Source organism: Carettochelys insculpta, chromosome 2, assembly GCF_033958435.1.
Source record: "Carettochelys insculpta isolate YL-2023 chromosome 2, ASM3395843v1, whole genome shotgun sequence".
Lineage (NCBI taxonomy): Eukaryota > Metazoa > Chordata > Testudines > Carettochelyidae > Carettochelys > Carettochelys insculpta.
Genome location: NC_134138.1, coordinates 12958947 through 14112379, shown reverse-complemented (window position 1 = coordinate 14112379; position 1153433 = coordinate 12958947). Strand labels below are relative to the sequence as shown.

The 1153433-nt window shown below is 43.0% G+C and overlaps 3 protein-coding genes across 4 annotated transcripts; 1 reads left to right on the top strand and 2 right to left on the bottom strand.

The window, feature by feature from the left end:
• Nucleotides 1-175540: 175540 nt before the first annotated feature.
• Nucleotides 175541-303363, bottom strand: KCNK9 (potassium two pore domain channel subfamily K member 9). Its single transcript, XM_074985604.1, has 2 exons — nucleotides 302497-303363; nucleotides 175541-176382 (listed from the first exon to the last, which is right to left on the bottom strand). Exons 1-2 carry the CDS (start codon nucleotides 303065-303067, stop codon nucleotides 175541-175543), a joined length of 1413 nt encoding a protein of 470 aa, XP_074841705.1. The 5' UTR covers nucleotides 303068-303363.
• Nucleotides 303364-383328: 79965 nt separating this feature from the next.
• On the bottom strand, nucleotides 383329-1103106 carry TRAPPC9 (trafficking protein particle complex subunit 9). 2 transcript variants are annotated; one of them, XM_074986617.1, is made up of 24 exons: nucleotides 1103006-1103106; nucleotides 1093443-1094043; nucleotides 1085106-1085126; nucleotides 1078752-1078897; nucleotides 1076435-1076563; nucleotides 1074265-1074291; nucleotides 1064737-1064858; nucleotides 1062443-1062568; nucleotides 1058896-1059112; nucleotides 1046873-1047016; nucleotides 1038937-1039063; nucleotides 1028447-1028592; nucleotides 1017687-1017772; nucleotides 987879-988005; nucleotides 977831-977963; nucleotides 975281-975444; nucleotides 962224-962376; nucleotides 942295-942419; nucleotides 862653-862795; nucleotides 848014-848124; nucleotides 755173-755326; nucleotides 737891-737981; nucleotides 391175-391398; nucleotides 383329-384677 (listed from the first exon to the last, which is right to left on the bottom strand). In XM_074986617.1, exons 2-24 carry the CDS (start codon nucleotides 1094024-1094026, stop codon nucleotides 384498-384500), a joined length of 3480 nt encoding a protein of 1159 aa, XP_074842718.1. In that variant the 5' UTR covers nucleotides 1094027-1094043; nucleotides 1103006-1103106; the 3' UTR covers nucleotides 383329-384497. The 2 variants fall into 2 exon arrangements, with proteins under 2 accessions (XP_074842718.1, XP_074842719.1); XM_074986618.1 differs by lacking the exon at nucleotides 1085106-1085126.
• Nucleotides 1103107-1113758: 10652 nt separating this feature from the next.
• CHRAC1 (chromatin accessibility complex subunit 1) lies at nucleotides 1113759-1118449 on the top strand. Its single transcript, XM_074985603.1, has 3 exons — nucleotides 1113759-1113935; nucleotides 1115810-1115936; nucleotides 1117047-1118449. The coding sequence occupies exons 1-3, from the start codon at nucleotides 1113795-1113797 to the stop codon at nucleotides 1117172-1117174; spliced, it is 396 nt and encodes a 131-aa protein (XP_074841704.1). The 5' UTR covers nucleotides 1113759-1113794; the 3' UTR covers nucleotides 1117175-1118449.
• The last annotated feature ends 34984 nt before the right edge of the window (nucleotides 1118450-1153433 follow it).

Here is a 1153433-nt window from a genome sequence, read left to right as displayed (position 1 = left end):
CCATCTATTTTTTTTTCTTGTGAAGTTCTTAGAAAGCTCAGAAATCAGGCTCCAAAGCTCAAGGCAAGAAGAGCTTTGATATAAACCTGAATTGAACCTTGATTTACTAACTTGACTTGAACCATTGGAGCACAGCTCATGTACAAGTCTCATCAGTAGATGGCCATCAACAGGGCACTCAATGGACACATTTCAAACAGCTAGAGGATGCTGATTTTGCTGGTGATATCACCTTTTTACACCAACATGAAAACATGGAAGAAAAGGTTGCAACGCTGGACACAACTGCCTCAGTGACTGGGCTGAGCATAAACAAGGAAAAGACCAGGGCAACGAGAATCAACCAGTCCAACAACATCCACGCACTGGGAGGGGATGACATGGAAGATGTGGAACCAGTTCACCTATCTGGGGAGTATTATGGGCAGAGATGGAGGAACAGACAAGGATATCTGTGCTGGGATAGGGAAAGCAACAGCTGCGTTCAAGATTCTCCATCCCAGATGGAGTTCACAAATATTAACTGCAAAGACGAAACTGCGGATCTTCAACTCAAATGAATTCAACCTTGGGAGTTATTAAAAGCACAGTAGCTCTTATGTTTGACTTTGTGACTCAGGAAATTGCTCTGGGCTTTCATGAAGGTTATCAAATTATCCCGGTCCTTTACAAAAAATCCATCCACAATATTTGTGTCCATGATTTAAAGTGGACAATCCCACAGATTCAATCCCCATTTCATAAAATAGTGTTTATGAGCTTGGATGTACTTTGAAGGAGTGTTCCTATTTTCTTTAATAGCTGGACATACTACAAAGGAAAGCCTGACCTTGTTTCACTGAAATCATTATGACTAAGACTGACCTGTGAATGGTGTTGTTTAAAAAACTTCTGTGTCTCTCCTGAATATCCTGACTAAAAAGTTTATTAAGCCACGCCTTATCTTCCGAGCAAGTTACCCATCACAAGAGAGAATCAAATCGGGGAATTTTTTTCAAAAAATGTCTGTACTGACAGCTTCTGACTCAACCACAGCATCATAACAGAATCATTTTGAGGGAAATCCTTCATCTTTACACTCCAGACACTTGTCCATCACATGGGAAGTCATCCTGCTCGCCTGTTTATTCTGTTAAGCACAAAGCTGTCTACTTAGTGTACCTATAACTCTTCAGCAAAAGTCTTGCTGTAATAAAGAATCCTGCGTTTTGCACCGATTAAATGAAACATTGGGGCATTTCACCTACCCCAAAAGAAATTCACAGCATATATAGAAAACCAGGGGTCTAGCAGTTGTGACAGGGTATGGCCAGTGGAGCAACTCACAAGGGGAAAAGCAGCTTCAAAAAGCAGAATCCACCCAAGCAATTGGGCAGAGTAGGAGCAGCCTAGGAAGAAGCTGCCCTAAATCAGTTAGGGCCAGGTGGTTTCACTTAAGGCTGCCTTTTAACCCCCCTGCCCCCGAGTAGGGTGGTGTGGAAAGAGTACAAAAGGAGGTTGGAGAGGAGTCTGGAGAATCAAATAATCAAGGAGGGAGTTAGAGAGTGGTGCAGACAACTAACAGTGACAGCTAAGGTGGTACTCGGCTCCTACAGGTAACCCGAGGGGTACAAAGCCTGCTCAAACCAGGGGACGCTTACCCACTGTTCTTTGAGCCTCAAGACCAAAGCCCAGATGCTGGCAAGGGCAGCTGGGCCCCATGCTGCACGACTATGGCCTGGGCAGAGGACTGGGGCCCAGGAGATACATGGATGCTGTCACAGAGTAAAACCATGACATATGCAGCTTGAAAAACAAGGTGATTGAACAAGTCTTAACAATAGCTATCATGCTGTGCATACGGTCATCTTCTCTGCCAGATAAGTCAAGGTCAAGTTTTCTGTGTTGACAAGAGCTGTGCTCATCTGGAAATTGCTCTCTGCACATCTTCTTTATGGCCAATAAAGAACACATCAAGTCCCTTCCCTTTGTTTTATGCACATCAGAGAAGGTAGACTCCAAAACCTGGCACCTAGAGTTACTTTATTGGGAGGAAGAAAAGAAAGTGCCAGATATCATTTTGGTGAAATGGTTTCTCAGAAAGAAATTTAAAAAGCAGCATGATCATTATAGCCCTGTACTATTTTTTTAAAAAAGGACACAAAAACTCACACAGACAATTTTGCCAGAGCAAGCATTGGTAGGTTCACATTAGCAAAATTCCGTAAAAGCTACCTGCAAATGGATTTACTAGTTGATATTGGAAAAAATGATTCAATTCTTGTTAATTTACTTGCTTTACCAACTAATCAGTCTCTTGGATTCTTTTACTATCAAATGAAGAAATGTGATTTCGCCATTGCCACGTTTCCTCCCTCCTACCAAGCACATAGAAATAACCTGGGGCATCACTGCTAGTTCCTCTATTTGCAATCATGCATGCCCATCAGGGTTTGTCTAATGAACCAGAGCTGTGGTCTACCTAGTCTACTATCATGGTTGGCCAGTATTTGCTGCATCAAAGAAGATGAAATACCTTCAGAATTCAACCAAACAACTTGTACAATATAATACATTGACCAGAGTGGGACAGACTGCTGATTTTATACCCTGAAATATGACATATGGTTACTCCACTGTCTCCTAAATGGAAAAGGCCAGCTGCTGCTAACATAGAAGCATCCATCCACTACCACAATATGTACCAGTGAAGAATACAAAAACTAAACCGTTTAGAAGTCTGATTTGTTGCCTAGAAGTGGGAATCCACTTATTATGAATATCAAGTCAAACAATATAGAGTTACGCCTTTGTCTTTCCTCCACAATTGAAATTATTCTCCTATGAACCGACGCACGACGGGCAAAGTTACCCCTCACTTGAGACATGCTTTTGACTCTTAAACATTCGGTACTTTCCCAGCGTTCCACTTTTTACAGAAATCACACAGTGCTGAACTGGGTTTTTAACACGTAATAAATTTGGGGTCAGATCTAGATTTCAACCACTGTCTGACGTGTCTTGATGGTGTCGATTCAATATTTTTAGATGTTTAATAATCAGTTTATCTGTTCTAAAATGGATACAGCCCCTCTCGTTCGTGCAGTGATACTTAGGATAAGTGTATGGAAATGGTGAAAGCAGAAGACTGGGAGTTAGAACACCTTGGTTTTGCTTGTGCATCTGCCGCAAACTTCAGTTTTCCAGTTGGGCAAAGGTATTGGCGATTAGACCTTCATCACTGTGCATGTATTTGTGTCCCTAATTAGGGTATGTACAGGCTCAGTGACAGCCCTTGTTTTGTTGTATGTTTGGACAGTGTTGAGCACAGTGGATGCATGTCCGTGAGTGGGGCACCTAGATACAACAGTAATCAGAGCTGTCCTATCCATTGGATGGTTTGCAGCAATCACCCCAGGTCCCGTGCTCTGTGGAGGTCACAGGCCTGGGCAATATGGTGGCAGTGCCTCTGGCCCTGATCTGCTACAGCCCACCTTGCCAGCTCCTGGTGCCACACAGGAGAGGAAGGGTTGGGGTTTTCAGGAAGGGAGGAAATGGGGCCAGGGCAGAGACAGGAATGGGAAAAGACTGGGTGGGATTTGGGGTAAGAGGTGGAGTGGGGGCAGTGCAGGAGCAGAGTGTGAGCAGGTAGAAGCAGTGCAGGGGCAAGTCCTGAGGTGGAGGGTCCCTTGTATTGGGCTCCATAACCACTCAAGGAGGGTCTTGATGGTAGTAGTAGGCATCCTTCAGTCTGCATAGACTATGGATTGCGTCCTTTAAAGTTTCAAGTGAGGACTTCATTTACAGCATCTATTGTGACTATGAAGACCCACACGAGAGTGACAGTCCTTGCTGGATCTCTTGCAGATGTAGTGGGTGTCTGGCAAGTCCTTATTGTGCTTTCTGTGCGCTCGCTTCTCCTCTGCTAGCTGTCTGATCTTCAACTCGCCCTTCTGAAGGCCCTTGTGTAACCCCTGCCTCCATCTGCTGAGGTTGTCTGCTATTTCTTCCCAACTGTCCAGCTCGATGTCTACCTCTCTGAGGTCTCTCTTGCAGACATCTTTGTAACGCAACTGGGGGCGTCCGGGAGGACTTTTGCCAGAGGCTAGCTCACCATACAGGATGTCTTTTGGAATCCTTCCATCATTCATCCTGTGGATGTGGCCAAGCCAGCGGAGTCGACGATGCCTGAGGAGGGTGTGCATGGTTGGGATTCCAACTTACTCGAGGACGGCGGTGTTGGTCACTCTGTCCTTCCATGATATTCCAAGGATGCGCCTGAGGCAGCGCAAGTGGAAGACATTCAGCCTCTTTTCCTGGTGGGCATACAGGGTCCAAGTCTCGCTGCCATAAAGGAGGCTGCTGAGGATGCAGGCTCTGTAGACTTGCATTTTGGGGTGAGTGTACAGGTTGTTGTTATTCCACACTCTCTTGCTGAGTCTGGACAGAGCTGTGGCTGCTTTTCCAATCCTCCTATTTAGCTCAGTGTCCAACAACAGGGTGTCAGTGATGGTGGACCCGAGGTAAACGAACTCGTGGATGACCTCTAACGTATAGTTGTCAATGCTGATTGATGGGGATTCAGCAACATCCTGACCGAGTACGTTTGTCTTCTTTAGGCTGATGGTAAGCCCAAAGTCCTTGCATGCTTTGGAGAACTGAACCAGTAGTTTTTGAAGCTGGTCTTCTGTGTGAGACACTACAGCAGCATCGTCTGCGAACAGCATGTCTCTGATGAGGACTTCTCGCACCTTAGACTTAGCTTTCAGCCTTGCAAGGTTAAACAGTTTCCTATCAGATCTTGGCTACGTCTACACGTGCACCCAACTTCGAAATAGCTTATTTCGATGTTGCGACATCGAAATAGGCTATTTCGATGAATAACGTCTACACGTCCTCCAGGGCTGGCAACGTCGATGTTCAACTTCGACGTTGCTCAGCCCAACATCGAAATAGGCACAGCGAGGGAACGTCTACACGCCAAAGTAGCACACATCGAAATAAGGGAGCCAGGCACAGCTGCAGACAGGGTCACGGGGCGGACTCAACAGCAAGTCGCTCCCTTAAAGGGCCCCTCCCAGACACACTTTCATTAAACAGTGCAAGATACACAGAGCCAACAACTAGTTGCAGACCCTGTATATGCAGCACGGACCCCCAGCTGCAGCAGCAGCAGCCAGAAGCCCTGGGCTAAGGGCTGCTGCCCACGGTGACCACAGAGCCCCGCAAGGGCTGGAGAGAGAGTATCTCTCAACCCCCCAGCTGATGGCCGCCATGGAGGACCCCGCTATTTCGATGTTGCGGGACGCGGATCGTCTACACGTCCCTACTTCGATGTTGAACGTCGAAGTAGGGCGCTATTCCCATCCGCTCATGGGGTTAGCGACTTCGACGTCTCGCCGCCTAACGTCGATTTCAACTTCGAAATAGCGCCCAACACGTGTAGACGTGACGGGCGCTATTTCGAAGTTACTGCCGCTACTTCGAAGTAGCGTGCACGTGTAGACGCAGCCCTTGTGTGCAGCAAGATGCCCTCTGTTGAAGATCCAAAGGCATGCTTCAGGAGGAGTGCGAAGAAGATCCCAAACAATGTCGGAGCAAGCACGCATCCTTGTTTGACGCCGCTCCTGATTCTGAAAGCATCCGATAATGCGCCTTCATATTGGATGGTTCCTCTCATGTCTTCATGGAATGACTGGATCATCCTGAGTAACCGTGGAGGACAGCCTATCTTGTGGAGCAGTTTGAACAGACCGTCCCTGCTGACCAAGTCAAAGGCCTTGGTCAGGTCAATGAAGGCTATGTAGAGTGGCTTTCTCTGCTCCCTGCACTTCTCCTGCAGCTGCCTTAGAGAGAAGACCATGTCAATGGTAGACCTCTCTGCGCGGAATCCGCACTGCGATTCAGGGTACACCCTCTCAGCAATCTTCTGGATTCTGCCAAGGATGACGCGAGCGAACAATTTACCAGTGACGCTTAGGAGGGAGATTCCACGGTAGTTGTTGCAGTCGCTTCTGTCTCCTTTGTTCTTATACAACGTTACAATGTTAGCGTCACGCATATCCTGCGGAACCTCACCCTCTTTCCAGCACAGGCACAAGAGCTCATGTAGGGATTCCAGGAGTGTGTCCGCAGCACATTTGATTACCTCTGGTGGTATACCATCCTGACCAGGGGCCTTTCCTGCTGCAATGCTGTCGATGGCTCTCTTCAGTTCATCCACAGTCGGTTCTTGATCCAGTTCATCCATTACTGGTAGGAGCCCAATGGCATCGAGGGCTGCGTCAACCACAACGTTCTTGCGTGAGTACAGCTCGGAGTAGTGCTCATCCCAGCGCTCCATCTGTTTGGCTTTGTCAGCAACGACTTCACCAGATTTGGATTTCAGAGGTGCCATCTTGTTCCGGGTGGGTCCTAATGCCTTCCTCATACCCTCGTACATTCCTCTGAGATTACCAAAGTCGGCACAGGTCTGGATGCTGCTGCATAGCTGGAGCCAGTGGTTGTTGGCACAGCACCTAGCTGTCTGCTGTACTGTTCTTCTGGCCTCTCTAAGTGCTTGCTGGGTACTCTGGCTTGGTGAGCGTTTGTACTCCAGGAGTGCAGCACGCTTCTTTTCAATGACTGGAATCATCTCATCGGAGTTAGCTTCAAACCAGTCGTTTGTGTTTCTAGCTCTTCTTCCAAACACCGACAAGGCCGTGTTGTAAACTGTATCCCTCAGATATTGCCATTTGGATGTTGCATCAGCACCCCCAGGGCTGCTGCGCAGATTTTCCTGGAGGGTCTCTGTGAACTTTTCAGCTTTCTCCGAGTTTGCCGTCTTTCTGGCCTCAATGCGGGGCCTTCCAGCAGGTTTAGAGCGGTCCAGCTTCTTGGGTCTCAGCTTGAGCTTGGAGCAAACTAGCGAGTGATCTGTATCACAGTCAGCACTATGATAGCTGCGTGTCAGAAGGATGTTTTTGAGGTTATTACGCCTAGTGATGACCACATCCAGTTGATGCCAGTACTTCGAGCGTGGGTGTCTCCACGACACTCTGTGCTGTGGCTTCGTTCAGAAGAATGTGTTTGTGATGCACAGATTGTGGTACGAGCACAGTTCAAGGAGACGCTGTCCATTGTCATTCATTTTTCCCACGCCGAAGTGTCCTAAGCAGAAAGGCCATGAGGCCCAATCAGCTCCAACTCTTGCATTGAAGTCACCCAAGATGTACAGTTGTTCACGAGCAGGTATTTGCGCTACAGCAGCACTAAGCACGTCATAGAACTTGTCTTTTACTTCTGGTGTGGCATACAGGGTTGGAGCATAAGCGCTGATCAGGTGGACAGGACCGGCGCAAGTTTGAAGCACTTCATCAATGAGGAACTGAAGAGGCTCAGAGTTGATATCGCTGCACTGCAAGAGACGCGACTCGCAGATTCAGGATCTCTAAAGGAAAAGGACTACACCTTTTCCTGGCAGGGTAAAGCCCAAGAAGAACCCAGAGAGCATGGTGTTGGCTTTGCTGTCAGAAACACCCTTCTACAAATGGTTGATTTAGTCATGGGCGGATCAGAAAGACTTCTTCGGATCTTGATGGTAACGCAAATAATAAACAACAATACTTGTGCCAATGATCATTTATGTCTCACAGCTCTTTTGCACTTGCTGCCCAGGTCACACAAATACCTCTATTTGGAAATCAGGTACACATGAGGTGCATTCAGCATTAGGGAATTCTATCTCCCGTTCACTTTGTTTCCAATGGATCTCTAACATGGAACATATTGTACAAACAATATCTGCCTGTCTCACAAAAGGTGGAGGCAACACTGATGGTAAAGTGTTTTGACTCCCTTTGATGAAAGCTATTGTATTTATTTATTGTATTTATTTATTTATTAATACACTGTGGGCTTGAGTTTCCTCTTCTGTTATTATCTATGCAAAGTCTGCAACTGATTTCACAGACAAAGAGTCGAGACCCTTGCCTGGAGGAGCTCATAGTCTCACATGACAACAACCAGACAAGAGATGGGAAATGAGGTGCAAAGAAAAGGAAATAATTGAACATCCCTGCTTATTCACCACCCCCTTTGTTAACTGCATGGCATGACTTTATTTGTAATTAACGTGCAGTTTGTACTATGATGTTATTATTAAACCATCCTCCACATTAAAAAAAATCTAAACAACACTCAAAACTTTTCAGATCATCTTCTCTAAATCCCTGCAGCAGCTTTCTAACCACAGCAATTGGAATGGACAGTATTACGAGGCTGATAAAGTCAGCATTTCACAATGAAAGCCATCCCACCCTGCATTTGTGCATTTATGCAAGAAGCAGAGATCAAAGCCTGGAACATGGCCTGAAAGCCAGCAAACCAGAAAGCAGCAGAAAGGACAACACAAGTAGAACATTGGCCTTCTTAAATGCTGTTAACGTTCAAGATGTTGGATTATATAACCAGTGACACTGGCAAACAGGGTGCCTCTAGGCTCAGGCCCTGTGATGATTTACTCAGGCAATCCAAATTATTCCTTGGATCTGCTCTGGAAATTCAGCAGCTGCTTGTAAGTTTCATCTTTTTTTATCACTGCTTCTGGAGCGGAGAGAGTGAAAATCCAGCAAACCAGGCACTGAAACCCTTCTGCACCACCATTCTGCTATGCAATTATATAAATAGCCATGTGCCCTTTTATCAGAGTTGGCCATGAAAGAGAGACTTGAATTACATCCTTGATGAATAATGCTTGCTCACATGAGACACTGGCTATTTTCTTAATGAAAAAGCCGTATCTCTTTTGTACCAGTGTTCTGAAGATGACAGTGGAAACATTGTGTGGCTTGCCTTTGTTCAAGTTTATTAAAGTGAAATGGCTAAGATATTTTTAAGTTTTTCAGGGAATGAATGTATGAGTAAAAAGTTCCAGGTTATGATCTCTGGAGTCTATTGATCCACAGGACTCAATGAAGCTGGATAAACATCTCCCCCATGCCTCAAAGAGAGGGCTGTCTGCTATCACAGACAGTAGTTCAACCTCCTGGTCTTTTCAGTCTTTGGCCTCTGTTGAAGCCACTTCATGGTGGGATCCGTTCTTTTATCTCCATTGCAACGGGACAGACCACTATGTTCATTTTGCAAGGTTTACTGGACAGCCATCCAATGGCAGTATCTCCTATATCCCTACCTCGAAGCTATTTGGTCTCCTCCTTGCTCAGATCCCTGTTATTCCTCCAGAATGTATTGTACTTCACAGATCATACTATTTCTTGATATTTCAGCCTCAAAATAAAGTGTGGCATTTGATGCATAAACACTTGTGGATCGATTCTCTGGGCCACCAAGTTCATGTACTCCCTTAATAGGGGAAATCTTAGAGTTGCCATCCACCCACTGTGAGGAGAGCAAGGAGTGGGGAAGGAAGGGATCAAGAAGGCTAATAGCATATTAGGTTGCATCAAGAGGAGCATTGCCAGGAGATCCAGAGAAGTGATTATTCCTCTTTATTCGGCTTTGGTGAGGCCGCATCTGGAGCACTGTGTCCAGTTCGGGGCTTCCAATTATAGGAAGGATGTGGATTCCCTGGAGGGGGTCCAGTGGAGGGCGACCAAAATAATTAGGGGGCTGGAGCATACGACCTATGAAGAAAGGTTGAGCGAATTGGGACCGTTTAGTCTGCAGCAGGTAAGACTGAGGGGGGACTTGATAATAGCCTTCAACTTACTGAAGGGAGGTTGCAAAGAGGCTGGAGAGAGGCTGTTCACAGTGGTCACGGATGGCAGAACACGGAACAATGGTCTCAAGCTGTGGTTGGAAAGGTCTAGGTAGAACATAAGAAAAACTTTTCCCCTAGGAGGGTGGTGAAGCATTGGAATGGTCTACCCAGGGAAATATTGGAGTCTCCTTCCCTGGAGGTGTTTAAGTGTCGCCTCAACAAAGCCCTGGTGGGGCTGATCTGATGGGTTTGGTCCTGCTTAGAGACAGACACACACCTTTCCTCCCTCTCCTATAAATTATAGAACACTTAACATTTTTTGCAGTGGAAATTCTACAGACACTTGGTAATTCTAAGTCAACATGTCTAAAAATATTTTGTTTTATGTCAGTCTTCCAAAAAAGGATTGTGCATCAAACTTCCAGTTCCAGCACGGCATCTCTAACTGAACATAATATCAGATGAGTTCAGGCAATTTATTGAAAAAATAGTTAAGTTGTGATCTGTCTAGCCAGGGGTCACACACCTTTCTGAGGCAGAGTGCTGAAATTTCACCTTTTGACCTCTATGTACGGCCGGAGTACCGGAAATATTTTTTAAAGTCACTAATAGTTCTACTTACAACAGCTTCATTAATAAATAAATTAAAATGCAGAGCTTTGCCACTTAGGTGGTGGTGGTAGCATTAGCTGGTAATTTGTTAATCTGCAGGCAGCCTGGCTTTGAACAAGCTCCCAGCAGAAAGGAGGAGGAGGTATGGGGCTGAGCTCCCACCTCGTGTGCTGATGAAAATCTGCTCATGTTCCACTGCTGGTGGGGTTTCTAATCTCTGTTTCTAGTCTTCCAAAACTTAAAAGGTAAGGACATTCTCACATGGATATCCAACCTATTCCAATAACTTTGAAAAAAATCACATTAGAACATTCTACAATCATTCAAAACATGAACAATTGAAAATCACAAAATATGGTTAAATTTAACTATCTATTTCAGTATTTTGGCTTACAGTTTCAGGGAAAGGCTGCATGAAAAAGTAGAGCCCAATCCAGCCAATAATTGCTTAAGTGTCCAAATTTATTTGCATGAATAAACACAATTTAAGGCCTCAAACATTCAAACACTTGTATTTATATCTTGTAAGCATTATAAATTCCTGTGGTTTTCATTATTAAAATAACCTGAAAGCGGTAGGATTCTATCATGTTCATTATGTGGATGTGGAAAGGAATTCCATTGTTTGAATAAGTGTTTGGAATTAATCATATTTCTAATTTTGAGCTTATATGAATTTTTAAATATTTGACTATAGCTATTTGAATAGCGAAACAACAGATTCATGAATATATTTCTAAGTAATTGAGTCTAGAATCAATTCACTGCTATTATGTCACACTCTTCATAACTTATGAATAGAAGAACCATTTTTTATTCAGAAAATATTTCTGCATAGCAAGCATTTCATAAACTTGCACTGGAAAGGTGCCATTCATTATATTCCTACGCAAAAGTCCATCTTCCAACCAGGAAGCATAAATAATGCCATGTGGCCTATCACACATGATAAATGTGAATAGTTGAAATGAACAGGTCTCAAACACGCCAGACTGAAAATAATTCATTTAAACTATTTAGCAAAGGCTAACAAATGACAAATATATTCACAGAAATTAGGACTGCTTTTCTAATAATTTGTGAACCAAAACCAGGCTTAAACACGTTTTTGGTTTTGCAAATATTACTTCATTAGTTGTACGTTTCAGAAAACTAAACTGAATGGTGTATTAGATTGACATATTTCTCGGGATGGTGGTGGGGACTGTGTAGACGGGACTTTCTCCTATTGAGGATGGTGGTCAGAGCACCCAATATATTTCTGATTCAAAAACAGGTCAGAAAACAGGTCAGTGACTTCATATGCAGGTTGAACCTCTCTCACCTGGCACCCTCGGGACCTGACCAGTGCTGGATGAGAGAATTTGCCAAGCCATGGGAGGTCAATATTGTCTAGCACAGGGATCTGTGACGAAAATAGTGAGAAGAGCCATTTTTTTCAAATTCAGTTACAAAGTCAATACTTTCAAGAGCCGGAATGCACGTGACTACAAGACGGTCATAGAATCATAGAACACTAGGACTGGAAGGGACCTCATGAGGTCATCAAGTCCAGCCCTCTGCCTTCATGGCAGGACCAAGTACTGTCTAAACCATCCCTGATAGACATCTAGCTAACCTGTTCTTCAATATCTCCAGCAATGGAGATTCCACAACGTCCCTTGGCAATTTATTCCATTGTTTGAGCACCCTGACAGTTAGGAACTTTTTCCTAATGTCCAACCTAAACCTCCCTTGCTGCAGTTTAAGCCCATTGCCTCTTGTTCTATCTTCAGAGGCCAATAAGAACAAGTTTTCTCCCTCCTCCTTATGACACCCTTTTAGATACCTGAATCCTCAATAAATAACATCAAGCAGTCCTTTTTGTAACCCCTATCTTAAGAACAGAGCACTCACAATGATTTGTACCAGTTAAAAAGTTAAGTTACCCCCATCTAAAGGCTTTAGCCACCTTAGCCCCCAAATCAGCCCCATCCCCAATCATACCCCCATCCCCAGCCTTAACCCCATCAGTGCCAAATCGCACCTCCCCATTCCCAAGTTTAACCTGCTTCAGCCACTCTGCCTCAATCTGCCTACTGACCACAGATTGTACTTGCCCACCACCTGCTCTCCCCGCACACCTGATGGGGGTTCCCCCGAAACTTCTCAGGCCAGAAAGTGCCTGCAATTTTCCCAGCCACTCCCCACCCAGTGGAACTGGAGCTGGACTCACTGGGTCCCAGGGGTGGGCAGGGAGTTGGGCTGGGTCCTGGGGCTGCTGACTTTGCACCACTGGATGCAGCTCCAGGCTCAAGTGGCTGCTGCGGAATGAGTAGGAGCTGGAGGCCTTTGCATTGCTCGGGAGGAGGAATTGGCCTCTTGGGGAGAGACGCAATGCTTGCAGGAAGCCCCCCCTTCCCCTGCACCTCTTACTCCTTAGCACAGCTGGGCAGCTCTGGCTGCACCACTCCAGCAGGGCCAGACTCAGATGCCACTCCCCCTTGCTCGCTTCCCCCATGTGCAGCACAGGCAGCTCCTTGCCCTGCCCCTGTTGAAATAATTTAATCAAACTGAATTGGTTCAATGCCAGCCATTAAACCAATTCAGTTTAGTTCCATTATTTCAGTGGGGGCCAGGCAGGGAGCCACAAGAGGAATTAGCAGTGGCAGTCCCCAGAGCTGCAAGTGGCTTCTTAAAGAGCCTCATGCAGCTCTGGAGCCACAGGTTGCTGACCCCTGGCCTAGCACATTACGAACACTTCCAGCTTATCGGGATCTTAGAGAATATTGAGGGGTAAATTAGAGCTAAATAACAGCACAGTGCACTGAGAGCCAGGACTGGTGGATGAAAACAAATTTTATGGGACCATGGGAAACTTGGCCACACACATAAGTGGTCACGTGGCTAACTAAAGTCATATTGGATTACGGATGTTGCCAGATCAGAGAGTTCTGGATTAGAGAAGTTCAACCTGTAGTTTTGAGCATAATAGGAAATGCAAACAGCCACTGGGATATTTAATTGTCTCAAGAAGAAGACCGTTCCCTGCTATGCTTGCAGGATGAGCAATGGGACAGTGATGCAATCACTAACACTTGAGTTGCGTAAGGTGAGTGAGATACATGTAAACATGTAGACAGCAAGGCTGGCTCTTCCCAGTGTAATTTCCAGCTGCATCTCATTTAAAAGGGGGCCAGTAATCAAGATTCCAATTCTCATCCACCTCCAGTGAACATTTTAGGCAGGAAGAGGAAGGAACTGCATCATCTCCTCACAAAATGAGGACGAGAGCCGAAGTCGGGAACTTGTGTGCATAGACTGGAAAGAGATTGTCAACCCTGAAAAGGACAAAAATTCAGCAAAATCAAGGCTGTATCTGTGCTATTCTGCCTTCCTAAATATTCCTTCTGCTTTCAGCCAGATACGGTGTTGCTTTCTAGGTGCCATTGCTATGCTAGGCAGAAGTACTGTACCCATGATACACCTATATCTAAACTCCAGCTGATAGTTTGTGGGCTCCAGACAAGACTAGATCTGCTTTATCTTCACCTTCTTCACAGCCACAATCTTCTCTAAAATAGCAAAGTTTGAAGCTACTTGACATACCTAAGTCCAGAGAAATCGTTGGTGCTTGACGTGGGCTTTGAACACCAGAGCACTTTCATTCTCAGGCTTCTGCATAGATTGCTAGAAACAATTTAAAACATCAATTTCAAATGCACAAAAATATCTGGGCTTTGAACTGAATTGTTTCTAATCAGCATCGGCTGAAAGCAGTGCAAAAGGGTTGCTGTGAAATTGTCTTAATATGGTCTTTGGACCCAGTTGTTCTCTTCACTCACTCTATGCAAATGTGTTTGTTTTCCTTCCTATTTCTTTGACCTAATGTTCTCAAGGCCTCTAATCATTATTTATGAGATATTCTTCAGTTTTAAATGAAAATTTGCAGAACAAATCATACACTTAGATGAATTCCTTCTGCTTCTAGAAAAGCCTTTAAAATATATATGAATTCCCAGGAGCCAGAAATTAACCTGGCTGCTGATAAACTGGCTAATTTAAAAATGCATAAAACATCCCAGGTACTCATGGGGAGGGATAATGGATGCAAAAGTATATGCTTAATCTTATTCTCCATCAATATTTATTTGCTTTTCCCTGTCTACCCTGTAAATATCCTCTTGTTATATTGAAGATGGGTGTAAACCAAAATTCCTAATCCAAATTTTGGATGCAAATCCAAGTCTCCATATACTCTAGGCTTGTCTCTATAGTACAAAGATCTATTGAGTGCCACTGTTTGCCACCATGGCCCTCTATTGGATGGAATTCAACTGTATTCCATAGAGCAGGAGTCAGCAACCTTTCTGAGGCAGAGCACCGCAAGTTGACCTTTCGACTTCTGTGTGCAGTCCAAGTGCTGGTGATATTTTTTAAAGTCACTAGTGGTCCTACTTGCAACAGCATCATTACAAAATAAAGATGCCGAGCTTTACTGTTTAGCTGTGGCTGGTAGCAGGACGGTAACCCCAGTGTGCAGAAGCGGGCCTGGCATGTGTTGGGGGCAGGTGATCTGAGCAGAGAGGAACTTGGCAGCGCTGGGGAGGCAGAACCTCCAGACTTTTTGCTGGAATTCACCTCCTGCCCAAAGGATGGTAACAGTGATTGGTAAGGTATCAAGACAGGGCGGTAGTAGAAAGCAAGAAGGCTCGGCCCCCATCCCAGACAGTGGGCAGAGGTGGGGCCAGATGAACTAAAAAATCCCTGCCCCGGAGCAGATGGCAAGGGGACCAGAAGGGCTCAATCCCTATCATGTGGGGCAGGAGGGATGGAAAGCATGAGGAGGCAGAGGGGCTCAGTCCCCATCCCTGGGGCAGATGGCAGAGCTGGGAGAGCAGAGGGGTTGGTCCCCATCCCCAGAGGAGAGGAGGGCATATGGTGGGAGGAGGGGTGGCACATGCACAGGGGGAGCAGCTCTGTCCCCATCCCACCTTTGGCCTGAATGACCCAGCCCTGTTCCTCCAGCACTCCATTGCCACCCTGCACCTGCAGCCCAGCCCACCTGCCCCACTGTCAGCCAGCTCCTGGGTGTGACTTACACATCCCCTCTTTCCCGTGGGGGGCTCTGGTTGCCACAGTGTGTGCCTGTGGGAACAGAGTGGTGCCTGTGGATTTCTGTGCCCCACTGCATGTTGGGGGGAAAGGCTGGACTGAGCTCTCGCCTCACATGCCAATGAAAATCAGCTTGTGTGCTACTCTTCGCATACGTGCTGGGGTTGCTGCCCTCTGCCACAGACCTTCTACTAGGAGTGATTCTATTTTAACATGCTCAGAGAGGCCATAATGTGCAAAATTATGACAAGTCAATTCTTCATTTAGGTTTCTCAGGATCTGTTATGAGGTCTTCCTTTAATCTAGTCACTGCAGCAGTGCCTTGACTTTTCCGATTGAGGAACTGCATGGAAATACCTTCTGAGAAGCTAGAGATCACACTTAATTTGTATCTATTTGGAAGCTTACAATCACCTTCATTTCACATGGAGCGGAAGCTCACATAGGCTTCAGATGCAGTGATCCATCTTGATTTGTTTCAACTCCATCCTCAGCTGGCTGGAGTATCACATTGTAGGATGTGTCATTTCTGATGCAGTTCAGTGATGAATAAGGCAGGATCGGAAGAACTAAGGATTGACTCAGCTGTAATCCACGTGTTACTGATGCTGCCATCATCTGACCTGGCTGTGTCGGCCATCTCTATCTCTCCTATTGTACAATTGTACGTGTATGTGTGACAGAGAGTCCACTTTGTACAATACTACATAAAGGCTGACCGCATGTGGGTAACTTCCAGCTCCCCATTGAACCTGAAGCCTTAATTGCACTGTCTTGCCAGGCTACATTCAGGATGGCAGCTGTTGGTCACCTTACCAAACTCTCTGAGTGGCCTCCAGCCTGTGAGGCTCTGTCTACACAGCAGCGTTGTTTCAAAATGAGCTATTCTGGATTGCTCTTTCGAAAGAGTGGTCCTCCATGGCGCCAGCCACATTTAAAGATGCAGAGACCCCAGAAACCCCAGGGCAGGAAGGGGAGAGTATGCTGGCAGCCGACAGAGCACAAGATCCCACCAGCACGCTTCCACAGCAGCCAATGGGACCTCGAGTTCCTGCAGAGGATTAATAGCCAGCAGCCAGGACCCCCACAGCTCCCCCAGAGCCCTCCTATCCCCCATCAGAGGGGTCCCAGCAGAGCAGCCAGGGGCCAAAAAAGAGGGCCCCCTCCTGGAGCAAGGCTGAGATTAAAGATCTCTTGGCATTCTTGGGGGATGAAGGGCTCAATACAGCAGCCTTCAACTGGCTATCCACTGGGCTGATCTCCTGAGGCCACCCTGCCCACACCAGAGAACAGGTGCAGAGCAAGGTTAAGGAGATGCAGCAGGCCTATTGCTGGGCTCATGTTGTGGCCAGCTGCTTGGGGGCAGAGGCCACCACGTGCCCCCACTACCAGGAGCACCATCACCTCCAGCCCAAGGATGTGGCCCCACCCACCTGCCAGCTGGACACTGCTAGTCTGGAGCTGGAGCCTGAGAGCGAGCGCCAGGAGGTGCCAGGAACTGCTGCAGGCAGCAGAACCACCTGTCGTCGACTGGCATAGAAAATGAGGCCCAGAGTGACGATGGGTTCTCAGGTAATGGGGCTCTCATCATCGTTCTCCTTTCCAAGCCATCCAGCCACGCTCCCTCCACCAGGGCCTTCCCCAAGCTCCGGGAGGGACATGCAGGTAGGTTCTGTGTGTTTTGGGTGCCCCAGTATGTGGGGACGAGGTGCCTGCCTTTGCCACAACTGGCAGCAGGCCATTCACGTGGACAGCAACTCCAGCTGGAACGCTCCCCAGACAGCTGCAATCCAGGGGCCCCAGTGGGGGCCGCACGCAGCACTCAGCACCCACACCTGTGGATAGCACCATAGATCATGCATCTGGGGAGTGGCAGGGGGACTGCCGCCTGCATCTGCCCCACCCCTGCAGGGATCCCTAGCAATCCAGACCCCACAGGGGCCCCCTGGCAATGGACAGGTGGGCTGCTGGCCATTAACAGACCCAGGCATTATTGTCCTGTGATGCTCCGATGGTGTCAGTTCCCCAGTGGCCAGTAGGGAAACCTGGGCCCAGCATCTACTCTAACTTCCAGTCTAGAGACCCTCAGTTTGGTGGTTCTGGGCTCTACCCTTTCGGCCCTGACTGTTCCTCTCCCTCTAAATGACCCATGTCCTAATCTTTCCCCTACAGCTCATTTTTGCGGTGAGAGAGCAATAGTCAGCCAATATGTTTTTACACTTGTTTCAGTTAGTTTGTACTGTGCTACCCCCGTTCTGCTGAAGAACCTCTAAATCCAGTATTCTGATATCCCAGAGCTAAACTTCTTAGCAATGACCTCTTACTTAGATTATGATAGCAACCAAAATGCACTAGATGAGTGCCATGTTACCACAGGCTGTCACCATAATGTATCTTTACATTCCTCTCAATTCTTCAAAGCAACGTCTCACAGCTTTAAATACCCTATTGTCCTGAAAGGGATTTCTGCCCTGCAAGAGTTTTACAGGAGTGTGAGCACGCTTCAGAAATGCTTTGGGATGAAAGATTCTGTTTGAGGTGTTATTATGTAAGGTTTGTCACTATTATCACAGGATCAATGAACTGGCGTTTCCTGTCTAGTAGTTATGGCTGTTCTGTAATTAATGTGTCAGTTCATGCACTACAGACAGTAATGAAAGACAATTCTGAATCTTTATTCCTGAATAAAGGAGGACAGCTTGGCAGAGCTCCACTCAAAGTAGCTTCAAGTTTAGGAAAAAAGGGATCACCGAGAGGTCATAAAAACAACAATTCAACATTCAGCTCTATGAAGCTGTTATTGAGATATAATTAAATTGTATGACAGGCAAAATTATATCATTTCCATTATATGGGTGGGGCAAGAAATGAATAAATTTCACCCTAAAAAAACCTCCAGTATTTGCCCTTATTTTCTATCACAGTCCATATGTGCAAAGTTTATTCAGTCTTGTTGCAATGGGCTAGTGTACTCATGGGTATGAGGATCACTAAAAACCTCTTTTTGCTGTTAAAACTATAAGGTATAACTTGTGATTGGTGAAAAGGGCATCTGACTAACTTTTCCCTTAGTAGATACCCTTCAAAATGAAAATGCACAAGAAAAAACAAATAGAGGAAATTGACAATGCTTGGAATACAAAAGTCAACAAGCTTAACAAGGAGGATAATGAATACCCAGGACTGTAGAGGATTCTCCATCACTGACAATTTTTAACTCAAGATGGGATGCTGTCCTAAAAGATAAGCTAGGTTCAAACCAGGAATTAATTCAGGGAGTTCCTGTGTCCTGTGTTACACAGGAGATTGGACTAGGTAATCACAATAGCCACTTCTGGCCAGACAGTCTGTTACATGAAGTCTTCTTGGAAAACTCCCTTTTGTATCTTTCACGTTCAAGTGAGTTCTACAGAAGAAAGCCCTTGCTCAAACTGTCATTTTCTGGTACCAGGATTCTTTCCTATGGGAAGAGAAAAATCGATCCACTCTTGGCTTTTAGGCCAACAGTTAAAATTATTCCTACATGTTCTCTTGAGGAACGCACAAGGGAAGAAGAATAGAAATGCAACACAAACTTCAGTATCACCAATACTCGTTCCATTCCCTGGATGCCGGGTAGAAACTGGACACAGACTAGTTCAATAGCCTCAGGTGCTCAGCTCTTCTCCACTTGAGGATGACATCACACTGGCATGTTCTGCCTTCCCCTGGTTCGTGTTCCCTTGGAAGCAAGGCTGCTTCTGCTGTCGGAGCCCATCCAGCAAGCTATGCCAGTAGTTTCACAAAGTTCAATTAATTCCAAAGGTGGCTGAGCTTGATGTCGATTGGAAGGCCAAACAGGATACCTCTTTCAGATAGCGACACACACCTCACACACGCCCAGAAGACAGTGGTCTCGTTACTTGACTTTCCACCATCATCTATAAATTCAGCTGACGTATTTGATTCTGCTTTTCACTTCCCTCTCCCTGGGCCTCCTTTGTATATTGTGCCACTATCCTGTGACTCTCCACTTCTAATGACCCTCTTGTCTGCCTGCTGTGCTTCACGCTGCTCTTGTCCTCCCACCAGGGCTCACTGTGGCTATGTTCCCCCTCAGCCTGCATTTAAAGGCCCAAGCAATACAAACTCCAGTACAATACTTAAAACATTTAAAAGAAATAATTCTTAGATCATTATAGCACCTTCCATCCAGTCTTGGGGTCTTTCTAACACACAGAGAAATAGTTCAGCTTTGTTAAGCTCCACAGGGCTTTTACAGAAAAACAAAGCACCCATGCAAAGAGGGAACAGGAGCTGCTGCCACACACTCCTTTGTAGCCTCAAGAGAATTCGGAAATTAGTCAGTAGCCTCCCTATCTATCTATGGTACTTACATGGCCACAATTATTGTCAAATCTGAGAACCTCACAATCTTTAATGTATTTATTTTCAACACCCCTGTGAGGGAGGGAATTGCTATAAGCCCCTGTGACAGGATATACCCACCCCACACTGGCCAGGGGCGTCAGAGCTAGGCTTACTGGGTTGGGAAGGCCCTGCCCCCAAGTTCCTGCTAGGCATGCTCCAGCTGCAGCCCTACTATAAAGGCCAGAGAAGCCAGTCAGTTGGTGCTGCCCAGCAGGGGGGAAGGAGCTCCTGCCCTGACTCAGGAGCATCAGCCTGAGGAGCAGCAGCAGCCTGAGAAACAGGATTGCAAGAGATTTGGCTGCTGAGGCCTGGCCTTGAGTGACCAAGCCACTGGGCCTGAGTGACTTGGCCACGGGAGGGCTGCCACAGGCCATGACCCATTAAAGAGGTATGGGGCAGCAGGCCCCACCACACCATCATTTTATAAATAGGAAACAGAGGGACAGAAATGCTAAGTGACTTGACCAAGGTCACACAGTATGCCCACAGTAGAACAGAGAATTAAACTTGGGGCTCTTGATTCCTATAATAGCACCCTAAGAATGGAACCAGTCTTCCTCTTTGTTCCCTTTAGGCCTTGTAAGTCCATAATCTCTGTCACCTACATCATGGGCCACAATTTATTTTTCATAATCTGGCCTATAACAACCCGGTCTGGTCAAATACCTAAGCAAGGAACCTCAGTGTTTTCTGATGGTGTCTCTTTTAAGTCAAGGCTGGGGGGGAAGGAGGAACAAATAGGGGGGAGAAAAAGAGACAAGACAATATTCTTCTTCCAAATATCAAAAATTAATGAGCCTCCCTCCAGTGGTGGGAGAGATGGCTTTTTATTCAGCTCTCTGAACTGGCGCTAAATATGATATACTGGAGTCCACAACTCCCTCCACTGTGTTCTAAAATTCCTTTCCAATCTTGTAAAATGAACTATTTATTCTCCTAGACTTCAGATTTTATTTGATTTTATTAATTATCAAATTGTCATCATAACCAAATATGACAGGTTCACTTTCAAACTCTTTTAAAATGTCCTTGCATTCCATCATTCCCAATTGTCTGCCTTTATCACTTTCTCCCTCACGCCTTAGTTTTGACACCTCTGAGCCCCCAAGGTTTTATTTATATTAATTAACAATGAAGTTTCCTTCAAGCTGAACAATCAGATTATCTGGCTCTTGATTTAACAGTGGAGTCAGCTTCATTGACTGTGACATAGTATTAAAAATATGAATACAAATAAAATATATAACTCAAATGTGCACCATTATACCTTAAATATCAGCCACTTCTTTTCTGACTAATGACCTTGCAGTTTAAAGCTGCTGCTGAATGCACCATGTCCAGAGACACAGATCTCTCCATCTCATCCATTTACCTCTCCGTTCATTTTGCAAGTCACCTATGCAAAAAATCTTCCCTCCCACACCTAGCCCAAAGATTTCTGTCTCCCTGACATTACTCGTTATTTAACTCTGGGCAGCATCTTACGATGCAATTTGTATGGAAGATGCTATACAAAACAATGCTGTCTTGTGGGCTATTGCAACAAAGGCAGAAGAAGAATAAGCTTGAGAAAGATGCTTACTGCAGAATTTTCAAAAGAATGCTCAGGAAAACGTCCTTTTTTTCATGGCATTACGAGATAAAGCCTTCAATCTGAATCCAAGTCCTCTGAGTGGTCCCAGTGGCAGCTCAAAAGCATGGTGAAGGGCATAGCTGCTTATTTGGGGTCTTAAGGAGATCTACAACACAATAAAGTCAGCAGAAACAAATTAAGGCACTTATTGTCTTCATCCCATCCACCCCATCTGGAAACACTACTCCTACATGAATTAAATCCCCTTCAATACACACAGCAGGTTACAGACAATTGCTGTCTATTCCAGAGTTTCTGGTGCCTGACACAACTCCTTCATATTAAACAGCTCTTCAGTGCCAGCTGTCGTGTGGTCAGACTCATTCCTGGGCCCCAGGCCCTCTGTTTAGTCCACTGGCCCCACCATATGCACCAGGTTACCCTTGTTGGGGCAGGCAGCCATCGGGGGGGGGGGGGGGCGGGTGGAACCTGGTCCCCACCCACTTGCTGCAGGTTCCAGCCCAGGGACCCTGCACAGCTGCTAGCTGGGGGGGCTGACTTACTTCACCCTGGCCCCTGCAGCTTCTTCTCCCTGGGTCACTTCCCCCAGATGCTTCTCCCTGGTATCCCCTTCCTTGAGTGGTAGTCATGGCAGCCAGTCTCCTCCTTAGTTTGGCTCCCTCAGCTGACCAGTTCCTCCAAGTCTCTGGTAGGGCTCCAGGCCCTCCCTGGGTTGGGGCAACACAGCTCCCCTGGGTTGCTGAGGCTCCTCTTCTCTTTCCTAGCCCCAGCTGTTTCTCTCAGTCTCCTTCCTTCTCCTCACTCGTCTCCCAAACTCTCCTTCACCACCTTCCCCTTGCCCTGCATGGAGAAGAGCTTATAAAGGTAGTCCCTGAGTAGGATCAGCTGGACCTGATTGATTTAGGGCAGCCGACTCCTCAGCTGTTCCTACTTTGGTTGCCAGCTCTGTCTCAGCTCTCTTTTTACTCCTACCTCCTATCTCCTGCACCTATCCTGCCACACAGCATTATTCAAGAATTGGGCCCTGAAGATTAGTTGCACTATGTGGGAGGAACTACAGGCTGAACCTGTCTAATCTGGAAAAAACAAGAAGTCCTGTGGAAATTTATAGGCTAAGATTTTTAGGAGCATAAGCATTTGTGGACAAAGACTCATTTCATGAGGGGCATGTCATTACCCATCCTGGCTAATAGCCATTAATGGACCTAACCTCCATGAATTTATCTAGCTTTCTAAACCCTGTTATAGTCCTAGCCTTCACAGCTTCCTCTGGCTAGGAGTTCCACACTTTGCATTGTGTGAAGTAGAACTTCATTTGTTTTAAACCTGATGTCCGTTAATTTCATTTTATCCCCTAGTTCTGATATTATGGGAACAAACAAATCATAGAATCATAGAACAATAGAGCTGGAAGAGACCTAAAAAAGCCATTGAGTCCAGCCCCCTGCTCTAAGCAGGACAAAACCCATCAGATCAGCCCTGCCAGGGCTTTGTCAAGGCGAGACTTAAACACCTCCAGGGATGAAGACTCCACTACTTCCCTTGGTAGACCATTCCAATACTTCACCACCCTCCTAGTGAAAAAGTTTTTACTAATGTGGTTTTACTACTAAACTGCAACTTGAGACCATTGTTCCGTGTTCTGCCATCCGTGACCACTGTGAACAGCCTCTCTCCAGCCTCTTTGCAGCCTCCCTTCAGTAAGTTGAAGTCTGTTATCAAGTCCCCCCTCAGTCTTCTCTTCTGCAGACTAAACAGTCCCAATTCCCTCAACCTTTCTTCATAAGTCATATGCTCCAGCCCCCTAATTATTTTGGTCACCCTCTCCTGGACCCTCTCCAGTGTAGCCACATCCTTCCTATAACCGGGGGCCCAGAACTGGACACAACAACCAACAACTACATACCACAGAGGAGAAAAACACCACAGCCACAGCCAGAAAGCCCCAAACACAACACACACCCAGACAGCCTCTTAGTTAAGAATTTTGGTTTTGCTTCTCCTTTACCTGCCTGGAGAACTTCCTCTCAACTCCCTGTTCACAAGCTCACCTGCCTGGACACTGCTTTAGAAAGCCCTGAACTGCCTCCAAGTCCCTCCCCTTACTGAGGCTCAGCCAATCAGCAGAGACTTTTAGATAACAAGTTTATTTAGAAGCCAACAGATTCCAACTGTCAGTCCCAGTCTACCCTCCATGGGGGGGACGGGGCAGGGAAAAAAAAAACCAACAGCTACACACCACAGAGCAGAAAAACACCACAGCCAGTCAGAAAGCCCCAAATAATTTTTCCTTGTTCATTTTCTCCCCTACCACTTATAATTTTATATATCTCTCCTATATCCCCATTTAGTCTCCTCATGACATGCCTCTGATGAAGTGGGTCTTTGCTCACGAAAGCTTATGCTTCAAAAAATCTGCTGGTCTATAAGGTGCCACAGGACTTCTAATTGTTCTTGCAGATACAGACTAACACGGCTACCCCTCTGATTCTAATCCTCTGATTCTATTCTAACTCTCTCATCCAGCAGCATCCACAATCCAGGATGATTTTAGTAAGCCAGACAACTGCTTATCATGGGTGTGGCCAAATTTCCTGAGATCTCATAAAGTTTGTTTACAGCCACTAGTCCCGGCTCTCAGTGTTCTGTGCTGTTATTTAGCTGTAATTTACCTCTCAGTGCCCATGTCTACACTAGCCCAAAACTTCGAAATGGCCATGCAAATGGCCATTTTGAAGTTTACTAATGAAGTGCTGAAATACATATTCAGCACCTCATTAGCATGGGGGCGGCCGCAGTACTTTGAAATTGACGCGGCTCGCCGCCGCACGGCTCATCTAGACAGGGCTCCTTTTAGAAAGGACCCCACCTACCTCGAAGTCCCCTTATTCCCATCTGCTCATAGGAATAAGGGCACTTCAAAGTAGGCAGGGTCCTTTCGAAAAGGAGCCCCGTCTGGACGAGCCACATCAATTTCGAAGTGCCGCGGCCTCCTGCATGCTAATGAGGTGCTGAATATGTATTTCAGCGCTTCATTAGTAAACTTCAAAATGGCCATTTGCATGGCCATTTCAAAGTTTTGGGCTAGTGTAGACATAGCCAATGTCTTCTAAGAGCCCTGTAAGCTGGGAAACATTGGTAATGTGCTACACAATACTGACCTCCCTTGGTCCGGCAAATTGTCTCATTTGGCTCCAGTCAGGTCTCCAGCGTGCCAGACATGAGAGGTTCAACCTGTAGTTTTCTGACTTGCACATCATAAACACCCTTGACTACTTCTTCAAACCCTGATCCCAAGCAGTAACCCTATCTGAATCCTGACTGATACAGCAACTATTTGTCTGTAGAAGCAACTTTATTTCAGTGGTAAATCAGCATCAGAGATTAAACACTTAGAATATTAGGCAGCACTTTCTTCTCACACAAATGGAAAAAAGGAAGCTTATGGCTCATAGGGAGGGCTAATGAGTGTATGCATCAGAATGAATGGAGAAGTTTTCCAAGTCATTTCCCACCACATTGCAAATCAACAGCTCTCCTGATGAACAAAACAAAAATGATTAAAGATCTAGAAAACATGACCCATGAGGGAAGACTGAAAGAATTGGGTTTGCTTAGGTTGGAAAATAGAAGTCTGAGAGGGGACATGACAGCAGCTTTCAAGTACCTAAAAGGGTGTTATGGGGAGGAGGGAGAAAAATTGTTCTCCTTGGCCTCTGAGGATAGGACAGGAAGCAATGGGTTTAAATTGCAGCAAGAGAAGCTTAGGATAGACATTAGGAAAAACTTCCTGTCAGGGTGGTTAAGCACTGGGGAATAAACTTCTGAGGAAGGTTGTGGAATGTCCATCGCTGGAGATAGTTCAGAGCAGATTACATAAACATCGGTCAGGGTTGGTCTAGATGGTTCCTGGTCCTGCTGTGAGGGTAGGGGACTGGACTTGATGACTTCTCAAGGTCCTTTCCAGTTCTAATATTCTGTGATTTTATAAAACTCAACATCATGTGTGAACACCAAGAAGAATCCTTCAGATAATGGTGCACTGTAGCTGCAGAGCAAACAGAGCATCTTCTGTGTTTTATAACCTTCCAGTCTCCAGCGTCAGGTGACCGCCTGGTAACTTTCATCCAGTGACCACAGGGTCCTGCCGTATGATTTCATTGCTCCCCTAGCAAATCAATTCTCCCAGGGCAGAAGCTAGCCTTCTATCTAGGATACTTCCATTTTAAACAGAGGACCATCATGACATAACAACCTTCTTTTATTAGGCCTTTGGCATTACTCCTGCTGGAATTTCAGTTCAATACAGAGGTAAAAGGACAAGAGAGAAGACAAAGGAGCTGCCTGTTGAAAATGGATTTTGTAGCTTGGTAGAAATAAATAATGATCTCACAGAGAGTGTGAATTGTGGAGATGTATTCCCCATATCATCACAAAGGGAAACATTTATTTTATTTGAAAGCACGGAGCATACCGAGGGGAAATAGAAGCACACATATCCAAGAAGTGTAGTGGGGAATTTATAGCTTCACAGCGATGCTGGTCCACCACTTTTCCAACATAATATCTATCCATAATATCCACTGTGGCTATTGGTAGATCATTGTTATAGACCATTTGTGCTTTTGTGGGTATCTCATAGAAAGGTCACTGCCACTGGCTGGAAAAAGGACGTTAGTGATTTTCAACACTTTACCAAACTTCTCTTAGAAGTGCTGCATAAGCCAAACAATGATCTCTTTTACTGTGCTACAAACCTGAATAAAGCAAGCCTCAACAGTGCCCGGAATCACAGTATACCATTTTAATGATTTATGAATTATAGCTAGCAAACTTGCTACTCAGATAGATCTGCAACAGAACAAACCAAGGCTGACCTCAGACAATGAAATCCATGTCAACACAGATAGGCATTATACAGGATTTACTAGAGATTCATTGTGTTATTTCATTGACACGTTATCATCCAGTTAATTTTCAAGACAAGTTTGTTTAATGAATTCAAATACTTCCTCTCCAGGTGGCAATGCAGTTTGTTTTTTAGTTCAAAATTTGGCAAAAATTGGCTGCCAGATATTAGGCATTGCTAACCATTTCTGATTCAATGAACAGCAGGTGAAATTGCAAAGGAAAGGGCTGTTAAGTTGTTCACAATAAATAAATAAATAAACAGGGTACTACTTGCAATTGTCTGTGACCTTTTCACTTTCGAGCCCACAGTAATAATTTTTACCTCACAACCTAGAGAGCCAGCAGCATCCTGTGGGATGCTGTCATCTGTGGACCGTAACTTGGCCCTTTTAGGGAGTGACACATACCAGCATGAATGTGGGAGAGGAGTTGAGTGAGAAAATACACCGTCTTTCCTTTTTAGGAAAACAGCAGGAAACAAAAGCAATTTCCTGGGAAAATCAAAACCGGGAGAAGCTATTCAAAAAGGCATTGTCCGTTTAATAAGATTATGCACACATGTGAAATGGCTGGTCAAGACATTCATTGTGATTAAGACAACTGACAACCCTAATCCTTTTTTCAGTGCACGAAGCATTGTTCAATCAAATTTGTTTATTATAAGAGGTTGATTGTTTGCCTAAGTCATATGTTGGTGACTGCTCCCTAAGGGGATTACTGAAACTTTCAAATGAATGACACAACAAGTGATGGCTAGCAGGTATCCAGTATGAAATTTCAGACTAATTATCATTTGGTGCTAAAATCAAGATGCTCATTTGGAGTTAGGAATATTTGCATGAATACTGGCAGTTGTCCAAATAATAAATAATATCACCCATGAATCACTGTGAACCAAACATAGCTTTTATTCGCAAATCAGTGTGTATTAGTAGAGCAGATCTATTTGTAAATACAATAAAATCAAGGTAGAATGGTCAAAAATTCAAGTGCAATACAAAATACAAGTTTGATACAAAACACCAGAATGTTAAGCAGTCATGTACCATCTTTAAAACTAACAAATGTATTAGGTAGTGAGCTTTTGTGGGCAAAAGTAATAATCTGAGGAAGTGGGTCTTACCCACAAAAGCTCATTGCCTAATAGATTTGTTAGTCTTTAGGTGCTACATGATTACTTGCTGTTGGTAAAGCTACAGTCTAACATGGCTACCCTATCAGATTATTTACCAAAATGTTGTTAGACCATTAAAGTGCTCCCTGCAGTACTTGACAGTTTCCAGCTCACTCTCCCTGAAGAACTGAAGTCCATGGGACTACTCCGAGTAGTAAGCATTAGCTTCAGCAGTGTTTTCAGCAACAGGATCTATATTACTAACACCAAGGTCTATAGGCTTTGGAGTCTAGAAAATTGAATTTAACTCCTTGGTTTTGAACATCTAACTCATGTCAACAATGAAAGAAAATCTATTCTTACTATTGATTCTCCAGGACAGCTTTGCCCATCACCCAAGGGTTATTACAAAGAATGATCTCCCCACTGTTTTCTCTTAGCACAGGAGGCACAGTGCTATGGAGCAATGCTCAAGTGCCACAGTTCTAGTCTGGGCATCCACACTATATATTCTTTATGTTGCAATTGTATCAATTAATTGCAACATAGGAGCGTGTTACCCTGAAAGAAGCCAGTGTAAATCTGGGCTAATGATGTACTAGTTGGCAGATCCAGATGCTGATTTCTAGCTCTGAACAGGCAAAATATTTCTCTGCCATTTCAGCCTTTCTGGTTACATTATACTAAGTCCTTTATGATTCTAAGAAAGTGCAGCTGCTTTTCAACAGGTCTTTCCACCTGCGCTGGAAAAGTCACAACGAGGTCATGTAACTTGTTCAGTCCATGAGACAACAGTGACCCGAACCCATGATACTTCAGGCCAGGAAGCAGCATTTTGGCTGTCTCCTGGCATGAAAGGTCTTCTGCAGGGTCAGCATTTCCCCTCTCTGGGGGAAGTTGACCACTCCCATGCCAGCTGGGACTCAGGCAGCCTTGCTGCTTGAGCCTCGCTGATACAGGATTGTCAATTTCCCTCTAGTTCCCACAGTGGCCCAGCAAAAAGCCACAGTGAGGGGAACTTGAAATTTCACAGCTCACTTGGACAGTTCTCATGGTACAGCAGTGTGTCGTGGCACACTGGCTGGAAAGCACTGTCCTAGAGATGGGCCCAAATGAAAGCTTCAGAACTGAACAACCAGAAGCATTGGACAGATCAGATCAGACTCAAAAGCAGCATCTTAGGCCTATTTTGATTCTCCAGTGCTCTGCATGTCCTGTACTCAGATTCACTAGGGCAGAAGAGTATAAAATTTTTACGTACATTTTGCACTGGGATGGCACAAGGTGTAGAACAAAGCTCAATCAGTCCACATATATTTTTTCATATCACTTTGTTAAAGGCACATTTGGAGCATTCTGGCTCAAAGACACAATGTGAAGTATATGTAAAATACTACCACTCTTGGCTCAAATACTTCTGCACCCAGAGAAGGTGCCTTTGTAGCATAAATGCTGCTTTTCATTTGAGGTGAAGGGCCTGGAAGGGGACAAACAGTGCACACTCAATAACAGAGACCTCTGCAAATACTCCCCCCATCTGCAGCTCCCAGAAGCTTGTAAGTGGAGATGGTAAGGGATGTAAGTTGCGGTTCTGAAACATTCCTGCTCAGACTTCTTGGGTTTTCAAGAAGATCGCTGTTGGAGACAATGGGTACCTGGGAGCTAGGTTGCTACTAAGGTAAAGACAAAACACGTTCTGAGTGTCAAGAAATAAAAAAAGGCTTTTAGTGGCAGCCACCCCCTTCAAGCAGAGCACTTCTGCAGCCACCTGACCCTACCACCACAGGCAAGTTGTTGGTAGTACTAAAAAATAAACCCGTACTCACATATCAGGCCTACCTTCCCACAGGGGGGCCACGACAAACAGCTTTCAGGCAATTACTAGGTGCTGGCTTAGGTTTCGTAGGCCACCTCCTCCATTCCACATCCTGTTCTAGGCCTCACTGGATCTACAGCTCAGCTATCCCTCACAAATGAGCTGTGCTCTGTCTGTCTAACCGTGCCTGACTCCTGTAGCAGGGCAGGACTGACTGAGCCTTACCGTAACCAAACAAAGCAGCAGAAACGTAGCACTTTAAAGACTAACAAAATGTTTTGCTCGGTGATGAGCTTTCGCAGGACAGACCCACAACTTCAGATCAATTTCGTTTTCAATACAGACTGACCAAAAAAATAAAAATTGCAGTAAAAACTGACAAATCAAGTAGGACTGAAGGAAGATGCTGAGGGGTATGGATGTTAATTGTCCTGTCTGAGATAATTACAAGATCAAAAGAAGGGAAGCAGTCCTTGTAATTCATGAAGTAGTTGATGTCTCTGTTTATACCACTTGTTAATGTGTCGAATCTGAATATGTACTCTAACTCACAAGTCTCTCACTCTAATCTGTTGTTAAATTCTCTATGTTCCAGGGCACAAATTCTGACTGGTTTATGTGTATCGAGTTTCTTGGTGTCTGCTCTGTGTCCACTTATTCTTTGGTGAAGGTTTTGTCCAGTCTGTCCAATATACCCAGTGTCAGGACACTGTTGGAACATAGTAGCATATATAACGGCTAAATGTAGTGCCTTGCCTGTAGCATATATAGTGTTGCTGGAAGTGCAGGAGAATGTGCCTTTGATCTTGTAACTAACATGTTTAGGTCCAGTGATGGTATCCCCAGAATAAATATGTGGACAAAGTTGACAGTGGGGTTTGTTGCAAGGAAAAGTTCCAGGATTCGTATTACTGTGGTGTAGCCTGTGATTGCTGGTGAGAATCTTTCTCAGGTTAGGAGGTTGTCTATAGTAAAGGACCTAGAGCTTTCTGAAGTGTAACATCCTGATCCAAAATAGGTTGTAGAGCCTTACACTGTTCACTAGCCTGTTCCTGGTCAATGTGAGATTAGTATACCCCATGTTGCTTGCAGGAAACTGAATGTGATAATAATGAAAGCCAAACAGTTCCCCTTCAGGATTTCATTAACACCTTTTAATATTGAGCTATGTAGATTTGCAATGACTGTTAACTCCTTCAATGATCTCCTCCTTGCCTGAGAAGCAAGTGCCTAGAGACTCCAGTGGTGGGTGGGTTGCAAATAAGACAGACAGACAGACAGCAAAACCCATATGGCTGCAAAGTGCTTTTGCTTCCTATTTGTCTCTGCCTGCAGTATTTCTAATGACTTTCTGGTGTCTGAAAAATCAACCTTTTCAAAAGGGCCCCTGAGTTCTTATAACTTATAACTTATAACTGATTTCTTATGAAAGGCCCTCTACTTCATTCAAGATGTTCTTGGCTTACCCAGTTTCCTGATCATCGCCCTGACCACAGCCAGTGTTTTATCACATTTCTACTAACAAGACTCCCAAAATGTTGTGGAACTCTGGAGAGTAGCCAATTGCTGGAGGAGAGTTTAGTCTGCCTGGAAAAATAAAATTAGCAGAGTGTCCCACCTGGTTTTCCTGCTGGTGCTTTCATGAGTAGGATGCTATCAAATTCACAGCCATGAAAAAAGGAACCAAAGACAGTGAAATCTGGCCTGTTGTGTGCTTTTACCCTCTGCCATACCAATTTCATAGTGGAGACCAGCATTCCTCACAATGGGGGTCCTGACCCAGGAGGAGTTGCGGTATTGCCACAATTACGTCTGTGCTGTCTTCAGAGCTGGGTGGCTGGAGAGCTGTGGCTGCTGGCCAGGTACTCAGATCTGAAGGCAGTGTCCTGCCAGCAGTAGCACCGAAGTAAGGGTAGCAGTACCACAAACTGTCCCTACAATAACTACTCCTGAAGGAATTCTGCAATGGTTGCCTTTGGAGCCAGTATAGAATTCTCCCAGGATTGAAAAGCATTGTAACCCCCACTCAATACCTTTTGGGGGTCAGAACACCTACAATTACATTGCCGTGATATTTCATCTTCAAATATCTGAAATCAGGAAATGTATTATTTTTATAATCCTATAACCATGCAATGGACCAAACTGCATTATGAATTGAACCGGGCCCTAACTGTGAGGCAGCAAACGTCCTGCTGTAAAAAAATCACTTCATTTTTAAGTTGTGGGCTGCCTGATATTTTTAAATTTTGAGTACTGTTCTTTTTCCCCCCAGGAGCCTGTGCTGATATTTCACTCCAGAGGTACTTCCAGAAGTTGAAAAAAAAATCATGAAAAATGTCTCTGTCGAGATAGGTTTGTAGATTTTAGTTTAGGAATGCACTCTCATAAGGGACAGTAGCATGAACATAGGCATTTGCAGACGTGACCCACAGGCAGGGGTTGGGAACACCACAGAACTGCCTGTAGCCGCTCACTGCAGAAGCTCTCCAATTTATTTTACTAAAGTTATATCCCTTTCTCGTCCATGTCCATGTCCTTTGTTATTTCATGAACCCCAAGATTGTTACAGACACCTGAAGCAATCCTGGGCTCTGTGGCTGCCAGGGTAAGCTTCAGTAGATCTCCTCCACCCCAAATCTTACGTGAGGCTTTTTTAAGCAGGAGGAGGGGGAAGGAAGAAGCAGCCCTGAAACAGGAAGGGCAAGAAACCACTGCCTGGGTTTATAAAACCGGGAAAACAGTGCGCAGAGTTTTTCTGTTCAATGGGGAGGGGGACCTGGCTACTTACTGCAGCAGGAGGGCAACATGGAGGGATTACACTGGCACTCTGAATTTCATACCCTGCAGATGGGAACTGATTATACTGCTTTTTCCAAGAAGACCAATTTCAAGATCAACCTTTTGTTATGATGTGGAAATGTGTACAGAAGTGTGGCGGGGGACCTTCACTTTCTAGTACTCTGCATAGCTGCAACCTCCCAGTCTTGGGCTTCCTTGTGTAAGACTCGGAGGGGTAGCCGTGTTAGTCTGGATCCGTAATGGCAACGAAGGGTCCTGTGGCACCTTATAGACTAACAGAAAAGTTTTGAGCATGAGCTTTCATGAGCACAGATTGTTACAGATTGGATGAAGTGAGTCTGTGCTCACGAAAGCTCATGCTCAAAACTTTTCTGTTAGTCTACAAGGTGCCACAGGACCCTTCGTTGCTTGTGTAAGACTGACACATACAAGTTGTCAGGAGGGAAGGAACCTGCAACCTTAGGGGCAAAAGCCTTGTGCTCTAACACATGAGCTAACAGGCAGCTGGATCTCAGTTGAAGCAGCAGAGCAGAGCCTTCACTTTTCCTTGTCAGTGGTCTCCATGCCTCCAGGGTTACACTTGTTTTTGTCCCTGGAAGGCAGTGTCCCAGGAAGCAAAGACTGCATGAGAAGTGTAGGTGAAGTGTGACATCATTGCACTTCCTGGAAGAGTGTACTTTGTCGCACACAGATGGGTCTTTTCTATGGGGGCTGTAATGCCTCCAGTAATTGTGCTGAGGGTGTTTGAGCCTTTTGATTCTGCCAGTCTTAGTAAAGGAACTCTGTCCATTATTGCAAGTCCGGAAGCCCACCAATGGTTGCAATCTACTGCTAAGAGCACTCATATTCGCTCCCAAACACCTGGGAATCAGTATACTATATACAGCCACTGAAGACATCCCCTGCAGTGGGAGGGGGTCACTATTCTATCCCCACGCTGCCCATTGACAGGGATTTTTGCTGTCCCTTCTCAGAACCTCACCACTGCTGATATAAGAAGTTTTCTTCTTGATAGCTCCAGCCCCGTGGAAGAGCCTTCTTATGTATTCCTAATTTATCATCTTTTCACATCCCGTCCTATTTTGACTAGACCTCTCAATTTCCTCTTTCACTTTGCTTTTACTGAACTCTGTTTTTAAATGTGAACAGCCATACCATGCATGTAACTATCCACATTAAGTGCTAAATGCCAGGCTGAGCATCTAAATGTGGGATCTGGATGTCCTCCAATTTGAACGTTAGTCCTTATCTGAATACAGCACAAGTGAGTTGTGTTACTCCTTTAGCCATATCAGAACTCTCCATTACAACATATTGCTTTGTTCACCAGCACTGCAGTATGAACAATGTCCATTGAAGAGCCTTCTTGGTAGTTGTATTGAGTATTCTTGGCTCTGCAACTCGCTTGCTGGAAGACACTAGCCAAGGCATTTCACCTTTTTGTTCCTCTGTTTTCCCAGCTGGGAAATGGGCATTATTATACTTAGTTCCTCTATTAAATAGAAGAGGGATGATAAGTGCTATAAAAGAGCAAAGTATTGTTACTTTTGTTTTGTATATGCTTTGTAGGAAAGACAATTTATCACTTCTAAGTTATAATCCCTGCACTGTGTTACATCTACAGTTGGATGATTTCATAAGGCTGGATTTATAGGTTCATGCAAGTTAGCTCAGAGATGAGCCTCTTCCTCTATTAACTCAAAGACCCATTCTGAGCCTGCCATTATTTACAATTACTCCTCCCTGTTCTTTTGGTGACCTTTTACAAATCTGAAAATCCATATACATGCAGAAGATACATTGCTGAGTGACGCAACTCCAGCAATACACACTGCAACCAGCTCCTTACCATGAGAGGTAGTATTGCAGACACATTTGGAAATAGGGATTGTTCTTTTCTGTTGCTGCATTTTGCTTCTTTACTACCAAGCTCCCTTTAAATGGAAACAAAACCTTCAACTTGCTTGTTGGCACAAGATCAAAGCTTAGCACTTCCCAGCCTGCGCCTTGGGAAATTTTCATTCTTTCAGCTGATACTAAAGTTGACTCTCTTAAATGTTAATAAACACTGGCAAAATATATCCTGAAATGAAAAGTGCAACTGAACGCATTACATGGAACCCTGTGGTTTTTTTTCTGTCTTGTTACAGGACAGGACAGTGGCTCGGTCAGCGCTGACTCTATATAGAGACAAAATGAAGCCTGGAGATTAAAGCACAGCCATGGGAACCAGGGCCTCAGGCCTAACACATATGTCTCACCCCATTCCTAGTAGGAAGGGATGGAAGTCAGCTGTTTTCATGCTACTTTCCTCAGCTGCCTTTGACCCCAAGGAGAATCAGCAAATGGGAAGGGAGTAAGCTGGAGAGTGCAGGCCCTGAGGGGCGATACTCGTCAGATGAATGTCCACATGAATTTTTGAATCCCCCACACTGAGAAATCCACCAGCAGGGAAACTCTGCCTCAGACAGAGCCAGGCTGCCAGAAAGCAGAAAGGGAGTGAGCCAGTGTGAAGGCAAGGGGAGGTTCTGAGGATCATGTGCAAGACACACCACGTGGCTGCACTCCTGGGGACAGACTTTTACAAATTTGGGCACAAACCCCAACTTGATTGTGAGTCTTACTCTTAGATTTTGCCTATCAAGCGTGAACCCCTCTAGCTCTTTAGGACCCTTAACATGGAATTAGAAACAACCCCAGGCCGGGGGCATAGTCTGGCCTACCTTGCCACCCCATCCACCTTTGTGATGGGTGGTCCCTAACACCAAAAAGCACAACAATATTCCATCACTTTCCATCCCAAAGGACCAGTCACTTTACCCCAGCTCAATTGTCCCTCAGATCTCACACCAGATAATTCTTGTAGTCTATCCTGTAATAAACTCTTGTAACAGGGTCAGGCCAGCAGGCCCTGCTAGGAAGGAGGGAAAAGAATGACAGAGGAGGTGATGGTGTTTGGAAAGCAGATGAGATGGAGATAAGGTGAAAACAAGACAGATAAGCTGTCCGGGAAGTTCTTGCAAAGATAGGGTCACCACATTGCCTTTAGGCAAATGCAGGACACTGGCCTCCAGGGATCGGGGGGCTGCTGTTCCATGTCAGGGCTCTGAGTGACAGGGGCAGTGGCATCACAGTGAGGCACCAGGGAAGGGGAGTCCACAACCTCCTGATGAAAGGGCGTGGAGGATGGGGGCTCCCCAACCTCCGAGAACGAGGGCAGCAGTGAATGAAGAGGCTGCTCCACGGCAGAGCTCACTGGCACTGGGGGGGCTGTCTCTGCGGGGTGCCAGGGAATGTGGCAGCCGCCCAGCAGAGTCAGTCCCTGGAAGCAGGGGCTGCTGCCTCAAGACCCTGGATGCCAGGGAACAGGAACCCCACAAAATACAGGACAACTGGCCCATTTTCTTAAAAAAGTCAGGAAACCTGGGAGACAGCTTAAAGAAGGGACTGTCCTGGGGAAAAAAGGGACAGATTGTTACCCTATGCAAAGACCACTGGGGAGGGAGGGGAAAGAAAGAAAGCCTGGGCTCCCCTCTCCCAGAAAGGCTGACAGCCCTGGCTATGGCTAGGGGAGGGAAAGAGACTGCCCAAGCAGGCAGAGCACCAGAGGTGCTTGCGGCCTAAGCCCCCCAGCCAGAGGGAGAGGTGTGGGACCCAAGCAGGGTGAGAGGGCACCTTGCCACACTATCTAAAGATTTATTAACTAAGGAAAGAACAAGTAGGTGAAGCAGTAGGCTAAAGTAGATGAGCGCACGCGGACACATACACACACGCACAAAGTTCTGATCTTAGATTTCCAAAAGTAAGAGAAGTTGCTGTAATGTTCCAATTCTGCATTTTCTTTAGAGCTAACCAGGCTGAAGAGCTCCACACGGAAATGCCGAATGTGAGGATCCCACTGCAAATTAGGCACCAAGCAGTGCAGTGGTATCAGCGCCTAGGTAGCTTCGCACATGCCACCAGCAGAAATTTGCGGGACTTTACCAGTGGCAATTTAGGTGTCAGAGGGATAGGCAAGAACAGAGCCACAGTTCTGAGGATCTGGAAGTTGGACTTAGGCACTGAAAGTACCAATGAAGTGGTGGATTTAGCCCTCGCACTCTATTCCTGTTTGCGACTCAATCTGAAGCAAGGATGCAAAAGTACCAGTAAATTCTCTTGGAGATTTCAATCTGGAGTAATACTCCAGCCAGTTCCCATTCCTCCCAGTGAAAACATCTGGCCCCAGGTTTCAGCAGCAGACTTGGTAAATCTTTTACTCCTTAGAGATAATAGTGACCAGAATTATTTTCCTTACAGAAACTGCTGTGACAATGACCTAGATTCCCCTTCCACTAAGTGTCAAATATTAAATGAATGTGTTGCCGCTTGAAAGAAAACTGTGACATTATTTTAAATGCTGGCAATTTTTAGTGATTTGTTATAGTGCTGCTCATGGTGTTACTTCTACCAGAACCATCAGCAAGTGAGAGGATTTTATCATAGCTTACTTCCCAACTTCCATTTTTCTTCCAGGTTTTTAAACCACAAGCTATGGAAGAGAAATCTGGAGGACACAGGCTGGACACAGCAGCTTTGATGCGCCATTGATAGATGAAGCCCTTTGGGTTTTATTCTTTAAGAAGCATTTCTAGACACTCTTTACCAAGCTTGCTCCCTTCTAGACCAGTGATGGTGAGTTGGACTTCCAGTTCTATGGTAACCCCCTCCCACACCCAAATTCTTGAGCTCCTTACATTATACAACTTAAGTTGTATAATCCATTTCCAAGGTGGGTTCTACAAGTAAGTTAAAATCCTTTCAGTTATTTGCCCACAAAAGCTTATGTTCCAAAATATCTGTTAGTCTATAAGGTGGCACAAAACTCCGTCTTGTTTTTTTAGTTGTAGAGGTGCCATAAATTGCATCAGATGCATCAAACAACTGGATAGATCTGAAAGAATCAGCATAACACCTCATGGTCATCCATTGCCAAGAGATCACCTAACAAAACTCCGAATCTGAACAAGTGGGTCTTATCCACAAATCCTCATTACCTAATAAATAAATGTGTTAGACTTTAAGGTGCTACACAACTGGTTGTTATTTGTGAAGCTACAGACTAACGTGGCTAGCCCTCTTAGTCTAATAACTAACACAGTTACACACACATATCCAGGTCTGATACTAGATTGACTTGGTATCTAAGTCATCATGAGTCTTCTTCTATTCCCTGCAACCCACAGAGACTAGTAACAGAGAGGTAGCCATGTTAGTCTGTATCTTGACACAACAACAAAAGCAGTCATGTAGTGCTTTAAAGGTGATGAGCTTTCATGGGGTAGATCCACTTCTTGAGATCTGGAGATAGTGCTTTACTATACTGGAGTTTCCACAGTAGAAGGTTCTGATATCTGTCCCTGTTTATGACCACAAAATTCACATTGCTACCTTACATAGTGTACTTGATAATCCTGAAGGTCCTCTACAGTCACTGAATCCAGAGAAGCTCAGACTCCAACTCTCTCTAGCTGCCAGTGTTTCATTTATATTCAGTACAAAGTGCTTTTACTAGAAAACTCTTTTCATTTTTCCTGTTGATAATGAACAAAACTTAACAAATGAAAAAGAACCTTTTGGGGGTTTGGGTCTTTTTTTTATTTTGTTTTTTTTTTGTTTTTTGGCTTTTCCACAAAAATTGACAGTTCTAAATTGTGCAGATTCAGAATACTGTGATGACTCTGTACTGCCTAGTAATGAGTGTTTCTTCTAACTGTCCACTTTCACCATTGTTTCTACTACTTCTCTTAAAGCTGGTTGGATCTTGGATTGTAGCAGGATGTGTGTTGCTGTAGTTCTTTCTTATGTACTTATGGGCTACGTCTACACGTGAAGCCAACATCGAAATAGCTTATTTCGATGTAGCAACATCGAAATAGGCTATTTCGATGAATAACGTCTACACGTCCTCCAGGGCTGGCAACGTCGATGTTCAACTTCGACGTTGCGTGGCACCACATCGAAATAGGCGCTGCGAGGGTACATCTACACGCCAAAGTAGCACACATCGAAATAAGGGTGCCAGGCACAGCTGCAGACAGGGTCACAGGGCGGACTCAACAGCAAGCTGCTCCCTTAAAGGGCCCCTCCCAGACACAGTTGCACTAAACAACACAAGATACACAGAGCTGACAACTGGTTGCAGACCCTGTGCATGCAGCATAGATCCCCAGCTGCTGCAGCAGCAGCCAGAAACCCTGGGCTAAGGGCTGCTGCCCACGGTGACCATAGAGCCCCGCAGGGGCTGGAGAGAGAGCATCTCTCAACCCCCCAGCTGATGGCCACCATGGAGGACCTGGCAATTTCGACGTTGCGGGACGCGGATCGTCTACACGGTCCCTACTTCGACGTTGAACATCGAAGTAGGGCGCTATTCCGATCCCCTCATGAGGTTAGCGACTTCGACGTCTCACCGCCTAACGTCGAAGTTAACTTCGAAATAGCGCCCGACGCGTGTAGCCGCGACGGGCGCTATGTCGAAGTTAGTGCCGCTACTTCGAAGTAGCGTGCACGTGTAGACACAGCTATGGAGTGAGATCTTTTCTAACTGTATAGGAAAATTTCAAATGACAGTTTCTGTGGATTCAAGGGTGGAACCATGTCTCTTACTAAATAATATTTATGCTTCCTTTTCTTTCTAATAGCTAGAACTGTTAACAAGGCACTTTGTAGAATAAGAAGAGCAGAACTACAACATATTGGTTTTTGGATCTGGATGTTCAAGTCATTAATCTAATTTGTTACAGGGTATGTCTACACTTATGGGAAGATTGATGTGCTGGCAGTTGATTTTCTGGGATTCGATTTAGTGAGCCTAGGGGGGCCATGCTAAATCAAACTCTCATGGTGCCACCATTGATCCCAGTACTCCTGGCAGTCAGAAGGAATAAGCAGTTTCTCCCATCAACCTCCCACTGTGGGGACAGTGGCAAAAATCAATTTTGGATATTTCGACTCCCACTATGCAATTCCTGTAGCTGGATTTGCATATCTAAAATCAATTTTAGCCCTTCGTGTAAACCTGGCCACAGCAGTGTATATTTAGAGCTTTTCAAGGAAGATAATGTCCAGCAACTAAGATAGATTTGCAGGGAGTTGATATTGATTCACTTTTTCATCATCAGCGAAACACCAGTATGTTCCAAAAATAAAGAATATTTTTTGGAGGTATACAAGAGCATGAAATCTTTTGGGATTTATGTTATGCAATTTTACTGCCAGCTAAGTATTTTGTGGGGTGCTGATTTTTGGAAGCTGCAAACTGAAAATGACTAAATATTAAAGGCAGAAACATGATGGCTGCGTCTACACTTACGAAAAACTTCGAAATGGCCATGCTAATGGCCAAATTGAAGAATACTAATGAGGCACTGAAATAACTATTCAGAGCCTCATTAGCATGCTGCTGGCCACCGTATTTCACAAGCGCTGTGTTTCGCTTGCCCGCAGCTCATCTACAGGGAAGTCCTTTTCAAAAGGACCCTGCAAGCATCAAAATAACCTTACTCCTATCCTTTCCAAAAAGGACCCTGTGGAGAAGAGCCACGGCCGAGCGAAATGTGGTACTTCCAAAGTACCGCGGCTGGCAGCATGCTAATGAGGTGCTGAAATGAATGAGGTGCTGAATATTTATTTCAGCACCTCATTAGTATTCTTCAATTTGGCCATTAGCATGGCCATTTTGAAGGTTTTCATATGTGTAGACATGGCCTCTATGTGAAAATATTTCATTTTTAACTGGTAGCAGCAGTTGAAGAAAGCAAAACTCTGCTCTCCTCCTCCAATGGCAATATTGTAACCAGGAAACAGGACTCAAATAGTTCAATAAAGAGGACACTCAGACCTAAATCAACAAATATCAAAGTTTTGACTTGCCTTAGTTGGTGCCCCTCACAAATGTGGTTAACTCATTTGCATGAGGTGAAGCAATTCTGCCCTAATGTAAAATTAAGGGTGAGTTTGGTCACGTGTGTCTGTCTGTCTTTCCTGGAGGAACTGCTGCATTGATGTTAGGTAGCCTTGGAACAATCAGACATCAGTATAGAAATACCCCAGTATACCTCAGTCGTACTATGGAGTAGACCTACTTGCAGTAGTTAAGACTAGAATGGAGTATGACTGTACTAATATAGATTCAGCACTTTTTCGTGTGCTGGTACTTGCTGCTACTGAGTACTGGCTCCTCAGCAGCCCCAGCTGTGGGATTGGCTGTGAGGAGGGGAGCTGGCTGAGTACTGGCTCTTCGCTTCTTACAAAAAAGGCACTGTATAGACTTAAACTGAATTCACTGTCTGAACTAAGGGCCTGAACTGAAGTCAGCAAGGGTCTTTCCATTAATTTGAATTCATTTTGGATCATGCCCTGGCTCTTACAAGAAAAGCATCTAATCACAAATTATAAAAACTGTTTAGAATCTGTGACAGGCATCTTCTTGTTTGGGCATTCAGAATTTTCCACTTGTCAGTGAATTAAAATTTCTCGTTTATTTTCCTCTTGGTTGGCATGGAGAGAGATAATAAACAACAATTAGCCCTACAGCATGATTCCATGGTGCACTGCACATGGGGACTCCTACACTGAGTCTCTGCTCCAAGGATCATGACAAAAGGGAGAACATCAAAGATCATGTTGATGAGTTTCCCCGCTGCCACTCTCCCCCAGTGGATTTCCCTGTGTCAGACATTAGATACAAAGACTGGCAATTTGGCACCCCTTTGTGTTGCTCTGGATTAACAGACCGGGCTTCACATTCTCACTAAAGATATGTCTACATAGCTTTTATTTCAAAATAACTTTTCTAGCATCTACACAACACAACCACTGTTTTGAAATAATTTTGAAATACCAGTTGGCTTATTTCAAAATAGGCCTTTAAAAGTAGCCTAGAGGCTTCCTTTCTGTGTGAAGGAACAATTACCAACTTTGCTGATGAATCAACTGAATAGAAAGACTGTAGACAGAGTCATTCTCAATCATCTAGATTTATTTCTGCAGAGTTTGGCCTCCTTGGACATCAATCCCATGTTCCCTGGACTTTTCAGTCCCCTTCAGTTCTACCATTAACTCTCTCTGGAAAGCCATCACACCTTTCCATAGCTTTACCCCTAAATGCCTCTGTCTCAACTTCATCTCCATGGAAATTCTTATCCCTACCTCGGGCTCCTTCCACCAGAAAGACGGCCTCTCCCTCTTTGGCTACGTCTACACGTGCAGCCAACATCGAAATAGCTTATCGAAATAGTCTATTTCGATGAATAACGTCTACACGTCCTCCAGGGCTGGCAACATCGATGTTCAACTTCGACGTTGCTCAGCCCAACATCGAAATAGGCACAGCGAGGGAACGTCTACACGTCAAAGTAGCACACATCGAAATAGGGATGCCAGGCACAGCTGCAGACAGGGTCACAGGGCGGACTCAACAGCAAGCCGCTCCCTTAAAGGGCCCCTCCCAGACACAGTTGCACTAAACAACACAAGATACACAGAGCTGACAACTGGTTGCAGACCCTGTGCCTGCAGCATAGATCCCCAGCTGCCGCAGAAGCAGCCAGAAGCCCTGGGCTAAGGGCTGCTGCCCACGGTGACCATAGAGCCCCGCAGGGGCTGGAGAGAGAGCATCTCTCAACCCCCCAGCTGATGGCCGCCATGGAGGACCCAGCAATTTCGACGTTGCGGGACGCGGATCGTCTACACGGTCCCTACTTCGACGTTGAACGTCGAAGTAGGGCGCTATTCCTATCTCCTCATGAGGTTAGCGACTTCGACGTCTCGCCGCCTAACATCGAAGTTAACTTCGAAATAGCGCCCGACGCGTGTAGACGCGACGGGCGCTATTTCGAAGTTGGTGCCGCTACTTCGAAGTAGCGTGCACGTGTAGACGCAGCTTTTGTGTTTACCACCAGCCCAGTTCCCTACCTCCTCACCTATGTGGGATGCCACTGCCTATAGAAAAAGAAGTTGACACTATGTCACCCTCACTCTCCCACATCATATCCCTCTCTGTTTTGGACACCATTAGAAACTGCTCCCCTCTTGCTTTTAAAACAGCGCAGGAACTATCCCCATAGACAACTCTCATGGACTCTCCTCATTTCCCCACACCTCATTGCTGCCTAGCACTGTCCAATGCAACTCCTCCCACCTGGAACCCCGATCACCTCACACCTCAGCTGAAAATATCTTTGCTCCCTCACCTGTCAAACTCCTTTGCTCTGTTTGGCTATTTCTTCTTTACTTCCATTTGTTTTAAATAATCCCACAAAGCATGTTGGAATCCAGCCGGTTTCAATGATTCCTATAGTGTCACAGCAGTGCCCAACATCTTCCTAAAATTCAGGTAGGCAACAGCTACACCAGAGAGTAGCAGCAAGGGTCTACACTGGTGCCACCACAAGGAGGAGGCGGCTGCCGCCCACACAGCCACCTCGTGGGAGCAAAACGCCATCCTGCAGGAGTGGCTGGCAATGGAGCGGGAGACCTGGGGTGGTGTGGCAGGACCCTTCACTCTCTCACCCAGGCCATGACTGCCTGCCTGTCCGTCCCAGCCTCCTGCTCCATCACCAGGGACTCCTGCAAACCCCTCTGGAGTCTCCTTGCAGGACCCACCCCAACCACCCGTTGCCCCTGACCTTGCTGTCCTGCTCCCACCCGACCTTCCCCCAGCCACTCAACTGGATCTTGGCCACTGGCTCATAGCCAGTGTGGCCCCCACAGAGAGAGCCCCCTCTTTGCCCCCACCTCCCTGCAAGGTTGAGGTTGCTGCACCGCTTCCATGCCCCTACATTCCTGTAGTCCTGGCCCCATCCCAGTCCGTGTGGGAACCCCAGACCTGGAGCAGTAGGAGCTCCCACATGGCACAGCTCATGCCCTCCCATCCCCACAGAAGAGTAAGATCCCTCCACCCCCAACCCAGGAAACCCCTCCAAGTTCAAGTCCCCCTACTCATGACCCAGCATCCCACAATGTATATAGTCCCCCCAATCCCCCCCCATATAGTTCCCTGTATATTTTTCCAGTGTAAGACATGTTCAATATTTAGTTCAATGGTTTATTGTTCACTACCCCCATGTCACATATGATTGGTTGGGGCAGGGGTGGGTGTCCAGGGGGGAGTCATGGCGGAGGATGCTTAGGGGAGGGTCATTGGGGCTGCTTAGTGAAGGCCTCTCAGAGATCCTTCCTGACCCGCATCACGTCCTGGTGCACCTGGCAGCATGGGGTGTGGGTCGGTTGCTCATAGCTGTGGCCAGCCTCAGCAGCCTACCCCTGCAGAAATACCTCATGCTTGCTCTCTACAATATTGTGGGGAGTGAAGCATGTTCCCGCCATGGTGGTATGTTGTGGAGGCTGTCCTCCAGCTATGTAAGGAGGCACTGAAAGCACCTCTTCAGGTGCCTAAGTGCTTGCTCAATGGCGTTGTGGGCCTGGTTGAGGCAGGCATTGAAAAAGTTCTGGTTAGGGTCCATATGGCCTGTGTAGGGCCATGTGAGCCACGAGTGCAGGAGTAGGCGGCATTAGTCATGATGCCGGGGGGCATGGTCATGTCCCTGAGTGGGAGCGCCCACAGGGGCATGTAGGTCCCTTCTGCATCCTGTATCTGAGACAGAAGTTCTTGAATACTCAAACATCATGGGCTCAGCCCAAGCAGCTCACATAGATGTCCATTTATTGCCCTTTGGCATCTACAAGGGCCTGTAGCACCACAGAGTGGTACCCTCCCAGTTGATAAAACCACCTGAATTGTGGTCTGAGGCCCAGATCACAATGTGGGTCCCATTCTGTATGCCAAAGCAGCCAGGGAACCCCAGCTTGGAGAATCCCACAATGACAACATCGAGGTCCCCAACAAGCAACCTGCCACAGGGGAATGATATTTAATGCTGTGGTGACTTGCATGTGATGGAGGATGAATGTGCCTGTGAGTGCGTTACACAGTGCTCCAAGCCCTCCCGATCCGTGGTCCTGCCGTCCTTCCCCTACCCCGTCCCCTGCACAGCCCCCCATCCCTTGAGGCCCCCTCACCCCTCCCTCCTTGCCCCCTCCTCTGTCCCCTCCAGGATCCCCTCCCCTGTCCATTCCAGGGCCCCCTCCTTGGTCCCCAAGGGTACCCCATGCCTGGGAGCCCCTTCCTCCCTCCCTGTGGTGGCTGGGTGACCTAAGCATGACGGCTCTGGCAGTCTCCTTGCACATCCCGAACTAGTGCCCACTGCATGTGCTTGTCCTGGTGCTGGAGGGGAGAGGCGAGCCAGCAACATAGCTCCAGAAATGTCTACTTTGTCATGTAGAAGTTCTGGAGTCAGCAGTCGTCGTCCCACTCCCCCATGCGGAGCTGGTCCCACCACTCAGCGCTGGTGGGATACTTCACAGGAGCTGTGTGACCCAGGGGAAGGGATGCAGATGTTGCCCCATGGAGGCAGCCTGCAGAAAGGCAGCTAGGTGGCTAGCCTGCCAAAGGTGCTGGAAGACAGTGATGAACCCTGTGGCCAGCAGGCTGACCACGGCCTTGAGGAGCTCCCCATTGGAGAGCTGCTGGGGATACATGGGGGTCTCCACAGTGGCTCCACTCAGTGCTTGGGGTCTGCTGTGCTGTGGACAGCCTGGCAGCCCTCAACATGTGCAGGGTCAGGGTGTCAGGGAGAGGCTGGCCACAACCCTGGGAAGGACTTGGCAGACATGCAACCCTGTCCATGGCGTTCCTGGGCCCGTTCTTTCAAAAGAGCCCTGGGAGCTGTGCAGATGCTCTCTTTCGAAAGAGTGGACCAGGGTTTTTTTGTGCACAGACATGCTCTTTCAGAAGGCTGTCTTCGGGAAGCGCATCTTTTGAAAGAGCGCGGAAGCAGGGGGGTGGACTAGATGGCCGCCTGAGGTCCCTTCCAGCCCTATGATTCTATGATTCTATCAGTGCAGATGTAGCCAGAGTGAAGAAGGCAGGGAAGGACTGGCACGTGTGCAAATCTAGTATTATAACACCATCTGAAATTGCACAAACAAACAGCTGAGGGGGCTGTCTTTCCAACCCCCCAAAAAAGGCCAGCTCAGCTTTGTCTTGTTCCAAATTGCAGTTTGCTCTGTGGCTTGAGAAGAGCCATCTTTGGGATGATATATCACCTTAACACCTCCTTTTGATGGTACATTTCCCTGATGCCATCAGCCCCATGTCAGCTCTTCTGTGCCACAGTATGTTAGTAAAATACAACATCAAAGGACTAAATAGGTAACAGCTAATGCCACTCAAAAAAACACTGCAGCTTAATTATGGGGCCTGAGCAGCATCTGTGTTTGCATACGAATGACTTTGAAACATGTAAAAATGAATTATTCTCCATACTGAAGGAAAGTCATAGTGCTGATTTTTTCCCATTTATGCTGGGATTCTGACAGTGAATTAAGTTATGAGGGGGGTGGAGGGATAGCTCCCATTTCAGCCCATGCTAATTGAGAGCTAATTTAAAGCCTCCGCATGTTTATCAGCTAAACCAATGTCTGGCAGCTTTGAACAAAGGACAGATAGGCAAGGAAGGAAGGTTTTGCAAATACCACTGGCTTCCTTGTGCAACAGACTGTTAAATCCTATTAGCAGAGTTTCCCCAGGAGTAGCTGCAATGAGCAAAGGAGGTGGCTCGTTTGTTTAAATTGCTCCCCATTTGATTTCAGGTCAGGGTTTTATACTTCAGATAAAAGAAGAGCGGGAAGACAAGTTATGCAGCTCCTGGGTGCTGACCCTGCCAGCTCCCTCCTAAGCCTGCAGGTGTGTTTGGATGATATTGTGGTCTGACCAGGAGGGAAGGAAGGAGGGACCTAATTATGAATTACATATCACAAAAAAATTATGAAGTCATCATATTTATGTGAAATGAATGCATTTATTCTACTCATTTCTTCAAACAATTCTGTTTTCCTACCTTTAGTTATTGCAAAGTCATGAGTTATGTCATCATAATTCAAAGCACTAACAATTACTTCCTCAACCAAGCCAAGCCCTGAGGTGTACTTGAGTCATGGTGGATCAGGGGACATTTCTGATCCTTGTTAGAAGAGACAATAAATGCTACATTTAGGCAATGTTTATATTGTGGAGCTATTTCAGGACACAGAGGTATTAAGAAATAGTGACTCCTTGTTTAGGAAACATGCCTGGTATTTTGAAATATTTTTTGAAATACCAGGCATGCTCTTTCAGCATCCCTCTACCCACATTTGTGGGAGGAGTAAGGGATGCCTGGAAATAGCCCAGTATTTTGAAATTTGGCACATAACGCAAATTGAGTATCTTATTTGAATGCAAGGGCACAGTGTAAACATAGCCTTAGTGATCATTAGTGACAAAAAAAAATTGAGAAACATTTGGTCATACTGCATTCAACGGTAACTCAGCACATTCAAATAGATAAGCTTTCATCATCTTTTCTCTCTGAATGATGAGAATGCAACAAACTGAAAAAATTTTTAATTCAAATCTACTGAGTGATCATCTGGGTATTTTGGTACAGATGTTTGATACCTTTACTGAGTTTGGAATTTGACATTAGATGAAAAATTTGTCAGTACACTTAAGGTTTTGTCCAATTTTCATAAGCCTTGATCTGATATTCGCATTAACGTCTCAGTTTATCAGTGATTGTGATGAAAATATTAACTCTGGAGGCCTCTTTGTCACAGAATGGGTAGGCATTTGCATCATTACAGGTCTTCTGTCTTTTATGGTGTTTGGCTGACTTATACTCATGGTTAGCAGTCCTTGCAGTCCTCTGAATTTCATATTCATCAAAACTATCCTGCCTTTGTTGAGGAACAGTTCCCAGCCTCCTCATTCTGAGAGATTCGCTACCACAGGGATGCCCAGTGCCCAAATCACTGTGCACAAGTCACTGATAAACTAAACAGTTCATTAGAATATTAGATCAAAGCTTATGAAAACTTGACAAAACCTTAAGTGTACCAACAAAGTTTTCACCTAATGTCAAATTCCAAACTCAGTAAAGGTATCGATCATCTGTACCAAATGCCCAGATGATCACTCAGTAGATTTGAATAAAGATTTTTTTCATTTTGTTGCATTCCCATCATTCAGAAAGAAAAAATGATGAAAGCTTATCCGTTTGAATATGCTGAGTTACCGTTGAATCCAGTACGACAGAATGGTTACATCAGTGGAAGGGTCAATTTGAGCACTTTGCAAACTTAGACAGCACCTGCTAAGTGGCTGAAGTATATTATTCCAGACCTCACACAAAATATCATTCCCAAAGTGGACATTGTATCACTCACGAGCTTAGCATTTCTTCTTTTGCTGATTTTTGAGGTTCATCATTCTTGCTTCAAGGAAGTTGGGGTGTCCCAGAATAAGTGCATTCACAGCTTGAGTGTTGGCATTCTGTGTCCCTGCAAGTGATTTGGGCACTGGGCATCCCTGTGGTAGTGAATCTCTAAGAACTATCCAATGACTGATTAAGGCAGAGAAAAAATATATACAACTCTTGGACAAAAAAAAAAAAAAAAGAAACTGCTTCAACACTACAGTACACTGCACACTACCCAATAAGGTCGAGTGAGTGTGCTGCTCATGATATGTAATCAAGCAATGCATTGCACTCTTTTAGCTTTGCTGGCAGCCCTGATATATGCCACTCAGATTACTTGCATTGTCATAATTTTGGCCACAACAAAGTCTGATGTCAATCCCATTTTCAGTGAGCAAACTGAGCATGGATGAGGCAACTTTCTCATCTGCATGGCTGGTGATGTAGATGAAGGTCATGAAGCACTCAGCTGGTCGGCAGGATGGCAAAGAACCAAGATGACAGTCACCTTAGCTACATGTGACACATTCAGTATTGAGTCCACTGATACTGACAAATATTCCACATTTTTGATCTGACCTACAATCGCTGATACCATGTTCTTTGTCAGTAGTGCAATGCATTCATTACAAATAGTCTTTGATAGATATGGTGCATGGCCTTTTCCATGATTTGTGTGTTAACTGATATGCTCAGCTAAGAAAGGGTCAAACTTCCCAGTTAGCTCTAGAACACTAAGTAAATTGACCCTGCGTTCTCAGTCCAACAGTCTAATCTGAGCCACAAAATGGCAGACAATGCTTGGCAAGAAAAAACTATGATTTCATCTGTGCATGTGAGAATGTTCTTCCCATAACCATGAGCTTCCAAACACTGCTTTTCAGTCTGGGTATCTATTCTGCCACTCACTTTCTTTTGGGCACTGTAGCTGCTAACTCACAATGTATGCTGCTCACTCATTGCATGACTGGTAACGTTTGCTGTATTCTTACAACCACTGAATCTTTTGTAGAACTTGTTATCGGAAAATGGGTGGCAATAAAAAAGTACACTTTCTTTTTTTGAATAGATGAGCCACTCCCTCTTGCCAATCTGTTTGGTAGACTTCACACATTCAAACACTCATTTGGTCAGATGATAATTCTGATGGGCCTACTCTCGTTTGGCCAGTGAAAAGTCAGCATCTAGAGTCTGGCATTTCTGTGGGCACGTCTCAGTCCCATATGCAAAGAGCTCTTGAGAAGCAATGACCCACTTGCCTGGACTGTTGAAGAAGCATACTTTTATATTTCCATCACTGGGAAAGTTTTCAGAGGAGTGAGGTAAGGGGGAAACCTCAGGGAGCCCCCTGCGGCGGAGGAGGACAGCTGAGTAGCAGTAAGAAGAGATGGCAGGTGCCCTGACCTTCTCCGCTGCATTGCTCCATTGCTCCCTCAAGCTGCAGATCACTCAGGGCTTCTGCCTCCCAGAACCCTGTTGCTCTTTCCCTAACCTGGCCCTGTCTGACCAGAAGGGCCTAAACAACAGAAGGGCGTGAGGCAGGGGTCTGCAATGGAAATAGCCACAAGAGCCATTTTGTCAAATTTAGTTACAAAAGCCAATACTTCAAGAGCTGCAATGCACATGAACACGAGCCTGTCCTTAATAAATATATCAAAAAGAAATGAAGTCAAACGGTACTTTTTGTAGCCCCTATTTTAAGAACTGTCACACACAATGATTTGTACCAGTTAGAAAGTTACCCCCACCTCTCAGCTTTACCCCTATCTGCAGGTTTAACCCCTTTGAGCCCCAAGCCCACCTCCCTACCCCAGCTTTAACCCCTTCAGGCCCAAACCTGCCCTCACCACCCCAGGATTTATCTGGCTCAGCCGAGGAGCTCTGAGCACTGCCACTACTCCCCACTGCTGCCTCCTTCTCTGCGTGGCTCCAGAGTTCTGGTAGAGCAGGCTCAGCCACCCTCCCCCAGCTCTCCTGCAGGCTGATCTTGCCCAGGGGCTCCCAGCCCTGCCAGCTTCCCCTCCACTGCAGCTAACTGCTTAGCAGCTCTGGATGCTGCTAATGCTTACACAAAACACCTAAGCAGGGGCAGCCTCCGTAGCCACACATGGAGTCAGAAGCAGCAATGCTCAGCACCTCAAGTGGCTCCTTAAAGAGCTGCCTGCGGCTCTGGAGCCACAGATTGCTGACCCCTGGCTGAAGGCTACAGCCTTATTAGTCTAATGGTTAATCCAGGCCTGCATCTGACAGCCTGGTCCAACTGACCACCAGTGTCAACAGAAAGACACCCATTGACTTCACAGGGTTTTAGGAAAGGGCCTGGATGCTGAAGCTGCCTCCTTCTCAACCTAAGGAAGAGCAAGTTCTCACTGCTGGTTATAGACCACCAGTGCGAGGAGATTCATTTCCTTTGTATCCTCATCAGCTCCATGTAGTACACAATGAAACTGTACCTCAACTGCACCTCATCTGGGCCAGGCTTAGAGCTGGGCAATAAATGATTTTTGGTTTACTTCAGCTACAGTCTGAAATGCCTGGTGAGTCACAGACCCCTGTTTTGGATGTGTTTCAGAAGTGGGGAGATTTGAAGTTGGGTCTTCTCCACCCCAGGTGACTGCCACAGCCACACAGCTAAGGGCTTTATGGGGACAGCACCACCACTACAAGCTCCTCGTGCTCTTTTGTAAATGGCTGGAATGACACACATCAAATTTATTAATAGGCTCAGGTCTACTAAGACTGTAGTGTTCACTGAAAAAAACATTAACCTGAATAAACTTGCCCAGCTCCACGTGATCACGGCGGTACGTGCACAAGAAGAACAACCTTGACTTTCCATTCTCTGGCTGGCTTGGCAGGACCCACAAGTCCTTATAGTTATACATTCATTTCACTTCAGAGGGCACCCCTGAAAGGTTGGTAATATGGGATGGCCTGCACGAAGAGTTACTTGTCAATATAAAACTCCTACTGCACCATTACAGGAAACAAGCCAGCTGACATACATTAGTGATGACCAAGCAGTAAACCAAATTTTGCAGCAATTAAAGCAGCACCTAATGTTTCACTGAGCTAATAAAAGCTAGCTGCCTTCCCACAGGATTATGTTCAGTTGTGCCAAATACAGACGAATCAAACCAATAGAAAGTTGAAACTAAGGCCGTGATTTCCCACTGGTTTCTTATCCAAAAGCCAACATACCTAACAGCACAATGTCAAGCTGGAGCATCAGTGGTGTATTCACCTACTCAGACCTGGCTTTAATCCCAAGGGCTGACAGAAATCACAGCCTGGTGGTGACAGGATTGCAAGTGAAAGTAGCTTTTGCTGTGCTTACCTCCCATCCTCTGATTTCCTGTGCCCTGTTGAGCTTTCCCCACAAGGGAGGCTCAGGGAGTAAGTGTTTTCTAGAAACACCGACAGAAAGGAGAAACATAATCATGTGTTCCCCTACACTTACTTGTACAATGTCACTGTTGTCCAGTACCTTTTATCTAGTTTCTCCCCTCGTGCCATCTTTGATTTTTCTACAATTGATTTTTTTAAATGTTCTGTCAACTGACACTAATTAGCCTTGTATTACCCCTGACATCTGTGCTGGCTTAAGATTTCTTCCTCAGCAACTGAATCTTTCTGTTGGGTTCTTTAATTCTATGGACTAAGAAATAGGTTTTGATTTTGCTGACTACATGAGTTATTCCCTCCCCTGCCTCACTAACCTTACAGGGGCCTCTATTAGTTGGAAAATGAACAAACAGTTCCTTCAGGTTATCAAGTCACAGTAAACTCAACAGGGGCAAAAATTAGAACACCCTGTTTTCATCAAGACAAATTGGAAAAAGCATCCAAATTCTAAGCCTAGCGTCACTAACAATTACTTGTGTTTGGGCTTGTCTACACTAGCCCCCTCCTTCGAAGGGGGCATGCTAAGCAGCCTGATCTGAGAATAGCAATGAGTTGATGCGATGCATATGCAGCACCTCATTAGCATAATTCCCACCACGCAAACTTCGAAGTTGCTAACTTCGAAGTGGCTGCAAACAGTGTTTGGGGAGTAAGGGAACTTTGAAGATGTGTGGGTACTTCAAAGTGCCTGTGGCTACACTGCTTGCCGCCACTTCAAAGTTAGCAACTTTGAAGTTTGCACGGCAGGAATTATGCTAATGAGATGCTGCATATGCAGTGCAGTACCTCATTGCTATTCTCCGCTCGGGCTGCTTAGCATGCCACTAGTGTAAATAAATCCTTTCAGTTTTCCCATTTGTGAAAAAGGTATGAGTTTGGTGTTGTGAAGCTGAACTATCTAGTGTATGTTATGCAGTTTGGTGATGTTAAGTATTTAACCTTGTTTTTCAGAGGGATTATAGTACTGGGAGAAAGCTATAGTTAGTAGCCCAAGACTTCTATGTTTGTCTCCTAATCTGCTGTATTCTGCCTTACTCTAATCATCAGGATCACCTGAAGTGTTGTGGCAAATCACACTGACACTGTGTGTGAGGACACAGAGAGGCTACAATGAGAGAGGATCTGTGTGACAGCTCATCTTATAGTTCTGCGATGGTAAATGGCACCCAGGGACATAATTAAAGACAATGTAAGCACTTGCAATTTGTCTGGTTTGAAACCAGTTCTCAAGAGTTTAAAGGTTAGATCCTTTTAATTTTAAAAATACTGCAGCCTTCATCCCAGTCCTTCAATAATGCAAAAAAAAAATGAAAATCATGCAAATCAGTCCCTAATGGACTGGAAACATGTATCTGTTTAAGTAGTGGAGCTGAAAGAACAGATGGGAAAATATGCCCTTCTTAATCTAAAATACCAGCATTATAGCTCAAGTTCATAAGGTTTTAATGGCTCTAAAATATTATTTTACAATGTAATGATGATGGTTAAAATCATAGACACATTGTAACCTACATCAACAACATACAATAATAGTTTCTTTTTTAACCCTGTTTACAGTTTTGGCCTTCACAGCATCCTCTTGAAAGCAGTTCTAAAGGTTGACTGAATTATGTGAAGTAGCACTTCCTGGTATTTGTTTTAAACCTGCTACCTATTAATTTCATTTGCTGACCCCTAGTTCTTTTGGGGAGGAGTAAATAGCTCTTCTTTACTCACTCTTTCCTCACCAATCATGATTTTCTAGACCTCTATCATATCCTCTCTTAGTTGTCTCTTTTCCAAGCTGAAAAGTCCCAATCTTTTTATTCTTTCCTCATTTTGTTGCCCTTTTCATCCCAACCATGACTTTGTCAAGCCAGGACTTAAAGACCTCTCGGAATGAAGATTCTACTGCCTCCCTAGGCAACGCATTCCAGTGCTTCACCAACCTCCTGGTGAAATAGTTTTTCCTAATATCCAACCTACACCTCTCCTTCTGTAACTTCAGATCATTGCTCCTTGTTTTGCCATCCATCACTACTGAGATCAGCCTCTCTCCATCCTCTTTAGAGCCCTGCTTCAGGAAGTTGAAAGTTGCTATCAAATCTCCCCAAACTCTTCTCTTCTGCAAACTAAATAAACCCAAATCCCTCAGCCTCTCCTCATAGGTCATGTGCTCCAGCCCCCTAAGCATTTTAATCGTCTTCAGCTGGACCCTCTCCAGTGCATCCATATCCTTTCTATACTGGGGGGCCCAAAACTGTATGCAATACTCCAGATGTGGCCTCACCAGTGCTGAATAGAGGGGAATAATAACTTTTCAGGATCTGCTTGAAATGCTCCTCTGAATAAACCCCAATATGCCATTAGCCTTCTTGGCTACAAGGACACCCTGTTGACTTACATCCAGCCTCTCATCCACTGTAATCCCCAGGTCCTTTTCCGCTCCACTGCTACTCAGCCAATCAGTCCCCAGTCTATAACAATGCTTGGGATTCTTCTGTCCTAAGTGCAGGACTCTGCACTTTTCTTTGCTGAACCTCATCAGATGTATTTTGTCCCAATCCTCCAATTCATCTAGATCACTCTGGAACCTATACCTACCATCCAACATGTCTATTACTCCCCGTGTGTGTGTGTGTGTGTGTGTGTGTGTTCTGTAATTCCAGTATATGAGGCAACCACATCTTCAGATAGTATTAAAGAATTAAAGATGTTGGGATACCATGGATTTACATAAAGGCAATAAAATATTTTCTGTCTTATTCTCTATCCCTTTCTTAATTATTACCTACATTCTGTTTGCTTTTTCGATTGCTACTGCAGGCTGAGCAGATGTTTTCAGAGAACTATTCACAATGACTCCAAGATCTCTCTACTGAATGATAACGGCTAATTTAGTCCCCATCATTTTACACATTTGGGGATTATGTTTTCCAGTACACATTACTTTGAATTTATCAATATTGAATTTCATCTTCCATTTTCTTGTTCAGTCACCTAGTTTTGTGAGATCCTTTTGAAGCTCTCCACAGACTGCTTTAGACTTAACTATCTTGAGCAGTTTTGTATCATCAGCAAATTTTGCCACTTCAGTGTTTACCCCATTCTCCAGATAATTTCTGAATAGGTTGAATAGGGTTGGTCCTAGTACAGATCCCTGGGGGACATCACTAGTTACCTCTCTCCATTCTGAGAACTGACCATTTATTCCTACCCTTTGTTTCCGATCTTTTAACAGGGAACCAATCCATCAATCCCTTTTGTCCCATGACAACTTACCTTGCTTTAGAGCTTGCCAAGGCTTTCTGGAAATCTAAGTACACTGTATTCACTGGATCACCCTTGTCTACATGCTTGTGGACCCATTCAAAGAATTCTAGTAGATTATCAGACATGATTTCCCTTTACAAAAACCCATGTTGATTCTTCCCCAACAAATTTTGTTTATCTATGTATCTGGCATTTCTGTTCTTTACTATAGTTTCAAACAGTTTGCCCGACACTGAAGTTAGGTACCTTCAGGAGCCTCACATTAGCTATCTTCAAGTCATTTGGTACAGAAGCTGATTTAAAGGATAGGGTACATACCACAGTTAGTGGATTTGCACTTTCACATTTGAGTTCTTTCAGAACTCTTGGGTGAATGCCATCTGGTCTAGGTAACATTACTATTTAGTTTATCAATTTGTTCAAACACCTCCTTTAATGATACCTCAATCTGAGCCAGTTCCTCAGATTTATCGCCTACAAAGAATGGCCTAGGTTTGGGAAACTCCCTCACATCCTGAGCTGTAAAGTCCAATACAAAAAAATTGAGTTTCTTCTTCCTTATCTTCCTTGAGTGTTCCTTTACACTCTCAATTATCCAGTGCCCTGCCCCCACCCCCACCCCCACCCCAATTGTTTATCAGCTTCGTACTTCTGATGCACTTTTTTTTCCGATTACATCTTGAGTCTTTATCTAGCTGTGCTTCATGTTCTATTTTGGCCTTCCTGATAATGATTTTATACTTCATTTACCAGAGCTTATGTTGCTTTCTATTTTTCTCACTAGGATCATAGAATCATAGAACAATAGAGCTGGAAGAGACCTAAAAAGCCATCAGGTCCAGCCCCCTGCCCAAGGCAGGACCAAACCCATCAGAACAGCCCAGCCAGGGCTTTGTCAAGCTGAGACTTAAACACCTCCAGGGATGGAGACTCCACTAATTCCCTGGGTAGACCATTCCAGTGCTTCATCACCCTCCTAGTGAAAAAGTTTTTCCTTATGTTCAACCTGGACACTCCCAACTGCAACTTGAGACCATTGTTCCATGTTCTGCCATCTGTGACCACTGTGAACAGCCTCTCTCCAGCCTCTTTGCAACCTCCTCTCAGTAAGTTGAAGGCTTTTATCAAGTCCCCCCTCAGTCTTCTCTTCTGCAGACTAAACAGACTAAATTCCCTCAACCTTTCTTCATAGGTTATATGCTCCAGCCCCCTAATTATTTTGATCGCCCTCTGCTGGACCCTCTCAAGTGTGTCCACATCCTTCCTATAACTGGGAACCCAAAACTGGACACACTACTCCAGATGCAGCCTCACCAAAGCTGAATAAAGAGGAATAATCACTTCTCTGGATCTATTGGCAATGCTCCTCTTGATGCAACCTAATATGCTATTAGCCTTCTTGGCTACAATGGCACACTGTTGACTCATGTCCAGCTTCTTGTCCACTACAACTCCCAGGTCCTTTTCTGCAGAACTACTACTAAGCCAGTCAGACCCCAGCCTGTAACAATGCTTGGGATTCTTCTGGCCCAAGTTCAGGACCCTGAACTTGTCCTTATTGAACCTTATCAGATTTCTTGTGGCCCAGTCTTCCAATATGTCTAAGTCACTCTGGACCCGATCCCCACCCTCCAGCGTATCTACCTCTCCCTCTAGCTTAGTGTCATCTGCACTTAATGCCCATTTTTCAAACAAAGCCTTTTTTGCCTCTCCCTGCCTCTTTTACTTGCTTGTTGAGTCATGGTTACACTTTTTTAATTCTCTTCCTATACCCGTTTTTTCCCCCCACCCAATTTGGGGTATACATTTAAGTTGAACTTATATTATGGTATATTTTAAATGTTTCCGTGAAGTTTGTAGGGATTTCACTTTGGACACTGTACCCTTTAATTTCTTGTTAACTAACCACCTCATTTTTGTGTTGGTCCCATTTCTAAAATTAAATACCATAGTCTTGAGTTTCTGTGGTGTTTTGCCCACCACAGGGCTGTTAAATTTAATTATATCATAATTATAATTTAATTATCTTATGAACACCAAGTACTTCAGCTATGTTCACCTCCCAAACCAGATCCTGTGCTCTACTTAGGACTAAATCAAGAATTGTCTCTTCTCTCATGCATTCCAGAACAAACTGTTCACAGAAGCAATCATTTAAGGTATCAAGAAACTTTATCTCTATTTCCCATCCTGAGGAGGCATGTACCCAGTCCACGTGAGGATAATTGAAATCAAAATACATTCTTCTTAATTTTTGGCTCAGATGTTCTTACTTTTGTTCCAAAAGACATGTGAGAAGAGGATCAGCCCCGATACCAACAAAGTCCTGAAAATGAGTAACTTCACGCAAATTAAATTTGCACCTATTTAAGGATTCCTTCATACCACCAGAATGCTGTAAAGAAGACACTGTATAAATAAGAATCAGGCCCATGGGCTTCACTAGCCCTGCTGCTCACATGAGTCTGTGCTATTCTTTGCCTGGATTGCAGAATCAGGTCCAAACAAATTAGACAAAAAATGTCTGCAAGTCACTAGAAATCATTAGTTTCTGTCCAGAGTATAAACAGTCTCCATCCTCAGTGCCTGTGATTCTGTGAAATTCCTACTCCGCTAATTACTTTCTGTGTGTCGGAATCCCCTCTTCAGGTTCAATAGGAAAAGGGGTTTTTCTTCACTGCCTATGCTAAGCAACTGAGCCACGGTGATGTGCACTGTTAAACAACTGCTGCACTCCATCCCAGAGGAGGTTGCACTTCAGTATTGGACAAAGCCATACTAAGTATATTAATGTCTGTAAAGGGTTTGTGAGAGGGAGACCTTTGGTACAGGAAGTGCTAAAGGTACTGTTATTATTTTCTTTTCGGTGGTCCTTATGAATAGTGGGAGCGGAGAGAGCACTGTCTGGCATATCTAATGTAGGAGAAAAATCTAAACAGTTACGGTATTTTAATATTTGTACAGTTCTTAGAAATGAAGCCTTCACTATGCTTCACCCTCTCAGTCAGGAGAGATTATAATAGTACATGAATAATAGATGATGTGCTATTTTGATGATGCAAATTAGTTTTAATGCAGAAGATTATTTTCATCAATGTTCATAAATGGAATTTGCAGTGCTGCAAGAAAACCTAATTAAATGTGATTCTTTTAACTGCTTGGCACTACCCATGTTTTGGTGGGGGATGGGGTGTTTTCATGCAGTTGTCTCCATATCTTATTTAAGCCCTGCATTGTTATTTTTAGTCCCTAGAAGCAAGAAGAACAACTTAATAATGAGACTGGAGGAGCAGTCCTTTAATAATGCAAAGCTTACTGCACCAGAAATAAGGCGTGCCTGCATCTAGGGAAAGTCATACAGGGGACATAACAGGGCTTCAATTCAACTTAGTTGTAAAAGACGCTTTTTATTCGTTTGGTTTCTTTTCCTGTTACTAAACTCTGGAAGTTCAGCAGATCTCAAGGATAACACCACTATTCTTGCAAAAAGTGCCTGGGGATTTAGCGGGCATGACCTCAGTTTTACATAAGCATACTTTATTCTAATTTGAGGCACTCAGTCCTCATTAAATCAGGCTAGAATACTGGATTAGGTCCACCTGTACAAAATCAGACTTCCTCCTGAGGTGGGGTGCAGATGCTGGAGGTGCTTACAAGCTGGGTGCAGCTCAGACCCGCCAGGTGCACAGAGATGGGGTGCACATCTGTGAGGTCCTGTAGGCAAGCTTCATCTGTGGCCCCCAATGACCCTCGCTGGGGCACCTCCCACGGGGGCCACAGGTCTGCTGTCCTATGCTGTCCCCACCACCACCCCTCACTTCTCCCTTTCAACCCCCCTGACTCATCCCCAGTGAAGAGTGACACGAGCATGGTGAAAAAAGAACATTTACTGAAATGGAGATAAACGCAAGTCAAATAAACTTGTTTCATAAAAAGCTATTTACAGATAGCTGTATAGACGGGGAGCTTGGGCAGAGGGTGGGGATGCATTAGTCAGGGAGGGGGTGGAGGGTCACAAGCCCACAGGGGAGCAGGACCCCAAACGGCATTGGCCATGGGACCCCTTTCCGCCTCAGGTTTGAGGTCCGCATCAGGGCTGGCTTGGGGCTGGGAGCACAGGGAGTAACAGTGCCCAGGGGGGCTGAGGTGGGATCTGGGTCAGCAAGGGGAGCAGAGGGGGCCTAGAGGGCAGAGAAAGAACAGGTTGGGGGGGCTGGAAAGCAGGGTGGGCAGGCAGGGAAGGTGGGGCCTGGAGAGCAGGGGCACTGGCCATGGTCATTGCCCACTGCAGGGCCTGCAGGGCCACCTGGGGCAGGGGCAGGGAGAGGAGGGGTAAAGGTAGCGGGGAGCAATGGTGGTGGGGGAAAGGAAGACAGCAGGGGCCAAGGGTGCAGAGGCCTGGAGGTCTGGGGCAGGAGAAGCTGGGGGGGCTGGATCAGGAGCACTTGAGGGGGCAGGGGCAGGAGGCTGTGGGGGCAGCTCTGCGAGGGCCCTGCACACTGCACAGAGCATCCCTACAAACTCCCCCCATGTGTGCCGCTGCCAGTGAAGTTTGGCCTCATCCAGGGCCAGCCGCCTCTCAGCCAGTGTATTCTGGTGCCAGAAGGTGGCTGTATAGGCTGCTGCCTCCTCACCACAGCCATGACATTGGGCCCTCCGGACACATGGCCACTGGGCTGCAAGTGCTGGGGCCGATCTGGGCTCGCTGCTGTAAAACAGGAGGAGGGGAGGGAGGTCAGAACCCCATCCTGGCCCTGGATGCCTTGCTCCCCATCCCCCATGGGCACCTACCCCTGTCCCAGACTGAAGGGATGGCCATGTCCCAGGGATGCCCTCGGAGCAGAGTCCCATGTTCCCAGCACACTGGCCCATGCGGCATGTCACCTTGGGGATGGTGATGCCTGTGGTTGGGCCTGCCCTAGGAACAGGCTAAGAGGTAGGGGAGAGTGTTCTGACACAGGGGAGTCCCTGCCCAGGTAGCAGGTGGGCTGGGTACAGCCATGCACCCTGAGGTCCCCTCCAGTGATGCATGCAGCTCACGGGGATCTCCAGAGGGGGTGCCAGGTGTCACCTGCAGGCATGGCCCCAGCCCCAGGACACATTCCAGGGTGGGACATATGGGGTTGGGCCATCTCATGGGGGTGCAGGTGTTACCCCCCCCAGGGGACGCGCCATGGTGCATGCTTACCTGAGGCAGCCTTGAAAAGGTGGAGGTGGCCTGGGTACTGGAGGCGGAGGGCAGCTCAATTACAAGGGAGTCCTCCAAGGACTTGTACCCAGATGAGACCTCGACGTGCTGGGCGCTGGGCTCTCTGGCAGTTCCAGGCTGGTCTTATGAACTTCCCTCCCCCTCAGGTACAGCAGGGGGCTCTGGCAGTGCCATCTCAATGGTGGTGTGGGATGGGAAAGTGTTGTCGCCAGCCAGTAGGTCCTGCAGCTCCCTGAAGTAGGGACAGCTGTCTGGGACACTGCCAGACCAGTGGGCCCTGTCCCAGGCCTGCATGTAGCCCAGCTGGAGTTCTTTAACCTTACACCAGACCTGCTCCGGGGTGTGGGAAGGATGGCCTTGGGCAGCCAGGCCATTTGCGAGGTGCACGAAGGTGGGAGTGCTCCTCTAGTGCCCCATGGTGTCCCACAGCACTTCTTCATCCCTTCAGAGCCACAGGAGATCCTGGAGCTCTGGCTCTGTCCATGACAGGGTCTTCCTTTTTGTGGCTCGGTCAGGGTCCTTGCTTCCTTTGGCCAGCTCCCTGGGGGTGCCCTGGGTCAGTGCAAGGTTTCTGCCTCCTAGCCATCAGTCAGGGTCGGGGCTCAGCAGTCACTGCAGGGGGCTCTGAGCAGTGTGTCTAGCAGTGCTGCACGAGCTGACTATCTCTACACTCTCAGATTCCTGCCACTGGGTCTCTGGGTCCTTGCAGCTTTAAAAGTAGCTGGAGCCAGAGAACACAGAGCCCTGCTGGGGCTGCTGGGAGCGTCACCGCGCTTTTAGCTGGCAGAGTGCTCTTCCAGAAGAATGCGTTGGGAAACATCTACACATGCTTTCTTCTGGAAGAATCTTCCACAAGAAGGCGCGCTTCCTGCTTTGGGTGCGGAGTACGGAATCCGGAAGATGTGTTGCATTCTTCGTGATCCCTTCTGGAAGAGCGCATTTAATGTGTAAAAGCTTCCGGAAAAAGCTGACATTCTTCCAGAAGATCATGCATGTGTCGATGCAGCCCAAGTGTGCTCATTTGTTAGCTCCCACCATAGAAGGAAAGTATTATTTTATAGCATTAAGCAGCACAAAGAAATGATAAGGATCAAATAAATCATGGCAAATCTCCTTTGTGCTGTGGATGCGAGAGATCGAGGAGGATGCCTGAGCTAGATTTTGGTCTCATTAAACTGCACTTCACTGAGGCCAGGGGTGTAGTATTCGGGTGCACCTGTAAATTAAAACAAGCAAGTCTTAAAAATAGGCAATTGCGGCAGGCAATATCACAGTGTATCATTTTATTAAGTAGCAAATAAACTTTTAGGTTCTGTATTAGACTTCATTTGTAATGGCCTGGGAGCAGTTATTCAAACAATTACTCTGTCTTACAGGTACAAGACTACACTTCGCCATCCCAGATATTAGCCTCCTACAAAATGCCAATAAAATGCACCAGAAGATCTAGTTAGCTTCTTCAGGTACCTTGCTGGGAACTCAAAGAGGCCAGCTCGCTGCTGTCTCCTGCCTAAGAAAAGCAAGCAAGATAACAAGCCTGACCAACCATCTATCCCCTTGCGGTTGACAGACAATGAAGGAACTGGACAAACAGAATGATTATGGTTGCTACTGCTGTTTGGGTTGGACTGTGACTTCACAGTGGGGCAAGTTGAAGTCAATGAAATTCATTCAGTGTAAAACCAGGATTCAAGGAACATATAAAAATTCTAAGGGGCAAAACAACACATGGTGCTTATCTCCAGTGGCCTGAGTACCCAAACATTAAGGGTGCAGTTTGCCTTCACTATGTGGAAGATCAACCCAGGATTTGATTTTGTGCAGCTACTGGGGACAGGCAAAATCGAACTATCAGGGCTAGACAGTCGCCCCCATATTTCTCATTATTGTAAGGCATAAGGGAGCTCAATGGGAGAGTTCTCCAGTTGACCTCCCTCAGTGAGAACAGCCCCCAGGCAACTTGATTGTAAGTAAGTTGATTCCAGCCACACAATTGCTGCAGCTGGAATTGTGTATCTACAATCAACTTTAAGGTTTAATGTAGACTTGGCCTAACTGACATAGGCTGAATGGGGTCCTTCTCCTTGTGCTTATTGTCCTCTTCCTCTGGATTCAGAATGCTCAGGAACATATGGCAGCTGTGGATGCAGCTCTGCCTATTAGAGATGATTTAAACACCCAGTTTGGTAATGAACATGGACCAGGAGATGCTACAGCCAGCTGTGAGAAAACAAAGGGCCTGATTCTCAGTTACATTATGCATCATTTATGCTGCCGTGCAAGCATAGAGCAGCTTTACAGGAACCTTCCCTATGTGTCTTAGTCACTTGACTTTTGCATAGCGGAGGTGAGGGGTGTCCACTAGCCCTTCTCTCTGTCCTGATGGGAAGCAAGAGCACATCAGGATGTGGTCAAAGTGCATTGCTCTACATTTAGCCTCTGCTTCCCAGGGACCACGGAGAAGAACTAGTTCTGTCCCAAGTCTAACATCAGAGGCTGGGCAGCCTCTGAACAGCCTCAGAATATGAGGAATGCAAAGGTGGCTGAGAGCACACTCATTGCACAGAACCTGACATACAGGCAGGCCCACCCTGTGCTGCGCATTGAAGTGAGGTATTTGTGACTGTGCTGGCTGCAAAGTAATAAACGATGACAAAACACTGGTGGCACTTACATGTAAAGACATGTAAAACTTACATGTAAAGAATGGCTGGCTAAATGCAAAAGCAGCTTCCCCTCCATTGGTGTTCACACCTCCAGATCAACTGCTGGTAGTAAGCCTCACCCTTGCTGACTGAGCTAACCTTGTTATCCCCACCCTTGCTCTGGCTTATTTATACCTGGCCCTGAAGATTTCCAAGACCAGCATCTGATGAAGTGAGTCTGTGCTCACAAAAGCTCATGCTCAAAACTTTTCTGTTAGTCTATAAGGTGCCACAGGACCCTTCATTGCTGTTACAGATTCAGACTAACACGGCTACCCCTCTGATACTTTACATGTAAAGAGTCACAGTTAATGTGCTTTTTAATGGAAGCAGATCCTAACTCACTGCACCATTGCTAATTGCTATAAACTATATTAGCATTTCCAACAGCTATTTGATGGCGGATGACAACTAAAGATGTGTGGTTGGAAAGGAGGGTGTTTGTGTAATTAAACAGGTTCATTCCAGGTATTTAGGTGATTGGTTCTATGATGCAATTTATTTCTTGTGGGAAGTATCATTGTTTGGTGAACTCTGCTTTGAATGTGCTAATGTGTGTATCCCAGACTTTATCTGAGGCCTCGTAGTACCTGTTGGTATATAAGAGATTTCTGGGTCTCTTTGGGTTTGTTACTGGATCTATGAAGGCAGGTTTGTTTCTTGTATGTATTTGTCTCTAGGTTTCCATTGGTGGAGACAATCATCGTGTCCAGGAAGTTGATGCAAATGGGAACATGTTCCAGAATTTAACTGCATAACTCAGGGTTTTACTGCAACTGGATGGGGAATTGTGTGGGATTTTCATAGATATAAAAGGACTTTAAAATTTACAGAAAGTTAAAAAGTCCAACAGTTTTTGTAACCCAGGCATCTCTGCATTTTCTCACATGCTTTGGAAAACTTCCATTGCAAGTTGTGCAGCCAGAGCCTCATTCTCCTCCCTATTGTTCTTCAGCTCTCACCTCTGCTGGGTGCCTTCAAAAGTCTGCCCTACTATTGATAAGGACTGACCAGCTGGTGAACCCATCATGCAAAACAACTTCACTCCTCTGTTTCTTTGTCCAGCCTGCCTCACACTTTGTTTGTGGCTTGAGAATCATCATATAGCTAAACTGTGAGCTTTTTGGAACAGAGTCTGTATTTTTATTACAGATGCTTAAAGCCCACCCCTGTGGGGCCCTGGTGTCTTATTAGATTCATAGATACTGATGCAATATGAACAGCAATAGAGGATAAGCAAAGAAAACCTGGACAAACAGCCAGACCTGTTTTTTTGATGTTCTATATGGGAGGTACTAAAATTATGACTCACAGAATCATAGGACTGGAAGGGACCTCAGGAGGTCATCCAGTCCAGCCCCCTGCTTCAAGCAGAATCAACCCCTACTAAGTCATCCCAGCCAGGACCTTGTCCAGCCGGGACTTAATAACCTCAAGGGATGGAGAATCCACCACCTCTCTAGGCAACGCATTCCAATGCTTCACCACCTGCCTGGTGAAGTAGTTTTTCCTAATATCTAACCTACACCTTTCCCTCTTTAACTTCTGACCATTACTCCTTGTTCTGCCATCTGACACCACTGAGAACAGTTTCTCACCCTCCTTTTTAGAGCTCCCCTTCAGGAAGTTGAAGGCTGCTATTAAATCACCTCTAAGTCTTCTCTTCTGCAAACTAAACAAGCCCAAATCCCTCAGCCTCTCCTTATAGGTCTTGTGCTCCAGACCCTTAATCATTTTTGTTGCCCATCGCTGAACCTGCTCCAGCAAATCCACATCCTTTTTATACTAGGGGGCCCAAAACTGGACACAATATTCCAGATGTGGCCTCACCAGTGCCGAATAAAGAGGAATAACAACTTCTCTAGATCTGCTCGAAGGGCGCGATCCACAGTCTATGCAGACTGAAGGATGCCTACTACTACTAGATCTGCTTGAAATGCTCCTCCTAATGCATCCCAGTATGCCGTTAGCTTTCTTGGCTAGAAAGGCACACTGTTTACTCATATCCAGCCTTTCATCCACCATAACCCCTAGGTCCCTTGCCATCGTACTGCTCCTGAGCCAGTCAGTCCCCAGCCTGTAACAATGTTTGGGATTCTTCCATCCCAGGTGCAGGACTCTACACTTCTCCTTATTGAACCGCATCAGATTTATTTTGGCCCAGTCCTCCAATTTATCCAGGTCCCTCTGGATTCTCTCTCTACCCTCCAACGTATCTACCTCTCCCCCTAGTTTTGTGTCATCCACTAACTTGCTGAGGGTGCAACCCAGTCCCTCATCCAGGTCATTAATAAAGATGTTGAATAACACCGGCCCCAGAACCGAGCCTTGCAGCACTCCGCTTGAAACAGACCGCCATCCAGATATTGAGCCATTGACCACTACCCGTTGGGCCCGACTATCAAGCCAGCTTTCTATACATCTTATAGTCCAAGGATCCAATCCATATTTCCTTAACTTATGGACAAGAATGTTGTGGGAGACTGTATCAAAAGCCTCGCTGAAGTCAAGGCATATCATATCCACTGACTTCCCCATGTCCACAGAGCTTGTTACCTCGTCACAGAAGCTAATCAGATTGGTCAGGCAGGACTTGCCCCTGGTGAATCCATGTTGGCTACTTTTGATCACTTTCCCCTCTTCCAAGTGCTTCAAAATGGATTCCTTGAGGATTCCCTCCATTATTTTCCCAGGGATTGAGGTAAGGATGACGGGTCTATAGTTCCCTGGGTTGTCCTTCTTTCGTTTTTTTTAAAGATGGGCAATCTGTTTGCCTTCTTACAGTCATCCGGTATGTCCCCTGATCTCCAAGAGTCTTCAAGGATAATGGCCAAAGGTTCAGCAACGACCTCTGCCAATTCCATCAGTACCCTGGGGTGCATTAAATCCAGACCCATGGACTTGTGCACATCTAGTATTTCTAGATAGCTCAGAACTTCTTCCTTCCCCACAGATGGCTGCCCTCCACCTTCCCATACTGCATCATCTAGGACCGTCCTGGGGAAGTTGACTTTGTCCGTGAAGACTGAGGCAAAAAAAGCATTGAGTACTTCAGCTTTTCCTGCATCATCTGTCACTAAGTTACCTCCCTCATCCAGTAATGGCCCCACACCTTCTCTGATAACCTGTTTATTGTTCACATGCCTGTAGAAACCCTTCTGGTTTCTCTTCACATCCCCTTGCCAGCTGCAGTTCCAATTGTGCTTTCGCTTTTCTGATTACTGCCCAGCATTCTCCAGCCGTATGTTAATACTTCTCCTTCATCAACTGTCCACATTTCCGTTTCTTGTATGCATCCTTTTTGAATTTAAGCTGACTAAGGATTTCCCTGTTAAGCCAAGTTGGTTGCTTACAATGTTTGCATTTCTTACTATGCAGTGGGATTGTTTGTTCCTGTGCCTTCAGTAAGACTTCTTTAAAATACTTCCAGTTCTCGTCAACTCTTTTTCCCTTCATCTTCATTTCCCAAGGGATCCTGCTCATCCGGTCTCTTAGGGAATCAAAGTCTGCTTTTATGAAATCAAGGGTCTGTATATTACTGCTCACCCTTCTTCCTTTTGTCCGGATCCTGAAATCTATGATCTCATGGTCGCTGCAGCCCAGGTTCATGAATGTCTCTTTCTATTCCCATCTAATATAACCTCTTTACAAGAGTATATATGTGTTAATAAATTGGACTCAAGTGCATTATCCTGTGTCCGAAGCAATTCACATCCTGCATAGTCTGATAGATATGGCACTGGATGGGCAGTCAAGACCAGTGTTCCCTGTAAGCTGAGTGCTTGGGTGGCTGCCCCAGAAAGATTCAGGTGCCACCCAGATGATTAGCAGAGCACCGACAGCCACCTCAGCCAGCAGTATATGTTTCTATTGATGGTGCACATCCACACAAGCCTCAGTGTGCATAACAAAATTTATTCTGGCCATGCATGGAAAAAAAAAATTGAGGGAACACTGACCAAGAGACCTGGGTGTTAACCTTAACTCTTTAACTGATGTGCTGTGTGACCTTTGACGAGCCACTTCCCCAATCTGTGCCTCTGTTTCTCCTCCCAGTTTGGTTGCCTTGTCTGTTCAAACTGTAAATTCTTTGGGACAGAGACTGTTTCTCACAATGTGTTCAGATAGCACCTCACTCAGTGTGGTATCAGTCTCTTTTAGGACTGTTAGGCATTATCCTAACACAAATAACTCTTGGGTTTGCTATCTGCCGGATCGCTCAGAAGTCCTAACAATGACAGTTTTCCTAGGACATGCTTCCACCACTGAAGTGTTTTCAGTTTCCCTTTGTCTTTTCTTGCTGCCAAATTAATCGCGCAGAATTTCAAAAAACGTCAGTACTTTTGCCAGCTGCAGCCCTGAAGGAAAGCCGTCACATCACCATAAGTAGCCTTAATTAATGCTTGAAGCAGACATTTTTTTTTATCACAGAGAAGTTCCTTCCCTTCCAATGCTCATTTGTATACATGCTGAATCAGAACCTAAGAGAGTGAGGACCCCTTCACCTGCTCAGCTCCATGACTAGTAATTGCTGATGACAGTGTTGCCAGCAGCAGGCTTCGGAATTTGGTTTTCATGTTCAATTTGCATAGCAATCTTTGGGCTTTAGGGTTTAAAAGCCATGGACCAAAAGTCACGTCCTGTTAGTGGTTATGTGTTTGCTCCATTACTTACAGCAAGGCTGGGCAGAATTCATTTTTATTATTATAGAATTTTGACAGATAATCTCAATTCTTATTTGTATGTAGTTTTCTATTTTTATTGATTTTAAGTTTTATTTAATAACAGAAGCTGAGATTCAAAAAGTTGAAGTTTTAGAACCAGTAAACCACAAAGTGCCAGCACCACCTGTCAAACTATGCAAAGTAAATATTCTTAAGCTCTAAGTCCCAAGTGACTTTTTTTTATTTTACAGATACACAAATTTCTATGAAATTTTCTCCACCAATTTGTGTGTGTACGGTGAAATCAACTTTTGCCAACATTTGCTGATAAAAATCTAATTTTTCCTGTGTCATTGTATCAATGGACAATAGGATTTGACGATAAGGATTAGATGGGAAATAATATACATTTATGAAAGTAGGAAAGCTGTAGTAGGAAAAAATGTAGTATTTCAAAGTTACACTTAGCGCCAATTATAATGGGACAGGCCTTCTTTAGAATTAAAAATACCTGACAAGACTTATCTTGTTATTGCAACATAAATGCATTGCTAAAAACCTTCCAAAGCATACACCAAGTTGATTTTAGGTGTCCAATCTGAGGGCTGTGGGGACTTCTTTTCAAAGGTGTTACGTATGCACAGCTACAGCTGAAGTGAGAGCTGCAGGTGCCAAGCACCTTTGAAAGTCAGGCGCGAGCCATCTCAAGTTGGACATCCAACATTAATTGACATCACTCTGTGTGAGCAAGAATGGATCCCATCCCCACGGGCATTTTTGTGAGTCTTAATTATTATGCATCTAGAGACGTGCATCAATATCTTTAGCCCAAGTAAGCCAACATATTCCAAGGTCAGTGTTGGATGCTCGTCTCTTAAATCAATCTTCAGGCATGCAAATCAAAGTGATATGAATTTCAAAGGTTCTGGGCCAGTACAGCTCCCCTTGACCTCAATAAGAACACAGCTGTTTGGAAAATCTGCGGCTTTTAGTTAAATTTGATCTACACTACAAAGTTTTACCAGTCTCAGAGGAGTAGCCATTTTAGTCCATCGCTTTACAAATAACAAGCAGTCCTGTGTCAACTTAGAGATGAAGAAAACATACTAGTTTTACTAGTATGATATGCCTTCTGTCAGCACAGCCTTGCGTGCTGTCACATTCAGTTTTGAGTCCTGTTGATAAATCCCCGAGTTTATGTGAGCCAGTTAAATCATCCTCACAAAGGGCATTAAATCCTGTACCCATACTGTTCCACCAGCACAATGCCTATGTGGATACTGCATGACCTGTACTTGTGCAAATAGTCCTCCAGGAACAATGATTTTTTTCATTTTTTCTTCGGTCTTCATAGCAGAGGATGTATGGGAGAGAGGCATACAAGAGTCATTCTTTTTGGTGACAAATCTGAGGAATTGTCCCAGAATGAGGGATCCCTAGAGGAGGTTGTGGAGTGAATTGATTAGCAGTAATAAGTAATCAGGACCAGAGGGTCCTGAAAGAGCTCAGGTATGAATTTGAAGATTTAAACCTGTGGTATGTAACCTATCCTTTCAATCAGGTTCTCTACCAGATGACTGGAGAATAGCAGTACATGACACCATTTTTTTTAAAAGGCCACTCAGTGATCCTGGAAATTAAAAACTAAGGATAGGAGTAGTTGGTTTTCAGAATGGAGTGTGGAAAATAATTGTGTCCCCCAAGGATCTGTACTGGGACCAGTTCTACTCAACAGTCATATATCATATGGAAAAATTGATAAACAGTGAAATGGAAAAAAATTGCCTTTGATATTAAATTACCCAAGATAGTTATGTCCAAAGCCGACTGCAAAGAGTTGCAAAACGATCTCGCTAAACAGGATGACTGGGCAGCAAAACAGCAGAGGAAATTCAACGTTGAGAAATGTAACTAATGTCCATTGTAAAACATCATACCAGGTATACATGCAAAATCATTGGGTCTAGCTTACGTGTTACCACTCAAGAAAGAGATCGTGGTGTCACCATGCATAAGTCTCAGGAAACATCTGCTTAATGCACTGTGGCAGGCAAAATAGCAAACAGCATGTGAGGAACCGTTAAGAAAGAGATAGATAAGAAGACAGAAAATATCCAAATCCCACTATATAAATCCATGGGGTGCCCACACCCTCAATAGCAGGGCCATCACTAGAGGGTGCAGGGCCCAGGGGCCCCACTTCCTCCCTTCTGCTTACTTACCTATGCTGTACCTCAGATGCTGCATCTCCTTGACAATGTGGGACAGTGGAAAAGGACTGGCAGCAAGCATACCAGAAGCCAAAGGAACCCAAAAGAAAACCTGGGGCTTCCCACCATTCCTGCTCCTGCACACCACAAGGAACTGGGTGCCATAAGGGAGTGGGATCCCACCACCATCCACTGAGAGACAGAGGACACCTTATGATGCTTGACAGGATCCCAGAAATGCACACCATTGATGAGGGGTTATACAGAAGATACAGAGAGCCAGGAGCTCTTTGAGAGCCAGATGAACTCAAGCAGAAGGAGCCCAGAGACAGAACACTCTGAGGAAGGGGAAGGGAGCTCAGATAGGGCCTTGCTGCATGCTACCTCCCTCCACCCCCCACCCCACACACACAAATCCCTCCGTTTTACTTTCTTCATAGGCCCCAAACTTCCTCCCATCTCTGTGCTCCCTTTCAAGATTGAACCTGAGCACAGATGGGCAGGGAACAAGGAAATTGAATTGCAAAGTAGCCAGTTTATTTTAACAGCATGCACTGGCAGTCACAGGCAAAAAGAAAGAAAGAGAATGTTACAAGCAACCTGAAAACACTCTCAAATGCATGCTCTTGGCCCAGCAGGCAGCTGGAGACACTAGCAACATAAATCACTTCATCATAACCAGAGAAATGTATACTGACACTGGCACCTGATCATTCCAATCAAACACAAATAGAACATTTAAAATAACTGCATGTGGGAAGCAAGGCAGAAAGACTGGGAGGTACCCAGGGACGTGTACTATAGTGTATCATGCAGATCCCGAGACAGCAAATGAATACACTGTAAACATTAAGGGGGGAACACATGATGGCTTACATCCCAGCAGCTACTGAACTGCATGGATACTTCTGTGTTTCTGGGGTCTGGTCTCCATGCATTTATATGCATAGCCTGCGCAGCATGCCTCAGTATCTGTTCTACTCAACCCCAGGGAAAATAATAATGCTTCACTCCTTTATAGCCCCTTCCATGAGTAGATCTCAAAGTACTTTACAAAGGAGAACAGTGTCAGTATCCCCAAATTACAGATAGGGAAACTGAGGCACTGAGAGGTGAAATGACTTCCCCAAGAAGGCAAAAGCAGTGCCAAGGTCTCCTGGGCTATGCCTGCACTACAACGATGTTTCAAAAGAAGTTCTTCCAGAAGACCTCTTCCAAAAAACTCATTTCAAAAGAGCGCATCCACACACAAAAAAGCAGATCAAAAATCCATCTGGTCTTTTGATACCGAGCATTCCCACAGCCCCCGCTCTTCCGAAAGAACAGGCTGGGGATTGAAAAATACAGGGCCATGAGGACTGCTCTTTCAAAAAAAGGGCCCCCAGGACATCTACATGTGTTTTGTTTTGTTTTGTTTTTTTCTGAAAGAATGAAAAAATTCTCTTAAGGCCTTCCTCAGCTGTACAGCACCACGGTGTGCTTTTGTAATTACCCTTTCGTCCGACTGGTCAAAAGAAACATCTTTCCATCCCTTTTCCACCCTGCCAGTAACATGTCCCTCCTTGCTTTAAAAATATTATGCAAAATGCAGCATGTAGATGTCACAATGGGAATGTGGTTCATGGAGATCCGGCCTGATCATGAGGCACTTTCAGAGTCCTTTCAAGCTAGCTAATGCATGTTCCAGCCAGCCTGCACTTGCCCAGAGAAGAGCAGAACTTTTCCTGCTGCTGACTTGGCATGCGGTCTATAGCTTCCTGACTGAGGGGTGTAGCGTGTCAGCTGGTTCCTGAGAATCCCAGTGGCTTTTGCAATGCTGCCAGTATGAAAATACCAGTTGTTTGCAACTTTTTCCACAAAAGGCTGTGTTCGTACGGGGTGGGCATCATGCACCTTCCCTCACCAGCCAACTTTAACGTCAGTGAAATGTCTGCACTTCTATAACCACAGAAATGTACTCGGCAAAGTGGAAGAATGAACCGAATGGGTGAGCCCATTGCATCAAGTCCCTCTAATATTCCTGCACATGGACCAGAACAACAATCTTGTAGGGCAGGATGCGTTCAGTAGCCTTGCATTCTTCAGTGACCACTGACTCTACCGTTGATTTGCCAGCACCAAACTGATTGCCCACTAACTGATAGCAATCCAGGATTTCAAGCTTTCATAGGACAACCAACATGTATTTCTCCATTGTCAAAGCAGCTCTCATGCTGGTGTCACAGCACTAAAGGGCTGAAATGAACTTGGTGCACCAAAACTGGAATGTGCCTGTGTATACAAACCTGTAGAATTAGACCTCTGGAATCTCCACTACATTGCATTTGATGAAGCGGGTCTTTGCCCACAAAAGCTTATGCTCCAAAATATCTGTTAGTCTATAAGGTGCCACAGGACTGCTCATTGTTTCAACACTGAAACATGACTTTCCACATCCAGAATTACTACAGACCACTGCTGATCACCACAGATGTGAATCACAAACCAATGTCATCACAGTGTTCATTCATAGAAGCTCAGAATCACTGCTGTTGTGTAAAGCCAGTGAATGAACATCTTTGATATCAAGCAACTTTAATTCACCATCCATTGCACACATGCCCCTTCAGTGTTCCCATTTTCACTGCTGTGAAGCTCTTTGCTTTGGATGTGAAGAGCATCAATAACTAGCAGAGCAACCAGGTATGAACTCAGGCATGAACCCATTCAGCATCCAAGCTTCCTGAAAGGAGGCGCTAAAGAGGATGGAGAGAAACTGTTCACAGTGGTGACTAATGACAGAACAAGGAGGAGTGGTCTGAAGTTATGGAGGGAGAAGTGTAGGTTAGATTTAGGAAAAAACTATTTCACCAGGAGGGTACTGAAGCACTGGAATGCATTACCAAGAGAACGGGTGGAATCTCCATCCCTACAGGTTTTTAAATCCAGGCTTAACATGGTCCGGGCTGGGGTGATTTAGTTGGGCAGGGGGCTGGACTAGATGACCTCCTGAGGTCCCTTCCAGCCCTAGAATTCCATGATTCTATGAACCTAGGAGAAATGCTACTGTGACTCTTTCTAGTATGTATGAGGCTAAAGTATCTGACAATGGATTTAGCAACCTAATGTCAGGCATGACGTTAGCAGTTTTTGCTGTGATTTATACTTATCAAAAAAGGAAAAATTCAGCCCCAACTTTAACTATGGATCTGCTCTTAGTGCCACCATATTACCAGCCACAGATTCCTCCAGGGTCATTGTTAGCATTGCAGTGGTATAAATATTATAAGGATCTGCAATTTCAGCTTCACTGAATCAAAGCTTTGGAGGTGCCCACTCATTCCTGGTGATCTGCAAACATTGCAACATTGTCCTTGGGTTTTTTTGGTCAATTTCTGTTGAACATAGATGTATAAATACATATATGCATTTAAATAACATGCCCTGACAAAAATTGGCAGGACTTCTTGCTAGTTGTCCCTTAGTGTGTGCACAGAAGGCTATGTTTGCAAGTCTCTTTAATGCAAGTCCTATTGTATGAAGCACCTATATACACATCTATTCAGAGCTGTACAATATAGATGCATGTTGTAGAAGCTGTGGGAAATACTTTGGACCAGAACTCCACTGCAGTGTGGTTATTTCCCTATTATCACTGGGGATGTCTTTACTTTTTCCCTGAAGCAGCCTCTGTACCGAAACGATTTTCAATAGATCTTTAAGAATTCTAAACTCTTGAGTCTCTGATTTCTTCAGCACCACTTACCTTACCTTATTGGTTTCTTATCAGATCCACACTTTGCATTCAAGGCTATATATATTTACCATCCACTGAAGCTTCTGAAATATGGAAATATAATCTTGCTTACAACAGGGAACAGGGAAGCAGGAATCCCAAGATCTCTGAAGCATAGGTTGAACCCCCTCTAATCCAGAACTCTCTCATCTGGCAACATCCATATTCCAGCATGATTTTTGTTAACCAGACAACCACTTATCATGGGTTTGGTCAAGTTTCCCATGGTCCTGTAAAGTTTGTTTACAGCCACCAGTCCTAGCTGTCAGTGTTTTGTGCTGTTATTTAGCTGCAATTTACACCTAAATGTCTTCTAAGGGCCCAGTAAACTGTAGAACACTTGATCATCCTTCTAGACAATGTTGACCTGCAATCTGGCAAATTCTATCGCCAAGCACCGGTCAGTTGTAATTTTCTTTCAGTAGCCAACTTATTGCCCCAACCCTGATCATTAGTTATCATTGAGGAAGATGAGGAGAAGCAAGCAAAAATGGTGCAGGTGCTAAACTAGAAAAGGAAGCAGTATGGACTGATTATGAACATTGGTAAAACAAAAGCAATGGTATTTGGAGATAAGGAAATAGGAAAGAAGATCAGTGTAGATGGGATTGAACTACAGAACATACAGCAGTTCACATATCTAGGGAGCAACATGACATATGATCTAGACTGTAAGAAGGAAATAATGACTAGAATAGTGAAAGCAAGAGCAAGTTTGAAGGCAATGTATAAGATCTGGAAAAGCAAAGCCATTAGCTTAGGAGTGAATCTGAGTGTCTTGAAAAAGTGTGTATTCAGTAGCATGTTGTACAGATGTGAGACATGGGTGATAACAAAAGATCCGAAGAGAAGGATATTGGTATTCGAGAGGAGTTGTTAGAGGAAGATCCTGAGAATGGGATGGATGCAGAAGGTCACCAACAAGGAATTATATGGGAAGATACAGCCAAAAAAGAACCTACTGCAGAAGGCTATACATTGGAAGTTACAGATATTCTGGCATATTTGCAGAATGAATGATGACGGAAAACTCAAGACCCTGGTATTTGGCATAATGGACAGTTCAAATAGGAGAAGCATACCCCACAGAGAATGGGTAGATGATACAGTAGATTCGTGTGGAGCTAGTCTTCAGGAACTAAACCACTCCACACTGGACAGGGAAAGATGGAAGGAAATAGTGAGAGAGGCATCAGACACCACTGGGCACTGAGCCCATGGGTGTTAATGGTGATGATGGGCACTGGTCAGGTCCCAAGGGTGCCAGACTAGAGACGTTCAACCTATATTATACATTGGCTGTACAGCCTTAGACAACCTTTTTAGTCCCCAGTTCAGGAAAGCAATTATTCATACGTTAAAATGAAGATTGTGAATAGATGGTCTGCTGAACATGTGGGACCACAATGCCCAATTTTCAAATGTTCTGAATGCTTATGTCAATGAGAGCTGAAGGTCTTACCACATCTTTACAAAAGGAAAAAAGAAGTCAAACCACTGATCATTCCTGATTTGAATTCAAGTGCCATTCTCATTCTGAAGACCCTAAACATTCAGGTAAACATCTATGGGTATTTGCCTATACCATGTCTCCACACCTGCTGAGGAGTGCCCTACTCCCCTCACAAGACTATTTGTGAAACATTGGGCAAGTCATTTCATTTCTCGGTGCCCTGGTTTTTGCCACTGTAAAACAGAGATAAAGATACATCACTACCTTGCAGGAGGTTGAGAAAATGAGTTCATATTTGGGAGATGCTCTGAGATCTTCATGTGTCAAGCTCCTACATGTTATGATTAAAACTGGTTCTAGCCAACTGAACCAGAGCACAGAAATTATCAACTGATACACAGCAAGCAGTATATACACACTGTGTTAGGATGGCTAAAGCCCAGCATATCCACAGATATAGGTTGAACCTCTCTAATCCAGAACTGTCTCATCTGGCAACATCCATCATCCAGTTAGCTTGATGACCACTTATCATGGATGTGATCAAGTTTCCCATGGTCCCATAAAGTTTGTTTACAGCCACCAGTCCTGGCACTAAGTGTTCTGTGCTGTTATTTAGTTGTAATTTACCCTTAAACGTCTTCTAAGAGCCCAGTAAGCAGTGGAAGTATTGGCAATGTGCTAGACAATATAGAGCACTTATGGTCTGGTAAATTCTTTTGTCCAGCACCAGTCAGATCCCAAGGGTTGCAGATTAAAAAGGTTCGATCTGTATCCGCTTTATGTCCAGAGGTTTCTGCATCCATCATATGGATGCAAATATACACAATTCATTTTTGCAGATACAGACATGGATGCAAATTTTGTATCTGTGAAGGGCTCTAAGCATGGCCACTGATGCATTCCCAGAATACTGTACATTCCAGTTCTTCTTGGAGTGGTGTGGGACCACCACCAGCACAACCCTGCCTCTGCCAATGTGACTTCATATGCACCATCCATGCAAGGTCACACAACACAGAGGATGCCACTTTGAAGAACATACAGCCTTGTTCCTTCCACCTGGCTTTTGACACACATTGCCCCTTCTGAGATGCTGGACAAAATTATGTCTGGTTTTGTCTCAGTACCAGGTGGGACAATACTATAGAACTGGGGACTAACCAGCATAGAATCAGATGACCTTCCTAAACTTTGCAAAGTCATAGAGTATGATCTGTTTTCTGTTGCCCCCAATATACAGTGTGTCAATCACACTCTTAGCTATGTCAATATCATGCTTGCATCGTAGCCTCCAGTTAAGTGGCAAAATAGCCAGTGCCAAGAGTGCAAATTCTATGAGGGTCAGAGAGAATTTCATGGCAAAATTCTATGTCAGCCAAGATACTGAATCACAAAATGAAGAACACAATGTTTCAATTCCCGAAGCCTTCTAAATGCTAGTGAGTATTTATTATTAAACCCTTTTACTCCAAGTGGAGCATAGGTCATCCACAAGTCTCCTTCACTTCATTCTGTCTCGGGATAAAACTTCTAGTGATACTTACCTTCTACATTCTCATGCAGGTCTTGCTTTCCTACTCAGGCAATGGAAAAGAATGGTCTCCTGCTACACAGTAATAGAACTGGGAAACCAGTTAAACTCTAGCACGGCACCATCTGGGACCAAGCACCCTGTATGCTCTTGGGATTTTAGGGAGATGAGTGTTGAGATGAATATTTTTGAGAGCCTTCCCATAAGAGAATGAAAAGGACTGCAACATTCTGGAGATGCCAATGTACAAAAAATACTCCTCCAGACTAAGCCAGGACCTATCCCTGAAGCAAACCCTATTGTCAGCTCTATCCACATATTTGCATGAGAGACACCATTCCTGGACCTAACCACATCACTTGCACCATCAGGGCTCACACACCCACACATCCACTAATGCGATATATCCATTGTGTGCCAGCAACGCCCCTCTGCCATGTACATTGGACAAACTGGACAGTCTCTGCACCAAAGGATGAATGGCCATAAACCAGACATCAGGAGTTGGAATACACATAAACCTATGGGGGACACTTCAACCTCCCTGGAGATTCACTAAAGGAGGTGAAAGTTGACATTCTCCTCCAAAAGAGTTTTACCACAAGATTACAGAGGGAGACTCAATTCATTTGCAAGTTTGACACATTTAACCTGCGGCCTAAGAGAGATCTCAATTACCTTACATACCAGAAGGACAGTGTCCCCACTTTGATACTCACAGGAATGGCATCCATCCCACTTAATTTACTTCTTCTAAAAGTCCTATTAACAACAGGTGACTTCCCACCCTACCTTCTTCCCTTCTTGCCCCCTCCCCCTGCTATATAAACCATAGATTCTTATTATTTGTTCCAAAGCTGAAGAAGTAGGTCTTACCCACAAAAACCTCATTACCTAATAAATAAATTGTTAGTCCTCAGGATGCTACAGAACTGCTTGTGTCTGAAAGCTCTAAACATTGTTAAACAGTCTTTGTTTTTAGCTTGCAAAAATATGAGAGCAGCATTATCTTAATAAATAAATGATAAGACCTACCGTTTCATCTTTTCTTGAGTCACATGCCTTTTTTCCTCTTTGCATGTTTCGCAGCTACCCCAAAAATGACAGTTTATTACTTTAAAATAATTCCTGCCTGGGAGAGCAGCCAAAATGCTGAAGCGATACGATGAACATGAGAGCACACATTAGTTGAAGCAGTAACACTGAAACAAGGAAAGTTAAGCATTGGCATGGCCTGCTTTGATTGTCACTTGCTAATCTGAAGGCTGCTGCTTAATAAACCATGAATGTTTATTTTATTTTGCAGCTTAATAATAAACTGTGGCTAAGCTCAATGCCAACCATGTCTAATTAAGCAATCTGCCACCTCCTCTAGTTGGCAGACGAATGTGCTGGAAAACACAAAGTAAGTCTGCAAAGCCTGAAGTTTGCAGAATCATGAGACACGTAAAAGGGATGGGTCATACCCTGCACCATGGTGGCACAGGGCTATACTACCACAGGATGCAGGGAGTACATTACTGAATCCAGTCATGGAAAGGTCACCTCAATTCAAAGAGGATCTTCCAGAGCTCCTCCTTACTGGGTTTGCTCCTCCTTACTGATGAGAGCTGAGGGAAAGAGGGCATTACTCAGATACCACTATTACATTCCAACACCTAGCTGCAACTCTGGGGCCCCATCTCAACCTTGCTAAAGTTAGTGGTAAGTTTCCCACAGAATTCAATGGGGTTTAGATCAGGCCCAGGTTGTCTTTGCCTACCTTCCAGGCCTATACAGTCCCTGGATCTAGCCCACAGATCAGATCATCAATCCATTTGACCTATTCCTGGGTCTTTTGCAATGGGCTGGTTCTGTGGCCCTTGTGCACCTAGCCAGCAGTGCTGTTCTCTGCCTGGCACATGCAGGGCCCATCGGAAGAGGAGGGACTGGCAGGCATTATGGCCTTCCCCTCAAATTCAAAGGAGGCCTCAGAGCTAGATTCTCCCTCAACAGTTGGTGCATTTGCACAGAAAAAGGCTAGAGAAGCGTTTGTTAAGCAATCAAACATTCCAGTTCTATCTCACTCTTTTGGGGGCCTTAGTTTGTTTTCCTGTGTTGTCATTTTTTATTTTTTATTATGGAGAGGGAGCCTCAAAAGCTGGAAGTGGCCCAGGCCTCTGTGGACCTCTGAGGGGGCCTGGGCACACGTGGGGCAGCTCCACTGATGGCAGGGACAAAGAGGACAATTGGCCTGGCACCTGGTGACACAAAAGGGACCAGTGTTCCTGGCCACCATCGCTACTGTGGCAGTGTCCATAGCCCTGTACTCCTTTAAACTGCTTCCAGAACGCCATGTGGTGTGCTCCTGGTGGCTCCGAGGGGAGTGCGGGAGAGGCATGCCGTAGGCTAGGCAGTGCTGAGGGCTGGCTGCCTCCAGCCCACCTCCTCTGCCCGAGGACCCACCCCTTCCAGGGGCACACAGCAGGGTCCTCCCCCACCTTCCCAGGGCCATAGCAAGGCTGCCAGTCCTGTTTCATGTGGGGATTCCTTCACAGCTTCTGCTCACATTTTTAAGCATCAGATTTTATTACCCCCTGTTAACTCCAAGGCCCTTCCTCTCTGGGGTCCCATGAGTCTGCAGGTTTCTGGTTTCCTCAGACCTTGCTGACCATTCCCAGTATCTTTCAACAGCTGCCCACCTCTGCCTGCTGCCCTCTTTGCCTGTGACACTCAGCAGTACGTCCTCAGTTCCTTCCTTTTCTTCTTCTGACCTTGTTTCCTACAGGGATTCACCTATTACCATAATTTCACTTACCACTGTTGCGCTGACAACTCACAGACGTGCCTGACACCTTGCACCCCCCTTGGCGGTCTGGGAGTGGAGGGTGTGCTGCCTGCTTTGTAAGGGTGACGCCCATGCCACTTCGCCATATGGCCTGCCCCTGCAGTGCCACAGCATCCCCAGGGAGTGAGTCCATCTCCTGTGCGCCTGCAGCTTTAGAGTCAGCAGGCTAACAGCTGTCCTGAGGGATTTCCTTACTCTGGAGGGTCTCAGTGCACATGAAGGATGAACACAGCAAGTACAAACAGTTACAAGAATTTGGTCTTTACTATAAGTGTTGTTGAGCACACAGCTGGGGTTGCAATCCAAACTCTCTAGAGAGTCCGTGCGATAACCAGCACACTCAGATTCCCAAAGCTATCTGAGTCGGGGGATCACTCAACAGGTTGTCATCAGTGGAAGGAGAGTGGGAAAGACGAGACTATTCCAGTGCCATAGCTCCAGTGGTTCAGTGCCCTGTCCTGCTGGCTCCTTCTCGGGCTTCCTTGAAGGAACTGAACACCTTCCTCCCTCAACTCCTTTTATACCAGGATTTCTCAGCTCTGATTGGCTGTTTTTTCGATCCACTTTGCTTTTGGCTGTCTTCTGGTCTGCCTTCACATTGGTTGTTTGTGGTGCAGCCTCCCTGCAGCTGCCTTTAACCCTTCCAGGGGGCCTGTGTGGAGCAAGTATCCATTACAGTGAGCCTCATACTTCTACGACCCTGTCCTGCTTAAACCTACCCAACACAAACTAATTAATGATAAGTAACCACAACAATAAATTGTCATTTAAATGATTAAATGACATAATTGGCAACAACCTCTGTAAAGCGGCAGAAGCTTCCAGAGCCATGCTGGTCCTGTGAGTTGAAGAAGTGAGCAGGCAGGGAGAGCAATGGCAATGATTCAAATGATGAGCTTTTTGTGCAGGCAGAAGGGTGCTTATGAATTACAGTCAATGCCATGTTTCCTATAAAAATAGCTCCCACCTCCCTCTTTTTTGTAGCCGGGCAAAATCCCTCCAAGGCCTCTGTGTGGCACTCAGACCTGCACAAGCAGCCTGGATTCAGCAAGGTCAACTTTAAACGAGGTGTCTGCTTCAGAAGGCATTTATTACAGCTGCATCTGAAAGCTCACCTGACAGGGCATAGCTTCTAGAAACCAGGCCGTTCATCTGTAGAGACTGGCATGAACAGCAAGCAGGATCAAGAGCATTAACTTTTCTGGTGGCGTCAAAATGACACAAGCTAGTGAGTTCCCTCTCCTCCCTGCTTTTTGGCACCTCTGTGCAGTACTCAACATCATCCAATATTTCATGCAGGTGTTTGGGCTGACGTGCATGCTGCAACATCGGCACTACCTGTCAAAATGTAACCGGTGGGGCCTGTGGAAGCAGACTGGACATCCGCACACTCAGTTCACTGGCTGGTACTCATTTAAACCTCTCTGTTTTCATTAGAGGAGAGGACCTGTCAGCCCTAGTACTTCTGTGTACTGACAATTTAACTGCCGATGTCAGATTTCGTTGAAAAATGAGTTAATTTATGAGCACATGAAATGTATGTCAAAAAGACAAAACACTTGGATCTGTTGGCAGTATATAAACCTATAAATACTCGAGGACTTGATGACAGGAGCCAGCATTTATTAAAATTATGATCTGTAATGTTTTCAATAACTTGTTTTATGTGTATATTATAACACCGCAGCTGGAGCTTTTCACATAGCCACAAGCCAGGTCAGCAGAGCAACCCTTGACTATGCATAGACGACAAAATTTAACACCAGAGAATCAGCACCATGCCATGTATTCATGAGCATGCATGCCCTCCATCCCATGCAGGTCAACAGGGCCATCAACACCATCCTCCTGTGGAGGGTTGTCCGTGTGGGGGACCTTGCTGCTGCCCTCATGGGATTTGCTGTTCTGGGGTTCCCCAACTGCTTTGACATGTTGGATGAGACACACATTGCCATCTGAGCCCCATACCACAGCATAGGCCACTACATCAATAGAAAGGGGTACCACTCCACGGTTCTCCAAGCACTCGTAGACAGTAAAGGAGTGTCATGAATGAGTAGGGAAGGGGTTAATCTCTTCCTGAGGTAACTTGAAGCCAGGTGAGCCAATGGAAATGAAATGACTTTTTTGAACTGAAAACAATTGTTGCTCAAGGGGTCTTTTGTCTGCTGGTGAAGGAGAGAGACGACGGAAGGGGAAGGATGCTTCCAAGGCAATTGAAATAAATTCCATAAGTATCCTGACTGTCTCAAAATCAGCCATAGAGATGTAAGTAGAGGGGAAATTTATAGTTAGACACGACCAGGTTATGGTTAAGAACATAAGAAAGGCTGTACTGGGTCAGATCAAAGGTCCATCCAACCCAGTATCCCGTCTGCTGACAGTGGCCAATACCAGGTGCCCCAGAGGTAGTGAACCGAACAGGTAATGATCTTTCTCTCTCCTGCCAACCATCTCTAGCTTCTGACAAACAGGGGCTAGGGACACCATTCCTTACCCATTCTGGCTAATAGCCATTAATGGCCCTAAAGGACTTCTTGTTGTTTATGAATTTATCTAGCTCTTTTTTAAACCCTGTTAAAGTCCTCGTCTTCACAGCCTCCGCTGGCAAGGAGTTCCACATTTTGACTGTGCACAGTGTGAAGAAGAATTTCCTGGTATTTGTTTTAAACCTGCTACCATTAATTTAATTTGACGTCTCCTAGTTTTTATATTACGGGAATAAGTAAATAATTTTTCCTTGTTCACTTTCTCCACACCACTCATCTTTTTATATACTTCTATCATATTCCCTCTTAGTCTCTTCTTTTCTAAGATGAAAAGGCTTTTTAATCTCTCTTCGTATGGGACCCCTTCCAAACCCCTAATCATTTTAGTTGCCCTTTTCTGAACCTTTTCTAATGCCAATATATCTTTTTTGAGATGAGGTGACCACAACTGTTCACAGTATTAAATATGTGGGTGTTTTATATAAGGGCAATAAGATATTTTCTGTGTTATTCTCTATCTTTTTTTTAAAAAAAATGTGGTTGGACTGGCTGCCTCTGTTTTCTTGTTGCCTTTTATTGTTGTTTTGCTGTGCTGTTTTCCTTTTGATGCTTGATTTGATGCCCCCCTCCCCCTGTAACTGTTAAGCTTAATCCCAGAGAAATATGTTTTCTCTGTGTGCAACCCCATGATTTATTTTCTTTTCTTTTGTAATAAATTACTGTTTTTAAACAATTGATCCAATACCTGTGGCCTGACAAGCGGTCTGTGTATGTGTATGCCTTGAGCTAGAAGGCCAGCTACTGAATTCGAGCTCTTTGATTTAAGTTCTTTCTGGAGGGAGGGTTAAGAGCTTTGGGACGCCCCCATGGGAAGATATCCCTAGGTGTGTCTTCCTGAGTGAAGGGGGTTTTGTTTTACCTAGGTGGTGGCAGCAGACCCTCCAGGGTCCAGTAAAGCCTGAGTATAGACAAGGTGTTTTTAATTTCTTTTTTTGCAGGCCCCCACTTTCTGCATTCAGAGTGTGAGAGTGGGGACAGAACCCTGACAAGGATGATTTATAGACATCTGTGTGGGCTGGTCGGGCCGAGCCCATGATGCCTGGGTATTCAAGAACTCCTGGTTAGGGTGCAAGAGGAAGGAAGGGAACTACATCCCCCAACAGGAGCTTTTGCTGAGGTGGGTGACACCCTACACACATCCCGGGCCGTCCGAAGTACCCAGTACCTACTGAAGGGTTTCTCGAGGAATGCAGGGGAGGCCCAGATGGAGACAGCCTGGCTCAAGGACCTGTAAGGGATAACGATAACCCAGGATACCACCTCTTCTGACATGGGCTCTAGCTCCTGCCCCAGCCTGGTGGTCCTGCCCGAGCATCCCAGCTGGTCGTCTGTTTCTCACTGGGGTTCTGGCTCGGGCTCCATAATGTCAAGAACTGTCATTGGGGGGCTGCTTCCTTCATCCCAAAGAGATGATGGAAGACCCTATAGCAGGGACAGCTGGTGTGCACTGCCCCCAAGTAGATGGCCACATCTCTGGCCCTGCTGTAGATGTGCCACAGATCTTTAACTTTCAACTGTATTTGATCCTGCACCTGGGGGGCAGGGTACCCCGGGTGGTCAGGCCAGTTGAGAGGTGGCCAAAAGCCATGGCATTGTGACCCCCGCTGGTGGTCTGCAGGAGGACCCCCTCCTCCCTCCATAGGCTGACGAGATCCTGCAGCTCTCCTCTGTCCACAACAGGGCCATCTTTTTTGGGCCCTGACTGAGCTCCCAGGAGCCCTCAGCCAGCTCGGGGGAGGGCACCTGGGGGTGGCTTAGGGCTCCTGGCTGTTAGCCATAGGAACAACCAGAGGTATCAGGTGGCTCGTGAGTGGGCTGGAGGAAATGCTGCCACAGATTTTTGCCTTTGCTGATTCTTGCACACTCTCAACTTCCTGCCACAGGGTTTCTGGGTCCCTGTGACTTTAAATGCAGCTGGCCGCAGAGACCATAGAACCCTGATGGTGCTGGCAGGGGCATCTATGCGTTCCAACTGGCCAGCACCATGGAGGACTGCTCTTTTCAAAGAGAGGCCTATGGAGCATCTACACACATTTTCTTTCAAAAGAGTCTTTTGAAAGAAGGTGCTTTTCCTGAAAGAGCAGTGGAAGAGCGCTTTCAAAAGGAGGGCTGCGTTCTTTCAAAATTATTTTCAAAAGAACCCTTTTTGTGTGTAGATGTACCATGAGCTCTTTCAAAAGAGCCCCTTCTTTCAAAAAATATTATGAAAGGACTTGCTAGTGTAGACGCAGCCTAAGTCTGGGAGTCATTTGTTTCTTGGTGGGTTGAACCCCTCATGTTCCAGCCATCAGAGTAAAGTGCAGGTGGGTTTAATGCTTAGCTTCTTGACTGAAGTGTTTTATACCAAGAAAAACTGGTAGAACCGTCCCCACTTGTCACAAATCTCAATTTCATGTCTTGGTGGAAAAGGAATCCCTTGTATAGTTGGGAGCAGAAGTTCTCAACCACCTGGCCTATTCCATATCGCTAAATGGGAAGGGGATCCCAAAGGCATGTAAGAAACCAATGGAGAAAAGGTGGAAAATAAGACCACTGCTGTGGACTTCCAACTACTCATCAGTGTACTTAGAATCATAGAATCATAGAATCCTAGGGCTGGAAGGGACCTTAGGAGGTCATCTTGTCCAGCCCCCTGCCCAAAGCAGGATCAACCCTAACTAAATCATCCCAGCCAGGACTTTATCAACCTGGGACTTAAAAACCTCTAGGGATGGAGATTCCACCACCTCTCTAGGTAACACATTCCAGTGCTTCACCATCCTCCTGGTGAAATAGTTTTTCCTAATATCCAGCCTGTACCTCACCCTCTATAACTTCAGGCTATTGTTCTTTGTTCTCCCCCGTCACTTCCGAGAACAGCCCGTCTCCATCTCTTTTAGAGCCCCCTTCGGGAAGTTGAAGGTTGCTATCAAATCACCCCAAACTATTCTGCAAACTAAATAAGCCCAAATCTCTCAGCGTCTCCTTATAGGTCATGTGCTCCAACCCCTTAATCATTTTTGTTGCCCTCCACTGAACCCACTCCAATGCATGTACATGCTTTCTATACTGGCTGGCCCAGAACTGGACACAACACTCCAGATGAGGCCTCACCAGTGCTGAATAGAGGGGAATAATAACTTTTTGAGATCTTCTGGAAATGCTTCTCCTAATATACCCTAATATGCCATTAGCCTTCTTGGCTACAAGGGCACACTGTTGACTCATATCCAGCCTCTCAGCCACAGTAATCCCCATATACTTTTCCGCTGCACTGCTACTCAGACAGTTGGTATCCAGTCTTTAACAATGCTGGGGATACTTCTGTCCCAAGTGCAGAGTTCTGCACTTGTCCTTTTTGAAGCTCATCAGATTTCTTTTGTCCCAATCCTCCAATTTATCTAGGTCACTCTAGCCGTGTCTACACGTGCATGCTACTTCGAAGTAGCGGCGCCAACTTCGAAATAGCGCCCGGCACAGCTACACGTGTTGGGCGCTATTTCAATGTTAACATCGACGTTAGGTGGCGAGACGTCGAAGCTGCTAACCCCATGAAGGGATGGGAATAGCGCTCTACTTCGAAGTTGAATGTCGAAGTAGGGCACGTGTAGACAATCCGCGTCCCGCAACATCAAAATAGCGGGGTCCGCCATGGCAGCCATCAGCTGAGGGGTTGAGAGACGCTGTCTCTCCAGCCCCTGAGGGGCTCTATGGTCACCGTGTGCAGCAGCCCTAAGCCCAGGGCTTCTGGCTGCTGCTGCGGCAGCTGGGGATCCATGCTGCATGGACAGGGTCTGCAACCAGTTGTCGGCTCTGTGGATCTTGTGTTGTTTAGTGCAACTGTGTCTGGGAGGGGCCCTTTAAGGGAGCGGCTTGCTGTTGAGTCCGCCCTGTGACCCTGTCTGCAGCTGTTCCTGGCACCCTTATTTCGATGTGTGCTACTTTGGCGTGTAGAAGTTCCCTCGCAGCGCCTATTTCGATGTGGTGCAGCGCAACGTCGATGTTGAACATCGATGTTGCCAGCCCTGGAGGACGTGTAGACGTTATTCATCGAAATAGCCTATTTCGATGTTGCTACATCGAAATAAGCTACTTCGATGTAGCGTTCACGTGTAGACGTAGCTTCTGGACCCTATCCCCACCATCTAACTTATCTACCTCTCCCCCTCACTTAGTCTCATCTGCAAATTTGCTGAGGGTACAATCCATCCCCTCATCCATGTCACGAATAAGGATGTTGAACAATACCAGCCCTAAAACCTATCCTTGGGGCACTGCATTTGAAACCAACTTCCTACCAGACATTGAGCCACTGATCACCACCCTTTGGGCCCGACCATCTAGCCAGCTTTCTATCCATCATTCAGTCCGTGTATCCAATCCATACTGCCTTAACTTACGGGCAAGAATGTTGTGGGAGACTGTATCAAAAGCTTTGCTGAAGTCAAAGTATATCACATCCACTGACGTCCCAATGTCAACAGAGCCAATTACCTCATCATAGAAGCTAATCAGATTCATCAGGCATGACTTGCTCTAGGTGAATGTCTGTTGACTACTCTTGATCACTTCCTCCTATTCTAAGTGCTTCAAAATGGATTCCTTGAGGATTCCCGCCATGATTTTCCCACAGACTGAGGTAAGGTCTATAGCTGACTGGTCTATAGTTCCCTGGATTGTCCTTCTTTCTTTTTTTTAAAGATGGGCACTACATTTGCCTTTTTCCAATCATCTGGGTCCACTTCCAATCTCCATAAGTTTTCAAAGATAATAGCCAAAGTCTCTGCAATGACATCTGCCAATCCCCTCAGTACCTTTGGGTGCATTAAATCCAGACCTATGGATTTCTGTGTATGTAACCTTTCCAAATAGCACTTAACCTGTTCCTTCCCCACTGAGGACTGCTCATCTCCTCCCCATACTGCATTGCTTAGAGCAGTAGTCTGGGAGCTGACCTTGTGCATGAATACAGAGGCAAAAAAAGCATTGAGTACTTCAGGCTTTCCCACCTCATCTGTCACCAGGTTACCTCCCTCATCCAGTAACAGCCCCACACCCTCCCTGGTAACCCTCTTATTGTTATGCCTGTAGAAAGCCATCTCGTTGCCTTTCACATTCCTTGCTAGCTGCGGTTCCAGTTTTGCTTTTGCTTTCCTGGTGACTTTGTGGCATTCTCCAGACATATATTTATACTCCTCTTTAGTCATCTGTCCAAGTTTCCACTTCTTATATGAATCACTTTTGAGCTTAAGCTCACGAAGGATTTCCCTGGTAAGCCAAGTTGTTTGCCTACCACATTTGCTTTTCTTCCTGCGCATTGGGATGGTTTGTTCCTGTGCCTTCAATAAGACCTCTCTAAATTAGAGGCAGTTCTCCTGAACTACTTTCCCTTTCATATTATCTTCCCAGGGGATCTGACCCATCAGCTCTCTCTGGCTACGTCTACACGTGCACACTACATCAAAATAGCTTATTTCGATGTAGCGACATCGAAATAGTCTCTTTCGATAAATAATGTCTACACGTCCTCCAGGGCTGGCAACATCGACGTTCAACTTCGACGTTGGGCAGCACCACATCGAAATAGGCGCTGCGAGGGAACGTCTACACGCCAAAGTAGCACACATCGAAATAAGGGTGCCAGGAACAGCTGCAGACAGGGTCACAGGGCGGACTCAACAGCAAGCCACTCCCTTAAAGGGGCCCTCCCAGACACAGTTGCACTAAACAACACAAGATCCACAGAGCCGACAACTGGTTGCAGACCCTGTCCATGCAGCATGGATCCCCAGCTGCCGCAGCAGCAGCCAGAAGCCTTGGGCTAAGGGCTGCTGCACACAGCGACCATAGAGCCCCGCAGGGGCTGGAGAGACAGCGTCTCTCAACCCCTCAGCTGATGGCTGCCATGGCGGACCCCGCTATTTTGATGTTGCGGGATGCGGATCGTCTACACGTGCCCTACTTCGACATTCAACTTCGAAGTAGGGCACTATGCCCGTCCCCTCACGGGGTTAGCAACTTCGACGTCTCGCCGCCTAACGTCGATTTCAACTTCAAAATAGCGCCCAACACGTGGAGCCGTGACGGGCGCTATTTCGAAGTTGGCGCCGCTACTTCAAAGTAGCGTGCATGTGTAGACGCGGCCTCTGAGAGTCAAAGTCTGCTCTTCTGAAATCAAGGATGTGTATTTTACTGTTCACTTTCCTTCCTTTTGTCAGAATCCTGAAATCTATCACCTCATGATCCCTTCAGGCCAGGTTGCCACCCACTTCTATTTCTCTTACTAGTTCTTCCTTCTTTCTGAGCAGCAGGTCAACCTGTGCATGGCCCCCAGTCAGTTCCTTCAGCATTTGTACCAAAAAGTTATCCTCAACATTCTCCAAAAACTTCCTGGATTGTCTGTGTGCTGCTATATTGCTCTCCCAACAAATGTCTGGGTGATTAAAGTCTCCCATGACAACCAGGGCTTGTGATTTGGAAGCTTCTCTTAGTTGTCTGAAGAATCCTCATCTACCTCATCTACCTGATCTGGCAGTCTATAGCAGACACCAACCACATCAGCACCTCTGTTGCTTCCACTTCTAAGCTTAACCCAAAGACTTGCAATTGGCTTTTCTCCCTCCATACAGTGGAGCTCTGAGCAATCATATTGCTCTCTCACATATGTCTCAACTTCTCCTCCTTTTCTCCCCTGCCTGAATGGTTTATACTCTTCCATGACCATGCTCCAGTAATGCGAGTCATCCCACCAAGTCTAAGGCTCAGTGACAGAAACTTACGAAAAGTCACACCTCCCTGTTTGGCACCTAGAGAAGAGCTGCCAGATCCCATAACGCTTCAATCTGAAAATGTGGCTGCTTTATCTTGAAAGTGCGACACTCAGGCAAGCAGGGACTGTGATCCCAGAATACAAAGAACTCATCAAGGCAACTCACCTATTTCTTTCCTCTTTCCCCTTTAATTAAGATAATTCTGCTCCCTCTCCAGGGTTATTATTATGAAGAGGTATTTTGAAAACTAAATATAAGGTTCACAAGCTCCACAGCAACAGTGAACAAAAGGGACCCCGCTCATGTAATCCTGAAGAGCTTAGCTTTTGCCTTCTACAAAAGCCCAGAGATTAAGTGTCTTAAAGTCTGAAAGTTCAGCCTGGTACACATACCAGCCATTCAAACTTGAGGGAGGGCTGGAGGGTGCAACGCTGCCAGACTGGGTGCCAGCTCTTACCAAGGATGCAGGTGTAGCTCCTAACTGACAAACTCATAGCTGGGGATCAGACCCATTCTCTTATGTGCTAGTTTTGTTCAAAATAAGCCGCGTGTACGCTAGCCAGCTATTTCGAAGTAGCCGGGCCAACTTCGAAATAGCGTCTGCCGCGTCTATCGTGCCAAGAGCTGTTTCAAAGCTGAAATCGACGTAAGGCGGCGAGATGTCGAAGTCGCTATCCTCATCAGGAGATGGGAATAGGGCCCTACTTCGACGTTCAACGTCGAAGTAGGGCACGTGTAGACGATCTGCTTCCCACAACATCGAAATAGTGGGGCCCTCCATGGCAGCCATCAGCTGAGGGGTTCAGAGACACTCTGTCCAGCCCCTGAGCTCTATGGTCGCCGTGTGCAGCAGCCCCTTAAAGCTCCCCGCCCCCTTATTTCCTGTGCAGGAAGCTGAGAGCATGCAGGCAGCAGCACACACGTGCCCAGGCTGCACATCCTCCACAAGCCCCAACCTACCACCCAGCACCCATGGCAGCCAGCCAGCCCCCCAAGCACCCACAGGGCACCCCCCCAAAAGGGACCCAGGGCTCCCAGCCAGCCAACCAGCAGGGGAAGAGGCAGCCAGGCGCTTCTGGTCGGAAGCCCAGATCCGGGACCTGCTGGGGCTCTGGGGTGAGGAGCAGGTGCTACATGTAATGGGGAGCAAGCGGCAGAACGCAGATGCATTCGCTCGGCTGGCCGAGGGCCTGGCTGCCTGGGGTCACCCTGTCCGCACTCGTGACCATGTCAAGAGTAAGGTGAAGGAGCTGCGGCAGGGTTATGCCCAGGCCTGGGATACGGCCACCTGATCCGGGGCCAACCCCACCACTTGCTCCTTTTACAGGGAGGTCAGAGAAATCCTGGGCCCCCAGCACACCACCTCCCCCTGGCCACACTTGACACCTCAGTCGACAAGCCCCAGCAGGCCCCGGAGATGGAGTCCAGCCCGGAGGCCAGCCCTGCACCCCAGGGGCCCCCGCAGGAGCCCACCCCTGGGACAGCGGAGGAGGAGAAGGAGGCCTCCAGCAACAGGGGGCTGTTCATAGACCTCCCCTCCCACAGCTCCAGCAGGGCGTCCACCCGATGGGTGTCCCCCAACCGTGGGAGTGGACCGTCAGGTATGTACCCCGGTGAACACCCCTGGGATTAAGGGGCGGGGACAGGGGACATGACCAGGGCCCTCCACAAACCTAGATGACCATGGCCCCGAGGACAGCAGTGGCATGTCCCCCAGAAGAGTCCATCAGCCCCTGCCCCCCAGCAGGACAGCTCCATGCCCCATCCCTGGGGATGGGGGGAGCGGAACCTAGAGGTCCCCCCTGGGGGCGGATAGCACACCCATGATCAGCAGCAGCATCTCTGGGGGCCAGGGATGGGGAACCAGCAGCAGCGGGGTGGGGGAACATGGGCCATGGGTCAGGGCCCAGACTAACAGCTGTCTCCGCTCCTCCCCCCGCCCACTGTTCCACAGCTGCACCATCTGAGGGCCCTGAGAGCACAGGCGCTGTGTCCATTGTGCCAGACAGCCCACCGGCGCCATCACAGCAGGCCAGCCCAGCAGCAGAGTAGGGACCGGCCCGGACGTGGGTCACGCCTCCCCACACCAGGCGCTGGAAAATAGGGGTGAAGGACCAAGGACGTAGCGCCCCCCCCAGGCTCCCCCTCCTTTGTACATATTCCCCCCCATAACTGTAAATAGTTTATTTGTCCCACCCCCCCTTTAGTAGCTGCCCCCCATGTACATAGCTCCCCCCTTCTTAATGTAATGAGTTCATTTTTTTGTTTAAAAAAAAAGGTTTTGGTTTATTTACAAAAGAAGTGTGTGGGTGGTGTGTGCTCTCTGGTGCTCAGTGGTGTGGGCGTGGGGGCAGGTAGTGTTGTGGGGAATGTGGGGGCGGGCGGTGGGTGGCTCACCAGCAGCTGGCCCTGCCAGTGTTCACCCCGCAGCCTGCTCAAAATGGGCCAGCAGGGCCTCCCGGACCCGGATCCCCTCAGGGTCGACCTGGCGACTGGGGGCAGCTGGTGGCTGGGCGTCGGCCCCACCAGCCTCCACAGCCCAGCCCTGGAACAATGCCTCTCCCTTGCTCTCCACCAGGTTGTGGAGTGCACAGCACGCGCCCACAACCTGAGGGATGTTGGCGAGCCCTGCATCCAGGTGGGTGAGGAGACACCTCCAGCAGCCTTTGAGGCAGCCGAAAGTCCGCTCGACCACGTGGCGCTCATGGGTCAAGTGGGTGTTGAACTGCTCCTGGCTGGCTGTGACATGGCCCATGTGGGGGTGCATGAGCCAGGGCCAGAGGGAGTAAGCTTCGTGTGCAACGAGGCAGAGGGGCATGGTGGTGTCCCCCAGTGGGATCTCCCGCTGGGGGATGTAGGTCCCCGCCTCCAACCGGTGGCACAGGCCCAAATTTCTGAACACGCGGGCGTCGTGGGTGCTGTCAGGCCAGCCAACATAAATGTCCAAGAAGCGGCCCCGGCTGTCCACCAAGGCCTGGAGGACCACGGAATGGTATCCCTTCCTATTCAGGAAGCGTCCTCCGCTGTGCTCCGGGGCATGGATGAGGATATGGGTCCCATCTAGAGCCCCAAAGCAATTAGGAAAGCCCAGGCTGGCAAACCCCACGATGGCAGCATCCGGGTCCCCAAGGCGCACAAGCCTGTGTAGGAGCAGGGCATTGATTGTGTGGACCACCTGCAGGGGAAGGACATGAGAGAGCGCCCGTGAGGGGTGTACAGGGTGTGTCTGGCCCTCTCCCTGGGCTCCCCCTTCCCCCAGGGCTCCCCCGCTACCCTCCCCCTATTCCCCGAGCTCCCCCTCCTCCCCGAGCTTCCCTTCGCCCCCCGGGCTTCCCCCTCCCCCTGGGTCCTCTTACCTCCATGATGACAGCCCTGACAGTGGCCTTGCCCACGCCGAACTGCTGCCCTAAGGATCAGTAGCTGTCTGGAGTGGCCAGCTTCCAGACAGCAATGCTGACCCATTTCTCAATGGCGAGGGCACGTCGCATGGGGGTGTCCTGGTGCCGTAAGGCAGGGGTGAGTCACTGGCAGAGCTCAAGGAATGTCTGCTGGCTCATCCAGAAATTCCGGAGCCAGCGGTCGTTGTCCCACTCGCCAAGCACCAGCCGCTCCCACCAATCTGTGCTAGTGGGGTACCTCCATAGCCGGCGGCGTGTCCGGTGGGGGTGGGCTGGGAGGGCAGCAAGGTCTGGGGCTGCTTCTTCATCCCCCGAGGATAGCTCATCTTCCTCAAATAAAAGATGCTGAGCTGCCCCCTCCATGACACTGAGCAGGGCGGCCGCTGCTCCAGGGGCGTCTGTGTGGGCCTCTGGCTGCTGCTGCTGCTGCTGCTGCTGCTGCTGCTGCTGCTGCTGCTGGGTGTCCATGCTGCTTACACGGGGTGTGCATGCCTGTGGCTCTGCAGACCGCGTGCTGTGCAGGCTGAGTGTGCCAGGGAGGGGCCCTTGAAGGGAGCACCTTGCTGTTGCCCCGGAAGTGCTAGTCCACCCTGGCCACGTCTACACGTGCACGCTACTTCGAAGTAGCGACGCCAACTTCGAAATAGTGCCCGTCACAGCTACACGTGTTGGGCGCTATTTCGAAGTTGAAATCAACGTTAGGTGGCGAGACTTCGAAGTCGCTAACCCCATGAGGGGATGGGAATAGCGCTCTACTTCGAAGTTGAACGTCGAAGTAGGGCATGTGTAGACGATCTGCGTCCCGCAACATCTAAATAGCAGGGTCCGCCATGGCGGCCATCAGCTGAGGGGTTGAGAGACGCTGTCTCTCCAGCCCCGCGGGGCTCTATGGTCATTGTGTGCAGCAGCCCTTAGCCCAGGGCTTCTGGCTGCTGCTGCGGCAGCTGGGGATCCATGCTGCATGGACAGGGTCTGCAACTCGTTGTCGGCTCTGTGGATCTTGTGTTGTTTAGTGCAACTGTGTCTGGGAGGGGCCCTTTAAGGGAGCGGCTTGCTGTTGAGTCCGCCCTGTGATCCTGTCTGCAGCTGTTCCTGGCACCCTTATTTCGATGTGTGCTACTTTGGCGTGTAGACGTTCCCTCGCAGCGCCTATTTCGATGTGGTGCTGCCCAACGTCGAAGTTGAACGTCGACGTTGCCAGCCCTGGAGGACGTGTAGACGTTATTCATCAAAATAGCTTATTTTGATGTCGCTCCATCCAAATAAGCTATTTTGATGTAGCGTGCACGTGTAGACGTAGCCCCTCTGACCCTGTCCACAGCTTTTCCTGGCACCCTTATTTCGATTTGGGCTGCTTTTGTGTGTAGACGCTCCCCTGCAGCACCTATTTCGATGTACTGCTCTCCTACGTCGACGTTGAACGTTGACGGCACCAGCCCTGGAGGATGTGTAGACACTACTCGTCGAAATAGCTTATTTCGATTTCGCTACATCCAAATAAGCTATTTCGATGTGGCGTCCCAGTGTAGACGTAGCTATAGGCTTATAAGAATATACAGCATGTTTAGACTCTCTGAAATGCTTGTAAATTGCAGCATGTGTGAATCTCAGAGACAATGTCTGTAGTCCATGCTATAAGGGAGTTCTGCTTTGTAACTTTGAAAATGTTTGCTCTGAGTTTGTGAATTCAGGCACAGGAATATTTCTCCCCACCCCTTCTCCAAGCCCCAACCACCCATCCAGGAAGACGACCAAAAATTAAGTGGGACATTATAAGACAAAAAGGTTTGTCAGTTGTTCCATCCACTCCTGGAGAAGTCACTCTGAATGCTCCAAGAGGGAAATAAAAACAGTCCACACGAAGATTTTCATTAATTTGCTGTTTGAACTCTGAGAGAGCTAGAGACCCTAAACTGAAGCCAGATAGCCCCAGGGGAACAGGTGTGGTCAGGGGTAGGGGTGCACACCACCCCTGAGCAGCCCACATCCTGCAAGTGTTGCAGCACTTCTGATGAGTATTGGGGGTAGTCCCACCCCTCTCCTGAAGTGGTGCAGTCCAAAAGCGCTACTCTTAGGCTGTGCCACCCCAAAACGGGGTGGGGGGCTACCTTGCACCCACCAAAAGTGGCACAGCCCTTTCGAGGTGGACAGGTGCAGAGCAGGGGCAGGAGGGGAGGGGCCAGGGCAGGGAAGGGGCATGGGTGGGGAAGGGATGGGGCCAGGGCATGGAGGAACAGTGAAGGAGGCAGGCAAGGGCACTTAGCTGGTGCCCTCCCTAGAATCCCAGCACTGGTCACCTCTGCCCAGGGGTCCCCCCAGGTTTCCACCTTGAGACACTTTGAAGTTTCAGATAACTACAACCTAGTCTCTCTGTGGATTTAGATTGCACTCATTTGTGTGTCTGTGCTTGCTTTAACCCGTAAATAACTCTTATTCCTTTTTCCTGGTTAACCAACCCTTAAATTCGTTTATTACCAGATTGGCTACCAACACAGTTCATGAGAGCTCAGATACACATTTATCTGGCAGAGATGACCAGCCTCTTCAGGCTGGAAGCAATCTGGCTAGTTTGTAATTTTTGTTGTGAGGGACCACTAATCACAAGCCCCTCTTCCCTGGGAGGTAAGGTTAGGGTGGCCACATGGCCCTGTGGCAAATGCAGGACACTGGCCTTCAGGGATGGGGGCTGCTATTCCATGTCAGGGCTCCTCACTGACAGAGGCAGCTGCCCCACAGTGAGGCACCAGGGATTGAGCTCCAGAGCCTCCTGATAAAAAGGAGTGGAGGATGGGGGCTCCACAACCTCCCATCAGGGGGGCACCGGAAAATTTAGAGGCTGCCCCATGGCAGAGCTCACTGGCAGTGGGAGCTGCCTCTGTGGGGTGCCAGGGAATGGGGCAGCCACCCAGCGGAGGAGCTCCCTGGCAGCAAGGGCTGCCACCTCAAGATCCCAGGTGCCAGGGAACAGGAGTCCCACAAAATACAGGACAATTAGCCCATTTTCTTAAAAAAGTGGGGACATCTCTGAGACAGCTTAAATAAGGGATTGTCCTGATTAAAACGGGACAGATTGCCACCCTATGTAAGGTGGACCGGAGGCTCTAAAAGGACTGTATGTGACGTCATGGTAAGATTATTACACTGATCAAGGAGTTCACGTTTTTTAATTGTTGTTGAAAACTATTTATAGAACACCTGTTTGGGGCATCTGGCCCGTACTCTAGAAGTTCAAGGTCAGCACTCAGTCTTGTGAGCCACTCAAGAAAGCATAACAGTGGGTCATCTAACTGTGCAATGCTGAGCTCTCTATTACATAGTATAGCAGTCCACTGAATAATAATCTGGCTAAAGGCCCATCACTGATGATACCTGTGTCCTACACATTTTTACATCAGAGGTGAATACATGGACATCTGATTAATGACTGTATCACGGACCAAACTGTGGATTTAGATCACTAATCATGGTTGAAGGAAATGCTGAGAGGTTCCAGATGGACTTCATGTGAAAAGCATCTTCGGATTTGGGCCAGAGTACCCACTGCCCTCCCTGTCCCCCCATGCTAGCCCCACTCTTCTGGTTACATTCTTCTCGTGCCTCATCCATTCTGTCTTTCCCAAGGCTTATCACAGTCTATTTTTGGGAGTTCATACTGAACTGGATAATGCTAAAACATTACCAAATGTATCGACAATAAAGAAGGTTACTCTCAATAGGAAAAGACAGACTGTAGTATATGAAATTATAACCAGAGGACCAGAGACTCAGATCAACAGACAGGTTAATTGAGATGCTAAATTTGACCCAAATATAGAAATATGTACATACATAAACTCCATGGCATGACTGTTGGAAAAACTCATGAACATTTTAGCAAGGATGCTAATGAACCGTACAATCCAGAAAGCACTAAATGGCTGGTTATCTGACAATACTTTCTATTAAGAAAAAGAGATGAAGCATAAAGAGGGACTGGACATGAATGCACTATTTTTTTTTATGCAGTCAAAAAAGAGTGTGTCGTCAAGGTGTGGAATTCTACTAACTAACAATGGAAGTATTTAAAACAAGGGCTGCGTGATCCCTCATTCTCATGACGTAGGGTGTTATTGCGTCATAAGTCCCTTGTTAATTGTGTCATGAGACAAGTGCTATGAATTCTCCTGGAGGAAAATAATACAAAAAAAAAAAAAGCCCTCCACTATTAAAACAAAAAAGCAGTCAAGTAGCACTTTAAAGACTAACAAAATAATGTATTTGGTGAGCTTTCATGGGACAGACCCACTTCTTCAGACCATAGCCATACCAGAACAGACTCAATATTTAAGGCACAGACAGCCAAAAACAATAATCAAGGTGGACAAATGAGAAATAAAATTATCAAGGTGAGCAAATCAGAGAGTAGAGGGGCAGAGGTTGGGGGGAAGTCAAGAATTAGATTGAGCCAAGTATGCAAATGATCCCCTATGAGTGACCCAGAAAATTCCCATCCCGGTTCAAACCACATGTTAATGTGTCAAATTTGAATATAAAAGAGAGTTCAGCAGCCTCTTTCCAAACTGTTGTGAAAATTCGTCTTCAGTGAGACACAAACTCTTAAGTCATTAACAGAATGGCCCACTCCATTAAAATGCCGGCTAACAGGTTTGTGGATCAGGAGTGTTTTTATGTCTGTTTGTGCCCATTAACTCTTTGTCTAAGAGAGTTTGAAGTCTGTCCAATATACAAAGCATCTGGGGATTTTTGGCACATGATGGCACATATGATGTTAGCTGAGGAACATGAGAACGTGCCCGTGATTCTGTGAATAACCTGGTTAGGTCCAGTGATGGTACCTCCAGAAAAGTTCCAGGACTGGTGTTCCTGCAGTATAGACTGTGGCTGTTGGTAAGAATCCTCATAGGGTTGGGAGGTTGTCTGTAGTTGAGAACAGAACTGTCACCTAGGGCCTTCTGGAGTGTGGCATCCTGATTAAGGATAGGTTGTAGGTCTTTAATAATTTGTTGCAGTGGTTTGAGTTGGGGGCTGTAGGTGATGACCAGTGGTGTTCTGTTCTTGGCTTTTTTGAGCCTGTCTTGGAGTAGCTGGTCTCTGGGTATTTGTCTGGCCCTGTCAATTTGTTTTTTTATTTCTCCTGGTCGGTAATTCAGGTTTATCAATATTTGGTAAAGATCTTGTAGTTTTTGGTCTCTGTCAGTAGGATCAGAGCAAATGCGATTGTACCTAAGGGCTTGACTGTAAACAATGGATCTAGTTATGTGTGCAGGATGGAAGCTAGAAGCGTGTAGGTAAGTATAGCGATCAGTGGGTTTCCGGTACAGTATGGTACCAATCAGGCCATCCTTGAGTTGTACTGTAGTGTTCAGGAAATGTATCTCTTGCATGGAGTAATCGAGGCATAAGTTGATGGTGGGGTGCAGATTGTTAAAGTCTCTGTGGAATTCTTCTAGAGTCTCTATACCATGGGTCCAAATCATAAAGATGTCATCAATATATCTTAAGTAGAGGAGGGATAATAGGGGTGAGAGAGGAGGCATCGTTGCTCCAGGTCAGCTACAAATATATTAGCATATTGTGGGGCCATGCGAGTGCCCATAGCAGTTCCACTAATCTAGAGATATAAATTGTCCCCAAATCAGAAACAATTGTGAGTGAGAACAAACTTACAGAGATCAGACATCAGATTGGCCGTGGTGGTATCAGGGATGGAATTCCTGATTATTTGTAATCCATCTTCATGTGGAATATTAATGTACAGAGCCTCCACTATTATTTATACTTAGCTCCCATGGGCCCCAACTATGGCAGGACCCTTGATGTGAGGAGTTTAAACAAACACAGCAGTACTCTCTATTCCCTGTACGGCAGGGGTTTTCAAACTGAAAATATAGATTCATATTGACGTTCTTGTTTAGAGCAAAATTGCTCCTGGCAAATTGCAGAGAGGCATGGGGTAAGAATGCAAGGAATCATCTTTCTCTTCAGGTCTTTGCAGGAGGTACTGTTTAATACCTTTGTTAAGCCAATAACATTAGTGCATCCCATTACATACTCTCCCAGACAGGCAACATGCATAAACAGAGAAATGCTGAGTAGAAATAGGAAAAGAAGTATATTGCATTCTGCATAAGGCATCCGTGAGACCATTTACTGGAATACAATATTCAGCTTTGGTGTTCTTACTTTGAAGAAATTAGGAATGATTCAGTGGAGAGCAACAAAGGTTTATGGTCTGGAAAATATACCTTACAGTGAAATATTACAGGAGCTTGATCTAGCTTATTGAAGAGAAGGTTAAGAGGCCACTTGATTATAGTCAATAATACCAGTACAGAAAGAAGGTTTCTGATACAGGGTTCTTTTAACCTAGCAGATACCAGCATAAGAAGAGCCAACAACTGGTAACAAAAGTTGGGAATGCAACTTGGAAATAAAGTGTTCAGTTTTCAATAATGAGGGTAATTAATGACTAAAATATATCACCAGGGAAAGTAGTGAGACCACCAACAACTGGAATCTCTATTTAGACACAGATGTTTTCACAAAGGGAATGCTGTAACTCAAATACAAGAAGAAAGCAAACATGATTCTGGGATGAATTAACAGGTGTCTTGTCAACAAGACATGAGAAGTCATTCTCTGCTGGTTAGGCCTCAGTTGGAGTACTGTGTCCAGTTCTGGGCACCGCATTTCAAGAAAGATGTGGAGAAACTGGAAAGGGTCCAGAAAAGAGCAACAAGAATGATCAAAGGTCTAGAGAACATGACCTATGAAATAAGGCTGAAAGAATTGGGCTTGTTTAGTTTGGAAAAAAGAAGATTGAGGGGGGACATGATAGCAGTTTTCAGGTATCTAAACATGTGTCATAAGGAGGAGGGAGAAAATTTGTTCTTCTTGGCCTGTGAGGACAGAACAAGAAGCAATGGGCTTAAACTGCAGCAATGGAGGTTTGGGCTGGACATTAGTAAAAAGTTCCTAACTGTCAGGGTGGCCAAAACAGTGGAATAAATTGCTTAGGGAGGTTATAGAATCTCCATCTCTGCAGATATTTAAGAACAGGTTTGATAAAAGTCTATTAGGGATGGTCTAAACAGTACTCGGTCCTGCCATGAGGGCAGGGGGCTGGACTCATGACTTCTGAAGGTCCCTTCCAGTCCTAGTATTCTATGATTCTATTGAGCTCCATGCAGGAATAACTGAACAATAGTGGGTAACATGCATAATGAAGATCTTAATGGGTGCCTTCTGCTCTATAACTCTATGCAAATGAGTTCATGGGAAGGATGTGGCTCATGGTCAAATGAGTAGTCAATGCCACAGTCTTTGAGAGAGAGCATGTGAAATAATCCTGTATGAACTGATGACTGCTACCCACACAAGAAGAACTTAAATATGACCTTTGAAGACACACTTTTTATACAAACTATATAAACTAAACACTTTCCTATCTGGCATTCTATCATCCAGAACTCTCAAATAACCAGCGTTTTAACCATAAATACATTTTAGTTATGTTTTCTGTAAGTACAGTACAGTGAAAGTAAATACAAATAAATACAACAAATACAGTATAAGTTCACAGTGAACAATACTACCGTTAATAAATAAAGAACTCTGCATACATTTTGTTTGCTTTTTAAATATCTAATCTTGTTTTTCTTTAGCGTTACACAGTGCTAGGTATACCTCTCTATTATCCAGACTATTTGACTATCTGGCAACCTCCCAGTCCCGGAGCTGGGGATATGAAAGAGTTTACTGAACAATCCTATCTACCACCAAGATACTTAATATCTTCATTACAATATTCAAGTTTACTCTTTCTTCTGTTCTCTGGCCCTGATGGTAAAATAGTAGGTGAAACCACATTATAAATCTTTACAGTTCAGAGCTGCTGACTCAACTTTTTATTTAAGAAGCGCTCAATTAAGTGCTGTCTTGGACTGCTTCCTGCTGTTTAATGGGTGGAAGGGCTGCTTTTATTACATTGATGGAGGATGTCACCAGTTACGACAGAGACAGAATTAGAAGATATTTTCTTTTAATACAGAATTGGGTGAGACACAAAACTGATACTCAAGCTCATTGTGTGTAAGGGACCTGGAGAGTCACATACAGAAGAATCTTTATCGTGCATGCTCGCGTTTGCCTGATGTATCATGGATTTATGTAAATATATGGAATTCACATCACTCACTCACACCACAGTTCCTAATATTTTCTGAACTGTTTGGTAATTCCACACCTAAATCTGAGACAAGGCAGCATAAAAGCGTTGCCCCAAAATATTTCTGACTTCTTTTCTGGATACTTACTTTCATTTATGAAATAATTTTTTTTAAAAACAAAACTTTCTGACCCCTTGTTGAGGGGTGTAAGAGGAGGGGTCACAAACTAAATCACCCCAGCCAGAGCTCTTTCAGGTGCTTAGGTAATTTTTACAGGGAAAATTTAAATACCAAGCACCATTCAGTCAAGCAGGGTTTTGCGGGTCACAGTGGTGCCTAAAACTCGGGTTTAGGTGACCAAGTCCCTTTGTAGATCTGGCTTGTGGTGAATACATGGCTAAGAGCTCATGTAAACAAAGACACGAGCTCTACCAAAGTGCTAGAGAGCCAAGAGATGCAACACAGAAGCCAGGTGAGTTTTGCAGACGTGCCCCACCAGGCTCTCAGTGGGAATTAGGTGTTGAATCTTTGCCCATGAAAACCCCACTAGATGCCTACTTGCATCTTTAGGCTCCTATACCACAAACCATCATAAACTTCCGCAAGGTCTGATTCTATCCCTGTGACTGTGGTTAAAAGCTTTTACTTCAATTTCCACACATAAAAGTGATTCACAAGCAGCAGAACTTGTCAGTCAATCTTCATCCCTTCCCCCCTACTCTCAATCATCTTCAATGACCTGCAAGCTGCGATTGGAGCAATTAGGCAAAGAAGAAAAATGTGCATGAAAAAAGTGAATGTGTTGTGAACATATTTTGCCTGAGTGTCTCTCCATGTCCCTTGTGGGCCTATCTCAGTAATCTCTCTCCGTCCTATGTTCCCAACCTTCCATTAAGATTGGTAATAACTCATTTATTGTGTCTCAATTATCAGGAGACAATGGGAGCTAAACTTATTTTTTCATTACGAATGATCAGTCTGGACTGCCTTTTACAACATATTTTCCACTGTTTCCTATTCTTAATTGCAGATCAGTGTATAACAGGTAGAACTGAGAGAACCACTATTGTTAAAGATTGTCTGGCACCTTCCCCTAGAAGACCCTGTTTTTAGTTGCTTATAAAACCCAAATGTTAAGTGCTTGGGTCACAAACTCCATGGCTGAATTGACCCTGTCAACTCTGGTGCTCCTCTTGGCTGGGACTCCCTCCTTTTCACGAGCCTAAAAATTTAGACTCTCCTCTGCACCCTCACTCATGCATCCGATGAAGCAGGTCTTTGCCCATGGAAGCTTACAGTCCAAAATATCTGTTAGTCTATAAGGTGCCACAGGACTTCTTGTTGTCTTTGTGCTGAGCTGAACATTTCCATACCAAGCATCTGTCTTAAGCTAAATCTTTTTGCGGAACATTTCACAAAAATGGTTTAGCTGTTTCCAAGAATGAGCTTTTGCCCACACTAAAGCATTTGAACAAGACTTTTAAATGCAAAACTCTAGCAAGTCTAAGCTCTGAAGCAAAAACTTGGCATTTTGCAGGGAGTGGGCTGCATGACAGAGATGTGTCTTTTGCCCTCCTTGTACAAATCCATGCACATTTGGACGAATTATAAGCACTGAAAAATTTGCCATTCACATGCACTCAGTAAGAGCATGTTACACTTGGCATCTAAATTCTGCTAAGCCTCTGAATGCACTGTGCAAGCCTCTCCAACTTGTACCCAAAGAGGCGGTGCAGAACATTCCCTGAAATTGTATGGAAGTTCACCAGCCCCTGGATGGGAAAACACAAGCTGCCCACCCCTATCTCTGCCCCAGACCAGGGATGAGTCTAGCTCTCTCTCCCTATCCCCAAGAGGAGGGTGTACTGCACAAGCAGATGGATTCAGAGGTCTGATGAGTTACAAGTGGAGTTCCTGAGTTGGAATTTGAGGTATCTCCGTCATTGACAAATATGAAAATCTTGTGCTGGGAAAGGGTGGTGACAAAACGCCTTCATCCTGCTGAGCAGAGGCAGGGATTGTTGCAAGCAATATTCAGCCAGAAACGAAAATAACTACAGAAACACGTGGTTTTGTCAAGATATACGTCACCTTAAAGGATTAATTTAATACTCACCAGTTCTGATCTCCTCACCCAATTGGGTTGGCAATGTTGCCATAATTATCATTACAGTAAATTCAAATTGGTGCAACAAGGACTATTTGAAAGGAGGCTAAGCAATTTCAAGATGTGCTGGTTATAACAATATTAGTTGTGCAGATGGTAATTCTTTGCCTGGGCTATTTTTAAAGTCTAGCAGAGTTATTCATCTATGTTTAATGCAGCTAGAGAAAAAATAAGTATCTAATGTGCCTCAGGCAGCAAGAGAACCAGGGATCTGCAATATTTGGATTGTCTATGGTTTAGTCTGAGACCTGAAGGCAGACACTCAAAAGATGGGATACACCTGGTCAGAACTGGGAAAGATCTCCCAGGACAGGGGATGCTGGCCTATGCACCAAGGTGTAGGAGTGGAAGAGGCTTACTAGTACTATTACTACTACTACTACTTCTACTACTACTATTAATACTACTACTACAGCTTGGTATTCTGCATTTGGATTAGGGTTCCAGCCCTATAGTTTCATATCTAGCTCCCATTGAGACAAATCAGAAACACTGTAAATGCATACTATTAATAATAGTGTTTATACACGAAGTTGGCAGAATTCAATCTGTGGTTTTTAATAATTTCATTGTTTAATTTCAACATTTATTTTAAGTATTGTTTTCAGTTGCTATGGACTTAAATTTTCATGATGATGCAAAATTAGGGGATTTAAGCTTTTTTTTAATTAATTTAAATGTTCACAGTTACTGGAACTTATGGGAATCAGACAATTATTTAATGACCATCGACACTGAGATTCAAAGAGTTAATACTTTGAAACTGTTAAAACCGCAAGTTGTCAACATCATATGTCAAAATAAATATCCTGAAATCTAAGTCTAACAAGTTCTCAAGCAGCATGCTTTTAATTTGTCTCTGCTACTAGGAAACAGTTTTTTTGTTGGTTTGTGTGTGTGTATTGTGAAATCAACCTTTACCACCATTTACAACTAAAATCTGAATCCTTCCAACCCTACTTATACAGTAGCTTTTTTAGGATTTATTAAATCACTTTACAGAAAACTGAAGTCTCTACAACTGTGTAACATCCATTACATAGATAGGTAAATCACCAGAACGTGACCTATGTACAAATTTCATGGGAAACAAGATATTGGCCTGTAATAACACAACATGCTCATCCAGATGGCAAAGGTCTGTCAATAAAAAATGCTAATGACAGCTCTGCCTTACAAAACATAGGAGAAGCAATCAGAATATATTTTTTCAGAGAGATATTAGTAAGGGCACCAGTGAAAGCTATTCCACTGCATAGGAAAGATAAGAAATACCACAAGAGATCATCTGTGGCTTAACCAGGAGATCTTTGATGATCTGAAACTCAAAAAAGAGTCCTACAAAAGTGAAAACTATGTCAAATTACAAAGGTTGAATATAAAGAAATAACACAACTATGTACAGCCAAAATTAGAAAGGCCAACCAAGGCACAAAATAAGATTAAACTGCCTAGAGACAGAAAAGATAACAAATCATCCAATAAATATATTAGAAGCAAGAGGAAGACTAAGGACAGGGTAGGCCTGTTACTTAATGAAAGTGGGGGAGGAACACTAACAGAATATGATGGATAGGGAACTGAGATCCCCTTGAGATTGTTGTTAGCACAGGGAAATTAAAATCAGGGGTCATAATATTAGCAAAGTCGAGTCTGACCAAATGTCCCATGCCAAAGATGCAGGCCCATTCCTCCAACCAGAGTCTTTCACCAGTGGTTAAGCTCAGCTTTAGGTAACCTCCTCCACAAATGAGGAGAACTTTTGTAAGATAAACCAAGGAAGAGTGTATTAGGAATTTAGTATGAAGTTAGGAGAAAAACTAGGGGAAGAAAGCAATAACACAACAATGAATAATGGTAAAGACACTGTGACACAAGTAAACCCCGATACAAAGACCTGATCTTGATGACTAACTGTGGCTGGTTCTGACAGGGTTGGGTGCTCAGGACCTTCAACCTGTAGGCTCTTTCAAGCTCTTTGTGTGGAAAACTGAGGAATCGCTTGATATTGGCTTCAATGGAGAAAAATCACAGATGACAGGTGATCTGAAGATGAGTGGCTGATTATCAGCTGGATGGGAATGACTCTGGCAGGCACTGATGTATGATCCTCTGTGATGGCTGAAAGAAAACCTGCACTCCTGCTTCCACTATGGCAGACAGCCCACAGCCAATGTCACTTGCAGCCTTTTAAAGATTCTTTGGTTGGAATTGGAGGTAAATGGAACTCTTACCAAACCGGGAAAATCTGAATGGATCCAGTTCCCTAACAGTGACTGAATGTTCTGGGCCTAGGAGGGCAGGGAAACAAAGCCCAAGATGGAGACCTGGAGTCAACAATTGTTGACTCCATATTGTTCACACCTAAGCTACTGCTTTTTAACAGTAGAACCACTTTTGATAATACTAGTTAAGTTTTAGATTTAAAACAATCTCTATCACTGTCACCTGATGGGCAGATCAGACAACTGAGCCACCTGCCTGCCCTGTGGGTGTCCTCATCATCCTGTCTTGCTGAGCCAGTAAATTCATCTTACTCTGCATAAAAGTTTTTCCCAGAGCAAGTGCATACGTTGGTCATTTCCTTCATCAAAGAAGCAGAGATATGCCCAGCTGTTCTCTCCCTCAGCATGGTAACACTTACTAATAAACAAAAGTGAATTCTATTAAGTATAAAAAAGTAAGATTTAAGTGCTTGTAGTGAAAGCAGACACACCAAAGTAAATTACTAATCAGCTAAACATTGTGAGTGTAATGAGATGAAGATTTTTGGATGGTGTGGGGATCATCTTTGCTAGTGACAAGCAGACAAAAGTAGATCCCTTGTGGAGATGGTGGATGATCTGTGACCTGAACAGCCAGCATCTTCGGACGGATGAGCTGCTGGGACCTATCCTTCAGGACATGGCCTCCCAGTCATCTTGGATCCCTTGCCATTGGTTTCCAGATATGCATTGGTCAAGCATCATGGGTGCTGACGTGCAACGTTGTCTCCACACGCACGTCAATCATGTACAGGCTCTTCCTTGGATAATCACCTCCACATCTTAAAATTCAAAATTATCTGGACAAACTGAAGAAACAGTCTGAAGTAAATAGAATGAAAATCGATAGGACAAATGCAAAGACTTAGGAAAGAAAAATCAGTTGCACACATTCAGAATGTGAAATGACTGTCTAAAAAGGATAACTGCAGGAAGAGACTTAGTGGGGAATGGTGGGTAGACCAGCTAAATCTGAATCAGTAGTGTAATACTTGAAAAAAGCAATCATTCTGGGGTGTAATAACAGGGGCATTGTAGACAAGAAATGAGAATTAACTTTTCAGCTCTATTCCACTTTGATTAGGCCTCAAGTCAAGTGCTGTGTCCAGGTCTGAGTGCTACATTTCAGGAAAGATGTGGAAAAATTGGAGTAAGTCCAGGAAACAGTTAAAGTGTTTAAAGGTCTAGGAAACATAAGCTATGAGGAAAGATGAAAAAACTGGGTTTGTTTAGTCTGGAGAAGAGAAAACCAAAAGGGACAGATAGCAGTTTTCAAGTATATAAAAATTATTACAAGGAAAGGGAGAGAAATTATTCTCCTCAGACTCTGATGATAGTACAAGAAGCAATGGGCTTAAATTGCAGCAAGAAACATTTGGGTTGGACATTAGGAAAAAATTCCTAACTATCAGCACATTGTAGAATCTCTGTCGTTGGGGATTTTTAGGAGCAGGTTAGGTAAACACCAGCCAGGAATGGTTTAGACATACTCAGCCCTGCCATGAATGCAGGGGACTAGACTAGATAACTCTCAAGATCTCTTCCAATCCTATGATTCTATGATTCTGATATCTTTGTAATTTTCCAGCACACGCATGAAAAGCCTGAAGCCAATATTTGTTGTGAATGTTCATTCACCAGTTCTAAATACATGAGAATATCCATAGAAACCTTTTGTCTGCTGTCTAATTCAAAGAATTGAAGAGGTCACATCATGACAGCCACACTGATTTGCTTCTGCTTCATTTAGACAGACTTGTGACGAGATCAGAATAAAAACTTATTACTAATAACAGCAAGCATCACTGCGGGAGTCACAGATGTTACTTGCACACATCTGAGGTCAGCTCTGCTAGAGGCAAAAATTTCAATATAAATCAATATATAATAACGAAAACCAGGTTGTTATATATGGCAATTAAGTAAATGCAGGAACTAATACATGGACTAAACATGTAATGACTGTTTAGAAATCACAAGCCAACTACTTGAGGAAAAGTTGATCTATCAATAGATAAACACTTCTGCTGCAGCGACTGAAGGATTTCAGACAGGAACATTTCCCAAAATAAAATTATTCAAGGCCTGACTAATATGACTGGGGTATGTAGCTAGAAAATGGTGATGCCTTTTATTTTCTTTGTGCTGCATCATCTGCGCATCCTCCCTCCCATCCCAACACCCCATTCCCTGTGGGCACATTAAGCAGCCATTTTGTTCTTAGTATTCAACACAGATTGTTAGGGGATCAGGGTGTGAGCTGTCTCAGAGACACTGCCTTTCCTCTGTATTATTCAGTTGTAAGTCTAAAAACAGCACTCCGTTGTCAGAATTCATTGTCAGAAGAGATTTCCCAACAAAACTTCTGCTGATAATGTGTAGCCATGGTTGCTCTCTCCACGAAACAGGCACCTGGAAGCACAGCAAACAGGGCTGCCCATTGTTGTGGTTGGCCTGTCTGTTGAGAGAAGGCCCCCCAGAGCATCCACACGCGTTTTTGTCCACAGAATCTGTTGACAGTAGCATTTTGCCTCAAAGCTTTGAGGCAGAACCCTGCCGGAAAATGTGCTGTGTTTTGTCCAGATACTGTCAACCAATACCATTTTGTGTGTGCACGCGCTGTGAGTTTTGTTGACAAAACTGGGATTTTGTTGGCAAAATGTGCTAGTTTAACCATAGCCTATCACTTTTTTTGTTCATGGAAAAATAAAACCTTCAGAGAAGTTCAGGATACATTACCTTCAACACTCTTTCAATGAACATAGATTTTAGGATAGTATTGTTCACCCAAGGACAAATCATTACTTCAGTACCTGGAACTTTTGGCTGTTTTTAATGGCCTTTTATAATCTGACATCTATTACTCTGTGAAGGAGATGGAAATCAGAGTACGGAGAGATACATACACTCATCCCTCGCTATACACGCACAATTGGTTCCCAACTTTCTGCATGTAGGCAAAAACTCGTAAGAGGGACACTAAATTACCATTAAGTACACATTAAAGTCTTTGATTGGTTCCTAGCATTCCTAATTGGGGCAAGGAGTGGCAGCATGCAGCTACTCTTGAAAGATAAGTGAACCTGGGGCGAGAGTGTTGGAAAAGGTTAAAGGCTGGGGCAGTTTGGGGCCATGAGCAGAAGGGAGGGTTAAAACCTGGTGACAGCTCTGGTGGAGGAGGTGGCGGATGGTTCCTGGGGCTGCAGCAGTGGTATCTGTGGGCAGTGCAGTGGGCTGGGAGGTTTGGGACCAGGGCCTTGGTGCATGTTGGGAGCCAGCGGGGCTGGAGGGTGCGCAGGAAGTTGCAGGCCAGGGGTGTTGGGAGCAGGCCAAGTGGGGCTGCGGGTCTCCCTGCGCCCCAGCCAGAAACTCCATGGCTGGAGCAGAGCCAGCTGTGGGGCTGCAGGTTTCCCCGCACCCCAGCCAGCTCGTGTAAGTGGGGGACGTTTACTCTTTCAGTGAACAAAGGTATGTATGTCCCTCATTTTAGCGAGTATTCATAAGTCAAGTGCTCATTAAACGAGGAATGAGTGTATTGTGGTGCTATTGATAAGCAATGGGATAGGTTTACATTCAAGCCACTATCAATATTGTCATAACAACAACCAACTGATCCAACATCCTGACTTCCACAAGTAGGCAGTGCTCCTAGCTGCTTTAACGGGAGTGAAGAGAACAGGGCAATTATCAAGTGATCCATCTCTTGTTTTCCACTCCCAGTGATAGAGGTATAGGGACACTGAGACCATGGGGTTGCATCCCTGACCATCTTGGCTAATAGTCTAGTCTTTAAAGTGTTACAGCACTGCTTGCCTTGTTCAGCTACTAGGTTCATCAATGGCTGTCCTCCATTAACTTAGCTCATTCTTTTTTGAGCCCAGCTGTATTTTTGACCTTCACATTTCCTGGCAATGAATTCCCCACATTGACTGTGTATCTTGAGAACAAGTACTTTGTTTTGTTTATATTAAACCTACTGCCTCTTAATTTCACTAGGTGACCCCTGGTTCAGTCTTTATGAGAAGAGGGACTAAATGCTTCCCTACTCACTGTCTCCACACCATTCATGATTTTATAGACTTCTATTCTATCTCCCCTGCGGTGTCTGTTTTCTAAGATGAATAGACCCAATCTTTTTAATCTCTCCTCATACAGAAGCTGTTCCAATCCACCCCAATCATTTTTGTTGTCCTCCTCTGTACCTTGTGTAATTCTAATATATCTTTTTTGCCATGGGATGACCAGAACTGCACAGAATACTCAGGTGTGGAGGTACCATGGATGTATACAGTGGCACGATGATACTTTCTGTCATATTATCCTTCCATTTTCTAGTGGTTCTTAACATTGTTTGCTTTTTAGACTGCCCCAGAATATTGAGCAGATGTTTTCAGAGAACTAACCATGATAGTGCCATGAATAATAACAACTAACTTAAACCCCATCATTTGGTATGTATATTTGATTGTGTTTTCCAGTGTGCATTACATGGCACCAACATTGATTTCAATTTTAATTTTGTTGCCCAATCGCCCAGTTTAATGAGATCCCTTTATAACTTTTCACAATCAGCTTTGATGTAAGTATCTAATATAATCGCATATTCTCTGAAAATTTTCAGGAAGAAGGGGCTTCTGGATGGAGGATTTCCTTCCAGGAGATGCCCCAGGGGCCACGCCTCTACACGCTGTTTTGGAGTCCAGAAGAGCTTCTTGTGGACTCCAAATCACGTGACCGCATGCTAGTAAGATGCCAAGAATTTACATCAATGCCTCATTAGCATTCTTCTGGCCATTTATTAGCATGCCACTTTCGGAAAAAGTGGCATGTGTAGAAACAGCCAAAAATGTTCTCTTACCCCTTCCTCAAAATGTAGTATGTGGGTCAAAGCAGGGACATGGTGTTCTATGGGAGCAAGATCTAGAACTGATGATACTTAGCCTTAGACTAATTTTAAAGTCCAGTATTTCCTGAAATTTAAGGCCACAAATACACGAGGTATCCTGTTGAGAGCAGTGATTCCTAGGCCCTGATCTCACAGTCTACAGTCCAATCTATTTATTGTACCACAGGTTGAACCTCTTTCATTTGGCACTCTTGGGACTGACCCATGCCAGACAAGAGAATGTACCACACCATGGGAACATCAATATTGTCTACCACCACTTTCACTTTTTACTGGGCTATTAGAAGACATTAAGGGGTACAGTACAGCTAAATAACCGCACAGAGCACTGAGTGTGAGGACTGGTGGCTCTAAACAAACTTTATGGGACTATGGGAAACTTGGCCACACCCACGATAAGTGGTCACCCAGCTAAATAAAATCATTGTGGATTACGGATGTTGCCAGACAAGAGAGTTCTGGAGACTAGAAATCTCGCAACATTATAACTCAGGGAATCTTTAGAGGTTTTGTTTTGTTTTTGTTTTTTAAACTATATGTTACTCCTAATTGCTCCCTCCCACCACCTGTAGACCTGGACAGATGGTAACTAAGGTATGCAGGATTCACAGAAGTATACATGAAATATCTTCCACATTTCTCGTTCAATTTTCGAATAGGTCTTCTGAAAGACGGGAGGCACATATGACATATAAGGGATGTTTCTGAGTAATGAGAATGTTTCTGAGTAATGAGGTCTTCCAAAATGTCAATGAAATTTTAAAAGTCTGAAAAAAATCTCCAGTACAGCCACCACCTCCAGACACACACGTATGTGATCTACTTATTCCACATGCATGGGGGTGATAGCCTTCAGGTTTTTGTACTTCAGAAGTCACCGATGTAGAATCTTGACAGGTCTTCTGGTCCATCAGTGATGATAATCTTTTGGCTGGGTGCTTACGCTCCCAGTATATTTCACATTAGCCCTCCACAGTTGGCTCCTGTGGTAGGCTTCAAAAGATCTTCCCAAAAACCACAAAATTAAACTAGGATTGAAGGCACCAGTTCAGGTTTATTGAAAACAAAGGAGCCTTAGCTTCCCCAGATCAGAGGTCTACTGTTAAGCTAACACATGTATGCTCATTACAATGGACCAGCCAGTCTGTGCCAGGATTGCAATGCTGCCCACTAGGAAGGACAAACAGTTAAGTCGAGGTACCCCAATATTTATAGATTGCCTCAGTCTATGACACACACCTTACATATCATCTTCCATGTTAATGACATTAGTTACCTTCCCTTGTACTTTCCTGCTGACTTGTCAGACAAGGTATTCCTCTTCACCACCTGTTGTTACGCTTTCACTCCTGATCTTTCAGACAAACTTACCACTTTTGTCAAACTATTTTATCGTGTGATAGATCGGGGAGTCCTCGTACTGTCCTGGTGGAATGGATTTACATGTTCCGCGTGTTCTAGCAATGCTAGTAATTCATGTCCTAGACACCAACTTGCAAATAAACATCTGCTTTTGACAGGGCCAGCCTGTTACTCATAGTATATTTCTTGCTTACTGTGGTTCAGGCCTCAGGCCTTACTCCAGGCTTATGCTTCAGATCTTTCTTTCTCCTACACTAAGTCACCTCACCTGCATTCTGACCACTAACTAATTTCCACCATGATCATTTCCAAAATTCCAAATTTGTTGCTTCAAACAAAAGTGCCCTCTTCCCCACCACTCTCGCCCTTGCCAAAAAAAAGACGCAATAAAAAGTTTCCTTCACGAGTGTGGAATTACCCACTCAAATTTTCATTGGCCCTAGGATGAGCAGGATTCATCAGGCACCAACTATTTTGAAGTCCAGTACCTCACAACCCTGTTGTGGTAGGGAATGGAGCTTTTTACCACTGGTAATGAAGACATCTGGCATGTCGGGGTGCATGTTAGGGAATAAAAGGAGATCATTTGACAACAGGAAGGTGGGTTAAGTTAGTTTCAGGAATTCAGGCAGATGTCCCATCCTGCTCCATTCCTTCTCATGTGAGAAACTTCAGCCTTCTATAATCAATCCTTTCATGTGAGTCTTCTATGCCACACTTAGATAGGAATATAAAACAGAGGCTGAGCTGGATGTCCATGTCTATGGGCCTGGGCTTTATCTGTTTACAGCCTGAAATATTTATCATGTTCTTTACCTGAAATAAAGTAAGAGATAGCAAGTGGTTATCTGGAAGCAACCATGAGATTCCCTTTTGAGTAGAGCTGGTTGGGAGTTTTCTGTCAGAATGATTTTTCTCAGAGAATATCAAGTTTCTCAGAACTAAAGTTTGCCCATGGGATTTTTTTTTATTTTGCCAGAAGTATTTGATTTGCTATCAGGGAAGCTAAAAACCCCAAATAAGTAATTCATTTCAGGTAGATTCAACCCAAATCCAAGTCTCTGGCTTTGTTGAACCTACCTGAATATGTTTTGTTTTAAATTAGTTTGGTAAACCATTAGATTTTGTGGCTTATGAAAGCTGTCTTTCACCCCTCCCATTCTCTCCTAGAGAAGCGACTCTCTAAAGGAGTGCACATGACTCTGGATACGTTATGGGAGAAGGGACAAAAGCAAGTGTTGAAATTTTTGCTTTTAGAACAGAACTTTAGAATTTTACTCATCTCTATTTGTGAGTTTGTTCCAGCTCCAACTACAGCTTCCCACAGCAGCAAGCAGGTCCCGCAAGGACCAAGCAGGGCTTCCACTGCAGAGATTCCAAGCCACCAGAGACAGCTACAGCTCAGGATTAAACATCTCTGCCTCTGTCCTCCAGTCACACAAAAGAAAAGGCCCCCAGCAGATGACTGCTTCAAATCAAAAGATCCCTCTCTCTTCCCACTGACTCATCTGCCTGCTTGCCACGTTCTCTGGGTTTAACCCTTCACAGGCATTCATTCATGAGACATGGTGTGATTAAAGTTCCTGCATGATAAGAAGCCATTGATGGTCCTGCTACCATGTTTAGCCTTCCTAAAGATGACTAGATTCTTCAGGCTCTGAAGCTTGTTGAGAGCTGAAATGTCTAACTACAGCCTGTTTCAGATCAGCTTTTCACTAGAAGAGTGGTCCTATATCTTAGCGAAGGAACCTAGGCACTCTCTGCAGTATCCACGCAGGTGTTAGGGAATCACAACCCACCCCTGCCCCACCCCCATCCCTTTGTCTTAGGAATGGCTATGCACAGACCCTTCACTAGGACACAGGAATCAAATCATTGCCTTTAAACAAAGGAGGTGATTTATTAACCTAACAAAATATGCAAATAAAGTAGCAAAGCATATTTGTTTGCTAGGTATTACAGAGCAATTTAAAATGTGTGTGGGGAGAGGGGGTAGATTAAAGCACAGAGAATTTCTTCCTTGGCGTTCAGTTTACAAGTTCCAGTGTACACTATGCTACAATACAGTAAATCAGCCAGCCTAAGAAGTCCTTCACCAAACCCAAAATAAATAATAACAATCACATCTGAGTAAACATTTCCTTTCTACTTACATACCTGTAGGTTCAGATCTCCTTGTGGCCTGGATATGTACTGGATTCCTTAAACCTGCTCAGGCTTGAACATCTGTCTCTCTCCTCTGGCCACACAAAAGAAAGACTCCTCAGCAGGTAAGTGCTTCATTTCAAATTATCCCCCTCTTCCCATTGGCTCACCTGGCTGCTTGCCAACAGAGAACCCACTCTCTCTGGTTTAACCTTTTACAGGCATTCATTCATGACATTGGTATAATGCCTTGAAATAGAGGGGGATCAGCTAAATGGTGCCAATTCCTGCATTAGACATAAGAATTTGATCCCTAGCACCAAACAGGAGCGCTTGACAGATTATAACATTAAATTCTGGACTGAGAGATGTTTTTTGTGGGTGTCTGATGCCTAGACTATTTCTGTTGAAGCCATGGGATTATAAAATCTAAGTAACATACGCTACTTTTGAGAAATAGCACTTTCAAGCTGGATTATAATTTGCAAAATCACACGGCATTCAAGGTAAGACCATGTCAGGCACCAAGATGAAGACTCAAAGTGATTCCAAGGGGCAGTAGCCATGGGAGGAGCCAGGTCACTGGGAGGCCGCGTGGAAGAAGTCTGATTGTAAAGGAGGGTACTGACAAAGGGAGTTCTGCTTTTCGATTCAGGGACAGACATAGAAATTTATCAGCCAGCTCAAGGTGCATGACACAGACAGACAGATGGGGATGTTTGTGCAACATACCGCTGTTGCTGCTTGCTTGTGGTTTGCTGGCTCAGATCCAGCCACCTGTCTTTCTCATTCAGACCCTGAAAATCTCTGCTCCTGCCTTGCAATGGGTCTGTGTCTACACATGTCCGCTCCTTTCAGAGGGGGACATGTTAATGACGCAGTTCGGAAGATGCTAATGAGGCTGTGACATGAACATGCAGCACCTCATTAGCATAATGGTGGCCACATGCAATTCGAAAGGGCCAAATAGGAAGAAGGGGCTTTCAAAGTCAGGGTGTCCTTTCAAAAGGCCCCCGTCTACACGCGCAATGTGCATTCTGAAAGCGGCACTTTAGAGTCGCTTGCGGTCAGCATTCTGCTAATGGGGCACTGCATATTCATGTCAGCACCTCATTAGCATCTTCTGAACTGCCTCATTAACATGCTCCTTCCAAAAGGAGGGGGCAAGTGTAGACACAGCCTGGGTGAAAGGCTACTACATGTACCTCTGTGACAAAAATCATCCTTTGGACTTTTTATTGCCTTTGTTGTACAGTATGTCTCCAAACAAAACTGGAAGGCAGCTAGGACTCTGCAGGTATGCTGGTTGTTACAAACAATTCTGTGTAGCGAGTGGGCCCAAAGGTTGCCCTGAACATGGCTCTTTCCACTGCTCGAGTGTCTCACAGGTTTCACAGGGAAGCAGGAATTTAAGTTAGGGAAACACAGATCTGGCTCATCACAGAGATGTCAACAGCGTGAGTCAGTCACAAACTGCTGCTGCATCATCTTTGCAGTCATCGGGTTAGTGGCACAAGGAGAAGCGAAGACACCAAGAAACCCCTAATTAGCTTGTCACCAGGGCAGGGGGGAGAACGTGTCATTTTCCTCTGAGTTGAAGCAAGGCTGTGTTACTCCAGAAGCAAGTGAAAGCCCATGCAGCACGGTTCTTTCCTCAAGCATCATCCGACTGCTCATCCCTCCTTTGTGCAATCTCTGCCCTTTTCCTGAATAGCAATATGCAGACTGTTCAAGGGGACATCGGCTACAAAGCTTTTGCATTTCAAGCAAAATCAGCACATGCACAAGGACATTTTCATGACAGGCTCACATCTTCAGGCTGGCTGATGACCTGCAGCATATGATATATCACTTGCTGTCATCTTAGGATGTCATAAGAAAACAAGACAGCAAAGGCTTTCCTGGGTTAGGGAGGACTGTCCCCCTCCTCTTACAGGCAGCAGATCAAAAGTGCTGGGTTCAAGTTCTGGCTCTGCAGCAGACTGGGTGAGACATTGAGCAAATAACAACCTCTCTGTGCCTCAGTTGCCTATCTGTACAGTGGGTATACTAATAATTCCTTTTTTCTACTTATGTCTGTCCAGTTTAAGACTGTAAGCTCTTCAGGGCTGTTTCTATATAGCTACGTTATCTCAGAATAACAGCAGTTATTAGCCACGTCTACGCTAGCCGGCTATTTCCAAGTAGCTGGGCCAACTTTGAAATAGCGCCCGCCGCATCTATACATGCCAAGCGCTATTTCGAAGTTGAAATCGACGTAAGGCGGCGAGATGTTGAAGTCGCTACCCTTATCAGGAGATGGGAATAGCGCCCTACTTCGACGTTCAACGTCGAAGCAGGGCACGTGTTGACGATCCGCGTCCCACAACATCAAAATAGCGGGGTCCTCCATGGCGGCCATCAGTTGAGGGGTTGAGAGACGCTCTTTCCAGCCCCTGAGCTCTATGGTCGCCGTGTGCAGCAGCCCCTTAAAGCTCCCCACCCCCTTATTTCCGGTGCAGGAAGCTGAGAGTGCATGCAGGCAGCAGCACACACACTTGCCCAGCCTGCACATTCTCAGGAGCCTCAACCCACCACCCAGCACCCATGGCATCCAGCCAGCCCCCCCAAGCGCCCACAGGGCACTCCCCCAAGGGGACCCAGGTCTCCCAGCCAGGCAGCCTGCAGGGGAAGAGGCAACGGGGCCCCTTCTGGTCGGAAGCCGAGATCCGGGACCTGCTGGGGCTCTGGGGCGAGGAGGAGGTGCTCCAGGTAATTGGGAGCAAGCGGCGGAATGCAGATGTGTTCGCTCGGCTGGCTGAGAGCCTGGCTGCCCAGGGTCACCCTGTCCGCACTTCTGACCATGTCAGGAGTAAGGTGAAGGAGCTGCGGCAGGGTTATGCCCGAGCCTGGGACATGGCCAGCCGATCTGGAGCCGCCCCCGCCGCTTGCCCCTTTTACAGGGAGCTCAGGGAAATCCTGGGCCCCCAGCACACCACCTCCCCCCGGCCACACTTGACACCTCAGCCGATGAGCCCCAGCAGGCCCCGGAGACAGAGTCTGGCCCGGAGGCCAGCCCTGCACCCCAGGAGCCCCCACAGGAGCCCACCCCTGAGGCAGCACAGCAGGAGGAAGAGGAGGAGGCCTTCAGCGACGGGCAGCTGCTCATAGACCTCCCCTCCCGCAGCTCCAGCAGGGCGTCCACCCGATGGGTGTCCCCCGACTGTGGGAGCAGACCGTCAGGTATGTACCCCAGTGCATCCCTCCGGGGTTAAGGGGTGCAGACAAGGGACATGACCAAGGCCCTGCACACACCCAGATGACCATGGCCCCGAGGACAGCAGTGGCATGTCCCTCAGAAGAGTCCATCAGCCCCTGCCCCCCAGCAGGACAGCACCATGCCCCATCCCTGGGGATGGGGGGAACAGAACCTAGAGGTCCCCCCTGGGGGGGATAGCACACCCATCAGCAGCAGCAGCATCTCTGGAGGAAGGGGATGGGGAACCAGCAGCAGAGGAGTGGGGGGACATGGGCCATGGGTCAGGGCCCAGACTAACAGCTGTCTCCGGTCTTCCCCCCTCTGTTCTGCAGCTGTACCATCTGAGGGCCCTGAGAGCACAGGCACTGTGTCCATTGTGGTGGACAGCCCACCGAGGCCATCACACCAGGCCAGCCCAGCAGCGGAGCCCAGACTGGCCCCAGGACGAGCCCGACAGCGCCGGAGCCATCCCCGGGCATCCGCTGACCCCCAGCTCCTCGCCACCCTCCGGCGTCAGCTGGAGGTGTCTGAGCACTGCCTGCAGGTGGAGGAGCGGTGGCTCCACCTGCAGGAGCGAGCGCTGGCCTGGCACCAGGAGGCTTGGGGTGCTTTCATGCGGACCTTTGAGCGGCTCGCAGAGCACTTGCCCCCCCCCCCCCGTCACTCCGCCTGCCATCCCTCCAAGCAGCCCTCCACAAGCAGCTGTCCTGGAGCCTGCCGCCGAGGGGGACCGCGGGCCTCAGCACCCAGCCCGGCCGTATCTGCCGGTTCTCCCAGCCCCCACCCAGCCACGATGGAGCCTCCAGCCCAGACGTGGGTCGCGCCCCCCAAGCCAGGCGCTGGACAGTAGGGGTGAAGGGCCAAGGACGTTGCCTCCCCTACTTTGAACATATTCTCCCCATCTTTGTAAATAGTTTATTTGTTCCACCCCGCCTTAGTAGCTGCCCCCCCCATGTACATAGTTCTCCCCTTCTTTAATGTTGAGTTCATTGTTTTGTTCAAAAAAAAAAGGTGTTGGTTTATTTACAAAAGAAGCGTGTGAGGGGGGTGCTCTCTGGTGCTCAGTGGTGTGGGCGTGGGGGCAGGTAGTGTTGTGGGGGATGTGGGGGGGCGGTGGGTGGCTCACCAGCAGCTGGCCCTGCCAGCATTCACCCCACAGCCTGCTCAAAATGGGCCCGCAGGGCCTCCCAGACCCGGATCCCCTCAGGGTCAACCTGGTGACTGGAGGCAGCGGGTGGCTGGGTGTTGGCCCTGCCAGCCTCCACAGCCCAGCCCTGGAAGAAAGCCTCTCCCTTGCTCTCCACCAGGTTGTGGTGTGTGCTACATGTGCCCACAACCTGGGGGATGTTGGCAAGCCCTGCAACCAGGCGGGTGAGGAGACACCTCCAGCGGCCTTTGAGGCGGCCGAAAGTCCACTCTACCACCTGGCGCACATGGTTCAAGCGGGTGTTGAATTGCTCCTGGGTGGCACTGATATGGCCCATGTAGGGGCGCATGAGCCAAGGCCAGAGGGCGTACGCCGCATCTGCGACGAGGCAGAGGGGCATGGTGGTGTCCCCCAACGGGATCTCCCGCTGGTGGATGTAGGTCCCTGCCTCCAGCCCGCGGCACAGGCCCAAATTTCTGAACACCCAGGCATCGTGGGTGCTGCCAGGCCAGCCAATGTAAATGTCCAAGAAGTGGCCCCAGCTGTCCACCAAGGCCTGGAGGACCACGGAATGGTATCCCTTCCTACTCAGGAAGCATCCTCCGCTGTGCTCTGGGGCACAGATGGGGATATGGGTCCCATCTAGAGCCCCAAAGCAATTAGGAAAGCCCAGGCTGGCAAACCCCGCGATGGCAGCATCCGGGTCCCCAAGGCGCAAGAGCCTGTGGAGGAGCAGGGCATTGATTGTGCAGACCACCTGCAGGGGAAGGACATGACAGAGAGCCCGTGAGGGGTGTACAGGGTGTGTCTGGCCCTCTCCCCAGGCTCCCCCTTCCCCCAGGGCTCCACATCTTCCCCGAGCTCCCTCTCCTCCCCAGGCACCCACTCGCCCCCGGGTTCCCCCTCCCCCTGGGTCCTCTTACCTCCATGATGACAGGCCTGATGGTGGCCTTGCCCACGCCGAACTGCTGCCCTACGGATCGGTAGCTGTCTGGAGTGGCCAGCTTCCAGACAGCAATGCCGACCTGTTTCTCAACGGTGAGGGCACGTCGCATGCGGTTGTCCTGGTGCCGTAAGGCAGGGGTGAGCCACTGGCAGAGCTCAAGGAATGTCTGCCGGCTCATCCGGAAATTCTAGAGCCAGCGGTCGTTGTCCCACTTGCCAAGCACCAGCCGCTCCCACCAGTCTGTGCTAGTGGGGAACCTCCATAGCCGGCGGCGTGTCCGGCGGCAGGAGGCTGGGAGGGCAGCAAGGTCTGGGGCTGCTTCTTCATCCCCCAAGGACAGCTCATCTTCCTCAAATAAAAGATGCTGAGCTGCCTCCTCCATGGCACTGAGCAGGGTGGCCACTGCTCTAGGGGCGGGTGTGTGGGCCTCTGGCTGCTGCTGCTGCCGCTGTGGGTCCATGCTGCTTACACGGGGTGTGCTTTCCTGTGGCTCTGCAGACCGCGTGCTATGCAGGCTGAGTGCGCCTGGGAGGGGCCCTTGAAGGGAGCACCTTGCTGTTGCCCCGGAAGTGCTAGTCCACCCTGTGACTCTGTCCGCAGCTTTTCCTGGCACCCTTATTTCGATCTGGGCTGCTTTTGTGTGTAGACACTCCCCTGCAGTGCCTATTTCAATGTACTGCTCTCCTACGTCAACATTCAACGTCGACGGCACCAGCCCTGGAGGATGTGTAGACGCTACTCGTCGAAATAGCTTATTTTGATTTCACTACATCGAGATAAGCTATTTCGATGTACCATCCCAGTGTAGACGTAGCAATTTTGAGATAACTTTGGTAGTGTCCAAACGACACACACGCTATTTCAAAATAAATAAATACACTTGAAATAGCAGTTGCATTATTTAGATTTGAATAAACTTCATTCCGTGAGGAAAAAACACTATTTTGAACTCGCTATTTTGAAATTGGCACTCTTAAGACATGGAATAACGCTCTTTTGAAACACGACATAATGAGATCCAGTGGCACTATTTCAAAATAGCACTATGGACCCAGAAAAGCTATTTCAAAATAGCTGGGTGCTGCGTGCTATTGCAAAATGCATTTTATGTGTGGATGTGTTATTTTGAAATAAGACATTTCAAAATACCTTATTTCAGAATAGCGCTGCAGTGTAGACGTAGCCAGGACAGCTGTGTGCATGGTTCTTACCATGATGAGATCCTGATCCTGGCACAGCCCTCCTGCATGAGTATAGTAATAACCTTTCTCTTTCCAACATGTATAGGATTTTTTTATATTTGTTGGTTTGCCCATTTATGGCCATATGAGTGTGCGGGTACGATTTGGGGCAGAGGTGTGAGCTCCTCATGTTAATGAAGGAAATTATGGTTTAACACTAGAACTATGCATTTAGCTCTGCATGCAAGTAGACCAATCATCACTTCCTCTGTGAGAGACAGTGGCCAATCCAGCTCCAGCTCTGCAAAGAGGAGTTTTCACTTTTCCCTTCTGGAGAGAGCAACTGACAAGAATGGGAGGCGGGGAGGGGGTGTCTTCCACTGATTAGGTTAAATGCATCCAAAACATGGCCATGAGTGTTTGCCCAAGTCCGAAGGTTACATATGAGAAACCTAACTTTAAATTTCGGACTATTACATTACCCCAGTGGGTGCAGACATTTTCTAAGACAGGAAGACTTGCAAACTCCATCCCTATATCTGAGAGCATCTTGATCAGCTCTTCTACGAAGGGTTAAGGCTATTCTAAACTAGCAGGACACACCACTCAGGCATTTCTGGACCCACAGGCTAAGAGGATGTACTCTGAGGATTTTGGTGTGTGTGAGCTCTCCCTGCATTTGAACGTGGAAGAGATGTGTCCTCCTTGATCCTGGCTGTGCCACCAAGTTTCCCTCTGTATTCCTAAACAATTGACTCAGCCTCTCTGGATCCTGGAGCAAGAGTCTTGCCATGTGGAGTAGGGCCCCTGCTTGTGCTCCTTCCCTCTCTGTGTGGCAGACCCTTCCAAAGCCTGGGGGAAAGCTCAGGAAGCCACTGCCATCTGAGAAGACCACAGTTGCTCTCCACACTGATCCTACAGTGGAGTTAATCTTGTTCCTGCCCTCATAAAGCCCCGCTGCACTTGGAGAGGGTGAGTTCGCCTCAGGCACAGCTCCCTGCCGCAGCTACAAGGGAAAGGATGGGCACCACCACAGACAGGCAGAGCTTCTGCTGAGTCACTGTTTCTTTTCTCTGCACTGGGCCCCACCAATGGGGGGCACAAAGGGGACAAGGGACCTGGGGCCCAGCAATTCAAATGGGCATGGGGCTCCCAGCTTTAAAACACTGATGGAGCCCCGCACAGCGTGCTCTGGAGAGCTCTGAGGCCTGGCTGTGGGGCATGGTACTTCACAGCCCAGGTAAAGCAAAGGGCTGGCTAGCCCACCCCTTCTGCCCAGGACTCTACCTCTTCTGGGAGCGCAGAAACATTAATCCTTACTGCTGTGGAGCTTACTTAGCTAACATTTATAGAGTGGATTAAAGTCTGGCTGCCCCTGAAGGGGACAAAAGATTTTGGCTCTCTGGAAAGCACAGCAAAGTGTTCTAGGAATACTCCCACAGCCTTTTTGACTGATGTGTGGCATGACAGGGCACCTGGGAGACTGGAACCATGTTTTTCCCGTGAAGTTTCTGTACAGAAACAAAGTCACATAACTAAATTAAAACTACGAGCTGGCTACAGCACTACCGACCAGCATGATGCTTTGCAGTGAAAAGTACAAAGCATCGTGTTTTGCTAAAGCACAATGCGCATAGGTATAGGATTTAACTACAAAGATAACACAGCTGGCAATCAAACCCTATGTATCTTTTCCTATGTTGTGTGTGCGCATATGTAGGGGCAACGGGGAGAGGGTTACATATAGGGTGGGTGCAAGAGGAGATATATTGCCTTTTGATTGTTATTGCAGCTGGACTAAAGTAGCAGTCGTAGGGCCAGCTCACATCAAAACTCCATTGTACCAAGTGAATGGAGAGAGCAATGCTCCCTGCCAAAAAGGAAATACAATAGTTAAAGAAACTAGAACCACAGCTGCTGTGCCAGGCAAGCATCAGGCCAGTCTAAGTTTCTCTTCTGAGACTGCAAGCACCTGGTGGCATGGATCACACACTCTCTCCCTCCTCTAATTATAGCATTTATATAACACAACTTACTTCCATAAATCTTTTCTGTAGTCTACCAAGCATCCTGAGACACTAAGAACTAAGATAACACTGAAGCCAGGAGACCAACCCATCACCTGGTGAGAGGTAGTGAGGCATTATAATCTTACCTGCTCTCCTAGCAGGCCCTTTATTTTACACCCCCAGACAGCTCTTGCATGGGCAGGCAACAAAGTCTCATGAATACAGAGAACTTTAAATGAGATATTCACCAACCAAACCATCATTCTCGTCTGGCGTCCCAGGGGTTCACATGCACTCTTCTCTGCAGTCTGGAGATGAAATTCAAGTAATCCAGCCTCACTCACATTCCAGAAGCTTCCTCTATCAAGCATCTCTTCTGCTATGAGGGCAGAGGCAGATTATAAAATGGCCTCTTTCCCAGAATGTGCTGATTGTCTAAAAGCCTGCCCCACCCAGTCCTACAAGGCTGGTGCTCCTCAGCCCTAATGGGCACAAAGGAGAAAGTTCCAGGAACCTACTCTATCATTTCTTTTCTCCCTCTCAATAGCTGTGTCTGTCATTCCTTGGGTCTCCTGCAGACCTGGAATGGAGAAGCCTGGACCCAGAGTCATCCCCGTGTGGCCTTAGAGTGCCAATGTACCTCATTACAGGGCTCTGCCTGCACCATTGGAATCAGAGGGTGTTTTTCCATTGACTTCAATGGGAGAAGTAAAGACATAGCTCAGAAGCATCTCAAAGGCTACGTCTACACGTGCACGCTACATCGAAATAGTCCATTTCGCTGAATAACGTCTACACGTCCTCCAGGGCTGGCAACGTCAATGTTCAACTTCGTCGTTGGGCAGTACCACATCGAAATAGGCGCTGCGAGGGAACGTCTACACGCCAAAGTAGCACACATCGAAATAAGGGTGCCAGGAACAGCTGCAGACAGGGTCACAGGGCGGACTCAACAGCAAGCTGCTCCCTTAAAGGGCCCCTCCCAGACACAGTTGCACTATACAACACAAGATCCACAGAGCCGACAACTGGTTGCAGACCCTGTCCATGCAGCATGGATCCCCAGCTGCAGCAGCAGCAGCCAGAAGCCCTGGGCTAAGGGCTGCTGCACACGGTGACCATAGAGCCCCTCAGGGGCTGGAGAGACAGCGTCTCTCAACCCCTCAGCTGATGGCCGCCATGGCGGACCCCTCTATTTCGATGTTGCGGGACACGGATCGTCTACACGTGCCCTACTTCAACATTCAACTTCGAAGTAGGGCGCTATTCCCAGCCCCTCATGGGGTTAGCGACTTCGACGTCTCGCCGCCTAACGTCGATTTCAACTTCGAAATAGCGTCCAACACGTGTAGCCGTGACGGGCGCTATTTCGAAGTCGGCGCCGCTACTTCGAAGTAGTGTGCACGTGTAGACGCGGCCAAAGTGATTTACTGTGCCATTGGAGGGATTCTTCACACACACCCCACCACTCACTGAAAAGTAACCATCTCTGCTGGGTGCTGCAGAGCTACCTTAGAGTTTCAAATAGGACTTTAAGGATATTTGGAAGGAGTTACTAATTTAGGTTAGACTTGCAGTCTGACTTAAATATTGAGGGTCTGTACCTACACCCTGATCGCTTTAAACACCATGGAGCTAGAAATGCTCCAGGACTACAGATAGTCCTTGGGATTTCCAATGATTACACAAGTAAATTTAACAAGCCTTTTCTTTATTTCTCTTCTCTGTTGATTTTAAGCAAATAGTTAAATTAACATAAAAGTACAAATTGAGTGATATTGAATAATAGAGAGTGAGCCAATATAGACCTAAAGACTATATACTTTTTCACTATTTTAACACAGCATACTGATCATATGATTTGCATTACAGTTTACATCTTGGTAAAGTACAATACTCACTCACTCCCAAGGATCCTAGGAGTTGAGACCTGCTCTGCTCCATGGACGGCAAGGGAAGGTCATATGACAGCAGACCAAGGAGGCTGAGATGAGAAAAAGAGAGCCAGTACCAGAGAAAAGAAATTAAATTGAGGCAAGAATTGTAGAAACCCTTTGGCCACGTCTATTCTTAGTATAAACTTCAAAATGGCCATGCTAATGGCCAAAATGAAAATAATAATGAGGCACTGAAATGCATATTCAGCACCTCATTAGCATGCCGGCGGCCTCGGCACTTCAAAAATGTCATAGTTCACTCCCACACGGCTCTTCTACACCAGGGACCTTTCCGAAAGGACCCTGACAACATTGAAATCCCCTTATTCTTATGAGCTCATAGGAATAAGGGGATTTCGATGTTGGCGGGGTCCTTTCGAGAAGGACCCGGTGTAGATGAGCCATGCGGGAGTGAACTGTGGCACTTTTGAAGTGCTGCGGCCACTGGAATGCTAATGAGGCACTGAATATGCATTTTAGCACCTCATTAGTATTCTTTGATTTGAACATAAGAACATAAGAATGGCTATACTGGGTCAGACCAAAGGTCCATCCAGCCCAGCATCCCATCTGCCGACGGTGGCCAATGCCAGGTGCCCCAGAGAAGGAGAACAGAAGACAATGATCAAGTGATTTATCTCCTGCCATCCATCTCCTGCCCTTGTTCTGAAGGCTAGGGCACCATACTTTATCCCTGGCTAATAGCCATTTATGGACCTAACCTGCAAAAATTTATCAAGCTCTTTTTTAAACCCTAATAGAGTCCTGGCCTTCACAGCCTCCTCGGGCAAGGAGTTCCACAGGTTGACTGTGCGCTGTGTGAAGAAAAATTTCCTTTTATTAGTTTTGAACCTACTACCCATCAATTTCATTTGGTGTCCCCTAGTTCTTGTATTATGGGAAAAGGTAAATAATTTTTCTATATTCACTTTCTCCACACCATTCATGATTTTATATACCTCTATCATATCGCCCCTCAATCGCCTTTTTTCCAAACTGAAAAGTCCCAGTCTCTCTAGCCTCTCCCCATATGGGACCCTTTCCAAGCCCCTAATCATCTTAGTCGCCCTTTTCTGAACCTTTTCTAATGCCAATATATCTTTTTTGAGGTGAGGAGACCACATCTGCACGCAGTACTCGAGATGTGGGCGTACCATAGTTTTATATAGGGGAAGTATGATATCTTTTGTCTTATTATCGATCCCTTTTTTAATAATTCCTAACATCCTATTTGCCTTACTAACTGCCGCTGCACACTGCATGGATGTCTTCAGAGAACTATCCACTATAACTCCAAGATCCCTTTCCTGATCTGTCGTAGCTAAATTTGACCCCATCATGTAGTACGTGTAATTTGGGTTATTTTTTCCAACATGCATTACCTTACACTTACCCACATTAAATTTCATTTGCCATTTTGCTGCCCAATCACTCAGTTTGCTGAGATCTTTTTGTAGTTCTTCACAATCCCTTTTGCTTTTGACTGTCCTGAACAACTTGGTGTCATCTGCAAACTTTGCCACCTCACTGCTTACCTCATTTTCTAGATCATTGATGAACAAGTTGAACAGGATCGGTCCCAGGACTGAACCCTGGGGAACACCACTAGTTACCCTCCTCCATTGTGAAAATTTACCATTTATTCCCACCCTTTGTTTTCTGTCTTTTAACCAATTCCCGATCCATGAAAGGACCTTTCCTCCTATCCCATGACCACCTAATTTACATAAAAGCCTTTGGTGTGGGACCGTGTCAAAGGCTTTCTGGAAATCTAGGTATATTATGTCCACTGGGTGCCCCTTGTCCGCATGTTTATTAACCCCTTCAAAGAATTCTAATAGATTAGTTAGACACGACTTCCCTCTGCAGAAACCATGCTGACTTTTGCCCAACAATTCGTGCTCTTCTATGTGCCTTGCAATTTTACTCTTTACTAGTGTTTCTACTAATTTGCCTGGTACTGATGTTAAACTTATCGGTCTATAATTGCCAGGATCTCCTCTAGAGCCTTTTTTAAATATTGGTGTTATATTGGCCGTCTTCCAGTCATTTGGTACCAAAGTGGATTTAAAGGATAGGTTACAAACCACTGTTAATAACTCCGCAATTTCACATTTGAGTTCTTTCAGAACCCTTGGATGAATGCCGTCTGGTCCTGGAGACTTGTTACTATTCAGCTTATCAATTAACTCCAAAACCTCCTCTAATGTCACTTCAATCTGAGTGAGTTCCTCAGATTTGTCACCTAAAAAGGCTGGCTCAGATTTAGGAACCTCTGTAACATCTTCAGCCGTGAAGACTGAAGCAAAGAAATCATTTAATCGCTCCGCAATGGCACTGTCTTCCTTGATCGCTCCTTTTATATCTTTATCATCCAAGGGCCCCACTGCTTTTTTAGCAGGCTTCCTGCTTCTAATGTATTTAAAAAACATTTTACTATCGTTTTTTGAATTTTTGGCTAGCTGTTCCTCAAACTCTTTTTTGGCTTTTCTTACTACATTATGACACTTAATTTGGGAGTGTTTATGTTCCTTTCTATTTTCCTCACTAGGATTTGACTTCCACTTTTTAAAAGCTGCCCTTTTCTCTCTCACTGCCTTTTTAACATGGCTGTTTAGCCATGGTGGTTCTTTGTTAGGTCTCTTACTGTGTTTTTTTATTTGGGGTATACATTTAAGTTGGGCCTCTAGTATGGTGTCTTTAAACAGTTTCCATGCAGCTTCCAGGGATTTTAGTTTAATTACTCTACCTTTTAGTTTCTGTTTAACTAGCTTCCTCATTTTAGTGTAATTCCCCTTTTTGAAATTAAATGCCAGAGTGTTTGACCGCTGCGGTGTTCTTCCCAACACAGGAATATTAAAAGTTATTATATTGTGGTCACTATTTCCAAGCGGTCCAGTAACAGTTACCTCTTGGACCAGATCCTGCGTTCCAGTCAAGACTAGATCGAGAATCGACTCTCCCCTTGTGGGTTCCTGTACTAGCTGCTCCAAGAAGCAGTCATTTAAGGCATCAAGAAATTTAATCTCAGAATCCCCATTTTAAAGTTTTCACTAAGTGTAGACATGGCCTTTGAGGACCCTCTTATGAGCCTACTTTTCCCACTTCCCGTGAGTATTATAGTTCCTTTCTCATCACCTTAACCCCTCTTTTCCAATACCAAATTAGGCATTGGCACACTAGGAATTTATGGGGTACACAGATGCGATTGGCAAAATTCATTTGAGGCGTCATCCTGAATATTCATGAAGTGTGATCTCATGGTCTCATGCGTAAGTTCCAAGAAAAGAACAAGAGTACCCAGAAATAACACCTGGGCAACCCTTCTCTAACTTCTCCCTGTAACAGGATAGGTGCAACCCATGAACTTGATGTTATTGAGCTCTGACACATGCCATCCATGACAGCCATCCCTTTTTGAGTTGGTATGTGGTTAAAAGAGCACCACTTGATAGTTAGATCTAGGGCCTAGTTTAGACAGGCACTGATACAAATCGCTTTATGCCTTGTATCTAGGAGTAAAAATATAAAAGAAAAACAGAAAAGAAAAACATGCAACAATATTTTGGAGCATGAGCTTTCATGGGCAAAGACTCACTTTGTCAGATGCATCTGATGAAGTGGGTTTTTGCCCACAAAAGCTTATGCTCCAAAATATGTTAGTCTATCAAGTGTCACAGGACTTCTTGTTGTTTTTGAAGATACAGACTAACTCGTTTACCCCTCTGATACTTGCAACAAGCTATTCCTTGCAGAGCAGAATATTCTGCAGGCCTATTGTGGTTACCACATTTTCTAGGTCAAGCCAACTGTGCATTGAATTAATTGCACTGGATTAATACATATCGGCTGCGTCTACACTACAATATAACTTCAAAGTTGCTTACTTTGAAGTATAACTTCAAAGTAGAGCACCTACACACAAAAAGCACCCTCCCTTACTTCAAACCAGACTCCCCCTATTTTGAAATAAAATGTCTACACACAATTAGCCCCTCCTTCGAAGTAAGGGGCCAGGAAAGCCGCATCTACACGTGCTGGCTACTTCGAAGTAGCCACGCCAACTTTGAAATAGCGCCCGTCACAGCTACACGTGGCGGGCGCTATTTCAAAGTTGACATCGACGTAAGGCGGCGAGATGTCGAAGTCGCTATCCCCATCAGGAGGTGGGAATAGCGCCCTACTTCAACATTCAACGTTGAAGTAGGGAATGTGGAGCCGTTGCGCGTCCCGCAACATCGAAATAGCGGGGTCCGCCATGGCGGCCATCAGCTGAGGGGTTGAGAGATGCTCTCTCCAGCCCCTGAGCTCGATGGTCGCCGCATGCAGTGGCCCCTTAAAGGTCCCCACCCCCTGCCTTCCTGTGCAGGAAGCTGAGAGAGCATGCAGGTGGCAGCCCAGCCACACGGGCAGCCTGCACGTCTCTGAGCAGCCACACCAACCCCCCACCGCTGCGATGGCCGCCCCCCAGCCCCCTAAGCGCCCACAGGGCACCCCCCCCAGGGGAGCCAGGGCTCCCAGACCGGCAGCCAGGCTGGGAAGCAGCAGCAGGGCTCCTCCTGGACGGAGGCCAAGCTTCAGGACCTGCTGGGGCTCTGGAGTGAGGAGGAGGTGCTCCAGGTAATGGGCAGCAAGAGGCGGAACACAGATGGGTTCGCTTGGCTGGCCAAGGGCCTGGCCGCCCGGGGTCACCCTGCCTGAACAGGAGTAAGGTGAAGGAGCTGTGGCAGGGTTACGCCCGGGCCCGGGATGCGGCTGACCAATCTGGGGCCGCCCCCGTCACTTGCCCCTTTTACAGGGAGCTCAGGGCCATCCTGGGCCCCCAGCACACCTCCTCCCCTCTGGCCACTCTTGATACCTCAGCCGACGAGCCCCAGAAGGCCCTGGAGGCGGAGTCCGCCCTGGAGGTAAGCCCCGCACCCCAGGTGCCCCCCCAGGAGCCCACCCCTGGGGCACCAGAGGAGGAGGAGGAAGGGGAGTCCTCCTCCAGCGACACGGGGCTACGGATCCACATCCCATCTGGAGCTCCAGCAGGGCGTCCGCCCACCGGGTGTCCCCCGTCCGTGGGAGTGGACCATCAGGTATGTACTTCCCCTGGTGCTCACCCCCGGGGTTGAGGGGCGGGGGTAACAGATATGACCAGGGCCCTCCACGTGCCCAGATGACCATGGCCCCAATGACAGCAGTGGCATGTCCCTCAGAAGAGTGCATCAGCCCCTGCCCCCCACAGCACGACAGTGCCATGCCCCATCCCTGGGGATGGGGGGAGCGGAACCTAGGGTACCCCAGGGGGAGGAGGTGGGACACCCATCAGCAGCAGCAGCAGCATCTCCTGGGGACGGGGATGGGGAACCAGCAGCAGAGGGGTGGGGGGACAAGGGCCATGGCTCGGGGCCCGCACTAACAGATGTCTCCATTCTTCTTCCCCTCCGTGTTCCGCAGCTGCACCATCAGAAGGAGCAGAGAGCGCCAGCGAGGTGTCAGTGGTCCCAGAGAGCCCACCAGGGCCATCACTCCAGGCCAGCCCCTCGGCAGAGCACCGACCAGCCCCAGGGTGGGGACGATGGCTGAGCCAGCACCATCTGAAGATGGCGACGGACCCCCAGCTGCTGGCCATCCTTCGTCGGCAGCAGGACGTCTCCGAGCAGCGCCTGCAGGTGGAGGAGCGGCGCCTCGAAGTCCAGGAGCGGGCGCTGGCCTGGCTCCAGGAAGCATGGGGGGCCTTCATGCGCACATTTGAGCGCATCGCAGACTACCTGGCCCCCCCATGCCACGCCGGCTGCCACTCTGCCCGCCCTGCCTGCTCCACCCACCACTCCACCCGCTGCTCCACCCGCCATTGCACTGCCATCCGCCACCGAGGGCCCTTCCGCCGAGGGGGACCTGGGGCCAGCTGACACCCACCGGCCTTATCTCCCGGTCCTCCCGGCCCCCAGCCAGCCCTGGTGTGGGCTGCGGCCGAGGCGCTGCTCGCAGCCGCCCACCCCCAGCTCTGGACATTAGGGGGTGTGGGGCCCAGGACGTGCCCCCCCCCGTGTATATATCCCCTTCACCTATCTTTTGTAAATAGTTTGTATTAGACCCCTGTTCTGTTCTGTTCTGATGATACCTGCCCCCCCATGTAAATAGTTCTCCCCTTCCTTGTCTTCCCCTTTTTTTTCCTTTCATCTTATAATACGTATATATATATATAATATTTATTTTGGCTGTACATAGTTATGATATAATAATAAGAGTTCAACATATATATTCTGGTTTCACAAAAAACATGTCTGTTTTTATTTACAAGAAAAGTGGGGGGGTGCTCTTGGGTGCTCTGTGGTGTGGGCGGAGGGGCAGGGAGTGTTGTGGAGGATTGGGGAGGGTGCAGTGGGGGGCCTGCCAGTGTTCACCCCGCGGCCTCGTCGAACTGGGCCCGCAGGGCCTGCCAGACCCGGGTCCCTTCGGGGTCCACCTGGCGACTGGGGGCAGCGGGTGACTGCACATCGGCCCTGCCAGCCTCCACAGCCCAGCCCTGAAAGAAGGCCTCCCCCTTGCTCTTGACGAGGTTGTGCAGGGCGCTGCATGCGCCCACAATCTGGGGGATGTTGGTGGGGCCCGCATCAAGGCGGATGAGGAGACACCTCCAGTGCCCCTTGAGGCAGCCAAATGTGCGCTCCACCACCTGGCGCACGTGGTTCAGGTGCATGTTGAAGCACTCCTGGCTGGCTGACAGGTGGCCCGTGTAAGGGTGCATGAGCCAGGGCCGGAGGGGGTATGCCGCGTCTGCGATGACGCAGAGGGGCACGGTGGTGTTCCCCACACAGATCTCCCGCTGGGGGATGTAGGTCCCCACCTCCAGCCGGCAGCACAGGCCCAAATTCCGGAATACCTGGGCGTCGTGGGTGCTGCCAGGCCAGCCCACATATATGTCCAGGAAGCAGCCCCGGCTGTCCACCAAGGCCTGGAGGACAACTGAGTGGTAGCCCTTCCTGTTTAGGTAGCGTCCTCCACTGTGCTCCGGGACACGGATGGGGATGTGGGTCCCATCCAGAGCCCCGAAGCAACTGGGGAAGCCCAAGGTGGCAAAGCCTACGATGGCGGCATCTGGGTCCCCAAGGCGCACGAGCCTGTGGAGGAGCGGGCCATTCATTGTGCGGACCACCTGCAGGGGAAGCACATGGGAGAGCACCAGTGAGGGGTGTGCAGGGTGTGTGTGGCCCTCCCCTGCCAGGGCTCCCCTCCCCTCCCCTCCCCTGCCAGGGCTCCCCTCCCCTCCCTTCCCCTCCCATCCCCTGCCAGGGCTGCCTCCTCCTCCCCCCGTGGGTCCTCTTACCTCCATGAGGACAGCCCCAACGGTGGCCTTGCCAACGCCAAACTGCTGGCCCAAGGATCGGTAGCTGTCTGGAGTGGCCAGCTTCCAGACAGCGATGCCAACCCATTTCTCCACTGGGAGGGCACGCCGCATGAAGGTGTCCTGGTGCCTCAGTGCGGGGGTTAGCCACTGGCATAGCTCCAGAAATATCTGCCAGCTCATGCGAAAGTTCTGGAGCCAGCAGCCATCGTCCCACTCTCCCAGCACCAGCCGCTCCCACCAGTCGGTGCTCGTGGGGTAGCTCCACAGCCGGCGGCGTGTGAGGTGGCGGGAGGCCGGGGTGCTGCAGGGTTGGGGGTTGCTTCCTCCTCTCCTGCAGGCAGCTCCTCCTCTGTGGCTAGGATGTGATCAGCTGCAACCTGCATGGCATTGAGCAGGGCAAGCACTGCTCCTACAGGGGCGGTTGGGTGGACCTCTGGCTGCTGCTGCTGCTGCTGCTGGGGGTCCATGACTGCGTTGCTCGAGGTGTGAGTGCCCATGGATCTGCAGACCGCGTGCTGTGCAGGCTGCATGTGTCTGGGAGGGGCCTTTTAAGGGATCGGCTAGCTGTTGCCCCGGAAGTGCTAGTCCGCCCTGTGACCCTGTCTGCAGCTGTTCCTGGTACCCTTATTTCGATGTGTGCTACTTCGGCATGTAGACATTCCCTCGCAGTGCCTACTTCGATGTGGTGCTGCCCAACTTCGACGTTGAACGTCGGCGGCACCAGCCCTGGAGGACGTGTAAACCTTATTCATCGAAATAAGCTATTTCGATGTAGCGTTCACGTGTAGACATTGCCGAAATGATGTAGGCATGGGGTCATATGGCCGACAAGCCCTTCTGAGCTCTCAGCCAGCTAACCCTTTAAAAGGCCCCTCCCAGCACCCCCACCCTGCATGTGCTCAAGGCTGCCAGGATGCAGACAGAAGGGTGGAGCATGTGCTGGGGACAAGAGCTGGAGACCATGCCCGATCACACCCTCCTCAAGGACAATGTCCTCTCTACCCTGGCCAGCCTCCTGGCCAACCTGATCACCCTGCCTTTTCAGCAGCATGGCTAGGTCGCCCACATGGGACCCAGCATGAAGGCCCTGGCCATGGCCCTGCTGCCCTTCCCCCAGGTTCTCCTGATTTGGTGCTAGTGGGCCTTCGCCACCAGCACTGAGTGGTGAGACCAGCTGGTGCTGAAGGACTGGGATGATGAGCGGTTGCTGAGAAACTTCAGGATGACCCACCAGACATTCGAAGACCTCTGCAACTTGCTCACCCCAGTCCTCCAGCACCAGGACACCCAGATGTGGCCAACACTCCTGATGCAGAAAAGGGTGGCCATCATACTATAGAGGCTGGCCACCCCTGACAGCCACCAGTCCATCGACCACCAATTCGGTGTTGACAAGGCCACCATCAGAGTGGTGCTGATCGAAGTAAGTCCAGCCCCCAGCAAAGACCTTTCCTGGGGAGGGAGCTACTGGGCAGGCGATAGGGAGCCCCTGGCATGCAGGGAACAGGGGGGAAGGAGGCAGGGCACAGGGGGCCTCTGGCAGGCAGTGGGCAGGGAGGCCTCCTGGTCAAGCCTTCATGGACATGTCTTCCCCACCCCCTCCCCCCTGCAGGTCATCCGAGCCATCAACATGGTGCTCCTGCAACACATCGTGACCCTGGGGGACCTGGACACCACCCTCACTGGGTTTGCAGACCTGGGCTTCCCCAGTTGTTTCGGAGCCCTGGGTGGGACTCACGTGGCAATGCTGGCTCCAAACCATGGTGGGAGTGTCTCTGTTAACAGGAAGAGGAACCAGTCAGTGGTATTCTAGGCTCTGGTGAACACAAGGGGCCTTTTCCTGGATGTGTGCATGGATGGCTGGGCCCACAATGCCCAGGTGTTCTAGAATTCGTGGCTGGGACACCGGATGCAGGAGGGCACATATGTCTCCCCGCAGGAGCTTCTGCTCGGGGACATCACAATGCCTCCCTGCATTGTGGTCAATGCCACGTACCCGCTGCACCCATGGCTCATGCAGCCCTATACTGGATGCACCACGCTAGCCGAGGACACCTTTAACTGTCACCTCAACCACAGCAGGGGCACAGTAGAATGGGTGTTTGGGAGGCTGAAGGGGAGATTTCACAGCCTCCTCACCAGGCTGGATGTCAGCCTCCCAAATGTCCCCTTGGTCATCACTGCCTGCTGTGCCCTCCACAAGCTTCTGGATGGATGGCGGGAGCCTTTTATCCAGGGCTGGGCCGTGGAACTGGGGGCCAGGTATGAACAGCCTCCTTCTGCCCTGTGCCACAAGGCCCAGAGGGATGGGGTCAGGATTTGGGAGGCCTTTTGCCAGGACTTCACTAAGGGCCTGCCCTCACCCTCCCAGCCACACTCTGCACCACAGCCCCACCCATTCCCTCACCCCTCAAGCTCCACTACCAAAGTCACCCCCTCGTGCTCCCCCCCTCTCCACTCTCCCACCAAGCACCAGGGATACGGGGTTAAGGTAGGAACAATAAACTTTACTTTGGTGCATAAATCTAATGGGAAAACAAAACAGAACAACGTGTGAAACTATTTATATTGCATGCGGGGAATGGTCCACAGCAGGGAGGTGGGGGGACTGAACTGGGAGAGGGGCTGGGTGGGGGAACTGAACTGGGAGAGGGGCTGGGATAGGAGAAGGGTCAGTCACCCAGGGGCGTGGGGGAGTCAGGAGCTCTGTTGGCTGCAGCTGCCCCTCCCACCCCGGGTCTGGAGCCCCAGGTGGGGCTGCGATGGGGCTGGGACCACAGGGAGGTGGGAAGTAAGGAAAATGTGTGTAGACGCTCTGCAGGCTACTTCGAAGTAGCCCCTTTGAAGTTATCTTCGAAGTTTGTAGTTTGTATTGTAGATGCAGCCATAGAGAAGCTTTAATTGAACTAATAAGGTTTAATTAAGCTAATAAGCTTTATGAGCTGGCAGGCTACAGAGTTTGGCAAAGAAAGTAAAGAAATACTGTGTCCAAATGTAGTAGCAGAGGAATTCTACAGAGGTAAAATGTTAATAGTCTGGTTGACTATCCAAAGTCACATCAGGGCTAGCGTTCCTAACCTTGCAAGTACCATGGGATCTGTAAAGGTCATTCGTGGTCAGGGTGGTTCTGGTGTTACCTCTCATTGAAAGGGTGTTCTCTTTTCTCATACAGTCCTTTTCCCCTGCTGAGCCCACCAGCAGAATTGCCAGTTAGAACAGAGTTTGTGAGGTTGAGATTCCTGCCTGCGTAAAGCAAGACTGAGAGTGCAAACTCATTTCACATAGGTTATAAAGATATCATCAGACTTTGTACCACCTGGTCATGGACAACCCAGGTAGCTGCATTTAATCTAATGACCTGAATGATGAAAGTAACTCTATTCTACAAGCAACCCCTTAGGGCACCCAACATCTTCCTGCACAACTTCAGAGGGAACCAGGAACCCCTCTGTAACCAGTCCTGCCAGTATGGATAGGCCTAAGAGAAACAGTCCTGGCTAGACAAATACCCCAAGCAATATCCCAACAGACACAGAAAAACCAAGTAAAACTGAGTGAAGAAGGTTAGCAAGAACCTCATTTCATGTGTACAGGCTGAACTTAGATTTACTGTCACCAGTTAAACAGGTTCTGTACAGAAGCCACTTCTATGTAACTGATAGGTAGTAAAAAGAATTATTTGATGATTATCCCATTGCCTTTCCATTACTGGCCTGACCTGATAAGAAGCAGCTCCCCTATCCATCAAAGCGGTGACCGCTGTTACTGAACTCATTTTTCAGACCACTGTCAGCCAACCTTGGCTATTTTTAGTCCCAGATTTATAGGACAAATTCAGCCCCTAAATTCAAAGCTTGTCATGAGTCTGTCCCTGCACCCTTTGCTTTCTCTGAATTATGTGCTATTTTTCCTGTCCCAGACATAAGTCCTGGACAGTTATCTGCAGAGAGACCATATCATCTCCTACTGTTTGTTTTAAGCTGTTGAACCTTCTCAGCAATAATTATTGTCATCTAAAGCTTGTTTGAATGTTTAGGAAGTTTCAGAACAAGGAGAATGCTGTGCTTTGGGGGTGTGGTTATTTTTTTCTTGTCACTAGACCTTGGAGCCAACTCTGATCTCACTCTAGTGTGCATCTTAATTTCACTGAGGCTATGGGTAAAAGATAGTGCTCAGCCATGTTCTCAATGGTTATTTCAGATATACAGCAGTGAGTAGAGACCTAAAGCTGAGCTCCAATGTGCAAATAATGATCTATACGTAGAAGAGTAACATGCCCCCTTGTGGCTGAGCATGGCATAGCAGATTTGCCCCCCGGCACCTACAGATGTCTGCTACTCCAGACCTATAACAGACAAAGTCATTTAAAGTCCCCTGTCTGCCGCCTTCTGGGAAACAGAGAGTCCCAGCAACAAATAGCTCACTGGCCTTCCATCAGATCTTCATCCCTGAATTTAGCTCAATGGCCTTTACACGTTTTTTCTCAAAGCTTGATGATCATTCTATTCTCCCAGGTCTCAGACTCTCTCAAGGTACACTCGTCTTTCAAAAAGACAGCCTCTTTTGTATAGTCAGAATTGCCAGTTGGAGCAGAGTTTGTGACATTGACATTTCTTCTGTCTTAAAGTGAGACTGACAGTGCAAACTCATTTCACATAGGTTATGAAGATTATCAGACTCTGAGACACCTGGTCATGGACAACTAAGGTAGCTGCATTTAATCTGATGACCTGAAGGTGAAAGTAAATGCATTCCACAAGCAAGTAAATTTAAACCACTTCTGTCCTCCTCAGGCTTGAAATTCCATCCCTTAGTTTTCCCTGCGCTCCAGTCCCCATGTGACCTCCCTTTGTGAAGACGGACAGGTAATGAAGACATCCCAGCAAGTCGATTGCAGATAAGTCAATTCTAGCTAAGTGCTTGTCATAGTTATAATTTCATATCTACAGTCGACTTACCTGCCTAGTGTAGAGCTTCCCTCAAGCAGCTCAAGTCCCTCCAAGAAATCTGTGAAAAGTGAACATTACTCCTGGGCACCTCTCAGAGATAATCCTTCCCATCCTGCCAGCACTCTGTTTGCATATAGCAAAAGAAAACATTTATGAAAAGGGGAAAGGTACTCAACATTAACACTGGATAGCACTGCAACAGTGGTTTAAAAATATGCAAACCCTAAGGAACACCCTCTGAGTCCCAGCCAGTTTTTTGGGCAGGATCTTTTGTCTTCTGCTCAAGATACTGCCTCAATAAGGGCATGTTCCGTATCCTTCTGCTGCCCTTTAATCATACCACAAAAGATAATGACTTTGTGTTGGTCCCTCATGCAAAACTCAGTCGACTTTTAATCCAAAACAGCCAAAGTGGATCATTTTAGCAAGGCTCCTCCGTCTGCTGGTCATCTAAACAAAACAGGCAGGTCTGCGAAAATGCATTCTGCTCCAGAGATCTTTTCCACCCACTCATCAATAGACGGCAAAGGAGAGCTCATTCAGAGCCTGGCGTACATTCACAATCACACACTGTTGCCATCCCTGGATAACTTTTACAGGGAACACACCCACATCAGCACTGACACCGCCACAGTGTCCCAATCTTCTTCAAGCCCAGTTCAATGACACAGGAGTGCAAATGCTAGTGGGTGAGCTGTAACAGCATCTCCATGCTTGCTGCCTCTGGTGGAGCTGCATGGCGGTGGCAGTGTAATAAAGGGGGATTGGAAGCAAACACTTTGCTGTCCAAACAGTGTGTGTGGAGCAGGGCAAACCTGGCAGCTACAGGAGCACAGCTGAGGATGGTGTTTGGAGTGACAGGAGATAGCTTTGAATAAGCACATGGGAGGTACAGTTACTACCCATCAGCATCTGCACAGTTCTTACTATTCCCAGAACACCATAGCCTTATGCAGACTGCCTCCCAGGCTTTGATCTGAAAACCCTCTAGTTTCAGTCCCTGTCAGACCCAATAATGGAGCTTCTGACAACGCCTGCATTCCCCTTGGTTGCCATGCTAGGGCTCTGCTGGGTTTTGAGAAGCTCTGAAAATTACAGGCAAAATGAATGAGAAAGCAGGTAAACAGAAGGAAATAGGGAGGTATTAAAAAACAGACCAGCAAGGGAAGATCTGCACAGGCTATAAACAGAGGCTGCCTTTTACATAGGACTGCACAAAGGAGTTACAGCCTTTTATAAGAGAAGGGAAGGAGTATGGAGTTTGCAGCTAACAATCTACTTCAGGACTTACTTTTCACTCACCTGATTTCCTGTTAAATGTTAGCCAATGGGCAGTTTCTTTTATTAAGCAGCATTATGTTTAAAGATGCGGGGTATTCAAGGCACTATGGGAGATAGCTACTCTTGGGTGGGTACATAACCCAAGTGGAGGTGGTTTGTGTGGTTATTCATCTGCCAGAGACCTCTGCAGCCCAAGCCACAGAGTAGGGCTTCTAATGTCCAGAACAATGAGCATGAAGGAGAAACTGGAGAAATGGGCTGAGGCAAACAGGATGAAGTTTAATAAGGACAAATGCAAAGTGCTCCACTTAGGAAGAAACAATCAGCGTCACACATACAGAATGGGAAAGGACTGCCTAGGAATGAGTACAGCAGAAAGGGATCTAGGGGTTATAGTGGACCACAAGCTAAATATGAGTTAACAGTGTGATGCTGTTGCAAAAAAAGCAAACATGATTCTAGGATGCATTAACAGGTGTGTTGTGAACAAGACACGAGAAGTCATTCTCCCGCTCTACTCTGTGCTGGTTAGGCCTCAGCTGGAGTATTGTGCCCAGTTCTGGGCACCGCAGTTCAGGAAGGATGTGGAGAAATTGGAGAGGGTCCAGAGGAGAGCAACGAGAATGATCAAAGGTCTAGAGAACATGACCTATGAAGAAAGGCTGAAAGAATTGGGCTTGTTTAGTTTGGAAAAGAGAGGATTGAGGGGGGACATGGTAGCAGTTTTCAGGTATCTAAAAGGGTGTCATAAGGCAGAGGGAGGGAACTTGTTCTTCCTTGCCTCTGAGGATAGAACAAGAGGCAATGGACTTAAATTGCAGCGGGGGAGGTTCAGGTTGGACATTAGGAAAAAGTTCCCAACTGTCAGGGTGATCAAACACTGGAACGAATTGCCAAGGGAGGTGGTAGAATCTCCATCACTGGAGATATTTAAGAAGAGGTTAGATAGATTGCTTTCAGGGATGGTCTAGAAAGTTCTTGGTCCTGCCATGAGGGCAGGGGGCTGGACTCAATGGCCTCTTAAGGTCCCTTCCAGTCCTACTCTTCTATGATTCTATGATTCTAAGGATTGCCCCAGCCATTCCTCTCCTATTGCAAAAAAATGCCCTCTTTCCTCCCCTACCTGTCTGAGAACTAGCTTACAGGCCTCAGGGGAGTTTATAAGTTCTTTATAACCCCTTTGTGTCCCCTAAGCTCATGTGAAAGGGCCACTGGTCTATGTTAAATTAAACCTCATTCTTCATTGCCCTGAACGTAGTGCATTCACATACACGTGTGCAAAGGGCACATAAAGCATGTGGAGAAATTGGAGAAGGTCCAGAGAAGAGCAACAAGATGATTAAATGTGTAGAGAACATGAGTTATGATGGAAGACTGAAAGAACTGGGCTTGTTTAGTTTAGAAAAGAGGGGACTTAGAGGGGACATGATAGAGGTTTTCAAGTACCTAAAAGATTATTACAAGGAGGAGGAGAAAAATATTGTTCTCCTTGGCCTCTCAGGATAGGACAAGAAGCAATGGGCTTAAACTGTAGCAAGGGAGGGTTTGGTTGGACAACAGGAAAAACTTCCTAATTGTGCAGGTGGTTAAACACTGGAATAAATTGCCTAGAGAGGTTGTGGAATGTCCATCACTGGAAACTTTAAGAGCAAGTTAGATAGACATCTATCAGGGATGGTCTAGATGGTACTTGGTGCTGCTGTGAGGGCAAGGGACTGGACTCAGTGACCTCTCAAGGACCCTTTCAGTTCTAGTGTTTTATGATTCTATGAAAGCTCTAGCAGCTGAGAAGGGAAATGCCTGCATGCCCACTTTGCCCTGGTGTCAATGAGGCTACGTCGACACTTACCAAAAACTTCTAAATGGCCATGCTAATGGCCAGATCGAAGAATACTAATGAGGCACTGAAATGCATATTCGGTGCCTCATTAGCATGCCACCAGCCACGGCACTTTGAAATTGCTGCATTTTGCTCCCGCACGGCTTTTCTACATCAGGGTCCTTTTCAAAAGGACCCTGCCAACATCGAAATCCCCTTATTCCTATGAGCTCATAGGAATAAGGGGATTTCGACGCTGGCAGGGTCCTTTCAAAAAGGACCCCGGTGTAGACGAGCCACATGGGAGCAAAACGCAGCAATTTCAAAATGCCACAGCCAGGGGCATGCTAATGAGGTGCTGAATATGCATTTCAGCACCTCATTAGTATTCTTTGATCTGGGCATTAGCATGGCCATTTCAAAGTTTTTGGTAAGTGCAGACACAGCCTGACTGGCCCAGGTGTAAGGCAGGGGAGAATTAGGCCCCTATTTCGGCAAAAGAAGTTCAGCTTTGAAGAGATAAGGAGGATATGAATCAATTCTCCACACGATTCCCCCTTACACTCTGCCAACACAAGGGTAGTGTGGTTAAAAAAATACAAGCTCTCTGATGCGTGCACACTGTGCCTGGAAGGTTGAGATTTATTTCTTTGGCTCCAAAGTTTCAAAAGGGTTTGTGCCTGGAATTTTACTGCGTAGCGGCAGTTTGTATCCTGATTACAAATATCAGGAATCGAATCTGGGATGTTTTTAAGTGAGCAAAGCTCTATAAAAAAAATTACCCCTAATAATTGGCTATTGTAAGCACATCTCTGGCACTTTCCAAGTAGCTCAGAATTACAGTTTAAATAATGTATGTGGTAGCAGTAAGCGGTAATCATCAAGCAGAAGCAAGCAGTTTCAGTCACACATTATTCCCAGAGATCACGTGCTGCTATGATCACATCCTGAGCTCAGAGAACTGGCAGGGCTGCAGGAGCCTGTCTCTGTGTGGGGCTTACTTTCAAAGCTGCTTGAAGGTTTTATGGAGGGTTCCTCCTGGATATGTGACAGTCTGGCAGGGGCAAAAAGCCATTTTGATGAGTGAACCTCAAAAGCAGCTGGGCTTGAATCCTCGGGGGAACACTTGCTGAAGTTCTCCAAGAACATTAACTAACTGCCTGTGAAAAACGTTCTCCAGGGAAAAGACTTTTTCCAAACTGCATCACGTGTTCCCTGCGCCACACACAAAGCATCCCAGAAGTTAGTCTGGTGCTGCTAGCTCTGGCTGGCCTGCTGTGTACTTCCCAAATATCTTCCTCCAGCTCCTTTCCACTGCTCCTCTGGGCCTCTCCAGTGCCACTCTTCAGCCTATGTGTTAAGCCCACTAGTGCCCTAGCACTCTCTGGTATTTCTGCCCCACTCCCCATTATTGACTATTATGTCTTGTACTGTTAAGCAAAAAGACAGTCCCTGTGCTCTCTCCCCCTGCCAGTCCCCACGTCATCCTCACCCAGCACTCACTGATTCCCCCCCTTACACACACACACACACACACACACACACACACTTCCCAGCATTGTGGTGGAAGGCTTTATCCAGTCTAGTTTCTGACATCTCAAGCGCTTAGCTCCCTGGGGAGGCTGCTCCTGAAGAGAATAATTCTGGCCGCTAGAAAGTTGTCCTCTCACAATCAGCTTATCACTGAGGAATGAGGTGCTGTGCAGCCCCCAAAGAGCCTGGGGAGATTGTTCTGCTATTCTGCAGCACTGTGCAGCTCTACAGGGGCTCAGTCTCATTCTCTGCATTCCAGGGAGGGAGCCTGATCCATGCCCTCTCTTCCCTAGGGACATGTTGCCACTGGCTAAGGATGTAGATACAGTAAACTCTCGATTTAACGGAGCCTGATATAACAGACTTTGGAAACAACAGGCACTGTCTGCCAGCCCCCGTCCCCTACTCCTACCCCTCAATAAATGCCAGAGACTCGCCAGAGCTGCTTCCGGGGCAGGAAGAGCTGCCAGAATAGCTGGAGCCGCTGGGGCTGGAAGGGCCACTGCAGCGGCTGGGGCCACTCGGGCCAGAGGAGCTGAGGCTGTCCTCCCCCAGCCCCATGTGCATGGAGCATGTCAGCACCCTGCTGCCACTGCCTGCAATGGCTCTGAGCAGCAGCCATGGTGTTGGAGGCTGCTCCCTGCTGGCAGGCAGGGGCAGCCATGCTCTGCCTTTGTTTGGGAGGCTCAGAGCCCGGGGGCTGAAGGAGCTGGAGCACTGAGAGCTGCAGGAGGTAGAAGGAGCCAGACCGGCATTCAGCTCCTCACCTGGTAATTGGGAGAAGGAGATGGAGGTGCGAGAGGAAGAATAGGGCAGGAGCGGGAAGGCAAGTGGGGACAGAGGACAGTGAGTGATGGGCTGAGAAGCTCAGTGCATTGTCATACAGTATAACCATTCAGATATAACAGACTTTTGGTGTTAACAGATACTCCTTCCCCACTGCTAGTCCATTAAATCGAGGGTTTACTGTACTTCTGATACCATCAACATACAAGAACCTACAGACTCTGAACCAGAAAATTCACCAAAAGGCTTGGGGAGCGTACAAAAGCACAAAGCCGCATTACCAAGCCTGGCTAGTTTTCTTTTGTTCATGGTAGTGTTTGAGTTGTATTGTGGTAGCTGGCATTCAGTGCAGATCGGGCCCCATTTGTGGTAGGGGCTGTGCATGTGGAATCCCTTGGTGGCACCCACACAGGTTGACATAAATAAACTTCAGCCACTCAACAAGAAATGTATTTATTAAAGTCCTAAGCCCAGTCGCGGTGCTGAGCCCAAACAGCCAGGCTCTGCACTGGAGTTTCCCTCTAACAGGAAAGGGGCAGGATCATCCCTGTCAATCCACAGGGCATGAGTGGAGTCACTCTGTGGCTGCTATTCCAACATTATAGCTGGAATAGTGTAGGCAGCATTTCTACAAACTCCATGCAGAAGTCAACAATGTACATCGATCCCAGGGTGACCTACAAGACCACAGTCCAGACTAGTCGGGGGAAGCATCACTCTAGCCTTGCAACGCTGGGTACCTTATAATGCTTCCTATAGTAGCTCCCACCTGGGATTTTCACAAACAGCTTTCTGCACACCCTCAGCATCTGCATGTAACTGTATATTTCCAACCACATCCTGACTTACACCAGTCTTGATTATACCACAAGGGGATCCTAACACTCCCTCAGTCCCAGATCTTTCCCCCAGCAATATGTGTCCTGTACTGCCCAGCCTTCTGTTACACAGTACACATATATTAAATCGATTACTCCTTTGAGGGAATGATGTGCCCATTTATTACCTCAAATAGTTACCCAGACACTTCAATTGAAACAAACTATATTTGATAACATAGTACAAGTTATTCAATTACAAGGAGACATTTTAAATGAGTACACGTAATGAGGCATCATAGTCAGAAATGGTTGCAGGAAAAATAAAGATAAAAAGTGCTTTAAGTAGATAATAGTACAATCCGAGTTGCAAAGAAAATTCTTACCACATGCCCCTGCAGTTTACTGAGCGAGCTTTTAGACCAGAAATGCTTCCCCAGAATTCCACAACTGCTTCCTTTCCTTTTCCCAGGGATGAATGAGGTGGGCAGGAAGAGACAGTGGGGTCTTTTGGGGTATTTGTACTGCCTTTTATAGTTTAGGCACCTTTTGAAAAATATTTCCAGCTGCAACCAAGTAAACAGAGTGTCTGCGTGGAAGGATGTTCCCAGCTAAGGTTTTTCACCTGTCTGAGCTTCCTTTGTTTTCATTCCTTGCTTGATGACTCTGTTTACTACTTTAATCCAAATTAAGGAAAGCACACAAGTTTTCCTCTGTATTTAGACTGACCTAACTTCTGTCTGGACAGTCTGTATGGTCTGGAACATGTTGATATCATATATGGAAATATTATAGCTTCACTTACAACTCTACCTTACATATTTCATCTGGATAATACTGGCCATCAAATTTTGAGTTTTCAAAGGATACCTTACATGACATGCCTTGTACAAGGACCATTACAAGAAATCATAGAGTGTGAGTATAGAAGCGTGTTCTGTCATGCCTGCCCCACATCTAAGCTGTTACTGTGGGTGTTACCCAGGGTTTTCAGAACCCCAGACAGTGATAACTTAACTGCTTCGTTCCAGGAAGAGTCAGCAATAAATCAATGGGAACACAGCAGTTTACATCAGATAAAGCACACTCATCTAAAACTACAAATTGTTACATTTAAGCACACAGACTTAAACAATAAGTTTGTGGTATCCCAGCTACAGTTACCACAGTCGGAAAGGGTGCTGAGTAATCACCAGCTGGCCTTCCAGAGGCCCTCTTTCCATTCATCTAATGGGGAGTTACATGTCAGCTCCTTGCCCAAAGGAAAAGCTCCCTTGAGATACATCTACACGGCAGCATTATTTTGGAATAAGCTATTCCAGAAAAGATTTTCCAGAATAGTTGATTTCAAAATAGTACATCTACACACAAAATGCTTATTGAAATGGCACTCAGCTCAGGGGTCTGCAACTAAAAGAGTGAGAAGAGACATTTTTTCAAATTCAGTTACAAAATCAATACTTCAAGATCCTCAATGCATGTTTGTATGAGACAGTCCTTAATAAATGATGTCAAACCGTACTTTCTGTAAGCCTTGTTTTAAGAACAGTGCACACACAATGGCCGTGTCTACACAAGCACAAAACTTAGAAGTGACCATGCAAATAGCCATTTCGAAGATTACTAATGAGGTGCTGAAATGCATATTCAGTGCCTCATTAGCATGCTGCTGGTTGCGGCTCTTCAAAATTGCCATGTTTAGCTGCAGTGTGGTTCGTCCAGATGGAGGTCCTTTTCAAAAGGACCCCGGGAACTTCGAAATCCCCTTATTCCTATTGGCAGATAGGAATAAGAGGATTTTGAAGTTGGCGTGGTCCTTTCAAAAAGGACCACTGTCTGGACAAGCCAATTTTGAAGAGCCATGGCCAGCGGTATGCTAACGAGGCACTGAATATGCATTTCAGTGCTTCATTAGTAATCCTCAAAATGGCTATTTAAATGGCCATTTCAAAGTTTTGTTTCAGTATAGACGTTGCACCAGGTAGAAAGTTTAAGTTACTTTCACCAATGGATTGGGGAGCAAATGAGGACTAGGAAAATCCTGTGCTTGCATCTTTAACAGGAAGGAGCAATGTTCACATCAACTATCCATGCCCACTCCCATCCCCAAGCTTTAGCCCCCATCCAACAAACACAGGCCCCGCATCCCCAGACTTAACCCACTCTGCCAACCACCTCCTCCAGCTGCTCCTGCTCCTCTGTGGCCACTGCTTCCTTCTCAGTGGGGCTGCACAGCTACAGTGGTTCAGACTCAGCCACCCCTCACCCTAGCTGTCCTGCAGGCTTAGTACTTCCCCCATCTGCAGTGCAGGCTGCTCCCTGCCCTGCCACCACTGAAATAATGGGATTCAATGGAACTGGTTTAACAGCCAGATCCCTCCCACCACCCTGCTGGCCATTAAACCAATTCTATTTAGTTCCATTCTTCCAGTGGGGGCTGGGCAGGGAGCCACAAGAGGAGTCAGCGGCAGCAGTGTCCAGAGCCATAGTTGACTCCTTAAAGAGCCACATGCTGCTCTGGAGCCAGAGGTTGCCGACCCCTGACTCAGTTATTTCAAAACAGAGCATCCACACAGAATGGCCATGCAGATGGCCAGTTCGAAGATTACTAATGAGGCGCTGAAATGCATATTCAGCACCTCATTAGCATGCCACCGGTCAGGGCTCTTCGAAATTGACGTGTTTCACTGCTGCATGGCTCGTTCAGATGGGGGTCCTTTTCAAAAGGACCCCACCAACTTCCAAATCTCCTTATTCCTATCAGTTCATAGGAATAAGGGGATTTTGAAGTTGGCGGGGCCCTGTCAAAAAGGACCCCTGTCTGGAAGAGCTATGCGGGAGTGAAATGTGACAATTTTGAAGAGCTGCGGCTGGCAGCATGCTGTTGAGGTGCTGAATATGCATTTCAGTGCCTCATTAGTAAGCTTTGAAATGGTCCTTTGCATGGCCATTTCAAAGTTTTTTGTCGGTGTAGACATAGCCAGTAGAGCACTACAGCTTATTTCAAAATAGCCTCTGTTTCTGTCTATACAACCCCTACTCCCAAATATCTGTTTCGGAATAGGCCCTATTCTTCATAGAATGAGGTTTACAGAATTTGAAATAAGCCAGCTGCTATTTTCAAAATGATTTCAAAATAGCGGTTTTGCTGTGTAGACGCTCACAAAGTTATTTCGGAGTAGCACCTGTTAGACACACCTGGGGACTGCTCTGAGGTACTACTTTAACTTAATCTCTTTTATAACTTACTCTACAAAAAACACATAACCTATAGTGATTCCTGGTAGGTAAACATAGTAACCTTTACTGGGTCACTAATTCTTCTAATTTCAACAAACTACTCATTATCTTAAAACTCTTCTAATATTTCTAGCCATTAAACAATATGTCAGGAGCACCTAAAGCCAAGAGTGCTATTCACTGAGTTTCCCCCATATCTTTCTATTCCATCCGCCCATTCTAATTAACAAACTGCAAATAAGAGCTGTCTAACCTAGTCACATGAAAGCCTAATATTATTCCTAGCCATGTGATGTTTGGTTTTTCAATTGGCAGTGGCAACACATACAAAATGGTGACTGCAGTACTGTCAAGTTCTGGGGCACATGCAGCAATGTCAAATTTCATGGTAACACAGGAAGCTGCTAGAGAATTGGTCTTTTATGACACTTTATAAAGGATACGCTCATCCCGTACTAGAGCTCTACCAGTTCAAAGGGAAGATAACCCTTTGCAAGCATTGAGAAGGGGGCAAGATTCTTCCCTTAAATTAGAGTGTTTTCAAAATTGCGATGGTATCTGATTGTCTGAACCAGACTGTGGAGCTGTCCTCCAAACCAATCAGGATGCCACAGATCATTAATGCACTAGTTACAATCCAATCCAAAGTTTCAGCTTCTTGGTAATTAAAACATTTCTGAAATAGAATAAAAGAAATAGAACTTTGACAGCTGCTTATTGTCATCTCCTACAATTAACAAATAATTCAGAGAAAACCAATGCTGGCAGGCCAGCTGCAAACTCTTGCCAACAACTCAGGTATTAACTAAGAACTGACAAACTCATAACCAGAATTCAGACCAATTCATATATATTCGTGTTACTCAAAATAAATATTAGTCATATAAGGAGGTATGGAATGGTTAGACTCTATAGAATGTCAGGATGTTGTTGTATGCATTAATCATTTAGTAATATCTGCATTCCCTTTCATAAGAAATTAAGTACGATTTGCTTTTAACTTTGTCATAGAATCATAAAAGTATAAGACTAGAAGGGACCTAAATACATTATCTAGTTCAGTCTCTTGCAGTCAAAGTAGGACTACATAAAAACTAAACCATTCCTGACAAATGTTTGTCTAACCTGGTCTTAAAATTCTAAATTATGGGGATTCCACAAATTCCCTAATCAACTTGTTCCAGGGCTTCGCTACCCTGAGAGTTAGGAAATGTTTCCTAATGTCAAACCTAAACCACCCTTGCTGCAATTTAAACCCATTGTTTCTTTTCCTATCCTCATGTGAAAGAACATTTGTTTTCATCCTTCTCCAAACAACCTTTTATGTATTTACAAACAGTTATTTCTCCTATCAGTCTTCTCTTATCCAGACTAATGTAGGTTTCTTTTTCCCCCAGTCTTCTCTCATGTCCTGTTTTCTAGGCCTTTAATAATTTTTGTTGCTCTCCTCTGGATTTTTTTCCAATTTATACACATCTTTCCTGAAACTTAGCATCCAGAACAGGATGCAATATTCCAGCAGAAGCCTTATCAGTACATAATGCAAAAATTATTTTTCATGTCTTGCTTACAACGCTCCTGCTAATACTTCCCAGAATGACATTCACTTTTTATTTTGCAACAAAGGTGCATCATTGATGCATTTAGCTCGTGCTCCAATACTACTCTACAGATCCCTTTCTGCTGTACTCCTTCCAAGGCAGCCATTTCCCATCTTTATATAGCCAAAGATCTTATTAGCTCTTTTGGCTACAGTGCCAGCTGATGTTGACCTGATGATGCACCACAACCAGCGTTCCCTGTAAGTTGAGTGCTTGGGCAGCTGCCCAGGAGAGGTTCATGTGCTGCACAACTGATTTGCAGAGCACCCACAGCCATCTACAGCTGGCAACATGTGTTTCTATTCATGGTGCACATCTGCACATGCCTGGGTGTGTGTAATAAAATTTATTCCACCCAGGAATGGAAAAAAAATTACAGGGAGCACTGATCACAGCCCCATCCCCCCAGATCTTTTTCAGAATCACTGCTTCCCAGGGTAGCATTAGCATACATAGCCTATGTTCTTTGTTCCTTGATGTCTAATTTACATTTAGCCATATTAAAACATATTATTTGCTTGTGCCCTATTTATCAAATAGTCCAGATCCCTTTGAATAAGTGTCCTGGCCTCTTCGTTATTTACCCTTCCCCCAATTTATGGTTCATCTGCAAACTTTAATCAGCAATGATGTTATGTTTCTTACAGCTCATTCATAAAAATGTTAAATAGCACAGGGTCAAGACCTGATCCCTGCAGGACACCAATGGAAACATATTCAATGACAAAAAAGCAGTCCAGTAGCACTTTAAGAAAATAATTTATTAGATGATGAGCTTTCGTGGGACAGACCCACTTCTTACATTCAGTGACAAGTTCTCATTTACAATTACTTTTGGAGCCCTATCATTTAGCCAGTTTTTAAACCATTAGATGTGTGTCATGTTAATTCTATCAAAACAACCCTGCAGTCATGTAGCACTTTAAAGACTAACAAAATAATTTATTCGGTGATGAGCTTTCATGGGACAGACCCACTTCTTCAGGCCTATAGCCTTACCAGAACAGACTCTCTCTGTTACTATGTTAATTTTATGTCACTCTAGTTTTTAATCAAATATTGCGTGGTACCAAGTCAATCCACCATATACAAGTTTAAGAATTTTACACTATTACTCTTCCCAGTCACACTTGTAATCTTGTTGAAAAAATGTTTCAGGTTAATTTGACAGCTCCTTATAGGTACCCAACTGATACCCCAAAGATCAAAGTCCTCTGGATAGCTAGAGTAGTAGCACAGGCATCAGCAACACCATCTTGGTGAGGCACCTTACTCCCTTCCTCTGTCAGGCTGCTTCTAATAGGTGAGGAAAAAGTTCAGTGCTAAATACCCGTTTGCTCCTTAACTCGTCTGTTGGGCTTGCTAGCAGAGAAGCTAACTGCTATGAGGACACAGGGAACCAGACTAACACATTCAAATTGTTTCATACAGGCCACTAAGCAGCAATAAGCGTATAACAACTTTTGGCAAATAGGCACATGACTCTGAACCAGTAACCCAGAGGTCAAAGGCTCTGGACCCTATTAGCAACCTCCTGAGCACTTCAGTACTTTCAGGGACATGATTTGCAGATTCATATCAGCTCAATAAACATCTCCATGAGTGTGCTCCTGTCCTTTCTCCCAGGGTCTGGACAGACTTTCTTACTTGCAGAAGCCACACAGCACAGGCAGGAATTGTCCTTTTAATTACATTTTATTTGCTGAGGTTAATAATATGTCAGCCCTTAGGTGATATGCAGAGAGGCTCTAAAAAACATCTCCTCATAACAATGCTTCACTGTCTGTACAGTTCCATATCAGGAGCTGGCTCTTCCCCAGCCCACGGATGCACTCAGAGGCTCTTGCCCATGCAGTTTTATTTCTCAGACATAAAAAAAGCTGCACAATTCCTCAACCTACCCTGGGCTATAGCTCCCAGGGGATTTTCCCCTTGGCCTCTCTCAGTCCCTCCTGCTTCAAGGCCCATGGCTGGGCTCCCCTATGCCCTGTGTCCCAGCTCACTCTCCGGAGAGCCTTTCCCCACTGCTTCGCCTCTCAGCAGGCAACTCTGGCAACCTCTTCTAGGGAATTTCTTGCTGTTCCTTTTACAGACCACTGAGAGTCCTAGGAGCTACCCCCACTGTAAATTGGCCCAAGCAGGAACACCTTTTCAAGCACAGAGAAGCTAAACTGCTGCTCTGCATCGGGCAAGCCACCCCGTGACTGTCCTTTACCCTGTATGCCAGTGATACATGTGACATTAAACTACCCCAGCCCTGTTTTTCAGGGCTTTATGCTCAGCCTCCACAGCTATTATCAGTAGATAGTTTTCAGTAATTGCTCTCTAAAAATGTACAGTCATGAAAGAGGAGGGGTCTGTGCTTCTCTCCCTCATGCTCTGGCTCCACACAGTAGTCTTACATCACTGCTTTCTACAAGCTCCTTCCCAATTCCCCAGATGCCACCAATATTTACTGACAATTAACCTTGAAAAACAAGCCACCTTTCACCTCCCATCTGTTTTTAGAACAATTCACTCAGCCTTGCCTCTATCTCATTGGACTGACTTTAATTTCTGCAGGGACACTGCAAGAGGTCTGACCTTTCCCTCACAGCTGAGACACAGGGAGATAATGATTTTATGAACCAGGCCCAGTTTTATTTCTTCTCGCCCTTTGCAGCTGTAATGGGGTAAACTCAACACCATGGCACCTCCTGCTGGTTGATGAAAGAAGTAGCTCATTTGATTTCCAGCTCAGCACCTCCTACTGGTGGGTGTGTTGTCTGCTGCTTGCTCTCTCCACACAATCACCTCTCTGGACATATCAATTGAAACGTGGAGATATACATATCTCACAGAGCTGGAAGAAACCTTGAGCGGGCATTGACTGCCATCCTGTGCACTCAGAGCACAGCCTATCACCATGCCTAGCAGATTTTTTTTTAAACCTAACTTACCCAGAGCTTTGAATGGTCCCCTCAAGGGCTAAGCACACAACCATGAGCTAACAAGCCCAATGTTCTACCACTGAGCTGTCCCTCCCCAGGCAATGCTTGGGTGATTGCAGCATCCTCGTCAGGCCACTGCCCTCTGGCAGTGCCTGTTCTACTGGTTCCTTGCCCCTTTCCAGGTGAGTCAGCAGTCCTGGTTCAATGCAGAACACACACCTCTGTGGCCTACTGCAGCCTTGGTCTAGGCCCTCACCTCAGGGTCAGACCACTATCCATTAGGCCACTCTGGCGGGGTGAGGTGTGGTACAAGGGGGAAAGGGAGGGACTGAGGCCTGTACACTACTCTGAGTCACAGCCCAGGGACCCTCTGGCAGCAGCCGTGTCCTGCCAGGCTCTTCTCTCCTCTTCACTGCCTTGCTCCCCAGGCCACTTCACCTGTGGCCCCTTTGTACTTTCTGGGCCTCTATCACAGGGCCAGCAGTCTGGCAGGCATCAGGCTAGAGCTTCTCCCTAGCCCACTTACCCTGCCCAGCACTGTTCTGTGGAGGTCTTTAGTCTGTTCCCTAGCTAGGACCTAACTGATCTAGCTCTGCCGAAGCAGCTCCTTATATGCAGGGCTGCCACAGTATGCTGTCTTCTAATTGGCTTCCCCCCCTCCCAGGAGTCCTTTACTCTTTGGCTGGGGATGCTGTGCATGCTCCCTTCAGCCTGTAATTAACCCTTTCTTGCCATAGTGAAGCACGTGGCCCACCACAGCAGCACACTGTTAATTTCCAAAGACTTCCGTGGAAATGACTGGCATTAGGAGGTGTGAACTGGGGGCAGGGGAATGGGGGAGAGAGAGTTGGAAGTCAGGACACTTCAGGATGCCACCATACATGATGTTAATGGCAACACAGTGGATAACGTTCTTCTTCTGAAGTCATTATTAAACGAGCGCCTCAGCCAGAATTTAGCAGCAGTGTGCTGGTAAGGTGTCAGTTTTCAGACGAAGTTACTTTGGTTCTGACTAACTGTGGGCCGCAACGATCCATGTCATTCTTTCCTAGATCACAGCTGAGCCCCAGTCTCCTGGCCAGATTCCCAGTGGAGTCAGAAGCGACCCTGTACTTTCAATGAAATATGCCATTTTTCTTCATTCTTTCCTCTAGTTCAGTTTGTCATGTGCAGGGAAAAATCTATATGGCCATATGCTTTCTGCCATCTTGCTCCCTCACAGGTAGCATTTCTTGTTTCCTTTTGATTTCCCTGCGAAGACTGTATATCCTATGTTGTTTATAAGTTGGGTTAGGCCATTAGAGCTATTGGTTCACTTACCTGCTCAGCTGTATAATCGATTCTTGTAGCTTTAAGATGTTTTACCCTGCTTCAGATTTATTCCCTTGTAGTTCAGTTAGCCGTTTTGGTGTCACTGTCTTCCTTGGGTCTCCCCTCTCAGACAAAGTCATGGGGCAGCAAACCCTTCTTATGTTAACATGCAGCAGGGCTGACAGCCACCATGGGCCTTGGGGCAAGGTGGAATGGGGCAGGGCCAAATGTGGAAAGGGGCATAGGGCAGTCAACCCTTAGCAATGCTGAGAACACAGCACTCCCATGACAGTTCAAAGGGGCCTGGGGCAACTAACTGTCCCCTTTGCTCGCTCCCTGTCTGCGGTCCTGTTAACGCATTGTGAAAGGTCCTTTGTACCATTATGATGGAGACTGGGTGAAAGTTCAGGGCATATCTATAGTTAAAATGTTGTATTGGCACATCTGCATCTCTGTGGCACTTCAAGGAAGACCCTCTCAGCTGACAGGAGAGAGCTCTCTGATCAGCTTAGTTAATACATTTCCCTGAGAGGCTCTAGGTACATTGGTAGGTGATGCTCTCCCGCCAATACAGCACTATCTTTGGGACAGGAGGGTAGGTGAATACACAGCTACATCACCTCCTCGGGTGAGGGGCAGATTTTTCCACACTGCTGTGTGATGTAGTTCTACAGTTACAGGTTTGTGGTGTAGCCCAGCCCTCGGTGAAGCTGGCAGCTGTGACAGCCATCCTTTATTCACGACAAATGTGAAAAATTGTTACGCTTTGGCAAGTAAAGTGGCTGAAACAATAGGAGATGACAGTCTAAATACAGGCACCCTGGAAGGCCAGTCAGAAACTGAGGTAGCTGGGCAGATGGATGCTGCTAGGTAGTATGTGATGGAGGTGGGGATCTGTGGGCAGAAGCAGTGAGAAACCCAACAGGGCAGCAGGAGGAGCACTTGCAGCCTGACACTTAGCAAAAGCCGGGCGAAAGCTTTTGAGTAAGAGTGCTGTTTGTCCAGCTTCCATGTATTCAAGCCCTAGCCCCACATTGCCTTTAAGATTTCTGGCTCTGGTTTGCTTTGTATTGCATCATACTGTCACAGGCTGTCCCTGGCTAGAGTACACATTTCATCTGAAGGGTATGTGCTGCTGTTTGGTTGCTCGTATACCAGAGGGTGTCAACCATCGAAGTATCTGGCATCCTCATAGATTAGCTCATTAAAGGATACTAGAGCTGATCCAAGTTGAGGAATACTACTACCTACATTCACCAAAACAAAGGAATGGGGGGGATTATTGAGACTATCAGAATATTTCTTAAGAGTAAGACCTAAAGAGATGTTGGCTGATCTGCTGTAGAGGCGCTATCAGGTAAAGCAGTTTAGAAGCAGACTAGGCAGTGCTTTTGTGACTATCCAACTCTGCAAGAACAATCACCAAAGGTCACAGATTACATGGATTTTAGGCTGCCTAATGGCAAAGAAGTGGACGATTGGTTTCAACTCCAATGCCACTCAGTTTGAAATCAGTGGAGCAACCGTGGCCTAAACACAATGCAGAATCAGACCCACAGGACTTTCCAGCCACTACTTTACACATTCTAAAGACATACATTTTTCTCATCAACAGGACATTCCTGAGGGCACCAGTTCCTAAGACTATATGATTTCTTTACATTTGACCTAGAGATCTCAGCACTGTGTTTATTTATCCAAAGCAACTAAACTAGTTATTTCTTTTACAGGTACCTATTCTTGGTACCGCACTAGGATATTGCCATGGAAACAGCGATAGTTTGAAATAAAAGCAAATATTTTTACTTTTCTGATTTTTCAGTGGGGACCACAACATTTACACACATATAAAACAAGCCTCACACCATCTGCCTGTAAACAGGAGTGTTTTGTTGATAAACTGCATAGTGAATCACTTGACCACATTTTTTGGTTTGTTATGAAATATCCTCAAGAAATCAAATAACGGATGGCAGTCTGGTTTATTAACACACTACAGGAAAAATGTTCTATATTCTAGAAGACTCCAAGCAGTTGTCTTGTGAAGCAATATTGTGGTCACCTAACACAGAATGTGTACACCCAAAAGTACCAGCTAATGATTTTACAGGTTGCACATCATTAAAACGCCAACTCATCCATTTCTCTCAGTTCTTTCCTTTGTTCTTCTGTTCCTTCCTAATAGATCTTGCATGTTTCCTATCTGCTTGTGTTAAATGCTTACTTCAGTAAATGCACAGAGGTATGGGATAATTTAACTTACGTGAACAGGATTATGGTATAGGCATGTTCAGGCGCTATCATTGTAATAATATTTGTGTCCAATGTCATTGGTAGGGAATGCAAATTAATATGCAGTGAGCAGATGAAGGGCTATCCATCAGCTAAACACAGCAGTGGGTGGTACAGGCTAAAGAAAAAAACTGAGCCGAAAGGTCAGTAGCTATAAACAGGCAATGAGCACTGGAATTAGGTGCCAGAAGGCTTATCTGGGAATGTATGAATCACAGGACACATTACCTGTACAGATACTCTATATCAAAAGCATTGTGCAAAGGAAATAGTTATATTGAGGGGCACGGTTCCTTCACATGGCCATGTGGGCGTTCTTCTCCCATGTGCTCACTTTCTCTGTCACTTGAATGTACCATTGTTGAGAGGTGCCAGTTGACAACCCTGGAGACAAAGATTCCTGTTCGTGGACTTTGCAGCAGAAGCTGGGGAAGCCACCGGAGTGCCCTTCTGTGTACCAGAGAGGTTCTTCTAAACGCAGCCCTCCCTGTGGGTTGACACAGCCCTCGCAGGGAAACTTTTTGTCTCAGTTCAGACAGTGCTGTTATGACATAGATCCTGGTCTGCTAGCGCTCTGTCTGTCTGACAGTGCTTGTCTACCATTCATCACCACAGCCATCATTCTCCTCAGCTGCTCTGTGGGGCTTGAGGCAGTGATACTGTGGAAAGCAGCAGCTCCTCTGGGCCCACTGCTTTCACCCAGGAGCCTGACCTACCTAGAGGGGCTGTCTTGGAGTCAGGGGAAGCAGGTGATGATGCTACAGAGAGCATCTGCCTCTGGGCTCTCTCTGTACCTTCAACACACATTGATCCTCAAACATTCGGAACAGGGTATAGGAAGTGAGGGTGGTGGAGCTGTAGCTAACTCCCTCCCCCTGGGTCAGGCTGCCTGCCTCTTGTGGCAGCAGAGGAGACAAACCAGAGCTAAATATTTTTCTCAGTGGCTCAAACTATATTGTCATTTGCCTTTGACAGCCTGACCCTGAGGGCCTGTGAGCGCTGCAGGGCACAATGTCTGTCACAGCTCTGAGGCTTTGCTTGTGTTGTAAGGGAGGGAAGGGGCAGCTTTTGCCAACAGATTGTATTTGATATCGCCTTTTCTCTAGTAATGAGACAGCTACACTAATAATCATGTTCTTCCAGCCCCAGCGAGCGTTTCCGCTGTGAAATTAAAGCGTGTGGTGGCCCATATGCTCCGCCACCCGTCACGTCACAGTCCTGAGTGATTAATGTCTGCCTGCATTTACAAGCAGAAGCACCATTTGGGGGCGGGCCGAGAGGGGGAGGGGCTATGGTCCCTCCCCAACAAAGACTGAACCTCTGATATTCATGCTTGAGATCTGCTTTAGCGATGTGTCTGGGGCTAGGGCACACGCTGAAACTGACCCAGAGCTTGTGCAGCTCCCAGCTTTACCTTCAAGGGCAGGGAATTTGTTAGAGGGAAGCAGGGTGATTCAGATAACAAAGGACTTGTCATCCAAGTAATGGCAGGATCCTTACACGAGCCTGAAATCGCTGCCTGGTACGTCACTGAAAAAGATAGGATGCAAAGGGTAGAAATAAATAGTGTGCTCCAGTGGTCTGCATTTGCACCACCGCTTTTCAACTTATTCATAAACTAGAGGATTTCCCCAGCATTGCTCAGGTCCTTGTGCAGGCTTAGGGCAGAGTATGGGGGGGTAGGTGTCAGGGCTACGAGCTCTTAGGGAGCTTACTGGGGCCTCCTGCAGTGGCAAGGATGGTGCTGCTGTAGCAAGGGCTCCTGGAGCCATGCTGCCCAGCCAGCACTTCCGCCCAGGGGTTGGGACTGCCCTGCACTAGTGGCTTCTCCTGGGGCTTGGGGCCCTTCTGTGGGAGGGTGGGACTATGCCTCCTGGCCTGCAGCTCCTGGGGGTGGGGTGAGACTCTATAGCTGGGCCCTGCCTGCATCTCTCCTGGGGGAGGGGTGCTGGGCTGTGCTGCCCAGTCCCAGCAGTGATCCTGGGGATCCGCGTCAGTGGGGCTGCTGGCCAGTGGGATGCTCCCTCCCCGTTTGACATTGCAGCTGAGGGTCAGGAAGTGGGGAAAGGGTTGAGGCGGCAGGAGGGAGGATCTTACCTGTAGCTGGAAATATGGAGAGTCATGACCCCAGCTGGCCATTCTCTTTGTGATGCAGCCACCTCACAGTGGTCTCTCTTCAGTATAACTTACCCTGCCCCCCACTTGCTGCCCCCCCCCCCGCCCAGTGCAGAATATAACTGTCCCTGCTCTCAGATCTCCTTTCTTTCTGTGTGATGAAAACAATCCCATTCCAGGCACTTCTCATTTTCCTGGCACAACCACACCCTGACCGTGCTTTAATTAGGTTAAGAGGAAGCTTCATCATATATTTGGTGGCCCAAGTTCTTATCGTTTTGGAGGTGTTCTTGAACAAACGGACTCAGTGATAGACAGAGGGACTCACGGACAGACAGATGGACACAACATTTTATATATGTATATAAAAAAAAATCTTGAAAAGGGGGCAAACAATGAGGTGCAAATTTGGCAATGATACTCAAAATCGTTAAGTCCAAAGCTGACTGCTAAAGTTACGAAGGGATCTTACAAAATTGGTTGATTGGGCAACATAATGGTAGATGGAATTCAATGTTAATAAATGCAAAGTAATGTGCATGGAAAAATATAATCCCAGCTATACATACAAAAATGATGGGTGAGGGGCCACATTATCTGTCCCTACTCAAGATCGAGCTTTTGGTATCATTTTGGCCAGATCCCTGAAAACATCTGCTCAGTATGAAGTGGCAATCAAAAAATAAATAAATGAAAATTAACAGAATATTGGGAATCATTAGGAAAGGAATAGATAATAAGACTGAAAATATCATCTTGCCTCTATATAAATTCATGGTATGCCCCCATCTTGTGTATTGTATTCAGTTCTGGTAACCCCATCTAAAAAAATATGTTGGACATGGAAAAGATGCAGAAAGGGCAAGAGAAATGGTTAGCGGGTAAGGAACAGCTTCCATATGACAAGAGAGTAAAAGGACTGGGACTTTTCAGCTTGGAAAAGAAAAGATGAAGAAGTGGGAGAATATATTAGTTTAGAAAAATCATGAATAATGTGGAAAAATAGAGTAAAAAGCCAATCCAATGAAATGTATAGGCAGCGAACAAGATTAATTTTTCATGGTGACCCTGTGCAACTCTTTGCCAGAGCATGGTGGTAAGACCCAAACTATAACAGGATTTCAGCAAGAACAAAATCAGTTCAAGGAGGATAGGCCGACCAACAGCTGTAAGCCAGAATGGGCAGGGATGGTGTCTCTAGATCCTGCTTGCCAGAAGCCCAGAATGGGAGAAAGGGTATGGATTATTTTGCTTGCCTTGTCTTCTCACACTTTCTGAAACACCTGGCATTGGCTAGTATTGGAAGACAGGATGGTGTGCTCCATGACTTTAGACCACGAGAGAAACACTAGGCTGCTGCTGAGTCACAGACATCAGTGGCAATTTAATATTAATAGGTGGCTCTTATATGCAGTGCTGTTGTAGCCCTGTCAGTCCCAGGATATTATACAGCCAAATTCCTATTTCTGATCAAAAGTTTGTCTCTCTAGCTAACAGATGTTGATCCAAGAAAAGATATTACTTCATCCACCAGAATTTGAGAGGGGACCAGGCCAGATAGCTACTCAAGGACAATGCTGGAGAAGAAAGGCATCTGTGCTGCTACATGCTACCAAGGACCAGCACTACACTATATGGGCTCAGGGAAAGGAGTGCTACCACCATAGGCTGGGCCAGACTACTGGGGCTCATGAGCACTGCCAGCCTGCTGTACCCAGAGGCCAAAGCTCTCTAGATCAGGCTGAGCAGAGGCAAGCACAGTGCAGCTTCTTGCTGGTGTGACACAGCCCTGACCAGAGACCAATTTTCCCACTAATCTTCTCCATTCAAGTTCAGTTGTTTTTTTTTTCCATCTGCAAGCGGAATATTTTATGTGCACTGAATCATGTGCACCACCAGCAGAAACACAAAACCCTATGGCTGCTCTGCTCATCAGTGGGGTGGCATTGGAAGCACTCCTGAGTGGCTGCACATGCACCCAGCTTACAAGGAACACTGTCCAAGAAACACTGCTCAGGGAGAGAGGATAATTTTCTCCCTACAGCCCATTCAGGCCTGGGTGTCTTTTGTGAGTCTGTCAACAATGTGCGAAGGTATATTTTTAGGCTAGCACTTGTCCACTAATTTCATTCATGTAGGTGATTGAACAGCCATGAAATGGTAACAGCCTTGTCACAGCTACCTGGCTCGGCTGGATTGAAACAACCAAGTTAGGGTCAAAATTTACTGTCACTAAGGCTCAGGCTATGCTAGGAAGGTAAGTCGATTGCAGATACACATTTCTAGCTATGGCAGTTGCATAACTAGAATTGACTTATCTGAGATCGACTTAGCTGTCTGTCCTCATTGAGAAAGGTCAATGGGAGAATTTCTCCTGTTAACCTCCCCTGCTCTTTGCAACAGCGAGGAGTACAGGAGTCAACTGCTGACCCGAGACATCAATTTCTGTGTCTCTACCAGGCGTGCAGGTCGATCTTCCTGGTAATGTAGAGATAGCCTTACGCATGTGCAAGCTCCATGGACTTCTGTGAGAGTTTACACATACACATGTATCAGAGGGGTAGCCGTGTTAGTCTGGATCTGCAAAAGCAACGAGGGGTCCTGTGACACTTTATAGACTAACAGAAATGTATGAGCATAAGCTTTCGTGGGCAAAGACCCACTTCATCAGAAGTAGGTCACCTGCATCTGATGAAGTGGGTCTTAGCCCACAAAACCTTATGCTCATCCATTTCTGTTAGCCTATAAGGTGCCACAGGACCCCTCGTTGCTTTTACACGTATACATCTGAGCCTAAGATTTGCTCACTATCAATCTGCCCACCAGCCAATCCTCCAAATCCAGCCATTTACTGAAATGCCCATCTCCCTCCCTGTCATAGCCTGGGTCTGCTCTGCGAATCTTGCATACAAGAATTAACCAGCAGAATCCTGGGAAGTTGTGTGGCCTGATAGGTTCTATCAGCCCTACAAAAGGCCATAGAAAGAGCCCAAAGAAGCCGGACAATTTGCAGGACTCTAAATGCAGTGTGATTTGTGCTCTCCTCAGGAAAGTGTGCTAATCATTGGCTGTAGCAGCTGTATGTGATTAATTTAAGTGATTTAGCACCCTGGGATTCACTCTGACATGGAGATCGATGATTTGGATGTTTCCTACGTTATCACTATCATTACAATTGCCTCCCACAGACACTAGCTCTGATGTTAACAAACCAAAGGCCATTAGCTTCCCTGACCACCGCATGTATACTGTGGAATGGTGAAAGGGTTTCTCTTCCGTGACCAGATCTCATTTGCATTTGTACATGGGGAGGTGAGTTTAGAGTACATGAGACAGAACCTATTTCATGCGCATGCGGGAAAGACAAAATGATGAGTCTTATTAACCTTGCAGGTAGACAAGACCACGGGCCTGCTTCTGATCACTCACTGTTGTCAGTCAGGCTGATTCCAGTGAGATCAGTGGAGCTTAATAGATAAAAAATCAGTGCAAGTGAGAGGAGAACCTGCCCAGGTTATAAAAAGAATGGTGCAGTTACACAGCAGGTACAAGCAACTTCTAAGCTAGGGGGATAAATGAGGGTAAATAGCAAGAGAGTGTAACGTACACTGGTTCAGCAGGTAACAGGCATGGAAAATTCCATCATAAAATCATTGTGCGTTGTCCCAGGGCTGGATTGGCCCCCTCAGTTTCTGTCCTAGCAGAACACCAGCAGATCACTTGCATTCAGGCAAGAGTGGGAAGACATGGTTTTTAGATGTAGAAGAAAAGGTAATGTATCCAAATCTCTGTCAGCCAAGAGGCTACAATAATAGGAAATGCTAATACTGCATACCTGTATCACAGTCAGTGGCTCCTTCTGCAGGAAGACTGCATTTCTTTCCCTTCATCAACCAAAACTGCCTTGCAGTAAAATGCTGGAGCCAAATCCGGCTGGGAGAGAGTGAACAACTGCCAGTTTTACCCTTAGACACAATTACACCACCTTACAACTTGGTTGAATCTGATTCTACCGTCTCTCTTCTGAATGTCCCATCTGAAATATGCCTTCCAGAGCCTTATGATCAACTTACAAAGTTGCACCATATTGAAGGCATGTGACTGTAACCCTATGTATCTGAAAATTGCCTGTTAAACATTTATATCAATAGGTCTTCTGCACACCTTGAGCAGCTCCCAGCTTGTATCCCAAGGGAGCAAGAAAAACCTGAAAATTCTATTCCCGGCAAGACGTATGCCTTTCATTTTATAAATGTGTTCGCATTCTGGGGTCTATTTTTTTCATACCTGATATGGTTTGTTTCCGCCATCGCACCATGAGTGGATGTCTTCACTGTAGTGCAGAATAATTGCATCCCTCCACGGAGTCACACGCAGACATGGCCAGCAGACTTGGTCACGTAGATACCAGGCCTGGTCAAGTTTTAATGGCTCTGGGCTAGATTTTTTAAAGATATTGGGTGCCTATAGAGCCGGCTAATCATCTCCTGCCCTTGCTGTCTCTCTCCCATTGATTTCAATGGGAATTAGGTTTCTAAGCACTTTTGAAAACCCCTCTAAGGTTAGGTCCTCACAGGTATTTGGAGTCTTTCAAAAACCCCAGTAAGCACCTACCTGCTTCTTCCGACACCTGAAAAACCTTTAAACACCTGCCCTTCTAGCCACACACCTTGCCCTTAATTGAAGAATTACCCTGACCAGCATTTGCCTGCACGTAGTAAGATTAAACAACCATGTCCTCTGCTGCTTGTGACCTCTCTGCTCAGCCTGGATAAACAGAAGTGCTAACGTAAGCCACCAACCCACCAGTGTCACTAACCCCAAAACAAAAAGTTCTTGGCCCTATTTGAGAACACCACCACTGTGTGATATGGCACAAAAATTACCTCAGAATAAGATTACGTGAGCTATATTTATGACCATTGTTAAAGAAGCACTTCACCTTTCTGCACGATGAGGATGCCAACCTAACTTTCCAAAAGATGAGGCCTGCTCCTTTGGCACCATTGTTTAGCCCTGGGCCAAGGACAGACATCAGCATTGACAGCTGCCACTGGCTGGGGACAAGGTGGCCTGGGCTGGGCTTTGGCTCCCAGACCCAAGAAGTGGCAGGGCCAAAGGTAGAAAGGGTAGGACACAGGGCCACCTCTCTACCCCATCATGCACAGACTGGCAGCACAGCACTTCACAGCATTTCAAAGGGGCCTGGCACTCCAGTTGCTAATGCCAGATCTCCAGGCCTCTTTGAAATGCCAAGCCCAGGGGCAGCTGCCTCCATAGGCTCCCCCATCAGTGGGCTTTAGGACAGATATACATTGAAAGGAGTATGCCAAGGCCACCTGTTTGTGAGTTTAATCAGTTCATTACCTTAAAGTCCAAAAGGGACTATTATGAGCATCTTGTCTGACCCTCTACAGAACATCTCACAGTAATTTCAGCATCAAACCCCCAGCTTCAGTTCAAGCTCATAAATATCTCTTACCAAAATGGCTAGTCCTGATTCAAAGGAAGCATGTGATGGCAAATCTATCATAGCCACAGGAAAGTTGTTCTACTGATAATCACCTTCACTATAGGGCTGTTTCCTTATCTGACCCAGGAGAGACCTGTATTACTGGTGCCAAAGGTCACATCTTTGTTCCTGGTTGCTGTATTGCTGTGGCTGGCTGATGGTTATGGTGTGTATGAGAAAGAAGATAGTGTTAATTTCCCTGATTTTTTCCCCTACAGCTAGTGTAACAGCCCCAGAAAGAAACTCCACCAGTAGTCATGGAATTGCTGTAGCCCAGGCAGTGGTAGTGCTTGGATTCCACCACCATGATGGATGTAGTAGAAGAGGAGTGCAGGGGAGACTGACGTGCCTGAAGCCATAGCTGGAAGGGGCTGTCCAGGAGAGCTGACAGCCTGGCCCAGCCCCTGGGCAAGGTGGGCAGCGGGCCTGACTCCATGCTCCTGAAAAGGGCAGAGTCTTGGGTGAAAAGAGCAACAGGGGCAGACCACCCAAATGACAGAGTTCCTTCTGCCCAGCCCTCAGCATTGCTTGGAGTGCACAGCACTTTGGCAGCGATTTAAAGTACCTGGGGCTCTTGGTGCCCCCCACTGCTGTGGCCAGGAGCCCCGGCCACTATTGAACGCCCAAACTCCAAGGCAATTGCCACCTTCCCCCACCACCACACTGTTGGTGCACCTGGGATTGCCACTAAAGGGTGGGTCATTTGAAATGCCCATTCAGTCCTCTCCTCATTGCTGAGGCTGCCAACAAGGGTGCTAGGTGTGGACACTGCCCACCAGGAACGGGACTGAGATCCCATTTCAGGCAGCCCACTGCACTGGCCCCAGATGGCAATGATTTGGGGGTGAAACCTTGGCTCCTGTGATTTCAGTGGAACTGTTGCCACTGACTTTCATGGGGCCATGATTTCACTGTTCGATATGCTGGTGGGCTAGAGGTGAAAGGCTCAGTTACTCATAACTAATTCCAGGTGCTCAGGCTCTGAGAAATCTTTTGCTCTTTTCTCATTAACTTTCCTTTTCATCTGGCTACATCTGATTCACCTGGTCACAACATGAGCAAATATTTGATAGTGGTCTGTATTTCACTCTGCACATACTTTTGTCAAAAATAAAAAAATAAGCTTTTATTGCAAAGCAAGTATCTTCTATACAGGATGCTGCTTTTGATTTTCCCCTTTAATTTACTGAATAAATCTTATTTTGTATATTGGGATTTGTGTGTGCATGTATATATGCAAGCAGACAAGCATATTTATTATAATTGGAGATATAGGCATGTCTCCTAGAACTGGAGGGGACCTGGTCCAGTCCCCTGCTGTCCCAGCAGGACCAAGTGCTATTCCTGATGTCTATTTGCCCCTATCCCTAAATGGCACCCTCAAGGATTGAGCTTGCAACCCTTGGTTTTGCAGGGTACTGCTCAAGCCACCTGAGCTACCCCTCCCCCCGGTGAGTGACTAGGCTATAGCTCTATTTATACATTCATTTTCTAAACCTAACTATATATAAATATATATTTTAAAGTAGTGCTAGATCTGTATGTGTGCATGTGCATATATAGCAATATATACAGGCAGAGAGAGATCTACATACACAAGATCTTCTGGTTGCTGATGGACTGTAACAAAATAGATCTCAGCAGATTTAACATCAGCAGTGCAATCATACAGAAAGTTAATATTTCCACATTCAGTATAAAACAAACAATGTACATTTGAAAACGTGCCATAGGATTTTTAATGAAAAAATTAGAAAAGTGCATTTATTTTACAATACTACAGTAAATGAGTCTTTTTTTCTGTAAAGACATTGTAAAATATATACAGGGTTTCTTAGTGCATTCATTACAAAAGAAAGATGCAATCCCTTGCATAAATTACATAATGTACATGGGTTCGCTGTCTACTTGGACTTGTAAACATTTGTGTGATACAGTTTTCATTCTTTATGTAAGTTGCAATCAAACTCATTTTCATTTCACTGTTGTTTCACGCTGCTAACTCCAACACGGCATTCTAAGGCCATGAGTGAAGGCATCCTCTCTGGTGAGGGAGGAGGACAGAAAAACAAAAACAAAAAAACAGAAAGGATTAGAATGCTTTAATTTGATTCCCTGCAATCAGGCTATCACTGGTTTAACACATTGCATCTTGGTGCATCTGACGTGCTCTTCTTCCACTGCCAGGATCTGCTCAACAACCATCATGAAATTAAAAGTCTGAGATTAGGCCTAATCATTGCCTCAGACAAGACAGCTTCCTGCAGGTAAATGTTCAGTACAATACACAGCCATTTAAGAAGAGTGGTCCTGTTTTTCAGTTGCTGTACTTCGTTCTTGATTCTCTGTGCACTGCACATGAAGTTTACCAACCAGGGGAGAAATTTAGCTTAGATACTATCTCTACTTGTGGAAGGCCTGTAGAATGCCGACAAAATACCATCACTAAGTCCTTCTGCGTGCATTCCAAAAAGTACAAAAATATACTCAAAAAGTGTCTAGAGATCCAAAAGAGACACAGCGGCAACACACACACAAGCACACAAGTGCTTCTGTTTGAACACAAAAGCTCAATTTCCCAAGTAGAGTCCAGAACTTATTTTCTACCTGTTTGGAAGAAATCCAAAATCCAAAAATGTCTCCTTGGGTCACAAACTGAACACTTGCATCCCTGTTTCTCACAAATAAACAATTTGTTGAAGTAAGAAATTGCACCTTAAAGAGAAAGCATCCACATTGTTTTGGCCTGCTGGAAACAATAGGACAATCTGATTTCTCCTATAGGAACCATTTCAGCTCTAAATAATTTGTTTCTTTTCACTCATAAAACTGAGATCAAACATTTTCATCAAATATGTCATGATAATATTTACCAGACAAAAGACTCTTAAAAGCAACTGGATGAGCTAAGAAGAAAGGGATTGCACAAGAATAAACTTGTATTGTTCATTTCCAAAGTTAACCTTTGCTCTCGCAAAGAGAAACAGCTGGATTTTTGGTTAAATAGCAAAACTATGAAAATTCTATGAAGCAAAACTCAATTGTTCTCCAAAGAACAAACAGATCTTTAATCATTTTCCCAAAAGATCAGTCCCATAGCACTTTAAAAGACTAACAGTACAATTTATTAGGTGATGAGCTTTTGTGGGACAGACTTACTTCCTCCGATCTGGAAAAGAATTTGAATTCTGAATTTTCACATCTGAAGAAGTCAGTTTCTGTCCCATTATATTGTTAGTTTTTAAAATGGTACAAGACTTCTTTTTTGTTTTCTGAAGATCCACACTAACATGGCTACCTCTCTGTGTTTAATCATTTTGGTTTGTCGGTAGTTGGTAAAGAGGAGTGTCGTGCTAGATAAACTATGTTCCTCATAATTGTTACCCCAGGGGCACTGAGATTACTAACAAGGGAGATTGAAGCCTCTGCTGTAGAAACTTAGCTAGCAGCCACTTGGCTTTTAGCACATGCGGTAGAACATATGGCTTTAGGCCCCCTCAGGTCCCAGGTTCACTCCCTCAGGCTGCAACCTGGGTCCATTGGCCTTACATAATATTTTTCTCCTCTACCCTTCAGTCCAGCAGCCCCCATGCTCCTAAAAACTGCAGTAACTTCAATGGGACTAACCAAGCTTTAGGTCTATAGGGTGATGCCTATGCATTGGCTGGGGATTTCCAGTAAAGCCATATACTGGAGCAGACATTCTCCAACTGTTTCATAGCACTGACTGCCTCTGAACAACAGATTGTCTCTTGGCTCACCTCTCTCATTCATTGTTCTGTGTGCCATCTCCACTTCCCTGGACAATTAACTAATGTCAGTGGCCACTCCACCAATTTTTATATGGAACAGTAACGTTCAACAAGAAATGCATTTGTAATAGGGTTTACCAGCGGCAAAGGAGGTGAGTCAAGTGATCAGCCAGCTCTGCTTGGAGCATCACCAAGTTCTCAGTGGATGAGGAGTGACCGAAAGGCCACAGCTTGGGAGCCACTTCAGTAGAATATTCGTCCTTAATATGAATTGGAGAAGCGTGTGCATTAAAAAATACTGGGAGGTTTAAAAGTCTTGAAAAAACGATCTTGCAGGGACAGTATTCATTAATTGCTGTGGCTAGTCGGCCAATTGCAAGACAACAAAAACAGGCTCCCAAGAGCTAAAGAGCTAGTTTGGGCCAGATTCTCATCCCTTTATTTGGCATGAGAAGCCCTATAGTGTGGGATCCCATGTTAGTGCAGCTGACACTCTAAGAATACAAGCATCTACAGGTTGAAACTCTCTAATTCAGAATTCTCTCATCCGGCAACATCCATAACCCAACATGATTTTAGGCAACCAGATGACCACTTATCATGGGTGTGGCCAAATTTCCGTGGTCCCATAAAGTTTGTTTACAACCACCATCCTGGCTCTCAGTGTTCTGTGCTGTTGTTTAGCTGTAATTTACTCCTAAATGTCTTTTAAGAACCCCCATAAGCAGTGGAAGTGTCGGTAATGGGGCTAGACAATATTGACCTCCCATGGTCTGACAAATTCTCTTGTCCAGCACCAGTCAGGCCCCCAGGGTGCTGGACGAGAGAGGTTCAACCTGTAGAATTGATCCAGACACGTTTTGATGTTTGGTTTATGGGAAACTGCTGTGCCAGAAAACTGGTTCCATTCTGTTTCCATTCTTATGTGGCCCTCATCAATTTACTATCTGAGCGCTTCACTTAGGAAATCTATAGGACAATTCAAAAGAAATGTACACACTGGCAAAATCAGGGAACTGGAATGAAGTCCTGTCCTTGACCAGTACATATACTGGCCTGAGGTCTACTTTTTAGAACTCTGTTTGGTTAGTTTTGTTTATTTTCCAGTCCTCTAATATAACACAGTGCTTGAAGACTTCACATTAGATTCCAATGATTTTCTTGATCTGGACATTGAACTCACATTTAAAATTAGAAGAATCATGTGAAAAAAATCTTGGATGCCAGTTTGATCCATCTTCTCTTTTCCTGAGAAGATTTTGTTCTATGGTCATTTGCAAACCATACCTCAAGTCAGTGTGAGAGAGAATGGTCTTCAAAGCACTGTACATACATTAGCTGATGTGTCCTCTCAATACTGCTGTGAACTGGTGATGCACAAATCTTACAAAGCATGATACATATGCACACCCTGATCCCCAAAAAACTGACTCTGATGGGGCTGACATCCCCCCGGTTGTTAGCTGCACAATGTGAATGGAGCCCACCAAGGTCCGTGTAAAAACCAAGCAGAATGCCTCTCCTGATGCTCTGGGCTCTTCATCCCAGGCAAAAAGGGACTGGTCACAGGAACTAGAAGAACAAAGAGGAGTGGGCTGCATTCTGTAATGCAAAGCAGTCCTTCCTCCTGCATGACCATAGTCTGGGAAATGCCTTACACAGGGCTGTACTATCTAGGTGTGATCTATCCCAAAACTGAAATCACACAGTAGATCAGTGGCAGAGCCATAATTAGTGCTCACACATTGCCCTTGTTCTGCACCCGAGACCATGCTAGCTTTTCAGTACTACACTGCCACTTTCCCTGTCCTGTGCATAATAGGGGATAGGGACCAAATCCCACTCATTTTACTCACATGAGCAGCTCAAACAAAGTCAATGGGATGATTCCCACAACACCCGATGGCCATGCAAGAAATGTGTCACGATGAGACAATCTCCTCCTGGCTCGTTCCCAGGATGGGTAGTTTTCAGCTAACCTACATGGCAGATGCCAACACTCCCCATGCTAACTCAGGTGCACAGTCTGGCATTTTGGAGGTGAGCCAAGATCCCATCCATTCGCTATGCCTCTGTTTGCTGCTTTCGCTCTCTTCCCTCCACAAACTAAAATATCTTGTCTTCTGGGCTTGCAAATCACATCTAATCACAGTATAAGTAGGTGGCACCTGGACAGGTTTGTGCAAATGGCATTTCCAGTTTGATTCTCTTGTTGGTGTTTGTAATCAATCTATATATTTCTTTTGTCAGTAACAATTAGATTGGAACATTTTCTTCCCCAGAGTGCTTTTCTGTAATATAATACTCTTCATTAATACATAATGGGGAAAAGTAGAGCATGCAATGAGCCTGGTGGTTAAAACACTTCTGTTAAATGGAAAGCTCATGAATTAGTGTGGAGGTAGGCAGGGATACTGTGCACAGAGAATGCAAACAAGGGGCACTATCCATAAAATGTCCCTCCCTGCCCCAACCCCAAACACATTATTGTGGGAGGAACAATAACTGCAAGCTTTGCCACATGCTGGATAAACAAATCTGTCAAAGCCAGACCAGCAGAATCAGAACTGATGCATGAAAAAGATGCATTGGAGAGCAGTTGTTTCAATTATTATGCTTGCTTAGAGCCACTTGTGAATTAGCAAAGCTATGATAAAATCTATTGCACTGCTATTTCTTCTGCTTTGCTCAAAGTGAGGCCAGACACCACAGCTTGGAACTGTAAATATTAATTACCCACACAATTGTACCATTAGCTTTTTTTAAGCTGTTGTGGGTGTTGATGTGTGGCGGTACTCCATACATGGTCAGGATGCAAGGTGGAAGAAGGCTGACAAGAAAATTAAGTAAAAATGAAACACACTGGGATTTTTGTTAATTACAATATTCATCTGTCACATTCACAGAAGGCAAGATGCCTGGAGACTGCAGGCTTCAGAGATAATGTTGCCATCCTAAAATTAGGGAACCAATTTCTTGCCAGGATTACAATGCAAAAACACTGCAGCCCAAGTTATACAACTGAGATGTTTAGTTTTCTTTAGGCCTTTCTACAGTGCTGTTGCCATCATAATGGTAAAGAAGGATGGTTAATGTGAGATGTTAATTGTGTATAGAGATTTGGCCACATTCTGATCTTACTCCAGTGTAAAACAACTGTGAGATCAAAATTAGGCCTATTGGTTTAGATTCCATTTTTTTACATAAGTATAATTCCTATTATTTATGTGAAATTTACTTCTGCTTTCCCAATTTTCTATTTAGCAGCATCTGCACCAAATACACCATGTCAAGAGCCAAACCTTATTCATTTGAAGGCCTGATTCTGGTCTCTCTCACTTCTTTGTCATTTAGGAGTAATTTAGCAGAAAGAAGTGGAGTTACCTGCATTAAGACTCAAGTATTCAATTTTCTGAATTGATATTCCATGCTGCAACTTCTCCAAAGAAGTGCAGACTTGTACCTGCAAATCACTCCTGCGTCTATCTCATTATACAGTTTTCATTTGATTTTGCCACAATTTTAAAGGAACAAATTTGCATTTATACCTTTGGAAAGGAACAGCGGAGCAATGTTTCTGGAGAAATTATATATTTAGGGCTTGGGGAATAAACCAGGCTGAGGAAGAACTCCCATTGACCTCAGTGGAAAGTTACATTGCTTCAGCAAAACACAAACTCCACTGAATTCATGTACTTAGGTTCTTTACAGAGCTACAGCTTCAGTAAGGAATATAGGATCAGCATAACAATATACAGTAGTATAACACATTGCAAAGAACAATGCTGCACTGGTAAAGGGATGGGACAGATGATTGAGAATCTCTTTTCAATCCCTGCTTTCTATAAATAAGATTTCCCTACGTGCAGGAGTAAAAAAAAACAGGGGACAGGAAGCTCAGCAAATTTTACCCCTCTCCCCTGAAATTTCTCTTTGTAGGGTAGGGTCTGCACCACACAACATAAGCAAAGCATTTGGCCATCCAAAGTCACGCATCTCTCTGTAGGTCTGAAATGGTCAAGGCCATTCATGCAAAGATCCTGATCTTCCCTGATACTCCTTGTCTACCATCTTGGGCCCTCGGAAGCAGCGTGGCTCCTAAAGGAGGCCCTGAGCCTCCATGCTCACATCTGCCCCAGAACTCAATTTGGGATGGGGAGGTTGTCCCTATGGAGAGGAAGATCATGTGAACCAGTTTGCAGATGTTCTAACAGAAACAGGCCAACTCCGGGCTGTATTCCTTCCTGTCAGAGTTAGAAAGATTAGACCTGAGACAGGGTTAGTTCTGGAAGGTGCTGCATAAAGGACGCCTCATAAAACTGGGCCTTATGAGAAGCAAAACACACAACTCCTGTCCTCCAACCCCCTCCATTCGAATTTGACTTGGAAATTATATTTCTGCCCCCCTGGTGCTTATTTAGATGTAAATTCCTCCACTATTCTGGTTATATTCCAGCAAGGAATAAGCTCAGTTTTTGGTGGGGGTCTAATTCCATCTTAGTGTTCTGATTAAATAGCAAAGGATCCCACAGTACACTCTATGTGTATTCAGTCTGTCTGACTTCAGTGTTATGGTTTCTGTTTTCCCCTCCATGTAGCCTGATGATAGCTAATCCTTTCCATGCAGTTTATATAGCTGAGTTTTCTAAAATGAAGTCAGATCTTAAAGTTGGCTGGCAGGCAGGTAATAATGGGCAAACTTTCTTTTGTGATTCTGGGAACATTACACCCCCTTGGTTGAAAATTAGTAACATTATGGTTCTCATTGTAATTTGGGTAATAGTCCAGTTAATAATAGCCTCATTAAAATATGCATTAAAAAAAGACATAACAGCATAATGGACACATTCCACCACATCGCTCTGTTCTGGCTTCCCCAGTAAAGGTGCTACATGCATGTCTTAATTAGGCTCCAATATTAACAGGAATTAGACCCAAAATAATATCAGGCCATAAACCTCTGCTGTGGGCTATTTCCATCATAATCCCTGCCTCCACATACCAAATCATTTCCATTCTTCAGCTCTAGTTCTGTTGATTGCACTTTCTAGCTTTTAGCATCTAATGATGCCCTTTTTATATTGCCAGGAACAAAAGCTTTCAAATCTTTCAGAGAAAAGATAAATTACCTTGCTGAGACTTAATTCTGAGGATTGCTGGTTATTATTCCAGTGTTCTTTCACTCAAACTATTAGGATAAACTAACAAGATGATACACCATACAGTAGATTAAGTTAAGTCACTTTCCTTTTGTTTTAACTTACTCCATTCTAAATGAGCTGTTGCCGAGGAATCCATGCAGAAAATAGTCTTTTGCTTATCTTTCATATTCATCTTTTCCACCCTAGAGGCTATTTCAGTTTTGATGTAACATCCAAAGATGCCTTCCATAGCAGTCTCCTTAAAATCACCCTACTGCAGACATCTCAGATAACGTCACAAACAATATTCTACCAAAGCAGTCATGGTTACATCAGCCATTGCATTTCTTACACAGTAATAAAAACTAAGTGTAGGGTTACACCTGCACTGTGCTATTAAGATTCCTCTCTTATTTCCATATCACAGTATGCTTAGTCAAAGCTATTTCAGGCCTGCACTGATCAAACTGATTATATAACAACCCTATTATCCTATCATATTACATATTATCATCAAAGAGAAAAAAATCAAAGTCAACTGTGGGGAGCTAAAATTGTGTTGTTTTGATAAAGAGCACATTGGTGTGACAAATAGATTAATCTGATTTATTACTATTTCTAATGCTTCATAATGTGGAGGAGTGGGAAAAAGAGGCACCTGAAAAGGAGAATGCATTGTACAATGATCGTGCAACTCTTTATGTACTGTAAGGATGCTGTGTTCTTATTTTAAGTTTTATGAAGTTTTGGTACAGATTGAATTTCTCTAATCCAGCACTCTCTCATCTGGCATCATCCATGGTTGCCATGGTTTTAGTTAGCCAGATGTCCACTTATCATGGGTTTCAAAGTTTCCCATGGTTCCATAAAGTTGGTTTACTTCCACTAAACCTGTCTCTCACTGTTCTGTGCTGTTATTGAGCTGTAATTTACCCTGAAACGTCTTCTAAGAGCCCAGAAAGCAGTGGGAATGTTAGTAATGCTGCTAGACAATATTGACCTCCCATGGTCAGGCAAATTCTTTCATTTGGCATCAGTCAGGTCCCGAAGGTGCAAGACTAGAGACGGTCAACCTGTATAATTAGCTCCATGACTGCACACCTGTACCCAATGAGACTTTTCCATGTATCAGTTTCAAGGGTGAGAGGATAAAGTTAGTTAGGTTACCTTTCTATTGAAATAAAAAAACAACCACCAAAAAACCTAAGGAGAAAAAAAATGTAGAAAAAAAAAAGAAATTCTATTCAAATCATAGGTTCTGTACAATGAAAAACAATGACACAGAAACAATCAAGAGATGGAAAAGACATCAGAAATGCCCCTCCTACTGTACAGGCTGAATGTTATAATTAATCCCCCACTGATGTCAATTGAAAATCTCACGGGAGTCAGGAAAGCAGGCTTTGGTTTCATTTTCTACAGACTGCTTCCCCTAATTCATTCCAGGACTAAATTTCCCAAGAGAATATGGCTTCCACACACACGGCTGGCCAAATATTGCAAAGAAAGCATTCCAAAAGGTCTTTGAATTAGATTTTATTCTTACGGTTTCATTCTTTGCCTGCAGATGATTGAACAAGCGAGCTGTCTTATGTGCGAATGGTCACAAAGCAAATGGCCCAGGAATGCTCATGTAAAGATTTATGTTGGAAGTGTTAGGGCAGCCACCAGGAAATCACTTTGACTTTTTACAGAATTTTCAGTCATCCAAGCAGGGAAAACCATCAACACCATGTGATTTGGGCAATCCACTAAATATCAACACAATCAAGCCCAGACACCTGTGCTGAGGCAAGACCAAGAAAACCTCGACCACTCCTGAGAGCTGTTTGTCCCATTGTTCATACAAACCTCCAATAATAGGGGTCCTACAGTCTTCGTGGGAAGTCTATTCTAGCAATTCTATAGTTAGAAAGATCTTCCTATTATCTCACCTAAAGCTCCCTTGCTGCAGATGAAGCCCATTGCAAAGCATTGAAAACTACTCTTTGAGCATGGTCTTTCAATCACTTGCAGACCACATTTTCCTAGTTTGCTCATGTGAATGGCATGTGGACTGTACCAAAAGCCCTACTAAAATCAAGATACATCACCACTTCTATTGCTTCCCCCAACCCACGAGGCCAGCAACCTTGCCACGAAAGAAAATGAGGTTAGTTTGTCCTGATTTGTTCTTGACAAATCCAGGTTGGCCATTCCTTATAACCTGATTATCCTCCGTGCTTACAAACTGAAGATTGAATAATTTCTTCCAGTACCATTCCAGATAAAGTCAGGCTGATTTGTCTATATTTCCTCATATCTTCCTTATTCTCTTTTAAAAATAGGCATATATTTGCCCTTTTCTGGTCCTCTGGGACCTGACTGTCCTGTATGAGTTCTCAAAAATAATTGGTAATGGTTCCGAGATTGCTTCAGCTAGTACCCTAAGTCCCCTGAAATGATTTCTATTTGGACCTGCTGGATTGAAGATATACAAGTTATCTAAATTACACCTAAATGCCCTTTAAGAGCTCAGTAAGCATTGTAAGTGTTGGTAATGCTGCTGGACAGTATTGACAACCTGTGGGGGAGGGAACAGCTCAGTGGTTAGAGCACTGACATGCAAAAATGGTATGTGGTCATAACCCATGGAGTGAAAGATGTTCAAAAAAGACCCAGATTTTGAGCTGCAATTGAAGATGATTCACTACAGTTCAAAGATTGGATAGTGCCAAGAAGGCTTTAAACCCCCTTCATATTTCCCTTTATTCTACATCAGTGTACACTGGCCAGGTCCCTAGGCAGATTTAAAGTAGCGTATGGACTGCTCTAGATCGTGCCACCTACCAGCAACAGCCAGAAAAACACCTGGACCTATTTATGCCCCAGCTATATCAACGTTTTGCCCCATAGGAAGAGGCATAGGCTCAGGTAGGTTATCCAAGGCTTCAGATTTACTGCTTTATTCTGGGCCTGTCTCCTCGTTTCCTGCTTCCTCTACCCAAAGCATTTGTTGTCATCCAGCATCAGCGAGTGTATTGCAAAATACAAGCCTACATTTTCCTCTCACTCAAGAGGGGGATGAACTCATAGATAAGAGGATACAGGTGACGATACTACAAATGCTCACACAAAAGGGGTCTTAAGAAGATTCTGTTTCCGGGACTGGTTTCAAAATGTTAACAAAGAGACATGCAGATTGCATTGAAGATAAGAATACCAGAAAGATTTTGGACAGAATTAAAGATCTTTCAGGGCAAAAAATATATCCTAAGGCACATAGATGCCGTCTGTCTAAATGGTGTTCCACAACATACCTCACAATCTCATTATATTCAGAGATTTAAGGTTAAAAAGGAGTTATAATTATCTACACTATCCTCTTTCATAACACAGGCTGCAGGAATTTGACACTGTAGTTCCTGAACCAAAACCATTACTTCTGGTTGACCTATAGCATATCTTGTAAAAAGACAGTCTTAATATAAAACACACTCCAAATGATGAAGAACCCACCACTTCCTTATGTAAGCTGTTCTAGCAGTTAGTTCCCCTCACTATTAAAAATGTGCTCTTTATTTCTAATATGAATTTCAGACAGAAGAATCTGTAACTTTTCATTTGGAACACATTACTACTTTGAACTTCTAGAATTCAAAACCTTGTAGAACTTTTGAAAATTTGGTTCCATTTGGCAAGAAAAGAGATTTTCTTCCTCCACCACCACAATAAAAAAATTCCAATAAAATTGCTTTTAAAGAACAACATCTATAAAAATTTATAAAGAGCTTGAAAAAAAAAGTTATTCTGTCCAAATTCTCCCCTCAAAGGCAGACAGAGTTTGAATTGTGAAACCAAACCTTTTGTTGCTTGTCTTGCATTCCTTATATACATATATATATATATATATACACACACACACACACACACACCATGTATGCACGTGGTATACATACAGATTATTCATTCATAGCAAAATACGACAATCATTTGCACTTTTGGCAGGCTCTTAGAAGAGCAACACAAACAAAAAACAAAAGACCAATATGTTTCACATGTTGAAACAGAGGTCTAGTAGGTTATCATAAAGGTAGATCACAAATGCTAATACTGCTTTCCAATTGTCAACTGGTTTTGAAGTTTCCACCATCACTATAAGTCTTGGAGTTTATTGGGTACTTAGAGCATCTCACTAGTAGGCTTGTTAATTAAGTACACACCATACTCATTCACTCTAAATAAAGACACTGCTTCCATTATTTAGTCTAAAATCACAATCGCAATCACTGAAAACTCTAGTTTAGCATCTCACTCACGTTATGGGAGGTTTTAGTGTGCAATGTCAGCATGATTTAGCAGAAATTCCCAGAAGTAGTAGTCATAAAAAGCTCTCAAATCTGTGGAAACTTGTGTTGTAACACACTGAAGTTACAGATTTGACTTAATGGAATGATGAAAGTCAGGGAGAAGACAATTGAAAGGAGAGGTCATTGCTATCCTCTACACATTAATGCCCTTGACAAATAAACCTTAGGAATGCTGTCAACATTCCACTGAGGCACACAGCTGTTGATGTCAGATCTAAAATGGAGGTTTGCATAAATTTGAAAAAAAACACATTACCCCAGACACAAGCAGGGCTTGTATACACTTCACCAGAGAGCAGCGATCTTGGGGGTCAATTTAGTAGATCAAATAGGGATGCACTATATCAACCACTCATCAACCCTGGTACTCCACAGGGTCATAAGGGAAGTTAAAGGGAGAGTTTCTCCCACAAACTTCTCACTATGCAGATGCCACAGAAATTTGGCTTAAGGTATATTGACTCCAGCTACGCTATTCACGTAGTTGGAGACGCATCTCTTTAGCCAACTTTCTCCCTAAGCGTAGGCCTGCCCCTAGAACTACATAGGGGTGGGAATTATTGCTTTTTTACAGAAAGAATATACTGGTGTAATAAGCAAGGGAAATGATTTAAGTCAGACAGATAATTCAATGGAACAAAAGCATTAACACTGAAGTCATTTTAAAAAGGTAGGATTAGCAACTCAGAAACTGTACCCTGATATGGATCCCAATCCTGCCTCTACTAAACACAAAGACAGAACTCGCCAGGGGTCACATACTGCTTACATTAATCACTACAAACTTCTACTCACATCAGTGGGAGTTGGGCCAGGACCTAAAATTTAATTCTATAAAGTCATTTTGGTTCAGATCATTAGTTGGGCACGGTTGATCATAAATGAACAATCTCAGTGATATCATCTGCCTTCACTCTACCTGGCTCGTACAGTCCACTCCCTTCAAAACAGTGGAGTGCAACTCTTCTTGCCACGGATAGGTGTATACTTCTGCCTTTCAGACTAGTTAACTAGCAAGATCATATCTAGTGCTGCAAGTTCCCAGCAGGCCAAAAACCAAGAAGATACTGTTCCTTGAATTCTTCCTGAGACCAACAAAGGCTTTCTACTATTTACAAATCAAAAGCATTTTGAGACAATCATCATCATTTTTATTTATTTAAAACAAGGAATGCCCTGCCACTATTATAGAAGAAAAAAATATACATCCTCCTATTTATACCCATCCTTATCCAAGCATTCCAAAAAATAAAATTCCTATTCATGCAGGAAGTTGCTGCACAAAAAATAAAATAAAATAGACGTAATAATAATCAATTTTATAAATAAAAGCAAAGTAACAAAAAGGAATTATATCGTTCCAACAATTTTCCTAGTTTCTCTTAAAAAACTCTTCTTGCACAACAAATTGTTGGAACAGTGGCAAATTATGAAAGTAAACGTAGTTAAATCAATCACATTATTTGCTTTGCTTTTGATTATTAATTCCATTGCTAGTTTTTCTTGTGTTTTCATAATGCATACCAGTTTTACAAAGTGCATGCTTTATTTTTATTTTATTTTAAATTTTGAACTGGCAAGCTAAAATGATCCATCTTTTCCTGCCTCTTTTTTTTTTTTAAATGTTAATACAATCTAAAATCTAGCATTCAAAAATTTATCATGATACACCTGGTATATTGACTGCTTATGACACATGCTTGACTTGGCAAAAACATAAAAACCAAATTGTCTCCCCCCTCCCTTATTCTTTTGGAAGCAGTCTAAACGTTAAAAGCAGGCTGGAACACAATTGCTTTAAGGGGAAAAAAATTAATACCTGATGCATTTGTCACATGGCACTAGTTGTGGAATTGCACACTTTCACTCAACACACACCCACGCACGCACACAGCAACCTGCTTGAGAGGAAAATAGTTTATTAGGTCAGGAGTGCCATTGGCACGTGAAGGCTTCCAGCTTTGTGTGCAACTTTGGATTTGGTACCCTCTTCACGTCACCTCAAATTCTCTGAAATTCACCACGGGGGTAATGTAAGGCATACTTTGCTGGAACAGTAATAATCCATGCTTCATGCTCAAGAGCTGAGTCTCAGAGGAGGACTGGCTTTTTCTATTCCCTTTGGCCTCGCTCCGTCTCACTCAAGAAACAGAAAAAAAGGTAATTGGGGGAAACAAGTAAAGCAAAAGAAGACAAATCTCTTTAAATGGACTTTCGCCTTTTCATCAGCCTGTGGTTATCTGTAAAGCTGTGCAACCCAGGTGAGATGGAGCTAACAGGAGATGGGAAAAGGCTGTTTTTTAATGTGCTTGGTGAGATCTCCTCTATCTTGTAAGAAATGGAGTGAAAGTACTGAGGGTTCAGCTTGGAGCTGAATGAATTTTGGTGAGACACCACCCGGCTGGTGTACTCATGGGACCTGTAACACATGCAGGAACAAACTGACTGAAGGTCTGTTACTTCGGCCTTGTACCGTGGCCGAACATGCTGGGCATCCTCTTGGATGTGGATAATCATGCTGTTGCGGTTCCCTGCCAGAGATGCCCGCTCCTCAGCATCCCGTCTCTCGTCCTCATTGTTCATGGTTAAGAACCTGAGAACAACCAGATTTAGAAACGCCCCTATGACTGTCAACCCCACTAGAATGTACATAAAGCTAAAAGCCACATAGAGCGGCTTCTTTTGGAGGGCCCCTTTGGTCTGCAGGGCCACATAGTCGCCAAACCCAATCGTAGTCAATGTTATAAAGCAGTAATAGTAAGCATGGAAGAAGCTCCACTCCTCATATCGGGAAAAGGCTGCGGCTCCAATGCAGAGGGTTCCCATGCAGGAGAAGAAACCTACAGTGACCATATTTTCCATGGAGACATCAGTGCTCCTCATCCCGCAGCACTTTTTGATCCGTTTCAGTAGGTACTTGACAAAGGTGTTCATGCGCTCGCCCAAGCTCTGGAACATGACTAGGGTCAGTGGGATCCCCAGAACAGCATAGAACATACAAAAGGCTTTCCCAGCATCCGTTCCTGGGGCAGCATGTCCATAACCTGGAGAGAGAAAGGAAAAGATGGGAAAGTCAGCAAGGAGGGGTAATTCCTAATGCTTCCTCACCATTCAGGAAGTGCCAAACTTCAACAAGAATAACTTAAGCACCCTGTTAACCCCCAACATCTTCCCAATGCCGACTACTCTCCTTGCTGGAGAAGACAAAGACGCCTCTTTCAACACCTCTGAAGGACACAAGTAGTTCCTACATTACTGCAGATTTCATTGCTGTAGTAGCAATGGAAGTGTTCAGCTTGGGAGTTTGTGAGAATGTTTCAGGGATGAATTGTCCCTAGTGTAACAGAAGACTCACATAGCCCCCAAAAACCCTATGGGGTTGAGGGAATGGAGAAGCTATGCAGTTGTGTTCCAACTTAGATGCAAGTCTTCTTCTTGAAGGCAAGAAGCGTGGAAACAATTCATGGCAAAGAAAATTATACAGAGTTCATTTGTTGGAGAAGTTTCACTTCCTTCCTGATGGATTTACTTCAGTTGATAGCTTAATATTCAAACTACATAGCCAGAAATGGACATATTCACTGTGTCACATTTTTTGGGTTTTTTTTAATAGCATTAGTACAACATTCAAACTTTACAAATGGAAATGGATGTCTTCACTGTGACATTTTTAAAAATATATAATACTGGATACCTGGCACTGGATTTGGTCCATGGGAAAGGCAGGGGATTTTGATGACCTCAGAGATAATTGTTCTCTGGCAGGAGTGATGCAACAGTATCCAGAGAACCATCTGAGTTCCCCAGTTTGGTGGTAGAACTTTAAAAGAATACAAGCTTCTCCAAGGAACTGGTGGAAGATGTTCATTGTTGCAAGACTGTAGGGTGTTTTGGACTCCTTTTTTTGAGGCGGGGGGCATGCTTGCATTGTTTTTAATTACAAGGGAAAGCACAATTTACCCAGCTTCTTCTATGATTACTAGAAATGTTTGGAACCATTAATTAACCAGGAGACTAAGTTAGTCCAGAACCAGATATGTGGTATGTTTCATGTTATATTACAGGCTGAACCTCTCAAGTCTGGAACTTTCTAGGACAACAACATCCATGGTCCAGCATGATGTTAGTCATTATTGGAGTAGCCAAGTTTCCAGTGGTCCCATAAAGATTGCTTGCAGCCACCAGTCCTAGCTCCCAGCGTCCTCTGCTGTTATTTAGCTGTCATTTACTCCTAAATGCCCAATAAGCAGTGCAAGTGTAGGTAATGCTGCTAGACAATATTGAACCTCCCCTGCCGTAGTGCAGCAAATTCTCAGGTTCAGCAGCAGTCAGATCCCAACGGTGCTAAATTAGAGAGGGTCAACCTGTAGTAGTGATTTGAGAAGTGGTTTACATGGCATGAGAAGCTATGCAAAAAAACGTGAACTATTTTTGAAGTTTGAAAAAGAAGCATTAACTTTTTCATCCCACATAGTGCAGATTTGTGCAACATTCTTCTGGGAGAGGGGATATGGAAATACCTAGAGCCCTGCACAGACATACAATTTGTATCCTCATCCACTCTGCAGATATGGTCCACTGATATTCATGATACCCACAGATTTGCAGGGCCCTAAAAATACCTCGAGAGAGAAAGATCTTGCAGGTTGTGCAGTCCTAAGTGGTTTTACAGAACATAAGTGTCCTATTCTCAACTCCGTCATGCTGGAGAACATGACTTTCTGGAATCAATGGAGATACACAGATGTAAAACCGGAGTGCAAAATCAGCTCTATGAATGTTCATGGATGTTGCCAGCTCAGAACAAACAGGAGGGATGAATGAAAAGTTTCAACTTTTTTATATTTATCCACATAATTTAATTTCTTAGGCTGTGAGTACATGGCAAAGATATATCCAAATAACAGGAGTTATATCAAAATAACTTTGACACTGTCCAAACAATGCACACTCTATTTTGAAATAAAATTGAAAGAGTGGGTACATTATTCACATTCCAGCAAACCTCATTCCATAAGGAATAATGTCTATTTTGAAATCATTATTTTGAAATAGATGCTATTAAGACACGGAATGGTGCTACTTAGAAATAAGCCATGATGGGCTCTAATGGCATTATTTTGAAAAAGTGCTACGGACCCACAAATGCTATTTTAAAATAGCTGGGTGCTATTTCAAAATGCATTTTGTGTGTGGACACGTCAATTCAAAGTACAATTGTCAAAATAGCAATTTCAAAATATCTTATTTCCAAAGAGTGCTGCTCTGTAGACGTAGCCTTAGTGTGAAATTCACTGTCATGAAGAGAGATTGAGCAAGGTTTACTTACTGCCTATGTCCCACTTGAGCCCTCCAAATAGAATTTAAAGTGGAACTTCGATGGTCTGTTAGTCTCCACATGAGAGTGAATTTCTTTTGACATTTTCCCAGTCAGTACTGCAGCCCTCCTTTCATATTTTCAGTCAGCCTCTTCACCCCAAAACTACCCAACTGCAATGTACACAGCATGAAAGGCAACTAGCAAACTAACTGCTGCAGGTAATGGTGGTAAATTGTCCTTCACTTGGTTACTGATGCTACAACTCAATAGTGAATCCTGTGCAACCTGAAAAGTATAAATAAAGAAATACTGGTGTAGGAAAATAAAGGTGGAAAAAAACCTACATCTTCAAAGAGCCAGTAACAATCTTTCTTAATTCAACTGCTAGTTCCTGGCAGCTGGATGGTGACATAAATACAAGTCTGGAAAAGAAACCCAATAACAACCCAGAAACAAGTTATTTTTAACATTTAAAAAAAATTGATTCACCTGTTGTACCAGGCCTAGTTTTCAGCTCTTTACAAAGAGCATCTTCCATATTTCCTGGGGGAATAAATGCCCCCCTTAGACTGATGTTGGATTCGTTCCACCTGACTATCTCTCAATAAAGGCTATAATTGCCTCTCATTACGAGGATCAGCTTTTGAACTACAGGGGTGTTAATTAAAGCACGGACATCTTCCTATTTTATAGCTTTATTTACAGCTGATAAAGAGAAGGAAAGCTTCAGAAAATGTGATTTTCCAGATGGTGACAGAGACGGCAGTTGGTAGAAACAGCTTTCACTTTGGGCTCTAAAATAAAACAATTAGGGAGAAAAAAGACCTCCTTTGAAATCCTCTAATCCCACTTCGTAAAGAACCTGAGAGATAATTCAAGATTATAATAAATTAATATTATACACTTACAGAGCATCATCCATCTGCGTTTCTCAAAGTACTTCACAGACCCTGTAATTAATTCAGTCATACAATAATCTTGTGAGATAGATACACAAGTAGCCCCATTTTACAGGTACAAAAAGAGAAGCACTGCTACAGGGCAACTTCTCACAAGGTCATACATCTGGAAAGAGAATGCTTACTCTATAACTTTAGCTATTAGCCTATAATCACTAAATCAGTGCAGGCTTATATAATCTGATATATCACAGTTTGAACACGAACATGTAGGACAAGTGGCTTTTTTTTATTGAAATGAAATCAGACCCTTAAAACACATACATGAGTGTTACGTGATCTGCAAAGGACGTTTCCTTAGCACAGACAAGGCCTTGCAGTTCACATAGCTCTGTGGCCCTGACCTCAGAGATTAACACTGATATGTTCTGAACCTTACAAAGCAAAGGTAAAACTTTCCTTTGCTTCAGTGTTGCCAAAGGAAGCTAAACAACACTGTAAATCAGAAAAAAAAGCAACTAAGTTATTTAACTTTTAACAATGTGGATCTGAAATTTAAAATGGGATGCTGTCCCTTTTAAATTCAAACTGCCTCAGAGGCCCTGAGTCAGAAGTGGGGGGGGATGTCAAAGTCTGTCAGAAGAAAGTAGAAATAAAGGGGGTTTTTCTTACCCGTAAATAACATTTCTCCAGTGGATAAGGTCAATCTCCAACGAGATAGTTTTTACTTACATCAAACCTCAACAGACACAAGTGTGACCAAGTCAGCAGCAGAAGCTGACTGCCTCAACAGGCTGTCCAAAGACTTCCCCAGCACAAATGCCACTGATATGAAGTACTCAGATATGAAGTTCAGGTTGAGCCTCTCTAATCTGGAACTCTCTCATCCAGCGATATCCGTAACTCGGCAGGATTTTAGTTGGCCAGGTGACCGTTTACCACAGGAGTGGCCAAGTTTCCCATGGTCCCATCAAGTTTGTTTACAGTCACACCACAGAACAATGAGTGCTAGGACTGAATATTTAGATCTAATTTACCCCTAAATGTCTTCTAAGGCTGCATCTACACTCCGAGATAAAAATCAAATTTAATGTCGAGTTAACTCCTTTAAAACATCGTCTTCACTGTAAACATCATTAGCTCGATTTAGTCCGCCCTAAGATCTATAACAAAATGTTGATATTAAATGACAGGTATAGTGTCAGTCTTGAGTTTAAAATGTCAAATAAAGGCTAGTGTGGAAGCGCCATGTCTTTCATTCAAATTTATTAGCCTCCACAAGTGTCCCCTGTGTATCCCACAAAGCTATGCACTGCACCTGGCTCCCAGCTCCCTGCTACTAGCGGAAGCCAGGAAACTGACCATGGTGGCTCCACTCCTGCTGCACAGGGCCAGGCAGTGCCTGCCACATGGGGCCAAGCATCCCATGGCCAGGTGGCTCCAGCCACACATGGCCAGGCACCCCACGGCCAGCTGGTGCCTGCCGCAGGGTCCCAGATGCCCATGAGCGGGTGCTCACTTTGCAGGCACCCTGGGCCACCTGCAAACAGGCATCTGCAGCCAGCAGGCTCCAGCAGTTCTTTCATGGAAGCTGGTGAGTGGCAGCAGTTTGGTTTTTTGAAGAGGGGTAGTTTTGTGGACATTGTTTTGGGGGAGGAATTTGGGACGGGACTGGGGCTGGAGGAGCCTGTGGGGAGGGGAAGTAAACCCTCTCATTTAATGAACTATTGGGAAGAACAGACAGCCCTTCCCCCTATTAGTCATTAAATGGAGGGTTCACTGTATTAGCAGAAGCTGAAAAACTGACCAGCGCTGCCACACTGTCAGCTTTCCAGGTCCCCCAAGCTGGCAGCACTGTTGCACCTGGCTCAGAAGGTGGGGCTGAGGGAACTGTGGGATAGGCTCCCACAATGCAACAGTCGATGTTTGGTGATTTCAGTGTGGAAGCAATATCTCGAATTTGTCGGGAGCCTGTGGGAAGGGAGGATACTCAAAACTGAATAAAAAAAAACTGGCATTATAAAATCGAGTTTAATACCTTTGAATTTTTATTGTAGTGTAGATGTAGCCTGAGTCCAGTAAGCAATGGAAGTGTTGGTAATGCTGCTAGATAACAGTGACCTCCTGTGGTCTGGCCAATTCTCTTGTCCAGCACAGGTCAGGTCCTGAGGGTGCTGGATTAGAGAGGTTCAACCTGTACTTACAAGCAGAGAGATGGGAGACTGCGCTAGAATGAACCTGGTTATAGAAATAAAGGCATCTGAATACACAGAATCAGGTTTTCAGCTTAGATTGTTTACACTCTCCTGAGAAGGGGTGAAGGTCCTGCAGAATCATGATATTGAGAAGATATCCACTTGAGAAACTAAGGGACTGCAGGAAACCTGGGAACTTTGGTATCCACAAGAAAAGAGATGTCCATAAAGGTGATATCCAGGAGCCCTGCAGAGAGTTTCTGGCAGTTTAGAGCTTCTGCTTAGCTACTCTGTATTTGAGAAGTAACAGAGAGGAAGCTGTGCTAGTCTATACACTACCAAAACAAAAAGCAGTCAAGTAGCACTTTAAAGACTAGTAAAATAGTTTATTAGGTGAGCTGTTGTGGGACAGACCCACTTCTTCATTATTTGAGAGAGTTTTTCTGTCTGTCTGTCTGTTCAAGAACTCCTCCTAAATGGTAAGAGCTAGGATCACTAAATTTGGCATGCAGTTCCTTCCCATGATTAACATTGGGTAACTGTGAGAAGACAGACACTCCCAGGGCAGCTGGGAGCATGAAAGCATCAGCGCTAATCAGACAAAGAAGGGTAACTGTGATATGCATCTTGTTGCCTGGAATAAGCAAATAGTGTATAAACAGTGCAATAAATTTAAGCAGAAAAATCCTAAACACTCTCAGTGCACTGTGTCCACACCTTGGCTGCCCCATTTAGACTATTAGCAAAAAAGGACAGAGTCCGTGTCTATCCTCTGTGTCCTGTACTTTCAGCTCTTTGGGAAGGTGTGTCTGTGCCTTGGGCCCTCTTGCCAGACTATGCACATGGTCAGGGCTTAATAAATCATCATATTAAAAATGAAACTTGGAAACAAGCTGTTGGGTGTTTGTAATCAGTGTCAAAGCCACAGGGAATCTGCAGAGCTCCTATGTTTATTCACATTTGCATTCAATTTACAGCACTTTCTAGACCCTCTCAAGTCCTGAAGCAACATGACTCTCAGTGTTAGTCAGAGGGGTAGAATATATTTTTCCTTTGGGGAGCAGGATTTTCTTCCGTTTTCTTTCTCATATCATTCACTGGGATAATGAGCACTTGGCTTCTCTCACTGGGCTATCTCTTCTTTGACAATAGTATGTGCAAAAAACTGAACTGTGCCAACCCCGTGACTCAACCCCTTCTTATTCATTCCGGCTGCAGCTCGGCACGGCATGTAATGAAAAAGGGAATAAGGGCATCTGCAACTCAGACAGGGAGGCATAATTCAGATTAAAAAGAAAAAACAATAGGCTGATGTCACAGGTTCACTTCAGAAGCTTATCTACGTCAAAGAAAGTGCCGTGGAGAATTACTGGCACTTATCTGACTTTGGCACCTCCACGTCAGATGGGAAGGAGAGAATGCTGAATCCTTTTGATTGCAAAGATGAAACTGTTCTACAGCAGGTTTTGGCAAGGGGCTACTGAGCTCACTGTCACCAAAAGCCATTTCCATTCACTCAGTGGCAGGCATGAAGGGAACTGGTGGACATGGCTCACTTCCTGATGAATAGCAGAAAGAAGTGAACTATCGCCACCAGAAGTCTTGGCGCAGAGGCCACAGACTGAATGGACCATGGTGACTGAGCTCTCTTCCCTGCCCTAGAGATGACTCCTTCCAGCTGTGGGGATGCTGCACAGAAGTGTGGGCTGCTGCCATTCAGGGAACACCTTTGCTCTGGATAGGGCTGACTGATTAAAAAATGATAATTAACTGGCCCTAACCAAACCTATCACTGCAAACAATTGCAGCCCACAGAGCTAAACGGTGCCACGGGAGATGTGAGCCACAGATCCACAACGACACATTACCACAAACAGATCCTAATTATTAGACCATGTTAATCACCTGTCAATGAATCAGAGGGGCGCATGGTTCTTTTTCCCAGGTAGCCTTTCACAGGAAACATCCATTTATTCTGCAATATTTTCATCCACTGCCATAACTCCTCAGGCTGGGCTCTTATCATAAAGATGGGGGCGTGACTATTGTGGGATGACAGAAATCCATGGAACACCCATTTACTGGAGGAAGAGGTGTCACATGAGGGCAAATTTCCCTAGATGCTGCTAATGCCAGTGACACAGCATGACTGCCCACATGCAGACTTGAACTTCTGACCTCAGTGCAGGCAACACTAGAGTTTGAACTCAAAGCCAGCTGCCTTTCAACTCAGACACAGATAAAGAATGAGTGTCCTTTACCTGTGAAGTTGTCTGCGTGCTACTATATGAAATAATAACTACACATACATGTGTGGGTTACACCAACCTGGTGCTGGGTAATGCTGGGCACCAGCAAAGCCAATCGTCTGAATAAGGCACTAATCACCTGTGATTATAAAACACCCTTGGCAATTTTCTGCATGGTGTGCTAATCCCAATTCTTGGCTACCTCCCTGCTTGGATGATTATATTTATTCTTAGTTAAATTTCCCCTCCCAGTTTCTTATGGGGTTGTTATTCTTTCTGTCTCTGGTGTAGCATCGCTGGCAATGCTAAACAGGTGCTGTGTTCCACCCCAGATGTGGCTGCATGTCAGAATAGATCAGAGTGATACCCAAGCCAGCTAAGTTATGCAGCCACCCAGAGAAAGGAAGGAAAGCAAAATAAGATTCCTGGTAGAAAAGCAGCATCGCTTCATCTGATCTGTGCTCTGAGTGTGGTTCATCTGGATGAAAGATGCTTTATTAATATAGCCATCCTCTCTGGCATTCGAGCACAGAGGCTGCATCTACACTAGCAAGTTCTTTTGAAAGATGTTTCAAAAGAAGGAGGTTCTTTCAAAAGATCCCATGGAGTGTCTACACCCAAAAAGTGTTCTTTTGAAAGTAAATTGAAAGAATGCCACTCTCCTTTTGAAATCACTCTTCCTTTCCCGCTTAAGGAAGAGAGCCCCCTTTTGAAAGCTTCTTTTGAAAGAAAACATGTAAATGCTCCACCGGCCCTTTTTTTCCTCCCGCAAAAGAGCACTCCTCCTGGGACCTGATTTTTCAATCCCCGCCTGTTCTTTTGAAAAAGAGTAGGGGCTGTGTGGACACTCTCTTCCAAAAGAACAGATCACCCTTTTGATCCACTTTTCTGTGTGTGTACGCACTCTTTCAAAAGAAGTTCTTTCAGAAGAGATCTTTCAGAATTGTTTCTTTCGAAAGATCTCCGTAGTATAGATGTAGCCAGAGTCTGGAAGCTAATTGTGATTCCTCCTCCATCCCATATATCCAAGCCATCTTTATATTCCATATCTGTGCAGCTCCCTGCACACTGGAGTCCTGGACCATAAGTAAGGCTTCTAGACCCTGCAGGAATACAAATAAATACATAACAGCAATACCCACATCCTGCTGCTTTTTTTTCCTGAATATCTCCAGAATCCACCCTTTTTATTCCCTTCCTTCAGCCAGATTCAAGCCCTTGTTATACTTTGCCTCCACTACTGTTACATCCTCCCATCTGGTCTCCCAACACACAGGCATTGTCCACCTTTAGTCCATATAAAATTTACGATGGCTCTCTCTCTGCACAGGGTGAAATCATAATAGGCAGAGATATCACACACGGCTGTGAAGATGCCATTGTCATGCATAGGAACCCTGGCCAAGTTTGGGAAAGATCCACTCCAACCTTTATCTCAGGGGGCATCGAAATCTTAGAGGTATCCCTGTGAAGACACCTAGTATGCAGATGGTTCAATTTACAATCACTGCTCATCTTTCCTCTGCTAGCATACAGCCCTTCTTTCCCAATAATCCTGCTTCCCTCCTGGAAGCTTGCTACAATTCACTTTAATTCATAATATATTTCCATACACTCTCTTTGAGATTTATACCAAACAGTTCATGTTGTGTCAGGGTTCAAAGGATGGATCAAGTGACTTTTGGGGCTTTAGTCTCCCAGGGAATTTTCTTGCTGAATTTTTTTTTTACAAGTTGCTCACAAGAAACAAGCTTAAATGAGCCTCAGCAGAAAAGTTGTCTGGAGCTGCAGATCTCTCCAAGAGACAGCCAGGACATAACAGGCAGGAGGAATGGGCTGCTTCTCCTCTGACCAGCTCAGTTATATGTCCAGTGCCAGCCTGAGCCATTATTCTTGAAGGCAGAAAGCCAAGACAGATCTCCGTACACTGTGAGTCATGCGACAGATAACTGCCTCAGCCTATAAAATTACCCCAGGAGCAAGGAGGTCTGTAAGCAAATCAGAGAGACTGAATCAAATGCCTGTCAGCAAACTGAACAGATGACAGCAATGCAGCAAAGATGAAATGTTCCCTCAAAAGATAATGGCTGCTATGTCAGCACTTCCCAGTCCTCTTCAAGTTACAGGCTGGTTTCTTCAGAATCTCGTTTTCTCAAGAACTTTTAGATTAGAGTACATGGTATACAAATAATTTAGGTACTGAGATCTTCCCTGGTTATGAAACTTGAACCTTCTGTTTTAGCAAGACCTGTCTGCTCATTGAAAGTGTTTCCTTTGACATACCTCAATTTAAAGACCAACCTTTCCAATCCACATAAAGTACGCATGCCACACACAATAAGTGGTGGCATAAATACCACCACCACCACCACCACAACTGTCACCCGTAGATATCAGTAGACTTCTTGTTAGGTGAGAGAAAACAGCAGCAAGGGTCACACACATTTAAATGGAGGCTTGAGAAAATGAATGCCTCTGCTGCTCAGTAAACATGGCTAACCACAGATTTCACCAGGCCATAAGCAAGGTGGGAGGGCTTAGCTCCGAGCCCCCAAAAGGGGCAAGATTTCAGGTAGAGGTGGTGGGGTTGGGGTTTAGCCTCCTTCACCCAGCCCTCAGCACTGCTTGGACTGCACCATGCAGGACTCTTGCAATGATTTAAAGGGCCTGGGGATCTGGCGGCTGCTCCTGTCCCCTTCTGGGCCCAAGGCAGATGCTACACACACACACACACACCTTTCAGTAAAGCTAGCAAACACAAGCTCTAAGGTCCTCTGGACTGCTGAGGGGAATGATAGTGGCAGGAAGAGGCTGAGGGGTAGGAAGAGCTGGACAAGTAGGACGACGACGATGAGGAGTTGTTTGGGTGAGGGGGCTGTGCTTTGTGGGGGCTAGAGGCTGGAAGGGCTGGAGGAGGGTCTCTGGAGTGGAGGGCCTAGCTGGAGGGACTGTGGGTCCTTGGTGTTTGGAAAGGCGGGGGGGGGGGGTCTTTGGAACAGGGGGTAGGGGCTGGCTGGTGGCTGTCTCTGTAGGGGACAGCCTTGCTGGGGACCCTGGGTGTTTGGGGAATCAAAAGAACCTCCTGCATGGTGACAGGAAGAACTCTATGAATCAGTGCCAAAGGCACCCTCTGATCTCAACTGCCGTGTCTGCCCTTCGTTGGGAGGGCATGTTGCTTTGGGCACTCCCTCACCAGGGACCCAGCTCGGGGCTAGAGTCAGGGGCTGGCAATCCAGGTCTGTGGAGCACCAGGCTCAAGGTACAGTTTTTGTTCTCATCATGAATAAATACAGACTTACAGATCCTAATATGTAAATGGATTTGCTAATACGCCAGGGCTAAATCATGCAGGCAAACCATGCTCCAAAGTCATGAAATAGGCTGCAAATGCAATAAAAATAAGGTATTCAAAAGGTATGAAGCAGAGAGGGGCATCATTTGGAAAGACAGAGCCAGTGAGATGAACGGGTTAAAATAAAGCATTAGAAATGGGTAGAAAACAGTGAGCAACTTCCCTAAAGGGTTTACAAATAAAAATACCTTGTTTTTCAATTAAAAACCATGTTTGAAAAATCAGCACATGTGTATGGGGGCATCTGCCCTGTACTGGCCTAGCAAGGGTTGAACCCAGTCCAGGAAAAGGGCTAAGAGTGTGCGGTCAGCTGCTATGACATGTATCAGCCAACTAAGGCCCAGCTGAGGGCTGTTTAAAGAGGGCTGCTGGAAGGGAGGGAAAAGACTACTGGGCCAGCTTTGGAGCAGAAGGGTCTAGCTGCTAAGGAAGTTACAGGGGCTTCCTAAAATACAGCGGGGTGGGGAAAAGGAAGGCAGAGCTGGGGGAGCTCAGGCCAGGCAAATTCCCAGCCTGCAGGGCCTGAGGGTTCTAGGGCTGCAGGGAGACAGTCAAGGAAGTTGAAGACATAAGGTCCAATAACCCCCTTCCCAATCACAAGTGGCCATTTCCAACTGCAGTTTGCCCCTGCTAGGTGACTGGCAGTGGGCCACTGAGGCAAGGGGGGTATCGGGTTTGGGATTCCCTGGGATGGGAGGACCACAGAGTGTGGGGCATTGTGGCTGGGCAGTAGCCTGGAGGAAGGGCACTGTGGTCTGGGAGGGATGTGGGTGCAAACATAAGTGGATGGAAAACAGAAAAGCAGGTTACAGTGGGTGAGACACCAACCAGAGGAAGGCACTCTGGAGGCGGGAAGAGCTAATTCACATGTGACCAGCAGTGAGTCACACCCCACTATGGGGGTTCATCATATAACTGGAACATTTTGAAAGAAATTAAATTTTTCTATGAAAATTTTGTTTTCAGAAAGACTGCTTAACATTTTTTCAAATGACCTGTTTCAACTGGTGGAGCAAATAATTGATACCTATTCTCTAACAGTAAATACACTAGGGATTGTGTGCTGTAACTCATATATTGCCTTAATTATGCTGTCTCTCTAACTTACTTTTTTTTTTTTTACCGACAAAGTAAAAAATACCTGGTACTGCCAAAAGTTCTCTTTACCCTTTAATTAAAAAGCCTAATAAATAAAACGTCCAACATATCTGTTCTTTCACACAATGTTCTTAGAGTCCTAGAAATCAGAGACGTGTTAGGTAATCTAACCTAGCTCCCAGCCAAAGCTGAATGATACCTCTATGTTCATCCACTACTGCTTTGTCCAATGTCTTGTCTAATCTGAAAGGTTTTCCGTGACAAAGTCAGTTCAGAGGAACCCTGGGGAACCACAGGCACAGAATGGCACGCAATCTCTCTTGCTCTCCTTCCCCCCGCCCCTTTGCTATTTTACTTCCTTTCCTCTCATTGTGCATGCTGTCTCTTCTAACTCCTGTCACATATGAAAGCAGACATAACTAGTAGCAGCTTCTTCTTTGCTTTAGCTCACAGTAGACATGGTAGTTGCATCCCCCCCGAAATGGCACAATGCTGTGTACAGAACTCTAAGTGTTGAGAGCTCAGTGTCACAGCTGGGATGGGCTTGGATGTTTCAGGATTAACCAGAATATTTTGGATGCTGAATGGCTATTTCAAAGCCAATTCTCTTTCATTCTTCATTTTCCCTCTCTAGGGCTACCACTCAACCTGGGCGGGAACCCCACAAAGCTGTCGTCTCCAAGGGGTGCTGGTGCAACTCTGCAAGCAATGCTTAGGGTCTATTAATACTGCTTTCCTAGGGATGAGTATATGAAACTTGCAGGAGTAGGCACTTGGCTATCTCTGCTCCGCACACGTGCCACAGACTGACACACTTCTCGGCTGATAGAGGCAGTGTATTCTGTCAAGTCACAATAATAATTAAGACATCACTTCAAAGCATGGAATGCACGTTAACTCATCCTCATTGCCTCCCTTTTTTATTTTTTGCTGCTGCACCTGGGCTTGATTCTCCTCTGCCTTGTGCAGTCACCTTTGCAAAGCAGGCAGAAAACACTAGCATATCAGAACGGGACTACAGCAAACTCTTTCTTATCTGGCATTCTATCATTCGGAACTCTCAAGTAACTGGCATTTTAACCATAAGTATATTTCTGTTACATTTTCCATAAGTACAGTATTGTGAAAATACATACAAATAAATACAGCATAAGTTCACAGTGTACAATACTACCCTTGGTACATAAAGTACTTTGCATACATTTTTTGTTTCTTAACGTCTAGTCTAGTTTTTCTTTAGTGTTATGTATTGCTAGGTGTCTCTCTCTATTAGCAGGAATATTTGTATATCTGACAACCTTCTGGCCCCAGGGCTACTGGACGTGAAAGATTTGACTGTATTTTACATTTCCCATAGTCTCACAACTGAGCAGAGGGGCCTACTGATGAGACAGAGCTTTTCCCGTTTAGGTTGCCACTTGGCATGCCAGGTCAAGGTCACAGAATCATAGAACAATAGAGCTGGAAGAGACCTAAAAAAGCCATCGAGTCCAGCCCCCTGCTCTAAGCAGGACCAAACCCATCAGATCAGCCCTGCCAGGGCTTTGTCGAGGCAAGATTTAAACACCTCCAGGGATGGAGACTCCACTACTTCCCTGGGTAGACCATTCCAATGTTTCACCGCCCTCCTAGTGAAAAAGTTTTTCCTAATGGACCTTTCCAACCACAACTTGAGACCATTGTTCCATGTGCTGCCATTTCTGTGAACAGCCTCTCTCCAGCCTCTTTGCAGCCTCCCGGCAGTAAGTTGAAAGCTGTTATCAAGTCTCCCCTTGGTCTTCTCTTCTGCAGACTAAACAGTCCCAATTCCCTCAACCTTTCTTCATAAGTCATATGCTCCAGCCCCCTAATTATTTTGGTCACCCTCCGCTGGACCCTCTCCAGTGTATCCACATCCTTCCTATAAATAGGGGCCCAGAACTGAACACAGTACTCCAGATGTGGCCTCACCAAAGCCGTATAAAAAGGAATAATCACTTCTCTGGATCTACTGGCAACGCTCCTCTTGATGCAACCTAATATGCCATTAGCTTTCTTGGCTACAATGGCACACTGTTGACTCACATCCAGCTTCTCGGCCACTACAACTCCCAGATCCTTTTCTGCAAGACTACTACCAAGCCAGTCAGACCCCAGCCTGTAACAATGTTTGGGATTCTTCCAGCCCAAGTGCAGGACTCTGCACTTGCCCTTATTGAACCTAATCAGATTTCTTGCAGCCCAGTATTCCAATTTGTCTAAGTCAGTCTGGACCCTGTCCCTACCCTCCAGCGTATCTACCTCTCCCCTTAGCTTAGTGTCATCTGCAACCTTGCTGAGGGTGCAATCCAATCCCTCATCCAGGTCATTGATAAATATGTTGAACAGAACAGGACCCAGAACCAAACCTTGGGGCACTCCACTAGAAACTGACCGCCATTGCGACATCGAGCCATTGATCGCTACCCTCTGGCCCGACCTAGCCAGCTTTCTATCCATCTTACCGTCCATTTGTCCAATCCACATTCCCCTACCACCACCACCACCCGTCTTTTTCTTCTGGGGGTAGTGGTCATTGAACCCCCACCCCTAGGACTACACATCCTCTGTCCTGCAGTAGAAGCAGTTCTCTTGCGATTTTCTTCCTGTGAGGCACCTTCCAAAGCATTCACCACTGCAGAACCAGTGGAGAGTGCCTGAAAGCAATTACTTATCTCTACGTCAATGGGGGACTCGTGTACTGGCCTTCTTTTTCTTCTAGAAGTTACATGCTGCCAGTTCTCCGCTTCATCCCTTACCACCCTCCCTGGATCTTCCGCCTGCCGTGCTTGCAAAATCAAACACTCCCTTCTGTCAAGGAAATCTTCATCCTCCCTCACTGAGCGTAGGGTCAACACTTGAGCCTCCAGTCCTCCAAGTTTTTCTTCTAAAATGGAGACCAGCTTGCACTTAGTGCAGACGAAATCCCTTCTTTCCTCAGGGAAGAAGATAAACATGGCACATCCCGAGCAGGTAACAGCAGCAGACCTGTCACTATCCATGCCTGCCATCCTAGAACAGTGATTTAAAAGAAAGGCAAGGGTCCCTGGCCCCTTCCACTCCCTTCCAAACTCTCACTCTGAACTCCCTGTTTGCAGTCCCCTGTTCGTAAGCTCACCTGTTCACTAGGACACTGCTTTATAAAGCCCTGAACTGCCTCAAAGTCCCTCCCCTTACTGAGGCGCAGCCAATCAGCAGAGGCTTCTAGATAACAAGCTTATTTAGAAGTCAACAGATTCCAACTGCCAGTCCCTGTCCACCCTCCGTGGGAGTGGGGGGAGCAGAAAAAAACCAAAACCAACTAACAACCACACACCATAGAGCAGAAAAACACCACAGCCACAGCCACAGCCAGAAGCCCCAAACACAACACTCACCCAGACAGCCTCTTACTTAAGAATTCCTGTTTTGCCTTCTCCTTTACCTGCCTGGAGAACTTCCTCTCTACCTCCCTATTCCTACCACTGCCAGCTGTTTGGTTGCTAGAGGACAAGAGGACAACTGAGATCTTGCTGACCATCACTGCAGACATGCCCTGAATTAAACTAGTGTGGCAACTGAGCTAGTCTCCCCAGGACATAACTGAGGCACAAGAATGAGGCAGCATGAAGGGAAGCTGCCTGTGTTGACCCTGCTCTTGGGAGAGAGGATACTGACCTCTACAACTATCAGCCTGGAAACTTTCCTGACTTCAATTTACTGACTTCAGTAAACTGACTTCAGTTTACTCCAGCAGAAGACATGACCACTCTACAGCAACAATCCCTCCATGCATGCTCACGTTTCCACCTAGAGATGCTGCAGCACTGCATTATGGTGCCTGCAGATTCCCCACACAAAATGGTCTTGGAGGGAGTCCTTTATCCAGCTGTACCAGGGATGGGGGAGAGATTTGGGTCAATCTCACATTTCTAACCCAACCATCCTTCCTGACTCTTTGCTAAACCAATCATGATTTCTCTCTGGACTGGCACTGTGCCTGGGCAACTTACCAGAAAAACAAATCAGCAGCCAGGTGCCCTCCCTGGAGAAACTCATTTTGGACTTAATATAAACCAGGGGGAGTTTGAAAATGCAGCCCAGCTGGCATGCAGGATTCTTATGAAAGACAAACAATTCTCCACTTGCCAGAATGGGGCCAGTCACTGCATTCAATGGCAAAGACAAGAAAGCTGCCAAAAATTAACCTTTTGGTTCAGAAGACAGCATGGGCTATTTAATCATGTATAATGGCAGGGCCAGATTCTCCACTGCCTTGTACCTTCGGCCATCATTTACCAAAGTGGGTGCAAAATGCTAGCATACAGATCTGGCAGCATTTGACATGCCCTTTGGACTGATGTCGAAGACTAACCAAAGGGCAGGATAATCGAAAACCAGGCCTGGAGCATTTCTGAATCCAGTTTTCCCCCCTGCTCAGCTCACACTACTGCCACCTGACCCTGTTGCTAATTAGCTCAAAGCACTTTCAGGAAGCTGAATTCCTACTTAGCCCCTATATCTTCTCCACTTGTTGTGTTCCTTCTTTCTCTGAAGACATCCTGGGCCTGCCTCATAGGTCACACGACAGATGCTCCCAAGACAAATACAGCAGGGTCTCAACATTCATGAACCTAAGGTTTGCAAATTCCATTATTCACAACCAGCCACTTCCCTCAGGGCCCCAGGGAGGGAGTGCCAGTGGCCACCACTTCCCCCAGGGCTCCAGGCAGAAGCGGCTGGCACACAGTATTCACAAAATTCAACATTCACAAGAGTTCTCAAAATGAAACCCTCGTGAATGTTGAGAGCCTAATATAATGCCTGGGACAAGATATCAGTTGGAGGCAAATCAGAGACAGAAAGATCCATTACAATCATGTCCATTCCCAGGAGCAAATGCAGGTTATTCTGTACAGTATATTCTCCAGGGCTCCATCCAGACGTGTTTAAAAAATGTGAAATTACAAGGCTTCTTCTATTTGCTTTAGGAGATTAATCCACTGTCCAATAAATCTTACAAGTAGAAAGTTCTTTTACCGTGCAGCCTACGTCGTCTTCTTCTTATTTCCCCGTAACTACACATTGATGCTCTCTAATCCAGAACTCTCTTTCACCTGACAAACTCTGTAATCCAGCATGATTTTAGTTAGACGGATGACCACTTATCATGGGTGTGCCCAAGTTTCCTGTGGTCTCATAAAGTTGTTTACAGCCACCAGTCTTGGCTCTCAGTGTTTTGTGCTGTTATTTAGCTGTAATATACCCGAGCCCAGTCAGCAGTGGAAGCACTGATAACATGCTAGAAAATACTGACGTCCCATCATACGGCAAATTCTCTCATCCAGCACTGGTCAGGTGCCCAGGATGCCGGAAGAGAGAAGTTCAAGCTGTATTATTTCTATATGCCATGTTCCAGACACAACTTATACAAGAAAGAAGGAACAATCAGTTTCACACATACAGAATGCGAAGCGACTGTCTAGGAAGGAGTATGGCAGAAAGGGATCTAGGGGTTATAGTGGACCACAAGCTAAATATGAGTCAACAGTGAGATGCTGTTGCAAAAAAAGCAAACATGATTCTGGGATGCATTAACAGATGTGTTGTGAACAAGACATAAGAAGTCATTCTTCCACTCTCCTCTGGTTAGGCCTCAGTTGGAGTATTGTGTCCAGTTCTGGACACTACATTTCAAGAAAGATGTGGACAAATTGGAAAGGGTCCAGAAAAGAGCAACAAGAATGACTAAAGGTCTGGAGAACATGACCTATGAAGAAAGGCTGAAAGAACTGGGCTTGTTTAGTTTGGGAAAAAGAAGATTGAGGGGGGACATGATAGTGGTTTTCAGAAATCTAAAATGGTGTCATAAGGAAGAGGGAGAAAACTTCTTGTTCTTTGCTTCTGAAGGTAGAACAAGAAGCAATGGGCTTAAACTGCAGCAAGGGAGGTTTAGGTTGGACAATGGGAAAAAAGTTACCATCAGGATGGTCAAACACTGGAATAAGTTGCCTAGAGAGGTTGTGGAATCTCCATCTCTGGAGATATTTAAGAACAGGTTAGATAAATGTCTATCAGGGATGGTCTAGACAGGACTTCGTCCTGCCATGAGGGCAGGGAGCTGGACTTGATGACCTCTCAAGGTCCCTTCCAGTCCTAGCATTCTATGATTCTATGAAGAACATAACAGCCACACAGACTGCAAATCATGTGCTCTGAAGGTGCTGTGAGGGAGAGAGGGGAACGGGCACATGTAGAGCTCCAGTGTCAGGGTGTGTGAGAGACACATGGGGAAAGGGGCAACTGACGGTCTGTGGACCATAGGTGGAGCCCCCGTTGGCCTCATGCAGCCTGTGGGCCACAGGTTGCCAAGCCCTGGCCTGGAATCTAAATTTACTCAGCTAGATTCTCTCCTGGCTTATACAGCAATGCTCTCTCAAAGTCCTACCTACATTTTATATCCAGGCTTGGCTCGCCTCTTCCATTCCTGAGGCAAGTCACCCTGTCAGCTTGCCTCCTCACAAGCCCCATCCCCTCCTGCTCTTTATTTCTGTCTGTAAATTTCCTCCTTTAGTGCTTTCACAATCACTTGGTGAGCATTTGGCTCAGTGTGCAAACAGACATCTGCAGGGCTGGATTTACACCTTACGCATCCCTAAGCACAGCATCTTCAGCGCCCCCAGGCCTGACCTCGTGTTGCAGGCAGGTTTAAGGAGGTAAGGCAACATTAGAATGCCTAGTTGGAAATCTGGCACTGAGCATTCACTGTGAGCCATGCAATGCCCAGCACCCACGTGATCAGACAGAGAAAAGCGTATTACCTCCCATTTGAAATGAACTTGTCGGACATGTCACCTCCTGCATCAACAACAGAACTTTCAGCATAGATGTGTAAATCCTTAAATATTATCTCTACACACATTTCACAACCACCACAATGCCCAATAAGCTACTGGCTCAGAGGAGAGATCTCACATGCCTCCTTTTAGAATGATTATAAATATATTCAACCTAGGGGATCCCCATAAACCTCTGCACAGCCCCTATCCCTTCTGACAATTCAGCTTGCTCTCAATTTGGTTGTGATGTACTAGGAACTCTTCACAAAGGCAGGAGATGGAGGGTCGCATGTCATGCACAAGTTCTTACCCATTACTCAGGCCCATTTTGTTGGTATGCCTCAGTAAGAGGCTAAGAATTCTCAAGAAGGAATACAGGGGCTTGTGGGCTAATGAGCCCTGCAAACTACCAAAAAAATAGGCTTCGTCCTATCCTTACCTGATCTGAGGAATGTGGATGGAAGCTATCTGGAAAGCTTTTGCTGAAAGGATCTCAGGTGTTGAACCTTAAAACTCTTGTTAAATATGGGTTGAAAAAAGCAATCAACAATGTTTAGAACGTTAAATAAAAATCACTCACTCTCTCCTTTAAATGCATCACTGACACCTGCAATAACATTATCATCCTGGTTCTCCTACAGTGCATAGAGTCCTACAAAATGAAGACTGAGGAGAGATAGGATTGCTGTACATAGATACACACACATACACATAGATACAACCTTTTCGAGATGACAACCCATTTTGATAAGTTGGTAAGACTGTGTGACCCAAAGCAATTCAAAACAGGTGGGAGGTGGGGGAAGGGAGGTTCTCCCTGGGAATCTTTTTTTTTTTTTCAATTAAAACTTTATTTCTCCCTCAGCTTCAGGCTTAAACCCCTCACAGCCCCAAAATGCCTGCTCCCACTTACCTCATACGAATGCTGCTGCTGCCCCCGCACTGCTCCTGTGCCGGCCACCAACACCACCTCCTCTGTGCAACTCCCCTCAGCCCTCCTACTCCCTTCCCCTACCTGCAGTGAGGGCAGTTCCCCTCTACTTCCACACTGAAATGGGACTCAATTTAATTGGTTTAACAGCCAGATCCCTCCTGCTGGCTGTTAAACCAACTGAACTGAGTTCCATTTCAGTGCAGCAGGGCAGGGACTGGGAGCTGGAAGAGTGAGCAGTGGCAGGAGCAGGAGCAGGAGCTGCAAATGGTTCCTGAAAGAGCCTCATGCAGCTTGCAGCTGTCCAGCAGGCAACCCTTAGAAAATCTAATGGTGACCCATGTTTGGGTCCCAGCCAATAGGTTGGGAATCCCTGGTCACTAGATGATCATGATGGCCCCTTCTGACCATAAAGTCTATGAGTCTTCACAGTCTTCCATGGGAAGCAGTGTGGCATCAATATCTGATGTTTGTGTAATACTAAGTACATTCAGCTAACCCCCATTGACAGAAGGTAATAATCTACTGTAACAAGAGAGGCTATCACAGGCAGGGTTTGCCTTTGATCTCCATAAGGTACTGATATTATCTCTCTATTAGGTTCTGTCTTTTCTAGGAAACTAAGACTTATAAAAGCACCAAAAATGCCTTCTCAGATACTTCTCAGTGCATTTACTACGGGGATGAGGAACCTCTGGTGCACAGCTGGATCCAGCCCACTTCTGAATTTCATTTAGTCTGGGACATATTGATGTGGGCTGGAAGTCCTGGCATGTATCCGTGGTACTTGGCTCATGTGAGATCAGGGCAACTCTGTGTACTGCACACCAGCCCCAGTGCCTGCTCCACAGCTTTCACTGGATGAGAACTATGGCCAATGGAAGCTGCAAGGTTGGCACCTGTGGTCATGGGTGGCATGCAGTGTGCAGAGATGCTTAGCCCTCTGATTAGGGGCCAGACCTCGCAGCCACTTTCAGGAGGGTCACAAGTCAGGGAGCCTGCCTTAGCCCCACTGCATCGCTGACTGGGTAAGACATCAAGTAACCACCCCCCGTGCTACCTTTCACCCCCAGGTCAGAACCTCCCCCAGCACCTCAGCTCCCTCCAAGTCCCCAGTCTCCAGCCCCCTGCTCCAGGTTGGATCCCCCTCCTAGCCTCTAACTCCCTCCCAAACCCCACATCTGCTCCCCACCCTGAGCCTACTCCCTCACTCCAGAAGCCTTAGCCATCCCCTGAAGCCCCCTCCTACACAGCAACTCCTTCACCCAGCCTAGATCCACTCCATCACCCCAAACCCCCCATTTTGGCACCACCCTGAGCCTCCATGCCCCCCTGTGGGGCTGGTGTCATGAGCTCCAGCTCACCCCGCTATGGGGCGGAAGCCTCCCCTACCCTACAGGGGCTGTGTTTAGTCCATGACCGATTTTTTCCCCATGTGTGATTGGCCCCAATAGAAAAAAAATATTTCACCACTCTGATTTATAGGCCAATGTGTTTTACTTACTGCTATATCCCCCAGTTTAAACAATCACAGTAAATTCCACCCCAGTTAAAAAATTATTTTTGCAAACTCTGCAAAGAGGTCTGTATGTACATGGATTTTGACTGTGGCGTCTCCTCAGCTTTCAGAGACACTATGGCTTTCTGCATTCAAGATGAAGGCTAAAAGAAAGGCTATGGGCCTTCCCTTCACCGGGCTAACCTCCAGTAGAAAATCATTAGGTCCATAGGGAGGGGGTGATATTTATAAGTCTTGTATGAATGGTGTTGTAAGCTGGTATAAGAGTGCCTTGTACTGGTCTATCTGATATCACGTCCCAATAAACAATAACAATATGAATATTTTTACACCAAGATAGTTATACCCACATGGTGGCGGGGGGGCAGGATATGCTAGAGGTATATAAAATCATGAGTGGCATGGAGAAAGTGAACAAAGAAAACTTATTTACTTGTTCCCACAGTAGAAGAACTAGGGGACACAAAATGAAATTCATGGGCAGCAGGTTTAAAACAGATACAAGGAAATTTTTGTTCACACTGCGCACAGTCCAAATGTGGAACTCCTTGCCAGAGGAGGCTGTGAAGGCTAGAACTATAACAAGGTTTGAAAAAGAGCTAGATAAATTCATGGAGGTTAGGTCCATTAATGGCCATTAGCCAGGATGGGTAAGGCATGGTGTCCCAAGCCTCTGTTTGTCAGAAGCTGAAGATGGATGGCAGGAGAGAGATCATTATCTGTTCAGTTCACTCACTCTGGGCACCCGGTATTGACTACTGTCAGCCAACAGGATACTGACCTAGAGGGACCTTTGGTCTGACCCAGTGCAGCCTTTTTGATAGTCTTATGGGTTTTGCCGCTTTTACTATGCCAATACAGTTAAAGCAGCAACACTTCTTAATGTAGACAAGTACTAACCTAAAGGAACAGGATGGTGGGTTGTCTTCTAAGCATGCTTAGTGAGGAACCATAAAGCAAACAAAGAGCTAAAAATATCTCAGTAAAATAGGGATAAAAGACCCTTAAGATTCATCTGCTACTGGAATTGGAAAAGGTTCAGAAAAGGGCAAAAAGATGACTAGGTCTAGTAACCTTTCAACTTGGAGAAGTGATGACTAAGGAGAGATAGAATAGACATCTATAAAATCATAACTGGTGTGAAGAAAGTAAATAAGGTAGTGTTGTTTACTCCTTCACAAAACATAAGAACTAGGGTTCACCAAGTGAAATTAACAGCAGGCTTAAAAACAAACAAAAGGAAGTATTTCTTCATGCAATTAACAGTCAACCTGTGAAATGCCTCACAAGAAGAAATGGTGAAGACCAAGACTATAACAGGGTTCTAAAAAGAACAAGATAAAGTCATAGACAATAGGTCCATCAATGGCTATTAGCCGGGGTGAGTAGTGATGATGGTGTCCCTAGCCTCTCTTTTCCAGAATCTGGGACTGGGTGATGATTACTCTGTTCATCCCTCTGGGCCACCTGGCAGTGGTTACTGTTGGAAGAGAGCATATTGGGTCAGTCAGACCTTTGATCTGACCCAGTAGGGACATACATAGGGTCTCAACCAGTTCCAATGTTTGTAAGCAGTTGAATTTCCCAGTTTCGTGGAAGCTGCTTTTTAAATTTTTTGCCTCTTTTTTGTTTTTTGGGGGCTTTTTTTGTTGCAACCCTGGTCACTCTGCCCAGATAATGATCAAGAACTAGCCCATGGGCAAATAGCTCTAGGCTTTGAGAGGCTTCCTGCAACACCCTCCCTTATGTCGACAGTCAGAGAATTTATTTTACCCATCTCTGAAAGAAAATCTCCCAAAGTAGTCTCACTCTTGCTGGCATATCTAGATTGTGCTGCTGGGCAACTGAGCACTTGCCAAGTGAGACTGGTCATTGCTTCCCCAGATGTCATACATGGACTCAGGTAGCAACAGTGACCTGACAGGCAGAGCCCAGCTGATGGTCACCCTGCGTAAATATCCAATGACGATTCAATCAGATTTACGTATGGAGCTGGGTCGGAAACAGCTCAGCACACTTCATGAACAATCATGAATGAAATAACAGGCATTTTTGTGTGTTCAAAATCTTTTTTATTTTTTCTTTAAAGAAAACTTAATTTTAAGCTATTTAAAAAGAATACAAAAATGTGGTTCTTAATATAAGGTTTTTATTGGTTCCTATTTCCCACCCAAAAGCCAGAAAAATAAAATAAAATAAAGAATAGGAAAAATCACAGTAAAATTACTCAATTTTTTAAAAGATTTTTAATTTAATATAAAAAACACACATTTTATTTCAAAAATTTTCATTTAAACATATTTTGACCACAATGAACATTTTTCACAAAAATGTTAGCTTTCATCAAAAAGGCATTTTTGTTTTGAAAAAAGGTGTTGGAAAAAGGCTGACCTGTTCTAGGTGTCTATAAATGGAGCCAAAGAGGCAATGTTAAGTTTTGGATTAGGTTTATGGGCCTGGATTTCTCACATATTAATCAGGGCTTGCCTATGTGGCAACATTTAGCGACACCACTCTACTGATGTACTAATATTGCTATAGCTATACTGGCCCAACATGGAAAGTTTTCTTCAGAATAATTGTAGCCTTTCTAACATTTGCTTATAACAGAAAAAAGGCTGCTTGTGTCCCATTGGATTGTACTAGCATAGCAGTGCTGGTAAATTTCCCCAGATAGAGGAGCCCTGAGCTCTTCCAAAAAGAGTTGCCATGAGATTTCTGGACTCAGCTGTAGTACTCAGAGGCACTGAGACCTTATCTGGGGTGAGTGAAGTCTCTGCTCTACAGCCTCAGCTGAGAGCCAGCTGGCCTTTAACTCGTGGTAGAGTGCAGGGCTTTAGCCCCTATAGCTGCAGGTTCTATCCCTGGGGATAGCAACCTGGGTCTGTTGGTGTTACACAATCAACAGAAATCATTTCAGATAGTCAGTTGTATGAGATCTTTCATGCTCTTCAGCTGGAAACAGCAGGTTCTAGCTACATCCAAATAAGAATCAGAAAAATCAGATTCCTTCCAATTTGGGAACCAGTCCAGATTCAAACCTGAAGTAAAAGTTGATATACAGATTTGAATCCAGATCCCGCCTCTTCTTCATTGTAATCAGAATGGGGTTAGTCCACTGTGACCCATCTGTAAATGTTCATAGAGCCTTATTCTGATCTCACGTAACGTAGGGTGAATCAGGAGAAATTGCACTGACGGGGGGGCACTGGACAAGGTGGCAGCAGCTGGTGGGAGGGGGTGGAGAGGTGGCTACATGCTCCCAGAAGGGGCTGGACCTCAGGTAGTTAGGGGCAGGGCTGGGCAGCCAGCCCTCAGAGCTGCCTGGAGCAGTGCCATGGAGGCACTCCAGTGGCAATTTAAAGGGCGCAGGGCTCCAGCCAATGCCCTGGGCCCTTTTGAATCAGACGCCTGCAGCAACTGGCCTCTTTGCCCCCTACCCCTCAGTGGCAGGCCTGGTGCTGATATTAAATGATTTATAGCATTGTAAAAGTAGTCAAAATTTGATCAAACTCCAGTCCACTCATGCCAACGGCTCACGGGAGACAAAAAGCATCAGCGGCTCCAATACTTCAAAGGTGGAGGCTAAAAACCGAACCTTGCAAATTGTTCTCCAGCAAATGACCCCAGAGACGGAGGCTAGAGTACATGCACTATTGAATTTCATAACTGACAGACATCTGCCAATTAGCCATTCTAAATGCTGGAAGGGTTCTACCTTGCCACCATGCTTCCAGTTACCAGCAAATCCTTTCACAATACACAAACTCATGGATGTTTTTCTTTTGGGTTTACAAAATGTCAACTCTGTTGCATGCCAGCCTGCAACACACACAACCTACTGTAAGCTCCTGGGAGGCAACAAAGTGAGACACACCATTTAATGTACCCGACTAGGCATAAGCAGAATAATCCATCATTTTTGTTTTCCAGTTCCAGCTAACAGGAACAGACCAACTGGCTGGGATAAAAAAGAGGAAGCCTCCTCTTAAAGTTTAGTTCAAAACTCTAACCTATTCCTTTCACTTTACATGTTAAAACCACTCATTTTTTTAACCTCCTATTTTTTCATTTCCTCTCACTTCAGGGTTCCTGGGTTCTGAGTACAACAACAACAACAAAAACCACATGGAGAAAAATATACCTGTCACTCATATCTGAGCAGCTCAAAAGCCCTGACTATCACAATTATTTGTATTTCATGGGTTCCTGGCAGCTCCGATCATTGCCTTTGGGGCAGTACAAATACAAAAACCATTGTGGCCCTGATTCTTCAGAAGATGCCTGTGAAGCTGGGTTCTCCCATCCTCCCTTTATAGCGAGGGGAATGCCAAGGAGGGACAGAAGGATGTGCCAGGGAATGATGGGATGAAACAATGAGAGTAGACATTTAGACTGACTCTCAAGACAGACAGTCTGGCAGGGAAATATTCCCACCAATAATTTCAAGGAAAATCAAGGAAGCCAATCACTCAGGACATTGAAACTTAGCTTGGGTGAATCATAGAAAATTAGGGCTGTCAGAGATATCAGGAGGTCATCTAGTCCAGCCCCTGCTCAAAACAGGACCAACCACAACTCACTCACCCCAGCCAGGGCGCTGTCAAGTCTGGCTTTTAAAACCCTAAAGATGGAGATTCCACCAACTGCCTAGGCATCCCATTCCAGTGCTTCACCACCCTCCTGGTGAAGTTAATTTCCTTAACACCCAACCTAAAAGTGCCCCACTGCAAGTTGAAACCATTGTTCCTCTGTTTTATCATCTGTCATGACTGATGAGCCTGTCTCCATCCTATTTTAGGCTGCTATCAAATCCCTCCTCAGTCCACTCTTCTGTAGACTAAACAAGCCCAAATCCCTCAGCTTCTCTCATAAGTCATGAGCTCCAGCCCCCTAATCATCTCCAGGGTTTTCTGTAATGGGGACGGGCTGAACTGTACACTATACTCCAGATGTGGCCTCACCAATGCCCCAAAAAGGGGAATAATTGTTTCCCTAGATCCACTGGCAGTATGCTTATTAATGCAGCCCAATAGGCTGTTAGCCTTCTTCGCAACAAGGACATACTGGTGCCTCACATCCAGGTTCTCATTTACTGCAATCTGCAGGTCCTTTCCTGCAGGATTGCCACTCAGCCAGTTGGACCCCAGTGTATGGGATTCTTCTGTCCTAAGTGCGGGATTCTGCACTCATCCTTGTTGAGCCTCGCCAGATTTCTTGTGGCCCAGTCTTCCAATTTGTCTATGTCTCTCCAGAGCCTATCCCTACCCTCCATCCTATCTACCTTTCCTCCCAGCTTAGTGTCATCCACAAACTTGTTGAAGATGCAACCCATCCACCTCATCCAGATCCTTAATGAAGATGCTGAACAAAACCAGCCCCAGGACCAACCCCTGCAGCACTACACTTGATACTGATTGACCAAAACCCATTGAGCCCAACCATCTAGCCAGCCTTCTATCCACATTTCATCCAAGCCTACTTCTTTAACTTGCTGGCAAGAATACTGTGTAAGACCATGTCAATATCTTAGCAAAAGTCAAGGTATATCATACACTAGATGCTCTACCTGATGCCTGTAGAGACCACATCTGATTTTTCAGGAAGCTTGGGTGAGATAATGCAATAGACCGTTTCCATCTTTGATTTCTCAGATACAAATTTCTCCTCTAAATTTCATCCTTTGTATGCCCAGAATGATCTTAATAAGTTCAGTGAAGTTACTTAGGATTTGCAACTGCGTAACTGACAGCAGAAATTTGGCTGGGTGATTGACATTCCAAATCCATGATTTAGTCCTCTGAGTTCTTCTCTGGGGCTGTGACAGCACAGTGACAGTGATAGCATAGCTGGCAGGAGAGGGACTTTAAAATATGAATATTTGGCTTCTACTTGACACTAGCTGAGCCTGAATCTAACCAGCTTGGACTACGTGAGGCTTCCTTTTGGCTCGACTGGCAAAACACCTATCATGAGGGATGCAGATTAAGTCTGAGCTGTGGGAATGTTCAGAGAACCCTGTGAAATTGATGTTGATATGGAAGAGGCAACTGTTCTGTGTGTTCGCGATGGAGTCCACCCATCTGATGCAACAGTGTGTATTTTTTCTTTCTAATGCTACAAATTCCTGCTCATCCCCTGCTTTCCAAACACTGTCCTCTTCCCCACCCCAGATAAACCACACACTCCTTAAGCCAAAGGTTTTCCAACTTTCCACACTACCGGGATCCTTTCAGGAGTCCGAAACCTGAGCCCTGCCATCCAAGGTTAAGGCCCAAGCCCTGCTGCCTGAGGCTGAAAGATTTAAATTAGCTTTGGAGTCCTCTGTTGCATATGACCCAAGGCAACTGCCCTGCTTCCCACCCCGAATGCCAGCCCTGAACTTTTGACCCTCCCCAACCCATTCCATGGCCCCTTAAAGCACTGACACAGATAAGTAGATGTCCCCCCAGAAGACTTTGGCATACCCCGGTGGTACAGAGACCCCTCACTGAGGACTGCTGCCTCAAGCCAAACCCTGACTGAAACAGGGGTCGCAGGTGTTCGGCAACTCTCAAAGTCTGACCTTGAGTGAGAAAGAAAGGCCTCTTAATGGGGTCTAAAGGAGAAAAAAGCTCCTTGGTGCAACACTCTCTAAAAGGGTCAGTAGCTGGGAGGAGAAGGGGAGGGAGTTTCACGGTTTTGAAGTAAAAGCCCCCTATCCTGGCTTGATGCAATCTGCATGGCACCCCATTCATTGTGGCTCTCCACATCCTCAGAGGAGTCCAGGCCTGTTGAATGGAGCTGCCATCATTGCACTGGCAAACTCGTGCAAAAATGGCAGCTATTACTGAGTGCCCGAAAGTGGTTTTCTGACTCAGCAGCAGCAGCCAAGCAATACAGTGGGAGATATTTCCTCCCCCCTTGGAAGGTGATGGCATTTGATGTGAAAGCATCTGCCTCGGAGGCAGAGCCCTGAGGAACAGCAGACTGTCTAGTAGTAATGGGTAATCAAGTTGGTGGGTTACAGGTAGCCCAGGAGAGAGAGAAAAGCTGCAAATATTCCTCATGGAGAGGCAAAAGCCTCTTTCGAGGCACTGCCTCTCACAGATCCTGCTCTCCTGCATCCCTCCCCTCTCTTCAATTTCATTCTCCTTCCCTTGTCCCATTCCCATCCCATTTACCTTCACAGTCCCCTACAGTCCTTTTCTAGTAAGAAGGAACCAGTACTCAGCCAGCACCCCTCCTTCCCTATTCCCCCAGTCAGGGATACTGCGCCCAGGGCTGCCAAAGTGCCAGTACTCAGTACCACCAAAAAAAAAGGCATTGGTCCCTTGTCTTTCATTCCCATCCCTTATTCTCTTCACACCATCTCTCCCCGACTCCTCTCTGCTCCCTGGTCTCATTCTCCTGTTCTCTTTATTCCATCCCCTCAAACTCAGGCCTCACTCTTTCATTCCCAGCTGTTGGCTATTGCCAGCATTTACCTCTCCCAGGGGTACACAGTACTTTAGAGACCTTCATAGCCTCTAACCACTTCATGCAACAGTTATGCTATGACCATAATAGTTGACTATAAAACATCTCCTTTATCTTCACAGGGGATTAATTCTGGCTTGATGGATAATAAAATTAGCCATCCCTGGCAGAGGGAGAGAGACCAGCAACATTTACAGACACACAATTAAATCACATTTGCACAAGCAAACTGCAGCAAAGATAAGAGGAGATGAACATCATGAAGCTGTTATAGTGGGATGAGAAACAACCGTGTCTTGGCTAATTCAGACACATGAGCACGTTATTTCAAAAGCAATGCAGACAACAGGAAGCAGCTTACAGGCTCTATCACCTGCCTCCTACCTAGCTAGCCATATGACACACACCCATGTAGGCTATGTCTACACTACACTAAGAAAGTCGACCACACGTGCGCCATTCTAGCTATGCCAGTTGCATAGCTAAAAAATAGACATATCTGTGCTTGGTTAACTTGGCTGTCTCTACAGGGGAAGGTTGAGGGGAGAGTTTTTCCCACCCACCTCTTACTCCTCACATCTCGCAAGGAGTACAGGGGTCGACTGCAACCCCGAGACGTCAATTTTGCATGTTTCTACCAGCCACGCGAGATCAAGCTCTGGAAGATCGACCTTGAGCAGCTTGACCTTCCAGGGTAGTGTAGACCTGTCCGTAGTCAGGCATGCTGATGGGGGGCAAAGTAACATTGGTGGCCAGAGCTCCAGGCCCCTTTGAAACACCACACCAGTGCTGCGTTGCCACTCTGTGCACAGCTCTGAGAGTGGGCGGGAGCAGCGATGACTGCCTTCAGTCCCGCCCCTACCACCTTTGGCCCCACTGCCTCCCTTCCTGCCTCTGGGCCCATGGTAGTTGGTGGTCCCGCTTGATGTAGTCATAGCATATGGAATATAGTGGGATGTCATTACCAGGTCTGTCATTTTAGTCAGGGAGTGAGCCGTCCTGTGAACAAAGGGGAAAGTAGGCTGGAGTACCCCAGTGCACCACACCAGTGAGAAAGGGCCGGCGCTAAGAGTGCTGTGCTTCAGGCTGAGATGCATGCTCCCCGGGCTCCAGCTAGGGCTTCCAGCTTGTTCTGCTGGCCCCTTACCATACTGGCTGGACACAGCCCAGGGACCATGCCTTCCTTGTGGCATGCAGCCACTGGGGGAAGGGAGCAGGATGGGGGGTTTGGGACTTGACACACCACTGCCATTGTCTGCATGCAGTGCCCTACAGCAAGGGCTCTCTTTAGCTGCGAACAAGAGCAGCGACGAGGTAACTGACCATGACCAGCAATGCCCCAGCCCTGAGCCCCCTCATGCTCTGCCCCCCACACACACACTCCAATTGCTTGCCCTGAGCTTCCTCTCTATACCCCCAGCCCACTGTCCAAATCCTGCATCCCCCACTAGGGTTGCCAAAGTTTTGGAAGACTTCTGCAAGACAGGGAGCCCCAGCCACAGGATTCCCAGCCAAGGCTGCTTGTCCCTCATCAGTTTTCCAAAACAGGGGAGGAGGGAGCGGGGGGCACTAAGCCCCAGTCAGCAGCCCCATTCGCAGGAATCTCACCTGAGGCTGGGGAATCTCTCTGAAAAATCTCACATCCCCTGTTTATGCAAAAATGTACAGGTGGACATTGCATAAATGCAGCATGTGGACGTGTTGGGGAAATTCCAGATGGTCCCGCACATTGCAGGACATCTGGCAACCTTACCCTTCACCCAACCCCCTGCCCTAAGGTCTCCTGCACACTCCCCCAAACACCCCCAAACCCTCTGCCCTGGACCACTTCCCCCTCAAGCCCCCCCTCAAGAACATAATATAAGAACAGCCATACTGGGTCAGACCAAAGGTCCATCTAGCCCAGTATCCTGTCTGCTGACAGTAGCCAATGCCAGGTGCCCCAGAGGAGGTGAACCGAAGACAATGATCAAGCGATTTGTCTCTTGACATCCATCTCCCGCCTTCGACAAAAGGCTAGGCACCATACCTTACCCCTTGCTAATAGCACTCTATGGACCTAACCTCCAAATATTTATCGAGCTCTTTTTTAAACTCTGTTAGAGTCCTGGCCTTCACAGCATCCTCTGGTAAGGAGTTCCACAGGTTGACTGTGCACTGTGTGAAGAAAAACTTTATTTTATTAGTTTTGAACCTGCTACCCATTAATTTCATTTGGCGTCCTCTAGTTCTTATATTATGGGAACAAATAAATAACTTTTCTGTATTCACTTTCTCCACACAATTCATGATTTTATATACCTCTATCATATCGCCCCTCAGTCTCCTCTTTTCTAGATGGAAAAGTCACAGTCTAGCCTCTCCTCATATGGGACCTGTTCCAAACCCTTAATCATTTTAGTTGCCCTTTTCTGAACCTTTTCTAAAGCCAGTATATCTTTTTTGAGGTGAGGAGACCACATCTGCACACAGTACTCAAGGAAAGTTGCAATACAACAATACCTGTAAGAAATTAGCCTCCTTTCACTCCTGCCTGTGAACTAAAAGGTTGACCCTGGCAGTGTTTCTGGAACATACACACAGATCGTAGGTTTTCTTAATTATAGTCAAGCACTCCAGCATCATAAAAAGAGCTATTTCTGCATCCATGAGCTGGCTCCTTGGCTGATCTAAGTCATCCATGCTCCACTGAAGTCAGAGTAGCTACTTTCACTTGCACTGGCTGGAGCTCTGGCCTTGCAGCCTGTATTTTGCAAAAGTCCATGAATGAGAGCTAGTGTGACTGCAAAGGTGTGTGTTTTTAAAGAGGCCTTTCACAGGCTGCTTTTCACCATGGAATTCAAACACACAGACAGTAACTATCAAACTCCACTTTTCAGTCCTCAACAGCCTTTGATTAGAGCTGTGCAAAACTCCATGAATATCTGCAGAAACAGTGTCTGCAGCCTCAGTCCAGGACAGTTCACTAAACTTCTGAGGTCTGTTTTAGGTGTACAGTTCAAACAAAGCGATGCTCACTCAGAATCCTACCTTTGACGTAACATCACATCACAAGCCATCTGAAACTATTCATTCTGAATGGTTTCAACACAACACTATGCGTCAAGCGCAGAGCAGTGGAAGTTGAGCCTTGGGTTATGTACAACTGGACCCTGGTTTGCAAATATAAAACACTGCCACAGCGTGTCAAGTCCCCCTCTAGTGACTAGTTCCTGGTAATACTGGGCACGCCAATGGTCTATGTAGCCCAGATTCCCGTCTCTGACAATAGCCGGTCCCAGATGCTTCAGAGGGAATGAACAGAACAGGGTGATCCATCCCATGTCAACCTCACCCAACTTCTGGCAGTTGGAGGTTGAGGAACACCCTAAGCATGAGGGAGTGTGTCTGACTATCTTGGCTAATAGCCATTGACTGAACGGTCCTCCACGGACTAATGGAATTCTTTTTCAGCCCAGTTGTATTTTTGGTCTTTGTGACATCCCATGACAAGCAGTTCCAATGTTGACTGCATTGGGTGGAAAAAGTACATCCTTACATGTGTTTCAGCCCTGCTGCATATTCATTTCAACAGGTGACCCTTCCTCCTGGGGTTGTGGAAAGATAAATAGCACTTCCGTATTCACTTCCCCCATACTGTTCGGGGTGTCATAGATCTCTATTATCTTCCCCTCCCCAATGTCTCTTTTCTAAGCTGAACAGTCAGTCTTTTTAATCACTCCTCCTTGAGAAGCCATTTCATATCCCCAATCATTTTCATTGCTCTTTCCAATTCTAATATATCGTTTATGAGCAGACCCAACCGGAACAGTATGAAGTACTGAAGGTATGTGCATAGCACAGGTTTTAAATAGCAGCACTATGATATTTTCTGTCTTATTATCCCTTTTCTAATGGTTCCTAATATTCTGTTAGCTTTTTTGTCTCCCACTGCACATTGGATGGATGTTTTCAGAGAACCATCCACAATGACTTCAAAATCTCTTTCTGGAGTGGTAACAACTGATTTAAAGCATCATTTTGTATGTATACTTCCGATTATTCTTTCCAATGTGCATTACTCTGACTTATCAGTGCTGAATTTCATCTTCCATTTTCGTTGCCCAGTCACTGACTTTTGTGAGATATCTTTGTAACTATTCACAGTCAGCTTAACAACTTAACTATTTTGAATAATTTTGTATTCCCTGCAAAATTTCACCAACCCAGTGTGCAGCCCTTTTCCCAGATAATTTGTCTCTCTCCATTGTGAAAACTGACCCTTTTATCCTCCCCTTTGTTTGCTACATTTAGTCAGTTACTCTTCAGGAAAAATCTAAATACGCCGTATCCACTGAAATTATCCTTGTCCACATACTTACTAACACCTTAAAGGAATTCTGATAGATTGGTAAAACATTATTTTCCTTTGCAAAAAGCCCTGTTGACTCTCCACAATATACTGAGCTAACCTACGTCTCTCATAATTCTGTTTTTTACTACGGCTTCTACCAGTTTGCCTACCACTGTAGTTAGGCTTACCAGCCTGTAATTGTCAGGATTGTTTCTGGAGCCTTTTAAAAAAAATGCATCACATTAGCTACCTTCCAGTCATCTGCTCCAGAATCTGATTTAAGCAATAGGTCACATTTAGAAGGTCAACAGCTAGCAGTTCTACAATTTCATATCCGAGTTCCTTCAGAACTCTTAGGAGAACACCTTCTGGTGATTTATTATTGTGCAATGTATAGATGTGTTCCATAAACTCCTCTATTGACCACTCAAACTGTGATGGTTCCTCAGATTTGTCACCTAAAAAAGAACGGCCCACCCCTGAGGATCTGCCACAAATCTTCAAGGGCGCACACTGGTGCAAAGAATTCACTTCACTTCTCCACAACAGCCTTGTCTTCCTCGAATGCCCCATTAGCACCATAACAAAAAAGAGGCTCCATTGACTATACAGCAGCCTTGCCCCCCTGATATTTAAAAAAAAACATACATTCCTGCTAGGTTTTGTATCCTCACTTAGCTGTTCTTCAAATTCTTCCTTGGCCTATCTCATCATGCCTTTACACTTGACTTGATAGTTTATGTGCCTCTCTATTTTCCATGGTAGAATTTTACTTCAAATTTTTGAAAGACACCTTTTTGCCTTTAACTGCCTCTGTTACCTTACTGTTTAACCACAGTAACCTTTTAAATTAGGGGTATACGTTTTGCCTGAGCCATAGTATAGTGTTTTTAAATAGTCTCCTTGCACTTTGCAGGCATTTCACCCTGGTGACTTTTCCTTTTAATTTCCATTTAACTAGCTTCCTCACTTGTGTAGTTTCCCTGTTTGAAGCTAACAGCTCCTGTGGTGGGTTTCTTTGGTGTTTTACCCCCTTATAAAAATCTTAGATTTAATTATAAAGTGGTCACTACTACAGAGTGTTTCAGCCTCTCTTTCCCCACAACCATAGGACTAATTCAACCATTGCTGCTCCAAGCAGCAATCATTCATTGTGTATAAAAATGTAGTCTTTGTACCCTTCGTGAGGCAATATAGATCCAGTCAATAAGAAATAGTTGGACTTCCGTTATTATTGCATTTTTGCCTTTGTAGCTTCACTAATTATCTCTGAGCATTTCAAAATCACTGCCCCTCTTTTGGTCAGGTTGTTGGCAGCATGTTCCTGCTGCTATACTCTTAGGCTATGGTTACACTACAGCACTCTGTCAACAGAAGTCACCGCCAGAAAAGATTTCCCCAAAAACTTGTTGACAGAGTGCGGCCACAAACATAAGCCAATCCGGAGAGCGCTCCACTCTGTCAACAGAGCAGCCAAACTGCCCAGCTGATCTCTCAACAAAACAGGCACCTGGAAGCACAGAAGACAGCTCTGCCCATTGTTGTGGATGCCCTGTCTGTCGAGAGAAGCCCCCGCCACAAGAGTGGACACAGCTTTTGTGTTAACAGACTGTCAACAGAAGCATTCTGCCTCAAGGCTTTCAGGCAGAACGCTGCTGGCAAATGTGCTGTTTTGTCCAGGTACTGTCAACAAGTCTCATTTTGTGCACGCACACTCCACGGCTACGCCTACACTAGCATTCCTCTTTCGAAAGAGGCATGCAAATAAGGGAAATTGAAAATGCAAATGAAGTGCAGATTTGCATAATCTTCTTTTGAAGGAAGAAAAGCAATGTAGATGGAGCTCTTCTGAAAGTAAACCCCATCTTTGAAAGACACCTTATTCCTAAAAAAAGAAAAAATAGGAAGACGGGTTCTTTCGAAGATGGGGTTTATTTTCAAAAGAGCCACATCTATACCACTTTTCTTCTTTCAAAAGAAGGATATGCAAATGAAGTGCCAGATATGTAAATCTGTGCCTCATTTGCATTTTCAATTTCCTTAATTTGCATGCCTCTTTCGAAAGAGGAATGCTAGTGCAGATATAGCCTTCAACTTTTGTCAACAAAGCCGGGGTTTTGCAAGCAAACTGCTAGTGTAACTGTAGCCACATTGCTCAAACATGGAATTTCTATTCAGAAAGATGATAGGGTTTTATCCATTTTAGATTTTTACTTTATGACTGATTTTTTTTCCACATATTGTGCCTTGCCCTCATCAGTATGACCTACTCCATCACTCCTATATATTTTGCGCCTTCCTGTTACCAGGTCCCTTTGACTACCGTCATTCCACCAAGTTTCCATAATGCCTATTATACAAATACTCTCATCTAATGCAAAGCACACTGGTTCACTCATCTTTGGATTTAGACTTTTACCATATGTATATAAGCCCCTATACATTTTGTCAATAGTCAATGGCTGACCTTCATGTTCGATATATAAATATACTTAAAAGGGACTCTTACACTTTCTGTTCCTCACTATCTCCAATGTGGATCATATCAACTTCTCTACAATCCTCTTTACTAGAACATAAACTTCCCCTTTGTTGAGTTTTTTCCTAAAGAAAGTCACCACCTAAACTCTGTGCTTCTCTGAACCTACCAGTTTTCCCCGGGTCCATAGTTTAAAAAAAGTCCTCTGCAAGCTTTTAATCTTACGTGCCAGCAGTCTGGTTGTGTTCTGACTTACATGGAACCTGGATTCTCTGTAGAGGATCTTTCTTTTCCAAAAGGCTTCCCCATTCCAGCTAAACTTAGAACCCTCCTCCCTACACCAGTAGCTCATCCACACATTGAGACAGTGTGGTCTGCCTGTTTTCCTGGCCCAGCTTGAGAACTGGAAGCATTTCAGAGAACGCTACCCTACTAGACAAGAGCCCACACACACTACCACTAGTTAATGACTTACCATTAACAACATTCCTTTAGCTCAAGTGTTATAGAACAGTGTTCCTTGAAAGCTGAGCACTTGAGCAGCCACCCAGGAGACATTCGGGTGCCACCCAGCTGATTAGCAGACAGCACCTACAGCAGGCAGCGTGTGTTACTATTGGTGGCACAATTCAGCACATGCCTTGAGGCACACAACAAAATTTATTATGCCCATGGACAGAAGAAAGCAGAGCAAACACTGGAAGGCTATGCTTTTAGGGTCTGGGCCAAAACCCACTGAAGTCTGTAGTTTCATGACAATGAGCTTTAGACCTGACCCATAGCGCTGTAGCTCCTAGGTTTACATTCTATTTTTGGGAACCTTGTCCAAGTGTCATGACTACAAGGAAATTAGAAACCAAGCAAGGTTCATGTGGGTGTCCTGATTCATACACCTCTGCTTTAACACCAGCCAAAGCATCAGCGTGGAGTAAAAGGAGCTGGTACTTTTAACTTACTGCTATTTACAAACAGATGTTGGCCCTCAATTAATTTCTACCAAGAGAAATAATAATTCAGCTACTTAAACGAACAGAGCTCCAAGATTCTGCCACAGGGAAGATGACATGGAGATATGACCATAAAGAAGACATTTCATTTGTCCTGTGAGTGCCTGACTCTGCTCAAAGGTGTTCCATTAGAAGGATTCTGGATCCTTGAATTATTGATAGGGCGAGCTGGACTAGTATCTGAAATGCTTTTAGCTTAATTGGTCACCCACAGCCATTGCTTCATTTTTATTTTTATTTTTTTAAGTTTGGCGAGTTGCCACTTTTGGGGCTTTTTATTTTGTTGTTGTTGCCAGATTGACTCTGTGTGCTCAGAAAAAGTGCTGAGGTAATGGCCAGACAGCATTCTATGCTGCTGCAAAGGGGCCACTAATGACAGAAAGAGGGCTGACTTATTCTGAAGACTAAACGTAATTTCGGGAGGAAAGGGTGAGCAGCTGCATCTCTCTTCAAAGGGAAATGTGGGGGCAGCCAGAAATACCATGCCATCCTCACTCCTGCCCTCCCAGCCTGTCACCTTTCACCTCCTGCTCTGCAGCCTACCACACCACTGACCTCCTCATACCTCCTGTTGCTTATCACCACCCACCCAGTCCCTTCCCATTCTTCCTCTCCCCTCATGGAGAAGAGTCACATCTCTAGGTGAGACAAGTGGGCCATCTAGGCCAGCATCCTACCTCCAGCTACATCCAACCCCTGCAGTTGCCAGTATAAATTGCTCCTTGCAGCACCATCTCTACTCAGCTTCTCTGATCCTGTCCTTCCCAGCCCCTCTAACCTGTCTCCTTGCCCCGTGACAGAAATGGTGCTGCTATAGTAATTTATGAAGACTGTATGTACTGATTATCAGGCTGCTCCTTGGGTGACTGTTTCAGAGTCATTTCATGGAGGGGGCTGTAAGGAAAACAAGCAGAAAGGGGAGCACAATGGCCTAGGATAGGCAAAGCCTTGAAAGTTGTTGAGAGACAATGCCTGAAATATTAACTTTGAAGTCTATACTGCCTGGCTCCAGCCCATGTAGAAAACTGCTTTGCACGCACAGGGCCAAGGGCCATGAATCTGGAGACAAAAAGGCCTAGAGCAACATCAAAAGAGACTGTTTTGAGAGGGGCATAAGCCATTCAGTAGAGCCAAACTGACAGACCCTCGTCCTCATTGAGTGCCTGATGGAACCAGGCCTGCCTGGCCACTATTGCATGGTAGCAGGGCCTCAGGTGAATTAGACATCTTCATAGACAGTTCAGTGTTTTTAAATTCTTTCCTTCTTCATTCCTTTAAATGAAAACAATGAGCAATTTAGGGTACAAGAAAGGCAGCTTGGCCAGGAGATTCCCCATGGGTCACAGACCCCTGAAGGGAAAAACCACCCACAAGTGCTGAACCCAGTCAAACCAGGCCCTGGGCTGCATCCTGGTGGTGCACCCGTGCAGACCCAGGCCTAAGAGGGGAGCACTGCACAGTTCCACCCCAGGAGAGGTACAGGCCTGGCACCTGAGGGAGTGAGCTCAGAACCTGGGAAGAGGACAGAGATGCAGCTAGCCCTACAACTGTCCTCATGGTGCCATCCCGACTCAGCTTCCCCTTTCCTCCCCAGCTCACACCCTTCTCCTTACCAGCTGGCTGACACAAACCCCACCCTCCTCTCCCCTCACAGTGTGCGACCGTCCCCCAGCAGCGCCCAGAGGTGCCACAGGCCTGGAGGCAAGGTGGGACAGACCCTAGCATTTTCCCCCGCCCTCAGAAGAGGTAAGGCCAAGGGCAGAAGGGGCAGGATTGGGGCATCCATCCTTGAGCCCCTCCATGCTTCCTCTGAGCCACCTGTGGGGTGGCACACAGTGCTCCAGGCCCCTTTAAGATGCTGGGTGGGCGTGGGAGCCACTGCCCCCTTGTCAGCCAGCCTGCCTGCCTGCTCCTCGCAGACCCTGGCTCTCCCCAGGCTACTCTCCCCATTTGTAATCCCTACTCCAGTATTTCCTCTCTTCCCTTCCCCACTCATTGCTACACTCCTCTCATCTCCTCTCCCAGGTGGGTAGCACTGTGCATACAGCTTGGAGTAAAAAAAAAAGACAGTGGCTTCAAGCAAACGGCCTGTTAAACCCAGGGAAGAGAGATAACAAATAATAGTATTTGCATGGGCTTAAAGTAATCCATTGTGCATACAAGGCCTGAGCTTCGCTGCCCTTGATTGTTTAACTCCAGCAGCCATCCTGGGACCTTAGCTAAGACAGCCGCACTGCCTGTAAGAGTGCATCTGAACTGGCTTCTACTCTGCATGTGACCTTAAAGGAGGGAAGAAGAGCACAATGGGGAGCAGAGCCGGATTCAAATGGGTTCACAGGAGTTCAGAAGAGACACAATAGGGAGAGACAAGAGGAGGGTGGATATAAAGGAGAAGAGAGAAATAGAGAAAAGGGTAATGAGATGAGAATGCACAGAAATAAGAGAAGAGAGAAGAAGGGACAAGGAGAGGGAAAGATGAGGCGAGAAAGAGACAAGAGGCTTGACAGGGAGAAAGAACAAGGAGCTGTTTCATTCAGAAGTGGAGTTGTAGCTAATGTCTGGGGAAATTACGATGAGGAGCAAGGTAGCTCTGTGTCTCTGATGTGCTTGTTGCAGCATTTTCTACTGGGGACTTTGGGAGCTCCAGCTGGTGCCCTGGCTGCTGCCTGCCCTGGTCTGATTCCAAATGAGCAGAACTGGGAACACAGACACCTGGGAGAACCAGCCCTTTCCCTAGCAGAGACAGAGCTGTGCTCTCACTCTCCCTGGAGGGAGCAACCTGTACTCCTTCCCTCTCACATACACACACTGTTTACAGATTGTTCACATAAACAAACTGTAGCAGCACGCTCATTCCGAGAATAATCTCCATTCTAAGGAAACCCAGGGCACAAACAGCGTAAGCTGCCTTGCAGCAGGTCTGTGCCAAAAGAGGAAAGCTTGCACGGGGATGAAAAGCCACTTTTCTTGCACCAGAAGAGATCTCAGAAAGGGATTTCATTCACAGAAAATCCCCTGTCATCACAGAGCAAAGGACTGAAATCAAGGAGACTGTCTATTCTTACAGCTAACTCCACTGGCTGCAATTAAACTATTCCAGACTGACAATGAGTGAGAGCAGAATCAGGTCCAGCATTCCTGGGTTCATTTCCAATACTGTGTGACCTCTGGCATGTCACTTAACTTCCTTGTCTCAGTTTTCCTCTTTGTAAAAGGGAGCTAATACCTCCCTGGTTCAGAGACAAACTGGGAATTTTTAAAAAGCACTTTGGCTAACAGATGCTATGTAAGAACTAAATACAGAATTGTGGGCACACACACACTTATGGTTTCATTCTTGCTCTAATTTATCTAGCGTTCTTATACTACAAGCTCATCTACAGACCTTTAATTTCCATAGAAATAAAGGAATAGATTCTCCTTTTCTCTAAAGCAGTGGAATTTCATCCACTTCCCCATAGTTGTTTCCTCCTTCACCTCAAGCCCCTGTCCTCTCGAGGTTCCTTTCCTTTCTGATGTTGTAATAAGGATATCGTTTTGAGCTCTCCACACACTCCTCTCCTCCGAGGAAGGCAGTTCCACTAAGCCAGCCTCTCAGATCCCTTGTTCTTTTTCCTCCCATGAGACTGAACCTATAGGTGGACAGCTGCAGTGCTCCAGTGAGTGAGACGCAGATGTTAAGGCAGATGACCGCCTCAGAAAAAAAAAACCACAGTAGCCTAGGAGTCAGGCAAATTTGTTTCAAGCTCCACCACTGACTCTGAGTGAGCTTGGGCAAGTGCCTTAGTCTGTCTTACCTCAGTATCCCACCTGTAAAATGGGAATAGCACTATCCTCTCTCATAGGGACATTGTGAGGATAACTACATGAAAGACTGAGGAGCTCAGATAGTAAGGTAATGAGGGGCAGATAGGAAGTCTGTGTAGAATTTCATATGCACTGGCAAAACCAAGCCATGTTATACAGTGGCAATATAGTACAACCCCCAACATGGTAGGTGCTGAATTAAATATGGTCAACTATTTGAAAATTCATGCAGAAGCAAAACAGCAAGAAAAGTACAGCATGTGCAAAGCTGTATGTAGGTAGTCCGTCATGTCCGACGATGACGTCTTGAGCTTGCACAGGCTCATCGGTTGTGGGCTCGCATGTGGCTGAGGAGTCCAAGCTTTGAATGGCATGGGTGTTCACAGTGGGGGCAAGGGAATTGACCTGGCTCTGTTGGTGCAGCTGCTGCTGTTGCTTTCTTCCTCTCACAAGCATCAATGAGGCGTAAGCATCACTGCTCTTTAAAGTCATCATATGCATGGTGTATGAGAGCACACCAGCCTGTTTGGTCTTTTGCATGATCTGGTTTTAAACCAGCATGAGCAATGTTGGTTTTCACGCAGTCTTTATATCTCTTGCAAGGCCTACCTGGATTCCTTTCACAGAGGAATTGCTTAGGGATTCTTGACTCCTCCATTCATATGATGTGCATTGTCCAGCAAAGCTGGGCTTTCAGAATCATGACTTTGATGCTCATGGTTCCTGCTCTGTCCAGGACTTCCAAGTTCGTAACTCTTTCCTGCCATCGAATGAGCAGTATTGACCTCAGGCTGCATGTGTGGAAGTGCTCCGGCAGTTTTGTATGTTTTCTGTACAGGGTCCAGGTTTCACAGCTATACAGGAGACTTGTCAGGACTACAGCCTTGTATGCTTTCAGTTTAGGGGGCGGCTGGATATTGTGCTGATTCAACACTCGTGCTCTCAGACGTCCTAGTGTCCATCTGGCCTGCCAGATTCTGGCATTGATTTCTTTGTCAAGGGAGCCATCATTGGCTAGCACACTGCCAAGGTACTTGAACTCCTCTACTGTTTTTAACTCTATTCCTTCAATAAAGATTGAAGTGGGGAGAACAGCAGATCCTGGAGCAGGCTGAAATACTACCTCGGTCTTTCCTAGGCTGATGGTCAAACCAAAGAGGCGAGTGGCATCAGCAAACTTATTGACAATGAGCTGGAGATTAGATTCCTTGTGTGACATAAGTGTACAGTCATCAGCAAAAAGGGCTTCAAGGATGAGCCCCTCAATTATGATCATGACCCAGGGCATTTCCTTTCCTAGCTAATAAAGAACAGCTAGAAGTACCACACACCTGGGGGACCATTAACCTATGAGTGTCATTAGCTGTTATCTCTAGTGCCACCACCGTAGATGGCCATACAGCATCCTCACTCGGAGTTCCCAGTTATACCAAAACCAGGAGATAATGATAAAAAGGTGGTACTCCAAATGCGAAGACAACTCTCATAGGAGTTGCTAGACCACTACAGTGCAGATCTGAACTGAGGAGCAGAGCAGAGGCAAAAGGAGGCAACATTCAGGTGAGTAAGAACTTCAGAAATGGTTCATCCTTTAAACTGTGCCCCTGTTTTCTTTAACCTGACCTGCCCCCTTTGAGGTCTTGGGTCATTTTCTGCTTTCCTTCAAGAGAAACACTTAGAAGTGTTTCTGTGAAGAAACTCACTTCCGCCAAGGCAGGGGAAGGTGCCACAGGACATTTTGCATGGGGGTATTATGGAGGGAGAAACCCAGGGCTCACCTCCTGTTAGAAGGGGTATGCGTATTTCCAAATACCCTGCTCAGTCTACCCTGTACTTGCCAATTCCCTCCCTCCCACCTGGAGTAACATTAGTGTTTGGAATTATATTGGTTAGCAGCCTGACCCTGGAATCAACTGAGTGGCAAGATCTAGCTATGTTCTGAGCAGCAGGAGTACAAGGCCAGAGACTAGTAGGCTGAGACAAGGGCTGGGCTTATCCCCAACGCCAACTGAATGCCCTTCTGCCTGAGACTGGATTCTTCTCTTGGCTAATCCATCTCCTTCCATGCTCTCAGACATCACACCCTGAAGACATCAGGAGCTCTGAGGCCTAGCACCTTCATGCTCTCAGAATAAAGACAAGCACAGGAAATGGGGAGGCCTCTGAGATACATTCAGTGCCACTCAGTAGTTCCCTGTTGTTTTACTGCCTGACAGAAAACTCATGATGTGATAACATCCTAAGTGCTGAGAGGAGGCCTCTCACCAACAGACTGCCTTGTACATTCACCCTCAAATTAGGAGAGTAGAGATTTTTTAACAGCATGTATTCATTACCTGCCTTACTCAATGAGGCTACGCTGATATCCTATGTCCCCTCAGAAAAGCACTTTAGCAGGAACAAGTGTTAAGATGCATTCATTTCCCTTTCCCATTGCCTTCTGTTCCACCATCAAGCTCACAGAAGCTTTTTAAACATACATTAGATTGTTTCAGCAAGTTAAGTACCTTCTTGCTGCTCCTTCCTCATAAAAAGGTGCCTCCCATTGACTCCATACCAGCTGCCTTTCACTGTACAAAAACACTTTGCCACAAAGGCAACTTTCATGACCACTCCTCAGCCATCTCCCACACCCCTGTGCCAAAGTACTCAACAAGCCAGATAAAAGCTGCATTCAGCCCCCTCTTTCAACACAGCCCTGGCATATTGGCCCTTAAGTAGCCTTTCCCAGTTCCACTTCTCAGTCAGCTTTGGGTAATGATTTCCTAGGGACCATAATACTTAGCAGCACAATAATTGAATGATATTATCAACAGCAGCAGCATCTGTGTTGTCTGTTTAATTAACTGGGGAGCAAATGAGGCCCTCAGAGTCATTAGTCAGATCCTTTATTGTTTTTTCTAATATCTCTGGCTTCTCTTATTTGATTATTGGCTAAGGATCCCACTTTACAAAAACAACAAAAAGCACTTTTCATAATAATGAAAAAAGAAGAAAATCTGTGCTCCTGAACTCTGTACTTACTTCGCTAGCATTGCAGATGACAGACTAATTGCAGACATCCACCCCCCATGCACACTCCAGACACTCTCACCAATTTATGAGCAACAAAAAAACTGGACCCCAGTAGCCTGCCCTTTTTGGGAAGTAAACAGCAAGCTCCAAACAACTGCTTTAGCAATGCACAGCTGATGACTGGTACGGGGTCCAAGACCTCTCTGGCATCAACTTGCAGTTCTGCTGGGGTTTGAAGGGGCAGAATCTGTTCCACAAGTCATAGGACAAGCCACATCCAGTTCAAGAGCCACTGTGCCCTTTCCATCACACACAGGCAGTGGGACCCTTCTACATACACATCCACTGATGTGTCTTCCAAATTCCAGTTTCACTTTTCACAGCTGCAGCTGTGCAGATATGCAGAACCTCTGCAGGGACTCATCACAACCTGCCTTTGTAACTCTCACAGGTACACTTGAACAGAGGCAGGAGCCTCTTCATCTTGAGATGAAGGCCAGAGGGCTCACAGCTCAGGCTGTAGAGGACACTTACGCTTTCTCTGTGAAGTGGTCTAGGTACCAGTACATGGGACAGTGAACCACACCTAGGCATGTGGGTTACACCTTCATGCTGCAAAACTGCACTGCTACCACTGATGGACTGGCCCAAAGCTCCCAGAGGGGAGGAATCTAATACATAGAAATGTTATTTTAAAGCATAGGTCCCCATGTTGCCACCGATACATGCCAGTTGATCAAAGCAGTCATGAAGCTGCATGTCTGCATGCACAAAAGGAGTGAAGCACCAACACACACACCTTATCACTGTGCACATGTAACTGGGGCTCCCCCTGATGAAAATGGCCCTTCTAAACAAATCAAGAAGCCACCACAAACTCAGTACAATTAGTGATGGGACTTGATAGCAGTCCTGGGAGCGATAAATTGACCACAGAGGTTCATTAGGTGAAACTAGTAGGACAGTCATTAACCTTGTTCATAGACCAGCCATTGAAGGGAGACACAGACCCAGGCACTCTTGGCGTGGTTTGTACATGCTCACCTCAATCATGCATTCCTTGACAAGGACACATGCAGAGTCCTGCACTTAAGAAAAGAACCCCATGTACTGCTGTAGGCTCAGGACCAACTGGCTAAGCAGCAGTTCTGTGGAAAAGGGATTAGAGTGGGCAAGAAGATGGATGAGAGTCAATGCTTGACCCTTGTTTCTAATGGCATATTGAAGTGCATGATTAGGATCATTGCCAGCAGACCAACAAGCATAATTATCCTCCTCTGTTTGATACTGGTGAGACTATATTTGGAGTATTGCATCCAGATGTGGGGCCCCCACTACAGAAAGGTTGTAAACAAACTGGAGAATCTCCAGTGGAGGGCAATGAAAATGAGCCTGCAGAAGAGAAGAGTGCAGAGGGATTCAATAGCAGCCTTCAAATACTTGAAGGGAGGTTCCAAAGAGGATGGCACCAGGCTATTCTCAGAGGTGACAGACAGCAGAACAAGCAGAAATGGTCTCAAGTCGCAGTGAGGCAGTTCTAGGTGGTGTATTAGGGAAACCTATTTCACTAGGAGAGTGGCAAAGAACTGGAATGGCTGGCCAAAGGAGATGGTGGAGGATCCTTAGATGTTTTTAAGGCCCAGTTTGGCAAAGCCCTGGCTGAGGTGATTTTGTTGGGGTTGGTCCTGGTTTGAGCAGAGATTTGTACTTGATGCCCTCCTGAGGTCTCTTCCAATCCTAATCTTCTATGATCATCTCTATAGTTTGGAGTAAACCAAACTCTCCTCTCAAACACTGGGTAGATCGGGGTGAATTTCTCTTCAGGCACTGTAATTAAGAGCAAGATTAAACTTTTACTTTTAAACAGTCTTATGAAATGACTATGGCTTCACTGAAGTAAAAACAGCTGAAAGTACAGAAAAGATTTCTTTTCTTTTCAGAAAAAAGAAAAGAAAAGCTCATTAATGCAGTTAGACATGCCTCTTCGGAAGAAGGGAATTACAAAACTGCTGCAAGATAAGTAGCCTTAAAATGGTTACAAATCAGTGGACATTTGCTCTGAGCTCCAGACCAGCTTTTTTCAACTGTGACAGATGTTACTCTCGTTACTTGGTTGCCAGGAGAATTCTGCTACATTTCTAGCCATATAAGGAATGTATTCATAATCCCCGCTTTGCTTTAATTTTCCTCTCTCCTTCCTTCTGCTGCTGTTGGCTGCCTCCTGTTCATCATTGGATGGACAGAAAATAAAAGAATAAATAAATAGTTGTCAGAACACAGCATCTCTCTGCACCAAACAATGGTGAGCATGGAGGAGAAATCAAGGAAGCTGGTTTCCTGGATTCAGGACAAAATTCCACAGTTGTGGCTCATAGTTTGGGTTAAAAGAGGTGTTCAGATGCTTTATAAAATGGCTGTGCTTTAAGTCTCGAAAGCTTCATTGGAACTCACATAGAAACAGTCATGCTCGTGGGATTCTCTGCATTTCCATTCCTAGTCACAGAGGGATAACCCAGAGATGCATCCCCAGCAGGGTATTGGTACTTCAGGTTCCTGATCTGGACAGAAACTGGAAACAGTTACCTGAATGTAGGCAGAACAGCGCAGGCCAGTGGAGAGGACATGGGACAGGGAGCAATGAGAATGCCCTTAGTTCTGCTGCCAATTCGCTATGTGACCATGGACAATAGCAACCATCTGTGACTCTCAAAGCATCCCAGTGCCAGAGGCTCCCTAGTATGGAGCAGCCAGTCTCAGCTGGCCTAACCAGCTCAGTACACCCCACACACTGTTGTCACACTACAGCTACGTCTACACTTAGGCAAAATTTCGAACGGGCCATGCTAATGGCTAACTCGGAGAATACCAACGAAGTGCTGAAATGACTATTCAGCGCCTCATTAGCATGCTACCAGCCACAGCGCTTGGCTGCACACAGCTTGTCTACGGGGGCCCTTTTCGAAAGGACCCTGCAAACATCAAAATTCCCTTATTTCTATCAAAAAGGGCCCTGTGCAGACAAGCCACGTGCAGTCAAAACAGGGCCCTTTTGAAGTGCCGCAGCTGGCAGCATGCTAATGAGGCTATGAATATTCATTTCAGCGCCTCATTGGTATTCTCCAATTTGGCCATTAGCATGGCCCTTTCAAATTTTGCCCAACTGTAGACGCAGCCTATGTATTTAAAGGGAGTCATATAATATATGACTGGAAAACTAGTAAGACACTGATCAGTCATGTTCTTGCATGATGTATGAATGGAAACAACAGTGGCGTTGTGCTGGAAAGATGAGTAAAATGCAGTTAAACCAGGCATATCAGGGAAAGCCGCAAAAAAGATTTTCTTGGACAAAAAGCTGTGATTTCTCTGTCTACCTTGTGAGCCAGGGTAATGGGCGTAGATCTGGAGTACACACAGCAGTCAGCTCATGTGCAGGGGTAGGGGGAAAGAAGACTTCATTTGCATTACAAAATTGCAGCAGGTGACATCACTTGGGAACTCAGTTGGAGGGGACACTTTAATCAAGTGCTGGTGCCCCCTGGTGGAGATAAGGACTGAATTCCCCAGCAGAATTTCCAGGCTCTTTGACACCAAAAGTGAAGTGGGTGGAGGTGGATTATAAGAAACTGGAAAAAGACTTTAGGGTATATGTCATCTTAGGGGACATAGAAACCACAGGGCTTTGGGCTCCTAGCTAGCAACTGGGCCCCTGGGCTGTAAGAATGACTCTGGTAACAAAACTAAGATTCTAGTTTGTTAATCCGGATTTCAGTCTCAGAATTGTATTTTTACTTTTGTTTGTAGCCATTTCTATCCCAGTTCCTTCCACTTGGTAGCACTTACACCTAGGCCCTACTGCTAATAAATTGGCTAATAAACTTACTAAATCATCTCAGTGCTGTATATTAATCTGTAGGGTAAACTTCTGTCCCTCCAATTGGACCCCAAAGAAGTTACTGTTTGCTCCCTTCAAAGAGACGGAACACACCAGCCTAGAGTGGAAGTGTTCTGTCTCTTTGGAGGCTGCAGGAAGACTGCTTTGGAGAGAAGGGGTTTTAAGTATGCACCTGAAAAGGAGTAACTAGACTGGTAAAAGCCAGGGTGAAGCCTGGCTGTGAGCTGGCTGTTAAAAGTTAAGGCTCTGAGCCAAAGCACCCCAGAAAAAGTCCTGCACTGGATCCTGGAGAAGAGACTCATGTTCTAAAAGGTCTTTTTGATCTCCAGCTCCTCTGAAGCGATGGCTCAGTGGCCCCCCAAGTATTTGCTCTATTTACTGATGCTGCTCGTGGTACTTGAATCACCCAGCTTACAACAGTCCATGCCCATTCTGAAGGGAACACGCAATACAGGGAACTGGAAATCTTGACTTCTGGGCTTCACCCCCTCATTCTGCTTTTGAGATGCAGTGTAACTTAGGGTGAGTCACTGATCCACTTTGTGCCTCAGTTTCCCTATCTGTGACATTAAACATGTATTCCAGGAGCGAGGAGGAGAGCTCTTCCTCTTAGCAGGTTCGAGAGTACTCTCATGGCTGTCTTCGTTGTATTTATTAGTATGAAAGATTGCTTCCTTCCCATTAAAAAAAAAAAAAAATCACACCATGAAATGTAAATTCCTAAAGTGCGATCTCTAGGATCCCAGGACAGTGCAAACAAAACACATCTCCCAGCAGCCTGGCAGTTGCATTTAAGGTAAACCATTTCCAGAGACCCTGCTCCTTGCCAAAGTAAGTATCAATTTTCCTACATATTGTAGTTTATTCAGCAATGCTTCTCCTGTGCACCAGGGTCATGTGCAGAGGAGGGGAACTTGGGCTGGGAACAATGGCCCCACTAACTTGGAAAGGGGCACTGGTCTGTGCTGCTATGGCCTGGCTGTAGTGCTGGGCTGAGCTCACACCTCCTCCTAGCAGCCTCCTCTTAGTGGGAGCATGGTCTCTGTGCCACCAGCTGTCAATTCCCTTTCTCCGAGCTCTGGCTAGCTGACAAATTAGGGACAGTTTTTCTCTCACTTGCTTTTGTTCAGACTTGAGAGTTTTCATGGCACTGCCACAGGTCTGTTTTGCTCCAGGCCACGCCATGCCCAGCAGCTGATGGGCACTCATCCCTTCTGCAACCGCCCATGCACTCTGATAGGCTCAGGGGGAGGGGGGAGGGTGAAATGACATTTACTTTCTCCTTGGAGAAGGCAGCTCCAGTCGTAAGAAGAATTAAGCCCTTTCTTTCTGTGCTGCTGCAGAGAGAGATGCCTCATCTCTGTGCCATGTGCTGGCACATGCAGCTGGACTGAGGAACACTCAGATGACATGATGTTGTTTTGACTGTTGCTCCCCCCCCCCCCGCCTTTTTGGCCTGCCGTGCTTTCAGTAATTGGGCTGGGGAGGGGATGTGATACCAGCTGGCAGTAGAAGAGGAGCTTTCCTGTAGCACAGCCTTGATTTCCATCTGCTTCATCATTGCTCTGTTCCCTTCCTCCTGCCGTCCTCTCTGACATCATCTCTCCCTCACACTCCCTGTCTCTCTAGCCCGTTGCACTTCTGTTGCATTCTCCACACCTCAACAGGATTAAGCAATGTAGCCTCTTGTCCCCCCTATGTGACAGCTGTTAGCATCCTCGGTTTCCACCCAAAAGGCAGAGAGTGCTTTGCCCATGGTAGCATCTGCCCTCCCTCCAGACTTTAAAAAGCTCTGCTTTCCCAACAGTTGTGTCTCCCTGTGTGGAGAATACAATCTTTGAGACAGTGGCCAGGAACCACTGGTAAATGGTGATGCTCTCAGGCAAGCTCTGTACCAAATGGCCTACTACAGAACTGGCATTTGGCATGCTGCACCCTGTGCCAGGGACATCACAAAGCAGACCCTGTTCTCTTAGGCCACCCAATCTGTGTGCCACACAATGGCTAAGAACAGGAGCTGCCTCTCGCACTTTCCATGTGTAAGGCCAACACACTGGGGTCAGCAGGAAGAGAGAAGGAACCTACTGCAGTAGAGGCAAAAGTCCTGTGCTCTATCACATGATTTAAAAGCTAGCTGCCTCTCACCCAAGGCTGCAGAGCAGAGACTTCAGTCTCCCTTGTCAGTGGTCTCAGTGCCTCTGGGGTTACACGTGGGTGGGCAGAGACCTCTGAGAGCGAGAGGGAGAGAACCACAGGATGGGCTGGGATAGCCGCCACGCTACAGTCCGTCCTGCCCTGCCCCAATTCTAGGAGCATTCTGTGGCTGAGACAGGCGGCATGGCAGCCAAGCGGCTGCCTTTTAGTTACTGAACCTGCCTTTGCCACGCAAAGACCCCAGGCTGCTGCAGCTCAGATATCCTATGGAGCCAGCAGGATGTCCCTGCTTCGTAGAGCTGCAGCCACTTGTCAAATGGGTAGAAATGCCAGAGAAGGAAGAACACCTAGGAGATGGGGGGTGGAAGGGAGGGCAGAAGCAACCGGGCATAGGAGGAAAGCAAGCTGATTTCTCTATCCCAAATGTTGGAGGGCCTCAGTCTAGCAGAGCCAGGAGCAGGACCCACTACGACTCCTACACCACTAGATTACCCATAAGGCCCTTCTCTCCCCCAGCTACGGCTACCTCATTGGCTCCAAAATTTGTCAGCCCTGTTTTTTTCAGTATCTTTATTCCACATGGGTGTCCTTTGCGTGCACAACGCAGCTTTGTCTGGTTTGCCTCCGGATATACTGCCCCGTTTTTAGGGCTGACCACTTGTTCACTTTACTCTAAACCTGCTCCGGATAAGGACTGTTGATCTTCAGATTTATCTGAAGGGGAGGAGGCAGTAGACTCGGCAGGCCCCTGGGAAGGGTGATGGGCAGCAGCTCCATGCACACAGAGGGGTGGGCCTTTGGGCGGAATGCAGCAAGGTGCGAGCATGCTGCCAACAGCAGGCTGTGCCACGTTCTCCCCACCCCCAGCCCAGGCAGCTCTCGGAGATGACTGAAGTGCACTGCTGGTGCCCCAGGGGTGATTTACAGGGCAAGGGGCTTGAGCCATCACTAGAAGAGGTGGCTGGGAGCCCCTGGCCCTTTTGAATTGCCAGGCACTGAGTAAATGCCCTTTCCCACCCCCCTCCAGCTGGTGGCAAGCCTGGATTTATCCGATCCCTTCATTATGCTCATTGCTCTTGGGTTAGGCATCTCAGGGTCTCTTCCCAGCAGGGACAGACTCAGGTACTTAATCTTTGCTTATGGAGAAAACGTGCATATAAGCTGTATGAATGAGCCTCCTTTTCTTATGCTAGCTGCAGTCCTCTTCAGGGGAAAACAAACAAAACAAAACAAAAACAAATGAAAACAGAGATCTAGCCACCAAAAAATGCAAACAAAACCAATCACAGGGTCTGAAGTGAAATCTAACTACTAGGGCTCAGCCGCTCACATGGCTGGTTTGGGTTTCTTCGATCCTACCACTGAAAAGCACAATCAAAATCTCTTGGACATGCCCTAATCACTCCCACACAGGTATGTAACACTAACCTCTGTAATTTGTAGGACAGCAAAAATGGCCAACATCTCAATGAAACTCAGTTCAGTCCACAGCAGTTGTCATCTTTAATAGGAAGCTGTTGCCAGCGGCGACTGAAAGCCCCAGAGTATGTGATGTTGTTGTCATTAATTTGTGCTACAGGCGTGCCTACAGGTTTAATCTGCTAGGCAGTCTATTTTTATTGCGGTAGCATCAGACGCTGGAATTTGTAGTTCTGTGTAATAAAAAGGAGGGAGCTGTCTGCTTTCTTTTGAGCAAATCAAGTGAGATCTTTTGAGCAACTGGCAAATTGCAAGGCAGCTGAGCAATGATTAGATAGCCTCATAGTATCCAAAGCTGTAAAGAACTATTGTGAAAGACCAAATCAATCACCAGAGTCATTTATTCTGTGTGGAAATCCCACAAAGCAATCAGGGCAATTGCTATTACAGGAAAAGACGTTGTGAAGCGGCCGAATGGGTGCACACTGAGCGAGGCTCTGAATGTGCCTTCCTGGCTCTTTACTGGCCTAAGTTCTTGGACTTCTAACTGACACTGTGGCTATGTCTGAACTGACTATGCAAGCAGAGACAACATTCAAATAATTACTGTGGAGCCAGACATTCAGCTAGTATAATCTGGCTTAAATGAGCAGCGCTTCACTTAGTTGCTCCAACCCATGATTTGGCCACAGAATGTAATACACTGCATCAGGCCTTCAGTCTACGGGAGTGGGAATTCTGATTCTGATCTGATCACACCCTGATTGGATGTTTCAGAGACAGGTGTGTCTCACACCAATACACCCTCCACAGCAATGCAAGCAGCCACAGGTACTGTACTATCCCCAGCCATTCCTTTCTGAGCCTTGCAGCACTCATTCTCTGCCCTGAACATGAGAAACAACACTGCTGCTCTACTTTTCAAAATGCGGCCTGGGCAACTCAGCAATGAGCTGCTATGCATAAACATGGAGGGATGTGCCTGGAGTCCACAGTATGCATTTCAGCATGCTCTGTGATAGGAGACTAGTGTTTGATTTCCCCACACCTGGCTAAACTGGATTACTTCTGTTGTCATAATCTGCAATAAATAACCCATAAATCCTTTAGTCGGCTGCCAAGCTGCATCCATGACTGTCCAGTTAAACATGCATTTTATTCTGCTTTGCTGTGCCCATTGCATCATTTGACATTAGCCCACATTAAGCGACATTGTTTATTTAAAGTTGCATGCAAACAGATCCACTGTATATCTATCTACATGCCAATCTGTTGGGCCTGCAACAGCCATCGCTCCAGCTTGGGCCGTATCAGCAAAGTGAAACAGCCTGGCCTGGATCATCTCATTCAAACTTCTTCCTGTACACCATGACCTCAATTTTTATGATTAATTATTATTAAATATTAATTATTAAGTATCAAGTATTTATTATTAGTATTATTATTATTATTATTATTAACAACCCTTTCACTGCTAATCTGCCAGTTTAACTGTTGTGCTGATTAAAATGTGTAGCCACTGAACGCAAACTAGAACCACATACCTTACAGAATCCTAGACAGGTAAGCCTGGAAGGGATTTCAGGAAATCCTCTTGTCCAGCCCCTGCGCCCCGCCACCCCCCCACACACAGGCCGTGTCTACACTAGCCCCAAACTTTGAAATGGCCATGCAAATGACCATTTTGAAGTTTACTAATGAAGCACTGAAATGCATATTCAGCACTTCATTAGCATGCGGGCGGCCGCGGCACTTCGAAATTGATGCGCCTCGCCACCGTGTGGCTCGTCCCGACGGGGCTCCTTTTCAAAAGGACCCCGCCTACATCAAAGTCCCCTTATTCCCATCAGCTGATCCCTTCAAAAAGGAGCCCCGCTGGGATGAGACGCGCAGCGGCGAGGCGCGTCAATTTCAAAGTGCAGCAGCCGCCTGCATGCTAATGAAGCGCTGAATATGCATTTCAGCACTTCATTAGTAAACTTCGAAATGGCCATTTGCGTGGCCATTTCGAAGTTTGGGGCTAGTGTAGACGTAGCCACAGAGGCATAATCAGCTACACCTAGACCATGTCTCACAACTGTTTGTCTAATCTGTTCTTAACAACCTCCTATGATGGTGTCACAATACAGGGTAACGGCAACTGTATTCCCCCTCAAAGGTCTAGTAAGGGCACCCACTCTTGGCTTCCAGCTCCCCAGTTGTGCCTCATTGGGCGGAGACAGGCATCTCTCCCGCTTCTGATCGGGATCTCCCGAGGCAGTGTAGTTGCACTGCTTTCACTGTGTTGTTTCCAGCAAGACACATTGCCCAAGCCAGAGCCATTCCACGCACTGGACAGCTGGTGGCAGATGCCCTGGGCTTCCTGTTTTGTGGGATACTGAGCAGCCTAGGGTGGCCTCCCACACACTCACAAGAAGCAGCAGGAATTGGAGCGACTTGGCCCAAATCTGCTCACTCTGCTGTCTCCCAGCTACATTACATTGCTTCACCGCAGTGGTGGGGAGAGGAGGGAATTGGCCCCATTCCACTCCACTCCACCATCTTCCAGCGGTGACAGGAACCAAAGAGACCTGGACCCAGCCCTCGCTGCTCATCCAAGTGATGTGACTGGACGCAGGAGGAAAGGAGTGGGCTGGGGCTGGGTCGCTCTGCTTCAAAGGTAGGCAGAGTCTGTAGGGGTAGAACAGGTGTGGGGATTTGGGAAGGGCTGGAATGGGGGTGTAGTGGTGGCAAAGCAGGGGTGGGAAGAGGCAAGACAGGAGTGGGGTCCGTGGCGAAGTGGAGGGGGCCCCAAGTCTCACACCTCTGTAGGGATGCCCCTGACCCTAGGACACCTGCTTGCTTTCACCTGACAGACAGTCAATGGCGTAATTGCTACAGATCTAAGCTAACACACAGCTCTTCCTAAAGAAGCCCTCCTTAGTCCTAAGCTAAAAGCCATGCCAGAGAGGATACATGAAAAGCTACAGCACAACCTACACACATGCTAATATGCTCAACCCAATGCTCCCATGGGCTCTGGCAAGCCCAGTCTTCTGAAACCTCATCCTCACGGTTACAAGCTCCCATCAGGGCTAAATCACAGCATACGCCCCCACTCATATAAGGCTAAGACTAGCCAATCCTCTCTCAAAGATTTGGGCCTTGAGTGGGAACAAACTGTTTAGCAGAAGGTTTAACATGAAATTCAAGAGCCTGTTTAAGGTGATGTGTCCAGTTAACACTTCTCCAGGTATGGCGGGCTGGGGGTGAGGAATTGAATGGGAATTGAGTTGGCAGTGACTGCCGTAATGATACATAAATCCAGTGTCTCTAGTTAGTCCAGGATCTTTATTATCTAGAATTTCAGCTCCCAGGCTCATCCCTTGTGGGTGCTGTGGAGGTTTCCTTTGAGGATGAGGAATGAGAGGTCAGGCACAGAATATTGTTTTGTGAAACGTCTTCCCCACAGGTGATGTGTTGTTTCTGGCTTTCATCATTTTTCTGTGCGAGTTCATTTGGGAGTGTAGTGATTGTCTTGTTTCAGGCCAGTACTGGGTTTGCAATGGCACCAGTGAGGCCAGAAAGTCAGGCCCATGCTCGGAAGGGGCCCCAGCCTGCTCTGCTCGCTCTGTGCCCTGAGACCTCACCAGCCCACTGGTTCCGCCCCCCACTGCCACCCTCCACTTATTCCTCCCAGCCTGCCCTCCTGGCCTCACTTGCCCACTTCTCTCTGCTTCCTGGCTGGACCCAAGCGCACCTCTGGCTCTGAGCAGTCTCTGTTTCCCACCACGTGTGAGTCCCCAGCTGTCTCCCTGGAGCTGAGCAATCTGGGACTGGTGCAGAAGCCAGTGGGGAGTGTTTGCCCATAGAGTGAGCCTGTAAACCAGAATCAGGTGACACAGACCCGTTGTGGGTGTTTAACTCCAGTGCAGACATACCCTATGAATGCATTTCCCAGACCTGACAAAGAGCTCTGTGGAAGATCAAAAGCTTGTTCTTCTCATCAACAGAAGCTAGTCCAACTAAAAAAAAAAACAACATTAACTCTTCCACACTTTTGCTTTGATACCTTGGGACCAACATGGCTACAACATTGCACATTACAAAATATGGTTGGTCTGTCACAGGTGGGATACCACACCTTTCAGGAGCCTCTATACTAGGGTTTAGCTAGTCAATGTTAGGATGTTTCTTCCTAAGATTTCATAGAATCATAGAATCATAGGGCTGGAAGGGACCTCAGGAGGTCATTTAGTCCAGCCCCCTGCTTCAAGCAGGATCAACCCCTACTAAGTCATCCCAGCCAGGACCTTGTCCAGCCGGGACTTAAAAACCTCAAGGGATGGAGAATCCACCACCTCTCTAAGCAACATATTCCAATGCTTCACCACCCACCTGGTGAAGAAGTTTTTCCTAATATCTAACCTACACCTTTCCCTCTTCAGCTTCTGACCATTACTCCTTGTTCTGCCATCTGACACCACTGAGAACAGTTTCTTACCTTCCTTTTTAGAGCTCCCCTTCAGGAAGTTGAAGGCTGCTATTAAATCACCTCTAAGTCTTCTCTTCTGTAAACTAAACAAGCCCATATCCCTCAGCCTGTCCTCATAGGTCTTGTGCTCCAGACCCTTAATCATTTTTGTTGCCCTTCGCTGCACCTGCTCCAGCAAATCCACATCCTTTTTATACTGGGGGGCCCAAAACTGGACACAATATTCCAGATGTGGCCTCACCAGTGCCGAATAAAGAGGAATAACTACTTCTCTAGATTTGCTCGAAATGCTCCTCCTAATGCACCCCAGCATACCGTTAGCTTTCTTGGCTACAAGGGCACATTGTTTACTCATATCCAGCCTTTCACCCACCATAACCCCTAGGTCCCTTGCCATAGTACTGCTCATGAGCCAGTCGGTCCCCAGCCTGTAACAATGTTTGGGATTCTTCCGCGCCAGGTGCAGGACTCTACACTTCTCCTTATTTAATCACTTCAGATTTCTTTTGGCCCAGTCCTCCAATTTATCCAGGTCCCTCTGGATGCTCTCTCTATCCTCCAATGTATCTACCTCTCCCCGTAGTTTTGTGTCATCTGCAAACTTGCTGAGGGTGCAGCCCAGTCTTTCATCCAGGTCATTAATAAAGATGTTGAATAACACCAGCCCCAGAACCAAGCCTTGCGGCACTCCACTTGAAACAGACCGCCATCCAGATATTGAGCCATTGACCACTACCCATTGGGCCTGACCATCAAGCCAGCTTTCTATCCATCTTATAGTCCAAGGATCCAATCCATATTTCCTTAACTTATGGATGAGAATGTTGTGGGAGACCGTATCAAAAGCCTTGCTGAAGTCAAGGTATATCACCTCCACTGACTTCCCCATGTCCACAGAGCTTATCTCATCATAGAAGCTAATCAAATTGGTCATTGATTTCACCTAAATGAGTCTTGCTGTACATTAAACTAATGGTGTTGTATATGCTCACGGGGATGTCAGTAATGTAACACCCTCTAGGAAACTCCATCAAGACCCTTACGCTCAACCTCTGTACTGAGGCTCAATGGAGAGCCACATGGAGCATTTCAACTGCTCAAAACAAACAGCTTGTTGCTGATCATGCCAAGGAACCATCATGTTTTGGCTTGTCTCAGAAACACTGGTACTGGCTGAACCACATCAGGACATCTCATGGGAGAGATGGACAAACCCTCTTTAAAGGTAAAGTGAGGCAAACACCTGAATGTGACTGTGGTCATCATGCACAAACAATGCAGTGCATCATATCGGAGTGTCCCCTTTCTTCCTGCGCTAGGGACCTGAAGGACATTCACTAGCTCACTTCTGCAGAAGTGTGCTGGATATCAAATCTAGGTATATGTTGATAATCATTGCTACACAGCCAAACCATATGAAATAAGAAGTGTACATGAGCAATTAATCACCATTCTCATAGTCTTCAGATATGTTAAAGATGTTTTTTTTAAAAAAAATCTATATATCTACTAATGAATTGAATAAAGAGAGGGGAGAGTATGCTTATAAAATTTGTGAAAGGCACCAAGGCTGCCAGCGCTTTGGACCTTTAAGTTGGAAAATTGGTCTGAAATCAGCACAATGCAATTCAACAAAGACAGGTACAAAGTACTACGCTTAGGAAATACTACCCAAAGGCTTTAACAGACTTTAACAAGAAACCATTGATAACTACTCTCACAGCACCATTTTCAATCAGTTGTGAACCCACTTATGATGCTGTGTGAGTGAAATATGACCATTTATATTGATTGCCACTGTTACACGATTGCAACAAATCCTGCACAAAGCATGTCATGTAAGGTATCAATAGGAAGTTTCAATCTATCAAATATGATTAGCCTATGTCCTCATACATATCCCCTGTCTATCTAAAGCAATGCATATTGACTGTGTATCCATATTTCAAATGGGTTTACTTCCAGTCTAACCAAAACATGGTGAATGGACTGTTCCATTTGTTGTCCCAAGAAAGAACACTTAGCACTCACAATGGAGATAGAAGAAGCTTGTACCCAAATAGTGAATCTTCCTGTGGACACTTTAGCCAAAATATGGGCAAAGACTACTCCTATGAGTCATTAAAACATGCAAAGGCATGTGATTAACTCATGTGATCCTGTACTCCATTTTGTCTGTGATTTTCCACACACTAAGGCTACGTCTACACGTGAAGCCTACATCGAAGTAGCTTATTTCGATGTAAGTCTACACGTCCTCCAGGGCTGGCAACGTCGATGTTCATCTTCGATATTGCGCGGCACCACATTGAAATAGGCGCTGCGAGGGAACGTCTACATGCCAAAGTAGCACACATCGAAATAAGGGTGCCAGGCACAGCTGCAGACAGGGTCACAGGGCGGACTCAACAGCAAGCCGCTCCCTTAAAGGGCCCCTCCCAGACACAGTTGCATTAAACAACACAAAATACACAGAGCTGAAAACTGGTTGCAGACCCTGTGCCTGCAGCATGGATCCCCAGCTGCCGCAGCAGCAGCCAGAAGCCCTGAGCTAAGGGCTGCTGCCCACGGTGACCATAGAGCCCCGCAGGGGCTGGAGAGAGAGCATCTCTCAACCCCTCAGCTGATGGTCGCCATGGCGGACCCCGCTATTTCGAAGTTGCGGGACGCGCAATGACTACACGGTCCCTACTTCGACGTTCAACGTCGAAGTAGGGCGCTATTCCTATCCCCTCATGGGGTTAGCGACTTCGACGTCTCGCCGCCTAACGTTGAAGTTAACTTCGAAATAGCGCCCGGCACGTGTAGCCCTGACGGGCGCTATTTCAAAGTTAGTGCCGCTACTTCGAAGTAGCGTGCACGTGTAGACACGGCTTAAGACTGTGAACTGTCCCTCCACATGGAAGAAGTTATTAAAAAAAACAAAACAAAAACCCTCTGGAAGCATCTTGATTTTGTTTCTTTCCTGGTTTGATCTCTGGACTGTGGATTTGCATTTAAAGGAGCATTCCAAACAATTGGCTAAGGAGCTTCCAATCTTATGGAAGTTAACTGAGACTGTACAAGCCAGAAGTCTGTAGCAATAGTGCTAAAAACATTATCCAAGACCTCTGTAAGGAATGTATGTAACTCTCCTCTTTCTTGTGTCTTATAAATAATAAGTATATAATAATTAATATAATTAATAATAATATAAATAATAAATAATAAATAAACCTTTAGATATTATACACTGAAGTCTCAGCAACAGCATGATTACTGGATAAGATCTGAGTTATGTATCAGCCTGAGTGTGTAGCTGATATTTTGGGATTAGAATGATCCCTTGTTCAATGAAATTGGTTTTAAATAATTGCTTATCAGAAAATCTAGAGTCTGGAGGGTGAAATGAGTCCTGGAATATCTAAGGAGACTGCAGTTTGGATCCCTTGTTAACCAGTCTGTGAGATGGAAGTTTACGTTTGTTACTAGGTTAGTTTATTTTACGAGAAAATAGCCAACAGTATGGGATGTATTTGTCCTATTTCCCATCAGTTTGTCCTGGACTCTACTTTATAGTAATTTCACCTAGCCCACATTTCCCTAGTTTGCTTAGGAGAACGTCATGCAGGATTATATCAAAAGCCTTATTAAAATCAAGAAATAATACATACGCAGGAGACCCTGGCAATTTGCAGAACCACTATTTCTGATTTTGCCTATTCGCGGATCTCCCCTCTTCATGTCCCACCTCTTCCTGCCACCACCCAGCCTTCTCCCCCCATTGCACCCCATCTCCCAGCCTTGGGAGAGAGGCCAGACAGTCACACAAATTACCGGAGGGGCCTGTTGTGCGGAGGCAGCTGGGAACTCACACCATTCACCCCCACCCCTGCACAGATTGCCATTCCCAGCCAATGAGGGCTGCAAGCGGCTGTACTTGCAGACATCCAGGTAAATAAAGTGCTGCTGGCCCCCCAGAGTTAAACCTGGCAAACTGCATCTGGGCTGCTGGCTGTCATTGCCCACCCTTGACCTAGAGCCTTGCAGAGGTGCAAAATTTATATCCATGGATATGGATTTCTGTGGACATAAATTAGCTATATGCAGAGCTGCACCAGGAATTGCAGAGGCAAAGGTAGCAGCATGTCAGGCAGCGGCTCTCAGGAGCCAGCACACCAAATGGTCGGCTTCTCAGGCATGGATGTACTGCTCACAGCCCACTGGGGTGGGCAGCTGTCCCTGGTTGAAGCCGTGTGTATAAGTTGCTGGCAGAACTCCCAGACAGGAGATGCAGATCACTGCACGGAAGGGTCTTTTACTTAGCAATTTATGTTAATTCCTAATTGTCTGATAGTTAGTTCCAGTATCTTTCAAGCAATTGTTTCAATACGTCTACAGGAACCAGGCAGACTAGTCTATAATTCCCAGGTTGTCTGTGCTCTCCTTTTTAAAGTTTAGTATAGGTTGAACCTCTCTAATCTGGAACTCTCTCAGCTGGCAAACTCCATAATCCGGCATGATATTTGTTGTCAGACAAATCACCACTTACCATGGGTGTGATGAAGTTTCCCATGGTTCCATAAAGTTTGTTTACTGCCACTAGTGCTGGCTCTTATGTTCTCTGTTGTTATTTAGCTGTAATTTACCTCTAAATGTCTTGTAAGAGCTCAGTAAGAGAGCAGGGGTTGGTATTGTGCTAGAAAATATTGACCTCCCATTGTTCAGCAAATTCTCTGATCCGGCACTGGTCAGGTCCTGAGGGTGCCACATGAGAGACATTCAACCTGTATTTCTCCATTCCCCTTGAACTTCCCCCAACCTCCACAAATTCTTGAAAATAATCCCTAATGATTCAGGGATTGCTTCAGTTAGTTTCTTAAGTACACTACAGTGAATTTCATCCAGCCCTGCCAACTTGAATACATCTAACTTACTTAAATATTTTCTAACCTGTTCATTCCCTATTTTGGTTTGCCTTTTTTTTTTCTTCCCCGCTTGCTGTTAATGTTAATCAGGTTAAGCATGCAGTCATAATTAACCTTTTTAGCAAAGGCTGAAGCAAAATTATCATTAAACACCTCAGCCTTCTTCGTGTCAGTTACTAATAGCCCTCCTTCCCCACTAAGTAGAAGACCTTCATCTTTTTCTCTTTTTAATATATTTATAGTATCTCTTTTTATTGTCTTTTGTATCTCTTGCTGGGCAGAACTCATTTTGTTGCTCAGCCTTTGCAATTTTCTCTCTACATCCTTGTGTCATATTTTCGTACTCATTTTTAGCAATTTGTCCATGTTTCCACTTTTTTTGTTTTGTTTTGTTTTCTCTTTGATTTTTCAGGTCATTACGCTCCTAATGCCACTATATTGGTTCTAGCTATTCTCTCTCTTTTTCATTCTCATCTTGATACTTTGCTATTGTATCCTTAATGCTGCTTCTTTGAGGAAGTGTCAGGACTGCTGAATTCCTTTTCCATTCAATTTTCTTCCCGTGGCACTTTACCACTGAGTTCTGAGTTTGTTTTATTTTGGTTTTGGTTTTTGGCTTGATTGTTGGATTGTTTGAAGTAGATTGTCCTTATTCTGCTGCTCTTACTTCTTCCTTGTCTTAGCATCATGAGTCCATCAACATGTCAGCTCCCACGTTTCAGAATATGATCCTCACCAGCAGGATAAAGTTCCTCCTTACGAGCACACTGTGTAATGACTAAGCTGCATTATGAGGTGGGGAAGGTTTGTATCCCTTTGAAGCAGGGATACCAAAGACAACACTGGCCATGCACCATTGAGTTTTCATATAAATGAAGCAAAACTAACTGCAAAACTACATTTCTTGAATCCATGATAAATGAACAGAAATGGGTCGTTGGCTGAGTTTACAATCAACTGGAACTACCATCTGATCTGCTTTCTCATGCTGCACTTGAGGGACAGCACAGCTGTAAACCAAATTTAAACCATCTGGACCAGAGTGAAGACTCAGGCTGAACCTTGGGCAATCCTGTTATGAAGCATCAGGTCCTGGCCACTGCCGGGGGCAGAGAACAGGGCTTGATGAAGCAACTCTGGAGGGAGACTCCGATATTCCTGCAACAATCTCTCTGTGGGTACTCTTGTTCCACCACATACATAAGGACCCTATGAGGCCTACAGAGAGTTCTTTACAGAAAGAGTAGCAAGGCAAATGCATGGGGAAAAGTGTGCTGTACCTCAGTCTTAGGCCAGGTCTACACTGGACATTAAAGTCAATTGTAGATATGCAATTCTAGCTCCAGCAATTGCATAGCTAGAATCAACTTATCTACAATTGACTTACTTGGCTGCCCTCACAGAGGGAGGTTGATCGGAGAATCTCTCCTGTCAAACTCCCTTGCTCCTCGTGATATTGAGGATAGTTCAATTTCACTCATCCCTACCAAGAACACAAAGTCGAACCCTGGATGATTGACCCTGACTGGGTTGATCTTCGGCATAGTATGACCCTTAGAATGGTCATACACCCTAGATAGCTCCATGGTGGAGGAGTACAGTAATGAAGCTTGGCTCATCATGTACAAAAAATGTTTCACTGAGACAAAAAACACAGCTTCTGAATGCTTGCCGAATTCTGTGGTGCCAGCGCCAGCAGCATCTGTTCACATTAATATGTTTTCCACTCTTACCTCAAGTAACCCCCCAGCCTCACTGACTCCTTCACGGGCTTTGGGTGGAGAGGAGGACACAAGAGCCAAGGTTAGTACATTAAGCTTTCAATAATTAATCAGAGCCTTTCAATTTGTCTAAAGTCTTATTTTCATGACAGAAACCCCCACAATGTTCTGCTCCTTTCAGTCTCAATACACAATCATCTTACTTAACCAAAAAAAAAAAAAAGTCATAGTAAGCAGGCACCAGACGGGAAATTTGAGATGGGAAAGGATATTACAGTATTACTCAAGAGAATGCCATAAATAAATCTTATACAGAGATGGGTAGGCAGATTAGTTCAGAGCTCTACACACATCATGCTGCTCTGCAAGACAATGACTCATCACATTCCCCATTTCTAGTCATCAGTCAAACTTCATATTTGTTACAACAAGGCAGGAAAGACAGAGAAAACAGTCTGAAGCAAGGTTGGCTAGATGTAGGTTTTGTGTGCTGGACAGAGCAGAGACATAGAAGCTGGGACTCACAGACTGCATTCTTAGTTCTGCCATTCACTTGCTGAGCAATTACAGGGCAAAGCATTTCTGCCAAAATTGTCAAGCACAGGTGCCAAACAGTAGGTTTTTAATTCCTCACTTAAACATCTAAATTTGATTCTCTACTGCAATGGGAGCTCTGAACCCTCTGCAACTCTGAAGATGAGGCCACTGAGTTAGACCACCTAGCCAATTGGCTAAGAACACTCTCCAGGCAATGTATGTATGTCTCCATGTCTACAGGGCTTCAGTGTCATTTCTTCAAAATTACACCAATAAAACATATCAGTCATGACCATGGAACTTCTGCAAGAGCCTATCTACAAATCCTACAGGACTTCACGGCACCAGCCATCTATCTGGGAGCCCAGGTGAGCCTCTCTGAGTCCTACTCTTTCCAGCCTAGCCTTTGGGATTCCACTCTGCAGGCTGTTGGTTGGAAATTCTCTCTCCTGGCCCAAGGAATCCCAATGGAGTCCATCTATTTCCCACAGCTCTCTAGCTCAGCTCAGCTACTTGCTGGTTTTTATGAGGTCAGGGTGATCTTGAAGATACCACCCAATTCTGGCTGAATAGCATCAGTTGGGAGGCATCTGATTAGTAGAGTTAGTAAATCTCCAGAAATTAAAGAGTACTCTTAAAATTATATCATGTAATCAACCCCTAAGGAAAACATCCAACCAAAACTGACAACCTAGTGATTAGTCATCATGGGGCACAAATCCCAGCACCCTTAAAGGGCCACCGTAACATATGATACAGCCTCAACCTGGTGCCTACCTTTAGCCTCCCAAGTATGAATATTTAATCCTTAATGTCTTGATGTCTCTGTTTATCCGCCTACAATTAAATAAATAATAATAATCACTGTTATTCAGAAGAATCCAGGCTTCACTTCTCAACCCAGACCAGCTCAAATTGAAACCCATCATAAATATTTTTCTCTACATTAAAGGTTTTCTATATTGCCCATCACCAGAGTAACTGAGCATTGCTCAGGCACAGCAGGTATGTACAACAATCTCCCTAAAGGATTTCACAGCAGCTTCTGTTCTTCTCCCTTTCCTAATTATAGGAAGCTCTGCAAGGCAAATGATAGAGACAGGAACAGAATAAACTATTGGGCTATCTTCATAGAGATGCAGACTTTTCAGGCCAGAAGGGGGTTGTCCGATCATCTGTCGATCATAAACCATCACCATTGCCAAGCACTTGCACACTAAATCTAGACACTGAAAATAGATCATGAGATCACCACCCACAGGAGGCTAAATTGTTAAGTGCCACACAGAGAGAATAGGCGGGACCAAGGTGCATGAATGGCCAAGGCTCTGAAATGACAGAGAATTAAGATATATGCAGATCATCTCAGTTAGTGCCCCCCATCCCATTCTGCAAGTGAAAACCCCCAAGATCACTACCAGGATGAGCTGAGGGAAAATTCCTTCCCAACCCCACTGATGGTGATCAGTTAGACCAGTGATGGGCCATACCAAAATTTTGGGAAGTGCCTAAGGGCCATAGCAGCAGTGAGGGTTCTGAGATGGAGGTTGGGTGCAGAAGGGAACTCAGGGTAGGGGACTGTGGTACAGGAGAGGGAGTTTGGGTGAAGGAGGGGGTTGTGACCTGGGGCAGGATATTGGGGTGCTGGATCTGGCAGGGGATATGGGTGCAGGAGAGGATTCTGGCCTGGGGGAGGGATGTAGGAACAGGTGCAGGTTCTGGCAGGGAGATGGGGTGCATGAGACGATGGGGTGCCAGAGGCAGGCTCTGGCTGGGAGGCATTTACCTAAGCAGCTCCCAGGCAGCAGCACTCTCAAGCAAGTTTCCACTTGCCAGCAGCCCGAGACAAATCAAAGCCCTTGGCTGTTCCACGTGGCTCGCTACACTTGGTGGGGGGTGGTGCTTTGCGGGCTGCCCATACCTCAGCAATTAGCTTAGGTCCTATTAGCTAGAAGCGGGCAATGGGAGCTGAAAATGGGGCTGCACTGCCCCTACCCCTGCAAAATGTCTCAGCTCCCATTGGCTGGCCTCCGTCCAAAAGAATGGAGAGATTTTGCTGGGGATGGGGGCAGCAAGTAGGACAGATCACAGATTGGATTAAAAGACTTGGTGGGCTGAATCCAGCCCAAGGGCCTTATCTTACCTGCCCCTGATTTAGACCCTAAGCATACAAGCATGAGCCACCCAGATAAGCATATGTGTGTGATAATGCTGGGTCTCACCTCAGCACCCTGCCCTTCCCATTCAGCAGTGTCCCATCTCCCACCGAGGCCATCGCTACACACCACAGGGAGGAGACCAACTACCATGGTGCAAAATAGAATACATTAGGGAGGCAATGCCCTATTGACCCCTGCAGGGAACCTTCTGGGCCCCTGAAGCTTTTAGAAACACAAGGCATAAACAGGATGGGTTCCTCCCATGTCAGTATTCCCTTCCCCCAACCTCATCACAACCCCATTGTACAATCGCACTCTGCCATCCCCTTTTTTGTCCACTAGCCAGAACAGAGATCTAGGGGTTAGGACTCATGGATTACATTCCCAGCTCTGTCATTAACTTGCTGAGTGACCCAGAGGCAAATCATTTCTGCCAAATTTTCAAGCTCACATGTCAAACAGTAGCGTCATTTCCTGGGGGTAAGGTTAGTCCCTACAATGTAGAACCCAATGGTTTGCTTAGCCCAGTTTGAACTAAATAAGACATGGGGCTTTTATCGCCTTATATTAGTCTACAGTCTCCTTTGACTACTATATTCTCCGCTTCAGCTCCCTGAAGAATCTTAACTAATTTCTCTCCATTCTTTTGAGTCAACTGTCTGTGAGTTCTTTGTGTGGAATTCCCCCTGAGTGTAACAGGGCTGTTGCAGGCAGTGTACTTACAGAATCAGATCTTCAAACTTTACACCCTTTGGATATTTGGACACAGTTATCCTGTCATTTCTCCTTTGCAAAATCATTTGAAGCAAGGCGGACAACTCGGTCCTTTCTCGTCAGGAGGCTTTTATAACAAAGCTTGTCTCTTCATAAAACAGGGGAAATGGGCATTTGGAGAGTAGAAAGCTTGTTTGTCTCTTCAGTGAAGTCAGTGGGAGTATTTCCATTGATGCCTGTGCATTGGCTCTGGCCCTCGTTTCACCACAAACTGCACACTTCCATCAGCCCCTGACCTGCAATGATTTACCTTCCCAAATTGGCAACAAAATTCCACCATCCTCTTCCATCTCTCTCTCAAGCTGGGAATGTTCTACAATGGAGCTCCCCTGCATAAAGGAAGGGGCAGTCAGGAATAGCATTCCCGTCTGTAGCATTCTTCCCTCAGAACTGGTTCTCACCCGATGGCTCAGCATGTTGTTCTTGGGGAATTGTGCAACCAAAGCTGGTGTTTTTCAGATTACAGGGGAAGCTAAAGCTCTTACCACCCATGGCTATTAAATATCCGACTACTTTTGTTAAAACAGGTTGGAGATTTAACCCTGGTGTCCTGGCAGAACTCCAATTTTGGTAAATTAGTTCTGTCAAATTACATTTCCCCTATATTTTCCAATGAATAGAGAATTCTCTGCATGCCATCCTGAACTCATGTGTAGGACGTGACAAAAAGGTGGTGTATTTTGTTGCAAACAATGGGCCAAAACCTCAGCTTTGTATAAATTAGTGTAGCTTTACTGAAATCCATGAAGCAATGACTCTTTGTACCAGTGGAAGATATGACATAGATCAGTGGTTCTCACACTTTTTGGTCCATGGTCCACCCTGCTCAACACAAACCTTTCTGTGATCCACCATCCAACCACTCGTGATGACAAAATGCTTATCTTGGGATATGGCATTTTCTGCACCTTATGCATGTAGGCTGAACTGTATCCATCCTAGCTTGGGTGCTCTCGCTTCTTGCCTGGGGAATTTTACCATAATAACTTTTAACAGCTAAATGTCAATTTACAGTTTCTAAGCTAGTTTCAAGTTTTTCAGATTGCTCTAGGTTCTGCTCTCACCAGCTCAAATTGCTTTGCTCTCTTTATAGTCGTGGATATGGCTATGTGCCTCTTTAGTTGTAGCTGCTATGAAAGGTCTTCATTTGCAAATGCAATAACCAGACTGCCTGTGATACCTTCATGTTTTTCATTCCAAAAATCAGAGCTGTTCTAAAACACAGCCAACATTTTCCAATGGTTCTTGAACTCTGTTTGAAACATGCTCTTTCATACACACATTTTCCTGAGGTAAAAAGTATGCAAAAAAGCATGGTAACTTTCCATAATCATATTTGGGGCTGACTTCAATAAAGTCAAAGGTTTTAAAGATATACTCCACCTGCTTATCTCTAAGCATGGATTTAAGAAGATACCTCTGTATCTCTAGTTTCTTTCAAGATCTTTCAAGAATATTCAAGATACCTTTCCTTCCAAAGCTTTGTCAAAGTTGAAGTTCTCTGGAGCATTGAATGGTGGCGTGTGGAGGGGATCCTGCAACATTTATTTTTCTCTTTTGATTTGCAATCTTTGTTGCTGTTCCTTCTGTTTGCAATGTTGTTATTGTTTTCCTTCAGTTCCTGTTTTTAATTTACTTCTGACACCATGTCATGCACTTCTTTACCCGATATGAACTCGTCACAGAGCTTTCTTTTGAGCAAGATACACACCAGATGTGTGTTCCATAAAATCTTTTAATACTCTGCCAAGTATGACTTATGTTGAAATAAGATATTTTGCATGCGGTGCCACTTAGTGTCTAAACAGTATAGTATAGTTTAACATTCAATTATAATGCACTGTGAGGTTATGTCTACACTAGACATAGAAGTCAACTACAGATATGCAATTTTAGCTACACCCAGGCTACCTCTACACTAGCCCAAATCTTCGAAATGGCCATGCAAATGGCCATTTTGAAGATTACTAATGAGGTGCTGAAATGCATATTCAGCACCTCATTAGCATGCCGCTGGCCACAGCTCTTCGAAATTGCTGCTTTTCGCTGCCGTGTGGCTCATCCAAACAGGGGTCCTTTTCGAAAGGACCCCGGGAACTTTGAAATCCCCTTATTCCTCTCTGCTGAGAGGAATAAAGGGATTTCAAAGTTCCCGGGGTCCTTTCGAAAAGGACCCCTGTCTGGACAAACCACATGGCAGTGACAATCGGCAATTTTGCAGAGCTGTGGCCAGTGGCATGCTAATGAGGTGCTGAATATGCATTTCAGCACCTCATTAGTAATCTCTGAAATGGCCATTTGCGTGGCCATTTCAAAGATTTGGGCTAGTGTAGACATGGCCCAATTGTGTAGCCAAAAATCAATGTATCTGCTGTCAACTTCCATGTCTGTCTACTGTGGGAAGGTTGATCAGAGTGTTTCTCCCTTTGACCTTCCTTACTCCTTACCTCTCACAAGGAGCATAGGGGTCAACTTTGACCCCCCAAGAGCATCATTTCATGCATGAATGAAATCAAACCCTGGAAGACCGACCCTGGGTTGATCTTTTGCTGTAGTGTAGATGTAGCCTGAGACTTCACATTGTAGACATGCTGATATTTACGGAGACAGTTGTAATGACATTCCAAGCTTCTTGCTCCAGCTCACCAATCTGAACTAATCTAGAATATATTTTAGCTGTTAGCAGTATGGGACCTATAATACATAGTCCATCAAATAGCTGGCAGTTGAACACATGCACATTATCTGGTCAATTACAATATACCCGTAAATATGAAAGCAGGATTCTCTTTCATATCTTTATGGGCAACTCTGATACTTTGTTCCTTTCTTGTATGTGTAGAACAGGGGTGTCCAATACATTTGCCATTCACCACATGTGGTGAATATGGCTCTCAAGCTGCATTTGGCTCTGGGAGCCTTTAAATATGGCTCCTCCTGCGAGCCGTCCACCTGCTTTGCACATGCACCCCATCCCTTAGTGGGAGATGTGTGTGGAGGTGGCCCCAGTGGTTCTTGTGAGTTGCTGGCATGAATTAGAACAGGGGGCACTGGGGGTACCTGGCTCTGGGGGAGGGGGAGGGCATTTATTTACAGTGGGGGGAGAGACGGGAAAAGTGGCATCTACGGAAAGATGACAAACACAAGTGTGGCAATCTTTGAATTTTTATTGGACGCTGCTGGTGTAGAGTATTCATTGATGTCATTGAAGGACCTATCCAAAGAGTCAGAGCTAAATATCTGAATCAAGGTCACCTGCTCATGCAGCAGGTCCATCTCAATCTTCAGAAGGAAAGACCAAAAAAAAATCACCAGCTAAATTTTACACCTGCTTTCTGACATCTATATGTCCATTTTGGTTTCTTAACAGAATTAGACCTCTGAACATTTTGAGGACTTCCCTTCACTAATTCCACCTCTATAGTCTCCTAATGTAGGTGACAAGTTGAGCTTTGCACAATATAAATTGTTCAAATAAAGGCAGACCTATATAGTATGAATAGAATAGAATACAGGTTGATCCTCTCTAATCTGCCACCCTAGGGACCTGATTAGTGCTGAATGAGAAAATTTGCTGTACCATGGGAAGGCAATATTATCTAGCACATTACCAACACTTCCACTGCTTACTGGACCCTTAGAAGACATTTATGGGTAAATTGCAGCTAAATAACAGCACAGAACACTGAAAGCCAGGACTGGTGGCTGGAAATAAACTTTATGGGACCACAGGAAACTTGGCCACTCCCACGATAAGTGGTCATTCAGCTATCTAAAATTATGCCAGATTACACATGTTGTCAGATAAGCGAGTTCTGAATTAGAGAGGTTCAACCTGGAGAATAGAACTAATTTCCTTCTATTCCATCCTGCTTCCTTCATATCAAAAAATCTCCTATGAAATATGACCTCATCAAATGAAAGGGCAGACTAGCTGAGTTGAGACATTATGCAAATGCAAGAGGAAAAGTTTTGTCCTTAAATAGTTGCTTTTCCCCCCAAAGGGTGAAATGATATCCAATTATTTTTACACCTCCCTGCACAAAGTATGCTAGAGAGAAGTAAAAGCAAGAGTGGATTGGTTCCGATGGACTAGAAAATAAATCTGTTCTTTGATGCAGATATTTACTTATGAAATTCAAAAAAAAGGAAAATATGACATTATGGAAACACTGAGTGAGGTTGCTAAGGGAGGTAATGTGATCTAGTGGACTGAGCAGGAGTGCAGAAGCGTAGCTCATTTGAGTTCTAATCCTGACTCATGCAAGGTGAGTCTCAGTTTGTCAGTCTGAAATATGGGAATATTAGTAAAGCATACTCAGCTGCCTCTGAGCTTCATTGTGAGGCTGGAGTTAATTTTTTTGTACAGTACTTTGATGATATTAAGCATTAAGTCAGCAAACAAAGGAGAAGAATATTCAGTCTCCCATCCTGCGAATGGAACATTTTTCATACCCATTAAAATAAACTAAAAAGTTACAAAGGAAATGAAGTGTTTCGTCTGCCGGACTGCTTCCTCTCCCAGCACAGCAAATCAGGAGCATCAGTGACACCAGTGAAGTTACACTAGTGTGAGTGGAGCATTGAAGCTGCTCTCCAGCTCAGCAGGTTATTGCTGGGCCCAGTCGCTGTGCAGTCACCGCTGCTAAGACACCATTGCAAAGCCCAGGACCAGCAGCATACATGAACAGTAAAGTGGCAGTGGTATTTAATGCTAACCAGCAAGACTGGATGAGCATCCTTGAATAATAAAGTCTTCTTTATTAACAGCACATGCCCAGGTAGCAGCAGTGCAAGTTTACTGCACAGCATACCCCTCATATGCCTTTACTCTGGCCTGGGAAAGCCACTGACAAGTGGGAGCAGAGTGTTTGTCCAACTTCTGAACACTCTGCAGAGATTTTTGGTATTATAATACAAGTGTCTGAAGTGCCAGTCCCCATAGTACCAACATGCCACTCATGAAAGGATTTATTATGTAGTGAAGCCTTGCCCAGCAGGAACAGCATTTCAATATCAAATCTTTTTCACAGAGCCCATTTGACTTGTGGCCATCACCATCAAGCTATTTTTCTGACCTACAGTTGATCCATACAGTCCCAAGGCAATTCTGGGTTCCCCTGGAGTCTTGATAAAATGGAGTCGAAACTTTACAGCCAGATTATCAAAAGGAACTGAATGGCTTGACGTATGCATTTTGGTCTTGTGTATGTAAGTAAAAAAATTGCATTGAAACATTTTGCTATTGCAAAAAAGGAAACACAATTCTGGGATGCATTAACGGGAGCGTGGTGAACAAGACATGAGAAGTCATTCTTCTGCTCTTCTCTGTGCTGATTAGGCCTCAATTGGAGTGTTGTGTCCAGTTCTGGGCACCACATTTCAAGAAGGATGTGGCAAAACTGGAGAAGGTCCAGGGAAGAGCAACAAGAATGATTAAAGGTCTAGAGAACATGAGCTATGAGGGAAGACTGATAGAACTGATAGGGCATGTTTAATTTAGAAAAGAGCAGACTGAGAGGGGACATGAGAGGGATTTTCAAATCTCTAAAAGAGCTGTACAAGGTGGACAGAAGAAAATTGGACAAGACAAGAAACAGTGGGCTTAAACTGCAGCAAGGGAGGTTTAGGTTAGACATTAGAAAAAAAAGCTAAATTGCTCAGGGAGGTGGTGGGCTCTTCATCACTGGAGATAGTGAAGAGCAGGTTAGATAGACATCTACCAGGGATGGTCTAGATACTCTAGATGGTAGTTGGTCCTGCCATGAGGTCACAGGACTATACTTGCTGCCCTCTCAAGGTCTCTTCCAGTTCTAGTGCTCTATGACTCTCTCTTCGCATGGGCAATTATACACTATACACTTATTCTGGACTGGCTATGGTCTGAAGAAGTGGGTCTGTCCCACGAAAGCTCACCTAATAAACTATTTTGCTAGTCTTTAAAGTGCTACTTGACTGCTTTTTGTTTTGATACACTATGCATGTGCAGCCAAGTGATTTTGCATGTGCATTTGCATATTTGCATCCAAATGCATCATTTGAATGAAAAGTTTGGGCAGCTCACAGCTTCCCTACCCACTCTAACTGTGTTAGTCCTTCTTCCTCTTCTCTGCCAATGAGGCCATCCTTGACTGCCAAGTCATCTCTGCCTCCCAGAAATCTTTCTGCTTTTTCCCCCTATTTTCCTCCGACCAAACCCTTCTTGAGTTCCACACCTGCCTTGATCCCAGCAAGAAAACAAACTGCATGTAATGTTAGAATGGGGGTGGCAAGAGTAGGCAGATGAAAGGCAATAAGGGAAGATCAATATTTATCTGACACATCAGATTACAAACAGCGCACAAAAGCAGCACACACAAAAATAGCTACTTGATCATTTCCTTCTCTCCAATCCTCTTGTCGTTGCTTTGCCTTCTTAGATTATAAACTGCTCAGGACAGGAACAGAAGGGTAAATTTGTGTTGTCTTCGTTCCATTGACTTGATAAACTGGTGCCAGCAATGTAGGCCATGTGTTTCCTTCAATGCTTAAACACAGTGCCCACCTAAGGAGGCCTCACTCCAATTAATAAGTTTATGGCAAACATAGTTTTGTGTTAATTGCCTTGTTATGGGCCAATTCTTCCCTGGCCCCCCTTGGAACATGGGCAGTCCACAGCCCACCTTCACTGGCATGGACACCCGGCAGCCTTCCTTGGTCCCCCCCCAAAGAGCTTGCAGCGTGTCCCGGTCCCCCAAGAGCACAGGTGACCTGTGGCTCCAGCTTTCCCCTACTCCCAGAGCATAGTGAAGTTGAGCAAGTGGCCCTTGGCCCTGGCTTCCCAACCCCAGAGCACATACAGCCACAGCCACCTCAGCTCCAGGAACATAGGGAGAATAGGCAACACCCAGCCCCAGTCTCCCCAACCCCCACTCCTTCCACTCTTGGATCCACCCCTTCCGGGGTGCAGAGCTTAACCCCCCCCCCCGCCCATCACACACACACACACACGGCCAAGGGGGTCTGCAGCAGCTGTCAATGCCACTGTACTTCCCCTCCTCACGGGGGTGTTGTTAAGGAAGTCCATGAACATACAGTTGTTGCTGAGGTGATAGAATGGAGCGGGGGCAGGTAAGTAGAGCGCACTGTCCTGCTGGCTCTGATGATGCCTGAAGTTGATTATTCCAGTACCATTCCCTTGAGAATAGCCTGTGGTCTCTCGGGGAGATATTGCTAGAGTAGAATGTGCTAATAATTGTGACAAGTGTCGGAGAGGTAGCCATGTTAATCTGTAGCTTTGAGAACACCAAGAAGTCCTGTGGCACCTTAGAGACTAACAGATATTTTGGAGCATAAGCTTTCATCAGATGAAGCGGGTCTTTGCTCACAAAAGCTTACGCTCCAAAATATCTGTTAGTCTCTAAGGTGCCACAGGACTTCTTGGTGTTCTCAAAGCTAATAATTGTGCTTCACCTTCTCAATGTGCTAGATGCACATGTAGACTCAAGACAGATCTACACTTGACCTGAAAGTCAGTCCTAGATACACAGTTCCAGCTATGACAATTGCATAGCTGGAATCAACTTATCTAGGATCCACTTACCTGGCTGCCCTCACTAAGGGAGGCCAATGACAGAAACTCTCCCACCGACCTCCTTTACTCCTTGTGATAATGAGGAGTTCAGGGGTCAACTGTCAAGTCCTGATAGTTCAATTTTGCCACTAGGTGTGCAAAATCGAACACCAGAAGATAGACCCTAACTGGGTTGATCTCCCGGTAAGTGGAGATGTACCCTCAGACAGTCGCTTCCTCTCTGCAGGGGTATAAGATTGGGAGGAGGCATCAGCAGCCTTCCTCCCCTCTCCCCATATGCTTTAGTGCTCCTCATAATTGGCCAGTCACAGTTGGTGTTAATGAGGGGCCAATGGTAACCCTGATTTCCTCAAAAATATGAGAAGTGGCAGGGAGAAGACATACTTTCCCGTTAGCATTAGTGAGTGAAGCCAAGTTAGCGTAGGGTGTGTGTACACTGCACCCAATCAAAGTTGGTGGTGCCCCCCCTCCAGCATGCATTGACTTACAGTTGCCTGCAGGAACCCGAGCTGAGCGCGATAGAATGCCTCCAAGGGTTCACACGACAGAGTAGTTCTTCCCCCAGCCCACAGCCCGCCTCCACTGTCACCACAAGCACCTGGGTTTCAGCTCATGGGTTTTGGTTTGTTTTTTTTTCTAATCTTCTCCTTCACTGTGGGTTAACCTGGTTTTGTGCCGCTTGGCCAACATTCATCCCTGCAGTTTGTGCTCCAACATTGATGGAATTATCCCCACGAGGAGAAGTATTTTAAGTTCAAAGGAGCTCAGAAATTCAGACTGAAACACAGTTACTGGGGCTCAGCTGGATTCATATAAAAACCACTTGAGGTGGAGACTTTTTGCACATGCAGCCATGAAGCTCACCCTGTCCTGCCCCATCCAGTCCATTCTAAACTAGCCCTTGCATCTTCCAAATTGAATCCAGGTTTGGAAACTTCAGTGAACTTTTGGGTGTTTCAAGCTGTCTGGAGTGGCTCCTTAACATGAATATGAACCTGTGACTTCGAAAAAGCAAGGCACAAACACCAAACTGGTTGTGATTTCTAAATTTAGATTTCACCAGCCAAGCGTAAATTGTTAACTCTTCAAGCACTATAAGAACCTTAACATGGAGACAGGGTGCTAATCTTGGGTACTCTGACCTATCCTGAGCCCCCAGGCATGCCTGCCTTTTTGATAGATGGTCCCTCCCACCAAAAATCACTTCCAGTCCCAAAGGACCAGTATTTACCCCACATCTATTGCACCTTAGATCCTACACAAACACAATGCTTGCAGCCACTCCTATAATAAATTAACTAAAGATTTATTAATTATAAAAAAATGAGAGTTGTTTACAGCATGAAAGCGGGTAAACCTACATGCACAAATAAGGTACAGTCTCAGGTGCCAAAAAGTGACAGAAGCTGCTATGATATGCAAGCTCTATGTTTCCTTTATTGCTAACCCAGGCTGAGCAGCTGGGGATCTCTTGCTTATGCTTAGAAATCTTTTCTCCTCAAAGTCCAAGCAGCATGAAAGAGGCACAGTTTTTTTCTTGTTTGGGATTTTCATTCCCTTCCCCCACATTTCAAGCTAAGGGGATGAGTGTTTGTGCATATCCCCTCTTCATGGACAGGGCAGGTGAAGTAATAAACATAGTCTTTTGTCTTCTGATGTTCTGCGATGCCTTGTCTGGAGTCTATGGGCATTCTTTTGGTGGAAAAGAGATGACACTTCTCATGGTAAACTAGTATTTCACATCTGTTAATGTCATTCACCTCCCTGTAGGGATTTGCAGTTTCAGAGTAAACATTTAAATACTACCTTATAACACAGGGTACAGATATTAGGTGAGATTAATCATGTCACATCCTCCAAGCATTTCATAATGTCTGAACAGTGAATACATTTTCATGAATGTAATACCTATTTTAATAATACTAATACACAGGTTAGTCAATCTGGTTTCCAGCTATGCATTCCTCAGTGTCCTGTTGAGGCGTAGGAATACTGAGAACATAAGACCACAGAAACGGTCAAACCAAAGGTCCATCCAGCCCAGTATCCAGTCAGTGGCCAATGCCAGGTGTCCCAGAGGGAGTGGACTGAACAGGTAATGATCAAGTGATCTCTCTCTTGCCATCCATCTCCAGCTTCTGACAAACAGAGGCTCGGGACACCATTCCTTACCCCTCCTGGCTAATAGCCATTCATGGACCTAACCTCCATGAATTTATCTAGCTCTTTTTTAAATCCTGTTATAGTGCTAGCCTTAAGAACCTCCTCTGGCAAGAAGTTCCACAGATTCACTGTGCACTGTGTGAAAAAGAACTTCCTTTTATTTGTTTTAAACCTTCTGCCTATTAATTTCATTTTGGGTGCATCTACACTCGGAACCAACTTCAAAGTTAGGCACTACATTGAAGTAGCCAGCAGAGAGTCCACACACATTTTCCCTTACTTCGAAGTTAACCTTGCCATAGGAGGGAGCCCAACTTCAAAGTCCTTAGTCCATTCCTGGGAATAGATTAGTGCCCTACTTAAAAGTTTAACTTTGAAGTAAGGTGTATGTAGATGCTCAATTTCGAAATTGTACTTCGAAGTAAGCAATTTCGAAGTTATTTATGTAGTGTAGACACAGCCTTTGTGTCCTCTAGTTCTGATATTATGGGAACAAGAAAATAATTTTTCCTTGTTCACTTTCTCCACAGCACTCATCATTTTCCATACCTCTATCATATCCCCCTTAGTCTCCTCTTTTCTAAGCTGAAAAGTTCTAGACTCTTTAACCGCTCTTTATATGGGAATCTGTTCCAAACCCCTAATCGTTTTAGTTGCCCTTTACTGAACCCTGTCTAATGCCATTATATCTTTTCTGAGATGAGAAGACCACTTTTGAGACACAGTATTCAAGATGTGGGCGTACTGGCATGAACTGACACCTGGTCTGCCGCATCACAAGGGGCAAACCTAAGCTAGATCTTGAGTTTGTCATGCATCTTGAAACCTGGGTTTACTCATGGATTTGGGCATTACCACCAACTTCTTGCTCAGCTCTTGTCACTACAGCACACAGGAGCTGCGTCTACACGTGCACGCTACTTCGAAGTAGCGGCACCAACTTCGAAATAGCGCCCGTCGTGTCTACACGCGTCGGGCGCTATTTCGAAGTTAACTTCGACGTTAGGCGGCGAGACGTCGAAGTCGCTAACCTCATGAGGAGATAGGAATAGCGCCCTACTTCGACGTTCAACGTCGAAGTAGGGACCGTGTAGACGATCCGCGTCCCGCAACGTCGAAATTGCCGGGTCCTCCATGGCGGCCATCAGCTGGGGGGTTGAGAGATGCTCTCTCTCCAGCCCCTGCGGGGCTCTATGGTCACCGTGGGCAGCAGCCCTTAGCCCAGGGATTCTGGCTGCTGCTGCTGCAGCTGGGGATCCATGCTGCAGGCACAGGGTCTGCAACCAGTTGTCAGCTCTGTGTATCTTGTGTTGTTTAGTGCAACTGTGTCTGGGAGGGGCCCTTTAAGGGAGCGGCTTGCTGTTGAGTCCGCCCTGTGACCCTGTCTGCAGCTGTGCCTGGCATCCCTATTTCGATGTGTGCTACTTTGGCGTGTAGACGTTCCCTCGCTGCGCCTATTTTGATGTTGGGCTGAGCAACGTCGAAGTTGAACATCGACGTTGCCGGCCCTGGAGGACGTGTAGACGTTATTCATTGAAATAGCCTATTTCGATGTTGGCTGCACGTGTAGACGTAGCCAGGGTGAGCACAACATATTCTTATCCTCATGCATGGGGTACTGGGCCCTGAATGTGCTTTAGTTGCATGGGCAGAACTATATCTCCTTGAAGAACTTTGTCTCTAAGTATACAATATATATGTGCTTCAGCCACCTTGGGTGCACATACTCATGTCTGGATCCTCAAAAAATGCTCATCAGGTCCAAGCATATGTCTGTGATGATGATTGACAGACAAGGGGTGGAGGAGAAAGCAGACAGAATCACAGAACTGGAAGAAACCTCAAGAGGTCATCAAGTCCAGTCCCCTGCACTCCTGGCAGGATCAAGCACCATCTAGCCCAGCCTTGACAGATGCTTCTCTAATTTTTTCTTAAACATTTCCAGTGATGGAGATTCCACAACTTCCCTAGGCAATTTATTCCAGTGTTTAACTGTCCTGACAATTAATCTCCCTTGCTTCAATTTAAACCTCTTGTTTCTTGTTCTACCATCAGAGGTTAAGGAGAATAATTTTTTTCTCCTAACTCCTTATAACCACTTTCGGATATTTGAAAGATGTTATGTCCCTTTTAGTCTTCTCTTTTCCAGACTTAAAAATTTTAAAAAAAAAATCCAGTTCTTCCCTCATAGGTCCTATTTTCTATCAATTTTCAATTATTCTCATTGCTCCTCTCCGGACTTTTTCAATATTATCCACATCTCTCCTAAACGAAGGTGCCCAGAACTGGACACAGGATTCCATTTGAGGCCTAACCAGTGCAGACTAGAGCAAAACAATCACTTTTTGTTTCTTATATACAACATTCCTGCTAACACGTCCAGAATGATGTTTGCATGTTGCAAAAATGTGGAAGGAAATACTACCCTCCTACCAGGGCATCAGCACAGGAGTTAGAATAGCCTAAGACATCATCTGAGACTCCTCCAAGTTGCTGACTCTGTCTCTTGAAGGGCTTGTGGAGTGGGCTAAAGAATCCTTACAGGCAGTGATCCATCACAGTTACATTGCTAGAGAATGAGGGAAAATAGCTCTGAGTCATAGACCCTCTGACAAAAGACAGGACCTGTGTGCAGATGGCCCAGTAGCTCCAGGGAGGAATCTTTCGGAGTTAAGGGCTGAACCCCCAGCTTCATCTGCAGAGGATGCAAACTCTAGCCCTCCTTGGAAGCAAATTCTGTTATTTTCTCCTCTTGTTGGGGTCCAGAAACACACCAGAACAATTAGAATATTGCTGCAGTTTCTCTCTAGCTACCCATTAATGTGGCACCTAGAGATGTTAACCCAATTAACATTTACATCTTATTTTAAAAGTCTTCTTAAACTACGTGCCAATAACACCCCCCCCCCATCACTAAGTTCCACGGAGTCACTACATGCAGCATGAAAAATGTTGCCTGTTACCCATTTTAAATATATTGCCTTTGACAGTCATTGAATTTCTCTTCATTCTGTTCTATGGTACTAGGTAAAAAAAAAATCAGAGTGGAAGATTAGCCTTCTCTTTCCCATTCATTAGATTAAATTCAGTTCTCCTATCACCACTTATTCTTCTCCTTTCCAAACCAATTAACCCAAGTCATTTTCATGTCTGTCTGCATTAGAGAACCCCATGCTGCTAAATCACTTTCTATGCCTTTATCTGGACCTTGCGCTACCATAGTTCCTTTGCAACAAAAGAGAGAGCAAAACTGAACACCTGATGTGTGTAAGAACACACCATCAATTCTAATATGTTCTGTAGCCTTCTCCAACCCTTTCTTAATTCAGCCTAATCTCTCATTCACTTCTCCAACACTCCCACTGTGTATTCAGACAATATGTTCGTTGAGCTGTTGACAACGATGCCTACAAGTCTTTATTTTCCCCTGGAGAAGTAAGAATTAATTCAACTCTGATCAGTGTAGTTCAAGGCATTTAAGCTATTCTTGTTCTTTTTAACATACCTTATATTTAGCTTTATTGAAACTCATTTGCCATCATCTCACCAATTTCTGAGGTTTTTTATGTCCTTTTGCAGTTCCTTGTGTTTCCTCACTAGTCTACTAACTTGACATCTGGGGGACATTCCTATTAATGTCCTTTCCATATTGCAGATTGAAGACCTAACCCCATTCCTTGGTTCCTACCTCTTATCCGTTTTTGATCAAGCTTTCCCTCACTCTATGGTTACCGTATTTCTCTAGTACTTTCATGTAATGAACTTAGTCAAAAGTCTAAATAACTTATATTGGCCAGTTTGCCTTCATCTGCTGAAAAGCATCTGTGATGGGGTGACCACCTCACACTCGCCTTGCAGGGTTTAATGGGGGCCAGATGAACTAATCAAGACGCAACTGAATAAGGAGGCTCAGCTGTGCACAAATAGATGGGGCCTACAAAGCTGAAAGCAGAAGAGGCTGGTGGGACAAAAGCAGATGCTCCCAGGGAAAAGAGGGAAGTGAGTAGGGAATCTATGCTGCAGTCATTCCTGTGGAAGAAGAATTATGCTTTGGGAATTGGTAGGCCCAGGAGAACAAGGGGAAGCAGTCCACAGACAGGGCACTGAGGTCAGAGAAAAGTCCCAGACTGCTGAACTGAGGGTCCCTGAGATGGAACCCTGAGGGCAGGTCTGGGTTCCCATACCAGCCACTGGGTAAGTGACACCAAGACAGGGAGTGAGAGGACTGCTTAGGACTATTGAGGAGTTAGTGCTCCCTTCTTCCAGGGGCGAGTTGACAGTGACACAGCCAGAGGGCCAAGCCACAAAGAGGGGTGGTAGCAACTTGCACAGGGGCAAGTGAGCACCAAGCTGCCAGGCAGCAGAGACTAGAGCCCATGGCTGCAGCAGTGATGTTGATAGCACCATCCCTCTGAACCAATACTGAGGCAATGCACCAGCACTGTGTTGATACCCTGTGCTCCCTCCCGCCCCGCCCGGCAACAATATATTTCATTAGGAGGCGATGCCTAAGGAAACAAGTGGTTAATGCATCCTGCAGTGAACACTATGGAGGATCTGCAAGTGTAAATGTCCCAGAAGAGAAGCTACATTTCCATGCATCTTTCAGATTTCATAGTTCTTCTCCTCTGGGGGCTCTTGGCTGGGATCACCCCCTCGCTCAAGCCACAGGTTATGGGTACTGCTTTGGTCTCACAGGCCTGTAGGATGGGTGCATTTTTCCCAGATAAAACATAACCAGCATGAAGCCAAGAAAGAGGAAGAAGTAACTGTGCATGGTATTCCAGGGTACCACAGTGAGGGGCGGGGGTGTCAACAGGGGTCTGGAGACACATTTCAACGTGCTAGGGCGTTATCTCTCCCCAGTTTTCTACTCAGACCAGGGTAGTTCCCCTGATACCCTTAGCGCCTGCTCCCCCCTGTTTGCACTGTGCCACTCTGGGGAGGGATGGGACTGCCCACACACCCCCCAGAAGCAGCACGGTGCTTCCAGAGAAGAGGTAGGGAGGAAGCAGAGCAAAGGTGCAGCAGCGTGGAGCAGGTCATGGGAAGGGTGGGGATGGAGCAAGGACAGGGATGGGAGGGGCTGGGGAAAAGAGGGGACATGTGGTCAGTTCCCAAGCCCCACCCCCCAGAGTTCTCCTAATTAGTCACCACTGACTGCAAAGCCAGCCCAGTGGGACCCAGATGGTGGAAGTGACCCCAGGTGATATCAATGAAGGGTCCTGTGGCACCTTATAGACTAACAGAAAAGTTTTGAGCATGAGCTTTCGTGAGCACAGACTCACTTCATCAGATGCCCACGAAAGCTCATGCTCAAAACTTTTCTGTTAGTCTATAAGGTGCCACAGGCCCCTTCGTTGCTGTTACAGATCCAGACTAACACGGCTACCCCTCCGATACTTGACACCACCCAGGTGACATGTGGCCAGTGGGGCTAGGCCAGTAGACAGTGGATGCTTTTTGCAATTGGAGTGCAAGGCCCTGAAGGAGCAGGGTCCAAGACCAGGAGCGTGCCCTAAGACCAAGCCTACCTGACTGCAAGTCCCCTATGCTGTAATGCCCCAGTTGCACCTGCAAGCACTCTTCAAGCTGCATCCACGTCCCTACAGGAGAGAAAAACCCAGCAGCAGGAGATGCTCACTGAGTCATTGGCCTTCAGACCATCTGTTTCCTACAGTTTCTAGGGAAGCCTGAGGGTGTGCAGGTCATAGGGAGTTTTCGGGGTAGGAGCAGATATTGACAAATTAAAATGTTGTTTGGAATATCAAATTTGCTGCAGGGTGATGGCTTGCACAGACACTTCTTTTCATAACCATTAAGGCACTTCATGCAATTGAGAATTTTGGTTTTATTCTCTGGCATGTAACTCAAAACTAGTCACTCAAGGGCTTTGCACCTCAGAGTGTGTGTGTATCACAGAATGGACACTTCACAAACAAAATTGAATAGAAATCATAGGACAATTACATTGTTTTTCATGGCATCTAGCCTGGCTAGGGCAAAATTACAGGTGCTCTTAATGGTGTCCATCAAGAATTGCCCTTTCTATTCATGGTGACCTTTCCTCTGCTGAAAGAAAGCAAGATATCATTCCCAGATGGAGCTGGACTATGCCGTTCCTGGAACTACATGTAAGGCTGGACATAAGGGACCTGATTCTGTCTTCACACATAGGTAACACCAGGTAAGCCATGAAGTCACAGTGGTGAAAAATGAGTGTGAGATCACAGTGAGCCAGTCCCTGCACTGTTGGCCCAGACCCAGCCTGGCCTGTCTGGGTTCAAACACAGACTCCTCACATTTGCTGGCTATTCTTGTTACCTCAGCTGCTTGGGGGTTGTGGGGTGGGGGTAGTTCTGGGGAAGGTTTTTTAGCTCAGGGAGTGCAGCACACAGCTGGTGTGATAAAAAATGCCAGCGGGGCCCTTTAAAAAAAATCTTTTCTAAAACAAGGAAGGGAAATGGCGTGAAACACACACAGCGGCAAATGAAATTCACAGCAATGGGCTGATTGCACAGTTGCAGATGCTTTCTAATTTCAAACATTAGGAGATTTACTCTACAGTGCAGTGTGTTTGATAGGTCTTTTGAGGATGCTGATAACACCAGAGAAATGAACCAGCCTTTCAAAGTTTATTCCCAACAACCTGGAGCTTTTCTTTAGGAATCACCCTCCAGCAGGCAACTGCCAATCTCCTCATTGCAGGAGAAAAGGTGCTCTTTGAGCTGAGAGCCAAACAGGGAGCAGTAGGAAAGAGGCCACAGAAATCTATTTAGCATAATAAAGAGAAGTGGAAGGGCTGACTTGATTAGTTTATTAGTACCTGCATGGGGAACAAATACTTAATAATGGGCCCTTCAGTCTAGCAAAGAAGGACAGAACATAACCCAATAGATGGAAGTTGAAGCTGGTGCTAAAGCTTAAAACTGAACATTTTAATGGTGAGAGTAACTAACCGTTAGAACAATTTATCAAGGCCATGGTGGATTCTCCACCACTGACCATTGTTAAATCAAGATGGATGTTCCCCCAAAAGTTCTGCTGCAGCAGTTATTGCAGCAAAGGTCTGTGTCTTGCATTATACAGTTCAAAGTCAATGGTCAGAATCAGGGGTCTCACAGTCTAGCCCACAGGCCATCCCCGCCCAGCTGGAGCAACTGTGCAACCCACCCTGGGAGTACTGGTGGGGCACACTGCCTGTGGTGGCTGGAGCCAAATCCCTTGTGATTTACATATAACAGTCCAGGAAAAGAGCCTGCCCTGATCCAGGTGAGAAGTAAATCCATTCCTGGAAGCTTTCTGCTTCCTTAGATAAAATTTAGCTTTGCTCTTTTGTGACTAGGACTAACCCTGAAGCTCTGAGAAAACTTCTGCTCCCATCTAAGAACATAAGAACGGACATATTGGGTCAGACCAAAGGGCCATCTATCCCAGTGTCCTGTCTTCCAGCAGTGGCCAATCCCAAGTGCCCCAGAGAGAATGAAAAGAACAGGGAATCTTCAAGTGATCCATCCCATCACCTATTCCCAGTGTCTGACACAGAGAAGCTAGGGAAACCATGGCTGGGTCTAGTCGGAGATGTCCTACCAGCAGCTTCATGCTAATAAGCAGTCTCACAATTGCAAATGGCTGCTCATTAGCACATTCCCACATCTCATTAGCACAACCACATGAGATCCCACTGCCGGCAGAGGGTGCTACCGGCAGTGAAGAGGTCATGTAGACATACCTCTGCTGGTAAAAATTCAGGCATAAGGGGCGGGCGACAGAGGGGGTCCTGGCTGTCCTCACTGAAGGAGGTTGATGGGAAAAACTCTCCCATTGACCTCCCTTACTCCTTGCGATATTGAGGAGTACAGGGGTTGACTGGGCCCCAAAAAAAAAAAAAATCAAACCCCGGTAGATCAACCCTGACCAGGTCGATATACCAGGTAGTGTAGATGTACCCTAAGTGACAAGGCAAGGTGGAAGGCAGTGACTACTCAGGACAGAGATGCTGTTGAGTTCAATAAACAGTCACCCATGATCCCAGAAGGGACAAGCACCTTCTCCCAAGCACCACATTCATTCATACCCTTTGAGTTATTAAATTCCAAAAAGCTATTCAAGTTTTGCTGACCTACTACCCCCTTATCTTGAATAAGAACACCAAATCTACCTACCCTCATTGTCTCCACAGACTAATCTCTACACTTCTTTTATGTACATTCCCTTCTAATTTATGCCTCATTCTGCAGTGCCCAGTAACCTCAGACCGATCAAGCCTGAATTCTGCAATAATCCTTAGCTTGTTTAAAAGACTTCCATGGAGGCAGCTCATTGCTGGTCACAGCTCAGTTACATCTGAATGAAAATATTTTCTGACATGTTGTAAAGGAATGGGAAACTCTAGGAAAAAAAAACAATTGAGGAAAAATGTGTTAGGACTGCAAGCAGGGTTCGAGTGCTTTAATGAACTGTTCTATCACCAGGAGATCGCTTCAAGTTCCTCTCACAAACGACGCAAAGAGATTTTGGGATTGTGCATAGAGCTTCTGCACAGCCATCTGGCTGCAGCCACTAATGTAAAAAGCAGCAAGAGGCAAATCTCCAAAGGTTCAAAGGTTTAGTTCACACACATACCCAGCACTTTTAATCCCTCTCTGAGCTCTCTCACACACGGGGCTTGAAAAACTGGGCCAGAAGCATTCTCCAGAGACTAATAATATTTTTTCCCTTATTAAAAACAAATATACTGTTCTACGCAATGGTCTAAAGTCAGGTGGAGTTGCCTCTCTACAAACCCACAGGGCCAATCTGAGTATACTGCAAACTCTGCATACATCTCCTCCAGGGCCAATGGGACGCAAAGGAGAACTAGGCAGTGAGGCCTCCATGATGATGCTCCTTGCACTTGGAGGATCTTCTAAGATCCAGGTACATCTCTTGCAATGCACGATTTTCGTAGCTAACCCCCTGTCTTCTTCCACAGGATCCCAGCTGGGGAAGCTACTCGGTTGCATCATAGGCCCCTACCAAATTCAAGGTCCACTTCGGTCAGTTTTGCTGTCATAAGACTTTAAAATGAGCCCATTTCAGCCACTCAGCTCTAAAATTTTATAGTGCTGTAACTGAGCAGTCCCAAAACAAAAGAGGGTTGAGGGGGGACGGGCCTGCAGGATTACCATCTGCACGTCTGCACTGTCTTCAGTGGAAGTGGAGTTCTGAAGGCAGCTGCCTCGGAACTTCCTGTAACCGACTGGGTTCCCAGAGGTGCAGCTGAGCCCTCCCCATCCCTACCAAGATTAGCAGCCAAAGTCTGGTGAACAGCTGAAGCCCCGGCTGGGTTGGAGTGTTCCCTCTAAGCTGAGTGCTTGGGCAGCCGCCCAGGAGAGATTAAGTTGCCACCCAGCTGATTAGCAGAGTGGAAGAAATTAGAAGGAAACCTGCTCCTTCTCTTCAATAGCCAGATTTCATGGGGAAGATCTGATTTCATAGCCCATGAGGTTTTTTCCCATGACCCTGGATTTGGTAGGGTCCTATGTGTACACTAAAGCTGATGTCACAATAGGGGTCTCCAAGACAGTAGCAGGGATTGACTGAATAGTGCAGCAAGGGCAGCTGTGGGATCTTGTTGTAAGGACCAGTTCTGAGAGGTGCTCGCTAGACAGCGCTCCCATCACTTTTAGTACTTAGCACCTCTTGCAATCAGCCCTCAGGGCTTGCCAAGCAGAGCCCCACAGTGATGGAGGAATTAGCAGGATGTAAAAGAACCAGGTCCTTGCTGCTTAGGAGGCTGAGGTGTAGGCACAAGAGGTCAAGGCACTCTAGACTTTCAGGATTTATTTATTTGGGTGCATGAGTCACAGTCCTGGATGACAAATCTCCCCACCCCTGTCCCAGTGTATTATACAAAAGCATCCTGACCCTTAATACCAATGTGTGTTATTAATACACAAGATCACCCTGTCTCACTAGGGGATAGAGAGAGCCTGTTTGCTCAGTCCTGTCTACCACTTGTCCCCAGCTGCTAACTGTCTTCTTGCATGTTTATGAAAAGCCAATTTCTGTAAGATTTTGACTCAGAACCAGCAGCTCACGGTCTCTAGTTAGTGAGTAATGTCAGACAAAGGTTGCAGTACATCCCTCGTTGCCCCAGTGGATTTTTTTCAAGATACTGAATCTCCCCGGTGGGATGTGACTCTGCAATGCAGCTGCTTTGGTCACTCACAGACCAGCAAATAGGTCAAAATCCCTGCTCCCCAATGGGGGACGTCCCAGATTGGGCCAGTGCTTGCTTTCAGAATTTGTGTCAGGGTGAGGGATATGTACACTGTATTCTCTCCCTCCCTAGACTACACACTGCACCAGCATGAACTCAGCACCCAGTCTTCCCATAGGGAGCCTCACTGAAACTTGGACCAAAGCACAGAAACTGCAGCTTTTGACCAGAGGAGCAGCTGTAATAATGGCTATGAAATCTCTGCTCTGCCAATTCTTGAGCTAAGGACAGATCCTGAGCAGAGGCATGTGGACCTGAGCCATGCTTGCACTGCTATTTAGAAGGCAGAAGTGGAGGAAGTGCCATAGCTTGGGTCAGCTAACACTGGTTAGAAAAAAAAAGCACTGGGGACTATATCGGCCAAAACAATCAAGCACAGACGTCAGAGACGGAGCAAATGACACGAGGGACCAACGTCTCTGCTGACTGATACCTCTTGCCTTGCATACAAGTGAGTATGGATTTTGATCTAATTTTTTCCTAACACGGATCACGCAGTTCTTACTCAGGCAAACCATGCACTATTTTGAACAGGCCTTTTGCCCGAGGGCAGAAGCAACGAGAGTGGGGATTTCAGAATGGGCACCAGCCATGTGTCCTGCTCCCCAGCCTCACCCCTCCCACTCATGTCTCTCCCCTTCTCAACTCTGGTCTGCCCATGCCCCACCCTCTCCCCACCCCGGCTCCACCCCCGACCTCTTCTTCCTGCAGAAACACTGCCCCACTTCCAATGGGTGCAGGAGCAGTCCTCCCACTCTCCTGGAGTGGTGCGGTCCAAGACCAGTGCAAGCTAGGAATCAGTGCTGCTCTTGGGCTGTGCCACTATGGAGGAGGAGAGGCAGGTCTGTCCCCGCCCACACCAGAAGTGGCGCAGCTCTGACTGCAAGTGTGGGGATGGGGTGGGTGATGCTGGGGGTTCATGTGACCACACACGTTGCTGGTGTCTGAAGGCTTCAGGGTCTGGCCTACTCCCTCTAACTGCCCTGAAGCTGTGAAAACATGGTTGCTTTCCATGTGATATGCATGTGATACGACCAGGGACAGTGTCACATTGTTTCCTTCCTTAGGCCACTCTGTGCAACATTTATGTTACTTTAGAGACTAGAACTAGTGCTTTTTTTGTGACGGTACTTGCTGCAACTGAGTACGGGCACAACGGCAGCCCCAGCCACAGGATTCATGCAGCTGTGCTCACTTCTACCTTAAAAATCTAAAGAGGGGAAAAAAGGCCTGTTCTCTTTTAGGCCCTCACAAACATACCAGCCAAACTCAGGACTTGCCTCTCCGATATTGGAAGTGAACCATTGCCACATGACACCGTCCTAATGCTCCGTCCTGAAATCAGCTGCAGCTAGAGAAAACAATCATGACAAAAACGGTAAAGCCACTTCTAGAGTAAGCCTTTTTAGCATATAATTGAAATAGTCAGCAGCTACTCAACAAGACAGGAGTTCTCTCATGGTAATTGGGCTCGGCCATAACTTACTGCATTACACTCGTGTCATTTTGCTAATAGAGGCTTTGCTGACGTATATTCGATAGCTTTATTGTGTAATAGGTAACAACATGCTTGGAAAATAATTCAGTAGCTGATAAAGCCAGCTAGGAGAGACCTTGGAATGAACTGCTTAGAACATTAGCTAATTTGCCACTAGCCTAATTCATCCAGCAAAAAATGAGTTATAATGGAGGGACTCGTTTTATCACTTGTGTTAATAATTAGCCCTTGCATAGGTCTTTTCACTCCTGTAGCATGTAATTAATACAGAGACACACACACCTCCTTGGGTGGGGTAGGTAAAGGGTATTTTTACAAACAGGGAAACTGAGTCAGTGAGTTGAAGCTGTGTGCCCAAGTTACGCAGCATATCAAAGCAGAGCTACGATAAACTTAAATGGCAGGGCCTCCACCCCGATCAATCCACTACATCATGCTGCTACTCTTGTTGAAGGCACTCAAGCTGAAAATGTAGCTTCCGATAGCACTTTGTATTCTGTCTTTACCACAACCTGCCTTTTTCTTGCCTTAGAGCAATGTTTTTTAAACTACATTCTGCAGAACATGGGTGTTCCGCGAACAACTCATAGGTGTGCCACATGCAGTTGGAAAAATAATTGAAAGTATACATTTTCTATTATTAAAACCAGGTAGAATGTTATTTCTTCATAACTATGTTACCTGATACCTGCTGTATATGTTACTGTTTGTTTGGGTTTGGGTTTTTTTTTGTTTTGCTTTGTTTAACAACAATTTTTTAAAGAAGAATTTCATAGGTGCTCGTCATCAAAAATATTTTTGAACGCATGGAGTGCCAAACAATAAGTTTAAGAAACACTGGTATAGAACACGTCTGTGCTTTCTCTGTCTCTCTCATGTAGTGACACATCTAGAGAGAAGGGAAACACAAGGGCAGCACCACAATGCCCATGCCCATGTCAGCTGAAGAGCTGGACAGCAAAGGAAAAGGAGGTATTTTTTCATCCAGTGACCACCACGGAATGCAAGCGCTTTCACCTGATACCTCTGTTTCCATCCTCAATCAATGACAGATTAAAATCACCTGTGGCCCTAGGCAAGAGCAAGTGGAGGGACCCAGCGCTTGAACCATTGTCAGGCCCCACCCCACCACCCATAGTCCCATCTCTGTTCCATTCCTTCCACCTGCAGCTCCACCCACAGCCCCTCATTCCATCCCTTCTCAGGGACCTGCCTCCATTTCATCCAAAGTCCCCTCCCATTCCACACCCATCCCCCATTCTCTCCTTTCTGCCCTGCTACCCACTCCAGCCCCAAGACCAGAGAATCTCTATCCTCCCACCAAAGCTGTGGGGCCATAGTGGAGACTCAGAGCTCCTCTGATCCTGAGGCCACAGCCTGAGTCCAGGCAATAGGGCCGCCTCTGCTGCTTCATACTTTTGTGAGAGACCATAGCTGTGGCTCTGGGGCTTTTCCTACCCACTCTGAGGCTTCTGTCAGGGCTCAGTGCTTCTACCACCCCACAGTAGATTCCTACTGGGTACCTGTTTTTTCCAGAGGCCCCAAATTGGTCAGGGCCTTGGGGCACAAGCCCCATGGCCCCATTCCATAATCTGTCCAAGCACCACTATCCCCAATGATATAGTGCTACGGGATCTGTGGCTTCCCAAGAGTTTATCACCAATTGAGCCAAATGATTAGTTCTAATCAAAATAAAATTTATACAAACAATGGATTTGATTCCCCCCCTACTTTGCACGTGGTGTTGTCTTTTACACGTATGCTTAATGAGGTTCTAGGGTACACCAGAAGTAGGCTCAGCTCAGCATCCTTGGAAGAACAGAATACAAACATGGCTTTAAGACACACACATGAGGGCTTATCTACAGTGCCACAGAAGGTTGACCTACTCAGGGTCAATCTTCTGGGGTTCAATTTCATGTGTGGGCAAAATTGAGCTCTCAAGGGTTGCAGTCAACCCCTGTACTCCTCCTGAGATGTGAAGAGTAAGGGAGGTAGAGGAGATAAACTCTCTCATTGACGTTCCTTTGTAAAGACAGACAAAGTAGCCAAGCGCAGATAGGTTACTTTTAGGTACCCAGCTGGCATAGTTAAAACTGCATATCTGCGGTTGACTTCTATGTCTAGTATAAACATAGCCTGATTCGCCAAACACCAGATCGCCTAATGCTGTTTCTATCCCCCAGTGCAACTTAAAGTTGCCTCAGGGCTGCTCTAAATTATGTCCAGCCACCCAGAGCCACAAGGGTTTGTCCCAGCTGCCAAAGGTGAGTGGAGTGCCAGCACACTCATCCTGTCTCCTTTGCTCAGCCTTGCTCTCTACGCTAGAAATCAAAAAGGAGGGATGGTGTTCAAGCAGCTGTTACAGAAACTCTACCAAGGCTATACCTCATGGCACCCTGTAGGACTTTTTCCATTGCAGTGCAAACTAGAGCAACACAGGCAGGCAGAGTTCAGGGCAGAATTCTTTAACAACAGAGAAATTGAGTTGCAAACCAAAGAGAGTACAAGTTAGTCAGAAAGGATAAGTCCTAGCTTCATGCAAAAGTTGAGGTTTTATGATTCCAATATGAAGAAAGTTTGGCTCTTTATGTCTATAAAGTCTATAGATAAAGCTCACAAAGCTCTTTACTATTTAATCCTGTAACTAGAGATAAATTTGATTCCCCCTCCTCCCAACAAAATTCCAGGTTCCACAGTTTCAACAGGCTCTAGCCTCTGATTCGAACATGTATTGTACACTTTGACTATTCTTATTCACTGTTCCTGTGACAGTAGCAACTAGAGGCCAACTGAAGGAGCGGGCCCTGATTGTGCAAGGTTCTGTGTAAATGTTACCAGACAAGCACTCCCTGCCTTAGAGAATTCCCAGTCTAAGTTGCTAACAAGATTCAACAGGTGGGTGACACGGACAAATGTAGAGTCTGCAGCAACGATAAAATAAGAATAATTTTGCTTAATAATTAGGACTCTTACCTTAGGTCAATGTTACCATAGCATCTGAGCACCTCATAATCTTTTCAATGTATTTATCCCTAATACACCTGCAAGGCACAGAAGGGCTACTATCACTACTTTACAGATGGGGAATCTGAGCACTGAAACACTAAGTGGCTTGGGCAGGGATACCAAGGCAGTCTCGGATGTAGCAGAAACTTGAAGCCAGCCCTCCAAAGTCCTTGGCCGTGCCCTAACGAATCATCTTTTCCCATCACGAGACCCGATTTCCTCCCATTCAGCATGTCAGAGGAGAAGGTTCTACAGCCACCACAGCAGAAGTGAGTCAGAAAGAATGACAATGAAAGAATGGATACCGACTGTATGGACTTTAACGGAGTGTTTTTCCTCACACATAATGGATAACAAAGAAAGCACAGAGGTGGCATGCAATAAGTGAATGAAGGGCAGTAAAGATGGGCATGATGGACAAAGAGGGTCTTCTTTAGACTATGACAGATTGATGGTTGTGGCTCGAAAAACGAAAAATAAATGTTATAGTGATAAATAAATCCATCTTTTCATCACACACATTTCTAGTCCTATCCAAAGTAGACAGAAAGTTAATTCTTATGCTCATATTGACTGGGATTTTCTATTTCCGTTCTTTTCACAGCCAAATATCATCTTGGCAAAGACATTAAAATACTCTCTTTGTGTTTATGACAAAGAGGTGGCATTTTTGAATAGTCAAATCAAGGGGAAAGAAGAGAGAAATGACTCTGCTGATGAAAATATGAATGATTTAAATAAGATGATCGGTTATTTGAGTTGATTCCATCAGACTTTGAATTATATTTTTTAAGCTTTCTTTTTTATTGAAGGCTAATGGTCTGGAAAGTAACATAATTCACTTACTTACCATAACATCAATAAGGGACTACTTCTGTGGCTTTTTTGTTGAATGGTTCAATCCAAATTGAACGTGTACCAAACTAATAAGAAAAGTTTGAACCAAACTTTCTATTGAATTTGTACATTATAACTTTTTAACCAAAAAATAATAATTTTAGAGTAGCCTTTTCTGATAATAATATGGCAAATATAATAGATTTTGGCTTAGCACCTTATTTTTAATAAAATTCTACTATCCAGAGGGTAATGTTTTTGTATTTATTTGTTGTATTAATGAGATTTAACCCTACAGATATTTCATATTTGATGAACAGGTCTAATTTAACTGGATATTGGTTAAACTGATATATAACACAACTTGGGCTTAGCTTTTTATTATGTCTCACCAACCCATAAAGTGAAATTAAATGAACTAGTACAATTAGCCTTTTCATCTAATAGGTCCTTATTTCCCAAGGCATTTTGAGGAGTTGGACACAACCTTCAATTTATTTTTTTGTACATCACTGCTTTAAAAAAATTCAGCAAACATGCTCATCATATTTTAAAAATCTAAAACATTGACTTTATGAGGAAAAAAAGTGTTCAGTAAAACATCCCAGACTTGCTAGAATTTAGGGTTAAATAGGCTCCACGTTATTAAAGCACTAAAACACATGCTTAATTTTAAGTGTGTGCTGAAGTCACCTTCATTTCAATGGGACTTAGGTATGTGCTTAACTGCAGCCTATGTGACCCTGGGACCTGAATCCATAGGGAACTCCGTTTGATGTGAAATACAGCTAATACTACACAATCTACCATTCAACCATGATCAGAAACAGAAGCCTCTTTCTAAATACACCCTGTTGTCCAACTCATCAAAATGCCTAGGGAAATAAGGACCTATTAGATAAAAATGCTAATTGTAGTAATTCATTTAATTTCACTTTATGAGTTAGTAACATGTAATAAAAAACCAGAAGACCCAGGCCAAAGAGCCCAACTAGTTCTAAGATTGAGCTTGATTAATCTATGAACAAGATTATGCAGTGGAGTTCCTTGACATTGCCAGTGACTAAACTCAGTAGTCCAGCAGGTTCCCTATGGGCCTGTGCCCTGTGTTCCTGCAAGTATCAAGGGCACAGCCAAAAGCACACCGTAATAAAAAGCTAAGCCCAAACTGTGTTATATAGCAGTTTAACCAATATCCATTTCTACATGTAGAAGTTTTAAAATATTGTGTTGTCCAGTTCAATAACACTTCCCTAACTTGGCTTCTTATCATTGTTTATTATTATTATTGCTTAGATTAGAGGGCTATTCAGTTAAGCACAATACAGTCTAAGTGCTTGCCTAAATTTGCTAAATCAACACTACTGTGATGGATGCATCTGTGTCAATTTAGTGGGGCTGGTGAAGACGAGCTAAGTCAGTGGCAGACAGCTGTCCTGTCAATATCTGTACTCCACTTTGCTGATAGCCTGAAGGCAAGTTGGTACGAAAGCATCTTCCCTCGACATACCGTAGTATAGCTACTGCTGTAAATTGACCTCAATTATGTTGATTTCAGTTACGTGACTTACATAACAGTTTTAGCTTAGACCAACCTGCAGAGTGAGAGACCACTGCTGCTCCAAGGAATCTACAATCTATATGGACAATGGTGTGGAAAGAGAAATATTATCATCCCCATTTTCCAAAAGAGGAGCAAATAGATTAAATGATTTGACCAAGCTTGCATGTGACATATGTGGCAGAGCCCCAAATTGCACCCAGATCTCCTGAGTCCCATGTTTAACTCAAGGGTATCCATCACCTTCAGTTTTTAAATCTGCATTATTGCAAGTAGGGAATCAGAGTATGCAGAGTAAATAGACTGATGAAAAATACTGGAGAATAATGTCTAGTAAGTGTATAAACAATTATAATAACCAAGTGCATGTGCCAAAAAGAAATCCAATGGAAAAATAAATCAGTCTGTGCAAATCCCAGCAGAGTTCACAAAAAAAATTCGAAGAGAAAAAAGAATGTATATACGCTTAATGTCACAGTAAACATATACAAGCTGAAAATATCAATCTAAAAGTCAGGCTCCCTAAACCAGAACTCACAATAAATAACAAGCCGCCCATAATTTCAGAAATGCACCTCACTTTCCAGTTCACTGCTTATCTGAAGCTCATCAAAACTTCTTGACAATACCAAAATTCATGCCTCTCCTTTTTCATCTCTGAAAGCAATCCAACGGGGAACTGAGACATCATTTTAACAATAATCTATTTACTTCACTGCACATCCACGTGGCACATACATGCAAACCCCCCCACAAGCTGTTATCTCTTCTTCCATCCCAATGTACTTGTCCCTACAAATAACCAACAATAAAGATACCAAATGAAACCATGTCCGTCAACAGCATGGCCAGAATAGCACCTATAACTACTCTGCAAGTATTAATGTGTGAGGCCTCCCAACAATACACTGAGGTTGATATGATCATCTCTATTTGGTAATTAATGCAGTATCAACATAGTATAAAGCATGACCTCAGCAAGTTTCCAAGTGTTTCCAACGACTCCTTAAATCAGTGTCCCTGACAAACACACAGGCAAGACTTGAGTAGCTGCTGCCAATCCAACCTCTACCCTGTGTTGGCGTGGGTTCGCTGAACCCAAAGACACTGACTTTGCTGCCATATTGCGAAGTAAATCATGACCTCCCAAGTACCCCAACCATATGGGGTAGGGAGAAACAAATGCATCCCCCCAGTATAGAAAGGATGTGGATGCATTGGAGAGGGTTCAGCAATGGGCAATCAAAATGAATAGGGGGCTGGTGCACATGACCCACAAGGAAAGGCTGAGGGATTTGGGATTATTTAGTTTGCAGAAGAGAAGAATGAGGGGGGATTTGATAGCAGCCTTCAACTTCCTGAAGGGCAGCTCTAAAGGGAATTGAGAGAGCCTGTTCTCTGCAGTGATGGATGGCAGAACAAGGAGCAATGGTCTCAAGTTACAGTGGGAGAGGTTTAAGTTGGATATTAGGAAAAATTACTTCACCAGGAGGGTGGTGAAGCACTGGAATGTGTTACCTAGAGAGGTGGTGGAATTGCCGTCCCTAGAGGTCTTTATGTCCTGGCTCAACAAAGTCCTGGTTACGACAATTTAATTAGGGTTGATCCTGCTTTGGGGCAGGGGGCTGGACTCAGTTACCTCCTCAGCCCTCTTCCAGCCCAAGGATTCTCTGATCTAGAACAAGTCTCAAAATGTTGAGGTGGGGAGTCAAGATGACTTAGCTGAAGACAGAGGCACATGAGAAGGGTCAAGCCAAATGGAAAACTAACCAAATGGAAAGTCCCTAAAATAAGCACACCCACAAGGGGCAACATACCCCTCCAGAAGGCACATGTCAAAGAGCCTAACTAGTTCTAAGATCGAGCTTGATAAGTCTATGAACAAGATTATGCAGTGGAGTTCCCTGACATTACCAGTGACTGGACTCAGTAATCCAGCAGGTTCCCTACAGGCCTGTGCCCTGTGTTCCTGCAAGTATCAAGGGCACGGCCAAAAGCACACTGTTGTATGAGAAGCTCCATGCCTTACAATGGCTATGAGCCTATGCCAGAACACTGCATACTTTAAGGGATAGGCTAGACATGATATGCTCGGGTGTTCTAAACAGTATGTAAAAGTTTTAACCCAAAATAGTCTCTAGCAAGCTAAAGCCAAAAATAAAGCTGTGAAAGGAACTGGGCTTTTTTTAAGCAGCGAGTTCAGAAATAGCGATTAATGATTTATCAACTTCTAATAATGCTCATGTTAGTCTAGCAGATGGCGGTGGGGAAATGCATAATTCTAGAACCAAAATGCATCTACCAGGAAGAAAAAAAAAAGGCATGTCTGTAGAAGAGCAAAGATGCTTTACCATCTAATGTTTCTTAGGCAAAAAAACACTTTGAAACACTGCTCTGGCTTGTTTGATTCCCTCCAGCAGCCTGTATCCAATGTTCCCCATTAAAAGCTAAAGTACACATTAGAACCATGATAAGAGCCTCTCTTTGTTTTTCCATTTTCTGAGCAGGTGTATGAGTAGGTCAGGTCAATTCCACCAGCTTTCCTCACAGCCTCGAGGGGGAGCTCTGGAATCATAGTTCTTCCCCCAAGTGGCCTTTATATTTTGCTCTCTATTTTAAAAGGAGACAACTGGATTAAAAAGAAATTTCTCCCCCTTTTGTTGTTATTTTTAAAACTAAGTGTCTCCTCCCTTGGAAAATTCAGAGGGAGCAATGTCAGCTTTAAAATAATATTTTATGGCCACTTGGGTGGATAGTTTAAGTGAACAAGCCCATAATGACAAGGGTACTAATAAAAAAAAATTGGAGTGCAAATTAAAAAGATGCTAAAATGTTACCATCAGTGGCAATGTTTCACTGGGATAGGGAACAATTTATATTTTTGTTGAGCACTTAGCAAAATGGGGCCATGATTAAGCCATCTAAGTCCTAACATCCTAAATAAATAAATAAATACTTTTCTGCCTATCCCCATGTATGTATTTTCCATATGCTCCTTTTTTATTCTGTAGGAACTTTAGCCTCATGAATTCTGAATGGCGCTATTAATATCAAGAGGATATGGTGTTCTGCTCTGCTCATCTAACTACTCTTCCAACCACAGTCATCTCTAGTATATTTATGCATAAAAATTACTGGATTTGCACACTTAGTGAAACAGTTGTTAGAGAAACTTTTGGGATGCAAATTAGGGCAGGCTGGGAGAGTACAGGAAAAATAGGAAGGGATCTAACTCTACCTTAAACAAATGTAGCATTAAAAAAATTAACATCAATAATGTTCAGCAAATCTGAAGACTCCCCAGTGGTTGTCCCACTCATTCATGAAGTGAGTGAATGGTGCACTACATTGACGACATGCCAACATTTCTAATTCAACATTATAATGCTAGAACTCCTCTGTGAGAAAGTACCAGGAGCTCTCCCATTACTCCTGAGGAGGATCCTTCACTGATTGTTGTGCAATGCGCTGGTCAGATATGTTATGCATCCCTGCTATCTACCCACAGGAGATGTCAGTCTCTGGTAGCCCCACTTCAGATAATCTCTGTTGTTACCTTAAGAACTAGAGGACTTGTGCTTTTAGCTCTATAGGAGCTTCTTTGAATTCTTGCTGTTAGCCAGGACGGATCACAGTCTCAGAACATGCTTTTAATTGTAACACCAACAGACCCAGGGCACTGGTACCAGGGACTGAACCTGTGATCATAGGGGCTAAAGCCCTGTGCTCTACGGCATGGGCTAAAGACCAGCTAGCCTTTAGCTCACATGGCTGAGCACAGGGCCTTAGCCCCTCTGATTGCAGGTTCAATCCCTCGTACCAATCACCTGGGTCTGTCAGTGTTACACAATGTACACAGGAAATACGTAACCTACTGATCAAACTATCCTACCTTCCTCTTTGCCCCTAAACCACAAAAAATGTGTCTGTCACAGAAACTGTTCTTTGAGCTCAAACTGCAGAGTTATGCTTTTGAGCTTTAGTGGTCCCAGATATCAGCCAAAATTGTGTGTGTCACATTTGCATGCCTTTTGTATTTATATTCTCATTAAAAGAGATAGAATTAAAAATAAAATCAATGGAGCTGTTCATTGACTAAACCAAAAAAAAAATGGGGAAGAAATTGTGGTAATGGGGGACTTCAACTATCCAGACATATGTTGGGAAAGTAACAAAGCAGGGCACAAATTATCCAACAAGTTATTAGAAAATATTGGACACATTTTTTAATTTCAAAAGGTGGAGAAAGCAACTACGGGAAGTTGTTCAAGATTTCATTTTAACCAGTAAGGATGAACTGTTTAAGAATTTGAAAGTGGAAGGCAGCTTGGGTGAAAGTGACCATGAAATTATAAAGTTAATGGTTCTAAGGAACGATAGGCTGGAGAATAGCAAAATGATGACAATGGATTTCAAGAAGGCAAACTTTAGCAAAGTTCAGGAGCTAGTAGGTAAGGTCCCATGGGAAGCAAGACAAAGAGCAAAAACAACTGAAGACAGCTGTTCAAAGAGACATTTGCAAACATCTGGAAGATAATAAAGTGATAAGTAACCATCAGCATGGTTTTGTTAGGAACACGTCGGCTGTGTCTACACTATCCAAAAACTTCGAAATGGCCATGCAAATTGCCATTTCGAAGTTTACTAATGAAGTGCTGAAATACATATTCAGTGCCTCATTAGCATGCGGGTGGCCATGGCACTTCGAAATTGACGCGGCTCGTCCAGACGGGGCTCCTTTTCTAAAAGATCCCGGCTACTTCGAAGTCCCCTTATTCCTACCTGCTCATAGGAATAAGGAGACTTCAAAGTAGCCGGGGTCCTTTCAAAAAGGAGCCCCGTCTGGACGAGCCGCGCCAATTTCGAAGTGCCGCGGCCACCCGCATGATAATGAGGTGCTGTATTTCAGCACTTCATTAGTAAACTTCAAAATGGCCATTTGCATGGCCATTTCAAAGTTTTTGGCTAGTGTAGACACAGCCATCATGTCAAACCAGCCTAAGAGCCTTCTTTGATAGGATAACAAGCCTTGTGGATAAGGGGGAAAGGGGTAGATGTGGTATATTGAGATTTTAGTAAAGCATTTGATACAATCTCACATGCCCTTCTTGTAAATAAACTAGGGAAACACAAATTAGACGAGGCTACTACAAAGTGGGTGCATAACTGGGTGCATAACTGGTTCCCAAAGAGTAATTATTAATGGTTCATAGACATGCTGGAAGGGCATAACAAGTGGGGTTCTGGAAGGATCAGTTTGGGGATCAGTTCTGCCAAATACCTTCGTCAACAATTTAGATAATGGCATAGAAAGTACACTTACTAACTGGGCAGATGACATCAAGCTGGGTGGGGGTTCAAGTGCTTTGGAGGATGGGATTACAATTCAAATGAGCTGGACAAACTGGAGAACTGGTTAGAGGTAAATGGGATGAAATTCAACAAGGACAAATACAAAGTACTCCACTTAGGAAGGAACAATGGTAAACGACTGCTTAGAAAGCAGTACTGCAGAAAGCGTTCTAAGGGTCAGAGTGGACCACAAGCTACATGTGAGTCAACAGTGACACCATTGCAAAAAACACAATCATCATTCTGGGATGTAATAACAGAAGTGTGGTGAGCAAGACACAAGAAGTCATTCTTCCACTCTGCTCTGTGCTGATTCGGCCTCAGCTGTGTCCAGTGCTGGTCACCATGTTTCAGGAAAGATGTGTACAAATTGGACAACTCCGAGAGAAGAGCACCAAAAACAACTGAAATTTGCAAGATGATTTGACATGAGAGATACTGAAGGAAATGGGCTTATCTAGTCAAGAAAAAAGAAAGGACTTGAGAGGGAACATGATAACAGCTTTCCTAAGTACCCAAAAGGTTGTTACAAGGAGGAGGGAGAAAAATTGTTTTCCTTAACCTCTGAGGATAGGACAAGAAGCAGTGGACTTAAACTGTTGCAAGGGAGACTTAGGCTGGACATTAGGAAAAACTTCCTGTCAGGGTGATATCAGGCATAAATTGCCCATGGAGGTATTAGAATCTCTATCACTGGAGATTTGTAAGAGCAGGTTAGAGGGTGCTTGCTCCCGCCAAGAGAGCAGGGGACTAGACTGCATGAACTTCCAAGGTTCCTTCCAATTCTAGTATTCTATGATCCTATGCAATTTTTCTGTGTCAACCCAAAAAGGTCAGTAAGGCGTATAAGTTTTGTTTTTTTGTTTTTTGTTCTTTTTTATGTAGAGGTTTTTACTGTTTTGTCAGAATGAAAAAATTTAAAAAATCATTTTGAATGGAACAAAATATTTTCCTTGAGCCACGCTGAAATATTTCATTGGTTTAAAAAGAAATAGAAGTAAATCTCAAAACAACACAGCACTTGGAATTGAAATATTGAAGCCTTTCATATGAAATATGTAACTGACTTTTTTGGAATTATTTTTCCAACAAAAATAATTTTGCAAATTTACCATGAATTCAGAAAATGTTTTGCCCAGCTCTAAACATAACTGATGAAATATATCATTTAAATGAATATTCTCTTGTGAGGATGAATGCTGCTGGTTTTTGATCGGTTTTTGGTGCTGAAATTCCTATCCCAGAGAGATATTGAAAAACTAGAGAAGATAAAGAAATATGAAGCCAGAGACAAGAATGATTATGTGATTGGATAGTACTCCCTAATGACGAGAATTTAAAACAGACCAATATAGTTTGGCTAAACAGAAATTACAGTGACGATTTGCTGACAGTCCTTAAGCATATGAGGAATGAAAACATTTATTTCAGGTGTTAAAAGAGAATAAAACTAAGGAGAATGGGGAAAACATGAAACACAAAATGTAGGTAGAATGTCAGAAGCTGGATCGATTAGGGTGTGGAATGGTCTGCCAGAGAAAGTGATCACTTATGAAAAAAAACCTACAGTTTTTAACTGGGAGAAAACCGATTAGCATTTCTTTAGATTTGTATAGTACTCTATAGAAATTATTCCAAAACATATAGAATTTAATAGGAAGTCTAGTTTAAATTCTGTATGGAATAATCATGCAGACTTTAAAATGGAACGATGCACTTTAGATAGAATTTTTGACCCATTTTTATAATTCCATAGTTCCTTATATTCTATAGAAAGGTTAAAAATCTTATGGGAAGTATGTCATTCCTTAGAAAAGTTTACACGGCTATTTGAGAAGGGGTGTCAGCCTTTAGGTCATTTATGGTTCACAGCTACTCCTATCTGAAGAAGAGTCCATAGACAACCTTTGGGACTGGCACTGGTCACGCCACATCTGGAGTGTTGTATCCAGTTCTGGTCCCCCAGTACAGCAAGGATGTGGATACATTGGTGCAGGTCCAGCAGAGGGCAACAAAAATGATTAAGGGGCTGGAGCACATGACCTAAAAGGAGAGGCTGAGGGATTTGGGATTGTTTAGTTTGCGGAAGAGAAGAGTAGGAGGGAGGAGACAATTTGATAGCAGCTTTCAGCTTCCTGAGGGGGAGTTCTAAAGCGGATGGAGAGAGGCTGTTCTCAGTAGTGATGGATGGTAGAACAAGGAGCAATGGTCTCAAGTTAAAGAGTGGGAGATGTAGGTTGGATATCAGGAAAAACTATTTCACCAGGAGGGTGGTGAAGCACTGTAATGCATTACCTAAAGAGGTGGTGGAATCTCCATCCCTCGAGGTTTTTAAATCCCAGCTTGACAAAGTCCTGGATGGGATGATTTAGTTAAGGTTGATCCTGCTCTAGGCAGGGGGCTGGACTCAATGACCTCCTGAGGTCCCTTTTGACCCTAGTATTCTATGATTCTATGAATATGTTCTCTTTTACCCCAGGAGCTGCAGTAAAGCCCAGAAAATCCCATCTTCCCACACATGCAAAAGGTGGCTTCAAACTTTGTCTCCCCTCCTCTGGGCTTCATCTTCTGTGCTACAGCCCCCGAAGGCACAGCACGGAACCTCATCCTGGATAGCCTATTGGCCTTTTAATGTGTAAACCCATGTACCCAGGTGTTCATTCTACTGGATCTTCATTGCTAGGAATAGTGAGAGGAGAACATTCACTCAAAGTAGCTCTCTTCAGTTCCTCACCCCACTGGTATTCCCTGTATTTGAGTGCTTGGGCAGCCACCCAGGAGAGAGTCAGATGCTGCCCCGCTGGTTAGCAGAGTACTCAGGGCCACCAACTATGGGCACCACGCGTCTCTTTGGTGCACATCTGCCCATGCCTTGGAGCACATAATATTTGTTCTACTCATGGATAGGAAAAACAATTAGAGGGAGCACTGATGTGAACCAGAAATAAAACATAAAATGGTGTGGTTAGAATCAGATATCCCTCTGGTGAAAAAAATGGCCCCTTCTTTCGCAGTATAGCAGCTCCCTGGATGTTTGTAAGTCAGATCCTCTATTTATTTCATTAGAGCAAGTTTTGTTCTTTTGTTATTGTTATTATTAACATGAGAGGGTTGCAACTGTGAAGAGTGATCTGGGTTTTACCCCATCTCACATACCACCAATAAAGCTGGTTCCTGCATGCTCTCTACAGAATATTACCAGTGACGAAGGCAGAGATGGGGAGAGGACACGGTTCGATCTTCAGGATGGGTTTATTGGGTTGGCAGTCAGTAAAAGACTGTCGATTTGTAAACTGATCAAATCTGGCATAAAAGTTATTAAGGGGGTGGCATAAACATGGAATCCCATGATGCCTTTTATATAGGCACTTCACTGAGTGTAAGCACACTTCAGAAATAGGTATAGTTAAGAGCCAGTCAGAAATAGCTACTTATGTGTCCGTCTATCAGTCAGATAAGGACTAAATAAGATGCCCTCATCTTTAACTCACCAGGGGCCTTTTTGAAGTCCTTATACTTGAAAGTTAACTATGAGGATATGACTCCATATCACAACTCAGTCCCCACTCATCAGAGAAAAAAATTGCCTGGCTCCATCAGTTGGCTGAGTCAGACGGTCATTGCTTAGTGTTTTATAATGAATGTCAGAGATAGAAAGAAAAAGCACCTTGGTGATATTATCCCTTCTCAACGGATGTTGGAAAATGGATCATACTTCTGAGCACTGGCCATGTCATAACACTGAGCCTTGAAGACATCTAGCACATATTTGAGAGCCTTTGTCTATAAGTCTATCTGGGTGTTCAAGAAACTCCTAAATGGTAAGGGCTGGGACCACCACATTTGGTATACAGCTTGCTCTGATCATAACTTAAAACAAGGTCAGGGATTGGTTGCATAAGGAAAATGGGATGGGCCTTGAATGGGATTGTCTCGCATAAAACTATGCAGAAAAGAGACAATCACCAAGCAGATGTAAGGTACTGGCTAGGGGTGCCCCCCACATCTGGGACAGCCCCAGCCCTGAGCCGCTGGCCCCCACCCCAGGCACTCTATAGGGAGGATTGAGGGGTGATGTTCCTCCTTCCCTGATTCATATGGTAACATTGCTGGCTGATCCCCTTTGTCAGGGAGCATGGAAAAAGAGCACAGGTTGCTGTATTCGTTACTCTGGCTACGGAGCACAGGAAGCAGACAAACCTGGACCAACTCCAGCTGGGGGACATACACCCCCTCCCCCAGCAGTGCCCAGTAGAGCCGCAGCAGCTATGGAGAAGGGCTTCTCACCTGGCCCCAACATGCTGTGGTAACAGGGCTGGGGTAATCTTCTCTCTCCCCAGGGCAGCCTGCACACTGAACCCCTCATCTCCAGCCCCACCCCAGAGCAATGATTATATGGAGAAACACAAAAACGAATAGAGTTAAGGACTTGAGCAACACCAGGTAAATCTTCTAGTACAAAATGAAGTTTCCAAATCCACAGCGAGCAACGTGTTCCAAACACACTTGCCTGCCCATCAGGTGCCACAGTGCAGCTGTCACCACAGGTTCCCAAAGTCCCTGTGGTGACAGTCAAAGCTCTTAAAGCATCATGTGTCCCTCAGAGGCTCCTCGCAGTGCTGCCTTGGCTGTGAGGATGGCCAAGGAACGTTACTTCCTACAGCAGCCATAGTGCTGTGAATAAGACAGAATGCCAACACCTTTGACAAATGTGACAACTACTCTGTGGGGAGGATACAGCACTTCTGCGGTGCTGGACACCGCTACTTTTCAGCCTACCACTCATAACTAAGCAGACTAGGGCAGCTAGAACCAGAATCAACCTCTCACAGCTTGACAGAACGCTGATTGTGTCCTCACATTCGATCTTCACCTTCACGCACCCCTCTCCCATCTCGCAGCAAGGGCAAAATACAAACTGGTCCTATGAGACTTTGGTTGTGTTTGGAGTTCAGAATGGAAGAGTCCTCAGGAAAGGTAGGAACATAACTGATTGTATTTTAAGACCTCACATAACTGGGTGTGCTGGAGAGAGAAGACTCCAGTTCTTATGTGTAAAAAAAATTGAGCTGCCAAACTCTACATCTGGATTCCTGGAAAGCATCCTCAAATCCCACCAAAACCAGGAGGTGATCACCATTTCAGTGGTGTTATAAACATCACAAACCGAGGTCCTGGTTTGCTAACCTCTGAATCACTCAGAAAAGCACCTGAATTCTTCAATCCCTACCCAGAACACTGAACCTTACCCATCACCACTTGCAACATAGCCAGTAGGGGATGTTCTTGCAAATAACACACTTTGCTTTATTTCACATGCGAACCCCTCAATACGCTACCCACCTCCCATTCTCACAACCCCCGCACAAGTCAAATTTCCCACGCGACTCAGGGGAGCCAGGAAACTGATGAGGGCAACAGCCCTGGTCAGTTTCCTGGCTCCAGTGAGTGGAGGGGAGCTGGGGATCAAGCAGCAGCCTGGTTCCCAGCTCCCCGCCACTGGCCAGAGCCAAGAAACTGACCAGCACATCACTGGTCAGTTTCCTGGCTCCCTGCCACTCTGGGAGCCAGGTGTGGCTTCTTTCTGGCTTCTCCCAGGTGAGAGAAGCCAGGGAGAAGCCACAGCAGCAAGGGAGTGTGTCCAGCAAGTTTCCCCCAGCTGGAGGCAGCTGGGGAAAAGCTGCAGTGGTGCAGCTGTCTGTCCACCAGTCTTCCCCCATGGGGGGTAGCCAGGTGGGCAGACAGCTGCAGAGTGGCTTCGAGTTGCACTTAACTTGCGTTTATGCAAGGTAAGGGCAACTCAAAATCACTCATTTCAGGGGTTTACTGTATCTGATGGTTAAATCCCAGAGGCACGAATTGAAGGTGGCTCTGCTCCTGCTTACAGGGAGCTGTGGAGCCAGTTCCACAGTTGGGAGGAGAAGTAACATACAAACACATCCTATATCCTACTCCTAATCCCCTGTGTGTTCATCCCTCCCCCATAGGGCCTCCCTCTTTCATGTCATTTACATTTTCAGTCTACCTTGCTACTTCCACCAAAAGAAAAGCCGAAAGGCCACATTAAACCAGCCAGCAGCCTGTCGCAAGACAATACAGAAGTTAATGCAGCCTGAGCTGCCGGTCATCCCCGCTAGCTCCAAACAAAAGCAACAAAAATGGTACTTCGTTACTGAGTGATTTTCTTTCAGCTTTTGAATTTGCCCTAACATCATTGGGTGTCATTGATTTTTCATGGACTTACATAGATTATTCTCACTCTTATCAGCACCAGACCACATGGCTCTGAGCTTGCCAGCCTGGTAGTGTTGCTTTTCAAAACTGTTGCTGGTAAAACAATTAACATTTCATTCGAGTTCTTAAGTCAAGCCAGGAGCAAGAAGACCTCAGCTTTTAGCAAGAAACATTGTTGGAAGCATGCTGCTGGACCATCACACAGCCAAATACACCAACACTCAGCAAAATCAAATTGGATGTAAGCCTATCACTTCCATGGTCACAGCTGAAAGTGAATGTAGGGTATGTATTTGGTACCAGATTGTTGGTGTTGGCAGCTGGCACTCTCAGAACTTGACCATGGACAGAGCTGATGCATCTGATGATCCAACCAGTGCTTTTTATGTGCTGGCACTTGCCGGTACTGAGTACTGGCACCTTGGCAGCCCCAACAGTGGGAATGGCTGGGGGAGGAGGGGCCAGCAGGCATCCGAACACCAGCTCCTCCTTTTTTTTTTTTTTTTTTAAAAACACAAAAAAGATTGGTTGCAACCACCAGAGAGCTTGTGATCACTCTGCATATAGTTAGATCGGGGTCGGCAACCTGCAGCTCTTTAAGGATCCACTTGCAGCTCTGAGATCTGCCCCCGCTGGCTAGTCTTGCAGCCCCGGGGGTGGCCGCCACTTACACGGAATGTATTTATTTAAAAATAAATTCTGTTTAAATGGTGGCAGCTCTAGAACTGCTGAGCAGTTAGGGGTGGCAGGGCAGGGGGCCCAGAAGTGACAGCCAGCCAGGCAGGGAGCCCCCCCCTGTGGGCAGAAGTCAACCAACAGGAGAACTGGCAGGAGAGGTGGCTGAGCCTGCCCCTGCCTGGGCTATTGCAGCCTCTCAGCCCACTGAGAAGGAGGAGGCAGCGGTGGCAAGCAGTGGGGGCGGGGGCGAGGCTGCAGCAGAACTATGTGCTGGGGTGAGTTAATCCTGGGGGCTGGGCTGCCGGGGGAGATGGGGATCAGAGGAGTTTAGCTTGGGGCCTGGAGGGGAGGTTGGGGCTCAGAAGGGCTAAGCCTGGGGGTTGGGGGGGTTGTGAGATGAGGGGTAAAGACTGGGGACAGATTTGGGGGCTTAGGCAGGTGAACCCTGGAGATGGGGGTAACTTAACTTTCTGACTGGTACAAATCATAGTGTGTGCACCTGAGCTGTCATTAAAATAGGAGTGATAAAACGCACGGATTGATGCTATTTATTAAGGACTGTCTCATATTCACGTGCACTGAGGCTCTTGAAGGATGGATTTTGTAACTGAAGTTGAAAAAAAGGCTCTTCTTCCAATAATGGCTGTAGACCCCTGAGTTAGATGAACTGAGGTTCACGAAATTATGAGGGGGACAGTGCCTCTTGGATGACACCCCTGGAGAGATTCAGGTGCCACCCAGCTGATTAGCAAAGCTCCCATATTCACCCGCAGTAGGCAGAGAGTGTTTCGATTTGTGGCGTGGATCCGCACATGCCTGGGCATAAGTAACAATTTTTTTCCCCTCCCATGTATGGAAGAAATTAGAGGAAATGCTGGTGGGGTGGGGGGCATGCCCTGGAACCATTCTTCAGTTGTGCAGAAAAGGGTGAGAACCCCTTCCCAGCCTACCCCACGCCAACCGATGTCTTTTTAACCCCAACTTTAACCACTGCGAAGGATGACAGAAAAAGCCATTTTCCATCCCATTCAAACCACAGCCTCTTTCCTGAACCGGCCAAGACAGGGGCACCATTTGAGGATCAGATGCAGAGATCTGGGCCAGCCACGACGGCAGGATTTATTTGGAAATACGATGGATTTTGATAAGGAGGTTCCAGGTGACTAAAACTGGAGTGACAGCCTGCAGCTTATTCCACAGAGATTCCCAAACAATCACACACACACACTTTCTGAGAAGCACAAATGCCTATATATACTTAATAGCTGCTTTAATCATGGTGTGTACTAGCTGAAGATGTTAGGGCGGGAAAAGGAACTACATATTCCAATGTATAATTTTCTCCTTTTGGCTTATTAGATTATACCCTTGTTTAAGAACTAACTGTTCTTTCACTGCATGTCCTTTTGGCAACCATCTCTACCTAGCGATACGTGGGCGTGTGTACTCCCCCAAATTCTCCTGCATTTGCACTGCAAAGTGCAGAAGAAACACATCTCGGAAATTGTACTCCTGCCGACCAGGAGCAGTGTGGTTAGAGCAATTAATCACTAAAATGAAGAAAGTCCAATGACTGGCAGTGAGAAGGAAGGAAAATTGTTAACTCTGAGCACTACAGAAACGTGCTCCACATACACAATTGCTGAAGTAACTTTAACTCAATTATGACAGTGACTGAATCCCATACTGTTTGGGGCTGGGCTGTATATTAACCTGGGAATTCTTATTCAGTCACAAGGAGGGACTTGGGCAACTCCTTTTAATGACAGGGACACAGTTCTGTTCTTTTTAACCTATCAGTAATAAAACCAGCCACTCTGTTCCTTTTCATTACTTCAGTATTGAGTGCTTTTTAATGTAGAAATCTCAAAATCCATTGCAAAGGATTTAAGTATCATTATACCCACTTTACCAACCAAGAACCTGAAGCACCAGTACATTTAGGCCATGTGTTTTTAAAGGGGCCTCTCCATTTAGGTGTTTCAATTTTTGGGTGCCTAACTTATAACACCCAAATTGCTGAGTGCCCGTGACTGTAGCACAGGTCAATGAGCAGCATTTGGCCTTATCTAGGAAAATTAGGACCCAGAGTTCACCCCCTGTGCAACTGCTCCAAAGGCTACAGGAGAGGAAGCTTAAGTTATATAACTCAGGTGTTTTTATTACTATGTCCTCTAGCCCTGTACTGAGACAGTGTTGTCTTTCTAAAATTTTCCACTGTTGGTATCACTAATACAGCTCCTGCTCTAGGAAGAATATTGTAGATCAGCCAGCAGAGATTCAACCACCAAGTCATCTAAAGCGGCAGTAATCTGTCATGAAGCATTTGGCCACCCCGGAGATGCATGGATGCCAGCAACTGTGGCAAGATAGTACAAAACAGTTGGACATAAATGTATGAGCCCTGTCCACAGAGCCACGTTACCAACAAATCACTAGAATTGCTAACTGGAAAATCTCACCAAGGTTTGAGTTTACGGGAATCAGTAACACTTTCAAAGGAAAAGCTAGGAAGCAAAGTTCTTTATCAGGTTCAAAATCCAGGCACTGTTGCTGAATATAACTAACAAAGGCAATACTGCATTGGCATGTTGCTACTTCACACTGTCCCTTGCTCAAAGCATTTTAGTTTTATTTTTCTGTGTAACAAGCCTTTTCTATATCCAACATATATAGGGCCAGATTTTCTGCTCCTGCCAAGAAACACCTACCACCAATCCAGGAAGGTGGCAAAGATATTTTTGAACAGTCTTTTTGTTCTCCAATCCTAATGCCTCTGGTTCTGCCTTGAATGAATTTTCCATTCGTTTAAGGGAACCAACAACTTACGGAAGTACTGAAGATAAGTTTCCTCTGTGATCTATAACAGAGAGATGTCTGTTGTCTGTATGTAATTAGATATGGATATAGTGTTAGCAGATGGCACTCAAGAACATGCAGCTTTGTTCATAGGTTTTGAAGGACCAATAAAACGTGTTGTGTAAGGCAAATGGCTTTGTGTGTGGAGCTCTTAATATCTTTAAGAAAAGAGCACACAGTGTCTCTCCCCTCTGGAACATGCTGCAACAGCTCTGCCTCTGATAACAGCCAGTGGCCTTGCACAGACAGCTGTCAGACATTAATAGTGCAGTACATAGAAAGCAAAATCATGTTACACACTTTATGTGCTGCATTGTTCTCTCAGAACCCTGCTGCTCTGTCTAGAGACTTATCAATGCCCCACTAGCATAGTACCTAAGTGCCTCACAATACGTCTCTAAGTATCATCTCATTTAACAAACAGTGAACTGAAACAGAGAAATTAAGTGATTTACCCACAGTCACATAGGAACCCTGTGACTGGGCCAAGTCTGCACTGAGGGTTCCTAGCCTATTCTTCCTGCTTACCTTAGCTTCCCTCTTACGCCACTGAGCTTTGCCACCAAAAAAAGTTAGTGAGAGTTCTCCTCAGTATTCTTTGGCCCTCAGCTTGTTGGGCTCCAGGCTGGCCAGCTGGCTGACTACTGACTAGCTTTTGAGTGTGCTTGACAGCTACAGGAGGCAATTCCATGGGGAGAGGGGAGGAAATCAGCTTGCAACTGGGGAGAGGCTCTGGAGGCAACCCACACTTGAGGTGCTGTTCAGACTAAGGTCTGCCTTTTAGTCAACAGATGGAATCAAAGCAGGTGATATGACAAATGGGCACGGCAAGCAGCAGAGACAGGACCAAAGAGCCTCAAGGACAACAAAGGTTCTTCTTCCCCGTGTTTCCACATGCAGGATCATGGAAGTTACCCACCAAGAGCTGCCTCTCTGACACCTGAGCCTTATACTGTTCTCCCACTGGCATAAGTCTGGAGTAACTCCCCTGATGTCAACTGATTTACACCGAAGCGAGTGAACTAGGAATCAAGCACCGTGAATGCAGTGCCTTCCTTTTCAGCCTCTTCTTCTCAGCACAGGCCCACAGAATGTTGCTAAAGAAATTTGAAGCCAGATTCTAGCTGCTCAAGTTTTGTTCACACTTCAGGCACTCAGAGCGGCAGAACTTTTACCAAGAATTGCATCAGCTGAGAGGTGAAGGGCAGGAGAGGAAACAAACACCCTCTCGCCTTGTGAAGATTAAAGTCTACAGGTGGGCCAAAGATCCAACCAAGACTTGTAAGAGAAATGGAGCAAGTCATATTAAAGGCTTATGTATAAAATACTAGAGATGTTGTTTTAATAACACTAAGGCTGTGTCCACACTAGCTCCCAACTTCAAAAGGAGCAAGGTAAGTAGGGTGTCGGGAGATTATTAATGAAGTAGTGTGGCGTATATGCAGCACTTCATGAAGCTTACTCTGCCCTGTGGCAACTTTGAAGTGTTAAACTTCGAAGTGCCGGCTTCCGTGTAGCTGTGGCTCACCCGTGGGTACTTCAAAGTGCCCGGGCTACTTCGAGATCCCTTTGCTCCTCAAAATTTAACACTTTGAAGTTGTCGTGGGGGAGAATTAGCTTAATGAAGTGCTGCATATGCACCGCAGCACTTCATTAACAAATCTCCCGACACCTTACTTACCATGCTCCCTTTGAAGTTGGGAGCTAGTGTAGACATGGCATAAGAAAAGCTCCTTTGGCCTCCCCTTAGTACATACTTATGTCTACATCAAAGTACAGAGACGGAAAACTAGAAGGCCTGTAAACCACCAAAGCCTCAGGTGACCAACTGAGTGAATGAGTCTAATTATTGCTCTACCTGATGCTATAGGAGGATTCATGCTCAGTCTTCCAGAAAAGAAAGACACTCACCTCTTCAAAGTCCCTGTCAATAAGTGACGCAGGAAAAAAAAATCCCTATTTAGCAATTAACATAAGGTTGTGCATTTAGGCAAGAATCACCATTTCAGGGAAACCAGAGATGGTCCCACAAGTTTGATCCATATTATTTACATGCCCTATATGGTTCTGCCCAAGTGGGCTGGTATGTTCTTTTAGCTGTGCCATAACTTCCATTGAGAAGTTTTGTAAGAGGCTCACCACATTAATCAGCACTGAAGGCACAACAGAAGATTTAGCTGGAGTTTCTTGTTCCCTGGACTGACATTAAGGCCCCATCGAAAGGGGACAGAAGGGAGTGCCCTGCTTCCACGCACACCAAATCCCTCTGGTTGACAGAGGTTTGGCTTGAAGAAATTTTTCAGGAAGCCTCCATGGCTAGAACTGCAGTGGCTGAGTGGGAACGCATGGAGAGGGAGAGAAAAGAGGAAGGCAATACAGAATCATAGAACACGACAACCAGAAGGGACCTGAAGAGGTCATCAGTTCCAGTTCCCTGCCCGCATGGCAGGACCAACCACCATCTAGACCATCCCTGAAAGATGTCTTTCTAACCTGCTCTTAAATATCTCCAATGATCATAGGATCATAGAACACTAGACCATACCTGATAAACATCTATCCAACGTGTTCTTACATATCTCCAGAGATGGAGATTCCACAACCTCCCTTGGCAATCTATTCCACTGTTTGACCGCCCTCAATCTTCCCTTTTCCAAACTCAACAAGCCCAATTCTTTCAACCTTTTTTCACAGGTCACATTCTCTAGACCATTAATCATTCCTGTCACTCTTTTCTGGACCCTCTCTAGTTTCTCCACATCTTTCTTGAACTGCGGTGCCCAGAACTGGACACAATACTCCAGCTGAGGCCTAACCAGCACAGAGTAGAGAGGAAGAATGACTTCTCGTGTCTTGTTCACAACACACCTGTTAATGCATCCCAGAATCATGTTTGCTTTTTTTGCAACAGCATCACACTGTTGACGCATATTTAGCTTGTGGTCCACTATAATCCCTAGATCCCTTTCTGCTGTAGTCATTCCTAGACAGTCTCTCCCCATTCTGTATGTGTGAAACTGATTGTTCCTTCCCAAGTGGAGCACTTTGCATTTCTCCTTATTAAACTTCATCCTGTTTACCTCAGACCATTTCTCCAATTTATCCAGATCATTTTGAATTATGATCCTATCCTCCAAAGCAGTTGCAACCCCTCCCAACTTGGTATCATCTGCAAACTTAATAAGCATACTTTCTATGCAAATATCTAAATCATTGATGAAGACATTGAACAGAACCGGTCCTAACACAGACCCCTGCGGAACCCCACTTGTTATACTTTTCCAGCAGGATTGAGAACCATTAAGAAGATGATGAAGATTCCGCAACCTCCCTGGGCAATTTAGCCAGTGTGTAAACACCTGACAGGAAGTTTTTACATGGGAAGGGAAAGGGAGTTGCCTCAGGGTTCCACAAGGAAAGCAGAGGATCTTTCCTAGCAAACCAGGAGCTCAGGAACACAAAACTTTCAGGAGATAAAGAACTAGAAATGTCTGTCCTGGCCATTCTGAACCAGATTTTGTACACACGTCACTATAAATCAGGAGTGACTCCGCCAATGTCAGTTGAGAGGACACAGGAAACACCAACTCTTGAAGACTAATTAAAGTCTATTTTTCCACAAATCTGTATTCCTTTTAGGTTTATAATTACACCAGCACCATCCCGGCCACATTCCTTTGTTTGGGGCAGCTCAGCGTGCATTGTTCACTGAATGCTCTTTGGGAGAAAACACTTTCTGACCTCCAGTCTCTCCCCAGTCCTCTGTCCAAGGCCCTACTTAGTACACATACTGGCTCCAAATTCTGTAGCAAAGCCCCGGAACTCTGCATTAACCACAGTGCTGAAAACTGTGCAGAGTACAATGTAGCAGAAGACAATTGTTTTTAATTAATTATATGGCATTGTATTGATTTTGTTGTTCATGGGATATTCAATTTTGGGAGGGGGTATCTTGATCCTCCAAATTTTACTCTACTGCGTGTCCAAGGTTCCATTCTCTTTTCTGATCTTTCACTTCCTACATGTTTCTGCAATAAAAATCCAGGTTCTGAGAATGAAATAATCCTTATTACTTTACACCAGTGTTTCTTACACTATGTTGCATGGAACATTGATGTTTCGAGCATAACTCACAGGTTTGCCATGAGCATTTGGAAAAATACACTGATGGCCTATATTTTCTGTTATTAAAACCAGACACAATGTTACTTCTTCATTGTTATGATACTTCATTAAATTACTTAGTTTTGTTTTTGCTGTGTATGCTGCTGTTTGTTTGGGGGGGAGGGTTGTTTGTTCCTCTTTCCCCGCCCCCCGACACACACTTTTTTGTCCGACCACACTTTTCTGAAGAAAATTTTCATAGGTGTGCAACATAAAAAATATTATTGTCTGATGTTCCACTGTGGTGTAAAATAGTGTTTTTTAAACTTTTTGAGGCCACAGAAGTTGGGGAAGGAGAGATAGAGGGAAACTGAGGAAATGGTGACCATTTGCTAGAGATAGAAACACAGCAGATACAGCAAGATTCACAGTATGAGAAGGCACAACTCAAGAACCAGCACATGTTACTTTGGGTCATTACTAACTCAGGTTTCCCAAGGCTCCTTGAGATGCAGTGCCCTACCCTGTGCTCTTCTTTGTATCTGGATGTTCAAAATTAGCTTCCGGCCTACCCGCCTCCATGCCCCACCCTGTGGAAAATGTGCCATAATATCTGTGAGGCAAAAAGAGAGAATACAACACGCAGCTATAACCAAGGGGATTCTGTTTTCACTGGGATCTAACCTAATAAGCAAACTACACCACTGATCCTTTAAATGGCCAAAGGCGCATTCAGCCATCCTTCCACACCTATTTAGCCTATTATGGAACAGCTCCTTGTTACCATCTAGGTGTCTAGTGTATGGCTTCATCAGCCACGGGAGCAAGGCGTAGGCTGGACCTTGCAGGATCACCTTCAGTATTTCAAGGTAACCAAAGATTATTTTGAATTCTGGAAAAAAGTCACTACTTTCAGCTTTCTGAACAGACCCGCTTGCTTACAAATGCAGTCACTATGCATCATCCCTGACCATCCCGACACTGACATCAGTAAAAAGCCACCAGTTATCTACCTGTGTTTAAAACACCACCGAAAAATATCCCTTTCTGTGTGTGTAATCTTTGGCAGGTTGGTCTGATGCCAAGATAGGGATGTTAGCACCACCTATTGCCCCACTGCAGTTAGGGTAGTCCATTGCAGCAATACCACCCAATACATCCTAAACATTGCCTAGAGCCTAAACTTTCTCAGCAGAAGGTGATGAATGGCCCTGCACACTTGGATCACAACAGCTCCCATGGTAGATTCATCAATGCCAAATTTATTCCTGACAGACCGGTAGAATTCTGGCATTGCAGGCTTCCACACATTCACTTGTCCTCTGTCAGAGCAAGTCTCATTTTAGCATCACTTAACTGCAGGGCTGGGGAGAGCTCCAAATGCAATTACTGGAAAATGGCTCTTTGCGTACAAAAGTTCTGCAATGAATGCTCATCGTCCCAGAACTGCACAGCAATGTGATCCCACCAGTCAGTGCTCGTTTCTCAGGACCAGGAGTGGTGCTCCACTGTGTTTCAGCTATTATGCAACTGCCAGTAGCAACGAAGAATTGTTTCATTCTACAGCTTCCAGCAGGACAGCTTGAAAAATATTGCAATGTTCTGCATGACCAGCCCTCTCCTAGCTCTGGAAATACCACAGAATAAGGCATGAGGTGCTTGTAATGCTCACTACAGTACAGCAGACCTGAGTGGGATCCATGTTTCTCAGGAGAGGAAGGGTTCCATCACCACCCCTTTCTTTTACTCATCTACAGTGGACAGCCAAACCCTAGCCTTCAGACACCAGTTGTGCCAACCAGTACCTGCCACGTCCCATTCAGCTGTGATTGCTCTGATATGTCAGGTTGACTGAACCATCCAGAACCCCATGCTCAGAGTCTGTTCATACCCCAACTCCACTGAAGGATAACAAATACATAACTGGAAGACAATGGTGTTCTAGAATGACCCACTATAGAAAGCCATTGTTAAGATATGGAAGATGAGCCTAAGAACTTGCCATTAATACATTTACTACAGTTTGAAGTTCCCTAATCCAGCACCCCCAGAACCTGACTGATGCTGAACCCCAGGAGGTCAATATTGTCTAGCAGCATAACTAACATTTCCATTGCTTACAAGGCTCTTAGAAGACCCTTAGGTGTAAATCAGAGCACATAGCACAGAACACAGAGCCAGGATTGGCAGCTCTAAATAAACATTATGGGACCATGGGAGACATGGCCACATGCATTATAAATGGACATCCAGCTAACTAAAATCATGCCAGACTATAGATATTGCCTGGCCAGAGATTGCCAGACTAGAGAGGTTCAAGATGCAGTGGTCAGGAATAAATACTTTATGAAAACTTTAGCTTCTTTCTAAATGCAACAGAAGGTGCCCAAAGCCAAACTGGAACATCATGAGCCTCTACTGAGAAAGAGTGAAATTGTTTCATGGATATAGGCAGGCTCCAGTATATTTGCAAGGAGGACGTTACAATAGTAGGATCAATTAACCCCTGGATGAGTAAGACCAGAAATTAATCAGGCTCACAGAACATTGGCTATTTAAGAGCAGGGGAGCTGTGTATCTTAAATGAAAAGCCACATTCAGGGGGGTGTTTTGAAGAAAACAAGAAAGCAGTCATTCAGAAATAACTCTAGCTAGTGTTTCTGATATGTTAAAATAACACCTGAGTTGTGCAAAGCCTTCAGGAGTTGGCTGGTAGCTAATTTGCCTCTGTTGGCCTACATAAGTAGGTATCAGCTGATGTTTTCTCTGACTGGCACAGTGTGGTCATTAAGCCAAATGCATTGGTAGTGAAGTCCTAATTGTTCTGGAAACTACCCTTTAAATAATAGCCCTTTTGTTACCAGTAGTGATCAATCATAAGAGCAATTCATGAACTTAAGACCTTTACTTTCCAAGCCATGTGTGCAGACCAGTGGCACTACAAAGAAAATCCATAAACTGATACTGGACAGATATTCTCTGATAAAGTTACCATCTCTCTCTTTTTTGTCATATCTCTTACCACATGAGGCAACATGGAAAGATAGGCTATGTGTATATACTTACATATGGATACAATTCAGATTCTCCAACACATCAGTTAACAGATCTTCAGAAGTCTGAGTCAAATTCTACCCTCACATGCCTATAAGGAGCTCCTGGTCATGATTTCCAAGCCAAAATATGTCTTTTCCACAAGGCAGAATGAAAAACTTATTGTCTTCAGCTATTTGTTGCCCAAGATTAGATTTATCTCATTATAACTATAATTGTTCAAAGGTACATAAGTTCCAAATCTCCTAGAGAAAGTCACTCGATACCGTCTGTAACAAGATGCGCAGTGGTTCATGTATTTTCAAGAAGGGTGTTAGATGTGAGTGATGGGTAACCACTTTCAGATACAATAAGAATCTCTCCCTTACAAAATCTTGGCTCTAACTCAAACTAAAGCCAAACTGAGCTTCTTTTGGGTTCTGACAAAGTCAATTAACATTTATGTCCCTTATTTTTAAAGCTCAAATATCACTGAAAAGAAATTCCAATACAAACAGAAGTAGGAATTACCAGACATCTCACAAGAAAGCATGTTTGGATAGTTCACAGCAACATCAGAGAAGGATTGAGACTTTAAGGTTCCTCCCTGCTGAAAATTTCGCAAGCTAAGAAAGTCAGCTATCATTACATCACAGATGGTTTTAAAATATGTTAGGTACAGTAGCTTCATATTCCTGGCCTGATATACTCCACAACATTGAAATTAACTTCTGTTAAAATGTCTCTAGTTTCTGCAACAAACTTCACTTGCATTCCAACCTGTAGTTTTCATGAATTGTTGCAGGTATTTATTATTCCTGCCTGCACTGCTGTCCTGCTGTGCATGAAATCAGGCCTGCTCCCCTGTATACCACAGACCCCACTACTGGTAACAGCTAATGGGGATTCTCCTTTAGCTCAGGAGGAAAGGTGTTGTGCTTCTGAAGCAGGAGGCGGCAATATCTATCCCTGCTGCCCCTGCACACTTCTGTCACAACAAACAGACAAGTGACAACTGCAAAGCTCTTCTGTGGCCAAGCAGAACTGGGTCACAACTTCCATGGCAACTGCCTGTGGTGACTTAAACTTTGCACTAAAACACTTCTGCTAGATGCAGCTAAAGGAGAAGGTAGGTTGTGGGAACAAAAAGTGCCACCACCATTACCAAAAATGTCTTCATCATAGGACAATGGGGACATACAGAAAACTGCTGGCAACATTCACTTCCTTCAGAACAGTAACAGAGAGGCACCCATGTTAGTCCATGTTCTAACACAACAAAACAGGAGTCATGAAGGACATTCACAACCAACACATTTTGTTAGTCTTTAGAGTGCTCCATGACCGCTGTTTTGTTTCCTTGAGAACGGAAATTTTTCTCCAGTTTTCTTTCAATGTGGACTATAAGCATTTCTATAGGAGGAGGAACCATCACCATTTCCCGTGTTCTGACCTCTTGTACTATACAATTATCTACTGTGGCTTTAATTCGTCACTCTGTGTATTATCATTCTCAAGAAAAAATACCCCTTGTGGAGGAAGCTGCCACATTTAGCAAAGAGCTATCATTTTCAGTGATGGCCAAGCCTAAGAGACCATCTGCCGCCTGTCAGATCCCTATAACCCCATAGCGTGCAAACTCTTCTGCAAGATGCTGTTTTTAGTTGCACGGCTTCATTGTGATCCTGGAACCTAGTGACAGGAGAATATATATTCTTCCCTTTTAACCACCCTAACAAGTAACAAATGCACGTGTGCCCCTTAATGAGGAGTTGTCATTCACGGGCATGCCCTCGTCATCTCAACAACACAAGCAGTGAAAAACGGAGAGTACGCCTATCGGCCCATAGCCATCTGAATGTTGCATAAGCCTCCTGTGGCAATGTGCCCAACGTTAAAAAAATGTTTATGTAATTCTGAAAAAAAAAAAAAAAGGCAAGAAGCTTGGAGGGATATTTTCTTTCCTGAAGCAGAAAGGAAGAAAGTGCATATTAAGCTTTAAAAACATCCACTATTTCAGCTGATCAGAAGAGGATGCTAACGATAAGGCAATGGGAATAGAACACATGTTTTTGAAACTACAGCCCAAATAAGCATCAAAGCTCTTCTTGCAGATCTCTGTTGAAATTTGGATATGTTGCTTAATCCCTCACTCCTTGAAAAAAGGCTTGCCCTAATCCTTTCTCCAAAAATAAGGTGACCGCATTGCCCTATGGCAAATACAGGACACCAGCCTCCAGGGATTCAGGGCTGCTGTCCCATGTGAGGGCTCCTTGGTGAGGGGGGCTACTGCCCAATGGCAAGGGACTGGAGATGGGAGCTCCACAACCTTCTGATGAGAGGGAGTGGAGGATGGGGGCTCTGCAAGCTCCTGGCAGGGAAGAGGCAAAAATAGGGGATCTGCAGCCTGCTGGCAGAGGCAGCCAGAGAATGTGGCAGCTGTCCTGCAGCCAGAATCCCTGGCAGCAGGGGCTGCCATGCTGGAGGACAGGGTAGCTTCCCCTGGAGGAGCTTCCGCGCAGCAGGAAGTGCCTCCCCAAGACATGGGATGCCAGGGAATAAGGCAGCCACCCTCAGAATGAGCTCGCTGGCAGAGGGGGCTACTGCCATGGTGTGCCAGGGAATGGGGCAGCTGTCCCACAGAGAAGCTCCCCTGCAGTAGGACCTGCCACCCCAAGGCACAGGCCGCCAGGGAACAAGGGAGCTGACTGCTGTGGAGGCTGCTACCTCGAGACACCAGATGTTACAGAACAAGAGCCCAGCAAAATATGGGACAATTTGCCCATTTTCTTAAATAAGTGAAGATGCCTGCGAGACCACTTAAATAAGGGACTGTCCCAGTGAAAACAGGACAGACGGTCACCCATCCAAAAAGAACATGTGCTCAACCTCAGCAAGCCACATATGTTTTTAAAAAGTGAATCTGAAAACTGAGCTTGTGCAGCCCACACTCACAATAATAGGGCATATTACCCTTTTTTTAATGTCTGCCATTTGCTTTATGATAAGTCTGGAATGATTTTAGTTAGCTGGCTGTCCACTTGTCATGGGTGTGGCCAAGTTTTCCACAGTCCCATAAAGCTTGTTTCCAGCCACCAGCCCTGGCTCTCAGTGATCTGTGCCGTTATTTAGCTCTAATTTCCCTTAAATGTCTTCTAAGAGCCCAGTAAGCAGTGGAAGTGTTGGTAATGTTGCTAGACAATGATAAGCTCCGGTGGTTCAGCAAATCCTCTGGTTCAGCACTCGGATGTGCCAGACTAGAGAGGTTCAACCCATACTACAAACCCAAAATGAATGAATGCAATAGGTATATCCATGTTTGGGGAAGGAATTTACTATTTAACCTACCTATAAATTAGGATAGTCTGTGTGGTGATACCATTAAAAGCAACCAAATTTCAAGGCCCTATAATTGAGACATGCCTCAGAATGCAAACCAGAAAAATTTCTATTGAAGGGTTATTGGCTTGTTTTTTTGTGGGGGAAGATTTGAGTGATTCACAACAAAAACTGGACTTTGACTGAAAGGGCCTTTGAAAAAAAACACATTTTAAAGTGACAAAAGTGTTAATATTAAAGACTAGTAATGTTTCCCCAAGCCTCCACTCCATCACAGATGAAGGGGCAGAATAGGATAACGCATCCAGAATATGCTATTGAAATAAGAAAATGAAGAATTGTTAACTGGTAAGATTAGGACCTTTGTTAGCTATGTTTTAATAAGTTGTAGTTATGTATAGTGAACGAGAAAAGATAAGGTAACACTTTTGCCGCAGCCTGCCTGACATGGGTGATTTGTTTAAAATGACATTATTGTTGGCGAGATAAGTAATATGCCATGATGGAAGATGTAACGAATAGCTACACAAGCATGTAACGACAAATGTAAAACAAGCGTTGTCTGGGAAGACTTGGGAACAGGGTGACATCGAGCAATGTGACCCAGAGACCGAAAAGCCAGAAGGAAAATGCACAAGTTGGATAAATGAAGTTTGCATATGCATAATATACAGGGTACCTACAGAAATCAAGAGGTAATGTGCCGACAGTCAGTTGGATGAAGATTAAGTAATCCGTAATGTAGAAATGTATGAAAGATCTATAGCTACATCTACACTAGAGAGTTTTGTAAACAATGATCACAGAGTGTCCACACTAAACATGCATTCTGTCAACATACTGTTGACAGAACTCGGCACTTTTGTCAACAGCCTTCTGCCTCTCCCCCATGAGGCAGAACACGTTTCTCGACAGAATCTCTCAACAAAACACCCATGTGGATGCTCCAGGAAGCCCTTTATCCACAGACAGGGCTTCCAGGTCACTGGGCATTCCTGTCGGCGGTGCTTCCAGTTGCCATTCTGTAGAGAGTGTGACTGGGCAGCCGGCCATCCTGTCAACAGAGAAGATCGAAAGAGTGATCTGCTTTCTGGTGTGGCCGCAATCTGTCGACAGAAGTTTTGGCGAAAGATATCTTCCAACGGTAACTACTGACAACAGATCACTGTTATGTAGACATAGCTTACGTGAATAAGGCCAAGACTGGAAAAACACTGACACAGAAAGTGAAGGAAGGGAACTGAAGGGACCAAGAAATCAGAGAAGGCACTGACCATCATGGAGCGTGGAAGAACTTCCCAGTGCCCAGAGAGCAGTAATGTGGGCTCATTTACCTATTCCAGATCGTCTGTTATTTGCTGGCATAAATAAACTTGACTCACAATAATTCTGTCTGAAATTGTATAAATAAAAGTGAAAATTGAATAAGCCTCAACCAGGTGGACTTATGACTCAGTTTCATTTTTTCTCCTACCAACAGTATTTTGAAGGAATCAGAACAGGTTTGGGAGCCAGCTGTTCTCCAGGGCCAATCCTGGCTCTACTACTGAAGCAGTATGTGACTTCCAGAAAGTCACTTAACCGTCTTGCCTCTTAAATGAGATGTTTAATCAACCCCCCACCCCCGCAGTGGTGCAGTACAGGTTAATTACTCAATGTTTGTATAGCATGTGGAACATTTCAGGTACTATATCATGTTTGGTGAATGTTAAAAGACAGTATTGATCACATGCACCATTGTTTACCAAACAATGGGCCCCAGCAGAAGGTTGCTGAGCTCTTCCCCTATGGACCCAGCACCCCTAACTCCTATTGTCTTTGGTGGGCGTTAAGGATGATTAGTTGCTTGCATGACCTGAATCAGAGACTCCAATAGTCAGGTGAAATAACAACAATGGGGTCATTTCAGGGCTGTCTTTCCACTGCATAACTTTCCTCGTCTCAGGTCCTGGGTGCACATGGGCTTGCTCCTGTTCCCACTGAAATCAATGAAGTTTTGCTTTTTAATTTCATTGGGCTCCAGAGCAGGTCCATTGTTCACTCCACCCATAAACCTTAGACTGTCTCATGAGCTTCTTTTCCTCCTCCAGTATCTCTCTTCCACGCTGCTTCTTTTATCTTCCCCATCAATGCCTCTGAGCCGTCTCTTGTTCCCCCTTTTTCCCTCCCTTTACATCAGCTTGATAGTTTGTTCATTTGCTTAATTAATTTTCATCACCAAAGGTGTATAATATGATTAATACTGTGATTCTGTTTTGGCTCTGCATACCTATCACACAAAGTGAAGTACAGGTATCATTTACAAGTCATTCCTTGGAAAGGGGCATAAGGAACTTGTACCCTTGATATGTATATAATAAAATAATCAACAAATATATTCAAAGACTACACAAGACATAAAAAATGTCACTTAAAAATGGGCTTTCTTTCTCAACAGAAAAAAAATATGACTGACAACGAAGAATCCCAGCCCTTTTGCCTGTCAGGGCAGAAAACATTTTCACCTCCCATCTCCAGTGACCGAGCCAAAACAAAACAACCCTAACCACAGCTGAGAGATGAGTGGACTAAAAGAAAAGCCCATGCACAGGAATTTCTGAGGGGAGGGTGCTTTTTGCGGGGGGGGGGGGGTTGTAAATGTGAACTGCAAGTTTTTAAATATAAAGGAGTTCAAAAGAGTCATGCAATGAGTGTGCATAAGAGAGATTAACGAAAAAATTGAGTGGAAACAGTGATTGATAAAACAATTTCATTATAACATTCTAAAAATTTATACAGTAATAAAGGTTTTATAGAAATTACCTTCTGGGATTTTGCTGTAATATCATAAGTGAAAAACAATATTCCCTCATCCCCCTCCCTTCCCTGTGGCCAAGTGTATGCTGAGAAATGTAGTCCCTTCCCTGTTCAGGGCCAGCTATCTAGGCAGGGGTCTGACCAAAGAACTACATTTCCCAGGGTGCCTTGGCTCCCCCCTGCACAGCACAGCAGGGAAGAAGGGAGAGAAACCAGACCTGGGGGGTACAGCTGCATCCTTTCACACACCCCAACACATACAGGACCAAAAGAGAGAAAAATATGCAGAGCCCTTTGGAAGATAGCACCCAGAGCAACTGCCTTGTTTGACTACCTTGATCGCCAGCAACATCAGAGTTTGCAAAACCAGAAAGGGGAAGAAAGAAGAGAAAAGAAAATGAAGAGGAACAGAATCATAAGGAGACCTGAGAGGAAGAGCACCAAATGCTAACTAATTATAATGCTACCAATCACCCATTTCTCAGACATGTATGGAGGAGTTCTGGGGACAGCAATCACCAAAAAGTGGTTAAAGGGACTTTGTGGTGTTTCAGAAACCCAACTGCAGTCTATTATTGTCTATACACCTTGGGTAAGTTATCCTGCACAAGCACAGTTTAAGAGCAATATAAATTACATTTCAGCCTTCTTCATAAACTGTTTTAAAATGGGTCATGCTCACATGACTGTGGACAAGGTATAACTATGACTATTTTCCTTTTAATAGACTAAAGAATAGTTTCTAAAAAATGTTAACAAAAGTTGTGAAGCAGCCACACTGGCAGCACAATGGTGTTAGCAGCAAACTAGGTCTAAATGGTTTCATGAATTTGGAAACATAGAATAGAAAGGCCTTTTAAGATTCAGCAAACCTATTCTGCAGTTGTATGGCTGCTCAGACTAGTGCAGCATGTTTGGGTCCAGTGTGAGCACATCCACCAAGTTCTGCAAGGTGGTTGGCCTCCTCTGTGTTGCAAAGGTGTGCTGCAAAGGTGCACTCAACAGAGACCATAAATCTAACATCTAATACTCTGGGACAGATATCTGTTGATGTGAATTAGCAGATTTTCATTGACTTCAGTGGAGCTGTGCCCATTTCTTCCACAACTGGATCTGGCCCTCAATTTTGATATGAGTGTATTAAAGAGGAGTGGCTGAAATCTGCACTGTTTTACATTTATGCAATATTAAATACAGTCTTCATGCTGCTGGTAAGTTACTGATACAGCCAATGACTGACCGCACATGTATTCTTTTGTACTAGTACTTCCAAGACCTTTCCATGCAAGGCTCTCAGTGCAAACAAATCTTACCCACCCATCTCAGGTAGATGATATTGTATCCATTTTACAGATTAGTAAATTGAGTCACAGAAAGGGTAAGTACATTAAATGCTGTCTTGAACAGAAATGCTGTGTTCAAGTACTTGTTTATAAAAAATCCCTTATCAGTGGAAGCATCGTCCACTATGTATTGCAGATACTGTACAGAATTCTCCAAAAAAAAAAAACACATCTCTGTTGTTCAGAGTGCTTCATTCTCCTCTCACAGTAGGTTATGAATTGAGTTCAAAAAAGCAGAAGGTCACCAAGCTAGAAAACCAGCTCTTTTGAGGCTTTCACTTCACATCAGATGGAACATGCCATGTCTGCATTCAGCTCTCATTACTTTATGTAATCACTTCTTTTTTCCAAAAAAGAACATCCTCAATCTGTTCATTGCTTTAGTTCATTTTAGGGCAACATAAACAGCTTTCATTTCTTTACAATCCACACAAGCTTTCAGAAATATTCAGTGTTTACTAGAGCTCTGTAGTGTTAAATCAAGTATGACTATCACCCTGAAAAGCCTAAATGATGGTGTAATATCTACAGCAATAACACATTTTCACAGTGTCACCACCTGCCTAATTAAAACAGTTTATTCACTACAGTAACCATAAAAGATGGAGTCACAAATTACCAGAATTTCTTTTGCAAAGTTGGCATTGTTAGTTGTAACATCGAAATGCTTGATTTACTACAGTGTACCATTTAAAAGATAAACATTCACTCTCTTATCCTCTTGGACTGATAGCTGGAAGTGGATGGAAGCTGATATTAACGAATACTGAAGTGAGACGAATTCTAAATAACATCAGGAAGTGTTGAGGCCCGTAAGAGTCTGATTAGTTCCTCTGACTATTTGAAAACTATCTTTGAATTCTAACACGACAAAAACTTCAATAAAAATCACATGTCCATTCCAGCACTGGACTATAAGCTTACGGTTACAGAAAATGTAATGTTTGCTCTTTCTAATGCCTCGCTACAGATCTTAGAAAACAGAAGGGAGATACTACTGTAATCCGAGACTGGGAAGAACTCCTTCATGGAGAATAAAATGTCTTTTTTCCATTTACTCAAGCCTCTCAGATTCCTTTGTTTAGGACCGGGATGGGGTTGACAAGCTCTGCAGTCCACCAACTAATTCCTACTACTACAAGCCAACGCAAATAAAATGTTCTAGAGAATATGATATGAAAAAGTTGGATAAACCTTAGGACTGCAACTTACTTGGAAGGATTTTAATTATTTGTACTTCAGTGAAAATAGATCTGTAATGATCTATATTTAAGATGAAATAATGAACTGTTTCCTTTTGCTGTGGTGTCAAAAATTGGCAAAACATGGCTACCGCAGGGCATTTGCTGCAGGGAGCTGTCCATTTCAGCACCATATTTGAACAGTAGAAGTTCAAAATGAAGTTCAAAATACTGGTCAATCTTTGCTTTCATTAGTAGCTTTTTCTAAATAAACAGTCCTTCCCAAGCCAAGGCAATAACTTTGATCATTTAATGAATTTGCTAATGCTGCATGCGCTTCTTAAATTCTGCCTGGAAGGTTTTGAAGGAAGAATGAAATGCACATGCAAGCAATGTGTGTAGGGCTAGAATAAAAACAGGAGCAGAAACAGAAGATGAGCCTTCTTATATACTGTGCAATATAAGAAACAATAGCATGGAGGGAAAATGCTTAAGTATTTCCTTCAACACCCAAGAACTTGTTAAATAGATACTATTTTAAAATGAGAAGCTTTTTATGGTATAATTAAATCTTTTTGGTGAACAAGTTGCCCACAATATTTCATCCACACTCATTTTTACAGGCAATTGTTATAAAATATAGTATTGTTGGGTTATGTATGTTTTGATATGATTATGTAAAAGAGGCAGTAGACGAAGAGTGTCTTTAGTGAGACAGATATGGAAAAGGTCTATTAGTAAACTTTTGGAACATCCCATTCTCCCAGAAAACACACTTATAAGTAGTTGTTAAAGTATCTCTGTCCTGCCACAGCATTGTTTCTTTCACCGCTTAACTACTTCAATAAATACCTTAGTGTTAATCTCCCCAAGTGCCTCAGCTCACTGACAAGCATGGTACTTAGTGCAAGAAACATACATGTCCAAGGCTACTCATTTTCTTACATGTATCTATACTCTTCCTTTTTGAAACCACCTAAGCATCCTGTAACTGAATCTGTAGACTTAGTAAACTTCAGTCTTCTCTTTAGCAAAAGAAGTTGGACCTTCTGTACTGGTAATTGTCCAGTTTTCCTCAACTTTGGAAACAAAAGCAAGTTTTGCTTTGTTTCCAAGCAAAGTATTGTTTTAGCTCAAAAACACATTTCTAAACCTTCATGTCCATCACCATTAAAGTTTTGTGACAGTGAAAATATTTTAACTCTTCTTTACATACAGGACATACAAAGTACAATATGTAAATGAGCATGTATAGATATAAGCCCTATAGTAATTCGTAGGGACAACATAGTTCAAAGATTTAATAAGACACACATAAAAACTAAAAAATGCAAAACTGGAGAGAAGAAATGTAGTTCCATGCACAATAATGTTATATTATGTGGCTACACATGAAATATTTATGTTTTCTATTCATAAAAAGAGACCTGACAATGTGGGGGAAATGGTCAATGAGATAAACAAAAGCAGAGGCTCTCTCTTTAAATCTCTTCCCTCTATAATGAGAGCTAGGCATCACACTGGCAGATACTCTTTCAAAGAAAACAATTCACTGCCCCAGGTAAGAAAGTCAAAATATAGATGAAAACAAACACTTCTTTTCCTGGCAGCTGAAAAGAGAGTGGATGGGATAGTCTGCTGAAAACTGACAGTATCTTCGGGTGGCAATGTGCACATCTGTTGAAACAAGCCCTAAACAGTAAAAAGATAGCGTCTGTCCATACGAACAACAGTAAACTGGCCCTTCATGGCCTGTTCAATATAATGCACTACCAACCATTCACTGAGCTGAAGTGACCTTCTGAGATCTCCACAGATGTTAAAGAGGAATTTGTCCTGTGAAAAGGACATAACAGCTGCCTCATAAAATGCAATCTATGCCGTATAAAACAAGTAACATAAATATTAAACAGAGTAAAACAATAGTTCTGGATATGGTTTGTCTGGATTACAGCCTCTAGTAGTCTACCTGCTTGTTCATATGTCAGGAAACAAAAGTTCGTTGAGAACCTGCTGTTTCACTGGAGTGAAATATGGAACTGCAAAATGACAGCCTGTGGCTTTGTCAACATATTATCACTTGCCAGTCCCTGGAAAGTTCACTCTGAAATTGAGTAAGGAATAAGGGCAAGTGCGTCTGACTTTGTTTATTGACTTGTTTACCCAAAATCTGTAGGCTTGGGGATAACACACTCCTGTGACCTGCTCAAGCACCAGCCACTGAAATTGCAAACCCAAACTTCTGGGAAGGGTAGTAAACGAGACAGTCACATAGAAACAAGGGCTGTATTCAGCGTCTCCTTGTACCGCGCCGCCACAACCAGTCCAGTTTGCACATGGAGAGACAACTTTTCCCTGAACTAAATAAGGGCTGGTCAATAGCTGACCCGAGCTCCACTGCCTTCCCCGTCAGGCAGCCCTTTGCAGGCACACCCAGGACAGATCTCCGAGCTTGCCGATGAAGGCGTGCCCAGGAGTTGCAGGACAGAAGGGGGTGCCAGGGCCCAGCCACTAGCCTGGAGGCTCTGGAGAAGTTCTACGGCTTGTGAACCTCCTGCTCCCCTTCCCCATGGCCACCCAAGGCAGGACACGAATCTGGCCTGGTAGGCAGTGCCAGCCCCCTTGCCACACCTGCCCCACTTCAGCCCAGGGCCAGGGCGCGCCTTGGGGTGGTGGGTGGGACACCTCCAAGCCAGGCAAGCGCAGGGGGGAGACAGACGCGACATGCTCTGGAGCCAGGGAGGGCTCCTGCTACCTGTTTAACCCCCTGCAGCCCGCGGAGCTCCGGGCACTCACCTATAGTTGTGATGACGGTGATGGCAAAGTAGAAGGACCCGGCGAATTTCCACTGGACCCCGGCCCGGTGGGGCTCGGACTGCATGATGACCAGCTCCAGCTGCCGGTAGTCCTCGCTGGTGATGTTGTACTTCCCTTTGAGCCGGATCTCCTCGGCCTTGAGCTTCTCCTCCTCGCGCATCTCGTGGTCGGACTCCAGCGCATCGAAGACTGCGGCCCCGACCAGCAGGTAGGTGAACGTGCAGATGATCAGGGACAGAGTCCGCACGTTCTGCCGCTTCATGGCCGCCAGCAAGGGGCGAGTGAGGGGACCATGTCCCCCCCTGGCCGTCCGGGGAGCCGACAGGGCGCAGCAGCCGCAGCTGGCCGGAGGGGGCGGCAAGCAGCAGGGGGGCCGAGGGGGGCTGCTGCTCCCCAGGCTCCGGCCCGGCTGCTCCCCGCCTCCCTCCTCGGGCTCCTGGGAGGAAGACAGGCACAGGAGGCTGCTGGAGCGCCTGGCCCAGGTGCCCCGCAGCCTGGAAACTCTGCGCAGGACCTGCCCAAACCAAGGCGGCCCCGCGCGCAGGGCCATCCACGGCACCCCGGGCGCCCGCCTGCCTCCCTCCCCGTTGCCTCCAGGAGTGGGGGAGGAGAGCCCCGCTGGCCTGGGGAGGGGGAGGGGGAGGGGGAGGGGGAGGGGCAGGAGCAGTCCCGGGGGGCGGGGAGGCTTCCCCCACAGACAGCCGGGGAAGGGCGGAGGGAACCCCCCGCAGCCGGGCGGACTCGGGGCACGGCGAGGTGAGGCTCCTCCTTCTTCTTCGCCAAGTTTCTTTACTCAGCGCTTCTCAGGCGGGCGAGTGGGAGGGGAGGGGGAGGCAGGGCACAGCCTCCCCATCAGAGCTGCCGCGGGCTGGGCGAGGCTGGGCTGGCCCGGCCCCGGGTGGCCGCCGGAGGATGGGGAAGAGTTTCTGGCGAGAGCGCAGGGTCCTCCGCAGGTGGGGCAGAGCCTGGCCGGGCTCGCTCAGCCCCTGCTGGGCGTGGGGGAGGCGTGGGAAGGGACGGGTGCGAGGTTCCCACGCTCCATGGCGGAGGGCGCTGGCCCGGACGGAGAGGGCTCCTGGCGTTCAGCGCCCAGCGTCGGCCCGGGCGGGAGACCGGTGCGGAGGAGGAGTTTATTGATGGGCATTAGCTAAGGGATTCCAGCCGGGCGCTTCACTTCTGCAGCCCCGAGCCGGGAAGCTGGTGGCTGGAGCCGGCCGCTGCTCCGGGAGACTAGCTGGCAGCCCAGCCAGGCGAGCAGGGAGACTGGCTCAGACGCCGGCCCGGGAGTTCTCGGCAGCATCCCCCGCCCGCGGCCCGTCCTCTGGGCGGTGCGGCTCTTCCTAGGCTTACCCCATCCAAGGCAGGCGGCCGGGGCGGGTCCGGCGGAGCAGGGCAGCGAGAGGAGAGGCGGTTCCCAGGGCGGGTGGAAGCAGCAGCGCACCTGGCGGGGCCGGCGGCGAGCAGCTCGGCTCAGACGCCGGAGCATAAACGTGTCTGACCCATGGAGGGGAAGCGGCCGAGCCCGGGACGCTCCTCGCAGCCCGGCAGAGCGCGGCTCTGCCCCGCGTCTGCCACTTTCTCCCGCGCCTGGCCGGGAGTTTGGGGCTCGCGGCTTCCTCGCAGCCAGGCCGGTCACCCAGAGCACTTCTCCGCCTGCCCAGCACTTGCCATCAGCCGGGCACCGCTCCCAGCCCGCCCGCCCGTCCTCCCGGCAGGCAGGGGGCCAGCTGCCAGGCACGCCGCCCGGTGGGGCGCCTGCTAACCACTTCCTCCCCGCCGCGCTTTGCACGCCCCCTGCCGCCCGCTGCGCCCACCCTGCCCTGCCAGCGGCTGGCCTGATCTGCCGGCTCCCCGCGCACGCGGCTAGCTCCCCGTCCTCGCTGCGGCCACTCCCCGCCTCCTCCTACTCGGCCGCTGGGTGAGGGGTGTGCGGGGAACATGCACCACGTGGGGCGGGGGGCAGGTCCTGGCTTCAGGAGCGGGAGGCTGCCAGGCGGGGCTGGGGCGGGTCACGGCTGGAGAAGCAGCTTGGCTCTGCGCGGGGTCCCGGAGTGACTCCGAATCCAGCGCCCTGGCGGTTTCCAGGGCGCGCCGCCAAGTTGCAGGTCTCCAGGCGCGGGGGCTGCTTGGGCCCGGGCGGCTCTTTCCCCCCCTCCCCGCAGCGCAGCCCTGCTCTTTGCTCTGCTGGCGTTGGCCGGCTCGTCCCCCTCCGCCCCCTCTCCCTTTCTCTCGGGTGTGAGCACACACCCCCCACCCCAGTGCAAGGCGCTGCTCATCGCGCCGGGGGCTGTACCCAGCAGCGGGGAGTGGCCGGAGCGGGCTCCCAGGCCGGCGTGTGCTTTGCAGGTGGCGGCACGCCCCCCACCAGCCTGGCGGGAGCCAGTGGGGAAGGCTGACACGGCGCCGCTGGGTAAATACAGTGACTCAGAGGGAGCAGCTGCTTATTGTTAAATAAAGCAACCCCCGTTATAGCTCCCAGCTCCAGGGCTCCCGCTGCTAGCGGAGCCGGGCTGAGTCAGGCCCCCCGACCACGGTGCCTTGCTGCCCCATGGTAGGCTCAGGGAAGGGGCCTTGCAGGATGGGGTGCAGGCCGGCAGGCACTAGGCCGCCAGCTGGGTAGCTGGCTGGAGTCAGCTGCTCTTTGCGGCTGGCACTTCTTTTTCTTTTCCCACGTGGCTCCCAGCAAGCTGGCAGGTGCCACTTCAGGGCTGCATGCTTGCCAGGGTGCAGAGCACACATAACTTCTACCTAAAGGGCAATTTTTTCTACCCTTTCTCTGCCTGCCATCTGCTGCCCAATCAGCCCCCAGCTGCAGCCTATGTGACACCCTCCAGGCCCTACAGGGCATGTTGACTGTGGCCCACAACAGTAAATAGGGACAGAATGGCTCAGGGTGCCAGCAGCCAGCCAGGCAGGAGAGCCTTGTGACAAAACCATGGGGCTGGTATTCAGCCTGGTCTTGGCTTTGCTGCAGACTCCCCCTATGCCCATGGGAAACCAGCATATTTCTGCCTCAGCACCACATACAATGCTTCATTAGGGTGGGATTTTTCAAGGAGCCCCAATGGAGTTAGTACCTCCGTGGGCAAGGGGCTGATAGACTCGCCAGTCCCCAGGCAGTGTGAGGGGACCCTTTCAAATCACTAGGCCCAGGCAGTTGCCCCCCATCAGTGCACCTGCCAGCAGGAGGTATGTGTGTAATTTATTGAGGAAAATCTGTGCTGTGCTGTGCTGTGCGCAGCGTGGCCACTCTGTCAGTGGAGGAGAGCTTTCCCAGTGACAGAAAAATCAAGCTGGCAATGAGGGGTGATAGGTTTCTCCTCCTGAGGTGCACTCCCAATATTCAATACTAGAATTTATCCCTCAAAGAGGTGTATTTCACATCCCCAAATGACTAAAGTTTTAGGGCTGAAAGTGGCAGTGTAGACATGTTAGAGGAGAAACTCTTCAGGACAGAGACACTCTTACACTGGATTTCCACAGCACTTGGTACATTGGGGCTTTGATCTGAATTGGGTTTTCCAGGTGCTACACCAATCCGGAGCAATACAAATAATAACCATATGTATTCAATGCTGACAAAGGTGCATCCACAAAGATCGTGCTCACGGGGGGATAAAGAGAGAGAGTTCTATGACTGCAGTGTGCTGCATGTTTTTAATATTGATTTCCATCTGCTTAAAGGCATGCTTAAACCGCAGCAAGGGAGGTTTAGGCTGGACATGAGGAAATGCTTCCTGACCGTCAGGGTGGTTAAGCACTGGACTAAATTGTTTAGGGAGGCTGTGGACTCTCCATCCCTGGGGATTTTTACGAGCAAGTTTGACAAACACCTGTCAGGGATGGTCTAGATGCTCGGTCCTGCCATGAGTGCAGGGTACTGGACTTGATGACCTCCCCAGGTTCCTTCAGGTTCTATGGTTGTGATGTTGCCCATCACAGACAGTCACAAATGAGGCTTCATGGTGCTTTGGATTTCAGGTTAGGGGCAATTCACCATGAACTTTCCAAATGCTTGGGACATTCTGGCACTGCTCAGGCCTCCTCCTGCTGTTTTTCCATGTCTGAGGCAGCTGCTGTAGGCCCATATCTCAGGGTGTTCACTCAGGTCAAACTCCCCTTGATATCAGTGGGCACTTTGGGATGAGCACCTTAAGGTATAAGGCTGGCATCTTCAAAAGAGCGTGAGGAAGTTAGGTGCCCACTTGCCATTGAACTCCAGTGGGAGGGGAGCACCAAAATCCTTCAGGCTCTTTTCAAAGTCCCAGCCTAATGTTCCCCATCTGCTCAGTGCTTACACAGCAGCTGGGACATTGTGTGGCTCCACAGAGGATGACCAAGATTTTCAAAAGTGGCTAGTGATCTTGGATGCCCAATTTGAGACATTGTATTGAGCATCTGTCCTCTGAAAAATGAGGCTCATTTAAAGGCAGTTTCAGGCTGAGCATCAAAAAATCACAGAGTCATGTTTGAAAACGGTGACCAGTTATTGTTGGAACTGAATGTGCTGTGGGCCGAGCAAACAGAGTCATATTTCATTCCGGTAAACTGTTTGTCACAGCAGCTAACTGGTTTAGCCTCGTCCAAATCCAGAGCAACACCATATATGCCAGGAAGGCCTCACGGATGACAGACATGAGCTACGGTGTCTAGCAACCGAGACTGAAGAAAGAGTTGCTCCCCCGTTCCCCTCCCCCCCAGCCTTTTTAAAACCGAGCAGTCTGATTAAGGTTGCCCATTTCTGACTCTCCAGGGGAAGGGAGCGGGTGAATCTATAAATAGCTCGCAACACAGAGAATCCTACAGCAAAGTTGCTGGAAAGATCAATAGCATGAATCAAGGAGGGCTCTAAATTACATCTCAGGGGAGGGAGGTGCTGAACTGAATTGAAAAATGAGTTGCAAATGCTGTATGTGTTGTGTGTATCTAATTAACAGAGGGTGACTAGGATCAATAGCAAGGAAGAAGCTGGGCTAAAAATAGAGCTCAGGCAGGGATTGCAACCTGCGGGCAACAGCTTGGCTGAAAATGTCCCCCAGAGTAATTAACCTTTAGCTGCAAAGTGATGTTTAGTGCTGGGCTGAAACGTGTCCTGTGAACAGCCTGGGATTGAGCAGCAGGGAAAGGGGCTCTGTGGTACAGTACAGTGTGTACAATTAGGCAGACTAATGCCTGCTTTTTACCTAGGAGACACCGAACGCGTGCCCAGTCACTAGCTCTCCTCCTGCCTCAGTTCAGCGTGCAGGCTCAAGCTCAGGCAGAGGTGTGCTGTTTTCTGGAAAAAAACATCTGAGCATTCAAAGCCGCTAATGTTGAAGCGGGGCTGTGGGAGCAGAAGCCCTTTTGGTATCTGTCTCCTTAGGTATTTCTTTGGCCAACATTTCCAGAATATTACAGTGCTGCAGATATTGCCAGTCCTCTTTAATTGCACCTGCTTGCACCCCAGAGTGGCAAAGTTGTGGCAGCAGAAACTTCAGCACAGGCTGGACAAAGGTGCCTGGAACCATGGGAACTGCTCACAGGCCTCACCACTGTTGAAGCTTCACAGTTCTGGGACCCAGCCTAGCAAAGATTAAAGCTAGCTGTGGTACATCAACTTGAGCTGCCTTGACATCCAGCCATGTCAGTCTGGGCATGTCCTCAGCCACACATTTCCTTCCCTGGGCTGTTCCCAAGGCAATGCAGCTACAGGCTGCCCCTCACCCAGAGCTAATGCCCAAAGAGACATAGTGAGTAAAGAGAAAAACAGGATAGAGACTGTCTGTTTCTCTGTGTTCATACACCAGCTAGCACAATAGGGCTCTGATAGTTATGGGGCCTTTATATACTATGTGACTTACATCCAATTTAAACAACAAGCTGGGACTGATTGTCATAGATCTTCTGTTTTCTACAGCCCCATAAGCATGTCCTGAAGAAGGAAGGATCCTGAGACAGACGGCAAAATAAGGGTTATAGAAAATGACTATAGGTACTCTTTTGCAGGCTGCCAGTTGCTTATTCTTGCAGAAGGCAATCAGACGGAAGGAGTGGTGATTGACACCCCGTTTACATGAGATGAGTTTTGGATCAAGGTTTAAACATTCTGAGTGATGCTCACACTTGAAAAGTGAGAATTACAATGCTTGAGAAAAGCCCCAAGATGACAGTGACAGAGGACTGCTCTTCAGAGTCCCCTCAGAAAAGTCTTTTCCTGTCATTTTCAAAATGGGTTCCAGGACTGACTGGACTGTGAATGAAGACTGTACATCACAGCACTCCAGCACTGACAACACCTTCGAAAAAAATTAGATTCAGCTTAAAAATATACCTCCTGATCCAAACCCAATTCAAAGGGCTTTGGCTAAAGGGCTTTATTGTGAAATTATTTATTTCCACATAAAACTACCAGGGCCCAATTCTACTATTTATTTGTATTACTGTAATGCCAAGGAGCCCTTGGTGCTATTCACTGTATGAGCATTGTCCTTTTTTTGGCCCATCCCTGCTCTAGCAAGCTTGCAGTTTAACTCTGGGACAAGAGACAACCCTTCTACCATTGAGATCACAAACTCTCTTGTCATCTATTCCCATCATGCATGTGCTTTTACAAACTCAGTGACAAGTGTATCAATTACATATGTGTTGTGTCACCTGTAAGGGGAACCCTACTCCTGTGTAACTTATGATCACTTCAGTGTTCATTCTGCAGTAGCTCACGGTCGTGATGGAGGAGAGGACCCCAACAACAGTAATGCCTAGCACATCTTGCCATTCTCAAGTACGTTACAAAGGAGATTAGTATAATCATCCCTATATTGCCCATAGGAAAACTGAGGTAGAGAGAGCTGAAATAACTTCTCTCTGATCACTCAGAACTTCAGTGGCAGAACAATAATAGGATCCAAGTCTTCTGAGGCCCAGGCCAATACTCTACTAGTCCACAATGACCTTGCCAAGGATTCTTTTTTCCCTTCTTTTGCCTTTTTGGATGCTCCTTTGGGGAGTGCCACTTCAGTTAGGTTTACAGGGGCAGATCACACATTCTTCAGTGTTTTTCCTTACAAAATCATGCCTGTGTAGCCAAAGGCAGAATTGAGACTCATGCTTTATCACTCACCCTTACTGCCTAGATACTAGCATGTCAGTCTCACTAAAAAAAGACTTTTAGGGGAAACCTCGCATAATTAGTTTCATTGACTTCCATGGGCTTGCTCATCTAGGAAGATTTATTCATAGGAGTAAGGGATGCAAGTTCAGCGTCCCCTTCAAATTTGTGCCACTCAGTTTACTTTTTGACTGGGACCATACTAATGTGAAATCAAATATGGTAGCAGGAATTCAAGCATCTGGTGCAGCCTAAATAGTCTCCTCTGTTCTATTTTTACATTCACATGGAATTTTTATTCTGCGGAGTGTCTATGTGGCAGGAAGGGTGAGTTCAACAGTCAAGGCAGAGCCACCATTGTGAGAGACTGAAAACAGTATTGGAGAGCATCTGATTTATGCATTTCCTTTTCTCCACTGCTCAGCAGTGCAGAAGGAGCCATCTGTTGTCCCCAAAGAATAAATATTTGGAGGCACCCTGAATTCTTACACCACCTTTTCTAATTAAAAGCATTGCATCACTTCCTAGGAGAATGATTCTCAGATTGTATCCAGTTCTCTTTCCCTGGATGAGGTACTTACATGGCCCCAATCACTGTAGCATGAGAACATCTCTTCATCTTTACAGTAATTGTTCTTACAACACCCTAGTACTATAAACTTCATTTGACAGTGAAGAAAAAGCATTTGCACAAGGCACATAAGAAGCCTGTGATGGAGCAGGGTATGAAATCTGTATACATGAGTTCTAAACCAGACCCCCAACCACTGATGTGCCATCCTTCCTCTCTTTCTTGGAGGATGCCTTCCACTCGGTCTGGATGGCTGTAACCAAGACTCCATTTTTGTCATTACTATTGTATTGTGGTAGTCTCTCGGACTACTTATTCTCTGGGTGATCACTCAATAATGAGGAGGACTTCACTGATGGCTGATCAGCCTGATTCTGGAGCAGCAGATCTTACCACAGAGGAAGCAATCGATGTAGCTGTTGGAGGAGCATGTGGCAGTTTTTGCTGCTCTTTTCTTCTTCTGTGCTTCTTCTTGTCTCCACTGCAGCAAGACCTCTCAAATTGTGCCACCCTCTCACAGATTACCACTCTCCACTGCGGATGGTCCTGAGCAAGGTTCTCCCAAGTGTTAACACCACTGCTGTACATTTTCGTGTCTTCAACCTGTCCCTACATCGCTTTCTCTGGCTCCCAATGCTCCTCTGTCCTTCCTTCAACTCGGAAAGCACAATCTGTTTTGGGAGGTGCTGATCACACCTCCAAACCATGGGACCAGTCCAACAAAGTTGTTGGTGAATGATAATGGAGACCCCATTATGCTAATTGCTTTATAAACTTATAGGAAAATAAGACTTCTACTCTAAAGAGCTTACAGTCTATGTATCTGGTGCTACAAACCCTGGTGCAGGAATATTAAATACATATGTATGTCACCATTTATAAAGCAGTATAGCAAAATCTGTAAAAGAATGAGGTGGACAAGACTTGAAAATGACCCTGAGATTGAACAAGGGTAGGATAGTAGAAGTGCCAGTGAGGAACCAGAGGTCTTAGAAGCAAAGACCAATGGAAGTTTAGGAGAAAATAAAATCGTATTTTTAGTATACATTCATTTTAAATCTTTTTAAAATTTATTTTAATTAATATGGTCACTTAATCAGGTTAACTAGGTTACTAAGGCTACATCTACACTTCTGGGAAGATTGTGCCAGTCAGGGTCAATCTTCTGGAGTTCAAGTTCATGTGCCTAGTACAGATGCACAAAATTGAACTGTCTGGGATCAGCAGTTGACCCCATCGTCCTCCCTCTCGTGAGAAATAAGGGAGGGAAATGGGAGAAATTCTCCCATTGACCACCCTCTGTGTGGATGGCCAGGTAAGTCAAGTGCAGATGGGTTGATTCTAGCTATGCAATTGCATATATGGAATGCTAGCTATGCCAATTGACTTAACAGCCTAGTGTAGACGAAGGCAAAGAGAGGTGATGGAATCTCCATCCCTAGAGCTGTTTAAGTCCAGGCTTGATAAAGCCTTGACTGGAATGATTTAGTTCAGACAGGTCCTCCTTTAGTTCAGACAGGGGGTTGGACTTGATGACCTCCTGAGGTCTCTTCCAACCCTACGATTCTCTGATTCTCCACTACACTACCAGATCTCTTGCTATCAACTGAATAGGATAACAGCCTACTAGCTCATCTTTATTCATATGCTATAAATATCAGCGCTCTCTCACCTCACAAGGGTGTCGGGAGGATTAATTAGTTAATGTTTGCAAAGCACTTAGAAAATGTAAAAAGCACTAAGTGCTAAGTATTATTGTTATTATTATTGTGTTATAATGGAAGAAAGAACATAGCAGAGCCTCACAACTAAACAAATTCAATTACATTTAGCTGTGCAGATGTCTCCTAGAGCTACGTTCCAAAATATATCTCAGCCTGGGTAGTCACAAAAGTCTATGTTGTTTCCCTGAAACAGGATTATTGTTTTACTCCAAGAGTATAAGGGGCATGTGCCCTACTAAAAAACTTTTGCTGAGAACCAAGAGGGACAAACCAAGGATAAAGTCAAGCACTGGATGGAACATACCACCTCACTTTGCTGACTCCAGACCGAATGGTAAATAAAGAAAAATAAAACAAATTTTTTCTACATGGCTTAATAACCAGACAATTCTAAGAATCCCTTTGGCTCAGAATAGTCAATCTGGAAGTGCTCGAAACAGCTTGTAAACACACAGGCAGTTAAAAAAGGCTTGGTGCTGAGTAAACATGAGGTGCATGTTCTCCCATTACTGGAGATAAAAATAATGCTTGTAAGTAGGTTACATTTGGAGGGAAGGGTAGGTGGCTGTAGTATTGAGAATTTCACTCCATGTTTTTCTTGTGCTGGCTGCCCAGCCGGAGAAAAAAAGGGGCCAAATTTCAGTTATGCACATGTAAATCAGGAGTAGCTCCATTTAAGTCAATGGAGTTACACTTGCACAAAAATGATGCAAAAAGAAATTGGGGCAAGGAGCTTCCAGGAAAACCTAAACAACATGATAAATTAGAATCAGTTTTATCTACTTGGTTTCTTTCATGCCTGGATCTGAAAGCTCTTTTAAAACGTTAATTAAACCTCACAATATCCCCCAAGAGGTATGGATTATTATGCCCATTTGCAGATGGGTATACTGTAGAACAGATCAGAGTTAGCTGACTTGCAAAAGGCTGAGTGAATCAGTGGCAAATTTATGAACTCAGTTCCCAGGGAGATCAGCAGTGCCTTTGCTTAGCTATTGTGTAGTGCAAGCCCATACAGCCAAATGTCTCAGACATTAGATAGCAGCTGAGATGTTCTGGTCTCTACCTCCCTATTCAGCTTCCAAAATAGCAGCTTAATGTGGTCATGATACTATGGTCTCTTTCGTGTCATAGTAGGACATGTGCCTGCACTACCAGTCACAGAGCTAGAGTGTGTCTACACTGCAATTAAAAACCCACAAATGCCCCTTTGCCAGCTGATTCACGCTTATGGGGCTTGGGATATGGGGCTATTTAGATTTCCAGGTAGACATTTGGGCTCAGTTAGGGTATTTCCAGAATAGCTTATTTCAAAATAACGCTGCTACACAGAAAAATGCATTTCAAAATAGCACTTAGCTATTTTGAAATATATTGTCTACACACACACAGCCTATTTGAAAATGGAACCATTGGATACAGTATGACATTTCAAAACAGGATCTGTTCCCTGTTTTAAGAGCACCAATTTCAAAATAGCTATTTCAAAATTGCTGTCATTCCTGCTAGAATTAGGTTTACCAATTTCAAAATAACCCAACCAGTATTTAAAAATAATTTTGAAATAGCAGTTGTGTTGTGTAGATGCTAGGATAGTTTTTTGAAATAACAGCTGTTATTTTGAAATAATTTTGCTGTATAGACTTGGCCTTAGAGACCAGATTCTAGGATGCCAAAGCTCAAGCCCACATGTATACACCATAATTTAACAGCCCCTTTGCCCAAGCCCAGCAAACCTGAGTCAGCTAACATGGGCCCGCTCTGGAGTTTTAACCACAGTGCAGACATAGCAACAGGACACTCCCGCAAAAGCAAGCTCCCGGAGCAGCCAGCAGGAGATTGGCTGTATTAAGAAAACAATAGGACCCTTAGACTGGGTCTACACTTGCCCCCAACTTCAAAGGGGACGTGGTAATCAGAGCCACAGGAGATTACTAATGAAGTGTGGGGTGAATATGCAAGAATTCATTAGGCTAATTCTGCCCCCATGGCAATTTCGAAGCATCAAACTTAGAAGTTCCAGCATTCATGTAGCCATGGGCACTTTGAAGTGCTCATGCTACTTTGAAGTCACCATGGGGAAGAATTAGCCTAATGGAGTGCTGTGTATTCACCGCAGCACTTCATTAGTAATCTCTCTTGGCCCTGATTATCATGCCCCCTTCAAAGTTGGGGGCAAGTGTAGACAAGCCCTTAGAGATGAATTCTGCTCTGGAGTCAGCAGTGGCCAAGTCAGTCAACTTAGCTCAGCCCTGAATAAGGGATGGTAATATGCTCCCAGGGTATGTCTCAGAATGCACTGTCTCCCCAAGACAATTCTGAGCCACAATTCCTCTTAAGGCTTTCATCTTGGACAGGGTTGGTAAAATACCTTTATAAAGTGAAGCAAAAATCCCCCTGAACCTGTATGTCAAAATGGGGGAGTGAGAGGAAATGGAGTCATGGCACCACCTACTCCCCAATTTTCCCACCTGCTGTATAGCTGGAGCTTCTCCAGTGCAGTTCCTGTGTGCTCAGAACCACGGTGGCATTCACATCAATACAAAGGGCGACCCTTAGTCCCTGTATTTTTTCCCATTACAGGGCCTTTAAAGCTAGGGGCTTGAGAGCAAAACCTGGCCCGTAGTAGTGATTTTGCAGGAAACCTCACAGAACGGCTGGCTCTGGCCGCAGTTCTGAAATCTGTATACTTTTGAGCACAGCTTTTGATGCACTAGCTCTGAAGCCACAAGGGTTATGGAGAAAACATCTGAGGGGAGATGGTATATTTAATTTATTTGCCTGCTGAGTCAGGTAGTGATGGTCCCACCCCTTGCTCCCCTCTTCCTCTGCAAAAAATCATGTCTGGGCAACCACAATCATTTTAGGACAGATAGAAAAGCTCTGTTAAAGAAAGTTGAACTCCAAGTAAGAAACTGTTTGATAGATTCAAAAGAAAAGTTATGTCATTCTTTTAACTACTTATGAAAAAGTACAGCATATGATTGAGTGGTTTCCATATAAATGTCATGAAAGTGTGGTGGTTTTTTTCTTTTTTGGTGGTGCTTCCAGAATAAATGTCAAGTTTACAAGATGAAACAGTGGCTGACTCCATCTGGAATCTCTACATCTCGTCTGTTCTAAACATATAATAAAAATGCCATTTCACTGACTGCTTTGTATATTGAAAGCTTGGATTCTTTGCACTTATTAGTGGCCTATTAATAAAGTAAAATAGAAGGATGAAATACTGACAATAGTTGAGGCTAAATACCTGCCTCTTATCACATCCTAACTGCCTGACTCCCTAACCTCACCACACCACCAGTTGTTCCTGCCTCCATGCTTCATTCTTTTTGCTGTCCTCTCCTGATCCCATGTCTTCTTTCGTGCCTCACCCTATTCATGGAATCATAGAATCACAGGGCTGGAAGGGACCTCAGGAGGCCATCTAGTGCAGCCCCCTGCTTCAAGCAGGATCAACCCCCACTAAGTCATCCCAGCCAGGACCTTGCCAAGTTGAGACTTAAAAACCTCTAGCAATGGAGAATTCACCACCTCTCTAGGCAATGCATTTCAGCGCTTGTCCACCCTCCTGGTGAAATAGTTTTTCTTAATATCCTAATACTTTTTCCTTATATCCAACCTACTCCTCTCCTTCTGTAACTTCAGACCATTGCTTCTTGTTCTGCTATCTAACACCACTGAGGGTCTGTCCCACAAAAGCTCACCTAATAAATTATTTTGCTAGTCTTTAAAGTGCTACTTGACTGCTTTTTGTTTTCACTGAGAACAGTTTCTCTCCACCTTTGTTAGAGCTCCCCTTCGGGAAGCTGAAAACTGCTGATAAATCACCCCTCAGTCTCCTCTTCTGTAAACTAAAAAAGCCCAAATCCTTCAGCCTCTCCTGTGCTCCATCCCCTTAATCATTTTTGTTGCCCTCCACTGAACCTGCTCCAGCAAATCCATATCCTTTTCATCCCGGAGGACCCAAAACTGGGTGCAGTATTCCAGATGTGGCCTCACCAGTGCTGAATAGAGGGGAACAACCACTTCTCTAGATCTGCTGGAAAATGCTCCTCCTAATGCACCTTAGTATGCTGTTAGCCTTCTTGGCTACAAGGGCACACTGTTTACTCATATCCAGCCTTTCATCCACCATAACCCCTAGGTCCCTTTCCGTCGTACTGCTGCTTTGCCAGTAGGTCCCCAACCTATAACAATGCTTGGGATTCTTCTGTCCCAAGTGCTGGACTCTACACTTCTCCTTGTTGAACCGCATCAGATTTATTTTGGCAATTCCTCGAACTGAGGGCTTCAGAACTGGAGACACTAGTCCAGCAGCAATTGATTTACTGCCAAATATAGAGGTAAAATAACTCTTTTACATATACTCAAGATTCCCTAGTTTATGCATCTCTGGGTAGCATTAGCTCTTTTGGTCATAGCACTTCACAGGGAGCTCATGTTCACTTTATTATCCAGTATGGAACCTGAATCTTTGAGTCACTGCTTCTCAGGATAGACCTTAGGCTAATGGTCTACGTTCTTGTTTCCTAAGACATATGCGTGTGAATTTGGCTGACACTATCTACTTGTGCCCAGTTTACTGAGTGATCCAGATAGTCCTGAATCAGTGAACTGGCCTCTTCATTACATACCACTCCCCCAACTGTTGTGCCATCTCCAAAAACTTTATCAGTGATGATTCTAGGCTTTCTTCTAGGTCCTGGATAAAAATGTTAAATAGCATGTGGCCAAGAACTGATTCCCGCAAAGCTCCAGTAGACACCCATTTAAAATTATCACTTTTTATGAAGGCCTTTGCAGCTCTGTGTGTGGTGAATGGGGAACCTACGTCTTTCCCAAATGTAAGGAAGACGATTATTTGGGATGTGATAAGGTTATGGACTTCATGATGTGCTGGCTCTACTGCCTGCCATAGAGGATCTGCATATATTTTAATTCCCAAGTCTCTCTGCACTTTAGTATCACGGAGTTCAGCAGCTATTCAGGCTTGATATGGAATGTGTGGACTTTTTTGCTATTGAAATGACAAATTATTTACAAAACTGGTTTGGAAAATTCTGATTTTTACACTGTGCAGATATAATTGCTATATCAACTGCTGGTAGTAGGCCTCACCCTCTCTGACCAAGTTAACCTCATTATCTCCAGCCTTGCTCTGGCCTGCCTATTTGTACCTGCCTCTGCAAATTTCCACTACCTGCATCTGATGAAGTGGGTCTTTGCCCTCGAAAGCTTATGCTCAGACGTTTCTGTTAGTCTATAAGGTGTCACAGGACCCCTCATTGCTTTTGCAGATCCAGACTAACATGGCTACCCCTCTGATACTTGTGCAGATATGCAGATTTTACACTCTGAGCAGACCTCACACATCAAGAAACTCAGCAAGTCTAACATTAGCATCATATCCGCACAAGTGGGTGATACAGCATGAATCAATTTCTAACATCTGAGGCAAGTGAATTTAGTTATATCCACTTTTCAGATGTCACTCAGACACAGGGCGAAATCCTCGTCCCACTGATGCCAGTGGAGCCAGGACTTCACTTTACATGGAGCCAGGACTTCACTCACAGAGTTTAGGTAACTCATTATAGTCCCTACAACAGCAGTGCAAATAACCATTGCAGATATCAGATTTTCTGGGTAAAATGGAAAAACTATAACATAAAGGAAGGAAGGAAGGAAGGAAGATGGACTAAACAGTGATATTGCTAGAGATATTTAAGAACAGGTTAGATAGATGTCAGTCAGGGATGGTTTAGACAGTACTTGATCCTGCCATTGGGGCAGGGGGCTGGAGTCAATGGCCTCTCAAGGTCCCTTCCAGTCCTAGAATTCTATGATTCTATGATATCACCTTGCCAAGCAAATGCAAAAAAAAAAAAAATCATCCCTAGAAGACTTATCATTTCTGTCTTTCTGACCATTATATACAACTCTGAGTACACTGAAGATCCCTGAAGAAGACTTCTGAAAACACCTCCTGAACTTCTCCAGAAGAGACCATGTCAAACTAGAAATTATCACAGGCTTCCACACACTGGAAGAAAAAAAATCAGAAAACTCACTTAAAGATCATGAAGTCAGGCCAAAACTACATTTAAAAACAGTGATTACAGCAATCCAAAACACAGAACAGGTACAACAAGTTCACAACCAACAGGGAACACCATCTCTGGAAAAAACCAAAACACCAGCACCCACCACCTGGACACTACATGACACCCCAGGCCAGTCATGGGATTTTTAATATAGACATACCTATGAAAAAGGGGTCCTCTGACTGCACACCTCCCAGCAGACAAAAGCACACACTGGATCATTACATTAATTGCTTCAGGGGGAAAAAAATCTGCTGAAATTTTCAACAAACATTACGTCCATCACAATCTCTCTATGAATGAGAGAAGAGTTAGAGACCCTGAAATCATACCACCAAATAACAATCAAGCCTGCTGACAAAGGGCATGTCTACACATCTGGGAAGATCGACCCAGTCAGGGTTGATCTTTTGGAATTCAATTTTGCGCATCTGATACAGAAGTGTGAAGTCGATCTGTCTGGAGTTGGCACTCCACCCCTGTACTCCTCAATATCGTGAGGAGTAAGGGAAGTCAATGGCAGAAACACTCCCATCAACCTATTGCAGTGAAGGCAGGTAAGTTGTTTTCCGATTAGTCAATGTTAGCTACGCAATTGCTGTAGCTAGAAATGCATATCTGAAAGTGACTGTACTGCCCAGCATAAACCTGGTGAATGAGGGTGTCATCATAGTCCTTACTAGATATGACTGTCAACAAAACAGACAGCTCTGACACTCACTACTATAAAGAATTCAAACAAAGCATCACACCATAATTCAAACAGCAATTTAAAGATAGCCTCAAATATTTCCCCAAAAACCATTTACAACCTCTTTCCCTATGTACCTACCTCAGGGACCTTCTGCTTGTTTCCAAAACACACAAGCAAGGGAACCCATCATCTCTGGCCACAACACTCTTACTGAAGGAATATCATGTCTCACAGAACCCATCCTTAAACCACACACCTCACACAGAGCCAGCTTCTTCTAAGAAACTATCATTTTTTCCCCAAAACTCCACAGAATTAACAACCTCCCCCAGAACACTATCATTGCCACCACAGATATCACTTCTCTGTGCACCAACACCTCTCACCATGGTGGCACCTCTGCCTTCCCCAGATACAAACCAGATAATGGACAGGGTTTAGAAATCCACCCAAAACTCATCATTAATCTGTACCATTTCTTCTTCACCACAGCACCTTCACATTTAACAACATACACTTTGATCAAACAATAGGAATGCTAGAATGCACAAATGAGCATCAGATAGATCAAGAATTAAGTGAAAAAACTGTTTGGCTCCTAACTTCAAATGGCAAATTTGAGAACAATCAAAACTGTTCACTAACAATTTGAACAGAAAAAGAGTTGTCATTCTGCAGATAAATTATTCATTACAAATTATTCACCTAGCTCTGACTGACTCCTGTAATTCCATCATTGTGAACTTACCTGATCTGTTTATGCTGCTTCGAGGAAAGACATCCAGGGTGTTCACCAGGCTTGCTAACCATCCAATGAACTTTATGAACAAACTAAGTGTAACCGTCAGAAACATGCACTGTGACTTAATTATCCTATAGTCACAGGGCTTATCTAAAAAACAGATCTGCAGCAATTAAATTTAAGGTGTGATTTTATACTAATTCATTGAAACTGGTGCAAAAGGCTATGTATACACTGCTATTTGGGTTTAAAGACCATATTTATTTCTGTTTATCTTAGGGCATGTCATCATTATGGGCTGCATCAATGGGCAGCAATCGATCCAGCGGGGGTTGACTTTTTTCATCTAGCACAGACACGATAAATCACCACAGAGTGTTCTTCAGGTAAAGCCGATACTCCATCAAAACAAGAAGAGTAGGCAGAGTCAATAGAGAGCTTCAACTGTCAACTTACCATAGTGAAGTTACCACAGTAGCAGACCTAAGTACGTCAGATAGCTGAAGATTCATAACTTGGGTTGACGGGCCTGATATAGTGTAGACAAGGCCTTAGAAAGAGGTTTAAATTAAGTGAACTAAGCCAGTCCTAAACCCAGATAAGAGGGTTTAATTAAGAGGGCTTAATTAAGCTTCTAACGAGCTGTGTGAAGGCCATGCCAACAAAGAGACCTTCGAGTCACGGAAACCACTGTCTGCACCCTCCTCAACAAACTGTTATATTCACCTTGTTTAAAAAATCTGAAATTGTACAAGATACCATTACTTTGATCTCAGCAAGATCCAAAGAGAAAATGTAGTTCCATAATAACTCCCCGGTAACCAACATTTAAAGTGATGCATTACCTTCAACTCGGGTTATTCAGGTGCTTCAAAATATGCACATGTTTAAGGGCACTGTTGAGCAGGGATGGGTTTATTCTTAGTTGCCTACCATCTGAGGGTGTTCCTAGACTGTTGGTGCTATTTCAGGATACAAATATATCCTGAAATAGCAACTCTGGGGCTTTTCACCCCCAGGTGCAATATTCATCATGACAGAGGGAGCAGAAACCTTGAACTAACACCTTATTTCAAACTTTGGTGTCATTTGTGTTGTGCAAATTGCATAAATGATTCCAAGTTAGGGCTACAGTCTAGATGTAGCCTGAAAAAGGAGACTGCTGAATTGTGTCTCAAGTCGGGCCCCAAAAACAGAGGTGTCATGAATCGCTTGGAAAATCTTGGATCGAGTTTTCACAATGCCACAGAGTTTTCTGACGTGTGGCCATGGGTTCAGGAAGGGTGGGGTTAGCCATGATCAGAATCAGAATACTGAATGCCTTTGAAAACATGCAGTGTTGTGGAACAGTGAACCATGCCTGCCTGGTCCAATTGAACCACATTCCTTTATGGTAGGGCATCATCCATTTCTTTTTGAATCTCTCCATTGGCTTCCTCTTCCTTCCACAATCAAATTTCTCTTTCTCAGTCAGAGAGCTGAACTCCACCTCTTTTCCCAGGCTTCTTTCTACAGCATTACTGTTACTGGTATGACAGTAGCAACTAAAAGCCCCAATCAATACCAGAGCCCTAGAAGAGTGATGAAGGACTGGAATCGGTTGCTTATAATGGTAGTAGAATCTCCTTCCCTGGAGGTCTTTAAGTCCCAGCTTGACAAAGCCCTGGGTGGGATGATTTAGTTGGGATTGGTCCTGCTTTCAGCAGAGGGTAGTACTGGATGACCTCCTAAGGTGTCTTTCAACCCCATTATTCCATATACAGAAAGATTAAATGACTTGTGCAAGGTCACAAAGGAAATCTGTTGCAGAGCTGGGAGCTGAACTCCAACATCTCAATCCAGAGCCATAACTACAAGAAATCTATATCCCCTTTTTCCCCACCTCTTTTGTTCTACCAAGCCCATTTAGAAGGGACCACTGGGAACACCACTCTGACATCTTGTACAGCACAGAACACCCCCAAACCAATTTCTAGACAAGATATTTTAAAAAAAACAGCCAAACTTGATTTAAAAATTGCCAGTCATGGAAAACCCTTGGTAAACTGTGTTTTACAAGTGTTCTGACACTCCCACATCAGCAAAGTTCCACTAAAATAGCTCACCCTCACTTTAAGGTATCTTCATGATCTGGAGGAAGAAATAAGCTGCACTTATTAAATCAGCAAATGCTGCTGTTAATATCATTGAGATAAAAGCACCAGAAGCCATTAGAGAAAACCTTATTTTACTTCCTACAGGGAACAAGCTAATTATGCTCACTGTTAAACTGATGGGGTTTTTTCCAGCCTGAACCTGTCTACTTTCAACATCCAGCCACTGGACTGTGCAAACGTGATTCTGGGTTGCATTAACAGGAGTGTTGTGAGCAAGACACAAGAAGTAATTCTTCTGCTTTACTCTTTGGCCTCAGTTGGAGAAATGTCCAGTTCTGGGCCCCACATTTTAGGAGAGATGTGGAGAAATTGGAGCGGGTCCAGAGAAGAGCAACAAAAATGAGAGAAGATCTAGAAGGTCTAGAAAACATAAGAGAAGATTGAGAGAATATTAAAAGAATTGTGTTAGTTGAGTATGGAAAATGAAGGCCAAGAGGAGACACAATAGCAGCTTTCAAGTACCTAAAAAGTTGTTACAAGGAGGAGGGAGAAAAAAATATTCTCCTTAGCCTCTGACAACAGGACAAGAATTGATGAGCTAAAATTGCAGCAAGGGAGGTTTAGGTTGGACATTAGGAAAAATTTGCCAATGGTCAGGGTGGTTAAGAACTGGCATAAATTACCTAGGGTGGTTATAGAATCCCCATCAGTAGAGATATTTAAGAACAGGTTGGATAAATACCTAATGGGATGATTTAGATGGTGCTTGGTCCTGCTGTGAGGGTAGGGAATTGGATTTGTTGACCTCTTGAAGTCCCTTGCAGTTCTAGTATTCTATGATTCTATGGGTTATACTGAAGAGCCCATTATCAAACCATTGTTCTCCATGTAGGTATTTTTGAATCCTCTCCCACCCTTATTTTTAGGAATTTTCCCTTGCTGCCCTTAACTCCTGCAAATCCCATCTCATTCTAATGCAAAAGGCCATTTCCTCAATTCCTTCTTGCCAATCCTGCAAAGGAAGACATGCTTGTCAGTAGCCAATGAGTGGGATCAGCACATCCCAAGATGCACTCAGCAGCTTTCAGCCTCAGGTCCAATGATTAAAAACAGGCAAGCTCTGGGTCAGCCACTAAATTTGGTACCTAAGTTCCCACATCCCTGCATCTTGGCAGGTTATATTAGGTGACCCTTGCTGTCTCTATTATTCTGACACATTGAGTGATTATTATTAATTATTAATTATTATTATTAGTATTATTAATAACAACAACAAATCATTAATACAGCATCAGAGGATATGTCAGATATCATATGTGTTGTTTCTGCCACAAACACTTCATCAGTGAAACATTTAAACAATTATCTGCCAATCCAAATGGCAGATGAGCGCACACACACTTTTTTGGATGCCACTTCTGGTTTCCATAGTAACTATCTTAAACCTCATCATCCCTCAATTAAAACCCCTTATCATTTCTCTATCTTTATGTGATCATTTCTAGTTCCCATGGTAATCACTGAAATCTCATCATGATCTCTCAGGTTGAGTCCCTTAGTCGGGGGTGGTTTCCAGCTAGTAGTGATGTCCTGCTGGAATAGTCAAAAGCCCAGTGCTGCTCCCATTGAAGTCAATGACAAAACTCCTATCCACTTCCTGGTGCAGGGCTACACAAGAGATGGCTCATGCACCTTAGTCTTCCTCAACTGTCCTCTGCTCCTGATTCCACCCATCTGAGACTCAGGCCTTGTATCCACTAATTGGTGAATTGACATGGTAGTGATCAATGCACAGGCTGTTGATTTATCCTGTCTATTGTAGATGCAATAAATCGATCGCTGAGCTCACTCCCTTTGTTGTTGCTACTCCACTAAAACAAGAAAAGTAGTTGTCATCAATGGGCAAGCAGCCCCCACCATCTTTGCTGCACACCAGACACCACAATAGGTGTCAACTTCATCTACACTATTTGCATAGCTGAAGGAGATTGATGGTGAAGGTAAGTACAGACAAGGCCTGATCCAACACTGCTAATCACCAAGAATGGTCAGGCATCCTTTTCATTTTGAAGCAAGGTGCTACAGAAATTAGTCCTCCCTCACCCTAACCATGGGGAAATTCCCCCTCACAATTATAGAATCATAGGGGTGGGAGAGGCCTTCGGAGGTCATCAAGTTCAACCTCCTATTCAAAACAGGACCAATCTCAACTAAATCATTCAAGCCAGGGCTTTATCAAGCCAGGACTTAAAATAATCTAAAGATAGAGATTCCACCACCTTTCTAGGTAACACATTCCAGTGCTTCACCATCCTCCTGGTGAAATAGTGTTTCCTAATATCCAACCTAGACCACCCCCAGTGCAGCTTGGGACCATTGCTCCTCATTCAATCATCTGTCACCACTGACAACAATTTCTCTTCCATCTTCGTCACCCCTTCACACACACTTTAGGTAGTTGGAGGCTGCTATCAAATCCCCCACTCACTCTTCTCTTCTGTTGACTAAATAAGCCCAAATCCCTCAGCTTCTCCTCATATATCAATATGCTCCAGCTCCCTAACAATTTAAGTCACCCTCCACTGAACTCTCTCTAATATATCCATATCCTTTTTGTCATGGGGGGGCCCACAATTGGATACAATATTCCAGATGTGGCCTCACCCGTGCCAAATAAAGTGGAATAATCGCTTCACTAGATCTGCTTGCAATGCTCCTATTAATGCTGCCCAATGGCTACATCTACACTAGCTCCCACCCTTTCAAAAGGGGGATGCTAATGAGACACTTTGGGATATGCTAATGAGGTGCTGCAATGAATATGCAGTGTCTCATTAGCATAATGGCGGCCACAGCATTTCAAAAGTGCCGCTTTTGATCGCGCAGAGCTCGTCTACACAGGGTCCTTTTCGAAAGGACCCTGCATACTTCAAAATCCCCTTATTCCTATTTGGTTATAGGAATAAGGGGATTTCAAAGTGTGAGGGGGGTCCTTTCAAAAAGAACCCCTTGTAGACCAGCTATGCGCAATCAAAATCAGCACTCTCAAAGCGCCACAGCTGCCATTATGCTAATAAGGCACTGTATCTTTATTGCAGTGCCTCATTAGCATATCCAAAACATCTCATTCACAACTCCCTTTCAAAAGAGGTGGGGGCTAGTGTAGATATAGCCAATATGCCTTTAACCTCCTGGGGTACAAGGGCACATTATTGACTCATATCCAGCTTCTCATCCACCGTAATGCCCAGGTCCTTTTCTGCAGGACTGTTGCTCAGCCATTTGGTCCCCAACCTGTAGCAGTGTTTGAGATGCTTATGTCCTAAGTGCAGGACTCTGCACTTGTCCTTGTTAAAACTCTTCAGGTATCTTTTGGCCCAAGCTTCCAGTTTGTCTAGGTCACTCTGGATCTTATTCCTACCCTCCAGCATATCTACTTCTCCTCCAGCTTAATGTCATCTGTGAACTTGCTGATGATGCAATCCATCCCCTCATTCAGGTCTTTAATGAAGATGTTGAACAAAACTGGCCCCAGGACCAACCCTTGGGACCAATTGCCAACCAGACAATGAGCCATTGACCACAACCTGCTGAGACCAACAATCTAACCAGCTTTCTATCCACATTACAATCCATTTACACAATCCATACTTCTTTAACTTGCCTACAAGAATACTGTGACAGACCATATCAAATCTTTGCTGAGGTCCAGGTATAACACATGCATTGCTTTCCCCTTATCCACAGACCCAGTTACTTCATCATAGAAGACAACCAGTTGGTCAGGCATGACTTGCCCTTGGTGAATCCATGTTGCCTATTTCTGATTACTTTCCTGTCTTCCAAGTATTTCAAAAATGGATTCCTTGAGGTTCCCTTCCATGATTTTTTCAGAACCTGCAGTGAGGCTGACAGGTTTGTTGTTCCCCGGATTCTTCTTCTTCTTCTTCCCTTTTTTGAAGATGGGCACTATGTTTGCTTTCTTTCCAATCATCTGGAACCTCCCCTAATCACCAGAAGTTTTCAAAGATAAAGACTAATAGCTTTGCAATCACATCAGACAATTCCCTCAGCACCCTCGGATGCATTAGATCCAGCCCCATGAATTTGTGTATGTCTAGCTTTTCTAAATAGCATTTAACCTGTTCTTTCCCTGCTGAGGGCTGCCCACATCCTCCTCGTACTGTGCTACCCAGAGCAGCACTTTGAGACCTGACCTTGTCTGTGAAGACAGAGGCAAAAAAAGCACTGATTACTTCAGCTTTTTCTACATCCCCTTCCCGATTCAGCAACAGCCCCATGCCATCCCTGATCACCTCCTGGCTGCAAACATACCCATAGAAACCTTTCTTTTTACCTTTCACATTCCTTGCTAGCTGCAACTCCAGTTGCACTTTGGCCTTCCTGATTACACCTCTGCATGGTCGAGCAATATATTTATACTCTTTTCTAGTCATCTGTACACATTTCCACTTCTTGTAAGCTTCCTTTTGTGTTTAAGCTCATCAAAGATTTCTCTATTAAGCCAAGCTGATTGAAATAAGGACAAATAATAATAATACTAAACAGGTGTTCATGCACCAAAGAGGTAAACTTGTGTGTCAGTGGAGTCCAGCAAACTCCACAAACTTATACACTTTACAAAACCTGTGCACCTCTTAAGGAGCACAAGCATTAGAATGTCTGCAAAGGCAGCAGTAAGACATATATCTCAGGAATCCATCTGAGATTTACCTGGCCAGTCCTGTTTTTGGTCTGGTCAAAAATGGAAACTGCCAGTGTTGGTCAGATGTATTGACCAGACACCAAAAGTCTCGTTATGGCAGGGCAGGGAGACAGAGTTGGAGTGGGAGGAAGGAAGTGAAGATGATCCAGCAAGTAATGGGTTGTGAGAAGGAGGATTGGAATAGGGCCTCAAGGGAAGAGGCAAAGCAGGGCAGGTGCCTAAGTGGACCACTTACCAGAAATTAGAAAGGTGGTGATCTTATATATCGCGCCCCATTACCCTAGTATCTGAATACCACACTATTTTACAATATTTATAATCACAACATTCTCGTGAAGTAAAGCTGTGCTATTATACCCATTTTACAAAATGAGTAACAAAGACACATGACTTTCCCCAGGTTAAAAAAAGACTGTGACCAAGCCCTACTCTCCAATTACTAGGCCCACCATTGCTCTCACCTTAGCCTACTTCCATAAAACCCTTCATCCCTCAGTCTCACCCATGCCTTGTTACTTTGCTCCTTGAAAAATACTTCTCAACCTGATGAAGAGAGTGGGGAAAGAAGGGGAAAAAAAGGCTTTTTCAAACAAAATTTCAAACTGCGGTTGAATGTTTGTTTCTTAAATTGCCTGTGCTTAACAGTGTTTGCATTTTAAATAGTCCCCAGCTAGGCTTTGACTGACTGAGGTGGACTAGGTAGTAGAATTACACCTCATTGAGATAAATGGGCTGTTGGGGAATAGAATTCACCCTTTTCCTGGATGCTGTTTAGCCAGAGGTAAACTGCAACAAGGCTGAGTTAATGGGACAATCATGCATTGACTTGATTACTATGGGTGTTTTGCTCTGAATCCACGTTTGGGAACTTCCTCCTCAACATGGGCTTGTCTCCACTTATGGTGGGGTCATTTGGGGGAAAAAAAACCACCTCATTTCTGTAGAAAAACCTGGAGTGTTCATACAGCTATTTATGAAAAGACAATAACCCCAGCTCTGTGAACAACTCATGTCTAAACACAATGCAGTCAGCAGGACTCACGCTGCACTGTAAGCCTTATTTACACTGGGATTTTAGCCACTGCAGCTGCACTGATGCAAATTCCCAGTATAGACACAATTTAAAGCAATGGATCAGTGCAGCTTACTCCAATTTGAACACTGAGCTGCGCTGCTGACAGCCACTGAGGGGCTAGGCGGGTGGGAGGTCTGGATCCACTTGCCCAGAAGGGGTAGGGCCAAGGGCAGTCAGCCCTTAGCACCACCCAGACCATGGCACTGCTCCCCACCCCCAAGCTCTGCAGCAAAGCGGCACTGCCACAGCACTTCAAAGGGGTATGGAGCACCAGCCACCACCACTGAACGTACCAGCGGGAGTGGCCAGAGCTCCAGGACCCATTAAAATACCAGGCCCTGAGGCAACTGTCCCCTTTCCCTTCCCCCGCCCCCAACAATCGGGGAGCCAAGGCACAAATCAGATTTGTGTGTGTCCCAATTTAGCTGCACCTGGGAGTAAAATACCAGTGTAGACAAGGCCTGAGATTTTTTTAATTCCAATTTGCAGGATTCTCTTTCTTTTCCAAAGTGGGAGTGAGGTTCTGCTCTTAGTTACACAGGTGACTTGACAGTGTCGGTGAGGGCAGACTCTAGTCCAACTTTTTCTGCTTTTTGTAACGCTTAGCAAAAATGTTCTCAGTTTGGCTAGAGCTGTCTTACAAATCACCTTGACAATTTTAATATTTAAACATTGTAGGGCTTTCTACAGAAAACTCATTTACAAATGATGCAAGGGGATGGATTTGATAACCTAAGAGGGCCCAATAGCTATGAAAAATTCAAATTCTTGACCCCTTTTTTATTCCTCAGCCATTCCATCCGTTCAAGAGCAGTTATATCTTGAGCATTTGGAAGCTCTCTCTCCAGTAATTCTTCAGATCTTTTTGATAGTCAGTATGCTGCAGCATCTTCCTAGTTAGCATTTACCTTCTTTATATTCTTTGCTTCAGACCTCATTATTCCACATTTATCTGCACTGAACTGATTTTGTCACCTTTTTTGCCCAATTACGTAAATGATCTAAAACCTTTTGTGTCTAACTGTCTTGTTCTTCATTATTTACCTTTCCTCTCAATGTATTGTCACCTAGAAATCTTGATTTCAATACCACCCAAGTCATGTCTATAAATAATAAAACACTAAGTAGACCAAGGCATTATACTTGTCTTGAAATGCCCTGCCACGTTAGACATGAAAAATGAACACCATTTCCATACATTTTACACTCCTTCATATGATGCCTTAACATCGCTTTCTGCTATTTTCATCTCTGACATCTAAATGGCAAATATTGAAGGTGCCAGGGCAAATGTGAATTTATGAGCTGACTGTCTTAGCTCCACAGATGAAAGGTTGAAAACCAACCATATTATAACACTGACGTGAGCTTAGTCCTCCGCCTCTGTGGCTGCTTTTAGTTCCACAATATATAGACCCCACACCCTGCTGATCAGCTCAATAACCTATTCCACAAGTCAGTTTGTACTTACAGAGAAAAACCTTCTGCCATGTTTTGCTGGCAGCAACAAGGCCTGAGTTCAAATATCTCCAAGTTCCTCTTAAAAGTAACAAAGACCATCAGTTTGAGATCCCACTTGGGACACACCTTACCTGGCAATACTTTGCTGCTCACAAGCACGGAACCTGTGTGTGACACGAGGAAAACTCTAATAGGAGATAAAGGAATGCAGTATTATCTTAGGATAAATGCAGTCATAATAAATCCACAGTATAGCTACAGGCCCACTGACATGGGGGGGAGAGCAAAGCGGGGAGTTGCCCCTGGGCCAGCTGCTTCAAAAGGGCCTGGAGCGCCAGCAGCCACCACTGATGCTTTGACAACAACCGCGGTCAGAGCTCTGGGCCCTTTTGAAGTGAGGGAGAAGGGGCTGGACAGCACTGAGGGCTGAATGCCCTCGGCCCCACCCCCTCCTGCCTTTGGCCCCACTTCTTCCAGGGCACAAAGCTGTGTCCCCCTTCCACCGTGCCCTGGGGCCTGCAGCAGCGGTCAGCCCCACCATACAGCTATCAGAATAGTGTATAAAGCTGCCGCCTGCACTGTAATTTCAGCAGCAGTTCTTTATTTTAGCCCCCCATGTACCCCAGGACGCCATCAGATATCACTTCCCCCGCTTCTATAGTCCTCCTCACGCCCCCCCCCCGCCTAGTCAGTACTGAGATTCCACCATCCACCTAAGGAATTTCAGCTTTATTGGGGCTGCATAGGGGAGCCCTCACCAGTGTTCACTCAGCTCCGCCGCTGTCCTCTGTGGCTTCAGCAAACAGCCAACTCCTTAAAAAGTTGTACATGTCCCTCATCTCTCATCACAGAGCAACCACCGCACTGTCTTTCAGCTTGGTGTCCCCTCTTTACAAAATCTACGGTGGAGGGGGGATCAGTAGCCTTTAGGACCCTTGAGCAGAGTAATAGCAATGAGTGAATCATTGACAACTGCAAAATAACACCCCCTCAAATTTCAGCCCCCTACTCCACCAACTGTGAGTTTCTCTACAGTTCTGATAACTCTCCAAAGGGTCATTTGGAGGAATTCTGGGTAGAAAGCTTATGCAAATGAGCTCTGTCATAGCCCTCTGCCCTGCTCATCAACACATGGTAGTAGAGAGCTCCCTACTCTCTAGAGCAGAGTTTCCTAACCTTTGTGGGTCACAACCCAAAAATGGATCACCAAAACTAGTCAAAGACTTGGGGGCTGGCTGGACTTGGCTGCAGTACCCCCTGGCTTGAAATGGATTCAGTTATGTGCAGGGTTCCTGGTTTGGTTCAACGTCTCCCAGCATCCCCACTATACAAATTGTTCCAGCCCCTCTGGTTATGGCCCATATTTAACTCTCTCATGATGACGACGATGGGCCAGCCAAGCCAAATTTGAGTCAGTGCCATTGCAATTCCCTGTGCCAGCTTGCAATGCCATTCTCCCATTTGGCAGGATCAGATTCCATCCACCCCCTCCCCCCCCGCAGTCTGGGGAGCCAGGCCAAACCTGAGCAGTGCTGAAACCCTGTGGCAGAGGCAGGGAGCCATGCCCAAACAGCCTGTGGGACAGAAGCTGGGAGAGAGCACTTGAGGCCTGTTGGCATCAGATGCAGCAAGTCTGTCTGGGACATGGTGGGAGGCAGGCAGGGTTTCGGGGGTCCTAAAGGTTCCCTTGAATTTTCCCCTTCTTCTCACAGGGGTGGGGAAAAGCAACCCCCTGTTTTGGTTTGCAGATAACATGTTCTCCAGTGAGTAGCAGCCACTCGATGTACTCCCCATCCTGTGGATGGACAACATCTCATCTTGTGTACCCGTGACCTGCTGTCCACTCTCCCCAGGAAAGCACCCCCCCCGTGTGTACACCTTCCCCATTGCCAGGCAACTCTCCCTGTGTCATATCACCCATGCTGGCACCCAGCCCCCTTAGATCTTCCCCCACTGCACACTCAGCACCTTTTTGTCCCATGACTCCTTCCCGCAGTCTCCCCTCCTTATCCCAGGACCCCAAATACCTGCCACCTCTTTGCTCTCAGCCCCTCATTGACTGTGAAGAGTACTCTCTCCTGTCAAAAGTTGCAGCAGCAAGCATGCTCTCCATGAATACCCAGGATTGTCATTTAGGTGCTGCCTTGATTTCAGCTTAGCCGACCCACAGTCCAGAAACTTCTGGCCAAGAAGTTCTCAGAAGCAGGCGCCAGGCTAAGCAAACTGAGCTGATGCCCTTGGAAAGCTGCTCTGATCTGCCATAGCCAGATGCTGCAGTTTTGTCTCATGCTAAGCTGTAATTGTGGGCACATGCAGACACACACTATGGTCAGAGGAGCACTACAAGCTGGGACCTTCAGCACTACACATGCAGAGAGGTGAGAATGGAGGACAGCACATTAGGGAGTGTACAAGGCATGTGCTAGGAGGTGTGGGCTGTTGCTACCTGCATCTCGCTCTCATGTATTAACACACCAAGGGATTCTCAGACTCTTGTACTGATCTGCAGGAAGCTTCCTGCTGGCCTGATTGGCTGCCCTCCTAACTCCTGGGAAGGGTGACCAATCAGAGCTACTCCATGTACTGAGGGAACAGGCAGAGCTCCCACCCCCTCCTCTGAGGTGATGGGCTAGGAGCGCATCTCTATGCCGCTGTCCCTATCGGGGCAGCTGCTCCTGCAGACCCTGCTCCGGCTCTCTGCTGGGAGGAGAGGATGTACGTGTGAGACGTTTGGCTGCAGGACAGAGGGGAGAATGAAACTGGTGCATTTAGGAGGGAAGCAGGTGGTAAGTTCCCCAGGCTGTTGGGTCCTGGACTCCCTGCCCCACCCATTCCTGCCAGCACACTAGGTCCCCCAGTCCAATGCATTCTCTGTTGAGGCTCCAGCACACACACAGTCCCAGAACTGCCTGTCGTCACAGCACTCTGCCTACAGTAACCCAGTCATCCCCTGTCTCAGTCACCCATTCCTCCCAAATGCCACAGACAGCATTGTCCCCTCCTGAGCAATAGGCACAGCAGAGGGCTCCTCATGCTGCCCTCAGACCACGGCCCCTGCTCAGGGTGTCTAACAGGAGATTGTGAGGGAGGGCTTGGAAGCGGGGGAAGGAAATGTGTTCTTAAAACCTAACATTGACAGGTAAACACACACACACCTGCAACACGCACACTCATGGCTGCTCCCCTAAGCTACAATTCCTGACTGGGAATGCCCCTGGGATAACCCACCAATCACCTTTGATGATGGGCTGTGTCCTGAGGACATAGTCTCACTCTTCAGCATCAAAACAAGTGACCTGGTTTTCATCGCTTAGTCCTATGGCTCTTTACTTGGAAACACTGGCCCTAAATTGTACGACACTGACCACCAATTTCATGCCAAAGGTTCAGCCTCAATTTGAAAAGCCACAGAATCGCTTTCCTCCATTAATTTTTCTTCCACCTCAAGTCACAGCTCTTGTATTTTTTTTCCTTAAACACAAAATCAATAAAGGCAAATATTGAGAATGTACATATTTTTCCTTTCCATTAGGTACAGAAATCAAAAGTGTGGTTCTTAATGAATAAGCTAGTTTGCTAACTGGCCACAGGTAAACAGGAAAGAGGCCAGCCCTGACAATCTGCAAGTATCAGCACCAGCATTCAGGCTGTTTCAAGCCTGGATTTTTGAGTTCTGAACTTTGCTTGTTTGTTCTCGCATGGCCAGTGCAACAAGCTAATGGGGCTAGATAACGAAAAGCTATTTTTCTATTCTGTGTTTTAATAATTTAAGGTCACCATTAAGGACCAAAACAAATATATTTATCATGGCACACAAAGCCTCTAGGCATGAACTGGAAAAAAGGAACATTAAGCGTCCATGCAGCTGGGACCCTGTCACTCTGCCATTTAATGGAATTCCTGCTTTCCTTTCAGTTAAAACCTGGGGGTCTAATGTTGCTGATTCATTTCAGGAAAATAGATATAAAATACACTGTGAGGCAAGGAATTAGCAGGTGAAATTCCATGGCCTGTTTTGTGCAGTAGCTCAGACGACGTGATCATGCTGGCTCTTTCTTACCTTAAAAAATCTATGCAATAACAAAATCCCTTTGTTCACCCAGAATCTATTTACAGATGGACTGAGCTGTTTCATCCACTTAAAAATAGATATGCGACACCGAGTGCTACTAAAGGCATATCTTCCTGTGTCATCAATGTAAGAAATTAAATGTAGCAGGAGGCAAGGCTGCAGATGACGGAACTGTCACTGTTCTGGCAGAAAGTAGTGCAGAGAAACATCACCATATAAGAATTCTCACAGGCTTTACTCCTTCAAACAAAGCCTTCTACAGTGGAATTTTGTTACAAGAATCGGTTTGGGGAGCTCTTCCTTTGGATCATTACATCCAAAGGAGCAGTCCATGGAGAGAAACCGAATGATGAAGCAAGCATTGGATATAATGAAATGGAATCACTAATAGAATTTTGTACAGAAGCACTTTACGTGGTAGCAGGAAACCTTCAGTGGTTTTCAAATTTAATAGGCTACATAGTGCTTTTTTCAAAAATTCAGCATACCATGTACCCCCACATTTGAGATAGGGTCATGCCATATCTATGATTAGATTGATGAGTCTTTCTAAATTTCATCCCTTGTCCGCCAATACAGGATTTTTCTTGCATACACCCTGATAAAAGCTCTCATACCATAGAAGAGTACGCACACCCGTTTGCAAACCTCTGCTAGGAGGTAGGTCAGTAAGCCTTAACCCCATTTTACAGCTAGGGAAACTGAAGCAGTGAGTTTAAGAGATTTTCCCATTGTCATATAGCAAAGCAGTTCCCAGGTGAGGATTAGAACACAGCAGTTCCTGAGTCACACACAGACTATTAACCCAACCCACTCTCTGTGTCAGGAAGCACAACTTCCATCTTGCAAGCACTAAATCAGTTTATCTATCTATTTTAATGCCTCACTAGTCTAATCAGGATATAATTGGCTTTAGCTGCACGCCACAAGCTCTGGTGCAATTTGCTATACCTGCAGACAAGTGGTACTCAGACAGGAGTGAAGGCTCTGGCTGCTTTTGAGTACATCAGAGCCATCTCATCCAGTTCCAGAGAGCTGGGAACCCCATCGAGAAGCATAAACAAGAGGGCAAACACACCAGCGTTGGTGGGACCTAGCTTTGCAAATTATGGGTTGGGCTGCAAAGCAAAATTATCACAACAAGCAGTGTTAGATAAGTTCTCCTCTGTGTCGAACATGCTTTCTTAGCAATCCCAGGATAATGTACCTCTGGATATGCGAAATGGCTAGAATAGAACCCTAGAAGTGGAAGAGACCTCAAAACCAGTTCCCTGCACTCACAGCACAATCTATATCACCCCAGACAGATATTTATCTAACTCATCCCTAGATACTTAAAAACTGATATCCTGAAATACAGCTGAGGCCCTAACAAGGATCAAACTCACACCACTTGGTTTATGAGACCAGGGAACTATCACCACTAGGGAGTTTGATGCTGCTGTTCTTTACTTCACTGGAGTAACTTAATTGCCATCATTCCTTCTTTACGTTGGGCTGAAAGCAGAATCAAGCCCCAGACGTTATTTTCATTTGTACACCGGACCTCTTCTTGACAGTGAGCTAGCATATAGGGCAGTTAGGTGGTACCAGGACTCTACATAACCACCTTTTCATGACTATATACCTACAGCAAATCCATCTTACAGCACAGTGGCAGCTTTGGTGTCTTTATGCTAATCTTGACAATGGCTGTGGAGCCGAGCGCAGCCCCACAACTGAGCATAATTATCAATCTCATCTCAACGCAAGAGCCAGGCTAGGAGTGCCAGAGATGCTGAAGGTCAGGAGGAGTAAGGTACTTTGGCAGCACATTACACATCCAGCTTGTGTTTTTCTGGGTTCTGGCCAAGGCGAACTGTCTCTCACCAAAAAGGCATTGCTATTATGGCATTGATTTTCTGCCACAGGAGGGGGAGGCTGGCTTCTAGTTAAATGCAACACGAGCAAGGGCCTTAGCTTGTTACTATAAAGAGTGTTGCATGTTGCGCTCTAATGCCTGAGAGATGTTCTAGTCACCTTAAGCATTTACTTAAACACTGTTGCGCACGGCTGAACTGCTGAACCGGGGCCTTATGCCTGTGGAAGTTACTGAAATGCCCGTGAAAGGTCAGCAGGCATGTAGTAATTAGAAGGAACCTGTCAGAATAACCAGCAGGAAAAGAGCAGATTTTATACAGTGTTAAAGATTAAATAACCACCACCGAGGCATCTGAAGGAATCAAAAAAGAAACTTTGGTTGTAATTGTAAAATGTAAATGCAGTTTTTTTATCCAGGAAATATCTCATCATAAACCAACCAGGCCATCTCATGCCAAGGACTTTAAGCAGCCCCCATGGCCCTATTACTTTTAGGAAAAAGATGGTTTGAAATGGCCCTAAGTTGCCACCCTGTCAGTGGAGATACAGTAAACCCTCGATTTATGTGGAGGTTGCATCCTGGGCAACCTCCATGTAAATCAAATTTTGTGTAAATTGGAGGCGGGGGTTGGGGAGATCCCCAGGATGCCCTGGCTGGGGGAAGAGGGTGGCTGGAGCCTCTGCTCCAGCTGGGGCTCTGGGTCCTCTTGCAGGCGGGCAGGGGTCAGAATGGGGCGGGGCACCTCCTGCTCCAGCCATCGGACATGCAAAGCAGCTATGGTGCTCCTGCCACACTCCCAGCCATGGCACAGCTGGCCCCAGCGCTGCTCAGGTGGTGGCAGCTCCAGCCGCAGTGTGGCTTGGCCCCAGGCAGCTCCAGCCACGCCTGCCCCTCTCCACCTCCAGCGCTGCAGTGCCAGGCAGCCGCAAGGCAGGAGCTGCCTCACAAGGAGCTCCTGAGCTGGCCAGCAGCACTGGGGTAAGTGGCGAGCCAGGGTTCGAGAAAGTACGGTCCCCCTGGACTCGATTCACATTAATATAAAAACACATAAGTCAAGCCTGCACTAAGTGAGGGTCTACTGTAACATGGACAGCTCAAAAGTAGTTGCCTTTTTGAAGCACTAACAAGTGGAGATAGGCAAATATCAAATGAGCAAAGCACTCAGCAGCTGCTTAGCCTAGCTGGATCACCTGGCCTTTGAGAAGATGATCTCTGCCAAGATTGCCAGTACTGCTCTTGCATCACTGGAAATATTCCAGCTCTGGATTTCTTTTTTATTTATTGCCATTTCCTTTCCTGGCTTTGGCCAGAAGAGAGAAGGGAAGAGATGGAGAGAAAGTGAAGGAGAATGAGTCATGCAGAAATTATCCAAACATTCCTGAACCTCAGGAAAGCATCTTTTGGGTGCTATTTGGACAAAGAGTTGAGGAGACCAGTTCTCTTCTCAGTTGCAAAGAATCACAGTAATCAGAGATGGACAGAGGTGACCATCACTGGCAGGTGAGCAAGCAAGCATAGGCAAGCCTCAAGCCCTGCCCCTCTTCTGCCTGAGACCGTGTCCCTGCTGCCCCTGGCCCTTAGGGAAGCCAAGCCTCCATGTAGCAGGGGCAGCCCCCACTCCCCAGCACAGGTGGCCTGTGGTCCCTCCTGAGACCAGGCAGCCTGTGACCCTGGTCTTCCCCATTCGTGAGCACAGGGAGGGCAGGCAGCACATGGCCTCAGCCCTCCTAGAGCACAGGGAGGGTGGGCAGGCAGGAGTCTTACCCCCAGCCCCCCAGACCCCGGATCACAGGGAGGGCTGAAGCCCAGGCAGCCCCAGGAAACTAGGGGCACCGTGCTGAATGGGAGGGGTTGAGGGTGGAGCGTGGGCGTGTCCAGCCAGGCAGTGTGGGATGGCATTGCCTTCTCCTGCCTCTCATACCTGCTGCCCATAGAGACGACATTCTCCATGTTGAAAATGTACCTGAGCTAGTTAGTTTCTGTCCCAGAGCAGATCCATCCTGTAAAAAAGAGACTATTTGTTTTAAAATTTGGAGGCTTTTTGGTGTGTGTGGAAGATGCTGGGCAGATAACCCCGGCGCCAAGTCACCGAACTGTAAGTAGTATAAACAGCAGCACGTGTTGTGCCAAACTCCCTCTGCCCTGTCTTACAGGGTCTCTCTCAGACCTGGAGGAAGGCAGCTCAGCCCCAGCCTTTGGGTTTTCTTCTGAGCCTGCCGTCTGCTGTCTGGAGAGCGCCCAAGAGCACTCTGTGATTTATTTCTGTATCACGGCCACTGTCCTACAGAGTCTGAAGCCATCATCCAGCTGAACAGTTTTCTGCTGATCATTATTTTCAGAGCTGCCTTTTCAGACTCGCCCCCAAACTGATCCTCACCCCCAACCTGAAATCTTGCTGCTAAATGCCTCGGCCATCCTGGCCTTCACCCAACCTGTAGCCATTGCGTTCTGGAGCAGTCAGCCAGCTGGCATTGATTGTGCACATTTCAACTGTTCACACGGAAAATACAAGTAGAACTCTGACTCCCTGCTACCACATCTCTTCTGGGTGGCTTTGTGCAGGAAGAGAAAAATTAAGGCTCCCTTAATTGTTTTTATGGTCTTTCATCTGATCTTCCCAGCAGCTCAGATTGTTTTCGCATGTTCCGAGTTGCTCATTTCTAACATGGATTGCAATTCAGGTTCCCATCATCTGCTTCCAGTTCCGTTTTCATACAGTGGTGCCTCTGATACTGCCCCTTCTAGACTGGGATGGAGGCTTCTGGACAAAGGACTGTAATGGAGCTCTACAGTTCACCCATCTTGCATGAAAAGGCACACTGGACACCATGCCCCCAAGCCTAATGCCACTCTGCAAGACCTGGTTGAGAAATGGAGGGCCTGTCTCATAGTAACACTTCAGACCTCTTCCAAGGAAATGGAGTGAGGTGGGAACCATGACCCTACTTCCCACACATGGGCAAAACACCAGTGGCTCTGCCACAGAGCACCCTTGCTCTTGCACCCTTTCAAGGGGGGGGGGCATGTCTGCCTTTTCAGACTCAGCCCTTTGCACCAACACCAAGAACACATATCATGCCTTACCCAAATTAATCTAGCCCTTAGGATGTGTCCTGGGGATTAAACTGTCCTGGAAATCAACTCCATGGAATACACCTTTGAACAGAGCAGCCTTGAACTTCTTGAAAGGGGGCACAGAAGAGGATGGAGAGGGGCTGTTCTCAGTGGTGACAGATGGCAAAACAATGAGCAATGGTCTCAAGTTGCAGTGGGGAGGTCTCAGTTGGAGATTAGGAAAAGCTATTTCACTAGGAGGGTGGGGAAGCACTGGAATGGGTTACTGAGAGAGGTGGTGGAATCGCCATCTCTAGAAGTTTTTAAGTCCAGTCTTGACGAGGTGCTGACTGGGATAATTTAATTAGGGTTGGTCTTGCTTTGGGAAGGGGGCTCAACTTGACCTCCTGAGGTCTCTTCCAGCCCTAGGATTCTATGACTCTATGAAATGGTCTAGCAGCTGCCATACTTCCCTGGGGTTCCAGAACAAACTGTGCCTACTCGGAGCACACAAGACCTCCCAGGGCTACCTGTGGAAGACTCCCCAATGAGGTGTTGTGCCTTAAAGTCACAATAGAGTCTGTCCTATGTTTGAAAGGCACTTTATGACCCTATGAAGATTACAGTTTGTGTGTAACTCACCTCTGTATATGTGATATGTTCCCCTTTGTGCCAAAACCACACAGGAAGATGTATCTATTCCAGTGCCTCAGACAATAGCCCCAGGTGGGTCCTCTGATATGTCAGCCAAGTTGGCTACCATCGCAGATGCATGCAAAATATTAGCTGGGTACACCATCGCAAGGTAGAATTTAGTATTTACCTCATGGAGGGAAATATAAGATCCTGGGATTTACAGAAAAACGTTAATTAGGTTTCCCAGTGGTAAATGTTGTACCCTAGTGTAGTGCAAATCTGTGAATCCAGTTCACTAACAACACACATGTATCAACAACAAAGCTCACAACCATTAGCACCGGTATTCAGTTACTATACTGGCCAGTGGAGGAGCGTGAACACATTACACAACACGGTGGGTGCCACAGAAAATTCACTGGTGGCCAGAATGCAGTGGTTGCAATAACTTGGCTTCTCCTCTTCCAAGTACAGCAACAAAGAGCAGTTAGCAGAGAAAGAGCCTGTTTAATCACCAATGCAGCTGCTATCACTTCCTTGCAGGAACCAAATTGCTAGGAAAGGTGTGGCAGTGACTTTCAAAAGATCCTGTGGGATAAGGTCCCAGATGAGCAGTTTGTCCACATGCAGCAGAGTTTTATATGCTGAACATGTATATTGCAATGGGACTTTACTACAGACCTAAAAAATGATCCTGTGCAAAACTCTTTACTGAATAGGGAAAGGCCTAAACATTTGCTTAAATGCTTTGTTGAGCTGGGAACTGCCTGAAATCATGCTACTGTGGAAATGAACCTGCACCCTGAATCACACACCCAAATGCACTGCCCTAGCCATCCCCAAATAATTCCTGTTAGCTCCTGTGTGACGCAGAGATTGGCAAAAGCCTTCGTGTAGGGTGAATAAAGACATCCCTGAGCAGCTAGTTACCGTTACAAAACTATGATAATGAACAGCTTTTCTAGACCTCTGATAATGAGCACTACAGTAATCTTATTAAAAAGGAGCTAAAGGACATGATCAGCTGACACAAAAGCCCTCAGAAAGGCTTCGTCATATTTTGATGCCAATAATTTTTCTGAAAACCCATATTTAAGTCACATGCAAATAGAGCTTTTCATCCAATCCTGAGTTAAATAGAAGCACATTTAAACCAGAAAGTCCCAGACAAACTATTTAAAGAGGCTGATAATGCCTCTCCTTCCATTTTTTGCAGGAGACACAGACTGATGTGGTTTCCTCCATGTTTAATATAAGAACATAAGAATGGCCATACTGGGTCAGACCAAAGGTCCATCCAGCCCCGTATCCCATCTGCCGACAGTGGCCAATGCCAGGTGCTCCAGAGAAGGAGAACAGAAGACAATGATCAAGTGATTTATCTCCTGACATCCATCTCCTGCCCTTGTACTGAAGGGCTAGGGCACCATACTTTACCCCTGGCTAATAGCCATTTATGGACCTAACCTGCAAAAATTTATCAAGCTCTTTTTTAAACCCTAATAGAGTCCTGGCCTTCACAGCCTTCTCCGGCAAGGAGTTCCACTATTGTCTTGTTCATTTCTGCTGCTTGGGTCAAGTTTTCAGTGGCTCTTACCCTGGCGTGCTAGTCAGGGAATTGTCCATGGATGGATTTTTTTTCCATCAGTTGCCCTGTGTATGCTGGGTTTGTGAGGAGAGAAAGAAAGGAAAGAAACCAGGAGAAAGGACCTGAGGTGAGAGGGAGAAATGGAAGAGAGGTAAGAAATGGGAGAGATTCCTGGTTCTGCTACTAACTATTGGCTAACCTCAAGAAAGCCATTTCCACCCTCAGTGCTTCTCTTTCTTCTCCCTCACTTTTAGTTAGATCAGTGGCCCCAGAAGTTTGAGCATCATGCCCCCACTATCCCTCTCTGCACCCTGCCCCCAGAGCCTGGAGCAGAGCCATGGCTTTGAAGGGGGCTGCAGACAGGGGTTAGGGAGCTAAGGCTGGGGTTAGATCCGAGGGCAGGAGGAGAGAGACAGCTTGGCTGTGGCAGGACCAGCAGCTAGGTCCTTAGCAATGTGAAGCTCTGCTTCTGGCTTCACCCTCAGCCTTGTCCCTATGCTGGGAATGGAGCCATATGCTGCATCTTCTCCAGGCAACATATGAGGGGGTATGCAGGGTCACAGTACCCTCTCCCCAGATTTCTGTCAGGGTTCACACCAGAACGTGGCAAGCAGCAGCCTTTTGGCACTAGGCAGGAGGGAAGGGATGGGAGATGCTTCCAGCCTAAGGGAGTGGGATTGCGGGGATAGGAATGAGCTGGCTGGTGATTTTGCCATAGGCTCTCCTTCCCTCCAGCCCCTGCTTCCCTGTGGCTAGAAGCAGCTTGTCCTTTCCCGCCCACACAGTGTAGAAAGGCAGCTAACATCTCCAAGCTGCTGCTGGCCACTGACACAACCCAGCTGCCTACTGTTCCTTGGCTACAGCATGGGCACAGACAGGAAGGGGACAAGCCCTGAAGACACACTGAGCACCAAAGACCAGAGAACCTGACTGCAGGGGCTTCAGTAAAGCCAGCCAGAGAGGTGGCTCAGCAGGAGTGCATGCCTGGGGTGTAGAGTGTCCCTGTGCTCCCTGCGGACAGGACAGAAAGTGAGGAGGCTGCTAAGTGCCCCTGCCTGGGGACCTGCAGGATCAGGCACAAACAGGCTGAAAATAGCTTTGCCCACACCACTCCAAATCTTAGCAGAGGGGTGGAGAAGCTTCCCCATGCCAGCACTGTGTGGGGCTTTGGCACACACAAAGTTTGGCTCCTGTTGGCCAGCACTCTGGGTTAGATAGAGGGTCGTCAGCTTTCCACAGCTGCCGGCCCAGCCAGAGGCAGGAAGAGAAGGAAGGAGCCTGCCAGCCAGGCAGGAATGATCCAAGCAGGGGCTGGTTCTCCATAGGGCACCAGGAGTGAGACATTCTGCTGAGAGGGATATGGAGTAGCAGTGGGGCTGGGGTGGGGGTTGGTGAACAAGGACAGCAGGGAGAGGACAGTGAAGGGGAGAGCAGGTAAAGAGCTAATAGCTGGGCAGCAGAGGTGACACATAACCGGCCACTGCCAGCCCAGACTCACCAGCCACTTCAGCAAGCAACCAGTGCTGGCTGGAAATGGGGTGGGGACAACCTGAGGGCCAAGAGCTGGAACAGCAAAGGGAGTGGTGCCCCACTAGCCTTGCACATTCACCCCCATCATCAGCCGCTGGACCTCCCACTTGCCACTGGTGAGCAAGGATCCAGCCAGCAGTAGGACGCACCACTACTGATGGGAGGAGAGAGAGAACATATGGGACAATTTGCCCATTTAAAAAAAATGTAGGGACACCTGCAGGAGGAGCTGTCCTTAAAAAACAGGACATCTGGTCAACCTACTCATGGCCAACCTAAACTCCCCACGCTTCAACTTCAGACCACTGCTGATGTCTTTCTAGCTACCACGATTGCAAATTTTAGCACAGACAAGACACAAACGTTTGTTGCTGGTCATATTTACCCCAAGCAGTCAGCCCCACCACACACAACTAGAAAGAGATATTATTTGTTTTGGAACAATTGTGTAGCATCTTCTCAATCATGCATGCTGATGTGTTAAAATACCACTGAGAACAATGTCAAGTAGCAAAGGCAAATAGGATGTTAGGAATTATTAAAAAAGGGATCGATAATAAGACAAAAGATATCATACTTCCCCTATATAAAACTATGGTACGCCCACATCTCGAGTACTGCGTGCAGATGTGGTCTCCTCACCTCAAAAAAGATATATTGGCATTAGAAAAGGTTCAGAAAAGGGCGACTAAGATGATTAGGGGCTTGGAAAGGGTCCCATATGGGGAGAGGCTAGAGAGACTGGGACTTTTCAGTTTGGAAAAGAGGCGATTGAGGGGCGATATGATAGAGGTATATAAAATCATGAATGGTGTGGAGAAAGTGAATATAGAAAAATTATTTACCTTTTCCCATAATACAAGAACTAGGGGACACCAAATGAAATTGATGGGTAGTAGGTTCAAAACTAATAAAAGGAAATTTTTCTTCACACAGCGCACAGTCAACCTGTGGAACTCCTTGCCCGAGGAGGCTGTGAAGGCCAGGACTCTATTAGGGTTTAAAAAAGAGCTTGATAAATTTTTGCAGGTCAGGTCCATAAATGGCTATTAGCCAGGGATAAAGTATGGTGCCCTAGCCTTCATAACAAGGGCAGGAGATGGATGGCAGGAGATAAATCACTTGTCTTCTGTTCTCCTTCTCTGGGGCACCTGGCATTGGCCACCGTCGGCAGATGGGATGCTGGGCTTGATGGACCTTTGGTCTGACCCAGTATGGCCATTCTTATGTTCTTATGTTCTTAAGTATGGATATACTCACCAAGAGGCTGTTCTCAGTGGTGACAGACGGCAGAATAAGGAGCAATGGTCTAAAGTTACAAGGTGTGTCTTCATTAGAATGCGACGTCGAAATAGCAAGCCCAAATTTGAAATAGCGTGCGCCACGTCTACATGCAGCACGTGCTACTTCGAAATGGAAATCGAAGTTAGACAGCCTGCTATCGAAATCTCTATTCCTATCAGAAGATGGGAATAGCACCCTACATCGACGTCCAACATCGACGTAGGACGCGTGTAGACGTTCCGACACAGGGGAAAGTGTAGGCTGGATATTAGGAAAAGCTATTTCATCAGGAGAGTGGTGAAGCACTGGAATGCTTTACCTACAGAGGTGGTGGAGTCTCCATCCCTACAGGTTTTTAAAGTCCTAGCTTGACAAAGTCCTGGCTGGGATGATTTAGTTGGGGTTGATCCTGCTTCAGGCAAGGGGCTGAACTAGCTGACCTCCTAAGGTCCCTTCCAGCCCTATGATTCTATGATTGTAAGAGACATGTGAGGAACCTGGAAAAGTGGCACGGAGAAGATAAGGTGAGTGACAGAGAGAAGGGCTTAGAGAGAAAATAAGGAGGGAGAGAAAAATTGAGAGAGGTTGATTACTAAGATCTTCCCAGAGAAAGTCCCTTCTCCTAGTGTCTTTCTTTCCTTTCTCTCCTCAACTACCCAGAACAGGGCAATTGATTAAAAAAAAATCCATCCAAGGGCAATTCCCTGACTAGCAAGCCAGGGTAAGGGCCACTGAAAATTTGACCAAAACAGTAGACGTGAGGAAGACAATAGTTACATTAAACATGGAGGAAACCACAGCAGTCTGCATCTCCTGCAAAAATGGAAGGAAGCTCTTGGAGATGGACACAGGAATAAATATATGGACAGCAACATGGCAAAAATATGAAGAAGGGAAATAGAAAATCAGAAAAGAAACCTAAAATGCAGGGAGAGAGAATGGAGAAAAAAGGAACTCAGTGGCAGCAGAGAATGTAAGACCTAATCCAAAACCTAATGAAGTTAATTGGAATCTTTCTAGCGATTCAACAGACTTTTAGTTAGTCTTATTGGGAGCAAATATGAGGAGAGTTTTGAACAATGAACACATTCTGGAGCTTCACTGCCTCTAAGCAGAAAGAAACTGACAAAATCCATTAACAATTTTGGATGTTATGGATGATTAACTTCCCTCAGCTTACAAGAATGACATGTAACAGGGCAGCACCTAATGATTTGGAGTGCTTGGAAGGGGGACAAGTCAAGGGGATCAGCTAATATTGTTTAAAGTTTGCTTCTAATCAAGCCAGTGTGTACAACTGTAGGTTCAGTTTAACTCTGAATAATATCTGCCTAACACCATCAAAGAATAGCTTTCAAATTATGACAGAAAGATAGCTGTGTTAGTCTGCATTCTATCAAAACAAACAGCAGTCATGTAGCACTTTAAAGACTAATGAAATAATTTATTAGGTCGTGAGCTTTTGTGGAACAGACCCACTTCTTCAGATCACAGCCTTACCAGAACAGACTCAATTTATACAGCACAGAGGTGCTTGATAGGGTTGATAACAATCTTTGGACCTTTGTGCTTTACATATTGAGTCTGTTCTTCTTTGGCTATGATCTGAAGAAGTGGTCTGTCCCACGAAAGCTCATCACCTAATAAATTATTTTGTTAGTCTTTAAAGTGCTACATGACTGCTTTCTTGTTTTGATAGCTTTCAAATTAGTATAGCCTCTGCTGCAGGCTACTGTTTATTGCTTGCAGCATGAAATCTAATGAGGTGACAAAAATCTCAGATGCCAGACTGGCAGCCCATGAGGTCAAAGTCCACTATCAATTCCCAGAGCTGGTATAACAAGGCAATATATAAACAGCTGCATTCAGCACTGTACACGTTCTTTAACCTCGCTCTAACAGGGACACCTATAGGCTAAGAGGGTAATTTAGTATGTAGGCCCAATCAAGTTTTTTCACCTCTTGAATCCATGAGGTAACAAAGAAGAGTAGAGATTGTGATGGCGGCTTTGTGGTCTGGACACAAAGGATTACCCTGAGAGCAGCAACTCATTTCACTGAGACCAATGAAAATCCAGACCATTGTGATGGATTTTTTTTCCGACTGACCTGGGTTGGCTTTGAACACCTGCCTGAGAAATAGAAGTCTTATTTTTTGAATTTCTGAAGCATTTAAGTTCTTTGTGTGGCAGAATCATGATGAGAATAAAAGGGAAGCTTAGAGCACTAGCCTTGTAAACCTGGGGTTGTAAGCTCAGTCCTTGAGAGGGCCTTTTGCAGGTTAGAGTTTAAAAAAAAAACTATCAGGGATGGTGATAAATCCTGCTGTGAGGGCAGGGGACTAGGCCCTCTGGAGGTCCCTTCCAGTTCTATGATATAACACATAAAGGATAAACTTCTGGGACATTGCCTTCAGGGCATTTTCTCTCCTGGGATTGATAAAGAGCTGTGGTGTCCAACATGCTAGCCACATGCGGCTATTTAGCCAGTTGAGTACGGCTAGTTGGCTTGAACAACAATATCTTTTCAGAATAATGTAGCTAGTTCACTACAGCAATAGTCACTATAGGGTCTACTGCTTTAGAACTGGTTGGGCACAACGGATCTAGAGCCTACTGAAAGCAATGGGAGTCTTTCTATTGATTATTGCAGGCTGTGGATCAGACCCCAAGTACTCACATGAGACCTCTGGGTGCCTAGGGACACCTCTGACAGTAGGGAACACACCCTTCACATTTCTCACACAGTCAAAAATCTGGCTGTCATTCAGAAGCGTTGGCACTTCTTTCTCGCAGCAAGGAGGTAGAACAGCATTCTCCCTGAAGGCATCAGACAGTAATATTCCACTGGAATAAATTAACAAAAGCCTTGATTTCTTAAACAAATTGGGTGTTTGGAGACAGGTTGGGCTACTAAAGTGAAGTCTCACAGAATACAAATATTAAGCTTTTTAACTGCACTAATTCAGCTTCCTAGAAAGGTTTGCTGACAATCTCCTGATGTCTGATCCCACCTGCCCTGTACAGTTGAACGATCATAGTTCTTTATGAGCATGGCACCAGACTATCACTGAGCAGTTTAAATGCATTCCCAATGGTTTCGCTCTTCTTGCATTTCCAGCAAACACATCTCATGGTCTCCAGGACTTTGATTCTACAACAGCATCGACATTTACAAGGGGAAGAAAAAAAAAAAGATTTCTTCCCTCCTTGCACAAGACCAGCCCTCTGAAGTTTGTGACCCAGATTCTGTGCTATGGCTTCTTTGTTCTGCACTTCTGGCACAAAAGAACACTAAAACTGGGGGGTAACAGGCCATGGGAAGATCCGCCTAGTGTAAGAAGATCACCTACTGGCATGTAGACCTCACAGTGTGGCCTATGCAACACCCCATCCCACTCTGTTGCTGGGATAGGAGGGTATGGAAGGAGAAAAAACACATGGCCAAGGCTCCAAAGCTTAACTCCACTTGGGGTGTCAGTCACTTGGGACCTTTGATAGCTAGAATAAGTTAGAGCTTACTCTAGGCTGTTGTAAACTATATTTAGGGACCAACCCTTCACAAAGCACTTCCAGAATGGAGGGAGTGGAGGGAAGACCTAGGACATTCTGGGTCTTTCATGTGATCTATGCACACACCTCAGATGTGATTAGGGATCTAGTTAGACATTGTTCTAGTCTGTGTGAAAGGTGGCTGTTTTTAACTTTGCATGTGTGTGAGAGAGAGAGAGAGAGATATATAAGGTAGGCTATAGTGCCGGTTACATGTAAAGGAGCCCTGACAGCTTTGCACAGGAAAATCTCTGATAAACCTTTTTATCACACAGAACAAGTGGAGTCAGACTATGGTCCTAACACCCCACTGTTGTCATCTCCCATGTCTGGTTACTTGAAGCTGTTGAGCATTACATAGGAGTAATGAGATAGGAGCTGCCCCTATCATCAACACCCACTCTATTATTCCATACAATATGGTATGTTCAACACTGAGCTGCCTGGCAGAGGCCTCTGTTGATAGTGATTCTTTATTTGAAAGGCTTTGTTGAGAATTACATCTGCCTTCTCTGCTCAGCTCCATTCTACAGCTGCATAAGATTGTGGAGGAAATCATTTTGAAAAGAGTTTTCTGACTTTGGAAAAAAGAAAACAAGAAATGTCAAAGGAAGGATCAAGACTGTCAGAGATGCTTCTCTCCCAGTAAAGAACTACTAAAAGGTACCTTCACACAATTAACGTAGTCTGCAATCTGCTGATCTTTAAACAGCTGTACCATCAGGTCATTATGTGATTCTCAATTAAGGCTCGGGATTTATTTCACTGATCCCAGCAGACAGCTAACACCCTGATGGCACCTGTTTAACACGTTTCTTCAACACTCTGCTGCATGGTGATCTGAAAGCACTGAATAGCTGGAAAACATCTGTCATATTTCCACTGTGTGAGAGTCAGTTCGGTCTCTGCCCTTTGTCTGCAGTGCATCCCAACCATCCCATGCTGAGGTATGTGATGATCTAAAAATCCTTTGATCAAGTATGAAACTCAGTAGTTGGTTGGACTCTCCTACTGCAACAGAGTAAATATTAGGTTCGTTATTGACGTGCTGTTGAATCATTGTTTAGCTCTTTTTCAATACAATGTTACTTTTAAAAAAGCTGTTGGCTACGGAATATTGAAATGTTTAATACAAGACAAAATTTAGCCCTGATTGAACTTCAGATAAAATAGTTAGGGGGTCCAGCTCTTCAGCTGGGGAGATTTCTAAAGTACTAGTGACTGTAGTGTTACTGTACCAATATATACCAGCTGAAGATATGGTCTTGGATATTTGACTGAAATGTCTCAAAATATTTCTGATGTGGACATGGAGCTGTTAATCTCCTGAAAAAAAGGCTCTCTCTTTACATTTCCAGTACTGCATGTTTCTGGCTAGTCCCAAAGTTGTCCTGAATATTGTTTTGTTATTTTTATTGACATGCAAATGTGTGCCAGGCCTCTCGATGAAAATACTAAGACATAATCTTTGCCCCAAGGACCCTGCAAACTACTTTCAGACAATTTGAAAGGACAGAAACTGCTGTGAGGAACAGAAGATGGCACATCAGTATGATTACCTGGTTCCTTGGTAGAGATAAACATCTTAAAGAACACAAACAAGTAGAATGTAACCTAATTTTTGTAGGCACCAGAACGAAGGTCTTCAGAAGGACCTCAATTACAGACAGGAGTGTGGTCTGGAGATAAGCTCAGAGAGGGACAGCACAAAGAAAGCAGAGGGATAACTGTAGACAAAAACAGTGCAGCTTCTGGAATTAATGGACTGGGGGTGGGGGTGGTGCAATATGGCCAGAAACAAGGACAAGAGTGAACAAAATGGGGAATGCCCTTGAACGTCAAGGTGGAAGGGAAACCAATGAAAAAATTCAGTGAGATGTTGATGTGATGCACAAGGAAGATGTCCTGCACTTTACTCTTTTTTTACATTTTTACTTAGGCCTGTGACATATGGACTTAAGTTTCAGGCCCTTTACTGACTACAGGCATACGGTGAGAGAGGGACAGAGCCAGTCCTATGAGGCACCCATGCAAAATGGGAGAGGAGAGTGCTCTACCAATGAAGATGCCAAAGAAACAGCCAGAGAAGACGGGAAAGAACCAGGAGAAGTCAGTGTTGTGAAAACTGAGGGGGTGACAAAGTGATCCTTGAGTGTAAGTAGGGTACAGAATGTGTGCAAAACACAAGCTGCCTGGTGAGAGAAAAAGGCTGCAGGGAGATCATTCAATGGGGACACCCAGTTTATGTCCCAGACAACGGGTGGAGAAGGACCTCCACAGGGAAGAGGAGGGGAATAGCCTAGTAAGGGAGTATAGCCAGAGGGCTGAAGAGAGCCAGCTGAGCAAGAAATGGTGAGATATTAGTCCAGTGATAAATTCCATGACAAGTCACCAGGGAGTGAAAGAGGAAATACCCCCAGGAGAGCATTTCTCATTCCATTTTGACATCTGTTCCTTCTCACAAGCCCAGAGCCAAGATTGTCCAGAAAATGCAAAATAATGATGTGTCAAAAGTTAACTGGAAAACAAACGTTTCTTAGACTTTTGGATGCCTGGTCATGGTGGAGGATTAATTTTCTTGCTTCCTTAATCTCCTGTATCAACCCAAGTTGGAGCACTAAGCACTGCAAGAACTGATAAACCAGCCACTGCCTCTCTCTGGCCACCAGGCTTAGTGCAGAGTATGTGAGTGGAACTCAGATGCCATAACCTTAGAACAGGCAAAGCCAATAGAGCAACACACTACCCTCATGGCAGTGAGGTACCTGAATGCCAGCAGCCTACTAGCTTCAATGCATCTTCGATGGTTCCCCTGATTTTAAAGAAATTCAGCTACAAGAAAGAACAACTTCTAGTTGCTTTGTCCAATCATTTTTTCATTTCCTTCTAGCGAGTTGTTACATCTGAGGGGGATTTTCACCTTATGGAGGAAGCCGCTTTTTGACTTTGACTTCCAGCCCTAGCTTCCTGGGTTCCAGTTTTTTTCCGACAGTTAAATTCATCCCCAGCAGAAATGCAATGGGCACCTATATCTTTTTTTGAACTTTCTGAGGTATTTAGGATGAGATGCCATTCTCATAAGAATTGTCTCACATTCACACACAAATTACCTCCACTTCAGTTTCATGCAATTGTCAGCTTACCTTCAGTTGATTTTCAGAACCACATCTTAAGTCATTTCAACAGTTGATCAAAACCATCTCCCTGATTTGTCCAAGACCCAATTCCTAGATACATATGTATACCACCTGCTAGAGATGACAACTATTTTGTTATCGTCTAATCTCAGACCTTCAAACAGAAAGCAGTTATTCCAAGGACAGCATTTTCTTGATTTATCTACTCTTCCTGCTCTATGCTTGCTAAAAGCCTAACTAGTTTTCCCTGATGACTTTCTCTGCTGTCAGTGACTGGGGGTGTGGCTGGTCATGCCTACAACAGTAGTTGGTAGTCAGGAATCAGAGCCCAGCTGCCAGAGTTAAGGGCCAGATCCCAAGTCAGAAGTCAGGAAGCAGATCCAACCGTCAGAACCTGAGTCAGGGGCCAGAGCTGAAGTCAGAAATCAGAGTGGAGCATAAGGGCTGTGTTACTTGGAGTGAGCATGGATTGGACTTCTCAGACATCTTACGTCTCACCAATGCCTTCTCCCTTAGCATACATCATTGTATTGTCGAGGTATAGTTGTTGATAGAAGACAGAGATAAGGCTGGGGCCTTGGCCAGAGCAAGCCAGGAACATGACTGGCGCAAAGCTGGGAATAAGTGGGCGCAGGAGCTTTCATAGCCCCCAGTTACAGGAAGGATGTGGATACACTGGAAAGGGTCCAGCGGAGGGAGACCAAAATAATTAGGGGGCTGGAGCATATGACTTATGAAGAAAGGTTGAGGGAATTGGGACTGTTTAGTCTGCAGAAGAGAAGACTGAGGGGGGACTTGATAACAGCCTTCAGCTTACTGAAGGGAGGTTGCAAAGAGGCTGGAGAGAGGCTTTTCACAGTGGTCACAGATGGCAGAACACGGAACAATGGTCTCAAGTTGCGGTTCGGAAGGTCCAGGTTGAACATAAGGAAAAACTTTTATTTCACTAGGAGGGTGGTAAAGCATTAGAATGGTCTACCCAGGGAAGTAGTGGAGCCTCCATCCCTGGAGGTGTTTAAGTCTCGCCTCGACAAAGTCCTGGCTGGGCTGATCTGATGGGTTTGACCCTGCTTAGGGCAGGGGACTGGACATGATGGCTTTTTTAGGTCTCTTCCAGCTCTATTGTTCTATGATTCTATGATAGCCTTGGGTGAATGCTTTGAGGAACACCTGAACTGCTGCTAGGCTTCCAACCAGGCAGGCAATGTAGCCAAACAGGCAGCCTACTACAGACTAGCTGTGCTTGTTGGGTTGCCCCAAGATCAACTCTGCTGCAGGCCCTAGGTCCAGATCCCTACAGGTCAACACAACTTGTTAGCACGGGAAAGCAGTGTATAAAGCACTGTGTGATGGGTGGGGACCCCCTTGGCATTGGCACCTGATGTGCTGAGACCCCACTGAGCCAGCTCCCCCAACAGCCCCACCTTGTAACCTGTGTTGTTGAGCCCAGCTCTCCAGCCTGCTTCAACCAAGACACAGGGCCAGAACCACACCTGCAAGGCTGCAGATACAATGTAAGCAGCCCCATACAAGACCTTTTCCCAGCACTCGAGTACACAGCCCCTTTGGGAGCTGAACCCTAGATAAATCTGGCTTGTGCTGTAAAGAGATCATGAAATTCATCCCCTTTCTCAAAGTAAAGAGAGATGCACTGACACCTTGCCCCACTCCCAGTAGCAATTATTTATATTGGGTTTATTCATAAACAATGAAGCAATTTTGTTAAGTGTAAAAAGTGGTCAGAGGAGATGATACACAGAACAAAGTAGGTTACTAAGCAAAACAAATCAGAACATACAAACTAAGCTAAAACACTAAAGGAACTAGTTACATTTAATCTCATTCTAAAATATGATGTTCTAGTCATCTTCACAGAGCAGACTTCCTTTCAGCCTTGTCCCAGCTCCTTCCCCTAAGTCAGTCTTAGTTGCTTCCAGCAGTCATCCTGGGTGGAGTCCCAGGGGAGAACTGACTACCTGGCATGGGCAAAAGAAGAAACTCCCACTTGGGAAGCAAGTAGTTCCCCAGCCTACGCCCCATCTCCTGCTCTGCACAGGCCCCACCCCTTCCTGCACTCTTGATTCTCTGTGTTCTTTCCCCTGCCTCTATGCACCTGTGTCCCTGCTCATTGCATGCTTTTCCCCTTCCGGCCAAATCCTGGAACCAAAGCAAATTATTTTTGAAAAACAAAACAAAACAAAACAAAAAACCTCTCCACTTTCCTGCAATTTCTTTCTCAACAAAACAGAGCATGTTTTGTACCAAGTGCTGCACATGCAGATGGTTCCTAATTAAAAGCACTCATCTTGGGAACAACAAATAAGAAATGTCTGTCAGAGGTTTTTTATATACCCTCCTAGCTGGCATGCAGGTAGTGTGAAAGCACCCTGAACTCCTCTCACTGATCCTGGGGGACACAGAATGGCAAGCACCAGTTAAAGATAATTGAGAAATCTCTGTCCTTTCTTCACACAATAAAACCAGGTATAAAGGCCTCACCTTCACCTCGCCTTTGCCCCAAGAGAGAAAGAAAATGGCTGGAATCTGACTGCAAATTTGCCGCCACATGTTCACTTCCTCACACAAGTAAGTTGAGGGCTTCCTAGGTTTGTTTTTTCAACAGCAGTCAGCACCTAGTAAAGTCGAAGTTGGCTGCTGCTTTAACAACAGAAATGCCCATTCGGCTCCCAGAACCAAGGAAGCAAAACATCTCTCAGAGGCAGTAAGGTGGTGCCAGCTTTATATACCAGACCTGCAGACCCTATATCCTGATGGGTGAAGGAGCCAAATCTCCAGATCGTTTCTCATCAGGCACATGTAATCTCCCACCCGCTGAAAAGAGTTGAGCTCTATCCTAAGGTTATCTCTTCTCCTCCCTGCCACCACATCCCTCCTCCTTCTGTGCCCCCTTTCACCATTGTCTCTTGCTAATGGTCCGTCACAGCCCTGAAGTGTAATCAGGAGGAGGGACCCAAAGCTGCAAATGTGCAGTTCCTGATACACAGTTCAAATTTTCTAACTTGAGCCACAAAATGGATACATGCATACAAATGAGATAATCATATTCAGTAGATCACAACCTTTCCAATGATATGTTACACAAGGCCTCTTGCATAAAACATGTCTCAGTTATGACATTCAGATCACAAGGATATTTTCATAATGCATATAGAATGGCCCATTACCCATTGGATCACAGGTCAGAAGTTCTGAGCTATGGTACAGGCTATGCTGTGGCATCTCAGCATGAACACAGATGTGTCACGTAACTTATCTGTGCTTCAGTTTCCCCGACTGGAGAATAAGGATAATCATGCTTAGGTATGTTTGCAGTGTGCTTTGTGACATACTGAGGAAAAAAGACTGGTAAGTGGTAGGTGTCACTATGATTATTTTGCTAAATAGCGTTACTGTTGCTGTCAGTGTAGTCTTGTTTTTCTAATGCTGTGGATTCAAAGTCCAGAAGTGCCTGGTGATTATTCAAAGATCATAACTGAGGTGGAAAAAAACGCCCATGTTTCCTTTTTAAATTTGAGGCATCACACCAAGTTAATAGCTCTTGTTCAAGTGATTGCACCTGTGCATTCCACTTTTGGAGTCAGTGCACAGCTATGGGAAAAGTACCCCCTGGATGGCTCAAACTTACCTGCTACCATCTCAGTACACATGAAGGAAGGGCAGGATCCCCCTGCCCCCAGCTGCCCCTCACTTCTTTCCACCCGTGGTGATCATTGCAACTCTGCTCCATACCAGCATAGTTCGCTCTTTCAACTCTTGTAAACACAGTGTCAGCTAGTCTAGTAGGTTTTAACTGGATGAAGCTAAACTTCAGTGAGGTGTGATTCCACTTTAGCGGACTCCTGGCACTGTTCTCCCTGACCCATGCCAAGGAAGAAATGCAAAGATTCCAGAGGGACCCCCAGCCACGGCATGGTCTCCAACATCTAAGTTGGAAAACAGGGGTGATGAGAGGAGTAGAGTGCACCTGAAACTTAGGCACAAATTTGGATGTTAAGGCTTAAATCAGCTGTGTTGACTCTGGTTTTGCAATTAGCACAGTTAAACCTAGTCCTGAAAACAGCATCAGCAACCTCTTTGGCTCCCCAACAAGAGACTTTATCAGTACCAACTACCACAGAGGTGTTTTATGCTCTGCCTCTTGATGCCCGTGTCTCCTTCATTACAGGAGTCCAATCTTTTGGCACTGCTGCCCTGCCTGCCAGCAATGCAACCTCCAGTACCACATTTGCCTGTTTACCCTAAAGGTGGGCCCCCGGTATCTTCTATGATGGTGTCATTCTGCTCATCGTGGACTCTTGGCACTGGCACTGCAGGATCAGCCCATCTACGGTCAAAGAAGGGTGAATTTTCTTCCCTAGACTCAAGAAGTAGGATCTTACATCTAAGAACATGGAAGCAGAGGCTACCAGGACCTCCAAGAACTTCTTCCCCAACCTACCACCATAACCCTTCAAGGAGACTTGCCCTGGGAACATGGCCAAGACAACAAGTCACTGGCCATGCTAGTGGGTGTTTTCCACAGCTTTCAAATCTTCCCTGCACCATATATATTTAGTACCCTCATCTAGAAGGGAAGAGTACAGGTTGAACCACTCTAATCCAGCATCCTCAGGACCTGACTGGTGCCAAAGCAGAATTTGCTGGACCACAGGAGGTTAATATTGTCTAGCAGCATTACCAACACTACCACAGCTTACTGCTAGAGCTAAATATGAGCACAGAACACTGAGAGCCAAGACTGGTGGCTTTAAACCAACTTTAAATGGGGATGGCAGGAAACTTGACCACATCCATGATAGGTGGACATCTGGCTAACTAAAATCATGCCTGACGATGGATGTTGCTGAATCAGAAAGGTCGACTAGTGAGATTCAATCTGTGTATGCATCAAGTAGCTCTACCCCCCAGAGTCCAGTATCAGACCCAGTACAGAGCATCACAACCACAAAAAGCTGGCAGAAGAAATTCTAACCCTTCCAGTCTTGGCTACTTCTTTCTTCACACCAGATAAGACCATTTCATCAGGGCACAATCACCCACTCCTGATGATTTTTTAAGTTTATCAGGAGTTGTTAGCGAGAGAGACTGCAGACACAGGTGTCTAGCTGGAAGAGCTCAAGTAGCCCTCACGTTGCCTGATGTACATGTTATCATCAGTGGGTCCCTGCAGCGTGCCTCTGCCAATTAGTGAGACAGTAATAGATGTAATAAATGTTTTATAACAGACTCCATCCTCTTTGCCTCCTTCGAAAATACAGAAAGAAAGCACTACGCAGGCTACCAAAGGTATGAACACCTTTCTTGTCATCTACTTCCAGCCTCATTAATCATCATGATGGCTAATGAGACAGTGTGACACGGCACCATGTTTCTACCTCCACATCAAAAAACCCTAAGGCTACGTCTACACTGCAGAGATCTGCTGACAGAAGTTACTGGTGGAAGAGACCTTCCGACAAAACTTCTGTCAACAGAGTGCATCCAAAAGCGGATTGAAAAAGTGATTCACTCTGTCAACAGAGTGGCCAAACAGACTAGCTCTCTCTCAACAGAACAGCTGAGAACATCAGCCTGCTAAACGCAGGATTGTGAGTTCAGCCCTTAAGGGGGCCATTTTGGGATCTGGGGCAAATAGATTAAAAAAAAAAAAAAAAAGATGGTACTTGGTCTTGCCAAGAGGGCAGAGGACTGGACTCGATGACTTCCCAAGGTCTCTTCCAGCTCTATAACATGTGTATCTCATTGACTTACATTTATAAGCACAGCAGACAGGGCTTCCCAGTGACTCTTGACAGACAGGGCTGCCCAGTGACTCTTGACAGAGGGTCCCCTGGAGCACCCACACGGCTTTTTAGTCAACAGATTCTGTCGAGAAAGGTGTTCTGCCGCATCGGAGAGAGGCACAAGGCTGTCAACAAAAGGGCTGAGTACTGTCAACAGTATGTCGACAGAACACATTTTTAGTGTGGACACTCCATGGGTTTTGTCAACAAAATGCCTGTTTTGTCAAAAAAAAAAAAAAAAAAAAAAACCACTCCAGTGTAGATATAGCCTAAGAGACTAGCCTTATTTGGCAGACAGATTTATTTGACAGAGGGTTTGTAGCTGCATGTCCTTAACCAACAGGTTCTTTGGGGTTTTAGTTTGTGGGGCCCTATGGAAAAGTTCGGATAACTGTTCTCTGGAATGTCAGGAAGAAGTTCTCTTCCATGGTCAATGAGAGGGGATTAGTCATGAGAACAGACTATCCATGAGAATGGGGCTGGACACTGCTGACTCAGCATTTAACTGATGTGACTCCTCAGTGGCCATGTGTAGATCATCCTGGTTACTGATTTCAGGTCTTCCCTGGGAAGTTCAGAGTACTATCCAGGAGTCGCCTTCTCTAGTCTTGGACCAAATGGATGGATAGCAAGCTCCATGGACGTAAACTGTGGATGTCAAGGTGGCTCTGGAGACCCTTATCTGCACCTGCCATGGCTAGGAAGCAATATCAGCCACAACAGAGACATTAATATTCCACATCTCCTCCTCAGGACCTGTCAAAATACATCAAGGGGCTAAAAACATAGGTTTCCCCATCCTGCTGCTTTGGCTTCAGCTCAGGCCCTTCAAGGTGCCTGAGAAATGCAAAGTAGTTATTTTGATGCCATGCCAGTCTTCATCTCTCCACACCTGATCCCCCTGACTAGCAAACCTTCCATTCCATTCCCACAGTGCTTGACTCTGAGTTACTTCAGACCAGTGGCTCTTGAGCACTGGGGAAGGGACCTATGCTCTCCAGATTTCCCTTGCCCCAAAGTGTCCCTTTCAAGGTCCACCCTCACAAGAAACTGAGGAAAAAACTGCTGAGACCCAGCAGCTGATCATGCCAATCCCCCCACTTAGGAGATTTCATACCTTCCTCCCACTTTGCACACCCCTGAGGACATAGCCCACCCACCCACCACAGTACATAGGAGTTCCAGCAAGAACTGAGCCTGAGGTTGCCTGTGCCCTTTCTACCTGGATACAGTGGCAGAAGGGACATTCAAGCCACCAAACAGGTGCAGTTGAGGGAAAAAGATTTTAGTTGTCGAGTGCTAGACACACTGACACAAAAAGTGGAAGGCACATGTGGAATGTCTTAGCAAAGAGCTACAGAACAGATTAGTAACTGCTGTGGGCTCGCTCCTCTTTCGATTTTCCTGTAAACCTCATGTGCAGTGTAATTTCTTATAGCTACACAAAGACTTGAACACTAAGCCCGTATTCTCTTGTATACCTTGGTCATCTTAACCCACTTCTTTTAAGATTGATGTGAATGCACAGCAGCCCTGAGCATTGCAAAAATGGCATTTTAATCAGGAGCTATTGTTTAGTAATACTGGGACACCAAGAACATCTTTACCTTGAGGCTACGTTTGCCTGTCAGCTTCTCTGTGGCAGGTCTTCTTTGAATTGCTTCTATTCAAGCCCTTGCAGGTTCACAATCAAATCACCAAAGATGTATTAAACAACGTAATCAGATCATGAACACGATTTAAGGGATAAATAGCTCACAATCAGTATTAGTCACCCAGAATGGCCCTGCTTGGGCACAGAGGCCCAAGGACTCTTTTTTTTCTAACCTAGAAGATGCTGTATTTTCTCCTGCACACAATAACCTTCAACAGGACCAAATGGGCCTTTTTTCCTAACATTTAATTTGTTAACTTGACAATAGAATTGGTAGAGCTACTAACAACAACATTCCGAAGTTACGACGCTTCCAAAAGGCCTAAAGGATTTTATAGTGCTAAGGCAATTCCTCAAACTCTAATGATAAAAATGCACTCTTCAAATCATGTTACAGGTATATCATTGCCATTACATTGCTTATTGGATTCCCTAGCTGCACAAATACATCAAAAAGGAGAGAGCTGGCTTTTCGATTTTTTTTTTGCCATCATATTTCCTGATAAACATCTCATTAAGCACGTGCCATTGTGAGCCAGTAAATCTAGTGGATTTAAAACCGTGTGGGAGGTGGACAGTGTTTTTCTGCAGCTATTTGCGGCTCAATATGCTTAGACATTGCCCAGTATTTAGTGCCATGTTGAGCTGCACGTTCTAGCCCTCATCTTGCGGATTTTCTTGTATTCCACTCACTGTCACGTACTATTCTCCAGCGCACTTTACAGAACTGTGCCTGGTGGATTGTGACTGCTATACACATGCTCTCAGACGACCCCAAACTACAATTTCTCTCAGCACACAGGGAAAAAATACTCTTTAAAAATAGCTCCTCGTTTCTTTTCTTAGATTGCAAAACTCCAAACTGCCATGTACTCCCCCGCTCGTCTGAAAGTGATTTGTTGGCAGGAATAGAACTTTGGTTTCCAAGGTGCTGGGAGAGACTGCAGAGGCAGCCGAAGGTATAAGCTAAACAGGCAGTTCTATCAAGGACCAATAGCATTAGGACTAGAATCAGGCACACACAACATGTAGCACTTTTATGTCATGCTTTATGCTTCCAAATGGCGGTACGAACATTCGTTACCCTAGCAAGGCAGGTATTTTCTGTATTATCCTTTGTTAACCAGTGGGGAAAATCAGGCATCACAAGGCTAAGAAATGATTTATTAAAACGATCAAACAAAATGATGCTCTAGTGAAATGCTCAACTGTACCTCTCAGCGTTACTCAGCACTGCTCCTCAGTTGCTGTCAAACACATTGACAGCAACTTCAAAGACTGCCCCAGCTCCCAATTTATTTCTGCAGGTTTGCCAGCTCTGCCAGTTTTCAGACCCTCCTACAGCTCTAGTAGAATCTGTCTTCCTGACTGACTGTACTCACCACCTTTTGGGTGAGGGCAGCCAATCAGAATAGCTGCATATGCTGAGACCTCCTATAGTAGCAGAACTCCTCCTTCCCTCACTGAAAACACAGGGCAAGAACAACCCTGAAGTACCCTGGCCATGGTTCTCACAGCAAGCTGGTGATCTGGGGTTCCCATAACTAAATGTGCCCTTAGGCCCAACAGAGGGATGGTGAAGTGGCTGGGGCTGAAATGCAGGGTTGAGAATATTTGAACTCAGGGTCTTGAACTGATGCTATACATAGGAACCAATAGAGTCCTTTACATTCCCATTTCACAGACAAAGAACCTGAGACCCAGAGAGATCAAATGATTCACCACACAAAGCTAGAATTTGAAGTCAAAAGTTAGTGGCTGCTGTTATTCCATGTTTATATTACAGTGGCAGCCACTGGCTTCTGGTAGGGTCATGGTCCCATTAGAATAGGCACTGGTCAAACACAAAAAGACACAAGGTCCACAGACCGTGCCCACCTGACCCCTTTGCTCTGGAGATGCCCTTGTCTCTGCCCAGGCATGTTTGTCTCAGACTGGCTCCATGGTCCTTTGCCCAATGCTGCTTCCTTTGCCATTCACACAGACGATCCTGGAACATGGCTGGGAATTAGCCTCCCTTAGTGGAAATTAGGCCAATTTTGCAGAGGACCAATGTAGGAGATGAGGAGAGTTATTAGTGAGGTAAGCCAGAAGGAGAGGTGGAAATGGAAGAAATATAGGTCCTGGGAAGGAGCCTAAACATGACCTACCTCCTGGATGTCATCTAAGGGCCATGCCCTACTGTACCCATTTGGGCGGGGTCATGTGCATTCTTTACAAAGGGCATGGGGTTGTTTGTTTTGTTTAATATCCTATGGCCCTAGAAGCCCCTCTGAGCTTGTGATCTCTCTTTTTCTGCTAGGCACTTTCTCCAGAGGCTGTCTTGAGTGTGGAGTAATAGCTTTTTTTACCAGGCTATTTACTACTGATGCTTTTACACTCATTGGACTATGCCCTGTAAATCATTTGCTGTAGAGACTAATCATTGGTTCATTTCTTTTCAATGCCTGATGTGTATTGCATTTCCAGGAACCATAGATCCCTGCTCTTCTTCATTAGGAGGAGTAGCTCACATCATAGATTCTTCCCTACCACAGAAACATGCTGAAACTTCCCTTTGACTGCCATCAGTTATTTACATCAGGATAGTAGACTTGTGTCAATGAAATTAGTGGAACATGTACAAGTCCCATAGGAGAGAAAGGTCAACCCATCTGGGACAGGATGCTCCACTCACCAGCCTCCTCCTGGTCATTCAGGAGACCAGTTGACAAGGTCAATGCCTCTTCCTGCAGTTGCACACCATGTTTGGTGTCTCTGGGTCTGCAGCCCCTCTCCTGCTCCACAAACGCCTGCCGCCTCTGTGACTTGGCACTTCGGCCAGGTCACCAAATGGTTTCCCTTTCTGGGGTCCTAGTCACTGCCTCACTGGTGCCACTTCCCCAGTGGTTGCTTGGGGAAACTCAGCCTGTCCTATACTCAGGGTTCCAGACAGCAGTTAGGGTTCGTTCTCTTCCAGACCTTGCTATGTTTCCATGAGCCCTTTCTTAACAACCTAGCTCTCCCTTCCTTCTTTGAGTCTGCCAGCTTCACAGCTCCCTCTTCCCAGGGACCACCTGCTGGCTGCATGTCTCTGTCGCCTTCAAACACACCACCTTCATCCCAGGAACCAGCCACAGCCTTTACCAGCAGTCCTGCTTTCTGCTCCCTATTTCTTGTCTTTACAGACCCAGCCTGGCTTGCTCCTTCCCAGTGGGGCTTCCTCCCTTCCTCAGTCCAATGATTATTTAACCCCTTGATTCTCTTAGCTGTTGCCTGTTGGCTTCATTAGATGTTATTAACCCTTTCCAGGCAACCATACGATAAACAGCCCACCACAACATTGAAAAACAATTCATAATACTCCCCACTGCTAGAGTTCGTCTTTGCTTTCTCTCAAGGCCCCATTTAATTGTCTTATTAATATAAGGAAAACTCAGCAGACCAGCGCTAAAAAACCTTCGCCCTTTCTAGCATGAAGCATCTAAAAAGCTGTGCAACATTTCACTGATTTTTGTCCCATTCATTTGCCCTTTACACCTGCTCTGATCATGTTCCTTCCCACTCAGACAAAAGGGACAAGTGCAGAGAAGACAGACAGGTATCTAAAGATGTTTTGACCCACTCATCTCCAAGTGTATCAAACCCCACTCTAAGCCTTTTTTAAACTGCCTTGTTTTGGACCAAAAGGGTAGCAAAACCCCTAAGTAACGCACAGGTGAAGTGACAGTATCTGCATGTGTTGCTTTTCCACACACCAAGAACAGGGCTCTTCAGTCCATGACGGCCTTTGGCTTCAGGGGCTAACAAAATAAGGACAAACATAAGTGAAATCTCCAGGAGAGACCACACATTGTGTTTCCCCAAAACAGTCTATGCTGTAAAATGACTGAGAGAGAAGAGTCCTTATGGATTTAAAGGTACTGTAAATATAAAATGAATGCATAAAGCGTGTTGCTAGATTTATCACAGTAACCCTTAGTTTTGACTCTGCCCACCCATGCCATTAGCTAGTGGTTGCATTTGGCCTTACATACTTTATAAGCTTTTTGGGGTAGGGAACATTGCCACATGTCTATAGAGCACACTAGGTATCAGTAGTAATTTTTGCCCTTTTCCTTTCCCTTCAAGTCCAGCTGTGGCTCCACAGCTCAGCACAGAAGCCTGGATTTGGGCCCTGATTCTAAGTATTGCCCAATCCTTCCAGGCCCGGCCTTAAGGCAAGGTGAGCAAGACAGTTGTCTTGGGCCCCAGACTTTCAAGGCCCCATATGCCAAGTGACTGGAGCATCCACCACTCACTAGTGGGTTCCTGCTGTCAGCAGACCACCTTGGGCCCCGCCCAGGCCTCACTGGGACAGTTCTGGATCTCGTGTTGCTTTCTCCAAGCCTCTCCATCACCGAGTGTCAGTTGCTTCGCTCGGCTTCACCAGGCAGGGGCACTCTGGAGTGCGAGTAGGTCCTTGGCAGCACTGGGTGGGTTAGATGAGGTACTAAGCAGGGTGTCATCAGACTATTAACACCACTGTAGCTGGTGTCTCAATGTACAAAGCAAAGAGCATGGGAGAGGAAAAGACCACTTTGGGATGGTTGCATAAATGTAGATGAAATGTAGGGGCTAACCTAACCCAGTCACTGACCACCATTAAATAATGTCTGGGGCTGGTTTTACAGAGACCTGCTTAGCCACGTGGTAAACACACTGTTCAAAATCTTGTTAAAGATACAGAACAGAAGGGGAAACAGAGCAATCATTTGCAAAGTCCAGTATTAAATAGTAGCCCTGGTTTGCTTTAGTGGCAGGCAGTTTTTTGGAAGGACTCTCCACCCTTGCATTTGACAGATTGGTCCCTCTCTCTGGCCTGATCTGGTCATGGCATTGCTCAGAATCAGGATGACATCGGTCTGGGGACCCAGGAAATAGTAGAGAAGGCAGCCATGCTGGTGTAGCTTCCTCTGGGAGCCTGTCTGGCCTTTCTACCTGGGCTTCTTTTTGTACATTCATTTCCACACCAAATCTCACTTTAAGATCCCAGAAAGAGAGCTGAGGTGTGGACTAGCCCATTGCCACATTATTGTGTCCACCCATTAGACTGAATAGCTGACATACCAATTCTCATTAATTTCTGGCTCCACAGCTCCTGTTTTTAACAAGCGTCATGTCAACAGAGCATCAGCTTGGCCTTTTTGTCTAGCCTAAGTTAGTTAGTCTGTCTCCCTTCAATACCTTTTCCCAGCAACATTTGTTCTTATGGGTTATGATGTTTTCATGACGATTTGAATAGAATTTGCAGGTGGACTCAAGATTTTGGTAAATTTATAGTGCCACCTGTCACAAGAGGACTCCACACAAAGGGCCCCTCAGCAACGTTGTGAGCTTGGTTTATGCTCCCCGCAATGCTCTGAATCTGTCCAGCTTGTTGTGTGCAGTTAGCTGTCCCTAGATCTGGCACACATACAAAAGCACAGTGTGGCTTACAAATTTATTGCAGGAGGGGCTGATAACATAGCAGGGTGGCTGGTAACACCATTCGTTCCTGAAGCTCCTGTTTTTCCTAATGAACGTACAGTTACTACAGAGTCCCTGCTGAACAGAGCGCAGCATTTCACAGAGAACTGTGCCTGGCTGAGGTGCCAACAGGGCATATATAAAGCATTCATTTGATGGATTATTTTCCTTTAATAAACCTTTCCTAAATGGAACGTTTTCCCCCTCGGTGCTTTAAATAAAGGCTATTTAGGGAATAATCCATCATTCCATTGTTTCATACACCTTGTTTGGTGTCTTTCGAAATGCCTGAGTATATATGAAGAATTGCAGAAAGCCATGTGGCTCACATAGCTCCAAAGTGCAGAGCATTGCTGACTGTTTAGAAAAGCAACAAACTCTTTGTTGTATGGCTACCTGCCCCTCTTCTTTACTAACTGGTGTGATTTACTTCCAGGGAAAACTGATCCCAGCCCCAGTTGATATTTTTTTCCTATTTCCTGCCCCCCAGTGGGTCATGAGCACACTGCTTGTAGCTGAAAGCTCTGATTTCCATGACATGTTTATTGATTTGCTCAGCTAATATATTGGCCTGGTTGAATAGTTTATTAATTGCAGGAGTGTTACATTGGCAGCTGAGATAATTTAGGTTTTGTCAACGCACTCTAGTGTTTGTGTATTCAGCCCTTTTTTTTAATGTGTGTTCATTGTTTATTGCTTTGTGTATGATTAATACTAGGAGACGCCTATAATATATTAGTCAGGTCTCAAAGAACACAGAGGCATGGTTCTAGCATATTGATTTTTGCATCTGCATTCTATTTCGGACTTTATTAAAGTTCAGAGGCGCCAACCCAGATTTATCCCACATTGTGCTAGGTACTAGGTACAAAGATGGTCAGGGAAAGGCCTGATTTTGGAGCTTCTAGTCTAAAGAGGCATGACAAAGGGTTTCAATGGCAGAACCAGATTTAGAATCCAGGTCTCATGATGTCCCAATCCAGTGCTCTAACTGCTCGAGAAAACTACCTTTCATTGTGTACCTTACACTGAGGTCTCATGTCCCATAGAGAAAGGCCATCTCAGCTCATCAAATAATGCTGTGAGGGAATATCAGTGAAGGAAGGAGTAATATACTCAGCGGCAACCTGTGGTGGATGGAATGGGGCCTTCAGGTGGCTGCTAGTAGTAGGCATCCTTCAGTCTGCATTGACTATGGATCGCGCCCTTTAAAGTTTCAATTGAGGACTTCATTTACAGCGTCTATTGTGACTAGAGATGGCACCTCTGAAATCCAAATCTGGTGAAGTCATTGCTGACAAAGCCAAACAGATGGAGCACTGGGTTGAGCACTACTCCGAGCTGTACTCACGCGAGAACGTTGTGGTTGACTCAGCCCTCGATGCCGTCGAGCTCCTACAAGTAATGGACGAACTGGATCAAGAACCGACTGTGGATGAACTGAAGAGAGCCATCGACAGCATTGCAGCAGGAAAGGCCGCTGGCCAGGATGGTATACCACCAGAGGTAATCAAGTGTGCCGCGCACACACTCCTGGAACCCCTACATGAGCTACTGTGCCTGTGCTGGAGAGAGGGAGAGGTTCCACAGGACATGCACGACGCTAACATTGTAAGATTGTATAAGAACAAAGGAGACAGAAGCGACTGCAACAACTACCGTGGAATCTCCCTCCTAAATGTCACTGGTAAACTGTTCGCTCACGTCATCCTTGGCAGACTCCAGAAGATTGCTGAGAGGGTGTACCCCAAATCGCAGGTGGCTGCTACTACAGAGATTATCTGCTGTGAGTCAGAAGGGAGTCAGTACACATGACACTCACATACCAAGTGGGCCACAGATTCCCATATGCTTGTGGAGAATGATTTGAATGCTCCCAACCAGGTTGCTAGTGTAACCCACACACCTCCTGGGTGTCAGTCACTGTCTCATGGAGTGGCACCAAGTCACTTACACAGAGAGCTCAAATGAGTCTCCTCTACAGCCTTAGCTGAGAGAGAGAGCTGGCTTTTATAGCTCAAACTATAGCAGCTCCTGCTCCAGAAATCCCAGGTTCAAGTCTGTGTGGGGACAGTTACACTAGCATTAGTCACAGAACCCTGCTAGCCTGTATTTGGACGCAGTTACCTCTCTCCCTTTCCCACATTCGCTCCTACAAAGACAAGAAGCTTGGCAAAAGTGGTGAGCTCTGTTTTCTGCAAATCTCATGGCGAGCAACTACACTGCACTTTTCCAGGCTCCTTTTCCAGCAGGATTGATGGGAACACAGAGGTTTTAAATTACCATATGCTAATAAAAATGGAGAGGTGATAACTATTGTAGCAGCCACTTACACACTGAACAGCTTCTTAAGCTGAACTCTTATTGTCTCCAAACCCATTGCAGTTATGTCTTCTGGCTGATATGTACACCTGAGCAGTATGGGCAGGTATGCATGTATGGCCCCTGGCATTTTGGAAAGGCTGATGGTGTGATTGTCTCACACCAGCATCTTTTTAGAGGAAGACAAGTGAGGACTTATAAGAACATTGCTCAGCATTTTCCTAGGACGAAGTGTTTTCATGTCTTCCTCACCCCTGGGTATTCTTCATGCAAACACGGGGCTTACCTACAATGAGAGAAGAGCTCTCTTTTGTTAAAAGAGCAACAATGCAGTTTTCAGCCATGAACGTGCTTCTTGGTACACATTCTGAATGACATCAAACAAAATAACAATGGAACAGTGCGTGGAGCAGCCAAGAATGCTGCAGCCACTTTAATCTCTAGCATAGATTATGGTGAGTTTACTTGCAATATTCAAAAACACAACCGATATATCATCGATCTCAGTTAGCCCATGAAATATGCATTTTCATGAAGCAATCACTTCAGTGTGATTGAATCAACCATTCATTCCTTAGCACTTCTGCTGAACTTCTTTAATATTTTTTTCTCTGTATCCTGTATATTAGTTCATTGTTCAATACCCAGGAAGCAACTTAAGTCGGGGGGGGTGGGGGAGCAGCTCCTTGGCATTAGGCCAAACTGCTTTGTGCTGCTGAGGCAAAATAACAGCAAATGAAACTCCTGACAGAGAGAAATTGGTGTTAGGCCTAGAGAAAGCTCAACTGACTTTATACCGTCTAATCCCACCACTTCTATCTTGAGGGCAGGGAGCATCATCCTTCCCCTGGCCGTTTCTACACATGCCACTTTCTCCAAAAGTGGCATGCTAATAAGAGTCCCAAAATATGCTAAGGAGACATGGATCTAAATTTCTGGCACCTCATTAGCATAAGGTCACATGATTTGGGAGTCCAGAAGAAGCTCCTCCCAACTCCAAAACAGAGTGTAGAAGGACGGCACCTGGGGAATCTTCCAAAGAGAAGTCATCCAAATCATGTGACCTTATGCTAATGAGGCACCAGGAATTTACATCCACATCTCATGAGCATATTTCTGCTGTTTATTAGCACGCCACTTTCAGAGAAATTGCCACAACCAGACTTATGGGACCACTGAACCCAACATAATTTATAGCAGCTCCAAGGCTGTTCTAAGTTTCACAGAGGGGTGGGAGGTGGGTAAAGGATTGTCTTTGCCCTGGGTTGGCTCAAGATCAGGGGATGAGAAAAGGGGTTTAGAGCCATGTTCCCTCCTCCTATAATCAGCTGTGCCAACCTTAGCTCGAATGAGAATTGGGTCTAGAATGTTAAAATGGCATTTGGTTATAGGGTGATGTGCCCCTGAGCACATGTAACCCACATACCTACTGGGTGTGGTTGATTGTCCCATGTAGTGGCACCTAGACCACTTATGCAGAGAAAGAATGAGTCAGCTGGCTTTTAGCTCAGACTGTAGAAGCTCACGCACAAAGCTCTAGAGATTTCAAGTTCCAGTCTGCCTGTTGGCTGTTACAAGTAGGGGCTCATCCAGGATTTCATCTGGGTCTCAGAAGCTTCCTCAGCTAGGGGAAGTACATAACCCACACACTTAGGGGTGTGGCTGACTGTCTCTGCTACTGCTTCATCTGTGGGTGGTTACACCAAGTGTGGAAGTGGGGGACCTAGGATTCAGAATATTTCTTAGTGCCTGAGCTGATTTCCATAATGAAGTCCCAGTTGCTGTGAAATCAGACTATCTGCAGCTCTAGTATTCCTTGGATATGAGAATGGTTCCTGGCACCCACATACATTCATAGAGTCTCACAACATAAAGGACCATCACTATCATCTAGTGGGACACCCATTCCTTTGTACTTCAGGTCACAGAATGGCCCCAAAATAATTCTCAAAGCAGATTTATATAAAAAAAAACCTCCCTTCCCGATTTAAAAATGGTGAGTGGTGGAAAATCTACTTCAGATCTTGGTAGATTGTTCCAATGGTTAATTACTCTCTTTGTTAAAAATGTAGGCCTTATTTCCAGCCTAACTTGGTCTAGCTGCAACTTCCAACCATTGGTTCACATTGTATCTCTCTCTGCTAGACTGAGGAGCCCATTATCAAACATTTGTTTTTTCTGCAGGTACTTACGGACTTTGATCAAGTTACCCCTCAACTTTCTCTTCATTAAGCTAACAAGACATAGCCTTTTGAGTCTATAACTACAGGTTGAACCTCTCTAGTTTGGCACCCTTCGGACATTACCAGTGATGCATCAGAGAATGTGCCAGACCACAGGAAGTCAATATTCTCCAGCAGCATTACCAACATCTCTAGTGCTTATTGGGCTCTTAGAAGTCATTGAGGGGCAAATTAGAGCTAAATAACACAAACCACTGAGAGCCAGGACTCGTGGCTGTAAACAGACTTTGTGGGACCATGAAAAACCTGGCCATGTCCACGATAAGTGGATGTCTGGCTAACTAAAATCATGTTGGACCACAGATGTTGCTGGACCAGAGAGCACCAGACTTAAGAGTTCAATTGGCATAAGGAAGGTTTCCTAACCCTTTAATCCGTTTCATAACTCAGTTCTGAAACATCTTCATAAAATCATTGAACTTGAAAGAACTCATGAGGTCATCAAATCCAGACTCCTGCACTCATAGAAGGACCAAACACAATCTAGACCAACCTTGGCAGGAGCTGGCTCAACCTGCTCTTAAAAATCTCCAGTTGTGGAGATTCCACAAGCTCCCTAGGCAATTCACTCCAGTGCTTAACCACCCTGACAGTTAGGAAGTTTTTTCCTATTGTCCAACCTAAACCTCCCTGGCTGCAGTTTAAATCCATTGCTCCTTGTCCTATCCTCAGAGGTTAAGAAGAATAAATTTCCCCCCTCCTCCTTGTAACAACCTTTTAGGTACTTGAAAGCTATTATGGCCCCTCAGTCTTCTTTCCAGACTACACAAACTCAGTTCTTTCATTCTCCCCTGATAGGTCACATTTCTAGAATTTCAATCATTTTTCAATTTAATCAACATCCTTCTGAAATTGTGGGTACAACACCCGGACACAGTATTCCAGCAATAGCTGTAGGAGTGCCAAATATAGCTGCGAAGTAACCTCGTTACTTGTACTGAAGAGTCCCTTACGCACTCCATGATCACATTAAGCTCTGTTGTGCACCATGGCCTGCTGGGACTGGGGAGTAAACAAGAACAGCTGGGATCCCCCTGTTCCCTCAGGAAAGGGAACTACAGCAATCCTCCATCCCAGGGAGAAAAGAGAAACACTGGTAATAGGATCACAGAAAACCATAAAACGATCATGATGCACTGACCTGATGTGAAGCGAGAGCAGTTTGCTCTGTGAGGCTACAACATGTGACAGTGTGGCTGGCATATTACAGGCAAACACCCCAACCAAATGTCAGTTTGCCATATTAATTTTGCGGCGCTCAAGTAACCATTCTGGGTAATGACTGAAAATCTCACCAGCTTTTCAGAGAGGAAAGACATTGCTGTGTAGTACTGAAAATGCAGTCCACGTGGAGCCCGGAGACACGACATCTCGCAACTCCCAACTTCTGCCTGAACAAAGCAGCCCTTTGCAGTTAATAATTTACACATAGTGCTGGAATGGCAAGGTTATGGGTTTTCCTGCTCATACGTACACCAAAGCCACCAAAAATCCAGCAAACAATCTCTTCTTTGTTGTTTGAAGCTGGTGGGGACTGCGGAACAAGGGTGCAGAAGCAGAGATCACCACTGCCTTTGTGAACTCATTTAAAATGGCTGCCCCAGCTCTATAGGTATTGGTGACCACAGGTAGCCTGTGTTCATCTCTGCTTAAGGCATGAAATGATGGAGGCAGGGCAGTGAGTCGACCCAAAGCAACTTTGAGTTAGCGTGCAAATGCACTAGAACATGATGATCGTGCACTGGGATTTAGTGCCCATCTCTAGTACTACCGCTGGCCCTTATGAACTCTGAAGCAGAGGGCTAGAGGGGATAGAACAAAATACCACAGACTAACTGCAAGAAAAAAACATTGCGCAGAAACTCACATTGAAAAAGAGATTAAAAATCTGAGGTAGGAAAATATTTTACTCAATTAAACTAAAATCAGAAGAAGGGAAAAGAGGCTCGTGCAATAAATTCTCCATGGACCATACAGATCTAACAAACAGCCGCTGCACAGGAGCAGGCTAATCTAGTTTCTCAGTTTGAACATGGACATCTGTTTGGTCTGTGATCCACACCCGACAGCTCTGCAAGCGGCAACACTTCTTGTTGCCATCAAAGCAGCCAGCTGATGTCAATAGTTCAATAAGCAGAGGCAAGTTAAAAAACAATAATGGTGATGGGTGACATATTTGCATTAATGTCCTAGCTGTGGCACACAGATATCTCACTAGATACCAGCTGTCAAAACAATGAAGTGTTAGCTACAGCACAGGGAAAGGCATTGGGAAAGAGCAAGCAAGAGGGAAAGAGAGAGGAAATAGGACAGTGGGCAATGCAATAACATATTTATTTTTTCCGGGCTGGGTCAGCTCACAGCTCACTTGCACAAAGCACAGATAGACCAAACACACCTCTTTTACCCAGCCTTTCCACCTCAGTGGTTTAGCTGCTACCGGGGGGGTTTCATTGTCCCATAATGTGGCTTCTGGGTTATCACTGCAGTAAGTCTTTGTGTTCCACCAAGGTCAGGCCACACCTGGCTACTTGCTTTAGGTGAGTTTGTAACAATGGCCACACAGCTGCAAAGGTAGGCCTCCCACATATTTTGGTAACAAAACATTTTACTTTCATGCAGAATCCTTTCAACAGTCTTTGAAAAACCTTTCACACCCAAGCTAGCTGGTGGCAGATCTACCCCTGTATCCACTTCACAACATTCCAAATGATGGCACCTAGTCCTGTATTGGAGGGATAGCCATGCTAGTTTGGATCTGTAATAGCAATGAAGGGTCCTGTGGCACCTTATAGACTAACAGAAAAGTTTTGAGCATGAGCTTTCGTGAGCAGAGACTCATTTCATCAGATGCATGAAGTGAGTCTGTGCTCATGAAAGCTCATGCTCAAAACTTTTCTGTTAGTCTATAAGGTGCCACAGGACCCTTCATTGCTAGTCCTGTATTGAATCTCGTTGCCAACTCTATCCGCACGTCTATACTAGTGACACCATCACAGGCCCTAACCACCTCAGCCACACCATAGGGGTCCATCCAGTGACACATCTAATGTGGTATTTGCCATCAACTGATAGCAATGCCCCTCTGCCATGTGTATTGAACAAACCAGACGATCACTGTGCCAAAGTATAAATGGACATAAATCCAACATCTGAAATCGTTACACACGGAACAAGTCAGAGATCATTTCAACCTCCATGGACATTCAATAACACGATAAAATCTGTCTTCATTGGCATTCTACCATCCAGAATTCTCAAAGAACCGGCATTTTAGCCATAAGTAAATTTTAGTTATGTTTTCCATATGTACAGTATAGTGAAAGTAAATACACATAAATACAGCAAATATGGTATAAGTTTACAGTGTATAATGCTGCTGTTGGTCAATAAAGTACTCTACATAGATTTTTCTTTGTTTCTTACTATCTAATCTCGTTTCTCTTTAGTGTTATGTACAGCTAGGTATATCTCTCTTTTACCCACAATATGTGAATAAACGAAACCTCCCAGCCCTCGGGCAGGCGGATATGAAAGAGTTTACTGTAGAGTTAAAAGTAGTCATTCTTCTACAAAAAAAATTTTACCCCAAGATTACAGAGACAGACATCCGGACTGGAATTCATTTATAAATGTAACACCTTTAACCTTAGCCTGAATTGAGATCTTAACTGGCTTATGCATTACAAGGGCAATTTCCTCACCTTTGATATTCATAGGACAGCGACACATCCAGCTTAATTTACTTCACTAACTGGTCCTATTAGTGGGAGCACCTTCCTCCCTCTCCAGCACCCCCTGCTCCTTGCTATACAAACCCTGGATTCTGTATTTCCATTCCAAATTCCATCTGAGGAAATGGGTTTTACTCACAAAAGCTCAAGGCTTCTCAAGTTAGTTGGGCTCTAAGGTGCCAGGGAACTGCACATATTACTATGTAGTTCCTGTGTAGTGTTTTTACACTTCTGTACTACAGCATGCATACATATCTGGACACATTCTTTTCCCTGGGCTCGTCACTCAGCAATGGTTTCTCTGTCTCTATAGGGTAGCTTGAAAATGTGGTGTCTGAGATTTTTTTCAGAGTTCCTGTCACAAAAGTTTCCAAACATTTATGAGCAAACGTAAAGTCTGGGACTCCCAGCAGCATTCTTGTCACTATACTGGTCTTCTCATTATGTGATAAAACAGGAAAGCTATAGTGTTTATCAAATGGGTACAGCTAATTAAAACCAACCTTGACTGGGTGCACAGTGCTTGGTTCTGTTGGTCAGCCACTGAGTAGCCAAGACTTTCTCTGACTTTTATTATAAGCTCTCCACTTTCCCCAAGATCTGATTGGCTCTGTTCTCAGGTAGTGAATGTGTGTCTTGTGAGCATGACTGTTTGCTCTTGACCAAGACTTTCAGCCTCAGAAAACGCTATGAAGCTCAGCGAGTAATCATCACAACCCTTATTTTCTGGATAAATCTGGACCTTTTCAGTTGAGTTGGACAGCTCTGCTCTGCACATTTGCAGAGACACAAATGCTTTCAACAAAAATCCTTGTCACCTCCCCATTCCCACACCTCTTCAACTTTGGAACTGAAAATCAAAAAGGTGTTTGTACTAGATGGATAAAACTGGTATCCCCTTGGAAAACAAATAATTTATAATAGGTTCCTCAAAGTTACTGTTAGAGCTACTCCCAGTTTAAACAATGATCTCTGCATAATCAAAGTAATTCAAATAAACAGAAAATACTTTCAACAGCAATTCCAATGGTTGGATTCTAGTGAGGTGTTTCCATTAGGATAAGCAATTGATGACTGAATCAGATGTTTCTGTGAAACAATCTTATTTGCAAAAGAATGTATCCAAATATCCTGTTTCCCAGAACACAGCAGGAATCAAACAGGAGAAGCTTCTTTGTACATAGTTCCAAGCCTCTTTCCAGACTGCAATTGGTGCAAAATCTTTGTCGACTTTTTTCAATGTCATCGAACGATGGGACTTGGCAGGACCTTGAGAGCTCATCTAGGCCAGTCCTCTGCACTTATGGCAGAACTAAATATTAGCTAGACCATCCCTGACAGGCAGCCCCCTGTACAGTAACCATACCGGGATAGAGGGGTACAATTCAGCTGCTATTTAATAAGGGATTTTTGTCTTTGCATAGTTTTTTTCAGGAGAAACAAAAAATTTAAAAAGTCCCATGTTTCACATGTCTAAAGTCACATTTTATATTTAGGGCCTGTTCCTAAAATATTAATAAGTGTGTAATAAATGATTAAATGATTCTTAAATCAACTGTTGTATATTGTTACTGACCTGTAGCTGGACACATTTTTTTCCCCTGGGCTCTTCATTCAGTAATGCTCTCTAGACTTGTTACTTATAATTGTCAATAACACCCTCTATTACTGTGTTTATAAGCATCTATAACGTTAGTTAAGTTTATAACATGCTGCTCGTAACAACAATAACTTATTAATGTTCTGCATTGTTTCCAGGTATACATTGTTTGTACTGTAAAATGTAATACATTTTAATACAATGTTATGATTTTGGTCTGTGTCCTTCACTTCAGATCTGAGGACCGGAGGGTTGCAGGGAATGAGGCATTGCAGAGTTGAGCAAAGGTGAGTACTGACTCGGCTGCTCTTGGACCTCATGTGGATGAAGGACTGCAAGAAAAGGCATCTCAGCAAGGCAAGGTAGGGGCAACCTCCTGCCTAGCATGAAGATGATGAACTTGTGGTCACAGACTTTTGGTATAAGTCAGCTTCCCAACCAAATTCATGAATGTTTTACACCCAAAAACTATGCCTATGATTAAGGTGTGAATGTGAAGGGGATACAAGACACCTTCATCTGAAGACTGACAAAATTAACCCCCTGTATGTAAAAAAATGGCAAGGCCATCACTTGAATAGGTCTCATGCTATTGGCACCCTCAGGATCAGGGCCAGGCACTAGCTCTGCTAGTCAGGCCTAGTGGTTAAAACATGGGCCACAGCTAGGCCTAGGGTAGGGATTGGGCCAACAGTGGTCCTGAAACTGAGATTCAGAGACAGACCAGGTTCACAACTGAGATCAGTGTTCATAGCCAAACCAGATTCAGAATGGTAACCTTAGTTCAGGTGTAGGCTGGAAATCAAAGCCAGTGGGTCAGAGTCCAAAGAAAAGCCTACTAAAGCCAGAGTCCAGATACAGGCTGAAGGATGACTTCAGATAACAAGAGCTACGAGCTGCAGGGGGAGGGTCAGGAGACAGAGGTTAAGCTGGTGCAGTCAGTGACAAGGCTAGAGTGAGGCTAGTGCAAGGCAAGGATGCTGCTGAGATTGGGCTTAGGCAAGGCTGGGGCAGGGGTGGCAGCCAGAGCAGAAGTAGGCTGAGAGTTGCTGGAGTCTCGTGGACTGTGGGGCAGAAGGAGATGTCCTGGCAGGGGTGCTCTATTGTTTAGACTGATGTGCAGCTCTGGTGGGGTTGTGGAAATAGTTGAGCCTGGGGTCATCTGACCCAGGTTCTGCTCAGGGATGTTGCTGCTGATGCATGCCTGAGGGATGACTCACTGCGGCACCTCTTGAAGCTCTAGTGGTGAGCAGGTGCAAGCCACTAAACCCAGGTGTCAAAAGACTGCCTGACTGCAGCAGCTGAGAGAGCAGCTGAGAGAGCAGCTGGTTTGGCTGTGAGCTTGCCTTTCATTTGGAGCCAATGGTATTAAGAACATAAGAACATAAGAATGGCCATACTGGGTCAGACCAAAGGTCCACCCAGCCCAGCATCCCATCTGCCAACAGTAGCCAATGCCAGGTGCCCCAGAGAAGGAGAACAGAAGACAATGATCAAGTGATTTATCTCCTGCCATCCATCTCTTGCCCTTGTTCTGAAGGCTAGGGGCACCATACTTTAGCCCTGGCTAATAGCCATTTATGGACCTAACCTGCAAACATTTATCGAGCTCTTTTTTAAACCCTAATAGAGTCCTGGCCTTCACAGCCTCCTCCGGCAAGGAGTTCCACAGGTTGACTGTGCGCTGTGTGAAGAAAAATTTCCTTTTATTAGTTTTGAACCTACTACCCATCAATTTCATTTGGTGTCCCCTAGTTCTTGTATTATGGGAAAAGGTAAATAATTTTTCTATATTCACTTTCTCCACACCATTCATGATTTTATATACCTCTATCATATCACCCCTCAATCGCCTCTTTTCCAGACTGAAAAGTCCCAGTCTCTCTAGCCTCTCCCCATATGGGACCCGTTCCAAACCCCTAATCATCTTAGTCGCCCTTTTCTGAACCTTTTGTAATGCCAATATATCTTTTTTGAGGTGAGGAGACCACATCCGCACGCAGTACTCAAGATGTGGGCGTACCATAGTTTTATATAGGGGAAGTATGATATCTTTTGTCTTATTATCTATCCCTTTTTTAATAATTCCTAACATCCTAGTTGCTTTACTAACTGCCGCTGCACACTGCGTGGATGTCTTCAGAGAACTATCCACTATAACTCCAAGATCCCTTTCCTGATCTGTCATAGCTAAATTTGACCCCATCATGTTGTACGTGTAATTTGGGTTATTTTTTCCAATGTGCATTACTTTACACTTACCCACATTAAATTTCATTTGCCATTTTGCTACCCAATCACTCAGTTTGCTGAGATCTTTTTGTAGTTCTTCACAATCCCTTTTGGTTTTAACTGTCCTGAACAACTTGGTGTCATCTGCAAACTTTGCCACCTCACTGCTTACCTCATTTTCTAGATCATTGATGAACAAGTTGAACAGGATCGGTGGAACTGGCTGGCCATGAGGTCAGTAATGGGACATTTGCTCTTTTATCCCCAAGATCACGGTTTCAAATGCAGACCACACATTCAGGCACTGCTTCAGCAACACACTTACCTTTAAATAATGGAGTGTTCCCGCTAAAGTCAAAGGGAGAATTTACATAGTCAAAATTAGGCATATACTTAAGCACCTCACTGAACCAAGGCCATAGTGACAAAAGTACTGACTTCTGGCAGCTGCTTACCAGCCCATGTGAAACGAGCTGATAGGTTCTGTAAATTGTCTAATAAAGGGATATCCACCCCCAGCACAGAAATCACCATTGGGCTGGCCTTACTATTTGGCAGCCATTTCAGCAATCTCTGAGGACAGAGTCTGAGGTAACTGCTCACCTCTAAAAGCAACCCCTCCAATTTAGAGTCGGGGTGCACTGGCAAGGCAGAATGAGGCAGCTTGCACTGCTGCTGTTCACGCAGTACTTGCTTTATGGAGAGACAAACAGGAACAGCACTGTGAATCTGGCACCTTTGATTAGCCCTAAATTTACCTCAGAAGACAAAGACTAAGTATATTAATTCCAGGCCCAGATACACTGTAGGAACATGGTAGTACCTGTGGCTCCATGTGATGCATTATTACTACCACTAAAGTCATACAGGGACACTATCAAGAATTACACGCAGCAGAGACAGGCAGATGTGTAAATAACAGAAGCTAGATATTTATTTGCACAGTTAAATTTACACATGACCTAATTTTTTCCAGTGTATTGGGCCAATTTCTGCTCTCAGAAGTTGAGGTTTAAATCATTAAGTGGGGTCATGCTAGATTTACAGCTGTATAACAAAGCACAGATTGGCTCACTACTTTTGAATTAATAGCTGGACGTTTCAAGGAGAAATAAAATCAGCTTGCATTTCCAGACAGATCACATAAGCATAATCCTTTACTCAAACCACTAAAAGTACCAATTCTGACGTCAGCTTGAGTGCAATTTTCTATTTATTTTGAACACAAAAAATGAGCACCAGCATTCTCGTTTGGAGTACGCTCCCACAAAATGACATAACCACTTAATGTCCATCACAGGCAAGCCCCAGTATTAAGAATCTGCACCACAGCATGACATTTCAGCTCCCTTACCCCAACAAGAAAAAGTTTTAAAAAGTTGGGAAAGATATTTGAAGTGCCACAGTTAATTGTAACAGGGTACGACTCACTGGTGTGTCATCACCTGCTGGTCACTTGGGAATAAGGTCTTCAGCTTCTCGTGCACTCTCTTCTGGATGGCGTCTTGCCCGTTGTTACCTGACTTCTGTTCTCCACCACCTTTTATAAGGACTAGTGTTCCTCCCAGACCACGGTGCCTTTCCATCAGGGTACTGCTCTCCCACAGTGCCCCCTGTCTCTGGGGTCCTCCCCTCCCAGGGAATCCCAAGCCCTGATATTCCCTCTTGCCTAGTGACCCACTGCATATATCTCTCTGGGGGTTAAGCCTGGGGGTGAGGAGTTGCTTTGGGGGCTGAGAGAGGTTAAGCCTTGGGGTGGGTGTGGAGCTATTTTGCATTCAGCCCCCTGCAACGTTCTTCAAAAAGACATGACAAAGATGCAGGAGGAGATACCAAAGGGAGATGTATTGATCATTGAAGGAGATTGAAATGCGAAGGTTGGAACAGATAAAGGTTGTGAGAGAGTTATGGGAAGGTTTGGATACGGAGAAAGAAATGAACGAGGCAAGAAACTACTACAGGTTTGCCACGGAGCACAAGATGGTGTTCTGCAACATGAGATTCCAACAAAAAGACTGTAGGAAGTGGACATGGTGATTGAATGATGGAAAGTCCAAGAACATGATAGATGTAGTCCCCATAAGAAAAAGATGAGTAACATCAGTACAGCAGCGCCAAGCTTTCCAAGGAGTGGATGTAGACTCAGACCACAGTCTAGTAATCATGAACATCAAGATGAAACTCGGGAGGAAGTATAAGACACAGTTCAAGAAAAGTATCAGAGCGGTAGCTGTGTTGGTCTGTATCTTCAAGAACAAGAAGTAGTCCTGTGGCACTTTATAGACTAACAGATATTTGGAGCATAAGCTTTTGTGGGCAAAGACCCTCTTTGTCAGATGCATGAGTTGGGATAGGGGAAGTTTCAGAGGAGTATTTAAAGAGGTGGGGTCCTAGTAAAAGGGAGGGCTGGAGCAGACCAGAGAAGCTGCTTTTGTAAGGGGCCAACCACTCCCAGTCTCTGTTTAATCTTTGGTTGATGGAGTCAAATTTGCAAATGAATTGCAGCTCAGATGTCTCTCTCCATTTTATTTTTGAGTTTTTGTTGTTGTAGGACTGCTTCTTTTAAATCTGTTACTGAGCGTTCAGGGAGATTGAAGTGTTCTCCTACAGGTTTTTGTACGTTACCATTCCTGATGTCTGATTTATGTCCATTTATTCTTTTAGGTAGAGACTGTACAGCTTGGCCAATGTAAATTGCAGTGGAGCATTGCTGGCACATGACGACATATATTATATTAGCAGATGTGCAGGTAAAGGAGCCCCTGATGGTACAGCTGATGTTAGGTCCTGTGATGATATCGCTGGTGTAGATATGTAAGCAGAGTTGGCAGTGACGTTTGTTGCAGGGATTGGTTCCAGGTTTAGAGTTACTGTGCTGTGGTCTATAGTTGCTGGAGAGAATTTGTTTAAGGTTGGCAGTCTGTCTGTAGGTGAGGATAGGCCTGCCTCCCAAGGTCTGTGAGAGTGAAGGATCATTGTCCAGGATGGGTTGCAGATCACTGGTGATGCATTGGAGAGGCTTTAGCTGGGAGCTGTATGTGATGGCCAGTGGTTCTCTTGTTTTTCTTGCAAGGCCTACCTTGTAGCATGCGGCTTCTTGGTACCCATCTGGCTCTGTCAATCTGTTTCTTCACTTCCTTAGGTGGGTATTGTAGTTTGAGGAAAGATTGGTAATGTAGACGTTTGTCTCTGTCTGACGGATCGGAGCAAATACGGTTGTACCTTAGTGCCTGGCTGTACGCAATGGATTGTGTAGTGTGCCCTGAATGGAAGCTGCAGGTGTGTAGATAAGTATAGCAGTCTGGGGGTTTTCGGTATAGGGTGTTATGTGACCATTGCTTATCTGCACAGTAGTGTCCAGAAAGTGGATCTCTTGTGTGGACTGGTCCAAGCTAAGGTTGATAGTGGGGTGGAAACTGTTGAAATCACAGTGGAACTCTTCAAGAGTGTCCTTCCCAGGGGTCCAGATGATGAAGATGTCATCAATGTAGCACAGGTAGAGGAGAGGTGCTAGGGGACGAAAACTGAGAAAGCATGTTCCAGGTCAGCCATAAAAATGTTGGCATACTGCAGGGTCATGTGGGTGCCCACAGCAGTGCCACTGATTTGAAAGTATAAATTGTCATCACATCTGAAATAGTTGTGGGTGAGGGCAAAGTCACAAAGCTCTGCCATCATTTGTGCCTCAGTCTCATCAAGGGTAATGTTCCTAACAGCTTGGAGTCCATCTTCATGTGGGATGTGGTGTAAAGGGGCCTCTGCATCTATGGTGGCCAGGATAGTGTTTTCTGAAGGTCACCAATGAATTGTAGTTTCCTGAGGAAGTCAGTGGTATCTCCAAGAAAGCTGGGAGTGCTGGTAGCATAGGGTCTAAGTAGAGAGTCCACATATCCACACAATCCCGTGGTGAGCGTGCCAATGCCTGAGATGATGGGGCATCCGGGACTCCCAGGTTTATGGATCTTGGGTAGAAGGTAGAATAAACCTGATTTGGTTTCAAGGGGTAAGTCTGTGTAGATTTCTTCCTGTGTTTTTACAGGGAGGATCTTGGGTAGATGCTGTAGTTTTTTTGTGTATTCCTCAGTGGGATCCTGGAATAGTGGCTTGTAGAATGTGGTATTGGAGAGTTGCCTGGCAGCCTCCTTTCAGTAGTCTGCCCTATTCATGATGACAACAGCACCTCCTTTGTTGGCTTCTTGGGTGACAATGTCAGAGTTGTTTCTGAGGCTGTTGATGGCATTGCATTCTGCATGGCTGAGGTTAAGAAAAGAAGAGACACGGCGAGGCGAAGTGAGGAAGAAATAGGGAATGCGTACCGAGTAGTGCTCGAAGAGAAGATTAGGAATAGGGGCAGAGAGAAAGACCTAGATAAGAGAGTCAAAGTGATAGCCCCAGTGATAGAAGAGGCAACTGAGCAGATTGTTCTGGAAGAAGAGAAGGTCAATAAGAAGTGGATTACACAGGAGATACTGAAGTTGCTCCAAGAGAAGAGAGCATTGAAGATCAGAAGGGACGTTTCCGAGAGGGCAGAAGAATGATATAGAGTGCAATGCAATGAGATAAGGTAAGCGGCCACAAAGGATAAGGTGAAATGGTTAGAGGAGCAATGTGAAGATATAGAGAAGTATTACAGAGAGCGTGAGACCAGAGAGGTGCATAAAATGATTAGGAATATTAATAGGAAGTGGCAGCTGAAGCAGATGGTGATCAAAGATGAGGAAGAAGTGCTCGTGAACAGGGAGAAGATTGTGTAGTGATGGATGAGATATTGCACTGATCCATATAAAGTACAGTTGGACTCGAGTGTCTCAGAGGGACTGATCGAAGAACTAAAAGAGATATCTCCACTGAGCATTGAGAGCAAGACTGGTATTTTGAAGGAGGAAGTAGAAAGAGCAGTGGAACTACTAAAGAACAACAAGAGCCCTGGAAATTATAAGATCACGGAATAGATGATTAAATTCGATGGAGAAAGTATGATTCAGAAAATACACCGACCATGTAATACAGCATGGAAAGAACAGAAGGCACCTAAGGAATGGACAAGATCTGTGCTAGTGACAATACACAAGAAAGGAAGTACATTGGAGTGCAAGAAATATAGAATGATTTCCCTAATAAGTCATTTAAGCAAGGTGCTGATGATGATACTGACAGAGGGACTGAGATCGCAGATAGAAAAACATCTAGCAGATGAGCAAGCGGGTTTCTGGAAAGACAGAAATACCATACAGCAGATATTGGCACTAAGATTGATAGCAGGGAAAGCTCAACGAAAGAAAAAGAACACCTACACTTGCTTCGTCAACTTTTAGAAGGCATTTGATAGTACAGATCAGAAAGTGGCTTGGTGGTATTGGAGTCGTACGGCGTGGATAGCAGACTGATATGGTTGCTGAAGGATAACAACAACAATGCAGAGGCAGCAGTAAGAACGTGCAGAGAGTCGGGAATTTGGTTTAGAACACTGGTTCCCATAGTTTTCAGCATCATGCCCCCCTTTTGATTTTTGAGGAACCCTCAAACCCCCTCTCTCTTCTTTACCATCATCCAACCCCTTTTAACAAAAAATCAATTAGTAATTTTAAAATAAACACAAACACTTGATATAAAAATGTTATTTAAAATTAAAAATGAGCAAATTGTTTTTCTTGGCCCTTTGAGGGTGCCTGGCGCAGCCCCAGCTGGACAGCTGCCTGAGCCCCATGCCAGCCAACGCAGCTGCCCGTGCCAGCTGCCCGCCTGCCTGTGATGTGCAGTGCCAGCCACACAAGGCCCGTGAGTCCTGCAAGCTGCTCACCTGAGACCCTCCCCTCCCACAACACCAGGTACCCCCAGTCCCCTGCTCTTACCCCATCCCAATCATGCAAGCCAGACACCCCTCCATCTAACCCCATCCTCATCCTCCTCCCCCTTCCCCCAACCCACGCTCACTCACCTTTGCAGGAGACAACTAGCTCCACCTGGCTGCCTGTCTTTTTATAGTGGCTGCACTGTGTCACCTACATACAATGGCAGGGGCTGACAGCTGGAAGCAAAGGTGGGGAATAATGGGAGGCTAAGTCACCTCGTTCCCCCCATCCCAGAATCTCTTCACGCCCCACAGTCTGGGAAACCATGGTTTAGAATGAGTAGAGGTATGAGACAAGGAGATCCAATACTACCAAGTTTATTCATCAGGCACCTAGAAGGAGTGATGGACAACATCAAGGAAGAGGAAGAAGGAATATCTGTGCACAGGATGAGAATCAGCAATTTGAGGTTTGAGGATGATTTAGTTATTCTCAAGGAAGATGAAGAGAGGCTAGAGAGAATGGTGAAGGTGCTAAATGAGTAAAGGAAGCGGTATGGATTGATTATGAATATCGATAAAACAAAAACAATGGCATTTGGAGCTAAGGAAATAGGAAGGAAGATCAGTGTAGATGGGATCAAACTAGAGAATGCTGAGAAGTTCATGTATCTGGGGAGCAATATAACATATGATCTGGACCCTAAGAAGAAAATATTGACTAGACTAACAAAAGCAAGAGTGAGTTTGAAGGCGATGGATAAGATCTGGAAAAGTAAAGCGATTAGCTTAGGAATGAAGCTGAGCGTCTTGAAAATGTCTGTATTCAGCAGCATGTTGTACAGATGAGAGGCATGAGTGATAACGAAAGATTCAGAGAGAAGGATATTGCAATTCAAGAGGAGTAGTTATAGAAAGATCCTGAGAATAGGATGGGTGCAGGTTACCAACAAGGAATTATACAGGAAGATGCAGCTGAAAGAGAAACTACCACTGATGGTTATACAATGCAAGTTACAGCTATATGGGCATATCTGCAGAATAAACAATAAACAAAAAAATCAAGACCTTGGTATTCAGCATAGTGGAGAGGCAAATAGGAGAGGCAGACCCCCACAGAGAACGGGTAAGTGATATAGTAGATTAGTGCAGGGCTAGTCTATAGAAACTAAGCCACCCTGCACTGGACAGAGAAAGACGGAAGAAATAGTGAGGGAGGCATCAGACACCAATGGATAGTGTGCCCATGTTGTTGATGATGATGATGGCCCCGATGAAAGAAGGTTGGCCACCCCGACATAGCCCCTTATCTCAAGGAAATGACTGAAATGGACATTCAACATTGGCAAGATGGTTTTGGACACACTGCCTTTTCCTACCCTTGCTGCCTCCCTGCAGCCTTAGTACCTTCAGGCCTTTCCTCAGGTCTTGCAGCGGGGCAAGCTTGCCTGGCCAGAGCTCTCCCAGCTCTGCCTTCCTTTCCCCAGCCCTGATCTGTGTTAGGAAATCTCTGTAGCTTCCCTGGAAGCTAGGTCCCTCCAGGTCCACAGCTGGAACAAGAGTGTCCTCAATTCTCTCCTCCAAGAGCCCTCAGTTATACATGCTCAGATGGGCCCTAATTAGCAGCTAATTGCTGCAGTTGTTGACGCCTCAGGTTTTAACCCCTTCTCTGCAGGAATGGAGTAGCCACTCCTCTACATTAAAAAGTGGCAGAACATTATCCCCTGTACATAGAGGTCAATCCCCAAATAAAAGCTTATGTCAGTGAGCACATACTGCAAAATTAAAATGCCATTATGGATGCCATGGTTGGGAAACCTGCAGCTTTCTGTTATTACAATGACAGCTGTTAGAGCTTGAGTCAAAGCCCATCAAATTTGACAGGAGTGTTTCCAATTATTTGAAAGGGCTTTGGATTAGCCTCTTAATGGTAAAATGGTGTTTTTTCCCTGGTCATTATAACAGAGGGTTGCACATCAGTACAGGTTTCACAGTACAACATCCTCTGCTGAAGGAGAGAAACAGAGAAAATCTAGCATTAGTAGTCTCAGAGCTAGGCTATCAATATTTTTGTTTCACACCCAGGTAAATGTGGTTCTTGTAAATCCTTAGCTTTATTCCTGGAAGCAACTGTAGCACAAAGAATATCCTTTAGGGATTACTGAATTAATCTCAATTTAGAGTGTAGTGGTACAGTAATAATATTGCATCACATTATATAGTCTAGATGCGTGCAGCAAAACCAAAACCTTCTTCGAGAAATTGAATTCCCACTCTCACTCCTTCCTTTAATGCCCAGATAGGTATGCGACGGTATACAGTAAATTTAGCCCCACTGCACGGCCTTGCTTGATGGAGCTCTGCCAATGCAAAGAAGATGCGAAGCTCAGTCAATCAGTGTCTCTTCCCTATCAGGCTTTCTTCCTTCCCAAGAAGGGCAGGACACAAAGCTGTGGAACTATTTCTGCTGTCATGAGATGCTGCACCCCCTTGCAGCTGACAGAAGAATATGTCGTTCCAGATAAGCCTTTTAGGCAGTCATTTGAATTTTAAAGATCTTTTCCTCTGAAATTCTAAAGCTCTTTCCTCCAACTCAAAAGTGAACATTGTCTCTGTTGTGACAAACAAAATTTTGGAGCAAAAGGCATTGCTGCAGCTTGAACATACTGGAATGTAGATACTATGGCCTGAAGCTAAAGTTCCCTCCTGCTTAGAAACTGCTGCTCGAGCGGGACTATTTTTGCATTATTGTCATTTACAAACTGCAGTATTCATCATTCAATTGAGCTTATGCAGGATTGTGTTCCTATTGAAGACTACAAGAATTTTGCCATTGACTTCAATTAGAGATGGCTGTCATAAGCTGAATAAAATTAGCACTGGGTTATTTGCATGTTTAGACACAAATATGACTCACACAGCAGGAAAGAAAAATTCACGTACTGATTAGACAAACACCTTTAGTGCTTCACATAGCGTAATCCTCGGTCTCTTTATTCAAAGCTTCTATGTAAAAGACAACACAATGAAGCAAATTTACACTACATTTGGCCAGCACAGCCACAGTGTAGCAGTTGTTCCATAACATTTCATTTAATTAATTTGAGAAAGAATCAAAGAAAATACCACAGTAGCTTTGCCTGTCAACATTTAAACCCTGATAAGTAGGTGTGTGGAAACAATTTGTTATGAAAAGTTGTAGCGGCTTATCAGGAGATTAATCTTTATGGCATATTAAGGGACTAGTAAATGTTTGAAATGGGCCTGTGGCACTCTGACATCACAGTCAGGCAAATATTTGGCTTCTCTCCTTTCTGACAGGGAGAGAAATGCTTTCATCTTGTGTTCCTTCTTTTCTTGTTTCCTGATGCACACAACAAAGGGAACTGCACTGTGACCAAGGAGGGTGGGAGGGGGAGACTCTTTCTGAGTTCATGTCTATTCTATCGGTAAGAACTGATGGCAGTACGGTTATTGCTATTTCCTGCAATAAGCAACACTTTACAAAGCATTACTGCTTCTGCATTCCTCTGAATCTGGTGGAAAAGGAAATAAAAGCTCTGCTATTGCGTGGCTTACATATATTCTGAGTTGGAAAGACACCAAAAAAACAGCAAACAAAGGGTTTAGGAACCACCATAGGAAGACTGACTGAGAAAATAAGCTCTAAATGGTGTCTTCCGTTTGATGGTGAAAACTTAATGGAAAAATACAACTCTTGTTCAAGTGCTGAAGATATAGCCTTAGGTATCATTCATTCTCCACGCTCAAGGCTAAATTCAGCATGCACATATTTCCCTGCAAATCCACTCATATCAATGAGGAGGCACGGATGTCAGGAGGAACAGAGTTTTTCTCATAGGGGCTTCCAAGGGCTTTATGGAAAAGTGGAGGGGGAGGGGCAAACGGCAGTAGACTCCAGTTCATTATATTCCATTGCGCCTTTCCAAATTAGCAAAGTCAGCTGCCCAAATGACTTCAGCCAATTCTGAAAGTGCTCAGGTGTGTCTTTCAAGAAAGGCTGTGGCCTGGGGTTGGAAAGAAACCAAGTGGGGTCAAGCAGAGGACCTGTCAAGTGTTTGCACGGTGGCTAATACGATATCATACAGTACATTTACAATTTTGTTTGGATCACAGGCTCCAGGACACGAATATGAACACTGGGCAGGCAGAACCAAGAGAGAGGAAGCTCTTTGCTGGAGGTGTCTTCATGAAACTTGATGTGCAGGTAAAAATCCCCTGTACAGAGAAAAAGTAGAGCTCCAAAGCACACAGAATTTTTGGTTGGCTTCACCTGAAAGAAAAGGGTTGAAGTTAGTTGAATGAACAAATTTGGTTAACAAAAACAGCAACAAAACTAATAGCAGGACTGTGAAATTCTATAATGTCTTCCATCTAAGGAGCCCAAGAAATAGTCATGAGCCAAACCTCACAAGGCCCCTTCACCTCTCAACAAGGAAGTAAGTGTTGTTCGCCCCTTTTTACTGATGGTGACACTGATGTATTGCAAACAGTTACAGGAGTTTGCCCCAAGCCTTGCAGCATGTCCGGGGCAGAGCTCTGACAGAGCACAGATGTCTCGAATCTACCAAAATGTAGCTGTCTTTGGCAGAAGCCATTAGAGGGTTCCTGATCACCCAGGAATATCTAACTCCTAATCCATTTTAGTAACCAAAACAAAAAAGCAGTCCAGTAGCACTTTAAAGACTAACAAAATAATTTATTAGGTGATACGCTTTCGTGGGACAGACCCACTTCTTCAGATCACTTCTTCTGTTGATCTGAAGAAGTGGGTCTGTCTCACGAAAGCGCATCACCTAATAAATTATTTCGTTAGTCTTTAAAGTGCTGCTGGACTGCTTTTTTTTTGGATAGTTTATAGATTAGCATGGCTATCGCTCTATTATTATTTAGTAATGTATGTAGTAAAAGACTGATTCTTAGAATTTCACACCTATTAAACAACTAGCTAAACACCATTTAATTACTTGGCAATAGCTGAATTCATCCCCATGGAGTAGCATTTATGACAACACTGTCCAAATAAGCAGCATGCTTCACCACCATTGGGTCCCATGAGTTTAATGGGAGAAAGCTCAATGAGAGAGCCATCCCAATTCAGCACATCCCAATTATGTATAGTACTGAAGTATTTTTCATATTTATATAGAACTCCTCATCACACAGCAATTCACAGTTTATATATTTCTAATAAATTATACGTAAACTACACTTCCAGTGGCATCTTAAAGACTATGGCATAAACTTTCATGAGTGACACCTCACTTCATCAGATGCATGAAATGAAAGAAAAAGAAAAAGATAGTATGGATACAGAGAGAGGTGTGCTACATCACAGCTAATTTAATCAGATGGATGTGCACAGGAAGGTGAAAATACCTAAAGTGGAAAATTAATTCCAGAATAGCTATTCCAAAATGGCTTATTTCAAAATAACACAACTAAACACAAGAATGCATTTTGAAATATCACCCAGCTATTTCAAAATAGCATGTCCAGACATGTAGCACCCACTTTGAAATAGTGCCATTGGAACGCCATTATGGGTTATTTCAGAATAGCGCTATTCCGTGTCTTAGCAGTGCTTATTTCAAAAAAGGTGTTATTCCTCTTGCAATGAGGTTTATGAAATTCAAAATAATACATCAGTATTTTGAATTTATTTCAAAATAGCATGTGCCTTGTGCAGATGTAGATGCTCACAAAGTTATTTCGAAACAACAGCTGTTATCTCAAAATAACTTTGCTGTGTGGCTACTATGTTGACAGCCTAAATGTGAGTAAAACCGCCATCTCCATCTTCCTCCCACCTGTTTCTTTCTTTCTTTTTCACTTGATGCAAATGATGAAGTGATTTGCAGCTCAAGAAAGCTGGTTAGTCCCTAAGCTGCCACTGGACTCCTTGTTATATTTTTGTTAAAACAGACTAACACAGCTACCTCTGAAAGAAGTTATACATACAAACTGTAATTCAACACAGCATTTAAATATGCATTTAACTTTAGTTATGCGAATAATCCTGAATCTGTTCAGCAAACAGTAAAGCACATATTTAAATTTAAGATTGTGTCTTTGTGACAGTGACTGCTATGGGGGCCTTTTACGTATCTAAATTTAACTACATGCTTTGCTGACCTGAGCAGGGATTAGTCACATGCTTCATTCAATTGAAACCATAAAGGCTGAACTGAAACTTCTCCACAAATGTTACCTCTGTTTCAAAAACTTGAAGGAAACTAAATGCTGGGGTCTGGAAGAAATGTTATGTGCCTATGAATGCTGTTCTGCAGCAACCTGATTCTGAGTGCCACCAAGACATGCTGAAGTCAGTTGGCAGTGGAAGTTAGCATCTTGCATTCTACAGGAGTCATGCGATAGGACATTAGAGTTATGGGGGGGAATCTGCAGAGGCTGTGTTAAAGAAAGTATGCAATACTACCCATAGACCATGTCTACACATGCTCCTCCCTTTCAGAAGGGGCATGTTAATGAGGCACTTTGGAACAGGTTAATGAGGTGCTGACATGAATATTCAGTGCCTCATTAGCATAATGGCAGCCAATCATGCTTTGAAAGTGGTGCTTTTGAAATGCAGACTGGCTGTATAGATGTGGGCACTTTGAAATAAACCCCAAACTTTGAAATTCCCTGATTCCAAAACAAATTGGGAATAAGGGAATTTTGAAGTTTGGGGTTTATTTTGAAGTTCTCACATCTATACAGCCAGTCTGTGTTTCAAAAGCAGGCCTTTCGAAGAGCAACTAGCTGTGGTTATGCAAATGAGGCACTGAATATGCATGTCAGCACCTCATTAACCTGTTCCAAAGTTCCTCATTAACATGCCCCTTCTGCAAGGTAGGGGCATGTTTACAAATGACCATAGTGATCCTTACTACTCCCAATAATTCCCAAGAAATAGAGGCCTGAATAAATGATCAAGTAAAAAAGGAAAATATTTTTCATAAATGTTTATAACTTTTCTTTGAAAGTGAATCGAGTGTTTGTGAAAGCTGCAACGTATCGTGAAATCACAGAATAGTAGAGCTGGAAGGGACCTCAAGAGGTCACCAAATCCAGTCCCCTGTCCTCACAGCAGGATGAGGCACCATCTAGATCATCCCTGACAGATGCCTATCCAACCTGCCTTTAAATATCTCCAATGATGTTGATTCAACAGCCTCCCTAGACAATTTATTTCAGTTTTTAGCCACCCTGACAGTTCGGAAGTTTTTCTTAATGTCCAACCTAAACCTCCCTTACTGCAATTTTAACCCACGGCTTCTTGTCTTATCATCAGAGCTTAAGAAGAATAATTTTTCTTCCTGCTCTTTACAATAGGTATGTGAAAGCTGACAGCAAGTCCCCACTCAGCCTTTTCTTTTCCAAACTAAACAAACTCAAGTCATTCAATATTCTCTTATAGGTCATGTTTTCTAGACCTTCAATCATTTTTGTTGCTCTTCTCTTGACCCTCACCAATTTCTACATCACTTGAGAACATAACCCTCTATTTAATCACATGTTTGAGATAATACATGCAAGTTAGAGGGGCAATTTGCCCTTGCCACCTGCTGTCATCTAGGAGTGAGTGTAAATACAGTCTCCAGTCTTATTCAGTTTTTAGTCTTTTGCTATTATTGGCAAAACTTGTGCTAGTGATTGTTGTAAAGACGCTATCTGACAGCTGTAAACTTATTAATAGTATTTCTTTGTACTGCTGTAGTATTTAGAGGCCCCAATCAGGAACTCAACTTCTGTTACGGTAGGCAGTGTGAAGATACGTAAAAGATGTACCCTGCCCTAAAGACTTTACAGTTTAAGTAAAATTACTCAGACGTTCCTCTCTTGTTTCACATGTGACAGAGGAGCTGCCAAAGTGTAACAGATATTGATTGTTATTCCTGGACTGATTCAAAGAGACTACCTGCTGTCATGAAATGTTATTTACACATTACCAATTCCCTTTGTTTTGTTGGAGTACAGACTAACATGGCTACCTCACTGTTACTGTTCACCATCTAATAAACACATGCACATGCACACTGAGAAAATAATATTGGTAATCGCAAAAAACACAGGAAACATGAATTGCTGATAGCTACAGAAATTTCCAGGGCACTTACTGTTTTTTTTTTCCTTTTAATTTTGCAAGTATCAGCTTGGTCTGAGCAACTAATTAATCAAGATAGCACATTAGTAAGAGTTGAAGGAATATTACTAATGTGGTTAGGTTTAAGTTGGCCAAGACAGAGTGAAAAGGAATTTCAATCAGTGCAAAAGTATTTTAATCAATTAGGCTCTACACTGTTATCTTACATCTCAACTTCCTACGTCTAGTAATATACGTCACAATCTGGTTAATTACTAATGAACTCATCTTTCTTTTGTGTTTCAAACGGACAGTGTCAAACAGTTTTAACTCAGACTAAAATTTGTGTCAAAAACAAACATTTTGCAGAACTTAAAATCCACAGAAGTATTTTTAATGATTGAAAAACAATAAAACAGTTTGGTTTTTGATACAGCTAGATCCTTGCAATATTTGTAACTGCAGAACCCAACAACAAGTTCACTGTGCTGGAGAATGAGAAAGTGAACATGGACTTTCAGCAGTAAGGGAGACAGTAGTCTCCATGGAGTGAAATGAAGAATCATGATTGTTAACTTTTAAAGTAAGAATTCAAAAACTTTTGTGTGTGTTGCATAACAAAGAGTGTGCTGAAATGTGTGTGTTTATCTAACACCCCGAAACCTCCCACATCAGAAAGGTCCAGAAAGAAATTTGAGCCTTGTCTGAAAATGAAAGATTTTCTGGAAGATTTTTTTAAGAGTCTCAGAGGGGTAGCTACTTTAGTCTGTCGATTCACAAAAACAAGCAGTCCTGTGGGACCTTAGAAACTTAACACATTATTAGGTCATAAGCATTCGTGGGTAAAACCTACTTTCTTTTTTCATTTGAGGAAGTGGGTTTTACCCACGAAAACTCATGACCTAATAAATTTGCTAGCATCTAAGGTGCCACAGGACTGCTTGTTATTTTAGGAGTCTGGCTTGGTAAAAAGTTAAGGAGAAGAACAAGAGTTTGGCCCCGAAATTCAACTCAGTATTGATGAGCACCACACTTCTATGTCAGTATAATGATGGGCCACACACTCTGCTAGTAAACACTGGTTAATTACATGTTACATATCTGGTCTGATCTATCTGTCACTTTATGAAAAGAGAACACAGGTTCACTGAACTCTTTCAATCTCCAACTTGGGTAGCACACATTTCCCCCTACAATATCAATACGCAAAATACCAAAACAAGGCACTGGTTTCTAAAATTTACTTTTTGCTCTGGATTAACGATGTGAGCAATACGGGAGGATGAGAGAGACTCTGATAACCTCAGATACACGGTTTGAAGAAATTTCCTTTTGTAATCAGTATTTGAAGCCCTGAGGAAGTGTGGTAATATATTATCTTTAGGACCTACTAGAAGAAAACCCTGATTCCAATACCACAGAATAGAATACTTTTTGACTTAGAAAGTACCTTTTCCCCTGCCTTGGGTCTTTTTGAGTTAGACTCTAGATACACTACCACACATACAAAAACCCTACCTCTTAATACAGGATTGTGTTTACAATAGAAATACTGTGTTTGACTCAACAGCATGGGGGGATGCTGAAATTGCAGCCCAGCTATTCACAGGAGAGACAACCTCTTAGCTTCTCTCCTCAAGAGAGACCCAATCAGAAGGCAGAATATATTTCACTGACTTCTATCTTTTCATTGCTAACCTCATGGGCAAGACTCTTCCACAATTGGGTCCTAAGCATAGGAATTCTGCTAAAAAAAAATCAACATTGGCAACAAGGTAACTTGAGGTCAAGAAATCCGTCTCTTGGTGATTTCTGTTGATCTATTTCAATGGAAATTATACAGCAAATGATACTGGTAGTATGCAGTTCAATTCAGGCTGCTGATAAATTTTGTACTTGCTAGATTTAAAACAATCTGCTCTGCATACGTTCTATAGTCAAAAAATATGCACAGATTCTCACAGTTAACCTTTAATTTCTCTCCATCTCAGATTCCCTTAAATATTCAGTTTTGACAGTCATTTTTTTACAGGATAACTTAAGACCTGACCCAAGTAAAGGCCTGGCCATATTCTCACTCTCTCTACATGTTTATTTAATACGCTACCAGAATCGGAGCTAATTCAGGTTTTGCAAGACTGATAATGACCAAAGGCTATTAACATCTGAGTTGCCTGTGTCAAAGGAATTAAGGGCCCTAAATCATTGTATGGAAAAGATTTTCGGTAGAACCCAACACCCTCTGTTGGCACTGGTTGGGACCCTTGGTCAACCTCTGTATTCAGAAAAATCATGCCTCTTTAAAGTGGGCATCCAAACATTGAAGTCCCTGAAATCACAAGTTCCTTTTGAAACTCACAGCCTGTGTTGGTGATATCACAGAACATCAAAGATTCAATAGACACAAAGCTGGGTTTCTGTTAGGGTCGACCCCTTTAGGTCATGGTTAGCAAGATTTGGGAGGTCTGTATGGGGAAGATTGTACTGATGCTGCCTAATAAATAAATTATTTATTTTAAAATGCTGTCTGAATAAATAAAAGAATTCTATCTCCAGACCTGTCAATCTATGACCTACAATAGAATTCCCTAGTAGGAAGCTGCACATGTTAGCATCCTGTTTTGGTGCATTCATTTTTAATGCACACCTCAGCAGATGAACAGACTATCAAAAAGACTCACTGAATCAATATAAAAGGTGTTGGACCCAACAAAGGTGATGGCGTCATGGAGCTCATAGTTGTGCACTCCATTTTGGTAATCTTGGTATGGGACCACTGTTAGAGCAAATGGGCCCACGCTGTGTTGGCTCCAGTTGGTCAGCTTCACCTCCAGTGCAACAGGATCCCCAACTTTGCAGTCCACCACAATATCACAGTCACAGACCTTTCCATCCACCAAGACATCTGCAACAGAAAAAATGAATTTCACATTAGTCAGGACTTTTAATGTGGGATGTGCACTAAAATTGGTCTCCATGAGAATCCTGAAAGATGCACAACAACAGTACACACCACTCTAGACTAGGGTGTAAAGCCATATACAGTAAACCCTCGATTTAACAGACCCCAACTTAACAGACTTCAGAAATAATAGATGCTGTCTCTGAGCCCCCCTGGTCCACGCCCAAATAAATGGCAGAGACTCGCTAGAGTCACCCCCGGGGCTGGAGGAGCTGTGAGAATGGCTGGGGCTGCTGGGGCTGGAGGGACCATTGCAGCAGCTGGGGCCACTGGAGGAGGGGTGGAGGAGCTCTCCTCCCTCAGCCCCATGTGCGTGGTGCATGTCAGTGCCTGGCCGCTGCTGCCTGCGATGGAGCTGAGCAGCAGCCATGGTGTCAGAGGCTGCTGCCTGCTGGCAGACTGGGGGCGGCCATGCTCTACCTTCACACAGACAGCTTAGATCTGGGGGCTGGAGGAGCGCAGTGCTGAAAGCTGCAAGAGGTGGAAGGAGCCTGACTGGCATTCAGCTCCTCTCCTGGTAATTGGGAGAGGGAGATGGAGGTTTGAGGGGAAGAATGGGGTGGGGGTGGGAAGAGGGATGACAGAGAACAGGAGTGAGTGATGGGCCAGGAAGGTCAGCGCATCATCATACAGTATAACCGCTAGGATATAACAGACTTTCAGCATTCATGGATACCTGTTCCCCCCATTAGCCTGTTCAATCTAGGGTTTACTGTATTGGGGAGCTACAACTGAACTGCAGAAGGCATTTTAGCAGGAATAATGTAATTTCATTGAAATGTAGCTAGAATACTGGGGTTTGCACCCTGTCTCTTGCAAAAATCGTCATGGAAGCTTTAATGACAACAAGAGGGGGCAACTAGTGACAAACCACAAATTACTTTCACAGACTAGCTGGAACACTGAGGCCCACTGGATGTCAGCAGCTAATTTTCCACTTTTATAAGATGCAAAAGCATTTGCTGCATATTTCCCTACAAAATAAACAGCAGATGCTTACCGTGTGAATCACTGACAGCCCCGCTCTATTGGCAGGTGCTAGAGTTACAACCCTGTCCTCATTCTGCTCCCGCTGGGGGCGTTAGCAGAGCCAGTGCTATTTGGAGTCATCCTTGAACTTTGAGAGACTGGCCCTGTGCAGAGGTGGAGGAGGAAGCAGTTCCTTACTCTCTCAGGCAGTGCAAGCCATGATCTAGCCCTATATAAGCTGCGTTCCACCTTCTCCTTATGTATTAATGTGGATCAAAAAGCACCAGGTAGTCAACTGGCTCGGTGGGAAGAGGAGCTATATGCAATTCTCAAATACAAACTGTAACTGGCTATGGATTCCTTTCTAGATGCCCACATGTCCATGGGTCATAGCCAGAAATAAATTTCCCTGTTAATAAGATCTTTACAAGCAGGACAGTCTCTGTTGGAGTTTGCAGTTGTCTGTCTGTTATACACTAATAAACAGCAATAGAAAAAATGGGGTTTCAAAGTGTTAAATTGGTAATAACAGCTCAGCCACTTATTTCACTTTAAAGGCCACAACTTTATTTTGATATAAGCTTTTGTGGGCTGGAGCCCACTTTGTCAGACGCCTAACTTAGGGTTTCTGATGCAGTTTAGGCTTTAAGATGCAATGGGACTCCTTGTCGTTTCTACTGAAACAGACTAACACAGCTACCCCTGCAAAACTGATTTCACTTTATTTCATTCTGAGATTCCTATTTTTACCTTTACAGTTTTCGCTTATTTCTTTTTTTCTCCCTGAGACAGCAGTAAATATAATGCCTCTTATCTGGTTTCTGCTGGGCCAACTACAGTCAAAGTGAGTGTGCCCAGTAACACTGTCAATTTGCTTGTACAGCAGTGAAATGATTCATTGCCTGTACAATATGAAATTGGTAGTATAATTCCCCACTTTGAAAGGGTTTCCAGTTGTGCTATATCAGTGTGCTTCAGAGACTAAAAAATTATCTCTGATATGTGGTAGAGACCAGAGCTTTTCTATTTCACAACAGGCTCTTGTTCAGAGACAGGAAAAAGCTTCACACACATGTAAGGAAGATGGTTCAGAGAGGACACATGCACTCAGCAGATCTCACATTCAGAGGGCTATTCCAGTCCATTGCTCCAACCTCCTCCCATATTACAGCCATGGTGGGCCTCATTGTGTTACTCCTCTTCAAAGAATGTTTGAGTTCTATTAACCACAGTGGGCCCTATTTCTTACAGGTATTCTTTAGGAATGTTCGAGCACGCTCGGCTCAGATAGAGAACATTTTTCACAAGAACAAGTTTTTAATTTTTGCACTACTGACTCAGAACCAGAAGATGATATGTGCTTCTGTGAAGACCACGGAGCCCGGCAAACAGACCAAACCTTGAAGCCCCAGTGAAGAAAACAGCTACCAAGAACAAAAAACCAGATTCAGAAATTAACATTTCTGAAAGCTCTATTCAGCAAATGACAGGCTGATGAGTCAAAGGAAGTGATCTCTGAACTTCCTTTTGACCACAGCTGTCATGTCACAGCAGCAAGCAGCAGGCACACCACACAAGAGGTACAACTCTTGGTGCAGATTTGACTTTGACGCAAGAAGCCCAGGCTGCTGGTATTATAAATGTTACTTTTTAGAAACTGTCTAGCAGTACATTAGAAAATGAGGCCCATTTAAGCAAAATATCTCCATCCTTCATTAAATGCACAGTTCACATGATTAGAAGAAACTCACATCACAGTCAAACTCAGTGTTTTGAGAAGGATTTGCAAAACTAGTTTTGTACCACCACACTCAAACATAATGGTCTTCTGCCCACTGTGATCACTTTGCTTTCCATATGAGTGGTTCTCAAACTTATTTGACCGTTCCCCGCCAGTTTGTGTCTTCAGTAGTTTACGTCACCAAAGGCAGTGCAGAAGGACAGGTGGTGTGATAGGCGATTTTCACACATTTCTCCACTGCTGCTTGAAGCTGTGCTGCCTTCAGAGCCAGGCATCTGGTCAGCAGCCACTGCACTTTGGTTAGCTGGCTATGAAGTTAGAACAGCTCTGATGCCCAGGATGCCCAGCTCTGAAGGGATCACCGCAGCTAGCAGCAGCACATAAATAAGGGTAGTAATATCATACCTTGCCACACTTCTGTTACACTGCTGCTGGTAGCAGTGCTGTCTTCGCAGCTGGGTGTCTTGCCTGCAGCTGCTGTTCTTCAGACAGCCAATTCTGCATGTGCACAGTACGTCTGTTTTTCCCTAAAGGATCTCACTCAAACCGAGAGTACATTCCATGCCCCTCTGCCCAGTTTCAGAACAATGATTGTAAAGACCTAGCTAAGGCCTTCAGGGTAGGCAAGCTAGATGATTGATGGGGATAAATCCCATCTTAACTGACTGACTTTTCTTTCATTTTTTTAAAGATAACTCCTTACCTCGGTTGCTTCAAATCATGGGATGTTGCAGCTGTGAGCTTCACTGGCCCCAAAGACTGCCTCTGGCTCACGCGACCTTTCGGAAATACTCAACGAACTAAGTGCATGAATCCTTATTTTAAAGCCATCATCTATCTGCCATTAGGTTTTCAACTCCATGTATTGTTGAAGGAATCATAACACTGTACAACACTAGAAACAGAAGGGACCTTGAGAGGTAATCAAGTCCAGTCCTCTGTTCTCACGGCAGAGCCAAGCACCATCTAAAGTCTCTAGACCATCCTGGATAGGTGTCTGTCTAACCTGGAATTATGGATGAAATTTTTGCTCACTGTCCACGACTACTTCACAACATCATTAAATGAAAATATTAAATCCACAAGACAGTGAGGAAATTATACCCACATCAAGCAAATCCGTTTTCTTTGGCATTCCTGAAAATCAGTTCACTAAACATTGATTTAGAAAGAGAGTGTGTGTGTGTGTTGCATCTGTCTGTCTGTTAGTAGATGGACTAATTACAGTAGGCGGTACATATGTAGGTAGAAAGCCAAGTCTCTCAATAACATGCCTAATGACAAAACACATGCATCTGTTCTGTAGAATACTATAGTCAGCAGCATTTAGAAAGAGTTATGTTTCATGAGAGGAAGCCTTTTGATTCAACATGCAGTTTCACCCCTTTCCTAATACATAAAGCCCTATTATACAACATGGATCTGCATACATATTTTCCTCCATGGACAGAGAAAGAACCATATACATAGAGTCTGTTTTCTGTGGATTTAGCTTACTAAAACAGATGGCATATGAAAACTGTGATTGCTCACACCACTGCTTTGTAAGTGAATCATTACTGGCTTCAGCGTGCACTTGTTCTGAGTCACATAATACAGCAGACAGTGGCAGGATCTAAATCAGTTAGAACTCAGATAAAAGATAATCAGTGTTTCAGAAAATTACAAGACAACAGGACAACGCAATCACTGATACAAAATACAGTAGGAGCAGTGCACAGTCAAGCTGTCAGAGAAGAAACATGAAGACTTGGATGTCTGCTACTGGAGGGCAGTTTAATGCTTCATTCCTAGATATTAAAATAAAACAATGGAATGAGTCCTTTTTTTTCCTCTCCTTTACTTTTCACGTACGCCTTCAATTTAATTTACTTGCACAAGCCTATTGCAGAAAATCTCTTCATGTGCTTTACCACAATACATTCAATGCTAGAAATAAAAGGGAAAGCCCTAGAGAGCATTTTGTTTGTCCTGGATCACCAAACTGATGCTGGATTGCTCTATAAAACTGCAATATAATTATTATTATTAGTGAAGACATATCAAAGATATATCAAGAGAGGAAGCACCATCTACTAATTAGCACTGAGTGGAAGGTACTGAATTAGCACAATATAAAAAATTAGGTAAGCAGATAGAATCAGGAGCAATATTCCCTCTAATTCTTTCCATTCACATGTAGAATAAATTTTGTTCTGTGCATGGAGGCATGTGTGAAAGTATACCACCAACAGAAACACGCTACCATCTGCAAGCACGTTGTTATCAGTTGAGCAATACCTGAGTCTCTCCTGGAAGGCTGCCCAAGTACTCCTAGGACACACTGATCAGGAGACCTGGCCCTTCTACTGATTGCTTGATTGAGACAAGGCAACCTCTGAGTTCACCCTTTTATTACCTAACCTTGAACTCTAGATCAATGCACACCACAGGGAACCTGAGATATTTAACTCTGAATAATATTACAAATACTTCAGAATATATAACATTGTGCTTCCATAGTTTTAATGTGCTTTACAAAGGCAAATTAATTTTCCAACATGCTTTAAGATTTTGAAATGAAAGACACTATATCAATGGAAAATGTTATTTAGCATCTGCTGGGGAAGGCTTTATCAGAATCATATGGTGAAAACTTGTACTTGTAAATAAATACCAACTACTATAAAACTTTTGTCTCAAAATCCATCTCTAAATATATTAATATAAAGCAAGTAGAATACTTTACATTCCCTTGTTATTTGCCCGATTCCAGCATCATTTCTGAATGAGTTTTGGCAATTTCAAATGTGTTCTGAAGGTTCTGCTCACATATATATATCATCATGGGTCACTGGACTTACACATAGAACTCCTTATGCACCAGTGTGAAAGTTGAGTTTGGAAAAAAGCATACCAATAGCAGCCTGAACTCTTTATCCTCAGTGAAAACACACATTCGGGCAATGTTTATACTCTTCTTCCAAAGTTTATTTTGGTTTTGAGATGCATATGTATCATGTGAGTGATTTGTACTATTCCTCATATTGGGAGGAAGAGAATTTTAATTTAGCTATTTCTCATTAAAGAACAGAGATCAAATCAGTCACTGGAGTAGCTGCAACGACCTCGGTTTTCTCTCCTTTTTTTTATGCTACCGACGATCCTATTGCTCGGCTAGGTGACGATGCATATGCTAAGTAAATAAATCTCCCTTTTAAAACAATTTATACCAGTTGAGACTCTGGTCTGGGACTTTTAATAAATCTTAGAGCTTAATTTCTTCAAATGAGAAGGTTAACAACATTTAAAGAAGCAGATGGCTAAGGGAGTAAATAAAAAACTCATTTGACAGATACAAACTGATCTTCAAGCCCACAAACACAGCCTCTAACCAGCTGCAGAACAAGAGTTGCCGGAGGTTCGTCAGATAGGCTTTTAAAAAATGTTGTTACAACTGTGCAAAGGAGGTTAGCTTTGATAATCTGAACATATGAAGGAGCAACACTAGGGCTTTGTCTACTCTAACATTTTTGTTGGCAAAATGTGTGTTAGAGGTACAGAAAAAACCTCTCTCCTGACCAAAGATTTATCGCCACAAGCGTTAGCATGGATGCTGTCCCACTGACATATCAACCTCCACTCATTGTGGGGTGGTTTAATTATGACAGTGGGAGAGCTCTCTTCTGCTGGCATAGAGTGGCTACACTCAGGCCTGCCTGGAGTACTCCAGGGTACTCCTGAAGTCAGCTAGAAGCTTTGTCTCAAGATAGAGTGAAGTGGAGGAGACTTGTAGATGACCTATGCTCCACTAGGAGTACATGGGATTTAAGTCAAGAAGTAAGTCAATGGGGCCAGAAACAATGGGTGGGTTTGGTTTTTTGAATAAGGTACTTAACAGAATTCTAAAAGGTTGGTATGTTGGAAGACATACCAAGCTTTTAGAGGAGGACAAAGGGACATAGGGGCCCAGCCTTTCAAAGGTGCCTGGAGGTCTGGCTGCTGCTCTGCTGCTTTGGTAACGGTGGTGGCCTTAGCTCTGGACTCCTTTGAACTGCTCTAACAATGCTGCTCCATGCAGCTGGGGTAGAGGTGGGGGAACTGCTGTGGTGCAGGCAGCGCTAATGGCTGACTGTTCTTGGCCTTGTCCCTTGGACCCTTGGCCATGCCCCTTCTGGCCAGCCCTCCCTCCCACCTTACCCTAGAGCTCACAGTGCCTGTTGGCCCCAGTAGCTGCACGGAAGATTATATAGAAGTACCTGTGTAAGATCCATAGTGCAGACATAAACAGATTGAAGAGGGACAGCAGTAACATAGAAATCTGTAGATAAGATGCATCAGGCTCTTGGCTGGAGAAAAGCTAAAGAAAGAGAGCCCAAGCAGGAATTACTGCAGTGAAACAGTATCACAAAATGATTCACTTATTTTGTGTACACAAAGTATAAACTGATGATTAAAAGCCATAGCGTGCCAGTTTGGCTTCCAATTTTGCTAGCAGAGCAATCTAAAGGCCAAAAACGCTGTTTTGAGCTTCTTCAACCTTCTCTTTTCCTGAGACATAACATTTGTTCAAGTTTTTGCAGGAAAAGCTAGGATGGAGAGAAATCACCCTACCACAAACAAACCCACTGCTTGATTCCACTAGCCCTGCTACCTGGCAATTTTTGATTAAGCAAGTGCCTTGTCCCTCCTCCTATGTGTCAAGTCAAAACAGTTCCTGGCAGCCTCTTACTTCATTTTGGATAAGCAGTTTTGATAGAAAAGGGTTCAGATTTTGTGTAATCATCTTCCAACATACCAAGCTTTTAAAATTCCGTTAAGTACCTTATTCAACAACCAAACCCCCACATTTTTTCTGGCCCCCTTGACTTCTTGAGTTAAATCCTTGTATAAGTCTCCCCCACTTCATTCTGCCTTGGGACAAAACTTCTGATCCCAGGAACACCCCAGCTGTTGTCTTCCATCCCAGTAGTCCTCTCCCTATTGTCCGAGGTCTTCCTCTTTTGCACTTTTTGTTCTGAGTTCCATTTGAGAGCTTGACAGACTATGCTGGATGATGGTTTTTCTGAGCGTGTATCCTAGCTAACCCCACTTTCTTCTCTTGATGTGAATAGCAGGTTGTCCTTGTCCTGCTCAGCACCAAAGCTCCTCATTTGTGACAAAGTCTTGCCATTTGATGTGAAGAATTTACCTCAGGCATCTGTTTATGTATGTCTGTAGCTTATGATTTGAAGACTTTCTAGTATGTCAGGTCTCACATCCATACAAGAGTGCACACTTCACATGTGTGTTGAAAATCTGCAGTTTTGTCTTCACAGATATTATTTGTGAACTCCATATGGGACAAAAAGTCTTGAATGAAATTGTTGCTTTTCTTGGTCCTCCCTCACTCTTTCTTGTGCAGAGCAGTTCCCCTTTATTTTCCAAACAGATGGTGCAGATTATTTACACACCAAAGAATAGGGTTGGTTATGTTTGTTTGTCCATCATGAGGCCTGCAGGATTTTCTTAGCTGGATAAATCCTCATATAAGATACTCGTAAAAACTTATTGCTTCTATGTTCCTGGTCATGCTCATCACGCTTGTGCTCAACAGTTATTTAATGACACAAAAGCAGCTCATGTATTTGTCTAAATTCTACTGTATGTGTGTGAGTTAAATTCTACTGTACATGTTCTACTGATCTCAAATGCATACAACCATTTATGCCATCTTTTTACCTTGGAGCAACATTCTCCTACTCCTTCACTATAATCGAGAAAAAATATTGAGCTAAATTCATCGATAACATTATTCTGTTGGAGGCAACAACTCTACCATTCCTAAACATGCACAGCTATTTACATAGTAATAATTTAAACTTGTCCTGGGATTTTATCTTGTGAACTACCTTAAGCCTTATATGCTGAAAGGCGCTGAATGTTCTAAGACCCCACTGAACTCAGAGTATCTACAAAGGTGCTCAGTACATCTTTAGATCACACCTTTTGAGATGGGATCATTCTAGAGCACAGACAAAACCAATTTAATTTTCTGTAAATACCAACAGTTGAGCCAGAGTCCTTCAAGTGACATAACAGTCACCCTTCCGCAAACATACAGTGCTGAGTGAGAATGGAATTTGGTGTAGTATATAGACAACAAAAAAACTAACAGCCAACCTATTTCAAAATGTTTCCTAGCTGCCTGATTTCTGGCAATCTTTCCCAGTCACAAAACCTTTTATAATTGAATTAGTCATTTGATTTTATCCAAAAGTAATTACAAAGAAACACGCCATTTAAAACTCTGTTGTGGCAAAGTACGCAGCGAGTAATCTGTGCAGCTTGTCAGTATTTTTCTATTTAATCAGTCACCCACAGCGGCTGGTCTGCTGAAGACAGATCTTGACTGTTCTGATTACATTTATCCCCAAAACATTCTCAGTTTTTATTTGTTCTTTGCTCTAGGCTGACAATGGATGAAGGAAGCCTTTGTGTCTATCCCGAGGGCTCTGTTTCAAGAGGATTGCTTCGTTTTTCAAACTTGTTCACTTGGCCTGAGTAAGCTTTCTGCCCCCTCATCACTATAATGCTAATGTTCAATTTAATTCCTCAGCGGACATGTGATCAGTGTTCAGTTTCACTGCTGTTCAATCTCTGACTATTATGCATATTTGGATGTCGTACAATCTTCTTCAATTAAAGATAAATGCCAGGTTATGCTAGCTGGAAAGAAAAGCACTTAGAAAAAATGGGCTTTGGGTGTTAGTAAGCTCCATCTTTTAACTGGAAATTTAGATCTCTCTCATGGCATAGGAACCACAGATTTATTTTAAGAAACTATTTTATTGTTTCTGTTTAACCTGTGGGTATTTGGTAGGAGGATTTGGTAGTGGTGGTGCGTCTGTGAATTCTGTAATGTGCCTTTCTCATCTAAGATGAAAGCCCTGGCAAGCCGATCACAGTCACTTCTCCTCTGGCAGCCAGGGTGACTTGTCATTTGATGGTTTGCCAGAACTTTCATCTAGATGAGAAAGGTATTTGCTATGAAAGTGAAAATCAGTTAAGAGTTTTACTGCTTGTGTCAAGTCCAAATCTAAATGCTTAGAAGCAGATCTCTAATTTTACACTAGTCGTGTATTTTTTTTTCCTGAGTCTAAACTTCTTTTGACTAGCTTCTGTGGCATGGTCCTAGTTTATGTAAATAATCCTGATACCTGAATGTAGACCAACCAACTTTTACTTTGCTCAACAAAAGCAGGTTTGCAGAAAGAGTATTTTGATCAACAGCTACACAGGTGAAGACAATAGATATCATGCCCATATTTTGGAAATTCCCTATCTCAGAATCCATATGTGCTTTAAGGCTTTTGAAAATTTTATTCCTATAGCTTTTTCAAGGATTTGGTAGAAATGGATGAGCAGAGAGAAGAGGGAGACAGTGGGGAAGGTGTGAGACAGTGGCAAGGGGGCAAGGCCTAGAAAGACCGGAGTTGGAGTATAGGCAGGACCACAGGCTGGGGAGCTTGCCTCCCTAAGTATCAGCTTCAGCAACCATTGCCCTTGTAATATGGCAAGTTATTTCTTTTCACTGATGCCTCAAACTGCTTTACAAAAAAACTGAGGTGCTAAGTAAACTCACGCTGTGATCTACTGGATTGCACTGTATAATACTTCTTATAGCACTCAAAGATTTCTTTTGTACAATAAATATTTGAGGAATAAGCCCCCTGTGCAGTAGAATATGGCTAAAATAGGACTTAACTAGTAGTTTATTCCAAAGAAGCAATAAGATTTCTCCCCACGGGCTGTGTAACCACACATAAGGCTTTTGTCCTCTGTGTATATCTTTAGAATGCCGGAGGTAAGTTGTGACACTGACTGGCTCTGGAGAGGAGACCTATAAAATTCTCCTGTGCCAAGTGTGGTGGCATGACTTTTATGGTTAAAGAGTTAAGGTAGAATAAAACACACTGCAGCCATACCTTGCTGTGCTGGAAGCTTGTCTGATCTCTAAGAAGAACTGGTCAGGATAGTACGTTGATTGGAGACCTCCAAGAAACCCTTAAGTGCTTCAGGAAACAGTGACACATTTCCCTCTATGTGGCTACTCAACACCAGCATCACAAGGGATATTTTGCAACTGGGGGGACAGTCTTACAGCTGAGGTCTTTGCATGTCACTTTTGTGCGTGCACAAAAGACGTCACTCCCACTCTGCAGGTCTAAATTCTATCTGGTCATTACATTCTGTCTACTTAAATTCTCCCTAGAAACAGTAGTTTCATGTGGATATAGTAATTTTCATTACCTGGTCTCAGTTGCAGTGAAATATTACTATGTGCTCTTTACACAGATGCTGCCCAGTATGCTATGAGTCACTATTTTTCCTTCACTTTATTTGTTGTCTGGGATCCTTTGGGATGAAAAGTCTGTATGTAAATCTAAACTGTCAGGGACTTTAAGAGAAAGGGGGAAAAAAGAGAGAGTTCTCTGCACAGACACACAGAAACACATTGTGAAAACGTTTTAAGAAAGCAATACGGTAGTAGTGAATGTTAACAAAGTGCCCAATAGATATTATGAAGATACGTTTTCTATGTGTGTTACAGGGGATCCAGAAAACATTAGATCCACTGTCTAAATGGTGAGAAAATTTTCTCAGTGCTCTGCTAAAGCTAATACATAACTCCCTATTAACAGGCAGGTAGATGATTTACTGCATCTCACTGACTGTGTAAATATGAGCACTGAAATGCCAAGCCTCGTGGGGCTAGTTCAGCCCAGCCATGATTGAAACTCAATGAACTGGAATTAATTGGAGCTACTGAAGGGTTTTATTCAGGGACAAATCATTCTGTCTCAGCACTTTAAAAAAGGTACGGTGGGGCACGTGGATACCAGATTACACATGGCTAAGGTCTATACCACGGAGACACTCAAGAAGAGGCCTCTTATGGCATTTACTGTGTGTATTTTAAACAAAATTCTAGGCATCTGTAATGATGTTTCCTTTCATTTCACAGACAGGCTAGCCATAACATGTTTCATGTACTTCATCTAAATTGTTTGAGGTCTTACATAGTAGGTTCATTTAAATTCTTTCACATTTTTGTTTTTTGTTACTGATGTTTCACCAAAACATCAGACAGCAAATGCAGGCATATATGCCTGGAAAATTATTGGACTGGGACAGCAACCTGGGCCCGGGTGCCAAGAGTGGCATGTGAGCAAATTTTTACTGGCATACGAGGTGGGTGCTCAACCCCAGCCATCCGCCCACATTTAGGCGGGAGCTTGCTCAAAGCTCTGGCACCTGTGGATTAACAAAAGACCAGCTAAAGCTATCAACCACCTCCTAAATTCTAAAGCTCTGCAGCTTAATTTATTTATTAATGAAGATGTTGTAAGTAAGACTATTAGTGACTTTGAAAAATATCACGGGCACTCGGACCATACATAGAGGTATAGACCATAATTTCTGTGGCAACAGCATTCCTTGGATCTCTGACTTCTAAAACCTGACGTTCCTCCAAAGTCAATTCAAATCCACCTACCAGCAGCACTATGATTTCTTGCAGGATTACACCATAAAGTAACCCTCATCTCTACCAGAATGGCTGGCACAAGTCTTTGGAAGAGTAAGCCAGCTAGTATACAGGTATTCAGTTGTGTCCGACAATGATGTCTTGAGCTTGCACAAGCTCATTGGTTGTGGACTCGCATGTGGCTGAGAAGTCTAAGCTTTCAACAGCATGGGCATTCACAGTGGGGGCAAGGGAATTGTCCTGGCTCTGTTGGTGCAGCTGCTGCTGTTGCTTTCCTCCTCTCACAAGCATCAATGAGGCATACGCATCGCCACTCTTCAAAGTTGTCATACGAGAGCACGCCAGCATGTTCGGTCTTTTGTATGCTGCTCTAGCTGATCCAGTTTTAAAGCAGCATGAACAATGTTGGCCTTCATGCAGTCTTTATACCTCTTGCGAGGCCCACCTTCATTCCTTTTGCTGTGGGAGAGTTCACCATAGAGGAGTTGCTTAGGGATTCTTGACTCCTCCATTCGTATGACGTGCCCTGTCCAGCAAAGCTGGGCTTTCAGAATCATGGCTTCGATGCTCGTGGTTCCTGCTCTGACCAGGACTTCCAGGTTCGTAACTCTGTCCAGCCAGCAAATGTGCAGTATTGACCTCAGGCTGCGTGTGTGGAAGTGCTCCAGCAGTTTTATATGTTTTCTGTACAAGGTCCAGGTTTCAGAGCCATACAGGAGACTGGTCAGGACTACAACCTTGTACACTTTCAGTTTAGTGGACTGTCGGATATTGTGCTGATTCAACCCTCGTGCTCTAAGACGTCCTAGTGCCCGGCTGGCCTGGCAGATTCTGGCATTGATTTCTTTGTTAAGGGAGCCATCATTGGCTATCAGACTGCCAAGGTACTTGAACTCCTCTACTATTTTTAACTCTGTTCCTTCAATAAAGATTGAAGCGGGGAGATTGGCAGATCCTGGAACAGGATGAAACAATACCTTGGTCTTTCCTAGGCTGACAGTCAAACCAAAGAGGCAAGTGGCATCAGCAAACTTGTTGACAATGAGCTGGAGATCAGATTCCTTGTGTGCCATAAGTGCACAGTAATCAGCAAAAAGGGCTTCAAGGATGAGCCTCTCAAACGTCTTTGTTTTAGCATTCAGATGACAAAGGTTGAAAAGTGACCCATCAAGTCTGTATTTTATGTAGACTCCATGGTCCAGGTCCCTAAATGCATGGATGAGGATGCACATGAAAAAGAGGTTGGACAACACTGGGGCCAGCATGCACCCTTGCTTCAAACCACTGGATCTCTCAAATGGATCTGAGAACTTGCCATTTGAAAGAACAAAGCCAGTCATGTCATTGTGGAACAGGCTTATGAGGTTAACGAATCTTCTTGGGCAGCCGAGTTTTGACAGGATAAGCCACAGGGTTTCTCTGTTGATGGTCTCAAATGCCTTGGTCAGGTCTATAAAGACAGTGTACAGATCCAAGTTCTGTTCTATGCACTTTACGGGACCTGATGAACAGCAAAGATCATGTCAGTGGTGCTGTGGCCTGGGTGAAAACCATACTGTGCCTCTGGTAGGTTCTCCTCTGAGATACTGGTGACCAGATGGTTGAGGATGACTCGAGCCAAGATCTTCCCAGCAGTACAGAGAAGGGAGATGCCCTGGTAATTTCCACAGTCAGCTTTGTTGCCCTTGTTCTTGAAGAGCAAGATGATTGTGGCATCCTTAAAGTCTTTGGTTATGTCTTCTACTTCCCAGATGCTGATTGAGACGTTGTGAAAGGCTTCAAGTGACACTGGTCCTGCTGCTTTGAAAATTTCAGGAGGGATACCGTCCATCCCAGGGGCTTTACCAGAGCTGGTCTGGCTGATTGCCTTTTTAACCTCATCCATTGTAGGGGGCAGGTCAAGACTGTCTATTGTGGGTTTCTGAGGGATCTGGTCTAGGACCACAGGGTCAACAATGGAGGGTCTGTTGAGAAGGTTGCTGAAGTGCTCTCTCCACCTATTGTTGATGCTGTTCTTCTCCCTCAGAAGGGTCATGCCATCTGGAGACAGAAGAGGTGTAGTACTTGGCTTTGAAGGTCCATATATAGCTTTGATAGCACTGAAGAACATCTTGGAGTTCTTGGTGTCAGCATAGTATTGGACTTCATTAGGTTTACTCTCCCACCACTCATCTTGCATTTTGCGAAGTCCTGTTTGCACCTGGCTCTAAAAGTGTTTGAAACGATCGCGTTTGGAGATTGAGGACTGATCGTTTTGCCATAGCAGAAATGTGTTCTGTTTTTCCTCTAAGCTCTTTATGATGGCTTTGTCATTTTCATCAAACCAGTCTTGGTGAACTCTCTTTTTCAGTCCTAGTGTTGACTTGGCTAACTCCGTCACCAGGGTTTTGAACTGGTCCCACTTTTGTGTTGGGTCTCCAGTCAGAGGTCCATGGGACGTCAGCACTTCATCAAGGCAGGCTGCAAAGTTCTCACAATAACCAGTATGTTCCAGCTTCCCGATGTTGAAGGAGGGTCTGACAACCAGCTAGCAAACCTTTACTAGCTAGTAAACCAGCTAGTAAACCTGTATTATTTAACCAAACATGATAGTGAAGCAGTGACTGCTGAGAACAGCTCTAAACTTGCACTGCAGAACCATTGAAAAGAGTAAGTTAAAACTTGTTGGAACAAAGCATGCTAAAATTAATCAACTAAAGCAAGAAACTGCCCAGCAACCTAAGATGGGTCTCATTAGACATAATAAAGCATTAGAATCCCAGAGGAAAGTTTGGGTCCCTCTTTGTGAAATGGATCTGTGTTCCTCCAGGCTGGTAAAAGCCAGATAAGAACAACTGACCCCACTAGTAGAAGAAAATCTCAGTGATAAATCCAGCTTGCTATTTCAGACCTTTCTCCTTTCACCTAAACTAAAATTTGGACCTGTCTTTCTAACATCATCTTGTTGACATCAAGCCACTGCAGAACTTGACATTCCCAAAACAGACCTACTGAGCCATTTCTGTTCCCTCCACTTTCTGTAAAACTGGAAGTTAGCATCATCATCATCATCCCTGTCTCTCAAAACTGCAATATTGGTTTCCTCTTTCCTCATCCCCCTTTTAAGACTCACATTTGCAGGCTGTATCTAAACCTGCCTTTTCTTCCTACACCACATCCCCAGGACCTCTAACCCCAATCATCTCACATTAACTATTAATACTGCTTCTTCTCTAGTTCTGACATCCACAAATGTCTACCTTTCCAGCCCATTTAAAATGTTGCTGCAGAGATTATCTTCTGGAGTATTAACTGTGATTACAGCTCTCTTCTTTTTAAGGTCCTTCTCTGGCTCCCCTGTTTCCCACCAGATATACAAATTCATTGTTCCAGTATTCAAGCCTCTCCACAATGTAATTCCACTCCATTATCTTACTATGGAGGTCAGACAGTCATTTCTCTTGTAACACACACAGAAATCTGCCATCTCATACCAAAAACTCCCACGGCCCATTGGGGTGACAGGGAAGGGGGAAGGAGGGCCATTTGTCCTTGGCCTCAAGTTCAAGGGGGGGGGGCACAAATTTGGACACATTAATTTTTTTGTCATTTGATAAGTTTTGCAACTTCAGTGTACTGAAGTAGGTAAAGAACTATCACCATTCAACTATGAGACAACAGCATTTGAATAGGCTCACCATGCTTCATATCAGCTGTGACATTGCACATAAGTTACATCTTCCCTCAATGACTTGTGCATTTGCATGAAAAAAGAACTAGAAGAGCATTTGTTAAATATTTATTTATTAAAATATTTTTACCCCACTTCTCTATTTAAAATATTCAAGGCAGCTTCCAAAATTTTTTAAAAATATAAACACATATAAAAAGGTTTAAAAATACAAAACTCCGAAAGGACATAAAAGCTACTAAAACAATTCGAAAGAAGGAGCACACACACAAACTCAAACACCATTAAAAGCATGTATAAAAAGGGTGTCTTAAACCTGGTGCTGAAACAATAATGTTGGTGCCATGCAAATATCCTCGGAGAAGAGAATTCCACAGCCTGGGAGCAAAGGCTTTGAAGGCCCTGCTTGAGGTTGATGTTAATCTTCTCTCCCTAAGTGGGGCAACATAATTTCAAATCATGTCTCGCTTTTTGTGGTGACTTCTTTGCGTGCAGGGGTTACCATTTTTAATGTTGATTATGGTTAGGGGCTTCAAAAGCTGAAAGTGGCCTGAGCCTCTCTGGACCTCTGAGAGAGCCTGATTGCACTGGTGGGGATATGTGATCACTGCTACTCACAAGCTATGAACCATGCACACAGCTAATCTGGATTAAAACAGACTGTCATTTTTGTTACCCTGTTTTCCATTCTCCCCCTCCCCATCCACTTCTTTATCTCAATCTACCTGTTATGAGTCTTCTTTTGGCTCTTTGGGGCAGGGTCTGTCGTTTCCTGGGCCTACCACAATAGAACCCTGACATCTTCTAGGTCTCCTGGAGCCTCTGCAATGTAGGTATAAATAATAATAATATCTGTTTCAAAGAACACTATGTTTGTAAACATTAATTAAGCAGGTATCAAGGCACTGCTGTGAGGCGGAAAGGCAGGCGTTATCTCAATTTTCCAGATGGGGAAACAAAGGCATTACAAGATTAAGTAACCAAGGTACACAGAAAGTCCACGGTAAAATGTGACTAGCAATCAGGAGTTTCTCAGTCTCAGACAACACATTAGCAGTACTTTATATAAAGACTCAGATGCTTAAAATATCCAGTTAAGAGTAAGATGTGAATCTGGCTTCTGAAGATCTATCCGTATTAGATTGTAGGGCAATGTGTTCCACCACCATGCTGGCAGCAAACTTCTCTCCCCCACCCCTCCATCACTGTTAATTGTGAGCTTTTGAATCTCTGTGTTGGTTCACAATGGGTCATTTCAATCTGCTTTTGTTACCAGCAGCTCCTTTCAGTATCAAGACCAATGCAGAACTAAAGGTAAAAGCTGGGGATTTATAAGACACACATGCTGAGCAGTAGGAAAGGTTAAAAAGAAGCTAAGTCTTAACAAAAAGTAAATTGGGATACAACCTATGCTATCAAAAGGAGAACTCTTTGATAAGGCAGATCAAGCCTTTCTTCCCACCACTCAAGGACTTAGATATGAGGCTGGTGAAACAGAGAAAGAATCAAAAATTTGGGTTTAAATAAGATGGACAAATTAAATGTATTGGGATAAAAAAGTGAGCCTAGCTATGGAGAGTAGAGAATTAAATCCTCTCTGAACTCAAAGGATTCTCTATCCATGCCTTCAGCTTCACCCACCAAGCATTGCATAGCATTCTCCTCTATTTTTAATTGGCCAGTTGGGTAATAAAATAATTCCTAGCTAAAATTTAAAATGGGGTTTCTTCCAGAGAAACCAGTAGGAAACAAATGAGGAAAGAACAAGTGTCGAAGTCTGTCCTTTTACCATGGGCTTTTAAATAGCAGATACAATTATGTTCAAATCAGTTTGGTGTGACAGGTCATTAGGTCTCTTTTCTAAGAATTATGTGTGCACTACTCAGTGGGTGGACAGGACATCAGCTTATCTGCAGAAATACAATATTGTGTCTGTTGTACCTGGTAGAGAGAGAGAGATGCATAATCAGAGAGCACAGAGACTATTAACCCTTCTGCATCAACAGCAGGTGAAAGAGAGGAAATGCAAAAAGATTAGTAACAAAGAGATTAGACAAGTTTTCATAGGTCTCTTATGAAAGGTAGTCTTTTACAAGTTAAGTGTTTAGTTCTGTCAAATATGTGTAAAGAAAGCTCTTAAGAAATAAAGAAGAGAGTTTTTAAAGTGCAGAAAGTTACAGAAAACTGAGGTTAAAATGCTTCAAAAACCAAACTAAAGATATTAAATGACGGAGTCTGACTTTTTTGGACTAGTGTGTCACTTTGTCAAATAACCCATACTTTGTTACCAATTATACAGGGCACACACTTATTTTTATTTCATCTAAAAACATGCATTTCCTCTACACCCAATTCTCCAAATTCTCAGCTGGTAAACTATGTAAAATCAAACGAACATCACTGATTTATACCATCAGAAGATTTGATATGAGGCACTTAACAGCATTTAAAACTGGCACTGGAGAATAGCCCAAGTGAAATGAGTTTTAAAAAGAAACAAATTCTTACTCGACTCGTGTCCGCTTGGGTTCTCGGCTTCAGGTATGCATGCACTGCTCGAGTTACTGATCAGATTTATATCTAGCAGTGTCTGTTTCATATGTGCCTGAGCACTCTCTCTTCTTGTTACCACCAAAGCTATCTAGGAGCATACGGGCAAATCACCCACAGTTACTTCTCTACCCTCCTGGCTTGAGACTGAACCCTAGTGAGTTTGTGCGCTCACCCTTTTGTTGTCACTGAAGTTAGGTAGTTTATAGTTGTCGGTTGGCATTTAGTGTTTTGTAGTTAGTTTCAGGTGAGAGGACTGTTTTCCTCTTTTCACACAGAGATGCTTGTCTTCTCCTGGTATGGCATGTCTGGCTCTCCAAGCTTCAAACACTCACTCACGTCCCACCAGAATTAGTACATTTGTGTGTTGTCTTCGTACAGAGGCCAAGGATTGAAGGCTATGGAGATCAAGGGCATGTCTACATTGCCCCACAATTTTGACTACAAGGCTGTGAACTGCAGCATGTACCACAGCAAAGAGGTGTAACTCCACTCTGCAAATGCAGGAGGCATGATGTTAAAGGTCCACTGTTTGCACCGAGGCAGTCCTCTGCAGATAGATCTACATTAGTGCGAACTGGAGACCTTTAAGGTCACGTCCATTGTGTCTGCACAGAGTAGTTTATACCCCCATAGTACAAATGGCAGAGAAGTACAGGCATGTCCTTAATTACCACCTCAGCCCCCAAAGTGGTTCTTCCAGAGCAGGCATATTGGTAGGCAATGCTGAAACATCTGCACTGCTGCCATTCATGTGGGACCTGCCCTCCAGATGAGGCAGATTTCTAGCTCCAGGACTGCAAATGTGGGATAACTTGTACAATAAAAACAGAGTTCAACATGCAGTTGCATATGCTATAAATTAATCTGTTGGCAGCATGGCCCTTCCCACACTGAAAAATGTTTTCAGCTTAATAGTGTTTTGTTCTGAAATCTAATGGCCTCTAATACAAGTTTGGGCTGCGTTCTTACATAACAATTATTTAAATCAGAAAGGGAAGGCAAGCCTGTGACCTGATTAGAAAGTATTTGAAGTGAACAGTAGCACATTGGAAAAAGTTTCACAACATTCTAGGTGCCCTGGCAGTTAACCATTACATTGTGTGGTTTGTCTTTTTCCAAGATTAATTTGTGGAAAAGCCTGCCCTTTGCTCACTAGTGGAACAAACAAAGGAATGAATTAAAAGAACTAAGCATGCAGTCAGTTGTAGGATTATAGAGACTCCATGCGAATGCTACTGGTAATATATATTCACATTGTACCATGCTGACCAACCCAGAATGAAATGAGGACAATGCCTTTTCTAAAGCTCTGTATTGCAAAATAAGTTTTCTCTAACCTATTTTCATCACTGGCTTTGTCACAGTTTGTGGCAAAGGGGAAAGTACATGAATTGCAAACAAGATTTTCAAGACCAGAGAACAGCATAATAATGTGGCAAACAACTCAGGAAAGGCAGGTTTTCACAAGTGAAATGTTTTTCAAGGCAACATAAAATTGTCAAACAGACATTGCTGTCTACACAGCAAAACAGGACCTCTCACTCAGTTCACAGAGTGCAGTACATGTAAACTGTATGGGTCTTTCATCATCAAAAAAAATGTCTAACTGGTTTTAAATGTCCAGCTGGGAGCCAGAAAAATCACAGGATCATAGAATACTAGGACTGGAAGGGACCTCGAGGGGCCACCGAGTCCAGCCCCCTGCCCTCATGGCAGGACCAAGTACTGTCTAAACAATCCCTGATAGACATCTATCTAACCTGTTGTTATATGTCTCCAGCGATGGAGATTCCACAACCTCCCTTGGCAATTTATTCCACTGTTTGACCACTCTCCCAGTTAGGAACTTTTTCCTAATGTCCCACCTAAACCTCCTTTGTTGCAGTTTAAGTCCATTGCCTCTTGTTCTATCCTCAGAGGCCAAGAAGAACAATTTTTCTCCCTCCTCCTTATGACACCCTTTTAGATACTTGAAAACCGCTATCATGTCTCCCCTCAATCTTCTGTTTTCCAAACTAAACAAGCGCAATTCTTTCAGCCTTTCTTCACAGGTCACGTTCTCCAGACCTTTATTCATTCTTGTTGCTCTTTTCTGGACCCTCTCTAATTTCTCCACATCTTTGTTGAACTGCGGTGCCCAGAACTGGACACAATACTCCAGATGAGGCTTAACCAGCACAGAGTAGAGAGGAGGAATGACTTCTCGTGTCTTGTTCACAACACGCCTGTTAATGCATCCCAGAATCATGTTTGCTTTTTTTGCAACAGCATCACACTGTTGACGCATATTTAGCTTGTGGTCCACTATAATCCCTAGATCCCTTTCTGCTGTAGTCATTCCTAGACAGTCTCTCCCCATTCTGTATGTGTGACACTGATTGTTCCTTCCCAACTGGAGCACTTTGCATTTGCCCTTATTAAACTTCATCCTGTTTACCTCAGTCCATTTCTCCAATTTATCCAGATCATTTTGAATTATGACCCTGTCTTCCAAAGCAGTTGCAATGCCTCCCAGCTTGGTAACATCTGCAACTTACTAAGCGTACTTTCTATGCCAATATCTAAATCATTGATGAAGATATTGAACAGAACCGGTCCTAAAACAGACCCCTGCGGAACCCCACTTGTTATACTTTTCCAGCAGGATTTAGAACCATTAAGAACTACTCTCTGAGTATGGTTATCCAGCCAGTTATGCACCCACCTTACAGTAGCCTCATCTAAGTTGAATCTGCCTAGTTTATTGATAAGAATATCATGCGAGGCTGTGTCAAATGCTTTACTAAAGTCTAGGTATACCACATCTACCGCTTCTCCCCTATCCACAAGGCTCGTTATCCTATCAAAGAAAGCTATCAGATTGGTTTGACATGATTTGTTCTTTACAAATCCATGCTGGCTGTTCCCTATCACCTTACCACCTTCCAAGTGCTTGCAGATGATTTCTTTCAGTACCTGCTCTATTATCTTTCCTGGCAAAGAAGTTAAGCTGATTGGCCTGTAGTTTCCTGGGTTATTCTTATTCCCCTTTTTATAAACGGGCACTATATTTGCCCTTTTCCAGTCTTCTGGAATTTCTCCTGTCTCCCATGATTTTCCAAAAATGATAGCTACAGGCTGAGATACCTCCTCTATCAGCTCCTTGAGTATTCTAGGATGCATTTCATCAGGCCCTGGAGACTTGCAGACATCTAATTTTTCTAAGTGATTTTTAACTTTTTTTTTTTTATTTCAACTTCTAACCCTACCCCTTTCCTGCTAGCATTCACTATGTTAGGCATTCCTTCATCAGACTTCTCAGTGAAGACAGAAACAAAGAAGTCATTAAGCGTCTCTGCCATTTCCAAGTTCCCTGTTACTGTTTCTCCGTCCTCACTGAGCAATGGCCCTACCCTATTCCTAGTCTTCCTCTTGTTTCTAATGTATTTATAAAAAGCCTTCTTGTTTCCCTTTATGCCTGTAGCTAGTTTGAGCTCATTTTGTGCCTTAGCCTTTCTAATCTTTCTCCTGCATTCTTGTGTTGTTTGCGTATATTCATCTTTCCTAATTTGTCCTTGTTTCCATTTTTTATATGATTCCTTTTTTATTTTGAGATCAGGCAAGCGGTGGCAGCAAACTTCCCAGCCTTGAGGGTACGACGCTTCACCTCTGCTGTACAGGGTGATTCTTTGTCTCCTGTGTCAAGTACAGCGTAACGGTTTCCTAGTACCACAGTGGGAGGGTTTTGAGCAGGGGTGGAACACTGCCCACTGCCAGAAGTAACAAGCTGCCAGTGTCCACCCTGATCTGGCTCCTCCTCCACCAGTGGTTTATCAGCCGTCCTGTGTACTGGGACAGTTACCTGTGTACTAGGACAGTTACCTCAGCTGCCTCCACATGAATACTATCCAGGAACTGCTCGTGGAGTCGGATACTCCCCAACCTAGCTACCTCTCCCACCTGCCACCTGAGAGATTCCACCAGCAGGCACCTTTCACACTGGATGGTCCCCCCAGCCTGGATATCAGTATGTGGGAAATAACCATTTCTAAGCCATATCATAGACAAGAACATCACTCTGTCAGATAGGGCCCTACTAAAGTCTCCTAAAACACTAAGACTTGAACAGGCTCTATACTGAGGTCCACATATTATAACCCAACGCTCTTCAAGAATGGTGCTAGCATCAAAACAACCTCTGTAGACGATTATACAGGAGACTGGCTGTTAATATGAATTTATGCAGAATCACCGGAGTCAGGCCTAAGGATTGCAGCAAACTTGAGAAGAATGGGCGTAATCTTCCTTGCGAAATAAAGATGTAAGACCTTTGTTGATACGTGTAGTATACATGCATATGTGTAGCACTAGTAAAGATACAACAGAATTGCAAATATAGGACTTATATTTAAGAAAGTGGGGAAAGTGACCTTTAAAAAAAGTCCTTGTGATTTTACCTCAGATATATGCAAGGTCTTCGAACACTTTTTGAAAGAGAGGTGTAAGGATATAAAAGTAAAGGATAATTGGAATAAAATACAACATGGTTTTATAAAGGTAGATCATCCCAGAGCTACCTGATCACTTTCTTCAGTAAGATAACCAATTGTCTAGACCAGCGGTTGACAACCTGCAGCTCTGGAGCCACATGCAGCTCTTTAAGGACCCACTTGCGGACCTCTGGATGCTGCCACCACTGACTCCTCTTAAGGCTCTAGGAGCTGCTCCCGGCTGAAGTAATTGAACTCAGTGGAATTCGTTTAATGGCCAGTAGGGTGGCAGCAAGAATCGGGCCATTAAACCAATTCCATTGAGTTCCATTACTTCAGCATGGCAGGGCAGGGAGCTGCCCATACTATATGTGGACAATGGGAGCGGGGGAGGGGCAGCCAAGTCTGCCCCTGCTGGAGCCACACAGCAGCACTAAGGAGGAGGAAGAGGCAGAGGGGGAGGCCTCCTAGGAGCCAAGCACAGCTTCCCCCCACCCCCACGGGGCCAGCACCTCCTCCCGGGCAGTGCAGCACCCCCAGCTCCTCCTTGCTCTGCAGCTATGGCTCCTCCCTGTTTCCACTGGAATCTGGAGCCATGTCCTGGTGCAACCTCAGCTCTCCCAGGACCTGGCCCTGCTCCTCCCCCAGCCATAGGACCCAGTGAGTCTGGCGCTGGCACTGCTGGGTGGGGAGTGGCTGGGAAAGGTGCAGGCACTTTCTGACCCAAGAAGTTGTGGAGGGAGGGTGGGGATACCCATAACGTGTGCAGTGGGAGAACAGCGGGTAGGCAAGTCAGATCCAGGTTCAGTGGGCAGGTTGGCTGAGGCAGGTTACGCGGGCGGGGGGAGGGTTGGAGCTGAAAAAGGTTAAACCTGGGAGTGGGGGGAGTCAGTTGGGCTGAGAGGGGTTAAACCTGGGGATGGTGGGGTGGTTGGGGCTGAGAGGCATTAAGCGTGGGGGTGGGTTTGCGGCAGGGGCTAAAGCTTGGGAATAGGGGGGCAGATTTGGGGGCTGAGGTGGGTAAAGACTGGAGCTGGGGGTAACAACTTTCTAACGTGTACAAATCATTGTGTGTGCACTGTCCTTAAAACAGGGATTACAGAAAGTGCAGTTTGATATTATTTACTAAGGACTGTCTCATATTCACATGCATTGTGGTTCTTGAAGCATTGATTTTGTAACTGAATTTGGAAAAAGTGGCTCTTCTCACTATTTTGGTTACAGACCGCTGGTCTAGATAAAGTCAATGCAGTAGGTTTAATCTACCTGGATTTCAGTAAAGGATGTGATACAGTTACACCTGGAAACCTATTAGTTACAATGGAGAAGATGCGGAACATGACAATCAAAATCCAAATTCAAACTTTTCGAAAACTGATAGAAATGAATATTTAAAGACGTACAAGCACTTCTCATTATTTTCTTCTCTTGCTTCTTCCCTTCTTGATCTTCCCCTTTATTGCATTTCTACTTCTTCACTCTCTCCTTTGCACACATAAACCTACAGTGTGCTAAGCACTGCACAAAGAGAAAAAACCCACAATTCTTGCCCCCACACTCTTCCATATAAATTCATAAATTACACTCTTCCCATCCCATACCAGAGAGTTTATACTCCATTTATGATTCACCACAAGGAGAGAGAAGCTTTAATTCCAATAAGTGCTCAATAGGGCCCTGTTGGCCATTGAGGTGATAGGCAGAATCAGGCACTCTCAGGTGGTACTAGTTGTCCCTTTCTGTTCCTGTCCAGCGAGATGCACTTACTTAGCAGTGTTAGTTATGTACAAGTCTGCAGAAGGGAAGTTGAAGCTCCCACTCTTGGCTGACCAAGTCCTCAGCACTTAATGTTCATCAAACGGAAAAGGTGAAACCTTGTGGTGAAGCAAATGCTATTTTCTTGTTTCCTGCCAGAGCCTACAAGACCAAAACAAAAACTGGAAAAAAAAAACCCCTATAATAAAAGCACTTGATTTTATCCTTTGACCAGAAGGGAGAGATCCAGGTAACAGCCTTGCCAACCTGTAGCCATCAGAAAACCCCAAACAGTAACAAAAATGCCTTTGCCAATTGTTATTTCTAGTTAGACTCGAATACTGCATGGCTGCTCGGTGGAAAGCTGCTTGGTAAGAGCAATGGTCCATTTCCTCCAACACTTATCTTTTATCATTGATGTGTACGAATACCATCATCTCTTCCTCGGCTGGCCTAGAGGCTTTTCTCCAAAATGTACAGTAAAGACCAATGTAACTGTTAATTACTTGAAGAGTCAGGCAAGTCTGACCTACTGCTATGTAATTTAAGGCTATGTCTAGGAAAAGAAGTCAGTAACTGTTACAATATATTGACTCAGACACCTATTACTGACAGGGATGTAGAAAGTGAACTTCCTGAAATGTTAGCGGCACAATAGAGTATTCTCCCATAACAAAGAGCTACGGCTCAGCAGGAGATGTGTCAGCACTTAAGATGACATTCTTCCCCCCCCCACCTCTGCAGAGTTCCAAAACTACTCTTTCTGTGGATTCCCAGACCTGCTCCCTTAACAGCCAAAACCATATCAATGAGTTTAAAAACCAAGTCCAACTGACAAGAAAATGGGATTAAATAATTCAGTTGTTCACATAAGTTATAACAAATCTTCATCCATTACATCTTCCCCCCACCTTGGACTATGCCAAAGGACTCATGTTAATTAACTGGAAGCTCTAGTTACCTGTCCCCAGAGTAAAACTGCAGGAAACCTGGCCAGGTATTCACAGAGGGAAATTTTGCTATGAGACCCTTATATCAGAATACAGTCTTGCTTACACTATGCCAAAGCATATGGATGGAACATCTTTATCATCGATATACAAGACTGATGCATGTAACATTGGGGAACTGTGTGAGTTTTGTATGTTCAAAGGCCACTTGAAAGGGTTTTATTTGGTATTAGCTCCCTGATATAACACATGAAAATTAACACTCCTGCCTGAAACCAGCCTGTGGCTGATTCTGTCCCAGGTCAGTAACAGCTTTTCTATGCACACAAACTGTATTGCTTAGTATATTTTGGACTCTTTCTAATTGCTGTAGAGCCATAAAACTTACTGATGTGAAAAAGCCTAAAGTAGTTTATCTAGCCCTTTCCATTGCCAGTGAAAGAATATTTCATACAGCAACTTTTCCGAAGCATTCAGCATCTATAAAATCCAACAATAAAATAAAATATTTGAATGCCAGTTTGGAAAACACATTAGAGATCACCAAACAAATCAGTTCCTGCTTCTGCACTAAAATATTGTAAACAACTCCTTACTCTGAGCAATCTGCATTTGTCTGCTGATGTCACTGCACTTGACAACATAACGCATTCCATAGCGCCCAAAGTTCTATCAACAGAATCCTAAATACTTACATTATTGACAAGTGTATGTTCTTTGGAGGGTGGGGCTGACATGGTAAGCTTCTCTGAGATGATTTATAAACAGAGTCCTTTATTACTGATCTCTGGGCCACACTTCAGAACGCACACAGCTCTCATACCTAACAAAACATCTCCTCCTCCTCCTCCACAAATACTAGGGAAAAAAGAAAGAACGTGATACAGACTTTATTTGCAGCTCTGGACAACCACCTGCCATTCCTGGATACTGCTGAACAGTTTCTGCTGTGCTATGACATAGATGGCCTTTCTAGTGAGATTTCCAAGGGAGAGCAACACTGCTGGTAATTAATAAAATAGCTAATGTTTGGCTGCAGGACACTTGCAATAATGAGCAGAGTTGGGAAGATAATGATGGTTGCTTTTCAAGTCACTAAGTCCCCTATGAGAAAGAGAATTGTTGCAAACAAGGTAATAGTAGATAGAAAATTGAGTCCTAAAAGCTCTATGAGAGAGCTCTCTCTCACAGATCACAAAATATAAAAACTCAGAACTCTTTTTCTTGCCAAAGGTTAATAATTTGTTTATTTTTCAGACTGTACTGTCTGACTTCATTATCTATGGAACAATGCTATCAGTTCCATTTAGTTGGCAATGCTGATATTAATGCTGCAGAAATAATTTTCTATTTAAAGCAGATACTACATACTCATCCTATGAAAACCGGTAGCCAGGGAATACATGGTGAGGAAAAGGCCCTGAGGATTTAGCCAAACACTCAAAAAGTTTGAACAGTAACAGAGAGGTAGCCATGTTAGTCTCTATTCTAACAAAACAAACAAATGGTTATGCAGCACTTTAAGGACTAACAAAGTAATTTATTAGGTGATGAGCTGTTGTGGGGCAGACCCACTTCTTCAGGTCTGGAGATGGTGCTGTACTGGTTATAAGAATAAGTTCTTTGAAGCACAGGCCATCTTTTTCTCTGTGTTTATAATGAGTCTAGACAAGGGGTGCCAGATTTTCAGAATGCTTATGTGGGACATCATGAAAGCTCCATGAGGTGCCTGGCAGAGAACAGTCATGCTACATGTCAGTAAATGTAGTTATGGCTTTGAGGGCAGGTTTGAGTTATGCAGCTAAGAGGGCAGGGCTGTAGGCCGGTGAGGGTAGAGAAGCTGGACTGCCACCTGGATGCAGCTGTAGTATTTCCCAGCCAAGTGCAGCAGCTGGCATACAGGGAGGAGGTGTCCAGCATGCTCCTCTCACCTCATGTGCCCTGCCCAGGGTGCAGGAAAGGAGCCTCTGGTGGCAGTGGCAACCATGTCTGAGAATGGCACCTCCGCCCACCCCATGCCAAGTGGTGGGTGTGCCATGTGGCCACCCAGTAACAAGGTTACCATGGTGCTGGAGGCCCAGTGGGCCAATAAGGGGAAGGGCAAGCTGGTGGATCTGCTGGTACAGGACATGGACATCATCTGCAGGTGCCATACAACAATTAAATAAATTTGTAGGATATTTTTGGATAAATGAGGAATGAGGGACTTCTGACTGAAATGTGAGACATCAGACAACCCTAGTCTAGAACTACTAGCTCTAACTTTTGATTGGGGTCTCTGGGTCCCACTATTATGTGCATCACTCATAATAAGTATACCAACAAAGGCTGCTACTGAATACTAAGTGCCATAATAAAAAGCCACACATCTCTCAAATTAAATATCAAAATTCCATTACATCACAGGCACCAACTCTGTGGGTGCTCCAGTCCTGGAGGACCATGGAAAAAATTAGTGGGTGCTCAGCATCCCCTGGCAGCCACCTCCCCCCAGCTCCTCCCATCTGCCTGCATCTGACAAAGTGGGTCTTTGCCCATGAAAGCTTATGCTCATACATTGCTGTTAGTCTATAAGGTGCCACAGGACCCCTCGTTGCTTTCCCATCTGCCTGTAGCCCTGCCAATCAACCCCTCCCCTTCCCTCTCAGCCTCTCCTGACTTCCAAGATCAACACTTTGGCCGCATGCACAAGGCATTGGAGGGGACAGGGGAGGAACTGGACAGGCATGGCAGCTTGGGAAAAGGGTATGGGTAGGGGCTGGGGCAGAGTGAGAGGTTGAGCACCCCCTGAGCCCAGAGGAAGCTGGTGCCTGTACATTGCATATTATATTTTAAATTATAATATATTAACAGGGGTTCTCAAACTTCATTGCTCCACTACCCCTTTCTGACAACAAAAATTACAACATGACCCCAGGATGTGGGACTGAAACCTGCACCTGCATGAGCCCCATGGCCCCAGATACATACAGGGGAGGGTGGTGGTGGTGGTGCATACTTAAGCTTTACTACTTTCAGGGGAGGGAAAGAGAGAGCCAAATCCCAAGAGCTTCAGCCCCAGGCAGGAAGCCTATAACCTGAGCCTCCATCATCTAGGGCTGAAATTCTTGGTCTTTGGCTTCAGCCCTGGGCCCCCAAAAGTTTTAACAGAAGCCCTGATGTCCCCACTGAAACAGCGCTGCAACCCCTTTCTGGGTTCTGACCCACAGTTTGAGAACTGCTGCATTATATAACAAAGCTAAGGGCAGAACTTAGAAAGAATGCAGTTTTGTTTTACCTCTTCCTTTTGTAAGATAGTATAAAATAGGAGTCATTTGAGTTTTCACCAGCCCATTGACTATCAGCTAGAGAGTGGCTATGGTCCTTCTTTCCAGCATGTGGAGACAGAAATTCAGAGCCTTGGTTCTTAAGTGTTAGATAATTCTAACTTTTACAATAATTTATTTTGTAATCTGTACATATTTTTCACTTCCACTGAAAGAGCTGGGTAGGGACAGGAGAAAAGATGAAAAACACCTAGATATATGATAGAGTTACAAGCCACAACTGCTACGAGGAGCTACAAAGGCAAGATGGCTTCATACACAGTAACAATTCTAATGTCTTATCTAGCCCTGTTTTAAATTTCTCAAAGGATGGTGGCTCTCACCACTTCCTTAAGGAAGTGATTTTACAGATTAATAGATCGTATTATCAAAGCTTTTTTTGATATTCATTTTAAATGTTCTTTTCTACATTTTGCCCCATTACTCTTAGTCATAGCCTGTAGTTCTATCCTCAGAATAATCCTTCTTCTTCCTTGCCATTAACATATTTTAAATATATGTAGCTTCACTTTGCTTTGGCATTAGAAAAATACACTCAGTTAAATTTGTCACCAAGGAAAAGGAAGATAATTCTGAGATAAATGGGATTATAGGAGCTACAAATGACAATAAAGACCTATTATATCACTGAGTCTGTTCCCCAAAACAGGATGTTTCCTGTAAACTGATGGTGTGCATGGTCTAAGCCATAAAGCCCAGAATAATCTTACATGCCTTCCTTAGTTCCCCTTCAAACAGTCCCTGAATTATGCTAACCTTACATTTAGTGTGAGGATGCTGAACAGGTTTCTCTCACGTTCTTGTCATGGTAGTTTCTGATTTCGGACAGAATCACTTAAAGTTTCATATTTTGACTGGAAAGTGTAATGTGGTTCTGTCTGTCAGCGGTAAGGTACAATAATACTGCTGCCAATGCAACCATACTTATGTGAGCTGCATTCTCCCTAAAAACACATGGGACATGGGTGCTGGAAGAATACGTAGTACTTTTGTTTACCAACAGTGTAACTGCCAGACACAAAATTTATGAATCTCGATTTCTAATATTAGCCATGCTTCTCACAAGAGTTATTTTTACAACAATATTCCAGGGGAGTAGGAGACAGATGGTTCAAATGCAACAGCAATAAGGATTTCAAAATGTTTGACTGGGAACTCTCAATTATTTTACAGGAGTTTTGAGTCTGAAACACATACTTCAAAATTCTAAAAGAACTGAAAAGAATGTTTCTCGTCTTAGCCTCGAGGGGTGCAACTAGGCACTCAAGGCTCCTACATGCAGAATGCTTTTAAGCATGGAATACCTGAATTATACAGCATGCACCATTAGAAGATGTGTGGGGTAGCAGTTAAAGCAGAGGACTGTGAGATCTGGGTTCTTCTCATGACCATATGCTTACCATGTTACTTGGACAAACTACCTACTCCCTGTGTGCCTCAGTTCTCTCTTAAATTGGGATTAATATCACCTCACTCACATGTGATGCTTAAATGAATTCATGTTTGTAAACACACTGAGAACTTTGGATGAAAAGTGCTATGGAAGTATTTACTTAGTTATGCATTTCTAAAACAGTGTTATCAAAGCTCTATGTGCACAAAGAAAAAAACACTTTTTTACCGAAAGCTTTGTACAGGTTGATCTTCTTTAACCTGAAATTCTCTCATCTGTCAAACTCTGTAATCCAGAATGATTTTAGATATCTTCCCAGGGTCCTATAAAGTTAGTTTCCCTTGGCCCCATAAAGTTTGTTTATAGCCACCAGTCCCGGCTCTCAGTGTTCTGTGATGTTATTTAGTGCTAACTTACCCCTAAATATCTTCTAAATAGTGGAAGCATTAGTAATGTGCTAGACTATATTCACTTCCCATGGTCCAGCAAATTCTCTCATCCAGCCCCAGTCAGGTCCTGAGGGTGCCAGATGAGAGAGGTTCAATCTGTACAGAATGTCAGAATCATCTCACTGGGGAGAACTCTGGGGGACTGGCAAAATATCTACGATGTATATGAAGCAGGAATAATCAAGCTGAAAGTCTCCTTTAAAATCAGGGCTGTTCTTCTCGCAGAATGCGCGAGAAGGGAGTTCTGGCACCTCTCTTCTGTTAGAACACGAGAAAATTTTTTACCACTGGTCCTACAGCAGCACGGGGACCAAAGCACAAAAACTGAACACCCTAACCTTTTTTTCCTAGGAAAAAAGCACTTTAAAATTATACATTTTGGGGTCCTGAAAATCTTTATCTGATCTTCTGCTGGATGATGGTGTTGAGCTATGTTTTGATTTGTTTAATATTCTTATAGTAATTATGCCCCAAGAGAAAAAAAAGTTCTCTGATATTATACCAAAAAACTAAATCCTATCTATCCTGAAGAATGACTTCTGTCTGTCATAAGTGTTATGTTACATGACATATAGACAAGCGATTAAACTTTTCAGACCAGCTGACTGAGTACTTCCTTAAAATATGGAATCATGTTCTACTAATCTAGAGCTTAGGCTTTAGACAATCACGTTTAGACCACAAAAGCAGGCTCTTGCACTGGGCAGCTAATCAGCTCCGGGGTTTAAAGACTACTACTACAAACTGGTTAGTTAAGTTGGACACCAGTAACAAGACCAGTTTTTCCTGTGTATTATCTCAGCAGAAAAAAATTTACCTGGTATTACTATTATTTAAAAATACATAGTACTGTACTACTCATTCTTGTTTCTTTTCCTGCCTGATTCCTGTTCCAATTTGTGGCTATCACTTACCAATGATCAGCTAAAAAGGCCAAACTATAATTCCATTGTAAAGTATAATTAATAGCTGTGATTTTTTTTCAGACCTTTCTTCTAGGAAAGAAAATATTTGTTAGTTCTGAAGCAATACCACTTTGGGCTAGAATCTCACCAGAAACTACAAACCAAACAGTGCTGGGCCTGGCCGGTATTTGAACAGGAGACCTCTCAGAAAAACCCAGATGCTGCAAGGACGAGCACTTTGAGTCTGTAGATGTCACTTTCCCCTTTAAGTACTTAACAAATGCCCATATGTGGTATTGGGATGGAAGGAGGAGTCAGAGACTGTTGGAGACGGCAATTTCAGGTAAGACATAAAACCTAGGTTCTGACCACTTGCAGTCACGAAAAGCCCATTGTTCTTTCCACAAGAGTGGGGCTTTCTAGCCATATTCCATTTGATGGGCTGCACGGGAACATCTACCTAAACTTTCAAAGGGATATGCTGTTCCAATACGCTGTGTAGCACAGTGTGTTCCATTATTAAATGTCTGCTGATTCCTCCAAGAGGCAGCTGTATTTCAATGATGCATAAAATGCACAGCTGCACACAGAGGGTAGGATGCATTACAGACCCACAGGATGGAGCTCCTGGCCCAGATTACTCATACAGTGGTTGATGTAAATTGACATAGAAGGGGGATCTCTAACCATACCAGTCAAACAAAACAAAACAGCAGCCATGTAACACTTTAAATACTAATAAAATGATTTATTAGGTGATGAAATGGGTCTGTCCCATGAAAGCTCATCACCTAATAAATCATTTAGTTAGTCTTTCAAGTGCTACATGACTGCTGTTTTGTTTTGTTAGAATACAGACTAACATGGCTACCACTCTGTTACAATACCAGTCAAAGAGGAATAATTTACCAGTGCCAGGCATGAACTAGAGGTGAATTCTGCCTCCTACTTAGAGCAGAAGATGGGGAGCAGCACTTCAGCACCATCCCCCCTTTTCTTATTCACCATACCTGTACCCCAAAGTGTGGTGACAAGCTGACTTTTATGTTTACTACCATATGCCTCTTTTCACTAACACAACCAGAGGATACCTATATGTTCTCTGATGGACCCACTTGCTGTGTCTGCCTCATGTACCAGTCCTTGTGCCTTTTGCATCTGAATTCAGAACCATGCGCTGGTGAGCAGTAGGATCTCACATCTGTATGTACAGCAGAAGTGCAACAGGATGGCCTGCTGCTTAAAAATGTAGTTCCCCAAACCAAAATCCTAACTTCTCCCCAGTTGCCCCTTATCTTCCATTCCCCCACCCACTTGCCCCGAACACATACTGGTCAAGCCCCCATTCAGAGATTTTTGAAAAGCATAAAACTGTTCTGGATTTGAGAAATAGTTCTATAATCCTTCAGTCATTTTCCCAACCATTTATTAAAGCCTCCAAACAGATTTATACCCCTAGCCCTTGCTGTTGCTTAGCCAAGCTATACTGAAGACTTTCAGCTCAGACAACTAGTAAGGCTGTGGCATAAGAACCTGACCAGAAGAGAACAGAAGTAAAAGCTTTCTTCACCCTCCTCAACTTTAAAACAAAAACTATTTTCATTGCCCAAGGGATTAGTCCATTTCTCATTAACCACCACAACTTCTATACTTGTCGCAACGTTTGAAGAATTGATGTGCAAAAATTTAGCAGCACAAGATATAAGCTGTACAACTCATAACTACTGAGATCTCAAGGAGACTAGCATCTGTGGACAGCATCCCTGAAACTTTGCTGTAAACACTGCTTGATCTAATTAGGAATCAGTCAACATCTCTATGGCAATTACTGCAGAAAGTAATTATGACGTGATTTAGATGGAAGAGCAAAAGAAAAATGACAGGAAACAGTACTCAGCCAGGAGCTAATAAAACAGCCTTTGACACAGGCAAGGGAAGTGTATCATTACAGAAGAAAAAGGTACAATTGTAGAAGACTGGAAGAAGAGGAAGTAGCAGCAAATTAAAATCAATTTAGCCATCCTACAATAAATGTGTCCTAGGCCCATCGTAACAAAGCGCATATTATGCTTGCAAAGAAATGTCTATTACAAAATAACCTTCTATAGGCAGAGACCCTCGGTGCAGTGCTATGCTTCCTGGCCGAGGTTACTATCACATATTTGGAATCAAGTGATATTGCATGATAATTCATTAACAATCCTACATTTATTACTGTCATCAATTATTTTTTCAACATAATTTAAAGCACTCGTGATATTTTCAAATTCCCAAAAGACCGCGGTGTTTTGGGGACAGTAGAGATAACAGGGAATCATGACTCACAGGTTCTATTTGCAGATTGACTTGTATGACATGAGTGAAAACATGTAACCTTTCTGCTTCAGTTTACTGAGCTGTATTATTAAACTTCAGTTGTGTATTGACCTAAATTCAGAAAGCAATCACTATGATCAGTATAGTATTTATATAAGAAGAATGGTGTGAGTCTTTAATAACTCTCTGTTAAATGTTTTAATATCCTTAAATAGATGGCACTTAGGGGAGTATAAAATATTTTGCAAAGACAAGGGAACATGCAATTTTAATTACTTTTCCCATGCAGATTTAGATGTAGCAAGTTGTTCAATATCTTCTTTGATACGTTGTATAAAATTGCATAGAGAGTATGGTTATAAAGTTTGCAGATAACAACAAACTAGGAGGGGTTGCTTTGGAGGATGGGAGTATAATTAAAAGTGATTTAGACAAGCTTGGAGAAATGGCCTGAGGTAAACAGGATGAAATTCAATAATGACAAGGGCAAAGTGCTCCACTCAGGAGGGAACAATCAATCAGTTTTACACATACAAAATGGTAAATGACTATCTAGGAAAGAGAACTGCTGAAAGGAAGCTAGATGTTATCATGGACCACAAGCTAAATATGAGTCAAGAGCGTGACACTTTCTCAAAAAAAGTAGACATCATTCTGAGCTGTATTAGTAGGAGTGTTGTAAGCAAGACACAAGAAGTAACTCTACTCTGTTCTGTACTGATTAGGCCTCAACTGGAGTACTGTGTTCAGTTCTCTACACCACATTTCAGGAAAGACATGGACAAACTGAAGACAGACCAGAGAAGGGCAACAAAACTGATTAAAGGTCTATAAAATTACCTATGAGGGAAGATTGATAGAATTGGGTTTGTTTAGAAAGGAAAAGAGAATACTGAGAGGTGGTATGATAACAGCTTTCTAGTACCTAAATGATTGCTAACACTGCAGCAGGGAGGTTTATGTTGGACGTGAGGAAAAATTTCCTGTCAGGGTAGCTAAGTAGTGGAATAAATTGCCTAGAAAGGTTGCGCAATCTCCATCATTGGAAATTTTTAAGAGCAGGTTAGACAAATACTTATCAAGGATGGTCTATATGGTGCTTGGTTCTGCCATAAGTGCAGGGGACTGGATTTGAGGACCTCTCAAGGTCCGTCCAGTTCTAGGATTCAATAAGATTTTGACAAAACATCTGTTCTTCCTGCAGTGAAAATTAATTATTTTAATTGTATACCAATACAAGAAATATGCTAATTTTTTTTTTCAAATCGATCGTATATTACATAGAAAAGTTAAGTATTCTGAAAGGCAGGTCAATTAAAATGTCGTGTGCAAAACTGTTTAAATAAGTAATGTATAGTGAATATTATAATATCATGTGACTTCTGTTTTCATTTTGCTCATGTATCATTTCAGCTATAATTTCTTCCACATTTTGATTATCTTGACATTTTCTACAAATGAATGTTATACCATTTAAAATGATATGACAGGCAGATAGGGTGGAGATTCAAGATCCCAAAGACAAGTTGAATTCTTTATTAAAATTAAATTACTTTTCTTTGAATGTAAAATGCCATTTGCAGTGCGGGTTTTTCTTTCAACTTTGCTACAGATTTTCATCGGAGGCTTTTCTCTGCTCAATGCTGACCAAATATGACAATTCTTTCACTGAATGTGACAGTTCTGTTTTTTTCTTGAATTAGTTAAGACTCAGTTATAGCTGCTTTCTCATGGGTATAGTGGAGGTAAACGGACACAAGAAACCTCAGATTTATTGTGAATACCTGCAAAGGATGTAGTCATAATACTGATCACTGTGCTGGGCAGCACAGAGCACGTGTATAGGCTACAAGATCTGACACTGTTTGGGGTGTTTGATGTGGTTTTGCTGGAATTTGTACAGGGGAGGAGCAATTTTTCCATCTTATTGTACATGTTTCCTCAGCATTAGTGGCATCATTATTGCTTTTGGAAGGTGTAATGCCTCCACAAATCAGCCCATCAGTCCTTCAGCTGTGTGCCTCCATAACGCATAGCACAAATATTAATCATCAGAGGCAGGAATAGAAATGTTGCTTGTAGGTAAGGTTACCTGATACTTCCCATTATAAAACTGTCTTTAATTGCTTATAGCTTTGTCAGATTTGACCTGTTTAGGTTAAAATGTCTCAAGCCGGTCATTTGCTTCAGGATTTTTTATTTATTTTCTTTTAAATTTCAGCTAAAATAATTCACTTGTTCCTGAGAATAAGGTCAGACCAAAGAAAAGTTATTTCACCCATGTTGAAAATATTCTGACCAGTGTTTCTTTGAGAAGACCGAACACCTTAATACTTTTAAGCTGAGTCTTGGCTTTCATGCTGTCCCAGTGCAAAACCACCCAAATTTGTTTAAATAAAAACCGTTTGAAAAATGGCAGTTTGCACATGCTCAGTAGATACTTGTTAAAGTTTGGAACCAAATTCTCCAAAGATTCTATCCGCAACGTGAAGATCAAGGCTGAAGGCTTGTATGCTCCTGTGACATTTAGCCTCTTGCATTCAGAGCAAGGAAACTCTCTTTTGTGTGCTCAATGCCCCTCCTTCTCCTGCTGGATTCCCGGCAACAGGGGTAAGGAAGCTTCGGAGTCAAATAAGGCACAAAAGCTGGACTATGGAGTGAGAGAAAGGCAGCAACAGAGGGAGTATACCAAGAAAAGGAGATGGTGGGAGTGGCGTGGTGGGAAACTGTGGAATAGGATGAAGAGCTGATGTGGGAAAATGGAGCCTATATGCTCCCGAAGACTGGGACATGGCGCTATGGGGCGATTGAGAGTGGTGGTTTGGGCGAAGAGTTCATTAGATGAGTTGTAGGAAGAATGACAAGTTTGGATTGGAGAAACAGTGGGAATAACACAGAGCTAAGACAGTGAGGCTGGGAGGAGTGGTTCTGTGGCTCTGAAAAGACAGTATTGGAGTCTGGTGGAAAAAACAAGAAAAAAAAGCAGTCCTGTAGTACCTTAAAGATTATCAGTATTATGTACAGTAAACCCTCAAGATACATGCAATCAAGTTGCGCAAGTCTTGGGTTAATGCGACTGCATATGGGAGCCAAATTAAGATTGCCTGGGCAATCTGATTTCTGGCATTCCTTTTTTTTTGTGTGCTTGTGTTTAACACTTTCATGATCTTTTACCATAGTTTTATTGTTTGCGATTTACTATCTATAGTACCGTCAATGTACAGTAAATATGGTGTTCATTATAACCCAAAATAAAATAGACTCTGAGAACTTATAATGAAATACTAACCAGTTTAGGAGCAGCAGAGAGTAGTGACATCTTTACATCACTTCACTTTAATTAACTGAACAATTACCCTGCGTGGTAGATATTTATCCCCATTACCTATATGGGAACATAGAAGGAGAGAGGCTTTAAGTGACTTTGCCAAAAGTTATAAAAGCAGTCAGCAACAGAGCAAGTACTAGAATCCAGGAGTTCTTCTGTCTCCAATTTATGACCTGGGCACTAATGCATGCCTCTGTTTTTTGACCTATTTTATCCTGAGGAAAAATCATGTGATTTAATAAGGAAAACTCAGGAGGAATCTACAGGGTCAACAATGATATTTCCAACGTATAACATTACAATGGTATCTAGTCATTACTTATAGGAGTATATTAGTGTCACATATGGGATATGCTGACAGATACATTTTTCAGACGAACACTAGTTCCAATTCTGGGATTTCAGCCTGACAGCACATTTTTAATTTTTGCTCACAGTTGTTTCAGAAAGTGACTAAATAATGCAATTTATGAGACCTCTAACAGTGAGTTTATGGGGTCCATCAAACCCAGTGGTGGCAGACAAAGAATGATAAAAATATATGACACTTGAATACTTGATGGTAGACACATGTATATCCCAACACTTTATAGCTATTGTATGTAATACCTCAAGGCATGAAAAAAAAACATATGAAAGAGAGAGAAAGATTCCTCTGACCAGCTTGTGCTCTGCATTGAGGCAGATTTATGACATAACTGACAACAGCGGATTACAGCATGACCAGACTACAATATCTTCTGGCCTTTTTTTTTCTTAAGATCACCATGCTGTTCTATATTCCACCACTGATAATGGTCTAACCGATGGTTTCAGTTATTATTACCAACTGCACATTAAAGCTGCTAGGTTCATTTCTGAAGGGATTAAGACACTTTGGAATTTGTCAAATCTCCTTTCTTTGCAGATGTGATTTGAAATAATTTCTTTTGTCCTGAAGATGATAAGTTTGCTTAATGTGGAAATACAGACACAGTAACAGAGCAGAGCTATGTCTACATTGGAAGCATCTGTTGACAGAACCTCTGTCAACGGATTGCAGCTACACACAACTTGTTCTGCTGAGAGAGAACTGCCAGACTGCACTGCCCTCTGGTGCCAGAAAGCAGAATGGCAGCTCTGCAAAGAGGGCTTCCTGGCAATGGGAAATCCTCTCTGTCGACAGAAGTGTCTGCACTGCACTTTTGTTGACAGTACTATCTCCAGAGATTGTTATGCCTCAAATTTTTGAGGGATAATATTGTCGGGGTAAATGCAAAGTTCTGTTGAGTCTTTGTCTACAGACTGCTTTAAGTGTGTAGCTGGTCCCTAAGTTACGTCAACAGAAGGGGTCTTCTGTCCACAAAACTCTCAAACTCTTGTCTGTGTCTACATGAGCCCCTTCCTTTCGAAAGGGACATGTTCGTGAGCGGGTTTGAAAGATGCTAATGAGGCGCTGCAATGAATATGCAGTGTCCATTAGCATAATGGAAGCCGCAGCAATTCGAAAGTGCAGCTTTTCGCATTGCACGCCACCCAGGGAGACTGGACCTTCCAAAAGGACCCACCCCCCCCAGTTTTCAAAAGCCCTTCTTCCTAACACCAGATAGGAAGAAGGGCTTTTGAAAACTGGGGGTGGGGGTCCTTTCAGAAGGTCCCGTCTCCACAGGCAGCATGCGATTCGAAAAGCCGCACTTTTGAATCACCGCGGCTTCCATTATGCTAATGAGGTGCTGCATATTCATTGCAGCATCTCATTAGCATCTTTCAAACCGGCTCATTAACATGCCCCTTTTGAAAGGAAGGGGCTCGTGTAGACACAGCCCTCTAGTGTAGACCCAGCCCAGAAGTATAATATAATTGCAATTCAGCCAAAGAACCAACTTCCACTGTGAAACTGCTATAATTTACCTATATCCTGGAATACCCTGCATACTATTCCTTTATTTTGATGGGCCGATATAGAAAAAAAATAATGCCAAAAAAGGGGCACATATTTCTCAAGGATAGAATGTTTCAGAAGCGCTAGTCTATGAATAACTTACTCTTTATATCCTGAGACACGATGCACTTTGTTAAAATGTAAACTGCTATCAGGTAAGACCTCTAACTGCATGGTCACAAATTTCAGTTTGATGCTCATTTAAACTCTTTGGCTATGTCTATACTCGAGGGTTTTATTGACAAAACTCATGGAGAGTCTACGCACAAAATGCCTTTTGCTGACAATTTGTCAACAAAACCTGGCACTTCCGCCAACAGTGTTCTGCCTCTCTGCGATGAAGGATAACACCTTTGTTGACACTTTGTCGACAATAAAGCCATGTATATGTTCTGGGGATGCCTCTATCGACAGACAGAGCTTCCAGTTCACGGGGCAGCCCTGTTTGCTGAGCTTCCAGTTGACTGTTCTGTCAGGAGCGTGGCTGGGTAGTCTGCTTTTTCAATCTATTTTTGTGTGTGGACGTGATCAGTCAACAGAAGTTTGGCCAGAAGGTATCACCTGACAGTAACTTCTGTTGACAGATTGCTGTTGTGTAGATGTAGCATTTATGATCTAGACTGCAACTGCATTCACTCTGTTGCCTGTCTGCTGTGATGGCTAACAAAGTAAAAAACAGCTGTGACATAGATACTTGTTCACTAAGGTCTGAAGAGAAATCATCAGCCAGTAGCCAGGTGATAATGCTTTTCAGTCACACAAGTCTGAGCTTGATACCAGCAGACAATGTAAGGGTTAAAGGCTCCACATGCTCCTATCAGTCCATTGAGTCATTGAGCTCACTCAAGCAAACATATCTGAAATCCTCTTTCATCACAATTCCTCTCAAGAGTTCCCAGCTTTTAGTTATGTACAAATCTCTGGTTTGTCAGTTTCTATTACTTGTATTAGATTGAGTCACAAAAGCTACCTGCCTACCCTGCAGGTAAATTTGCTGGGCAGCGCATTAGTTATACTAAAACCATGTATCTCCTCAAAAATCTGCCTATCAGTGGACAAATATCGAATCATCAGGTTATACTGAGAATTATTCTTTGATCTTGTGACTAATACTTCTTGAATACATTTACAAAAAAAGAGAGATTTTTGCACAGATACATATATAACATCTCTATGCACAGCTGTATCAGAATGGAAATAGTAACTCATCAAAGAAAATGGATTTTCATGCTCAACTAGTTATCTCTGCAGCAGGGCTACCCCGAATAAATTTCCTAAAAAGCTTAATCCACAGACTAGAGCTGTGATGGAAATCTCATTACAGTATTTTCAGAAGGACTAAGTGTGATAGCCAGGCCATTTATAGACACAAACAGCTCAAAACTAAATTGTCTCTGAAGTAATTAAATTACACCTGCTTTCACCGTAATAAAAATATACCTTGGAGAGAGAAAAAGCGGGGAAAGACTTTTTCCCATTTGTATTTATTTGTAAACATCATATTGTGCCACTACTAGTGCCTCTATCCTTGAAGCTAATTGGCAGGCTTCTTGTAATATACCAAAGCCTCACAAAACTGATGGCAATACCACAACAGTAACTGTCACCATATGCTCTTTGAAGTCCAAATAGGTGATCTGTAACAATTCTATCTTCCAAATAAACATTCTGGTTTTAAATTTAAAAATTGTACTTAGAGAAAGAAGAGTGGAAAGAAAAAGAACAAAAGATCTTCCTTGTCCATTTGCACAAATCTGCAAAGCAAAGCATTGTAATTTAGACTGGGCAAAGTGTACTAGAAAGGCAGACAGCAACATCATAAGACTATCTGAATGCAAATCAATGGTGAATGGCTGAATTTTCCCCTTGAATGCAGGTATCTGTCTCCTATAAACTATAACAACAGAGAGGAAGCCGTGCTCGTCTATACACTATCAAAACAAAAAGCAGTCAAGTAGCACTTTAAAGACTAGCAAAATAGTTTATTAGGTGAGCTTTCATGGGACAGACCCACTTCTTCAGACCATAGCCAGACCAGAACAGACTCAATATTTAAGGCACAGAGATGACTTATTCTCTGTGCCTTAAATATTGAGTCTGTTCTGGTCTGGCTATGTTCTGAAGAAGTGGGTCCCACGAAAGTTCACCTAATAAACTATTTTGCTAGTCTTTAAAGTGCTACTTGACTGCTTTTTGTTTCTATAAACTGTAAGTGTGAACCCTATCCGTGCAACTGAAGTATCAGAGAGGTAGCCGTGTTAGTCTGTAGCTTTGAGAACAACAAGAAGTCTTGTGGCACTTTACAGACTAACAGATATTTTGGAGCATAAGCTTTCGTGGGCAAAGACCCGCTTCATCAGATGCATGAGTCGAGGGGGTGGTTCAGAGGGGTATTTAAAGAGTGGGGTCCCAATAAGAGGGAGGGCCAGAGCTGACAAGGTCTATTCAGCAAGGTGGAAATGGCCCAGCATCAACAGTACTTATCAAAAGAGACAAAAACAAGTCAGAACAGACAGGGGGATATGAGCCTTTGGGAGAGTCTAACAGGGAGCTATTAGCATCCAGAGCAGAGAAACTGCCTTTGTAAGCTGCGAGCCACTCCCAGTCTCTGTTTAATCCATGGTTAATGGAATCAAATTTGCAAATAAATTGCAGCTCAGAGATTTCTCTCTCAATTTGATTTTTAAAATTTTTTTGTTTCAGAACTGTCACCCTTCAATCTTAAATCTCAGTGGCACATTCAAGGGTGACAGTTCTGAAACAAAAAAAAATTTAAAAATCAAATGGAAAAAGAAATCTCTGAGCTGCAATTTATTTGCAAAGTTGATTCCATTAACCATGGATTAAACAGAGACTGGGAGTGGCTCGCAGCTTACAAAGGTAGTTTCTCTGCTCTGGATGCTAATAGCTCCCCATTAGACTCTGACAAAGGCTCATATCCCCCTATCTGATCTGACTTGTTTTTTCCTCTTTTGATAAGTATTTCTGATACTGGGCTATTTCCACCTTGCTGAATAGACTTTGTCAGCTCTGGCCCTCCCTCTTACTGGGACCCCACTCTTTAAATACCCCTCTGAAACCACCCCCACCCCCCCATGCATCTGATGAAGTGGGTCTTTGCCCACGAAAGCTTATGCTTCAGAATACCTGTTAGTCTATAAGGTGCCACAAGACTTCTTGTTCTTGTGCAACTAAAGCTAATAATAATACCTTGATCTTATACAGCTTTTTCATTGTAGATCTCAATGTCCTGTATGCACGAAAGGACTTACGCATCAAAGTCTCTGGCTTAGACACTTAGGTTCCTATTTTAGGACCAGAGCAATGCAGAAGACTTCTGCTGAACCCTAGAGATTCCTAAATTCACTTGGTGTCTAAGTTTCTGAAGTAACAAGTTCCCTTGGTATTTATATTTCTGCTTCTGAGCACAAGCCCTGCAGCCTCTCTCTAAGGATCTGCCTAAGCACTACAATGATTCACAAACTATGGGAAACAGGTGTTCAACTACTTAAGTCATGTGAGGCACTCAGCCTTGCACATGCCTTCTGACTATGCCTGATGGACTGGCGCACTCAGACAAGTTCTCACAAACCATCAGGGGGAAGGAGGAGGAGGAAGAGGAAGAGAATCTCCCTCATAACTTTCAGTCCAGTGGTTAGTGTACTTGACTGTGATGTTGGAGAGACTGAGGAGGACAAAGGACGTGGTGAGAATGGAGAATTTAACATCTGGTAAGGAATAGGATCTAGTCGGCAGCTGTGGTTGGAGGGAGCAACCAAGCAACATTCCTCACAGTTAGAGACAGAGGTGAGGAGACTGTGCTGGATGAAGAGGGGAGGACAGAAATGAGATCTTGTCAATTTTTTTTTCCTTTCTTTCATTTTCTAAGCAAGAGATTGCCCAGAGAATGAGCAAAGGGTAAGAGTGGAGACGTTTTAGGAAAGAGTCAAAGGTTATGAATGAGCAGCTGGGACCATAGGAGTGGGTACTGACGTGGAAGAGAAAAAAGCCTCTTTGGTGGAGAATGCAGTAACTACATAGTAAATTGTCCAAGTTTTATTCACAGTAAACAAACTGCAAACATCACATTGACCTTGAAATTGATCCTGAGGCTTCAGCAAATACAGAACATGGCAGTCAGCTTGCTTCCTTGGCACAAGTACAAAGACTACATAATGACCATGCAGTGTGACTTACACCATTTGCTAAAAAACTAACCAAAAATCATTTTAAGATTTTGCTGGAAGTCTATAAAAACCTTTTTAATAATTCAGCACTGAGGCGTGCTAATGATCACCCTTCCTACTACCCCTCTCCTGGTCAATTGTTCAGCCAAGTTCTCCAACATCCTAAAAAAAACAACATCTGGATGGAGTCAGTCATAGGCTGGACTTTCTTGATCCAGAGACCTCATCTGTCAAACTTGTGCAGAGGCTTTTGTCTTGAGTTGGTACAGGTTATCTTTGACCATTTGGCTTATCCTTTATAACCATATCAGCTTTTCCAAAACATCTTCTTCTGCAAATTGTTTGAAAGCTGATGGTTCTAGGCACTGTGCCCAGCCCGCTTTAATTTTTGTTTACTCATATACAGCCCACCAATTACTGCAGTCAGCATTTAACAAATAAAAAAAAATTTAATCTAGACTGGTAATAAGACATGCATAAGTCATGCATTTTGTGTTCCTTTTCTGATTAAGTCAAGCAATGAGTTGCTCAGAATTCCACCTATCACTACTGTAATAAAAAGACCAATGATTCTCTGGCAATGGTGCTTTGAATTGCTTTCCTTCTGTCAGATTTAACTGATATCCAGAGAGCTACCATACAATTTCCATAGTTTTATTTCCTTTCCCCAACTGACGTTCCGTCTTCCACACTGCATGGACAAAACACTTCATCTCTACCAATCGTACTGATAGTCTAAAGCTTAATTCTCTTTTGGAAAGCATCCAATTCGTTAAGAAAACAGATTGTAATATACCACTAATTGCAGCTAAAAACAGACAATAACTTGAGTATCTGTTATTTATCCACCAGGCATTCTTAAGAATACACTTAGTATACCTACAGAGTTTCAACAAAGCTTCAGCAAAGCATTAACTTGCATATATTATTTGTTCCCTACAATTCGGGGGTGAAGGACTTGGTTTCTTTTATTGCCAGTAATTAACAAAATCAAGGTGGATGTTTTCTTTCCACAGTGTGCAAAAATTTAGGTTGCTTTAAATAAATACATTCAGCGGAAAATGAGATCCATACAACTCTTTCATACTAACGCCTCCATCTGTGCTCAACACATTGTTAGAAATCTAGTGCATCAGCCTTCAATTCTTCATGTTGGCTTGTTAAGGTGAGAGAAGAGAAAAGATAAAACCCAGCATTTCTGAACAGTGCGGTGCAAACAGGCAATGCAGTTCTGACATAAGCCAGACAGCAAACCAACCTGCATTCATGTGTGAAGGCATAAATTCGCCACTCACCTTCCTGTATAGACACATTTCTACATTATCGTCCATCATCCTGCTGCTTCTGAAATATTTGGTAGTGTTACGATTCCAGACTAGGTGGACCAATACTCTTAGCACATATTGCAACTCCTGTGTTTCAGATTTGGCTCTGATGCTTTGTTTATGCCCAAAACCCAAATGAAACTGAGATGAAGATATTGACCAACAGCACAGAAGATGGAAAATCATGCTATGAACTCCAAATGGTACTTTCCATCAGGCACGCTCACAAAATGAAAGAGGTCTGAGGCCAAGCTCCCACCACATCTAACTTCTCCTCCACAGGGTCATAGTAAAACTAAAAGAATATATGAAAACAAACACTTGAGACATTTATCTATTAGCAATGAAGTGATTATACCAATAGCATGTATATTAAAAATGTCACTTTAATTGTGACTTTCCTCTGCAAGCAAAACTCTTCACTTTAGGAATGCTTTTCTGGCTTCGTTTGTGCAAACTCATTCATAATTAAAGAAAAATCTAATTTATGTACAACATCAATGTTAATGTTAAACACCACAAGCCCATTTAAATGCTCTTGTCCATTGTAGAATGATGATAGCTCTTTACTGTGGGCCGGGGGACTATTGGGAGTGGGCTGGGCAGGGGCTGCAGATCTCCCCACCCTCTGCCCAGTGACCCTGTGGCTAGAGTGGAACCAGCTGCAGGGCTGCGGGTCTCCCCACCCCCCAGGCAGGAACCCCACGGCTGGAGCGGAGCCAGCCACAGGGCCAAGGGTCTTCCCGCTCCCCAGCAGCCACGGGGCTGTGGATCTCCCTGCCCCCCCTCAGCCAGGGACTCCAGGGCTGGACTGGAGCCAGTCGCAGAGATGCGGGTCTCCCTGCCCCCCAGCCAAGGATCCCACATCTGGCTCACATAAGTGGGGGAAAGCCACTCGTTTTGTAAACAAAGGTAGGTATGTATGTCCCTCATTTTAGCGAGTACTCATAAGTAAAGAGCTCGTAAAACAAGGGATAAGGGTATTATATAACAACTGTTTGTGAGTATTATTTACTATGGCCCTTATAGCCTTATTTCAAAGCCTTGAAATTTCATCTCTTAACAAGTTCCCATATTAAATTCCTCTAATAACTGGTGTGTTATTATGAATATGAACACGGGACAACTGCCAGATTAGATATAAAGTTCATTAAACAACTGGAACTAAAAGTTTGTTATCACAATAAAAGCCTTAAAAGGTGAATCTAAAACTGGACCAAGAAGTATCTTGTAGCTGAGCCTGCTATGGTTATTGTGTACGAAGTCACAAGAAAAAATAGGAATACAAAAATCACTTATGCAGACATAAGCATCTAATTTAAAGGTTGAACTCACCCTCAGACCAATCAAAATCACTTTATAGTAACAGAATTAATTACAACTTTCAAAAGACTATGCAAAGACTGTAAACAGCATTTCATAACATAGCATCCCTGATCACAGAAGCCACTCCAGCTGCTAGTCACGCAGATGTGACTGAAAAATTGGTGGAGGTCCAAGGTGCCTCAATGATTTAAATCAATTTTTGTTTGCAGGTAGGTATACCTTCTCTTGTTGTGTCGGTTATAACTACAAGGTATATAATAAATGGAAATGACATGATAGAAAAATGTCAAATTTTATGCCCCTTTGTCTCTTGAGGCCTGGGCCAAATGGCCCTCCTGACCCCTCCCTGATAGGGCCTGCTTCTCATGATGTATTAATGGAGATAAGCTGACTTAAATTGTAAAGTTCTCCTAGGCTGGGTTTAGACTACAGAGAACCATCAGAACTGCACATTGCAATTCGCATACCTTTTGCCAACAGTTCTGTCAGTTCTGTCGGGAGGGGCTTTTCTGACACTTGGCCCATCCACATAGGGCCAAATGTCAGGAAAAGCCCCTCTGCCAGGACATCTCTTCTGCCTCGTGGCACAAGACATACCGGGATGTCAGCAGAACGTGTCTGTGCTACCAACACATTGTTTGGACATGGCAGACCTCTTTTGAGAGACTGGAGGTCTCTCTGCACCTTAAATTCTGATAAAGTGTTCAGTGACTTCAGTCGGAAGGGTTCACCTACCACGTTGCGACGCTATTTAGGACTGGAGCCAAAAACCCGTTATTTACAAAATGAGGTGATAATTTAGATTGAGAACAGTTCTTTTCCATACATCAAAACAAAAGGAAAGTATACAACTGAAGACTATTTGAATTGATTTCTGTAACACCAGCTGTAAATATGTTCCTATTTCCTAGTTCTATACATATAGAAAGCTTGCTTTGAAGGGTTTAGCAATCCATCTTATATTGTCATTAACTGAAGGAGCAGAGATGCTGGAGTATCAGCTGCAAAATTACACCTGTCAAATATAAATCTTCTCCCCTTTATGTTCCATATTCTTTCACATCAATGAATATTTTGGGGCCTGATTTGGATCTGTCTTAGAATTCCACATTGCTGCTGATCACAAGAGTATCTGAGCACCCTCCACATAAAATGAATAGCAGCAATGAAGTCCACAGTGAAAATTAGAGTGTTCCTGACACTACTGCCTGTTTGAGGTAAAAACTCTACTTTGGAAAAGGTTTTTGGTTTATTTATTCCCCTCCCCCTTTTTTTTTTTTTTTTTGCATAGAAGGTCTGTCAGCATTATTTTCATTCTTATGGTGGAAAGACTTTTAAAAAAAAAATAAAAAAGGAGGATGGTTTGCAGTATTTCTCAAAACCAACAGACTTTCTCTTCACCTGATTTCCTTTGTTTGCTCCATTGCCAGATTGCCTCAAATATGAACACTTTATCTCCAGAATCCACACACCTTGTTCAGCAACCTGCATTTTCCTGGAAGAGCACAAAATCTCCACTCACTTTAGTGTGGGTAAATCTAGAGCAGTTCTTTCAAGTAAATGGAATGGCACTACTGTATAAAGAGAAGCTGGAAGGCTTTTTGTATGCAGCTGAAATATGGGTAGATCAGAGAGGAACTGGGCCCATGACAAATCCTCCATGCATTGACACACTAGGTGTAGATTAGATGTGGTGCTCTCTGTATCTCCTTGCTCCCATCCTGTAACCCAGTTCAGTGAATCACCCAAAACCTCTTCTCCAACAAAAGGGGATTCTATTTATCTGATAAAATTAATGCTTTAGAAGTAAGTTTCCAGGCAGAATGGTTAGGTGTGATCTGATAGCAGCTGCCAGTGTAGCACCAGTACCCTGTTGGTACACTCTTAGGGCATGTATATACATACAGGAAGATTGATGCTCCAGAGGTTGATCCCCCAGTGTTCAATTTAGTGCATCTAGTAGGGACATGCTAAATTCAACATTCAGGGCATCCTTGTCAACCCCGGTACTCCTCGCAGTCATGAGGAGTAAAGGAGCCAAAGGAGAGTTTTTTCTGTTGACCTCCCACTGTGGAGATAGTGGGGAAAGTCAACCTAAGGTACGTTGACTCCCACTAGGCTATTCTTGTTGACTTTCTCCCCTAGTGTACACCTGCCATTAGAGGCAGAAACCTACCTGGCCACAGATGTACCATAGGCTTTATCTAAAACCCACTGAAGACATTGGAAAGATTCCCATTTGCTTCAGTGGGCTTTGGACCAGGAATCAGTCCCAATCCTGTCCCAGTCAGAGACAATTGAGAAACAGGACTGTACAGAGTGGGCTCTGCCCATAGAATACAGCTATTTTATGGCACTCTTGACCTAATGCACCAGTTTTTCTTCATCTGTCTCACCTTTCTCCTTTCCAAGAGTTTTTATCTTAGTCTAATGAAAGGTATTAAGCATTATCACATACAATTCAATCACAACAGATCAGACCAAGCAAAAAAACTCCTACACCACAAAAGAAAAGAATGCCTTCATATGAGAACTACCGAAGTCTATTATTATTGTGCTGCTGGAATTTTACAAAGCAAAATAATTAATGCCAAAGTACATCTAGGAAAAAAGGAATAACACCACAATATAAATATGGTAATTGGCAACACTAAAAAGACAAAGAACAAAACTAAAAGTATTATTCCTATTAAATGTGTTTAATAGAATCCCCTTAGAAGTTTAATATAATTCTAGTTGGAATTGTATGGCATCTTTCGCTAGCGGCTGTTTGGTATGGTTATGATTACAGCACTCTGATTTCAGAGCTGCCCTATCCATCATATTTCTTCAGTTTCATAACTGCTGAATCATTAGGGTTTGCTATGATACGCAGTTTTTCTGATATATCCCAAATGTGTAGGTGCATTGGAGAATGCCCTTCTATTTTCACCTTATCTTGAAGATTAAAATCTCTTAAAAACAATCAGTTTGTGACTTTCAACATTTTTTGACTTTTATTTTAAATTAAAAACCAAAAGACACAACAACCCCACTGGCTCCCTATTCATTTCAGTAGACAGTTCTAAGTTGTCTTCTGTTTCTAAATCATACACAGTGTGCTCCCTTCCAGCCCCCGCTAAAGAATTTATCGCTCCCCACTGCTTCTGCTCCTTTTTTTCTGCTTGCCTAGTTCTGGCCAGTTCTCTGGGCCATCACAAATGCTCATCGCTGCAGGTGTAAATGCCTCTCCCACATCACCAGCCATCCAAGTGCCTGTCTGTAAGTGATCTCCCTGCTTTGAGCATCCAACTGACCCAGAAATGTGAATGGGAGAACTTTCCTATTATGAGGGTACTAAGATTCACACACTACTGTCCCCTGACACTCACATAAGGCTTAATTCTAGACTCTCTCTTTCCTTTTCCTTCCACTTAACTGTCTCCTCCATCAGGATGCCCTCAAAAAGAACAAAAAATAAAAGTGAAAAAGAGAAGAACTATGGAACTAAGGTGCTATTTGTCATGATCATATTGAACATGCCAATTCTTCCCCCATGTTGCTTATGACTTGTCCATTTAGATTGTGAGCTTTTTGGCACAGCACTCTTTTTGGCTCTGTACTTGTATAACACATAGCATAAGGGGGCCCTAGACCATGTATGGAGCTCCTAGGCACTTCGGAGATACAAATAATAAATACAAGAAGTGCTCAGAATGATGATTCATCTAGCTTATCAATATCCTGTCTTGTGACAATGGCCGATGCCAAGTGTTTTAGAGGGAATGAACGCAACAGGCAATCATCAAGTGATCCATGCCCTATCATTCATTCCTAACCTCTGGCAGTCTGATGCTAGGGACAACCAGAGCATGGGGTGGTGTCCCTGACCATCTTGGCCAGTAGCTATTGATGGACCTATCCTGCCTCCCCTAAACTTATCTAATTGTTCTTTGAACTCAGTTACATTTTGGCCTTCAAAATATTCCCTGGAGACAAGTTTCACAAGGTGACTAGGCACTGCATGAGGAAGTACTTCCTTACATTTGTTTTAAATCTACTACCTGTTATTTTCATCAGTGTGGATACCTGGTTCTTGTGTTATTTGAAGGGGTAAATAACATTTCTCTCTCTACTTTCTCAACACCATTCATAATTTAATAGACCACTATCATATCCCATCTTAGTTCCCTTGCCTCATATGAAATGGTTCCATCCATATCGCTTATTCTTGTTGCACTTCTCTGTACTTCCTTCAATTATAATTTGTTTTTTTGCCATGGGGTGATCAGAACTGTACACAATATTCAAGATGAGAATGTACTATTGATTTATAAGGAAACATTATGATACTTTCTATCTTATCATCCACCCCTTTCCTAATGGTTACCAATATTCTGTTAGCTTTTTTGCTTGCTGCTGCACATTGAGTGGATGTTCTCAGAGAACTATCACAATGACTCTAAGATCTCTTTCTTAAATGGTAACAGCTAATTTAAACCCCATCCTTTTGTATGGGCAGTGGATTATGTTTTCCAGTATTCTTTACTTTGCATGTATCACCACAGACCTTCATCTGCCATTTTGTTGTCCAGTCTTCCACTTTCATGAGATCCCTTTGTAGCTCTTCTTTTCAGTTAGCTTTGGACTTAAATAATTTGATATAATCAATAAACTTTGCCAGTTCACTGACTACCCTTTTTCCAAATTATTTGTGCATATGTTGAATGGCATTGGTTCCAATACATAGCTGTGCGGGACCCTGCTATTTAACTCTCCCCATTATGAAAGCTGGCCATTTATCCCCATCCTTTGAATCTGATTTGTTAAGCAGTAAATTATCCCTAACACAACTTCCATCCTTACTGCATAACTGCTTACTTTGCTTAAGAGCCTTTTGTGTGGAATTCTGTGAAAGGCTTTCTGGCATTCCAACCACACTATAGCAATTAGATCATCCTAGGATCCATACTGACCCTTGAAACATCTCTAACCTGCCTTTTAGATGAGCTTACTAGTAATTCAGTGGTCTATTTCCTGCTTACTAGTCTACATAATAGCAAAAGCAATAGTGGGACTTGGAATTGTACACCAAATTCACATAACAAGACCTGAAAGAACTTTAGGGCCTAACTCTGAAAATCTTTACTCACAGAAATAATCTTTGCTTATCCAAGTGGTCCATACAAATTAAAACTACTTATGATTCTTTCCAGGATGAGACCTTGTAAATGTAATGTTTTAGTTTTTCAAACACAGCTACACAAACAGGCATTTAGATTAAATATAGTTTCCATTCCATACTCAAGGGTACATAGCTCCAATCCTGTACCATCTAAATGAATGAGATTTTTTTCATAGATTTCAGTGAGGGCAGAATCATGACCATAATGATTCTGCTTAGGCACACTCTTTGACTTATGTGCAAACATTAAGGCATGAAGCCTTACAACAGGCTACCTTTAAAAAAACAGAGTAAATTTTAAGACAAAAGTGTTTGCACTGGGGAGCAGAAGAAAGAAATAAGAGAAGAAACACACGTAACACTCTAGTGATGTTACTTACTGACCTACTGGAAGGTGCTCAGACAGTACACTAATAAGAATCAGAAAAGAAGAGAACTGATTCTAAGAGTTTGGGGCCCACATGGCAATTCAATGACTGGTAAGTATGATCAATGACGATGATGATTAATTTGCATTACCATGTTACCTAGGACCCCTAGCCCTGGAGCAGGACCCCAAAGGAGCGAGGGACCCCATAAACACAGAACAAAAAGAGAGCATACCAAAGAGTTTATGATCTAGTTATAAGGTAAGAGACAACACTTGGATACATATGGAGAAATGAGGCAATACTGGTCAGCACTATAGGTAGTCATCACAGCACAACAGCAACCTAGCCAAAGATCTCAGACTGCTTTACAAATATTAATGAAGTCTCAGAACACCTCTGCAAGGCGGATAAATATTCATATTCATTTTTACAGATGGCTAAACTCTCACACAGAGTGACTCACAAAAGATCAGAAAATGAGTCAGCAGCACAGTGGGAAATAGAACCCAGGAATCCTGATTACTAGTCTGCTGTCATAATCATTAGACAATGTTTCCTAGCCTCTTCCTGGTCATTCAGCCCTTGGCAGCCAAGTCAGGTCCCTTGCCCAAAGCATAAGACCAGTTCCCTAGGAGATTTTTGCCCCCTCTCTATTTCCCCCTCACATTTAGCACTACAGTATACATAATGATACACTTAACTTTGTCAGGCACAAAACCTCTCCAGAAAATGCTGCAGTTTTTTGGGAGACCACATAAAACTGACTATGTAAAATACACTCTAGATATACAAAATGAGATTAAAATATGTTGCACAGGAAGGCTTCAGTAGGCTATGAAAGAAAGAAAAGAATATTGTTAACTTCATTCTGTTTTTTTTCCCCACAGCCAGAAAGAGGCCATACAGAGGAACTATTATCTTTAATCTTATATTCTCTTTCTAGCACATATTTTATTTACTTCCTTCTGCTAACAATATCCCTGCCTCTTATTAATTTCTGAATTCAAACACTTTACAGGAAGATATTCCAGAATAAGACTCTTCTATGTTAGAAGTGCAAAGGGTTAGGAACTGCCTGAGTATTCTGTGGGAGAGCTCACAGTTAGCAACAATTATTTTTTTCAGAGACGATTGCAGCAGTGAATGTGTCAGGATATAATCCTGTTTATTAGCAAGCATGGACTCACTGGCTCACCAGTACAACTACAAAATGGAAATATTTTTAAAAAAAGTTTTCATTAAAAGGGACATTATGAAGATAATAAATATTATGGAAACAGCTAGTGTGGATATATACCTACACCAAAACAGGACTTATGGCATCATTCAAGCAGGGTCTTACTGATAAATGCCTTCTCTCCTTTATTCATATCAGACCTAAGCTGTATGAGAAAAATCTGAAATATCTTATCTACTATCTTGCCTCTCCAAGTAGTTCTCAATAGGAGTCAAGGGGTTTGTCGAGAGGCATTGTCTACCATCACAAACATACACATTCATTCTGGCACACACTTATCTTCAAGCCTGCTATATAAGTGCAGTTGTCTCCCCAATTCACCCATCCTCAGGCAAATAACCCAAAGCAATATACACTGACCTTATGGGAGAGACATCACAGCTACACAATTTTACAAGTGGGATAGCTGAGTGTTCACAGTTTTAAAGGGCACCAAGACTGATGGGAAGATCAGGAAGATGGGGTCATTGCATATGGAGAATACCCCATCCCCACACACTTTTCTTATCAAAGCAATGAAATTCCTTACCACTATAACTGCTTCATGAAACAAATGCCATTAAAATCATTTACGCTTCAAATTCAGTCTAATAAATACAGTAAAACCCAAAGATACACGCACTTGAGTTGCACGTATCTCAGTTAATGCAACTGCTGCCCCTGAGAGGAGCAGTTTCCCGGTCCCTGGGAGCCAGGCTGCCACATGGTTCCTACCTCCCCTCCTCACTGTGGGAGCCAGGAAACTGACCAGCACTGCTGCCACTTGCAAGAGCTGGGAAACTGATCAGCACCAGCACCGTCTCCTGTGAGCACAGGAAGCTGGAGCCTGGCTTGCAGCTCTCCACCCTAGCAGGAGACAGTTTCCTGGAGACCACCTCCTGTGAGCAGTGGGAAGCTGGAGCCTGACTCTCAGCTACCCCTGAAACAGAGGAAGGTGGAGTGGTGGGGAGCTGGAGCTCATATGAGCGGTGGGGAGCTGGAGTCTGCGTCCCAGGTCCCTGCTGTGCTCCCCAGGTCCCTGCTGCTCAAGGGAGACAGGAAACTGACCAGAGTTGCTGTACTGGTCAGTTTCCCGGCTCTCTAAGTTACATGAAAATTCAGCTTACGTGAGGTTGCCAAGAACTAAACTTCTGCTAAGTCAGGGGTCTATTGTAGTCACTGTATGAGGAGACCCATATAAAAACATAGGCTAGACAGACAGTTATTCAGTAACTCCTACAAACACAGTAATGAATGAATTCATGGGGATGTCTTTTTATAACTATCTTGCTATTTTTATGAGTATTTTGAAAGAACATTTTAATGCCAAATCCAATTTCAGCTAATGCTGGTGTGAAAAATGGTTGAGAAATGTGTAGGTGTTTGCAAGTGTAAGCAGGGTTAAACCACTGGATTTCACACAGATAACAGAGATAAATATCAGCATATGGAAATACTATTGTGACTGGTTTCTTTGACATCTAATTTATGATTACTAGCACAAACAACACAAACAACATGGTGTTATTTTCCCTAAGTAATAAAGAATATCAAAAATGAATAAGGATGATCAGCTGTTATAAACCTCCTGTGAGGCAAAGGGGCTAGTGCAATCAGATGGCTTAATACCAACATGATGTTGTATTTACCCAAAAGAAAAAAATCTTGTTTTCCTAAACTCTGTCATTTGTGTTCTCAGTTATCACTCCATTACAAATTCATATTTACCTTTATTAACACCAGAAGGAGAAAGAAGAGAGAAATAAATCATGCAAACAAATTTAATCTTGAAGCCCTTAGAGGATTTTTTCCCCAGCTACCAGAAGTGGTGGTTTATGCATTTTGTCATGCTGCTTCTCACCCCGTGCTTTGACATGTTGGAAGGAAGGCTGGCCAAGGAAGCTGGCCACAACTATCGGTTCTTTGGTGGCTCTCTTGTCAATTTAAGTTAAAATAACTTTATTACAGAAATGAGCCTGAACAAAAACCTCTCTTCATTACATGTCCAAATCTGCAGAAAGTTGTTAAATGGTTCGGAGGACATGAAGCCTAGGGCTATCTCCACTTTATTGGTATGATGTTTTAAAGATATAGATTACAAAAGCTAATGACTCACCGCCACCTTCTACCACTCCCCAAAGCAGTCAGCATGTTCAGCAGTGACTCCTGGAAGTGAGGGGCATGTGGCTCTATGAGCTGCCTCCCCTTCTGCCATGTCCACCCCTACATCTTCCATTGGCTGTGGGTCCCTGTTCCTGGCCAATTTGAACTGTAGGGGCGGTGCTTGTAGGGTATGGAAGCATTGACAACACTCTGCCCTGCCTACCCTAGAGGCTGTAGGGATATTCCAGCCACATCCAGGAGTGGTGCAGGGCCAGAGGAGGGAGGAATCTGACTGCTCTATAGGACTGTGAGCAGCCAATCTCCCAGTATGGTTTCAGGAACTCCAGAAGATCAAACCTGATTCCAGGAGATTTCCAGACAGTGTTCTACACATGAATTGGAAAAAAAAAATTGAGGGAATTAATTTTGTTATGCACACCAATACTGAGGTAAGAGGCAGATGCGCAACACCAGTAGAATCCAAAAAATCTAGATACATAATAAATATTATTAAAAAATTACAGAGATAATTACTGCAGCCAAACCAGTTTAGGCAGTTCAGAACTCACTACTCAAGGAATTAAATTTAAGCACAAGAGAGCAATAAAATTATGAAATGCACAGAGCAGTGAAAAACTAAAGCAACACACTCTGAAAGAGGTAAAAGAAGTGACAACAAGAACACAAGCATGTGTTGGGTCAGGAGGTGTGTGAAAGACAGTGTGTTTGTGTGAGTGACAAACACACACACGTTGTGTCAGAGATTCACATTGTCTCTTGAAGTATGCTGAGCACATTCCAACATAGGAGCAGATGTCTGCAAGCTTCCTCCATCCTGAGCTCTCTCCTCCATCCCTCCTCTCTGTCATGATTTGGTTCAAGGGTGAAGGTAGGGGTCCACCCTGACATCAGCATCTGACACTTCTGCCTCCCCCACCCTGCACAATAAAAGCAGGAGGCTCCCAGTGGGAAGCTCCAAGGTAGAGGAGAGAGCAGCATGGCAATGGCGGCGGGAGGGGCAGCTGAAGAGCCAGCACTTGATACACTCCTGGCCAAACCAGTCAGGATCACCTGTCAGAAGCTCCGGTGTCTAGCAATAGATCCCAATCTACTGGTTGGTGACCAGTGGGTTAGGCTATAATGTCTCAGTTAAAGAGTGCAGCTGATGTCCAGAGCGAGTACTCTATAGGGAAGGTACCCAGGGAGTGAACAAACAGCTCAGAAAAGGCCTTAAAAGGGAGATTTTGGTTATAGGAGTGGAACAGGGAGGGGAGCTGGACTCCTATGAATGGCAGGGCAGGAAGTCAAACCCCGTTTTCTTATTGCCCACCTTAACTCTCCACAAGGGGGGCTGGATGGTAAGGTCACATCAATGGATTGGCTAAGGGACCCAGATGGAAAAAGGGCAGAAGCCTCTGCGTAATTACTGAATGGACGTGAGGCTAGCTGCACTGCACATTTTTTATCTGCCAGGTAGCCCCAGACAGCTAAGAAACAGTTACTGCCTGATTAAAACCAGCTGTCTCTTGTTTTCCCTTCAGTACAGCCAAACAGTGTGAATGTGTCATTGAGAGGGATTTGTGTATAAAAAATAAAATCTCCTTGAGGAACTTGCTGCTGCTTCTCAAATAAGGTTTTTGCTATATATAATACCACTGTTACTAATCTCTAGTGCCTGTTGCACAATTTTGTGTCTGTTTAACCTTGCCTGTAACATTAGAAGACATAGGAAACCTGCACATACAATTCAAATATACAGACCCAAATCCACGATATATATATTTAGAGAGAACAATTTAACAAAGATGCTATGAGGCTATCTGTTAGCCTCCAAGGTTCTCTGGATTGCATGTGTCATACAACTGCAGCTGAATTTCCTTTTGCACTGTTTAAAATTAACATGTTGCAAACTCCAATTCAGATTAGATGTCTAGGTTAACTCACACGCACGTTATTAAGAGGAAACAGGAATATTAATGCTTTCTCAGACTGAATCTTCATGAATAGAGTGAAAATATGAAGGACTATTATTCAAATTTTATTTACATTTAACCTAAATTAACCTGAGTAAAAAGCAGTCTTAGTAATTTTCCATAGGTATAAATTATATTTAATTCACATATGATTTCACAAAATCATTTCTGGATAAAATTTTAATTTGGTGCTTATGAATCACCAATAAACGAATCATTCAGAGGTTAAATTAATCAAATGAATCACAAAAATTAAATGAGCTGTATTTCAAATATGAAATATGGGAGGAAATCTACAAGGGCTAGCTAGTCAGGAGTCAAAAGTTAGAAAGTTTGGCTGCAGGCCCCACATTATAATGAAATAATAATATTCACCATTTAAATGTAATTTTTCCTGTAGGATGCACCTATCAGGCAAACATTATTACACATATTTTTACATATGGAGAGTGTAGGCAGAAATGAATTGTCAAGGGCCAAAGACAGGAGACATTGCCAAAGCTGGAAGTAGTACTTTGCATCTCTTGATTTTCTGCCTGTTACAGAGCGCTACCATTAATCACACAACTCTTTATATTTTGCAGATAAGCCTACCAACATGTGCAGGTTGCTTCCTTTCCACGTTGCCTCAATGTTACTTAAAATCATTCAGAAGTTATTTTCCCCCAAAAGGTGATCAAAGATCAGATAGTCAGTTGTGGTGGAAACAGGTTGCAAGGTAGATTGAGGCTCTTTATTAATATTCAACAGTACTTCCTGATTCCAGCTGGGACAGAAATACAAAGACAATGCCCTAGTCTATGGTATTTCATCATCTCCATTTCCATTTCTGGCCACAATATATAAAGAGGTGAATGCATAAAAATGATCATCATCAAGGAGAAAAAAATATCCAGAGTTTTTCAAATGTTGGCAAAGGTTTGAATGGAGATTTTGATGAAAGTTGGAGTTGTTCTTTCATGCAGACCAGTTCAACCACCCCTCATTTTAAATTCAGTCATTCTTAATTTAGCACTTGGAGATGCCTGTTTTATACTTCTCTTTACTTCAAGCCAAGCAAGACTTTGAAAATACGGAATTATGTTCCAGTTGTCTTTATGACTGCACTATATGCAGATGAATTTACTCCTCTTTAATAAGAGCAAAGTGGAGAAAGAAACAAAATAAAGGGGAAAAGGTTGTTTTACAAATATAAAATTTTATATACATATTAGTCCTATGCACAACAGTCTCTTCAACATCAACCCTTTACAGTGCTTTTTTTTTTTCTTCTATTTTTTGTGAAAAAAAGAGGAGCCCATACTCAGCTGGCTCCCTTCCACAGCCTCCCTTCCAACAAATCTGGTGGCTAAGGCTGCCCAGGTTCTGGTACTCAGTACCAGGAAATACCAGCGCGCACGCACGCACGCACACACACCCCCTCTTGAAACCAACATTGCATGACTTAGGGAATTATGTCCTACTATCAAGATCACTTATCAGCCAACAGCAATATTTTTGAGGATGGAGTGCTCCTAAATACATTTTTAATTTGCTTACTGTATTACCAAATATCATCCATAATAGCATTTTGGACAAACAAAAATTCTCCAATATCAATCGGAATTAGCTATCTTTGGCACGGAGAAGATTTTCTTCTCCACTGATGAAAATCAATTAACCTGCCTTAATAAAAACCTTGTTAATTTTTTAACTCACCTTGGGACTCAGGGTTGGTGCTGTTATTTCAAATGTAACAAGCATTCTAAGCAGAATGTTACTGGATACATTAATATGACTGAAACACTCAAAATGTATTATATATTTATTACCATCAGATTGTCACTTTCAGGTAGATGGCATTTAAAGTTAAGTTCCCTGGGAGATATAAATTTCCTTTGATCATCTGAATTTTTACTGAACTTCCATTATTAAACAAAATTTCATTCCAAAGGGGTTTGTCTTTAAAATTAATGAAAGGATTTTGTGATACTCCAGATGAAGCAAATATAGAATTTCAGGGACATGATAACAGAAGTCACGTTTCTTAAAATGACCTGAGGCCTATGTAGAATATGATTCACTTTAAGTTAAGTGAGTGGGTCACTCACAATCTCTCTCAATTGATGAAGATCAGCCAGGCATTACTTTAAAAGCAACCCACAAGGGAGAGCAAATAGACTGATTCATTACAGAACTTAGAAATCTGGCCTAATACACTAAGACTGTAGCCACACTTGCCCCTCCTTTCAGTGGGGATATGGTAATGTAGTACTTCGACATATACTAATGAGGCACTGCTATGAATATGCAGTGCCTCATTTGCACCATGGTGGCCGTGCGTGCTTCAAAACTGACTGTTTTGAAATGCAGCCACCCATGTAGCAGGGGGGCTTTTCGAAACGTAGCCCTGATTTCAAAAGCCCCTTATTCCCAAAACCAGATGAAAAATCAGGGCTCTGTTAGGAAAAGCCTCCCAGTTACACGAGCAGCTGAGTTTCGAAACTGGCAGTTTCGAAGAGCATGCAGCTGCCATAGTGCTAATGAGGCGCTGCATATTCACAGCAGTGCCTCATTAGCATATCTCTAAGTGCCACATTACTCTAGCCCCTCAAGTGTGGCCACAGCCTCAGTGATAGCTGCAACTACAAGGAATGTGAAAATATTTCTACACATTTAAGAACTTAAGCTAGAGATTTTCCCTTTTGACTTTTTATTTGAAAATACGCTGTTTGGAGTTAACATGTGGAGCCCAATTCTACCTCCTCATAGAAATGTATCTTCTAAAAAAGGGGAAACATCTTTTGAGATATTCACATGAATTAACTCTTGGTATCAACAGGAATATTTTGCATAAGGGAGTGTAACTGGGCCACAGCTGGGGACATAGAAAAAGGAATATGGACTATGCCCTAGACCTTTCCTCTGTATTGAAGAGGGCTCACAAAACAACTGCAGAAAGATTGTTCTTAAGTTTGAGAGATCCAGTATGGAGGCAGAAGACAGCCAATCCCATTACACATGGGTTTACTGGCAGGAGCCAATGGACAGAGCAATGTACTCAAATAAGTTACAAAGCAGTCCCAAAGATGAATTTAGTCTGTCCTGTTCTTCCTCCTTGTCATTAATAAAGTTAACTCAAACCTGTCTATGTTTCATGTATGTACCTTAAATTGCAGCTTCTCCTGTGTGTTTGAAAATACCACCACACTCCTCTGTAGCAATTTGCATGTTGGTACATGGTAGAATATTGGAGATAATTTATCAGCTAATCACAGAATGATATATATTTAATGATATCCCAACTCTCGCCCAAAGGGGAAGAAGTTTTGAACAAGAGTCAATCTTTATACTGCAAGAAATGCAGCAAACTATTCAACTGGTATATTTCTTGGTAAGATATGTACCAAGCCCAGTTGATAGCCTCCACCAAATTTGGAGTGTACAACTTCATTTTAAAAAATACAGGAAGATGCTATATGCTGTAATAGGCAGAGTTCGCTCCTGAAATTTACCTGAGGTGGAGTATGCTCAACTTATGACAAAAATAAGGTACACATTTCTAAAAATCTTCAGCATGATGTCAGATGATCCTTGCCACAAATGTTACTATAAACCAATACTGCCAAATTTTCTTGATATTAACACCACAGCACTCTTAGCTAGCCACAGAGAACTAAATTTGCCCCATAAAAGCCACTTTTTGTAAAACTGACATGTAATTCCCACTGTAGAGATATCACTGACAGGGAAATTATGTCTGCACATCTCTTAACAGACAAGTCCAGGAATGCATCATCACAAAGGACACAGAATATAAAACAATTCTTCTTCATACCTACAATATATGATGTTGAAATTTGTTAGCAATACAAATGTCAAAACCACTATGAAAAATAAACAGGAAAAAATTCTAAACATGACCAAATAGATACTAGTTTAAATGCTCACTGCTACAGTCTGATTTTTAACCAATGTGGTTTTCTTTTAAATTAAACATGGAGATATACATATCATATCTTGTAGGGACCTCAAAAGGTCATCATGTCCAGTCCCATGCCTCTCACCATCATCATCAATAACTGTGGGCTCAGCACCTGTTGGTGTCTGATGTTTCTCTCACTTTCCTTCCATCTTTCCCTGTCCAGTGCAGAGTGGCTTAGTTTCTGTAGACTAGCACTGCAGCAATCTACTAGATCATCTCTCCATTCTCTATGGGGTCTGCCTCTCCTATTGGAACCGTCCATTATGCCGAATACCATCCCTGACAGTGACAGGTTTTTTTTTTTTTTTCAATCTAACCTGCCTCAGGCCCTTTAAGGGCCCCCTCAAGGATCAAACTCACAACTTTGAGTTTAAAGGGCCAAAGCACTAGCGACTGAGATGTTGCCCCCCCATCTTGTTTAGTTTCAAGAAACTGAACCTCTCTAACCTGGAAGTCTCACATCAGGCACATCTGCAGTCTGGCATGTTAGCTGGATACCCTTATCACGGGTGTGCTCAAGTTTCCCATGGTTCCATAATGTTTATTTAGAGCCACCAGTCCTGACTCTCAGGGTTCTGTGCTCTTATTTAGCTGTAATTTACTCCTAAATGTCTTCTAAGAGCCCTGTAAGCAGTGGAAATGTTGGTAATGTGCTAGACAATATTGACCTCTTGTGGTCCAGCAAATTCTTTCATTCAGCACCAATCAGGCCCCAAAGATGCCAGATAAGAGAGGTTCAACCTATACTTTACTCTTTGGAAGAAAGGTGGTTTTGAAGTTTAGACACAGAGTTTGGAGTTTGACAAATCTTTTTGATGAGATTTGCCCATTTCTGCCATACAGGGTTTCTGTGGGCAAATTATTTCAGGTCAAACGGTCATACCCTTACTCACGTTAAGTAGCTCTGTTATCCACAACAGGACTAGTCCAGGATTAAGGAGCTGCTCAGCATTAATATAAGAATTTGCTGTTTTCTCTTTCTAAAAATCAGCTGCTTCCCCTGTAGAACAGGGATACTACTACCAGTCTTACTGTATTTTGCCATTTCATTCAGTAATAGGGCAGGGGGCTGGACTTGATAGCTTTTTTAGGCCTCTTACAGCTCTATTGTTCTATGATTCTACACTTTGAAATCCTTGATGGAAGATGAAACATGAATGAAAATTATTTTATTATTAGTTTGTTTTTCCTGTTTTAAAAATTTGCAGACAAAATAAACAATGGGCTGAGAATGGAGGCACAAATTGCAGAGGGACACTATTAAGGAGGACTGTGCTGAGTGCATTGGCTAGCTTTCAGATAGGAAGGCTATTTTTCATTTCTTTCAAGTGGGCAGAGAATTGATAGTGCCCATCTCATGTTGCAGTTACGCCCTCTGCTCTCCTGTCCATTACAGTAACAGTTCAAAATCCTTATTCCTATTTGCGCTGTGAGTGGCAATAATTGCAAAAATCCTCTGAGCAGAGAAGATTAGCTTTGACTGAGAAATACAGTTGTGCGCACAATACAAAAAATAGTAACCAAAGATAATGCTTCATGCACATTACTCCTTTTACACATAAACATATGTAAAAGGAGTCTACTAAATTCTTGGATAAAATATTTTGTTTTTATTATCTTATCCACCGCAGGTCTGGTTGTACGAACCATTAAGACAACCGTAATACAGTACTTCTGAGTTTTTTGGAATGACTGCCATAGATCTTTAAAAATCACATGAAATGAATGCCTTTTACTAACAGAGCCTTCTGATATCCACCAGAAACAGCACAGAATTGTTTGTGTTGCAGTACCACACATCACATCAGTATCTACATACAGACAAAATTAGATGAGGAAAGATTTCCTGCTTGAAAAAAAGTATTAGCATACTGACTATTTGTACAGTGCATCACCCAGCCAAAGACACACTATAGTAACAAAAACAATAAGAAGTCCTGTGGCACCTTATAGACTAACAGGTGCTTCATGAAGCAGGTCTTTGCCCACAAAAGCTAATGCTCCAAAATATCTGTTAGTCTGTAAGGTGCCACAGGACTTGTTGTTTTTGAAGATACAGAATAACATGGCTACCTCTCTGACACTATAGAACAAAACTTTGGTCCACTGTTAGATAAATCTGGTATCTTTGTAACACTGTTACAAAAACATCTGGAGGACCTTTGACAGAAAGAGACAAAATCTGTCATCACACACTGCAAATTCAGGGGCATTTTCTGGCTTGTGGGGAGGTCCGGACTGCCTCTTTAATGCTAGATGCACAGCAGGTCAGCCTGAGGAGGCTCACCCATATCCCGAGGGTAACTGGAACATAGGGGAGATTATAGAAGTAGAACCTAAGTTAGAGAAGCCATCTTTCATCTGGACCAAGCAGAGCCAAACCAATACCCACTCTCTCTCACCCCTGATAGTGATGAAATACTAGGTCAGTATCTGCTCTGGGCATTGCATAAACTGTTCCTTTCTCAGGGGGCTGGGAAGGAATTTCTGTCTCTCCAAGAAAGCTGGCCAAAGCAGAAGGGAGGGGCAGGGTTTCATATACCCCACACACAGCAGGTTCAGGGGTGGGCAGCCCTTTTTTGGGACATGCTCGGAAGGACCAGGGGATAGCTATGTTGTCAAACCTCCCTATGTAAGTACGGAATGGCTATTCTGTGCAGCTTCTCCAAAGGGAAGGGATACAGCCATCAGATACAGGGTTTGGTAAAGGATTTAAAGGAGATTTTTGTTAAAAAACTGGAAAAGAGGGGCCGGGGTTCAGGGCTCCAAACTCCTCCCTCCTGTTATAGACCACTTTAACCTTCATTTGGGAGGGTGACTGGGAACCAGGATGAAAAATGGGGGCAGGGGGGCAGAAAAAGGAGACTGACCGGCACCCACCTCCCCAGATGATACTGAAAGAATCATGGTATTATCTGAGCAGTACAATTCCATCTGCTGGATACTTCCAGACAGTTAACAACAAAGTTAAACCACATCCAGTGTCTCCTATCCTCCTCCTGGTAGAGCTGGACCATGGGCCCCTAAGGAGTTAGGCACTGATATAGCTCAACACATATACACATACTCAACTTCAATCGTGTCTTTATGACCTTAAAAATTAAACATGTGCTTAAGAGTTTTGCTAAATGGGGGCCTAAATTCAGCCCTCAGACGTATGAGAATGATGGCAGAATTTCGTTCTAAAACAGGTAGCAAACTTGTGGAAGTAATATTGTAACAGCAGGCAAACCAACCATTTTGCTAGCCAGTGACACCACACACAGCAACAGTAAAAATGCCTGTATACTGCTGACTGCAGTAGCGTAATAATATTCAATAGTTGCAGTAGCGTAATATTATTCAATAGTCAAAACACGTTCTTTGGATTACCCAGGTCACATTATTGAAACAGGGACTTTTTTGACTCTCTTTTACCCATTATATGCCTAGGCCTGGGATTTGACTGCTAACTAGTGCAACAGAGACCTAGCTTCTACACGTGGGGCAAAAGATGGTAAAATACTCTGTTCTGTTGTTACATCTCAGACAAACAAGTATGCCACAGAAACTTGCAATGCTGTTTGAATATTGATTCAACTGTAACAATCTTACAATTAATCAAAAAGCAATCCTGTAGCACTTTAAAGACTAACAAAATAATTTATTAGGTGATGAGCTTTTGTGGGATAGACTCACCTCTTCAGATCTGGATAACCTCCACTACATGCATCTGACAAACTGAGTCTTCGCCCACGAAAGCTTATGCTTCAAAAAATCTATTGGCCACTCTTAGAACATGAAAGAAAACAAGGAGCCTAGTCCTGCAAAGTTTACTGATGCATATATTGGCCCCATTGACTTGACCAGGTGTATTCATGAGCATGGATTACTTGCGAGAGTAGAGGTTTGCAGGTTCAGGGGCTGTGTGAGTAGACTGACCATTGGTTTGGTCTGGAAGCACACTTCTGTTTGCATGATCACCCAGATTTTACCAACACATTGTATATGGCAGGCACCAAAGACGCTTAAAAGGCCAAGTTTCATTAAGATTCTCTAACACCTGTAATAAAAGGAACAAGCACAAGAAGCGGAGCACAAAGCTATCCAAGGCATGCCATAGAAGTGAGAAGAAATTGAAGAAAAATGAGCTCCTGGTGTAATAGTGCAATGATTCCTTTAAGCAATAAATATATCATTTGTTAAATAATAGACTAGACAAACTCCAAGGAAATAAAAACTGTCAAAGTCCCCACTCTTCAAATTGTTTTACCATATTCCAATTTTGCTTTCATTATGAAGATGTAACAGTTGATCAGATCTAATTGTCATCTTGCCTGGACAACATCTTACTAGCATTTGAATACAGACAGAAAACCAGAAGAGCAACACATAAAAATGTTACTGCATTATGAAAACAGCCTGCACACACAATTCATAATGACACTTTAGTGTATTGCTTGGATACAGTGAGAAAGAATCACAGATGGAAAGACTGTTTACATCTAAGGCTTGACTCCAACAGTTTGCCCAAGATATTTCCTGGACCTGCCCCCATCTCCACTCCAGCCACTCCTCCCTGTACATGGAACAAAATGATCTTAGATCAGAAGCTGGCAAAATATGGCCTGTGAGCCATACTGGGCATGCAAAACTTTTAGATCCCGCCCACAGCAGTCCTACATGCTGCTCAAAGTAGCTGACTGCTAGGGTCAGTATCTGTGTCTCTGGGCGGTGCACCTGCTGAGGAGAGGAGGGTCTCTGTGTGCTGCCCCCTCTCCCACCACGATTCTTGCAAATCCAATTGCCTGGAAAGTGGCCAATATGAGCAGCAGGAGCAGTGCTTTGAGCAGCATGTGGAGCTGCGGCACCAAGGGAGCCAACTACAGTAAGTGCCTCCCAGACCGAAAATGCACCTGGTATTCAAACTCCCTGCCCCAGGTCACAAACCTTTCCTGCACCAAACCCCGCCTCTCCTCCAGCACCTTCTCCTGCATCCAACACCCCTCCCAGATCCTGCAGTCTCTCTTACACTCCTGTGCCAGGTCAGAATCTTCTCCTATACTCAATCCCAGTCCCACACCTGCTTCCTCTCAGATTTTGGGATGGTGGCAGATAATTGAAAAAGGGCTCTCATCATGAAGCTATGGTCAAAAGAGCAAATGTGGATCCTGTTTATGTATTAAAAAGGATTATCTCAGATGTGAGAGGTTATTTTACTTCTGTATTTGGCACTGTTGCGACCACTGCTGGAATATTGCATTCAGTTCTGGTGCCCACAATTCAAGAAAGATGTTGCTAAACTGGAGAAAGTTCAGAGGGAAGCAATGACCATGATGAAAGAATTTAAAAAATTGTCTTATTATGATAGACTAAAAGAGCTCAATCTATTTAATTTAACCAAAAAAACCCAAGCAGTAAGAGGTGACAAAAATTATTGAAGGTCTAGAAAATGTGACCTATGAGAAAAGATTGAAAAACAAAATGGGTTTGGGTAAATCTGGAGAAGAGAAGAGTAGGAGAGGACATGATAGCAGGTTTTAAGGAAAATAAAAGGTTGTTGCAGGAAGGAGGAAAAACTGTTCTTAATCTCTATAGATAGGACAAGAAGCAATAGGTTTAAATTACAGCAAGGGAGATTTAAGTTGAACATTAGGGAAAACTTCTGAATTGTCATGATGGTTGAACACTAGAATAGTCCTGCCTTGGCAGGAGAACTGGACTAGATGAGGTCTCAGGGTCCCTTTCAGTCCTAAATTCTACATACTGGAGAAAGAGTTGGGTGGTGGCTCATGCAGAGACTCTAAATGATTTCCATGTTTTTATTTCATTCTTTATACATAGGGATTTTGAACTGTTTTCCACGTTCTCTCTTTCATTCTCAAAATCTTGGTAGTCCATTGCATCCACTGATGATGTCTTGAGCTTGCACAAGCTTATCAGTTGTAGACTCACATGTGACTGAGGAGTCCAAGCCTTGAACAGCATGTGCGTTCACAGTAGGGACAAGGGAATTGTCCTGGCTCTGTCAGTGCAGCTGCTGCTGTTACTTTCCTCCTCTCATGAGCATCAATGAGGTATGAGTCGCTGCTCTTCAAAGTTGTCATACAAGTGTTATACGAGAAAATGCAAGCCTCTTCAGTCTTCTGCATGCTGCTCTAGCTGCTTTGGCTTTAATCCAGCAAGAGCAATGTTGGCCTTCACGCAGTCTTTATATCTCTTGCAAGGTCTACCTACCTTGATTCTTTCTGCCCTGGGATAGTTCACCAAAGAGGAGTTGCTTAAGGATTTTTGACTCCTCCATTCATATGATGTGCCCCCTCCAGCGAAGCTGGGCTTTCACAATAATGGCTTCAATGCTTGTGGCCCCTGCTCTGTCAAGGACTTCCAGGTTCATGACTCTGTCCTGCTATTGAATGTGCAGTATTGACCACAGGCTTTGTGTGCGGAAGTGCTCCAGCAGTTTCACATGTTTTCTGTACAAGGTCCAGGTTTCACATCCATTCAGGAGACTGGTCAGGACTACAGCCTTGTACACTTTCAGTTCAGTGGACTGTTGGATATTGTGCTGATTCAGTACTCGTGCTCTCAGACATCCAAGTGCCTGGTTGGCCTGGCAGATCCTGGCGCTGATTTATTTGTCAAAGGAGCCACCATTGGCTATCACGCTGCTGAGGCACTTGAACTTATCTACTGTTTTCAACTCTGTTCCTTCAATAGATATTGAAATGGGCAGAGCAGCAGATCCCGGAGCAGGCTGAAACAGTACCCCTGGTCTTTCCTAGCTGATGGTCAAACCCAAGAGGTGAGTGGCTCTCAATGTAGTATATGAGAAATCCACTGTAAGCATCAAACCCATGTAATCATCTAACTTGTGAATTCTAAATCTATCAACCAAGTTACTTTTTAAACTAATAGTTCATGCACTCTGGCCAAAATTTGCTTAAATAATAAAATAAACACCTTAGCCAAACCCAGGCAAAACCTCTTGTATGTAAAAAGTCTCATATCACTTGCTGAATTTCTGTAATTTTTTCCTCTCTAATTCTCCCACAGAACTGTAGGATAAAAGAATTATACTGCAAAGCACATCTTCAATTTTGTTAGTGAGGTCTGAGCTCTGGATTTATTTTTAAAGTTGGTTTCTAACAAGGAATTCTGACTTTTCTGCCACCTCTGTTCCAGAGAGAACAGAAAGAACTTTACTTGCATTGATAATCTACAACTCTATTGCTGGAAGCAGATTTCAGAGAGGGGTAGAGGACACATCACTTAGTGGAAATACGCTGCAGGATTACAGGCAAGGTTACAGTAAAGTCCTTTAAAATAGCACAGATAATGTATCCATTCACTAACTGCCAATATTCTCATTCTCTTCCCATGTTACCTCATTTTAATCAGGTCTTTTATAGTAAGCTATTCATGTGGAAATAAGGATAAAAACTCCCCTACCAAGGTTATAGACTACAAACAATACACAACTTTACTCTCCATAATTTCTTTCTTACAAATTGTATTTTAAAATAATGTGCAGGGTTCATTAATAAAGTTATAAAGTGTAAAGAAAAATAATGAAAGAAAGGGAGGCAGCATGGATAAGGGAAAAAAGGAACAAGAACTATGTCATTTGTATTGATGATTAACTCAGTTACGTTAAACAAGCTTTACACTGCTGTACTCATCTGATAGAAAACATTTCCTTTGGCAACATGATTTTGCATTTCATTCTGTATTGAAAATGAAGGGCCAATTTTTCTCCCGGATGCTGGTGACCAGCAACTGATGAGCTCAACGCCAACTGCAAATGCACATTTAGCCTTAAAAATCATTCATCTAGTTCAATTCAATGCCAGGGTCTAAACTGTGCAGCAAAGACACACTGATTTTTTTCTCTGTGTTGACTGTTTTCAGGAAGGTTTTCACCTTCCCTGGTTTTTTTCCCCCATGGAGAAAACCTTTAGACTCCCTTGAGCAATAAGCTTCAATCTGCAGTAAAATCCACCAGCCAACCTCAGATGCCTAGAGAGGTAGCCTTTAGCTAAAGAACAATCAGAAACAATAACATCCTTGGAAATATTTTAAAGATGATATGTGGTATGTCCAATGGTCTTCAGGAGGGGTTAACTGAGGACACTGAGAATGACTTTATAGGGTTTCAAATATTTTTTTCAGTGCGTCTCATGTCCAGTTTGCTCAGTTTACAAACCAAACAATATTTTTCTTATTGAGAACCCTAAATGTGTTACTCGTACCAGAAAATCACGCTGTGACCTTTTTACCAGTTGTCGTACAGCCTTACCAGCCAACACCCATAATAAAGAGCCCGGAATCAAAACTTAGATGGCAATTTGAGTGATACATGACACACAATAGGGACACGGCTTGATCTTCTTGCAGCTATATTGGTTCTGCAGGGTGGACAGTAATGAAAATTTGTATCTGTCAGTTCATTAAACTGATCTAACTGAATAATAACAGGGAGCTGCAATAACAGGCAGTTTCTAAAGAGTATAATTTCTGACCATAATCACATATTGAAACAGTCCTTTTTTTGTTACCTCAAAATAATAACCTCCTTGTGTACTTGCCAGTTGAATAGTAACAGAGAGGTAGCCACATTAGTCTGTATTCTAACAAAAATAATTTTGTTAGTCTTTAAAGTGCTACATTACTCCCTGTGTGCTGTGATTCACTTTATCCAAATCTCCAGTGATGCTGAGTACAGAATGTGCTCAGCACTTCTTTGGACAAAGCCATTTATTAGCAGTTATAAAGCTATAATTATCATATATATTCCAAGGGAACAAAATAACTGGGGTTCACTGTGATTTCCAGTATTACATTTTATCTACAACAGTTGCAACCCTATGTTTTTATTTTAGTAGCTTCTCTTTTAATTCTGAAATATATAAATGAAATACACGAAAAATGGCCAAATATATCACAGTTCAATTCACTATCAATTTAAATATCAAATATACAGAACAGATCATTTTGTGAACTGTATATGTAACATTTTTATAGCACATTTTCATAGAACATTAGAAAAAATGAAGTTTAGACAAAAAACTTTAAACAAGTTTGATAGCGGTTTTCCTAGTACTTGAACTTCCCCTTGTGAAGTTAAAATATTGGGTGCATAGGTTATTACTCTTTTAATATTTCATGATTAAAAAGAAATCATACCAGCATATCCAGTGCAGAATGCTACAGGGTTTATGCCTTTCACAAGTATCTCATGTATCCAGAGTTGCAGTTGTGTTCTTGGCTTTGGCTGTCATCGAATGAGGTAGGCCACTTGGTTAGGATTCAAACTGGAATGCAAGAGCACAAGTTGGCCTTGAAGCTAGATGTTAGCACCCTCAAGCTCTATGGAAGAGAAGGAAATACTATTGCTCACTGGAGACCAGATTCACCTGCCTGCTGTTGGCATCTGTTCTGTTTTTGAGCAACAGCCTCAGCTCAGGTGAAGGAAGAGGGCCAGAATCTGCTGGAAAAAAAATGAATATTAAGGAATTCTCCAGCAGAGGGAGAAGTCGCCATGACATAAAACCATCTTAGAAGTAAGAACAGCCCCTGATCACTCTAAATCTTGCTTTAACTGTTCACAGGATTAGTGAACAATAAAGGGCTCCCTGATAACCCATCTTGTGCTGAGCAGATCTCAGCTTCCAGGGTCTTTGGGAAGAGTAGGTTCTACTGATGGACAAAATCCCCACAGTAATAGTGTCTGAAATAGAATCTCATTGGCCACATTGAATGGTTTCATAGGACAGTGAGGAAGCCAACGTTCCGTCTTAGGAGTTTGAATGAGGCTGTGAATATCTGTGAATTTTTAATTGATACATCCTTTTATTAATAGGTGACTGCTATGGAATTCCTAACTGATTCTCTCAGATCATGAAAGGTATTAAGGAATCCAAAAATAGGCATCTGTACAGTTTCCAGAAAACCACTGAATGACAGGCTCTCGAGAGCTGGATTTTGCACTGAAGTGCCAGGCCTCTGCAGCTGCAGAAAAGAAGTGCCCTACTGAGGTTCAGTTGCTGTGGAGATGCTCTATTCAGCAAAATGGAACAATTGGTACACTGCATTACCCCATTAACAGATGCAGCATATTGTCCCAACCCAGTAACCAGGGAACTCCACTACCATGGATGAGAAGTATGGGGTAGAGCCATGACTGTGTACTCTCCCCACATATTAAAGGGAGAATGTTGGGTGGCAGAGGAGGGGGAACAACATACTTGCTGCTTCACTGGGCAAGGTGGGAAGGGGCTCTCCCTACGGATGTGATCTGAAGTGGAAGAGGCGGTGCTGGAGCCAGCCAGGTATCAGTGTTACCCAGAAGACGCTATGCTCCCTCAGCCCTCAAAGCCTCCGAGAGCACACATGGTGCTATGGCGGTGACTTAAAGGGCCCAGCCCCCAGGGGAAATGCCCCCTTTGCCTTCTGTCAAAAGGCCTGATATTGGGCAATAAGCCTCTTCAACTCCTCCTCTTTCACCCAAGAGTTTAGTAGGCCCTGCAGGGGCCTTCAAAGGGTGGGAATTGGGCCTCAGCCTCCTAAATGTTTGCATAAAACAGCAATAATCTACTTCATTATGACTTGGAAGCAGTAACACATTAAGGCTACGTCTGCACGTGAAGCCTACATCGAAGTAGCCTATTTTGATGTGGCGACATCGAAATAGGCTATTTCGATGAATAATGTCTACACGTCCTCCAGGGCTGGCAATGTCGATGTTCAACATCGACGTTGCGCAGCACCACATCGAAATAGGCGCTGCGAGGGAACGTCTATACACCAAAGTAGCACACGTCGAAATAAGGGTGCCAGGCACAGCTGCAGACAGGGTCACAGGGCGGACTCAACAGCAAGCCGCTCCCTTAAAGGGCCCCTCCCAGACACAGTTGCACTAAACAACACAAGATCCACAGAGCCGACAACTGGTTGCAGACCCTGTGCATGCAGCATGGATCCCCAGCTGCAGCAGCAGCAGCCAGAAGCCCTGGGCTAAGGGCTGCTGCACACGGTGACCATAGAGCCCCGCAGGGGCTTGAGAGAGAGCATCTCTCAACCCCTCAGCTGATGACCGCCATGGCGGACCCCGCTATTTCGAAGTTGCGGGATGCGCAACGACTACATGGTCCCTACTTCGATGTTGAACGTCGAAGTAGGGCGCTATTCCCATCCCCTCATGAGGTTAGCGGCTTCGACGTCTCGCCGCTTAACGTCGATGTTAACATCGAAATAGCGCCCAACACATGTAGCCGTGACGGGCGCTATTTCGAAGTTAGTGCCGCAACTTCGAAGTAGCGTGCACGTGTAGACACGGCTTAAGAAGAGTTTCACAGATTGGGGTCAAGCTTGTATGAGAGGGTGAAAAATCTTCTCTCTTTCTTTGCCATTAGCACGGCTGTGGGGTCTGTGGTTCTGTGTTTACCTCTGCTAGCTGCTTTTTCTTCCTGCTCTGCCTGGCACTAGCCTCCCTCTCACCCCACCTGTACCACATGGCAGCTAGGCAGTGGGTGGGGATCACGCTTGTATGACAGGATAAGAAACTTCTTTTCAGATGTTCACATTTTGTCCTGACGCCTACATTCCCTCCCTTCCCTCCCCGAGAGGCGCCACGCAGTCTGGAACTTTCCCGCGCCCAGACGCATCACGTGGCTTGACCACGACCCAATAAAGGGACATTGTGAATACGCCACCAGGCAGCTTGCATGTGGTGAGGCTCCTGGAACTGCCCAGGGAAAGTCTCCCTTTGTGACTAAGATATTGGGGGGCTGGCAGCTATTTGGGGGCCTTGCAGCCGCCTGAGGGAAGTCTCCAGCAGCTGAGATATTCAGGGGTCTTGCAGCTGCCTGGGGGAAGTCTCCCTCAGCGGCTAATATTTGGGGGCTGGCTTAAGAGCCTCAAATGCTCAGAAGCAGAGGCTGGGACCAGACTTGCCCTCCAATGGATCATCATTAAAGAATTTAAACTGTACTCAGTACAATGTGGCAGCTGTTCTTCAGGCTTCCCCTATGTAATTAACCCCAGCTCCCTATTACCTCGATGCACAGGAAGTGACATTGAAAGTTCATCAGATGGACATTCAGTGTAACCCCCATGTGTACTTAGATGCACATTTCTAGATCATGGATTGGGTACAAGGGTGCAAATTATTGCTCTGAGGATCTTCTTTGCTAGGAGGTCTAAATACAGAGCCAAGACTTTCCACTGGTCATAGGGGCAGGTGGTGGGCCCTGCCATAAGGTTTCATGGGCTTCCAGTGGCTTTAGGAAGGGCCAAAGGCAGGCACCACAGAGTACTGATTACTGTGAACAGGTATCCCAGGGACACCTGGAAGCCTTTCCAGCCAACAGAAGAAAAAAGATTGTCACTAGAGTGGATTGTCCCTTAACACCAAATTTTTGTAGGGGCCTGATCCAAAGGCCACTGAAGGCAATATAATAGCTCTACAATTACCACAGATTGTCAAGTAAGGCTTGCAGCGACCAACCGAGCCATAACTGATTTGATGATCCATTGCATTTTCAGCATTTTGCCCGTGTCTACGACTTACGCATACATTTCCAGAATTTGGAGTCGGTGCAAGCATGAAAATTCTTGTTCTGAGGATCTCCTTTGCCAGAAGGTCTAAACGCAGGTCTAAAACTGAGCCTGCTGCTAATAGGGGGACTTGGTGGGTCCTGCACCGGAGTGTTGGCAAACAACCAAAGCAGACATAACTGATTCAATGATTCACGGCATTTTCAGTGTAACTCCTTGTCTTCCTACACACCTGAAGGCCTTTTCGATCAAGTGAAGAAAACACTTTGCCACTTACGTGGCTGTGCTTTGAGACCAAAGGAGCCACAACTGATTTAATGATCCATTGAATTTTCAGTGTAGTGCCCATGTCTACTTACACATACATTTCAGGTGCAAATTCTTGTTCTGAGGGTCTTCTTTACCAGGAGGTCTAAATCCAGAAGCAGATGGTGGGTCCTGCCCCGGAGTGTCAGCCAGCATCTTTGGCATGAATGTAGCCCTGCTGGACCTCCTTCATCTTCACCTGGACTTCCTCCATGATGCAGCAGGGGGTGGCCTCGTTCCGCCAGAATGGGGGCCATCCAGCACAGGCTTGGGCATTATGGGGCTCCACCTTGGGGTCGTGGAGTAGATCCTCCTCACCCCACAGGTCCAGGAGGTTCTGCAACTTTGCTCCAGTCTTGGCTCCTGGAACCCTTCCAGATGATTCCTTCATGGCACAGGCAGTCTTGGGGTGCTTCCTGGTGTGTTATGTAGAACACTGGTTGGAAAGGAGTGGGTGCAAGGGTTTGCACAGCAGCTTGTAACTCTGCTGTTTGTGCATACTCAGAAATTTGTCACTAGAATGTTTGGCTTGTGCGACAAAACTATTGATCTGAGGATCTTCTTTGTCAGGACGTCTAAATCTAGCTCCAAGCCTCTGAAGATCCAGTGCTTTTCCACCTCGTTTTCAAAACCTGTCAGTTAGGAAACCCAAAATCTTTTCTCTAACCTTTCCTAAATGCTTTATCACCCTTCCCCTTCCCTCAGTTATAAAAAGCACATCTCTTACAAGGCAAGCCAGATTCCACTTGGAAAAAGGAATGTTTGGTTAACACAGCAGAGGAATGAGGGAAATGAAATGTGGGAAGATGTCATCAGATACCCACAGCCACTTGTGAGTCATTTTTTCCCATGCTGCACCAGTGAAAATACCCAGAATACTAACGGTCTCAGGGAACTGTTGGTAGGTTCCCACAATACACAGCTGTAACAGTCGATTTTGGCGACTTTTGTGTGGCAGCAAGAAATCAATTTTGTGGAAAGCATGTGGGAATGCTCAAAATTGAATTTATAAAACTCAGCATTAATAAATTGATTTTAATGAAGTCAATTTTAGCTCATTGTAGACACAGCCCTATCCCAGTATCATTCAAAATTCCTATACCTGGAGGAAAAGGTGAATGAATTGATTTAACATCTACTCTAAAACTGGAATTTCAAACTCCATAATGAAAAACCTTTGAATTTACACAGAAAATAGTTGTCTGAAAGGCATTCTCATATTGTGTGTCAGTGATCTGTTCTAGATTCTCTTTTTGGAAAACTGAAAAAAAAATATACAGGGGTGTATTTTTAAGGAAGTGCACAGAAAATTATAGGTTTATTGCTCTTCATAATAGTAATTATGGATCTGCTCTGCTAACTATCACTTTTATTATGCTGAAAACTAGCACCCCAGCTGCATATCATGTTACACAGTATAAGCTCATATCTTAATACCCCAATTACTATTAGAGAAATATTCCTAGTTTTCAAATACCTGCCCCCACTCAATCCAGTTTTTTTTTTCTTTTCTCCCCAGAAAAAGCTGACAGATTCTAAGAGTTATAAGTGCTAGAAGGTTGAACTAGGTTGCAATAGAGAGAAGAAAATAAACCACTCCTGATACCAAATGGTAGTTTTATTTATCATATTACAGATCACAATTTCAACAGAAGGCAGAATTGTGTAAGCAATGCCTCTGCTAGTATCTCAGAATTTAAAAAACCTCTCTCTTACTACACTGTATGTTTAACTTTCAGAAATCCTGTCTCAACAAGACTAATACTTCTGCTGAGTTGACAGTTCTTTGACTATCAAAGGGGAAATGGTCTTCTCTGACATCGGAATTAGAGGGCAAAGAGAAAAGACATACTGTGCAAGTATATACACACATCTAAGATCAGAGGAAAACATTAAATATTCTGCAAGTGTCTAAGATGTTTAATCTTGTGTCTCCGTAACTAAACAGACAAATGTCACAATGACCTCTGCGGGGTTTTAAAAAAATTAAGGTATATAAGTGAGAATGGCAAAGTCTTTCTTATATGAGAATAAATGATACATCATATAAATCCCTTTAAAATCTTTACTGGTTATATCAAAAAATATGGAAACGGTCATTCCTGAAAGTTGCTAGAAATTATGGTTCAAATTGCCAAAAATCTAGGCTGTTCAGGAAGAGGCAGTTGTTTCTATATTTCTGTTCATAGTTTTCCTAACATTTTGAATACTTTAGGAAGTTTCTTCAGGTGGGCGAAGTAACAAGAAATCTGGCCTTCTCACCATGTAGTTATTGATATACCATGAGAAGAACAGCCTCATTTTATCTTGTCCTCATAAATAGTTCTTTCAAGCTGTATTACATAAGAACATAACATAAGAACGGCCATACTGGGTCAGACCAAAGGTCTATCTAGCCCAGTATCCTGTCTGCCGACAGTAGCCAATGCCAGGTGCCCCAGAGGAGGTGAACCAAAGAAAATGATCTAGTGATTTGTCTCCTGCCATCCATCTCCTGCCTTCGACAAAAGGCTAGGGGCACCATACATTACACCTTGCTAATAGCCATCTATGGACCTAACCTCCAAATATTTATCAAGCTCTTTTTTAAACTCTGTTAGAGTCCTGGTCTTCACAGCGTCCTCTGGTAAGGAGTTCCACAGGTTCACTGTGCACTGTGTGAAGAAAAACTTTCTTTTATTAGTTTTGAACCTGCTACCCATTAATTTCATTTGGTGTCCTCTAGTTCTTATATTATGGGAACAAGTAAATAACTTTTCTGTATTCACTTTCTCCACACCATTCATGATTTTATATACCTCTATCATATTGCCCCTCAGTCTCCTCTTTTCTAGACTGAAAAGTCCCAGTCTCTCTAGCCTCTCCTCATATAGGACCCGTTCCAAATGCTTAATCATTTTAGTTGCCCTTTTCTGAACCTATTCTAACACCAATATATCTTTTTCAGGTGAGGGGACCACATCTGCACACAGTACTCAAGATGTGGGCGTATCATAGTTTTATATAGGGGAAGTAAGTTATTCTTCATCTTATTTTCTATCCCTTTTTTAATTATTCCTAACATCCTACTTGCTTTACTGACTGCCGCTGCACACTGCGTGGATGTTTTCGGAGAACTATCCGCTATAATTCCAAGATCCCTTTCCTGAGCTGTTGTATCTAAATTTGCCCCCATCATATTGTATGTATAATTGGGGTTATTTTTCCCAATGTGCATTACCTTACACTTACCCACATTAAATTTCATTTGCCATTTTGCTGCCCAATCACTCAGTTTGCTGAGATCTTTTTGAAGTTATTCACAGTCTGCTTTGGTTTCGACTATCCTGAACAGTTTGCTGTCATCTGCAAACTTTGCCACCTCACTGCTTACCCCTTTCTCTAGATCATTGATGAATAAGTTGAACAAGATTGGTCCCAGGACTGACCTTTGGGGAATGCCACTAGTTACTCCCTTCCATTGTGAAAATTTACCATTTATTCCTACCCTTTGTTTCCCATCTTTTAACCAGTTCCCAATCCATGAAAGGATCCTTCCTCCTATCCCATGACCATCTAATTTACATAAAAGCCTTTGGTGAGGGACTGTGTCAAAGGCTTTCTGGAAATCTAAGTATACTATGTCTACTGGATCCCCCTGTCCGCATGCTTGTTAACCCCTTCAAAGAACTCTAATAGATTAGTAAGACACGACTTCCCCTTACAGAAATCATGTTGACTTTTGCTCAACAGATCATGTTCCTCTACGTGTCTGATGATTTTATTCTTTACTATTGTTTCTACTAATTTGCCCGGTACTGATGTTAGACTTACCAGTCCACAATTGTTAGGGTCTCATTTAGAGCTCTTTTTAAATATTGGTGTTATATTAGCTGTCTTCCAATCATTGGGTACCAAAGCTGATTTAAAGGATAGGTTACAAACCACCATTAATAGTTCCGCAATTTCACATTTGAGCTCTTTCAGAACCCTTGGGTGAATACCATCCGGTCCCAGAGACTTGTGACTGTTTAGCTTATCAATTAGTTCCAAAACCTCCTCTAATGACACTTCAATCTGGGACAGTTCCTCAGATTTGTCACCCATAAAGGACGGCTCAGATTTGGGAATCTCTCTAACATCCTCAGCCGTGAAGACTGAAGCAAAGAAAGCATTTAGTTATTCCGCAATGGTATTATCTTCCTTGATTGCCCCTTTTATGTCTCTATTGTACAGGGGCCCCACTGCTTTTTTTAGCAGGCTTCCTGCTTCTAATGTACTTAAACATTTTACAATTGTTTCTTGAATTATGGCTAACTGTTCCTCAAAATCTTTTTTGGCTTTTCTTATTATGTTTTTACATGTAATTTGGCAGTGTTTATGTTCCTTTCTATTTTGATCACTAGGATTTGACTTCCACTTTTTAAAATATGCCTTTCTATCTCTCACTGCCTCTTTTACATGGTTGTTAAGCCATGGTAGCTCTTTTTTAGGTCTCTCACTGTGTTTTTTAATTTGGGGTATACATTTAAGTTGGGCTTCTAATATGGTATCTTAGAAAAGTTTCCAGGCAGGTTGCAGGGATTTTACTCTAGTTACTCTACCTTTTAATTTCTGCTTAACTAACCTCCTCATTTTTGTGTAATTCCCCTTTTTGAAATTAAATACCAGAGTGTTGGACTGTTGCGGTGTTCTTCCCAACACAGGAATATTAAATGTTATTATGTTATGTTCACTATTTCCAAGCAGTCCTGTAATAGTTACCTATTGGACCAGATCCTGTGTTCTACTCAGTACGAAATCAAGAATTGCCTCTCCCCTTGTGGGTTCCTGTAGCAGCTGCTCCAAGAAGCAGTCATTTAAGGCATCAAGAAATTTTCTCTCTGAATCCCTTCCTGAGGAGACATGTACCCAGTCAATATGGGGATAACTGAAATCCCCCATTATTAGTGAGTTTTTTATTTTGATAGCCTCTCTAATCTCCGTTAGCATTTCAGCTTCACTATCACTGTCCTGGTCAGGTTGTCGACAATATATCCCTAGCGCTATATTCCCATCAGAGGAAGGAACTGCTATCTATAGGGATTCTATTGAACATTTTGATTCATTTAGGATTTTTATTTCATTTGATTCTATATTATCTTTCACATACAGTACCACTCAGCCACCTGCTCGACCCATTCTGTCCTTCCGATATATTTTATATCCCAGTATGATAGTGTCCCACTGATTGTCCTTATTCCACCAGGTTTCCATGATGCCTATTATGTCAATCTCCTCCTTTGATATAAGGTACTCTAATTCACCCATCTTATTAGACAGACTTCTAGCATTTCTGTAAAAGCACTTGAAAAAACTACCACTATTCATATGGCTGCCCTTCCCTGACGTATTGGATTCTTTTACATATGACTTTTTCTCATCTGATCTGGCCCATACTCTATCATCTCCTTTCTTCTCTTTCTGACTGAATTCTAGAGAATCTCTATCAATGGAGTCTTGCCTAAGAGAAGTCTCCGTCTGATCCACGTGCTTCTCCACACCAATCGGCTTTCCCCCATCTCTTAGTTTAAACACTGCTCTACGACCTTTTTAATGTTTAATGCCAGCAGCCTGGATCCACCTTGGTTTAGGTGGAGCCCATCATTCCTGTATAGGCTCCCCCTACCCCAAAAGTGTCCCCAGTTCCTAATAAATCTAAACCCTTCTTCCCTACACCATTGTCTCATCCACGCATTGAGACTCTGAAGTTCTGCCTGCCTACCTGGCCCTGCGTGTGGAACTGGAAGCATTTCTGTGAATGCCACCATAGAGGTCTTGGATTTCAGTCTCCTTCCTAGCAACCTAAATTTGGCCTCCAGGACATCTCTCCTACCCTTCCCTATGTCATTGGTACCTACATGTACCATGACCACTGGCTCCTCCCCACTACTGCATATAAGTCTGTCTAGATGCCTTGAAAGATCCGCAGCCTTCTCACCAGGCAGGCAAGTCACCATACGGTTCTCCCGGTCATCATAAACCCAACTATCTATATTTCTAATGATCGAATCACCCACTATTAACACCTGCCTCTTCCTAACAACTGGCGTTCCCTCCCCCGGAGAGGTATCCTCGGCGCGAGAGGATACCATAGCACCCTCTGGAAGGAGGGTCCCAACTATGGGATGGTTTCCCTCTGCCCCCATTGACTGCTCTCCTTCCCTGAGCCTTTCATCCTCCTTAACAGCACTGGGGCTGTCAGATTGGAGGTGGGACAGCCTTACTACGTCCCGGAAAGCCTCATCAACATATCTCTCTGCCTGCCTTAGCTCCTCCAGTTCAGCCACCCTGGTCTCCAAAGCCTGCACTCAGTCTCTGAGGGCCAGGAGCTCCTTGCATTGAGTGCACACATACCCACAGGATAGGTAATCATACATATTACACTCGATGCAATGAACAGAATAGCAGCCGCTCTGCTGCTGGTCTTCTGCCTCCATTTCCTCCTCTGATTTAATTTATGGGGTTCTTAAGTAAAAGTTTCAGATGGGGATGTTATAAAAGATTTAAGGACGTTAGAAGTAACTAGTTCCCTCTAAGCTCCCCCTCTAACCTCCCCTCTCAAAACTCCCGCCTGTTAGCAGTCGGCCTGTTTGCAAGAGCCCCGGTCACAAGCACCCTGGTCGCTTGCCAGCAGGGTTTAAAAGGCTCTTATTGCCCCATGTAAAAATATTAACACAAATATTTTAAATAAAACTTCTAAATAAAACCACCCTGTATACAAATGGACACAAATGACCCCCTGACTTCGAAAGCCCCTTCTTGCCATTTGGTTTTGGGAATAAGGGGCTTTTGAAACCAGGGGGTCATTTCAAAAGGCCCCCTGGCTACACGGGTAGCTGCATTTCGAAACCAGCAGTTTCAAAGTGCGCAGGGCCACCATTATGCTAATGAGGTGCTGCATATTCTTGGCAGCGCCTCAATAGCAGATCCCGAAGTGCCACTTTACCATAACCCCACCGAAGGAGGGGCTAGTGTGGCCACAGCCAAAAAAAGGGAAGACGGGTTCTTTGAAGATGGGGTTTACTTTCAAAAGAGCTGCGTCTACACAGCTTCTCTTCTTTTGAAAGAAGCTCTTTCGAAAGAATATGCAAATGAGGTGCTGGCTATGTAAATATGCACCTCATTTGCATTTTAATTTCACTTATTTGCATGCCTCTTTCAAAAGAGGAATGCAAGTGTAGACATAGCCTCCCAGCATCGAGGTCAGCTGAGACCCAATATTTCTAATAATCCTGTATATGACGACACAAAATAAGAGAATTTGGAAAAATAATTTTCTTACATTGTGAACACTTTATAACAGTAACCATATCCACATTTAAGTTTCTACAGAGCCCAGCAGATACAGATCAGAGCATGCGCATGTCAAGAATAGTGCGTTTATTTGGGTATTCTAGAAATACCTCATCTGATGCATGCTAGGACATTATTAGCTGTTTTTATGACTATCACACAGGTGACAACAATTCATATTGGTAGTTCTCGTTTCTATTATTCCAATCTTAAAGGTGATCCAGAACTTCTTGTATGATATTCCAGTCTGACTCCATATTTGTACCTCCTCCACTGTGTCACCCAGAAATCTTACAAGCATACTTGTAACTTATTGCGTCAGTGTCTGTAAAAAATATTAATTATGATTGGTCCTAACAGTAATCCCTGTGGAACTTCACTAGAAACCTCCCTCCAGACTGACATTTCACCTTTCAGTATGACCTGTTGTAGTTTCCTGTTAACCAATTCCCTATTGACTTTACAATTCTCATATTAATCTCTACCTTGTCCGAAATAACTAAAAATTTCCCATGTGGAACTGTGTCAAATGCCCTATTGAAATCCAGGCAGAATGAATCTACTGCATTTCATTTGTCTAAAAAAAATCAGCCATCTTCTCAAAGAAGGAGATCGCGTTGATCTGACATGACTTGCCTTTTGTAAAACCATGTTGTAGTTTATCCCAATTACCATTAACCTCTATCTCATTAAGTACTTTCAAATTTTGTTCCAAGACCTTACATAAATTGAAGTTTCAACAGACCTATAGTTTCCCTGCTCACTTTTTCCCCTTTATTAAAAATAGGAACTAACTTAGCAATTCTCCAGGTATAGGATATGACCCTCAGTTTACAGATTCACTTAAAAAAACCTTCCTATTGGGTTTGCAATTTCATGAGTCTTTGAAACATGTCCCCAAATCAAATGAAGTAAGCATACCTTTAATCTGAAGTGCTTCTGGCTCCTACAATGTGCTCACAATATTAAAAAAGTGAATCCTGAAAAAAAGACTAATAGCACTGCATGGAACAACTTGACAAGGCTCCATGATAAAAAAAAAAAAAAGAGAGAAAAAATCCTTTTATAATGGAGATGAAATTTTAGGAAGCAAAATTTCTTGTTTCAATGTCCTGCAGAATGAATTCTCCAAAGGCAATCTACTTGCTCTTTGGCTGGCCTTTCAGCTGCTATATTTGCTGGCTGCCCGGGGGGAGGTATTTTTAATATCTTCTGAAATGGAGGGGGGAAGGGAAACTCACAATGAGCAAAACACTCCAAAAGGGAGGCACTTCTGCTTCAGTAAATACTGTGAAGATACATAAACTTCAGAAAAGGATCTCTTACTTTCATTTCCAAAGGCCAAGGATATTTATAGAGCACTTTCCAACAATGCTTCTGGAAACAAGTTCTTACACAGCAAGAGAAAATCTAGGTAGGGAGATCACCGAGTACAGTACATCTTTGTCAATGGGGAAAACACTATTGTATTATGTACTATTTTAAGAGAATTAACGAACAATACTTTAAAGTCTTTAAAAGGAAACTTGATATTTAATTAGGGATCCCAAAATCTAGTAAGAGAGACCCTACTATCAGATACTAAAAATAGATTATCAGCATGGATGCCTTCAAATGTATCAGTGAAAAACATGATGATCTTAGACACCTGCAATATGGTGAAATCAGTTCAATCTTTTTTCTGGTGAATACAATATTGTGTTGTTTTCTTTCTCTTTCTGCAGTGAGGACCTTCTGTTAGTTTCCCACTTAACAGAGGCATTCTCAATTTCTCACCTTTTGTAGTGATGTCATCAACTTGAAAATTTTGTAACAGCTATTGTTTTACATGACACTAAAACGACTGCCTTTGAAACATAAAAAAACCTCCTTATACTTTTCATATTTGATATTACCGCACATAGTTAGTTTAACTCTTTCTTGTACAGTCAGCCATTTTCTAAAAAGACTCATAAGCATCAACAGGGGAACAGAAAAACCTTTAAGGTTTGGAACGGAATTTTAAAAGAAAAATGCCTAGCTTGTACTCCAATGTTTAAAGGGTGTTTTTATCAGAAAAAGCTTCAAACAAGTAGTCAAAAATTAAATTGACATTTCTGCCTTTACTAGAGGAAACTTTGAATACTCTTTTGGCACCTCTTACACATTTCTGATCTGCTGGGTCCTTGCAGTAATGAAATGGATACTTAAAAGTAGGAAGGTTGGAAATGCACGGAAATACATTTTTCTTCTGTACGCTCTCACAGAAAAAAAGCTATAATTCCACCCCTAGGTCCAGCAATACTCAACATGCATGAGCCTTCTATACAGAGGCCTGTCTGCCCTCCTTGCTGTGTTTCCCTGTCCACATGGTTCTTCTCCACTGGCATAAATGATGCCTCAAAGGCATAAAACCTTAACAAAGACTATTTTCAGCTTGGTGATGCAGCTTCTGACTGGCCCTGTACAACCATATTCTTCTTCATACAGCCTAGGAAAGGGCTCAGCTCAGCACCATTTCTATTAAAAATCATCTCTCTTGGTCATGGTCTTAGACCAAGGATGGGCAATAATTTTCACAAAGGGGCCACTCTATGAATTCTGGTAGTGGCCGTGGGCCAGCTCTGGGCGTCCCCAGAAGGGGCAGGGCTTTTGGGCAGAACAGTTGAGGGTGGGGGCTACAGAAAGAGACAAAGTGTGTGTGAGAGTCTGGAAGAGAAGCACTTTGTGTGCGAGAGGCGGACTTTGTGACACAGATTGAGTGTGTGCTGCAGTGACTATGTGTACGTGTGACAGTGACACAGAATACATGTGCTGGCCGTTGCTGGGTAAGTTCCTGAGAGAAGCCACCCTCTGTTCCTTTAAGAAAAAGCTGTCCTGCTTTGTCATCTGGCCCTGCCCCTGCTCTGCATTCCCCAAGAGAGTCATATACCATCCATGCTTCAGACTGAAGTAGCTCTCTGTGTCTCCTCCTCTCTCTAATCCCTGTTGTTCAGAGATGGGGTAAAGGGGCAGGGGACCATCCTGACTTCAGAACTACCCTCTCCCCTTCACCCCCTCCTCTTTCCATACTTAGCAGGAGACTCCTAGGAGCTGCTCAGCTGGACACAGAATAAAATAGGGAGAGGAGCAGCTGAAAACATGCTTCTGGCTGCAAGTGTGCACACTCTGCTAATCAGCTGGGTGGGCCGAATCCAGCCCCGTCTTAGACGTTCAGTGAAGAATTAGCTATGAATAGGCTTGGATTCACAAGGAATATTTTACTGGAAAGTTCCTCTCTCTTAAAGTCCATTCTATGGGTGTGTCTCCCTAAGCCGCCTCCTTTTGGAAGGGGCATTGTTAATGAGGGAGTTCGGAAGATGCTAATGAGGTACTACCATGAATATGTAGTGTCTCATTAGCATAATGGCAGTCACAATGATTCGAAAGTGCCGCTTTTCAATCTTGTGCCACCCGTGTAGCCAGGGGCCTTTCAAAAGGACCCCCCCCATTTTCAAAAGCCCCTTCTTGTCAAAACAAATGGGAAGAAGGGGCTTTCAAAGTCCTGGGGGTCATTTCAAAAGGCCCCCAGCTACACCAGCAGCATGCGATTCGAAAGCAGCACTTTCGAATCACCGCAGCTGCAATTATGTTAATATTCATAGAAGTGCCTCATTAGCATCTTCTGAACTCTCTTATTAACATGCCCCTTCTGAAAGGAGATGGCTAGTGTAGACACACCCTATGAGTATACCTGGCAAACAAAGCTTTAGATTCTACTCTTTTTTCATTTATCTGGACACTGGCCCTTCTAGCCTTAACTCCCAAGCATTTTGCTGGGACAGTGAAAAGTGCCAATAACTAGAAGATGGGTTTCCTTAAAAAGAGCTGGGAGACACTGGTACAGCTAATGTATATCCTAAAAGGAGCTAGTGAAAGAAAAATGAAGGAAAAAAATCCGTTATTTACTATTAATTTATCGGACGTGTCACAGAAAAAAATAGAAAACTAAATAGTTAAATTAATATTATTAGTCCTCTTAAGTTGGTTGAGCAATCACAAATGTTTCTGAGAATAATTTATTGAAACACATCCTAAAATTAATCAGAAGTTATCATTGAATAATCAGAACTAGCTGATAATTAGATATATGCAACAAATTATCAACAAAACTTGCCTCTTCTTGGAGTTCCCTATAAACTTGTCACTCAGGGCAATTGTTGAAAGGTTTTCAGACCATCTGAATGAATGCCAAATATTTTGAAGCAAACTAAGACAGCTTTTTTATTTTAAAATTCTGTGGCACGTGCTACATGGTTTGAATGTGAAATCAAGAGAAAAGTTGTTTTGACTGAGCATCACTTTGAGATTCTCTGCTTATGCACAACTCAAACACAAGCGGAAAGCAAAATCCAGGGATTATCTGCACAAACCCTGTGATGTAAACCCATTTTATGCATAAGTAAGACATCATGGATGTTTCAGACTACCACATTGCCTTTCTTTTTCTACTAAAGGGCTTTTGATGTAAAGTGATTTAAAGTGCTAGACAGAGCCTTGTGCAAGCATCATCACATAGAGTTTGATGGTTTTGGATGGATTACATTTTTTTGGTAAACGTCAATAAAAATCCTTTTTTCAGAAAGGCTATGTCTACACTAGAGGGTTTTGTCAACAAAACTTGCAAAGCATCAACACACAAAATACATTTTGTTGACAAAAAAGCTGTGTAGGTGCCTCAGGGGACCCTTTTGTCGACTGAACAGATCAAAAGATTGATCCACTTCTATGTGTGGAGATGATCTGTCAACAGAAGTTTTATTGGAACATCTTTTCTGATAGTAAGTTCTGTATGCAGATGCTTCTAGGGTAGACATAGCCAAACTGACATGACATATTTCCATTGATAGTAATCAAAATTTATAGACAGGCAAAGTAAGAAACATTGGCTTGAGAAGTTATTAAAGATTGGTTTAAGGCTATTTACTTTGTACATTTAAAACTTGATGGTGGCAATTTGTGACGTGCAGTGCAGTTGCAGCCATGTCATTTCCTGGATATCACAGAGAGAAGGTGGGAGAAATAATTTCTGGTATTGGACCAACTTCTGCTCATTGGAGAGAGAAGCTTTTGAACCACACAAGACCTGTGTGTAGCTTGAAATCTTGTCACTCTCATCAACAGTTGGTCCAACCAAAGATATTACCTCACTTTTCCACCCCTCCCCCATCTCTCTAATCTGTGTCTTAATAGTTATAAACCTTTAACTCTTTGAATCTCGAGGTGGATTTAAATCATTATTGCCAGCTTGTCTGTTGTCTGAACCCGTTCCCACAATTTCCTTCAAGTGCAAACATTTAAATAGATTACAGATAAAATGCTTAAAAATAAATATTGTTAGTATATGTCAAAAATATAAAAAATGATGCTGTGATGTAATATGTGCAGGAGGTTTAATCTAACTAGCACAAGGAACAACATAGGGCAGACATAACAGCACAGGGCTCAGCATAGGCTTGCTGTGTGAGACCAAACCCTCCAACAGCCTTTGTTATGTACTCACGTGAGACTGCCATGGTCTCAAGTCTGTGCCACTATGTCTACGCTGCTGTTATTCATGCTAGCTATATTAAAGCTAAGATTGATAGGTGTACCCATCTGCAATCACGCCTTCAGTTGCAGTGTGGACATAACAGAAAAGACTACACATTCATACAAGTGCTTACTTACCTCTCCTTCATGTCTTAAGAGGTATGCAGGCTTCCCTATTAGAAAAATATGTGTTTCCCGGAATACTGGTGAGACTGAGCTTCAATATACCTTTTTTTTTGTAAAAGTCTTAGTTTTTTCATGAAATACATGCCTCTCAGTAAACAGGGCCTCTCAGTAAACAGGGGATTTATAAGACTTGTTTGCACACCTCTCCTCTTTAATTACTAATAGAGAATTGTCAAAAAAGTGGCAGAAATAGCACTCCAGTAGTTTCTATTGTTATTCCATCTTTCAATCTGTTTGTTCTTTTGGAGTACATTTGCAAGTACATCCTAGTAACAAATTGATTTAAAATTGCCTCTCCTGATCTATAGAACTTTTCCATGACTAAAAAATCATTGTGCTTTCAATAGGCTATTTTGTGGTTATCCTATCACTCACTAATAACAATGAGATCACAACTGAACAGGTGACAGATGCTTGTATATCAGTTGAATTACCTCCTTATTCTGAAGCCGTCACAGAAATTATACTTTTTTTTTCTCCCTGCCCTCCCACCTCCCCACCAGGGTTCCTGTGGCTGGGGCTGCCAGCTCAGCTCCGTGCCCCATCCAGCTCCTGCCACCTTGATGAGGATACTGCAGCTGGGGCTGCTGAGGTGCCAGTACCCAGTACTGGCAAGGACCGGCACAAAAAGAGCATTGCTCTTTTTTATAGGGCTGATGTTATATAAAATCTCTAAGTGACAGCTGCCAGTACCTTTCTGATTTTGCAAGTGACTTTCAAAATTATAGACTCTGGTTATAATTCTGAGAGCATTAAAAGTGTAAGGACACTACATGTCCTGACACATAAGGAAATTTATATTTTGTCAACAAAAAATAACTTGTCAATACTCTTTTAAACCAGAAGCTAAAGAAACATATTGCATTTAAGTCATTAATGGGTTGCTCAAATACTAGCAACGTTTCCAGAAGCTTTGAGGCCATGTTGCTAGTTTGGAGGGATGTTTACTCTGCATTAGTTAAGCAATGACCTGACAGAAACTAACCTGACAGTGGAAGGACATAGCTTATCACTCAAATGAGCATTTAGGAAAATACATTTTGTGAGCTTCAGCAAAACCTACCTGTCAAATTCTGCCCTTGGTTACATGAGTGCCACTCCATGCCATGTCAAGAGAGGGAAAAATGTAAATGAGAGTAGACTTTGACCCCAAATTTTATGTAAGAATTTATGAAGTCAGGTAACTCTGAATAATCCTACCATATCAGTTCTGCGCAGAATAATATTTTTCAGGTTTGTGAGGTTCCAGCCTTGCACTTTTACAGTCACTTTAAAAATGTTTCTGTCAGGGAATAATGAGAAAATTATTCCTCAAAATCAATGAAATCACCAGTTCAGGAATTCAAAAAACTATGCTTATATTGAAGTAGATTTGCCACTGATGAGCACATTGTAAAGGCAGATAAAATGAGGTAGAGTTAAACTACTTGCCCAACGTCACACAGGTAGAGTAAGTGGCAGAACCAAGAATAAAACTGAGGAGTCCTGATTTGTAATCCATTGTTTCATATGGGATCCATACTCTTAGAAAATTCATGCTTATCTCTTCACTGAAAGTAGACCAGTCAAATCAGGTGCATACTTCATAGTTGCTGTTAGACTACAAAGAGAAATGAGTCAAAAGGCAATAAGCATTGCCTCTGAAAAGATTAATATAGTACACTCTGTTTAGACTGGACAATTGAGCAGCTCATGTTTTAACTTCTGTTTCGAGAATTTATTTTCCTCTTCATTTTAAAGGCAGAAAAACCATCGCGAAATACAATTTAAACTATGGAGAGCACTCACAGAACTTCATATAAACAAGCCTCAGTTAATTAAACTTACTGCTGTGGGTAGGTAGAAAGAAGGGAAGTGGAAAGTCAAAAGAGTGATTTATGAGATTAGGTATCCAAAATACATAAGAGATTCCCACTAAAGCCAAAACTTTCTCCACACAGGAGACACTTTCAATAATATATAACAACATTAATAAAAAATCGGTTCTTCATTTGACCTACAGAATTTATTTTCCATCTCAAGTGATTTTTGTTCAGTTACAGCTAGTTAGTTTTTGTTCATTGCAAGATTGCTGTAGGATAAAAAACTCCTACTTTTTTTTTCTTAATATTCAAAATGTTCAATTTAGCCTGGCGTTTCTTTCCATCAAACATCCGTGCATTCCACACAAATGGTCCTCAGCAATTTACAAGGCTTGCCCTAGAGGAGAAATCTGAATTTTAATAAGCCATTACCAAACATATTAATGACCTCCTCTTTCCTAAAAGAGATCATTCCTTAACCACAAATAGGAAACCTGCCAGTTGCCTGGGGCCAATTTGGGCATCCCTAAAGAAAGAAGAATTCTCTTGTGTACCTATTGTTCATGACTTTCCTCCTCAATTTTATTACATTTATTTAAAGAAAACAAACTGGAGAGGAATTAACAATATGTGTATAAGAAACTCTATGACCTTGCACTGTAACCCTCATACTCTGTTTCAGCACACTATGGAACAGTACTTAAAAAGGCCAAAGAAAGAAAAAGAAAGCACAGTCCAGCCTACTGTGCATCGAACTTCCTGTAACTCCTGACATGCACAGAGTTCCACGGAAATCAGTGGAGCTGTGTATTGGTGCAGGGTTTTCTGATGTGGAGGAACTTGTAGATCCAAGATTGTAGATTTGGAAGGAAGATGGTTTTAAATCTCTAATGATGTGCTGTCTTTCAGACCGATGGCCTTCTTCCTGGATAAGCAACTAGATCATTATATTTTGTCCCCTCATACCTGAACCAGTCTGGCTTTCTCAACATCCCATTACATTGCTCACAGATATGTAAGAGATTTTTCTAACACTGCAGAATTCAACTGTCTGCCATCTAATGGCAAGTTATATTCTTTATCTAAAATTAATTTGTATGTCAGCTCAAATCTGCAACTTTCCCTGCAGTACAGCACTACAGTCTTGTAAATGTTTACTCATGAAAACAATCCTTATTCACAGAGGACATTTGGTGCCCACATATCAATGTTAGGAACCTGCTAAACAGTAAGGTGCATTACATTATCATAACTGAGTCAATGTTACCTTACTTCCAACATCTTCTGTACATTGGATCCATGTGTTCTCTCTTATCTTACTGTATCTAGATTGTAAGCTTGGTGGGACAGGGACATCCTTTTTGTGGTCGCAGGTTGAACTCACTGCCACAGTATAAGAACAGTAATGCTCGACAAACATGATCACTAGAATGGGACAACCTGAGTAAGCATTACTCACATTAACCACTGCAGGATGGCTGATAATTATCCCCAATATAGCACATATAGTGTGTTGATGAAACTGCTAACTACCACATAGATTATGTTCACTGCTAACGACCATCAGGTTTTTGGTTTTTTTTTTACTCCTTTCTCACCCCATAATATGACTGCTCGCTCTCTGGCTAATCTTCCAGTCTCTATCGCAGAAAAACAGTGGTCTGCAAGCAGAAGAATCTCAGAAAGTAGCAAGAATTAATAACACTGCTGATTCATGCAATGCTCTTTGGAAGCTAAACTATTCTCTCCCTAGTGCTGATACCTTGGGTCAGGAAGGAAGCACAGTGGGCAATGGCTACATGGCCAAAGTGTCTCAAAATAACAGCAGTTGTTTTGAAATAACTTTGGTATTTTCTAAATGACATGTGCTATTTCAACATAAATTCAAAACACCAGATGTGTTATTTCAATTGTGGTAAACCTCATTCCCTGAGGAATAATGCCTATTTTGAAATAAGCCATTATGGACTCCAATTGGCCTGGACTTGCTATAGACTGAAAATGCTATTTTCAAATGTATTTGTGTTTATTTGTGTTGTTTCAAAATAAGGTATAACAAACATAATTCCATCGATACTTCAGTTTCATGGCCTGTGAATACAGTAGTTTTGCTGCATACTAAAATGCAGTTAAAACATACATGAAAATAGAATAGTCACCATATCAAATATTTTCAATTCTAAAAGTGGTTTAGATTAATGAAATGTATAGTGAAGACAGGTCAGCAGTAGATTATCCTCTGGAGCAACAGACCCTGTGTCCAGACCCCTGGAAAAATGCGCAGCTTCACACCCTGACCTGCATCGCAGCAGGAGTGGCCAGGATGGGATGCGGATAGGCCTGAAGGTAGAAGATGTGGGGAGGGGAAACCCACTTGCTCTGGCCCAGAGCCCCACAAAATGGTAATTTGCTTGTGAGACAAACCCCGGCAGCGCGTCTGAGGAATGACAGCCTCCTAGCGCAAGATAGACTGGCATCATGTTAATGAGAGCAGGGATAGCGCTACAGCTAATGGGAGCATTCATCTTTGACAGAGAGCATAAGAAGAGAGCAGAGCAGAAAACCAGCCACTACAAGGAAAGTCCCCCAACGGCTGAGCAAGTGAGGAGCAAGGGGGGAGCAAGTGAGTATCAGGGGAAATTATACTGTTTTATGGAAGAGATTATTTTACAGAGTTATGGCTTCATCAGATAAGAGATATCCACTGTGTTTTGGGGAATCTGAGGAAAAGGACAAATCTTTCTAGGTTATTTTTGGGGGCAGCACTCCTCTATGGTAGTTGGGCAGAAGGAATATTAAAACCTAGTTGTATTAGTTGCATCATATGTAACATCTACATATTCCTTTTACACTTCTTCTATCTTATGCAAGGCTGCAAAGGTGAAACTAATAAGCTTTGACAATGCTGACAAGTTTGTATCTTGTTTGATGGTTTCTTTTTATAGCTTTTACTGACTGGGCAATCTGGCAGTTTTCTAAAAATATATTAGCAGCTACTATGTCTTGAGGAAGATCTTTCTGAAACAAAGAGGTGACGACAAAGCACTGCAGTAGCGAAGGTGGAGAGGTCAGAAAAAGAGCACTTTCCTTGCTCTCCGTCAAATGGTTATAATGCTGAAGATTTAAACATAGTGATGCTAATGACCTTTGCTGTACATGAAGGGAAGAATTATTATACATGTGTAAAGCTGAAGTACAAGCCTGACTACTGATGACAGAAAGGCAAGAAAAAATGCTGCCCTGATCCCGAGCAGTGGCTGATTTTAATGAAGGAGAATTGGACTTTCATGGCTGATGGAAGCGGAGGCAGCAGTTTGTCCAATGACTTTCATCTGAGGAACGTGTTCATATCAGTGCTCATTCATTCTGATCGGGTGCCTCAGGCTGCCCTTTCAGCATAAGTGCCCTCTAAAGATGTGTTTCCCCTTAAGTGTTTTGTTTTTCTTAATAAGAATCAGCAAAAAATAGCTGTTGCTTGAGGGTAAACTGTACTGACTCACATGTCCTTCCTGTTTCTTAATTCATATATTTTAAGACCACAAGGGACCATTATAATCACCTAACCTGATCTCCAACCTCTCTGTAATTTAGGGCTTACCTACATGAACAAATTGACTATACACCGCTATACTGGAATAGCTCCCCAGGCGGCCATGATTCCAGAATAAAAGCCACACAATTCCAGAATCACTGCTCTGCTCACAAAGCATGGCAATTATTCTGGAATAAAATGATTTTTTTTTTTGGAGCCGTTTCCACAACATGTCACATTTTCTGTGTAGACACAGCCTTAGTTTCCCATTTGGAAAACCGAGCTACCTCATAGGTTAATAATTAAGCCTGTAAAGTGCCTGCCTCGCAGGGTAAAACAGACCATTCTTCTCTTCCTTCTGTTAATAATTAAGCCTATAAAATTGACTGAAATGCCAGTTCAATGGTTTCACTCTACACAGATCTGAAAGTCAAGCTGTGGGCTTCATATTTTAATATTACCACCACTACTATCTGTTTCTCCCAAGTGCCAGCTGCAAATATATGGAATCTCCAGCTGCCCTGTTCTCCTAGGTGGTTGGGTTACATTCATTTTCTAGGCAAGCTTAATCACAGCTTTGGAGTTTCTCTGAATAACTGTTTCATGGCTTTGCTCATTAGTAAGTATCCCTGCTCTTTCTACTCTCTCAATAGCTGGTTTACCCCATTGGGAAGGCATGACTCCACACTGAAGTCTCTTCCATTCTTCAAGCACCTCTGTGCTCTTTAGGTCACTCATCAATCTGATGTACAGAGGTCTTAGTCCTCTGAGACTTAAAAACATCATAATTTCCATTTTGCCTGAAGCTGGGACAGCTGTTTGCTAATGTAAATTGAACACAACAGTGATTCCAACTAGTTGTTAGCTGCTCTGTGAGATGCTTATATCAATCTATATTTATAAATACAACTACTTTGCAGGACCTCTCATAAGAGAGGAAAGAACATAACCCATGCTCCAACAAGGGGCTAACATAAAATATGGTATATTGATGGGGCAACAAGACAGGCTGAAAAAGGAGGTTGACAACTACTTTGTAAGACCTCTCATAAGAGAGGAAAGAACGTAACCCATGCTCCAATGAGGAGCTAACATAAAATACAATATATCGATGTGGTAACAAGACAGTAGGCTGAAAAAGGAAGTTGAGTAGTCAGAGTTAATGCAATAATTCAGCAAGGGCTAGTGCACAGAAGAATGGAGTTATTTTTTGTTTTAATGGAATAAAATCAATACATGTAGCTAAGGTGGCTAATTGCTTACAGACCACTTCATACCCTGCAGTCTGCCAACCATGGTCAGAGGCGTACTGCATTCCTCTACATTGACACCTGCAGTACAACAGACCCACTGCAGTGCACTATGTCCAGATCCCATCTCTCCAGGTGTACAACTGCTAGCTTCCTGGCAAAAGACAGGATTTTTTTCACAAAATGGAACTATTGACCACTGTGGCAAGGTGCCCCCTTGTCCTGCTCAGATTCTATGCCTCTCCCTCCAGCTGGATGGTTTAGGCTGCACCCACCTGTTGTTCTGGGTTGCTTGGTCAGTCTCTTTTCTTCCCCTAGCCAGGGTCAGGGCTGTCAGCCTCGCTGGAGAGGTGGAAGGGAATCCTAGGCACTCTTCCTTCCCCTGCTATCTTTGAAAACACTCTTATCCATCTGGTCATGCCTTCTCAACTGCTTTCCTATCTCATCCTCCCCTCTCCTTACCTGACTGGGACAGCTTTTAAACCCTGCCAGCACACTGGCAGTGAGATCAGCTGGGTCTCAGTACTGTACTTAATTGCAGTTGTTTTCACTGGCTGAAATAGCTGTTTCCCTTCCTCCCCTAGCTCAGGCTGCCAGCTGGAGGTGCCTTTTCCTCCATCCTAATGGGGTATGCTGGCCTGATTCTGTTACACCACACAGAAGAATAAATGTGCAAAGTGTTCTAAGTGGAGGCTCATATATGCAACCAGTCTGAGTAACAATATCCACAGTCCCGAAAGGGGGAATTTTCTGAGCACTGATTCATACTGTGGAAGAGCAGAAGCTGGACCGCTGAAGTTGTCTGTGAGACATATGGAGCCACAGGTGTTGAGCAGGGTATCTGAAGTGTTGCAAACCCTGGAGGGGAATCAAGACCCCTAAGAAGAAGATGACCTACAGAGAGCTTATATGTCACATTTTAGAGGATGTGCTGCATGCCCTGTGAGGGAGGTGAAGTGGGACCTCAAGCTCTTTGAGTTGGTTTCCAGGTGAAGAAATGGCCAGAGGTGGAAAGACTTGTCATATATATCCAGTGCCTCTGCATTTTCTGTTGTTGGCTTTGCTAACAGAAGGCTCTTAGCAAGCTATGGAGACAGAGGGAGACACAGTCTTGTCCTGTTCCAGGGGCACTCAAGAGGGAATGGATGGGACATCAACTGTAGCACCACAAAGCTACACCTCTGGTGTTTGCTGCCCAACCAGCTTCTTGATTGCTCTGTGAGAAGCTAAAGACATCTGCCTACAGCTGAGACAGGTGACAAACTGGAGAAAACAACAACAGAGGAAAAGTCTTTGGTACTGAGTATCAAATTTGTAGGGACAGGATGCTGCCTTACAAAGCTGGTTTATTTTTGTCAGCTGGACACCCCCACCCCAGTACCCACTCACACTGTCTGAATCTTTGCTCCAGAGAAAGGCAAAACTCTACCCCATTTAAAGCCTGTGTGAGAACTGGCAGAGCAGGCTATGGTTACAATGGAGATGCAGACGCCTGAAGTTATGAGTTATTAGGTTTTGCCTTGTTTGTTTTCTTTCCCACCACTTAGTAATGCTACGAAGTAGGGTCTAAATTGTTAATGGATGCAGTTTTTGTTAAAAAAATATTACACAGCATTTCTCACTTGTAATTATTCTGCCTCTTGTGTCCTACGGGTTTTACAAAATTAAACACTACTGTCAGCTCCAAAGCTATATTAGTTATTTGGGAAATACTGAAGCCTATTCTGAACAGGACCAAGGGAATACATTAGATACAATTTATTTAATAAGTCAAAGCCCCCTTTGCTTCCAAATAAATAATAAATAACGGAATTTAGGAACAGGATACAACCAAATTCTTAGCTGTCTCTGTTATGCTAAGAGATCTTAAAAAGACATTGGAATAATTTAAGAAGAGGGAGGCCTGTGGCGCATCCCTACAAAGAATCAACGGTTTCTCCAAGTGTGTGTGTGGGAGGTAGAAAGTGGGATAATGACTGTTGTGAAAGCCTCCACAGCTGGCCTACATTAACACAGATTCAGAAGGAACAGTTGTACAAAAACTAACAACTTCCGCCCCCTTTAAACAAGGAGAAGGGGACCAAGAGAGGGATTTGGGGTATGTCTGAGTCTATATTTTCAGGCAAATATATTTCTATTTAACTGCAATGATTGACAATGAGACACTTTAAAACAGTTTTTTTAGTATGATCCAATTCAGAAGACACTACTAAATAGACACTGTGAATAACTAACAGTAACTCCGCCATGAAGCCACTGAGAGCTCCATGCCAGTCCCAAGCGTGGATGGAGGAGGAGGGTTGGTCAGATGCGTGTCGATGCACTGACCGTCAAACAACAATACAAATGAAATCTGATGCCAGTACAACCAAATGTTAAAAGATGCCAGCTCAGATGTCGCCTGGATAAACAAGGTGCGCGATACCAATTGAGCGATCAGGGTCGGGTCGATAAGTTGGCTACCGAAAGAAAATTACACCTAACACACATGCTATCCATTGGAACATGGAACGTCCAACACTGTGGGCAACTGGACCCCACAGAGAATGGATAGATGATGTAGTAGATTGGTGCAGAGCTAGTCTAGAGAAACTAAGCCACTCTGCACTGGATAGGGAAAGATGGAAGGAAATAGTGAGAGAGGCATCTGACACCAACAGGCACTGAACCCACGGTTATTGATGATGATGATGATGAATAATTAACAATGAGTGTGAGCCTCATAGCACTTCCCTTCACCTTATTTTGTCATTTACAAGTCTTTTATGCACACACAAACAGAATCAACTACCTGTATTCCTCTCTCTTTTTCATTTAATATTTAGGAGAAACTATATTTCCCTCTAGAAATGCCTATAAATATAATCTGACAGAGTAAGAGTATGATGTTAAAACAACACTTGATGCATTTTAATAGAAGACTCTTTTTGTTTAATATATAATTAGAAAGCTTGATCACATCAACAACAGAGTAAAACTGTAATGTAAAACAGGTAGAAATCCTTATTTATACTGAACTGAACACTACAGAAACATGCATTCAAATTTAAGTATTTTTATCATAATAAATACTGACTAATTAGATGGTGCTTTCCATCCAAAGGTCTCAAATCATTCTGCAGTGATAACAAGGAGTCCTGTGGCACACATTAAAGACTAACTAAATTATTAGGTCATGAGGTTTCATGGGTAAGACTGACTTCCTCAGATGACTGGAAAAGTGGAATGAAGTGGAGAGAAATGAAGTGGGTCTTATCCATGAAATCTCATGACTTAAAAATGTGTTAGTAGCTAAGGTGCAACAGTACTGCTTATTATTTGTATTTTATAAATGGAAATTAAGTTACAGAGAAACTAAATCACCTCCCCAAAGTTACATAGCCAGAATGGGGAAGACAGATGTCCTGCTATCCAGTCCCAGGCTCTACCTACTGGATAAATACTACCTTTCTTTTTTAAGTACAGTAGACTAAATATTTGTTGAAACCAGACTTGCCAATGCAGAGCCATGGATAGCATGGTCTGGAATGGCTGGCGGGGAAGAGATGCAGTTAGGTCCGGGTGTTGCTGAGAGATGGCTGCCCCTAGCTTCACCCCTACTGCCAGAGTCCTCGCCTCATCTGTAAGTGCAGAGCCAAGACCCCAACTTCCCCAGGGCCCGGTGATTCTGTCAACTCCCCTGGTTGAAACTGACAAAGGAACTATGGGTAGCACAGGCTGTGCTTATGGTTAGACTTTAGCGGGTGGCTAGACTGAGTCAGATAGGCCACTTCTGAGTAATTTATTCAATAAATTATAAATCTAAACAGGGCTACTAGGATCACCTAGTCTGAACTCTAATCTCTCTCTGTCATAGATATCCAACTGCAAAACTGACGAAAATATATTACTGATTTACGTCACTGGTTAATAAAATACTTTGAGATACTCACATACAAGTTTTTATATCAGTATTATTAGCAGTGGTGTTATTCATTATTATTATGCAACTGACTGGCCGTGTCTACACTAGCCCCAAACTTCGGAAGTTTACTAATGAAGTGCTGAAATACATATTCAGCACCTCATTAGCATGTGGGAGGCCGCGGCACTTTGAAATTGACATGGCTCACCGCCACGCGGCTCGTCCAGACGGGGCTCCTTTTCAAAAGGACCCTGCCTACTTCAAAGTCCCCTTATTCCTATGAGCAGATGGGAATAAGCAGACTTCGAAGTAGAAGGGGTCCTTTCGAAAAGGAGCCCCATCTGGACGAGCCACGCAGCAGCGAGCCACATTAATTTCAAAGTGCTGCTGCCACCCACATGCTAATGAGGCGCTGAATATGTATTTCAGCGCTTCCTTAGTAAACTTCAAAATGGCCATTTATATGGCCATTTCAAAGTTTGGGGCTAGTGTAGATATAGTCACTGTGTGTAAATGACAGGTGGTGTTACCACATATCTGAAAGTCAAGTTCTGATTTTAACACCATTACCAATAATACACAGCAAACCACTGGCTTCTCTATAAGCTCTGATAGTGTACAGTAAACCAGGGTGTGACTGTGCAATGCTCCAGCCTGCTGCACGCTAATTGGCCAAGTGGACACAGATAAAAGACTCATAGTGCACTTTGATCTACTGCTATTTAAATCCAACTATTGCTCCTGTCTCAATACTAGCTTCTCCTTCCCATATTAAGCTGAGGAAGACTCCCTACTCAAGTTTCTTCCACTCATCAAATGGGATTCCTAACTACTGGAATCCTTTTATAATTTTCATGTCACTGCTTCAACAACAGGCTAATGTACCAGGTGGACCCTACACTTGCTTCTCTCATTTATCTTGCTCTGGTGCCTGCGCGTACAGTACTGCCAGTAGTGCAGGGGGTGGGACAGGCAAAGAAGTTGAGCTGGAATTGCATGGAGGGAGGGGCAGTTGAACCAGGACAGTGGGGAAGGGTGAGAGCTGAGCTAGAGCCAAGCACAGGGGTGGTGAGCCGGGCTGTGGGGGGTTTGAACTGTAGGAAGGGGTGTTGAGCTGGTGCTGCGCACAGGGGGTTTGAACCAAGGCAGGGAGGTTGAACTGGAGCCACACATGGGCATGGGGAGGCGGAGCCATGCTCGGGTGGTGAGCTGGTGGCGGGTTTGACCTGGGGCCAGGAGTTGAGTCGGAGCTGCGCATGAGCGGTGGTAAGCCAGAGGTGAGTGTGGGGTTAGGGGCTAGCCGGAGCCATGCACAGGTGGTGAGCAGTGCCAGGGGGTTGAGCCAGGGCTAGGAAGAGTGGGATTTTGAACAGCGCTTAACTCGCATTGATATTGCTGGATGAGTGTGTGCCAGAATGAAGAGGTTCAACCTACATTACTTGTAAAGAGTTTTCTTATGCTCTGAGATAATGCAGTTACTGAAGCTACTCCAGTAGTGCTAAGAGTCCAATTATATCCTAACTAGCTGATCAAGAAAGGTGCAAGAGTAGGCAAGCAGGGGACACAAAATTTTTCACAAAGGCATAATTCCAAAATGTACTAGTTTCAATGATAAAATTCCCCAGAAATAGAAATATCACAAATCACCATGACAGAAAGAAACTAATCAAAGGGAAGCTTGGAAGAAACACTGAACATTTTTGCACAACAAGCAGTTCTGTAGCATCTTAAAGAATAAATTATGTACTTATTAGGTAATGAGCTGTTGTAAGAAAGGTCCACTTGTTGTGTAAAGACGCTCAACTGATTTTTATTTATCATTCCAGACTGCTGCTTCTGAAAGACTGGGAAAACACACTTCTCAATTTTCTCTTTTTTGATCTCTTACCTTTTCTCCCAAAGAGGTACATTTGGATTAGCCTGAGAATTTCTACAAAGCCAAAGCTAAGCAGTAACAACTTTATTCCTACAGATTTCAATTTAATCAGGCTTTTTTGTTGCAATGGAATATATACATTATTTAACCTGAATCTTCACAGTAAGAATATCTTTAGGACAGTGGAGTACCTTATGAGTGGGTTTCTTTAACATCATAGTTTGCATAATTTTTAAAATATTTTTTGAGCAATGCTCTTTATTTACAGGAACAGAAAACCTCATTTGGAAGGGTGCCACCATGAATGTTTGATACAGTCAAATAGAGACAAGAACCGCTTTCCATTTTATTCAAAAAAGAGCATAAATGCGAGCCCCACTATAGTGGCAAATACTTGTACAAATCATGTTACTAATTGTTTTAATCATTAAAGGGTAGTTTGGTAGCTTATACGGATAGCAACTATTTAACATATAGGAAGAAAAAATAGAGACTTGGTGAATCAATGATTTAATTTCACCCGAAGCAGTTATAAAAGTCTTCTTGATAATTTTCTCTGACAGAAGAAATTTAATATGTAGGGTAAAGCCTATTAAGTATAACAAATTTAAACACTACTTTGAAAGATCCATAAGTAGCTCATTACACATATTAATAAAAGGGCTCATACTATTTGGCTAATCCTGTTTAAATGTCTTAAGATTACAACATATAACTAATTAGATGACAATATTACTGCTTAGTGACAGCTACTGATAACAAGAAGCTGGATGGAAAAATATTTAGCCTTAAAAAGAAAGGTCCAGGAGAAAAATGAAACACACTGCAGTAATATTGTTTGAGAACAGGTTTGCTGACTTTTTCATTTCAGAGCAACAATGAACTGCAACACAATGCACAGAGCATGAAAGGGTTCAAAAAAGAGCAAAGCCCATCATCAGCTGTTAGCCAAGATGGATATGGATGCAACCCCATGATCTGAGTGTCCCTAAACTTAAGACTGTCAGAAACTGGGACTGAATGACAGGGAGGCATCTTTTGAAAAATGCTCTGCTCTGTTCATCCCTTCTGAAGCATCTGACTTATGCTACTGACGGAATATAGGCTACTGTACTAGATGGACCATGGGTTTGACCCAGTAGGGCCATTCTTGCATTCTTACAATAGAATTCAAAACTATAAAATCATAGAAGGGTAGGGCTAAAAGAGACCTTGGAAAATCACCAAATCCAATGCAATATGCTGTGGCAAGACCAAGTAAACCTAGGTAGGCGTTCATCCAATTTGATTTTAACAGCCTGCGATGATAGGGGATCCATAACCTTCCTTGGATGCCTACTGTATAGCTTTACTATCCTTATAAAGTTTTTTGTAGCAGTTTAAGCCCATTACTTCTTGTCGTCACACTGGTGGACAAGGAGAATAATTGATCAGTGTCCTCTTTATAACAGCATTTTGCATAATAGAAGACTTCTAAGGTCGCCTCTCAGCCTTCTTTTCTCAAAACTAAACATGTCCATGTTTTTCAAGCCTTTCCTCATACATCAGGTTTTCTAAACCTCATCATTTTTGCTCTCCTTTAGAATCTTCCAAATTTGTCCACATCCTTCCTACACTATGATGCTCAGAATTGGACACAGTACTCCAGCAGTATTGCCAAACTGAAAATAGGCTTGAATTCAACAAGAGAAAATTCAGTAAAGACAAGTGCAAAGTAATTGCTTTAGGAAAAATCTAATGCACAAAATGGGGGAAAAGGTGTTAGTAGTGCTGAACAGAATTTGGGGCATTATAGTGGATTGCAGACTGAATATGAGTCAACAGTGTGATGCACTTGTGATGAAGGCTATTAGCACTCTGACGTGCTAACTGGAGTTTTGTGTGTGAGAGAGGAGGTAATTGTATCACTGTATTCAGCAGTGCAGAGTGAGGGTTCAGCTGCAGTGCTCTGTCCAAGCCTGGGCACCACACTTGAGGAAACATGGAAAAACTGGAGAAAATCCAGACAGCAGCCACAAAAATCAAAGGGTTAGATAACCAGACCTATGAAAAGAGGTTAAACACTGGTCACGTTTCGTACTGTAAAAAGACAATGAGGGGAGGAAGGGGAGAGGGAAGACCTGATAATAGTATTCAAATGTGTTAAGGGCTGCTCCACAGAGGACTATGATCAATTGTTTTCAGTGTCCACCAAAGACAGGGCAAAAAGAATGGGTTAAATCTGCAGCAGAGGACATTTAGGTTATACAATAAACTTTCATATCCGATATTCTATTATCCAGAATTCTCAAATACACTAACTGCCATTTTAATCATAAGTACATTTTAGCTATGTTTTACATAAATGCAGTATAGGGAAAAGAAATCTAAATAAATATAGCAAATACAGTATAAGTTTACAGTGTACAATACCACTGTTGTTGGTAAATGAAGTACTCTGCACACATTTTTGCTTGCTTCTTAATATCTAATCTTGTTTTTCTTTAGTGTTATGCATTGCCAGATATACCTCTTCATTATCCAGAATTTTTGAATCTCCTGGTCCCAGGGCTGCCAGCTATGAAAGTTTACTGTATATTGGAAAAATAATTTCTAACTAAAAGAACAGCTAAGCTCTGGAAAAGGCTTTTAATCCTCATCATCAGAGGTTTTTAAAAATAGGTTGGACAAACATTTGTGAGGGATGGTCTAGGTTACATTTGTCATGTGACAGTACAGGGACTTGACTTGATATCCCTTTCAGCTCTAAATTCTATGATTCTGGCTACGTGTACACTACAGAGACTTTCAAAAGAGCCATTCAGGAAGATATCTTCCGAAAAAACTTCTTTTGAAACTCTGCGTCCACACACAAAAAAGCAGATCAAAAGAGTGATCTGTTCTTTTGAAAGAGAGCGTCCACACAGCCCCGCTCTTTCAGAAGAATGGCCAGGCATAAAAAAATCAGGCCCCAGGAGGACTGCTCTTTCGGGGGGGGGGGCGGGGGAAAGGCCCGCCAAGAATCTACACGTCTTCTTTCTAAAGAAGTTTTTGAAAGGGGGGGCTCTTCCTGAAAGAGCACTTTCGAAAAGAGCACCACACTCCACAGGATCTTTCAAAAGTGTCCCCTTCTTTCGAAAAATCTTTCAAAAGAACTTGTTAATGTAGATGCAGCCTCTACGACTGGAGTGCTGAAGGTGGGTAATTAACCCAAGGAAAAAGTCAGTGTGGCTGCACATTGACTTGAGAGACATTAGTTCAATTTCTGCTTCTGCAGACTTCCTTTGTGACCTTATAAATCACTTACGGCCAAATATTTTAAGTTATTATCTGCCTGAACATGCAGATAGGCACCTAATAGGATTTTCAAAAACACCTAGCTGACTGATTCCTACCTCGTTGAAATTTATGTTAATTAGGATTCTAGACCCTGGAAAATTCAACTAAGCATCTATCTACATCTTTAGGCACCTAAACACCCTTAGCAATCTTGTTTTTAGTGTCTCCATGCCTCAGTTCTCCACCTATAAAATAGGGATATATAGTACTACTTCACAAGGGTGTTGTGAGGATAAATACATTCATGACTATCAGGCTCTGAGATACTATGGTAATGAGGCCCATATAGGTTCCTATGTTAACAGATAAATACAGAAGACATGGCCATTCATTTTAACATAACATAGTAATAGAAGGAACAGATTTTTAAGGAGTCTTGGTTATGGATGAGATTTTAAAAGGGTCTTTTTAGAGCAGTGCTGAAGTTAGTGACAATAGTTCAAGACAGAAAATTAAACTGGGTCAAAGTTGACCTTTCAAAAGAGAAACAGAGACACCTACAGAATAGACCATTTCCCAATTTCTGAGATAAACTAAGAGGCAACAAACACACATTTTCCTCACAATCAGCGTATAACAAGGGGGTAGATCTGATCAGATGTTAGTAGGAAATAAGAGCTTTTTCATCTATTCAGACAACAGGGCTTCTACAAAACTGATTCATTCGTGTATTTACTCATTTGGCAGACTAGTTTCCCCAAAAGGCTATTTCAATTCAGTGGTGTTTGTACAGCAGAGACAAAAGCCGATAAACAAGGGACAAGAGCTGTTCAGTAATATAATAAAGTGTGAGAATGGAAAAGCAAACAGCTCATCTAGATTTATCCAAAATAAATAGCAACAGAATAGAAAATACTCATCAGTGAAGAAGAAAGCAAGCAGCAAAGAAAAACAAATGAGATTTAAAGAAAGCCAGGGAGGGCAGGGACAGATGAGAATCACAGTGCACAGTTAGAGCTGATGGCTAGTGCAGGGATGAGTGTGAAGTCAGTCACTTTATGCTGAAAAACGGTAAATTTCTCTCAGAAGTAAAAAAGCTTTTTAATAACCTCAATGCATTTTAGGGACAAAAGTGGAAAACTATCAGCTTCCAGCTGTAACAGAGATTATAATCATTCAAATGTGTGGTATTAAATTACTAAATAAGTTTTGCTTTTGTTCATTTAAAGGAAATTAAATTTAGAAAACAAAAATACAGGTGTGCCCGCACCCCCAATTTAGGCATAAAGAATTTATGCCAATGGCACTGCCATAACATGGAGGTAGACTGGTTAACCTGACAGATCTGATCTTCATGGTTCATCATTAGCAATTACTACCTGTAAGTACAGAAAATGAGGAGGCTGACAGATTCTTCAGCTCACAAAATAATGTTTCCAAAGGTATTATATCCTTCTTTCCTATTTGTAACATTATGCTGTCGTGCCACCAAAGACAATTTTGATGGCAAAGCACTAGGGAGAGGAGATGGAACTTAGCTGAATTTGTGACAGTAGTTTCCTACCATTAGACTAAGTACTGCTCCTCATGTGCCTGACATTAGTTTCAGATGTTTGTAAAAGCCTGGAAAATGTTTTTATTTTGATTTTATAATGCACGTGACATGTTTTTTCCTTCTGAAATTCTCCCAGAAGAAACAGGGTTTATCCATCTCACTTGTGTCTGAGAATTCCCAATGTGGTGACTGAAATTCAGATGTTAATTCTTTTCTGTTATCCCGGAACTCAAATAATGGACATGCTGTGATTTCTGTTAAGTCTTAATGGAGCCAACTATTCATTGTGGCCGTGTCTACACTAGCCCAAATCTTCAAAATGGCCACGCAAATGGCCATTCAAAGATTACTAATGAGGTGCTGAAATGCATATTCAGCACCTCATTAGCGTGCCAGCAGCTGCCTCTCTTCGAAGTTGCTGCGTTTCGCTGCCACGCGGCTCATGCAGACAGGGATTCTCTTCGAAAGGACGCTGCCAACTTCAAAATCCCCTTATTCTGCTGATAGGAATAAGGGGATTTCGAAGTTGGAGGGGTCCTTTCGAAAAGGACCCCTGTCTGAATGAGCCATGCAGCTATGAAAAGCGGCAATTTCAAAGAGCTGTAGCTGCCAGCATGCTAATGAGGCGCTGAATATGCATTTCAGCACCTCATTAGTAATCTTCAAAATGGCCATTTGCATGGCCATTTCGAAGATTTGGGCTAGTGTAGACGTAACCTGTATGTGACATAACATTAGAGCAGAAGAAAGGTGCTACAGCAAGCTGTGTAGTAGGTTTTTCACTGAGGCTACGTCTACGCTTACTAAAAACTTCAAAATGGCCATGCTAATGGCCAAACTGAAGAATACTAATGAGACACAAAATGCATATTCAGCGCCTCATTAGCCTGCCGCCAGCGGTGGCACTTCAAAAGTGCCGTGGTTTGCTTGCCCACGGCTCATCTACATGGGGGTCCTTTTTGAAAGGAACCCACCAACATCACAATCCCCTTATTCATAGGAATAAAACTGTTGTGCTGCGCTTGCTTCCAGATTTGCTCTTCTTTGGGTCTTTATTTCTAAACACAGTTGAGCTTTATTTTCTCAAGTAGTGAAATGCTGACAGACCTCAGTCATCTCTGGGCAGCCTCGAACCTCGGCCCTCTGAAGCTTAGACTACAAACGTCTAATGCATGTGCTAAAGGCCAGCTGCCTGTTAACCAAGGCTGTGGAGCAGACCCATTGTTCTCACTGTAAGTGGTCTCAGTGCCAGTAGATGGGACCATATACCGCACACATGCATTACCCTAGCAATATTTTTGGGAATTGACCCTCCTTTGTTATGCTTAGATTCTTACAGGTGAACGTTTTGTATACGTGATGGTTTTAATTATTAAAATTTAAGTATAATTACATTATTTGTTAAAACGAGATACTGACAAACTACTCTGCTCCACCTTCCCTATTAATTACACTATACCGTCTCTGAACTCTTCTTACTGGTTTCTCTTTGTAATCTTCAAGAGAAATACTGTTAATGAATTGGTTCTATAAAAGGTCCATTATCTCTGCCTACATCCTCACCTTGCTGAGTCTTTTCAGCACAGATGTGTATTTTTCTAGGCTGAACACAGTCAAGAGAAGTCTCATGAATTTGGTATTTTCCATTTGGTTCTATTTAGAGAAAGGTCAGGAAGTGACTTGATTAGAAGTTGTATATATCTGCATGGGGAACAAATATTTAATGATGTCCTCTTTCTCTAAGAAAGTATAAGATGACACAGTAGCACAATACAGGTATAACACGAAGATAAATTAGACAAATTGAGGATAGAAATAAGTGTAAATTTTTGACAGTGAAGTTAATCAGTAGGCATCCTTCAGTCTGCATAGACTATGGATCGCGCCCTTTATAGCTTCAATTGAGGGCTTCATTTACAGCGTCTACTGTGACTATGAAGACCCACACGAAAGTGACAGTCCTTGCTGCATCTCTTGCAGATGTGGTGGGTGTCTGGCAAGTCCTTATTGTGCTTTCTGTGCACTCGCTTCTCCTCTGCTAGCTGTCTGATCTTCATCTCACCCTTCTGAAGGCCCTTGTGTAAAGACAAGTTACTCACCGTAGTAATGGTGGTTCTTCGAGATGTGTCCCCGTGGGTGCTCCACAATAGGTGTCGGGCTCGCCCGGCGCCGCAGATCGGATCTTCCAAGCAGTTTCTGCCGGACCGCGCATGCGCCGGCGCGCGCCGCTCCCTTGCGCGCTCCTGGCCATGTGCGCAATCCGGTCCCCGCCAGTTCCTTGACCAACCGCCTCGGATGCTCCTGCAAAACACTAAACAGAGATCCGAAGCGGGGAAGATGGGCGGGTAGTGGAGCACCCACGGGGACACATCTCGAAGAACCACCGTTACTACGGTGAGTAACCTGTATTTCTTCTTCGAGTGTCCCCGTGGGTGCTCCACAATAGGTGACTACCCAGCAGTAACCCAAGATAGGAGGTGGGTAATCGGATTATGTGCAGCTTGTCCCCGAGAGGACCGCTGTCGAGAGACGGGTATCCTCTTGGAATATCCTGTGAAGGGCGTAATGTTTGGCGAAGGTGTCATAGGATGACCAGGTCGCCGCTCTGCAAATGTCTTTTAGCGCAACGCCCTTGAAAAAGGCTGTTGATGCCACCACCGCCCTAGTGGAATGAGCCCTGGGAGTGGTCAGTAAAGGAGTCTTTTTGAGTTCGTAGCACATTTTTATGCAGGATACGATGTGCTTCGAGATTCTCTGCGAAGAGAGACCTTCTCCTTTTGATTTGGGAGCAAGAGAGACTAGGAGTCTATCCGTTTTCCGGAAGGACTTGGTCCTGTCTACATAGAAGGCTAGCGCCCTCCTCACGTCCAGGAGGTGTAGGCGCGCCTCTTTGTTAGAGTTATGAGGCTTTGGATAAAACGAGGGTAAAACAATAGGTTCGTTAATGTGAAACTCAGAAGAAACTTAGGAACAAAGGCTGGATGCAGCCGTATGTTTACCGCCTCATTGGAAAAAACAGTGCAGGGTGGCGTTGCCATAACTGCCGCAAGCTCGCTCACCCTGCGAGCTGACGTAATTGCGAGAAGAAAGGTCGTCTTTATAGTAAGGAGGCGCAGGGAAACCATGGCCAAGGGCTCGAACGGTGGTCCCATTAGCGCGTTAAGCACCAGGTCCAAGTTCCACGAAGGTGGAAGCGGTTTCCGAGGGGGGTATAGGTTTACCAGCCCTTTGAGGAACCTGGTAACCATGGGATGGGCGAACACCGTGTGCCCTTCCTCCTCGTGTCTGAACGCCGAAATAGCAGCAAGGTGGACCTTTAACGAGGATAGTGAGAGTCCTCCTCTCTTGAGGTCCAGTAAATACTCTAATATTATAGGTATAGGCACCGAAAGGGGCACCAGCTGTTTGGTAGAACACCAAGCCGTGAAGCTAGTCCATTTCTGCTTGCAGGTCTTCCTGGTGGAAGTCCTCCTGCTACTTTCTACGACTTGCTGCACTTCCTCCGTGCATGTGCTCTCTAGGGAGCTGAGCCATGGATTAACCACGCTTGTAGTCGCAGGCCTTGGGGGTGCGGATGCACTATGGATCCCTGGGCTTGCGTGAGCAGATCCGGCGCCACCAGAAGAGGCATCGGTGGACGGTCCGACATGCACAGGAGTAGGGGGAACCATTGCTGTCGATCCCACGTTGGGACTATCAGGATCATTCAGGCTCCTTCTCTCCTGGCTTTCTGCAAGAATTTTTGGATCAGCACTGTGGGAGGAAAAGCGTAAAGCAGGGGGCCCCTCCACGAGATCGCGAACGCGTCCCCCAGGGACCCCCGTCCCAGTCCTGCCCTGGAGCAGAATCGTGGGCACTTCTTGTTGTGTTGAGTGGCAAACAGGTCTATCTGGGGAAAACCCCATGTGTGGAAAATCGGTCGTAGCAGATCGGGACGGATCTGCCACTCATACGTGAGTGCAAAACGCCTGCTCAGCTGGTCTGCCTTCACATTGTGAGCGCCTGGTAAGTACGAGGCTTTCAAGATTATATTGTTGGCCATGCACCAGTTCCATAACCAGACTGCTTCCGCACATAAGGCACGGGACCGAGCTCCTCCTTGCTGGTTTATATAAAACATGGTGGAGGTATTGTCTGTACTGATCCCGACGACTTTGCCTTGTATATGGTCTCGAAAGTGTCTGCAGGCGTTGAACACTGCTCTGAGCTCCAGTATATTTATGTGCAGTGACTGCTCCGTGGAGGACCACAGCCCTTGAGTCACCTCTTCGCCCATGTGTGCTCCCCACCCTATGAGGGAGGCATCTGTAGTAAGAAAAACCGATATTTGTGGTTGGTGGAAGGGTACCCCTGTTAGCAAGTTCTTGGGGTTTACCCACCATTGCAGGGATTTGCGCACCTCTGCTGTGGGCGACACCACCCTGTGAACGGTGTGTACTGCCGGTTTGTATACGCTCGCCAGCCAGTGCTGCATGCTGCGCATGTGTAACCTGGCGTTCTGTACTACGAACGTCGCCGCTGCCATGTGGCCCAGCAGCTGTAAGCACGTCAGGACTGGCACCGTAGGGCTGAAGGTGATGACCTGCACGAGGGAGCCGATGGCCCGAAAGTGAGTCTCTGGTAGATATACTCTCGCTGTAATAGAATTTATGCGTGCCCCTATGAACTCTATGTCCTGTGTGGGGTCTACCTTTGATTTTGCCAGATTGATAACCAGGCCGAGCGAAGAGAACGTGCCTGCTGTGACACGTATCATGCGTAGTACCTCCTCCTTCGAGGCCCCTTTGAGTAGGCAGTCGTCCAGATAGGGGAATATAAATACCCCCTGTCTGTGCAGGTAGGCTGACACCACTGCCAAGGTCTTGGTGAAGACTCTGGGGGCCGAGGAGAGGCCAAACGGTAGGACCTTGTATTGAAAATGTTCTTTGCCTACCATGAGAAACCAGAGGAATCGTCGGTGAGCCGGATGGATAGTTATGTGAAAATACGCGTCTTGTAAATCGAGGGCTGCGAACCAATCTCCATCGTCCAGTGCCGTAAGGATGGAGGCGATTGTGATCATCCGAAAGCATTGCTTGCGCAGGTACCAGTTGAGGCCTCGAAGATCTAAGATGGGCCTCCAGCCTCCTGTCTTTTTCTCCGTGAGGAAGTACCTCGAGTAGAACACTTTTCCTTGCAGTTGCTCCAGCACTCTTTCCACTGCCCCTATGAGCATGAGATGGTCTACCTCCTGCTTGAGCCTCGCTACGTGGGAGGCCTCCTGGAGGTGGGGCCTGGGTGGAGGTTGTGGCGGAGGGAGCGACTGGAAGGGGATGGCGTACCCCGTGGCTATGATCTCCAGCACCCATTTCTCTGGGGTGATCCTTTGCCACTGGTCGTAGAATGGTCGGAGGCGATGGTGGAATAGCCGCTTCGGATGACCTTGTGCGATGGTACTGATGGCGCAGCCCTGGACCTGTGTGTCAAACTTGTGGACTGTGGCCCTGCCCCGAGGACGCACGGCTCTGTTGTGAATGTCGCCTGGGAGTTCTGTACTGCTGGTGCTGTTGATGTCGCCATTGCTCGTAACCCCGGTGGTACTGGGGACGCTGTTGCTGGTACTGGTACCATCTTTGTTGAGGGTAGTACTTTTTCCTTCTGTATGGAGGGGTGTAAATCCCCAGGGTCCTAAGTGTGGCTCTTGAATCTTTACTGAAATGAAGGACTGAGTCAGTTGATTCAGCAAACAGCTTCTGTGAGTCGAAGGGAATTTCGACTATCTTTGCCTGCAGATCCCTCGGTATGCCCGAAGTCTGGAGCCAGGACTCCCTTCGCATCACCACTGCCGTAGCTGTGGAACGTGCTGCTGTGTCTGCAACATCCAGGGCGATCTGAACTCCTGTTCTCGAGGCCGCGTAGCCTTCTTGCACGATGGCCTTGAGCACCGGTTTCTTGTCCTCTGGAAGCGAGTCCATGAGAGAGGTTAACCTAGTGTAGTTGTCGAAATTATGGTTCGCTAAATGCGCTGCGTAATTTGCCATTTGCAACAATAGACTGGAGGAGGAGTAGACCTTTCTGCCGAACAGCTCTAGCTTCTTGGCATCTTTGTCTGTTCCCCCTGTCCTGAATTGAGATGTCTTTGATCTTTGTTGCGACGACTCCACCACCAAGGAATTTGGTTGTGGGTGGCTGAACAGGAACTCCATGCCCTTCGCTAGCACCAAGTATTTCTTATCCGCTCTCTTGGGGACAGGCGGAATAGTCGCAGGGGTCTGCCATATCGTAGTGGTGGACTCCAAGATTGCTTCATCAAGCGGTATTGCTATTTTGGAGGAGGCCGGAGGTCTCAGATTTTTGAGGAGCTTATGCTGTTTCTCTTGCACCTCTGCTGTCTGGATGCCTTGCGTGAAGGCCACCCTCTTAAACAGCTCTTGAAACTGTTTGAGATTGTCCGGAGGATGGACGTCCCCCAGGGCCGTAGCCTCATCCAGGGAGGAGAGCGAGGAACCGCTGGGGTACGCCTCTCTGGACCCTTCCGGTTCCTGTTGGTGATGGTACACCCTCTCGCTAGAGGCTTGCGAGGGAAAATCTCGGGGTTCCATAACCAGTCCCCCCTGAGATACTTGAGTCTCTGTCCCCATTCGCAATTGCCCTCGGGGATACGAGATAGTCTGTGGGGATCTTTCCCTGGTAGATTGCCGGTGGTGTCTATGCCCCGCGTGATAGGGGCGACCATGGCAGTATAGGCACTGTTCTTGGGAAGGTGGCCTAGACCACTCCCTTGGTGCATACCCTCTGCGTCTGGGGGAGCGAGATCGTCGAGAGATCTGGGACACTGGAGAGAGCGATTTTGGATAGTATTCCAGCGGCTCAAACCCCAGGAAGGGTGAAGGTGGTCCCAGCCAGGGCGAGGCTGGTTGTAAAAATGGACATGGGGGCTCTGGGTAGGCTAGGGGGGGACCCCTGCCTTCTGGTTGGAGTCTGCAGCATAAGCGGAGGGCTGAAAGAAAGCAACTCCGCAGCCCTGTCTGGAGAGGGGCTGCGGTGCCTCGTTTTGTGTGCAGCCTTCCCCCTCCCTTGAGGAGGTAACTCCGCCCCCTGGAGTGTAGGGGATCTCGGCCCCGTCCACGCCGTGCTCGGCACGCTCATGGGTGGTGCCGCACGGGCGGTGTCCTCCGGTGCCTGCAGGCTGCGTGCCTGCGCGCTCTGCACCGCTGGTTCCCCGGGGGTTGGTGCCGCTGCTTGCAGTGCCGCCGGAACCGGCGCTTGTTTAGCCGCCGCCCTGCCTGCGGTGCGGGGCGGCTGTTTGATTATCGGAGGCTGAGCCACTTCCACGTGGCTCTCCGTGCCGCCGCCCATCAGCTGTTGCTGCGGCTGGGGGCTGCGCGCGCCTCCCGTCCCGCTCGCTGTTGCTGCCGGCAGGGATCGGGCTAGGGAGGCTTTCCTCCGTTTTTGCGCTGATGGGGTGAGGGAGGCAACTTTCCTTTCATGGGCCCCGGAGGGTCCCTCCTGCTGCGGCCGCTCCGGCACGTCTGGCTGGAGGGCCTTGTCGAAGAGCAGCATTTTAAGCCGCATCTCCCTGTCCTTCCTTGCTCTGGCTGTTAGTTTTGCACAGAAGGAGCATTTCTGCGTGACATGGGACTCCCCCAGGCACCTTATGCAGAGCCTGTGCCCATCAGACACTGGCATTGCCTCTCGGCAGGACTCACATTTCTTAAATCCTGAAGAGGACATTGTTGGTGAGTCTTTCAGTTGTTAATGGGTACTGAGCACCTTCTCTGAGCTGTTTTTCCCCTTCTCCGATAGCCTGCCGCGGCAGGAGGGCTGATGGCCCTAGGCTCCTGGCCTCCGGTGTTCCGCTTGTTACTGGGACTGGACTGAATGCCGTCCCGCTTGTTGTTTTTTGTTTTTTTTTTTTGAAAAATAACAACTGGCTAACTTGCAGTAGCCTAAGAACTTGAAAACTTTAAAGAAAAAACAGTTAAAACCATTGAATACGCTAACTTGGCCTTAGCCTAGTTCGGATTCCGTCTGCAGCCGACGGCGGTTAAGAGGAACTGGTGGGGACTGGATCGCGCACGTGGCCAGGAGCGCGCAACGGAGCGGTGCACGCCGGCGCATGTGCGGTCCGGCAGAAACTGCTTGGAAGATCCCATCTGCGGCGCCGGGCGAGCCCGACACCTATTGCGGAGCACCCACGGGGACACTTGAAGAAGAACCCCCTTCCTCCATCTGCTGCAGTCATCTGGTAGTTCTTCCCAGTTGTCCAGCTCGATGTCTACCTCTCTGAGGTCTCTCTTGCAAACATCTTTGTAGCGCAACTGGGGGCGTCCTGGAGGTCTTTTGCCAGAGGCTAGCTCACCAAACAGGATGTCTTTTGGAATCCTTCCATCATTCATCCTGTGGATGTGGCCAAGGCAGCGGAGTCGACGCTGCCTGAGGAGGGTGTGCATGGTTGGGATTCCAGCTTGCTCGAGGACGGCGGTGTTGGTCACTCTGTCCTTCCATGATATTCCAAGGATGCGCCTGAGGCAGCGCAAGTGGAAGACGTTCAGCCTCTTTTCCTGGCGGGCATACAGGGTCCAAGTCTCGCTGCCAGAAAGGAGGGTGCTGAGGATGCAGGCTCTGTAGACTTGCATTTTGGTGTGAGTGTACAGCTTGTTGTTATTCCACATTCTCTTGCTGAGTCTGGACAGAGTTGTGGCTGCTTTTCCGATCCTCCTATTTAGCTCAGTGTCCAATGACAGGGTGTCAGTGATGGTGGACCCGAGGTAAACAAACTCGTGGAAGACCTCTAACGTATAGTTGTCAATGCTGATTGATGGGGATTCAGCAACATCCTGACCGAGTACATTTGTCTTCTTTAGGCTGATGGTAAGCCCAAAGTCCTTGCATGCTTTCGAGAACTGATCCAGCAGTTTTTGAAGCTGGTCTTCTGTGTGAGACACTACAGCAGCATCGTCTGCGAACAGCATGTCTCTGATGAGGACTTCTCGCACCTTAGACTTAGCTTTCAGCCTTACAAGGTTAAACAGTTTCCCATCAGATTTTGTGTGCAGCAAGATGCCCTCTGTTGAAAATCCAAAGGCATGCTTCAGGAGGAGTGCGAAGAAGATCCCGAACAATGTCGGAGCAAGCACGCATCCTTGTTTGACGCCGCTCCTGATGCTCAAAGCATCCGATAATGCACCATCATATTGTATCATTCCTCTCATGTCTTTGTGCAACGACTGGATCATCCTGAGTAACCGTGGAGGACATCCTATCTTGTGGAGCAGTTTGAACAGACCATCCCTGCTGACCAAGTCAAAGGCCTTGGTCAGGTCGATGAAGGCTACGTAGAGTGGCTTTCTCTGCTCCCTGCACTTCTCCTGCACCTGCCTTAGAGAGAAGACCATGTCAACGGTAGACCTCTCTGCGCGGAATCCGCACTGCGATTCGGGATACACCCTCTCAGCAATCTTCTGGAGTCTGCCAAGGATGACGCGAGTGAACAGTTTGCCAGTGACACTTAGGAGGGAGATTCCACGGTAGTTGTTGCAGTCGCTTCTGTCTCCTTTGTTCTTATACAACGTTACAATGTTAGCGTCGCGCACATCCTGTGGAACCTCACCCTCTTTCCAGCACAGGCACAGTAGCTCATGTAGGGGTTCCAGGAGTGTGTCAACGGCACATTTGATTACCTCTGGTGGTATACCATCCTGACCAGGGGCCTTTCCTGCTGCAATGCTGTCGATGGCTCTCTTCAGTTCATCCACAGTCGGTTCTTGATCCAGTTTGTCCATTACTGGTAGGAGCTCGACGGCATCAAGGGCTGCGTCAACCACAACGTTCTCACATGAGTACAGCTCGGAGTAGTGCTCAACCCAGAGCTCCATCTGTTTGTTTTTGTCAGCAATGACATCACCAGATTTGCATTTCAGAGGTGCCATCTTGTTCTGGGTGGGACCTAATGCCTTCTTCATACCCTCGTACATTCTTCTGAGATTACCAAAGTCGGCACAGGTCTGGATGCTGCTGCATAGCTAGAGCCAGTGGTTTTGGGCACAGTGCCTGGCTGTCTGCTGTACTGTTCTTCTGGCCTCTCTAAGTGTTTCCTGGGTACTCTGGCTCGGTGAGCATTTGTACTCCAGGAGCGCAGCACGCTTCTTTTCAATGACTGGAATCATCTCATCGGAGTTAGCTTCGAAGCAGTTGTTCATGTTTCTAGCTCTTCTTCCAAACACCGACAAGGCCCTGTTGTAAACTGTATCCCTCAGATGTTGCCATTTGGATGTCTCATCGGCACCCCCAGGGCCGCTGCGCAGATTTTCCTGGAGGGTCTCTCTGAACTTTTCAGCTTTCTCCGAGTTTGCCGTCTTTCTGGCATCAATGCGTGGCCTTCCAGCAGGTTTAGAGAGGTACAGCTTCTTGGGTCTCAGCTTGAGCTTTGAGCAAACTAGTGAGTGATCTGTATCACAGTCAGCACTATGATAGCTGCGTGTCAGAAGGACGTTTTTGAGGTTATTACGCCTAGTGATGACACATCTAGTTGATGGCAGTGCTTCGAGCGTGGGTGTCTCCACGACACACTGTGCTGTGGCTCCGTTCAGAAGAATGTGTTTGTGATGCACAGATTGTGGTACGTGCACAGTTCAAGGAGATGCTGTCCATTGTCATTCATTTTTCCCATGCCGAAGTGTCCTAAGCAGGAAGGCCATGAGGCCCAATCAGCTCCAACTCTTGCACTGAAGTCACCCAAGATGTACAGTTGCTCACAAGCAGGTATTTGCGCTACAGCAGCACCAAGCACGTCGTAGAACTTGTCTTTTACTTCTGGTGTGCCGTACAGGGTTGGAGCATAAGCGCTGATCAGGTGGACGGGACTGGCGCAAGTTTGGAGCGTGATCCGAAGAAATCTTTCTGATCTGCCCATGACTAATTCCACCATTTGTAGAAGGGTGTTTCTGACAGCAAAGCCAACACCATGCTCTCTGGGTTCTTCTTGGGCTTTACCCTGCCAGAAAAAGGTGTAGTCCTTTTCCTTTAGAGATCCCGAATCTGCGAGTCGCGTCTCTTGCAGTGCAGCGATATCAACTCTGAGCCTCTTCAGTTCCTCTTTGATGACAGCGGTCTTGTGGGTGTCACTGATGGCCTGAAGATCTTCAGTCAAGCCAGTCAGCATGGTCCGCACATTCCAGCAAGCAAGCTTAAATGGTTGATGTTTCTCATTTCTTGTTGATTTTCTTATTGGTTTGCCTGGTGCCCAAATTTCAGTCACTTGTCAGGTTCAGGAACCTTAAGCCTCACGAACCCAGCGAGGCAGGTGAACTGTGGCAGGACAGTACCCTATTGGCTGGGGGCTGCCCAGCTTGAGGCGGGTGGTGACTGTCCAGTGAGATGCGAGGATCTCTCCCACCGTTGAAGGCAACGCCTGGCGCTCATTCTCTACGCCAATCGAGCAAGAGCTTATAACCGGTATCTGTTGCCTCCCGTGTTGATGCAACGCTGTTCAGCGATGCCGGAGTACCTCTCCGGGCGTGAGCCTGGGCACTTATTATGGAGACTCTGGGCTGCCCAGACACCAGCGTCCCCCTCTCGGCTTTACTGATATAGTCCAAAGGAGAGGATAACCTCCACGTCTGGTACCAGCTCAGCTGCAGGAGTTGCCGGAACAGTGCCAGAAGTTGACACCAAACCGCCTTTGAGAAAATTAAACTAGGGTTGTGGATTCTCCAGCACAGGAAGTTTTTAGATCAAGACTGGATTTTTTCCCTGTAAGATCTGCTCTAGGACATGTTTTGGGGAAGTACTGTGCTCTGTGTTGTACTGAATGTCAGACTAGGTGATTACAATGACCCCTTCAAGCTGTGGAATCTATGAATTAGGCATTTGGAGAATCAGAGTGACTGATTCTCCCCTGACACCACTGTAAATCTTGGGTAACTTGACTAAAGTCAGTGGAGTTTGACATTTATGATCAGCCAGATCCAGAGTGTCTGTTATAAAAATGGAAGTGTGAATTGTAACTGCAGTCTAAGATATGACCTTTAAAAATGAGTAAATCATCCAAGTCAGTTTCCATCCTGCACACGTGACTAGATCCATTGTTTACAGCCAAGCTCTTAGGTACAATCGCATTTGCTCTGATCCAACTGACAGAGACCAAAAACTACAAGAACTTTACCAAATATTCATAAACCTGAATTACCCACCAGGAGAAGTAAAAAAACAAATCGACAGGGCCAGACGCATACCCAGAAACCAGCTACTCCAAGATCAGCCCAAAAAAGCCAAGAACACAACACCACTGGTCATCACCTAGAGCCCCCAACTCAGACCACTGCAATGAAATATTAAAGACCTACAACCTATTCTTAATCAGGATGCTACACTCCAGAAGGCCCTGGGTGACATGCCTGTTCTCTCCTACAGACAACCTCCCAACCTCATGAGGATCCTTACTAACAGCCACAGTCTATACCCCAGGAACACCAGTCCTGGAACCTTTCCCTGCAACAAAGCCCGCTGCCAGCTCTGTCCACATATCTTCTCTGGAAATACCATCACTGGACCTAACCAGGTTACTCACAGAATCACGGGCACTTTCTCATGCTCCTCTACTAACATCATATATGCCATCATATGCCAACAATGCCCAAATGCTTTGTATATTGGACACACTTCTAACTCCCTTAGACAAAGGGTCAACGGGCACAAAACAGACATCAAAACACTCCAGATCCACAAACCAGTTAGTCAACATTTTAATGGAATGGGGCATTCTGTCAATGAGCTCAAGGTATGTGTGTTACTGAAGAGACATTATCGCTCCGTTTTAGAAAGAGAAGTGGACGAACTGACATTTATATTCAAATTCAGAACATTAACACATGGTTTAAATCGTGATGGGAACTTTCTGAGTCACTATAGGGGCTCATCTGCATACTTGACTCAATCTAATTCTTGATCTTCCCCCCACCCCTCCAGTCTCTGATTTGCGCACCTTGATTATCTTTTTCTGATTTGTTCTCCTTGCTTACTGTTTTTGGTTCTCAGTGTCTTAAATATTGAGTCTGGTCTGGTCTGGATATGGTCTGAAGAAGTGGGTCTGTCCCACGAAAGCTCACCTAATAAACTATTTTGCTAGTCTTTAAAGAGCTACTTGACTGCTTTTTGTTTTTATCCAAGTCAGTGTTTCTCAACTAGTGGTATGTGTACTCTTGGTGGTACACTGAGATCTTCCAGGGGGCACATCAGCTCTTCTAGATATTTGCCTTGTTTTACAACAGGCTACATAAAAACACTAGTAAAGTCAGTACGGTCTAAAAGTTCATTCAGACAATTACTTGCTTCTACTGCTTCACATGCCTTATGCTGAAATGTAAGTACAATATTTCTATTCCAATTCATTTATTGATAAGAAGACAGTAGAAAGTTAGCAAGTTTTCAGCAACAGTCTTCTGTGATTTTTTTTTTTCTAAGTAGCTTTTTCCAGTGAGATGCAACTTGGTGGTATACAAAACAAATCAGACTCCTGAAAATGGCACAGTGATCTGGAAAGGTTGAATAGCACTTGTTTCAAGACCTCAGAATACCTTAGAACCATGTTTCTCTACTGGTGGCATAAGTACCCTTTGGGTACGCAAGAGCAGTCTGAGGGTACTTTTTTTTTTAAGTGGTACTTTATTTCAAAAAAGGTTGAGGAAACACGGATCTAAATTAGACAGACTTCTGTATGCACCATTGTTGTAGCCAGGTCCATCCCAGCATACTAGCGAAACTAAGGGGGTGATGTCATAACTTTATTGGACGAACTTCTGTAGGTGATAGAGACAAGCTTTCAAGCTACACTGGAGGACACAAAGGGGAGCTCCATGTGGCTCCATAGCCTGTTTCTCTCACCAAGAGAAGTTGGTCTAATAAAAGGTATTATTTCAACCACCTTATGTCACTGAGATTGCTATCATTTTTCACATCAACTTCTCCCCGGCTTTCAAAGAACAAGAGTTTAATATTTTGAGAATTAAATTTTGCCTTTAGACCTCATCAGGCAAATACAATTTTCACTCCTCATCTGCGTAAGAGGCACTGAAGAGCCTAAAGAAAAGTCTGGAAAGTAGGAGTATTTGTCCCTGTTTGACTCCTATATGTTTTGATCCAGATAGTCTAACTGAAGAAGAGGAAGAAGCCACCTTATCTGACAGTGTGTGAGAAAGGCCCAGAATAACTCCTGCTAATGCAACACAAGCAAGAGAATGCAATCAGCGGGAAAAGATATAAACTGTTGAAACAGAGATAGGAAAAGTCAGGAAAACAATATGCATTCAGAGAAGAGCAAACAGAGTGGAACTGGAAAAGGCAGAGAGAAGCGTCAATAATGGCCTGACACTGACACCAATTAAGAGAGAGGACACACTATGTTACAACAGACAGCTGGAAATAGTAACAATTAGGCATTCACTAGGAAGTACTATTGAAAAGTGAGCTCAGAAACAAAATGCATCTGTGATTAATAGAGAGCACTGTAAATCTTGTTAAGCAGGGAGTCTTAAGAGGCCTTTTTTTATAAGAGAAAATAGAACTCATTAGAATGCCATTATAATGCTTTACACAAGGTGTTCCATATCCTAACCTCATCTCAGAAGACAAAGATTTATATATAACAAGCAGTCCTGTGGCACTTTAGAAACCAACAAATTTATTAGGTCATGAGCTTTTGTGGCTAAAACCTACTTCCTCAGATGTCATTTGTGAAGTTAGAGAGTAACACTGTATCACTGAAAGATTTATAAATGCTCCTAGATAACCCAAATTCTAGAAGGATGGCCAGGATGCCAACCTGGGACTTGGGAGATGTGGATTCAATTCTCTGCTCTACCACAGCCTTCCTGTGTCCTTTTCTAAGTGACTCTCAGTCCCTCACTTATACAATGGAGATAACAGTACTGTGACATCTCACTCTGGTACCCAGATTTGTAAGCTTCTTATCATTGAGGAGGATGAGGAGAAGCTCGTGAAAATGGTGCAGGTGCTAAATGAAGAAGGGAAGAGGTACAGACTGATTACAAACATTGATCAAACCAGAAAAAAACAGTATTTGGAGATAAGAAAATAGGAAGGAAAATCAGTGTAGATGGGATTGAGCTGGAGAATGCAGAGAAGTTCACACATATGGGGAGCAACATAACGTATGATCTAGACTGTAAGGAGGAAATAGCGACTAGAATAGCAAAAACAAGAGTGAGTTTGAAGGCGATGGATAAGATCTGGAAAAGCAAAGTGATTAGCTTAGGAACGAAGCTGGGCGTCTTGAAAACACGTGTTCAGCAACATGTTGTACGGATATGATACATGGGTGATAAACGATTTGAAGAGAAGAAAATTGGTGTTTGAGAGGAGTTGTTATAGAAAGATCCTGAGAATAGGATGGATTCAGAAGGTCACCAGTGAGGAATTATATAGCAAGATACTGCAGAAGGTTATATAATGCAAGTCACAGCTATTCAGGCACATTTACAGCATGAACGACAAATGAAAAGCCAAGATCCTGGTATTTGGCATAATGGACGGTTTGAATAGGAGATGCAGACCCCACAGAGAATGAGTAGATGATACAGTAGATTGGTGCAGTGCCAGACTACAGAAACTAAGCCACTCTGCACTGGACAGGGAAAGATGGAAGAAAATAGCGAGAGGGGCATCAGACACCAACGGGTGCTGAGCCCATGGTGGTTGTTGTTGTTGATGATGATGATGATGATGATGCACTCCCTAATTTCTCAAGTGAGTGTGTTGTTGCTGTGCTGTCAGCTCCTTCTTGCATCAAATTGTCTGGCCTGCCATCAAATTCTACAGGTAACAATCAATGAAGCCCAACTCCAGAGTTCTGCAAACACCCCCCTCTGCAGTCCCTCTCACTGGACATTCACAGAAGTTATTGAGCTTGTGGACTCCAAAGAGATAGAACATACACCAACTTGGCTAGCTGGGGGATCACCTCCAGTTTAATACACAGCACTGAGATGGTTTTGTCCTAAAACAAGAATAAAGTTACTAACAAAAGAAAAGCTCTAAGTGATATTAAGACAGAAAAAAACCATCAGGTATAATTAGAAACAAAACATGCTTTCTAGTGAGCAGTATGCACTTTCAACAAGTTACAGTCTTTGTCTAAGGGGAGTTTTCTTACTTGTCTAAGCAGCTTTCAGACCAAGAGGATTCAGCTTTATAGGCCCATGTCCCCAAGTGAAGGAAAATTCAAATGTTTCTTTGCCGCTCTTCTGTGGCCCAAAGTCTCATTTCCCTGATTGAAGAGCCAGGAAAGATTCCTGTGGTGCAGTTTCTGTCCTTGGTGTGATCATTCATCTGTCTTCTACTTCACCGGTTTGCCTTGTTTATCGTCAGGGGGCCAAAAGAATTGCCAGATCCCTGGGCAAGGTGGGGAAGAGGATGGCTCCATGCTCCCAGAAGGGGCTGGGCCTTGGGTGTAAGAGGGGTGTGTGTTGGATGCAGCCAGGCCTCAGTGCTTCCTGGACTGCACCATGCCCCCTCATCTCCAGCCACTAGTGCCTCCTGGCACTCAGGAGGCAATTTAAAGGGCCTGGAGTGCCAGCCAGTGCTGCTGCTGCAGTATCTCAGTGTTAGCAAAGAGCCCTGAGCCCTTATGACTCAGCAGGTCGCCAGCAGTTGTACCCTTTGCCTGCTGCTGTTGGTGGCCTGTTTACCTTATATGTAAATGTGCTTCCATTGTCCAATACCAAGCCAGTCAACACTTAAACATTCATTTGTTAAAGAAAGACTGGGGCTTATGCACTGCCTCCCAAACACACTTTCAGAACCTACTTCCAGCACACTTCTATAACTTTTTGTGCATAACCCACACATACATCCCATAATGATTTTCAGACCAATGTGTCACCAATTTACAAATCTTATCTTACATGGTACTTTTGAGCTACATATAGACATCAGCTGCACCAGAGACCGAGTCTTAGGAAGCAAAAGCCTAATTTCCACAATAAGTGAGTTTGATATAGATAACACAACAGAAATGTAACCAGACTTGAAAACACTTGAGATTTCAGCCAGATATCTATTATTATAATTCATACAGTCTTCTGCATTGTCAAGAACTGACTATGACACATCCTTAACTCAACCCAAGATGTGTAATATATACACCTGACACTTAATGCAAGCCATAACCAAATTTAAATTGACAATATTTAGTATTACTGTGTCTCTCCTGAGACAGACACTCAGATGAAGTTATCTAAAATTTTAAGACATTGAAACCAGAAATTTGCCTCACAGTCTTGCTGAAAGATACCTGCAGTGTCCATATCAGTCATTTGGAGTAGTTGCATAAGTTTGTTTTGGTATACATATGTGCACTCTGAAATGATATACTTCCTGAAGAAGGTATAAGAAACGCTTTGCCTAATTTACTAATGGTCTATTTATCTGAACATTCAGCTAGCAACAGGAAGACAGGACTATCTAAATGATTTCAGGAATCATTCATGGCTCTCATCTCTATATTTGCACATACTAAATTTAAAGGTGTTTATATTTAACTGTGTAATTTTATAAGGGTAATTTTACATTATTTCAGATACTAATTTACTCTTATGATCTAGTTAGCCCTGCTGCTTTTTAAAATGCTTAACAGCGGCATAAGTAGCCTATAGTTACATTGGAGACCTCCACCTTGATCCTCTTCCTGACAGACATCTGGACTGAAACCGTACTAGTTGTAGGCTGGCAAAAGAAAGAAAAAAAAACTAGCCTGAGTTCTTACACTGTATTCATTTGTGGGACTAATGACCATCATTTTGTTAGTTTATATGTCAACAAGAACACCATAAAATCCATACTGAATCCACCAGGCAGCTAGTTCAGATAACAGACAGCCAGTATAACGTGTTCATTACAAGATCTATCACTTTACTAGTGAGCTATGACATTCTTCCACAGTTCCATCATACTACAACGCCATAATTCTGGTATCTAAAACCAAAACATTTCTTTACTTGTATAAAGAGAAGAAGAAAGGCAGAGAGAATGAGACGCTAGAGCTCCCTTTGGTTGATTGCTCACAATTAATAGAAAACACCCAGCCCATGTTGGAAGATACTAACCATGCCCAAGTAAAAGCCATTTTATCCTGTCCAAGAGTCTCTAATTTTATGCCCATCAGCATTTGGTGACATTGTGCTCAGCATAATTCATATCCCGTTGAAGATTTCCTGTTTGCTTTGGTGAGTTACTGCCATGTAAGAGAAGCTCATTGCAGCTACTGACATCCCCATTATTATTCTGTCTTGTAGGAAAGATAATGGCATGTTCTCAGTGTGATATCTGGCCATTTCCTGCATCACAGCCTGTGGCATTGCGGAACTGAATGTTATGTTGAAAGTCCGTATTGCTTCATGTCTAAATTTAAAGTAACAGAGACCTCTCCTCTGGCATGAAAGGGCAGGGGCTTGCAATTCTTAATTTGAATATTAAAGGTCCTCATGAACAGATTTTGTGATTTTAGTTCCTTTTTTTTTTTTTTTATAGTAGTTGCTTTTCAAGGTGCTTAATTTACACTGGAGGTGACAATGTTATTTACAACTTAAGTGCTAATACAACAAACAACTAACAACTGTAGGTAAGATATTGGATTGGTCAAGATAAACTTTTCATGCCCCTATTCTAGGAAAGTGAAAACAGAAACCAAAAATTAACCAAGCACAACTATCGTCTAGTAATCACTTAAAATATTTCATTCAATAAGCCATTTTCTAACAGCTTATCACTAAACACTCAGACTAAACCAAAACAAGCCCATTATGTTATAAGAAACATTCTCTAAAAGTGCGAAGCAGCCAAGAAAAGTACTTAGAATGTTAGCATAAAGGAAATATGTGATCATAAGAGGAAACCTTACAATTACAATGCAACTAACTGTAGCCAGACAACGTCTCCCCCTTACAAGCCAGCTTGCTCGCTGCCCCGCCCCCCCCCACTGAGAAGCACACAGGGCACGGAAACGGCTGCTGACAGCACAGTCTTTGATGCCCTCATTGAGGCCCAGATGTGCTAGCTTATCGTGACCCTGAGAAGCAGAAAGTACAGATAGAGGGCTAACAGGCCAAACTATCAACATTCGGGGGGGAGACCCTCAAGAAATCACCCCAGCTGGCACTGATCGATATGATGACCACACAACCATCCCAGAAGGGGAAGTGCCCCACCCACACAAACAGAATGTCCTATACTCCTAAATTGCTTATCTCCTGTCTTACAAGTGCAAATTAAGTAAGAAATGCCCTTGTAACAAACTGGCGTCACAAAAGACAGACCAGTATAATCTGGCACCTTAGATAAGAAAGAGAATACGTAACCCAAAAGGGGTATAAAAGATGGGCCCAGCAGAACTCTAACTTCGAGTGCATTCCACCAACTACCTGCTGGTCGGGTCAGGTGATTGCCTCCCGAGGTCCACAACTGGGGACGCCCAACCTCGTATTCGTCTTTCCGCGGAATTGAGTGACCAATCTGGCTTGGCTACGCTGGTATCCAGAGACGCAGAGAGGGTAAGATACACCCATGCTAGGTCTCCGACTTTTTTGTGCACAGCTGAAGAATTAGAGCTCTGTAACTAGATGTCGTTGTGTCAAGATATCATTGTGTTAGATGGTAACAGATATCTTTGTATTGGATTGTAATGTAACTTGTTAACACCTGTACTTTGCTAGCATATAAGAAGTAAACAATAGCCTTTTGTAACAGCACGCTTATAACTGTAGCTTAATAAACTTGTAACTAGTTAAGCTCTGAGCCTGACCCTGCTGTTAACCCTTTTGTCACTGCAACACAGCCGGCACAACAAAAGAACTTTAACCGTTTGGTTACCACAGCCTGGCCGTGGGTGAGAGTGCTAGGAGCTGCCTGCTCTAACAGTAAAAAACTGGGTTGTTTAGGACCCAGGGGAGTACCTCACCGCACATTACCCGGCCACCGGCTAACACTAACAAAGTAAAAGATATGGAACATATCAAAACTTGTGCTGAATGGTTCCAAAAGCAATTCGAGGACTAGAAATCTCAGTCTAAAAACTACATCTTGCCATATCTGGAAGGAACTAATTTTTCTTTACTACAGCCACACGATTCTGACACATGAAGGATACAGGTGGATTATGGATGAAGGAGGAAAAATATCCACTCTTCTTCCAGACGAAAGAGGAGACAGAATCAACCCATCAAATACTACAGGAATATGCAGATTTCATGCTCAACTTCAAAATCTATAGAAGAGGATGTGGATTTACCAGATGTTCCCTAAGAACAATGCAGGGATTCAAACTCTGCCTCTGCCTCCAACCCACACAAGAAAGAACGAGAAAGGAAGGAGGCAGTCCTATGTTAAAAAAAAAAAAAAAAAGGCATCACATGCCCTGATGCAAAGACGAGAAATCGAGAGTAGAAAATTCAGGGCCTGCCTTTTAGGGGCATCTACTGCTAAAATAGTCACACAGAGTGAAATTCTGTCCCTGATTAAGTTGATGTCAAAATTCCCATTGACTTTTGGAATTTTAGGATGATTTCTGGTTTTACAGTACACTCTTGCAACGCTGTTTGTAAACTTTAGGTCTGTTTCTGCCATGTGGCTAATTTGGGGCATGCATTTAAATTTTTGTAATGTTAATACTGAATTTTAATAATATTTAGTACCCTTCAGGCCTACGTCCAATGCAATAAATAGTGGAAGAGGGGAGAAGATTGAAGATTATATTTTAATTTAAGATCTAAAAAGAGTGATGAAAACCTTGCAAAAATATTATAAATTATGGGCACAACCAAAGGTGTCCTAGCTTACATATCTGTAATATGGATTATTTCTACCTATCGTGGCATTTCTAAGGCACTGCTCATCATGAGATCTAAGTTCCAAGACACTTATCAACAAATCATGTTCTCTGTGAGATGATGTCCCCACAAATAAGAAATAGTTTAGATACACATACAAACACTGACTGATTGCTTAATCTCAGTGTTTTGGCTCTGACTTGCTGAAAGAAAAGGTCATATAGAAAAATGTTTGCTAATATAACAATGATAGATGGCAAACAAGGCCTCCCTCTTCTAAAGCCTCTAGTTCTGAATTCTGCATTTTGCTATAACATTTCACCTTGAACTAATTAGCAATGTAATGAAACATTTAGCTTGGACTCTACACTAAGGATGAGAAAAATTCTTATTTACAAGTTAGAGAGAAATATCTGTATATGCAAATAATGAATTCAGTTCTAATACGCTGTTTATTGAATAAGTCTTTATGCTAAGTATGGAGGACTCAAAATGTCTTTAGCACTCCTAAGCTACATAGTAACAGACAGATAGCCATGTGTGATGTAGTGGGGGATACATGTGTGTACGTGTGTGTCTCACAGAGGGTGTGGGGCTCCTGCTGAGGGTAACTTTGGCGACCAGGTGACACCTTTGTACTGCAGACAAAGGAGGAGGTGGAGCCTGAGGAGTTTGATTTGGAACTGGGAGTTGGGAAGCGTTAGTCTGGGCTGGGAGAGAGAGAGACAAAGTATGGGGTAAGGCCCCAGCTCCGGGGCTCCTTCAGGGCCTCCTCTCCCCAGCATGGATTGGACTGGCTGTCTCTGCCTGCTGTACTGACTCTTCTATAAGACGCTGTGCCCTGTTGGCTAATAAACCTGCTGTTCTCCTGCTGAGTGAGAGTCACTCCTGCCTGCAGATGGGGTGCAGTACTTGGGGACCCCTGAACCCCATCACATCATGTTAGTTGGTATACTAACAAAACAAAAAAGCAGTCACGTAGCACTTTAAAGACTAACAAAATAATTTATTAAGAGATGAGTTTTCGTGGGGCAGACCCACTTCTTCAGATCTGGAGACAGACCACGAAAGCTCATCACCTAATAAATCACTTTGCTAGTCTTTAAAGCACTAAATGACTGCTTTTTTGTTTCCTAAGCTACCGGCATTGTAGCTTTTAATGTACTGTAAATCAGCGTATGCAGCGGTATAAACTTGGGTGAATAAATCAAGAGTGAATCTTTTTACCTAACCATATTTTACAAGAGCTTGCAGTTAACTCTTTCAGGGAGGGATCTGTATCCCAACTAAAGTTATTATTAAGCCATCACTCTCTTTTCATTGATAATCAACTTATTTAGATGAAGACAACAAAATGGTAAAGCACTTGACTGATTTCCACTGAAAACAGCCTCCACCTATTAGGGTCAACAAGGATTTCTGCACAGGTGAAAACTGAAGGAGAAGATCCATAGTATAATCGTTTTCCTTTTCTCCCTCCCACCTCCTTTTTGTTTTTCAGTTGTTGGCAGAAGGGTACTACTGAGTTCTTTTAGCATTGTTAATGCTGGAAGTGGCTAAGTAGAGCCCTTAATATGTGCGTTAGGATTGAACCCCACGTGCCCTAGGGATGATGAAATTTCTGTTCTTTGAGAAATGGTGACTGTGAAGGTTATTCTGTTTTTGCAAAAGGCACAAGAACTGAAGACACACCACTGTGCTAATTTTCTCTCTCATGTTCACAATACAAGCTGATGCGAAGTAATTAACTACATTGCAACTAACACAGTCTGTTGAGGTATTTTAAACTTGTCATTTGACGACAATAGCAAAATTGGGTTATTTTAAAAAGAAAGAGTTTTTCATAGGAAAATGATTTGATAATAAGAGTGATATTAAACAAGTAGCAATCTTCCCCTCTCCCTGCCAACAGGGAATCTAGGATTATTTACATTTTTAAGAATGCTGATGGCTCTATAGCCTCAGGTACTCTGTGTTGCTGATATCATGGTGTAGACATATAGTTAACTGTTTTAATGCTTTGGTTTGTTTCCAATTCATAGCAACTCCACAAGGTGCTATTATGACTGCAGTTCTAATTAACTTCTAGGCTAGGTCTACACGAGAGACAGTCCACATTCCCAAAGCTTTTTATCGACTGTAAATCTGCAGAACATGCAACGTCTGTCGACAGCATTCTGCTGCTCCCCCATGAAGCAAAACACCTCTGTTGACAGAGATCTGTCGAAAGAAAGACAGTCTGGACTTTCTGGGTGATCTTCTGTTGACAGACAGGGCTTCCGGGACACCAGGCAGCCCTGCCTGCTGTGCTTCTGGTTGTCCATTCTGTTGAGACAGGTGCCAGGCAGACCAGCTGCCCTCTGTCTACAGAAGGTTTATCAGAAGATATCTTCCAACAGTAACTTCTTCCAACGGATCGCTCTAGTGTAGATGTAGCTCTGCTGTGCAGAACACCTGCAAAGGCCCATGTAACACTTTCCCTTTAAAAAAAAAAAAAAGAAAACTAAACCCACAGAAAAATCTGCTCAGTGGATTTGAACCTTTTTGATCAGCTTGTCTTAGCTTTGGTTACACACACTGATGACAGCCCACTAGGATACTGATACAGGCTCAGTCATTCACAAGATTAAAAGGAAATATGAAAAGGCTCTACTCATTATAATTAGGGCCATTTAGTCTCATTCACAAATTACTACTAGTGATGTTTCTAGTACTTCAACATAGGTGAGTTCTTTCCATTTTGCTGACAGAGGGGGTAACAGGCAGAAATGATAAGTGAATTTCTCATGGACACACTGTAAGATGGATTCCCAGTTTCCCCCCCCTCAACCACCATATAAAATGTTACGTAAGTATCTTAAGCTGTGGTAATATGAATTTACAGCCCAAATCAAAACTCATAATGCCACGAGCCAAAAGTAGCAGGAAAATGTGTCTCATAACTCTGTATTATTTGACGAGTAATATTCTTCACTGCACTCATTCTCTAAAAATCAAGTGTGTCCAAACATGCCATTTCAGCTATGCCATCACGAGTCTGTGGCTCTTCTCTTATCACAGCTGTCAGAATCTGCACCACCTTTTGGCAGCATTATTAGCCCCTTCTCCATAGTAATTAATTTGTAAAGGGTGTGTCTACATGAGCGCCCTCCTTTTGGAAGGGGCATGCTAATGAGAAAGTTCGGAAGTGCCTCGTTAGCATAATGGTAGCCGCGACGATTGGAAAGTGCCGCTTTCGAATCACGTGCTGCCTGTGTAGCCAGAGGCCTTTCAAAAGCCCCCCTCAGTCTTCGAAAGCCCCTTCTTCCTAACACCAGACAGGAAGAAGGGGCTTTCGAAGACTGGGGGGTCCTTTTGAAAGGTCCCCATCTACACGGGCAGTGCACGATTCGAAACCAGCACTTTCGAATCACTGCAACCGCCATTATGCTAATGAGGTGCTGCCGCTATGAGGTGCTGCATATTCATGGCAGCACCTTATTAGCATCTTCTGAATTCCGTCATTAGCATGCCACTTCCGAAAGAAGGGGGATCGTGTAGACACACCCAAAATGTGTCAGGGCATAGCCTCCTCAGTGCCATAAGTGAAATTCCTGCAGTTGGCTGCGGTTATTGAAACACCAGCCGATGCTTTCAAAGGCAAATCCTTCCCACCCCAATTGCTCAATTCTACAAACACCAGTGTGCGGGGGGAGGCGGGGCAGGGTGTGGGAAACTTCTTTAGAATAGTGCAGTTTATTTAATAACAGATTTAGAAGAAATGTTAAGATTTGCACTTAAATGCTTCCTTTTTATCCACTCCGTGCTTTGCAAAGATGAGTAGATATAACTATCCACATTTGCACAAATGAGAAATTCAGGTATGGAGTGAATGATGTGCTCCAGGTGAAAAAGCAATTCAATGGCAAAATCAGAATGGACTCAGCTTTGCTTCCCCCTTTATGAGACCACAGCTGTAACAGGGAGCTCTTCCCTTTCTCATCCAGATTCCCAAGTGCCAATTGGATTTTCCGTCCTGTTCATTGTGTCTAAACACTACACATTGTGTATTCTCATTCTTCTTATGTATTAAGCGCTGACAATGACATAACATGACAATACACTAAAGGATGAAATCCTGCCTCCAGTTACATTGATGGAAGTTTTGCTACTGACTCCGATGAGATCAAGATATTACCCTCAATGTTCCCTTTATTTATTTTCCCTCCATGGGTGGATAAATTTTGTTATATGCACCCAGGCATGTGCAGATGGGTACCACCAATAGAAATACATGCTGCTGGCTGTGGGCCATTGTGCGCGTTCTGCTAATCAATGGGGCGACATCTGAATCTCCTCTGTACTCCAAAAATGTGATATATATTAGCATTAGTTCTCCAATTCATTACATCCCACCATATTTTCACTCGGTATGACCAGATGATGCAACACAAAATGTCAAACATAATGCAAACAAATGAGAAAAAAAAATCACTTGCTTTTGAGAGATGATTTTCATGGAGAAGCTTGTGAAAGGGTGATTGTCTTTAAAAAAGGAAAGAATAATAAATTATCCAGATTCAAAAATAGTAGAAAAGACCAATCATTTTCAGTTGTTTGTCTTCTAACTGTGCATGCCTGACATCCTTTTCTTTTGCCCAAGGTTTGTAGAATGCATTAGCTCAGCGGTATCTGTGTTTTACAGTAATAATTAGCATCTTGGGGAGTCAGCCATGGATTATAAAAAAACGTAACTGAAGTAGAGTTAATCAACAGTAAAATTAAAAATAAGGAGGAGCTTGTATAATCACAGTGGGGTTTTTATTTATTTATTTATAAGGCAGCAGAGTTAAGTCACGCAATTGCCTTTGGCATAGTTTGTTCTGTGCCTCTTGGAGGTTTGTTCTGACAAGGAATCAGAGTGTGAAAAATTTCAGAGAAAGAGTCATGTTAGCCAGTTTCAGCAAAAACAACAAAGCGTCATGTGGCACCTTAAAGACTAACAAATTTATTTGTCATAAGCTTTTGTGAGTTACTTCATGTGCCTGACAAATTGGGCTGTAGCCTACAAAAATTTATGCCCTAATAAATTTGTTAGTCTATAAAGTGCCCCAGGACTCCTAATTTTTAAGGGGAAAAATGCCTGTGTTTCCATAACAGCTTAAGAAATTAATGGAAGCTAATAAAACAAAACAAAACAACAATGACTGGGCAGCCTGGTTAACAATGCTTCTGACATGATAATCATCTCACTGCTTAAACTCCAGAAAATGATCTGATTCCAATTTTAGCACCAAAAAGAAGCCCATTTTAATTCATCACCACAAGTGCTAAGCAACAGCACAAGGAACAACAGCTTAAGCAGCATGTTGTCTTGGAATGGGGTTCAAAACCATGTCTCTTCCTGCTCCTTGGCTGTAGGGATATATGAGGGAGCTCGACCAATAATACACAAGAAAATTAGGTTATCTAATTCAGGGGTGGGCAATAAGTTTTGATGGTGGCCCACTAAGATTTTAGTAAGTGGCTGCAGTTTTCTGTTGAAGGGGTGAAGGGTCTGGGATGGAGATTGGGTGCAGAAGGGAGCTCGAGGTAGTGGATTGGGGTGCGGGAGAGGGTGTGGAGTCTAAGAGGGAGTTTGGTGAAGGACAGGAGTCTGACCTGGGGCAGGGCTTGAGTGGTGACCTGCGATGAGGATGAAGATGCAGGATGCATGAAGGGGTATGGGTGCAGGAGAGGATTCTGGCCTGGGAGACGGGTATTTGAGGGGGTGCAGAGGGATGCAGGCTCTGGATGGGAGGCACTTCTCTAGGCAACACCTGGCCAGTAACCCAGCAGGACCCTCAGGTGGGCTCCTACCTTCCAGCAGCCTGAGATCGCTCAAAGCAGCTGGTTGTACCATGTGGCTCCCTATGCCATGCACCGGGGAGGGGAAGGCTTTGCATGCTGCCCCAGCCCCCAACACAATCTTACCGATCCCATTGGCTGGTTTATGGCCCATCAGAGCTGAGAGATTGTGCTGAGGCCAGAGGCAGCATGCAAAGCTGCTCCGTCGCCAGCATGCGTGCACAGAGCCACATTGAACTGTCAGCCACTTTGAGTAGTAGAGAGCTGCTCTGTGCCCAAGGATCTTGGAGGCGGACTGAGGGGTAATTAAATGGCTTGGTGGGCCAGATCTGAGCCAAGATATACATGACCTGCAAGGACATGCTAATGCTCAGATAAAACAAAGAGGAGCACAGGGAATGAGATTTTCAAAAGCACAAATGGTAGGTGGGTGCGTAACTCCCATCTCAATATAAACACATGGACAACAACAGGATATGCAGTAATGGAATCATATTGTAGACACAACAAGTATTATGGGAGGGCGCAAGGTCAGAAGCACTTTTCTATATGGCATGTTTTCAACCATCTACACTGTATTTTTCCTAAATTTAAACCAATTATCTTATTTTGACCATTCACATTACAACAGATATAAGCACATTCTGTGGTTTACAATCAATGACAGTTAAGTCCGCCGTCCTCGTCAGGGACAATGCAGTTCACAAAGTCCAGAACGAAGCACTTCAGAGTAGGAGAGAGCATATTTTTAGTCAAGGAGGCTGAGCTGTGGAATGATTAATCCAGAGTGTGGCTACCTTACAGGCACAGTGTAACACTTATTTTTTTCCTACAAAAAGCAAAGAATAAAAATGCAAGGAGACAAATGATTTAGATTTTGTATGTTTCTGAATATTGTACACTTCACAGGATCTCCATCTGTCGTGCAATTTTACAACACATCAAAGCCACAAAAACAGACTGTACAAAATTAAACAACATAGATGTAACACAGTGGGAGTTGGGGGTTATTACAACAGGAGAAGACAGATAAATGGGTAAAAAGATGTGAAGTGGGGGTCTAGAGAGGAGGAAGAAAAGGAAGAGTGCTTTGAAAACTTTTCCTTCTCTTGAATGGTATGTAAAATATACTTTTATGTGAATATATTTTTAACTTAAGCACTTACATAAGGAGTGGGAGATGCAGAAGACTCCATTAACTGCATTAACTGAGGGGCCTTATTGTTGAAGATTAATTTATCTGTAAAGCACTAAGAGATATTTTGGTGATGACCATTAAGAAAAGCCCTAAAAAGGAGATTAAAGGGCACATAATATATTCTAGGATCCTGTTCTGGCATAAATAGTCCTAGTGACTTTAATGTGCCTGCTCATATTATAACTACTATTATTATTAGTCACATCCTTAAGTGTTTGCACTTTCAGGCTAATGTTAAAAAAATGTTTCCCGTTTTCTTATGATCCTCCACTAAAAACATGGTACTATGCAAGAACAAATCATTATTACTATTATATTTGAAACATGAGCTTTTGCACTTCAGGCTATTCTAAAACACACAAATTAGAAATGGCAAAGTCTTATTAGATTACCTTCTTCAACCCTTGAAAGCACATAGAAGAATTTCATAAAAGTGTTAAGAGAAACAGTTAAAAAAGGCAGCATTTCTATAGCATTTTATAATGTTTGAGTAGTTCCACTACTCCTGGAGGGCAGGTTATAATTATTATCCCCATGTGACAGATGGCCAAAGGAGTTTTGTTTCCTTAATAAAAGCTAAAGGAGATGCCCAAGGCAACACAGCAATTCAGTCTCAGAGACAACAGAACTTCATTCTCCTCAATTTGTTAGGTCACCCTGACCTTCCCCAGCAGGCATCATCAGATAGAGATCTGAAATTTGACCTAACAAAGTAAAATATTCTACATTAGTCTGTACTACTACAGCTAGATAAATTGGAAACTGTTCCTCTTTGTAAAATACCCAAATGAGATTAAAAACAAGCACAACTATCTATAGAATGAGTCCTGAGTAGCACACTATAGACACGACCTGCTTACCTCGAAACTGTGGGTTACTTTTCAGCCACCCATGTTCCTTCCTTAGTTTTATGGCTAAGGCCACTTATTCAATCACTAGCTAGCTGAGAAACAGATCCTTCTACAAAATGAAGAGCTCTCATGCCTTCATGTATGTGAACAATACTGAGTCACCATGGATTAAAATCAATGATAATAAGAATCCTGCAGCTAAGCCTTGCCAACTGAAAAGATAGTTTAAGTACTTCCATAGCTTCCCACAAGGAGATGTTCCAGCCACTTAGCAAACTAACACAGTAAGGATCGATACAACAGCTTCTGCAGCTGACAAAGGAAATTTAAAAGAAAAAATTATTCAATACAAAAATGTGGATCCTCATCTGATCTGCTCAATTCATCATCTGACCCAGAATCCCCGAACTATGCTACTTGCATCTGCACAGCGAAGCATCTCAAGGAGAGGGGGAAGGAAGCGTGGAAGAATGATAATGGGGTAGGGACCTGCAGGGAAGATACAGGCAGCACAAAAAGTAGTATCTGGGTGTAGGAGGCAGAGTGATGGTCTCAGGGACAAGGCAGCATCACCTCTAGCCCTAGCCTCACAGAACCTGGCCTTCTCCTCCTTGGAGCAGGACAGCTCGATGCTTTGCTGGGAACCCCCTTCCTCTCCTGGAAATGAGATGCCTACCCCAAGGTGCACTGGCTGGCAAGCACTGAACAGTGTGTGAGGCAGGCACCATGTGTCCCCAGATGTGGCCCGGGGTCTCACAGGTCAGTGCTCACTAGGCAGGACCCATACTCAGCTCTTCCTGAAGGGAGATTTAGGAGCTTCTTCTATCTCTTCCCTGCTAGCAGTGCAGAGGTCTTGTCCTGGTGTCCCCTCAACCTGGCGACTATGCGGGTGTGTGTATGGGGGTGGAGACCTGCATGGGTTTCTCTTGCAGTACCCATGGCTATGAAGTGGATAGCCGTGAATGTGCAGGGCTCTACCCTGAGTGAGATTTTATATTGTACTTTGAAGAGTCTTCCCAAGTCTGGATTGTTCTGCAGTTCAGGGGTTACATAGACAGCCTGGGGATCTGTATTCAACAGCCTGATGATCTGTCTATTGAACACAATGCTGTCCACACTATCAGCAATGCTTAGTGTAACAGTCCCATGCACACGCACGCAGCATTCCTGTCCCGGGAATGTCCAACCTACCGCCAGCGCTGCCCCTACTACAGGATTTGCAAACGGGTCTCTAGAGCACAGCTTTATGGCTGTCTTCCTCAATTCCTGAACCAATGGAATATTTCTCTAGAAAGATCTGAAGCTTTTGAAGAGGGTTTTTGCTGTCTTCTCTCTTTCCACGGTGTTAAGTGGTTGGATTGGGTATTCCCTTTGTATGAATACATGCTTCCAATTTAAGCCACCCATATGCAATGGTTTTTGTCCTAACTGGACAGCAGGGAAATTTTTCCTTTTTTACAAGTCGTAACCAGATCCCTTACTTTCCCATTTTAAATGTATGTATAAATATATGTGCTGGTATGGGATGGTACAATGTACCGGCACCTCGGCAGCCCCAGCTGGAACTTCCAGCTGGGGACGGGGGAACCCCAGCAACCCCAGAGATGGGAGCGGCACGGAGCACCACCAGCAGCTCCAGCCCTGGGGAGTCGCCAAGGCCAGGGAAACCTCAGCAGCCCCATGGCTGGGAGCCAGCTGCTGCAGGAAGCCCTACTGGCAACTGCAGCCTGGGGACCCAGCAGAGTAAATCTAGCAGCCCCGGGGCTGGCAGCCAGCATGGGCATGGAGCCCCACCAGCAGCTCTAGCCCCAGGGATCTGCTGGACATATATATTGGGACAGGCAGCTTTTATAATGTATTTATTTGAGTATAAATACATTGAATTTTGCAACAGTTAAATTATGTTGCTGCTATCTCTAACATGTGGATTAGTTCCATGTCTCACATTATTTTAGCTGCTGTTTAATCAATTTAGCACAGGAAATCTAAAACTATTGATTTGTCCTTAATTGTTAAACATCACTCAGCAGCTCCAAGTATTCTTTGTATACATGATGCAAACCATGTTGTACAAAGATAACAATAAAAATAGTTTTCTTGGCAATATTCTATTAGCAAAAGAGAGAATTTTCACATTCATGCTGAGGGAGAATAGATGCTGCTTTTGAGAACCAGAGACTTCACTTGAGCCCTCTTGATAGGTTTAATTAACATGTGATCCTTCAGGCTATGTGTGTGACTTTTCAGACCACCAGTTTTCATTTTTTAGACTATATTCAAATGTGATCTAAATAAAGTAGAAAACTTTCACTGACTGTCAGTCTTGGAACATTGCCAATTCTTTTTTAAGCTGAGCAGCACTGTTCCTTTGCTGTCCAGTATAATGCAAACCTATATTTACTTTTACTGCACCAATGAATTTGAACAAGATTGCATTTCTTTTATGACATCTAAACGCAAAAGCTCCAAGATGCAATAAATACATGTACTGTGTGTTCGGCAAGCAATTTCCTTTCTTACCATACCAACCAAACAAAATATGCATCTCCTTGACAACAACATGTGTTACGGATGATGTAGGAGGAATAAAACAGTAAGGCTGTGTCTACACGTGCCTCTCCCTTTCGGCAGGGGCATGCTAATGAGGCACTTCAAACCAGGTTAATGAAGCGCTGGCATGCATATTCAGCAAATCATTAGCATAATGATGGCCAGTCATGCTTCAAAAGTGCTGCTTTCGAAATGCAGACTGGCTGTATTGACATGGGTGCTTTGAAATAAACCCCTGACTTTGAAATTCCCTTATTCCCAATTCACTTTGGGAATAAAGGAATTTTGAAGTGTGGCACTTATTTCGAAGTGCTCGCATCTATATAGCCAGTCCGCATTTCGAAAGCAGCACTTTTGAAGAGCAAATGGCTGCCATTAGTCTGATGAGGTGCTGAATGTGCATGTCAGCACCTCATTAACCGGTTCCAAAGTACCTCATTAACATACCCCTTCCGAAAGGGAGGGGCACACATAGACATGGCCTAAGTCATGCACGTATATTTTTCTTTGCAATGGCAACAACAGGGGATACCAGAACTTTTTTCAAAAACAAAAACAAACAAAAAAAAACCCAAAAAAGTTTGTGTGTGTCCGTGTGTATGCGTGCGCATGCATGCATGTGGAGAAATATTTACCCTGTAGAACACCACAATTCAAATCAAGAATTTGCCGCGTCTAAGTTTTTCATCAATTTTACAGATCCATGTCAATTATGGAAATTCAATAGCTCTCTAGTGGTTAACCAGTAGAATTCTAAACGGCTCTCCTAACTTGAGCTAAGCGCCTTTTCCATTTCTGCTTCTCCTCTGTAATGATATTACTACCTCAATTATTATGACATTTAACCAAATAAAGTCTTGAACCAACTCAGTATTTCTTTTCTGTGGTCCCCTGGAGTTTGTACTCTATGGAGGTGACATAGGTTAAACAATCTCCACTCAGCAGTTCACATCTCAAAACCTACAATGTACAATTATGCAGAGAATTCAACATGATTAGAAATGCCTCAATCAAACAAGGCATAAGGTTGAACAAGAAAGCAGCATAAATTTAAAGTCTTAGCCATGGGGAAAACATTCTCGCCAGATAGTGTCCTTTCATGTCATTGTACTGATTAATAATTCCTCAAGATATGTGAGTATTCATGCCAGAATAACATGATTTTTTTTCAGTGTAAGATTCACGGTATTCTATGGCCCTGAAACTCTGGCTTTTAAGCAATTTTGGGCCAGTCACCACAAGTCCGAAAACACAGAGAAATGTCCAAAGAATCTGCAATATTTCTAACATGTAACTGTCCACAAATTACACAGTCACAGAATCTGCTGTAGGCTACCAAATTCATGATGCCACCATCTTATATTCTTCAACAGCCCCTAAGCAATGTATTTTCAAGTACACATGAATACAGAGTATATATAGGTGTATCAGTACACACGTCCAGGGAAAAGAAAAAACATATCTGAGTTTTCTCTGCCTGCACAAATGGCAAGACTAGTATTAGATGTTTAGTTGCATGCTATAATAAAAAAGTCCACCAGTGTTGCTATGCCAAGAAACTTCACCCCGGCTCCCTGAGTGAAAAGTACTACACTGGCAAAAGCTCTTTTTGCCAGGATAACTGAGTAGACACTAGAATTTTTGTCAGCATAAAAATATCATAAAAAGCAACAGTCTAACTAATATTATGTCAGTGGCAAAAGTTTCTCAGGTAGACCTGTCGAGTTAAATGAACAGTGAAGAGGAAATTTTAAGATCAAACTATCAGCTGGATCTGTTTAGGGAGGTGTTAACAGTGTTTTTTATGGATCATCTTAAATTATACAGTACATGAGAAACAAGCAGAAATGGTTTCCCTGGAAGTAATTACGCAAATATTTGAATATGGTATAATTACATTTTATAATATTTACCTTGCCCCCCATGTATTCGTTCTCTCACTCTCACACACTATCTCATAAGGGTATAAATATGGAAAGTTTTCCATCTTTTTCTATTGTTTACATGCAGTAGAAACATTATTCTATGCACAAAATAGCAATCCAAACACTGTTCCCCCCCGCCAAATTTACACATCAAGGGCCAAATTCAAGTTTGATGTAACTCCACTGACTTCAGTGGACTGGCACCTGCCTATACCAGGTCTGAATTTGCCCTAGCTATTCAGTCTAAAAGAGATGTGAGCTGGATATCTTATGCCCATTTCCATAGAATCTGCCCAAAGCCAGGGTTGCTGGATTAAAGAATGTACTCTTTCTGAATATCTGAGCATGGTACCATTCTTACACATTTGAGGATCTGTGCTCCATTTTATTTTTCAAAACACTGCATAACTACTACTACAGCAAATGGATCTAAGTCTCTGGACATCCTTAATTTTTGACATAAAGAATCTCCCCCAACTCAAAGGACTCAAGCTCAAGAGAGGTTTATTTAATAAAAAAACTCTTGGTGATTATTTATAATTTACACCATAAATGGATTTGCTGATAGGTCTTATAACCAGGCAAAACATTACATGACTGTGGAATTTATTAGGCAAATAGGTTCTTCTGAAGTGTAAAACAGTGGCTCACCTTGCACTTACTTTTGCAAACATTCTGCTTAACTGAAGCACTGAAAATAATTCACTCCCTTTTATATCCACCTGGCAGATTGCCAAATGAACTTTTGTTGTATTCCTGGCACTCAGTGCTAACATTAGTATGCATCATCTTTTCTTATAGTTCCCCATTGTCCCTACTCCATCTATTCATCAATGCCTGAAAAGCAATAAATGAGCAAAATTCTCTGGTAAAACGTGAAGATCTCCTGTGAAAAGACATCACTGGCAAACTATAAAATATAATCACAAAGAGGATCAGCCTCAGCTTGATTTTGTGGAAACTTTCTTACAAAGAAAAGCCAGCTTTGTTAGTGTCCTTTCACACTCACAGGACATCAGTTGGCTGCAAATCAATGAACACCATCAAGATACCTATTTTAAAGTGAAATTCATATAAAAATTGTATCCTAACTACTTGTGGCCATTAAAGAGTCTAATAAACTTAATGCCAGACTAGGGAAGCTCGCACCGTTATCCAGGGCTAATTTTGAGTAATATAGTCGGGGTTTCTGGCCATGTGGATTAAACAATAACTTGTATTTGGCTAAAGCATCAAAAATATATTTGATTGTTCTAAGATACAGAAGGGGGAGCAGGGCACACCTGTTGAAAATGAGATTGCAGATATAGTGGAGAAAACAGGAGCAATGTCATAGTAAGGCAGTGATAAATTAGATATATTCTATTGTAGAATACCAAATCAGTACATAAGCCATTTCTAAAAACCGTGACCAACCGTCCCATATTTGGCGGGACAGTCCCGTATTTTGGACACCAACAAGGTGTCCTGACTTATTTTTTAAAAGGAACAAACTGTCCCATATTTAGGCCCTTGGGGCTGGGGATGGGGGAGGGAGCTGTCACAGCCCCTGCTTTCCCTGGGCTCTTGGCCGGGAGCACCAGCAACCACTGCTTCCCCCGGGCTGGGGACTTGGGGAGCGCAGGCTCCCCAAAGCATGGTACAGCTGGGAGGAGCCACCCTCCCCCGCATATCTCTCTGTCTCATATTTGGGACAGGGAGATATAGTTGCCCAATTTCTAGAACAAGCAACAGAAATATCCCAAATACAAGACCCGTGATAATGGGGGTCAGCTACCTAGATATGCTAGAAAAGCAGATGGCAAAACACAAAATGTCAAATAGTAATTTAGAAAGCACTGGAAGCAGTTTCTTGTTTCAGAAAGTGGAAGAAATAAGCAGGGGGATAGCCATGTTAGACTTCATTTGGACTAACAGGGTTTGATGGCAAATCTGAACACTGAAGAAAATCTGGGTGAAAGGGAAGGAGGAAGGAAGGAGTAAGATTAACAGATAAGCACAATGGACTTGAAAAAGAAAAAGAGCAAACGAACAGACTCAGGACTAGTAGCTTATGTCCCAGAAGAAAAAGGAATTCAGGAGAGCTGGCAGTTTGTCAAGGAGACAATATTAAAGGCACACCAGCAAAGTACTCTGATATGAAGAAAAGACAGGAAGAACAATAAGAAGGCAATATTGCTCCATCAGGGGGTTCTATAATCACCTGAACATAAGAGGAAATCCTACAAAAAGTGGAAATTGACAACTGACATGGATGAGTACAAAAAAAATAACCCACAAAGGGACAAAATCAGAAAGGCAAAGGCAGAAACATCCAGCAAGGAACATAACAGGCAAAAGTAGAAGGAATGTGCAGGTCCTCTACTTAGCAGGGAAGTATCAGAGAGGTAGCTATGTTAGTCTGTATCTTTAAGAACAAGAACTCCTGTGGCGTGGCTACACGGGGTTCCTTTTCAAAAGGACCCCTCACCTTTCGAAATCTCCTTATTCCCCTCCGCTGAGACCCCCGTGTAGCCATGCCAAGCTGCGAGCATTCGAAAGTGGCACTTTCGAAGTGCCACGGCTGGAAGCGTCCTAATGCTAATGAGGCGCTGAATATATTTGCATGGCCATTTTGAAGTTTTGGCCAAGTGTGGTCACAGACTAATAAGAGATGGCATCAAGAAGGCTCAGGTGTTTTATGGCAATTTTATGTCAGTCTTCGCTAGTAAGAAGCTGCAATCGAAATACGTCATGTAAGTAATGTTAAGAACAAGGGGGAAGAAATATACACCAAAATAGATATATTCAAGCTATCAGGGTGCGATAATCATTTTAAGGTAGGGGTCGGCCAACAAAATACAAAAGTAACCATTTTTTTCAAATCTGGTAAAAAACTTGATAATTCAAGAGCTGCAATGCATGTGAATACAAGACAGTTCTTAATAAATAACATCAAACCATAATTTTTGTAACCCCTATTTTAAGAACACCACACACACACAATGATTTGTACATGTTTACTGCAGGACATTCACAAACTTTTTACATATTCTGTTTCCTCACACTTTACATGTGTTTGTACCACTATCCTTCTGACTTTCTCTCCCTTTCTCTGGAGAACACTAGATTCTGAACTATTTCATTTTTGTTTTTGAAATTAATGTAGGACTGCTCTTATACTTTGACAAAGCACTATTTTATATATTTGCCGTCTGTGAACGACTTCCCTTGTTTCACCATCTCTTGAGTTGCTACACAACTAGTCACAGTTATATTACTTGGGCTACATCTACACTAGCCTAGAAGATCAACGCACTCAGGGTGGATCTTCCAGGGTTCATTTTCACGCATCTGGTAGGGACGTGCGAAATCAACCTCTCAGGGGTTGCAGATGCTTTTAGATGTTCACCGTTTATCGAAAATAATTAGGAGGGTTTTTGTTTTACTTTGGAATTATAGCGTTGAGAGCCACAAATAAGTCCTTAAAGAGCTGCATGTGGCTCCGGAGCTGTAGGTTGCAGACCCCCTGTTCTAGGGTACTTATGGGACTAGCTGAAACAATTTCAGAATGTTAGTGATTATCTTTGGAGATAATTTTTGTGATCACAGAGGACAGGTGAGGTTCCAAAGGACTGGAGAAGGGAAAACATAGAAGAGAAAAAGAGGAAATTATGGACCAGCCAGCTTAACTTTGATACATGAAAAAGATACTGGAGCAAAGCACTAAGCAACCAATTTGTAAACACTTTGATGATAACAGAGTTCTAAATAACGGCCAACATGGATTTATCAAGAATAAATCATGCCAAATCAACATAATTTCTTTCTTTGATAGCACTTATTAGTTTTGCAACAGTATAATGCCTTTTATTTTGCTTTGACACTATATTCCTAGATATAATTCTGTTGTGTTTTATTGTTTTATGTATTCTTTCGTGCATCTGTTAAATATACCATAACTATTGGGGTGAGGAATGGGGGGAAGCCAGACAGAGAGAGAACAAGAGTGAGGACAGTATTTTACTAGTTGGCAGTGCTCTGTTCCTCTGTTGAATGTAATCATATCTTTAGGAACCACTAAATTTAAGTACAGTGAATTCATTTTCATCCATCACAGAGTCATAGAGCTTAAGAACAGAAAGGACCACCAAAATCATAATGGGGTTCAAAACAGAGTTTCCCATTACAACACAACTTTCTTTACATGTTACGGAGGTTCCCACGGAGTAACCCATCTTATTCTTCAATATGATTCAATGTTCTGTAACAAATTCCTACTAGTACCCCCTACTGTTAATTCACATATTGATACATATAGCCTTTTCAACCCACAGGGCCTTCGTGAACAATAACAACCAACAGACTGAACTCATCACTCACCAACTCCCTTCATTTCTAAGGACAGCTACATCCTCCAAAACTCCCATGTACTGTGACTGTTCAAATGATCACATTCTGCCTTCAAAAATTCTTTGTGCAGTTTCAGCTAGATATTCCACTCAAATTTCATACTCTGTTCAAGACTGTTCTGTGCCATTTATTTTTAACATCTTACTGGCATCATGCCAAACATGATGGTGGAAACATTTTTATTGTATATAGGTAACTTAAACAACTTGTAAAACACTTTGAATTCCATCTGGATGAAAGTTGCTGTACATAAATTTAAAACACTGTCATTCAAGATCATACATTCCATTAGAAAGCTACCTTCAGAATGTGTTCAGTTTTCATGTTAGAAAATCAAACATTAGGAACTGACAATGTTACATTTGCAGTCACAATCTTTGTGGCGATTTCTCGACTACAATATAGCATACATTTTTCTGCTGCTTTACATATGTGTTTGCAGGATCTAGTAATTATTTCTGATATGGTACACATTTATTGATTCTATTATCATTATGACCCTGTGTCTTAACTGACTGAAAATAAAGTTTTTAAAAATACCTACATCACTAAAGAGCCTATCATTCATTTTCAAAAGATACTTAAATATTGAGGATGTGTTTTTGAAAGGTATTTAGATGTCTTGTTGACTTTTGAAAAGTGGTTTGGCAGGTTAAGCACTTAACTTCTAACAATGGGATTTAGGTAGTTACCCTGTTAAGATGCAGTTGAAAAATTCAATGAGAAATAAACTTTGCATCTTTAGGTACCACTATACCTTTGCAAATCGTACCTAAGCAGCCTACATCTCAGTAAAAATCACTGTGGCTTTGAAAGTCCTAAAGATAAGTCTACTAGTCTGCTGTAGAAAAGAAGACACTATTCATCCTGTTGGTGTATGTATTTAACCTCCAAGAGGCTGACAGGAGAATTCTCCAATTGACCTAGCAAGGTCTGCAATGGGGATTAGGTCATTTAAACTGCACCATTCAGAGGTGTTGATTTTTTACTACCCTGAGCAATGCAATTATACCAATCTGATTCCTTAGTGAAGACAGCAGGCTGGTTTGAAAATGAGATTTAAGCTTCTTATTAACTTACTGCAAGGCTGCAGAATTTTCTTTATAATGGTTTCAAATTTTCTGTATGATGGGCCAAATATTTTGTTAACAACAGTTCATGATAGGAAAAAACATTCTGTCTGATGGGCCAAATACTTTGCTGGCATTATTTAGCAGATCTCCATTGATTTCTATAGATTTTGGCCCAATAACTTTACTTATCTGTATAGTAATGTAATAATTTTGCCACCAAAAAAAAAAAAGAAAGAAAGAAAGCCTTAGGCAGAAAAGAGTACTAAAACAATTGAAACAGAAAAGTCTTAGAATGTTACAAATTTTCAGTCAATGCCTGTGTATTTGTAATGCTAGAGATTGTTTCCAATCGCTATACAGTTTGATGCACAGGGCATGAAACGTCAACCCTTCTGGGCTGGCCACTGTGAACATATGAATGACTCTCACTGCAAATCAAGTACTCTTCTCTCAGGTAAGTGAGGGAAGGAGGGCTTCTGGAGGGCATCGGAAGTGCCTCAAAGATATAGTCAAAGTACATCTTAAAAAGGGACGCATCAACCCAACAAACAGGGAGCTCTCAGCGCAGAACAGAATACAGTGGCACTATGCCATATATCCAGACACAGCTGACTTCAAAGGGAACAGATGTGTTCATGAGACAGAGAAGTGACAAAGTAGGAAAGAAAGAGCACAACATTCAGTCAGCAGCTATGCCTCCTCCATGATTATATTAGTGACTTCTGTGGGAAACTCTACAGGACACCTAAAAATCTATCAGTGAACCTACCAGACAGCATCCTCAAATCAAGGGAGAGCAAACATAAATTTTACCATATTTTGCAATTTATTATAAAGGCATAATTTTCTTGAGGCCTTAGGAAGGTTATATGCCCCAAAGATAAGTGAAGAGCTCAGGTGCTGACCATCAGGCACTGTTAATGACAAATCTTCCAAGCTCAGGCACATGGAACACATGCATACCTCAAGTAGAATAACAGATCGGAAACATCCCTCAAAAAAAAAAAAGGGGGGGGGCACAGAAAGCAACATAATTGACTGTAAGTAATAACAAAAAGTGAAAATTCAGTTTAATCAAATGACTCTTACCTAGTCTACAAATCAGAGTTGTTTCTTAAGGTACCCAGAATTGCTTTTGTTGGGGTCCTGTCCATACAAGAATTCAAACAGTTAAGGGTAGCTTTTTGAAAAGACAATTATTGCCTACCAAATGGTAATGTTATTTCTCTAGTCAGCACAGATACAGACAAACTGTAGTATAAATTACACAGTAAAACAATCCTCAATGGTACAATGTTAGAGTCTCGATTTCATGCTTTATCCCTGGGAGTGCATCTAAGGAGAACTATGCTGGTAGCTGAAAAAAATGGTTTATAGCATGCCTTTGTAACATTCTTTACAGCACAGTTCATCACTAGACACAGACCAAGCAAAACGCTTTAGTACTAGGCTTGGAAGAACCACAAATACACAAATCTTTGTCTAATGTAGCTTTAATTGTCTCATAAAAGAAGCAAAAGAAAACTACCCTGTAACTCATGGAACATATTGAGTGAAATGTAGCCTAAAGCTTAATTATTTTTTTAAACAATTAAGTTTATACTAACTTAAGAGCCATACAAATGTGTCCATTAAAAAAAAAACAAAAAAAAAAAAGGAAACCGTTTTTAAGCAAACATCCTCCTCCAGAAAATGTGCACATTTGAAAGGAACATATTCTATTTTAGAAGTAAAGTATTCATCATTTCCCACTTTAGCCTTCTAAAACTATTTACTAGTCAAATATGTCTCAAACTACTTAAAAGGTGGATTTGTATTTTCCTCCTTTGCAATCCCTATTTATAGCCATTAAATGTTGCCAACGTTGTGAGAATTATTAGGACATATAACTTGGAGTAAAAGAGATGTAAAAAAGGGAAAGCTTAGGCTTAGTTTACACTAGGCAGGTCAGCCAACTGCAGATACACAATTCTATCTACGGCAACTGAGTAACTAAAATGGACTTATCTGCATTTGACTTACCTGGCCATCCACAAAAAGGGAGGTTGATGCAAGAGTTTTCCCTGTCGACCTCCATTACCCCTCACATAGTGAAGAGTACAGGGATTGATTGCCAACCCCAGATAGTTTGATTTCGCACATCACTACCAGACATGCAAAATAGAACTCTGGAAGATTGATCTTAAATGGGTCGCTTTTCCCTGTAGTACAGACAAGTCCTTAGAATGCTGTTTCTGGTTCCAGGAAATGTTTCCCATCAATGGTATGTTTTAGCTTGTAGAATCAACTTAGGGAAGTGATAAAATTTTGATTGCTAATGACTTACAATATATAGGAAATAAAAACAAAAAAGTACTGGGTATGTGTACACACTGCATTGTAAACACAGGTTTGTGGGACCCAAATTTGTGGATTTTCTGTTTCTAAGCTCATGCTTGAGTATTCACACTGTGTTGTAACCCTGACAAAACAAAAAAGAAGTTGTGTACCAATTTAAAGACTAACACAACAATGAGCTTTCATGGGGCAGACCCATTTCCAGTGCAGTACTATCTCCAAGTATGAAGAAGTGAGTCTGCCCCACGAAAGCTTATCACATAATAAATTATTTTGCTAGTCTTTAAAATGCCACACAACAGCTTTTTTGTTTTGTCAGGATACAGATTAACACAGCTACACCTCTGTTATTTGTAAACCTGAGTTTACAATTTCTGGACCTAGGTCTCACAACTGTGCTAACGCATACATACTGGATTAGGGTGATCTGACCCTTTACAGCCCAGAAAAAAGTTGGGGCAGGTACGGAAAGGCAGAAGCTATTCCTACCCTAGAGAAAAGCCCAGCAACCAAGTGCTGAGAATCAGCTGACACAGCTGCTCAGCAGTTCATGACTGGCCCACACTCTCAACTCAAATACACAGCCAGGAAGAAGGGGGAAGCCAAGACAGATGATACTCTCTGTTAAGCAGAGCAAAGGGCAGGCAAGCAGGACCTATAGAGCAGTGGATATCAAGTGGGGTTCTGCTGTACCCTGGGGTTTCATGAGCCCTTTGAAGAGGGCTGAGGGGCCCCACAGCCAAAACACAGAGTCCACATCCCAGCACTCTCTCTAGAGCTGAAGGTAGGAGGCTCAGGGCTGAAGCCCCCATTCACAGAATCATACATATAACATTAGAGTTGGAAGAGATCTGAGGAGTTCATCTAGTCCTACCTCTTACTTAAAATAGGACCAACCCCAACTAAATCATTCCAGACAGTTTTGTCAAGCCTGGCCCTAAAAATGTCTGAGAATAGAGACTCTACCAGCTGCCTAGGTAACCCATTCCAGTGATTTACCACCCTCCCAGTGAAACAGCTTTTCCTAGTACCCATCCTAGACCTTCCACTTTGCAACTAGAGATAATTGTTCCTTGTTCTATCACCTGACATCACTGAGAACAGCCTAGCTCCTTGCAGTGCTCCTTCAGGTAGTTGAAAGCTGCTATCAAATCCCCCCTCTCCCTCCTGCAATCTAAATGAACCGAGGTCCCTCTCCCTCTCTTCATAAGGCAGTGCCTCCACCCTGTTATCATTTCTGTTGCCCTTTTGTTTCTGTAGTGGGGGTCCCAAAACTGGATACAATATTCCCGATGTGACCTCACCAGTGCCAAATACTGGGGAATAATCACTTCCCTTGATCTGCTGGCAATGCTGCTACTGATGACATTAGCCTTCTTGGCAACAAGGGAACACTGTTCACTTATATCCAAGCTTCTTGTCTACTGTAATCCCCAGATACATTTCTACAGAACTGCTGCTTAGCTCATTGGTCCCCAGCCTGTATAACTGCATGGGATTCTTTTGTCTTAAGTACAAGACTCTGTACTTGTCTTTGCTGAACCTTAATAAATTTAATTTAGTCCAATCCTCCAATTCCTCTAGGTTACTCAGGACCCTATCCCTATCCTCTGCCATAGTGGAGTGGAGTGTCATCTGTGAACTTGATAAGGTGCAATCCATCTTCCAGATTATTAGTGAAGATTTTTAACAAAACTGGCCCCAGGACTGACACTAGGGCACTCCTCTTGATACTGGCTGCCAACTAGGCATAGAAGTGATGATCACTACCTGCTGAACCTAACAATCTATCCAACTTTGTATCCATCTTATGAACAAGGACAGTTGTACAATCTCAGTCATATATAATTAGTTAGCAATTAATGACAACTTTAATAATCTAGTATGTTAACAGTTTTGTTTAACTCTGTGCTTCATTTTATAGCTTCTCCAAGAAAAGAGATGGCATGTGGGTTGGCAACTTATGTAATATTTTAGCATGCTAGCCTCATGACAACAACAGATGTGGTTAGGTATGATTCTGAATCACATGGAAAACTCAGCCTACTACCTATTGCACCTCTCCCAGGTCTGCTGAGTGAAGGGAAGGGATGCCAAGAGAGAAACTGCCATGGGGCCCAGCAATTCAAAGGGGCCCAGAATGCCCAGTCACCTGGGATGCTACTGTGGCAGCAGTGAAAATCCTGTGCCCTTTAAACCACTGCTGGATCCTTGGGACGCACGCTCTGGATTTCAGTGGGCAGGGGCCAGGAGCTGTGCACACATGTTGCCCAAGGGGTCAGCAAGTCTCTTGGCTCTCCTGACCTCCTCAAAATGCAGGAAAGAAACTTGAGTGATTCTATGTTTGCATACAAAATGTGGTCTTCTGCAATATTCTCCACCAAGCTGTACATATTTCTATTCACTTTCTTAACTGGTACCGGCAGAAGACAGAAATTTATTCATGTACATCCTTTAGGACTGAAACATTAACACACAGTCCACAGAGCATACGCTGCAGTACTTCTCCAATATATCTAAAAAAAATAGCTAAAATAGGAGACTCGGACTGGAGTTATAGTTACTGCCAAACAAATGCTGCACTCATAGTATGTATATTTCTGCAGGCTAACTCCGTAAAGCTGCAAAAAGAAATGTTTTATCTTTTAACTTTTGCCCTTGCCAGTGATAAGCTTGTAGAATACGCATGACGATTTAAAAAGCGAGTCAGAATATTGCAATTTTAAAAAGCTCTTTTAAGCACATATTTCCTCCTCCAGGATTCCAAAGTACGCATTTAGGCATTGCCTGCTGGAACAGTGAAATCTGGCTGCCTTTGGTGTATTGGCATTGTGGTTTCTAGCTGTCCCCAAAGGTTTGAGCAGCAGAAAACTAAGCAAAGCTAAAATGCTGGTAAGTGGCACTGAACTTATATTGTCAAGCGGAGGGTTTGGGATCTAGAGATGGAACCATAAGAAGCATACGAGTTTTTGTAGGTCACTTCCTTGTTCTTCTTTTGCTCCCTTCTCCACTGGCTTTTGCCTTCTCTGTCCCTCTTTAAGATCACTTGGGACCTTGAAGGTCTAAGATATTTGAAAGGTACATGAGTCTGTTAATTCATGGGAGACAATAAAACTTTGCTACACCTTATAAAATTGTACAGTTGCCCCTCTTAATATTTCTGTCACTCCCTCTAGCCATTTTTCTTGTTTCGTCCAGGGGTGGGTGGTTGCTAGTATGAATTACCCACTACATGGGCCTTTGTTCACGTCGGATTGTTTTCTAATTTGTACATCGTTGCTAAGAGAACTGCTCTTTAATATAGGTTTTGGTAAAATGCTTCTTTTGAAAACTATTCTGGTGACTATGTTGTCAATCACAATATACTTCTAAAGTCATGACAATTGGTGGATCACTAAATTCACAGTCATCTACTGCCAACAGGTTTTGTGATAAGAGACAAATAAAATTCCAGTGCAACCTTTTGAAACTATGGTTCAGGAAAAAAAAGCATCCCTGACATATGTCTATAAGTATCATGTGACGAACCAGATACTGTCTTCTTACTGGATTGAAGAGAATGGATGTACTCCTCCTGCACTTGGGACAGAAGAATCCCAAGCACTGTTTGGGGACCAAATGGCTAAATAGCAGTGCAGTAGAAAAGGACCTGGACAGTACAGTGGATGAGAGGCTGGAAACAAGTCAAGTGTGCTCCCTTGTAGCCAAGGAAGCTAATGGTGTATTGGAGTGCATTAGGAGAAACTTTTCCAGCAGATCTACAGAAGTTGTTATTCTCTATTCAGCACTGGTGAGGCTTCATCTGGAGTATTGCATCCATTTCTTCCCCTTCCCACACCCCGAAGTACAGAAAGGATGTGGATGCATTGGAGCTGGTTGTAGGCAGACAGACTCTCCCCCTTACAAGCCAGCTTGCTCGTTGCCCCCCCGCCCCACTGAGGAGCACACAGGGCACGGAAATGGCTGCTGACAGCACAGTCTTTGATGCCCTCATTGAGGCCCAGATATGCTAGCTTATCGTGACCCTGAGAAGCAGAAAGTACAGCTAGAAGGCTAACAGGCCAGACTGTCAACATGGGGAGGGGGACCCTCAGAAATCACCCCAGCTGGCATTGATCAATATGATGCACACACACACAATCACCCAGAAGGGGATGTGCCCCGCCCGCACAAAAGAATGTCCTGTACTCTCAAATTGCTTATCTCTTGTCTTACAAGTGCAAACTAAGTAGAAATGCCCTTGTAACAAACTGGTGTCACAAAGAGAGACCAGTATGATCTGGCACCATAGATAAGAAAGAGAATACATAACCCAAAAGGGGTATAACAGATGGGTCCAGCAGAACTCTAACTTTGAGTGCATTCAACCAACTTCCTGCTGGTCGGGTCAGGTAATTGCCTCCCGAGGTCCACAACTGGGGACGCCCAACCTCGTATTCTTCTTTCCGCGGAATTGAGTGACCGATCCGGCTTGGCTACGCTGGTATCGAGAGACGCAGAGAGGGTAAGATACACCCATGCTAGCTCTCTGACTTTTTTTTGTGCACAGCTAAAGAATTAGAGCTCTGTAACTATATGTCATTGTGCCAAGATATCATTGTGTTAGATGATAACAGATATCTTTGTGTTGGATTGTAACGTAACTTGTTAACACCTGTACTTTGCTAGCATATAAGAAGTAAACAATAGCCTTCTGTAACCGCACGCTTATAACTGTAGCTTAAATAAACTTGTAACTAGTTAAGCTCTGAGCCTAACCATTTTGTTAACCCTTTTGTCACTGCAACACAGCTGGCACAACAAAAGAACTTTAACCGTTTGGTTACTACAGCCTGGCCGTGGGTGAGTGTGCTAGGAGCTGCCTGCTCTAACAGTAAAAAACTGGGTTGTTTAGGACCCAGGGGACTACCTCACCACACATTACCCGGCCACCGGCTAACACTGGTCCAGCAGAGGGCAGCCAAAATGATTAGGGGGCTGAAGCACATGACCCATGAGGAGAGGCTGAGGGACTTGGGCTTATTTAGTTTGCAGAAGAGAAGAATAAAGGCCGATTTGATAGCCACCTTCAACTTCCTGAAGTGGGGGCTCTAAAGAGTATGGAGAGAGGCTGTTCTCAGCAGTGATGGATGGCAGAACAAGGACCAATTGTCCCAAGTTACAGAGCAGGAGATGTAGGCTGGATATCAGGAACAACTATTTCACCAGGAGGGTGGTGAAGCACTAGAATGTGTTACCTAGAGAGGTGGTAGAATCTCCATCCCTGGCGGTTTTTAAGTCCTGGCTTGACAAAGTCCTGGCTGGAATGATTTAGTTGGGGGTGATCCTGCTTTAGGCAGAGGGCTGTACCTGATGAACTCCTGAGGTTCTTTCCATCCCTTAGATTCTGTAATTCTGTGAAAATGACCCCTTTAAACAGGATTAAAAAACTAAAATGGCAAAATTAAATTTTAACTATGATTTCTCACTCTTGGAAAAAAAGAGTTATTTAAATTAGCTTTGGATATTATTAAGAATAAATTAGCAAGATTACTAATAACAGAATGACAAAAGTTAAATTCCTAGTGGCTCTCTGAAATCATGCTATATACAAATAGCTCATTTCTCCTCAATCCTAAACCAAGACATTAACAGTAATAAAACCCCAGGAACCTACAAATTCAAAGCAGTTCTCTTCAGGCAATGGACTTTATCATCCTGATTATTTAATTCATCTGACAAAATTAGAAGCAAAACAAGTTCTGCTCTATTAAGATTTGTTTAATTTTCTTTGCTCTTAACTACTAATATGGGCATTTCTATTCAGATCTATCGTCTTTCTTGGAGGGAAATCAGTAAAAACGGGAACATCTCTCCCAGAGTGAACAAGTTAGGCAGAAACATTAGACCTGTACGGCTCCGTAACAAAGCAGCAATACAGATCTGCACTAACAGCTAATCAATATTATTAAACAAGGTTAGTCCACAGAGAATACCACCTCCTTTACAAAGAGAAACCTGATTATCATATTCTACAGTCTACCTTAATTCTTTGGCCCAATTCTACCAGTTTATCCTGCAATTCAAAACTACATTTTCAGTTGCAAAACAACACAAAAACTATATCTGAACCACTAAAAATTTGATGATTTGATTATTACATGTCAGTACTGAAACCTCCTACCTTCTAACCAGTTACCAGGTACCAGATTTGTTTAATCTTTTCCTGTTACATGCATGCCAGTAGACAGCCTTTGTCAGGTTAAGCCAGCGACACTCCAATTAAGGCTTGAGACCGGCTAGTAGCTCTTAGCAATACATGATATTGAAACACTCTGTTTAATTATTAACAAGTTATTAACCAACCAGGATGTTTTTGCTATGTTATGAACCAATTGTAGATGACAAAATAATAATAGAACATACATACATACATACCTATATATGCATGCATCAGTCCAGCACAATGGAGATGTAAGTAGTGTAACTTTCAGTCATTGCTGGTTTGAAGTCATGTAACTTTTTGTAAGTTTTCTAGCAGCTGCTAGGTCTATATTAAATAGTATGTCAGAATCACAGAATCATAGGGCTGGAAGGGACCTCAAGAGGTCATTGACTGCAGCCCCCTGCTTCAAGCAGGATCAACCCCTATGAAGTCATCCCAGCCACAACTATGTCAAGCCATGACTTAAAAACGTCTAGGATGGAGATTCCACCACCTCTCTAGGCAACACATTCCAGTGCTTCACCGCCCACCAGGTGAAGAAGTTTTCCCTAATATCCAACCTACTCCTCTCCTCCTGTAACTTCAAACCTTGTTCTGTCATCTGTCACCACTGAGAACATTCTCTCTCCATCTTCTTTAGGGCACCCCTTCAGGAAGTTGCATGCTGCTATCAAATCACACCTTAGTCTTCCCTTCTGCAAACCAAATAAGCCCAAATCTCTCAGCCTCTCCTCACAGGTCATGTGCTCCAGCCCCTTAATCATTTTTGTTGTCCTCCACTGAACCTGCTCCAGCACATCTACATCCTTTCTATAGTGGGGGGCCCAAAACTGGACGCAATACTCCGGATGTGGCCTCACGAGTGCTGAATAGAGGGGAACAGCAACTTCTCTAGATCTGCTTGAAATGCTCCTCCTAATGCAGACCAATATGCCGTTGGCCTTCTTGGCTTCAAGGGTACACTGTTTACTCATATCCAGCCTTTAAGGCACCATAATCCCTCGGTCCCATTCCGCTGTGCTGCTGCTTAGCCAGTTGGTTCCCAGCCTATAACAATAATTGGGATTCTTCCATCCCACGTGCAGGACTCTACACATCTCCATGTTGAACTGCATCAGATGTCTTTTGGCCTAATCCTCCAATTTATCCAGATCATTCTGGATCCCATCTCTACCCTCCAATGTATCTACCTGTCCCCCTAGCCCAGTGCCATCTGCAGACTTGCTGAGGTTGCAAACCAGTCCCTCATCCTGGTCATTAATAAAGATGTTGAACAAAACTGGCCCCAGAACCAAACCCTGGGGCATCCTACTTAAAACAGACCACCATCCAGATATTGAGCCATTGACCACTATCTGTTGGGCCCAACCATCAAGCCAGCTTTCTATCCATCTTATAGTCCACATCTCCAATCCATACTTCCTTAACTTATGGGCGAAAATGTTGAGGGAGACTGTATCAAAAGCTTTGCTGAAGTCAAGGCATATCACATCCACTGACTTCCCCATGTCCACAGATCCTGTTACCTCATCATAGAAGATATTCAGATTGGTCAGGCACAACTTGCCCTTGGTGAATCCATGCTGATTAGTTTTGGTCACTTTCCCCTCTTGCAAGTGCTCCAAAATGGATTCCTTGAAGATCCCTTCCATTACTTTCCAAGGTACTGAGGTAAGGCTGACCAGTCAATAGTTCCCTGGATTATACTTCTTTCCTTTTTTTAAAGATGGGCACTACATTTGTCTTTTTCCAATCATGTGGAATCTCTCCCGATCTCCAAGAGTCTTCAAAGATAACGGCCAAAGGCTCGGCAATGTCGTCTGCCAATTCCCTCAGTATCCTTGGGTGCATTAAATCCAGATCCTTGGACTTGTGTACATCTAGTTTTACTAAGTAGCTCTTAACTCATTCCTTCTCCACTGACGGCTGCCTTCCACCTTCCCATACTGCATTGTCTAGCACTGTAGTGTGGGAGCTGTCCTTGTCTGTGAAGATTGAATGAAGAAAAGCATTGCGTACTTCAGCTTTTCGTACACCATCTGTCACTAGGTTACCTCTCTCATCCAGTAACATCTCTCTCATCCAGTAACATCTGGGCCGGCCCCTCCCCAAGATGGATGGTACTGACTGCTCCTGAGTAGCAAGATGGATGGTACTCACTGCTCCTGCTTCACTGACAAGAGAGCAAACTGACACATGAGGGGGTCATACAATCAGCTCACTGGCCTGGATTCATAACTGCAGGTGACGCACTGGGCTCCCTATGCCTTGGCTTCCCCTGCTGTGCCTATGCAACTCTTCACCCGCCTGAGTTTGCCTGCCTAAGTGTAGGAGTGCAGGAGGGTATGAGTGTGTGTGGGTGTGTGCTTCAAAGCTAGCTCCCCTTTTCCTTTACTCCAATAGTGGCATTTAATAAAATATATGAGTGTAACCCTGGGATGATCTTTAGTGGCAATAGTGTAACAACACACATACAAATATAGCACACATAAATATTTCTTTTGTGCTGTTTAAATATGAATCTATGGTACTATAGTAAATGAAATACGGAATTCACACTACTCAATCTCTTTTGAGTAACGCTGATTGCTCTTGTGGCTCCTGAACCCTTCAGGTCTGAGTATCACTGGGCTAAACATTATCCTTAACACTGAACAAGTACCCTTCCTAGTTATTGCCAAGATGAACTAACTTTGATGCCGAGAGTAAACTATTCAATGCCATGCAAAAGGAATAAAGAGCATGACTGCTTGTGACTATGTCCCTGTGCATACAGCTGAAATGTCTCCTAAATTAGAGAGGACTTTCCGGTGATTAAAATGATACATACATTTAAATAGACTAATAGGTAAGTGAAGTGAATAACTCTACCCTTTGGAAAAATCTGAAATTAGAAAATGAATTAAAATCAAATGAATTTGTCTTTATCCCACTTTCTTAGTAATTATGAAATCCTTAAAGGAAAATCCTAAATAAAAAAATAAGTTATAGATGAAGGTTAACAAAGGAGATGAAAACTATGAATGCTTTAGAAAGAGAAACTGCTGAACTCTTTTTCGTATTCAAATTCGACACACTAACACGTGGTTTGAACCGGGATGCAAATTTTCTGGGACATTATAGGGGTCTTTGGCATACTTGGCTTAATCTAATTCTTGACTCCCCCCCCCGCCCCTCCCCCTCTGCTCTTTGATTTGCTCACCTTGATATTTTTTTTTTCTGATTTGTTAACAACTTTGATTACTGTTTTTGGTTCTCTATGCCTTAAATATTGAGTCTGTTCTGGTATGGCTATGGTCTGAAGAAGTGGGTATGTCCCACGAAAGCTCATCTAATAAATTATTTTGTTAGTCTTTAAAGTGCTACTTGACTGCTTTTTTGTTATGAATGCTAGAGTAACATATCTTGTTCACAATTTTTTTTAACTTGAGATCAATTCCTATTATTTGAGCATCATCTAGTGTACAAATGTTTTGTTGGTACAGCTATACCAGCAATTTCCTCTACTGTAGTTAGAGTGTATACAGACAGGGAAGGCTATATTACCTATCTCATCAGAAACACTTTTCTGTTGGCATAATTATGTCTGCAGTAGGGTTTTTGCATGTAATCATCTCACCCAGCCAATATGGTTTTTTATATAAATGATAGATATTGCTGTGCTAACAAAACTTTATAGCACGGATCCAGCCTTTCCCTGAAGACCTTTGTACTTAGCCATCTAGCATAGAGCTGAAAAACATTCTTATAATTTGGAAATGTTTGAATTAGGTACTCTGCTATTAAAAAAAAAGCATTTGTATAACTGAATTTACATATTCAAAACTCTGAGATCTTTTTTAAAGTACTGAATAACTACATTTTGCAACTAGATGAAGATAGGACTTGGAAAAATCACTGGCAAGGACGCTATTTTTTTTGTTTTGCCAACACAGCAATGAAAAAAAAATCATCTACAATTTATTTTTGATTTCTTCTGTCTTGTATTCAGTGGCAAAGGTAGCAGAATATTGCTATATAGTCTTAATAAGCTTCCATTCCCCAATTCTTTGAACATCTCTAATAGACTGGAAAGACACCCACTCAGAAGATAAAAGTTGCATACTCAGGGAAAATCTCTGCAATATTTGAATGGGTGAGATAATCATAGTAATATGCTGACTAACTCTAGACAGGACAGGGACTTTATTGTGGGGTTTTATTTTTCTTTAACAGCAGCTTTGATAGGTTCCTTTTGGAACTTTGCCAAGCGTATCTCATCTACTGGCATAAACATGGGGTTGAGAGTTAGGTATTTCTGAGTCTAAGCTCTGCCATGGACTCACTGTGTTATCTTAGGCAAGTCAGTTATCCTAGCCTTCCAACATATAGAATGGAGACAGCAGTAACCAATTCTCACTCAAAAGGGTGTTCTGAGAATTAGTTTATGTCAGCAAGCGCACTGAACATGTTGCAAAAACTGATACTGCAGCATATGATCATTTTAAAATCTAAAATGAATATCCCATTCATCTACAACTTTGTTTCATCCAACTGCTATGTCCTGTCAATAATGCAGATTGTATGTTCTGTAGCCTAACCTGCTTTCTCGCCTCTGTCTTTTCACATGGGTTTGATTATGTATTTTACCATAACATATTTATAGGTTTGCATTAAAATATTTTGGCTGTAACATAAGGGACCTATGGGTCTCATCCTGTATATTAATCAAAATTTGCACACATATTTCTAAGACCTTTCACACAGATAGCAAAGTTAGCATACATATGTTTGGGACATTCTACCCACAGAGGCAGTGATGACCAACGATGAGGTCCATATATGGCTACGACCTTATACATAAAGGATGCATTGACACATATTGGCAGAGTGGGCTTCCTAAATTCATACCCTCTATAAATGTAACAAGTATACCACAAGGAAAGGAACAAAATAAACAGATAGGACAAAAATAACAAACATAAGAATGAGCTAATGTTATATTTATACATGCATACATCATCAATACATACAAACATACCAGCCTGTAGAATAAATGTACTCTAACATTTTGTAGATGAGAAAACTATGTTTAGGAATAGAAAGAAGGCTCATATTCTCTCTCTCTCTGGGTAAGAGACATGAGCCACCATGCCAAGAAAGCCTTAAGGTTCTAACCTACAGGTCTCCTAAGATTTGAGTTTCTAGTTTCAAAGCTTTTGTTTATTAGCCCATTAGTTCTTAAAGTTAGTTTGGAGAGCTTTTTATCTTCTTCTAAGGTCTGCACCTCCCACTCAGGCACTGAGGGAAGTGCACGTGAACTCTCTTGGTATGTCAGAGGCAAGGCTGATCCTTTGTTTCTTACCACCAGGTTATCAAAGAAGGGTGTGAGCGTATTAATCAAAAGTTTTATAGTATATAATATCATATACATTGCTAGAACAATAGTACAGTTTGAAACTCTCTAGTCTGGCACCCTCAGGACCTGACCAGTGTTGAATGAGAAAATCTCCCATATTGTTTAGCATATTACCAACAGCTCCACTCCTCACAGAGATGTTAAAGACATTTAGGGGTAAATTACAGCTAAATAATAGTACAGAACACTGAGAACTAGGACTGGTGGCTGTAAACAAAAATACAACCATGAGAAACCTGGCCACACCGATGAAAAGCGGTCATCTGGCTAACTGAAGTTGTGCCAGATTATGGATGTTGCAGGATGAGAGTACAGGACTAGAGAGGTTCAATCTGTATTGCAGTTGTAATTGATTATTATTTTACCATGAGATTATTCCCTAAGTACTTATTCTATCTATCTGTCTCAATAAAAGTCCCTAAAGCTATATTGTCTCAGCGTAAGCATCCTTGTTATATGCCCTTGAGGGTTCTTGCAGATTCCATGGAGACTAATTTTGGGACAAGAACCTTATTATCTTCTGGTCAGATTAGCTGGTGATCCTATAACCCATACTATCCCAATTAACAATATTAACCTCATAACATCTGGCAACAGTCCTTTGACGCATGGCTACCTTTTCATGAGATGTTTGGTGTCCTGACACTGTAAAAAGGCTTCAAATAATTTGTGTGGAATTCCCCATACCGCACCTGCTGTCATCTTATCTATGGAGATCTATTCCACAGAGTAACAGAGAGGGAGCCATGCTAGTCTATACACTATCAAAACAAAAAAGCAGTCAAGTAGCACTTTAAAGACTAACAAAATAATTTTGTTAGTCTTTAAGTGCTACTTGACTGCTTTTTTATTCCACATAGAGTTGAGCCAAGTGGTCATCACATGCTCTTTTCATAAAATGCTGATCGAAACCACAAATTATGCATATTGGCAGCTGCCCTTCAAGTGAAACGTATGGCAGAGGGGGTGAAGAAATAAGAATTTTGTAGTCAATGATGATAAAGGAAAATGTACCCAGGGGCATTTCTGCCACACTCTTGTAGACAAAGGAAACTGGCTACCTTTAGTTATTTCTCAGGAAAGGAACAGTGCAGCAATGATGCAATAGTTTTGGCCAGCTCAGAGAACAATCGCCAGCTTTGAGCTTTCGTATTAAGCCTGAGGCAGCCGACATGAGTCCATGACATAAAGACTTGAGAACATGGATAAATCAGCAGGCTGAGTGAACAAAAATCAGATTACATTAGATTTTATTCTCCTTTGCTGTCAAATATCCCAACAACAGTTTAAAGTCCAGAAACAGAAAACAATGGTTTCCAAAAGAGCATGTAGTTTTATCAAGTAGATTAATAGACTCTATTTCATTTCCTGCTTACGTGTAGGATGAGGAAGTAACTGGGGGTACAAACTATTTCAAGTGGTTCTTGTGATTCAAATTACCATTTTAAGTAGCTATGCTGGGTACCTAAATTGCTCCTTCTCTCTAAGGCATTCCTGTAGTTTCTTTTTTGTATCTGCAATATTGAAAATGATGTATTGTGGACAGTATGAGACAGCAGCCAGTTCTTTCATATATAGTGATTCTCCAGTTGTTTCCTATTTCTTCCCAGTACCATAGAAATAGCTCGTGGTATTAGGAGTGGAGAGAACTTTTTACCAAACATTCCCCAATTCAATGGGACCCAGAGGCTTAGCAATATATTCAACAGTAACTTGGAAAAGTTTACCACTATGGCTGCGTCTACACAATGACCTAAAAAGGATTTGATTAAAATTGATTTATTAATGCTGGGTTTCATTCATTCAATTTTGAGCATCCTCACATTCCCACATGCTCCCCACAAAATAGACTTATTGCTGCCACACACAAGTAGCTTAAATTGACTGCTGCAGCAGTGTATTGTGGGAACCTATTCCACACTTCCCTGAACCCTGTGGCATTCTGACTTTTTTCACTTGTGCAACATGGGGAAAAAATGCCCCACAAGTGGCTGTGCGTATCTGATGACATCCTCCCAAATATCATTTCCCTCATTCCCCTGCCGCGTTAAACATCCCTTTTTCCATGCAGGATCTGGCTTGCCTGTATAAGAGATGTGCTTTTGATAATGGAGGGGAAGGGCAGTAAAGCGCTTCGGAATGGTAAAAAAAAAAAAAAAAAAAAAGATTTTGGGTTTCCCAACTGACAGGTTTTCAAAACAGAATGCAAAAAACACCGGATCCTGGCACGCTTGGATCTGGATTTACATCTCCTGGCAAAGATGATCCTCAGATCAATAATTTTACCTCAAAGGCCCAGAAGCCAGCATGGGGCACCAAGAGGCAGGTCCCTCCTGCACTGGGCGAAAGGTGCAGACCCTACTGGACTGTGGGACAAGGAAGATCTACTCCAAGACAGCAGGGTGAAGTGCCATACTGCCTAAGCCTACGGTGGATGGCCACCACCCTGGCAGAACAAGGCCATCCCCTGCTGCAACATGGAGAGAGTCCAGGTGAAGAAGGTCCAGCAGTGCTACATGCATGCCCAGCATGGTGGCTGACACTCTGGGGCAGGACCCACCAACTGCACCTGGATTTAGACCCCCTGGCAAAGAAGACTCATTTGTTTAAGTGGACACATGTGCTACACTAAAACTGCAATGAATCACTGAAACAGTTATGGCTTCGGGAGGCTAAAACCACCCTGGCTACAGCCAGCACCACAAAATCATGACTGTCATGGGAGACTTCCCCTGGGCAGCTAAAAGATCCCCGACTTTAGCCAGCTTCTTGGCCACTACACAAAGCCCGTACAAGAATTTCCTCTGAGAGGACAGCCACTCTAGTGACAAAATATTTTCTTCTGTTGCCCCAAAATCATGACCTACCAGGGACACCTCCCCTGGCTGGCTACAGGACCCTTATCACACGCAAGCTGCCTGGCACCTTGCACAGCACATGCTTTTATTGGTTCGGGAACAAGCCACATGATGCGGCTGGACGCTGGAAAGTTCCAGACTGCATTGCACCTCCAGCAGGAGGGAAGGGAGGGGATGTGGGGATCAGGACAAAGTGTAAGCAGCTGAAATGTAGTTTCTCCTCCAAACACAACCCCCACCCACAAACTAGCTGCCACATGATGCAGGCAAGGGAAAGTTTCAGAATGCGTGGTGCCTCTCAGGGAAGGGAGGGAGGGGTTGTGTGTGTTGGGGGGGCAATACAACATGTAAACATCTGAAAAGAAGTTTAAGTAAGTAAGAAGTAAGTAAGTAAGCAAGCCTGTAGTAAGTACAGGCCCAGTATGAGGTCTTAGGCCTGAACCAAAGTAATGGTCAAGACTTTGCTAACAGAAAGCAAAGTGCAGCTGTGAGCTAAAGGAATGCATTGCTCACAGAAGTTGGCAAGAAGAGGGTTGATGTTGCATAAACATATCTACCTAGCATACTGAAGTGGGTACATGGTACCAGAACACCCTACCCTGGAACATTCCACAGATAAGAAAGAATAGGCCGACCCACCCCAATGACAGGGGCAACAGCGTATGGATAGAGTTGTTTTGTTCGAACCAACATGTACAAGGTGAGAGGAGGCACCTGACTACGTAGAAGAGTTGTACCTCAATACATCAGGAGTGATGTGTAAATTGTTTGTACCTGTGTATAAGAATGTACCCCTGGGGTGTGGTCTGGGTCCGGCCGAGGGGGCAGTGGAAAGTCCTGCCACTGACTGAGCTGAGTCCATTGACCGTGGGTGCATATTTGTAGTATGTCCTGACTTAGACTAAGAAGTCTACAGGGAACTACTATTGTGTCCAATATGGCAATAAACCTGGCTGACGTGCCTTTGCACCTTACTAGACTCTGTGGTCATTGGGGGTTCTCTTCGGGTCTGCTATGTTGACTATCTGCAGAGCTGGGGCAGCGCACAGAGGCAACACGCACGCAGCTGAGTGATACCAACATTGGAGAGAGCAGAGCACCACGCTGGTAGCATCTGACAACACTAGTATCATTCAAGCATGACCCCCTGCCCCCCCAGCCTAGCTGCCACCAGGCAGCGCGGGAAAATAAGGCAGCTTGCAGAGGTAGATACAGAACCACAGACCCCAAAGCCGCCCTAATTGCAAACAAAAAGAAGATTTTTCAGCCTAACATGAATCTCCAGCCACAGGTTTCCAGGTGTCAAATTGAATGGTCTTCCTGTTGCCTAATTCCTCCACACCTAAAAGCAGTGGAGACAGAAGAGGCCAGAGCAGAGAACTGTGGGGCATTGTAGGACACATATGGGACATCTCTGGAGGCTAATAAATTCAATTTAAAGACATGTTGCCTCCTCGCTACCCTTCATTTGGAATTTTAAATTTGAACTGAATGCTATTATGATATTATATCACTATGTCGATTTTAGTGCACCATAAATTGAACCAATGGAATTTACAGTGAAGACAGGCACTTGGTAAAAAGAGGCTAAATGACTTACATTCGATATTATCTTGTAGAGTAGACATAGCCTAATATGGCTTTCAGATGTCTGAGGAGAAGGTGACCTCTGGATTCATGACACTCAGAGTTTAGACAGGTTTGAAACATGTTTTCCACTTCGTTTTTGCTTGGGAGGCATTAGTCATTTCAAGGATTATCAGCAACAAAGTCAAAACACAAATCCCTGGAGGCAGGATGGACATAGAAGAATGAGAATGAGCTTCAAAACTTCATTATGAATTGACCATTTCACTTAGATGCTTCCAGTGACCTCCTTCACCCTATTTAGCTGCAGATGAGCCAACTCAGTTGATAAAATTCATATACTGTTCTGCAAATATCAGTAGGTTGTTGACATTACATCCTCCAATGTTTAATCCTGGCAGACCTTCTATTTTGTGCATTATTCTTTCAAGAAGGGTAAAAAAAAAAAGAAATCATCTGAATATGAAAAGTTGAACAAAGAAATAAAGTAAAAATGTGCAGCTGCAAAGGAGAACTTGTTAAATGAACAGTGTAAGAGTAATTCAACAGCAACATGGAAGACATACAAAAGAGATGCATATGTGAATCCAGGAGGTAACAGGATGGAAAACATGTTCTTCATCCGGCTGTCTGAAGTTGAAGGATGGTAGTATAATAATGGAAAAGGATAAAATTTTGGAAAGGTGGTCAGAATACATTTCAGAACTGTATGATGATGAGAGAGTGGAAAAGTTGAGTCCCTCTAAGAATGCAGATGGTCCACCTATACTCAAGGAAGAAGTAAGAAAAGCTTTGAAATGCATGAAAAGAGGAACCGGGACGCCAATTAGCTGGGTCATTATATGGACTCTTTTACATGCTTTGTTTTATCTGACTCTTGACTCCCCCCCCGCACTGCCCCTCCTCTTTCTAATTTTCCCACCTTGATTTCAATTTTTCTGATTTGTCTACCTTGATAACTATTTTTAGTTCTCTGTGCCTTAAATATTGAGCATGTTCTGGTATGGCTATGGTTTGAAGAAGTGGGTCTGTCCCAAGAAAGCTCACCACCTAATAAATTATTTTGTTAGTCTTTAAAGTGGACTGCTGGACTGCTTTTTTGTATTGACAGTGTGGGATTAGAATGAGGCAGACAGCACCAGCACTATCAGTTTCAAAAGGACTCCTTTCTTTCAAACAATTCAAGGACACTTATTCTCACTATGTGAACTACTTAGGCCTCAACGGAGAGCTCAATCATCTTATGCATCACAAGGTCAACTCCCCTAATTTGCAGGAACAGCACGAATCCTACATAATTTGTTTTTTCCACTGGTTCCACTAGTGACAGGTAAACCAACTTTTCTCCTTCCTTCCTTCTCCACCCTTCCCCTCCCCCTTTCTCCCTGCTATAAAAATCCTGGTTTCTGTCTGCTCCAATAATCTGAAGAAGTGGGTCTTAGCCATGAAAACTCATTACCTAATAAATCTGTTTGTCTTTAAGGTGCTGCAGGACTGCTTGTTATTTGTGAACTTTGTAATGTATTTTGTATATAGCTGCATGAAGGGAACTCCACCCAAAATAAGTGTAGTAAAAATTAAAACTAAAATGTGATTTTTTTTGCAGTATAAAAATAACTGTACCTTCTAAAAGTCCTGTGACAGATTCACGTACAAAATAAGGGAACTGTAATTTTAGATGTAAATAACTGGTTTTTTGTTTGTTTGTTTGTTTTCCAATTTAAGAGTTGCAACTTCATCACAAGCCAGAAAAAAAAAGCAGATCCCTTTGCGTCCACACCAGTGTTTCAGGGGTCTCTACCTGAATAAGCAGAAAAGCTTTTGTTGAATAGATAATTATACATTTTTAGAGAAATTATGGGGACACAATGGGTTATATAAAATATAACAGCCCTTTCAATTCAGGAAGCTAAGATTCATATCTACAAAGGATACAAGCAAAATTAATTTAATGGCCTCAGTTCAGAAGTAATGGATGCTAATTAACATTCCAAAGCCCTTTAAGAAACAGTACTAACAGTACTTCAGCAATTTTTTCAAATGACATCCAGGACTAAATATCTGTGTGAAGCCTGTGGTACCAAAGCTTGAAGGGAAGAAGCATTCTGGGGCATGAACATATCTTCCTTCATAAATAAATGCAGTCAAATGTTAATAGTTGTCAGGAACCTCCAATCACAAATAGTCATGGAATTTACCAGACACCAACTTGTTACAGAAGATTTCTTTTAAGTATACGTGGAATGTCATAAAATAAGCTTTAAAAAGGTCTTGCTTGGATTCAAGTCTCAACAAAAAGTCACCTTAAGTAAGAGCTAAAATTGTAGCCACCGATGATGAAAAATGTCACAGAGCATCCAGAACTTGAGAGGCAGCAAGGTCCACAGTGTAAAACACTGGAGTGAGAGCTGAGTCCTGGTCCAGTCTTGGCTCTCCCGCTGATTTCCTGAATGAGTTTGGAAAAGTCACTTTGCTTTTGTGCTTCTGATTTCTCATCCAAAAAATTGGGATAGTGACGCCCAACTTTTTGAAGCGCTTTGATGAGCATTATGGATGAGCAGTGTTATGTAAATGCTAAATCTTATGCTATCACTATAAAGTTGGATAACCATTAAGAAAACAAACAAACAACTTTTGCTAGCAGCTACCAAACCAGAACCAGACCTGAAGACTCTGTCAGATGGCTGAATAGCACAACACAGCAGAACCCCCATTTTACAAAATAAGTAGAACAGAGGGGTTCACAAAATGAAAAAAATGAACATCTCAAAATTACAGTGCATAAATTTCTATATAGGGCTGTGCACTGCTTTTTCCTTGTCTTTCAAACCACTGCAAACCAATTTCCAATGCTCTGAAGGACTGCAATATGAAAGTATCAGAGGGGTAACCGTGTTAGTCTGGATCTGCAAAAGCAAAGAGGGGTCCTGTGGCACCTTATAGACTAACAGAAATGTATGAGCATAAACTTTCGTGGGCAAAGACTCACTTTGTCAGATGCAGGAATATGGAATATGAAAGGATGCTAACTTGTTCTTTGTGGACAACATTTTCACTACATGATTTTATTTGCATCAGGAAAAAATGGTACATATAACTGGTCACTGGTATAAGGCTGACATTCATAAAGACAGACAAAGCAAACCCAGTGGGGACCTGTCGTACTGCTCGGTGTACTTTTTCATGTTCTTCAGGTTTCGGAATGAGTAACTTTCCTGGCAAGACCTGATCGCCTGGTGTCTGCATCTGCCACTCATGGTCCCAACAACACAACAGAGTTAGTGTGCTCCCTTCATGCAAAAACTATGATTGAGTATTTCAGATATTTTATTTCCTTGTTTTATTTATTTGGTTCCATCCATTCAAGAATTTAGTGCAATAGTGCACTTTTCCAGATGTGGATTCCAATTACAAGAAAAAGCACAATGGATGGAAGCCAATGCAATAAAATCTCCTTTTTCCTCTTCTCACACCTAAGATCAGAAGAAGTTTGGAAAACATCACCTGAGCTACAATGATGCAAAGTTATGCCACCACCAAAGATGATTACAATATTAGAGGATATGCAGGAGAAAACCATGATTCTACCATTAGCTCATTGTAGATGCAGAGAGACAGGGTTGCTAGTTGACCAAATACGGAACTCAGCTTAAGAGATGCACATTCTATTCCAGGCTCTGTTAGAGGTCTGGTGGGTAAACATGGGCAAACCACTTCACTGATATATATATGCCCCAGCTTTCCTAGCTATGAAACAGGGTTGTTTCTTGCTTTCTTTAAGAAGTGCTTTGAGGATTACGGGAGAAAAGCACTATATAAGAACGGGGTGGTATGAGTATTACTCTGAAAATTCTTTGTATATTCCTGATCAAAGGAAAATACTACATCAAGAAAATCATTTCTTCTCTTTTAGCACAAGGAAATAGAGGTCAGAGTATATGAGAGAAGGACTCTTGACTGTTAAATGAGAAAAGAAGCTTCTTAAAATTAGACTAAGCAAATCTAAACAAACCCAACACTAGTAATTGCCCTACTGACAGCATGGAGCCAGACCATTCTGATTAGAACTCACTCTAGTTTACAGACTTTTTAAGGGACATCAAAGGAGGTTCTATTTGTGTGACTTTGATATCAACTAATGAGCTACACAGCAATTGGACTGAAAGTGAAACCCAATTAGAGCTGTAGTAAATTTACTAGACAGAATCCAATGCATTGCTATACCTGAAGGTAAACATTTTATGTATATGCTTCCCAAATTGGGTTTTCAAAGTGGCCTGAGTCACCCAAATACCACAGGCTGCCTCATCCTCTAGTAACTAAGATTTCTATGCTCTTTGAAATTACATTTTTTCAAGGTCCCTCTTCTACATTAGAGTACAACAGGGCCCAGAGAAAGAGGGAGACTTTTTTTGTGCGTGTGTGCTTTCGTATATTCAATACTAAGACACTGAAAACGTTTGTACATATATTTTTCTTCCCAAACAGCAACCTTAATGCTTTTCATATAACTGCCTAATGAAGCTCTATCATTCCAGGGACATCCAGTCAGTACAGTATCAAAGGCACTTGCAGCCCAGTGGATTACTGTTTGGTTCCATTGTGTTGAACTGCAGTACTAAGGGAAACTGACTGCTAAAACAAGATGATAACAAGCTACGTCTTTACATACTAGCAAATACTTTGTCACAAACTCTTTACTATATAATGCCAGGGCCTGCACTTGAAGGCAACATGAGATTTCCTGTTCATTATAGTGTACATACGTCAACTGTTTGAAAGGAACAAGAAATGTGTCTGAAAAAACAAATGAACTGCTCTCCTTATAGACCCTCATTAGGCTTATTGATGTTACTGTATAACAGGAGTGGGGAATATTTTCTGGGCTGGGAGCCACACAGGTGAGAAGTAAAAAAAACTTCCAAACCCTCAGTGATGTGGTCCCCAACTGTAGGGAAGTGAGGGGTATGGGGTCTGGGCAGCAGGGAGGGTACACGAACGAGCTGGGGAGAGGTGACCTGGGTCAGAGTGGGGTGCAGGAGCGGACTGAGGGTGGGTACAGGAGGGGGGTGGAGATGGTAGGGGGTAGAAGAGGGGTCTAGGTCTTGACAGGAGGGGGTGAAAGAGGGTTAGGGGTGTGGGGTCTGTAAGAAGAGGCATCAGGATGGGGATGAAGGGTCTGGGAGGAAGGGGCAGGAGTAAGGTGGGGTGGAGTGCTGGGGAGAGGGACGGTGCACGAAGGGGCTGAGATAGAGGTCTGGATGGGAGTGTGTGTCGGAGCAATGTAGGGGTATGAGGTCTGGGCAACGGACCTACTCACCCATGGATGCACATTGATCCACACCCCCTCCTCTCTTGCTCCCAGGTATCGGTATCACCCTCCGCCACTCTGATTGGCCAGAATTCCAGCCAATCAGAGCAGTAGTATGAAGCCTCTGGGCAGCACCACTGAGGTCGCTGCTCTTCCCCCTCCCTTTCCCTTGGCTGGGGCAGCAGCAGGGAGAAGCAGAGGCGCTTGGACCCACTTCCAGCTCTCCCCACCCCGGCAGAGCCAGCAGTCTGGATCTGGCCCCAGCCTACCTCATCCAGCCTGTGAGGCTTGGGGCTCCCCACCCCCAAGACCACAGCAGGCCAGCTGCTGTAGAGAAGAGCCCTGAACCTCAGGGTTCACCACCCCTGCAGGTGCACAGAGTGCAGTAATAAATTGGATCATCATTCTGACAACATCAAAACAGTTCTCTCTAACAAACACTATACATAGAAAGAGAAGTAATCTAGCAGATCGTTTTAGTCTATACATTAAAAACTGTATTTAAAAATAAAACAAAACACTGAACACGTTACCTTCGTTGAAAATCACTTACAGGCTTTAAGTATCAAATTACACCAGGTCTTTCATGTCACAAACACTTAAGTTGGGTCTACACGTGAGCACCCTTTCGAAAGTGCGAAAATCGAAGTTCAGTGGTCGAAATAGCAGCCGTCGAAAGCGAGCACCCGCTGCCCTTATTGGATCGGCATTTCGATCTGCTCTTTCGAAGTGCTGCTGCAGGTCTTTCAAAAGAGAACGTCCACACGGCTCCAAACCCTCTTTCGAAAGAAGGGAGGCAGGAAATGCTGCAGATGGGGTCCCATGGCCGACAAGCCCTTCCAGGGCCGCAGCCAGCCGCCCCCTTTAAAGGGCCCCTCCCTCCACCCTCCTCTCCGCAAGAGCCAAGTGCTGCCCAGCCTTTCCCAGCCCGGCAGAGCCCAGCCGTGCCCACAATGGAGGCCCAGCGACAGCTCCTGCAGGAGGACACACTCATTATGGACACCCTGCTGGCAGTACTGTGCACTATTGCCGCAGCTGCACCTGATCTCATCAGGTGGCTGGGCGGTCCCCCTGGGGCCGTGGAGCTCCCCCACCCAGGGCACCACCAGGTGCCCCCTTGGGTGCCCCAATGCCTCTGGACCCACCCCAGCAGCACCGACTGGTGGGAGCGTGTGGTATTGGGGGAGTGGAGCGAGGAAAGGTGGCTGCGGAACTTCCGCATGTCGAGGCAGACCTTTGGTGAGATCTGCCACTGGCTTGCCTCTGCACTCTGGCACCAGGACACCTGCATGCGGCCAGCCCTCATGCTGGAGAAACAGGTCGCAATTGCCATCTGGAAGCTGGTCACCCCGGACTCCTACCGTTCAGTGGCACATCAGTTTGGGGTGGTCAAGGCCACCATTGGGGCTGTACTGATGGAGGTAAGTTCGGGCTGGGTGGGTGGGGGGCTGGGGCAAGGGCAACCCACCACTGCAAGGGGCTGGATGGAGCAGGGGCTGGATGGGAGGGGGGCAAAATGGGCCTGAGGCAGGGGGAGATGGCCACCACACCCGAACTACAGCATGTGTCCCCCTTCCCCCCTTCCCCTTCTGGCTGCAGGTCGTCAGAGCCATCAATGCAATGCTGCTTCATAGGGTCATCTGCCTGGGGCATCTGGACAACACCGTCGCCAGCTTCCAGGACCAGGGTTTTCTGAACTGCATTGGAGCTTTAGATGGCATGCGCATCCCCATCCACGTCCTGCCACACAGTGCCAGCCGGTACATCAACAGGAAGGGCTACCATTTGGTGGTGCCCCAGGCCCTGGTGGACGCGAGAGGCTGGTTCACTGACATCTATGTGGGCCGGGCTGGCCGCACTCACAATGCCTGGGTCCTCCAGAACTCTGGCATCTGCTGGCACATGGGGGCCGGCACCTTCATCCCCCAGTGGGAGATCCCGGTGGCGGATGACGTCACTATGCCGCTCTGCAAGGTGGCAGATGTGGCATACCCCCTGCAGTTGTGGCTCATGAGGCCGTACATGGGAGACCTCGACCCCTCCCAGAGGGCATTGAATGAGCACCTCAACCATGCCCGCAACGTCGTAGATCGGGCCCTCAGGCGCCTAAAGGGGCAGCGGAGGTGCCTCCACACCCGGCTGGAGGTCCTCAGCCTGCCCCAGGTGGTGGGTGCCTGTTGCATCTTCCACAATGTTGTGGAGGGAAAGGGGGACGCCTATGTTCCCGGGGTGGCGCCCTCTGGCTGGAGCCATCTGTGAGCAGCCGGGTACTGCCCCCATCTGCCAGGCCCACCAGGACGTCCACCGCATCTGGGAGGCCCTCAGGCAGGCCTTTGCCGCCGGCCACCTCTGACCCGCATGCACACCCACATCCCACACATATCTGCCACCCCCACCCCCACCAGCACATCCACCACCCACCATCCCCCTGAGGAGCACAGCACGGAATGGTGAACAATAAAATAAACATTTATCTATGCTATTCTCGTTAACTATGTACAGCAGACGGGAACCTAACTTGCGGGGGGGGGCGGGGCGAGGCACTCATTCCAGGGCAGGGGTGGTGGGCTGCAAGCCCCGTCAGCCACTGGAGCCCCTGGTTCCATGGGTGCAGGGTCCCCGGTGGGGAGGAGAAGGTGCAGGTAGCACCAGCAGATAATGCCAGCAAGTGGGCCTGGTGGGGGCGGAGGGTGCAGGCTCAGCAGGGGTGGGGGAGGCACGCTCACTGGGGGAAGCTGCCGGGGGCGGACAGGAGGCGGACAACAGTGGCCGCATGGTCCCAGAGGGTGTGGCCAATGCCCTCGAGTATGGTCAGCAGCCTCTCCCAGGCTGCCTTCCTCCAATCCACATTGGCCTGGGTGAACCTCAGGTGCTGCTTGGCCACCTCGGCCTGGCGCTGGCTGGCTGGCTGGGTCGTCCTCAGCTTGGCAGGGGGCCCTCCAGCCACGTCCCCAAGGGTACGCTGCTTGGGGTGGTGTCTGGACACCTCCGAGGGCTGCAGGGGGTGCTCTCGGAGACGAGGGACAGCGCAGGGCTCTCCTGGCCCACGGATGGTGCGGCTGTATGGAGAGGAGGACAGCATGTCAGTAATGTGCCCCAGACGGAAGGGACTAGGCTGTGGCCCACCTGCCCGAGCCCACCCCATGGGGCCCCCACCCACTCAAAGGACACTGACCCCCCAAGGGGTCACCGCCCCGCCTCCCATGGGCTGGGCCTCCTGGCCTGGGAGTGCGTCCAGGGGTCTCTCATGCAGGTGGCCCTTTCCGGACTGAGGTGCGCAGGCCCCAGGTGCTGTCCAGCACTGACCGGCCGCTGCCCCTGTGCGGCTTGCGGTGCTGTCCACTGAAGGCTGGTGCTGGGCATCACTGCTGGGCCACCACAGGGTGCTGCATCCCATGTGGGGGGTGGCCTGTGTGCGGCCCGAGAACACCGGTCCTGTGTGTGGGTGACGCAACTCCCGGTACATACCAAAGGGTCCCTCAGCGACATCTGGGGATGTCTGGCTCCCGGTCGCCAGGCTGGAGGAGCAGGAAGGGATAACAATGGTGAGATCCCCCTCTTCACTTGACCACTCAGTGGTCCCTTCACCCTCCTGGGTCCCCAGTCCAGGCTGCTGCTCCTCCTCCTCCTCCTCCGGCTGCAGCTCCTTGGCTGAGGTGTCCAGGAAAGATGGGGGCGGGGAGCTGTCCTGGGGCCCCAACATGCCCCGGAGCGCCTGGAAAAAGGGGCATGTGGCTGGAGCTGCCCTGGAGCAGCTGGCCTGGTCCCTGGCCCGAGCATAGCCCTGCCGCATCTCCTTTACCTCAGAGTGTACCTGCTCTGTGGTACACTCTGAGTGGCCCCTGGTGTGGAGGCCCTGCGCCAGGTGGGTGAAGGCAGCAGCATTACGCTGCTTCACCCCCATCTCGTGCAGTACCTCCTCGTCCTTCCAGAGGACGACGAGATCCCACAGCTCCCGCTCCATCCAGGAGGAGGACCTTTTTTTCCACCCCCTGGGAGGGCTCTGAGGGAGGACTGTGGGGCTCGCGGGGTGGGGGGGGGGGGCTGGCTGCTGGCCATGCTGCGGCACTGGCGCTTGGGGCTGGAGCACATGCAGAGGCTGCTCCTAGCATGCTCTTAGCTTCCTGCCACGGGTTTCCTGAGTGCATGTGGCTTTAAGGCAGCCGAACACAGGGACCATAGAGCCCCGCTGCTGCCGGCTGAAGTGGCCCCGCGCTCCAGCTGACTGGCACCATGGTGTACCCATATTTTGAAAAAGCGGACTGTGGAGCATCTACGCATGTACTCTTTCGATTTAGTATTTCGAAAGGGGCCGATCTTCCTGATCTGGGATCAGAGTTCAATTTCGAAGTCTGCGCCCCGTTTTTTCGATTTTCTTTTGAAAGATGGGTTTACACGTGTGGACGCTCCTCCCTCTCTTTTGAAAAAGGGCCACTTATTTTGATTTTTTGTTCACGTGTAGACACAGCTTTAGAGATGAATCACAGACTGTTTAACTGACCAAGACTTTGGAAACTGCTCACACAAATGCTGAGTTTGAAACACTGTACTTGATTTCAACAGTCCTGAACTATCTAGATTCACAGGCAATGCTCAGAATTGTTGAGTTTTCTTTTTTCTTTTGGGGAAACCAAATAGAGATAAGACTGAGTCTAAAGGTAAAATAATAAAAAAAAATTGTCTATTTATATATTTACAAAATATAAATTAGAACTCAACCACCAGACACTATCATTAAAGATGTTAAAATTTCCATTTTCACCTTGTTTTTAATGTCAAAGGTTCATAAAATTCTTGCAAAAATTATGCCTGCCTGAAACTTTACATATAAGTATCTCAGAGGTGTTCAGCAAACTGGTTTAGGTTTTGCTAAATTAGAGGAAAGACTAGCATACAGATTTCACAGTTTCAAACCTCATTTTGCTGAACATTCACAAAACTGCTTGCACCTTTCAAAATAAAATTGTCTTGCGCGTCAGTGCATCATAACCCTTAAAGATACGTTGAGATTGCAGTCTGAGACCTGGTCTACATTATGCAGCAGCAATGATCTACTGTGGTCAGTGGAGGCTGCTCTCCCATTGACAGTAGCTACTCTTCTCATTTTGGTGGTGTACTGACATCGACAGTCACAATCAATCGATGGCCAGTGCATCAATCGCTGCAGTATTGACCCCGGCATAGTGTAGACATACCCTGTGGTGTGGCTTTAGCTCAGGAAGACACACTCAAGCTAGCTTTCCCCAGTCATTGCTAACAGTAGCAGTGTAGATGGTGTGCAAGGGGTTTGGGCAGATATTAGGATGGCAGGGACCCTAAGTACACACCCACATTTCTAGATCATACTGCAGCACATGCTGTTATACCTACCCTGGTATTTTTAACAATTCCAGCATGTCTACTTGATCACACCTTGGCTTGCAGCAGCTACATATCCTAAAAAAAACTTCTGGCATCAAACAAACAAAAAGGGCAAGGAGATCATTGAATTAGATAGGGGGCAGCTTCACATGTGCATTAGGGACCTTGTGCAAGAAATTGTATGATGGTTTTGGGAACAATTATAGCATCATACTAAATAAAATACAAAATCCACCTATTGTGTTAGATGATGTGTACACCAGACATTTCGGAGGAAGGTGCGAGATCTTTCTTTTCTGTGAAACTATCACAGATCCTTTTGTCTATTCCATGACTCCTGATAATTAAGGAAAGCTGACATTGCAGAAGAACAAAAAAGGTACTGTAACTTTCCAAAGCTCCCCAATAAAACTGTCTCTAAAATATGAGGTAAGGAGCCATCTGCCAAAGCCTTCCCCACATCACTGACTATGCTGACTCAACATCAGTACTGAGTGTTTAAACCATCTCCCAGCCCCATTCTTTGCCCCCTTCTTCCTTCCTCTTGCCAAAAACTAGGAGGAAGCTTGTGAGTTACTTTCTGGACGAGGATCCTCCTCCCCACAGTCAAGGCACAAATCAGGATCCTCATGGATCCTTGAAAATCAAATTAACAAGGCCAGACAAGAAGAGAGCCCCATCCCTCTGTGAGAGTCAGTAAGAAAAGCTTGGGAGTAGTTACAGCAAGCTATAGTGAGTCAGGATTCCTGTCCCTGCTGGAAATTTCCTGACATCTCTTATGACTTCCAGTGTAGAGTAATTACTTAATTGCTCCTCAGGCTAAACTCCTATTTAGTTTTGCATGAGAAAGAACTTGAATAAAGTCCTCTGAACAGGGCCTAAATGTGACCTTTTGCAAGCTTCAGGTCTCCTTACATTGTGAACTTCAAAAATCTTTTCCAAGAAGGAGTTCACACTTCTTTTTGAAGCCAAGCACTGTAAAAATAATAATAATAATCCTTTCAGAGACAACAGAGTGCCTCTTACAACTATGAACAAAAGTAATATCGATCCATGTTCTGTGAAATGACAATTCTCTCTCTTATATGTGGTTCTATATTTGTAAAAAAGACCCAGTGACAACTTTTATATCTGATTAAAATTAAGCAGAAACAAAACAAGAGCAAAACCACTGAAGAAAACCTGCAAAACAAAATAATTTTAACATGCCCACATTGATGCATAAATATATATTTAATCCTTTTGTTTTTTCCCGGTGTTAGTGAAGATAAATATGTTTTGCTCTGTTCAACATCAAGACTCACGATGTCAATGTCATTTAGTCTGTCTCACCCGACCACTGTAATAGTAAACCTGCCAGAACGTAATAATTCATCCAATATAAATCTTCAAGAATGCTGAGTGTAGGCTTACACAAGAAAGTTATTCAAAATAACTATCCTCATGTCTACACAATGCAACCACGCTTTCAATATAATTTTGCTATAATGGTTACCTTATTTAGAAATAGGTAAACCTCATCCATAATTATAGAGCTTATTTCAAAATAAGCTATAATGTGTCCAATGGCTCTATTTCAAAATAGGCTCTGTGTGAGGTGATATACTTCAATATAGCTAAGTGCTATTTCAAAATGCATTTTTGTGTGTAGCAGCCTTATTTCAAAATGAGCTACTCTGGAATAGCTCTTCCAGAATAGCTTATTTTGAAATAAAGCTGCTGTGTAGACTTACAGTAAGAAAATCTGATAAGAGCATACAGTAGGGTCAAAACATTCGTGAGGGTTCCATGTTAAGAACGCTTGTGAATGCTGAATTTTGCAAATGATAAATATCATTTGCCCAGTGCCCTGGTGAAGTGGCAGCTGCCGGCACTCCGGCTTGGGCTCCAGCAAGGTGGCAGCTGCCAGGACTCCTGCCCCAGGGCCCTGGTGAAGCAGTGGCTGCCAGCATTCCCCACCTGGAGCCCTGAGGAAACAGCAGCTTCCGGCACTCCTGGCCCCAGAGAAGTGGCAGTTGCAGACACTCCCTGCCTGGAGCGCCGGGAAAGTGGTGGCTGCCAGTGCTCCCAGCCCTGGTGAAGTGGCAGCTGCTGATGCTCCCAGGCCCTGGAGAAGTGGCAGCCACCAGCATTCCCCACCTGGAGCCCTGGGGAAGTAGCGATGGCCAGCGCTCCTGGCCCCAGAGCCATGGGGAAGCGGCAGCCACCAGCATTCCCTGCCCGGAGCTCTGGGGAAGTGCTGGCTGCCAGCCCCCCGGCCTTGAGCCCCAGTGGCAGCCACCCACGAATAACTGAATTTGTGCACATTAAACTTGCAAATGTCAGGACCTTACAGTATTACCTTTACTATACACTCTGAATTGCTTGCATTTCACTTATGGTTACGAACTGCAATGCTCCAAGAGACCAGGGGTCCACACTTTCACATGTATCTGGCCTGGACATGCTGAAGTTCTGTTCCAAGGGGTGGAGAACCCAGAGTGTATGCTTGTTATTTGTCCTTAACTGAAACCAACTGAAGTACATCCAGGCATGGTGGTGATTGCAGATTTGAATATGTTTGTAGCACCATGCCTAATATTCATTAATGTATGTAATGATACACCTGTAAGGTACAGTAAATAAGTATCACTATCTCTATTTTACAGATAAAGGAAATTGAGCAACTGATCCGTGAAATAACTATCTCACACCCAAAGTGAAAGGCAGAGAAAAGAATCCTGCCTGCCCTGACGCCTGGTCTAACCATTATAATAGATTATTTATCTCAAGTTCTCTTATGCACCTACCTAGTCACAAAAAAGTTATGAATACTAAGGATTCAACATGACAAAGTGGTTAAAAGAAAAGGTTTGTGTCTGCTACATGGTTTACCATTTGAGATCCTGTCCACGCTTTAAAATGATAGTGCTTATCTAGCACTTTTCATTGTATGTCTCAAAGGATCCCAATACAGAAGGGGAAGAATTATTATCCCCATTTTGCAGGTCAGGAAATGGGTAACATTAGCATAGCAAGTCACTAGCCAAACTAGGGGAAAAAAAAAAAAAAAAAAAAGACTTCTGGACTCCTAGGCCAGCACCTTATCCACAAGACCACACTGCCTCCTAAGGTAGAGAAATACCAGAATAAATTATTGGTAGATTATAAAATCCAATTTCCAATACAAAAGACCTGATTCTTCGTAATATTCTATTATTTAGGAGCCAATATCAAAACATCTAAATCGAGACCATAAGATGGGCTGTATCAGCAAAGAACTATTGGAGTCACTTGAGCTAGTCTGGGTATGCCAACTAAGGACATGGACCTAGATGTTTTAGGGTTTGCAAATTATATGCAGCAGGTTTTACACAGTGAGCAATTCACGATGATTGCGTGGCAGTGGGAATTAACTGGATCCATTAACTGTTTCTTTCCAGACATGGTATGTGTAATCTGTTTTTGAAGTATAAAATAGACTCACTTTCAACTTTAACTATTCAGTAAATAAGATTCTTGTTTAGGAATTTCCTGAAAACAGACCATCAGACCTTAACTATGGAATTAACAGAGTGCCTCTATAATTTCTGCACAAGTGTGCCGAAAGTGGTTTTCAGAATATAAGCAGGTGCAGGCTTATTTACCACAAAGTTTACGTACCTGAATTTGGAGAACTTCAGTGATATAAAGAGATAAATTATACAACGAGAAAAAACAAATTTATGATTCAAATTATAAATGGCCCTGATGCAACAAATAGTGTTTTACAGATGGCCCATACAAGAACAATTGACAAAGTCAGAGCTGATGGGAAATTTGATTGTAAAGAACTGCACTGGGTTGGTTTCTAAATCCAGCTTTTAGAGTTTCTGAAAAAAAGATCTTGACAGTTTACATTGTTAAATAATTGGATGTCATATAACCATCCGATTTGAGTAATTGTTTAATTATCACTCATGCTGAGGTAAACCAATGAAAAAAAACCCACTCTGTTCAATATGTTGCAACACTTAAGCCCAAACCCAAGAATACAGAGTGCTATGTAAAAATGCTAATTTCAAGTTTAATATATCTGGTAATCTGCATGATACTGGGTCACCACTGGGTCCTGCTAATCACTCCAGCTCGACTACAGGTTAACTAGGAATGCACGCCACATGGGAACGCATCATAAAATGATAACAATTACCAGAACTAATCAGGGTTTAAAGAACTGTAAGACCTATTAAATAAAGCAAGATAGATAAAAATTGATCGATAACCATTCCTTTAACATAAATCTCTTAAACAAGCTATTTTCCTCTTAAGGCAGTTATCCACCAATTTGTCATGCTCTGTTATTACGCTGGAACTCCAAGTTCCAACATTCACACATAATAAACCAAGCTCCTCCAGTTCTGGCAATGGCATTTTAAGGCGTTATTACAGCTGTTCCCTTAAAACAGTGGTCTCCAATAGGAACTGAAAGATCGCTGAACTTGTGGTTGTCATTCTCCTACATTTGCCGTAGTCCTTCCTCTAAATAAATGTCCTCCCACTCCCCAGAATCAGGTACCCCAAGTCCACCAGGGCCAGAGGAGTGGCTGGTGCTGCTGCTGCTGCCAGGGTGACCAGAGCCACCGGAGCTGCATTAGCCACCCCTGGAGCCTCTATGTGCTTCTCACACCAGCGGTGGGGTGTGTGCACCTCTGGGAGGAGCCACATTTAAGGTTTCCAAAAGCTGGAATCTCCACACACACCATAGCGTCCTGTTCGCCACATGTGGTGAATGGCAAATGTATTGGACACTGTGGCCTTAAAAAAAATCCATGTTTAATAACATTAGGTATTTGCGTTTATTACACAATGGTATATTACTGAGTTAGGACAGGAAATACTTAAACTATCACACAGCTAAGGACTTCAGGTAGCACTATGTAGTAAATATTTGTATTTTTTTATCATAACCAAGGAAAGGTGCAGTTTCTCCTATGACAATGCTTTTATTTCATTACAGATATTTCCACTAAATTAAAGGTACTTTCAAAGTGAGAAAAGCATGTTGGACCATGGAATAATCTTTTTCAACCTTACTGATGGAGGAGAAAATTTTGTTCTACCTTTCAAACATTTGAAATATTAGCTTTTTACTTCAGAGATTTTGCTGGAAGGCAGAACAATTGGGATGGGATAGTGACATCTCAACACATAACTTAAATACTATAATGAAGAGGACATGTAGGAATCTAAACAGGTTGCACAGTAAAGAGTTAAAAACTGAGGTGGAGTTTTGTCACTGAATTCGGTGCGAGTTATGTTTTAGATTCTCTTGGAGAGAATGAAGACAGAAATTAATTGACAGCTCAGGGAAGAACAGGCCAGCTTCCGAAATGAGAGATCTTGTACTAACCAAATAGCAACTCTCACAGCGATCACAGAACAGTCACCTGAGTGGAACTCCCCCGTATATAACCTTCACAGACTTCAAAAAAGCCTTCAACAGCACTGATAGACACACTTTGTGGAAACTGCCATAACACTGTGGCATCCATCCAAAATTAGTATCTGATTCCTTCAACGTATGAACCCTCGACATGCCAAGTTGTTCACAATCGTGTCTTGACAGAATCCTTCAGCATACTCTCAGGAGTGTAACAAGGGTGCCGATTGTCACCTTTCCTGTTCTTGATCATAATGGACTGAATTATGAGCAGGAAAACAGATGGCCATCAACGGGGCATTCAGTGGACACTTTTCAAACAGCTAGAGGACCTTGACTTCGCTGATGATGTCACCCTCCTCTCACAGCAACATGAAAGCATGGAAGAAAAGGTTGCAACACTGGGCAAAACTGCCTCAGTGACTGGACTGTGCATTAACAAGGGAAGACCAAGATAATGAGGATCAACCATTCCAATAACAACACCCTCACACTTGGAGGGTGGAGCAGCAGTTCACCTACTTGGGGAGTGTTATGGGCAGAGACGTAGGAACAGACAAGGATATCAATGACGTGATAGGGAAAGAAACAGGTGCATTCAAGACTCTTTGTCCCATTAGGAGTTCACAAGTAATATCTGCAAAGACGAAACTGCAGATCTTCAACACAAATGTGAAGAGTGCGCTCTTGTATGGATCCAAGATCTGGTGTACTAAAAAGTCTTCAAATTACAAGCTACAGACAGTCATAAACAGATGCTGATCCTTCATGCCAAGAGCAGGACAAGAACCACTTGCTGTTCAAATCAAGAGAAGAAACTATCATCCAGCACAGTCCTTCAAGCTCTTACATGGAATCCTCAAGGAAAATGCAAAAGAGGAAGACCTCAGACATCATGGAGAAGATCTACTGAGATTGAAGGACAATAACTGGAGTATTCCTGGAGTCAGCCAGAAGTTTTGTCTCCAGACAGTGAAGTGCAGGAGACTTATGGGTGACCTATGCTCCACTTGGAGTACAAGGATTTCAGTCAAAGTCAAGTATGTTTTGACAGTCTTAAGGTGTCTCTAGTCTGGGAAAGCTAGTTGTTTCAACATATTTTGATGTTCATATTCCCATCATCCAGCATAGTTTAGGTATATGGCCATCTATCCATGGTTGTTATACAGAGACAGACACAGATACAACTTTTAGAGGCTTTTTTTTTTTCCAATCACAAAGGAGCAATTAATAATTCATTACATTAAATATATCACTTGCCCTTGATTTCTGATTCTTTGGCACATTCAATAATTTAGAAGCAATGACATTTGAAATAAAAAACACTGTACTAAAATCTGCAATTCAACTGCTCTAGATTAGCCTCCTAAAATATAATGAATCAAATAAATGCCAGAGTTTTTCTAAGGTAGTTTTAAAAACCTGATATTTTAGTCAATTTCACATGACAGGCTATGGAACAACCACTATTATTATAAAAAGTGAGATGTTTTGGCTAAGTGTAATGCTTCTAGAGTTTGAGGGAGAAAGCTGAAATTTAATAGGGACAGGGGCCTTATATCACAAATCTGGAGGTTTGGTTAAAAAGTTGTCTAATTTGTGAAAGTTAAAGGGCTTTTAAAATGACTGTGCATTTATAGCAGATCTTGAACTCTCTCAGTGATCAGTGTTCTGTTGGTTCTGACTAGGCCTGGATACTTCAAAAAAGATTAAAGATCATTCTGACTTCTATTAGCTCACTGCAGCTATGCACAGAAGTAAACAGGCCCCTGAATTAAAATGCATACAGAACAAGGAAAAACTTTTAGTTTGGAATTTTCAAGAAGGATTAAAGGAATCCAATTCCCATTGAAATTAGGCACTAACTCCCTCAGGTCTCTTTGAAAAATCCAACCTGAGGTATTAAGCTTGCCCTGTAAAAATAGAAAAAATTAGCATAGCTGCTTAAATTTTAAGCAATATAATGATGTGTCACTGTGATGATAGTGTATTTAGCTGGGATACTCACAGTCACTTTCCCAGACATAAAGAAGGGTGCAGTGTAGCTAAAAAGATTCTCTCACCCCAACAGAAGTTGGTCCAAAAAAAAGGAATTACCTTACACACCTAATCTCTCCCATATGATTCTTATTCAGTTTGACTGTTTAATGGGAATCATTTAAAACAATTTGCACTAGTTGTCAGTGTCACAAGCAAGTGTTCAAAACTCCGAGTGCCAACAGGGATACACTAAAAATAATATATAGCCCACCTGATATCAGTGTACATTTCTGTTTATAAGGCTGGTAAGTAATGTACAAATTTGGAGGCATTAGGAATGAGAAGAACCCAGTCAGTGTTATGTCTTAATCTCATTAACCCATTTTAATTCAGCATCCGAAGCAAGAGTTGGATCAAAGCTCCCATCTTAACCTATCTCACTCTTCAATTTGGAAAAGTCTACCTCTGTACATGTTTTTATAACAAAACTCATCATATTTGGCTGTGGTTTTGACTTTGATTCCTTAACTTCAGGATTTGTGGATCCATTGTTTCAGCGTGATCATTTATGGAACTGTGAAGTTCAGAGCAGCATTGAATTTGAGATGGTTCAGAGCCATCATTGTTCTGCTCTGATTAGCTTGACACAGTTCATTCATAAACTGGATTCAACCCATGCCATTTTTTTTTCCTGGAGAAAAACTCTTATAAGTCAGGGTTAGACAGATATCAGACCTTAAATTTCTGAACATAAAAACAAAACACCACATAACTAAAATTACAGGGACCTGTTAAAAAGTGAATGACAAATTACCCTAAATTGTTTCCACTAAAGAAATTAGCTTTCAAACAGTTTTTTTGTTACACATCAAAGATGAATGAAACATGAAGTTCAATTAACGAGGGCAACTCTTTACATAGTTAGGCAACACTGTAGGACCCCACCTTCAGACTCTTTTCTGAGGTTTTTTTTTTTTAATATAGCTTGTCCTGAAACTACGGTAATTTATTTATAATCTCCAACACTTAAACTTGTATAAAGACAATATATGAAGAAATATTTAATGATTTCATACAGTAGAAATATTCCGTTTTCCTTAGATAATTGCATAATTAGAATTTAAATGGACTTGACCTTTATATTACACTTATTTGTTAAAATATCCAAGTAACATGTTTGTAAAATAACTTTAAAAGTGTGGTCTTAAATAGGACTCTCTCATTGTCACTCTACTAATAACTAATTGCCAGTAAATATAAATTATTAACTAGTTAATGGCTAGTTCATAGGTTTATTGGGTGCTATGAATATATTCTCTCCAAAAAAACTAAAGCCTTCAAATTGCATGCTGTATCATATACAGTGTTGTTAAAAGACATGAGGTTATGTTAGATAAATATGGCACAACGGAAATATTCCGTATGGTGTATTTACTGTACTTGCAATATTTTTCAATTAATGTTATCATGTCCTAACCTGAGGAGTGCAACAATAGCATGGAAATATACTGCCTGTCATGTTTTCTTGCTTAATTAACTTGTAAGCAAGTAAAAACAAGACACATTTGTAAATGACTGTCATGTGGCCAAAATGAGCTAAAAAGAAAAGCAGAAGGAAGGCTGAGAGATAGTTTAAATAGTCTATAGAATACACTGTTCCATAATAAGTTCCATACTAATGCCACTTATATATGTTCACAGCAGTTTGTAAGTAAGAACAGCAGAGATAGGTTTAAAAATTTTGCACAGCCCTTCATTCTGAGGCAACAGATCAGTATGTACAGCATTATAAGGGCTGATTATGTTACAAAATGCTCTGTAATATGCTTAATTATTTACCACCACCACATGTCATTTTTCTCCAGTGCAAAAAACTTCAATTTGCCTTATTGCAAAACTAAAGTCAGATAAAGAAGAGACTATTAGATACAACTAAAAGATCTCCTTTGCTTCCAGATAACTTGAGTTCCCTTTCCATTAAACGTTTTAGGAAGGTTTGTCTTTGTCTTCCATTTGCAATTCCAACATCTCCTTTGGTGGTCCTCCTCCTCCTCTCTAAGTCCTATAGGGCTGTATCTTTAGTCCTCTCTCCTCTATATGTTATCTTTGGATGACCTCATAGATTCACACATATGACTATCATTACTATGCTGACAACAAATCTATCTCTAGATGCCTGATCTGTCTCCACCAATCCACTCCTGCATATGAAATTCTCTAGCCACTTCCAGGAAGGCACAATGCCAGATCCAGCTAATCAGGGAACAAATTGAGCTCTATGTTTTCCCTTCTGCAGCTTCACCTTTGTTCTGTGGACAAGAATAATGGTGCTTTTGCAAATCTCACTATGCACTTAAATACCATTAAAGTCTAACCCTATGTCTTGTTGTTTCTTCTTCCCACAACATGGAAAAATCAGACATGTCCCTTTCTGTTCAAATAGTAAAACATCCACCCATACCTCAGTCAGCTCCTGATTTGATTACTGAAACAACATCCTGTCAGTTATCTGCTTCCCACACTACTGCTATCCATTCCAGCAGAGCTTCTGCCCAAAGACAGTGCTGGGGCTGGAGGCTTAGGCCTCACAGCTCCTTGCTCCAACCTAAGGTGGTCAACTAGTCTCCTGGCTGCAGTACCACGCTACTCCCAGCTTGAGCCCGGGATGGCACCAGAGCTCCTGGCTTCAGACCAAAGGTTTGGGGTGCCATGGCTCTAGGCACCAGGTTTCAGCTATGGAGGCTGTGGCCCTTCCTGAAAAGACTTGCAGAGACATGACTGAGAACCACTGATCTAGATATTCAGTCCTGTCTTAACTATTGGGAATGGACTAGAAGACCTCTCAAGATATTTTCCAATCCTGAAAGTCTATGACTCCAAACACCACTACATAATCTTAAACACCACTCTGAGAATCAAGGGTTTTTCTTAACTGCCTTGCAAATTTTTCTCCCTGTGAAATTCAATCTTCCTAGCTTATGTTTCTTTCTGAACCAGCTTATCTCTACCAAGGACAGAGATAATAAGGAAACTGGGCAAATTGTAATGAAGGTTAAAAAGGAAATCACTTTGAATGAAAAGCTTAGAAGTTTGAAATCCACAAAGCTTACATTCTTCAGTAACTAAGCTGCTTCATTTTCATAGCAATATCCTTCTACCATTGTCAGATACCACGAATAAAGGAAAGTGAATCAGTATTTTAATTTCAGTTTGTGCAAAATAGATATTAAATGTGTATTGTTTCTAACTATGTAAGTAACAGTCAATTATCATCACTTTAAATAGCAGAAACTTCTAAATATAAGAATTTCAGTTCAAAATTGTTAAGCACATTCAATGACTGTTTAAAATATTGGTTTAATTATTCATCTCCATATTATAATCTTACAAAATTAATAAAGCCCAAAAACATTAAAGCATTTTCCCATGGAACCAACTGTTTGCATTTAATTTTAAAACCTTGTGGTTACCCCCCTAATTAGCAGATCTGATTAGCTTATAAGACATCCATCCTTTTGCATTAATAAAAGGCTTCTGGGTATAAACTGTCAGGTCAAAAAAGGTCAGATGTTTAAAGAATCTGGCCCTTAATTTTCAGGAAATCAGTAACCACTGCAAGGTACTGTTAGGGGATATGGATCAGACTCATCAAACATTGCTTAGTAGACCTCATAAAGTACTGAAGATTGCAATATAATGAACAATGCTGCATTGGACAAGGTAGATGGCCATAATAAATTAATAGGCCTTTTCTGTCTAATTTCTGTGAGTCTAAAACATTGGCTTTTTGGAGATAAATGTTTTCAAATTAAGCCATCAATTTTGTGACTGTTGAAAGCATGCTTATACTAACAATTACATGGCTGATGGTAGGCATTACAGTTCCAGGTTTAAATTTGTCAAAGATACATCCACTTTACCACCCTAATCTTTCTGGCTTCCAACTATCGCACAAAAAAGAGTGCTCAGGACCATCCATCCCTATTAAGTTATCACAAGAGAGAAACATTAGTTTACCCCACACACACACACACACACACACACACACACATCATATGAATAAAATTCCTTTTAAATAACCAGGCAGGATAATTGCAGAAATGTGATATTTAATTACAAAACAGACGTATTAAATTTACATATAGAAGTTCAGATCATTAGCCATGTTAGATCTGCTCAAAATGGCTGTCTAGTGCAACTGAAACAGCATGTTTAGCAGTTGTGGGCAAAGAGCAACTCCCATAATTTTTCTGTAACCATATGGAGAGTCGATTGTCTCCCTCTCCTCCACCTTTCATATCAACGAACTTCTTAAACAGCTTGCATGGGAAGGACACCCAAATGGGTCTGAGACTCAGGTGCTACTTAGTTGAGTAAGATAACCCATAAAAAAAGAGCATTTATAATGCCAACAAGGAACCTGATGCTCTTATTTTATTCATACCACCTGCTTCCATTCCCTTATCATTTCTCGAGTTCTCTTCCTTAGAAAAACTGTGTCCTACTGCTGTTCTCCCCCCGACCCCTCTGCTACAATTGGATAAATTTGTAAATTGCTGGGGGTGAAGGTCTTCTTCAAGGTTCCTTGGTCCTTCCCACCTTTCCCCCCCCCAAATTTAATGGGCACAAATTATAGTGGCATTTCTTCTGTATAAGGAAAACTGTATATAGCTCCAACAGCTCCATCTAAATCTTGTAAATACCTTTCCAAATGCAGTGCAGAGGTTGTGTCCTTGGAACAATGGGACAGAGCCCCTAGCCACAGCTGTTGAAGATGCCGATTCTGCAATATTGTTAACCAGTCTTATGGGGAAAATCTAAAGCAGAGTCAAATCCTCTGTGAATACGTAAACTGAAATTTTTCTAAGGCAAAAGGACTAACACACCTATTCATGAAAAATAAAATGGAACCTGTGATGATGAAAAGTAATCAGGACTTAGGGTTCGCATTTTATCTGAAAGAAGGCAAAACTGACATCTCTACTTCCATTCGGTGACAAAGATTCAGTCTGAGATGGAATAAAGTCAGTGAAGTTGCATATTAATCATAGTCCTAAATGCACATTATGACTTCTCCCAATCAATCCCTGTAGCAGCACTACTCGCACTGGACATCACTGGAGCCCTCAGAACTGCAAGCCAAGTGGAACCATCTGTATCTTTCATTTCCACTAACTTGAATTTTTAAAGTTTGCCACACGACAGAAGATAATGGCAGGTACTAGCAAAATCTGATACTTGGTGCTTAATGATACAGGACATGCTTTTACAAAAGTCACAAATGCATTTGGACATGGCAGGAAATATGACTGCATATCACACGTTATGCCAGGAAGATTTTTCCAGACTACCTGAAACAGACTCCAAGCCTCTGGTGCTGTATGTTGAAAAGTAATCTATTTCATCCTATAGCCATACCTCTGCTGCAACAGTTACAAGTTTGAAAGTTTATTGCTCTGCCTATGGCAAAACAAGACTTTCTGCTAATGCTTTCAAACAGTAATCTTGTTCTCATAAAAAAAAAAAGCACACCTCTCTGACATAAGTATTTTGATAGGCACCATTTACCCAGCACAAATATTATAATTTTAAGAGTCACCTCTAGGCATAAACTGAGTAAGCTAATAGTGACATTTTTTCCTGTGAGAACTTAATTACGCTCTATGGCCTGGATAAGAGTTGTCACAGTTAGCCTGCTTATTTAGGTCCTATGGAAGTCTAAATACTGCTAAAGGCTCTAGGTTTACATAGCATTTCCAGGAGACCTATATATAAAACTTGTTTACTGAGTTTATTAAACCAATGAGAGGTAAACCTGATTTTGTGAATGTCCATCTGATATCAGAAAGAGAACATGTCAAGGAAAAAGTTGGTGAACGATTTTCACTTCTTCACCATTATTCCCACTTCCAGGTCACTGGAAAGTCATGCAAGGCTTGATGTTTGGTGTAGTCTCGAAGCTGCTGTATGAATGGCCATGAGGGAAGGCTCCATAATAAACTTCCTTCTATGGCCTGAGGAACCCCGAATTTATCAACCCAAGCAATAAAAAAGTCTGCTCCAGATCTCTAGCCTAGCCTCCCATAGCACAACAGTCATACCTTGTGCAATCACTTCAGTGTTAGCTTTTTTGTGAAGCATTCATTAGCAGCTAGATGAATTTATAATCAAAAGTCTTCTGGTAACATGTTAAATAGCAGCAGACAGCAAGGTTATTACATTTTAAAAGCAAGGACAGGATGGGACAGGGGATGGGAGGAGATGGTTAAGAAAAACTTTCACAACTCAAAGCAATGGAAACCAGACGAATTCAATAAAAAGTCAGAACTATTTTCCAATGCACTAACGTCTGTACAAGCCCAAAAAATTTAGGTGAATTTGAACATAACTTATGAATACTAAATATGTGAAAAATTTACCCATATCATAATAATCATATAATTTAAACTTTGGGTCTGCAATGTACATTAGCAGCTGTAGAAATGTAAACAGTGACAGCAAAATAGGGTTTAGGGCACACAAGTGAGGTGTATTGATATCCAGCTGAAAATGCAAAGAACTTAGATACAAGGAATAAGAAGTAGAACCTAGCTATGAATGACATCCACCTCCATTCATATGAAAACTTACGAAGATTCCTTATATTCCCATGTATGTTTCATGTCTCATCTAAAAAACAACCCAAGTATTAACTCAGTTTTAACACCATTCTAGATCACTACTGAACCATCAGCACCATTTCTTGTTGGACCTACTTGTTCTTTGGTGTTCATCCATCTATTTACATATCTGCTAGTGTGTAGCAGGACAAAAAATTAAGAAGCTTGACCTCAGTGCATTTATCATGGCTGAGTCATTGTTTATATTAGGGATATTTACCTGGAAGTTGGTATACCAAAGTAAATCTCTAATGTAGATAGCATGCACCACTGCATGTTGTAGGCTTGGCTTGACACATTTAAACATGAATGAGGACTATTTTGGAAGGCAGGATTAGGACAGTAACTACAGGTTGAACCTCTGTAGTCTGGCACCTTCAAGACCTGACCAGTGCCAAATGAGAGAATTTCATAGAACTGGAAAGGACCTTGGGAGGTCATAAAGTCCATTCACCTGCCCTGGGCAGGACTAAGCACCATTCCTTTCCTCCCTATTTTCTCCAGATCCCTAAATAGCCCCTTCAAGGGCTGAACTCACAACCCTGTGTTTAGTAAGCCAATGCTCAAACCACTGAGGTACCCCTCTGCCAGACCATAGGAGGTCAGTATTGTCTAGCATAATTACCATCACTTCCACTGCTTGCTGGCTGTTAGAAGACATATAGGACATTTAGCTAAATAACAGCACAGAACAGAGACAGGATGGGTGGCTGTAAACAAACTATATGGGATCACAGGAAATTAGGCCATACTCATGATAATTGGTCATCCAGCTAACTAAAATTATGCTGGATTACTTTTGCTACCATACTTGAGTGTGCCAGATTAGAATGGTTCAATCTGTAGATGAACATGGAATGTTTTAGCTCACTGACCCATTTACTTATCTTAGCACAAGGACACAATGCCTCAGTTGGGGAAACACCCAGGGAACCATTTCCTAAGAATAAGATAACAATGGATGAGTGAAGTCAGAAGCATGAATACAAGGTAAAGAGTAAAGATCAAGAATCAAGAATACACAGTGAGTGGACAGAGCAAGCTGTACAGGGATTGGTTCCTGCAAAATAACCAAACCTTTCCTTAAAAAATATGATGAAATGGTTTGTGTAAACGGAAATGGAAATACAGGTGATTTCTATGTAACCTCCTATAGCCAAGCCTAATGCTTGTGGCCAATCAACTCAGAATAGCTTTGCTATATGCCAAATAAAGACAGCTGACTGACGAGATTGGAGCCAAACTAAGTTGTTGGGGAACCCAGTGAAAGAAGTTTCAGGGAAAACCCAAGAGAGTGGCACTATGACTTGGTTTCCATTTGTCTAGAGCAGGGAACACAGTTTATTACACATGTAGCTTTACTGTAAAGACTGCAACACAGCAGTTTGGCATTGGAACTGAAAAGATTAAATATGGAAACATGGATTAAATCTACGAACTCTTCAGACAAGTATTAGGGAGGACTGGGAGTGGGTCAACTATGATCTCTGGAGACTGATACTAGATTAAAGAAGAAAGTGCTTGGTAAAGCATAGGAGATGGCTGTTAAATGGCACTGAAATTTTTAAGAAAAAAAATTATATATCCATTGGCAACCATTGGAAAAATAGTATCTAGGGCTTTAAGTTATTTTCCCCCCAAGACAAAAAAACCCTACACTGAGGTAGAAGTTCCATAAAGATTATTTTGGGTGACTAAAACTTTACAAACAAAATGTCCCACCTTGAGGAATGAATGCAAAACACACAGGGAGCAAATCAATGCTGAAGGAAAAGAACTTCAAAATAAACAGGAAGGCTACATCTACACTAGCCCAAAACTTCAAAATGGCCATTTGCATGGCCATTTTGAAGTTTACTAATGAAGCGCTGAAATAGATATTCAGCGCCTCATTAGAATGCAGGCATCCATGGCACTCCGAAATTGATGCGCCTCGCCATCTCACGGCTCGTCCAGATGGGGGTCCTTTTCAAAAGGACCTGGCAACTTCAAAATCCCCTTATACCTATCTGTTGTTAGGAATAAGGGGATTTTGAAGTTGCCAGGGTCCTTTCGAAAAGGAGCCCTGTCTGGACGAGCCGCTGAGGAAAAGTAAGCTAAGAAAAGGCTTATTCTAAGAAATAAGATAGAAGAGTTATGATCTCAGTATTTAGTAGCAAGTAAAGCATTTGCAGTGTCCTATTAAACAATTAAACAACAAAATAACTATTAAAAAAAAGAAATGTAATTAAAAGCACAAATTACACTGCAGAGCTCAGAGTAGACTACATAGTCAGCCATAGTGGAAGTAATAAAGTATTAAATCTGAAAGTTTTAAAAGAAAAATAAATGTTTGGTTTAATAATAAAACCCAGTTATAACAATGCAGGCATGCCTGGTTAAATCCTTACTAACCAAACAACTTATGGAAAGGGGAAGTCAGGTCTGACAATTACTACCATTGGGCTTTTTTTTTGCCCTCCTAAGAAGCCTTTGCAGCCATTCGGAAGAAAATGGTCCGTTCCTAATGAATGTCTCTAAATAATCAACTGTGCTTGCTACTGCAAGCACAAAAGGCAATCTGATGTAAATTGTTTGGCTATAGACAATTTACTTAAAATCATTAAAGAAAATTGAGATTTCTATTAAGACTTTACTGTTTCCAAATGTATTAGTAGGGATATAAACTGGGCACAGGAAAAAAATCTATAATAAATCATGGTGCTTAATTGAAGGAAAAAGCAAATGAAAAATGGAACAACAGAAAAAATTAAGCTTACTAAAATCTAAGAAAGCTACGATATAGAAGAAAATAGGGACCAAAAACATCAGTAAAAAAATATTGCAAAAATTCAGCAATTATTAGACTCCAGGCCAAACCATCATCTCACCAAGAAAGATTATATATAAAAATAAAAACGCAGTTTAAAAATGTAAGCAATTTAAATGTATCATCCACTCCTAAATTACAGTTCACAGCAAAAGGCAGCAAACATTTCTAAAGAATGTATAACAATATAAAACAGATGTAAAATAAATTGGCTGTTGAAAAAAAATCACTAAAAATCCATCCAAGTCTTTCATTTAAGATTGCAAAGCTAACTCACCTCTTTCGTCAGTGCCAACCATTCTTCACTATGTTAGTTAACTCTTTGAGTGCCTTAATGCTTAACAGATTACAAATATTAAGAATAAATTACTAAATAAAAAATAGAAAATAAAGGTGTGCCCAGACAAAGAACAAAAACTATAGGAAAAAACCCTAAATCTTTTTTTCAGTAACAAAGCTAAGCTAAAACAGCTACAAAATAGTAATATTAAAATTAATAATATAATAGTATAATAAATAAAAGGAAATGTTAACAAAGATGAGCATTCCTATAAAACATGCATTATAAACAGTAAAAAGAGGGGAAAAATTATGCCAACTAAATATGCTACTTAATTAAAATCCTGTAAAGGCTCAAAAAAAACCCACAAAAAGTTGTTTTCATTTCAAAGAGATATGTGTTTTAAAAGCAAAAGCCAACCCAGCATCAATTTAGCCCCATTATGTTCTAGTGCAGGACACCTAGCATCAATGGGTTGCAGTGGTAAAACTACATCTGTGTAGTAACAGAGAGGTAGCCATGTTAGTCTGCATACCAAAAAAAAAAAAAATAGCAGAAACGTAGCACTTTAAAGACTGACAAAATGATTTATTCGGTGATGAGCTTTCATGGGACAGACCCACTTCATCAGATCTGTCCCACGAAAGCTCATCACCGAATAAATAATTTTGTTAGTCTTTCAAGTGCTACATTTATTCTGGTTTATATATCTGTGCAGTTATCCGAAGTGTAGGTTCTATTATAGTAAAGATGTAAACTGAAGCACAGGCGAGGCAGGAAATATTGATAACAGGTGTCTCGTCCTAAAGTTCAGACCTCAGGAAACATTCAGAATCATAGGCCTGGAAGGAACCTCTAGGTGTCATCTACCTCTTGCACTTATGGCAAGACTAAGAATTGTCTAGAATAAACTGTCTTATTCTCTGCTTATAAAGCAAAGATCTGAAATCTACTCAACGGAATAATATTAAATGAACCCTACTAGTCTATAAGCAACATTTCATATTTTCGTCAACATAAAAAATAACAATTTCAAACATATCCCATGTTGAGCTGGTAGCTGGCTTAAGCTGTTGCCAGCCTAATTTAGCACTAGCACTGGTTTAGCTCAGAGCTCAACATTTTTTATTTTTAAACATATCAGTGTTGACTGCTACAGGGACATTGTACAATCAATCATACAAATCAGCAGCAGTGACAAACTTCAACAGCAAAAGCTGCTAAATTGGCTTATAAACATAAGACATTGTACTGCATATGCTGGCGTTGTCACTTTACTCAGAACTTGCAGCCGGGGTGGGGTGAGGGGTGGAATTAGAATATGACATCAAAAGTCTGAATTTACACCAGTGAAACCAATCACTGTGCATCTAAATCATATTTGGAAAATCCACTGCAATCTGAAAAAAACCTGCAAGAATTTATATTGCCTTGATAATCATCTTTGATGCTTCTAAAACAAGAGTTTTCTTCTTTGACACCTACACTTACGCTTATTCTAAAATCATTTTCCCCAAAACTATTTGCCACACAGCTTATTTCCTCTGAATCTCAATTATTTTTCACTTTGGAGCGAAAGATAGGAAGGAGCAGAATTTAATACTTGATGATTCCTATTCTTCTAAGTGAGAACCTGCCACAATTCAGATACATGAACAGAAGGTCCTTTCTTTCTGAGAATTTAGTTTCTATTGCTCCTACAAGTTAGTCACAAAGAGTCATCTTCATAATTAATTTTGTATTTTAATTAAATCAGTTTACAGAACATATCAAATGTTTGTAATTTTCAAAGCTGTACAGAGATTACAATGTTATTATAAGATTTATGTTACTCTATTATATTTTACAGCCTTTGTGATTATAATAATATCCTTATGCCGTGTTCTTTTGCATTAACAGAATAATTTATTGTGCTGTAGACACTATTTTATTCACTTACCTAAGCAGCCAGCACAACAAGCATAAATTGTGTCATAAAGCACAGTAACAATTTCTTATGGCAAATACACAAATAGAACTCATGATAACTTGCGTATACTTCCTTCTCCTCCATCCTCCTTGACTTAGTACCAGTGGTTTTAAAATCTGCATTTTACAATCTTCATACCTTTCAACCACTTACACACATCAACAGGAGTGATCATGTGCTTACAAGTTCATAACAAGGGGTTGGCAACACTGGCACCCTAGATTAGCTGAAAAGATTGCATTTGAATTTCCAATAAAAGCACAAGACATGAAGGACAGTGGAAATAGCAGAGTGAAAATTTAATGCATATTTCTTCTCCGAAAAGTGACCATACAAAAACAGCTTTGTGGAACTTCATGGTAAATCATCATTCCATATCTGACACAACTGATTTTCAAGTTACAATCCCCTACTCTCCACCAGCTGTCAGTCTTCATGTTCAACTTGGGTGAGTGAATCAGACTGCTTAATATGCTAGTAAGCAGCATTTAGATACCTCATGATGAGTATGGTATAAGAAACAAAGACTCAGAAGAGAAAAGTATACTCTTAATGACCCTATGCAACTATATTTAAGTCAGTGATTTCTTGCATAGGTATGAAAACTCTAATTGGTGAGACACAAAAGGAAATAACATCTAGTTTCCTCCTCCTCAGTTAAATTTTCTCTTCAGGAAGGTCAGAAGTCAAAACCAGTAAAAACATTTTTTGTAATTTGAGGGGTCAGAGCTATATGAAAAGCAGATGCACTGAGTAAGATTATACAACTGGCTCAAAGTGACTTCTCAGGGTAGAACTGCACTTATTCCATCACTATTTAATGCTATTGCTCTTATGAAGCATTTCAATTTTCACAATTAATTTTCTTCCCAGAAAAACTTAGTCAAATCTCTCTCTCTCATTACATAAATACTGTTTTGTCATTATAAGAGTGAATGTATGTGCAATTGTTATTGAGACCTGGAATAGACATACGGCATATAACCTACAGTCTCAAAGCATGCTGGCTCTAACCAAAGTAGTTGAAGAATTCAAATTCTATGGAGGGATGTTAACATTATCCAGCCTTTTGGGATGGGCTTGTCTTTCTGTTCTGTATTGTCACAGCACATACCACAGTGTGGTCCTGGTCATTCAGTAGGGCTTCACTGTGTTATGGTAATACAAATAAACAACAATAAAAACCGAGACTAGCCCCAAATTTTATCTTTAATTTACAACAAAATTTTACTAAACAAATAATTAATAGATATTTCCTAGGATCTGTTTAAGCTCAGCGAAAGCAAACATTTTTACCACAACAAAAAGCAGTCAAGTAGCACTTTAAAGACTAGCAAAATAGTTTATTAGGTGAGCTTTCATGGGACAGACCCACTTCTTCAGACCATAGCCATGGCTCACCTAATAAACTATTTTGCTAGTCTTTAAAGTGCTACTTGACTGCTTTTTGTTTTGATAGTGTATAGACTAGCAGGGCTCCCTCTCTGTTACTATTCTTACCACAGTTAACATCTGATAGGGCTGTAATACCAAGGAGAGCAACATTTTGCTGGTAAAAGATGAGAACAAGGCAATGAAATTAAGGAGGGCCAGACCTGAAGACAGGGCATGCATTTGGCCATTGTGACTGTATGGAAGAAAGAAAATGGAAGGGGGTGGTGTCTATTTTCAACTAGAAGAAGAAAGGAAAATTGTCTCACCCACAACAGTGACAATCTGGACATTCTGTTTTCCCTCTGAGGGCTACCACTATTATCTGAAAGCTCTCAGTACAAGCAGCAGGAACTCTACAGTGAACTGGAAGATGATCAGCAAACATTACAGTAGCAGTGCTAGCCCAGGGACATCATCTTCAGCATCCAAAAACTTCCCAAGCACTTAGGAGACTCAGCCCTCAAAGGGTGGGGAAAGGGAGTCAACTTGAAAACAGGGAAATTGAAAAGCTAGTACACATCATGCTGGTAGAACTCCACACAGCTAATGAAAACATATGTCCCAAAAAAAGGGACACAACATGCAAGGTAGGTCTTGCAGGAGTACAGGAAAGCCAAGTGGAAGCCTCTCAAGAAATTAGAGAAATGTTTAAAATATTTTCTTCAGATTTATGCTTTCCATAATTTTTCCATGAGCATCAACTAAAAAGAAGCAGTTTTCACCGACACAAATGCCTCTTGCACGAGCAAAAAATAAAATAAAAATTAAGATGAAACCTACTTTTCATATATTTTTGGCCTTTTCAGACTAGTGTGACTTTTGTGAACTGTCCTATTACTCTATGCATAACCCCCTAACGTCAATTGGGCTCCAAGACCACACAATAATCCATCTATAGGATTTGGGATTCATACCTATTTTTGAATTAAATACACTCTTCAGTAGAATGACGTTGGCATGAAAATGTCAAACTACTAAGCTTACTCACTGATACTCTAAAGGTAGCTGAGCAATAGTATAGTACAGTAAACTCTTTGATATCCTGCATCCATGAGACTGGAAGGTTGCTGGATAATCAAATATTCTGGGTAAGAGAGTCTAGTACTCCATGCTGGCAGCATGCAGGGACGCAGGGCAGAGCAGCTGAGTGAGAGGCGCACCCCCCCGAGTGGTGGGACTCTATACAAACCTCAGGTCCGGCTCCATGTACTTTTCTTCCTAGCTCCGTGCTCTCTTGTAGGACTGCCACAGGCCTGGTCAGGAGGAGGCAGGTTTGCAGCTTCCATATCCCAACCCAGGGCTCTGCAAAGCCATCCAAGGTGGAGCCTCCCAGTAGGGGGAAATAGGGGTGGCACTGTGGGGGGGGGAGCTGCTGCTGGCTCTGGAGTGAGACTCCCCCTGACCCCACCCCACCCCGGCTGCCAGCTTTCCCCTTTAAGAGCAGGCAGCTCCCTGAAGAGTCCACACAGGCAGCTGGCAGGCATCCTTTCAGAGGAGAGAGGTAATGCCTGTTATCTATTTAAGTTAAAACAAAACAGCAGAAATGTAGCACTTTAAAGACTAACAAAGTGATTTATATTGTTAGCTAATTACATAATTAATGTGGCTAGATTAAGCATGTCTTTTTAATTTCTTTGGGCAACAGGATGCCAAGGCGTGAGGTTTGTCAGTTACCATCTAAATGTCCCTCTAGAAGAGCCATTTCCAACTAAATCAATGGGAGTTATTGCTGCCAGCTTATTACAATGCATCTTGTAGCCGCCGCCACAGCATGGGGATAGAAAGAGCACAGGAGTTATGCCTATTCTTTGAGAGTGCCAGTTACTCAAATACCAATTAAACAAGAGTTTACTGTACTGTGTTTTGCAGAAGGTAGATTCTGAGAAGTCGTACAGGTTGAACCTCACTAACCCAGCACTCTGTCACCAGGTGTGATGTGGGTGGGGTGTGTGAGGATTTTATTCCTATGGTTACATGGAATACATTTCCAGATGCCCTGTAGTTCACTGCAGTTTCCCTAAAAATCCAGTTGTCAGCATTAGTGCATAGTGATAATGTGAGCCCACAGGTGACACGTTTGTTCCCTGGGAAACAAGACAAAGCGGAGGGGTATGGATTCATCATCATGATCAGTAACCGTGGGTTCAGCGCCCTTTGGTGTCTGATGCCTCTCTCACTATTTTCTTCTATCTTTCCCTACCCAGTGCAGAGTGGCTTAGTTTCTGTAGAGTAACTCCACACCAATCTAGTACATCATCTATCCATCCTCTGTGGGGTCTGCCTCTCCTATTCAAGCCATCCATTATGCCGAATACAAGGGTCTTGACTTTGCATTCGTCATTCATTCTGCAAATATGTCCAAATAGTTGTAGCTTCCATTTTATAACCTTCTGCAGCAGGTTCTCTTTTGGCTGTATTTTCCTATATAATTCCTCATTGGTGACCTTCTGCATCCATCCTTTCCTCAGAATCTTTCTATAACAACTCCTTTCGAACGCCAATATTCTTTTTGAATCTCTCCTTATCACCCATATCTCACATCTGTACAACAGGCTGCTGAATACACACGTTTTCAAGATGCCCAGCTTCATTCTTAAGCTAATTGCTTTGCTTTTGGCCAGTTTGAATTGGAACTGGGAGTTGGAAGGCAATTAGCCTGAACTGGGGGGAAGAAACCAAGAGGGGCCAAGGCCGCAGCTCAGGGGCCTCTCGTCAGGGGCCTCCTCTCTCCAAAATGGACAGGACTCACTGTTTCTGGTTTCTGTACTAACACCTCTGTACTATGCTGTGTCCCTGTTGACTAATAAACTTTCTGTTCTACCTTCTGAGTGAGAGTCATTCCTGACTGTGGATGGGGTGCAGGGCCTGGCGACCCCCACGCTCTAACACCCAGCAACATTTATAACCTGACATGATTTTAGTTAGCCGAAGGACCACTTATTATGGGCGTGACCAAGCTTCCTGCAGTCCCATAAAGTTAGTTTATAACCAATAATGTTATGTGCTGTTATTTACCAGTAATTTATCCCTAAATGTCTTCTAAGAGTCCAGTAGGCAGTGAAAGTGTCGGTAATGCTGCTAGACAATATGGACCTTCTGTGATCCAGAAAATTCTCTCATTCAGAATTGGTCAGGTCCCGAGATTGCCAGATTAAAGAGGTTCAACCTGTAGACACACACAGCTGTAGTTTCTGATCTTAATATCCGCTCCCCCCCACCCGGCTTTTTTGTTTTTTTAAAAAATAGAACTGGAAGGGACCTTGGGAGGTCATCAATTCTAGTCCCCTGCCTTTCTGGTCAGCAGCCTGGTCAGTTTCCCGGCTGCTTCTCACTGCCCTTCCCCAGTGGCACCACTGTCAGGCTGACAGCCCCGTGGCATGGAGAATGGGTTCTTCGCTTGCATTCTCCCTGCCTTTCCCCAGTGGTGCCACTATCAGGCTGACAGCCCTGCTGCTGGGGTAAGACAGAAAGAAGGGGCTCTCAGCCTGCTTAGCTGCCTGCAGCCACAGGCATCTAGGCAGGCTTACAGCTGCAGACCAGATTCAATTTGTATTTAACTCATGTTAAAGTGAATTACTTACAACCTGAATATGCATTATTTTGAGGGTTTACTGTACGGTTTTGTCAAGCTAATTACTGGGCTCACTTTTGAGTAATTGGCCTATGATACACAGGAGGTCAGATGATCCAATGCAGAGGTAGCCAAACTGTAGCTCCTCAGCTGCATGTAGCCCTTTTACAGTTAAAATGTGGCTTGCAGTGCCCCGCCCCCTTTCTCTGCCTAGCAGGCTGAGGGGTGGAGCAAGCTTGAGGTTTCTGCTCTGCATTGAGATGGTGGGGCTTCCACCCCAGGGAAGGCATCTGTTGAAACTTATGGTGCACGTGCTGGGGCTCAGGACTTCAACAGGCATAGGGATGCAGCCCAGAGATGCCTCTCCCTGCCCGGCAATAGCACTGCCACAGGGCACAAATCCTGAGACCACAGCAGTGCACCCAGCTCTTGAACATGTAAACTTTATCACATGTGGCTCAGAGAGTCAGTAAGTTTGACCATCCCTTGTCTCTTCTAGCCTTAAAATCAGTGATTCTACAAACAATCTGCATAATTATAACCCAGAGATTTTTACCCAGTAATTCTTTCCCCAAGCTCATTACTTTTGATTAAAACACATCATCTCTTAGGATGACACAGAGTCTTGATTTCAATGAATACAGAATACTCCATAACCCTGGTGAAGCTGGTGGACCAGCTTGGAGAAAGATGTACTGATATCTGAACCATACTTAAAACACGAACACAAGACTTCAGTCTCATGGTTGTCAACTGCTACTTTATTTTACGTACATACACACATACAAATATCCCCCTTCTTTTGGGGGGAACGATTAGCTACAATAAATTTTAAGTGATTTTTTTTCCTGTAGTGCCATAAAGAACTAAATATGTAGCAAACATTTTTATTCAGAAAACAAATGAAGTTAATTTCCTTTCAGAAAGATACTGGACCTGAGTGAGGCTACAATCATGATTCCCTTTAAGAACAACAGATGGTTGATTTTTTTTTACACTATATGAAGTGTGCTGATATCAGCCACTATCACTGGATTCATAGGGCCTTGTTGACATTGCCTTATGGCTCATCTGATAAATCTACTGCTGCATGGAGTTGCCAACTTTGGTTGGATGAATTCCAGGAGATTTAATCACACGATAAACTTTAATTAAAGATTAATCTTCAATGCCTGCAGATTCCAGTACAATCCTGAAGGGTTGGCAATCACACAGGTGTACATGTACCAATTCTGTATAAGTAATGCTGCTACTTAGCACAAGGCACACAAGAGTCCAGAAATCACTATTCACTAATGTCCTGGCTAGTTTTATCAGCACACATGAAAGTTTTAACAAACGAGAGTGTTAGTGGTGACTGATCTGAAACACGTCATGAACTTAAGGTTTAAACTATGCCTAATATACTGTAAATAGCACTCTAATTTACTATCAAGAGCATGGCTTTTGTGATTTTAAAACATTTGTTCCTGTTTTCATAAACAAAAGCTTTAAAACAAAGCATTTCTGCCATTTTGTAGACATTTCAGAGATGTGTTCAAGTTTCCTTTGAAAATATGTAACTTGTTCTTTTCTAGTTTGTGCAAACATATTGTGACAAAGCCCCAAGAGTGTCCTCCTTGGTCCTGTTCTTCATGGCAGTTTAGGTGCTGACTCAGAGGCTTGCTGTGTATCTGTTCTGCATTCTGTACTTAGAGAGGCCTAGGGTTATGGCATCCTTGATCCTCTCTCATCATTGGTACAGACCCTGTCACAGTTATGAATGGACGAGACCCCTTAGGTATGTCCAGCCTCCTCCTACCCCCTAGGGTTGCCCTGAGTTGTGGGTTTCCCCAGACCACTCCTACACATACTGGGTTCCAACCCAAGGGCCCTATGCAGCTGCAGCTAGAAGGGCTTCCCTCCCTGGCCCCTCCATGAAGCAACTGCCTCCCTGGGCCACATCCACCAGATGCTTCCTTGGTACTTTCTTCAGGTGGTTGCAACCACCCGTTCTTCCTGGGAGTTCTCCTTTCATACTCCTTGCCTCTTTCTCATCTGTATCCTATCTCCTTCCCACCTGCTCACATGAGAGAAACCTTTTTAAAGGGTTCTGCAGGCTTTAATTGGCCACAGGTGCTGGTTGAGCCTGCTGCTGCTGGTTGATCCTTGCTAAGCCTCAGTCTCTACGAAACAAACACACACAGGCCCAACTGACCACATATTTGCCTTCCATGAGGCTGCTGTAGCCTGCCGCAGGCTGTGGTCTATCTCAGTACACATAATGTGCACATCATGTATCTGCACATGCATACTCCCAGTTAAATGAACAAGTGCACATATATTCACTGTATGTGTACATACATTAGATATTCTCCTATGTGAGTTACGCATCGTCAGTTCTGTGCATGTAAACATGATACTTTCTGCAGATGATGGAAGCGTACTTCAGAGAGAAGTGCAACTTCAATATGATATTTTTAAAATTGTTATATTAACATTGCACCTAATTTGCCCATCCTTAACTCGATGGTCAATCTTGGAGGTTTTCAAACTTTATCAGGGATAGGGCTGGGGATTGTAGTGGTTAACAAAATCCATACTGTACCTGCTAACAAACAAACTGTACCTGATTCTACCTGCTATAAACTTTGTTTCCAACTGCAGCAGACACAAATGACAAGGCAGGTATGTACATTAATTATTATTATTACAATGAAAGGTGACAAGCCAAGATAAAATAATATAATCAAGCAGTTCTACCAGAGTGAGCTGAATCCCCAAAAAGTCTCATTTAAAAGAAGCAACATCACATTTGTACCTACACATTTACTTTATTTTGCAGGTTGTTTGACATCCGTCATTGTCATTGTTCATCGAGACATATTACAATGTGATGTCCCAAGACTCACTAGGCTGCCAGGACACAACTCTCACAGAACTCCACTAGAGCATGGAGTACAAGTAGTTTTACTCTTTTTGTACTTTGAAAGTGAGTCAACACTGATTTCCAGTGAAAGGGGCTAAGAGACTACTGAGGGCAGTTTATCAATGTCTAGGGAGACAAAGAGCCAGTCAGGTTAAGTTCACTGAGATAAAATGAAAAATTATGGAGAAGATTAAGCAGGCAGATTTGACAGATGGACAAAATACTGTTACCGTAAAAAAAAAAAAAAAAGCAACTAGAGAGAAGCAAAAATAAAGTTAATGCTAGAGATGAATCAGAATTGAAACCGTTTCTCCAAACCCTCCTTAACTTCAGGGGTTCAGGTAATGTGGACCAGAATTCACTGAATTCAAAGAACATCTAGTTCTGATTTCACAATCAATATCTCCTCATTCCTGGTATGTCGCACATCCACTTCCAATCAATACCCAGTTGTACTAATCTTCTACAGTCTTTATCATTAACCACCATAACCCGCCCCCCCACCCCCAGTACTACAATTACCTTATTTGGGCCTCACATGTAAAGTGCAGTGGCAAAGTGGTCCGGTCATGAGGAAAACATATACAAATGAAATATACTGTTGCTATGGAAACAACTTTGATTTCTGTTCAGAGAACAGCACTAGCAGTATTATTCCTATTTTATGATTTATCACATACACTGTAGTACTTGTAGGGTCAGGAGTCTATAGCACGTGCTAAATATACGACGAAAAGATTCCTTCTATCCTGACTGCCAAATTCTGAGCAAAAAGCAACAGTAATTCTGTTTTTACTAACAAAGATCATGATGTTAGAAAAACAAGACATGACTGGACAGCATCCATACTGCTCCATGTTTCATTTACGTCTGATTTCCTTTTTTTTTTTTAACTAAACAACGAACGCTTTTGTAGATATTTAGAATACATAATGAAGGATACCATCATGCAAAGTGCAAACCTCCCTAATCTAGTGACACACAATGAATAAATAATTAGGAATATTGCAGGGCAGGCAAACGAGTAGCAAGTGCCTGCTGGCTCTCGCTCTCCAGGAAGATTATCCCCGCTTTTCCAGATGGGTTAATTTTTAAAAAGACAACCTGTCTTTCTTTTTTGGTAGGGAAAGAGTGGGGACAGATTTCCAAAAACAGACCTGCCTGTCATAATGCCTAAATGTAACACGGTGCAGAGAATGGAACTGACCAACTTAGCAGGAGATTAGGAATAGGTGGAAGGGAAAGGAGTAAGAGAGGTCTGGAAGAAAAGTAATTCGGTGTTCCATAGCGGAGCCAGGAAAAAAGAAATGAAAAGATATGCTGCAATCTATCAGAAACTAAGACACAAGCCAAAAATCAATGATTCCTAATACAAATGAATAATATACCCACATTGTTTTCTTTCCATTATTAGCACATTTGTTGTATCCTGATGCACTGATGTTCAAATATAGCCTGCTGCATGAAGTAAGTTTATGGTATATTTAAAAAATTAAACCAAAATGTTTCTTTCAATTCATTTTTCAAATGCAACCTTGAAAGTGTCCCTCCACATGTTTCTTTTGCAGGAAACAAATAACACTTAAGTCACAGGATAATTCATCACTACATGAATAGTGACAGAGAGATAGCTGTGTTAGTATTCCAATAAAACAAAGAAGCAGTCAAGTAGCACATATTTTGTTAGTCTTTAAAGTGCTACTTGACTGCTTTTTTGTTTTCATCACTACGTGTGTTTTGATTTTCTATGAGACTTTGTACAATTCAGATTATATCAACTGATCACCAAAAGTCTACTTCAAAAAAAGTCCTCTTAAATCCAAGACATATATGGTCAAGTTATAGGAGAATTTGGAAAAGAAAATAGAATTGCATTACTGTCAAACAGATACAAATATAACCTCATACTGTGATCTTAGTCCAGGAAAACAACAAACATTCACTTTATTAACACGGCTGAAGTGGAATATTTGAAAACAGGACCCTTATTAAGAAAGTCTGCATCATGCATGCTGGTTTTTCCCTCCTGTATGGAGGAAATGTATCTTGCCTGTATAATGCTTCCCCAATAATGAACTAATTTTTCCCCCCACCCACTGCCTGGCTAAACTGCATGCTATTGTGAAACATTAAAGACTCACTTAATTAAGCTGGAACGCCAGGTGTTGTTTGAAGCATCTGTGTAAAGCGTTAATAATACAATCTTATCAGGACCAAAACATGACGATGTAAAATTGAATCTCATCACTACTTCATGGTTTTAATTTCTCTCTTTAGGCTCAACATGTAGCATATCTGCCAGCAGGAACAAGTTTGTTTTGTTGTACAGAGCTGGGAAACGTTGATTGAATAATGCTCAACTTTGGAAGTCAATGGGGTTATCATTATGATTATCTTTTTTTTGGTATTGTGGCAGCACCTAGAAGTCCCAGTGAATGAAGACAATCCCATGGTTCTAGGCACTGCATGCCCATAATGCAAAGATACTCACCAAGCCAAAGAGATCACAATTTCTTTCTTCCCTTTCATTGTATTTAACATATGTCTGCATATTATTAACGTAAAACAATTAAATAATGCACAATTATTAAAGACACTTTTATCTCAAGATTTGACAGTGATGTACAAAAATATTTACTAGACTTCAGGGCAAACCAACAAGCCCAGTTAACCTACACCCAAGAATCTTAAATGTATCAGCTGAAGAGCTTTAAGAACTGCTAACGCTAATTTTTAACAGATCTTCGGAATCTGGGGAAATGCCAAAGAAGGACTCTCAATGTAGTTACAGTATATAGAAAGGGTGAATGGGACAACTTATGTAACTTCTATGGGATGGACCAGTTAATTAGGGATTCTGCCAACACAGAACTAGGGAACAAAAATATAATTATTGATGATCATCATGGATGCATGGAAACTAGATTTTGCCAAACAAACTTATTGCTTTTTCTGACAGAGTTACAGCTCTGGTTGATAATGGCAACTGTATTGCTGTAATCTATTTGGAATTGTTGACTTATGCCACGTGACATACTAGCTATGTCTATAATAGAGTTTTGTGGACAACCTTGTCAACAAAACTTGCGGAGCGTCCACAATAAAAATGTGTTCTGTTGGCACACTTTTGACAGAATTCGGCGCTTTTGTTCGCAGCCTTCTGCCTCTTCCCCATGAGGCAGAATCTCTCTCTCAACAGAATCTGACAACAAAAAAAGCCATGTAAAAACTCTGGCGGGCCCTCTGTTGCCAGTAACATCTTTGGACAGATCGCTGTAGTGTAGACAGTCATGGAGTAAAAACTGCATTATCTAGAATTAGCAGGGCATGACAATTAAAAGCCAACTCACTGATCGATCCCAAAATGTAGATCTCCTTCAGAGATCAGTTCTTGATCCAACTCTATTGTTGTTTTAATACACGATGTTTGTCAGGGAAACCAAGGGGAGAGGTACCAGTTGACAAACTGGTCATTTAGGAGCACTTATCCAAATGATGATATAAAATCTTTGCTGACAAATTCTACAGAAAATGAGATTGGTTAGGTAATAAAGACTGAGGAGGTTAGGTTAATGTTAGTGAGAGATCTGAATCAATTTGATAAATGGAAACAGTCTAACAAAATGTCTTGTCACATAAGCAAATTCAGGTTTTCGGAATAGGATGGGAAACTCTCCCTTAGAAAGCAGTGACTTGAAAACTGATTTAGAAGTCATCAGAATTAATTGCCTGAATATTAGCTCTCCATGCAGTCCAATGGATAAAAGAGCTAATATGATTATTGGATGTATACAAAGAGGAATATCCTGAAGAAGTAGAAAAGTGGTATTATCGTTGTACAACGTCATTGTAACACCAATATTAAAATAGTGTCCAGTTCTGTGGTTTGGCTACACTTCAATAAAGATGTGGAAATAATGGAAAACATTCAAAACAGAGCCACAAAATTAATCCAGGAGGTAGAACACAAGCCTCATAATGTGAGGCTAAAGACCTTCATTTATTCAGTTCATCAAAGAGAAGGCTGAGAGTTGTAATTATCACTTAGATATTGAAAATATACCTAATAGTATGGAACTTTTCAATCTTGTTGACAAAGGCACAATGAATCGAAAACTGAAAGATGGAATTAGACAAATTAATTGTTAAAATAAGATGCCCTTTCCTATTTATGAGGATAACTAAACACTGGAACAGCTCACCAGGCAAAATGGTAGACTCATCACAGCTTATATAATCTTATTATAAGACTATCTTTTTAAAAATACCTTCTCATTCAGTTTCAGGAAGAAATTCTATAGCTTACATGGGGTGGAGAGGGAGGCTTTGGCTGGCAGAGGTGATAGAGGTGTTCCTTTCTGGCCTTGGTGTACGTGAATCTGTCAGTCCCCCACATCTGCGCAGCATGAAAAGAACAAGATTGCCACTGTTGCCACCATCAAGTTATAATACATACAGCTCTTTAAGATAATAACTACAATCAGGTCTCATGCTTCAGTGATCCCTTTCCAGGGTAGGTAAGGAATATTTCTCCCTTCAGTATTAGAATTCTTTGAAGGGGTTAATAAACATGCGGACAAGGGGCACCCAGTGGACATAATATACCTTGATTTCCAGAAAGCCTTTGACACGGTCCCACACCAAAGGCTTTTATGTAAATTAGGTGGTCATGGGATAGGAGGAAAGATCCTTTCATGGATCGGGAATTGGTTAAAAGACAGAAAACAAAGGGTGGGAATAAATGGTAAATTTTCACAATGGAGGAGGGTAACTAGTGGTGTTCCCCAGGGGTCAGTCCTGGGACCGATCCTGTTCAACTTGTTCATCAATGATCTAGAAAATGAGGTAAGCAGTGAGGTGGCAAAGTTTGCAGATGACACCAAGTTGTTCAGGACAGTCAAAAGCAAAAGGGATTGTGAAGAACTACAAAAAGATCTCAGCAAACTGAGTGATTGGGCAGCAAAATGGCAAATGAAATTTAATGTGGGTAAGTGTAAGGTAATGCATGTTGGAAAAAATAACCCAAATTACACGTACTACATGATGGGGTCAAATTTAGCTACGACAGATCAGGAAAGGGATCTTGGAGTTATAGTGGATAGTTCTCTGAAGACATCCACGCAGTGTGCAGCGGCAGTTAGTAAGGCAAATAGGATGTTAGGAATTATTAAAAAAGGGATCGATGATAAGACAAAAGATATCATACTTCCCCTATATAAAACTATGGTACGCCCACATCTTGAGTACTGCGTGCAGATGTGGTCTCCTCACCTCAAAAAAGATATATTGGCATTAGAAAAGGTTCAGAAAAGGGCAACTAAGATGATTAGGGGCTTGGAACGGGTCCCATATGGGGAGAGGCTAGAGAGACTGGGACTTTTCAGTTTGGAAAAGAGGCGATTGAGGGGCGATATGATAGAGGTATATAAAATCATGAATGGTGTGGAGAAAGTGAATATAGAAAAATTATTTACCTTTTCCCATAATACAAGAACTAGGGGACACCAAATGAAATTGATGGGTAGTAGGTTCAAAACTAATAAAAGGAAATTTTTCTTCACACAGCGCACAGTCAACCTGTGGAACCTGTGGAACTCCTTGCCCGAGGAGGCTGTGAAGGCCAGGACTCTATTAGGGTTTAAAAAAGAGCTTGATAAATTTTTGCAGGTTAGGTCCATAAATGGCTATTAGCCAGGGATAAAGTATGGTGCCCCTAGCCTTCAGAACAAGGGCAAGAGATGGATGGCAGGAGATAAATCACTTGATAATTGTCTTCTGTTCTCCTTCTTTGGGGCACCTGGCATTGGCCACCGTCGGCAGATGGGATGCTGGGCTGGATGGACCTTTGGTCTGACCCAGTATGGCCATTCTTATGTTCTTATGTTCTTCTTATGTTCTTATGTTCAGTATTGGTTAAATGTATTTTTGGAGTACCGATGGGCCTTGCTTTCCTCTGAAGCATTAGAGATTGGCTGTAATCAGAGATTGGAAGATGGGACACTGGCGAGGGTGGTGTGCAGCTGAGTCAGTATAGAGATTTCTTTTTAGATGTCTGATTTTTCCTGCTCATATGCTCAGAATCATACTGATCACCAGAACTGGGGTCAGAGAGGCATTTTTCCTCAGATCATGTTGGTAGGGAAGTGGGAATTTTTTCCATTTTCCTCTACAGCAAGGACTGCTGTTTGCCTTGCTGGAACATCTGGGCATATCTCATCCAAATAAATTCCTAGCCACTGCAGGGGAGTCAGGTATTAGCGCCCATTAGTCTCTCATGTTCTTATAAATGTAATAAATATAATTGGAGATACACATCTCCTGGAACTGGAAGATCGTCTAGTCTAGTCCCTTACCCTCTTGGCAGGGCCAAGCACCATCCCTGACATCTATCTTCTGCAGTCCCTAAGTGGCCTCCTCAAGAACTGAGCTAACGATCCTGGGTTTAGCAGGCCAATGCTCAAACCACTGGGCTATTCTGCCCCCCCCCCCAAATGTATAGATTATAATTGGAGATACATATCTCCTACAACTAGAAGGGACCTTGGGAGGTCATCTAGTCCAGTCCCCTCCCCTCTTGGCAGGACCAAGTGCCATCCCTGACATCGATTTATCCCAATCCCTAAATGGCCTCCTCAAGGATTGAATGCCCAACCTTAGGTTTAGGAGGCCAATGCTCAAACCACTGAGCTATCCCTCCCCTACTCTTTACCTATGTGTTTGAGGAATGAAATATTTTGATGGAAGTCTTTGGGTTTCACATAGATGAATTTGGGTGCCGTATAATGGTCTGTGATATTCTGGAAGTCAGACTAGATGGCTCATGATCCCATATGGCCTTAAATTCTATGAAATATCTCCTATGAAGTGGGTCATAATAAGTATATTTATTTTACAGAGAGGCACATCAGCACACAGATGTTAAATGATTTGCTCATAAGAAAAGAAACAATGAGCACCAGGAACATAACCTGGACAGTGCCATCCTCCAGCCTACTCCTTTAGCTGCTAACCTATACTTCCTCTTGATTTCAAGTTGTATTAAGGCAACTGAAAAAAAAAAGAAATAGAACTTAAATGGAAGAGCATTTGTACCTACTCTTAAGACTTTCCTCTCAATTATAAGTTGTTTTAACCATAATACAGTAGACCCCTGTCTTAAACAGAGGTTGCATTCCTGCGAAACCCTGCATAAGTCAAATTTTGCGTTACCTGGGGAAGGCAGGAAACTGACCAGTGCAGCAGATCTGGTCAGTTTCCTGTTTCCTGTGAGCAGCGGGCAGCTGGAGCCCGGCTCCCACCTTCTTGCCACTCACGGGAGACAGGAAATTGACCAGCACTGCAGTGCTGGTCAGTTTCCCCGCTCCTGTGGGAGCTGGAGCCTGGCTCCCTACTACTCATAGGAGACAGGAAACTGATCAGTGCTGCAGCACTGGTCTGTTTCTTGGATCACCTGAGGGGCGGGCAGCCCAGGGCGAGGCACCAGCATCCCACAACCCTGAGTCATGTTAAACCGAAGTATGTGCAACTTGAGTGCACATATCTCAGGATTCTACTGTAAACTATAAATTAAAAAATTTAATTGAGAGAAAAGTCTTATGGTTCAGTTTCTATCTTGGCCACAAAGTTCCTGTGAGAAGTTAAGCAAGTCGCTTATGCCTAATTCTAGAATGCACTGTAAAAATGCAGCAGATTTCATGTGTACAGAGAATCTTAGAATCAAGGACAATTTATCTGTGGCTTGGGTCTTGATTTCCAAAATAGGGGCAATAATACCACTTTATTCCAATCTTTTGTTGGTCTTGTCCAGTTAGTGTGCAAACTCTTCAGGGTAAATACTGTCACTTACAGGCTATGTCTTCACTAGAAGGATTTCATCCACAAAACCCCGATTTTGTTGGCAAAACTCGCAGACCATCCACACTAAAAATGCATCCTGTTGACATACTTTCAACAGAACTCAGCAGTTTTATTGACAGATTTATGTCTCCCCCATGAGGCAGAATGTTTTTCTTGACAATATCTGTTGATATAAAAGCCATGTGGATGCTCCAGGAGGCACAGAAGCACAAAATTGAACTCTGGAAGCTCAACTCTGAATGGGTCTATCTCTGGATGATTTTCTGATGATGACACCTATCTTTTAGGCTCAGACTAAGAACAATCAACACATTTTCATCAAAGAGCCCTGAGACAGCAATCTAAAAAAATGTGAAGCCAAACAATAGCTGAATTTCTACAGAACTTCTGTGACTGAATGGGTCTTAAATTAAATCTAGATTTTAAATGAACTTCTAACACAACTGTAAGAGAAGACTTGTGTACCTACCCTAAGGGAAAAATTATTAGGAAAGATTCTTTTTACTGCAAGTTTGTAGCAAATAGGTCGACTGAGCGAGGCTGTTTGCCTGGAATGCAGCTGACCATTCATCTACATGAAACATTATTGCACAAAATTGGACATTCCAAAATGATTAAAGGCAATTCCTTTTTCTTTAAAAATCTTCTTAGATATATTTCTTTGAGGCAGATGACAAGAACTAAATGCTGAATGTTCAACAACATGACTTCTTAGCTTAGCCTCTGGAACATTGTGACATCCTCACTAGTTAGCACATAGCATGGTTTTGGCCTAGGGTAGACCCTGAAAAACTGCTTTAACTGTAGTCTCATTCATGCTGCTAAGTTGTTTGGATAATGATACGCATTTTCTGAAACAATGCAGTGGTGTGTCACCTCACTGACATGTAGTCCCTATTAATATTAGTCGGTTGCTATTGCCATGGTAATACATGTAGTACAAAGAGTGTGAAGCGAGTAAGATTTTTGGCTATTCAGACAAATAGTTATCGCTCCACAATTTCAGAAACCAGAAGGTAATTTCAAAAGAAAATTGCAATGAAACATAGTCATTTAAATAATGACTAACCAGGCATCCTTGCTTTATCTGTTTTCCCCTGAAATAACTTTTACTGACTTTTAAGCAGTTGGGAACATAGACCTTAATATTTGTGTCCCCAGCAGAAAGACAAATTCAAAATTTTGCTCTGAATAAAACATGGAAAAGAAGCGTGAAGTTCTGATGTATGCAGCAGTTACATCAAGGGCATCCAAACTTTGTCCAACTAGCGCTGCATTAGCAATTTGTCAGGACCTCAAGGGCTTGCTAGAATCTGCTTGAAATGGAACATCTTAAAATTGCTCTTCTCTCTGTTTGGAAGGTGTAGTTCAGAGAGACAATAGGTCCCAGTATGCAACATCCATAGGAATGCACAGATCCAGATGCAGCCCTTTGTGCTTGGATTTCTAGTCTCCACAAGTTGCAGTTTTCTATTAGACATGAAAGCAATCATAAATTTCATTTTAATATGGGCTGCATAATCTCTGATCAACAAAGCACAACTTGGGGGCCCCCTAGACACCAGCTACTGCTAGAAGTTATTAGAGGAAACTATGTGCAAACAGTTCAAGCCAAAAAGGGTCCATTCATCCCATTTTCCCCACATACTGCCAACAATCCCATCCAACACTGTACAGCCATTTAATTACAAATAATAAAACTAGCTCATTTAGCTACCATGCTTATAAATTTAGTTAATCAAACCATGATCCAAGATCTGCATGTGACTTGAGATGTAAATGAGATACAGCAGAACCTTAGAGTTACCAACTTCTTGGGAATATAGGTTATTTATAATTCTAAAATGTTCCTAACTCTCAACACTATGGTTGTTCTTCCAAAAGTTTACAACTGAACATGAACTTACTATAACTTCGAAACTTTACTATGCAGAAGAAAAATGCTTTCCCTTTCTTTAGTACCTTACATTTAACACAGTACAGTATTGGTTTGGGATCTTTTTTTTCCTGCAACTGAAGGACTTCATCATTCTTGTTCCAGATGAGTTGCAATTGACTGGTTGGCCTATTCTAATTCTGGTGTTCATAACTGGAAAGTTCTACTGTTTTAGAATTGGCAGCATACTGGATTTCAGTTATATCATGGCAGCGGAAGGGCAAATTTCTATTGTGTTGACAAAGAGCTTCATTCCCTCCCAGTAAGGAGTCAAAATCAATGAACAGGTATGGTATACTAGTGGAGAATCAGTTTTTGGAGTAAAAGTTTAAGTATGAGCTGCCTATGAAGCTTAGTGGACACACACATGTCCAGCTAATTTATTTAGCTTTCTGCCGCATAGACAGAAGACAAGCCTCATTTATAAACTGTCTCATTCTGTTTTTTGCACCACTGACATTTTTGCTAGACAAGGAATGAGCTTAAAGGTCATAGCCACAATATGGTCTGTGTTACTTCAAAATGAGGATGTCTACTGAACAAGCCTCCTTAATCATACGGGCTATTCAAAAATAAGGGTTATCGCCATTCTGATTCCAGATTTTACCAAGATAAACGGACTTTAAAACCAGAAGAATATACTGTAAATATGGTCTGGGGTCACACTATCGCAATATGGAGACATGTCCTAAGGAATATTCACAGCAAGACCTATTATTACTCCTGACAGATTTTTTTTAATGCATTTGCCCCAGATTCTTAAATGGCCCTCTGTAGGGCTGAACTCTCAACCCTAGGTTTAGCAAGGCAATGCACAAAACAATGAGCTATCCATGCCAGCTCTTAGCTTTCTATAACTTTAACAAGATCAGAAATAATGTGTTAAATGTGTGTAGTTATCTCATTCAAATTTCCCCTAACAACCAATGTTAGCTGCTACTCTAAATCACACACAGCCTATGCTACCTTCTGAAAGAATGATATGCAAAAACCACGGTATCAGCAATTGTCACAGAAGTGATAAGAAAACGATGGGAAAGGGGTAGTGGTGCATGATTAAATTAAATAAAATTTCAAAGTGCAAGATTCTTTAGACCTACTAACACATTTCTACAGTTTAAAATTTTACATCAAATATTGTGTGTTTTTAGAGAGAAGCATCATTTTATGTTTTACTTTCCCCAGTTGTAAAATAGAGAGCTCAAAAGACTCCAAAATGTGTGCTGATACCCTAAACCTGATATAAAAAATATCATCTTAAATGGTGTTCTGTTGAAACTCGTACTAAAAAGAGTCTTCCAAAATCTTAATTTCATTTCTGCTCACAGTGTATTTCTAATTTTAAATTAATTGTTTTAAAAGAAAATCAAGTGAACTACAGGCCTGTGAGACTGAATTTGGATCACAAAAAGTTCTTGTCTAATGAAGAGTAATAGGGAGAGTAGTGCGTGAAAGAAGACAACACATTTGAGAGCTTCTGCAAAGGACCACATGCTTCTGATTGTTCTCCAGGACATACAGTTAGGCTGTAAAAACATCAGAACCACCTACAGCCCCTGTATTTCCAAAATGGATTAACCAGTACAAAGTGACAGGCCTAGTTATGAGATTTCTGTGTTCAGCTACCCATTTTATGCTTTGTAGTACATACAGCATCAAAGGGCTACTGAGACTGATCAGTTGCTGAAACAAAGCTGAGATTCAACCAACCTCAAACTGGCTTATTGTAAGACCTTGTACAGCAGATCAAAATATTACAGGAAAAACAAGACCTCCCTCAGAAGTCTGAACTGTCTGTTTCATAGACTCTCCCCCAGTATCTCTTAGGCTAGGATGCAAAGGTTTGTGGAAGCATGGCTTTAAGAAGTGAGTCAGTACACAAGAAATGGAATATATTCAGTGTTTGAAAAGGAGTGAGGTATGGTCTAAAGCATGGAGCACAGTGAGCCAGGAATTCCTTGGGTTCAGTCCCAGTTCTCAAGTGCTGTGTCATTTCAAACAAGTAACAATCTCTCTTTGCCTCACTTTCTTCACCTTTAAGATAAGAAGGGCGGGAGGAAACGCTTTACTGGTTACATTTTGTAAAGTATTTTGAAAGGAAAACACCTATGTGAGTGCTAATGGAGTGGGCATACACTCACGTGTATAAGCATGTCTACGAAGCTCAAATGTGCAAAGTCGTAGCCCCAGTCCAGCAAGGCACTTAAGAATATAAATAGCACCCTTGGCTTCAGTAAAACTACTCTTACCCGTACAGTTAACCCCAGACTTAACTGCTTTACTGGGTTGAGGCCAGAATACTCAGGACCTTACAGGATCAAGGCTTTTGTAGTGGGGGATAAGTTTTTATTTTTATTATTTTGTTCACTGAAATCAAAACAGTACACCCGGTGATTTTCCTTTTGGGGTATGTCTACTCGCCAATGGAGATGTATGAGTGCAGTATGAGTGGGCATGCCTGATCTAGCTTTGAGACAGCTAACTCACTGAAAACAGAAGTACAGCTGCAGCAGGATAGGGGACCACATAGGCTAACCATCCAAATACAGACCCGCCTAGTGTCCTTGGTATGTACTTCAATGGCTGAAATCTTGCTGCTGTGGATTCACCGCTCTATCTAGTGAGCTAGCTTAATCAAAGCTAGCAAGGCCATGTCTACATATCTTGCAACTACGCCTCCCGATTGCAATGTAGAAGTACCTTTCCAGTTCTGAGATTCTATGAGTTATAATACTTCTGTGGCTTTAAAACAGAAAACGTCAGGTTCTTTTGCAGTAAGACACACTGAGTTTCTTTCAGAAAGTCAAAGTGTCACATCAGACACTCCAGAGAAAAAGCTCTAAAGTTATAATATCCAAACCTATAAACAGATGTCAATTTAAATGCAACTTGGAGATTAAATGTGATATTTTTTCTTTACTGAAATTGCCTTATCAAGACCACTTCCCTCGTACTTTAGTTTGTGTATTTTTTGTCTTCTTAACAGAAATTGTTTAAGGGATTTCCCCAACTGTACTAGTTTATGAAACTAATTTCATATTGTAACAAACCCCTGAGTTGCCTTAAATATTAAAATTTTGAAAAAGTATTTAAATTTGGAAAGACTTTGCTAAATGAATACTAAATTATCAGCTTACGTGAATATTCTTCCTCCAAAACAAGCATACTACTTTCAAAGTTCCAATTCAAGAGACTGATGTGTGTTTGGAATCTCAGATGCTACTACATTCCAGGGGAGACTGGATTCCTCATAAGGAACTCAGCCATACCCTGGAGGTGAAATGCTTATGCCTTGAGACAGAGAAATCTCTAAGGCTGCATCTACACTAGGAGATACAATCGAATTTAAAGGAGCTGGCTCGATATTAAAATGGCACTGTTTTCACTATAAATATCATTAGCTCAAATTAGCAAGCCCTAAACCGATAACAAAATGTCGATATTACCAGTTTAGTTTAGCGTCAATTTGTAATTTAACATTTCGAATAAAGGTTAGTATGGAAGTGCAACGTCTTTAATTTGAATTTATTAGCCTCCAGAAGTGTCCCATATGTATCCAACAAAGCTTTGTGGTGACCCTCCATATATGGCCACTTCTTTCTCTGCTGCTCTCCATCCAGGTGCACAAGAAGAAGGTCACAGGAAGTCCACAAATTTTTGATTGAATTAAAATTAGAATTTGAATTCTGCAGCACCCAGGCCTGCAAATATAAAGGTCCAGATGTGCAGCTGACTGAACTGGGCAGGGGTGGACAGGGCTGATAGCACAACTGCCTGCCACTACACTAACGTCTACACAGGACATGCAGCACAGGGACCCTGGGCAGGTTGGGGGGATGGGGGGGGGCTAAAGACACAGTTGCCCACTGCTACGCCAACATCCGCAGCAGACGTGTGGCTCACTGAACTGGATGGGGGTGGACAGGGCTGACAGCACAGCTGCCCGTCGCTACACCAATGTCTGCAGAGGACATGCAACACAGGGAAGCCAGGAAGGTTTGGGGAAGGGCTGAATTCTGTTACTGGGTGCTCTGAATTCTGGGACAGTGCTTTGCATTCTGGGATTCTAACATAAAACACCCACAAGCAACCAAGGCTAAGGTACTGTGGGAGAGGTACCCACAATGCACTGCTCATGCTGTCAAACTTGCACAGGACAATGGGGACATGGAAACTCTACACAGAAAAATGATGGGTTGAATTTCAAGAAGGTTTGCAGACAAATTTGAATTTATAAGAATAAGGTTAAAAATCAAATTTATTAAAAATCAAATGTATCTCATCATGTAGATGTAGCCTAAGATCCACAACAGAACTATAGGCATGCAGTAAATACAGTTTAGATGTGCTCTCCTTCATTCTAATATATATTTTCCTTACTTCACAAAACTCCTCTCAAAAAAGAATATCTTCAGGCATTTTTCAAAGTGTATAGGTACACCGTCACTGAAATGCAGCCAGACATCACAAAGTAGAAGTTTAGTGAACAGAAAGGAGGAAAAAAAATTCTTAAGGCCACTAGGAGCAACCCCAGTTCTCACAAAAGTATTACTGGCCATTGAAATCACAAAGAAATTATTTTTAGAGCTCACTGTAAAACACATGGATGGGAGAGAAAGGAAGAATCAACTTTATTGGAATTACATTTCTCTTCTTCAAAAAGCTGAAGGCTTGAGTAAACCCTACTACAATTCAAACCTGAAGCTCCAAGACACCAATTTATAGGTGGAACTACAAAATCCATGATTCTCAGGCTTTGATTTCAAAAGACAAAATTTGTGAATATCCATTGGGTGTTCAAATTGCATCTTTTGCACAAGCAAATGGTACATTCCATGTGACTAACCTCTGCCAGGTGAGCATACCTAATTTGCATATGCAATAGTAGTAGCTCTGTTTATCTGTTAAACACTCACAATTTTGCATGAATGTGTGTTTGGACGACCTTTCAAAAATCAGACTGCTGATGGGACATTTCTAGCTCTTGCATTCAATAAAATACAACCCTTTTGTTAATCAACATATCTGTGGGATTTTCTGTATATTTTTCCTTAACTCATAACAAAACTAATAGTTATGGATATTTTTGAAGAGATTTGGCTGCATAAATATTATATAAATGTTTAGGGAGTTGGTTCTGTCCTTTGATATGTATTACAGTACAATGTAAAATGGCTTCCTCTAAAGCTTGCTAAAGATGTCTTTGGGCTCTGCCTGTCACACCAATGGAAAAGCAAATATACCTTTTTAACTGAAAGCAAACATACCTTTTTAACATGCATGCTTTATGAATTTTCACATTTCTCAGGATATATTTTATGAAAATTCACCTGAGTCTAATCAGAATAGTTTAACTGAATTATTTCTATGTTCACTTCCAAACAAAAAAGTCTCACTCCCTGGAGTAGTGGCTGGATACATTTGAATATAATTAGATTTTTGCCTTTCCATTTGGGGGAGAAGGTATTTAACATATTTTGTATGCAAAGGAAATCTGAATTTCTCCCTGCAGGTGAAATAAACACTGTTCCCTGCACTGAACACCAATACTGTGACAGGAGTCGGGGAATGAGAGAGAAATAAATCAGGTTCAGGGATTTCTATTATTTAAGCAAGAAGCAGACAGAAAAATTTCAGATGCCTAGGTGAAGTCCAAGTGGAGATCTGAACATCGACTGCATTTACTCAATGGGTGCGTCTACACTAGCTGGCTACTTCGAAGTAGCCAGCCCAACGTCGAAATAGCACCCGTCGCATCTACATGTGCCGGGTGCTATTTCGACGTTGAAATCGACATTAGGCAGCGAGACATCAAAGTCACTATTCCCATCCGAGGATGGGAATAGCACCCTACTTCGACGTTGAACGTCAAAGTAGGGTGCGTGTAGACGATCCGCGTCCTGCTACTTCGAAATTGCAGGGTCCTCCATGGCAGTCATCAGCTGAGGGGTTGAGAGACACTTTCTCCAGCCCCTGCAGGGCTCTATGGTCGCCGCGTCCAGCAGCCTTAAAGGCACCACCGACCCAGATTTCCTGTGGCAGGAAGCTGAGTGCGTGCAGGCAGCAGCACAGGCACGTGCTAGCCCTGCATGCTTCTCACAGGCCCTGATCCCTGCTGCCTTTACCCATGGCCTCCAGCCAGCCCCCAAGCGCCCCCAAGGCTCCCCTCCTGAGGGGACCCAGGCACCCCCAGCAGCCAGGCAGGGGGCCAAAAGGATGCGGGGCCCCTCCTGGTCGGAGGCCAAGCTCTGAGACCTGCTGGAGCTCTGGGGCGAGGAGGAAGTGCTCCACATGATGGGGAGCAAGCGGCGGAACGCAGATGCGTTTGCCCGACTGGCCGAGGGCCTGGCTGCCCGGGGTCACCCTGCCCGCAGTCCGGATCATGTCCAGAGTAAAGTGAAGAAGCTGCAGCAGGGGTATGCCCGCGCCTGGGAGTCAGCCAGCCAGTCTGGGGCTGCCCCCGCCACTTGCCCCTATTACAGGGAGCTCAGGGCCATCCTGGGCCCCCGGGACACCTCCCCCCCGCCGCCACCCTTGACACCATGGCCAATGAGCCCCAGCAGGCCTCGGAGCCAGAGTCCAGTCCAGAGGCCAGCCCCGCACTCCAGGGCCCACCCGAGGAGTCCCCCTCGGAACAGCAGAGAAGGGATCCAGCAGTAAGGGGGGGGGCTCCTCATTGATCTCCCTTCCCGGAGCACCAGCTGGGCATCTGCCCACTGGGCTTCCCCCAACCGCGGCAATGGACGGTTAGGTACGTACCCCACAGAGCACACACCCATGGGCCACAGGGAAGGGGCACCAGCCACGACTGGGAGCCTCACACACCCCTAGCGGACCCCAACCCGCGAATGCCCAGCCACAGTACAGTCCCAGGATGGCGGCACGACCATCAGCGCCTGTCAGCACCCGTACCCATGGACAGAACTCAGTCTTGACCCCGGGGTTGGGGGGACAATGCCATGGCGACAGCCAACAGGGACATCAAACCCACCGATGGGGACGGAGACCCAGCGCCCAAGAGGGGGCGCCAGGGCACTGGACTAACAGCCTTCCCCTCCCTCTCTCCAGCTGCAGCATCGGACGCCCCAGGCAGCCAGGCACCGTCCGTTGTCCCTGACAGCCCGCTGGAGGCCAGCCACCGCCAGTGGCCAGAGACACCCTCAAGGCCAGCAGGATGGTCCTGCCACCACCAGACTCTTGGGATGGCCCCGGGGGACCCTCAGCTGCTGGCAGCTCTCCGGCAGCAGACGGAGGTGGCAGAGGAAAGACTCCACTTCGAGCAGGAGGAGTCCACCCAGCAGCAGGCGGTGTGGGAGGACTTTATGGGGGTTTTCAGTGACATAGCCGGGTTGATCCGGGAGGCCATCGCCCGGCTCCCGCCCCCCCCACCACTCCACCCGCCTCACTGCCTGCTGCCCCACCTACCGCTCCACCCGCCTCGCCGACTGCTGCCCCGCCTGCTGCCCCACCCGCCTCACCACCAGCAAGTTCCACAGAGCCCACTGGGGCTGAAGACCAGCCAGCGGAGGAATCCTGGCCCTACCAGCCGGTCCTTCCAGCCCCCAGACGGCCATGCCAGGGACCGCGGACATGGGGAGGAGGGGTTGCGAGCCATACCCGCCAGGGACTGATGGGGGCCCGGCAGATGGCTCAGCTGTTGGCCCATGTATATGGTTGTCCCCCTTTTTGTATATAGTTGTCCCCCTTTTGTAGATTAGTTGCAGTTTCTTTGTTTAATCAAACAAGTTATCCAGTTTAAAAAAAAAAGTTTTATTTTCCAAAAAGCTGGAGTCGTCTGCTTGTTGGGGGGGGTGGCATGCAGGTGTTGGGGGCGGTCTGCGGGCATTGTGGGCTGTGTGTGGGGGGAGTCTTCTGGGGAAGGCCAGGGAGGTGCTCAGGGGTCTCTCTGATCGAAGTGGGCCGACAGGGCCTCGCGAACCCGTACCCCCTCATGGTGGGCTTGGCGGCTGGGTGTGGCAGCCGGCTGGGAGAAGCCCATGCCGGCGTCGACCGCCTACCCCTGGACGAAAGCCTCCCCCTTGCTCTCAACGATGTTGTGGAGCGTGCAGCACACGCCCACAACCTGGGGGATGTTTTGGAGGCTGATGTCCAGTCGGGCAAGCAGGCACCTCCAGCGGCCTTTCAGACGGCCAAATGTTCTCTCCACCACCTGGTGGGCATGGTTCAGGCGGGCATTGAACCACTCCTGGCTGGTGTTGAGGTGGCCAGTGTACAGGCGCATGAGCCAGGGCTGGAGGGGGTAGGCCGCATCCACCATGAGGCAGAGGGGCACAGTGGTGTCCCCCAGAGGGATCTCCCTCTGGGGGATGTAGGTCCCCGCCTCCAGCTGGCGGCACAGGCCCGAGTTCCTAAAAACACGGGCATCGTGTGTGCAGCCGGACCAGCCCATGTACACGTTCCGGAAGCAGCTCCGACTGTCCACCATGGCCTGCAGGACCACGGAGTAGTAGCCCCTGCGGTTGATGTATCTTCCTCCACTGTGGTCCGGGGCGCGGATGGGGATGTGGGTCCCATCCAGGAACCCGAAGCACTTGGTGAACCCCATGGAGGCGAATCCGGCAACGGCTGCGTCCAGGTCCCCGAGTCGGATGACTCTCAGGAGCAACATGGCGTTAAGCCCACGGACCACCTGTGGGGAGGGAACACAGGTGCCCATGAGGCTGTGCAGGGTGCCCCAGGGCCCTTCCCCCAGGCCCCCCTCCCAGGCACCTCCCTGGGTACCCCACTTACCCAGGCCATCCCTCTCTGGTATCCCTCCCTTTCCAGCCCCACACCCGGCTCCTCCCTTCCCCAAGCCCACAGCCGGCCCCACCGCCCCCCCGTGGGTGCGTGCCTGGGCCTCCTTACCTCCATGACGACGACCCGGACCGTGGCCTTTCCCACTCCAAATTGGTGTCCCACGGAGCGATAGCTGTCTGGAGTGGCCAGCTTCCAGATGGCTATTGCGATCCTACTCTCGACAGGGAGGGCGCGCCGCATCTGGGTGTCGTGGTGCCTCAGTTCTGGGGTGAGCCACTGGCAGAGCTCGAGAAAGGTCTGTCGGCGCATGCGGAAGTTCCGGAGCCACATACTGTCGTCCCACTCCCGCATGACAAGCTGCTCCCACCACTGGGAACTGGTGGGGTGGCTCCAGAGGCGGGGGAGCAGCCGGTGAGGGAGGAAGAGGGGAGTCCGGTGGTCAGGGGAGTCCCCATCTGCCTTCGGGGTGGGCTCCTCTGGCAAGAGCCACTGGGCGGCCTCCCGGGCAGCACCTAGCAGAGCGCTTGCCCCCAGAAGACTACCTGGAGGGCCTCCGCTTCCTGCTGCTGCTGCTTGGAGTCCCTATCTGCTGTGACTTGGTCTGCGAGAGAGTGGTTACTGCTCTGCAGACCTCGTGCTGTGCAGGCCAGGTGTTTCTGGGAGGGGCCCTTTAAAGGAGCGGCTTGCAGCTGCCCCGGAAGGGCTAGTGTGCTCTGTGGCCCACTCCGCGGTCTGTCCTGGCCCCTTATTTCGAAAGAGGGTGCTTGTGTGTGCAGACGCTCTGCATTTCCTTCCAGGGAGGCTCTTTTCAATGTTCCCTGTCACTACTTTGACGTTGAACGTCGACGTTGCCAGCCCTGGAGGATGTGTAGATGATATTCATCGAAGTAGCCTATTTCGATGTTCTTACTTTGAAACAGGCTACTTCGACGTAATGTACTAGTGTAGACGTAGCCAATATGTTCACAGCATTACTCAGCCAACTTCTCCCCCATCACACACAGACATTCATATGCCTTTCTACACATAATGCTGTATCATTAGTGCTTGGCTTCTAAACAACCAGTACCATCATCTCCTCTTCCTCCTGCACTTTCTCTTCCAAATCTATGGTGGGTTTTTTGTTGTTGTTTGCACAAATTCTAGTTTTTGTTGTTGTTTTTAAAGTTTACGAATAGTTTCTTGTTAACTGAAACATCTTTTTCAATGAATAAACTTGTTTGTCCAAAAAAACTTCACCCAGTTCTAGTTCTGTAATATTGAATTATAGAATCCTAGGGCTGGAAGGGACCTCAGCTGGTCATGGAGTCCAGCCCCCTGCCTAAAAAGCAGGATCAACTCCAACTAAATCATCCCAGACATGACTATGTTGTTGGGTCTTAAAAACCTCTAGGGGTGGAGATTCCACCACCTGTCTCGGTAACATATTCTCGTGCTTCACCACCTTCCTGGGAAAATAGTTTTTCCTAATATCCAGCCTATGCCTTTCCCTCTGTAACTTCAGACCATTGCTCCTTTTTCTGCCATCTGTCACCACTGAGAACAGTCTCTCTCCCTAAGAACAGAGAACAGAGCCCTCCCTAAGCAAAGACTCCAGCAGGTTGTAGTGCCTCTGCTGGGAAAGAATCTTCACAAACCATCTCCTGTTTTCCTCCCCAGCATGCAGCTGTCTGTTCTACGGTTCAACTAACTTCACCAATCCAGCTATCCCTCTCCTCCTGAAACGATCTAAAAATTTCTGTCCTACCTCTGCTATTGTGAGTGAAATAGGGATTGGAAGAAATTGCTCATTTTGACCCAGAAGACAGCTATTTTCCAGCTTCCTAAATTTTCATTACTCTTTTGTACTTCTGTCTTCTTCTCAGCTGACAATGCTCTAGTGCCTCAATTCCAACTGAATATTGCTGACATAATTCTGTACTCAGAGGCTGTGTCTACACTACAAAAATAAATTTGAAGTTGCTTACTTTGAAGTACAACCTCGAAGTAAGCAACTTCGAAGTAGAGCATCTACACACACTCTACTTCAAAGCAGGGCACTATTCCATTCCTGGGAATGGAGTAAGGACTTTGAAGTTGGGCTCCCTACTTCGAAGTTAACTTAGAAGTCAGGGAAAATGTGTGTAGACTCTCTGCTGGCTACTTCACTGTAGTGCCTAATTTTGGAGTTAACTTCAAAGTTAGTTCCTAGTGTAGACAGACCCATACAGTAGTATGTGCTCTCTAGCTCCAGTCACCAAATGGAATATTTCAGTTGCTCTCAAGATAAGTTTTTGAACTGTGCAGTTGCAAGTGTGTTTAAAATTGACTTCAAAACAGCTGGTTCACAAACTGAAAGAGATTGGAGAACTAATGTATTCTGTAGAGCAACGAAGGGTCCTGTGGCACCTTATAGACTAACAGAAAAGTTTAGAGCATGAGCTTTCGTGAGTTAACTCACTTCTTCAGATGCTGGTCCTGGAAATCTGCAAGGCCAGGTATAAATAGGCCAGAGTAAGGCTGGGGATAACGAGGTTAGCTCAGTCAGGCAGGCTGAGTTGTATTGTCATCAGTAGATCTGGAGGTGTGAACTCCAAGAGAGGGGAAGCTGCATTTGTATTTAGCCAGCCATTCACAGTCTTTGTTTAATCCCGAGCTGAGGGTATTGAATTTGCAGATGAATTGTAGCTCAGCAATTTCTCTTTGGAGTCTGTTCTTGAAATTTCTTTGCTGCAGGATAGCTACTTTTAAATCTGCTACTGTGTGTCCTGGGAGATTGAAGTGCTCTCCTACGGGTTTTTGTATATTGCCATTTCTGATGTCTGATTTGTGTGCATTTATTCTTTTACGTAGGGACTGTCCAGTTTGTCCGATGTATATGGCAGAGGGGCATTGCTGGCACATGATGGCATAAATTACATTGGTGGATGTGCAGCTGAATGAGCCCACAATGGTGTGGCTGATCCAGTTAGGTCCTGTAATGATGTTGCTGGTGTGTATATGCGGGCAGAGCTGGCAACGAGGTTTGTTGCATGGATGGGTCCCTGAGATAGAGTGACTGTGGTGCGGTGTATAGTTGCTTGTTAGGATTTGTTTTAGGTTGGCAGGTTGTCTGTGAGCAATGATAGGTCTGCCTCCCAAGGCCTGTGAAAGTGGGGGATCATTGTCCAGGATGGGTTGTAGATCCCTGATGATGCGCTGTAGAGGTTTTAGCTGAGGACTGTAGGTGATGGCTAGTGGTGTTCTGTTGGTTTCTCTCTTGGGCTTGTCCTGTAGTAGGAGACTTCGTGGCACACGTCTGGCTCTGTTGATTTGTTTTCTCACTTCCTCAGGTGGGTATTGCAGTCTCAGGAATGCTTGGTGCAGGGTTATTCTACTTACTACCCAAAATCCACAAGCCCGGAAATCCTGGAAAGCCTGGAAATCCTGGACGCCCCATCATCTCCGGTATTGGCACTCTCACTGAAGGACTGGCTGGTTATGTGGACTCTCTCCTCAGACCCTATGTCACCAACACCCCCAGCTACCTCCGCGACACCACTGACTTCCTGAGAAGACTGCAATACGTTGGTGACCTACCAGAAAACACTATCCTAGCAACCATGGATGTAGAGGCTCTGTATACCAACATCCCACACAAAGATGGAATAAATGCTGTCCGGAACAGTATCCCTGATGATGCTACAGCACATCTGGCGGCTGAGCTCTGCAACTTTATACTCACACACAACTATTTCAGATTCAGTGACAATATATACCTTCAAATCAGCGGCACAGCTATGGGTACCCGCATGGCCCCTCAATATGCCAATATTTTCATGGCTGACCTAGAACAACGCTTCCTCAACTCTCGTCCACTAACACCCCGGCTCTATTTACGCTACATTGACGACATCTTCATCATCTGGACCCATGGGAAGGAGACTCTGGAGGAATTCCACCGGGACTTCAACAACTTCCACCCCAACATCAAGCTCAGCCTGGACCAATCTACACAGGAGATCCACTTCCTTGACACTACCGTGCTTATACACAATGGACACATCAGTACCACCCTGTACCGTAAACCCACTGACCACTACTCCTACCTCCATGCCTCCAGCTTCCATCCCAGACACACCACACGATCCATCGTTTACAGCCAAGCACTTAGATATAACCGCATTTGTTCCAACCCCTCCGACAGAGACAAACACCTACAGGATCTGCACCAAGCATTCCTGAGACTGCAATACCCACCTGAGGAAGTGAGAAAACAAATCAACAGAGCCAGACGTGTGCCACGAAGTCTCCTACTACAGCACAAGCCCAAGAGAGAAACCAACAGAACACCACTAGCCATCACCTACAGTCCTCAGCTAAAACCTCTACAGCGCATCATCAGGGATCTACAACCCATCCTGGACAATGATCCCCCACTTTCACAGGCCTTGGGAGGCAGACCTATCATTGCTCACAGACAACCTGCCAACCTAAAACAAATCCTAACAAGCAACTATACACCGCACCACAGTCACTCTATCTCAGGGACCCATCCATGCAACAAACCTCGTTGCCAGCTCTGCCCGCATATACACACCAGCAACATCATTACAGGACCTAACCGGATCAGCCACACCATTGTGGGCTCATTCAGCTGCACATCTACCAATGTAATTTATGCCATCATGTGCCAGCAATGCCCCTCTGCCATATACATCGGACAAACTGGACAGTCCCTACGTAAAAGAATAAATGCACACAAATCAGACATCAGAAATGGCAATATACAAAAACCCATAGGAGAGCACTTCAATCTCCCAGGACACACAGTAGCAGATTTAAAAGTAGCTATCCTGCAGCAAAGAAATTTCAAGAACAGACTCCAAAGAGAAATTGCTGAGCTACAATTCATCTGCAAATTCAATACCCTCAGCTCAGGATTAAACAAAGACTGTGAATGGCTGGCTAAATACAAAAGCAGCTTCCCCTCTCTTGGAGTTCACACCTCCAGATCTACTGATGACAATACAACTCAGCCTGCCTGACTGAGCTAACCTCGTTATCCCCAGCCTTACTCTGGCCTATTTATACCTGGCCTTGCAGATTTCCAGGACCAGCATCTGAAGAAGTGAGTTAACTCACGAAAGCTCATGCTCTAAACTTTTCTGTTAGTCTATAAGGTGCCACAGGACCCTTCGTTGCTCTACAGATCCAGACTAACACGGCTACCCATCTGATACCTAATGTATTCTGGTGGATCTCTATAATATTCCTTGATAGTGGACATCACAACATCTCTTTTGTATTTCCTATCTTCACCTGTTGGCTGGAAAGTCCATCCCTAGTGGTTTTTAAGTCCCAGCTTGACAAAGTCCTGGCTGGGATATTTAGTTAGGGTTGTTCTGGTTTTGGGCAGAGGTTTGTACTTGATGACCTCATGGGGCCTCTTCCAGTCCTAGGATTCTATTCTATGTTTAGGAAGAACTTCCTGTCAGAGTGGTTAAGCACTGGACTAAATAGCTTAAGGAGCTTGTGGAATCTCCATCGCTGGAGATTTTTAAGACCAGGTTAGACAAACACCTGTCAGAGAGGGACTAGATAATACAGTAAACCCTCAATTTTACAGACACCGATTTAGCGGACTTCGGGAACAACAGACATCTGGCAGACCCCTGTTGTTCCCAAAGCCCACTTAATTGGGGCCCATAAAATCCTAAATCCCGCCTGCGCTGCGCCCTGCCCCCCCCACCCAAAAAAAAAAGAAAGAAAGGAAGAATGAATAAACTTATCCCAGCTGCTGCTGCCAGGACAGTTGCCACTACTGAAGCTACCAGGTGCCCCTCCCATCAGGGGTGGGGTGAGTACACGGGAAGAGGAGCATATGGTGGCTCCAGTGGCACTGGCAGTTCCTATAGCCCCACAGTGAACTCTGAAAGCTCCAGCTGGCAGCTCCCTGCACTTGCACGGCTTGGGGGCAGCTGCAGCCACAAGACTCGGGAGCAGCTGCAGCCAGCGTGGCTTGGGAGCAGCTGGTTCATAAAGTGAGGAGATTAAAGAACTAATGTGTGCTGGAGGATCTCCAAAGTATTCCTTCATCGGGGACATCACAACATCTCATCTGTATTTCCTGTCTTCACCTACTGGCTGGAAGCTGCATTAACTATAGTGTGCATTGGGCTTTAGAGCTGGAGAAACAATGTTCAAACGGGATTTAAAAATACATCCACAGAATGAATAAACTTGTTTCATTTCTAGGTATTGTTCCTCTGGAATCTGTGCTATGGAAGCCAACGTATCAATAAAGCAATTTTAACTTTGGAGTTAGAAAGGGAGATGCCCAGAAAAAAAAATCTACATAAACTATTTTTCACATCAGCAATGCGATGCAATGCAAAGTAAATGTTGTAGAATGAGCCAAATGACCTCTCCCCACCGAAGTCCAAAACATGGTTTCTAAATTACCTTATGTCTATTTTAAAGACTAGAAGTTGCAAATAAGTTGGCTAAGGAAAGAAAAACAGCAACTCCAGAGTTGTATTTAATAACAAAAATAAATACCTGTAACCACAGATTAAGATTCACAGAAAAATACACCAACATTTATCAAATGTTTCTTTAACAGGTAGCTTACAATTTTTCTGCAGCCAATTTAAGCAAGTTACTAAGAATCTCTTCAAGAACATATGTTTGTATGCTACAAATATATTTTACAATGAATGTGTTCTAAAATTATTTTGAACACCTTCAGTAGTTACTTGTAACTGATGATATATATTCTCTTTCAGTGTAATAGTTACATAGTGCTTTTCATCCAAAGATCTCAAAGGACCAAGACAGATACCCTCTTTGTTACTATTATATGTGTTTGTGATTGGGTAAACTGAGATACTGAAAGATTGAGAACGAGATTCTGTTGCCCTCACCCTCACTCAGCCATAACTTTCTTTGCAATAACTCTTGTGTAAGTTAATCTAAATGATTTGCTTACGTTCGTACTTCAGGTCAGTGACAAAGGAAAAAACAGAATCCAAGAGGTCAAATTTCAAGACCTTTGCCCACCAAATAACCAAAAGAAACAAAATATGTCTGTGATTTTCTGCTGAGAGAAAATTATTTTGTGTGTGTAAACATGAAGAATTGATTAGACCATGTGGAATACAAGGGTTAAGAAATAGTAGTAGAATGTCCATGCAATCTAGACATGTGGAACGGAATATATTTTTATTACAGATGATACTAAGTTAGAGCCTGAAGAAATTTACCATGAAGTTCACGCTGCTGCTGAAGATAAAAATAGACCTTGAAAACTGCCAGAAATGCATAATTTGGCGGGAGGAGCTCAGTGCTTCTAAAGCATGTTGTTGAACAGCTTAAGACATTCAGCATATGTCCACCCAAATGCCATCTGCAAAGCCTCAGGACATATTTACACCATGCACATATTTCTGCTTCTCCTACGTCATTGGGGGAAGAGGAAAAAAATGGGCTATACCAAATGATGCAGCCCCAAAATGCGCCAAGGACATGACAAAAGAAAGAGTAAAATATGAGCAGTATAAATAACAAGAGTTACAAGGACAAAGCACAATATGACATATCTATCAATAGACAAGAATTATTATGCAATCAAGAAAAGAATGAAAATGTTAAGTACCCTAATGTATGATCAACAGGGCTCTCTTTCAAAAGAAATGCTGCACCACTGCTTTCCTCATAACTTGATATCAACTCACCTGTTAAGTTTTATCTGCATGAGGATCTCTTGCCTACATTCTGAATTGGTGGAGCCAAGTTTTCAATATTCCACCTGGGCAGAACAGAATGCAGGTTCTCACTTCTGACTGGCAGAATTTCCTATGACATAGTGACACGGCATGAAAATGGCATGCTCCACTATGTCAGCCAAGAAATTCATATACATCACCATCATATAATAGTTTATTTCCCTCTCACTGTGAAGACAGGAATTCTGTTATTGAATTTCCAGCTCATTTGGATGACTTAAAGGGCAGCTGTTAGTAAAAAGTAAACCTTAAAATGGAATCATTTTGGCTAAAAATTGTGTGCAACCTTTTATTTTGTCATTCAGTATCCCACTGTCCAACACACACGTTTGCCTCATCTACCTGTAAGTACATATCTTTCAGACTGTAAAACTCTTTGGGGAAGGACTGTCATGTACTATGTCCGTAGAGTACCTAGCACAATGGGGCTTTGAGCTGCTATTCACTAATTTAACTATTTAAAATAAGCAGAATTACACCCCCCACAGAGAACTGTCTTTGATAAGTGCCAATTAACGATGTTGTATTTCACCAGACATTAAATAAGTGTGGTGATTGTTGAAGAAATATTAGAACCAGAAATAAGGATAAATGCAATTAATGCCAATTTAATAAATTATTTTGCTTGGCATAATGTTTTATTTACCTTCAAGTCATTTCAGACTGCTAAACAATGGATTCTTGCTTAGGTACCTTAGTATGGTGCTTGTTCTATTGTCAAGTGCTACATAAAATGAAAAAAAAACATTTATGATGTACGTAAGGAACTAATCAGATTCTTTACTGAATTGTCCCTGTTAAGAGGTTCCTCCTGTATAAGTTAAATATTCCCAGTATTGACTACATAGACTATGATTATCGTTAGCTAGACATACAATACATCCAACCCTTTGTCAGCCTTGATAAATAAACTTTGGGAAACAGATATGGAGTTTTCAGAACTTCCTTGTAGGAATCAAAGGATAAATGTTTCTGCTTTTTGGTGTAACAGTAATTTCTGTGCCTGCCAGGAATTTCACTTTCCTTGTATATTTTACATAACACATATGATGCAGCCTTTGTGTTCATTTAAATCTTACGAACCAAGAAGTTCATTTCACAGAATTGCTAACGCATTCAGTTTTAACATTCTCCTATTTAGTGAATGGCACATTATGCATGGAAGGCTTTGTGGGTTTTTTTTTTGTTTGTTTTTTGGTGCAGACAGTTTTACTTATTAGGCAAATTTGCTCTCATCAACGAAATGCTGATCCATACAAGAGAACTTTGGGGGAAGGCATTCTCTGGTAATGTATCATCTTCTTACCCCCCTTTGGTGGGTGTTTTTGCTTTATTATTACTACTATTGTGTGGCACAGATTAAAAGAGCCATGTTTTACCAGCTGATCAATGCCGTCTAATTGGCTTTTGAAGGATGCTTGTTAAATGCATTACTTTCACAGAGATCAATTTAAAGGATATTGTCACTGATATTCGGGTTTTATGCCTCCATTCTCTTTTATTTCTGAGTGCAGCACTTAAATGACCAGTAGTAAATTTCTCTTTAGCTGCACTTATTGTATACTGACAAATGATCTTCAGTGCTATGGAAGTACCTAAAATTCATGGACTTATTTAGTTTCTGTCTGTCTGTCGGAACACTGTTCACAAATGTCAGGGGACACTGACCTATGCACCATTAGGAAAAGCAGTAAAACCAAACCTATATAGGTAAACTCAGAAGAAGGACCATGTGGTACTGGTTGAACCTCTCTAATGTGGCACTCTCTTGTCCGGCAACATCTGTAATCCAGCATGATCTTAGTTAGCCAGACGAGCACTTATCAAGGCCAAATTTCCAGTGGCCCCATAAAGTTTGTTTGTTTTGTGTTATTTAGCTTAATTTGCCCTAGACACCTTTTCAGAGCTCAGTAAGCAGTGGAAAAGTTGGTAATGCTGCTAGACAATATCGACCTCTCATGGTCTGGCAAATTTTCTCGTTCATCACAGGTCAGGTCCCAAGGGTGCTGGACAAGAGAGGTTCAACTTGTATTAACACTGCATTAAGACAGACTGCTCTGTTACTCACAGAAAAAGTCATTCCAAGTCAGAACTGAGCATACTGCTGTTCAGATGCTCTCACTGTTAATTCTCGTGCAGCGCTACAATTTGGATTAAAGCCCTCAGTCTTAATTCAGCACATGCCATCAGCCCAACTATCACCCTAAAAATTAACAGGAAAGTAAAAAGAAAGGAAGCAAAGACTTCAGAGTGCACTAGAAGCATTCCAACATGAGCAGGAATCACTGAACTAACAAGTGATGACCTCAGGGTACAGATTAGCAGGGTGGCCAACAGACCCAGGACCTTGCAGCTGCCCCCAGGATCTACCTCACATTGCTCCCACTCATAAAATATCTGTGTGCCATAGACTCATGCACTCATAAAATGTAATTGCCCAGAGACTGTGGTATTCCTTCCCAATTCCAAACAAATAAGATCAGTACTACTGTTTAATGTTGAGGGAATTATCACAGGAAATGTCTAGATCCACATTCAAAACACTCATTCCAGTTTTATGTTATTTAGGTATTAGCAAAGATAATATTCATTGGTGTGAAGAGAGAGCTTACTGGCTGTTATAGTAATTCTATGAGGGATGACTACATATTCATGCGCACTAGAGTAAAAGAATCTGAACTGCCATGTCCTGGAACCACCCACTAGAGATCAGATGAGCACAATCTCACGGCAATGTCACCTCTTATCTTCTTCATCAGTGTGCAGAATAAATGTTATATACACTGAGGAATGGCATGTGCACCGGGAGGAGAAACACATACTGCAGGCTATGGGCAACTGTGGGCGCTCTACTAATCAGCTGGGCGGCATTAGAATCTCCCCCGGGTGGCCATCCAAGCACACAGCTTAACAGAGAACACTGCCTTACAGCACTGAATGTTTTGGGCCAAAGAGTCCTTTTCAATGTGCTTCCTCTTTTCCTTGTATTTTAAAGCAAAAAGAGAACACACTGAGTAGGGAAAACTGATGGGTCTGAGAATTCATCTCCACTATGTGAGGTGTAGTTTGGATTCTAAGTGTGTGTCTACACTTGCATTCCTCTTTCGAAAGAGGTATGCAAATGAGGAAATTGAAAATGCAAATGAGGTACAAATTTGCATATTCCTGTTTCAAAATAGCTTCTTTCGAAAGAAGAAAACAATTGTAGATGCTATTCCGTCGAATGTAAACCCCACCTTCAAAAGAATCCTTCTTCCCATAAAAAAAGAGAAGACAGATTCTTTCGAAGATGGGGCTTACTTTCAAAAGAGCAGAGTCTACACTGGTTTTCGTCTTTCAAAAGAAGCTATTTTGAAATAGGAATATGCAAATGAGGTGCTATATATGCAAATTAGTACCTCATTTACATTTCATTTTCAATCTCCTCATTTGCATACCTCTTTCAAAAGAGGAATGCAAGCGTACACATGCCCTAAAGGTACATCTACACAGCAGCCTTTTTTCAAACTAACCTGTTCTAGAAGAGCTATTCTGGAATAGCTTATTTCAAAATAATGCTGATACACACAAAAATGCATTTTGAAATGAGGTGACTTAAACCCTTGTACTCCAAGTGGAGCATAGGTCATCTACAAGTATCCTCCACTTTATTCTGTCTCAGGCCAAAACTTCTAGCTGACTCCAGGAGAACCCCAGTTGTCCTTCAATCTCAGTAGATTTTCTCCATGTTGTCTGAGGTCTCTCTCTTTTGCGTTTTCCCCTTAGCTATTTCAAAATACAGTATCTACACAATACAAATGTTTGTGGAAGACAGGTCTTCCAGAAGTGGGATTTCCTTCCGAAGGATACCCATTTCCTTCCAAAGGAGCCCTGTCTACACAGCAGCTTTTGCTTCTGGAAGCGGATCTTCTGAAAGAGAGATCTTGTGGGAATATGCAAATGAGGCACACGATATTTTAATCTGCATCTCAGTTGCATATTCCACTCAACTCATTGCCATGCCCCTTTGAGGGGGCAGGGTGTAGGTGTGGTCAGAAAGAGGTTTACCAATTTCAAAATAAGCCAACCACTATTTTGAAATAGTTGCAATTTGGAGATGCTAGGATAGTTATTTTCAAAATGACGTTGCTGTGGAGACCTACCCTAAGAGAGCTCTTAACGCTTTGTCATCAGCACTGAGAAACTGACACAAGTGTCTAGGGCCATGGGTACCCACATGTTGTAGTTTCAGCACTGGGCTGTTGGGATCTCATCTTCTCACAGATAGTGCTTATGGAACCAAAGGTGGAGAATTTTGCATGACGTATTTCTGGGCTATGAAGAGAACGCTCCACAGAATCCCCAGGTGGACTTGCTTCTTTTGGTAAATGGGCTTACTTCAGGAGGATGAACAGGAACTTCAGTTAATGGTTTCAATGAGCTGTGATACGTAAGCTTGGCAGACACCACATCTGTTGTTACATGGGGTTTTCAGAATCCCCCAAAATGGTAACTTAATGATTACATTCCAAGTGCTGTTAAAAATAAATCCATAGGAATATAGAGGTTCTGCCTGATCAAGGATTAAATGCAAGCCAGTGCGCTCTTGTCTAACACCTCAGTTTATTATTTATTTAAGCACACTCAGGTATAAGAAAGAGGTTTAGAAGATCCTACATATCTACCTATATTCTGAAACAGTATTGAATAATCAATGACAGGTGAGTGCTGGCCAAATGCCTCCTTTCCTGGGAGTAAAGATATCAGGAAAAGAACATCTCTCAGGACAGCTCCAGAGGACAGAGCCAAATTACAAACTATCTATAACTAGGTTGTACAAAACACATACATCATAATGACCCCTTCTGGGTCATCACTCTTCCTAACTTTCCACAAACTTTTAATATCGGAGGCATATAGGTTCAAGTGTGTCCATCCACAGATCTTCTTTCATTCTCAGTTATTTATGTTTTATTCCCCTCCATCCATTCTAATTAGCAAAACTACCAATAATTATGACCTTGATTTTGAAAGCCTGTCACTCAAATTAACCCTCAACTATGTTTTCTGTTTCACAAATTCATAGTGGCTGAGTGCATAACATATGTTTGCAGTTAGCTGGTTCACATTCTGGGATGTATGCAACTCACAGATCCAGGGCAACATTGTCTAAGGTGGTTCCTCATGGGAACTACACAAGAGCAGGAGGTGAACTGTTTAAAACCACTTTTGAATTCTGTCATGATTGCAACAAACTAAAAGCCCAGTTGAACTACATGCCCAAGGAAACTAGGTAAAAATTAGTTCAAGCCACACTAAACCTATAAAAATCCATCTAAAATTATCCTTCCTGGAGCACAAGGTAAGGTAAAATGAAGCTATCTAACAAGGTCAGATAAGAGGACAGCTCTGAATTCCTTGTGATTACAATTTTTAGCTGGAAAGAAACTGGGGTGCCAAGAGCTCTCATTTCTCTTATATAACGTTTGGCCCTGAATGGGTGGTGTCACAACAGACTTTCCAAAACGTTTCTGATCATTCCGGTGCAGGCACCTAAAATTATGTCTATGTCTACACTAGCCCCTGGTTTTTGAAAAAGGAATGCTGATCAGACATTTTGGAATATGCCAATGAGGCACTTCCATGAATACGCAGCAGCTCATTAGCATAATGGCAGCTGCAGCAATTCAAATTGCCACTTTCAAATCACGGTCCGCTCATGTAGACGGGAGGCTTTCGAAAGGACCCCCCAGTCTTTGAAAGCCCCTTATTCATAAACCAAATATTCCTAAAGCCATATAGGAATAAGGGGCTTTCAAAGACTGGGGGGGCCTTTTGAAAGGCCCCCATCTACACAGGTGATGCATAATTTAAAAGCAGCACTTTTGAATCACTGTGCCACCATTATGCTAATGAGGCTCTGCATATTCATGGCAGCATCTCATTAGCATATCCTGAAGTGTCTCATTAGCATCCCCCTTTCGAAAGGCAAGGGTAGGGTAGACATAGCTTATGCGTGAGAATATGCACAGACTCCCTAGACAAGAGCCAAAGTTTTGACTGAGTAAAATAATAAACTAAATTTGGGAACATCTCATATGAAATCTATTTTTGATAGCTGGAAACACGAGCTAATTTACTTTCTTAAACTTTTTACGGTAGTTTGCTATTTATGAGAACAGTACGTTCAAATTTGTCCAACATGATACACTTATTCAGACTATCTTGAGGAAGACACTAGACTGACACTCATTCCAAAAAAAACAGTATTGTTTATCTCCAATTACATATATGGGTGACAAATATACTAAAAGTCCTAAACTGGGATATGCACTCTCTGTGGGCTTTGGATCAGCCCCTTAGTCTATGGTAGATCTGAAGTCCAAGAGTATGTTACCAGTGAATGCAAAGATCAGGCCTTAATGGTCAAACTTCTACCACGTGTGAAAGTGCAACACAGAACTTTGTATACAATGGGTTAATAATATCATGCCCATTAACCCTTCACTCCTATTTTGATATATTATCTATACCTTTCTATAATGGGGCACTCACCTCTTGAGTGCCTCCTAGTGGCTGGGTACCCTGCTGCATGACTTCTCTCCCCAGCACTCCTTACAGGCTGCTGGCTGACCCTGGAGGGTTATAAGTGTCTTGGTCCTCTCTGCATGTCACAAAGTCCAAATGAACCCTTACTGTGGCAACAAAGAGTTCAATAACTCATATTCCTGGTGCCTATTTCTACCAGGCCATTTTTATAGTCAATTCTCTACCTAAGGGTAGGTTAACCAGATCACAAGAGTAAAATAACAGGATGCACTGGGGGGCAGGAGTAGGGGCAGACACAGGTGCATAGCCCTGATCGGAGCAGAAGGTACAGGGCCAGGTATGCAGAGTCCCAGCTCCAGCCCCTGGCTGAAGATATGGGATGGGGGCATAGGATCCTGGTTGCATGGTCAGACCCATCTGCATGACAGATGAGTGAAGCATCCTAGTTCTAGCTCCAATCCCAGCTGCAATCACCAGTGGGAGGCTCACAGTCCTGCCTTCAGCCCCACCTTCAACCACTGATGGCTGAAACAAACTGAGTCAAGGAGGTCTGGAACCCATACGCACCATGCCCTCCCTGACTAAGTTGTGGACTTACTTCTAAACCAGACAAACAAATACATTGCTGGCACAACACAGCTCACACTTACCTTGGGGTCCTGGCAGCTGCTTCATGGGAACTGCTCCAGGTAAGCACAGCTGGGACCCACCGCCTACACTAGTCCTCAAATGAGGAAGTGAGCAGCAGACAGTGCAGGGCCAGCCAGGGGCAATAAGGTTGTGTGGTATGGCCAGAGGTGCACTAATCCACCTGGCTCTGTGCTATCAGCTTGCCCCTTCCAGATGGGGATGGGCACCTGCTGTGCCCTCTGACTCACCTGCCTGTACCCTCTGGACCTGCTATGCCCTGAACCTCCAGACCCATTATGCCAAGTGCCCACCACAACCCTCCCACTACAAATGCATGGGGCTGTGCACACTGCCCCTTCTACCTTGCACCTCCCTTGCCTACCGCCCCACCTCAGCTGCCCAGCACCCCATACAGAATCCACCACTCCCTAGTATCCCAAAGCACACAGATTTCCCCTCACTACCCTGTGCCCTTCCCCAAACAGTCCCCCCACAGCACCACACAAAGACCTCCACCACTCTGCTCCGTGCCCCCAACAGCCCCTCACTGGGTACATCCCAACAGAAACTTCACACACTGCCCAGCACCCTGTCTTCCCCCACAGCTATCCCAAGTCATCCCCTCATGCACTCCCTGCCCCTTCTCCTGGCTGCACTAACTGGCCCTGCTGGGACTTGGTAGACCTCTGGCTCCTAGGATAAAAGCTGACAGTGGGCTCTCCACATGCTGCACATGCCACAAGTGGGAGCTCCATGGCTCCCAATGGCCAGGATCCATGCCAATGGAAGCTGCAGAGCAGAGCTTGCAGGCTGATGCTGTGCACAGAGCCTCTAGCCCCTGGCCCTAAGAGACAGAACCATGCCTGCAAGCCCCACTGCCACAGCTTTGATTCACTCCCACTCTGCCTAAGCAGTGCAGGGTCCTGCCAGCAGTTTCCCTGGCAGGAGCTGCCCCATGAAAGCACTGCCAGGACTCCAGGTAAGTCCTTACCAGTACGTGAGGGGTAGGGGGAGAGGGGGCACACCAAAATATTGGGACAAATGACAGATGTCCTGACAGATGTATAGCAGGTATGTGGGACAAAGCCAAATACTGGGACAGTCTTGACTTTATCCGGCTGTCTTCTCACCCTACCTAAGGGCCAATGTTCTAAGGTCCTATTCCCTCTTGTAATCTCAGTGTAAATTCAGCCTACCATAAATTCCAGCCGCCTGATCAGCTCCTTTGACCAGAGAAGAGCACATCTATTCAGCCCTCTAATCTCAGCCAGGAACTCACTTGCAAACAAAGTCCCTACTATTCAACATACAAGGCACTACAAAATCCCTTGAGCCTGTTATTCTCTCATTGGCTGCTTCTGTGAGACCTCTGTAGGCAGGCCAGGAGGACCCATCTGCACAGCTCCTTTTTTGTCATTTCACCAGTTCATGGGATGGGATATATTAAGACTGCAGGACCTCCTATAGGGAGCTGCAAAGGCTAATACACCTCATCACACCTTCATACACTATTACTGTAATTACCATGACAGCAGTGGTCATTATATTGTAACATACATTCAAAATACATAGATAATATAAAACTAAAGAAAGGGTAAAAGAGATTAGCCCTGATTTTTTTGAAGTGGAAAAAATAAAAGGATTACACAAAAAATATACCCTTCTGTGCCTGAAAATATCTGGTAGAATCAACACAGTGTTTTTTATTGTGTTGAATGTTATAAGTAAATAAGCTAGAAAAACAATAATTCAGCCCATGGGTCTCATTTGTAACACCAAAGTAGATGCTTCTTCCCCCACACACAGTCCTTTTTATTCCTGTGGTGCTCCTTTTTATGACTGCTTTTTTTTTTTTTTTTTTTTTTTTTAAACAATACTGCAGTTATTCCTATGTAGTCAAAAAACGGGCAAAACACAGAAAAAGCACTGCAAACCTTTGGCATTTTCGGCACAAAGTTTCAGAAAGAGGATAATTTTCGAAAAATGCAACCCAGAGTGAAAAATCAGTTTTTTGCTAAGAATATTTCCCTGTTGTTTCCAAGAAAAAAGTGAAAGGTGAGTAATTCAACAAAACTATGACACAATGAGAACTGTATGTAAAGAATCCCTACAGCAAACAGCACCAGACCACCTAATGAAAATACTAAATAATGTGATCAAAAAAAATTGTAGCAACCTCATCTTTGCAGATTGCAAAGCTACAGGTTGCAAGTGCTCTGAAGGATAGACTTTAAAAATTCAAAATGATCTGGACAAATTGCAGAAATGGTCTGAAGTAAACAGATTGACACTCAATAAGGACAAATGCAAAGTATTCCATGTAGGAAGAAACAAACAGTTTCCTTCATATAAAAAGTGGGAAATGACTTCTTAGGAAGGAGTACTGTGGAAAGGGATCTGAATGATCATAATGGACCACTGGTTAAATGAGAGTCAAGAGTGCTACATTGTTGCCAAAAAGCAAATATCATTCTGGGACTCATTAACAGGACTGTTGTTAGCAAGACACGAGAAGTAATTGTTTTGATCTACTCCATGATGCTTAGGCCTCAAGTGAAGTACTTTGTCCAGTTTTGGCTGCCACATTTCAGGAGAGATGTGGACAAACTGGAGGAAGCCCAGAGGAATGCAATAAAAATAATTAAGGGTCAAAAAAATGTGACCTATGAAAGACAATTGAAAAAATTGAGTTTGTTCAGTATGAAGAGAAGAGAAGACTGAGTGGAGGCAGCATAATAATTTCCGACTACGTATATGGTTGCTACAAGGAGAAGGAACAATTGTTGTTCTTATCCTCTGAGGAAAGAACAAGAAACAATGGGCTTTAACTGCAGAAACAGCAGTTTAGGTTGGACATTGGTGGAATCTCCATCCCTAGAGGCTTTTAAGTCCCATCTTGACAAAGTCCTGGCTGGGATGATTTAGTTGGGGTTGGTCCTGCTTTAGGCAGAGGTCTGAATTCTATGACCTCGTGAAGTTTCTTCCAGTCCTAGGATTCTATGATTCTATTCTATGATTAGGAAAAACTCCCATCAGGATGGTTAAGCACTGAACTAAATAGCTTAGGGAGGTTGTGAAATCTCTATCACGGGAGATTTTTAAGAAGAGGTTAGACAAACATCTGTCAGAGATGGTCTAGACAATAAAGTAAACCCTCGATTTTACAGACCCTGATTTAGAAGACTTTGGGAACAATGGACATCCTCCAGACCCCTGTTGTTTTTGAAGTCCACTTAATCAGGCCCCATAAAATCCTAACACACACCTTCCCCACAAGAAAGCAAGCAAGCAAGCAAGCACCTCAGCTGCTAGAGCCAGTGCTGCCTGGACAGTTGCCACTGCCGGAGCTACCAGACATTGCTCCCACCAGGAGTGGGGCACGTACGTGGGCAGACAGAATTCAGGTATGCCCCCATCCCTGGTGGGAGCAGCATGTGATGGCTCCAGTGGCAGCGGCAGCTCCTGTAGGCATGCAGCAGGCTCTGAAAGTGCCAGCTTGTGGCTCCCTGCAGCCGCGAGCAGCACCAGACGTGGCAACCACAGCTCCTCCAGTGGCGGTGGCTCCAGCTGTTCTGGTGTGTTTCCTTTTTTTCTGAGGAAGCCTGGATGGGAGGACACCAGGGCGAACACAGTAAGCCCCCGCAGATAACAGACTTTCCGCATTAACAGACACCTCTCCCTTCATTAATGTGTTAGACCAAGGGTTTACTGTACTTAATCCTGCCGTGAGTGCAGGGGACTAGAGTAGATGATCTCTTGAGGTTTCTTTCATCCCTAAGATTCTGTGAATCTATCTAGAGCAACATTAACCCGTCTTTTCATGTATTCTTTTCCTGGTACATCAAGGGTATGTCTACACTTGCATTCCTCTTTTGAAAGAGGTATGCAAATGAGGCAAATTGAAAATGCAAATGAGGTATACATTGGCATATTTGGCACCTCATTTGCATATTCTAATTTTGAAAGAGCTTCTTTCGAAAGAAGAAAGCCAGTGTAGACACTGCTCTTTCAAAAGTAAACCCCCTCTTCGAAAGAATCCTTCTTCCCTTTCAAAAGAGGAATGCAAGCGTAGACACAACCCAATATAAAAACATGAACATACTATCTGCCATTAAGCAGGATGATTTAAAAATGTATAAAATTCTACACATTTGATTTTGAAGTTACCTCAAGGTTCATTTCACAGTGGGGGGCCAGAGCCACAGCTGCTACAAACTGGCAAAATGCTGTTAAAGTCCATAACATTGCACCTATTTACACCAGCTAAGTGTTTGGCTCAGGGTTGTAGATAATTGTCAAAGCTGCCCATCTCAAAACAGAATTTTTTGATGAAAACTGCAATGGTGTGTGAACTTGGGACTTTTACAAATGTCTTTTTTTTTTCTTTTTAAGTAGCAATCACCTGCCTTCTGCCCCAAAATCCACCCATGCAAAGGAGTTACAGTGCAACACTTTGATGCATGCTGCTATTCAACCCCCTCTTGCTGGGCAGGATGACATACTCCTACTTTCAGTGAAATGAGCAATACTGTTTTAATCTATTTCACTATAAAATATCATCTTAAAATAAACATGTTTCCCAAAATAGAAAGAATTAACCTCTTTATTGAAAATTACAGTCTGTATTAAAAAGGACACACATCCTTGTCTGCTAATTTTCCCCCATTGTACAAGCACTTGTTTTAGATTGAAGTTTGTCCTGAACAAACGCAATACATTGCAGAGGAAGAAATCTGATGACATGATTTTGTACACATACATCTGACTAGGGCATCAAATCCATGTAACGCAACTTTGCTTCAGATTCTAATTTACTGTACAATGTATTATCCTGCCAAGCTTCAATTCTATTTTCCATAATGGTAACAATGAAAAAAAGAAATTGTCTAATAAATTAAAATATGACATCTATATAAAGGCAAACATTGAAGCCCCCTGAATGCATTATGAGAGTTATACCATTGTGGCTTTGAATTTTTTTTTCCTATAGCAGCTGTTATTTTAAAAAACACAAGTTCTTTTAGCTCCTAATTTACAGAGTTGCCCCTTCAATTTTTTAATCTTATCTTCCTAGTGTAAAACTGCTGTTGAGCAGAAGAGCAACACTTTAAAACACAATAATGCAACTACTTATGAAAGCGATATAAGTCATATTGATTCCCCTTCACATTACCATTTTTTATTTATTTATAGTGCTTGAGGCCTTGAAAATTCAGTCACTCCTGGGGGAAGAACAGTTTCAATTTAATTGATACCTCCATTCTGGCACTTGACATTTTCAGAAGCCTGACGGACAATAAAATTCAAGTCAGCCCAAGTGTGAAAATTATGCCAAGTCTACAACAGATTAATTCTAGTTTGTAGCTCTCAGTTAATGACTTTATGATAAAGGCCCTTTAGAGATGTACAAGCAATGAATCCATCTTCAAAATCTCAGGATTAAGAGGATCCCAGCCGGAGAAGGGGACAATAAACTGATTAGAGAACACCAGAGGCTAGAAAAGCAATTAATTGCCTTTTTCTTTCTATGAAAACACTAACATCTACTTCTTTTCAAGATAGAGAAGAAATTAACATCCAGTTAAACTACAACAAGTGGAATAGTTAACTGAAAGATGCTTCTATTTTAAAACAGGTTATTCAACAGGAATGTTTACAGCAAAAGCTTCTGTGCATACACTTCCCTTGCTTATTAGAATTATACTATATATATAAAATGTATTAAACAATTAAAAAGAAGCTAAATGCCAGATGCTAAACCAGTGTCTCATTGTTATGCTTAGTCTCCTGCTCCCAGTCTAGGACCGCATTAACATTCTGAAGATGAATTATGAAGGTATGTCTTGATACAAAATTCCTCTCCCCTCCACTTCCCCAATCCCCCGCATTACAGAGCCTCACAGAACAAAACTAGTTGTGCAAACACTCCAGAAATGTGCCCCAGGCAAGCAATTGGGCATTTCTCAAGAACTGAGTAACCCCCACCCTGTTAGTGCAAAGGGTCCATAAATATTCCCTAACCTGGATGTTTTTCCCTGAATATTCTGAGCCCTGCAAATCAATGATTTTGTTTTGTAGATATTGTAGTGGATGATACTATGAAAAACAGACAAAAAGGGCGGGAAGGTGCATATGGGGCCACAAACACCCTCCATATCACCCCCTCTCGCACTTACCATCAGTGCTACACCACACTGCTTCCAATGAGGGTGGAGGCTATCTCCAGAGCAGCACAGCATGAGAGCAGAAGTGTCCTAGATAACACTACTCCTAGGCCATGCTGCTCCAGGGGAAGAGAGGGGAACTGTCCTGCATGCACCAGAAGTAGCAGGCAGGGCACAGTGGCAGGGTGTGGCAGAGGCACATGTCTCCCCTGCAAACCCTACACCAGTCACCTCTGCAACAAAAAGAGCTGTACACAGGTGCTTGTCATGCTTCACCCTGCCCATATGTACTGTTGAGCGGGATCCTTCAGAGAAGCGTGGTTAGGCCAGCATACTAGTTCCTCGCTGCTCCATCGGGCACCCCCACTGGAGAGTGGGGTCGGGGCATGCCTGTGGAGGAGCATGGTCAAGGCATGAGTGATTGTCCTGCTCCCTGGCAGGAGCATCTGATAGGGCCAAGTGGGACAAGCACCCTGCCCTCATCACAATTCTCTGAAGTAGTACCCTGACTCTTCGTGCCAGTAGGAGCACCTGGTGCAGCAGAGCATGACGAGCATCCCTTGGACATCCACCCACCCGCACACATGTTCCTCCTGAGAGTGAGGCACTGTGATCCTGCTTGCTGCTAAGACCAAGGTAGGGATACACACTAAAAGCAGGGAGTGGACTGAAGCCACAGTTTCCAGTGACTGAACATCAGATGCAGAACCACTCTCTCCAGGTGGGGCTCTAGAGCAGAAGAGGGAAGCACGAGAACATAGTGCATACTTCCATTTGTAAAGGAGATCCTGATCTAGAAATCTGTTCAGCTGAGGGAACTTTTAGCTTTCACTGTTTGTCACAGGTAGGAAACGTTGCTTCACTACAGCATGGCATCTTCCCTCCTCTAAGGCATCCTGCAGTGCATGTACCCTTCAGGTACCAGCATCCCTTCATTGTGTATCCTATCCCCAGGCTCTCAGCAGCTCAGCCCTTTAACTTTGAGATATATTTGGGACAGCCTAGGCATTCTTACATTTGAGGGAACCAAAAGATGTTCCTGACGCTTCCCACTTCAAATATCTCAGGCTGCAGAGATGTGAACACCCTGGGGTTCTGCTAATTCATGTCTTAACTTGTCCCACATTCTGGTTTGTAGAGAGAATTAATTGGCTCAGAGAAGCATAAAGAAATAAAACTGAAGAGATGCACGACAATCAAACTCTTGTTTTACTATATGGTAAATGTGGTAAACTGTGAGACTCTGGGGGCTTTTATAAAACAAGTTGAGATGTTCATTGTTATAATACATGCAGTAGTTCAACAATATGAAGATAGACTGTCCACTTTATCTCTGTTTGCAAAGAGATTTCCAAGTGCACAGTAAGCAGATCTATAAAACACTAATTTGCAGCTAGCAATCATCATCCTGGTGACACTAAGAAACTTTCATAATTCCACTGGTGTTTAAACTCATAAGCCAAAACACACTGCACAGTTTCTTTCTTTGCTGTCACACACAACCTTATAGACTCTCTCATTTAGCCTTCCACACCACAGTGGGATCATTTGAGTGTTTTGAGGGGAAGTGCTTGCCACCTTAAGCAGCATGTATAACAAGTTCAATACCCCTTAGTCAGCACACAGAGTGTCTTTGGAACCGAGCTAACAAAACATTCGATTTCGTCATTTTCATCATGGCAATGCCAAGTGTCAGCTCCCATTTGGCAAGAACCTTTCTGCCAGAATAATTGTTACTCCTTTCCCAAACTGTCCTACTGGTTATCACGAGTTTAGGGGGTTAAGTGGGAAATATACGGGAGGTTCAGCTCGACTAATCTGGCATCACAAAAGTTCAAGAAGCTATAGATTCAACTTAAAATCAGTGAATGAGACAATACATAGCCCTTTAAATCACTAGAGTCCCTCCTGCATGGGGGTGTAAACTCCATGGCACCGCTTACCTCAGGCAATCAGCTTCATAAAATAACTGAAGTTATTTGCCTCCGCCCCCAAAGCCATCTCCAACTGCCTAAAGAATATATTGATTTTTCTTGACTCTGTTTGGATTCAGGTCAAAGATGCAATGCAATAAAATAACCCTGTCTAGCATGTAATCACATTTGTGAAAACCATAGTCCTCCATTCTGTTCTTGGCTCTGTCATTAACTCTCTTTGTGACCTTATGCAATTCACTTAACCTTTCTGAGCTTATTTTTCTCATACATTTTAAAACAAGAAAACAAAGCACATCTTGCAATTGAATGATTTTGGTTAATTTCTTTTATAGAAAGACTCAGGACTAACTACCTCATCAACACAAGGCCCAATTCATTTCTACCTGGCCTTTGAAGAGTGTGTGCTGGAATGTTCCTATTTTCATACAGGGCTGATGCTTTGCAGAAGTAATAACCTGACTGAGATTTGTAACTGTAATCCACTATATCTTTGAGAGAGTTTGTGCATCTGTCTGTCCATCCATGAATCTAGCTGTTCTAGAACGCCTCATAAAGAGTAAGAGAGAGGGCCACCAAATCTGGTATGCAACCTCCTCTTACCAAGGACGGTGAGGGTTTGGCTGTGCCAAGATAATGGGTGCGTATGGAATGTGATTGTTTCTCATCAAACGGAAAGGGAGGGCTCTGATAGCAACACTCCTGATGGCCGTAGGCGGGCAGCAAATGCCCCAGCAAGCTGACACAGGCTGGGCAGCATGGCCTTCACCATCCCAGCCTGTCCCTGAGGCCCATGGCCCACACTGCCACAGAAAGTTGCTCCCACCTCCACCTCTGAGCTCTCAACACCTCCCAACCCTCTGCCCTGATTTCTGCACCCCCAACCCCTGCTTTGCCTCCAGCAACCCCACACCCTGCTCTGAGCCCTTGCTCACTCCCCCATCTCTAACCCCTCACATCCCTAGCCCCCTGTCCTAAGCCCTGTAATCACTAAGGTGCCACCCTGATTGTTGAACTCCCCACACGGACCCAAGCAATGCTGGGTAAATCTTATAGTTTTTAAATAATTTTCAGCAAGTTCAGATCCTGTATATGGACACTAAATCAAAAGAAAAATAAGTAATTACATTAATCTACACTTACAATTAATTCTAATGTAATTTGTAAAATTAAATTTCTGTGTATTGGGGCCTATAAAAAAGTGGAAAGGAGTGGCACTGCACCTGAGCCCCACCTTTGCCCTCCTCCTCTCTCCCCAGCATCAGTAATTCCACTTGTACAAAAGGAGGGTAATGAAGAACCAAAAACAAATCAATAGAAAAAGTATACCATCTTTCAATGAAGACAAGGGAAAGAGAACTTGAAGAAACACTTGAGAGTAATTGCCTCAGGACCTTTGGGTTCAGAGCTCCCAATGCTGAAGTTCAAAACAAAGTGTGTCTTTGTGTGTGAGGAAGCTAACCTTCCAGAGCTAGGGAGAGATCAGTTCAGCTTCTAGGCTTTTCCCACGTTGCTCAGCTTCCTCTTGTTGGTCAAGCATGCCACTAGGGCAGAAAAATCAATCACCTTACTTGCATCTAGGATATTTCGTTTGTGAGTTCTAGATTGGCCATTAATGAGGTAGTACGCTTTTTCACAGACCCCTGGAATTATATTATTTTAGTAACACTTCTGATGTGTTAGCTCTTTTGAGCTGTTAAACATCAAAATGCCACTAGACAAAATAGACCGTATCCTGAACTGTGTAACACAACTTTGAGAAGTAAATCATACAGTTTTAAATCTCTGGGAGACTGCACATTCTGGTATGGAAATTGTGCTCATGAGTTATTTTTTCTCCCCAGCTGAAACTCAAAGTAACTACAACTACTATTTTTGAAAAGATATAATCTAACCTAAAAAAAGGTGACCTGTAAATTCTTGTGCAAAAAGATACTCTACATAGAACTAACAGAACTCTTCTCATCTATTAAAAGTCTATTTAATTCACATATATGGAGGTCAAAGGCTATTCCACTCAACAATTTCTTGAGTTGTTCAGAAATACAATTCACTATCCATTAACATGTTGGTTCCCACTTTTTTCTTACAATATCTTTAAAAAGATTTCCTACAAAATTGCTACTACTTGCTTTTCCATGTATCTTAATCTGAGGATTAACTTTGGTAGGTAGTAAACCACTTTTATAGATGGGGTACTATGAGAAAGTAATTAAGTGATTTGGTACAAGGCCATACAGCAAATCCAGTCACCAGTCTTACATGCTACCTATTAATTTAAATGGACTCTTCAGCAGTTAAAATGACACAGAAACCTCCAGCCAAAAAGAACAGTTAGGGATAAGCCTCTATGGCATAGTCCAGGGGTGAGCAACCTTTTTACCTTGGGTCCTACTTATTGTCACTGTAACCCATCTAACGTAATCCAAACTCACAGAAATTTCAGTTATATTCATATGAAAAAATACCCTTCCAGCACATGTAAGAAAATAAGTATGTAGAATATAAAAACCATATTGACCGATACATAAATGTGAATACATAGATGTAAAAATAGTAACATATTTCAACATTTTTAATGAGATGCATGAACCTGAGCCCCAGCAGCTGATCATGCTGCACCCCCTTAGGAAATTTCATGTACCTGCCCACACCTGAGGGGGCCCGCCACCATTTTGCGCAACCCTGACATAGTAAATGCAAATAATTTGAGCTAAACTATGTTTTCTAAGCAATTTCTGGTTGGGTTGTTTGATCTTTGGCAGATCATTGCTATCATTATCAATAAATATAATGCTAGTACATTTATTTTCTTAGTTCAAGTAAATAGCTGGCATCTGTATGTTAGGCAACACACCATATCAGAAACTTCTAGAAGGATTTTATATAAACACAATGATGGGAATGTAAATTATAAACACAAACAACAAAAAGCAAATCCGAAGAGATCCACATTTCAGATGCTGAATAATACTAATGTTAAAAGGCACTCTATTTCCACAGAAGCAAAAGAGAATATTTATTGCTATTCCCTACAAGCTATTTCTTGGCCTTTTACTGCTCTGTAAGCACACACAACACGTACTGGGGAAATTGCCAGAGTTTGGAAAATAAAAAATCATGTCACTTTACTTCTACTCATCTAGTCTGCGCCAACAGAAGTTTTGCGTGTGCATCATAAGAAGTTATTCACCTTGTGCAGTAATGATGGTTCTTTAAGATGTATTGGTGCTGTACTATAGGTGTATCTATCTCTCTGGGCTGCTGATTAGAGACCTTTGGCTGAAATATCTGTTGGACTCACACATGTATTGTCTCTCTCCATGCTGTTCCATGAGACTAGCCAGCATGCATGGACTAACTTTCCTCAGTTCCTTCTGCACAGACATAGCAAGAACTCAAAAAGAAGAGGGAAGGAGGGTGGGCAGTGGAGCACTCATAGGGACACACCTCTCAATGAACCATTGTTATTGTACAAGGGTGGTAACTAGTTGTTCGAAAATTGGCCCCATGGGTGCTTCACATTAGGTGAGAGATGGGGAGATTGACCTCGTGGAATATGTAGAGATCAAGTTCAGAGGTCTCATAGTAAACATTTGGTAAAACAAACTGACACAATTTGAAACCACATGGAGAATCCCTGGACTGATATCACTGAGCTCTTAGATCTTTCCACCACAGAAAGGAATAGTCTAGTGAAGCTCTTGAAGGCCTTTTTTCTATCAAGGTAGAATACAAGAGCTCTCCTAATGTCTCGCCTATGTAGTATGGCCTCCATATTGTCTCAGTGATGCCAAAAGTAGAAGGTAGGAAAGTAAATAGACTTATTCAAGTGAAATGAGGAGGATGTTTTAACAGGCCGACCATATCTCCCTGTCCCAAATAGTGGACAGAGGGATATAGGAGAAGAGGAAGCGACTCCTGGGTGTACCAAGCCCCAGGAAGCCAGCGCTTCCCACCCCTTCCAGCCCCGGGAGAGTGTCACCCACAGCTGCTCCCGGCCCGGAGCCATGGGAGAGCACCAGCCCTGAGGCACTCCTCTTGCAGAGCCCCAGGAGAGTGCTGGCTCATGGGCGCTCCTGTTGTAGAGCTCCAGGAGACCACTGGCCTGTGGGCATTCCCATCGCAAAGCCCAAGGAGAGCAGCAACTCCTACCCCCAGAGGGCCTAAATACAGGATGATTTGTCCCTTTTAAAAAATAAGTTGGGACAAAGGCGTCCCAAATACAGGACTGTCCCTCACAATACAGGACAGTTGGTCACCCTTTATTTTAAGTATGAACCTTGGATGTGGCCTAAGTGTAAGCTCCTGGATAATGACCTTGAAAGAATCTCCAGAACTCTCCAGCAGTTTATCAATAAAGGCATGTAGTAGTAGTAGTAGGCATCCTTCAGTCTCCATAGGCTATGGATCGCGCCCTTCATAGTTTTAATTGAGAACTTCATTTACAGCATCTACTGTGACTATGAAGACCCACACGAGAGTGACAGTCCTTGCTGCATTTCTTGCAGATGTGGTGGGTGTCTGGAAAGTCCTTAGTGTGCTTTCTGTGCACTCGGTTCTCCTCTGCAAGCTGTCTGATCCTCATCTCGCCCTTCTGAAGGCCCTTGTGTAACCCCTGCCTCCATCTGCTGCGGTCGTCTGCTAGTTTTTCCCAGTTGTCCAGCTCGATGTCTACCTCTCTGAGGTCTCTCTTGCAGACATCTTTGTAGCACAACTGGGGGCGTCTGGGAGGTCTTTTGCCACAGGCTAGCTCACTATACAGGATCTCTTTTGGAATCCTTCCATCATTCATCCTGTGGACGTGGCCAAGCCAGCGGAGTCGACGCTGCCTGAGGAGGGTGTGCATGGTTGGGATTCCAGCTTGCTCGAGGACAGCGGTGTTGGTCACTCTCTACTTCCATGATATTCCAAGGATGCGCCAGAGGCAGCGTAAGTGGAAGATGTTCAGCCTCTTTTCCTGGAGGGCATACAGGGTCCAAGTCTCGCTGCCAGAAAGGAGGGTGCTGAGGATGCAGACTCTGTAGACTTGTGTTTTGGTGTGAGTGTAGAGCTTGTTGTTATTCCACATTCTCTTGCTGAGTCTGGACAGAATTGTGGCTGCTTTTCCGATCCTCCTATTTAGTTCAGTGTCCAACGACAGGGTGTCAGTGATGGTGGACCCGAGGTAAACGAACTCGTGGACGACCTCTAACGTATAGTTGTCAATACTGATTGATGGGGATTCAGCAAAATCCTGACTGAGTACCTTTGTCTTCTTTAGGCTGATGGAGAGCCCAAAGTCCTTGCATGCTTTGGAGAACTGATCCAGCAGTTTTTGAAGCTGGTCTTCTGTGTGAGACACTACAGCAGCATCGTCTGCGAACAGCATGTCTCTGATGAGGACTTCCTGCACCTTAGACTTAGCTTTCAGCCTTGCAAGATTAAACAGTTTCCCATCAGATCTTGTGTGCAGCAAGATGCCCTCTGTTGAAGATCCAAAGGCATGCTTCAGGAGGAGTGCGAAGAAGATCCCGAACAATGTCGGAGCAAGCATGCATCCTTGTTCGACGCCGCTCCTGATGCTGAAAGATACGATAATGCGCCGTCATATTGGATGGTTCCTCTCATGTCTTCGTAGAACGACTGGATCATCTTGAGTAACCGTGGAGGACAGCCTACCTTGTGGAGCAGTTTGAACACACCATCCCTGCTGACCAAGTCAAAGGCCTTGCTCAGGTCGATGAAGGCTACGTAGAGTGGCTTCCTCTGCTCCCTGCACTTCTCCTGCAGCTGCCTTAGAGAGAAGACCATGTCAATGGTAGACCTCTCTGCGTGGAATACGCACTGCGATTCGGGGTACACCCTCTCAGCAATCTTCTAGCATCTGCCAAGGATGACGCGAGCGAACAGTTTACCAGTGATGCTTAGAAGGGAGATTCCACGGTAGTTGTTGCAGTCGCTTCTGTCTCCTTTGTTCTTATACAACGTTACAATGTTAGCGTCGTGCATATCCTGTGGAACCTCACCCTCTTTCCGACACGGGCACAGTAGCTCATGTAGGGGTTCCAGGAGTGTGTCCGCGGCACACTTGATTACCTCTGGTGGTATACCATCCTGGCCAGGGGCCTTTCCTGCTGAAATGCTGTCGATGGCTCTCTTCATTTCATCCACAGTCGGTTCTTGATCCAGTTCGTCCATTACTGGTAGGAGCTCGAAGGCATCGAGGGCTGCGTCAACCACAACATTCTCGCGTGAGTACAGCTCAGAGTAGTGCTCGACCCAGCGCTCCATCTGTTTGGCTTTGTCAGCGATGACTTCACCAGATTTGGATTTCAGAGGTGTCATCTTGTTCTGGGTGGGTCCTAATGCCTTCTTCATACCCTCATACATTCCTCTGAGATTACCAAAGTCAACACAGGTCTGGATGCTGCTGCATAGCTGGAGCCAGTGGCGCCTGGCTGTCTGATGTACTGTTCTTCTGGCCACTCTAAGTGCTTGCTGGGTACTCTGGCTCGGTGAGCGTTTGTACTCCAGGAGTGCAGCGTGCTTCTTTTCAATGACTGGAATCATCTCATCAGAGTTAGCTTCGAACCAGTCCGTGTTTCTAGCTCTTCTTCCAAACTGTATCCCTCAGATGTTGCCGTTTGGATGTCACATCGGCGCCCCAGTGGCCACTGAGCAGATTTTCCTGGAGGGTGTGTCTGAACTTTTCGGCTTTCTCTGAGTTTGCCGTCTTTCTGGTGTCAATGCGGAGCCTTCCAACAGGTTTAGAGCGCTACAGCTTCTTGGGTCTCATCTTGAGCTTGGCTAAAGGCATGTAATTTTTTGTATTTTGTGTAGGCATACTATGTTATCAGTTCCTGATTATTGGAAATCAAAGAGGAGGTGTCCAAGGAGTATGCCTCCCAAGCAAAGAGATCAAGCCACGTAAACCAAGAGACTTGCTGGGGACTCTGGGCTAGTTGGATGGGTATGGCTCTAGGCTCCCAGAAATGGTGACACCTCTGGCGGAAGGGATGGGGGTAGGACAGCTGGCTGTCAGACCCATGTGGATCCACCACCAGTGTTGTTCCTAAGTGTGCTGCCGAAAACTCTGCAGCATGACATGCAGTCTTCTGGTGTCAATTTAAAAGGCCCAGGTTCAGTAAAGGGCCTTTTACAAGATGTGAGGTATCTCAACTCTCTTGGACTCAGAGGATTCATAACCTCATAATAAGTGTTCAGCATCTTGGGGAACTGAACCCTGCTTTTGAACCAAGGTGAGCTATTATCATGTTTCTCATTTCTGAAAGTGCAACCCTGCATAGTGGTACGGCTGATTGAATGACTGCTTGTCGTATGCTGATGACATTTCAAGAACTGCTTTCTTGGGGTGATGGCACTCCCTTCAGTAGAGAATAGTCCTAAAGTCTCTTATCCTTCTCTTATCACATAGCAGCAGGGTGGGCAGCCGCCCTGGGGCAAGGTAGGAGGGGTGCTCAACTCCACGCACCTGGGAAGAAACTTAGGGCATTCAGTCCTTAGCGTGGTCAGACCATGGCACTGCCTTGCCTACCTAGCAAAAAGTGGCAGTGCTGCAGCATTTCAAGGGTCCCAGGTACATCTCCCCCTCCTGTCTGCTGGCTTGCTCATATCTTTGGAGTGCAGTGGGTTTAGTCGGGGATATTTGTGTTGTCTACCTGAAATATCATATGATGTATCTGAATAGCAGACTTTTTCTCTATTTTCTGCCAAGAAGCGTGAGTACAGAGCTCAGGAATAGGAGGGAGTAGTTCATAAATTCTAATTCAGGTGCCTATGCTAATTCATTCTTTGATCCTGGGCAACGTGCATCAGTTTATCCATCTGTAAAATGTGGAAAAATACCTACCTACCTGACAGGGATATTATGAGTTTCAACTAATCAAGTCTGTACAGTTGGAAATGCTATACGAGAGCTAAATAGTATTTAAAATGTAAGATTTTAATCTTTACTCTTCATTTTTGCTAAGTTGGGTGTATGGGATCTATCAGCCAAGTTCCAAGGACTTAAAATATTCCTGCAATATTTTATTCTTTTGTACAAGCTGTTTGACTAACCAAAGCTCCCCAAAGGGAGAGAGAGTTTGGGTAATTTCCAAGAGGAAAAAAAACATCCATTTCCTCATGTCATCAGCATATTCTGCTGTAAAAATAAGCAATGGTAACAAACACCACCATATACCGGAAACCCACTATGCTCACCTATATGCATCCAGTTTCCATCCAGGGCATACCATACAATCCATTGTATACAGCCAAGCACTAAGGTACAACTGCATTTGCTCCAATCCCTTAGACGGAGACAAATATGTACAATACCTTTACCAAGATTTCCTGAAATTACAATACCTACCTAAGGAAGTGAAGAAACTGACTGACAGAGCCAGATGTGTACCCAGAAGCCACCTGCTAAAAGACAGGCCCAACAAGGAAACCAACAGAGCACCACTGGCCTTCACATACAGCCCCCAGCTAAAACCTCTCCAGCACATCATGAGTGATCTACAAGCCATTCTGGACAATGATCCCTCACTCTCACAGACCTTGGAAGGTAGACCAGTCCTCACCTACAGACAGCATGCCAACCTGAAACAAACACTCACCAGCAACTATAGACCACAAAATGGTATCTCTAAACCAGGAAGCAATCCCTGCAACAACCCTCGGCGCCAGTTCTGCTCACATATCTACACCAGCGACACCATCAACCACACCATCGGGCTCATTCACCTGCACATCCACTAGTGTAATATATGCCATCATGTGCCGGCAATGTCCCTCTGCAATATACATTGGCCACACTGGACAGTTTCTACATAAAAGAATAAATGGACAAAAATCAGATATCAGGAATGGTAACATACAAAAACCTGTAGGAGAACACTTCAATCTCCCTGGACACTCAGTAACAGATTTAAAAGTAGCCATCCTGCAACAAAAAAAAAAAAAATTTAAAAAGAGACTCCAAAGAGAAACTGCAGAAACGCAATTCATTTGAAAAACTGACACCATCAACCAAGGACTGAACAAAGACTGGGAGTGGCTGGTCAATTACAAAAGCAGTTTCTCCTTTCTTGATGTACACACCTTCACATTAGCTTCTGATAAAAGGCAACGTCCTCTGTAACCGAACTGACCTTGTCAACTCTGTCCCTCCTCTTGACTGGGACTACCTCCTTTTTGTTAGCCTATAAATTTAGACCCTCCTCTGGAACCTCCACTCTTGCATCTGATGAAGCAGGTCTTTGCCCACAAAAGCTTATGCTCCAAAATATCTGTTAGTCTCTAAGGTGCCATGGGACAACTTGTTTTCGAAGACACAGACTAACTTGGCTACCCCTCCAATACATAGTACAGAGTATTTAACAGGGGATCACCACTGAATTGTTCACTACTTAATCAACAGGAATGAAATGCTGCTTTAGTACAAAACAAAACAGTTCTGTAGCACTTTAAAGACTAACAGATCTGAAGAAGTGAGTCTGTCCCACAAAAGCTCATTTCCTAAAATTATTTTGTTAATCTTTAAAGTGCTACAAGACTACTTTTGTGTTTTGTGAAGATACAGTATAACACATCTACTTCTCTGCTTTAGTACAGTAAATGACAGAACACAAACAGGAATAGTTCTCCTTTGTTCAAAGCTGGAGGGTGGGGAAGTATATTTAATGCTTTACAAACACAACACGAGCTCCTGTGGGACCTTATAGACTAACAGGTATTTTGAAGCATAAGCTTTCATGGGCAAAGACCCACATCTGATGAATCGGCTCTTTGCCCATGAAAGCTTATGCTCCGAAATACCTGTTAGTCTATAAGGTGCCACAGGACTTCTTGTTGTTTTTGAAGATACAGACTAACTCGGCTACCCCTCTGATACTTGGCATAATGCTTTACAGAGAAAGATCTCTCACCACTGCCAAGGGCAAGAGAAGCTATTTCAGTGGTGATAAAACCAGCTGAAATACTCAAGACCACATTGCAAGTAAAGTGCTTTTTGTTTTCCCACCCAACAGTTACTTGAAATCTGCAAGCTGAGACAACTCTTCTTATTTTTGTGCACAAAGATTGTTTCAGCATGCAAAAATGACAACATTTATAATCCAGCATCAATGGAAAGACATTTTTGTTACACACTGCACCAGGAGGTAAGGTAGCTATAGCATCTGAGTATAGTAACTGGTTATTAACAAAAAAGATAATACAAAATTACTATGTTGCTATTCAGGCATAAGTATGGCTCTGAATAATATGTCAGTTCTTATATCATGCCTATCACTGTGATGATGCCTGAATATCTGAAGAAAGAGATCTGTAAGCACCTCAAGGAAAGAGGCCTGGCTTTCATATCTGTTTGTAAAGACATAAATTAACAGTAATAATTCCTTCATCGAAATGGCTCTCCAGAAAAAGCAAGAGAGCAGGAGTGCAAACAAGATAAGTTATTACTTTGGAAAAAGCACATTTTAAATAACTAAATATCAAAGTTCTGAAAAGTCTGGAGGTCAAAAGATCAGTTCCTTCAAAATGTTAGAGAAATGTTAGACCGATCAACATGTAAAGTAACTGATCAATTTACTGTTCTGTAACATTTAAAATGCAATAGTAATGACTATTAAAACCAGGTCAATATGCCACCATCTAGCTTCTTGTAATTAGAGAATTTTTTCAAAAAAAACAAAACAAAACAAAACAGAATTAAATGGTTTCTGTTGTTTTCTTTTGATGAAATGTCTAACTTTTAGACATACAGTATATTATAAAGATTCCTATAACACTTTACAGAAGTGGCCCATGAGGAATCTTTGCCAGTAGAGGATAGGCATAGCAGATGTGTGACTGGTGAGGGAGATTCCCCACATGGCACATCTGTTGTGACCAGCTTCTAGGCACAGGTGAAGGCTGTGTGCCTGGAGTGCTGCCATAGGCCAGCCACTGTTAGCTGGCTGACTATGCTGGAGGTCTATCATCACTTGCTTATTTAGAGGAACTTGCTGCCTTACACCAGTGCTGGCAGGCTTCAACCTGTGTTCATTTCCCCCATGCTGACAATTACTCTTAGAACACTCTTCCTGGACAGAGCCACAAAACAATTAAATGTATATCTTTTGCTAATTTACATTTGTGCTCAACACTCATCTCTACGGCAATCCTTACAAGAGATTAGCCAAGTCAGGGAAAGCTAATATCTACCTTTAAATCCTTGTAGATTTTTTTCCTTCATCCCATCTTTCATTTCAAGAGCATATGTTGTTTTTCATCTTAGATAGTGAGTTATTTGGGATAGGTGCTTGGTCTCATGATGTTTGGCCAGTAGCTAGTATACTATACCATGGGTCCCACCATTTTACCATTATTAATTTATGTAAAATGTTCTGTGATCCTTAGGTTCTACCTCTGCTTAACAGGAAATGGAGACTCAATGCCTGTCGTGGAGCCTGTGGATAGCTGCCAACATTTTTGGAAATCAGATATACTTGGCTTCTGGAAGCTGTGCATATTCTGGTTCACGTTAGCTCTTATCAAGCAATTTACAAATCACCTCATTGTCACAGCACATCTGTGAAGTGTTTTACAGATGGGCTGTGATCCTCTGTTTTACAGATATGAAAACGGGGACAATTTTGCCAAGTGTAGAAATTTAGGGACCTATATTTGGAATTTGGTGTCTAATTCTGGGCAGCAGATTTGAAATGTTTCTCTTTCATGCCTTGACAAAGGCTACTGAGAAACATATGGTCACAGCCAAGATAAGCTGGTCTCAGTCTCAGTCAACTTTACCATGTTGCCTCTCCTGCTTCTGAGGTGCCCCCTCCTTTTGGTCAAAGGCCACACTGACTGTTCCTCAGAACCAGCTGATAACACTGCAGGCATCTAGCTGACTGGAGCTTGGAATGGCTGTAGGGCTGTCAAAGGAAGTTAGCATGGCACTATTTCCTGCAGGTATGAACCTAGTCTGGAGTTTTTAAAGAGGGAAAAATGAAGAGTGTATGAATGGGCTTTTTCCAGATCTCAAACTCTGGATCTAGGAGTTTTGAGGAGACTGAGGAAAAACACATTCATCTTTAGGAAAATTAAGTGACAAGCTTTCAAAGTCATTGGTTTGCATATCTTATATTTTCAAAGATTTTTACAAGCAAAAAAGCCAATAGTTCTCTCTTTTTAAATGGAGGCAGATAGTCTTGTTTTGCTTATTCTTTGCAACTATAGACACTGGATCTGTTCTGCAGCAAAGCTTCAAATCATTAGGAGGGTAAATGAAGAGCAATATGGACTGAATTAAGAATCTTTAGATTGAGCACCTTTTAAATCCATTAGCTATTTTTTAGAATTAAAGATGTGAAAAATGCTTATAAAATGTTACGCATTAACATCACATTAAGGAGTAAAACAGAAACTTAGCTGAGCATGTTGAATAGCGACAGAGAGATAGCCATGTTAGTCTGTATTCCATCAAAACAAAAAAGCAGTCAAGTAGCACTTTGATGAAGACTAACAAAATGATTTATTAGGTGATGAGCTTTCGTGGGACAGACCCACTTCAGATCTGAAGAAGCGGGTCTGTCTCACTGTAGCCAGACAAAGTCTCCCCCTTACAAGCCAGCTTGCTCACTTCCCACCCCCCCCGCACTGAGGAGCACACAGGGCACGGAAACGGCTGCTGACAGCACAGTCTTTGATGCCCTCATTGAGCCCCAGATGTGCTAGCTCATCGTGACCCTGAGAAACAGAAAGTACAGATAGAGGGCTAACAGGCCAAACTGTCAACAAGAGAGGGGGGGACCCTCAGGAAATCACCCCAGCTGGCATTGATGGATTTGATGCACACACACATACCATCCCAGAAGAGGAAGTCTCCACCCACAGAAAAAGAATGTCCTGTACTCTCAAATTGCTTATCTCCTGTCTTACATGTGCAAATTAAGTAAGAATTGCCCTTGTAACAAACCGGCGTCACAAAAGACAGACCAGTGTGATCTGGCACCTTAGATAAGAAAGAGAATACGTAACGCAAAAAGGGGTATAAAAGATGGGCCCAGCAGAACTCTAACTTTGAGTGCATTCCACCAACTACCTGCTGGTCGGGTCAGGTAATTGCCTCCCGAGGTCCACAACTGGGGACGCCCAACCTCGTATTCGTCTTTCCGCGGAACTGAGTGACCGATCTGGCTTGGCTACGCTGGTATCGAGAGACACAGAGAGGGTTAGATATACCCATGGTAGGTCTCCTTTCTTTTTGTGCACAGCTAAAGAATTAGAGCTCTGTAACTAGACGTCGTTGTATCAAGATATCATTGTGTTAGATGGTAACAGATACCTTTGTATTGGATTGTAATGTAACTTGTTAACACCTTTACTTTGCTAGCATATAAGAAGTAGACAATAGCCTTTTGTAACCACACGCTTATAACTGTAGCTTAAATAAACTTGTAACCAGTTAAGATCTAAGCCTGACTGCTATAACCCTTTTGTCACTACAACACAGCCGGCACAACAAAAACAACTTTAACCGTTTGGTTACCACAGCCTGGCTGTAGGTGAGAGTGTTAGGACCTCCCTGCTCTAACAGTAAAAAACTGGGTTGTTTAGGACCCAGGGGAATACCTCACTGCACATTACCTGGCCACCGGCTAACACTCACGAAAGCTCATTACCTAATAAATCATTTTGTTAGTCTTCAAAGTGCTACTTGACTGCTTTTTTATTTTGTTTAGCTGAGCACTTACCCTTTACATATCCACACCTCAGTAAATCAGCTCTGTTCTTTGGTTTAACAAAAGAATGCCTGCATCAGATGCAGTAGCTTCAGATATCAAAATACAAATAAAACATTCAAAATACATATCTATTTTAAGTTCAATTTCTTCCCTGGTGTTAACAGTTGAAACCTTACAACAGGCTGTTCAAGTCCCATTATGAATCTATGATGGGCTACATAAGGCATGAGAAACCTCATTCAAGGTAGAAAGTAACCTCTTTGTCAGTTCCGGCAGGGGTCATTGGTAAGTGTTACCAATGTCTGGAAAGTAAGCCACAAGTTAATCCGACACACTCTGTACTGCCCTGTTCTACCCCTTCCAACATTATTTCTCATTACACATCTCATGGAACTGGAAGGGACCGCAGGAGGTCATCGAGTCCAGTCCACTGCCCTCTTGGCAGGACTGAGCACCACCCTTTATTTATTTATTAAAAACAAAAAACAAAAAACAAAAAAAAACAGATCCCTGAATCGCCCCCTCCAAGATTGAACTCACAACCCTGGCTTTAGCAGGCTAATTCTCAAATCACTGAACTATTCCTCCATTATTGAAGCCTCCTAGATATACTGCTAATTAGTTCATTGTCATTAAATGTGATGCCTATACTGTGTACAAATTCTGGAGATATAAAATCAGAAAATAATTATAACCATTAAAAGATCCACATTTAAGTGACCTTTAACATACATGATTGCCATGCCAAGAGATCACAGGGAACCTGCACCCCACACCCCCAGAGGATTGGTTTTTCATTTTCAGTAAGCCCTAAGCTATCGTTTGAAAGAGCTTTTACAGCCTAAAGCCTTTTGAATAGCAATAAGTCCTAGGGGCTGAAGAGTTACAAAAACATTGAGCTTAAAAATTAATTGGCTTCACCTGATTTCTTCTTTTTTGCTTATCTTTAGACAGTCTGAAATAATCCTCCAGTTGCCTCTGAATGCAGTAACTAAATGGGGTAAAAACAAAACCTTTCTATTGTACACTTCCCACCACATGCTTCACCAGCAATTAGGGATCTTGGTCTATCCAGGGTTGTGTTTAAAACATGCAAATCCTACATGGTAAAGGAACTTTTCAAAATATGTCAAAGACACATTCTTATTATGCAGTACTGCAAGCTGATAAATATAAGACGCTAAGCAATAGTAAAATAGACAAGGGAAGTGCAATTATTTACCACTACATATTGCCAAAGCAGATATTACTAAAATCTGATATCAATTTAAATGGGAAAGGAAGCTACTGAACGCTGCTGTAAATGAGGTAAAATAGTCTACATATCAGATGTTGACTGAACAGCTCAGAGTAAGAACCACAAATTGCATTGGAAGAAGTCAAAATGGAAGAGCTTCCTCAGGAGGGTTTAGGTAAAAAACAAGCAAAATACAAACCAACCAAAAAAAAAAAAAAAAAGACCAGAAATTCCTAGCAAAATGTGTCAAATTAGCGGGACAACTGTATTGTAATAACAATAGTCAATTTCTGAGTTATTTCCTAACACTTTGTAAGATACCATAACAAATCAAAGACTAATTCTGCTGTGTAGTATAGAATGATGTTATACACCACAATATATGAGAGCAGGGAAACTAACTTGGGAACTAAGTAAACGGGAAGTTTATTGATATAAAGCCATTTTAACCTAACTGAGAAAAAAAATCACCACCATCACCTTCAATACTAAACTCATTAAAGTCAATTATTATAATAATCTCGAGTCACAGAATTAGAAAAGTCAAACCAAAAAGACTACCCTTTGGAAACCAATAGAGGATAATTCCCTACATTCCAATAAAATCACACTATATAGTTTAGTTTAAAATCAAACATTTTTATTACATATTATCTGTACTGCAGTATGCCTAGGAGCCTTAGTCATGGACCAGAGCTCCATCGTACTAAGCTATTTAACCATAACAGAAAGGCCTCCCTCAAAATGTTTAGAGTCTAGTGTAAGACAAGAAAAAAAAACAAAACAAGTGTGTAATGACCAACAAGGGAAAGATGACCAAAAAAAGTAGGCAATACCAGTTAACATGACAGGCAGTAATTTCAGCACACCAGCTGTCTAAGTGTTGCCAAGTTTTTGGTAAGCATCCCACAAGAGAGGGATGTGAGTGGAGACTGAGATGATTTTGTAGAATTTTGTACAGAACTCTCCAAAGCATATGGAGCAGCATGGGAGAAAGCCCAAGGGTGTTTGTTTAAATTTTTTGAGGAGGACAATAAAAGCTCTCATTATTGGCAGAGCAGAAATGGGAGCTGACATCATGGTAATACAGGCAAGATGACAAATAGGTGGGGGATAAACTGAGAAAGACTTGAAAGTGAAGTAATTTCTATTTGAAGTTATGGAAAAGGAGGGATTCAACAGAGGGATGAAGTGATCTTGGAAAACATTATTTGCAAACTCTTTAAATGGATGGGATCAGGGCCAGGATGTTGCAGTAATTGAGATGCTAGATGATGAAGACCTTGATCCAACACAAGTAAGGCCTCAGGTTTCAGCTGTGTGGATGGATTGCAAATGCTAGATTTAAGAGATATTATGCAGGAAGAACTGTCAAAATTTAAGTGCAGTCTGAATGTGAAGAGTTGTAGAGGGGGCTGAGTCGAAGATGATGTCCACAGATTGTGTAAAGCTGATGTTGTCCAATGTGACTGAAAAATAAGGAGAGGAAAAAACCTGGCAGGAAAGATATTAAGAGCTTTGTTTTCATTATGTTTAATGTAAGGTGATTAGCTGACAGGAAGAAGGAACACTATCTGATATATTTTGGCAGCCCACTCCTGAGTTCTTGTGCACTACAGCATTTATATCAAAATGGAAAGAAAGGCCGAAGAAGCAAATCATACACCACAGACATACTGCAGTCTTTGGGTTTCTGAAATGGAGAAAAAGCGATCTGTGCAAAACATATAAAATTCTGTGAGAAAAAAATAATTTCATCAGGTGAAAACAGTGCAAAATGGATACATAACATAAACCCTGTAAGAATGTGCTCATCAAAGCCCCAATATATGTAAACTGAAAATCATTTCAGCATAGAACAGTGCAGGGTGTGAGAAAGTGCAGCACACACTGCAAGAGTCTCTCCTTTTGTAACAGTACTTATCCCACCAAACTGAGGATTTTGAGAAAACCGGAAGCTTCACAAAATCAAAATTTGATTTCCTAAACTTAAAATGTTGCAAGAAACATCTTTCAGACATGTTATTTAACATTCCATAGATTTCAAGACCAGAAGTGACCACTGAAACAGGCCATACAACTTTCCTAAAATAATTCCGAGCACTTCTCTTTTAGAAAAATAACCACTCAATTATAAAATTGCCAGGGATGGAGAATTCATCATGATCAATAGTAAATAACTGTTAAAAATTATGCCTTACTTCCTGTCAATTTATCTAACCATTGGAACACATTCTATATTTCCTGTCAAACTCTAGCCATTGGAACACATTACACATTTCTCTGCTAGACTGATTTACCCATTATGAAATATTTGTTGCCCATGTAGATAATTAAAGACAGTAATCAAGTCATCCTTTAGCCTTCTCTTTGGCAAGCTAAATGGATTGAGCTGCTGCCATCTAACTCTACAAGACGTGCATTCTAATCATTCAGTTATATTCAAGTTCTTCTTTGAACCCTCTTCTATTTATGAACACCCTTCTTGAACTTTGGGCATCGGAACTGGAAACAGTATTCCAATGACAGCTGCACCATTAACAAACAATGTAAAATAATCTCTCTACTCCTGTTTGAGAGTTCCCTGGTCATTCATCACAGCATCACATTAGCTTTGTTGACCATAGCTTCAGATTGGAAATCCTGTTTAGTTGATTATTCACAAATGATTCCCAAATCCTTCTCAGAGTCACTGCTTTCCAGGATGGAGTATCTCTTCCTCTAAATATGATCTAAATTCCTTGTTCCTGGATGTATACATTTATATTTAGCTACACAAAAATTCATATTGTTTGCTTGTTCCAGGTTGCTTTGTAACAGTAACCGTTCTACTTTTGTATTTACCACTCCTCCAATTTTTGTGGCATTTGCAAACTTTATGGGTCTTCTTACAGGTCAGGCAGTACAAATGTTAAATTGTGTAGCACAAAGATCTTATCCTTGTGAGACTCCACTGAAAATACACCTGCTTGAAGATATTTCCCTGCTTACAGTTACATCTTGAGACCTACCAGTTAGCTAGTTTTCAGTCAATTTAGCATGCATCATGTTAATTTTAGATCATTCTAGTAAATTAATCAATACATCATGTAGTACCAAGTCAAATCCCTTACAGGAGTCTATGTATACAGTGTGAACAATAGTGCCCTTATCAACCTCCCTTGTAATCTCATTAAAAATACTGAGTTAATTTGACATAATGTATTTTGATAAACCTACATTGATTTTCATTAATTATATTAACCTCCTTTACTATGAGTTAATCAATTACTATGTCAGCCACTCAATTATTCTGCCTGGGATCAACTTCAACCTAACAAGCCTATAATTACCAAGGACATCATGTCTACCCTTTCCCTATCCTGGCATTGATACCCTTATCTGTTCCTCCACGTATGCCCATAATACTCCCCAAGTAGGTGAAGAGCTCCAGATCATCCTTTCACAGTGTAATGGTGGTATTCTTGAACTGGTTGATCCTCATTGTCTTTGTCTTCCCTTGTTAATGCTCATGCCAGTCATTTAGGCAGTTTTGTCTAGTGTTGTGTCCTCTTCGTTCATGCTTTCATGTTGGCGTGAAAGGAAGGTGAAATCAATGTCCTCTAGCTGTTTGAAAAGTGTCCACTGAATGCCTGTTGATGGCCCTCTGTTGTCCTGTTCATAATCCAGTCCACTGTGATCAACACCAGGAAAGATGACAATAGGCACCCTTGTCGCACTCCTGACAATAGGCTGAAGGATTCTGTCAAGACGCCATTGTGAATAACTTGGCATGTCGAGGATTCATACGCTGAATGAATCAAATTAATAATTTTGGATGGATGTCATGGTGTTGCAGCAGTTTTCAAAAAAGAGTCTCTACCAACACTGTCAAAGACTTTTTCAAAGTCTATGAAGGTTATGTAGAGGAGGAGTTCCACTCAAGTGACTGTTCTATGATCACTCAGAGTTGCTATTTGATCAGTACAGGATCTCTCGCTTTGAGAGCCGGCCTGTTCTTCCTTGAACTGTGTATAGATTTCTCTCTTTGTTCTCTCCAAGAGAATCCTACCAAATATTTTTCCTGGAATAGACAGTAACATGATGCCCCTCCAATTCTTCCATTCCTTCAAGTTGCCTTTCTTTGGAAGCTTGAGAAGATAGCCATGTTTCCAATCTTGTGGGATCTTCTCAGTGTCTCAAATTTTCCCAAATAGATTACACATCATGTTGACTGATGTCTCACTACTTGCCTTGATAGCTTCTGAGGGGATGTTGTCTAGACCAAGTGCTTCCTACAACAAGAACTACATTCAAACACTCTCTTCTGTCAAACTAATTTTATAAGATGACTGAACTCTACATAAATCATCTTAAGTGCACACACATAATAGAATATTTAGTTAGCAAAATTAGATTTTTATTTTTCTGTAATTTTGATGGACAATACTGATGTTCATTTTAAGAATTTTTTTCTATTTATGTTTAAACTATCACATTTGAAATACAAGAAGTTAAACTTCTATAAATATTAAAACATGAATTGTCAACATCAAACATACAAACTAACCATCCTGAAATCAAACTCGAAGAAGTCCTCAAGCAACATTCTTTTTTACTTTGCCTATCTGATAATTTTGATTGTGTATATACAATAAAACTGATGTTTACCAACATTTACTGATACAAATCTAATTCTTCCAAGCCTAATCATATTCTTCTGATGCTTATTGCATTTTGGAACTGAGCCATTGGTATTGTTTTGATGCTAAGATCTTATTTCAACACTTCTCATATATTCTTTCACGATTGAGAAACATTCTGATTTTGTATTTACAACATTAAGGCCGTGGGCACACTGGCCCCTGCCTTTCAAAAGGGGCATGCTAATGATCCACTTCGGCAGATGATGATGAGGCGCTGCCCTGAACATGCAGCACCTCATTAGCATAATGGCAGCCACGTGCATTTCGAAAGTGCTGCTTTTGAAACACACGCTGCTCATGTAGACAGGGGCCTTTCAAAAGGACCCCAGTCTTTGAAGGCCCATTCTTCCCAGTTGGTTTTGGGACGAAGGGTCTTTTGAAATCCAGGGGGTCCTTTCAAAAGGCCCCTGTCCACATGAGCAGCGTGCATTTTGAAAGCAGCACTTTTGAAACACACACAGCTGTCCTTATGGTAATGAGGTGTTGCATATTCATGGCAGCATCTCACTAGAATCTGCCAAAGTGGCTCATTAGCATACCTCTTACAAAAGGCAGGGGCTAATGTAGCCCCGGCCTAAGTTACCTAATATTAAAATGCTTCAAAAGTTTTACTTTCATGTGCAACACTAAATCTTTCTAACTTAGAGGAAAACACCATCAGATGTTTATTTACAAGCCAGCTAGTTTTCCACACTGTTGTTAAAACAACACACCACACTCTCCCTAATGCAATGAATTTCCAGATTAAAACCTGTGTCCTTATTTGCAGTTCTTAAAAGCTGGCAAGTATGCAACAGCATTATACAATGATTTTTTAACAAAGACAAACTAATTGCTAACATTTACATACAATCTAAAATGATGAGAAGTCAATGATTTCTAGTGAGGTAAACTGCCTCGCTATGAGTTTGCGTGAACTGCATTCATTGGTAATCCAAATAATATGTACAACAATGCAAAGAGACAGCTAAATGTCTTTCACGCCCTGTATGTTTTTCCCCTTATACAATTTTATCCTCTATCCAATAGGAAATCTCTCAGGTGAATATTATTAAGGTGCCAAAGCAAGAGCCTAGCTTTAATCAAGTAATTAGACCCACAGAATTCTAACACTTGTATGCTTAAAATTAAACACTCCAATCATCATCATAACAACATCATCATCATCATCATCATCTAAGTATAGGTATTGCAGTATTACTCAGGGTTTCTAATGGAAAGCAAGACCACATTTTGCTGGCATTGTACATACAAAGCAAGAGAGAGTCTCTATATTCCAGGATACTCATTACAATGGATTAAAGCCTACTTTAGGTTGGTGAACAAGTCTACTTCCAGTTCTTTTGGAATAAGATTATATATGATAAATCAATCTTCAAAAACACTATTCTTCATTTCCCTAGACAAATCACTTTTTCCCTTTGAAAAAGTAGAACATCACATTTTCATCATTATATTTACAACAAATGCAAGCTTTTATATTTTACATCAAGGCAATTTTGCAAGACTCAGATTCAGAGAAATTTAGAGATGTAAAAGATCCAGTAAGCCACCTTGTCCATCTGCCTGCCACTTAAGTATTATTACCTACATCATAATCGTCAATGCTTTGTCTAAATTAGTTTTAAAGGATTCTAGTATTGAAGTTTTCATATATTTCCTTGAAGATTATTCTACAATCTAATAAGCATTTTTGTTCAGAAATGTATTTGTAATATGTAATAACGCACATGCTGTTTTTCTTAAACTTTCTACAGCTATGAGGACAGAACGCAATGTAGAACATCATGCACAGACTACATAAGCAGGAGAAGATATTTTTAGACAGATAAGAGGCTGGGTCAGAGGCAGTAATTACATTGAAAAGGTTCTACCTCCTCAGACATTCACTGTCCAATACACTGAGAAAAAAGAGCCAGAAAAAATTAACTGGCTGGCAACCAGAGACTATTAAGGACAATGAGTGTCGATAGTGGAGGAAATTTTTACCTTTACTAACTTATTGATCAGTAAAAAATAGTAATGACTTAAAAATACGACACACTGACCCTAATCCAAGTATAGCGTGGAAGAATTCGGAATATAACAAAACTCAGAACACCAGGGATTAAATTAGTATATGATAGATATTAAGATAAATTGAGTAATACCATACATAGCTGTATAAAGTATAATTCAAAGGACCAAAATCCTCTCTCCTCTTAATACAAGACGACACAATATTGATTTCTGCTCTCTGAACTTACTGAAAAGAATTCTCCTTTGATGGTAATCCATAAAATACAATGTCTTTTCACAGAAAATTCCTCAGTAATAGAAATCAGGAGAAAGAAGTCTACAGAATCACAATACAGGCAAAAATGCTTGTTTCTGAATCGAAGGCTTTCCATGATGCTTCAGTCAGTAACTTTCAATTTTAGCAAAGATCTAGCATACTCACTGATATTGCTAGTTCTTTTGTACCTCCTTCCTGACCCAACATGCTATATAAAATCACATTTCTTCAAAACCCCTTTAAAACTCATTTTTGTTAGTTTTCATTCTTGATCTCCATTTTGTTACCTTCATTCCTGATTCTCTTACCATCATGGCAATACAACGAAACAAAATAATGATCTAGATAGTGTGGTAGGCATGGATCTTAGGCTACGTCTATTCTACGAGATAAAATCAATTTTATTAAAATTGATTTCTTATTGCTGGGTTTTATCCATTCGATTTTGAGCACCTTCACTTTCCCACATGCTCCTCACAAAATCCACTTACTGCTGTCACACAAAACTAGTTTAAAACAAGTGCTGCTGCAGTGTATTGGGGAAATCTCTCTCACAGTTACCTGAGCCCCATTGCATTCTTGTCCTGCAAGTAGATGTGGGTATATGATGCCATCTTCCCACATTTCATTCCACTCTTTCCCCAGCCATGTTAGCTACGTACAAGTAAACACGGATGCTACACTGAAACTCGAATGAATCATCAGTAGTGGGCCACGTCAGCTAACAGACCATACGCTTGTGACAGCTACAAAACTTGTTAACGCCCACAGAGGCCCTTTCAAGAACTTGAATCTGGATTTAAGCCTCCTACCAAAAAAGACTCTCATATTTAAGTAGACACAGTTGCTACAATGAAACTTCAATGATTCATCAGGCTATAAGACCCCAGTCTACAGCCAGCTCCTGAAAATCATGACTGCTGAGGAAGATGTCCCCCAGAAGGCTAAAAGAACCCTGCTAAAGCCAGTCCCCAGAAATTGTGACCACCGAGGGAGACATCCCCCGGGCGGCTACAAGACCACCAGCTACAGCCAGACCCTGAAAATTGTGACCCTCTGTAGCCAGACAAAGTCTCCCCCTTACAAGCCAGCTTGCTCACTGCCCCCCCACCCCACCGAGAAGCACACAGGGCACGGAAACGGCTGCTGACAGCACAGTCTTTGATGCCCTCATTGAGGCCCAGATGTGCTAGCTTATCGTGACCCTGAGAAGTAGAAAGTACAGCTAGAAGGCTAACAGGCCAAACTGTCAACAAGAGGGGGGGGACCCTCAAGAAATCACCCCAGCTAGCATTGATCGAGATGATGCACACACACACAACCATCCCAGAAAGGGAAGTGCCCCACCCACACAAAAAGAATGTCCTGTACTCTCAAATTGCTTATCTCCTGTCTTACAAGTGCAAATTAAGTAAGAAATGCCCTTGTAACAAACTGGTGTCACAAAGACAGACCAGTATGATCTGGCACCATAGATAAGAAAGAGAATACGTAACCCAAAAGGGGTATAAAAGATGGGCCCAGCAGAACTCTAACTTTGAGTGCATTCCACCAACTACCTGCTGGTCGGGTCAGGTGATTGCCTCCCAAGGTCCACAACTGGGGATGCCCAACCTCGTATTCGTCTTTCCGCAGAATTGAGTGACCGATCTGGCTTGGCTACACTGGTATCGAGAGACGCAGAGAGGGTAAGATACACCCATGCTAGGTCTCCGACTTTTTTTTGTGCACAGCTGAAGAATTAGAGCTCTGTAACTAGATGTCGTTGTGTCAAGATATCATTGTGTTAGATGGTAACAGATATCTTTGTATTGGATTGTAACGTAACTTGTTAACACCTGTACTTTGCTAGCATATAAGAAGTAGACAATAGCCTTTTGTAACCACACGCTTATAACTGTAGCTCAAATAAACTTGTAAGTAGTTAAGCTCTGAGCCTGACCCGGTTATCCTTTTGTCACTGCAACACAGCTGGCACAAAAAAAAGAACTTTAACCGTTTGGTTACTACAGCCTGGCCGTGGGTGAGAGTGCTAGGAGCTACCTGCTCTAACAGTATAAAACTGGGTTGCTTAGGACCCAAGGGAGTACCTCACCGCACATTACCTGGCCACCGGCTAACACCCTCACCACATGCAAGCTGACTGGCACTTTGCACAGCACATCTTTTTATTGGTTCAGGGTCAAGCCACATGATGTGGTGGGTTGCAGGAATGTTCCAGAGCGTGTGGCGCCTCCAGAAGCAGAGAGGGTGTGGGGATCAAGACAACATGTAAATGGCTGAAAAGAAGTTTCTCATACTACCAACAAGCACAAACCCCACCCACAGCCTAGCTGACACATGGTATGGGGGAGCAGCAGCTGGTGCCAGGCAGTGCAGAAAAGAAGGCAGCTAGCAGGAGCATACAGAGAACCTCAGCCCCTTATCTGCGCTACTAGCAAAGAAAAAGAAAGAAGATTTTTCAGCCTCTCATGATCCTACAGCCATGGGCTTGCAGGTGCTGAATTGTAATGGTCCTGTTGCCTAATTCATCTGCAAATGAGAGCAGTGGAGATGTAAGAGGCCAGCGTGGAGAACTGTAGTGCATTGCGGGGCACATACAGGACCTCTGTGGAAAAATTGGGCTAACTGACTTAAAATCAATTTTATCTCGTAGTGTAGATGCAGCCTTATACAAGTAATGATGAGTAAGCAGTTGATTAATCAAAGTATAATGTAGTGTCAAATCAGCAAGGCAGCAAATTTAAGCAGTCAATTAATTAAGATATTCAAAAGATAGCAAATAATTAATAAGGAATTAAAGAGTTTGTTAACTAAGTGACAGCAAATTAGTTATGAAGAGAATCAAATAAGCAGTGATTGATTAATTATGCAGAGAATCAAATGAGCCACAACATACTTAGGTAGATAATCTATATAAATGGGCAGTTTAAAATTACATGAGTGGCAAAAATGATGCCAGTTATTACAAGAAAAATGATTAGTAAGATAAATTACTGGCAATTGTAGTTAATAAAGCTATTAAGTAAATCAGTGGAAACAGGAATAGATGAATCAAGTCAGAAATCAATTGTTTGAGAAGACATTTTATGTAACTGGGTAAACTGTAAAATGAAGTGCTGAGAAGCCAATGGGATTTATTCAATTACCAGGTTTAGCACCTGAGGCACAGCATGGGAGTAGCAGAATTAAATGGGACTTGAGAAGTGTGACTTTGTAATGGTCTTGCAGGCTGTGTCTACACTACAAGATAAATTTGAATTTGTTAAAATCAATTTTATAATGCCTTTTTTTAATTCGATTTTGAATATCCTCACTTCCCACAGGCTCCCAACAAATTCGACATACTGCTTCCGCACCAAAGTCACCTAACATCAACTGCTGCAGCAGTGCACTGTGGGAACCTATCCCATAGTTCCTTCAGCACTGCATTTTGACCTAGGAACCGTGTCCAGCAGTGCTGTCAGTTTCCCAGGTCCCCGCAGCTTGAAGGACCCTGACAGCACAGCAGCCCTGGTCAATTTCCTGGCTCTCCCAAGCTGTGGAACCTGGGAAACTGACAGCGCAGCAGCCCTGGTCAATTGCGCAGCTCCCTCAAGTAGCAGGACCTGGGAAACTAACAGCACAGCAGCCCTGGTCAATTTCCCAGCTCAAGCAAAGCTGCAGGACCCAGAAAACTGACAGCCCAGCAGCCCTGGTCAGTTTCCCGGCTCCCGCTAGTAGCGGGAAGCCAGGTACAGTGCATAGCTTTGTGGGATACATATGGGACACTTGTGGAGGTTAGCAAATTTGAATTAAGGACATGGGGCTTCCACACTAGCCTTTATTTGAGATTTTAAATTAGAAATTGGTGTTATACCTATCTGTTAATATCAACATTTTGTTATCAATACTAAGGCAGACTAAATAGAGCAACGACATTTACAGCGAAGACAGTGATGTTTTAAAGTCGAGCTAACTCCTTTAAATTTGATTTTATCTCGTAGTTTAGACGCAGCCCCAGTGTTGTAACCCTCATCTGCCCAGTCTCCTCTCCATCTCTCTATTTATTGCCATAGTCTCATCTCTTACTGTGTTATGGCTAATTTAAATCATGGCCCATTGCTTATATTTCTGTGAAAGCGGTCATGAACTTCTTTATGCTGAGCAACCAAACAAACAAATTGCCCAAACAGTAAATACGCCTGTGTGGATCTGAGGAGGTCTGTTTATGACTAGTCAAAGGGGATGAGATACATTATGACATCAAAAAGAATATAAAGTAACTTTTACTGACATGTTGCAAATATTATTTTTGACACAACCGGCATTTTGCTATCCAAATGGCCTGAATATTACACTTAGGGTATGTATCAGTAAAACATAGTTTGCACTAAGTACCTATTTAAATACTTAACTGCTCAAGGTGAATCTACTAAGACTTAGTGGCTTTAGTTCACCTTTATCTTAAGCACATTTTCTGTGTAGACTTGCCATTCGCAAGGCCAGTTATCCCTGTAGCGTGGTTGACTTTCCACACTGTTAGGATCCACCTTGCTCCTTCATCCCATGCCTAGAGACTGCATATATCAACCACCACCCTCCCAAGTGAATGGGGCCTAAATCAGGGGTGCTGCTGGGAAGCCACCAGACTGCTTGTTAACCCGAGCATCCGCAGGCATGGAGCTCTGCTGCTCATATTGCTCCAGAATGGCAAAGGGCGTCTGTTGCGAGCAGCTGTGCCTGCGACACTCAAGTAAACAAACCATCTGGAGGCCACTCAGCAACTCACCCCGATCAACTGCATTCGGTTAGTGTGCCAGAGATGCCACACATCTTGAGTAGATAAAACTCCCTTCAAAGAATATTGCTGTTAGCAGAAAGGGAGTCACTGCTAAGCAATGCGAAGCACCTGCTCTTTCCTCCAGGAACTTCAAAGCACTTGCAAACCTAGAACTTCCCGCATGAGAGGAAACAAACTAAAACTAGAGATAGGCGTAAGTGGCGTTTTTGAGGCAAGTGTTAGGGTTGTGCTAAAATCAGGGTGTTCCTCTGCCCCTGTACCCCATCTCTACAGAACAGGGATCAGGGAAAGGACACACAGCGCAGGTGCTCCAGTATGAAGCACGGATGTAAGTGACTCAGGAGTGCAGAGCAGTGGAGTGGGGAGACAACAGAGCAGGAATGATTTCCTTTAATAAAGCAGAGGGTGACTTCTCTCAGAAACTTACCCAGCAGCAGCCAGCAAACACATGGTGCCACTGTCACACACACCAGGTCTGTTCAACACACACAGTCACTGTCACATATATGCTGAAGCACACACTCAGTCACAAAGTCTGCTCTCACACACAGCACATTTCTCTTTCATACTCACTTGCTCTCTTTTTGTCTCTCTGTAGCACTCAGCCCCAACCCTTCTGACCAAAGTCCCACCCTTCCAGGGCCCCAGAGCCAGCCTGCAACCATCACCTACATTTGTGGAGTGGCCCTTTGTGAAAACTGCCCATCTCTGAACTATATACTGTAATACGGACCTAAACATTTAGACCAGGTTAACCAATGTTCTTTGGAAATTGTGACACAAGACTTCAGTAGATCCTTCCTAGAAACCTGAAAAAAGAAGAAATGAGTGAAATAAGCATATTCGCAATGCAGTGTTCTGGCAGTTAGACCTACAAACTTTCCTAACGGCTCTCCAAATAGCAGCTGTGATTTCTTTTTCTAATTACAATTCGCTCTCTTCTCTCTCCCAACTGCAAAGTAATTTTAACATAGCTTCTTGTTAATTAACTACTTTAATTGGTAATGCTTCTTGGAAAATTTAGCAGCTTCTTGCAAGCACAGACATTAACAGCCATTTTCTGGTAACACTGCATATTTGCACTGATAAAATTCACTAGGAATTTCCTCTTCTGCAGATTGAAAATTATTCTAACACAATAAATAAATAAATAACCACTTATATTTTTTAAAAAATCCAAAATTACAGTTGTGGAGTCCTACCAACTAACAACCAAGAACACCAAAGTCACAATCATGGAATTAAATAGTTACATACTCTACCACAAAGCTGACGGAATTCCCTCATGTCTCACATCAAAATAAACCCGACACTGACTACTTGGTTGAATTTATACTTGGCATTTTCAAAATTCATTTACCACAAGTGCAATCCAGTTTGGTTCAGCACATGCACTAAAATATTGAGTTTAATTGTAGAATCACTGAGACAATTTTGGAGTTAGTGTCCACATGATTTGTGACAAAACACAGTTTGTAGCTCAAAATTTACAAGTTTTTACTCCAAAAGGGTGATTCTTGCACAGGATGAACCTCTTAAATCTGGTAGTCTCTCATTCACCAACATCCGTGGTCTGGCAGGCGCAAGACCTGCATACACAGGGCAGGAGCTGGGGCCAGAGTAGTAGCCAGCAGTGGGGCTGGGGTCCGAGCCACAGCCCCTGCTGCAACATGGGTGGTGGAGCCCTGAAGGAGTATGGGTCGGGTCTGGAAACCCCGTCAAAGCCATTGCTTCAGCACACAGTTGGGACCAAAGTCCCCACCAGAGGCTTCTGCTGCAGTGGGGGGCTGAGGGTGGAGCCCCCACCCGCTGGAGCCCTGTGGCAGCTATGGGAGTGCAGGTTTGGGGGCTGGAGCCACATGACAGCCGGGTGAGAGGGAGGCTGGGGCTCCTGGGGCAAAAGCCCTGGACCTCCCCTGGTCCAGCAAATTCTGTCTTTCAGGACCTTTCATGTCCTGATAATATTGTACCAGGGACATGAAACCTGTATTACAACATCAAATGCCAGCAATGTGTTACTAAGAGTTTAAGAAGAAAGTCTCAGAAAATCCCACTTTTCTTTAGCTCTGCTGTATTGTTTCTCTGGGTACAGGAAGTTGCAGAGCTTGTTAGGATACAGATACTCAGACCTGCCTGTAAAGGTCAACAGGTTAAGAATTTGGCTATTTTTATAATTTAGCTAGTTACAGAAATATGAACACAAAGAATCAAAGCCACAGTTTGAGGCCTTGATTTTAAGATAAGCCCATTGGTTGAGCAGCAGGGAAAGCCAAAAGGTGAGAAATGTACAGTCACGCCCTGATAGTGTCCCAAACAGTCACACTGAAATAAGGCAGTTCTGGGCTGTTAGAAACATGATCCAAGTTATCGGCTCCAGAGAAAGATAAGAGCCTAGAAGATTTTAAAAAAAACTACTTAGGTGTATAGTCTTCTGTATGTCCAGAACCAACTTGTCAGTAGTTGGGGTTGTGAAATCCTCCTTTCTTTACTGTATTATTATGGACCCCACTTGCCCATGGTTTTTCTGTATAGTTTCCATCGGCTCTTTGATTGTTTATCTGGTGTACAATTAATTTTGCTGGATGTAAACCAATTAAGGTGGTGAGATATAATTGTTTAGATAATCATGTTAAAATGTTAAGAGTGGCTAGTTCAATTTCAGTAAAATGAATTGTTAAGATACAGCTGAGAAAATTACTCTATAAAGTGGAGGCAAACAGAAAGTTGGGGGGAAAAGTGAATCTGGATTCATGCTTGCTGAAAGCGAATTCAAGTAAACATTGCACTGTCTGCATCTCTCGACTTTGGGTACTGCTGTTCTCTGTTTACACGAGGACCAGGAAAATGGGAGGGTGACAGGAAAAACCCGCTAAAAGAGCTGCAAAATCTAATGTTTTTCTCTATTACCTAAAAAATATTCTTATATAACCAAGAAGCCACTGACAGTGAAGTAAGTGCCACACATTACAAATCGTTGTAATTTGCTACTATAAACTACTGGTGTCTGTGGACAGTAGAGCATAGGGTTCCACTTGAGTGATCTGAATTGTGGTGGGGTGAAGACTTTGCATCCTCCCCACACTTTTAAAATTTTGAATACTGGACACTTGGAGCAAATGTTGGTAAACTCCGAGAGGAGGTAGGTAAGGTTACCTGGTAAGCAAGACTAAAAGAAATAACTAAAGAGAGTCAGCAGTTATTCAAAGGGACATTATTAAGGACCCAAATGCAAGCTATATTGCTGCATAGGAAAGATAGAAAGTATGCTAAAAGACCGCCTTGGTTTAGCCAGGACATCTTGAAGGATCTCAAAATTAAAAAGGTGTCATATAAAAAGTGGAAATTAGGAGAAATTCAAAAAGATGAAAATAAGCAAACAATACATATATGCAAGGGAAGATTAGAAAGGCCAAAGCACTGAACAAGCTTCAACTAGCTGGAAACAAAGGGTAACAAGAAGTTATTCTATAAATATATTAGAAGCAAGAGGAAGACCAAGGCAGGGTAGGCCCACTACTCAGTGAGGACAGAGAAACAATATCAGAAAACTTGGAAATGGCTGAGGTGCTTAACTTCTTTGTTTCAGTCTTCACCAAGAAGGCTAATGCATAAATGCGTCCCATAATGTATGCTAGTGGGAAGGGGTAGTTTTAGAGGATAAAATAAAAACAGAACAATTTTAAAATTACTTAGAAAAATTAGATGTCTGCAAGTCACCAGGGCCTGATGAAGAGCATCCTAGAATACTTAAGGAGCTAACAGAGGAGGTCTTTGAGCCTTTAGCTATCATCTTTAAAAATTACTGGAAGTCAGGAGAGATTCCAGAAGACTGGAAAGGGGCAAATAAAGTGCCCACCTACACAACCGGAGAAAAGAACAACCCAGGAAAATATAGACCAGGCAGCTTAACTTCTGTGCTGAGAAACATAATGGAGCAAATAATTAAGGAATTCATCTGCAAACATTTTTTAGAAAATAAGGAGATAGGTTACTACCAGCATGGGTTTGTAAAGGACAAATCATGCCAGACCAATCTGATAGCTTTTTTTGACAGGATAACAAGTCTTACAGATAAGGGAGAGGCAGTGGATGTGGTATACCCAAACTTTAATAAGGCACTTGACACAGTGTCGCCTGATCTTCTTATCAATAAACTAAACAAACACAACTTAGATGGGGCCGCTATAAGGTGGGTGCATAACTGGTTGGATAACTGTTTTCAAAGAGTAGTTATTAATGGTTCGCAGTCATGCCGGAAGGCCTTAACAAGTGAGGCTCCATAGGGATTGGTTTTGGGACCTGTGCTATTCAAAATCTTCCATCAATGATTTAGACACTGGAATAGAGAGTATGCTTATTAAGTTTACAGATGATACCAAGCTGGGAGGGGTTGCACCTGCTTTGAAGAATAGGGTCATAATTCAAAATGATCTGGACAATCTGGAGAAATAGTCTGAGGTAAATAGCATGAAATTTAATAAAGACAAATGCAAAGTACTCCACTTAGGAAGGAACAATCAGCTTCATACATATAGAATGGCAAATGACTGTCTAGGAAGGAGTACTGTGGAGAGGGATTTAGGGGTCATAGTGGACCACAAGTTAAATATGAGTCAACAGTGTGATGCTGTTGCAAAAAAAGCAGACAAGATTTTGGGATGCATTAACAGGAATGTAGCAAGCAAGACACTAGAGGCCATTCTTCCATGCTACTTCCACTGATTAGGCCTCAGTTGGAGTACTGTGTCCAGTTCTGGGTACCACATTTCTAGAAAGATGTGGAAAAATTGGAGAAGGCCCAGAGAAGAGCAATAAGAATGATTAAAGGTCTAGAGAGCATGAGCTATGAGGAAAGACTGAAAGAACTGGGCTTGCTCTCCTTGTCTTCTGAAGATAGGACAGGGAGCAATGGGCTTAAACTGCAGCCAGGGAGATTTAGGTTGGACATTAGGAAAAACTTCCTAACTGTCAGGTGGGTAAACACTGGAATAAATTACCTAGGAAGGTTGTGGAATCTCCCTCACTGGAGATTTTTAAGGGGTTAGATAGATACCTATCGGGGATGGTCTAGATAGTGCTTGGTGCTGCTGAGAGGGCAAGCAACTGGACTCGATTATCTCTCGAGGTCCCTTCAAGTTCTAGTGTTCTATAATTCTAAAGGTAAAGGGTGCTTCTGTAGAAAATTTTTATGATTCTCAGCAGTCAAAGGCACCCACCGATGTGATAACTGTGCAGTATCCAGAAAGATGGTGGACTTGACCAGTGGCATGGAGACCACACCTAATGACCTTCATATCTACAACAGCAACGAAGGGTCCTGTGGCACCTTATAGACTAACAGAAAAGTTTTGAGCATGAGCTTTTGTGAGCACAGACTCACTTCATCAGATGCTGGTCTTGGAAATCTGCAGAGCCAGGTATGAATATATCTACAATGTAATTTTAACAAGGCGCCAGGAGGACTTCCTGTCACTGCTACTACTGCATATGAAATTAACATACCTGATATAGTCATGCAAACAGTTACAATTAGCTAGATGTACAATAAAAATATCACCACAGAAACATTTCAAAATCATTCACCAAAATGGAAAAGAAAAAAAACGCTTAAGTTTTATATTGCATAAAGACCTGAAAAATCAGAGGTGCAACTGAACTAATATCAAGAGATAGCAGAAAATTCCAGAACAATAATTGTTCATGTGTCCATGAAACAAAGTGTGAGCTACATCTGTGTCCACTATCAAATTCACCTCATTAGATCTGCTGGGCCTGAACCATAACAAATACTTCACAAATTGGAATCTAGTGAGTGACGAATGGATTTATAAGCCATAAATATCCCAATCTTCAATTACAAAGTGACAACCATCACCTTGCCAGGAAGGTATCAGTTATAATTTCACTTTATGAAGTTCTAGGGTATTTAGCTCTTCCTTTTAAGATGTGTTTAACAAGCCAAAAATACAACATGAATGTCATGTAGCTCTCTTCCAACTGATTGCAGACATTAGCCTTACTCTTTCTAGGTTCCCCACCAAAGCCCTCTTAGTAGAACTTGATTGCTAATGTGACTTTCTCCCCACACTCCAAAATGGAGTCTCTTTTGCAAGCTCCACACCCAAGAACCAAGTGGTGAGGACTCCAAACACAGAATCATCTCCCTATGCTCACACAGATATGGTTGCTGGCAAACAACTATTCCTTCCTTTGGCAATCACTAGCCCAAGTGCTGGATGAGTCTAATACTACTCAGATGGTTGAACCTGACAAGATCATAACCTGAGCTGATATGACCAGAACTAAGGAAGATTTATAAAAAAAAAAAAAAAAAAAAAAGTTTTATGCCACAACGTTCTCCAGGCTGATGAAGAGAGAATGGGCTAACAATAAGCTCACTGTACACACCAAGGTGCAGGTTTACACAGCCTGTGTTTTGAGCACACTGCTGTATGGCAGTGAAACATGGACTTTGCACTCAAACAAGAGCAGCGGCTCAACACCTTCCACATGCGCTGCCTTAGGCGCATACTCGGTATCTCATGGCAGGACAAGGTCCCCGGTAGTGCAGTGCTTGAGAGGGCAGGCACCTCCTCCATGTTCACTCTTCTCAAACGGAGGCATATGCACTGGCTGGGCCATGTCTCACGCATGACGGATGGCCAAATACCAAAGGACCTCCTCTTCGGCGAAATGGCATCTGGAAAGAGGCCGAAAAGGCGACCTAAATTGCACTACAAGGACAAGTGCAAGCGTGACCTCAGCGCTCTATCAGTGCAAACACCTGGCATTCGCTTGCCTGGAAACAGGGAGTGAAGGAAGCTCTTGCTATGTATGAAACTACCTTGGTGAAGGAAGCGGAAGACAGGAGAGCCCTCAGGAAGATCCATGCCCGTGATACCAGAGTGACATCTGCCTACTGCTGCTCACAGTGCGGAAAGGACTGCCACTCCCGGATTGGACTGCACAGCCACAAAAGACGCTGCTTGAATCAGTCCAACTGGGGCGCAAACCCATGATCCCTCGGGATCGAAGGATGCCTACTACACTTGCTCTACATTTTTTAAAATGAGATTTAAAAAGACAAGTATGAGAGGGGTAGCCGTATTAGTCTGCATCTGCAAAAACAGCAAGAAGTCCTGTGGCACCTTATAAATTAACAGGAATTTTGGAGCACAAGTTTTCACAGGCAAAGACCTGCTTTGAAGCAGGTCTCTGCACACGAAAGCTTACGCTCCAAAATACCTGTTAATCTATAAGGTGCCACAGGACTTCTTGTTATTTAAAAATGCATCTTCAAGGTATAATGTGGTAACTTATTTAGATGATGTTTTAAATAACGTAGTGAGAAGATAAAGTTCAAAGCTGTGTTTATCTGAGGGACATTACTACACCTGTTAACATTCCCAATTTTAAGTATATGAATGAATACCTCTCCATCTGGTAAAAATCTCTCCAACTGGAAAGATGAAATACCAATTTAAGCATCAATAATGAACATGCAATGCTGGAATTCCATACCAAATTTATATTTAAGCACTGAATACAAAGGTCATTAATAGTCATTGCTGGAATACTACTATATCATTACAAACATTTACAATTATAATACATCTCACTGTTAACATACTGTAAAGCTCTTATAGTTTTAAAACAAATACTGCAGCAAGTGAGATTTATTAACACTGATACACTTTGAGTTTTGAAAGTAGAATCTTCTAATGGAAATATGTCAACATTATTTTATATTGATGAAGGACTATGTACCAACAGCAATTACACTTGTGTCTAAATATGGGGGACATCAAATAACCAGTAGACACTAGTCAGTTTCCCATGCTATTTACCTGCCAAATGATTCAGTTTTAGTAGGTTTAATATGTCAGCATTTCTAGTGACAAGTTATTCAAAACTTCTAAAAAAAACTTTTTTTAAAGTATTAATTCTTTGGTCAAAAAAGCAAATTGCCATTGACTGCTCTTGAGATTTGTGTCTTCAGTTAACCCACAGAACAGTGGGGATGCAAGCTTCCCTCATAATCCCTTGAAAATTGCCTTTGATCCTGACCAGAATGAACTATACCTAAAATAAAGAGGCCAGTTCCATGCCCTATCACATCCTTGTTCCTTCCTCTGTTGAGAATTTATCTGGTTGCAGAGATTTTGAGACATTGAGTCCAGAATGAACAGAGTGAGATCTCCATATGCATGTCAGACAGCTCACTGAACAGCTCTCAGATGGGAAGGACTCTAGTGGAACACAGACAAGGAGTAAGGAGTGAGTACTGGTACTGAGCTCAGCATCTAACGACTGGGCCAGAAATCAAGAGGGTTTTATGGGCAGATCCAACAGCTATGGACATTGGAAAGGGTAGTATATCAGTGAATTGAGATGAAATGTGGCAATTGATTACCAGTGAATTTCGGCTGTCCTCCTTTTCTCCTCTCCCCACCTCAAAAAAAATCTCTGTTTTTTTAATTAATGAATAGTAGTTCAAGCAATGTAGTTATAGCAATGCCCCTCTGCTATATACATCGGACGAACTGGACAATCTCTACATAAAAGAAAAAACGCATACAAATCAGATATCAGAAATGGCAATATACAAAAAGCCGTAGGAAAGCACTTCAATCTCCGGGGCCACACAGTAGCAAGCTTAAAAGTAGCTATCCTACAGCAAAAAAATTTCAAGACCAGACTCCAAAGACAAATTGCTGAGCTACAATTCATCTGCAAATTCAACACCCTCACCTCAGGATTAAACAAAGACCGTGAATGGCTGGCTAAATACAAAAGCAGCTTCCCCTCCCTTGGTGTTCACACCTCCAGATCAGCTGCTGGTAGTAAGCCTCACCCTTGCTGACTGAGCTAACCTTGTTATCCCCAGCCTTGCTCTGGCTTATTTATACCTGGCCCTGCAGATTTCCATGACCAGCATCTGATGAAGTGAGTCTTTGCTCACGAATGCTCATGCTCAAAACTTTTCTGTTAGTCTGTAAGGTGCCGCAGGACCCTTTGTTGCTGTTACAGATCCAGACTAACACAGCTACCCCTCTGATACTTGACAGTAGTTCAAGCAGTCATTCTAGTTAACTTAAGGTGCTCTGAAATCTTTTTCTTTCCCCTCCTTATTCAAATTTATTATAGTTCCAATCCTACAGACATAACTATATATTAACAGAGAGTAAGCCGTGCTAGTCTATACACTATCAAAACAAAAAGCAGTCAAAGACTAGCAAAATAGTTTATTAGGTGAGCTTTCGTGGGACAGACCCACTTCTTCAGACCATAGCCAGACCAGACCAGACTCAATATTTAAGACACAGAGAACCAAAAACAGTAAGCAAGGAGGACAAATCAGAAAAACATGATCAAGGGGAGCAAATCAGAGAGTGGAGGGGTGGGGGGGAAGATCAAGAATTAGATTGAGCCAAGTATGCAGACGAGCCCCTATAGTGACTCAGAAAGTTCCCATCACGATTTAAACCATGTGTTAATGTGCCGAATTTGAATATAAAAGTCAGCTCGTCCACTTCTCTCTCTAAAACGGAGCGATTATTTCTCTTCAGTAACACACATACCTTGAGGTCATTGACAGAATGCCCATTCTGTCAATGACCTCAAGGTATGTGTGTTACTGAAGAGAAATAATCGCTCCGTTTTAGAGAGAGAAGTGGACGAGCTGACTTTTATATTCAAATTCGGCACATTAACACATGGTTTAAATCGTGATGGGAACTTTCTGAGTCACTATAGGGGCTCGTCTGCATACTTGGCTCAATCTAATTCTTGATCTTCCCCCCCACCCCTCCACTCTCTGATTTGCTCCCCTTGATCATGTTTTTCTGATTTGTCCTCCTTGCTTACTGTTTTTGGTTCTCTGTGTCTTAAATATTGAGTCTGGTCTGGTCTGGCTATGGTCTGAAGAAGTGGGTCTGTCCCACGAAAGCTCACCTAATAAACTATTTTGCTAGTCTTTAAAGTGCTACTTGACTGCTTTTTGTTTTGATAACTATATATTTTACTCCTCTTATGGCATTTCAAAGAGAATTTTTTTCTCCCCAATTGTATATTTAAAGGTTAAAAGCTGTAATTTATGACTCATCTTTAATCAAGTTCTCTGATGTTTCTGTGTTAACAGGATCGTTTTTCCATGAAATATTAAGATGGTGATATAATAGTAAAGACTGAATAAACAGTCATCTCTTCCAATTTAATACCTACAGCATTTTACACCAAGTAATTTTTCATCACTATAAAGAAGTACTGCTGATCAATTTCTGAACTTAACGCAAACCAACTAGAATCAAGCTCAATTTACAGCAATCAAAATCATTTACTTAAATTACTGATGTATAAAACCTGAGATTTTGCATTAACATGACATCAATTCTAGGAAATGTAATTTCCAAGAAAATAACCAGACTATGAGATGCATTTAATGACTACTTGAAACACCATTTATCATTGGAGTGTCACTTTATTTCTCCAGTTTTCTGCTTTAACAATGTTTTAATTACAAGACACTCAGCCCAAAGTTCCACAGTTTTGAAACATAATATTTAGAATATCAGCATCTAGATCAGTGGTTCCCAAAATTTTTGGCATCACACCCCACCTTTTGATTTTTGAGAAACCCTCACACTGCCCCCACCTCTTCTTTACCATCATCCAACACCCACTTTTAAATAAAAATTCAATTTGTAATTTAAAATAAACACAAAAGCTTGATAGAAAATGTTATTTAAAATTAAAAATAAGCACAAATGATTTTTCTTGGCCCCTTGTGGGTCCCTGGGGCAGCCCCAGGTGGCCAGATGCCCCAGCCCTGTACCAGCCGCTAGAGCTGCCCACACCAGCCACCCAAGCCCTGTGCTCCCAGAGCCAACCGCCTGAGCCAACTCAGCCGCGCACTGCCACGGCCAGCCGCCTGCCTCCCTTCCTGCCAGCCACCCAAGCCCCTTGCTGCCAGGCCCAGCCGCCCACCAGCCACCCAAGCCCCGTGCTGCCAGGACCAGCCAATCGCCCACCAGCTGCCCGAGCCCTGCAAGCTGCAGCCAACCACCTGCCCACCAGCGCCTGAGCCCCGTGCTGCCAGGGCCAGCCTCCAGCCAACCAGCTACCCCCGCCGCCCGCCCGAACTGTGAGGCACGTCTGCCTGCCAGCCCAAGCCCTGCAATGCTGGGGCCAGTTGCCCTAGCCCCAAGTGCCCTGTGAGCCACCCACCCGAACCCCTCTTCTGCCCTCCCCCATAGCCAGGAACCACCAGCCCCTGTTCTTATCCCATCCCCATCCCCCAAGCCAGGCCCCCCCCAGGCCCCTTTGTAACCCCATCTTCACCCTCTGCCAACCCACACTCACTCACCTTTGAAGGAGGCTGCTTGCTCCATGTGGGTCTTGGCTAGCTGCCTGCTTTTTATAGCAGCTGCATCAGGTCACCCACATAAAATGGCAGAGCTGAAAGCCAGAAGCAATGACCGGCTCTCTCTTGGGGTGGGAGGAGAGATGCGGGGGGGCTGGATGGTCTCACACCCGCCTTGGAATTTCTTCATGCACCCCCCCAGTTTGGGAAACCATGATCTAGATCTTTAAAAACTTTAGCAGTGGTTTGCCTGGAACCATTAGCCAAATCAGCCATTCATTAGAGTATTGCCCATCTCACCAAATTGCCATCAGCTTACACTGCCCCTTCTAAGGCTTTGTGCTAATCTACAAATCATCCTTTTTCAGTTGTAAACCCTAACTGTCTGTAAAGATTAAATCAGATTAATTGCAAAGAGTTATGAAAAAGTCACACAAAGTAAGAGTAGGGGAAGATATACAACAAACAGACCAAGCAGTCAAGATGGTGATTGATTTGTTGCCCCTTTCAATAACTACCCCTCAAAACTGCCATTATTTAGTTGACTTAGTGCTTGTGTTCACTACGGGCTAAATTGGTGCTGCTGCAATTGATATAGCAGGCTGAGATTTAGCAGGCATGGTGAAGACGCAATAAGTTGATGGGAGAGCACTCATCCATCAACTCAAGTATTCCACCTCCTGGAGAGGTGGAAACTAGGTTGATGGAACATCTCCTGCCAACACACCACTGTGCAGACACTGCTGTAAATCAATCTAATCTAGAGAGATTTAAGTGTCAACAAGTTTAACTTAGATTGATTTATCTGATCAGGGTAGACCTAGCCTAAGATTTTGGAGACGAGTTGAAGAGATTTGAATGTGAAGAGGGTAGACATTTTGTGGACCGTTTCAAGAAGGGAATTCTAAGCAAAAAAAGGGTGGATGAAAGTGCAAATACAGTTGTGACGAAAGTGCAACACTGCCATTTCTCATGGGTTTGCCACAAGTCTCTGTTTTATTTTAGTCAAGCTCCAGTGCCTGGAGACTAGTGGGCCGTGTCTACACTAGCCCAAATCTTCAAAATGGATATGCAAATGGCCATTTTGAAGATTACTAAGGAGGCACTGAAATGCATATTCAGTGCCTCATTAGCATGCCGGTGGCCCTGGCTCTTTGAAATTGCCGCTTTTTTGCTGCCGCATGGTTCATCCAAACAGGACCCCAGAAACTTCAAAATCCCCTAATTCCTAACAGCAGAAGGACCCCCATCTGGACAAGCTGCATGGCAGCCAAAAGTGGCAATTTCGAAGAGCCACGGCCACCGACATACTAATGAGGCGCTGAATATGCATTTCAGCGCCTCCTTAGTAATCTTCGAAATGGCAATCTGCATGGCCATTTCGAAGATTTGGGCTAGTGTAGATGTAGCCATGGTTATATCAGATTCTCAGCTTCCATGTTTAAAAAAAATAGTTTTTTCAAGCCAGGTGATTGCAAAAAGAGGATCAAAAATATGACCTCAGGGCACACGGTGGCATGGGGTGGGGGAGCATTGCCTCATGCTTTTTGAATGTTTGGGGCTGGCGGTAAGTGTACAATTACACATTGGTGTGTTAAGTCTAGTATCAATGCAGGAGCAGAAGGTATGTGGGGAGGAGAGTAATGGAAAAAGGAAGGGCAGGCTGATGGAGTTGAGTAAGTCCTCAAAGTCACTGAGTTTAAGATCCCCCAGTGGAGAAGAAGTACTGTGCAAGTGGAGGGATAAAAAAAAAAAAAAGGACACTAAGGTGATCAGGAATGTCAGTATAGTCAGTGTCGCGTTTCCTCTCGTTTGTGTGTATATTTCAAAAATAAATGGGAGAGAGAAAAAAAGTTAAAATTGGGAAAATGTGATTTTTAACCATCCAAAATAATCCAGGGGAGGTGTGAAGCTACTCATCAATATATCATCTGAAACAATGTTTCAACACTACCGTGTCTTTTTAAGCCCCAATCTGTCACAACACAACTACAATAAAACTCCAAATTAATGACAATCACAGAGGTTAAAAGTTCCACTTCCGCAATAATGTAGTCATACAAATCACGTATACCTGAAAAACATCAATATGTTTGCCATAAATGCTGGTGACAGATTTTAATTTCAAAAACATAATTCCCAGTATTTTGTCTTAGGAAAAAAAGTGGTCACATATATTTTTAATCTCTACACTTTTCCTCTTATTACAACTGTATACAGTAAAAACTCTTTTATATTGGGCAGCCTCAGCTTGCTGAGTATTCAAATATTCTGCTTAATAAAGAGGTATAGCTAGCAATGCATAGCAAAAAAATACTAGATATTAACAAAAAAGTATGCAAAGTTGTTTATTTACCAACACTAGTATTGTACACTGTAAACTTATACCGTATTTGAGGTATTTATTTGTATTTACTTTCACTGTACTGTACTTACGGAAAATGTACTTAGAACTTACCTATGGTTAAAATACTGGTTTATTTGAGAGTTAAAAATGATGGGATGCCAGACATGAAAGAGATTATTGTATTTTGTTTTGAATGAAGCTGCTAAACTGAAAGATGGGCTACAAGATTTTATATTGTTCATCCCAGAATTTCAACTCTATTGGTAAATTAAACTGTAAAGCTATCTAGAAGGACAACATCTGGTGGTCCCCAATAAAAGCAGCTAGATCTAGGTATATTTAACTCAGCATCAGAAAGGAAGGATAGAGTAGAAATGTCTGGTTGAAGTCCCTTCTAGCCTGGCATTTCTATGATTCTATAATCTAAGACTGTATAGTCCACTCCCCCCCAACAACTACTCAACACAGATTTGCAATGTCACAGGATATTTTTCTTGTGTAGATTAATACAAAGAATCACCTCTGAGTCAGATTATTCATGACATTTATGTTGTTGTGTGGTAAACGGTAGGATACAAGAAACCTCACTGGAGATAAGTGTGCCTATGCATGCCTTACCACAGTGCCCACGGTAGCACAATAAAAAAGGCAGGGAAGAGAGGGCATCATAAAATTATACCCTCTGCATCAGGCCACATGATGAATGGGAATCGCTCTTTTATTCTGCCCTTTACTTTTCACGAAAGAAAATGTGCGGGGGGAGAAAAAAAACATTAGGGCTATTAACCAAAAGCACACAGATACTTAAAACACTATCAAAGCCATTAGCTATGAATTCTTCCCATTTATTTTAAGAAGGATTTTCTCATTTGCAAAGCTTTGCTAAGGATGACCCACTGTAACAAAGCAGCCACATGTTTAAAATGGGAAAATCCCTCAAAATGTGATTCTTCAAATAGATTTTATGACCGCTTAAGTAAATTATCAAGTGGAGCAGATAAAGTTTATTGCTGCTTCTGACAAAGCATTACTGTAAATGCTGTTCTAATACTGCCTTCTATTTTTGGAACACTTAAGGAGAAAGCGGAGATTCACAGTTATTCAAATAAGTTTGTTTTTTCATCTTTTGACTAGCAATTCACAGAAACATCTGAGAGCTCATAAAATATTTTGTTGCTGCCAAATCGGCATTTTTGCCTAAAATGTTCTGGCTGAAAAATTTCAGTGTGGTCTACTTTTTCCTTATCTGATTTTCCTTTCTATTATCGTCAATTCAGTGCACAAATTATCAAACACTATATTTGTAAGCATTTATAACTTCATTCTACTTCTTTTCATTCTTTCTAAACTGCATATCATCATTGCCTCTTTATTTTGTTTTATTTTGGATTATCACTGTTTATCTATTCATAAACCACAATTAGTCTGGTGGGAGTACTTAACTAATGTAGGTGGCACATGACTGCTAAATCTTATTTCAAGGCCCATTTCTCCCTGACAAAAATTCCATACCTCGCTATAAAATTCTTTTTGATCTACTAGTGGTGAATATTAGACTCAAAATACAAAACAGTTGATTTTTTCCTTTGATATTCACTGAAAATACTGAAGTACTTGAATTATTATGTTATCTGCATACCATCAAAGTCACTCTCATGTCAATATTTAAGATCTGCCAAGACACAAAAAAAATCCTAAAAATATACAATGCAGATTATTACTGAATGGGCTTTGAACAATTATCCTTCATCGTGGGGAACTTTGCTGAGGTTCTGATCAATTATTTCATGGAAACATTCCCTGCTTGTTTCACTAGCTATGGTTTCTGATAGGGATGTAAAATCTCTTTTCATGAATTAAACAGTAGGTTTAGCAAGTTAACCATTAAATGGATGGGGGTGTAGGTTGGAGAAGCTGCTCTGGCCTGGCTGGGCTGGAGAAGCCCCCATCTGCAGCAGCCCAACCCAGGACTGCTGTGGGTGGGGAAACTCCAGCTGGACTGGAGCAGCCCTGGTCCCTGGTGCCACTGGCTTCAACCCCCATTTACATTAGCCCTGGGCTTGCCAGATGCTCTATCCAGGCAACAGCAACACACACACCCTCTGTGGCAGCCCTTGGCACAGCAGCCCAACTGGAGCAGCCCTTGCCTGTTGGCAGGGGGTCGAATCCAGCCTGCCTGGGCTGGAGCAGTCTCCGCAGCAGCCCTCCACCTCCAGGATGCCACATACAGGAGCTACTCCGTTCACAATGGAGAGCCCCAACCCACACTTGTGGCATCTCTTTGGGCCACAAATAACCCTTTGCTCACACCAGGCTCCTCCAGCCCCTAGCAGTTAACCATTAACATCTTTAAGTTCTGAATCAATAGATACTTGCTCTATTAGAAAAGAAATGTAAGGAAATGATATAACATATATATAATATGAACATAACTAAACAGTGCTCTATCACCAAGACCAATAATACCAGTTTGCCTCTTGCCTTACACTGACACAACCCTAGTTATAATTTTTTTCTTCTGATGCACTGTATCTATCTATAAACAACTTGATATTGTGATGACTTTGTATTGTTTTTAAAGCTCATACAGTAGAAACAAAGAATGAATCTCTCTCTAATGCACTCCCCTGATATCTCTGAAAGCTTCTTCTCCAAATAAATTGGCTTCTCTTGTCTGAAATCCAGCACACAGTAAGTCAGTCAAACCACCTCCAGCCTTCATTTCACCAAGTTGCATACATTGAGCTAAGGTAAAGCTGAGTCAACTCTCGGCTACGAGGCATCTCAGAAAGCCTAGGTGTGGGAGGAATTTGTATTTATTTAAATGTATAGTATACAAAAATATGTTTCACCAACAGGTGAACACAACTTGTTCTCTCAAAAATCTTTTAAAGCAAAACACAAAAATGTCTAATCCTCACACTCTAAATTTTGTTTTTACAACATAAAAAGCTGTATTTGTTCCCACAGAGATTTCAACAGCAGAATCTTATTGCACAAGGGAGGAAGACACCACACACAGAAATATGGTATTTCTAGTAACATTCTAGTCTCGGGGGTAGTCATGCTAGTCTGTAGCTTCACAAATAACAAGCAGTCCTATGACACCTTAGAGACAAACAGATTTATTAGGTCATGAGCTTTCATGGGTAAAATCTATTTCCACAGGTGAATGGAGTGGAAAAACAGAAGCCACAGTTTATATAACAGAGGGTGGCAGGGAGAGGAATGGAAGGAAGGGAAAAATGGGTTACCTGTCACTAGGAGGACCAGTTAATTAAGCAAATTAAGCAGGATGTTTCCCATTTCTGCAAATATCAAAAGCCAGGAAATTGTAATGCATCAAATAGTCAAGATCTCTGTTCAGGCCTAGGTTAAATGTGTCAAATTTGTAAAAGAATTCCAATTCAGATGACTCCTCTGTAATCTTGTGCCAAAACACTTTTGCACAAGAATGGCTACTTTAAACTGTATTACTTAATGGCCACGGATGTTAAACTATTCCACTATAGGTTTGTGTGTACAGAGCTTATAGGAAGATAAACAACATAGCAGTGGCTACACTAGCCCCCCTCCTTTTGGAGGGGCATGGTAATGCATCACTTTGGCACATGTGAATGAGGTGCTGCTATTAATATGCAGTGCCCCATTAGCGTAATGGTGGTTGCGCACGTTTTGAAAGTGCCACTTTTGAAAGGCACATCATCTGTGTAGACAGGGGCCTTTTGAAAAGATACCTTGATTTTGAAAGTCCCTTCCTATTTGGTTTTGGGAAGAAGGGGCTTTCAAAATTCGTGGGGGGTCCTTTCGAAAGGCCCCTGTCTGCACAGGCGGCATGCATTTCAAAAGCAGCACTTTTGAAATGTACATGGCCACCATTATACTAATGAGGCGCTGTATATTCATGGCAGTGCCTCATTAGTATATGCCAAAGTGGCTCATTACCATGCCCCTTTCGAAAGGAGGGGGCTAGTGTAGCCACGGCGTGTAAGAAGAGTATGCCATACGAATATCAATAAAGTACAGAGATTATCAACGATATTCCATTCTGTACATTTCAGAAGCATTTACTGCCATAAAATAAGAGCTCTATGCTGCCTGTTAATGTCTGATATCTGGGATGAAATTCTGGGCCCCCTGCAGTGAATAGCAAAATTTCTATTAATTTCAGTTGGGACAGGATTTCATCCCTGGTACTAGGAAAGTCCAAATTATCACATGACAATAGATGTTACATTAGATGCTAACAGATATCAATTAAAAAAAAACACTTAAAACTAAATGCCCAACATTCAAAAGGGAGTAAACTGTAATACTTTTATGTTTAAAAATCATCTGAATTTCATGCTTATGAAGGAAGGCCAAATGACAACCATTGCCACTATGTTTGTATATCAAACACGTAAAACACAGGGAGCAGCATTGCAAACTTACACATCACCCTAGAATTGTGCCACATCCTTGTTCTATAAGAGGCAAGAGATTATAGTCCGCTCTCTCAAATGATAACTGATAAATGAGTACCCTAAGTATGAAAGACTCCATATATTCTCACTGCCAGGTGTCTCAGTCAGTCAGTCTTCCAAAGATTGAAATGGTGATGGATACCTAATACTCGGAAGCAGCAAATAATATATATACAAATATGGCACACATACTAACTATGCCCATTCTCCCAGGATGCTTCACTAGTATAATATTTTACTTCTGTATCTCTAACTAAAAACATGAAGGAAGATAATACAGTCCTCTGGCATTATTTCAATTTGTATATCTGAATGAGCTTTGTGTGCTGGAAAGAATGAAATCATTTTTCATTAATGTAACTGTTGTAAAAGCAGATTATTTTTGACACAGGATTAATTAAACATTAAAAATAAGTACTGACACTATGAGAGCTTTTCCTGACTGAGTAGTTCTACACGTTACACAGGGGCCCTGAGGTTTCCCTTTCATAAAATTAACGTAGGGCACCCGTAAGGCTGCCACAGCATAGCTACTAATTTTAATAGCTCAGACTTGAAACTAGATCAGTAAATTTTCAGCTGGAGATGAATAAATAGCGTAGGTGGTTCATTTTGAAAGAAGTGAAATGAAAATAGAAGGACCTTTTTACAGTGTGAGAAGCCTTGGAGAGATCTCACCACCTTGTATGCTGATGAAGCAGGCTATTTAGAGTTTAATTAAGAGAACTGAAGGGTAAGCCTTTTAATTACTTTTTCAGCTTTATTTTCACTGAACACAAGTGTGTCGGTGGAGATGGCATCACAAGCAATAATGATTGCTGAATGAAGGTTGTTGAAGCTACCTGTCAGGGAAAATTTAGAAATCAATTTCTAAACTCAACTAGGCCACCTAGCCAAACGCTTTGTGTGTACAAGCTAGGCCACAGGCTACAGAAACTCATGTGAAATGTAGGGTTTAAAGTGAAAATCTCATTTCTCATAATATAGCTTGGATTATCAGCCACTTCCTACACACTAAAGCTACTAGTCTTTCTTGGTAGCAAATATAGCAGCATGCTTAAGCGATCTTTAGCCTGCCATCTATTTCAGCCAAGACAGCAAATGTCCATTTTCCACTTCTACATCAACAACAAGAGGAAAGGTGAGGATGAATATGCATTTGACTTTCTATTTTATGTTGAAGTGGTGGTGGTCGTTTCTTTTCTTGTCTTTCCTTTTTTTTTTTTGTTTTGTTTGTTTTGTACTTTTTACAATATTCCTTTTTTTCTAGAAAAAATAGGTTTAAAAATATTAAGGAACATATTATGGTGTACATGTGCACTGTGAAGGAATCAAACTGTAGAGGGGCTACGTATCCTACTTAATACACACTTAGGTATCAGTTTTTCACTTAATTGTCAAGCATGCTGTTGTGAAGGCACTAGCCTTTCCCACACTTTCAGAACTGGAATGAGATGGACAAACTGAGGAAAAAATGCTGTTGCATTTGACAAAAGCACAACAGAAAAACACCACCACCAAAAACTAATTGGGGTATGCAGCTAATGAGAAGTTTAATCAGGTCTTGTTAAATCAACAGGAATTTGGTCACATTAGTGACAGGAAATGGTAACTTACTATGGCACCTTCAGCAGGTCCTTGATAATACCCAGCTGAGCACAAAGTGTCAATGATTATGCAATAGCACTATTCAAGGGAGCTAACCTTTTATTCTGCAGATCCTATGAAAGAAGTTGTTTAACTTTAGTAGTTATCAAATCTTCATGCATGAAGCAATTACATCCTAATAATACTGAAAAATCATGCTACTTTATAGTTCTTATCTTGGCTCAATTGTAGCACAATTCTAGCAAGGTACTTTAAAAGCTTGAACACAACATGTCTAAAATTACTGTACATTTTCTGCTACATTTGCTATTAAATTTATCTTTACTTATTGTTTGCAGAATTTTTCACTCTATTTTAAATAATCATCAGGTTCCGGTGGTAACACAAATCTCTATAACACTATTTACAGATTGAAAACCAATCACCATTCTATTTTTTAAGGAATGGTTACATTTATCCTCAATTGTGGGGCATTGCTATTTAAATTAAATAAAACTGCAGTCACTAATTCCAAGTCAGTGTTGTAAGAATCCAAAGGTCAGTTATCTTGAACTTGTAAATTAAAGGTTGAAAACGGCACACCAAATAACTGACAGTCTCAAAGTGACAGATTGTTTTAATTACACTTCTAATCAATAACAGTTTTCAAAATGAAATGAAATGAATTAGTGCTATTTGGTTTCCACAATCCATTAGCAAACTTTTAAGTTTCTGTCTTTAAGATGCTAGGGAAACCTTTAAAGTCTCAAATTTAAAACTAAGACATCTAATTTAATTCACTTACCAGCAAAAGTGGAGAGAGTTTCATAAATTCATATGCTCGTACATGTGAGTGCAGTTTATAACAAGTATGTGAGAAGCATGGATATTCACATTCAATACATGACAGCAGTCTCGCAAAGTTGTCATGAAAATGTAATACCCCCCCACCCAGCCAAATCTACATGTTTTTTTATGACAACAGTGATAGATAAAAACTAAGGATGCTACTGTCATCCCAGCAAGAACACTTGATCCACACAACTACCAGAACAGAACCTTCCAAGACTTTGAATATATGAGGATACTGTCATTTTTTATCACTTTTTCAAATCTGTATACCAGCATTCATGTTACAGTCCCTTTAATATATAGTACATATGCTTCACTGGTAGACACACCAAAGAATAAATTCCATCCAATGCATTTCAGGTACTCTACACAAAGGATAAAAAGCACAGCCGAAATACTCTGCAGCCAACTGAGAGAAATAGATGTTAAAGTAATGCTTTGATTGACTTATGAGGATCCCTGCTTTCATTTAGGTCAGGATCCACAAAGAGACTTAGGAGTTACCATCCTCAACAATGCAAATTCTAACTTACAAGCACCTTTCAGAAAATCAATGCAATAACACTGCCCTCCACAAACCCTAAGCAGGGATCTGGGGTACATCTGCACTGCAAAACAACACTAAAAAGTTCACCACAACTGCAGCAAGTTTCAAACCTGGGTCAATGGATTCAGGCTCATGTATGGGCTTGAACAGTATGGGTACTCCTGCTCTGGACTTTAAGACCCATTCCCTTCATCGTTTCAGAGTCTGGCTTCCCACTCCATGGGTGCTGGAACAATTTTTACAGTGGAAATGCTGGAGCCACTAACCAAACCGTAAACCCTGTATATAATGGAAACTTCTTCAAGCGGGCGGAGGACGGGGTGTGAAGGTTATGGCTAGAGCTTTCCACATCCCCTCTTACAGCACCAACATCCAGTCCTGGCAAGAGCATCTACACTGCTTATTTTAGTTTCTCTTCTACCTAATAGAAACAAGCCCCATGGTACCTTACAGAAGAACAGATATTCTGGAGCATACGCTTTTGTTGGCAAAGACCTACTCCAAAATATGTTAGTCTACAAAGTGCCACAGGACTTCATTGTTTTTGAAGATACAGACTAACATGGCTACCCCTCTGATTCTTGTACCTAGGGGATAGGTCTACATTGCAATTAAAAATCTGTGGCTGGGCCATGACAGCTGAATTGGGCTATATGGCTTGGGATGGAGTCTATGCTCTGGAACCTGTAAAGACAGGAGAATCCCAGAATGGATCTAAACAGGATCAGAACCCAGGCCTTGCAAACCTGGATCAGCTGGCACAGGCCAACCACGGGTGTCCAGGTGCACTGTAAGCACACAGTAGACTCCTGAGATATAGGCACTCGAGTTGTGTGTATCTTGGGTTAATGCGCCGCTCAGAGGAGTGGGGAAACTGAGCAGCGCTGCTGCACTGGTCAATTTCCCCGCTCCCATCAGGGGTGGCAGGCGACTGCGCTGCCGCCCCCAAATACGAGCATTTTCCCTGCTCCTGTCAGGGCTCTCAGCTGCCACCACTGACAGGAGTGGGGAAACTGACAAGACCAGCTGTCCTGGTCAGTTTCCTAGCTCTACAAGAAGAGGGGAGCCAAGCTGCCACCTGGTCCCCAGTTCTCTTCCACTTGCTGCTGCCCTAGTCAGCTTCCTGGTCCCCTGAGTTGTGCACAAAATTTGACTTATGTGGGTTTGCGAGAACACAACTCCCACACAGTCAGGGGTCTACTGTACCCTGCAGGTCCCCATGCAATGCAAGGGGAGAGACAGGCACTTTGAGATATGTCTTTATGGGACAGACTGAAAGAGCTCAATCTATTCATCTTGACAAAGAAAAATAAAGAGATTATTGGTTTACAATTGTGTAAATACCAACAAGGGGAAAAATATTTAACAACGTGCTCTTCAGTCTAGCAAACTATAACTTAAAACAGCAGCACAACTTTGGACTAGAAATAAGCCATAACTTTTTAACAGTGAGAGGAAACAAACACTGGAAAAATTTACTAATGATCATAATAGATTCTCCATCATTTACAGTTTTTAAGGGAAGAGTGACTTTTTTCCTCTAAAAGATTTATTCTACTAACCCTATGAGCAGATGGGAATAAGGGGACTTCGAAGTAGCTGGGGTCCTTTCAAAAAGGAGCCCCATCGGGACGAGCCGCACAGCAGCGAGCCGTGTCAATTTCGAAGTGCCGCAGCTGCCCGCATGCTAATGAAGTGCTGAATATGTATTTCAGCGCTTCATTAGTAAACTTCGAAATGGACATTTGCATGGCCATTTCGAAGTTTTGGGCTAGTGTACACACAGCCAATGTGATACATATTTATTGCAGGACATTCACAAACTTTTTACGTATTCTAATTCCTCATACTTTACATGTGTGTTTGTACTACTATCTGCCAGACTTTCACTCCCAAACCCACTTTAATTATGCCCATTTTACTTCACGTTTAATTTCAGTTTTCTTTCTTAAAATGCGTGTTGGCCTTCACAGCCCAAACACCACAAACTTCCTTTTCCTTTTCAAAATCAAGACTTTATTAGCAACACAATCAACACAGAGATACAGTACATATCCCACAATGCAATGCACATATGGGGGGGTGTTACCCAACATTTCAAGATTATACATCTTTCACGATTTAGATATGATCTGTTCATTGTTGGCTTTTAGACTTTCACCATTTATCAAAAATGATCAGGAGGGTTTTTTTATTGTTGTTTGTTTGTTACTTTGTAATTATAGTGTTGGGAGCCACAAAAAATCCTTAAAAAGCTGCAGGTGGCTCCTGAGCTGCAGGTTGCAGACCCCGGGCCAGGGTATATGGTAGAAAGGAAAAAAGTATTTTGGGTGCTCATCAGAACAGAAATATGAAGGATAGGTTTACACTTCAATTAGTAGCGTATGCTGACCCATGCCAGCTGACTCAGGTTAAGGGGCTGTTCAACTGCAGTACAGACATTAAGACTCAGACTGGCATTTGTGAGGTAATATGACCCCAGTTCTCGGGCTGCAGTCCAAGCCTGAATGCCTTTGCCGTAATTAAACAAACCCTTAGCCAAAATTAGCATGGGTTTCTAATTGTCATGTAGACATGTCCCAAGAGCCTAGAGAATGACTGTGAAGGAAAAATGCATCCTCTGTGCCTGTCTATTCCCAGTATTACCTTTCAGCCCAAGGAAGGAAAGAGACTCATGAAATTCCCAGGCTCACACCCAAAAGTCCAAATTTCAGTGGACACTGAAGAGCAGGACGGTAAACGCGATCAAGGGTTATTTGGAAGGGGAACTGGCTAGTTCCCTTCACTGTTCTTTTTCAGAATTTGTAATGTTTGCGGGATTAGTTTTACAGGTGTGGAGCTTTTGTAAAGTAAGAGCTATATTTTAGGCATGTTAGTGGGATTCTAATGAAATACTCCGAACATTACATTTCTTAAATAAAATATTTTAATTTGACATGCAATACAGCATGGTAAAGCACTTTACTATCCCTCTGAATTAAGTAGTAATACTAAGCCTCTTCCACTCCTACCTGTTGGAGCATAGGCCATTGATGACCATTGCCCAGCGTCCCCTGTCCTGAGTGACCACTTCCAGTTTTGACCAGGTGGGTATTCTTTAAATATAATTATTTTTTTGGCATGCACAAAAATATAGGTTAACAGAATTAGCTAATATTTCACTCTGAAACTCTGTCTGGAATATGACCTATGATGCATGGTCTATGGGTTTTTTTTTTTCTTTGTTGTTTATTTCTAAGTTTTCATTGGCTATTTAATCGAAACATGCTTAAAATGAAAATATCTAAAAATAAAGAATGGAAAATACACATCTTCGTAGAATTAAAAAAGTGAATTTCCTGTGCAACAGCAACATTACAATGAATACTTTTATAAATCTATTTGAGGACTTTCTTTTTTCATTAGTGGGCCAACTTGTAGGCAAAATGTGTGATTTGAAATGTTTCCACTGCTGGCTTCCTGCCAACTATGCCCTGATGTGCTGAAATTAACATTATCTGGGTACCTTCTGTTCATTATCAGAGGCATAACTTGCCCACAAATTTAGCTCTTCTTGAGTATTTATCAGGAAAGCATTTTTTCCGTAACCCTACCCATATCTTTCTGCTTTAAACTTTTTTAAGGTTGTGATTACCACGGTGGCACTTGTCTTGCATTTCTTCAGGCCAAAATCTAATTCTTCTAGTTTCATACTGCTATAACTTACAAAAAAAATCAAAAACAGACAGCTATGATATTTAATTAAATTAGAACAATATTTGAATTTTTGGAGTGGATTATAAAGAAATTTGTATAATTGCTCATTACAGTGAAGTCCATAATAAACAACATATATTTTCTGTGCTTAATGCCACAGGGGTGCTGAGAACATCAGAAACATCTGTCAAAACATCCTAAATTACTTGTCAAATTTGGTTCTGTATAAACAATGACTGTGCTTCTTCATGGGCTAACAAAACACCAAGGGAGCATTTGCGGGTGACAGTTGTGGATCTATTAAAACTTTTTAACATAAATCATGGGCAACCATACCTAACTTTGGCATTTCATAGACCAGGACTTGAAAGACGTTAGTTAACATCATAAACCATCTTTTGCAGACAATATATTTTGGTAAACCTCACACACCAAATGAAATAATCGAACATTTACAAAGATGTTGAGAGTTCTGAGAGCAAGACAGTAGCTTTTTTTTGGATACCTCAGTCAACAAATCCCTTTCTGATTTTGTCTTGCAACATATTAAAAATACCACCTGAACAGGAAAATTTTCTGAATCACATGCTTTTCTTGAATAAAACCATAAATAAGCAGTCTTACAGCACTTTAAAGACTAACAAAAAGATCCACTTCTTCAGATCTGGAGATAGATAAATAAAACCATGTTGGTATCTCAACAAAGTGCTGCTAATCATCTGAGAGATTTGGAGCATAATCAAGTGTATAATTAAAACAAGGTGAAATAAAAGTTCATCTCTTCTAGTTGGCCCCAAGAGATTTCATGTTGAAACTGGTGAACAAATTGTTTTTTGGGTTTGTTTGTTTTTTGTTTGTTTGTTTTTTTTAAAGGTACCACATTCTGCACCCAAATGGCACAATCAATTTTCAACAGGCCTGTATGTCAGGAGCTCTGGCTTGGCAATAAAACTCTTTTAAGCCTTTATTGGATGTTTTGCTTCTTTAGGATAAGTGTTAAAAGATATACAGCTTTACAATGAAAGTCTGATTTCTTTATCCATCACTTTCTGAATCATTCAACTTAAGACAGGAAGAATAAAACACAATAGTAACAGTCTTTTTCAGTGTTATGTAATTTTTTCAGTGACCCTACAGAATCATCTTTTCATCTTCTCCTTTGCTAGCAGTCACAAGTAATATGCCATTTTCCCTCTGACATTTTCCAATAACTGAGATGGACAGTGTTTATTTCAATAATTGCTATTTTTACAGTCATGGTTATTTTTTTAAGTTGACCTTGATTTTTACTTTGAAGCTGGGGGGCACACTCAGCCATCCCCTATTATCTTATCTGTTTGCAAATCTCTGAAGTTGAAGGAGCTGACATGTAGCTTCTGGAGAACTGAATTAATGTAGACAAGACCCTGCTGTTAGGTGTCTCTAGCTCTCTTTAACCAGCATTGGAGCCCCATGGCAATATCATTCCATTTATAATCCATTCATCCTGGTTCGTGTAAGGATTCTTATTTAGATTTTAGACAAGTTGATTGGATGAAACAACTGAGTAAGAACATGAATGGAATTCTGCTACAAATTTGATTCAGTGCATGTTAGCTTTATTACCCCTGTACAAAAATCTATGAACAATGAAACACAGAACTTTTTAAACTTAGGAACAAATGTCAGAATGAAAACAGATAATGACTACTTACTGTGTGACTATATATCTAAGACAAAATATTGGAGGAGTCCTTTTACTTAGGAATGCTCACTGGGATGAGCATAGATCATTAACTATGTAACTTTGGGCGATAACAAATACTTTGGAGTGGAATATTTGCAATTTGCATTCTGAGAACTCTCTCATAAGATAAATAGTAAACTCTCCATTTAACAGACAACAAATTTCTAGCACAGTTTGGCATGTCCAAAGCAACAGCAACACAGAATATGGTGAAGCCTGGGTTAGAACCCAGTCTAGTACTCAACCTTCTTTTCTCTCCATATATGACTGCTCTGCTATTGTTAATATTAATATGTCTCAAAACTACAGTAACCTTTTTTCCCAATCTGTTACATAATCATTGTACAAGATGTGTTGCACATGTCCATTTCACTTTTGTTGCACCCAGTGAAGAGGAATTAAACTTCTTCCCTCAGCTGCAGTCGTTCAGCAGTTTGAGCTCCCTGTACTGCCATGTGTAATTTGATGGAACTAACCAACATACCTTGGTGTTTCAGCTGTAATAAATAGTCCAGAATATGTTGAACTAAAGAACTGACATACTGCCACGATGAGACTGAGAAATACCTCCACTGAAGCCAGGTCTACAGTAAGGGAGAAATAGCTGTAAGATATGCAACTCCAGCTACATGACCTGCATAGCTGGAACTGGCATACCTTACATCAATTTTCTACACTATCCTCACAGCAGGAGGTCAAAGTGAGTGTTTCTCCCATCAAATTATCTTACTCTTCATAACCGTGAGGAGCACTGGGGTCGATGGAGGCACTCTCAGCACTCAATTTAGCCTACTACACCCCTAAATTGAATCACAGAAGACTGACAGCCAGAGGGTCAATTTGCCAGTAAGCCCTTAGTGAGATAAATAGCAATTTTAGAAGACATCCCTCCATTTAGCGGGACTCACTGTAAGTGTTTCAAGCAAGCTTACTCATCCGTGCTTACCAAGAGAGGGTCCATGCTGTTAAGTGAAAACAAGTGTAAGCTTGGGTGGAGTAGTAACCGCAGTGCTGAAAGTTAGGTCTGAGTCACGTGGAAGTGAAACTGGAGGCTTCACTGACAGCAACTGGAGAACGGGAAACGAGTGCTGACAGTTCCATACTGGGGCTATACCTGTGACTGGGGCCCCCAGGTCCTCCCTGATTTATATTTAGCAATACTTAGCAGGATTGGAGGAAAAGCGTAGAAAAGCCTGGCCAACCACATGAAAAAAAGGCATTTGTTATGGAACCTGAGCTGTGACCCAGCATGGAGCCAGACTACTCAGCATTTCTACAGTATTTTGTTGCATATACGTCCACTTGGGGAAACCCCCAATGCTAGAATATCTATCTGGCACATCTTGATGAACATATCACTCATGGTGACTTGGAAGCAATTTGTATCAGTTGTTCCGCTAGGTCATTCTGTACGTCCATTGGGTAAGATGCTTCTGGAGTGATCCAGGTGGCAATATAGAGCTCCCAGAGTAAAGGTGCTTCTTAACACTGTGAAAAGAGCAGTTTGCCCCTGCTTGTTGAGTTAAACGGTTGCCACCATGTTGTCTCTGAAAATTAACAAGCTGCTGCCCTTCATCTGAGACAGAAGTACAGCTTTCATTTCTCTACAATACCTGTGTAAAGCTAAATCATCTGATTATCACAGACCCTGCTTCTGGAGAGAACTTAAGGAGTTCCCCAACCCAGAACAGCAATATCTGTCTGTAGCATGAGAGTTGGTTGAAGGCAGGAAAACCAAATGCCTACACATATTCATGGATTTGTCCACTAATCTAGGGAGGTGAGAACATGGGAAGGCATTCTTTCTACCAAATCAAACTGATGCCTGTTTGGCAAGAGTCATGTGCTGTTGTGAGCAGGTGTGCCTTGAAATCTGTAACAAATGAGTCACTTGACTAGAACCTGTAGTGCAAAAGTAAGGTTCTGGGGTTTGATGTGAGTGTGGCACAGTCCCTATAAATTCTGACATCTCTCCCAGAGCAGTGATTGGATCTGGCAACACTGTACCAAGCTTGCAGTTTGGACCAATCTTTCACAAGCCAATCATTCAAGCAGGGGGAAATCTTCATTCCCAATCTTTGAAGGAATGCAACTACTATGCTTTCTCCTTTGTAATGACCCTGATTTGTCCTAATAGGCTCAAAGGTAAAATGATGAGTTAGTAATTATTTATACTTACCAGAAATTGGAGGGACTTCCTGTGAGCTTGCCTAATTGTTACATGTAAATAGGCATCTTTTAAATTGAAGATAGCATACTGGTCCTGAGGATCCAGGGAAGGGATAATGTAAGCTAGGTGAAGCATGCAAAACTTTATGCTCTTCAAGAATTTGCTGAGATAACAAGTCTAAAAGTTAGTCTGGGTTCTACTCCCCGTCTTTTGCTTTTGGGGTTAGAAAATACTGTGACTAAAACCCCAAGACTACAGGGAACACTCTCTACAACTATGCTTAAAATCTTTGCTCCATAGAGCTTCTCATGTATGTTTTATGCAGTAACAGTCCTAAAGTTGAGGGTGAAATCCTGGCCCCCACTGAAGTCAATGCCATTTTTGCACAAACTTCAGTGCAACCAGAACTTCACCCATAGTTATTTGTCTGATATATACAAACATATTTAAAGGTAGGTCTGTCACTTCAGCCAGAAAGACAAAAATTCACATGCACTTTTTAAGCAGCCCAATCAACACTGAAAATCAAAGCGAGCTTTTTCTGTACTTATTTATTTTGTAGTAAGGCAACATAGTCAAAGATAACTCCTTCAGTTCTGTACAGATCCCTGTTTTGAGATGGTAGAGAGTATTTTGCCCCCCATCAGGTAAGATGGTTTTACAAATCAGTAAATATGTTTTCCTAAGGCAGCTGTTGTTTCAGGACATGACTGAAAGCTAAGAACCTCCAATGGGATGTCACAATTTCAACACATAAATATAGTAAAATGGAGGCAAACTTCTTCAATGAAGAAACTTAAATATTGGCTCACAAATATTTTGGAAATTTCTAGGCCTAAGGATTTTTTAAAAAAGCCTCCAATTTTGGATTTTTTTAGTACTTCAAAAGGTACAATAGAATTAAACCAGGTGTAACTATATACCATATAAATACTCTTTTACAAAGTTAGGTTTATATAAAAAGAACCTGTCCTAAATATTTTATTACTGCGTCCATGACAGTTTATTATACCTACAAAAAGAGCTGTTGTATGGTTCCTTTTTCTACAGTTATGATATTTCAAATCTGAGGACAGCAAAATAGCTAAGTCCTCTTTATTTAGCCTGACTTCTTTTAATTTCTCAATTTTTTTCACAGCTAGTTTAAGTCCAAATTTGTCTGTTGCCGTTCTACCAGTCGTAATTAGTAAATTATAAGAAAAAACACATTTCTATAGCAAACCAAAGTTTATATTTAGAGATCAATGATATCACCAAGAAGAAATGAGATCACAAGAGGAGGCTTACACGCATTTACAATGAGTAGTCTGCTGAATTATGACAGAATAGCTGGCCCTCAAACAAGATTCCTCTTATTCAGAACAGGATAAAACTAAAAGTAATGTAGAGTGTTCATACCACAGCTATACTTCAAGAGCTGCTGCTGTTCTTCACACTTGAACAGGAACTAATGAACACGATTGCCCTTAATCATGTGCTGTCAAGTTATCTTTCGTTACACATATATCAACAATATAAAATAAAATTTAAAAATAAGCATAGTTGTTTCCAGCACTATAACATTTCATATTCATTTTCTCTATTTCTGCACACTGTAAACTGATGATACAAATGATAACCGATTACCAGACCTGAAAATGCATGTCTTTACACATTTTTTGTATTATTTTGCACAATGTCACATGATTACCTCCATACAAAGGGACATGACTGCCTGACCGTATGGCATAATGCAGCCAACTTCTCAAGAAATACACATTTTAATGAATCACCTCTCAAAAATGAATACATCAAGTTCAAATTTAAAAAGTAATGACATCAAACCAAAATATGAGATCCAATAAAGGCTTGTCTAAAGTACAGGTGCTACAGCAGCAACATCTATGGTGTTGCAGCTATGCTGTTGCAGTGCCAGTGTGTAGATGCTTCCTACAGTGATGGAAGGGGTTTTCTTATCACTACAGGTAATCCCGTTCCACACGTGGCACTAGACAGGTTGACAGTAGCACTGTTCTTTCAACATAGCTACATCCTGAAGAAACATGAATTTTTCATTATGTACATTGATACACCTGTGCTGGTGTAAATTTTAAGTGGAGGCCAGGTCTAAGAGATTTAAAGGAACTGTATATTAATGTCCTTTTGAAATGCTAATTTCAAAGCCCCATTTATAACATATCGGTAATTAGCTATGGTCCCAAATTAATGGCATGTGCCACAAGGTCATATCTTTTTCAGTTCAGATGAGATATATGCTATTTTGAAGGAAATATTTTGCATAGATACAGACCATAAATCTCTCATACTACAAAAATAAAGCCTATAAAGGAGCTTGGAAATATTTTGTAACTTTCAAATAATGGCAAAACTCTCATTGACTTTAATGGGGTCATGATTTCTCCCATGTTGTTTGACAGTCTGCATCACACCCTGATCAACCTTGCTAAAAATAACCAAGTATTACTCTAATAGCCAATTATAGCATCACTTTTACTCCACTGCTTTGAATATACATATGTAACAAAAAACCTGGTAATGCAATTTATTCTTGAGCATTAAAAGGCACAAAAGTCAGAAGGTAATATTTTTTCAGCCATCTGAATGTATGTGACACCACAATTACTTTTTATATTGTAAAATGCAAGCATAGATATATATGTGAATATGAAAACATGGATTTATGCAATAAAGCACTTGGTCCCTTAATTCAGTATGTTAGTTTCAATCATGTATAAAGTAATTTTTATGCCTTCAATCCTTACTAAGGGCTACAGATATAAATGTTTATTATAAATATTAGCATGAAATATTATATTGCATATAAATAAAGCTTTACATTTCAAATGTAAAATAAAGTGATAAAAGATCTTGCAATCAAATAATTTTGTATATTTGAGACTTCCATAATTTAACAAAAATTTAACAACTTTTGTTACATCATTCCTTTGATTCTTTTCTCTCTTAAGCATGTCTAAGTTAGAAATAACTCTACCAAAAGGAATTTATTTAACATCAGAACAAAATACAGTAAAAATGTAAATGATAAGAGAAACCAGAAATGTACACTGTAAGAGACATTACTTGTGTAAATAACTTGCTACAAACAGGTAAGAGTGCATGCAGATGCTGCAGAATTAAGACCTCTATTTATCATACTTGGTTTCCCCCCCCCCAAATAAACAAACATATGAAACCAGGTCACTTGAATGTGCATACAACTAAACTGCTTTAAGACATCCTGGCCTGTAAAGGTACTAGCTGACATTTCTTTACTAGTAGTTATCATTGTTATTCTGACATCTTTATACACAATCCATTTGAAGGTTCGCTGTGACAGCACTTCAATGATTTATCCCTTCTTTCTGTCTTAAGGAGAACCCAGTATCTTACCATTTATTTTTAGACTTTGGTGACTGGACATACTAAGTTTCTACCTAATTCAAATGTGCATATCACTATGAAAGAAAAGTTTTCCACTGACTCCTTATTTAATAGATTCCATGGCCATGGGGGACCATTGTGATCATCTAGTCTGACCTGCTGTATAACAACTAAGTTCTGGAGTATCAGGGAGGTAGCTGTGTTAGTCTGCAGCTTCGAGAACAACAAGAAGTCTTGTGGCACCTTATACAGTAACTCCAAAATATGCTCCAAAATATGTGTTAGTCTATAAGGTGCCACAAGACTTCTTGTAAATTCTGGAAAATATTTTTTTTAAATCCAATCTCAATTTAATAAGTTAGTCATGGAGAATGCACCATGATCATTTATAAATAATTCCAATGTTTAATTAATAAGCATTTGAGTTTATGCCTTCTTTCTCCCATTTGAGTTGCAGGTTACACATAATTTTCTGCTTCTCAACTCTCAAATAAATTCATCTTCCTTTATGAGAAATAGTGGACATTAATTATCCTGGCAGGTATTTGACAGAAAACAAATACTTTGTCATATCTTTTTATTAAGTCAGAAAGGAATGCTGGTATATTCCTAAAATAAGCAGATTTAGTCTTCAAGCTACTAGAATATCAGTGCAGCAAGGAAGTGCTAAAAAGACAAGTGATCACACCTCCAAAACTTTAATCCAACTCATAGCACCCAAAGGCACTTCTCTGAGAAAGAGAGATTAGTTGCTCAGTATATTTTTTCTAGTTTTTTCTAGTTTTCACAGCTGACTACTCACATAATATATGTGTCCCTCTGATTATCACCCATGCTAACAGAAAAACAAACACATTGTCAAAAATGAATGTAACCTGAGGGTAGATCTGCATAGCAAAGTTATTTCAAAGTTACTATCCTAGAGTCTATACAACTCAGCTATTTCAAAATAATTTTGAAATAGCAGTTGGCTTATTTCAAAATTGTTAACCTTAATTCTATGAAGATAACACCTATTTTGAAATAGGTGCTGTTAAAACAGGGAATACAGACTATTTCAAAATATGTCACAATGTGTCCAATGGCTCTATTTCGAAATAGGCTCTGTGTGTGTAGATGCTGTATTTTGAAATAGCTAAGTGCTATTTGAAAGTTCATTTTTGTGTGCAGTTAGTTCAAAATAAACTATTCACAAACCTCTCTTCTGGAATATCTTATTTTGAAAAAAAGCTGCTGTATAGACATAATTTCCCCTAACTGAGGGTATGGTGATGTCATACAGATAAATTTTCCTCTTGTAACTATCACCATCCTAAAGCATTTCCTCAAATAAAATGGGAGGAAGGCTAGGCTTCTAGCCAAAGCATGGAAGTGGGAGGTAGAAGATTAATATTCTATTGCACTGCTATTGACTTTTGCGTGTCTGTGGGTGTGCTGAATTAGGCTGAACAAACACTACCAACAGCTCCAAAGATGACACAGGGCTCTAATGAAGAATGATCTTGCATAGCAGCTTTCTCAGGACACCAAAGGGGAAAGCTGTGCAACTAATGAAGATGTCATAGGGACGAACAATCTTAATCTGGACTATAGTGATGACAAAGAAATAAGATATGAAAAAACTCAGTGCCTTTACAAATGTAATCTGGCCTAAAACCACCAACACCAAAATGCTATAATCCTAGTACTAGGGTTATGAAATTGTTTCACTACAGTCATTTGATAGTCTTAATTATGCTTACTAATATGTTTGGATTAATTTTAACTAAAACCTTAACTTTCAATTTCCTGGATATATAATGCTTGGTTTTGCAATAATTACAACAGCTCTGTAAAATTTCTTACCCTTAAATTACTTAATAGATAATCTTAACCTTAACCCTATCTTCAAATACATTCTTTGACAGGCAACATATTCTTTTACATGGTGCTATGTGATTACATTAGCAAAAGCAAAAACACTGAACGATACAACAAACAACAACAACTAACTCTGGGAGTTTGTTCCAAACTTTTGGACCAGTTCCAAACAAGCTTCTATAACCTGTGTAAGTGACCTTTACAGTTGCAGTAAAGTTATTGTTACAGTTCCATTGTGCTCACAACTTCAGGTAATCTGTTAGACATTCTGCAACCAAACCTTTAAGAAACTTGAAGCTGAGGACTGAGACATTTAGTTTGATTTGTTATTCCAGGACAGAAAACAGAAGACTTGCCCGATGTTCTTGTGGTAGCTGAAGAGACAGGCTGCCACCCTGTACTAGATGGAATTTTTCCAAGTCTGAGGGTTTCAGAGTCAGGTTACATTGCTATAGTGCAGCTATAAGTGTATAACTGAGGCCATCATCTGCTAGGATAGGCTGCAATCTCCTGGACAGCCATAGCTGACAGAATGTGTAACTTGTTGATGCTGCTTACTGTTAAGTCAAAAAGGAATTCAGGAACACTCGTAAATTTACAGACTGAACTGAGCAGCTGTGGTTGTACTATTTCAACCAAATGGCACTGCGCTCTTCAAAGTGCTTTACTTGCCTACCAGCATAACCTTCAGTTTGCTAGGGTTCACTTTCAACCAGATGTTCTTCATATATGAATTTATCTAAGCCCTGGACCACGTTACCAACAATAATGATGTCATACACTGTGAAAGACACACAGAACTGTGTATCTTCTGCATACCATTGGCATGTGCGTCCACAAAGCATTCCAGTTCTCCCAAATGTTGCATTCAGTGTTGAACAAGGCTGGAGAAAGAACCAATTTTTTTAAACCTTTTGATCTCTCTCAAAAACAGGACTTCTTTACAGCTTCAAAATACTAGACACAAATCTTCACCATATCTTGGTAAAATATATATAATTATTTCTGTGTCAAGCCTCAGTCTGACAAAGACTTTTATGCATATGTTTAACTTTACTACTGCATATCAAGTTAATGGGACTACGTAGTTAAGCATATGCATAGTTATTTGCAGGATCAGGGTCTCTGACACACCAACACAGATGTAAAGGAATTTACTGACTCACTCAAAGGGAGTGGATGGCAGAACCAGAATAAGAACTACAGAGAGTTTTCTGTTGCTCAAGCTTAGGTGTAGAACAATTTTTGTTAAGTCCCCAATCCTGTAAAAATGTATGCATATGTAAGAATAGATTTATGCATGAGAATAAGAGTCTATAGACTTCAATGGGACTACTCACATGCATGAAAACTAGCCACATACTCAGGTGTTTGCAAGAGCAGGACCTAAGTCATCACAGGGATCATTCACCAGAAAGCTTTCTGCCTGAAATGTGAATTACTGATATACAATGCCTGCATTTTGCCTCCCACTAATTTTCATTCCATGTGCCTGACAGACTAACAGTAGGTAAACAACTGCAATTTGGACATGAAGGTTGACTGTCAGTTTCAACATGGAAGCAGGGGTCCATCTGCGTGAATCCTCTGTCATGATGGGACGTCAGTGTTTCCTGTTTGTGTAAGGTGTTTCACACAAAAAGAGGGAAAATAAAAATATTTCTAAAAAAGCATATGACCATACAAATCACAAAAATTGGCTGGCAATTTTGGCCACATGTAATGGCTAATGTACCTTAACTTATTTTTTGTATAATTTATTAGATTTAAAGTTTAATGGATGCTTTTAAAACTACTTTGCTAAATTCTGTTTTCTTATTCTTCTATATCCACTTTTATCCTGGAAAAATGAACAGTACTGAACTGCTCTAATACAATAGCATTCTTAATATAAGCTCATTCAGTTTTTAAAAAAAAGCGGAAACTCTAAATTAATCTGAATAGTGAGTACTATTCTAAAATTTGGCTCCATGTTATTCAACTGGAATATCTAACTGAAAGTTACAAATACAAAGCTAACTAAAATCTTTGCATTTTAAAAGTGCTAGCCGGTCAATATACCCTTATTAGGTTAAACCAGTTCTTTAGAAAAATTGACAGTGAAGGAAAGATAAATATATTTAAGTTTAAAGGAAAGTTGGCAATACTGAAGGTCTTATGGAAACTTTTCTCCCAATTTTACATTTTTCTAAGCAGATTGTAACTTCATGCCTTTTCCCTCCAAGCCTGTGTATAGAAACTTGTAAAAAAATAAAAGATTATGAAACTATTAAGGAGCAATTTCAGCAGGTGGATCTGAAAATTATAAACGTATTTATACATTGTAAATAGCATCCCATCCGTAACACCGCAAGTTGTAAGAAGAGTGTAACATTTCTTAACAATTCCAAACAACAATACCCATAGGATGGAATCAGCACTATATCAACAAGTTAACTTTTTCTCATTTTAATAAATTTATATGCAATACTGTTGCAGCCTTATACGTCCCCAGATATTAGATAGAACATGGTGGGAAAGGTAATATTCTTTATTGGACCAACTTCTTTTGGTGAGAGACAAACTTTCAAGTTTATATAAAAATTTTTTCCAGACCTTACAGACTAGATGTGCTGTGTAACCCAGTAGACAAATTTGTTCTGAAGTGCTCATTTTGCAGACACAACAGTTTACATTAAAAAGGAAACTGACAGGTACTAGCCTAGAAAAAATATGCAACTTTAACTGGGAACATCACTGTTTTCCAATCCCCTTCCAAGCACAAAACAAAACTCAATACAAGCCTTAAAGCTGACAGTCCACAATTTAAAATAAAAAGTGGCCTATGGATGAATTCCTGACATTTGAAATAAAAAATATTCTCCCCAAAGAATAATTTTCTTGTGACTATTGACAAGGCTTAAATAGATCCCTTTTCTTTCCTAAACTTTTTCTGAGAGTGAAAAGACCTACATATATTATGAGTTCCTGCAGCTTTTAATCTTTCACTGAAATCCACACAATCACAAGGTTTTTGGTCCTCAGGATTGCAAAGAAAACTTTGCAAACAAATAGCATTCTTCTTCCTGAGGTTAGATCTACACAAAGTTATTTCAAAATAACAGCCATTTTTTCAAAATAACTATCCTACCGTCTACACAATGCGAACACTAATCTGAAATAGTTTTGAAATAGCAGTTGGCTTATTTCAAAATTGGTAAACCTCATTCTACGAGAAATAACACCTATTTCAATATAGGCGCTGTTAAGAGAGGGAATAGAGCATATTTCAAAATAAGACATAGTGTGTCCAATGGCTCTAATTTCAAAATAGGCTCTACATGTGTAGATGTTGCATTTAAAAAAAAAGCTAATTGCTATTTTGACATGCATTTTGTGTGGAGCAGCGTTATTTTGAAAATAGCTCTTTGGAAAGTGTGTCCACAACAAAGAGACTTTACCAGCAGATTACAAAGGGGGATGTGTGAACTGGAGTTCATGCTCAAATTTGGTACGGTAACACTTAGTCTCAATAGAGATAGCAATTATATAACACATTACAAGGACTGTTTCCCATCCTTTGGTATTTGTAATGATCTCAGGCAAAACACTTAGTATCTCTCCCCCTTACCACCTCCCTTGCCCCCATTTCACTTCCATGTATATGATTTGCCAGTTTTTATTCCATTTTTTGGACCTCTGTGCTATATAACTGTCAGCCTATAGTAGAAATGCTATTGATCTGAAGAACTGGGTCTGTCCCACGAAAGCTCATCTCCTAATAAACTATTTTGTTAGTCTTTATGAAGCACTACATGACTACTGGTTTGTTTTGTTAGATTACAGCCTAACACAGCTACCTCTCTGTTACTATGCTTCAGATTAGATAAACCATCCTAGGCCTGATTCCACGATTTATAAAATCCGATGCGCTCCTGATATATAACTGCAAAACCAGAATTTGTTACCTATTTTCATTTCTGTGTAATTCACCTTGCTTTCCCGTATTTTAAGCAACATGTAAGACACAGAATTAAATATCCCTTCCTACCATTCATTATTTTTCATTTTTAAAGCTTTGCTCACCATACTGAGAGATTCTTGAAATAGATGTAACATTGGCTGATTTCCCCAACACTTTCTGTCACTAGCAATGACTGCAATCTTTCCCCCTCAGGATAACTTGGAAAATGAAATGAATGACACAAAATACTTAAAGTAACATTTAGAAAAATGCTGATGTTATTGTCACCCAAAGTAAAATAAAGTTGGGGCATATTTAATAATGAATTGCTATAGAAAACCAGAACTCATAAATTTTTCTAATGTTGGGATTGATTCTCTTTGTTTGATCTCTTCTTTTGAAGAAAGCCACTGATGCCAGTCAGTTTTTCTTTGCTCTGGGGCTTTGAAAAAAAGAGTTTTAATAACATAGACCACAGCAATAAAGTGATTATGGCCCGTTTCTCCTTTTAAACCACTAGGGAATGCAACATAAAACTTAGCAAGAGAGTCATGAACAGGCAGGAAAGATACTTCACACGAAATAAATCACATAATCCAAGAAGTGAGGGCTTTCGGCACAACATTCATATTCAATGGTCTTCACAGCATATAAGTTATTCATGTAAGCTCATTTTGTTGTTAACATTTTGGGGTGTCTATAGACATTATATAACACAAATACTTAGCAGATGAATGTCCCTCCACTTAAAAGACTGTGGCAGTCTCTTCCCCACTACAGAATAATTAAAAGGCTCAATTAAAAGAGAGGAAATAAATCCTCTAGATCTTTTAAGATACATCCACAGACAGTTGCTTTTTGTAGCCATATTGATCCCAGGATATTACAGAGACAAGGCAGGAAGACGAGAGACAATGAGCTGAAGAAGAGTTTTGTGTAAGCTAAACTGGTCTTGCTCACCAACAGAAGTTGGTTCAATAAAAGATGCACTATGTTACCAACCTGGTCTCTCCATTGGCAATCAGGAGCAGAAAAGAAAATAACCTAAACAGTTCTGTTTGTTCTATTTATGTGAGTATAAAAATAAAACAAGCAAATTACAGCTTGATTTTAGTGGTTTGCAGCTACCTTGCCAAAATATCAGTTACCTGCTTCAGTCCTAATTCTTTTCCTCTTTGATTCCTGTGTTTTATCAGCTGTCGTATGATCCAATATACATCCAGGAACTCATTGATTAGTGTGTGGAGGCCCAATACTAAGCTTAGCAGACAACATCCAATATGACCCAAAGTTACGTAATACAAGGTCTCTTTTTCTATTATTTTATTTAAATATCTTAGGGAGTTTTAAACATGATTTTGATTATTCAGGCAGCTTTATTGCAGGTTCTCATAGGACTTTTGAGTGGACTTTGAAGGATTTATAGGCTATTATTTTGTTAAATGTAGGAAAAAATCCAAACAAAGCCTTAAATAATAACACTGTAATTCCGTGAACCAAAACCAATATGTGCATAACATTTGTGTGTAAAGCAGCTAATTAGTATCTGCTTCCATTCCAGTGGGGCTTGCCACTGCAGTAAACTTCATGTCTGGCATTCTATCGTCTGGAACACTCAAATAACCAGCATTTTAACCATAAGTACATTTTAATTATGTTTTCCAGAAGTACAGTATAGTGAAAGTAAATACAAGTAAAAACAGCAAATACAGTATGGCTGTGTATATAGTAGAGAATTTTGTCGACAGAAGGGACCTTCTGTTGACATAACTCAGGGAGAGTCTACACACACAAAGGCTGTGTCTAAACTTGCATTGCTCTTTTGAAAGGGGTATGCAAAGGAAGAAAACTGAAAATGCAAATGATGTGCAGATTTATGTATCTGGCACCTCATTTGCATATTCTTATTTTGAAATAGCTTCTTTCGAAAGAAGAAAACCAGTGTACACACTGTTCTTTCAAAAATAAAACTCATCTTCAGAAGAATCCTTCTTCCCTCTTTTTATGGGGAGAAGGGTTCTTTTGAAGATGGGTTTACTTTTGAAAGAGCGGTGTCTACACTGGTTTTCTTCTTTTGAAAGAAGCTAATCCGAAATAAGAATATGCAAATGAGGTGTCAGGTACATAAATCTGCACCTTATTTGCATTTTCAATTTCCCCTAATTTACATGCCTCTTTCAAAAGAGGAATGTAAGTGTAGTCACACCCAAAGTGTTCTGTCAACAGTCTTGACAGAAATCTGCATTTGTCTCGACAGTGTTATCCCTCAAAAATTTGAGGAATAACACTCTGCTGCAAGAATTCTGTTGAAAGAAGTGCAGTGTAGACTCTTCTGTCAACAAAGAGGGCTTCCAGTTCACTGGGCAAGTGTGTTTGCAGAGTTTCTGGTCAGCCACTCTGTCGACAGAGGGCACAGCAGTCTGGCTGCTCTCTGTCAACAGAGCAGATTGCTTTGTCAATCTGCTTTTTTGTGTAGATGCACTCTGTCAACAGAGTTTCTGTTGACACTACTCAGTCAACAGACATTAATGTTGACAGATGCCTGTAGTGGAGACACAGCCTATAAGTTTACAGTGTACAATATTACTGTTGTTGGCAAATAAACGCTGCATACATTTTTGTTTCTTAATATTTAATCTTGTTCTTATTTAGTGTTATGCATTGCTGGTTACACCCCTCTATTATCCAGAATATTAGAATATCCTGCAACTGGGACTGCCAGATATGAAAGAGTTTATTGTATTTTTCTTTCCGAAGGATAATCAAAAACGTATTATTCTTAAAAAATAACAAGGAAAGAGATTCTTCCTTTGACATTTTCTACTACTTTGTAAATGTTTCATCTGTGTCACTGTATGTTTTAGGATTTTCTTACGCTTTTTAGACAAGAAAACTAATTTTGAAGAGGACTTTCTCTGTAAATTTGATATAGTTAATGAAAAGCCAAAATTCAACAGCATTATGTATTTTTTGCAGCTAGGACAATCTATTCCTCATATTTGGAGGAAAAGGAGGAAGGTTAGCCTATTTAAGGCTGCAGAATTTAACAACATTATGGCCACTTGACAATAATCGATATATTTATCTTCTTACTAATTGGCCCCGTCATTTGCAACAACTAGTTTATATTATAAAAATAATCTATATTTATTTTACAGAAGTGAAGCAACTGACCCTGAGAGACCTTTAAGCCCTATTCCCACACAAGTCCTCTGCTGGTTGAGCTGAAGAAAAAAAAAAGATATTCAGGCCATATCTACATGAAAACAATTTTAATTTCTTTCAGCTTTGGGCATGGCTCCATCTGTCAGGAGCAGGAAAGGATGGCTACAGTCTAGTCCTTATGTCCATTCAGAATTTCTTATTTGCTAATGTGCTAAATTTTGTAGATTACTGAAAACCAACTAATCCAGTACTTATACAGTTCTTTATTGTATGTATGCAGAAGAAGGGTGGTAGCCCTCAATGTCAGAGTGAAAAGGTCCTACTTCACATGATTTGATGCATTATAGCCTAATGTAACCTAGGGAACAGCAAGATGGATGAACATATGTTGATTTGAAGGTTTACTGACTGAAAACTAAATGAGCAGTCAGCAGGCTTCACATGACTCTACATTAGTATGTCAAATATTGATAACACTGGTAAAGCTGAACCACTGTTTGCAAAGGCAGCATTTTTTATTTCTTATATATACACTGAGCTCTTGAAAGACTGCATGTACTTTTGAACAAGAAGATGCCATTACCACAGCTTCTGCTGTGAACATGAGCAAAAAGGTTGATCTGACCAGCTACAGTTTTACTTCAGGCTTTACTACCTGAAGCCATCTCAAGCAAATACTGAACAGATAGAGCTTACTTTCTTCATGCGTATTCTATAAACAAACATAAAACCTACCACACCTCACTAAAACTAGCTGTGCATCTTCTCATTATCAGCTTTTGAGATTCTCAGATGAAAGGAACTATAAATGTAAAGAGGAGCTAATAATTTGGGGATAAATGAATAATACAACGAAGGCAATTATGGTACATTCACTTACAAAAAAAAATTGTGCTCTAACAATCAGTACCAAGCAGCCTTTGAAGAGCACTGGCAGGTTCAGAGTAACACCACTTTATATAACGAAGTAGCATAAGCTATTCCTTACACAAAAAAAAATCCCAAACCTATCACCTATCTAAAATGAAGACTTTAGTCTCCTACTCACAGGTATTGGTCAGAAAGAAAAAAACATCAGTCACAAAGAATCATTCTCAAGCTTGCCATACAATCCCTTTATCCTTCATAAAACATGCATTCAAGAGCCAGAAGGGACAGGGATTTCCACAATTGCTCCATTCTGATATAGCTGTAATCTTATCAGTTATAGCACATATACAGAGCAAACAAGGAGAGTAGAATAAGAAAGATTGGCTGAGAAATAACCAGAGGAAACAGTAAAAGTAGTATCTACGCTTTCAGTTACAGTGAACTTCCCACTTTCTGTCGCTCAGATTTGCGGAGAACAGTGCTGCACTGCTGGCTTCTTCTGGATATCCAGATGATAGCAGTTACAGAATGAAAGAGGGTTTTTTTTATTTGTCTGTTTTTACTGAAACATGCTCGGCTAGACGACAAGACCATTTCTTTCCAATCTTCTTTAGTACAGTAATCTATGACTTCGTCACCTCCAGATGAGACTTCTACAGTATTCTGTAGCAGACATATCCTCAAACACCACTTGGAAACTTGAGTTAGTAGAGAATTTAGCTACTAATACCGTGATGTTTCTAACATGACACCTGTGATCCACAGACCACGTAGATTTCTCTTTGTTGCTAGATTCAATTCATGGTGATATTTTTCAATTCATAATTGTCTTATGTCTTGGTACCTCGATCATCTTTATCATGGGCTCTTTCCTTGAATTTAATCTGAAGCTGAAAACAGCAGAGGCTCTGAAGCTTGCAATTGTTAGATATACTGTGGACAGACCTGTTCCTAGTCCTGGTCCCTCAACCTTAGAAGTCACTCTATTGACAGAGAAGTTACTAACGGCATATTAATCATCCCCTCACACTGCAAGCCCTTTCTTTTTATCAAGAAATTTTCTGACCAGACTTTGAGAAATAATTTGGGATTTATTTGGAGAAGTTTTGTGTATCTCTGAGGTAACACTGGTAGCTAATGTCCATTTTTTAATTCCACTTAGCTGTAAATACATCTTAGCCGTGTCTACACATGCCACTTTTGACATGCTAATAAACAGCCCAAAATATGCTAATGAAGCACGGATGCAAATTCCCCATGCCTCATTAGCATAAGGTCACGTGATTTGGAGTCCGGAAGACATTCTTCCGGACTCCAAAATGCCATTTAGAAGCACGGCCCCCAGGGGGTCTTCTGAAGGAAGTCCTTCTTCCAGAGGCCCCTTCTTCCTGAAAACATCTTCCGGACTCCAAATCACATGATCTTATGCAAATGAGGTGCAGGGAATTTGCATTAGTGCCTCATTAGCATATTTTGGGCCATTTATTATCATGCCCATCTGAAGAAACAGCCCTTGAGACAAAGCAACAAGAAAAGAGAATGAACACAAAAAAACAAAAACAAAAACCCTACCAACCCCCAAACCTCTATTAAAATGATCTTTGTTCATGATTATTTAGATGAAAATTAATCTCATCTAGAAGGGCATACATATGATAAAAAATACATATTTCAGCAAGGAGGAATGAAACACAATCCTCTATCCAGTGTTAAAGAGCTTTCAATTAAAGTCCAACTATCATAAGGCAAATAGCTTGAAAATTAAGGTGGACTTCACATTTTACCCGAAAATGTCTGGTGAAGAGATAAAGTGAATTCCATAGCCAAGAAGTATCTTCCAAGAATCCTTTGCCTCTGTTATCCCAACATTCAAATATGAGGTGTACTGCACCTGATCTCAACTGACGTGGTCTCCCAATATACGTAGGGTTCTATTTATTTTTTAGAAATCTTGTATTGCATTCAACCACAGATATGATGCCAATGCAGCATCAGGAGCCCAGATGCATTGTACATTAATCCTGGCTTGCACTGATCAGGAAAATATGTTCTAAAATGTACATTTAATTTCAAGCTCAGAAAAAGGAAGAAACCACCATAGTGATGACAAAAATCATACATAAACTATATCCATATATTTGACAGGTATTTTTCAGTCAACATGGCCTAGTGTGTAGAGCATGAAGCCAGTATTTAGAAGTTCTAGGTTCTATACTCAGCACTGACACTAGCCTGTTTGGTGACCTTAGGCAAGTCACTTTGGCCTGGTCTACACAATGGCAGAAGGTCGATCTCAGCTAGCTAGATCTAGCGTAGCTAGATTTGACATATCAGAATTGACTTCCTTCTACTGTGTAGACTGGGGCTCTTCGGGCTTGCACCAATACTCCTTACTCCACATGATAGTATGGAGTACCAAAGTTCATGGCTGAGCCCAGGGAGATTGATTTTGCCATGTCTGAACACACATGATGAAACTGAACTCTAGAAAATCGACTGTGGTGTGGTCGATCTGGTGGAACGTATAGATTCATGCTTTGCATTTCTGTGCCTCAGCTCTACAGAATGAAGATAAAAACGTTCTCTTTGTAACATGCTTTAAGATCTGCTGATGAAAAGTACTATATGCCAAACAGGACTTCTTATTTCTTGTGAGAAGTTTACCCCATTACCACCCAAGAGGCTTCACACACAAAGTGCACCTGCACAAAACTCCTACTCCTTTAGGTGAATAAAGGCAACAGATTCAGTCCTTGGACTTAAGAATACAGCAGCATTTTTTTTAAAAAGGATGATGGTAAACTGCCATCAGGGGGGCATGTGCATCCATTTTGGGGTAAGTGAAATGTGACAGACTATTTAAGAAAGTGGCAAACTGCATCAGTAAAGGGATGACAGATTGTTTACAAATAATGAAGGCATAATCACATTTTAAAATTATTTACATATCAGTGTTTTAAATGTATGAGTAATTTTACATACTATGCTTATTTACCTAAGGAGTATGGCCAAATGTGCACAGTTTGCTAGTAGAAAGCCAAATTTTCATCGTCAGTGGCAGCTATCCCTCAATATAAAGATGTTTGCCAGGGCAAACCAATATTTTAGAGCTGTGATGTCATCAGCTGTGACTACAGCAGACATAAAACACCTTCACTGATAGAAAGCTATGAAATATGGTGGTCTTCACATGTAGAATCACACAAATCTTTTATCAGATGACAAACTACATTTAGTGCTGTTCCTTCAACTGTCTTTCAGTTTCTTAACTTTGCAGACAAAACAACTGAATTCAATTTTATTTGTTTTTGGGGTCACATGTGGGGAGTCATGAGGATGGGGAACAGAGAGAGTGAATCAAATTTTTATGGTACTTATAATACAAAAACATACATTAATACCAAGTTCCAGTGATGCTGTATTATGAATTTATCATAAGTTAAACTGCTGGAAATGTTTGGATGTTCACTTTTTTTCTGAAAATTTCCTACCATTTGTTATTGCAGGTTCAGCATTAGCATAGCCATGTCTCAGGTGCTCACTAGTGTTAATTTACTATGTCACAAAAACCTCCTCTGGAAATGATGAGGCAGTTGAAATGTTAGCAGCCTCATTGAGCCCTATTTGTTTTTGTGCTCTCATCACTGCATTTTTTTTTCAGAAAAAGCTAATCAATGACAATAAATGCACCATTTTAACCTTCAATTTGAGCTACTCTGTTGACTGACACAAAAAATGTAATAGATTAGAAAGATGGATTAGCTAGATTAGATAACTTGGATTCAATAGATATTGTTCTACACAAACCGAAAAACTATAGTACTATCCTTCAATTAAAATGGCTTAGCCTGAGAACTTCCAGCAGCAGTCCTGGTGTGGGTTGTAAAATTCTCCAGAGATTTCTAGCAAACGCAGCCCAATTCTGATCCAGAGTAACCACGGCTACCCCTCCGATACATTTAATTCAGTGCACAGTAGTGTGATCAAGTGGGCAAAAGCTAATCACAATTTGTGATGGAAATGCTGACCCTGACCTCATTGTATGACATAGGACACTGTCTCATGAGTTATTTTATGCACGCTAGACATAAAGTGCCAAGTGTGTAAGATTTGCATGTGTATTGCTTGTTAGCTTGGAACATGCATAGGGAGCAATCAAATGGGCATAAGTAGAATGGTTACTAAGCTTGATATACAGCTAACGGCCTGTTATATCAGGTTAAGTCCTTGAGGGAGTATTTATGCTAAAAGCTAGAACTTAGCTTACATAATGGAGGCCTAAAGAGATAACCTTAAATAATAAACTCCGCATTCTCCTTCTGAGATGGCAAATACGTGACCACAAATGGCACAGTACACCACAGAACTCTGCACGAAGTGGGGACGGATAGCTCAGTGGTTTGAGCATTGGCCTGTTAAACCCAGGGTTGTGAGCTCAATCCTTCAGGAGGCCATTTAGAGATTAGGGCAAATAGCTGTCAGGGGTGGTGCTTGGTCATGCCAAGAGGGCAGGGGGGCTTGACTAGATGACCTCCTGAGGTCCCTTCCAGTTCTGGGAGATGTGTATCTCCCACTATAAAAGGTTCCTATACAGCAATCTAAGTAGTTCAACCACAGATACAAATAGGAATTAAGAAATAAGTGATGTAAATATTAATGACTAATTTTTGGACACTCCAAAGGCCATATATCGATGGGGTAGGAACTGACCTTTTTATAACTAGGCTAAAAGATCAAAGATGGTGTGAACTGAATCAGGCCAAGCTCCATTTACTCTCTTCTCTCTTTGTTTCCAGCAGTCTCCATAGATTTTAAGTATGCACAGGACATGATTGTAAGTAACACCAATACAGGACACCACTTTATTGTACCTATGTTATTCTTATATTTATGTATATTGATGTCTATGATTTCATATAGCTGTGTAAGTTAAATAGGTTTCCTGTGAGCATTTCACCAAATTCCATCTCCTTATTTAACTAAGTATCTGTGTAGGAAAAGTACCTGTTATATATGATAAATGTACATTTGCACCAGTGTTTCCCTTAAACTGAGCACTTGGGTGCCACCCAGGAGAGAGTCAAATGCTACCCAGCTGATTAGCAGAGTGCCCAGAGTGAGTGGCATGTACTTCTACTGATAGGGCAAACCCATACATGTCTCAGTGCACAATTTCTTCTTCCAAATATCGATAAAAAATTAGAGGGAACATTGGTTTGCACCCCAATAAGTTATCTAATACTGTAATTATACAGGCTACAGAAGGCTGCAAAACAAGCCCATGCTGCACACACTTAAGCAATAACTTGGTCTATTTTTTCGCAGAAAGTAACAGTCACACATTTGTCTCAACTGTTCTGAGCTAAACAGGAGGATCGGAAAAGCAGCCACAACTCTGTCCAGACTCAGCAAGAGAGTGTGGAATAACAACAAGCTGTACACTCACACCAAAATGCAAGTCTACAGAGCCTGCATCCTCAGCACCCTCCTTTATGGCAGCGAGACTTGGACCCTGTATGCCCTCCAGGAAAAGAGGCTGAACGTCTTCCACTTGTGCTGCCTCAGGCGCATCCTTGGAATATCATGGAAGGACAGAGTGACCAACACCGCTGTCCTCGAGCAAGCTGGAATCCCAACCACGCACACCCTCCTCAGGCAGCGTCGACTCCGCTGGCTTGGCCACGTCCACAGGATGAATGATGGAAGGATTCCAAAAGACGTCCTGTATGGTGAGCTAGCCTCTCGCAAAAGACCTCCTGGATGCCCCCAGTTGCGCTACAAAGATGTCTGCAAGAGAGACCTCAGAGAGGTAGACATCGAGCCGGACAACTGGGAAGAACTAGCAGACGACCGCAGCAGATGGAGGCAAGGTTTACACAAGGGCCTTCAGAAGGGCGAGATGAAGATCAGACATCTAGCAGAGGAGAAGCGAGCGCACAAAAAGCACACTAAGGACTTGCCAGACACCCACTACATCTGCAAGAGATGCAGCAAGGACTGTCACTCTCGTGTGGGTCTTCATAATCACAATAGACGCTGTAAATGAAGTCCTCAATTGAAACTTTAAAGGGCGCGATCCATAGTCTATGCAGACTGAAGGATGCCTACTGTTCTGAGCATGTTGAAGGAAATGTAGACAACTTTGTACTCTTCATGACCCAGCAGAGATCTAGTTGCAGTTCCACTTGCAAATAGAAGTTGGGCTAGGACAAAGCTCTAGCCAGAAGCTGGTTGTAATATATGTCCAAAGTGTATGGACCAAGCCCTTCGCTGGCCAAGAGGAGCTCTTGGGGGGGCTGGGCTGGGCCTCGCACTGGCTGGGAAGGGGTGCAGCTGGCACAGTGCAGAGGGTGGGGCTTAGGGGGCAAACCCTACATTGGCTGGGGAAGGGGCTGGCACGGTGCAAGGGGGGCTGCATTCAGGGGCTGGGCAGAGCCCTGTGGCGGCTGGGCTAGGCCCATGCTGACCAGGGGAGGGGCTGGGAGTGGCACAATATGGGATACAGAGTCTATTGGAGGACTGGGCTGGACCCTGCACTAGCCAGGGGAAGGGCTGGGGCCGGCACAGTGCAGGGGGGCAGGGGACTGGTAGAACCTTGCTTGAACAGACAGATGGACACAACAAAAATAATATATATATATGATGAAGGAAGAGGATGAATGTGGGGACTCAGTCTCACAGATTCCAAGACTAAGAGTGACTACCATTAGCATCCAGACAAAATTTGGATTAAATCATGTCTTTTAGAAAAAATATATCATTTCCTTTTAAAGAATCCAAGGAATAGTGAGTCCACCACCTGTCTTGGTAAACAGCTTCAGCATATAATTACCTTCTCTGCTAGGAAACTGTATCTTTCTAACTTGCAATCACTGATTCTTGTCAGCAAGACAGTTACCATCTATATTTCCCATGTGTATGTACGCATTGTGACAGTCTGTAATCCTACATTCACCCCTTCACAGAATTATAATTTAGTACAAAGTATGCATTGTGAAGTGTCATTTGAAAACTTATGACTTGTGGATCATTATTGCCCTGATAAAATATATTTGGCACTATTATATATGAAGTTATAAAATTCCATTCTGTGATATTACAGCACTGGGACATGTTCCAACACCTTCTGGAAGGATGTCATAAATCAGTTCCCTGGAGACAAATGGTTAGACAATGCACAGACAGGTGTCAATGAGATCATACAGACTGTCACCTGATTAAGTGTCCACTCTTTGGCAAGAGAGGGTGTGAGGAGGCAGGAAAAAAAATGTACATTTTGACAAAGAAGCACTTTAAGGTTCCTGTCTGCACTGACTTTCTGTCTCCTGAACACCATCTGGAGATGATTCTTGCTCAAGAGAAATGGCTATATAAGAGGAGAGCGCAATCTCCACAGATCATTTCTCTCTTCCTCTTTAGTAATGGCATCAACAACACCTGAAGAAAAAGGAAGCACCACTGGACTGGGGGAAGATCCTGATGGAGCCATGAAAACAGTACAGATGTATTTTCTCATCAGGGGTCATTAACATCAGTTGGATCAGGGTCAGCAACCTTTCCAAGGTGAAGTGCCAAAATTTGACCTTTTCACGTCCACATATGGTCTGAGTTCCAGTGACACTTTTTAAAGTCACTAAGAGTCCTACTTACAACAGCCTTGCTAATAAATAAATGTTTTAGAGGTCTAACATTTAGGTGGTGGTTTGTAGCATTCGCTGTTCTTTGTTATTCAACAGACAGCATGGCTTTGAACAAGCTCCCAGGTGCATGGAGGAAGAGGGGTGGGCTTGAGCTCCCACCTGGCATGCCAATGAAAATCGGCTTATGTGCTATTCTTGGCACCCATGACAGGGGTTGCTACCCCTGAGGTAGATCATGTGATCTAGAAATTATAGGCAATGCCCCACCTATGGTTGTGGCATGATTTAGTTCTCTCTCTAACAAAGACACATGCATGCCTGAAGCGGAAGAATGTATTTGATGGAGAGCTATGATACATCATTTGTGAACAAAACGCCAAAGGTCTGCATGCCTTCTCCTACCTTATATCTTTAAGGAATTTAACATAAGGTGGATGTGGATTAGTCACCAGTCACTCAGAAAGTTAAACCACAAATCTTTAAGCACAGCTGTCTTACTTCTCACCACCAGTCAGTGAAACAAAATTTCAGGGGAGCATTTCTTACAACTATGCTTAAAATTTACGCAGTATGACAACTTACAACAGTACACTACTGGCTAACTGCATGGAAGCTGATTCCAAAAAAGAGTTGTCTAGATCACACATCATGTTACTTCCCAGATATGTGAACTTCTCTATGTTCTCTAGTTTGATCCCATCTACACTGATCTTCCTTCCCATTTCCTAATCTCCAAATTACTATTGTGACTGTTTTATTGATGTTCATAATCAGTCTGTACTACATGCCTTCCTCGTGTAGCACCTGCACCACTCACTAGCTTCTTTTCATCTTCAATGCTAACTATATCATCTGCGAACCTCAAATTGTTCATTCTCATCCTAGGCAGATATCCCTTCTACATTTCTTGATCTTGTCCATCACTCTCTCTGGGTGTGTAATGAAGCTACTCCGCAATATCAGATCTCCTTGTCTCATACTTCTACTCGTTCTAAACCAACTTCCCAACCCTCTGCACATTCTAGTAATTAAACCTGTATTAAACTGAAATAATCATAAAATGCTGTTTTGCTTTCTTTTTCAACTAACCAAGACAGTAAAATTGCACAGAAATTTATAAAACCATAAAATATGCAAAGCATGGAGGACAAATAATACCATTAATATAAAAAAGAAGGGGGTGTATATTTGGACTATCTGAATACTTTAGCAGTTGGGTTACCAAAAATACTTGCATTTGAACAGAGAATACCAACATCTGATTTAAACATTATTTTACTAGAAGAACTTCCTGTTTTACAGACGTTGAATCACAGCCACTGTGTAGCAGTACACGACCTTCGCTAAGCTTTTACATTTTTCACCTATGTTGATCCTTTCTATAGTGTAAGAATCAGAAAAAATGTTTCTTTTGAAAGAAGTCAAAGGACTTCCACATTTTCGTCACATCCATCAGAAACATTAAAACTTTCCTGAGCTTTTCTTTCTTTAAAACATATTAAGAATATGATGAAATGATCTGAACACATGTGAAGTAGGAATTCCACAATTCTATACAAGCACGATTATTAATGTAATCGCTACTTTATCTTTGAGGGGCTATATAAGTCTATGTGCAGGTAATCACCTCAGAAAGAGCTTCAGTACATACTCCAACGTTTATAAGGAAGGATCAGAAAGATGGAGACCTAGTGAGGACAATCTTTCCCAGCAAGTGCCTACCAGTCACAACGGTGTAGGTGCTGGATGAAAAAAAAAAAAAGAAAGAAAAAAATTATTGGAAGGAGCCAGACCCCACAAACCACAAATATCCCAACATCATGCAAACTGCTCCACTTAGGAAGAAACAATCAGTGTCACACATACAGAATGGGAAAGGACTGCCTAGGAATGAGTACAGCAGAAAGGGATCTAGGGGTTATAGTGGACCACAAGCTAAATATGAGTCAACAGTGTGATGCTGTTGCAAAACAGGCAAACATGATTCTAGGATGCATTAACAGGTGTGTTGTGAACAAAACACAAGAAGTCATTCTCCCACTCTACTCTGCGCTGGTTAGGCCTCAGCTGGAGTATTGTGTCCAGTTCTGGGCACCACAGTTCAGGAAGGATGTGGAGAAATTGGAGAGGGTCCAGAGGAGAGCAATGAGAATGATCAAAGGTCTAGAGAACATGACCTATGAGGAAAGGCTGAAAGAATTGGGCTGGTTTAGTTTGGAAAGGAGAAGATTGAGTGGGGACACGATAGCAGTTTTCAGGTATTTAAAAGGGTGTCATAAGGCAGAGGGAGGGAACTTGTTCTTCCTTGCCTCTGAGGATAGAACAAGAGGCAATGGACTGAAATTGCAGCGGGGGAGGTTCAGGTTGGACATTAGGAAAAAGTTCCCAACTGTCAGGGTGATCAAACACTGGAACGAATTGCCAAGGGAAGTGGTAGAATCTCCATCACTGGAGCTATTTAAGAAGAGGTTAGATAGATGGCTTTCAGGGATGGTCTAGAAAGTGCTTGGTCCTGCCATGAGGGCAGGGGGCTGGACTCGATGGCCTCTCAAGGTCCCTTCCAGTCCTACTCCTCTATGATTCTATATGATCAGCAGGAACTGACAAAAGCTACTTTGGGGGAAGGCATTAATGGAGACTGGTGAACACTGGTGGTGTCATAAGACCACTTTCCATAATTCTTCCTCTAAAAATTCTCCCTAGTGTATGGGCTGACTGTATACTACAACCGCACTGGCACTGTTCTTCACCACAGCCTTGTCCACATGCAATTGACATTCCCAATATTCCTTCCTTTCTTAAAATATAAAAATAAAAAATATAAAATGTATGATGATACACATCTCATAGAGCTGGAAGGGACCTCTGGAGGTCTGTGAGTCCAGTCCTTGCCCTCTGGGAAGGACCAAGCACTGTCTTTTTCTTTTTTCCCTCCCATGCTTATTTGTCCCAGATCCCTAAATCGCCCCCTCAAGGATTGAACTCACAACCCTGGGTTTAGGAGGCCAATGGTCAAGCCACCGAGCTATCCCTCCCTGCTTTTCTTTCCTCCTGTGCCCCACCCCTTCACAATGCTCCTGTTAGAGTCTCTTCTCCCTTTCTTAGTCTTTCCATGTAGATAATCCCAACTATACGCAACCAAAGAATTAAAGAACATTCTCATCACACTAGTATATCTTTTTGTAGCCCACCACTGGGCTCATTCTGCTTCTTCACTATACCCCTTTTCCCTGTTCTTCGTCTTGTCTATTTTGATTGTAAGCTCTTTGCAGCAGGGGCTGTCCATTACGCTATGTTTGTGCAGTGTTTAGGACAATAGAGACACACTCAGTTGCTACTTGACACTATTGTAATAAATATAATACCACAGTAATAGCATAACAACCACTGCTATGTTGACTTCCATAAATTAACTCTGGACAGAGGTGGGGGAAGATGGTATTAAAAGCTGTCGAGTATGGAAAAAGATTTAGGCTATTATAAAAGAATCTAACAATATGCTGACACAAAGTATCCTGTTCTACAAACAATTTGATAATGGCATCCATATAACAAAGCAAAGAACAACATGTAGCGGTGTGGGTATAAGAAAGATTCTTAAAAAGCAACTAAATTTAAATTCATATCAGTATGAATGGAAAAGGCAGTGTACCCATAGATCTAGTGCTTACCATGCATGATTTCTCTAACAATGTAAAGTGCTTTTTACTTCTAAAGTGCTACATCAGGGTTTTCTGTTCTTAACAATAGTGTATGCTGGCAACTCTTATGTCCCTTAAAATTGCATGAAATCCCAGGCCTATGTTACCTCATTTTCTTTTCATATACAGACCATCTTTCTAAAAGCTTTTTTTTCTTCTTCTACTCTTGGTCTTTTTATGGATTTATACCCCTTTTCAAGGGCAATGCAGTGATTATTAATTTCTTCTCAGATCTTATATAAAAACAAAACAAGAACTAATAAAGGCTCCACACCGCATACTTAGCCAAAATATGCAACTATGTGTTCCTAGTTCTGTCATCTTCTCATGTGCTGCAACACGTACCAGTTGCTCCCAGTGGTCCCTTCTGGCCCTACAGACTATGACTGTATTGTCTCTCTTTGGCCTGCAGGTAATTTGGAGATGCTGTTGTCTTACTTTCTGTCTATAATACGTCCAGCCAATCAGCCTCTGATCTTAATTCACAACTATAAGCTAACCTGCACTCCAACTGTAAATAATAATAAATGACAATCCCCAGTAAACTATATCTTAATGTTATTTTTTCCACACTGGTACAATGAACACATTGTTAATAAAATTAATAGCTTACCTATCAAGCAGATTAACATAGACAAAACTGCTTTCTACAGCAGTTGACTGCTATGCATTTGGAGACTAGAAAAAAAACATAAAATGAAGTTCCTAGAGCAGGTTCTTTCGACTCAGGTTTTGTCTAGACTACCAAGTGTATGGAACCAAATTTACATAGAGATGCAAAAGTTGCCATAATAAAAATGGAAATATATTACTATACTAGCTAGCTAACTAGCTGTTCACATACCATGCTTACATTGGAGTGCATCATCGACAGCGCACTGTGAATAAGTATCATACAGGGGAGGTCAACACCTTCTGCCACTAGGTGTTGTGGGAAAGCAGAATGGACTGCCACACATCTTGGGACCATGCCAAATATCCTGTAACACATTGCGCTCCATGGGCTTCTGGCTTTTATTCGTGCCATTTTTTTAAATGGCCATTATTTCCTGTGCATCTTTGTAGCCAGACAAAGTCTCCCCCTTACAAGCCAGCTTGCTCGCTGCCCCCGCCCCCCACACTGAGGAGCACACAGGGCACGGAAACGGCTGCTGACAGCACAGTCTTTGATGCCCTCATTGAGCCCCAGATGTGCTAGCTCATCGTGACCCTGAGAAACAGAAAGTACAGATAGAAGGCTAACAGGCCAAACTGTCAACAAGGGGCGGGGGGACCCTCAAGAAATCACCCCAGCTGGCATTGATGGATTTGATGACCACACAACCATCCCAGAAGGGGAAGTCTCCCGCCCACACAAAAAGAATGTCCCGTACTCCTAAATTGCTTATCTCCTGTCTTACAAGTGCAAATTAAGTAAGAAATGCCCTTGTAACAAACTGGCGTCACAAAAGACAGACCAGTGTGATCTGGCACCTTAGATAAGAAAGAGAACACGTAACCTAAAAGAGGTATAAAAGATGGGTCCAGCAGAACTCTAATGCTGAGTGCATTCCACCAACTACCTGCTGGTCGGGTCAGGTGATTGCCTCCCGAGGTCCACAACTGGGGACGCCCAACCTCGTATTCGTCTTTCCGCGGAATTGAGTGACCGATCCGGCTTGGCTACGCTGGTATCCAGAGACGCAGAGAGGGTAAGATATACCCATGCTAGGTCTCCGTCCTTTTTTGTGCACAGCTAAAGAATTAGAGCTCTGTAACTAGACGTCGTTGTATCAAGATATCATTGTGTTAGATGGTAACAGATATCTTTGTATTGGATTGTAACGTAACTTGTTAACACCTGTACTTTGCTAGCATATAAGAAGTAAACAATAGCCTTTTGTAACCACACGCTTATAACTGTAGCTTAATAAACTTGTAACTAGTTAAGCTCTGAGCCTGACAGCTGTTAACCCTTTTGTCACTGAAACACAGCCAGCACAACAAAAAGAACTTTAACCTTTTGGTTACTACAGCCTGGCCGTAGGAGTGCTAGCAGCTCCCTGCTCTAACAGTAAAAAACTGGGTTGTTTAGGGCCCAGGGGAGTACCTCACCGCACATTACCCGGCCACTGGCTAACAATCTTTTGTCAAAAGGGATAGATCCCACACATCTCTCCTCTGCTCTGGTAAGTGTTGTTTAAACATTACATCTGGCACTGCAGTTAGTCATAAAATTCCTAACAGAGGAAGATTCACAGGTGCCCGACATCCTGCACAATACGGATTTCATCAACTTTAGAGGGTCTGGGGCATTCACAGAGCATGTGTATAGGCCAGAACATTGCTTTGGGGCTAGAGAAACAAGTACTGAATGGTGGAACCACATTATCATGGAGGTATGAGATGAAGGGCAGTAGCTACAGAACTTTCAGATGCGGTAAGCTATCTTTCTGGAACTGCACATGGGGTTCCAAGTACACCAGAATGAGAGTTGCCCTCTGGTAGAGAAGCATGTGGCAATCACTGTCTGTAATCTGGTGACTCCTGACTGCGTCTAGTAGGTCACATATCAATTTGGATTGGGGAAGCTGACCACTGGAACGGTGTTAATACACATTTGCAGGGCAATAAATTACATCCTGCTACAAAGGATGCGATTTTGGAAAACGTGCATGGAATAGTGGATAACTTTGCAGAAATGGTTTTCCCTAACTGTGGAGGGGCACTAGATGGCACAAATTTCAATTTTAACAGTAGACCACCTTGCAAACGAGTGCATCAGTAGGAAAGGGTAATTCTTCATGGTGTTGCAGGTGCTTGTGGATCACTGTAGATGTTTCACTGCGATCAATGTGAGGTGGTCCCACAAGATGCATAACCTGCATCTTCAGGAACACCAGCTTGTACATAAAGCTGCACACAGCGACTTTCTTTCTAGTCCACAAGTTTACAGTGGGGGATGTAGAAATGCCTGTAGTGATCCTGGGAGACCCAGCTTGCCCTTAAAATATCTGGCTACTGAAATTTTACACAGGACACCTGGAAAGAAGTGGTTCAACAACAGATTGAGCAGGTGCCAGATGATAGATGAATATGCCTTTGGCAGATTAAAGAAACACTGGTATTTACTTTATGGAAGGTTAGACTGTAATGAGAATGATATTCCCATGGTCATAGCTTTGTGCTGTAGTTTGCATAATCTCTGTGAAGCGAAGGCTGAAATGGTTGTTCGGGGTGGAGCACTGAGGTAGAGTGCTTGGCTGCTGAGTTTGAGCAACTAGATACCTGGGTTTCAAAAGGAGCCCAGAGAGTGGCAATTCGAATTAGGGAGGCTTTGAGGAAGCACTTTGACAGTGAACAGCCGAAGTCTATTAGCAGTGTTAGAAGTGCTTCAATAGTACATTCCATGTAGCTTCCCTAGGAGGCAATGGTGAAATGTGGGAAAGCATATTCTGTAAGAAAATTATTAAAATGCCTCTGCATGTATTGGTAGTGCTGACAATCTGAATTTGCAGAAAATTAAAAACTTAATTTACCACTGTCTCTGTTGAACCAGAAGCAGCACACTGAAACGCACCAACACAGAGATGATTGCACAGAAAGGAGAAACTCAGAAGGGGCAGAACTTTACAACTGTGTGTAGATCCAGCTACCACTGTGAAAGCTGTCCAGTAGTGTGGAGTGGAAACCAATGAGTCCCAGAAAACGGAAGAAGTGTTTGGGCAGGAGGGAAGCAAGGTAAAGAGCTGTGAATGTACTGCAGTGAAGGTCAAACCCGGATCTGCTCAGTCTGAAATATAGCAGACTCTCAACATTTGTGAGGGTTCTGTGTTGAGAACCCTCGCAAATGCTGAATTTCACAAATATGGCAGCTGCCAGTGCTCCCTGCCTGGGGCCCTAGGGAAACGGCAGCTGTTGGTGCTCCTGCCCAGGGGCCCGGGAAGCAGCAGCCACTGAGGCTCCCACCCTGGAGCCCCAGGGGAAGTGGTGGCTTCCGATGCTCACTCCCCGGAATTTGCGAACCTAAGGTTCACGAATATTGAGACACTACTGTATCATGACAGATCTGAGCATCTTGGTCACCTCATCCACTACTTTAATCATCAGCTCAGTTGTGCCTCTAACAAATGTGTGATTCCTATCCTGCCTTTTGGATTCATAATGCTTTTCACATTCTTTTATCAGAAGTGGAGCAATGAAGTAGCTGCTGGAACATGCTTCTCTGCCACATCTTGCTCACTATCTTATTTAATGGAAGCAAGGGGCAGGAGTACATGGGTCTCTTGCATGGGAAACTTGAATCATCTGGACATTTGTTGGGAGACCAATACATCAGCACACAGACAATCCAGGAAGTTTTTGGAGAATGTTGGGGATAACTTCTTGGTACAAGTGCTGAAGGAACCGACCAGGGGCCATGCGAAACTTGACCTGCTGCTCACAAGCAGGGAAGAACTAGGAGAAGAAGTAGAAGCAGAAGGAAACACGGGCTGCAGCAACCATGAGATGATAAATTTCAGGATCCGGACAAAAGGAAGAAAGCTGAGCAGTGACATACAGACCCTTGATTTCAGGAGAGCAGAATTCAGCTCCCTGAGTGAACAGACAAGCAGGATCTCTTGGGAAATGAAAATGAAGGGGAAAAGAGTTTAAGAGAACTGGCAGTATTTTAAAGAAGTCTTACTGAAGGCACAGGAACAAACAATCCCGCTGCACAGTAAGAAATGCAAACATGGTAGGCAACCAGCTTGGCTTAACAGGGAAATCCTTAGCTGAAATTCAAAAAGGATGCATACAAGAAATGGAAACATGGACAGTTGTCTAAGGAGGAGTATAAACATATGGCTGGAGAATGTCGGGCAGTAATCAGGAAAGCGAAAGCACAATTGGAACTGCAGCTGGCAAGGAATGTGAAGAGCAACAAGAAGGGTTTCTACCGGCATATTAACAATAAACCGGTTATCAGAGAAGGTGTGGAGCCATTACTGGGAGGTAACCTAGTGACAGATGATGTAGTTAAAGCTGAAGTACTCAATGCTTTTTTTGCCTCAGTCTTCATGGACAAAGTCAACTTCCACATGACGGTCCTAGACAATGCAGTATGGGAAGGTGGAGGGCAGCCATCTGTGGGGAAGGAACAATATCTGAGCTATCTAGAAAAACTAGATGTGCACAGGTCCATGGGTCTGGATTTAATGCACCTGAGGATACTAAGGGAATTGGCAGAGGTCATTGCTGAACCTTTGGCCATTATCCTTGAAGGCTCTTGGAGATCAGGGGAGATACCAGACAACTGGAAGAAGGCAAACTTATCGCCTATCTTTAAAAAAGGAAAGAAGGACAATCCAAGGAACTACAGACTGGTCAGCCTTACCTCAATCCCTGGGAAAATAATGGAGGGAATCCATTTCAGAGCACTTGGAAGAGGGGAAAGTGATCAAAAGTAGCCAATGTGGATTCACCAGGGGCAAGTCCTGCCTGACCAACCTGATTAGCTTCTATGACGAGGTAACAAGCTCTGTGGGCATGGGGAAGTCCATAGATGTGATATACCTTGACTTCAGCAAGGCTTTTGATACAGTATCCCACAACATTCTTGTCCATAAGTTAAGGAAATACGGATTGGATCCTTGGACTATAAGACGGATAGAAAGCTGGCTTGATGGTTGGACTCAGCAGGTAGTGGTCAATGGCTCAATATGTGCATGGTGGTCAGTTTCAAGCAGAGTGCTGCAAGGCTCGGTTCTGGGGCCGGTGTTATTCAACATCTTTATTCATGACCTGGATGAGGGACTGGGATGCACCCTCAGCAAGTTTGCAGATGACACAAAACTAGGGGGAGAGGTAGATACGTTGGAGGGTAGAGAGAGAATCCAGAGGGACATGGATAAATAGGAGGATAGAGCCAAAAGAAATCTGAAGTGATTAAATAAGGAGAAGTGTAGAGTCCTGCACCTGGGACAGAAGAATCCCAAGCACTGTTACAGGCTAGGGACCGACTGGCTCAGCAGCAGTACAATGGAAAGGAACCTAGGGGTTATGGTGGATGAAAGGCTGGATATGAGTAAACAGTGTGGCCTTATAGCCAAGAAACCTAACCGCATACTAGGGTGCATTAGGAGGAACATTTCGAGCAGATCTAGAGAAGTAGTTATTCCCCTCTATTCGGCACCGGTGAGGCCACATCTTGAATACTGTGTCCAGTTTTGGTCCCTCCTGTATAAAAATTATGTGGATTTGCTGGAGCAGGTTAAGCGGAGGGCAACAAAAATGAGTAAGGGTCTGGAGCACAAGACCTATGATGCTAGGCTGAGGGATTTGGGCTTGTTTAGTTTACAGAAGAGAAGACTTAGGGGTGATTTAATAACAGCCTTCAACTTCCTGATGGGGAGCTCTAAAGAGGAGGGTGAGAAACTGTTCTCAGTGGTGTCAGATGGCAGAACAAGGAGTAATGGTCTGAAGTTGAAGGGGGATAGGTGTAGGTTAGACATGAAGAACAACTACTTCACCAAGAGGGTGGTGAAGCATTGGAATGCATTGCCAAGAGAGGTGGTGGATTCTCCATCCCTTGAGGTTTTTAAGTCCCAACTGGACAAGGTCCTCACTGGGATGACCTAGTTGGGGTCGATCCTGCTTGAACAGGGGGCTGGACAAGATGGCCTTCTGAGGTCCCTTCCAGCCCTATGATTCTGTGGGTTGTTCCCAAAGGCCACATCTGCTGACACCTGGGGACCTTGTTACTAAGCATGGTTACTAAATTTAATTACATCATTGAAACATTTCACTTATACGCATCTTTTGCAATGTCCTCACTGACCCTTTCCAAGCACACATCTCTGCAAACACCCAAATAATAGTGAGTCTTAGTGCAGGTGGGGGGGAGGGGAGGGCACACAGACAAAGAAAGCACCCAGTCTTTACAAGGGCTGCAGTGCAGCATTCTAGGAAACAAATTCTGAAACTATACCAGACTTGTCCACAGAAGGGAATCATTTTAGCAGACATCTAACTTCTCAGAAGCAGCAGGAAAATGAGAGTACATCTCCTGCATGCTTCTGTCCTGCTCTCTATGGCCCCTCAACAAGTGACTGCAGAATGGTGTGGGAAAGTGTCCTACGATTAGGGAAGGAACAAAGTTGCCCATCGTGGAATCTGTGGAAGTTGATTAAAAAGTACCTTCAGGAAACTTTCTTGGACATCTCTCTGGAGGATTCCCATGAGATCTCAGCATGCATCCCATTCTGTTGCGCTACACCAATTAGTTACAAAGGGAAATGTCAAGCTCATGGAAAGACATCCATCTTCCCTCGTTTTCATATCCTAAACATAATCTCTGCACTACACAAGCCACAGACACTCACCACGCCTCTCATGTTCTGCTCCCTGCAGAGGAACTGCTCTGAGTGGTAAAGCATCTCAAAAGTGGAAAACAATTCATGGCAGCCTGCCACCCTCAGTGACCCCACCAGGAGCTTCACATCCTCACGTAACTCCATCTCTTCATCAATATCTTCATCCTCTGGGTTAGGTTCTTTTTCTGATGACTAGCTGCCCTCAAAGCTATTCATGTGGCTCTTTGCTGTGGAGGTGTGGTCATGACCAAGGAGAGTGTCCAGATCCTTACTGAAATGGCAGTTCTTAGGTGCAGCACCAGCGTGATGGTTTGCTCCCTCATCTTATTGTACACTGTACCTCTGCTCCTTTAGCTTGGATCTGCATTGCAGCATGTCCCACAAGCTTTGAGAAATGTGTCCCTAGTTATCCCAATTCCTGAAGGTCAAGTGCAGCTCGGACTACACAGACTTCTCTCCCTATATATTGAACATATGCAATAGCTCTACAGTGTTCAAGCAGGAGAAGATTTGATGCAATAGCAAGACATGGTCATCTGGAAAGTTGAAGAGAGACCTGTCCATGTGAAAGCCAGGAGAAAATGGGCACCAGAGGTCAAACTGCTAAACATAGAGGACAGGGTGGGCATTTTGTGACACTTCCCAGAGATCAAAGCAATTAAAGCAAGCATGGTGTCTACATTTGCTCTTCATCAATTCAAATATAATATTGAAAGAACAAAAATCGTTGTGTTGGAAGTACTCTGTTGCTAAGCCAGAGCAATTTTCCTGACAAAAGTCACATTGCAGTGAGTATGCACTTTTTGTTGCCAAAAGGCAGTTTTGGTGACAAAATGTAGTGTAGACAAGGCCTAATATATAACTGAATGAAGTCTTTGGGAAAAGCAAATCACACGCGCAAGGTCAAGAAGAATATTTAACACAAATCAGCTACACCATCTTTTCCTGATCATTTGTTTCATGCTTGGAAGCCTTTTGATGCTTTACCTTTAGAGTCACAATAAAGAAATGTTCTTACTACTGAAGAGCTGATGAGAGTAAACAACAGATGTGTGATAGCACTGATGTAGCAGAACATATCCCCATCAGAATTCTTGACCTTTGAGCCTCCCTTTCAAACGTTGCAGCTAAAAATATCTCCTTTCCACTGACAAACATTAGCACTACATGCTGCAGAATGGCAATGAGGAGCTTTATGCTCTAATAGTCTTACTATAAATAGAATCTGTTCCATACTAAAACCTCTTCATTAAGCGGATTAGTGAGTACAATATACAGCAGAAGCAACTGACACTAAAACCTGCATTTCTCTGTAGCTCAGCATCTAATTCAGAAGTACTACATATAATGCTTCTAGCAAAACAAGTACGAGTGTGTAAATATAAATAAAATAAAAAGATTCTCTTCTCTCCTCATAGCATTTTTACACAACTTCTCTTTCAAGTTACAACTGATACCAGTGCAGATTTCCTAGACAAAGGCTCTAACTGCAACCTAGAATGCCTGAAACCTCTATCATCAACACTCCCCATTTACACAGGGTCCAGGAGGCAAGTGTATCTACATTGAGTACCTGGAAGCACTACCCCACTGCAGGCTGCTTCAGAAGGCAGTCTACATGCGGATGACATCTACTTTATGTAGCATTTTGGAAATAATCTTGGGTTGTCTGCAAGCCCAGCACCTACTTTCAGAGTGTGGGGAGAGGGATGTAGACTGGAACAATCAAGAAAGGCTTCTTAACAGAAGAAATAATCCCCTTTGATTTCTAATTTACACTTCTTAAAAGAAACAAGCAAAGGACATTTTCTATTTGTGTATTTATGCTTTTATCTGTATTTGCTAACTTACCTGCTGATTTCTAAAACACAGTAATTCACAAGTCTTCCCAGGAGTCACTGTTTACAAATAAAAACAGCAAGAAGTCCTGTGGTACATTATGGACTAAAGGACTAAGATGTGTTGGGCTTTTTTAGGTTTGGTTGGTTGTTTATTTTTGTTTTTTTGTTTTTTGAGTATAAGTGTTTGTGGGCAAACACCCACTTCATCAGATGCTCCAAAAAATCTGTTAGTGCATAAGTGCCATGACTTCTTGTTATTTTTGTGCATACAGCCTAATACAGCTACCCCTCTGATACTTGTTTACAAATAAAGAAGTTATATTCAAAACACTCAATGCTCAAAATAGGAAGCAAGAAAAACTAAACAATCTATGACCAACATCCACTAAAATAATTTGTAAACTTCCTAATAGATGCCAGACAATAGTTCAGTAAATACTTATTTCAAAGCAAAGTAACAGACAAAACCTGTTTGGTAGTGCCAGAAATCATAGGCTTATAAAGTATGGGAATTAGAGCACAAAGCAGGAGTACTGAGACAGACTCACCTATGAAGAAATGGGGAAATCAGTAACGGAGGCAACTGCCCCATGGCCTGGCAATACAAAAACAGCCCAGAGTCCCCAGCTTCTGCTGTTGCACTAGCAGGAGAAGCAGCTGGGGTCCTAGGCCCTTTGAATCATCACTGGAGCACCACACGCTCCAGGCAACTCTGAAGGATAGGGGGTTGGCAGAACAACATCATCCCAAAGGATGTGAGGCCTGGTTGTCCCCAGTCCCATCCCTTCCAGGAGCACAGAGCTGCCTGCCCCCAACCTTGCCTAGAGGCCTGGCAATTCTGTCAGCCCCCCTGCATTGAGATTTAAATCTGTGCCCACAGGCTGAGTAAAGATTGTATCTGGATATGCTAGTGGGAAATTCTGGATATTTACCTTAGAGTAATTGAAGTTCTTCAAGATGTGTGTCCCCTATGTGTATTCCACTTGAAGGATACATATGCTCCATTCACCTGAAACTAAAATATTTTTCTTTAGCAGTGCCTGTTGGAAATGGAATACACACAGTGATTACATATGTCGACAAACTCTAGTTATAAGACAACTAACCAGAACTTCCTTTTTGACTAGTGGTCCCTGTGTGTATTTAACTCAGGACGAGTCACAAATTCTGTTCATTGAGGAGTGAGATGCAAAGAATGTTTCCAAACCAGAGGCTGCAGAACCACTGTGCCAAAAGATGCACCCAATAAAGAAATTTGAAGCAGGGTGCAGCATCTAGTTAACTACATTGGCTGCTCTATATCAAGATTAGTGACACCCTGCCTGTAAGCTATTGCGAAGCCTGAGCTCTAGTCAAAGGAACATTCACAACTTACAGAGAAGGTGTCACTGTCAACTCAGCAAAACAGGATGTTACCTGAAAGTCTCTGTGAGAAGACTGCTTCCCATCTTATCTGTTCAGACAAAAAAAACAGTCTTGGTGAGGGTTTTGTCATTAGCTGGTAGAAAATTACAGCTTGATAGATATTAACAGAATGGAGCTTCTCATCATCCCTGGTGACAAGATTCTTTGAACAGACAACAGGTAGGAGTATGACCTAATTCATGTGGCATTCAGAAGAAACCTTTGGGGGTGAAAATGGGGGATAATGTCAGAGACACCATATTCTTAATGAAGGCTGTGTAGGGAGGCATCTACCAGAAGGGCCCCAAGCTAACCTGCTCTTGTGGAAGAAGAGACACTAGTCAAAGGCCATCTTCACAGATTAATGAAGAATGGAGAAGAAAGTTAAAGTTTTTGAATGGAAACATCTATGTTTAGAGGGGAAAAGAACAACAAATACTGCATTTGGAGTACATGTGGACCACCTTTCCACACCCAAACAAAATACAAACAGTTGCAATGGAAATCACTGGACAAGACAATCACAAGGCCATGCACACCTTGAAGCTGGGTTTCTTAGACATAATAAGAACCGCAAGTGATAGGGTATTAATTAGGTGGGAGATTCAAACCCCTGACCACTGTCTAAGTAATCACAGGCCAGCTAACAATATAAAAAAGATAAAACCCCTATAGAGAAGAAATTTTATTTCAAAGCAGGAATGATAAAGCAAAGAACATTGGTGGGATTCTGTCTCAGGCCAAGGGTGGTAAAAAGGAGCTGAAGAAGCAGTCAGTTCACATCTTGGTTCACAGTGTACAAAGGTAGAGGTCACAACCATATACGCTGTCAATGGAATCTTTCCCTGTCTTGGGTGCTTGTGCACCTGCAGTGCAATACAGCTGGGGACCATCAGTCAAGGAACTCCTGCCTCTTTTGTACTGCATTGCAAAAATCTACACAGACTTTTCTACAATCTTTTTTCTAGATTTTATTTTACCTCTTCTGCAAGAACACTAACACAATTAAAATGTGTTTTTAACTATGTGGACTTTGCTACTCAGCTACTGGATTTTGAACTTTCTTCTCATAGGCAGGTGTATTAGCCAAACACTTAAACCTCACACCTGCAGTGCTGAAATCTGGCAACTCTAAACACTGATTTCCAAACATACCCAAAAGAGCCAGGTATTGAAATAAGTGTGCTCCATATATGTAAAGCCACTGGGATATCTTGACAATTTAATGAGAGGGAAAATAACTGTCTCCCTCAATGAATGGGATTCCAATCAGAAGAAAAAATGCAGTGTGACAAAATCAGAATGGAAAGACAGTGGAGTGCTGATAAGCCAAATGAGTAAACATTTGTGTCAACACTACTTCTAATCCAAGGTTTTTCCACATAAATTTACGGTTTTATGGTAATTATGAGGGAGGGCAGTCAAGTGAGTGTTGTGATAGTAAACTGCTGATGATCTGTGCACGTGAAGAATGAGAGGTGTACATGGTGTGAGGGGCTGTGTGCTTGGTATTATGAGGTGTGCTGACTGTGCTGATTTGTGTCTCAAGGGTTGTGCTAGGACACTGTGTGTTGATTTCCACATATGAGCTGTGTCTACACAAGCAAGTTCTTTGGAAAAAAAATGGGCATTTGCCAAAAGAACACGTGGAGCATCTACACACAAAGTGTGCTCTTTCAATTTGAAACTGAAAAAACACTGCACTTTTTCCAGTGGCCCTCTTCCTCTCCCAGAGGAGGAAGAATGTCTTTTTGTGAGAGAGACTTTCAAAAAAAGTGCGTTCAGATGCTCTGCAGTCCCTTCTTCTGAAATAGGAGCCCTTGTGCTAATAGATTTCTTTGATCCCTGGCCCTTTCTTTTGAAAGAGTGGGGACTATGCAGATGCTCTCTATTGAAAGAGTGGATCGATCTTTTAATTTGCAGTTTTTGTGTGTGGATGCATACTACCAAAACAAATTTTTTCAGAAAAGATCTTCCAGAAAAACTTCTTTTGAAAGATTGCTGTTGTGTAGATGTAGCCAGGGTGAATTTAGAGTTTTGTGCTTTGGTGAGGAGCTGTTGGGGGTTATTGTATATGCCTTTTGTGTGGTAAGGGATGATTTTGAAGAATTATGGTAACCGGGCCAAGTAAACAATCTATGCAATTTCCTTCATACAACCAATGAAAGTGTTGCATGTGAATCACCTGTATAATAAGGCTGATGACAGGCTGAGTTAACTCGGATACCAGAATGGTTTAGAACTCTTGATCTGATACACACACATGCCTTATTGTTGAACCAGTGTAACTGGTACAGTCACATCAATGATTACTTAAATATTAGAGACTAATAGCAAAATCTAGAGATGACTGAACCAGACCATAGTCTGAAAGAAACAACCCTTAACTTGCTTGCAGATGTTTCACTGAGGCATGCTAACTCTACAAATACTGTAGGCATCAGAGTGATACACAGAGAGATGTTAATCCTGGAATGTTATATAGATACGACAAAGGGAGTGAAATGCAGCTTGTGGACCAAATGAAATCCAGAGATTTGTAATTCATCTTTGGTCACAACACCTTTAATTTTCAGGCATAGTACACATTCACAGCAGGCTTGAACATGCTCCAGTTTCATCTAAGTAGAAAATTGCTTTGATCAGCATGAAACATTGCATGTTGGACCAGAAGTACTCCCAAGAAGGCCCTCCACTGCGAAGGTGAGGATGCATGCAATTTTTTTCCTTTTAAGCAAAGCCACTGTGTTCCAATCAAGGTGTTAATGAAATACAACAACATATTTCAAAAAAGTAATGTAGACAACTAAGCATGTTGCTCAAGGTAAAAACAAAACATTTTGTTCATAAACTAATCTTTTGTATTTCAATGTCAAACAATAAAGTACTATAAAAGAAAGTTCTTAAAGTAGCCAGGGGAAAACTCCAAAAGGTGAAGTAATTTCACTCTGAATGACTGCACATTCATTTGCTCTATTTATTTGCTACATAAATTTCAAAGAAGAATTTTGTGTAAATTAATGTTTGTCGTAGTGCGTGTTGAAGAGCAGTCTCCAATTCATCAATTACTAATCTCCAGCTACAAACTGCCTTTCACAGCAGATGTGCATCGCAAAATTATAACATATACTAATCTAGACCCTGTATTAGTTTGAATTACATACAGCTTTCTGAAAGAACCCCATTACCAAAACAATGTATTGTGGCAGCTAAAATGCTAAAACCATCTCTCACAGGTAAACTATCATATTTCTGAATGGTCTTCTTTTCTTTCTTTGCCCTGCATAGTTCTGTTATATTTTTCATCCCAGAGTAATCCTTGTTGTCTGCCCAAAGTCTCATGTGTACTCTAAAGAATTGTTCAGTCTGCATGACAACCTTCCACAAAGATAGTGACTGAAGGGTAAGGCACAAAAAAAGAAAATGAAAATGCTCCTCTTGGATACAACCCAAGACATCACACTCCAAAGAGAGAAAAACATAGAGTATCTGTGAAAGGACAGGTAGAAAGGGTGAATGAAAGATACTGCAACTGTATAATTGACTCTTGATTCTTACATGTTATATCACATTTGTGTAACGGTTTTATTATCTTTGTAAAAAAAGATATTGATTGCTTTTCTTGAAACAAATCAAACTGGAATGGACTTGTGCATTTGGTGAGCTTTGCTGGCTATTTCTAAATTACCAATTTAGGAATGTCAAGGGACTCAGAAAATAGACACTTAAGACTCTGCCTTGACGAGGACTGTGTACATTTTGGATAGACAAACCTAAATCTTTTCACCTATCAAAATCCAGCCAAAGCTAAGTTCTTAGCAGAAAGTCTTGTTAGGTCTGACCATTTGGGAACTGAGTCATTTGTGATCAGTTCCATTCCTAGTAGACAGATAGCCACATCATAGAAGTGGGCCTCAGACCATGTGGCGAACTGGACATTATGGTGTGGGAAAGCAGCTCATTACAGCGATACACACGGATCACCCTGCACCCACTCCGGGCACGCGTCCCATCACTTGGCAAGACAAGCGCATGGTGGCACTGGCAGAGAAAGCTCCTGCAGCTCCAGTGGCCCCCATGCGTTATGTGGCGCAGCTCCAGTGAGTCACCAGCACTTTGCGGCAGGGGAAGGGTGTAAACTGTCATGATTGTGAAATTTCTTTAGGACGCCACTGTTCTAAAAGCGAGGTCTTAAGCAAGTGTTTTGGGAGACAGTGAATTTATGCAGTGTTTATGACCATATTGTACCTGTTCTTTGGATACAAGAATACAAATATCCAAATCAAGGAAAACTATATTAACTATAAAATCAGAATATTATTACAGATAAATTAAACCAAAATTTCAGGCCATCTTTAAATGTACTGACAAGCTGTGTTCAACCTGAAATATTTCTTGGACTCATTTTCATGATTTCTGATCAATCTAGTACACAGCTAAAACCACAAATATTCTCTCACAGTGAAAGATAGTTACAGCGAAAAAGTTCTCGGGGACTCTCTTTTTGTCCCACCACCTCCACAAACTTGATACAATTCTATGGGGATCTGGAAGTCTATTGTCACCATCTCCAGCGAAGGAATGCTTCCAACACGACACTGAACAGCACGCTGACCCACACGTACCCTCCCACCTACAGTACAAGAAAAAATTCTTCATGGACTCCCCCGCTGGTCGAAATGACAAACTGGACCTATACACAGAATGCTTCCACCGATGTGCACAGGCAGAAATTGTGGACAAGTGTTATCGCTTACCCTATAACCTCAGCCATGCAGAACGCAATGCCATCAACAGCCTCAGAAACAACTCTAACATTGTCAGCCAAGAGGCTAACAAAGGAGCTACTGTTGTCGTCATGAATAAAACATACCAAAAGGAGGCTGCCAGGCAACTCTCCAATACCACATTCTACAAGTCACTATCGCAGGATCCCACTGAGGAATACACAAAAAAACTACACCATCTGCTCAAGAACCCCCATACAAAAACACGGGAACAAATCTATACAGACACCCTCCTTGAACACAAATTGGGCTTATTCTATTACCCAAGATCCATAAACCTGAGGATCCTGGATGCCCCATCATCTCAGGCATCGGCATTCTCACTACAGGATTGTCTAGATATGTGGACTCTCCACTCAGACCATACACTACCAGTGCTCCCAGCTTTCTTTGAGATACCACTGATTTCCTCAGGAAACTACAGTTCACTGGAGACCTTCCTGAAAACACCATCCTGACTACCATGGATGTAGAGGCCCTTTATACCAACATCCCACATGAAGATGGGCTTCAAGCTCTTAGGAACGTTACCCCTCACGAGACCAAGGCACAAATGGTGACAGAGCTTTGTGACTTTGTTCTCACCCACAACCATTTCAGATTTGAGGACAATTTATACCTTCAAATCAGCGGCACTGCTATGGGCATCACATGGCCCCACAGTTTGCCAACGTTTTTATGGCTGACCCGGAACAACGCTTCCTCAGCTCTTGTCCACTAATGCCCCTCCTCTACTTGTGCTACTTTGATGACATCATCCTCTGGACCCATGCAAAAGAGGTTCTTGATGAGTTCCACCATGATTTCAAGTTTCCACCATCAACCTCAGCCTGGACCAATCCACACAAGAGATCTACTTTCTAGACACTAATGTGCAAGTAAGTGATGGTCACATAAATAGCACTCTATACTGGAAACCCACAGACTGCTATGCTTACCTACACGCCTCCAGCTTCCATCTAGGGCATACTACACAGTCCTTTGTATACAGCCAGGCACTCAGGTACAGCCACATTTGCTCCAAACCCTCAGACAGAGACAAATATCTACAAGACCTTTACCAAGCTTTCCTCAAACTACAAAACCCACCGAAGGAAATGAAAAAACAGATTGACAGAGCCAGACGTGTACCCAGAAGCCACCTGCTACAAGACAGGCCCAAAAAAAAACAAGAGAACACCACTGGCCATCACATACAGCCCCCAGCTAAAGCCTCTCCAGTGCATCATCAGTGATATACAGCCCATCCTGGACAACAATCCTTCACTCTCACAGACCTTTGGAGGCAGGCTTGTCCTTGCCTACAGGCAGCCTGCCAACCTTAAATTCTCACCAGCAATTGCAGACCACAACACAGTGACTCCAAACTAGGAACAATCCCTGGAAGAAACTTCGTTGCCAATTCTGCTTACATATCTACACCAGCAATATCATCACAGGACCTAACATCAACCACACTATCAGGGGCTCTTTCACCTGCACATCTATTAATATAATACATGCCATCACGTGCCAGCAATGCCCCACTGCAATTTACATTGGCCAAACTGGACAGCCTCTACGTAAAAGAATAAATGGTCACAAATCAGACATCAGGAATGGGAACATACAAAAACCTGTAGGAGAACACTTCAATCTCCCTGGATACTCAGTAACAGATTTAAAAGTAGCAGTCCTACAACAAAAAAATTCAAAAATAAACTGCAAAGAGAAATTTCAGAGCTGCAATTCATTTGCAAATTCGACTCCATCAACCAAAGATTGAACAGAGACTGGGAGTAGCTGGCCTATTACAAAAGCAGATTCTCCACTCTTGATGTGACTCTCATACACGTATATTAATAGACCTGTGTAACAAAAAGGACATAAAATAATTTTAACTTTTTGCCAGTATGTATTTCAGAACATCCACTTTGGTGCTTAATATTATCTATCATTTACATTCCAGTAGTGCCCACAGACCCCAAATGAGGGATCTAATCCTGCTGTATTAGATGCTGTAAGTACTTCACAGCCATGAAGATCTTGCAATCTTGGTTACTCACAAAATGCAATAGATGGATGTACCAAATAAAATGAGGGAAGTTGAGTGTTGACCAAATTAAGCCAAAGCCCCATAATTTTTGCTGCCAGGTCAAAAGTGACATGGAAAAAAAAACCCACACAGTTTAAAAAGTTTTAGTTACATAAATTCTAAATATTGCAGCAGCAGCTACCAGAAGAACAACAAACTTTATGAAGACTCGTGAAGCTGACTCTTGTAAACAGATATAATGGGAATCGGCTCTCACAAAAAACTGTTAACCAAGAATGTATATGGATTTGTTGCTAACAGATGAATTCAGCTCTCACAAGCAAAATGTATTGATCAAAGCATAGGAGTTGTCTGTTGTAGCTATAACTGTAATTGAAAATAAAGTGTTATATAACCAAAACAAAAAAGTAGCTTATAATAGATAAGTATACAAAAAAACCCAAGCAATCCTATAGCAACTTAAAAACTAACAAATGTATTTACTAGGTAATGAGCTTTCCTGGATAACACCCACTTCTTCAGCTTTGGAGCAGATAAGTATAGTATATTCTATTTAAAAAAACTTCATATTCATGCAGAATTGTATTTGTGATATGCCTGGATATTATAGGACGCTCAGTCTTTCAAATATTCATGGAGCCAACTAAGAGAAAGTCTAAGATTTACAGCAGCAATGGGCAACCATGGATGGTGAGTGGGCTGCAGAAGTGGCCCTCCTTTACCTCAGCTGGCCCACTGGGGTTCCACCTGCACGTCCCATCAGCCCCCGCCCATGCGCCTCATGCACTGGAGCACCTGAGCCATGCACTTCCTATACCTCCCCACCCTCCCAGCACTTTAGGAGAACTGCGAATCTGATTCATGTACATCCTTGCTCTTCCCTGCTTTCTCCCACACCTGGAATGCCATGAATCAGCTGTTCACAATGTTCCAGCTCTGGGAGAGACGGGGAGGAACAAAGACAGCATGTGTGTCAGGTGATTTGGGTGCTCTGAAAGTCCTGGGAGGGAGAGGAGGGCACAGAAAGACTGGGGCTCCAGTGCCTCACTTAGCAAGAGGTGCAGGGGGGTGGGTCAGGGAAGGCAGCCAGGGAAAGAGGTATGGGGGTCACAGATGGAGCGACAGTGGGCTGCATATTGCCCACCACTGGTTTACAGTTTTAGCCAATATAATTTACAATATTCACACACACACACTTATGTATAATTACGGAATTTATTGATATTAATTTCTTCCCATAGGCTTTTACTTACGTTAATCTGTTTAAGCAAAAGAGTGAACTACTGTAATTTCAATGCTTAATGCACAGCGATTTCAGATGTACAGGACAAGACAAATGATTTTGTTAATGCTTATTTGCTTTCTGTATCAAGACAGAGCTGGTGCAGAATGTTGCCAACTTTTGGAATATTATGGTCAGAACAAGCAAAGTATCAGAGAGATAGTTTGTACTCCCAAAAAAAAAAAAAAAAAGAGGAGTGTTGTGGCACCTTAAAGGCTAAAAGACTCTCTCTCGCAGCTGCACTCACGTCATCCATATGGTTTGGTAACTTACTGGCCTTCTTTTCCATATTATGCTGCTTTAATTTCTGACTAGTAAATTTTGATTAGCAAAGTTGATTAAGCCTACCTATTTCCGTTCTCCAAATCCATAACACAAGTTAACAAAAATAAAACCACACTTCCTTGTAGATTAGCTATGGATACAATTTAGTTCACCACCTTATCAAAATAACGTTCTCTCACAAGACAGAGGTTCCATGCAACTCAAGCCCTACAATAGGTACGTGAGTGAATGTGACTACAGCCAGAGGCAACTGCTGGGGACAGCACAGATATCCCTGCTTAAACGAAAAGAGTTCCGCTTACCACTATCAAGAAGAGTTCTGACATCCCAGTCTGGGAAGTTTTATTTCATTTTGTCTACTGATTTCAATGACCAGCCAGGAAAGGTAGCCTGACAGGTACAAAAAGGGCGAGTAGTGTTTTAAAGTTTGTTCCACTCCCCTTCCCCAGAGTGGGGAGAGAGCTATTGTCCCTAAAAAGGCCTACTTTGGCATCTCAGAAGGCTATAAGCTTCATATCTGACCTGGTATGCGGAGAATCACCCCCACCCTAATTTGACAGTCCAAGGAGTTGTGATGTAAGAAAAGCATGCCAGTAGCATTTTTGACCTGATCCCATTTCTACTTCTAAATTTCCACATGACGGTGCTCTATTAACCAATCAAAGACTGTAGAATGCAGAACACCACTAACTGACAAAGTTCACGTATCTGGGGAGCAACACAACATATGAGCTAGACTGTAAAAAAGAAATATCGACTAGTGAAAGCAAGTTTGAAGGCTATGGATAAGATCTGGAAAAGCAAAGTGATTAGCTTAGGAATGAAGCTGAGGGTCGTGAAAACGTGTATTCTGCAGCACATTGTATGTATGTGAGACATGGGTGATAATGACAGATTCAAAGAGAAGAATATTGGCATTCGAGAGGAGTTGCTATAGAAAGATCCTGAGAATAGGATGGATGCAGAAGGTTATACAATGGAAGTTATATCTATTCAGGCATATTTGCAGAATGAACAACAAATGAAAAATTAAGACCTTGGTATTCAGTATAATGGACAGTTCAAATAGGAGAGGCAGACCCCACAGAGAATGTGTAGATGATACAGTAGACGCGTACAGATCTAGTCTACAGAAACTAAAGCCACTTCATGTTGGACAGGAAAAGATGGAAGGAAATAGTGAGAGAGACATCTGACATGAACAGGCTCTGAGCCCCTGGTTGTTGATGATGATGACAATGACATACTGACAAAACACTGAAAAGGCAGAACATAGACATGATGGCCCTCAATGAAATGACACTAATTGATGAGTCCCCACCTAACCTGCTTTAGATGAGCCCAGACTATACCTACGACTGGATGGGGCAGGACCAAAGATGAGGCATGACAGTCAGGGGTAGGTTCATCGTGTGGACCAAACTTGCCTGTAAGCTTGATTTTCTACCTAAGGAAGTCAATGACTGATTTATAGTGGACTTCACAAATCTATCCAGAGACAAGCACACCACCATTATTTGTGTGCACACAGGTACAGTAATGCATATGGTGGAAGTCCAGGAGGTATTTAATGAAGATCTCAGCAAGGTCATCAGAAGCATGCCACAACGGGACAAACTCATTGTCCTTGGAGACTTTAATGTGAGAACCAACTCTGATACCCAGAGTAGGGTGCACGGTGTACTGTTTGAAGACACGAATATTCTATCAACCTCACAACAAACAGTTTCAGAACTTCCACCTATACTTGCCTCAGATATCTACAATATCAAATGGCAGGAGAGGAACCCCAATAACAAAGACTTTCAGAAGTGCCATATCCCTGTCATTGAAACCATGCTTATCAGGTCTCAACTTTGCTAGGTCAACCACATGGTCTGCAAGGAAGTTTCTGTTTACTAAAAGCAATGTTCCACGGCTAGCTGAGCATGGGAAGATCACTTGAGGGTCAGCCTATCCTTAGATCTGAAGACTCTTTAGAGACAAATCTTAAAATACTATTAGAATCTGGTGTCAAGTATCGGACAGGTAGCCGTGTTAGTCTGGATCTGTAACAGCAACGAAGGGTCCTGTAGCACCTTACAGACTAACAGGAAAGTTTTGAGCATGAGCTTTCATGAGCACAGACTCACTTCATCAGATGCTGGTCTTGGAAATCTGCAGGGCCAAGTATAAATAAGCCAGAGCAAGGGTGGGGATAACAAGGTTAGCTCAGTCAGCAAGGGTGAGGCTTACTACCAGCAGTTGATCTGGATGTGTTAACACCAAGGGAGGGGAAGCTGCTTTTGTATTTAGCCTGTGAATGGCCACAGGACCCTACGTTGCTATTAGAATCTGGGTACCTGTTGCACTGGACAGACACAGATAGAGCTGTCTGTTTCATGAGGCCACGTCCACTTTTCAGTAGTGGCATGAGAAGTCTCTGCAGCACAAGACAGCACCTAATAAGGTCAACTCCACCCCCACAAAAATGACTACACTTGCTAAACAGAGACACATCTGTAAATTCAGGATTGGAATAGTTCCCATAGGAGAAGCCATAAAAACAAATAAACCCAGAATTCAAGTCAACACTGGCTGAACACTCATCTGTCAAAATGGCAGAAGAATCCAACTGTTCACCACCATTAAATCACATCAGCGCTCTCAGAAAATGGTGAATTATGTGTTGTTAAGAGCACACATCGATGAGACCAATACCTATGGGTTGAAATTACTGCTTTAGAAAATGCTGAAGTAATCATTTACCCAGGCCTGTTTTCTCCAGACTTTTCCTGCTCTGAAATACTAAGGATTCTGAATTTTGGTTAGTATCGAAGGGGTAGCCATGTTAGTCTGTATCCGCAAAAACACCACCAAATCCTGTGGCTTCTTACAGAGTAACAGATTTATTGGAGCATAAGCCTTCATGGGCAAAGATCCACTTCATCTGATCCATGTAGTGGAAATTCCAGCGGCCACTGGAATTTCCACTACATGCATCTGACGAAGTGGTTCTTTGCCCACGAAAGCTTATGCTCCAATAAATGTTAGTCTGTAAGGTGCCACAGGACTTTTTGTTGTTTTTGTTAATTGGGGCTTTTACTAATACAACTTCCTTCTCATCTCCCTTCCCCATGTAAGTACAAAAATTTTAAATCTAAGTTGATCTATAAAAACCTCTAGAAGTAGCTACTAGTATCTGAGAGTTTGTCTGCATAAAGCAGCAATCACTGTGTACTACAGGGGTGTGATTTTTTAAGGAGTCAGAGCTGTGACTAAAATTCAGGACTTCTTCATTCACAGTTTAAAATAGAGAGAACATAAGTCTTAACTCTGTGCCTGGCTTTTATCATAAAAAATGTTATTTGGAACACAGTTGCACTGTAAATTTAAATTGTTATGTATATATATTAAAATACTGTAACAGTATTATGCATTAATTGTTAAGAATCAAAAGTTAGCTCAGTACATTTTAACTATGATAAATTCATTGCAAAAGGCAGAAAAGTACTAACAGACTAAAAGGTTTGGTATCAAGAAAAATGTGTTCTCTTCTATAATTTAAGTACATGAAATACACAGAGGCAGCAGAAAAGAACAATGTTGCCATTCAAGCAATTACAACTGATCTCTCAGAAATTCAACCAGAATCTATATTTGCTTATTAAGGATTTTTAAGATTATGTTTCTTTCATTTGATTATGGTAACATATTTGCACTTAAAAAAAGACTATTCCCACATTTGGTCTGATGCCAGTAGTATAAAGAAAATAGTCCATAAATTTTGGAAAGTGTTAAACTAGCTAGAGAAATCAAGATTACTTTTTTCCAATTACCTGTGATTTATTCCACGAAACAGAGAACTCTGTTTTAAGGAGAATGTATAAACATTAAATTCAGTTTTTTAATAACACACTCCAAACTCTCACGCTAAACTCTGATACATCTTCCTTCTTTCTGATCTTCCCCCTCTTTAATATTTTTACACTGATCATCTTCTCTTGCCACTCTGCATTTCCCAAATCACTTAATATTAGGGTTTTACACCACATCCACTACAAGAGCATCTTTTTCTCCCTTCTTCCTACTGCCATTCAAAACAGACCTAACTCCTAACCACTCAGATAAACAACCTGGTATCATTAACAATGAATTATACGAGTCATTCCATTCCATTTACTCTAACAGACTATTGAATGCATTCTGCCAAATTACGACAACGTTTTGTAATGTACTGGATAAATTATTAACATGTGTACAGATTGCTTTTAAAAACATACATCAGTATAAATAAACTGGCATTTAAAAGGAATATTGCTGTTGGAAAAACAGCTTTTATAAAGATATAAGGGTCAGCAGTATTGTTACATACTTATGGAAATGTTGTTAAAACCCGATGAACTACAGTAAATCCTGCAATATAGCAGTCAACTTTTCCTAAACATAGCACAGAGCCTGAGCGACAGCAAAACCTAATTTACTGGCTTATGGCATTAGACACTGTCACAAAAGCTTCAGCCAAATACAAATAAACATTGTGCAAATAAGCATGGTATCATACTGTACAAGTAGCTCTCACATAAAATATAATCAATTCTTACACAATAACATAAAAATAACAAAATTCAAAACAAAACCAGCTCCTGATTATTCAAGTTCAATGATTAAGAGAAAGAAAACTTCACAAAGACCTGACACTAACCTGCCCCATGAAAAATGATGTTATACCAAGAAGATAGCATTATTTTGCTTGTTTGTTTCGAAGTATGTCATCTGCTTAGCCATATATACATTTTGCATTCTTAAATTCCAGAAGACTACAGTTCACTTGAAACCAAAGTTTTAATAACATCAAGCAGTGATTTACAGTACACAAATTTTCAAAGTCTGAGCTGCTATTATAAAAAATAATACTAATGACTTTCTCATAGAGACTTAAACCTGTTATACTAGCACTGTTATATCACTTTGGCTGGGTCTACACTTGCCCCCAAGTCTGAAGGAGGCATAGTAATCAGGGTGACGGGAGATTACTAATGAAGTGCTGCGATTCATATGCAGCACTTCATTAGCCATGTATCCACAGGCATTTCAAAGGGCTCGTGCTACTTCTAAGTGCCTTTACGCCTCAAAATTTTGGGTAGTAAAGGCACTTTGAAGTGCCCACGGCTAAACGCATGCCAGCACTTCGAAGTCTGGCGCTTCGAAGTTGCCGGGGGGGAGAATTAGCCTAATGAAGTGGTGCATATTCACTGCAACACTTTGTTAGTAATCTGCCATCACCCTGATTACCATGTCCTCTTCAAAGTTGGGGGAAGTGTAGACATGCCCTTTATCTTAAATATGTCTTTTATCAGAATCATCCTGGAAAAAAAAAAAAACAGTAAACCTGCCTTTAAATGTTACTTTCACCTCTTTACTGATACTTCAGCCTTAGAAAATTCTATCTCTGTCTGCGTTCAGTTCATACACACTATACAGTTGAGACACATAAAACATATTTAAAGCATAAATATGATCATTAAGACGTCTGAAAACAAAATAAATCATTCACAATTTATATTAGTAGCGTCAAGAACTGGGATAAATGAATCACTCCATTCTAGCTGAGTTCAGTAGCAACTAAATTCACGTCACATATCATCAATGTTCAGCACCTATTTACCCCCTGGTCCCACATAAAAAGAAATTGAATAGTTGCTTTTGTTAATTTTAAATAAATTAAACTGATGTGTGGTTACTATAGGATCAAAGTATAGAATGAAAATAAGGGCTTCAGTATATTAATTGTCTGTGTGAAGATTATTTGCAGTTAAAAAGACAAAGCTCCTGTCTCAGATCCAAGATACTGCTGTGACTGACACTTTTCATTATTTTTCTTTACTGTAAGTTTATTTCTTTAGAAACTCTGAAAAAAAGCTATTCAGCCATTTATGAGTTATCAGAGCTTGTACAAATGGTGTTTTTTACTACTTCAATGGATTTTTGTACCGCTGATGAAATGGCAAGAGGAGATTATACACACACACACACATATATATATATATATATATATATATATATATATATATATGCAACCATATACACTCATACATCTTTCATACCCAAATGTTCCAGTAACATATTGCTTCACCCATAAATTGTGGAAAATTACTTCTACTTGTAGCACAAGTAGCACCCATTGCTGTGGGGCTCTTACTCACGATCCCCAGTGGCTTCCATTACAATTACTTCACTCTGGAATTCTTGGCCCGCAAATATGTAGAACCCTCAACTGAATGTATGATATAACAATTGCATATTTAAATTAAAATTTAAAGCAAATGGAATCTTTCTCCTACCTCCTTATTGTTTTGGGGGAAAAAAGGAAAATGAGATACAATACATTACTAAGGTAACACTCTGGAGCCAGGAAAATAAGTCAGTTTCCATATTAGCATAGATGTCTGACACCATACCTAAAAACTGAGTCATTACAGTTAAGAATATATGCAGTGATGGCAAAGATTAGAGGTGAACAAGAAAACAAAGTATGGTTTAGGGGAAGACCATATTCTTCACTGGCATAACTTGGCTCCATACATTTTAATTTTTTTTTTAATCTGTGGTCTTATTGCCTCAGCAATGTTATAACATTCACACTATTTTTGCATAATATCATATATTCCTTTGTAGATACAGAATCCTTATAGAAACACCTTTTTTATGATTATTACAGGTTAGGCCAGAATATATTTCAACCCACTTAACTAAAGGCAGGAAATAGCACAAACCTTATAGAAACAGATGTAACAACTCAAATCCTTCACAAAAGACAAAGTCTGTCATCTTTCCTTTATATTCCATATAGGAAACCAAACCTCAATGAACAGAAAAGACCACATACAGCAACATGTCAGAAAAAATAAAGAATAGCATTCTCTATGAAACATTAGGAATCATGCAAGAGTAAATTTCTGCTTAGCTGTATCAGAGAACTATGATCAGCACAGGTAACCTTAAAAGCAATGTAAAAGTAAGTTATTCAAATTTTAAGATTTTCTCCAGCTGAGCAAAACATTCACAGGCAAAAACTTTCCTAGTAATCTCTTCCACTTCACAGATTTTCAATCGACAAATGAAAATGCAAACAGCTTTGCACATGGTACATCTTATCAGAGCATTAATGATCTTGTAAAATAAATCTCAGTAAGATACATATCACAGAAAACTAGAAATTAATAGTCAACGTAAATGATCATCAATGCTTTTTACGTTACTTACCCCACTGCAGAGGAGCCAGCTGCAGATGCTCTAGGACCAGCTGATTAAGAACTCCTTCTACACTTGCTTCGCCTTCACGCATCAAAGAAGGGTAAAAGAGAGTTAAGGAAAACTTTGATTCAGAGAGAAAAGGATCCTGTAGCACAAACATTTTTTGAGTACTGAAAACCAAAAGTGTACCTTAAAAGGATTTACTGAAGATTTGACACTTAAAATTTACTTATTAGTCCATGAAGCTGGCTAATGGACAATTAATTAAAGTAGTTTATATCTTCAGAGCAGAAACATTTAGTGCCAGATTCTGACCTCACCATGGTGAAGCAGGTGTGAATGTGAAAGTGTTTGAGCCAAGTGGCTAGGACAAAACATAATCTGGACCTTTAAACATTACCTCCAAGGCCCACACTTCTGACAGTATATATAACTGGTGAAAAGACACCCATGCAATCTGATCACACACACTTTGCAGTGTGAAAAGATTCTGGACCAGCAGGGCTGACAGCTGTCACAGACCCAGGCAATGTAGGAAGTGGTCCAGCTGTGTGCCCCAGAAGGGGCAGGGCCAACGACAGTCAGCTTTCAGCACTGCATGGGCTGCTGCACTAAACCCTACCCACTCTCTCAAAGCCATACACAGTCAGTGCAGCATTACCATGGCACTTCAAAGGAGCCTGGAACTCTGGACACTGCAAAAGTAGCAGTGGCGGTAGATGGAGCTCTGTGCCCTTCTGAAATGCCAGGCCCTGAAGCAACGGGCCTCTTAGCTGAACCCCTCCTGACACACATCCACACTCATCGGCAAGCCTGCTCTGGACAAAACACCTTCCCACTCCTACCTGCACAGAAGGGAGCATTACATCCTGAGACCACCCTGTTTCCATTCAAGTGCTAGGTGGGGAAAGAGAACCAACCTCCTGTAGCTTCCCTTAATACTTGACTACATTCAGGAAAGACAAAATATAAAGGAGTACAAATCAAGCTTATGAAATACAGGATGAACAGAGCAGCAACGAAGGGTCCTTGGGAGGCAGACCTATCATTGCTCACAGACAACCTGCCAACCTAAAACAAATCCTAACAAGCAACTATATGCCGCACCACAGTCACTCTCTCTCAGGGACCCATCCATGCAACAAACCTCGTTGCCGCTCTGCCCACATATACACACCAGCATCATCATTACAGGACCTAACCGGATCAGCCACACCATCGTTGGTTCATTCAGCTGCACATCTACCAATGTAATTTATTCCATCATGTGCCAGCAATGCCCCTCTGCCGTATACATTGGACAAACTGGACAGTCTCTGCGTAAAAGAATAAATGCACACAAATCAGACATCAGAAATGGCAATATACAAAAACCCGTGGGAGAGCACTTCAATCTCCCAGGGGACACAGTAGCAGATTTAAAAGTAGCTATCCTGCAGCAAAGAAATTTCAAGAACAGACTCCAAAGAGAAATTGCTGAGCTACAATTCATCTGCAAATTCAATACCCTCAGCTCAGGATTAAACAAAGACTGTGAATGGCTGGCTAAATACAAAAGCAGCTTCCCCTCTCTTGGAGTTCACACCTCCAGATCTACTGATGACAATACAACTCAGCCTGCCTGACTGAGCTAACCTCGTTATCCCCAGCCTTGCTCTGGCCTATTTATACCTGGCCTTGCAGATTTCCAGGACCAGCATCTGAAGAAGCGAGTTAACTCACGAAAGCCCATGCTCTAAACTTTTCTGTTAGTCTATAAGGTGCCACAGGACCCTTCGTTGCTGCTACAGATCCAGACTAACACGGCTACCCCTCTGATACTTGATAGGATGAACAGAAAAATTTAAAACCCTGGTTGTAAATAGCTATAAACTGCAATCAAAGGCTGTTTCTACACATTCCAGTTGTTCCAAAAGCGGCATGCTAATGAACAGCCGGGAAAATGCTGATGAGGCACAGATGTAAAATTTTCAGGAAGACAAGGCTTCTGGAAGGAGGATTTCCTTCCAGGAGATGTCTGGGGGCCGTGCTTCTGTACAGATATTTTGGAGTCTGGAAGATCTTCTACTGAACTCCAAATCACATGCCCATATGCTAATGCGGCACTGGGAATTTACATCCATACCTCATTAGCATTTTCCAGGCTGTTCATTAGCATTCAGCTTTTAGAATAAGTGGCATGTTTAGAAATGGCCTAAGAGTGTTACAATAAAAGGGAAAAAATGGGAATCCCTCCTATCAAACAATTCTACTTATCTTTGCCTTTGAATCAAAAGTGAAATGTAAGATTATCTTCCTTGAATACAGTATATGAATTGTGAATCAATATTAAATAAAATCAATGAATTTACATACAAGCACTGGGTTCATACTGTGTTTAGGAGTTACGCTTGATATCTTCTTTTAAGTATATGCATTGTTAAAAATGGGTCTCACTTAAAAGAGCTCATACTCCAGGAAACCCTAATTACCCAGCAAGCTCCTTGTATTAGGAATCAGCCTATAGGAAATATGTATTTCTTTACTGTTAATATAACAGTGAGTTCAAATAAAAGAAATAACTTGTGTTCACACCATTTCATTTTCACAGGATGTAAGCTGAAACAACAGTGTCACAAATTAGTTTACAACAGGGCTACCTCTGAATTCAAAGCACTCCAGAGCAGTAAGGGAGCACATACTAATCCTCTCGCATTTTGTACCTGATTGGTAGATGAAATGATACTGCTATCCAAAGGACCTTGATTAAGCTAAGTGAAAGTCCAGAATGTTTCAGCTGAAGGAAATAATCTAGAATCCCCTATACCCGAGACTGTACTGTGCCTAGACCATGTTGGTTTGCCCACATTTAAAAAGAAAAAAAATTCCACTAAGTATTCCCTGTGGACAGTTTTCTACATGGATGTAGGGTTTTTTGACCATGACAGAATCAGCTCCTCTCCATGGCTCAATCGGCCAACATCCAAGGCAATCAGGTTCAGAGACTTTGGGCCTCAATGGAGTACTTAACCCTGGGTCCTGCAACAACAGGTTTGGATTGTTCCAGAGCATGAATGGTGGTCACATGGATCTCTCTAAGCAGGTCTGTCAGCCAGAACTGCCTCAGCCAAAACAGCTATGAATAGGATGGCCTGGTCTTGTCTGTTTTAATAATTACCCTCAGGATTAATGGAACAGATGGTGATCCAAAAAGGAGGCCCTGATTCCAATGCAGAGTGAAAAAATCCAGCAAGAATCCCAGGTTCATGTCTACTCATTGCCCTGTTGCCCTTTGTAGCAAACAAGTTGATCGCACCTTCTCCCATTGATGTAATATTGATTTGGTGATGGTTTACTGAAGTGACCATTCATGGTTAGTAAAAGACTATCTGCTGAGGAAGTCTGACAAGTCATTGCTGATTCCTGAAAGCATAGGGCTACCAGGCTTACACTTTATAGGCAGCATCTAATCTCTAGCTTGACAATTTGTCTGCTAACCAAGAAATAGCAGGCACTCCCTTTCACATCTATATTGTGTGCTACTGGATGGATACAGAGGAACACCTTCAACACCAATCTGATGAGTTTAACCTTCACACATCTATATGTAGTTTCAGATCCTCTGGGAACCATGCTCTTGTACTTGTAGGCATTCCATATGGGCCCACCCAGATGAATCTGTGATTAAATCTCTGAATGGTGACAAGATCTTTAAGGGCATCTCTTTTTGGGCACAGCCAGCATACTGCCGTCAGGACAGCTCCACAAAAATATGTGAAGAATAAGACTGCCTTAGTTATTTGATGGTTCCTCAAGAAGTAGACTGACCTGAGCCAGTCTAAGAAAAAGTCCATCAGAAAAGTAAATGGATACATACAGCTTAAGGACAGTCTCACATTGTGCTATCACTGTAGTTTGGAATGATATTAATGAATCAGAGGGCGTTTTTTGTATTCATGGAGCTGGTACCAGTGAATCATACAAGTGTTAATACCAAGAATCTCAATGATTCCTGAAAATTCTTCAAGGAATGAAGTACTTTATTCTTTCAGCCACTGAAGAAGTTCATGCCCCTGAGGGATTAATTCTCTGCAGTCCCCTAGACTTCAGAATGGCAGATGGCTTTGTGCCTTTTCATGGCCATGGCCATGGATAAAGTAGCTACCTCAGACTCATCCACCGTAATTTATAGCACTGTTTGGGCTATCATCTGCACTTTGTCAACAGCATCTCTCAGTTTCTCCCTGTAATCTCACAGAACCTGTGACAGGAAGGTCACCCTTTCTCAAACTGTATTTAGCAAGATGCGGAATTGGAGGGAGGCTGACAAGCAAGCATCTTGGCCAAAGAGGTCTAGCTTTTGAAATTGCCTTGGTGGAAATGTCCTCTTGAGTCGCAGAAAACAAACACAGTCTCATGGTTGGGGGCATATTAGAATGTTCCAAATTCTTATGTAGAAGTTGGTGGCACTTTTCTACTAGCTTTGAATTCAGAAGACACAAAGCCAAGGTGGGTCACAGTCCCTTCTCTGTGTTCAATATACACATATTAATTGGGAAGACAAATTCTTATGGGCACAAAGAAGCTGAGGCTACCTTACAGCTTGGATGTTATCTTGGATCACCCTTGTTTTGATATGCAAGATTTCAGCTCTATCTGTGACAAAATTTTGAAGGCCTGAAAGTCATTAACAGCCAAGATTTGCACAATGAATAATGGAAATAAATATTGCCAGCTCTATGAACAAGTTACAAGCTGTCTTTGTTTAGTGGACCATCCTATATCAAAAACAAATCTGTAGAAATGGCATTGTGAGTTGCCATTCTTAGTGTCACAGTGATTTTCACATCAAATGTGTGCAATTAAATAATAAATGTTCAAAATACTTGTCAGAGCAACAGTAAAGCTGGAATATGACACTTAAGATACATATCAAGGGAAATCAAGTATCCCCCACCTATTAAGTTGCTTAGGTCAAATTATGTCTTCAGTTACATCCATAGGTGCTGAAACTATGGGAGCTGCAGCATGCCCTGGATTGAAGTGGTTTCAATTGTCTACAGAGTAAAAAGTTTCATTCAGTGGTTCTCAGCACTCTCACAATAAAAACTGATCCAGCACTCCCATTACATTTGTGCAAATTCGTTGACCCTCCTCCATAACACTTGTGCAGTCCTTCTGGCACTCAGTAAATATTTGTGTTGATGATAGAGAGTAAGAAATAGAATTCCAATCACTGCCTTACTGATCCACTGTTTCTATAGCACTCTCAGGAGAAACCATCAGAAAAACTCAGTTAAGCTTGCTGATGACTCCTAAATACACACAAGGTGCACATTTCTTGACTAAGATGACACCATCTTAGCATTGGTCCCAGGATACTGGCACGACAAGGTGGGTGACATAGAATATTTTATCGGACTAGCTCTCTGTTGGGAGAGACAAGCTTTTGGGCTTAAAACAGAGCTGTCTTTTAGACCTGAGAAATGTACTTGGTATGTCACAGCACGGATGAGGGCACAAGACAATTTGTCAATTCCTGGACTCTGCACATAGTCCCGGAGCCAGAGGAAGTATTCTATAATCAGGGAGAAAGAGATACTCTGTACTACACTATAAACTTTTAAACTACTACGTGATAAACTTTTAATACTAGTCCAAGTATACAATGATATACAAACATTTTTATATAGGTTTTACAACTAATTAAAGACAAGTTTGACTCAGGCCATGTAAGGGTAAGAAGGAAATGTGACAGATACCTCCATATAGGTGCACATAAAAAAATCATTCTGCACATGGTTGGAAAAAAAAATAGAGGAAACACTGTTGCAGACTACAAGCAAATGAGAATAAGCAGAACCCTCTTCGGGCCTGCCCATCTTCAACAAATATATTAAGTAACTTCCAAATGGAAAAGTTTTATTGTATGTAATGCATGCATGAGCTAGAATGAACCAAGCTGGACTTTCGGATTCCAATTTGAGTCTGCAGGTTTGGTAGTTTAAGAGACTAACTTATTACTAGTACACTCAGAAAATGATCTAGAGTTACAGCGGCAACTAACACTACATCCCATCATGCCATTTTTAAGAAGTAAAATTTGCATATATAATATTACTTAGTGTTTTTCTTAAGAGACAGAGGACATATAATACATAATTTTTATGCAGAAAATCTGAAACTGTTGAACAAGTTATATCCTCTAAGGGAACAATTGCCTCCCAGACTCTGATGTAGCAATGTATACTCACTGTTCAGAAGACACCATATAACTAAAGCATAGCCTACTGAATATATTGTGTTTGAAATATGCTGCTACAGAGGAATGTGAAACAGATTTATCGAACTGTTTGCAGATTTAAATCCCTTAATTGTTTTCTCTCTGGTGTGCAGTGTTTCACCTCAGGCATCCTGAAGACGGTTTTTATGTCACACTTGTCAGTTTCTGTATTAATAAATGCAGGTGGAGGAATGCATCCCAGTCCTACTTCAGCATAAATAAATTAGCAAATTTTCATAAATAGAAATTATACTAATGAAAAACTGTTTTAAATGATTAATGAACACTATTTACCATAAATCTGTTTTCTCATTTGCATTCTGAATTTTTGGAATGCTGATTATGGCACTGTTTTGATCTTGTTAAAGGCACTTGTTTAGGTTCTGGAAAACAAGATGAAATCAATTTGCTGATCTCAGACAAACAGATGGACCAACAAAACCTCACTTTAAAAAACAAGAGGCAGTAAAGCAAATGCATTACAAAGTAACATTTTAATAATCAGAAAGCTACCCCAAGAAAAGGGATGATCTGCACGGAAATGTAAGCTATTTCTAAAATTGACGAAAATACACACCAGGGTGGAAAGAATCATAAAAAATTGAGGGAAGAGATGTATTAGGTTGTCTAAAACATTTCTTTATTACTGATAGATCACAACAAATCATTTTCTGTTACTTTGCTTAGTCTGTTCCATATAAGTAAGTGAGAGATATGTAAATATCATGGCTATCAACAAAACTTGTAACAATATTAATGCCCGGAATAAACATTTTTAAAATGTCACAATTAAGGAGTCACGTGATACACAAAAAAAATGGCTGCCTCATCCCACATTTTTCATGCCCCACATATTAATTCATCTCTGATTGCTTTCCTAGCTAACTGGCAATATGTTTCTGTCATAAATGTTTAAATGAATTAACTGGATGAACTTCAAACTGTTTAATGTGGATTCCAGTGAAACAACAAGATGCAAAAAAAAGACCTAAGCCTGAATCTCCTTAGCAGCTGAAAGAAACCACAAAGGCACAGCAAAATGCATCCAAGACTATCGTGGCTCTAAAAGAATTCTTCACAGACTGACTGGATTCAATCTCAGGAGATATTTGTGGCCATTCTTAAGATGAATGTGATGCAAAATCCCAAATGGCCCACTTGGAAAAAGTTCCAAAGGACTGCTGCTGAAATGAGTGACATTCAACAAGCTATCTCTTGAAACAGACTAGACAAACTGGAAGAAAACATGGCATCTTAGAAAACAGATTGCAAAGAAACAACCTGCACCTCTTGGGCGCTTCTGAAGGTCTAGACTGAGGAGAAAGATATGAACAGTCTTCTTCAGAAAGTGCTCCCTGTCAAATTTAAATTATTGTGAGGTGGAGCAGGATAGAAGCAGAATTAAAAAGAATAATACTGTGCAGGGCTCAGCAAAGAGTAAATTCAACACAAAACAGGGATTAATAGCACCATCTGTTGATTCGAGTATTATCTGCACTAATTATCACAACCTGCACTGTTATACACAATCTCTTCACTGACTCTGCCTCTAATGAATCATGTTACCGCAACCACAGGTCCACTGGAACAGCCTATATCCTAAAAAGTGAAGCAGGCCATATCCTACATTTTACATAACATTAATTATTCCTTTTGTGAAAAGAGAACAGTCAAAATATGGTTATACATTTTACAATGTTGTATATTTACATTTTGCACTAATATATATTTGATTTGTCAAATCAGCTGTAAATTTTATTCATGTAGAAATTTACATTATGTAGAACTGGGGAATCAACAAATGAATTTAACAGGCAAGAGGGGTTGGGTTTTTTTTTTGTTTTGTTTTGTTTTGTTTTTTTACACAACACACATTCAACCTGTGGAACTTCTTCCCAGAGGATGTTGTGAAGGCCAAACCTACAATAGGTTCCAAAAAGATCTGGATAAATTCATGGAGTATCAGTCCACAAATAGCTACTAGCTAGAGTGGGAAGGCATAATGTCCCTAGCTTCTGTTTACCAGAAGCTGGGAAAGAGTGACGGGTGTTGGATCACTTGATGACTGGCTGTTCTGTTAATTCCCTCTGAAGCACCTGGCTATGGCCGCTCTTAGAAGACATGATACTGAGCTACATGGACTTTTGGTTTCACCCAGTATCACTGTTTTTTTTTCCTTTATAGAATCACAGAACAGGAAGGAACCTTGAGAAGTCATTAGGTCCAGTCCCTTGCACTCATAGCAGGACCAAGCATCATCTAGACCATCTCCGATAATTGTTTGTCTAAGTCGCTCTTAATAATCTCTAATGGCTACAATTACACAACCTTCTTAAGCAATATATTCTAGTACTTAACCACACTGTTAGTTAGGAAACTTTTCCTGACATCCAACCCAAACCTCTCTTGCTGCAGTTTAAGCCCACTGCTTCTTATCCTTTCGTCAGCAGCTAAGGAGAATAATGTTCCTCCTTCCTCTGTGTAACAACCTTTTAGGTACGTTCTAACCAAGGAAGCAGATGAGTTGCAGAGAACACATTAAACTGATTCAAATAATGGAAACCTGCTATGTTCTCCAATGAACAACAAATATAAGTTGATAGATGCTTACCCAAGTCAAATTTAAACTCAACAAAATCAAAGATTTTTTTTTGGGGTGGGGGGCAAGAAAAAGTAAACTATTTGCCAGAAGATTAAACATAGATCTAACCAATATTTCTTCCTTATTACAAGAAGATGGGACTGTCATTCTTGAAATTATATAGTTTATGTGGTTTTATCAAGCTTTATATACTCAGGAACCCGATTTGACTAACAAATTTGATCACTTCCTTGAAAACCCATCTTTTGAAATTTTAATTTACAACAAGTATTGTTTATGGACAAAACTTTAACACCACAATAGATTGAAGAGGCTATAATTCCAGCAAGACACCTGGAATGGATGGCTTTTTCACAGCAGTGTACAAAACATTTTGTAATCATTCTATTATTTCAAAGTTCTTCAATGAAATATTTTTAAACAGAGCCATGTTTCGGGGCATGAAAATGGCTTTAATTATTTTAATACTAAGGAACAAAGATGATTACAAACATAGCAACTTTTACCCCATATCTCTACCAAACACAAATAGTAAAATAATCACAAAAAATTTAGTGACATGTCTGAACACCATTATCCCTCCAACTATACATGTAGTTCAGTTGGTTTTGATAAAGAAAGGTTGGCTACTAATAATATGAGAAAAAATGCTCTTCTATTCAAACAAGCCCAGAAATCTAATTATCCCTGCACAACTTTATCTACAAATGTGGAGAAGGCCTTTGAGATGGTTGAATGACCTTATCTAATGGGTGTCCTAAAATATTAAGATTTGGACGGATACTCCTGATCTGGGTCAGTGTATCACCACTCTTTCCTTGGTCCATATTAGTCAATTAAATTATTTCAACTAGAAGAAGTCAGATGACAGGGCTGTCCACTCACATCTTTCTTTTTTAACTTCTCTTTCCAACAACTGGCAACATAGATACAGAAATACTCAGCTATTAAAGACGCGACTCCAAACAGAAAACAATAGAAAATCAGTTTATATGCTGATGACATTTATGTACTGTTGAACAATATGCCCTCATCAATACTATCTTTCTTGAAAGTAGTTCACATTTGTGGAATAATCTCTGGTTTTCAACAAACTAGGATACACCACAAGCAATGGATTTAGCTAAAAGACCATACCCTTTCCAGTGAATCTCTACAGAAACATGGTATCTCCTGTCCCTACCTATACTGAAGAGAATCATAACAGCCAAAATGAATATCAGCTACAGACTGGTTTGTTTAATTAATCTATTGTCTTTCATGGTCTCTCCCTCACTCTTTCATCAAATAAAGATGATCATCATGTGACTTACATGGGACAAAAAAAGCCACATTATCACACTACCCCTTCAAATTATCCTTAGCAACTGGAGGCAAGGAGCTGACAGATTTGTTTCTATATCATCTAGAAGAAGGTGGTTCTTCTCCAGTGGTTCTATACACACAATGACCTGGTTAAAGATTGAAGAAGCTTAGCTATTCTGTACAGTTCCCTCCCTTCTTTTATATACCTTCAAAGTCTACCAGCACTCTTAAGGCAAAATTCAGTCTTTGAATCTACAACACGCAAAGAGAATTATGCCATCTGTTTCTACTAATACTCTTCTTGCATCACCATACAATAACCCCTGCCTCAGGATAAAGGCCATCACCACAACTAAGACAACTTGGATTGAAAAAGATATTGTACAACATAATAGGCATGCCTCTTGTGATTACTTGTATATGCCCTCTATGGGTTCAGGGATTTTTGTGCTGCTTTTCTTTTCACAAACAGGAAACATTAATTTTTAATTTATATCATATTTCTGACCTGTTTATGCATTTATATATATTTTATTATTATGTACTCACATTTCATCACGTAAGGTTGGACAAGGATGGTGTCCCTAGCTTCCACTTGCCAAAAGTGGGAATGAGTGATAAATGAATCACTTGATGATTACCTGTTTGTTCATTTCCTCTGGGTCACCTGGCATTGGCGAATGTCCACAGAAAGGATCCTTCTCTAGCTGGACTTTTGGTCTGATCCAGTAAGACCATTATTATATAAAACAATAAGTTAAAAGTGGTACCTTCTTAACAAAATATATCTAGTCTGTTCCACCCCGCTCCCCAACATTGTTTCTGTTTGTCTCACTGGCAAGACAACCTTCCCAACTGTTAGCTACATTGCCTAAGCAATCTTAAGGAAAATTGAGGTGAAGTCTGTCTTGTGCATCAACAAAATTGTCATCTGAACTCCCACAGAACAATCTTTATTACAATGTGTAAAATGGCAAAAAGGACACAGCTTGAGTTTCAAACCACAGATTGGATTTGCAGACATGTCATTTAGAAGAAATTACCTTTTGACTTGAAAATGTGAGAATATTTAATCTGAGAACCACTTAAAGAGAATAAATATTGAATTCTATGACGCATTGTTAGGGATGCACTCTGCAGACTTGCACTTCGTCAAGCAGTATAAACTACCATGGAGATTGAATATAGGCTTTTTTCTTTTTCTTTTTTTGTTTCAAAACATTTACATATAGCAAACAAAATACTGTCTACAGCTGACAGACTGACGTTCATGTACCCACCCACACAATGCTGACAAATAAAACAAATGTTATACACAGTAACACACTTACCTAAGGGAGCGTTCTAGATACAATTGAAATAAAAATGCCACTGAGTAGATTAATTCTGAATTAATAATTTGTTTCAGATATTTTATATATACTAAATATTTACCTCTACTGTCTTTAGGAAAACAGGTTTACCGTAAGACTTCTCTTCAAATTCAATACACATTTTCACAGACTAAGCAACTACCACACATTTTTTTGAACACTGGTGGGAAGATATGCATGAGCAGTATGTTAAAAATCAATCATTATAACCTATTTAGAAAAGTCTTGAGTGGGCAACAGGGAACTAGAATGGCAATCTGTCAAAAATGGCATTACCTTTTTCGGAGTCACTGATAACTCAGAAGCAAATGTTTTTGAATGCTCATGGGTCAATATTCTAAACGAGAAAGAACAAGACGGCATACTGGTTGGTGTCTGCTACAGATCATCAAGTTACATCAGAGAACAAGACAACTGATTACTTATGTACCTTACTATAGTATATAAAAGGGAAAATGTTTTATTATTAGGACTTTTAACCTTTAAAACAAATGACAGATCTGATGATAAGAAAGCACTTTAAAAGTCAAAGAAATTCCTATGGCTCTGTTATGCACGAGAACACAGTGGATAATTGCAGTGGTCCCTTCTGGTCTTAATATCCAGAGAGAGTGGTCCATGTGCTGGGTGTGAAAATCTCTACTTAAAATATTTACTATTAATGCCATTACATCATGTTACCCATCTCCTAAGTCATTGTGTCCCAAGAACATACTTAGAACACTATTCAAAAAGGAAGATTACTTATCTGTGGTAAGATCATTGAGATTTTTTAACAATACTCATGGGAACAAGGCTCACCTTGAGACACTTGAATAATCTGGAAAGCAGTATCTGTTGATGCCTTTACAAAAAGTGTTTCAATTTATTAGAAATTGGGGAACCTTTTGGGAAAGGAAAAGCCTATACTGGAAGGACAGCTTCAGCTAAACCAAAATGGAAGCAGACAACTGACATGTAAAATTCAAAAGATTGCAGAGCAGTTTCTAAACTAAGGCCCAGGGAAGCAGATGCTTGTAGACAAGCATGTGGTTCAGAGAGAGACATTCTTTAGGTGCAAATCTATTAATGGATTATGTGTAGAGAGGTGATGGATTCTCCATCTCTCGAGGTTTTTAAGTCCCAGCTTGACAAGGTCCTGGTTGGGACAATTTAGCTGGGGTTGATCCTGCTTGAAGCAGCGGACTGGACTATATGACCTCCTGAGGTCCCTTCTAGCCCTATAATTCTATGATTCACCTTAAGGAATAACAAATTAATTTATTAGGTGATGAGCTTTCATGGATAAGACCTAAAGAAGTGGCTCTTACACAAAAAAAGCTCATTACCTAATTAATAAATTTGTTAATCTTTCAGGTGCTACAGAACAGTTTGTTAATTGTAGTATGTAAGCTATCATTTAAATCAGCCTCTGTGTCAAATAATTGGCAAACAGCTCATGTGTGCTAATTTCAACAAAGGCTCCAGACATGATCCAGGCATTTGCTAGGTGATCCTGGTAAGCCTAACAGGACAAGTGGTTGAAAGTATACTAAAGAAAAGACTTATCAGACACACTGATGAACAGTACCTGTTGAGGAAGAGTAAGCATGGTTTTTGTAAAGGGAAATAATGCCTCTCCAATCTACTAGAATTCTTTGAGGGGGTCAACACGTCTGTGGACAATGGCAATCTAGTGGATAAATTGTACCGAGATTTTCAGAAAGCCTTTGATAAGGTCCCTCACCAAAGGCCCTTAAGTAATTAAGCTGTTGTAGATTAAGAAGGAAGGTCCTCTCACAAATAAGCAATGGTCTAATTGTACAACAGTCTGACATATTATGGATGTTCTTATTGCAGAGGGTTCTGAGAATGTAAAAAACAAGTGCCCGCTGCTAGCATTTAGTTTCTTCTGCTAATCTGGAAATTCCTAAAATAAGACACTGAAGAAGTTGGACAAGGAATGTGAATGTGCAGAGAAACTCACCTTCGGAGCTCTGACAGAATTTGTACACAGAAGATGACGGCCACCTTAAAACTGTTTGTTCCATCTGCTCAAATTCTGAATTACAGTAACAAACTGCTGTGGATACCGTATGTGATTACCAGATGCTTAAAAGAAATCACTGTCTCCTTATTGTAAATCATCTCAATATATCTGTAAGCCTCTTCAAATGAACTTAATCTGCAGCTTTTTAAACTAAAATGACAAAGCTGTCAGGTTTTTTCTAAGAAAGTCTATTTTTCTGTTTAATAGTAACAGAGAGGGAGCCGTGCTAGTCTATATACTATCAAAACAAAAAGCAGTCAAGTAGCACTTTAAAGACTAGCCAAATAATTTATTAGGTGAGCTTTCATGGGACAGACCCACTTCTTCAGACCATAGCCATACCAGAACAGACAGTAATCGAGGACGACAAATCAGAAGAAAATGATCTGATTTGTCCTCCTTGATTACTGGTTCTCTGTGCCTTAAACATTGAGTCTGTTCTGGTATGGCTATGGTCTGAAGAAGTGGGTCTGTCCCACGAAAGCTCACCTAATAAATTATTTTGCTAGTCTTTAAAGTGCTACTTGACTGCTTTTTGTTTTGATATTTTTCTGTTTGTTTTGTTTATTCACTATATAAAGTTTGAATTGAATACTGGGTACAATTTTTTTCCAAGAATTATTAGACAGCTGGATATTATCCCAACTGAAACAGTGAAAAGTTCAACACGAAATACTGAAATCTCAACTGGACAAGGCACTGGAAAACATACAGTACAGAGCAATCACGCATTGGTATGGGCTGCATTAGGTAACTTAATACTTTCTCTCCTGCGGGACGAATTCTCAGATGTTCGCAGCATCAAGAAACCCTCCTGCACCCTCTATCTTCCCACTCCTGCTCTGACCCCTTTTGGGCCCCATTCCACCCCTTTCCACTCTTCCTCTTTTCAGTTTCCACCGTCTCCCCCAAGTGATTCCAGGAGCTAGCACAGTGAGGTGGATCAGAGCAAGACAGACTGGGGACAGATTGCTTACTGCTGCCAACACTCGTGCTCCTGCTAACCTCCAAGGCCACTCTGGAGTAAAATTACATTAGTGTTGGTGGTACTGAAGGACACAGAATTGACAGAGAAGAAGAAAAAGTAACTGGTAGAGGTGATCATACCAACCTTCATAACCCTTCACTGTAATGTCAGATGGGACCACTGACTACTTAAATTTGTGAGGTTTCAAAGTGATACCAGAGACGTGCAGAAGATTTTCTTGGAGGAGATGTATACATAGAGGTTTTGCCATATGGTGGTATGCTTCAAGTCTATCTGAGAAGACGAAGCTCGATGTTTGTCACCCAATCTATGTTTTGAGTGAGAGTCTGCTGACAAGGTGCTCCACATAGACTTAGAGCTCCTGTATCACAATCAAACCCTGTTTCAGATGCAGGTCGTATCACCTCTTCCATGAAGTGAATCTTCAAACAACTGTCTCACTTGTTTTTGTTGTGGTGAAGGAGGTGCAAATGGTGCATTCAAGCCTCACATGTCCCTTAGCTAGACAAATATAACAACTGAATACTAACAGAGTGGTAGCCATGTTAGTCTGTACTCCAACAAAACAAAACAGAAGAAATGTAGCACTTGAAAGACTAAGAAAATGTGAAGTTGCACAACTACCAATTGTAGTATATACTCTTTAAAGTGCTACATTTCTGCTGTTTAGGTAAAACAATCGTCAGGAAGAAAATTATCCAATATATTTTTTTGCAATTAAATAAAAATGCAATACGTATATTAATGTTGCTTATTAATGACAACCAAAAAGATGAGGGCACTGGGATTATTATATCATGTCCCCCAATTCCAGTGTAAGAATCCCATCCACACTATCAGAAAGTGTTTAAATATTTCAATAGCTGTCAGAAGGTTGAATCTGTTTAGCAATTTGATAACAGAGATTTCCTGAAATGGAATTTTTTCATAACGAGGATTGTTTATGAAATGTTGTCTAATTAGCATAACACAGAAATTTGCATAAAAGACTCATGGTATCTATTTCTGGCTATGCCTCTGCTCATAGCAAGTCATTTTCAATTTACTGTGGCTCAATTTACTCATCATTAGAGATATATAATATTATGAACCCATTTCATGGCAGTTTAGTACATTTTTAATAGATGTAAAGCATCTGAAACCTCTGGAGGAAAGGCACCATATATGTGTGTTATTTTATTATCATATTTTTTTATTATCAGGGAACCTGAAGGGACAAAGCTTCAGAACAAAAGTAGTCTACAATGAGACAGACTAGTTAAAGGACGGAGAGAAAGACGTACATAAAAGACATGCACAATACTTCATTTAGGAAGGAAAAAATCAAAGGCATGACAAAAAGGGGAGAACTGGTTAGGTGGTGTTATTGCTGAACAGGATCTGGGGATCCCAATGGAATAAGAATTAACAATGTTAGACAGATGTGAAAAAGGCTAGCATTCTGGGGATGTATTAAAATGGTATTTTATGGCAGGTAACTGAGAGGTAACTGCTCCACTTTATGCAGCACTGGTGAAGATTCAGTTGGAGTACAGTGTCCAGTTCTAGATGCCACTAGAAAGAGTCCAGAGGACAGCCATAAAAACAATACAGGTTTGCTAAACCCCTTACTATGGGGAATGGTTAGAAAAAACTGGGCAAGTTGAAAAGAAGACTGAGGGGAAGTACCTGAAATTAGTCTTCAAATATATTAAGGGTTCTTATAACAAGAACAAAGAATTACTATGTTCCGTGTCTACTGAAGATAGAGCAAAAAGTAAGGGGCTAAATATGTAGCAGAGATATTTTCTTTTCATTTCAGAAAAAAAAAAATCTAACAATACCAGTCCATCATTAGAGGCTTTTAAGAGCAGGTTGAATAAATACCTAAGTTTTCTTGGTCATGCCTGAGTGTGTGGGGCTCAATTTGTGATTTCTCAAGGTCCTTTTCAGTTCTACATTTCTGATTCTAAACATAACTTTGAAAAATATTCTAAGCATGTTAAAGGCTAAATCAGCAAAGGGCAACCTAGGCTATTTAGCGGGCTGCATGAGTGCTCCTGCTACACTTCAGAGGGCCACAAGATCGTTGCAACCACAACAGACTCCTGGAATAGGGTAGTTTTGCTAACTGCACTTGTGTACCTTGAATTTGTGGGGTGCACTGATTAAACGTAGCAGTGCTTTGATTGGATGGCTCTCATGGGCAACGTAGTCAGCATGCGCCCCACTTGACATGCACTTACTTTTCATGCATGTCACTTTAGTAATACCAATAGGAAAAAACTACACAGATGGAAACAGCAGTATCTGGCAACCCTGTCCATGAGAATGGCGAACAAAATGTCTTGTAGACCATATTTAGAACCTTGATGGCTGCAAGTGGCCAACCACTGGTTTAAATCATCATTTCATTACCTCTTTGAAGTCTTTGCTTTTGAAAAGAACTAATCTAATTTTATATAACATCAACCGTCACTGTTCTTCCTCATTCCCCAAAAGTTAGAAAAAGATGGTATTTGCAGCAAGCCCACATGACTCATATTGAGACATTTATTATATTAAGACCTGAACATTATGAAAAATCTAAATAAAACACAGTACAATTAATTTTAAGAAGTCTATAATTATATTCAGTTCTAATTGTTTCCCCTTTCACTAACCTTGTTAAATGGTGATTTAAATTATGAAATAAAATGTGTCATAGGGCTGAGAAATATATTACATGAAAAAAAGCATTTATTAAAGGATATAATTTTCCAGCAGACGTCTAACTTGCTGTTGATCTCCAGACCTTTTGCCTGCTGCCTCTCTTCTTCCAGTTGCTTTGGGTTTGCAAACTGTACTCTTTCACCGGGGGAATCTGGGAAACTCTCGAAATTAAACTTGTCAACTTGGATAGCCATACTGAGGGGAGGAAAAAGGAAGAAAAGAATGATCAATACAGCAGTTTTGTAGGATTGTCTCCCACAAATCATTTGACAGAGCTTTATCACAGCAAACACAAAGGTATTACGTATTACTTCAGTAAGAGTAAATATGGGTACCAAAGGTGCATTTAATACTGTTTATGGTACAGAATATTCAAAGGAAGTTATGACTTTTATCCATACTGGTAATCTAAAAACATACTGGGGATTCTCTCTTCTCTGAAGCCTGTTCACTTCACTGAAGCACGAACACAGCTCAACAAACCTGCCACCAGTACTTAGTTTTCCAAATTACTGAAGATGCATACAATGCCGTGAAAACATTTGGACAAATGGTTACATCCTCAATACACATCAAATATTTGCTTCAGTTTTTCAGCTTATTTAAATTTGGTTCAAAGACTTAATTCAAAGTTAAGAAACCAACTTCAGGTTGACAAGCCAGAAAAGCCTGTTTTTTCTTTGAATATGTGAATTAAAATTAAGTGCGAGAAAATGAGATCTACTAATTCGAAAATCTTGACAAAAAGGGCCTCAACAAATAATCAGCTCAGTTCACTTCTCTACAGGCGATACTTGCTTGTTTAATGATCTGTTAACTTTAAATGAAACGAATATTGTGATGTTTTCTTCTATGTATCCAACACATTAAAATAGTGTTACTTAATTAAAAATATGTTGTTCCGTGGTTTTTCATTGAATTTCCATCCAAATAGGGCTTGACACAAATCACCAGTAAAAAAATGTTTAGTGCACAAAATAACAGGTTTTATAACATCGTAAAAATATAACCGTTTAAATAAAAGTGTATACCTATAGCTTATTCTCCAGGCTACCAAAAGGAAGCACCAAATTCATAGCAAAGGCTATATTTAGTTGTAAATCAATATACTTCAATTGTTATCTATTACAAGAATCAATCTTTAAGAGAATATTGAAAATGTACAAATGAAAAAAAAAATTGAAAATAAATTATTTAACTCGAGTTCATTGCTGCTTAAGCAAACCATCATTAAAATAAGTGATTTACATCACCTTTATTTAAATAAATTCACACTGCATAGAATATGAGTCTTCCGTTAAGAAAGTTAATTTTACATTTTAGCAACTCAACCCCATACAGCAAGGTAAATGTTAAAAAAGAAGGGGTGGGAAGAGGGGGTGGAACTATAAAAATGTGTTCTGAAATTTTGACAAATTATTTTAGAAACTGTGCAAAAGAAAATTCCAAATTTGTTTCATTCAAAAATTTTACTTATGCAATGCATAACTTAAAAACCCCATCCACACATATGCGCGCACACACACACACACACACACACACACACACACACACACAGTTCTTAACATAAACCTACAAATGTTGTAAATGAATAATAAATTTCTTCATACTAGTGAGGGAGCTGCAAATGAAAGTACCTAATTATCATGCAGCCCTGCAGATTTTGTGCAGTAAAACATTTGTAAACAAGACTTATAAATCTCATAGCTGCAAAAATAAATCTCAATGCATCTCAGACAACACCAGACAGTGTTTGCAACATCTTATGGAAATATTAATGCAAACAAACAATTAGTGAAATAACTGCTTTATCAAACATATGGTGAGGCATGTAAAATAAAATATTATGGTATAGTGTGGGCTAAACAATCAGATATTAAACTATAAACTATAAACAAAAATTAGATAAGAAAGAAGAATCTACATTTCGATTGTGGTGCGAAATGGATTTTCCTAAATCCAATAAAATATCTTTCCTGTCAAAGTATATGAATAAGAAGTAATTTCTACAATGGACTGCTATAGAAAATTAGTGAAAATATAAAATGCATTGATTTGTACAACAACAAAGAATACTGTTACTTTGTTCTTAGGCCAGTCAGAATAAAAAAAGAGAACAGCTTTTAGCATCATTTCTGTGGCAATACAGCTTACCCAAGAGCAGAAGTACCAAGTACATTTTCCAAGATTTGGGAGAATTACATTACTCCAGCAAATTTCAGATGTTGGAATATTTTTCATAGATACACTAAGACAGAAATGTAGAAAAATAGAAGTAACTGAAGTAAACAATTTACACATTTTTGTTGGAGAGGGAGGCATACTGAATTTGTGATGTTTTCTGTATTTTTATTGAAAAATCCTACAAAACAGAAAACATTTTGTATAATAATGATTTATTTCAGACAAGTGACAGAAAGATAGCCATGTTAGTCTGTATTCTATCAAAACAAAACAGCAGTCATGCAGCACTTTAAAGACTAACAAAATAAGAGGATAGAAGAAGAGCACCCAGAGTTCTGAAATAACTATGCAAACAAAGTCTAAAGGGACAGTACTAGAACACATCAACCCCTCACAGAATAAGGATAGGATAATGGATAAATGTGCTTTGTTTGAACAAGCAGTTACAAAGGAGTTAACTAACTGCAATTGAAGTGTAATACCTCACTTGTTTGCATCAAAATATGAAGTTGAAGTCACAAGATTGGTATCTTTGTACTGGTCAAGGGGACAACATATCAGAATGTTGATTAAACTGGTACCTTATTGCAGGCACGCAAGTATCAGGCTACATCTAGATTTCAGAGATTTTTCGACAAAAGTTTGTGTCGGAAGATATCTTGTGACAAAAATTCTTCCAACAGATTGCATCCAGACACCAAGGCGCATCGAAAGAGCAACCTGCTCTGTCACCATAGAGCGGCCAGCCAGGCCTCTCTGTCAATGAAACCACCACCCAGAACTAAGTCAGTCAGGGTCGCAGGTCACCCTGTCCTCCAGGAGGCAGTGCTGGAGTCCTCCAGAGACTGTCACTTAAAGGCATCTCTCCAAACAGCCAGTCCCTGACCCTGCTGTGGGCTCATCTACCCCTGGGAGGGCCAGCAGTGCTCTCCCAGCACTCACTGTGCTTGCCCTTTCTTTAAGGGCGACACAGCCGGCCCCTGGATTCCATGCTTCCAGAGCTGCCCCTGGGCTTGCGATGGCCCCACACAGAGAGGCTGCAACTGCTGCTGAACTGACAGCTGTGCTCCTCTTCCTCACCAAGGGTGAGCCCGAGAGCACCTTTGGGTACACTGCCCTGGCTGCATCAAGTGTACAGGCAGCTCTGGAGGCACTGCACCAATTCAGATTGGTGTGTCCAGCTGGTCATAAAGCAGTGAGCACATTCAACAGGCCACCTTCTTGGAGCTCTGTGCCTGGTTTGCCCGTCCTGTGGAGAAACATCATCCACCTGTGGCCCACCATCCCTGTGGAGAAGCGGGTCGCAATCACCACCCCCGACAGCTACTGCTTGGGGAGCAATCAGTTTGGTGTGGAGAAGTCCACCATCAGGTCCCTCCTCATGGAGGCATCTGCGCAGCATCCCAGAGGGCTTTTCTGTAGACAGAAGCACCACCCCAGCACCCCAGAACATTCAGACCAGCATTTTGTCAACCACCTTTGTTGACAGCAGTGTTCTTCCTCCTGGCGAGCGGGCTAGAGCTGTTGACAAAAGTGCTCTGTTCTGTCAATTTACTGTCAACAGAATGTACTTCTCAATCTGGATTTTCTGCAGGGTTTGACAAAATGGTCATTTGTCAACCCTGCAATCTAGACATTGCCTCAGTGTATTTGTAAGCTCCTATGGGGTGCTAGTACCAAGGTGCAAGAACAATTTTTAGAGTGGGGTTGCTGAGAGAAGTTGAACCCAAATGGAAACCCTTCATATAGTAGAAAGCACTTAAAGGCAGGAGGTGCTGCAGCACCCGCTGCACCTCTGACGAGTACTGTCCTTTGTAGAAAATAAACCTGGCCAAGCACTCTCTCACTGAACCAGTCACTAAACCAAGAATGTGGTCTCTTCTCACAAACACTGTGGTCTGCTAGCAGTATTAGCTTTGCAAATTTTGTAACACAGCATGGCCGCAATGATCATAACTGTTTAAAAAAACTGAGAAACGTCTACAGTAAATCCATATTTTATTTAGCCCTATCACACTGTCACAGCACCCCTTGCTTTATGAAAATTGGTTTACGTATATGAGTGTGCATAACCTGAAGGTGCTTTAGGCAAAATTCACGTTACATATTTGGAAAGTTACAATCTGCCGAATCAAAACAAAAAGCAGTCAAGTAGCACTTTAAAGACTAGCAAAATTATTAGGTGAGCTTTCGTGGGACAGACCCACTTCAGAATACAAACAGAGTGCAGAGTGCCTAGCTTATGAAAAAGATTATTAGAACTACTGTTAGTGTAAGAATTTGAATATGACAAGGTTCGAAGCTGGCATGATTTGTTTTAATTTTTTGCTTAGTAACTTACTTAAATCGTAGAACCATAGAAGTGGAAGGACTTTGAGAGGTCATCAAGTCCAGTCCCTTGCCCTCACAACAGGACCAAGCACTGTCTAGACCATGCCCAACTGATGTCTACCTAAGCTGCTCTTAAATATCTCCAGCGAGGAAGATTTGTCTGATCACTTCAATTGCTTAAATTCTACTTGTAACAGAGAGATAGCCATGTTAGTCTTTATTCTATCAAAACAGAAAAGCAGTCATGTAGCACTTTAAAGACTAACAAAATAATTTAGTAAGTGATGAGCTTACAGCTATAGATCTGAAGAATTGAGTGTGTCCCACAAAAGCTCATCACCTAATGAATTATTTTGTTAGTCTTTAAAGTGCTACATGACTGCTTTTTTGTTTTGATTAAATTCTACTTTTTATATTTAATAAAAACATTCTGTTCATCAAACCCAGTGTAAATAGTTGTTACTTGGGGGGAAGGGAGGAAGAGAGCTACAGCAGTGCACATCTGTCTTTCACTGAGAAAGAATTAATCTTATGAGCTTCCTCTGTGTAAAACTTTTATATGCTTTTGCATGCTGTCAAGGTCCTATACCTCCAACATCTGAACTGTTTCAGCATCTTTGTTGCTCTGTTTGAGACCCCAAATATGTGTCTCTGCTGAGGGAGACCAGAGCTTCTGACCTAGCAAGATATAGTGGTGAAGAACCCCAAAGGGCAGGTAGGTGGGCTTGGTGGTATGATCAGCACACCGAGAGACAGTTTCAAGGGGACTTCTGTGATCCAGCCCACCACACACACCTATCAAATTCATTTTCTAAGGAATCCCTTCATCTTTATCTGGGAGGCAAAAATATCTTTCCTGCAAACTGAAGCAACCAAATCAATTTCAAGGACGTAAACAAAGATGTTTCTGCATTAAGACAGTAAAGAGAACCAAAAACATTCTCTAAGTCCTTTGATAACTTCAAGATTACCTCAGCTCATTAACATGTAAAATGCATTATGGTATTGAAATATGCTTATGGTAAGGACTGTAATTTGGCCTAATCCTGTTGAGGCTGTACTAAACTTCTAGCCATGATTGAGAGAAGTTCAAAGACAACACACAAAAACTTTTTTTAGGCAACTCAGCTCAATTACATTCTAAATGACAAAGTATTAAGACATTATCCTTTAAATTAATGAAAAGGAATCCAAAATATGTAAGATAAAGAGACAAGGAAAGAGTTGAGTTATTTCTGGGTGTATCTTTTTCAGTTACATGATTATCAATGATAAATTGACATTAATGATAACAATTTGCTCAACATGTGATGGCCCTCAGGAAATTCATTTGCTGCATCTTCCACAGAATATAAAATAGCAATGCTAAACTGATAAATCCCACCAAATTTATAAGACCCTCCCTGACTTTCATTCATTAGTCTTCCTCTTTTCATTTAAGTATCCTAATATTTTCATTGTCTCTCTTCTCTGCATCAGGGATTCATCTGCTGAAAGACTGTAGAACTGGTATACAATAGTTAAAGAAAGAGTGAGTGGGAAAGAGCATAGGTCAACCATCTCTAATAAAAGTAGAAGAAGATCCTTCCTTTGCCTGATTGAATAACTAGCACCCACAAACTGCTCATCCTCATTGGTTCTTAGGGCAAAAGCTCCCAAACCTGTTTCAATCTATTTTAACTGATGCTTGGACATATGCTTGGGTATATGATATATACTGCACTGACAGTGATGTAACTAGCTCTGATCTTCCACACTCCTGCTGTCATTCTGATTCATAGACAAACAAATACAAGTTTTCCTGCTTTTTCAACTCCCAGTTGATTTCTTGGGTTTGTATGAATGCCACCAAATAATAAAATTATTCCATCAGTGCCTGCTGAGGAAGCAAGTGCTGTGAAAAGTTGGCTTAGCAACTGAAGGAGTTCTTTTTCAAGGTGCCTGACTAATAATTTCCGTCAAGTCAGGACAGTGACTTTGTTCTAATCATCATCAATAAACATATACTGACTATGTGGTTTCACTGCAGCCCTGAAATTTATTATGACTGGCATAACAGAGGAGTGATTTTGTAAGACACCAATGCCATGGCAGCAACATCAGAATTTAGGCACCCACCTTTCTATCTGGCATTAAGAATAGTTCCAAGAAAATCATGTGGAGTTAGCATTGTATCCATTTGCTTGTTTATTGCTGTAGTTTAACTTTCTCGTGAGGTATTTCTTTCATCAGTGTCTCTTGAAGTGCCTTCCAAATTTTAAAATATCAACAATGCTGCAGCAATTTCTATGAAGTTTAATGCTATAGATAATAGGTTTCAGTACACTGAACATATCCTCTATATTCCTCTTTAATCCAATGTTATATACTCTGGATGAGATACTTCCATTACTTAATCACTGTTTTCTTCACAGTATTATGTAAGAATAGGTCAAATCTTAATAAAGCAAAATGGTTGTTACGGAAGTATGTTGCGACTTCAATGTTTTCTTTTATTTCTGGAGACTGCATACTTGAGTGTTTGGATAAAAGATGCATTGAATAGGCATTGCAGACATATGTTATTATGCAGCGTACTTCTGTTTCTTCTAAGTATCTGCTAATCATTGCCTGGTTTGCAGCATTGTTTGTAAAAACGGTACCCATGACATTTGAATTTGTGTTCTGTTTACCACAGCTTTCACTGCCTCTTCTTTCGGATATTACCTTGGTGAATGCCCACACAACAGATCGGTTGTTTCTGAATGATATGCAAGCCGTCTTCTGTTGTCACATGGGCACATATTTATGGATCACTGTGTGCACAGCTCTACTGATCAGGTTTGAACTGGCAAATTTCCTCTCATTATTCCTTGCAGACAGTTCAAGTTCCTTCTCATAGACTGTATCTAGCAACCTTCCACCAATGTCTGCTCTACCAGGTAGAGCTTAACCTGGTTGTAAGGACTCAAATATGTCAATAAAGTGTTTATTAACAATGTAGAAAGGAGAATTTGCGCCATAAATGAAGAGAGCAATCTTTTCATCAAGGTTGCATTACTGATACTGATGGTCCTTACTACAAACCCTTAGAGGATGACGGTTTTTTACTGAACTATTGACATTTTTTTCTTTCCACTGATACTTGGTTATCTGAAATAAGTTTAATTGTAGCAGCACAGCTGTTAAAAGTCCTGTTGAATTCACTGGCACTTCTGTTTTTTGAGAAAACAGGTATAGCATAGGGCTCTCTTGGGAAAGCTGAGTTCTGCTGAAGTACAGTAGGCATTTGACTTAAGGCATGATCATTATAGTCTCTGGTCATGATAGTCCAAAACAAGGTTAACGTATTCTAGGTATAAATATAAGTAAAATAACAGACACTCCATGACAACTGTCAGCTCTACATTTCTCTTACAGCACCTTTCTGTATCTTATGCTTGGGTGCTAGAGTCTAAGTTAACTGATAAAATATGCTATAAAGATTAGCTAAACTAAACTAAACTTATATTTTTTAGCAATACTAACAGAGCAAACAGCTTGAGACTTTACTTCTTAAAATACATATACTAAAAGGTAGGCAGAGAGTCTGAGAATGATGATTTGCAAAGTGAATTATTTCATTGCTCGAGAATTTGATCCACATTGTTCTTTAGACATTTCCACATCTTCATCCACATGATTTTCTCCCAATAAACAGTTTCCTTTATGATGTTTTATTCTTCAAACTAGGCCCTGCATCATTATCTTGCACTGCTTACACTAGACACATTTTCCTTTTTTACCCAGGGAAAGAGTTTCTTCAAAGTTTTCCCAAATAAGGTTTTTCTTATGCCCAGAGGCCATCACAGTTTTTTCTGTGGCAAAACTGTGGGATGGGAGATAGGAAGCTGTGTGTGTGCTGCATAATGTCTCCCCTTTTTTTCTTTCTTCCATTCCACGCCACGGCTCCTTTCAGTGCTGCCAAAGTCCTTTCCTTTATTTGTCTCTGTCTTTAAATCCATGCGTTAACTAACTCCTTTGCCATGCTTGGCCCAGATTCACAGTCACAGAAACACAAAATCCTATGCACCCTGTGTCTTTCTCTGCACATATTACTTTAGTCTGCTGAGAAACAGAAACTGAAAGCCCAGAACTTTCAAGGAGCAAGAGCTGGTAGTTAAGCTGGACAGATCAGAGTCATTTGTTTATTGTTATGAGACCATAAACATAGGTTTAGTAAGTTTCTAATGAGATTTAGCTTCAACTGTCATTTTTAAATGCAAAATTTAGTATTAAATATAAAAATGATTTATGTAAAAATCTGATTTATTTTTTAATCCTTTTTATCTATGCCACTTAAAACACTAACTAATTACGCTAGTCAACCTGTCCCACCTTGCTTTAGCTTGGACACCTTGGGTATGTTTCTCAGATCCAGAGAAGGTATTAGCTCCCTGGCTTTCTCTAATTTTCTGGGACTGACAGAGCTATAATCCTGCATACAATGAAACTAAAACACATTCCACCCTACTTAAGTTCTTCTCTAATGCAAGATTCAGAATCCTTACTTAAGTTTATAATTTCTATGTGCATTCATAGTCAAGCTTTGTTTCTAAAATGTGTTCAAGTTTCATAAGGCACTAGTACAAAAAGAAAGGAAAATAATGACTATACAGTAGTTATTGTTTATTTGTCAGAATCCATTGCATCAAAGGCCCAAATTGCAAGGTTATGCTTAGGCTTTGCAGAATTCAATTTTATAAAAACATTTTTGACTGATAATAGATTTTTTTTTCTATTTTTATCCACTTACATTTCCTCAGGTGAGAGAAATTATGGGGTGGAACCATTCATTATCTAATGAAAGGAGGAGGCATTTTGACAGTAAAACCAAATATTGACATATTTCAAAATATGCAAAGTAAATATCCTTCAATAAAACTCAAGTTCAAAAGCAGTATTTTGCTTACTTTGCCAATGTTTAAATTTCTACAATTAGCAATGGAAATATATTTTCATTGGTTTGTGTGCATATAATGAAATTGACATTTACTGTAATTTAACAATAAAAATGTAATCTTATGCAGGAAACCATGGCCTTACCAGTAAGCACAGTTCGGGGGAAAACTGAAACCTGAAGTCAACAAGATCCCCAAATCCCATATATTTGCTTTGGAAAAAAGGAGCAGAATTTCATTTTAACCTACTTTACCTTGAATATAGACAGCACTTCACTTCTCTAAGAGGAGGGAGTTTTAATAACCCATGAAATATTTGAACAACAATACCACATTATGTTAAAAAAATATTCCATAGCTAACACTGGAAACAGTTTTTTCTCCTTTTTAGCTCTCTAAGGATAACTTTGCTCTTAAGGGAGAGAAGAATAAATTGGTACAATCATGTTTTGAAACTACTGGTTTTAGTCACAAAATAAGTACAGATTATTGTAACAGCTGCTCAGACGATCAAGCAATATCATATGGATGTAAATTAGTCAAACAGAAATTAAACAAATGAAAAGGAAGCGAAAGTTAGCTTATTGTCATCATGGATGTCTGTGTGGTGCTGTGCCACAGCACTTGTCAAGGTTACTTAAGGAGAACATAACAAACCTTCCAAATCTGTAGACAGCACTTATTTAAATGTCAGTAAACCAATTCTCTCAAAAGTGATGATACAGCTTTGTTAAACACAAGACATTTCACTTTCCTATATATGCATTGCTCATATATTTATATATTGCTGTCTGCCACACATACCAAATGCACACAGGCAGATTTTTACTGAAAAAAGAAATAGCTGAAGAAAATGAAACTAGTAATTTTATAAAACCCAGTGTGCATTACACATTCTAAACTGCCATTTTCTAAAACAACTAGTTTGGAACTACTTTTCAAACTGCACAGAAATTCTGCAAAAGATGAATCCAAAGGCAATTTAAAAACTCTCTCACCAAAAAGCTGACTGACCTCCACATGCCTTCTCATTAATGTTACATAAATTTACCTAATAAAATGTGCCAAATAAAATACAATGTAAAATAAGTAAGTTCAACAGATCATTAAAGTAATATAAATAACATAAATGATGTTTGAACAAATGTAATGTGAAATGACTCCTAAAAATTGACTACCCTTATGACTAATCACTGATATTTAATAGGATTAGTATGCTAACTTTATGTAAATAATCATGACGATTTCTACTTTTTAATTATTAAAAACCCCTACTTCATATTTTATAATGAGAGCTATAAAACTAAATGATTCAGTCAGCCCACAGGAATGATCTTTTTCCTATCCCACTAGTGATTTAATGAAGAAACAGGGACTGCATTAACATCTGAACCATGCGGCGCAAAAGATAATTTTTCCATTCATCTTTGAAAGGTCAATTACAGTCACAAAACTGCACTTCCAGCTTCAGTATTTATTTAAAATAATTGAAATGAAAGACGGTAGCCCATAATGATGAAATCTCAACTTCTATAGCATCTACTTATTTGACCCAAAACACTTCTGTTCATAAGTTAAGCTAAGAAAGAATAGTAACAGAGGGAAAGCCATGCTAGTCTATATACTACCAAAACAAAAAAGAAATAATAGTTTCACTTTATATAATGCAAAATCTAAAAATGCTGCCACATTTAAAGAATCGTAGCTATTTACATACTCATCTTGTAAATGTTGTGAATCTTCGTTATTTACAAATTCAGATCTGAATGGATACTATGGTTGTTGGGTCAAAGTTGCTCAACTCAGATGCAGGAGCCCTAAGTAGCAAATGAGGAAGGATAACAGATTACCTCCAACCTCTACCTTTTTCCCTTTACCATTTAAATAGCTTATGCTTTCATAACAAAAACTATGCTGGAAAATATTAGCCGTTTACAGAAATTTGGATTTTGCTATTCATTTTACATATTAGGACACCAATATTTACAACCATGCTCTTGTTGGAAATGAGAAGCTAATCATTAAAGCTCATTCACTTAATTAGGAAATTATTAATTATATTAAGATGCATATAGACAGAAAAATTGCTCAATTCAACAATGTCAAAGCCATATTTGGCCAACTGACAGATCAGAATTTATTCTGCTAGGAACAAGACAATTATCTTACCCATTTTCTATATGCAGCTCTTCATAACTCTTATTGCAATGAAATCCATTTGATGAACATTTTCAGAAAACGTCCACGTAATTTCTTTTCAAAAATTTATTGGTGCTTCTGAATTGCTCTCCGTCACATCACTCAGGTACATGTGTGGTGAGACGCTGTTACCCATGTGGTGTCCGGACATCTAGTCTGCTGCCTTCCGTATTGATAACCTTTGACTGTGTGCACGTGCTCTCTCTGAGAATGCAGCGTAGGCTCTGCAGTTAGGCAACACCACAGTCTTCCAAGAGCCCCCCAAGAACCACAAATCAGGCAAGGTACGAAGGCTCTGGAACCAGGTTTGTTGTCATTGCCATATGGTCTCTAGCCCCCCAGGCGTCTAGATTAATCATCTACAGGTATACACTAGTGCACGCATATGCAGTGACAATGGACTCCACACAATCCAGTGGGCAGGAACACCCTAACCGTCCCCAGGCCAGATGATGCAGCCCCTCACGGTGACACTTTCATATACCCAAGTATAAACAAGTTACATGTCTATAATGTATCCAGGTACAACCCCTTAAAGTAACACCTCTTGACTTAACCAGATACCACCCATGACCTTCTAGATGGTGGCACAATCAAAACACCACTCTCCTTCATGTCATCCCAACCCTGTACTGAACCTGGGTCAGTATGCTTATGCTGTATAGACCTTAGGCTTTATACCAAGCCTGTCAGGCCCTCTCATTACTATAATGTGTACAAAACAAAAGGGTTACTACTCATCTCACAGGTGTTGATAATCTCAGAAACATGTTGCATCACACTCCTGACATGAATGTGCCTTCAGTGCCAGCGATCAGAATGTTTTGATCAGTAGTGCCCATTTGTCCACTCTTGTATAGCACCTGTCCTTGTGCCCCTTCCTTCTGAAGGAATAAAATGATAGAGTGGGGACAAATCAAACATCCAATGAATATAGACTTTAATATAGACCTGAAATCCAGTGATTTCAGGACCTGACCCTGTACCACAATGTGATGGGAAAGGACCAAATTTATAGGCAACTCAGCTGTCAATGCACTTCTTGTAAAAGGTTCTTCTTTGGCGCACCAATATCTGAGGCTGATCTCCTTGATTTACCTAATACAAATAGCTTTCCCCTACCAATCTAAACTTTTGAGTTTGCTTTGAAAACAAACACATTGAGCATTTGTTCAAAATGCATCAGTCTACCCCTTAAAAATAAATAAATATTCTCTGTGGCCATCATTAACAGGAATGGCAATGTAACACAAAGGAGAGTATTTGAAACTGTAAGACTTCTGTTTAGCCATGAAGACTAGTACCAGGAAACAAGAAATCAAGCATATACTTAAAAGTTACATGAACAAAACAATTTCAATATCTAAACTTCCTGCAGAAAAAAGAAGCTACTCACCTTGTGCAGTAATGGTGGTTCTTTGAGATGTGTCCCCTGTATACACTTCATTCTAGGCATTGGTGCTTCCCTGAACCAAAGATATAAGATCTTTTGTAGCAGTGCTTGGTTGGGGTACATGGGTGCAGTACCCATCTCAAGGCCCCATTGACACCTGACATACTGCATGCGCACCCCAACTTCCTTCATTCCTTCTCTACTTCAGAGCTCGATAGTGTTAACTCTGAAATAGAGAGGAGGAAGGTGGGCGGCACCACTAGGGGGACACATCATAAAGAATCATATGCTAGCATTGAATAATCACAGATTTCCCAAGAATTGGTGCCAAATTTCTATTTGTTTTCATGCCAACAACGACCTGCATTAACTTCCCATTTACAATTTAGCACGTCTAAATATGCTGGATCATTTCAGTGCTCCAACAGCCTTTCCAACATAACCTCCCAGCAAAAGCTTCTAAATAAATGAAGGGACAAGATCCTAATAATACTATGCAAGATTCTGACCACAGTCTTTGTTCAGAATCTTCAACACACATTCAAATGAAGCAGGCCCAAAAGGCCTGAGGCCTAGTTGAACAATAGACAAAGCATGGCAAAGAAAGCAAAACAAACCTCTGTCTGTATAACTAGGCATAAAACAAGAGCTGAGACAGCATAACCTCAAGCGTAAAACACTAATTGGGACTTATCTTGCATTGTAGACCCATAACTCATTAAGAGGGGTTTCATAGTCTGCTTCCCAGGTCAGGGAGAGATCACAGTGCATCCTCCATGAATACCAACCTGATTTCACAAAAAGGTCTAACATGTCAGCATGAGTGATGGTGTCCACCCTTCACAGGCACCAATCTGAATCCAGAAAGGGCTGACATTTATAATTGTATCCTATTGCCAGTTTTATATACTGTTTATTGTTCTCTTTGTCTCAAGACGACATAGAAATGTAACTGCAGAAAAACGTGTCAGACCCTGGCACATCTATCATTCCTTAAGTCCTGGAATTAAAATTTAACCCATCTTCTACAAGAGAAAACCTGAGGAATAACACCTGTGTGTTAAACATATAAACTTGAGCAATGGGCGGCACACTCATGTAATATTGGCTTATTGTGTTCATTATGTCATGCTGGTAGGACCTATCCAGGGGCTTGGGAACTCCCACCATGTTGCTTCTCTCTGCCCATCAGCACCCTATATAATCCACTGTCATCAGCTGTTTGTCAGTCTCACTGAACCTAACAAGTGAAGTGACACTCCACCAGCTGTGCGAAATAAAGGCCTTGTGCTTGAATCTCTGTGGAGTCAAACTTATGTTCCTTCAGTTAACATATCCAGAAAATTACAGAAATCTCCTATGAATTTTAGAATTACTCAAACAATTTCATTCAGAAAATCCTCTAGGAAAAAATATGTAGTTTAAATATTGAAATGCCAAATCATTTTCAATAGCCCATGTGGAAGTATTTGAACTAAATGGCAGGTGTCTATTGTAATTTCCTACTACACATGCTATGTACATGGTAAAATAATTTATACATGTACACAGAATCTAAGGCTCTGTCTAAACTAATTAGTATTAAGAAAGCACAAAAATGTATAATATTTATATTAATGTAGACTAATTAATTACTGACAGAGCTCAAGCAATGCAGATAGGATTGCCACTCTCTAATCAAACAAACCCCCTGCCCTAGCTTTCCTGAAGCTATGCCCTGTCATGCCCTTTCTCTGATGCCCCCCACCTGCTCACTACATCTATCCTTCCGCCATTATTCATTCACCTCCCCGCCCACCATCACTCACTTTCACTGGGCGGGGGCAGGAGACAGAGGGTGTAGGCTCTGGGTTTGAGGGTGGAGTAAAGGGGTTGGGAGTCTGGTAGGGGGCTCCAGGCTAGGCATGAGGCAGGGGATTAGGATGCAGGGCAAGCAGGGGCAGCTCCAGCAGGCAGGCTGGGTGCACAAAGATCTCACAGCTGGGGGTAAGAGATTGGGGTGTAGGAGGGAGGAGAAGGATGTAGGCTCCAGGTGGGCAGCACTTACTTTGGTTGGCTCCCAGAAGTAACTGACATATCCAACTCCCAGGCTAGCTAGGCAGCACTGCATGCTATCCTTGCCTGAAGGCACCATCCTTGCAGCTCCCATTGGCCACAGTTCATATCCAAAGGGAGTTGTGTAGTTAGTGTGGGGGCAGATAATGGATAACACTGTATGGCATCCATATAAAAGGCTGAGGGTCAACAAATCAATGCAAAACAACATATATGTATCTCCGAAAAAGTGATGTGATATTTCCACAATTAACAGCCATCAAACCTTTGAAAATAAGTGCAATGTAAGTGCTACATATTGGCAAACTGGACAAAACCTTTGTCTTATTTGTTGGATTTTTATCTTACATCTACAATGCAAAGTAAGACATGCCAAGAAAAGAAAAAAAATTAAAAGTGTAAGGACATAGTAGTAACAACTCTACAAAAAGCTCATATGCTCTGGCCCAAGTCATCCACCTTATTAAGTAATATTGTAGATTACAGACATACACTAAGGATTAAATAACATACTAAGAGAAAAGGAATATTATAACTTGCAAATATTTTAGTATGGCTTATTTAATTTCTTGAGCATTACAAAAAAGAAGCTGTATTAAAACCAAAGTTTTCCTTCCTTGCATTCCAAAGCCTGGGGCCTGCAATGGAAAAGTATTTCAGCCATGAAATATTATATGTCAAATACACAATGTTCCAAAAGCATTATAAATAAGGTCATGTCTCATCCAATTTCTTTGACTTTGTTTTAACTGATGCTTTCCACTTGTTAAGTTTGGTGCTTCTACTCCTCTTACACATGACCATTTCAAATGTTACCTTAAAACACAAATTCCCCCTCTAAACAATGTAATAAAATAAAAATGTACAACAACAAAAATATATATGGACTGTTTTCCCCCCCTCAAAGAAAGCCTTTTCAACAAATTATTTCCCTTTCCATTGCTTACTGTTCCCTCAACATTTCCCAGTCTTTCACCTAACATTTTTTTTGTCATTTGTTTCCTTTTCAGTGTGATTTATATTCTTATCTTTCCAAACTAATGCATAAGGAGAGAAAAGAGCACACCAAGCAGTTAATCAAAGAGAACATACTGGAGAGGCTTTTATTCCCATTTAACGTAATTTAGTTCCCCTAGGGGACACACAAATTGGAAACTGCTAAATCATCATCTAGTAGGGAGAAACAATGTAGGCAAGATCAATTAAATAAAAGGCAGAAAGTTGTATTATGCATGTAATTAAATGAAATTTTTGAGAAGATGGGATTAGAGCTGATTTTAAAAAGGCCAAAATGAATTCTCATAGCACAAGTTATATATGTTCCAAAAGCAGGGGACTGACAGTTTCAGTACAATCAAAAAGTGTTTGAGTATGATGATGTGATACTGGCTAAGCAACAGTTTTCAGTTCATGACTGGAAAACATGCTACACTAAACCCTCAATTTAATGGACTAATGGGGAGGGGGGGCAGGGACATCCGTTAATGCTGAAAGTCCATTATAGCCAAACAGATATATGGTATGATGATGCACTGACCTTTGCAGCCCATCACTCACTCCTGTCCTCTCCCCTCCCTGTTCAGTTCCCCCCTCCTGTCCCATTCTTTCCCTAAAAACCTCCATCTCCCTCTCGCAATTACCAGGAGAGGAGCTGAACGCCAGCCTGGCTCCTTCCACCTCCTGCAGCCCCCTGCACTGTGCTCCTCCAGCCCCTGGCTCTGAGCCGCCCACACAAAGGTAGAGCATGGCCACCCCCAGCCTGCAAGGGGCAGCTGCCTCCAACACCATGGCTGCTCCTCAGTACCACTGTAGGCAGCAGTGGCCAGGGGAGGAGAGCTCCTGTGTCCTGTCTCAGCCCTCCTTCTCATCTCCTCTGGCCCCAGTGGTCCCAGCTGCTGCAATGGTTCCTCCAGCCCTGGCAGTGCCAGCCATTTTGGCAGCTCCTCTGGCCCCAGCGGCTGCTCAAGTAAGTCACTGGCATTTATTTTGGGAGGTTGCTGGGGGGGGGAGGGGGTGGCTGACGCCATCCATTATTTCCCAACTCCATTACATCAGGGTCCATTAAATCAAGGTTTTACTGTAATTAGAATTATTAAAATGCAAAACCATTAAAGGGTAGCTATGTTCATTAGGGTATAGCGAAACCTGTATAAAAAGGTATGCCTGTCAGTGTCCTCACTGACAGTCACTTAGGTAAAGTGTTTGCAGGATCAGGCCTATATAGTCAAAATTAACATCAGAAATAGAGGTGTGTTTACATCAGTAAACAAGTAGTTTCCTAATTTCACACACACAGAGGATTGCCATAATTTGCTTCTTGGAGCGTGATATGTTTTTACTATCTATAGTCAATCCTCAAGCTTAATTTAATGATAAGCACCTTATAAAACCATTTGTCTCTTGGAATTTACAGCACCCAAACCTTACTCCATAAGTACAACAATCTCATTTTCTTTCTTTTCGTCATGGAATAGAAAGGAAGAGTATATATTTATGGGTCATTAATTGTTTCAATAGTGGGGAAAGGGGTTAGGAATAAATTATCACATTGGTGAGTGGCAGAGAGATCCATGGAGGGGCTCTTCTGGATCCTTCACTTTTTAACATACACAATAACTAGAAAAGAGGCTGCATTGTGAAGGAGCAAAATTTGCAGATGTGATAAAAATTACTCAAGATGGTTAAATCCAAAACTAACAGTAAACAGCTAAAAAAGAATCTCACAAAACAGGGTGACTAGGTGACAAAATGGCAGATGAAGTTCAACATTAGTAAGTGCAAAGTAATACACACTAGGAAAGATAATCCCAAATATATATACAATACGATGGGATCTAAATTAGCTGTTACCATTCTATATAGTTTCTGGAGTCACTGTGGATAGCTCACTGAAAACATACACTCAATATGAAGCAGAAGTGGAAAAAAGCTCACAATAATAAATAAACATTAAGAAAGGGATCAATAAAGAAAGAAACTATAGTAACGTCATTATCAGTATATTCACGCTCTAAATACCACATGCAGTTCTGGTCACCTCATCTCAGAAAGACATACAGTAAAAGCTGTGTTATCCAGTCCTCAACCAACCCAAAAAGGTCTATAAACCAGCATTTCTATTTCTCACTAAAAGTTCAGTTTACAGTCTGGTTGCCACAGAGCCAACAGTCTCATAGCCTGGCTTCGTGTGGCTCCCCAATAGCAGCAACATATCTCAGCTGCTCCTAGAAAGAGGAATAGCCACCAGCACCTAGAGAGAGCGATGAACAAGATCAAGGGAGAGGTAGAAGGGATATCTGTGCACGAGGTATGAATTAACAACTTGAGGTTTGCAGATGATATAGTTATCATTGAAGAAGATGAGGAGAAGCTAGCAAGAATGGTGCAGGTGCTAACCAAGGAAGGGAAGGGGCATGGACTGATTATGAACATCAATAAAACAAAATCAATGGCATTTGTAGATACGGAAACAGGAAGATAGATAAGCATAGATGGGATTGAACTAGAGAATGTAGACAACTATCAGAGAGGTAGCCATGTTAGTCTGTATCTTCAAAAACAACAAGAAGTCCTGTGTCATCTTATAGACTAACAAAATATGTTAGTCTAGAAAGTGCCACAGGACTTCTTGTTAGAGAATGTAGAGTAGTTCACATACTGGGGAGCAACATAATATATGATCCAGACTGTAAGAAGGAAATAACTAGAAGAGTGAAAGCAAGAGTGAGTTTGAAGGTTATGGATAAGATCTGGAAAAGCAAAGTGATTGGCTTTGGAACAAAGCTGAGTGTCTTGAAAACGTATTCTGCAGCATCTTGTATGGATGTGAGACGTGGGTGATAACGGCACATTCAAATAGAAGAATATTGGTGTTCAAGAGGAGTTGCTACAGAAAGATCCTGAGAATAGAATGGATGAAGAAGGTCACCAATGAAGAATTATATAGGAAGATACAGCTGAAAAGGAGCCTAATGCAGAAGGTTATACAATGGAAGTTACAGCTCTTCGGGCATATCTGCAGAATGAATGATGAACAAAGAGTCAAGACCCAGGTATTTGGCATAATGGACAGTTTGAATAGGAGAGGCAGACCCCACAGAGAATGGATAAATGGGTAAATGATACAGCAGAGTGGTGAAGAGCTAGTCTACAGAAATTAAGCCACTCCACACCGGACAGGGAAAGATGGAAGGAAATATTGAGGGAGTCATCAGACACCAAAGGGCACTGAGCCCATGGCTGTTGTTGATGATGTGCACATTCATTGATTTTCCCCTATCCACAGAGCCAGTTATCTCATTGTAGAAACTAATCAGATGTGTCAGGCATGACTTGCCCTTCATGAATCCATGCTGACTGTTCCTGATCACTCTCCCCTCCTCCAAGTGCCTCAAAATGACTTCCTTGAGGAGCCCCTCCATGATTTTTCCAGGGACTGATGTAAGAAATCATTTTAAACAACAGTTTAAATCATTATTGCTTCATTGACACTAGTCAGAAACACCTCACACATATTACTGTGTATATAAACACACTGACCAAAAGAACAGTTTGATGCATTCCTAATGAACGTAACAGCATGGAAATGAAAAACAGATGAAAAGTCATGTAATGTAAGTTGTTTCTGAGAATGCAAAAAAGATTGCTTAGAAATATCAGAAAAAGAAACACTGACTTCTAAGTTTTGCAAGAAAGTATAGTAGCTTAATCATTTTTAAATTATTCACATGTACCAGTTCTTGAGTACCAGATGGACAAGGAAAAGAATTAGCATTATGTAACTGAAGACAGTACTGAAAGCTGAAAGAGGTGATTTAAAAGACAAAAACCAGGACTTGTTTTGATAAGTATATATTCAGGACAAGTACTGCAGACACAATCAAATGTCTAATGTCATGTGCCTTTGAAAACACAACAGTCAGATCAGCCTGGACTTTCAGATAACATCAAATGAAAGACAACAAGCTTATTTTCCAAATAAATAATTGGCCTCTTTTAGAAAAAAAAATCCTTTAACATAAAAATATCTCAAAAAAGAACTAGAGAGAGGCACAGATACGGTTAATGTCTTTTGTAAATGCATATCCTGTAACACCCCATAGCTTGTGCAACACAGCTATTCACCAATGGACAGAATTAAAGTGAGGTATTCGTGAAGACCTTGGAGTGTACCAGATATCTAGCACATCAAAGATGCTTGATACCCATGGCCACTATACTGCTGCTCTGCAACTGAAGGGACAGGGTGACTTTAGCCCTTACAAGATGATGTCTCAATGAAAGTCAATGAAACTTAGGCTCCAAACTAACTTTTAAAAGTGAAACCTAGGTATTTTTCACAATTTTAACATTTAACTGTCTGCATTCCCAAGAAAACAAGGGAATAATCTCTTTCTCCCCCCGGCTATCATTCTTATAGATAGCAATAACACCACCTTTTACTAACCTAACACCTCCTATTGTATAACCTGTTTTCAATTGTTTACAATGTTGGCAAACTTTAAATATGTGTTCTGAAATTTAACATGCTGATTATCCTCTTGAGGACCAATTTCATCATTTAGTTATTTTATTTGAGCACAAATAGTTCAGCTGTGTATAAGAACAAGAGTAGGGAAAATACAGTAAACCCCCGAAATACACAGCTTCAAGTTGTGCATAACTTGCTTTAATGAGAGCTAAGCACAACTTAAAGCTGCTCTGCTTGAAGCCCCTTCTCCCTGCCTTCCCCGCAGGCATGTGGCTGTCAGCCTGACAGTGTTGCCACTGGGGGAAGGCAGGAAGAACACTTTTAGCCTGCCTAGCTGGCCACACCTAAGAGCACCTTCTCCCTGCCTTTCCCCAGCTACGCAGCTGGAGGAAGGCAGAGAGAAGCAATCAGAAAACTGACCAGCCCTAGTGGGCTGTTCAGTTTCCCAGGTCCCACAAGCTGTGGGGAGCTGGGAACCAAGCAGCAGCCTGGCACCTGGCTCCGCACCACTTGCAGACCTGGGAAACTCACTTGGGCAGCAGCCTTGGTCAATTTGCTGGCTCCAAGGAGTGGAGGGGAGCCAGGCTGCTGCCTGGTTCCCAGCTCACCACTGCCTGAAAGACCTGGGAAGCTGACCAGCACTGACCCACTAGGGCTGGTCAGTTTCCCAGCTCCTGCAAGCCCAGGAGAGCCAGGAACAAGGCTGCAGCCTGCTTCTCATCTCCCCCAACAACTTGCACGAAAATTTGAGTTACATGGGGGTTGCAGGAACACAGTTCCTGAGTAACTCGAGGGTTTACCGTGTGTTGTTTTGAACCCCCTGCCCCCACATTAAATTCTTGATTTATTTTTAAAGAAGTTTTAGCATCTCAATGATTTGGAGCAAGAACTTGAAATTTAGCAACAGGAAGCCTTTGCATCAGGAATATATCTTTTGCTGTCTCTGTGAAAATCTACCCACATTTGGAAAACTAATAAACCTTTGAAAAATTCTAATTCACATGTGTTCAGGGGAGAACTGATAGGCTTCAGCTAAAATCTCTGAAGATTCCATCCTTTCTTAGCATTTTCTAGACCTGAGCCCACCAGAACTTTCCTGTCTTCCACTCTGGGCTTCAATATACCATTCTACAGCCAGGCATGGAAACAGAGAAAGGAGCCTGGATCACTTGTGTTCTCACTGTCTCCCAGCTTGGCCCAGAAAAAACAGAGGAGCTGCCCGATTTGAGTACAGAGGATACAAGAGCAGGAACTATCAAGGTGGAGGGGGAACCAGACTGGGACAAGAATTCTGTACTGGAGGATTGAAACTGGAGACTCATGTGAGGGAGAAGGAATCTGAAACTGAGTTGCGTGGGAAGAGGAGGACTGGAAAAGGTTGGGCAAGGAGATGGGAATGGGATAGGAAAGAGTGAGGCACAGGAAAGGTGTGGGAAAGGGGAGACAAAAATGACAAGGAGCCAAGGTGTGAAGGGACCATTGGACCTGTCTCTGAGAGGAATATGAGTACTACACATCAAACAAGAAAACACCACAATCTAAGGAGCTGTTTATATATTTTTCTCAGCAAAGAAAAAAGTCAAGAAGGTAATAATTATGAAACACTATTAGAACAGCAGGTGATGCTTCAGTCCTTTCAACTCCACCTGCCTCTGGTAAGAAATACATAATTATTTAATTACTTTTCTGAAACTGAGAAATCTGATAACATGACTCTATTTTCATAAGATTATTTTTAGAACGTCAATATTCTGCTGTGTGACACATTTAGGGGATGCAGTTTTGTGTTTACCAGCCAAAAAGTGCAAAAAATAAAATATTGCATTTTGTTGTACTATGAACATGAATTTCCTTCATATTACATACAAAGACCAACTCAATCTCCACTTTAGATCTACTGGCAATGGGGTTTTTTTTTTAAATACTGCATACAGAATTAGAGCTAAACCTTTTCTTAATTTTATAATTTCTTCACAAGTCCTCATTATTTATTATTTATATTTATTTATTTTTCTTTACTGTCTGTTCATGAGATGATGTAGACTAAACCCAAAGTCCCCTTTGCTGAAAGCCTCGGAGCTCCGCCAAGCCAATCCCATGAAAGGAGCAAGGGAGAGGTCCTCCAAGCAGACTTCATAAGCTGTAGGACAAGCAGTCAGTAATAGATTATCAAGGTTGGAAAAGACCTCAGATGGTGATCTAGCCGAATCCTCTGCTACAAGCAGATCCAACCCCAAGTAAATCATCGCCACAAGGGCTTGTCAAGCCTTTCCTTAAAAACCTCTAATGATGGTGATTCCACACCTACCTAGGTAACCGATTCCAGTGTTTGTTACCCTCTTAGGCTGTTTCTCATTAGCATAGGGTCACATGATTTGGAGTTTGGAATACATTCTTCTGGACTCCAAAATGGAGTGTAGAAGCGCGGCCCCCGGGGGTGGGGGTATGAGTCTTTTGGAAGGAAGTCCTCCTTCCAGAGGCCCCTTCTTCCCAAAAGTTTTCGGGAAAACCGCACCCCGCCCCCACCCGGGGCTGCACTGCTACATGTCATTTTGGAGTCTGGAAAAACGTCTTCCGGACTCCAAATTATGTGACCTTATGCTAATGAGGCACCAGGAATTTACATGTGCCTCATTAGCATATTTCAGGCCGCTTATTAGCATGCCACTTTCAGAGAAAGTGGAATGTGTAGAAACAGCCTTAGTGAACAGTTTTTCCTATTACCCAACACAAAACCCCCCTAATGCAGTCTTATACTTCGCTCTTTCTTCTGTCATCTGCCACCACTAATAATACACAAGCTCCATCTTCTTTGGAACCCGTTTCAGGTACTAGAAGGCTGCTATCAAATCCCCCTTCATTCTTCTCTTCTGCAGACTGAACAAGCCCAGTTCCCTCAGCTTGCCCCACCCATTATTCATTGTTGTTGCCCTCCATTGGGCACTCCAATTTTTTCATATTCTTTCTATAGAGAGGGGTCCCAAAACTGGACACAGAACTCCAGATGTGGACTCACCAGTACCAAAGAGAAGGAAATTATCACTTCCCTCAATCTGCTGGCAATGCTCCAGCTACTGCAGCCCAATATGACATAAACCTCCTAGCAACAAAGGCACACTGTTTACTCATACCCAGCTTTTTGTCCATTGTAATCCCCAGGTAATTTTCTGCAGAACTACTGCTTAGCAAGTAGGTCCCTAGCTTGTAACAGTGCATGAGATTCTCCTGAACTAAATGCAGGACTGCACTTTTCCTTGGTTAAGGTCAACAAATTTCTTTTGGTACAAACCTCCAAATTGTCTAGGTCATTCTGGAAAGTAGTAGTAGCATCCTTCAGTCTACGTAGACTATGGATCGCACTCTTTGTAGTTCCATTTGGCATCCTCATTTGCAGCGTCAGCTGTAACTCTGAAGACCCACATGAGAGTGACAGTCCTTGCTGCATCTGTTGCAGATGTAATGGGGGTCTGGCAGGTCCTTGCTGTGCTTTCTGTGGGCTTGCTTCTCCTTTGCTAGCTGTCTGATCCTCAACTCACCCTTCTGAAGGCCCTTGTATAGTTCCTGCCTCCATCTGCTGCGATCGTCTGCCAGCTCCTCCCAGCTGTCTGGCTTGATGTCTACTTCCCTGAGGTCTCTCTTGCAAACATCTTTGTAGCGCAGCTGGGGGCATCCAGGAGGTCTTTCGCCAGAGGCTAGCTCGCCATACAGGATGTCTTTTGGGATCCTTCCATCATTCATTCTCTGGACATGGCCAAGCCAGCGGAGCCACCACTGCCTGAGGAGGGTGTGCATAGCTGGGATTCCAGCTTGCTCAAGGACGGTAGCGTTGGACACTCTGTCCTTCCACAATATTCCAAGGATGCGCCAGAGGCAGCGTAAGTGGAAGACGTTCAGCCTCTTTTCCTGGCGGGCATACAGGGTCCAAGTCTCGCTGCCATAAAGGAGGGTGCTGAGGAAGCAGGCTCTGTAGACTCGCATTTTGGTGTGAGTATACAGCTTGTTGTTATTCCACACTCTCTCGTTGAGTCTGGACAGAGTTGTGGCTGCTTTACCGATCCTCCTATTTAGTTCAGTCTCCAAGGACAGGGTGTCAGTGATGGTGGACCTGAGGTAAACGAACTTGTGGACGACCTCTTACGTATAGTTGTCAATGCTGATTGATGTAGAAACAGCAACGTCCTGAGCGAATACATTTGTCTTCTTTAGGCTGACGGAGAGCCCAAAGTCCTTGCATGCTTTGGAGAACCGATCCAGCAGCTTCTGAAGCTGGTCTTCTGTGTGTGATACGACAGCAGCGTCATCTGCGAACAGCATATCTCTGATGAGGGCTTCCCGCACCTTAGATTTAGCTTTCAGCCTTGCAAGATTAAACAGTTTCCTGTCAGATCCTATGCACAAAAAGATGCCCTCTGTTGAAGATCCGAAAGCGTGTTTAAGGAGGAGTGCGAAGAAGATCCCGAACACTGTCGGAGCAAGGACGCATCCTTGTTTGACACTGCTCCTGATGCTGAAAGCATCCGATAATGTGCCATTGTATTGGACAGTTCCTCTCATGTCTTTGTGGAACGACTGGATCATCTTGAGTAACCATGGAGGACATCCTATCTTGTGGAGCAGTTTGAACAGTCCATCCCTGCTGACCAAGTCGAAGGCCTTGGTCAGGTCGATGAAGGCAATATAGAGTGGCTTCCTTTGCTCCCTGCGTTTCTCCTGCAGCTGCCTCAGAGAGAAGACCATGTTGATGGTAGATCTCTCTGCACGGAATCCACACAGTGATTCAGGATACACCCTCTCAGCAATATTCTGGAGTCTGCCGAGGATGACACGAGCGAACAGTTTACCAGTGATGCTTAGGAGGGAGACTCCACGGTAATTGTTGCAGTCGCTTCTGTCTCCTTTGTTCTTATACAAGGTTATGATGTTAGCATCGCACATGTCCTGTGGAACCTCTCCCTCTCTCCAACACAGGCACAGTAGCTCATGTAGGGGTTCCAGAAGAGTGTCTGTGGTACACTTGATTACCTCTGGTGGTATACCATCCTGGCCTGGAGCTTTTCCTACTGCAATGTTGTCAATGGCTTTCTTCAGTTAATCCACACTTGGCTCCTGGTCCAGTTCGTCCATTACTGGTAGGAGTTCGACGGCATCGAGGGCTGAGTCGACCACAATGTTCTCGCGTGAGTACAGCTCGGAGTAGTACTCGACCCAGCGCTCCATCTGTTTGGCTTTATCAGTGATGACTTCATCAGATTTGGATTTCAGAGGTGCCATCTTGTTCTGGGTGGGTCCTAAATGCCTTCTTGATGCTCTCGTACATTCCCCTGAGGTTACCAACTCAGCACTGGTCTGGATGCTGCTGCATAGCTCGAGCCAGTAGTTGTTGGCACAGCGCCTGGCCGTCTGCTGTACTGTTTTTCTGGCTGCTTTAAGTGCTTGCAGGGTATTCTGCCTTGGCGAATGTTTGTACTTCAGGAGCAGCGTGCTTTTTTTCGATGGCTGGAATCATCTCATGGGAGTTAGCTTCGAACCAGTCATTTGTGTTTCTAGCTCTTCTTCCAAACACCGACAAGGCCGTGTTGTACATTGTATCCCTCAGATGCTGCCATCTCGATGTCACATCGGCACCCCCAGGGTTGCTGTGCAGATTCTCCTCCAGGGTAGCTCTGAACTTCTCAGCGCTCTCTGAGTCAGCCGTCTTTGTGGCATCGATGCGGGGCCCTGCAGTTGGTTTAGAGCGGTGCAGCTTCTTGGGAATCACCTTGAGTCTGGAGCAAACTAATGAGTGATCTGTATCGCAGTCAGCACTATAGCTCCGTGTCAGAAGGACGTTTTTGAGATTATCACGTCTAGCGATGACCATGTCTAGTTGATGCCAGTGTTTTGAGCGTGGGTGTCTCCATGACACACTGTGCTGTGGCTTGGTTTGGAAAAATGTGTTCGTGATGCACAGATTGTGGTACGTGCAAAGTTCGAGAAGACGCTGACCATTTTCATTCATTTTTCCCACACCAAAGTGGCCTAAGCAGGAAGGTCATGAGTCACAATTGGCTCCAACTCTCACATTGAAGTCACCCAGCATGTACAGTTGTTCGCAAGCAGGTATTTGCGTTATGGCAGCACTAAGCATGTCATAAAACTTGTATTTTGCTTCCCGTGCGGCGTACAGGGCTGCGGCGTAAGTGCTGATCAGGTGGACAGGAGCAGTGCGAGTTTGAAGTATGACCTGAAGGAGTCTTTCTGATCCACCCATGACTAATTCCACCATTTGTAGAAGGGTGTTTCTGATGGCGAAGCCAACACCATGTTCCCTGGGTTCTTCTCGGGCTTTACCCTGCCAGAAAAAGGTGTAGTCCTTTTCCTTTAGAGTTCCCGAATCTGCGAGACATGTCTCTTGCAGAGCAGCAATGTCAACTTGGAGCCTCTTCAGTTCCTCATTGATGACAGCGGTCTTTCAGGTGTCGCTGATGTCCTGAAGATCTTCACTCAGACCTGTCAGCATGGTCCGCACATTCCAGCAAGCAAGCTTAAAACTTTGATGGTTTCCTTTTCTTGTTGATTTTCTTATTGGTTTGCCTGGTGCTCAGCTTTCAGGTCACTTATCAGGTTTGGGACCCTTAAGCCTCACGCACCCAGTGAGGCAGGTGAACTGTGGCGGGACAGTACTCTATTGGCTGGGGGCTGTCCAGCTTGAGGCGGGCGGTGACTGTCCAGTGAGATGCGACGATCTCTCCCACCGTCAGAGGCAACCTCTGGCGCTCGTTCTCTACGCCAATCGAGCAAGAGCTTATAACTGGTATCTGTTACCTCCTGCGTTGGTTCAACGCTGTTAGTGATCATGGAGTACCTCTCCAGGTGCGAGCTTGGGCGATCATTGGGACCCTGGGCTGCCCAGATGCCAGTGTTCCCCTCTCGGCTTTACTGATATAGTCCAAAGGAGATGATAACCTCTACCTCTGGTACCAGCTCAGCTGCAGGAGTTTCCGAGTCAATACCAGAAGTTGGCACAGAACCGCCTTAGGACTCCCCTCTGGATTTTCTGTCAGGGTTTACTCCCTTAGCCTTGCTCCTTTCCAGGATAACCCACAAGGCAGTGGGGCATGGAGAACGTGGGTGCGGTCCCACTACCTCTTGCATCTCCCTCGTGCCACGTCCCCAAAGCTCCCCGTGACGACCACCTCGCCTCCTCAGGACCCTCCTCCCCACCCCTCTGCCTCTCATCAGCTACCGTCACCCCCAGATCCTCCCTCCCTGTCCCCTTTTCCCCCCCATCCACTCCCATGTCTCCTGACTGCACCACACTGCCTCCTATCAGTTCTCGTTGCCCCCAGGTCCCCCTTCCCCTGGCCTCGCCGCACCTGGCCACATGCTGCTGCAGCTCCATGTCCTCCAGGAAGGCATCCATCTCGCAGCTCAGCCGCACCCTGGGTCCCAGCCAAAGCTACCAACTCTTCAGCTGGCTACGGCTGTCCCTAGAGCCCCACAGATCTGGTGCCGCACTTGCATGCAGGGCGTGCAGAACTGGGCCTGGAAGCCATGCAAGCTGGGCCAGCATGCCACAAGCAGCCTCCGTGGTTGCTGCCATCCTCACAGCTGTACCAGATGCCCCCAAACCACTTGCCCACCACTGACATCCCTCAATCTCGCCCCCACCGCCCCGGCTCCTCATGCTGCAGCGGGTCCCTCAGCTCCAGCCAGCAGTTGGGGATGATGCTGCCTCTTATACCTGAAGTAGTAACTAGCTCCCTCTAAGCACCCCCTCTAAACTCCCCTCTCAAAACTCCCTCCTGTTAGCAACCACCCTGTTCGCATGCACCCGGTCGCATGCTCCCTGGTCGCTTGCCATCAGGGCTTTAGAGCTCTGGCCTACTTGAGAGCGCCCCTCCCTCTGACTACCACTCAGCCAGTCGGCACGCAGCCTGAGCACATGGCCAGCCTGAGCACATGGCCTGTCAAACAAACAGACAGCACAGCACTCCAAACACCAAATAAACAGACAAACCCAGGCCCCCACACACTCCAGAGAGCCACTCACCCAAAGGTGCTGTAGTTTGCCCCCCTCCTTCCCCAGGAGAGCCCCTCTCAAAACTCCCTCCTGTTAGCAACCACCCTGTTTGCACGCACCCAGTCGCATGCTCCCTAGTCACTTGCCAGCAGCCATTCTGGACACCATCCCCACCATCTACCCGCAGTTTAGCATCATCCACAAAATTGCTCATGGTGCAATCCAACCCATCATCCAGATTATTAATGTTGGTGACCAAAAGGTGGCTAAGGAAGCTATATAAAAGGAACTGCAGAACAGAGAAGCAATTGGTTGCTATTCCTTGAAATGGAAATAAAACAGTACTGAGGGCCTAGCAGCCTAGACAAGCAGCAGAACCACGGACAGGTCAGTGTGGGTAGGGGAGAAAATGCTCCTGGCTGCCTGCTAGGCCTGAGCCAAAGAAAGTTTGCTCGCAGGGACTGCAGGAGCATTGAGGCACCTCATGGCTGGCTGTAGGGACCAAGAAGGCACTGAGCCTGGGAGGGCCCAGACAGACAGTGTCTCCAAGGAGGAAGCTGCAGCAATTTGGCCCTTTAACAGAGCTAGACTACTTAAAGACAAAAGGCCTAGGGAGCACTACAGAGAAACCAGCAGAGGGGTATTGATACAGACACTGGCAGACCGTATACCCTGGAAGGGGTCTGTACTGGTTAACATGCACACAGCATGTAACTTAACCAAAGAGCTGAATCCAGGTATCTTGTAACAATTTTTGTAGCAGGGGAACTGAGAGCTGTTGAACTGAACTGGAAACCCTGAATATAACGGAAACCATTTCAAGCCAGAGAACCACTGAATGAGGTCATCAGTACTGAAAGAATGCAGACACAATCAAGCAGGGTATGTGTCTGAGGGAAAGAGGTGAATGCTGAACCCGTTACATTAAAGTACTAGAAGAGTAAAAGATGAGAAAACACATTAATTCTGCTATTAAAGTAATGTAGACAACGAATACAATGCTACAGGACTCGGGGGGGGGGTTTGTTGTTCTTGTTCGTTTTTGTGAAATCTGTCCCCATAAGGTACCATTTTTACTATGTCATGTCTCACAGTATAAAAACAAATTTAATATCTTCACATGAGACTGAATAAGACTCTGGCACAAACTAAGCAAGTAACCAATTCTCTTACATGAAAAATTCCAAGATAAAAATACAATTCCATGATAATAGAGAGGGTAGGAATGAAAAAATACATCTGCATGTCCACAAAAGGCCTAGAGATTATTTTAAAATTGTTAACTAGACTCCCATGGGACACATGCACCCTAGACTCCACACAGGCTTGCTACTGAGTTGGTGGTACTAATACAAGTATCACTTATAGCTCACAGCTGATCCTCACAAGTATGCTAGGCATTAACTTCGTTATTGTGTTCATGCTGAAATAGAGAGAGATTAGATCCTGAACATAAATTATTATCGGAATTTACAACCTGAAATTAAATTTTGTTTACTAAAGTTTTTTTTTTTATATATATACTTAGGCAAAAAGTCTTCAAATATTTTAAGACTTACAGATGTTCATTTGTATTTATCTGATATGGTCTGTTTTCAGTGCTCTTCAGGTGGATACCACATTAAGGCTACGTCTACATGTGCACGCTACATCGAAATAGCTTATTTCGATGTAGCGACATCGAAATAGTCTGTTTCGATGAATAACGTCTACACGTCCTCCAGGACTGGCAACGTCGACGTTCAACTTCGACGTTGGGCAGCACCACATCGAAATAGGCGCTGCGAGGGAACGTCTACACGCCAAAGTAGCACACATCGAAATAAGGGTGCCAGGAACAGCTGCAGACAGGGTCACAGGGCAGACTCAACAGCAAGCCGCTCCCTTAAAGGGCCCCTCCCAGACACAGTTGCACTAAACAACACAAGATCCACAGAGCCTACAACTGGTTGCAGACCCTGTGCATGCAGCGTGGATCCCCAGCTGCAGCAGCAGCAGCCAGAAGCCCTGGGCTAAGGGCTGCTGCACATGACGACCATAGAGCCCCGCAGGGGCTGGAGAGAGAGCGTCTCTCAACCCCTCAGCTGATGGCCGCCATGGCGGACCCCGCTATTTCGATGGCGCGGGATGCAGATCGTCTACACGTGCCCGACTTCGACGTTCAACGTCGAAGTAGGGCGCTATTCCCATCCCCTCATGCGGTTAGCGACTTCAACGTCTCGCCACCTAACGTCGATTTCAACTTCGAAATAGCGCCCAACACGTGTAGCCGTGACGGGCACTATTTCGAAGTTGGCGCCGCTACTTCAAAGTAGCGTGCACGTGTAGACATGGCCTAAGAAAGATATGAAAGTTCCCTGTGTAAAAATGCTATCGCATTTCATACTAAAGTGATGGTTACAGCACAAATATTGTGAACTGCTCCATCTGGAATGTCTTTTCAACTGAATTTATAGGCATATCTATCCCAGGACCAATCAACTCAAAAACTCATCTAAATTTTTTTTTTTTTTTTTTTAAGAAGAAAGCTATGACAAACCTGCAATAGGTTAATTTCCTGGCCAGTAGATAGTAAAGTGAAATACAAATTTTGGGACTGCAAATTTCAATGTCTTCATCATGTTCTCTCTCCTCACCTGGAGAGAAATTACTAACTAACAACTGGAAAGGTCTTTGTGTTTCTTTCCTATGTGAATGCACCTTTTAAGAGTCTCTTTCCAACTGAAGTCAGTGGGAGTTTTACAACTGCTTTCAATTGTAATAGAATTAGGCACTTAATCAGTGTGTTTCAGATCCTACAAACATATGCCAGCTACCAAGAATGCAATCTTTATTTAGACACTATTTCACATTATTCTCTCCCCACATCCCCGAATTGTCTGAGATACAGAAATAAGAATATCAGCATACTGAACCAATGTTCAAAATTAGTGGTTTAGACACATTTTCTATGCCAAATTTGTTTCCTGATTTCAACATTTGATGGCCAGAAACATGTGATAGAATAATTACAAGTATTTAAAAATGGTTCAGGTTACTAAAAAAAGCATCCAATTTTTAATCCAAAAACTTAAATTTCTAGAAAATTTCTAGAAAATACAAGACTAAATTTCCCATTTCAAACAGGTATACAAAATAGGTATGATTAATGCAAATGCTGTACAATGCAGAAAGAAAAGAATCTGAAAGTACTACAGGTTAAACCTCCCACAACTGGAATTCTCTCGTCCAACAACATACATCATCTGGAAGGACCAGGGACATTATTGGACGAGAGACCAGGTTGGGATATTAGTAAGGGGAGCCTGGCCGGCTCAGGCTGGAGAGCCCATCGGGGCTTGCATCCCTGTCCAGAAACACAGCAAGCCACAGCTAGCCGCCATGGGCCCAGGGCTGCGCTTAGCACCCATGGGGCCAGTACATGCAGGCAGCCTTGCACCCGCAGGGGCTGGACTGTGCTGACAGCCCAGCTGAGGCTGCATCAAGCACCCACAGGGCTAGGATCGTGCTGACAGCCCAGCCGAAGACTTACCAAGCTCCCACAAGGCGGGGTCTATGCTAGTTGCCTGTCCAGTCAAGAGCCAGCCTTTGGGCTGGAGATAGCACTTGCAGGGCCAAGTCAGTGTCCAGGACCCAGGCTAAGGCTGGCCTCTGCTGGGCCTAGGCCACACCTGTGGCTCTGGGGCCACACAAAGACCCCAGTCAGGATGGAGCTGATGCCCACATAGTCAGGGCAGCATCTGGGGCAATGTCCAGCATGGGGCTGGAACCAGCCTCTGCAGTTGGCTGGAGGTGGTCATGTCAGTGTTGGTCCAGCAAAGGCCACATTTCAGCAGGAGGTAAGGTGGGACCAGGGATGGAGATGGGGGACAGAGAAGAGGAACAGGCAGCAGACCACCCGTCCTCCAGCAAATTCCCTCATCTGGGACCAGTCAAGTCCCATAGGTGCCAGACAAACAAGGAGCAACATGTATTACGGGTTGCACCACTCTAGTGTGGCACCCTGGGGATCCAAGGAATGAGAGAATTTGCCAGACCACAGGAGGTAAATATTGTCTAGCAGCATTACCAATACTTCCACAGCTTCCTAAGCTCTCAGAAGATATTTAGGGGTAAAATACAGCTAAATGACAGCACAGAACACTGAGAGCCAGAAGTGATAGCTGAAAACACGTTATGGGATGGCAGGAAACTTGGCAACACCCATAATAAGTGGTCATCCCATTAACTAAATTCATGGTGGATTACAGATGTTGCTGGATGAGAGCATGCTGGACTAGAGAGGGTTCAATCTATATTACTTTTATACACAGCATTTCATCCCAAAGCATCTTAAAACTCATCACAAAATACATTATGAAATACAATCACCCTTTGGGGTTGAGGTATGCATTCACCAAGGCAGAATACTGAACAACTGTCTGAGGAAGAGGAAATTTGGGAAAGAATTGGATGCATACCTCTGCTGTTACAAAAATGTATGTGGAATCTTTAATTTCACAGAAGACCTTGAGTTATAGTCAATCTCAGCTGGACACTTGGGCAGACACCCAAGAGAAATTCAAACGCTGCTCAGCTGATTAGCAGAGTGCCCATAGCACTCACAGGTAGCACCATGCATTTCTACTGGTGGTGCACATCCACACGTCCTAATGCACATAAATGTTACTTCACACATGGTGGAAAAGTATTAGAGGGAACATTGGTTGCAAGGTCTCTCCACACACCTAAGTGCATATCAACCCATTTATCTATCTTGGAAAATATGACAAGCTAAGGCAAATGTGCTAGGATTTGAACCTATGGTGGAAAGAGAATAGATTTCCCATATCTGATAGTTAAAGCCGTCATCCACCCCCTCAGCTGCACTTTTGTATTTACTGTAGCGTTTAGAAACGAAGGTTTGACTAACAAAGAAGAGCAGAAAACATAGGATTACTTAAGAAAGGAGCTAACGATAGGAACAAAACCATAAAAACACTGCAACTGGATAAAGGTGATGATAAGTGCTTCTGATTACCCCTTACTGTATTCCCCATGCTCAGCATTTCAATAAATAGCAATATTCACTTTTTATAACATCCTAAGATTCTTTGACGTTTTATCTAAAGTTATGTATTGTATTTAGTGCTTAATCTGTAATCATCTCTATTACCAGTTCTGAAGTTACAGATATACCATGTCAAGTTTAGGTGAAAAAAAATGTTAAGGGCATGAAGACTAGCTCTTATTTAAAGGACAGAGACTTGCCTCCTCATTGAAATGGATGAATTGAAGTTATTGAGTGCAATTATTCTGCAAACCTCCGTTAAGTTAATTATCACAGATTCAGCCATTATCTACACTCCACGTAAATCTATCAGTGACACAGAAAAAGGTGTAGAAAATGTTTTATGCTTATGCATATTAGACTCAACTGACAAGTTTAAAAAGTACAGATGCTCAACATGAGAAGATGCTGGAGATGGATGCTGGAGAAGATGCTGGTGATGAGAAGGGAGGCAGACGTCATTGTAAAGGTAACACTTCACTGGACACCTGAAGGATGATGGAAATGTGAGAGGCCCAAGACAACACAGAGGCATACTGTTGAGGCAGACATGAAGAAAATGTACAACTGGGACACACTGGAGAAAATGGCTGAACACAAACAGAAGTGGAGGACCTTCATGCTGCCCTACATGCCACCAGGCGTAACGAGCTTTAACTAACTAACTAAAGGCCATAATTTCTTAGAAGTGTAGCCTAGGCAAACATAGCCATTTTCCCAGTGTAGCTGAGCTCTTATGAAAGAAAAGCTAAAGGTCTCATTTAACACCAGTAACATTCAAATGACTGAATCCCTGTTTGTTCATTTTTAAATTAAACTGAAAAATGTTGTACAAATTTATTAGGCTATTAAAGAATTAGGACCTATATAGATCACATTACATGCCACTATGTGCTCCTATGGACAAAAAATAACATTTAGAAAAACGAACGCAAAGTCCACAGAGAACAGGTAGATGATGTGGAAAATTGACGCAGAGCTAGTTTACAGGAACTAAGCCACTCTACACTGGACCAGGAAAGGTAGAAGGAAATAGCGAGACAGGCATCAGACTCCAACAAGCGCTGAGCCCATGATTGTTGATGATGATGCCAAAGCATTTTTGTCAGCAGGGTCACAGTTATAAAACCCTGTGCCAAAAAAGAGGACAGCCTAAACATAAACCTACTCAGGGTCAGAAGGAAATATAAGACCCACTTTGTCATAAACCCTTCCCCTAACAAATACTTATTTACAAAGAAATCCTTTAAAATAATTAAATAATTCAAACTACACAGCAGAGGGACTTTCTTCCAGATGTTTGATTTTCACATAAGCGTGTTAGACAAAAATTAGACATTAATTTAATAGCTGCTTTAAAGTAAGTTATCTACATTTTATGGAAGACAATTTTACAGGATAGAAAAATCAGTATAATCTAAAAGCTAGGTTTTATTTTAAAAGGTAAACCTGTAAGGGGAGAGTTTAACGGCCCAGAAAAGTGCCTGGGACACTGCCAATAACTGGAATATTGATTATTTTTATTTTCAAAAGCAGATCCCAGATTTTGTAGCAGCCTAGCAGCAGGGACATGGGAAGAACCACAAGAAATGAACATGACCCTCTGTCATCCTGTTGAGCCTTCTTTTAAAATGAGGTGGTATATAGGTTTCAAAGACAGGAAGTCTATCTATATTTGACTTCTGATTTGTTTTTGTCTGGGCCCAGGAGACAGTGGACCCTGCAAACACACATCTGTATAACAAAAGGCATGAAATGTCTTGCTAAACAAACCTCTCATTGGTTAGTAGAGTGAAAAGCTATGTGGCACTAACATGAAAAAGGGCTATGCTGGATGGACTCTGTGGATACATCTTCAGATGCCCAGCATCAAATGGAAGGCAGGCCATCAGAAATGTATTGCTGACCCACTAAAGACCACTCCAGACCTCTGTGGTAAATATTGATCTGGGGTGCTGGGTAACCTATTGCATTTGAAAGGACTTGAGAAAAAATAAAGTATAAAATTTAAGTGAAAACACCGGTGTAGGCTTGCTTGAGACAAATAAAGTAAAAGCATCAAGCAAAAGCACTTGTGTTGCACTGCTTATGCTAACCATCTGTCAGACAGACAGGATGTGTCCAAACTGATTTATTTCCTGAAACTGTCTTGCAAACAGTCATGTTACCAAAAGTTTTGGGTGTGGAGGATTCTGAGTAACAAACTGAAAAGCAAATTTCCCACTGCAGCCTGTCTTCATATATGGCTTTTGTCTCAGATTCTCCCTTTTTTTTTTTATTTTCACAATCACACTTTCCTAATTTTAAGATGTTTTGATCTCCCTCATTGCTCTGAGCCAACAACACAGTAAACAAGTGGAAATGAGAGATTATACAGGAGTAACTGTGGAAACAATTACCATATAAAGAGCTGGCAAATGCAGAATATAACCAAACCAAATACACTAACATATATTTTTCTTCTAGTCACATTCAGTTTTACTCATTTTAGGTTATACCCAAAACAAATTAAAAAACCTAAGGCAGAACTTTGATTTTTCACTTGACGAACGTGGCCTAGGCACTTTTCTTGGCAGTTCCATTTTAATTCCAGTCTTATTGTATAAAAGCAGGACTTTTAAAAAAAATATTATTTCAAAAATAATCAGAAATTTCAGAGACAGTCAATTCATTAAATATTTTAAGCAGTTTTAGGTTTTACAGAACTTCCATTCAGTTTTCTAAATCATGCTGCTAAAAGTCTTGTCTCAAATTCACCCTTGTGACAAAGCCATCTACACTCAAAACTTTGTTTCCTGTGATTATTAATAGATAAATAGTTTGCTCTTATGCCTCTCTAGTTACACTGCTAATATCACACGAAAGCTTGAAAAGTTGATGTCTTCTGACCACTCCCATTACTTCTTCATATCCAGGAAGTATCACACCTTATTGCATTTATACTGAGACCTAATATGAAAGCTTTATTTTTAAAACAATCCCTTTCATGATTATGAACTCTTTACTAGCATAACTGTTTTATTCAGGTAAGAAGCTAAAGAAAGAAACACAAAGAAATTACAAAAACATTTAATGCACACACCTTTCCCAAGTCCACACTGCCATTCTGAAACACACAGAATACAATTAAAACGTATGAATGCAGTTAAGTAGAAGTCACATCAACTGAACACAAAATACAATAGTAGCTCACAGAACTCAAAGATTTATCTCAAGTCACATTCTATGCACTTTACTTCTGACTAGCTGCTATCATTTCAGCAGCATTCAGGGAGAGGACAGAAGCCTGTAACACAAATCGCAGTAATAATCCGGTGCACTCTGACTCATCACTATTTAATTCCTTAATCATTTTCCATTAATCTTCACTAACCAACAAGAAGCTAAATCCTCATCTCACAAGATTAAGTTTTTACCCTGATGACTAACACCCAGTTATGCAAAAAGCAAAATAAAGACCATCACATTCTTCTCCATGTATGCTTTAAGTGGCAACAAATCTCCCCTTTGCCCTGAAAGATGTGACTCAAAATGGGAGATGGATAGTGGTGAAATCAAAATATTTAACTGTTAAACTCAACCTCTTCTCTAGGAGCATGCAAAGCCAACCTTTACCGATGGCTTATATTATTTAAATGCAGACTTTTATTGGAAGTGAAGTAGACCAAAATATGGCATACCCTTTACACTGCACAGTTTACAATCCTGATAGGCAGACAACAGAAATCAGATACTTTGGGAGATTGGACAGCAGGATGGACTGTTTCATAAGGCATGAGAGAAAATATTGTATTGTCAAGAGGTTTGGAAATGTTATGAGCATGGGTCTTTCACTGAGCCCCCTAATAATTTTTCTTACTGGTATACTAACAACGTTCAGTATGAAACAATTTTGCTTTGACATACATATTCCACCAAGCTGTATGAGGAATGTTAACTAGTAGAAATCCCAAAGCCCATGACATGCACCATCTTTTCTTGACTTTCTAAGTGCTCCTGCTTACTTACCAAATAGTTATGATTTCAAAGTAATTTGGATTCTGCTCTCACCACTTCTCTGTCACCTGTTTTTCTTTCCTAATGCTTTCAACTGTAGCAGCAACAGCCCCTCTCCTTCACCGGCCTTCCATGCCTCACTCAATTCTTTCCCTCACTTTTCTCCTTAAGTTCACAATTTCATCAGTTTACTCTGTTTAAATATGAAGACACTATTTTCTCATAATTAAAGAAAAACACTTCATTTTCATTCTCCCCTTCTCTCTTCACCTCTAAGTTCCTTAAATGTGTCACCTACCATTACTGAATCAAGCTACAGCTCTAGTCCTAACACTTGCCAGTCTAGTTTCCTCTACAGTTAGAGAACCCCGCTCATCTGGAACTCTCTTGTTTGACAAACTCCATAAGCCAGCATGATTTTAGTTAGCCAGATGATCACTTACCATGGGTGTAGCCAAATTTCCCATGGTCCCAAAAAGTTTGTTTACAGCCACCACTCCTGGCTCTCAGCATTCTGTGCTGTTTAGCTATAATTTACCACCAAATGTCTTCTAAGAGACTAGTAAACAGCGGGGGTGTTGGTAACACTGCTAGACAATATTGACCTCCCATTGTTCAACAAATTATCTTGTCGAACACCGGTCAAGTCCCAATGGTGCTGGATGAGAGAGGTTCAACCTGTACTATGCTATCTCCAACAATCCCTTCATGAACAAATCTCAGTCTTTACTCAACGTACATCCTCTTCAGTCAAATGGGTATTTTCATTGTGCATTGGCAATCCATTAGTGTGGATGGTGTTCGTACCAGTGGCAGTTGTCTGTGCGGCAAGGCTTGTACCAACAGAGTTAGAGATGCAGATCTGGTTGTATGGTCCACTGGTGCCAATATAAGAAGATGAAATAATATTAAGATTTTCCTCTTACTTTATACAATTGGTTTGTTTTCTTCAGTAGTGGGATTTGTACAGTTTCCATACTGACAATGATTTTGGCTTAAATAGAAACAACCATTATGACAGGAAATCTAGTAAAAAGTATACTTCAGAATCCAGGCAAGAACAACCTTCAAAAAGATGACAAAGCACACGTAAAATACAATTCTACATTTTTTCTTTTAAATTGAGAAAAGAAAATGTAATAGTACTGTCCTAATATGCACTATTCTGTAAGAATAACCTTTGGGATTTTTGATGACTATTTAGACTTCATTATCTACTAGTGAAAAAATATTTTGTATTTGAATATGAATAATTTTTCAATATCCCCACTAGTCTTGGGGAAAATAAGGTGAATTTCAAAATAATGAGCTCTTTTAAATACTGACAATTTGTTGTTTCTAGAGAATTTACTCTTCTTTATTTTATTTAACAATATATGAATTAAGTGAGAAACTGAACTGGATATAATTGGTATTTATAACTTCAAAAGCATAATAGTGTAGCAGTGCAGTGTCAAAGCAAATATATTGTTTTCAACAAAACAAACCAGCAGTCATATAGCACTTTAAAGACTAACAAAATACATACACACATAGAAGTGAAGGCAGGAGTGGGAGTAGGGGCCAGGAGTGTGAAATACTAAGTGTCCTGCCTGAGATCATTATGAATATCAAAGGTAGGAAAACTGTCTTTGTAATGTGTGGGATAATTGCTCTCTCTATTAAGGCCAAAATTGAATCTATCAAATTTGAGCATGAACATGTCTCCCTTTGTAATCTGCTGTTAAAGTCTAATTGTTGTAGGATGCATATTCTCAGGTCTTGAACAGAATAGTCCACCCCATTGAAATGCTTACTGACAGGTTTGTGTATATTCATATTCCTAAGGCCTGCTCTTTGCCCATTCGTTCTTTGGCAAAGTGATTTTCCGGTTTGAGATCTATCTATATCTATATCTATAGGTATAGCTATAGCTATAGCTATAGATATACCTATATCAGTGGGGCACTGTTGGCACATGATGGCATACATAACCTTGATTGAGGTCCAGGAGAATGAGCAACTGACCTTGTAATTAATGTGGTTAGGTCCACTGATGGTGTCTCCAGAAAAAATGTGTGGACAAAGTTGGCAATGGGGTTTGTTGCAAGGAAAAGTTAAGAGGGAGCTTGCCTGGGAAAGCATCCAAGACGAGTGCAGTTGGGCCTTCCAGGGCTGATTAGATTGGAGGCAAGGCTTTGAGCTGGGCCTAGCCACCCAGCAGTCTTACAAGAAGGCAGCCACAGTGTACACTGTGAGCAGCAAACAGGAGCAGCTAACAAGGAGTTTGCCTGGGAAAGCATGCAAGAGGAGCTCCAGTGAGCGTGGCTTTTGGGTGGCTGTGTTCTGAGCTGATGGGTTGAATACCTGTCCCTGTGTCTGAGCATTTGTTTTGCAAAGAGAGGTAGTTTGAAAGCGTGTTTGGCAGTTTGATAGGTTTGCAAGGTGTGAATTGGGAGTGCTTTCTAAATGCATGGTTGAGTAGGCAGTGACACAGAGAAGGACTTGGTTTCTTCAACCGTAGGATTCTGTTTCATAAACAAAGATTACTAGAAAGAGATGCGATCCACCCAACAACGAGAGGAAAAAGCATCTTTGTGGGCATGCTTGCAAAACTAGCAAGGAGGGCTTTAAAAGAGGTGCATTGGGTGATGGTGACAAAAGCCCTGAGGTAAGTGGGGAAGAAGCAGGGAATTGGCATTCTGTAACACTGTGGGGACTGCCTGGATAAGCAGCAGTACAGAGGAATGGGACCGAGGGATTATGGTGGATGAAAGGCTGGCTATGAGTAAACAGTGTGCCCTTGTAGCCAAGAGGGCAAACGGCATACAGAGGTGCATTAGGAGCATTTTGAGCAGATCAAGAGAAGTTGTTGTTCCCCTCTATTTGGCACTGGTGACGCCACATCTGGAGTACTGTGCCCAGTTTTGTGCCCCCCCACCCCCGGTATACAAAGGATATGGATGTGCTGGAGCAAGTTCAGCAGAGGGCAACAAAAATGATTAAGGGGCTGGAGCACATGACCTATGAGAAGACCGCTGAAGGATTTGGGCTTATTTAGTTTTCAGAAGAGAAGACTGGGGGTGATTTAATAGCAGCCTTCAACTTCCTGAAGGGGGGCTCTAAACAGGATGGAAGAAAAACTGTTCTCAATGGTGACAGGTGACAGAACAAGGAGCAATGATCTGAAGGTACAGAAAGAGAGAAGGAGGCTGGATATTAGGAAAAACTACTTCACCAAGAGGTTGGTGAAACACTGGAATGTGTTGCCCAGAGACATGTTGGAATCTCCATCCCTAGAGATTTTTAAGTCCCAGCTTGACAAAGTCCTGGCTGGGATGACTTAGGGCTGATTCTGCTGGAAGCAGGATGCTGGATTCAATGACCTCCTGAGGTCCCTTCCAGCCCTAGGATTCTATGAAAAGTTGCAGAATTAGTATTACGGTGGTATGGCCTGATGTTGCTAGTGAAAATTTTCCCAAAGTTAGGTGGTTGTCTATAGGAGAGATCAGGCCTCTCACCTAAGGCCTCTTGAAACGCAGCATCATGTTCCAGTATAGGTTGTGGGTTTTTGATGATGTGCTGCAGGAGTTTGAGTTGGGGGCTATAGGTGATGACAAGCGGTGACAAGGTGATGACAAGTTATTGACCTTCTTGGGCCTATCCTGAAGTCGTTCGTTTCTGGGTATTTGTCTGGCCCTGTCAATCTGTCCTAAATTTGACACATTGAATCTTGGCCTTAACAGAGATCGCTTTTACCTCAAGCACTACAGAGACAGTATCCCGATCTTTGATATTTGTAAGGATCTCAGGCAGGACACTCCTGCAATTTTATGTATCTGATTTGTCAGTTTTTATTTCAATTTTTTTGGGTCTCTGAATTATAAAAACATCAGTGCTATACTGGAAATGTTATCTCTCCAGATATCAGGAAGTAGGGCTACCCCATGAAAGCTCATTACCTAAAATTATTTTGTTAGTCTTTAAAGTGCTACATGACTGCTGGTTTGTTTTGTTAGAGTACAGACTAAAATAGCTACCTCTGTGTTACTAGGAATCTTGTTTTTAGTACAACTGAAAACTAGGATCAATATAACCAGTAGACCTACGCCCAGATGCATTGTACAAGATATGAAAGATTAATATGTGCGATTTTCCACATATTCATCCACCCAAAAGAACATGAACTGGTCTTTAGAGAATCTATTTCAATGCCGAATATGCCACTAATATTACCTGAGTGTGAACTATCCATAATAGCTGGTCAAAAATAGATTTTTGGCAGGAAATTGTTGCATTTCAACCTTTTTTAAAAAGTTTTTGGTTACAAAATATTTTGATTTTCATATTTTTAAATGTATTGTGAAAAATGTTGTTTACTTGAAAGCCCACTTTTACATTCCTGAATAGGAAGAGATTTAAACATAAGACTAGAAAGAACTTCCTTTGTCTCAGAAAAACTTACTACCACAGACACCCTTGTTACATAATCTCATTTATAAAACTACCAAGGTCGATCTTAAAAATAGATTGGTTGCTTGACGCCACTACACTTTATGCCAATGCGTTTTTCAGAACCTATTCTGATTACTAGAAATCTTCACCCAATACCTTGTCTAAATGGATTAATAGCCAGTTTATATCTTGTGCCAAAATATTCTCAGGAAGGGAGAAGAGCTATTTAAACTAAAGAATTGCTAGGTGATTTATACCAGCAGTCGTATTTTCTCTCATTCTTCATTTTATTAGCCTAAAGTAGCCAACCTCTTTTTAGCCCCTTTTTATAAGATAAAAAGGAGTTCTGTGGCACTTTGGAAACTAACACATTTATTAGGCCATGAGCTTTTGTGGGCTCTTTATTCTCCTGGTCATCCTAATAGCCCAGCTCCATACTTGTTCCAGCTTGACTTAATCCTTCTTGAACACTGATGACCACAGCAGTAGATGAGATCTTACCAGTAAAGTCTCTCACAATGATATCAATACTCCCCTTTCAATATTGAAAGTATCTCACTTGATACACACTCCGATCATATTTGCCTTTTATGCCTTCCCCCAATGTATCTATTACCCTTCATATAAGCAGGACAATTGCCCCCTGCTCAGCTATATCTCTGGCAGTACCAAGGGCTGGCTGGAGCAGGCTAGCCCCTAACCCTGCCCTTACTGCCCAAGGCTCACAGAAATCTGTCACCAGCACTGTTCACATCTAACAAATAAAAGGCAGTGTCTTATTTTATACTGGAGTAAAGAACAGAATAAGGTAAAAATAAAATTACAGAATCACTGTTATCAGTGTGTGCTGGTGATTGATTACAAGAGCAAAGTTACACTCATAATAAACACATTCTCAAAACAATATCCTCCTCCCACACACTCCCAAACATATACATTCGAACAGCTCACTTATAAGAAATATTTTAATGACTACATACCAGTATCTCAAGTCTGCTACTGCACAAAAACTACCAAATTTGTGAATTCTGAACTATTTCCTCAGCTCTTGGATTCATCTCCTCTGCCAAGGAAAAGATTCAACAGGAAATCAAAATACTAAGGATTTCACAAGATCAAATATTGCTTTTTTAAAATTTTTGTAGCTCTGCTTGACCGAACAATTTAAACTCTCAAAGAAACTGAAACAATACAATTCTCTCCAGCACATACCATTCCCGCACTGCCAGAATTTTCACTTATTTCAGATGACTTTAATCAAATTTACATTAAATACAGTAAAAACATATGTACTAATGGCAAAGTAATCTGTAAATTCATATTTTCTTACATGGCACATTTCAAGCTATCGGTTAGATCAGTGGTCCCAAAACTTTTCAGCCCTCCACCCCTTTATCCCTGTCTGTGGTTCCCTTACCACCCCAAGCCAGAGCCAGGAGCAGGAGGGAAGGCTGGCCCAGGGTAAGGGGCAAGGTTAGCATCTTGGGCCAGGAGCAGAAATGGACAATGCTCTCTCTCCAATCACAATCCAGGCCTCAATGTACCCCTCAAACAGTTCTCTGCATTACCAAGATGGACACACCTCACATTTTGGGAACATGTGGCTTACATGTTCCATCTCCAACATGTGCATGGAAAAACATAACATATAGATTACAGATATCACAGAGACTGTGTCACATTAACACTCCTACTTCCATGAAGAATTGTGAGAAAAGAAAACAGCACATTTCTGTTGGTGAAAGTCTACGCATTTCAAAGGACGGTATGGCAATCAACAAGATGAAAACAGAAGTTATTATTGTGAGCTTCCTCAAGAACTACTTTTACTAGATTCTTCAGAAGCCTGAAGGCTATATTCTACATGGCAGCCCTATTTCAACACAAGATATTTTGAAATGTCTCTCTTTCATATCAAAATAACACAGCCACACACAAAAATGCATTTCAAAATAGCACTTCTGGACACACAGTGCCGTAGAACATCATTATGGCTTATTTCAAAGTACCCCTCATTTTGACCTATTTCAACCTGTTTCAGAATAGTTTATTTTGAAATAGGCACTATTCCTTGTAAAATGAGGTTTACAGGAATTGAATCAACACACCCGCAACTTCACATTTATTTTGAAATTGCATATACATCATTTAGAATTTTCAGGAAGAAGGGGCTTCTGGAAGGAGGATTTCCTTTCGGGAGATCCCCCAGGACCCACGCCTCTGCACACTGTTCTGGAGTCCGGAAGAGCTTCTTCCAGACTTTGAATCATGTGATTGTATGCTAATGAGGTGGTGGAAATTTACATCCATGCCTCATTAGCATTTTTGGGCCATTTATTAGTTTGCCACTTTCAAAAAAAGTGTCATGTATAGATATAGCCCTAGTGAGCAGGTATCAGAATTTGGACAGTTATGTTTCAGCTGTCCACAATACCTCAGTTACAGCATGATGGTGGAACACATCAAAAACCAAACCAGACAGGAGAATGGACTGGGAATCAAGAGACCAGCTTTCTATGCTCAGTTCTGTTTCAGATGTGTTGTGCAACCATTCGCAAACAAATATACTTCTGTACCTCAATCTCCCCATGTCCTGAAAGACCAGAGGAACTGATGAAGTTTTTAGCTAGAGCTATGCCCAGTCTAGTAATCAGAAAAAGTACTTTTATTTTTTTACTTAGTCTCCACAATAAAGATGCTAACACACAAAAGAGTCAATATCTCTGGACCATAATGATCTCAAACTCCTGTGACTCTGTAATAGGTCCTATGGCACTGGAAACTTATGGTAATTTGAGTTGGTAGTTATGTCACCAAGACATACTGAGGCTACCCAGACAACATCCTGACCTTTAGGAAAAGGCTGATAACAGTCACCCACTAATCACATTCAAAACAGCCATTGGGAAGGATGGCTAAAGGTGGGATAAAGGGAAAACAGGGTTGGAGAAGAGGGGGTGGAGACTGTTCCTGACTCTCCTAGCAACTTAGCAGAGCAGAGGTACCTAAGCCTGCAGCTAACCTTGAAAAGAAACTAAAGAAACTGAAACCGTGTGGTAATTCACTAATCTTGGTTCCAAACATTCAGTGCTGTGATAGGATTCTCATGTAGGTCCAATAAGAACTAACTTCTTGAGCATTCCAAAGGTGACTGGCACCAGGTATGGCTCTCTCACATGTGGGAACAGGCAAAGATATGTGAATGAGAAATTAAGACAAACTGTAATAACATCATATAAGTAACAGTTTCATTCAAATGCAAACATAAGAATCCCCACAATCCATGCCAGCGACAGCCTCAACCACTTTCCAACCTACATTTTGAGAGCAATCAGGACTTCATAATCATCAAGTCTCTTCATTAACCACCAGGTCAGGATTCTACAATTAAAGATTTCAAATAATATGCCCCTGCAGTATTACAGAATAGCAATTCAACATGAGACACAAATGTGCAGAAAATTATGCTAATTTTCTAGTGTTATTATTAAATATTTTAAAATGCATTTTAAAAATTAATAAAGATATTGGTCAGTCATACTGTATCTATTTATCCCTTTGAAATACAAGAATTTTACATCAGCTTCCAAATCAGCAGGTGTGATCTGTTAATTTTAATACTCAAACAATTTTAATACTTAGCCAAATATATTCCTATAGCTAATTTTAACATCAAATGTATGTTCATTATTTACTCTGTTCATTTTTTCACACGATCCATTCTTTTAAAGAGCACACAAAAACCCCAATACAAATTAAGGTTCTGTTGCACATGTATTGTGCACAGAAATGGGCCTACCTCAAAAATCTAACATCATTTAATTTTTGAAAAATAGCAGTCCACACCCATTTCAGAGACAGAGACACACTTCTTATTCAATTTTCCTGCCACGAGAAATTTGTGCAATATTTGGATTGTAAACACTTGATACATTTTTTTTTAAATTAAACCAAAAAAAACTGTTTTAATTGGAAAGGGGAAAAATAAACCTAAAACTATGAAACATTTCAATTCCTCATATTGAGACAAGCTCTTTCTGGATGTCTTATATAACTTGTATTGGCTGTAAAATGCCAAAGAAATATTCTTCTCTGACAATTCAGCAAGCGAAACAAAGATGCCTCCTAAAGTGAGAAGCAAATTAATATTGTATTAACCTTTCTTTTCAGTGTTCAGACATCAGCCAGACAGGTAGCTGTCTTTTGAAAATTACATATGTATTAATAGCTACAAATAATGTCTCAGTAATGGATTTCCCAGCCACTAACAGAGGATTGAAATAACTTTGAACTGAACGAACACCGTATGATATTCCAATATATCCCAAATGTTGGTTAGGAAGGTGGCATTACACACAAAAGGATGATGAAATTAAATGGGCTCCAACTTCAGACTTATAGTTATGGTTGTGTATTACCATTGACACAGTGAAGCATATACTGCTGATGTGGTTTACACCTCCACACAATGCACCACTGAGAAAGTCCATAAAATTCCACAAAGGAATCAAGAAACAGAGGGGCTGACCAAGATGCTGATCCTGGATTCAAATCCTGGGAGATGCTGAGAGTGATCAAAACTGTTCCATTAGCCACTAAATCCCTTCCAGGTTTGGGCCACTAAGAATTATGAAAAAAATTCTGGGAGTCAAGACACTGAAACAAGATTTTCAAGGCCATGAATGAGGCACTTCTCACAGGACAGGCTCAGAACCTAGTGAAAGTGCTTTCCCAAGATGATGTTACCCTGGCACTACTTACAATCAACTAAATAGAGGATTAACTTAAAAGTCTAGCAGACTGTTAGACCTGACTATTACTAACGACACAAAGATTCTATGCAAACTTACGCACATGCATACATTACCGACTGCATCCGTTTGAATTCAAAGGGCCAATCAAAAGGCATAAAGTCAATCGAGATCTTTTTCAGGATTGAGGTCAGATTTTGTAAAATTATAATTTTAAGGAAAGCTAAATTTTGAGTCTCAGGTACTAACAGTGTTTCCCTGAAATGTGAAAATGTCACTTGAGTGAAGTTTTGCCAGCTAGATCCTTTGAGTCCTCTCAAAGTAAAACTAGTCACAGTGCAAGTAAAATAATGCCACCTTACTGAATTATTTTGGTCCTGTGTAAACTAGCATAAACTTAGAAAACATGAGAAATAGCCTCAAGAAAATTCTGAAGTACCCAAAGCCTACATCAGAGACACTGAAAAAGAACAGAGGGGAAAAGAAGAATGCTATTGGAATAATTTAGTACAGATATCATACAGTACCTCTAATTTAATATATACGTTACATTCCTCGTGTTTTAAGTCTGGGCACATACAGCTGTATCAAAGTAAAAACTAATATCAAAACAACCCAGTGAAAATAGACTGGTCAAAGCAATGGCACAAGGAACAATTTTGCAATGGCTCACGGGCAATGGAAAAAATGAACTAAACAGGTCTTCTCTATTTTTTAATTTCTATTATCCAAACCACTACACAATTTGAAGAGATATACCCTTATCTGAGTTTCACAATACTTAAGCTTTAGAGAAAAACACACTGATAATGCTGTGCAAATGGCAGCCTACAGTGAAGAAGGGTACAAACAGCCAACATGTTTAGTGAAACAAAGGGGAAAAGAGGTTCAAACTGAACACTAGCTGAGCTGACAATTAGTTACAGTAGGGAGGGGAAAGAAAGAAATTTGTAGCTAGAGCTGCTAGCAAGTAAAGCGGGGACTGAATTCACAAATGTCCAATATTAAGAGCAATCCTGTACCTTGAATGGAAAGGTTGTATACAAATTACTGCTTGAAAATTAAATTGAAGGGCTTCTCATCAATTGAATTGATAAGCAAATATATAGCATGTTGTAGCAAGGCAAAAGTGATGCAGCTAAAATAGCCAAGTTCATTATAACTGGGAAGAAAGTCAATGTACTCAGTGCTAGAAGTCTTGGCTATAAAAATGGCAAACATATTTAATGATCAGGCTGAAGAAAGCCATTTGATTTTTATGTAGTTTCTATATAAATCTTTGCCTCAAGAGATAGATGGAAGAGCTAGTGTTTTGGCTTGGTACATCCGCTACTAATCATAAATGCATCGTGTGTAATGTGTACTGCCCTGGACACAATGGCTTAGAGCAACCCAAAACACTACTGTATTATTTATTACATGGGGGAAAAAGGTTTCAGTATTAGCTGGGGATATTTCAGAGAACTGGGATTACGGTTGACATACATACGGTTGACATACAAAGTAATACAAATCTACTTCTGACTAATCTCTGGCCAAACATTTCTGTGCATAATAAGTACAAATCACCACACAGTATTTAGCAAAAATAGCCTCAAAAGTGTGCAAAATTAAAACATCAGCACATGGATGTCATTTGGCTGACTGTATAAATACCTAATTGCAGACTTGAATCAAGGGCAAAGTTATTTCTCTTGCACGGCCACCCATAGGAGGGAGCTATATATTTTTTTTTTTAAATGAATGGTTATATAACTTTTCTGTAACTATTAACATTCAAGATGTGTTGAAAATGTCAATTCCATTTTAGGTATGCACACATCGGTGCATCAGAGCCTGAGATCCTTTTTCCTATGGTGGTACCCACAAATGCAATAAAGCTATCATATTTGTGCTGCATTCCAAGAGCACAAAGGAGCACAGCTAACCCTATCCCCTCAGCTCCCTTACACCAATGGACAATATATATACATTGTGACTCTAATCTACAAGGTAAGGCGTATGGAGCATAGAAAGGTCAGAGGCAACATATGTCAAAAAAACAACAGTTATAGCACAGGCTCTTTCCTTTTAGAGTGTTTGCATATCTCCATTTCACACCATGTGACTCATGGATGAAAACCATAGCCCTTTCTTCCACACTTTGCATTTGGAGGCCTGGGAGACGGTGAATAAGAGATGAACCTATGAATCAAACACCTGGAGCAGCCCTGCACATGTCAGTAACAAGATGATGACCCATTAGAAGCTTTTTAACCTACCTGAACACTTGCAGAGCTGTTATTAAGTGGGATACTATCAAAATTGTAACATAATATGGAAATGGCAAAAGTGCTAAAGGACATTTTTGTTTCAGTGTTCATCAAAAAAATCTAATTGTGATTGAACCTGTAACATAGTGAATGCCAGGGAAAAAGGGGTAGGATCAAAGGCTAAAATGGGGGGAAATAAAATTACTTATACAATTTAGTTTCCTTCAAGTCACAAGGCTCTGCTGAAATACCCTATAACGCTCAAGGAACTGACTGAGGAGATATTTGAGCCACTTGCAGATACCTTTGAAAAGCCTTGCAAGACAGGAGACATTGGACTAGAAAGGGGCAAATACAGCGCCCAATTATAAAAAAGGGGAAAAAAAGACAAGCTGGGGAAATACAGACCAATCAAATTAACTTCAGTGACCAGAAAGATAATGAAGCAAATAATTAAGCAATTTTCAAGCACTTAGGTGTTAAATAAGGTGATAAGTAACAGTTAGCATTCAATTGTCAACAAAATATTGTATCAAACCAATAACTGTCTCTGACATTGTAACAAGCTTTGTGGCTGGCGGTGAAGCAGTAGATCTGAAATATCTTGACTTTAAGGCTTTTGATACTGCATCGCATGACCTCATAAACAGGGGAAATACAGCCTAGATGAAGCTACTACGATAACTTGGTTGCATAATTGGTCTGAAAATTGTTTTCAGAAAGTAAGTTCCCATGTTTCAGAGTCAGGCTGGAAACAGATAACGAGTGGGGTCCTGCAGGGATCGATTCTGAGTCCAGTTCTGTTCAGAACCTACATCAATTATTTAGATAATGGCATAGACAGTATACTTGTAAAGTCTGCAGATGATACCATGGCTGGAAGGGTATATCTACACAGCAGCATTATTTCAAAATAAACTATTCTGGATGAGATTTTCCAGATTAGCTTGTTTCAAAGTAACGCAGCTATACACACAACGCATTTCAAAAGAGCTGTGTGCTATTTTCAAATAGATCATCCAGATTATCCAGATCATTTTGAAACAGAGCCACTGGACACACAACTTATTTTGAAATAGCACCTATTTCCTGCCTACACAGCCCCTATTTCAAAATAACTATTTTGAAACAGGTTCTATTCCTCATATAATGAGGGCTACCTATTTTGAAATAAGCTATCAGCTACTTTGAAATTATTGCAAACAGATCCACCTAGGGACTATCCCACAAACTGAAGACTGATCTGGTGATGTACAAGCATAAAGGTGACTCATGGAAATTGGTGAAGGCCCTGCTCAGTTGATCTGCTAATGTGTTGTGCTTCTCTAAAAAAACAAGCAGCCAGAGGAACTGAACTGGTTATACAAAAGTCTTAGGGGCAAATTGCCTCATGTGTTATCTGGGTCCACCACACTCCCATCTGATTACATAAAACACAGTTGCAGATTTGTCTGTTAGAATTAAGAAGTTTGTTCCTACTTTATGAGAGAGGAAAGATGAACGGGCTAGTCTTACCTCTCTTAAATTGGGTGCTAAAGAATTAGTGGGAACAGAATCCTTCCACTGGAGGCCCACTGGGACATTCTCAGTGGCCCCTGCCAGAAGCAGAAACTGGACCTCATACCTAAGGAGAATCTCATGAGAGTAGACTCTGAGGAGGAACAAGAAAGAGAAGTACGAAGGAGGATTAGAACTGAACTGGAGGTATAATCCAGTTTCACCATGCTAAAAATCCACCAGTCTGATGTAAATTGGGGACAAGCACTTAGGAAGTGGGATAAGAGATTTGTAAACAAAATATGGAAATGCAGAAACTGCTATATTACCCTCAATCAATGAATCAGAATGTCCGTTTTGGTGAAATAGCTAGACTGGATGAGCCCACAGAGGAGGGTGGTGGATATTGTCTCCTAGAACAACTGCCCTTTCTCCCCATCTGATCTTGAGATGGCAGAGCAAATCCCTTGTGTCTATCTGGCAGAGTACGGAATTGTTTCCTCTGTTGCTAGAGCTACAGATTCCAAGAGATTTATGTCACCCAAATGACTGAAGTCATGAATATCTTCTCACAGGAATTGCCGATGTGCCTGAGCAATCTAAATCGTCCCAGAGAGCAGCTCTGACAACTAGCTTGCCCTCATCAACCTTTACTGCAAATTCCTGCCTACAGTCATCTGGCAACTTGTCTTTAAATTTGATAATGTTCTCCCAGAAAGTGAAGTCCTAAAAGCTCAGGAGTGCCTGTTGATATTTGAAATTTGCTAAAGAATAAAACAATCATCCAAATAAAAATCCAGCCTCCTCAAATCTTTGCCTCTGGTGTCAGTGCTTGGTTTCCTAGTTCCAGTAAACAGGAGCTGAAGTGGGCCAGAGGTGGATACACCAGCACACAGTGGCATGTGGTGACAAAAGGTGGTTCTGCTGGCCCAAAAGCTACCATCGAGAAAATGTCTCTTAATAAATGCATACAAACGTGTGTACATACTTAAAGTGGAATAGACATGTGCAAGCACTTGAAAAATTGCCAACTTCAGTAAAATCCCAAGTTATGCACAGGTTGAATTCCTCACAATCATCACGTAACTCAAATGTCATGTAAATCAGGGGAAAGGGACCCTTCCCTCCTCCTCTGAGCCCCTGGAAGCCTGGATAGCACAGATACTTCTCCTGGACTTGAGGCTGAAACAGATTCCTTTTAAGAGCAGAGATACAATCTGCCCAACAATTTCTGGGTCACCTGGCACATTTTAGAGAATACAGAGCCTCATCTGTTGTTCCTGAAGTTTTTTTTTGGGGGGGGCAATTTAAAAGGGCAAGTCTCTGACTGGTACCCTTCAGCCTGTATGCCTGAGGCTCCCAGCCATAAAGCACAAGTCACAATGGCTTTTGCCATCCTGTAAGGAGGAGCAGGCAACTGATTCTCATTTATAGAAAACATACATTCCTATTTCACATAATCTGGTAATTGGTCCTGAAATTTAGATATTACATTCCAGTTGAAACAGTTATACTTGGCAAGTAGTGCCTAGTGAGTCACAATTCTAAATTAGTCTGACAAGGTGGGTGAAATAATCTCTCTTATTGGATCAAATTATGTTTGTGAGAGAGATAACCTTCTGAACGTACACAAGCTTGTCTGTCTCGCCAACAAATGACAAAAGATTTTACTTCACCCACCTTCTCCCTGTGACCAACTCAACCACAACAACATTGAATACAACAACTCTAAATTATCATCTGGAAGCAGAATAAGCTTCTCCCCCAAATAAATCAAGGGATTTTTTAAACAATTGAATTAACCCAACCTTGCTTTTGTTTTTGACCATTTTCAGAAGCCTTGTAGCCACTGGTGATTGGGGAAGACAATTCTGAACAGCCCCCCTCAGCAGGAAAGAAACTAAGGAGATGTTAAGCAGAAATTTCTGTTCGGCCACATGGAATAGCAATCTGTGTCCTGTGCTAAGAAGCTGTGACGCTCGAATTTGAGGGAATGCCCCACAAATTCCAAAAGGATCTTTGCTGCATCTTGGATGGGACCGGGACTACCTGGGGAAATAAGGGATGATTATTATAGCATATGTTTCTTGTTGGAGAATCAGCAGGGAGAATAATTGTGGGCAAGAAGGTCCCACTGAGAAATATCAGAACTGTCAGTCTCCAGATATAAATAACCCCATGTCTTCCCCTATAAAACAAATAATCTGACAGTGTGTGCAAATAATATCATGGTATATTTCTGGGAGATTCTTGGCAATGAGGTTTCCTTTATCTTAAACCCTACATAATGACACATAACGACTGTCACCTATCCAACTCTTAGATTGAAAACAAGAGGTACAACGCAGTTATTACTTTCTGCATTCTGTTTAGAGCTGTACTAATCTCTGATTCATAATGTTAGATTAAATAATTCCAAGTAAGACTGTTATTTCAACAAATCTTGAGACATTAACTCAGCTATGCAACAACTGCATAAAGTGGTAAAATAAATGATGAGTACCATCTCTGCTCCTTCGTATTCAAGGAAGCGTTAAGTCACTTTCTCCCCCCGCCCATTGGAATGCACTGTATTGCTCCAATTTTGGCTCTATCGTTTATGAGGCTGCCTCATTTATGAAGTTTCCTTAACATTGTCTTGTATTATCAAACATCTAGAAATACTGAATGTTAGATTGTATAATTACACTTCACTATAGAGTCCTTCAATTGTGACAAAAATGATAAACTTAATCCCTTCTCTATTTTTTACCAAACTTGCAGCTTTATTTTCATGCTGTCTCCTACACATATAATGTGCTTCCTGAACTGGTATACAAAGCAACCATCTTCTCACTTACCTAGGGCTGATCCCGAAAAATGAATGCCCTTGGTTCTCACTAACATCAACAAGATTCAAGAGTATGCAGATGCCCTTAGAACAGGTCAGAAAAGTTCCCTTCAGTCCCTCATGAGAATTTACATTTAGCATGACTCCTAGAAAGAACTAGCTCATGAAACCATCAAGCTATTTATATTTAAAAGAATGATGTGCTAACTTGCTATGTTCTTGCCTTCACTGAATGACAATGCTAGTGATGTTGCATCTGTCCTTCCTTTCCAAGCCCACACTGTTGTTTTGCTCCTCACTCTATTTTTGATCAGAGAGGTAGCCGTGTTAGTCTGTATCTTCGAGAACAACAAGGAGTCCTGTGGCACCTTATAAACTAACTGATATTTTGGAGCATAAGCTTTTGTGGGCAAAGACCCACTTAATCAGATGCATCAGTGGTTTCAGGGGGTATTTAAAGAGGGGGGTCGCAGTAAAAGGGAGGGCCAGAGCTGACAAGGTCTATTCAGTCAGGGTGGAAAAGGTCCATTATCAGTAGGCTCAACAAAGAGGGTTAAAAACAGGTCAGATACCATCCGCCCACTCATGCATCTGATGAAGTGGGTCTTTGCACACAAAAGCTTATGCTCCAAAATATCTGTTAGTCTATAAGGTGCCACAGGACTACTTGTTCTTCTATTTTTTGTGTCATATATTTAAGCTCATAAAGACAAGATCAAAGTTTTGTATAATATATCAAAAAATCCTAAATATTAAAAGAAAGGAAAGAGGATCATTTCAGTTCATACAATTTACAGCTTATATTATTCTGGCCAACCAGAGAATGAAATGTCGATGTTAGTTTCCAAACAATTAGTTCCTCCTTGGATAGTAACAGAGAGGTAGCCGTGTAAGGCTGAACTCCAACAAAACAAAACAGAGGAAATGTAGCACTTTGAAGACTAACACCATGATTTATTACGTGATAAGCTTTCATGGGACAGACCCACTACATTAGATAAATCTCATTTCTAGTACAGACTGACATTTATTAAGTACAGAGGTCCAAAAAAAATTGCAATAAAAACTGACAAATCAAGTGCATAGGACTGAAGGAGGGGGCTCAAGGGTGGGGATGTTAAGTGTCCTGACTGAAATAATTACAAGCATAATTACGAGATAATGGAACAGGTAATTAAGGAAATCATCTGCAAACACTTGGAAGGTGGTAAGCTGATAGGGAACAGCCAGCATGGATTTGCAAAGAACAAATCATGTCAAACCAATCTGATAGTTTTCTTTGATAGTATAACTAGCCTTGTGGATAAGGGGGAAGCGGTGGATGTGGTAGTAAGGCATTTGATCGTGACCTTGCATAATCTTGCATAATCTTCTTCTTATCAACTAGGTAAATACACCTTAGATGGGGATACTATAAGGTGGGTGCAAAACTGGCTGGATAACCGTACTCAGAGAGTAGTTATTAATAAATTCCCTAGTGATGTGCAATCTCCATCACGGGAGTTATTTAAGAGCAGGTCAGACAGACACCTATCAGGGATGGTCTAGATAATCTTGACAGTGCTTGGTCCTGCTGTGAGGGCAGGGGACTGTACTTGATGATCTCTTGATGTCTTTTCCACTTCTAGTGGTTTATGATTCTGTGATTGTATGTTGTACAGCACTTTGCACAGTAGGGCCCTGATCCATGATTGGAGGGATTAGGCAGTACCATTATACAGGTAATAAAACAGGTGGAACCACTCTAGTCCAGTACCCTCAGGACCTGACTGTTGTCCAGTGAGAGAATTTGCCGGACCATGAGAGGTCAATATTGTCTAGCAGCATTACCAACACTTCCGCTGCTTACAGGCTCTTAGAAGACATTCAAGTGTAAGTTACAGCTAAATAACAGCACAGAACCCTGAGAGCAAGGACTGGTATCTGTAAACAAGCTTTATGGGGCCACAGGAAACTTGGCCACACCCATGTTTGCCTGGCTAACTAAAATCATGCCAGATTACAGATGTTGTCGAACGAGAGAAGTTCAACGTGTAATCAAGAAGTGGAAAACGGACATCAGAAAGAGCAAAGTATATATTAAAATTTAAATGTCCTTTCAATTGAGAGAGAATTGTTTTTATTATTCAGGACCAAAATCTATTCTTTGTTACACCTGGGTATATCCTGAATAGCTCTGTTGTTTCTGACTTATGCAAGAGGAGTACAAGATTTCATCTATGACTTTAATGAGAGTGTGTGTGTTTAAGGCAAGCAAACTCTCTTCTTATAAGTTCTTTTAACTTAAGTCGCTATAGATCCAAGGTGTGCAACCAATTTTGAAGCAGTAGCAGTATTTGGATCTTAGAACAAAGAGACTTTAAAAACAGATTACATAGAGAAAGTTGTGAATTGGAATTCATATTGAAATTCGACACATTAACACATGGTTATGAATAGAGACAACTACTACCTCATGCATGACAAGGCCTGCTTCCCTTCCTTTGATGCTCGCAATTATCTCAGGCAGAACACTTAACAACCCCACCTGTCAGCCCCCTCCTTCAGTCCTATGCACTTGATTTGTCAGTTTTTATTGCAATTTTTTTGGACTTCTGCACTTACGTCAGTCTATACTGGAAATGAGATTGATCTGATGTAGTGGGTCTGTCCCACGAAAGCTCATCACCAAATAAATCATTTTGTTCATCTTTAAAGTGCTACACTTCTGCTGTTTTGATTTCTTCCTTGGGAAGAATCTTCTCACAACCAGTCAGTAATAAGTTATATTTAATATGTATATCTTTAAAAAATGGGTTAAAAATAGCAACATGAAAAAAAACCAATTAGTAGAGTTACCACAATAACCTTTGTCAAGATAAATTTAAGGTGTAAGGCTCAGAGACAGTTACTATGGCAACAGCAGACACTTGCAAGGTACCATTAATGAGAAATGCAGTACCTGTCACACAAGAAGCTAGATGCTGTGGTAATCTGACAGTCTATTTAAAGAAATAGTAGTTTCTTCCCCTGCCCTTCTATTTCAAATAGTGGCTGTAAAATAAGCTGCTATACTATTATATTTAAAATGCATGTTCCTCTTATTTTATCTCACTACCTTCCTTAGAACGCTGCAGAGCCACTGCTAATAGCTTAAAATAAGCTTTATTTAAAGTGTATTCAGATCAGAACTACCATGCTTCACCACACATAACATACTTTCTGCAAAACATGATTTAGGTCAGAGCACAAGAACTGCAAAGCAGGCAAGAGAGGCAGTATTAAAATATATACAGACAAAAAGCTAAAAATCAGTAAGAATTTTCATTTTGAGTAATGGAATTACAAAACTAAGATGATTATTTTCAGACAGTTTCAATAATGAACTCCTTCCTTTTATTACATGCTTCAACATTTCCACAGAACGCAAATTACTAATTTGCAATACTTTTACCACCTACTTGTAACATTTTTCAAAATAAACATAAGACAACATTCAATGCAAATGAAAACTGTTCAAAAATTTGATACAACTATTTTTCTTTTGCATTCTTACAGTTACAAAAGAAAAATCTGGACCTCCACTGCCACCAAGTGCACTTTTCTCTCATGACAAAATTGCATGAATTCAGTATTGCACCTGCAAAGCGACGGAGCCTAAGTAATTCACTCTGACGTTTCAAAGTTGCACTGAAAAATGAGAAGTTGTGTATTATCTTCTCCTCATTGTCCTCCCCCTAACTGCAAAGCATAAGCAAGTGACTTTTCATATTGCTTAGTATTCTCTAACTTTGCTGAACAAAGAGCTGACTTGGCATCCTGCCAAGAGCCCAGGAATGTGCCTAGTTTGCAGTAATTGCAGTACATTATTCCTACTTTCATCATTACTACAAAGACGAAACCCACAAAACTCGTAGCCCATACAGCTTCATCTTGACCCAAGCTGTCTCTTGCTCAGATCAAGATGAAGAGTAACACAAGTGCTAATCTTTCATTTAAAAAGAAAAAAAAAAAAAAGGAGGGGAGGTGGCGTGGGGAAGAAGTTAGTGGCTATAGTCCATATTGCAGAACTTGTCTGTAAACTGTCACACACATATAGCCTTGTACACATTATTATAAGTAATAACATCAGCAGACTGCATTTCATCACCCTCGTGAACCCAAAGAGAGCAGGTGTGTTGGTGTTTAAAGGTCAGCTATGAAATACAGACATGATGCTTTTCCTAAAAATCAAAGTAAATGTAACACTTACTAAAGAAAGCATAGTTCTCAGTCAAAACAAGGGGCACCTTCTGGTACAACAGATTCATATGGGTCCTTGAAATGGGTATCTATGATCTTCTGTACACTGTTGGTATATGTAACTCATCCCTATTAGCAGGTGTAAAAATTGAAACGGGATATAGGATTACAATGTATATATTTTTACATAACTATATGATATGTAAATTCAATATGGTTAATTCCTTGTCACTGGAGTAAAAAACATAGTGCTTTAACACAGTGACTTTGTGGACATTATTCAGAATACCATGCAGGGGCTGTATTGAGTTACACAGCGTGGTCTGAAGTCGTCCACATCTTTAATGCAGAAATATGACCTGCAGTAACTGTGGAGCCAAGTAGGCAATGTCCTGGCTTCATTAAAGCTCAAAATCAAAGCATTACGCCACTTTCTGAGATCCTATACTTCTTGTATACTGTTCCACACAGGTCCATTTCAGAAAATCAGATGCAGCCTTTTGCTTGGAACAGTACGGATATACATGCATTAGTATTTTACTCTGAGAAAAATCAACATACCACCAAGGGGATGATTTTATTATACCAAATACTGACTGAATTAATAATGTTCTGGCATTTATTCTGCTGTGTTGATGTATTTCAATTTATAGCTAAATGAAAACAAGCAAACAAAAAGCACAGCATTATGCAGGACAACGTATAAGTCATTCAGGAAGAAAACAGATGACCAGGCAAACTGTACCTGCTGCTATAATTTAAGAATTACAAGTTTACCTCAAAGGAGCAGTGTCCCAACAGGTTTCTTCCAAAACAATTTTATTTCACTCAGCTGTCAGTTCACAGACTGTACAAAAACCTTTTCAGTTCCAGAAAGTTCACATAATCTTAGATGCGAAAAAGACAGCAGGAGGAAAGCACTTGTTTTACCACTATCGAAACTCTGGAACTAAACGGTAATTTTTGTTTCATAGCTACAATACTAACATCTCAGATCACTAGCCTTTCATCTATGGCCATCACATACAATACGCTAGCAACTAGTCTCATGTGACTATTTGGCCAGTTGAGTATGGCTAGTTGGCTTGAACAAAAAAATATTTTCAGAATAAGGTAGCAAGTTTATTATAGCTGTAGCCATTGCAGTGGCTACTGCTTCAAAGTCAGTTGCACACCTTGGATCTATAGAGACTTAAGTTAAAAGAACTTATAAGAAGAGAGTTTGCTTGCCTTAAACACACACACTTTCATTAAAGTCATAGATGAAATCTTGTACTCCACTTGCATAAGTCAGAAACAACAGAGCTATTCAGGATATACCTAGGTGTAACAAAGAATAGATTTTGGTCCTGAATAATAAAAACAATTCTCTCTCAATTGAAAGGACATTTAAATTTTAATATATACTTTGCGCTTTCTTGATTACACGTTGAACTTCTCTTGTTCGACAACATCTGTAATCCGGCATGATTTTAGTTAGCCAGGCAAACATGGGTGTGGCCAAGTTTCCTGTGGCCCCATAAAGCTTGTTTACAGATACCAGTCCTTGCTCTCAGGGTTCTGTGCTGTTATTTAGCTGTAACTTACACTTGAATGTCTTCTAAGAGCCTGTAAGCAGCGGAAGTGTTGGAAATGCTGCTAGACAATATTGACTTCTCATGGTCTGGCAAATTCTCTCATTGGACAACAGTCAGGTCCTGAGGATGCTGGACTAGAGTGGTTCCACCTGTTTTATTACCTGTATAATGGTACTGCCTAATCCCTCCAATCATGGATTAGGGCCCTACTGTGCAAAGTGCTGTACAACATACAGTGACAGAATCATAAACCACTAGAACTGGAAAAGACGTCAAGAGGTCATCAAGTACAGTCCCCTGCCCTCACAGCAGGACCAAGCACTGTCAAGATTATCTAGACCATCCCTGATAGGTGTCTGTCTGACCTGCTCTTAAATAACTCCCGCGACGGAGATTCCACATCACTAGGCAATTTATTCCAGTGTTTAACACCCCTGATAAATGGGACTTTTTTTTAATGTCTAATCTAAACCTCCCTTGCTGCAGTCTAAGCCCATTGCTGTTTCTCGTATCCTCAGAAGCCAAAGAGAACAATTTTTCCCTCCTTATAACACTCTTTCAGGTACTTGAAAACCACCATCATGTCCCCCCTCAGTCTTATCTTTCCTAATCAAGTCCAATTCTTTAAGTCTTCCCTCATAGCTCATGTTCTCTAGTACTTTAATCATTCTTTTTGTTCTTCTCTGGACCTTCTCCAATTTCTCCACATCTTTCTTGAAACGTGGCACCAAGAACTGGACACAATACTCCAACTGAGGCCAAACCAGCACAGAGTAGAGCAGAAGAATGACTTCTCGCATCTTGTATCAGAGAGGTAGCCATGTTAGTCTTTAGCTTCGAGAACAACAAGAAGTCTTGTGGCACCCTCTAGTCTAACAGACATTTTGGAGCATAAGCTTTCATGGGCAAAGACCTGCTTGATCAGTTGCTTGCGGGGGGGTGTTTCAGAGGGGTATTTAAAGAATGGGGCTCCATAAAAAGGGAGGGCCAGACCTGACAAGGTGTATTCAGCAAGGTGGAAATGGCCCATTATCAACAGAAGGTACCAAAGGGGAAAAAAAAAACAAGTCAGATCAGTTCGGGGGATATGAGCCATTGTCAGAGTCTAATGGGGAGATCTTAACACCCAGGGCAGAGAAGCTGCCTTTGTAAGCTGCGTGTCACTCCCAGTCTCTATTTAATCCTTGGTTAATGGAGTCAACTTTGCAAATAAATTGCAGCGCAGAGATTTCTCTCTCCATCTGATTTCTGAAATTTCTTTGTTTCAGGACTGCCACCCTTAAATCTGCTACTGAGTGTCCAGGGAGATTGAAGTGTTCCCCCAAGGGCATCTGTACATTACCGTTCCTGATGTCTGATTTATGTCTGTTTATTCCTTTACATAGAGACTGTCCAGTTTGGCCAATGTAGATTGCAGTGGGGCATTGCTGGCACATGATGGCATTGATTTTTCACTCTCACAGACCTTGGGAGGCAAGGCCTGTCCTCGCCTACAGACAGCCTGCCAACCTTAAACAAATCCTCACGAGCCACTATAAATCACAAACCAGTGGCTCCAGGCCTGGAAGCAGCCTTTGCAATCGTCCTCGCTGCCAGCTCTGCTCACATATCTACACCAGTGACATCATCACAAGACCTATCATCAACCATACCATCAGGGGCTCCCTGACCTGCACATCTACTCATATAATATATGCCATCATGTGCCAGCAATGCTCCTCTGCAATTTACATTGGCCAAACTGGACAGTCTCTACGCAAAAGAACAAACAGACATAAATGAGACATCAGGAACGGTAATGTACAGAAGCCCTTGGGGGGAACACTTCACTCTCCCCGGACACTCAAAACTCAAAACCAGATAATTTAAAGCACATAAGAAAATTATATTCTATATACTAAAACTAAGTGAGCTGAAGAAAGAATATGGGCCTCAAGTTTCAGTTTTAATTGTTAATTGTGTTGCCTTTCCCTCTCACTTAATGCCATCTTAAATAGCATTTCACCTTGATTATATGTTTGATAAAGTTACTGTGATGGGGTAGTCACTCCACTCTTGCAGGTAAGGGGTTAAAAGAGCACTATTAATAGAGGGAGGCTCCGCAAAAACAATGAAAAAGGAGAGGAACTATGAGGAAAAGCCAATGAGAGCACAGCAAGGTCATATAAAAAGAGAGTCAGGATGCAGCAAGCTGAAGCCCGAGGAGAGAGGACTCTTTCAGACTTAGATTTTGTCCACGCTAAGCAAAGTAAGCTGACCACAAATACACAGTTCTAGCTACGGCAATTATGTAGCTAGAAATGACCTATTTGTGCTTCGCTTACCAGGCTGTTCCTACTGAACAAGGTCCTCAAGAGAAGTACAGGGGTCGACTGCAATTCCTGAGAGGTCAGTTTCATGCCTCCCTACTAGATGAACAAAATCGAACCCCAGAAGATCAACGTTGAGCAAGTCGATCTTCCAGGCTACTGTAGATGTAGCCTTAGAGACCTAAGGCACCTTGGACAAAGCTACTCCTGGCAGGGACTGGAAGGACAGGAGGGGCTCCTGACTGCTGAGACTGGTGGTAGTTGCAGGCCCTGAGGAAGGGTCAAGAATGTCCTAGGGCCATGGGGAAGTACCTAGAAAGCGAGAACAGCAGGGAGAGGAATTTTAGGTATAGCAGAAGGGTGTTATTCACCAAGTTCCAGGGCTGGAATCCAGAGTAGTAGGCAAGCCAGGGTCCTCCCTGCTCACCGATGAGGAAGAAACAGTCTTACTAACTGTGGTAACAACTGGTGAAAGTGACTGCACTAGAAGCTAAACATACTCAGAAAGTGAGAACCCAGTGACCCTGCTGGAAGACCAAGCGACAAAGAGGATAAGGTGATTCTTAACACTCCAACAGAGGCTACAGGTAGACTGCAGAAAAGAAACAGAGTGCAGATGAGGGTGCTGGCATCAAGCTAATCCTCAGACTAACCAGAAGAAGGTGCCAGATCAGCAGTGAATAATTCTTTCTCTGACAGTTACGTCCAATTTAAAAAAGAATGTATCCTTTTAATTGTAAAGGAATGTAAGAAGGCAACTGCTTACAAAGGTCAGAATCAGAGAGTGAGTCCAACAGAGAACGATTTTGGATATTGTTAGTTCTAATTAGTTTATGGTTTTTGAGCAAAAGAAATCAACTCCATGAGTGAGTCTCATGTTTTCTTCAATTTGTTTTTGAAATTCTCTTTCTCCTCTTTAGTTATCATTAAAACTTAATTAAAAGCACTACTAAGAAAGCCCTTTGCATTTTTTCCAAATAGCCTCTCAATCTGTTATGACTATTTCACCACCATCAATTCCAGCCTTTATAATACCAAACAGCAAAGAGTTTTGCAAGACCTAATGAACAGAATATTAGTAAATCTGACATCTTGAATGCCACTGAGTATCATGAATTACAGCAGAGACATCAGCAGCAAGGAAATGAGACTACTTAACCTGCCTTTCCTCTGTGCATTCTAAATAAAGTGGGCTCCATGGAGCAATGAACCCATTTAAGTACCCTAAAATCACACACAACAAGTGCTCTGAGACAATATAGTACAGGCATTAAACATATCCATTCATGTGATGTCCAGATTCACACTTTAAATCAGTATTCTAACTGTAGCTAATAACTAAAATGTAATTACAACCTCTCAGAGTACAGATTATGCAGATATCCCCTTTCTATACAATTTTCCTTATAAGGAAGAACAAAAAAAAGTGTCAGATTCTGTCTCCCATTCTATATCAACAGTAACATATTTTACATTATGTTTTGACTTGCAGCCCATGGCTAGATCAACCTGACATACTGTGTTAGGCTCTGAATTAACTATAACCACCCAGTGAAAGGACCTGGTTGTAATTATGGACTATTCAAAGCAAACATCTGTTCAGTGTGAAGTGACAGTCAATAAAACAAAAATGTTAGAATGCACAAAAGAGTGCAACAGAAAACAACATTATGGTCTCACATGTGCTGCATTCTACCTCAAAAGAGATAGAGGAGAAATATGAGGGATCCTGAAACTCTTCCTTTAGAGAAAGCTATAAATATTAGAACAGTTTGGTATAGAGAGAAGAAAAATGAGGCTATGATGGAACTATAAAGAATCCAGTGTGGTACACAAATAGTCGGTCAGGTGCCTTATAAACCTACTCTCGTAATACAAGCCTGAACACACAGTAGAATTGACCAGTATCCCATTTAAGCCACTCAAAAGAAAAACTTCTACAGCACAGAGCTAACCTTCAGAATTCACTACCAGAAGTAACCTTGTTTGTTGACCAATCAAATAAAAATTTCATTTTCACAAAATCTGGTGGAATATTACCTGCACCTCCATAAACAATTCTGTCATTGAAAGAGTCTCATAAAAAATATCTCTTCCTCAGGAGTGGCTGATTAACTACAGCTCCTTCTTGCAAATGTCCAGAAAGGATGTATTGGGAATTCATAAAATCTTAAAATTCAGTTATTACATAGTTCAGGGCCTTCTTGAACTTATGGCATATTTTAAAACTACAGTAATAAGAGTTTGGAGGCCTCAAAGGCACACAATCATTAGGTTAAAATCAGTATACTAGGGTTCAATAAATGAGAGATTGATTCCTTCCTGCATTCCATATCCTCCGGCTTTCTCTCATCTCTTGAGGAAATACTGTTTGCCCTACTCATTGGACAAGGCGGAAGCTCTCACAGGGACTAGCATCAAAGAATCAGGCCTTGTCTACACTACACAGTGGCTCCATGTAGAAACAATCGATTCACCAGCTGTCAATTTATCACATGCACTGTAGACACGACAAAACGATCTTCAAGCTTGCTCCCACTGACGTCAGTACTCCATCAAGATGAGACAAGTAGTGTCTGGGGAGAGCAGGCTCTGTCAACCTCACCACATGCAAGACATTGTGTTTAAATATGTCTACTTCTGCTAAGCTATTTGAGTAGCTGAGGTACGTTTACAGGGCTGGTAAATGTAGACAAAGCCAACCCGATAATCCTGAGGACCAAAGGACTGAACCATTCCATTATAAATCACTTGTAGTAGTGTCCACAGTACCATAAAAACCTGAGGTCAGTCAGTCTCCATTTTTATTGTATTTACCACTTTAAAAAAATATAGGAAGACTGCATTAGTTGGAAAGTAATATGTTCTGTGCTTTCAATTATCAATGCCACTATATCGCAGGATGTCTACAAACATGAACAATCTTTATGTGCTTGCTAGAATTTCTCCTCCACGTATTAGATCAGTCACAATCAAACTGCAATAATTACAACATATCAGAGATACCAGACATTCACTATACAGCTACACCCCAGCGGTTAGCCTAGAAATGCAAAAATCACTGACAGCTGTACAACTGGAAATATTATGCCCACAGCTTTAAATGCTCAACAAGGATATGAAAAACATATGGACATTGCCCAAGGCCTTCCTTTAGGCACAGAAAAGGATTGATCCACTATGAGATCTTTACATGATCTTTTAACAAGAGTTGGCTGGCCAAAAGGCAATATGTGAAATTAGGACCATTCCAAAAATCCAGGTACTCAAAACTATGGTGAAACACAAGTCACGTACTGAAACATGGATATATATGTACCTCATAGAGCTGAAAGGGACCTTGAGAAGTCATCAAGTCCAGTCCCCTTCTCTCACAGCAGGATCTAAAACCATCCCTGAGGGATTGTCTTTTTTAAATCTAACCTGCCCCAAACACTTAAAAGGCCCCCCTCAAGGACTGAACTCTCAACTATGGGTTTAAAAAGCCAATGTACTAACCACTGAGCCATTCCCTTCCCTCATGGAACATCCGTCAATTTACCTCACCCGGAGGCACTATGGATGCTCTCTCCAGGGCTACAGACTGAGCCTATCACGTGCCCAGAATTGGAAAAACCTCTGATTGTGGTACAAGGATGTTAGACGTACTTATTGATCAAACCTGACAACAGTGCTTCAAAGGCTATTCATTCATGTACAGGATTCCATACCCCAGAAAGAGACGGGTTGTGTGAGAAGCCTCTTAACTGAACAGATACCAAGAGGAAGAGCTAGGAAAGACCTTCAACACTGCAAGAGTCCCTGTTTGGAACACCAAACAGTGGCCAGGAAAATAGTACTAGAGATAGACTGGAGGAGAAGCCAATTCAGGTCACTGGCCTGAATGGCCCTGTTACCCGCAGCATATGGCTCAGAAATATTTGTTAATGAATGAAGATCATCATGAATCAAGGCAATAAATCTAACTTCTGCATCATCATGCAAAGATAAAGAAGTTATTTTCCCCATTCATGCGCCTGCTGAATCAGCCCCTTAATTCATTTAGCTCTACAATGTGGGGTTTTGGGTTTTTTTTTGGTTGGGGGTGTCTTTGTTTTTTTGCCATTTACTACTGTACTTATCTAGTAAAAACAAAAACTTTACTCCAATTAGGTTAGCACACAAAGAACTGTATATATTTACTTCCTGAATTTAGGAATCAAATCATTACAGTATACTACAGACCACTTTAGTTACTATAATGACATCAGCAAGTAAAGCAGAAGATACTTCAAACACATTTCTAAAGAAATGCGGGATAAGGCAATGGGAGTTTTGAAATAAAAACAGGCTTTCTACAGTATCTTTTACACTTATGCTTCAGATCAAAAGACCTGAACAAAATATTACCATTATAGCTATTATCCTTCTCAATTAATGTAGAAAGAGGAAAGTGCATTTCAGTATTGAAGAATGGATTCAACTTGTTGAAGCAGTGTTCTTAAATGACTGTCCTCAATGGAAGAAAGGTGTACAATCATTAATATTAAAGCTTTTTAAAATTACTTTTTTAATCACTCTAAAATAATGTGATTTGGATATTTTTATCTGCAACTGCAGGAAATCTACAATATAACACGATCTTTTTATAAGAGATCAGTGTTTAGGAATGGAGCCAAATGGGTGTGGAAAAGAAGTACCAGCCTTAATAAACCCTCTGGGAATTAAACCAGGTATAAGTGGCGTCAACTGAAGACAATCATCCTTCCTTCCATTAAACAGCTACAGTATTTCCCAGCAGCAATGTAGTGTTTGCATCCCAAAGTACTCTAGAGCAGAGATGAGCAAACTTTTTACGTCGGACCCCCCATTTGGCCCTGAAATTAGCCAGGGCACCCCCAACCTGTGGGAGGACCACAAGAAGGGATGTGAGGAGAAACGCTCAGGAAAGAGGAGGTTTGCTTGGGAAAAGGGTGCTGGGAGGCTCCAGAGGGTGCCCTGAAGGGGGATGAGTGCTCAGGGGGAGGATCCCAGGAGGGCACCTTATCAAGCCGGGAACTTGACAACTGCCACTGCTGCTTGTCTGAGGGCCTCTGCGCATTCTGAGTGGCCCAACAACCCCCCGCCCCTTTGCACACCCCTGCTCTATAGACTGAAGATTTCTTTTTATCTATAGAACAATTACAACACTGCAAGCTTCCACACATTCAACCCTCATCTGGAATGACACCTGCACACAATCACCTTTTGATATCTTGCTAATAGCGTTAATAGCTGTGTCCAGTTCTCTGTGTGTGTGTGTGTTTTAATAAGGGCATTTGTCAACTGGTACTTAGACTGAGACCACCAAATTCATTTCTTAATTTGAACCTGTGACCTTGAAGCGAAAGACTCTATATTCAGTTACTGATCCCGAGTCATCAATCCCCCATTACTGAAGGTTCTCAGATTTAATTAGGTGGCATATATGAAAAATTAAACTCCACAGTAAAATATTTTGTTCTACAATGGGTTGGCACAGTGTTAAAAAATTATTTTAGTAAATCTGGCAATACAGAGCAAAAAGGTCTTTGGGCCCATGCTTGCACAGAGCAAAAACGTACACATGAAAAGCAACAGATTGTGTTTGAAGTTTGGCTTACTACCACCTTCGTAGTAACTGGGTTGCAGGAAAGAGCACAGAAGAAGGCAAAGAGGCAGTATGTATCTGAAGAAGGATTAGAGGACAGAATAGCATGGAGAATTTTATGGCAGATAGCTCAGTACTTATTTTAGATGGAAGACTGTGAGGCAGGTTGCCACTGATAGAGTATGCCAGAGTGGCTGTCTTAGAACATTCTTAGAACATATAGGAGAATGCTTCAGGTAGGAGAGGAGCTAAACCAAGCTACATTATCTTGATTGACATAGAGAAGGGAACAGTGTCTGGCTTTGAGAAGACTGGATAGTCTATTACAGACAAAGTAATTCATGCAAAGAAGGAGTTAATGTAAGTCACATATGCCTACTAATAAAGATCAAGTACAGCAAAGCAGCAGAAACTATCCTTTGCCCGTCTGCCTTCCTCTACGTTGTTTTAAACTTAAACCATGAATTGTCTTCCTCAATAATGTCAAGATTCTTAAAAACAAGAACATTCTCAGTAGACAGGTGGTAATATGGGAACTTCACTTTCTCTTCTATTTTTATAATTTACCAATGCAAGAATTTCATGATTATGAACACAAAATACCTTACTCTGGCATATAAAGAGTATGCAGTTTAGTTTCAATCATGGCTTTTTTCAAGGAACGACAGAATTGTGCTATGACTTAATGACACAAAAAACAACGTCATTTATCTTAGCACTTACCTCGTTTTACCTCGCACCTAAAATCCAGAAGAGAAAAAGAAATTAAACAGCAAACCTCTAAAGTGACGAAAACTGTGCTCAGTGCGTCATTTTTGTCTGTACTTTATTGCATTTGTCAGACAGTTAGCTCCTTGGGATAAGGACCTCTCTTTTGCTGCATGTTTGTCCAGAACCAAAATCATTGATGGCACACAATAAAAAGTAGTAAATCATCTTTTCAAAGCATTCTGGGAGGGGAAAGGGACGGTATGGGCCTTCTTCATAGATAGCTTTTTATCGTCACTGTGAGTTTTGATAGTATTCACATTTTGACCTTCTTTGTAATTCTGGGCTTTCAGTCCTGAAGAACCTGAAGGCACTGTCTACTCTATGATTCAAGGCAACTATGAATATGATAATACATCTCAAATGTTACTAAACACAAAAATATATTTCTAATCACTTACACATTCATGTAACCTAACCTGGGGTTGATGTAATAATATCTGAGTTCTAATTTTGATGGAGAACAAATAAACATCCTCACAGAAAAGCACAAGATAGGGTAATGTTGATGACTGATACAGACCATCAGATCATGCCAGGGAAAAGAATTACTGTCCCCATAAGCAGCTATCCATTATACATAGGAGGGCTTCAATATGTGTGATCATGGTGGACTTCAATCTGAGTAACATATGCTGGAAATCTGCATCTCACTTACCTAAACAACTTCTAACTTGTTCTTTCCCTGTTTTAGCCTCTGATCCTTCCTCACGTTCACTGGCATTCACTCATTAGATGTCCAATCACCACCAACCCTCTTCATGAAAACCAAAACTAAGTAGTCTTTAAACACATTTTCTGTTTTTGTTTTTCCCCGGTCATCAAGTAAAACGCCTACCCTGCCCTTGGTCATCATCTTTCTTTTTAACGTATTTGTAGAATGTCTTCTTGTTGCTCTTTGTCTCTCCAAATAGTTTGAGCTCATTTTGTGCCTTGACTTTTCTAGTTTTGCCCCAACATACTTGTCTTGATATTCATCCTTTGTAATTTGACCTAGTTTCCGCTTTTTCTAAGACTGCCTCAATTTTTAGATCATTGAAGATCCCCTGCTTAAGTTGGTGTGGTGTCTTGCCATACTTCCTATCTTTCCCACATAGTGAGATAATTTGCTCTTATGCCCTTAATACTGATTCAATGAAAAACTGCCAGCTGTCATCACTTTTTTTTTTCCCTCCATAAACTTGCTTCCCAGGGCATCTGACCTACCAACTTCCTAAATTTGCATAAGGTCTTCCTTCTTGGAATTCATAGTTTTTGTTTTGCTGTTCTCCCACTGCAGCCAGACAGAATTCCGCCCCCCCACTCTACTCCATCTTGCCCCTCTTAGGTGCTTCAGATCACAAAGGAGCAAAAGGTCACAGCCCAGTCTTGGAATGCCTGAGAGCACAGATGTGCTAATCTCAAGCACAGTCTTTGATACCTCAGAGCATAGACGGACTGACTCATCATGACCCTGAATGGACCGAAACCAGAGAACAAAAGAAATGAGCTAGCAGACGACCAGAGCCTCAGGCTGCCCTTGGCTAGTACCGGTGATTGATACACCTACACATTGTCCCAGGAGAGGAATCTCCTGCCCATAAGAAAAGAATGTCTAAATTATCTCCACCTCGCAGGTGTGAATTAAAGCCCTTGAAACTCCCTGTGAGAACTAGCATCACGAGACGATCTTACACAATTGGCATCTTTAAAGATAAGGAAGAGTGTACATGACCCAAGGGGAATAAAGAAGGGTCTGGCAGCCCTCTCTAATTGAGCTCCAATTACCTCTACCTGCCGCTCAGAAAGGTCTTTGCCTACCGAGGTCCCAGGGGATGCCCTCCTCATACTACTTCTTCCCGAGGGATTGAGTGACAGACGCTGGCCACGCTAGTCGGGTAACGCAGGGGTGAGAATAAGACCTGCTATGTGTTTTGCTTTTTTTTGCATGCATTTAATAATAGATCTATGAATTAAAGTACTTTTGGTGTATGCTAGCTGCTTGTAACTAAAGAAGTGAAACTATAAACCTTGTAACCATAAGAATTAAGCTTTTCCTTATCAATTAAATAGTAATTGTTTAAGTTTTAATCTGACTCCTCCTGTTACTGTGCAAACCGAACACAAATAAAAGAACCCTGCAGGTTTTTCAGCTGTATTAGCGTGGTAATTGGTGAGGCGTACTGAGAACTGAGCGCTGAGTCGCGCAGCCTCCATGGGGCAGGCTCTTGGGGCACCCATCAGCCTCCCTGGCTACCCGCTGCGAAGGGACTTCTCTGTCCTAGCAGTAAAAGACTCGGGTGATAAATCCTTGGGGCATCCGTCAGCCACCCCTGGCTGCCCGCTGCGAAGGGACTGTCTATCCTAGCAGCAAAAGACTCAGATGAAGTGAGGGCACACATGGTATCTCACCCCCGGCCATCGGCTAACACCACTTACCATTGCTTAGAATTATCAACTCTACACCATTTGATGATTGCTTTTAAATAAGCTGTCTTCCATTTTCAAATTCTTAACCAGTTTCTCCCTATTGTGACAAAGTCCCTTGTCAGTCCCTGTGGGTCCCTGTGCTTCCTGGAGGTTCTATGCTGCCTCAGAGACTCACGGAGGTCCCTTTTTTGCCCAGGCCTTTCCAAAGGCAGGAGTCTCTGCTTAGCAAGCCATCTTCATCATAGGCAAGACCAGTATGGGGAAAACACCAGTCCCCTTGCAGGCCTGTGCCTGCTCCAGTAGAGTGATTCCTCTGGGGAAAGGTAGGGGGAGTCCAGACCCACCCTCTACCCTGGACTCTGGCCCAGTGTCCCTACGAGGACAAGAGGCAACCAGCAGGGCCTTCACCCCTGCCCCAAAGTAGCAGCCTCACCCTGGGCCACTTCGCCCGCCACTTCCCCGTGGTACCCTCTTGCTCTACTCCTCTGGTGCGCCTTCCAAAACCTTCCCCCCTGCTACCAGATGGGGAGCCTTTTATAGGGAGCAGAGGGCCCATCTGACCAATGAGGGCCTGGGCCTAGACAGGCAACAAAAACACTCCATCCTCCAGGCTATGGGGATCCCACCTGGGGAGCCCTGCAGTTGGGAGGTGAGTATTGGGGGACAGGCAGCCTTTGGCTGCTTCCGCCCCCTCTGGGACTGTCTTTTGGCCCTTTTCTTGGGCCGGCTTCCCTTTCCCTGCCTTGGGCAGGTTGCTCCTTTCCTCCCCCCCACTCCACCCTTCCTGGCTAGTTTCCCTCTGGAGCTGCTGGGTGGGTGGGGGGACTCTTGCTGCCCTGCCTCTTGGCAGGGAAGGGGGTACCCTTCCCCCCCTTTTTTTCCATCTTCTGGGGGGGAATTTTCTGGCCCTCCATTTGGGCCCACTCTTTCCATCTACTGGCTGCTGCATCCTCACTGCTTCAGAGAAGATAAGGGGCTTTCTCGGGCGGTGGCTGGGTTTTCCCTCCACAGCTTGCTGTGGAGTGGCTGGGGGGGGGGGGTGAGTTTAGGTGGGGTCCCTCTCCACCAGGGCTCCACAGGGGTGGCTGCATAGTTGGGGGTGGGGTGTTAGGGTGTGGTCCCTGCCCCACCCCTGCAGCCACTGCCTCCTTTGCTCCCCCCCCCACACCCAGCTGCCGATGGGACCCTCTCCATCTGGGCCCCACCCTAGCCATCTGCCCCTTCCTCCTTCCTCTGTTTCTGTGAGGCTCTGCAGCAGCTGCTGTGGGCCCACCCCTCAGGCACCCGTGGGCACATCCCTCCCTTTATACCCCCTGCCACCCCCTTTCTGGGTGGCTCTGCCACCCCCTCTTCTCTCTCCCCTTTCTGCCCGCGAATCCCCCCCTTCCTTTGTTAGGTGCCTAAGTCCCCTCCCCTTCCTTGCACTCACCTCCCCCACACACACACACATCTTGAACTCCCCCGACATCCCAGTGCAGAAACAGGAGCCATCTTATCATCTTGTATTGGGAGTTGTGGCCTTTTTGTGTTCCCTTTCCTTTGTTTTTCTTACCCTCCTGCCCCTCCCCTGCCTGTCCAGGTCCTCAGCCTGGCTGGTAGGGGAGGGGCAGCCATTTTCATTTTCTCTTTCGTTTTCCCCTCTCCCCTCCCCCACTAGTTAAAGGACCCACTCCCATTTTTTCACGAATCCTTATATCTTATAAAATGGCCTCCCCACCCACTGGGGGATTGTCCATAGATGCCCCCCTCCCCCCCCCCACTGTCACTCCTTCCACCTCTGCAGCAGCGGCCAACTCGTCCAGGGCTGCCGGGAACTCTGTGAGGGTTGAGGGTGCGGGCATGGGCTCCAGGGCTCCTGCTGCCCCCGCTGCGGCATCCTCCGCGGGTGACCCCACCCTTAATCCACCCCCTCAAAAGGGCAGGAAGGGCCAGGGGACCAAAAAGGGCAAGAACCCTGCCCGGAAGGCCAAACCTCCCGTAGCTGGGCCCTCCACCCCAGCTGCCGATGCACCTGCTGCAGCCCCTCTTTCCCTCCCCCCTGCTCCCACCACTGATCCTCAGGGCTCGGATCCCCCAGCCCCCAGGTCGTATGCCCAGGTGGCAGCGGCTGCCTTGCACTCTGCTCCTTCTGCCTCCACTCGGAATATCATCCCCGACGGTCGTGGCCCCTTCCCCGCCCTCATCAGGAGGCACAGAGTCCGCTGCCTCATGGTGTCGGCCTTGCCCCACATGGAGACCAACCTGCAGGCATTGGCGCAGGTGGTGGGGCCCACGGCCGTGGTGGCGGCCTCTCAAATGCTCGGGAAGATCGTCTTCTTCCTGGCATCGGAGGATGCCATGCAGGAGGCGGTGGAGAGGGACTTGGTGGTCAGGGGCATCTATGTGCCCCTGGAGCCACTTGAGGACCTGGGCATGTGGGTGGTTTTCTCCTCTGTCCCTCCCTTCCTTCCCAATTCCGCCCTTCTGCCTTTCCTCACCTCCCTGGGCCAACCCTTGTCGGTCCTGAGTCCCCTCCCTCTTGGCTGCAAAGACCCTGCCCTACAGCACGTGCTCTCCTTCCGCCGGCAGGCGTGAATCCAACTGCCGCTGGCGGCAGCACAGGGCGGGGTGGCCCAGGAGGGGACTATACTGGTGCCTCATCAAGGGGCCCAGTACCGGGTCTTTTACACCTTGGGGGAGGCCCGGTGCTTCGTGTGTCGGGCGGCGGGGCATGTCCGGAGGGATTGCCCCCTGGCCCTGCACGAAAGAGAAGAGCCCGGGACCTCCTCCGACCCGGGGGGTGCCAGCCACATGACCGGCAACACCCTGACCGCAACAGGCCCTAATAGCGGCCCTCCTCTTCCCGCCCCGGACAGAACCATCGACGCTCGGGTGTCAGAGGACGCCCAAGCACATGGTGAAGGGCAAGAAGAAGTAGGCACCGGCGCTCAAGCGGGCATTCAAGCCAGGTTTGTAGAGAAGAGGGAGGCAGGACCCGGACAGGGCCCACCCCAGGGTGGGCCATCCCTCTCCCTCACTGTCCCTTCCTCCTCCTCCTTCCCTCCCTCCTCGTTGCCTCCGTCCCCTGGTCCTTTCTCCTCTACCACTGAGCCCACCTCTCTGGAGGACTGGGTATTGGTAAGGGGGAAGCGCAAGAAAAGAAGTGCATGCGCCCAGCACTCCACCCTGTCGGAGGATGGGGTGCATGTGCCATGCAAAGCATTAAAAAGAGCCGCCAGCCCTGATCCATCTGCTAAACCCCTGGCTACTGACCATCTGCCGGGGGTGACTGAGGCCGCCGCAGCGGCAATGGAGAATATCGCCCCTCCTGTCCCAGAGTCCGAGCCCAAAGGGGCAGAGGGGGCTTGTCCTGAGCCCGTGCCCTCCTCCAACACGCTTCCAGCCACTGCCCAGACCACTGTCGTGGGGTGCCCGGAGGAGATGAGCCTTGGCCTCGCCCTCCTCTCACAGGTGGTCAGGGCCCTAGGCCTTACGCCGGCTGCTCTGGACATAGGGGGTCTGCTGCTAGAGGCCTATGGGCCAGCCACCCACACCCAGCCGCCCCCCTCACCTTCTCTCTCCCCACCTGCCAGCGATCCCCCAACCATTATCCTCCCTTGTTCTGGGACATCAAAGGGTGCGACCGCCCCCACCAGCTGAGGATCACCTCCCAGCTGTAGCTGTCCTGCCCCTGGATATCCCGGAGGGATTTGTGTTCCCCTCATACCCTGCCCCCCCCCGGTATCAAAAACCCCATCGCTGACCCCTCCACCTCACTGGTGCCTGCTGTTAGATGCAATGGCACCTCGGCCTTATCCCCCACTCCCTTCTTGCCACGTGGAAGAGCCCCCCCTCCCCACACCCCTCTTACTCACACCCCCACTTCCACCCCCTCTTCCAGTCCAAGTCCCGTCCCAGAAACTGCGCCCCAACCCCCTCCAGACTCTCCTCCTCCTCTCTCTCCCCCGCCCCCTCTCCCTCCGCCTTCCTCTTCTCTCCACGACACTCACCCTCCCCCCAATACATTCATCACCTTTGCCCCCATCCCCATTGTTCCTGCACCTCCCCTCGACCGTTGTCTGCTCATAACTGCTCCCAAGGCCGCAATCCCTCGGGAGGCCCCCTTTGTCCCACCCTCTCCCAGCACCTCTGGGGCTGCTCTCCCTCCGCCACCGCTAGTCCTCCCAAAACCAAGCCCCAGCCACTGCATGACCTTCCCTGCCAGCCGCGGCGCCTAAAAGGATACGAGGCCGAGGGGCACTCAGGACCCCAAGGCCTCAGCACCCCATGTGCTGGCGGATGAGATGCGCGAGTTCTTGGAGGACGTTCGCAGCTCCAAGAACAAAGTAGCTCTCGCCCTCCAGCGCTGGGGTGACTTCCCTCTCATCCTTGAGTCCATGAGGGCCCTTCTGAAGGAGGGCAAGGGGACTGGGAGGAGGGATGCCACGGCCTACCAACGGGCCCGCGGCTTCCGTGACACCCTAATCATCTATGGCGTTGACCACAGCTTGCTGCGTGGCCCCACGGGGACCGCTGGCATTCCCTCCGGCAAGGATCCTCCCCAGCCCTCTAAATGCCACTGATCATCTTTGCCACCTTGAACACCAGGGGCTGAGAGTCGGGTCTCCGCAGGTGCCGGGTGCTCTCCTTCCTCCGAGGGGTTGGGGGGGGGGTACTCGGTCACCTTCCTCCAGGAGACCCACACTACTCTGGCTGCCGAAGCCAGCCGGCGGCTGGAGTGGGGAGACGGGGTCCACCTTAGTCACCTCTCGGCCCATCGGGCCGGGATGGCGACCCTGTTCTCCCCAGACCTGCAGTCCGAGGTGCTGGGGAGTGTCATGATCGTACCAGGCCGCCTGCTGTATCTCCGGGTATGGGTGGAGGGGCTGCCCCTCCACCTCGTCAACGTCTACGGCCCAACATCCGGCCCGGAGAGAACATCGTTCTTCCGGCAGGCGGCGGCCTTCCTTGACTCCATCCATCCTCGCGAGTGCCTCGTCCTCGCGGGGATTTCAACTGCACCCTCGAGGAACGGGACTGTACGGGGACGCAGCAGTGCCTGGCCGCTGCGGATGTCCTCAGGGAGCTTATCAATCATCGCTCCCTGGTGGACGTCTGTCGCAGCCACCACCTGGATGAGGACACCGTCTTTACCTACATCCGGGTGGTGGGCCACAAATCCATGCACTCCCGGTTGGACCGCATCTACGTCTCTCGCCACCATCTCTCACGGGCCCACTTCTCCAGCATGCGGCCGGCCCCCTTCTCGGATCACCACTTCGTGGCCGTGAAGGCTTCCCTCACGCCGGGGAAGTGGGGGTTAGCCTACTGGCATTTTAATAACAAGCTGCTGGACGATGTGGGCTTCGTGGCGTCCTTCCAGGAGTTCTGGCTGGCCTGGCGCGGGCAACAGTGTGCCTTTACCTTGGCGCAGTGGTGGTGGGATCTGGGAATGGTGCGTGCACGGCTCTTCTGCTGTGACTATGCCCCGGGGGCCAGCCAGCGGCGGGATGCGTTGATAGGACAGCTGGAGCAGGAGGTTCTTGAGCTGGAGAGGTGCCTGGCTGCCAGCCCCGGAGATCCATCCCTCTGCGGCATGTACCGGGAGAAGCAGGATGAGCTCAGGGCCCTCGACGCCCTTCAGGCACAGGGGGCCTTTGTGAGGTCGCAGATCCAGCTCCTTTGGGAGATGGACCGTGGCTCCCGCTTCTTCTATGCCCTAGAGAAAAAGAGGGGTGCCAAGAAACATATCCTCTGCCTCCTTGCGGAGGATGGCACCTCTCTTACAGATCCGGCGGAGATGCGCGAGAGGGCTCGCACCTTCTATGCCACCCTTTTCTCCCCGGATCCGACCGACGCCGACGCCTGCAGAGTGCTTTGGGACCAACTCCCTTCGGTCAGCACGGACGACCGGGACCGGCTAGAGCTCCCTCTCACTCTGGCTGAGCTCTCGGAAGCCCTCCATCTCATGCCCACCAACAAAGTCCCCGGGCATGGACGGGCTGACCGTGGAGTTCTACCGCTGTTTTGGGACATCCTCAGTCCAGACCTGCTCAGCGTCTGGGCCGAGTCCTTGCAAAGCGGGGTCCTCCCCCTGTCGTGCAGGCAGGCCGTCCTCACCCTGCTGCCCAAAAAGGGGGACCCCCGCGACCTTCGGAACTGGCGTCCCATCTCGCTCCTCAGCACGGACTACAAGATTATCGCTAAAGCCATCTCCCGTCCCTTGGGGTCCGTGCTGCAGGACGTGGTCCACCCCGATCACACCTACACCGTCCCAGGCCGCACCATCTTTGACAACCTCTATCTGGTCCGGGATCTCTTGGAGCTCGGGTGTAGGGACGGTCTGTCGTTCACCCTCCTGTCCCTGGATCAGGAGAAGGTGTTCGACAGGGTGGACCACGGGTATTTCCTGGGCACTCTGCAGGCTTTCGGCTTCGGACCCCATTTCATTGGGTTTCTCCGGGTGCTGTACACTGCCTCAGAGTGTTTGGTCAAGTTCAACTGGATCCTGACCGCTCCGGTCAGCTTTGGGCGAGGGGTGCGTCAAGGCTGCCCGCTGTCGGGCCAGCTCTACGCTCTGGCCATCAAGCTCTTCCTTCGTCTCCTTCAACGAAGGTTGACGGGGTTGGTGCTCCATGAGCCAGAGCTGCGACTGGTTCTGTCAGCGTACGCCGACGACGTACTCCTTGTGGTCCAGGACCCGGGAGACCTGGTGCAGTTGGAGGCCTGCCAAGCCCTTTACTCGGCAGCCTCCTCTGCCCGGGCCAACTGGGTCAAGAGCTCTGGCCTGGTGGTTGGGGCTGGGTGGCAGGCGGGCCACCTCCCACCCACGCTTCAGGCCATTCGGTGGAGCGCGGGTCCACTATCCTATCTAGGCATCTTTCTATCTGCCACACATCCCTCTCCGCCAGAAAGCTGGCGGGGTTTAGAAGGCAGGGTGGCTGAGCGGTTGCGGAGGTGGGCGGGGCTGCTCCAGTGCCTCTCCCTACGGGGGAGGGCACTGGTGCTTAACCAATTAGTCCTGTCCATGCTCTGGCACCGTCTCAACACCCTTGTCCCGCCCCCCGGTTTCCTGGCCGCCCTCCAGAAGGTAGTTCTGGAGTTCTTTTGGCCAGGACTGCACTGGGTCCCTTCAGGGGTTCTTCATCTCCCCCCGGAGGAGGGAGGGCAGGGCCTGACCTGCCTATGCACTCAGGTCCATGTTTTCCGCCTCCAGGCCCTGCAGGGACTCCTTAACAGCAATAGTGCAGATAGTCCAGCATGGAGCACGCTGGCGCACACTTTCCTCCATCGCTTCCGAGGGCTCCGATATGACTGGCAGCTCCTTTATTTGCCTTTGAGAGGCCATCCACGAGACCTCTCGGAGCTGCCAGCCTTCCACCAGGAGCTCTCCGCACCTGGCGGCTGCTCTCAGTCTCCAGGTCTTTAGGGGCCGCCACGGGGTAAGACCTCCTCGCAGAGCCCCTGCTACACAACCCGTACCTCCGTGTGCAGGCAGCGGAGTCCCCCGTGGTGTGCCGGAGGCTGGCCCTCGGTGGAATCACCAGGGTCGGAGACCTCCTGGACTATGGCCAGGGAGACTGGATGGAGGCCCCGGCACTCGCCCAGCGCATGGGGCTCTCCACCCTACATTCTCCCTGGCGCGTACTCAAGGAGGTGAAGGCCGCCTTGCCGCCCACTGCTCATGTCTACCTGCGCTGGGTCTTGCAAGAGGGTGCACCCCGACCCCCTCTCACTCCTGGCCCTCCAGATCTCACCGTGGGCCCCCGGCTCCGTGAGCCTTCCTGCCCCCCTCCTCTGCATCATCCCAGCCAGCTGCACACCTTGCAGCCGGTCCCCTTTCCAACCGCGCCCAGACATCATCTGTACACGCTCATGCTTCACACACTCTACTATCCCACCCTCATGTCCCGCCCAGACCACAAGTGGCGGGACCTTCTACCACCTTCGGAGGGTGGGGAGCCCCAGTGGGCCAGCCTTTATTCTTCCCTGGTCCTGCGGCCCGCCGGGGCCATAAGCTGGAGAATCCTGCATGGGGCGGTGAGCACGGGCATGTACCTGGCGCGGTTCACACCCCCTCCCGGATACCTGTTTCTTTTGTGGCACGAGGGAGACCCTGGCACACATTTACATCGAGTGCGTCAGGTTGCAGCCCCTCTTCTGGCTCCTCCAGAACCTCCTGCTGAGGTTCTGGCTGCACTTCTCCCCACACCTCCTCATTCTAGCACACCCCATCCGTGGCCCCAATAAGTTGCAGGACCTCCTCATCGGCTTCCTCCTGGCTATGGCCAAGGTAGCCATTTATAACACTCAGGAGAGGAGGCTGGCGGGGGGGGAAGCCTGCGACTGTGGGGCCTATTTCCGCTTCACACTCTGCTCACGAATCCGGGCAGAGTTCCTTTGGGCGGCGTCCACTGGCTCTCTTGACACCTTTGAGGGGCGGTCGGCGCTGTCCGGGGTTCTCTGCTTGGTGTCCCCTTCTGGTTCCCTTGTTTTAAACCTTTGACCTCCACTCCCCTCCCTGTTTTTTCTTCAGTTGTCCCCTGCACTCTGGAGCCATGTTTGTTTGTTTTTTTTAAAGGGATCCCTCTTCTATTAAGAGGGGCCTTTTAGTCATGGGCGGGCTGTGCCCGCCCACTCCCTGGTCTCCAAATAGACCCAGTATACTGTCCTTCTAGAAGGCTCCTGAAACTTCCAGGTAAGGGTCTACCACACTATTTATAAAAAGCAAATCTACAACCATCTCCCCCCAACACCCAGTAGCTTTCTCCACTTTCTGAAATATAAAACCTGTCCCCAATACGTTCCAAGAATTTATTGGGCAATCTGTGCTCTGCCATGTTATTTTCCCAAACGAATTCTGGATAGCTGATGTCTCCCATCACCTGCAACTTCTGTGTTTCACATGCTTTTGTTAGTTGTTTAAAAAAGTCTCATCCATTTCAACTATGTGGGAAGGACAAGCAGAGAGGAATTGCCATAACATCTAGTCCCGCCTTTTACTGCTGACAATGACCAGCCACAGCTGTTCCTGAAGACGACAAAAGACAACCTGCCCACAGTGCAAGCTCCCTTTCCAGACTCATTATATGGAGCAATATGTCTCAATCACCAGGTCTTGGACTGGCACTGGCACTCAGAATCTCCAATACAGTTTAGGAAAGCAACAAGCTGGTCCTTTTTTTACTTTTTTTAAAAATTCCTTGCAGCAGTAACTTTGGATATTCTCACTAGCGAGATAAATTTAAGTATCTGGCCTCAGTAATTCACTCCCATCAATACATGTTACTTAGGAGTCAGTTTACTTTTTAGGCACACAAATAATCATCTTCCAATTCCTCCCCAAAAATCCTTAAGCTGCTATGTGCATAGCAGGCGTACAAGATATAGTATCCATTTTTGACAGAGGGAAGGAAGAGATGTTTCACATGCCCATCCAAAATTGCTAAGACCAGTTCTGCAACTTCAAGTCACTGTAGTATCTTCTCTCCTGAACGCTGCTGGAAACAGATTGGACCAGACAATGCAATCCATAAGAGGAATGCACCTGAAAAGAAATGATGTATGAGCACTAATCAAAGACATGGCAAAGTAATGCTGAACATGCTCCTAGCAAAGATGGAGAGCTTACTGACTGACTGGGGCTGAAAAGGAACTTTAGAATTTCATACTTTTAACTAAAAATGAAAAAAAACCAAACATCTTTGTAGCATTCATATGAAAATTCTAAGTTACTTGTCATCTGCTTCTTTACACTCACTGCAGTGTGGCATTATTGTTCAGCTTAAACAGTGACAATTAATCTCTTAAAGACTGTTTTAAAGATTTTTAAATACTTCCTGGATCCTAGATGTTTTAAGCCACTCGACTGAACAGTCTAGTCAATGCTTCTTAAGAACAGCCATGCTGGGTCAAAGCCGATGGGCCCATCTAGTCCAGCATCCTACCCTCTAGTAGGGACCAATGCCAGAGACGTCAAATGGCATGAACAGAACAGGGCACTTTACTTTTATCATCCCTTTTATTGAGTTATCCAATCCATGTTGTCCAGAGTATGGGGTTGCATCATTCATTATCTTGGCCAGTGCAGACTCATGCTTTAAGAACTTAGCTGAATTCTCATTTGAACCCAGTTATACTTTTGGTCTTCACAATATCCACTGACAATGAGATCCACAGGTTGACTGTATATTTTGTAAAGAAGCTCTTGGTTCTTCTCATGCATTTCTCTGGTAGATTATATTATCTGGTACTCTCACTCCTTGAAATTAGTTACGTTCTTTAATTGACTGACTACCCAGTCTTCTTCCTTGTAAATTAAACAGATGGGGGTATTCTCCAGCCCTAAAATCTTTTTTGTGGACACCAGAATCAAGCATAGTATTCCATTATTGGTCTACCAATGCTATATACAGTGTCATTCGTCACTCACCTGCAAGTTCCCCCTGACAACTTCTCTGCTTCAATAAGATGTTAATACATATTACTGTGGCCTTATTTAAAAAAAAAAAAAAGAGTATTTGGGGATGGTATCAAATAAAACCAAAAGCAATACAAAATTGAAATTTATATTAAAGCTTAATATTACAGCAAGAAAAAATTCTGCTTTAATGGTAATAATAATTTTCATGTTTTTAATTCAGTAAAAAAACTCCATGTGGTTAATTTATTGACTTTGCCACAGAATTTCTAGTTAGATATAGGTCTAGCAATAGAGACCATGGGGAACTGCTATGAAATTTCAGCTCTATTTCAATCAGAGCACAACGGACCTTAGAAAGAGTAGCTTTGTCATTTTATTTTTATATAAAAAATAACTGCAGAAGAAAGTGTAAAAGCAAGAAATATGTCTTGTGTTATGTTATATTGCAAGCTAAATCACTACTTCATAGACAGAGAAGCAATAACTGTGATTTACTCAGACTCTGTCAACCTATTTACTGAAAAAGCCTAAACAGTTGTTTACATTAGGACAGATTTTACATAAATTACTATATTGCTATGCAGAACATTTAAAAATACATAGATGGATAATTAAACTATCATATGAAATCTTTAATTATGTTTTACAAGTTATGGCAAGCAAATTTGGAACATAAGTACAAATTGCATATTAACACCATTAAAGAATAGAGAATATCAAGCATTCAGCAGACCATGCAGCTATTTTCCCACATAATACCACTTCTGCAATTATATATTTTGCCAACTGTGCAGCTAATGAACAGAAATGGAACTTTCCAGTACATATACATTTTTCATCATTCAGAAAAACTGCAATTTGTTTTCATTGTTAATATCTATATTTCTGCAGCAGAGTTCCAATCAAGATTAAGGGCTCCATCCCTCAAGCAATGTGTTCTACAAGCATTTAGCAGAGTACCATCCCTGTCTTAATTATGTTACAGTCAAAACAGATGTAACAGACAACAGAAATAGCTAACAAATAAAATGTCAAACGATAAAAATTATTTGTATATATACCAACAAACAAAAATTCTTTTGCCAAACTAGCCTACAATGTGCTCCATTTTATTGAGATGTCAAATTTAAATTGCTCCACTATTGTTGGTTCAGAATCTCTTCAGACAAATATCTACAGGTTCAACCGGAGGAGGCACAGAGGAGAAAGCTTTTTATAAGCTAATTATATAAGTTTGGTGGCAGCTGCCTACCAATGGTCCATCTATTTTGTAGCCTGTGCTAGCTTAACTGTAGCTTAAAATATAGTTTGAGTAAGGATCTGTTACACTATAGCCATAGGTATTAAGAAGCCATGATAGTTTAGCTAACCCAGGCCCAAAAAGGCCTACGCCTTTCTATCTGTCCTGTCAGCAGTAATGCAAGCAGCCTGCTGGTCTGACATGAAGGGGGCTTTTTGCTAAATGTTTTCTGTAAGAAAGGTTAAGGTCATATTAGCGATGGTAAGGCGTGCCTAAATCTTCACTATCAAGAGGCTACATTTCTGACACAAATTGCTACCCAAGTTTCCCCCAACAGAAAAGGTGTGAAATTACCAACCAAATCTGGATGAAGATCACCCAAGGGTATTTTCCCCTCACCTGTTTATCAGACACTTGGTCCAAGGAAACATTCAGGTTGAGATCTTCCGGAAACTTGGGGTATCAGCAATTGTCAGAGATTCTATGAAGTCAGAGCCTAATTTAACCATTATGTGGTAAAATGGGTATAGACACCCCTTGCTGTTTGGGGGGGAAGTGCCAGACAGATCCGCACGAGAGAAAGTGCCAGATGGAGCCGCACCAGCATCACCCCAGTTTGCTCGCGTTCTCTCTACTATCTCCGCTATCTCTTTGATCTTTGCTATCTTTCCAGGAACAATCTTTTGTTTCTCTTCTTTAATATAACCACTGCAATAACTCCTTCCTCACGGATAGAAGCGGGCTGGTCTCAGCTGCTGGAGGGTTCAAAGGAATCAGTGAGTTTTGTATCCCACTTGCCTAGCATAAATTTAAACCCTAAGTGCAGTTAGTTGAGTAACTGGTATTGCTGTTGGAATATCGTTAAGTGAAATCTTTTGATTATGACTAGATAGTGACTGTGTTATGCACCTTCACTTGGTATTTGTTAAGTGCTACTTAAATATCATTGTGTTGCTAAATAAACAAACCATAAGCGTTGCTAAAAATAGTGTCTATGTAATCACTGGAAGTCCCAAAAACCTCACCTTCAGTCTCAGACTCCATCGGTAACTTGAGATAGATGAGAACCTTGAAAATTTAAACCTTAAGTCAGATCGGCGAGCCTTCCCAAATCCATAAATCCTACTACCTTTCCGCCCAGGTCAACAATTTTTCCATCCATATGCAGAATAAATGTTATGTGTGCTGAAGCATGTGCATATGTGCACCACCAATAGACACATAAGCTGCCTGCTCCAGGTTAGAGTGGGCGCTCTGCTGATCCGCTGAGTGGAACCTGAATCTCTCCTGGGTAGCTTTCCTAGCACACAGCTTACAGGGAACATGGTCATCATCTCTCACTAGGGTGGCTCCTGGGAAGAGTCTCTAGGTGAAGGCTAGTCCCAGCCCCCTACAGTGTCTGATAGTCTCACAGACAACTTTAATTCTGGCATTCACTAACTTTTGTGTGTTTGCATTTCTACTTTAAGATTTTTCTTTTTTAAATATAGTGTTTAAAATATGGTGGGGCTGGCTCCGTATGCGCATGTTTTGTAAAATATACAGGTAAAGCACACATATATGCAAAGTTGGTGTTACTTAATAGGTATTTTATGACCACTTTGGGGGAAAAAAAATCTGCAAACCATATTCTGCTTTCCAGCATGAATTTCTAAAGCTTCATAAACTCACTCAGGCTGCATCTACACTACGAGCTAAAATCGAGTTTATTAAAACTGATTTATTAACGCTGGGCTTTATCCATTCAATTTTGAGCATCCTCACATTCCCATATACTCCCCACAAAGTCAATTTACTGCTGCCACACACAAGTAGCTTAAATCAACTACTGCAGCAGTGTATTGTGGGAACCTATCCCTATGTTCCCTGAGCCCTGTAGCATTCTGGCTATTTTCACTGGTGCAGAATGGGAAAATAATGCACCTCAAGGGCATGTGGGTATCTGACGACATCTTCCCACATTTCATTTCACTCATTCCCCTGCCGTGTTAAACAAATGTCCCTTTTTGCAGCCAGGGTATGGCTTGCCTGTATAAGAGATGTGCTTTTCATAACTGAGGGGACAAAAGGGGAGGGACAGTAAAGCGCTTAGGAATGGTTAGAAAAAATATTTTAGGTTTCCCAAACAACAGGTTTTCAAAACAGGATGTAAAAGAACTAGATCTCTACAGGCTTCGATCTGGATTTAGACCTCCTGTCAAAGAAGATCCTCAGAACAATAATTTTATCTCAAAGGCCCAAGAGCCAGCCCAGGGTACCAAGAGGCAGGTCCCTCCTGCACTGGGAGAAAGGTGCAGACCCTCCTGGACATGTGGGGTGCAAAGTGTGGGAGCACGAGCACCTGGTGGCCGGGCCTCACTCGCAAGGCAGAATGACCATACACTCCATCTTGGAATGCTATCATACAGCGGCGGGAAGGTCTGAAGTCAGGCCAGGAGAAAGAAATCAGAAAGTTGACAAGTAGTTGGAGAGTCCCCAAAGAGAACATCCTGACAAGCAGATAGTAAGCCCCCAAAGAGAACAGCTGGGGCTAGTAGCTGGAAGCCCCCCAAAGAGAACATCTTGGTTGTACAACATCAGAGGGTCTCAGGGGAGGTTCAGAAAAAGACCAAGGACAGAGGAAATCTTGTAACATGTTCTAACAGGCCGGGAGGATAGAAAGCCCAAATTAGGTAACAAACGCTTTAATTGGCCAGGTATCGAACCCCCAAGTAAGAAACAGTATAAAAGGTGATTTAGCAGGAATAAGGGTGTGGGCTCCTGGACACAAGGCGGAGGCTAGCAACTTCCAGTCCAGACAGCAGACCCCGGCCTGATCACCCGGACGTCACCACCACGAAAGGTCCCAACCAAGCCGTATCTCTGACTTGAAGGGCCGCTGTAACGTAGTTATTGGTGAGATGTGGGAGCATTGGATGTTATTGGTAAGTCACATGTAATTATATATAGTTATATGTAACCTAGTATTTAGCTTATGCCAAATAAATAACTATCTATATATATATATATATATATAACAAGTGTTAAGTAATTGTAGTTACAAATAAATAAATAAATCACTATTGGTAAATACCACTAGCTGGTCTAGCTGGGTCTGTATAGAGAATTATTGGGACTTAGAACAGCCACAGGGCATTGTGGTGTTCACAATCGGAGTGTTATTGTTCCTGGTACTCATAATACTGTGGAAACCTAGGTTTTAAAGTAAATACACTAAATCACATATTGCTGCTACACTATATCAGGCTGCTATAAAGGTGGGGTGGTTGGTCCTGGGCCACCCGACTCCCCCCGCTGTATCACACCCCACGCGCACCCACGGGACCCGGAGTAGGTCGGCACATCGTCACAAAGAAGCTACTCCAAGACCCCAAGGTGAAGCACCATAATGCCCAAGTCTACACCGGATGGACACCACCCTGGCGGAATGAGGCCACCCCGCTGCTGCAGCATGGAGGAAGTCCAGGTGAAGGGGAAGGAGGTCCAGCAGTGCTACATGTTTGGCCAGGATGCTGGCTGACACTCCAGGGCAGGACCCAGCAACTGCATCTGGACTTAGACCTCCTGGCAAAGAAGGCCCTCAGAACAAGAATTTGCTCCTGAAATGTATGTTTAAGTAGACACAGGAGCTACACTGAAAATGCAACGGATCACCAAATCAGTTATGGCTGCTTTGGATGCTCGCCAACACTCTGGGCCAGGAACCACCACCTGCCCCATTTCAATCATGCCCAAGGTTGGATCTAGGTTTGGACCTCGTGAAGAAGACCCTCAGAATAAGAATATTCATCACTGCAAGCCTTACTTCAAGAACTCTGGTAGCTGTGAACACTGAGGGAGACCCACTACCTCCTCCTATTACCACTGTGCTCAGGTGCCATATGAAGATTAAAAAGCCTGGGGGGCTTTTCAGCTTAGAAAAAAGGGAGTTAAGACAGAGATCTATAAAATCATGACAGATGTTGAAAAAGTGGATAAGGAAAGGTTATTTATTTATTCCCATAACATAAAGACTAGGGATCACCAACTGAAATTAATAGGAAGCAGGTTTAAAACTAAGAAAAGGAAGCTGTTCTTCATGTAGCACCCAGTAGGCCTGTGGAACTCCTTGCCAGAGGAAGTTGTGAAGATCAGGACTTTAACGAGATTAAAAAAGAAAAACTAGATAAATTCATGGAGGTTAGCACCATCAATGGCTATTAGCAAGGATGGGTTAGAATGTTGTCCCTAGCCTCTGTTTGTCAAAGGCAGGAAATGGATGACAGAAAAGGGATCACTTTGAAGACTACCTGTTCTGTTCATTCCCTCAGGGGAATCTGGCATTGGCCTCTGTCAGAAGTCAGGATACTGGACTAAATGGACCTTTGGACCTAGTATGGCCATTCATATGTTTTTATCTCCCCTTTGTGCTGAAGTCAAACAAAATAAGCAGAATCCCTGACCTCAGCTCCACTTCCACAAGTTGGACTTTCAGTCTTGCTACTCCATTCTTCTACATAACAAAAAAAGCAGTAAAGTAGCACTTTAAAGACTAATAAAATAATTTATTAGGTGAGCTTTTGTGGGACAGACCCACTTCTTCAGACCATAGCCATACCAGAACAGACTCAATATTGAAGGCATAGAGAACCAAAAATAGTAATCAAGGTTGACGAATCAGAAAAATTTTATCAAGGTGAGCAAATCAGAGAGCAGAGGAATGGGGGGGGGGGTGTCAAGAATTAGATTAAGCCAAGTGTGCAAAAGAGCCCCTATAATGACCCAGAAAATTCACATCCTGGTTCAAACCATGTGCTAATGTGTCGAATTTGAATATAAAAAAGAGTTCAGCAGCCTCTTTTTCCAAAGTAGTGTGAAAATTCCTCTTCAGTAACATGCAGACTCTGAAGTCATTAACAGAATGGCCCACACCATTAAAATGCTTCGATACGTGGGACTTAAAATTCCCAGCAAATATTCCAGTGCTCTCTCTTATGACGCCTTCCCAAACACCTGAAACAGCTCAAATGAGGGTCACTAGTAGGTGTAGGCTTGCTGAAAGAAGGGCACTGTTTAAAACCTGGTGCCCAAGGCATGCCTGGGTGCCAGGGAGGAATGCAGGGCCTTTCCAAGTACAGGGAAGACTCCAAGTCCTACACTGCAACTTACAAAACTATGAAAATCTAACTATTCATAACAAAAAACAGTGGCTACCACTAAAATACTTTACTCAAGGCAAAGAGGGGAAGGTCGAAGAAGTGTATGGGGGTAAGAAGGAACTGAGGATCATGGGCTTGGCAGGGGCCCTCATATTGGTGCTGTGAGAATGTAGCACCAATGGGACTAGCGCAAAGCTGATGGGTGCCTCTAGTGGAAAAATCTCCAATAGCTGTGTTCAGAGAAATCACACCCCTAAATTGGAATGGACGTGGCCAAGCACTTGAAGAAGAACTGAGAGAGTCAGATCATGGGAAAGTCAAAGTAGAGGCTGAGAGCTGCCAAGACTCAAAAAAAGGGAGAGAAACAGCACGGAAAATCTCACAGGAGTTGTTTGGAGAGACCTGAGCTTGGGGCAAATTTCTGTTGGAAGACAAGCAGTAACTGTGAACTGCCCAGTGAGGAGCTTGTAGGAAAACTGATGATGAAAGCTGAATGAAGCTGGGGACCCTAACAAGTGAAAGGTTCAGGCAGTGGTTTTGCCTCTAAGGAAGTGGAAGACCCAGCCTGATGTGGGAAAGCTAAGCCCAGAAGCAAGATGGCTCTTGTGAGAAGGAGGATATCCTGAGCAGGGGCAAGTTTGACAGGCTGGAAGAACTGGACTATGGAACACAGTGAGGGGAAGCATTTGGAGCGAAGACCTGATTGAAGGACAATGGGAAGACCAGTCACTCTAAGGCAGTGAAGTCTGGAGAACTGAGCCCTGCAAGTCACTGAAAACACAATCCTGCTGTTGAGTTTCATATGGCTGACTTGCTGATACCTGATGCCTGGAAAGGGAAATGGGAAACATTTGCCTTACATTTATATTCATTGCGGAACTTGAATCAACGGATTTTCTAAAAGGCTTGGAAGAGGTATTGCACTGGTGTATGAGAGTACATTATGCCAAGAGGCAGGCTTTTTATTAGACAATGAGAGGCTATGTTCCTTTACAAGCAGGAGGATGAGGGAAATGGGGGCAGGCATTGCTGTCTTGTTGCAGTCTGCTGCTGAAGGTGTTCCAAATGGGGCCACCCTACATCATCTTATAAATTTTATTTTATCTTCATCTCATCTTTCACTCAATGACTTTTGTATACTGAAAGCAGGAATGGCTCTTTGCACATGTAACAGATAATTCAAATAAAGACAAAATCTAATATCTAGTTCAAGTAGATTACAACTTTCACATCCTTTACACTTGCAAAGACATTCTTGCACAGAAAGATGTGGCTTCATATGCACTAATGCAAGGCTGCGCAAAGTGAGGGGCATGAAATTTCAAAGTGGGGGGTGGGTCCCAGAGAAATCAGCCTCCCTCCCCACATGGCCTCCGCTGGCTCCCAGGCCTCCCCTGGCTTCCTCCCCTCCTGCCTGCCCAGCCCTGCACCCTCCTCCCTGGCGCAGCCACAGGCAAGGAGTGGCAGCCCAGCTATGTGTGAGCAGCTGCAGCCCTTGCTCCACATGAAACCTGAGCTCGCTGCCTGCAGCCATGCTACGCCTCCCAGGTAAGCCAGGCAGAGGGCACCAGAAGGTTGCTGCTGAGCAGCCCATGACCCACACTGGAGCCAGTGAGCAAAGAGAGCAAGCCATGTGTGAGCTGCACTACTCTGCTCCTGCCTTGCCTGTCCCGCCCCCACTGCTGGTCCCCGCATCCAGTGGAAGGAGCCTTGAACTTTGCAGCCAACTTTGCCTGGCCTTATCTGGATGCTCTGAGAGAAGGTGCCAGGGGGTGCAGGTGCACGTGCTGGGGATTGGGAGGAAGATGGAAAGGGGGTGTACAGCCTAAGGCAGCAGTCAACAGGGGCAAGGGGTGAGCCCCAGTTATGTCTGGGATAGTGTGTGGGGGACCATGGTTAGTCCCTTTATGAAGGCAGGAACAGGTGTTCACTCTACGCTTTTGTTAAGCAGGATGCTGCCTCTCCTAGGAGGCTTGCCAACAGTGAGAGTTTAACATGATGCCCAAAACATCCTAGTGCAGGGGTGTGCAAAGGGGGGAGGCAGGAAATTTCATAAGGGGTGGCAGTGCAATAGGCTGGCTCCACCAGCCTCTGCTGCCTCCCCCCCCGCACAGCTGCCATGGAAACACAGTACATCATTTCCAAGAGACCTCTGCTTGCTTCTGGGGTTGTTGTGGGGCCTCTGCTAACTGCAGGGACAGAAAGTGGGGCCCAACAGAAAAAGTTTGCGCACCCCTACAACAACACACGGATCACCTTATTGCCAGTCATTTATTCAACCAAAACATTCTTAGAATATGCAGTTATTGACTACAGAATCTTTGTTTATCTCCTGTGTGAAAGACTTTCATAACTCAGTTACGGTACTATACACCATAAAGACAGAAGACAGGGATGATCTACTCAGATCATCATCATGATAAATATCTTTCTACTGATTATGTTACTTGAGATTCTTTAATGCCAGACATGCTGCGCACAAAATGTAAATTGAAATCCAATACACAATATGCCATACACAACTAGATATCTTGAGGCATGCTATGAGATAACATCTATTACCATAAATTACAAAGTGATTTATGCGTAAACGAGGGTTGTCATGAAATTTAATTTTAATGGCTTGATAATCAAAAGAGAAACACAATAATTACCATAACTAAGATTTCAATAAATTAAAATGACTGCTGCTGGCAATCTGAAATGGGCCTTACCCACAAAAGCTCATTACCTAATACATAAATGTGTTAGTCTAAGGTGCTACAAGACTGCTTGATTATCATGAGTTATGTATTTAGCTGAGAAAGTAACAAAATATCTACCAGTCGAGTATAACAAATATGTTAATGAATTGGGGCTACTATACTCATCTCTCAATCTAACCAGACTGTCAAGGGCATTACTTACAACTCACTCACACAAGCCAACAATGACAAACAATAGCTTTCAATAAAAACAACAAGTCCTATGGCACCTTATAGACTAATAGATATTTTGGAGCATAAGCTTTCATGGACAAAGAACAACTTGGTCAGATGCATGTTACGCTTATGCTCCAAAAACCCTGTCTATAAGGTTTCACAGGACTTCTTTTTGTTTTCGTGGATGCAGACTAACATGGCTACCCCTCCAGTAGCTTTTAACGTATATGTCAGAGCCACAAGAAACTTAGGCTATTTCTATATTAGACGTAGAAGTTGACCACCAATACACAATTTTAGCTATGCCAATTGCTTAGCTAAAATTGACTTATCAGTAGTCAATTTCAATGTCTGTCTTTACCGAAGAAGGTCGACAGGAGTGTTTCTCCCATTAACCTTCCTTAATTCTCACCACTCACAAGGAGTTCCAGGGTTAACTTTGACCCTGGAAAGTGCCGTTTCACGCATGTGTGAAGCAAAACCTTGGAAAACCAACCCTGAGTGGGTCGATCTTCTGCAGTAACATAGACCTAGAGATAGCAGTTAGAGTTTGATGAGCTGCAAATTGTGCATTGTGCTCTTTTGCAGGATTTGAGATTATCTTTCCAATGAATTCAACTAAAATTGTAAGCCAAGATTCTCTTCTCTCCCAGTGATTCCTCTGCGTTCATGTACTGGATAGTTTGGTATCAGAGAGGTAGGCGTGCTAGTCTGTAGCTTCAAGAACAACAAAAAGTCTTGTGGCACCTTATAGATTAACAGATATTTTGGAGCATAAGCTTTCGTGGGCAAAGACCCTCTTCATCAGACACACGAAAGCTTATGCTCCAAAATATCTCTGTTAGTCTATAAGGTGCCACAAGACTTTTTCTTGTTCTGGATAGTTTGGGTTATCCTGCCTCCCTCCCGCTTCCCATCCCTGCCTATTCATGTTTTCTAAAAGAGTCAACAAACACAGAACTCTTCAGTAAAATAGTATATTCGAAGTGCACCAGGCCACTAAAAGGAGAAAATGGCCTTCACATAGAAGGAGCCAGGGGAGCCTTTTGAATCCCACAGTTACTGAAATGGGGAGTATGAAGTGCACTTCCATAAATTTACCTTGGGGATTTGGGCAAAGGATGGAAAGCGTTATTGGTTTGTAAGGAACTCAATGCACTGAGCTGTAAATCATTTTATTTTTCCTGTCAGCCCAAACTGTGGTCCATCCTACAAAGAGACGTGACCATGCCACAAACATGCCACGTGACATGCCATATCTTTAATTTTGTACTGTACAGGGAGGATGGAATAGGGGAAGGAGCAAAGGATTCCCAGTACGGGGAAATTCTGTTCAAGGAACATGGGGCAAAAGATGAGGATCTTCAGATGGCTTCATAAACTGTTCTCTTCCACAAGAGGACATGCAAAGAGATATGCAAAAAAAGACACTGAAGAGCTAAGATGATGTTAGACCCAGGTCACAGAAAAGATCGACTTTGGCTTGCAGAATTTTACCTGAAATAAGTATTTGGGTGAAGAATTGTGTTTTGTAAAAATTTCTCTTAGGCTACATTCACACTACAGTGATCTATCGATCAAATGCAAAGTCAAAAGAGATCTTCCAACAAAACTTCTATTGAAAGAGTGTAACCACACACAAAAACCAACCCAAAAAATGTTCCACTTTTTCAACAGAGTGACCGGACTGCCCAGCCGCTCCCTTGACAAAACAGGCACCTGGAAGCACAGCAGACAGGGCTGCCCATTGTTCTAGATGCACTGTCTGTCAAGAGAAGGCCCCCCTCAGAGTGTCCACACAGCTTTTTTGTAGATAGACTCTGTTGACAGAAGCATTGTGTCATGGCTGAGAGGCAGAAGAATGCTGCTGGCAAAATGCTGAGTTTTGTCGACAAAATAAAAGGCAACGTTTTGTCACAAACTCATCACCTAATTAAATATTAAGGGTGAATCTACACTTACTTGATGATCAACGGCAGCATGATTGATCTTCCAGACTTCAGTTTTCCCATGTGTTAAGACATGGCAAAAATCGATCTTTGGGCTCAGCCGCCAACCCTCTTACTCCACAGTATTGCATGGAGTAAGGGATGTCGGCATAAGCCTGAAGAGCCCTGATCTACACTAGGTAAGAAAGTCAATTCTGATATGTCAATTTAAGCTATACTACTGGAATAGCTAGAACTGAGTATCAGAAATTGACTTTTTTCTTTAGTGTAGCTCAAGCCTCACAAAGGACAGTCCAGAAATCAGGAAAAAAGGATGGCATCTGCCCCTAAGGACAAACAGTCCAATAACTGTGAAGTAGACAGGCTAGGAAACAATATGGGAATACTTGTAAAAGCTCCTGCCTAGATAAATGCATAAGAACATCAATGAAGGGAACAGACTCAAGAGCTAACCTACTATAATTGCCCCTGCTTTCTATTTCTCTGTTTCCATTATATTTTGTCTATTTCTTCTTCTCCCTGAAAGGTTTTTATGGAGGAACAAAACTGAATGAAGAAAGGTCTATTCTGTGCCAAGATTATTTATCAGAGAATTCAATCTATTTCAAAGAATAAAAACCAAGATTTCAACATCAAAACATGCTGTGATTAAAGTACATCAAGAGCCATTTTAGTACAAAACTTTTTAGAAAAAAAATAGCCAGTCAATCCCACACTTTAAGTCATTTATACAATTGCTGAACCCATTCATTCAATCCAACAGTAACAATCACCTTGTGCCCTGCAATTAATTTTACTTGAAGAAAACCAATGACAAACTACCTTACACAAAGAAATTCTTAACATTCAATGACATCTTCAGAGAAACCAAAACAGACTATAGCCTGTGAAACTGCACACCCATTTTTTAAGTGAACAGCTCACAGGAAAAAAGAGAATAAAACTACAGCAGTATCTCTAATGCCAAAGGTACTTACCGCTGACATTCCCCTGCACGTAGAACTAAGTCTTCATTGTTTTTAGCACTAACAGTCAACTCGTGTTCAGTTGAATTGAAGACATCAAGGAGTAGATGGCATTGTCGGGTGCTGTTTGGAAATGAAAAATATAATAATATCCTAGCTTCAGTAACACAGTAGAGTGTTTGAATTTTTATACAGGATGAATTACTAAAAATAACTAATCAATTATTCAAATTATATTTATCTTAATGTGGTTCAGTCATGGCATCTTACATTTTCCTCAAAACCTAACTCTAATTAAATTTTGCCAAAAATTTTAAGAGTATGTATATTTGAACAAGAGCACAATTTAATTATATTTGTGATCTGCACATACCCTATGCCACCTATCTAGTGGACTTACTTCTAAGTATTTTGCTCCACCCAGTGTTCTGCTCCCCAACTTTGCCCTCATCACAGCCATTCAGGAACTTTCCTGATTCATTATCTTCCTCCAACAACCATGGTTTTTCAGGACCACTCTGTCCAGCACTCGTGTGACGATAACCTCTCAAGTACCTAAGACAAGTCTATTACAAACCTCCTATACCCAGTGTTAGATGAACACCCTTGGGCAGAGGGGCACATCCTTCCTCAATACCCTCTTACTTTTTGATTGTAGCCCTTCCCCTTCCAAGCAGATCCATTAGCAACACAAACATATATCTTGCAAAGGTTAAGCTGACCACTCCTGTAGGTGCAAATGGGATGAAGCCAGAGTGATTCACTGCCCTGAACAGAGCAGTGTCATGTGGAAAAGCTGGGAAAATAGAAAGAGACACACAAGGAGAAAAGGAGACATTTGCTGAGACATATGCTAAACTGAAGCATCTTCACTGGCAGCACAGCTTACAGGCATATCAGTGACCATCTACCAGGGATGGAATGTAAGGATGCGGTTAGAACAGCAGGGCTTGCCATAACTGTCCTGCAGTGTCATTCAGTGGGAGTTCCTCTCATAGGGACTTATCTTCTCCACCAATACAACAGGTAGACTGGCATCTACCACGTCCATGGCCTTCTGTAGTGCAACAGACAGTATAGGGAGAGGGCCACGACAGTACCTAGGGCAGGCAGGCAGGCAAAAGTTGAGAGCAGCTGCTGAGTACTCTGTTTCCCACATTGCCAGGCATATAGCTCGCCTGTGTGTTCCTGTGCTGGGTGCTCTTGCTGCATGTCAACCAATTCTACAGCAGAGACTCTTCTCCTTCAGTTACTTGATCCAGTTACTCTCAGACTACTTTTCCTTTTTAATTGGTTGATACCATTCATCCTAGCCCTCTGTGTCATTTTCCCCATCACTCACACCAGATTATCTTCGTTACTGCAAATTGTGCTCTTTATAAGCAGAGCTCTGAGATAATACAAAAGGTGCGTTAAGAAACAAGAGTGTGAATGTTAAAAGTCCTGATTTTACTACACTACACTGCTCAAAGTGCTTCTACTTTATTACTCGTACCTGCAAAATAAAGGATTTTCAGTCACTTGTGTTGTCCTAACAACCTAGTGGGAGGCACAATATTTTTTTCCTTAATTTAAGGAGGCTTGCTATGACAAAATGTTGAGAGAGCCTGGGTTAGACAAACATTTGTCAGGGATGGGATAGTATAGGAGGGTTTGTATCAGGTTCCTTCCAGCACTATGTTTCTATCATTGAATATGGAACCAAGTTTGTGAAAGAAAAAAATAAATAGATGTACACTAATACATTGTAATTAGCTTTTTCAACATACAGGATGTACTAGCACATACATAAAAAAGGGTAAGAGTAGACAGCCAACTAAAATGTGAGCTTCCTATTTACATCCACAAATTAAATCTAGTGGAAACATTACCAGTATGTTACCCAGTCATGTTGTAGGCCTGTCATTCCCAGGATACTAACCTTTTATGAGACCAACTGTTAATGATACACTTCAAAAAACTTTGTCAACAGAAGTTGGTCTAATAAAATATACTACCCTCACCCACATTGCATCACTATCATATATATTCCTAAGATTCCAATCACCTTGGTATCCACAAAGGATTATGCCCTAATAAAGCTGGTAGTGTTTAAGGTGCCACAGGACTCCTCATAGTTTTTCAGATACAGACTAACAGAACTATCCCTCTTGGTAACTAAGACATCATAGAGGAAAGACTATTTCTCAAATTTAAGTCTACTGCAAACATAAGGGAACTAAGGAACATGTAGGTATGGTATTTTTCCAATTGATCACTTAGGCTACATCTACACTATGAGATAAATTTAATAAATTCAATTTTTAACCTCCTTCTCATGAATTCAAATTTAAGTGAAATTTGACCTATTGTTTTTCAGTGTCAAGTTTCCACATCCCCATTGCCCTATGCAAGTTCACAGTGTGAGCAGCGGTTTGTGGGAACATGTCCCACAGTTCCTTAGCCCCAGTTGCTTGTGGGTGTTTCATTTTAGAATCCCAGAATGCAAAGCACTGTCCCAGAATTTAGAGCACCCAGTAGCAGAATTCAGACCTCTGCCAGCTACGCCCAGGTTCCCTGTGACATGCATCCCCTGCAGATGCTGACATAGCACCAGGCTGCTGTCCTATCACCCCCGCCCAGTTCTGTCAGCCATGCACCTGCTGCGGACATTCACATAGCAGCAGGCAGCTGCGGCTTCAGCCCTCCCACAAACCTGCCTGGGTTCCCTGTGCCACGTGTACTCTGCGGACACCGGCATAGTGGCAGGCAGCTGTGAGTTCAGCCCTCCTGCAAACCTGCCCAGGCTCCCTGTGCCACGCATGGTCTAGGGATGTTGGCATAGCAGCACGTAGCTGTACTATCAGCCCTGTTTAATCAAGCCAGTTCCATCAGCCATGCATGCGGACTTTTATATTTGCAAGACTGGGCACTGCAGAATTCAAATTCGAATTCTAATTCAATCAAAAATTCACAAGCTTCCTGCAACCTTCTTCCTGAGCACCTGGATGAAGAGCAACAGAGAAGGAAGCGGCCATACATGGAGGGTCACCGTGTAGCTTTGTGGGATACATACCAGAACTTCTGGAAGCTAATAAATTCAAATTAAAGACATGGTGCTTCCACACTAGGCTTTGTTCGAAATTTTAAATTAGAAATTGGCACTAAACCCCTCCAGTAATATTGACATTTTGTTATTAGTATTAAGACTCACTAATTTTAGCTGATGGTATTTACAGTGAAGACACTAACGTTTTAATATCGAGCTAACTTCTTTAAATTTGACTTTATTTCACAGTGTAGATGCAGCCTTAAATAATATTGCTCTGCCTCTCAAAAACAACTAAATATAGCTGATAAGTGGGGAACATCCTCACACGTTGGCCACATTGCTAGATGCAATAAGAAGATTTCTCAATGATATTCAGTGGCACCAGAAATACTTCAATTGCGTATTTTTTGAAGACAAGGAAAGTAGATCAAAAGTATTATATTCTGAATTGCCAGCTGAAAATCTGAAGTTATAAAAGCATAGCTTGTCTCCTAAAAAATAAATACAAGCAGTTTAACATCTCATACAAAACTTAAAGAACATAAACTGATACAAGTTCAAGGCAAATTAATTTAAGAAGCCTAGTAAGTATTTGGAGTTAGCAAAGAAAAGATCAATAAATCAAGAAAGAATGTTTTTCTTAATGAGAAACATTTATTCATAGCTGTTTGGAAAATGATAATTTGTTTACATTTTTCACTTTAAACTGTAATATGGCATGATAAATTACTCAGCTTAGTTCTGGGAAATCAATAGGATGAAACCTAAGATCTAAACAACAACTTTGTCGATCACTGAAACCATTAACAGAGTACAAAAGCAGAGACAGATGATGAGCACTTGAATATAACAAAGTGCATTTACAAACATGAATTCAATCGACATATGTAAAAATAAAGGGACAATAAGAATATTTTTACAGTGACCGCAGGAAAAAAGCTATCTAGAACGACAGATTTTTTGTCCTTTTTTCAGCAAATAACTTTCATGTCAGCTTATTTATTTTAGTATGTGCTGAAGTCCATCCCAATTCAGCAAATACTTGAATACACATTTGGCTTCCATTGACTTTACATACTGATGCATATGTTGACCACAGATGAACTAAAGCTAATGAATATATTTAAGCGTATTCTGTAGGGCATTGATGAATTCAGGCTATCCAGCACTAGCTTCTATGCAGCGAAAGAATAAATACATATATGACTGGACTCAAATCAAATCAGCACTGTAATAAAAGGGGATTTTAAGGGCAAAATATCTTCCAGGGATATGTGTTGAAAAAGTGGCATGGCACCAAGGATTTAGAATAGGTGACTAGGTTGGGTTCCTAGCTTTGCCTGAGACTCACTTCATAACTCTGGGTAAGACATTTCAATAAACTTGAATCTACCCATCTATTAATCTCAAAGGCAAGCCTGGCAGAGTGGGCATTAACGAAATGTGGAAAACACTTTTTGAGACTGTTGGACAAAAGAACAAGCGCACACAAAAAACTCCATAAAGAATAAAATACAAAAAAAAGGAATAACTCATATGTGTTTCTATATTCAAATTGGATAATCCAGTCACATTGTTACTTATTTTTAGGAAGTGGTAAGGGGAGGTTGCTTATAAAAGCTTTATGGTTGTACAAGATAGACAACAACAAATCTTTACAATGAGCCATCAGAGTCAGTTCTGAATCCTCTTGGAGATGTGGAATTTTGTAAAATGATTTAGATATTTTGCCGTACATGTACAGAATCCCTTGTTCTGCAATCTGCAGCAATGGTCTGAAGTTATAGAAGGAGAGGAGTATGTTGGATATTAGGAAAAACTACTTCACCAGGAGGGTGGGGAATGCGTTGCCTAGAGAGGTGGTAGATTTTCCATCCCTAGAAATTTTTAAGTTCCTGCTTAACAAGGTCCTGGTTGGGATGACTTAGTTGGTGTTGATCCTGCTTGAAGCAGGGGGTTGGACTAGATGACCTCCTGAGGTCCCTTCCAGCCCTATGCTTCCAAACATCCCCAAAGTGAACACCCCACAATTGGAGTAAAAATATTTACAATACCCCCCAACTATATACCCACATTATTTGATTACATTTATATCTTTTTCAGCTAGAGCCATGGTAACTTATTTAGCACAACTGAAAAACAGTAAACTTCTCCACATTATGTTACTCATTTCATTTTTAAACAGTACATCAGCCTAGCAATGAAATTGCATGATTTGACTATGTAAATGCACAAAACCTAAGTTGAAAATTAAACCATCATCACAAAAAGTTAAATAGGTGGTTTATTTTAGGCCTGAACATGGTTTGAATCACATAGGGCAAGAGCAATGTACTCCAAAAAATAAACACAGGTAAGACACTTCTATGGTATGGCTCCTTTTTGTCTCAAGAGATAGTGGTTAGCTGTGGTGGTGAGGATCTACGGGCAGTGTTTGAGTCTGCAGCTTCTCTCATGACTTATCTGTCCAGTATTGGATTTGTACAGTCGATTGCAATAACCACATCTCAGTCTATTCCCAAATCCTTGAATCTGAGAGCTTTTCCCCTTAAGTTCAAATTCTTTTGTGTGGCTTGCACATATATTATCCTGCCCTGTCACAGCAATCGTAGCCAGATATTTTGATCTGATGTAGATTCCCAGGATTTTGGGTCATGAACATGACAGTTCACTGAAGAGGATTTCTTTGGGAAAACGTTTGTTACCCATTCTTCTCACGTGACCAAGCCAGTGTAGTCTTCTGCTGTCGAGGATCGCTATGAGGCTGGGTATGCCAGATCTTGACAGAACGTCCGCATTTGACAGAAAAAAATCATCAAGGTGAACAAATCAGAGAGTAGAGGGGCAGAAATGGGGGTGGGAGTCAAGAATTAGATTAAGCCAAGCATGCAAAAGAGCCCCTATAATGGACAATTTAGGACTCATTATAGGGGCTCTTTTGCATACTTGGCTTAATCAAATTCTTCACACCCCGCCCCCCACTTCTGCCTCTCTACTCTCTGATTTGCTCACCTTGATAATTTTTTTCTCATTTGTCAACCTTGATCTTTTTTTGGTTCTCTCTCTCAAATATTGAGTCTGTTCTGGTATGGCTGTGGTCTGAAGAAGTAGGTCTGTCCCACAAAATCTCACCACCTAATAAATTATTTTGTTAGTCTTTAAAGTGCAACTTGACTCCTTTTTTGTTTTTCTCTTGCCAGTTGATATTCTTAATTGTGCAGAGGCAGCAAAGATGGAAACTGTTCATTTTTTCTGCCTGGTTCAAGTAGATGGTCCATGACTCAGAACCATATAGCAGAATACTCAACACACATGCGTGCTAGATTAGTATCTTTGTTTTCACTGTCATTTTAGGATTGTTCCATACTCATTTTCATAACTCTGCCAAAAATAGAGCTGCCTTCCTGATTCTGATGTTCAGTTCTTCATCCATGGATAGGTTTGTAGTGACAGTAGATCCAAGGTAACAGAATTTATAAAATCATAGAACACTAGTACTGGAAGGGACCTCAAGAGGCCATTGAGTCCAGCCCCCTACCCCAATGGCAGGACCAAGTACTATCTAAACCAGCCCTGACAGACATCTATCTAACCTGTTCTTAAATATCTTCAGCGATGGAGATGCCACAACCTCCCTTGTGAATTTATTCCACTGTTTGACCGCCCTAACAGTTAGGATCTTTTTCCTAATGTCCAACCTAAGCCTCCCTTGCTGCAGTTTGTCCATTGCCTCTTGTTCTATCCTCAGAGGCCAAGAAGAACAAGTTTTCTCCTTCCTCCTTATGACTCCCTTTCAGATACTTGAAAACCGCTATCATGTCTCCCCTCAATCTTCTCTTTTCCTAACTAAACAAGCCCAATTCTTTCAACTTTTTTTCATAGGTCACATTTTCCAGACCTTTAATCATTCTTGTTGCTCTTTTCTGAACCCCCTCTAGTTTCTGCACATCTTTTTTGAACTGCGGTGCCCAGAACTGGACACAATACTCCAGCTGAGGCCTAACCAGCCCAGAGTAGAGCGGAAGAATGACTTCTCTTGTCTTGTTCACAACACACCTGTTAATGCATTCCAGAATCACGTTTGCTTTTTTTGCAACAGCATCACACTGTTGACTCATATTTAGTTTGTGGTCCACTATAATCCCTAGATCCCTTTCTGCTGTAGTCGTTCCTAGACAGTCTCTCCCCATTCTGTATGTGTGAAACTGATTGTTCCTTCCCAAGTGGAGCACTTTGCATTTGCCCTTGTTGAATTGTTGAACTACATCTAATGGGCTCCTATCCAGAATGACATTGGGTCACTGAGGTATACCTTGAGTGAATACAACAATTTCTTCATGCTCATGTCAAGGGAAAACGACTTGCAAGCAGAGAAACCATCAGTGACTGTAGCATCTTCATGATGAGCAACGAGAGCTGCGTCATCTGTGAAGAGGAGTTCCCTAATGAGACTTTCTTGACCTTAGTTTTGGCCTTGAGTCTTGCCAGGTTGTAGAGAGAGAGCCATCTAATCTTGCATGGAGAAATACATCACTGCAGGAGTTTTGAAATGTTCAATTTAGTAGAACTGAGAATAATATGCCGAAGAGGGTAGGGGCAAGAACACACCCTTGTTTGACTCGGCTGTTCATTGCAAACGGTTCCAATGTAGATCCATCATATTGCACTGTTGCTTTCATGTTTTCATGAAAGGATGTTATGAGCTTGAGTGGGGTCAGTGGGCAGACAATCCTGGTTAACACCCCGTATAGTACTGACCTACTAATTGTGTCAAACGCCTTTGTTAAGTTCACAAATGCTATGAATAACAGCTTACCTTGTTCTCTGCATTTTTCCTGTAGTTGTCAAAGTGCAAAAATCAAGTCCATTTTGACCTGCCAGGCCTGAAGCCATATTGTGTTTCTGGATAGACTCAATCTGAGTTTTTGCAGGCATTCGAGAATGAAAAGGGCAAATGCTTTGCCTATGATGCTCAGTAACGAGATGTCTCTGTAGTCATTGCAGTCACCCTTGTCACCTTTATTTTTACAGAGTGATGATGTTTGCATCCTTCATGTCATGTGGGACATCACCTGCTCTCCAACAATTTACGAGTAAATCAGAGAGGAAGAGAAAGAGCACAGCCTTGTTTGCCTTCAGGTCTTCAGCTAGAAATCTGTCTTTTCCTTGTGCTTTTCCATTGGAGAGAGCATCAAGAGCTTGACAAAGTTCCTCCTCCATAGGCTCTTCATCTATCTCAGACTTTTCTGAAAGAGTTGGGATGAGGTTATCAAGTTCAGGTTGTATTATACGCTCAAGGGAATAAAGACATGAGTAGTGTTTCACCAATATGGACATGTGCAGCTTGTCGTCTGTAATTATTTGTCCTTTTAAAGGCTTCAGTGGGGAAACTTTCATAAGCTTTGGTCCAACTGCTTTCTTCAATCCATCATACATGGTTTTCAGGTCACCAAAATCAGACGCCTTTTGAATATTAGAACATAGATCAGCCCAACACTTGTTTGCACACCACCTGGATTCTCTCTGAAGAACTCATCTTGAGTGTTGAAGTTCATCTCTTGTGCTTTGAGATGGGTTCTTCAAGTTATTCAGATGTGCTTTGTGTTTTCTTCAAGACAAGGCCTAACAATGTCAGCATTTTCATTGATCCAGTCTTCATTAGAGACACTTCTAGCAGTAATTTAAACTTGCCATCTTTAGTGCAGCTTTAGAAAGTATTAATGAAATTATCACACTTGTCAAGTAAATTATTGTCAGATGTACAGAGGAATGTTACATGTCAGATAAAGAATATCTTGGCAGGACTCTATGTGTCTAATACTGAGATTCCAAAATCCTATCAACTCAGTATGAACTAGTGTTATAGCTGGAAATTTTTAAGATGCAAAATTTGAAGTTGAAGTATCTCTAATATATTCTGGTTTAACGGAGGATCAAGAGATCAGCTGAGAAAAAGTTGTTCCCTTGTCTTTTCGTTTCTAAGACACACAAACCTTAGATTATTTTATGGATTCAATTTTTAATTTAAGGAGAATACAATCACAGACAATTATTTTTCAGTTTATATTAACTGTTACTTTTACATGACTATTGAGCAATTAAGTAACTGCACAGTAACAGAGAGGTAGCCATATTAGTCTGTATCTCAGCACTATCTCCAGATCTGAAGTGGGTCTGCCCCACAAAAGCTCATCACCTTGCCTTTAAAGTGCTACATGAATGCATTTTTATTTTGTAACTGCAAAGGTTATGATTTTATCATCAACAGGCCCAGGAACAACTTCAGGAAAAAGTTTAATAGCATTTGCCAATCAAAGCTCTTTTTAGGCTAAAAATAACAAAAGAAGAACGAAGAGAATCTTCTCTTCGGTTAAATTTACAGAACACATTGAGTAAGTGGCCATTACAATTACCAGTTCATGCCTGTTTGTTTTGCCAACATATATTACAAACAATGCTACTTCCATAGTTTCACTTCTGGGAGAATTCTGCACTTACGTGCAATGCAGAATTTTCACAGAATTCCTTATGTCTCCTTCAGAAATAGGAATACAGAGCTGCTGGCTGGAACTATGGGCTGCTGGACCTGCCATGCCCAGCTCACAGTGAGCACAATGCTCAGCAAGAAGGGAATAAGGGCCTGGCTTCATCTTCATTCTTCTGAGGATAGGAGAGGGCCTCAAATGCCCAGCTCTGGCAAAAGGGCAAAAAAGAACAGGACCACACAATACAGCACAGTGGGACAGTAAATAAGTAGGAGAGAAGTAAAGGCTCTATGGGTGCAGGTTTCTGGGCTGGGAGTTGCCCCCAGCTGGTCTCTGGGGGTATTGAAATATATGTGTCTGGGATGATTGGTTGTCCCATGACTGAGATCTGGGGAAGGAGAGTTCTGACACTTGGGCTCCTGGGGACCCACGTGGCCCCATCAAGGATCCCAGAACTGGAACTGCGCTTTCATAGGGATTTATTTAACTCTCTACTCCTGAAGCAATCTTTTTTGTTATGCAAATTTTTGACATACTTAGTAGCAGGTATTCTGAAATAAATGGCCAACATAATAGAAAATTGAATTATATTGTGCTATTTTGACAAATAAAAATGCAGAAATTTTAGCACAGAATCCCCCCAAGTAACAGACTCAGACCACTGAAGAATGATTGGATCCTGGATAGACTTTATTCCTGAAGCTTGGATAAAAATGGCTATACTAGGTCAAACCAAAGGTCCATATAGTCTTGTAAAAGCCAGCTATTGACGCAAGGAAATAATTATATAGCTCCCCTTCCTTAAGATTGTAGTGACCACCCACCATTTCATAGGCCACAAACAGTGGAAAAAAAGCAGGACCATTGATCAGAAATCTTAAGAATCTCCTATTGTTTGGATGGATAGCCACATGGAAATACACATCTTTCAAGTTAATAGTGTATCAGTAACTGAGATCCAGGGAGATAACAGAGACCAAAATGAACATGGGAAATCATATTTTGTTATTTTTTATGTAGACTTTGCAAACCTAGGATGGATCTGACATCTTTTTATGCAGAAACCTTTCCCTATTGAAAAGGGGTATATCTTCTGTAGGTCACAAATGGAGAAGCAAGCACTGTTCTCAGAGGAAGATGTCCCTGTGTGAACAATCCCTGACAAGAGACTGGGAGAGAAGTTGAGGGAAGAATACTGGAAATAAACTGAGTTATATAATTACTAGTTCCCCAGTATTTAGGAGGTCCAACCACATGAAAAATGGGATAACCTATTACAAAAACTAGAAGACAGAAAAACTCATACGCTGGAATGTCATACTCCATCCCCAACAAGGTAGACAAATAGACTGGTTGGGATTTCCCAACTGTGAAGAACTCGCTGAAGACAATTGTATTTTTCCCCTCATTTTCTAGATTGATAGGCTATTGTGGGAAACTGGGTATTCTTGTAGAGACTGAGGGTAGAAATGCTTTCTTTTAGAGAAAGGCATGTAAATTCCCAAGCTGGGGGAGATCCTGAAATAGCTGCTGGACCTCCTACAGGGGACTCAAGGACAGAAGCCATGAAGTTTTGCACATAGAATCTTTCCCATCTAAGGACACTTGTAAAGCAGTGCAAGCAGACAGCCTGTCATTCATCCAACACCAGTCTGTCATTTTCTGCCAATTTGTCTGAGATATTCAGTGCATTGTCTTAGAGGGACAAGTTGTTAATGGCCAACAAAGCATGACAGTTAGTGATATGAAGCCACAGACAAAATGCAGTTTAGAATTTTCTACTGACAAGGTTTGATATTTTTGGGTGGGCGGCGGGGGAATCTTTATCTTTTGGTAGAAGGTCAATCCCCAACTATACTTTCATACATGCAGAGACAAATGAGGAACATAGTGAAAGATGTCCATGAACACAGCAGGCACAGAGTTGTCACAGTTTTCCTGGATGTCAAAGGCAAACAACATGATTTGCTGCAAAGACCTTTTAGATTCGAGGATGGCCTCATTGATAGTTAAGCCACTTCAGAAGGCCATGCTGAAACCAGAATGTCCACAAGTCCCTCTCCTGAATTACTTCAACGGAATACCAAGAGAAGTAGATCCTCTCTTACACTTGATGAGTCCTGGTAATCCTGGACAGAAGATATCACCCTCTGAAGGTTATGAATAGGAAGAATAAAGAAGAGGAGGATGTTGATCCTCCTGTAATGAGATGGTCATAGTTTTCAGCCTTGAGTCTAGTCTCCAAGTTTTGAGTTGGAACTAGTCTCAGTACTTACAATAGCCTCTAGCAGCTACTCACATCAGCTAGACTGTCATCTGACAGAAGACATGTAACACTGAAAAACTAGGGAGGATCTGGAAGTGGGAGGAATGTTCCACAGGTTCCAGTAAGACCATGAATATGACATAGAACCTCAGCACTGACTGTTCCATGGATCCAGAACTCCAGTAGGTACCAAGAAATGGAATTCCACAATGAAAATGAAGAGAAGGGTGGTTTGTAACCTATCCTTTAAATCAGCTTCGGTACCCAATGATTGGAAGACAGCTAATATAACACCAATATTTAATAAGGGCTCTAAAGGAGACCCTAGCAATTATAGACCGGTAAGTCTAATATCAGTACCGGGCAAATTAGTAGAAACAATAGTAAAGAATAAAATTGTCAGACACGTAGAAGAACATAATTTTTGAGCAAAAGTCAACATGGTTTCTGTAAAGGGAAGTCGTATCTTACTAATCTATTAGAGTTCTTTGAAGGGGTTAACAAGCACGCAGACAGGGGGATCCAGTAGACATAGTATACTTAGATTTCCAGAAAGCCTTTGACAAGGTCCCTCACCAAAGGCTCTTATGTAAATTAGGTGGTCATGGGATAGGAGGAAAGATCCTTTCATGCATTGGGAACTGGTTAAAAGACAGGAAACAAAGGGTAGGAATAAATGTCAAATTTTCACAATAGAAGGGAGTAACTAGTGGCATTCCCCAAAGGTCAGTCCTGGGACCAATCTTGTTCAACTTATTCATCAATGATCTAGAGAAAGGGGTAAGCAGTGAGGTGGCAAAGTTTGCAGATGACAACAAACTGTTCAGGATAGTCGAAACCAAAGCAGACTGTGAAGAACTTCAAAAAGATCTCAGCAAACTGAGTGATTGGGCAGCAAAATGGCAAATGAAATTTAATGTGGGTAAGTGTAAGGTAATGCACATTGGGAAAAATGACCCCGATTATACATACAATACGATGGGGGCAAATTTAGATACAACAGATCAGGAAAGGGATCTCGGAATTTTAGTGGTTAGTTCTCTGAAAACATCCACGCAGTGTGCAGCGGCAGTCAGTAAAGCAAATAGGGTGTTAGGAATAATTAAAAAAGGGATAGAAAATAAGGCAAAGAATATCTTACTTCCCCTATATAAAACTATGGTACGCCCACATCTTGAGTACTACATGCAGATGTGGTCTTGTCACCTCAAAAAAGATATACTGGCATTCGAAAAGGTTCAAAAAACGGCAACTAAAATGATTAAGGGTTTGGAATGGGTCCCATATGAGGAGAGGCTAGAGAGACTGGGACTTTTCAGTCTAGAAGAGAGCAGATTGAGGGGCGATATGATAGAGGTATATAAAATCATGGATGGTGTGGAGAAAGTGAATACAGAAAAGTTATTCACTTGTTCCCATAATAGAAGAACTAGAGGACACCAAATGAAATTAATGCCTAGCAGGTTCAAAACTAATAAAAGAAAGTTTTTCTTCACACAGTGCACAGTCAACCTGTGGAACTCCTTATCACAGGACGTTGTGAAGGCCAGGACTCTAACAGAGTTTAAAAAAGAGCTCGATAAATATTTGGAGGTTAGGTCCATAGATGGCTATTAACAAGGGGTAAGGTATGGTGCCTAGCCTTTTGTCGAAGGCGGGAGATGGAGGGCAGGAGACAAATCACTTGATCATTGTCTTCGGTTCACCTCCTCTGGGGCATCAGGCATTGGCTACTGTCAGCAGACAGAATACTGGGTTAGATGGACCTTTGGTCTGACCCAGTATGGCCGTTCTTATGTTCTTAGAAATATCATCAGGAACAAAGACCATAAGAGTTCACTCAGACGGAGGATGACACTGGACAACTTCACCACGCTGGGGATATGCCAGATGCTGCCAAGGCCCAGGAACATATCTCCAGAGATACCAGCAACTGAAACAACATACTGGGTTTATGTCTGGACTGCATGCTTCACAGATCTAAGATCACACAACAACAAACACTGACCTGTCTCTGAGACTGCGTGGGCAGGACCTGTCTTTCATTGGTACCTGAGGACTTATATCCTGGACAATCAGTGAATACAGAATTGAAAGGCAAGCATCCTTTTGCTGTTCTTGTTCCCCCAAAGAAGTCTGCACTGCAGTATCAACAAGAGCACCAATGAAGTTGCTGATGCCCCTTGATGAAAGAAGTCACTGCCAAGGCATATTTCTTGCCAGAGGATATGCTACTCCTATGGTTTACTGTTTGTCTGATCTTTTGAGCTTCTTTCTCAGCACCAGAGACAGGAAACCGGTGCTGAGTTTCAGAAGTGAAGTTTGGAGGACTGTTGCATTTGGTGAAGTGGGTTTTAACCATGAAAGCTTATGCCCAAATAAATCAATCAGTTTCTAAGGTGCCTTAGGACTCCTCATTATCCTCGGGATGAAAGTTACTATAAATATAAAACTATCCCTTATGAGAAACAGGTAAAAATATTTTTTGGAAAAACTGACCCAACTTAGTGTTTCCATTGCTATCCACTAGCATGTGCAACACAGTCTAAAACAGCAGACAGAACCACTAGAACTTCAAAATTTCAGACCAGAGACATGGAAGATGATGTCCATTATAAAAGGAAATGTTTAAGTTTCAAGTGATAGCAAAGTGAAAATAATTTCTATAGTTCATATATAGACATTTCGAACTCATATGACTGCTTGACTCCAAAGCCGGGTTCTCTAAGTGGAAGGTAGGTTACAATTGGTATCCTGTGAAATATCCAGCAATTCCACACAACTCTCCATACATCTAATTAGTTTAAGTAGCTTTTGTCTCTGTATTGCTGCTGCTATGTTCAGTTGCAAGGATCAGAGAAAGACTTACCTTGTTGCAGGAAGGGTACTGACATGTGTAAAGAAGACAGAGGGCTCCACCTCAACATGAAGGCCCAGTGAAAGGTTCCTGTAGTAGCCATCAGCATGTCCTGGTCTCCCAGAGTATTTGAAATTCAAAACGGCTTCCAGAGTCTGTAAAAATAATGGTAATTAAGTTATTAACTACAATTCATTTCTGTGTATCATAACTGCAGAATCAAATTAGGTCATGGAAAATGTGCATCAGTGGTGACATTTCTAAACACCAACTTTAATAAACTTCACTACAGATACATGAAAATGGATTTATAATAAATCACAAAAATTCTGGTAGCTTTTGAAACAAAGCTGTCATTCAAAAAAAAATCTCTTCCTACAATCCCTTTTTACGTACAACCTTATTGGTGAACATCCTACAAGAGGGGTGTGTTTACGGTAATATTTCAGAATTCAGGGATTTCTACTCTACACTCCACAGTTTTCCTTAATGAGCTGCCTCTGCTGGTACCTGTCTCACTATTTTCCATTTCACGCTGTGCCATACAACCCACAGAGCTTTGGTGGATCCAAAACCAAGTTACACTGGTTGTTCCTACAGATGTCTTAGTAGGGGAACCCAGATCTGGCCAAAAGGGTTTAGAAACACTGGCATCTGCTGTAACTGCAATCACCAATGCAAAAAACAGAACAAAAAATTTATCCAATAAACAAGTTATACCTACTAGATACTTTTCAGAGGGTTCCTCTTTAAAAATCTATGAGGATTTATGTTACCCAGGAATTCAGTGTTCTACGGTAAGTGTTGCCTGGGCATCACATTATCCCATTCAAAACTCATCTAGAACAATCCATCTTAAACTTTACTTCCAAGTATAACCCTAAATAAGTACTTACAATATCAACACATGCTACAGGCAACCCTGTGCAGTTATTTCTGCTGCTTTTATAATAACTGCTCATTTGACATTAATGAACCTAAGCTTATGTCACTTCAGGAGCTGATCAATATCATCATCATCATCATCAACAATAACCTTGGGCTCAGCACCCATTGGTGTTCGATGTCTCTCTCACTATTTCCTTCCATCTTTCCTGTCTAGTGCGGAGTGGCTTAGTTTCTGTAGACTACCTCACCACCAATCTACTATATCACCTACTCATTCTCTATGGGGTCTGCCTCTTCTATTTGAGCAGTCCATTATGCCAAATACCAGAGGCTTGATTTTTCATTTGTCATTCATTCTGCAGATATTCCCAAATAACTAACTTCTGTTGTATAACCTTCTGAAGTAGGTTCTCTTTTGGCAGTCTCTTCCTATATAATTCCTCATTGGTGACCTTCTGCAGCCATCCTATTCTCAAGATCTTTTTGTAACAACTGCTCTCGTATGCCAATATCCTTCTCTTCAAATCTCTTATCACCCATATCTCACATCCATACAACATGCTGCTGAATACACACATTTTCAAGATGCTCAGCTTCATTCCTAAGGTAATCGCTTTGCTTTTCCAGATCTTATCAATTATCTGCAAACTCACTCTTCCTTTCACTATTCTAGTCCCTATTTCCTTCTCATAGTCTAGATTATACGTTATGTTGCTCCCCAAATAAATCAACTTCTCTATGCTCCCGAATTCGATCCCATCTACACTGATCTTCCTTCCTATTTCCTTATCTCCAAATACCATTGTTTGTGTTTTATCAATGTTCATAATCAGTCTGTACCACTTCCTTTCCTTATGTAGCACCTGCTCTGTTCATACTAGCTTCTCTTCATCTTCTTGATGACACCTATATCATCAGTGAACCTCAAGTTATTGATTCTCATCCCGTGCACAGATATCCCTTCTATATCTTCCTTGATCTAGTCCATCACTCTCTCTAGCTGCTTGATGAAAATACTTGGCGATAATCAGAGCTCCTTGTTTTGTGCCTCAACTCATTGTAAACCAGCTTCCCATCTCTCTACTCATTCTCACTGCTGCTGTTGTCATTGATGTCCATTGTCGATGTCCTTCAAGAACCCTATCAGTGTGCTATCTACTCTGTATGACTCCAACACTGCCCGATTCACATTCTGATCTATACTGTCAAATGCCTTCTGAAATTTGATGAAGCAATTATAGATGTGTTTGTTTTTTCATTTAATTTTCTCCATTATCAATCTTACTGCCAGTATCTGCTGTATGGTACTTATAAGCGTTCCTGAAACCCGCTTGCTTGTCCACTAGATATGCTTGCTTTCCAATTCCTCCCAGTGACCAACACATCTCTGTTTGGTATCTCCTCCAATGTCTTTGTCAAGTCTTTATAGAATAGTTCAATCTTTTCCTCCATACTGTCTGATGTGGGTGCATACACCTGAACAACTGAGATTTTGAACAGCTTTGCTTCGAATCTTGCTATCATTCTTGCACTCACCAGTTTGTATCCTAACAATGCTCCTCTACTTCTTCTACTAAGAAGGAATCCTACTCCTTACTCACACTTTGTTTCATTCCCTGACAAAATGACTTTGCAGCCGCACATCTCTCCCCATGCTGCCCAATGCATCTCTGCTAGCCCAAGTATATCACATTGGTATGTCTCCGTCTCCTTTCGATGCAGCTCTAACTTTCCAGTCGCTCACAGTGTTCAGATGTTCCATGTTCCAATTGATCCTATACGCGTTAGTTGTAATTTTCTTTCAGTGGCCAACTTATCGACCCAGCCCCCAATCACTCGATTGGTGCCACGGGCCTTGTTTATCCAGGCGAGTCCAAGCCAGCATCTTTTATCAGTTAATCGTACTGGCATCAGATTTCATTCATATTGGTGTTTCATGATCAGTGCATTGACACTCATCTGACCAACCCTCATCCTCCATCCAGGCTTAAGACTGGCATAGAACCCCTAGAGGCTTCATGGTGGAGTTAGCTGATCAATAACAAGTACAGAACTAAAAAAATGCAGACCCGCTATCAACATACGGTTTCATTGTGCTTTTCCAGATGGCTTAATTAACAAACAACTGAGCTGGAAATCATTAAATTGAGAGAGCTGACATTGTTTAAGATGAAGATGTAACTTCACTGCCCAAATAAATCAATGAGAAAAGTGTGGATCTCTGTGCTTTATTTTACTGCTATAATACTCATTGCATGCTGCTGTATAAAATTGATGGGACAGAGTTTTCATTGCCCTGTATAATCAGATGCATATTGCAAGCATTTATACATGAAAACCACTCTGTATATTAAAGTACCTAAAGAGGGAAAACCTGAGCTCTTTAGAAGGCAACCAAAGTTCTCCAATCACCAGCACAAGGATGCAGATATACGCACAGTATAGCACTAATAGGAATACTACTCAGAGAAAAATATGAGTGGTTAAAGAGAAGGGACAACAGAGGCCACAAAATCAAGTTTTGCCTTAAATACCCTATTTCTACACTTCTAGGTTACCTACACATTTCCATTCTATCAGGTCTCTAAAAGCATACATTGACTGGAAGAGTTGCAACGCAGCAGTGTTAAAGCAAATCAATGCCCTAGTGTGAAAGCACCATCTATCCTATCTCATAGAAATGGAAGAGACCTTCAGGGGTCATTAGCTACGTCTACATGGGTATGCTACATCGAAATAACTTATTTCGATGTAGCGAAATCGAAATAAGCTATTTCGATGAATAACATCTACACGTCCTCCAGGGCTGGCAACGTCGATGTTCAACTTCAACGTTGGGCAGCACCACATCAAAATAGGCGCTGTGAGGGAACGTCTACACGCCAAAGTAGCACACATCGAAATAAGGGTGACAGGAACAGCTGCAGACAGGGTCACAGGGCGGACTCAACAGCAAGCCGCTCCCTTAAAGGGCCCCTCCCAGACACAGTTGCACTAAACAACACAAGATCCACAGAGCCGACAACTGGTTGCAGACCCTGTGCATGCAGCATGGATCCCCAGCTGCAGCAGCAGCAGCCAGAAGCCCTGGGCTAAGGGCTGCTGCACACGATGACCATAGAGCCCCACAGGGGCTGGCGAGAGAGCGTCTCAACCCCTCAGCTGATGGCCGCCATGGCGGACCCCGCTATTTCGATGTTGCAGGACGCGGATCGTCTACACGTGCCCTACTTCGATGTTCAACTTCCAAGTAGGGTGCTATTCCCGTCCCCTCATGGGGTTAGCGACTTCGACGTCTCGCCACCTAACGTCGATTTCAACTTCGAAATAGCGCCCAACACGTGTAGCCGTGACGGGCGCTATTTCGAAGTTGGCACCGCTACTTCGAAGTAGCGTGCACGTGTAGACACAGCCATTGAGTCCAAGCCCCTGACCTCACAGCAGGATGTATCAACATTTTTTTTCATGTATTTGCCCCAGATGTCTAAATGCCCCCCTCAACGGCCGAACTCACAACCCTTGGCTTAGCAGGCCAATATGCAAACCACTCTGCTATCTATCTGACAACTCTCACATGTGGAAAAATCACTGGACATTTAATCTCAAAACTTCATTACAGGGGGCAGAAATGTTTTAAACAAACTACAGAAAACTCACAATGTATTTAGCATATGAATTCTCTTAAAAATGGAACTTGATTATTTTCTGCCTGTTTTTGGAAATCCTTACCAGATATTTTGGGTTATAATATTTTGCAGAGAAATCAAAATGTAATACCACCCCAACCTCATGACTATGAATAAGCATAATTTGAAGATGCTTTATTTAAAACGAGTCGTGTAACATGTTATTCTGAAAGTTGTAATCTCTTGTATACGTATATTCTATTTCTGTGTATATCTCTTTGTATGTGATGTTAGGAATATGAAAAGTGAATCTACTTTTAACTCTAAATATGTTAATAAGGACTTTTAATGATATTTTAGGAACTTCATGGCTCAGTCCTCAAACCAACTACTTGCAGATGGAATCCTGCAAGCCCATACTGTATTTGGTCCTAGAAAGGCATGTGACCACACAGGCCCACCGACCAATGGGAAGCCAAATGGGGCAGTTACCCGTCAGCCTGGCATTTTAAAGCAACTGGAGATTTATTTGGGGTTTTGGTTTCCTTGGTGTTGTTGAAGGCCTTATAAGCTCAGTACTCCCAAAGCTGAGCTGCTTTAGTGTCTGATGGAGGCAGCTACTCAAACTCTGTGCCTTAGTTGAGGGAGACCACAGCTTCTGGACCAGCAGGACAGGTTGCTAGGGGACCCCATAGGGCAGGAAGATGAACATCAGTGGCTTGACCATCACATAAGGAAACAACCCCAAGGGGATTTCAGTGATCCAAACCATCACATAAAATATAATTATCAAAAAACTCAAGCTGTCACTCAAAACTACCATATGTATAAAATTACTTTTTATGTTTGGCATTAACAATAGTTAACATCAGCTGAAATGATCAAAAATGTCTATCCTCACTTCTAACCCTCCTTAAAGTAATATATTAAATAAGGAAAACACAACATGATATTAAAAACATATCTTTTCATATTTTTACTAGCATTTCAATGTAATTACACACAAAGGGATTGCCTGGTTTTCTATACAGTAGACCCCCAACTTATGCAGAGGTTTCATTCCTGCACAACTCCGCATAAGTCAAATTTCGCATTACTCGAGGGAGCCAGGAAGCTGATGCAATGGCCAGTTTCCCCACTCCTGTGAGAGGTGGGGAGCTGAAGCCTGGCTTCCAGTTCCCTGCTGCTCTCAGGAAACAGGAATCTGATCAGCACTGCTGCACCAATCAGTTTCCAAGCTCTTGTCCAGGGTGGCAGCCTGACTCTTACCACCCCTCATCAGAGTGGTGAGGCTGCTGCTTCTTGAATGGTGGGGAGCTGGTACCTGGCTCCTGGCTGCACATAATCACAGGAGTCAGGAAACTGACTGGAGCTGTTGCATTGGTGTGTTTCCCAGCTACACTGAGTGGTGGGCAGCTGCAGCCAAGCACCAGCTCCCCACAATTCAGAGTCACATTAACCCGAGATTCGTGCAACTTAAGTGCATGTATTTCAGGATTCTACTGTACTCAGAACTAAGCAGGGGATATACACCAGCTAAGGATGTTTCTCTATATTGGTTTATAGTATCTTATTATCTATGTAGATCCTTAGTGTGCTAGGGACATTGCAGTTGGATAAGAGCAGGACCCTACCCTTAACACCTGACAACCTAAGACAACATATAAAGAATTATTGAAAAGACAATTGATGAAAGGAGGTACCACTGTGTTGAAAAGTTAAGCATGTGTCCTTTGGTTCCACAATTTTTGTATACTAGTTAATTAGGAGAGCTTCATTTGTTTAAAGAACTAAATCTAATTCTGTTTCTAAATGCTTAAATTTTTTTTTCAGGCAAACTAGCGAAAAGTCCACAGTAACTCTCAGAAAGCAATGACTTACCAGCTAATGTTATTTTTTGCATACAATACATGCTTAAAATTAAGATGACGGTCTCAGGCTGCAACTCAACTTCAAACATTTCTGTAAGCAAAGAAGCTATGGATCTGTGGTTAATGAAAGTATCACTTGGTACTAAATGCCTCAGTATATTAAGGGGTGGTGATAAGAAGAATCAAATCTTAAAAATCTCAAGTATTGTTCTTTAGTAGTTCAGGGTATCTTTAATTGCTCACTATTATCAAACGGGTTCTCTATAAAACCATGTCACATTGGGGCTACGTCTACACGTGAAGCCTACTTCGAAGTAGCCTATTTCGATGTGGAGACATCGAAATAGGCTATTTCGATGAATAACGTCTACACGTCCTCCAGGGCTGGCAATGTCGATGTTCAACATCGATGTTGCGCAGCACCACATCGAAATAGGTGCAGCGAGGGAACGTCTACACGCCAAAGTAGCACACATCGAAATAAGGGTGCCAGGCACAGCTGCAGACAGGGTCACAGGGCGGACTCAACAGCTCCCTTAAAGGGCCCCTCCCAGACACACTTGCACTAAACAGCACAAGATACACAGAGCCGACAACGAGTTGCAGACCCTGTGCATGCAGCATGAATCCCCCGCTGCAGCAGCAGCAGCCAGAAGCCCTGGGCTAAGGGCTGCTGCACACGGTGACCATAGAGCCCCGCACAGGCTGGAGAGACAGCGTCTCTCAACCCCCCAGCTGATGGCCGCCATGGAGGACCCCACAATTTCGATGTTGCGGGACGCGCAACGACTACACGGTCCCTACTTCGACGTTGAACGTCCAAGTAGGGCGCTATTCCCATCCCCTCATGGGGTTAGCGGCTTCGACGTCTCGCCGCCTAACGTCGATGTTAACATCAAAATAGCGCCAAACGCGTGTAGCCGTGACGGGCGCTATTTCGAAGTTAGTGCCGCTACTTCGAAGTAGCGTGCACGTGTAGACACGGCTTGGAAGTGATATTTAGGTCTCTTAGTAATCAGCTGAACTACATGTAGAATGATACACTGTGAAAGGCAAACAATAAAATTTCCACTTACTCCCACTTAGTAATAAAAAATGCTGTATATCTACATGAAGCAGCACTTAAACTACTGCTTATGGAAAATGGCTACGACAAACATATTAAGCAACATGAAGACTAAACAGAATCTGGCCTTAATTTAATGTGTTTTTCCATCCTCATAAAAACTGCAATGTGTAATTAAAGCTCTACTAAATAAAAGATACTAATGCACCGTAAAATCTGAGGCCAACTTGAAGCAGAGCAATCAAAGGAAATAATCTATTAAAACAAATCAATCTTTCCATGAGAGACATGTTTCCCTTAGAAAAGTCAATCAATATTGAATGACCATACATTTTGTACTTATAGAGAAGCTTCCCATCTGAGATTACTTTCATTTAATAAGCCAATACTTTACAAATAATATGCAAGACTAACATCCTTCTGAAATAAATAAGTTCTTTTGAGATCCATTTTACAGACAGATAGACTGAGGCAGATAGTAGAGTAGGGACTTTTCCAAGAACAGAATACCAGAAGTGAGTGGTAGATTCAGGAAGAAAATCCAGAATTCCTATTCCCCATGCCTGTTATTACCACTAGTAACGTGTGATCTGTCCCTATAACCAACCTGCTACGAGGAAACCCTCATCAGAAACCTCACACAAGGGAGATACCTATTTTAAAGGTTTCCAGGGCAGCTGCAGCCTACAGCAACCCTGGTAACATAGACCCATTGGTACTTGCTGCAAGGCAGTGGAAAGTAAAGAAGTCTGCCAGGAACTTGGCCTGCAAAGGGTATGGCATCCTGTGGATCCCTTCTGTGCTTGGAGGTTCGCCAAATGGCTCATTTTGTAGAAGGAGAAACACAAAACTAAGAGTGTAATGATCAAGCAAGAACAGCAGAGAGAATCATCAAATCCATTCTTATCTAATGAATACTACTACTACTCTCTGCACACATGTACATTTATTTCTCTAGGTTATACTTGTGAAGTAGGAAAGTATTCGTATTTTAATTATTTATATGATAAGACACTACAATCAGTGATCGAAAGGAAAAATGGCACCTAGTACTACAAGGCAACTTTGACAGCCTATGAGCAATATCTTGAAATTGCCTGATATGTGCTCTCCCTCTAGATATGGATATTTCCAAAAATAATGCCTGCTATAGAACACGACAACAGAATGGGATGAAATAAGTAAGACTCTTGCAGCTCAAATACATGCTACAAGAATAGAGGAAAACCTACTAGTGCTAATATTGATAGCAGAAAAGCAAGAGATAAAAGCAAGAACACAAGAAGGAAGTATACAGAAATACTATGAAGTACCACAACCAAACCCAAACTAAACAAAGCCCAACTTCACTCTAGCAGTGATTGTAAATGAATTACTTACAGCATTAAATCTCATGACGACAATTTATTCAGTTTAAAATGAAATTCACTTAGAAGAATCCCCAAGTTTGTATACCAAATCGACAAGCTAACATTTAAATGTCTTCCTCACCATATACCCACACACGCCACCACGCAAAACATTCTACACATTTTGGGAAATCAATCTAAATTTTAAAGCTGCCTCGCCCCCTCATTTCTACTATGGGGCAAATCAAAATGCTAACTCCAAGTATTTACACATTTGGGAAATAGTTCACTCTAGATTCAAACCTTCAGGCCAGGGTTCATCTCCAATTACTAGGATGAAATAATCAGGACAAACTGGAGGTACGGTCATAAAATAAGAAAGGCAATGGCAGGAGGAAGACAATACACTGAGTCCTCCATCCCTAGAGTTCACCACAGGAGAAGGAGGTGCCAGACCCAATACAGAAAAGTAAGCAGTGGGACTCCAACCGCCGAGTGCCAGCCCAACTGACAAGGACAGAAGAAACATCTTTCTTTCAGCACCACAGGAATACAAAAGACAGTGCCAGCCCACACCTGGCACGGAAGAGGATGTATTCTAAGACCCCCAAAATCCATAATTGTTGAAGACTATGCACATCAGGATTGGTTAGTTGCAAAAGAAAAAACAGCAAGAAAATGACATATGAACAAAATACTTGTGAAAATTTTTCTTGTACCAGTTTGTGAATATAAAAGCTGACTATTGCATGCCATACAATTACATTAGTGCTCAAAGTATTTCAAACTGTTTTACAGAGTAACATTCACCTGCACCAAGCTGAAATTGCATTAACATGTACACGATCTATCTGTGCAATGTCCACTAAGGTTATGCAGAAAAAAAAAAAAGTAAATGTATTGTATGGAAAATATACTCAAGCATAATATGTATCAGACCTACAGAAATGAGTCTCCTTTGATAAATGACAGAAGCTCCCCTAAGTTTGGGTTCAGAACTTCAACAAATCAACAAAACCACATACAAGATTTTGCTCCTTAATTTGTACAACTAGAGCTTTAATTTCAGCAAATTATATTTACAAGGCAAAATCTTTTCCATCATCAGACTAGCAACCCACATATTATAAAGAAAGCTAATACACACTATTCAACTTCAATATTAAACTGAAAACAGACAACAAGTGTGGCATCTCAGGAGTACTATAACTGTTAAAGTGACATCCTTTTACTACATGGTGACTGTGGCACTGATGGCAAACATAATATTTACTGTGCTGGGTAAGCATGGAAAGAAGCATTGAAATGTGTAAGTTTAAAAAAAAATATGAGCTTTCCTTTCCAAATACCTATTCCTAAACTGATTATAGAAAACAATCTCATTAATGGAGTGCAATCCGTCATGGAATCAGGCCTTGAAATTTATAAATTACATACTGTGGTAGCATGTAATTGTTAAATATGCCTACCTGTAATCAATTTTCATGCCCAGCATAGGCATCAATTTTACCCCAATCCACCATTACCAAAAACTGTTGTACTTCCTCAATTACAGAGCTGTGGGACACTCCCCATGAAGACATATTTCACTAATGTCAAGCCTTTATCTTTCTGACTTTCACGGCACTTCTTGTTCTCCCATTTTTGCCATACAGTTTGCTTTTTGCTCCCTTCCTTTCATTGATAACTTTGAAAAAAGACCACAAATTGAACCTACAGACTAACACAGCTACCCTCTAAGACTATATAAACAGACCATTCCATTCCTGACTAATGGTCTCTCTGACTTCTCCTTCTCTCCCCAAGTCTCTGCCATAGCTGCCAGTTTCCTTTACTCTGCTTGGCTTTTTTTTCTCCCATGAACTTGAGTAGTAAAGAAGATCTACTCATTTATCTGGCTCTTCCCTGAAGGAACACCACAGGATGATTCTCCATGTTATTAATTGCTTGGTGTTACAAGATGAACTTCTCTAATCCGGAAAACTCTCGTCTGGTAACAACCGTAATCTGGCATAATTTTAGTTAGCTCAACCAGCACTTAACATGGGTGTGGCCAAGTTTCCCGTGGTCCCATAAAATTTATTTACAGCCACCAATCCTGGCTCTCAGTGTTCTGTGCTGTTATTTAGCTCTGATTTACCCATAAATGTCTTCTAAGAACCCAGTAAGCACTGCATTACTAGTGTTCCAGACCATATTGATGTCCCATGGTCCAACATATTCTTTCATTCAGCACCAGTCAAGTTCCAAGGGTGCTGGACCAGAGAAGTTCAACTTGTACTTGTGTTTTAACTCACCCCTCCACGTCTGTCAGATGGCACATCTACACAGCAACGCAAAATCTACAGTTGGCTCAGGCCTGCTGATCTGAGCTCCAAGGGCTCAGGCTGTGGTGCTGTTTCATAGATGTGGAGATTTCCGAGGCCTGACGTCTACACAGCAACGAAACAGTGCTGCGCAGGTCAAGCCTCATAATCCCAAATCAGCTGGCATGGGCCTTCCAGGGGTTTTTCTATGCTAAACTTGGGAGCAGTCTTGACAGGTTTGTTTAAGAAGCATGTGGCCTGCGTAGAGCGTACTTTGAAGGACTACTGACCTCATGGGGTTATATTGTTAGTTAATGAAACTATACTGGTAGTTACAATAACTGACTTTTTCCAGTTTAACCAATTACAGTAAACCCCTAATATGCGCAATTTCGACTTTGCACTTAACTTGCATTACTACTGGATGTTAATATTTTGGCTGAAATTTCTGGATGCTTTTTGTAACATCCTCTGTTCAAACACTGGTTAAAGCACAAAATAAGCAAGTTGCACTAATCATATCCATTATTGCATTAATAATCTCTCTGCCAGCAGGAAAACAGCCTGCACAGACCTGACATCTGCAACTGCTCACAACAGGGGCAACAATGTTATACCTTCTGCAGCAGTAACAGAAATAAATCAATCTACAATTATTCTAAAAACTAATGGAAATTTTAAATTGGTGCCCTTATGAAAGTGGCATATGGAAAAATTAAAATCCAAGATGACAGGGAATTGATATTAACAGATTAATTTTAGAGAGACATTTTTTTCTGCTGCCAATCAAACTAAATATGAAAAGGAAAATGGATTACTTGCCAAAGAAAACTCAGAGCATCCAGCTCCTCTGCACACCATCTAAAAGCATAGAAACTTTATTAGTTAGGGCTAGCCTACGCTATCAGGTTAGGTAGACATGTTCAGCATGAAGTCAAATTTGTAATGAGTGTGTTCACACTGCCCAGTCCCTACTAATGGCCTAAAGGGCTTTCAAAATGGACCACTGTACTCCACTTCAACAAGTGAAGTCTGAGATGATGTTCACGCCTCGAATTAAGGCCTGTGTAAACACCAACAGGCCACAGAGTTTGTATTGTAATTTGGAATTACAGTTAATGATCTGGAGTGCTTCATCGTCAAAGCTCTGCAACATACTTTCAATGCCAATGCTCTGATTCCAGGTAAACAGAAAAAATGCTTGGAACTTTTGAATTCTGCATTCCTGTTCAGGCAGTATGGAGAGCTCACCAGCACAGCTGACCATGCATGTCCAGGTTCACAAATGCCTCCAGCATGGAGCATTCTGGAGATATTGGCTCTCATTGCAGGGGCAGAGGGGGAAAAGAGAGATTGGGCAGCAAAGCCCCAAACCAGCAAAAGAAATTCCAGAATTGCACAGGGCGTTGTAGATAACAGCTACATCAGGGTGCATGCAGCAATGCCTCATGAAAACAAGGGAGTTTAGACAAGTGCACCACAGGACAAGGATGATGCCATAGACATTGGAGAAGACTCACTACACATACCCATAACCACCCACAATATTTTCATCCCAGGAAGCACTGGGACACTAGCCCAGAATTCCAACTCCTGTCAAAAACTGTGGGATTGTTATCCACTATGTTTTACTCCTGGAGTAGCTGAAACCCCTGCAAAGTGAGGATGTGCTCACCTAGTAGGTACATGAAAAACTGCATTTGTTATATCGGATGTTCATGCAAATTAAGTAAAATCAACCTAATTTTGTAAGGTAGACATGGCCTTGGTAAGAAGGAAGATGAAATCTTGCTATATATGGTGTGATTAAACTAAAGCACTGGAATGGCACATCCAGTCTAAGTACAGGTTCCGTGGAGAATTAATCTCTTTACATTAGTAACAGAGAGGTAGCCACATTAGTCTGTACTTCAACAGAACAGCAGAAATGTAGCACTGTAAGGACTAATTAAACAATTTATTCAGTGATGAGCTTTTGTGGGACAGACCCAGTTCTTCAGATCAATTTCATTTCCAATACAGACTGACATTTATAAGTACAAAGGACCCAAAAAAAATGTAATAAAAACTGACAAATCAAGTACATAGAACTGAAGTGGGGGAGGGGAGGAGGAGAAGCGGGACGTTAAGTGTCCTGACTGAGATAATTACAAGCATCAATGGAAGGGAAGCAGTCCTTGTAATGCATGAGGTAATTGCTGTCTCCGTTCATACCAGGTATTAATGTGTCGAATTTGAATATGAATTCCAATAACAGAACACCACTAGTCATCACCTATAGCCCCTAACTCAAACCCCTGCAACACATCATTAAAAACCTACAACCTATTCTAGATCATGATGATATTTTCCAGAAGACCCTAGGTGACAGGCCTGTCCTCTCCTATAGATAACCTCTTAAACTAAGAAAGATTCTCAGCAGCAATCACATGGTATACCACAGAAATACTAATCCTGGAACTTTGCCTTGCAACAAATCTCGCTGCCAACTTTGTCCATATATTTATTCTGGGGATACCATCACTGGACCTAACCACGTCAGTTCCACCATCAAAGGCACATTCTCATGCACTTTGAGCAACATTATATATGCCATTATGTGCCAATATAAAGACAGCGTGAAGGCCAACATTGTTCATGCTGGTTTAAAACCAAATCAGCTAGAGCAGCATGCAAAAGACCAAACAGGTTGGCGTGCTCTCATACAACATGCGTATGACAACTTTGAAGAGCAGGAACGTGTACACCTCACTGATGCTCGTGAGAGAAAGAAAGCAACAGAAGAGGCCACACCAACAGAGCCAGGACTTTTCCCTTGCCCCACTGTGAACGCCCATGCCGTTCAAAGCTTGGACTCCTCAGCCACATGCAAGTCCACAGCCGAAGAGCCTGTGCAAGCTCAAGATGTCACCGTCGGACACGATGGACTACCTACTATTACTATGTGCCAATAATGCCCTGCCACTATGTACATTGGACAGACTGGGCAAAACCTTCGCCAAAGAATACACGGACACAGCGCAGACATCAGGAATCTCAAGGCACATAAGCCAGTCAGTGAACACTTCAATGGAGAGGGTTATTCTGTTAAGGACCTGAGAATCTGTCTCTCAGAACAAAGAGAATTTAAAAGTAGATTACATAGAGAAAATTCTGAGTTGGAGTTCATATTCAGAGATTATGGCAGTGATTCTTGGATTATGTTTAAGAATTTTTTTAAGGAACTCTTGGAATAGTGGAAACATTCCACAGGATTGTAAAGAAACCCAATAGGCTGAGTTTTAAAAGGGTAAATGAGATGACCCAGTTCACAATAGGATAGTTAGTCAGATTTTTATACTTGGTATAACAAAGCAATGACAAACATAAGAATGCTACTAAGATGCTGACCAACTTAGTTGTACGTGAAAGAGGTCTTCTAAAAGAAAAATTATTTTTAAAATTAGATAATTTTAGTTGATAAAGTTAGCAGTGTTGACAAATACCTGCTTGCATAGTGCTGCAGTATGTTCTTATCTAAGAAAAATCAGGAAAGAAAGCATTAAATTGATAAGAAATTTATTAAACTATAGGTCTGAAAATGCAGCTAATAAATGGGACCCATCACTGAGTGGTGGCATTTTCCAGCAGAGTCCCACAGATATTTTCTTGAAATAATGCTGTTCAATATCTTAAATATCTAGAAGAAGATATAAAATCAATGTTTTTAAATTTGTACACGTCAGGCAGAATGGTAAATAACGGACTGGTCACTTAAACAGAGCATGTGGCTCTCCTGATTAGCTGGTTTAAAACACATAGCATATTTTAAAATGAGAATCAACAATCATTGTGATATTAGGCATAAAAACAGAAAGTAGGGAACTACTTCCCGTTTTCTGAGTGCTTTCGCTCTAAATCACCCAGGCAGATCCTCACAGCAGTAATCAGTCTAACTTTACAGAAAGAGCTGTGAAGAAAAGGGAGATAGGCCCATTCTCTTATGAGTCTCAGGAGTGGAGCAGGCCAGGACAGAAGGGTCTGAAACTACCGAAACACTTTCTCTCACCAAAATAGGGACGTAAACCCAGAAATCCTGAGTCTTAACAGTCTTCCGTTGTCAGCAAGTAGCTGTGAAACCCTTGCCCTCTAGTGGCTGAGTCACATACAAAATAAACTTCTACTGATAGCATTAATTAGCTCAACTAACCAATCTGTGCCGTGAAACTCAAAATTCCCACCTTCCAGATGGTTCCATTGCAAGGATTGTTTATTTTTAGTTTATTTTTACCATAGGAATGACATTAAAACCACATATAAATATTAAGAATGTAAAGTCAAGCAGTCAAAGGTTAACAAATGCAAGAATTACAACTATATGTGGAATCTTAATACTGTTCTCTTTGACACACGACTTAAAGTCTACATAGTAGCAGTATTTTTTCCCCCACTATGGCCTCATTCACTTTATTTTTATCCTCATCATTCAGCATGTGATCCCATGCTTTCTTCACTAAAGATATCAAACTCTATACTGTGCATCCCAAATAAACAGGGATAGCCAAGAAGTCCTATCTTGTGTGGAAGGAAACCAATACAAATACTCAAAGAAGAAATAATAAATTCCCTGTGAGCTGTCAGAAGGTTTTGGAACATGAGATCCTCACACTTTTTCTAAATGGATACCAATAATTCCTGAAGAAAGATCAGATATACATATGAAAGAAAAATGAAATTGAGCTAGTAAATCCAACAATCAAGATGAAATAAAAGAAAGACACCAAAACAAAATAAAAAAATAAAATCCACTACTTTTTCCTTCTGGGAAAATAGAATATTTCAACTACTACTACTATAGATTAAAAAGGAACATTGTAGTCTGACAAAATGAAAGTTGTAATTTAGTATAGATGAACCAGTGCTCTATTTTGCTTTAACCAGCCATACAATATACAATACAATACACTCTCTAGAACCTACCTGTAACTGGATCAGAAAATGCTTTATTTATACATGTAGAAATAATTAAATTTTATGATCTAAATAGTAATTTCCAGGTGTCAACTCATCTTCTATAACAACTAAATTAGTTTCAAGCATTCAGTTTTACTTTTAAGGTTCGGATAGCCCTGTATCACATGCAAAAGTCAAAAGGAACAACCTGGGTATTCAACTGTACATTTTGGGTGACTTCAATGCAAGAGTTGGAGCTGACTGGGCCTCATGGCCTTCCTGCTTAGGACACTTCGGTGTGGGAAAAATGAATGACAATGGACAGCGTCTCCTTGAACTGTGCACGTACCACAATCTGTGCATCACAAACACATTCTTCCAAACGAAGCCACAGCACAGAGTGTTGTGGAGACACCCACGCTCGAAGCACTGGCATCAACTAGACGTGGTCATCACTAGGCATAATAACCTCAAAAACGTCCTTCTGACACGCAGCTATCATAGTGCTGACTATGATACAGATCTCTTGCTAGTGTGTTCCAAGCTCAAGCTGAGACTCAAGAAACTGTGCCACTCTAAACCTGCTGGAAGGCCCCGCATTGACGCCAGAAAGACGGCAAACTCGGAGAAAGCTGAAAAGCTCAGAGAGACCATCCAGGAAAATCTGCGCAGCAGCCCCGGGGGCGCCGATGTGACATCTAAATGGCAACATCTGAGGAACACAGTTTACAACACGGCCTTGTCGGTGTTTGGAAGAAGAGCTAGAAACACGAACGACTGGTTGGAAGCTAACTCCAATGAGATGATTCCAGTCATTGAAAAGAAGCGCGCTGCACTCCTGGAGTACAAACACTCACCGAGCCAGAGTACCCAGCAAGCACTTAGAGAGGCCAGAAGAACAGTACAGCAGACAGCCAGGCGCTGTGACAACAACCACTGACTCCAGCTATGCAGCAGCATCCAGACCTGTGCCGACTGTGGTAATCTCAGAGGAATGTACAAGGGTATGAAGAAGGCATTAGGACCCACCCAGAACAAGATGGCACCTCTGAAATCCAAATCTGGTGAAGTCATCGTTGACAAAGCCAAACACATGGAGCGCTGGGTCGAGCACTACTCCGAGCTCTACTCAGGCGAGAACATTGTGGTTGATACAGCCCTCGATGCCGTCGAGCTCCTACCAGTAATGGATGAACTGGACCAGGAACCGACTGTGGATGAACTGAAGAGAGCCATCGACAGCATTGCAGCAGGAAAGGCCCCTGGCCAGGATGGTATACCACCAGAGGTAATCAAGTATGCCACGGACACACTCCTGGAAACCCTACACAAGCTACTGTGCCCGTGCTAGAAAGAAGGTGAGGTTCCACAGGATATGAGTGACACTAACATTGTAACATTGTATAAGAACAAAGGAGACAGAAGCGACTGCAACAACTACCGTGGAATCTCCCTCCTAAGCGTCACTGGTAAACTGTTCACTCGCATCATCCTTGGCAGACTCCAGAAGATTGCTGAGAGGGTGTAACCCGAATCACAGTGTGGATTCCACGCAGAGAGGTCTACCATTGACATGGTCTTCTCTCTAAGGCATTTGCAGGAGAAATGCAGGGAGCAGAGGAAGCCACTCTACATAGCCTTCATTGACCTGACCAAGGCCTTTGACTTGGTCAGCAGGGATGGTCTGTTCAAACTGCTCCACAAGATAGGCTGTCCTCCACGGTTACTCAAGATGATCCAGTCATTCCACAAAGACATGAGAGGAACCATCCAATATGACAGTGCTTTGTCGGATGCTTTCAGAATCAGGAGCGGCATCAAACAAGGATGCGTGCTTGCTCCAACATTGTTTGGGATCCTCTTCGCACTTCTCCTGAAGCATGCCTTTGGATCTTCAACAGAGGGCATCTTGCTGCACACAAGATCTGACGGGAAACTGTTTAACCTTGCAAGGCTGAAAGCTAAGTCTAAGGTGTGGGAAGTCCTCATCAGAGACGTGCTGTTCGCAGACAATACTGCTGTAGTGTCTCACACAGAAGACCAGCTTCAAAAACTGCTGGATCAGTTCTCCAAAGCATGCAAGGACTTTGGGCTCTCCATCAGCCTAAAGAAGACAAACGTACTCGGTCAGGATGTTGCTGAATCCCCATCAATCAGCATTGACAACTATACGTTAGAGGTCGTCCACAAGTTCGTTTACTTCGGGTCCACCATCACTGACACCCTGTTGTTGGACGCTGAGCTAAATAGGAGGAATGGAAAAGCGGCCACAACTCTGTCCAGACTCAGCAAGAGAGTGTGGAATAACAACAAGCTGTACACTCGCACCAAAATGCAAGTCTACAGAGCCTGCATCCTCAGCACCCTCCTTTATGGCAGCGAGACTTGGACCCTGTATGCCCGCCAGGAAAAGAGGCTGAACGTCTTCCACTTGCGCTGCCTCAGGCGCATCCTTGGAATATCATGGAAGGACAGAGTGACCAACGCCGCTGTCCTCAAGCAAGCTGGAATCCCAACCATGCACACCCTCCTCAGGCAGTGTCGACTCCGCTGGCTTGGCCACCTCCACAGGATGAAAGATGGAAGGATTCCAAAAGACATCCTGTATGGTGAGCTAGCCTCTGGCAAAAGACCTCCCGGATGCCCCCAGTTGCGCTACAAAGATGTCTGCAAGAGAGACCTCAGAGAGGCAGACATCGAGCCGGACAACTGGGAAGAACTAGCGGACGACCGCGGCAGATGGAGGCAGGGGTTACAAAAGGGCCTTCAGAAGGGTGAGATGAGGACCAGACAGCTAGCAGAGGAGAAGCGAGCGCACAGAAAGCACAATAAGGACTTGCCAGACACCCACCACATCTGCAAGAGATGCAGCAAGGACTGTCACTCTCGTCTGGGTCTGCACAGTCACAGTAGATGCTGTAATTGAAGCCCTCAATTGCAACTATAAAGGGCGCGATCCATAATCTATGGAGACTGAAGGATGCCTACTACTACTAATGAATACCTCCTTTGTGAAGTGCTTTGAGATTTACTGATTAAAATGGAACATAGAAGCTAGATATTGCACTGATACATTGCAGGTTCTCTAACAAACACTTCTGCATGGTGGTCACTCGATAACAAGTAGACTGCCTTCATGTCACCCTTCCATTTGTGAGTCTGTTGATGGCTGATCAGCCCGATTCTGGAGATGCAGGTACTATCACAGAAACGGCAACTGTTGGTAGGTGTTGGAGAGGCGCAGGGCAGTTTTTGACACACTTTTTTTTTCTTCACCTCTCCTTATGTGCACTGCAGTGGGACCTCTAAAATTGTGCTACCCCCTCAAAAATTACCATTGTGCAATGTGGGCAGTCTTAGGCCAGATGGTCCCAAGTGTTGACACTGATGCTGCACTTTTTCACATGTGCCTTTGGCATGTCCTTATATTGCTGCTGCAGGCTTCCAACACTCCTCTGGTCCTTCCTTCAACTCAGAAAATCTGTTTTGGGAAGCGCTGATCAGACAGCCGAACCATGTGAAGAGTCTAACAAAGTTGTTGAGGAATGGTAATGGCTTCAATGCTGGTCATGTTCGACTCTTCCAGGATGATAGTGATCGTGTGCCTACCCTCCCAAGAGATATTTAGGATTCTCCTGAGGCAGTGGTGATATTGTTCAAGTTGGCACTTGTATGCTGATGAAAATGGTATACAAAAGCTAGATATTCCAGTGATATAGTGCAGGTTCTCTAATGAGCAAATTCTATAAAAAAACTTTTCTTTATAATTCTATTTATACATTTTACAGTGTATATGAAGACAGAAAAAAACAACTCACTAATGGAGGAAAAAATCATAGCTGCAGTTCATCTCCACAGCACAATTAAATCTGCATATTAGTTACAGAATGCACATATTATGGAACCTGCAATATATCACTGTAATAGCAATAATTTGTTTGCCATTTTATTTGGAACAAATCAAATCAATGTGAAAGGCAGAAACCAAATCCCAATCGAATTTTCAGTTTTCACTGCTAAACATGGCTCTTGTGGTTTATCTATTTGAAGCAACTTGACCTTTCAGGAGATTTGATGCCTCTGTGAATTAGGTGAATTTATAAGTCAGCTACAGCACTGATCCAAATAGTCCATGAAATGAAGTCAGAAATGCCTCTGTACAATGCTCAAGTTCTATCTCAGACTTCCTCAAGTCTATGCACTGTGTACATTTTGCATTTCAGTAGAAACGTGTGCAATACACCATACTTTTAACTAGCTCATCCATCTACATTTATGTCTCGCCAAGCCACTGAGCAATGAAATTGCACCATCCCTTTGTAAAATAATATAATGGCAACGACAAGTAGCTGAAGATAAATATAGCTTCTGCAGATACAGCTGGGAAAATAAATAATGCAGTGCTCCCTTTTCCTCCTCCCCGACCACCGCCAAATCAGTACACTCAGTGAGGAATGCACCCCAAGCTTGGAAGGCGTTATTTTTAATATGAATGTGCTAAAAATAACCTTGTTTATAAAGAACATGGAAATGAAAGCAGAACAAGATTCAGTTTAAAAGGTATAGTTGTCATGCTTTATTGCTCTCACATTAACTAATGGAGGGAATTTAGGGTCATTATTATAGACAAATACACAGGTTGACAGATGCAAATAGAATATAAGACAATTTCTTATGGGACAGAGTTCAATACAAAAGTTTACTCACTAATTATCTGTGGGAGCTATATATGCTAAATTACTGAACACAAACTGGCATTTCCACAAAGAAAGGATCAGAAAAAGAGGGGACCATTGTTTTACTCGTGCATTTACTTCTACAGCTCAACTGTTCTCCAACAAATTATGTTACAAAAAAGAAAGTACAGTAATATTTTGGTAGTGTATTTGTAATAGCCTGTTTAAATAATTGAAAACAAATTATGTACAGTCTGTTGGCATGACAGTAACACAGAACAAAACTAAGATGATAGACCCAGTTTCGTAAGTGCCCTAAGGCTTATCTCTGTAACCAGGGAAGCATATGATACACATCTCAGCCATTACAGACTGGACTGAGATTCATAGGCGGTAGTAGAGACACACCTTACAGTAAGGTCTCGAAAAGAGTGTCAAATCTGCATATGCCTCACATGTGGGACTGGTGCCTCCTAGCCCTAAGCTGCAGGATCTCCTTGAGAGCACTATGTGATGGATCACTCTTGAACAACAGTAAATGTTAAGTAACGTCTTTTTCTTTTTTCTTTCTGAAGTTGTCTCTATGCAAGAAATGTGCAATCTAACCAAGAACATTCAGTCTTGTTCATCCCTGTAGCAGCACTGAATACAACGGCAGCTCCCCTTGCTAACAAAGAGATTTCGGATTTATTCCACTTGAATAACACAATGTTTGATTGAAATTTGAGTAAGACATTTGTGGTACTGTATGAAAACTATGTTCAAATAATCTGCCCATGCATTTTTTTTATTTTTATTTCTTTTATTACCGCAACAGGTGAGCTTTGTTCTTGATCAAAAGAAGAAAGGTATAGAAGATCAACAAAGACCTCTCAATTCCATAACACTGATGAGGAGTTGAATGAACTGCAGTGTTCAAAAACCTTCAAAAGACTGAAGAGAAAGGTAAACATCCCAGTCCACTACCTGGAAATATTACTGTAGATTGTAAAAGAGATGAGAAAGTCATCCTCATGTGAGCAATGTGTTACCATCTATTTTTATATATAACCTAATAAAGGTGTCACCCAGCATACTATTAAGAACCTTGTTTGTGGATCAAAGCTTAAAAGCAAATACATGAATGCCCTGACATCTGGTACAGATGAGATCAGAAAACAGTAAGATTCTGATGCATCCATAAACTTCTGTATGTTGAGAGTGCGAGGATTACTGGTATTAAATCAGTCTGAACTGGAGAGATTGAAAACATTGGCAGCAAATTAGGCCTACATGGAACAATCCAGGGTCCTGAATTCTTCAACAGTAGAACCTATTAGCTGGAACCTCACACTGAATGAGACAGATTTAGATAAGTCTGGATAAGTTTGCACCACACAAATGGTATCATGAACGTGGTTCAGCCATAAACAACCAGGGAACTTGGACTTGACATAAGCCAGGTGTATCGTCTAGTTGGGCTAGCCCATCTTCAAAGACAATGCCAGACTTACCTATTGCTAAACGTATTCATCTGGGCCAGAGAAGCCTTTCCCATCAGTGGAGGAGTGAAGGGGGTAGCCTTTCAACTTCTTTGGATGAACATTATAAATTAGTTTAAGAGAAGACAGGAAATCAAAGGTTCAACTGGCAAGCTTTTTAGAAAAGTTACTAGTATACTGCTGTTCTAAACTTTCACACCACTTTGCTGCTGAATTAAAAAAACAGATACTGTATCTTAGGCATTTCAAGGTTACTTGCAGAGAAACAATAAAACCTGAAATTGAGCTTCAACATATAGATTGATTTATATGCAAACTAATCCATAAACACCTTTTAAAATATTATTGTTGCATGGTTAAATATCAAAACTCAGAAGATACCACAATGCAGGTGAGGAAGGCAAAACCTCATCTTCGTATAACCCCAAAATTATTTAAAAACATGCATCACATTATTTGGGAAATAATGTGTAATCAATAACAAAAAAATTGTATTGTAACGTATTGTTCCAGAAAAAAAAAGACAGCTTTATCTGTGCAGTCTGAGCTTTGCTTATTTCCTTACTCAAGATTAAAACCATGCATCTTTACTATTGTTTAATAATTATTTTTAAATGGCATTTCATAAGTATTTACGGTCTTTGTTTCAAGGGGGGAAAAAATCAATGCCTGGACAGGGCTACTCTATCCCACAAATCATCTGAGAGCCACAGGAGGGTGGGTCTTCTGCTCTGCACCTTGGTAGATGCACAGTCTTTACAATACAAGATGCGACAAGATTGTAGCAAGATACCTGGAATCTACAGTTCTTTTGCATCTAAAATGCACACACTGAATAAGCAATGAGCTCCTGAGGAAACCAGCTTCATTCTGTGCTCACGCATGGCACTTGTGAACACTGGTGAAAAGAATCAAAAGTGAAATCAATGGAACTACAGAATTAAAAAAACGTATATTTGGCAAATCAAAGCTAATGTTGACTGGAACTAAGACTGCCAAATTTCAACTTTCTATCTTCAAAAGATTCCAGAACAAGGTTATAGCGTCTGCTTGTAGAGCAACATAGATGAGTTTTTTTAAGCTCAAAATTTCCAGAAATATTAACTCTCAAGGAGAAATCAGCCTAACTAGTGAAATTTTCAAAAAATACTAACTACTGAAAGAAGGATGTTAAAATGGAAATACTTGGACAACTATACCTATAACTGCTTTATCAATTTAGCCTCAATAAATAAGGTTTTAGTCCTTCAGCAGAGAAGTTAAAATAGTGAAACAATGTTCAACATTTCCGATCCTTAAGCTGTTACTCGGATTATGACCTGAAAACATTAAAAAAATTTGCTCACCCCTAACATTAAAGAAAACTCAACATATTCCCAAAACATATTAAGCTACATTCAAATTCATCCATAGTGAAACTCCACTGATTTAACCAGAAATAAAGATGGAATTAAATCTGGGATCAATCTGGCATATTGCCTTTTAAACTCTGTACCTAACAAAAAATTTCACCCATGTAGTGTGATGTGAAGGACTGAAAAAGGCTAATGAAATACCTAAAACAATAGCTTTCAGGGACACTCTGCCCCAGAAATCAATCTCACAAGATGGCCAGATATCAGATCATAACAGAATCACAAAACAAAAGTGCTTTAAACTATTCTAATACAACTGCTGTCAACTGGCAAAGTGCAACATGATTTCCTTGAGTTCTTTTTCTTGTTACCAAAAGCTTACACTTAGGCTCCCTCAAGCAGCACAAAGAAATAACTGAAGATCCAAATGAGAAGCAATCACACCACCAAAATTGATTTCCTCCCTTCACTATTTTTCTCCATAAATCAGCCAACCAAACTGGGCTTGTCACAGTGAGAGCCAATATTAGCTGCGTCTACACGTGCATGCTACTTCGAAGTAGCGGCGCCAACTTCGAAATAGCGCCCGTCGCGTCTACACGCGTCGGGCGCTATTTCGAAGTTAACTTCAACGTTAGGTGGCGAGACGTCGAAGTCGCTAACCTCATGAGGAGATAGGAATAGCGCCCTACTTCGACGTTCAACGTCGAAGTAGGGACCGTGTAGACGATCCGCGTCCCGCAACGTCGAAATTTCTGGGTCCTCCATGGCGGCCATCAGCTGCGGGGTTGAGAGATGCTCTCTCTCCAGCCCCTGAGGGGCTCTATGGTCACCGTGGGCAGCAGCCCTTAGCCCAGGGCTTCTGGCTGCTTCTGCGGCAGCTGGGGATCTATGCTGCAGGCACAGGGTCTGCAACCAGTTGTCAGCTCTGTGTATCTTGTGTTGTTTAGTGCAACTGTGTCTGGGAGGGGCCCTTTAAGGGAGCGGCTTGCTGTTGAGTCCGCCCTGTGACCCTGTCTGCAGCTGTGCCTGGCATCCCTATTTCGATGTGTGCTACTTTGACGTGTAGACGTTCCCTCGCTGCGCCTATTTCGATGTTTGGCTGAGCAACGTCGAAGTTGAACATTGACGTTGCCGGCCCTGGAGGACGTGTAGACGTTATTCATCGAAATAGACTATTTCGATGTTGGCTGCACGTGTAGACGTAGCCGTCGTCTCTGCAGCCAATCGCAACTGCACCAAGAACTACTGAAGGCTGAGAATAAGCTACAAACTGTACAAAAGCTATTGGAACTAATGTAGAAAAACACCATTTTCACAAAGTAGATTAAAGTGATCGGCAAATATTTTCTCCAGGGGAAAAAGAAAGCTATATAAAGAGTCGTCAACCATTTGCATGCCAAATGTTACACCATTCTAACAAACTACAAGATTGGTTTGGACTATGTCTGTTTGCCACTGATTATTGATCATGATCCTACAGTTCAACAGATAACACCCAATCAATGATTCTTTTAAATGAACAGTAGTGTGGCATGTCATTCCCTATCATCCATAACGACCAATTGTATTGTTAAAATTTTGTCATGCACTATACATACAAGTGTCCAAAGTAAAATGATACAATCCCCGCTTCCCTTTGCATTGCTTCACTCACCATAGTATGTGAACAAATAATAGTATCCCAACAGAATACAAAATGCTCAAGTGGCAAAGCAAACTAAGAGTAGATTGCATATTCAGAAGAGGATGACATAGACCATCTAATGGTGAGTAATCAGATGGTTATTGTGAACTCTCATATACCTTTCTTCGTCCTTTGAGAGAGAGAAATAGTCAGTATTCCAGGCTAAGAAAGGATCAATTTGTATTTTATTTGGAGGTGGCCAGTGTGGCAATGGAGATGAAAAATTTGCTACCTTGGGAAGAGAAAAAGAATGAAAAGTAACAGCAAGTTTTACTCGGTCCCTTTCGATCTCCAAGGTAGGCCCATAAAGTCATATAACACAATCCAAAAGTAGGTAAGGGGAGGGACCAACAAATCAAGTAAAAATGAGCAAAGAGAGCCCAAAGGAGAACTACAGTTCTGGATGCTGAAGCAGCTGTGGTTCTAAGAGCTTCACTGCGGACAGTCCTAAAAGCTATCCGCAGTGAAGCTCTTAGAACCACAGCTGCTTCAGCATCCAGAACTGTAGTTCTCCTTTGGGCTTTCAATTTATGCAACTAGATCCCAGCTGAGACCTACCTCCAGTGTCCAGGGGCCTGCCTACACAATGCAGCTAGTAGTAGAAAGGAAAATACTGAAGCACCTGGGATCTTATGGAGCCTTTAGAAATGTCATTTTGAGCACAAAATGGCCCTGTGGTAGTCACACGAGGCACCACCTTTCTAAAAGATTCCAGAAACTCAGCAACACCGGAAGCACATATTCCATAAATACTAAATAGATAGAGATCATTTAAAAATAATTACCAATAACAAAATGACTTGCCTCAGGCAACTGAATAAAGTAAAAATTTGCAAAGCTGCTGTAAACTCTGAGTGTCACTTGTTTCTCAACAAGACCTCTTGAAATGACAGACTAATGATTAAATATTGGACTGGGAACTCTGAGTTCTGCTCTGCTAGAGATTTCATGTATGACCCAGGGTAAGTCTGACACTCACTCTTTGCATGAAATAGGGACAATAATATTCCCTTTCCTCAATTTGTGAGGATAAAATCACTAACCGCAGGTCTACACTACAAAAGAAATGAGACTTAAGATATGTAACTTCAGCTAAAAGAATTGCTGGAGTCAACATACCTTAAGCTGAATTTCTGGCACAGCCCCAAAGTATGTGGTCAACGGGTGAAACTCCCCCATGGTCTTTCCATACTACTTGCAACAGAGTACCAGAGTCAATGGGGGCACCCTCAGGGTTCAATTTAGCATGTGGTAGGCATCCTAAATCAAACCCTGAAAGATCAACTGCAGCAGCATCCATCTTCTGCTTAGTGTAGATAAGCCCTAATGCTTGAGAGACACTGATACATCAGCGGTGGAGTGCTTGTAAGTATTTAAATAGAGAAGAAGTTCGTCGATGTGTCACTAGGTCAACAAAGTGATTACAGTCACACAGCAGAAAAGACGCATCATCTTACTGCCCTGGATGATACAGGGACCTCATCACAAGAGATTTTTAGAGCATAATCTAAATACTCCCTGTCCTTCAGTTAATATCTACTTGGTTGCCTTCTGGGGTTCTGCTGGTGGGTGAACCAAAATAAGCAACTGCTTCCATATTAGATAATGATATCAGGCCAAAGTGTTCTAGTAATTAACTTTCTACTTCCCCTTGCTAATGAGCACAACTTCTTCCCTAGGCAATGAATCTTTCTGTTCAGTGGAGAACAGCAGCTGATATTTTTCTATCTTCTGCAGTCATGGTGACCACAAAAGACATAGCACAGAATGCTGGAAAAATATGCTAAAATAATTCAATTTTCTTTTGCTACAGTGGGTATTCAAGATGGACTTAGCTAATGCTCCTTGGCAGGCTCAAGAAGACTGATGTGAGGTAAGGTAGCTACACAAATTCTAATACTAAAATGCAGTGACATATAATACACAACAGAATAATCACATCACCTCCAACAAGCCAGCACAGTATCATTGTGTCAACATAACCAAATTTGTTTAATAACCAAAATGGATACAGAAAACTAACAGGACATCGCTAATAATTGTATTTTAAATTACTCATGATCAGCAACTCAATTTCTGAGGCTATCTCCCACTTCACTATTTTTCTCAACTATAATTGATCCTCAAATTCTATTCTGTATATGCAATCTATCTCTGGTAAGACTTCAATACAAATTAAAAACAGAAGAAATGCTGAACCCACAACCTCTGCACCTAAAATAAGTATTTCCAAGAGTATGGACATTTTAATACAGTAATTGAATACTTTCTGTTGATAATTGAGCAGAACATCTCACCATCAGTTCACAGTAGCTACAGCAATTGTTTACACAGAAAAATAAAACTAGTACTAGAGAGAAACTGTTTACCTAGAAAAGGAAGATTAACAATGTTTTTAACAAAACAAAGCAGCAAAAATATAGCACTTTAATGACTAACAAAATGATTGATTTGCTGATGAGCTTTCGTGGGACAGACCCACTTCTTCACTTCATTTCCAATACAGACATGAAATTGATCTGAAGAAGTGGGTCTGTCCCACGAAAGTTCATCACCGAATAAATCATTTTGTCAGTCTTTAAAAGTGCTACATATCTGCTGCTTTGTTTTGTTGAAGTACAGACTAAAACAGCTACCTCTCCGAATGTTTTAAGTTATCGTTTAATGAAGATTTGCAGTTGGAAATAATAAACTGCTGGGCAGCTTCAGATGATTAATAATGAACTGATCAGACTTTTAATATTTAAAGATTCAGAAGCCTTAAATCATTTGACTTTTGCATTTTATGTGAAAAATATATCTGCAACAGGCCTACATACATGCTATGTATGGCAGTGGCTGCTCTGTTTTAGAAGCTATTTGCTTTCTGATTTAATTGGAAAACATCCATTTGAGAGCATTATAACTGCTTATTTAAGACGACACTTGTTCCACTCACTCTCAGAAGTTCATAAATATTCAGCTACCCAAAACATGAGTCATAATTTCAGAAATTTAAATGAGCCAAGTAACTAGCCATTTAGCTGGTCATACACAACTTCCCAAGCAACAGCTTTCTAACTTCTGCGGATTTTATTTTATCATCCATTGAGTACAAACAAATGACAGAACCCAGAGAGCAAAATATCAGTTCTTTAAAAAAAAAATAGATCTGTGCATCTTATGAGATAAGCTATTTCAAATAGGCCCACCTATATACTAGTACATGATACTATTACTTTCCTTACTATTAGTGTGTGAATTTGTGGATTCCCCACTCCGCACTATTTTAAGGAAAGAGTCCTCCGAGCTGCAGGATGATGCATAAAAAAAAATTCTTTTCAACAAAAAAATATCCTGTATGAGAAAAATAAAGTTATGAAAACACAAAAATCTGGGATTTCTATCTCCAAAGCACTTACAGTTTAAGTACTACAATTGGATATTGCCACAGAGTTACCCATGTAGAATTTGCACTGACATTTCTATGCATCTCCTCATTAATCCTTGTAACCATTACCATAACTATTATATTTCAACTGCTTTTTTTAAATGAAGTAATTCTGCTAAGTACTGATTGTATGGTCTTCTATGTTGAAACTAAGATACTCGAAGTGAAACAAATGACAATTTTCCAAAAATCTAAAGCAATCATTTAAATAATTGTCTAATAAAAGATATTATCTCAACTACCTTGTCTCACTAATATTCTGGGACTGACACAGCTACACCTACACTGCACACATATTTATAAAGCAGTAAGTTCCACCAAACAATGCCCTTCAGTTGATTCCTTATAAATCTTATTACTGCAACAGCTCTGATCTACAGATTTATTAATATAGATTTCACCATAAGAAAGTGTAATTTCTGTTCAGGGTAAAGAACATGCAATGTGAAATGATCCTGAACTGTATTTTATCCCTAAAAAGAATTAACTTGATAAGGAAAATTACATATATCATTACATCTCAGGAAGTATCAACTACTCAAAATGAACATTTTTCTTATGTTAGTACTATTACAAAAATATTGATTATTTAATAATATTAATGGTGGCAAATATTAAACAATATTGACCGAGACAGGCACATGATGGGAGAGGATTTACCATATCACTGGGGACCTAAAAATTTCACCTGGTGGCCTGCAACTTATTATTTACTTTAATAAGTAGCTGTTGATCTTGTTTTTCAACAAAGAATTGAAACCGACCTACAATGGTCTCATCCCATATATTATTTAAAAGAACCAGTATAAAAAAGCAAAGTGCACAGCTCCTCTACTGACTGCAACAGTTTTGCAACATGCTGTAACACTGGTTTCAGACTGGCTAGCCAATGTACTGCATATAGGCATGCAGTGCCTGACAAATGTTTGTGCAAACTGGCAGTTGAGACAGAGTGAGAGCTGGAACATGCTACGATCATACAAAGAAACTACGACTACTACTACTACTACTACTACTACTACCACCACCACCACCTTCATCCAAAGCAAGGGCTGAATAGGAACTCTAGCTGCTGTCACAAGACATGCCATCCCATTATCAGGAGCAAGTCTCTCCTGTTGATAGGAGAACAATGGATAAAAAACCCCTCTCCAGGTACATATTAGCGCAGAAAAGACCAGAAGGTGAATTCAGTGACACAAGGATTTCAAAACTTTTATTTTATTTTAATTCAGCTAGCATACTGAGAAAGTAGTGTCCTTTCTGTGTGAAGCTGTAGGGAAATCCAGAAGACTGTTATGCACTCATGTCTCACACCTCAAATCCGGCACCCTTGGGACATTACTGGTGCCAGATAAAACAATTTGCCAGACAAGGGAAGGTCAATATTGTCTACCAGCATTACTAAAAACTTTCACTGCTTACTTGGCTCTTAGCAGACATTTAGGGGTAAATTACAGCTAAGTACCAGAACAGAACACTGAGAGACAGGACTGGTGGCTGGAAACAAACTTTATGGTACCACAGGAAACTTGGCTACACCCATTATAACTGGTCATCAGGTTAACTAAAATGATGCCAGATTATGGAATTTGCCAGAAGAGAGGTTTGGATGAGAGGATCAACCTGTAGTGAATTTCATGTGTAGTCACAGCAGCCGTGTCTACACTAGCCCAAACTTTAAAATGGCCATGCAAATGGCCATTTCGAAGTTTACTAATGAAGCGCTGAAATGCATTACCATCAACTCATGGGAATAAGGGGAATTCGAAGTAGGCGGGGTCCTTTCGAAAAGGAGCCCCGGTGGGACAAGCCGCGCAGCAGCGAGGCACGTCAATTTCGAAGTGCCACGGCCGCCCGCATGCTAATGGAGTGCTGAATATGCATTGAAGTTGAAGGCTGAAGGGGAGCTCTAAAGAGGAGAGTGAGAAACGGTTCTCAGTGGTGTCAGATGGCAGAACAAGGAGTAATGGTCAGAAGTTGAAGACGGAAAGGTGTAGGTTAGATATTAGGAAAAACTTCTTCACCAGGCGGGTGGTGAAGCATTGGAATATGTTGCTTACAGAGGCAGTGGATTCTCCATCCCTTGAGGTTTTTAAGTCCCGGCTGGACAAGGTCCTGGCTGGGATGACTTAGTAGGAGTAGATCCTGCTTGAAGCAGGGGGCTGGACTAGATGACCTCCTGAGGTCCCTTCCAGCCCTATGATTCTGTGATCTGCCCAAGGTACTAGTATCAACTGTCCTTCGACCATAAAGGCTGAAATTGAGCCCTATCTTTTCTGGTTATTTGTCCTAAAAATCTAGGAACTCTGAATAATTGGGAAAACTAGTAGAACATTCTCAGCTAACAGTGCTTCATAGTTCAATATTATAAATTGAATGTTAGCAGACAACCCCTTTCCTTACCCTGATCCCCCATCCAGACTCAGACATTTGGTCTCTTCATCAGTGGCTCTAGGTCTTTTTACAGCACCATGAAAAAATTAGTTTGGTTATGGGGTGGGTACATAACTCCAATTCTTTTGCCAGTCAATAACTCCCACTCCTTTCCTGGGAGTAAGGGCACATGTGTTGCCAGTGAACACCATACACCTTTCACCAGTTCCAGTATGGCTTTGTTCACAGGGGAGCATCATCTACCCAAATCCTCTAGACTGAGGGATGTCTGGGAGCCTATGTTGTATGTACTGGACCCCCTCTAAGACAACATGGAGCCAATCCATCACCCTGTATAGCAATTCCTGGAATTGCCTGTGGTGGTATGGAGGAGATGGCCAGGCTGGAACAACCGTCTCATCATGAAAAGAGGAAGTTACTCCTATCAATACAAGTAGAAACAGTTTGTATTCTTCTGTAGGGTCAGGAGGAAGTTATGGCTGATTACTCGAAGGAAAGGGGAGATAGGACTTTCCACTGCATTATACGATCGCTGGTTGTCAAGCTTATAGATCCCATAAGCTCCAAACAGGAACAGCAGGATAGGTTGAATGTAGCCTTATAATACCACCAGTCCTATGGGGACTGTCTTGGTTTGGGTGAGAAAGGCAGCTTCCAGGATGCTCTTCATTTCCTATCGGCAATGATCTTCTTTGATGAAGGTGGTGACAGTTCTTCCGACAGATCTGATTCCCCAGTATTGAAAATGTCAGATCCAACTCATGAATGCTATCACTACTCCATTATAAGAAAGCTATAATTAGCATATAGAATTGATTTTTCCTCAAAAAGCTGGCATCTCCTGATGGGCTTAAAATCTCTTTGGTGAGGGTTGGCCTGACAGAGTAGATTCATCATCATAAACAATGGGCTCAGCACTCTTTGGTGTCTGATGTGTCTCTCACTATTTCTTTCCATCCTTCCCTGGACAGTGCAGAGTGGCTTAGTCTCCGTAGACTAGCTCAGCACCAATCTACACATTTTCTGTGGGGTATGCCTCTTCTATTTGAACAGTGCATTATGCCAAATACCAGGGTCTTGATTTTTCATTCATTTTTCATTCTGCAAATATGCTCGAATAGCTGTAACTACCATTGTATAACTTTCTGCAGTAGGTTCTTTTTCGGCTGTATCTTCCTATATAATCCCTCATTGGCAACCTTCCGCATCCATCCTATTCTTAGGATCTTTCTATAACTACTTTGACTGTCACTTTCGTGTGGGTCTTCATAGTCACAGTAGATGCTGTAAATGAAGTCCTCAACTGAAACTATAAAGGGCACGATCCATAGTCTACGCAGACTGAAGGATGCCTACTACCTCTTCAATGCTAATATTCTTCTCTTCAAATCTTTCATCATCACCCATGTCTCACATCCATACAACATGCTGCTGAACACACACGTTTTCAGGATGCTCAGTTTCATTCTTAAGCTAACTGCTTTGCTTTACCAGATTTTACCCATTGCCTTCAAACTCGCTCTTGCTTTCGCCATTCTATTCACTATTTCTTCCTTAAAGTCTAGATCATACGTTATGTTGCTCCCCACTTACATGAACTTCTCTACATTCTCTAGTTCAATCCCATCTAGGTTGATCTTCCTTCCTATTTCCTTATCTCCAAGCACCATTGTTTTTGTTTTATCAATGCTCATAATCAGCCTGTACCTCTTCCGTCTCATTTAGCACCTGCACCATTTTTGCTAGATCCTCCTCCTCTTCCTCAATCATATATATGAAGCTGATTCTTCCTTCATAAGTGGATTACTTTGCTTTTTTAATACAGATACAGAATTCTCATGCCTGCTGGGTACATCCACTGAAAGTTTGGCAAATACTGTATCGGGGAGATAGATGTTTTCCCAAGGCAGTACAGGTAGCACTGATGTTTGTTGCTGATCAAGAAAGAGCAGGGACAAGAGATGTAGCTTTTAAAGACTAGTATTATTGAGAATAACAATGCTTGTATCAGAAAGATATATTTTAACTATTCAATAGCTATGTTAATAGCACTATTAACACTAAGTGCACCAAAACTATTAAAACAAGAACTATTCACAGGTTTCACCAATAGGATCACACTGCAAAGGAAGGACGAGGATGCTGGAGGTTATGACTCAGGCATGTGTGGTGGTAAAGAAACAGAGGATTTCAGTGTGTCCCACTCCTTGTACTCTGATTTGTGGAGCACAAGTAAAGCAGGTGTGCAGATGCAAACTAATGGATTCTACTTACAAGAATTGTCTTTTTTCAGATGCATGGAGCTCATGCACTCCTATAGTAGAAAACAAATCAGGGGACTATCATTCAAAGAAGCAGCTGGGATATTTTACCACCATCACTGACAAGGTAATGAGCTCTTTTTGATAAATTCATTTGTCTTTAATGGTTTGAAAATGAGCATAAAAGCCATTAACTGTGGTACTGGTTTCTATTGTTAGATGAACGAATCAAATAAACTTCTCACCTGAGGCACCTGTTAGATTTTGATGTTTGAAGAGAAGATAAATTCAGTGCTTCCTGCCTTCTTGTCCTATCTTTAGCCAGTTGAGACAGATTGCGTTTATTATATCACTGCTTTGCACTATATTCTGCTTTTATTATACTCTCCGGTACTGCAAGGAACCTACAGGCCTGCATCCTATAAAATATTTGCTTCAGCAACTTGCATAAGGCTTGAGGTCTATGAATGTAGCAGAGACACAGTCCAAGGGAAGCCCAAGTATTAGGGAGCTGGGAAATAGCATCTTTAAGGGGAATTTCTGACCAGAGGAACATGACCCAAACACAAATATTTCCTGGCAACAAATTGACATACCTAACAAGTACATGAGCTACATCCACAGATACCTAACCACAAGAAGGCCATGATAACAAATTAATGTATGCGATACTAAGTTAATATTCTTGCTACTCTAACCAATAGGGGAGAGACACTCCAATTTAGTAAATTAACAAGGTAATTATATACAAATTGAAACTTTAAAGGGTGCGATCCATAGTCTATGCAGACTGAAGGATGCCTACTACAATTATATACAAATACAAAGAGGAGAAATACCCCCATGAACATACATCAAACATGGTTCACTAGTGCATGATATTATAAAATTGGATCCCAGCCTACAGATGGTGGGAAACTGAGCCTCTCATCATGAGGAAAAGAGTGGCTAAAATTTCAAGTTGTTCTACATTAAAGCTGGCCACAAAATTCTTACTGAAAAAAATATCCAGACTCTCGGAAACCATCCACTGCACAAAAAGCCAGCCTCTTCCAGGATACAATTAACTTCTTCCAAGAACTCATCATAATTAAGCACTGCCTCAAAACACCACCCTTGACACCATGGATGTCACTTCCCTATACATCGATATTGTTCAGGCAGCTAGCTGCAAGCCTCAAGTTTCAGAAGACAAAGACTGTCACTCAGATATCCACCCCAATCATATTGTTAAACTCATCCACTTCATACTCACCATAATACTTTTTCATTCAACAACAAACACTTTATACAAACCATGGAAACAGCCATGGATAGCAGGAGGGTTCCCTAATATGCCAGCTTTTTCATGGGATACCTGAAGGAAGAATTTCTAGACAAATGCACCACAAAACTCACGCTGTATCCGAGATGTATTGATATTTTCATTGTCCTGATAGACAGCTTAAACTCCCTCAGAGATTCACATCATCAAAACCACTACCCACCCATTAAATTCTATCAAGAATGCTTCCCTGCACTAGCCTCAAGGGAGTGGGGGTCAGAAATTTTAACAAAGACAAGGTTAGTATCTGAACCTCCATGCAATGCATAAACTTTATATTTCACAAGTTAGTACTCCTTATCCACAGGACTGCCAGTCACCTTGAATTTTGTTGAAGGTGAGCTCCAATTTTAACAGACCAGTCCTGTGCTCTGACATACAAATGTGACACTATGGCCATATTCTTCATAGCAATATCATGACGATACGAGTATAGCATAATTATGATGTATTTTGTACCAGATTATAGAAGCTAGGTATTATTGAAAATGTTGTGATTTGATTATTTTACTACTATGTGTGTATCATTCTGCTGTCTGAAGTTAGGCATCTTGTCTAGGTGCCTATTACAAACGTTTTTTAAATCTGGAGAACACCCACTAGACAATATACAAATCAAAATCTAGATAGCTGGCTAAGAAAAGTTATTAGGGAGAACAATTAAGATTCTAATCTCTGACCTGAAAGCCTTCCTGAGTACACAACAAACAGCCTCTGATTTATGGCTGCAGTAAAACCAGAGGGACTTGTGACCAAGTCACCTGATACTGGTCTCCATCATACACCACTAGTGTTTTTCCACTGAAAAGGTGCGTAAACTAAAAACAGGAGGCAAAAGGTACCCATTGTTAGCAAAAGCAATTTAAGATGGGAGTGATATCATTGTGGTTCTCCTTCACTGACTGACTTTTTACCAAGAAGACAACTGCAAACACCCAAGAAACACGGACTAACCTACAGAAGGGCTGAACCCCAGCTAGTTTAATGTCTACCATGTGAAAGGAATACCTGGAACGTTAAGCTGTAAACAAGTGCAGTTTGCCCTTGAAAATCTTTGCAAACTAACTAAAACAATTAGGTTGAGAAGTCCTTATTCGTATCCTATTTCTTTTGTATATTAAGGTTAGTCTGTGTTGTTTCTTTTGTTTTTCTTTTTTTTTTTTTTTAATATAAACTGCTTTGATCTGTTTACTATCCCTTGTAATCACTGAAAATCCATCTTTGTGTAGTTAATAAATGTGTTTTTATTTTCTCTATAACTTGGGGCAGAAAGCTGTGTACATTCTCTCTCTCATTAAGGGAATGGGTAAATTTCATGAGTTTATGATGCACAGAGCTTAGTACCATGTAAGAAACTATAATTTTGGGCTTACACATCATAAGCATGTGTGCAAGAGAATAGCTGGGCAGTTTCTTAGCCAAAGCATTCCCATGCAGAACTGATCGCAGTATCTGTGTGCTTCTGCAGTTGGCTGTGTCCCTATCTGTATGTTTTAGTGAAAAGTGCAGTCTGAAGCTTGTCAGAGGGCTTGGGAAGCCTGGTCACAGCAGTACACTGTATAGCGCGCACAAGGAGGAGGGCTGATACCTCAGCTCTTGGAGACACACCCAAAGGGGAGAAACTGTCACAGTAAGCTTGCAGGGAACTAAAATAGCAAGGTGAATTTGAACATAAAAATATGCATTGTGTTGTCAATGTGATACAGTGTAAGGGACTAAGGAAAATGAAAAGTATGCTTTGTCCTACTGTGCAAATCTTAGAACGGTTGCTGTACCATCCTCTACTCCCATTAATGCTCAAATTTTGGCATGTATCTATTGCTTAGGGCTTTCTTTTCATCTCCACCTACTTCATACATTAAAAACACTCTCCCTTTTCCACCTGACAGCATATTTTTTGTTGCTTTAAGATTGATAGCAGGATCATTACAGAGTGTGAGGCTGACTTCTTGAGAATCATCAAATTCCGATTTCTGCTGGAAGTAGTGTATCTGGCTAGTTGACAAAAGGAATGTCCAATCTTAGAATAATTTAAAAAAACCTCTCCTCCTGTGTTAACTTTATATTTAAAGTGCATTTAGTTTCTGCTTCTGAATTCCACTTTTGGGGGATGCTGCCAGAGACCATTTGTAAGCATCTTTCAGTACAGCACTATCTTGTGAGAAACTCCTTAAATATTGTGGTTTTATTAATACTTCATACATTCATTGCACCTTCCATCCGTGGTCTTGAAAGACTTGACAAGCATAATTTAATTATGCTTGATAGTTAATTATCATCCTCCCTATTTTACAGATGCGAAATTGGCCAAAAATAGATTGAAGTGACAAACCCAAACCTGAGGTATGGTCTATACTACAAAGTTAGACTGATATAAGGCAACTAATGTCTACCTAATAATGTTGGCATATGGATTATAATGTCCTGTCCCCTCCTTTCCCCCCCACCTAATGTGACTCACCAGCTACTTTGACTTAATTATTCTGCCTCCACAAGAGACATTGTGCTTAGGTTAGTGTAGTTAGGTAGACAGTGTCAGCTTAGATTAACTTCAGTGGCCGCCAGGTGTCATCTCACAATGCCCACCGTGACTACTCTGGTCAGAGTTTTTAATTCCACTGGCAGCACAAAAGTACAAAGGTAAACACCACTCCCCTTCTGAAGCTCTAGGAAATTATGAACTTGCTCTTCTTGTCTGCTTGGTAAGGAAAGCACATGTAGCAACTGCCCAGCTCAGCATGCCATCTCCACACAGCTAACATGTTGCTGCCTGGAGTACACAGGTGACGGTGGATCGCCAGTCTCGAGGGAGAGGAGCTTATGTAGAAAATCCCTCTCATTGCAGAAAAACAAACCCCATGTCATTGTAAACAATTTAAAGTGTGGGGAAGGGGAAAACAGGTGTATTGTTGCCTTACTGAACTATTCTGTGAGAACCTTAAGATTGTTTTTCCACCTGCGCAGTTGTACTGGATGTAATCAGAATTTCCACCAGGCAGTGAAAGAGATACTTCCATTATATTTAATCACATAAACCAACATGTAAACAGCATGTCTAAACTAAACATAATAGATTACCTGCTTTCTACATATCTGGAGTCAAAAACAGTATTTAATCCAGTCATTTTTGAGCAAAGTCTAATTAGTTTGCCAAAAATAGCATTCGGAACACCTGTTCTACCTTCAGTCATTATGAAGTTTCATTTGGCATGATAATCCAACTTTACTTGATAAATTCAGTGAATATACACTGCCTAAGTTAAGTATGAACCTCACTGTATATAAAAGTTTGATTATTCATTTTTATTGCTGTATTAGATAATTCACTTTTATGTTTCCTAGGTCTTTCCAATTAGTCATTTAGTCAAAAATTCAAAGCAAACAATGAAATTTCATGCACATATAAACATCTATACACTACTGCTGCTACAAGAATTGAAAACGTTCTGGGTATTGGCCTGACATTTAGAATAAGCAGGATCTAAATTTCCCTACAGAATCTCCATGCCTTTAGGAACATTTAAATGTTCTGCGCTATTGACTGATTTTCCGTTTCTCTCTACCTTAATTCCACAGTAGGTAGATAACAAGACAGGAGGCATTGGTGTATTATTATTATTATTATTATTAATCATATTAGCATAGTGCCTAGCAGTCCTAATAATAGAACTGGGTCCCATTCTGCCAGATGCTGTACAAACAAGAGAGACTGTTCCTGCATCAAATCGTATACACTCCAATTAATGCTAAGGAACAGGCAGGGCACAAGGTAGCCAACACGCTTGGTCATTCAAACAACATAAGTGAAATCTCATGTTTTGCTTCTAACTCATCTATTGACATGTGTTTATTTTTAGTTTTTAGAACACCAAGCTCTTCAGGATGCTCATTTAGGAATTTCTACAGCACTTGTCTCAAGGTGTGGTCTTTAGATGCAACCAGAATGAAAATATAAAAAAAAAAAAGTAGTGAATACATTTTAAAAAGGGAATGCTTATAGCCCACCTATTGGTTGACTCTTCTCTACCCCTCCCTTTTGGAAGGGGCACGTAAATACAGTAGCTCAAAAATGCAAATGAGGCACATTTAAATATTTCACACCTCATTTGCATACTCCCACAGGATCTCAATTCCGAAAGAGGCTCCTTTCAAAACACAAACATGTAGACAGGGTTTCTTCAAAAGCAGGGTTTCCTTTTGAAGGAACTCTGTCTACATGGCTACCACCTTCCCTGTCATCACCAGTGCCCATCATTCTGGCATCTCCCAAGGACTGCATCTACTTCTACCACCATCTCAAGCCTGAGATGCCACTTTTATAATATGCTACACTGATGTTAATTTTGATGCATATTAAGTAAGGGATGCATCCCTTCCTCTTTATTTGTATTTCCTCCCTTTAATAATGGTGAAGTATCTTCTTCATATGGTCAGCATACCACTTAACTTATCATCATATATGGTAATTCATTACCATGGTCCATTTTATGGTTAAGTATCACGCTTCTTACTTCTGTCCTACCCAGTTATTCAGTCTGCTCTTAACCAGTTATTTCAGGATTTTCCAAGTTCCAGTGTATCTGTTAAGTTTGAGGATATTCTGGGAAGCTCTTTTTACCATTAAAGGTGACTTATTTTACCACTATATCTAAGTGAAAGGCCCCAAATATGCACATTAACTTTGCTATCTAGGTGAAAGGTCCTACCTATAAAGACAGCTTTGTCATAGTTCAACATACACGATGGACTATAGGTCCTTTGTGTTATAGCTGAACTACTTTAAGAAACTCATTGCAATCTGTTAAGAATCCAATAAGCAAACCACAAACAAATAAGACATCTACTGGAAACTATACCTATAGGCAGGCAAGCAGATTAGCACTACAGCCTACGAGTGGAAGCCCAAGAAATCCTTAGCTTTCCAACTCAGGCCCGGGCTCCAGCAAGTCTAAGCCAGCCCTGGTGACCACATGAAAATGGGATTGTGAAGAAAAGAGAGTTACCTGCTCTGTAATTGGTGTTCGAGATGTGTTGATCATGTCTATTCCAAGTTGGATGTGTGTGAGAGCATGCCCAATCACCAAAAGCTTTTTGCTCTAGCCAGTTGCCAAAGAGTCGGTGCAACACTTCCCCCCCGGTGGTGTTGATATGGCGACCAATATATGCACTCATGGCCCGACACTCCCCCCGACCGCTTAGTTCCTTCTTGCTGGCAACTCCAACAGTGGGGAAGGTGGGAGGGTTTTGGAATGGACATGAGCAACATGTCTCAAAGAATACCAGTTACAGAACAAGTAACTGTCTTTTCTGCTTCAAGTGATTGATCAGGTCTATTCCAAGTTGGGTGAATACAAGCCAATGCCTAGGAAATGGGGTCAAAGCCCCAACTGGACTGCAGGGCAGCCCTGTCATAAGAACATAAGAATGGCCATACTGGGTCAGACCAAAGGTCCATCAAGCCCAGCATCCCATCTGCCGACGGTGGCCAATGCCAGGCGCCCCAGAGAAGGAGAACAGAAGACAAGTGATTTATCTCCTGCCATCCATCTCCTGCCCTTGTTATGAAGGCTAGGGCACCATACTTTATCCCTGGCTAATAGCCATTTATGGACCTGACCTGCAAAAATTTATCAAGCTCTTTTTTAAACCCTAATAGAGTCCTGGCCTTCACAGCCGCCTCGGGCAAGGAGTTCCACAGGTTGACTGTGCGCTGTGTGAAGAAAAATTTCCTTTTATTAGTTTTGAACCCACTACCCATCAATTTCATTTGGTGTCCCCTAGTTCTTGTATTATGGGAAAAGGTAAATAATTTTTCTATATTCACTTTCTCCACACCATTCATGATTTTATATACCTCTATCATATCGCCCCTCAATCGCCTCTTTTCCAAACTGAAAAGTCCCAGTCTCTCTAGCCTCTCCCCATATGGGACCCTTTCCAAGCCCCTAATCATCTTAGTCGCCCTTTTCTGAACCTTTTCTAATGCCAATATATCTTTTTTGAGGTGAGGAGACCACATCTGCACGCAGTACTCGAGATGTGGGCGTACCATAGTTTTATATAGGGGAAGTATGATATCTTTTGTCTTATTATCGATCCCTTTTTTAATAATTCCTAACATCCTATTTGCCTTACTAACTGCCGCTGCACACTGCGTGGATGTCTTCAGAGAACTATCCACTATAACTCCAAGATCCCTTTCCTGATCTGTCGTAGCTAAATTTGACCCCATCATGTAGTACGTGTAATTTGGGTTATTTTTTCCAACATGCATTACCTTACACTTACCCACATTAAATTTCATTTGCCATTTTGCTGCCCAATCACTCAGTTTGCTGAGATCTTTTTGTAGTTCTTCACAATCCCTTTTGGTTTTGACTGTCCTGAACAACTTGGTGTCATCTGCAAACTTTGCCACCTCACTGCTTACCTCATTTTCCAGATCATTGATGAACAAGTTGAACAGGATCGGTCCCAGGACTGAGCCCTGGGGAACACCACTAGTTACCCCCCTCCATTGTGAAAATTTACCATTTATTCCCACCCTTTGTTTTCTGTCTTTTAACCAATTCCCGATCCATGAAAGGACCTTTCCTCCTATCCCATGACCACCTAATTTACATAAAAGCCTTTGGTGTGGGACCGTGTCAAAGGCTTTCTGGAAATCTAGGTATATTATGTCCACTGGGTGCCCCTTGTCCGCATGTTTATTAACCCCTTCAAAGAATTCTAATAGATTAGACAGACACGACTTCCCTCTGCAGAAACCATGCTGACTTTTGCCCAACAATTCGTGCTCTTCTATGTGCCTTGCAATTTTACTCTTTACTAGTGTTTCTACTAATTTGCCTGGTACTGATGTTAAACTTATCGGTCTATAATTGCCAGGATCTCCTCTAGAGCCTTTTTTAAATATTGGTGTTATATTGTCCACTGCAGAGTCTTCTCATGTGTGCCGTGTCAAAGCATAATGTGCTGTAAATGTATGAATTGAGGACCAGGTGGCCACCCTACACATGTCCTGGATAGGCACCTACACCAAATATGCCACAGATGATGCGTGCGCTCTCATCGACTGTGCCCTAACTGGTGGGTGAGGAACCCCATGAGCTTGTAACACTCCTTGATGCATGTCACCATCCAGGAGGCAATCTACTGGGAGGAAACTGGAAGGGCCTTCATCCTACCAGCAACTGCCACAAAGAGTTGCTGTGTTCTTCTGAAGAGCCTAGCCCTATCCATATAGAAGACCAGTGCCTTTCTATCATCCAAGGTATGTAAACATTTCTCTCTCAGGGAGGTATGGGGATTTGGGTAAAATACCAGTAGGGAAATGTCTTGGTTAACATGAAACACAGAAACCACTGTAGGTTAAAAACATGGGGTGAGGTCTCAGCCTAACCTTATCCTTGTGAAACACTATGTACAAGGGGTCCACTGAAAGTGCCCTCAACTCAGACACCCTCCTGGCTAAGGTGATTGCCACCAAAAATGCTGTTTTGTAACTCAAACAACAAAGGGGCATGACCAAGCAAACGCATGCAGCACCTGGCCCTCGTGGTGGGAACTCCTAGGATGTCTCAGATGATGGTCCCCATGGACCTGAACCTGTTGTCTGGCAGGAACGCCCTGGCACAGCAGGGCTACATCTACACTAGGACACTACATCAAAGTAGTCTATTTCAAAGTAGCAACATCGAAATAGGTTACTTCGACGCATATCGTCCACACGTCCTCCAGGGCTGCTACCGTCAACATTCAACATCAAAGTACCGATGGGGAATGTTGAAAGGAGCTGCCCCAGGAGGAAATGCGGAACTTCCACACACACACACACACACACACACACACACACACACAAGTACTCCCCGTCGAAATAAGGAACCAGGAAAGCCCACGGACAGGATCACAGCCGGGACTAGCCCTTCCAGGTCCACAGCAAGCCGCTCCTTTAAAGGGCCGCTCCCAGACACACCCAGCCTGCACAGCGCTAGCCACATGCTCTCGGATGCACAGCAGCCATGCAGCACCTGGAAGCCTTCCAGGTAATCACCCAAGCAGCAAGCGCCCTTCTAGGTGCTGCACAGGAGGCTGCCCACCAGCTCCTGGCATAGGAGCCCTCCCGGGGGCAGAGGGGAATGCCCCTGACCACTGGGCTCCCGTTCCTCCCCCACCAGGCATTCCGCCAACTCTGGAGCTAACCCACCAGCTCTGAGCAGTGGGAGAAGCTGCTCATGGGGAAGTGAGACAACGACCAGTGGCTGCGGAACTTCCACATGCGCCGGCAGGCCTTTCTGGAGCTGTGCTTGTGGTTCACCCTCGCACTGAGGCACCAAGACACACGGATGCGGCGCATGCTTCCTGTCAAAAAGAGGGTCACAATAGCTGTGAAAAGCTGTGGAAGCTGGCCACACCAGATGGCTACTGCTCTGTGGGACACCAGTTCGGAGGGGGAAAGGCCACAGTTGGGGCCATCGTCATGGAGGTAAGGAGGCCTGGGCACGCAGGGGCTGGGCAGGGGGAAACCTGGGGAGGTGCCCGGGAGGGAGGCCTAGGGTACCCTGCACATCCTCATGGGCGCTTGTGTTCCTTCCCCACAGGTGGTCCGTGCGCTCAATGTCATGCTGCTTCAGAGGGTTGTCCAAGTCAGGGACCCGGACGCAGCCATCGCCGGATTTGCTGCCATGGGGTTCCCGAACTGCTTCGGGGCCCTGGACAGGACCCACATCCCCATTCACACCCCAGACCACAGCGGGGGAAAATACATCAACTGCAGGGGCTACCAGTCCACAGTCCTGCAGGCCATCGTGGACAGCCAGAGCCACTTCCAGGATGTCTACGTGGACTGGCCCAGCTCTACATATGACACCTGCGTCTTCTGGAACTCAGGCCTGTGCCACCACCTGAAGGCAGGGATCTACATCCCCCAGAGGGAGATCCCTCTGGGGGACACCACTGTGCCCCTCCGCCTCATGGCGGATGTGGCCTACCCCTTCCAGTCCTGGCTCATGGGTCCGTACACCAGCCACCTTACTGCCAGCCAGGAGAGGTTCAATGCCCAACTGAACCACACCCGCCAGGTGATGGAGACAGCCGTCGGCTGCCTGAAGGGCCACTGGCAGTGCCTCCTTGCTCCCCTGGACGTCAGCCTCCAGAAGATCCCCCAGGATGTGGGCACGTGCTACACGCTACACAATATTATGAAGAGCAAGAGGGAGGCCTTCGTCCAGGGGTGGGCAGTCAACACTGGTACGGGCTTCTCCCAGCCACCCACCGCACCCAGTCACCAGGCCCACCATCAACTGGCCCCCCACAGGAATTACAGGGTAACCGGGAGGCACCAAGGGGGGAGCAGGCACTGGTACAGGCTGAACAGAAAAACCACCAAACAGGTGATTCCAATGGTGCTGGTACTACACCCTGTGCTTGAGCTGGCACTAGTGCCAGGGCTGGTGTCTGCCCTATCAGCACCAGAGGTCTAATCACTGATGGCATCAACACCATCAAGGTCCACTCACACTGTGATGGTGCCGACACTGATGCTGAACAGATAGACGCCCGTGGCTCTATAATGCCTGTCGCTTCCTGCTGATGCTCCGGTGGCGGGGTGTTCAGTGATGCTAACGGTGCCAAGCATGGGACTGAGGAGCCCCCAGCATCACTGAAGTTATACCCACATGCTGGCCCTGTGCCTTGTGAAACACCCACGGGGTCCAGAAGAGCCACTGATGCATTGCCTGCAAAGCCAGAAGCCAACCCGTATTGTCCGAATGACTACGGTACCTGCAATGGCAATGGCGTGACCTTCTCAAGCTCCAATTGCACCCGGAGCTCAAGTACAACAAGTCCGACTCGACACCAATTGGGAAACCGATGACCACGGCGGGGCCACTGGAGTTGGCATTCATGTCAAGCACATCGATGACCATGCCAGTGCTGGATCAAAGGGCACCTAAAACTGGTCCACAGTCGTTCCCTGAAGGGTTGGCACCGGACCACTCGGCACCAATTAACCGTGTCAGTGCCGGCATCGACATGAGAATGGGTGTTGGTGCTGGTGTGACATCCATAGGCCCCCAACTGCTCAATCTCAATACTACGGTGTCAGTCCTCTACTGATGGGGAGGAACCCAGTACCATCATTTGAAGGCCTGACACCGCTCGAAATGCCTCCGGTGTCAAAGGCTAGTCCCACACCTGTGAGATCCCACTCCACTGCGTCTGTGAAGTGTGCATCATCTCCTGCCTTTCAACCGTGCGCACCAGTGTCTTGGACTTATGGCCACCATGTTTGGACATCAGCAACCTATGCCGCCTCTTCTTCTGCAGAGGAGACTGACTACTATGGCACCAAGATGGTGACAGTGCCTATGCCTCCTCCCAGCGCAGAGTCTCCTTGGACAGCACCTTGGTAGATGGTGCCAGTGCACCTTGCACCAAGGAGGCTCCACTCTCTACTCCTGCAGGGGACTCCTGAGATTGAAGAGCCGCCTCCATTAGCAGGACTTTAAGGTGTTGGACACTATCTTTTAAAGTGCTGGGCTTAAAGGCCTTAAAAATTGTGCAGCATCCTTCCCCCAAGCAAATCAGACAAGCTGAATGGGGCTCGCCCTTGAGCATATATTTGCCACACTTTGAACATGTTTTAAAGCCTGGGGAGCCAGGTGGATGGAGAGCTCAGCCTTGGCTATTATGAAGACACTAAAGATTAACCAACTCTTGAACTATTTACACTTCTTTGAGAACTATTTACACCACAATAGGCTACTAGCTCCTTAATTAGAAAGGAGAAAGCAAGAGCTCCAATGAGCAACAGCATGGCAAGAAGCAACTGAGCGGGGGGTTGGGCGGTGTATATATTGGTTGCCGCATCAGTGCCACTCCAGGGCACACCACACCAATCCTATAGCTACTGACCAGGGCAAAAAGCTTCCAGCAACTGGGCATGCACCTGCACACCCCCAACTTGGAATGAACATCAGCAATCACTCGAAGAACAACTCTGGGATCCAATCTACAGTTTCAGAATCGCTGCTCTAGGGCAATTTTTAAACCAAAATTGCATGCATTCCTAAAAGATCTACTCTAGGAATTCTTTTTGGTAAGTTCTGTGTCCTACAGGAAGTAAGACTACATAATCACAGTGATGATTCCTTCTGGCCTTGGAATTTATGAATCTGAGTGTTGATTGATTTCTTGATCTTTCAACTGAGAATGCAAACAAGCATCCATTTTAGCAACTCTCATAATGTTTTACTGGTATATCTACTGGCTCTCTAGTAACTTCCTTACTAGATATCCCTTATATTTCACAAAGCCCAGTCAGTATTAATACACAACTAACCTGAGTAAGAGTTAATCCAAAAGTACTACCGTGTGAAAACTGGAAAGTGTAGAATATCTACAGAAGCGCCAATCCCCTCAAGAGAATCCAGCATTTTTTAAAACATATGTACAAATACAAAGATTTTCACTGGACTATTTCATTCACTATTAACTCAGTTAGGGTCAAATATTGTCCTGTATAGAAAAATGATTTATTATAATTGGCTAAAGTTAGCCTATTGTAAGTTAACAGCACCACACTCAGGAAAAAAGCAAGAATGTGCAATAAAATAAAATCTGAACAGTAGATTCATTTTCAATGATGAGTTTTTTTAAAAATTCATTACTCAATATAAACTTACTTTCTCATAAAAATCTGCATATTCATACCTGAAATATGCCAGTTTAATATTTTGTCAAACTTCTTTAATAACAAAATGTTTATTCAAGACCTACTGCTATATCAAGAAGTTTATTCGATATTTGTAATAAACAAGAACCCTTTTTCCCAAACAAAGAGCAGGCAGAGTGATACACAGTTTCAAAAAGTTCAGTAAATGGTTACTGTTAATAAACTTGTTCAGTGGTGCTTGAAAATTACTTGAATGAGTTTAAGTTCCTGGAAGGAAAAAAAGCCTTCATTCCGATAAACATACATATGTTGCTATTAGCTCTCAAGCTGACAAAACAATAGCAGAAAACATTTTTAAAAAGTGCATTTTCATTTTCTGTATGATTTTGTAAACTAAAGTGTGCTGACACATCTGTTTAATTGTTTTTATTTATATCTCTTTTTTAATTCCCCAGACTGCCCCTTATTTTACTCACTATAGGAAATTACATAAGTTTTCTGCATGCATGCATAAGCAGATGTAACTCTACATAACTAATATTTGAATCTTAGAAGTTTGGTATAATGTCCACAACTCAATGTGGAAAAATACATGATACATTAATGTTATAAGTAATGGAAATATCAATTATGGTGTTGCTTAACAGGCATTTGCTCAGATTGTGTTTCTTTCTCTGCAGAACCCAATGAAAGACAACCTAGTCTGCTACATCACAACGAATGTTCTATCTGCAATTTAGTGTCTTTCCACAACTGTTTCTGCTTTCTGGGATATTCTGCAGGTGTTTATTTCATTAAGCTATCATTTTAAGATACCATGAAAGTAAACAGACATATTCCTCCTCTGTTAAACCAAATTTTCAGGAAATTGTGTTCACTCAAACATAAGCTCAGTAATATGAATTCCTAGCTTCCTACTACAGGTTGAAACTCTTTAGTCCGACACACTCTTGTCCAGCAACATCCATAATCTGACGTTATTTTAGTTTGCCGGACAACCACTTACCATGGGTGTGGCCAAGTTTCCTCAAGGTCTACTGAAGTTTGTTTCCAACCACCCACCCTGGATCTCAGTTTTCTCTGATGTTATTTAGCTGTAATTTACTGCTAAGAGCCCAATAATCAGTGGAAATGTTGGTAATGTGACTAGAAAAAATTGAAGTCCTGTGCTCCAACATGTTTTCCCCTTCAGCACCAGTCAGGTCCCAAGGGTGCCGGACTAGAAAAGTTCAACCCACACATTTAAATCTTTTAATGCATGAAACTCAAGACCTAGCTGTCATTATTTATAAGCAACTGGGGTCACACGGAACTTCTCTCCATCTTTTTTTTAATTCTCTTAAGCAATTTAAAAGTCCACAACACTATTTAATGTAACGTGAGCAAACAAACATTTTAAACAGATTCAAAAGTTACATTTCAGACACTATTTGAAAGCCAAGATAGCTGTATGAACTTCAACTTATTTATTGCTGTAGAATCTTAACTACAAAAATACTATTACATTGTAAAAATCTAAATCTTTTAGGATCTTCATTATTACTCATTCCAGAAGTTAAATCTATACATTCAAGAAAAATAAGCATACACTATTAATAGCATAGCTGTCTAACAGAAAGATCAGTGGCACTCAAACTTTTTTTGCATTGGTTACCCCTTTCAAACAAGCCTCTGAGTGCATTTCCCCTCTCCCAACACATTTTGTATATTTAACACTAAATTTAAACTCTATGGCTTAAAATGAATTTAACTTTTAATACTGCTTTTAAATTCAGACAAGCACATTATCAAGAATAATCAATGATATTTTAAGCAGAATTTTATTTTGAAGCTTGACAGCAATTAATCACCAGTAATATCCACAAACTGGTGAGCTGTATTATGCTGCTTGACACAACAAGCTAGTTCACATCAACCTGATTTCAAGATTTTGTCTTTGTCAGAACCTGAGGCATCTACTCTCACATTTGTAGGTAGTGGGAAATGGCAGAAGGACTACCAGTGCCATTTCAGATATGAGCAAGCATTCATTTGCAATTGAGAACCAGAACTGGTTTGGAGGAAGCTGTGTGAACTTTGCTTTCATGTCATCAGTGATCATGTTGACATATTGCTCCTGTGCATGAACACTAAAAGAGTTCTTCACCAGGGAATGAAATGCTTCTGGTTCCACTAACTAACATGAAGAGCTCTCAATGTACACTGATAGTTGACTGGAGAGCACTATCAGCATTGACTTCCTCTACCATTTTGTACAACAAAAGTGTCAGAAGCATACCAGGTTTGTGTTCAACTTCCCACACTTCAGATCCAAATTCATCTGAAAGGGTCTCATTATTAGTCAGTTCTATTAACATTGAAATTTTACGCTGAGCCAACAGATTGAGGTAATTGAGGCAATCAAAAACATCAACTAGTTAGGCTAAGAAGAGAAGCCATTTCTTCTCACTGAACTATTTGTTCATTTTGTTTCTCTTTTGACAGGGAAATTTTTGCCATCTCTTCACAAAGTATAAAAATGTACTTTAACATGCATTCCGTAGAAAGCAGAACTTCATATCCACCACCCATTTCATTGCAGAGCCCTCAAAGGAGATGGCAATTCAGAGTATGAGCTTTAACGTAGTCACTGATTACAGGACAACATCCATCACAGCACTGAGATCTTTGCAGGTAGAACTTGATAATGGATTCCACAATGAGTAACAGTCACATTGTACGACACATTTGTCCTTCGACTTAAAGTTAGACCATGCACTCATAATGGCTGAAGCACAAGCCGCAGAGATACCGCATATTTTATTCGACTCATTGCCTTTGCATCCCCAATACAGTGCATCCCCAAGGCAGCTCTCAGAATTTCCAGGGAGCACTGATAACTACGGAGAGCTCCCTTCACCAGAGCAGACAGCTTAGAAAAAGGGAAGCCGGTAGCTCCTTCTTGACAATAACAGGCACTGTTGGCTCTGGACAGCACAGCTACCTGCACCAATAGCATGCAGGAAAATCAAGCTATATGTGTAACACACCCTTCTTTTATACTGATTTGTAACTTGATTCAGTTTTTTTTTAATCGATTTAGGTTTTTTAGCTCTAAGTTTTTTTTTTGATCAACTGATTCTGTGCCTGTTTTCAGCTGTCAAAGCCAACTCAATAATTCAATAAATTCTATTGCACCACAAAACAAATGTAAATTACTAAATCTTTTGCAACAAGAAACTGAAAATACATTATGATTACAGATTTACAAAAGTGCGTGAGCTCACTGTCATGTGATCATAGAAATAGTATGAAAGGCAAATAAGAAAATACCAGTACAATCAAAAAAAACAAATATTTCTCAGTCCTTGTTCTTCAGATTTCTGACAAGTTGTATTAAAAGTCAGCAATAAGGCAGTCCTGCACCAAGATGTTTATTACAGTAAATATTTTAAATGTTTTATTATGTCCAATTAAAACAAACTATGCTAACATTCTGTTCAGTGTAGACACTTCACCTAAGCACAGAGGACTCACAAAAATGCCCAATTTAAACAGTCTACATAATTTTTTATATTTGCAATAAATATTACAAAATGTGCAGTGGCAGTCCAAAAACAAACAATTTTGAGAATCATTAAGACAGGGATACATAAAAAAAAAAAATCTCTTGTTGCCTCCTTGGCATGCCCTCATCTTGAATACCGAGTAAGCAGTGGAAGCGTGGGTAACACCACTAGACAATATTCACCTATCATAAGAACATAAGAACATAAGAACATAAGAATGGCCATACTGGGTCAGACCAAAGGTCCATCAAGCCCAGCATCCCATCTGCCGACGGTGGCCAATGCCAGGCGCCCCAGAGAAGGAGAACAGAAGACAAGTGATTTATCTCCTGCCATCCATCTCCTGCCCTTGTTATGAAGGCTAGGGCACCATACTTTATCCCTGGCTAATAGCCATTTATGGACCTGACCTGCAAAAATTTATCAAGCTCTTTTTTAAACCCTAATAGAGTCCTGGCCTTCACAGCCGCCTCGGGCAAGGAGTTCCACAGGTTGACTGTGCGCTGTGTGAAGAAAAATTTCCTTTTATTAGTTTTGAACCCACTACCCATCAATTTCATTTGGTGTCCCCTAGTTCTTGTATTATGGGAAAAGGTAAATAATTTTTCTATATTCACTTTCTCCACACCATTCATGATTTTATATACCTCTATCATATCGCCCCTCAATCGCCTCTTTTCCAAACTGAAAAGTCCCAGTCTCTCTAGCCTCTCCCCATATGGGACCCTTTCCAAGCCCCTAATCATCTTAGTCGCCCTTTTCTGAACCTTTTCTAATGCCAATATATCTTTTTTGAGGTGAGGAGACCACATCTGCACGCAGTACTCGAGATGTGGGCGTACCATAGTTTTATATAGGGGAAGTATGATATCTTTTGTCTTATTATCGATCCCTTTTTTAATAATTCCTAACATCCTATTTGCCTTACTAACTGCCGCTGCACACTGCGTGGATGTCTTCAGAGAACTATCCACTATAACTCCAAGATCCCTTTCCTGATCTGTCGTAGCTAAATTTGACCCCATCATGTAGTACGTGTAATTTGGGTTATTTTTTCCAACATGCATTACCTTACACTTACCCACATTAAATTTCATTTGCCATTTTGCTGCCCAATCACTCAGTTTGCTGAGATCTTTTTGTAGTTCTTCACAATCCCTTTTGGTTTTGACTGTCCTGAACAACTTGGTGTCATCTGCAAACTTGGCCACCTCACTGCTTACCTCATTTTCCAGATCATTGATGAACAAGTTGAACAGGATCGGTCCCAGGACTGAGCCCTGGGGAACACCACTAGTTACCCCCCTCCATTGTGAAAATTTACCATTTATTCCCACCCTTTGTTTTCTGTCTTTTAACCAATTCCCGATCCATGAAAGGACCTTTCCTCCTATCCCATGACCACCTAATTTACATAAAAGCCTTTGGTGTGGGACCGTGTCAAAGGCTTTCTGGAAATCTAGGTATATTATGTCCACTGGGTGCCCCTTGTCCGCATGTTTATTAACCCCTTCAAAGAATTCTAATAGATTAGACAGACACGACTTCCCTCTGCAGAAACCATGCTGACTTTTGCCCAACAATTCGTGCTCTTCTATGTGCCTTGCAATTTTACTCTTTACTAGTGTTTCTACTAATTTGCCTGGTACTGATGTTAAACTTATCGGTCTATAATTGCCAGGATCTCCTCTAGAGCCTTTTTTAAATATTGGTGTTATATTGGCCGTCTTCCAGTCATTTGGTACCAAAGTGGATTTAAAGGATAGGTTACAAACCACTGTTAATAACTCCGCAATTTCACATTTGAGTTCTTTCAGAACCCTTGGGTGAATGCCATCTGGTCCTGGGGACTTGTTACTATTCAGCTTATCAATTAATTCCAAAACCTCCTCTAATGTCACTTCAATCTGAGTGAGTTCCTCAGATTTGTCGCCTAAAAAGGCTGGCTCAGATTTAGGAACCTCTGTAACATCTTCAGCCGTGAAGACTGAAGCAAAGAAATCATTTAATCGCTCCGCAATGGCACTGTCTTCCTTGATCGCTCCTTTTATATCTTTATCATCCAAGGGCCCCACTGCTTTTTTAGCAGGCTTCCTGCTTCTAATGTATTTAAAAAACATTTTACTATTGTTTTTTGAATTTTTGGCTAGCTGTTCCTCAAACTCTTTTTTGGCTTTTCTTACTACATTATGACAGTTAATTTGGGAGTGTTTATGTTCCTTTCTATTTTCCTCACTAGGATTTGACTTCCACTTTTTAAAAGCTGCCCTTTTCTCTCTCACTGCCTTTTTAACATGGCTGTTTAGCCATGGTGGTTCTTTGTTAGGTCTCTTACTGTGTTTTTTTATTTGGGGTATACATTTAAGTTGGGCCTCTAGTATGGTGTCTTTAAACAGTTTCCATGCAGCTTCCAGGGATTTTAGTTTAATTACTCTACCTTTTAGTTTCTGTTTAACTAGCTTCCTCATTTTAGTGTAATTCCCCTTTTTGAAATTAAATGCCAGAGTGTTTGACCGCTGCGGTGTTCTTCCCAACACAGGAATATTAAAAGTTATTATATTGTGGTCACTATTTCCAAGCGGTCCAGTAACAGTTACCTCTTGGACCAGATCCTGCGTTCCAGTCAAGACTAGATCGAGAATCGACTCTCCCCTTGTGGGTTCCTGTACCAGCTGCTCCAAGAAGCAGTCATTTAAGGCATCAAGAAATTTAATCTCTGAATCCCGTCCTGAGGTGACATGCACCCAATCAATATGGGGATAATTGAAATCTCCTATTATTACTGTGTTTTTTATTTTGATAGCCTCTCTAATCTCCCTCATCATTTCAGCATCACTATCACTGTCCTGGTTAGGTGGTCGGTAATATATTCCTAATGCCATATTCATATTAGAGGAATGAATTGTTATCCATAATGATTCTATGGAACATTTTGATTCCTTTAGGATTTTTACTTCATTTGATTCTATATTATCCTTCACATATAGTACCACTCCGCCACCCGCACGACCTGTTCTGTCTTTCCGATATAATTTATATCATGGGACAGCAAATTCTCTCATTTGGCACTGGTTGGGTCCCAAGGTTATAGGACTAGAGAGTTTCAACCTGTAAATTCATGGAATATGATTCCATCAATGACTATTAGCCAGGATGGTTCCCTAGCCTGTATTTGTCAGGTCTGGGAACAGGCGACAGTGGACGGATCACATGATGATTCTCTTTCATCCTTCTAATGCACCTGGCGTTGGTCACTGTCAGAAGACAGGATACTGGGCTAGATGAACTTTCATCTGACCCACTAGAGATGTTCCTATTTTATGTAATGTCAACACTGTGTTCTATTACAACAAATAGGGAAGTCAATTAACTGCATTTCAAGTTTTACATTTACCCTTAAAATTACATAATTCAATATTCAGACTTCCTAATAAATTCTAATGGCAGATTTGCAGAACAAGTAAATTTACTGCCAACGTATATATCCTTCAAAGAAAGTTTTGTCTGTTGGTTAGCTTACTTATACAAGGGATAAGAGGTATAACAAAAAGCTTCAAGTCTCCTCTTCCCTCACCCTCAGTGGACTAAAGATTAAATCACAATACCAAAAACAACATGAACTGACTTGTGATAATGAACTTCCAATACTTCTCCTACTCTAGTGAGATTAACAGATGTAGGTATCAGTAAAGTAAAGCAATCTTCCAAACAATACTGGATTAATCAGTGACCTCAGACCAAATGAGTTACTTAAAAAAACTCCAACTCTACCATTCCCCAAACAAAGCATATTCCCAGGCGTATCTGAGAACAAATGGCTGTAAATATGAACAGTAGTGCAAAAATTAAACGCATGAACTACATTCTTCTTGCCTTAAGAAATACACATAGCATACCAGAAAGAAACCCTGTATCATTTTCCCCCATAGTAAAGAATGAGACAAACAGATATGACAAAACGATGCCTAATTCACTTGCTACGCGTGCTTGTATTCCCACAACATACAAAACAGAATAATCAGAAAGTGTGTGGTAGCAAGAACGATAATTGTAACAGAACGAAATACAGAAGAATCCCCTTAATCCAATTTAATTGGGACCAAGGCCAGATCAGATCTTCAGAAATTCAGGTAATCCAAAGAATAGGAAAGTGCAAAGCTAAAGTGCCATGTTTCAATTAATACAGAGACCTGGATAATGCAAGGTCAGATAAATGGGGTTTTACTGAACCCTGGTACTAAATTTTCTCTGACACCAACATCCCCCAGAGGAGTTTTCTTCCACATATAGTTTTGACTGAAAGCAGGAGAGTACTCAGAGCTATTGTAATGCATGGTGACTTGCCTGCCTGGGGACAAGGTTACAGATCTCTTGAGTAAGTTTTATCTACTCTGTCAACAAACCATGATCAACAAGTTGGCTGAATGTTTGAGATTCAACACACTGGATTTTGCTTGGAGATTCACATCTTTGCACAACTTAAAACAAATAATTCAAAACATTTTTTTAAAAAAATTCTAAAGCATCAGCTGTGAGGCTGGAGACAAAGAAAACTTGCTGGAATGATTTAGTTGTTCCTACTTTGATCAGATGGTTGGATTGGATGACCTCCTGAGGTCTCCTCCATTCCTAATCTTCTATGAAAAATCTTAATTTACCTTCTTGGACCTTCAAAATTAAGGAATGGAAATTAACTGTTGAACTTATGAGTTAGTGGATTGTCTTCATAAATTTTCTCTCAAGAGCCTAACACATACTAAATTAAAATTGCATCAATCTCAGAATTGCAGGATGGTGCAGCAAATGAATTATAATTAGAGCAAAGCCATTCCAGCATTACCATGCTGCTAAGGTTTTGTTGATTACTTGCAATCCTGAAAAGATTAGAATAATTCAAGCCTGTATCTCTGTCAAGTCAACATCGAAAGGGGTCTGGAATACAAATGCAGTTAAGTTCATTAGGCTGTCCATGAAATATAGAAACCGAGAGGATCTTTGCACACTTTGCTTTTTTTTTTTGCCTTCTTCAATTTGGACATGCAGTAGAACCTCAAAGTTATGAGCCCCAGAATTATAAACTTATGAATCACGTATCATTTGGAACCCCAAGTACGTAATGAGACAGCAGCAGAGATTAAAAAAAAATCAAATATGAAGCAGTATTGTTAAATGTAAGCTATTAAAAATAAAGGGGAAGATACAGATTTGACAAGGTAAGGAAGCTGTTTCTATGATTGTTTCATTTAAATTAAGATGGTTAAAAGCAGCATTGTAATTCTGCATAGTAAAAATTTCAAAGCTATGTAAGTTTCCATAGTAAACTTTTCAAAGAACCACCATAAGATTTTGTTCAGCGTTAGGAACCTCCATTCCCAATGCGTTCATAGCTCATATTCTACTGTGCATCCTGGCACCACAAACTGTAAGATGAAAAGGAGACAAGATGAAGAAATGGAAAAAGAAAAAACCTTAATATGAACAGGGATCTAGCAACAGAAATGATGCACATATAGGCTGTGTCTACACTACATTCCTCTTTCAAAAGAAGAACGCAAATGAGGGAATTTGAAAATGCAAAGGAAGTGCTGATTTACAAGAGTAAAAGATATGCATGTTCATTTGTTGTTTCTGCTAAAATGATAAGCAGTGAAAAAATTAATGATGATATTTAAAACAATTTGATTTGAGTGAATCACTTCACTCATGGAACTAGGGTAACTCGCATTTTAAAGGATTGTCTTCACTTCATTTAACCTGAGTTAGCTGCCAGCATCTTCCTTCTGTCCTATGAGCAAGAAATGGAAGGAATTATTTATAATTCAGCCGTGTCTTTCCTCCCTTCTACAAAATGTCCCAGAAGCACAACCAATCACAGGGTACTGAAGCTGTCCTCTCAAACAGTTATAATCATCTAATATGTAGTTGTTAAAAAGGATTGAGGTGTTAAAGATCAGTGCCCAATTTTCATCACCAATCTATGCACCACGAATAACCTATTGATCTACAGGAAAAATTTTTCAAAACATATGCAAGAGTCAAATACCACAACAACAAAGGTGCACAAATATATTCTTTTGTGCAGAATGGATGAATCTAGAGAAAACTATTGCCTTCAAAATATTTGAAACACTGATAGAAATTATAAAAGAAAGAATATTAACATTTGCAATAAATCACCCAGTGTGCACTATCAAAAACTGATTTTAATTAGATATTTACTGAAGCAAACTGAACCACCACCACAGCAATGCCTACACATGTCCCTCCCTTTCAGAAGGGGTATGCAAATGAAGTGGGTCAAAAATGCTAATGAGACACTGATATGAATAGTCAGTGCCTCCTTTGCATAATGGCGGTCACACAGTGCATCAAAAGTGCTACTTTCAAATTGCAAACTAGCCATGTAGACAGGGTTCCTTTGAAACCAAACCCCAATTTCAAAAGCACCCTTCTTCCCCAAAAAAATACTGGGAAGAAGGGTGCTTTCAAAATCAGGGTTACCTCTCAAAGGAACCCCATCTACAAGGCTAATTTGCAATTTGAACGCAGCACTTTCAACACTCCAGATGGCCACGTTTATGCAAATAAGGTGCTGAATATGCATATTGGTACCTCATTAGCATTTTCAACATGCTTCATTTACATGCCCCTTCTGAAAGCGAGGGGCATGTGTAGACATAGTCCATGAGTATGGCTTAGATTTCACAAATTATTCAGTCTTCTCTTTTCACAAAAATAACTTAGTTTACAAAGCCGTCCCCATCAAAAAGCCAATTTCCCTCTTCCTGTCCCTCCACTCCCCAAAGAAACAACAATGAAAGTAGTGCTCTGTTTGGATTCACTTGGAATTTGCAAAAATTAATGACCAAAATTTTTATTTTTATTCATATCTATCTACAAGCACGGTCCTAGACCAGGGGTCGGCAACCAAAATAGCCAGAAAAATCATTCTTTTTAAACTCAGTTTGAAAAAAAACATTCAAAAGCTGCAAGGTATATAAATACAAGGCGGTCCTTAATAAATAACAAACCATAATTTTTGTAACCCTTATTTTAAGAACAGAGCACACACGATTCTACTGTAATACATGTTTACTACAAGACATTCAAGCTTTTTATATATATATATTCTATTTTCTCATACTTTATGGCCTTTTCTACACAGGCCACTTCCTTCAGAAGTGGCATGCTAATACACAGAGTGAAAGATGCTAATGAGGCGTAGATGCAAATTCCCCACACCTCATTAGCATAACATCACGTGATCTGGAGTCCAGAAGACAGTTTTCCGAACTCCAAAACGCCGTGCAGAAGCATGGCCCGGGGCGGGGGGGGTTCCAGAAGGAAGTCCTCCTTCCAGAGGCCCCTTCTTCCCAAAAATTTCAGGAAGAAGGGGCCTCTGGAAGAAGGACTTCCTTCTAGAAGCCCACCGCCCCCGTCCCCCGCCAAGGGCCGCACTTTTACACAGCAAATTCCCCGTGTCTCATTAGCGTCTTTCACTCTGGTATTAGCATGCCACTTCCAAAGGAAGCAGACCATTTCTACACAGGCTACGTGTTTATTTGTACCACTATCTTCCCAACTTTCCCTCTGGAACACCGTTCCCCCACCCCCAGCATGCTCGCTCTCTGGAGGACACTAGGTTCTGAGCAATTTCATTTTTGTTTTTGAAATCACTGTACAGCTGCTCTTATACTTAGATAAAGCATTCTTTAATGTATTCACCATCTGTCAACAGCCTTCCTTGCTGCATAGTCTCTGGAATTACCATAAAACTCACCACAGTTATGCTACTTGGGCTGTCTAGACTAGCCGGGAAGATCAACCCGCTCAGGGTCGATCTTCTTGGGTTCGATTTCATGTCTGATAGGGACACATGAAATCAACCTCTTGTAGTTGCTGTGGCTTGTAGACGTTCATCATTTATCAAAAACTATTAGGAGGATTTTTTTTTTTTTTAAACTTTGGAATTAGTGTTAAGAGTCACAAACAAGTCCTTAAAGAACTGCATGTGGCTCTGGAGCTGCAAGTTGCAGATCCCCATCCTGGGCAGTCTCCTTCTGTGTTAATCAATGCCCAATTTATGTTCCAATGTACAGTATTTTATTACCAGTTAAAAATATATAGAGCAGGTTAAAAGTAGAATAATTTCCCATCTTATCTGTACTTTTTAAAAAATATTGCTTATGACCGAGTCAAATTTGAGACATCAGATGATAATCTGTGCCTATATCCAGAAACTTCAGAAACAAACATCTGTAAATTCTAGGTCAGTGAGACTTATGAATCGAAAATCATCATTTATCATTTTTAAAATACAACTCATGTAGGAGAAGGAGGCATAAAAGTTCAATATTGAATAGGATTGCTTACAGCTACACTAAAGTAACAGAGATAGCAGTATTAGATAGCTACACTAAAAATGTAAAACCACTCTAATGAGCACTGGGTATTTTCTTGACAGACTTAAATTCAAATTACAGATGAGGACTTAATTACAGAACTGGAAGAGACCTGGACATGTCCTTAAATCCAGTTCCCTGCAATGAGGGCAGTACTAAGTATCAAGATCATCCCTGGAAGATGTTTGTCTAATTTGCATAGGCAGTTTGTTCCAGTACTTAACTACCCCAAGTTAACAAGATTTTTTCCTAATGTCTAACCTAAATTTCTTTTGCTAGAATTTAAAGTCTACTGCTTCTTGTGCTAGCCTCAGGTTAAATAGAACAATTTCTCTCCCTCTTCCTTACAACTTTTTATGTACCTGCAAATGTATCCCCTCCCCACCAGCCTTCTCTTTCAAGGCTAAACAAGCCCAATTGTTAAAAGCTAATTCTCTCTCAGTAAGAGCCTTTTCAAAGAGCTAGTAATAAAAACAAAACAAAAAAATCAGCATCATCATTACAGGGTTCTGTTGCTAAATAACTTAATATGAACTGATGCATCTAGAATAGTATATTCACTTTCCACTGCTTGGAAGAGAGACACTTTCGAATACATGTCCATGCTGTAAGCTGGAGGAGCAATTCCCATCTTGAAGCACTTTATGCTAATTTCATCATGCTATCATACTAAAAACAGAACAATGTGGTCTCACCTGGAGGAATTAGAGATAGGATTTCATGATGGAAAGTGTTTGATATCATTAACTAAAAGGTGTCTTTCGCAGATCCACCTGCACTACCTCCCTCCCACTTCTTTAAATCAAGAGTAAGCAGAAGACAAATCAATAAGTTGTGCTATTCAGATACAATGTTGTGTGAATTTAAAATCAGGCAAAATATGCAGCATCTCAAATATTACTGAGTAATGATTTTTACCCATAAATATTTCAAAAAGCAAAGTTATTTGGGAAGAGAGACTGCATTTGCAACTTCACATTTGCCAAATACCCCCATTGATTATATAGCCCACACACCAAAACTGAGAGCTAGCTAGAAAAAATTAGACAATATGTTTTTGGCAAAACAAAAACAGAAATCTAATAATTTTATACACAATTACTACTAAAATAGCAATAGGTCAACATACAGAAGAGTAATCCACAGTTCCTGACTCAAGATATTACAGTACAAAAGCCGTAAAATGAGCATCTTGTTATCTCATCACAATCTCTCCTGCACCTAACATACTATTCCTGTACTTTTGACTATATGGAACCTTCTGTTAGCTGGATATTATGATGGATAACACAGTGCCTTCACTGGATGGATCTCTAATTGAGCCAGGTTGGAAGAAACGTATCTTGCAGTAACCCAATAGGTTCATTATGCTAACATAAATCGTGCAGTCATCACTGAAAAGGCAGCTAAGCATCACACATTCAAAGAAATGGACATAAACACAGACTGCAATTAAGTGTGAATTAGAGCACAAAATTCTTGAACTGCCTTATTATATCTAAGACAGAATCTAAACTACTAAAATATACCCCGACAGAATAAATTGCTGTCACATAAAACTCTCCAAGAACTTGACTTTCCAACCAATATTACCATCCACTACTCATGCTAACTAAAGCCTACTGAAAGGTTTTTGAAATTAATTTGTTTTACTGAAAACTAATGTCAGTTCAGTGTTAACTTTGTTCTTATTATCTGTATGCCAGAATCAGTGACATTTGAGAACATAAAAAGCTTATCTCTGGCTAACCTATAACAAAATATTTTGATCTGTAGAGTGACACTATGTATTGTGTGTCCTGCTGTGTGAACTATCCAACTCCCACAAAGATCTGCAAAGGCAATTTTCAGTAACTACACATCCCCAAGTTGTGCATGTGTTGTCTTAATTTTTGTGTAAAAACACGTAATGCTTTTTACAGAGTTTATACTCTTTAAAAATTAAAATATAATTAAAAATTTAAAGTAGAATATACTCTTGCGTACTTTAATTTTGTTTTAAAAAGTAAAGACTTCCTACTAGTAGGTAGAAATTAAAAATTTACCCGTAAAATAAATAACTGTTCTTTTTAATAAAATGTGTTTAGAAGTGCTGTCATCTACCCATTCTCTGTAGGGTCTGCCTCTCATATTCAAATTGTCCACTATGCCGAATACCAGGGTCTTGATTTTTCATTCATTGTTCGTTCTGCAAATATGCCCTAATAGCTGTAACTTCCGTTGTATAACCTTCTTCAGTAGCGAGAATTCCTGTGGTACTTTATAGACTAACAGATGTTTTGGAGCGTAAGCTTCTGTGGGCTCCAAAATATCTATTGGTTTCTTGTTGTTCTCAAAGATACAGACTAACATGGCTACCTCTCTGATTCTTTATATTAGTGCTATTCCCATTTTAACTCTATACTCAAACACCTTCAGATTAATCCCATTTTGGGAAAGGTGTCAACTAAAATAAACCCACCAATTTCCATAATTTGCTGTAGGCTCATGCTGAATTGAGTAATAGTTACACAGTTTAAGCATATGCATACAGTAGCAATTCATTCATCTTTAAAAATATGTATAGAAACAAAAGACAATGAAAGTAAGGCCCGAACCCTTTGACCTGCTTGATGCAGGGCCCCAAAAAACATCTGTGGCCAAAAGTTCTGAATCTCAGTTGATGTGTGCAAGTGCACCAATAGAGGGATATATGCAAAGCACTTCAAGTGTTTAAGGAAGTTTATAAACCTAACAGTAATCTAATTTCTGGAATGGCTACCCCATCTACTGTCAACACAAATAAAAGAGAAGCTTACCAGTCTTCCTCCTCCTTACTTGCAATGACTTTCTGGAGAAATATGGAATTCTGAACATATCCAGTGGACAGGATATCAGCATATGTATATTTATAATCTCAAAACATAAATCCAAATTCCCTATTTGTCTATGCAATTGTTCTGAAAGATTAATTTTAGTTTATGTACACAGTACAGTTATCTTCAAGTATGCTCTTTTGCTGAGAGTACAGAGATAGCATCGTTTACCCCCCTAATATATGATATAGGGGAGTATAACGATTAGTGTTTACAGTAACTAAGGGAAAACTGTTCTTCAGAAAATTATCTGGCGCCTAACAAACATTTTAATGCAATGTCCTAGGTCTTACTTTTAAATGTAGTAGTACATAGAAAAATTCAATAAATTTCATTTGAAAAATATATCTTGTTTTACCAGATTTTATTTTTTTCTCTGCCTGTTTCTACAAACACCACAACCTGGATGTTATCACCTCCCATAAAAAAAGAAAACCTAAAAAACAGCCCTTCTGTCTGAACTCTCTCCACAGTTAACACATCATTTTTCAGTCTCCAACACTGTCATATTTCCAGTTTCCCAAGTCTACATCCATATTTTTATACAATTTTCTCTCCTATGTTTCAAACCTTCACTCAAATTCTTGTAAATTTTGTACAGTCTCAGCAGAACATTTCTTTACAATTCCCTACAAGATGGTAATCTAACTATCCCCAACTCTCCAGCCTCTCATCTACAACACTCCGTCTACCTCCTCTATATAAATGCCCAATTTAATCTTTTCAGCTTGGAGGTATTTCTCAACTCAGTATCTGGCCACAGTTCTATCTTCATCTTACCTTAAATCTCCTATTGCCTCCAATTGATTCAAGTCTGTCTTTTGACAGCACCTTTCATGACTCTATACCCTCTTTCTTTCCAGGAACAGACTTTGAGATACCATGTCATAAACCAGCAACTCATTTTTGAAAAGGCTCTTCTCAAACAAAAGCACCAGTTCTGTGATACATTTCAGGTACAATGACCTAGTATGTCACTTTAGTCATCCACCTCTGGAAGATGGGTTGTGGTCAGTAACACAATTAACTCACTGTAATACACTGTACATGCCCAATGGTAGCAGTGTTGTCCTGCTTGTGACACCATTCCAGATGTTAGGTAAATATCCTGGATGTTCTAAGCCTGTTGGTTAAGTTTGGATGTGCTAAAAATCTAACAAACTGCAGTTTTAAGCAAGAGCATGGTAATTTGTGTTACGCCTGGATAAGACAGATTTGCTGAGTTCCTGTTGAGTTACTTCTGACACCACATGGAGCAAAAGAATTAAGTTGCCACTGGTACAGGTTCTGAAAACTCTAGATAAACGTACATATGTGATAATGTTTTAAGGAGTGTATTTTATGACCCATCCACTGCAATTAACTGCTTCTCTTCACTTGGCTGTGAAATTCCACTCCATTTATATTAACATGATGTCTCTTATGCTTCTTCCCCCAACTAAAGACAAGTCTAGAAAGGACAATCCTTCTCCTGAGTAAGTACCATATAATACAGATTTTTACATCATACTCATCTCCATAGCATCTGAGCACCTTACAAATGCTAGAACATACATATAATAGGCCAAATTCTGAGTCCAGCTTTAACTGAGATTCTAGTTTTGTCCCTGCAATTTTGAGAGAACTCATGCGCACTCTCCATTTTGGTTGCTTGAACAACTACTTAGTTTGTGGCTACAACCATTCACTTCACTATCAATGTGGTATTCATTGTTGGGGAAAAAAATTTGGAATCAGCTGTGGAAATTTAGACTTAAAAATGGAGGCTGTCCTCAGAAAAATCTCAGTCTACAACTGTCTGTACTCAACCCCAATTTTTGAAAGAATACAAATCCACAACCCACACAAAGCACAACACTATTGCTAACCAGTAGTTCATGATAATCTCCTACTTCATGAATTCATCAACGCTATGAACTGTATTAGTAAAATGGTGAAAAAAATAGCAAAAACCTTAAAATAAGTACAAGAGATTTTATCACTGTCTTCTCAGTAACTACACAGCTTAAATGAAAATGATATTTTTCAGTTAACTAGCATACAGTGAAAACACTCTGATGTGCTGGATTACTTTTCCTTGTGTTCTCATTTGTTCTGTTGATTCTCCCTTCTGCTTCTGAATTGTATGGCTTAACAAATCAATATCAAACTACAGAAGGCATTCTTTTGCAGAACATTCATCTCACAGTTTATCAAAATATTTTATTACAACATTCTCTTTATTGTTCAGGGTTCCCCCGCCCCAGAAGCTGTGATCTATAGTTGACATATGATCTGCTAAGAACCATGACTCATTCACTGGCAAATAAGATGTATTGGGCAACGTACTGATCCTTCTATGACACAAGTAGCTATGTGGAAAAGCCAAAAACAGATTTTTTTTTTTTATTTTGCCCACGGAATTTAAAGGCAAAGTACAATTTAAATTAACGATTAAATTAGATTTCATCACACAGAGAAACACATTTTTCCAAACGTATAGCAGAAAGAAAACTAAAACTAGTACAACATGACAGCATGCCAATGATTTAATGTTCTTAAGGACTGCAATTCATTTCTAGATGCTGCAGGAAAGTTGTCTGAAAGTTCTTGGGCACTGATCTGTAAGAAAAAAGGGTTATGACCACTTTCATTGGGTCCTGCAGGGGGGAAAAAACTCTCATGCATCAACTTCATACAGTTATAATCATCATATACATGGTTAAATCTTACAGCCCATTCCTCAAAGGTTAGGATCCAGCTATTCATATTGCTGATAAGCTTAAACTACAAAGGCTTCTCTGCCCTGATTCTTATGAATCTGCCATAATTTAAATTAGAACAGTATTCTGGCTATATTGACACGACTCTCTTCAGTACAATAAGATTATTAACTCTTTCTGAAGACATAATTCTTTTCAATGCCTCTTGCACTCCTATGGTACTGTGTGTACACAGCTAACAGCAGTAATAACAACTGTCTTCAAGTCTGTTTCCAAGTTCCTACAAATAGGCCATTGGATATGAAGCAATAAAAAAAGTCACTTAAGAACTTGTATAGTTTTAAATTTAGTTTAAAAAATAAATGCAGGAAAAATTACATTTTATTACAATTTTTCTCTCACACACAAACCCCAAGCTTCACCCATGCCCAGAGGGCACAAAACAAATAGTATTTGCTTAAACAAAAATGCACCAGCCAATTCTGATATAAATATAATTGTATGTATTTATTACTTCTGTTAGTATCATGCCTTTGCGTGTCCACTGTGATCTTTCTTGCAGTGTAAAGAAGTGCTAGTGTATTATACTACTACTACATTTGTACAGAAGTACAGCTTCTACTTGAGCAATCAGGGTAACGGTAACCATGGTACTGGTTCCAAGAATAGAATTATCATCTGTAACAGCATTCACGCTGTGGCAGTTGACAGAATGGTTATAAATATACCTATTAGCAGTCTGAATTGAATCTTTAAATAGCACTGTAGGGACAGCAATTGGCTAAAAATAGCTTGACGATACTGCATCTGAACACTTGTCCTCAGAAACATTGTCACAAATACAGAATGAATTCCAATTTTTTTCTTCCATCTATCTGAAAATGAACCTGTGACACACACAAGAGCCAAACAACATGACATTTTCTGACCGCTTTCTCCTCTCTAACTGCAAACACCACAATTAAAATCTTGGAAAGGATGCTGTAAAGCACAGCGCACTCCCTAGAATTTAAAGCAAATAAAACAAGAATCAAAAACCATTGTACAGGAAAGGAATTACATGATGGACAACACGCACACAGTGCTGTGTAAATTAGTCGCACCAATGTTGTATTTTTCTGTAAAAGTTTTGGTAAGCAGACAGCTACATAAAGAAAATGAGAGTTGCAAAGCCATGTGCTGTATGACCATATGCCTGAGGTGATTATTATATGACGGTCTTATTTTCTATCACCTAACTATACATGCGATTAGGTGAACATTTGTATGTGTTTGTCCTGTATGCCACTTAAAATATTCAAACAGGAAATTTATTGGTGAGGATCTCTTTTCATTTCTAAGTCTCAGAGTACCATTGCAGTGTTCTGTAAGAGGGATCAGCAACCCTTCTGAGGCGGAGTGCCAAAATTTTATTTTTTGACCTCCATGTACAGTCCAAGCTAGATGATACTTTTTAAAGTCACCAATAGTCCTACTTACAGTCACCAATAGTCCTACTTACAACAGCTTCGATAGCTGCCAATTCCAGCAACGGAACCAAGCTGGGCTGCAGCTAATAAACCTGACTGCTTTCACCACAATGGCAGTGGGTCACTGCACATGGTGGTAGGGAGGAGGAATGCATTGCTCCCTTGGTCAGGGTGTGCAAGTCTTGCTCAGGTATCCAACTCTGGGAGCTAACTGTACCAACCCAGGGTACTGAAGGCTCCAATGTTTGGTGTAAGAAGGCAGTAAAGTCAAGGGGGTTGCCCTAACATGAGACCCTAAGGTGGGCCTAACACACTGAAGGGCCAACTGGGGATTGGTCCAGACTGCAGACCAGCAGTTTGCAGATGCTCCAGCTCCTTCCTGAGTCCTTGGAACCAGACATTTTGCAAGCCTGGGGCCTCTTCCCATCTGGAATCAGCCTTCCCAGTAGGGCTCTGGAGCTAGAACCCAGATGTCCTGACTCCTACTCCCCCTTGTCCCCTCTGGGCAGAGGAGCCACAGGTGGAGACACTGAGAGCTACAACACGCATGCACATGCAGGCCCCACCTACAGCCAAGCCAATCCAGGCTGGAGCCACCCCTCCAACCAGGGTGCCTAGCACTGTGGTTCTCCAGGCAATGAGCCAATACAGCCCAGGTGTGAAGCAGAGATAGAGATACTCCTGCTGGGAGCAGCCAGGCCTAGCTATCTGATGTTTCCTGGTTGCGAGGAGGGAGCTCTGACCTCCCCATGGCATGGGTGTGGCTGGGAACCTGGCTATGCTGCTGAGCTTGGAGCCCACGCTGAGCTCCCCAGAATGGGATTGGGAGGGTGGATCTGAACACACAGAGCAAGGCTCATGGGCAGCTCTCATGTCCCCACCTTCCCATGGCAGCTCTGCTCCCTGTGATGTGTGTAGCCAGAGAGAGAGTCCCCCCCTTTTGCTCTACGCCATCTTGTCTCTCCCAGGTTCTTCAGAGAACCACAGGGTTAAAAGAAACAGCTCAGCCCTGGAATGCCTGAGAGCGCAGATGTGCTTATCTCAGGCACAGTCTTTTGATGCTCCGGAGCAAAACTGCAACATAATGACCCTGAATGGGCCAAAACCAGACAACAAAAGACAAATGGGCTAACAGACAGCCGGAGCCTCGGGCTGCCCTTGGCTAGTACCATCAGTTGATCCGCCTACACGTATGTCCCAGATGAGGAAACCTCCGGCCCATAAAGAAAGAATGCCCTAAAATTATCTCCACCTCACAGGTATGAACTAGATCCTTGAACTCCCTGTGAGAACTAGGGTCACGAGACGATCTAATTCAATTGGTATCTTTTGAGATAAGGAAGAGCGTATGAGACTCAATGGGTATAAAGTAGGGCCTGGCAGCCCCCTCTAACTGAGCTCCAATTACTTCTACCTGCCGGTCAGGAGGGTCTTTGTCTCCCAAGGTCCCAAGGACACCCTTTCCTCGTATCGTTTCTTCCCAAGGGACTGAGTGAAAATGCTGGTCACACAACGTTGGGTAATGCAGGGGTGAGAATAAGACCCGTTCAGTGTATTGCTTTTGCACACATTCAATAATAGATCTATGAATTGTTATATGCTAGCTACTGGTAACTAAAAGAAGGGAAGTACAAACCTTGTAATCTTGTAACAAAATATAAACCTTGTAATCCTGTAACCATAAGAGTTAAGTTCCTTAGTCAATAAATAAGTAACTGGTTAAGTTTTTAACCTGACTCTTCCTGTTACTGTGCAAACCAAACACAAAGAACTCAGATGCTTTTCAGCTGTTTTAGCCTGGTCACTGGTGAGGCGTACTGAGAGCTGAGTCATGCTGCCTCCACGGAGCAGACTCTTGGGGCACCCATCAGCCTCCCTGGCTGCCCGCTGCGAAGGGACTGTCTGTGCTAGCAGTTAAAGACTCGGGTGAAGGAGGCTCTCAGTACAACCTTTGGGGCACCCATCAGCCTCCCTGGCTGCCCGCTGCAAAGGGACTTTGTCCTAGCAGTTAAAGACTCAGGTGTTAAAACCTTGGGCCATCCGTTGGCCACCCCTGGCTGCCCGCTGCGAAAGGACTGTCTGTCCTAGCAGTTAAAGACTCGGATGAAGTGAAGGCACATGTGGTATCGCATCCCGACCATTGGCTAACAGATGTGTGCCTGTGGGAGCACAGCAACACTGGTAGACCTCCGCGCCCCGCCACTGCATGGATAGGAGGAGGAGTGGGGCTGAGTTCCAGCCTTGTGGATCAGGGAAAAATCAGCTCAGATGCTGCTCTTGGCATGCAGGCCAAGGGTTGGACACCCTGATCTACAACATCAGATGGAAAACCTAGTTCCTCAACCAAGCTCTCTTTACCAGTACATGTAAGAAAGAGAAAGAAAATACATTTGCTAGCTATGATGAAAATGACTCTCAGATGGGTTTATAATAAAGTACTTATCTGTTTTTTGAAAATGTATTGAAGGATGACTTACAGTTGAAACATCCATCTTATCCCTTATTTCATTATTGCCAGAAATATCCTTTAGACAGAAAAATCTCTGATGGTGAAATATCAATGGTGAATAATACAGTAAATGTTAGATTAAGATTTGGGTGAGAAAATTTAGGTTCAGTTTTAGGATAAATTCTGATTGCTTCTTTCATCAAACATATAGACCAGTGTCCACTCTGCTGCAACACTGATTTTTTCCATTATAAGGCAAACAGAACTGCTACTTGTACTCAGTGCACTGTCAATCATTTTAAGCACCAATTTTTCCAAAAGTATTATTTTTTTTCTGTATTTGTCATGAAAAAGGATAGAAGCAGTATGTACAGCATATAATAAAATGTTGGCTGTAACCAGCACTCAGATTTCTACTGGACCCAGTATGCATGATACCGGATAGCAGTCTTGTCACCTGTTTGTAGCTATATAGTCATGCTGGTCCCAGGGGAGGGGAGACACAAGGAAGGTGAAAATCTTCTGTTGGAGCAACTTCTGTTAGTGAAAGGTAGACACATTTGTGCTTCAGAGTGCTCTTCTTCAGGTTTGAGGAAGATAACCAGCATGCACGAACCTGTTATGCTTAGCACCCTACCAAATTCACAGACCATTTTAGCTAATTTCACAGGCATAGGATTTGTAAAATCATACATTTTGTGATTTCACCTGGTTACAGCCACTATTTTTCAGTGATGTAATTGTAAGGGTTCTGATGCAAAAAATAGCTGGGGGGAGGTCAAAAGGTCATTGTTGATAGGGTACTGAAGTACTGCCACTCTTACTTGTGCACTGCTCCTGGCATCAGCAATATCTTAGAGCTGGGTACATGGACAGAAGCTGCTGGCCAGAAGCCAATTCTGAAGCCATAGCTGCCACCAGCAGCAGCACAGAAGTAAAAGTGGGATGGTAAGGTATTGTCACCCTTCTGCACTACTCCTGCAAAGGTAGAACCTCAGTCAGCACCCACCACAATCTGGCCACCTGGACATGAAGGTAACATCACAAAAGTTAGGATGACATGGTATGGTAATGCCACCCTTACTTGTGTGCTGATGCCAGCAGGACATTGCATTCAGTGCTGGGTGTTGGCTAACAGCTCCTACTCTCCCACCACTCACAGAAGACAGCAGATGACCCTTCAAAAATAACCTAGTCACCTCTCTGAAACTTCACTGGGGGGTCCTTACCAGAAAGTTGAGAAACACTAGTCTCCCCTGTGAAATCTGCATAGCGTATGGTTTAGAAAGGAAAAAAAAAAAACCACAAGATTTCATCGGGGGGACCACATTTCACAGTCCATGACACATTTTCATAGTGTTGAATTTGGTAGGGCCATAGTTATACTTAATCTATCCCTTTGCTAACCACACATTGGGACAGATGGTTACACATAAGGAGATCATACAAACCTACGAATGAAGTGAAAAATTGTGGGCTAGCAAACAGCATGGCATATTATGAATTGCTGCAGTAAACCATGAAATCAGTCTGTTATGCCCATGATTTTTAGCATATAGTTTCACTATGAATTTAAGTTCCAAGGCTCACCTTTTGAAAGTGTCGGGCAGGTTTCATTTCAAATGTTCTTCCTCTAGCCACACGACAAAAATGCAGAGAAAATAATATATTATAGGATGGAACCTAACAACTGACTGTGATGAATGTTGATGCACTATATAAAGCTTAGTGTTTTGAAGCAAAACATAAGTTTTAAGCATAATGAGATCACAAGTCTCAAATGTTTCTGTAATATGTACTTGTTCGCTCTTCCTATTGCAATCTGTTCTCTTTAGTATTTTCAAAGATGTTTCCTCTTTTTACAGTTATTATAGTTTCCAAAAAAAGTAACTTATAATGGAATGAGACTATTGTTGAGATTACATCATAACCTAGAGAAGGAACTAATAGGAATAATGTGTCTATTGTTCTATTTGTTCTGTCCTTGGACAAGTTTTATAGACAGCATGTTACGTTTTGCTTTTTGAATTGTCCTACAGCTACCACCATTATTTCATTAAAACCCTGGCAATGTTACTTAGCTTAAAGGTAATCCTGAACATAGGTCTTTCCCATGAAATCTCATCACCTTATAAATAATATTGTTAGTCTTTAAGGTGCTACAGGACTGCTTTCTTTGTTTTGAGCCCAAACCAGTCCAAGATGGTTTCTTTCCACACCAAGCTGTTCTTTACTATGATCCCATTCATAGCATAATATACAGAAGAGCTTCCCGTGTACAATAAGATGCTATTTTAACGGCTCGCACCTCTTGAGGATATTAGGGAGGAGCTGCCACCCATTCAACTGTCTCTACAAAATCTTCAGTGTTATCCTCCAGATCCATTTCAGTAAAATATCCTACAGTGGGAACCAAGGTGTTGCTACCATTTTGACATTAAAGCTAGTACCTGCAGTAGAAAATGCTACTGCTACCCAAGCAATTTCAATACCACATTTGGATCCAGTTATGTCTGTAAGCCATAGAATCTGCCCATGTTCTCTTCAATCTATAAAGTGATGGGCTAACTTACCCAACCTGGAAAGAACATGTGCCACAGCTCTTCCATGTAAGTTTTTTATAGTGCGCTCAGCATAACTGCCTTCCACTTGGGCATTAAAATAAAAATAATATGAATTATGGTTATAGGATTTTATCAAGGGTATTTAATGCTGTCTACAAAAGCCAAAAATACATTTTGAATTAAAAACTGAAGAATATTTGCCCTAAAGTGTACACAAAGCATTTCTGAGGTTAGTAAAATGTTACTATTTTTAAACTATTTATATTTTGTCTGTCTGTGTGTGTCTGTCATTTCTGAAGTCTGAAACCAGAAGAAATAGTTTTGCATTTCTTGGAAATTTGACTGGTTTAGCCAAACTCAGCGTCCTATTGGAGATTTAACCTTAACCATTTACAATTACTGGCACTTAATTTAAAATTTTAGTGTATGTTGATGGGTAAGTTAGAGCACATATCATACATCTAACAAAGCAATGCTGTTTTTATAACCCTATGAACAGCAGTGGGAAACAATATTAAAGAAAACCAAATACCTCAAACCAAACTTTTCCTAATCAATATATCAAATCAGATTTTAATCCACCTTATTTACAAAAAAATGGTGAAAGGTAAGTCACATTTAATACCTGTTTTGCCTAATATCTTACTTCCCCTACATAAAACTATGGTACGCCCACATCTTGAGTACTGCATGCAGATGTGGTCTCCTCATCTCAAGATATACTGGCGTTAGAAAAGGTTCAGAAAAGGGTAACTAAAATGATTAAGGGTTTGGAACGGGTCCCATACGAGGAGAGGCTAGAGAGACTGGGACTTTTCAGTCCAGAAAAGAGGAGACTGAGGGGCGATATGAAAGAGGTATATAAAATCATGAATGGTGTGGAGAAAGTAAATACAGAAAAGTTATTTACTTGTTCCCATAATAGAAGAACTAGAGGACACCAAATGAAATTAATGGCTGGCAGGTTCAAAACTAATACAAGAAAGTTTTTCTTCACACAGCACACAGTCAACCTGTGGAACTCCTTACCAGAGGACACTGTGAAGGCCAGGACTCTAACAGAGCTTAAAAAAGAGCTCGATAAATATTTGGAGGTTAGGGCCATAGATGGCTATTAGCAAGGGTAAGGTGTGGTGACTAGCCTTTTGTCGAAGGCGGGAGATGGATGGCAGGAGACAAATCACTTGATCATTGTCTTCGGTTCACCTCCTCTGGGGCACCTGGCATTGGCTACTGTCAGCAGACAGGATACTGGGCTAGATGGACCTTTGCTCTGACCCAGTACGGCCGTTCTTATGTAAAACAACAAACGTACAGCCTGATGTGATGACTATCCAATGATTTCCCTAAATGAAATCAACTATGTAAAAGCATATTCCAGTGTGCCCTGTGAGAAACAATTTAGCATCAATTATAGATGTCACGTTCTGCATTTCAAATTTCTTCAGCTGAGAACCACAGCACTTGACCTACTCTCCTGAAGTTCCCATATGCTATCTCTACATTTGTATTCCGCTTTCAAAAGAGGAATGAAAATGAGTGAAATCGAAAATGTAAATGAGGCACTGATTTATACATCTTGCACTTCATTTGTATAATCTCTTTTTGGAAGAGATCGTTTCGAAAGAAAAAAGCAGTGAAGACAGGGCTCTTTTGAAAATAAACCCCATCTTCAAAAGAATCCTTCTTCCTGAAACAAAATAAATTCAGATTGAAATATATTTCAACAATGCTTTCTAAATAATTTGGGGGGTGCCCCCCTAAGACACCTACACTGTGACTAGGCAAGGGCCAAATTACAGCTGACCATGCCAGGATGCACTTCCAACGATACACTCCCAACATCTCATAAATTCAAGTAGATAGAAACTGTAGTTTGGCTGCAGACATATCAAGAAGTCAGTGATTGGTTTATTGGAATGTAGCCTGTAGGGCAGAATTTGAAAAAAAAAGCATTGTAGACTGCAGGGAGTCGCAAGTAAAATATTGCTAGCATTTAGTGTTCCAATATTCTCCATTTCATTTATAATTTTCAGACAAACAGTTTCTGTTTTTAATTACCAATATTTGGAAGTGTCTCAATTAGTACATTTCAAAGCTGGTAATGAAAATATGCAGTTTTTGAAATACTGCTGTATATTAATTTTCATTTGCACAAATTCAACTTATTTTGAAGGCTTGTTCATCTACATTATACAGAGCTAACAAATAACTACATTTCCATGAATGATCAGCATTTCCAACAGGCCCAAATATTTCCAAACCATAATTAGAGTTGCATGCAACACATTTTCATATACAAAATATGTTTATTACTTCAACAGCTTGTTCCTAATTCTTCATCAAGCTTAGAGTTTTCCACTTGTTTCTTGCATTTGCTAGTGTCAAATCATTACTATTAGCCAGAAAACCACATGATGAACCTTACAATATACCTTCAAATGGACCAAATAGTATGCTGGGCCTTCTCATAGAGTGTGGGCTATAGAACAGTACCTGAAAGGCAGTTTGCTCCTCCTTGGCTTCCCTGAAGCAACAATAAGCCTAAGAGGAGAGCTTTCCTTGCATAGGTACTATCCCTACAACAGGCTCGTTAATTTAAGTCATACAGTTTAAGGCTAGAAAGGATCATTATATTATCTACTAATCACCTCCTGTACATCACAGGCCAATAAATTCGATCTACTTTTGCTGGTAGTGAGCTCAATATTCCCCATTTGACTGATGCGTGATGTGTTTTCAAAGCACATTTTCCATAAAGACATCCAGTACTCATCTGAAAACATGAAGGAGAATTCACCACTTCCCTTGGTAGTTTTGTCCAAGGATTCACCATCCTATTAAAAACACGTGCATGATTTCTAAACAGATTTTCTGATTTCAGCTTTCCCCTATCCATTCTTGTTATGCCTTTCTCCAATACATTGCAGATACCTTTACCACCATGCATTTGTTCTGTCCAGCAGCATTCATATATTGTAATTAAGTCATCTTTTTTTCCCCACACACCCCCCCAAAGAAACTAACCTGACTGTACTAAACTTAGAGTCCCTTTCCAATTTTTAACTTCCTTTTTAAAATGAGGGCTGCAGAACTGGACACCATATTCCAGTACTGGTCTAGCCAATCACAAATAAAGAAAATCCCCATACTCTTAATCACTACTCCTCTATTTATAAATTCAAGGATGACAGGAGCCCTTTCTGCCACAGCATTACACAGAAAGGTCACTTTCAGATGCTTCTCCACTATGATACCTAAATCCTTTTTAGAGTCATTGCTTTCTACAATACTGTCTCTCATTTTGTAGGTGCAGCCTGCATTCCTTTTTCTCAGGTGTCTAAGGAAGGTTATTTGCCTCACAGAAACTGAAACCCTTAGCCAGGTGCGGTCCCTATGGGCATTCATTGTGCATGTGCATGAGCTGCATTGCTAAGTTCTGGAAATGCTTTAGTAAGAGAGTCCTTAGTCCAGCATTTCTTAAACTATTTTCCACTGAACACTGGTGTTTGGTGAACAATTTGCAGGAGGTGTGCCACAAGCATCTGACACTTTTTTGGTATCATACACTGGTGGCATATGTGTTCTGTTATTAAAACTAAATATGTTACTTCTTCATTGCTATGATAGCTGATTAAATTACTTAATTTTGTTTTTGCTATATATGTTGCTGTTTGAGTGAGGAGTTTTTTGCTTTTGTTTTTTTGTCTGTTTGACCATTTTTGAAATTTTTCATATATTTTCGATACAAAAAAATTGTTTGGTGTTCCATGGTCTCTGAAATTTTAGGAAACACTGCTTAGTCTATGGCTCCTCATACTGCAACACAGGGCATAAAGTCGCAACAAGATCACCCACCCCTTACTTCCTACACTGCCACAAAACACAGGGACCCAAAGACGACAAGGAAGGTCCATAGTGAATACCCATAGGGACCACGCTTCTTGACAAATTCCATTTACTATAACAATCTGAGTGCTGATCCCCATGGCTATTAATTTGAGAGGATGGTTCCAGGAAGAAACTAGGGACTATATTCTGCAGTACTGCTGAGCCAAAGGGCATCTAGCAGTGATGCTAATGAGGCAGCTTTGCCCTAGTTGAGTCTGCTTTAACATCCTACGGAGAAAGATTTTGAATGCTTGTAAGAGAAAAGGATACATCTAAAAATCTGTCTTGAGGACCTCTAAGATGGCCTCATGCTTTCTTCTTCTGGAAAAATAAACAGATTAGATTTACTAAATATCTTTGGTCCAATCAAAGTAAATGGTTATGGCCCTTCAAACATCCATATAATATACCTTCCTGTCATTCCTAGCTTTGTGGGTCTTTGTGTAGAACAAGGACAGATGTGAATTGTCCGACTCAGACCGAAGTCTGATTGGACCTTTGAAAAAACAGAATGTAAGAAGGATATCTTATCTCAGTGAAAGATGGTACATTTTCTCTCCCCATCATCATCAAGGTCACCTACTCTTTTAGCTAACATAACCTCTACCAAAGGTGGTCACATTCACTGATCTGTACAAAAGGGCAGCCATGTCAGAGTGACTAGTACTAAATTCAGTACTAGAGATCTGTATATAGGTCAAGATACCAGAGAGTAATTTTAAGAATACCTGCAAGGAGATGAATGAAATAGTGACTGTCATGACATAAGTGCAAACTGTACATTTCTATAGCAGGGTAAAATATGATAGTCACCAGATACATACATGCTCAGTAAGACTGAAAGTTCAACATCTTTAGGGACAGGAAATAGTCACAGATACAAGGAAGTTCTGGCCCTTCCAGAAAAAAGGTTATCTTTCTGGTAAAACTCTTCCACTTAGCAATGTAATACTTACATGTGGAAGGTTTCTATTATTAATCAGGATGGACTGCATTTCTTCTGAACAAGTTTGCTGAATTGCCCAATTAAAAACCACACTGACAAAAGTGTAATCATTTTGGGATGGCTGGTTTCTCTCTGATTCTGGCAACAGTGTTGAAAACAACTGTTGGCGAATGTACCCATAGGTGATCATTTATAGGGCCATGATGCTATTAGAATTACTGTTGCACTGCTGGCCTGCATTTTCCAGAGAACATAAGATGAGGGGAGTAGGAGGAAATACAAACATTAACAATTTTGATGCTGGAAGTCTACTGTCAGCTGTGGTCAGAATCTGACCTTTGGGAGAGCAATCAGTTTGATATTTCTTGTTCTCTCAAGTAGCAAAAAAGGGTCCTTGGATGGGTAGGCCAACCGAGAGAAAATCTGTTGAATGCTGAAGAGTATAGCACCCACTCTCAGTCCCTACTGAAATGTTTGCTGAGCCTGTCTGACAGCAAATTCTGCCTTTTCTTCAGAAGGAGTGAATTCTAGTAGAAGTCTTTCTTTTGTATGCAAGATTAATATGCTCTATAGCTTCTAAATCGATCAAAGGGACCACTTCCTGTTTTTGAATCCTCTGGTGAAAGATACCCTTAAGAGGGAGGTGAAGTGGGTTTGAAAGATGGGGTAGACTGGAAATCAGTGGTACATCTAGTGGAAATAACACCCAAAATCCATCTGTCCAATATAAGGTCTGCCGAACTAGACAATGTCCGAACTGGAATAGTAAAACAAACAGAAAGTAGTTGAGCTACACATCAAAAGCTGCTTCTACAATCAACCTCTCCCATCGGAGGGAGCATGCTAATGAGGCGCTAATGTGAACATTTAGTGCCTCATTAGAATAATGGTGGCTGCATGAGTTTTCAAGTGCAGACTTCGAATTGCAGATTGACAGTGTAGATGCATGCAGCTTCGAAATAAGTGCTCCACTTCGATATTCCCTTACTCCCACCTAGACTTTGTCCCTCCACTGCCTTGACAGCCCGACCTTCATGCTTCACCTGCTCTTACTTTGCTGCTGTACTAGTGATCCTACTCTTGGCTGACTTGCCAGAGCCACTGACTCAGCCCACCAGATTAAATGTTCTGGACACTGGCTCTTGCAAAATCTTTGAACACAATCTTGGATGCTACCCTGCCAACTAGACAGAATCTCAGAATCACAGGGCTGGAAGGGACCTCAGGAGGTCATCTAGTCCAGCCCCCTGCTTCAAGCAGGATCAACCCCCACGAAGTCATCCCAGCCAAGACCTTGTCCAGCCGTGACTTAAAAACCTCAAGGGATGGAGAATCCACCACCTCTCTAGGCAGCCACTTTCACATACTTCACTACTGCTCAGGACTGCTGCCAACATGCCTTAGCCATTATGCACTGCAACCAGATTAACCACGTGATATGGCGAGACTGACCTTTTCTCATTATTTGCCACTCCCCCAATCTTTGACTAACCCATATATTTTTAAACACTTACTTTATTATTACCTTCAGATCACTAATGAAAACTTCCAATAGTGTCAGGCCTACCACAATCCTTAATGAATCCCACCAACTGTAATGCCCATTCAATGATTTCCCATTGTTAAATTGTTTGAGAACTGTCAAGTACTTCTTAATACATTTAATGTGTGATCTATTGATAATGGTGTCAATTATTTACTGAGAATATCATGCAGTAAATAACTCAAATGTCACACTAAAGTTAAACACTGTATATATTTCATCTACAATCACACTTAGCTTTTCATTCTGTGAGAACACAAACCACTTCTTCCATTAAATCATACAATTTTGCTTCTCTTGGGATGGACTTTCTGGGTCTTCATACTGATCTCTGGATCTTAAACATGATTGATAAATATCTGACTTAACTCCCAAATGTTTGCATAATCGTGCTGGTTATTTGTGGCAATGATTTGGAAAATCACTGGCTAAAAATCAGACTTGCAGTCTCATAATACGTATTGAAAAGTTGCCGAACTATTTTATAATCCCTTGTATTGTCACTAATGCTACCTAACTACCATTTCTCTGTTAACAGACCAACATAAATCGAAGTGCATTAGGGACACTAATGGTTCCACCGGTATTGCTGGAACAATACTATAAATAGCTCTGTTGTAAGAAGAGAGTAAATTCAGATGAAGAGTAAAGTTTTAAAAGAGAAATACAGAGTCCATGATAACAAATCCTTAGACATGCCAAAAAATATTCCCAAATAATTATTTTATAAATTATTTTATACAACTATGCTAATTTCTGGTGTTACTGTCTAGGGTAGTGTAGAAAGGTGCAGTAGCCTCCCCCTGACTCAGAGGCCGATGAGGCCTCTCAGAGACCTTGGTGGGCTGGCCCAGAACAACTCTGCCCCGCCCCACAGAGAGCAGCACCTGGGGCTGGAAGTACCAGGACAGGGCTCAAGGCTCATTAAAGGTTGGCTTCTGAGCAGGGCAGAGGTCTCTGACTGGGGTCCTGGGAGCCAAGGCCAGACCGACAAGAGCCACCGGCCAGCTGCCCTAACCAACCTGTAGGGCTGCAGCCAAGTCTGCTGTCAGCCAGGTACCCTGATTTTCCTGACCTACCGGGGCCCTTGGGCCTGCAGCCAACCCCACGCCCAGAAGCCCCACAAGAGCCAGAGAGCCTGCCCGTGGCCAGCTACTCCAGGGACCCAGATGGGAATGAACCTGGAGTCCTGCCTGCTGCCCGCAATGCTGAGGCCTTGGACCTGCTGAAGCCCATTGTCCTACCCCCTGCATACTACACAAACAACATGGAGATGCCCAGCTAGCCAGACCCATCAACTGCTACCTACCTGGAGGAGACCCACCGTCCTGAGCTTGCTGAGCATTCCAAGTGTGACCAGACACCGATGAAGGTGGAGGAAGGAAGTGGCCCGGGGAATGCTCCACCTGAGCCCATGACAGTGTGTTGCAGCCTGGATCCCCACTAGCCAGCTCACTGTGAGAGCTAGGACCCCAAGCCAGGAGGCAGTGGAGTGGGAGGGCCTGCATCCCCCATCCCACCCCAGGAGAGGCAGCCCCTCACCTCTCCGAAGCCACACCACTGTGGTGGTGATTTGTCTGCCTGCCGCCCTACCCCGAACCAGGCTTGCTGACTGTTTACCTGCGGCCCTGCCCTGAACCAAGGGCCAGGACCCTCTGGTGAACTTTGGCTGGGGCCCCGCCTTCAGCTAGGGCCTGTGTGAGTACACTGCTGCCCATCAGCTATGTTAAAGGGGACAAGACTCCAGGGACACAGCTGTCAGCCCCAGGGTCGGCTGTACCCAGACTGGAGCAAGGTGGAGAGGCTCGCACTGCCCAGAGCAGGCACACACCACTGGCCAAGACTGTTACAGGTAGCATATAGATGATAGGTAGAAGATGCATCAGATACTCAATAAACATTACATTCAATCTTCACTAAAAGACTGAGAAACAGGCAGTATAACAATTAATGCAAATTTAAACTTAAATAATGCTATTTCATTTAAAAAGAGTAAATCTACAAAGCTAGAAGAAACATCTAAAAAGATTCATTACCATAAGAAATTTGCCAAGTTTTGCATTTTATTTTTCTCCATGTCATTTTATACAAGGGAAAATAAATAAGAGGACTACACAAACAGCCAGAACCATGGAAAATAACTTAAGTGATGGTCCAGAGTGACATCATGAATTTATTTTGAAATGCAGAAGAATGGATCTGAAGTATAAAAGGTATGAAAACTGTCCTACTTTTGACATGTCACTTGTAATTTTTTTAAACAAAAGCAATAGCTTCTGCAACACCTAAGTAAGAATAATGTTCAACTATTATTTTCTTGCCTGAAGACACCAGTACAGAAGGTTAAGGCTTCCACAGCATATAGACTACCTTTACACATTACATTTACTTACTCCAGGGCAGAACACTTTATAAGTACAAATAATGTAGCTTCTACCCATCTAATCACTTTTACCACTACTACTTCCTGTTTTTAAAACCGATATTCACTGGGCTCTCTCCTGATTATTCCCATCCTATTATTTATTACTAATAGCAGGCTGCACATTTTCATTGCTGTCTTTAAACAGCCTGTTTCTAAAGCACTTAGTGCACTCTTGACTCATAACGGATAAGTACATTTTATCAAAAGGGACCAAGACAAGCTATTTACATCCTCTAAGTCACAGGTCTCAAATAAAAAAGGTTCAGGGAGAAAGGTGGGGTAAGGAGAGCAAAGTCGTAACTTCTCTACTTAATAATATCCTTTAAATAAGTTCTGTGCAGCTAGCCTCAGCTTGTTTCATTGTAGAATTTAAGTATACAACACAAAGTCTAATACTATAGTTCAACAGATACATTGTATAAAAAACTATGTAAAAATTGTCTACAAAGCCCCCACTTCCACATCTTTACTACAAAACACAATATAGTGCACTGAAGTGAGAACCATAAACCCACATTGATGCTGCCAGCTTACCTTTACATGACTGAAGTCACCAACTTTAGAGCTTTCATTTGGATTGAGAGGTTTGCTCTCCACTCGTGGTTTGACAATCTGTCGAAAAGGACTAGAAAGTGGAAGTCCACTGATACTTATTCCATCTAGGAAAAGGACAAAAGAATCAGAAGCTTTTACTTTGTTTTGTTTTCAAGCTTTAAGCAACATTCCAGACTGCCTTGTTCCAAAATAACCTTAATTCTTTATCACACAGGAGGGGAAAAAAAACCCACCAAAGAATGAAACATACCTTCCCCTGTTGCAAAAAGAGTAAAAGAAATGATGCTTTCGTGATTTTCATCTTGATGCAATGCTGACTAAAGGCAACAGAAAGCATCCCATTGACTTCAAAGGGCTTCAGATGACATTCACTATTTAATTCAATTGGTACATTAGAATTCTATGCCAGGGCTTTTGCCTACATAGCTGTGATGGTGAAAGTCACATCCTCTAATGTCACAGCTCTACCAAATAAACTTTCTAATGCACATCTGCGCTCTCACTACCTCTTTATCTTCATTTCAATGACTGCAATGTGCTGGAACACAGTCTCCCTCTCCTCCAACATCCACCCTATCCATCCTATCTTCTGCAAAGTCATATTTTTTTAATTCTACAAGCATTAATTGCAATGTGTGTGTCTCCTTCCCACCAGGACCATCCACAGATATTTCCTCCCTAAAAATTAATTAGTTCTCATGAGCCATTCAGTCACAATCCGAGAGAGTGGAGTGGTTCCAGAATTAAAGTTTTGTTCACAACACAGAATACTGATGAAGTGTTGCTGTGTAGACATGCCCCAACTAGGAGCAATGTGCTGCGCAGAGGAATGGGGGAGCTCATCCAATGCACTATTACACTTCCCTGACCAGTCTGCAACCCCAAGATGCTAATCTTCCATTCCTCCATCCCACCCTTTGTACTTGCACAGTGGAGTAATGAAGTTCTGAATTAGGCTGCTCATGTGCACAGATATTCTGGCTCCATAGCTCAGTGGATAGAGCCTACTCAGTGGTACATGATTCACTAGATATTACCTACCTCTGGGCAGGAAGTGGTTGTAAATTTTAGTCAGAGTAGAGCCCATAGGTTGTATTATACCAAAATATTATTAAAGTAAATTTCACCAAAAAAGAGTAGACAATAAAAACAGAACTAGCTTTATCACAATAATAATCTTTCAGTGACAGATGCTTTAACAAAACCTCCTCCTTTGATTCTCTTAAAGAATGAATCTTAATAAAGATGATGCTGCAATAGTTAAGCAGTTAAAACTTGATGTTTGCATCCTTCATGTCATGTGGGACATCTCCTGTCCCACACACCCCATTAAGCTGCATCTGCACTAGCAACTCCTATTGGAAAATCAGGCCTGTTTTTGAAAAAACACAGGAAGCATCCGCACACAAAATGTGCTCTTTCGATCTGAAATCAAAAGAATGCAGCTCTTCTTCTGGAAACCCTCTTCCACTCCTGGATCAGGCAGTGCACCTCCTTTCAAATAAAAAGCATGTGTAGATGTTCGGCAGACCCTTTTTTCAAAAGAGCAGTCATCATGGAGCTGGAATTTTTGATCCCTAGCCTGTTCTTTCAAAAGAGTGGGGACAGTATGGACAATCTCTTATCAAAAGAACAGACCAATGTTGGAGGACAGGAGATGTCCCACACAACATGAAGGATGCAAACATCATCAGCTCTTAAGTGCTTAACTCTTGTAGCATCATCATCAACAACCAGGGGGACAGTGCCTGTTGGTGCCTGATACCTCTCTCACTATTTCCTTCCCTCTTTTCTTGTCAAGTGTGGAATGGTTTAGTTTCTGTAGACTAGGTCCGCACCAGTCTACTATATCATCTACCCATTTTCTGGGAGTGGGGGTCTGCCTCTCCTATTTCAACCATCCATTATGTCAAATACCAGGGGCTTGTTTTTGCATTCATTGTTTATTCTGCAAATATGCCCAAATAGCTGTAACTTCCATTGTATAACCTTCTACAGTATGTTCTCTTTCAGCTGTATATTCCTAAATAATTCCTCATTGGTGACCTTCTGCATCCATCCTCTTCTCTGGATCATTCTGTAACAACTCCTCTCGAACACCAATATTCTTCTCTTCAAATCTTTCATTATCACCCATGTCTCACATCTGTACAACATGCTGTGAATACACACATTTTCAAAACATTCAGCTCTGCTCCTATGCTAATCTCTTTGCTTTTGCAGATCTTATACATCACCTTCAAATTCACTCTTGCTATTCTAGTTGCTGTTTCCATCTTACAGTCTAGATCATATGTTATGTTGCTCCCCAGACACGTGAACTTCTCTATATTCACAAGTTCAATCCTCTCTGCTCTGACCTTCCTTCCTATATCCTTACCTCCAAATACCATTGTTTTTGTTTTATTCATGTTCATAATCAGTCTGTACCACATCCCTTCCTTATTTAGGACCTGCACCATTTTTGCTAGCTTCTTCTCATCTTCCTCAATGACGACTATATCATCTGCGAACCTCCAGTTGTTAATTCTTATCCCATGCACAAATATCCCTTCTACCTCTTCCTTGATGTTATCCATTGCTCTCTCTGGATGTGTGATCAAGATACTTGGTAATATCGAACCACCTTGTCTTGTACCGCTACTCATTCTCAACCAAATCTGCCAACTCTCTGCACACCTTCTAACAATTCCTGAGGAACCCATTTTCCTGTCCATTTTGATAGCGTGAAATAACAGCTAAATGTTTTCTACAGATTAACTGATAATGGGGTGTGTGAACAGGAGGAAACTGCAACATATGACAATTTATAAAGTAATAGAATTATAAAATGGAAACCTAAATTCTGTATTGTAGCACTTTTCTTCAAACTGAATGAGAAGTACACATTTTAGGGGCACATTCTTAAGTTTATATCTTACATATACCAGTGTATATGCAGGTACAGTAATCAAAAGAAACATCAACAGAACTTTTACTACCAATTGAATCTCTTCAACCACATTTCCTGCCTCAGCATCAGCAGCAACCCCAGGGATGCGCTTGGGCTGGAGTAACCCTGGAAAAAAAAATGTTGCTGGACACAGAGAATGTATCCATGGATAGGGTGACCATATTTCCCTATGCCAAATATGGGATACCCTTGGAAGGCATGGGGGGCAGCTCCCCAACTGTGGCTGCCAAGCAAGTGCAGCTCACTAGCTGCTCCATACCACAGGGCACCAGAACGGGACTGCATACCCATGACGGAGCTCCCCACTTGCAAGGGTGGTTGCCCTGCAGAAGGGAGAGAGTGTTTGCCAGCTGCCGGGCTCCTGGAATGCTGCAGGGATGCTCCCTGACTCCAGCAGTGGCTGCCCTGTGGGGGCTGCCAGCCTGCAAGGAGGGTGGGGGCTCTCCCTGGCTGTGGGGTGCAGCTCTTTGATTGACATTTTCCTTGCTATGCTCCACAGACTCCTGTGTAGGGTTTCATAAGGCAAAGGAGCAGAGGGTAAGCAGGGTCACCTAACATGACAACGGACAACTCCATGTCACCAATCTTGATTTTACAGTCTGAGGAAAAAGTCCCATCCAGGAGCTGTCTGTACAGACCAGAATTTCAGAAGATGCACACATCATGACCATCCCATGTTGATGTTGGTGAATCAACATTTGTGATCTATCAACACTTGAAAAAACACAGAGGAGTATCCCATTCTGCGTATATACTCAGAGGCCAAGTGGGTCAGAGCCATGATGGGGACCTGTGTGCCATCTATTGTACCACTGAAGGTAGAAAGCCCCTGGTTAACAAAGCCATCCACTATGGCCTGTACATCTCCAAGGGTCACAGTCTTCTGGAGGAGAAGCTAACAGATTGCATTGGCCATCACCATAACCCCAGTGTAGATCTGTCAACCCTGAATTCATTTGCCACTGACTGCTAACTTCAGGGCATTGCAAACTTCCAATCACTTCTGAACTATTAAAGTTCCTTCTTGTGTTGTTGTGTTTCAGGGCAGGGCTCAGCACATGACAAAGTTCCATAAAAGTGGACTTGCACATGCTAAAGTTCTGCAGCCACTGCTGGTCATCCCAGCACCCCAAAACAATGTGGTCCCACAGTGTTTGCCGGTCTCACGAGTCCAAAACCACCACTCCACTGTCAGCAATGCATTCAAGGCAGCCAGCAGTTGAGAGTTCTTGGATGGCATTAGAAAGATTTCCTTTACAAAACCTTCACCATCATCATCATCTTCATCAAACTCAACCATCTGTGCAGTTGCCATAACGGTGTGTGGAATGACATGAAGCATTTGAGTATCCATGCTTGCGCTTGCACTGTGACAGAGAAACTGGCACAATCCCCCATTTGTTTTCACATGGTTAGTGGGTGCTCTGAATTCTGGGACAGTATTTTGCATTCTGAGATAGTGACACGAAACACCCACAAACCACCAGGGCTAAGGCACAGGGGGATAGGTACCCACAATGCACTGCTCACACAGTTGACAATAAGTAAGGCAATGGGGATGCAGAAACAACACAGAGAAATGGAGGGGAAATTTCCAGAAGGTTTGTAGACACAAATTCGAATTCATAAGAACAAGGTTAAAAAATTAAATTTATTAAGAGTTGAATTTATCTCATAGTGTAGCCATAGCCCTAATCTCTTCAGCAAACCTCAAGCCTTAACCAGGGGGCAAGGCTACTCAAGAAGGCCAGAGTTTTAAAAAGCCAGCTCCTAAATAACCAGAGGAACTACTGAAGCAGGGGAGATTTGAGAAAATTTAGAGGGATAGTTTGATGGGGGCTAGATACTCTTAACATGCTTAGGCTAAGCTAAAACCAAAAACATTTCATCAAAAAAACAAAAAACAAAAAACAAAAAACAAATTATCAAGAAAGGAAATGACTAAGAATAAAAAGAGAACGCACGCAGAAGCCCACCAGAGTGGGAGTGATTTTTTTTTTATTGTACCAGTGCAGCACGTATAATTACGTGTATGCCCTATGGACAGATGCCATACGTGTGCATTTGGTGACAGTAGCCTTCTGGCCCTCAGAGACCATATACAGACTCTGGAGATTAGGGAGGCTGAACTGGATAAGCTAAGTGAGGCAGAGGAGTACACAGATGAGATTTCCAGGACACAGGAAAACAGTCCTACCCTCTGCTGTTGTTGAAGAGGGTGAAAGTCTAAAGCACTGGTTCTCAGATGGTGGTCCACAGATCACATGTAGTACATAAGCATGTTGCAGGTGGGCCTCCCACCCAGCTCCACTAAAAGTTTCCTGCCCACCACCAGCTTCCCATTGCAGGTGGAAGGGCAGCTCTGAGACCTGCTGGCCAGATCTGACATGCAGCAGGGAAGAACTGCAGCTCCATGCACTCCTGCTTCCCCAACTTCCTTCTGGAAGAGGGGAATGCAATGCCTTAAATCACTAGTGGGAGGGTTTTCTTCGACTCTCATTGGCTGGATTTCAGGCAATGGGAGCAGCAGAGGGCCATACCTGGGAGCAGAGGAGAGCATGGAGTTGAATAAGTGCTTCCATTACCCCTCCCAGCCAGCTCTCCCAACCCAAGACTGCTCCTGCACCAAGCACTTACAGCGGCAAACAGCTAGTCACAGACATTTAAATAAGATGATGAGTGAACTAGAGCACCTCATATTCAGTGAGGATATTGATATAATCATCATCACAGACACTTGGGGGAATGAGGATAATCAATGGAACACAGTAATACTAACGTAAAAATATATCAGAGGGACAAAACAGGGAATGTTGGTGGAGGAGTGGAACTGTATGGTTGTGTCTAGACTAGCCCTCAACTTCGAAAGACGCATGGTAATTAGGCTAAATCTCCCCCACGGGAATTTTGAAGTGTGAAACTTCAAAGTGCCAGCTTGCGTGTAGCTGCAGGTTAAAACTTTGAGGAGTAAAGGGACTTCGTAGTAGTGTGGGCACTTCGAAATACTCACAGCTGACCCATGGCTACACGCAAGCTGGCACTTCGAAGTTTGACGCTTCGAAGTTGCCACGGGGGTGATTTAGCCTAATGAAGCGCTGCATATGCACTGCAGCACTTCATTAGTAATCTCCCAAAACCCTAATTACCATGCCTCCCTCGAAGTTGGAAGCTAGTCTAGACACAGCTTATGTGAAAGAAAGCACAGAATCAAATGAAGTAAAAATGTTAAAGGAATCAAACTGCTCCACAGAATATCTACGGATACCAAATCAATGCTCTAAAAATACGAACAGGAAAGTATTTCACAGTCACTATTGTTTTAGATTAGAAAAGCTATAAAAATAAAAATTGAGTAATAATGGGGGATTTCAGCTATCACAATGACACATCATTGAAGGACAGGATGCAAACAGTTCGACACTTGAAATTACTTGCTTCTTGGAGCAGCTTGTTCTGGAACCCACAAGAGGAAAAGAAATTCTTGATTTAGTCCTAAATGGCACGCAAGATCTCGTGCATGAGATGAACATAACTTGACCTCTTGGAAATAATGACCATTATGTAATTAAATTTAGCATCCCTAGGGCAAGAAAAACGCGACAACAAAAGCCAAACATTATGGCATTTAATTTCAGAAAGGGGAACGATACAAAAATATGATGGTTAAAACAGAAATTTAAATGTATATTGCCAAAAGTTAAATCCCTTCAAGCTGCATGGAAACTTTTCACACACCATACTAGAGGCTCGACTTAAATATATACCTCAAATAAAAAAAAAAAAAAATTATGAGAACCAGAAAAGTGCCTCCGTGGCTTAACAATTAAATATTAGAGTCAGTGAAAAACAGGCATTGTTGAAAAGTGGTGGTTAAATCCCCATGAATAAAACAGAGAGGAGCATAAACTCTGTCAAACGAAGTGTAAAAATGTAGTTAGGACAATCAAAAAGGAACAGCTAGCCAAAAAGTCAAAGAGCAAAAAAATTAAATACACAAGAAGCAGGAAGCCTGATAATCAGAAGGGCCACTGGACACCCGAGATGCTAAAAGAGAAATCAAGAATGATAAGTAACAGAGAGAAAGCCATGCTAATCTATATCTATCAAAACAAAAAGCAGTCAAGTAGCACTTTAAAAGACTAACAAAATAATTAGATGAGTTTTCATGGGACAGACCCACCTCTCCACAACAGAACAGACTCAACATTCAAGGCACAGAGAACCAAAAACAGGAATCAAAGTGGACAAATCAGAAAAAAAAAAAAAAAAAAAACTATCAAGGTGAGCAAACCAGAGAGTAGAGGGACAGAAGTGGGTGCGGGTGGGGGAGGGGGAGTCAAGAACTCGATCAAGCCAAGTATGAAAACAAGGCCCAACAGTGTCCCAGAAAATTCCCATCCCGGTTCAAACCACACGCCAATGTGTTGAACCTGAATATGAGAGTTCAGCAACCTCTTCCCCAAGAGCGCCATGAAAACTCCTCCTCAGCAACACGCAAACTCTTAAGTCATTAAAAGAATGGCCCACTCCATCAAAACGCCGGCAAAAAGGTCTGTGGATCAGGAGCATTTCTATGTCTGCCCTGTGCCCATTAATTCGCCATCCAAGAGACTTTGAAGTTGCTCTGATCCTACTGACAGAGACCAAAAACTACAAGATCTTTACCAATTATTCATAAACCTGAATTACCCACCAGGTGAAATAAAAAAACAAAGCAACAGGGCCAGACGAATACCCAGAGACCAGCTGCTCAAGACAGGCCCAAAAAAGCCAAGAGCAGAGCACCACTGGTCGTCACCTGCGGCCCCCAACTCAAACCACTGCAACGAATTACTAAGGAACTGTGGCCTGTCCTTGGTCAGGATGCCACACTCCATGGGGGCCCTGGGTGGCAGGCCTGTTCTCTCCTGCAGCCGGCCTCCCAGTCTTATGAGGATTCTCACCAACGGCCACAGTCTGTACCGCAGGAGCACCACTCCTGGAACTTTTCCTTGTGGCAGGGCTCACTGCCAGCTTTGTCCACATGTCTTTTCTGGGGGTGCCAACGCTGGACCTGGCCAGGTGATTCGCAGAGTCACAGGTGCACTCTCATGTTCCTCAACTAACATCGTGTATGTCGTTGCGTGCCAACAATGCCCAGATGCTTTGTTTATTGGACAAACTTCAAACTCTCTTGGACGTGGAATTAATGGGCACAGGGCAGACATAGAAACGCTCCTGATCCACAAGCCTGTTGGCCGGCATTTTGATAGAGTGGGCCATTCTGGAGAGGTGGGTCTGCCCCACAAAAGCTCACCTAATCAATTATTTTGTTAGTCTTTAAAGTGTTATTTGACTGCTTTTTCAAGAATAATAAGGTCTTTGAAGAAAAACCGAATTAATTCTTTCCTGAGTCTTCACAGCTGAGAACATGAAGGAGATTCCCATACCTGAGCCATTCTTTATAGGTGACAAATCTGAGGAACTGGCTGAGATTGAGGTGTCACTAGAGGTGGTTTTGGAACAAACTGATGAACTAAACAGTAACAAGTGATCAGGAACAGATGACATTCATGCAAGGGTTCTGAAAGAACGCATGTGAAATTACTGAACTACTGTGTTTTATAACCTATCATTAAATCATCTTCTGTATCAAATGAATGATGGATAGCTAATGTGATGCCAGTTTTTAAAGAGAGCTCTAGAAGTGATCCTGGCAATTACATGCCAGTAAATCTAATTTCAGTACCAAGCAAACTGGTTGAAACTACAGTAAAGAATACAATTGTCATACACATAAATATAATTCATTTTCTGTCCCACAAACAAGAATAATTCTTAAAACAGAATAAACCTTTAGCACCAGAGAAAAGGCATACTTCTGATCTGCATGCTTCCTTGAGACAAATATATAATAATTTGTCTGTGTTGAAACAGGAGGCCTTTGGTTTACATCTCTTGACCAAAAGAGGGTCAAGCAGAGGGAATTTCTCTGACTTCCATTCCATCCACTTGTTTTGATGTTAGTAGATCAAAAGAGCCCTCTAGCACATCTGTTTTTCCCCCACATTAAAGCACTTACACATCATAATCAAGTCACCTCTTTATCTTGTTATAAACTGAACAGATTCAGCTCTTTAAGTCACTCAGTATAAAACATTTTCTACCTTTCAAATCATAATAATACACCCATTGCCGTTACTCATTTTCCTTTTTAAAGTGAGACACCCACAAGTAGACACAGTATTCCAGTTTGGGTCTCACCATTGCCACACACAGAGGAAAAATCCCTACAGTCACCTATTATGTTAGCTTCTTTTGCCACAGCTTCATACCACCAAGCTCATGTTAATTGGCTTGTCCACTACAACTCCTAAATCCTTTTCAGAGTCACTGAATACATTCCAAACACACTTTTTTCTATTCTAGAACTATGATCTACTCCGTGATTATGAGTGCACAACTCTGCATTTGACTACTGTGGCAGACCCCTACCTGGAAGCCTCAGGAACCTTCTAGAAGGAAGACACACAGGGTGGTGGGCTAATGCATTCTTGTTCCCTGACTAGGCCAATTAGGACAGCCAGCTGGGGCCTTATGAGGAATCAGTCCTCATTGGTCAGCTGAGGCCTGGTACTCCCTATAAAAGGTTCCCCCGAGCTGGTTGCAGGGGGGAAGGTTTTGGAAGGCGCACCAGAGGAGCTGAACGAGAGTAGAGCAGAGCGAGCGAGCGAGAAGGTACCACGGGGAAGCGGGGGGTGAAGTGGCCCAGGGTGAGGTTGCTACATTGGGGCAGGGGTAAAGGCCCTGCCAGTTGCCTCTTGTCTTTGTAGGGACCCTGGGCCAGAGTCCAGGGTAGAGGGCAGGTCTGGACTTCCCCCACCCTCCCCCAGAGGGATTACTCCACTGGAGCAGGCGCGGGCCTGCAAGGGGACGGGCTTTATCCTCCCCAGTCTGGACTTGCCTATGATGAGGATGGCTCACTAAGCGGAGACTCCTGCCTTTGGTAAGGCCTGGGCAGATAAGGGTTCTCCGTGAGTCTCTGAGGCACAAGAACCGCCAGGAAGCACAGGGACCCACAGGGGCTAACAAGGGACTTTGTCACACTACATTAAAATATTTTATTTGACTTGACCCAGCTTACCACGTGATTTCAGTCACTAAGAATGGCTGCCCTGTTCTCATTATTTACCATTCTCTACATTATTGCATCATCCACAAATGTTATATTAGCAGTGATTTTATGTTTACCCACCGATCACTAGTGAAAATGTTTAACAGCACTGGGCATAGTCATCATCATCATCCCTATGGGCTCAACACCTGTTCATGTCTGATGCATCCCTCCCTATTTCCTTCCATCTTTCCCTGTCCAGTGCAAAGTTACTTAGTTTCGGTAGATTAGCTGCACACCAATAGACTATATCACCTACCCATTAGGCATAGGTCCCCAAATGACCCCAATAAAAATGCCCCCACCAAATAATGATTCCCCGCTGGCACCTGTTTCATGAGATCCGACAGGTAATTCTCAGTACATTTAATGAAACAATTTAAAAGTAGCATTATACAATATTCATCTAGAAACCTTTGTCAACCAAAATTGTAACTCCATCAAAAATGAAATCAGGTTTGTTTGACAGGATCTTATTTCCTGAAAAGATCTATTTTGCCATGATCTGGTCAGCCTCCTGGGTCCCGCAAGCGGCAGGGAGCTGGGAACCAGACAGCAGCCTGGCTCCCAGCTCCCCTCTACTCCTTGGACCCAGGAAACTGACCAGGTTTGCTGCCCAAGTCAGTTTCTCAGCTCTGCAAGCAGAGGGGAGCTCCTCACCACTTGCAGGACCCAGGAAACTGACCAGCCCACCAGGGATGCTTCTCCCTGCCTTCCCCCAGCCACATGGCTGTCAGCATACCCTTAGCTTACCTAGCTACCTGCAGCTGTGGACAGCTAGGCAGGCTAAAAGCATTCTCCCTGCCCTCCCCCAGCAGCACCGCTGTCAGGATGACCGCCATGCGGCTGGGGGAAGGGGCTCACAGCATGCTGACAGCAGCAGAGCAGCCTCAAGTCGCATTTAACTTGCATTGAAGCCGTATATTTTGAGAGTTTACTGTATAATTTGGACTCATGTTTTTTATGAAGTCCAGCACATGCAGGTGCTACTATTATTTTAGTGTTGCTTTCAAAACTTGTAGAAGTACTCAACATTTTTAATAAGCATGTGAGACAATGAAGTAGAAAAGTAATGCATTATAGAACGTTAGAAAAGTCATTTGGCTGTTATTGGTTCAGTAGCTACAATAAATGCATTCTTTTTTTCCCTTCTGAACTAAGATTACTATTGATGAACACGCATTTTTATCTTTTATACAAAGAAAAGGTAGCTCCTTAGTGTTTGTATTCTCTGCTCAAGTTGCTCCCTTCCATACTATTTACATTAAGGAGGACACAAAAAGGACAATTAAACCAGTACTTAAACTGATAATACTCTGAACAGACTTACTGCCTACCATCCAAAGGTACCAGTGTTACATATTAACACTGAGTTTTCCAACACCGTTTTTCAGTAAAACAGGAGAGTTGTGACTGATTATTGCAGGATTTCAAGTAGTCTCATAAAGAGCACTTCTGTTTCACTACCTTAAGATAAAAATGCTGCTAAAAAAGATTTAACTTGTACAGGGTAGCACACTTATGTCTATAATCCAGATAAAGAAGTCTATCTAAATCCATTATCCTGTCTCTGCTGGATGCAAGTAACAAAAGTTTTGATTTTTCTGGAATGTTCAATTTAAGAAAAAGAGGAGTTTTAAAGTTAGCATTTTGAAAGTTTACCTAAAGTTCACTTATGAAAATGAATCAATGTCTTGGCCTTCTACTCCCTTGGTATAGCCAAGTGGCTTGTAAGTCCAAAGACTAGTTACAAAGAACACAACAGAAACAATCATAAGCTGACTTAATAAACAGTTGCCTATCTTTTTGTAACGGTTGTTCTAGACGTGCATTTTTTGCCTTAGCACTACCTATAAAGTTTATTCTAGTGCCCCTTGAGTTCTTTGTTCACATGTTGTTATATTAGGTGCTGCCAACCTTATGCCCTCTGAATTCCTTCTTGCTGGCAAATCACACAGAGGGAAAGAAAGACAGGTGACAGAATGAGCAATGCATCTTGAAGAACAGTTATGATAAGACATTGACTGACTGTTTTCTATTCAAGTGCTTGCTCATGTCAATTCCATTCTAGCTGACTCCCAAGCAGCATCCTTGGAGGTGGGGTTGGAGTTCACAGCCTAGCAGTTTGCAGTCCTGGTCTACCAAAGCTAGCATTGTTGCAGGACTGCTAGGTAAGTGCATAATGGAATGAAAACATGCAGATAAATGAACAAGTGACTGCCTTGCATATGTTCTGCACAGGCATGTGGTTTTAGGAATGATGTCAAAGAGCTGGCACCCTGACGAAATGGGTGATTGTGATCACTGGAGACAACCACCTTGCCAGATCATAGCAAATGCCTGCTGAGGCAATCAGACAAGGCACACCTTGCCCCAGGAAGGCATGCAGCTACGAGATGGATGAATTGTTGTTCACATTCCAGAGCCTGAGGTCTTCCTTGCAAAGGGTAGAAAATCTGGACCCACCTTTCTTGTTGATACAGAGCATAGACACTGCACTGTCCATCAGGACCAGAACCACTTGCTTTTTTTTTTTTTTTTTTTTTTTTTTTGAGAGAGAGAGAATGGAAGGCTAGGCAGGCCAGACAACACACTGTGAACTCCCTGAAGTTGATTTATAGAGTGTTATCATGACTCAATCAACAATGTTATGTGCTGAGATCACCCAGGTGGGCTCCTGACCCCAGGTCAAAGGTAGTAGGGCCACTGAGAGGGATGGAGCCCACAAAAGGGAACACTGATGCAGGATTCTCTCACTATGTAAATGACAACAATATGTGTTCTAGGACCCTGACCACACAGTCCATGCCCCATGAGTTGGGGATACAGATATAGGCCAGCACACCTACAGGGGCCAGAGACTGATCCATACAAGCTGGACTAAATAAGTGCAAGCCAACATGCAGCACAACAATCTTAAATTCATGTGAACAATGGTGAGAATGAAAGCTGCATGTACAAGATTGGATCCACTGTGTCTTGACACCACGCCTCAGGGATGAAGGCTCTGGCCTACGCTGAGCTGAAGACTGAACCAATCAACTACAGGTTGCACCTCTCTCATCCAGCACCATCGAGACCTGATCCATCCTGAACAAGGGAATTTGCCAGAGGAAGGGGGGTTCCCTGCCCGCCCCTCCCCAACCTCCAGCCCTAGCAGCCCCCTTACTTGCTGCTGGCCCCAACCCTGCCCGGCTGAGGCCCCAGCTGCTGGCTATTCGGAGGCTTATTCTAGCCCCAGCTGGGTTGCCAAGGAGCCAGCACAAGCCGTGGCCTGGGAGACAATTCCAGCCCCAGCTCAGGAGCTGGCACCAGGGACTCAAGCCTCTGGCCTCCCCTCCACAGGGCCGCCAACCGCCCACCCTTTTCACAGCAGCATTCAAGCTGGGGCTCTCTGATGCAGTTGTATACATGGTCCTGCCAGACCACAGATGCTGCTGGACGAGAGAATTCCAGTTTTGAGATGTAGAACCTGTATATGCATTTTACAGGAATTAAGGTAATTTTCTCTCATTTTTAAACACCCCCAGGTCACAACAGGTGGAGCAAACCAGACTGAGAAGCTGCCTCACTTGACCGTGGGACAAGCCCTTTGTCAGGCAGTCATTAAGGTATGGACAAATTTGCATCCCTCAGTGTCTAGTGTTACCATGCATTTTGTAAATACTCTTGGGGATGATGAGAGACTGAAGTGCAATGCCATTAACTGAAAATGGAGGTGACCCAAAACAAAAACTGAGAAAACACCTGTGCCCTGGGAAAACTGAAATATGCATTCTTCAAGTTGAGGACAACGTACTAGTCTCCTGAATCCAGGGAGGGAATAATGGAGCCCAGAAAGACCATGTGAAACTTTAATTTCTTAAAAGATTTGCTGAGGCAGTGCAGATCCAGAACGTGTCTTTGGAGTTAGAAAATAACATGAGTAAAATCCTTTCCCTTTCAAGTCTGGAAGGCCCTCCCAGGCATAAGAAGTTCTTGATGTCTTGAAGGAGGAACTGCTCATAAGTGGGAAGGGCACAGAGAAAGAGAGTGGAAGGGAGGGACAGCCATGAACTGCTGCATGTAGCTGGAAGATATTACATCCAGCACCCAATGGTCTGAGGTCAGATGCAATCAGGGCCATCAGAAGGCGCACAGGCAATTGAGGAAAGAGTGGCGGGGGGTGTGATTCTGGGAAGTGACTAGGGCCCCTCAGAACACCTGCCTCTGGAAAAACTAGACTAGCATGAGTAACAAGAAAAAGAAGAATGATGACATTTAAACTGTCTATCTCTCTTCTAATAGAGAAGCTGGCTTAGGGCAGTGTTGCACAACCTGTGGCCCATGGAACAGGAAACTGGAAACATGCCCACTGGAAGCTGCAAGGGGCCATACCTGTGGGCACTCACCACAAGCAATCTGTTGCACAGCACACCAGTGGCTTACCCTTTAGAACTGCAGGCTGCCCCCCACTGCCCTTGGAGCTCAGTGGTGGAGAACAGAATGGGATTCTGACCTCTTGAGAGATGCACTGAGCGTGTGTAGCCAGACAAAATCCCCCCACTACAGACCAGCTTTTGCCTCCCCTCTAAGGTGCCTCAGAGCACATAGGGCATTGAACAGCAGTTAAACAGCACAGTCTTTGATGTCTCTTACTGAGGCTCAGATGTGCTGGCTCATCGTGACCCTGAGAAACAGAACACACAGATAGAGGGCTAGCAGGCTAACTGTCAATAAGGGGGGCCTCAGGAAATTACCCCAGCTGACATTGATGGATTTGATACGCCCACACAGCCATCCCACAAGAGAAATCTCCACCCTTGTAAAAGAATGTCCTGTACTCCCAAATTCTTTATCTCCTGTCTTACAAGTGCAAATAAAGTAAGAATTGCCCTTGTAAAAACTGGCGTCACAAAAGACAGACCAGTACGATCTGGCACCATAGATAAGAAAGAGAATACGTGACCCAGAGGGTATAAAGATGGGCCCAGCAGCACTCTGACTCTGAGTGCATTCCCACCAACTACCTGCTGGTCGGGTCAGGTGATTGCCTCCCGAGGTCCGCAACTGGGGACGCCCAACCTCGTATTCGTCTTTCTGCGGAATTGAGTGACTGATCCCGGCGTGGCTACGCACATATCGAGAGACGCAAGGAGGGTAAGATACACCCACATTAAGGTCTCCTTTTTGGTGTACACAGTGTAGCCAGACAAAGTCTCCCCCTTACAAGCCAGCTTGCTCGCTGCCCGCCCCCACTGAGGAGCACACAGGGCATGGAAATGACTGCTGACAGCACAGTCTTTGATGCCCTCATTGAGGCCCAGATATGCTAGCTTATCATGACCATGAGAAGCAGAAAGTACAGCTAGAAGGCTAACAGGCCAGACTGTCAACATGAGGGGGGGGACCCTCAGAAATCACCCCAGCTGGCATTGATCAATATGATGCACACACACAATCACCCAGAAGGGGACATGCCCCGCCCGCACAAAAGAATGTCCTGTACTCCTAAATTGTTTATCTCTTGTCTTACAAGTGCAAACTAAGTAGAAAGGCCCTTGTAACAAACTGGCGTCACAAAGACAGACCAGTATGATCTGGCACCATAGACAAGAAAGAGAATACATAACCCAAAAGGGGTATAAAAGATGGGTCCAGCAGAACTCTAACTTTGAGTGCATTCCACCAACTTCCTGCTGGTCGGGTCAGGTGATTGCCTTCCGAGGTCCACTACTGGGGACGCCCAACCTCGTATTCGTCTTTCCGCGGAATTGAGTGACCGATCCGGCTTGGCTACACTGGTATCGAGAGACACAGAGAGGGTAAGATACACCCATGCTAGGTCTCTGACTTTTTTTGTGCACAGCTAAAGAATTAGAGCTCTGTAACTAGATGTCATTGTGCCAAGATATCATTGTGTTAGATGATAACTGATATCTTTGTATTGGATTGTAACGTAACTTGTTAACACCTGTACTTTGCTAGCATATAAGAAGTAAACAATAGCCTTTTGTAACCGCACGCTTATAACTGTAGCTTAAATAAACTTGTAACTAGTTAAGCTCTGAGCCTAACCATTTTGTTAACCCTTTTGTCACTGCAACACAGCCGGCACAACAAAAAGAACTTTAACCATTTGGTTACTACAGCCTGGCCGTGGGTGAGTGTGCTAGGAGCTGCCTGCTCTAACAGTAAAAAACTGGGTTGTTTAGGACCCAGGGGAGTACCTCACCGCACATTACCTGGCCGCCAGCTAACACACAGATAAAGAATTAAAGCTCTGTAACTAGATGATGTTGTATTAAGATATCATTGTGTTAAATGGTAACAGATCTTTGTATTGGATTGTAACGTAACCTGTCAACACCTGTACTCTGTTAGCATATAAGAAGTAGACAATAGCCTTTTGTAACCGCACACTTATAACTGTAGCTTAAATAAACTTGTAACTAGTTAAGATCTAAGCCTGACTGCTCTTAATCTCTGTCACTGTAACACAGCCGGCACAATAAAAAGAACTTTAACCATTTGGTTACCACAGCCTGGCCATAGGTGAGAGTGCTAGAAGCTCCCTGCTCCAGCAGTAAAAAACTGGGTTGTTTAGGACCCAGGGGAATCCGTCAGCCTGGCTTGTCACTGCCCACAGTGATGAGCTCCCTGCTCTCGCAGTTAAAGACTCGGATGGTAACAAGGGCAGCGGATGGTAACATCACTGCACATTACCCGGCCACTGGCTAACAGCGTGGCACAGGAGTATTTAAGGACATGGAGATGTGCATTGGTCAACTCTGAAAAGAGCCCTAAATCCCTCAAACAGGGAACTCTGAATGATAGTTTGCATCTCCTGGGACAGCCAAGAGGACTATAAGCAGGAGCTTCACCTCCTAACCACCACAGAGGTGACTGCCTAGCTTGGCCACAGAGTCTGTAGCACCCCAAGCCATACGGATGGCACCTGTTTTGCCCTCTTCCACCAAAGTGGCGAACACCTAGGCTCAATCCTATGGGACCCACTCTTTGAAGCTGCTGATGGAATCCCACAGATTGAAGATGTATGGGGCAAGAAGGGCATGATGGTTAGACACACAAATTGCAGGCTATCGGAGGGGTAGCCGTGTTAGTCTGGATCTGTAACAGCAATGAAGGGTCCTGTGGCACCTTATAGACTAACAGAAAAGTTTTGAGCATGAGCTTTCATGAGCACAGACTTACTTCATCGGATGCTGGATGAAATTGCAGGCTGGTTGTCAGATTTTCCTGCCAATCAATTTTTTTTTTTTTGGTGTTCCACTTGCCTGGTCCTGCCTATGCCTGTCATTGACAGCAGGCACAAATAGATACCCTCCTGGAGGACGGGTGTTCAGGAACTGAAACATAATACAGGACAGGGCTTCTTTTTTACCCTGTTGGAAGCATGCACAATAGAAAAATGGACTAAATTCACAGTTATAACAACTCGAGAGATTTTACAGTCATATGGCTAGCTCTCTGAAAATACCCACTCAATGTACAGAAGCAGGCAAAAAGCAAACAATGTTCGCAATCATGAAGAAAGGACTCGAGAATAAGAACAGAATATTGTATTTCCTCTATATAAATGCATGGTACACACATATCTTCAATATTTCATGCAGCTGTGGCTGACTCATCTCAAAAAATATCTTAGAAATGGAAAAAGTTCATGAAAGGGCAACAAAAATTATTAGGGTACGGAAAGGCTGCTGTATTAGGAGAAATTAATAAGACTGGGACTTTTCAGCTTGGAAAAGAGACAAGAAGGGGGGATATGATAGAGGTCTATAAAATTATGACTGTTATGGAAACCATGAAGAAACACAAGAATTAGGGGGTCACCAAATGAAATTAATAGCAGGCTTAAAACCAACAAAAGCAAGCATTTCTTCACACTACCCACAGACCACCTGTGGAACTCCTTGCAAGAGGACGTTGTGAAGTCCAAGACTATAACAAGGGTTAAAAAAGAGCCAGATAAATTCATGGTGGATAGGTCCATCAGTGATTGATAGGCAGAAATGTTGTCCTTCACTTATGTTTGCAAGCAGCAGGGAATGCGAGACAGGGGTGGAGTACCTGAAGAGTTTCTGTTCTACTCATTCCCTCTGGAGTACCTGGCATTGGCAAATGTTGGAAGATGGGATACTGGGCTAAATGGACCCTTGGTCTGACACAGTATGGCCATTCTTATATTCTTATTTACCAGTAATGCCTCTCTGCCACATACCTTGGATAAACAGAACAATCGCTAAATAAAAATATAAATGGACAAAAATCAGATATCAAGAATGGTAGCATACAGAAACCAGAAGGAGTACACTTCAATCTCTCTTTCTAAGAGCACTGGACCTCTACTTGATATCTAGCACCCTTCTTTTTATGCACACACGTTTATGACCGTCTCTGCAATTTCAACACTATACATCTAGAGAAGCGTGTTTTTCCCCACAAAAACTTATGCCCAAATAAATCAGTTAGTCTTTACGGTGCCACACGACTTCTCATTGTTTTTGCAGACATAGACTAACATCTATTTCTGTGATATTTGTCTCCATTAACACTGAGGCCAGGACAAGATATAACTGGTTTAAATTGCACAAAGGGAGATTTAAGTTGGCCATCAGGAAAATCTTCTTTACTATAAGTGAAGTTAAGTACTAGAACAAATTGCATAAGCAGGCTATGGAATCAAAGTCATTGCAGTTTTTCAGAGCAAGTTAGACAAAGACCTACCAGGGATGGTCTAATTAATACTTAATCCTGCCTCAATAGAGAGGAATGGATGAAGTAAGGTGATCATCCGTCCCATATTAGGCGGGACAGTCCTGTATTAAGTGGGACGGTCCTGTATTTGGGATGCCAAAAAGACATCCCAACTTTTTCCCCACTGACACTTCACCAGGGCCACAAGGGAGGGCAGGCAGTTGCCACTTTCCCAGGGAGCGCTGGCAGCTGTCACCTCCTTTCCGGCTCCCTGGGGCTTGGTGGAGCTGGGAGGAGCTGCCCCCCACCCCCCCCCGCCCTGCCAATCTCCCAGTCCCATATTTAGGACAGGGAGACATGGTCGCCCTAGGACGAAATGACATATGAAGGTCCCTTCCAGTCCTATATGTCTAGGATTTTACGATGCACCAGTAAACCCTGAACATGATGAGAAGAATGCTGGCCATTGACTCAGATCAGTAGCCACAGGGACTTCATTGTAAATCCCACATATTATAATCAAGACGTATTGCTAAACATTGCATGATTCCAATTGGCAAAAACATTATCAGTTCTACCCTCTGCTTTTGAAATAAAGGTCATCATATGGAGCTCTCACAGCAACGTTTGCCAAAATAAAACACTTTTCTCCAAGCAGAAGAGAAGTTTGTAACTAGGTTTAGAAGATTTTTCTCAGCAAATGACAGCAAAGGTCAAGTTCACTGTACACACAAAAACCAACAGAAATATTTTCGTCTATAGTAACGAAATTTATAGATATGCAAAGAAAGAAAAATCGAGCTTCTGAATTTAAGAGTTTAATCCAGGGATATTTGCTTCATATATTTTTCACTAGTAATGCAGGTAATTTGGCGGGGGAGTTCCAACAATGATATAGCTTTAACTTTTTGAATCTCTAGGTTTACTGCCATAAATAACTACTGTCTGACCCCCATAGTATCTAATCCCTGCTACTATTTCCATTACTGTGAAAGTTTGAAATACATGAAAATTTACAGTTAGGCTTAAAAATAAACTAATATTATCCATTACATTTATAAAAACTAAAAATCACATTTTGCCAAGCCAACATGCAACTTACCATCACTGAGGTCTTGCAGAAGGTTTTCTTGACAGGAGAAGTCTAGCTTCACTTTAATGTTTACATTAAATGTTGCAATCTTCCCTGGTTTAAGGGGAAACTGGGAAAGTGTGTCTTCTAGGTTCCAACTCAGAAACTCACCATACAGTTTTTCTATATTAAAAATTAAAATATTTATAAGTATATACATAATAAAAACAGTACATTTTAAATTTAAAACAAACTAATATATGTTTTATACCATGTACAGATTATTTCTTTTCATTTCCTTTTAAATGTGTGAAAATATTTGGTCTTAAAGCATAAAAAAATTAAATTAATGCAGACAGACTTAAGCAGAACTGATGACGACACCAAATGAAAGAGAAATGCATTTACCCAGAAAACCAAAATATTAAATAAAAATAATTGGATGTTGGCCATCAACTTACAAGAACCACAAAATGTACTTTTCCCTCTGTAAAGTGGCACCTGCAAGTCGACTAAAGTAATCTTCAAGTACTAGTGAATCTCAGTGTCCCCAACAAGGAAATATCATGGACACCACCTTGTTTCCTCATGAAAATGATAAAACCAACCCCAAAGCTAAATCACGCACTATTTCAGAGTGTCTGCAATTTGGGAATGATAGGGGCTTGGTTGTTTTGGCTTCTCAAATTTGAAATATTTTCACAATAAGCAAAAAGGGTGTTTTTGTAAGTAGTTTGTGTGGTTTTTTTCATCTAAAGTCAAGTTAATGAATAACAGGTTTAAAACTAACAAAAGGAAGATTTTCTTCATGTAGCACATGGTCTAGACCTTGGAACTCCTTGCCAGAGGATGTTGTGAAGACCAGGACTTCAAGAAGTCTCAAAAAAGAACTACATAAATTCATAGGTTCATCAATGGCTATAAGCCAGGATGGGTAGGAATGGTGCCCCTAGACTGCATTAATCAGAAGTGGATGACAGGAGAGGGATTACTCTATGATTACCTGTTCCATTCACTTCCTCTGGGCATCTGGCATTCGTCACTGTTGGAAGACAGGATACTGGGACAGATGGCTCTTTGGTCTGACCCAGTATGGCCATTCATGGCTATGTCTTCATTAGCCCCACTGCCCCCCTTTTGAAAGGGGAATGCTAATGAGACACTTCGGGAGATGCTAATGAGGTGCTGCAATGAATATGCAGCACCTCAATAGCGTAACGGTGGCCACAGCACTTCGAAAGTGTCACTTTTGATCACACGCGGTTCGTCTACACAGGTTCCTTTTCAAAAGGGGGGAGGGACAGCTCAGTGGATTGAGGTTGTGACTTCAATCCTTGAGGAGGCCACTTAGGGACTGGGGCAAATAGATGTCAGTGATGGTGCTTGGTCCTGCCAAGAGGGCAGGGGACTGGACTTGATGACCTTCCAAGGTTCCTTCCAGTTCTGGGGCGGGGGGGAGAGAGAGAGAGAGAGTGTGTGTGTGGACAAACTGCGCACAATTGAAAGCGGCACTAAGTACCATGGCCATCATTATTTAATTATTAATTATTAATATTAATTGCAGCACCTGATTAGCATCCCCCTTTAAAAGGGGGGTGGGGCTAGTGTAGACATAGCCCATATGTTCTTAGTAAAATGTGTACAAAATGTGAAAGGAGGTTCCTGATCATGTTTTTGACAGGATACAGTTGGAGATTCATTTCAAGAGTTGATGTTTACATATAGTTTGTCCTCTGGAATTTTCCATTGTGGATACAAAGAGTTGGGATGTCGTTTTCATTCTTTCTATACGGAATGCAAGCGCTCTCCAGACATCCAGAGTGTGAAGAGAAGCTTCACTGCAATTGGCATGCAGCTTAAGAAAGAACACCAGTAAGTAGAGGGACAAGTAGAGGTAGAGATGGAGGAAGGAGACCTTGAACATAAATCTGCCTTGTGGACACTCCATTACCTTGTCCTTGGAAAAATATATAAATAGGGAGTTCACCATAAGGGCATACATCTCTCCCGCCCCCTTGCTAATTTGATTGCCACTAAAGAGAAAAATTTCGTAAGTAAGTGCAGCATTGAGCACAAAGAGAGGCTCATACGATTTGCCCTTGAGACTATTGAGAACAAGGCTGAGGTCCCAAAAGGCTGTGGAATAAGTATTCTGTATCTTTCAGAAAGTGTTTTATTAGAGGAGGGACCAACACAGAGACATATTAATTTTTCATCTGTGTCTGTCCGTCCATCTGGGCAAGGTTCTACTGTGTTCCCCCTCTTGCACTGTACCGGTTCCAGCTCCAACCAGCCAGTGCAGGACCCAGCCCAGGCTCCTGATGGAGCACCACCGCACCATGCCAGCTTCTCCCCCACCCAATGCAGGGCCCGACCCAGTCTCCTGACAGACCCCTCTGCCCCTGCGCCATGCCAGCCCCAGCTCCTCCCCTGGGCAGCATCAGGCCCAGCTCATACACTTTGGATGTATATTGGAACAGGTTTCTGTCTAGAATTTTCTTTCGGCCCTACTTCCACTTGCAAGCAGAGCTGCAACAGGGCCCCCAGTTAGAGTGAAAAGTGGTAATGGATGATAGGTGCACTCTGAGTGACTGGATGAAAAGCTCCAATTATTTTAATATTAGAATGTGTTTGATTATTGTGGATAGTGCTGTAGATTGTGGGCTAACTTTTAAAGATTGCTGGGTCCAGGTCTCATTCAACCACTTGTGAGAATCTTCTGCACAGGTTGTCCAAAGTAACATTCTGGCTTCCCAGTATGCAGGTTACTATGCGATCTATGTTGTCTGAGATGTACCTTTCCCATAAGTGAATTCCTTCTGCACAGAAAAGGTACAATTTGGAGAATATATTCCTAGGATTTTCAAAGTTGCACAGGAATTCTTTGGGAGAGTACAAGGTCGTGCTGTGGATTCAGCAAACTGTTTTTAATCTTCAAAAGGTAAGTCCTCGTCTGTTGGCTGAACTTCTTTCAGGGAACCCAGACGCTCTCTGCCTAACTATAGATGTGGCAATGAAGCAGGCTACCATGCGAGCAGAATACAAGAAAGCCTACAAGTACATTCTGTCAATGAGGGAGCCCTCTCTCATGTTAGCTTTGTATTCCTCCTCTGTCTGCAAGAAGATATTAAATAAAGATTGTGCAATTGGCCAGCAACACAGAATCATTTGTTAGGTGAAAGTGGAGTGTTGCGGCCTTCCCTCCAAAAAGGTGCATGTGCTTCCAACATCTATCCCAGGAATATTCCTAGCTAGATACTGCTTTCCTATGTGATTAACTGTCTCCATCAACAATGAGTCAGGGTTAAAGTGGGTGAACAGAAACTCAACTCCGTAAGATGGGACATTGTACTTCTTGTCTGATATTTTACAAGTAGGAGGAGCTATAGCTGGAGTCTTCCAGACAGTCTTTGCTGAGTCCATGAGGAACGGAATAGGCAGCATGACCCTGGTTGTAGCAGATGCATGGAGAATATTCTGCACATCCAGCCGCTCTCATAGGAAAATGTTGAGGGAGTCAGACTCTTGTGTAAATAATTCTTGGAAAGATTTTGAAGTAATCATCTAATGTAGGGTGGGAGAAGGCATTACTGTTTCATCAGAGGACAAATGTGCACAGGCACGATGATGTCACCCTTTGGTGGCTCTTCATCTTCAACTTCTGCTTATACCTCAAAAGTTTCTGGAGAGGCTGGTGCAGAAAGTAAATGTTATTTGAGATCTTGCTGTTCTGCACCAGGATGGTCTGGAGGGCTGCATGTCTGTCTCTGTTACAGCACCCGGGGTCACAGTATGGTCAGTTTGGTGAGAGGGCCCGGGGTGGGTGGCAGGGCACCATTGTGGAGGTTGCCCCATTATGAGCTGCTGTCATGAGGGCCCAGGTTTGGCTGAGTAATGGCTAGGGAGCACATTCCTTTCCTCACTTCCTCCTCATCACTGGAGAGAGGAAGGACAGAGCCATCAGGAGTATGAGTAAGGCATGGCCCTGGTCTGGTGAGGGTCCCATTACTACCAAAGAGGGGTGTTCCTGGAGCAGATATAACAAAGAGGTCTGACTGGCTGGCAAACTGCTGTGGCACGGGTATGCTTGGTGCTAACACGAGGCATTCTTTTGTTTGCAGTCACTGTGATTGCTGCCTATGTGGTGTGCCTGTGCGGTAGATTGCTGTGATACATGGATGCAACAAGCGATGCCCCTGTGCTGCTCAGTGCCAAGATAGCAGGCTTAACTTTGTTAAGTCTGACTGCTTTAGAGCTAAACAGCAGGGGGCCTTCTGCTGCTGGACATCCAAAATGCCTCTGCGTCCTTGGCTCTGGGTGCTGACAATACTGGGGCAGATTTGGCATTCAGGTACTGCCTTTTCTGAGGTGATTCTCACTGAGGCAAGGAGCAAGATAGCTTTTTTCAGTTCTGTGGGACAGGGCCATTTGCTGCTGTTTTTAGAAGAGGATCCCATGTACAACGTTGCTGCTAGTGAGTGCTGGTAGCGAGGGGCCCCGTGCTCCAAGTTTGAGACAGGACAAAGAGATTTCTCCGACATTATTTTTAACTCAAGATCTCTTCCTTTTCTTTTCCTTCCCATCAACTTTCTGCAGGACACTCCTCAAAGTTAGGCAACCAAAGAAAGGACACAATCACTCTCTTACTCTGGCATGTCTCACTGATCAACAAGTTGTACAAGGCGATGTGAATTCCCTGTTTCCTTAAAGGCAATGCCAATCTAAGGTATTGGGTAAATACTCTGGAAGCTGTGGAAAGGCCAAAAGGCAGCACCATATATTGACACTGGTTGGGTTCCACTGTGAATCTTAAGTACCTCCTGTTTGCCAAGTGGAGAACTATGTAGAAGCAGACAGTGTAGAAGCTGAAGCTCCCACCAGTTAACCGTAAATCTATAAGCCTCATCCATTTAGCCCTTAACATCTCTATGATACACTAAGTGACGGAGGCAACGCAGCTGTCCTTTTACAACAGCAAAAATGTCTGTGGAGACACATGGGCCCTCACAATGCCAAAGATGAAAACTCTGAATTGATGGTGGTTCTTGCACATGCAGAAGCAGAGAATTTTTGGTTGGCCCAGTGAATGTTAATGTGAACATATGAAACTTTCATATTGAGAGGTGTGAACCAGACTCCCATGAGAAGGAAGAAAATAAATGATACCTGCATCACCACTTAGAACCTGAACTTTCTGAGAAAAGTCTTGAGGATGAAAAGATTGAGTATGGCGTGGCACCTTCCACACTTTTTCAGAATGAGGAAATACAGGTAATAAAATCTTCTGCCTAACCATGTCTCTGGTATTGGTACTATGATTTTGATCACCTAAAGGCTAGCCAGCTTTTGTAAGAAGCAGTAATAAGAAGGATCTGTGGTAGGCATCTCAGAGTGGGTGGGAAGGAGCCATGCATGGGAGAAAGCAAGGAATTAAACAGAGTATCTGTGGCACACAACTATTCAGGCTGATCTTGACACAACTGGGGCTGAAGGAGGGCAAGAAACCCCCCAAAATGTCTGGAGCATATCAGAGGTGGTAACACAGAGGATTCTCTTTCCTTTGATGTTACTGCTGTTCATAATGAGGTGTAAATCCCTAGGGACCAGAGTGTTGTCCTTCTCTATAGGGACCAAAAGGACTCATCCGCCTAGGCCAAGAAGAGCTTCTGCTTGTCAAAGGTGAAGTTCTGGATCTCCCAGGTGAAGATGCTGAACTGTAGCTAAATGACTGCACCCATGATGAAGCAACAAGAGTACATATCCAGGACTTCCTTGGCTACTAGGAAGCCCCATGAAGATGCACAAGTGTCTCTGATCCTGCAGCAGGTTGTCAAGGAACTCTGCTAGCTTGGATTAACTGTTAACATCTTACTTCACCAGCATGGCCTGGTAGTTTGCAATGAAAAATTCCAGCACTGCTAAGGAGTAGATCTTCCTCCCCAGTAGATCTAGGTGCCTGACTACACAGTCTGGAGGAGTCAATTTCTGGTTTGTTGATGGGTTCATTCCATTGCCACATGCATCATAATCGAGCTGACAGGCAGCAGGAGGGTTAGAAAAAAAGGAACAAAAGCACCTGAGTTTCGCCCTTTTAGGTGCAAGAGAATAGGAAGTTGGCATGACTGTTAGTGCAAGTTGCAGAACTAACATTAAGCACAGAACGTCAACAGTAAAATGAAGCCACCACTAATACTGAGTACTTATGAGCAAGCAAAAATTGACCAAAAAGAAAAAAAAATTGAGTTCCAAGTTCTCCTTTCACAGCAGCGAAGAAAGAAGTGTGGTCAAGGCAATGGCTCCCTATAAACCTAAGGAAACAAGTGTGCAGTTACCACAAGGAGGCCCCAATATCTGTTCTGAAAGTACATTTAAACCCAAAAGTTGAATAGCTACGCTGACAGCTTTCAGTTTTATAATTGTTCTCAGATGAAAATCAGTTTGCATCTTCTTGTATTTCATTGTCAATTTGTTAATATTGACATCTCATAGCTACTGTATAACATAACCGACAGGAACCACTTTTGTGCATGTTTTAGAAGCAGATGGTTTGTTTTAAGAAATCTAATTCCAATGTGAAGTGTATTCTATCTAAAGATCAAAATACAATAGGAATGACTTAATTTTTCATGCCTAAATGTGTTTGCTTGATAACAGCTATAGCGTAGGACTGCTTTTCATATCAGACAAAAGGTGGATTAGATAATATCTTTTATTAGACTAATTTCTTTTGGTGAGAAAGACAAGCCTTCAAGGATTTCATAGAGATCATCTTCGTATCTGGGAAATGCGCTCTGTAGTGTCACAGCTAAACTCAAGGTGGAACAACTTGTTAAAACACTTGTAGTTAACGCAAATTAAGAGACTATTCAAGATGAAGTTGCTCTTTAATACGCCTCCAATCACAGAGGAAAAGGCTGGAGTGGGCAGGTGGGAGTGTTAAATGTGTTATAGACTGTTGTAATAAACCATACATCCAGTGTGTCTCTTCAGTCCATGAGTTTAGTCTACAGTACAGTTATGAAAATTAAAACTTCCAGGATTGCCTCTTGAAGGAGTTGTGCAAGTTTCCTTTAAAGATGAGGGCTAAGATTAGATACATATGGGTCTAATGTCAGATGGCAAGTGACCACTAGCACTGTGTACTCAAAGGCTTCATTTCTTTATAAAAGCAGGGTCTCGATATTTAGGTGACCTATCACATGATGTGACCTACCTCTCCGATGGAGTGCCATTGTTTGGTGAAGGCGCATTTAAGTGTGTTGAGGTGTATATCGTGCATTTTCTCCTCTGTGCATATTCTGTGGTATCAGACAGGTCTTACTGTAGGTAACAGATTTCTTGGTGTGTGTTCAGGGCGATTACTGGATCTGTTAAGGTAGGTGTGTTCGGTTCAGCTACCTGAGAACACCCATCCAACACAGAAACAAACCATAAAGAAGTGGAACCAAACACAACACCATCCCAGGTGAACAAACTCACATATAAGCTACCATAAAAAAATTACAACCCCTATGTGAGGGGGACCACATGGGCGAAAGACATCTTTTCTGAATTACCTCTTCTGCTCCCAACCTGCCCACTCATCAGGAGACACCAACTCAAAGTGGCAACAGACCATGCCAGAATAACTCATGCAAAACTTGTAGACTATATCTCTCCTCCTATAATAATCCACACATACCCCCCATAAACCTTTCATGATACATGGGCTAAATGCCTCAAACACCAACTACATGAATGAAACCAAACAGTCACTATGCTGTCAAGTGAAGTCACACAGAAAAATGGTAAGACAAAACACACCCTTTTCACAGGTAGGCGAACACTTTATACAATGAGATCACTCCATACGTAACCTCTCGGCCTTCACTTTCAATGGAAAACTTTAAAACAAGAGGCAGTGGCTTATTACAACAGATCTGTAATCCACCTACCACCTTCCCAAGTTTTTTTTTCCCATCCCCCCGCCATGACTGGGGAGATATGAACAGATCACTTCATCTTGAATGGTCCTTGAGCACAAGTTAACTACTTACTCTACACAATCTGTTCCCCTTTGTATTTACCTGTACTCTGAGCTCTTTCCCCAGACCTGGAGAAGATCTCGCTGTAAGTCCAATAACACATTATCTCACCACCCTTACCTCTCTAAAATCCCTGGACCAATATGGCTACATCTCCATTACAACCCCCCAGTTCCGGTAGTGCCAGTCCTCAGTCCCTGATCCATCTACCAATTCCTGCAGTCCCAATCCCCCATCAACTGCTCTCCCACCCTGCAGCTCTGGCAGTCTGCACTGCTCTCCCTTCCACCTGTTTCCCCATCACCTTCTCTCTGCCCTGGTTCCTGCCCTCATAGCCCTAAGCACAGACATCTCTGCAGACCTGCTGCCCTACTCTCAGTGGTGATGGGCAGTGCTGATGCTCAGTGATGATGTAGATATTCAGAAGGACAGCCCTGGTTTTCACCAAGTACTTTAGACAGAGTGCAAATCACTCACAGGCATGTGCTTGTCACAGGAGGTACATGGCTTGAAGCTTTGGAGCATGCCCAGCCCCTGGGGCAGATGTCCCTCAACAGTAGAGACAACTATTCACACTATACCGTAGAATAAGGAGATTAGGGTTTAAAGAGACCTCAGGAGGTCATTTAGTCCAACCCCCAGCTCAAAGCACTATGTATACGTACACATTAACACTAACTAAAAACTACATACACTATCCAGAATACCTATATAGTATATACCACAAAAGTGCAAGCTGTAGGAAAAGAAAACCTTGCAAGAGCAAGGAGGATAATTCCAAACAAGCATCCTGGGTGGTAAGAAGGAACTGAGAGGATGCAGGGCCAGTGGCACTCCTCATACAGGTGCATAAACTGACAGCTCCAGAGGTATCACTGAGAGAAATAAACTCCAGCAATTGTTCACATGGTTTGCACAGACCTAGAATTGAATGGAGATGAGCAAGCACTCAAAAAAGAAACTGGGCATGATAAGTTGGAGTAGTTCAAACACACATACTAGTAAAATTACACTAATATACATATGAGCAATACAGAAAATTAAACTGCTTGTGAAGAATGTGCATTTTTGTTAACTTCTGTTACTTCAAAAGCTATCCTCTGCATAGCACAAATAGAATTTAGATCCTAGAAGCCTCTGGGGAGGAAGTCTAAATTAATACTGCATGCTAGCATTTTCGCATCACAAAATGATCACGAAGGGTTATACTTGTATGACAATAATGTGGGCCGTTTTGACTGTTTTATGCATTTGCTTAAACAATCACTTACAAATTTTAAAAGCTAATTTTCTGATTCCAACTACAAGCAATATATTTTATTCCAACTTCCATACAGCGAGTCTTTCCCAGCAGAGGTAACATTTTTTCATTTAAAAAAGGAGAAAGTAATGAACACATGGTAGGAAGTATTAAGTAGAAAAAATATTAAGTACATTTACAGTCTAAAAGCTTCCCTGTTATAGAATTAGTAAGTACAACTATTAAAATGCAAATGTTATGAGTATGTACTACTTCAGTTCTGATAACCAACATTTCTAATCAGTTACACATATCATCAAGTTGTCATAACACAATGGGAAGTTTGTGTTACTAATTTTTTTAATTAACATTCACATCTTGCATAAATGCTCCATTTGTCCCACCATTCAGACAAATGTGTTTGAGAAAAACTAGTAATTTTCGCTTCTATGCTTAAAACGTCAAGTGATTTGAAGTACACATCAGGTACTTCAAAGGGTAGGAATAAATGAACAATAATAGGAATAAACAAACAAAGGGTAGGGAAAAATGATAAATTTTCACAATGGAAGTGGGTAACTAGTGGCATTCTGCAAGGATCAGTCCTGGGACCAATCTTGTTCAAGTTATTCATCAATGATCTAGAGAAAGGAGTAAGCAGTGAGGTGGCAAAGTTTGCAGACGACAACAAACTGTTCAGGATAGTCAAAACCAAAGCAGACTGTGAAGAACTTCAAAAAGATCTCAGCAAACTGAGTGACTAGGCAGCAAAATGGCAAATGAAATTTAATGTGGTTAAGTGTAAGGTAATGCACATTGGGAAAAATAACCCCTATTATACATACAGTATGATGGGGGCAAATTTAGCTACAACAGATCAGGAAAGGGATCTCGGAATTATAGTGGATAGTTCTCTGAAAACATCCATGCAGTGTGCAGTGGCAGTCAGTAGAGCAAATAGGATGTTAGGAATAACTAAAAAAGGGATAGAAAAGAAGAAAGAATATCTTACTTCCCCTATATAAACCTATGGTACACCCACATCTTGAGTACTGCAGGCAGATGTGGTCTCCTCACCTCAAAAAAGATATACTGGCATCAGAAAAGGTTCAGAAAAGGGTAACTAAAATGATTAAGGGTTTGGAATGGGTCCCATATGAGGAGAGGCTAGAGAGACTGGGACTTTTCAGTCTAGAAAAGAGGAGACTGAGGGGCGATATGAAAGAGGTATATAAAATCATGAATGGTGTGGAGAAAGTGAATACAGAAAAGTTATTTACTTGTTCCCATAGTAGAAGAACTAGAGGACACCAAATGAAATTAATGGCTAGCAGGTTCAAAACTAATAAAAGAAAGTTTTTCTTCACACAGTCAACCTGTGGAACTCCTTACCAGAGGACGCTGTGAAGGCCAGGACTCTAACAGAGTTTAAAAAAAGAGCTCGATAAATATTTGGAGGTTAGGTCCATAGATGGCTATTAGCAAGGGTAAGGTATGGTGCCTAGCCTTTTGTCGAAGGCGGGAGATGGATGGCAGGAGACAAATCGCTTGATCATTCACTGTCTTCGGCTCAGCTCTTCTGGGGCACCAGGCATTGGCTACTGTCGGCAGACAGGATACTGGGCTAGATGGACCTTTGGTCTGACTCAGTATGGCCGTTCTTATGTTCTTATGGTATTTTTTTTTTTTTTGTTTTGTTTTTTGGGTGGTTGGGTGGTGTTTGGTAGGGACCATTAATGAAGATAAAAGCCTATTGTGTCATACTGGTAAACCAACTGACAGTTCTAGTCATAGGCATTAACCAAGAACTGAGAAACTCAAAGCTGGAAACCAAGCCAGCTCACCAGTACATTAGGTATTTTTCTTATAAGAATGTATTTAGTGTTTAGACTCTGGTATCTTTTAAGTTGCTGTATGCATTAACCTCCCTTGTAAGGTCTATATTCCACACAATAAGAAAATATATATGTTTTCCTTTGTGACCCAGTATGGCCGTTGTTATGTTCTTATGTTAACTTTAAAAAAATGTTTGCTCTGAACTTGTGATCCCAGGCACCAGAAACATCTGCCCAAGCACTGAAATTAAGTGGGCAATCATATGACAAAAGATTTTTTTATTGCCCCATCCATGCACAAAGACAATGTGCTGAAGGCCTGGTCCCATCAGTTTGAATGCTAAAAGAGAAATAAAGCTAAAAGACAAAAAGATTATTCATCTCTTTGATACCTGACCTCTCACAGGGCCAGACACATTAAACTAAGGCCAAGATCACCAGGGGTACTTCAGGCCCATCTGGAAAGAAACTTTGAATTGAGAGATCACCACATTTCTGTCATCTTTAGAAACCAGAGACAGTAACTCAACTGTGTGTATGCTTGATGGCTTTGAACTGTCAATAATTCCTTTCTTTTACCTAGTTAATAAAACATTAGTTAATTACAGGAGTAGCTACAGTGGCTGCCTCTCTCTAGAACTAGAGATTGTTCCCTAGACACTCAGTAACAGATTTAAAAGTAGCCATCCTGCAACAAAAAACGTTCAAAAACAGACTCCAAAAAGCAACTGCAGAGCTGCAGTTAATTTATAAATTTGACACCTTCAACCATGGACTGAAGAGAGATGGAGTGGCTGGCCAATTACAAAAGGAGTTTCTCCTCACTTGATGTTCACATCTCTACATTAGCTACTGATAACGGGCCACATCCTCTGGGACTCAAGTGACCTTGTCAAATCTGGCCCTCCCTCCTTTTCGTGAGCCCATATATTTAAACCCTCCTCTGGAAACCCCACTCAGGCATCTGACAAAGTGGGTCTTTGCCCACAAAAGCTTATGCTCCAAAATATCTAATCGTTTATACGGTGCTACAGGACTTCTTGTTTTTGAAGACACAGACTAACTCGGCTACCCCTCTGATATGGGGCTCTTAGAAGACATTTAGGAGTAAATTACAGCAAAAGAACAGCACAGAACACTAAGATCCAGGACTGGTGACTGAAAAAAAAAGCTTTATGGGACTAGCAGAAACTTAGTCACAACCATGATAAGTGGTCATCTGGCTACCTAAAATCATGCTGGATTGTGGACATTGCCAAATGAGTATGCTCCAGATTAGAGTAGTTCAGCCTTTCCCAGAGTATTTGGAGTGCCTGCCTGGTTTTTAACCGTCTGCCCTGATATAAGCACTCAGTTGTGAGTCACTCTAGATAACATGACAATTGCTCTGCACAGTGACCCCATCTTTTAAGTCTTTACCATTTTGCAGCAATAAAACAGTATTTAAAAATGTGAAGCACGCATTAAATATAGAGCAATATTCTTTGGATCAGCACAAACGCATTTGTGCATGGTAGCATAACTCACTAGGTACACTGCTCTTTTGCATCTTTGTTTTTCTGTTTTAATGAAGATATTCTTTGATTCTCGCAACAAATGGTCTAAATACATATAGATTATGATCATTCCCACAACCAAAATGAGTGCAAGTGACTGGACTAGATGACCTCTCCAAGTCCCTTCCAATTCTATGATTGTAGAGATGGGGTTTCTGCTTCTGTATATCTTAAAGATTGATTTAGAACAAAAGTGCCAAAGTGACTAACTCCAAATTTAATTTCATGTGCTTTTACAAATATCACGTTTATTTGTTCTGATATCCCAAGAGGAGACTGATGTCCAACTAAATGAATCACCTGCTTCTTTATTAAGGGAGAGGACTACTTGTATTCTGATATATCACTCCCCCACAATGGTCTGTCACAATGACTTTGTACAGATTTCTCTTGAAGAAAGGGATATTTTTAATCATACACCGCTATGCATACCTTTAGTGTTGACTGTTTTTGCTGTGACCTCTAGTTTCTCCAGAGGTTCAGTTCCAATATTCTCTAATTTAATGACAAGTTGCTGGGTCTCGCCATTGTAAAGCTGAACAGATACACTGGTGGAAACTTCATCCCCTGAGGAAGGCTGCAGTGTGAGAGCAGACCTAAAAACAAAGATAGATAAGCAAATGAAACTGTGTTAAACACTAATCTCATTTAAAGAGCAAACCACAACACCAAATGTAACAAATTAGGGAATCCAGTCACCTTATTTTTGATGCTTCACAACTTATTGGTCACAGAACTGCAGCTATTTTCATTTTATACTCCCATTCCAGCTTGTCAATTCGAGCTTAATTTTAAGTGGCTAGTATATTCAAGATCTATTAGGAGCAAGAACTAAAACTCAATCACAATTCTGAAGGGTATAAATATATTCACTTCTAGCTGTATGTGTCCATTAAATTACTGCTAAACACCACAAAACACAATTGTACAAAACTTGGAGAAAGCAAGATGTGATGAAAACAATTGGGTTTTAAAGATTAGATGTAATCTAATTTTTCAAATATTCAGTAATAAAAATATTAGATCAATCTTAACTCAGTGGCATGGAACACAAAAGTAAAGACTAAAAGAGTAAAATATGTACATTTCAGCTGAGACAGGGCTGATAGTAGATACCAGGGTCAATGTCCCCTTAAAGATCCGAAGCACTATTTTTGTAAGGATTATCCCTGTATTCCCTATGGGACCACTATACTGGAGGGCAGTGCAGTCACAGTGAGTTCACTCCCAAACAAGCTGTTTATTATTACTAAAGTTAAATGACTGAAGATTTTTGAGATCATGATTTAAGCGTGTTTCACCTGGTAAATGGCAAATAAAACGGATGAATTATTCATCAAGATTTTAATATAACCTGGAAAAAGTATCATTGCTAGAATCTAAATTTTCAGAGACAAGATTTCACCAAATGATTGTGAAGAAATTCTGCGACTGCAAATTCATCAAATCAGCAGATGTTGCACAGTACTGAAGTAGTGGAAGTGTCAAGGAAGATAGAGAGAAGACTTTCAGATTAAGTAGAAAAAGGTCACTGGAGAATTTGGTGCAACTTCAGCAAACTATAAAGAGCACGTCAGATTAGAATGGATTGTTCAGGAAATCTGATGAGAGGACTTCCAACAGTGAATATAAATTGATTATTAAATGTGCTTTAGAATCAACAGGAGAAGGAATACAGGACAAGAAAGACAGAATTAAGGCGTTTTGAATAAAATGGGCATTTTTTATATCAATGGAAAGAAGAGAGGAGAAAAATGGTGAGGGCAAAAGATATAGAGATTAGTAGTTGGTACATATGGCAATAAACCTATAAGTTCTGTAATTTACAATGCACATACCCTTTCAACACTTTTGTTTATTTGACCATTAGGAAAAGGCTGCCTCCACAGAAAATCATATATTCACAGTAGGTTTTTAAGTCTATTTATTTCAGAATGCACATCTATGAGCATGCCTTAAGAGATTGATCCAGTGGGGGGCAGGTGGGAGAGTCAATTTACCAAGCCTATACTGGGCAGGATAAATCAACAGGTGAATGTTCTGAGCACCATTGACACCAGTATGCCACGGAAAAAAAAGAGTAAGTAGTGTAATTGGGAGAACATCAGCTGTTGACTAACCTCATTAAGTACACCTAAGCACATCATTCACACAACTGAAGTACCATAACTTAGGTCAATGGCCCACAGAAGCATAGACAAGACCTATATTTGACAAAGTAGCCTGTCTGTTTCAGAGGCAATACAGGTGAGGTAATATTTTACTGGACTGTCCTCTTTTAGTAAAAATCAACTTTCTAGATATGTGGTGCTCTTCTTCAGATCTGGGAAAGTTACTCACCATATCACAGGTAAAAGCAAGATGGAACACACTACAGTTTTATACTACATACAAAGGGCACACTCCAAATTTCAAGCCACTGTGATTTTAGTGTATGTATCTTACTTCACTAACTCAGACTACAGTAGTCCGACGAGTTACGTGAGGGTTGCATTCCCAAGCACTGTTGCATAACTCAAAGTTCATGTAAGTCAGGGGGCAGCTCTTCTCCCAGCAGAACACACGTTCTGCAGCCAGGGAAGCAGCAGAAACACCTAGAGCTCCTTTTGGAAGGTAAGTCCTGGTATCAGGGTGAGACCAGTTTGGGGGGGGCGGGCACTTGGAGGGGGCAGGGCAGTTAAGCCTGGTGTAGGTTAGGGCTGAGGGGGTGGGGGGGGCGCTGAGGTGGAACCATTTGGGGGAGGTTTGTACTAGGGCTGGGGGGAGCGGGATTTTGAGCTGTGCTTAAATCATGTTAATGCAGGTTATGCACAACTGAAAATCGTGCATTTTGAAGGTTTACTGCATATCATGTTATAAATATAGTGATTAAATACCCATGTTATAAAAAACAAATTTGTATAGACAGAAAAAGCATAGTAACCTATACAACACTCTCTAGTTTAGTGAAAAAGAAAATCTGTACCTAATTCAATTTCTTACCTTGGTAGAGAGGTACTCAGCTGCAGCCTGGGCAAAGCTGGAATGACTTCCACTGCACAGCCATTGGTCTTTATCCCTGGCAGGTTATCCAGAAGACAATCACTGTAGACTCCAAAGACAGAAGTATGATAACCTATTTCAAATAGAAAAGAATGAATTTGTCCTGCTATTATTTGCTTCATGATGGGATTGAATACAAAAGTTTAGTGACCAGGGTGGATTGAGTTAGGGCAGCAATACTCAGATTGAGGCTCTCGAGCCACAAGCTGCTCTTCAGTGTGTCTCCTGAAGTTCTTTGCAGCCCAATATATTAAAACATTGAGTGACTGAATATAGAGCACTGTAATAAATGAAACAAGTCACACTCACTTCTCGGTACTTCTGATTGCTAATTCGGCTCCTGAAGCCCAGAGGTTAGAAGACCATTGATATAAATAGAAGTGGTGTAAACCAACACTTTGAACAATGAATGGAATCAACACCACCACCACCTTGGATTCAAAAATTACTAAATTTCAATCTTGTTTTGTGTTTGCGCTTTAGGATTATTTTCCTAAACAAATGTTGATTCTTGTTAGTCAGTTATCATTAAAACATGGGAATTTACAGCTAAATACAGTCTTGAACTAAAACTTGGTACTGTTTCCAGCTAACCAGGAGGATGCACTGCATGTAAATGTCAACAAATATTTAGATTAACATATATTTACACAAATTCCTTTTTCTTTTTTCTGATGTTAGAAAATACCAAATGATTCATTCGTTATTTACTAGTTTTTTTTTTGTTTTTTTTTTTTTTAAAGATATGACTCGTCAAGCTCTAAGGCAACTGGAATTCTACTAAAAGTGCAGAAAATGACATTTTAATTTTTTTAAAATATATCCACCTGAAAATGTGCAAGACACATAAGACAAAATTTGTGCCTCAAAACACATGTTCCATTTAAGATTTAGAATGAGTAGATCTCATCTTCTCAAATCTAGTTTATTTATAGGTTGGAAGAAGAAAACTAGCTTCCCTACTGTCTCAATTCTCAAGTGATTTCTTAACTTTGAAGTAACTAGTCAAATAAACTGAAATGAATAAGGTCTCTGTGCCTGCAGAAGAGGCTATTGTCATCAAAATATTTCAATAAACTCTGCTTCAGGGTCTTTAACCAGTGACATGTATTAATTCCTTATCAGACTTTTTTAAAAGATTCACCAGCAAACATTTACGGCATGATACCATTTACTTTAAATTTTAATAGATAATAGGATTAAACCTTAATTTATCTTACCAATTTCTAATTTATCTTTTAAAAATAAAGTTCAGATTTTTTAATTTATCACTGATTTTTGTCCACCTTGTTAATGACCAGATTCTATAAGAAATTGTGCTTGGCCAAGTCACAAATCCACCTCAAAAATGGAGTATAATGTATCGTATTCTGTAGAAAAATATTATGCACTTATCCCTATTTTTTATCTCTTATTTCATCAGAGTCCACGATTTTCATGTATTAAAAAATATAGCCATGAACTGATAAACTGGGAATTTATATTCTTGCAACATTAAGAGCCCGAGAGTACACAGCATTTTTGACACTACTGTCGCATAACACTGCTTGTGTATCCAAAACTTCAGTTAATATCTATGGGTGGTTTTGGGCATACAAGAAAAGCAGAATTAGTGCCCAACAGTATCCAAAAGTGAAAGAAAGAAATTCCTTTACCTCACCCAGGAAAAATACTATAAAAGATAAAACATGAGACGTTATGCCCTTCATTGATATTTAATTATGCTTTATTGAAGATCTACCATTGCCAAAGAAACAATTTTCATTTCAATTTTATCAACACTAACCCTCAATACTATGTAGTGAGCAACCTACACATGCTAAATTTGCAAGAAAATTCTAGTGTTAAGTGTTGAAAATGTTTCAAAAAAGGAAAATGCATGAATAATAAATGAGCCCATAGGAACATTTGCTGTTGCCTTCCTTTAATGGAAAATAATTTTTGACAAGACAGTTACAGGATAAGAAAAACCACAAGAATTTTTGCAGAATAAGTTTGGAAGTGTTCCCTAAAAATAAAGTGGCACATCAAAAAAGGGGAAATTATCTTGGCCACATGGGATACTCTGGTGCAAATACTGTATATCAAAGAGGACCCTCAGCAGCTAAAAGTCCCACCATTGCAAAGAATTTTCTATATTATGGCAATAAAGTAACCAAGTGGCTTATCCCATTGGTTGGCAGAAACACTTTTAAAAAGTTAAGTTTTATACCCTTTTATGGATAAAATGTCTTGCAAAGAGAAATTATGAGAACAAGAAAATAAACAGAAAGAAAAATAAGGGAGAGAAAGTAGTACAGTCCAGTGGGTAGGAGGCATCCAGATGTTTCAGGTAACTGAGCATTTGGGTAAATGGAAGTGCTATTAACTGACAAGGGACATACTACAGATTCGGATAATCGGGATTTTCAGGTAGAGAGAGTTTGGATAACTGAAATTATACTGTAAATAGAAAAAGGAGTCAAAGTGAAAAGATAAATTCTCTACCGGTACTTTTTAGGATGGTTGTTCGCCTGTGACAGTATAAAAAGGAAGTTACTCATCTGGGTGCATTAACTGTCATTCTTCCAGATGTCCCCCACCCGGTTGCAGGGCTTGTCTCAGTGCTGCAGATTGGAGACTATTCAAAGCTTTGTCTAGCCAGTTCGCATATGTGTGGTTGTTTGTGCTCTTTTGACCACGTGCATAGCGCGTCTCAAACCCTCTCCAAAATCCAAAAAATGAACAAACGAGACAAATTCCGCAGAAGGGAAGAGAGTGGGTAGTGGAGCACCCCTGAGGACACATCTCGAAGAATGACAGTTACTGCACCGAGGTGAGTAACTTCACTTTCTTCAACTGGTGTGCCCATGGGTGCTCCACTGTAAATGATTGCCAACAAATGAGAGAAGGGAAAAGGAGTCACCATGTAACTGATATGGAGAGGACTACTGAAGCCAGCAAGGCATCCACAACCCGTCAGTTCTGGCATGCATAGTGCCTCATAAAAGTGTCATGTGACATCCAGGTAGCCACTCAGCAGATGTCTCTAAAGGGAACTCACTTCACGAAAGCTGTCAAAGCCGCCACTGCTCTCGTGGAGTGAGCCCTCAGTTCCACCAGAAGAGGTAACTGGATGGAAGAGTAGCACTGGATAATGCCTGTAGCAATGATGTGAGCTCTTTACTGAGACGATAAGGGCTCATCCTTGGAGCTCTCTGCAAGTGAAACTAGGAGTCCGTCAGTTTTCTGGAATCATTTTCTCCGGTCTACATAAAAAGCAAGTGCTCTGAACACGTCTAAGGTATGAAGTGACACCTCCTGCAGTGATGAATGAAGCTTAGGATAAAATATTGATTCATTAATATGGAAATCCAAACAAAGTTTAGGAATGAAGGCTGGGTGATGTCTCAGGATCACCCCATCCCTGGTGAAGACAGTATATGGCGGCACCGCCTTCAGAACTGATTTTTCACTGACTCTATAGGAAGATGTGATAGCAATGAGGAAAACCACCTTCATGGTAAGTAGTTGTAGAGAGGTGGTAGCCAAAGGTTCAAGTGGCAGCTACTTCAACACCCAGAGTACTACCTCCAGACTCCATGGGAGAGAGGCCAGCTGTGGCTAAGGGTACATATTTGTTAGCCCTTTGAGAAATCTTTTAGTAATTGTATGCGCAAACACTGAGAAACCTTCTGTATGTCCTCTGAAAGCCATGATCAGTGCAAGATGCACTCTAAGTGGTTAGTGCCAAGCCTGAGTCTAAAATGCACTATATAGTCCAGAATACCATGAAGAGGAGACACCAACAATTCCACATGCTGTACTGAACACCAGACCACAAACCTATACCACTTTGAAAGGTAAGTACTCCTGATATTCTGTTGCCTACTGTACTTTAGAATTTCCCTGAGCTGTAAGCAACAGAGTTCAGTCATTGAACCAACTAGGAGCCAAGCTGTAAGGTGTAGTGTGCGTATCTGGGGATGCTGTAAGGTTTCCTGGTTCTAAGTCAGAAGGTTTGGAATAAGTAAGAGAAAAGGGAGGGTAAGGTGACCGCTGCAGGAAGGGAAACCAATGTTGTTGAACACATGCAGGAGCCACTAATATGGTGGTCCTATCTGCTATGACCTTGTATAGGACTCTGGGGATGAGTACGACGGTGGAAGGTGTAGAAAAGAGGCCCTTTCCACGTTATTTAAAATGCATCACCTAACAACCCATGTCCCACTCCCACATAGGAGCAGTAATGATGGCATTTCTTGTTGTGACAGATGGTGAAGAGATAAATGAGGGGAGTCCCCCAGCATTGATAGGGAGTGAACAACTCCGTGTGGACTTCCTATTCGCAATCTGGTACAAAGTATCTGCTCAACGAATCTGCAGTAACGTTGTTGATCCCAAGAAAGGAGGACACCATAAGCATTATGTCATTCCAAATGCACCAATTCCAAGGTCGGACTGACTCTGCACAAAGGGAGCATGATCATAACCCTCCCTGGCAATTGATGTAACACATTGTCGCAACATTGTCTTTCAGCATCTTCACTGTGGTACCATGAATGTATTGTTGGAAGTGTTGACAGGCTTTGAGAATTGATATAAAGTAGGCATTCTGGAGGAGACCATTGGCCCTGGATGGATAGATTGTCCACGTGGGCTCCCCAATCTAGTAGGATAAATCCATGGTGATATGCCGAGAAGGTTGTTGTGGATGAAACAGAACTCTGGATAGGAGATTTTACCTACTTTGCCACCAATGGAGAGATGACAGAACATGAGCAGGAGGCACTACCGAGCAATGAAAGCTGTAGTACATGCTGTTGTAAATGGTAGCTACCCAATGTTGCAGCAAACAGAAGTGAAGTCCGACATGTTGCACTACAAAGGCTGACACTGCCATATGGCCCATGAGCCTGAGACATACCACCACTTGGACAGTGGGACTGCCCATGATGATCCTTATAAGGTCTTGAATTGCCTGGAACCTGTGAAGGGGCAGATAAGCTCTAGCTGTAATAGCATTGAGTCAAGCCCCAGTGAACTCCAAGTCCTGTTTGGGCTGGAGAGTTGACTTTATCTTGTTGATAAGTAGACCTAGGGAGTTGAAGACCTTCTTCATAGCAAGCATATGTGCTGTCTCTGTGAGCAAGGGGCCTTCAAGGAGGCAGTTGTCTAGGTAGGGGAATATCATAATCCCTTGCCGCTGAAGATACACTGCCACCATTGCCAGGGTGGTAATGAATACCCTGGGTGCTATAGAGAGCCCAAATGGGAGGACTCTACATTGGCAATGGTACAAACCTACTGTGAAATGTAGGAACCGTTGGTGAGCTGGATGAATTGTCATGTGAAAGTAGGTGTCTTGAAGTCAAGAGCAACAAACCAATTGTTGAGGTTCAGGACCAGTATTATTGGAGGCTAAGGTCACCATCTTGAACAACTGCTTTTGTAAGTATCGGTTTAATAGTTTTAAGTCTAGGATTGGTCACCAGTTTTCTTGTGGGTGAAGAAATAACAGGAATAGAAACTTTTTCCCTTCACTTCCTGGTACCCACTCTACCACTCCTATAGATAGGAGGTGGGGTACTTCCTCACAAAGTAAAATCTCGTGAGCGGAGTCTCTAAAGAGGGACTGGGCGGGTGGTGCGGTGGGTGGGATGGAGATGAATGGTACTGCCTAACCCGATTTTATGATCTCCAAGACCCACCTGTTGGTTGTGATAGAGGCCCACTGATGAAAAAAGGGTCTCAGCCAGTAGTGAAAAGTGTTTGGAGGTGACCGTATCAATGTTGTCGCTCTCAACCAAGGTGTCAAACATGCTGCATGGCTGTCTTAGGAGGCTGCTGATGACCCCCGTGATTACGGTACCTTTGGGGTCTCTGTTGGGCACAAGAATGGTTATAAGGCCTAGAAGGCTGTTGAAATTGTGACCAGTAGTACCCAAAGTTGTAACGTCTTTGGTAGGGATGATATCGCCTCTTTCTATAAGGAGACATATACGTTCCCAGTGTGGTGTGAGAGTCCTTGCTAGAATGTAGGACTGAATTGGTGTTCTCCACAGTTTCTTTTTGTCAAAGAGCAGGTCCTCAACTTTATTTTGAAGCTCTTTAGGTATCGTGGATGTCTGCAAATATGATACACACCGCTTCGCCACCACAGTAGCAGTAGCCCATGCCATCGCATCTCCCATGTCCAGGGCTATCTGGACAGCAGTTCTGGCCATAGTGTATTCCTCTTTCACCAGTGAATTGAATTGGCCTCTTGGATTCCCCCAGGTAGTTCACGAGCAGCATCAGCTTAGCACAGGTATTGAAGTCATGACTGGATGAATGGGTTGCTGACATGTAAAGCTTTCTTCCAAAGACATCCAGGCATCTGACATCCTTGTCAGCTGCAGCTCCTCTGAATTGAGGTGTGTACGATCTATGCAACAGCATCTGCTACCAATGAATTAGGCTGCAGATGGGTAAATAGGAACTCCGTTCCCTTTGGAGGCACAAAGTACGTTTTGTCTAATTTTTTGTTCGTAGGAGGAGCTGAAGCAGGAGTCTACCATATATCAGCTGCTTCAAGTATGGCTTCATCCAGGAGAATGGTTATTCTGAAAGGTTGTGTGGGCTGTAAAATTTTTATAAGACAGTGCCACTTTTCCTGCATTTCAGCTATTTGCACATCCTGACTGAGGGCAACCTGCTTGAAAAGGTCATTAAATTGCTTGATGTCATCCAGGGGCGAGATGCCCATTGGTATGATGGTCTTGTCTGGTGAAGAGGAAGACTAATTGGTAGGAGAGGCATCAGGTTGCTGCTCCTCTATCTCGGCTATTGGTGCCATCTCTTACTCCAGACATTGAGGGGAAACAGACTATGGTGGCAAGGATAAAGGAGCTGGAACAGGTCACAGCCGAGGAGATGTGTAGCCAACCATGGAACATTCCCTTGATTGAACGTTCCCTTGACTGAGTTGTAGTAATCCCATTTAGGGGAGAAGCTGCAAGGGGAGTAAAACCAATGCTAGTTGTGACAGCGTTATCTGCCAGATGGGGCAAGTGATCTGACCCATAAGAGTGCCTGTGGAAGTACCAGAAAGCATCTCTGTGACAAGAAAAGGACCATCAAGATATGAGAGGAATGTGAAGGAGAAGGCGAAAGGGCATGCAGTGGTACCAGCTGTCATATGCGGGAGGAATTAAGAAAGGTGTGGGGAGCCTCCAGAGTTAGTAATATCGTGGACTGCATCCCTCTGGTCCGCTTGCATGCAGAGTGGGAGTCCTCAGTGTCAGCGGGGATGAGTTCCAGAGAAGAAGTAGGTGATAGCGACCATGGAGTAAGACTACAGTACTGAGATTTAGTTGGTGCCTTCCTCAGTGCTGTGTCATGAGGAGCCTCCAGCACCACTTGTACTCACGCAGGCGGTGCTGGGAGATGAGGTGGAGACATAATCAGTGCTGATATTGCCAGCATTGAAGTCAGTGCAGAGGCCAGGATAGATGTTGGTGCTGGGGCGCTTGGGGCCAACTGTTTGGCAGAGGTCAGTTTCTGCGCTCTCAGCTCCAAATGTTTCAGTACCATCAGCACCAGTTTGGCCATTTTAGAAGCTAGGTCCGCCTTACAATGTGAAGAGGTAGTGCTGGAGGTGCTGGGCTTATAAATCACATCAGATTTGCTCTGCAAGATACTAGTTAGGAATCTGGTTGGTGAGGCCTTAGATTTCATTGGTGGAGCTGCCATTGAAGAAGCCCTGCACTTATGCAAGGGCTGCTCTGAAGACTTCAAAGTCATCCTCAGAAAGCTGAAGAGCCTTGCCAAATAAAATCATTTTAAGCCACATTTCATGGTCACACCATGCTCTTGCTTTTAGCTTGCTATAGTGCTGGTATTTCTGAGGAATGTGGGCCTCTCCCAAGCACCTTATGCATGAGGAGTGGCCGTACAAGGTACAATGCTGATCACATTTTTTAAAATCTTGTGGGCCAGTAATGGCGACTAACTCCCCAAAAGAGCAAACCAACCAAAGAACTAGTAAAAATAGGCAACAATCTTAAATGAGGAAAAGGGTGAACAAATGAACTTTAACTCAATTTTCGACCCAACTTTAACTTTTAACTTTAACTTTTTCCGTTTTTGAGCAATCTAAGTATCAACAGTTAAAGAGTAGAAATTAAACTAAAGTTATAAAAAGAAGTGACTCAAGTCTCAACATCAAAAACAAAGAGACGAAGGTAGCTCTGTCTACAGCCTGGGGCAGTTGAGAGGAACTGATTTGAACCGGACTGCTCACGTGATCAACAGAGTGCAAACACTGACGCAGAGACCACACATCCGCGAACTGCCTAGACACACCTTTGAAAAGTCTCCAATCTCTGGCACCTGGACAAGCCCAGCACCTCCAGTGGAGCATCCATGGGGACATCACTCAAAGAAGAATCTAAAGATTTCTGTCTGGGGTCTAAATGTCATGAGCAGTCTGCACCAGCATTGCTCCATTCTTGTCAAAATATCTCTCACTTTGCATCTGTTTTCTAGAACTCAGCATTGCAATGTCAGTCTGTGTCCCCGCAGACTTAGGGACAATACAGTAAACTCTCTTTTAACTGGTATTCAATCAACCTATATTTTCAAATAACTGGCACTGTCACCAAGCACTATCCCACCACCTAAGTTTCCTCTCCTGTGTGGCTGTGCTACCCACAGGTGGAAAAGCGATCCCTTCCTCCTATGAGCCACTGATGTTGCTTCCCTTTCTTAAGAAGGGACTGGTGCTGGGATGTGGGTGGGGAACTGAGATGAGGTTGCTGGATCCCCTAACTCCCCCTGCATACCTCTTTAGACCAGGGCCATGGAGCCTCCAGGGCTACTCAGCAACTGCTGCCACCAGTTGTGTAGGGGTGGGGATTGGGGAGGGGAAAGCATCCCTGTGCCGTTTGATAACCTACCCTCAACAACATCTGCATGGCAGCTGGGGCTGGGGCTTGCGGTGCTGGGGGCTGCTCAGCCCTGGCAGGGAATGTAGCAGGACATGTGGCCAGAGCACAGGGAGCCAGTCTCTGCATTCTGAACAGCAGCACAAGCATGGGCACTAGCTGCTGAGTGCTGGGGGGAGTGGAGATCAGGCAGCATGGATGGAGGCAGTGCTCCATGGGCAAGGCATCCCTCCCTGTTATCCATAATATTTTCATATCTGGCAACCTCCTGGTCCCAGGGCTGGCGGATATGGAAGACTTTAAACTGTAATGCTTTTCTGATTCCCGTTTGTCACTATTGACACAGCCCCATTTGGGTTAATTATATCTGCATTAAAACAGACTGTGTATATTGCTACCTCCATCTTTCATACCTATGCAACTTGCAAAAGTTTTTGTAATCTTACATAAATGTATTTCATTAATAGGTAGTATATTTGTAGCCAGATACTTTCCAGGATATTAAGAGAGACAAGGTGGGTGAGGCAATAGCTTTTATTGGACCTACTTCTGTTGATGAAACAGACAAGCTTTCAAGCCATATAGAGCTGTTCTTCTGTTCTCAGGGTACCTTTCCCAAACAAGAGCAGCTCTGGGCAGCTCAAACTCATCTCTCTCATAAAAAGAAGTTGGTCCAGTAAAAGATATTACTTAAAACACCAACTCTTTCATTAGTAATCTCAACCCCAAGATTCACCATGCTGTGTTTACTCATGAAGCCTTTTTAAAAGGTTTTTGCACAATAGCAGTTTGACTCCATATTTTAACACAGTAGACCATTTATTTAACTTTCTCTTTCGCTTTAGAAGTTTAAAGAAGCAACAGCAATGAACATACACATCTAAATAAGTCATGTATTTCTGAGAATCATGGATTACTTTCATTCTGTGTATTACTATCTCCTTGACGAAGGCTTAGTTCTTAAAATATTGCCTTCATAGATGATTCAATATTGAAAATATAAATATTAATTTAATACTATACCATCATAAAAATCCTCTTGTGCCTATCTTTCTGATGAAAACTGTAAATGATATCCTTACCATTGATAGTGATCTGTCCAGCAGTCTGAGGAACACCAACAAGTGTCACTGGATAGAGGCCAGATTCGGCAGGTAAAGAAAGAGCAGCAGGGAGAGACTCAAATTCTACTCCAGTTGTCAGAAGACCCTTGGGAAAAAGTTAATATTTCTTCAGCATATTAGAAGTACAACTTTATTTCATTTTGAAAAATTATTATAACAAATTCCTGGGATTGCTGAAGACTGAAATTTGAAAGTAACTGTAATATATTTCAGTCACCAAGGAACTGAATATTTCATCTAGAATGACTTCAGGATATGCACATTTTTATTTTTAGTACAGTTACATGTACCCATATACTTCTTTATTGGGTATATTTTACATTTAATCCCTAAAATAAGTGCCATAACATATTGAATAAAATGGCTCTCTGATGGAACCTGCAATTACTGAATTGGTAACTGTGACCTTACTATTAAATCTATACTTCAAAATGAATAGAAAAATCAAGCTATGTCAATACCAGATGATGTCTAACCTCAGTTGAATTACTGAGCAGAGAAGGAAACATGCTCTAAGACTTAAAAGAACCACATTCAGTGTATGCTAAGAAAATCTGCTGCTGCCTGAAGCACATAAAGGGGACACCATGGCTGCGACCACACTTGGCCAAAACTTTGAAATGGCCATGCTAATGGCCAAATCGAAGAATACTAATGATGTGCTGAATAGAATATTCAGCACCTCATTAGCATCTACACACTTCCGGCCACAGCGCTTCGAAAGCTCTGCTTTCAAATGCACGTGGCTCAGAGTGGCTACATGTGGGTCCTTTTCTAAAGGACCCAGCACATTTTGAAATCCCCTTATTCCTCTCAGCTAAAATTACTTTGGATTTTTAATATTTCAGTTTGGAGATGTAAATATTTTATTTAAATATTTTAACATTTTAGAAGCAACAGTGCCACTTTGGTGTGGAATACAGGTAGATATATAAATAACAATTTTATTCAGATTTAAAATAATGATATGTATACAAGATACCAGGCAATCTAATAATTACTTACACAGTAAAAAAAAAATTAAATTAAATCTCAGTAGAACTGAATTCACTTCCACAGTACCAGTAGAGAGATAAGAAGCTGAATTTAATTGAGTTAAGACAAGGAAAAGGGAAAAATGCAAATATCAATATTATCAAATTTTCAATAAATTCATAGCAACCATCCCCCTCTTTTTCTATAAAATTTGTGTTTTGAATATTCCTTGTTCCAATATTCTCTAAATCTGGGGCAGAGTAGCATTATTTTTACAATACCAAAATACTTCCATTTGCTTTACCCTAGACCTCAATGTCACTGCATGAAAGCTAATGAGTCTTTCTTTTTTTTTTTAAATAGAACAGGAGTTAACTGTGGGATGGCACCCCAAACTGAGTCATGACCCCATTTTAATCAGGTTTCCAGGGTGGCATTATACTTGCTTGGGCTTAACATCAATGCCGAAGCCCAGGCTAAATCCCTGGGTGATGGGTCTTAGGCTTTTGCTTCAGCCCTGCAGCATTCATCTTTAGCCTCTCTACACAAAATGGTGACACTCAAGATTCATGCCCTCATCCCCGTCTGGGGTGGCAGGACTTGGGCAGGCTCATTCTTTGGTCCCTGATGATATCACTACTATCACCACTAGGGTCATGCAGTGCAAGAAAGTTTGCAACCGCTGGAATAAATAACGTCTTCAATGTCAGACACCAAAAAAAGAAAAAATTAAAAGCACTCCAAAACTCTTTCAGGATATGTCAACACTTATTGCAAGACTGACGCGCTAGCAGTTGATATTCCAACACTCAATTCAGCATGCCTACTGGGGACACGCTAAATCAAATTGTCATGGCTCCACCATCAATCCCAGTACTCCTTGCAGTCATGAGGAGTGAGGGAAGTCAACAGAAGAGTTTCTCCTACTGGCCTCCCACTGTGTGGGCAGTGGAAAAATCAGTTTTAGGCAAATTGGCTCTAATTTGTCTATCTAAAATTGATTTTACTTCCTAGTGTAGACCTGGCCTCAGTTGCTAAATCACTGAGCATATTAGAAGTAGTAAACTGCACCTAAGCATTTGCACCTTGGTTATACCACCTCCTAATGGTGACCAACTATGTATGGCAAATTTTCCTGAATCCTGTTCTTCAGAGCTAGGGCCCCCTATTCCACAACACAGTGAGAAAAGTTTGATTTTCACAGAGCAATTCTGCTTGTGCGGGCTGAAGCCTCACTGGCATAAACAGAACCGACACTAACAGAAAAATTTTGTTACAATATCAAGAAATAAACACAGGAAAACTTAAACCTGGTCCTCAAAACTCATGGAAACACTTCGGTCCACTATCCAAAGTTTCTGAATGCGCAGCTCTTTACAATATAATCTGGTTTATTTCTCAATGCACCGTATTGCTAGGTCCTCTACCATTCTCTTCTGCTGAAGCACCTGAGATCACCAGGATTAAGCTTCTCAATCATTCTTTTGTAGGCTACCAGCAGAGGAAACATCACATACTTTTGAAGAGGTCTTCTTACTCTTGTTCAAGTTATACTCTAAAGAAAATTTTTTCTACCATTGCACTGAATCAGAGTGGGGGACTAGACTAACTTAAGTGCCAATAAACTTCCTGTAACCCTGAGTACATCATTTACCTTTCACTGCCTCTGTTCCTCTTCTCTTAAATGGGAATAAAAGCACTTGTCTACCCATCAAGATTTAGCAAGAATATCAAGAATACATTAATTAACATTTATGAGGTGCACAGATACTATTCAGATGGGGATCACAAATACCTCAGAGTTTCAGCTCACCCTTTTTTCTTCTAATTTCAAATGCAGGTTTCTACTCAGATATAGTACACAAAAAATAAAGCACCAAGCAAGAAGAACAGTATCTTATGTTCACTAGCCCCAATTTTACTATTCTTACATTCTAATACAATTTCTAGCTGCAAATTTAAGAACTAATGTTTTAGTGAGTATACTTACATAGGCAAGTATTTTAAATTAGCAGTTACAAGGGACTGGAATGAAGAGGGCTGTTTTAAAGCTGACATTCTCCTTTCTTCTCTCCCCCACAATGCAGGAGCGAAGTCTTGGAGGGATAGAAACATTCCAATTCCCCTCCAGGAGTGATTTCTGATTCTTACTTATATTTAAATTATCTTGATTATTAGCATAGAAGCTGTTTGGCTTAATTATAACTTTCCATAAATTTTCGACTTTCTAGCATGCTTTTAGGTGATTTCATTTTCAGGTGAGATACCCCACTATGGAATTAGGTGTTCCAGTATTGTAGCTGGAGGCTCCAGAGATAAGCCCCATCCTCCAGCTCAGGCCACTGGGAGAGTTCTTCCAAAGTTGTAGAAACACTACAGCAACCCATTATTAGAATTAAAACTACTTGATAGTGATGTAGTAAGTTACCCTTAACACAATAGCTGTCTCAGTCTCCCTTTAAAGAAAACCATCAATTTACTCTGATATTTTCACAGGCTACTGAAGTAGGCTGAAATCAAGAGAAGCTGCTAGAAGAAAGAACAAACATTATCAGGTAAGATGTTTCTCCTTCCATTGTACAGCTTTCTCTTCTCATTCATTACTAATGGGAATGAGCAACGAATCACAGAAACAGCGGTGGAAAGGAAAGGTATAAGAGTTTATTACAGAAGAAATAAAGGCAGGAATGGAAGTTTCCCCATATAAAGCAAGGATTTTATAAACTAAGGAGTCTCAGATCTTACCACACAGTAAAATCATCCTACTAAGGCTGCCTCTGCAAAGGAATTAAAACTTATATTTATAATCTAGGGACATTTGTAAATAGTTAACATTCAAAAATCAATTGGAAATGGATTCCAAGATATCTGAAGATATCTGAAGTTGTTATATTCTGTGAATGGAATATTAAATCTTGTGCTTCAGGGCTTAAAGCAAAGTAACCAGCAGAGCTCAGGATGCGACCTAACAAGAGCACGTGATTAATCTACGTCTGCAAACTGCACGGTTCTTACGCCTTCTCCTGAAGCCACTGTCAGGTCTGATCTAGCACAAAAATTCCTCGGTTTCTATTCTTACATTGAATAGCAAGCATTCCATTAGCCACTTTCTGTGCAAAATGGAACCACGTTAATGTTAGCTCAACAATATCCATCTCCATCTTATGAGACATTGAGAGACGTTCTTTCCAGTTGGTTAGTCCTTCACCTCACTATGTACTCTACAAGAATACTTAATTTTCTTCTCTTACTTTAAGCTTTTATTTTATTTCTTTCATGGGGTTCACTGTACACTTATTGTTCACTGATTATAAATTCTTAGGAGCAGTGATCTTGCCTTGTTTGTCAAATTGTAAAATTTATGACTTCGAGGTGGTATGCATGCCCATAGAATGAGAGAAATAGACATACTACATTTTAACAAATAAAAAAACTAATTTGTTACCCTACAAACAAAACACTAAGAAAGGGAGCTCAACTGTAGACCCCCTCCTCCCTGCCAAGTCCTGCAAGCTTTCCATGCCCACTCCTCATACTGAGGTTGGGATTTGCTAAATCTGGCCCTTGGTATCAATGACAGCACTTACGTACCTGTATGTGAAGCTACAAAATATCTCCAGTGCTTATGGTCAGGCTAACTGACTCTCTTTTCTATGATATGCACTCTGCTAATTTCTACCCCTAGATGAACAATTCAGTTTCCCTTTCTGCACTCCAAGATATACTAAATCAGTCCTTTGTTTTTATTTACAAAGTGGACACTCACCAGCCATTTGTTTCACCCTACAGATTTCCCTTTATGTAGACTTCACAATCACTCAACTCACGCTGGGTTAATATGCAAATGGCACGCAGCATGAAGATGCATGAAACACACAAAATGACTACACGAGGAGACAGGCAGCAGTTACCTTATACCTATAAAATATTTTTGAGATGTATCAACTCCTGTGACCTGCCTTGATTCTAAGATCTTTAGGGCACACTTTTTCCATACAGGTACATAACTCCTCCAATATTATCCATCTAGACAGTTTACTATGATTATGACAAGACAGACCACTAGACCTGTGCAGAGACGTCATGTCACCTTTTGGTAAACCATTACACAGATATCCAATTGAGGGGATCTCTGTACAATCTCATGCACAACCTATACTTTCTGCCAACTGGCCTCAAGAGATCCCTGGGTCTCAAACCCCAGACTGAAGTTCTACACTTTGCAAGAAGGTATCCTCTTTTAAAGGAAAAAAATGTTCAGACACTCTCTGCCACACTGAAGTTGAAATGAAGGAGTTTATCAGTTAACTCGAGGACGTCCATGTTACCACTTTTAAATCAACTGCTTGGCATACCTGACATGGACCATGTAACGGACCCCCCACTACGATGGTAAGGTGGAGGAATGAGAAAACTGGCAGGGGACTCCAACCATACTGCAAGACACAACCCACTTCAGATTCTGCCACAGTCAAGTCAGTCCCATCAAATAAACATGGATGTGACTGATGAAGGGGAAATAAACTCAAGTGAGCGTGTGCATGGATTTTTCCACACAATGTTTAAATTTAAAGGTTGCACCCAGTGTATTCCCAAGTTAATGAGGCAAATGTACTGACTTTTTATTCTTTGTTCATATGAGAAAAGGTACTGGTAAAAACCCAGGAGCTGGCATCTGGTTTTCATTAGAGTCATGTCAGGGCTACATGGGACACTGTATTTACATACATAAGCTGCTCTGACCAGCCCATGGTGGAGTTGTTGAAGCCCCCAAAGCTCGCGTAACCATAGAAAAGTAGCCTTTACTGCTCATGTACTCTGTGGCAACATGGGCTGGTGCCAGAACTATATGTTTACCTTTGTTGCTCCACTCCAATTCAAGAACCTCATTACTGAAAATCCATCCACTATGTCCTGCACATAAGGAGACTCCAGTCTGTGAAGGCTGAGTTCACAGAAGTTCCCTTGGTATGTTCCCTGGTATGCTTATCAGGCCCCTGACACACTCTTCCTTACACTTTGTGGCTGCCCTCCCCTCTGTCCTCCTGAGCCAGATCCTCTGGTCTTCTCCAGCCAAGGAACAGAGTCTGCCCCCCAGAAGAGCAATGCAGACACTGTTTAAGCACAGCTCAGGACGGATGCAGTTCTATGGCACAACACCCAGGAAATCACTCCCCAGAAGGGATCAAAACCCTAAATAAATTTCCCCCCATGCAAAATATTAGTACAGGGAGAGCTCATTAGCTAAGGCCCCCTTTATATGCACCATGGTAGCCCTTCCACATTAACAATAATTTACACTGGACTTAATTGAAAAAAATGTATTAAGCAAAATTGTAGGATTTAAGTGGTTACAGATAACAAGCAGAACAAAGTGAGTTACCAAACAAAAGAGAAAACACAGTTAATTATGAAAAAAGCAGTCCAGTAGCACTTTAAAGACTAACAAAATAATTTATTAGGTGATGAGCTTTCATGGGACAGACTCACTTCATCAGATCATGCCCATACCAGAAGAGACTCAATTTTTAAGGCATGGAGAACCAAAAATAGTAATCAAGGTAATCAAGTAATTTTTGGTTCTCTGTGCCTTAAATATTGCCTCTGTTCTGGCATGGCTATGATCTGAAGAAGTGGGTCTGTGCCACTAAAGCTCATCACCTAATAAATTATTCTGTTAGTCTTCAAAGTGCTACTGGACCGCTGTTTTTCGTTTTCATAGCATATAGACTAGCACGGCTGTCTCTGTTACTATAGTAATTATGTTCCTCCTAAAAATCTAGTTACTTATGAGTTCTTAACCTAAGCAGCTGCCTGTTTGCTGACCCGAGTCTCCAGTTAAGTTCACTGTCTTTCCTAGGGTGTCTCAGGCAATTTCCAAGGCAGGCTGAAGACAAAAGATGGAACCACCCCAGGACTCTTTTTATACCTTTCCCCAGTGGAGGAAATTCCAGTGTTCTCTTTGGCTGCATCTACACTAGCCCAAAACTTCAAAATGGCCACGCAAATGGCCATTTTGAAGTTTACTAATGAAGCGCTGAAATCTATATTCAGCGCCTTATTAGAATGCCGGCAGCCGCAGCACTTCGAAATTGACACAACTCACCACCACACAGCTCGTCCAGACGGAGCTCCTTTTCGAAAGGACCCGAGCAACTTCAAAACCCCCTGATTCCTATCTGCTGTTAGGAATAAGGGGATTTCAAAGTTGCTGGGGTCCTTTCGAAAAGGAGTCCCGTCTGGACGAGCCGCGTCAGTTTCGAAGCACTGTGGCTGCCAGTATTCTAATAAGGCGCTGAATATGTATTTCAGCGCTTCATTAGTAAATTTTGAAATGGCCATTTGCATGGCCATTTCAAAGTTCTGGGCTACTGTAGATACGGCCTTTATGTAAAAGGATAGTCCAAGATGAAGACTGTCACATGAGTTATATTATCTGTTCCTGTACTTTTAAGGCAATCAGCAATTGCCTGCTCACTGGTTTGAACATAAACAGTGAAGTTCTTTAACAAGACCTCCCACTATTCATTTTCGAACTCCAAAATGATTTCCTGTTGACCATTAGCAATCCAGCATTGCATGCTTTCATACTACAACCACCCCTCACTTGTCTACTGTTAAAGCAGTTCTCATTCTTTTGTCCATGCACTGGAGGGCTGGCATGACCTCAGCACACAGATCTAGTAAAGATATCTTTCATGTGGAAAAGATCAGGAGTTTCTACTTGTTGTTCCAAGCCTGTTTCATAATGTGATCTCACCAACCAGTGTTTGTTTCTTGGCTTCTCCACCACCTTCAGCTGTTCTGTGTACACCACGAACAACCTAGAATTGTCTTTTCCTATGTCCCTCACCAAAAAGTGTTCTTAAATAAATACCCATAACTTCCACTTGGTACTTTCCAAAGGTGAAGCATACATTGTATATTTGCAACATTCCCATTAGAATAGTGCAGAATTCTACCAGAACCACGCTTCTGTCAGAGAGGCTAAGCATCATGAGTTTGAGAGATTTTTAAAAAGGCAAAAATATTGGGATATATATGGCATTTTGTGGAAGTTCAAAGCTGGGAACTTAAACTTTGGGATTTAGGGTCATTTTTATTCCATGACACATTGCAAAAGTTTCCTAAAGGCTCTGGGCTGGACAGTGACATGTGGCACACTAATGTACCTACCTTTCATGCTCTGCATTTTTCAGCAACACAAGCATTCCAGCTTAAAAGGCACAGCAATGATAAAAAATAGCTAAGCATACACGCCTCTGAGCAATGTACAAAGTTGGGCAGCTGTACACCAATGTAACTTACATTGACCAGAGTGTGTAGCACAGACCTGGTTTCAGACAGAGGAAGCTTATGACAACATTCCTAAACGTACAACAATCCTACTTAAGCTAAAAACTTCACTAGTTGTGCTTGTAATGAACTGTACACTCATTTGCTGTCAAACATATTTCACATGCAATTAAAAAAATGAAATACAATATATGCATAATTATCTGAACAGGCTAGGGGACACAGATTTTATTCAGACAACTGGTAGTTTGGTTACTGGAGAGAGCAGGAAACATTCATCACAGTGGTGGTCATCTACGCCACATGCTCTCTGGGTTTCAGGTGGCAGAAAACTCTCCATACAACCCTGGTTCTGATTACTCAGCCATTGATTTAATCAGTCTTATTTTTCAAAGCTTACTTTTCAGAGCCCAATTATTCTATCTGTCCAACATCTCCACAGGCACAGCACAGAACTTGGAGTAACAATTCAGACCACAGCCATCTGTTCTTCAACCACTGTATATTTTGAAATGGAGTAAAATATCCTCCCCGCCTCCCAATTTTCCACAGTCTAGCAGATGTTTTGGTTGTCAGCTTCTGTAAATTAGTCCCAATGATCTGACAGCAGGTCAAGATTTTGCAATTTTCTCCATACAAGATGTACAAGACTAGTAAAAGGCAGTTCCTTCCTACCAGTTTTCTAAAATCCTTCCAAACCAGCTGCAAGTGCAGCCACTGAAAAAAAATTACCTCCAATCACATTTTTTTTTTTCATAGACAAGTTCTGGAAGGCTCACAGCTGAGGGGGCAACACACTCTTGATATCTGATATTGTCATTTACCCACAAAATTTATTCCAAAAGCCACAGCACAGAACTCTAAAATCCCTCCATAAGTGTTCATGTGTTCCACTGGGTTTTGAAACATTTTATTTTTCCCCATGTCCACTGGAGAGTGACATTTTCATTAATAACTTTAGCCATATAGTTTCATAGTATTACTTAAGTATAATTATAGATATAGTTCGAACAGGAAATAGTCTTCTTCAAGTAAGCAGTACAACACAGAAAATCCGAACAAAGACAATTTTGTTCTAAAAAGAATAAAGCAGTCCTTAACATTTCCTTGAGCAACTGCAAATGCTTTAGGGAAATTAAAATTCTAACTTCATTTGGAACAACCACCTTTTTGCTATTTTAACTCATTTATAGATCGCGTGTAAAGAACAAAGTTAGTCTCCTTCAGAAACCATCTGCTTCTGCTACATGGCCCTGCAGGGAAATTATAATTATGAACGTGTGACATCACAATAATTTCCGTGAGAGAAAGCTGGCCTTATAAAAGATGAATTATAAATTCATTACAGTCTCAGCTAGAAGGAGAAGCTGGATTATGAGAAAAAATTTTAATAAATTCTGCAAAATTAGCAAAGGAAATACAAACTTTTACATAAGCATTTATTTCAAGTTTTCACTTATGTAGAAGTCCTTTTTCAAGTTTTAAATATATCCACTAAGTGCAAGGAACAGTTATAATTTAACTTTTTCGAAGTTAGAAAATGCGACTGGACTGTGGTACTGTTTCTCCAATAGCGGATGCAGACATATTTCACCTGAACACACACAAGAGCCAAACAATTTTCCCTAACAGTACCTACTCATAGGCAGCTCTCATGCCTTATGGACATAGCTCCTTCTCTGGCTATATGAGGCAGCATCACCCTGACCTGCCTCAGCTCCTTCGCACTTGAAACCCAAAGATGAAACTCCCATACAGAGGGGACAGAAGGTGGGTGATGTGATATGTCTGCTTCACAACCTAAAGAACCACAGTTAGAGTAAAAGTCACAAGAGAGGTAGCTGTGTTAGTCTATCTTCAAAAGCAAAAAAGCAGTCTTGTAGCACTTTAAAGGCTTACAAAATATTTTTTAGGTGATGAGCTTTTGTGGGAAAAACCCACTTCAAATCTGGAAAATTCTGATAAATTCTCTTTGTTTCAGTTTTTAGTTATCAGAAAGACGGGCCATTTTGAGAGAGGTCTTTCTGCTGTCGAGTAGGATCTTTAGAATAGCTGCTAAATACCACTCTTCCTCCTCATTTAACCACAAAGAAGTTACACATGAGATGCAGGGAGCTGAGTGTGGATGTGATGTGTGTATGATCATGATTCTGTGAGAGTAGGTCAGGATGCAAAGGAAGGGGTACAGGAAACCAGCACTGCCTCAACCCTACAAAGACAATGAGAATGAGTTTAGCCAAAACCACCTCCAGTTGAATGATGACCTCGGGCATGACAAGGGTAACAAGTTTTGTGGAGAGGAGAGAAGCAGTAGGTGCAGAATATCTTGATCTTAATAAAGCATTTGATACTGTCTTCTGTGACATTCTCATTAACAAACTAAGGAAATGCAACCTAGATCGATCTACTATTAGGTTAGTGCAAAACGGCAGTAGGAAAACTGCTTCCAGAGGTTGTGTCTACACTAGCCCCCTGCTTTGAAGGGGGCATGGAAGTGACATGGACCAGGGAGTATCAATGAGGTGCTGCCATGCTTATGCAATGCCTCTTTAACATAATGGCGACTGCATAAATTTCAAAACTGCTAACCTCTAAGTGCTGACAGACAAATTTTGAAGTTAGGCACATATTTTGAAGCACCCGCAGCTAGACTGCCTGTCAGCACTTTGAAGTTATCAGTTTTGAAATGTGCGTGGCCACCATTATGTTAATGAGGCACTGCATATGCATGGCAGCACCTCACTGATATTCCCCAGTCCGTGCCATTTCCATGCCCCCTTCGAAGAAGGGCGCTGGTGTGGACACAGCTGGAGAGTAGTAGTTAGTGGTTCACCATCACATTTAGTTTGCAAAAGGGAAGAGTGAGAGGCAAATTGATAACAGCCTTCAACTTCATGAAGTGGGGTTCCTAAAGAGGATGGAGAGAGTCAGTTCTCAGTACTGATGGATAGCAGAACAAGGAGCAGTGGTCTCAAGTTATAGTGGGGGAGGCCTAGGTTGGATATTAGGAAAAACTATTTCACTAGGAGGGTGGTGAAACACTGGAATGCATTACTTAGAGAGGTGGTGGAATGTCCACCCCTAGAGATTTTTTTAAGTCCCAGCTTGATAAAGTCCTGGCCGGAACGCTTTAGTTAGGGTTAGAGTTGATCCTGTTTCAGGCAAGGGGCTGGACTTGATATCTTCTGAGGTTTCTTCCAGCCCTATAATTCTGTGTTGGAAGGACATAACATGTGGTATCTGGCTGGGGTTAGTTCTGGCTCTAGTCCTGCTCAATATCTTTATCAATAGTATACAGAGTATACTTTAAAAGTCTGCAAATTTAAACACAGCTGTTCAGCTCACAAAGTCAAACTTCACACAATGTGTCCGCAAACAAGAGAGTGTATATCTTCCTGCTTATCAGGTCCATTTGTTTAGCATTCCTATTCTTGTAAGTGGTCTTAAACATTCCCTGCCAGGCTCAAACATTCATCACCATTACAACCAGGGAATCTCATGAAAAATGGGAGTAAATGCCCTTAAATCCCTGCACCAGAACAAACTCGACCTTCCGCACGTGCTTTACTGCAGGTGGTACTGAAGCTGGTGTGTTCCAAGAAACTTAGCAGGCTCAAGGAGAACACAGTTAATAAGAAAGGTGACTGCTGGGGGCAGACAGAACTCCTACTCCAGGACTGAAGGGCCTGGACAGAACAATTCCGGAGGTTCACTGGTGCCTGGGACTTTCAATGATAGACAGTCACTGCCACAGACCTGCTCAGTTATCTCACCTTGGAGTGACACACCAAACAGGGCCTCTGCAACTGAGAAGTATTCCATGGACTCCATACAGGCCTCTGGTACACAGATAGGCTATTGGCAGCCAGCAGGTACTGGGCTAGGGCCTGTCTCCATCATCAGATTAGTATCAATCCTGGTACCCATATTACTCCATGAAGAGACCCCAATGCAGGTCTGAAAATGGAGAGCAAGAAAAGGAGGATCCCAAAGTCGATGCCAGAGTCCCAAGCTTCAGGGATAAGATGGAGGCAGCCCTGCAGGTTTGAGCAACTGGTTTAATCATCTGCAACCCAGAATGACAAGGTAACTGACATCAATGGTGAAAACAGAACTATATACCTCTATCACTTCCAGGGATAAAAGTGGTGTTGACCCTGAGGTCAGCGATGGTACCGAGACAAATGACAGTACTGAAATGCAGAGCAGTGAGTGCAGCCATTGTAGCATCACTGGCACCAGTCACATGGGTGTAAAGATAGTCTCGATGGTGGGGAGATCCATTGCTCCAAGCACAGCATCGGCCCCACTTCTATTGATGGCAAAATGGCAACAGAGCATAGTGCTGACTGGCTCCCAGATTTAGCAGCCCATCCAGAGCTATAAAAGAAGCGGTCCTGGCAATTTGCTGGGCCAACAGCAAAGACAGGAGAAAAAGGTCCACTGATACTCCATGGATCCAGAAAGACTCAGTGCTGGTGTCACCGTTTTCTGTACCAGAAACAATGAAGTTGGAACTGGAATAGATGGTAAGTCTCTGACCTCTGTATATGGTAACAAGGAGCAGTGGATGGGACCTGCTCACCAGCATTCACCCCATGCTGATCCACTGATCCTTCAGGAGCAGGAATATATGACCCCCACATGACTTGGAGTGGAGTGGTAAGTCTTACTGCAACCTTTTCCACTACTCACTTATCAAGGGAACAACTCCTCCACCTCTTCAGGAGAGGCATAAAAAATGGCAGCACTCAAAACCCAAAAGCAACCTCTGATCCAACAAGGGCCTTGGTGCCAAAGCAGGCAAGATGGCCTGTTCAACCCAGTGCTGTGTCTGACAAAAATTCGTTGCCATCTGAATCCACTTGGTGTATAATCCACAAATCAAACAGCTCCTTGATGTGGACTTCACTAGGTATAGTAAGCACCACGTGTGGGGAATGTTGTGGATCACTTCCCCACAACACAGATGTGGGAATCTTGGTGAGGACATCCTCTGGGAAATAGTTAAACCTCAGCTAATTAATACTATATGTAATTAGCACAATATTAAGGGTAATATTAAACTATGTCTAATTAGAAACATCACTAAAATAGGGAGACTAATGTGAAAGGCCACACAGACCTCTGACTGAAGCCACATGCAGTAGGAAGGATCTGTCACAAGACAGGTCATGGTGTGGCCATTTCAGATAGCTGAGGCAGGGGCTATGGCCAGGAGTCTTGAGTACCACCTTTCCACAGGTGCTGCTAGGCAAAATTCTCCAGCCCTAGAGCACTGGGAAATGTGTACACAACTAGAATACACACCTGAACTTACCTCAGAACGAAATTTTTTCAAGTGCTGATCACCATGTTAAACGTATGGCATTAGAGTTCTACTTACTTTATGCATTGCTGAACTGGCATCTGAGTTTGGCTTCTAAGACATCTACACTATCAACAGTTTAGACTAAAAGTGGGGAGGAAGGAAAAGTGGGATAAGGACTAACAAGGTGAAGGGAGAGAGGGGAGACAGAGGGGCTGCAGTAGTGTGTATCCAATACTTGTATTCACACACTCACACAGAGCGTATATATAATGATGGATCTTCAAAGACAAAACATAGTTAAGAGCATCATCTTAGTAAAAAGTGTGGGAACCAATAGTATATAGAGCAGTGTTTCCCAAACAGTGTTCGGCGGAACACTGGGCTTCTGCAAAGTGAAAATAAGGGTTCTGCAAGAAAACGATCAGGGGTTGGAAATCTATGGCTCCAGTGCCACATGCAGCCCTAAGGAGTCATTTTCGGCTCCGGCTGCTGCTGCCGCTGACTCCTATGCGGCTCCCTGTTCTGCCTCCACTGAAACAGTAGAACTAAATCTAATTGATTTGACGGTCAGCAGGGTGGAGGGAGGGATCCAGCCCTTAATTCAACTGAATATAGTTTCATTATTTTAGCAGCAGCCGGGTGGGGAACTGCAGAGTGGCCATCACTTGCAAAGTAACTGGTATGTGCGCAATGGGGGCAGGGCAAGGGAAGCCAGATGGGTCCTGCAGTTCCTGTGTACTTCTCGCCTTTCACTGGCTGTGACTGGCCTCTCACATTGTCATAGGACAGCCAATGAAATTAGTCCCTCAGGGGTAGAGTCAGAGGAGCAGTGGTGGCTAAGATAGGTTCGGCTGCCATGTTGGGTGACGTAACGTGAGGAGCTAACTCAGGAGGAGTTTGTTCAGACAGGATTAGGCTGGGGGCCTCTTTTGGTAGATGGGTTAGTACTGGGGGCTAGTTTGGAGCTGGGAGGGTTTAAGCCATACATAAGACTGTTATTAGGGGTTCTGAAAAATGTTTTTGAGTTTGAAAGGGTTCCATAGCCAAATAAAATTGGGAAACGCTGGTTTAGAGCGCAGCAAAAGCCATAACTTGTATCATATGCTTAATCTTTTCTGGCCAATAGTCTGCACTTTCTGTAATGAGTTATACTGCAGTAGTAGTAGCTATCCCTCAAAAAACAGGTTAATTCTGACACTGAGACATCACAAAGGGAAGAAAGTAAGGGGAATTCCAGAAATTTCTCCTAAAAACTGAAGGCTAACATTTTTCCGTCTCATTAAGGGGTCTATACCAGGGTCATCCTTACAGTCTCAAAATGTGAACTATCAGGACAAATTATGGTAAACAACACTGCATGTGAGCATCTCATTTTATATTCATGAAAAGTTGACATCCTGTATGTTTACAAAGCTCTTTTAATCCTGAACTCAGTTTAACCACCTCAATAAAACAATAATAAAAAAATGATTTCGCCTAATATGTAATCACCTAAATACAATGTAATGCACAGGAGAAAATTGCTAAAATTAAATAGGAACACAATTATTTCACTTACGAGGAATAACAGAGCATTTAATAACTATAAGCAGTACAAGGGACAGGTTGGCTTTGGTTATTTTTTGTTACTGTTTTAAAGAACACTTATGCCTATCTCACTTGAATTCCATGTAAGCTCAAAAACTTGTCTGTCATCAACTCAGGCACCCACCTTGTCTCTACCTCAAACACACCACATTTGTTACGTAGTACCCAAAAATCAAAGTGTATTGATATAATCAAATTAGCAATCACTGCATCATTTCTCTTATAAAGCATTAGCAGCACAGTCTCTTTCTAAGACTCCCAATTCTTAAGGGTTAGCTCAATCTTTATACAGAATCACTATTACGCATGAAGGGAGCAGCAAAAAGCACAGGCTTTGGGAAAAAGACTGTCACTGGATAAGACATAGGTAGCTTCAAGTATATTGTAATACACCAGGCACTGCCACCATTATGTTTTACTATGTTTATGTACAAATATCGTAGAAAAAGGGTATAAGATTTCTTAGAGAAAACAACTAAACCTTACTGTGCCTAAGTGTTCTAAAACTAACGATGAAGACAAGAGACTTAACTTTAAATCTAAATCAACATGGATAAACATCACAATACAATTACATAGCTAGTGCATAAATGGCAAGTATGATATTTTGCTATTACAGTTAGTAGAACTCAACAATATTTGTCCAACATTGCCCTCTAGTGCTTACAAATCTTTTAAACACTGAGAATTAAATAAAGAAATTTCTATCAGTGTCGATGTCATTTACTTGTAAACAGTGATGTGGCAGGAAGGGACGTGGTAGTTAGAGATACTTTTCCCTTTAGAAAATTTTATGCCGTGTTTTGTACAAGCTCTCATTTTTAGATATTGGAATATTCAAAACTTTATGCCCTTACATACATAACTCATGCATTCCATGCCTTCTCTAGATAAGATATTAAACACCATGGCTGTGTATACACTACAAAAATAACTTCTAAGTTGCTTACTTTGAAGTACAACTTTGGAGTAAGCAACTTCAAAGCAAAGCGTCTACACACACCCTACTTAAAAGTAGGGCACTACTCCATTCCCGGGAATGGAGTAAGGACTTGGAAGTTGGACTCCCTACTTTAAAGTTAACATCAAAGGAAGTGAAAGTGTGTGTAGACTCTCTTCTGGCTACTTAGATCTAGTGCCTAACTTCAAAGTCAACTTCAAAGTCAGTCCCTAGTGTAGTAGTAGTAGTAGTAGTAGTAGTAGTAGTAGTAGTAACATCCTTCAGTCTACGTAAACTACGGATCGCGCCCTTTGTAGTTCTGTTTGGCATCCTCATTTGCAGCTTCGGCTGTGACTATGAAGACCCACACGAGAGTGACAGTCCTTGCTGCATCTCTTGCAGATGTAATGGGTGTCTGGCAGGTCCTTCCTGTGCTTTCTGTGGGCTCGCTTCTCCTTTGCTAGCTGTCTGATCCTCAACTCACCCTTCTAAAGGCCCTTGTATAGTTCCTGCCTCCATCTGCTGCGATCGTCTGCCGGCTCCTCCCAGCTGTCTGGCTTGATATTTACTTCCCTGAGGTCTCTCTTGCAGACATCTTTGAAGCGCAGCTGGGAGCATCCGGGAGATCTTTTGCCACCGGCTAGCTAGCTATACAGGATGTCTTTTGGGATCCTTCCATGATTCATCCTGTGGACGTGGCCAAGCCAGAGGAGCCAACGCTGCCTGAGGAGGGTGTGCATGGTTGGGATTCCAGCTTGCTCAAGGACGTTAGTGTTGGACACGCTGTCCTTCCACAATATTCCAAGGATGCGCCTGAGACAGCGCAAGTAGAAGACGTTCAGCCTCTTCTCCTGGTGGGCGTACAGGGTCCAAGTCTCGCTGCCATAAAGAACGGTGCTGAGGATGCAGGCTCTGTAGACTTGCATTTTGGTGTGAGTGTACAGCTTGTTGTTATTCCACACTCTCTCGTTGAGTCTGGACAGAGTTGTGGCTGCTTTACCGATCTTCTTATTTAGCTCAGTCTCCAAGGACAGGGTGTCAGTGATGGTGGACCCAAGGTAAACGAACTCGTGGACGACCTCCAACATATAGTTGTCAGTGCTGATTGATGGAGAAACAGCAACGTCCTGAGCGAGTACATTTGTCTTCTTTAGGCTGATGGAGAGCCCAAAGTCCTTGCATGCTTTGGAGAACCGATCCAGCAGCTTCTGAAGCTGGTCTTCTGTGTGTGACACGACAGCAGCGTCATCTACGAACAGCATCTCTCTGATGAGGACTTCCCGCACCTTAGATTTAGCTTTCAGCCTTGCAAGGTTAAACAGTTTCCCGTCAGATCTTGTGTGCAAAAAGATGCCCTCTGTTGAAGATCCAAAGGCATGCTTCAGGAGGAACGCGAAGAATATCCCGAACACTGTCAGAGCAAGGACGCATCCTTGCTTGACGCCGCTCCTGATGCTGAAAGCATCCGATAATGTGCCATTGTGTTCGACGGTTCCTCTCATGTCTTCGTGGAAAGACTGGATCATCTTGAGTAACCGTGGAGGACAGCCTATCTTGTGGAGCAGTTTGAACAGTCCATCCCTGCTGACCAAGTTGAAGGCCTTGGTTAGGTCGATGAAGGCAATATAGAGTGGCTTCCTCTGCACCCTGCATTTCTCCTGAAGCTGCCTCAGAGACAAGACCATGTCGACGGTAGATCTCTCTGCACGGAATCCGCACCGTGATTCAGGATACACCCTCTCAGCAATATTCTGGAGTCTGCCGAGGATGACACGAGCGAACAGTTTACCAGTGATGCTTAGGAGGGAGATTCCATGGTAATTGTTGCAGTCACTTCTGTCTCCTTTTTTCTTATACAAGGTTATGATGTTAGCATTGCACATGTCCTGTGGAACATCTCCCTCTCTCCAGCACAGACACCGTAGCTCATGTAGGGGTTCCAGGAGAGTGTCCGTGGCACACTTGGTTACCTCTGGTGGTATACCATCCTGGCCAGGGGCCATTCCTACTACAATGTTGTCGATGGCTTTCTTCAGTTCATCCACAGTTGGTTCCTGGTCCAGTTCGTCCATTACTGGTAAGAGTTCGACGGCACAATGTTCGACCACAATGTTCTCTCCTGAGTACAGCTCGGAGTAGTGCTCAACCCAGCGCTCCATCTGTTTGGCTTTGTCAGCAATGACTTCACCAGATTTGGATTTCAGAGGCACCATCTTGTTCTGGGTGGGTCCTAACGCCTTCCTGATGCTCTCGTACATTCCCCTGAGGTTACTGAAGTCAGCACTGGTCTGGATGCTGCTGCATAGCTCGAGCCAGTAGTTGTTGGCACAGCACCTGGCTGTCTGCTGTACTGTTTTTCTGGCTGCTCTGAGCGCTTGCAGGATATTCTGGCTTGGCGAACGTTTGTAGTCCAGGAGCGCAGCGTGCTTTTTTTCAATGTCTGGAATCATCTCATCAGAGTTAGCTTCAAACTAGTCATTTGTGTTTCTAGCTCTTCTTCCAAACACCGACAAGGCCATGTTGTACATTGTATCCCTCAGATGCTGCCATCTGGATGTCACATCGGCACCCCCAGGGCTGCTGCGCAGATTCTCCTCCACGATCGCGCTGAACTTTTCAGCTCTCTCTGAGTTAGCCGTCTGAGTTAGCTAACCAACTGGGTGCATGCGAACAGGGTAGTTGCTAACAGGAGGGAGTTTTGAGAGGGGCTCTCCTGGGGAAGGAGGGGGCAAACTACAGCACCTTTGGGTAAAGCTCTCTGGAGTGTGTGGGTGCCTGGGTTTGGGGGTTCTGGGCCTGGGTTTGTCTGTTTGGTGTTTGGAGTGCTGTGCTGTCTGTCTGTTTGAAAGGCCATGTGCTCATGCTGGCCATGTGCTCAGGCTGTGTGCCGATTGGCTGAGCGGTAGTCAGAGGGAGGGGCTCTCTCAGGTAGGCCAGAGCTCTAAAGCCCTGCTGGCAAGCGACCAGGGAGCACGTGACTGGGTGCATGCAGACAGGATGGTTGCTAACAGGAGGGAGTTTTGAGAGGGGAGCTTACAGGGGAAGCTTAGACGGAGCTAGTTACTACTTCAGGTGTAAGAGGCAGCATCATCCCCAACTGCTGGCTGGAGCTGAGGGACCCGCTGAAGCATAAGGAGCCAGGGGCGGGGGCGGGGCGTGAGATCGAGGGATGTCAGTGGTGGGCAAGAGGTCTGGGGGCGTCTGCTATGGCTGTGAAGATGGCAGCCCCCACAGAGGCTGCTTGCTGCATGCTGGCTCAGATTGCATGGCTTCCAGGCCCAGTCCTGTGCTCCCTGCATGCACGTGCCGCACCACATCTGTGGGGCTCCAGGGACAGCCGTAGCCAGCTGAAGAGTTGGTAGCTTTGGCTGGGACCCAGGGTGCGGCTGGGCTGCGAGATCAGCACCTTCCTGGAGGACATGGGGCTGCAGCAGCATGTGGCCAGGTGCAGAGAGGCCAGGGGAAGGGGGACCTGGGGGCAACGAGAACTAATAGGGGGCAGTGTGGTGCAGTCAGGAGACATGGGAGTGCATGGGGGAAAAGGGGACAGGGAAGGAAGGATCTGGGGGGTGAGGGTAGCCAATGAGAGGCAGAGGGGTGGGGAGGAGGGTCCTGGGGAGGCAAGGTGGTCATCACGGGGAGCTTTGGGGACATGTGGCGCCAGGGAGGTGCAAGAGGTAGTGGGACCGTACCCACGTTCTCCATGCCTCACTGCCTTGTGGGTTATCCTGGAAAGGAGCAAGGCTAAGGGAGTAAACCCTGACAGAAAATCCAGAGGGGAGTCCTAAGGCGGTTCTGTGCCAACTTCTGGCATTGACTCGGAAACTCCTGCAGCTGAGCTGGTACCAGAGGTAGAGGTTATCATCTCCTTTGGACTATATCAGTAAAGCCGAGAGGGGAACACTGGCATCTGGGCAGCCCAGGGTCCCAATGATCGCCCAAGCTCGCACCTGGAGAGGTACTCCATGATCACTAACAGCGTTGAACCAACGCAGGAGGTAACAGATACCAGTTATAAGCTCTTGCTCGATTGGCGTAGAGAACGAGCGCCAGAGGTTGCCTCTGACGGTGGGAGAGATCGTCGCATCTCACTGGACAGTCACCGCCCGCCTCAAGCTGGACAGCCCCCAGCCAATAGAGTACTGTCCCGCCACAGTTCATCTGCCTCACTGGGTGCGTGAGGCTTAAGGGTCCCAAACCTGACAAGTGACCTGAAAGCTGAGCACCAGGCAAACCAATAAGAAAATCAACAAGAAAAGGAAACCATCAAAGTTTTAAGCTTGCTTGCTGGAATGTGCGGACCATGCTGACAGGTCTGAGTGAAGATCTTCAGGACATCAGCGACACCTGAAAGACCGCTGTCATCAATGAGGAACTGAAGAGGCTCCAAGTTGACATTGCTGCTCTGCAAGAGACACGCCTCGCAGATTCGGGATCTCTAAAGGAAAAGGACTACACCTTTTTCTGGCAGGGTAAAGCCCGAGAAGAACCCAGGGAACATGGTGTTGGATTCGCCATCAGAAACACCCTTCTACAAATGGTGGAATTAGTCATGGGTGGATCAGAAAGACTCTTTCAGATCATACTTCAAACTCGCGCTGGTCCTGTCCACCTGATCAGCGCTTACGCCCCAACCCTGTACGCCGCACTGGAAGTAAAAGACAAGTTTCATGACGTGCTTAGTGCTGCCATAGCGCAAATACCTGCTCGCGAACAACTGTACATTCTGGGTGACTTCAGTGCGAGAGTTGGAGCCAATCGTGATTCGTGGCCTTCCTGCTTAGGCCACTTTGGTGTGGGAAAAATGAATGAAAATGGTCAGCGTCTTCTCGAACTTTGCACGTACCACAATCTGTGCATCACAAACACATTTTTCCAAACCAAGCTACAGCACAGAATGTCATGGAGACACCCACGCTCAAAACACTGGCATCAACTAGACGTGGTCATCGCTAGACGTGATAACCTCAAAAACATCCTTCTGACACGCAGCTATCATACCATATCGTATCTGCGATACAGATCACTCATTAGTTTGCTCCAAACTCTAGGTGATTCCCAAGAAGCTGCACCACTCTAAACTGACTGGAAGGCCCTGCATCGATGCCAGAAAGATGGCTAACTCAGAGAGCTGAAAAGTTCAGATCAACCCTGGAGTCCCTAGTGTAGATGCACCCTATATTAAGTACAGTTTGATCATAACACTAATGGCAAATAATATATGTACCCCCTTTTTTTTCCAAATGCTACTCCAGTTCTGGCAAAAACAGACACAGTTGGGATGATATTTTCATTTGTTTTATAAGAAAAGGAATATGCACACTGATTTAAAAAAACATAAAGGACAAACTAGATTGTTTTGTTTGAAAATAACCTGTATAGTGCCTCATTTTACATCTCTTCCTTGAATGGTATGAATTAGCCAATTTTCAAGTTGCATAAGTTATGTTAATATATTCCTTGGAAAATTTCTAGCCATGCATGTGTTTTTTCCAACATTCAATAATTAAAAATAGGTTATATAAAAACACTTCTTTGTATTAGTCTTCTTAGGACTAAAACACATTCCAGTACAAGTTCTGTGTATACACTGACCAGCTCAAGTAAACAAAAACATCTTAATCCATGAATCTTGTAAATATCACAATAGAGAAAAAAAATTGTTCCCCCTGTAAGAATCCAGGATTTTCTAAGCATCTCTTTAATGTAAACATTTAACTATCTACTGAAAAGAAGATGCTACGATCTTGGGGAATTTAGTTTCCGAGCATTTCTCCAACTTATCCTAATATTTGGTTTCAGCAGAGTGAGTACAACACCACAGACATATTAAAACATTTTTCACAGTCGACAGACCTGCTCTCAGATTTCGCAGAACGCTGCATCAAGTAAAACTTAGAAAAGCCATTTGTAGAATTTTTCTACTCTAATGCAGAGGACAGTTTTGCAACTGCAGCAATGTAGGAGCTCGAGTGTTTATCACTGGGCAAGTTTTGACAGAATTTGGGTTTCTCGAGAGTAAGACAAAGCACACAGCCATTATTTCAATTATGCATCCAGGACATGGATACTTCTTCCCAAAGTTGGCCCCAATAAACAGGCTTATGAAACCATGTTTAATCCTCAATGTAATCTAAATGGACGTTATGAAGTCTGATTAGCTTTTTTTTTTTTATTGTTTCAATTGTGTTTCTGTTAGCACTAACTTTTGTAAGAGCATGTCTTGCACGGCTGTCTCCAGTTACCCCATAATTTCTGACAAGCACCTCTTCTCATGATCAAGCCTATGATTTCCCCTCACCTTCTGGCTCACAATGCCAACTTGTTTGACCTACTCCACTTCTGCATTCTAATGACAAGGATTGCAATTCATCTTCCTTCTGACAAACTCCTCTCGAAACCCCTCATGCAGTGAAAATCTGCATTATGTGGAGATAAGGAAAAGGCCAGATCTTAGAAGTGTCAGACATGGCTGGAAATTCAGGAAAAAAGAAAAGGAGTCTAAATCGTGTGGTAGAGTGACAGAAGACTATACTCCTGTCAGCAGGGACAAAGAAGGTGGGAAGTAAAGAGGTCCTGGGACAAAAGATAAGCAGCTCAAATTTAACAGATGCATAGCTTTCTTAACCTAGAAAAAAAAAGTTACTTCTCATAGCTTTTTTTCCCTTTGAGAGGCGCTGTTCATTACCATTGCAATAGGTGTGTGCATGTCATGTGCACAATCATAGGACATTGTTTTCCCCCTAGCAGTACTCATTAAGGTCAGCTGTGGAGCCCCCATACATATACATATACAACAGCCCCTCCCCGCACTCAGTCCCTTCTGTCCAGAATTCTGAGGGAGGGGAAGCAGGTGGGATTTGGAACGGACATGAGCAACACCTCCCACAGAACAATGGTTAAGAGGTAAGCATCTTTTCTTCAAGTGCTTTATTGCAGCCATTCCAATAGTTGATTTACTCCAGGGAGGGATCCTCTGCTGGCAGCTGCACAGAATAAGGAGAGGGAATTCCCACCATGTGGGAAACCTCCATAGCCAATGGGGGAACCTCAAGACCCAGAAATCACTAAACTGGCCCTGAAGCTCTAACTTTGAGCCTGATGATAGGCCCATGGGATCTAAAACGGCCACTGCATATTGCCCTGCTAGTGTGGAGGCCAAGACTGTGCAGCGATGGAGTGACAACTATCCTGGAGCTGAGAATGGTGTTGAGAACCATGGTGGGAATGGTGCCTGAAGCGCCATTTATAGCTGCACCAATCCAAAGCTGGGGAGTCAGTGTGAAAAATCCTCAGACACTGACTACAGCAGCGCTGACGCTGATGCTGACAACCCCAGTCCTGGAGCACGGTGCCATGGTTATGTGAGCCATTGCATTCCAAAGGGCTTCCCCTGGTTCTGGCATTGGTGAACTCCCATCAGCACCATGAACATCAGTGTCAGCTGAGCTGTCAGCATGGGAGGCTGCACGAAGACCAGTGCCATGCTCATTTGTGGTGCTGCAGGTACGGGTGAAGGACCTCCCAGTGCCATAGACAGTGCCACAGTGGCTGACACACTGGGTACTGGTGCTAGTGCCGATATAGGCGCTGATGCTGGTGGTGTGACATGAGTTAACTCAGCATCCAATGCTAACTCAATTAAGCCTGGGGTGGCCTTGAAGGTGTCTGTAGTGGAGGGCAAGTCCATCTCCTACTCTAACTCCCAGGCCGGAGAGTCAACAACCACCTGATTTGGACTTAGCAGGGCCAAAGTCGACTCTGTCAGAGCACAGTGCAAGGGCTTGCCACAGTCTGAGTTCTTACGCACTAGCCAAGACGGAGAGCAGCCCTTGTACACCTTCTTGTGCAGCACAGGGGAAACAATTGGCACCAAGCTTTTACACCTTTTAACCTAGCAGGGCAGCAGTCCTGGTGTTTCTTCGGCACCAAAGACTCATGTATTGGGGCTGGCACGCTGGAGGTAGATGGTTCTGGGTCTGATGGTTGCAGCACCTCCTCCATTAAGAGCTGCTTGAGACAAAAATCACCATCCTTCTTCATCTGGAGCCAAAACACCCAACAAATGTGGCACTTTTCTGTCTCGTACATCTCACACAGACACTTAAGACAGCCTTTGTGTGGGTCACCTGTAGGCACACAGACTTCCCCACATGAATCACAAGCCATTTTAAACCATGGGACATACAATCCGGGGTGGAACACTGGGCAGAGGGAAAACCTCCTCCCTCCCAACCAACCAACCATCTACAACTATTCTAATAACTAAGTACAACAAAGCCAAGGAATAAGCTTGCAAAGGCGAAGTTCTCCTCTGGCCATCACTTCACACAGAAGAAACTGATCGGGGAGGGCCAGCTATTGTATATATGCAATACCATACTGGCACCACTCCAGGGGGCTCCACAGCTCGCCTGACGGGTACTGCTAGAGGGTGAAAAGTGTCTGATAATCATGTACTTGGCATGTACACACACCTATCAAGGGACACAAGCAAGCATCATGACCACCTGGTCTGACCTCCTGAATAACAAGCCCTAAAACCGTACCAATTAACTTTTATATCAACTCCATAACTTCTATTTGAGCTATATCATCTCTTTCAGAAAGGCTTAAGTGACTGAGGATCCACTACATTCCTAGGTAGTTCCAGTGTTTAATTACAGTTTATTAACCCTCTCCTTCAGCCAGCTGAAAACAAAAACATCAACAAGCATGTGGTAAAAGAAACAAAGATGCAAGATTGAATGAAGGTCAGAGTGGAGGTACATTTATGTATTATCAAATTCAAGGTAATAGGCATAACGAAAAGGGTAGAGGAGCAAGAAGAGCACGCTAAAGACAGTCTTACAAGATCCCAATTCCTATGCTTTTGAGAAATGAGGAAACAAGGATTCAAAAGAACACGTGACAGAGCAGGAGAGTCTCGAAAAAGAAATCATAAATGCTGATTGAAGGATAATGGAAAGTTAACAGGTGGGTAATATTGAAAGAGAAAGTGATCACCAGAAAAACGGAAAGGCAAACAAAACATCAGAGAAGGAGTAGCATGTAGTGAAAGCATGGATGAATGAATGGCAGTGTTGATTCAGAGTTTAATGTCAAACAAGGAGGAAGGCTAAGCACCAGACAGCACGTCAATATTGCAGCTGCCAGGAGGAAGACGAGAGAATGTGCTTGTTATACGAAGGAAAGTCAGATGTCAAATCAGACTAAAATGGGTGGGAAGGAGTCAGGTGAACCATAGCTGACCAGCAAGAAAATCAATTAATACATAAACTTGAGCATTTAACCAACATTGCTCAGGTCCTTAATATCCATGTTTTGGAAAATAAAATTAAAATGTACGTGCGTCATTTAAAATCATTGCTCTAGGGTAAGGCTGGGAGTTTAGGGTTTCATTTTGCAGGCTGCATCTTTCCCTTGCTTGCTGATGAACGGGAACAGCTAGAAGTATTGGAAAAATGTCAGTTCCAGCCCTCCCTAAATATTACTTGGGGTGTGGGGCTGTCAGTTCCAGATGGGGGGTTGTCTGCCCCCTGTGATCCCCAGCCAGAGTGAGGAATGCAGCAAACTTTGCACTTTCCCCTCGCTCCAAGAGGATAGGAAACAGCCATCAATGTTCCCATAGGAATTGAGGGAGGGGACAGCATCAGGTCCTCCCCCTCAAAGGTCATCTTGTAGGCAAGGAGACTCCAGGGTAGGAGGCTCCAGGCTGGGGCAGTCTGCAGGCGCTACCCCCAGCCAGCTGCTTGGTAATTGTCTCTCATTTCTGATGGTTTTATGAGAAGCAATCCCATTCCAGGGACAACCAACCCCCTATCTTGCTTTAAGTTATAACAAGAGGAAGTACATACCAAAATTTGGCGGTCCTAGCTCAACACATACACACTGTCAGATAAACTCTCTCAAATATACAGTAATCCCCCAAGATACATGAGGGCTGCATTCCACACAAACCTCACATACCCCGAAAGTCAAGTAAGTAGGGGGCTTGGGTGGTGGGTTGGGGAGTTAAGCCTGGGGTGGGTTAGGGTGCACAGCAGAGGCTGGTAGACTCCCCCTCATCCACCAGCACTCAGAGGAAGAGCTGGCTCTATTCACCTTTGATAGGGGGATCTCCTCCCCTCTGCATATTTCATGCGTTTACTGTATGAATCAGGGGTCAGCCACATAAAAACAGGGTCACGTAATCTGAGACCTTACTGTATAGTAAACAAAAAAGCATACCATTTATATTAAACCATAATATTTCAATTGATGAAATGTCAAGGCCACACTTTCTATTTGATTCTTTTCATAATATGAAGACTTCTGAATCACATACTAAATCAACATAAACAGAAATTCATAACAGCTTTCCTCACTAAAGCACTATTTTTAGAACACTAACTGGGGTATTAAGTTCATTACTTCAGCTATTTCTGTGATTTGCGTGTTCCTCGGGGATCACAATAAAAACGAAATGCAGAAGGACTTCAATAAATAATGATGAATTTTTATGATGTGTAGCCAGTGATTTTAGTTTACAATTCATTCATTGTGTGGTTATGATTAACTAAGATGTTATGTAATATATAATCATTGTATGTTAAACAGAGATGGTGTAGGATGACAGAAGTCTTGTTAGAAGGGAGAATTATATATTTGATATGGAAATAAGTAGGTCTGAAACTCAAGGCCTACATGCTGAGGCCTATAAGAGTTTAGTTTAGCTATGTTAGGCCTTGGAGATAGAAAATGCTAATATAAGAGACCAAAGAATAACCCAATTAGGGATGTTATAGGTTAGCCAGTAATCCTCATCCATTACAAGCTCCACTTAATTGGTTGGGGCTGAAGGTGACCCACCAGAAGAAGGGGTTGCTCCAGCCCAGCAGGGCCACCGCACATGGGAGGTGCTCCCAACAAGAGGGGAGATGTGGGGGAGGCTGCTATAGCCTAGTCAAATTGAACTGGCCCCCCTGCCACAGGAGGGTGCTGCTCCACCCCCACTAGTTGGCTTAACAATAAACGTACTGTTAATTGTTTATGTGTTCTGAGAGACTCAAATCTAAAGCAAGTAACAAATGGTGCCATTCACTCTGAACCCATGATGGTATAAAGCCACATTATAAAATTTACTTTAAATAAAAGGCTACAGATGCTAATAACCCTACCTCCAGTAGTATAAATATCACTAGAATTAGTGTGCATGGTACACAAGTACTTATGAAAAGCATCCACACAAGTAAACGCAGAGTGCTCAATTACCTGTGCAAGCATGGTTTACCCTAATTTAACAATTCTATTAAAAAGCAAATCAAATCCATAGATTTTGTCTTCTCATGAAGAAGCTGAAAACTAATTATGTGACATACTGTAAACCAGGTTTTCAGTTCAAAGAACTCCTAAAGATATACAACCATTGTATAAAACAAATACAAAAAACCTGGAGGCAAGGTAATTTAGACTCATAACTTAGTTTTTATGTTTGTATGCGCTAGATAGAATCCTATTAAAGCAGCTAGCAAGGCAAGCTATCAGTAAGAATTTTATTATGTTATAAAATCTGACGTTCAGTGGTTGGCAACGTATTTGAATTATTATGCCATGTCATGTCACACAGTTGTGTGCATCAACACCTTACTCACCACTTCAGTGAACACAGTGAAAACACTAAATCAATGTAATGACCAGAAAGAAAACAATAGTTAAGAAAAGAAATACAGCTTTACAATTATAAGAAGAGCGATGCAAGGTCCTGTGGAACACCAAAGCCAGCAACTGAAACATTTATTAAAATCACAGCTCCTCTACACGTACAAACTTGATGTTTCATGTTAAAAAGTTTTTTGGGGGAAGCGGGGGTTAACATATGACGATAAAATAAATCTGAATACTAATAAATTTGCCTTTTGGGAGGAAAGCTATACAAATCATTAGGTTCTGAGCAAGCACAGCAATTACTTTCCATTTCATGAAAGGACAGCTCCCATGCTATACAAATAGCACATGATCAGCACAAATCCATGAAGACAAGATAAAGACACAACTTATGCAAGACTACGGAGCTGACTTTAGGATCAGCAAATCCAAACAACAAAAAACAAATAAAAATATATGGAAAAGATGTTTCAAGAAAGGACAATATCAATCACATACTTGGGAAGTAGCTCCCTTCTTTTGATACACTATTATATTTATCTCCACCCCTCTTGAATTTCCACTCCAATACTGACAAGGTGGGTTTTATCCATTAAAGCTTATGCCCAAATAAACCTGTTGGGCTTTAAGGTTGTTTTTGCAGACATAGATTAATATGGCTACCCCTCTGAGACACTCATTTGTAATTTGGAATATGGAAGACAAATGAACATCCCAGAACTTTGCATTTTCCCTCTTGAAAGAGTTTGTGATGGGGGATGTGACATTAGACCAACCTTAATTTATTTCAAAAGTAAACTTTGTTAATATGTATAGTTTGGTAGTATTAGTTTGTAGTGCAGTAGTGTCTGGGGTATCAAACGTACCATGCTAGGCACTGAACACAAGAGCAATTTAAGCAATATCAGCCTGTCACGTGGAGTCTTTGAGCTCCTCTTCTGTACCATCCACGTCTCCTTCCCCTGCACTTCTCTGTCTCTTCCTTGCACCTTGGATATTGCAATGGGGTAGGGGAGGGGTGTTAAACCTCTTAACAAGCTAGCCAGGGAGTCAAGAGTTGAGGCAGTCTTGGTCATTGTGGTCATGTGAATGGGGAATTCTTAGGCCAGTTTGAACACAGGACAGTTAGCAAAGAGATGAGAAAAAGTACATTAGGCAGCATCACAGAAACCTGAAGATGTACCCTTTCAAGCCTGACAACCATTCCTGGACTAAGATCCTTAGTTTATGAGCTCAAGTATGGTAATTCAGTCCAGAATATGGTTATTACCCACCAAAAACAAACAGCCATAAGAAATTTCAGTAGCCATGCAGCCATTATATGCCAGTCCTCAGTGTTTGGGTATTTGTACATTAGGAATTGTAAGGCATCCATGCACTCTGAAAGGCAAAGATTTTAATTTCACTGTCACAATAATTCAGAGTCCAAGGCCATTGTGATCATCTAGTCTAGGGCTTCCCAAAGTGTGGTACACACACCACCAGTGGTACAAAAAAGGGTTTGAAGGGGTACGCAGCAGAAAATAAATTACGAAATATCAGGAGATAAAAACTGGGATGGCACTGGGAGATGGGGTATGCTGACACGGCCAAAGTCCCAAAAAGGGGTATACAAATGTTTTAAGTTTGGGAAACACTAGTCCAACCTGCTGTAAAGCTCAAATCAAAGAACTTCCCCACAATAATTCCTAGAGCATATCTTTTAGAAAATATCCACTCTTGATTTAAAAATAGTCAGTGAAGAAGAATCCAAACACACCTTTGGTAAATTGTTCCAGTGATTAACTACACATTTAAAAAATTATGCCTCGCTTCAAGTATCAAATGCCTAGTAAGAAAGGTCAGCAAGGCTAAATGAATCACGTATGTGAATGAGAATTTCTCCATATTGATTTAATCCTATTTTAAATGCTTGCTTCACATAACAATACGGGAAAATTAAATAGTACAGAATTGGAAAAAAACCGTGTCACAAAATAATGATACAAGAACAATTTGGAAAGATACATACCATGTTTTCTACTCTCAGTTCAAATGGCATAGGATTGTACACCATCAGCTGAACCTCACATACATCTCCCTGGACCCACTGGAAGTCTGTAAAGTAATTATGGATTTATTAAAAAAAAAGATGTGATTACCACTGTTGTACCACAATAGTAATGCTAACTGCTGCTGACACGCTGCTAGAGATGCCAGTGCTCAGAGCCACCCCTACCAACAAATCAAAACTCTCAGCTAACCTAACTCCACAGCCTGATTTACTCTTGTAGCATGTACCTTCCCAGCATACTTTATGTACATTTAAATTTATGACAGAGAGCAGTATAAACATATTACTGTCTTATGAAATTTTAGTTTGTACTGATTTCACTGGTGCTTTTTAGGTAAAGATAGGCAAATACCTAACTGTGTTGATATATCCCCCGAATACCTCTGTGTACCCCGAGAGATATATACACTCCTGGCTGAGAAGTGTTATGTTAAGGGACTAGAAGGGCAAATGCTAAAAGTTATTTGGTTACATTAATGAACAGGGGGGGTTGTACAAACACAAAATAAATGACAGCTCTTGCCTTAAAGAACTTGCTCCTATGAGGTACCAATCCAGAAAAGCACTTAAGCACATGCTTAACTTTGTTCATACAACTGAGAAGTTCAATAGACTTCTGTGGTGACTACTAACAAAGTGATCACCCCCTTATGGAATCAACTATCAGAGGGCAACAGGTTGGTAGGGAGTGAGCACAACACAGGTGAAGAATGAGCAAAGAGTGACAGTAATAGAAACAAATTTTCATGACCACAAGCAGAGTTGATTTGGCAGATTGATTTATTTACAAAAATAAAAACTAAGAGAGCCAGTGATACTGACAAAAATCAAGCACCAAGGGAGGATAGATCACCCAATAGTTGGAAGACCTTGTACACTCTTTTTCATGTTCTGCAGGAAAAAGTATGGAACCTGGAAGTTCTATAATGAGCATGGAAAGGAGGACTCAGAGCTATAGCCTATAAAGCTAACCTGATCCCATTCCTAAAGATACAGATCTATAGATACATATTCTCTTAGATTTCTTAGTTCCTTATGGGCTTGTCTACATGAGCCCCAGTTTTGAAGGAGGCATGTTAATCAGGGCAATGGAAGACTACTAATGAAGTGCTGTGGTGCACATACAGCACTTCATTGAGCTAATTCTCCCCCACAGCAACTTCCAAGTGCCAAACTTTGGCGTGCTGGCATGCGTGTAGCCGCGGGCACTTCCAATTACCCATGCCTGCGGCTACATGCATGCCAGCACTTCAAAGTTCCTGCAGGGGAGAATTAGCCTAATGAAGTGCTGCATATTCACCGCAATACTTCATTAGGAATCTCCCATCACCCTGATTAACATGCCCCGAAGTTGGGGGCAGGTGTAGACCCAGCCTGTGTCTTTGACTATTTATTTAATTATAATAGGTTTGTAGTACAATAGTGTGGGTGTAACACAAAGGCTCTACAGGTCATACCCTGTATGTTCAACAAAGGCAGTTAGCTCACGTATGTCTGGGACCTTTCACCCAGACAGCAAGGTGGTCTTAGAGATGTCTGGGACCTTTCACCTAGACAGACAGCGATAAGATAAAATGATCTTCAATGGCCTCAGGGGCTTCCAAGCGTAACTTCAAACTTGCTATACCACAAGGAAAGAACTGAGATAACCAGGAGAACAAAAACAATATGTGAGAATGAGCTAAAGTTATTTTATATATCTATATGAGCAGGTCAGCAACACGTACAAAAGATATCATATGTATCCAGCATATAGAATCATAAAATCATAGAAGAGTAGGACTGGAAGGGACCTCGAGAGGCCATCCAGTCCAGCCCTCTGCCCTCATGGCAGCACCAAGCACTTTCTAGACCATACCTGAAAGCCATCTATCTAACCTCTTCTTAAATATTTCCAGTGATGGAGATTCTACCACCTCCCTTGGCAATTCGTTCCAGTGTTTGATCACCCTGACAGTTAGGAACTTTTTCCTAATGTCCAACCTGAACCTCCCCCGCTGCAATTTAAGTCCATTGCCTCTTGTTCTATCCTCAGAGGCAAGAAAGAACAAGTTCCCTTCCTCTGCCTTATGACACCCTTTTAGATACCTGAAAACTGCTATCATGTCCCCCCTCAATCTTCTCTTTTCCAAACTAAACCAGCCCAATTCTTTCAGCCTTTCTTCAAAGGTCATGTTCTCTAGACCTTTGATCATTCTCGTTGCTCTCCTCCGGACCCTCTCCAGTTTCTCCACATCCTTCCTGAACTGCGGTGCCCAGAACTGGACACAATACTCCAGCTGAGGCCTAACCAGCGCAGAGTAGAGCGGGAGAATGACTTCTCGTGTCTTGTTCACAACACACCTGTTAATGCATCCTAGAATCATGTTTGCTTTTTTCTGCAACAGCATCACACTGTTGACTCATATTTAACTTGTGGTCCACTATAACCCTTTGATCCCTTTCTGCTGTACTCATTCCTAGGCAGTCCTTTCCCATGCTGTATGTGTGACACTGATTGTTCCTTCCTAAGTGGAGCCCTTTGCATTTGTCCTTATTCAACTTCATCCTGTTTACCTAAGCCCATTTCTCCAGTTTATCCAGATCCGTTTGAATTATGACCCTATCCTCCAAAGAAGTTGCAACCCCTCCCAGCTTGGTATCATCTGCAAACTTAATAAGTGTACTTTCTATGTCAATATCTAAATCGTTAATGAAGATATTGAACAGAACTGGTCCTAAAACAGACCCCTGTGGAACCCCACTAGTTATACCTTTCCAGCAGGATTGAAAGCCATTAATAACTACTCTCTGGGTACGGTTATCCAGCCAGTTGTTCACCCACCTTATAGTAGCCCCATCTAAGTTGTATTTGAGTAGTTTATCGATAAGTATATTATGTGAGACCGTGTCAAATGCTTTACTGAAGTCTAGGTATATCACATCCACCGCTTCTCCCTTATCCACAAGGCTCGTTATTCTATCAAAGAAAGCTATTAGATTGGTTTGACATGATCTGTTTTTAACAAAACCATGCTGGCTGTTCCCTATCACCTTACCACCTTCCAACTGCTTGCAGATGATTTCGTTAATGACCTGCTCCATTATCTTTCCTGGCACGCAAGTTAAACTGACTGGCCTGTAGTTTCCCAGGTTATTCTTGTTCCCCTTTTTATAAATGGGTACTATATTTGCCCTTTTCCAGTCTTCTGGAATCTCTCCCGTCTCCCATGATTTTCCAAAAATGATTGCTAAATTTTCCAAAAATGCGCCCTAATATTTTTCTGGGTGCGAAAGATAAATTTGGATATAGAAGGAGGGCCCAAGCACCTGAGCCATAGAAAAAGGGGGGACAAGGGATTGTTTCAGTTAGGTAATAGGAGGATAAGCTTGTTGTGTAATCTTATTTCTACGTCTCTAACTTTTGTCTAATAGTCCATTAGTTTTAAGTTTTAGATAAGTCAGTTAAGTAAACTAAATTACCGTTAATAGGTCTTAGCTTTAGCTTCTTCTAAGTTCAGCTACTCAAGAATTGAAGAACCTGGCCTGAACTTTGACTTGCCAGAGGCAATGCTGAGACTTTGTCTCTTACCACCACGTTATCAGGGAAACGTGTGAGCATATTAAATCCAGGTTTTACAGAACACAAGACCAAATCAATTTTTGAATAGTAGTACCACACTTGTAACACTAATTTATGTTACCATTTGATTACTATATGTTTATTATTTCATATGTACTTTGCATATTCTCTGTAGCCTGATTCTGGTACAAGATCCTTATCTTCTGATCACATTAAACTGGTGATCCTACAAGCCATACTATCCACAGGAATATAATTAACCACCTCAACCAAGCAACAGCACAAAGGATACCATACCGAACAGACACACATGAAGACACACCAACATTACAAACTCTGTCCACTCAAATTTTAGAAGTGCTGTATACATAGCCATAAGGATTAAGGGAAAACATCAAGAAATATCATCACTACTCACTGGGAGGTAGTTATCCCTAAGCTCTCAGTATAGCAGTAGTTGTAAAACACCAAGTGTGGTTACAACTTTTAAAAGATTTCAGTGCTCTGTGTTAAAGGTTTTATTTTCATAATGAAATAATATTTATTATAACCTTGGGAACACTATGTATGGATTCACTTCTCCCCAGATTTCTCTATATCTCAAACTTCAATAATCCTTTACCAGAATAATATTAACAAGTAGACTGCATAAATCAAGATGTTAAACATGAAACTGTAATTTGCATGCTGAATTTGTCAAAAACAGATCATGTCAAACCAATCTAATAGCTTTCTTTGATAGAATAACGAGCCTTGTGGATAAGGGAGAAGCAGTGGATGTAATATACCTAGACTTCAGTAAAGCATTTGACACGGTCTCACATAATATACTTATCAATAAACTATGCAAATACAACTTAGATGGGGCTACTATAAGGTGGGTGAACAACTGGCTGGATAACCATACCCAGAGAGTAGTTGTTATTGGCTTTCAATCCTGCTGGAAAAGTATAACTAGTGGGGTTCCACAGGGGTCTGTTTCAGGGCCAGTTCTGTTCAATATCTTCATTAACGATTTAGATATTGACATAGAACGTACACTTATTAAGTTTGCAGATGATACCAAGCTGGGAGGGGTTGCAACTTCTGTGGAGGATAGGGTCATAATTCAAACGGATCTGGATAAACTGGAGAAATGGGCTGAGGTAAACAGGATGAAGTTTAATAAGGACAAATGAAAAGGGCTCCACTTAGGAAGGAACAATCAGTGTCACACATACAGCATGGGAAAGGACTGCCTAGGAATGAGTACAGCAGAAAGGGATCAAAGGGTTATAGTGGACCACAAGATAAATATGAGTCAACAGTGTGATGCTGTTGCAAAAAAAACAAACGTGATTCTAGGATGCATTAACAGGTGTGTTGTGAACAAGACACGAGAAGTCATTCTCCCGCTCTACTCTGTGCTGGTTAGGCCTCAGCTGGAGTATTGTGTCCAGTTCTGGGCACCGCAGTTCAGGAAGGATGTGGAGAAATTGGAGATGGTCCGGAGGAGAGCAACGAGAATGGTCAAAGGTCTAGAGAACATGACCTATGAAGAAAGGCTGAAAGAATTGGGTTGGTTTAGTTTGGAAAAGAGAAGATTGAGGGGGGACATGATAGCAGTTTTCAGGCATCTAAAAGGGTGTCATAAGGCAGAGGGAGGGAACTTGTTCTTTCTTGCCTCTGAGGATAGAACAAGAGGCAATGGACTTAAATTGCAGCGGGGGAGGTTCAGGTTGGACATTAGGAAAAAGTTCCTAACTGTCAGGGTGATCAAACACTGGAATGAATTGCCAAGGGAGGTGGTAGAATCTCCATCACTGGAGATATTTAAGAAGAGGTTAGATAGATGGCTTTCAGGTATGGTCTAGAAAGTGCTTGGTCCTGCCATGAGGGCAGGGGGCTGGACTCGATGGCCTCTCGAGGTCCATTCCAGTCCCACTCTATGATTCTATGATTCTAAATTGGCCATACTCTAATTTCACATTCACAACCATTTACTGAGTGATAACACTTTCTTAGCAGCATTACAGAAGGATTCCAGGGAAAGATATCAATGCAAACTTTTAACTCCAATTAATGGTAGTAGGAATTAATGGCATATACTGAGAGACAACTATAACCTCTTAAAGAACATCAAAACTGCACATGAAAACTATCAGCCCAATTACTGCTTGAATGAAGATTATTATTTATACACCTAACTTGTCATTTTTTTTTTGTCAGTACCCAAAATGAAGTAGATGTTTCCCATTTACAGCTGAAGTCATTACTCAGACACATAGTATAGACTCCAAAAATCAATTCCTTAGATACAAACAATTTTTACACTATTTATGAACCCAAGACACAAATAAATGTACTACAACCCTTACAAAAAATCAATCTGGAAAGGTGAGTTGCCAACACAACATACTGAGATGACAGAGAAGACACTCAGGCTGTGTCTGTACACGCCCCTTCTGCAGCCCAAAAGATGCTAATGAGGCACAAATGTAAATTTCCCAGGCCTCATTAGCATATGGCCACATGATTCGGAGCCCAGAAGAAGCTCTTCTAGACTCCAAAATAGCCGTGTAGATACGTGGCCTGCGGGGATCTCCCAGAGAGTTTCCTTCTGGGAGATCCCCGCAGGCCACGATTCTACATGGCTATTTTGGAGTGCGGAAGAGCTTCTTCTGGGCTCCGAATCATGTGGCCATATGCTAATGAGGCATGGGAAATTTACATCCGTGCCTCACTAGCATCTTCCAGGCTGCTCACTACCTGGAAGGGGCATGTGTAGACACAGCCTCAAAGAATGGATTTCAATTTTAGAATTAACTACTGAAAACAAGAAACCTACTTGTAAACTGTTCTGTGCAGAAATAAACATGGTATCCACATCTACAAAAATGATGGGTGGATATCAGATATCTCCAAATTTGCAGGGTTCTAGATATAAAATTTGCATCTGCATGCATAACCACACCTGCAAACAATGAGCTGTGGATGTCTGCATCTACACCTGCAGATATTCGTGAATAAGCAGGGTTCTACAGATCAGTCACCTGTCTGGCCTTATTGTTAGCGAAGTATATTAGAAACAGTTGTGATCTGGGAATCCAGAAAGTAAATGGTACTAACAGTTGTACAACATGTTATTAACTCAAATTGCATTTCTTCTGTTTAATAGCATTATTATGTGTATTGTGGCAGGACCCAGACAGCCCAATAAGGTCATAACCTCACTAGGCCTCAAACATCAGTAGATACTGTCCATGCCACAAATTACTTACAATCTAATTTAAAACAAGACTAAACAAGTAGCAAATAAGAGGAAATGGGAGAGAGAGGATAAAAGCCATTTTAATAAACAAGTGAGGCGATATAAGCTAGCATTAATTGTTTTCATAGTGTAGACATTACAATACGTAAATTGTCTCAGACCTTATCTTCATCCTTTTGTATTTACATAGATGATTTCTACTGAAGATTGCAACCACATACATTACAACTATTAGAAAAGGTTTTCATCTATTTTAATTGTATAAATGAAATTTAGCAACTAGAAATGAGAAAAGCCATTATGTGGCTAGTCAATTAGAAATGAGAAGAGCCACCATATGACTAGTCAACTTACCATAAAGTACTTAAGCGTCCCACATACCTTATTTTGAAAACAAAGTTAATCATGTATAGTGTAATGGTTCTGCATCAACTCAAAGTTTTTAAAATACCTTAACAAACCAACTCCTGTGTGCCTTAATGTTTGCCTTCTTTCTAATCTTCATCCATGGCTGAAACAACAAATCTGTGGCTAACTTACAATTATTTTTATATTTATTTCTACCTTCTACATCTAACATATGCCCAAATACTTCCCAGTATAACCTTATTAAGTCTCTTAGGGTTTTTGTACACAGACAAATGTAAACTGTCCTCACTGCTCTCTCAAGATGACAACAACAAAGAAGAAAACTCATTCCCGTTAGATGCCTACCCAACTTAAGTGTTTCTACCAATATTTGCTGCTACCCAGTGCAGAGATGGGTCCGGGTTTATGCAATGTACAGTAAGACAGAAAGGTCAGTGAACAAGTATAGTGTATATACTCAGAAGTCACTGTAGTCCAGGACTGTACTGGTAGTGCTACGACCTGCCCACACAAAGCCCTCAATTTATGTTCCCATTTTCTCATCCATCCCCCAAAAAGTCAATTGTTCAGCTCCACAAAAAAGTTCACTGAAATCCAAAATTCCAGATACCATTATGATTCCTGAGACAAAGGGAAACCCCCCGGTGTGGTTGGAAGTACATGGAATGGTGGAGCCCTGTGACATGAAATCCCTGGAGCCATGGAAACTTAGGAGCAGAGGGGTCTTGGCTAACTCCATTCCCTACTTCCTACTGACCCTATCATGCCCAGGATGACAAAACTATGCTTCCTGGATCTTTCTTAAAGGGCCACTCCACATAAAGCTTTCATGAAGGATTTAGCCCATATTTAGTGATGTCAGAAGGAGAATGAGTAGCTGGAACCACATATTCTGAAAAATACTGACTTTGCAGGGAGACACTGAGGGATTCATCTAGCCCCTGACATTTACTAACAGCCACTACTAATGGCACATTAGCCAAATAAAATTATAATGCAGTGTTAGGTTTTTCCTGCTGAGGATATATTGTCCATTGTTACTTCTGTAGATGCTAAGTCAGTATTTTATAACCCTAACAATTGGAGTTCTCTCAGAAAAACAAATCATTTTGATTCTCACAACCATGACATCAAAGCACTTTAATAGGACTTAAAATAATCCAATGCAATAAATTAACTATAATCAATTCCAAAATAGCTTATTGGCTAATGAGAGCTAAAGAGCTATAAGCGTTTCCTTAATACTCTTCTCAAGGGCTCTATTTCTCTGAGTTTTCACTAATACTTGACTTCCTTTGCTGTGAAGAGGATTTATCCAATTATACACTAGGACTCATTTGCAAAGTAATACAAAGTAATGAATCAGGATTATTTGTAATACCTTCAAAAATTGTTTAGAATATCGCAAGAATTAAAAAGAAGAAACTAACTAGAAGTGTAAGAGGAAACGAAATTGACTATCATCATTTTTTGTTAAAACATAGCACATCACAAGAGTTCATAGGGATGAAGAAAAAAACACCATTTGAGGCAATCTAAATGGATGAACTATTTTTTTTTAAAAAACTGAAGTAAAAAAATTACTAAAAATAACACTTTTTAAAAAATTAACACTTTTTAAAAAATAAAATTAAATAATTCATCCACATTTTCCTTTTCTTACATTTAAATAAAATGAATTGAGTTAAGGACCCAAGCAACATTGGGTAGATTCCTAAGTAATGATTATATTTGATGGGTTATAATAAGGATGATTGTGGGATGATGGGAGAATAAGATCTGATACACAGAGATGAGCTAGACAGGGATTAGACAGGGTAAACACCAAAATCTTGTGTAGTGTAACAGAGAATCATTTGTAGAGAAACAATTATATTTCTGTACATATTTCAAAGTACTTCTGACTTTTGAGTGATAAAAGGTGTGAAGTGAATTCAGAGTGGATAGAAAGCAATGAGCTATTTTAGAAGTGGGCCAGAGAATGGAAAAAGAATGAGGGAACTTGAGAGGATGCAAGTCAATATACATCTTCTAACTTATCTTCAAAACAAAAATGCACTTGCATTATAAGTCTGCTTTTATGCATGTACAGGTACTGGCCATGGAGTTGCAGTGGCCACCGTACCATTTCTAGCCCTCTGGGCTGTACTGCTTTCAGCCTAAAGACTTAGGGAGACTAACTTCAGTGGTATTGGAAGTCTACCCTGCCCCAAAGGAGGGCACCATTTTGCTTCAAGAGATGTATGTACCCACATTATTCATGCGGAGGCATGCACCTGTACATAAACAGGGCTTCACCCTGTAAGGTGCTGAACACACTTCACTCCCACTGAAACCATCACCTTGCAATATCAACAGAAACAACGAAAAGTCCTGTGGTACCTTACAGACTTCAGCAGATGCAATATTAAGTACCCAGTTTGTAAAATAGAGTACCTCAAAAAAAAAAAAAAAAAAAAACTTCATCCTCTACTTTGAGATAAATTGCTGTCAGTATAATCACTAAAAGCCACTGAGACTGAAGTTGATTAATATAGTCTAAACTTGTGATTGCCTGATTCTAAAGTCTGTTTGATTATTAGTAAGTTTCTTTTATTGTTTCAGCTAATCAGTGTGCTTGGACGGAAGTGTTTAGTAAACTCCATTTAAGATATTCTATATTAATGAGATCAGGGACTTCAGCATGCTGGGCTGTACAAGTCACATATTTCTGGCAGAAAATCTCAGATGAAGATTGCTGATGCTGCCCATTAATTTAATTTAAAAGTGGCTGACCCCCAACATTCACACCATACAACATGTTGGAAGCTGTATGAGAGCAGTGAATAGGGCACCTCAGGTTGGACCACTGAGGAGATACGCCGTCCATTAATCCAGATTGTCCCTGGGTAAATTTCATGTCCCCAGTGTTCTCACCAACCGTTACCCTCTGACCACTATATACAACTCCAAATATATAGTAGAGATGTGAAAAGCACTATATAAAGCTCAAAACTTTGTCTCTGACCAAGAAAAATATCACCACATTCACTTGTCTCTCTAATATCCTGAGACTGACCTGGCTACAACTACAGTACATAAAAGCAGTGTTCTCTGTAAGATGAGTGTGTGGGCATCAACCCAGGAGGGATGCAGATGCCACCCATGTGGTTAACAAAGCAATCTCATCTAGCCACAGCTGGCAACATGCATTTTTACTGCTGGGGTGCACAGATAACAAAATGTGTTCTGCACATGGATGAACAAAATTAGAGGGAACAATGCATAAGGGTATTTGGGATACACTCTAAGATCTAAAATAGGAGAAAGGCATTAAAAAAGCTAACAAGATTATTAGGCTGAGTACTTGTTTATTTTCTTGAAAAATCACCTAAGGATAAGAAAGTTGAAATCAGTTAACATTTCTTCCACTGTGAAAACATGATCCCGAAGTATTATGCCTTTTGAGTAATTCCTCCAAATCCTGATCTATATATAGAATCATGACATGAAGACTTAAAAGCAGCAGTTACAAGAAAGTCTGGATCCTAAACTCACCTATTTTCTTACTTCGCTCTTCTCCACGATTGTGTGCAATAATTGGAGAGTATATGAACGGACTTTTGGTTGACATGTTCTGACCCAGTAAACTTTTCATCTTCTGTGGTCGAAGACTGATGGGGAGATTCAAGAGTTTCACAGATCTGTTAAATAAAAATTTAAAAAGCAATTCTTAGCTGGTTAATATTAGTCAAAAGGAGCCATTAGTAAATATTAATTACCCCTCGCATTTTTATAGTGAACATGGTACCTGTAATGGGAGGAGGGGCAAGGAAATGAAATATAAAATGAATCAAGGGTCTGAAGGAAAACCAACCCGCCTTTCAGAGGAAAATTGCAAACAAGTGTAAAATCAGAAAAGTATAATGAGGAAAGCTATCAAAGAAAATATGTAATGGATTATCTTTTTTTGAGAAAATGATGCTGACAAAGATTACTAAGTATATTTATTTCAAATGTATGAAAGTCAGGTAGCTGCTCACTGATGGACTCTAAGTCCCACAAGCCAACTTTTTTAAGGGAGTGTAGGATGAAAATTTATGAGGCAGGCAATAGTATTCTGCTAAAGACTCCCCATTCCCATCCTGAAGTCTGGAGTAAGCCTATAATCCTGTAACACAGAAACCCAGTCAGCATGAGTGGAAAGTCTCCTCCCCTGGTCCACCCCTCATGTCACTTCTCAGACCCAGGGAAGGTCATCCCAGCTCAGACAAGGCCTTGGATTTGGAAGGAGGGATATTTGCCCCAACAACCACATTCCAAGAAGAGGCCCTGTGTATGAGACCAGATATATGGCTCTCTTATATCTGCTATCCAAGGCTAGCACATAAAAAAAGAAATGTGTTATGGCTCTATGCTGTTACTCTTTTGCTTTAATCTTCTAGATAATGCACCCCTGGATATGCCTGCGTGAAGGTGCTTTCACTACCCCTGTAGACACATCACTAATCCAATTAGACACATAGTTGTCATTAAATATCTGCTTTGTTAAGTAACTTGTTAAGGAAAGCCATCTGTACTACAGATAAGGTGTTCTATAAGCTATGGGTAGGGACGCTAGACTATTGGCTCATTTCATCTTGCTGCTAGAACCTATCCAGTCTTGGATAACATCCACGCCATTGTTTCCCCCTGCCCATCAGCATCCTATAAAATCAATTGTAACCTACGGTGTTCCCTGAGCCTAACAAGGAAAGTGATACTCCACCAGCACTGCGTGTAATAAACCCTCCTGCTTGCTTCATGCACGGTGTCCAGACTTTGTTCCAATAACTGGGGTCTCTTCCGTGATCAAACCTGCAACCTTGGCATTATCAGCAATAATATGAGCAATCATCACTACACAAGTAACAGCAACCAAGGGTCCTGTGGCACCTTATAGAGTAACAGAAAAGTTTTGAGCATGAGCTTTCGTGAGCACAGACTCACTTCATCAGATCACTTCAGCATCTGATGAAGTGAGTCTGTGCTCACGAAAGCTCATGCTCAAAAATTTTCTGTTACTCTATAAGGTGCCACAGGACCCTTCGTTGCTGTTACAGATCCAGACTAACACGGCTACCCCTCCGACACTAGACAAGTAGTTTTCTGAAGTTGGTACACAGTTCGTGGCCTCTGCTAGTGGACAGAAGTGCTGTTGTGACAACTGAGGACTACAAATTTATTCTGATTATGTGCTCAACATTGAAGTGGTTTAAGGATTTGCAGTGGTGTGATTGCTCTGGTATTAAGCAGGGTGAGGTTTTTGTGCGTCAAACCCTGAAACTTGTCTAAATGGATTTAATACTGGACAGCTTCACAATCATGACTCTTTGGGCACCTTTATTCCATTTAAATTAAACACAACTGCTTCATACAAACTAATAAAAATAAGGGTTTTTTTGTTTCTTTAAATTGAGGAAACTAAAGCAGAATCTAAAAACATGAACATGAGTGTAAGTTCAACAAATGAAACGATAACTTGTGACAAATGTTGACATAAAATGAAGATCAAAACCTCCACACAACACACCTTTCAAGACCCATGAATCATACACGTGTCTATCACAGGTTGTATACCTCAGCCAGTGCATCAAATGCCCAAATAACTACATGGGTGAAAAAAGAATCCCTCACATGAAGTCTCAGAATAAAGAACAAAAGACAAAATCACTTTGCCACCGTTGAATGAATACTTTCCACTATCTGACTTTTCAATCCTCATCCTCAAAGGAAACTTACACCTTCAAAATGTAAGACTGGGAGCTTAAATTCATAACATTTCTACATGCATCTGATGAAGTAGGTCTTCGCCCACAAAAGCTTATGATCCAAAAAATCTGTTAGGCTGTAAGGTACCACAGGACTTCTCATCGTTTTTGCAGATACAGACTAACATAGCCACCCCTCTGATACTTTTAACTTTTCTAGACACTAAAAACCACACTAGTAAAAAAAAAAAAAAAAAAAAAGCAATGAATTTATTGTTTACTGCAACAATTTGTAACCAACTAATGCCTCTTTTTTATCCTGTTACTCTGAAGGTGCTAATGGGCCATTTCACCTTGAACAGTCTCTTGGAATACGTGCCATCTTCTTACCCTAAAAAATCTGCTGCATCTTATATTTAGTTGTGATAGTCTGGGTGTGTCTACTCATGCCCTAGTGCTCCAACCTAGGCTGTAGTTTTTAATCCACCTCCAGGAGAAAAGATAGCTAGGGACAAAGAAAGAATCAGTCGGTCAACCGAACATTGTCTATACCAGAAATCAGGCCAGCAATTATCTCTCAGGTGGTATGGATTTTTCATTCCCAAGAGACAAAGATATGCCCAAAAACAATGAGAAGTCCTATGGTACCTTATAGACTAACAGATTTATTAGAGCATAAGCTTTCATAGGCGAAGATCCACTTCATCAGATGCATGGGAGAGATATGCCCATGAACATTCCCAGTGTACATAAGCCTGCTCGAGTACCCTTTCCACACCTAAAGAACTGTGCATAGCTTGAAAACTTGTCTGTCACCAAAAGAAGTTAATTCAGAAAAAAAAATTCCATATCCACCTTGTCTCAACAGAACAAGACAAAGATTAAATTAGTACAAACAGAAAAGTCTCCTGATATAACTTAAGACCTGTATTAAGCTCATGCTTGGTGAACATGAAAAGCATGGAATCAAATCAGTGAATCCAAACTGGTGTGTAAGGAACTAGGCCTGTTCATGGACAAAACTTGCAACAAACACTGTTGGGTTCTTAAAGAAAATACTTTGGAGGCAAAATTAGCAGAAGTAGCACCTGTCAGCCAACACTGTACTGTAGTAAGCATTGTCATCCTAGCTACCACCCCTCATCCAGAGCCATGGACCCAGATGACCTCACCACCTCCACTCGTTCTTGCTAAATCCCACATACTACCTGAAAAATTAGACTGGTCACTGACTTCACACTCCCTTCTCCTTTTGTGTATTCTCTTCCTTTGCCATCTTATGTCTTTCCTTTCCTATCCCTCTCCTTCTTTATTTGTCAAATAAAGTCTGGAGTTAATTGTGGGACTATACGTTTTGCAACACTGCCGTAAGACTGCAAGCACATCGGCAACTTAAAGCAATGCCCTAAACAGACTGATGCAGGTTCAAATATAAGCAGCCATTATTGTCATGTGCTGGACCAGGGTTCTTCCAGAAATGGGGTTGCAAATGGAAATAAACACCAGAAAGAGAAGTTGCATTTTCTCTTCTTGCTATTCTTTCCTCTTCTTTTTGTGTGTGTTTTATTTTGTCTTCTTAGGAAAAAGGATCAGGAGTACAACAACAGCACCCAGCCTATTTCAGCAAACTACTCTTTTCCCAAAGACTGTCAAACAAGGGCTTTTCCTTCTAAAACCATTCTCCAGCTAATGGGAAAGGAAACACAGAACACAGCTAAAAAGAAAACCTTTTTTAATACTTTATATTTCAAATGCTTAACTGTTCTTTCCTTCCTGTGTTTTTCATAACATGGTTTAAGAATTGCAATGGTGTGGTTGCCATGGTAGTAAGCAGGGTGACGTTCCTGTGCACTGAACACTGAATTTTGTTTAAATCTGTTTAATGTTGGACAGTTTCACAGTCACGACTCTTTGGACATTTTATTCCATCTAAACTAATATAGTGCTAGGTCATACAAATTGTAATAAAAGTATGTTTCCAAAAAGGAGTAAACTAAAGCAGAACCTACACTATTTTAACAAAACAGATTTGCTTCTGGAGGTAGAGGAAGTAGGCTGGGAATTGACAGAACACTAACAAAGCACAATGATGAATAAGTTATGAAAAGACCAACATGTTAGATCAGTTAAAACATTAGGTACAGGGGAAAAAATATTCTAATGGAAGGAAAACATCAGATATTAATGATACAAAGGCGGAAGAAAGAAAATACCAGAACACGGCGAATATTTACTCAAATCAGACGTACTTGGAGGGATGATAATTAACGATACCACTTATACATTTTGCAGTACCTTTTTAGTAGCGGTTTTTAAAAATTAACTGCATGTGCATTTACATGGTAAAAATATATCAGCTGAACCTTAATAAAATTAGGTACTGTAAGCCAATGAATTTACGGGCAGGAACTGTACACACTGGAAGACACCACACTTCAGCCCTGAACTGTAATAATGCTCAAGTCTTGGGATGCTTGTGCATAAATGTGAAAGATTTGTGCTTTATGTGAAGTAGCCACTAGAAACAATTATTTAATAAATTTCCCTGTATATGCAAACTAAGCCTTCAAAAGTAAGAAGTGAATACTATACTACTATGTTAGATGACTAGTTAAAATTATTATTTGGAAGCTATAGCTTTCAAAAATGTAAATGACACTATCATAAGACAACAACACTATCTGCCCTCAGGGAGATAGGAAGAATAGAACAAATGCTTCTTTAAAAAAAAATTTACATACTTCTAGAGACACCTAGATGAAATTATCAGCAAATAAAATAGTATTAATTTTAACAGGTCCCAGCTTGTGATAATTTAACTGTAGATGACTTCTGAAAACCCAGCTAAAATCCAAAATGTGGGAACCTTGCAAATACACAGCTTACTTTAAGATACATTTTTCCCCCAAGAACTTCAGCTCACAGTGCAAACTATCATGCTGAAAAATTCTTCAATAATACCACAATCCACCAAGGAGGCAGTGCATATTGCAATGTGATTAAATTTGCATTAGAATATTTTATGAAAGCCATTCATGGAGACAAATAACTATAGTACACAGACACATTGAGGAAGAGGAAATTTCTCTCACACAATTGTAAATGGCAAAAGGCCAGAGATATACATATTACCCATACATTTCTTTTGGTTGGGAAAATAAGAAAAAGTAGTTGTGTGTGAGGGATGTTCAAGTAATGTTTTGAATCTGAGGAAATGGGTCTTACCCACAAAAACTCATTACCTAATAAATTTGCTTGCATTCAAGGTGCTACAGGACTGCCTGTTATTTGTTGCATTATAATGTTTCATAATCATCCAGAATCTCAAGCACTAAGTAATTATTAGACAGTGGGTGGAAATAGTTTAACTATAGACACAAAACTTGGTAAATTCTGCACAATACAGATAAAAATACTTGAATAATAAGAATGTATAGTATACAGCTCAGAAATAAATTCCACTATTGAAAGTTACCTAGAAAGTTACCTAAAACTGAAGGAGGAATTATACCTGTATTATCTCTGCCACACACACACACACACACAAATCAACTACATCAGAAGCATTCTGGAATAAAAACAATAAATGCAGTGAGACATCAATGGAGATGTTAAGTGTTAACTTTCTGATTGGGACCACCACTGTCAGAATCAAAAGAATAAAAAATTAATTACCTAAAGAATAATTTAAAGCCTCATGAGTCCCTGAACATTCCATATACTACAATGAATTGATAATTGCTTTTCTCGGCAGTCTTTATGTAAGTAGGAGACAAATATTTCTTGCATAGACCAAAAACCTTGTGTCACAGAGACCTAAATGAGCTTCCCATCCTCCATCTGATGCATCCAGGACTAGGGTGAGTGTCTGTTGTGGCAGGGCAAAAGGAACTCCAATGCAAACAGATGAGGGAACTAGCCTGAGCCCAAACAGCAGAAGATCTAATTATGTATTTCACCCATGATGTCCATGATGCAGGCCAGTAAATACAACAGAAGTAGGCAACCCAGGATTGATTCACCATGCACATGAGGAATTTTTGGCATATTTTATGAAGAAAGATGCTGTTTCAAACAGTAATGACAGGATGTGATTCTGAATCTACAGCAGGGATCAGCAACCTCTCCAAGGCAGAGTATCAAAATCTGGCCTTTTGACCTCTATGTATGGCCGCAGTGCCAACAATACTTTTTAAAGTCACTAATTAAGATGCAGAGCTTTACTGTTTAAGTGGTGGTTGGTAATGTTAACTGGTCTTCTGCTAGTCCACAGGCATCATGAGTTTGCGCAAGCTCCCAGCTGCTTGGGGGAAAAGCAGTAGGGCTGAGCTCCCACCTCACATGATGAAGAAAATCAGCTCGCATGCCACTCTTGGCACCCATGCCAGGGGTTGCTGACCTCTGACCTAGAGTAATGCCACACTTTGCTTGGAGTCGCAGTCTTAGCAAGAAAGCCCTTACCTCTGGAGTCCAGGACAGCCCCAATACATTCTACTTTTAGCCTGTAAGTCAGGGTAGATTTCTCTACCTGATTAGGAGCCACACTGCATTGAAGGTAGACAGCGTAGTGCTAACACAATACCTGAGACCTGGAACAGCCTTTATTAACCAGTCATCTAGCTAAGGGAATATGCAGACTCCCAAATTTCAAAGAAATGCTAAAATCACAGCCATGCACTTCATGAACGTGTGAGGAGCTGCTAACACACCAAAGGGCGGCACTGTCAATTAATAATAGGATTGATTCACCACGAACCTGAGGAATGGGTTTTTGTTACTCAGATGCATCTGCTGAAGTGGGTCTCTGCCCATGAAAGCTTACACTCCAAAATATCTGTTTGTCTATAAAATGCCACTAGCCTTCCCATTATTTTTGCAGATACAGACTAATACAACTACCTCTCTGATAAGTTATGCTTCGAAACGCCAGTTATTTATAATAAAGGTAGAAGGCCACAACCAAAACGGGAACCCACTGCGCTAGATGCTACACACAAACATGGCCCCTTGTTCTGGAAGACTTACTTGATAAATCTTGTCTGCAATTAGTAAGCATAACAAACAAAAGGATAGATATGTGATCGTAACAGTAGTAAAAGGGGTAACGAAAACAGCTATCTAGTTTATAAAGTTCGCGTGCTTTCATTCTGTATTTAACAATTTTCTTTTAAAAACAGTCTCAGGCTGCAGCTACACTATGAGCTAAAATCGATGCTTAATGCTGGGTTTTATCAATTCGATTTTGAGCATCCTCACATACTCCCCACAAAATTAACTTACTGCTGCTACACACAACTTAAATTGAGTGCTGTAGCGGTATATTGTGTGAACCTCTCTCAGTTCCCTGAGCCCCATAGCATTCTGGCTATTTTCACTGGTGCAGCACGGGAAAAGAATTCCCTGCAAGTAGATGTGGGTATCTGACAACATCTTCCCACATTTCTTTCCCCTCTTTCCCCTACCATGTTAAACAAACATCCCTTTTTCCAGACGCAGTCTGGCTTGCCTTTATGAAAGATGTGCCTTTTACAATTGAGGGGAGTGGAGGAGTAGTAAAGCACTTAGGAATGGTTATAAGAAAGATTTTGGGTTTCCCAATGAACAGGTTTTTGAAAACAGGATGCAAAAGCACTGGATCTTTGCAGGCTTGGATCTGGATTTAGACCTCCTGGGAAAGACGGCCCTCAGAACAAGAATTTGCTTAAGTAGACATGGGTGCTACACTGAAACTGCCATGAATCATGGAAACAGTTACAGCTCAGAGTGCCTAAAAGACCTCAGACTACAGCCAGGTTTGGACCTGCCAAAAAAGACTCTCAGAACAACAATATTCCTCGCTGCAAGACTTACTTTGAGACCTGTGGTAACTGTATAACTATATTACCTTCATTGACATAGTTACGGTTTGGGGTGCCTAAAAGAGCCCCAGCTACAGCCAGCACCCAAAAATCATGACTGCTGAGGGTGATTTCCTCCAGGAGACTCAAACACCCCCTACTACAGGCAACCCTGAAAACTGTGACCACCAAGGGAGACCTCCCCAGGGCTCTTAAAAGTCCTCCCAGCTACAGCCATCACCTGAAAATCGTGACCACTGAGGGAAACTTCCACCGAGAAGCTGAAAAGCCCCCCGTTACAGCGAGCCCTGAAAATCGTGACCGCCAAGAGGGACTTCCCCGAGCAGCTAAAAAAACCCCACCTATAGCCAGCCACCTGTTCTTTGGCTAAAGCCCATTCAAAAATTTCATCTGAGAGTGCAGCCACTCTGGTGACAAAGTATTTTCTTCTGTTGACCAAAAATCATGACTGACCAGGGACACTTCCCCTGGCTGGCTACACAACTCGCACTGTGTGCGAGCTGCCTGGCACCTCACACAGCACATCCTTCTATCGGTTCAGGGTCAAGCCACATGATGCAGCTGGGCATGGGAAACTTCCAAACTGTGTGGTGCCTCCAGAGGGAGGAAAGGGAGGGGATGGGGGTCAGGACAAAATGTAAGTGAGTGAGAAGAAGTTTCTCATCCAAGCACAATCCCCACCCACAGCCTACCTGCCACATGGTGTGGGGGGGGGGGCTGGGGGGAGCTGCTGTCACCAGGCAGCACAGAACAAAAGGCACCTAGCAGAGGTAGACACAGAACAGACCCAACAGCTATGTTGATAGCAAACAAAAACCAAGACCATTTTTCAGCCTCTCATGACCCTATGAGAGGCCCCAGGGGCTTCCAGGCCCCAAATTGAAACAGTCTTCCTGCTGCCTAACTCCTGCATACCTGAGAGCAGCGGAAATGGAAGAGACCAGACCCGAGGCCTGTGGGGCATTGTGGGGCACATATGGGATATGTCTGGAGGCTAATGAATTTGATTTAAAGACCTGGTGCTTCCTCACTACCCTTCATTTGGAATTTTAAATTCGAACTGAATGCTACACCCGTCAGGTTACTATGATGACATATCAATAGTATGTCAATTTTAGAGCTCCATAAAGTGAGCTAGTGGAATTTACAGTGAAGATGGGCACTTGGAAAAATCAGGCTAAAATGACTTAAAATCAATATCTCGTAGTGTAGATACAGCCTCTGTTTTCTCTCTACTGGTTACACTACTACTCTTTCCTTGGTACCTAGAGTCCTGCCTACTGAAATGCCTAAAAAAGGTAACATTTAGTAACATTTATACCATTTGAAAGGAGTTTCGCATACATCTTCACCTTGCTCTGTCTTTCCCCAAAGTTCCTTTAGAAAATGAGATCTATTCAATCCCCAAATTACTGACTTGTCAAAATATTCTTGGTACTAAATTAACACCTAGGAAGCTCCACAATGATACTCCACAGTGAGCTGGAGGCTACTTTGAGCATTATTCACAGTAGTATCTACTGTATATTTTTGGTGGACGCTTGCTACACTCTCTAAGTTTGTTGGGAAAAAAAAGATCTTCCTTTGCCTTCTTTTCCATTATTGCTATCCAGTGTTCCCTGTAAGCTAAGCACTTGGGTGGCCACCCAGCAGAGATTCACATTCCACGCAGCTGATTAGCAGAGTGCCCACAGCCACCCACAATGGAAAGCACATAGTTTTAATTGGTCGTGCACATCTGTGTATGCCTTGGTGCACATAAAAAAAATGTATTCACCCATAGAAGGAAAAAAATTAGAGGGAATTCTGTTACTCTCCTATAGAATCCAGCCTGGCCAGAGCAGTCCCCAATTGCAGCAGGGTGGAGACACTTCAACTCAGTCACTCCCTTCTCCCTTCCCCATTTAACCAGTTAACTAAACAGGATTTTACATCCTAGCTCCAAACCGCTATATTCTGTTTCTATGAAAATTAGATGGAAAATTACTTAATAAGACGACTTTGAGTAATGTACATAGTATGGCTAAGAGGACTGAAGCAGCTTAACAGAGAGTTAGGCAACCTACTGAAAGGTGAAAGGCGTTAGATGTGTAATGCTCTTAGAATGACTAAAAATCACAATTTAAAATCTCTTTCCTTGGATCTATGGTTATTTTTTTAACTTTGAATTATATCAGGATCTTCTGAAAATCAAAGACAAGGGAAAATTCTGCACCATTCAAAGATTCCTGTTTGGCCCAACCACCCTAAAGGAACAGATATTATGCTTCCATACTTTTAACTCAGAAGTCCAAATGTAGCAGGTTTCACATTACTCTTGACAGCAAATTACTGAAGCTGACAAAATGTGATGGCTATCCAGCCTAATTTGCAATGCAATAAGACAAGTTTTAAATATTAAATACCAGCATTTGCAATTGACCATTATACACCGTCTTACCTTACAATAGGCAGTTTGGTGAATGGCACAGGGGGTAACCTCAAACCTTCTGGAACTGTGATGAACTCCATCGTACCAGGACATTTTGATGTGTAGTTTTCTAAGCTTTGGGTAACATCTTTCTTCTCTAAAGGAAAATAAGATTTGAATTGCAACACCAAGGCAAACAGGCTAAGTTAATAATGAAGTTGCCATAACATACATCTTACTTGCTTTGGTATTTATGTCAGACACATGAGCATACTCTAGTGCAATTTTTATTTAATATCCTTTGCTCTTCTACAGCCCACGTACAGCGGCTTCATTGAATAAGCTAAGAGATGCGATACATTAATACAACTGAAATTACATTCCAAGTAAATCCTACTTCTACAACAGTTTACAAAGTATATGAAAATGCACTTTTTCTCCCTAAATGTACCTGGGAATATGAATAGGAAGACGAAAGCTTACAGAAAAGAAACTACTATTAGATTTTGCTTAGCTCTCAAACAACGTACAACCTTCATCTGAGAAACAATATAGAAATCTGAAAAAACTTATTCACTGCAGAAACAGTTTCTATATTTATATTATTTGCAAAACAATGGGATTTTTACCTCACCATATATTTGTCCCTCTGGCTTCCTCCATAGCTAAATAATCCTTTATTAAATTCCACAGAAACTTTTTGTGATATCAAGCAAACAGGAACCCAACTCAGAAATGGAGTAAACTACATGAGTAGATACTTTACATAAACATATTAAATTTCCTTTAACACGTATCTAAACTAATTAATAAGAGAAATATACAAGATATATTGAAATCAGTTCTGATATTTTCTTGTTTTCTTCAGAAAATTAACTGCTTATTAAACAATAGACCACAGAAAAAAATTTTTTTTTTATTTTTGTGAAGCCTAACACCTAAAAAAGGTAACATTTTGTAATATTTATACTACTTGAAAGGAGTTTTGCATACACCTTCACCTTGCTATGTCTTTCCCCAGAGTTCCTTTAGAAAATGAGAACTATTCAATCCCCAAATTTCTGACCCGTCAAAGTATTCTTAGTATTGTAGTAACACCTAGGAAATGTCAACTAGGAGTGAAGGCCCCACTGTGCCATGCACTGAAGAGTGCCCACTCTATCTTAAGAAGTTTAGAATTATGTTACAACACACTTGCTAACTGAATAAAATTATCCTGAAATCAGTACAACTTGTTTTCCCATTTGTTTTGGTATTGGTGAGCCAGGCAGAAACTTTGTGGGGCAGGCCAAGGGATGTTTCTCCTAATAGTTAAATTACAGTTTCTTGCCTTAACACTGGGTTGAGGAACCTCCAGCACACCAGCCATATACAAAGAGGAAGCCGTGCTAGTCTATACACTATCAAAACAAAAAGCAGCCAAGTAGCACTTCAAAGACTAATAAACCATTTTGCTAGTCTCTAAAGTGTTACTTGACTGCTTTTTGTTTTGACAGCCATATACAGTTCATCAGGGTTAGCCAGTTGCAAGCTGCCTCATGGCTTGTTTCCCCAACTCACAGTTCCCAGTGGCTGCAGTTCACCATTCCCAGACAATGGGAAGTGACACACACCTGGCAGGAGGGCCAAGGGTTTCAGAGTACAGGAGGGGGCCCTGAGTTCGCACTCAGAGGTTCAGAGTGCAGACAGATGTAAGGTGCAGGGTCTGAGAGTCAGTTTTGGTGCAGGAGGGGACTCATCACTGGGACAGAAGGTTGGGAGGTAGACTATGGGAGGGGACTGATGACTGGGGCTCAGGGCAGTGTGAAAGCAGCTCCCAGAAGTGGCCAATATGTACCTGTGGCACCTAGGCACAAGGGCAGCAAGGGGGTTCCACATGCTGCCCTCATACACAGGCATTACCCTGAACTTCCCATTGGCCATGATTCCTGACCAACGGAAGCTGCAGACCTGTTGCTCAGGGTGAGGGCAATCCACACAGCCTCCCTGTTCAACCCTGAGCCTCAGGGCTATCCCAGCTGCTTCCAGGAACCACAGAGAACTTGCCTTATCCCTGGCTGTACCATTTATCAGACTGTTAAAGGCCTTGGCAGCAGCGCTTACCGAGGCTGCCAGACTCATCTTTCAACTGGATATTCCAGTCCAACACCTGGCAACTCTAACAGTACTCTAGCAAACAAACATTTAAGCTAGAATTTTCATTTTATATAGTTACATTTTGATATATAGAACAGTCTGGAATGTTGCAGAATGAAGAACAAATTAGGGATGTTATGTAATAACCAGTAAGCCTCACTCTAAGTGGGTGAAGTACCAGTTTCAGGTTGCTCCAGTCCCATGGGGCTGCCGGAGGCAGGGACATGTCAGCCAGGCCAGACCAACTCCTTCCCTGGCACACTGTGAGTAAAGGTGCTCCAGCCCAGACAGAGCAGCCCGTCCACAGCCTCTCCAGGCACCTCCCACCAGTTTAATCAGTTCACCGGTTATACATAGCCTCCAACTGGTTGACTAATTAATTGAAATTTTACATGCCCAGAATGAACAGCCTACAGCAGGACTCTGCTTATACTGAGATGCAATATCTTTTGCTTCGCTTATGTAGTCCCCTGGTTCCCCTCTCAGCCAGAGGTTCTGACAGAGAAACTATAAGTGGAAGTGGAAGGCTTTGTGACACTGAAGGCATGATTGGATTGGATCACAGACTGCAAAAGGAGACCTAAAAGCACAGAGTTCCATTATCAAAACAAAAAAGCAGTCCAGAAGCACTTTAAACAGAATAATTTATGAGGCGATGAACTTTCGTGGGACAGACCCACTTCTTCAACTCATAGCCATACCAGAACAGACTCAATAGTTAAGGCACAGAGAACCAAAAACAGTAATCAAGGTTGACAAACCAGAAAAATATTCCCAAGGTGAGCAAATCAGAGAGCAGAGGGGCAGAAGGGGGGGAGTCAAGATCCTACTGCCTCTACTCAGAGTGCAACCGACAATCCTTCAACTTTAAATGCCCCAGAGCTCTGAATAAATAGTCTCAGTGGCACTTCTGCCCAGCAGTCCAAGTCTCCATATCTCAGTGCACTCAGTAGCACAGGTAAGTTCTTTTTGATCTTTGTCCCACAAAATATCCTATGAAAACAATCCTGAGGCTGGTGATAATAGAGAGGAAGGTGGAGCCTCCGGGGTGAATGATCAAGGTGACTACTGGGAAGTGTCTCTTGAAAAAACAGATCTGGAAATTGTGACAGAGTAGTCACAGGAAATCCAAGCATCAGACAACAAGTCTGACCAGACTTGCCTAAAGGAGAAGGGCTACGTTAAGAATAGTATAGCTATAAGCAGAAAATGTGAAGAGGTTATGAGATCTGAGCCTGGAGTCTTTTAGATCCTAGAAGCTTCCCACAAAGGTAAATCACAAGGCGCTTTGAAAGAGAGATTCCTCAGAGAAACTGGGGGACACCCAAAGCCATCTCAGTAACTCAAGAAGAGTTCATGCCAAGAAGTGACATTTATTATCCAAGATGGTCCTGGATGCAACCCCATGCTTTGGGTATCCCTAAGCCTCTATCAGAAGCTGGGAATGGACAACAGGAGACGTATCATTTAAATAAAGGGATGGCTCACTCAAAGTGCCCTGTTCCGTTCATTCTCTCTAAAGCATCTGGCCCCAGCCACTGTCACAAAACTGAATAGTTGGCCCAACTGGACCACTGAGCAGACTAACGTGTCTGTACTCTTATAAAAGCAAATATGGCTTCTTCACTTTTTGAAACCATGCTGCTGCTCTTTTAAAAGAAGTTTTATCGTATTTAATGTGCATTTTAATGAAAGTTTACCAAGTCTCTCAAGTTTTCATTTTTGCCCCTAAACAGCATTAGCATTTTAGTGACTTAAACATGGTTTTAAACACCATAAACTCAAGAGTAGAAGACTGAAGTGCACACTTAATCCTCCCACTCTAGTATTTTAGGTTTAAATTCTTAATGTTAGCAGAGAAACCCAACTAGCTAATTTTTTCCACAAATAAGCCCCTTCGCTTCATGTTAGAGCTGCAAAGTTATTTCTACTGTGCAGAATTATAATACTAATTTGTATATGAATTAATTATGCAGCCCAGCCAACATAAGACTATCTGTTAAAATAAATCTAACTAGGAAAAATATTTCTCTGCTACAAAACTGAAGCCTTGGAATCAAAATTATTCAGTAAATTCAAAATAATACGTGATAAAGCAATTTAAAATATGTACTGGGAGAAGACACTGTCAAACAAGAACTCTTCATTCTTTCTCCCTAATCACATTAGAACAAGAACCGGTATAAAATTCTAAAATACAGTAGACCCTAACTTATGTGTAGACAACTGGAAAGTGGATCAGAAATGTAAATAAGCCAATCAGAAAGGCAAAGACGACATGAATTTAAATCTCTCTCACCTCATTTGCGTAGTCACAAGGGATCTCGATTCTAGAAGAGCTGATTTCAAAAGCTAAAATAGCCATGTAGACAGGGTTCATTTGAAAGAAAATCCTGCTTTTGAAAATACACTTCTTTCTAATTTTTTCCTGGAAGAAATGTGCTTTCAAAAGCAGGGATTCCTTTCAAATGGACCCTGTCTACACAGTTGTTTTGGCTTTCGAAATCAGCTCTTCCAGAATTGACATCCCACGTGACTATGCAAATGAGGTTTGAGACATTTAAATCTGTATCTTATTTGAATTTCTGATTGGCCACATTTGCATGTCCCTCCTGAAAGGGAAGGGCAGTGCAGCCACAGCCTGGGCATGCAACATTTACTGTGTTAGTCACATTAGGTTCTTGCCATATCTTAGGAGAAAGCATGATGAAAAACAAACAATTCACAAAAATAAGCACATTTATTACTAAAAGGAGAAAAACCAAAAATATCACAAATAGTGAACAGTTATATTAGCCAGAATCTCTGCCTCCGTGGATAAATCTCAATAGAAATTACACATTGGAAAGTGGGTTCGCACTGGTGGGAACATACTTCTCTGCATAAGTTAAGACTCAAGTATACCATTCCTATGATTTATAAAAGGTAACAGCTAAGTGCTAACTAAATTCTATAAAAATGAAAAATATTTAATCCAATTCCTGAAAAGAAACCATTCAAAGGTTACTCAAATTAAAAAAGCAATGCTTCTTACAAAACCAAACTACTCAGTTCAAGGAATGCTATTGAAACAGGCCAATTAGTGACTATTTAGAATTAAATTCAAATTATTCCTTCTAGTTCTCCATTTACCAAAGCTAGCTTACGTCTCTTCTCCAGAAATTGTCTGAACAATTTTATATTAATAGCATTTCAATATACCATCATACTTTCACCATACGTTAAATATAATCACTCAAACACTTGGGCTGCACCACTGCTTCTCAACGCTGTACTATGGCTGTTGGCTCTTTTTTTTCTTGCTCAGATGATTAAGAGAAAAGATGAACAGATTGAGAGGAACGTCTCTCTAATCAGAGATTTATACTCTTGTTCCACAGCTTTTCAGGATGTTGAAAGGAGCTACATATAAAATCCTTAAGCTTGGCTCAACACATTCACTTCATGCATATACAATCTGTTAAGCTATACAAAGCAGGTTTGTAAATCCTGTTCAGATTCATGGTCATTCTGTTTCTATCTTCATAGAAGGAAATTCTCAGAACGTCTTTAGAATCTTAACTTTCTTTTCATTTAACTCATTGTGATGACACTTCAGTTCCATCAGGGCTTAACAGGAGTTAAATTTCTGCCCAAGCATTCCTAGTTTCTATCTAAAAAACACTCAGCTTTAAAACCAGCCATTTCAAACAAAAATGATTCTTAGAGTCCTGTGACATAGTCATTACCCTTCTGTTAGAGCTCTACCATTAGGCCATCAAAACTCATTGGGTGCATTATAGTCTTACTGTCCTCCTCAATGAGCTCTCCAAGGTGCTGCTTCCATTCCAGAAGACAGTCCTGAGATCAACAAGAACTCTTGTGGCACCTTATAGACTAACAGTCCTGAGATGTTCCCGCCGGAGAACATCTGCAACACTGAGCTGGCTCTCGTGATGCAGCCCTTCATATAGAGCCTTCCTGGTGCCTGAGTGGCAACTTCCTTCAGCTGACTTTCTAGCCTCCCTTGAAGGGCTCCTCTATGATTCCCAGGACAGGGTGTGGCAAGGCCACGAGCCTCTGAGCAGGGGGCTTTGGGCCTAGCCTGCCCTGTCACACCCCATTTCACAGAATCACAGGGCTGGAAGGGACCTCAGGAGGTCATCTAGTCCAGCCCCCTGCTTCAAGCAGGATCAACCCCTGCTAAGTCATCCCAGCCAGGACCTTGTCCAGCCGGGACTTAAAAACCTCAAGGGTTGGAGAATCCACCACCTCTCCAGGCAACGCATTCCAATGCTTCACCACCCGCCTGGTGAAGAAGTTTTTCCTCATATCTAACCTACACCTTTCCCTCTTCAACTTCTGACCATTATTCCTTGTTCTGTCATCTGACACCACTAAGAACAGTTTCTCGCCCTCCTTTTTAGAGCTCCCCTTCAGGAAGTTGAAGGCTGCTATTAAATCACCCCTAAGTCTTCTCTGCTGTAAACTAAACAAGCCCAAATCCCTCAGCCTATCCTCATAGGACTTGTGCTCCAGACCCTTAATCATTTTTGTTGCCCTTCGCTGAACCTGCTCTAGCAAATCCACATCCTTTTTATACTGGGGGGCCCAAAACTGGACACAATATTCCAGATGTCCCAGAACATTTCTCCAAAGTTCAGTCTGTTATATGCCTTGACAGGAACCAGGATCAAATCTTTCATGAAACACTCCTACTCAGCAAGGTATCTCCTTGATGAATGGATACAGAGTGTCCTTCTCCACTCTCTATAATACTGTAAATGCTCTGGTATCCAGAATGCCTGGGAAATGGGGTACCCATTAATCCAATATTCTAGTTCACAAAATTATGCTTTACCAATTGAATACCAATTTTCAAAGAATTAGAATACAATAAAATGAATAAAGTCTAAAGTAGTATACAGGTACTCACCAATCCAACAGTAGTACTGCACTGGAGTGTGTTGGTTTCTTGATGCACTTAGGTGTACACATTTCCAGTTTTGCTATACAATAGGTTATCTTATCACACGATATATCATTATGGGCAGTACATAGTGTATACCCAGATCATTAAAAATACCCTTAACAGTAAAACTATACTAAGCATATTGTAATTTTTTGATGATTCAGAAGGCATTGCAGGATCTTGTAGTGCATTAGGGTCATAATTATCAGTCAATTATTGGTATGGATATAAAAAAGTGTAGGAGATTGGGCTGAATCTGTAATGACCAAGAACACACCCTGGAAACTGCTTTTTTAATAAATCCCTGATTTCAGCTTGTCTGTCTTCTGCCTCTTCTGAATACAAGGAGAGTGCAGAATGTGCAACTGTTTAATGTGCTGGACAGTGTACTAGTCATTATTAGATTGAAGATTTGTATAGGGAGAGATGAGAAATGCTGGTTAGTTGAGTTTTCTGGTTAATTGCCAGAAATCGGAACTTGTAATGTATATTGAATCAGTCTTTTATCTTGATTCAGAGCGAACACGTGTCTCTCACAATGTTCCTTTTTACCTCAAAGTGATTTTAATAGTCTGAAGTTGTCAGAAAGATTTAAATTAGATCTCAGACTTTTTGCTGGTGACTGTGAAATGCTGAAGTTAAGGGAATGCTGCGTTGCTGCCAACCCTCCATGACTCGGAAAGCCAAATATATGAAATATCTGAAGTATGGAGAATTGATGAATTTTGTGAATTATATCACCAAATAAAACAAAAAATACAACTATCTGGTACCATAATTATCCAAGGATACAGATATACCTCTTCAACTGGAGAACGGGTATATTTTTGGCTGACATTAAGAAGGGAATTGTTAACAATCCAGGAAGTGAAATCATACCTTGATCAGAAAGAAAATCCAGCATGGTTTGGAGAAGGAAGGACAAGTGTCGGACAGAAAGAGCAGGGTTTCCCATTCTTCTTGAAGCATACACTAATTCATGAAGCAAACGCATTTGCACCGCAGCCCACCCTTTATGAGTTCCTATAAAATAACAGGAAATCATTTGTGTTACATTTTTCATAAAACCTCGAAGTATTTAAAATTAGGATTACATTTGGCTCTTTTTCCATATCCTTTATAAGCAATGTGTGTATATTTACATAAAAGCTGCAGATTAAAAAATGCCCCAGAATCGATGGTGATAAAAGCAGAAACAAAATGGTGAGGGTCTGTTTTTGTTTCTTTGTTTGTACTAGAACGAACCTGCCTGTGAAACATTTAACACATAAAAATTTTGTTTCATTCCCTCTTCCAAATTGCAAATATAAATTTACTGTGCAGTGGAAGAGGAAATTTCTAATCTCGTGTTAACTGGAAGTTCTTCAAGATGTGTGGTCCCTAGTCATATTCCACTGTGGACATGCACATTTGTTCATGTGCCCAGAGTTGGAGAATTCTTGCAAGTGGTGACCACTGATCCATACATCAGTTATTGCCTTCCTTTTGTTTCCAACTGAAGACATAAGGAGCAGAGCAAACTAAAGGAATCTCCAGTTCCTTCTCTATCAAAAATCTAATGGAGCTCCAAAGCAGAGGGAAAGGACTGTGGAAAGCGGAACACAGACAGTTACCCAGATATCTCAAAGACTCTTCCGTTACCAAAAGGTAAATAAACTTCTTCATCTTATGCAACTGTTGGTCCACGTGTGTATTCCAAAATGCATGAATTGCATGCACTACTCTAGTCTAGTAGAACGAAGGTGTGAGGATGCAGACTGAGCTCTCTATTCCAAAGGATGTGTCAGTGCAAGAGTTCTACACTACAGCAAACCATTTCATAAACAACGGATAGAACTTCACATTTCCAGGGTAAGTATGCTATAGTACTTCTGGAAGTGACATCGCTGAAGTTGCTTGTCCTTATATGAAATGAGCCCCCGCCCAAGGAAGGAGAGGAAGGTGCAGTAACTGGGTGGCAAAGCAGGATACAATCTGGTGTCCATTTAGAGATCCCCTCCAAGGATATATGTTCCTCACACTCATTCTACTACAGAAAAAAAAAATCTAGCTACTTTTCTGATTGGTTTTGTCCTTGGAAGGTTGAAGGCAGGAATGGAACACAAACTGAGGGAATTAAATCTCCCCTCCCCCTACCTCAATGCAGTTTTGAGGAAAAAACCACAGATAAGTGGATTGGTTGATTTAATGAATCTCCAAACCTACTTTTGAGGAGGGGCTCAGATGTAGCCAAAAACAGATTTGAAGGGAGGAATAACTCAGTGGTTTGAGCAATGGCCTGCTAAACCCAGGACTGTAAACTCAATCCTTGAGGGGGCCGTTTAGGGATCTGGGGCAAATGGGGTGGGGGGGTATGGTGCTTGGTCCTGCCAACAGGGCAGGGGATTGGACTCGACCTCCCGAGGTCCCTCCCAGCTCTATGAGATGTGTGTATCTCCATATATCCTCATGAAACACAGAGTATCCCAGATCTGTCATTGAGGTGACAGCTTACCTACCCTCCTGGCTCAGGTGATGCCCCACAGGGATTTCAACTTTAACTGAAAAAGGAGATATGAAACATACAATAAATGGTTCAAAGGGCAGCTTAATGAATGACCGAAGTAAAAGTTTCAAGTCCCAGGGAAGAGTTGATTTCCTTATGGGTGGGAAGGTTCTGATGAGGCCCCTCAAATATCCATTAATCAACACTTGACTGAAAAATAACCATCTGATGGTAAATAGCAAACAATAGCTGCTAGGTAGACTTGTATAGAACTGTGGGAAAGCACAGACATTGAGAGGCAAAAGCTAGACTAAAGTAAGGGGAATATCTGCTGACTTGGGAGATGTGTTATTACTGTGCACAGATGGAAAAAGGCTTCCACTAGGTTAAATAGCAGAGAGAAAGCCATGTTAATCAAAACAAAATAAAAAAAAAAAAAATCAGTCAAGTAGCACTTTAAAGACTAAACAAAATAATTTATTAGGTGAGCTTTCATGGGACAGGCCCACTTCTTCAGACCATAGCCATACCAGAACAGACTCAATATTTAAGGCATAGAGAACCAAAAATAGTAATCGAGGTTGACAAATCAGAAAAAAAAGTTATCAAGGTGAGCAAATGAGAGAGCATCCCGGTTCAAACCAAGTGTTAAATTCGACACATTAACAGGTGGTTTGAACCAGGATGCGAATTTTCTGGCTCATTATAGGGGCTCTTTTGCAAGCTTGGCTTAATCTAATTCTTGACTCCCCGCCTCTCTACACTCTCATTTGCTCACCTTGATAACTTTTTTTCTGATTTGTCAACCTCGATTACTATTTTTGGTTCTCTACGCTTTAAATATTGAGTCTGTTCTAGTATGGCTATGGTCTGAAGAAGTGGGCCTGTCCCATGAAAGCTCACCTAATAAATTATTTTTGTTAGTCTTTAAAGTGCTACTTGACTGCTTTTTTGTTTTGATAGGTTAAATAGCGTTATTTTTCTGCTATTCAGGGTGTTTTGTACGGCTCCAAAGCAGGAATGTTCCAGTGCTGATATCCTTTTGTAGTAGGCATCCTTCAGTCTGCATAGGCTATGGATCGCGCCCTTTAAAGTTTCAATTTAAGACTTCATTTACAGCGTCTATTGTGACTATAAAGACCCACACGAGAGTGACAGTCCTTGCTGCATCTCTTGCAGATGTAGTGGGTGTCTGGCAAGTCCTTATTGTGCTTTCTGTGTGCTCGCTTCTCCTCTGCTAGCTGTCTGATCTTCAACTCGCCCTTCTGAAGGCCCTTGTGTAACCCCTGCCTCCATCTGCCGCAGTCGTCTGCTAGTTCTTCCCAGCTCGATGTCTACCTGTCCGAGGTCTCTCATACAGACATCTTTGTAACGCAACTGGGGGCGTCCGGGGGGTCTTTTGCCAGAGGCTCTCTCACCATACATGATGTCTTTTGGAATCCTTCCATCGTTCATCCTGTGGACGGGGCCAAGCCAGCGGAGCCGACGCTGCCTGAGGAGGGTGCGCATGGTTGGGATTCCAGCTTGCTCAAGGACGGCTGTGTTGGTAACTCTGTCCTTCCATGATATTCCAAGGATGTGCCTGAGGCAGTGCAAGTGGAAGACGTTCAGCCTCTTTTCCTGGCGGGCATACAGGGTCCAAGTCTCGCTGCCATAAAGGAGGGTGCTGAGGATGCAGGCTCTGTAGACTTGCATTTTGGTGTGAGTGTACAGCTTGTTGTTATTCCACACTCTCTTGCCGAGTCTGGACAGAGTTGTGGCCGCTTTTCCGATCCTCCTATTTAGCTCAGTGTCCAACGACAGGGTGTCAGTGATGGTGGACCCAAGGTAAACGAACTCGTGGACAACCTCTAACGTATAGTTGTCAATGCTGATTGATGAGGATTCAGCAACATCTTGCGACTGCAACAACTACCGTGCAATCTCCCTCCTAAGCGTCATTGGTAAACTGTTCGCGCACGTCATCCTTGGCAGACTCCAGAAGATTGCTGAGAGGGTGTACCCCGAATCGCAGTGCAGATTCCGTGCAGAGAGGTCTACCGTTGACATGGCCTTCTCTCTAAGGCAGCTGCAGGAGAAGTGCAGGGAGCAGAGAAAGCCACTCTACATAGCCTTCATTGACTTGACCAAGACTTTTGACTTGGTCAGCAGGGATGGTCTGTTCAAACTGCTCCACAAGATAGGCTGTCCTCCACGGTTACTCAAGATGATCCAGTCGTTCCACGAAGACATGAGAGGAACCATCCAATATGACGGCGCATTATCGGATGCTTTCAGAATCAGGAGCGGCGTCAAACAAGGATGAGTGCTTGCTCCGACATTGTTCGGGATCTTCTTCGCACTCCTCCTGAAGCATGCCTTTGGATCTTCAACAGAGGGCATCTTGCTGCACACAAGATCTGATGGGAAACTGTTTAACCTTGCGAGGCTGAGAGCTAAGACTAAGGTGTGAGAAGTCCTCATCAGAGACATGCTGTTCGCAGACGATGCTGCTGTAGTGTCTCACACAGAAGACCAGCTTCAAAAACTGCTGGATCGGTTCTCCAAAGCAGTGCTGATATCCACCCAAAAACAAATCAGGAGATGAAGCACTTCAAGCGGATAAGCTGATACTGACCTCCTAGGTCAAGGATAAGGAAAGGACTGGATGCTGATCAAAGAACAGCTTAACATTTGTAAGAAATTCAAGAACCAAAAAATGTCTTGACCACCTAAGGACAATGAGAATGACTCATGCGTTGTCCTGACAAATTTTCCAAAAGACGAAATAGGAGCAGTAAAGAAGGAAAGGCACAACTCAACTGATCTCTCCAGAAGAGAAGGAACATCACATTGACACACACTATAGTCCTAGAGTTCCTATGGAACAATATAGGTACCATTTTTCATGTTCATTTGAGAGCTGAACAGATTCCTACTGGAGAGTTGCCTCTTTGACCAAAGATTATGTTCTCTACTGAATTGTGCAATTTCCGCTCATGATCAATGGTGACATGCCTGCTATCTGAAAGTGACCTGCTGACCAAGTGATTTGATTGTTGAGTAACAAGTGCCTTATGCAATGGCTTCTGCACATGAAGAATGGATGATGTAAAGGAAAGCTGTCATATTGTCTGATATTACGAGGGCATGGCTGGTTTGAAAAAATTGCAGAAAACTCTAGGAAGTTTCTTGGGATGCCTGAAGTTCCAGTAATTTGATGTGAATCTGTCCTCCTGGGGAGTTAAAGTGCCCTATACCATATGGCCATCCATGTGGGAGTCACTCATGATCATCTTGTCTGGAAAGGAGGGTAGGAAGGGGTCATCTACACATACCCAGCTTTGGTCTCCATTATATTAGAGAAGATGTTACTCTAGAAGGAATTGTTACAATGATATTCATGCTGTGCTTGGTTAGCGAACATACTGAAACCACACAGAAACAATGTAGGTTGAGTCTGGCAAACAGGGTAATGTAAGCTCATGAAGCCATGTGCCTAAAGAGAGGAAAAGACTCATTCTTACTGGAGCTTTCGGGCTGCCAAGTCAACCCATATGATCCTATGCTCTCCCTGGAGCTGCTGCACCTCACAGGAACAGCTAGTCAAAGAATAACTGATATTACACATAGCCATTATTTGTACCTTTCCAAGACAATACAAGCAGCACTGATGGTTGACACTGACCAAAAAGGATCAAAGGCAGGACAGGCAATTTCTGAAGACCAGCATTCTAATCCAAGTTCACTAACAGTAATATAGTAACGGGGAGAAGAGGAGACACCGCAAGAAGGGAGACTAACTAGAAAATTCTTTTAAAAATCCAATAAAAACTTTGCTATGAAGACCTATACACAAAAGGTTCTAAATACAATTTTTTAAATATTTACATATCAAAAATCCAAAGACAGCTCTGGATATCAGCCATTCTGACCCAGGCAGTACAGTGCTAAAATGAGTTTAAAAGACAGTTGATCTGTTCTGCCCTTTATACCCTCAATTGGGAGTACAAAGAGGACAATGTTGAATGCACAGACCAACAGACACTGCATGCAAGAATTATCTGACTCCAGGTGCAGATTACTTGTGCACACCCACAGCAGAATACTTACATGGACAAGTACTGCAAGAAGAAAATCAGAATGCCATACCCCTGTGAAGCAAGAGGCAGAATACTTAAAGGGTTCCAACTCATCAAACAATTACAATGTAATAGTGAACACAAATCTCCACTTGCAGTAAGTGCTCACTTTGATCAGCCATAAATGTTTCTTAATCCTTTTGGAAATTAAATATGTTCACAAACCTTTTCTGGTCCTTAGCACACCATTAACAACTTGTAAATCAAATGGGAAGAGACATTTCTTTTCCATCATCATTTGAAATTGGTACTTTACCCTAATTTCCATTGTTATGTCACAGTTTTATGAGAAATACTTAAGACTGAATAAAAATAAAAATGACAGTATAACTGCAGTTACAGTTACTGTAATACCAATGTGCAGCACTATTCAACTAAGCTGAATTTTGTTTTCAGATTTAGAATGTTTACCTGTTTAATTTTAGCAAAATTCTGATTTGATTCTAGAGCAATCAGAACAATAATCCCAAGTGCCTGCAAAAATATTTTAGACACTTTGACAAAAGAGGACTTATAGCCACTAGTAAAGAGTTGCATATACTTAACATTTTACACTTTGTAACAAACAATGCCTACTGCATGTTAATCAGAAAACAACACCCGAATGAACTGCTCTTCTTCCTATGCTGTCATACAATAGGTACCACACACATGTGCAACTGTAGAAGACCAGAAAACTATTACATGTTATAAAGCATTTAGTAGACAATAAAAGACAGCCAATCAGCTCACTGGATTGTTCTTCCTAAAGAAATGCTCCCACAAACAAAGGTCTACAAAAAAGTATAATAATGGCAAATTTAGTAATTATGTCTTGTCATTTGGCTTATAAAAAAGCTAAGTAACAATCAGCCTATTTTTTAAAATTCCTTCAAAAACAACTTATCTGAAACAGCCAAATGACCTAAGATGAACAGACTAGAGTAAAATTTACAGATAAAAATATTTTGATGAACGATAAAATTACAGCTATGTAATGACGACTGTGTTTGGAAACATTTTATTTTTTATGGCAGCAATAAATGCATATCTGAGCCCATGAAAGTCACAATAGCGAAACAGCAGACAGATACAGTCCAGCCTCATCAGTAGGAGTATTTGTATACACCACTGCAAGATGAGAGCCCAATGAGACCTACAACCACAAACTCTCTCAAAATCATAAAATTCACATTCTTTAATTAATAAATAAATGATCACAAAATAGTCACAAATGTTCATTCCCAACAGTAACTAAATGCACTCATAAAATACGTATGAAATATGTCCGTCACTTTATGAATTACTTATATCTATTTGGATCATACATTCTTCCATGTTTTTACTAATTTACAGACATTTCAGAAACAAAATAATCCCTGCCATAAACAGATACTGAGATACACCAAAACAAATTAACAAAAGTAAAGTCTAGAATTTTTTATGTAGAGAAAAGTAAGCATTAACCCATAAGTAATTTAAGGATCAAGAATAAAACAATTAGATAACGACAGTGTGCATAAAGAGATGTAAATGAATACATATGGCAAATATTAAATAACCAAATTAAATAAAAAATGACTGAATACACTGCAGAATGGCAGCCTACAGGCTCTCTTCTGAAAGAGGCAGAAGTAATTTTTAATCACAGGAGCATTTTTCCACATCAAACCATAACTCACATCCCCAAAATATTATTCTCCCCTCTAACAAAAAAAAAACAAAACAAAAACCACAAAGCTTATTTTGGTCCCACTTTCCACCTACATTTAGCTAAGTAATCAAATACCATATTCTGACCAGAGCCAAACTGCGGGCCTTAAATATAAAAGCCTGATACATGCACACACTAGAGACCCTCCAGTAACACATCTAAGAATAGTATAATTAACTCCAACAAGCCATCAGTAGACCTAAAATCCAGAGTTTTATGAAAATTTATCCCTTATTCCAAATTGACAGAACTGTCCTCAGTGAGATACCACAATGGCTTCACCTTGCCTACCAAGGTGTCTTTAGAACGGTGACACATAGCAACAATTCACCCAGACTCCACTGAAAAGATTGCTCCCATTTACAAATATTGTTTAATCACACTCCAGACTACAATGTTTGTGTTATGGGCATAATTAACATTTTGCATTTTAATAAATAGGAACTTAGTACAACTAGTACATAGCAAATAAAGTGAATTATGTAACCCAAGTGAACTCTGAATTTCAGCCACACATCTTAGTACATTTTAAACTTGAGCAGACACAGTAATCAAGAGTATGCCTCAGCTGCTCCTAAACTAATTAAACTGACCACTGTAGTAACCTATCAAAAAATCCATTACAATTTCAAGTGAAATTACTGAACCTCTCACCTACATTCTCTCCAAATTGGGATATCAGTTACAGGAAGGTAAACATTGCATGCCTTCCACTAACTTTCCTTAGGGTAAAAAAAAAAAGGCCTTTTAGTATGAAGTTCTCATGGTTTACACAGAGACCTCTTTTGTTCTGAACAGAGTGACCAGCCGTTCAGTTTTGGGTGGAACAGACCCATATTTCGGGTGCCAGGAAGGTGTCCCGATTTGTTTTAACAAAGGAGTTGACTGCCCCATATTCGGCCCCTGCTTGCTGACTTTTCCCCTGGCCAGCGCAGGTGCAGCTGTTGGCCAGAGAGCACATGGAGAGTACATACTCGCATGCGCTCCAGCCACACTGAGATCGAACCAGAAGGAGGCCCTGCAGAGTTAGGGGTATGTGGAGGCATGGGGGTTGGCTACCACACAGCTCCCCACACCTTGGGAGAGCCAGGAAGAGCACTGGTGCAGCTGCACCCCATTCCCAGTGTCCCGAGGCATGGGGCAGCTGGGGACATGCCCCAGGGTGCCAACCCTTGGCAGCCACCGAGCTGTCGCCCCACCCCGTTCCATATTTGGGATAGGGAGAGATGGTCACACTAGTTCTGAATTAACTGAAAAGTTTATTTTATTCATATTGTTGTTTGTATTGCAGAACTATCTAGTGGCTACAATCAGGTTTCAGGTCCCCCACTGTGTTGCAAATCAAAAATAAAATCTAATGCCTCAATCGTGAATGGCTTATGCATGTGTTTATCTTTACAAGGCTAGAGACAATACATTTGACCAAATATGTACCAGATTATGAAAAAAGATGGACGGGCAAGTTAACAGTGAACCAATCAGATTTGTACAGTAAGCACACACACTACTTTTAATTTTTTTTACCTCAATGAATTCATGTAGGGATTCTTTTATTCAGGAGTGAGGTGGGGCATTACAACAACGATCATGCAACTTTAAAAATGAATTACAAAAATTACTCTTGCTTCTTTAAAAGGAGGGGAATTTAGCAGGATCCTCAACAAAGATTAGCATTTAAATATTAGCAAAATTTCATATAACCATAGGTTAGAAGGGACCACAAAGATCTAGTCCAGGGATCAGCAACCCCCAGCACAGGTGTCAAAAGCAGCACACAAGCTGATTTTCACATGGCTTGCATTCCATCAGTTTGATCACTACCCGCCTCTGGACCCTTTCCAGTTGGTCTACGTGCTTTCTATGCATCAGTTACCAAAACTGAACACAGTACTCCAGCTGAGGTGTAACCAGCACCAAGTAGAATGGAACTCTCTCCTCCCTGCTATGTCTTACAATTTCCTTTTTTTAAAACAATACCTGATTGTTGACTCATGTTGAGATTGTGGTCCACCACCATCTAACAGATACTTCTCAGCAGTGCCATAGTTGAGCCAGTGTCCCTACAGTCTGTATATCTGTGGCTACATGTGCACAAAAATTTGAAATAAGTGGCCCTTTTTCGAAAGGGCGGGAGGAGCATTGACATGGATAAACCCATCTTTCGAAAGAAAATAAATCACAAGAACAGGGCACAGACTTCAAAATCCAAACGCCGATCCCATATGAAGAAGGTTGCTCCCTTTCGAAATACTAAATAGAAAGAGTACACATGTAGACGCTCCACAGTCCACTCTTTCAAATATGGGTTCACCAAGGCGTTGGTCACCTGGACTGTGGGGCTGCTCCAGCCACTGCAGCAAGGCTCTACGGTCCCTTTGTTCAGCTGCCTTAAAGCCTCATGCATGCAGGAAACCCGTGGCAGGAAGCTGAGAGCATGCTAACAGCAGCCTCCCTACTTGCTCCAGCTGCATGCTCCAGCACCAGCATGGCCAGCAGCCAGCCCCTCAACAAGCCCCATGCCCCCCCACCCCTCGAGCCCCCGCAGGGCTCCCAGGGGAGAAAAAAAAAAAAGGGCCCCCTCATGGACAGAGCGGGAGCTGCAGGACCTCCTCGGCCTCTGGAAGGACGGGGAGGTCCTGCGCCACATAGGGGTCAAGCAGTGCAATGCCACTGCCTTCGGCCGCCTGGCGCGGGGCCTCCACACAAGGGGCCACCTGGAGCGTATCACGGAGCAGGTACACTCCAAGGTAAAAGAGCTGTGCCAGGGCTATGCCTGGGCCAGGGACCAGGCCAGATGCTCTGGGGCAGCTCCAGAGACATGCCCCTTCTCCAGGGAGCTCTAGGGCATCCTGGGGCCTCAGGAGAGCTCCACACCCCCAGCACTCCTGGACACCTCTGGCGAGGAGCTGCAGCTGGAGGAGGAGCAGCAGCAACAGCCTGGACCAGGGACCCAGGAGGGCAAGGGGACCACGAAGTGGTCAAGTGAGGAGGGGGACCTCACCATCGTTATCCCCTCCTGCTTTTCCAGCCAGACATTCCCTGACATCACCGAGGGACCCTCCAGTATGTACAGGCAGGGGCATACACCGCCTCCACAGGGTGGGGGCGACGCAACAGCTAGTCACCCACCCACAGGACCAGTGGTCCCAGGCCGCACACATTCCACTCCCCACATGGGATGCGGCACACCAGTGATACCCAGCACCTGCCCTCACTGGACAGCGCCCTAAGCCACACAGGGGTGGCAGCAAGTCAGTGCCAGACAGCGCCTGGGGCCCACACACTGCAGGCCGGGAAGGACCACCTGCAGGAGACACCCCTGGATGCACCCCCAGGCTGTGAGGCCTGGCCCATTGGGGGCCATGTCGGTGTCCTTTGGGAGGGCAGGGGCCCCATGGGGTGGGCTCAGGTGGGTGGGCCACAGCCTGGTTCCTTCCGTCCGGGGCACATTACTGACGTGCTCTCCTCCTCTTCACACAGCCACACCATCTGTGGGGCGGGAGAGCCCTGTGCCGTCCCTCGTCCCCAAGAACCCACCCACAGCCCTTGGAGGTGCCCGGAAGCCACCCCAGGCAGCGCGCCATCGGGCCGTGGCCAGAGGGCTCCCCGCCAGGCTGAGGAGGACCCAGCCAGCCAGCACCAGACCGAGGTGGGTCAAGCAACCCCTGCGGCTTGCCCAAGCCAACATGTACTGGAGGAGGGCAGCCTGGGAGAGGCTGCTGACCACCCTGGAGGACATTGGCCGCATCCTCTGGGACCATACAGCCACCATTGCCCACCTCCTGGCTCCCCCAGCAGCTCCCCCCACTGAGCCTGCCCCCCCCGAGCCTGCACCCTCTGCCCCCACCAGACCCACTCGTTGGCAATACCTGCCGGTGCTACCCACACCCTCTCTTCCCTGCCGGGGACCCCGCACCCGGGGAGGCAGGGGCTCCAGAGGCCAACGGGGCTCGCAGACCACCACCCCTGCCCCAGAATGAACACCTCGCCCCACCTCCAGGTTAGGTTCCCCCATCCCCCTCCAAGTTAGGTTCCCACCTATACATAGTTACCAACAAAAATAGTTAGATAAACGTTTCTTTTATTGTTCACCACTTCATGCTGTGCTCCTCAGGCATGATTTTTTTCTCAGTAAATCCATACTGGTTGCTAGTGATCGATCCTTTATCATCCAAGTACTGGCAAACAATGTTTTATACATTGTTCTAGCAGCTTCGTAAGTAAGGAGGCTGACTGAACTAGAGTTCCCAGACCCCTCCTTTTTCTAGACGGCAGTACATGAGCCTTTCGCCAGTCTTCCAAGACCTCTCCTGTCATCCAGCAGTTTGCAAATAATATTGCCCAGTAGCTCCAAGATTTCCTCAGCTAATTCCTCATTTCTAATGCATTTAAGAAATTTAAGTATAGTTTGACTGGCTACTGACATTTCAAGGTATTATCAGAATTTCAAATTTATTAAACCAACAGCAGCAGTATTAGCAAAGAAAGATCTTTCCTTGTAGAATTGCTGGCAGATGGAAATGGGTGGAAGAGATATTTTAGTTGATTATTTATACAACTTACAGTAATGCGGGAACAAGAAGTCGGAGCCACAGAAACTTACCTTTGCTGAAGTCCTTTGGATCCAAAGACAGACTGTAACCAGGTAGCGTCTCCAAAAGCAGTTTGTAGCAGGCCCGCCAACCAGGCTCTGATATGCTAGGTGCCACACACTGCATTGCTGCCACACGCTTGAAGAAAGCAGACTTCCGGTGAAATCCAATACGTTCATACAGCTCAGAGAGAATGCTGTAACGCTGGATTTTTTCTTCTTCAGAAAGCTGAAAGATAGAAAAGAAAAGAAAAAAAAGACCAAAGTACTTTTTTTATTACTCTGAAAGGTTGAAAGTTTAAACTACAAAACACAGAAAACACATCAAAGACGATGGTCAAATCAAAGGTCCATCTAGCCTCCCATCCTATCTTCCGACAGTGGCCAATGACATGCCCCAGAATTATAGAGCCCAATGATCTTGCATATAGCATCCTAAGTAAACAAGCAAATAATGCCTGATACTGGCCCTGTTAGCAAGTGTCTACAACTTCTCTTATGCCTCTATTCTGAATTTTATACAAAGCCTTTATATTGAAACCTGTGTTTCTAGCCTGTTTTTATACTATCTGCACTTTATATAAGGCAGAGTTTAGATCACTTGATTGGGATGCAAAATACCTGTGCCATGTCTACAGGGGCAGCTCCTATCCACAAAACTGGGCTTTTGTCAACAAACCTTGCTGAGCATCTACATGGTTAAAGCACTCTGTCAAGAGCTTATCATCAAAGCCCAGCTGTTCAGCCAGCAATGTTATACCTCTCCCCAATCAGGTATAGCACCTCTGTCAACAGTGTGTCCATGTAGACATGCCAGTCAACAGAGGAGGCTTCCGGCTCCCCAGGCTACCCTGTCTGCAGAGCCTTCGGTCAGCCATTCTGTCAAGAGTGGGCAGGATAGTCTGGGTGCTCTCTTTTGACAGAGCAGACTTCATGAAAATCCGACTTTTTTTTTTTTTTTTTTAAAAAACACACCCCTCAGTCCTCTTGTGAACCATACAGCTCAGCAGCAGCCAGCAACCTGACATGACAGAACTAACACACACATAACAGGATGTTTGCTTTAAGTTTCACCTTAAAGTTTCTAGAGGGATGGTGTTCCTTAGGTTTTGTCTACACTTAGAACATTAAAGCTATGCCAACAACGTCACCATGGCTGCAGGCAGAGCTGAGAGAGAGCTAACAGCACTAAGTCTGTTTACACTGGAACTTCACAGCCTGTAACTTGTTTCACTAGGGGTAGTTCACACCCCAAGTGAGAAAGTTACAGCACAGTACTCTGCTAGTGTACAGAAGCCCTTAGACTTAACCAAATACATCCACTTCACCATGAAGTCAGGAGCAGGGGCATGCCACCTACCGATTATCTTTTAGTGAATTCTTCATGGGATTCCTTACTTGTCTGCCTAAGTAGGTAATGATCTGCCAAACTCTTATAGTTAATGCAACGTGACAGTATCACAGCATATTGTATTATGACTAAAGACCATGCACTGCCTACTACTACTACTGCAGTACAGCTACAATGTTCCCAGATAAAATACAAATTTCAGTTGACCAAGCCCATTAATATAATGCTGGTTTTTTGTCCTTTTTCTACTACTGCTGCTGTTTTTTTTGTCCTTTTTCTGCTACTTTTCTGTCATCACTTCCCTTCTTATCAAGAAACCAGAAATGTTGGCTTTAAACCTACAGTAATACTGCTCTAGTGAATTTTCATATGAAGGACTTTGTGGCAAACTATAATAGTGCCTCTCTGGTTTTTGTGGGGCAGGGAGTCCAGGGAAGGGGCACACACACACACACACACACACACACACACACACACACTATGCTGACGTTTATCATGACTATTGTAGCCATCCAAATTAGAATTATATGGACTGTTAGTCAACAGCAGCTTTACCTTTCTCTAACCCACCGTATTTACTATCAGAGGGGTAGCCATGTTAGTCTGTATCTGCAAAAACAACAAGAAGTCCTGTGGCACCTTATATAGATTAACAGATATTTTGAGCATAACATTTCATGGGCAAAGACCCACTTCATCAGATGCACTGGAATGGAGATTCCAGAGGCAGCTCTATTTATACAGGCTCATGAAAAATGAAACAAACCAAAAACCCCACGGCCCCAATTATACATGCAGAACTCTAGTATCAAGAATGCATTTCACAGAATCATAAATAAAGACTGGAAGACACCTCAGCAGGTCAATTCACACCAACTTCACCTGAATTGTTCCAGCCAGGACTCTCTCAAGCCCAGTCTTAAACCTCCATGGACAGAGATTCCACTACCTCCACCAAGGCAACACATTCCAGTGCTTAACTGCCCTTCCAGTTAAACATTTTTTTCCTTTCTAGATTTCCTCTGTTGCAACTTGAGACCACTGCTTTATGTTCTGTCATCTGCCACCACTGAGAACATCCTGTCTCCATTCTCTTTGGACTCCCCCTCTGCCTTTCAGGTAGTTGAAAGCTACTATCAAATCCCTTCCTCATTCTCTCCTATAGACTAAATAAGCTCAAATCTCTCAGCCTCTGCTCATAAGTCATGTGCCCCAACTCACTAATAATTTTCATTGCCCTCTACTAGATTTCTCCAATTCGTGCACATCCTTTCTGTAGTGGGGGGGGGGGGCCAAACCTGGATGCAATACTCCAAACGCAGCCTCAATACTGTCAAATACAGAGGAATAATCACTTCCCTTGATCTACTGGTAATTCTCCAACTCATGCAGCCCAATATGCCATTAGCCTTCTCGGCAACATGGGCACACTGTTGACTCCTATCCAGTTTCTTGTCTCCTGTAATCCCCATGGTCTTTTCTGCACAACTGCTGCCTAGCCAGTCGGACCCCAGCCTGTAGCAGTGCGTATAGTTCCTATAGGTCCAGATTTACTACCTTGTAAATTTCCAAGCCTTTTTCAATAAGCTAACCTATTCAGAAAAAGGAAGATCATCATCTAAGCCGATTTTATAAATTTTTAAGTGCATTAATCCTCATGCTTCTAAGCAAAAGCATACAGCCTACTTGGGTCAGAAAGTACATAGCGAAAAGCATAGCACTGATAGGCATCAAATTATACAAAAAAACAAACCCAATCAAAACCTGCCAGCTTTCTCTAGTTTACACAGCTGCTGTACTTACATCATTTCCAATTTAAGCTCGCTATTTCTGTCTTGTTTAACAGTAAAGTATACACTGAAGATAAATAGAGAAAAAGTATCTTGTTTTGGAAAAAGAGACACGGGCTATGAGATTATATTCCAGTTCTGTGATTTCCTAGTAACAAGTTCCTGTAGTGTATCACTGCTGACACCTAGTGTACAATATACACCTTGGGCAGACAGCTCATATTAGACTTTATACACAGACTACTATTATACAAATATGTATATTCGATCATTTCAAAAGGTACAAAAGCTACTTCAATCAACAAATCCACAGCCACAAGACAGAATAGCAAAACAAGATTCCTAAATTTAAAAGATTTCTCACCCCATAATGATTTATTTTCCATTCTCAGTTTTAAAAATTATTGTATAAACTCACCTGACGAAGGTTGATATAAACTGCATTCTGAAGAAACTCAGAAGCTTCCATGCTTCTTTTCTGTATTGCTAGGACTCTCACAGCCTTCACACAGGCTTCCAGCTCAATCACACCAGCATTTTTATACTTGTAAAAAGGAAACAAAACACAACTCAAGTGGTTTAATACACAAGTATCCCTCTCATTCTTAACGCTTGAAAACTGCATGCAACTCCACAAAAAACCTGCATGCAACTCAACAATACTCATTTCATTCTTTTTACTTCAGAGCTAATTGTATGGATTTTGGTGAACACTAATGATTACGTTGTTTCATTAACGACCTCTAATGCATGGTAATGAACAACAAGATTAAAAATAAACTGTTGATCATCCTTCAGCAAGTTAGGAACCAAAACTAAATTTCTCCACCTCTATCATTCAACTTAGTTATTAAATAATTTGAGACAAAGCAGAACTTTAATTTCAGAATTCAAATGAGGGAGACATTCAAAATATTTTCACAATGTTGAAGATGATATTTGTATAAACCTGTCTGAAGAACAATTGACACATAAGCAAAAAACTGTCAATACATACAATTGATTTTACAATAAAGCCTTCAAAACCAAAGCATCTTAAAAACACTGCACCACAACTTTATTTTGAGCCTCTTCAAAATGCTTGATTACAAAGCACCTGAAATTATGTAAGTGACAGAGGATGAAAATTCAGTTCCCTTATTTGGGTTAATTTTAGTTATAAAAGATAAAACAGTTAAATAAAAAGTGAACAATGAAAGTATGTTTTCTGATTTTTTAGTTTGATTTTATAAGTAATTATCAGAATTTTTCCTATAAAATTATGTTCTAATCATCGCAAACAAACAAATCTATGTGGGGTGTGTATATACAAATACCCAGTAGACCTGTTTGAACTCTGGCAAATTTCTAGACATTTGCTGACCAAGCATGCTACCAAAAATATCACTGTCACTACAAAAAATGTGGCATGCATTCTGTCAACTGAAGATTGAGCACTATGTTCAAATATTATTTTTAGGAAGGAGGTAGGAATAAAAAACAAAGTGGAAAATACTGTTCGCAGCAGAAGGGTAAGTGCTGGACAGACACTTCAATACATGAAGGCTAGTGCTGCACTCACCCCTAGGGCCAGCAGCCTGATGCAAATGAGAAGTCTTGAAAATGCAAAATTGCTATCTTTGGCATATTCAAGCAGCTCATCTACATATTCACAGCAGAAAACAAGCAACTAAGACACGGTTCTGCTGGCAAAAATCCCCTTTTCCCTGATTTTTTTCCCCAAGGATAAGGGGCTGGTGACAGAGGTGGTTTTTGCCAGCAGAACCACATCTTCATTGCTTGTTTTCTGCCCTGAATAGGCAAATAAGCCACATGAACATTCAAATGAGCAGCCATTTTGCATTTTTGAGACTGCTCATTTGCATCAAGCTGCCAGCACCAGGGGTGAGTGTAGCACTAACCAGAGAGGGGGAACCATAAGAATGGAAGTTTGGGATCAGAGGGAAGATGCTATGAAGACTTACTAGAAGCACAGAGTACTCAAAATGACACAGCAGGTGCTGATACCTCTAAAACAGACCTGTAAATCATTTTGCCTATAGATAATTAAAAGGAACAATTAGGATACAGAAGGTAGGTTGTCTTGGATACTTTAAATATGCAAAGATACTTGAAGCAGTCAGAGAGGAGCCCTTTCATACATATTGCTTGCCTTACTTTGTGACATGCAGTGCTTATAATGGATGTTATGTTGATTAATTTATCCATATAGTACAGATGAGGATACCCAATTATGCTGGTACAAATGGGAATTTGATAAAACAGTATGCATAAATATTCAGAAGTATAGCTGTGTCCACCAATTAACAGAGACCCTTCTTCCTCTAACTAGCATTTATAAAAATACTTCACATTCATACACCCCACCAAAACTACCTTAAATTAATCTGCACACCTCACAGACTAAAAGTACAAATAGTACATTACAGAGTACAATTCAACAGAACGTCATAGTTTGAGTTAGGTCCCTTGTAGTGCGAAGACGTAGCCAGCATTCTCAATGGCCAGTTCCCCTATCAAACAGCAGACTCTGTAAACCCTCTGTGTGCTGCACTATTCATGTTTCTTATAACACTACTGTGCCATGACAAATAAAAAGAATGTGTCAACATTTATATGTTCTTTAGAAGGCAGCTGATTTATAACACAGACTAAAAATGCACTGACAGAATGTATGCACATATCGAAATTTTTCATAACACACATAAGTACCTTGCTGTAGTAAGAAATAGCCTCTTTATATTTATCTATGATGTCTTCAGGGCCAAGGCAGTTCTTGGCACGTCCTATTTCTGCACTGGTATCTGCATTTATACCATTTGAAGTGAGGGCACCTATAGTAGAACAAAGTAGAAAATTAGCGGGAAGTTCCTACTTAAACATATCTAATAAGCTAGAATACAAAATAGGTTTCAGTTAAGTGTACATAATAAAGAAAGAAGCCACGTCCTGGCTGAGTGACAAAGGACGATAATATTATGGCCTTACTATTCCCGTGAAAGTTCATGACCTAATAAATTTGCCAGTCTCTAAGAGGTGCTACAGGATTGCTTGTTATATATAAAAATGATTCAGTCTTAAAAAAGGCAAAGAGATACCGATATTCTGTTATGAAAGAACATATGAATGTATGGTCTACTGTTATGTACCTGGATATTCAGACTTTTTTAATAAAAATCGCTCCAAGAATTAAACACAGTAAACCCTCAAGTTATGTGGGGGTTCTGTTTCTGCAACATCCCCATAACTCAAATTTTTGTGCAAATCGAGGGTGAGAGAGGAACCAGGCTGGTCAGTTTCCTGGCTTCCAGAGTGGCAAGAAGCCAGGGTGCAAGGGTCAGCCTGGTTCCCATCTCTCTGCCACTTGCGGGACCCAGGAAACTAACCAGCTGTTTGGTTTTCCTGGTCCTGCAAGCAGCAGGGAACTGCAAACCAGGCAGCAGCCTGGCTCCTGGCTCCCCTCCACTTGCAGAGAGGGGAAACTGACCTGGGTAGCAGCCTGGGTCAGCTTCCTGGCTCCAACCAATGGAGGGAAGCTGGGAACCAGGGGCAGCCTGGCTCCTGGCCCCCCTCCACTCTTTGCTGCTGCCCTGGTAAATTTCCCAGCTCTGCAAGCAGAGGGGAGCTGGGAGCCAGGTTTCTTCCTGGTTCACCACTCCCTGCCACTCTGGAGGTTTCCCACTTCTGTCAGGGGCGGCAGTCGCATTAACCCAAGAAACGCGCAACTTGGTTGTATGTATCTCGAGGGTTTAGGATAGCACATTCTACATTATACAATTTAACTTTGAAACAATGAACAATTTTACACAAATGTCATAATTTCTACCCATCTGAATCGTTATCAAAACACTCCCAAAGCCTTTAAAATTAACTCTTCTCTTCCCTATTCCAAGCCTCAGAGAAAATAAATAAGCCTTGCAACATGTCCTGAAGACCATCAGATCAGAGCCTGGCACACTAAAGGACTTCCTAACCAAACATTTTGCAACCAGACACCTTCAAAATCTCTGGGCTCCCTCCTGATTACTAATGATTACTTTCTATCCCCCATTAATAACCAGTGGACAATCTTAGGTAAAGTTGTGAATACAGAGAGAGAAGTGATGAATTAGTTAATATTGCACATCAAGTTTTTAGAGTACGATGCATTTTGATGATATAGCAATATTCACAGGTCTATATTCCAACTTATTCAACAATAAAATATCAAAATATTGTGTAGATGCACAAAACTATTCTGACCAGGGCTTGAAAAAATCCACTCAGAGAGAAAGTTTTCAACAGTGAGCAGAGGAAGCCTTAAACAATCAAATTGAGCAGAATTATCTTCCTTACTGTTGCAAAGATTACTTTTTACTCACATCTAAAAGGTAAGTGATAGTTTCATCTTTCTGAATCTGCAGGCAGACAGTTCCAGTATTTCTCTTACTGCTAAAAGCTTTTCCATACAGCAGCAGAGTAAAATTCAGATGACTAGTCATTTTCACTAAAATGCTTCAGACACCAGTGAACAGGAGCAAGACAGACTTAGATCATGTCAATTAATGATATTATTGAGGAAAACTACCAGAAAAATATATAATCAAACTGCAAATCCTCCCCTGAATAGATGCTAGGCAATGAGACAAGAAAATAAACCTTTTTCTCCACATTACCTTTTTTGGCAAATCTCAAAAAGATGAGGGAGGAATGGCATGCAAGCTTTGCTGGAGTCCTAGACATAACTACGAGTATGAACCAGAGTACGCTTTGGCACGAGAATAATATACCAGGTATTGGCAAACTAGGTAAGCATGTTCCTGGCCAGAGAGAATAGTACAGAAATACCTACAAGTCTCAAGAAATTGTGCAGAAACACACTGACCCATCATAAGATAAGAATGGATTATGGATAATGGATAGGGATGTTTTGTTCAAACTAAAAGGTGCAAGGTACAGAGATGATACACCCCTGATGCTTGTTTGTATCAATGCCTAAAAGGAGAAGTCACAGAATGGGCATTTTTGTGCTAGTGGAAGGGACTGCATCCTGTTATGCAGATGGAGTCTTCACCTTGTCCTGGGCATAGCTCTGTCAGTGTCCCTGAGACCAACTGGACAGGGCCCTAGGACCTTGCTTTGCTGACAAACCTGGCTAAGCATATTTGTCATCAAACAAGCCTATGGTCTTTCCTTATGAAAAATGTTGAGGTCTGCTGAATCAACATGATGCACTCTCTCATAGTGCAGCTAACACTGGAGTCTCCAAGAACAACAGCACTAACAATTCTGTAGTACCAGCAACACTCTGCAGTACTAACAACATGGAGAATAGTCACAAGGTCCTGGAGTGTGGCAAAACACTCCTTCCAGTACATAAAATCCAGGGGCACCGTTAAACAGAATCCCTAGCACCTGATCCCTTGCAAACAACCAGAGGTGGTGGGACTGTGCTTCTAACCAGGGACATCACTGCTGGAGGCCCATCACTGTGGGATGGATTCTTTATGTAGGAATAAGAGCAACTAGTTTATAGTAGCAATGAACAGTTGCTATACCCACTAAAAATTCAACAAGCAAAACACTGATACATTAGACAGGTAGAGATTTACACGGCCAGTTGATCCTTATGGATTCTCATTAGAATGCTCTGTACAGTACAGAACAATCACCCAGGCAATTACAGACCAGTCATTTTAACATCACTACCCAGAAGGATAATGGGGCAAAAACAATGAAGTTCTAAATATCTATAAAAAAATTAATAAGTAGTTAAGCATTAGGGCCCTACTAAATTCATGGCCATGGAAATTGTGTTATTGACCATGAAATCTGGTCGTGTGCACACTTTTACCCTACACTACATAGATTTCATGGGGTAGGGAGACAAGCATCTCTCAGCTGGGGATCCAGAAGGGAATTGAAGAGGGATCACAAGTTTATTTTAGGGGGGCTGTGGTATTGCCATCCTTACTTCAGCACTGCCTTCAGAGCCAGGTAGCTAGGAAGTGACGGCTCCCAACAGCTCAGAAGTAAGGGTGGCAATACTGCTAGTGTCTGTTCTGCTTTCAGAGCTGAGCTCCCAGGCAGCAGCCACTGTTCTCCAGTGGCCCTGCTCTCAAGGCAATACTACTGCCAGCAGTATCACAAAAACCCTCCCCTGCCCTGCCCTGCCCTGCCCTGCCCCGCCCCATTCTTTTTTGTATCAAGACCTTTACAACTACAATATTATGAAACTTCAGATTTAAATAACTCAAATTATGAAGTTTGCCATCTTTAAAATCCTATGACCATAAAATTGACCAAAGTGGACCATGAATTTGGTAGGGGCCTAGTCATCATGGCATTTGTAAAGGGCAAGTCATGTCACACCATGTCAAACCATTCCTTGACAGGGTACCAAGTCTTATGTATGGTGGTAAGCAGTAGATTTCACGTCTCTACTTAAGTAAGGCTTTTCATACTGCTCATATGATCTTCTCATGAACAATCTAAAGAAGTATAGCCTAGACTAACCTACTTTAAGGTGGGTGCACAAATAGCTTGAAAACCATGCTCAGGGAGTAGCCATTAATGGCTCAATCAAGCTGGAAGCACATATCAAATGGAGTCCCAAAAGAGACTGTCCTTGCTGTGTTTCTATTCAAAAATTTAATCAATTATTTGGATAACAGTATAAAGTTTGCAGAAGATGCCAAAGTGGAAGAGGTTGCAAGAGCTTTAGAGGATGAAATTCAATAAATACAAATGCAAAATGCTACAGCTTAGCAAGGAATTATCAACTTTCAATCAAACCAATACAAAATAACTACGTGTACACTGCCCCTACCTTTCAGAAGGGGCGCACACATTTATTTTTGAGGAAGAAGGGTGATTTTGAAAGTGGGGTTTCCTTTCAAATCAGCCCACCTACGCAGCTGTTTTGGTTTTCGAAAACAGCTCTCTTAAAAGCGAGATCCCACAGCAGCTCTTTTAAAAGTGAGATCCCACAGGAGTATGCAAATGAGGCACAAGATATTTAAATCTATGCCTCATTTGTATTTCCAATCGGCCACATTTGAACACTCCTTCTGAAAGGGAGGGGCAGTATAGACATAGCTAAATAGAAAATGACTGTCAAGAACGAAGTATTGCAGCAAAGGATCTGGGGGTTATACCAGATCACAATAAATATGATTCAACAGCATTGTAATACTACAAAAAAGCAAACTTCATTCTGGGATTTATTAGCAGAAGTGTTGTAAGCACTACAAGAAGTAATCTTTCCACCTCCTCAGAACTGATAAGGTCACAACTGGAATAGCGTTCAATTCTGAGCACCACAATTCAGTAAAAACTGAGGAAAGTACAAAGAAGAGCAACAAAAATCATTAACAGTCTAGAAAACATGCGCTATGAGGCCTAAGCGGAAAAACTGGCTTTGTTTGGGCTTGAAAGAGAAGACAGAGGACATAAAAACATTCAAGTATATAAAATCTTATGTAGCAATGGACTCAAGTTGCAGTAAGGGAGACATAGGTTAGACACTTGGAAAAATTTAATTCTAAGTTAATTAAATAAAGGAACAAATTACCTGTGAAATCTCTATCTCTAGAGTTTTTTAGAACAGGTTACTCAGTCCTGCCTCAGACCAGGGGATGGAAAGAGATGACCTATCAAAGTGCCTACATTTCTATGATTCTATATACGCTGTAAAATAGAGCTGTTAAAGCCAAAACAGACTATCTGGGCATTTTGGTAGTAACTAAAAAAAGCAAGTGCATTTCAAATCACTCTCAAGCTAGCCTGAACAGATACTAAAAGAAGCTGCATGGGGAGCACAAAAGTAAATTTTTAAACCTCAGCTACATCTTCTGTTATTTACTCAGATTCATCTCTCCTTGCTTTACAAATGTGAGTTTACAATTTGCACCCAATGGCTTAATGTGTACTGTTATAGTACGTACACATACAAGAATAAGGTTCTGAATAAAAGTCTGCCCTGTAAGAAAATCAGAAAATATAAATTCCAAGCTACCTAAAATAAAGAAGAAAGCTCTTTTACTAGAGACAGACACCTCTAATAAAACCTTAAAGACAATCAAGATCTCAGAACAGAAAAGATTATAAAGACTGAATCACCAGAAAATACGTCCAGAATATAATACTGTTTACAACAGAATGGCTTCTTGAACCTCTAGGACCTCTGAAATGTCTAAGTTAATTATTCAGAAGTTCACTTTCAAAAATCAGTGTCAATACGTGGAAGAACCTTGGCCACAACCCTCCCCACTGCAGAGCAACAATCCATAAAGTGGTGGCACAATCTGAGATACCCTGCCACAGTTCAGACAAAGAGAGGCGGAGAAAAAAAGAACAGCAAAAACTGCCCCGCGCCCCTTCAACAGCTACCAGCACCTGCCAATTCTCTAATCAGATCTGTGGCTCCAGAATCGTGTTGATCACCCATCAAGGGACTCACAAATAGGAGGGGACATGAGACATCCGAGACATCATTTTCAAGTGACCACCGAGACAGAAGAGAAACCATTTGCCTTTGTGAGAAAGCTTATTTAGTAATAAAATCTACAGCAGAATCCCAGCTAAACTAATGAGTCAATAATGTTTACATATCCATGGAGTTGTGCCAACATACAGGAACAAATGTGATACTGTTTTCATGAAAACTACTGAACAAATTTTCATTTAATTCTAAGCAACTGGGCCATCAACAGCTGTCATGAAAATAAAGTATCATAAATATAAAACTATAAACAGTGGCAAACTATTTTAAATGGTCCCTTCAATTTAAGGAGTCCCATTTGGCATGTGCTCTTTTTTAAGAAATTAACCAGTCTTTATCATCTCTATAAGTTTTGAAACAAAGGAACATTCCTACAGTCATTTCAATGCACTTTTTCCATTTTATTTTGGATCTCTTCATTTTAAAACAATTATTCCCAGAATAAATTCATTTGCATATGAAAAACTGAAATACATTGGTAAAGTGTTTCATGTTACATTAGCTGGGGGTATGGAATGATGTAAAATTATAATTAAATATATCTAAAAGAAGCAAGTGAACACTTTTGTTGCAAAGTGCTCAGTCACTCCTGCTACACAGCACCAAGGCATAAGTTTGTTTTCCATTAACGCTTACGCAGCAAGCTGCCTGTAGGGAATGCTGCGACTCTCATTTCTTGAGCTAATCTAGTTTGAACTATATTTCCTGCACACCCACTCTTGTACCTGTTCTTTTTTGTTTTTATTCATATTACTAAACAGGAATAGATCCCACTGAATTGCTGATGGCTTGCATTACAGCTATTGGGTTTCTCATTGTGCCAGATATTTTGATAGTGCCCAGGCAAGAACTGTATTTAGGTGTTCACATACAGTAAACCCTCAATTTAATGGGTCCCGGAAATAACAGTGTCCGCCAGCACCGCCCCTCGCATCCCCTAAATAAATGCCAGCAACTTGCCAGAGCAGCCAGGGCAACAAACAGCCTATTGTCGAGCTGTCTCCCCCAAACCCACTGCATTCCTCCCAAGTCTCGGACACAGCGCTCCTTAGTGTGCCTTGCGAGGTGCCTCCAGTCCTGCAGATTCAGATTTAAATGGACTTTCGACATTAATGGACACTCCATAGGCCCACTAGTCTGTTAAATCAAGGGTTTACTCTATTCTACTTGGTTTTTATTGTCTGACAGATTCCTCAATAGCCACTTTACAAATGGATTAAATAAACAACCCCAAATCATGTGGTTCTGGTTTAATAAACACAAGCTAGAGTTTGTAAATGCTCTTTTGTCGCCAAAACCTCCAGTTGTAAACTGAATGCTGCTCAAGCGTTTGAGCAAAGTAATAACAAAATAAATAAAAACCCGAAGGACTAAGAATGCTAAAATAACAATGTTGAGAACACAGTAAAGGCAACTTTACTGCTCTAGAAAAAGGCATAATGAAGACTACCTCACAGCATTATTTAAAATTTAACTGGGGGGGGGGGGGAAGCAGCAGCAAGAAGAGTAAAGCAAATAGAAAGAAAAAGTAAATCAGATTTCTAACCATGTTGCATTATACTGGTAATTTAGAACATGTTCTCCAAAATCCACGCGATCATGAGAAAGTCATGGGTCCAAATTTTTTAAAAATTCCAACCAGTTCTAGATAAGCAATTTGATACGTCTTCGCTGGGTGGAACACTACTCACAGTTGTACGCCAGAGAGACCATAGTTACAGAGAGAGCCCTGAATGCCATCGAGCCTCTGCCCACCATGACTGAACTTGCTGCTAAGCCCACCTTGGAGGAACTCAGCGACGCGCTAAAAGCACTCTCTTCTGGAAAAGCCCCAGGGAAAGATGGTATTCCCTCACAAATCCTCAAATGCACCAACGGTACCCTAGTTTCACATCTGCATGGAATACTTTGCCAATGTTGGAGAGAAGGCAGCATACCGCAAGATAGGAGAGATGCTAACATCGTTACTGTCTACAAGAGCAAGGGTGACAAAAGCGGTTGTAACAACTATCGCGGCATCTCCCTTCTCAGTACTGTGGGGAAGCTATTTGCACGTGTTGTTCTGAAGAGGCTCAATGTTCTTGCGGAGAGAGTCTACCCTGAGTCTCAGTGTGGGTTCAGAGCTGAACGGTCCACCATAGACATGGTTTTCTCTGTTAGGCAACAAGAAGAAAAGTGCAGGGAGCAGAACAAACCTCTGTATATTGCCTTCATTGACCTGACCAAGGCATTTGACCACATCAGCAGAAAAGGTCTGTTCGCGATTCTGGCTAAGATCGGCTGTCCCCCAACTCTGCTCAGCATCATTAGGGCCTTCCACGAAGGCATGAAGGGGACCGTCGTATACAACGGATCCACATCCGAACCCTGAGATGCTCAGCAGAGTGAAGCAGGGATGTGTGCTGGCTCCAACACTGTTCGGCATCTTCTTTGCAGTTTTGTTCAAATATGCCTTTGGAACTGCTACAGAGGGCATCTCTCTCTGCACGAGAACGGACGGCAACCTCTTCAAACTGTCGAGGCTTAGAGCGAAGACCAGGGTGCTTACGAAGCATCTAAGGGAGTTCCTTTTTGCTGACGATGCAGCTACTGCTGCTTACAATCAGCAGGAACTGTAGTCACTCATAACTCGGTTTGCGGATGCATGCATGGAATTTGGCCTCACAATCAGCTTAAAGACGACCCAGGTGATGGGCCAAAACGCGGGTAATGAGCCATCTATCAGTGTGCTAGACTACGAACTGGAAGTCGTCCATGAGTTTGTGTACCTAGGCTCGACGATCTCGGACAACTTGTCACTTGATAGCGAGATCAACAAGCGCATTGGAAAAGCTGCCACAACATTCTCCAAGCTGACAAAGAGATTATGGGCTAACAATAAGCTCACTGTACACACCAAGGTGCGGGTCTACACAGCCTGTGTTTTGAGCACATTGCTGTATGCCAGTGAAACATGGAGTTTGCACTCAAAACAAGAGCAGCGGCTCAACACATTCCATATGCACTGCCTTAGGCACATACTCAGTATCTCATAGCAGGACAAGGTCCCCAATAGCGCAGTGCTTGAGAGGGCAGGCACCGCCTCCATGTTCACCCTTCTCAAACAGAGGCATATGCGCTGGCTGGGCCATGTCTCACGCATGACGGATGGCCAAATACCAAAGGACCTCCTCTTCAGCAAACTGGCGTCTGGAAAGAGGCCGAAAGGGAGACCTAAATTGAGCTGCAAGGACAAGTGCAAGCGTGACCTCAGCGTTCTCTCTATCAGTGTGAACACCCGGCATTCGCTCGCCTCAGACAGGCATGCCTGGCAACAGGGAGTGAAGGAAGCTCTTGCTATGTATTAAACTACCTTGGTGAAGGAAGCGGAAGACAGGCGAGCCCTTAGGAAGACCCGTGCCCATGATAACAGAGTGACATCTGCTTACTGCTGCTCACAGTGCAGAAAGGACTGCCACTCCCGGATTGGATTGCACAGCCACAGAAGACGCTGCTCGAATCAGTCCAACTGGGATGCAAACCCACGATGCCTCGGGATCGAAGGATGCCTACTACTAGACCTGATTTTCATAAGTGCAGAGTGCCCACAATAGAATTAATTCAGGCCCACGTTTTATCAAACTGACACCCAAAGTGAGGCACCAAATCAAAACTAATATTGAAAATTTAGCTGAAATCACCCATATACAGCAAAACAAACAACAAGAAAACACACCACAAAATCTTATGTCAGAAAACGTTAAAAAGACAAAAGGTACCTGGGTCAATGAGAACTTCTTGTGCTCCTAGGAGGAGGAAAAAATGTTTTCAGTCTTAAAAATATAGTGAATATAAAATAAGCTGTTACAATACATTTTACAACTATCAACATGCATGAGCAGAATTACAGGTAAATTATTAAAGTCCAGCACAGACATTACTGTTTAAAACATTGGCAGATCTACTTGGAAGTCACAGCACATGAACTATCCTTTGGTTAACATATTTACTTTATGTTACACAATTATCTGTTTTAAAATGTCCTTTTTATAAAATAAAGGAGTATGTCCAGAAAATATCATAGTTAAGACCAAACCAAAACTAGTTTTATTTTATTGCTATTTTAAAGTCAAATCATGACCAATCTTAATTATCAGTCTGTCTCCCTACCTTTTTTTTTTTTGTTAACAAGCTTCCAATAAAACACTTCAGTATAAATTCTTGAATATAAATAATCCTGTTTTACTCTGTCATAGTAGTATATTTATTTAGACCCCAAAATGTCAGCGATAATAATTGGAGCTAGTGAATGGTATCTTGTGGACTGTAAAACAACAATTTAGATTAACTATATCCCTTTCAGAAATACCCATCTTAAATGGAACAGACTGGATTAATATGCTAATTGTTCTTATGAATAATATTTTTACTTGAGACAGAGAGCAACTTATTGAAAAGCTTTTAACAATAAATATAAGAAGTCTTATATTTAATAGTGTATTAAGTATACAACTTAAGGTAGTAACTAGAAGGCACTAAGTTATTAAATCATAAAACAAATGAAAGTAATACATCACAAGATGTATTTTTTCAGTTACTCTGACAACTATCATTTAATTACGATATACTTTTGTAAAAATAAGTTTTAGTAATGAAACCTAACTGCAGCATGTACTATAAACTTTGCTGGGAAGCAGAGCCACAAATGTGTGTTTAGTGAGTGAGATTATACTATCTTGTCCAACTCGTAAGACTCATTTTAACAGGTTACGGGACTAGCTAGACAAACATTTATTAAATCTGATCACAATTTTAAAAGGAATTTATCATCAGCTGTTAACAAGGGAATGAGTGGTTTGGGGGGATTTTTGTGTTTTGTTTTTTTTTTTGGAACTCTAAACAGTAATCAGACGCTCTCTCGACAGAAGGTAACCCACTTCATAAAAGCTATACAATATATAGTGTTTACAAAAAGCTTACTGAAGTCTAGTAATGGCAAAATTGTCAGTGTACCTGACAGGTGTTTAATTTTACAACCAACATAATTTTAATAAAAGAGGTACACTAAATGGGTTTTGTTTCAGATAGATAGGGGTTACAAGTCAATATTAGAATATCACAGTTCATTAAAGTAATATGCATTATTGGCAGAGTATACATACGAAGTTTTTTAAAAAAGCGACAATCTTCCAAAAAAGTTCTTGAATAAAGAACAGTAAAAACTTTGGATACTGAACATATCCTTATCAATATATACATCCCTCCCACACCATTTATATTTTCTGAAAATTGTCTGTCCACTCCCTCCCAATTTTCTTCCCCTCAAATCTAAATAGAATCCTGACCTTAACATACAACTAGAAAAAAATTGACCAGTTCTATCTCTGGGTAAGCACATTTCTTGATATCACTACCAAACCACGGGATATTTATAATAAAGTATAACAAGAAGAAATATAGTTCAATTTAATTCCATTTGTACCGTAGTGAAATTCCTACTACATAGAGGCCATGTCTACACTGAAACAAAACTTCGAAATGGCCATGCAAATGGCCATTTCGAAGATTACTAATGAGGTGCTGAAATGCATATTCAGCGCCTCATTAGCATGCTGCCGGTTACAGCTCTTCGAAATTTCTGCATTTCGCTACCGCGCAGCTCAACAGGTAGGAATAAGGGCATTTCAAAGTTGGCGGGGTCCTTTCGAAAAGAACCCCGTTTGGACAAGCCGCATGGCAGCAAAACAGAAATTTCAAAGATCAGCGGCCAGTGGCATGCTAATGAGGCGCTAAATATGCATTTCAGCGCCTCATTAGTAATCTTCGAAATAGCCATATCGAAGTTTTCTTTCAGTGTACATGTAGCCAAAGAAAAAGACTATAGTTTATAGATGGCCATTACAAACCATTCAGGAAACAATCAGAACAGAAGCTCCATTTAGGGCTTACCTGGTCTGTGTCTGTTGCCCGCCTCAGGGGGAAGAGAGCTACCTTGCACCCTACGAGCCCCAGCTTTACCTCCTGTGCCACTAGGGTAGTGATAGATAACTGATGCTGAACATAAACCTTCAAGAGCACCTGGCGATTAAAAACACAACAAAAAGTATAATTAATACCGAATCAACTCATTAAATTATATGAAGTACTATAATTTATAATCCTATAAGAGAGCCTCAATAACTTCTCTCTGCCAGGGGAATCCATAGGATTTTTTTTTCAATTGTACGCATCATCAATCCCTGGGAAACCATCCCTGCTGCACCACCAAGTTCACACCACACTCAGTCTCTCTGCCTTCCAGTCTGTCCTGTCCATGTCCTATCTCATTTGCTATCCCTGAGAAGGAACTTGGGCTACTGGAAATGGAGCAAGGCCAGGACAGGGAGCCCTGGTACAGAAGTTAGCCCAACAGCAGCAGCATTGTCAACCTCACTACTCAGTGTATCCAAAGACAATGGAGCCCAACCTGAGTAGTGGGGGGTGTCACAATGCAACCCATTCAATTTTCGTCCCACAGATCTTTCCATCATGATTCTTTCAGCAACCTCTGTCATAAAAAAGAGGCCACAGAACCAAATCTGCCCGGTCAGTGGGGAGGTCAGCACTGCTCCTCCTTGCTACCATCAATGGTACACATCAAGCATAACGTATGACTGTGGGTATACCACTGCATCCTTCATGACTAAACAAACATTTTGCCTGACTTCTTTCTGGAACTGAGCATTCTAAGCATCAGGGCTCCTTTCTCAAGAGTAGAAGACAGACAAGTAGAATGGCTGCAGTTGTTAGGTCTTTTGAAAGACGGGAGCCATGAAGTAAAATAAGCCAAACATGTCTGAGAGATATAACTATACTTGGAGGTGCAAATTCCATCTCAAAGTGACATACCCTATGGGAGCTCCAATGTGGCTAAAGCACTAAAAATAAATTGTAGGTATGGTGGCATGAGCAGATAACCACTGTTAAGTACATACCTACCACTTTGGAGGGCTACACACTGGAAGGGGCTAGTTTCTTTTGCCATTTGCATTGTTCCAGAAGTGCTATTTTTAGTGAAACAGCCTGATCAGATCTAGCGTGACTATGCATCCTTGCACCAGAACTTATACCTTCAGCTCAAAGGGTATACATTCCTAAAGAGCAAATAGAGAAGAAAAAAAGCAGAGCAGCAGACGCCACTAGTGATTTCCCTACACAGATGGTATAAAGGTCTAGAAAATATGACTGATGAAAGACTGAAAAAATAAGTTTATTTACACTGGAGAAGAGAAGACTGAGGCTGTATATGATACACGTTTTCAAGCACATAAAATGCTGTTAGAAGGAGGAAGGAGAAAAATTTTTCTCCTTAAGCTTTGAGGATAAGACAGGAAGCAATGGGCTTAAATTGCAGCAAGGGAGGTTGAGATTGCACGGTAACTATCTTAACAGGAAGTGTTTCCTGAACAACGGAACAAACTGTCTAGGGAAGTTACATAATTGCCATCACTGGACATTTGTAAAAACATATTAGACAAGCACTTGCCAGGAATGATCTACTTATTACATAGTTCTGCTTGTAGAGGAGGGGACTGGACTAGGTAATGGATTCATGTCCCTTCACTTCTATGGATTAATGAGAATCAGCAGCTAAGAGTCTAAAGACTACTTTTGCACCTAAGAGAAAGGCAAGAACAGAACAACAACAACAACGAGGCTTGCCAAGCAGTGAAGCCAGGGGACAAAAACTGATTTGCAGGAGGTGAAAGGAGGTCAAACTAACTTTGGCAGCCACAGGGCATACATTTTTTTCACTTTTACTAGGCCTCAGACAGGCAGGATTTGAAACATTTTTCCCCACAACTATTCACCTCAGGACTAAGGTCACCTTTTTTCAAAAACAGATATTAAATAAGTCATGCAGGATGCTACAAAACCATGTATTTTATACTGCAAATACGTTACTCATTTTCTATAACAAAATATTTTCCTTGCATTCTTAGACACTTACTAGTTATTTTGGCTTGATTTTTCAGTTCACATTTTATTAGGATTTTTAAAAACTGTGCTAATGCTTTTTCATCTTGCAGAAGAAAAGCTAAAAAACTGCTATCATTGCTTCACACCAGAATCTGACAAAGTGGGTGTTTGCCCATGAAAGTTTACGCTTCAATATATCTATTGGTTTACAAGGTGCCCCAGGACGTCTCGTTTTTGCAGATACACACTGATACTTGTCACCAGAATCTTAAGGCATTTGTGTTTTAACAAAATGAATTAATCCTACCTCCAAGCCACAAAAAGTCATTTACAGACCGCAGAAGTTCCACAGCCATATGATAATGTACTAAGGAATCCTGTAACATCCCAGCTTGTAGACACAGATCACCAACATGTTTCCGCATCCGACCTTGACAACGCTTTTTGTAATGCCTGCAATATATAAAAAAAAAAGAAAGATAGTGTATAGCAACTCCCACAATGCCTCGATCCCATGCGAAAGCACTGTCTCAAAAAAAAAAAAACAAAAAAACAAAAAAAAAAAAACACCACAATTACTTTCCTTTTATTCTTCTCTTTCTACTTATGTCTCACTGAGATATTATCATGCAATCCATCCATTACCACTTAGCAAACAGCTCATCATCATCTATTAACACTGTATTGGACAAAATGAAAAATAAAGACCAAACTTTCTTAAGAAATAATGAGATATATAGCAATAGTGTATATAGAAAGATTAAGCTGAAAGCCTTCCTTTCAAAGAGGATAAATGTTACTTGTCCATCATTAAATACAAAAAGATGATGATAGAAACTAAGAAATCATTCTTTTTATGACCTATTAATTAACAAATTTGCTCTACAGAACTAACAGCCAGTTTAAATACAATACGCTGTGGTGTTCTCTGTGAGGGGATGGATTATCTATGGATCTGCTGAACAGCTACCCATCCTTTCGGCTTGACCCACTTTGAACCTCCAGGACCAACACTGTCACCATCATCACACCGTCACTGCAGGTGTCTAACTGCAGCATAGACCCACCCTCAAAGCCCTTCAGTAAATCACAAGGCATTCATTTGAAGGACTGAGTAAAACTGTCACTCATTCACATTTTGTAGCCACACACAAATTCTAATGCTATAACATTGCAGAGTTATCCAATATAGGTGTATAATTCAGACACGTTTCTCAGATCTCTTTAATTTCTCCAAGGTAGTTAAGCCTTTCCTCTTCTTCCATGACCATGTCTTATTACAGAGCAGCTGTTTTCTAGATGTTTCTGGCTTCTCCATTTCAGAACCAGCAGAGATTTATTATACATTCCCTCATCTGTAGATCTGCCTGTCTTGAAAGCTCATCAGCTGTTTCTGATTCCTTCCATTTTTCAAGCCCATTATTCTTTGTCAGATCCTCAAAGCGATCCAACAAATGAGTGACAATGCACTGACCGTGAAACACCACCACAAATGAAATCTGATGCCAGTATGACTAAAGGATAAAAGATGCTGGCTCTGACATCACCCAGATAAACAAGGTCTGTAACACCAATAAAGCGACCGGGATTGGGCTGATAAGTTGGCTACCAAAACAAAATTACAGCTAACACATATACTGTCAATTGGAATATGGAACATCTGAATACTCTGGGCCACTGGAAAATTAGAGCTGCTTCAGAAGATGGAGAGATACCAATGCGATATACTTGAATAGGCGGAGATGTGTCGGACAGCATCAGGAGATATGCAGTTGCAAAGTCATTTGGTTAGGAAACAAAATGAAGTATGAGGCAGGAGTCAGATTTCGTCTTAGCAAAAGAGCTAGAGGGGCATTGCTAGGATACAAACCAGTGAGTGCAAAAATGATGGCAGCAAGATTTGAAGCAAAACCGCTCAACATCTCGGTCATTCAGGTGTATGAGCCCATGTCAGACAGTACAGAGGAAGAGATTGAGCTATTGTATAACAACTTGACAAAGACGCTGGAGGTGACACCAAAGAGAGATGTGTTGATCATTGGAGGAGATTGGAATGTGAAGGTCAGAACAGATAACGAAGGTTTGGATACAGAGAAAGAAACGAATGAAGAGAGAAACTACTAGAGTTTGCTACAGAGAACAACATGGTGATCTGCAACACGGGATTCCAACAGAACGACTGTAGGAAGTGGACATGGTGATCAAATGACAGGAAGTCCAAGAACATGATAGATATGATTTTGATAAGATGGGTAACATCAATACAGAAGTACTAAACTTTCCAAGGAGCAGATACAGACTCAGACCACAGTCTAATAATCACAAAAATCAAGAAGAAACTCATGAGAAAGTGTAAGGCACAGTTTAAGAAAATATGCGACATGGCGAGGCTAGGCAAGGAAGAAATAGGGAATGTGTACAGAACAGCACTCAAAGTGAACATTATGAAATGCAGGCACAGAAACAGACCTAGAAGAGAGAATCGAAAGGATAGCCATGGCGATAGAAGAGGCTATTAAGCAGACCAAGAGGAAGCATAGATTGAGTGTAAAAATAGAACTCTTCAGTAATAATGTCAGATCTGCCACCAACATGATGTGAGACATTGGGTAAGTTACTCACCCTCTCCATCTCCAAATACTAGAGAATTATATTAAAGGTACACTTCACAGAAAATGCAAATTCTCAATTTAAAGCAAAATGCTAGCAATCAATACTTTAGCAGCAACGTTTAAAAACAGACACCAATTATAAGGATCTGATGAAGTGGGTATGTCCCATGAAAGCTCATCACAGAATAAATCATTTTGCTAGTCTTTAAAGTGATACATTTCTGCTGCTTTGTTTTGTTTAAATAAAAGGGAGTTAATTATAATGGAACTGTGCATTACATCATTCCAGAAACTTAAGATATTACAAAATGATATACACTTTTATGTAAAAAAAGGAAAAGCAAAGTAAGTTGATTCTGTTTACTGCTGTCTGGACTATGGTAAGTAAATTCATTTCACTTGTTTTACAAGTCTGATACAAAAACAAATTTAGCTCTATTGCATGTTACCATTTGTTTGCTCACGTGTTCCTTTGATTTCAAAGATTATAAATAAAATTAAATGAAGTGATTCACCCATCTTGTAGCAATTATGTTAGTTCTGCTTTTAAAACAACAAAAGCTTTCCAAAAGCCATGAACTATGTATTTAAATAAATGTGCTACACACCACCAGAAAGATAAAAAGATGGTCACAGTAACTGAAATTTTCCAGATTAGTATTTAGCTCATAAATATCACTGTTAATTAATAGATCTCAAAGTTCTTTATAAATGGAGGCAAATACAATTATAGATTGAATCTTTTTAGTCCAGCACTCCTTGACCAGGCGACATCCATGATCCTGCATGATTTTAATTAGCTAGATGCCAACTTACTTTGGTTTGGCCAACCTTCCTGAGGTCCCATAAAGTTTGTTTACCGCCACCAGTCCTGGCTCTCAGGCTGTACCTATATTGAGCCATGCTGCCAGCAGCCTTATGCAAAGGAGGGCTCTCAAAAATACAAATGGATACTCATTTGCACAGTCATGGTTAATTTGCATACTTACAGCTAATTTGCATATTCACATAAGATCACCCTGCTGGCAGAGGCTGCTGCCAGCAGAAAACAAGCAGCATAGACAAGGTTCTGCTGGCAAAAGCCCCCTCATTTTTCCAGGAATAAGGGGCGGCTGACAAAGGGGATTTTGCCAGCAGAACCCCATCTATAGTGCTTGTTTCTCATGGAAGCAGCCTCTGCTAGCAAAGCGATCTGACATGAATATGCCTACTGACCATGTGAATATGCAAATGAGCACACAGTTGCAGTTCTGAGAGCTCTCCTTTGCATCACACTGCCAGCAGCACAGCTCAATGTACATTCAGCCTCAGTGCCCTGTGGAGTAGTTAGCTCTAAGTTATCCCTCAATGTCTTCTAAGAGCCTAGTAAGCACTACAATAGTTGGTGTGCTGCTGGACAATGTTGACGTCACATGGTTCAGCAAATTCTCTGATTCAGCACCAGTCAAGTTCCAAGGGTGCTGTGCTAGAGAGGTTCAACCCCTAATGTATAGACTGAGAATTTGAAGCAGAGAGAGGTGAAATGAGTTGCTGCAAGTCACTTAGCCAGTCATTCACAGAAAGAGGTATAGAATCAACTCGGCAGAACCCAAGTCCATTGCTTTATCAACAGATTCACACTACCTGTCCAAGATGTAATCAGCGGTGTTTGGAAATTATTTACAATGGGGACCCCTGCCTCCATCTGCAAGAGAGACCTCAGAGAGGTAGACATCGAGCTGGACAACTGGGAAGATCTAGCAGACGACCGCAGCAGATGGAGGCAGAGGTTACACAAGGGCCTTCAGAAGGGCGAGTTGAAGATCAGACAGCTAGCAGAGGAGAAGCGAGCACACAGAAAGCACAATAAGGACTTGCCAGACACCCACTACATCTGCAAGAGATGCAGCAAGGACTGTCACTCTCGTGTGGGTCTTTATAGTCACAATAGACGCTGTAAATGAAGTCCTCAATTGAAACTTTAAAGGGCGCGATCCATAGTCTATGCAGACTGAAGGATGCCTACTACAATGGGGACATTTGACTTTATATATTCAAAATGTAAACATATCCATCTCCTACAAAAAAGACTAGGCATCATTAAATCCTATCATATATGACGACTGATATCCCCATTAAAAACACCCATTTTTAAATAACTTGACCTGCACTTCATTATTGGGTATGAAGAACTAAGTTAACTACCATCAAAACTGAGCACTTGGCTACAACATTGTGCTGTGTTTTCCAACTTGTGCTTTAATACTATTCAAATGTTTCTGCCAAGTCTATAGTTGAACACTCTTGTGAATGAGATCCTCCATCACCACACAGAAAAAAAAATTAATTCACCACATACTTGAAGGTTTTATTTGGTTTTCTTTTTAAAGTTACCCAGCTACAGAAAGGATCAATAAAAAAACATTAACTTAGAACCAAACTGAAAAGTGCTTCTCAACAATAATAGGTAATATATTTACTGCAAAACATAAAAAAAAAAATTTGGTGATTTCCCCAAATGCACAATCTTGATATATTTGTGTTAATTGCTAGTGACGCTAGGTAAAAGAAACTGGTGCAAAATCTTATAGAATAATAATGAGATTACACTTTCTCTCTTTTATATTTTGATGGATTTGGTTGGTTAATGACCACCATGGTTCTAGTTCCCTGTAATCTAAGCCCACTCCCACAAAGTGACAAAAGTTAGAAACCATCTTCTATATTCTCTCAGAGTTAGTGGCATGAGCACAGAGTAATTCTACTTGTTTTCTCTTCCTATTCCCCATTAAGGTGTTCCTTTATAAAAAAAACAAAAACAAAACACAACTCATTCTACCAAAAACAACAGCAAGCGCTAGCAAGTCCACTAATCCTATCCCAAACTGGTGGGATGTTGCAACTCATAGGCATACATGGTCTTATGGGATACCCCATAGCATCTTGTAACCTGATTCTGAAGGTTCCCCGCTCACTAGTACTGCAAGGCTGGCTTACAATGGGCTTTCAAATATAGTTAGATTATCCTTATGCTGTAGCTCATACTTTTTAAAAAACAAAATCCTCTTATTCTTTAAGCATCATTATTGTTCTCAGATCACTGTACAATGCTCTTGGAAAACAGACCGCTTGTTTGCTACTACACAGCAACAATTACCATTAACAGCTACTATTATGCCTTCATCAAACTTGTTTGTTTGACTCTGTGTGCCCAAACTTCTGGTTTAATCTCAAGAACTTTATCAACTGGCATTTACAGGACACAGGCAGACTCTGACACTTCTGAAGGTAGAACTGGAAGGAAGGGTTATTCCATCTGATCTCATGTACATCTACTGCATATATATTGCAGCCCTGCATTTGACTTCATACGCATTACTCTGTTCCTCCCCTATTTTACTATCTACTGTTAAAACTGTCCAAGGGGACTGCCATAATTATGTGCAAAATTCAGAATGGGAAACGTGTCAAATCATTACGTCTCAAATTAGAAGTAACTTTCACCACAAGCCATTTAGCAAAAACATATTAAGGAGTTGGTGAATTTTCAAAAATGTGACAGAAAAAAAAAATAATGTTCAAAAAACATGCAAAATAAATTGGCAAGGCTTCCATGCAAAATGCTGCAAACATTTTTCATCAAATTCAGTCAATTCTCAGCTCTAGTTAGCATGCATAATATTAATTATCATTGTTCATAACATTATTCAGCTCTTACAAAGCCAGCTACAATATTTAATTTCCATCACTAACAGAATGTTTGAATTCTGAAAACAAACAAGCAGTAGCTTCATTGCTTTGGAGTTCACAAAATAAAACGGCTTCCAGAGGTCAGCGGCCATCTCAGAAAATTGTGTGTTCCACCCAAAATAAATAAATAAATAAATAATCAGCATTGCCACCAGATAGAATTGCCATAAGCAGACCAAAGTGAGCATGGTAATACAGGTTCAGCAGTAATTCTTAGTTGTACTGAAAAACAAAGTGACACTGAACTATGCAATGAAGACAGAACGGAAAGGCAGCACATCAAAACTAACTAGTTTTCAATATAATCTGTCACAGCCTACCTTTTCAGACCCAACAACAAACTCACAGGGCAGTGAGAGAAGGGGGAAAGAAAAAGGAACAAAACAAAAATTAGAAATATACAAGAACAGAAAATAACCACATATACACTTACTGAGATTTTACAGTTTGACAAAAATAGTACTGAACAAAACTCACCTACTATATGTTGACATAAGAAAAGTAACACACAGGATCTTGCTGTCTCATCACCCAGTAACAAAGTAGACATCTTATCCATTCAAAATTGACACTGTAAGAGTACCCACTTTAACACATCTGAATTGATGCAAATAACACTAAAAATATTTAGGGCCCAATGGACTGGAAATGCTAGCTATTCCTTTCAAAAACTAAAAACAGGGAAAACCTAGAAGAAGTTACCAAACAGGTGTCTGAAATGGCCAAGGAGGGAATGATTTCAACAGGAAGGGTCCCATACAGAGACTTGAAAACAGCCAGAGTATGACTGTCAATCAGTAACATCAGATCAAGAACATGAAACTTACCTATAATGTAGCATGCTGTGGCACCATGAGTAATAGCAGCTCTGGATATGCACCTTGCCTAATATCCTGAGGTCAAAAAGCCTTTTGTTTTTTCATAAGCATGCAATATCTCATCTTCTTTCCCCAGTAATAATTCCAGGCTATTCAACAGTAGGTTCTATGAAAAATGTAAATGGTCCCAAAAGTTTTTAACAACTGGTTCTTTCAAGTTCAGTGTAGCTGCATACTTTGTCACCACGAAATTCTTGGAATCTGAAGTCCAGGCATTTGGGAAATAGCATTCCTTTTTGGTTCCAGCCTGAAGTTATCCCATCTACATTTTAACTTAAGCTCCAAACCATATAAATCCTACACATGCTTATCTTTACTCATTGTCATTAGCCATCCACTGTTGTCAAATCTTGACTTTAATGCTCCTATTCATTCCTCCTCTTGCCTGTCCCACTCCACTTTAATGTAACTGCTTTGATCTCTGCTTCTCCTCACTGACCAGTGGGGAATATAAGAAAATGCATTGTTTCCATAATGCTTTCATTGGAGGATTTTAAAATACCTTATAAACGTTAACGAATTAAGCGTCAACAGCCTTATTACCTCTTCATCAACATCAACCATGGGCTTGGTGCCCATTGGTGTCCGATGCCTCCCTCACTATTTCCTTCCATCTTTCCCTGTCCAGTGCAGAGTGGCTTAGTTTCTGTAGACTAGCTCTGCACCAATCTACTAAATCATCTACCCAGCCTCTGTGGGGTCTGCCTCTCCTATTTGAACTGTCCATTATGCCAAATACGAGCATCTTGATTTCTCATTCATTGTTCATTCTGCAGATATGCCTGAATAGCTGTAACATGCATTGTATAACCTTCTGCAGTAGGTTCTCTTTTGGCTATACTTTCCTATACAATTCCTCAGTGACCTTCTACACGAATCCTATTCTCATGATCTTTCTATAACAACTCCTCTCAAATGCCAATATCCTTCTCTTAGAATCTTTCATTATCACTCACATCCATACAACATGCTGCTGAATACACATTTTCAAGCAGCTCAGCTTTGTTCCTAAGGTAATCGCTTTGCTCTTCCAGATCTTACCCATCGCCTTCAAACTCGCTCTTGCTTTCGTTATTGTAGTTGCTATTTCCTTCTTACAGTCTAGATCATATGACATGTTTCCCAGACACATGACCTTCTCTAGTTCGATCCCATCTGCACTGATCTTCCTTCCTATTTCCTTATCTCCAAATGCCATTGTTTTTATCAATGTTCATAATCAGTCCATACTGCTTCCCTTCCTCATTTAGCACCTGCGTCCTTCTCACTAGCTTCTCTTCATCTTCTTCAATATCTGTATCATATGCAAACCTCCAGTTGTCGATTCTCATCCCGTACACAGATATCCCTTTTACTTCTTGTCCATCGCCCTCTCTAGGTGCATGATAAAGACATCCGGTGATATCGGAACTCGTCTTGTACCTCTACTCATTCTAAACCAACTCCTAACTCTCCGCACTCTCCCCCCACTGCCTCTGCATTGTCACTGATATCCTGCAACAACCATATCAGTCTGCGATCCACCCTATACAACTCCAGCACCATCCAAGTCACTTTCTGATCTATAATGTCAAACACCTTCTGAAAAATCAACAAAAGCAAGTGTAGATGTTCTTGTTCTTTCTTATGACCTACAGAAGCATTATCCCATTCTACAGATGAGGAAACCTAAGTACAGTAAAATTGACTGACTTGCCCAGGATCACAGGCTGGCAGGCTCTGCCAAGAGCTGAACACAGGCCTGACTTCCACTAGTATGCTTTACAGCCAACATCATTCTTCTTTCCACCCCTTCCTACTTCTCTCCTGCTAAGCAACATTTTACCATTTAAGCTAATTTTCCAACAAACATTATAATTTGTCTTAGAAGGATTAGATTTGTAGCAGTAAATGTCACTAAACAACGATTTCACAACACACATGCTCAACTGATGAAAAAATATAGACAGACAAATGAAGAAAAATGCTGATTAAGAAATATCAGAGGATGACTTAAGGATATTTACTTTGCACATTTTGACATGATGTTGACAACTTGAATTTTAAAGCTATAAAGCTGATTTTTTGAATTTTGATGTCTGTCAAAGAATTGACTCCCCCACAATTTTAACTTTTTATTTTTACCAGATTTTATCCATTGCAATTATTTTAAAAACTTCAGTTCTGCCAAGATTACTTGTAATGTTCCCTTGACATCACCACTCTCAGTACGGATCCTGGAAAACAGTTTTAGCCACCAGAAGACAAATCTCAACTTTGCCTTCTTCTCAAAAGCATGTAGAGCTCAGTGGTAAGCAAAATATGGCCCACTGGCTACATCTGGCTCACCAAGTTGATTAGCACAGTGCACATACTATGCAGACAGCAGCAAGTGTTCAGCACCCCCACACACACACCCCACATTGCTCCATCCTGCATCCGAGCTGCTCCTAGGACCCTCCTGCTAGCTGTGTGGAGAGGGCAGAAGAGAGGGGAGTGTAGAAGTTAGGATGCCCCCCTATCCTGTACCCCATCTCTGCTTCACACAGGTTGAGAAAGAGAAAGGGACAGACCACGCACAGCAGAGCTGCTCCTGTCTGACGTTTGGATGGTGATTGACTGAGGTAAGTGCCTATATTGAGGGGCAATACACTGTTCTTCAGATTTCTCCAGGAGCCAGCGTGCACACGCTCTCCCTCTCCCTGCCTTCAAAGACCCCATCTCTGAAGAACAGGCGGAGAGGCAAGACAAAAGAGTGTACACGTCAGCAACCAGCACACACGCACCGTACCACACATCCCCCCACACCCAATCAGTCCCAGGTTTTGCGCCACACAACCATACAATCTGCATCACAGTCACTGTCACACATGCACTCACTCACTGTCACCCCCAAAACTGCCTCTTCTACTCAAGGCCTTACCCCTTACAGGGGCCAGAATCCATCCCCTGGCAACTTACTAAACTCATGGAGTGGCCCTCCTGTGAAAATTATTGTTCACACCAACCTAGCTTTGCTAGACTGGAAAGCATGAAATGAATCCTGACTGTAATTTATAAAGTCTGCATTTAGACAGCCAGTTTTCTGACAATCATCATCTACTTTAGAGGTAAATATTAATCAGGCTTTTCATTCATTCTTTAAACTCATATCCTCTCCAGCATCATGTGGTCATATCCTCACCAGTTTAAAAAAAAAATTTTTATACTAGTTACGTTTTCCAGCAAATGTTTTTGAAATTAAAAATTGACAGATTCTTTTTAGCATCCTATTCATTTAGACAAATTAACACCCCCACCCTATACTTTAAAAATTTATAGAGATGCAATGTGTGGGTTTGAACAAGGTCTCCCATTTGGCTAGTGGATACAGGCACTATACAACAGAACATGCTATATTACAGGTATGTTTTATTGTGAGCTAAGCAGTAAGAAGAAACTGGATTAACATTTCACCTTTGAAGATGTATGTTCAAATACTCCAACTCAAAAACAAATTAATGTTATGATCTCAGTCCAGTTCAAACTCAGGTGATTGTCTTGAGTTTCTGTAATGTAGACTACAAGAGCTGTGATATTGCAGGCTGGGTTCAAAGTGCTTTTGAAGATCTGTGCAAAGGCGTCCACAAAGGATATACTTCTAACAATTTCTGGATCAAGACCAGGCAGTCAATCTCTCACTTTCACAAGGAGTGAAGCAGGGGAGGGAACCTTTATCTTATTTAAATATAAACAATAATTTACAGTGGGGTACACTGAAAAAGGTATTACTGAACTTTTCTGGACTGTAACTTTTACAGCTCTGCTGAGATACTGAAAAATCTCTGATAACACAGTGATCACAGATTCAGTATATTATTTTGCTAAATTACTCAAAAACGCTAATTTCAACAGAAGTTCTTAAACAACTTTCATGTGCAATTTAAATACAATCCATGTTTTAAAAGAGAATCAAAATAGTGAACCAAAAATGCAAAGTGCAGTTTATCAAGACTTTCTGGTATAATTTTTAAACTGAAGATTTATACTAGAGGGTGGAATGCTTGCTGTCTTCTTAACGAAAGGGCAGTGCTAAGTGCAGCAACACTTAAAGAGCACCATCGCTTGACTCAATTTAATATACACTTTGGCATTACACCAGGTTCAGCCTGGCAGCTGGAGCACCTGAATTACTACTAAAACTGTAAGTTAATATGTCTAAAGCATGTACTATACCAGTGCTTCAATGGAAGGTCCCATTGGCTTAAGAAGAACTATTTTGCTTTTAAGTATATGAAACAAATAAAAACTAAATGCAACAATACATATCTGAATTAATCTATACCCTTCTATGATAAAAAGGGGGTATTGATTGATGTTTGAGTTCCATAATATCCAAGAATTTCATGGGTCACATTTGGCCCTGGGACTCGATACTATGGTTACATTTAGTAAATAACCATTTTGACACAACACCCGTAACTTCTGAAAACAACTACTATTTCACATCATACATGGTGTAAATGGGCTTGTCCAATGTGACTTTAGTCTAATGCTATGTAATGACAGTAAGTACCACTGAAATGTTTAAGACAGTACTCCTAAAGAGGTTTATTTTGTTTAAAAAAAAAAAAAAAAAAAAACCACAGGAATTCCGTCACCCGTTCAATCCTAGATCAAGAGTCTTCAGCTGAATAATGTATAATCTACATGGATTTGTCTACCTTACAGAATTTTACTTGCATGAAGTATGAAGAACTGAGTTACATGACAATACTGACTATGCCAAATCACAGTCAGTATCATACGTTTAATCCTTTCCAGGACTAGACAGAAAGCTAAGAGAGATGCAGAGCAGCCAATCAGTGGACACTCAGAACACTTGATAGAAATATGTACTGCGCATACCAGAGTAGATTTACTGGTGGGCTATAAATTTATCAGACCCTCTAGTAGCACAATGTTGACTTAACAGATGGAGAGCCCTGAGCAGCAAAAATATTGTGTAGAGCATTTCAGCTTTCTGCCCTCCCTCAGTAGCTGGAAAGGAGTGCAGGTTAGCTTCTCATTTGTGTTTTGCACTTAGCAGCAAAACACTCAAAACCTTAAAAACCTGCCTCTGACTAGCTGATTTATTTCTTTACCTAATATATGCCTCGTAAGACCATACAAACCTTACAGCTGGAAAGAATGGATAGAGATTGCTGGGAAATATTGTATATACAGAACAGAAAATGGAAATACTGATAGGATGTTGGAAGCTTATAGTACAGAGAAAGGTTTGGAGGTTGGTCTGGAAGTAGTAAGAAAGAAATATTAATAAACTGAAAACAGGGAACAGAACACAATTAAAAAAAGAAAAGAAAAAAGCTAAGAGACAGGAAGCCCTGAAGACAATTCACAAAGAAACTATGGCTCTATTGGAGAAATACAAAAAATGGAGGGAAGACAGTAAAGAAAGGAAGATTGAAGACAAAGTCCTTAAACTATGGCCCACTGGCCACATACAGCCCACCAACACATTTTAACAGCCCTGCTGAATCGAGTGGCATTATACTGATAAACTGTTATCTGTTTATTTTGAGTATCTGTAATTCACTGTTCCCAGCCAAGAGGAGCTGAAGGAAAGCGCAGTGATGCACAAAAGCCACTACTTCCCCCCAGTTCCCATTGGCTGGGAACAGCAAAGCGCAGCCACTGGGAGCTGCAGGCAGCCAGGCCTGAGGACATTCAAGGGCAAAGTCCTGCTAAGTAGGGGGTGTCTCCAGAGTTTTAAACTTGTTGTTCTCCAAAGAGGCTGAGAAACACGGTTTCTGTAAAACCAAGTTTGCTTTTTGTATGTTAAGTTTAATAGCAACAACAAGAAGTCCTGTGGCACCTTATAGACTAACAGATACAGTAAGGTCATGACATTTGTGATTTTAACATTTGCAAATTCAATTATTCGGGAGCAGGGGGACTTCCTGGCTCCACCACAGCAGTGGTGTGTCGAGCTGAGCCACTCCTTCCCTCCTGCTTGACAGGGGAATCGCATGGCCCCACCATATCAGGGAGGGAGGGAATGCTCAAAGGGGAGAGAAGACATGGCACAGCTCCAGCCGCCACCGCTGCAGCAGAGCCAGGCAATACCCCTGTCAAGGGTGACAGAAAGAGTGGCTCAGCTCCAGCCACCACTGCCATGGGGGACCGAGTGATCCCTCTGTCAAGGGGGACAGAAGGAGCAGCTCAGTGGTCAAGATTCCTGTCTCCTCCATGGGGTAAAATGCTATTCGCAAAATTCAACATTCGTCAGGGTTCTCAACACTGAACCCTCGCGAATGTCAAGACCCCACCGTATTTTGGAGCGTAAGCTTTCATGGGCAAAGACCCACTTTGTCAGATGTATGAATGGGGTTCCAGAGGAGGGTCTAAATTTATAGAGAAGAAAAGAGATAGGAAGCACTGAATTCACAATGAAACTATGGCTCTATTATAGGAATGCAAAGAACGGAGAGAAGACAGTAAAACAAAAAGATTTAAGACAAGGGTGCTCAAACTATGGCCCACGGGCCACATACAACCTACCACCATGTAACTTGCCAGAGTTGACAAGATCTGTTCTAGCCCTCCTCTTGACTGGGACTCCCACCTTTTCATAAGATTATAAATTTAGACCCTCCTGGAACTCAGGTTTCTGATGAAGTGGGTCTTTGCCCACAAAAGCTTTGCTCCAAAATATGTTGGTCTACAAGGTGCCACAGGACCTTGTTGTTTTTCAAGATACAGACTAACTTGGCTACCCCTCTGATTCTAGGTTTAACAGAACTCTGGTCTTAAAAGAGACAGGGATATTTAATACAACTTTTAACCACTGTCCCACTTACCTTTCAGGATATATTGCTCCTGGCACAAACACATTTCACTATTCTGTAGAAGTGCACAGGTAGAACACAAAGCTCCCACAGGAACTTAATCAAAAACAAACACGTACACATGTCTACAGAAAAGCACTTCAGTTCTCTGTGCAGAAAAGACAAAACTAAACCTGTAAAGATGGACTTTTCTCCATCTTTTTTTTCCTGGCCCCATGCTACTCTCCCCACCATCTTCCCTCTCCATTACCCCTCCTTCTTACTTTCACGCCACTAACACATCTTCCTACTCTCTTGCTTACCCCTGAGCTACCACCTATCTCGCTATGCAAATTGCTAAGATAAAATAACTACCCACACTTACCAGCTTGCTCTCATCCTCTGGTGTCTTGTCTACATTAGCTGTAAACTCTTCATGGTAGGTATAGTCTCTTACATCTTTAACGTTATGTACAAAATGCATGTATTTTCCTACAGTCGACCCTCTCCAGGACACCATAAGAACAAGACTGAGCGATGTGGCCCTGGCAGCTGAAAATTTAGGGACCCCGATATAAGATGAAAGCAAGGGATGTAGTGAGTAGAGATTAGTCAGGTCCTACATAGCAAAATATGCAAAAATTGTTCAATAAACTGCAGTAAAATTAATTATTAAATTAATTGGCATACTCATCCAGTTATACGGCTAGCCAAATCTCATTCAGCAAAAACCTAGAGGAGACAGAATCTGTGAAATCTATTCAATTAAGACAGTGTGACCTGCCCCACAATTTTAAGTTAATTAACAAGGTAATAAAATTTAATATAGTCCACCAATGAGTAGAGTAAGTTCCATAACATTGCAGAAGATATGGTGTTGATGTGAGTACTGGTACAAAAGGCATTTTTTTGCCCAGTCTAATATGCTTACTCCTCGAGCTAGTATAACAATTTTGTTTCCAACCCGTGAGGTTGTCAGTAAGCTACTTACCTACTATCAGTGTCCAGACCTACAAAGTCCTTTTTTTCAAAAGGGACACACAAAAGTGGGATCTTGTCACCAGATTTATCAGTGGCCCTATCAAGACGTTTGGATTCCAGTACAATGAAGAGAGATTCAATGAAGTCTTCTATTCTCTTCTCCACTGTTTCACATTCATCATAGTTAGGGTAGAATGCCACATCTGTGCGGGGCTGCTCTGCAACCTCTCCTTGAAGCCCAAAAACAAACAATCGCGAATCATAGAGAGTAGAACCATATATTTCCTTCTGGAATTGGAATTTTTCAAAAGTTTGGGGCCAATCCTTTGCAGAGGAACAGTCTGTTATGATTATGAGCCCTACAACTTTCCGATGAGTCTGAAAATCCCCCCATTCATTGTTTTCCGGAGGGTAGTGATGTCTATAGCGGATATACAACACACGTTGAGAGTCACGGACATTAATCTGACTCACAGTTGAAATTCGTTTGTAGATCCTAAAGAAGTTTTCTTCTGAGACAATCCCAACTGGCTGGACCACAACCAGGAGAGTCTGATGATCCTCAGCACACTGCATATAGTCAGGAACACTCATTTTGCATCAACTATAATCTAATAAAAAGAAAAATATTAATTATTTTACAGCATTGGAGGAGTGGATTGCACTTTTTTTTTTAAGTCAAGTCTTACCCTGTATCGATATAGAAAATACAACTATATCAAAACTTATCAACTTTGTTGCTAGCCTTATCCTTTCTATACTTTTCTTGCCTGGTTTGTTACCCTTTAATGGGTTATGTTTCATTTCAAGCCTAACCTTGCAAACACTTATGAACATGCTTGACATTAAGCATAAGACTAGTTGCACTGATTACACGAGGATTACTCTCATAAAACAAGGCATTCACATTAACATTCATGGGCTCTGGGCATATATTAGATTTATCTGTGCATGGACTACCAACTACGCATTTTATTCAAAATGGCTTTCCACTCCATAAACAACCATCCTAGTCATTCAATGAAGCAAAGACTGACAAGAAGATAGGAGTGGGATTCAGCTATGGACAATACTAAACAATGTTAATTCAACTTCAAAAATGACAAAAAATACATGAAGCAGCATTTCAAGAAACAACTTTCCTAAATGCTTTATTCGCTGCAAAATAATGGAGCTACCCAAGCATGTTTTGCATCCCTCCCTCCAGACATTACAGTTTTACTCCAGTGAAAAGGACAAAGGCAAATGGGAAAAAGAGTAAAGGCTATGCCATCTGTTGCAAAGGGCTCCAGAGGATATCCAGTATTGACAATTGCAATGAGATACTAATTTAATCAGACACGTCAGCATAGGTAAAAACAATATAAATTAACTAAGGGCAATAAAATCGTTGGTATCCTAAATGAGCACGTCCTTTACAAGTTTTACAAGTTACATTCTAGTATAAGTTGAAAAGGTAAAGAAAAGTACTAAAATATTCGAATAACGGAAGCTATAATTCATAATAACATCATATCAAGTGGTGAGTATTTCTATTATGCCAGACATTTTCTGTTATCAGCATGCTGGCAGAGTTCAACAGTAACTTTAACACTGAACATTTCCAGATACCATAGGTATGTAAAGGACTCAAAGTACTTTCAGATACAGTAAACTCTTTCATATCCAGCATTCTACCAATCTCAAATAACTGGCATTTTAACCCTAAGTAAATTTTAGTTATGTTTATCGTAAGTATGGTATAGAGAAAATAAATAGAAATAAATACAGCAAATACAGTGTACAATAATACTACTGGTAAATAAAGTACTCTGCATATATTTTTCTTTATTTCTTAATATATAATCTAGTTTTTCTTTAATGTTATGCATTGCTATGTGTACCTCTTTATTATCCAGAATATTTAAATAACCAACAACCTCCTAGCTGCAGTATAGGAAAGAGTTTACTGACTTATTTTACCTCCACATCACTACAAATTAAACTACCACTGTAACATGCCCCATCCTCTGCTTTATTTTCATCTTTCTACTAATTCTGCAAGTCTTATACTACATATTGCAAAAGAGCAACACATGCACAGGGTAATCAGTCACAAACTGGTGCAGTCACTGCACTGCTATAAAAAAATATTACAAAAAAACAAAACTTGAACAGTTCACAAACCAAAGCAATGTAGAAATTAAGAGGCAAGACAGAAGATGATGAACATCAGTAAGAGGAAAATCATCATCATTCAAAAATCCATGAAGTTTAAATATGACCTTTCTTTTTGGAGCTATGAAGGCTAAAAGGCCTTCACAGTTACCTACAGAATTATGAAATACAAGTTACATACAGAATTAACCCTACATAACATTATTGGTATCTAAATTATGTAATATGTAAATTATGTAATAATGTCCTTAAAGTATCTTAAAACTCTGCAACAATTAAAGAGAGATACTGATTTTATATTTAACATTCATATTACTTGCCCTCATCAGGCTTAGAGCTGCATTGGGCTAAGTGTCTCTAAAACAGACACAGGCCTGGCCTGAACACCTTATCAAAGCCAAGGAAAAAGGAGAGAGGCAAAGACTATGCACTTAATGAAATAATTAAAGATCTGTGCATGACTGTAATAGTGCATCTGGTTCTCCTTCCCCTCACAAAAGATTATTCTAGAACTCAAATATTACATTTTAATTTTGATATTTTATTCAAACACAGGTGGTACCTCTGAAAATCGGCACTCTGGTCTAGAGGGCTGGGGCAGGAGGGCAAGGGGCTAGGGCACCAGAGTACCCCAGCTTTCCCACGGTTGCCCCGAGAAAGAACCAGGGCCAGGGATCCTGCAGAGCCTGGGTGCTGATGTCCCCTGGCTGTCCCACGGGGGCCAGGGCACCTGCCATAGCAGCAAGCTGGGGCAGGCCAGTGGGGGCAGCTAAGGATCGGGGGCACTAACGTCCCCTAGTCCAGCAAATTCCCTCATTCAGGACCACTGAGGTCATGACGGTGCCACACGAGGGAGGTGGAAACTGTACTGAAAGCCAAAGATGTCACACAAGGGCGGCTGTTCGGTCAAGTAATCCCCCATATGTGCAATCTCCCTCATACAATCAATGAAACTATTGTATGCAAGCATGCTGTAGAGTAAGGGTGACAATTGCCTGAGTATCAGAGACGTAGCCATGTTAGTCTGTAGCTTTGAGAACAAGTAGTCCTGTGGCACCTCATAGACTAACATATTTTGGAGCATAAGCTTTCGCAGGCAAAGACCCGCTTCATCAGATGAATTGGGGGGGGTTCAGAGGGGTATTTAAAGACCAATGACATCATCACAGGACCTAACATCAACCATACTATCGGGGCTCCTTTACCTGCACATCTACTAATATAATATATCCCATCATGTGCCAGCAATGCCCCACTACAATTTACATTGGCCAAACTGGACAGTCTCTATGTAAAAGAATAAATGGGCATAAATCAGACATCAGGAATGGTAATGTACAGAAGCCTGTGGGGGAACACTTCAATCTCCCTGCACACTCAGTAGCAGATTTAAGGATGGCAGTCCTGAAACAAAGAAATTTCAAAACTCAGATGGAGAGAGAAATCTCTGAGCTGCAATTTATTTGCAAATTTGACTCCATTAACCAAGGATTAAACAGAGACTGTGAGTGGCTCACACCTTACAAAAGCAACTTCTCTTCCCTGGGTGTTAATATCTCCCCATTAGATTCTGACAATGGGTCATATCCCCTTGCCTGATCTGACTTGTTTTTTCCTCTTTTGATACATACTATTGATAATGGGCCATTTCCACCTTGCTGAATAAATTGCCTGGGTTAGATCTGATATTACTCTGATCTCCAACACTTGGCATGTAATACATGCACACCTCACTACAGCTGTACAGTGCACAAGTTCTCATAATGACCGGGACCTTAAAAACTGGACAACACCACACCACGTATCTCAGCAATCATTCAACATAGTGATATTCTAAACAAAAACAGCTCTCCACTATATATTTAGCCATTTCCTTCGATTTACTTAATACAACCACCAAATGTGCTGTGCAGTTTGAAACACTAATTTCTGCATGGTAAATTTATGTATTAAAGCAAATTATTCTTTTTGGGAAAGACTGGCTCCTTGTTAAATACGCATTAAAATCATTGAGAGGTCAGTTTGTAGCAACTGCCACTAGACAGCACTTAATACTGTTATTTACTGCAGTATATCCCTATTCAGAACAGAGTTGTAAGGGCCCTTCTGCACTTAAATTACTATACCTGTGCCACAATAGAACTTAAGCGAAGACACTACCTCTGTCAACAGAAGTGGTTGTATCCTCTGCATACAAAATCCACCCTCCCGAGTCAATAATTTGATAAAAGGAGAATTTTCCAATGGACCTAGCTAGCTCCATCTAGCAGAGGTCAGGTCAGTTTAAACATATCATCCAGCGATGTGACTTTTTCATACACCTGAGCAACATATGCTAATTTCCTAGTGTAAACCATGCCTAACTGTTGAGCACAAGACATGAGAAGTAATTCTTCCACTCTACTCTGCACTCATTAGGCTTCAATTGGAGTACCATCTCCAGTTCTGGGCACCACATTTCAAGAAAGACATGGAGAAATTGCAGAAGGTCCAGAGAAGAGCAACAAGAATGTTTAAAGGTCTAGAGTACAGGAGCTAAAAGTGAAAACTGAAAGAGCTGGGCTTGTGTAGTTTAGAAAAGAGAAGACTTAGAGGGAACATGATAGTTTTCAAATACCTCAGAGAGCGTTACAAGGAGGAGGGAGAAAAACTGTTCTCCTTGGCCTCTGAGGATAGGACAAGAATCAATGGGCTTAAATTGCAGCAAGGGAGGTTTAGATTAGACATTAGGAAAAACTTCCTAGCTGTCAGGGTGGTTAACACTGGAATAAATTACCTAGGGAAACTATAGAATCTCTATCCCTGGATATATTTAAGAGCAGGTTGACAGACACCTAACAGGGATGGTCTAGATGGTGATTGGTCCTGCCAAGAGGGCAGGAAACTGGACTCAATGACCTCTTGAGATCTCTTTCAGTTTCTGGAGTGCTGTGATTCTAAGAGCCTGATATAGTGTTCCTCTCTTGACCATTAGGTTCTCTATGCTAGGAATTAACACTGGTATAGCTACATTTCTCAGCAACATGAGAGATTTAGATCCCTGAGAGACCTAGCTACACTCACCTAACACCTGATGCAGACAGCCAATGGTCTTCTGTGAAACTAAGCAGTGTCTACAGCTTTACCTTAGATTTGCCATTCCTCCTCTGTGATGTATCTTTTGGAACCATCTGTCATTGTGCAAAGTGAGTGCAAAACATTTTGAAATCAGAATTACATCATTTATGCCAACTTTGCTAAGTGATAAAGAATCCTATCAGCTGCAGGACAGTGGTAATTTAGATCTGGGAGGCATCTGACCTTTATAATAGCATACATATTTTATTTTGTGGGTAAGATGGCTTATTACTTTATTTCCATTTATTTAAGTACTTCAACATCTCTCAGAAGATGTAACATTGAGAGAACAGTCATACTTGAATTTTAAGTGCAGACAATTCATATCAAATAGAATTTATCAGCCAAATTGTAAGAAAAGGAGGAGTTTCACTGTATGTAAGACAGCAATATGTTTGCTCAGACCTCTAGCATATGGAAGGAGAAAAGCCAGTTGAGAGTCTTTGGGTTAAGCTTAGAGGTGAAAGCAACAGAAGTGATGCTGTAGACCACCAGATCAGGTAGATGAGGCTTTCTTTAGAAAACTAAGAGAAACTATATCACAGGCCCTGGTTCTCATAGGGAACTTTAAATTATCTTGACATTTGTTGGGAGACAAATATAGCAGCACACAGACAATCCAGCAAGTTTTTGGAGAATACTGGGAATAACCTCCTGGTAAAAGCGAAGAAGGAACCGACCTGGGACCATGTGCAGCTTGACCTACTGCTCACAAACAGGGAGGAACTAGTAGAAGAAATAGAAAGGGGTGGCACCTGGGCTGCAATAATCATGAGATGCTAGATTTCAGGATCCTGATAAAAAGAACAAAGATAAGCAGTAAAATACAGACCCTGGCTTTAAGAAGAGTAGACTTTGACTCCCTCAGAGAACCGCTGGGCAGGATCCCCTTGGAAGCTAATATGAAGGGAAAAGACGTCCAGGAGAAGTGGAAGTATTTTAAAGAAGCCTTACTGAAGGCACAGGAACAAACCATCCTGATGCACAGTAAGAAAAGCAAATATGGTAGGCAACCAGCTTAGATTAAAAGGGAAATCCCTAGCAAGATTAAACTCAAAAAGGATGCATATAAGAAGTGGGAACTTGGATAGATGACGAAGGAGGAGTATAAATGTATTACTCGAGAATGCAGGACAGTAATTACGAAGGTGAAAGCACAATAGGAACTGCAGCTAGCAAGGAACGTGAAGGACAATAAGAAGGGTTTCTACAAGCATGTTAACAATAAGAGGGTTGTCAGGGAGGGTGTGGGGCCGTTACTGGATGAGGGAGGTAACCTGGTGACAGATGATGCGGGAAAAGTTGAAGTACACAATGCTTCTTTTGACTCTGCTGTCACGAGCAGGTCAGCTCCCAGACTACGGCACTAGGCTATATGGTATGGGAAGGAGGAGGACAGCCTTTCGTGGGGGAAAGAACAGGGTAAGAGCCATTTAGAAAAGCTAGATATACACAAATCCAGGGGTCCAGATTTAACACATCCAAGGGTACCGACAGAATTGGCAGATGTCATTGCAAAGCCTTTGACCATTATCTTTGAAAACTCGTGGAGATTGGGAGAGATCCCAGATGACTGGAAAAAGACAACTATAGTGCCCATCTTTAAAAAAGCAAAGGACAATCCAAGGAAGTATGGACCAGTCAGGCTTACCTCAAACCCCAGCAAAATGATGGAGGTAATCATCATTTTGCAGCACTTGGAAGAAGGGAAAGGGATCAGGAGCAGTCAATATACATTCACCAAGAGGAAGTCCTGCCTAACCAATCTGATCGATTTCTATGATGAGACAACTGGCTCTGTGGACATGGTGAAGGCAATGGATGCGATATACCTCAACTTTAGCAAAGCTTTTGATACTGTCTCCCACAGAATTCTTGCCCAGAATTTAAGGAAGTATGGATTGGATAAATGGACTGCAAGGTTGTGCCCAACCATCTAGCCACCTTATAGTCCATATAGCCAATCCATACTACTTTAACTTATGGGTAAGAATACCATGGGAGACTGTATCAATAGTTCTGCTAAAGTCATTAATAAAGATGTTGAACAATATCAGCCTTCAAACTGATCCTTTGGGCACTTCACTTGAAACCAACATCCAACCAGACATTGAACCATGTATGAGGGGATGGATTGCACTCTCAGAAAATTTGTGGATGACACTAAGCTGGGGGACAGGTATAAGATACCTTGGAGGGTAGAGACAAAGAAGAGAAGGGTGAAGAGTGATTTGATAGCAGCCTTCAACTTCCTGAAAGGGGGACTCTAAAGAGGAGGGAGAGAGGCTGTTCTCAGCAGTGACAGATGGCAGAACAAGGAACAATGGTCTCATGTTACAGAGGGAGAGGTGTAGGTTGGATATTAGGAAAAACTATTTCAACAGGAGAGTGGTGAAGCACTGGAATGCGTTACCTAGAGAGGTGGTGGAATCTCCATCCCTAGAGGTTTTAAGTCCCATCTTGACAAAAACCTGGCTCAAATGATTTTGACAGGGTTCATCCTGTTTTAGGCAGGAGGCTGGACTCAGTGACCTCATGAGGTCTCTTCCAGCCCTGGGATTCAAGGATTCTATGATCCACCTGTGAGCTTTTTTTTTTTTTAAAAGAGGAGACAGGGAAAGCTAATAACGAATACCAACATGCAGCTCAGATGTAGAAGCAGTGTGGGAAGGGATGTTTTGTTTATTCTACAGATCAGTTCTCAAACTGAAGCAACTGTCCGGCTGAACAGGGGTGGGGTAGAATTCCCTAATCAGTTTTCACTCTTTATGCTCCTTACTTTCCACATTTGCCCTCAATTTGGGTAACAAGATACAGACAAGCCAGTTTCACTTTCAGTTCTGCACAGTGCCTCATATCCAGGAGGGAATACTAGTGTGTGAAAATGCTGCTCCCACTGCACAAAGTTCCAGACAGACAAACTCTAGGAGACTAGAGCTAATGCTGTCCAGAGAGCAGGAAAACTAGAGTGGAGGACAATGGGAGACCCACTGAAAGTACCTGAGTGAAGGATAAGGAGTATCAAGGGGAAGGGATGCAGGCAAAGCAGGCCATTTAAATTGGAAGAAGGGGACATCCATGAAATGTAGGTGCTTTCATTAGGAGGGACACCAAAGAACAAGACACCAATGTGGGGGCCACCAGGGAAAAGGCAGGGGTCTCAGCAGGGGAGCAGGAAACAGGGCAAAAAGTAAAGAAGGGCACACAGAAAACGGCAGAGGTGGGGCCACAGCTAGGGGAAAGCAGGAGACAGCATGCCAAAGGAGGAGTGTGGGGGGGACATTAAAAGGACAGTGGCCTCAGTTGTTAGAGAGCAGAGTATAGGGCACCAATGAAGGGAGACAGCAGAAAGAGAGACATAACCCTGGTTAGGAGGCAAGTCCGAGGGTTACAGAACAGTGAGGAAGGGGGCAACAGGAAAAAGGCACAGATCCCAGATGGAGGAATTGGGGGGCAGGACACATCGGAAGAGAGGCATGAGAAAAATGGCAGGGAAAACAAATGAGGGGAAACTGGAGACAGGGCACCAGTGAAGAGGACAGGAGGAAAAGGGCAGGGGCCTCCAATATGGGGGATTCCAGGGGGCAAGGCACCCAGGAAGGCAGGTGGCAGAAAAAGGCTAGGGGGCAGGGTAGAGAGCCTGGGAACAGGATCCTAAAGAGAGAAACAGCAGGAAAAGGGCAGTGACCCAGTTGGAGAAGACCCAGGGGGCAGAGAACCAGAAAAAGGGCAAGGGTGCCAGGTGGGGAGCTCCCAGAGAACCAGGCACCAGGAAAAGGGAAGAGCCCCCAGTTGGAAGAGAGCTAGGGCACAGATGCCGGGTTGCGGGGGCGGGGGGGGGCAGAAATCCGGCAGCAGCCCCAGTTGGGGGAGAATCCGGGGACAGATACAGAGCTGGGGGCCCCAGGAAAGCGCATGGGCCCGGGTTGGAGGAGAGGCCCGGGGTACAGATGCAGAGTTAGGGGAGAGCCGGGGGGGCGGGGGACAGGTGCAGAGTTGGGAGGCCCAGAAAGTGGGCAGGGCCCTGGCTGGGGGACAGCCCTGGGGACATGCAGAGACGGGGTCCCGGAAACAGGGCTCCCTACGTTTGAGCGGAGGCAGCTGCCGCCCGGTGACCCCAGCCGAAGGCCGGCCCGGGCGCACCCCTCTGAGAGTCCCGCCACACCGGCAGCGCAGCGCAGGCCTCGCCTCGGCATCAATTCAAATCCCCCCGCCCGGGACGGGGAGGGCAGGAGTTTCCTGCGGGGGGAGGGGCAGACGGGCAGGGGGGGTAACGCGACGCGAGTCGGGGACACTCACAGCCCCAGCAGGAACCGACTCCGCCTCCTCCAGCCCGGCTCACAGAACAGCGGAGGTGGGGAGGAGCGGAACTGACGGCAACGGCAGCTCACAGCCTCGACTCGACTCGACTCGCCCCCTGGGCTGCAAGCAGCGCATGCGCCTCGCGCTGCCTTCCACCTGCCGTTGCTCGGTGGGAGAGAAGCTAGAGCAAGGGGCGGGGACGGGGGGCGGAGTTACTCCCAGGCTGCCCCGCCCTTTACTTGGTTACCTGCTGGCTTGGCTACAGAGCTGAGGGCTTGGGCCAAGAGTGGTTGTGCTTTGCAGCCCTGAGCCCGAGGGAGCCACTAAGCACGCCACAAGCCCTGCTGTGCTAGGTGCTGTACAGACACCAGACAAAGCTCCTGTTCCAAACAGTTTACAGGCTGGACAGCCAGTCCTATGGGCCCGCAGTTCCCAGGCTCCAGAGATATTCCTAACGTGGGGGCCTGTCTCCAGCAAAGTCTAGGGTTGGGTTTTTCCCGTGGCCCTGCCTGCTGCCCCCAAGTGACTTAAATACACACTCACCCCACCAGCAGCTCAAGGGCACTAGATGGGCTTCATGCCAGCCTGCTCCCTGCAACAGTTAGCACATCCCCAGGACCGCTGGGCATGGTGAGAAGTGGGTGAGGCTTTCCATGCACTGCCTCCACCCCAAATGTGGCTGCAGCCAGTGGGATCTGCCGAGGCAGTGCCTGGAGGCAGAAGCGCATAGAGCTCGCTCCTCATTCCCTTCCTAGGAACTGCTTCTGGGGAGAAGTGTACCAGGTACGTGCTGTACCCTGAGCCCCCGGCTGACCCCAAACTTCCTCCCAGAGCCTGACCCCTCACTCCTTCTGCACGCAAACTCCCTGTCAAAGCCTGAACCACAGATGTCCTCCTATACCCAAACTTCATTTGAGAGCCCACACCCCTCTCCCACCCAAACACCCTCCCAGAGCCTTAGGCAGTTGGAGGGATGGACTTGGACCTGTTCTGCCCACCATCAAAAATTTCTACAAGCCTGCCACTCCTGCACATAAGGAAGTTATCATGGGCTATGGAGCGAAGCTTCCTTTTGTGGTGGCTGGTCACTGCCTTTTCTGGCTGAGCTCATGATCAGGCTCATTACCCTTAGCTCCCTTGTGGTCCCAACCAGGGTGGAGGAAGCTGGGAGCTTTGTTGGGGTCATGGATAGGGTGGATGAGAGCATGGCCAGAGTCAAGCTCTCAGCCGCTACTGTGACAGTAGCAGAGCTCTCAGCCCTGCCTGGAACTCTGAGACCAAAGCCCCTCCCCCTTTTGCCTCTATGCCTCCCTCCATATGGCCCCAGCCCCATTCCATCCCTTCCCCAACCTCTTTCTGCTCACACTCTGTCTCTTCCCCCTGAGGTCTTGCCCTCCTCTTGCTCTTTTTCCTCCCGCCAGCATCCCAAGACTGGAAAAAGTCTGTGCTCCTGGCCCATGACCAATGCAGGGGAAGATTTATTTTCAGGGGATTCAAATCCACCCAGGCCTCCACCACAGCATGAAGACCCTAATTAGACACAGACTGGGAGAGCTATATGCCTCAGCACATTTGCAAATCTCACACCTAACAATTGTTAAAACTCTGACCCCTTGCTCCTTTCTTAAATGTTCCTGCTTTCCATTCCACTCTCTCTGACTGTCCCCCTTGCTCCTCACATGGCAGAGTTATATTGATAGGACATATGCTTTCATCCCCATCAGAGGTAATAAGAAAATGCCTGTTGTGCCTAATAGAAGGCTATTAATGAATAGAGATATCACGTTATACTGTGACTCCAGTAGGTGTCAGAGGTACAGAACATCCTACACAAGTTCAGATTGAATGGGAGATGACCAAGGAAAAGCCAGCAGTTTCAGGAAGCATCCTGAATGATGTAGTACATCAATATTTAAAGTGTAAGTGATTTTGACCAGAGAGAGTGTGTGGAAGTGACTGCATAGCCTGGTGCCAGGGGTAGGAGACCTAGGGTACAATCATTCTTTTTAATTATTTAATTAATTAATTAATCCACAGTGGAACAGCTTCAAGAGCACCTGGGATAGTAGGAAAGACTTGTTAATTGAGCTCAAAAGCCACAAACAGAAACAGCCCAGTGGCTAATTGCTCTCTGTTGATGAGGAATGGAGCCAAACTGAGCTAAGCATGGAGGTCTTGGTATAAAAAGTCACTTGGTAGCTGAACATGAGAGTCTCAGACTGGCGTGGCTAACAGGAGAATTTGAAAATGAAGAATGGGAGGCTTTCTTTCCTCTTTGAGCACTACATGGGATATCAAGATGGCCAGTGATGAAATAGCAGTAGTGTGCTATGTTCTTTTTCCTGCCTGAAGACCAAAGGGATTCCTATACTTGAAGTTCAAATGGGTAGGAAATTAGCATTCGTGGACTGCAAGGGCAAGTTGAGATGCTCCTAGAATCACAGAAGCAGAGGAGTTCCTAGACAAATCAGAACAAGGAAGAATGAAGCTGGCCACTAAGGGACTGAAGAAAAAGAAAAGCAGTCTGACATTTGTAACCTTGTAACCAAGAGGTCATGTCAGCATTCTTCACGGTTAGAGACATAGGAGGATAGGCAAACTGGCCACCAGAGAGAACAAAAGCAGGAGGAATTTCAAATAGCTAGAAGTTTATGATTCTAAGGAATTGTAGAAGGGAGAACAGCAAAATAAAGACAATGGATTTCAAGAAGGTAGACTTCAGCAAACTCAGGGATTTGGTTGGTAATATCCCATGGGAAGCAAGTCTAAAACAGTTGAAGATGGTAGTTTTTGAAAGAGAGAGAGTTTGGGGATTTTTATAGCACAAGAACAAACATGCGTCGGAGAAGTAAGAAGTATGGTAAGAAACCACCTTGGCTTAACCAGGAGATCTTCCATCATCTAAACATCTAACAAGAGTTCTACAAAAAGTGGAAACTTGGTCAAGTTGCAAAGTATGAATACAAGCAACACATGTATGTATGTATGTATGAACTACCTTGGAAAGGGCAAGGCATGAAACAGGTCAAACTAGCTAGCAGCATAAAGAATAGCAAGAAAACATTCTGCAAATACATTACAGGCAAGAAAAACACTAAGGACAGATTAAGCGCGTTATTTAGTGAGAGAGGGAGAAATAATAACAGAAAATGTGGAAACTGCAGAGGTACTTAATGATTTCTATGTTTCAGTTTTCAACAAGAAAGTTTATAGCAATTGGATATTTAACATAGCGGATGCCAATGAAAATTATATAGGATTCGATGTTCAAATAGGAAAAGAACAATTTAAAAATGACCTAGACAAATTACATGTCTTCAGGTCATCAGGGTCTGATAAAATGTATCCTAGAATACTCAAGGAGGTTACTGAGCAATATCTGAGCTATTAGCAACTATCTTTGAAAAGTAATGGAGGACAGGAGAAGTTCCAGAAGACTGAAAAAGGCCAAATGTGATGCTAATCAATAAAAAAGAAAATAAGGTGTTACACATCAGTCAGCTTCACCTTCTCTACCTGGAAAGATACTGGAGCAAATACAAAAGCAATCAGTTTGCAAACATCTAGAAAATAATAAGGTGATAATTAACAGTCATTGTGGCTTTGTTGAGAATAAATCATGTCAAATCAATATGAGATCTTTCTCTGACAGGATAACAATCCTTGTATGTAGAGGGAAACGGTAGACATATCTTGACTTTTGTAAAGCATCTGATACTGTGTCACATAGTGGCAACTGATGAAGCAGCATCTGATGAAGTGAGTCTGTGCTCACGAAAGCTCATGCTCAAAACTTTTCTGTTAGTCTATAAGGTGCCACAGGACCCTTTGTTGCTGTTACAGATCCAGACTAACATGGCTACCCCTCTAAAAGTGGCAACTGGTGAGGGAGGGGACTAGCTACTTGCCCCCACACAACCCACCTCTGTCCCAAACCCCTTCCCTCCACTCCCTACCCTTGCCCCCCTCTCTGTTCCTGCTCCACCCCCTCCAGCCTCTTCCTCGGGAAGCACCACAACACTTCTGATGAATGAGGGAGTGGTCTCATCCCTCCCCTGGAGTGGCTCAGACAGAGAGCAGCAGGGGCAGCTCTCGCTCATGCTGCCCTCAGGTTGTGACAGTTTAGAGAAGGGGGGACCATCCCTGTGCTCACTAGAAGTGCTGCAGCACAGAGCTGATGATGAGTGAGCAGGGGTGGGCAGGCACTGTGAGGTGCATGTGACCCCTAATGCACCCCCACACATCATCACTGGTGTTGCATGATCTCCTCATAAACAAACTAGGGAATTTCAACCTAGATGGAGCTATTGTAAGTAAGCAGTTATAGCAGCAGTAGTGGTAGCAGGGAGCCCTGCCAGGCCTTTTTAAATAACCTGGGCAGGCCATAGGCATGGGTGTGTGGGTGGTGGGTGGAGCCCACCTTGGGGGACACTAACCACCAGCTTCACTCCTTCTACCTGCAACCTCCCCCCATGGCCTGAGATGTGAGACCATCCTGCCCGTCTCACTCACCGAGCGAAGCCTTGATCCCCCGCTGTGTCTCAAACCCTCAGGGTTTCCTTCAGCTCCAAGGCCTGTGGTGCCATCCAAGGGAAAGGGTAGAAGACTAACTGATTGTTCTGTCCTGGGGCCTAGAAACTGATGTAAGCAGGCCTTTTTGCTGGGTCACAATGGACCAAAAAGCTAAATAAGAGTCAACAGCATCATACTGCAGGAAAAATGTGCACAAATTAGATAAGGTTCAAAGCAAAATAAAATTATTAAAGGCCTAGGAAAAAATTACCTAAGAGGGAAGATTGAAAGAACTGGGTTTGTTTAGCCTGGAAAAAAGAAGACTAAGGGGACATCATAATAGTTTTCAAGTACCTAAAAGGTTGTTATAAAGCAGAGGGAGAATAATTGTTCTTCTCATCCACCGAGGATAGGTCAGGAAGCAATGAACTTAAACTACAGCAAGGCAAGTTTAGATTGAACATCAAGAAGGACTTCCTATCAGGGTGGTTAAACACTGGAATAAGTTGTTTAGAGAGCTGGTGGGATCTCTGTTGTTGGCAACTTTTAACGACAGATAAGACAAACACATATCTTGATCCTGGCATGAGTACAGGGGACTGCTGTTTCTAGGAATTTACTACATCAGGTCCCAGTTTTTTGTTTTATTTGTTTGTTTGTTTTTTACAGTAACACTTTCTTACAATTGCTGTGTCCAGACATCCCATTTTTAAAAGGATAATCCTGCATTTAAATCCTCCTTCAGGTGTCCTGATTTTTCTGTAAAATGGGCAAAATTGTCCCATATTTTCTGTCTTTCCCCATATCAGTATTGGTGGGTTCTGCTGCTAGCTGGCTCCCTGCTTCCCAGCCATCCACCTACTAACAGTGAATGCGGGGGGTGGTCCACTGGCTGACCACGGGAGTTGGCATGCAAGGCTGTTGAAGGGGCCAAAGGTGCAGTGCGTGGGGCCAGACACTCCTCCTGCTGATCCATAAGAACAGCTGCTGCTGTGTGCTGGCTCTTGACCAGCAGGGCTCTGCCCCCATCCCATGTCCAGCCAGCAGTGGCTGCATACTGCTGTCACGGCCTTGGTGTGTCCAGCTAGGTACCATGTAGCAGCCAGTTATGTGTTGTTTCTGCTTCGTCCCTCACCCCTGCAAACTGCTTCTCCGTATTACTCCCCTTCCATGGAGGGAGGGATGCATCCCACTCCCAAATGCTATTCAGAGAATCAGCTCTTGGTTGGAGCACTTGGCTCACAAGCATCATGGCCAGTAGGCTCCCTTAATTTCCCAGTGCTTCTGCTGCGTTCATGCCCTGGGAAATCCTGCAGTGTGCTGGCCAGGAGGAGTCAAACCCTGCTTGTGCCAAATTCCTACACAGTACTGGCATAGGGCAGTTTCTCAGCTAAGCTCTAGAACAACCCCACTGATGGGAAGGGGCAAAGAGGGCAATTGCCTTCAAGCCCCTTTGGAATGCGAGGGATCGTGGGGGGGCTGACCACATTATTCTGATTGATTGCCATTGGACTTATTGAATACTAATTTTACCAGGCATCCCATATTCAGCATAGGACATGCAGTCACTCTTCCTACGGTCCCTTAGGTATCTTTTTTTTTGGCAGTAACTCGATAATGAGTAGGATGTGTTCATGTCATCCTATTTGTGAGTCCATTGATGGCTGATGAGCCCAATTATGGAGCCACAGATCTTATCACAGAAGGGGCAGGTGTTAGTAGCTGTTGGAGGGGCACAGGGCAGTTTTTGATGCTCTTTTCTTCTTCTCTGTCTCTCCTCGTCTGCACTGTGGCGGGACCTCTCAAATTGCGCCACCCCATCACAGATTACTGTTCTTCACTGGGAATGGTCCTGGGCAAGGTTCTCCCAAGTGTCAACACCGATGCTGCACTTCTTCGTGTGCGCCTTCAGCATCTCCTTATATAGTTTTCTTGGGCCCCCAATGCTCCTCTGTCCTTCTTTGAATTTGGAAAACATAATCTGTTTTGGGAGGTGCAGATCAGACATCCAAAACAAGCGACCAGTCCAACAAAGTTGCTGCTGAATGATAATGGCTTCAATGCTGGTCATGTTCAACTCTTCCAGCATGCTACTGGTCATGTGCCTATCCTCCCAAGAGATATTTAGGATTCTCCTGAGGCAACATTGATTATATTGTTCAAGTGCCTTCAAATGACGCTTGTATGTTGTCCATGTGTCACATGCATATCGTAGCATTGGAACAACCACTTCATGGTATACAAGGAGCTTTGTCTTGGGATAGATAACCTGGTTTTCAAAGACCCTTTGTCTCAGGCAGGTGAAAGCAGAGCTTGCACGGCTCAGATGATGTTGGTTTTCCACATCAACGTCGACATTAGAGGAAAGATGACTTCCAAGGTATGGGAGGTGCTTCACATTTTCCAGCAGTTCTCCATTGACTTCAAAAGAAGGTGCATGAGATTGTCCCATTGGTGAAGGTTGGTGAAGCACCTTGGTCTTTTTGATGTTCAGTGTGAAGCTGAGATTCCCATATGCTTCAGCAAAAGCACTTAAGATGGTCTGAAGGGCTGTGAGAGAAAGAGCAAAAACTATGTTGTCATCCATGTACTGGAGCTTCATTATTGAGGTTGTGAAGGTATTGCTTTTAGCCTTCAGTCTACTGAAACTAAAAAGCTTCCTGTTCATTCTATGGACAATCTTCACACCATCTGGAAGCTTGCCGTCAATGAGGTGAAGTGTCATGGCAATGAAGATGCAGAACAGTGATGGGACAATGACACAGCTGTGCTTGACTCCCATTTTGATCTCAAAGGGATCACTTTGGGGTCCACTTTGCTCAATACTGTGGCAGTCATGTTGTCATGAAGCAACCTTAAAATGCTAATGAATTTTTTGGGGCAGCCAATCTTTGAGAGGATGGTCCAAAGGGCACTACAATTGACTGAGTCAAATGCTTTAGTCAGGTCGATGAAATACATGTATAAGGCTTGGTTCTGTTCACAACATTTTTCTTGCAGTTGCCTGGCAGTGAAGATCATGTCCACTGTTTCTCAGAACGGTTGGAAGTCACACTGGGATTCTGAGAGAATTTGTTCTCAGAGTGGCAGGAGTCAGTTCATGAGGATTTGAGCTAAGATTTTCCCTGCTGTTGCCAGTAGGGAGATGCCATGATAGTTTCCACAGTCCAACTTGTCACCCTTCTTGAAAAAACTGAGTATCGGTGTGTCTCTGAAATCTTGTGGCATCTGCTCCCTATCCCAGATATTGAGAATGAGGAGGTGGAGCTGTTTATGGAGCTCTGGCCCACCTTCTTTGAAGACTTCAGTGGGGATTCCATTTAGTCCGGTTGTCTTGTTGCACTTCATCACTTTGATGGAAGCTTGGACCTCACTCAGGGTAGGAAGTGTTGCAAGATCATCTCTAGGCAGTTGCTGTGGGATTTGTTCTAGGGATTCTAGGACCACAATGAAGACATGGTTCAAGAGCGCATTATAGTGCTCCCTCCAGCAAGAAGCAATGGCTTCATTGTCTTTCAAGAGCTGAGTACCATCCTTTGATCTCTAGGGATTGATTACATGGTTTCTCAGTCTATAAACAGCTTTGGTGGCATTGAAGAAAGCTCTTGTATCATTGATGTCTGCAAGATGCTGGAGTTCTCATACCTTCTCAGTCCACTACTGGTTTTTCAGAGTCTTTTTTTTTATATTGCACTTCTGCCTTGGCCTTGGCATGTGCTTCTCTCTTTGTCATGCAATTGATGTCGCTTTGCCAGGCGCTAAAGGCTTTCCTCTTTGCCTCAATCAAGCATTCAATTTCCACATCATTCTCATCAAACCAGGTCTGATGCTTCCTGGGCTGGTAGCCAATGGTTCCTCCACAAGCTCCAATTATGGCATTTTTCAATTGACACCAGTGTTCTTCCACATTTTCAGGGTGTACTGTCAGCAGCTTCCTTGGGAGTGCTAGCTGGTAGTCACTTTATCTGAAAGGGTCCTTCAAGCCTTGTACATTGATCTTTCATCAGATCTGTTTCCTCTGACTTCTCTGTTTGGTGACAATCCTAATTGCCATTGTGGATCGAATCAAGTGGTGATGGGTCCAGTAGTCGTCGGCACTAGTCATTGCATATGTGAGAAAGAAACCACGCCAATCCCGAGAACAGACAATGACATATTTTATGAGGTGCCAGTGGTTTGATCAAGGATGTTGACATGAGGCCTTAAATTTGTTTTTCTGATGGAACAGGATGTCCATAAGGACTAGCTCATGTTCTGCACATTTTGTAAGGAGGAACACTCCATTAGAGTTGCTGTTGCCAACCCCTTCTTTCCCAATAGTAGCCTGCCAGACATCCACATCTCTTCTGACCCTGGCATTGAAATCCCCCAAGAGAATAATCTTTTCTTCTTTGAGTATGTCTTTCAGAACTGTCCAGCTGAGTGTAGAACTTCTCCTTCACATCATATTTGGTGCCTAGAGTTGGTGCATAAGAGCTGATGACAATTGCCTGTTGGGTTTTGGCAAGCTTCAAGTGGAGAGTCATGAGATGCTCAGTGATGCTGACAGGGACTTCTGATAGGATCTTTGTCAGTTCATTCTTGATGGCAAATCTTACTCCATGAACGTGTTTTCTTCTGTTAGGGCTCCTTTCCAGAAAAATGTGTACCCTCTGCCTTTTTCTCTTCGCTGCCCTTCTTCTGGTCTATTTGTTTCTACCAGGGCAGCTGTATCGATGTTGAATCTTCACAGAGCACAGGCGATAATTCCTGTGCGTCTTTCGGGTCACTCATGGTCTGAGTTGTCCATTAGAGTCCAAATATTCCATGTTCCAAAGTTTAATGTTCAATTTCAACCACACGGAGGTGAACCCACAGGATGCGGTTATCCAGTCAGGGAGATTGAGGTGGACTATGTTTAGGGCACCTTTTCTATCCCCCTCCCCATGTTGGGGGAGCAGAGTGGATCCTCAGTAAGGCTGTTCAGTCATGAATGCAGCAGCCGGACTGTTCTACCACCTCTCTTCTAAAAATGGAATGGCTGATACATACATCCACTGCCTACATGCTGCTTCAGGACTAAAAGCTCCCAGATTTCACAATTCTGCTCCCGTCACCATTTGCCAGTCACAGTAGGGCTTAAGTTTAGGAGAGTAGTACATGGAGCACGATGCCTGTGCATGACTTCTTTTAACAGGGGTGAATTGTTGCATTGCAGCCACCACATGGTTGTTGATGGATAGAAAGCACAGATCCAATGGAATGGAATCAATGACAACTGGGATTCTCCTGTCTGCTGCAGCCTTCATCCATCCTTACAGCCATTGTAGCATTACCTTTCCTATCCTCTGCCTGTTCTACTGTTGAGGTCTTTTAAGATTGTCCTTTGTCTGGCCCCTCTCCCTTGATCTTGCTGCCATGGGTAACACTCTGCTGGGGAGCACAAGACTCCTTGCGGCATCACTCTTGCATTCATTGGAACACATAAGCCCACTCACCATGACAAGGTGAGGATCCAGAGAGTAGGAGAGTAGTACACAGAGGAAGATGCCTGTGTGTGACTTCTTTTAACGTTGCGAGAGGACGTAAAAGTCCTCAGTGGCAGAACAGGTGAAGGATAGCAAAGGTAATGCTACAGTGGCTATGGAGGCTGCAGCCGACAGGAGAGTCCCAATGGTCATGGATTCCATACCATTGGACCTGAGGTTTCTGTCCATCAAGAACCATGTGGTGGCTGCAGTGCAACAGGTCTCAGTGACGGCTCTTGGTATCGGAGAGGTAGCCGTATTAGTCTCTATCTGCAAAAACCACAAAAAGTCCTGTGGCACTTTATAGCCAAACAGATACACTGGAGCTTAAGCTTGGGTGAGCAAAGACCCACTTGGGCAGATGCATACTTCTGAAGCAGTGGGTCTTTGCCCATGAAAGCTTATGCTCCAATATATCTGTTAGTTTATACGGTGCTACAGGACTTCTGTTTGCTACAGGCACCACCTCCTACGGGGACCCATTCCCAATCACTGCCGCTCCTCCAGTGGGCGGAGCCTCTCGGAGGACGCGTTAGGCAAGGGGAGTGATGCATCCTGGGATTTGTAGTCCTAACATGGGCCGGGCGAGGGCGTGAGTGAAAGGTGCATCATGGGAGTTATAGGCCTCCGCCTGCCATCCTCTTAGGGTGCCAGGATCAGCCTCGTGGCAGACAACTACAACTCCCGGCGGGCTCTGCTCCCCGGCGCAGCGCAGCAGAAGGTGGTTTATGAGGTCGCTGAGAGCCCGCAGTCCGCTGAGTAGGAAGATGGCGGCGGCGAGGCTGAGTGGTGGCTCCGAGAACCGTCTGGTGTCGCTGCCCCTCTCCCGCATCCGGGTGATCATGAAGAGCTCGCCGGAGGTCTCTAGCATCAACCAAGACGCGCTGTTCCTCACTGCCAAGGCCACGGTACCGGGTTCGGGTCGGCGCGGAGCAGCTCAGGCGGGCCGTGGCCGGGCTGGGCCTGGAGCGTGGCTCCCTGGGGGCTGAGGGGCCAGGCCCCCGCACAAGCAAGATTCGTGCTCTTTGTTCTCTGCGCACCAGCCACCCCTCACCGCAGCCTCTTTGTTGTATGTTCCCTTGGTCTAACCACCCCCCCGCGGCTCCTTTTTGTTCTCTGTGCCCCATCGCCCCCCACGCACCGCGGCCCCTCTGTTCTCTGCCTCTCCAATCCACCTTCCCCCCCGCCTTAGCCCCTCTTTGTTCTGACCCCCGTGGCCGCTCTGTTCGATGCCCCTCGCAACCTCCCCCCCCGCGCCCCGCCACCCCCTTTGCATTCCCTGATCCCCACTGGGGAGAGCAGCATATGTAGAGGCTGCACATATGGGATTATGTTTTCAGTACCTGGACTGCAAGGCTCTTGCACCAACTATTAAAATCTGGCTCTTGACATGCTTTCGGTTATTAGATAATGGAAAAGGTCTAATAAGACCAGTGGATGATCCAGCTGACTGTGCTGCATTATCTCGGTTATAGCCGTGGAATACACAGCATTAAGCTTTTCACTCCTGCTGAGGCCTGGTGTATAACTGAGGCCTTAGAAATAATAAGCAGTCCTGTAGCACTTTAGAGACTAACGGCTTTATTAGATGGGATGATGGAAGTGGGTCTTACCCACAAAACCTCATGACCTAATAAATTTGTTAGTCTTTAAGGTGCTACACGACTGCTTGTTGTTTGTGAAGCTACACTAACATAGCTTCATGTCTGAGATTAAAGCCTTATTTGAGTTTGTACAGTATCACCTTACTGCCATCAGTTGTTCCCTACTACACTGACATCATAACTCCACTGATGCAAGAGGCTTAGGACTTGTATCCTTATAGTTGGGGTGATGCAGTATCCCTGTACGCACCATTACGGGCATCTCTAAGCTGTCATTCTTGTCAACTGATGGAGCCATGAAATTGAAAAGGAAGCTTTCTTCTGTAAGCGTAGCTGTGCACAGCAAGGAGTTCTGTCCCCAGAGCCCAGTATGGCTGCCCTGTTTCCAGTGAGATGCCGAGATAGTTTTGTGCTGGTAGCTGGGCAGCCCTTGGGAGCAGAGATTCCTGGCTCTCAGCTGCCCACCTTTTCCCACTACGTTGGAGGAAAGTGCTCCTGCTCAGGACAAACCACTGGTAGACAAAAGGCAGCGAAGCATGACCGACCCGAGTAATTACTGTGGTGGTTCAGGTTGACTTACATACCCTAAAATAAAGCTCTGTGCATAGGGTTAGGGCTTTGACACTCAGTGGAAGTGGCCTCTCTGAATGACAGACCCAAATTTAGTACGTATCAACCTGACTTTCTCTTTCCAACCATGGTTTCTTTTAATGGGGGAGAAGTCTTTTCCAACTAGAAGTAGTGGAAATTAGCAAGCATTTTAGCAGTATTTAATCACATACCTGCAGAAATATTTTCTTGATGTCTTCTGACCCCAGTAATGTCTGCTGCAGTGATGACAAATTTGACTCTCTTTAAAACGCTACTGAATTGCTTTTTTGTTTTGATAGAATATAGACTAACAGGGCTATCTCTCTGTTACTATTTGACAAATTTGACTGAGTGACACAAATTGTGTTCATTTAAAACCCCAGTTCTGCAGTTGGCTACTCACAGATGGATACCTCGTCTGCTCACACAGAGCCATATCCAAATAAGCGTGACTCTGTCAGTGCAAGACACTGGCTGCATGCAGTTAATGCCAGGCTTGGAAGCTAAATGAGGGCTAGAAGTGTTGCAGTCAACTGTACATACAGGACTTAGTAAGTTGACGTGTTTTGTTTGTTTTGTTTTTATAGGAGCTCTTTGTCCAGTACTTAGCCAGTTACTCCTACAAACATGGCCGTGGGAAAGAGAAGAGATCCCTAACCTACAGTGACCTATCTCACACAGCAGAGGAATCTGAAACATTTCTGTTCCTTGCTGGTAGGTAAAGCAGTTGTGGCAAAATCAGTATGTGCAATTTGAAAATAAGATGCAGGTTTTATTGTAGCAGTAATTGTCATTGTAAAGCTATTAAATTTTTTGGCCATTAACCTATGTTTCATTTAACTGTTTACTCAATGAATGGTCTACTTTTTTCATTGATGCAAAAATATACCAAGCCATGGGACTGAACAGTTGCAACTCCAGTTATTGTAACAGTCATACTTGACATTCAAATAACTTTGAACTGCTGTCTCTCTAGCTCCTTTTAACAATGTCCTTGTGTGGTGGATAGTGTCCTAATTTTACAAATGGGAAAGCGTGGGTGCAGAATAATTAAAGTAACTTTCAAGTCCACTTAAGAAGTAGAAGTAAAATCAAGGAAGTAAGATGAATGAGACTCCCTTAAATCTTTGCAGTGTTTAGAGGAGAAGGATTTCATGGAACTTAATATTTGTGCCCAAAACTATATGGTTTCAGACATTGGTTTGTTTATACCACAATACCTCTCTTCTTAAATCCTTTACATTGATTGGGCTCTTAGAATAATGCTTGCCCTCTTCAAATAAGTTCTTTGATCTAAGGTGTGAGACCTTCATAAGATTTTATCCTTGTATCAGCCCCACTTGTTACCCTCTTAACAATATTTCCCTATTATTCTGTCATCTTACTGTCATATTGCCCTGAATAGGCAACCTACATTGAGCATAGGGAAAGAGCTTGTGAGGAGTACAAGTAGAACAGGTGGAACTGAATGCTGTCATACTGACTTAAGTAAAACTGGCTGCTTCAAGTGAAAAGCAAAGCAGCATAAATATGTAAAATCTAAGAAATTATTAAATCTCCATCAGAATCTCTTAAACAAATTCCTTCATGTAGGTTAATAATACCTCTCTCTGACAATATCTCTCTAATATCACAGTGACTACATTCCTTTTCCAAGGATACTAGTTAGAGTAAAATAGCCTGACTGTTCTCTAGCCTGAAGAATGGCCTCATGGTTTATGGGACGCAGTTAGTCGCAAAGATCTAGAGGGTACAGCAATAAATTATTCTAATTTTTTTGTAACTGTTGAAAATTATTACAAAAGAAAGAATTGTGCCTTTCAGATATCTTACCAAAGAAGATCCTAGCTAGCAAATACCTGAAAATGCTTGAACGGGAGAAGACAGATGGAGAGGCAGAGGAAGATGATGACAGTGACGAAGAGAGTGAGGAGGAAGGTGAAGAATCTTAAGTGGAAAACGACTAGCTTTATAGTTAGTCTTTCCTGCAGTATAAATTACTGGATTTTCTCCCGGATTTTTTTCCAGCTAACCTCTCTATTGTGTTTGGGGTGTAGGTTGGGTTAGGAATCCAACTGGTAGATTTACCTATTGGAGAGTTGCTGTCCTTTTTTTACTTTAAATTTAAACAACTGAATTTAAACAGTTAAGGTCTCCTTGAAGGAAAGATTTCTTCCATTGAATATGGAAAACACGCAGCTCTTGAGACAGAATCATCTCAATTTTTTTTTTAAATAACTTATTCAGACAATCATTATCCAACCAGAAACAGTCTTGTTGGAACATTCAGCATCAATTCCAATGGCTCTGGCTAGATGGGACTCCTCCTCTTCTAGCTAATATTCTGCTCAATCAATAGAGGGGCTGCACATACTTTAGCTACAGTTCTTACTCTCTGACAGCTAATGAACCAAGTGCCTGAGACAAACTTTCCATCTGTTTTCTAGAATGCTCTTTGAGCCCCACCAGTGCACCAACTGCCCAGAACATACATTGCAGCTACTGTTGTAATAGTTTTGAATAACCAAGTTTTCAAGGGATCTGGGTACAGGCAAAGATCAGTTGCAGTCCTTGATTCACTCTGCAGCTGCATTGCTGATAAGAAGTATAAGTATTAATAATGTAAATATGTATATCTAGATTTATTTTCACCCAGGCAGGATTCTACTTTCACTGCCTATAGTGCTCTACCCACCAACACCTGTTGTTTGAGGTTTATTAAATGTTGTTCTATAGCAAGAACATTTGAGTGGTAGAGTTGACATATCTTTACTATTGTAAAAATGGAAAATATCCTGTGTATTTTTAAAAGGTAACTTTTTGTTTACAATAAATGTTTTTAAAAATGGAAATTTTAATGCAGAGAGTGTTGACAGCATACTTATGCTCTGTACCAGTTAACTTGGACCATACTTGCCCACTGTATAGTTATGCCTAGCCTGGTGATCTGCTGATCTGTCACTCTCACTAGACAAGTAAATGTGGAAAAAATCCCTAATCTCAGTTTGCATTGAGGTCTGACTTTAGTACATTCAGGGGAAATTGTGCTAGTCATGGTATTGCCTTCATTAAAATTAACTGTTAGTGTGCTGTAGCTTCCCAGTGTCTCTCAACCGCTCTGAGAGCATGTTAAGTGGTTTGTTCAGTTTACAGAGGCTATTGTATGAGTAATGGAACTGGTTGGTTTAGACTGGATCTTCATTAAAAGAAATAAGTTTGGTCATTTAGGTCAGTCATGACCTTGCACAGACAACAAATAAAGGGTTCTCACTGGTAACAATGGGGGAGAGATGTCAGTGATGGAAGCAAGCACATGTATGCTACGCAAATGTTAGAGGCCTACCAAGCATCAGTTTGGAGGAATAAAAGAATGGCAGAGGAAGGGGAATGAAGAAAACTATAACCCATCTCCAAAAAGTAATTAATACTATGTCTTATGATAAATACAATATACTTCTAACAGGCCACTAGTACCAATGCATTACGGACATCTCTACACTTTGTAGTTAAGTGACCTCCATTTGGTACTACAGTTAAGTTGGTCCAGTGTGTCTATACCCCATCATGTCAATGTGTGTCCTCAGTAGCAGTGTATAGCTATCCCACAGTGCAGCTGACCTCAGGGGGTACTGAGCTGTTACTACACTAGGTACTGTCCTGTCATACACACATGGGGGGCTCAGAGCAGAGGGTGAGGGAGTTGTGATATGACAGTACCTGCAAGAACTAAGTGTGGGTTGGAGCATAGGGGGCTCAGGACAGAGGTTTGGGATGGTGGGAGGGCAGGAGACCGAGGGAGTCATGGTTGAGGTCTGTAGGCATGTGGAGGAATTAAGGCTGGTGGGGTGAGGATCAGGGAGCAATGGGGCAGGGTTACCTGCTGCTTCTGAGGGGCTGTCTTCAGGAGACCTCCTGAGCATACTCAGTGCTTCCTAGGTAGCAAAATACTACACCCTAGGTGTGCATCTACACTGGCAAGTACATTTGAAATGCAGATCAGAAGACAGAGTTCTTTCAAAAGAACCCATGGAGTATCTACACTGACATGGTGCTCTTTCAAAATTAACCTCAAAAGAACTACCCTGTTCTTTTGAAGTTGGTCCTCCGTTCCTGGGATGGGAAAAGCGCCCTCCTTCAGAAGATTATTTTGAAAGAGAGCAAGTGTAGATGCTCCACAGCTTGCTCTTTCGAAAGAGCAAGTCCTCCATTGCTGTGATCGGCTGGCAGCACCGCTCACAGCACAAGCGGAGCTCTATGGCTCCAGCATCCAGCTGCGTTTCAGGATGTAGGCTCCCAGAAGCCCATGCCATCCGACAAGGATGATGCTCCAGCCTGCCTCTCACTGTGCTCAGCACCATGGCCAGCGCCCCTGGATCCTGCCCACCTCAGGTGCCATCCAGGGACCAGGGGAGTCCTCGCTGGAGGGGACGCAGCCCCCCAAGCGGTGGGACCCCTCCTGGACCAAGGCCGAGCTCGCACTCTCTGTCTCTCGCACTGCCTGCGGACAGGCTTGCTGGCCCTTGGCATGTGCAGGCTGAGGCACAGGATTGAGGGGGCCCTTTAAGGGGATGGCAGGCAGTGGCCCTGGAAGGGCTTGTCCGCCATGTGACCCTGCCCGTGGCGCTTCCTGCCCCTGCTCTTTGGAAAGAGCATTCTGGTATGTGTGGACACTCAAAATTCTGCTGGAGGCCTTTCAAAAGAACAGACCGAACCTTCGGTCCCCACTGGTGTGTGTGAACACTCCGTTTTGAAAGACTGTCTTTCGATGTTCTCTTTCAAAAGATGTTCTTTCAAAACAGAACTGTAGTGTAGATGCAGCCAAAATTTCAAACACCACGTTGGCTTTCAGCAGTCTGCCCAGGCCAGCTCTTGCTGGAGCAGCATGCTGGGGTGCACCCCCTTACTTTCACCTCTGTGTGTCTATGCAGCTAGTTTTAAAGGAAATCACATTTCCACACAAATGTTATCTTGATGGGTCATCTACATATAGGTTATGTTGATATTAGGAGCATCTGTCTGCAGAATCAGACGTGTGCCACGAAGCCTCTTACTGCAGGACAAGCCCAAAAGAGAAACCAACAGAACACAACTAGCCGTCACCTACAGTCCTCAGCTAAAACCTCTACAGCGCATCATCAGGGATTTACAACCCATCCTGGACAATGATCCCCAACTTTCACAGGCCTTGGGAGGCAGACCAGTCCTTGCCCACAGACAACCTGCCAACCTGAAGCAAATCCTAACCAGCAACTATACACTGCACCACAGTCACTCTAACTCAGGGACCCATCCATGCAACAAACCTTGTTGCCAGCTCTGCCCACATATCTACACCAGCAATACCATTACAGGACCTAACCAGATCAGCCACGCCATTGTGAGTTCATTCAGCTGCATATCTACCAATATAATGTATGCCATCGTGTGCCAGCAATGCCCCTCTGCTATATACATCAGACAAACTGGACAGTCTCTACATAAAAGAATAAATGCACACAAATCAGCTATCAGAATTTTAACCAAGGTCACTTTGCTAATACAAGACACATTTACAACATTGACTTCACCTCCCTACAGAATTAAAAAGGAGAAGAAACTAAATGTCATGCTACAGGCAACTACAACTGACAGCCTCATCTCATCAGAAAACGTTAATCCTTCCACCTGCAGGCAGCCCAACAAAAGAGTCTTGTCCTATCTTGGGGCGTCTCTTTCCACCCCACCACTCCTCCGAATATGATACAGTTCAGTGGTGACCTGCAAGCCTATTTTTGCCATCTCTGTGGGAATACTTCCATAACACTAACTTGATCTCCAGCATAGTGAAGACATACACTTAGGTAGCTGTAGTTGATTTTATGTTTTATTATACTGTATTTACTGCACATTATTCAGACTCTGCTCTACTATTATTAATCTCATGGGCTTTGCTATGGCATTTTATCACTACAATACGGCCCTATGAGATGCAGGCTTATTATCCTCATTTTACAGATTAGGATCTGGGAACAGAAAGATGAAGGTAAAAAAGCATCCACTACTTTTGCATGCCCAATTTTAGAAGTCTGGGACTTGATTTTTCACAGTACTTAGCATTCAGATTCCATTGACCTTAGTTGCAGCTGCATTCTCAGTGTTTCTCTGTATCAGTCCCCATGCTCCAATGTGAGACACTTGGAAAATAAGAAATGCAGTTAGTGATCACTTATGAAAAGTTTGATTTAGGTGATTTCTCCAGCATCACTTAGGAAGTTGATAGCAGAAACAAATATGGCATCCAAATTTCAGTACAGCATTCAACAGTTTTAACCCTGAGGCCATTCTTCCTTTTTTGGCAAGCCCCTGCCTTCTTTAGTGACAGGTTTCAACTTCTATACAAATATAAAGTAAGGTTTGACAGATAACAAACACCCTTCTGCACAGCTCTGCTTCATCCCCAGAGCAGCACCATCTTGTGGCCTTAATGAAGCAGAAGTACCATAGAAAAAATAATCTGATTACATGATTCCCTTACTTTCATAATCCATACCCACATGGGGTGTGAACAGGGCTGTCTCTTGGGCACTGCAGGATGCAGGGCCTGAGGCACACCCCGCCCCCCCCCACCTCAGATCTGCCCCCAACGCCTCCATCTCAGCACCCCTCCCTGCCACTGCTCCCACCCCAACCCCCACTGGGATACCACATGACACACTCTGCATCTGATGAAGTGGGCACTTGCCCACAACAGTTTATGCTCCAGTATATCTGCTAGTCTATAAGGTACCACAGGACTTCTGATTGTTTTCACCTGACACACTGGCAGAACAATGACCAACAGCTAGATACTAGCAATAAGGTGCACATTTTTTTAACAGTTGAGGGTAACTCATTATTGGAACAATTTACCATTACTGGAGATGGGGGCAAATGGAAATTTTTCTTCACAGCATACTCTAGGTTGAACAGGAATTAATTTAGGTCAGCAGTCCAGCCTGCATTTTACAGGCGATCAGATTAGAGTATCATATTCCTGGTATCCCAACTCATAGATTATCAAACCAGGAATATGATACTCTAATCTGACTGCCTGTAAAATGCAGGCTGGACTACTGACCTAAATTAATTCCTGTTCAACCTAGAGTATGCTGTGAAGAAAAATTTCCATTTGCCCCCATCTCCAGTAATGGTAAATTGTTCCAATAATGAGTTACCCTCAACTGTTAAAAAAATGTGCACCTTATTGCTAGTATCTAGCTGTTGGTCATTGTTCTGCCAGTGTGTCAGGTGAAAACAATCAGAAGTCCTGTGGTACCTTATAGACTAGCAGATATACTGGAGCATAAACTGTTGTGGGCAAGTGCCCACTTCATCAGATGCAGAGTGTGTCATGTGGTATCCCAGTGGGGGTTGGGATGGGAGCAGTGGCAGGGGGGTGCTGAGAGGGAGGAGTTGGGGGCCGGATCTGAGGTGGGGGGGTTGCCTCAGGCCCTGCATCCTGCAGTGCCCAAGAGACAGCCCTGTTCACACACACCCCCATGTGGGTATGGATTATGAAAGTAAGGGAATCATGTAATCAGATTATTTTTTTCTATGGTACTTCTGCTTCATTAAGGCCACAAGATGGTGCTGCTCTGGGGATGAAGCAGAGCTGTGCAGAAATTTTTGCATCCCACTGAGGACTGTGCAGGCAAAGTGTCAAGGGATGACTTCCAAAGTTGCAAAATAAAGGTCAGTTTCAAGCCTGTATTCAGGAATTTCTGAGGTCAGGTGGGGGGGGTTAAATATGAAGGAATTCAAAATAGTTGTGCAATAGGTGTGCATAAGAGCAAGATTAAAGAAAAATTTGACTGGAAATATTTTCGATACATGTCTAAAGACCAAATAAACTGTTAGTCTTTAATGTGCCGCAGGACTGCTTGTTTTGTTTTGTGAAGCTACAGACTAACAGGGCTAACACCCGCCCCGCCCCCCCCGCACCCGAGTAGAAACTGTGATTGGTAAAAATTATTTTGTTATAACAGACTAAAAATTTACACAGTAATGAAGGTTTTATAGAATTTAACTTCTGGGATCTTGTAATATGGTAAGAAAAAAACAATATTCCAAAATATTTGTCCACCTACCTTTCCTGTTGCTAGCAGCCAAGGGCATGCCGGGAAATTTAGTCTCTTTCCTGCTCCAGGGGCAGCTGTCTAGGCAGGGAGCTGGCCAAGGAACTACTGCTCCCAGGGTGCCTTGGTTCCCTCATCATGTCCTGCAGGCTCCAAGTTGACTGCACAGCAGGGGGTAGGGAGAAAAAAACCCAGGTATGGGCAGTGGGGTGTTTGCATCCTTCTCACACCTCCCCCGCCACCACCACATATAGGCTTGAGTCCACTTTATCTAGCTTCAGTCAACACAAGCTGTGAATCTGATAAGACATGCTTATACCATTGGGGGGGACAGAAATTAACTGGTAAGAAATTTCAATTTTTCCTGTGGTAAATACCAACTATAGAAGGTTTCTTTTGTCAACGGGGTTCTTTTCCCAGAAGGAACCCTGTCTACATGACTGGTTTTGCTTTCAGAAAAGCTTCTTCTGGAAATGCAAACACATGAGATTATGCAAACAAGGCAAGAGATTTGTAAAGCATTGCTTTATTTGCATTTTTGATCTCCCTCATTTGCATTTCTTCTCCGAAATGTTAGGTCTCTGTTTCTCTGCCCGGATAAGGCTATGCTGGGGACACCTAACAAGATAGTCCCTCTAGTTCACATCACTGCCTGTCAGCATCTATCATCTGGTTGACCAATTATGTTAACCAATAATAAGAAAAGCAAGGTTTGTGTAAACCGAACAGAAAACTCTTCATTAAGAAGTAAAGGTGTACAATGAATAGAGAGAGAGAGAAAGAAAACTAAACACTAACATAAACACCCTTGATCATAGCAATCAGTTCCCAAATTAATATGATTATAAAAATCACCCTTCTTCAAGGTTCCTGATAATTGCCCAGGTGCGTCCACTGTTGGACTAATTTGTAAGTCCTTCAGGAGGAACTCTGGGGCGATCCCTTGATGGTGAGTAGAGTAGATAGTATGTTGGTCTCTACTGTCTGTAGTGGCCATGTCTGTGGTGACAATGAGCAATGGTCCTTGCTGTGAGTCCTGTGGTATTAGGTCTTGTTGCTGGTAGAAGCCCACGCCACTCTGATAGGTAGCACTTACTAAAGGCTAGATGCTGTCCTTATGTTGTCTATGTGGCAGGAAAACTGACGTCATCAAGCCCCTGCCAGGAGACCCCGTAGGAAGCTCCTGAGGTGATTTAGAAAAGGCAGGGAAAAACCTGCTGTATTAGGATGACTCAGCAAGTTTTGACCCTCCATTCTGGGATCCATTATAAGATCTGGGCTTCAGTTTAGACACGTGACCATCCTCCATTTTGAGGCATATATATAAAATTTGGGTGTATGGATTTTCACTCCCAACAGTCCCCTCCTTGAAGAATGTGGACCTTGTGGACACAATCCTTCATAAATATTAACAATCAAGTATTCATGAACAATACTACTAACAAACTCATAGTACCTTAACATTGCTAACCAATCATTTGACCTAGAGTATGTCGATCAAAAACAGCGGTAGGTTTACAGATTTGTTTAGTTGGTTTACAAAAGATGCAACCGGTTAACACAACAAGCTATATTAACATTGCTCCCTGAATAAGTAACAGCACTACAATGGGGTGCAACAAGATTAACCATGCTGATTTAAGGTCTCTTGCATTGTTTGTAAATATAGTTTCCCACCACTGATACCTTAGTTTCTGCTTTGATCTTTCTAGAAATACTTTGTATCTCTCCTATTGCATGTTGCACTGAAACAAACGTGTTTAAACCTTCTAATTGCAATTCTTTCAAATATTCTAATACCTTTTTATGTTCCATTAACTGTTTTAAAACATTTAAATCCATTCCTATGTGAACAGCTTGAAGAACTTCATATTATTTATACCTTTCTAGAATATCTTCCACTGGTATATGATGAATTGATACATTAACATCACATCCTTGTAGCGTTATCACTTGACACATGCATAGATTTCCTACACCTGTATTAGATACTCTCTAAAACTTATTTACATTAAACATATTACACCTGCTTCTTATGCAAAAGCAGTTATTGTATATTTGGACTATTGCGGAAGTATTGTTCACTGTTTTGTGGACGATTTCACATGTACAGATACCCTGTGAGGGATTGAGACACAAGTTATCTTCTTCCCAAACCTGGGAAGTGCAAATGTATCCAAGTTTTATTTGATGGACGCAGGCCTGTAAATTAATGGGGGTGAAATTCCCATAATGTCCGACATGAACCCATTTGTGCTCATTAACAGGTATAAATAGACTATCACCGGAAAACATACCCAGCAGAATTAGTGGGTAGATTTGCTTTACTTTGGCATCTTCTAAAACTAAAATGGTTGTCATGACTGTATCGTTATGGACATAATATTTAAAATTTAGCATTTTCCACCAATCGGAATACCTCTGGGCAAACGTGGACACATGGCTATATAAAAGTCTCTTGATTTCAATAGGTATTTTTAAATTAAAGCCATCCCTTAAGATTTCTTTTGCCACAGACAGTATCCACTGCTGTGTCTGGATGCTTGCTAATGCTTCAGACAAATCAGACTGCAATACTCCCAACACATCTATAATTCGCAAATGGGCTTGCTGCTCGGTTTGCATCCATATAGGTAAGATTTGGGTGGTATTTACCATTGTGGTTGATATTCCTTTAAAAGCATTGGACAATTGTCCTGATAAACTACTGACATCATGTCCCACCTTTCCCAATCAGTTTGCTAGATGCCATTGATTGACTGAGTTTATTACCCCTATGCCTGCTCTTATTCCTCCCAATAAGGTTCATAGAATCATAGAACAATAGAGCTGGAAGAGACCTAAAACAGCTATCGCGTCCAGCCCCCCTGGTCTAAGCAGGACCAAACCCATCAGATCAGCCCCGCCAGGGCTTTGTTGAGGCGAGACTTAAACACCTCCAGGGATGGAGACTCCACTACTTCCCTGGGTAGACCATTCCAATGTTTCACCACCCTCCTAGTGAAAAAGTTTTTCCTAATGTTCAACCTGGACCTTTCCAACCACAACTTGAGACCATTGTTCTGTGTTCTGCCATCTGTGACCACTGTGAACAGCCTCTTTGCAGCCTCCCTTCAATAAGTTGAAGGCTGTCATCAAGTCCCCCCTCAGTCTTTTCTGCAGACTAAACAGTCCCAAGTCCCTCAATCTTTCTTCATAAGTTGTATGCTCCAGCCCCCTAATTATTTTGGTCACCCTCTGCTGGACCCTCCCCAGCGTAGCCACATCCTTCCTATAAATGGGGGCCCAGAACTGGACACAGTACTCCAGATGCGGCCTCACCAAAGCCAAATAAAGAGGAATAATCACTTCTCTGGATCTATTGGCAATGCTCCTCTTGATGCAACCTAATATGCCATTAGCTTTCTTGGCTACAACAGCACACTGTTGACTCATGTCCAGCTTCTTGTCCACTACAACTCCCAGTTTCCCCTTTCCACCATTCTGTTTGATCCCATGCATAAGTTAAATATCCGGAATAAGCTACTTACGTCCCTTCACAATTTGTCATACCTCGTGCCTTCCAGACAGGCATCCAATCTATAAGTGCTCTCACTACCCAGTCTGAGTCAGTATATATAGGTATATTACTCTCAGGCTTTGCATGTTCTAATGCAGCTATTATGGCCACAATTTCTGGAGCTTGAGCTGAGTGCTGCTTAATCATACCCTTATATTCCTTTCCTGTTTTAACATCTAATGCCACAAATCCTATGACAGGTTTTTCCCTCAGTGTAATAGCTGCTGCCATGCACTACCCAAAGCTCTCTTTTATTCAGATTTGCGGGTTCAAGCTTTCGTTCCAGCTTAAAGGGAAAAATGATCTCCAAAGGTATATTCCCTGGAATCGGGCCCCCATGATTTTCTAATTCAGGCATATCTAAACAATACGGTAATAAGACAAATGATGGATTTTGTTTTTCTATCGTGATGTCTCTATTCATCAAGGCCAGAATCCACTGGGCTAATCGGGGATGGCTAACCTGACCATTTTTAGCTCTCTGTGAGCGCACAAATCGACTGGGGGGGGGGGGGTATGTGCTGTCCTTTACATAATAGGGGTCATGCCTATGATGTACTCCCAGTGATTTAATGCCCATACTAATGCCAATACCTCTTTCTCACAATCTGAATCTTGTGCCTCTATAGATGACAAATTTCTAGAGCCATATGCTATTGGCTTTAGAGATGTCCCTTGCATTTGCAGTAACAGTGCACTTATGGATATTAAGGTGTGAGAAACCTGCAAATAAAATGGCTTGGTGGGGGTCAGGGAAGGCCAATGCAGGTGCCTTCATTACTGACGCCTTTAAACTTTTTGCCGCATCTGAATGCTCTGGTTTCCAATTCCATTCTGTATCCTTTTTTAAAAGCTGGTACAATGGTTTGGCCTTTTCACTGTAGATTTCAATAAAATCTCGGGAGAAGCCAATTAATCCTAAGAAAGAATGCAAAGTAGAAATGTCAGAGGGTGCTGGCAATTTAGCTATTAATTCTAGCTGGTTTTTATCAGGGCATCGACCTGTAGGCCCTAGTTGTACTCCTAATTAAGATACCTGCTGTTGCATAAGCTGCACTTTCTTGGGGTTTATTTTGAATCCCTCTTTTTAATTATATCCAGAACTCTATCTAAAATTTGCAAGTTTTCTTCCTTTGGTTTGGTAGCTATCAATATGTCATCCACCTAACTCAACACCTGTTGTGGGCACTCTAAGGATTTTCACATGCGCGATACAAGCCGATGACATATCCTGGGTGCATTGTGAAAACCTTGTGGAACTCTTGTGAATGTTAATTGAGCATCGTCACGAGTAAAGGCAAATTTATAATAATCCGGCTTTAAGAGAATAGAAAAGAATGTATTAGCTAAGTCTAGTACGGAGTACCATTGAACACCATTACATATAGCTGACATGATCTCAGGATACTTTTCTACCACAGGGGCTAATCTAGGTGTGACCTTATTCAGTTTCCGGTAATCAATTGTTAAACGCCATGATTTCTTGTCTGCTTTTTGCACTGGCCAACTGGGCGAATTACATGGACTCATGCATGGAACTATCACTCCTTGTGCCATCAAGGCCTCAATGGTAGGTTTGATTCCTAGTTGGGCTTCTTTAGAGTATTTATACTGCTTTAACGGTCTCAGGTCAGGACCTGGTACTATGACACTGGCTTTGATTTTTCCACAATCTAATTTTGAGGTAGCAAACACTTCCCTATGGCCTTCAGTTATTTTTTGTTATTTCAGGGTTCCATACAGGCATTTTTAAGGACTGGGGTGATTTTTAAAGCTGCTACTCTATGAGCTGCTGGAATGGTTCTTCCCTCCTCGTCCTCCTCAACAAGACACAGGGCTCAATAGGGTAGATCCACTATTACCCTGAGTTTTCTTAGCCAATCAATTCCTAATATGCCTTGTCCTTCCAAGGACTGTAGTCCAAATGACCCTTTTAGTTTCAAGGGTCCTAGAACACATTCTAGATCTTCTGTGAAAGGTACCCTGTTTTCTTTGCCATTATAAGAAATCAATAACCTCAACTCTTTAATAGGGATATTAATATGAGATACTTCTTGTCTATCTAAGAGGCTGGTGGATGCCCTCGTGTGCACCAACACTCATTGAGAAAAGGTGCCGAAGCTCCCTTTAATATAATATTCAAGGTAGGCCTTCCACACTGGTCATGTTGGGGGGAGGCGGGGGAGAGCACCACCATCAGGAGGGCAATTCATTTGTTTGTGCGGGTATGGCAGCCACCTGATCTTTCTGGACTGTGTAGCGGGTCAGTATGGCCTCCCGCAGACCCGGAGGCCGGGGAAGCTATGCAGAGGCCCTGGTGGGCGGGGCCGGAGTCAGGGGACCAGAGGCCCGCCCCTCAGAGGGCGGGGCCAAGGGCTAGAAGGGCCAAAGGCGGGGCTCGGGAACCATTCAGTGCTGGGCCTCCGGGCAGGGAGGACGTGCCTGCCCGAGCTCCCCGGGGACAAAGGGAGAGGGCCTGCGGCCGCCCGGCCAGGCCAAAGGAGCAGGCCCCCAGAGGCTCCACACAACCCCGGGTCCGTATGCCCCAGGGAGACTACCCGGACTTCCCGGACCTACCAGGACCTTCCCGCCGGTGGAGACCCCCTGCCGTGGAAAAGGCCCCGGGAGCAGGCTGCCCCAGAGCCCCGGCGGACCCCTACGACACTGAGACCCAGGACCGCCCTGCATCTCCTGTATTGCCACCGCCTGACTACCCTAACGACGTGGTCATGGACGATTGGCCGGAGCCCCCACAGGCGGATAACCCAGAGGAGACTGACCTAGGAGGACCCCTCGACCAGATGGACTGGGACCTGCCGCCAACAGAGGGTGAGGTAGGAAGTGGCCCGGGGAACGTCGCTCACGAACCAATGGCAGTGTGTTGCGATCTGGATCCCCACTGCCGGGGTTGCATGTGAGCGATCCCCAGGGCCCCGGGCCGGGTCGCAGTGGAGTGGGAGGGCCTGCGACCCCCTACCCCCCTCCCTGACAGGGCCAGCCCCGCTGAGCCTGTCTGTAGACCTTGTGTTGCTGCCCCGCCCCAAACTGAGGGCTGGGCTGGTGTTTTCCCTTGTGTTGCTGCCCTGCCCCAAACTGAGGGCTGGGCTGGTGTTTCCCCTTGTGTTGCTGCCCCGCCCCAAACTGAGGGCTGGGCCGGTGGTTACCCTTGTGTTACTGCCCCGCCCCAAACTGAGGGCTGGGCCGGTGTTTATCCTTGTGAACTGCTGCCCCGCCCTGGACGGAGGGCTGGGGCCTGTACGGGGGTAGCAGTGACTGCCCGAACTGAGTGCGGGCTGGTGCCCTAACCCCCTCTTTTGTTGCTGCCCGCCCTAGACCAAGGGGCTGGGCGTCACGGGACTTGCTACACGTGGTGGAGAATGTGGGTACCCGATCCCCACCCCTGACGTAAGGGGTGAGGAGGTGGGCGCAGACCCACGGAGGGGAAGGTCCCTGGACAGTGAGGGCAACTGTCCGCTATCTTTTTTTTTTTCTCTTCTCTCTCTCTCTCTCCTCTTTTCCTCTGGTGCTTGTTTTGTGGGTTCTGGGATTGCTGCTAACTCTGCTTCCCCAATGGAGGTGGACAGGTTACTGCAGTATTTGGCGGAGAGCCAGCAAAAACAGCAAGCTGCCCAACTACAGCAGCAGCAGCAATTACTCCAGCAGCTGGGAGCCCAGCAGCAGCGGCTCCTGACAGAACTGATGGCACAGAGCCAGGAGCACCAGCAACGGTGCCTGCAGCAGCTGGCAGCCCTGGTGCCGTTACCCGCCGAGCCACGGCAAGAAGCTCCTGGGGAGGGCCCAGCGTCGGCCCCACCGGTACGCCTGACGAAGATGGGCCCCGCGGATGACCCGGAGGCCTTCCTGGTCACCTTCGAGCGGGTGGCAGTGGTGGCCAGGTGGCCCCGGAGCCAGTGGGCCACATTACTGGCCCCTTATTTGACCGGGGGGGCCTAGAGAGCCTATCGGGCTTTGTCGGTGGAAGACGCCCGAGATTATGACCGGGTAAAGGCAGCCGTCCTAGACGCATTGGACGTCAGCCCGGAGACCTTTCGCCAGCGCTTCCGGTCCCTGACCTACCCCCCGGGAGCCCGGCCACGGTGTGTGGCACAGGAGTTGAGGGACGCGTGCCGGCGGTGGCTGCAGCCGGAGATGAGAACCTCCGCAGAGGTTGTGGAGCAGGTTGTGCTTGAACAACTCCTCTGCATCCTCCCACCTCGAGGACGGGCGTGGGTGCGGCGCCACCGCCCTGCCACCGTGCAAGTTGCTGTGGGCCTTATGGAAGACTTTCTAGCGGCAGAGGAGCCGGAGGCACCCACGGGCCTGGTCCCATCATCCTGGCCCCTGCGTTGGGGAGCTGGGAAGCCAGAGGAGCCCCGCTCCAAATCGTCCAGCCAGCTGCAGGACCCACCCAATCCATGTCGGACGACGCCCCTGAAGCAGAACCCCGGTAAACCCCAGGGGCGGACGGAGGGGGCTACTCGCACGCAACCACCAGACCCTAAGGGGCGCCAAACCCGGGGGCGGGCCCAACCCGTGGTAGGACCCTGCTTCAGTTGCGGTCAATGGGGGCACCTCCAACGGGACTGCCCGGAAGGCATCTGTAGCTTTGGCCGAGTGTGGGCAGCTGAAAAGAGGGCGTGACCCCCTCAGGCACCCACAATTACAGTCCCAGTCCTTGTGGGAAACAAAGCCGTGATTGCTTTAGTGGACTCGGGGTGCAGCCAGACTCTAATACGACAACGTGCCGGCCTGGAGGCTGACCCCGCTCTAGGGACTATCCGGCTCCAATGTATCCATGGCGATGTGCGCCCTTACCCCAGCGCACGAGTGCCCCTGATGGTGGCAGGGGTGACCCATTATCTGGTCGTCGGCCTAGCCCCGCAACTAGCGTACCCTGTGGTGTTGGGTCGGGACTGGCCAGGCTTCACAGACATCTTCCAGCCGGCCACGGGGCCCAACGAAGAGGCGGCCCCTGTTCTAGAAGGGGACACGCCCAAGGACCCACCCGAGGAGAGGGTGGAGCCGAGCCTGGAGTCCCCAGAGGAAAGACCTGCTGAAGGCCCAAAGGGGACCAGCCCCGACGACGGGGCAACCTCGGACTTTTGTCGCGATCAAAAAGACGACCCCACACTAAGTCGGGCCTATTCTCAGGTGGCGGCCATCGACGGCGTGGCGACAAACCCCCAGCTCATGACGCAATGGCCCCACTTTGAGCTACGCCAGGAGCGGCTCTACCGGGTGAATCGGGACCCCCAGACCCAAGGCCAATGGGCACAGCTTTTGGTACCAAAGTGCCACCGACGGGCCGTGATGAAGCTGGCCCATGACATCCCTGCTGCAGGCCATCTGGGCCAGGAGAAAACCGTGGCCCGAATACTGTCCCGATTCTTCTGGCCCGGGGTCTACCAAGATGTAAAGGACTATTGTAGTTCTTGCCCCGCGTGCCAGCTTGCTGCACCCCCGCGGGTCCCTAGGGCCCCTCTGGTCCCAATGCCAGTGGTGGGGACCCCGTTCGAGCGGGTGGCTATGGACCTAGTGGGCCCGCTCCCTAAGAGCGTAGCTGGCTATAAGTTTGTGTTAGTCCTCGTGGACTATGCCACTCGCTTCCCGGAGGCAATCCCACTGCGCAATATCACGGCCCGCACCATCGCGGGGGAACTAATGAAGATCTTTGCCCGGGTAGGTTTACCACGGGAACTGCTTACGGACCGGGGAACTAACTTCACATCACGCCTGATGAAACAGGTCTGTGCCCTCCTGGGGATCAAACAGTTACACACCTCCGTGTACCACCCTCAGACAGATGGTCTGGTCGAGCGATTCAGCCGCACACTAAAAGAAATGATGCGCAAATTCCCCCCAGAAGACCTGCGACGGTGGGATCAGTTGTTGCCCCCCCTGCTTTTGGCCATCCGCGAGGTTCCCCAGTCCTCTACGCGGTTTTCGCCATTCGAACTGTTATACGGACGGCGTCCCCGGGGAGTCCTTGACCTGGTGCGAGAGGTTTGGGAACAAACCGTGTCCCCCTCAAAAGGACTGCTGCAATACGTTCTCCAGCTCCAGAAGCACCTGGAACAGGTAGGGACTCTCGCCGAGGAAAATTTGAGAACTGCGCAGGTGTCCCAGGCTCGATCGTACAATCAGGAGGCACGGAGCCGCAGCTTCGAGCCAGGTGACCGGGTCCTGGTCCTACTGCCGTCCAGCGAATCGAAGCTGTTGGCTAGGTGGCAGGGGCCCTACGAGGTTGTTCGAGCCGTAGGGCCGGTCACCTACGAAGTCCGCCAACCCGACCGCCGCAAGAAGACACAGCGGTACCACATTAACCTGTTAAAACCATGGCGGGACCGGGAGGGCTTCATGATAAACCCCTGCCCCCCGGAACCCGAACTAGGACCCCAGGTACCTCATGGGGAGGAACCTGTACAACCAGCCCTTGGGGCAACGCTAACGGGGGGACAGCGGAAACAGGCCCAGTGCCTCCTCCAGGCGTTCCGAGAGAACTTCACGGCCCTCCCAGGACACACCTCCCTGGTCTGCCACGTCATCTGCACGGAGCCAGGGAAGGTGGTTCGCGACGCCACACGTCCACTACCCTTTCGCATGCGTGAGGTAGTAGAAGAGGAGGTACGGGCGATGCTGGCTCTGGGAGTCATAGAGCCATCCCAAAGCGAGTGGCGCAGCCCCGTGGTGCTCGTCCCGAAGCCCGACGGCACCCAGCGGTTCTGCATCAATTTCAGGCGGGTGAATGCAGTCTCCAAATTCGATGCATACCCGATGCCCCGCGTCGATGAGCTGCTGGGACGTCTGGGGGCCGCCCGCTACTTTAGTACCCTGGATCTCAGCAAGGGGTACTGGCAGATCCCCCTGACACCTTCCTCACGAGAGAAGACCGCCTTCGCGACCCCCTCAGGCCTATATCAGTTCACCCGGATGCCTTTTGGTCTCCATGGTGCCCCGGCGACTTTTCAGCGGCTTATGGACCGTCTCCTTCAGCCCCACCGGGACTATGCCGCGGCCTACCTTGATGACATCGTTATATATAGTCGTCACTGGGAGGAACATCTAGACCGGGTGGCCGCGGTCCTTAGGTCTCTGAGGGCCGCAGGCCTAACAATGAACCCAAAGAAGTGCCGGATTGGTTGGCAGGAGACGACCTACCTTGGCTATACCATAGGAGGGGGCCAGGTAAAGCCCCTCGTGGGCAAGGTACAGGCCTTAGCGGCCTGCCCTCCCCCCAGTACCAAGCGACAGGTACGACAGTTCCTGGGACTGGCAGGATATTACCGACGCTTCATCCCTGAATTCGCCTCAGTTGCAGCCCCCCCGACGCAGCTGCTAACGAAAACCCAGCCACAAAGGGTGGTGTGGACTGCGGCTGCCGACAAGGCATTCCGGGCACTAAAACAATGCCTAATACGGGAACCAGTCCTCTACAGCCCCGACTTCACTCGTCCGTTCATCCTGCAGACGGATGCCTCCGGTGTAGGCCTGGGAGCTGTCCTGTCCCAGGAGGTGGACGGAGAGGACCACCCCGTAGTTTACATCAGCCGGAAGCTCTTCCCCAGGGAACAGCGTTACGCCGTGATAGAAAAGGAGGCTCTGGCGGTGAAGTGGGCCTGCGACGCCCTTAGGTACTACCTGCTGGGTGCCCCCTTCACCCTAGTTACAGACCATGCCCCCTTACAGTGGCTGGCGCGGATGAGGGATACGAATGCCCGTATTATGCGGTGGTACTTGGCATTGCAACCGTATGCCTTTGACGTACGGCATCGGGCAGGTAAGGACCACATAAATGCAGACTTCCTGTCCCGCCTGGGGGAAATGGAAGAGCCCGCCCCCATGGCATGGGAGACGGACTTGAGGGGGGGGGAATGTAGCGGGTCAGTATGGCCTCCCGCAGACCCGGAGGCCGGGGAAGCTATGCAGAGGCCCTGGTGGGCGGGGCCGGAGTCAGGGGACCAGAGGCCCGCCCCTCAGAGGGCGGGGCCAAGGGCTAGAAGGGCCAAAGGCGGGGCTCGGGAACCATTCAGTGCTGGGCCTCCGGGCAGGGAGGACGTGCCTGCCCGAGCTCCCCGGGGACAAAAGGAGAGGGCCTGCGGCCGCCCGCCCGACCAGGCCAAAGGAGCAGGCCCCCAGAGGCTCCACGCAACCCCGGGTCCGTATGCCCCAGGGAGACTACCCGGACCTACCAGGACCTTCCCGCCGGTGGAGACCCCCTGCCGTGGAAAAGGCCCCGGGAGCAGGCTGCCCCAGAGCCCCGGCGGACCCCTACGACACTGAGACCCAGGACCGCCCTGCATCTCCTGTATTGCCACCGCCTGACTACCCTAACGACGTGGTCATGGACGATTGGCCGGAGCCCCCACAGGCGGATAACCCAGAGGAGACCGACCTAGGAGGACCCCTCGACCAGATGGACTGGGACCTGCCACCAACAGAGGGTGAGGTAGGAAGTGGCCCGGGGAACGTCGCTCACGAACCAATGGCAGTGTGTTGCGGTCTGGATCCCCACTGCCGGGGTTGCATGTGATCGATACCCAGGGCCCCGGGCCGGGTCGCAGTGGAGTGGGAGGGCCTGCGACCCCCTACCCCCCTCCCTGACAGGGCCAGCCCAGCTGAGCCTGTCTGTAGACCTTGTGTTGCTGCCCCGCCCCAAACTGAGGGCTGGGCTGGTGTTTCCCCTTGTGTTGCTGCCCCGCCCCAAACTGAGGGCTGGGCCGGTGGTTACCCTTGTGTTACTGCCCCGCCCCAAACTGAGGGTTGGGCCGGTGTTTATCCTTGTGAACTGCTGCCCCGCCCTGGACGGAGGGCTGGGGCCTGTACGGGGGTAGCGGTGACTGCCCGAACTGAGTGCGGGCTGGTGCCCTAACCCCCTCTTTTGTTGCCGCCCGCCCTAGACCAAGGGGCTGGGCGTCACGGGACTTGCTACAGACTGGCTGTCCCTACTCATAGTAGATTAACTTTTTAAACAGTTCATTCAAGTTGAGTCAGCTGACATCCTGCCAAGGCTCATACTTGGCTAAGCGTTTAGCCAAAACTTGCTCAGTGGCTTATACGTCATTCCCGTCACCCTCTAGTATAAAGTTTTTCTTTGGCTGCTTCTGACCCACGTTATTTAAATGCTTTGATATCCTCTACCCATTACCTTATTACCACCAGTTGTAGCAGCCCCATTGGGTCTAGTGCACACTGCAGGGTTCTAAAGTTGTTGCAATTCGAAAATTTCCTTAACCCGATGCCCTAATTCTGGTAGGCTGACCATACATACATTAGTCAGATGCAAGGCTAGTTTAATATCTGGGTTTAGACCTTGCAGATATAATTCTTTTAGTTCAGGGATGTCATAGGTAACACCACCTTGTACATTGTGGCCTATTTTGTTAACCAAAATAATAGTTTTTTACGCAAGAAATATTTCTCGAGCCTTTCCCCATCTTTCCGTTTTTTCACATTAGCCATGCCCACAATGTTATGAGCAGGATAAAACATTTTGAACACACCTTTACACACTTCCATTTGACTATTATGCATGTTTGTAGTCACCTCATACATTACATTTATGAAATCTTCTGTAGACATGCATTTTTGCAATAGTGCAATGAACTCTTCATGAATAAAGTTGGGAGTAATGGATATACGCATAAGCTGTTCCATTACCATATCCTCGTCACACTTTCCCAACTATTTACCCATGGCTTTAGTTTGTTCTGGTGTCAATGCCTTTTCTTCCTGTCTGACCACTACCCGCTTGTTGTTACCTGGGTACCTAGTTGTGGATACTGTAATAGGTGCCATAGGTGGACATTCTATTTCCTTTGGTAGGTTGTAATATTGCTTTGCGATCTCCTCACCCCTCTCAGGAGGAGCTATGGGAATAATGGGATATCTATTCTGCTTCTTTTCCCTCTTCAGCATTTTGGTGTGGAATATTTCTGGTTAAAAGACAGGAAACAAAGGGTAGAAATAAATGGTAAATTTTCACAATGGAAGCGGGTAACTAGTGGCATTCCCCAAGGGTCAGTCCTGGGACCAATCTTGTTCAACTTATTTGTCAATTGTCTAGAGAAAGGGGTAAGCAGTGAGGTGGCAAAGTTTGCAGATGACACCAAACTGTTCAAGATAGTCAAAACCAAAGCAGACTGTGAAGAACTTCAAAAAGATCTCAGCAAACTGAATGATTGGGCAGCAAAATGGCAAATGAAATTTAATGTGGGTAAGTGTAAGGTAATGCACATTGGGAAAAAGAACCCCTATTATACATACAATATGATGGGGGCAAATTTAGCTACAACAGATCAGGAAAGTGATCTTGGAATTATAGTGGATAGTTCTCTGAAATCATCCACGCAGTGTGCAGCGGCAGACAGTAAAGCAAATAGGATGTTAGGAATAATTTAAAAAGGGATAGAAAATGAGACAAAGAATATCTTACTTCCCCTATATAAAACTATGGTATGCCCACATCTTGAGTACTGTATGCAGATGTGGTCTCCTCAGCTGAAAAAAGATATACTGGCGTTAGAAAAGGTTCAGAAAGGGCCACTAAGATGATCAAGGGTTTGGAACAGGTCCCATGTGAGGAGAGGCTAGAGAGACTGGGACTTTTCAGTCTAGAAGAGAGGAGATTGAGGGGCGATATGATAGAGGTATATAAAATCATGAATGGTGTGGAGAAAGTGAATACAGAAAAGTTATTTACTTTACTCAGATTGAAGTGACATTAGAGGAGGTTTTGGAATTAATTGATAAGCTGAATAGTAACAAGTCTCCAGGACCAGATGGCATTCACCCAAGGGTTCTGAAAGAACTCAAATGTGAAATTGCGGAGTTATTAACAGTGGTTTGTAACCTATCCTTTAAATCCACTTTGGTACCAAATGACTGGAAGACGGCCAATATAACACCAATATTTAAAAAAGGCTCTAGAGGAGATCCTGGCAATTATAGACCGATAAGTTTAACATCAGTACCAGGTAAATTAGTAGAAACACTAGTAAAGAGTAAAATTGCAAGGCACATAGAAGAGCACGAATTGTTGGGCAAAAGTCAGCATGGTTTCTGCAGAGGGAAGTCGTGTCTGTCTAATCTATTAGAATTCTTTGAAGGGGTTAATAAACATGCGGACAAGGGGCACCCAGTGGACATAATATACCTAGATTTCCAGAAAGCCTTTGACACGGTCCCACACCAAAGGCTTTTATGTAAATTAGGTGGTCATGGGATAGGAGGAAAGGTCCTTTCATGGATCGGGAATTGGTTAAAAGACAGAAAACAAAGGGTTGGAATAAATGGTAAATTTTCACAATGGAGGGGGGTAACTAGTGGTGTTCCCCAGGGCTCAGTCCTGGGACCGATCCTGTTCAACTTGTTCATCAATGATCTAGAAAATGAGGTAAGCAGTGAGGTGGCAAAGTTTGCAGATGACACCAAGTTGTTCAGGACAGTCAAAAGCAAAAGGGATTGTGAAGAACTACAAAAAGATCTCAGCAAACTGAGTGATTGGGCAGCAAAATGGCAAATGAAATTTAATGTGGGTAAGTGTAAGGTAATGCATGTTGGAAAAAATAACCCAAATTACACGTACTACATGATGGGGTCAAATTTAGCTACGACAGATCAGGAAAGGGATCTTGGAGTTATAGTGGATAGTTCTCTGAAGACATCCACGCAGTGTGCAGCGGCAGTTAGTAAGGCAAATAGGATGTTAGGAATTATTAAAAAAGGGATTGATAATAAGACAAAAGATATCATACTTCCCCTATATAAAACTATGGTACGCCCACATCTCGAGTACTGCGTGCAGATGTGGTCTCCTCACCTCAAAAAAGATATATTGGCATTAGAAAAGGTTCAGAAAAGGGCGACTAAGATGATTAGGGGCTTGGAAAGGGTCCCATATGGGGAGAGGCTAGAGAGACTGGGACTTTTCAGTTTGGAAAAGAGGCGATTGAGGGGCGATATGATAGAGGTATATAAAATCATGAATGGTGTGGAGAAAGTGAATATAGAAAAATTATTTACCTTTTCCCATAATACAAGAACTAGGGGACACCAAATGAAATTGATGGGTAGTAGGTTCAAAACTAATAAAAGGAAATTTTTCTTCACACAGCGCACAGTCAACCTGTGGAACTCCTTGCCCGAGGAGGCTGTGAAGGCCAGGACTCTATTAGGGTTTAAAAAAGAGCTTGATAAATTTTTGCAGGTCAGGTCCATAAATGGCTATTAGCCAGGGATAAAGTATGGTGCCCTAGCCTTCATAACAAGGGCAGGAGATGGATGGCAGGAGATAAATCACTTGTCTTCTGTTCTCCTTCTCTGGGGCACCTGGCATTGGCCACCGTCGGCAGATGGGATGCTGGGCTTGATGGACCTTTGGTCTGACCCAGTATGGCCATTCTTATGTTCTTATGTTCTTATGTTCCCATAGTAGAAGAACTAGAGGACACCAAATGAAATTAATGGGTAGCAGGTTCAAAACTAATAAAAGAAAGATTTTCTTCACACAGCGCACAACCTTTGGAACTCCTTACCAGAGGATGCTGTCAAGGCCAGGACTCTAACAGAGTTTAAAAAAGAGCTCGATAAATATTTGGAGGTTAGGTCCATAGAGTGCTATTAGCAAGGGGTAAGGTATGGTACCTAGCTTTTTGTCGAAGGCGGGAGATGGATGGCAGGAGACAAATCACTTGATCATTGTCTTTGGTTCACTTCCTCTGGGGCACCTGGCATTGGCTACTGTCGGCAGACAGGATACTGGGCTAGATGGACCTTTGGTCTGACCCAGTATGGCCATTCTTATGTTCTATTATATCTGGGGGGGTCTAGTCAGATTCTCCCCTTCACTGCTTCCTCCTCTGAACTGGAGCAGTCTACCTGACCCCTATATGCTGTTAAAGGGTCACTATGCCTGGCACTGTCTGATGCTCTATATGAAACTAGCTCCTCTTGCTCTGAATTTTCCTTTTGCGTTCACTATGAGCCACATTTAATGCAGGTCTCTCTTTTACGTACTGCATTAATCATCTAATAGCAGGTTGAGCTTCTTTTAACTCTAATGTTCCTACTTCAGCTGCTTGTTCAGTTCCCGTTGCCCTTTCAGATGACTGAGCTAACTGGTTTTCTAATTGGACAATTTGATTGGTTTAGTGCGGTTGCCTTTGCTTTTTCCGCATTTAGATCTAATTTCACTTGATTTAGCTGTACCTTGATTTCCCCTTTTGCAGTTTGCAATACTTTTATCTCCTCATTTAACTTAACTGTTTGTTTCTGGAGCTCTTGGCTGGCTAATGCCAAGCCATATAGTAATGCCTTCCATCTCTCCACCTTTTTAGGGTGTGGTTCACAGAGGCAGTACCGTTCCCATAATGTACCCAATACCTTTAGGGCCTCAGGGCCTGAGATTGCCCCTTCCTTCCAAGGATTTCTATTTTTCCTATATAAAATCACCACATACTCTAAAGATAGTTTATTGGACTCTGGCTCCCATCCTTTGAGAGAAAACTCGATCCATCGATGCCCTACTTTACCTAGGGGTCTTACCCTTACTCCCTATAAAATACAGAAAAGAAAACCAGCAAAAATTCACACAATCTCTCCAAGAGTTCTAGAGTGAGCAGCCCCAAGCACACTCTGTGAAATATGGTGGCTTCTGCAAGAGACCCACTGGTTAAAACCGTGTGGCCCTGAGCACGCCCTGTGAAATACAGTAGCCTCCCCAAGAGACCCACTGATAAACTGGGTTGGCCCCGAGTGCACCCTGTAACATACAGCGGCCTCCCCGAGAGACCCACTGAGGAAAACCCCTGCCCAACCTCTGGGTTGTCTGGCTGTCCCAGGCTGCTCCAACTGTACACCTTGTGTATGCCTAGCATTTAGGGCCCTCCCTGCCAGAATCCCTCCCAGAGCCATAGGGCCTTTACTGATTGCTATGAAAATAAAATACTTAACTTATTGGTCCAAATAATGGTCAACAGCAGTGACTGTCCTGCTGTGGTCGCCAATTGTTAGGTCTCTGTCTCTCTGCCCAGATAAGGCTATGCGGGGGACCCCTAACAAAACGTCCCTCTAGTTTGCGTCACTGCCTGCCAGCATCTATCATCTGGTTGACCAATTATGTTAACCAATAATGAGAAAAGTAAGGAGTGTGTAAACCAAACAGAAAACCCTTTATTAAGAAGTAAAGGTGTACAATGAATATAGAGAGAGAGAAAGAAAACTAAACACTAACATAAACACCCTTGATCATAGCAATCAGTTCCCAAATTAATATGATTATAAAAATCACCCTTCTTGAAGGTTCCTGTTAGTTGCCCAGGTGCGTCCACTGTCGGACTAATTGTAAGTACTTCGGGAGGAACTCTGGGGCGATTCCTCGATGGTGAGTAGAGTAGATGGTATGTCGGTCTCTAGTGTCTGTAGTGGCCATGTCTCTGGTGACAATGAGCAATGGTCCTTGCTGTGAGTCCTGCGGTATTAGGTCTTGATGCTGGTAGAAGCCCACGCCACTCTGCAACTCAGATAAGCAGCACTTGCTAAAGGCTAGATGCTGTCCCTATATTGTCTTTGTGGCAGGAAAACTGACATCATCAAGCCCCTGCCAGAAGACCCTGTAGGAAGCACCTGAGGTGGTATAGAAAAGACAGGAAAAACCTGCTGTGTTAGGATGACTCAGCAAGTTTTGACCCTCCATTTTGGGATCCATTATAAGATGAGGGCTTCAGTTTAGACACGTGATCATCCTCCATTTTGAGGCATATATATATAAAATTTGGGTGTCTGGATTTTCAACTCCCAACAGAAAGGGGAATGTAGTATAGCCATAGCCAAAATGCATTCTTTCAAAAGTAAATCAGAAGAAAACCACTTTTTCTGACAGGCCTCTTTCTCTCCCAGAGGAGGAAAAAGCACACTTTTTTCTGAAAGATTGTTTCAGAAAAAAGCATGCATAGGTGCCCTTTCTTCAAAAGAGCAGTCCTCATGGCACTGGATTTTTCAATCCCTGGTCCTTTCTTTCAAAAGAGTGGGGTCTATGTGGATACTCTCCATCCAAAGAGCAGATGTTGGTTGGAAAAGATCAGTTTTTAGAATTATTTTGGGTGTTTTTATGGCCTGTGCTACTCAGATGAGCTGATTATTATGGTTCATCTACACATTAAAGAGGTTCTTTGTGGTACTTTGTCCCCAACATTTTGTGCATCATTTGCTTCATCATTGCTTGGAGGATTGTGAATACTGTACTTTGAAAGTTACGCACAATGTGAGAGTCCATACAGAGCAAGGTATCTGGAGTGTTAGCCTACGTCAACGCAACCCCAGTAAGCTGCCTTCATCTTATGAACTTGTATTTAAATAAAAACTTCTTGAAAATTAAAATAAAAATGAAAGCACACATCTTGAATTTTGGAGATGGAGCACAAATCAATACCCCATGGTACCATGATGGAAAAAAACACCTGGGAACCCCAACCAATTCAGCAAAAGGACTAAGATGCTGACAGATTGCATTTTTGTTGAATTGTTTAGCACATGTTCTCTTTTGCTTCCCCCAAATCACACATTTAAACTTGCTTTGTAGTTTATAAATGTAGGAATTGCTTTATCGTAAGAGACCAAGAAACTCTGTGTCTGGTTTGACTGTGAACCATATCAATTGCTTTTGTGAGAACATGGTCTAATGGTAACAGCACAGGACTAGGTTATTCTGGGTTCTAGCCTGTAATTTAATAATGAGAATATAGTACCTGTGTGACAAGGAAGCATGATTTAGGACAGGGGTGTCCAACTAGTGGCCCATGACCAGAATCCAGCCTGTGGAGCCTTTTTATCCGGCCTGAAGAGCAGCCAGCAGCGCCATTTTTAAAAGGAGACTCAGCAGCTCCAAGCTGCGTGTAGATCTTTAAAGAGCCATTTGCAGCTCACACCGGTGCTGCCTGACTCCTCCTGCCTGCTGCACTGCAAGTGTAGCATTCAATTTAATTGGCTTAATGGCCATTAAACCAATTAAATTAAGTCCAATTGTTTCAGCATGGCAGGGCACTGAGAACTATCCCTGCTGTGTTCTACATGTGGGGAGCCGGAGGGCTGGGGGAGAGGAACAGCTGGGATGAAGAGGAGACGGTGAAGGAGCAGCGGAGGACGGCAGCACGTGGCATTGCTGTGCAAGGTGAGTTCTGGGTTGGGAGGGTGGTTTGGGGCTGCAGAGGGTTAAGCCTGGGGAAGTCGGGGGGTGGCTTGGGGCTTTGGGTATGTTTAAACCTGGAGGCATTTTGGGGCTGTGTGAGGTTAAGCCTGAGAGCTTGTACTTTTTTTTTTTTTTTAACAGTATGACATATTAATTGGACAATGATGGTTGAAAAATGTGGATGTGCAGGAAATTAGATCCATCCATGTTACTGCAAAGTGACTTGTTGGATGTTTTATTTGTAGTTAAGCCTGAGGTTGGGGTGGGGTGGTTTGGGGCTGGGGTGGGTTAAGTCTGGGGATGGGGGTGTGGTTTGGGGCTGTGAGGGATTGAGCCTGGGTGGGCAGGAGTTTGGGGGCTGCAACGGGTTTAAGCCGGGGGCAGGAGAATTTGGAGCTATGTTGTGTTCTGCTCCTGGAATATGTAAAAAATTGCCATGTGGCCCCTGATGAAAAATAGTTGAACAACCCTGCTTTAGGATTTTATTGATTGGTGTTTGCACAACACTTTGATTCCTTGATTGGAAGGCAATTTTGAAGGACAAAGTATAGTTTTTAAGATGGTGAACATAAGCACTTAAGACAGACTGAATTAGGTCAGAGAAAACCTTGGTTTTGCCCAGGATCCCATCTTCCAACAGCAGCCAAGCCAAGTGCTTCAGAGGGAATGAACCAAACAGGTAATCTTCAAGTGATCCATCCAGTCACCCATTCCTAGCTTCTGGCAAACAGAGGCTAGGGACAGTATCCCTGCCCATCCTGGTTAAAAGCCCTTCATGGACCAATCATCCATGAATTTATCCAGTTCTTTATTGTACCCTGTTTAGTCTTGGTCTTCACAACAAGTTCCCCACGTTGACTGAGCATTGTGTGACAAAATATTTCCTTTTGTTTCAAAATTACCACCTATTAAATGTATTTGCTGACTCTTAGTTCTTGTGTTACAAGTAATAACACTTACATATTTACTTCTTCCACACCTGCCATGATTTTACAGACCTTTATTACAGCCCTGCTTTAGCTGTCTCTTAGAAGCTGAACAGTCCTAGTGCTATTAATTTCTCCTCATAACTTGAAAAGCAAAACTTGAACCTCCTGCCATGCCTAATAAAGTGCTACAAATGCATTTGTATTAAATAAGATTCTGAACAGAAAATTGTAAGGACGAGGAATTTTATTTTAGTTTTTTGTTGACATACTATGAGGCAAAACCAAATTGACACCATACAAAATAATTTCATAAAATTTCATTCGCTTCATATTCTGTTGAGATTTACAGCATTTTGAGCTTCTTACAAGTCTTACAGAAGTGAAAAACACTATGCTAAATCTTTAGTATTAGTTTATATATACAGGAAGAAACAGAAACAGAAAATGATGGTTAGTTTTTCATGAGTTTATTGCAAAAGTAGTGCAAACTATTTAACCTAGCAAGCTAGAAAACAAACTTGAGAAAGGACCCACCTAAGCTTAAAACATGACAATAAATGCTCAATTTCACAGCATTTGAAGGCTTCCTTCAACAGTTTCTTTTCTTCCCATCTGTGCATATTTTATATTTTAATGTACTTGGAAAAACAACTAGAAAACTTATTAATCTGAATCATCAGACAGCCTATGAGTTCAAGTCAGGTTATAGTTTGCTTTGAGTCACATGGGTGCAATTCCCTCTGAGATTTGCATTTGTGTGACAGAGTACAATTTGGCCCAGCCTTTTTAATTAGGTAATACTGTTTATTCATTAGTCCATATTTAAAGACCAAAAGGGAAGGTTTCTCCTCTTCCCTCCATTTAACAAGCTGCCCATCTTCTCATTCATGTTTGAGAAGAGACTCAAGAAAGCAGCACGAGCAAAACAAAACAAAGTTAAAAAAGGATTAAGAACATGTATTGTCTGTTTTAGAAATGCAGCATTCTTCCTGAAATCTATTATGTCAAGCCTATTACCTCAGACCCTCTATTGGATGAGGAAAGGCAAACCTTACATCACCTACTGCATGAGAAACAAGAAAGGATATTACAGCCCAAAAAATGGTACAGACCAACTTTCTGAACAATTCTGGGGGTCCCAAAATGCAAAACAAGTAGCTAGTAATCATATACAAAACAAAACAAAACAACATTACATGTAAAGTTAAAGGAACAAAATGCAGCATATTCAGGCTCTTTATTTCCCCCTTGAGGTACCAATATAAATTTTACCTTCTGCCCAAAGTACTACCTTTTTGTCACAAAACTGAAGTCCTTACCATGAGCCAATTACATGGCATACATTATTACTGAAAAAGTGCAACAATGCTGATACTTTATATGCAGCATATTAAAGGATGATTATGCTTTATAAAATATAGCTTACGTGTAGTCCTGATGGAATAATTTTGTAAAAAACATTTAACAAGAGGCATTTTCCCATTAGTTGAGTCTCTCTGCAGTAAAAAGCTTTAGGAAATAGTTAAAAGTCTTAAAGCCCTGCCATTAAGGAATATTGGTAATCTTTCAAGTTCCACAATTATTTTTTTTCGATATTAAAACTAAATACAATTTACAGTAAAGATCTCCACTCTGTATTGGTTACTGGAATTAAAGTTGAATTCTTCAACTTCAAAAATGATAGCATATCACAACTTAAAATTTCTCCAAACAGGATTTTTTTTTTTTTAAGTAAAAAAGGTTTAGGTTGTAGAAAAAATGTGTACATAATTGTAAACTGTTAGATACAAAAAATGTGCAGAAAACTCACTGTGACATTTTATTCCCTTACCTATCGCATATGTATACACACATACCCTCTCATTTTTTTACACACACACACACACACACACACACCCCTACCTTTGTGCACAGCATGTACATACATATATAAATGGAGATGGATGCATAGAGTTTGGGGTGAATACATTTTGAAAGACATCAAGTTATTAGGTTTTTATCAAATGACAGCCATTCTTCTGTGACATTACATTTTATGATTTGATACGCTGAAAAATATATAATTTCACTTCTTAAAAGCTTGTCTATTTTTTAAAATTTGCTGTTAAAATTATTTAATTTGCTATTTGCAGTAAGGAGTTTGATGTCTGTTATGCACTGGGACTCAACACAAAGGCACAAAGAATACAACTCATATATTTTTTGTTTTTAATCAATAAACCAAAAAGATTTGGTGTGCAGAATACTGCCTCTTTAGAGGTCCGTCATCACTTCATGTTTGGTCACTTTGCCAATTCCATTCACAATTTGAGTTAATAGCACCCAACTGTTTAAATGAGGTAGATCCAAATTGGAAAGAAAGCTGGGTCCCCAATAGTTTTTTTTTTAACCTCTAATTAAAAATGTAAGGATTAAATGTCAATCATAGGAAGAGAAAAATGATGGCACTCTCAGAAGAAAGCATAGAACTTGAGAGCAGGTTTATAAACATATATTTAAATACTGATTAAAAATCCTTCTTCTGGCATAAATAAATTTCAAATTGGGCAAAACAATTATTGTCATATTAATCTTTGAAAGAAAAAAAAGCAAAGATTTTAGGATGTCAGCTTTCTTGTATACTGCCATAGAAATGCACAAGAGCCCAGTTTCTGTAGACAGAGCAACAGTGACAGCCAGTTCCTAGAAAGGTCAGTCACAGGTTATATATCAGGTCATATCACTCATGACACAAGTCCCTTTATTTCTTAGATGGGAAACCTTTTTTCTTCTTTACCATCTCAATTGTACAGAACACCTATCCTGTTCAATTAATGGTTTTGCATACTCTGACAATCAACAAATTTCACAACTTGTTAAGGCTTCGCGTGGCATCACCACATGACAACATGCAAACATTTAATTAAGTATTCAAGATACATACAAGGTATTTAAACTAAATATCTACATGAAGCCTCAATTTATATCTGAACGTGTAATGTATAGAGTGAAGTTTACCTCAAAGTAGTAAATGGAAATTTACACACATTAGTTGCATTGTACAATACGTACTTGTAAGAGCCAATTTAACAAAGCAGCACCAGATGGCTTATATATTGCAAGCACAAGACTTCTTCACACAGATGCAATACACAGGTAACAAACTGGTTAGTATACATTTAGTACCGCTTGAAATGAGTCCCTTAATTGCTCAACTTCTTTAAAAAATAGTAAACCTTAAAAGGTCATAAAAGCATTTTGATTCAAAATGTCTTTTTTTATAATCAAGAAATAAAAAGGGAGCATGTACAATCAAACTTTCGAGTTAACAATTTTTGGTTCTTTTTCAGTTATTTTACAAAAATAAAAAACTTTAAAATTAAGCATTAAAACCTTCAGTAGGTGTCAGTTAAATATGCAGTGTATCAAAAGTAGGAAACATCTGGATTTAAACAATATTTTCTCTCTTTCTTTCCCTCCTCCTACACCCCATGATCAGTTAACCACTTTGTTGCACAGAAATTTGCAACTGGTCTCAGTTTTCATGAGCTAGACTTGCTGTAAATTCTAAAGGCTGAATTATTCTGCTGACATTATCTTATGGAACTCTCCTGAAATTAAAAGGACTGTGTCTATTTGCCCCATCATAAAATTTGTCCCTAAATCTCTTGTATGGAAACAGCCCCTCTTTTAATGATGAGAAGTATATTTACATCAGAAGGAGGCAGCCATTTGTTCAATATGAATGGTAACATTTTTTCAGGATGGAACACAGGAGAAAGCTGCCATCTACAGTGCTCCATTGTAACTAGTTTATATTTTTACAATGAAGGCCCTGATTTAGTAAAGGAAGAAAATATTACAGATCATTTTAAAAGAGTTAAACTTCTTCCTGTCTAGATAAATGTACAGCATCTTCCCTACAGCAACTAGTTTAAAACATGGAATCAGCAAAACATGAAATCGATACCTTAAAAAGCAAAATGATCAAAAAAACCATTTGCTTAAGTCATGTACATAAAAAAGAAATGCAAAAGTTGGGCTAGTTTAATTTAACCTGATTTTAATAGAGAGAGAATCCTGCGTCAAACATTTCCGATAACAGATGATATATGTTAGTTGGCATTACTGAAAGACTGAGTTAGTGACATGTTATTTTACTTTATTGCACATAAAAACAAAATAAAATTTCCACCAAATACCAGAAAGCAGAAAAAGAGCCCAATCTTTCAATTTACATGAGTAGTCCTAAATAGTCTAACGAGTGCCTGAATGTAAAGATTAGGTCACAGAAACAGGGCCAATATATACTTAAAAAACCTGAAATAGTAAAGGTTTGATCCTGTGACAGCTGAAGTAAGTCTGAATATTGTCATGAACTTCAATGTAAGCCAGTCACAAGTTTTAAAATTATATTTATTGCATAGTATGTTCTTTTTCTAAGGGCTCAAACCTGCTGTGTTTGTGTACCTCAAAGTTCCTACTAAGTAAATGGGACTTTTGGGTGTACTAGTATAGGAACAGACCCTGTCAGACATACTCACAAGTTGAACCACTATAAGCCACATAGATGCAGGGCAAAGACATAACAGCCTTAAAATAAAATAGGCTCCAAATCAGTGATCTCTAGACATGACAAGCCTTAAGGTGCAATTTTACACACAGCTGTAAGATTTTACGGATAATGTGGATGCCACACCAACTTTAACCTTGAATTTCTTCAGTTTTGTGAGTTTGACCGAGCTAAAGTTGGTAGGCACAGAATGAACCAAGCGCTAGTAAACATTACATACATCTTTTGAGTGGTAGCATAACCTAGTGGAACTGATATGGGATGGGGAATTGGGAACTCCTGAATTCCTAATCTTACTTTGGGCCTCAAATCCTTCTCTGGGTACCTTGCTGGGCTTTGGGTGTGTTTAAGGAGTTAGAGCTTCGAGGTTCTCAGAAAATATACAGTGTTAGTTAAATTACATATTTAACCCCCCAAAATACCTTGATGTCCTGATCATCTTAGTGAAGTCTGCAACTTGCACTAAAGACTTGAAGTATTTCAGCAGCGTCTTAAAGGAGAGAATGGAACTTAATGCCACACAGAGTGCATGCAAGGAAAATGGGGATAACTGGGATAAAGAAAAAATCAAGTCTTTTAAAATAAACAATATTTCTTTACATAAGTGTACAAAAGAATGCCACCTTATTGTAACATGTCTAATTAGGCAAAACAAAATTGTTTTAAATATTTTTTAAGCGGAGCCATTCATTTTAAGGTTCATCTAGGAATACAGTAAGTGGATAAATTAAAGGGTAATGCCTCCTTTGAGGATATTAAGATGTATCCTGGGAACAGATATTAACAAAAGTCTGGATCTTGAGTTCTGGATCCATTCTGAGGATGGTCTGGGGATGGTAGGATCTTGTGTCCTTACAAAACTGCAAGTCCAGTTCTCCCCAATGACGTAAGCCTGTGCCACTGACAATGACCTTGAAATAGCAGCCATCCCACCGTAATCACAGTTAGTCAGAATTTTACCTACCTAGCTTCCTCACAGTCTGCCATTCTTGTGACGTTTTCTGTCAAGCCTCCCTTCCTGTGGGATGAGACTGTGAAATTCATAGGGTCAATAACTCAGGGATTTGTGCCAAAAGGAGCTGGTTTTGAATGCATGGTTTTTGCCTGGAGGCAGATTTACTGCCCACCTAACCTAAGAGCTGTGTTCTTTTTGGGTTGGTCCCCTGTAGCTGATCAGTAGAAACCACAAAGAGAACCTAACGGGAGCAACATTACCTTGAATAAATGCAAGATGATTGGTGCTGTGGCAAACAGTCTCCACATCCAGCCCCCACACCTATAATGCTAGGAGAATGGGGCAGATAATGCAGTGGAGACTGCCTTTTCACTGTCATACAGATCTGTAAAAGGCTTCCTGTTTCTACAGATTCTCAGGTGGTTCTCTGGGCCTGGGTTTGGGAACTAGTTATCCAAAATGTTAACCAATTGCTACTATTTAGTATTAAGACAGGCTCAGGGTGTCTTTTGCTTACTAAAAACACACAGTGGAGCACTTAGTGGCACTTCTCGTTTCAATATGGCAGGAAGTTTGTACAAGAATCCATAGCACCAGATGTAGTGAAATGTCTTCTGAAAAGTAGCTATTGCACCTGGCCAAATGCTATGCTCCACCCTCATCAGGAATTTTGCCTGAGTAAGTGTAGAATAGAAACTAAGCAGTTTTGAAGACCCTGAACACAAACTGCAGCTACTTGGTAAACCCACATTTTGGGACATGAATTTTTAAGCAGTCAACATACTATAAATAAGCTACTTTTCATTTCTAGACATTTGTTTTTAAATATAGTGATACAAATGAGTCTAGCTCTCCCTGTCATACACACAACTTACACTAGTACCCAAGGGTGCCATGCACAGGCAGGAGAAACAGAAAAAAATATAGTCATTACTTCTCACTCGCCAACTTCTGTAGCTTGAAGAGACATTTTTAAGTAACATTAAATTTTAAAAAGCTGTAATACTGAGCCTAATGTACTGTGAATAAGTAGATAAAATTTCTGACAACAAAGTGGTTAAATACAAAATAAGGAAGCTTATCTGGATTCATTGAAAACAAAATATGCTATATTAGCATAGTTTTCTACAGTTCAGTTTCAGATAATTCAAAGCACCTTTTGCATGTGTGCACTTATTTTAAGATCTGAGGTGGCCAATGCCTTGTATGTTGTTAAGAGAACATATTCCCAATACAAACATATTCAAGAGCTATTATTTGTGTTTAAAATTTATATCCTTGTCACTTGGAATATAGTATCTTCAAGGTTACAATCTTAAACTACCTAAAAAATATTAAAATATTCTAACACAATTTTTTTCTCAGCTTCAAAATATATTTCAAGCATCTTCAATGTCACTTCCAATGAAAACACAGTATATATTTTTCAGCAAAGCAGACCTAACAAATAAAAACAACTTATGTTTGGAAAGTGAAAACATAACTACTGCAAGAGCTGACTATTTTAAGGTTGTATACCTATTAACAAAAGTAAACACGAATGAAAATTAACATGTCAGACTTGTGAAATCAGTAGCCTCCCTTTTCCCAAAACTTTGATAGTTAGCATTCCTTTATCATCCCAACCTGCTCCCACATAAAAATAAGTGTCAAGATATCAAGAATCACAGTATGGCACATGAGTTGTCAAGCCAGAAGCAAACATCAGCTAATTTGGGAAGATTCTGGCTGTTTACAACAAACAATAGTTGCATTTCAAAGCAAATATTAATTGGTGGAAAAGTATAGGAGGTAGCTTTTAATTGCACCTGGTTGCAAACTAGAGAATGATAGGAAACTACCTTCTGTAGTGATCTGGCCAAGCCATTACATTTAACTCTTCAAACAAACAAACAAATATGGGGAAAAACAGTATATCAGACTATATGTTATACCCTCACACACAAACTTTTGAGTTAAAAATGACTCTCCTTAAGACTTCCCAACATGCTATATACACTGCAGCCATTAAGCCTTAGAGCTGAGAGGAAAGATTTACTGATATACTGTACATAAAATAACAGGGCTACAGCTAAATAGTTTTGTTGACAAAACTAGCATTTTGTTGACAAAACCTGTGGAGCATCCACACTAAAAACGCATTCTGTCGACATTTTGTCGACAGCCTTCTGCCTCTCCTCCATGCGGCAGAATGCCTTTCTTGATAGAATCTGTAGACAAAAAAGTGGAGTGGATGCTCTGGGGGGGCCCTCTGTCGACAGACAGGGTTTCTGGGTCACTGGGCAGCCTTGTCTGCTGTGCTTTCAGTTGGCCGTTCTGTAGAAAGAGTGGCCGGGCATTCTGGCAGCTCTGTCGACAGAGCTACCCACCTTTGTGTATGGCTGCGATCTCTCAACAGAAGTTTTGTTGGAAGATCTCTTCCAACAGTAACTTCTGTCAACAGATTGCTGTAGCACAGACATAGCCAAGCAGTGCTGTAGGTTTGGTCTCTCCAGCCTCTAAGAACTAAAGAAGAAAGGAAAAAAAAATGAAAATCACCAGTGGCTTTCTAATGTGGGTGACCAAGAAGGCAACTTGGTAGCCCTGTTTCTTAAGCAACAGATCTTGTATTTAAAAAAAAAAAAAAAAAAAAAAAAAAAACACACACACACCACAAACAACCTATCAGGAACAATTCTGTACCAGCAAAGGAATAGCTCTGATGCTACTTTGGGCTTTTCCATTTCTAATTTCTATGATTCTATTAACATTGGCTCACAGACTTGTTCATTAGAATCTGATACCAGAATCCAGTGCTGGGAGCTTAAAAAAAATGCATTACAGAGCTACGGTTAATAGCACAGATATTAGTGCTATTAGTTATCTAACAGTGATATTGAAGATAGGCATTTAAATGTTTTACAAACAACCTGAAGCTTGGTAACTTCACCATATTTGTAGATTTTGTGCAGCGCGGTGGGGAAAAACATGGGTGGAAGGAAGATGATTAGGGAAGAACTGGGTTGTAAAACGACCGAAAAACCTGGCTCTTTCCATAGGGCAGAAAGCAAACGAGAGACTGTGCTCACTTATGGGTTTATCTAGCGCATGCAAAATAAGAAAGTGTAGTAAAATGACAAAAAAAACACATACAGCTCATATCTTAATACTGTAAAGTAGGCAGTATCTCTTAAGATGCAAGTACAACAATGAATATTTCAATGGTTTGCTAGTCATAATACTATTTACAGTTTTTTCAACCATACAGCAGATGCAAAGAAGTCTGTTACAGTAAAAGGGAAATTTTCAAAAAAAATCAGTGCAGTTATTTCCACTTCAATTGAAGTTTTTCTTAGAAAAAAATTCTACGTATGTATTTAGAAGCAATAGACAATAGAAATCATAAATATAATGTCTTGTGTTAGAAACTGAGAAAGTCACATTAGGTGTAACAACCACAGTGACCATTTAACTAAAGGAAATGTTACTTTTGGAGAAATGTTCAAAATAGGGGGAAAAAAAGGACTTATTTATAATGGTATCAAAATTTGCACTGAGCATGAAAAGCTGGAGAGAGAACTGACATTCTTTTTCTGAAGTTTAAAAAATCTCTTACATTATAAAATGTGTTATGGCTTATCTATGCCAACGGAAGTATTCTCTAGGTCACATCAAATAGAGAAACATTTCCATCTACATTCCCTAGGACTGGTCTCAATCCTGCATTTATAATTCATGCACAACTCTGATAAACTTTGGTGTGAGTTTTGAGTGAGCAAATGCTGAGGACTTGCCTATGCTAGTCTTAAAATGTCAGCATTTTTAATCAGAAAGAAGGTAATCTATTAAACATTAATTGCAATCTTCAGCATATAATGTAAATTTTTAAGGTAAAAAAAGGCAGAATCTAATGAAGGGTCTTTTCCTGCTCTCTTTCGCTCTCTCTCATAGCAGTCTATGG

Bases quoted from the DNA above. Each gene is read 5' to 3' on its own strand.
- CHRAC1 (XM_074985603.1), top strand. From the start codon at position 1,113,795: ATGGCGGCGGCGAGGCTGAGTGGTGGCTCCGAGAACCGTCTGGTGTCG. The intron at 1,113,936-1,115,809 runs GTACCGGGTTCG...TTGTTTTTATAG, and splicing joins TCCTCACTGCCAAGGCCACG to GAGCTCTTTGTCCAGTACTT. The intron at 1,115,937-1,117,046 runs GTAGGTAAAGCA...TGTGCCTTTCAG, and splicing joins AACATTTCTGTTCCTTGCTG to ATATCTTACCAAAGAAGATC.
- KCNK9 (XM_074985604.1), bottom strand. From the start codon at position 303,067: ATGGCCCTGCGCGCGGGGCCGCCTTGGTTTGGGCAGGTCCTGCGCAGA. The intron at 176,383-302,496 runs GTGAGTGCCCGG...TTCTCTCTCCAG, and splicing joins CACCGTCATCACAACTATAG to GTTATGGACATGCTGCCCCA.
- TRAPPC9 (XM_074986617.1), bottom strand. From the start codon at position 1,094,026: ATGAGTGTTCCTGACTATATGCAGTGTGCTGAGGATCATCAGACTCTC. The intron at 1,059,113-1,062,442 runs GTGAGTTTATAC...TCTATCTTTCAG, and splicing joins TTTATATCAACCTTCGTCAG to CTTTCTGAAGAAGAAAAAAT. The intron at 1,047,017-1,058,895 runs GTAAGTTTCTGT...GTTATTTTATAG, and splicing joins TCCAAAGGACTTCAGCAAAG to GAACTCATAAAGGGTGGGCT.